General features: G+C 43.6%; 1 protein-coding gene and 2 pseudogenes across 1 annotated transcript; 2 read left to right on the top strand and 1 right to left on the bottom strand.

Annotated features, from left to right (window-relative positions):
* The first annotated feature begins 128,859 nt into the window (after positions 1-128,859).
* LOC144762544 (amine sulfotransferase-like) lies at positions 128,860-826,897 on the top strand. Its single transcript, XM_078647775.1, has 7 exons — positions 128,860-128,917; positions 162,653-162,817; positions 215,357-215,565; positions 472,755-472,881; positions 693,222-693,316; positions 789,272-789,452; positions 826,527-826,897. The coding sequence occupies exons 1-7, from the start codon at positions 128,860-128,862 to the stop codon at positions 826,652-826,654; spliced, it is 963 nt and encodes a 320-aa protein (XP_078503901.1). The 3' UTR covers positions 826,655-826,897.
* A 5,762-nt stretch (positions 826,898-832,659) lies between these two features.
* LOC144761582 (dnaJ homolog subfamily B member 1 pseudogene) lies at positions 832,660-833,634 on the top strand (annotated as a pseudogene).
* Positions 833,635-848,799: 15,165 nt separating this feature from the next.
* LOC144761583 (dnaJ homolog subfamily B member 1 pseudogene) lies at positions 848,800-849,775 on the bottom strand (annotated as a pseudogene).
* Positions 849,776-954,764: the final 104,989 nt, after the last annotated feature.

Raw genomic sequence — 954,764 nt, forward strand, 5'->3', positions numbered from 1 at the left:
TAAACATATTTGCAAGAAGGACAACGTTAAAAGGGAGAGTGAGTTAGGAGGAGAGGTCTAAAGGCAAAGATAGATGCAGTAGACAATATGTAGAGAAATGTGGAAAGCCGAGATTGGGATTGCAAGATTGGAGTGGAAGGTGATGAGAAGGAAAAGTGAAAAGAGGAGAAAGGCAAGGGAAGAAAAGCGAACAGTGGGGAGCGTGTGAGAGTAGAGTGGAAGGGAAAGATGGAAAGGTGAACAATGAAAAGCATTTAATGAGGGGAGGTGGCGATTAAGAGAAAATGCAGATGTAGGGCAGAAAGTGAAGTAAGATTGGAGAGAAGTGAAGGAGTGAAGTTTGAAGGGGAGGAAAAAAAGCAGATACAGATACTGCTTTATTAAATACTAGCAGCCCGTCCCGACGTTGTCCGGGTATGAATTGCTGCCGGCCAGTAGTATATTGTTTTGTAGGATTTTGTTTTGATAGCATTTCTTATCTGTGACAGGCCTGTGAAACGCTCTGATTCACAGTGCACTGCTGATGCCCTTAAGAGTGCGCGTTCAGTAGTGTGTGAACTCGAGTTTCTCTACTTTATTTTTCCTTGCAATATTATATAGCGCGAACTCGACAACATGGCATGAGCACAATTTACATTACAGAAGAACACATTTATTTGTGGTAGGCACGGGGAGACAAAGCGATTTGCCTGGAATCACAGGATGTTGAGCTGATGCCGAGATTCAAACATAGCTCCCCAGCTCTAAAGTTCGCAATTCTAGAACTTGTGGCGGGAGGTGTGTCTAAAAGTGTATGTGTGTGCTTGCCATCAATGAGAGAGACCTGTGCATTTTTCAAATTGGCGGTGAAAAAATATGAGTATGTTGCTGGAGATGTGGGCCACCGTGCCACCAATGTACTTACCGGGGGAGGGTCAACACCCATTATTCCGCAACTTTCTTTCCACATACCATCACTCCGCATACTTTCATTACGAAAGTACCATGACTCCGCAATGCCATTATAACGCATGCATTACATTTTATATGCTTTACCACGCTTACATTTACAACGAAATTCGTTGTAAATGCATGAATGGTAAAAGCACGTTTTTTTTAAATGTTTGGATAAGGTAAGTATGGGTATAGGGGTATATGTTTTGGGGTACTGAGGTATATGTTTTGGGGTGTTTGGGTATTTTAAGGGTTCAGATATAGTTTTGGGTTATGGGGTACAAGGGTAGTTTTATGGTTTAAGGATAGGTATGGGTTTTGGGGTACAGGGGTATTTTTAGGGTTCAGGGCTAGGTTTGGGTTTTGGAGTATAGGGGTATTTTTAAGGTTCAGGGGTAGGTTTGGGTTTTGGGGTACAGAGTTATTTTTATGGTTCAGGGCTAGGTTTGGGTTTTGGGGTTCAGGGGTATTTTTTGGGTTCAGGGGTAGGTTTGGGTTTTGGGGTACAGGGGTATTTTAAGGGTGCAGGGCTAGGTTTGGGTTTTGGGGTAGAGGGGTATTTTAGGGTTCAGGGGTAGGTTTGGGTTTTGGGGTACAGGGGTATTTTTAGGGTTCAGGGCTCGGTTTGGGTTTTGGGGTACAGGGGTATTTTTAGGATTTAGGGATAGGTTTGGGTTTTGGGGTACAGGGTATATTTATAGGGTTAAGATGGGTTAGTGTTTAAGGGTGTTGGGGTATTTTAAGGAGTAAGGGTGGGTTATGATTATGGGGTGCAGGGGTATTTAAAGGGAGCAGGGTGTCCACCCGGAGCTGGAAAGTACAGAAGCTGGGAAGAAAAAGCAATGAAATATTGGGCACAACGCTCGCTTTATTTTTTCCGTAATCCCGCGCCCCGCACACGCCCACGCCCCCAGCACACACCCACAGCACATGATATGAGACATGGCATGAAGGGCGGAACATACCACACGCCCCCAGCGTTTATCACGCCCCCAGCACATGCCCACAGCACAACGCAGACACGCCCACAAGGGACTACTTTGCTGGCATGGTTCTTTTACCTTTTAAATGTATATGGTGGGCGTCTGCATAGCCTATGTCCTTCTGCTGCAACTGCCCTTTCCAATGCTGTATTGGGTGTTGTGATTGGTGCTGTGGTTCCTGAGATTACCCGCGTCAAAGGTTTGGGCTCTCTCTTTATTATATTAGTATAGATACAGTCATTAATTAAGTAAAGTTGAGAAGTGTCAGGAGTGTATCATTCTTGGCCTGTCTCATCAATGCACAGCAGTGTTGTCCAAGACACACAATAGCGATTCTTTAACTGTGTTAAGGTTTATGCCATAAAAAGATGTTTTGTTATGTCACAATAGGTAGTCCTGATAAAACATAATAAAGAGTCAGTTATAACAATGGGATTTTGCCTTGATGGAGAACCACACTCTCATGCGTCAAACAAATAGTTCTATTACACGATCAGACTATAAGTCGCAAAATCCCACTGCCACCTGTTTTCAAATGAAGTCAGACATTCAACTCCATTCAGACAGGCTTCCACATATACTTTTTACCTAATAAAGCACAAAATTCAACTGAGTCTGCCACCTGTGCTATATTGGGATTGTAATTTTTGATCAGTGTGTAACAAAAGGACGTCTGTGACAAAAAACAGAAACACACTGAGCTATCCACATAATATAGTTCTGTCATCTGCATGGTACATGTTCTACATTACCGCTCTGTGCTACAGTCAAAACTTCAACTAGACAAAACTCTTATCTCTCTCCAACAGGGACATAAGGCTGTAAGTATGCAGCAGGGGTTTACGGGACATGGGTCTTTGGAGGTGAATAGAAGGTGTGGGGCAATAGATCTCATCAGGCTTGTGGGGGTGGGGGAGGTACAGGGCACCCAACACAGCCTAGCCCCTTCTGATAGCACGTTTTGCTGCGCATGACACTACATACCTGCCCTTCCCCCACGCTGAAGACCAGGCACTGGTGCGCACAAAAGCAAGCACACTAGCAGCATGCACCAAATCTAAACATACAGCTGCACAAGCCTTGCTCAAGGCTGGAGCTTTTTAATGGCCTGTGCACAGTGCTGGGTGTGTATGGGAGAAAAATTCAATAGACCCGGCCCTGAGAAATAGGTGCCGGTGCTCAGCACCTGAAAGCACCTGCACAAATTAAGCAAATGGTTAAGTTATGCGGATCGCCCCACACAGATCTCATCGAACTAGAAAGACCTGCTTCCTAGCATTCCTTTATCTTTTACCCTAGATGTTCCCACTCTTTGAAATCTGTAATGTATTGTTTTTTGGAAATTAATTTGTCAAAAAAGAAATGTAGGAATAAAGCACATACATTTGACTAAGGATCAAAACAAAATTACTACATGTGTTGTTCACTGAGGACTTTGGTTCACTGGACATTGCACCCTTTTCCAATTGATTACATCACATGAATGACCCACAATCCAACCCTTAGCCCTGAATGCCGTTCTGTTTGTTGCTCAGCTGCTGTTGGGGGTGGGGGACAGACGTTTCAAAATAGGCAGCAGATCTAGGACCTGTTTACTTACAGTTGTTGCCATAAGAGTAAATACAGTGTCTGGGCTGAAAAAGGACTCGATTGGAATAGCAGCTGCTAACCGTGACTAGCTCCTTTTATTATTATTTTTAAAACTTTTTTTTAATATTTTTGTCCTCATTCATAAATAAGTAACTTTATTGAGAGGTGTAGGCTCTGAATGAGTCCCGGATAGCTGAGGGAGGAGACACTGTTAATTCAAGAAGGGGGGACTCCCATCTGACTCTAACTCCCGCGTGGAAACCAAACCTCTTAAATGAAAAGGAGTTTTAATGTTCTCGGGGTACCACCTACTTGTTGCCGGGATTTTACTTATTTTTTTATCATTGGACCATAGATGATAGATTCTATGATCTTAATTAGATTTTATTTACCCACACTTCCCAGTGCTCTCCATGAATAAGGGCCATATGTACGAAGGGAAATTGCAAGCGCAAACGGGTTTGTAACCCGTTTTCGCATGCAAACATCCTGTGGGCCATGTACTAACACTATTTTGTGAGTCGCAAATAATTTGCGAGTCGCAAAATAGTGTTTTGCGACTCCTTATTAGGAATGGGCGTTCCCTTCCTAATTGCGACCCCACACGCCATGTAAGAATTTTTGCAACCGCAATTGCGGTCTCAAAACACTTGCAGTTTTTCACCCTCTTCAAGAGGGTGGTAAAGCACTCGCAGGCTGGAAGGAGTCCGCAGGGGACCCCTTCCCCTTTGGGACTGAATGTGCAAACATTTTTTAAGAGCAGGCAGTGGTCCATGGGACCACTGTCTGCCCTTAAAAATTAAGCAAAAATGTTTCATTTTTCTTTTTTTTAAATGCATCCCGTTTTCCTTTAAGGAAAACAGGCTGCATTTAAAAAAAAATGCTTTATTTGAATCCAGTCCCATAGGCTGCTGAGACCAGCAGGCCACCATCCATGGGAGGGCCAGCCATTCCCAATGGGGTCGTATACTGCGAGTGCCTCATTAATATTCATGGGGCATGCCATTTGCGAACCCATTGGGAATCGCAAACAGTGTCTCTGACACTGTTGTACGTGACATTTAGCGGCTCATAAATTGCGACTCGCAATTAAGCGAAATTTGCAAGTCGCTAAATACCCTGGTCGTACATCTGGCCCTAGTCCTTTTTACATCCACATAACCCTTAAGGCATGTCATGTCATGTCATGGTATGGTGTGGTATGATATGCCGAACAAGGAGGCTTCTATGAATAAGCCAGCTGTACGCAAGGTTTATGTTTGGTAAATGACTGGGTTAATCCTGTCAAACATGTGGCACTTCAAACTGCTTAGATATTATTCAAATAGTTATGCCAATTTTGGGGTGAATTGCATTTCATTGTCTCCTTATTCAGTCAATACTTGTTTTTCTTACTGCAGTAGCTAGGGAACCCACTCCTCTAGCAGCTAAAGTGGAGAGGGTTGGGTCCCACTTGGCATGAGAAGGTGGTAAACCTGGTCCCACTAAAAGGTTGACTAGCTATTTATGCGTCTCTTATGTCTGCAGGTCTGCTTACAACATGCTCTTAAAAAACACTGCTAGGAAATACCATAAAAGTGGGTTCCTGGCTTTGAGCTGGCTTTCACAGGGAGGGTAACACATAAAGTCAAGAAATGGGGGACAATGCAGAGAAAGAAACATATGGGAAAACAATGAGCATGAGAGAGAAAGATATGCAAGGAAAGGTGGGGACGAGAGAAACCTTATGGGTAAACAAAAAGGGAAATAAATAATAGGAGGAGGAAGGAAAGGTGACAGGAGGGAAGGAAGGTAGAAGAAAAGTGAAAGGAAGGGTAAAAGAATGACTGGAGAGAAGTGTGAATGGACGGTTAGATGGAAGATTGAAAGGTTTGATGGAAAATTGAAATATTGACAGGTGAAAGAGTGAACTGATGGTTGAATCAAAGACAGATGGATGGGTACATGAATATATGAATGAAAGGAAAAACCTTCTAAGCAGGTTCAGGTTTGCTTACTTTGCACACTCAGTATGATTAAAGGTATCTTTCAAGTGAGGGGTATTTTAGTTTTCTGGCAACTGCCTTAATTTACAGTGTGGTCAAATTTGCACCATCCAAAGTGTGTGGAGTGCCACAAAGGCTGAGGATGGACTAAAGCTGAGAGAGAGCTTGGCAAACACCAAGAATGCAAAGGGATATGGTGTAGCTGTAGCTTCACCAGTGTGGGAAATCGTAAGAGGTGGCACCCGGACCACAGTCATAGAGAACACTCTTAAAAAAGAGAGAAAAAAAAGTGCAGGTGACAAAACATCTGGACATCATGGTTGAGACAAACTGCTCAAAACTCATGAAAGAAACGAGAAGGCTCCTAAAACTTTGGTCCCACCTTCCCCTATCTCTCATAGGCAGAACTAATCTCATCAAAATGATGCTCCTCCCAAAATTCATTTTTTTTGTTTAATGCGCTACCTCTTCACTTTGAGACTAATTGGTTCAGGAAAGTACAGGGGGAAATTAACAACTTTATATGGACCAACAAGGGCATTAGAATAGCCTGGAAGAAATTACATTTAAAAGAAACGGATGGTGCAGTTGCCTTTCCAGACTTCCAATTGTATTGTTGGACCTTTTAATTGAAACATTTTAGAACACTGTTAACGAACAACCATCAACAGGGACGGCCTTGTTTTGAAGCTTTCACCAATGACTTGGCAGAACATGGAAGCTACTTTCTCTTCAAATTCGGTCACTCCAAATATTTCAAAAAGGTTCGACTCAGGGTCTTGATAGAGGCATGCAAGCTTTGGACACAAGCTAGGAGAATCCTCGGAATCCCCTATTATAGTCAAATGGCTCCTATCTGGAAGTCCCCCGGAACTCCGCTATGTTTATTGGATTCACTGGCTACTCCATTAAAAGATGCCAGGATAGAGGAATGGGAACAGCTGATGGGTGAAGCTAATGTAATCTCATGGGACCTCCTTGTTAAAGAAATGAACAATACACTTTCAAAGTTTAAATACCTGCAACTAGTAAGTTGGGCTCAAGAACAACCGGATGTAGGTCTCTCCATTGAGTGGGTGGAAAAAATCTGTGGTACCAACTTGCAAAGGAAAGAAGTGTCCATGTGGTATTGGATCTTGATCCACGCTGAAAATTACCAGAAGAGAGAGTGAATGGAGTTCTACCTGCAGCTGATTTACTATCTTTGTGGCAAGTATCAATGGCTATTCTTTGGTCTTTTGTCAGATATGCACCGTTAAGCAAGAACCATCAGTTTACTTCTTACAGGGTGTACTGGTCCCCCATGAAACTTTCTAAAATAGGAGAAAAATCGAAGTGCTGTCCGAAGTGCGATGGGTAGAAAGCAGATGACGTACACATGTTTTGCCAATGCCCCGCAATACAAGTCTACTGGCAAGACGTGGGTAAAGTTGTAACAACCCTATTGAAAAGGAGAATAGAGGTAACCCTACCATTGATTATATTTGGGGTGTTAGAAGAGGATGGTTTCAAGGGAAGAGATAGGAAGCTGCAAGAACAACTCTTGTTCACTTTGATAATTATAGCTCATAGGGAAATTTATTTTAACTGGATTTCATGCACACCACCATCCTGTTCCTGCGCAGAATGGCTAAAATCAGCTAGATGCATAGGTAGACTAGACTGCATAAGTGGGTCAAAAAAAAGAGTCAACACCTGGAAGCCACTAGCTGCATACACCCCTTAATGTACCACACAATTGTATATCAAGGTCCAAGGATTAAGACACATGCTTCCACGGAGAGCCTGGGTGGGTGATCCCACAATCTTCATACTGGAGACAGAAAGGTACATCCGGGGAGAAATCGCCTGGCAGGCTGCTGGCTTGGGTCTCCAGAAATGGATCACACCTGATTATATACCTATGCAGGTTTGTCAGATATGAGGGTACAAAAAAAAAAAAAATTTATTTCAGATCGTTTTTCAATGTAGAATTTCCAGCAAAACACATTTACTTTGCTTTCGCCAAGTCCAGGACTTAAAATAATGTGTCCTTTACACAAGTAGATTTTCAACTGGGACACCTTCAATGTTTACAAAACAAAAGCTCACCTGCTTGTTTATTTAACAAGAGTGAACAAGTTTTCACAAAATATCTACCCAATTTGTGTACTTTCTACTAGTTAGTTAGCAAGTGGCATCTCGTTGGGTGAATGTACAGTGCTTGCTGCACATTATCTTGGCATTAGGTGGAAAGATTATTGCATGTGAGTTTTTTTGCCATGAAGATCAGCCAACAAATGCAAAAAATGAAAGCATTGTCTGGGAATTCTTCAGCATCCCTGCAGGAGAAAAAAAGTGAATGCCTGAAAGGTAACTTGCATGCTGTGCAGCAAAGTGATGTCTCGTGGGTCCGAATGGAAATATTCTTGCGGAACCACGAGTATAATGAAACATTTGTGGACCATTCATTCTACTAGACTGTCAAGAGAAATGATGGAGGGAAGCAAGGCAATCCATCATCTTATTGGAGGGCACTGAACCAGGCACCTCATCTGGTTTGACTTTAGCCACTCCTCCTCCAGCACGGGTCTCTGAATTTGCAGCTGTGGGACAATGCTGTATGAAATGCTAAACCATACCAAGTATGGCAGAACATCCCATCCCTACACTTGTTTCGTCTAAAAACACTCACAAGTGTTAGTTGTTTTCTTCTAAAAACAGTCACAAGTGTTAGTTGTTTTTTGGATACAAATTTTTACTACAGGTGCTATGCTTTATGTTGCAAAGCACTGTTTTCTTTTTCTTCTGAATCTAAAAAACACCCCAATAAACTAAATTGTTTCTAAAAAATACAATTTTCTTTAAAAAATTTACAAGAAAACGATTTTTGTTAGAACCACCAATGGTGGTTTATGAAAGAATAATTGCATGGTATATGTATGTTTGTAAAAGTGTAACTATCTCTTCTTCTCTGTGTGAGTTAGGGTATAGATGATTGTCTGGGTATGTGAGCAACCGTATGGGTGATTGAAAGTGTCTGAGTGATTGGCTATATGTGTGCCTGCGTGTCTATGTGAGTGTCAGGGGGAGACTGAAAGCACGCCCCCTCAAGAACCCCACATACCTGGTATCAAAACAAAGTCTCCAAATGGGAGAAGTTTAAAGACTGCAACTGCTCACCCCGGCATCACAACCTCTTTCCCATAGGACGAAGGAGGTGTTCCGAACCTGAGGGCCAATCGGCTGATCGAACGGGAGAAGAAAAGGCGTGCCGAAAGAGGAAGGTTGTCAGGAGGAAGAGGAGGAGCCCAGAAGGCAGAACTCACAGGAGTTGCTGAATGCCGGAAAGGAAAAAGGCAAGGAAACGCTCAGGGCAGGAGATGAGGAGACCATCAAGGACCGGAGCGATGGTGAAGATGTCGAAGAGTGGTCCGAGGAGTGGTGAAGTCCTCCTGGTAGGAGCAGAGACACCGCTGCAAATCTGGAGAGTTGCGGCCCGGACAGTGAGTAAACCATACACGAGCCTTGGCAGGCAGTCTTTGAAGAATGGTTGGAAGTACAAGGGAGTGGGTTGAGACCACAGTATAGGGACCTTCAAGAACTCAAAAGTGGTTATTCTGTGTCCTAAGTCCAGGACAAATGGGGGGCAAGTGTTTGCGATAATCACACAGTTTCGTCTGTTTATTGTGGATTTTTGTATGGTTTACCAAGGCCTTGGTGCTTTCTTAGTGCTATGGGGAGACAGTAGCCTGAAAATGGGGTGTGTAATTAGGGAGGAGGAAGAAGCAGTCCTAGTAGGGGATAATCGGGTCTATTGACGAGGCATGAATTCAGTTGCACTTCTCCCACCGGGTAAATAATTGAGCATTTCCCCTCACTAGCATTGTGGTGATGGCAATTAAACCTTAAAGGGATACCCTTCAGAATACTCACCGTCTTGTTCTTTTTCTTTGAGCCTCCTGGGGAAGACCAACCACAGAACCTATTAACCCCAAGTGAGAAGAATCTGGGAACGTCGTTCCATGACCGTAGGCCCTCACCTGGAAATCATCAAATGTTTCCTCTGTTTCATGAAGAACCTAAATAAATCTTAACCATTGATAAACATACTAAGCCTCCTAGCTCCCATTTCCGCTCATCCCTCCCACAGTGAGTGACTGTATGGGTGTTTGAAAGGGTGTATAAATGGCTGTATGGGCGAGTGACTGCATGACTGACTATATGTGTGATTGAGAGGGTGCATGCATGCCTGTATGGGTGAGGAGTGGTTGTTGAGTGGTTGTATGGTGAGTGAGTGGGTTTGTGAGTGGTTGTATGAGTGAGTGACAGGGTACATGAGTACGTGCTTGGATGAGTGAGTAGGTGAATGAGTGGCTATATAGGTGATTGAGGGGCAGCATGACTAGCTGCATGGGTGAGTTAGTGAGTAACTCGATGGGAGAGTAAATGGCTGTGCTAATGGCTATATGAGTGAGATGGTGGGTGTATGTGTGTTTATATGGGTGAGTGAGAGGGTGTGTGAGTGGTGCTTGGGTAAGTGAATAGGTATATGGATAACTGAATGAGTTAGTGAAAGGGTGTATCAATTACTGTATGGGTGAGTGAGAAGGTGCATGAATGGCTGTATTGGTGTGTAACTGGATGCATGAGTGGTTGTATGGGTGAGTTAGTGGGTGTTTGAGTGGCCGTATTGGTGAATGAATGGCTGTATAGGGGATTGAGTGGGTGTCCGAGTGGCTGTATGAGTGAGTAAAAGGGTTCATGAATGACTACATGGGTGAGTAAGTGGGTGTGTGACTGAGTACATCGATGACTGTATCAGTGGGAGAGTGGTTGAGTGGATGAAGGAGTTGTTCTGTCAGTGACAGTATAGGCAAATGAGGGCATGTCTTAATATCTGTATGAGTAAGTTAGTGGCTGTCTGAGTATCTGTATGGGTAACTGAGTGGGTGTATGGGTGGATGTATGCATGTCTGAGAGGGTATATGAGGGACTGTATGGGTGAGAGAGTGGCTATGTGACCGGCTATATGAGTGAGTGAGAGGGTGCATGAGTGCCTGTATGGGTGAGTGAGTGGGTGTTCAAAGGCTATATGGGCGAGTAAGTGGGTGTGTGAGTCATTGTATGAGTGAATGGCAGGGTGAATGAGTGGGTGTATGGGAGAGTGAGTGGGTACATGGGTGAGTGACAGGATGCATGAGTGTCTGCATGAGTGAGAGCTTGAGTACCTCAATGGGTGAGTGAGTGGCTGTGCTAATGGCTGCATCAGTGATAGAGTGGGTGCATGTGTGTTTATATGAGCAAGTGGGGTGATGCATGGGTAAATGAGTAAGTGTGTGAGTGAAAGGGCGCATCAATTACTATATTGATAAGGGAGAATGTACATGAGTGGCTGTATGGGTGAGTAACTGGATGCACTAGTGGCTGTATGGGTGAGTAAGTGAGTATGTGAGTGGCTGCATGGGTAAATGAGTGACTGTCTAAGTGGATGTGTAGGGGAGTGAGTGGGTGTCTGAGTAGCTATATGAATGAGTGATAGGGGTCATCAATGACTGCATTTATGAGTAACAGAGTGTGTGACTGGTTGTATGGGTGAGTGCATGAGTAGTTGAGTAGAGTAATGAGTGGTTCTGTCAGTGACTGTATAAGTGAGTGGGTGCTTGTCTTGTCTGTATAAGTAAGGTAGTGGCTGTCAGAGTATCTGCATGGGCATGTGAGTAGCTGTATGCACATTTGAGAAGGCATATGAGTGGCTGTATGGGTGAGAGAGTGGTTGCATGATTGAATATATGGGTAATTGAGAGGGTGCATGAATGCCTGTATGGGTGAGTGAGTGGGGGTTAAGTGGATGTAAGTGTTTGCCATCTTTGTGTTTGACACTCCTACATATTGGAGCAATTTTCCAGAGAGGGAAAGGTGTGGGGCTACTGCAGATCTCAGAGCAGAACAGGTAACATTAGTATCAATCAAGAATGTAATGGGATGACCATCTACGTCTGCTTCAACATATGGTCCACTCTGGTCTACCTCTAAGACTGCACCAAGTGTAGTCTTCCACCCCTCTCACATACTGTCATGAAGAAGCGTCCAGATCAAATCTGTCCAGAGCTTTCATTAAGGGCATCTGATGGTAAGTTCTATTTCCCTGTGAAATTCTCGGAGGTCAGGATACTTGCAATAACTGGTTCTGATTCCCTCCAGGATTGAGCTATATTGGCCTAGTCACTGTAAGTAGCTGGTTTCCTCCATCTGCCACCTGCACGAGTTCTCCTTCCTCCTCTTGATTCACAGGATTGAGACAAGACTCACGCTTCCAATGCCCGATCTTGTGACAAAAATGACAGGCGGTTGTCTTCTTCAGAGTTGCGATATCTATTCCTGGCTTGGGATCTATGCGGACACCCCTTCCTCTTCCCTGTCCTGTCAACCCTGAGGCTGATGTTACTTGGACACCTCCTGCAGCATTCCCTTGACTTTGAGCTTCGGTACCCACTGTTGCCTATATCTGCTCTCATTTCTGTGCATTTTGCATATGAACCAGCATCAATTTCTCCTTTATCTTCCTATTTTTAGAGTCCACCTCATCAGTGCAGTATCTGGCATACCATAGAATTTCATCCACAGACTTGTTTTGCCAACAGATTAAGTGCTGTAGGATCATGTGGCTGATTTCCAGCCTTAGTCCTGTCACAAATTTGGATACAAATGGTCCCATATCCTTGGGGCCGAGTTTGTCTAACCCACTGTACTGCTTAGAGGTTTGTAACAGCCTCTCATAGTAAGCGTGTACCGACTCTTTAGGTTCCTGAGTCGTTTGATCTATATTAATCCAATCAATGTCTTGTGGGGCTAATTTGGACTGCAAACATGTGATCACCTGATCGCACTTTTTCATAACCTCTGGCGAAGGACCATGAGTTAACGGATTCCTCTTTGGCTCAGCAGCAGGCCATCCAATAGCTACTTTACAAGCAGACAATAGATCGCTCTGAATCACAATTTTTAATAAGGTATTTAAGCCAATCCACAACACCTTTGAGATCTTAACAACGCAATCAACTTGCTTATACCATTCAGCAGGTTTCTCCCTACTCTAGGGAACATACACATACCCCCGCTAAGCACCTATCCTAACAGATCTGCCCCAAATCCCTGAATTAACCCTCCTGGATGTGATGCCTCTCCTGTTGCCTTACTCACACTCTTCTTCTTTGTTCATCTCTCTTCCCACTTATCCAACATACTCCAAGTACTTTATTCCAAAGCCAACTCTCAGATATGCGTCTTCAGCCTGTCACTCTGTTCTCCTCCAGATTCTGGTCACTGTAAGTAAGTCTATGACTTCACTGTAATGTTTTTTTTCGAGACACATCCACTCCATTCCTCTGAGCTAATGTGCGTGTCTCGCCCTTCGGGTGACATCCTTCGCTTCAAACAACAGGTCATCGAGCTCATAGGTTTCTATTCTGTCCAAAGGTAAATTCCCACTTATAATCTCGTCAGCCTCACCACATCCAATAGTTTAACCTTCTTCACAGCCTTAATGGTACCCTGACTTGGATACTGCTCTGACTCCTCTTGCTGTTAGTATGGTCTCTCAACCAGGACTTCAACTCTGTATTGTCTAGGACATGTTGATTTCTAGAGGATAACAAAACAAAAAAGAGAGAAGGGGGTCCTAGGGAACTTTTTAAGACCTGGTGTGAATATATTTCCCAAATCAATTATATACCACAACTAAAGTATCCACGGGTCTAGTCAAACTTAGAGCTACACTAGGCTTGAAGGTATGTGACCCTGTTCAGAATGACCAGTACATAGACCTGGCCAATTCTTTCAGGGGGATGGATTCCCATCACTCACCAAGGTGACATGCTTCATCCTCTGGGCCTCCTCCTAGTGACACACTTGTGGCGCCAAGGGCTACAAACCTTACGATATGAAGGGGAGCTCATGGATGTTTTAACAAATACATATTGTGCGATAGCGCGCTCTCTCAGATCCACTAGATGTGAAGTGGTGATTTGTTAAGGAGTGATGGACGCAGTGCACAGAAGTGGAAAAAGTGAGTTACAAATGAACAGAAGGAGAGAAAAACTTTAATGGATATCTCCTAATGCCCAAACTAAAAACAGTGCAATGCCAGTTTTAACATAATAACTCTCCAAAGTAAAGGTAAAGGAAGGTCTACATGTTTCAGCCACTTGGATTAAATTAATCTTTAGCTTTCTTCAGGACCATACAAAAAGTATATTGCTACTGCGTAAAATGTGCGATAAGTGAAAAACAAAAATAATAAAAGCAGGGTTGGAACAAATACAACCATGTAACCTGTATCAGTAGGTTTTCATGTCCTCATCAGTAAAAGGAATGCTGTTAGCATCTGAAAAAAGGAGACATAATCTGTTGCAAATCTGAAAAGCCACGTGTACTCTGGATATATTTAATCTGTTAGTGACATCCTAATTATCATCTAGTTACTTGGAGTATCAAGTATGTCTTACCCGTATAATGTGAGGAAGACACCTCCCCTCACCTGGCAACAGCTCAGGAAAATGAGGCCCCGCTCTGTAGAAAAATAAAACAGAGAGCAAAGAATGCTCGAAGTCTCATCATGTTTATATCCCTCCCTGGATTCAACTCAACCAGTCTCACAGTTGTGAAATTAATTAAAAGCCATCTCAAAACTAAACAATGCACCAGGCAAGCAAAACACAACAACAGCATCAAACTGAGCCCAATTACAACAAAAAGACAGAGTAGCAAAAGGCAACTCACGCACTGGAGTTACGAAAAGGCTTCACTCGACATGATTGATGCATCATATATACATATTTGGACGACAACCATCATTCAAGGAATAATCTATGTCAGATGTAATGATAGGCATGGATATATGACTCAAGGGTTAAAGTATGGTGAGCTCTACCTGTATATTTAAATGCACAGAACTCTTTGACAAACTGAAAAGCTGAAAATGGCATATATGGGAAGCGTTCAAGAGTGCCTAGATGTCGAAAGCACTCTCAAGCTATCACAAGTTCTTTTAATGAGCGCGCCCCATCTGTAACTCCAAGCATGCTATTCTCAAGTGTACACGCATTCGGTACTCAGACAATCAAAAATAACATGAGGATTACCTTAGCGCGTCATTTACCTAACTGTCTGTACCTCTAGCTTGTACAGAGCCGTCGGGGAGGTACCAACGCTGGCCTCGTGTCATGTTTGAAGCCCAAAGCCCTCACATAATCACATGCCCAACACTCAGAATCGTCCCTAGTATGTGCCGATTCCAGACATAAATATGTTCAGACCTACACGGCTTTCGATAGAGATAACTAGTATCAAAAATTATAATTATAAAAATCAGGCTGCGAAGATAGGACCGCAACTTCATGTATTTAAAAAAAGCAAGTACCTTGTGCATCATTCGTGCATCTTGGGAAATGTAGTGCCAGGATGTCAGATTATGTGCACAAATAACCACTGCAGATCATTCCGTCTGTGACGTATCGGGGAGATATGTCCTAGTATTAATTAATACTTCCGACCACCACTTAATCCTCTTCCATCTCACTCAGCCAGCCACTATACAACCCCCCACCGAAGAACAGCCCAAATGGACCAGAAATCTCACTCAGATCAACATGACTGACCTGGAGGAAAAAGTCAACTCTCTCCTGACTACCTTCTCGGATGATCTTTCCATGACAGAACTCACTGACCTCTACAACACATCCCTGACATCCATTCTAGACCAGATAGCCCCTCTGAAACAAAAATAAAACAGAAATATCCCATCCAGATCCTGGTTCAATACGGACATCAACACCGAAAGGAGACAACTGAGAGCCATAGAAAGACTCTGGAGAAACAGCCCCTTCACTAGCCTTCTCGAACAACTCAAAGCAGCTCGGAGAAAATACAAAAAAACACATCCGTAATGAAAAAAACAACTTCTTCAGCTCCGCCCTGGACAATGCAAAAAACAAGCCCAATGAACTATTTAAAATCATCATGCAACAAACCACCAAGCCCCCCGTACCCTCCACCCAGGCCTCCAAGGAACTGTGCGAAAACGTCACCATCTTTTTCGAAGAAAAATCTCCAAGATTGAACACTCACTAAACACCACCACCGATCATGCCTGCGAAAGCCTGCCCCCAGCTCAAATAGAAAGCACACGCCTACACCACACAATTACATGGAAGTCCTTCAATCCCATCACGGAAGCCGAGATTATCAAGCTAATCTCCACCTCCAAACGCACTTCTCATGTCCTGGACCCTATACCCACTCCATTGACCAAAAAACTCAAACTCTCCATAGCCCCATTCTGGTGCAGAATCATCAACAGCTCCCTGAGATCCAGCATCAAACCACTCCTTTAAAAAACAGGCCTTGACTGCATGGACCTCAACAATTCCAGACCAGTCTCCAATCTCCCCCTCCTATCCAAAATCCTCGAGATATGCGTCCTTTCACAACTGACTCAACACATGGACAACATCAACCTTCTTGACCCCCACCAATCATGATTCAGAAAAGGTAACAGCACTGAGACGGAGATCCTCAATATTACAGACGAAATCCGTAAGTCACTGGACTCTCACACCAGCAGAGGACTTGCTTTCACCCCTCCCATATTCATGATACTCAGCAAGCAATCATACATTCAAGGATAGGATTGGGGGTTAAAAAAACACTGTGGATCCCTGCGGCGGCTGAGGAGACGGTACCGCTTAGTGCTTGGAAGTAATTTGGCACCTGGCTCTACGCACTGAGGGGGTTTGCAACTGGGAACAGAAGCTGCCCCAAGAGGCTCACAGAAAATGCTGAGAGAAGGGCACGGCACGGAGATGCCTAACGGGAGCTGCGGGGGCTTGAGCAGCTGGCGGCAAGCCGCTGCTTTCTGAATCACCGGAGAAAACGGAGCCGTACAGCGCTCGAGAGGACCCTAACACCTGGCTCCCGGAGGCTGACAGAACTGATCTGGGCACTACCTGCAGTGTCTTAGGCTCCTTGGCCTGGCTGGCCGCGAGGAGCCGGCCTGGCAGTTGAAAATCCAGCAAACAGGCTACATCAGTACCTTGGCTGTACGGTAAGCGCTGCACCTACCCCCACTGGACCAGAGTGCACCTGCAGACGCGCCGGCTTTGTGGGCTGGCTAGACACAGAGAGGGGCAGGAACGGATAGCACTCAGCCCGCACAGACTCAGCCGGCACAGACTCAGTTCTGTCCAGGACAGTCCCGCGATGAGCCCCTGGTCCTGAATTAATGCACAGCCTGACTGGGGATCCCATGAGCTTCTCGCACCTCTCAGGAGTCTCTACATTGCTGGGGTGGATCTGAGGGCGCCAACCACCAGCAACATTCCCCTCATAATGGATAAGGGTTCGCCTGTGTAGAGAGAGGCAACTGATGTACTCGAACAAATTGCACCAGCGCAAAGAGAGCGATCCCATGAGAAGAAGGGGGCAAATACCCAGACTACTGCCCTCTGCAGAGTGACTATCACAGTCTGACAATCGGTGACGTGCAGCTGGGGTGAGTCAATGGACATGAACACATAGTATATAACACTCACTGAGACATTGCATGTGAGCTCTGTCCGAATCTCCGCTGCACACTGCACTTTATTTATGGGACGCTTACCCGCAAGCAGGCACGCCACACTTTATCCTGGGGAATGCCGCACCTTGCACTTTGTTTCTGGGGCCCGGATCCGCAACCAGGCACGCCGCACTTTGGCATAAGGTTTTGCGCCAGGAGGCGCCAGCAGGAAGTAGGAAGAGGGCACATAAAAACAGTCCAGGGCTCCCGCAGTGCATGACGCGCACGGGCATGCTTGGGCCAAGGGCGGGCTCATCGGAGGCAGAAAGAGGCTGGGCTGGGCCATCCCCTTGACTTCACATGCCCTACGTTGGACTTCAGCAACTAAATAAGGTACCAAACTGAGTTTGTGTGGGGGCTTTTTTGACGGGAGCAGAGTCGCTCTTGACCCACCAGCTCCAGCTCACAGAAAAAAGACTCTCGCTTGACACCCTTTCTTCCCAAAAATGGTTGTCAATGGGAGCCATAGCTATGGCTAAATCCCCTAGAGGTGCGCTGCAGTCAGTGGACAATCCATGTTCTGTCATCTCGGCTCTGGGCACTAACGGGGATGCAGCTTTACCATCAGTGGTATCGGAAGTGACTACGACTGTACAGATCCACATTGTCAATCAGGCCCAGAAGCCCGTAGGAGATGGGAACCTTGATCGTTCACCCATATTGATTGAAGAAACCTCGAGTCCGCCTACGGTGCACACTGAAATTAAATCTGGTGGTGATGAGGTTATCACCCGATCAAAAAGGGCAACTAGGGATGGTGTGACAAGCCTATCGAAGTCTCTGATAGCAAGTACTGACGAGCCGCCTGCAAAGTGCACGAGGGGAGGAGCAGCACAAAGACAAAATCCCAAGCCCAGATCCAAATATCAAACAATTAGGTTTCCCGATAAGCGGGATTTAGAACCTAATAATGGACTGGACGTAAATTGTATTCTGGATGGTGATAATCGCACAGTAGTGGAGGCTAGGAATGACCTTGAGCTATGGACACGATTGGAGACTATGATGACTACTCTTATGGGCACTGTTCCCACCAAGCTGCGCACGTGGGCGCGCACGCACGATGCTCTCCTAGAGCGCGCAATGTCCTGAATTCAGCACGCACTCTATGAGGCCCTACGAGACCATTCGCGCTGCCGCTTTTAAAACGCGAGCGGCGCGAAATCCAGGCTGGAGGCAGAGGAAGAACATGCTGTTGCTGTTGCAGGCGCGCAAAGCCCTTCCTGGTCAAAGGGCTTCAGCTTCAACCATTCCCCCCACCGCACCCCCGTCGTGTGTGGACCCCCGGGCTGAGACAGCTTCCCAGCCGCACCCGAGCACTTCACGGGTCTTTGAAAGACCATTTGCACGTTAATGAGGCTTTGATGGGTTTCACTCCTTCTTAGGGCCCCTGCAGCTCGATACCTCCTACTGCTGGAAAAATTAGCCCCCTCCCACCCCCTCTCATTGCTTGCTTGGTCGGCCTTTCTAGAAACATGCTCTGTTGGCAGCATTAGGAAAATAGCTGAGAGGGGGTGTGGAGGTAAAGGTTCCTGCACTCCGCACGTAACTCCAGCGGGTCATTTCTTTGGGGCACAAACATTCTTTTCCCTGCGTTGCCCTCTCCCCTCCCATCCCTCTCAATTCCCTACAGGTTCCCTTCCTCCGGCCATGCTTGGAGCTTTTCCCTATCTCAATGCGTGTTTGTTCAGCCTTTCTGGAAACACGCTTTGCTGGCAGCAGTGGAAAAAAGGTGAGCGGCGGGGGTGGGGAGACTAAGTTTGCTGATGATCCTGCACTTAACTTCTCTTTTTTACAGGAATACGTGCCTCTGTGCTCCATGAATCAGTCTCAATGAAGGCTGTAGAGCATACTTCTTCTCTTCGAGTCTTCTAGAGGAGGGACTGTGTTGCGCCTGAAAGGAAGCTACTGAGTACACTCTCATTCAATCCCTGACCCCTGCGCTGCGACTTCTAGAAAGTGTTTTACTGTTGATAATGCGCTTAGAGAAGTGGTCAACCGTCCATGTATTTCTTTTTGTGCACATACACGATTTTCCCATTGGAATGCTTGTTTTCACTTTTATTTGTTAATATTTCCATAAAGATACAAAAGGTTTAGAAAAATGTGTTTTTTGTCCAGGCCCGTTCCTTCTCTTTACACCCTACTCCATAAAAAAAGAATAGTCATGCTTTCCTGTGAAATTGGCATCTGTGAGCTACAGGGAAGTAAGCAACCAAGAGTCTGAAGAGCAGGTGGAAAAGAGGAGTACAGAAAAGATCGTTGTTATCCATGTAAAAGATGTGAAAGGTGATGGTGTACAAACTCTAAAATGAATTTAATGAGGTCCCAATGAGCAGTGTATACATCACTGTAGATATGCAGAGGTCACATGTTTCCGCTGTGGGTGTTAAATAAACGTTGCCTGCGCTTTCCTGCCAGTTCTAAACATTGTTTTAATGGCAGGCAGGAAACAGGGCGTTAATGCAGTGAATGGAAAGGGTGGAGGACAGTCAAGACAGTGCAAGGCCCCTTTTCAGGACAGCTTTTGTTTATGTGATATTTATATCCTTGAACAAAGATGACTAGTTACTTAAATGCTGCATTTTTTGCCGACTAGACACACCTCAGAGCAATTTCACCAGCATTTTAAAATCAGCATTTCATCTATGGGGGCGACTCACAAAAGCATTTGAGTAAAAGTGCAGGGGTACTCTTGCAAGCTTCTGTGAACTGGCCCAATCTAAAATACGAGATTATTTGGACCGTGTTCATATACATTTAGGAACAATAGAAAAGGCGGTCCCTGTTTTCTACTTTGGAGGGAAGGGATTTAGACGTTTCAGGGCAGAGCCACAAACGCATGTAACAGTTCCTCAAAAAGTATTTCCGTAGTAGCACTTCCCATACTCACTAGTGAATCGGCACCAATATGCCTAAAATCTTAATACAATCTTGCAGGTGTGTACTTTTAATACATTATTATTATCCCAAAGGGCCAAAGTAAAGTAGTTTAAAAAGTCCATTCATCTAAGTGCGTGAGGTGGCATAAAATTTACAGGTCCCTCTCGTGTCCTGCATGACTCTGGGGGTACACGCGGGGGGGCTGGGGGTAATTAAATACAATAAAAACAAATAAACTAAAACTAAACTTACCAGGATGAGGCATCTCCTCCGCCGGTCCCGCGTCACATTACGTCTCCGAGTCCAAGTCACAAATCGTAGGACTGGATGCGACTGGGGGCGGTATCCTGCATTTGACAGGGCAGGGGGCGACTGTATGTCACGCACCGAGCAGGAGCCTATCTGCAGACTCCTGCACTACACTAGGCATGCGCAGCATGCCTAATGTAATGTCAATGGAGTGGCCATGCTAAATATGCGCAGTAGGAGTCCACTTCTCTGGACTCCTGCTGCTCTCGCCTGCGTGCATGCACTATGCGTTATTGTTGAATGACGCATGCGCACATGAGGCTGTGAAGAAGCTGCCAGCACAGGCCAGAAATGTAAACAGACGAATGAAATGCGTCTGCCGTCTGCTTACATTTCTTGCTGCCTGTCAACGTTACAGTTTGTCTTGTTGATTGTGACAATGGACCAGCCGCCACTGGGACTGGCCCATGGCTTCTTACGTTCCTGGATCAGGAATTTTGGACGAAGTCGTCATCCAGGTGGGAGCTCCAGCAGTCTCGACCCCAGCTCCACAAATACTCACAAGAGCTTTTTGACATGAAAGTATATACTGTGCTGTACAGGGCTAGAAAAAAAATGTTATTCTGTGAAAAAACGGATTTGGTTCTAGGTGTACAGCTGCTCCACATCCCAAAGTTACCATCAGCTGGACGAGTCCCCAATCACCACCCAATCACCCTCCCACTGTGTGATCTGCTCAGTTAGAAGGCACTTCACTCTGCCTGCATCAGTGCTCTGTTGAAGGGAGCGGCTGCTGCACCTTTATTCTGAGCTAAGAGCAAAACAAGTATTAGAATGATGAAAATGGGCCAAAGCACTACAAAGCAATATGTTCTAAGAATACTACATTCTATACACAGCTAGCCTTATTTAACCCATTGGCTGCTGACGTTGGCCAACGGTCGTCGCGAGCACTACCTTGGTAGTGCTGCGCATGTCCGTTTGTCGACGCTGCCCCACCCGTTTTTCGAACGTTCAGCACTGGAGATGAACGTTCAAAGCAGCCAAGGGGTTAAAAAAAACAAAAAAAGTGGGACATCTACATGAAACCACATTTGGTGGCACGGACATTTCCCAAATCTAGTCCTAAAAAATGAACGTCTGATCCAACTAATGGTTAGGCAAACAGGGATACCAAACACTTGTTTCACCCAATTACATCAGCTTTATTTACAAATAAACAGTCAAAAAAAAGTCACTCACTCATTTCAACATCGGTTGTGCCTCATCTAGTAAAGGAGTTTTGTGGCAGCGTGGAAAGGCCCAGGAATGTCTTCCACAAAAACCCTCCTTTACAGGACAAACACCCCTCAAGCTGCCAGCATAAAACAATAATTCATTTGTAGAGAACAGTTGTTCATGCTATTGCTAACAACTTATGGAAAGTGATATTCATTTTGCGAACAGTTCAGATCGGAGGACAGTCAACACCGAGCCATTAGGTTTTCAATTAACTAAACTCCTCTAACAAGCCAAAGGCTATTATTTTGTGGAGAACAGCTTCCCTACTGCAGCTTAGTAAGGGAGGAGGTGCGGTTGCTAGGTTCCCTTTATTTTTTTTAAACACATTACCTGCATTTTGTCCACATTCCTTTAACACATCGGAAAAGTTATAGTTGTGATAACGCGTGGCTTAGTGAATGCGGGGACCTTTCTGGCACTCCCTTTGCAGATTTAGGTATGCAAGCATAGATACACTGAACCTTTGAATAAAACAGGGCGCCAGATTGTTCAGTTTGTATAGAATATTCTGCCAGCAGATTTCAACACAACATCGCTTTACATGAATAGAGCACAAATTCACAACGCTGTCCCTGCCATCACCGTTTCTAAACGTGGGCAAAAGATTCGGCTTCACAGAGCCTGGTGGACACCACAGATAGATACAGCAACTTAAAGGTGGATGAAGTCATGGAATTGTGAAACATAAGGGCAGGATATTGGTTGGAAGGCTTAGATTGGTGATACATGGCATGTTAAGAAAGGTCAACTTGTCTCCCATCTTGGACACTTGACAGCCAGAACTAAGTTCTAAATGGTCTTTGCAGACAAAAGTGGCTAATATTGTGAAAATCTGAAATAAAAATTCAAACAAATAAAACAAAGAATTGTGCGGTAATTGGGGAAGCATCAGGCCTATAATATGTTCAGCTGCAGCAGTGACTCGCATCATGGCCAGTTTGCGATTGCGGTTTTATTGCAACAACTGGGCAACAAAGGCGGGGATGGATGTTATTACAGAAAGTGAGTGATGCCCCCATCTATATGCCACACTTACTAAAGTCAAAAAGGATCCATAAATAAGTGAACAAGAAGCACACACTCCATCCATGCAAGGTAAATGCCTAACCCCAAAACGTACAAAGAAGGGAAGGGACAGACTGCTTGGCTACAGCGCCGGCTCTGTGAAGCAGAATTTTCAGCACACACATCTCATCACTGTACCGCCCCCCAGCAGTTATTAAATATAATAGATTTATCAATCCAAATAACTGATTAACATAGAACCACTCAAATTACGTTCCTATTTCACTATACTAATTCAAAATTAATCCTTATGGGTTCCAGAGTAGCACGCTACTCGACAACAAAAGCGCTTCAAAACCCCATCAGGGGTAGCAAGTGCTATATAAATACAAACCTCTTTCCATCTTCTATCCCGCCACCTACCCTTCTCTATCCAAATGACTGAATAACATTTCCACCACGCGAATTACTTCATATTTCACTATACTAATTTTCAACACTAATACTTTATGGGTTCCGGAGTAGCGTGCTACTTGCCAGAAAAGCGCTTCAACATCCATTAGGGGTAACAGGTGCTATATGAATGCAAACCTTTCTTCCCCTTCTATCCCTCCGCTATCTTTCTCACTCCAAATAACTGACTAATATGTGTGGAAATGCACAGTCTTTTCAGTTTTTAAGCAAACGTTTGAAGGGATATTTGGTGCTGCACACACACGCGGTCTGGTTCCTGGTGTGCATAGCCATGGCTGCAGCGCACAGAGACCGTACACTGCCGCACACAGAGGAAAAAAATTAGAGGGAACGTTGCTTATGTGACCCCTTTTATGTAAAGTAGAGGCAATAGAAGAAACACTGTTGCTTCTTCAGAACTTTAATAGCGCATTAACTAATACAGGGGCATGTAGATGTTCATGTGTTGCTGGTGGGGGGTCAGAAGTTACTAATGCGCAATCCCCATTACCTGTCAAGGAGATGGAGAGGAGGGTAAATGGGGATAATGAAAAGGTATCAGTGGAACGTGTTGGGGCTAATAGTAGCCAACGTGCATGTCCGGAAGCATCAAGACAAAACCCAAGTATTGTTAATGGGGTGGTCAATGGAATCTAGGACAGGGACCCCAGGTAACCCCCAATACAGCCAGTGGATACCGCAAAGTTAGGAAGGGGAGCTAATGTGCTTCAGCAAGCATAAGAGACGGTCTCACAATTTGCGCAGAGTACCCCTTGCCTACCAGTTCTAGACCTTCCCCCAGCTTCATACCTGTATACAGTTGTTTTAACAGGTGTCCCAGCACATACCAACCTTAGAAAGGAACCCACAACACAACTGATCAACAAGGTGGTGCATTGGATGTGTAGAAATGTGGGGTTTAATATTAGAGACCATAGACACATTTTGATGGCAAGAAGGGTATCCTGGGTCAGCGGATCAAGGAAAGTATTCTTAGGGGACTGTGTGATTGTGACACTTAGGTTCCCCGAACTTGTGTGTAAGACCCTTTCCCAGAGTAGAGGGCCTTATTTAGCCAATGTGGATTCAAGCATCAAACTTCTCCCACTGGGCTTTTTCTACAGACACTCGGTGGACCCCAACATTCCTCACGGATATGTGGGTCGACAGGAAGGCGATTCTTGGCAGGCCAACATAGTGTCGATATGTAACACCTTTGCCCCACTTAGAGACCTGGATGACATCGATTGACTAACTAGGGTGGAGGAAGTAGATACTGCACATAACAGCTGGGCCATTAACACAGACCTAGGAGGGAGGGGAGGAGAGCTCATCCTGGGGACAGCTGAAGACCAAGACACCTGTGAACCCCAGGCGGCAAAGTCCCATAAGGTTTGTGACATAAATCAGTTAACCCACAGATCTCATAACCCCCAGGCAACTGTTAGTGGAGATAGGCTAACTGGGAAAGATATAAAAATGGTCTCCTGGAATATAGCAGGCCTGGCTTCTAAATTTAAAGGATCAGCAAACGCTACTCTACATACAGGAATTTCAGATAAATTGTTTACAAGAAACCTGGGGACCAGGAAATAACAACTTTTTCTTAGAAGGATACAAAACCTTCTTGTGCCCAGCGTGTATAGCATTGTCAGGTAGGGCAGGGGAAGGGTTGGTTACCACATTTCACCAGGACTAACTGAACTAAAATGTCTCCCAGTTGAACAGCGAGCTAATTTCAGAACGACTTGCCTCTCGCACAAAGCCCTCCACACTGGAAAACCGGACTATCTGGCCGCCAAACTCAAGAGGGCCGGGCAGACAACAAACCTCAGGAGCTCAAACTCCGTGCTTCTCATCCCCTTGAGAACATGCAAACATAAAACAGCCACAAGGTCATTTGCTGGAAACGCGTCACAAATCTGGAACTCCATCCCAGCAGATGTCAGAACTATCCCGCCCTTCACAAAAAAAAACAAAACACTTAACAGCCCTCCTCCTCAACTGCTCCCTCCCGAATGGATAGCCGCTGCCCTCACGCTATCCCTGACACCAGTGCTCTCTGAGTCTACACTGCTCAGATCCACCTTAGCCCACTTCAAAACAAATGTGCAATAAAACTAAGCTGCCTCAATATTTTCGGACTACCTCAATAAAGCATTCAACAAGGCTACCTGAGGACTCAACCACTACCTCAAAAAGCCTCAGCACTCTTGGACTGCCGAACTTTATGTTTAAGACTGCTCTACTATGTAACTATCATGAAACACTGTTGTAAAGTTCTCCGATCAGGTCAGCACTATATAAAACTCCCCCAAAAAATGTTTTTATAAAATTAATTGATCTATACCTATGTATATCTACCATGAAGGCATATGTGTACAGATTGTTCGTGAAATCTCATGAACAGAGTAAACGAGTTAGCATCACATGTTCACAGAACTGTGCGATATACATGTAGAATAAATCCTAATAGTGTATTGTGGTGGTGAATTATACTATTTACTTGGGAGTTTCCGGTCCCGCCCACACATCCACAGGATCAGCGCGCCCGGAGGCGCTCAAATTGAGGAAGCTCCCACGGAGGAGCGGGGGTCGTTTTCACTATCTTTGGGCTGAGGAGGGGAGCAGGCACACGCACTTTGTCTCACCTGCTGCTGGGGCCCTGACGCTGCTCGTTCCCCCTGCCGCCGTAGTTTCCAGCTCCACGGCCGCAGCTGGGGGGAACTACAGCTCCCAGCAAGCCTTGGGTGGAGTTTCCGGTCCCGCCCACACATCCACAGGATCAGCGCGCCCGGAGGCGCTCAAATTGAGGAAGCTCCCACGAGGAGCGGGGGTCGTTTTCACTATCTTTGGGCTGAGGAGGGGAGCAGGCACACGCACTTTGTCTCACCTGCTGCTGGGGCCCTGACGCTGCTCGTTCCCCCTGCCGCCGTAGTTTCCAGCTCCACGGCCGCAGCTGGGGGGAACTACAGCTCCCAGCAAGCCTTGGGTGGAGTTTCCGGTCCCGCCCACACATCCACAGGATCAGCGCGCCCGGAGGCGCTCAAATTGAGGAAGCTCCCTCTGCGAAGCCCGGGCAAAGGGCGGGCCCTCTGTGGCCCTCAGAGGCACGAGGAGGCCGGGACGGGCCACCCCACTTAGCTCCATCATAAGAGGAGGTACAGATACATTTTACCTTATTCATTATTGTGTTCGAACTACCCTGTGTCGCTATCGGGCCTTTGGAGTCCTGTCATCATGTCTATTTGGGATGAGCTTAACGCCGTGTGTGGTACAAACTATGCCCCTGACATATCAACTCCCCCCACAGTGTGGAGCGCGACTGACCCCAAAAACTGTACTATTCAGGATGTACTTTTATCCCCCGAAACAACTCTGTTTCAAACTAATACACTGCCCCGGGAGTCACCCAGTAATAGGAACAACGAGGTGATTCCATTAAATATCGATCAAATGTGCTGTAGCTCCCCTTCTTTCCCCGCAAATCGAACTTTATCAATGCCATATAATGCGGGTACTACATTAAATGACTCTGTTCTCCCCCTCCAATCGACCCTACTGGCCCAAATTGAGTGATTGTTGAATACAGCTCTATCACCCCTGTTCACTAAAATTAAGGATCTGGGAGACAGGTTGACCAGCGTGGAAACAATAGTAAAGAGGATCTATCCATCATCTGAAAATGCTGCTGTTTCCCCACGTTCTACGCTCTCTACAAACTCTGACAGGCCTAAACCCATTGAACATAGGAAAGCACGAACAATTGACTCTTCTCTGAGCACACCTATCCCAAGGGGCCGTAACGTCACTTCTAAGCCCACTCGTGCCCCTTTTAAAGCTCCTAGGTTTCCTCAAGAAAGAAGGCGACAAATTAATTTACCCCCCGAAGCTGCCCCCTACGTGACTGTTCTTTCCGGGGTCCCTGAACTTCGACAGGGCAGACTAGAAACAAGCGAGGAGCTGCTAAATAAAACAATGTTTTGGCTTAACAACAATAGACCGCTCCCACCAGCCCTAGATGGCGGAATCCTGAGCGTCAGGAGGGTGGGGTGGCTAGGCATGTCGCTCAAATACATTCCGGGAGACCTGATATTAATCAGATTTAAACACAGAAACATTGTCCCCTTTTTAAGATTTTCTCAGCCAAAACCTGGAGATGGCTCTATTTCTACCTGGGATTTATTTGATTTTTACCCTGGCCCCAGAGTATTCAACAATAACACTTGCTGAAAGGGGGCTCTGTCTACCATGTGTTATTACTTTTCATCAGATTGATTTTAGCTTGCTTTAAATAACTGTTGAGTCTTATACTCGCATATCAAAAAAGGAAAAAGCTTAATTTGTTCCTAATAATTGTATTTATGTATTTTGTCGTACATGGTATGCTATTTCTGTGTATTTTACCAAATTTAGGAAATCTTTGCAAGGCTCATTGTAAATATACTGTTTGGTTCCCCGGATCTTTATTTTTTAAATTGTATCATTTGTACTGTCGTATGTTTTTTTATTTTGCTATGCATGCTTGTATGATATTCTTTGAAATATCGAATAAAGCTTATTTGATACTTTGATACTATTTACTTGTGAATTGAACTGGAACAGAATCACGAATCATGTAGGTACATTCTTGTCGTAAGGAGGAGGGGGGAGATACCCAGCACCCAATGCTTAGTCATATCGATAGGCTTACAGAATAGTGGTTCAGCTACATCACAGAGAGACCCAAGGTATCTCATCATTGAGTCCTCGTTTCTGTTCTCTATGAAATAAATATTTTGAGACATCAGTGATGTGTTGTGGAAAGAATGGCTGTTCCAAGACTGTCCACGTAAACTCATCTGCCTGATGATTAGCGTTCAAAAGTGTCTTGTTAGTCTCATCGCCTTTTTTCTTCACCTAATAGTGCTCTTGTGTTCTACAACCCTGGTTTGACCTTACGGGTGGTCATGCCCACATATTGGTATTTGCAGGGACATGTAATAAGGTAAATTAGTTTGTCACTGTTGCAGTTAGTAAATCTATTCTACATCCAGGGCCTGTTGGCCTCAATATCAATTGATTAGGACTGTTGTGTCTAAGGACAGGCAGCACAGGACCCGCAGGTAAAGTGTCCGTGGACTACTGGTAGATTCCACAGAGACCCTACACTCTGTGTAGTTTTTGCCTTTGGTTTAGTTAGGGCATTAAGAGATACCCATTAAAGTTGTTCTCTCCTTCTGTTAATTTTTAACTCACTTTTTTCACTTCTGTGCACTGCATCCATCACTCCTTAACAAAACACCTCTTCACATCTAGTGGATCCGACAGAGCGCGCTATTGTGCAATAAGTATTTGTGAAAACATCTGTGAGCTCCCCTTCATATCGTAAGGGATGTAGCCCTTGGTGCCACTAGTGTGTTGCTAGGAGGACACTCAGATGATGAAGCATGTCACCTTGGTGAGTGATGGGAATCTGTCCTCCTGAAAGGATTGTCCAGGTCTGTGTACAAGTCATTCAGAACAGGGTCACGTACCTTCAAGACTAGTGTAGCTCTAAGTTTGACTAGACCTGTGACTTCCAGAGGATCCCTGACTTTTGCTTGCTTCTCAGATCGTACCACTTGGACCTCTCACCAGTGTTTCCCGCATACGCAGATCTGAACTAGTATTCACCATGGGTGTGGACGATTTAGCACTGGAGCCAATGCGTAGTCCAGAAGGATCAGCAGTAGCGACAAAAAAGGTACTAGATTCCACAGGCACAAGAGAAGAACAATTTCCATCCGCGCTCCCTGTTCTTCCCAAACCAGTTCCTTCAACAAGTATTGGCTGACTCTGACAACAGAACCAATTATAACCGGTACTGTAACCATAAACTGCATGTACTCCACTCTGTTCCATACCGCCCAAGGCAGACACTCCTTTCCCCCCTACTTCTGCTGATATCTTTCCCACAACTCCTGGACCAGGAACTACTTGAGCTGATACGTTTCCCACCTTCTCTGCACTTCCAGTGTCTCACCCCCTTTTACCCGATTATGGACTGTAAGGTGGAGGACGCTCAGTTAACAACTCATCCAGCAAACTGTCTTCGTTGTCGCTGCTGTCACTTCCATTTGTCCTTTTACTCCAGTCCAGTGGCTCCCCATCTCTTACCAATACTGGGTACAACCTCGCTCCATCAATGGTATCCACACTCCATCTCTTAAGTTGTGCATCCCACTGTGCTTCCTGATATGCCCTTACAGTTTTCTTCATTCTCCCTTGGTATTTCTCCCTTTGCTTAGCATGAGCTGTACTCATCCATGCATCTGACGTGTCAAACTGTGACAGTCCAGGCAAAGGTTGCAGTGCAAACAGCGCTCATCTGAGCTGATTCAAGACATCGAACCGAAATGAACCAAAGCATGGAAATGACAATTCACCCTCCTTTTGCATGATGGTATGCCAATTTTGAAGCCAAATTATAGTATGGAGCCCAACTTTGTCACCATATAATGTGCTGGGGTGTCCTCGGGTGGCACCTCTTCACCCACTTGAGTAACAATCCCTTCATCACCCCTGAAAAGGTCTTGCAACACCCTAAAACATAACATGATTTCAAATTGCAATGTGTTGTGCAATAGGTCACGACAGAACAACCCTTTTTCAATCACAACTTCCTGATGACCAACAACCAATCACAACAAGGTGTTACACCAACTGACCTATCACATTGTGACACTCCTCGATGTTACCTTCAATCCTCGCAGCGGCTCAACCTTCTTCACAATTTCTCCAATGCATTCTCACTCACATAATCATCTTAAATGCATAATTGTCTGCCATCCAAAAGATTGATAGAAGTCGATCACTCAAGAACATTCACACGTGATGACCATCAACCAGCATTGAGCACCCGAATCAGTATAGTTAACTCCTGTACACAATGTCCACTAGACGATTCTCATACGTCCATTCATTACAAAGTTCCTTGTCTTAGATAGCACTGCCGATGACATCTCACAACAACTCCTCAATTGTTCAGCCGGACAATCACAATCTCGGTGTCTTCTGCACCTTTTAATATATCCGGGATCTTAGGTCACTTTGGGACCTGCAACTCAAATCTCAATCTTTGGACCACGTTTGGCCAGAAATCACATTCACTTGACTCCCACTCCAACTCTGCAAGACAACACACAATCAAATAATTCCTGCAATCTAACTCACAGCATACACCCTCTTTAAACTTACTCCTCGGTCCATCACTGAACTTGACAAAACATCAAAGTCTGCCAGTCTCTGCCGGATTTTGTCGCCTTCAATTTCTCGATCATTAGGGTCTATTTCGGGGCGTTTGGGGTTATATGTTCCACCTATTCTAGAGTATTCTAGATTCTCCCCCTACTTAATATGCAAACCATTCTCAACTACCAACTGAAATGGATCGGCCTATACGTTTAAGACCTGTTCTAGAGTCACAATCCGATGGTTCTTTTTCGAAGCACGAAAGTGTAAAGGGGAGAAAAGTCATTAGAAGGCCAATCAATTTAGTCAATAATTCTTTTGGACGCACAGTAACCACGGACAACCACTTAAGGTTAGTTGATTCATTACAAAGACAAAAATAACTGAACATAAAGACAACTCAATACGATAGTGTAAAAATACATCGAAATTAGCATGAAGCCAATCTGCGTATCCAATTTACACGTAGTAGCACAGGCAATACAGTTCGTTCAAGAAGTAAAATGCAAAAGATCAGGAAGCATGAGTCCAAGTTTCCCCTGCATCGAGGGTTGATGAGTGAAAAGCTTTAAATCTATCCCTACTCTAACACTAAGGTGGCATCCGTACTTAAGCATTTTCAGATAGATGAATAAAAGGTGTCAGCATGTGGAGTCTTCCTAAGAAGTCTCTCCATGAACAATGGGTCAAGTAACATAAAGCTACAGGTCTCGTATTAGGATGCTCCTGCTCCGAAGGCAAAAGGAGAAGTGGGTACTTTCCCTACTACCAACAACACCTTATTTGAATGTAATATTCCCAGGATTCAGTGCGAGTCACACCCTCTGCTCTCGGTACAATCCTGAAGGTTAATTTCCCCAGGACAACAGTGTTCTTTCCTTTATACAATTTTTCCTTTGTTCCCAGGCCTTCTCCTGTGTGAATCACAACAACCTTACTTTATCAACTCAAGCCACACAATTGTAACGTCTTTTCTCCTTTTCTGACTAGTAAAACAAAGACATTATCTATGTAACGAGAGCGCTTCTTCACCTGCAACACAAAAATGTGAGAAAGAATAAATTCCACAGCATACATAAAATTCTAAAGCGATAGTTTTCCAGTGACCTGTATTTGAGGCCTACAAGATTCAGCTAACATAAGAAAGCATCATGTAAGCTTTATAAATTCTCATAACGTTAAGGCACTTTCAACGAATGCATTTATCGATGTATGAAATGACAAAATTAATAAACACATCGGGAAACATCCTTTACAACGCAACTTTTACCACTGAGTGCTGTTACAACGCAGGTTTTACAACAAAAACCATTAAAACGCATTGCACTGGGGGGCGCTCTAGGATAGGGAATTTAGTTTAATTTACTATCCAACACCTTCCCTAGTGTCCACGGGGACTGGAGTTGGAATAGTAAATTAAACTATTCACTATCCAGCACCCCCAAGTGTAATGCGTTGTAATGGTATGCGTAGTAAAAACTGCATTGTAACAGCATGCGTGGTAAAAGCATGCGTTGTAACGTCGTACATCCAACACATCTACTGCATGTATATTTGTCATTTGAACAACACAGGTTCTTCACGTTAATGTTTTCTGCCAGTTACATTCATCGTCTACGTTGCTTCTTCATGTTATGGCATAAAATACATCACTTCAAATGTTAATACATTTCACAATTCACGGTAATAAAACAAATGACTATAAGCGGGTGCGCTCTACGTATGATTTTGAATCACCCCTACAAATGAGATAAGATTTCTGGGCTATTTCTACTCTTAACACGCAAAAGAACAACAAAAGCATCTTTATTGTATGTAATGAACTATTCTTAGGCTGGCTTAGAATGGGTGAAGTTACCTCCTTGTTTAATTACATGTGTTATTATTATATTTTGCTGGTATTTCTCTGGCAGTTGTCCAATCCTCTCACATGTTCTCGAAAATGATTTGCCCAGAATCACAAGACTCAAAGTGGTGGTTCCTGAGTTCCAAATGGCCGTCAAGCCACATTCATGTCCTAGTGTTGCCTGGAAAATTATTTTTTGTCTTCTGAAGCAGCAGAAATGCTGAAAGAATCTGATCTCTTAGTTTTACTTTACTACGCACGGCAGACATGTCCTTTATTTTCTCAAGGTGGCTTACACGTTATTGTCGCCATGTGGCACTATCTCTTTTTATATGAATCTTATTCTGTGCCATTTCCTGCTATCTTCCAAATGACATTAAAGCATGTACAAGCTAATGTACAGACAAATGCTTTAGGTTTTCAAGCTCACATGTAAAATATTAAAATATATGGCATCTCTACATTGCCTATTGGCTGCTTCTACCTCCTTCTTGCTAGGCATGTTCTAGTGACATGGATTGCTACTGCAGAATGAATGCTTTCAGTGTATATTAATGAATGTACTCTTACCTGCAGCCAGGTCAAGCTTGTGTCGGGTTGTACTGGAGCATTATTTTTTCAGATGAGTGCTATCGGCAATTGTAAGAAATACAATTTCATGAAAAGAAACAGTCAAAGAGAGAAAATTCAGGTCCAGGGACTGGTGCTGTATATTTCTTTTTGAACTGCTTCAAGTGATATTCTTAATGGAAGCAGGGGAATTGCTGGCAGCATTTTGTAGTTGCCGTATGCACAAAGAAGGCATTGTGTTTTTGAAAAGCTACAATGGCCGGAATACTTTAAGTTATTTGAAAAGCTTCCTGCTTCCCCCATGTGTTCTTCTCCTACTGGCACCATATAAGTCTCACTTTTAAGTAGTACTGCAGGTCCACAGATATTTTTTGGGATCGAGCCCAGGCATGCACTGTCTGAAAGACCTGCTGTAATCACTATATGGTGTATAATCCCTCCTGCTGCTTTCTATTTCTTCACTCCTGCATCGCTCTAATTTGCTGGATCCTTAATGGTTGGTGCTCCCGATAGATCACTTGTATTTTTCACTCGTGAGCACCGGCCAACTAGAGCTTCCTTACACTGAATGTGTTTATGTGTTCTTTCGGGCCTACTTATTTTCTGCTCGTGTTCCACTATAGGTGCCTGTTTGTAGTACCCTGCGCCATTTATTTCATGTATCTATTTATTTATTCATCACAGCGCCCACTTCAGGAGCCGCTGTGTGCACCGCTTTTATGTACGTGGGTGCCACACTTCATGTTTCAGCACAGCAACCGCTTTTATGTTTTTGTCCATTTTTTTATCTGCCGGACTCCAGGCTAGGGTTCTAGACTGGGTAACAAGTGTGTGATGCTGGGTGTTTTCCATGCTGCACAGGTAGCAGCACCAGGTTGAGAGGGGTCTCGGCTAGGGAAAGTGACAAGAGACAGCTACGGGGCCTCAGTAGAAGGCTCTCTTGGCCCACTCTTTGCACACACACCCTTGGGTAGCGGCTGCTAGTTGGAGCTGCATGGCTGCTGCTTCAGGGACCAGAGGAGGCAGCAGCAGTGACTATGAGTGGCCAGACCTAATACTATACTTGTGAAAGGACGGCCTCTGTTTGCACTAAACAAATTGTTTACGTGTACAATTATGTCTGTTGGCATGACTAAGCATTTATGAGCGCAGATGAAAGTGAGACAGAGTGTGGTGACGCTCTAGTTGTTCCGTCACCGGAACAGGAAAGGGAGTAACAGGAAGCGGAAGGCGGCCATCTTGTAGAGGCGCCGACCGCTAGTGTAATGGTCACGGATCCCGGCGCTCCGGTAATAAAGGAAGTTTAAAACAATTAAGCGTGTTGGTGTACATAAATTGCATTACCACAATGGCGACGAGGATTGGTCTATGAACCCTGCGCACGGCCAGTATACTGTCGAAGCACCACCAGCGAGGAGAAACGCCGGAGCGTGGCAGAGGTCCCGACTTGCACCAGAAAAATAAGCGCGAAACGGCGCCAGCGCTCCAGCAAGGCACCACGGGCCTGCAAGTAAGCTGTTTTACACCCTACCTGCGGGGGGAAAGACCTGGAGGAGGAAATAGCGCTATAGAGCACAGTGGGCACGGGTGAAAGCCACAGAGCCCTGTTCATTGGTACACAGCACCCCAGGCTGCAGGAAAGATTGTAAGAAGGCAAGCCTAGGCAGTGCAGCATAGAGGGCGCAAACAGGGGATGCCTAGCCCTACTCAGTGGAGTGCCCCAACCCAGGCTTAATCGAAGGTGTGCCCGGCAAGCTGGCGGAGCAGCTATCAGGCAAAGAAGTGCCTGGCTCTTTGGACCCAGCCAAGGGAAGCAACCTACAGGTTTTACCTGGTCCCTCTGAAGTGGAAGGTGCTGAAGATAGCAACGGCGATCGCAGCGAAGGGGACGCAGCTGAGCAACCCACGCCGGGGAGTCCACCCAGTCAGGCGATCCCAGCTGCTGCGAACCAGAGAGGCGTACCCAGAATGGCTGCCCAGTCCTCCTCCCTCACTCAGCTGGTGCCATTCCTAATGAAGAGTGGAGAACCGGAGATGCAGTGGGAAGACTGGAAGAGGTACTTCCTGAACTACCTTGATGCTTTGGAGGAGGAAGGTGATACCCCGTTTTCTAGCAAGAGGAAGAAGAAAATACTGTTACATAACTTGGGCCCTGAAGGGATAAGAGTATACAATACCATAGTCAAAGGCGTAAGGGACGCCACGGATACAGACGTCTTCAGCCACGCCATTGCTGACCTCGACGCACATTACAGGCCGGTGGTGTGCGTTGCCATAGACAGATACAACTTCTTTCAAAGGAAGCAGAAGAGCAGTGAGTCTGTGGACGAGTATGTTGTGGCCCTCCAAAAGTTAGCCCTCTCGTGTAAGTTTGGCGCGCTACACGACGACCTAATCAGGGACCAAATCATCATGCACACGTCCAGCACCCACGTCCAAGAAAAACTGTGGGTAAATGGGGACGCCCCCCTCAAAGAAATCTGGGCGATGGTGAAAAAGGCTGAATTATCCAAACGATGTGCACAAGCGGCCAAGAAGGAAACTGGGGGAACGCAAACAGTGTGCAAGATTATGACGCCGGGGAGGAGTGAACGGCCGAAGCAGAGAGACCAACCGAAGAATCAAGATGGACGACGCCCAGCCCCAATCAGCCAAACGGACCAGAGAACGAGCAAAGGTGGGCGACTGAGCTGCTACAGGTGTGGGAGTACATCGCATCTCGGTAACGACAAAGCGTGTCCGGCATTCAGGGTAAGATGCTCATACTGCAACGTGTTCGGGCACTACGAGAAAGTGTGCCGCCGGAAGCCAAAAGGAGCGATGGTCAGATATGTCGACAAAGAGCAACAAGAGAATGTGGACGATCAAGAGGAAGATGATGACTTAGAAGAAGTCCTCTACATCGACGTGCAGGTGTTAGAGATGGATGGTTCTGAGTCGGACAAGCCGAGGCTGGACATGCACATTGGAGGGATACCCATAGAGATGATTGCGGACAGCGGTGCTCCCATCTCCATCATACAGAGACGAGTGTGGGAGGAAAAATTTGTCTCCAACATTGAGGAGGAACTACGTCCGATGGACCTGAGACCGGTCACGTACACTGGACAGAAGATTCCCATGTTGGGATACTGGCCCCTCCTGTTCGAGTTCAGGGGCCGCCACGCAAATTGCAAGCTATACATCGCAGAGAAAGGCCCCTCAGTACTAAGCTGAAAGGACCAAGGAGCGTTGGGAATACAACTCAACCCGGGAGGCATTGAGAAAATTCTACTAATGGAAAGGGAAGAGAAAGATGAGGCGGAGTCATGGCACAGAGCATACCCCAAAGTCTTCAACGGACAAATCGGTGAACTAGCAAAGTACAAACACCTCATAAAACTGAAGGAAGGAGCAAAACCCGTAGTTCATAAGGTGAGGAACATCCCGTTCCGTTGCAGAGAAGCAGTGCAGAAGGAGCTGGACAGGCTAGAAAAAGAAGGAGTGATCAGAGCCATAGAGAGTGCAGAATGGCTTTCGCCACTGGTGGTGGCCCAGAAACCCAATGGCAAGGTGCGGCTGTGTGTCGATCTCAGGGAACTGAACAAGAACATCGTGATCGACAAATTCCCTCTGCCCCGCATAAATGAGATGCTGGCGAAGACTAAAAACATCAAGTGGTTTTCCACAGTAGATTTATCGTCAGCCTACCACCAAGTGAAACTGCATCCATCATGTTGCCACCTCACGTCGTTCATCACGCCCTTCGGCTGCTACGAGTTCGTGAGAATGCCGTTTGGCCTGGCCTCAGCGGCGGCAGTCTTTCAGAAAATGATGCACAGGATCCTGAGGAACGTTGAAGATGTACAGTTCTTCCAAGACGACATCTTAGTCATGGGAAGGACCAAGCAGGACCACAACGAGAAACTACACAAAGTGCTGCGCACATTACAGGACAACGGACTAACAGCGGAATGGACAAAATGCAAGTTCGGAGTGCAATCTGTCACCTACCTGGGTCACGAGGTGAGCGAAAAAGGGATAGAACCAAAGAAGGCCAACATGGACGCCATCCTGGATGCCCCCACTCCGAGCAAGAAAGAGGATGTTCGGTCATTCCTGGGAATGGCCGAGTATTACAGCAAGTTCATTCCTCACTTTGCAACAAAAACTCATCTCCTGCGCCAGCTACTGAAAGAAAAGAACAGGTTCATATGGAGCCATGAGGAACAGACAGAATTCGACACCCTCAAACGGGAAATGGGAGCCGCCATTCCCCTGAAAGGGTTTGACCCAATGGCAACATCTATCCTAATAACAGATGCCAGTGACCGTGGTTTGGGTGCGGTACTGATGCAGCAGTCTGAGAATGGAGACACGTCGACGATCAGCTTTGCCTCAAGGTCACTCGCGCCCAACGAAGAAAAGTTCAGCGTAATAGAAAAACAAATGCTGGCTGTAGTTTGGGCCATGGAAAGATTCAGGCAGTACTTGTGGGGAGCGAAATTCTTGGTGAGGACAGACCACATGCCCTTAGTCAAAGTGCTGACCTCCAGTGGCCACGCCCATGCAACCCCTAGAATCGCGAAAATGACACTCAGACTACTGGACTATGTGTATGAAGTGGAGCACATCCCGGGCCGCAAAACAAAGTGGCGGACTTCCTTAGCAGAGCGGCAGCCATGGAAGAGGTGGATAACAACGGGAGACATAGGTGGGAAGGATACGTGGTAGCCACCATACAAGAGACAGAGAACGTAATCAGTGCCCAGGAATGGGAAGAAGCCTATAAAGAGGACGACGACTTGGAGGCCATCAAGGGGTATGTGGTCCACGGGTGGCCGGAAAAAAGGCACCTCAAGGAAGAACTTAGGAGATATTGGGAAGTAAGAGAGGAACTGTCGTTGGCAGAGAATCCAATATTCCTATTGCGAGGTGACAAAGTGATCCCACCGCGCGGCATACTAAATCATTTGATGTCTTTACTGCATGAAGGGCACCAGGGCATCACAAAGACCAAGGCCCTTGCTAGACAAGCGTACTGGTGGCCGGCCATCGATGCTCAGATAGAACGATATGTACGGCAGTGCGAATCATGTGCCAGGGCAGACAAGTCGCAGAGCATGCTAAGACCACCGTTGGGAAAGTTCCCAGTCCCGGATGGCCCGTGGGAAATGTTAGCAGTGGACATTATGGGCCCCATCCTCGACAAAGCAAGAACACAGAAGTATGCCATAGTTCTCATCGATAGATTTTCCAAGTGGCCGGAGGTAGAGGTGACGGAGAACGTAGACACGGAAGCAGTGGTGAACTTCTTGCGCTCCACATTTGTCAGAGAGGGAATTCCTAAGGTTGTCACGTGCGATAATGGGCCGCAATTCACCTCCGCCAAATGGGTTGCCTTCACAGCAAGGAATGGGATAGAAGTCAAACACACGCCCATCTACCATCCTGCAGGAAACGGTCAGGTGGAGCATTTCAATCGAGTGATCATGGGCACCATCCAAGCGGCAATAAATGATGGATTGGACTGGGAGAAAGAACTGGAGAAGATGATCTGGGCCTATCGGATCACCCCAGGGAGCACGGGATACAGCCCATTTAAAGTCTTAAGAGGAAGAGAAGCCTTCACTAGAGACAACTTAGCATGGAGGAAACTTGTGGTGCAGAGCAAATGGTCACCTGCAGTGGTCAGAAGAAATCTGGAAAAAGCTCAAGAAACATACACGACACACTTTAACAAGACACGCAACGTGCAAGGTGCAGAACTGGAGAAGGGCGACTGGGTAAGGGTTAAGCTAGCTATCCTCAAGAAAAAGGGAGAGAGCAAATTCTCACCGCCTTTGCAAGTGCTGGAGCCCTACCCACGTTCTGCCTTACTCAGTGATTGGAAAGTGGGGTCACAGGACAGAATGGCAAAATGCAGCAAGATCATCAAGTGGGGAAATGAAACGGAAGAAGGCGCAGAGTATGTTGGAGACGAGGGTGAAGAAGAATGTAGTGGAAGGTGAAATGAGAAGGTCGGAGAAGGAATGCAGCAAGTGGAAGACAGTGAAGGAGAAGGAGGTACGAACGAGGGTTCGAGGAGCTGGTGCAAGGAAGAGAGCAGTGAAGAAGTGATAGAGAGAGAGAGAGAAGGCGCTGGAGGAAGGCTGGACAGAAAGGAACTGGAAGAAGGTGGTATTGAAGCAGTGAGAACCAGAGCGGGAAGGACTGTAAAGGTACCCGAGAAGTTCAAGGACTTTGACATGAACTGGAAGTAAGGACTCTATTGTTATATTGTTTGCATTGATTAAAAGGGGGGAGATATGTGGTGACGCTCTAGTTGTTCCGTCACCGGAACAGGAAAGGGAGTAACAGGAAGCGGAAGGCGGCCATCTTGTAGAGGCGCCGACCGCTAGTGTAATGGTCACGGATCCCGGCGCTCCGGTAATAAAGGAAGTTTAAAACAATTAAGCGTGTTGGTGTACATAAATTGCATTACCACACAGAGTTACAGAGTTAAAAGATTATTGAATTTTGACCAGAATGAAGGTGCCCATGGTACATACAGTATGAAAGTGAATTATTTTAAAGAGATCAGAAAGCCTTATTGCCGAGATCTCTATAGTGGGCCTCTTATCCTTTCGCTGTCGATAACGCAAGTACCAATTTCATCTGGTTAATAACGTGCCCATAATCATGTTCAGCTACAACAATATCGTTAAGTACTGTTAGCTCTGCAAGCTGAATATCTTATATTCCATTGGGAAGAATTTAAACAGGGTCGAGGGCGGGTTTGAGTTGCAACAGGAACCAGATACACAGGGTCCTTTACACCAGAGGACAACATGGTTGGAGAGTGAAGGCTGACTAGCACCGGCAAGTTAGAAACAGGCTACCTTTTCATTCCAATCATTTCTACGTGTCACACAACAGTAGGCATACACGGAACTCTTAACTGGGTGCAGTGGAGGCGGCTGGAGAAGCCTTCACAGTGAGCATGAGTAACATCACTCCCATCCATCATTCCCCCTTGAGCTGGACAAGTTTGGCACCAAGTTGTGACCCCGTTTTACTGTGGGAGCGGGTGTAAGAGTAGTCAGACAAGACATGCACACTGTCCCTAGGAAACTGCTGTGAATGTGCTTTAAAATCAAATCAGAGCTGGGAGGGGCATCAGCAGGCACTGCAGTTCCAGCTTCCCATCAGATTTCTACGAAGCCGTGGCAGTGGCAATCCGAGCTCCAGGACAGGCTAAGTGGTTTGACAGGTCTACCAGCCCCACACCCCATGTGTCCATATACCTCCATGCACCTCATCCTCCTTTAAAGTATCATTATGCATTTGAAGGTTTCCATTTGTTTTATCTGCATGCACCTTTTATAAATATATTTATGTGCAATGCATTTTGACAGGGCATTGGGGCATGCTTTCCTGTATTCATATTTAGCAGAGGTGGGTGGGCGACATGAATCTAGAATAACCTTAAGCTGCAAAACTAATCTTGCAGGTGAGTAACTCCAAACATAACAAAATATGGTTCTTGGACTGATAGGAGAGATACTGAACTAAAGCGTATTCATGACTTTTTCGGTTTTATTTAGTGCAAAATTGATCAAGAGGTATTTACATGAGCACTGGTTACATTATGCAAGTACACTTTGGTTTTATTGTTTTTTTTAATGCAGGGGAGATTAAATAATTTGACTGCAGCTGCTTCTCTGGTCCTGTCAGTAACTTCCCCATTTTAAGTCATATAAGCAGTGCTGCAACTGTGTCTCTGTTTCCAGTTGTAATTCCCTATTCTTAGTCCTCTGGACAGTGCTGCAGCTGTGTCTCTGTTCATACACTACACTCCAAACCAAAACACATAGTTGAAAGACATTGTCATTTACAATGTCAATAGCACTAACTCTCACAAATGCGAGGCCTATTGTATTGCAAATGCTTGTTTTCTTTATTGAGGAGCTGTAGAACTCCAGCCACTGGGTCAATAAATTGCAGTACTGAGAGCCCAGAAGCATGGGATTTTCATGTGTAATTGCAAGTTGCTATTAGCCTAGAGACTTGTCAGTCCTTTGTCGTTAAGACTGCTCCAGAACACACTTTGAAGTGCTTTCCTCCTATAACTGCTGTCATTTGTTAATGGCATTCAATTTTTCTGACTCCATTCCTGAGCACATGCAGTTGGATTTAGATGATGGCATTACTTAAAATCCTGCATTGTCTTCTGCGGTGCTATCACTGTATAGACACAAGATGTCATATCTTGAGGTTAATACATTATTTTGACCAGGAACTCACCAGCGACATCAATAAGAAAGACACTTTATCTCTTTCGTGCCTCATCTCTTTTTTTCCCCTCTTTAATTTCCACTCTAATAAATAGAACTTTTCCCTAAACAGTGTAATCCCAAAATGAGTTGGAACCCACGTTATTAATGAGCTCCTGCAGAACACAAGGCTCATGCTTGTCATTCATAAGGGTGTAGTATGTAACTGGTGGTCGTGCAGTTTGGGGCACACTGTCACAAATATAATATTAATGGATGGTGCAGTAGCGCACTGTCATTCACAAGTAGCACATTTCCACTTAAATGGGCATTACATTTTCACAATCATACAATTCTACTGATAATAATATAAAGCAATAATTTGCCCACTCTTTTTTCTAATAAAGAACTACCTGGACCGCCCTTATGATAGGCGGGCTAGGTCGCTTCTCTCTAGTGACTTAACACTCATCCACGACTTTTATGCCACAACACTTCCAAATGTCACCAGCCACCACTGGTCAGTTCAACCCTGGCCAAAACAGTGATACTGAAGGACATAGAAGGACAGAGATCCTGATTCACATTGACCATAGCAGCTGGTTTTCTTTCATGTAGATCTACCCTATAATCTGTTAGTTATATTCCAAGACCAGTGACAATTGAATTCTCAACACATTTGACATTACACCAGAGTTGTGAAAGGATGTCAATAACCAGATTGACATTAAATATTTGTTTCAGTTGCTCCTAGATATGTTTCCTGCAGGAAACTGATGGCAAGTCAGTACTTGCATGTGGTGGCTTTCCCAAGCTTTGGAAGAGATCAACTTTGGACCCGCTTTAAAAAGGGGAAACATTTGACATTGCTTCCAATTCCGCAAACGGGTTTGGTGCTAATCACTTGTACCCTATAGGTTCACAATTTCTATATGGAGGAAACAGCAATTGAAACGATATTGAGAGAGCGCCATAATATTTTGAAAATTGCAGGGGTGCATTGTAATCCTGAGTAGTCAGCACCGACATATTTGAGGACCTTTACTAATGTAGTTTAGAAATATAAAGGTAGGCCGGGGATCAGTGCAATATGAAGTGGTGTGTTTCTTAACCAGAGATTAATGTAGTGCCTTAATTAGAAAATGTGATGCTGCATAACGTAGAAATATAATCAAATGTGAAATGTCATGTTAATAATGTTGTGCTTTAATGAAATAATACGTGTGCCTATTAATGAGTAGATTAAAAAGTGCAAAGGCCTGGAACATGTTGAAGCCAGTAGGGGCCTAACTGTATTTTTCTTTGGTTAGCCTTAGTCGAAAAGAAATGATTTCTCTCGCCTGGAAAGGCTGTCCTCAGCAAATATTAAATTGTAATTTTGAATGTTGCAAAGGATGGTCTCACGTATTTCAGCTTGCAGGTGCAAGGCCACAAGGCTCGTTAGGTAGAAAAATCATTGTTTAGAAGTTAGGATAGTAGGTGCGATCGCAGAGATGCTACCAAAGAATTTGGGAGTGCAACATTCAGCGGAGAAGGTGCCTGGGACCCAAGGACACTCCAACGCACGCTGGATGGAGAGGTGCCATAGTGGAAAACTCTGTGGAGCTACACCTGCCAGAGGGGCATGTCTGAAGGCGTGTCGACTGTTTTGGGGTTTTGTATTAGGGACAGCACCCGAGGGTGTAGAGTCAGTCCGAAGCAGAGAGTAGACATCAGTCTAGTAGTTAGGAAGTGGGTTTGGGAAAGGCAAGATGTAGATAGTTGTGAATTTAAGGCAGAGTAAGGTGTAGCAAGGATCACCTTAGAACGAGCTCAGAAATTGAAGTCCCCTATTGGGAGTGAATGTACTTCTTAGGAAGTCTTCACGGCTGACACCTTTTCTCTCGCCTGGGAGGTACCCTAAGTAGGGATGTCACCTTAGAGGTAGTGTAGGGACAGTCTAACCAGATTCTTTCCTTTTTGTAAATGCAATCCCGACTTTCTACTTTGTCGGTAATGGTGGGTCTAATGCTTCTTGAGTTAACCTTGACTTTTGCGTAGAATTACCTTTGTATTAGTGCCAGTCTACTTTTTTAATATCTTGTTGAGGTGTTTGTATATTCAAATATTTTTGGCTTTGTAATAAATCTTCAAGACTTCAGTTCGTAGTCAGTGGTCCTTTGAGTCTAATTGAATTAGATTGAAAATTTGGTTGAGCTATGAATTAGAAAATCTTTCCTTTATGCTTCTATGACAGGGAAAAAAGATTTAGTCGACCTGACCTGGGATTCTGGAGATTGGTAAGAAAATCTGGATGCGAATCCCAGCTTCCCCAGTTCGTAGCAGAGTTGATGGTACCCTTCTAGAGCAAGGGAAGATCTAGATTACGAGTAGAGGTTCCCAAGGCCCATAGAAATTAGGTGATGATTGCCCAGTGGATTGTCGGCGGAAGACAGCTCTCCATGGGGATCGACGGAGAGTGACGGTGCGGTGAAAAGCAGCAGTTCGTAGGAGAGTGAGTATGAATAGGGTTACATGTTGCTAGATTGCGGTGTTTATATATGTTGTGCTTTGTGTTGTAATGTCTTGCAGAGTTGGAATGCCTGTTGTATGAAAGGGGATCAGGCTGTGAGCGTGCGGAGCCCGGGAAAATCTTAGGCTCAAGGAGTAGCTTAAGTGGTTCGGGTGTATCAAACACCCATAGTAATTGTCGACCATTTTAAGGGGATCGTGAGGTACCATCGATCGACCGCAGGACCGAGATAGGGGGAATGAATGTGTGAGTGTGTGAGTAACTGACGCTGGTCGTGAGTTGCTGTGTGCCTGTAACCTATCAGTGAGATGAATGTCCGGTCGTTTCGTGGACAGACAGTTGCCAGTTCGGTGACAACTACGCAACTGTGGACGTACAGTCAGACTGTGGACGTACAGTCAGCGAAGTGATTGCTTGGTCGGGCGTGATCATTTCAGTGTATGAATGGGACGTGTGCATGAGTGAGAGACGAACAGTAAAGGATGGGAACTGCTGCGAAAGCAGAGGCGTGTGACATCAGAAGGTGCCGCGCTGGGAAAGGGCGGTTGGTGTGAAGCCATGCTGGGATTGGTGAATTGTCATCAGGAAGTAGAAGAGCGCTGCGAGAGAAGAAACAAGGATTTTAATCAAGAAATTATTTGTTCCGAAAACAAAAAAGGTAGAACCCCGTTGGGGAGAAGAGGCCCCGCCCAAGGATACTCCAGCTCATTACTTGGCTACAAATGTTGGGTTGCATACCATATTGTGGCTCGAGAATTGGTGCAAGATGGCTGATGGAAATGAGGAGTTAACTTTTCCTAGATATGTAACTTTTAGATTGGAAGTGTTGTATCAGTTGAAATTGATTATGGCTTCTTTGCGACCTCTGCCTAGACAAACACAGTTCGAGGCATTAAACGCATGGATCAGGACGGTGCACGAAAGGAACAGAGACAGACGACATGAAAGAGTGAAGAGGTCAGTTAGGACAGTTCAAGATGCGAGGTGGGATGCATTGGCAAAGAGATGGAGGGTACAGACGATCGAGGGAGATAGGTTGTACCCGCTGTTGGCTAAAACAGGGGATGCGCAGAAAAAGAATACAGAGGAAGACAACAGTGATACGGATGACAGCTTGATAGAAAGGCTGTTATCTGAGAGACCACCTCCATACAACCCGTAGTCGGGGGAGGAGAAGTCAGCCCCGGTAGAGGAAGTTAGGGTACTGCAAGTCCCTCCTAGAACTGAAGTAGTGGGAACGCTCTCGGCAGGAGAGGGACAGAATGTAGAAGGTGTCAGGCCAAAGTCTTTCAGGGAATTGAGGCCAGACTTGAGAACATGGGAGACATCTGAAGGGGCTCAGAGTTACAGGCCAAGGGAGGATTGGGACCATGGAAGTATCGAAGGCAGGATGGTTCCTCACAACGCCCCTGAAGAGAGTAGGCGCAGGGGACCGGACAGTGATTGTAGGGAATCGGGTGGTGCATCTAGTCGAGGTACCTTGAGTGCAGCAATTAAGGCAAAGAGGATTGATGTGATGAGGTTGAAAGCAGAAGTGGATGAAATTATTGAAAGAAATTTGCCTTTAGAGAGAATTGAGCTTTATGAGCCAGATGAGTTGCTGTTTGTAGCGAAGGATGTGACTCGGAAAGCTAGGTCGACGCACGAGAAACTGACTGAATTGGCGAATAAATATGATGTGGATCTGTCTAGGACAAAAGTGCTTCAGGGTAATCACAGACTGGAGTATACTGATCAGGACTTGGACGAGAAAAGGTTGATTGGACTAAAGACTCATATTCGAGAATTGATTATAGGGATACGAGCTTGGAGTAGACTTGATAAATGGGAAGAAATGTGGTCAAAGAAAAAGAGTGTCTGGAGGAGTGTGGCAGAAACATCACCTTCAGGAGGAGGTGTTGCAGGAGTATATCCTTTACGGGAGGTGGCCAATGGAGGATATGTACATGTGCCCTGGAGTCACGGGGATTTGGCTGCCTTTACGAATGATTTCCCAAAGCTGAGAGAGAGCCCAGTTGAATGGTACAAACAGGTAGAGAGGTTTGTTAAGATCTCCAAGGTACTGTGGATTGACTTGAACACCTTGTTTGATATTGTGGTTCCAGGAGATTTGTGGGTAGCATGCAAGATTGCCGTTGAATGGCCCACTGTGGAGCCAGAAAGGGATGCTGCCACGAATGGCCCGTCACCTCTGGTGATGAGGAAATACGAACAAGTGATTACCTGGTTGAAATCGAAGGTATCACCACAGGATATTGACAGTTCAGGAACCTAAAGAAACAGTAGATGAGTACTATGAACAATTGTTGCAGGTCTTTAAGCAGTATAGTGGCCTAGATGTAATGGACCCTAAGGACATGGGACAGTTTGTGTCAAAGTTCGTTCTGGGGTTGAGACCTGATATTTGCCTTATGGTCCAGCAACACTTGATCTGTTGGCAGAACAAGCCGCTGGACGAGATTTTGAGGTATGCCAGGTACTGCAGTGATGAAATTGATTTGAAGCACAAGAAGCTTAAGGACAAGCTGATGCTGGTCCACATTCAGTCTGCAGACAAGGAAGGCCAGACCCAGTCGGAAGGTGGAACTTTAGGGAGGAGACAGAATGGTCCGAAGAAGGGAAACGGAGGTGACTCTAAGCCGAGGGTAGACTTGGCGACTTTGAAAAAGACTACTGAGTGCCACCAGTGTCATCATCAGATTGGACACTGGAAACGCGAGTGCTCCTATAATCCCTAAAATCAAGAGCAGTAGGAGGAAGTGGCTGAGGTGCAAGTGCCCCGGGTAATGACGACAGCAGTTCCAAAGACTAAGTCAATAAAAGGGGGGACTTCGGCTCCTCGAGTCCAGGTTCCTCAGCCGCCAAAGATATTGACAGGGACTCTGACTTATCAGCAGATGCCTCCCCCAAGTTGTAGGCGTTGCAAATAGGAAATTGACAAATCCCCTGACAGAACCAATTCCTGTGAAGATAGGTACATTCAGGGATAGACATCAATTTGTGGTGTGCGATTAAAGTCTGGTTTGTTTACTAGGGAGGGATCTCCTGTGCAAGCTCAATTGTACCATCTATTGCACCCCTAATGGAGTAGAACTGCAGACTAATGATGATGATGCTACCTTTAAGGTCGCGAATCAGCATGTGTGCATAGAGATGCACCCTGCTTTGACAGTGGAGGAGCTTCCACTTGACTTGAGAGATTCAGTCTCACAAGAGGTGTGGGATTTCACTGGAGAAGACATAGGCTTCATTAAAGGAGTTGAGCCAGTTAAGATTCAGGTTAAGCAGAATGCTGATTTCCCCAGGAAGCCGCAGTATAATTTGACCCCAGAGACCATTGCAGGAATAAAGCCTGTGATTGAGTCTATGATTAAGCAAGGAATACTGAAGGAAATCTTGGGCAGTCCATGTAATTCGCCAATAATGGGATTGCAGAAACCGAGCGGGAAATTTAGAATTGTGGAGGATTTGCGCCAGGTGAACAACATAGTTGTTCCCCTGTTGTCCAGTGGTACCGAATCCATCTGTAATCTTATTTCAGATTCCGTGTCAGGCTGGGCGGTTTACTGTCATTGACCTTTGTCAGGCTTTCTTTTCGATACCTTTACATGAGGAGAGCCAATTTTTGTTCGCTTTCAAGCTGGAAAGTCGTGTTTTTACGTGGTGGCGTATCCCTCAGGGGTACACAGAGAGTCCATCGATCTTTAATCAGATTTTGAAAAAGAATCTGGAGAGTCTAGTACTGCCGCAGAACTCTGTTCTCGTCCAGTACATAGACGACCTCCTTGTAGCGTCAGAGACAGAAGATGCATGCAGGATTGACACCATTGCCTTGTTGAATCATTTGGCAGAGAATGGACACAAGGTGTCGCCAAATAAGCTACAGTACTGCTTGAATGAGGTGCAGTATCTGGGTCACAGAATAGAGAAGGGCAAAAGGAAGGTGTCACCCGACAGGATTGAGGCAATCATGAACATGATGGTGCCTTCAACCCAGAGAGAGGTTAGGATGTTCCTAGGGATGGTTGCCTATTGTCGCCAGTGGATTGCCAACTTCTCGTTAAAAGCAAAGCCTTTACAGAGACTGACACACAAAGACGTGAGTGATCCGGTACCATGGGACAACGACTGTATGAAGGCGTTCCTTGAGTTGCGAGAGGACCTTTGTCGTGCTCCGGCACTGGGAATGACTGACTACAATAAATGTTTTTCACTGTTTTGTTGTGAACAAGAAGGTTTTGCATTAGCAGTCCTAGTTCAGGATCATGGAGGTGTCCGTAGACCAGCTGCCTATTTTTCAGCTACATTAGATCCGGTAGCTTCAGCGTTGCCCGATGTCTCAAATCCGTAGCTGCAACAGGTGTCACCATTGAAAGGTGTGAGAGCATTGTGATGGGTCATCCTTTGGTTGTACATGTACAGCACTCTGTTGAGCTATTGATGACCAGGACCAAGACACAGCACTTGACAAATAACAGGCTCACACGCTACGAGCAGGTTATACTTGCTGCGGAGAATGGGACCCTTAAGAGGTGCTCTGTTTTGAATCCTGCTACCCTGATGCCATTACCAAACACGCTTGATGAAGATTGTGAGGACCATGATTGTCTCGATGTAACAGAACTTTGCACCAAACCGATACCTGACATTGTTGATGAACCATTGACTGACCCTGATTACATTTTCTTTGTTGATGGTTCATGTATAAGAGACAGTGTTGGTCAGTTGAGAGCAGCGTTTGCTGTATATACCATCACAGGAGTTGTTGAACCTGCGAGCCTGGAAGGAGTATACTCCGCTCAGGTGGCTGAGATCATTGCCCTAACTCGTGCCTGCTTAGCAGTGGACCACATTCGAATAACCATTTACACTGACAGCCAGTATGGGTTTGGTGTGGTTCATGACTTCGGACAGTTATGGTCCCAGAGAGGTTACATGACCTCATCTGGATCCCCTATCAGGGACGGGGAATTTGTAAGGTTGCTTTTGGAAGCTTTGCAATGCCCCAAAGAGATTGCGGTGGTAAAATGCATGGCTCATTGGAAGGGGACAAATTTCGTGTCACTTGGAAATAGATATGCTGATGAGGTTGCACGTTTCTGTGCCGAGCAGAGCTATTCATTTACTGAACAAGACATAGAGGGATGTCAGGAGAGAACTGAGTTAAACATGATGATGGAGATGGCATATACCTGGTATGAACTCAAATGCATGCAGCAACAAGTGTCAGACCACGAGAAAAATGTGTGGATCAATTCAGGCTGTGTGAAAGGAGATGTGGATATTTGGGTCTCAACTGATGGGAGAGCTGTGCTGCCAGATGAGTTGTTGAGTCCAATGGCGAGGCAATTTCATGGTGCAGTTCATTTGGGAAGAGATGCGATGGTGCGAGTGTTCAGACAAACCTGGTACAATCCGAGATTTTGTGCGGTGGCAGAAGCTGTGTGTCAGAGGTGTGTTATGTGTCAGCAAATGAATGTTGGGAAGAGAACTGCAGTTACCATGAGTCACATTGGGAGGTCTTGAGGACCCTTCAATAGGATGCAATTAGACTTTATCGAGATGACAAAATGCAATCATTTGAGGTACATCTTGGTGGTGGTGTGCGTGTTCTCGCGGTGGGTGGAGGCATATCCGACATGCAGGTGCGACACACTTACAGTAGCTAAGCTATTGTTGAGGGAACTTGTGCCTAGGTTTGGGGTTCCAACCTCTTTGGAATCGGACAGAGGAATCACTTCCATAGTGAGGTCATGAAGATGCTTTGCACAGCACTGAACATTGATCAGAGACTCCATTGTAGTTTCCGACCAGAGGCTTCTGAGATAGTGGAGCAGATCAACGGAACTTTGAAAGCCCGGATGGCAAAAGTGTGTTCATCCACGTCCCAAAAATGGCGAGACGCTCTCCCTTTAGTGTTGATGAGAATGCGCAGTACCCCAGACAGGAGAACAGGTCTCTCGCCTCATGAAGTGCTGATGGGGAGGGCAATGAGGTTACCAGCGGTGCCATCGACAGCCTTACTGAGTATCACAGATGATCTGATTCTTGACTATTGCAAGGGACTTGCTGACATCATCTGTTCTGTGTCTCATCAGGTGCAGGCTGCTGTGGTCCTGGCTTCCAGTGATCTCTGCTGCGACCTGAGTCCAGGGGACTGGGTATTGGTTCAGAAGCACGTGAGAAAAAGCTGCTTGGATGTTTGTTGGAAGGGACCCTACCAAGTCATCCTTATCACGAACACTGCTGTGAAGTGTGGAGGGTTGCAGAATTGGGTGCATGCATCACACACTCGTCGAGTTTCAGCACCCTTGGAAAAAACAGCTCCTCTCCCAAATGAAAATCCAGCTGAGGTGGCAGGGCCACAGGAGGGGACAAGCCAAGCTGTGAGGGTGTCTGATGAAGATGGTTGGTCACTAGGTCAAGCTGGGGAAGGTCACAATGGAAGTGAAGTTGACACTGCCTCAGAAAGGGGAAGTGACTGTGAAAGTGAGCCAAAGCCGAACTCAGCTGAAGAAAACTGTGAGCAGAGTGAGCAAGAAGGCAGGAGAACCAGCAGAGCAGAGGAGCAGTGGCCAGAAAGACAAAGGTGACTGAACCGGAGGTTGGTTTCCGAAAGAGATCTTGCTCCTGTTTCTGAGGAATCTGAATCAGATGGAGACGAAGAGGGACGAGCTTGTGGAGGATTGAGGAGGTCCAGGAGAAGGAGGGTGCCATGTCAAAAGTACGCGACTCCAGAGTGGCCCTATACTGTGACTGATGCCAGGCGTGTTGAGATTAGGGAGGGTGAGGGCAGTGACAGTGATCAGTAACAGTCCTAACATCAAGTTGGATGTGCTGCTGTTGGTACCGGGACTGGAGATCGAAGGTGTACTGACCATCACTGTTCCAAATCCCCCAGTTTTGAGCGGAATTCGTCATCTGATTCTGAGTAGATTGATATTTCCTACATTTGGCCCTGAAATACCATCTCATGAATCTATTGTTCTTCATCTTGAACTTTTGGAATATGTGTTAGAGGCTGTTGGGACAGATCTGATTATGGACTAAAAAGACTTTTTGTTGTAAATATCTTGTTGTAAATAACCTAGGTCCGAGCAGAAGAAGAAGAAATTTAGGGACTTCCCATAGAGGACGAAGAAGGGTTAGGGTTGCTGTAAATAAGGAACTGAAATTAAATAGGGGACTTTCAGCCTCTGAGGTGTGGTTCAAGTGATTCATCTGAAAGAAGGAAGAAAGAGACTTTTTGAACACTGTTGCTGAATTACTATATTGCAGAGAAGAGTCCTGAGACCATGGAGGCTGGAAACCCGAATCATAGAAGTAGGTATATTGTAGGCCGCCCGCCTGATTTACCGCCAACCTAGAGATCAACATGTTCGCCCTCTCTTAAAAAGTCTCCATTGGCTTCCGGTCTCTGCTCGCTGTAAGTTCAAGCTAGGCTGCATCATCTCTAAAGCCCTAGCAGGTTACGGCCCCTCCTTCATTTCTTCTCTTCTCCACCCGTATGTTCCTCTTCGTAACCTCCGGTCATCCCAGATGGCCCTGCTATCAGTTCCGAGATTCAAGAAGAAGAAACATGGCGGCCTCAGGTTTTCTCTCTTGGCTCCCTCTTTTTGGAACACCCTTCCCCTTTCTCTGAGGTTGCCCTCCCCATACACCAAGTTCAGATCCCTCCTCAAGACTTTCCTCTTTATTGAGGCCTACAATTAGTTCTTCCCCTCACGTTTCTTTCACTGCTTCCTCAGCACAAGCGCCAAGAAACCTTAAGGTGTTAGCTGCGCTTTATAAATTTCTTTAACATAACATAACATAACATAGGAGGAGTAATACTCTTCATTATTCTAGTAGTTGTAGTTTCATATTTGGCACCACATGAGCAGGCAGTGGAGGTTGAGGGAAGACCTACACCTACTACTCCTAGCAAAGAAGAGGTCAAGGTAGGAAGTGACAGAGCTTTGCTGCTAGAGGAGAGTCGTAGATTACATGCAGATCTGTCTAGAGGTAATTTCAATCTTAACGTTTATGCGAAGTTGCTGTATGAGTACATTGATGCAATGGATGCAAAATATTGCTATGTGTGTATGCAATTGCCGGCTTCTGTAGACGAGGGTATTCAATACCATCACCTTCCATTGACTTATGGAATTTCATGTAGTTTGGTGCTTAGCATATTTTACGGTTGCAATCATTTTGAATATTTCTTTTCGAATTATGGTGCGGTGCTTCCTGAAGTGCCGGCATACAAGCATTTGAACAAGTATGATTATTATAAGTCTGAGGACAGGCTTGGAACGTATTTTATTCCAACCCAAGAGTTGGATACAGCTTATGCACATCGTCACAACCTGACTTGTTTGTTGTCAGATACAGAGAAGAAATTTATTGATCAGGTAGAAGACAGATATCGTAAACAGAAGCAGTTCCGAGATTTTGGATAGGGTAGAGTAGATTAGACAGATGAAGAGAAGCTACACAAGTCTAAAGGGAGTTTAGGCCCAATAGCTTTGGATGAAGTACAGAAGGGGAAATTGTGCATTCACCGACCACAGACCTATTGTGAGAATGTCAATGTGGGTCACACCACATGTGACCATACATTAACTTTAGAGAATTATGCGAAAGATGTCTTGCAAAGTGTGGTACAAGTGATTGCGACTGTGTATTTTGTCTGTGGGAGGAATGCTTATGTGCGATTGCCCGAGAAATTGTATGGTACATGCTATTTAGTGATCATTTTCCCTAAGATTTATCAAACAGAGGATTTTGAACTTCCGGAAGGAGGACAACATGTGAGAGTGAAGCGAGGTGAAAGTGCAGGAGGCATAGTTGGAGATGTTTTTGGAGCAATGATACCAAATCTGGGAGTGATATTGAATAATGTGAAGATCAGGAGATTGGTGACTGTTGTGGACGAGTTATCTATGAGTACAGCTAAGTCCTTGGTGTTGGTTGAGGGTGAGATGTTATCGTTAAGGACTATGGTTTTGTAAAACCATCTTGCTTTAGACGTCCTTCTAGCCAAAGAGGGAGGGTCTGTAAACTTTTAAAGGATCTGGAGAAATATATAAGCAACATTACTGCAATTCATTATGAGATTGAAGACTTGACAGAAGCAGTGTGGGAAAAGATTGGAAAGGGTTTTGGTAAGGTTGGCAGTTGGTTTGCGAACCTTGGAAAAGGGATTCTTGGTTATATCCTGAAGCCAATTATCATTGTGGTGTGTTGTGTGATTGGATTGTGGGGTTTGGTACGAGCCTACAAGTGGTACAAGTCAAGTAGACTGGAGAGGTCGATGAGAATGCAGGAGAGGCGAATGGAGAGACTGCAGGACCGTCAATATCGAAGTCTGAAAAACATGGAGTTGCTCAAGAGAGGGAAAGTGGCAACGAGCTCTGTTAAAGTTAGTTCTTCCCTCAGGATGGTGGAGTGTGTGATGACACAGGTAATCAAAGGGGGGGACTTAGAGAGCGCCACGTTATTTTGAAAATTGTAGTGGTGCATTATAATACTGAGTAGTCAGCACCCACATATTTAGAGGACCTTCACTAATGTAGTTTAGAAATGTAAAGGTAGGCCGGGGATCAGTGCAATATGAAGTGGTGTGTTTCTTGACCAGAGATTAATGTAGTGCCTTAATTAGAAAATGTGATGCTGCATAACGTATAAATATAATCAAATGTGAAATGTCATGTTAGTAATGATGTGCTTTAATGAAATAATACATGTGCCTAATAATGAGTAGATTAACATAGAGTTTTATATTAAAGATATAGTTGTAGAATTTACGTGCAAGTGATGAAATGTAATGTCATGTTATGTTAGAAATGCGTTTAAAAGTGCAAAGGCCTGGGACCTGTTGAAGTCAGTAGGGGCCTAACTGTATTTTTCTTTGGTTAGCCTTAGTCGAAAAGAAATGATTTCTCTTGCCTGGAAAAGGCTGTCCTCAGCAAATATTAATTTGTAATTTCAAATGTTGCAAAGGATGGTCCCATGTATTTCAGCTTGAAGGTGCAAGGCCACAAGGCTCATTAGGTAGAAAAGTCCATTGTTTAGAAGTTAGGATAGTAGGCGCGATCGCAGAGATGCTGCCAAAGAATTTGGCAGTGCAACATTCAGCGGTGAAGGTGCCTGGGACCCAAGCACACTCCAACGGATGCTGGATGGAGAGGTGCCATAGTGGGCGTGTCTGAACACGTGCCAACTGTTTTTGGGGTTTTGTATTAGGGACAGCACCCGAGGGTGGAGAGTCAGAGAGCAGAGCAGAGAGTAGACATCAGTCTAGTAGTTAGGAAGTGGGCTTGGGAAAGGCAAGATGTAGATAGTTGTGAATTTAAGGCAGAGTAAGGTGTAGCAAGGAGTATCTTAGAGCAAGCTCAGAAATTGAAGTCCCCTGTTGAGTGTGAATGTACTTCTTAGGAAGTCTTCACGGCTGACACCTTTTCTCTCGCCTGGGAGGTATACTAAGTAGGGATGTCACCTTAGAGATAGTGTAGGGACAGTCTAACCAGATTCTTTCCTTTTTGTAAATGCAATCCCGACTTTCTACTTTGTCGGTAATGGTGGGTCTCATGCTTCTTGAGTTAACTTTGATTTTTATTCTGAGTCGGTTAATACTTTTGCTTAGAATTACCTTTGTATTAGTGCCAGTCTACTTTTTGAATCTCTTGTTGAGGTGTTTGTATATTCAAATATTTTTGGCTTTGTAATAAATCTTCAAGACTTCAGTTTGTAGTCAGTGGTCCTTTGCATCTAATTGAATTGGATTGAAAATTTGGTTGAGCTATGAAGTAGAAAATCTTTCCTTTACGCTTCTATGACATGGAAAAAGATTTAGGGCCAGATGTAGGTAACCAAATACCGGTCGGTAATGGCCGAAAATACCGAATTTCGGCCGTTACTGACCGGTATTTGGTGAATGAGATGTAGGGGCCCCAAAATCGTCCGCATCGGTAAATTTACCGAATCGGTAAAGTTACCGAATCGGAAATGTTTCTGAATCGGTAATTTTACCGAATCTGTAATTTTACCGATTCGGTAATTTTACCGATTTGGAAAATTAGAAATGGTAAAAATTACTATTGAGATGTAGGTAACCTCTAAAATACCGAATTTGCCTGAAATTCGGTATTTAAGAGTCTGTATTTACCATGGATTACAATCAGGTGGTAACCAGGTGCAGGCTATAAAACATTTTGGCACCATTCTACGTGATTGCGAGGCGGCTACGGCTACAGGCAGCAGGAGAGAGGGTCCGGAGAAGGGAGGAGCAGGTCTACAGGCAGAGAATCACAATATAAGAGAAAAAAACTTGTAAAGTATTCCCCGGGTTTTTAATTTTTATGTGGAAAAGTATTGTATTACAGGAATAAGCTCTCACTCATGCATTCACTCTTGATTCCCCTGTGATCTAGCAATAGTATGTTATGTCCCTTCTAGTAGTAGAACCACAAAGGCAAAATTCACTTGGCATAGAACTATTTATTAAAATTAATCAATATAAAAATAAATCAGTATCAAAGAAGCAAATATATATTTTTGGACAATATGATCATAAACGTTCCATTTATTAATACAGTGCCTAGTGCTCGTTAATTTCACATTCTGTATGACGCATAATTAATTGATACAGTTAAAAACAACATATATATATACACACAAATTAATACAAAATATGAATTAAAAACCCTCTGATAGGGATGTCGACGCGTTTCGGTGGATATGGTTTTTTACCCCACCTTCTTCAGGACAATTAACAATACATGGATCTGAAAATACAAAAATCCAATGTAAGACAAACATCCTTATGAACAAATGCACATTGATTTTACGTTCATTAGTGTTCTTGCCTAGAATCTTAATACAGTAACTCATATTGTGCTAATTGCCTATTGTGGTTTTACTAGAACTCTTTGTACAAGAACTATTTGTACAAGAACTGTTTGTACAACCCTCCCTTTTATTTGTACAACCCTCCCTACCGGTGGGTGTCTACACAATTACAATTAACTTTAAGAGGCCTTGTGTGTGCATTCACTCCCATTCATCTTAAGACATCAACTATCATCCTCTTTACCTGAACCTGATCAGGTCTGTATCCCTTGTTATCTTTAGGATATGTAGTTCTTCAGGGGTCTCGTTTAGTTTGACTCCGAGCAGACCTATGGGTAAATATGTATTGCACCTAAGGTTACTAGGTGTATTACCCTTTTTTTATATAAAAAACTGATTTATTTAAATGTACCAAGTTCTCTTATTCTAGGTACAATCTCACGTGCATCATACCTGGGTTTGTTCATGCCGGTACCCTTTTTAATTGGGATACGAAGTACTTCAAACCGTTTCTTAAAATAATTTTCTGTAGGTCGATTTAATCAATTACGACCTGTGGAAATATATACAACCATTGCTCTACATTGGTCCATTGTTACCATTTAGGTCATCTACACGTGGACATCTTTAATATAAACCCACCTTTACTGTCTAGTTCTTCATTTTGGACCGGTGTTTGCCCCAGTAGTTCCTTCTCTCTTAAGGAGTAGTTGCTGCAAGAAAAAATATAAGGCCCATTGTCCCCATTATCCTTTTCTATTCTCTCTTCCTATTTAGGTATAATTATGGCATATAGACTCACCTCGTGTTTTTGTCAATTCACGGGTGTCGATTCCTTTTGTGTATTTCAATATCTTTTCTTCTAACAAGGTAGGCATAACGATTATTGTACTGCCTATCGCTAGAATAAACTCAAAGCCTACTGTTAGTCTTGTATTACCTCCTTACCATTATGTTATTATCTCATGGTTATCATTCTTCTCACCTGTGGGCAGATTACACAGACCTCTGGTTCACTATTCAGTTTGACTCCAGGGCGGGGTAATTTTTTTTCTTCTTTAACCCTCTCTTTGTTATCTATGGTGGAAAATACACAGTATCTCAGTCTCTTGGTTCGTGGTTGTATCAATCTCTCTCATATAGCTGTTCTACTTTTGCCTCAAGCACTAATCACCCGAACGGTGTATTACGCCCTTATGCTAACGGTATACAAAGCCTTTTCTACTTGCTTAGGAGAGCCCAACCGTCGGTGAAATTTAAGCCCCGTTTTAGTCTAAGTTAGGCGTGTGCGGTTCGAAATACATTTCCATGTAAATGGGACTGCGATATTCCTCCGGCTTACCTATTTGCGTTTTCTTGTTATGCTCCCACCGGTCTCAGCGTTGTTTGAAAAAATTTGGCCGCTCGCCATGCTGATTTTATACTTCCGGTTGGCGTCACTTTCGTTACACACACGAAACCTCTTCACAGACCATGTTACTATGACCGCCATCTGGGAGTGTGCTGATATTACTCCTCTGGAAAGCTATTCTCGTCATCTTCTGATTAACCTATAAATTGTTGGCGAATAATTTATTTAATTTGCTTTCAGTCCCTTGTAAGTTATTATCCTGGACTGATGCCTTCATTTGTCTATGTTATTGCCGTCAGCTGCTATTCAATGTCATATCGCTAACATAATTGAGTCCCCTTTGCGGGTATTGCCGTGTTTAGGTGTGACTCAAAAAAAGTTCATTATTTTAATTTATTAGTTACGAAACGCTACATGGTCTGTGGCTGTCATAGTAACATGGTCTGTGAAGAGCCACATTTTTTCTAACAACGCTGAGACCGGTGGGAGCATAACAAGAAAACGCAAATAGGTAAGCCGGAGGAATATCGCAGTCCCATTTAGATGGAAATGTATTTCGAACCGCACACGCCTAACTTAGACTAAAACGGGGCTTAATTTCACCGACGGTTGGGCTCTCCTAAGCAAGTAGAAAAGGCTTTGTATACCGTTAGCATAAGGGCGTAATACACCGTTCGGGTGATTAGTGCTTGAGGCAAAAGTAGAACAGATATATGAGAGAGACTGATACAACCACGAACCAAGAGACTGAGATACTGTGTATTTTCCACCATAGATAACAAAGAGAGGGTTAAAGAAGAAAAAAAATTACCCCTCCCTGGAGTCAAACTGAATACTGAACCAGAGGTCTGTGTAATCTGCCCACAGGTGAGAAGAATGATAACCATGAGCATAATAACATAATGGTAAGGAGGTAATACAAGACTAACAGTAGGTTTTGTGTTTATTCTAGCGATAGGCAGTACAATAATCTTTATGCCTACCTTGTTAGAAGAAAAGATATTGAAATACACAAAAGGAATCGACACCCGTGAATTGACAAAAACACGAGGTGAGTCTATATGCCATAATTATACCTAAATAGAAAGAGAGAATAGAAAAGGATAATGGGGACAATGGACCTTATATTTTTTCTTGCAGCAACTACTTCTTAAGAGAGAAGGAACTACTGGGGCAAACACCGGTCCAAAATGAAGAACTAGACAGTAAAGGTGGGTTTATATTAAAGATGTCCACGTGTAGATGACCTAAATGGTAACAATGGACCAATGTAGAGCAATGGTTGTACATATTTCCACAGGTCGTAATTGATTAAATCGACCTACAGAAAATTATTTTAAGAAACGGTTTGAAGTACTTCGTATCCCAATTAAAAAGGGTACCGGCATGAACAAACCCAGGTATGATGCACGTGAGATTGTACCTAGAATAAGAGAACTTGGTACATTTAAATAAATCTGTTTTTTATATAAAAAAAGGGTAATACACCTAGTAATCTTTGGTGCAATACATATTTACCCATAGGTCTGCTCGGAGTCAAATTAAAACGAGACCCCTGAAGAACTATATATCCTAAAGATAACAAGGGATACAGACCTGATCAGGTTCAGGTAAAGAGGATGATAGTTTTGTATTTTTAAAAAAATTTTTTATTGAACAAGCCGTATGAAAAAACATTGGTACAATAAATTCTTCATAGTTAGACAAAAAATGTTCAGACATTATACAAGAGACAACCCTAGATCGAAAAAGTAAAAAAAAAAAAAAATGCAATAACGTATGACTGAACGTACCGATATTAAAGTGCTAGCACAAGAGACACAGCTGATATTTATACAACAAAATTTCTACTACAATTCATACAAACCTACCAATATAATGCAACGAAAATAGCATCAAGATTACTTTTATACTGTTCATAAAGTGCTAGTGCTATAAAGTGCAAGAGCTGACGATTAAAAGCAACAAAAGTATTGTTGCAATTCTTAAAGTGCTAGTGCAGTAATGTGCAAAATTGGCATATATAAAGTGACTAGTGCAATAAAGTGCAGAATCCGTCGATGTATAGCAGCAAAAATATTATTACATTTCTTAAAGTGTTAATGCAATATCGTGCAAAATTGACTAATATATATGATAAAGTGCATAAACAGCTGACATAACACAGTAGATATGTATTTGCAGTTCTTAAAATGCAAAGGAGACCGTCGATGTATAGCAGCAAAGATATTATTACATTTCTTAAAGTGCAAATGCAATATCGTGCAAAATTGACTAATATATACGATAAAGTGCTTAAACAGCTGACATAACACAATAGATATGTATTTACAGTTCTTAAAGTGCAAATGTAATAACCTCTAAAAACTGATTCAAATAAAACAATCAACTTGCTTTTATCAATTCAAGATTCTCAAAATATTTCCAATTCCTTTCAAATCTGGCAATCGCGCCCACTCTACCTGCATAAGCTCTCTCAAAATTACATGTTCTTCTCATTTTATTAACCCATTTTAATTGACATGGGATCACCGTAGATTTCCAATTTTGTAGAATCAGGGACCGTGCTACTACAGTAGAAATAAAAATAAACACTTCTTCTGATTTATTGAACCTATTCCTTTCTTTGCAGATACCGAAAAGGGCCACCTCCGCCTCTGGTAATAGAATTTTCCCAGTTGCCATCTCCAAGTCTGCAAAAATCCCCTTCCAGAAGGATTCTAACTTTGGACAAGAGAAGAAGATATGATACCAACCACCCTGGCCCCTAGTTTTGCACCTAAAACATTTATTTTCACATTCAGGGAATATTCTCTGCAAGGCCTCCGGGGTGTAGTACGCCAGCCAGCGATAAAGAAAGGACATTCGCTTATAATTAGCTGCTCGGAGTGCTTTGTTTCCTAAATGGCATATTACCTCCCAGTCTTTATCTGAAAAAACGCACTGTAGCGTGAGGCTTATCTTTTCTAAATGACTAACAATTATAGGAGATGATCCAGAAGGGAATAACTTTTTATACCAGAATCCAATACCCTTGTGTTTCTCCCCATATAAAGCTGTTAACAAAACATTGGGTGTTGTATCTAAGCCTCCTATTTCTTTTCTTATAAAATAAATCAGTTGTAAGTATTCAAAAAACATGAGCCGTCTGGGATGTACTCTATCTATAACCGTTTGCCAGCTAATTACCGTATTTTGAATGAGTAGGTGCCTTATTTCACAAAATCCGGCAGATTCCAATTCTAACAGGTGATTCAAAGATATCTTAAGACCCATTTTAGAGCATTCCGACAATTTCAAATAAATAGATCCATCTGAACTGTATTTTTTAAATAAAAGCCGTAATCTTGATGAGTACCCTATCAAAGTCTTATATCTTGTTTTCTTAGGAAGTTTTGCAGTTTTTAAAAAGAAAAAAATTTGAGAGCCTGATTCCTCAAGCATTCTATCCAAAAAAAATTGTCTCTTGTCTGTCTAATCCTTAATAATCCTGCCACTATATCGAAAAAAGCTGCTTCATATTATGTCTTAAAATGGGGAAGAGCGAGCCCACCTTGGTTTACAGATAGTTGTACCACCGAGAGTTTGACTCTTGAGGCCTTTTTATTCCAAATAAACCTCCTCATCATAGATTCGAGTTCATTAAAAAAAGCCATATTGAATTTAATTGGGATATTGCTAAACAAGAATAAAAGCAAAGGCAGTACATTCATCTTTATCAATGCCACTCTGCCTATCAAAGACAAGGGCAAAAGGTCCCATTGTTCAAGTGGATGATAGTTGATGTCTTAAGATGAATGGGAGTGAATGCACACACAAGGCCTCTTAAAGTTAATTGTAATTGTGTAGACACCCACCAGTAGGGAGGGTTGTACAAATAGAAGGGAGGGTTGTACAAACAGTTCTTGTACAAATAGTTCTTGTACAAAGAGTTCTAGTAAAACCACAATAGGCAATTAGCACAATATGAGTTACTGTATTAAGATTCTAGGCAAGAACATTAATGAATGTAAAATCAATGTGCATTTGTTCATAAGGATGTTTGTCGTACATTGGATTTTTGTATTTGCAGATCCATGTATTGTTAATTGTCCTGAAGAAGGTGGGGTAAAAAACCATATCCACCGAAACACGTCAACATCTCTATCAGAGGGTTTTTAATTCATATTTTTTATTAATTGTAAATGTAAATGTGGGATACTTGTAAAGCGCACTGTTACTCTACCCGAGTGTCCTGGCGCTGTAGACCGCTGGGGAACCCGTCCTGGTTTTCCCTGTGAGATGGTCCCTTTTCTGGGTATCTCCAGGGTGAAACCAGGCATCCCCGGCGTCTGTGGGGGGCCGTTGTAGAGATGAGGCAAGTTTAATGCCCAGAGTTACCGAGTGTGTTCCCTGGTTAGAGTAGGCACTGAGGCGAGAATTATCGAGTCAGTTGACCCTGGTCCAAGACCCTGCCGCGTCAGGAATTGAACCCTGGTCCCGGGCCGTTCTCTGCTTACAGGTCTGCCGCCTCTAACCAGTGAGCCACACCTCTCCACGAATTGTGTGTATATATATGTTGTTTTTAACTGTATCAATTGAATATGCATCATACAGAATGTGAAATTAACGAGCACTAGGCACTGTATTAATAAATGGAACATTTATGATCATATTGTCCAAAAATATATATTTGCTTCTTTGATACTGATTTATTTTTATATTGATTAATTTTAATAAATAGTTCTATGCCAAGTGAATTTTGCCTTTGTGGTTCTACTACTAGAAGGGACATAACATACTATTGCTAGATCACAGGGGAATCAAGAGTGAATGTAGGAGTGAGAGCTTCTTTATTCCTGTAATACAATACTTTTCCACATAAAAATTAAAAACCCGGGGAATACTTTACAAGTTTTTTTCTCTTACTCTACCCAGTTCCCTTGGGCCAGAGGGTACTCTCTTTTCTTCACAAAGAGAATCACAATATTCCAACTGACTGAGCCAGAGATCCTACAAAGGTACAGACTACACCCCCAAACCATCCTGGAGCTGATCAGGGACCTCCACCCACTTTTGGAGCACCCAACCCGAAGGGCGCACGCCATCCCACCCCATGTGCAGGTGCGGTGTAGCCTGCACCTGCTTGCCTCTGGGAGTGCCCAGAGTGTGGTTGCTGCGGTAGGTGGGGTGTCCCAGAGCTGCCTGTCCCGTTTTTTTAGGAGATTTTTAGAGGCCATGATGCAGAGAATGCATTATTACATCAGCTGCCCTGCAACGCACGCAGAACTGCTGAGGACCAAGACAGAGTTTTATCAAATGGCATTTCTCCAACGTCATTGGCTGTATTGATGGCACCCACATACCAATATGACCACCTGCTGCCACAGAGTACATTTATAGGAACAGAAAGTCTACCCACACCATAAATGTGCAGGTAATCTGTGATGCAAAGTACATCATCACGGACATAGTTGCCAAGTTTCCTGGAAGTACCCACGACTCAAACATCTTTAAAAACAGTGGGATCTACACACGCCTGAGAGCGGGTGAATTTGGTGAAGGATACCTGCTAGGTAAAACAGTGTTTGACACTCCCTTGATACATATTGCAGATGTATGTGTATGTGTGCATGTGAGTAAAGTTTTTTCCTTTTACAAATAGGGGATAGTGCATATGGGGTCCGGTCTTTCATTCTTATCCCTACCTCAACCCTTCAACCCCCAGCCGGAGGAGATACAACAGGGCACACAAATCTACCAGGAACATTGTGGAGCGCACCTTTGGGCTGTGGAAAAGCAGGTTCCGCTGCCTGCACAAAAGTGGAGGGGCACGCCAATATACACAAGTCATCTGCTGCAAGATGATTGCAACCTGTGCAATGTTGCACAACCTTGCCATGAAGAAGGGCACCAAGGTGGAATTATCTGATTATGAGGACCATGATGACGAACAAGCACTGCCTGAACCCAACACTGTTGGAGTTGCAACACCAACAGATGGCAGACACAGACGGGAAGAGATCACACGCAACGACTTTTAAGTAAGTAAAGAGACACAGGCAGGTGGAGTATGCACCCAAAGTAGTTTAATGTTTGTCACTACGCAGGTGGTCAAAAGCACAAATGTGCAACACAAACATCATCCAGGCAATAGTGGTAGTCCTGGGTCACTTCCACATTAACTGAAAAAGTCATTTACGCCCACGCCTACCAGTGCCAGATGTAAGTGGCTGGCTCTCTTCACTGTGCGTTTGGGCTGATGGCTCACCATGGCGCCTACTGCTCCTCCCTGTCTCCACGACAAGGGGGCTTGTCATGCTGCTTCTACTGGTGCTTTCCTCACTTTCTTGTGCATCCAGAGCAGCAGTTTGTGCTGTCTGAGAATTAATCAGCACCTCTACATCACTTGTCAAACTAGCAATGCCCCAAGACACCTCATTGCTGTTGTGTGTGAGTCTATCTTGCATGTTAATGCATCTTCTGCATAGCAGTGAAGTGGCCGTGGCCAGGCGGTTAATAGCTTTATTTTGCTGCTGCGCACTCTGCCTCTCCTTGCGCCTAGCTGCCATGTCCTGGTCCAGTTTGGTGCACAGAAGCTGCACCGATTGTGTCATCTCTTTGTTCACATCTACAAGTTGTCTAATGCCTTTCCCTATTCCTTCCATATGTGTGTTTAGAGTCCTCATCTGCTGTTGCACAGACAGGATGGCCTTCCCCTGCATCCTCTGGATTTTAATCATGCTCCCCTCAAGGCCATGGAAGACACTGGGACCCTCAACATGTGCTGGTACAATGCTTTCTCTGTGCCTGCGGCGTCTGTGACCAGTACGGGTAACCTCTGCAGTGGACTGCTGTGGTGCAGGGCTACCTTCACCTGCCATGGTTTGTGTGTCATCCCCCTCCATGTCACCTGCTGATGACTCCATTTGAACTAGTGAGGCAACTACATGCCTCCTTCTCTTTTGTGTCAGAGGCAGTGATGCAAGCAGTTCAGGTGAGGACAGTAGCAGAGGGGATCCAGAACGTTCTGGGGACGCATGCATTTGTGGAGCCATGTCTGTGTCGTGGAATGGTGGCTGTGTAGTTGGTGCACATGTGGCCTCTGTGAGATTCCCTGCACTTGGTCCTGGATCATGGCTGTCTCCCTCTCTGGTGCAGTGCCTTCCGTCTCCCTGGTGTGCTTGCGAGATGACTCGCCTGTGGACATAATGAACATTAGCTCAGTGCTACTGCCTCACAACCACTACAATTACATTTTTCACACTTAAAAACTTTACATGTTGCCTGCGCTTCATTATGTCTTACATGATTTGCCTGACTTTTTGCTTGCTGTGCTGAATGACATGGTCTTTCATTTACTAACTACATGTCCCATAATGCATTGCTCCTGTTTTGTGTGATCTCTACTGGACTGGGGTTAACATGGGCAAAAGGGAAGGCTGATGGGGTGGGGGTGATTGCTGTGAATGCATCTTACCTTTTTTGCTTGCAGCTCTGGCTGAGTTGTCTGCATCTCCCAGTCCACAGACGCTCTCAGGTTCAATGTTGGACCCCATCAGCTCTTCCAGCTCAGTCAGGGGGGGTGCACGGTTCTTCCCTCCTCCAGTTTTGTTTGCCTGTTTGTGGATTTCAGAGAGTTTTTTCTTTGTCAGGCTCCTGAGGGCATACCACCTCTTCTTCAGGTCCTCTATGTCCCTTGGAGTCACTCCAACAGCAATAACCTTTGTTTGAATGTGCAGCCAAATCTTTCTCTTGGCAGATTCAGGCACAGTCAGGGACTGCTTGCCAAATAAATTCTGGTTTGACTGCATTTTTCAGCATTACATCTGGCGTCTGAAAAACTGAGGGGCTTGTTTACAAGCCCTTTGAGCCACCAGTGAGTCACTTTTAATTTGGGAAAAAATGACGTACGGGCAGCGCAAGGATTATAAATACGCCCCTGAATTCGCAAAGAGCACTTCTTAAAGGTAGTTACAGACACTACACAGCCATTGAAGACTGAGCACAGCTACGTACGGAGAAGATTTTAAAATAAATCTTTGGGACCGAGTTGGAAAATGGATGCCCAAGAGCTGAGTGAAGAGAGGGGATTACCAGGTAAGCATCTTTATATTGGCGGCATAGAGGAGTATATTATTTGATGGTAGTACTGGACCACTGATGTGTTTGGAGGTTGTCGCTCTAGTTCTCATCTCATCTGGGGACGGACGGGGTAGCTTTCGCGCCCCAGCACTCAGCAGCAAGCAGGGTCGGCACAATCACTCCAGTTGCTTCGCAAGGGACCGAAATGCAATCAAACAAAACTCAAACTATATATGACGAAGAACAAGTCCTGACTTTAATAAAGTGAAATGAACACGAGCAGAAAAAACGATAGGCACATGAAACCTTAAAATCTTACAGTGACTGGTGATAGTAGATGACAGTGAAGAATTGGGTAACTACAAGTAAATTGATCAATTTATCTCTTGGCAGGACACTTCATACATTTTTTTGATGAACTAGTGAAAAGTATATCATACGAGCTTGCTGTAGCTAAAAAGCTGAAAAACATTTCTAAAAAGATGACAATTTGTATTTGTGATTTTTACAGCAAGTGTGTAAGGTACTATAAATCAGCACTGCAACCATTCCAGAAATCATAATGTGGTTGATTGATGTATTTATTTAATTTTGTACTTTTATATAGCATGATCCAGACCACTTTGGCAGCAGAGCCCGGTACAGAGGAAAATGGTGTGGTATCAATGTAAATATACTAAATGTTAGGTTGCCTAAAGAGCAAAAAGTTACAGAATGAAACAGTGGGATGTGAGAAAAAATCTAATGAAGGAAATATGATGTTTACATAAATGACAATGCTTGGGTAAAATATGTACACATCGGCAACTAGTACTAGTTAACATAAAAGGTCACTGGAGGAAGTGACGTTGAAACATTAGACATTTGCAGTGCTAAATTTGTGCCGGTGCTTTCCGGTGCTAAGCACCGGCACTTCGTTTTCAGGGCCGGGTCTACTCGGGATAAGGCTGTTCACTAAATTCACCCAGGTCTCCCCGGTGAAGAGCTCATATTGCACGCAATTATATGTCAAATAGAACAAATTGCATGCCGCAGCAGCAGCCCGCTTTATGAGGCACACTCTCACACTCCGAAAATGCCGGGGGCCCTGCCTCATCATAAATTACATGTCAGTCTACAGCACGCACTGCTCCTGCAGGCTTGTTGTGATTGCAGCTGATACAATGTATCCTGTTGTGATGCCCGCGGCGCCGCTGAGGCGGGATGAAATGCAAAGTCTGCCCGAGGCGCGGGGTGGGGGCGGGGGACATCACCTCCGGTCCTGTTGCCAGCGCAGGAAGTTTGGAAAGAAGGCAGCGTTTGGGTACTACGGGGAGAGTAGGAGGAAAGATAGGAAGAACTGGGCCTGGGGCATATTCACAAAGAGCCTCCAGACACAGCCAAAAAATACAAATAATGTCGGGGCTGGAGGCGGCAACTGGCAGAGCAAAGGAACTCAAGCTGACTGACTCCATAAATCTGGGACAGGAGGCCTGGAGGTGACGTGACCCCCTCCACGAGTCTTACCAGGGCAGGGACTGGTTTCTTCCAAAGGAGGGGGCGAAGCAGACGAGGAAGAATAAGGTAAATCATCTTTGATTTTGGTTTTATGAAAGTTTTGTTTGTCATTTCACGCTTTTATTTCAAAGTCATGTTTTCTTTCTCGGGCTTTGTGTTTTTCTTTCACTTTCTTCTGGAAGGTTTTTTTTTATTCGGCTTGGCTGGGGAACACATGCCCTCGGGCGATGAGCTAGTGTAGTTAGAAAATTGCTATTCTGAAAATGAGTAAATGAACTACCCTGTATTCATCAAACATTTATAGTCACAGTAAGTGAACGACCGTCGTCGTCACAACCCCTGTTGAACAAACAGTGTCAAAAACATCAAGAACGCCCGTGTAAACGGAAACAAGCTGCAGTCAGAGAAAGTGCACTACTTGTATTCACCAAACAAATTCCACACTCATAGAAACAGCATACCCACGTAATCAAACACATTCAGTGAGTGTTTGTGACGGGGGATCCCTATGAAGTTAATAGTGGTGAATGTATTTTGGGGTGGGTGAGGGAAGTCTGTTAGGCGGGTACATGCTCCTGATCTATTCACCTAGAAAAACTTATAGTTCACTGATTTTTTACATGCGATTTGAGTTTATTCTGTCGATTTGCTCATAATTGATGTTTCTGATTTGTATATTTATATTGTTACTGATGCCTAGCGATTTAGCATCACGTTTGTAGGGCTTTTACAACAGGATGGCAACCTTTCCGTTATTTACATGGACTGTGATTTCGTACTATTGCCTCTTTCCTTAAATGTTCATATTACGGACAGTGCTTGTAATTTTAAAGCTACTGAGCTGAGGGCAGCTTGCGGAGAGCCAAACAATGATAGAAATGAGTGGGATCCAGCCGTCCCAAATGAGCTATGCTGAATACATTTAGCAGCACACCCACGTTCTCTTCCTTTTTTGGTTGGGAGCAGCAACCTGGAAAGTGTGAGGCCGGGTTTATTAATTTCATTTCCAACTAGTCCTAACACAAACGTCTGATTTAAACGGCGAGCGATCAACCATTCTGTTTTTTGGAGTTTTATCTTGGGTGGGAGCTATCTGCAATCTAACATAGATGCCTGGGCCCAGAAAAAAAAACGAAGATACTAATTTTGTTGTCAACTTCACCAGTGCTGAAGAGACAATGATCTGGAGGAAGGTTTTTGACTTTGGTCATCCTTTTTGCAGTGTTCTCCTCAGTAATTGAATCACAGGAAACACCGAAGCTGGGCATATGTCTTTATTGCCAACCTGCAGAAGTACAAGTAGACTCTCTGAGAAGAGTGTAGCATCTCACCGTAACATTCTATGCGGGCATATATATAAGGTGGAACATGGAATGGAGAAAGGGTTCCAACATACATAGTTCAATGGAAGCAAAGGAAGGATAAGAACAACCACACTTTCGCTCTAAATAAACACCACCGCTTCACCAAACAAATATCAAACTCACTCACCACACTCACAGAAACTTCAGACGTGCACCTCCTCTTTCACCCCTTTCAAGTCAAAACATCCTGTCAATCAGTTTATTAGTAAATGTTGATGTTTTGATCACTGAGTAGAGTTCCAAGAGTCTCCATGTAAAGGTTGAAGATGAATGGAGACCTGACAGACCTCTGAGTGACTCTGCACTCAGGCAGTGGGTGCTTCTGGGTTATTGATGCGCACATGTGAACAACCTGGTGTTGGTTGGATAAAACGAGTGGAGGGCGCTGGCAGCCAATCCCCTTCATGCTTCAGGGTATGAGAGCGGGATGGTCAACACAGTTAAAGGTGACAGATAGTTCCTGAAGTTTTGGAGGCAGCAGTTATCCTTACCTGTGGTCAAGAGGGCATCTTCTGGGATTTGTGAAGAGACTGGCTTCAGTGGTGCAGCGCAATCTGAAACCTGATTTGTAGTTGAGCAGGAGAGGCCGAATGTTAAAAGAATCTAGAAGCTAGGCAAAGGCTGCTTTTTTGATGATACTGCAGATGGATGGTGGACAGCGGGGGGGGAGGTCAGTTTATTGTGGCTGGAAGTCAACAACACACCCCGGCTGGATGCCTATATGTGACATTTGCATGGTTTATGGCCTGGAGCATGGATGTTTGTGTGCCATTTCCACAGTTTTTGGACTAGTCCTGGCATGGGTGCTTATGTGTGACATTTCCATGCTTTCTGGCCTGAAGGCTTAAGTGTGTCATTTCCACGGTTTATGGCTTGGGTGCTTGCTTATGTGTGGCATTTCCATGGTTTTTGGCATGGGTGCTTGTGTGTAACATTTCCATGTGTTCTGGCCTGAGGACATGTATGCCATTTTTAAGGTTTATGGCTTGGGTGCCAGTTGAGGGTGTGGGTGGAGCCAATAGAGGAAGTGGGTGGAGCTAGTGAAGGAAGTGGGTGGAGCCGGGAAAATGGGTGTGGTCTTCGACAAACATTTGAGCACCTGGACTTCATATTTTACAAATTAAGCACTGGACATTTGATAACTCTTTAAACCAGGTATTTTGTTTATTAGTATGTTGATTAATGGATTGGAGTCACATTGCTATTTAGCTGTAATCATTCTGAAAACTTGCTATCCATTTACATCTGTGCTTTTATTAAATATTTGAAAGATTTTTAAATAATGGTCAAACTGCCCTTCATAGATGATTTACATCTCACAGGACCAGCTCAGGGAATAGTCTGGGCTTTTATAGAGAAAGGAAAGCGGAAGGCCTACTATCCGGAGCAGTCCAGTACTGTCCCGCCCAGCTCTTAGAGACTTATTGGAGAACATAATGTGTGATCTGACAAACAATACCACTATCTATTCAGGTTACAGTGCATCTTTACTGCCTCTTCTCATCTAAGAACACTGATAAATATCCCAGAAAACATTTCAGTTTTCCATTACCAATATTGTAATTTTGTATTGTTCTTGGTAGTCGTTCACCTTTTTAAATAAGCACTGGAAAAGCCAATACCTCTTGGGCAGTGAAAACTATTGACTCTGACAATGCATTTTGGTTGGAAAGACACAGTGGATGCATGTGCATCTGCAGTGGCCATCTTTCAATGGGTTAATTCAAATATAGATTCCTGTATTATGAGTAAAAGTGGACATGAATGATATATTTTGTTCTTAAATTCAGAACAGATGAATTTCAGTTCAAAGACTATGGGGAAGTTTTACTAAGATTTTGTGCCGTGTTTGAGTCACAAAAGTGACGCAAAATGGCCCCACATCTTTTTTTCCTAATTAACTCTCCAGCTGGAGATAACCTAAACGTAATGTGAAGCAGCGCAGTGCGCTGCTTCGCATTACTTTGCGCCTTGGGGGCATACCAAGGGTGGAGAATTGGGCATTCCCATGCAATCACCCAAGACTTCTTATGCTTAACCCAATTTACTAAAAACAGTAGATTGGGTTTAGCATGAGAAAAATGCGCCATTTTCAACTAGACGCAAGGAAGGAGAAATGCTTTCATTTATCCTTCCTTTTCGACTTTGCATTCGGGCTGCACAGAGCAGCATGCATGCAAAGTCGGAAAAGCTGTGCATCGTGCCTAGCATAGTATTTTGTACAGGAAGGGTACCCTTCCTCTACAAAACCTATGCTACACTCATGCACACACCCTAGCGCTACGGTGCTAAAGTCTGTGCATGGCGCACCGCAGCTGAAATCAGCGCCAGCGCAAGGTAAAGGGGAGAAGACAGCCATATCTTTAAAAATATGTCTCGCTCCTGCTCCCTCCCTGTCGTGCAGTGCAGCACAACCTCGCGGGGGCTGCGTGGCATTGCGTGGAGATTTTGTAAATCTCCCCCTATGAGACATAGGTGCAATGCAACAAAACACAACGCTGCAGGTGTGGACTATAGCTAATCACAAACATATGATGATCCTGACCTTTGTGCGGTACTCAGCATAAACCTATTTTGAAATAGGAGGGATAAAGAACTTCAGTGTTGATTTTCCAGTTCATGAACATTGTTAACCTGTGAAGACGAGCTATCACTATATGGCAAAAACACGCTCAGATCACCATCCTATGTAAATATCCTTCCTGTTAATGTGCAGATGCTCTTTGCTCTCTATGCTCTACTTTCAGAGCATAAGTCATTGCAATTCTATGAAGCATTTGTTTGATGATTGATTAATCGTATCTTCCTTCCCATGAGTGACCGAGACTGTACTGTACTTTGAGGTGGTTCACATGAAATCAATTTAGATAAAGACTTTTACTAAAGTAAGAAGATTATTTCATGTTATTTCTTCATCAACTAGTTTAACCAATGGTCCATTGACCAGAGGAAAGAACTTTTTGATCAGTGAAAGATTAGTTGAGAATAAGAGGTGACTAATCTTGAAATGGTAACAAATCGTAAACTTTGACTCCAGCGGTTATTGGCAGGTTTGTGTGTGTGTGTTTATGGGCCCAGGTGAGTATTTGGTATTGGAGTACCTGTTGTTGGTGAGTCAATGGATCACCATCAAAGACACCTATTGCATCAGAGAAAGTGTCTATGCATAGAAATCCTTCTTGGCATACCTTAAATCATAAGATATGCTTGGCAAGTGAATGTGTGCTTCCACATCTGTGAGCAAAGCCCTTAGAAATTGGTACTGCAGCTCTGCATTTTTGGGATTCCCTCCCTTGAGCACTGTGGAGCAGTAACTCCCTGAAAACGAGTAGGTGTAATAACACCAACAACTATACATGAATGCTCAGTAACTCACTGTAAACCCTATCATGGTTTATTTGGGACTCCACATCTCAACTGACCCTCGTGAATCAACACAACTTCATCCTTCTCCTTATTTGTCCGTGAACATTCTGTGCAATCAGTATGCACAAATGCCTCACTTCTGCATACAATGCTGCCATTTTGGTGAAGGATGTGTATCGTGATCCATCATTTATAACTGTAGTGAGCTAGTGCTTTGCCAGAAGTGTTTCTTCATGTTTTACACCTTTTTAAACATTTCAACTTTTCAGGTCGAGCCTGGGCAGTGCATGGGCTGAAGTACTGGGTTTTCTCGGAACCGATAACCCAGCGGTGCCAGGGACAACACCCTAAGACTTCGGGTACTTCCTGTTTCAGACTACAGAAACTCAGAGTCTTCTAGGTGAAGTCAAAGATCGAATTTATTGGCTGCAACCAAGTAACAGGTATCCTAGAAGTACAACACAGTGTATATTCTCAGGAGACTGCTCAATCTTACAAAGCTAGCCTTCTCTTTTTATACAAAATATTACGCTTTAGGCAAACATTCTTTGTTTTACTGTTGACCATTCACATATTTTCACTACAAAGAAAAAGCAGAGTCATGATGACAATCCCATATTTCAGTTTGTCCAGCCCACAATAAATTATCCGGCAAGGCCCAGTATTTCCATCAGATATCGACGGACCCCCAATAAAAACGGGCACCTCCTCCTTGTAAAGCAAGTCATAAAGTAGGAAACAGGGACAGGTGTGTGCAAGATTTGGCGTGGTTTGTGTGCGATGAAAGGTTTATGGCATATTGTGCCTTGATACTATCTCGTTCGGCCACTGGGAGAGGAACTGACCGAACAGGATTGGCCTTGGGCAGTGGAGTCAGCTTGCCCAGGTCACAGGGAAGTCAGCAAAGGTGTACGTGTCCTTCAGAAGCGTGTTTGTCCTTAGTCATTGGCCTATGTGAGGGCAACTCACAAAATGGCTGCCGTACACAAAATGGAAGCCGAGGGTTCAGGACGAAAACTACGGTTTCAGGTTGAAATCGTCACTCGAACATGACGAAAATGCTTGTACATAGACTACTAGCCATTCTCGGTCTGCTGATATCAAATTCGTCACGATACGACGATGTTTATAACACGGGTCCAGAATTTTAAGTACTACAGACCCTCCTTTTGCCCTTACATAGGCAATAACCTATACTCATGCTAATCTGAGTCCAGGTCTATATTCCTAAAGTCATTGAGATGTTGCTGTAGCATCATCCTATTACTTAGCTCGTCCCTTGATACAGGTTTCCTTATACATGATGTAGCACAGAGGCCACATATTGCAGGAGCACACTGTACGCACAGACAGAACAGGAAAAGAATGGCTAAGATCATCCCAACGACCATCAGAATTTTCCATCCCCAGGCGGATACCAGTTCCCAGAACCATCCCATCAACGACCAATCTCCTTTATCCACATGAATAGTTTCGGAAATCTTATGCAGTTTGGAAATGGCCTGGTACACTGTTGGAGCGTTATCTGGAATGAAAACACAGCAACTCGATTGGATCACTACATACCCCACCTCGGTCTGCAAGTATGACGTCTAACGCGACCCTGTTCTGAAGGGTCATAAGACGATCCGACTGGAGTTCAGCAGTCAAGTTACTAAGGGCACCGGCAGTTTCAACTACGGTGGATTCAACCACCCTTGTTAATTGCCTTATGTTCCTGCTGTTAACCATGGGACCCCAGAACGGCAGAAAACCCTTTACGAAGTCTCCAAATTCTTGTCCTGCAGTGTCTTCTTTACTGAAGACACCTCTAACTATCCTTGTCTTATGGTAATCTGCCGCAGCTGTGTAGGTGGGAGGCAACAGGAACGAAACAAAACATGTGCCCGAAAAGTCAGGGGGCAACCATGTATAGGCTCTATCATGGCACATGAAATAGGTACCCTTAGCTGCTAGGAACGAAGGGGAAGTCTGAGACGCAAAAACATACGTTTCAGTACAGATACTCTTCCCTAACTGAGCTCTGGGATTCTTGCCAATACCTTGCAGACATAAGTGACCCTGATGGGGTACAATCCAAATCGGGGAAGATCTCTTAGCTTGCTGTTTCTCACTCAGAGTAACTCCATATCCGGTTACGTTCCATCCTATATATACTAGTGTCTCATCTCTCGGGATAGTCTCATAGGAAATATCTTCCTTAATCATATCTACTATACCCTTGACTAGAGCAGTATTCTTAGGATTGTCTTTCACAGAACGTAGGGGGTAGGTTTCATGTGCGTAAATGAACATTGTTCTGTATGCCCACACAGAACCATTATGGCTGAAAGGCAGAGCCAGATAAGGGATACCTTTATCAGTAGTATGAGGCATAAGACCACACACCCAACAGTTAGTCGTGTTCATTACTAGTTGGTGTTGGTGCAAAAGCTGAACGAATGAGTTATTAATAAACTCTAATCTCCTAGCGGATTCGTGTTCAGGAAGAGGTTGAAAAGAATGTGAGGAAACAGTAGAAGGAGGAGGTATAGACGGTGTAGTGGGTGAAAATGTCACTCGAAAAGAGAATAAAACATATCCTATTAGAAACATCATTACACTGAACAACATGAAAATGCATAATATCAAAAATCGTTTCTTGGTCATCATTGTACATATTCTGGCTTTAAAGTTCGTAGTTTTAGCAGATCTCTCCATCTCGAAAAACTCCATCCTCTCTAAAATGCTGCTCCCGATGGTAGGGTGTTCTATGCTAAGGAATGCTTCTGTCAGTCCAGGGCAACTCCCTTAGACCAACCAGAACTGTCGACCTAACGTCTTCAGCTGCACCCCAAAGACTTGGGCAACCGCGACCCTACAGCGGAACCCGGATGGTGGTTCGAAAAACAAAAATAAAAAAGTTTCTCAGATGAGAGAGCTGCACTTTCAAAAATAGCAAAGAAAAGGACTATTTTTTATTAGTTCATAGTTCTCGGCCTCAGATTATATTGTTTCTTCCCAGGCACCGTCTGGTCTTGGAAAAGGAGTTCAGGCTCTGTAGTGTCCAATCAATTTGATGGTGGCACGACTTCTTGCAAGAGATTGTCACTTTCTTTTTCAGTAATCTTTCCTTTTACACGTGCATCACTGAAAGGCAGAAATCGAGGCACAGTTTCAGTCTCTGAGTCAGCGATGCCCTCCTGGACCCACCGGTCGTACGGTAGAGGTAAAGGCACCCTCTTGCAGTGTACACCGTGGATCCAGTGCTTCTTCCCTTTCACTCGAACGGCTGATCTCGTTGAGAGAAGAACTAGGTGAGGGCCGGTCCAACGGGGCTGATCGTTTTTCGTCCGCTGGAAATTTTTCACCAACACCCAGGATCCAGGATCGATCTGGTGTCCTGGAGCTTCAGAGACCTGAGGCAGAGTATCGTGAACCTGTTGGTGTAAAACACGCAATTTAGCCGTCAATTCATACAAATAGTCAAGCAGTACAGGGTGTTCGATCTCACTGAATTTTGTCGGCCTTGGCACTCCCCATATGTTGGCCGGACGGCCGAACACTATTTCGTAAGGACTAAGTCCCACTCGCGAATGCACAGTCATTCTTGTTGATAGGAGTGCTAAGGGCAGAGCGTCAGGCCATTTAAGACCAGAGCTCGCTTGTATCTTGGCTAATTTTAGCTTTAGTGTGCCGTTGTAACATTCTACTAGTCCAGCTGATTGGGGGTGATTTGCAGCGTGAAATTTCTGTTGGATGCCTAGCCCTTCGCATACTTTCTTCATCACTCGACCCACAAATTCACTCCCATTGTCACTCCAGACCATTCTCGGCATTCCAAATCTAGGGAAGAATTCTTTCACAAGGGCTTTAGCTGTGGATAAGGCTGTGTTGTCTTTTAGGGGATATGCTTCTACCCATCTTGAAAAGGCACAAACAACAACGAGTACGTATTTCAAATTGTTGCACCTTTCCATGTGGATGAAATCTAGCTGCAAAACCTCGAACGGATACGTTGGAGGCGCAAAATGACCAGCTGGAGTTGGGGTTCCCCTACCAGGATTATATTTCAGACACACCATGCAATTATTGACCACATTATCTGCACACTTAGGAATTCCAGCATTTTGCCATACTGGAGCCAACAACTTACAAATCCCTTTCATGTGATATGAGCCATTCCGTGAGCCATTGTAACCACTGCAAGTACATACGCATCGGGTAACAACCATCTCTGATGCTCGGACAATTCAACCCAACAACCATTGGCATCCAATTTACCCGTACTTTCTCTCCACACACTCAATTCTTTCTCTGTAGCTTCAGCTTGAATAGACTTCACACTCTCTATTGTATCTTCACACATTCCAACGGCACCAACCCATCTTGCAGGGCCTGCAACATACATTCGACTCATCACATTCTTTGCTGTTTCTTTTGCGATTTCGTCAGCAAATGAATTTCCACGACCAACATCATCAGTCACCTTCTTGTGTGCACTGCATTTCACAATCGCAACTTGCAACGGCAAGGTAAGCGACTCGAGAAGCTCATTCACCAACTGACCATGCTGTATTTTAGCTCCATGCGAAGTCAGAAACCCACGTTCTTTCCACAATCGTCCGAAACTGTGAGCCACACCAAATGCATACTGGCTGTCGGTATAGATGGTCACTTTCATTCCTTTTGACAACACACATTCTCTCGTAAGTGCAATCAACTCTGCTGCTTGAGCTGAATTATGTGGGATACGTGCAGCTTCAACAATCGTATGCAAAGTCGTGATAGCATATGCTGCAGTCGTATCACCATTCGGAAGCTTGAAGCATGAACCATCCACCCATAATGTACCATCACACTTTACAAGAGGAGTGTCTTGAAGATCTATTCTCCCTTTCGTCTCTTCTTCTGTTCTGAGAAAACAATCATGCTGTTCAGAGGCATCTAACTCTGCTACAATCGGCAACAACGTAGCTGGATTAAGCGTGTTGCATCTTTTTATGTGAACATGACTCGCTAACAGTGTCAACTCGTAACCTGACAACCGAGCACTAGTTAAGTGCTGTGTCTTGGTCCTGTTTAACAACGTGTCTACTGCATGTGGAACCATCACAATCAATGTATTATTCATCACTAAACCAGCAGACTGTCGAATAGAAACAGCTGCTGCCGCTGTGGCTCTTAAGCAACTCGGCAATGCTTTAGCTACCGGGTCTAAAGTCGACGAGAAATGTGCACATGGACGCTGTCTGTTTCCGAACAACTGTGTCAACACTGACAATGCACAACCTTCTTTCTCATGGACATACAATGTAAAGGGCTTACTGTAGTCGGGGGTACCCAACACAGGAGCCGAACATAATGCATTGCGCAATTCGGAAAAACTTTTCTGACACTCTTCAGACCATGGAATGGGATTCGGTGTATCTCTACAAGTCAATGCCACCAGTGGTTTGGCCAACAAAGAAAAATTCGGTATCCATTGTCTGCAATATGATGTAATGCCCAAGAAAGCACGCACTTCTCTCTGTGTCCTTGGCACACTCAATTTCGCTATTGCCTGAATTCTTTCTGGGGTCAGTTTCCTTCCCTCCTTCGATAAGAGATGACCTAGGTAGGTCACTTCTTGTCGACAATACTGCAATTTTGAAAGAGACACTTTGTGATGCAAATCAGACAAATGACGCAACAATGACAACGTGGCTTCTTTACAGATTTCCTCAGTATCTGCAGCAACAAGCAAATCATCAACGTACTGGATAAGGGTAGCGCCATCAGGTAAAACAATCGTATCAAGCTGTGTCTTTAAAGCTTGACTGTATATCGATGGGATTTCACAGTAGCCCTGGGGAGCGCGTTTAAAGCGGAAGCTTCGTCCTCCTAAACTGAAGCCAAAAATATCCCTACTCTCCTCGGCAATCGGGATGCTGAAGAAAGCATTCTTCAGGTCAATCACCGAGAACCAAGTTGCGGAAGCTGGAATCATAGTCAATAGGGCAGTGATATCAGGAACAACTGGAAATTGTGGCACAACTATCTTATTGACCTCTCTAAGATCAATCACGAATCTGTACACAGGTGGCTGAGTAGGGTCAGTACGCTTCAAAACAGGCAGAACAGGACTATTGCAAACGTTGCCTCTTGTCTCTTCAATTAAATCTTTTTCAATCAAATCGTAAATGATCGCTAGCAACGCTTTTTCACCTTCACTAGAAATCTTATACTGGGGAATGCGTGGCATTTTAACATTGGCTTTCAATGTCACAACATATGGCGGTATTTCCAAAAGAGCCACATCATTAGGACCAGTAGCCCAAAGAATATCAGGAAGAAATGACAATTCTGTCGGAAGTTTATCCTTCGACAAATACATTGGAGAGATCACTTTCCTACCCAGTGTAAGTTGTACTCCCGAGGGAGAACAATACAAAGTCGCACACAATCTTTTCAACAAATACAATCCTAACAAGTTTTCACCACAACCTGTCGTTAAAATAAGGGGTGCTTCGAATTCGCAAGGTCCAACAGAAAGGGACATAGGACTAGAAACTGGGCTCCTAACCGGGACGCCAGAAAAACCTACAGAAACATTTGTTTCGCCAGACAAAGGTGCGCCAGGGAGTTTTGAGTGCATAATAGAACTCTTTGTAGCACCAGTATCCAACAGAAAAGGCTCTGACACACCTGATGTAATCACCTCAACGTAAGGTCCACTCTGATCTACTGGAACTGAAACAACTCCCTCTCTTTGTCTATGGCTGTCCTAGCAATCATTACCTTCCATATTCTCATCTTCTGCATAGTAGTCATCAGCATAGTACTGAGCCGTCCTACCAGACGCATTATTCTGCTGATCAAACCTATTCATTGAATTTTGAGGCGGAAGGGAACGTGCGTTCTGGGGGAAATTTCCACGTCCGATACCTCTAGGCGCTTGCTGAACACCTCGACCTCGTGCACCAGAAACACCATTCATACGCTGTAACAAGATAGGGCAACTATACTTGAAATGACCCTCTTCTTTACAATATGAACACTGATTGGGACCTACAGGACACGTGGTTGAGAAAACTCGACCCTTTGCGAGTTTCTCTGATACTGTTGGGGTTGCTGATAGTTATTCTGACCACCACGTGGCGGATACGCTTGCTGTAAAAGAACCTTCGTCTTTAACTCTTTAGTTTTCTTCTTTGCCCTATCTTTCTCATCTTTATCTCGATTCTCATAATACTGTGCAGTAGCCAATATCTGTGCTGAAGAGGAAACGGCCCAAGAACTTTCTGAATCCTTTAATTTCTTACATAACTCAGGAAGCAAATTATGCACAAACTTGTCAACGAACAACCGTTGACCACCTTCTGTACTCATATCTTGACCACTGTGGTCGACAAACGTCTCTTCGAACCTGGAGAAGAAATCAGACACCGTTTCATCTTTCTTCTGCTTACACGCAGACAATTTATCCCAATTCACACGCATCGCAGGCATTAAAGTTTTCATGTAATTAATGTTCCTACCAGGGAGATCTGCTACTAAAGGCTCTGGTTTAGCACCACCAACTTGTCGGCCATCTGCAGCAGTAATATTAGCCCATGAGTCACCTAACTCCTGATCATGATCTGCATGGCGAATCTTTCCCCATAACGGCTGTGGAACAACATTTCCATGAACCTGCATGAACCTGCAGTCTATGACAACTCCTTGTAATACCCTGCAGGATTTTTACGGGGATCAGGCAATGTCTGTTTAAGGGCCAAAACTTCAGCTCGCTTCCATGGAACATGTACCCAAACACGCTGAAAATGTGCTGGTACAGCATCAACGTGGTTAGCTAGATCAGCCGCAACGGCGTCCTTCCATACTGGAGGAACTTCTCTCATGGGATATTGTAAATGTAAATGTAAATGTACAGGAATTTATATAGCGCAAATCACCAAGCGGTTTCTAAGCGCTTGCTTAGGGAACCCGTCCTGGTATTCCCCTGTGAGATAACCCCGGCAGGGTATCCGCAAGGTGAAAGCCAGGCATCCCGCCGCGAGGGGCCGTTGTGGAGATTAAGCAAGCTATTGCCCAGAGTCGCAGAGTGTGAACCCGTGAATCGAGTAGGCACTGGAGCGAGAATTGTCAAGTCCATGGACATTTTAGGACTCAAGACCCCGCCGAGCCGGGAATTGAACCCTGGTCCTGGGCTGACCTCTGCTTCCAGGTCTGCCTCCTCTAACCAGTGAGCCACACTTCTCAGAACAGTCTGAAGAATCAGACTCAAACAACGACCGAGAAACACCCTCACTCCTGAGTGACAACAATGTCGCAACTGCTTTCTCAACCTCTGAACCCACAATTGTGCCTTTCCCAAACTCGAACCGTACATGGCACAACTCAGGCGGATTAGGCTCCAAATCATTTTCCTCTAAATCCTCAGAAAAGAAAGTACACATTTTCTCAAAGACGTATCTCTGTTTAGGTGCTTCCCACTGATGGAAAACATCCATAACCGACTTTAGCTCATATTTTGTCGGGTCGGTCATCCATCTATGTGCCAAATAATTCAATGTTTCTTTCTCCCTAGAATCAGGTAGTTGGCTACGTAACTGTTTACTCTCTGAGACAGGCGTTACATTTGTTGCTCCAAAGAGAGGATATAGAAGACTAGCAACAGTGCTAGTCACTCTCTGTCGAACAGAGGGAGAAGTTGATAAAAAGACAGGTGGAAAAGCAGAGTGAGGCAAGGCAGACGCAGAGGCAGTGTCAGAAGGAATACCAGGAGTGGTAGTCGATATAGTTGTCAAAGTTGTAGGAAGTAAAGGCAGAGCAGATGTCAGAGTCGGTAGCCCTTGAGGAGGATGCACCGGAGGAATAGGAGCCAACTGGAGAACTGCTGGTGGCTGTGGAGGAGCAGGAGGCACTACTACCAAAGGTTGCGCAGCTAAAGGTTACGGAGGGGCCGTAGCACTTTGCGCATAAGGGGGTGGCAAACTCAACAAATGCGACATTAGGGGGTCTTTAGCAAGTTCCTTTGCTGCATCTTGCTGAAGAGGCGGCAAAACTGGATAACATTTATCGATTACCATTTTACCTTGCCTGTGCAACTGCTCGCTCATCTGTTCCTCTTCGTTATCTTTAAACTGCATGGCAGCTTGCATTATCGAGATACCCCTTTCTCTCTTATTTTTCTTCGCTAATTTAATTTCCTTCTGTTTGGCTTCCTTACGCCATAGGCGGAAAGAGTCAAACATCGCCGGCCGGGCTTTCTTCTTGAAAAGTTTAACTTCTAGATTGTCTAAAATTTCCGTGTCAAAGCTACCATATTGGGGCCATTTTAAAACACCATCCTTTCTGGTGTATTTGATCCATACTTCATTGTATGTGATGGGGCCTACTCCATGTTTCACATATAATTCATAGGTTGGAGTTCCAATCGGAGGAACCGGACACGAGTCCTCCAATCGGGAATCCCTATTACAACCAAGATAAAACAAATTTCCAAGTCTGCTAAGACCAGGCATCTTCGCTCTCTAGTCTAGCTTCAAACTTCAAAGGATTATCGAATACGATATTCTCGTGAATACACGAGTCCTTCGGCTTTGGTACTTGCAAGTTCCAAATCAAAGATCCCAAAGGATACCCAAACTAAGAACCAAACTAAGGACTGGGAGACGCTCCACTTATACTTAACTGAGGTATCGATGCGTCACCAGAAGACTCGTCTATAGTTTCGCTCTACCAAACATCAATGGTCCAAAACAGGGCGATAGTCAGGGCAGCAGTCCTTCGTAGCCGTCGGGAAGCGGGGAACCTCGCAGCAAAGACTTTCAGACCACGTCGACATGCAGGGGTCGATGAAGTGGCGGCCTTCCTCCAGAATTTTCACACGAAGCTCCTCACGAACCTCAGGCTTGGACCGGTACCGCTGATATCGCCCAACGTTGGGCGCCAGATGAAGTACTGGGTTTTCTCGGAACCGATAACCCAGCGGTGCCAGGGACAACACCCTAAGACTTCGGGTACTTCCTGTTTCAGACTACAGAAACTCAGAGTCTTCTAGGTGAAGTCAAAGATCGAATTTATTGGCTGCAACCAAGTAACAGGTATCCTAGAAGTACAACACGGTGTATATTCTCAGGAGACTGCCCAATCTTACAAAGCTAGCCTTCTCTTTTTATACAAAATATTACGCTTTAGGCAAACATTCTTTGTTTTACAGTTGACCATTCACATATTTTAACTACAAAGAAAAAGCAGAGTCATGATGACAAGCCCATATTTCAGTTTGTCCAGCCCACAATATATTATCCGGCAAGGCCCAGTATTTCCATCAGATATCGATGGACCCCCAATAAAAATGGGCACCTCCTCCTTGTAAAGCAAGTCATAAAGTAGGAAACAGGGACATGTGTGTGCAAGATTTGGCGTGGTTTGTGTGCGATGAAAGGTTTATGGCATGTTGTGCCTTGATACTATCTCGTTCGGCCACTGAGAGAGGAACTGACCGAACAGGATTGGCCTTGGGCAGTGGAGTCAGCTTGCCCAGGTCACAGAGAAGTCAGCAAAGGTGTACGTGTCCTTCAGAAGCGTGTTTGTCCTTAGTCATTGGCCTATGTGAGGGCAACTCACAAAATGGCTGCCGTACACAAAATGGAAGCCGAGGGTTCAGGACGAAAACTACGGTTTCAGGTTGAAATCGTCACTCGAACATGACGAAAATGCTTGTACATAGACTACTAGCCATTCTCGGTCTGCTGATATCAAATTCGTCACAATACGACGATGTTTATAAGACGGGTCCAGAATTTTAAGTACTACAGGGCTGCTCTGCAAGGCATGTTGTATTAGAGTATGGACTTGAAACCTCGCTCACTCTCCACCCATATTTTTCATTGACTCGTGTCATTGTCCTTTGTAAATGCTGGCTTCTGAGTCGTTAGTAGGCTTGTTAGTCCCTCCTTAGTGCCGGCTTGTCTTCATTTGTAACCTCCCGTGAGGACTGGCCCTTTTACATCGGTTGTTACACAGTACGTCTTATTTAGTCTGTCAGCACAATTTTCTTTAATAAGTTTCTCTTACTGCAGGAGGGCAGGAGGGTCTCTCATGAGCAGTTGTGACAGCCGGCTTGTTTAACTCATAGCAAACGGGGACTTTCCAGGGGCTATTGGACACAGAAGGGGCAACTTAGCAATGCCTTTAGGGAGGTCAAAGGTGCATGATGTAAATTACTCTAAATCTTGCATGTTTATTTTCTGAACGAACATCTATGTTAAACATGAATCTGCTTTAGGTTTGCTCCTCTGCTCACTTGCTAAAAACCATGACTTCAACAAACAGCACTTACCCTCTTTTCTCGATTTGTTCCTCTGAGAAATGGATCAAAAAAAGAAAGAAACTCTGTAAACGTCTCTTTGGACACACTCTCCTGCAAGCGCAAACCTGACTGGAAGGTATTGGAGCGCTATTCAGAGCAGTTCTCCAGTTCCAAAGTGTCAGCTCGCTGCATTTTGCTCCTCGGCTCAGATTACCTATAAAGGGTGTGCTTTCACGTTGCTCTCACTTATTTGCTTTTTTCCCCCTGCCCACCACATTGCTCTGTCTATTGTTTGCTTCCTGTTAGAAATGGGATCTCTGGTTGGCTAAGGCTTGCACCAAAGCCAGGCAGAGGCCACCACTCGAGTCAGGGCAAGGGAGTTACACGCCAAAGATAACCCCTGCTCACCCCCTTGGTAGCTTGGCACGAGCAGTCAGGCTTATCCTGGTTGCCATGTGTAAAGCATTTGCGCATGCACACACACAGTAGCAACACACTAGGCACACCACAAAAGGAACTCCACACAAGGGTATATGAAAAATAGCCTTTGTATTGTCATAAACACATTAGACACATAATCACACTTTTACACTGTGCCAACTCGCATGGGCAGTATTCACATGGGAGTATATACAGGACCAAGCCAACCGAGCCACGGTCAGAACCATCAGAACAAGTAAGTAAATGCAAATCTAAAACACAACCAGTAACTACTGGCACCATAATGAACTAAGCATTATCACATTAGCATTAGACATAAACCCACATTAGGCCCAAACCTCATCAGTATAAACAAATTACTCAATGGGCCTCACCAGCATAAACACTATGCACTCTCATTGGGCCTAAATATTATAGCATGACATTTACATTAGGCATCACATTAGCCTAACCACATTATGCATAAATCACATTAGGCCCAAACACATTGCGCCACCTCTGTAGGTATAAGCATATTATACCTAAACCCCATTAGTAGGGCACTTTAGGAACTACTGGCAGGGTGCACACTGTACAGTGGAATTACTAAACATAGCCAACCATATACCATGGTACCACATTTCAACCAGGGTAAAAAGCTGTAACCATCCTGTCTGATTACACCCCAGAAAGACACTGTAATCACCATATGGCACTGAGGTATAACATGGTATTTGCATTAGGCATAGAACACAGTTAGACGTCAACCAGGCGTGCGCCATAGTGCACTCACCAGGTATCCAACCCTGACCCCAGGCCCCCTGGCCTTACTCGGTCCTCCAATGCCTCTTGTTCCAACAATGTCAGGGTTCTCGGGGGGGCCTTTCACAGGGCCCCCTGGCTGCTTCAGCCATGACCACAAAGTGCACAAATACGCAGGGGCATGGGGTATACTCACCCCTCTTTTACTTAAAAAGAACAGGCCCCCACGTTGCAGCTGCCCACTGTCCGGCGGGGCAGCTGTGACCAACTGGCATACTGGCACCACAGTGCCCTAAGTCCCCCACTGGGACTCTATAGAACAAATGGGCCCAATGATGCAGCTGCCCGCAACTGCGGTGCAGGTGGGTACCAAGATCAGGCACCGTCACCACTTATTCGCGGATAGCCCCACAAGGCCCAAGGGAGCGGGTAGGCACCGACAATGTGCCTCGGACCACCCCCGCCCGCTCACACCTTAGCCCAACTCACCGGGGCTGGGATCAGGCTCCGTCTCCTCTCGTCGACTCAGGAGGCTTCAGCTGCTCTCTCTGCCGCTGACACCGCGGGGCTCCCCCTTGCACACAGGAGCCTCGCCGCACCGGTCCTCCTCCCCTGATCTCCTTTTCACCCGGTCCCTCTCCTGGGGCCGGGACGTCTTCTGGCACAGTCCAGCGCGGGGTGGGCTCCCGCCTGGAGTTTCTCTCCCCACGTTCCTCACCGGCCGGCAACTTTCTCCCACCAGCCCCACCCACAACCAGGCAGCGGTGCCTGTCTCCCGGGTCGCACTCAGCAGCGGCCCGGAAAGTTCTCTGGGCGGCTTCGCTTTTGTCGGCCGTGATGCAGGGTAGGCACCCGCTGTCCCACATAGCATGAGAGTGGGGTTGGCACCCGCTCTCCAACAGGAAAATCCTCCGGGGGGGTGGGCACCCGTCACCACTCTAATCATAACCGCGGGGTGGGCACCCGCAAAAGGAGCCGTAGTGTGGGGTGGGCACCCGCCGGTTGTCAGCACAGTTGCGGGGTGGGCACCCGCTGGATGAGGCAAAAATAGCGGCACCGGCAGGGCGGGGTGGGCTACTGCTCTGCCACTATAAGTACCCACAAGGTGGGCAGGTCCCCGCTGCACAAACCGGCATGGGTGAATCCTTACACCGGGGATACCCTCTGAAGTCCACAGTGTGCTATTCACACCAGCTCCTTTTCTGGCGATTTGCATGCAGAGTGCTCCTCTTATCCTGGGCACATTTAAAATAAAAGCGCACACGAGGCGCTAGGTGCAACCAAAAGAAAGTCTTTAGGAATCAGGGGGCAATGCTGGGCCCAGAGAGGAAGCCCTCCTGGCAGGTCCTGCTGGGTCCTAGCAGCAGCACGCCCCCTCAGCATCAGGAACAGCATTTTCATGGGGTCACAGCTCCTATATTTATATTACATTTCCCATTGTGTCACAGCACAGGGCTTGGGGATACCAGTCAGAACTGGTTTAGAGGGGATTTGGAGCACTTTGTTTTGCCCACCTCCTCTCCCCTTTGTCAGGTGGGGGCTCAGTGATCAGTCACACCACAGGGGGCGGAGCCAGCATTGTACTAGGGAAGCACCATTCTATTCAGAGTCCGGGGATCTCTCCTCCCACCACTCTCAGCTCAGGTGTCCCTCCTCCCACCACTCTCAGCTCAGGTGTTCCATTCAGCCTAGCACTGACTCACCCTGCCCCTCCTGGAGCCACTCACACCTCTCAGCCCCTGTAAATCACAAGCCAGACATGCCATTGACATCAGGCAGGCAGACATATAGCACACAGAAATGCCAACTTCTAAAATTGGCATTTCTCCACCAGTCACCATAAATCTGCGCACACCATTGTGCAACACTTATTATCACTAGTTCATACATACTAAACTTACCCCTGCCACTCCTCTCATACCAGGGAGGGCAGGCCCATCTCACCACACATACACAGAGAGCGCACATACTTTACACTGGACCACTGTGCTAAAGTGCTCAGAGGCCTGAAATCACCAAAATCAGGTTACAGAAAAAGGCTAGGAGAATGCAAAAAGTTTCGGGGTGTACCTGCCAAAAGGGCCAAGTCCAACACAACCCCATTCCATCCAAAAAACAGGGCAGACCAATCACTACCTTGATGGGCTTATCTGTTTGGGGCGATAGAACACAGACGCGGGCCCGCAACTGCAGGGACACCCTCCGGTTCTACGCCACTCTGAACCCATGTGGTTCCCTCTGAAAAATAAGTCTCCGGCCCAACTAGGCTACCCCACTGGTACTCCCTAATTGTCCACAGCCAGGACCAGGCCCTATGCGATCCAGATGTCACGGTTCCTTGCTAATCCACAGAGTGGGGGGCAGTAACCCCTGGCACACAATAACCATTCTCCACTCTCTCTCTAAGTGTAGTTCCAAACTACCACTGATCCTTCAACCTAGGGTCCGCACCCTCAGGCTGACCAGAGGTCACGTGCAAGAGTTGCCTCACCCTACCTCTACTTCCGGGGTTCCGCACCCTCCCAGGGGAAGCACCCACCAGTACACAACTCTCCTACCAGTTGAGGACCTCTCTCCATCAACTGGTCTACCACCTGGGATCTGCTGACTATTTCTCTTTGGAGGTACACAGCACACAGCACAGTCCCTCTTCAAGCAGGTGGGGGGACACAGCACACAGCAAAGTCCCCTTTCCTCTTCCTCGGTGGAAACAACAAACTGCAGGTGAGCCCTAGAACACACAGCAAGGGCATCCTCCTCAGTCTCTTCAGCTGATCTACTTTGGCAGAGATTCCTTCTTGACCTGGAAGTTTCATAATCTCCCAACCTAGGGTCTAAACCCTCAGCTTGCACCAGGGTCAGAGGTGAGGAAGCCCTCCCTCTGCACCCTCTTCCAGAGTTCTGCACCCTCCCACCTTGGAGCAGTACCCCTGAAAGCCAAACCGGTCAGGACACTGATTACAGATGCCCTTTCCTCCAGGTCAGGCTAAACCTGAACCTGGCCCCCCAGACCTCGGGGCTTAACTCTTTGGTCAGAGAGTTGCCCAGCGAACCAGGACTTCCGGGGGAGCACGCATGCCCCCCTTGAGGGTGACACATAACTAATGGGTCGTGTGACAGTCTGCCTGGCTCTAATCTTGCGACCTCCTGTTCGCCTGACAAGGCGCAGAGATCCCCCAGGACAGAAGTGGCGTCACCATGGTGACTCTTGGATGACTCAGCCCTTCTGGCCGGCCCTGACCCAATGGTTCTTCCACTGGGGACTCTTTCCCTCTCTCACCCATCAACCAGGACTTCTGCATCCTCTACAAAGGAGCGGTACTGCCCAACGCCAGGGCTGCTGGAGCTCTGGTTAGGGAACTAAACTCGCCCCTGCCATTTCTCTCATACTGGGAATTACCATGAACACACATATCCCCATGCATTCCTATGGGGGGGCAGGCCCATCTCACCACACATACACAGAGAGTGCACTCACTTTACACTGGACCACAGTGCTAAAGTGCTCAGAGGCCTAAAATCACCAACACCAGGTTACAGAAAAAGACTAGGAGAATGCAAAAAGTTTCGGGGTGAACCTGCCAAAAGGGCCAAGTCCTACATTTCCCGATGCCCTCTGTGCCCCTTCCCCCACCACACCATCAGGTCTTGCATTTGAGAGAATTTAAGCTATTGGCATTGTAAATTACAATGCCTTTGATTTATGTTTGAAAAATCAACACATAAATAAAAGGCATTTTCATTTACAATGCAAATAGCTTAAACTCTCGCTAATGGGAGACCTATTGCATTGAAAATGCTTGTTTGTACATGTAGTCTGTGAGTTGCTGTCTTTAACTGCTAAATTTACCTAGTGAATTTGCAGATGTTGAGAAGACAAATACATAATGTAGACATTCACTTCACAAAGAAAAATTTACATTTTCTTGCTACCAATGTTCATTGTCTTTTAACTTTGGGTTGGTTTTAATATTTGGATTGGAAAAAGGTATTCCTTTTCTAGTGACTTATACATATGGCCATTCATTTTTTGGCTGTAGAGCAGCAATCAGGAAATTCATTGTTAATAGCATGAGAACCTATTAAATGATAGCATTTGCCCTATAACAAGCGTTAGATTTCATTGTTTGGAGCACAGCATGCTAATATACCACTTGTAGTGGTATATTCGGACAAAGAAAACGCATTAATCCCCCAGTTTGCACTTTGGAGCATCTCTTGCAGATTTTTCAGGCAAAAAAAATGTATCAATGTAAATGGAACATCAAAGGCTGCCGGGCATACTTGAAGTTACAAGTACAAGCTAGTTATATCAAAGGGGAGATTGCAAGCATTTTTTTCCATTAACCGGGGCACTTGGCAGGAGGTTTGTAATGGAAAGTGTGTCTCCTTTAGACTCATGGTGACGGGTGTACGAAGCCATTTAGAGGTCGTACTGCCTACAATGTGCTAAACCACAGGGTTTGTGACTGCTAAATGCTTTAGAAATGCATTGTGAATCACAATTTGGAAGATGTGTGTTTAAGAAATCCCTTCCAAATAATTCACAGTGCTATGTACCAATGGTTTGCAACTGTCATTTTGGTCACAAACCATTAATAGGTTACCGATTCCTCAAAGTAGGTGGTAGCAAACTTGCAAGGGGAAAAGAGTCCCATGGGACCCCTTCTCCTTTGTGAAAGTAAATACAAAGTTTATTTAGGAGTACACCTAAACTAACTTTTTGTTAAAACATAATTTTTATTCTTCTTAAATGTCGACCCATTTCCTTTATGGAAAATGGACTGCATTTTTTTTTTAAAAAGTACTTTATTTGAATGCAATCGTGGTGGTTTGCTGACCACAGCACACCATCATTCCTCTAATTTTATATCAACAGTGGCCTCTAACTACAGGAATAGAGGAAAGGAACAATATAGACATAAAATGAGGTCTATATACATTTTCTGTCCATCCGGACAAAAACATCTTTTAATGTTTTTATATAAAGAAAATCACACACAGAGAACATACAAGTGGGGACACATTTTGTCGTGAAAACTAAAAGCAAAAGAAGAAAGCTCAGGCCTTTAAAAGGGCTTGGAATCAAATGTGCAGTTGTTTAAGCAAATACAAAGTGCAACACCATAGTACAATACAATGAACAATTAGAGAGTATCAAGGTGTACAGAGTCGACGACGTCTCGATCCCACTTAACTTGACACCAGGATCATCATCAGGACATAAAAGTATATGCCTGAGCACAAGGTCCCTTGTGAGTATCTTTTTCTTTTCTTTTTTCACTAAACCAGTGTGTCACACTCTTCACGTGGCTGAGCAACAGCAATTCAGATGTCCCTACACCCCTAGGTCCTGAAGATACCCTGTATTGTGTAGAAGGGTCGAAACATCGTTGACAACCTAGAAAAAACGAACCAATTCAATCAGCCCTGATCATTGTACACAGTGGCTGTGATCATTATATAATTTCTTATGGTCGTTTTCTTATGGAAACCAAGTCACATTTGTCACTAATTTAAAAGTTTTATGCTTTATGTTTGGTTCCAATTTCACTGGGGACACCTAGCACTATTATGTTTTTTTCTGTGATGTACAAATTGATACATTGTTTTGACATATAAAAACAATATTGTAAATACAGCCATCTGTGTCTTTGCTAGCCTTTCTATCTGACGTAATTGTAACCCTTTTTCATTGCGATTGTGCATAGTACTATCAAGATAGTTTTCATTGCCCCGCAGGAACCGCTGTTTCTGTTACAAACCTAACACCCTGGTTCCTGGCGAGTAGGGTTTCCCTTGTCCTTGTTTTCGACCCATAATTGAATTACAAGCATCAAGGAGGGGTTGGAGTCCATTTACTGTTCTAGCTCTCAGAACAGCATCGTCTACATATAGAAGAACTGGTATTTGGTGTGAATTGGCTCACAGAATATCCTTCCCTGTTTTACACAAATACTTACCCAAAACATTGTTGTAAAGTAGGAAGAGGAATGGTGTCAACACGTACCCCTGTCTGACCCCAGCAGTGGAAGGAAATTCTTTTGCTAGGTCACCATTTCTATTTTAATGGACTCTTACTGATGTTTGAATGTGGAGCCTAGTGAGGAGTCTGATAATAGCTCTTTCGATCCCCAACTTTGACATGAGTGCCCATAATTTTGAATGATCCCTGTGTCAAAGTCACATGTTAAGTCCATAAAGGCTAGATGGACACACCCTTTTTTCGCATTTGTATATTTTTGGATTATTAAAGAGAGGTTAAGGTTCTGTTCTGCTGTTCCTAGCCCTAGACGGAACACAAACTGGAGATCCGACCATGTTTGGGTCTCTGTTGCCCATAATTCCAATTTGACCAGAATGACCCTACCCAGAATTTGCACAGTACTGTCAAGGCGGGAGATGGGGTGATAGCAGTTTGGTCAAGGACTAGGTAGGAAAGTGAAGTATTATGTTGTAAGGATGGTTAGGCATCACACTGCAATAGTCTCACAATAACCCAAAATAGGTCCTTTGATTTCACACTAATAAATCCCTAGCTTAATCCTGGTAGTGTGCCACAGAGCAGTCAGACTTTACTAGAGGAACATGTGTTAAGCATTTCAGAGTACCAACATGGATGATAAACAATTGACACAACTCAAGAGAAATCTGACACCAATTTATAAAAATATAACATATTTTTACATGAATTTAGACACCCAAAAGAATTTTTAATTGGATGAGTATAACCAGAATTATGCATTTTAGAAGGAAAAATAAATCAGTGCAATTCACAACAACAAAACCTTAAAGTTGCGGTTGATGGAGAAAAGCACTAGTGGCAATCGATCACTTGCAGGTCCGGTCCAGTCTAATCCAATTAGAAGTAAGGTGATGTGGGTCCTAGGACCAGGCCATGCTAGTCAGTCAAATTTTACCCTTGTTTGCAGGGCCTGGGTAAAGAGTGGTGCTGGCTGGCTTTGGTGCTGAAGCGGGATCAATGGGGGAGCTGGTTTTGCCACTAAGGGGTTGATTACAATGCCATCCGAAAAGGCTCCAAATGGCATTCGATTAATTGAATCCGATTCAGAAGCCTTGTTTCAGACCGACTCAGACGAATTTCCGGACGACCAATCATGATGTCCCGAAAGCATCCGAACTGTTCAACTCAGTTCCGAATGGCATTCGGAGTAATAGTTTTCTTTGGAGATGACTTGTACAGGTCCACGGGCTGCGTTTCTGTACGAGCGATTAGGATATTGGATTCGGTCAGCCTTTCCGAGTCGGTTGTTCCAACACGGACTTGCTGCTGAAATCTGACTTTGGGGGCCCGTAGCAGGCCCCCCCACCTTTCACCCTGGGCCCTCCGAATCAGGCCGGTGGGGGTTACCCATGGGTCCCCCCTTTCCCTGCATGCACAGTGTGGCAGGCACCATGTGGTGCCTGCCACATGGTGAAAGGTTTTCCCCAACCACCCCTTTTCTCAATGGGAGCCTGTGTTCTCATTTGGAACAAAGGCTTTGATTGAAGTCAAAGGGAGTCCAACCGAACGGTGTTTGGACACACCGTAACAGGTCGGTTGGACTCCCCGAACCTGAGTCATTCGGAAAGCATTCCCAAACTTATTCGGTTGGACTGCTTTCCGGACGACATCGTACTTGGGCCCTTAGATGGAGCGGACGTTGAAACAGATGCGAAAACTTGACAACTGAGGTGACGAGTTGAAGATGCTGCAGAGTTCTCTATTTGTGCAAAGTCGAGCAAAAGTAGTGGTACCCGGAATGGCCACCAAGAAGCTTTGGCAGGGACAAGCTCATCTTGGTTATTTTTATGTCCTAAAGTCCGGGGTAAAGGAGGTAGCCCTCTAGAACTTGCTGAAGGTCAAGGCTATGTTGCCTGAAATACACTTTACCATTTACTTTTGGGCGCTTCTATGGCTGGCCGATGGCCAGTGACTCTGTGGTCATGGGAGAATTGGGGCCTGCAGGCAATAGGGCACTAGTGCCTCTAAATCAATGGAGTTCTGGAGTTGCCTTTGGCTCTCAGAGAAGTTCTGTGTTCTTGGGGAATCGATCTCTAGTCCAGGGTAAGTTGCAGTTGTGCAGTTGTAGATTGCCACAGATGTAGAGTATTGCCCCTTTGCTTTGTGCAGGTCCTGAAGTCGCAGTTTTGGGTCTCTTCTTTGTCCTTCATTGCAAGTCCAATTAGATCCTAGGTTCTGTTAACAGGGGTGTCTCTTATATCCTAGATTTAGGGGTGTTAGGATTGTGGCAGCAAATAGCCAATGGACTACTATCCCCAGCGGCTAATCTGCCCCTGAGTTGACTACTTCAGAGGGTGTCTTTCACCTTTTCTTCCCAGAACCCTTTAGTCTGACACTTTTAACAATGCTAGACACCTTCCTTGGCTGTACAGACCAGGTTGCCTACCCTAGGGCTGTGGCTAGCCTTCTGGAGGTGTGCACCTCCTGACTACCTAATATTCCCCCACTGCCCGACAGCAAATGGGCCTGGGGGTAGGGGGTGGCTGTGTCCTCCTCTGGGAGGCAGCCTGGATGCATACAGGGGTGGTGAAAGCTTTTAAGCTCAGGGCCTTTTTGTGTCACTTCACTAGCGACCGTAAGATGGGGGGGAAGTGTCAGCTCTAGGTAGTGTTCACATTTCCTGCAGGCAGCCATATTTCTGTCTTGGTGGCAGCAGCTACAGGCTGTCATCCAGGGCAAAGGAAAATGCTGGGAAAAGTAGGTGGGCAACCTCTAAGGTAGCCTGGTGGGTGCATGTCACATCAAATCAGAGCTTACAAAAAGGTTGAATTTGAATTTGAGACAAGATGTTTGATATCAGATTTGACATATTTCAGTGGGACCATAATTGATCTGGCAATCTTGGGGGTTCATGGGTGCCAGCCCATATTAGCCTATGGTCCCCTGTACATTTATAGTAGCCCTTAATGGAAATAGGTTACTATAAGGACATATAAGCTTGCACTTACATGTCCACACCTTTAATATGATGTACACTTCCTTCTGGGCGCAGGAGGCTTACCGTAGGGGAGACTGACATTTATCAAAAATAGTGCTGTGCCTTGCCACTCATGGTGAGGGCGAAGTCGAGTTGGGACAGTGTGCACTGCACCTGCGGTCTACAATGACGGGCCCGCTGTCATCTGTTTACTTGGGTCACTCAGGGTGGCTCAATCGGTGCTTCAGGCCCTGGTGACCCCAAATTCCATGGCCTGTGTACCAGTGGTACCACTTAGCAGGGAGTTATAAGGGAGTTAAAGTCTATGTCAGTTGGATTTGCCAATTCACATACATCAGTTTAAGGGAGAGTGAATTGGCATTGGGGCCTGGTTAGCAGGATCTAGTGCAATTTTAGAGTGATTAGCAATGGAGAAAAAAGTGTGGGGTGACCATACCAATAAGCAATGGCAATGCCAACAGGTCTCACATTTGAAAGAGTTAGAGCTCTTGGCATTCTAAATGACAATGTATTTTCCCCGAGTGTTTTGATTTGGAGTGGATGTATGTGGTTTGGAGTGGAATTATGTGTGTTACATTGGAATTGTTAGTTGTGGAATTGTGTGAGGTGGAATTGTGTGGTGTGGAATGGATTTGTGTGGAGGAATTATGTGGTATGGTGAATAGAAAGGGGTGAGAGCTGCACAGAATAGATAGACAGGAAGACAGGGAGGGATAGGTCGTTTTTGCACGAAGTGGTGAATGAACTCCAGACAGAGGAGCAGAAAGATTGTGAGAGAAAGAGTGAAATAAGGGGAGAGTAGGTGAAAGACGCATAAAGAGGGAGTGCCTGGGTGTGCAGAAGAAACCCCAAAAAGAGGATGAGATCATGGGATTGAGGGACAGAAACCTTGAAATGTTGAAAAGGCATAGAAAGAAACTCTGCTCGAAGAGCTAAAGTCAACCACATGAGAGAGGCGAGACGAGTGCATGAGAGAGGGACTGGTTGCTCTTTCCAAAGAAACCTTATTAACCCCAAAGTAAGGCAGGTGTTCAGAGAGGTAATGCAGATGGCGGGCACCAAGGATGGGCACTAGACTGAGTGGGGCGTGTTAACCGACAGAGTGAGCAAGGAAAGAGACATGCTGTGCACATCTTCAAGTTTCTGAGTATAAGTGAGAGCAGCATCAAGAGGAGTGTGAGGGGCACCCAGAGAAGGGGGATGGCGAGAGGTGGACGAGTGCACAGTGCAAGGAGGTATAAGAATGCAGAATGTGTGAGCAGGCAGTACAGAGAGGAGACAGCGAGTGTGAGAGAGGGATGAGAGGTGCAGTGGGAGTGTGCGATGAGAGGGGCAGTGTGAGTGCCAATGAGAGATGAGAGGTGGCAGTGGGAGTATGAGGGAAAGATGACAGGGTTGGTGGAAGTGTGAGGAAGAAATGAGCAGAGCTAACCAGAGACATTACACCACCTAGATTAAACACAGACACAAGCACTTTTTGGTGGAAAATTAAAAAATCCTTATTGAAAAGATGACGTGACATGATGTAGTTATCTTCTATTCAAGAATGTTTTGCAGCATTGTTAACAGTTTGTGTCTGGCTGCACTGAGCTCACAATACACTATTTACAGGGTGTGTGTTGTGCAAATAAATATCCACAAGCCTATAGTCTGCTAAATCTGATGGCAGCAGCAATATGACGCATCATCTAAGATACCAACACTTCGAATGGAAATACAGGTCATATAGACCACAATATGTGAATGGCAAAACTTAAGAGTCTGTTTTGCGAAGTCACAGTATGCCCAACATGTTGATCATGTCTGTTAATGCCCAAGGGGCGGGGGGAGAGAAGAAGGGGGAGGAAATATAGTGATGTAAAATTGCAAGTGAATCACCCAGGCCATTTGTTTGTGTTTGTGTGAATGACACAGATAAAACAGCACCTCTGTGCTTCTTCAAAGTGTATGTTTCTGATCTGTGCAGTGAAAATGTTGGAATGAGGTGTGGTTTACCAGAACCTCCTACAAATGAGTAAATAACAAGTCCCAACAATTCACACAAGCAGCAGTCGGGTTAGTTTCAGTGCTTTTATACAGCACCCAGTGTGTCAGTTTTCATAACATAGAGTGTAATCAGAAGGCATGTAACTGTGAGGTATACTGGGGACTGCAATGCAAGTGAAAATATAGATGAGAATTATGCATAGCTGCTCAAATCTGTCCCATATCATGTGCCCTAACATCAGTTATGACTTTTTAATCATTATGAAATGGTAATCCAGGTGCATTAGTTAAACACACACAAAGGTATACAACTAAAGGCTAGCAGCCTAGGTTGTATGCAATTGTGAGATGTATGAATGTTAATCACGTGCAAGTTAATGATGTCCACGTGTTGTAAGAGAAAAAAAACAAGTAAAAGATGCATAACATAGGTGGTATACACATGAGATATTTGCCAACCATAGGCATGCAAAGGAAATTAATGCATGTGAGGGATATACAGCTAAGCAGAACGTAAATTAAATATAAGAAAAGAACAAGTGTTATTGGAATGAGAAGGATTGTGCAAGTAATAGGTAAAGAAGAAGTGTATGCAGCAAAAGGCATGAACGTGAGAGATATCAAAAATAGATATATGATAGGCATGAAATTGAAACGCAGATAGGTTTGCTGTGTAACTGAAAGGTGGTGGAATTGAGAAATAATAATAATAAAAACTATGTTTACTCCAGCCAGTGTTTTTGCGCGTGGTCTATCCACTTTATCCATGCATTTATTCTGGGAGCCACTGTGTGCACAATCGTCTAGTATGTAGAGAACTTGCACGCTTCATGTGCGAGCCTGAAGTGGTCCTTTATGGCTCTTGACTTTCCTGTTTCAACCCCCAAACAGCTGTTGTCCCCACTGGGCTGCAGTAGAGGGACTCCCTCGATAGGAATGAAGTGCTGTGGATTGGCACTATATGAAGTACCCTTTATGTTGCTGGCGCAGCAGTCCCCATGCTATATGGCTGGGAAAAGGAACAAGGGAACCCTACTCACTTGGAGCCTGGGTGAAGACTTTAGGAAAAACAATGGCTCCTGTGGAAAAATAGGAATTATTTATGATAAAGGTAACGCACAATGGCAATAAGGGTGATTAGTTTGGAGGTCAAAGAAAGAGAGCTGCATATACACAATGCAAATGTTCTAGTCATTTATGAAAATCTATATATCAACAGTTTACATACAAATTATATAGCATTATAAACACATATGTAATCCAAGAAGTGATGTTGTGTCCCAAGTGAATTTTATCAAATTGTGTATATGCAGCATTCTTTCTTTGACATCCAAACTAATCACCCTTATTGCCATTGTGCGTTACCTTTATCTTAAATAATTCCTATTTTTCCACAGGAGCCATTGTTTTTCCTAAAAACCCATGCTATATGGAGCATATAAACTGTGGTGAGCCCAGGAGTATCACTAAACTTAACCGTTCGTTTTCAGTCATTCGCAACGCATTAACAGATGACGCCTCCGGAATGTACTGAGCCCCTATTTTGCTGAATATCACCACCAGCGTATATAGGTATTTATAGAGGGACCAGGCGCTCCTTAGCCCTCCCGCATCAGAAGCCGAACCATCTGCTTCCCTTTACGGGGAGTCGTGGCACCGCGCAAGATGTCTGTAGCAGTGGTAGTGGTCCCGTGTAGGTATATTCACTCTTGTCTATCGACCCCATCTCACTACCCAGCAAGCCATTCCCGTGATATCCTGAAGTGTGGAATTGTGTGCAATGGGGGGTCGGTCGCCAGCCGTACTTGTTAGGTGTTGTGCGTCTCCTTAACAACGATTCCTCCGGAGCGGTCCAGTTACCACGTGTGCGCCGGGGGGCTCAATTAGCTGCAGATGCCGAATTCCTTTCCAGCAGTTCACGCTGTGATCTCCGCATTGCCATAACCGCGAGCGGCATCGCGGTTGAGGGGGTCTTGATGATGCCAACAATGCATCAACAGGAGGCGAAGAGTATCACAGAAACTCGGCACATCGCTAGTGTCGATTCTTTTGCTCGTGGGCAGGATAGAAGTTCGGATTATGCTGCTGGGTAGCAAGAGCCTCACTTCAGTGTGGCCATCTTGGTCGTGCACCACCTAGCGCCCCCCTCTTGTTGCTAGAAACTTTATGTTTGTCCGACAGAGCATTGTAGACAGATTATTTCTCAAGCTGTGTGGGATCTCTAGGGGAAAAAAACTAGTCTGAGAATTGCTTGTGCTTGATTTTTGTAATCTGAAAGATAGAGGGCCCCAAGTCAACCCAGTGAAGGGATTCGTCCTTTACCCTGCAGTCACAAAAGAGACCAGCCTTTACAATGCATTCACTAACCCGACAGTGACGTAACCATGCGTTACCTTACCAAGCAAGTCTTGACAACGGCTTGCTGTAGGGGGTGTATTGTTTGTGCTGGTGATGGTTTTTTAAGTCCAACAACTTCTCTACTGTTGCGTTGACTGGTGTTGCAATAGTGACTTATACTATTCCAAAGTCCAGCACTCCTTAAAGCAACGACTTGAGTGGTAATGTAACGTGTAGTAACGTTGCAGTCGGGGTAGTTACTGCGTTGTAAATGCATGCAAGGTTCCGTCATACAACCCATCTCCTTTCCTGTGCATAAAGATTACTGTGGGTCTGGAAATCTGGGAACTTTGGCTGGCTAGAAGAAAACAAATAGACCAGTTGCAACTGGACATTTCTGTGCTTGTTCCTGTGGAGCTTCCCCCTTAAAGGTAGGGAGTATATTATGGACCAAGGCAAAGAAGCTCTTGCCTTACAGAGAAATCATGCAAAACTGATGTAACAATATGTTAGTGTGTACATTAAGTTGTGTTGTGGCCAGTGCTTTAAATGGGCCGGTACTCACCGGTACTGAGTACCGGCACTTCCTAAATTTATCACTTTGAGTACCGGCACTTCTCTACTGCCCGAGGAGAGTACCGGTACTCATGAAAAGGTCTGCTCGTGGCTGTGCTTGTGGGCCGGAGTGGGACATGTCACTGGCAGCCGAGTCGCCGCTTCTGCAGCCCCCTCCCGCCCATCAGAGCCCCAGCTGAGCTATTCAGCAGGGCTCTTTTAAATAATGTCCGATGCTCGCCGTCATGCTGTGCTTGACAGAGATGGGTGGAGATTCATTTTACCTGCTAGTGTGCGCGCGTGTGCTTTTCAAAGCGCAGCACTTCAGGTAGTGAAAGAAAGTCAGTGCAGGGTAAACGGCGGCGGGATTTCACACGTCCTTTCTCTTGATGTGAGTGTTAATGCCCTGTCTGGGCATTAACCCTACAGTTAGATTGACGCTCCAGGGGCCTCTTCGATCGCATTGTCTATGCGATCGAAGAGGCCCCTGGAGCGCTAATCTAACTGTTTTCTGCACTGAGGCGCCCACCTTCCTAACGCCAAATGCCTCAAGGTCTGTTTCTTATATGCCCAGGCTGTGGCAGGATGTTGCCTTTCCACGTCCTTCCTGCCAGCCAGCCGGCCCCAGTGCACCCATGAAATTCCCCTGATGCATGGAGTTGGAATTTAATGTGCAAAATAAAGGCTACGCCCTGGTTAAAACACCACAAGTGCTTTTCTTTCCTGAGAGCCCGCTGGTGCCTGTTGTGGTGGTGGATGGCGACTTGCACGTTGTGCTCCTCGCACTATATTTATACTGTGTGCGGAAGAGCTGGCAGCGAAAGACTGCCTCCTTCCTAAAGAAATGTAAATGTGGTGAATAAGTTAATTAGCAAAGCTAAAGGTCTCCTGGAGGACACTGTATGGCTTTGGTTTGGAATGGAAACGGTTACAAAAGGCTTACACTAGTTTCCAACCATGTTTGGTAATGTGTTTGTGTTCTGGATTTTACGCGACACAGAGCATTTACCATATCAGCAGAAGAGTACTCTAACACTAGGATACTTGCAACCTGCAGAGGGTCCGGGTTCAGCACCTGCACACCTCCTCCTGACCTCTACCCCAGACTCACCACGCCATTGTGAGTCTCATGGTGGGAGCAGAGGGCACAGGCAGAGACACTGCACCAGGGCTCGCTGTCTGACTCCCTGAAGAAGAGACAGGCTAGAGATCCACGCGGTGCCAGGCCAGCAGCTCCTCGGTCGATCGTTCTGACAGCTGTAAAGAGATAATTTAATATTCTCCTGCTGCTGACATTTAAAATGTTTGTTATGAAAATTATTATGGGGCTCCAGCACGGCAGGGGGCCTTGCAAATGGGCACACTAGAGTCTGGGCTTAATATGCACTACGTTTTGTCTAAACTAGCAGTTTTGGCAATCCCCTGGCAGTGGCAATTAAAAAAGCGATATTGAAGAGTATAACATGGCTTTTAACATACCGAAATCTTTTGTGTGTCTGCTTATGTTTGTCTGTTTGCCTGCATTTGTAAGCCTGTTTTTTTAAAGCAAAAAAAGTGAGAGAGAAAGAATCAAGAAACTCTCAGGAGTTATTTTAAAGAAAATGGGTGGCCCTTTGTGTGTACATGTCTGCTCGGCGACAAAGGTTCATAAATAACAGTAGGGAGGGTTGGTGAGTGAGTGAGTGGATGGGTGGATGAGTGAGCCAGGGTGGATGTGCAGATGAATGGATGGATGGATGAGTGAATGGATGGGTGAAAGAGGGTGGATGATTGGATATAAGGGCCGATGATGGGTGGGTAAGTTAAATATTGGATGGATGAATGAAAGGTAGAGAGGATGGATGAAAGGGGGGATAATGGATGAGTGAAAGGAGGGATTGGTTGAAAGGGTGGATGGAATGAAAGGGCGGATGGTATTAAGGAGTGAAAGGGTTGATGGATAGATGAGCGAAAGGATTGATGGATGAGTGAAAAGGTGGATAAAGAGATGGATGAGTGAAAAGATTAATGGATAGGTTTAGGGAAGGATGGATAGGTTTGGATATGAAAGGTGGACAGACGGAATGGTGAAAATCAACTGAATGATGGATGAAAAACTGAATAGACAACAGAATGTAAATGGTGAACATCAGCAGGTAAATGGTTGGATGAAAGGATGAATGGATAGATGGATGGAAGAGACAAGAGATATGTTCTGGGGAGGGTCATGATGATTTGCTTGGTGCCATAAGAGCTTTGGTTCGAAGTGGGGATATTTTCAGTTTCTTCCTTCTCACGTGCTCAAAAATATATAGTATTGTGCTAAACAACAGCAATTGACAGTATGGCATTAAGAAGGTGTAACTATTGCAAAAAAAAGGAAATGTTAACATATTATTGCATTTCTCTTTCATTTTGTGTAATGAGTTAACCTGCTTTGTTTATATAAACACATTTATCATGTGTTTTGCTGTGTGATGCAACTATTATAGAAGTCGTTAAGTATCATCATGTCCTGCCCTTAGCCCCGCCCCTAGCCCCGCCCACTCACTACACCTCTTGCGCATTTTAATGAGTACCTGCACTTATTTTTTCCCATTTAAAGCACTGGTTGTGGCGATTCCTCTTGCAACTTGAACCTGTGGCCGATGTTGAATGAAGCTTTATTGAAGGTCTGCAAACTATTGAACATCCAAGAAGAAAGAAACATGAATATTACACCAACTTAGACTTAAAGACAAAGTCATCTCAAAATGGCCTAGATAATATGACAACCTCTCCAAAAAATCAACACCTTTGGTGACTTCATCTTAGTGATTTGTCTTACTCTGAGCTTGATACCACGCATTTTGAGACTATAGTGGGAAAGGAAAAAATAAATTTCCAGCCATGTGGATCCCTTCCTAACCTTATGACAAGGGCAAATCACCAATATGTACAGAACTCTATTTCACCATGGGTAGATTGTGCAGGTTGCCACAGTGCCCATCTCCAATAATCTATCAAGTAACATAGGCTTTGGTTTGCCTTTGTTTCTTAAGGTATATTATTCTTTTAAAACCTTAAGGCACATTTATTGGAATAGTGGCGAAGGGCAGCGCAGCAAGTTTCTTCTTGCCCTGTGTCACAGGGAAAGGACAGAAATGCACTTTGTGTATTCAATATGGTGTATTTTTGTCCTTTCCCCTTATGCTGATGCCATTTCGACAGCCTAGCACCAATGAAGGCACACTTGCACCATCATCCAAGGGTGCCTGGGTTGTATGCAGTATTGGTATTGTGCAGTAAGGGGCGCTCTCATGCTCAAAAACAATCCATAGAGGCTTTTTTTCCTTTTCTATGTGTGCAGCAAAACACAGCATACATAGAAAGAGGGAAAAACAAGGAGAAATAAACATATTTCTCCTTGTTATGCCTCACCTCGGGAGGCATAACATTTCAATATATTTCCATGTTTACAAGTCCTTGTAAATCTGGGAATGTGTCAAAAACCATGGGAGTTGCATGGGGCCCCCCCCCCCGCAACGCCTCTGAAATGCCTCCCTTGATCAGCGTAAGGCAACACAGCGATTTCAGCTGCTTTGAAATACTACACGTTTGTGAAGCCATTCAAAGCCACACACAGTGGCTTTGTGGCGCTTCATAAATATGACTTGGAGCTTTGCGTCGTGCATGTACCACGTTGCGTAGTGCAAGTATGATGCAAGGCCCTCGTTAATATGACCGCTTGTATCGCATTTTCTGCATTTCAGTGTAGTTTTAGACAGTAAATGTTCTTCCTTTTGACTAATTCATTCCCTATATCTTAGGGCAGTGCTTAATTTGTAAAATATGAAGTCCAGGTGCTCAAATGTTTGTCGGAGACCACACCCATTTCCCCAGCTCCACCCACTTCCTTCACTGGCTCCACCCACTTCCTCTATTGGCTCCACCCACACCCTCAACTGGCACCCAAGCCATAAACCTTAAAAATGGCATACATGTCCTCAGGCCAGAACACATGGAAATGTTACACACAAGCACCCATGCCAAAAACCATGGAAATGCCACACATAAGCAAGCACCCAAGCCATAAACCGTGAAAATGACACACTTAAGGCTTCAGGCCAGAAAGCATAGAAATGTCACACATAAGAAAGCACCCAAGCCATAAACCGTGGAAATGTCACACTTAAGCCCTCAGGCCAGAAAGCATGGAAATGTCACACATAAGCACCCATGCCAGGACTAGTCCAAAAACTGTGGAAATGGCACACAAACATCCATGCTCCAGGCCATAAACCATGCAAATGTCACATATAGGCATCCAGCCGGGGTGTGTTGTTGACTTCCAGCCACAATAAACTGACCCCCCCGCTGTCCACCATCCATCTGCAGTATCATCAAAAAAGCAGCCTTTGCCTAGCTTCTAGATTCTTTTAACATTCGGCCTCTCCTGCTCAACTACAAATCAGGTTTCAGATTGCGCTGCACCACTGAAGCCAGTCTCTTCACAAATCCCAGAAGATGCCCTCTTGACCACAGGTAAGGATAACTGCTGCCTCCAAAACTTCAGGAACTATCTGTCACCTTTAACTGTGTTGACCATCCCGCTCTCATACCCTGAAGCATGAAGGGGATTGGCTGCCAGCGCCCTCCACTCGTTTTATCCAACCAACACCAGGTTGTTCACATGTGCGCATCAATAACCCAGAAGCACTCACTGCCTGAGTGCAGAGTCACTCAGAGGTCTGTCAGGTCTCCATTCATCTTCAACCTTTACATGGAGACTCTTGGAACTCTACTCAGTGATCAAAACATCAACATTTACTAATAAACTGATTGACAGGATGTTTTGACTTGAAAGGGGTGAAAGAGGAGGTGCACGTCCGAAGTTTCTGTGAGTGTGGTGAGTGAGTTTGATATTTGTTTGGTGAAGAGGTGGTGTTTATTTAGAGCGAAAGTGTGGTTGTTCTTATCCTTCCTTTGCTTCCATTGAACTGTGTATGTTGGAACCCTTTCTCCATTCCATGTTCCACCTTATATATATTCCCGCATAGAATGTTACAGTGAGATGCTACACTCTTCTCAGAGAGTCTACTTGTACTTCTGCAGGTTGGCAATAAAGACATATGCCCAGCTTCGGTGTTTCCTGTGATTCAATTACTGAGGAGAACACTGCAAAAAGGATGACCAAAGTCAAAAACCTGCCTCCAGATCATTGTCTCTTCAGCACTGGTGAAGTTGACAACAAAATGAGTATCTTCGTTTTTTTTCTGGGCCCAGGCATCTATGTTAGATTGCAGATAGCTCCCACCCAAGATAAAACTCCAAAAAACAGAATGGTTGATCGCTCGCCGTTTAAATCAGACGTTTGTGTTAGGACTAGTTGGAAATGAAATTAATAAACCCGGCCTCACACTTTCCAGGTTGCTGCTCCCAACCAAAAAAGGAAGAGAACGTGGGTGTGCTGCTAAATGTATTCAGCATAGCTCATTTGGGATGGCTGGATCCCACTCATTTCTATCATTGATTGGCTGTCCGCAAGCTGCCCTCAGCTCAGTAGCTTTAAAATTACAAGCACTGTCCGTAATATGAACATTTAAGGAAAGAGGCAATAGTACGAAATCACAGTCCATGTAAATAACGGAAAGGTTGTCATCCTGTTGTAAAAGCCCTACAAACGTGATGCTAAATCGCTAGGCATCAGTAACAATATAAATATACAAATCAGAAACATCAATTGTGAGCAAATCGACAGAATAAACTCAAATCGCATGTAAAAAATCAGTGAACTATAAGTTTTTCTAGGTGAATAGATCAGGAGCATGTACCCGCCTAACAGACTTCCCTCACCCACACCAAAATACATTCACCACCAGTAACTTCATAGGGATCCCCCGTCACAAACACTCACTGAATGTGTTTGATTATGTGGGTATGCTGTTTCTATGAGTGTGGAATTTGTTTGGTGAATACAAGTAGTGCACTTTCTCTGACTGCAGCTTGTTTCCGTTTACACGGGCGTTCTTGATGTTTTTGACACTGTTTGTTCAACAGGGGTTGTGACGACGACGGTCGTTCACTTACTGTGACTATAAATGTTTGATGAATACAGGGTAGTTCATTTACTCATTTTCAGAATAGCACTTTTCTAACTACACTAGCTCATTGCCCGAGGGCATGTGTTCCCCAGCCAAGCCGAACAAAAAAAAAACCTTCCAGAAGAAAGTGAAAGAAAAACACAAAACCCGAGAAAGAAAACATGACTTTGAAATAAAAGCGTGAAATGACAAACAAAACTTTCATAAAACCAAAATCAAAGATGATTTACCTTATTCTTCCTCATCTGCTTCGTCCCCTCCTTTGGAAGAAACCAGTCCCTGCCCTGGTAAGACTCGTGGAGGGGGTCACGTCACCTCCAGGCCTCCTGTCCCAGATTTATGGAGTCAGTCAGCTTGAGTTCCTTTGCTCTGCCAGTTGCCGCCTCCAGCCCCGACATTATTTGTTTTTTTTGGCTGTGTCTGGAGGCTCTTTGTGAATATGCCCAAGGCCCAGTTCTTCCTATCTTTCCTCCTACTCTCCCCGTAGTACCCAAACGCTGCCTTCTTTCCAAACTTCCTGCGCTGGCAACAGGACCGGAGGTGATGTCCCCCGCCCCCACCCCGCGCCTCGGGCAGACTTTGCATTTCATCCCGCCTCAGCGGCGCCGCGGGCATCACAACAGGATACATTGTATCAGCTGCAATCACCACAAGCCTGCAGGAGCAGTGCGTGCTGTAGACTGACATGTAATTTATGATGAGGCAGGGCCCCCGGCATTTTCGGAGTGTGAGACGCATCTACCCATGGATTTTGGTGCTTTCCTAGATTTACCAATACTGGTAAATCTAGGAATGTGTCAAAATGCAACACCTTCACAGGTGAGCCATAATGAGGAGAAATATCTTTATTTCTCCTAATTCTTTCATCTTTCTATGTGCACTGAATTTAGCAGCACACATAGAAAGAGGAAAGTGCCTCAAGGGATTGCTTTTTGTGAAGGAAGGTGTCACTTCCTGCACAAAAATAATCCTGCTTACGAAGCAGATACCCTTGCAGCACATTTTGCGCCAGAGCATGGTAAAGACAGGAATGGACTATATAATGTTAAATGCATATAATGTTAAATATGGCACATTCCTGGCCTCTACCTATCAGGCAGCCCAGCGCTGCTCAGCAAGGTGTCTTGCTACACTGCGTGGTTTCTTAATAAATATGCCTCCTAAGCTCTTTAAGGTAAGTTGGAATGAAAAATATTAAATCCCAGCCTTTCCACTCTGGCAAATGACTATTATGGTAAGAGTGCAGGGAAGGGGGGAAGGAAGAGAGACACCAAAGAGAGATGTCAGGTTGAGCTGGTTCAATCTCAAGGTCTTCTGACACAAGATCTCTGGAATCAGATGTAGCACCAGAATGGAGGAGGGAGTACAAGCTAAGAACTAGAGACAGGAAATAGAGGCAGATAAACGTACTGTCAATTTTTGTACTTAGCCAAACTCCAAAGTGACTGATGCTATGATGATCCCTCTCACCAAGTGGCAACTAGTGGAAACCCCAAGATGCTAAAGAGTGGTAAACCAGAAACCTGCTATGACAGCACCTGGCAGGGACAACACATAAAAATGAAATGGAGGTGTAAAATATCAAACAGATGAACCTGAAGGAACAAAGTGAGCTAAAATACCAAAATGAAAATTGGATAGCTGAATGACAAACTAGTCTGCAAGTAGAGAGATTATACATTCTGTGCCATGCACCTAGCTATATTGCTGAGTTTAAATCTTGTGCTCAACCCAGAAGTCCCAACCTCTAATTGAGAGACTTACCACCAGTTAGCAGTTCAGTCTTTCTATCCTGTACTTAACTGCCAAGTTCTTTAACGTCTCCAATTTACTGAAGGACGTCAATAATGTAAGTACAGTTCACTCCATTTCTTTTCTCAGACTGCCTGTTTCCAACTCTGAGTGCCCAAATTACCCCTCACCCAAAAATCCTGCTTTTTGACATTTGTGGTTGCTTCTTGGCTTATCACAATACTGAGTAGGGGTGTGCGAAATTTGCGTTTTCACTCTATATTTTAGCATGAAATGTGTCCTTGCATTAATTTTCAACATAAGGACACATTTTGCACTAAAAATAGCAGAGTGAACAACATCTGCGTGTGTTCTGTTGCTCACGTGAAAGTGGCGTAATGGCGGAATTTTGGGGAATTTCATGTTACAAGAGAAATGTCAAAAAATCACATGAATTACACCGGTGTAATTAACATTTTGCCTAAGCCTGGTACTGAGCATGAAAAGTACTAAATAATAGAGAGCATGTACAAAAGAAGCAGGCTCTCAAGAGCGGACTTGTCTATGATACCCCTTCCATGCATTTAAAAATTGCAATTTTCCATGATGGATTCCTTAGCCTAAGATGAACTGAACTTCATTTTCTGAAGCCCATCTACTAACGTGAGCAGGGCCGGACTGGCCATAGCGGGCACCGGGCATTTCCCCGGTAGGCCGCTAGGGTGGGGGCCGGTTATGGGCCCCTGGAGGGTCGTTTTTGTTACCGGGGTCGGCAATATCAACCCCCTGTAACAAATCGGCCGAAACCGGCCCTCGCAAACTGCTCAGCTACACTTCCCCTCACCCCTGGGTAGGGCAGCTGAGCAGCTTGCCAGGGCCGGTTTCTGTTCCCAGTCCGGCCCTGAACGTGGGTGAGGAGGGTGCATTGCCTTCTCCCAGAGGCCTTCACCGGGAGACCTGTCCTACAGTGTGGGTCTTTAACTTGTCTAGTTACTGTTGTTTAATTGCTGCAACCCCCACTAACTCTGTATCTTCAAAAGACCATAAAAATGTACGACAAACTTAGGATGGGACCCATGTATGCAAAGATGATGTGTAGAAAGTCAAACTCCAACCCTTCAATTGAATGAAAGGGCTGCTTGCTGATGGATATCTGCATTTTCTGTAATCTCTTTTCCCTTTTTCCGAATGTTAAGGACAATTTTCAAAGGCTTTCATTTTTTAGTGTAGATGGAAGACTGCGAATAATTTAGATGGTGCTACGGCAGATGGTAGCATAAAGGGAATGGAAGCACCCAAGGAACTCTGTAAGAAATCCTTGTATGCAAATTCTACCAAAGGAATCTATTTGCTCTATTGTGTATGATGTTTGGTGAGAACTTGTAAGATGTTTAGTGAGAAAAACCCCTAAGATATTGTTCTGAAGATTGACTTCACCTTTCAGCTTTACCATCCATCTGTAATGGTAACTGGTAAACTTGTGATGTGCCCTGTCAACCTTTTACATAAACTCCTTCCAAAACTTAATCACAAACTGAGAACCTCAATCCATGATGATGTTCAAGAAAGCCACCCGGACACAAATAGGTCGATTCCGATCCGGTAAAATGCGCTCCGAATCGTCGTACGGAGAGTTTTTTCCCCATACGAATCGTACCCGTAGACGTCCCGTACGTACGACGAAGTACGATCCGTACCAGGTGCCAAACTCCGTACGAGTCGTACAGGACTCCGTACGACTCAGATCTCCGTACGAGTTTCACTCGGAACCGGCTGTACGCGACATCACTACGGTTCGCGGCTGGTTTTTACGACCCAGCAAGTACGATTCGTGTCGGGTACGCGCCGTACGACCCTTTTCCTACGGGAGCGGAAAACAGTCGTAAACGCAGAGTTCGCGGCGAAACAGGTACGGAATGCCCCCCCGGGTACGGCACGTACCCCCCATGATCGCAGGGGTACGCGCCGTACCCCTGTGATCATGCGGGGTACGTGCCGTACACCCAGCGTACATGGGGTACGCACCGTACCCCATGTACGGTGGGTGTACGGCACGTACCCCATGTACGCTGGGTGAACGGCACGTACCCCGCATGATCACAGGGGTACGGCGCGTACCCCTGCGATCATGGGGGGTACGCGCCGTACGGTGTGTAGGTGATCGTGCGCTTTTCCGTACGAATTGACGTGTACCGTACGAATCGCGCCCGGGTCGGCCGATCGGGATCGGAATCGTCCGGTCGTACGGCGTCCGTACGAGTCGTACGGAAACGGCTCCGGATACGAATCGTATGGACGGGGATTTTACCGGATCGGAATCGACCCCAAAATGTTTTCCAGGAAGATGTATGCCAATTCCATACATAACCAATGGTCATTTCTTTAAGGCCCTCACTTGATTAAATAGTCTACTACAACTAGAAAAACAGTACATCCAAATGATATAGGCAATTTTACTATCATGTCCTTTGAGTTCATGGACTACAGTTGCCCTGGAGATGGAAGTTGTAAGAAACTGGGTTACTGGTTGAAGGGGTGAAAACTCTTCTCAAGCAACAACCACAATTCTGGTCAAGGTAACCCACTAAATCCACTAAATTAACATGTGATTAATCTTCGAGTAGCTTAGTACAAAAGCAGTCAAAGATTAACTTAGAGGCACTGGGTAAAGTAGTTTTGCCGAACACAAACAGTAATAAAGTGCAAACACAACACAGGAAAAACTAAATCCAATCAGTAGAACCAGAGTTATGATTTTTTTAAGTTGGTAGTATAAAATAGCACCTAAAAGATCAGAGCAGGAACTGCAGGTATCTGGTTGTGGGAGACTGTGGCAAACTAAAAAGTAAGAGTTGACTGGATTCGTCCTGGTCTAGGCTTATATTGGGACTTTTAGGAAATTGCAAAGAAGAGTTCCTGAGATGGTAAAGTTCAGCGGGGCAAGGCAGCAGGCAGTGTCCAAGGCGGAGGTGTCCTTGTCGAGGAGCCACTGGAGGGAGGAGTCATGAAGATTTTTACCTTTGTCACTTTATCCAAAGTCGAAAATCTAAAGTGGGACTAAGCTGCAGGCTGTAGTTGATAAGGGCTCCACAAGGCCAAACACGTTTGTGGAGTGGCCACGCTGAACAGGATTTGCTGCTGTGGAGACGAACAAAGCAGGACCTACCACGGTATCAGGCCAACTGGCGATGCACCTTGGGCAGATCAGCTGCCAGATAGGTCCTGTTCTTTTATTGGTTCTCAGCACATTTGTTTTCTAAATCCCAAGTTTTAGGGTTAGGCAAGAGCAGAACCATCAACACTACTACCAATGTTCCAGGACCTGAAAGGCACTAGTTGGGGTGTTGGGACTCCCTCCAGTAGAGGTCAGGTACAGGGTACATGGTCTCTGGAGCATGTTATGTCCCTGTAGCTCACACAGAATCCCAGACAGTTAGGTCTTGGAGTCACTTCTGGTGGTACTGGGTTCAAGGAAATGTGCCATTTCTCATTCAAGCAGCAAGGCAGGCTCTCACAGCAGGGTAGTCATCTGGAGTCAAGGCAATCCTTCTGAAGCCTTCCACAGGTCCAGGAGAGAACTGACGAGGTATTCTAAGAGTCCAAAATGTATACCTGGTGCCAGCCTTTGAAGTAGTGGGATCCCCTATACAACCCCCACATTTTATTCTGGAAAGTTCTTCTTTTCCCCTTCCAAGGCTACAAGATGTCTGTGATGACAAATGATTAGGTTCCTTTGAGTGTGCTGGAAGCTGGGCTGTTGATGTTTAACTGGGGCAGGGATCAGCTCTGCCCCCAGCCATCCTGGCAGGATGGGCCATCTTACCAACACCTAGTTCCCTTTTGTGTCACTATCCGTGAGGGATACACAAATCCCCACAGCAGAGTCATTCACAGTCATGTGTGCCAGTACCATGACAGGTCGGCACCAAAAGGTTAGAGCAAGGAATTAGCAAATTTCTGAAAGTGGCATTTTCAGAATTGTGACTTAAAATCCATCTTTTCTGTTAAAAAATATGTTAAATTATAATTAATTTGAGTCCAATCATGACATTCCTACCTGCCCCCAATCAAATGTTGGCACTTATTATACCCAATATAGTAACCCAATGTTATCCAATGAGAGGGATAGGGATTACAGTAGTGAAAAAATAATCTGGGAGTTTTTCACTACCAGGATATGTAAAAATTTAACCCACATGTCCTACGTTTTAAATAGAATGCACCCTGTCCTATGGGCCTTTTACGGCATGCCTTGGGGGGAATTTGTATGTATTAAAGAGGATGGTTGGGTGTAGCAAAAGTTTTGTTTTTCCAGGTCGAATTGGCAGTTTAAAACTGTAAATAGGCTGCAGTCGCAGGCCAGGCTCACTAAAGAAGCAAAATGAGTGCTACAGGCCCACTAGCAATATTTAATGTAAAGGTCTGGGTGCATGTTGTACTACATACCAGAACATATAAGTACATTAATTGTGCCAGACAGGTTTAGGCCAATTTTACCATGTTGCAGAGGAAGAGCACCAACTCTTTAGCAGTGGTTAGCAGTGTTTAAGGGCACAGAGACCTAATGCCAACAAATATGAATTCAGAAAACAGAAGGGGTGAAGACAAAACGCTTGTGGGGTGACCCTGCTGAGAAGGTCAAGTCCAAAGGGAGTAGGTGAAACAAGCCTGATGGTTTCCCATGGGAGCTCTTGGCTTGAGCACAAATAGCACACCAATCATTATAGTTGTTAATAGTCATGGTTACTCACAGCCACCAGAAGTAGCAGGTTACTAACTACCCAGTCTTCCACTGCCTAGTATGTCCTACCACCAGAGAGGTATGGTGCTGTCTTAAGACTTGCTCTTGAAGTTCTTCCTAAAGAATAAACAGGGCTTGTTTGCTGAGCCAATCCTTGCTTTTCTCCCCAATGTTGCCCCTTCTTGGTCGATTGTATAATAAGTGCAGGGATTAATGAAATATCCTGCCTAAAATTCATAGATAAGATTGCAAATCCTACAAATCTTTGGATCTCCTTAAAATGTGATGGGCAGGACCTTTCAAGAAAGGCTTTCACCTTCTGGGAATCCATTCCACTTCACTTGAAAGAAACATGAAATCCATGGAATGATATTTCCTTAACTTTGGACATGCACTTGTCATCTTTAGCATACCGGGAATATTGTACACATCTTTTTGGTGCTTTTCTTACTGAAGCTCAGTGTTCCTGTGCATTATCTGAAAACATAAGGATATCATCAGGTAGACCACCATGAATGTATCCATTAGACTGTGGAACATATCAGTTACAAAATACAGAAATGCATCCGGGGCGGTAAATGGTCAAAATATCGAATCCAAAATATAGAATGGACAAAATATCGAATGGACAGAATATAGACATCAAAAATATCGTTTTGAAGGTATGTAATGTAATATCGATTTTAAAAATATAGACAGTCAATATATCGAAGTACATAATATAGTTTATTAAATATATCGAATTTTTAATATATTTTAAGTAATTAATTTTATGTTATTTAATTATTGTGTAATTTATTTCTGTAGCGGGTTGTGGGTTTATAGGGGAATAGGGTGGGAAGTAATATAATTATAATTAATTAAATCTGTTAATTAATTAATTGGTATTTATTTAGAATAAATTGTTAATTAATTTTTAATTGGTAATTAATTAATTCTTAATTGATAATTATTTTTATTAATTGATTAATTGATAATTATGTGAATTAAATTAATTTATTTACTGTAGCGGGTTGTAGGTTTATAGGGGAATAGGGTGGGAAGTAATTTAATTATAATTAATTAAATATGTTAATTAATTGATTGGTATTTATTTTGAATAAATTGTTAATTAATTTTTAATTGGTAATTAATTAATTCTTAATTGATAATTATTTTTTATTAACTGATAATTATGTGAATTAAATTAATTTATTTACTGTAGCGGGTTGTGGGTTTATAGGGGAATAGGGTGGGAAGTAATTTAATTATAATTAATATGTTAATTCATTAATTGGTATTTATTTTGAATAAATTGTTAATCAATTTTTAATTGGTAATTAATTAATTCTTAATTGATAAATATTTTTATTAATTGATTAATTGATAATTATGTGAATTAAATTAATTTATTTTCTGTAGCGAGTTGTGGGATTATAGGGGAATAGGGTGGGAAGTAATTTAATTATAATTAATTAAATATGTTAATTAATTAATTGGTATTTATTTTGAATAAATTGTTAATTAATTTTTAATTGGTAATTAATTAATTCCTAATTGATAATTAATGTGTATTAATTGATTAATTGATGATTATGTGAATTATATTAATTTATTTTCACTAGAGTGGGAATAGTAAAATTTACCACTATGCTATCCAACGCTTTCCCTTCTGTTGCGCTCTCTGGAGTAGGAATAGTAATTTTTACCCCTACGCTATCCAACGCTTTCTCTACTGTTGCACTCTCTGGAGTGGGAATAGTAAATTTTACCCCTACGCTATCCAACGCTTTCCCTACTGTTGCACTCTCTGGAGTGGGAATAGTAATTTTTACCCCTACGCTATCCAACGCTCTCTCTACTGTTGCACTCTCTGGAGTAGGAATAGTAATTTTTACCCATATGCTATCCAAAGCTTTCCCTACTGTTGCACTTCCAGGAGTGGGAATAGTAATTTTTACACCTCCGCTATCCTACAGTAATAATATTGTGTATTTTTTATTAATATTATGTTAATATATATATATATATATGTTTTAACAGATATGATTGTATTTTTTTATATAAGTTAAATTATTTATTTAATAATTTTAAGGTAATTTAAGTATTTTTAAGTATATTTTAGCTATTTATTTTTAATTTTTAAAAATTTTTTACATGAATTTTAAGAAATTTGATATTTTTATAATGTATATATATATAAACGATATTTTGGGGTCGATATTTTGGTACTTACCTGTTTGGAGATAGGAATTCGATATTTTGTCTGTCGATATTTTGTAATCTATATTTTGGGTAGTCTATATTTTGTCCCTCGATATTTAGTCAGTGATCCATCTGGGGCACTGCATTGGCCATATATTCATAGGGTCAACACAATGTATTTAAATAAAAGTGTCTGCTCCTCTCAAATTCAATTTCAAAAAGATATTCATTGTTTTGATGTGGTTTAGTAAGATAAGTCTGAGAGGATGAGATATCTATTGCAGATTTGTGATTGTGTTCAATTTGAGATAATCTACACATACAGCTCGATTATGATGTCGGGCAGACTTGAGCCTGCCCGACACTGTCGCGTTCTTGGGACCGGCGGATCTCTCGTTAGTGGTCCCGACACCGCTATTACGATGCAACCACACATGGTGAGGTCGCATTCCCCCATTTCTCTATGGGAGCTTGTGTTTCGGCCGTAAACCGGCCGTAACACAAGCTCCCATAGAGAAATAGGAGATTGTGTTAATCCCTGCACCCCGTGGCAAGGGGCCTGCCACAGGGTGCAGGGATTACCAGGGCTGCCCCAACCAGAGGCCACAAGGAAAAGGGGGCCCTGCTAGGGGCCCCCAAACTCACTTTCTGACGGGCTTTCCATGTCGGAAAGCACGACATGGAAAGCCTGTTAAAAACCGAGCATCGTAATCTCAAACGCAGAAACGCCTTCCTATGGGATTACGGGCCTGTCTCAGACTGGCCGACGGGCTCTCGGAAGCCAGCCGGAATGACAGGCCGGTTTCAATTCTGACTGGCTGTATTGTAATCAGTCGGTCAGAATTGAAACCAACGATCTCAGTCATAAAGACTCTAACCTAAGGTCGGAGGCTTTACGAGTGAGATTGTAATAGGCTCCATAGTATTCACTCAAAATTATTCCCAGGAATAAACATTGGGGACCCTACCAAGGAGATGGTCCCTGATAAAATTTCTCCAGATTTCCTTTCACATCTTATTTTAGTTCTTTAATCTTGTTTTGGGTCAATACATAAATTGTGCCATGTGGAATAGTCACATCCTGAATCAAATCGATCTTTAATCTACTCCTCTTGAGGAGGTAATGCAGCTCCCTTCTTCTTACTGACTATATCAATGAAATCCCTATAAACAGTACAATTGCCATCATTTTCCTAAACTTCTTCTTGTTGCTGTTGAGACATTTTGGGCTGTATCATTATAAGCTTTGCTGGTGCAGCACAAAGCTGGGCAGCAAATTTATTTAGCCCATTATTTCTCTGAGTTAATGCTTCAATTTCAGACAACACAGAAACAGTAAGAGCCAATCTTCGATCACTTTTTCAAAGCTGTAGTAACTGAAAATAAAGCACTACATTGGAGAAATATCTGGTTAAATGAATTTACTTTATGCCCTTCAGGTGCAGAAAGAGTCAAACCTTGCTGACTGTTTCAAAGTTGTGCTATCTGAAATAAAGAACTAACTTGGAGAAACATTAGGTTAAATACTTTTACTTTGCACCCTGAAGGTCCATTCAATGGGTACTTGGCTCTGCACTGCACCAGAAAAGCCTATCAAGATACACCCCTGAGTTGGTGATGGAGGCTTTAAGGCTGAAGATATAGGAGGAGAGAAAGTGTCTTTCTTGAATCTTAATAGAGTATCTACACATACTCTATAAGTGACAGATGTTGAAATTATACCCCTGCTTGCCTTACATCTATTGCTCAGGAATGAGCCACCCTGGTCCCTGGCCTCTGAAAACGTTTGGCTTCCTTTACTTAAAATGCATTTCGTAAAAGTGGCTGCAATTTGCATAAAAACTTTTACCAAATGTTTTTAAACATTCCAATGGAGAAGGGGTCCCTTGGGGCCCCTTTCCCACTTGTGAATGGGTTATTAATAGGCCTGGGTAGAATTCGATTGCATCAGAATAATCAAAGTAATTTTGGCAATTTGCATTACTTTTTGATGTGGAATTACTGATAATTGCACAATTACTCCTGCTAGTTGATTAAGAGTAATTTGGGGGGGATAGATTATACCACAAGGGCACATTTAGCATGCATGAGTGGCTGCTATTGCTTGATATTCATGTTCGGTTGCATTTAGCGCTATTTCTTAGTGCAAAATGCATTCACACACCATTTTGGAAAAGGGGGCATTTTTGCGCTATGAAATAATGCTTAATGCAGAGTTACACCTCCCGCATAGTTCAAGTGTAATCTCCCAGAATTCTAAGTAATTCTGCATGATTACGCTACACTGAATTATAAGCGTTACACTCCCCTTCCCCGTAGTTGCCACCTCCCTTGAGGTGGTGGTAGAATATTAGTGTTTTGTTACCGGATTTCAGCCACAAAACATTAAGATATACTTTAAGAAATAGGTATTTTGGAAGACACTCCCTTAACACACCCCTTCCAAATACTGATAAATAATGATTTCATATTCCCATTTAACGATTCAGAACACCTTTGTAAATTGTTAATTGGGCTTAGTACATTTTAAAGAGGGTTTTAGCATTCGCAAACTCTCTGATTTACCAAATCAAAGGGTTTGTGAATGCTAAAACGTTTGTACATGAGGCCATTGTCCGAAAAAAAGATTCAATTGTCTTCAATACAAAAAGAGACCTTTGGTCTACTTCTCTCCTTTTCTCGGTTATCTGTTACCCTTAAATGCATCCTAGTTGCATTGCTTCATCCTAACAGGAGGGAAAAACTGGTATGATGAGTTACAGGGAAACCCAAGTTCTTTGCCATTGACAACTTCTCTCTGATTTTCTGCCTTTCTGGCGTGCATCACATTGTAATAATAAATCAAGCAGGGCAGAAATAGTCATGGACGGAAGATAGGCGAAAATTCTCTAGACCCTTGCCTCAGAGTGAATAGACCAGTGTGAGCTGTTTCTTAGACCTGTTTTTTTCCGAGAAAGTTACCTCAAACTGACTAAAGAATTAGTTGTAATTGAATAACCGGAAACTTTGATTGATAAATAGTAGCATTTAAATATGACGACAGAGAAAACCTTACATTAAGCTAGAAAAGGTTGGAACATTACTGATCTATATGTCTGTCCCCAGCTTAAAAAATGAGGTGGGACTAAAGAGAGGTATTAATAAGTGAGTGGAAAAATGTATTGTATGGCATACCTGCTGCCATAGATAAAGGCAAGGTTAATTGATTCAAATGTGATAATAAATATTGTGATAATATACACAATTGGATTATTGCTCGGCGCTACACCACGAGGACCCTAGTTACCCTCTAGTGCAAATAATTATTCAAACTAAACAAAATATTCAGTTTTGTGATATATTCACTATAATGTATATAGATTAACACCATTTATTGCATAAGTATTTCGTCTATTAACATTTTTAAACACCAAGAATAGTTTTCAAAATCATGTTAGCAATTCTGATCAAGGTAGTTCTTGCAAATATCAATTTATGTAATTGCTTTGAGTTTTACGAGAACTTAGTCACAGCACATCTTAAGAAAGTAGCCTCAATCTCCCATAGCGCAATGTGCATGATGGGCCAGATTCACAGAAGTAACTTAAAACAAAATCCTAAACTTACTACCATTTACTCATTTTGGTATTCACAGAAGGCACTTACTCATTTTGGTATTCACAGAAGGGACTTACTCATCAATGAGTAAGTGCCTTCTCTGAATACCAAAATGAGTAAATGGTAGTAAGTTTAGGATTTTGTCTTAAGTTAGTTCTGTGAATCGGGCCCGATGTTTTCAAGAGTGATTATGAAATAGAATGTGTGCTGTGACTTAAGTTTAAGTGTGTAAGTAATAGTCATTTATTTTGATAGATGTGATGTTATTTTTTCCTGTGGATAATTTTTTTTGTTAAATTCTCTTTATTGATTTTCAATAGAACTGTACATCCATAATAAAGGCAGTCAAGGTTAGGCACAATACATGTACAAAAAGTTACATTGCTGATGTTCAGTTGGTGTTCGACTGTATGGAATGTTATTTATTTATTTATTTATTGAGTTTGTAGAGCGCGACAGCTACCCGTGAGGGTTTCCCGGCGCTAATTGACCAAAAGCAACCTGACACCAAACAGAAAAAGAAAACTAATGATTAAAGATCCAGGTCTTTACTGCTCTTCGAAAGCAAGCATGGCTGTCCTCCATACGAATAGCCAGAGGGAGGGAGTTCCAAAGTTTGGGTCCTAGATAAGAAAAGGCACTACCACCACCCATTCTGGACAGTCTAAACTTGGGTACACAGAAGAGGTACTGAGAAGAAGAGCGAAGAGAGCGAAAAGGAACATAGGGCTTAACAAGAGACTGAAGATATAGCGGAGCAACACCCGCCTTAATCTTGTGCATGTAACTGAGGGCCTTGAACTTTACACGGCTTTCGATGCGGAGCCAATGGAGTTCCCTCAGACGCTCCGTGATATGGTCCGTTTTTCGACAGTCGCAGAGGAGCCGAGCAGTGGCGTTCTGAACTAATTGGAGGCGGCGAGTGACCGCCTTGGTGGATCCCAGATAGAGCACGTTACCATAATCCAATCTGGAGGTCACCAAGGCGTCAACCACAGATCTCGGGGTGTCTGAGGGAAGCATCCAGAAGATTTTTCTGAGCCACCGCAAGAGGGTAAAGCAGGTGGCTGCTACCTTGTTGGCTTGGTCCTTCATGGATAACCCCCTGTCGATGGTCACTCCGAGGTTACGCACACGTTCAGACGGGACCGGCAAGGCACCCATGGCAGAAGGCTAATGCCTCGGGCTCCAGAGATCTGGTTTGTTACCCAATACCAGGACCTCCGTTTTCCCGCCATTTAATTTAAGCAGGTTGCTGTTCATCCAGCAAGCTATGTCGCTGAGTCCGGTTTGCAAATGAGATGGCATAGTGGGATCAGCATGAGATAGGGAAAAAACAATTTGTGAATCATCGGCGTAAGTGAATAAATTCAGCCCAGATTTTTGAGCAATATGAGCCAAGGTGGTAACATAAAGATTGAACAAAAGAGGACTCAAAATAGAACCCTGGGGTACACCATGAGGGGAAGAATACATTTTAGAAGTGGATGAGTGGGAAAAAATTTGAAAAGTCCGATCCTTCAAAAAGGACGAGAGCCAATCCAAGGCTTTACCCCCAATGCCAATGTTCGCAAGGGCTCTGATGAGGATGTTATGGGATACGGTATCAAATGCTGCACTGAGATCAAGCAATATCAAGGAAGGAAGGAAGGAATTTCTTTATTTGTGTAGTTAATAAAAACCATTACAAAAGATAAAATGCCGTAATGTTAAAAACAAGGAATAAAAACTAAACTGGAGGTACATACAGAATTAAAAGTTAAAAAGAAAAAAGGATGGCGTTTGAAGTTCAGGAGACAGATCAAGCAATATCAGTGCAGCCGTTTCCCCTCGGTCCAGAAGCAGGTGTAGATTTTCAGTCACACCTAAGAGAGTAGTCTCGGTTGAAAATCCCGGGCAAAAGACGGACTGAGAAGGATGTAATAAGTTGTTGAGCGCAACCTATTGGGACAGGTGTACGTGAATATGTCTCTCCAGGATTTTAGAAAAAATAGGCAATAAAGAAATGGGACGATAATTGGAGGAAACATTGGGATCAGCAGTGGGTTCTTTCAAGAGTGGAGTGACCATAGCATGCTTCCAGCAGCTGGGAACAGTAGCGGAATTTAGAGAGTGATTAAGCAGCGTACAGATGGTAGAAAGCTGAGGGAGGTCCAAGGAGCATAGTATGGAGGGAGGCACCGGATCCAATGGTGAACTTGACTTAACCTTGCTCTTGGTATCCAAGAGGGTTGAAGAAAGAAAATCAGGCCAGACCAGAAGTGGAACCGATGGCTGTGTTAGAGAGGCAACGGCCTCACCAACGTCATGGAGCAGGTTGACCGAAATATTACTGATGTTACTAGCTCCTTGGGCGGCAATGTCCTGATGTATGTTCTCTATCTTGGAGATGAAATACTGTGCGAGCTCGTCGCAATTATTATTAGATAGGGAGGGAAGTGTGGCCGAAGTCCTGGAGCCAGCAAGTTCCTTGACCACGCTAAACAGAATTTTAGATTGATTGACCGCTTCGGAAATCATGTTATTCACATAGCGTGCCCTAGCCTGGGCACAGGTTTTGGGATAATGCTTCAGCTCAGTTTTATAAACGAGGCAAGTGGAGGCCGAGTAATCCCTTCTCCAAACCCGTTCTAATTTTTTGCAACAGGATTTATCGATTTGAAGAGACTCATTATACCAAGGGGCAGGAGTTCTATGAATGGTACTTTTCTTCAAAACTGAAGGAAGACAAGTATCAATGGCTTTAAAGAGCCAGGCGTTCATGGCACAAGCCTCAGTTTCAATATCTGTTAGGTCCGGCCGACTAAACGGCAATGGTCAGCCAGGGCTTTATTGAGAGCACCTATGTCCAATTTTTTCCAGTCTCTCTTCTTTATGCTCCCAGAAAATCTACTATCTGTTAATGCTTCGGTACTGACAACCGAGAACTTAATTAAATAATGGTCAGACCAAAGAATCGGTAGAGATGGGAGGCAAAGTAAATGAGGAATATTGGAAAAAATATGGGGTCAAGTAGATGACCGCCCTTATGGGTGGGACCTTTATTCTGAAGGGTGAGGTTCATGGCAGCCAGGTCGGCAATAAGATTACTGCTCAAGCTATTTGTGGGGTCTTCCAGATGTACATTAAGATTGCCCACGACCAAGAAGTTGCTGGACGATGAGAGAACCGAACTTATGTAATCGGTAAATGGGACCAGCCAGGTATTTGCCGGACCTGGAGGTCGATAGACTAACAGGCCAGTGAGAGTGGTCTTAGGGTGCAGAGCGAGTTTAAAATGTGCGGCCTCACAGTTGACTAAAGCAACAGGGTCTAACTGATATTTGTAGGTGTCTTTAAATATAATTGCCACGCCACCCCCGATTTTCTTGGGGCGGTTACACCTAACAATGGCGTACCCAGTGGGTAATGCTTCCGCAACATCAGAGCCAGAACAGTCGTGAAGCCAGGTTTCAGTGATAAAAAGCCCATCAGCGGATTCATCAGTGAGGAGATTGAAAATCTCACGTCTGTGTTTGGGCAAAGAGCGGCAATTCACGCTAAAGAAGGTATAGTCCAAGGAGGAAGAAGTAGAAGTCCTCCGAGTAAAACGGCTACAGAGCTGCGAAACATCTAATGTGAAGAAACAATGGGTACAGTTTAGCGGGAGCTGATCAAACTCTTCAAAGGCGGCGACTGGGTGTTCAAGTATGGATCTCAAGGCATGTAGTTGTTTCGACTCATAAACAAGTCTAGGCAGCCTGACATGGCCAGGGGTTATGGCCCCTGGACCCGTATGGGCGCAGACGGGCACGCCTTTGGCGCGTTTTCGGCACACCATCGTCGCACCCGCTGCGCGAACGGAAGGGAACACACATTTATACCGGAAGAGGGTGGGAGGGTCGGAATGTCTGAACCGCCAACCCTGCACCTCCCCGTGAGAAGTCGGCCCACCCCCGGATCAGCCCACAACAGCCCCCAATCGGCTGCGTGGGGTGACGTCAGTGAATGTTATACATTCATTTTGTCTTTCTCTTGCAGCTCTTTTTACTTCTAATGGCTCCCTATGCCATCTATTATGGCAATTTAGGCTCATTATCTGATACACATTTCACGCTACTAATCAGTCATTTAGTATATCACATCCTATCAGTTATATCTCGAATTGGGAGTGTCAGGAGGAAACAGCGACTTGTGAAGGGTGTATTGCAAAAGGGAATAGACCTCAGATGGTGCTTGATTCTCAGCTCTGATGTTCAGCCGCATTACTGTGGTGTAACAACTTCAAGAAGTGCTCGTCACTGGGTCATCATCTGGGATATCGCGTGGGTGTGCAATGAGGTAGCTTGTAAGGGGTCCTCAAATGTCCTTAGGCTGGGAAGTGCGCAGGAGTCGTTCTGCATAAATGGATAATTGTTCTTGGCAGAATACCAAGTCATTAAGCCAGTCCTTGAATTTTGGTGCCCTTCTCCTGACCCATCTGCATGTGACGCACCGCTTAGCCATCAGGAGTGCAATAGCAATATATCTTCGGTGTGGTGTGGGGATTAGTTTGGTATAACCCAACAGGGCTAACAGCGGGGTGCGCTCACTATTAGGTGTCATCATCAATGATATGGCATCAAAGACTTGATTCCAGTATTCATGTTCCTCTGGGCAGTCCCAAGCTAAAAGTAGAAAGTCAGCCCCTAGGGCTTTGCACCTATCGCATCCATCGGAATCCTTTAGTTTGTATTTATGCATCTTAACTGGAGTGTAATAAAGCCGGTGGAGAAATTTAAAATGTGTTATGCGTAGTCTGCTGCTGGCAGAGATTTGCTCAGTTTGTGTGCAGCAGTAATCCCAATGGTCATCCGACAATTCATTGCCCAATTCCGAATTCCAATGCACGCGTGAGGTGGTCGGGGGCTCTTCCCTTTGTGTGTGTACTGTGTGGTATATGGTGGAGACTAGATGCCCAGGAGATGTGGAGCATAGCATCAATTGTAAGGGTGTAAGAGCAGGGGGTTCCTTGGGGAACTCCGGGGTAACCGAACGGACGCCCTGCCGAAGTCGTATATATAAGAAGACATCTAAGGGAGATGGCAGAAGCCCATGAAACATCTGTTCGGATGTTCGAAATTGTCCATTATGATAGAGGTCCCCACACGTGATGCTTTTAGTCCGTTCATTAAATTTGTGGAACGCTGTTTCCTGGAGGAGAGGCATGCTGGGGTGATAAGTAAGTGGGAGCAGCGGTGAATAGAGCATGGGACATTGCAGCAGGTGGCATATGCAATTCCAAGCGTTTATTGTACATGTAACTGTGGTTGGATTCTTATCTCTGGGGCAGGTTGTGGCGTATAGCATGCCGTCTATAGGTATAGGGTCGGCTAGCCAATGCTCTGCCGCTACCTGCGGCATATATCGCAGAATATGTACCCAGTAGTAGGCATAATGAGCTTGTGCGCTCATGTAGTATAGCTCGAAATTGGGGATGTTGAATCCTCCCCTAGAATACGGCCGGGTAAGTATGCTCCATTGCAATCTCAGCTGTTTGCCCCCCCCCACACCAATCGGATCATTTCAGATAAGAGTGTTTTGAAGAAATACCCTCCCAGATGATATGGGATATTTTAAAAAAGATACAGCAGTTGAGGTAGTATTACCATCTTAATTAGAGAGGCTCTTCCCGCCAGTGAGAGCGGCAAGGAGATCCATTGGGTGACATAGCCATTGATGCGATCCAGAGTGGTGCCATAGTTAATGTTAATGAGCATCATCTCCTCCCTGTCTCTAGCAACGCGAATGCCTAAATAACACAGGTCAGAGTCACACCATTCCATCAGATAGTCCGGTGGAAGCGAGTCATTGCCGCCGTTAGGGGGAAGATGTGGGATTTCCCCCAGTTTATCTTGACTCCAGACAGTTTCGCAAATACAATAAACTCCCTCAGAACCGGGTTCAAGTTTTGCTGGGGTCTCTGATATATAAGGTAATGTCACCCGTGTAGAGAGATACTAGGATCTTGTCTTGATGGTGTTGTCTCAGCTTGGCAGCCAGTGGTTCAACCGCCAGGGCGAAAAGGAGGAGGGAAAACAGACACCCTTGTTTGGTGCCTCTGGTGATTGAAAAAGCATGGGATAAATGACCGTTTATGAGGACTTTAGCAGTCAGTAATTGATACAAGAGATGGATCTATAATAGAAATAATGGAGGCAAGCCTATTTGTCGCATTACCCCAAATATGTGGTCCCATTTGACAGAGTCAAATGCCTTAGTGGCATCCAGAAAGATCGCCTCCAGAGGCAACTCAGGTGCCACATTATTGAGTATTGTGAAAAGGGTTCTTAAATTATGTGAAGTAGCCCTCCCAGGCACAAAACCTGATTGGTCCGGGAGAATCAGCTTTACCATCAGGAGACTAAGACGATTAGCTAATAATTTGGCCAGTGTTTGGGTGTCGCAGTTGAGGGACAGTGGTCTATATGAATCGCAATGGTGAGGTGACTTCCCGGGATTGAGTAGGGAAATAATGAGCGTCTCCCTCATGGATGGCAGGAGTTTGCCGGATTCCAACGACTCCTCATACACCTACCTCAGGATAGGGGCCATTGGATCTATGTACGTTTTGTAGAATTCTAGGGGTATACCATCCATGCCAGCAGCTTTACCAGATTGCATGTGCATGATAGCCTCTCGTACCTCATCCAACTCGAAGGGAGCGCATAAGAACTCTCTTTGTGAATCCCCCAACCATCCCAATGCTATATCCCCCAGATATTCCTCAAGATCTAAATAGTCATTCCTGCTGGATGTGTATAGCTGGGAATAGTGGTTAGTGAAGGCATTTAGTATGTCTGCTGTATCACGATAGAGTATTTCCCCCTGTCAAGCCAAGTCTAAAACATAGTTGGAGAACCATGCTTTCCGAATGGTTTCTGCCAGTGCTTTCCCTGGCTGTTCACCCTCCCCGTAACGGCGAGCCACCTAGTATTTACCCCTGAATCGTGCCTCGCGATTATCAGTATCTGTGTAATCTGTAAGTTTCTGACAACATTTTTGTTGGGTGCTACTGTCAGGTCCCGACAAAAGCTGTGTCTCAAGTGTTTTGAGCTCTACTTCTAGTTTCCGAAGTGTGTTTGTTATATTTCTAAGCACTCCCGAGTTTTTCGATATGCAGAATTCTCGAGGTGTAACTTTAAAAGCTTCCCAAATGGTCTCTACGTTATCCACCAATCCCTTGTTCCTTTGGAAATAGTCCTGGATTTCCTCCCCCAGTTCAGTCTAAAAGACTGTCTCTAATAAAGCGGAGGGCTGCAACTTCCATGTAGTGTGGGGCGACCACATCCTGGTGAGATTAATGTGAGCCTTGCTGGAGCGTGATCAGAGTATGTTCTTGCCAAGTGTGTAACTTTGGTTATGGCAGGCCCCAATCCCCGCCAAAAGAGCCAGTAATCTAACCGCGCCCAGGATGCGGCTTGTGCAGTGAAGTGTGTGCCTTCTTTTTTATGAGGGTTCATATGTCGCCTGGCACCAATTAGTTGGTTAGCCTCTAGTATGACTTGGAGGACTACGCTTGATTTAGTGTGATGATGAGGGGCTGGGTTCAATCTATCTGCAGCAGGGTTATATGTTACGTTAAAGTCACCCCTTCAAATGATATGACTGGAGCCTATTTCCGCTATCTTACACCAGAGTGAGGTGTAGAATTCAAGGGTATGATCATTAGGACCATAGCAGCAGGCTAGTGTGACCAACTCTGATCCCAGCCTACCCCAAGCCAGGCAGTATCTCCCATGTGTATCCCAAGAAGCGCCTGCCAAGGCAAAAGGGGTGCATTTTTTTATGAGTATAGCTGTTCCTCTGCTATAGGAGTACTAGTAAGAGAATATTCTATGTCCAGCCCATCTGTGTGCAAAATTATTGTTGTGCCTGGGGTTAAGGTGCGTTTCCTGTAGCATAGCTATGTGGATCTGGTGCCTGTCTAAATATGCCAATATTTGGCGTCTTTTTCGTGGATCTCCCAACCCTCTGACTTCCAGGTAAGAAGCTGTAGGCTCTCAGGTGAGATTGAGTCAGCCAAAAGTCCACTTGATTCGTTGTAATTGGCCCTGTGTCCTCAAGACATTCGTAAGAACAAGAGTGCGACAACATTTCTGTCCAATACCTTGTGCCATATTTATGTCGAAATCCGTAATGAATAACCCCTCCCCTTCCTCCCCCACCCACTGAAGCGTCCCAAACATGTCAGCCTCACAATGCCCTTCCCCGAAAACAGTAAAAACATGCTTCTTGTGTTTCGCAGCGAATTTCTGTTGGGGGAATGCCTGTGAAGGGGGTACCCCAAGGTGTAAGCACGTTGGCCCCTCGCCCTTAATGCTCCGAGGTGGTGGTACTATCGATCTCGGGAAGAACTGAGGGTGCTCAGCGTATGTGTTTCTCCCTTGTGTTAGAAGAAGACAAAAAGAGGGAAGCAAACATAAGGAGAACCTAGTATGTCACTTATATGGTCTGCAGTTGTCATTGTCTAGTGCACTGTAGAGTTAATGCTGGGCCATGTCCCGAAGGTGTCGCGTTCTGCCGACAACCTATTCCTATTTGTGGTATTTGTTGTGTGTTCAGTGCAATTCTGCCCATGCTGGCGGGGACGGTGATGCGGATCGTTGGATGCATTGTTACGTTTAAGGTGTTTCAGAAATTCGTCTACTTGTTGAGGCTTAGTGAAGAATGTCTGCTTCCCCTGATGCATGATTCTTAGGCATGCTGGGTACAGTAGTGAATAATCTATTTGTGCCTGTCTCAGTTTCTGCTTGGCGGGCATGAATTTCAGTCTCTCCTCCTGCACCGTTGCCGTAAAGTCAGGATATATGGAGAATGTGACTCCATCGAAGCACAGTTGACGTTTTTCTCGGGCCCTTTTAAGTGCTACATCACGGCCTCTATAATTCAGTAGGCGTGCAATAATGGGAAGGGGCATGCCATCTGGTGGTGGACGGGGGCCCAGTGAGCGATGCGCTCTTTCAACTATGGATTGTGGTGAGAACGGTTCTGTGCCAATAGTAGCCAACAGCAATTTCTCAATGTATTCTTCCATTTTTCCGGTGTAGGTGCTTTCCAGGACCCCAAGAACACGTATATTACGCCTGCTGCGTGCTTCAAGGTCTTCATTTTTGGTTGCTATTATTTTCAAAAGTTTGTCCATCTGTGCCATGCTTGTCTGGTTCTGAGAGGTTGCATCTTCTCTGTCAGAAACGCGGCGTTCGACTTCTGTGATGCGTTCCTCGTGTCTGTCCAGCTTATGGACTATGGCGTCCATTTGCTTCGTCATGGCATCCATTTTGTCGGCTATTTTAGCAATGCCTTGTCTGACCTCCTGAAGGATGTTTTTCATATCCTCGCCTGACATGTTGGGGGATTCTTGCACTGAACTGTGTGTGGCCTCTGTTCCTGCCATATTCTGTACCTCCTGATGCTTTTTTTATTATCAAAAGTCAGCCGTGGCTGTCTTACGTCCGGTTTCCCCATAAGTTTTCTAGTTGTGGTATCTCGCCTTGTCACAGCTCGTAGAGTCAATGTGGGTCTCAGCTTGCATGGTAAAGGCAAAATCCACTACTTCCATTGCCGTTGCTGGTTAGCGCCTGGGGATTATTATGCATGCGTCCTTTGCCTGTTACACCCTAGCAGGCCACTCCTCTCGTCCAAGCAGTGTAGATGCTCAGTTATGTGAAGGGAACAACTAGCTTTCAAGCCCACTCTGTCCCGTTATGTCGCGTTGGAGCAATCTGATCCATCAGTTTAGTTGTCGTAGGATGTCACGCTATTAGAGGCGCATAGCATTCAGTTTTTTTCCCTGTGATTTGATGGCGAATTGTGCTAGGCTGGTGCTGGCTACTATATAGGGGCCTTCAGCGTGTATGGACAATTGGCCTCCAATCAGTGTTAAGTCTTGTCGGTGCCAGGGAGATGAGCTAGATGTACCTGCTGCTCCTCTCCTTCAATGCGGCCATTTCCCTTCATGCGTGTGATGCAGGGCCACAGTTCTGTTAAAGGATGCGTGATGTTACAAGCCCCGCCGTCTCTAGCATGTGCGGCAGGGCAGCACAGTTCATCAATTCCTCTGCTGCAGTATTTTGTACTAGGTGAGACTCACAAGCACACAATTCCGTCACTAGTCTGTGTCTAAGGACGCCAGGCCGATGTCGGTAATTACAATTATCGAGTGGCGCCAATTCTTGTCTCCCCAGGTGATACTCCCTAATGGGGGGTGAGCGAGAGGGGTTAATGGTATGTTTTCCCGTGATCTCACACTTCCGCAATGTCTATCCACTCCGCGGTCTCTCTGGCGTGTAAAGTTGGACCTCAGTAGCGCAGTGGTGGGCTTGCGTCCCTTCGGTGCTCAGTCCTCCAGCAGGCCCCCGCAGTGCAATGTAGTATCGGCTGCAGTACGCTGTGTTATCGAAGCGGGTATGGGCAATTTCCGCAAAGGACACTAACAATATGTGTTTGCTTTTGTTATCAGGGTGACGCAGCCACGGCCTCACCTCACGCCGCCAGGTATCTTTACCGTTGTTGCTTCTCAGAGAGGCCTGCGCACCATGAGGGTGCCGCGGCCTCGCGTATTCCCGAGCGGCGGCTCCAGGCAGTTTTAGCAAAGGCGGCAGCAGTTACTTGATGCAGTCACAGCGGCGGCTCAACTCACTCCACATGTCCCAGTTTTTCAGAGAGGATGCCAAATGCTTCTGTCTTCTTATGGCAATAATTTTTACGCAGCAATTTACATCTGAGCAGGATTAATGTGCGTATTAATGAGCCAAGCTGAAGGAGCCTCACATCAGTGCGGCCATCTTGCTCGTGCGCCACCTAGCGCCCCCCTTCCGGTGGATAATTTAGTCCCTGCATGTATGTGTAGTACATGAGTGTGCAAGTGACTAGTGTGAAAGTGGAGTGGGTTTGTGTATGAACAGATGTTGTAAGTGAAGTGTGTATGGTTTAGATGTTTGTGTACCTGCTGTGTATATGTGTTCTTGGGGGTGTACAAGAGCATCATGTCCAAGGGTGGAATTGCGATTCTTCTAATTATATGCCAAGGGAACCTGCATTTTATTACAGACTCAGAGGTTAACATTATGCATTATTCCTTTAATGCAAACTCCACACAGCCACTTTGAAGTATTACATCATCAAGAAAACAACAGAATACTGCTAGTCCTTAATAGTCAAGTCAAAGTCGTCAAGTCAAATTTGCTTTATTTCGATAGCAAATACCATAAAAGCATCAGACAAGTCATTTTTAAAATACACTATATACAAATAAAAGTTTCCATTAAAAAATTGCATAAAAATTATATTTGATCAATCAGAACATGGTAAAATAACATTTCATTATGGCAAGTTTCATTATAATACAGCAAAAGTAAAAATGAATGTCCATTATAAAAATGTGAAACCCAATATGCCCTGTATAATGGTAATGCATAGATGTTTTATTGGGAACTACTCAATCATTCGTCATGTACTCTGCTTTGATCTCCATGGGACTTACAGTATAAGATTAGGACGTCTTTCGTAAAACATTATGTCTGACTATCCACGCCCAACTCAAGAACTTGGCCCCTCCGCAAGCAAAAAGGGTTCTTGCATCAGATTTTAAAATGGGTAAAGCAATATGGAGATCAAGAGAGCCTAGTTGCTTGCAGATTGGTGTTCACCATCTAGACCTTGCTCTTTTGTATGCCGGACAGGCAAACATGAGGTGGGCAATGCTCTCCTTTGGTGCCCTACAACAAGGACAGTCTTCTGATGTTTGTTTTGGGGTGCCATTTTACAGTCAGTTCGCGAACCAAATCTAAAATGACTGTAAAGTGCCCTGTCTTTTGGTATCTGGATTGTATCCAAATATGGTTCCAGGCTTCTACAGGGTTTGTGCTGAAAGAATTCTTCCGTTAGCCTTCCCATATTTGGATTGCTAAAATCCCAGTTGTCAATCCAGTCCCAATAGTTAAGTTTCAGCTCAACCTTGCTCGGGGTAATTTGGTTGTCCCAAGAGTCCTTGAGTCCGATAGTTATCATTAGTTTCTTGACATTAGATATCCACTTAACCCTGTGGTTAACATCAAGGTTCATTATTTCAGTGAGTGCTTTGGCATAGTTCGTAAGTTCGGTGGTCCGCCTTATGCGTGCCCAAAGAGCAGCGGGCGTAGCTTTGCAATGTCACTGAATGAGCATCAACCCATGTCGAACATCAAGGGAGTTAGTGGGACGTTCCGGGGTAACATGACCAGCTCTCTCAAGAACTTGTGTTCTGACATGCAGATCTCATCAACATTGTCGAATCCCCATAGCTTCGCGCCATAAAGTGCAGAGCTGACTTCCTTTGCGTCATAAATCGCGAGGGCAGGGGTAACAGGTCTACTTTGCTAGGAGCGATGTTCTTTGCTTAGTGCCCCGACTGCATTTTTATGGCTCAAAAGCATTTTGTCTAGATGGGACCTCCATAACATTTTTTCTGAGAGGCGGATGACGAGATAGTCAAACATGCTGACCCTCTCCAGACATGTCCCTTCAAGAGTGAGATTATTTCTAAAAGATTTGTGGGGGTTAAATCTCATAAACTTGGTCTTAGAAGTGTTTATTACCAGCCCCCTGGAGTTACAAAAAGATTGGAATCTATTCAATAATTTCTGTAGCCCAGCTGGGGTCTTGGAGATCAGCAGTGTGTCATCAGCAAACAGGAGAGTAGGTACCTAATTGTCCGGCAGGGCCGGGGCATCAGCTGGATCTTCCTGTAGAAAGCTAACCACCCCGTTCACGTATAAAGAGAACAGGGTGGGTGCCATCACACAGCCCTGATGTACTCCCCTGTTTACAGGAGTCCTTGCTGTCAGTTGGCCTTGAGACCCCCATCTCACCTGTGCGTAATTGTCCTCATGGAGTCGAATCAATAAGTTGAGGATTAATGGAGGGATGCCCAGATCTCCCAATATTTGCCACATCCTTTTTCTGGGGACCAGATCAGAGGCAGTCTTCATGTCTATAAAGGTTAGATAAAAACTGCCTCTGCCGATCACAACAATTTTCCATTAGATCATGAGAAGCCTAAACCCCTGATCCACCGTTCCGGTGTTGGCCCTGAATACCGCCTGATATTGGGATAGGTTGTCTTCATCCTCGGCCCAGGATTGGATCCTCTGCAGCAGGACCCTGCCAACTACCTTCTGAATTGCGTCAATCAAGCTGCTTGTCTGTAGTTGGCAGAGTCCTGTCTAGCTCCTTTCTTGTAAATCGGACCTACCTCCGGCCCCTTCCATGATTCTGATACTGGGCAACCATTAGAGATAGAATTAATTAGAAGTAAGATATAGCGTGCCCAGATTTGCGGGTCTGCAAGGAACAGGTCTCCAGGGAAGCCGTCAGGTCCTGGGGCTTTAGCAGGGACTATATTGCTTATGGCAGTTTCTTCTTCTGCCAGCTAAAATGGTTCGCTGTTGCTACCATCAGAGGGAGTACGGTGACAAGCGCTTGGCCCTTCCAGGTAAACGTCATTGGGCCCCGAATAAAGTTTCCCAAAGTGATCATGCCAATCCTGGGATGAGATGTGATTGGGGATATGATCTAGATCCCTGTTACCTGCCCGTCTAACAAGATTCCAAAAGACATTATTAAGCCTTGCTATACTAGCATCCTTTAGCTCCTGCCAGCGATTGTCATCCCAATTCAGCTTTGCTTGAAGCAAAGCCGCTTTGTATTCTTTCCTTACGATTTTAATCGCAGGGCAGGTCTTGCTTCTAATTGCTACAACCAATGCCGGCCTCTTGAGTCTGAAATCCTTGGTGTACCATGCCTGCCTGTTTTTTTATTGCACACCAGGTTTGTTGTGTTTACTAAGTACCTGAAAGTATACGGCGATCTGTTCAATTGTGCCTAAATGGATCACAGGGACATTTGTAAGCCTGGATACTCTTACCGTTGCCTCCTGTAGCTCTAGAGTGTTCTTGCTCAAAACGTGCCTTATTCCTTCTATTTTTAAGTCTTGTGCAGCAACCTTGGGCTATTTGAGGGACTTTATGCAATTTGAGGGGTCCACCTCTTTAGTTGATAAATGTGTGGGGGTACTCGAGGGTAGATGAGAGGAGACCCATGGAGTGTTCATAGTCACACAAAGAGGATTATGGTCTCTGTCCGTTGTGTTACCCACTGTCATGTCTATACTGTTTCCCCATAGTCTTTTGTCTAATAAGACATAGTCAATGCGGGAAGGGCAGCTGGGCCTATTATAAGTATTAGCCACTTGGGCATCTGATGTAGTTCTGCTGTTTGCTGCCCTAAGGCCGAATTCAATGAAGAGTGCATTAGGTTGAATAGCTATCTGCGACCATCTTCTTACTGGAGGTAAACGTAATCTAGGGACAGACCATCTTCTATCATCTTCCTCAACCCCAAGCATGTCCTCTGTCCATTTTTCCTTCTGTTCCTCGCTCCTCCGTGCCCATCTCGCTCGCGGTTCCCGCCACTGTTACCTCTACAGCCCCGCCCCCCGTGCTCACTTGCTGACCCCTGCCACCCGCTTCCCCGCTGCTCCTCCCTCCCACCTCCCCTTCAAAATAAAAATCCCCCTCTACCACAGCTCGAGATTGTGGAAAGCAGCTAGATAGGCATTGATCTAATAGCGTAACAATAGGTGAAGTTTACCCCCTACAGTCCCCCTTATGCACACTTTAAAAATGTCAAGCATTTCACCCCGCCTTATGCCCTTGATAGTGAGCCACAGGATGTCAGTCCTCCCACTTTGTTGTACAGTGATACTACAACCCAAGGCGATGTTGACCCAGACAATTAACCCTCCAGAGGGGCACCCTTTTCCCGTAGTGATAGCTGGGGAGTGGTAACAGATATAGCTCGATTTATATATGAGGACCAGACTCCAAGGTTCTTGAAAAACATAAATGTCAAAGCCCTCTATAAGCTCTTTCCAGTGGGGCAAGGACAATTCTTATTAAGCCCGGCAACGTTCAAAGAGATGATCTTTAGCTGTTGTATCTAGTTAGTTAGTATGTAGTTAGATCTCTACTGTGAGTGTCTTGGTAAGGTAACTCAGGGTCTGGTAGCAGAGGGGAAAGATCAGGGGCTATTGAGGGTCCAGATGCTGATGATTTTGGGGAATATGTTCCAATCTAGTTGTATCTAGCTCTGGACCAATGCAAGGGATTAAGTTGTTTTGGGGTCTGCTTTTGGGTGTCAGAGGGGTATCGTGTAGTTCCTGATGTGGTTGAAGTACACTTTGCAGACAATCCACGGTTTCCATTGAGGTCCCTCCTCTAAGGATCCTCAATGGATACTTGATGTGTGACCTGACTGATGGTGTTATAGGAGGTCACCTGAACTGGATGGCTGACCTTGCCAGGTAGGTCACACCCGCTGCAGCTCCACCAGCCTTTGAGTGCCCCTGTGCCCGGTATGCGCTGTGCCCAGTTTTGCTTCTGTTTCCTGTGTGTCCATTCTTTTCCCTCTGTCTCATTCTGTGCCCATTTAGCTTGTTTCTTGTGTTCCCATTTTTCCTTCTGTTCCTCGCTCCTCTGTGCCCATCTCGCTCGCAGTTCCCGCCACTGTTGCCTCTGCAGCCCCGCCACCCGTGCCCACTTGCTGACCCCTGCCACACGCCTCCCCGCTGCTCCTCCCTCCCACCTCCCCTTAAAATGTCGGACACACCGATTGTGCGCCGAAGGCGCGCCTAAGGCAAGCCCGTCTGCGTCCGTCCACGCCTGGACCGTGCCCAGCACCAGAACCCTTGGCCCCCGCACCAGCCATGAAGACAGCCTCCGATAGGACACCAGCACCCTCATCACTCTCAACCCAGGACAAACCCCCACCTGCTGCAGGGCCACCCCAAAGCGCACCCACGGTCCCTTCACCTGCCAGAACTGCAGCTTCTCCTGCATCGAAGACGCAGAGACACCCACCACGACAAAACACAACCAGCTCCGATGCATCCTGATTAACACCCGTTCCGCACGCAAACACGCGTCAAGCTATGGGACCTACTCAACACCGCTTCTCCAGACATTGCCTCCCTGACCAAGACCTGGATGAACGAAGCCTCCTCCCCAGACATTGCAATAGCCATCCCCGACGGATACAAGATCGCCCACAGAGACCGCACCAACGGAGCCGGAGGAGGAATCACCATCGTCCACAAGAAGACCATCAGGGTCTCAACAAACACCGATGACACTCTCAGCACTGCCAAACACATGCCCTTCCAGATCTACACGGACCCCAAGACCACCCCAAGAGGCACCCTCATCTACAGATCACCCGGACCCCGACCACAATTCTGCAACACCATTGCCGACTTCATCAGCACGCACGCACTGACTTCCACCAACTACATCCACCTCGGAGACCTGAATTTACTTCTGGAGACCAACAACGATATCAACTCCTCCATCCTGATAGACAACCTTGCCAACCTCGGACTGGAACAGCTCGTCACGATGCCGACCCACATCGCCGGACACACGCTCAACACCATCTTCTCCTCAAGCCCACACGTCTCCTTCAGCCACGTCTCCGAACCCACCTGGACCGACCACCACTGCATCCACTTCACCTTCCAGAAACCAGTCGCACATCCACGCACCCTACAGATCCCCCGTCGCTGCTGGGGCAAAATCACCGAAGTAGAACTACAGACAAACCTTGCACTCAACCCACCGACCAACCCCGACGATGGCGCACGCACCCTCAGATGATGGATGGACAACTGCGGCAACACTTTAGCCCTGCTGAAAAAACAAACCCTCAAAGACACCAGCAAGAGAGCCAACTGGTTCACCCCATAACTCCTAGCGTCAAAGCGCACGTGCCGGAAGTTAGAGAACATATGGCAATGCGAGAAGTCACTTGGCAGCCGCACAGCCCACAAAGATGCCATCCGCAACCACCACCACCTCATCAGGACCGCCAAGGGGACCTCCTTCAAAGACTGCCTCAACAACAATGCACACAACAGCAAGGAGCTCTTCAACGTCATGAAGGAACTCTCCAACCCCAGCTCCAACGCACACAACATCCTGCCGTCGCAAGCCCTGTGCGACTCCCTCACCACCTTCTTCCACCGCAAGATCGCCGACACCCACGATAGCTTCAACCCCCGGATGACCCCTACAGGCCCCGACACGCAGGAACCACTACACCTCACCGACTACAACCCCCTGACAACCTGGGCCAACGTGCGCATCGAAGGCACAATCAAGACCATGGGCACAATCCACTCCAGCTCACCGTCTGACCCTTTTCCACACCACATCTTCAACAAAGCCGGCAGCTTCATCGCACCCCACCTACACAACATCATCAACCTCTCCTTCAAGACCGCGACCTTCCCTGAAAGCTGGAAACAGGCTGAGATCAACGCCCTACTGAAGAAACCCAAGGTGGACCCGAGCAAACTGAAAAACTTCCGCCCCCTCCCCCTGCTTCCGTTCCCAGCTAAGGTCATCGAGAATCCAGCTACCTCGAAGACAACAGCATCCTGGACCCCTCCCAGTCAGCTTTACACAGCAACCATAGCATCGAGACCGCCCTCATCGCCGCCACAGACGACATCAGGATCCTGTTGAATAACGTCGAGACGGCGGCCCTCATCCTTCTGGACCTCTCCGCCACCTTCAACACTGTTTGCCACCGCACACTACGCACACGACTCCACAACGCAGGGATCCGAGACAAGGCCCTGGACTGGACCTCCTCCTTCCTCTCCGGCAGAACCCAGAGAGTCCGCCTCCCCCCGTTCCGATCCGAAGCCTCCGAGATCATCTGCGGTGTCCCGCAGGGATCCTCCCTCAGCCCGACGCAGTTCAACGTCTACATGGTGCCTCTCGCACGTGTCGCCCGACAGCACGACCTCAACATAATCTCCTATGCTGACGACACGCAACTGATCCTCTCCCTCACCAAGGATCCCCTCACCACCAAATCCAACCTCCACCAGGGAATGAAGGCCGTCGCCGAATGGATGGAGCACAGCCGCCTCAAACTGAACACAGACAAGATGGAGATCCTCATCCTCGGGCCCAAGCCCTAAGCATGGGATAACTCCAGGTGGCCCGCATCACTGGGGACACCCCCCACACCCACCACCCACGCACGCAACCTGGGAGTCATCCTCAACTCGAAACTCATCATAACCAAACAAGTCAACGCTGTCTCCTCCACCTGCTTCAACACCCTCCGTATGCTCTGCAAGATCTACAGATGGATCCCGACAGACATAAGGAATACAGTCACTCAGGCCCTAGTCAGCAGCAGACTCGACTACGGGAAGGCTGTCTACGCCGGAGCCCCGACAAAGCTCATCAACAGACTGCAAAGAATCCAGAATGCCTCTGCACGCCTGATCCGCGACGTCCCGTGACCACATCACCCCCCACCTGAGGAACCTGCACTGGCTCCCTGTTGACAAAAGAATCTCCTTCAAGCTCCTGATCCACGCAGACAAAGCACTCCACAAGACCGGCCCAGCCTATCTCAACAGCCGACTCTCCTTCTACGTACCCAACAGGATACTCCACTCCGCAGACCTCTCCCTGGCTACCGTCCCACGCATCTGTAAATCCACAGCCAGAGGCAAATCCTTCTCCCACAGCGCCGCCAAGACCTGGAACTCCCTCCCCCTCATCCTACGACAAACCGAAGACCTTCTAACCTTCAGGAGACAACTCAAGACATGGCTGTTTGACCAGTAGCAACAGCACCCCCTTCCTCCCCTCCCTTCAGCGCCTTGAAACCCTTGGCGGTATGTAGTGCGCTTTACAAATTAATTGATTGATTTATTGATTGAGGAGCCAGAGGGGCAACTACGGTACTCCAGTACGAGAAGATTTTCAGCCAGATCGGCCTTGGTCAGGGTGAGCTCAATGCAGTTAAGAGGTTGGGTAGGTGACGTGCTTCTCCCAGCCTTAATGATATCCTGTCATATAACTGAGCAACAACCCCTAACGTGGCGGATCTAGCAAATTGTTTTATTAATTAAGGAGTCTTCACTTTCATAGCTGCCCATTGGGTCTAACTTGGGAACATTTACCATGAGAATTGTTTGCGCCTGCCAAGGGGGAGGAGTTGCTGGAGGAATCCTATGATCTTTTACAAGGTGGCGTGTAACTAATTGTGGAGTTGATGGTCTGATTCGATTATTAGGGGCCTGAGAGGGAACATAATTATGATGGTTGTCTTTGGAATTGTCGGCATGTTTGGTCTTTGAGGTTGTTAGAACCTGCTTAGAGGTCATTGGGGTAGTTAAAGAGGGACCATTCCCTATTAGACCTCCCTCATTATGGAAGGATGGGCAAGCTCCGTTAGCCTGTCTGCAACTCCAGCGCCTGAAACAACAAAATTACACCCTCGCAAGACCTCTGCGACTCACTCGCCTCGTTCTTTCACCGCAAGATCGCCGACATACATAACAGCTTTGGTGCACAGTCCACGGACCCAACCACCGAACCAGCGCCGCCCACCACCACCCTCTGCACCGGTCAGCACTGAAGACACCACCCGCATGATGAACACCACCCATTCTGGCTCCCCAACCGACCCCTGTCCACACCACATCTTCAACAAAGCAGACACCATCATCGCACCCCATCTCCGGGAAATCATTAACTGCTCCTTCACATCCGCCACCTTCCCGGAGAGCTGGAAACATGCTGAGCTCAGCGCCCTCCTGAAGAAACCCACCGCGGACCCCACGGACCTCAAGAACTTCCACCCCATCTCGGTCCTGCCTTTTCCAGCCAAAGTCATCGAGAAGACTGTCAACAAACACCTCTCCGCCTTCCTCGAGATAAACGGATCCCTCAACCCCTCACAGTCCGGCTTCCGAGCAAACCACAGCACCGAGACCTCCCTCATCGCAGCTACCGACGACATCAGGTCCCTGCTCGACAAAGGGGAAACAGCCGCCCTCATCCTCCTAGACCTCTCTGCTGCCTTCGACACCGTATGCCACTGCACCCTAGTACAGCGCCTCAGCAACACCGGAATCCAAGGAACGGCCTTGGAGTGGATCATCTCGTTCCTCACCGGAAGAACCCAGAGAGTCCGCCTCCCCCGTTCCGTTCCGCGGCCACCGAAGTCATCTGCGGAGTTCCGCAAGGATCCTCGCCCACCCTCTTCAACATCTACATGAGCCCCCTTGCAGCCATCGCACGCCAACACAACCTCAACATCATCTCCTACGCTGACGACACCCAGCTGATACTCTCCCTCACCAACGACCCCACCACCGCCAGAACCAGCCTCCAGGAAGGAATGAAAGACTTCGCGGAATGGATGAAGCTCAGCCGTCTGAAACTGAACTCAGACAAGACGGAAGTCCTCATTCTGGGACCTTCCCCCTCTGCCTGGGATGACTCCTGGTGGCCCCCGGCCCTGGGCTCGGCCCCCAAGCCAACATACCATGCACGCAACCTGGGCTTCATCCTGGACTCCTCGCTCACAATGACCAAACAAGTCAACGCCGTCTCGTCATCCTGTTTCAACACCCTGCGCATGCTCCATAAGATCTTCCGGTGGATCCCCACTGAAACCAGGAAGACGGTCACTCCACGACACGGGCCCCAAATACCTCAACATCTGCCTCACATTCTACACACCCACCCGCCAGCTTCGATCCGCCAGCCTCGCCCTCGCCTCCGTCCTACGAATCCGCAGAACCACCGCCGGAGGAAGATCCTTCTCCTACCTGGCGGCCAAGACATGGAACTCCCTCCCCACCCACCTTCGGCTGACCCAGGACCATCTCTCCTTTAGGAAGCAACTCAAGACCTGGCTGTTCGAGCAGTAGCGTCTCCCCCTCCTCCCAGCGCCTTGAGATCCTAGCGGGTGAGTAGCGCGCTTTACAAATTTTGCTGATTGATTGATTGATTGCTCATGTGGGGGTGCACAGTCAGCTTATGCTTCTGAGGTGTATACTTTGGGATAGGAGTCTGACCGTAATGATGAGCTCTTCAATAATATTTCTCATAGTTCCTATCTCTGACTTTAAGGAGCTAACAAGCTGAAAGCTATTGTAGGGTGTTGGAATCTCCCCTTTGCTAAACTCAGTTGAAGTTGTGTGGAGTGCTTGCGACATCTCTACCCTAGGGGTTTCAGGCATATCTGGCAAAGCCGCAAACCTGTTTGAGCAAATAGTTGGGGGGTCGCATGGGCTATCACCGATACACATTGGGATTTTGGCAGGTTGAGAGGAAGAATCATAGGAGGAGGGGTTATTGGCATGGGCTGCACCAAGTACAGGTGATGCATCTTTGCTATGTGTTGCTACTCCTTTGTCGGGGGGGGCTTCTGGAACATTGAAGGAATGGTGGATGGGTGGGGTGGGCTAACATTTTAGGGGGGATTGAATGTTGGTGCGGGGACTATTGATTCCACTTCTAGAATGCCTCTGCATTCGTGGATGAGAGCGTCAATTCTGTCCATCATGCAGTTGTTGGCGGCGTGCTTTTAACCTTTCTTTGCCTTTTTCTCCTTCCTGACCCCCCCGTTAGAGCCACTTCCCGCTACCCCTCCTTCCATCGCTTTCCTTTTGACCATCTTTTAACCCTCTTGGAGGATAATGTAATTACAGTACTTTCTGTCCCCCCAAGGGGTGTGTGCCCCCAATGCCCAAAGTCAATTGTTTTAATCGAAAATAAATATTTACTATGTCCATAAGCCCAACACAAAGTTTGTAATAATGGTGTCCAACAGATATTCTCAATGAATGAAAAGTCCCCAATACAAGCTTTGTTCCTAGAACAGTACCTTAACCAGTTGCGAATAGTTCTGACTCGTGGCTCAACGAGTGGATGTTAGAGAGGTGGCCCTGCCCTGCCTATTCCTGGCGATGATGGGCAAGGGCGGGCCCGCCCTTTGCCTGGGCACAGCCCGCACGTGTCCCGCACCGCATGGGTGAGGCAGCATTTTATAGCGCGATGGAGGCATCTCCACCTCACCTGTGGCAGCGGTGACGTGGTGGGAAACATCCACATTGCACCCTGAGACTTCGAGTCCCACCAGGGTGAATAACAGCCCATGAAGAGTGGAAGACCGGGCAGATGGCCGCAAATAGTTGGGAGTGTAGCACCCTGGGCTTAGGCTCCCACCAGGGTGTTGAGGACACGAGAGATGGCCAACCAAGTCCACAGGCAGACAGCGTCCATAATAGGCATGCACACTGTACAATCTTCTTCTTTGAAATGCGGCCCAAATTCCTCCATCATGCATCATGAAGAATCCAGAACGGTATGGACACAACAGGATAACATAAAAACTCCATAAATAATGATGAAGCTGCATTGCAGAACCATGGAGGGAAGAACACTCAGCTTGAACAAACTTTCAGGTGATGAAAATCGACATAGAATTGATCTACTGGGTATTATCTGATATTAAAGAGGAATGTTAGTACATCCTCCACAGCCAACTGTAAAGACCGAAAAGCTATTAATAACATATGAACATATTCAATGAACGTATAAATAAACTGTTAACTTCTTAATTCTTTTAATTTTAATTTTATTACACACACATCCATCTCTTGGGATAGGAGGGTGGGATGTTAGCCTCCGTGTCTTTAATGAAATTCAGATACTCATAGTATATAATGAGGAGAATCGCTATTTCATTACAAGACCGGAGGTTACCATTATGCATGTTGGTAGTTCTGTAAAAACACATCTGAGATGTGCTTGAACCATTTACAATATGTTTTGCAAAGGTAACAGAGTTTGACCAAATCAGCGGCCCTAAGGATGTAATTCAGTCTGCCACCCCTCCAGGAGGACTGACTAGCCATAGCGCCTCTTATAGAGTGGGCTTGAAACTTATTAAGGTCAACACCTGCTAAGCGCATAGTCCATTTAACCCATCTCGCTATTCGTGAACAGGTCCCAGCTCTACAGGGCTATAAAGTGTTCTACAAATTAAATAAATAGTTGAATAACACCATCCGGGCAATGGTCACACATTCTGGTGTCATACCCCTTCATACAATCAACCAAACACAGGGGCATATTACCAACCAATAGAGATAATTTTTGTCTCTAACTTGTTTAGAGACAAAAATTATCGCCGCACATCGGCAATTTTTATCGCAGATAAACCTTGCTATTAGCAAGGTTTATCGCAAATGCGATAAAAAACGGCCGCAATGCATGAATATCGCTGAAAAGTCAGCGATATTCATGCATTATCGAGCAAATGCTCTTAGCCATGTTATCCACCTCCCATTGGTTAACATGGCTAAGAACTGCTCAGGGCAGGTGTTAGCTTTTGGAGATATTCGCGCTTAGCGCGAATATCTCCAAAAGTTGGTAATAGGAGATAGCGATGTTAGCGACTGTTTCCAGTCGCTAACATCTTGGCACGCCCACTTTGCATGTCATTAGTGATAAATATCACTGACATGCAAAGCGGGGCCCAAGATGGTCGCTATCTCCTATTAGCTGTCGCTAACTGGTGTTAGCGACAGCTTGGTAATAGGGAGATAATTTTATCTCCGCTTTCTTGGCTTTTAAAGCCAAAAAAGCGGAGATAACCCTCCTTGATAATATGCCCCACAATCCTTTGCATGATTCAAAATTGGGATTGTAAATGGTATCAGACATTGTTTTAATCTTTCTAATGATCTCACAATTCACTCCAAAGGTGTCATAAACTATGTTGCTTACCTCTACATCTTTAACATTTGAAACACGTCGACAGGAAATCAGACAGAGTAAAGAAGCTAGCTTCATATAAAGCATTTTCTTACTCAACAGTGCATTACGTGGTCAAGAAGTGAATAGGTCCAGAACCAGATTCATGTCCCAAAGAGTCTCGTACTTGGGGGGTCTCCTTAATCTGATACTCTTAAGAATTCTATACACCATGAAATGTTTTCCCAAGACTCCTTCTATTTACCAAAGCATGGCCAGCTGAGACTGCACACCTATAGCAATTAAGAGTTCTGTAACTAGGTCCCTTATCATACTGCTCTCCTAAAGAATTAGCAAATTCAACTATCGGTGCCTCCACTGGATCCAAATCCCTCTCCAAGCACCAACACACCCATGTTTTCCATATTTACTTGTATCTACTGCGGCACCTGGAGTCCAGTACTCTTCAAGGAGCTCCTCAGCTCTTCCTGAAATTTCTGAAATTTCCTTGAATCTCCTGATACCTTTTAGGCAAGATCAGAGGGTGCTCCCTGTCACCCACAGCTCTTGAGAGACCTTTCTCTGCGGGCAGAAGAAAGTGAATGTTGTAGGCCAGTTCCAAAGACATTGGAAACCATGCTTGAGATAGCCAAAAGGGAGTTATCAAAACTAGAGACCATGGGCCAGATGCATCAAGCATCCATTTTGCGATTCCTTATTAGCGAAAAATAAGGAATCGCTAATAAGGAATAGCAAAACGGAATGCATCAAGAAATCACTACAAAAATAGCAATTTCTTAGAATTCCTTAATTGCGACTCGCAAATTGCGAGTCGCAATTAAGGAATACCTCCCCATTCATTCCTATGGGCCTAGAGGCCCATAGGAATGAATGGGAAGACAATCTCATTTGCGAATCGCAATTAGCGATTCGCAAATTGAGATTGCGATTTCAAGGGTGCAGGGGTGTCCAAAGGACACCCTGTTGCACCCCTGAATTTGATCTGTGCACATATGTTGTGCACACACATGCCCTTAGGGCATGTGTGTGTGCAACATGAAACTTTGAAAAATGCCCTTTAGGGCATTTCTCAAAGTTTTTGCAAATTACCATGAAGTTGTACTTCGTGGTAATTTGCGTGCCCTATTAGCGAATTCGCTATTTTTGAAACTTTCATGCATTGCATTTAAGGAATTTCAATTTGAGATTCCTTAAATGCAAACAATCGCAATTTAGCGAATTCTCTATTTGCGATTTTTGCATTTGGGATGATGCATCCCAAATGCAAAAATACCGGTCGCAAAGGGGCAGATTCTGAGAATCTGCCCCTTTGCGACCGGTTTTTAGCTTGATGCATCTGGCCCCATACCTCCTTGCTCACTTTCTGAATGACCCTCTGAATCAATGCAAAGGGAGGGAAGGCATAAGTGTGAGCTCCTTTCCAGGGTTGCAGGTAGGCGTTCACCGCCAGAGCACCCCGTCTGGCTTCCAGATGAAATATCTCTTCAGATGAAAGGTGAGCCAGCTCACAAACAAATCTAATCTCGGTGCACCACATAGGTGGCATAGATTTTTGAAGAGGGATTCTTTCAGCTTCCAACTGCTGTACTCCCTTAAAAATCTGGAATTCCAATTGCCCGATATATTGGTTTCTCCGGTAAGGTATTCCACCCTGAGGTTGATCTTGTGCTCCAGACAGAATATCCAATACCTCATGGCCACCTCTGATATGTCTAAAGATTTCATACCCCCAAACGATTTATTTAGGCCACAGCCGAAACACTGTCCATCTTCAGCAGGACAGTTCTGCCCTGCAAAGAATGCTTGAAACTCATCAAAGCGTAAAGCCCTGTGATTAACTCCAGAATGTTTATATGATAGTATCTCACCATGTGGGACCACAGTCCCCCTGTATTTTGGCTTCCCAGATGAGCACCCCAGCCAAGTACACTTGCATCTGATTCAAGAATGTAATCTGGAGAGGGCCCAAAGATTGCTCATCTGCTCCAGGCATCCAGGCTGTCCAGCCACCAACCCAACTCCAATCTGGCCTCCTGATCCAGGAAAACCCTGACCCCATTCCACAAATCTTCTCTCAGCACTCTCGCTTTTATTCTCTGTAAAACACAATAGTGTAAAAGGCCCTTTCTCAAGGTTAAGGAGCCTTGCCTTAGGGTGAATCGAATTTCCTTGCAAATTTTGGAAATCTTCTTCAGTGGTAAGAGCATCACAGCCTTTAATGTGTCTATAGTGAAGCCCAGGAACTCTAGAGATCTTGAGGTAATCAAAACAGATTTTTCCCTGTTTATAATGAAGGCCAAACTCTGCAGGAGATATAAAACCATATCAAAACTCTTTAGAATCTATGATTGAAATATTAAGAGGATATTGTCCAGATAGACAATGAGATGTACTCCCCTCTCTCTGTGAAAACACACAACCGCTCTCATTACTTTGGTAAAACACCAAGTGCCGAAGAGAGTCTAAAGGGAAGTGCCTGGAGTTGAAAACTGGAGGAAATATTAGCACTCGTTGGCCACGGGGATGGTGAAGTAGGCATTTTTGAAGCCCAATTTCACCATCCAGTCCCTTTCCAACAGTATATCCTTCAAAAGATGGATACCCTCCATCTTGAAATGACTGTATACAAAAAACCTGTTAAAATCTCTGAGGTTTATTACCAGTCTCCAACCTTTGTCTTTCTTTTCTACCAGAAAGCGAGTACTTACAAAAACCATGTGATGCAATCAAACCACTATTTTAACCCCCTTTTTTAACAAGGAGGTTACATCTTCTTCCACCACCTTCTGTTGGTCTAAAGATAGATCTAGTTCTCTCGGGGACTAAGCCTGATGTGGCAGCTCCAGGAAGTCTATTCTGAACCCATGAACGGTTTCCAAAACCCAAGGATCCAGAGTAATTGACTCCAAGGCATGGGAAAAGAACCTGGAGTGATGCCCCACATTGTTCTGGTAAAAGGAGGAATGTTTGTACTCACTCTGAAAGTTGCTTGCACACTATCCACAGGCCCAGAATCCTCTTGCATGAAAACCTCATCTACGCAGGGGATAGAAAGGTGGTGACATTCCCGGCTGATAACCCCTACCAGAGCCACTTTGTCTGTAATAGGGCCTATAAGAAGCTCGGCCAGCAAAATGACGCCTTCTTCTGACCTGTCCAAAAACACCTTGGTTGAAGACTTTTCTCATACTAGTTTGGGCTTTGTCTAGGGCCATAAAAGAAGCAACATATTTCCCTAAAGACGTAATCATGCCTCCCCCCAAAAGAACGGTACAAAAGGGGGTGGTGATGGACGGAGCATCTGAATCAATCAAACACTCACACCCAGTCAAAAGATCTGGGTTTAATCCATCACCGTTCTTTAGCCCACTCTGCCACCCCAGTTCAGACATGGCTATGTGCAAATCAGTCTGACCCTGTGCCTCATGGGAACAGTCTAGCCCGAACTGCCAAGCCATGTCTTCCCTGGACCGGAGACAAGCTTCCGAGGACCGGTTTCTGGCATTCCAGCCGTCTTCAGCCCGGCTTGCTTGAATCCAGTGGCAAAGTGAGCAAGAGACTCACGTCTGAGCATACCCTGCCACACTTATGGCGGCCAAAAAGCGGTACAAAAGGGGGTGGTGATGGACGGATCATCTGAATCAATCAAACACTCACACCCAGTCAAAAGATCTGGGTTTAATCCATCACCGTTCTTTAGCCCACTCTGCCACCCCAGTTCAGACATGGCTATATGCAAATCAGTCTGACCCTGTGCCTCATGGGAACAGTCCAGCCCGAACTGCCAAGCCATGTCTTCCCTGGACCGGAAACAAGCTTCCGAGGACCGGTTTCTGGCATTCCAGCCGTCTTCAGCCCGGGGGTGGCCGAGTGAGCTAAAGAATAGTGATGGATTAAACCCAGATCAGTTGACTGGGGGTGAGTGTTTGATTTGCTCAAACGCTTCGTCCATCATCCCCTTTTGTATCGCTTTGTTCGCCCTAAGTGTGGCAGGGTATGCTCAGACGTGAGTCCCTTGCTCACTTGGCCACTGGATTCAAGATAGCCTGGCTGATGAGGATTATGAATCCGAAACCGGTCCCAGGATGCTTGTTTCCGGTCCAGGGAAGAAATGGCTTTGCAATTCGGGCTGGACTGTTCCCATGAGGCACAGGGTCAGACTGATTTGCATATAGCCATGTCTGAACTGGGGTGGCCGAGTTAGCTAAAGAATGGCGATGGATTAAACCCAGATCAGTTGACTGGGCTGAGTGTTTGATTTGCTCAAACGCTCGGTCCATCATCCCCTTTTGTATCGCTTTGTTCGCCCTAAGTGTGTCAGGGTATGCTCAGACGTGAGTCCCTTGCTCACTTGGCCACTGGATTCAAGATAGCCTGGCTGATGAGGATTATGAATCCGAAACCGGTCCCAGGATGCTTGTTTTCTGGCAGGGAAGACATGGCTTGGCAGTTCGGGCTGGACTGTTCCCATGAGGCACAGGGTCAGACTGATTTGCATATAGCCATGTCTGAACTGGGGTGGCCGAGTGAGCTAAAGAATGGTGATGGATTAAACCCAGATCAGTTGACTGGGGGTGAGTGTTTGATTTGCTCAAACGCTCCGTCCATCATCCCTTTTTGTATCGCTTTGTTCGCCCTAAGTGTGGCAGGGTATGCTCAGACGTGAGTCCCTTGCTCACTTGGCCACTGGATTGAAGATAGCCTGGCTGATGAGGATTATGAATCCGAAACCGGTCCCAGGATGCTTGTTTCCGGTCCAGGGATGACATGGCCTGGCAGTTCGGGCTGGACTGTTCCCATGAGGCACAGGGTCAGACTGATTTGCATATAGCCATGTCTGAACTGGGGTGGCCGAGTGCGCTAAAGAATAGTGATGGATTAAACCCAGATCAGTTGACTGGGGGTGAGTGTTTGATTTGCTCAAACGCTCCGTCCATCATCCCCTTTTGTATCGCTTTGTTCACCCTAAGTGTGGCAGGGTATGCTCAGACGTGAGTCCCTTGCTCACTTGGCCACTGGATTCAAGATAGCCTGGCTGATGAGGATTATGAATCCGAAACCGGTCCCAGGATGCTTGTTTCCGGTCCAGGGAAGACATGGCTTGGCAGTTCGGGCTGGACTGTTCCCATGAGGCACAGGGTCAGACTGATTTGCATATAGCCATGTCTGAACTGGGGTGGCCGAGAGAGCTAAAGAATGGTGATGGATTAAACCCATATCAGTTGACTGGGGGTGAGTGTTTGATTTGCTCAAACGCTCCGTCCATCATCCCCTTTTGTATCGCTTTGTTCGCCCTAAGTGTGGCAGGGTATGCTCAGACGTGAGTCCCTTGCTCACTTGGCCACTGGATTCAAGATAGCCTGGCTGATGAGGATTATGAATCCGAAACCGGTCCCAGGATGCTTGTTTCCGGTCCAGGGAAGACATGGCTTGGCAGTTAGGGCTGGACTGTTCCCATGAGGAACAGGGTCAGACTGATTTGCATATAGCCATGTCTGAACTGGGGTGGCCGAGTGAGCTAAAGAATGGTGATGGATTAAACCCAGATCAGTTGACAGGGGGTGAGTGTTTGATTTGCTCAAACGCTCCGTCCATCATCCCCTTTTGTATCGCTTTGTTCCCCCTAAGTGTGGCAGGGTATGCTCAGACGTGAGTCCCTTGCTCACTTGGCCACTGGATTCAAGATAGCCTGGCTGATGAGGATTATGAATCCGAAACCGGTCCCAGGATACTTGTTTCCGGTCCAGGGAAGACATGGCTTGGCAGTTCGGGCTGGACTGTTCCCATGAGGCACAGGGTCAGACTGATTTGCATATAGCCATGTCTGAACTGGGGTGGCCGAGTGAGCTAAAGAATGGTGATGGATTAAACCCAGATCAGTTGACTGGGGGTGAGTGTTTGATTTGCTCAAACGCTCCGTTCATCATCCCCTTTTGTATCGCTCCCCCAAAAAGAAGGCCCTTGGGGATCTCAGAAGGTTCTTTAACCGCGAGGTCACCCATTTTAGGATTTAATTTTGTTAAAATAAGCCTTTGTCATTTGGCGTTATACTAGCGTTGGCGTTAGCTAAAAGGATTTAGGCCCTCTCACTTCAACACCTGAGAAAAATAACATCCACTGCGGTCTCGTTGACATGGGACTCCTCTGCCATTTCCAATATCGTTGTGAGGTGTTCTAAGACATTAAGAAGGCAATCCTGGCAGACCTGAAGGGATCCCTCCATCCATTTTCTAGGATATCTACCTAGTTTGCAGAAAAAGGTAATCAACTCTGGGTCTAGATTGGGAGTCAGACAGACCTTCTCTTGAATCACAGGTCTTGAGCACTCCTCTCGCAGGACATTGCATGCCTCTTTTTCAAGGTGATTCCTGATCTATTTATTAATGAAATTGCCCACATGATCTTGGGGCCACCATTCAGCACTCCTGGGATGCCTAATATTATTAGTGGAGAACATCTCTTGACCCAAAGGATCTGAAACTAGTCCCTCAAGCTTCGGAAGGGGCTTCCTCATCTGTAAAGAGGCCATCAACATCCAGGTCACCCTGATCTAGATTAAATCTGTATATTCATCAAGGGCTTACTCATTCTGTGACCCAACTTCTTCCATGACTGTCCTACGCCTTCTGTGGAGCACCAAAGACAGATGTGGCAAATTGGGCACCCTTCAAATGTTTTCCACATAGGGCACCCAATATCTTTGAGATGCTTTGCTCTCCTGAATTTTTTGAGGAGCTTAGACCTCCATTTTAGTTTGAGGTGCTTAGACCTCTAACCTGTTTCGAGGTGCTTGAACCTCCTGTAAAGCACATGGAAGAGTGACCCTCAATGTTTTCAATCTCTCTTGACATTTCCCCATCTTTCTTACCACCATCAGAGTCTCCACCTGCTTCAGAATCTAGCTCGATTTCATCATCGGAAACGAAGGGCCTCTTATTGGCCACAACCTGGTGTAAGATTTTGAGCACGGAAGTGTGCAGTTTTATCTTGAATAATCTTTTTAATTGTATCCTCATTAAAATTTGAAAGGGTCCTGGACAAACATGTTAACAGGAGAATATTATGAGAGGTGTCTTGAGGTAAAGGAATTCTTCTATCCAAATACACACTAATCTATATAAATATTAATAAAGCCCAGTAAAATATTCTGCAAAGGTTAAAGTCATACCAAAATGTGAAACATTTCAAATTAAATCAGGAATGATCCTAACATGAGTTAGAAGGCTAGCTGATCCCTAGAGAGTTTGCAACTGTCAATATTCCTTGATACGTTATGGTGCCTCAAGTAATCAGCTGTGCAAACAATCAGCAATGATGGAATCACGTAAATCTTTGGGCCACGATGGGCCATTGCCCATTAAATTCCTGTAACCGGATTCTCTCGAAGCGTCAAGCCCCTTTTCAGCATCGAGAGAAATGCGGCCTAAAGTGGAGACGAGCACCAGCAGATCTGAATCCCTGCGGTCCCGAGCCTCATAAGCAATGCAGACAGAAATGGAGGAATGCGTAGGGCCAGCACAGCCAGAGCCCCGAGTGCAGCCTGCACACCGAGCCGGCGCAGCCAATGCCCTGTGCTGCTGATAGTCTTCATGTAACAACGCGTTGGAAGACACTGGTCCACCGGCACCTTTGCAGAGATTCAAAGATGTTGAGCGCCCAGGGACACGTACAGCGTGGCAGAGAAAAGGGGGAAATAAATGACCGGAAAGTGGTCACTGTATGAAGGGGATTACAAGGTTTCCATAAATTGAAAACTATAAGGATAACAAACACAAGGTAAGGACGAATAATAAAATAGTTTACACCTATGATAAGCACACTGGAAAAGGTTTGTACTGTGTGTCTGCCTATTATGGATTAGCAGTATTCTGCTACTGGATAGTTTTCCTTATGATGTAATACTTTAAAGTGGCTGTGTGGAGTTTGAATTAAAGGAATAACGGATAATGGTAGACTCTGTTCTTGTACTTAACCCCTTCAGTGTTCATGACGGAATGGGTCCGTCATGAGCACAAGTTCTAGTGTGCTCATGATGGAACCATTCCATCATGAGCACATGCTCAGGAAATCCCTCTGGTGCAGACAGCAGAGGGTTTTCCCTTTTTTGCCTGGGGAGGTGGGGAAGAGCTTCCCCAACCTCCCCAGGCATTATTTGGTATTTCATTGCAATGACGATCTCACGCATGGCACGCTATCGTCATTGCAATGAATTCGAAACTGAAACAATTTCAGTTTCTCAGTTTCTGTGCTTGTGGGGCTATCTCAGCCCCCGAGCACGGACAAAGATGGGAGAGATTTCGTTGGAAAGGGGAGAATCTCCCCGTTCCAATGGTACCCTTCCCCAGTGGATCCCTGCTTGGGTTTCACCCCAGGAGGGCGGTCCCAAAGCAGGGATCCACTCACTAGCGCCAGGAAGGGGGATAGGCCTTTGCCCCCCTATATTCGCTTGGTGGCTACAGACTTTCTGCCCATGCCGGGGGGACGGAAAGCCCACTAGACACTAGGGATTATTTATTTTATTGACATTGGGGTGGACGCTGCGCAAAAAGGGCATGGCAATGCCCACACCCCCCCAGAGAAATGTAAGTCTTTCTGTCCCCCCGGGGGGCAGATGGGGGCCGTAGCGCCCAATTTCCCCCCGGGGGTCAGAAAGCCCACTAGGAACCAGGGATTTGTTTTATTGGCTTTGGGGTGGGGGGGTGCCCAAAAAGGGTATGGCAATGCCCCCATCCCCTCAAAGAAAATGTCAGTCTTTCTGCCCCCCTCAGGGGCAGATGGGGGTAGTAGCGCCTAATCTGTCCCCTGGGTGGCAGAAAGCTCACTAGGAACAATGGGCCCGATTCACCGAACTAACTTAAGACAAAATCCTAAACTTACTACCATTTTCGTATTCACAGAAGGCACTTACTCATTTTGGTATTCACAGAAGACACTTACTCATTTCGGTATTCACAGAAGTTAAGAGTCCTAACTTTAGGACTCCTAAATGCCTTCTGTGAATACCGAAAGTCCTAAAGTTAAGATTTTTCTCAGTTTAGGAGTAGTAAAGTTAGGACTCCTAACTTTAGGACTCCTAAAATGTCTTCTGTGAATACTGAAAGTCTTAAAATGAGGATTTGTCTCAATTTAGTAGTAGTAAAGTTAGGACTCCTAACTTTAGGACTCCTAAATGCCTTCTGTGACTACCGAAAGTCTTAAAATTAGGATTTTTCTCAATTTAGTTGTAGTAAAGTTAGGACTCCTAACTTTAGGACTCCTAAATGCCTTCTGTGAATACCGAAAGTCTTAAAATTAGGATTTTTCTCAGTTTAGTAGTAGTAAAGTTAAGAAAAATCCTAATTTTAAGACTTTTGGTATTCACAGAAGGCATTTAGGAGTCCGAAAGTTAGAAGTCCTAACTTTACTACTACTAAATTGAGAAAAATCCTAATTTTAAGACTTTCGTTATTCACGGCAGGCATTTAGGAGTTCTAAAGTAAAGAGTCCTAACTTTACTACTACTAAACTGAGAAAACCCCCAATTTTAAGTCTTTCGGTATTCACAGAAGGTATTTAGGAGTCCAAAAGTTAGGAGTCCTAACTTTACTACTACTAAATTAGGAAAAATCCTAATTTTAAGACTTTCGGTATTCACAGAAGCCATTTAGGAGTCCTAAAGTTATGAGTCTTAACTTTACTACTACTAAATTGAGAAAAATCCTAACTTTAAGACTTTCGGTATTCACAGAAGGCATTTAAGAGTCCTAAAGTTAGGACTCCTAACTTCTGTGAATACCGAAATGAGTAAGTGCCTTCTGTGAATACCAAAATGAGTAAGTGCCTTCTGTGAATACCAAAATGGTAGTAAGTTTAGGATTTTGTCTTAAGTTAGTTCTGTGAATCGGGCACCATGGATTTTCTTTTTATTGACGTTGGAGTGGGGGCTTCCCAAAAAGGGCATGGCAATGCCTCCACCCCCCAAAGAAATGTCAGTCTTTCGGCCCCCCCTGGGGGACAGATGGGGCAATAGCCCCCAATCTGTCCCCCGGGGGGACCCAAAGCCCACTAGAAACCAAGGATTATTTTTTTTATTGACGTTGGGGTGGGGGCTGCCCAAAAAGGGCATGGCAATGCCCGCCCCCCAGAGAAATGTAAGTCCTAGATGGCTGCTGAATCGGGACCAAAAACTCAGATGCCCCATATGTATCTGAAAATGACCTGGTTTTGGAAGGGGGGGTCCCATGAGTTTGTGGCCCAGGGCTCGGCAGTCATCTAGAGAAACCTACCAAACCCACACATTTCTGAAAACAAGAGACCCAGGGGAGTCCAGGGATGTATGTCTTGCATGGACACCCCAACGTTTTCCTACCCAGAATCCCTGAATACCTCAAATTTAGTTGAAAAAAACACTTTTTTCTCAAATTTCTGTGTGGGAAAGTTCTGGACTCTACGTGGATCCACAAATTTCCTACCACCCAGCGTTTCCCCGGGTCTCTGAATAATTATTATACCTCACTCGTGGGTGGGCCATGTAGCCGTGACAGGCAAGGGCCCAAAACGTATTGAGGAGACATCAAAATTACCTCCCACAAAACAACCTGGTTTTGCAAGGGGGTGACCTGGGTTTTTGGTCCCGGGCTCGGTGGCCATCTTGGAAAATTACCAAACCCACACATTTCTGAACACTAGACACCTGGGGGGGTCCCGCGAGGTGTAGCTTGCGTGGGTTCCTCAACATTTTCCTACCCAGAATCCCCTGCAAACCTCAAGTTTAGTTGAAAAAAATCTCTTTTTTCTCAAATTTCTGTGTGGGAAAGTTATGGAATCTACGTGGACCCACCCAGCATTCCCCCAGGTCTCCCGATAAAAATGGTAGCTCACTCGCGTGGCTGGGTCAAGTATCCGCAACAGGTAAGGGCCCAAAACGTATTGAGGAGACATCAAAATGACCTATCACAAAAGAACCTGGTTTTGCAAGTGGGGGTGACCTGGGTTTTTGGCCCCGGGCTCGTTGGCCATCTTGGAAAATAACCAAACCCACACATTTCCAAAAACTAGACACCCAGGGAATCCAGCGAGGTATGGCTTGCGTGGGTCCCCCAACGTTTTCTTACCCAGAATGCCCTGCAAACCTCACATTTCGCTGAAAATTTCACTTTTTCCTCAAATTTCTGTGTGGGAAAGTTCTGGTATCTATGCGGATCCACAAATTTCCTAACACCCAGCATTCCCCCAGGTCTCTCGATAAAAATTATACCTCACTCGCGTGGGTGGGTCAAGTACCCGCGGAAGGCACGGGCCCAAAACGTATTGAAGAGACATCAAAATTACCTATCACAAAACAACCTGGTTTTGCAAGGTGGGTGACCTGGGTTTTTGGCCCAGGCTCGGTGGCCATCTTGGAAAACTAACAAACCCACAACATTTCTGAAAACTAGACACCCAGGGGATTCGAGCAAGGTATGGCTTGAGTGGTTCCCCCAACATTTTCCTACCCAGAATGCCCTGTAAACCTCACATTTCGCTGAAAGATTCACTTTTTTCTCAAATTTCTGTGTGGGAAAGTTCTGGAATCTACGTGGATCCACAAATTTCCTACAACCCAGCATTCCCCCAGGTCTCCCGATAAAAATGGTACCTCACTCGCATGGGGGGGTTCAAGGACCCACAACAGGCCCGGGCCCAAAACCTAAATTGTAGTGTGTCCACGTTGCGTTTTGTGCCATTTCCTGTCACGGGCACTAGGCCTACCCACGCAAGTGAGGTACCATTTTTCTCAGAAGACTTTGGGAAACGCAGGGTAGGTAGAATTTAGTGGATCCACCCAGATTCCAGAATTTTCCACCACAGAAATGTGAGGAAAATGTGTTTTTTTGTCAATGTTTTAGGTTTGCAAGAGATTCTGGGTAACAGAACCTGGTGAAAGCCAGTCTAGTCACCCCATCCTGGATTTCCCTGGGTGTTTAGTTTTCAAAAATGTATAGGTTTGACAGGTTTCCCTAGGTGCCGGCAGAGCTAGGGTTAAAAAAACCACAGCTAGGCACTTTGCAAAAAAAGGGTTGTTTTTCACTGTGAAATTGTGGTGTGTACACGTTGCAGTTTGCGCCATTTCCTGTCACGGGCACGAGACCTACCCACACAAGTGAGGTACCATTTTTCTTGGAAGACGTTGGGAAAAGCAGGGTGGGTGGAATTTTGTGAATCCACGCAGATTCCAGAACTTGCCATCACAGAAATGTGATGAAAATGTGTTTTTTTTTTTTTATTTAGGTTTACAAGGGATTCTGGGTAACAGTACTTGGTGAGAGCCAGTCTAGTTACCCCATCCTGGATTCCCCCGTGTGTCTAGTTTTTAAAATGTATAGGTTTGCTAGGTTTCCCTAGTGCCGGCAGAGCAAGGGTTAAAAAACTACAGCTAGGCACTTTGCAAAAAAAGGGTCATTTTTCACTGTGAAAATGTGGTGTGTCAATGTTGCGTTTTGTGCCATTTCCTGTCACGGGCACTAGGCCTACCCACACAAGTGAGGTACCATTTTTCTCAGAAGACTTTGGGAAAGGCAGGGTAGGTGGAATTTTGTGGATCCACCCAGATTCCAGAACTTTCCACCACAGAAATGTGAGGAAAATTTGTTTTTTTGTCAATGTTTTAGGTTTGCAAAGGATTCTGGGTAACAGAACCTGGTGAAAACCAGTCTAGTTACCCCATCCTGGATTTCCCTGAAATGTATAGGTTTGCTAGGTTTCCCTAGGTGCCGGCAGAGCTAGGGTTAAAAAACCACAGCTAGGCACTTTGCAAGAAAGGGTTGTTTTTCACTGTGAAATTGTGGTGTGTCTACATTGCATTTTGTGCTGTTTCCTGTCGCGGGCTCTAGGCATACCCACACAAGTGAGGTACAATTTTTCTCAGAAGACTTTGGGAAGCGCGGGGTGGGTGGTAATTTGTGGATCCACGCAGATTCCAGAACTTTCCACCACAGATATGTGAGGAAAATGTGTTTTTTTGTTAATTTTTTAGGTTTGCAAGGGATTCTGGGTAACAGACCCTGGTGAGAACCAGTTAAGTCACCCAATCCTGGATTCCCCTGGGTGTCTTCTTTCCAAAAATGTATAGGTTTGCTAGGTTTCCCTAGGTACCGGCAGAGCTAGGGTTCAAAAACTACAGCTAGGCACTATGCAAAAAAGGGTCATTTTTCACTGTGAAAATGTGGTGTGTCCAAGTTGCAGTTTGCGCCATTTCCTGTCACGGGAACTAGACCTACCCACACAAGTGAGGTACCATTTTTCTCGATAAACTTTGGGGAACACGGGGTGGGTGGAATTTTGTGGATCGACGCAGATTTCAGAACTTTCCACCACAGAAATTTGAGGAAAATTAGTTTTTTTGTCAATGTTTTAGGTTTGCAGGGGATTCTGGGTAACAGAACTTGGTGAAAGCCAGTCTAGTCACCCCATCCTGGATTTCCCTACGTGTTTAATTTTCAAAAATGTATAGGTTTGCTAGGTTTCCTTAGGTGCCGGCAGAGCTAGGGTTAAAAAACCCCTGCTAGGCACTTTGCAAAAAAAGGGTTGTTTTTCACTGTGAAATTGTGGTGTGTCTACGTTGCGTTTTTTGCTGTTTCCTGTCGCGGGCACTAGGCCTACCCACACAAGTGAGATACCATTTTTCCCAGAAGACTTTGGGAAGCGCGGGGTGGGTGGTAATTTGTGGATCGATGCAGATTCCAGAACTTTCCACCACAGAAATGTGAGGAAAATTTGTTTTGGTTTTTTGACAATTGTTTAGGTTTGCAAGGGATTCTGGGTAACATAACCTGGTGAGAGCCAGTCTAGTCACACCATTCTCGATTCCCCTGGGTGTCTAGTTTTAAAATATGTATAGGTTTACTAGGTTTCCCTAGGTGCCGGCAGAGCTAGGGTGCAAAAAAAGGGTAATTTTTCATTGTGAAAATGTGGTGTGTTCACGTTGCGTTTTGAGCCGTTTCCTGTTGTTGCGACTAGGCCTACCCACACAAGTGAGGTACCATTTTTATCGGGAGACTTAGGGTAACACAAATTTGTAGAGCAACTGTTAGTATCTATTGACTTTCGATGCATTTCTGCCTTCCAAATGAAACACAATGTGTCAAAAATAAGTCATTTTGAAAAATGAGCAATAATTCTCATGCTAGTATGGGTATTCTCAATTTCGGAAATGTGCAAATATCTACTGTTTCTAAACTCTATATTTGGTTCCCATTTCAGAAATACATAGGTGTCTTTTATACCAATTTTTCCAACTATACTTTTTTCCCCAGAATAATTACTATATACCCGGTACATAATAAAAAAGCATTGAAAGTCGCTGCTCAGTTTTTGGCTCTGGGTTCGTATGGTTCTTTGTGAACCTACAAGTCCTATATATCCCCACAACCAGAAAGGTCCAGCGGATGTAACGGTATATTGCTTTCAAACATCAGTCATAATTAGATGAAGTTACAGGTGAAAACTAATTTTCAATTTTTCCTATATTTAACTGTTAGATTCTATAAAGAAAACTTGAAGGATCTACACAAATGACCCCTTTATTAATTCAGAATTGTGTCTACATTTCTAAAATGTATGGCTTTCCAAGGTCCATTATTGCTTTCATAGCCATTTCTACCATTAACTGGAAAGAGGTTGAAAGCACAAAAAATAACAAAAATAGGATATGTCTCAGAAAAATGCCAAAACAGTGTAAAAAATTTCAGTGTTCAGACAAAAGTCTGTCATTCCCTGAAAGCTGGGAAAATGGTGATTTAAGCGCCACAAACCCTTTTTTGATACCATTTGCAGAGAGAAAAACAAACGCTTTCATTTGCAGCATTTTTTTTAATTTTTCCCCCAAAAACAAAATGTAGCTGTATTTTGGCTCATTTCTGGGTCCCCTCCAGGGTAATCCACAAATTCTGGGTACCTTTAGAGTCCCCATGATGTTGGAAGAAAAGGACGCAAATTTGGCGTGGATACCTTATGTGGTCAAAAGTTACAGGGGCCTAAGCGCAAACTACCCCAAATAGCCAACAAAAGGCTTAGCACAGGGGGGGGGGGGGCTAGCAGGGAAGGGATTAAATGATTTTGATTGGGTAAGGTAAGTGTAAGATGAAGATAAATGAAGTAAACAAGTGAGGTCAGTTTTGTATGTGTGTGTTTGTGTGTGCATATTTGTATGTATATGTATGAACATCTGCAAATGTGTGTGCATGTTTGAAAACGTAATGAAAATAAATAAAGTTTGGTAGCAGTGAATATATGTTTTGTTTCTTACTACTTGTGATTGGCTAGATGGATGAATCTTTCCACAGAGTATCAGCTACATTTCTGACAGGAATTAAAAATATAAATCCAGGTGAGATTGGAATGATCTGGAGTGAAGTCTATTTGAATGGAAATATTGTTTATTTTAAAATAGGGGCTGGCCAGAAATAAGTGAAGCTTGATTTGGTGCAACTTGCATATAGCGAGAACAAACTTTTCATTTGATTGGAATTAGTTAATTTTTTAAACATAAGTCACATGTCTAAAAATTATCGGAAAGTTTCTATGATATGTGGCTGTTCATTCTGCTTTCATTCATTAATCAGTATTTAAAAAAAAAACACTGTGAGAAAAGTGACTAGTTTTGTTTAATAAAACATCAGGGCTAGGACTCCCATTGGTTTCTAGTGCAAGGGCATCTATTGGTTAGGGTTTAGGACTCCGGCTTCCACTAGTTCCTTGGGCTAAGGTTCCAGAAAACCTAGTCGGCATCCATAAAAAACATGAACAATAACACACATCAAAAACATCACCATGGACAACTGTGATTTATTTTTGGTAAAATGTCACCCCATGCAGACCTCATAAGCAACTTTATTTGGTTTTTCTAGACAATTAAAGTAGAAAAACAAATCCATATGAATGAATACAGACCACAATAAAGTCATACAGCCGGTAGATTACAGTTAAAAAACATTAAAAGACCTTTAAAAACAAATAATCATAAGATATAAGATGCCCACAGAGTCACAAACATATAAAAGAAAATACACCAAGTGCTGCATAATCAGCATTGCACTCTGCTTTATCATGCATTGAATAAAAGTGGCTGTTAAATAACACATTTTCACAGAAGGAAGAGTTTGCAAATAATTAAAAGCTGCCTTACAGTATCAAATGTTTACTTCTTTTTAAAAGGGCAGCAAATAGCGCTTTCTCAGTAATGAATAAGATTTACAAAAAAACATAAAGTGAACCATGCTTTGTGCTGAGTGATCGTCACAGGGACAAACAAGTAGGCAATGGAAAAAAGAGCCCAGGCAAAGAAAGGCAGCCACTAAAACTATCACTTATTCCTTTCTCTTAATATATGGAATCCTTGTGTATAGATATTTTATGTGTCCCTTTAGATTGGCCACAGTGGTAAACAACTCCCAAAAAAGCTGGGGTGACCAAACTATCATCAATGTCAGTATCAAAACACCCAACAACAACACTTCAAATACACCAAAATTCATACAGAAAATGGAAAAAAGATTGACCTCTATTAACTCAATTCTCGGCTTCAAAGAGCCACAATAAATATTTGACTTTAAGAGAAACATACCTTCTACAACTGGATGTCCACTGCATTGAACAAACTGTCACAAATAAAAACCACATCCAGGATCCTCAGGGTCCACAGAAAGAACACCATGTAAATTAAAGACAACATTAAAAAATGTAAACACAACTCCAAATACTACATTGCAAGGGGAAACAATTAAGTGATATAAAAGAAAAAAATCACACTATGCCTCTAGAACAGAATCTGAGTAAAGCCATCATGACCTACAAAGACAGCAGCACTATTCCAGTCACATAACAGAAACCGAGTGTCTTTCTATGGAATTCCACAAGAGTTTTGCTAAATTCTGCACACCAGAGCACCAGATCACATAAACACCACTGTCAGTAGATGTCTGTGACAATATTTCTATAGATTTGATCTAACATAATGTAAATAAAGAACATTATCTTAAGGAGAACACAAACAACACCACCAAAAGTGTAACTCAAGGACCATAGAAACAGACAAAAGCATTCTGAACTCATACTACATACATACTTTCAATACCCTCTCAGAAAAAGATATATTCAATGTTATCATTTCACGTTGACCATCAGCATCACCTTCAGACTGGCAACTCCAAAAATCTTGGGCAGGGCAGATAGCTAGAAGCTTGCTCAACAAGTCCCTGAAGTTCATTCCCACAGAGCTGAAAACCTCTACATTAGATCCCGACTCAAAAATAAGAACCTTGACCCATCAAATCCAGTGAAACCACAAACCTCTATCAAATAGCCTATTCTTAAGGAAAATATTCAAACACCCGATCCTCCAGGATACATGTCAGATCTGGAACTCCACACATAAACGTTTGAATCAAAAAGACTTTCTGTACTCTTCCGTGCCTATATGCAATATCAAAGCTTTTACATGCATTGGGAAGCCACTTTTCTGGGCATCAGGGATTGACAAAGAAATGTTGACTTTGGGTCACCTGTTGCAGAGAACCAGCTTCAGATCCTTTGATGACCTTCAACGAGAATGTAATCTGGTACTGACGCAATTCCTTTGGTAAAGGCAATTGAAGGCGCTGCTCCCTCAGAGGCTGGGGAATGACTTTAGATCGGTGGGGGATTCCATGCTTTATTGGTACCTGCATACATGGGGTGCGCATAAAAATCTAATTTCCGACTTGTATGGTACCCTCATTGATCATATAAATTCACAGCCTACAATTAGGTCGGCCTATCGTAGATGGCAGCCACAATTTGCTGACTCTGTGAACGAGACAGACTGGAAAGAGATCTTCTGTGGTCAAGATAAAAGTCTTTGGGAAGCCAGGCTGAAATTAAATTATATACAAAACTTCCATGACAAGTCTCCCTTTAAGCTCCACAGGGTGGGCCTGGCACCTTCTCCAAGTGTTGGCTCTGCACCAACCTCAAAAAAGATTTGATACACATTTTATGGGCCTGTCCCAAGGTCCAGTGTACTGTAAAGTACTGAACTCCACTGAACTAACTCTGCAACCCTCCCCGGATCTAGCTGTACTACATGCTACACACAAGTTGGGTGACAATACAAACTATCAGAAATATGGTGGCTAGACACTTCCTTGGCAATTGCCACAGTATGCATCTACAGACACTGAAAATTGAAGATGCCACCTACAGTGGAAGAATGGTTGTCGGAATTGGCTGATACGGCTGCCCATGAACGGGTGATATATACACTCAATGATCTGCTGAACTTTTTTGACACTGTATGGGGATCCTTTTTGTCTTAAACCACCCCTCTTTGATATATGACCCTTCATTGCTTATCCCATCCGTACCCCTTAATCCCTCATTCCTACCTCCCCCTTCCATCACCATCACCCTTTCCACCCCCCCTTGAGTCGGTTTGATACTGTTGGGCCTCTGATTGAGGCCGATTCCCCATCCTTTTCTCATCTGTCAGGGTGATGATGCTGGATGTATCTGAAATGGCAATTTGATCCTTTCTCCCTTTTTTATTTTTTTTAGCACATCTTTATGACCCTGGATATGGCCTTTTCTAGTAAGTTTTTGGTCAACACTTTTGTCCTCTGGGGATTGATTTCTTTGGGAACACTAGTGTCTATGCTCTGATCTATGGAACGGACCCTTGGTTTTCAGGAGTTTTGCGAGGGATGCTCTGCCACATAATGATCTGAAATTTGTGTTCCTTGATTGGGTACCTGCTTGAAATCTACTTTTGTTAGGTTTAGCAAAGCTTTTCATTAGTGTACCTGTGCATACTCATTACAGTGCAATAAGACAGTTGGTTCTATTTTATTGAACTACTAATACTTTAATAAAGCTTTTGAAACTTAAAATAAAGCAGTGTGTACTCAAACTTCCAACTTTGCATAAGAAAATGACTTTGATGTGAGCCCAATAGTCTAGGCTTTAAATCAGCAAAGGCACACATTGAGCCATCAGATCCATTTGGCGTTACCTTAAATTCACAGAGGGTAAGAACGGAGTAACTACCTTGTTGCTTCTGGACGAATCAGCTGCATTTGACACTGTCTGCCAATATACGCTACTACAAACACTCCTTGATTGCGGAATGCATGAAAATGCTTTAAAATATATTGGTCCAAGACAGACAAAGTGTGGTTTACCTGAGCACCTATCATGTCAGCTCTTCACAGCCAACATTTCAGCAGCCTGTAGGGTCTATCATATCTCCTCTATTATTCAATATCTACCTAATGCCCTTCCCAGACCGGATTAAAGTATTCAACCATATCTGTTACAACTATGCAGTTCACACACAAATTATTCTATAAATGGATGGCCCGAAGACCTCTACAACTCAAACATGACAACTGCTTTTGCTCCCTTTTTACCATAAATACATGATTGATGAGAACCACATGAAGCTCAACACTGCAAAGACAAAGATCATGACCTGCGAGCAATGGCAAAAAATCTAGCCTATCTCTATGCGGATGAAGGAACTTGAGGCCCTTTCAAGAGAGGTCTGAGGCCTACTGGTAACCATGGATTTAAACCTATTCTTGATAGCACTTTTTAACAATGTCACAAAGAGCCCCGTATACACAATGAAAATACATCCTGCATCACATCTCCCCTTTCCTTATATACCTACAAAAACTGCAAGCTATTCTCACACTCATGATCTACAAGCTTGACTATGCCAAAAGTACGTACCTTGACGCACCCATAATCAGTATAGGCAAGATATAACTATACTAAAATGACTCCTTCTCTGCCTTCACCTGGGTAAAATGCATGTCTCATTTCTTAAAATTGCTCCACTGGCTTCATATAGTTAGAAGAGCAAGGCACTCTACATTGTCCACTGAACCAAGAAAAGGACCACTATGCCTACAAGTTAAAATTAAACAATACAAACAAAAGGGGACATTGTGCTCCAAGCTTGCACCATCGATTTTCACATCCCCATAGGAAATCCATAGGAGGCCCTGCTTTCTAATTACAAGCTCTGGAACGAATTACCAGACAACATGTGAAACGTTAAGAAGACTGTTGAATACATGGCTTTTTCCAAGGTAACTTCATCATCCCACAACCCGGAACAGAATCCAGAACGATGATTGCACCTTCAAGTACAATTTGCAGTTTATCACTCACAGATATGGAACAGCCCAATGAGCACAGTACTTGTTATATCCCGGTTAACTATGAAGGACTGACCTATTGCTAGTCCGGTGTAGGAAGTCTGCCTTTTCTGTGTGGTCAACCTAGGGTTTCTTATCTTTTTCGGAACCCTATTATTGCTGGACTTAGAACTCTGTGCCCTATTACCCCTGAAACACTGGAGTAAATTCCTGGGCTCCCCCTTCAAACAAGGTTAAATCGGCTCACCCCTGATTGGCACATTTAACTTTCCTGTAAGGCCATAGTATTTTGTGCGGAAGTATACCCATGGCCTGGAAAGGTAAATACCACAAGTGGACGGACACACCTATTGTGCCATCCATTACAGTGGCAGTGAAGACATGGCCATGTTAAGCCTGATGGCAGCAACTTGAACCCTGCTCCACAGGCATGTCAAAATCACCCCTTTTCATGGGTAGGAAAAGATTTTTCTGAATATTCAGTAAGTTACCCCTAAATAGACTTTGCTGCCCACAAAGTAGGGTGCATAATATTTAACAGTGAAACGTGTGTCATTACAAATGACTTGTTCCCCCAGTAAGTAGGCCAAAGACGACATTGCCACTGATTACGCTGTAACTGGCACATAGAAAAAGCAAAGTCTAGATGACATACGTTAATTTATAACGTTTATGCTGTGCCAGCCACAGACACCATTTGAAGACTTATTTTCCTTATTAATAAAAATCCAATCTAATGCTAAAGTCAGCTTTTATTAAATATGTATATCTTTAAGGAAGTTACTCTTTACCTGCCTGAACTTTCAGAAGTCTAATTAGCATTAGCTTTTGGGAGATTCCAACCTGTAGTTGGCCTGAGAGAGGTGTGAAATTCTTAACAGGAGCTATACAATAAGTCAGCTTAATTGATAGGTTGACCTGAATGGGCAGGCAAGACTCACCTGAGTTCAGCAAAACATTCAGGGTGGGTGATGCGGGCATCCTGCTGGCACAACATTGTTAAATCCTGCCTGCCAAGTCTGTCTGAAGTCCATGTAGAAGTTTGGCACATGTGAAAGGGAGACAACAGGATGCCAGGACAGTCCTAATGTACCCCCTGTCCGGGTGCTGCAGGACCCAGCTTTTGTCCTACAGACATCTATCTCCTGGTTTGTTGCGAGTACAGGGCCTGCTTAAAACTGTATTGTACTGTGGGATGGCAATGCTGATTTACCTATGACAATCCAACACCCCCCAGTACTCAGATCCCAAGTTTACTGTAGTTGAAGACCATCTTGAAAATGCCCTAGCACATAGCATTTTGGGTATGTTGCAGTAAAGCAGGCATGAACTACTGAGAAAGTGGGTAGGGTTACCCTGCAGAAACAATAACCCCATTGGTTAGAGAGTACTGAAGAAATACCCCCCCCCCCCCACTATGTGGCGCCAACCATAATTGTGGCATCCCAAGGGACTGTCCTCAATACACTTTCTGGACCTGCAGAAGAACAGAATAGTACTGGACCTGCTATATGTGATCTAAGATGATTCCTGAAGGACTGGTCCTGTTACCCCTTGTGCCCAGGACAAAGAAGTGGACCCCAAGAGTCAGGTCGCTCACCGCCTATCTGGCTGCAGGGACACAACAAGCTGCATGAAGCCTTTTTCCTAAAGTGCCCACTTGGACTGGACTCTGCTGTTTGCCTATGATTGACACCCTGAGAGTCTCCAAGTCCCTTCCTCTGAAGGTCTGAGATACATTCCAGTGGTTGTTTGAACACTAGACAAAGGTTTGGAAACTTTTGAAAATGTTTGCTCCAGCGCTCCAGAGCATCATGGGGAACGTCTGCGAGTAGTATCCGACTGGCAGTTCCACGGCATTGTACTGAATTCCAGCTTTGTCCCACTTAAGGCTCCAAACAGTTCCAAAAAAACAGAGTAGTCCTATTCTGCTTTGGGATTTGGAAAATGTACAGCTAAAATTTCCAAACTAAAGCTCCATAGCTTCAGCTGGACCAACCTGCTTCAAGTATCTGGTCTTTCATTGTACACCAGCGGCTACAATTTCAGTGACAGATGGCTCAAGGAGGATTGTTCTTCTCAGAAAGTGCCAAATTCCATTTATGCTTTTGAACTTGTATACTTTTTTTGAACTTTTTGATTTCTAGACATTCACCCCAGGACCAATTCACCTTTTGTTTTTGACCAGGGCTCTATTGCGATCGGCCTCACTTTGCACCTAGGTTCTACTCTACTGCTACCATAGACTATCATTAGTGATTTGTGCTTTTTAGTGTAGTTTCCACTTAAAACTTTAAACATTTATATCCCGGATCCTCTTATTGGATTTTTGCCATTTTGGTGTCAATTTGTTTATTTCATTTTCTAAATTCTTCTAATTGGCTTGGGGTGTTTATTCCTTGGTGCTTTTACTTTATTATTGCTTTGGTACTGCATAAATACTCTACACAGTGCCCTAAGTTAAGCCGGTCTGCTCTGTGCCATAACCACCAGGTTGTTGAGGTTAGGTTGATTTAATGACTTCAGGGTTCACCCTCATAAGAGTTGTGATTATTCCTGAGGTGAGCCATTCGGTCAGAGTTTGGGAAGTGTGCATGTTTTACATTTTATTGTATTTTATTACAGTATTGCGAGTCTGATGAGTGGCCAGCAGCATGTGACAGATTTTAAAATATTAATTTCTTATTCAATTGGTGATGTCTGGTTTATGGTATGATACAGTAGTAGACAATAGACAAGACCCATAGCAGATATATCTTTTGTAAGTGTAAGAGGATTAAGCAACAGTTGGCTGCCGACTACTGAGTGTTATGGTATTAGTATTATGATGGATCACATAGTTATATAGAGATTGACATTAATATGTAATACCCAGGTGAAAGAAACTGGATTCATGCTATTTCTTCTCTTGGAAGTATCAAAATCTTTGAAATTATTGACCACAGGATCTGCAAACCTTTTGGTTCTAAGTAGCCTGTTACTTTTATTTTGTGAAGATTTACAGAATCACATAAAGCAATTTTAAAACTTGTATTCACATACTGGGGCAAAGTCTATGGTTACCACACTGGAATGGTGTTTTAAATCTGATAACAGTATAAAACAGGCATGTGTGGATAAATTGGTGAAAACCAGAAAATCAAACTATTAGAGCATTGAATATGTCTTCGTAATTCTCTTTGCTGTCATTGAAATTCTCTGCTTTTGCAAATGTAATCATTGCAATAGTGTTGCAATGGTGATTACTAAGCTCTTCTTTCTGTAAGCATTGGTCCAGTGAGACATTTTGTTTTTAGATGTTGTAATGGTTTCAATAAACAAAATAACATATAAAACATTGAACAGGTGTTTTATACTGTTGGAAAAGAGCAAGAGTTCTAATCATACTCTTTAAATTTGCTTTATATTTTAATGCAGGATCTCCAATCAAGGCAGAAACAACTGATTCTTCAAACTCATATCTAATTCAATACAGGGGATATAACTTGATGCGGTATCTTGCCACACCAGAATATATCGATCCAATGTACGAAGAAGAAATTAGGGACACTGATGTATTTCAAGTCACATATCCAAAATCTGGTAAGGATATTCAGCCTTATTATGCTCATTTCTCATTTGCATAAAAAAGCCTGATTTTAGTGCTGCTGTACCGAAAGTGGTAACATAGTTAATTGAGTCTAACTGGTTTCCTATCAAAAGTCCTCAAACTGGGCTTTTATTTGGAATTTTCATGTTCTCAGTCAAATGTAAAAATATTTAATATAATATGCCAAATCATACATACATAGCCACAAGATGAGTATTATAATGATATTCCTATTAAATGTATAAGCTACTGAATGATTAATTGAGTAAGTCAGTGAGTGAGCGTGTCAGTCCATGGCAACTAGTGGCAGCTTTAAAAACAGTAATTGGGCATGGATTCCAGAACCTCAGTTGCCATTGCGTCATATTGTGGCCTGCAGGTAGTGTACCACAGGAGTGTTAATTCAATATTTCAAGTATTCACAGTGCATCAGTCTAGTCAAGTCTCTGGTCAAAGAGGGGGACCTATACTGGGATTTGCACTTCTATTGTTGACCCCATCATAATGAGACACTCATTTTGTTTAGAAAAGTAAATTAGATTGTCCCTAATTGTCTGTATTTGGCTGTTGACTACAACACCTGACCAAAAACTTGAATCACCCTTTAACACCACCATCCCTTCACAATATTTGTTGAATGGAAAATTAACATGTAAAAATTCAATGTTGAGTGGCATAACACTCCAGACTTGGCAATCCACACTAACAGTAAATTGAAGTTTTGTAATAAACTAGCGTAAATCTAAATGTAAAGTGTCTGCCATTGTTACAAAAACTTAACACAAGTTCCTTAAGTCCACTAAGAATATATCTGTATCTTTTACCTTTACAAATGTTACCATGCATATGATGCTTGTGTGTATGCCTCTTGGGCCACAATTTTTTTCAGTGATTATTTCACACATTATAAAGCTTAAGTAGATATTAATGTTGTTCAAATGGTTATTCTTACAATTGTAACATGTGTGTTAAGCTGTATCTGTTTTTTTCTGGTTGTTTACTACTGTGAAATCTGCTGACTCATCCTAGTATGTGCTTAGTAAGAAAAGGTGCAAACTTACCATCTGCTTGACACCAACTCACTCTTATCCTGTGTGAGTGAGGAGAAGTGAAATATCTTTGTAGTTTAACATTTTTAGAATGCCATCACTCTATCACAAATCCAATAGGTTCACTTTCATGAGATTACATCATATCAGGTTTTCCTGTTGCTTTTGAGAGACTTTGAGATATGAATTTAACCAGCAACCACTTTCATACCCTCTAACATTTGTTCTGAATTAACCTGGACATTTATTGGAGTCCTTGCCTTTTGAGTTGTCTATAATAAAAAACCTTGACTCTTTCACAATCAGCTTACATATCTGTAAACGTGCAACTGTTCAATAAATCATATTCAAATGATGCTTCCACATTAGAGCCACACTAGAGCCTGTATGAGATATGACCTAAGTCAATAAGTAAGTATGGGCGAAATCAGCGAAATCGCGGTCCGTGAAATCGTGCGAATACGAATTCGCGATCCGGATAATTCGCGAATTCGTGCAAAATTGCGTTTTTTGTTTTTTTGCGTGTTCGTGGGGCTTTTTGCGTGTTCGCGAGCCGCTTGCATGGCGAAGTTACCCAGGCGGTCGTGTATGGGCACAGCACCCTCTGGTTCACCACTGCCACCCACTGGTTCATCACTGCCACCCTCTGGTTCATTACTGCCACCCTCTGTTTCACCACTGCCTCCCTCGGGATCATCACGGCCACCCTCTGGTTAATTACTGCCACCCTCTGGTTCATCACAGCACCCTCTGGTTCACCAGTGCCACCCTCTAGTTCATCACTGCCACCCTCTGGTTCACCACTGCCACCCTTCGGTTCATCACTGCTGCCCTCTGGTTCACCCCTGCCACCCTCTGGTTCAGCACTCACCACTGCCACCCTCTGGTTCATCACAGCACCCTCTGGTTCACCCCTGCTGCCACCCTCTGATTCAGCACTCACCACTGCCACCCTCTGGTTCATCACAGCGCCCTCTGGTTCACCCCTGCTGCCACCCTCTGGTTCAGCACTCACCACTGTTCAGCACTCACCACTGCCACCCTCTGGTTCATCACAGCACCCTCTGGTTCACCCCTGCTGCCACCCTCTGGTTCAGCACTCACCACTGCCACCCTCTTGTTCATCACAGGGCCCTCTGGTTCACCCCTGCTGCCACCCTCTGGGTTCAGCACTCACCACTGCCACCCTCTGGTTCATCACAGCGCCCTCTGGTTCACCCCTGCTGCCACCCTCTGGTTCAGCACTCACCACTGCCACCCTCTGGTTCATCACAGCACCCTCTGGTTCACCACTGACACCCTCTGGTTCACCCCTGCCACCCTCAGGTTCACCCCTCACCACTGCCACCCTCTGGTTCATCACAGCGCCCTCTGGTTCACCCCTGCTGCCACCCTCTGGTTCAGCACTCACCACTGCCACCCTCTGGTTCATCACAGTGCCCTCTGGTTCACCCCTGCTGCCACCCTCTGGTTCAGCACTCACCACTGCCACCCTTTGGTTCATCACAGTGCCCTCTGGTTCACTTCTGCTACCACCCTCTGGTTCAGCATTCACCACTACCACCCTCTGGTTCATCACAACACCCTCTGGTTCACCACTGACACCCTCTGGTTCACCCCTGCCACCCTCAGGTTCAGCACTCACCACTGCCACCCTCTGGTTCATCACAGCACCCTCTGGTTCACCCCTGCTTCCACCCTCTGATTCAGCACTCACCACTTCCACCCTCTGGTGCATCAGAGCACCCTCTGGTTCACCACTGTCGCCCTCTGGTTCATCACTGCCACCCTCTGGTTCATCACAGCACCCTCTGGTTCACCAGTGCCACCCTCTGGTTCATCACTGCCACCCTCTGGTTGATCACTACCACCCTCTGGCTCAAGACTGCCACCCTCTGGTTCGCCACTGCCCCCCTCTGGATCATCACTGCCACCTTCCGGTTCATTACTGCCACCCTCTGGTTCATCACAGCACCCTCTGGTTCGCCAGTGCCACCCTCTGGTTCTTCACTGCCACCCTCTGGTTCATCACAGCACTCTCTGTTTCACCAGTGCCACCCTCTGGTTCTTCACTGCCACCCTCTGGTTCATCACAGCACCCTCTGGTTCACCAGTGCCACCCTCTGGTTCTTCACTGCCACCCTCTGGTTCATCACAGCACCCTCCAGTTCACCAGTGCCACCCTCTGGTCCATCCCTGCCACCCTCTGGTTCATCCCTGCCACCCTCTGGTTCATCACTGCCACCCTCTGGTTCAGCACTGCCACCCTCTGGTTCATCACAGCACCCTCTGGTTCACCACTGTAGATTATGGGGGGAAAGCACACCTGCCCAACTGAGATGAATTAATTTGGGGCTGCTTAATGTGTCACTGAATTTGAGCTTCAAGTCTGGCACCTGCTTCCTTAGCTGTAAGTGCTTCCTGTTGCAGTTTAATTTTTTTTACAGGAGCATTGTTCCATACTTGTAACTATTCTCTGACCCTGCTTTGAGGGTCAGAGCAGGGTCAGAGAATAGTTGCAAGTAGGCAACTGAACTCTGGAGGGGCCCCTCAGGAAGCACTACAGGGAATGGTTACAAATTAGCTTGAACTTTTGCACCTGCTGAGTGCTTTCAGTTTTCCAAAATTCGTTTTTCTGCCATTTTGCGAGTTTCGCAGGGCGCTAATTCGTGCGAAATCGAACTTGCAATCTGCAAATTCGTGCGAATTTGCTGATTTCTTTTTTTTGCGTGTTCGTGCGGTTTTCTGCTTATTCGCGGACCGCTTGCAGCGCACCGACCCCGAGGTTGCCCATGCGGTCGTGTATGGGCGTGGCCATCTTGTTTGCGTGACGTGTTTCCGTTTCCGGGCGCTCGTTGCATGCTCGCGTCGTATGCGGCGCGCGATTACTTGTTCGTGGGCGTTTTTGCGTGCTCACGGGGAAAATATCGCACAAACTTACCCACGCGGTCCTCTATGGGCGCGGCCATCTTGTTTTTCATTCACTGCTATGGTTTTGAGCATGCTACCTTTCTATCCATCTCACATCTTCGCAATCCTATGTTTCACTGAACTTTTTTTTGTCTTTTTTTGCTTATTATCTCTCTATTCAATTTCCTACATCTATATTTTGTGTTTTTTTAAAACTTTTTGTTACTTTATTACCTACTTTATTTCTTTCGCTCTCTCTCTTATTTTTTTCACACCTATTCTTCTTTCCTTCTTCTTGTGCCCAGGACCATGGCTAAGGGAGGCGACAAGGGCAAGGGGAAGGGCCCAGCACCCCGTACCCGGCTCCCTTGCAAGCGTTTGAGGGGGGAGGAAGTCCAGGCCAGGGAGATCTGCTCCGCGGTGGAGGTGGCCGCCTTGATGGTTTTTGTCCAAGTCCACCTCCCTAAAACCATGGCAGCAGGTGGGCGGATTGCTTCCGGTTACGGCCTCCGGGAGCGTCGCCAGCTGTGGGAGAAGGTGTGCCGGCACATGTATAAGGAGTCTGGGGTCCGGCGCACCTACCAGCAAGTAACGCACCGGTGGAGTGACATCTTGGACCGGGAGCATGACATGCTCGACCTGCTCGGTGTGGAGATCCCTGGCCTTGGTAAGTAGCTATTTAATAACTACTTTTTTCCTTCTGCTCTGTTATATTGCTAATCTATTTTTTCCTGAAGAGTACGAATGCTGCTGATTCGATTACATTGCAGGTAAATTAATGTTTAAATACCTTCTGTCATTGCAGGTGCTCGCCTGGTTACTGGCGTTGCTACTATGCTTACTTATTTGCAACTTTTTAGTCATTTGACAGCATTACTGCGTAATGCTAGAGACAGTAGACTCAAGTCTAGTCCTTCTTTGTACTCCTGCTGCTGCCACTTTGAAGAGATAGTGGTGGATTGATATGTTGAGTATATTATTTATTACTTGTTATAGGACATTTGTTAGTGGTCTGCAAGCATGATGACGGACTGTGTCTGTCACGCGACGTCTCGTGCTGCTGAGTGATGGCAGTCGTAGTAGAACCTTTTTGTTGTTGATATAGTTAGTGAATTATATAACTTTCCTATTAGATGGTCTGCGAATCCTGCAATACTGTACTACTACCCTCCTAATAGACCAGATCAGATGCAATTGATGTTAATTTGTTTCCCCGACATAATTTTAGATTGAGTACAAAGAAATCAAATATTTCCCAAAAAACAATCATCCATGTTGTGTTTCTTTATTTTATGATCACCAGGACCTCCCAGGGGCAAGGCGCCGGCGGCGACAGAGACTCCGGTGGCAGAAGGTGGAGAGGCTCAGTCCCTTACAGGCTCTTCTGCTGGCCCCAGTAAGTTGTTCTATTGTTATATTAATACTTATACTTCCCTAACTTTTACAGCTTCTATTCATTACAAACTGGTTCCTAATAATTCTATGATTTACAAAATATTATTTGATCTTCTTCTAATGTAGACTACTTTCTACATTCTTATCCTGCCTCTACGATCACTCTCTGTACTACTACTATTTACAATTATGAGTCGGTCTGTGTCGGTAGCTATTCTTGCCCATTCGGCAAACGCTGTGAAATAAAACTCTGATACAGCAATAGCTCTAGGCACTGAGTGCAGTCCTCTGGGTTGCCCTTGCTGTCTATTCCAGTCTTCTTAATGTAAGTGCTTTGACAATTTCCAACAACGAAATGTCATTGTTTACACCAAGTAAAAGGTAGCAGTTGCCTTTTTAATTTGAGAGGAGCACACCCCATACGGCTAGTGTTTCAGGGACTATTCTGCACACAAAGAAGTATGGACAAGATAAATAGGACATTGTTGATGATAGGTGCAGTTCGACTTTCGACATACCTCAGTCCGAACAGAAGTTGAACCCCCAATCCCCTGACCGACTATCTAGAATGTCTGACCAATGATTTTACGACCCAGAAGAACAGAAAAAGACTACCTCCGAGTCCCGGCCTATCTGAGTCACTGAAACATGACTGCCAAGTGCAGTAGTTCAAACCTTTCCGCTCACTCACTCGTAAACAAAAACCACACAGTGTTTGTTAGTTTTAAAGTTTTATTTTCAATTAAGAAATGAAAACATTATTTCTTTATTTTTAATAGTGTAGTATTCTGATGGACGAAGATGACGTTAAAGTTTAAACAACATTCCCAAGAATGAAATTAGTATGACTCAATCTTAATAATAGTTAACAGACACATGAAAATATTAGAATAACTGTGCGGGAGCCCCCACCTTCTTTAAAGTACTTAAAGTACTGCTGGTGATGACTCAGTAGTAGTTGGTGAATCGTCTGGCAGAAGGGCAATGGAATCTTCTTTCTGTAATGAGAAAAATGGTGTACGTTAAGCAAGCATTCATCAGTTGTCATAAGAAGAAGTGTAGCATTTAATGGAATAAGCATATGAAAGGTTAACACCCTCCCCAAAACTGTTACTTTTTTTCAATCCCAGTAATAAGAAATGTGTTATGTAACATTTTCTTCCATTACGAGACAAAATAGGAGGTTGTGTATGGCATCTGAAAATATGACATGTTTTTCCTAGACGTCACAACATCTGATGCGGCACAGATGACCACCAGTGCCGGTGCCAGCAGTGCGGAGGGGTCCACTCTGGATGCGGCGGAGCCAACAGGAGGAGCTGGGGTGAAGACTCAGCGGCGGCGGACAGTGGTAAGTTAATATACTCCTTACTTATTGAAATTTTTTTGAGTAGGCTCGCAAAGGAGTGTATGTTGTACTGTACAGTAGTACACAGTACACTAGTATAAGTACACTGTACTGTCAAGAACATTTACTAATTTAGAACTACTTTTTGGGCTATCACGGAGAAGACAGTCAACCTTGACTTTTAATAGCATTAGCGGCGGTACTTCTCTGGTAACCAATGGCCCCCTCTATTTCACTTCAACTCAGCTGGCAAATTTTTATTGTAAAGCCAAGTCATATCAGATGTAGTTTAGGGATGTGAAGAACGAAAAGTTAAAGAAGGGTGAAACGAAGGACGAGCGAGTCTTAATATTTATTTATGACTGTAAAGAATGGTTTTGTTGAATGCAATTCAACATAAGAAAGAAGACGGCGGTTTCCAAAATATAATGAAAAGGGTGTTAGTTGGTTGTTGACAAAAATAGATTTTGGTACATTTGAGACATTAAGAAGAATCATAGACGTACTTTGGAAGCCTGGATGTTATCTTCTTTATCCTCCTCGTCGATAGCAGAGGTGTATGATGTAGTAGAGCAGACGCTGAGTGGATGAAGTATGGCCAGTGGCAGTGCCACCCCTATAGAAAAGTAAGACATTCCTATACCCACCAGCATGTACTGCTTAAAGTACTGCAAGTCTGCATCATCATGGCCTGTGTCTGTATTTCTTGGGTGAAAGCTGAGTGAGCTGCCATATGGCGGCTACCACAAGTTCACGTACCAGTAATTTATTTTGCAAAACAAGAGAAAAAAGTAAAAAAGGCCTTTTTTTAGTACTCTCTGACTATGTATGTAGTAGTGAGTCCACCTATAGTGCTGCTAGTGGAATTCCTGAAACTCACAGTGTCACAGACTTACAAAGACGGTGGAAAGATACATGCCAAAATGTTATACTGTGTTTGCTACTTGCTGGTGTTACTGAGTGTTAACCTTCCGTTGAATTATTTTGACTTTATGTTAAAGACTATTGGCTACAGTATTTTTCTTTCTTTCTTCATAGATGCTACTCCCAAAAAGCTCACCCGTAAGGAGATGGCTGTCCGGGCCAGTGCCCGTAAGCTGGAGGCTATTTGTGCCGAGTATCGGCGGTTTTGGGCTCGGGAGCATGAGGAGACATCAACATCTACATCCTCCTCCACTGCCCCCGGGTCCACCAGCCAGAAGCCTCCAGCCAAACAGAGCCATGGCCTGACAGCCTCCCACCGCCGCCGCACAGCAGCAACAATATCAGCGCCCCCCCAGATCCTGGATCGTTCGTGTGCGTGGACTACGCAAAAGAGTGGACTACCTGGAGCGGTTGGCCGAAAAACATCAGCGCCAGCTCCGGGACCTCCGCAAAGAGCAGCGGGACATGAAGAAACAGCTTGCCAAACTACGCCACCGGAGGAAGTGACTGTCCCTTGCCCCCTTTTTTAAAGACTGTTGGGGGGTGGGAATTGGGTGTTTGGGAAAGGGGACTTTTGGACTTTTGGACATTGGTTGGGGTTAGGTAGGGGGGTGAGTTGGGTTCATTTATTTCATTTTTTGTCTACCTCAATATATTTCCTAATAATTATTTTTCATACCAAAACATAGTATACGCGTTCATATTATTTTGTGTGGGGGTGGGCGGTGGTTACTGGACGTTTGGTTCTTCCAACTTACCAGCATGAATGAAACATCCAGTCCTGAAATGTACCAAAGTGCCAGTAACCGAGTTAGTGAATTCAGTAGCCCTTCTAGTACTTTACTAGTAGTACTGGCAATCTCTGCTCTCCTCCCAGTCCTAGCCCATTATTCTACCTCTCCAAAATGCTTATCTTACCTGTGATTCGTGTTTGAGAATCGGGGTAGCCCCAGGGATGGCTGCATTGCAAATGGTGATTAAGGTTGGTTGTTGACTTGAATCCTCGACGGATGCAATATCATTGTTGTGCTGGTAGCAGTAGTGGTACACACTTGCAGTATCACCATATGAAAAAAAGAGGAAATTAAACATTGAGTGGCCTGAGCATAGCATTAGATACAGTACAATAGATAGTACGGTACAGAAAAGTGCCCTAAATAGTAGCCTAAGCAGTGCCAACGTAAGGTAAGCATTAAGCATTAGATTGTTCACGTCGTGAAGGAGGAGGATGTTCTTATCAATCCACGATGGCGCACATGAACTTCTGGTTGCTTTGACCTTATCTTCCCCAGCAAGTGTGTGGAATTTCTTGTTGTTGTCAGTCACACCTCAATGAAATACCACACAGCCCGGGGGAAGAGGGTTAGGGTTTGAAAATTGGATGGGAATGGGGGTTTTTGGGAAAGTTTGGTAGAGAGGAAAAAAACACAGCATGGACAGTCAAACAACAAATGAAGAGAAACAAATCTTTGGATTTGAAGATATTGATAAATCTTTAAAGGGACATAAAGGAAGTGCACTACTGCATGCCAGAAGTTGTTCACTAAATAGATGGTTAGCTTACTAAAAAGTAGTACTACTACTTACTGCAACTTACTAGTTACTACGAAGGAACAAGTTGACAGTACAGGGCTGCAGTCATTACGCAATTTCACTTGCCTCTCTGCCCTCAGAGAATTAAACACTTAGAACATTAAATTAGTGTTAAACATAGCAAAGATGTATCAATTAGCTGGAGGGATGAATTTGAAGCAGAGATCAAACAAACGCACAGAGTCACACTCGTAGAAGTAAGTTCAAGTTCACAAGAATATCATTTAAAAGATAAGAAGAATTTTGGATACTGTTACTGTTTTTTGTAGTTGTCCCGTTGAATTTGTGAAGTTGATGCATCCAGCCAACAAGTAGAAGACCCCCAAACAGGCAAAAAGCAAAACCGGAAAAGCTCACACAGAAATATTGTGATGTATTTCCTATGGGAACTGTATCGATATTCCTGTTTCTGACCCTTGTCCGGTTAATAAATCAATAGTGGCCATACAACGGCACAGAAACCCGTTTTCTGATTAGGTCATAGCGCATGCTATCACATTAGGCAAGCACTATTCCTCCAGCCCCCATAGAAAGCATACCCAGTTCTCAAAACAAATCAAACCTCCAGCAACCTGGGAAATCCCCCGCAGCTATTGTTTTGATTTAGCCAAGAACTCCAGTAAAGAATGTAAGAACGACCAGTTCTTATGACATCCTTATTGACGTATTTATGTCCATCCTTACGTCAATCTCGGCACCTTTCAGGTATAAATATTACCGACATTGCCCTAAGCAACACACGGTGGTGGTGAGGAGATTGGAGCAGCGCGACTTGCCGAGGAGCCCAGCTGATGCAGAAAGCCCACGGACGCTGCCCCTCCCTTTTGACACGCTGAGAGAGAGAGACGCTGCCTTTTCTCTTGCCGAGAAATCCAGCTCCGGCGTTTCCAGCCGCCCTCGCAGGCAGCTGGGATATCAAGTCCTGAGATAGAGATACCAGCCCTCCAGCCTTCTAAATCCCAGGTACTGAACTGAATAACCCCTTACAGAGAATTCTTGAGTCAGACTCTTGGCAAAGCAAACTTAACTTAAACTGCTACTTATCTACTCCCGCCCACGTATTAGGCTTAGGTCAGGTACACCGGGGTAGGCGTAGTTAGAAGCACCAGTTGAGTACGATTAGTCAATGTATATATGTATGTATCTATTTTATCCATTTTAAAGTATCATATGGCTAAGAAACCATATCAATGCTTTTACAGTATTATTTTATAATTCTGCTTTTACTGTATGCACTTTACTTAACTATAAGTATTGCAATAACAGCGATTCATTTCTCTTGTACGAGAAAAGAGACTGATCTATAAATAACACCTTTTTATTGAACACGCCCGTCTCTTCCTTTTCTCTACAATCTGGTGAAACTAAGAATGCACGTACTGACTGAGTAAAATAAGTTGTCTTTTGTTTTCACACGACTCTAGAGATATACTCTTGATTAGGGGAGAGCAAAGTTGTCATGTTCTATGGTTGTCAGAAACTAAATCCCTTCTTGTCTATCCAGGGAGGATAAACTCCTCCTTGCCTATTCGAGAAAGTTTCTAGTGAACTCTGAGCTAGCAGGCACACATAACTTTAAGTCTAATATCGTCAGTAGAAGACCTAGTTAACCCCAGTCCTACGTCTATACTATTGAAGATATTATTCCAATGCGCAGAGCCTATTGGGATAATAGGAACTACACTACAATATTTAGGCCTCATTCCAAAATCACTCCTGTGCAGCTAGACCATAACTCCCGTTTTCCACCATGGATTTCCTGAAAAACAAATGCAATCAACATTAGACTGTGCCAGCAGTGCTCCCAGACCCCAAAACCCACCCCCAAACACCAGGACCCCCCCAAACAGCACCCCAAAGACAAGCAAGTGAGCAAAAACCCAAAAACTTTTTCACCTCCGATTTTCTCCAAAACAATTTTATCCGGTATTAGACATTCCCAGCAATGCCCCCAGACCGGTCAACCCAGGCGGAAACAAGTAGAAGACCCCCAAACAGCCAAAAAGCAAATATACAAAAATGGAGACAGACATTTTTAGGCAAATTTCCAAAATCACTCCGCACGCGCTCTGCAGCTAGGCCCTAACTCCCCTTTGCCACCATGGATTTGCTTCAAACGTCTTGCAATCAAAGGTATCCATACCCAGCGTTGCTCCAAGACCCCAACACCCACCCCCAAATACCAGGAACACCCCAAAACAGGCCCCCGAAAATGCTAAAGTGAGCAACATGCCTGAAAATGGAAAGAAAAATTCACCTCCGATTTTCTCCAAAACACTTTTATCTGCTATTAGACCTTCCCAGCAATGCCCCCAGACCCGTCAACCCAGGCGGAAACAAGTAGAAGACCCCCAAACAGCCAAAAAGCAAAACCGGAAAAGCTCACACAGAAATATTTAGGCCTCATTCCAAAATCACTCCAAGCGCGCTGTGCAGCTAGGCCATAACTCCCGTTTTCCACCATGGATTTCCTGAAAAACAAATGCAATCAACATTAGACTGTGCCAGCAGTGCTCCCAGTCCCCAAAACCCACCCCCAAACACCAGGAACCCCCCAAACAGCACCCCAAAGAAAAGCAAGTGAGCAAAAACCCCAAAAATGTTGTACCTCCGATTTTCTCCAAAACACTTTTATCCGGTATTAGACATTCCCAGCAATGCCCCCAGACCCGTCAACCCAGGCGGAAACAAGTAGAAGACCCCCAAACAGCCAAAAAGCAAAAATACAAAAATGGGGACTTAGAAATTTTCTGGCAAATTTCCAAAATCACTCCGCGCACTCTGCAGCTAGGCCCTAACTCCCCTTTGCCACCATGGATTTGCTTCAAACCTCTTGCAATCAAAAGTATCCATACCCAGCGTTACTCCAAGACCCCAAAACCCACCCACAAACACCAAGAACCCCCCCAATCAGGCCCCCGAAAACACAAAAGTGAGCGAAAACGCTAAAAAGTGAAAAACGTTTTCACCTCCGATTTTCTCCAAAACACTTTTATCCGGTATTAGACCTTCCCAGCAATGACCCAGACCTGTCAACCCAGGCGGAAACAAATGGAAGACCCCCAAACAGGCAAAAAGCAAAACCGGAAAAGCTCACACTTAGAAATATTTAGGCCTCATTCCAAAATCACTCAAAGCGCGCGGTGCAGCTAGGCCATAACTCCCGTTTTCCACCATGGATTTCCTGAAAAACAAATACAATCAACATTAGACTGTGCCAGCAGTGCTCCCAGACCCCAAAACCCACCCCCAAACACCAGGAACCCCCCAAACAGCACCCCAAAGAAAAGCAAGTGAGCAAAAACCCCCAAAATGTTGTACCTCCGATTTCCTCCAAAACACTTTTATCCGGTATTAGACATTCCCAGCAATGTCCGCAGTCCCATCAACCCAGGCGGAAACAAGTAGAAGACCCCCAAACAGCCAAAAGGCAAAAATACAAAAACGGGGACTTAGAACTTTTCAGGCAAATTTCCAGAATCACTCCGCACGCGCTCTGCAGCTAGGCCCTAACTCCCCTTTGCCACCATGGATTTGCTTCAAACGTCTTGCAATCGAAAGTATCCATACCCAGCATTGCTCCAAGACCCCAAAACCCACCCCCAAACACCAGGAACCACCCGAAACAGGCCCCCAAAAATGCTAAAGTGAGCAACATGCCTGAAAATGGAAAGAAAAATTCACCTCCGATTTTCTCCAAAACACTTTTATCCGCTATTAGACCTTCCCAGCAATGCCCCCAGACCGGTCAACCCAGGCGAAAACGAGTAGAAGACCCCCAAACAGCCAAAAAGCAAATATACAAAAATGGAGACAGACATTTTTAGGCAAATTTCCAAAATCACTCCGCACGCGCTCTGCAGCTAGGCCCTAACTCCCCTTTGCCACCATGGATTTGCTTCAAACGTCTTGCAATCAAAGGTATCCATACCCAGCGTTGCTCCAAGACCCCAACACCCACCCCCAAATACCAGGAACACCCCAAAACAGGCCCCCGAAAATGCTAAAGTGAGCAACATGCCTGAAAATGGAAAGAAAAATTCACCTCCGATTTTCTCCAAAACACTTTTATCTGCTATTAGACCTTCCCAGCAATGCCCCCAGACCCGTCAACCCAGGCGGAAACAAGTAGAAGACCCCCAAACAGCCAAAAAGCAAAACCGGAAAAGCTCACACAGAAATATTTAGGCCTCATTCCAAAATCACTCCAAGCGCGCTGTGCAGCTAGGCCATAACTCCCGTTTTCCACCATGGATTTCCTGAAAAACAAATGCAATCAACATTAGACTGTGCCAGCAGTGCTCCCAGTCCCCAAAACCCACCCCCAAACACCAGGAACCCCCCAAACAGCACCCCAAAGAAAAGCAAGTGAGCAAAAACCCCAAAAATGTTGTACCTCCGATTTTCTCCAAAACACTTTTATCCGGTATTAGACATTCCCAGCAATGCCCCCAGACCCGTCAACCCAGGCGGAAACAAGTAGAAGACCCCCAAACAGCCAAAAAGCAAAAATACAAAAATGGGGACTTAGAAATTTTCTGGCAAATTTCCAAAATCACTCCGCGCACTCTGCAGCTAGGCCCTAACTCCCCTTTGCCACCATGGATTTGCTTCAAACCTCTTGCAATCAAAAGTATCCTTACCCAGTTTTTCTCCAAGACCCCAAAACTCACCCACAAACACCAAGAACCCCCCCAAGCAGGCCCCTGAAAACACGAAAGTGAGCGAAAACGTTATAAAGTGAAAAACTTTTTCACCTCCGATTTTCTCCAAAACACTTTTATCCGGTATTAGACCTTCCCAGCAATGACCCAGACCTGTCAATCAAGGCGGAAACAAATAGAAGACCCCCAAACAGGCAAAAAGCAAAACCGGAAAGGCTCACACAGAAATATTTAGGCCTCATTCCAAAATCACTCCAAGCGCGCTGTGCAGCTAGGCCATAACTCCCGTTTTCCACCATGGATTTCCTGAAAAACAAATTAAATCAACATTAGACTGTGCCAGAAGTGCTCCCAGACCCCAAAACCCACCTCAAACACCAGGAACCCCCCCAAACAGCACCCCAAAAACAAGCAAGTGAGCAAAAACCCAAAAACATTTTCACCTCTGATTTTCTCCAAAACATTTTTATCTGGTATTAGACATTCCCAGCAATGCCCCCAGACCCGTCAACCCAGGCGGAAACAAGTAGAAGACCCCCAAACAGCCAAAAAGCAAAAATACAAAAATGGGGACTTAGAAATTTTCAGGCAAATTTCCAAAATCACTCCGCACACGCTCTGCAGCTAGGCCCTAACTCACCTTTGCCACCATGGATTTGCTTCAAACGTCTTGCAATCAAAAGTATCCATACCCAGCGTTGCTCCAAGACCCCAAAACCCACCCCCAAACACCAGGAACCCCCAAAACAGGCCCCCGAAAATGCTAAAGTGAGCAACATGCCTGAAAATGGAAAGAAAAATTCACCTCCGATTTTCTCCAAAACACTTTTATCCGCTATTAGACCTTCCCAGCAATGCCCCCAGACCCGTCAACCCAGGCGGAAACAAGTAGAAGACCCCCAAACAGCCAAAAAGCAAATATACAAAAATGGAGACACATTTTTAGGCAAATTTCCAAAATCACTCCATACGCGCTCTGCAGCTAGGCCCTAACTCCCCTTTGCCACCATGGATTTGCTTCAAACGTCTTGCAATCAAAAGTATCCATACCCAGCGTTGCTCCAAGACCCCAAAACCTACCCCCAAACACCAGGAACCCCCCGAAACAGGCCCCCGAAAATGCTAAAGTGAGCAACATGCCTGAAAATGGAAAGAAAAATTCACCTCCGATTTTCTCCAAAACACTTTTATCTGCTATTAGACCTTCCCAGCAATGCCCCCAGACCCGTCAACCCAGGCGGAAACAAGTAGAAGACCCGCAAACAGCCAAAAAGCAAATATACAAAAATGGAGCAGACATTTTTAGGCAAATTTCCAAAATCACTCCACGCGTGCTCTGCAGCTAGGCCCTAACTCCCCTTTGCCACCATGGATTTGCTTCAAACGTCTTGCAATCAAAAGTATCCATACCCAGCGTTGCTCCAAGACCCCAAAACCCACCCACAAACACCAGGAACCCCCCCAAACAGGCCCCCAAAAATGCTAAAGTGAGCAAAATGCGTGAAAATGGGAAAAAAAAATTCACCTCCAAATTTCTCCAAAACACTTTTATCCGCTATTAGACCTTCCCAGCAATGCCCCCAGACCCATCAACCCAGGCGGAAACAAGTAGAAGACCCCCAAACAGCCAAAAAGCAAAACCTTAAAAAGTGAGACTTAGCAAATTTTGGGCCAACCTGGAATTCAGTCCAAATGCGCTGTGCAGCTTGGCCCTAACTCCCCTTTTCCACCATGGATTTCCTGAAAAACAAATGCAATCAACATTAGACTGTGCCAGCAGTGCTCCCAGACCCCCCGACCCAGCACCGCAAATCTAGAACACCCCCAAATAAACCCCCAAAAACCTGCAATACTGGTATATTGAAAACATGGCAAATTGCGCTGTTCACAAAAAACAAACAGCAATTGCTTTCAACAGAGACAGATAGCCATTGCTGTCCACTGCATGCCATCTTCTCATTATTCATTACCTGTTCGATTTTTTGTCTGCATCTTCTTCGGAAAGTGAGGGCCCACAGGGCAGCCTCTCCTGTAAATTTCAGAAGTAGGTCTGTCAACAATCAGCAAGCATGTAGTCAGTCAGTTATTTCAGTCCCACTTGAGGGGACTCGTCTACGAAGACAAAGTTTGTTTTTTCCCCATAATCCATCTGCCTTGAGGGAAATGGATAGGGGGAGTCTGGAGGAGGAGGATAGAGGAGCATGATTGAGTTGTGAACTTGTGAACCTCAGGAATGCAGACTGAGGCACCTTCAAATCAATAAGGAATATAAGATGAAGACAGTGCTGCTGATGGACTTGTTGTGATTAGGTGATTAGAGTTTTGTTGTGGTAAAAGTTGCAAAACAAAGAAAGACACACAGGAATAAAGGTGAATGAGGATGAAAAAAATGAAGTAATTTTCAGGGCTCGGTGTCAGGGAAGTAGAGCTTGTCCTCAAACTCCATGAATTGAGACGGGAGTAGGTCAGGTAACAGAGAAGAACTTCTGTTACCTAAGTCGGTGTCCTCTTGTTCCTGCGTGCATTCACGTACTTTGTAATCTGGTGGAATCAAGTGCTGATTCATCTTGATCAGTGTTAACCTCTCCATATTTTTGGCCGAGAGGCGGGTCCTTTTTGAAGTTACAATGGCACCAGCAGCACTGAAAACACGTTCAGAAGACACGTTTGCGAGTGGGCAAGACAAATATTTTATAGCCAGGTTGGCGATCAGTGGCCATAGATCCATTTTCCTGTACCAATGCAGCAATGGGTTTGTATTAGCAAAGACCTGTGTTGGCTCATCCAGATAGGCCTACACCATCAACTCAAGGTTCTCCACGGTTGCTCCACTTTGCGTACCATCTGTGGCCTTCTCAGCACTGGAACAAAGAAACCCTTTACGAGTTAGCCAATCCGCTTCGGACAATATTATGGCTGGGCCTGGTGCAGGTGAGGATGATGATACAGTTGCTGCTGGTGTCGTTAACGGCTGTGAGGGAAAGTGACTCCCTTCGCCCACAGATTCAGAAGTGGAACTTGACGCTGGATGGCCTGCTGATTCAGTTGGACTTCTGACGGCTCCTTGAATTTTCTGCCGATCTTTTTCGAACCGACTGGCTGACACAGCTAGCCAATAATTGTACTTTGAAACATCTGCTTCATCAAAAGGAATGAATGCTTTGCTGGCCACTGCCTTTTTGTACCGTGGATCCAGAATAGTGGCACAAATGTAATGTTGTTCTGTATGTATGTTTTGAAGCCTTTCATTGGCAACTAGGCAGCTTAATAAGTTATCTGCCAACCGATATGCAACTTGCTTTCCAACATCATCTCTGAACGTTGAAGGCACGTCCTTCAGTTGGTGCTCTAGCACGACCAACAATGGGATAGCTTTGCTCAAAGAACAGTCCTCCCTGCTGACTTCACGCGTGAAGACCTCAAAAGGACGAAGCATGTCTGTCAGGCTTTTAACTAACTTCCATTCCTCCATCTCTAGCCTCTTGTCGTTATGATCAGAACCTAGTTTAAAGAAATAGTCATTGATTACCATGCACTGCTCAGACAGACGCTGAAGCATGTAAAAGGTTGAGTTCCAACGTGTTGCCAACTCCTGGATGAGTCCTTTGACTGGCACTTTACGTTCATGTTGAATGCTCCTCAGCTCCTTCCGGGCCTTAAAAGAATGGCTACAATGTGTGCAGATTTTTCGGCAGGTGGTCAGTAACTTACTGTGTTTTCAGTTTTCAAGAAATCTTGCACAACCAGGTTTATACAGTGCGCCAAACACAGCACTCTGAAATATTCACCTTGACACATGGCCTTAACTATATTACTGCCATTATCCGTGGAAACATAACCAACTATGTGATTTCTTGGTTGCAGCCATTCAGAGACCTTACTGTTAAACTCCTCCAAAATGTTTTTTGCAGTATGACGTTTCTCCATGGCAAACATGGCTAATGTTGCATGTTTCCGAGTAGCTTGAAAAACTGTGTCCAGGTCAACAACTGCACTTGACTTGTCTCTCACCCCTGCCAAACACCCTTCAAAAGAGACCCAGTGTGCAGTGATGCACATGTAATCAAGGGCTTGGCAACTGGTCCACATGTCTGTTGTCAAGTGGATAGTGTGAACAGCACTCTTCTGCAAAGCTGCCCCAATCACCTCCAGCACATCTTGATGTTGTGCTGGAACCGCAACTCTGGCAAAATAGGACCGGCTAGGAACCTTCCATTTAGGGCAGATTGTTACCACTAATTCTAGAAACCCCACCCCTTCCACGAAAGAAAAAGGGAGAAGATCCAGCGCTAGCATTTTAGCCAGCTTTGCGTTATACAGACGTACCGTTGGGTGGTTGCGTTCAAATGGCGCCTCCGACCAGAAAATGCCACGAATGGTGGGCTGGATCATTTTACGTGATGATGATGATGACGACGTCTTCAAACTAGTTAGGCCCAGTGATGTAGTTTTTCGAATTGGTGTCTCTCAAACACTCTTAGTGTGCCTCATAGATGTTGCAGGGGTAGAGGGTGTGGGCGATACCACAGACCCCCCAGGATATAGCGGCATGGATTCGCAAATTTAGCGGCACAAATATGGAAATTTAGCGGCACAAATATGGAAATTTAGCGGCATTTTAGCGGCACTTTATTTTACTCATAAGCATTCATTTTCAGCCTTAAATCAATGGAAACTGTTTTAGCAGAGTAATCCACTTTGATTAGGCAATCTGGAATATGGAATAGAGGAAGCAGCCCACAGGTTAAGGCTGTTATCCCTTGGAATTGCAATTCTTCATCTGCCAGTTGGGCTAAACAGAAGTGTGAGGTCTCAAATTTTGTGTCACATTTTGTGATGACAATTCCTGTGAGGTCATGGGTCTTGATGCCACTTCCTGTGATGCGACGTGCCATGTCGCGCTCAATGATGTCACTCAATGTGATGTCCCGCGCTATGCTGCCTAACTTGGTTAGACCCCCCCACTTCTGTTTTTTAGGACCTGTGCCCTCCTAAGAAGTGAAATAAAGACAAAACAAGACAACAGGCCTCACCCACACCTGACCCCCCCTGCATGTCTGGTTTCTGCCCCCAAAGCTCTCCTGCCTCTGAAGTCATGGCTCCTGCCTGGGATCCGATGATGAGGAAATGAGTCCTGTTCCTAGGGAAGGCCGTGCCAGGGCTTAGAAGCCCCGCTGCGAGTCTAGACTGCGGACGCCCCCCCCCCGTGCAACTCACGACACCCAGCACAATTATGCCCTGTTTAAGTGCTTGATTTGTTGCCAGTGCTTATAGTGCAGAGCCCACTACCTTTTTATGGATCATTTTGCTTTAGTCACCATCCATCCTGGCATTGAGCACATAATCTTACCACCAACTCCCTTATCAAATACTTCTAAAGTCTACCACAACTCTCCCTCCGGTCTACTTTGACAATGGAAGACTTCACTGTAATACTGACTCACTGTCAAATTGCACTCTAAGGAGCGAGGAGTAATGGACCTGGAACCCTGTGAGCTTGAACAGACCCTCCAGTTTATCACGAGTGGGGGGGCGGCGCACAGCCAATAAAAGGTATTGTTTGTTTTGCTGTCTCCCGGTAGAGACACTTCTTTGTAAATATCGCGGCCAATATGGTTATTATCGCGGCCATCGCGGTAATCTGCAGATTTCGCGATTTTTTCGTGAATCGTGGGCTCTGCAGTGCATAAGCACGGCCTTCCCTAGGAACAGGACTCATTTCCGCATCATTTGTACTCTGCGCCTGCCCCTCGGATCCCAGGCAGGAGCCATGACTTCAGAGGCAGGAGAGCTTTGGGGGCAGAAACCAGACATGCAGGGGGAGGTCAGGTGTGGGTGAGTGCCTGTCACTCAATCCCTGCATTGCATCCGCGTTGGGGTGGCCCTGATGGAGACAGGGATGTTCTCCCAGATTCTGGGTACACGGATGGAGGAGGCCTGTTGTCTTGTTTTATCTTTATTTCACTTCTTAGGAGGGCACAGGTCCTAAAAAACAGAAGTGGGGGGGGTCTAACCAAGTTAGGCAGCATAGCGCGTGATATCACATTGAGTGACATCATTGAGCGCGACATGGCATGTCGCATCACAGGAAGTGGCATCAAGACCCATGACCTCACAGGAATTGACATCACAAAATGTGACACAAAATTTGAGACCTCACACTTCTGTTTAGCCCAACTGGCAGATGAAGAATTGCAATTCCAAGGGATAACAGCCTTCACCTGTGGGCTGCTTCCTCTATTCCATATTCCAGATTGCCTAATCAAAGTGGAATACTCTGCTAAAACAGTTTCCATTGATTTAAGGCTGAAAATGAATGCTTATGAGTAAAATAAAGTGCCGCTAAAATGCAGCTAAATTTCCATATTTGTGCCGCTAAATTTCCATATTTGTGCCGCTAAATTTGCGAATCCATGCCGCTATATCCTGGGGGGTCTGTTTGAAGTCACAAGGCGCTCAACTATAATTCCCAGCGCCTCCAATTCCTTGGCTATCACTCTTCACATTTAGTGGCACGTATATTTTGTGAGATCAGCGCTGTGTTGGTAATGCTGCAGAGTTGAACTGTCAAAGCCCCCGGTCATTACCTTAATAGGTGCATATGTATTGGGCGTGTCTCAGATGTGCAGGGGAGGTTCAACTGATTTTTTTGTTTGATAAGAAATGGCCTGGAAACAAGGGACAACGTAATAGGCAGGGAGACTAAAAATCAACTGTAGAAAAAAGTGCGAGACAAATGTATTGGATCTGAGAGCAAACTAAAAACTATCGGACAAAATGCACTTATACATAGTGAGTCTCCATCCTATCGAAATCTGGGTTTAGGCAGCTAACTGCTGAAATAAAGGCAAATGCATCCAGTTCCTTTGACAGTCCACCATGCTGTTACTAAGGAGACTGTAATGAAATGAAATCCAGAAGAGATCGTAACCAGGGGGCCCGGCCTGGAAAGGATCAAAAGAATGCGCCCCCCCCCCTTCCAGCCATAAAAGAAAAATATGCCCCTAATGGGAGGACCCAGGGGGTTGGCTTCTCGTGCAATGACACACACCGACCCCAAAACCACCGCAAGCCCCTGACACCTGCCAGAGCCGATGATAACAGACGGGGGCGTGAAAAACAAAGCCTCATTAACAAGTGAAAGGTCTTTTAGCTGCCAGTCGCACCCGAGTACTTCACAGGTCATTAATTTAATGACCTGTGAAGTACTCGGGTGCGGCTGGCAGCTCAAAAACTGAATGTCTGTGTGTGTCCCGGGAAGCTGCTGACACACACGAGTGGGGGGGCGGCGCACAGCCAATAAAAGGTATTGTTTGTTTTGCTGTCTCCCGGTAGAGACACTTCTTTGTAAATATCAAGGCCAATATGGTTATTATCGCGGCCATCGCGGTAATCTGCCGATTTCGCGATTTGTTCGTGAATCGCGAAATCGCGATAAACTGGAGGGTCTGACTGCAGTGCTGCTGCCAGGGGTACTGGGTGTACCAGAAAAAATATCTGTCGCTTCTTCACTCCCCCCCTGCACGATCAGCCTCTCGTCATCATTATCAGATGCAATATCATTGGATACATTTGGATTTGTTTTTCTTTTGCCTTCCTCGATCTTGCTCATGTGTGCTTCCCAAATGATAGTGTGGCGTTGCTTGAGATGACCTCTCTGGCCTCCGGTACCATAGTTGGTACCAAGCTTACCCCGATTAACGCATGCTTTACAAATCGAACAAACAACCATGTTTTCCGTCTTTGCGCTAACAGTAAAGAAGTCCCAACTGGGGACTGGAAATGTCTGCTTGTGGTGGAGGTGCTACTTTGACTTTCAATGCCAGATGAAGTGGAGGATGGGCGTGGCTGAATTTGTTTCTGTTGTTCACTTACAGCAACACTACTTGAGGTAATGGAGGTCGAGCTGGATGGAGGTCCCTGCCGGCCCTTCTGATGAGAAAATATGGAAGCTGGAGGTCGTGTTGGTATTGTAGTTAACTGCGTTGGTGGTGGTACCAGTGCCACGCCGCCCACATCCCGCTCAGCAGCCATTCGGGCTAGGGTTAAAATGTTTGTCTGCTGCATGCCCGCTGTGGCTGGAGTGACGTCTGTGATGACTGGGTCAGCGTCAGACTCTTCATCAGCAGCAGAAGTCACCACTTCTTGTTCATCGTCACCAACCATAAGTCGAAGCCTTGCGGAAACCTTCCTTTTAGGCTTAGCTACCTTTGTCGGCTCATGGCGTGCCTCACTGTCAGACTGCATTGGTGGGTTCCAATCAAGATCAAGGTCATCAGAATGAAGGGGGCTTGAAGAAGAACTTGTAGTAGTAGCAGCCCTCCTTAACCTTTTTCTTGCTGGGGATCTGGAAGACAATGTATCATCCTCAGGAGGAGTGGCTTCCTCGGATGATTCATCCACTTGAATATCAATTTCCTGATGTGCCCCTACTTCTGGAGGAACAAGCGTTGTAGGCAGTTGTGCCGCTCCATCAACCTCTAGTGGCACCTCTCCATGCACCTCTACTTGCGCCTCTCCTTGTGCATGTACTTGAGCCTCTCCTTGCCCATGTACTTGCGCCTCTCCTTGCCCATGTACTTGCACCTCTCCTTGCCCATGTACTTGCGCCTCTCCTTGCCCATGTACTTGCGTCTCTCCTTGTCCATGTACTTGCACCTCTCCTTGCCCATGTACTTGCGCCTCTCCTTGCCCATGTACTTGCGCCTCTCCTTGCCCATGTACTTGCGCTTGTACTAGTTGCACTTGTGGTTGTCGCTGCGGCTGTGGTTGTTGAACACTCGTCAGCTGAGTTACACCCGGCGTTGATTGGATGGTACTTTCTTGTGATGAGCCTACATCACTGGTCGATGGTGATTGAACAACCAAAGTGGCTGCCACAGCAGCACTTATGGTCTTGGACCTAACTTGGCGTGGTGGCACTGAGCCCAATGAAGCGGAGGTGATGCTTCCAGCTTGGTCCCCAGCGGACACCGCTGCTGCTGCAGGCGTAGTTTTTTTTCTCCCAAAAAAGGTGTCCGTGGGCACACCAGTCTCCTTGGTAGGTGGTGCCACTTGCTTCTTCTGCTCCTTCTTACTGGCAGTGGCACTGGAAACTTTCTTCGCTGAGGCGCTACGGCCACCTTTCTTTGGGCCCATCTTCTTCAGATCTCAGAACAGCAGGCCGCAGTTGCACGAGTTGCAGAGTTGTCTTGTCTGTGGCCCCACGTGACGTCGCGTGACGTTGTGCTGCACACCCCGCTGCAGGACTTCTTCCTGGCACTGGTGGTTCTCTTATGCACCTAAAAGCAATGGAAGACAGAGGAACATCATTTATACACCCCAAAAAATCGAAAAACACAAAAAAATCACCACAATCCAATGCCATCCATGCCCTCAATGATGTTTACATTCAAGACATCCCACAGAAAGACTAGGCCCATGCACCACTGAGTAACCCTGGGCATAATGGATGAAAGCAAGGCACATTGGATGCAGGCCTATGGCACAAAGCACACTGCCTGGCTTCAAAATTGCCCCTTGTCCCCCACCACATGGCCAGGCCCTGCCTGTACCAGTCCTCAAAATGGCCCCCACCCACATGGCCATGCCCCATCAACACCCCAAAAAATCGAAAAACACACAAAAATCACCACAATCCAATGCCATCCATGCCCTCAATGATGTTTAAATTCAAGACAAACCACAGAAAGACTAGGCCCATGCACCACTGAGTACCCCTGGGCATAATGGATGAAAGCTAGGGAAAATGGGTGCAGGCCTGAGAACACTGCCTGCCTTCAAAATGGCCCCTTGCCCCCCAGCACATGGTCAGGCCCTGCCTGTACCAGCACTCAAAATGGCCCCCACCCACATGGCCAGTCCCCAACAACACCCCAAAAAATCATAAAACACAAAAATCACCACAATCCCATGCCATCCATGCCCTCAATGATGTTTAAATTCAAGACACCCCACAGAAAGACTAGGCCCATGCACCACTGAGTACCCCTGGGCATAATGGATGAAAGCTAGGCAAAATGGGTGCAGGCCTGAGAACACTGCCTGCCTTCAAAATGGCCCCTTGCCCCCCAGCACATGGCCAGGCCCTGCCTGTACCAGCACTCAAAATGGCCCCCACCCACATGGCCAGTCCCCAACAACACCCCAAAAAGTCGAAAAACACATAAAAATCACCACAATCCCATGCCATCCATGCCCTCAATGATGTTTAAATTCAAGACACCCCACAGAAAGACTAGGCCCATGCACCACTGAGTACCCCTGGGCATAATGGATGAAAGCTAGGCAAAATGGGTGCAGGTCTGAGAACACTGCCTGCCTTCAAAATGGCCCCTTGCCCCCCAGCACATGGCCAGGCCCTGCCTGTACTAGCACTCAAAATGGCCCCCACCCACATGGCCAGTCCCCAACAACACCCCAAAAAGTCGAACAACACATAAAAATCACCACAATCCCATGCCATCCATGCCCTCAATGTTGTTTAAATTCAAGACACCCCACAAAAAAGACTAGGCCCATGCACCACTGAGTACCCCTGGGCATAATGATGAAAGCTAGGCAAAATGGGTGCAGGCCTGAGAACACTGCCTGCCTTCAAAATGGCCCCTTGCCCCCCAGCACATGGCCAGGCCCTGCCTGTACCAGCACTCAAAATGGTCTCCACCCACATGGCCAGTCCTCAACAACACCCCAAAAAATCGAAAAACACATAAAAATCACCACAATCCCATGCCATCCATGCCCTCAATGATGTTTAAATTCAAGACACCCCACAGAAAGACTTGGTCCATGCACCACTCACTACCCCTGGGCCTACTGGCTAGTGAGGCTTTACAGGCACCCCAGAATAAAAAAACAACAACATATAACAGTGAGCTAAAATTCCCTCAAATAAATGAGAATTAAGTTTAAAAAATCAGAGAAACAGTTGTATCATGCACCCATGACTAACCCTGGGCCTACTGGATACTGTGGCTAGCTACCCACCACAATATATATTTTGTTAAAGTTGTGAAAAACGTTTTTGAACTGGAGTTGCCTCAACTGCAATGCCCCAAACAAACAACACCAACTTACTTGTAAAATCTCAAACCCAAAAGTGATCCAAACTCCAAAGTCCAAAAAGTCCTCAAATACAAAAATCCATCCGGAAAAAAGAAAAAGTAATCCTTCCAGCTCCACAGCCAAATGAAAGATGGCCAGTACATGGACAAAGCACTGGTAGGAGCCTGCTGGACAGGAACAGGAAGTTGGAGACTCTGGGGCACTTCCTTCCTCCCAACCCCCCCAAATAATGGACTCCTGCACCAAAAAGTGCAGCCAAATGTCAATCTAAGGAGTTATTCTGATCTAAATCATCATTTTCACAAGGTTTATGCTTCCTGCGGTGGATTTCTTGTGCAGAATTGCAATTTTTGCAATTTCGGGAACGCGAGCTATTCAAACCTCCCACCGGAAGTCAGCTGCGCCCCGTCGCGGGCATTTATGACGTACTCGCGTTGTCAAACTCTCGCCATGCAAGATGGCAAGCCGCGATGACGTAATTGCGTTCGAAAAACTCTCGCGCGATCACGCAGCAAGATCAAAAATGGCGCAGCACATGCAAAACCGAGAGAAAAACAACTCGGCAGGCTCAGAGTCAACGCCGCGCGCGCGATATTGTATTTTTCAACAATGGGTAAGAAGTGCATACATACTTGCACGGCTGGCAAGGGAAGGTTGAAAGGATATAAACCAATGTAACATTTGTTCCTTACTGATGCCTGGATAGGGTGGAACAATTGTGGTTGTAGTGCTGCCAAGTGTCACATTTGCAACAGACACACAGAGTAACGTTTCTACTTCAAAACTCAGCAAACGTGCGATGAAAAAGGAAAGCATTCTAGGACAACAAGCTATAAGACTGTCAAGTGGATCTGAATACTGGAAGGCTTGATTATGGAATTGTGGGCAGTAATATGAGTAACTAGGCCATTACTCCACGTCCACAAATCAATAATAATGCATGTGGAATTAAAGATGCAGCAAGTTTTGTTTACTGCCTGGTGTAGTATCAATTTATCACTGTGATGTCCCCTATGCTTTTCACGCTTGCACTAGAGCCTCTGGCAGCATGGGTCCGGCAAGAAAAACCCACTAGTGTCGGGCATAATGGGTGAAGGTGGCTGGGAAGAACGAATATCTGTATACGCCAATGACATACTGTTGTATGCTACTCGCCCCCACTTCACTGTTAATAGATTACTTCATAAAATTCAATTATTCAGTATCTATTCAGGGTGCCGCTCGTAGGAGTCTGCACGTTGCCTGTATTCTGACCTTGCCGGGAGTAATTTGGTTTCTACTGGACCCTGCTTCTTCCCCGATTTTGAAGGGAAGGACCCTGTACTCACCACACAGCGCGGCTTACCGGGACTGCGAGGACCAGCATACCTCAGGACATCGCCAGCTGGTGCCTCTTCCCGCGCAAGCCCCGCCCTTCCCCACCTGTACCAAGCAAAATAATTCGCAGCTTGCGAATATGCGAATTATTGGGTAAATTTGCGCGATTCGCGGAACGTGAAATCGCCAAAAATTCGCAAATTCGCCCACGAAACGGATTTTACGCCCACGCTTATCAATAATACAGTTCTTCTGCTTATTGTACATATAATCTTAAATTACAACAATGATCACTTTGAAGATGCATGCATTATCGAAACATCTGCAAGCGTCATGGGCTCCAGCATGCACCAACATTTATGTATCAGCTGGCGTGTATGCATGTCATTGATAATGTTCCTCTTCAATAATGCTTAATAGTTTCAACAGGTATATAATGATAGTAACAGCACATGGCAAGAAAATCGAAATAAATATTTTCCAAAATATTCTATATTTGGCTGTTTAATTGTGCTGTATTGACTACTTCACCCTCCAAAAAGTACCTCCGTAACCCCATCCCATCATCATATTGTCTAAGTACTTGTTGAGTGAAAAAAGAACAGAAAAATACTAAGTTGGGCAGCAACACAATCGAATCACACTTCCCCATGGCTAAAAACACATTTTAATCAAGGAACATTACCCCCATGCCATAGAACCTAATTGAAATCTTTATCATTCCACTAGATCCGAATTGTATACATTCGTTCTTGTACCCGTTCAGTGTTCATTTGCTTCCAAGCTTTATTTGTGCTATACTAGAAACATTATTCCAAAAATTCATTACATGTGTACATATCCATGTCTATAAGTATGGGTAATCATAAATTCAATGTAAATATCTACACTGATTCTGCTGACAGAAACCACTTATTTCTTTCAACAAGCTACCTTCCACCAACTGCTACAAACACTTTATTGTTAAAATCAGTTACTCCGCAGCAAAATGATTATCTCAAACCTTAAAATCTCCATCCTGAAAGAAAGAATGTTTCAATGATTAAGGGATTCCCACTACATCCAGAAAATGTTACTATAACAAAAAAAGAAATTGCAGGCATTAACAAGAGAATCTCTTTTGAAACCCAAAACATTTGAATATAAGTAATGTGTCACATGCATCTATAAATGCTCAACAATGACAGGTAGAATCAAAACGTTCATTCACAGGCATTGGAAACAAATTAAAAATGATAATTTTACTATAGAAAAAAATGCTCTCAGATCGACCAACTTTATTTAAAGACATGGAAACAACTCAGAAATGTACTTATTAAAGCTGAGGATGTTACTAGATCCACCCAAAAAGGGCACATTCTCTTCCCACAATTGTTAATCGTGTAGCAGTATAATGAAAGGAACATTTTTCACACATATAGATGAAGTATAACAATCAATCACAGCATAGGGCCAACCGAAAATTCCAAACCTGTGTCATTGATATAGCAAATGTGATGGTATATCAATTACAATCCCTTTGAAATATTTGGAATGAACAAGCACAGCCTGATTAGTTTTCTTTGAAAAAACTATAGGCCTTATTTAGAGTTTGGCAAAGAGATTACTCAATCAAAACGTAGTGAGTCAATATCTCTTCCGCTGCATTATGAATGCCATAGCCTGTAATGCACCCGTAATACAGTGGAAGAGGCCTCCACAATCTTTTTGATGGAGTATTTTGTCTGCTAAACTCTGAATATGATCCTGTCTGTCACTGATTAGAAGGACTTATTCATTCACATAAAGGCAAGGACAAATAAAGAGTGTATTAGATTTCATTACAGAATATAATTGTTCTTTGTGACTGAGAGGATTTTGATAATAATAATATGTGTCTAACTCTGAGCATAATTTCATCTGAATGGTGCATACTGTTATCTACTCAAGAGTACATGAACTGAAGCATCGAGTCAGTTTTCACAGAACTGTATGGAGAACTTCCAGTGACTGTGAATGTAAACATTTGAATGTACAATATCATTTATCACACTATTATGTGGCGCAAGAATCATGAGTCATATACTAAAGAGCAATAAACATCACTTAAGTTCAGGAAACCCATCAGTCCATAATTTTTAAAAACAAGTATTCCATATTATTATCTTTGCACCATCTTTTTATATACAGTTACTAATTGTAGGAAATCTGTCAACCTAATATTTGTTGCCCTTTTCTTGACTATAGTTTTGCTGGTGTTAGACCTATGTGCATCTTAACCCTGCTTACCAGGATTGAAGTACCTACGATACCCGTTTAAATATGGTTGAAATGGCATATTCGTAATTGGTACATTTAACTTACCTATTCGCCCCAAGATTATGGTGCAAAACATACCAAGGACCTGTAAGTTAAATGTCACTAGTGGACTGCAGCACCTATTATGCCATCCACTATAGTGACATGGTTTCAAGCCTACCATTGTAACCTGATTTCAGCAGTGTAAAAACTGACTGCAGCTTGACCAGTTAAAATAAACCCTTTTTACTGGTAGAAAAACTCAATTTTATATATTAATAGGTCACCCCTATTTAGACCTTGTGGCCCTTAAGGCAAGATGGATAGTTTTCTAAAAGTTGGACATGTAGAAATGTAATGGTAACTTGTCCTTACAGTGACCAGCTCCCAAATGCTATTTTCAGTTTTACCAGCTTAGCTGTTCTATATAGAAACCCAAACACAGTTAACACTGTATCCCTGGAATTGGACTAGCTATAAATAATGAAACTATTTCTAATAGTTATTAGAAATCCAGTTCAACAAAGAGGCTGTGGCCCAATGGCTAAGGCGGTCGACCTCGAAGCTGGGGAAACCTGATTCGAGTCTCGACAGGGACACTTCACATCTTGTGATTCCGGGTAAATCACTTAATCTCCCTGTGCCTAACAAAAATGAATGTGTCCATCTGTAACACAGCTGGTTCTTATGTAAAGCATTCCGATACCTTCGGGTCTAGTTCGCGCTATATAACACTCCCCCAAAAATATAATTTTGAAGTTGACTTTTAAATACATATTCAGGAAAAAACTTTTTAAACATTACTTTTTTCCTGCCTGAAGTTCCTGGAAGCTAAATTGCATTTGCTCTCCATCTTTCACCAGCCAGAGATTAACATATGAATAGGTGTGTAAAATTTGTGCAATGCCTCCCAGGAGGAAACAATAGGCTGACCTGAATAGGCAGATATGACTCATTTGAACCTCACAGAATATGCTGGGTGGAGACCGTGAACATTCTTTTTGACACTGATGTGTCTAATCTTGCTAGAGTGTCAAATCCTGCTTGACAGGTCAGCTAGGTTTAGATTGGGAGCTCACTTGCAAGGAAAGTAACAGGATGGCAAGACAATTCTTGTGTCTTCACTGTCTGGTTACTGATGCACTGTGTTTTGTCCTACCAGACATCTGTCTCTAGGTTTATTGGGGGTGCACTGGCTGTTACGAACTGGATTTTGCTGTTAAATATTTGGTAGGATTAACATAGTACACTTTCCATACACACCCCCATTACTCAGAGCCTAAGTTGAGTGTGGCCAAAGACTTTTGCCATCTTCTTAATGCCTAAAGTGGGCAGGGCTGGCCCGGGAATTTTTACCTCATTGCTTAGGGCATACCCAAGAGTCATTACCACCTACTAGCTCATGTGGCCATAAATGTGGCATAAATGTGGCAACCCCAGGAATCTACTTCGGAACATTCTTGGATGTGAAGAAGAAAAGAAGTGGACTGGACCTACTGTCTGTGACCTGCTCTCTCTTTTAACCAGGATAAAGAAGTGGACTCCAAGTGATATAAGGCTGACTGTCATGCACGCTTCTTCTTTGTCTCGGAGGTGTCCTGGAGTCACGCTGCGAAGCACCCTTTCTCCCCCCGTCACCCTCCAGGAGTCAGGAATAACCACTAACACCCAAAGAGTAACAAGGGGGAAAACAGGGGAACAAAACAAGGGTAGGAGGGGGAAGAACAAATAGTGCTCCACAATCTTCTTCCACTCAGAAAATGGTTTGTCTTCTGGGTATGAATCTGTTGTGAAAATACAAGAACAAGGAATGAAAACAATCCACTCCCGTAATGGTCCCAAAAAGATATTAATGTTATATGTATGTACCTTCTCGATAGTGGAGAGAGCTGATAAGGAAATGAAGTAAACAATATGGGTCCCCAAAATATCTTCCTGGATATGTATCATCCGATACAACATGCATCTAAACATGAAAGGACAAAATCAATAAAGCCTAATTGGTATGGTGATAAGATAACCTCTTCTGTGTATGACACTCACCAATGAGACTGTCGCCTACGCTGTAAATAAACTTCCCCAAGCTTCACCACAGAACGGTAGAGCAATAAACAAACCCCACTCAAAGATAAGTGGTCAGAATACGTGGCGAACAGCCCAAGCAAACAAAAATCAAATGACTAGTAAACTGCACTAGTAATACAAATAGGTCCAAAACAATACAGCGAGTAAATCAGAACAAATGTCAAGAAGCAAGCCACTTCTTAGACTTACGATACCACGAACAGGCGCAATATCTCGAGACAAACACTACCTCCTTCCTCCATGAAACGCTAGCTCCTCGGACGCCTAAACCATGACCCGGAACGAAACAGGATACAGCTGGCTAAACGGGAAGCGGTTCCCAATTGTTTGGGGCGGGTTTAAGTCTCGCATTACATGACGTCTGCGCATGTGCGAACACTGCGCATGCTCTAAATCTCCTGTAGACACTTTTGCCAACCATTGCCAACCACGTCTATCTCGTCTTCGGCAATTCTGCCGATTTGAGTTTTGCAGGCATGACAGAACACCCCATCTACAGTGCCCCCCACTGGTTTGGGCTTGTGCGGGTATCTCCTGTGAAAAGCTCGCAAAAAACGAGGCGCATGTACTTGACTGGCAGGTTCCCACGATCTTTCCTCAACCCCATAGTCTTTCCAGTGGATCAAATACTGGAGACGACGACGCACTCTTCTAGAGTCAATGATAGCTTCCACTTCATATTCATCACCATCATCTACAGCGATAGGAAGAGGATGTGTTTCAGGCACTACAGGTTTCAAAAGAGAAATGTGAAAGACAGAGTGTATTTTCATTGATGGTGGTAGTGTCAACTTCATGGCTACAGGGTTGACGATTCGGAAAATGGGAAAAGGACCAATGTACTTGGGCTTGAATTTACAAACTCCCTTTAAGGCCAGATGTTTAGTGGACAGAGAAACTTTGTCACCTTCTTGATAAGTGGGTCCTGTATGTCTTTGTGCATCCGCTGCCTTCTTGTAATCGGCTTTGGCTTTATCTAGGTTGTCATGGATGGTGGAATGCACTATCTGCAGATGTGTGACTAAATCTTGTACGGCTGGAATGGCGCAAGGCCTCAAAGGAGAAAAGGGCAGTAATTTAGGATGGAAACCGTAGGAAGCATAAAAAGGAGTGAACAGAGTGGAAAAATGGTGACTATTGTTGTATGACAGTTCTGCCAACCAAATCAATTCATCCCACTCCTTCTGTTCCTGCAGAAGTTGACATCATAAGAACTGCTCAAGGCTTTGGTTCACCCGCTCTGTTTGCCCATTCGTCTGGGGGTGATGGCTCGATGAGAGGCGGACTTCAATTTTCAGAGTTTCACACAACTGTCTCCAAAAATTGGAGACGAATTGTGCACCTCTGTCTGTGACCAAAATAGAGGGAAGACCATGTAATCTGATTATGTGTTGAAGGAAGATTTCTGCCAGAACAGAGGATGTAGGTAAACCTTTCAACGGGATGAAATTAGCTGCTTTCGTAAACATGTCCACTACGACTAAGAGAGTGTTATTCCCCTTTAGTGTTCTTGGCAGCTCAACAATAAAATCCATAGATACAGACTGCCAAGGAGCCAAACGTGTGGGAAGGGGAAGCAACAAACCTACTAGTCCTTCATGTGATACCTTCCCTTGAGCACATACATGACAAGTCGGACATACTGTTGAACATCTTTCGTTATATGAGGCCACCAACAGTATCGTTTGATTAACTCTACGGTTCTCTTATATCCTGGATGCCCTGCTATACCATGGGAATGACACCACTCCATCACCTGGTTTTGAAGGGGTATTGTGGGAATGAATAAGCCTCCCTGCACATAATGAAGGTCTGCCTTGACCAGAGACTGCTGTTGGTGTAACACTGCTTGTGAAGCTGGTTCTTGTTGGGCATTTTTTACTTGTAGTAGAAAATCATCTTCCTTAGTGAGGACTCCAATAATTTGTTGAGGAGCAATGATACAAGGTGGTGTATCATCACAAGGTAATGGCTCAAAACCCAACCGAAATAAAGCATCTGCTTTACCGTTTTGTCTGGCAGCCCTGAAATGTATACTGAAATCGTATTCATTGAAGAATTGCGTCCATCTCAATTGTCTCATGGACAAAGCTTTAACTGTCTTTAAATACTGTAAATTGCGAAGGTCTGTCAATACAGTAACCGTGTGATTTGTGCCCAAGAGATACTGCCTCCATTCCTCCAACACCTTCTTGATAGCCAGGAGTTCCCTCTCCCCTACAGTGTAGTTTACTTCAGCTGGGGTCAATTTGTGCGAATAGTAGGCCACAGGATGTAATTCACCCGTGTCAGTATCTGCTTGAGAAAGGACACCCCCTACCGCTACCTGTGAGGCATCCACCTCCACCACATAGGGACAAGATGGATCAGGGGGTTTCAGGATGGGGGCCTCCGTGAATGCACGCTTCAAAATGTGAAATGCCTTGTCAGCTTCCTCCGACCACTGAAAAGAGACCCCTTTCCGCAACAAGCGAGTGATCGGAGCTACACGATCTGAAAACTGGTGTATGAAGCGTCTATAGATGTTCGAGAAACCAATGAATTGTTGTACTTCCTTTACATTTTTGGGAGGAGGCCATTCCAAGACAGCACTGACCTTTTGAGGATCCATGCTCAGACCGTGTGCTGATACAATGAATCCCAAAAAGGCGACCTGGTGGCGATGGAAGAAGCATTTATCTAATTTACAAAAAAGGTAATTGCTTTGCAATCGGTGTAAAACCTCTTTTTTTACATGTCCAATATGTTCATCAAGGGTCTCGGAATAGATTAGTAGGTCATCAATATAGGCGATAACACTTTTCTCAAGATACTCCTTCAGCACTTCATTGATGAAATATTGGAATGCTGAAGGAGCATTACAAAGCCCGAAGGGCATCACCAAGTATTCATAGAGACCAAACTTGGTGCAGAAGGCCGTCTTCCACTCATCTCCTTCTTTAACACGGACGAGGTGGTAAGCCCCACGGAGGTCTAATTTCGTGAACCATTTCGCATCCTTTATTTGATCGAGTAAAGAGGAGATGAGTGGTAAGGGTAAAATCGATCAAATCTGGTTCCCCCCGCGACCCTATTCCTATCAGTATCATAAGTAATTTAAAGGATTCCGCCATGACTTCAATAGCAGAGATACTGAATGCCTCCATAGAGCAGGCCACAGTTCCTGCTCTATGGAAACATGCTATGGTCACTCCTTTACTTAAAAAGCCGGCCGCAGACCCTATGATATTGGCCAACTATCGTCCAATCTCATTATTGCCTGCCTTTTCTAAAATTCTAGAGAGGCACATTCATAAGGCACTTTCAGCCTATGTGGAAAAAAACGAGCTTCTCCATTCATCCCAATCTGGGTTTAGAACAGGTTATTCCAACGAGACGGCCCTGCTCGGGATCACAGAAAAGATCAGGGAGCTTATGGACGATGGCCAAACAGTTGCATTGGTCTTGTTGGATCTTAGTGCGGCCTTCAACACCATTTCTCACTCCATACTGCTCGGCAGGCTGGGGGAGAGTGGTGTCGAGGGCAAAGCACTGGAATGGATTAGATCATACTTATCCCTCCGCACTTTCCAGATCTCCTCTTCGGAGGCATGCTCTGAGGTATTCTTTTCTCCTCATGGTGTGCCACAGGGATCGATCCTGAGCCCTTTGTTTTTTAATTTGTACCTGCGACCGTTGGCAAATCTGGCAGAAAATTTTGGTCTTATTTTGATGACCTACGCAGATGATTCGCAAATTCTGTTTTCACTCACCAAATCTGCGTCATCTGCTCCATCTGCATTAAAATTAGGCCTTCAGGAAATATTTAGTTGGATGTCAGCCAATCAACTTAAATTAAATGGGGAGAAAACAGAGGTCCTTCTTTTAGGGAACAGCAAAGACCTCTGGAGTGATCCCCACTGGCCATCATCACTAGGTAAACTTCCACCTCCAGCCTCTCAGGTTAGAAACCTTGGGGTCATCATAGATGACCGTTTATCTATGACTCAGCAAGCCAATAAGGTGGCAGGCATATGTTTTGCCATTCTTAAATGGCTACGCAAAATTGTCTGGATGTTACCATCATCTACCCAGAAGACCGTAGTCAATGCCTTAGTGACATCTCGGCTTGATTACGGTAACATCTTGTACCTGGGCTCAAACAAAGCAGTAATAAAACGTCTGCAACTGGTGCAAAATGCTGCTGCCAGACTGCTTTGCAGAATCCCGAGATCCGCTAGGATCACTAAACACCTTAGGGACCTGCATTGGCTCAGGGTTGAAAACCGGATTCGTTTTAAAACCCTGAACTATCTATTTAAAATCAAAGCTGGCACTGCCCCCAAATACCTACAGGACCTTGCTAAGCCCTACCTCCCCAATCGCAGCCTTCGTTCAGGTACAGCTGCGAACTTTGCGGTTCCAAGGGTTAAACGGGCCAGAATGGGCGGGAGATCTTTCTCCTATCTGGGCCCAACCTTGTGGAACACACTGCCCATTCATATACGCAAGGAGGAAAGCTATTTGAAATTCAGAAAAAGCGTAAAAACCTGGTTGTTCGACAAATAAGTGCTTGACTGCTCTCTCTCCAGACGTGTTTTGTGTGTTGCTGGTTCGGCGCCGGGAAACCCTTTGTGGGTAGCTGTGCGCCTTATAAGTGCTATAAAATAAATAAATAAATAAGGGATACTTGTTCTTGATTGTAATGGTGTTCAGAGACCTATAGTCAATACACCAGCGTAAACCACCCTCCCGTTTAGGAATGAAAAACAACGCTGATGAGGCTGGAGATCTGGAGGGTCTAATATAACCAAGATCTAGCATGGTATCAAGGTATTCACTTAAATAGACATTTTCTTTTTCCGTAAGGGAGTACACCCGACTAGTTGGTATACATGCGCCAGGCTGCAAATCGATACGGCAATCGTATACACGATGGGGAGGCAGACAGGTTGCTTGTTTTTTATCAAAAACTGACATGTATTCCTCATACACAGGGGGTAGAACGGTGTCGGGCTGTTCTACTGAATAGGGCTCTTTGGTGTTATCTAAAGCAACTGCAATCTTCCTTGTTAGGGGCTTCACAATACTCTGGGCAGAGGAAACTGGAAGGTCCGTACTTTTAGTGCATATGTGTTGTTCACACCCTTCCCCAAAAATGAGGTTATTATTTTGCCAATCTATTTTGGGATTATGGAGACGTAACCAGGGAAGTCCCAACACCACTGGGAAGTGAGGCGATTCGATTAAATCAAAAGCAAGAGTCTCCCAGTGTGTGGAGCCAATATACATCCCCAACGGGATACTTGAATGCGTGATGGGCCCGGATTTCAAAGGACTCCCATCTATGGTATACACTTCCTCTGAGACTTGTTTACGCACACTAGGGATGTCATGGGTGATCGCCCATCGACAATCTATAAAGTTGCCGGAAGCTCCGGAATCGATCATGATGGGTTGTGTCATAGAAGTAGAGAGCCATGATAATTCGGATGAGATAAAGAAGTGTTCTGTATGTGTCATTAATGATGAGACCATGTGAACCAATGGACCCGGCGATAAGGCCTCTGTTATCTTCGGGTCTGTTAGTTTTCCGATTTGCGGAACTGTTTGGGTTTTATTGGACATTCCCTCAAAAAATGTCCTGCCTTGCCACAATAAAGGCACAACCTGTTCTCTCTACGTCGTTGTTTTTCAGCCTCACTCAACGGCCCCCTGATACTGCCTATTTGCATGGGTGCTGCTTCCTCGGATTTCACTTCAATATCCGCCTTTCGCTCTTTAGTGCTAAATTTGGGGTACTCAAAACGTACTCTATCTTTGCGTCGTTTACCTAATTTATGATCTAGTTTCACCACCAGGTCAATTAATTCAGGACATGTAGAGGGAGGATCTACCACATGAGCTAATGCATCCTTAAGTTCATCAAGCAGTCCTTTATAAAAAAGGGCACTGCGTTTATTAGCGGGCCAATCAGCTTCTACCACTAATCTATTAAATGTAGAAATATAGGTAATAAGATCTATTGAGCCCTGTTTCAAATTCAACAACTCCGTGTCTGCTGCATGAGTGAATGAATGTTTATTGAACATCTTACGCAATTCCCTGCGAAAAGCGTCATAATCCAACAATAAGGGATCATCTTTCTCTATTAAGGGAATAGTCCAATTTGCTGCTGAACCCCCTAAATATGATAGGACAAAGGCCACCTTAGCCTGATCATTTGGAAAACAGGGAGCTTTGCACAAGAAATGCAACTGACACTGTGTTAGAAATGCAGCGCATTTCGAGGGATCTCCATAAAATCGCTCAGGAGGCGCTAGAGGAATGGTGTGACTACTTGAACTACAGGATTTTGATTACTGGCACCTGCTCCTCTGTCTTCTCTATGCACGCTTAGTGCTTCCAGTCTGTCTGCAATGGTTTGGGTCTCTCGTTGGAGATTCCCCACCATATTTGCTACATCCTGTAATGTGAGATCCATGACACCCGGGAGACAATTCGATAATGGCTTCGCGTTTTGTCATGCACGCTTCTTCTTTGTCTCGGAGGTGTCCTGGAGTCACGCTGCTAAGCACCCTTTCTCCCCCCGTCACCCTCCAGGAGTCAGGAATAACCACTAACACCCAAAGAGTAACAAGGGGGAAAACAGGGGAACAAAACAAGGATAGGAGGGGGAAGAACAAATAGTGCTCCACAATCTTCTTCCACTCAGAAAATGGTTTGTCTTCTGGGTATGAATCTGTAGTGAAAATACAAAAACAAGGAATGAAAACAATCCCCTCCCGTAATGGTCCCAAAAAGATATTAATGTTATATGTATGTACCTTCTCGATAGTGGAGAGAGCTGATAAGGAAATGAAGTAAACAATATGGGTCCCCAAAATATCTTCCTGGATATGTATCATCCGATACAACATGCATCTAAATATGAAAGGACAAAATCAATAAAGCCTAATTGGTATGGTGATAAGATAACCTCTTCTGTGTATGACACTTACCAATGAGACTGTCGCCTACGCTGTAAATAAACTTCCCCAAGCTTCACCACAGAACGGTAGAGCAATAAACAAACCCCACTCAAAGATAAGTGGTCAGAATACGTGGCGAACAGCCCAAGCAAACAAAAATCAAATGACTAGTAAACTGCACTAGTAATCCAAATAGGTCCAAAACAATATAGCAAATAAATCAGAACAAATGTCAAGAAGCAAGCCGCTTCTTAGACTTACGATACCACGAACAGGCGCAATATCTCGAGACAAACACGACCTCCTTCCTCCATGAAACGCTAGCTCCTCGGACGCCTAAACCATGACCCGGAACGAAACAGGATACAGCTGGCTAAACGCAAAGCGGTTCCCAATTGTTTGGGGCGGGTTTAAGTCTTGCATTACATGACGTCTGCGCATGCGCGAACACTGCGCATGCTCTAAATCTCCTGTAGACACCTTTGCCAACCATTGCCAACCACGTCTATCTCGTCTTCGGCAATTCTGCCGATTTTAGTTTTGCAGGCATGACACTGACCTCCTGTTCAACCTACTTGGATACAACAAACTACAATAGGCCTTTCCTGCAACTATACAGCTGACCAGTTGCATGTTTACCTGAACTAGGCCCTGCTGTTGCTCTCTACCTGACACCCTGTGAGTCTCTAAATGCCTCTCTGGATGTCCTAGTGTGCTTTAGAAGTGTATGGATGGTGGATTGAGCCGTAAAGGAGTAAAGTCAGAAGGTGATATCTTTGACCAGGAGGAACCTGGTTGGCACAGCTGACCTGTGCTCCATTGGGGTGAGCATCAAATGTCATCTAGGTCCTGGTCAACTACGACCATTAACTATCATTGGCACTTCGTGATTCTATTCCTACTTAAAGCTTTAAAAATCATATTTCTGCTTCTCCTTCTTAGATTTCTGTCATTTGATGTAATTTTATTTATTACTTTAAACTGTATTCTAATTCAGTTTGGGATCTGTATTATTTAGCATTTTTACTATTACTGTTTTAGTACTGCAAATGTACTGAACACATTGCAGTCTGTGTGCTCTATACTGTAGCTACCAGGGGGTTGAGCTCAGGTTAATTTAGTGACTTTAAGGTTTCACACTGACAAGGGGTGTGATTTTTCCTTGAAGTGTGTACTCTCCCGCCCCAATTAATAGTTCACTTTCTTACACTATAATCTTTTTTAAACAATTTTTTAAATATGTTTATTAGTTTTTATCCAACAACAAGGATATACATCTGCACATAGTAGTGACATCGCATCATCAGCTTTACCAACAACAAAACAATGCAAAATAAACCCCCCACCCATTTCTCTCCCACCCAACCCAGGCTGGAACCCACACAGCGTCGAAATAGCACAAGCACACATGTAACTGTACATACACAATGTAGTTGAAACGGTCACGAGAGAGGCCTGGAGCGAGCTATATCACAGTCGGGTATCAAAGTCAATGTACAACAAAGAGTCCCGGTAATGTCCTCCCATGGAGCATGATTCGGAACCAAACGAAGCTGATCAGAAAGCTGACACAGGCCAATGTACAAAGAATTACTCAGGGTCTGTACAAGTGAGTAAGTAAGCTGTCAATGGAGCCCAAAAGTCCTTCAGGCGGGACGTCTCAGGGAGCTCTTCCTCATTTATGTGCAGTTGTGCCTTACAATACAATAGGTCACGGAGCCACCTTTTCTTGGTCGGAGCCGCGTTTTCGCCCCAGCATTGTGCCACAGCTCGCTTTGCAAACAGGGTGGATATAGCAATGAGTCGCCTATTGCAGAGCTTAAAGCATTGGACATACCCTAGTAGACATATTTCAGGGGTGCAACGTGCCGGCTCCTGCGTGATATCTGCTAGCATCCTCGTCATGTCCTCCCAAAATGCAAACACACGCCCACACCGCCAGGCCACATGCACAAAATCCGCATCTGCTCCTCCACACTGCACACAATTGCAGTTTCTCTCAGACCATATTTAAAGAGTTGCAGCGGGGTGTAATACAATTGGTGCAAAAACTTAAAATGTATAATTCGCAAATTGCAATTCGCTGTCAGGTGGCCAGTGAGCTTACAGCATATCATCCACATTTCCACGGAGTGAAAGTGTCTCCCATCATCCTCTGCCACTTCACAAACTAAGGACTCTCTTGCTGCTCACACTCACGTAGGGAGGCATTATAGAGTCTGGTGATTAGGCCCTGGTGTTCAGTACTTGTTAACATTGCCTGCAGGGCCCGCAATGTGGTAGGCTCTACTGGGAACTCCGGATATGCTGCCTGAATGGCCTGCCTCACTCTCACAAACATGAACCTCAACATGAAATCACCGTCCGTTCCCGTGCGCACCTCATGCAACGATTTGAAGCGACCATTGACGTTGAGATCTCCAAGTTTCACAATTCCCACCTTGGCCAACTCATTAGGAGCTCGCCGTTCGCGTGCAGCCGAGATATCCGGATGTGACCTTAGTGGCAATAACGGGGCATATAAATAGGATAATTGAGTTCTGTCTGCAAGTTGTCGTCAGGCCCAGGCTGCACAATGCATGGGACTAATCTCGGTCCGAGGACCACCAGTGCCACCAGAAAGTGTTGCCGCCTGGACCGCCATAGGTAATACCGTATCCGCCTCTATGGCCACGTGAGGCTGGAAGCGTTGCGGGTAGTGCCAATAATGGGCGAACTGCGCCTGAGCGCACAAATAATAGAGTCTGAAATCATGTGCCTCAAAACACCCCTGTTCAAATGGTCTCCTCAGAAGATCCCATCCACATCTCGACTTTTTCCCTCCCCAGACAAATGTCAAGAGCGCTGATTGTAAAGTTTAAAAAAATGCCATATTCAGTTTTATAGGGATGTTGATAAAGAAATACAATAATTTGGGGAGGAAAGTCATCTTAAGGACTGCTAACCGATCCGCCAACGAAAGGGGTAAGTGCTCCCATCGTTCAGATCTGTCTGTAATATTCACGATTGCCCGCCCATAATTATCCGAAATCACCACCGCTGGGTCCCTATGGATCCAGACTCCCAGATATTTGACTGGGTCTGATGTCCAAGTCAGCGGGAAGTCTAGCGTAATCTCTTTTGTGTGTTCCGTGAGTGGGAAGACCATTGATTTTAACCAATTGATTCCTAGGCCAGAAAAGCGCTCAAATTTAACATATTCCCGGAGCAGCGCGGACAGATGTACCTCTGGATCTCGCACATAAAGCAGCATATCGTCCACGTAAAAGTGACACCACCAGCGGACGCTGACGGAAACGCAACGCGGCCTCTCCATGTAATTGCCGAAGCTTACAGGCAAGCGGTTCAAGGGCAAGCGAAAAGAGAATGGGGACAGAGGGCAACCTTGACGGTTGCCACTCTTGATTGGAATCTGTGAGGAGACCCATCCATTCACATGCACCCTAGCAACAGGGTCGTCATACGGTACCCTGATCCATTGCAAAAGAAAAGGGGGGAAATCCATTTGCAGTAATACGGTAAACATATATGACCATTGTAAAGAATCGAAGACTTTCGCTGCATCTAAAAGTACGGCAACTGCTTGAAAGTCAGGCGAGAAATAATGCAATGTCAAAAAAATAGTACGAAGATTATCTGTCGTGGAGCGCGCCGTGACAAATCCAGACTGATCCAGGAGGACCAGCAAGGGGACCAAGGGTTGCAATCTAGTTGCAATCATTTTGGCCAATATTTTTGCGTCTATATTTATTATGGATAGCGGTCGGTATGATTCACATGTGTTTAGGGACTTATCGGGTTTCAGAAGCATCACTATTAGCGCCTCTCGAAGAGACGGAGGCAATTGACCAGTGTCATAAGCCTCTGCGAAGACTTCCAGTAATCTCGGGGATAGTTCAGATGCGTATGCTTTATAAAATTCACGGGGTAGTCCGTCCATGCCGGCCGCCTTGCAGGTGGGAAGTGCCATAATTGCCATTTTAACATCCTCCTCATCAAACGGCACCACAAGATATTCCCTCTGCACATTAGAGAGCCAGCCCAGTGCCACGTCGTCCAGATAGTTGCCTATCTCCTATGGGGAGATATCGTGTTTGGCAGCATACAAGCAGGTATAAAATTGCACAATCGACTCACTAACTTCAGGCGTGGAACAATGCGGCATGCCATCTTGATCCAGTATCTCCGCAATGTGTTCCTGGGTCTTAGGCGTTGCAAGTTTCTGTGCTACGGATCGACTCGGGCGCCCTCCCTCACCGTAATAGCGAGCTATTCTACAACGGGAACAATGGAGTAACTCTTGATCCACTGTTTCATCATATTCGGTGACGAGGGACCGTATGTCCGCCAATATCAGTGAGGAGGGAGTAGCCTCATACTCCAGCTCAAGTGCGGAAATATCGGATGCCAGCTTTTTAATGCGGCGCCGGATATCTCGCAGCACTCCTGCCTGCGCACCAATGCACACCCCACATATAGTAACTTTGAAGGCCTCCCAAAGCACTCCCGCACTGTCCACCGTGCCCTCCTTTTCACTAAAATAGTCGCCAATCGCCTTCGTAATGGGCTGTCGAAAAACCGGATCAGCCGGTTCCGTAGGCTGCAAACGCCACGAATAAGGGGGGTGCTCGCACGTGGGAACCTGTAGTGCCAAAGTAACCAGGGAGTGGTCCGACAGCGTGCGTGCCTCATGTTTCACCTCCGACACCCATGCACAAGCAGTCTCAGAAAGTAGCCAAAAATTGAGACGAGACCAGGACCCATGGACAGTGGATATGAACGTGCTTTCCTTACTATCAGGATGTCGACACCGCCACACATCATAAAGGTTCCCTGCATCACAGATCCCTTGCAGAGCCTCAGAGGCTTGCTTAAGACGTGCCTCGCTACTACCCGTTCTATCTAGTCGTGGGTCCAGACATACATTAAAATCGCCACCCCATATGATCGTCGCAGGAGGGAACCCAGAAATTCTACTCTATACATCAGAATAGAAGGAGGGGTCATCCACATTTGGGCCATAGACATTCACTGTCAGCACACTCATACCGCCCAAGCATCCATAAAGGAGCACCACTCTCCCCTGATCATCTGTCTCCTCCCTGTACACTGTGAAAGGGACGCCCTATTTCAATAACACCAGCACCCCCCTAGAGTAGGAAGATTAAGAGGAGGCCACCCTGATACCCGCCCAACGTACACCTATTCCCTTGGCTGAATCTACAGTGAGGTGGGTCTCCTGCAGCAGAGCCACTTGCACTCCCAACCGATCCAGATGGGCGAAAACTGATCTAATCGTTTTTGGGGAGTTCAGCCCACGGATGTTCCAGGTTAGGAAGCAAACTGTATAATTCATCCCCATAAAAGTTTCGTAAGGTTACCACATGTTCCACATTGACCCCATAACCTCCAGGCCAGCCAATACAGTACGTCACGTGCCTTTGCCCGCATAGGACCAATATATCAAACACAGCATCTTGTGTAAGCATGAGCGCAAAATCCGCTCCGATCGCGGATTTTGCGGATTTTCGGCAAATCCGCGATCCGCGAACTCTCGCGGATTTGCCGAAAATCCGCAATCCGCGATCGGAGCGGATTTTGCGGTCAAAAGTTCAAGCGCGCCTAATTAACGATGGCGCCGGCAAGCTGCCAGCGCCCATCCTGCAATAGTTACTTAATTAGCTTCAACAGGAAGCTCTAACAGATAAGATACAGCAGGGGCTCGAGCGCCTGCTTTATTTTAGCAGTTGGAGCTTCCTGTTGAAGCTAATTAAGTAACTTTTGCAGGATGGCGCTGGCAGCTTGCCGGCGCCATCGTAAATTATTTCAACAGTGGTGTCTTCTTGAATAAATATGAAGGGCAGGGTTCATTCGGGCACGACGGTCCTGGCACAAAAAAATAAACCTCAACAGGAAACACTTGCAAATATCAATAAAGCATGTGCCCTAGTTGAAGCTTAAATTCAGTGACTCATTCATCAGCCCAAAAATTAATCTGCTGCTCTGATCGGTCTCTGACCTTTTATACACACAAGAGGCATGCTCGCATGGACGCCCCGTCCGTTTGGCCCCGCCCACACACTCGAGGTGTGCACCGTCTTCCCGCCATTTACCCACTATGATGGACATTTCACTCAAGGGACCCCTGCGCACTTCGGCGCGATTGCATAGTGACACACACTTGGTCGCTGGAACTAGTTGAAGCGCAAATGCAGTGACTCATTCAGCATACGAGCGCAACCCCCGTGCTGTTCCTGTGACCAGGGGCTTCTGTCTCTTAATCTGCTGCTCTGATCGGTCTCTGACCTTTTAGACACACAAGAGGCATGTGCGCTCGCGTGGAAGCCCCGTCCGTTTGGCCCCGCCCACACGCTCGAGGAAGCCCCGCCCCCAAATCCGCAAATCCGCTGAATCCGCGGATTTTGCGGATCCACGATCCGTGAATCCGCTGAATCCGCGAATCGTGGATCCGCAAAATCCGCCCATGCTTAATCTTGTGCCATTTCAGAATACCCATTCCAGCCTTGAACCCCCGCAACCACCCAAGCCCAAAACCCCCTCCCACTTCAGCACCCCCAACTCGCCAAAGCCATCCCAACCCTGACCATACCCACCACAACCCAACATGAAAAGAAGCACAGACATCTGGGGTACTCTCATTGGGGAGCGTTGAGAGCTACTGTCCTCCCAACTACTAGGAGGTGGGTAAGCTACAGTATTCGCATCAAAGCAAAATACCAAACTACATAATAGTTCCTGCAGTTCCAGGACAATCATATACAACGTGATATAACTGCTGTATCTATGAAATAATTTCAAAAATGGGGGTGGTGATGGACAGAGTATCTGAGTTAATCAGAACACTCCTACCCAGTCAACAGAGCAGGGCTTGATCCATCACCGTTTTTTAGCTCACTGCACCATCCCAGTTCAGAACCTGGCTATATGCAAATTAGTCTGTCCCTGGCCCAGTGCATCATGGGAACAGGGCAGACCAAACTACCAAGCCAATTCTTCACTGGAAAGGAAACAAGCTTCCGGGGACCGGTTTCTGGCATTACAGCCGTCTTCGGCCCGGCTTGCTTGAATCCTGATGGTGCAGTGAGCAAGGGTCCCCGGAAGCTTGTTTCCTTTCCAGTAAAGAATTGGCTTGGTAGTTTGGTCTGCCCTGTTCCCATGATGCACTGGGCCAGGGTCAGACTAATTTGCATGTAGCCAGGTTCTGAGCTGGGATGGTGCAGTGAGCTAAAAAACGGTGATGGATCAAGCCCTGATCTTTTGACTGGGTAGGAGTGTTCTGCTTAATTCAGATACTCTGTCCATCACCACCCCCTTTATGAATCGTTTTGGCCACCACAAGTGTGGAAGGGTATGCTCAGATGTGAGTCCCTTGCTCACTGCACCATCAGGATTCAAGCAAGCCGGGCCGAAGACGGCTGTAATGCCAGATACCGGTCCCCGGAAGCTTGTTTCCTTTCCAGTAAAGAATTGGCTTGGTAGTTTGGTCTGCCCTGTTCCCATGATGCACTGGGCCAGGGTCAGACTAATTTGCATGTAGCCAGGTTCTGAGCTGGGATGGTGCAGTGAGCTAAAAAACGGTGATGGATCAAGCCCTGATCTTTTGACTGGGTAGGAGTGTTCTGCTTATTTCAGATACTCTGTCCATCACCACCCCCTTTATGAATCGTATCTATGAAATAAGGCACAGACACCAAGCTGAGGCATGAAAAAAGAAGAACATAGAGCAACATTCCAGAAGACCCACAGACTCCCATCCCATATATAGCAGCGCCCTCTATAGCTGGTAAATATCGGTGCAGTCCACTACACTCGTCCACATCAGAGGTCGCCTGCGATTCACGTCGCCGTTTCTTCAATTTCTTTGCATGTTCCATGGCCGCTTTTGGAGTGGTGAAAATTTTTGATGCAGCATCTCTTCCAATCCGCAAACGAGCCGGGTAGAGCATTGTGTAGGGGACCCCTTCAGCTTGCAAAAATTTCTTAACGGCTCCAAACTCTCGACGAGCCGCTTGCACTGCCACCGTGAAATCCGGGAAAAAAGTAAGTATATTTCCTTGGTGCTCAATTGTCCCTTTCTCCCTGGACATTCTCAAAATAGTATAGTTTATACTATAGTTTAACATCCTAGCGATCACCGGGCGCTGGGATGCACCAGGGACCGGCTTGGGGGCCAAAGAGCGGTGCGCATGTTCAATAACGAACATAGAGGACAGGTGGGTGGTACCAAAAATCTCTGTGATTAACCGTTCAATGAAGGACTCCATGTTCACCACATTTGTGGACTCCGGCAGCCCAATAATACGTATATTGTTCCTTCGGGAACGGGCCTCTAAATCCTCATTCTTCGCTTGTATGAGGGTGAGGTCCTTCTCCATATTCAAGGCCTTCCCCGCCATGTCATTAAGACCATCTTCGGCTGCAGACACCCGCTGCTCAACCTCTCCCATGCGGACATTTTGTTTTTCCAATTGGGAAGACATATGTTCCAATCGATGGTTCACCGTAGCCATCGCACCCTCTATGGACTGGAGGCTGCGTTGCATTGCGAGGAGCGTGGTTTCCAAGGTGGATTGCTCTGTCACAGGGGCCTCCGCCTCCGAGGCCGCCTTTTTGGAAGGTTTCGGTGTTTTACGCGCCTCAAACGTGAGACGTGTCTGGGACTTCTCGTTCCTGCCCATCGTGGCACCTTCCAGAGCAGCCACACACAATTAAGCCACCTCACACACAGGTCGCTGCGGCAGAGGCCGTCAATGATGAGCAGTAGTAGTAGAATTAATGTCTTAGCACGCGCACCTCGCCCTGCAGTCCAGGCGTCGCAACAAGCGCTCAAGTGTGTAGGTCTCAAAGAGTGGTCTGGCAGGCAGGGTCAGGCGGGGGTGAGGCAAGCATAACCTTTCGACCAGCAAGATGTAAGCAGTCCGTGGTTAAGGTCAAATGGCGTACAAAAAAAACGTTTGTGGTAATGTCTTCCAGCTGCCGGTAATATCCCAAAGTACACAGCCCTCAATCCCCAGAGGCTCACACCACAGGGTTTCTTGGGTAGAAATGGGGACTCCGACCTTGTCTTACAGCAACAGCCCTGCTCAGGGAGTCAGCCCGGATAGTTCTGCCAGTGGCGGTAAATATCCAAAAATGGGGAAAGTCATGCAGTAACAACAGACCCGGGGAGGGGTGCAGAACCCAGTAGAGCCACCATCAACAGGCCCAGGAAATCAGCCAGTCACCTCACTGTCTCGCAATCCCCTCAAAGGGCTAAGTTCGGCAAATCAGCACAGGCACCGCACCCAGGGTAGGCCTTGTGGAGCTCGGGGCCCTGTCCGCCCAGCGATCACAGCTTCCCGGAGCCTCTCCTCGCGGCAGCCTCAAGCCCCCAGTGCCCAGCAGCGAGACCCGGACCCAGCCTGCACTCAGGCCACCCCCGCCTCCACGAGCAGCGACTCGGCGTCAATCGTTCCACACTCACCGCTACCGGCGCCCAGGGCCCAGGCGCCGTAATTCCAGCAAGGAACGCCCGCTCTACCACTGATAACTGCGGATTGCAGGGTGCCGCTCCATCCCGGCAAGGGCCGAGGAGGTGTCCGTATCTTCCGCTGTCCTCCGCACAGTCCCCGGCCTCACTCTGCTCCGTAGCTGCTGCGACATGCGCCGCCGATCAGTCAGCCTTCACGATCATGGCCCGGCCAGCTCCGCCATTTTATGCCAGGCCATGTGGATACCGGTGCGTCTGTACTTCAAACACCGCCTAGGTCACTTTTGCTCTCTGGAAACTGCAGATGATCAGGATTGTAGGCGGATTATGCTCGGATCTTGGCTTAGCCGGGCAGAGCCTCACACAGGTGCGGCCATCTTGCTGTGCGCCCTTTAGCACCCCACACTATAATCTTTGATTGCATTTGTTATTGCACTTAAATGTTATCAGACTAAAATTTCATGGGCAATCTGTTTTATGAATTTGGAGCCATCAAATTCCTATCATTAATTGTGTTTATTTCATTGTAGTATTTTGAAAACTGCAATTAATAGCGTGTGCCATGAGTGGAAGAAATATTGATGTTAAGAAGTAACGAATAACTATGTGAAGCTCGGAAAAAGGGTGAGTTTTCACAGTCATTGAAATTACTTCATTGGCTGCCCAAAATCGCAAATGCAAATTTAAGGTTAAAGTTCCAGAACACCATAATCAAACGTATTCATTTTCGTGATTTTTTTGTTTAACATCAGTCAACCAAGATATTTTTTCTTTTGAAAATTAAATTGTCAGAATAATTGTCTTGTTCAGCAGATAGCTGTCATTAATCTGCAAGTTTCTTAAACATGGTCACTGTGAGCTTCAATTTCAGTTTTGCTTAAAACATTTCCTACATTTTTTATAAAGTATTTGTAGAGTTATAGGGGTGTCTTCACAAATGTACATGGAAAACAAAGCATCAATCAATCAATCAATCAATCAGTCATTTGTTAAGCGCACTACATAACTGTGAGGTTCTCAATTCGCTGGGGGGGGGGTAGGTGATGGCCACTACTGATCGAACAGCCAGGTCTTTAGTATCCTCCTGAAGGTCAGCTGGTCGTAGGCTCAGTGGGAGGGTGTTCTGTGTCTTGGCGGTGAGGTGGGAGAAGGATCTCCCGCCGGTGATTGTTCTTCGGATGCGCGGGACAGTGGCGAGTGAGAGGTCGGCAGAGCGTAGTTGGCGGTTGGGGGTGTAGAAAGAGAGCCATCTGTTGAGGTAGGCTGGGCTGGTCTTGTGGAGTGCCTTGTGTGTGTGGATGAGGAGCTTGAAGGCTATCCTCTTGTTGACGGGGAGCCAGTGTAGGTTTCTCAGGTGGGGGGTGATGTGGCCGTGTTATGGTACATCAAGGATCAGTCATGCCGAGGCGTTTTGGATACGTTGTAGTCAATTGATGAGCTTGGTCGGGGCTCCCGCATAGAGGGCGTTTCCATAGTCGAGTCTGCTGCGGACGAGGGCCTGGGTGACTGCCTTTCTTGTATCTGTCGGGATCCATCTGTAGATATTGCAGAGCATGCAGAGGGTGTTGAAGCAGGAGGAGGAGACGGCGTTGACTTGCTTGGTCATTGAGAGCGTTGAGTCGAGGATGATTCCCAGGTTGCGTGCATGGTCGGTGGGGGTCGGGCTGCCCCCAGTGACGGGTTGGAGCCGAGGATGAGGACCTCCGTCTTGTCCGAGTTCAGCTTCAGATGGCTGATCTTCATCCAACGGCCTTCATTCCTTCATGGAGGTTGGCTTTGGCGGTGATGGGGTCCTTGGTGAGTGAGAGGATCAGTTGAGTGTCATCGGCGTAGGAGATGAGGTTGTGCTGTCGGGCGACGTGTGTGAGCGGGGCCATGTAAATGTTGAAGAGTGTCGGGCTGAGGGAGGATCCTTCAGGTACGCCGCAGATGATCTCGGAGGCTTCGGAACGGAACGGGGAAGGCGGACTCTCTGGGTTTTGCCGGAGAGGAAGGAGGTGGTCCATTCCAGAGCCTTATCTCGGATCCCTGCGGAGTGCAGGCGTGTGCGTAGTGTGCGGTGGCAGACGGTGTAGAAGGCGTTGGAGAGGTCTAGGAGGATGAGTGCTGCAGTCTCCCCAATGTCTAGCAGGGTCCTGATGTCGTCGGTGGCAGCAATGAGGGCAGTCTCGGTGCCGTGGTTGCTGCGGTACCCTGACTGGGAAGGGTCCAGGATTCTGTTCTCTTCGAGGTATCGGGTTAGCTGTGTGTTAACAATTTTCTTGATGACATTGGCCGGGAGGGGAGCAGATAGATGGGTCGGAAGTTCTTGAGGTCTCTTTGGTATGTCTTGGTTGTTTTGAGTAGGGCGTTGATCTTGGCGTGTTTCCAGCTCTCTGGGAAGGTCGCGGTCTCAAGGGAGAGGTTGATGACGTTGCGTAGGTGGTGTGCGATGGACCTGCTTGCTTTGTTGAAGATGTGGTGCGGGAATGGGTCTGACGGAGAGCCGGAGTGGATTGTGCTCATGGTCTTGATTGTGTCATCGACGCTCACGCTGGTCCAGGCTAGCAAGGGGATGTGGTCGATGGTGTGCGGAGGGTCTGTTGTGTTGCTGTCTGTTGGGGCTGTCTGGGTGTTGAAGCTGTCATGGATGTATACTATCTTGCGGTGGAAGAAGGTGGTGAGGGAGTCGCATAGGGCTTGCGACGGCGGGATGTCGTTGGTGTTGGAACTGGGGTTGGAAAGTTCCTTCACGATGTTGATGAGCTCCTTGATGTTGTGTGCGTTGTTGTCGAGCCATGTTGTGTGTCCATGTAGAAGAGAACAAGTTGCATCATATTTTATTCTATTCTACTTTCAAACAATAATTTATGGGAACATTTACTTGCCATGTGAAAAAAAGTAGACTAGGATTTAAAATTATTGTGTCGAAGGCTTGCTTTAGCCATGTGATTACTGTTCTAATTTTTGTGCTTTCATTTATTATTATACAAATGTAGCATTCTGTTCTGTTTTCACTTGTTGTTGTCAGACTTGCACAGCAATCACCTTTAGGAAAATTAATGTGACTCAAAGAATTTGGCGTGTCATTTTTAAGTGTATTCTTCAAAGGAGATGGGAAGGTGAGGTCCTCTTTGTTATTTACTAGCTTAAATTTCCCTTAATTTGTTTTAACTTTGCCAATATTTACATATATGTTTGCTTTCTTTTTTCAGTTCAATGAATGTTTTACAAATAAGAGGAATAATGTAGTTAAATGCACCAATGTGTGTTCAACTCACCCAAATAAAGTGTCAAATGACATGTTTACCCAAAGAAGGGATTCACTCCCCCATATCAGGCCCCAGAAACTCATCAAAAGTATCTAGAAAAAGAGTTGTGATTACACTAAAACAGCTTTAGTTTCATTCCTCAAGGGGGTGGCTGCAGAGGTGCTAGTCTCTCATTTTTATCCATATTAGTTTCATCATTGTAGTTATTTAAGTTTGCTTTTTATTTTTTGGTCTAGCAGTGGCACAACCCCTGGGCAGACCTTCACAGACCTGATGTAACAGAACAAGTCAGTAGAGCAGGGTTAAGAGAAAAAAAAGGGAAGGTAAGCTATGACTATGAAAGTTTGCAAAGGCATCTATATAGTGTGAGCTTAGCAAAAAATCATTTTTATTAACCTTGGGTGGTGAAATGCGCTCCGCTCGCGGAGTTTGCGGAGTTTCCCGCACTCTGCGTTACGCGGAGCTCGCGGAGTTCCGAAAAACTCCGCTTCGCGTAGTGGGCGGAGTTTTTTTCCTCGCTCGCAATTGTCAATGTCAAGTTGGCGACTGGGAGCAAGGAAAATCAACCTCTCGGCGAGATTTTTCCCTGCTCGCGATTGTCGACGTCAAGTTGACGACAACAAGTGAGGAAAATAAACATCCTGGCGAGATTCCTCAATGCTGGGTGGTCAGGTTTCTTATTGCGAGTGGTCGCATATGCTCCCGACTGCTTGCAATGAGAAACTGCTTGTTCGCATTGAGAAAGCTGCCGCTCAAGTAAAAATCTTCTCGAGCGGCAGAAAGAAAGAAGGGACCGCTTGCAATCACAGTGAACAGCATTTTTCTATGGAACTCTGCCGCTGGTATTTGTCAAAAAGAGATCTGAGAAAGCTTGAGCACCAACATTTCCGTGATCAGCCTGAGGGTCACCTGGCCATCCTTTCCCTGATCGGTAGCAGGCACTAGGATTGGCGCTAAAATGTCAAATTACAATAATGTATTCAATTGAAGAATGACCCTGGGTGTAAATATTGTATGTGATACACAAAGCTCATGTTTGAGCATCTCCCAGTAGCTGGGGTGGTGGGGGCATGGGCTTATAAGCCAGAGAAAGAGTGAATGTGTGACACAACAATCTATGTCTGGCTCTGTCCGCCTGTTGCCATTTGAGAAGAATCTGCTCAAGACTTATCCCACTGAGAGGGGAGTAATGAGAATTGGTTAAGGCCTTGATTCTGCTTGCAGCAACTGATGCCTAGATAGTTGTTTTTGCAGTGACCTGGGCATCCCAGAAAACAAATAATGGGGAGACTGAATCAAAAAGGATTAGATCTGAAGCAGGGTGCGTTGCATTGAAAGTGAGGCAGAGGATCGCAAAAATAGGGAATTAAATCTAGTCAGGGAGGTATGGGACTCTAAGATGTTTTCTATCAAGGATCTTGCATGTTTATTTGTTTAAAATAGAGTTTATGTTTTAAATGTTTTGTGCTTATATAATATATAACTGTAGATTTTATTGTTTGCATTTTTTATTGAATGTAATGTCCTAATGCACATTGTTTCTAAATGTGTTTATGTGGTCATGAGGAGATAGTATCAACGATAGCTGGTATGTTTAAAAAGAGTAATCTGATTTTTTTGAGTGGAAGCATTCAATCGGGAAACTGCTTTTGCTACACCTCCATTGGCTATATGGGTATGCCCTCAACATTCATGAACAAGCTCTTACTTCGGCCCTTTTCAAAAGCAGATTTGCTCGCTTAACTATGCTTAGAAAGAACCTGCAACTGTATAGTGAATACTCACAAAATTGGAAGGTTGTCGCTGTTTATTTCAGTTTGCGGGGCTGGCCATACACTCTTACCCCCAGAACGACCGCACTCCCACTCTGATACATAACTTGCGAATACAGCAATTCTGCCATTGTTGGAGACCCCTCCACATTTCCAAGTGGCAGTTTGAAAAGCAAAATTCCACGATTCCAGTAAATCTAAATCAGGGTTGAAATGTTATGATTGTATAAGCCGATATTAATGGAACTAAGTTGAAGTTAATTAAGAAAATACTTTTGAAAAACAAGAATAACAGTTTGGAGTTCCCAGAAGCTAACATTGTTTTTAAAAAGCACCATGTATAAAAAATCAAAATTCAAGACTAATTTCACTTTCCTACATCTGTGCATGGGCAAAGTTACTGAACTTTCATTTGACCATCATCATATTGACTTCTATAGGTACAGTGTGGATGCAGCAGATCTTGACTCTAATTTATAATGAAGGTTACCGGAATGGAACTGAAAATGTTCAAACGATTGATCAAGTTCCAGCGATCGAATACAACCTTAAACATATGGATCATACCAAGCGACCGTCGCCACGACTCTTCTCCACCCACCTACCTTATGATCTTGTTCCAAAAGGGTTAAGACAAAAAAAAGGGAAGGTAAGATACGTCTATGAAAGTTTGCAAAGGCATCTATATAGTGTGAGTTTAGCAAAAAATCATTTATTAACCTTGGGCGGTGAAATGTGCTCCGCTCACAGAGTTTGCAGAGTTTTCTGCACTCCGGGTTACGTGGAGCTCGCGGAGTTCCGAAAAACTCCGCTTCGCGTAGTGGGGCGGAGTTTTTTTCCTCGCTCACAATTGTCAATGTCAAGTTGGCGACTGCGAGCGAGGAAAATCAACCTCCCGGTGAGATTTTTCCTCGCTCGCGATTGTCGACGTCAAGTTGGCGACCGCAAGCGAGGAAAATAAACATCCCGATGAGATTTTTCAAAGCGGGGTTGTCAGGTTTCTCATGGCGAGTGGTCGTGTATGCTCCTGACCGCTCGCAATGAGAAACTGCTTGTTTGCGTTGAGAAAGCTGCCGCTCAAGTAAAAATCTACTTGAGCGGCAGAAAATGGAAAGAAGAGACCGCTTGCAATCACAGTGAATGGCATTTTTCTATGGAACTCCGCTGCTTGCGGAGCTAATAGTAGCACGGCAGAGTTTTTTTGCCACTTCCGCCCAGGCTTAATTTTTATTTCAAACAGACTTTTGATGGGATTTGATTGTAATGCAAAGATTCTTCAGTATTTGATCATGGAAAATCCATTTAATGAACAACTATTTTTAGTTCTAGACATATCTATTTAAGAGTTAGACAATCAGAATGAATCTAGACCTTTGTAAATGCAAGCATGTCAAGCTGGCCCTGAAAGTTTCCCTCTGTCTTCCTGTGGAAGCAAGGATCAAATTCAGTCAATTTTACACATCTTGTCTAATTGAAGTCAACTGCACCTTTTTCTTCGACAGACTGCTCTCTTGTTAGCTCATCTAGCACTCTGTTGTAGTCATTTGGTAATGTGTAGCAGTTTATAAAATGTATCAATAAATTAAAAGAACTCAGCAAATACAACTATAGCACCAACTATGCAATTGCTCAGATGATGAAAGACAGAAAGATTTGTCTAAAATATAGAGTGCAACATTAAAAAAATATGTATGTACATATATATTCACAGAAAAAAACATAGGTTTCAGGGGTAATATAGTTAGCTGGCCATTTCACTCGTACAAAACCATAGAAATTCCTCAGTTATAGTTAGTTCTGCTAACTATAACTCACGCACCCGCAATGCACTGCTGATGATGTCACATATTGCATCATTCATGACATGGTCAGTGACATCACTGATGACATCACTGATGACATCTCAAATGGCATCACTGATGACATCATCCAGTGAATGTGGTTTAGTTTGAAATTTAAATATCTATTATAAATATATACCAATCTGTATTGAAGATGGAGTAGATATATAACTGTGTGGATGGAGGATTTAGTAGCTGTCTGACTGTCTGTTTAAGTGAGTAATTAAAAGTGTCTCACTTAAAACATGGATTAGTAACTAAACTATGTGAATGTGTGCATCACTGTCTCTGTTGTTGTATAACATGCTGCATCAGTTGGTCACTGACTACATGAGTGTGTATATTAGTTATTGATTAGTTGGGTGAGTATTTGTATGGGACACTGAGTTTGTGTGTGGTTGGATGGGGTGTGTGTAACTCTATGCATAGATGTGGGAATTGTTGATTGACTAGGTGTATAGGTTTAAGAGTGCATGTGGAAACAGTTGTTTGGGTGACTGAGTGTATTTATTTGTGTGTTGGTGAGCGAATATATGTTTTAGTTGTACATTTTCAACAAAGTAAAAAGATAAAAGGCATTGTATTTGAGAGTTGATGTATATAAATAAGTATATGTAAGAGTCAGTGATTGTGAGAGTAACTATATGAATGAGTGTATAATTGTAATGGTGATTTTTTAACATATTAACTATCAGTTACTATGTTTATTTATTTAAGAAGTTTTGTATAGCGCTAGCCGGACCGGAGGGTATCGGAGTGCTTCACAGCAATTGCATAGCAAAACATGCAAGAGCATAACATATTACAATAAGCGAGCAAAAGGGAGCAAATCAAAATAGCAAAACAGTGAGACAGTCCGGATGTGAGTCAAAGTAAAGAGGATGATGAGTGGTCCATTACAAGTACTTTTTATCCCACAGCCGGGAGGTACAGTGTCATTTTCAGCATTCCGGTGGATCCTATCTGATCGCTGGAGATCGGTCGAGGAAAAGGATTTTGAGCTGTCTTTTGAATTTGGTGAATGAGGGAATAGTTCTGATGTGGGGGGGATAGAGTTCCATATTTTGGGCGCGTTGCCGGCGAAGGATCTGGCCGCGGTTTTTTGTTTTCGAGGTTTTAGCAGGATAAGCAGTAAGGTATTGGAGCTTCTGAGGTTCCTGTTCTGACCTGCTTTTTTGAGTTTGGATGCCAGATAATGTGGTTTGCCTGTGTGGAGGGCTTTGTGGGTGAGGCAGGCCGTTCTGAAGTTCACCCACATTTCTATGGGTAGCCACTTGAGTTCTTTGAGGGCAGGAGACATGTGATCAAATTTCTTTAATCCCGTTACCATTCTAGCCACCAAATTGAGGGTTGTTTTTAGCGTATCAAGGTGTGTTTTCGCAATTCCAGAGAGGACTGCGTTTCCATAGTCCAGTCTTGACAGTACCAATGCTTGAGTGGCTTGTTTGAGGTCGTTAGGTCGAATGAAAGGTTTTATTTTGTTTAGTAGCTTTAGATTAAGGAAGGCGCTCTTGGCCGAAATCTTCATGTGTTTGGTCATGTCCAGTTTTGAGTATAGTGTGATGCCTAGTGATTTGACAGAATCGGTCAAGGAGAGGTTCCCGTTGAGCGCATCAATATCCTTTAGCCACTCAGCCACTTGAGGATTGTCTTCTTTGTTCGAGATGAGGAGTAGTTCGGTTTTGTTCGGGTTCAGTTTTAAATGATTGTTTGATAGCCAACGTTGCGCATCTCTTAGTGTTTCATTGAGTCTTTGTATGTCTTTGGCAGAGGAGATTTCCAGGTAGATTTGGGTGTCATTAACATATAGGTGAAAAGGGATGTTAGCTTTCCTGAGTAAGGCGGCGAGGGGTTCCATATAAATGTTAAAGAGTATGGGGGAGAGCACTGATCCTTGGGGGGACTCCTCTCAAGACTGGTTGTGGGTCCGATTCAAAGCATCTGATTTTGATTATCTGGGAGCGGTTGAAAAGGAATGAAGAGAACCATTTAAGGACCACCTTGTTTAAACCTGCTCTTTCTTCGAGAGCTTTGAGGAGAAGTTTGTGGTCAACTGTGTTGAATGCTGCCGATAGGTCTAGGAGAAGAAGGAGGCAGCATTGGTCTGAGTCCAGTGATTAGTGAATATCATCAATTATGTTGAGGATTGCGGTTTCAGTGCTAAATCCTTTCCTGAAACCTGACTGATGGGAGTCGAGGAGGTTGGTATTGTCAAGGTGTTGAGTTAATTGAGGGAGTACACATCTTTCCAGGATTTTAGAGAGATGAGGAAGGTTGGAGACAGGTCTGAAGTTGTTTCGGTCATTTATGTCAACGCCTGGTTTTTTCAGCAGTGGGGTGACTTGCCCACTTTCAGACAATCTGGAACGATTCCGGTTTTTAGGGAGCTGTTAATAGTCCTGCACCAGAGTGGAGCAAGGGAGAGTTTAAATCTTTTGGTGAGTTGAGCCGGGAGAGGGTCTAGGGTGTTAGATGAAGGTTTAGAGGTGGAAATAAGTTTGACTATCTCTTCCTCTGGAATGGGTTGGAAGAGTTACCAGGATTTGGTGTTAGAAATGGGAGCGCATCTGAGCACCCCGGCTGGGCTGCTAAGGTGAGGGGAGGAGCAGTGGACGTCTAGTGAGTGCTCGATCTTGGAAATCTTGTGATTAAAGAAGGTGGCGAATTTGTCGCGCTGTGTTTTGGAGGCTTGTCCCAGGGACGTATCAGGTTTGGAGGTTTGTTGTCTGATGATCTTGAAGAGCTCCTTGGGTCTGTTTTTTGCGCAATCGTGTGCAGAGTGGAAATATACAGATTGTTTGTTCTTGATATGCCTTTTATATTTCTTCCTGATAGATCTGAGTTGATCGTGGTGGAAGGAAGTGTGCATGCTCCTCCAATGTCTTTCTGAGGCCCTTAATCGTCCACTTTCGTCGTTAATGTCAGAGTCGAACCAGGATCGGGTCGCGGGATGGCTCGTTTTTAGGTCGAGCTGGAGAAAGCAATGCGAAGCATTGAGTCCAGCTCGACAACTAATGTTGCCAGTCTCCTGGGAATCTGAGACAGGGGATGTGCACGCGGCGATTTCACTTCGTGGGCGCGCACGCCCAGCCCGGTGCCGTGCACATCTCCTGTGTCAGATACACAGCCAGACAGCAAGCCTCTCGCCGCTCTCAATCACACGCACACATATCCACACTCATGCATGTGCACACACACACATACACCCACGCAGGCACAATGCATCAGGGCGCACGCACACAGACCCACATATACACACGCACAGCTAACAGACACACAGTCACACATATACATACACACGCACAGCTACACACGCGCACACACAGCTACACCCACACACGCACACTCCCCCCCCTTACCTCACCGGGCTCTTGTCGCTGCGCATCTCATCATCTGGCACACACAGAGCTTCTCTACCAGCAGGACGCGGGGCTCTCCCCTAGGCATGGGAGCCCCGCAGTGCTTTCCGATGTTCTTCACCCGGGCCCCCTCCTGGGACCCGGGACTTCAGCTGCCGGACCTGGGAGGGCAGAGACTGCCCGCGCATGCGCGGCATTTCTAACCAGGGCTCTTCAGAACGAAAGGTATAAATGCCACGCATGCGCAGGCAGCCCCCGCCCTCCCAGGTCTCCTCACAGCCCGGATGCTGCCTACTGTGGCTTGTTGACAATATGTCTAAGGTATGTATAAAATGTGATCAAGTTTGCACGTGGCCACGTATCTGCATGACCTCTTTTATGTACCCACAAAACACATGTAGATACACACAGGTCCTTAAGTGCGGGCCGATAGATACTGTAAACGTCAGCGGCTTGGAAGCCTGGAAGCATGTTGGCGCTAGGCGATTAGAAGGCGCGAGATTGACAGGTCATTATCGCCGCGATCTGCCTCTTAGCAGAGGTGTCACCGGCAAACAAAAGGTTACGAGAAGGCGGCAATTATGAGCGCTCATCTTTTGAAGGGCTATTTGAAGTCCTGCGTTCAGGAAGATGATCTGAATTTACAAGGTGCTCATGTGGGGGGCGAGCACTTGCGTGAGGGGGCAGCTTCGAGCGATAAGCCATCTGACCTGCTAAGAGGTGCCCAGGTGCGCGCCTTTCACCCCTTGCTTGGGGCAGCTTCACCTCCGGGCACCCCCCGCCCCCCCTTTGTTTGCTACAGCTGCGCTCATAAATCATCCCTCCTCCTGCCATCTGACAACAAACGTGAAAGGACGGCGGAAACAGAGCACGGGCGGGTGCTGACTGTATTCATCTCCATTTTAGGCTATTCGGCCATTGTGCTGCGCCTCTTCGGGGCTCCTCCAGTGAAGGTTCACCACTGCTCGTGCACGATCTGCCTGCGGCCACGCCTGCGCGTGAATCTGAGCCGCGCATCTCTGGCTTGGTTGAAATGAGGCGCTTTATCTTTTCTGTTGTGTCCTAGCAGACACAGTCTAGTTGCTTTACTGTAATGCTACACTTACACACACCCATCACTGATGTCACGAGATCACGTGACACAGCTAATAAATAGGGCCGAGCGCACGTGCTCGAGGCTCATTAACCATCCATCTAACTGGTGTCTGTGTCGCACTCATTCTACCATGTGGGCCTAGGGCCCCACGACACAACATTTGGCGACGAGAGTGGCTCCACACCCCACGCGACGCAGCCACTGCTGGAAGGGGGAGGAATGCTGCCCGTGTGAAGGGCACCCCCTGGTGAGGCGGCGCCGGCCGCCGAGAGGCCCGCGGGGCGTGTGCTGTGCCCCGGGCCTAGCGTCGATGGAAAGCGGACCGGCCAGAGCCCACCTGCACCGGCCGCGACTGTTCCCCGTGAGGAGTGCTGACCGGGCGGAGCCCACTCGCCACGGCCGCAAGAGAAGATAGGCCCGTAGGCCGGAGGTGAGCCCGGGGACTGCGAATGCCCCTGGGGGGTCGCGTATGCCAGGAGCGATCCCCCCTGTGATTGAACACTGGCGGAGCCCACCCGCATGGTCAAGCGTCCCCCGCCGGGCGCAGAGCAGCCGAAAAAGAACTGTAAATAAAGGCAGACCAGCGGAGCCCACCCGCGGCCTGCCTGCAGGGTCCCCGCCGCGCAGCGTGTGAAAAGTGCGGCGGCGGGGTGAAGAAAACCGCCCGCAGCGTGTGCAGTGCTGCTGGGTGCTGCAGGCCGCCAGCGGACCCTACCCGCATGGCCATGGTGCCCTACAACGTACATTAAATACAGCAGCGCCAGCGGAGCCCACCCGCGGCCTGCCTGAATCGTCCCCTGCCCTGCGCAGCGTGTGAGTAGAGAAGCGGGCGGGGAGAGGAAAAGTGCAGGCGTCGCGGGAACAAACTTCAAAGGCAAGCGCCCGCAGCGTGTGAAGAGCTGCGGGGCGCCGAGGACTAAAAGCGGAGCCTACCCGCTATTGAAAAAAACAGGCCCGTAATTGAGCACGACTCGCGGTGCCCACCCGCGGCCTGCTTCCAGCGTCCCCCGCCGCGCAGAGTGAATGAAGTACGGCGGCGGGGTGAGGAGAAGGCATGGGAGAGCTGCCGGTCCCTGAACATAGAGCGGCAAGGGACAGAAAGAGAAGCAACAGGCCCCAGGGACAGCGCAACCCTCCCCTACCCCGTGCAGCGCCGAAGTGATAAAGCTGCCACAGGGGGAAGGGAGAGCAAAGACAATGGCGGGAAATCGCCGCCGCCGGCGAAATGCACAATGCCCTCACCCCAGGGTCCACAGCAGAAGCATGTAATGCCGGCCAGCGCTGCAAAGGTGTGCCCCAGGTGTCCCCATGTTTGAAGAAAATAAGAAAGGACTTACCTGCAGTGACTCCAGCCCCCTCTTCTCAAGGACACTCCATGGTAAGCAGATTCTGCAAGCCCGGGACTCCAAGCAGGAAAGGAAAATACAAGAAAGAAAGTCCCAGGAAGATCCAAGAAACTGCTGAAGGGAATCCAGCCTACACTGCCATCTAGTGACGAAATGCAGTAATCACAGCCTTGAAGGGATTCAACCACCAAACAAGCACAAGTAAGCACAAGGGACAGCCTACAAGGAAAGCAAGCCTGCAGCGACGCGGAACAAGACGGAGACCCATCATCACTGCAGAAGTGACGCCTGTGGCCACAGGTGCTCACCGCAATCGCAGGAGACAACCTCACGCTGGACGTCGAGGGAAAGTCAGAAACGTCTACCGCAAGCAGCAAGATCCAAAGGCAACCAACTGGAAGAACGCAAGTGTACTCCGGACGCGGACAGTACAAGACAGCGCCTGAAAGTAAGGAAGCCACACCCAAAGCACCAGAAGACGTGCGAGGCAAGTACCCAAGTGTGAAGAAGAAAAGTGCGACACGCAAGTGGAAAAGCGACGACGCCCAAAGAATCAAATCAATCGCAAGGAACAAAGCTACACTGAAAATGTATCACGACGGTACCAAGTGTAGCAAGGACTTGCCACTACACTGCACACTGACGTGCACCGGAAGAGTAACGCAAAGTTACCCCGCAGCCAAAAGGAGGCAAAACAACCGAGCAAGGTGAACGCCCCAAGAAGCTAAAGAGCCTCACCGGAAGCGAGCACGAGAAGTGCACCCACCGGAGAAGGTCCATGGAGCAGGTGAAGTCAACCCTCCGAAAGAAAATTACGCAGAGCACATGAAGAGCGCAGGAGAAATTGCGCCAACGCAAGAGCACTGCAGCAGAAGCGCATGGCGATCCCAATGATCGCGGATAGCGAGAAGACTCACAAAGAGGAAGCTGTCCACCCCATCTGGTAGCCAAGAAGATCGCCCAAGAAGAAAAGGATGATCCGACAAGCCAGAGGGGCGCCCAAGAAATTCTGCCAAGTCAGGATGAATGTGTCCTGCCAGAAGACGTCCGTAAACCGAGAGATCAGAAGACCCGGAGAGACGGACGCAACACCAAGAGTAACTAGAAGTAATAGGAGGAAAGAGAGAAGATCGTAATGACCGGTCCAGTCACAGAAGAGTGGAGAGAAGACAGTGTCCTAAAGACAGGACAAGACCAGACGGAAACAGGCAGGAGTGCACGCTGCTTGCAGAAGCCTGGTCAGCAAGACAAAGGAAGAAAGGTGACCGCACCGTGTCGCGAAAAGGAGAAGGGAGAAGAGTGGCATAATGCCATGAAGAAGAGAACTGAAGTAAGAAGTCATGTGGCACGACGCAATCATCAACAACTTCTGTAAAAGGTGAAGAGAGGTGTAACAAGTCCACACACCTACAAGAAGAAGAAGAGGTGACACACCACAACATCGTGTACAGTGACCCGCACGTCCAGGAGAACACTGATAACACAAAGAACAGAACAGGCACCTATTCACAAGACCACCACGACCCGTGGACTGCAGGAAAGCACAGGCCGGAACATTGTTAACACCCACCTTTGGGATCGAGCGGAAGTCTGGAAACAGCCCGTGGAGATCCAAGGGGCAAAGGCCTCAGGGACATCGGTGGCAGAGAGTCCCGACACGAGAGATGAATCCATCGCCGTCTAACCTGCACGTCCCAGGAAGATGAGGAACTTGTGCGCAAAGGCAAGAGTCAACAACTACCCTTCAGGTGGAGCTACGGACTCTGTGAGGTAATACCCCCATCGACTCCTGCATTCACACGCAGACTGTGGAGTTGGAGTAACGCTGTGGAATAATACCCGGCCCAGTGGAAACCTGATGAAAAGGGCCTCCGGGATATCTCGTGGCAGGAGAACACCCGAGAGAGGGACGTCCTAGTGAGAAGAATGTCCTTCGAACACTCCATCCTTTGTAAAGTAAAGCCAAGCTGCCTACAGTGAAGAAACCGACGGACCAGCAAAAGACAACATCATACAAGTCTAACATCTGGTCATCCTGTTTGACGTCATCCTCAAAAGCAAGATCTCAGTGGACCGACCAACACACTTCCACGGCGCAAGCAAAGAAGAACACGCCCGCCGAGAACCAAGACGTCAAGCCAAGAAGAAATAACGTCTCAACAGCTATTTCCACAGTCATCACCAAGCAAGCAGCTGAAGAGACTCAATGTAAATTTTGTAATTATTGTATATTTGTGTATTTCTTCCCACAGAGTCGGACTTTCGTCTTTCCTTAATTTTTATCAAATTTTGGGAGGAATGTTGTGTCCTAGCAGACACAGTCTAGTTGCTTTACTGTAATGCTACACTTACACACACCCATCACTGATGTCACGAGATCACGTGACACAGCTAATAAATAGGGCCGAGCGCACGTGCTCGAGGCTCATTAACCATCCATCTAACTGGTGTCTGTGTCGCACTCATTCTACCATGTGGGCCTAGGGCCCCACGACACAACATTTTCTACTCTCTGCCGTTTTATCAAGATTAAGCGGCACAGAGTTCGGCAAAATCTGATCTTCATCTGGAAAGAATTGTCAACAGAATACAAATCACATTTGAATATACGTCTCCCAGCACAAAGGGGGCATTAAGAATTCTGCATGAGCAATAAATACAACAGTGGGATTTTATGCAAACGTGCTGCAAAGCCTCGCCTATGCTAATATTATGCGTGCTGTTTTTTATTTATTTTTTCGTAACTGTAAATGAAAGTTTCCTGGTCCAGAAAAACGTCACCTGGCGAGCAGCTTTTCAAAGTCCTGGGATGATTTATGTCGGCTTTATGGCTGCCAAAAGCTGTAGTTTCTGATGCATGCATCAGGCCCTTCTCAGCTCAGAGCCTGGAGATGGAGAGATAGTTAGGGTGTTTCTTATAATTGCACCCAATTAGCTCTTTCACACCTCTCGCCCCTGATCACCCTGGAATTGGCCCAAAGCAGAAATGCAGGAACCCTCCCAGGGATGCCGGCTTCAAAGCATTGGCGTCTGGCAACTGTCACTTTCCCTCGGTTTCCTCCTTTTGCTGTAACTTACCTGTCTTCATAGGGAAATGCTGCTCTTTTGATTGCTGTTTGTTCTGTCCTTGGCTACCTGGGGGCTGTGGGTGGGTGGTGTTTGGGATAGCGGTTGGGGTTGCAAACAACCACTTCACCTTTTTCAGTCATAATTTAATCCTGAGTTTCCACTCTTGAGATCTGATTAGATCTCCTCATTTACATGAATTTTTGATGAAAGCCTCGGTTTGGGTTGTTTTGCCTGTTCTCATCACCTGCTGTGATTGGAGGCAAAGCAGGTTCATCTTGAGTGGGTAAAGCACTGGGCACAAGACAGCAAAACAGTGCCAAGGTCCACAAATGAAATTTTCAGTAAAAATCTAAAATTGAATCACCATGTTTGGATAAAATAGGGTCAAACGATAATGGGGTTTAGATCACAAATTTAAAAGACATTGGGCCTGATCGAACTAGGGGCCAGATGTAGGTAATTCATATTTACCGACTCTTAAATACCGAATTTTACCGATTCGGTATTTAAGAGTCGGTAAATATGAAGGGGGGAGATGTAGGTATTACAGATTCTGTAAATACCGAATCTTTAAGATTCGGTATTTACCGAACCTGTAAATACCGAATCAGTATTGCCCATTGATTCCTATGGGCCTTGAAGCCCATAGGAATCAATGGGCAATACCGATTCTGTAATTACAGAATCGGTAAATACCGAATTTTGCAAGGGTGCAGGGGGTGTCACTTTGACACCCTCTGGCACCCCAAAAATAGGCATGTGCGCCATGTGGCACACAGACATGCCCTAAGGGCATGTCTGTCTGTCACATGGCTAGGTGTGCATGCACACATGTGCAAGCACACCTGAATTCGGTATTTTAACACCCAATTGGATTGGGTGGTAAAATACCGAATCTGAAAGGCCTGCGGCACTCAAAGATGTGCTACCTACATGTGCTTTTACAGAATCGGTATTTTTACCGAGTCTGTATTTACCGATTTGGTAATTTTACAGAATCTGTAAATACAGATTCGGTAAAATACCGATTCTGTAAAGCATGCTCCTACATTAGAAAACCCTAATACCGGTCGGAAACGGCCGAAATCGGCCGTTTCCGACTGGTATTAGGGCTCCACATCGGGCCCTTGAACTGTTAAAATGTGCAAAACCAGTACATTTTAAGAAATTGCAAATAGATTGCCTCTGCGAGCTAGCCACTTAGACATAAGCTGCAAGTTAGTAAATTGCTAAAATTGGCAAATGGGCTTAACGAATCTCACTTTGCAATTCTCAGAAGTTGCCTGAAGTAAATTCGCAAACATTTCTTATGTCTTTGGCTAGCCTCTTCTGATACTGGGAGACGACCGCTGAGGGAGTTGCAGACACTCATCGATGTTTTATAACTTACAACTAGGACATAAACATGTGTGCAAGAACCTTACTCCAATCTGAACACTAGGACATAACATTTTCAAAGACCATCACTCAGCACCACCACAGCATTACTCAGCACCATCACCACAGCACCACTCAGCACCACCACATTATCACTCAGCACCACCACATTATCACTCACCACCACCACATTATCACTCAGCTCCACCACATTATCACTCAGCACCACCACACTACCACTCTGCACCACCACAGCATCATTCAGCACGACTCAGTACCTCCACAGCACCACTCAGCACCACCACATTATCACTCAGCACCACTCAGCACCACCACAGCATCACTCAGCACCACCACAGCACCACTCAGCACCACCACAGCATCACTCAGCACCACCCCAGCACCAACACAGCACCACTCAGCACCACCACAGCACCACTCAGCACCACCACAGCATCACTCAGCACGACCCCAGCACCACCACAGCACCACTCAGCACCACCACAGCACCACTCAGCACCACCACAGCATCACTCAGCGCAACCACAGCACCACTCAGCGCAACCACAGCACCACTCAGCGCAACCACAGCATCACTCAGCGCAACCACAACATCACTCAACGCAACCACAGCATCACTCAGCGCAACCACAGCATCACTCACCGCAACCACAGCATCACTCAGCACCACCACAGCATCACTGGTTCAAATATGTTCTCTCAATGTTTAAAGCTTTATTACAAATGTCACAAAAAGATATTAATATTTCACTTCTGTTCTTGGATTTTCGTCACAATAAAGTACACTGAACATAATCTTCACAAAAGTTATTTACAAAAGTTTAAGCTATTGCCATTATAAATTACAATCACTTTTATTTAAGTATTAATTATTTAAAAAAATGAAAAGCCATTGTTATTTGTAATATCAATACATCTAAGTCACGTAAATACAAAACATGTTGCATTACAAATGCTATAGGTGTCACATTTGCGAAAGTTATAACTATTGGCATTGTAAATGACAAAGCTATTAATTTAGCTATTTTCAAAAACAACACATAAATAAAAAATTGTCATTTACAAGACCAATAGGTCAAACTTTCCTAATGCGAGACCTATTGCATTGCAAATGCTTGTTTTTTAAGTTTCAGGGGTGCTAGTTGGTCCAGCAGGGATGCCATATTTGTGTTGTATAGCGAGGTGAGGTCATTTGTGGAGAGATCCTTGCCACTGGGTGGGATCAGCTTTAACCTTTCTTCCATGATGTCCAGGGGGATTTGGGTGAGGTTTCCAGACCATTTAGGGGGATCTTGGACAGGAGGCAGGGATTGAGCTTTTTTGTTGATGTGGAACAAGATCATGTGGTGATCCGACCAGTCCACTGGAAGAATATCGTCAATCGTGATTCCGCCCCTATGGGCAATAATGGCATCCAAGGTCGCTCCTTTGTTGTGAGTTTCTTCTGAGCAGTGTTGGGCCAGGTTATTGTCGCAGAGGAGATTAATGAGAGATTGGATTAGTGTCTTGTTAGCTTTATTCCAGTGAAGGTTGAAATCACCCAGTGATTAATTTTTTTTCATGGGTGAGTAGGATGACTGCATAACCGACTAAGATGACTGATGATGTGTCAATGTCTATGTATGTGTATAAGTGCATTTGATAGTGTTCTATTAATTAGTGACTGCATGAACAAATGATTCTGTTGTTGAATGGGTAGTTGTGTGTGTAGTCTTAGGAATCAGTGAGTGGGTATGTAGTAACTGGTATTGGTGTGTCAATGGTTTAAAATATGGTTCTCTGTATTTTACAGTGAGTGATGAAAGGTTATACTAGTGTATGGTGAGGTGTATCAGATTGTTACGTGGATGATGTCATCAGCGATGTCATCAGTGATGTCATTTGAGATGTCATCAGTGATAGTAACAAAAATATAGTACCTGGCTGTTCCTAATGAAGGGGGGTGTGTTAGGTCTGTACAGTTGTTTGGATGGCGTAGGAGACAAAGGGAAACCTACGGATGGGCATCCAAAATGCTGGATGTAGTGGCCTCACACACCCTTGCAGGTGTCATGCTTCATCATCGGCAATGCTCCTCGTTGGGTCGGTGGTACAATACTCAACGGGCAACACCTCTAAGAGGGGCTCTTTGGCGGAGATATTTTATCTAACTGGCGTATGGGTGAAGTGCGGGTATGTGGCCAAGGTGGTGTAGACGTTATGGTGATTTAAAATGGGGCTGAGGGTACCAGGATCAGGTTTATTCTGGGGGTCCCTTGCTCCAATTAAAAGAGATCTAGACTAGGCTCGAAGGGAAGTTATGTACCCCTGTGCGAGACTAGGCTAGTTTGTGTATGACTGGGTCGACATGTTTTCAATGGTGAGCTTCAACAACAGCACCCGGCGGGTAGTACATTGGGTTAAACCTCTTTGCTTTCAGGTTGTGTGTTCCCGTGTCTCCGGACCCGGCGGCGAGGGGTAGGTCCATCCACGGAGACAAGGGAACACACAACCTGAAAGCAAAGAGGTTTAACCCGATGTACTACCCGTCGGGTGCTGTTGTTGTAGCTCATAATTGAACAGATAGGCAAATACAGCGCAACACAGGTACACCATCCTTTCCCATTTAACATTTATATTCCGAGACGGAGGAAAAGATACTTTGTAGACAGTTCACCCGATTTAAACTTATTCTGATATTGGTCCTGAAGAATCGCTAGTCAGTGGACAAGTAGCGAGAAACATGTCGACCCAGTCATACACAAACTAGCCTAGTCTCGCACAGGGGTACATAAATACCCTTCGAGCCTAGTCTAGATCTCTTTTAATTGGAGCAAGGGACCCCTAGAATAAACCTGATCCTGGTACCCTCAGCCCCATTTTAAATCACCATAACGTCTACACCACCTTGGCCACATACCGGCACTTCACCCATACGGCAGTTGGATCAAAGATCTCCGGCAAAGAGCCCCTCTTAGAGGTGTTTCCTGTTGGGTATTGCACCGCCGACCCAATGAGGAGCATTGCCGATGATAAAGCATGACACCTGCAAGGGTGTGTGAGGCCACTACATCCAACATTTTGGATGCTCATCCATAGGTTTCCCTTTGTCTCCTACGCCATCCAAACAACTGTACGGACATAACATCCCCCCCCTTCATTAGGAACAGCCTGGTACTATATTTTTGTTACTGTCACTTTGGGCGAACACCTCGGCTGGACCTACCACTCCCCTTTGTAAGTGGTGATTTCACCCTTTTCCTGTACAACAGGACTTCTCCCCCCTTTTTTGTATACAATGTCATCAGTGATGTCATCAGTGATGTCACTGACCATGTCATGAATGATGCAATATGTGACATCATCAGCAGTGCATTGCGGGCGGGCGAGTTATAGTTAGCAAAACTAACTATAACGGAGGAATTTCTACGGCTTTGTATGAGTGAAATGGCCACCTAACTATAACACCCCTGAAACCTTTGTTTTTTTCTGTGAATTTCTAAGGTTTTTTCAATGCTAATTTCTAACTATGACGTCTCTGAAACCTATGTTTTTTTCTGTTAATTTCAAAGCTTTTTTAAATGCTAATTTCTAACTATAACGTCTCTGAAACCTATGGTTTTTTTCAGTGAATTTCAAAGGTTTTTTAAATGCTAATTTTTAAGTGTGATACTGGTTATACCTATTTTTTTGTACTGATTTTCTACAGTTTTTTAACTGTTTATTTATAAGTATGCTATTCATTAAATAACATTATATATTTTTCTGAAAATTGCAAAACAAAATACAGATTTAAATCTAACTGAAATATTGATTAATTTTTTTGTTTTCATTTTTTATTTTAATATATTTATATATGATTCATCCCTACCAATATTTAAAAATGGTATTTGCATATCTGTATCTTATTTTCTTGAAAAAAAAATCCTATTATTTTTTGGAGTCGCGCACCCAAAGCGTACACATCACGGTGGATGCGTCGATTATAGCCACCATTTTAGAAAAGTCGTGAAGGATCCGCGTACGGTGTGCGACGGCTGCATGCTTTTCAGTTACATCATATACATTTAATATTACGTGATGTGCGCAATTGGTATGCGACCAGTCCGCGACTCCAGCTCCCGCACATTCGCGACACATGTGCATTATGGTACGAGACGCATCCACGGTGGCGGGTCCAGCGTTACGTCATATACGTGCTGGGGCGCGCTGGGTGCGCGACTCCCGCAAAAAAAATGTATGTTCTAAAATTATATGTATGTGTCTTTAATATACATATTAGGGCAAGAGATTATCTAAGATATTCATAAAAATAATATATTTGTATTATTTTTAAATATATTTTTGTGAAGTTGGGTGCGTGCATCGTGAGCGCAGAGTGCGCGGGTCCCATGTGACCTAAAAAATAAATAAATCATTGGTTCATAACATTTCCCACTGTAACTATTGAAGGACCCCACCCATTTTAATTATTCTTGTTGGAGCATCTTTAGAGAGACATCTCTCTTCTTACAAGAACCCTTTTTGCTTGTTTTTTTTCGGTGTTTTCCCAAAAATATGAAACAAAATGACATCTGAACAGTAGCAGGAGGAAGTATCTTCAGAAGAAGAATTCTTGCAGGAGGCACCACGTCCACAGATGCCGGAATCTGTCATGTGGAAATTCTTCACTTTTTCACCTGGAGAGAAGGAAGTAAATGCGAGAAAGGTGACGTGCAAAATTTGTGATGAGTCCTGTCAAGAGGCAGTGAAAAAAAATACTCTTGTGGCACTGCTTCTATGTACAAGCATCTCTGGACCACACATCCTCTCAATCTTGCTCGGGAGGAAATGAAGTGAGCTGCTTTGAACCCCTCACCTGCTGTGGCAAGTATGTCTGGAGCATCCTCAGGAACACCTGCAATGGACATTAGGCCAGAATTCGCCTTTCTCGAGCAGCACTGCGTGAAGTGTAAGAAACATATGCTTCGGTGAGCAGTCGGTGGATGCAGTTTGTGCTGCGCAACGCAACCATCGTTGTTAATTTTTTTGTTTTTTTTGTTTTTGGAATGATAAGTAATTCTAAAAGTTTCCTGTTTTGTTCTTTTTTGTTAATTTTTTGAAAACAACACCCCCCAAAAATTCAAAATTGTTAAAAAAAATTACAAAAGAAAAAAGAAGAAAAAAAAAGTTCTTATCAGAACTACCTTATCTGGTTAAAGAAGGCATTTTCCTCTTTCAATGTATGCTGTGCAATGCAGCATGCATTGAAAGAGGAAAAAATGAGGAGAAATGAAAACAATTCTCCTCATTGCGCCTTGCTACACCAACTCTAGGATGGCACAGCATTCACACACATCTGCAGAAATACGATTTCTCATAAATCTGGAGATGTGTCTTGTTCTATGGGTGTTGCGTGGGAACACCCACAGCAACACCTATGAAACGCCCCTTCTACGAAAATTTCTGTGTATGAAGGAGTCGTATTTACAAGGAGAGGAAAAACCATGCAGGTTGGCTTTTCCTCTCCTTGTAAATATGAAAGAGTGCCTGGTGCCATCACTATGTTACAAAAAGTGACGTACTGGTGGCGCAGGGTGCTTGTAAATCTGCCCCATAGGTGCTTAGGCATTGGCAGACTGATAAAATAAGAACATAGTGCTGGATGGGTGATTGAAGAATTGCATGAGACTGACAGGAGGTATCCTACGCTGCATGGGTATTACTTCAGTATTTAATGGAGTGGACCAATAGTATGTATCTGCTTAGAGATTTGTAGGGATTATGCACAGAATATTTTATGTGTACTTGTGTTGGTGCCTAGGTCATTTTAAAGAATACCACAAGTAACTGGAATGATGACAGTGCTGCAAACAGAGTAAACACTTAATTTATAAGTGCTTATGTATTGGTGGAGTGATATGATAAGTAGATAGTGGTAGATAAGTGATTAAAGAAGTTCATGGGACAGACTGGACAATTCCTACACTGTATGAGTACTAACTGGGTATTTAGAAGAGTGTATCAATAGTATGTAGCTAGTTAGAGGTCTGCTTTGATAGTGCACAAAATATTATAGCTGTACTTGTGTTAGTAGCTAGGCCACTCCATACGTTCATGACTAGTAACTAGAATAATTACAGTATTACAAACAGAGTGTAAAGTGAATTTATAAGTGCTTCGGTATTGTTGGATTAATAGGGTAAGTAGATAGTGCCGGATGGGTGATTGGAGAAATGCATGGGACAGACAGGAGGATTCCTACACTGCATAGGTACTAACTGGGTAATTAAAAGAGTGTATCAATAGTCTGTAGCTGGTTAGAGGAGTGCATGCATAGTGTACAAAATATTGTACCTACACTTGTGTTAGTGACTACGCCATTCCTTAAGTATACGACTAATAACTGGAGTAATTTCAGTGTTGCAAAGAAAGTGCGTGCTGAATTTATAAGTGCTTAGGTATTGGTGGAGTGATAAGGATACGTAGATAGTGCTGGATGGGTGAATGGAGATGTGCATGGGACAGACAGAAGAATTCCGAGTTTGCATAGGTACTAACAGGGTATTTAGAAGAGAGTATCAATAGTTTGTAGCTGGTTGGAGGTCTGCATGCATAGTGTACAAAATATTGTACCTGCACTTGTGTTAGTGGCTAAGCCATTCCTTATGTATATGACTACTAACTGGAGTAATTTCAGTGCTGCAAAGAGAGAGCATGCTAAATGTATTAGTGCTTAGGTATTGGCAGAGTGATAGGATATGTAGATAGTGCTGGATGGTTGAATGGAGAAGTGCATGGGACAGACAGAAGGATTCCTAGACTGCATAGGTACTAACTGAGTATCTAAAAGACTATACCAATGCTTTGTAGCTGATTAGAGGTCTGCATGCATAGTGCACAGCATATTGTAGCTGTACTAGTTTTACTGGCTTGGTCATTCCTTAGGTACATGACTAGTAACTAAAATAATTTCAGTGCTGCAAAGAGAGTACATGTTGAATGTATAAGTGCTTAGGTATTGCGGAGTAATAGGATATGTAGATAGTGCTGGATGGATGATTGGAGACGTGTATGGGACAGGCAGGAGGATTCCTAGGTTGCATGGGTAGTACTTTACTAAGTAGCTGGTTAGAGGTTTATATATATAGTGCACACTGCACAGCTGAATGTAGTTGTGCATTGATAGTGTTTGGATTACTTAATCTTACCTTTGCAGTAGTACATATCAAAAAAAGCTAAACATTCGGATTGTCAGAGCCTTTAGAGCCAGAGAACTAGGTCAGCAGAGCTGCTTTAAAGCCAGAGAACCAGGTCACAAGAGCTGCTCTAAAGCCTAAGAACTAGGTCAGCAGAGCTGCTCTAGAGGGAGAGAGCCAGGGCAGCAGAGCTGCTTTAGAGGGAGAGAACCAGGGCAGCAGAGCTGCTCTAGAGTCTAATATCCCGGTCAGAAGAGCTGTTCGAGAGGCAGAGAACCAGGTCAGCAGAGCTGCATTTGAGGGAGAGAACCAGGGCAGCAGAACTGCTCTAGAACCAGCGAACCAGGTCAGCAGAGCTGCTTTAGAGCCTGAGAACCAGGTCAGCAGAGCTGCTCTAGAGGCAGAGAGCCAGATCAGCAGAGCTGATTTAGAGCCAGCGAACCAGGTCAGCAGAGCTGCTCTAGAGTCTAATATCCCGGTCAGAAGAGCTGTTCGAGAGGCAGAGAACCAGGTCAGCAGAGCTGCTTTTGAGGGAGAGAACCAGGGCAGCAGAACTGCTCTAGAACCAGAGAACCAGGTCAGCAGAGCTGCTCTGGAGCCTAAGAACCAGGTCAGCAGAGCTGCTCTAGAGGCAGAGAGCCAGATCAGCAGAGCTGATTTAGAGCCAGCGAACCAGGTCAGCAGAGCTGCTCTAGAAGCAGAGAGCCACGTCAGCAGAGCTGATTTAGAGCCAGAGAGCCAGGTCAGCAGAGCTGATTTACAGCCAGAAAACCAGGTCCGCAGAGCTGGTCTAGAGCCTAGGATGTAGGTCAGCAGAGCTGCTCTAGAACCAGAGACCCAGGTCAGCAGAGTTGCTCCAGAGTGAGAGACCCAGGTAAGCAGAGCTGCTCTAGAGGCCAAGAACCAGGTTTGCAGAGCTGCTGTAGAGCCAGAGAAACCAGGTCAGCAGAGCTGCTTCAGAGGGAGAGACCAGGTCAGCAGAACTGCTTTAGAGCCAGAGAACCAGGTCAGGAGAGCTCTTTAGAGGGAGAGAACCAGGTCAGCAGAGCTCTTTAGAGGAAGAGAACCAGGTCAGCAGAGCGGCTTTAGAGCCAGAGAACCAGGTCAGCAGCGCTGCTCTAGAGCCAGAGAACCAGGTAAGCAGAGCTGCTTTAGAGCCATAGAACCAGGTCAGCAGAGCTGCTTTAGAGCCAGAGAACCAGGTCAGCAGAGCTGCTCTAAAGGCAGAGAACCAGGTAAGCAGAGCTGCTTTAGAGGGAGAGAACCAGGTCAGCAGAGCTGCTCTAGTGCCAGAGAAACCAGGTCAGCAGAGTTGCTTTAGAGGGAGAGAACCAGGTCAGCAGAGCTGCTTTAGAGCCATAGAACCAGGTCAGCAGAGCTGCCCTATAGGCAGAGAACCAGGTCAGCAGTGCTGATTTAGAGGTAGAGAACCAGGTCAGCTGAGCTGCTTTAGAGCCAGAGAACCATGTCAGCAGAGCTGCTCTAGAGTTAGAGAACCAGGTCAGCAGAGGTGCTTTAGAGCCTTAGAACCAGGTCAGCAGAGCTGCTCTAGAGACTAAGAACCAGGTCCACAGAGCTTCTCTAGAGCCAGAGAACCAGGTCAGCATAGCTGCTGTAGAGCCAGAGAAACCAGGTCAGTAGAGCTGCTTTAGAGGGAGAGAACCAGATCAGCAGAGCTGTTTTAGAGGGAGAGAACCAGGTTGGCAGAGCTGCTTCAGAGCCAAGGGACTAGGTCAGCAGAGCTGCTCTAGAACCAGAGAACCAGGTCAGCAGAACTGCTTTAAAGCCATAGAACCGGGTCAGCAGACCTGCTTTAGTGCCTAAGAACTAGGTCAGCAGAACTGCTGTAGAGCCAGAAAAACCAGGTCAGCAGAGCTGCTTTGGGAGGAGAGAACCAGGTCAGCAGAGCTGCTTTAGAGCCAGAGAACCAGGCCAGCAGGTCTGCTTTAGAGCCAGAGAAACAGGTCAGCAGAGCTGCATTGGAGCCAGAGAACCAGGTCAGCAGAGCTGCTCTAGAGCCAGAGAACCAAGGGCCAGATGTAGGTAGGCCAATACCGGTCGGAAACGGACGAATTGACCGATTTTCGGCCGTTACCGACCGGTATTGGTCATTTGGGATGTAGGGGACTCAAAAACATCCGAATCGGTACATTTACCGATTCGGTAAAGTTACCGATTCGGAAACCTTACCGAATCGGAAAAAATACCGAATCGGAAAATTTACTGATTCGGTAAATTTACCGAATCGGTAACGTTTCGGAATCGGTAAATATACAGAATCGGTAAATTTACAGAGTCGGAAACTTTACCGATTCGGTAAATTTACCGATTCGGTAAATAAGAAATGGTAAAAATGAGTATTTGAGATGTAGGTAACCTCAGAAATACCGATTTTGCATGAAAATCGGTATTTAAGGGTCGGTATTTACCATGGATTCAAATCAGGTGGTAAACAGGTGCAGGGTATTAAAAAGGCCCCAAAATGCAACATTTTCTCAACAATGGCGGCATTCTATGTCATTGCGAGGCGGCTACGGCTACAGGCAGAAGGAGAGAGGGTCTGGAGGCGGGAGGAGCAGGTGTACAGGCAGAGGATCACTCTTTTCCAGCTAACTGAGCCAGAGATCCTACAAAGGTACAGATTGGCTCCCCAAACTATCCTGGACCTTATCAGGGACCTCCACCCACTGTTGGACCATCCAACCCCAAGGGCACATGCCATCCCACCCCATGTGCAGGTTCTGTGCAGCCTACACCTGCTTGCATCTGGGAGTTACCAGCGTGTGGTTGCTGCGGTAGGTGGGGTGTCCCAGAGCTGTCTGTCACATTTTTTCCAAAAATTCCTTGATGCCATGCTGCAGAGAATGCACCACTACATCAGTTTCCCTGCAACGCATGCAGAACTGCTAAGGACAAAGACAGACTTTTATCAGATGGCGCATTTCCCACACATAATTGGCTGTATTGATGGTACCCACATACCAATATGCCCACCTGCTGCCACAGAGTACATTTATCGGAACAGGAAGTCCACCCACACCATAAATGTACAGGTGATCTGTGATTCCAAGTACATGATCACTTACCTAGTAGCCAAATACCCCGGGAGTACCCACGACTCCTACATCTTCCAAAACAGTGGGATCTACGCACGCCTGACAGCAGGGGAATTTGGCGAAGGATACTTGCTAGGTAACACACTCTGTGAAACTCCCTTGATACGTATTGCAGGTGGATGTGTGTGTGTGCATGTGAGTAATGATTTCTCTTCTTACTATTAGGGGACAGTGCATATGCCCTCGGGTCCTTCATCCTCACTCCCTACCTCAACCCTACTACACCAAGGCAGAGGAGATACTACAGGGCACACAGAACAACACAAAACATTGTGGAGCGCACCTTTGGCATGTGGAAGAGCAGGTTTTGCTGCCTCCATAAGAGTGGAGGGGCCCGCCAGTACACACCTGTCACCTTCTGCAAGATCATTGCAGCCTGTGCAATGCTGCACAACCTTGCTGTCAAGAAGGGCACAGCAGTGGAACTCTCAGATTATGAGGACCATGATGATGAGGAAGCAGTGCCTGAACCACACGCATCTGGAGTTGCAACACCAACTGATGGCAGATACAGACGTGATGAGATCACACGCGACTACTTTTAAGTAAGTTAAGAGACACAGACAGGAGGAGTTAGCACCAAATGTAGTTTAATTTTTTAATGAGGTAGGTTATCATAGCACAAATGTGCAAGAGAAAGTATTTAACTGCAATGATGTCAGTCCTGGTTCATCTCACCATGAACTGTAAAAGTTATTTCCTTCCACGCTTCCCAGTAGCACTTGTAGGTTGCTCACCCTGCTCACTCTCTTGCTGGCCTGTGGCCTCAGCATGGCACCTGCTCCTCCTTGTTTCAGGGACAAGGGTGCTTCCTATGCTGCTCCTGCTTGTGCTCTCCTCACTTACAGGCACATCCAGAGCAGCTGTATGTGCAGTTTGGGCATTGAACAGTGCCTCAAGAGCACTGGTCATCCTGCCCATGCCCTAGTGACCTCATTGGTGATTTGGGTCAGAGCCTCCTGCATGTTACTGCTTCTCCTGAATAACAGGGATGAGGCAGTGGCCAGGCGGTTGATGGCTTTACTTTGGCCATGAGCACGCTGCCTTTCCTTGCGCCTTGCCTCGAAGTCAGTGTCTAGTTTGGTGCATAGCAGCTGCACCGAGTTGTGAATACCCCGCATCCCTGCTGCCATCTCTTTGTTGACTAGTACCAGCTCACTAATGCCCTTTCCTATTTCTCCTATGTTACTATTCAGGGACCTTATTTGTCGTTGGCATGCCTGGATGGATCTTCCCTGCATCCTCTGTATCCTCACCATGCTCCCCTCCAGACCACGGAACACACTTGGACCCTCAACTGGTGCATCTGCTGGCCTTTCTTGGACTCTGCGGCGTCTTGCACCATTATGGGACACCCCTGCACTGGAGTGCGTTTTACCAGAGCTGACATCTGCAGGCAAGTTGTGTGTTTCGTCCCCCTCAATGTCAGCTGCTGGGTTGTGATGCAGGTGTGGGATCATGCTGTGAGGCTGGCATTTCTGGGGATGACAGCAACAGAGGGGATTGAGATCTGCCAGGGGACGCCAGGAACTCTTGAGGCATTTCTGAGTCTTGTGCAGGAGGATGGCTACTTGATGCACCTGTGTCCTGTGGCACGTTGAGGGTAGTGGGACCTGCCTCCTGACTGTCCTCCCTCTCAGGTGGTGTGCCTTCAGTCTACTGCCAACGCCTGCGAGAGGTTTCACCTGTGGACATATGAGCGTACATTAGCTCAGCGCTACTGTGTGAAATTCACTACAATTAAATATATGTCACATTTGCTATGTTCTCTTTTTTTTATATATATTTTTATTTGAGCAAGTTCAAAAAAATATATAACGTACAATTTGTCGATAGAAGACGTATAAATACTTAAAAGTTATACATTGCAACTGTCATTGCATTCAAAAATCAAATTTCGAATTTAAATTCATAGTTTAAGTCTTGGTTAATCAAATAGAAAGAAGATGGAGAAAAAGAAAAAAAAAAGGAGAAGTAGCATAAATAAGAATAATTATCAAATTCATATATCAAGTTATTTTAGCAGCTTATAGATTCCTTTTATACTCATACCAGGCTGAGACAGGAGCCCATATCTGAGCCCCAACAGTTCTAGATTTTTTCCCTCTGGTTTTGTAGATGGAAGTCTCCTGATGATATGTACCCAAAAATCTACTTAGCCACATTTGAAAAGTAGGAGCATCTGGCTCTTTCCAACAGGTTGTTAAAATAATTTGAAGTACTGCTGTACCGAGAAATACTGATGTTGCTTCTTGCTTACTGTATCCAAGGGTGTCATCATAGCCCAGAACATATAGTGTTAACGATGTTCTTAACTCATGCCCAAAAATGTCTTCCCAAAAGTCAGAGATCTTTCTTTTAATTGCTTCTAACTTAGAGCAGTCAGCCAACATATGGATAAGATTAGCTGGGCCAAGAGCACATCTTGGACCTTGATCATTTGGCCTTTTAGCCCAGGTAAACAATTTTGCAGGGGTATAATAAAGGTCATAAATTGTTTTATAAGTTTGGGCCTTTAAGTTAGGTGATAAAAACAATTTAGAGGATAACTTCAAAGACATGTCAACATCGGTATTTGGGTTATCTAATTTTATAGCCCAACTACTTTCAACATGTTCTAAGTCGTCAGGGTCGTTATTCATCAATAATTCGTAGATGTTTCTTATCCTGGTAGAACGCTTAGCTATTAATTCTAAAAAAGGAATGTCTTTTATTTCTATTCTAGGTATAAGTTGTCTAATGATCATACAGACTTGAATATATTTCAAATAATCAGTACAGGGGATTGTGACTTTTCCCCGTAATTCTTCGAAGGATGGTATAGATTCTTGCCCAAGGAGAAAATCCCCCACTTTCACGATCCCCAAGCTCTCCCATTTCCTAGAAATGTTATCATTTAGTTGAATTGGTAATATTGAGCTGTACCAGAGAGGAGTGTATTTAGTGTATTTTGGTATTTTCAGATGTTTGGTTGTGTATTTCCAGATTTTCCATGCATCGATAAGGATCTTAAATTTAGTCTTTTTGAAATCTGAGGGTTCCGTTTGCCTTAGCAGCAGTCCTATGGCTTTGTCCCCTAATAGTAGTTCATATATGGAAGGTATAGTATTATCTGGTATGGTGCATGGAGTTGAATTAGTTTCAAAAAGGGGGGCCATTTGTTTGAGGAGAGTTGCCCATAAGTAAAATGTCAAATTTGGTAAAGCCAGCCCTCCTATATGCTGCGGTAGTTAGCTTTGGCATGGCTCTCCTTACTTTACCATAGCTCCACATGAATTTTGACATGCAAGAATCAAGAATACTAATAATACCATCCTCAGCCAAGAATGGAATTGCTCGGAAAAAGTATAATATTTTCAGGAAGATGCTCATTTTAAGATAGTTGCCCCTGCCGATAATTGACAGGTGAAGATTGTTAACTCTGTTAAGGTCTTTTTTGATTTTTTAAATAAGTGGATTGTAATTGAGTTGGTTGATTTCGTCTACTTTAGGAGAGATGGATACACCTAAGTATACCGCACTATTAATTCTATATGTACTTTCAAAGATTGTGTTTTCGGTACATATGACCATTGTCTTGTCTCTATTTAGGGAATAGCCTTAGTAGGAGACAAAGGAACGGGTAATTAATTCAATCTCCTGGATTGCCTCTGTGGGGTAGGTGTTAATACCGCCACGTCATCGGCATATGCCAAAAATTTGGTATAGAAACTACCAACCTTCACCAGCTCAATTAAAGGGGAATTGAGTAGCTTTAAAATAAGTGGGTTGATATAAAGAGCGAACAGGATAGGGTAGCACGGGCATCCCTGCCTCGTGCCCCTTTGAATGTTAATAACCTCTGTTTCGCTACCCCCTACAGTAAGCTTAGCCTTCGGATCAACATATAATGCTTTGATAGATTTTACAAAAGCCGGTCCAAAGCTGTTTATTTGTAGTACTTCCCATAGGAACAACCACGAGACCCGGTCAAAGGCCTTCTCGGCGTCCAGCAGGATCATCGATCATGATCATCGACATGCATTTGCTATATTCTCTATGCAGTCATTTACTTAACTAGTTGGTTGGTGTGCTGTATGACATGTTCTTACATTCACTGACTACATATCGCATCATGCATTGGCCCTGTATAGTGCTTGCAGTACTGGACTGGGGTCACTAGCCCACTAAGGGTACATGTAAGGATGATGGTATGGGGGGAATGCTGTGCATTTGTCTTACCTTTTTTGCTTGCAGCTCTGGCTGAGCTGTCCACTTCTCCCAGTCCGCAGACGCTTTCTGGTTCATGGTTGAGGCCACCATCTCCTCCAGGTCAGTGAGGGGGGTGCTGGGTTCTTGCCTCCGCCAGTTTTTGATGCCTGCTTGTGATGTTCTGCCAATTTCTTTTTTGTTTGGCTCCTGAGGTCATAAAATCATTTTTTCTGGTCCTCTGTGTCTCTGGTGGTCACCCCCAACTGCATTTACTTTCTCCAAAATGTCCAGCCAGATTTTTCTTTTGGCAGATTCTGCCACAGTGAGGGACTGCCTGCCAAACAGTTTGTGGTGCACCTTCACCACCTCCTCCACAAGGACCTGCAACTCCATGCTGCTGAATTTGAGTTTCCTCCTCCCCTCAGGCTGCTCTTTTTCCTTGCTGCTTGCCATTTTACACTTTTAAAAGTGCACCAAACCCTTTCTGCTGCTCAGTGACTCAGCTCAGCTCCAACTGCCTTTCCAGAAGCTTCTAATTAGTTGCAGCTGCCTGTGTGGCCACTTCCTGGGAGGGAGAGGGAGGGTGGTCGCACCTGATTGGCTGCCTACTTAAGTTTCACTTTTGTTTGCTTTCCGATTCTGTATTTACTGATTTGGTATTTACCGATTCGGTATTCCCCATGCATTCCTATGGGCCTTTTGGCCCATAGGAATGCATGGGGAAGAGCGATTCGGTAAATACAGAATCGGTAAATACAGAATCGGTAAATACAGATTCGGTAAATACCGATTCGGTATTTTCCGATTGTCCTATACCGAATTTTACCGAATCTGTATTTTTTACCACTTTTTTATCTACATACCATTTACCGATTCTAAAATACCGATTCGGTAAAATTCGGTATTTTAGAATCGGTAAAATCGGATTACCTACATCTGGCCCCAAGTCAGCAGAGCTGCTTTAGAGCCATAGAACCAGGTCAGTAGAGCTGCTCCAGAGGGAGAGAACCAGGTCAGCTGAGCTGCTCTAGAGCCAGAGAACCAGGTCAGCAGAGCTGCTGTAGAGCCAGAGAAACCAGGTCAGTAGAGCTGCTTTAGAGGGAGAGAACCAGGTCAGCAGAGCTGCTCTAGAGGGAGAGAACCAGGTCAGCAGAGCTGCTCTAGAGCCAGAGAACCATGTCAGAAGAACTGCTTTAGAGCCATAGACCTGGGTCAGCAGAGCTGCTTTAGAGCCAGAGAACCAGGTCAGCGGAGCTGTTGTAGAGCTAGCCTAAGAACTAGCTCAGCGGAGCTGCTCTAGAGCCAGGGAACCAGGTCAGCAGACCTCCTGTAGAGCCAGAGAAACCAGGTCAGCAGACCTGCTTTAGAGGGAGAAGACCAGGTCAGCAGAGCTGCTCTAGCTGACACTGACTGACTGACAGACACTGATTAATTGCCACTGACTGACATTGATTGACTGACACTGACACTGACTGACACTGACTGACACTGATTGACTGACAATGACTGACTGACACTGACTGACATGGATTGACTGACACTGACTGACTGACACTAACTGACTGACTGAAACTGACAGACACTGATTGACTGACACTGACTGACTGACACTGACTGACACGGATTGACTGACACTGACTGACTGACTGACACTGACTGACAGTGATTGACTGACACTGACTGACTGAGACTGACTGACACTGATTAACTGAGACTGACTGACTGACACTGACTGACTGATACTGACTGACACTGACTGACTGACACTGACTGACACTGACTGACACTGACTGACTGACACTGACTGACACTGACTGACTACTACTCACTACTCACTCTCTACTACTCTCTACTACTCACTCTCTACTACTCTACTACTCACTCTCTACTACTCACTCTCTACTACTCTCTACTACTCACTCTCTACTAATCACTCTCTACTACTCACTCTCTACTACTCACTCTCTACTATGCACTCTCTACTACTCTCTACTATGCTCTCTCTACTACTCACTCTCTACTACTCTCCACTACTCACTCTCTACTACCCTCTACTACTCTCTCTCTACTACTCACTCTCTACTACTCACCCGCTACTACTCTCTACTACTCACTCTCTACTACTTTCTACTACTACTCTCTACTACTCACTCTCTACTACTCACTATGCTACTCTCTACCACTCACTCTCTATTACTCTACTACTCACTCTCTACTACTCTCTCTCTACTACTCTCTCTCTACTACTCACTCTCTACTGCTCTCTACTAATCACTCTCCACTACTCACTCTCTACTACTTGATCTCTACTATTCACTCTACTACTCTCTACTACTGACTCTCTACTACTCTCTACTACTCAGTCTCTACTACTCAGTCTCTACTACTCGCTCTCTACTACTCTCTACTACTCACTCTCTACTACTTGCTCTCTACTACTCTCTACTACTCTCTACTACGCACTCTCTACTACTCACTCTCTACTACTCACTCTCTACTACTCTACTACTCTCTACTACTCTCTCTACTACTCACTCTCTACTACTCACTCTCTACTACTCACTCTCTACTACTCACTCTACTACTTTACTACTCTCGACTACTCACTCTCTACTACTCTCTACTCACTCTACTACTCTCTACTCACTGTACTACTCTCTACTACTCTCTACCACTCACTCTCTACTACTCTACTACTCACTCTCTACTACTCTCTAATACTACTAACTCTACTACTCACTCTCTACTACTCACTATCTACTACTTGGTCTATACTACTCTCTACTACTCACTCTGAACTACTCACTGCCTACTACTCACTCTCTACTACTCTCTATGACTCACTCTCCACTACTTACTCTCTACTACTCTACTACTCTCTCTACTTCTCACTCTCTACTACTCTCTCTACTACTCACTCTTTACTGCTCTCTACAACTCATTCTCTACTACACACTCTCTATTACTTGCTCTCTACTAACTCTCTACTACTCTACTACTCTCTACTACTCGCTCTCTACTACTCTCTACTACTCACTCTCTACTACTCCACTACTCTCTACTACTCACTATCTACTACTCTCTACTACTCACTCTCTACTACTCACTCTCTACTACTCTCTCTCTACTACTCTCTCTCTACTACTCACTCTACTACTCACTCTCTACTACTCTCTACTACTCTCTTTCTACTACTCTCTACTACTTACTCTCTACCACTCACTCACATTCTGTCATTGGGCTATACTTGGGCTACATCTGGGTGATAGTTGTGCTACATTTCAGGTCTTTTGTCTCTGTTGGCCCTCTTGGGAGACTTATTTGTTATGAAGTTTCCTAATTTCCTCATTTACTACAGTCTCCTCAGTAGGACATACTTTCAGTTTTTACTTCTTATTCCATCAAGAAGGCATTCAGACACATTTGCCTTAAATTCAGAATGTTAGCACTCTAGTTGCTTATTATATCACTGTAGTAAAGTTACTGCTCACCAGGGAGGTCTGCTGCTGGTATTCAAAGTGCATGTTTCAGTCTGCATGTCAGAATAATTTAATGAAATAGAAGAGGTTTTGAGAAGTCACTAAAAATGTCCCTTCATTTTTCTTTCTGCAGCACTAATCATACTTTCTATGGCAAAATGAACCCCCTCATTTTTTTCCTTTTTAAATTAAATGTTTTAAGAGTTACCACTTTATTCCAATCAAGATGGTTTCAGGTTTGCCATACGTTTGTCATAAGTAGGACTGTTAGCGCTCTAGTTGTTCTTTAGAACACTCTGGGAAGCTGCAGTAGAACACAAAGGAATCAACGGACAGTCTCTTCCCTTGTTGGATGTACATGTTTTACTGAGAATGTCAGACTTCATTCTCACATGACTGAGAAAGATAATGTGAATTTACTGAAAATATGCTCTCAGTTTAGCTTATAGATCACCTTCCAAACCTCTGTGGGAAAAGCATGTGAAAATAGTTTTCTCTCAAACATGATTCATGATATCCCAGCAGAAGGCTTTTTCGCATGGTAAAATCACCTTAGAACACACCACAATTCCTAAAATAAGTATGGTACCATTAACAAATGAGTTATAATGTAAATAAAGTCTTAAAACCTTCTATTAACTGCAATGCTATTTAATGAGGTGCTATCATGTATATTGGTCCCAAGATGGCTGCCAACACTTCTTGGATGAAGTGCTGACAGCCAATCAGATCTCACGATGAGATGTGTGGTTAGGCTCCACCCAGATACATATATATTTTTTTCCTTTAATATCTAAAAAATTACTGAACAGATTTAAACCATTTATCAAAAAGGCACAACTCTGAACCAAGGGCTACCTTTTTGCCAAATTTGGTGTAATTCCGTTTCAGCAGTACGGGCTGTAGATGCGACTAAAGGTTCCTATGGAAAATTGCATGGGGAAAACATGTTTTGTGACACCCCTTTTTCCTCAGCCCCCACTTCACGAATCAGCGCCCCACCTGTTTTGAAAATTTTGCAAAGATTCGTCAACCGGCGTCAAAGTTATTGCAAATAGAATATTGCTGATTTCCTATGGAAAATAGGTCCTAACTATAACTACCTACTGGCGACCGCCTGTAGGTAATATATATATATATATATATATGTATATATATATATATATATATATATATATATATATATTACAACAGTTTCCCCGATGCCGGGGAAGGTGGGGTCGCTGAACAAAACGGAGTAAACAATCGCTGATTTTCAGATTCTTGTACTTTTTTTCATAATCCATGTTGGGGTTCAAAGAAACAAAACAACCGACGCGTTTCGGCAGCGTCCGCTGCCTTGGTCACGGTCAGTTTTGTGTATACAACTCACACTTTTTGTTACATTTCAGAATCGTCCAAAACACGCCCCTTTGGGGTTTGACCAATTCAATGTAGGAATTCTGGGACTTGTAGTTTCCCATAACAAATCCCTACATCTATGTTTAAAACATTTAAACCTAGTGAATGCCTATATCTGTACATTTCATGATTTAGTCATTTTAGTGAATTGTTATTCAACCTGGTCAATTTAAAACAATTAAGGTTATTATCCCTTGGAGTCAAATTAAACGTTCCAAACAATTTCTAGTGCATTTTCGAGCATCTTAAATGGGATGAAACAATTAATGCCCTCTAGTGGGCCTTGTGTGAGGCGAGTCTTGATTAAGGCTTAAACAAGTAATACTGCCCTCCAGTGGGCTAAGGCTGATATATTACAATTCTAATGATTGTGTGAGTTATTGTTACAAGGTGAGAAAAAGGTGTGTGGGTTGAAAATTATATAGTGTGGGGAAACAATTGGTTAAAATAAGGTATGGACAGCAGGATGTTAAGGTAGGTTCAATCAATATTTACAAATGCGTGTACAGTTCCTCTGATTGGTTAAGGCCAAAGGGTGTCATAGTTCTGAAATTCAAGATGTGCCTTGACTCCTTCTGTCTTAGTGTTCTTTCATTGTGACCACCCCTCGCTGATAAGTTCAAAGTTTCAATGCCCCAGAAGCGCAGTTTTTTCCAGTCCCCATCATGGTCTGACTCCATATGTTTCGCAACTGCGTTACTTCTGTCCTTATGTACCGTTGCTCGGACATGCTCCAATATGCGTTTTTTCAATTCGCAAATAGTGCTTCCTATATATTTTTGCCTGCATGGACATTCAATCATGTATATAGTGTATTTGCTGTTGCATGTTATACATTCCTTTATTCGCCAGATCTTATTGTTATGCATAGTTATTTCCGTTGTGGGTTTGGCGATTTCACAGACCTTACAGTTGTAACATTTTATGAATCCTTTAGTTTTTAGCCAGTTTGTTTTCTTTGTTGTTGGTTGGAAATGGCTATGGACAAGTTGGTCTTGTAGGTTTTTTGCCCTCCGGTATGTGACTGTAGGATGTTTTCCCATTTTTTTGCCTATCACTGGATCCAACTGGAGAATTTTCCAATTTCTTTTCAGGATTTGATTTAGTTGTTTTGTTTCTTTACTGTAGTTTGTGATTAATCTGATTGGTTCCTCCTCTTTTGTGGTTTGGGTTTCCTTCAATTTTAAACAGTCTGACCTTGGTGTTTGGTTTGCTCTGTTCCAGCATTTTTTGATGCATGGTTTATTGTATTGCCTGTTATGAAAACGTTTTATGGCATTTTTGCTCTGTTTCTGCCATTCCTCCTCTTCACTGCAAATTCTGCGAAGTCGCAAGAATTCTCCGTACGGGATGCTTGTTATCAATGATTGTTGATGGAAGCTCGTGGCCTCCAATGTTGAGTTTGTTGCCGTACTTTTGCGGTGAAGAGTTGTTTCAATTTGATTATTCTTTATGTATATTTCTGTATCCAGAAAGACCTCTCTGTCCCGGGTAATGCTGTGGGTGAATTTTATACTGGGAGTGCTGTTGTTCAGTATTTGAAAATATTCCAAAAATTTGTCTTCTCCACCATCCCACACTATGAACAGATCGTCTATAAATCTTCTCCAGATTACAATGTGTTGTGTGAACCTCAAGTGATTGTCATTCCATGCCATTGTTTCCTCCCACCATCCCATGGCGGTACAGGCGTAGTTAGGGCTGAAGGAAAAACCCATGGCGGCTCCATTTTTTTGTTTGTAAACCATATCGCCAAACATGAAGATGTTATTGCAAAGCAAAAGATTGATCATTTCCACCAGCATGTTGTTATGATGTTGGTAGTGAATGTTCCGTTCTTGGAGTGCATATTTACATGCTTTGAGACCCATCTCGTTATCAATGTTTGTGTATAATGATATCACATCTAGTGTGATCATGATATACTCGGGTTTCCATTGAATTGTTTTCAAAATGCACAAGAAGTCGGTTGTGTCTTTTATATACGATTTCAGGAGTTTTACATGGGGACTTAGAAAGTGATCTATAAAATTTGATACTGGTTCCAGTAGCGAGCCATTGGCTGACACAATTGGTCTCCCCGGTGGTTTCGTGGCGTTTTTGTGGACTTTGGGCAGGAAGTACATTGTGGCTGTTTTGGGAAAATCCACTGTCAGATATTTCTTTTCATCAAAGTCCAAAAGTTCTTCCTTTTCCCATTGGCTGATCTTTTTATCCAATTCTCTTTTTATTGTGTCAGTCGGATTTGTTTCAAGTTTCTCATAATAGTGTTGATTGTTCAATTGATCCATTGCTTCTGCAACATATAATTTTCGATCCCATAACACTATGTTTCCGCCTTTGTCGGCCATCTTTATTTCAAAATTTTCATTATTTTGTAGGGATATCAAGGCTTGTCTTTCAGTTTTTGTTAAATTATCTTTCATTTTGTCCTTGATATTGATTTTATAAAGATCTTGAATGACCGCCTCCTGGAACAGATCTATTTTGTTGCCTGGTGTTAATTGCGGGTAAAATTTGGATTTTGCCTTGAGGCCACTTGTGCCAGCTCCCAATTGCGGTACAGCAGCGTGTAGATTAATTTCCTGTCCTTGTTCAGCATTCAGATTTAATACAGTCAAAAATGCTTCGGAGTCCCTGGCAGAAAGAGTGGATGTTGGTTTGACTTGACATTTTGTTATCGTTGGTTTATTTTTTCTCTCGGCAAAAAACTTTGCGAGTTTAATTTTTCGAATGTACAGATATAGATCTATACGTGTCTGTGCCATATCCATATGTGCCGTCGGGCAAAAATTAATTCCCTTCTTTAATAACCTGGTCTCAGCTTCCGAAATTTCTTTTCCAGAGAGATTAATTATTTGGAGTTCCTCATTCAGTTCCCCTTCTTCTGTCTCATCAGTCGGGTTTGTGTTCCGACTTTTTCGTTTGTAGCCGTTCCTCCTTCGGCTCCTTCTTGTGTGGGCTTGGTGTATCTTGGTTGCCAAGATCTTCCCCTTCCCCTCGCTCGACCTCGTGTATTTCTTTGCGCCCCTCGGTTCTGTTCCCATTGTTGCTGTGATAGGACTAGGCGCATATCCCCTAAAAAAATCCTCTGTTGTGGGTCCAGATTGGCGTCGTCTTCAGTTAAATCAACTGATGTCATGGATGACATGCTAGATGAAGAACTAGCTGTGGCGGTTCTGGGTGGTCTGAATTGGTCATATTTGCGGGCGAACGTGAATATTCTTCCTTGTGAATAATCATTGGCATCCCTCTCAAATTTAGCCTGTTTTCTCAATCTCACTTCTTCTTCGTGTTTATCAATTTGTTTGTTCAAGTCTTCCTTAAATGTTGTCATTTCCGTGTTTAATTTTAGGCTTTCTAGCTCCTTCTCCAAAACTCTTAGTTGTTCCTTTATCTTTTCAAGAGCTATTTCAATGTGTTTGACAAGTATTTTTAATAAGTCCAAGGAGGAGTTTATTGTATATTCACCCCATTCCTGGAGTAATTAATTTGTGACGTCTTGATGGCTTGGCATTAACAATATTCGTAAGCCGCGAGGCACTCTTTCCACTTCCAGGTATTGTTGTAGGGAAATTAATTCCCAGGATTTATTTATTTCCTTTTTGTTTAATTTTTCCCATAAACGTAGTTTTTCTTTTGTATCATTTTTTCCTGTTTCCTTATTAGCTTCTGTGGATTTGGGCATATCCGTGTTTATGGGAAAAATTTAACAAAAAGGAAATAAATAAATCCTGGGAATTAATTCTCTACGTTCTCATATTTACCTCTCTCCTACATATGGAGCTCCTTGTTATGGGGTTCCTTAATTTTGAGGTTGTCAGGCGTTTGCTCACTTGTCGTGTATCTGTAGTATTAAAGTACATTACATCTTTTTACTATACTATTACTTAAATACACCTTTGCTCTAATCCAAACGTTTTATAATGATAGTATCTTACCTCATATATTTTTAAAACGTTCTTAGAACGGGCATACAAAGTCGTTGGTCTACTCCAGAACTGGATGTGTTCTGTTGAATAAAGACAAGTATCATATCGTCATGTGTTTTTTATGCTTTGGATACTGCAAGATATTCTGCTCTTAGCTTTGTTGGTAACCCTGTGATTTGACTGGCACCTTTCTGTTATTCATATCCTAGTACTTGCTTTTATTAATTTCCATCTCACCTACTTGGTACCCATAGTGCTCTTATTCCTATTTGGTACCCGTAGTACCCAAATTCCTATATGTAGCCCCTAATTTCTGCTATTTGGATGGACCATATCTTTGTGAAAGTAATTAGCTCTTCCTGTCCCACTAGGGTTTGAGTCTATAACTCTAAGTGTTCAATAAGAAGAGGATTCCAAGCGATGTTCCCATTCCATGCCATTAAAATGTGTGGGGCTAAAGATATCCCCTGTTCAAGCTACCTACAGGGCATTATATCCTGTCTTTTAAGTTGTATTCTAAGTGGATCCCCCTACTCAAAAGGACATAGGGGCTTGCTCTGCACTTACCGGATTAGCGCTGTTGTCGTGCTTCTGCCTCGTTCCTTCACTCGCTCTAGTGTGTGGTGTTTGGTGAGTGTATTTATATCTACCCTTAATTGATCAAGTGCTCGCACCTGTCCAGAAAGAGCGCTGTTGACGCGCTACCGGGACCACTGTCAGCATGGGCGCCATTTTTAAACGGTGTAGGATACCTACTCGTGTCTCATAAGATCTGCCCGTCTGTTATCAGTATAAGTGCACACTTGGCGCCTAAATAAATAATACCTCTATTTTTGACTGGATATACAATAACAGATAGCTCAATAAATAAGAGTCAAGATTCGAGGTAACTGGAGTTTGCAGGTTTAATACAGCATAAAGGACAGGAACAGGACAACCTGCACGGGAATAGGATGGCAGCGCTGCACGGGGCAGGGACAAAGGAATGGCAACTTTTAATAACAGTGCACAAGTATATATACTTAAACAAAATACATGGTATTCAATACAATAGGCGTAGCAGTGGGCAGGGCCTGTAGCAGTCGCGAAAGATAAGGCAGAAAGTAGGTGTAACAAGAGGCGTATACATAGACATGTGATGTAAACGTAACGGAATATGTCATAAATGGGGCGGAAACATGGAGGGGGCTACCTAAGGAGCCGGGACCTCTAACCTAGTGGTGCGCGCAAGCTGGCAATGACGTGTTACTAGGGAGAAGCTGGGGGCTATGACTTCTGAGCTAGAAGGAGAGACGAAAGTCTGGAGAGTCAGAGCGACATGTACCTAAACACTATCTAGTATCTGATGTTTAGAGAACATGTTGATAGAATCCAAAAGTTATCAGGGCAAAGGCTAACAGACACTAAGACTGGTGCATGCATTATTCTTCATGTAGTACGTGTTGAGGAATATTAAATGACCATTAATACAGTATTTCTCTTACATGGAGACGTAAAGGCTAGACGATGACTGAAACTATTGATGCGATTCAGTAGCTTAGGAATGCAGAGAAGGAGAGCTGGACTGATAACTAGAATCATAACATACTCTTGGCAGACTGGCAGGCAGAGCCAGGCTGAGCCGGGCACTGTGAGGCAGGAAGTAAGTGAAGGGTCAGGGATACAGGTGGGGGCTGTATCGCTCCTCGGAGAGGGTTCAGAAGACAGGAGCTGAATCTGAGTCCGGGCCCTTTTGAGGCCTAGAAACTGGGACTTTACAATGAAATAACGTGCACACTGAGAAACGTGGCAACATAACTTTACATAGGCCTGATGCTCGTTGTATTCACGAAAACTAGGAACTGGCATACTAGAGATGGACACAGCTGTAATTGCGTCTTTAATCGATCATAGGGAATACATATGCATATTAATCATGCACATATAACATAAGATGGGGAACACGTAGGGACACAGAACATGGCAAAAATTTACTTTTCCACATTCCCTCCTTGTCACTACGTTTCCATCAGGAAACATCAATATTCATGATACCATCTATCATTTCATACAGTATCATTTGCTCGTCTCGAATTGTCTTGGAACGGGACTTAGGACTAGGACTTGGAATACAGGATGTAGCACAAATGCCGCAAATCGCAGGGCCACATTGTAAACAGAGGCAGCAACTGAATATGATCGCTACTGCAATACCTAGAAATGACAATACTTTCCATCCCCAGGCAGAAATTATACTCCAGAGCCAACCGGACCATGTCCAGGTGCCTGGATTCTGGTGTAACTGATGGGCGATTTTATGAAGTCTGGTTATAGCTGAATAAACAGACGGTGCGTTATTAGGAATGAAAATGCAGCAACTAGATCCGATGACTCTACATGCTCCTCCTCTATCGGCCAGTATGACGTCAAGAACGAGACGATTTTGGAGCACGACAAATCTCATAGCAGATTGCTCTTCGGTTAAGTTACCTAGGGCAGAGGCAGTCTCATTCACTACTGCTTCAAGGGTTCTGGTTAGTCTACGTATTAACTTACTATTCTGGATAGGTCCTATAAAGAAGAAGAATCCTTTATTGAAATCTGTATACTGTTCTAGAGCAGTTTCAGTTTGATCGACAATCGGGGACTCGATCTCCCTTCTATGTCTAATGTGTACTAGATGTGTGTTTCTGTGATAATCAGATGGGGCTAGAAAAACTGGTGGCAGTAGGAAGGCAATATAACAGGTTCCATCCCAATCGAGGGGCAGACGAACATATGCGGTCTGACCACAAACAAAATAAGAATGACGTGAAGCTTTGAAAATAGATTTCCCACTGTCACTATACTTAATAATGGTAATACAATCACTATGTCCTACATGTGCGGAACCATTTTTTCGGACACATAATTCGCCTTTGACTGGTAATACTGAAATAGCAGGTAAATCTGGAGTAGGATCAGACTGAACATTCAGGACCATAAAATTCGAAGAATAATTACCTAAATTATAAACTTCATTTTCTAGGTCTAACCCTGTTCTGTGGGGAAGACCTTGCTTGTCTGGAAAACATGTACTATTCAGAAGGGACATATCAGTTGAGGATGACGTTAACGTGGACCAGGCTCCACATGAACCATTATGTGAAAATGGATAAGGAAACAGTGGCAGCACTCCCTTCGGTGTCTGGAAAGGGGGGAGTCGACCACACACCCAACAATTAGTGGCATTGCTGGTCTGGTGTGAATAGTGTAACATACGGATAAACGTATTGTTGCGCATAGCAAGACGATAGGATAGTTCGTGAGGAGGCAGATCACTAAACGTATGCTCTACTGTAGCATTAGAAAACTTATTTACATGAGAAATTGGAAAACATAAATGAAATGCATAACTCGTGCAGGTAATCATCAAGCTCAAAAACAATATAAAACTTAGAAAAACGATACATCGGATAGAGTTTTGACTAACTCTCTCACTATGGGGGTCTATCTCATACATGTCAGATACCTGTCTAACCGTTTCACCCAGGGGGACTTAGACAATTAAACTGGCTGACTTATTTTACTAGACCGGAGCTTACTTTTATACTCCTGCTGTGGAGTTTTCTCTAACAGGGAATCCTTTGAATCAGAGTCAATAGCGGGACAGTCCTTGATAATAGTATCTTGGCAGTCTTTAAAATCTTGACAATCCTTGGAAATGTTCTTGGAAACAGTTTTTAGTCGGAGTCCGTGAAATTTCTTGACATGCGACAGGTGCACCCACCCCTTCCTGCCTTCCAACTTGACGGCAGTGCGGGTGGTCAAAAGGACTAACTTCGGCTCCTTCCAGCGAGGCTCCAGCGGACTTGAACGATCGAAATTCCGGACAAGCACTAGACTTCCTGGAACGATTTCATGCGGTTTCACCTCGGTATTGTCTGGAAATGCGGCGGCAACCTGTGAACGACAAGAGTGTAGGGCAGACATCAAGGAAGCTAGGTAATCTGTCAGCATATTACTGGAAACATCGGTAATACTTCGGGGTCTAGGTGTACCCCACATGTTCGGGGGGCGGCCGAATACGACCTCATAAGGGGACAGACCTGATCTGGAATGTGCGACCATGCGCATATAAAATAGGGCGACTGGCAGAGCTACTAGCCAGTCTACACCTTTCTCTTTACAAACTTTGGCGATGCGGATTTTTAGGGTCTGGTTATGTCTCTCTACGAGACCGGCTGCTTCTGGATGGCGTACACATTGGAACTTCCACTGGTACCCTAACAAAAGGGAAACATGCTTCATGAGTTCAGATGAGAATGGCTGGCCGTTATCAGAATACACGACCCTAGGGAGTCCATAGCGGGGGAAGAATTCACGAACCAACTGCTTGGCAGTGGTCGCGGCTGTATAATCTGGGACTGGGTATGCTACTGTCCACCTGGACAAAGCGCATACAACTACAAGGACATACTTGAAACCTCGACATCGCTCCATCTGAATATAATCCATCTGGAGGACTTCAAAAGGGTGGTCAGGAGGCTGGAACCCACCTTGTTCCACCGGGACACTTTTACCTGGATTGAACTGGCAACATATCATACAGGTACGGACTTTCTGCTTGGCTGCAGCTCGTAAATGCTTGTTAAACCAAATGTTCTGGATACTGTCTATCATGGCTTTTTCTCCTAAGTGTGCTGGACTATGTGCGGTATTAATAATGACTTGAACCATAGAGTCGGGGAGAAACCATGAGGCTTTTCCCTTCGTCAACCATCCCTGATCTGTCTGGACCCCTCCTTGTTCGGACCATTTCTTAATTTCTTCGGGAGTAGCATGTAACTGGATATCTATGACATCTTGGGTAGGGTCCTTAACTGTCATACAAGTAGTCTGTTCTAGAGTGGATGTCGGTGTCTTGCTAACTGGAGTGTCTGGAGTCTGAGCTGTGAGTTTGGCTGTTTGATCCGCTAGATCGTTTCCTTGAGAAATAATGTCAGTGACTTTCGTATGTGCTTTGCACTTCATGATAGCGATAGATGTCGGTAAATGTATTGCATCTAACAGAGCTTGAATAAGGAACCCATGCTGAATCTTGGTTCCATGAGAAGTCATGAAACCTCTCTCCTGCCAGAGCACTCCAAAGTCGTGTACGACTCCGAATGCGTAGCGTGAATCTGTGTAAATATTAACTTTCAGGTTCTTGGCACGTATGCAGGCTTGGGTCAGAGCAACTAGCTCTGCTGCCTGAGCAGACAGGGTGTCAATACGGTGTGTTTCAATAACTTCAGTGTCAGTAGTCACTGCATACGCGGCTACTAGTTCTCCTGTACTTGTTCTCATACATGAACCATCCACATAAAGTGTCAGGTCGGGATCTGGTAATGGAATATCTGTCAGATCTTGTCTTGGCTTTGTCATAGTGTTAACTACTTCCACACAGTCATGTGTGGCAGGATTTGAAGTAACTGACGGTAACAGTGTAGCAGGATTTAGAACGTTGCAGAGTCTGATTTCTATGTGTGGCTGGAACAGTGTCAATTCATAACCTGTTAAACGTGCAATTGTCAAGTGCTGAGTCTGTGTTCGGTTTAAAAGAACTTCCACGGAGTGTGGAACTTGTACTGTCAGGGAGTGTCCTAACACTATGGAATCACTTTGTCTGATAGCTAGAGCTGTGGCTGCAACTGACTTGAGGCACGCAGGCAGAGCCTGGGCTACTGGATCTAGTGTGCTCGAAAAATAAGCACAGGGCTTGTATTGTCCTGCTTGATCTTGGGTGAGAACAGATAATGCTGTACCTTCACGTTCTGTGACAAAAAGTGTAAAAGGCTTACTGTAGTTCGGTGTTGCTAGAACAGGAGCTTGGCATAAGGCTTTCTTTAATTCATTAAAAGCAAGTGTATGTTCAGATGTCCAAGGGAGAACAGTCGATACGGCTGCCTCCTGTGTCGTTAACTGTATCAGTGGCTTGACTAGAAATGCATACTGAGGAATCCATTGTCTGCAATAAGAAGTGAGGCAGATAAAAGCACGTACCTCCTTCTGTGTCTTGGGCTGAGGAAGACTCGCTATTAACTGGATACGGTCAGGTGTCAACTGCCTACCCCTCTTGGACAGTAAGTGGCCTAAGTAGATCACTTGCTGGACACAGAATTGAAGCTTTGAAGGGGACACCTTGTGCCCCATCTCGGCTAGGAAGTACAGAACTGTAAGTGACGCTCGCTCGCAGTCACGTTCAGAACGGGCTGTGATCAGTAGATCATCGACATATTGGAGCAGGGCAGTGTCAGTTGGCATGTGAATATTGTCTAGTTGTCTCTTAAGTGCTTGACTGTAAATACTAGGACTTTCTGTGAAACCTTGAGGAGCTTGTGTAAATTTATAGCTCCTTCCATTTAAACAGAATCCGAAAAGAAACTGACTGTCTGGATGAATGGGGACACTGAAAAATGCGTTTTTGAGGTCTATGACTGTGAAAAATGTAGCCTCAGAATCAATGGCTGTCAATAGGGAAGAAATATCTGGAACAACTGGGTACTGGGGAATGATACATTTATTAAGTTCTCGAAGGTCAATCACTAATCGATATACTGGAGGTGCATTTGGATCAGTACGTTTCATGACTGGAATGATAGGAGAATTACATACATTGGAGTCAGTTTCTACAACCACTCCTTGAGCAATGAGCTCGTCAATAATTTTGGATAAGGCTGCTGCAGCCTCAGGTGGCAATCTGTACTGTCTAATTCGTGGTAACACTACACCTTGTTTGAGAGTCACACGATGGGGTGTGATTTGCATAAAACCAACATCAGTTGGACCTTGTGCCCATAGATGCTGCGGAACATTAGACAATCTCGGATCAAAATCTCGTAAAACATAGTGACCCTTGAAGTCACGTAAAAACAAACGTATTCCCTCTGGGGAACAACAAATAACTGCACCTAATTCTTTCAATGTCTTAATGCCTAACAAATTTTCTGGACATGACTTCGTAAGTAATAGATCAGTAGTTCGGGACAATGGACCTACTTCTAGAGTAACTGGCTTTGATATCTCGTTTACAATAGGCTTTCCTGAAAATCCAAGGGAAACATTTCTAGAGCCTGAGAGCGGAGCCCCTGGAACCTCGTCATGACTAATAGTCGTCCTACTTGCCCCTGTATCAATCAAAAACTTTCTGTCTTTCCCTAATACTTGACTGTGAACATAGGGACCCTCTTGATCTACAGGAATCTCGATGAGAGGCAAGCCTACCTCCCTCTCTAGGCTGTTTCATGAATACGGCTGGTACTCTGGATACTCGGATTGTGCATACTGGTACATCTGCTGTGTGACATGCTGTGTTGCAGCGATAGGCTGCGGTGCTGTAACTGTCTGTTGTGCATTCTGTGGCTGAGAAGTCTGCGAAACTTGTTCTTGTCTAGGCGGACGTGGTCTTTCTTTAGTCTTACCAGTGGCTATGTTGTGTTTCAGAACTGCACACTCGTTTATAAAATGACCTGGCTGTTTACAATAATTGCATGTCCCTTTAACGGGAACTGCAGTATGACTGGCTTGATTCGGACCCCTCTTCTGACTGTCTTGGGGAACAGATTGTGCAACTAATACTTTCATTTTCGTGTCTTTCATACGTTTCCTTTCGTGTTCTTGCTCTTCCCTGATTCTATTCTGGTGATACTGGAGCATCTGTAACATCTGGGACGGAGTATTAGCTTGCCAGGTACTTTCAACTTTCAAAACTCGATTTTTAACTTGTGGACTTGAATTCTCGACTAATTTAGTAACAAAAAGATGAGGGTATGACTCGCTACTCGTCTTCAAACCACTCTTTATTATAAAACATTTCTCAAATCTAGAATAAAAATCACTAGTATCTTCGTCTGGTTTCTGTTTACAGGCTGAGATTGCATCCCAGTCTTCCTTTTTAGTGGCTAATAATCTAGGCAAAACTTGTATTAACAATTCTGGTAATTCTTTACATTTGTCTCCAAGACCGGTACCTGGTACTCGTATCTTATCTTCAGCTTCTAGAGCTGTCCAATCGATCTTTTTCTCTCCCACCTCCCAATCCTTTTCCTTGAGTTTTTCGTATATGCCCGCAGGCAACAGGACTTTTAACATTTTAATAATATCTGGATACGTGTATTCTCCCATACGGAGCATGTCCTTTAATTCACGGTGGAACCCTGCTGGATCTTTGTCGTGACAGGGAATTAATTTCTTCATTTCTAAGAGTTCCATCTTGGTAACTGGGGTGTAAACAAATACTCGTTGCATTTCACCACCCGCTGTCCTAACTGGGTGTACTTCTCGTAACGGATGCTGTCTATCTATATAAAACGGTTTACTTTCTGGAGGTGAGACATGAACAAAATGTGGGTTCAAAAACGTTCTATATTTATGGCGCTGTTCTAGAATGACACTAATTAAATCGGTACCTAAACCTTTCCATCTATACTGGAGTAACTCGTTCAGGACATCATGTAACGGGCCTGGATCAGAATGTTGATCCTCATACAGTGTAATGAGATGCTGGATCATATACATACCCACCAGTCGCTGCTCGGCTGGGGGCAGTTTCAGAAACATTTGTGCCACTATTTCGTCTGGAAAAGTGGTAGAATCAGTAATCCATCGGACTGCTGATCGGGCTAGTTCTTGTTCATGCATGGTACTTAATTCACTATAACCGATTCGTGATTTCAGAATGTGATCGGTAGCTTGAAATACTTGTTCTAGAGAACCTTGTTCTGGTGCTGGAAGATGAAAAACTTTCTTGTGTTCTAGGCGTAAATGTCGGTCTGGAAATCTAGATTTACCTACATACGCTATTCTGGCGGTATTCTCGTCGTTTACCTCTTCACTAGAAGAGTCATTTTCTTTCTCGCTTCCTAGAGCTTCTTTGCGTTGTTCGTGTAACCTTATTATTTCTTTACGAATTTTCTTGTACATACTTTCTATACTATTGAGTGTTTTGTGCTTACCCTCGGCTATATTATCACTCCACCTTGTCAGAACTTTCATTTCGGTCGGATCTTTAGTCGGGGAATCTTGTTCCCTAATTAAACAATTGATCAGAAATTTTAATAACATGAACTGGATCTCAGCTTTCCTGAGAGACATGACTTCACCAATACTTTCTGGATCTTGTCCTGTACGGATGAAACGATACATTCTGTCTAGATCCTCTTTCATATTCGGTAGGGTGACCAAATACTCGGACACCTGTCTTATACGTACGGAATATATAACCATACTATCCTCGCCTGGGACTGGATCATAACAGCATTCAGTAAGAAGTCGCCTGATTTCTGCAATGGACTGATATTTAGGCGTACGCTGTAACGCACGTTCATGTAACTCGACTGCTCCTAGACGTCTATTTGGCGGCGGTGTACCAGGAGGACCTCCTCCCGCGGCCCCTAAACTGGAATCGTCGATTGATACTCTTCGTGCTGGCAGAGTGGCTGATGTAGCCGGGATTTGTACTACGGGCTGGACCGGGGGTACCGTAACAGGTACTGTAACAGGTGCCCCGGTGGCTGGAGGACCATGAATTACATTATTTACAGGAGCTGGTGGAACAGGATTTGCATATTCTGGGACTGTGTCGTCCAAATAGGACGAGAGAAAAATATCAGCTGCGGTCGGTTTGTGACGTAGCTTGGTCGGAACTAAGGGTGGCGGAAATTACTGGATGCCTCCGGGGTTGCTTTTGGCAAGCCCTCGGCAAGAAGAGGATACATACCCTTAATAAGGGCATTCCTCTGTCTGTCTGACTGTTCGGTTTTAACTCGTTCACCTATTTCGATTAGTTCCCTTTCTTGGGCTCTTTCTGAGGATTCTCTACTTAATTCTGACTTTCTGATTTCTTTTTCTGTTCTTTTATGAGATTCTTTGCGCCATAACTCGATGGCATCTTTCTGTGACTGTCTGGCTTTCTTTTTCCATAATGCTTCTTCTACTCGCATGATGCACTCGGCATCCCATGTACCCGATACGGGCCATCTATATTTTTCTTCTAACTGTTTGGTGTACTCCACCCACAAATCTAGATACAATATGGCACTTATGCCATGCTTTTGATACATAAAATGACCTGGACTGTCCCTAGGCGGGACAGGAACTGCTTCTTCTAACAGACCTTTTCTAGTTCTTAACTGACGTAATTTTGAGAACAGAGGCATGACTGAACTGTAGTCAAGACACAATACAATGCACAATGAACACGATAATTACTGAAGATACACCACTTTCATACCACGACATTGAAATACATGAATGACATTTAAAATAACAGTTCTGACAAAATACTACCTGGAATACTGAAAACAGAATACATGAATTTCTCGAGAACAGAACGGACTAGAACAGAAACTAGATGCACTGCTAAAACAGTACCAAACTTACCGGTCTCATAAAGAGACGCGTCAGGACCCGCATCCACCTAAGTGGACACTTCGTGTTGGATCTGTGTACCCAAACCCACGGACCAGAGACAATGCAATTGACCCTGTCTAGATACTACCCCAGCAACGGTACTCACCGGGCAGCAAGAACGGAAGGCCTCGGACTGGACTGGACTGCTACGACGACGGACGGACGAACTTCGGACTTCTGTTACGGGTGGGCCTCCGGATACCTCGGACCTTGGACTCTCGGCTTGGGCTCTGGTCGGGACTTGCCGCGTTCCTCCACCGCCTCGTCTGGATGCTGGACCGCAACCTCCGTCTCCTCCGTGGGCCTGAGGGATACTTGAAGCAGAAATATCTGCACGTGCACGGTATGGTTCCGTCACGGCTGCAGAGGATCAGGGGGCTTGCGTGGCTTCTCCGGCGCGTGGGGAAAGGGCAAGTCCCTGTTCGGGCGCCATTATGTGGTAAATAAATAAATAATACCTCTATTTTTGACTGGATATACAATAACAGATAGCTCAATAAATAAGAGTCAAGATTCGAGGTAACTGGAGTTTGCAGGTTTAATACAGCATAAAGGACAGGAACAGGACAACCTGCACGGGAATAGGATGGCAGCGCTGCACGGGGCAGGGACAAAGGAATGGCAACTTTTAATAACAGTGCACAAGTATATATACTTAAACAAAATACATGGTATTCAATACAATAGGCGTAGCAGTGGGCAGGGCCTGTAGCAGTCGCGAAAGATAAGGCAGAAAGTAGGTGTAACAAGAGGCGTATACATAGACATGTGATGTAAACGTAACGGAATATGTCATAAATGGGGCGGAAACATGGAGGGGGCTACCTAAGGAGCCGGGACCTCTAACCTAGTGGTGCGCGCAAGCTGGCAATGACGTGTTACTAGGGAGAAGCTGGGGGCTATGACTTCTGAGCTAGAAGGAGAGACGAAAGTCTGGAGAGTCAGAGCGACATGTACCTAAACACTATCTAGTATCTGATGTTTAGAGAACATGTTGATAGAATCCAAAAGTTATCAGGGCAAAGGCTAACAGACACTAAGACTGGTGCATGCATTATTCTTCATGTAGTACGTGTTGAGGAATATTAAATGACCATTAATACAGTATTTCTCTTACATGGAGACGTAAAGGCTAGACGATGACTGAAACTATTGATGCGATTCAGTAGCTTAGGAATGCAGAGAAGGAGAGCTGGACTGATAACTAGAATCATAACATACTCTTGGCAGACTGGCAGGCAGAGCCAGGCCGAGCCGGGCACTGTGAGGCAGGAAGTAAGTGAAGGGTCAGGGATACAGGTGGGGGCTGTATCGCTCCTCGGAGAGGGTTCAGAAGACAGGAGCTGAATCTGAGTCCGGGCCCTTTTGAGGCCTAGAAACGGGGACTTTACAATGAAATAACGTGCACACTGAGAAACATGGCAACATAACTTTACATAGGCCTGATGCTCGTTGTATTCACGAAAACTAGGAACTGGCATACTAGAGATGGACACAGCTGTAATTGCGTCTTTAATCGATCATAGGGAATACATATGCATATTAATCATGCACATATAACATAAGATGGGGAACACGTAGGGACACAGAACATGGCAAAAATTTACTTTTCCACATTATCACAGCAACAATGGGAACAGAACCGAGGGGCGCAAAGAAATACACGAGGTCGAGCGAGGGGAAGGGGAAGATCTTGGCAACCAAGATACACCAAGCCCACACAAGAAGGAGCCGAAGGAGGAACGGCTACAAACGAAAAAGTCGGAACACAAACCCGACTGATGAGACAGAAGAAGGGGAACTGAATGAGGAACTCCAAATAATTAATCTCTCTGGAAAAGAAATTTCGGAAGCTGAGACCAGGTTATTAAAGAAGGGAATTAATTTTTGCCCGACGGCACATATGGATATGGCACAGACACGTATAGATCTATATCTGTACATTCGAAAAATTAAACTCGCAAAGTTTTTTGCCGAGAGAAAAAATAAACCAACGATAACAAAATGTCAAGTCAAACCAACATCCACTCTTTCTGCCAGGGACTACGAAGCATTTTTGACTGTATTAAATCTGAATGCTGAACAAGGACAGGAAATTAATCTACACACTGCTGTACCGCAATTGGGAGCTGGCACAAGTGGCCTCAAGGCAAAATCCAAATTTTACCCGCAAATAACACCAGGCAACAAAATAGATCTGTTCCAGGTGGCGGTCATTCAAGATCTTTATAAAATCAATATCAAGGACAAAATGAAAGATAATTTAACAAAAACTGAAAGACAAGCCTTGATATCCCTACAAAATAATGAAAATTTTGAAATAAAGATGGCTGACAAAGGCGGAAACATAGTGTTATGGGATCGAAAATTATATGTTGCAGAAGCAATGGATCAATTGAACAATCAACACTATTATGAGAAACTTGAAACAAATCCGACTGACACAATAAAAAGAGAATTGGATAAAAAGATCAGCCAATGGGAAAAGGAAGAACTTTTGGACTTTGATGAAAAGAAATATCTGACAGTGGATTTTCCCAAAACAGCCACAATGTACTTCCTGCCCAAAGTCCACAAAAACGCCACGAAACCACCAGGGAGACCAATTGTGTCAGCCAATGGCTCGCTACTGGAACCAGTATCAAATTTTATAGATCACTTTCTAAGTCCCCATGTAAAACTCCTGAAATCGTATATAAAAGACACAACCGACTTCTTGTGCATTTTGAAAACAATTCAATGGAAACCCGAGTATATCATGATCACACTAGATGTGATATCATTATACACAAACATTGATAACGAGATGGGTCTCAAAGCATGTAAATATGCACTCCAAGAACGGAACATTCACTACCAACATCATAACAACATGCTGGTGGAAATGATCAATCTTTTGCTTTGCAATAACATCTTCATGTTTGGCGATATGGTTTACAAACAAAAAAATGGAGCCGCCATGGGTTTTTCCTTCAGCCCTAACTACGCCTGTACCGCCATGGGATGGTGGGAGGAAACAATGGCATGGAATGACAATCACTTGAGGTTCACACAACACATTGTAATCTGGAGAAGATTTATAGACGATCTGTTCATAGTGTGGGATGGTGGAGAAGACACATTTTTGGAATATTTTCAAATACTGAACAACAGCACTCCCAGTATAAAATTCACCCACAGCATTACCCGGGACAGAGCGGTCTTTCTGGATACAGAAATATACATAAAGAATAATCAAATTGAAACAACTCTTCACCGCAAAAGTACGGCAACAAACTCAACATTGGAGGCCACGAGCTTCCATCAACAATCATTGATAACAAGCATCCCGTACGGAGAATTCTTGCGACTTCGCAGAATTTGCAGTGAAGAGGAGGAATGGCAGAAACAGAGCAAAAATGCCATAAAACGTTTTCATAACAGGCAATACAATAAACCATGCATCAAAAAATGCTGGAACAGAGCAAACCAAACACCAAGGTCAGACTGTTTAAAATTGAAGGAAACCCAAACCACAAAAGAGGAGGAACCAATCAGATTAATCACAAACTACAGTAAAGAAACAAAACAACTAAATCAAATCCTGAAAAGAAATTGGAAAATTCTCCAGTTGGATCCAGTGATAGGCAAAAAAATGGGAAAACATCCTACAGTCACATACCGGAGGGCAAAAAACCTACAGGACCAACTTGTCCATAGCCATTTCCAACCAACAACAAAGAAAACAAACTGGCTAAAAACTAAAGGATTCATAAAATGTTACAACTGTAAGGTCTGTGAAATCGCCAAACCCACAACGGAAATAACTATGCATAACAATAAGATCTGGCGAATAAAGGAATGTATAACATGCAACAGCAAATACACTATATACATGATTGAATGTCCATGCAGGCAAAGATATATAGGAAGCACTATTTGCGAATTGAAAAAACGCATATTGGAGCATGTCCGAGCAACGGTACATAAGGACAGAAGTAACGCAGTTGCGAAACATATGGAGTCAGACCATGATGGGGACTGGAAAAAACTGCGCTTCTGGGGCATTGAAACTTTGAACTTATCAGCGAGGGGTGGTCACAATGAAAGAACACTAAGACAGAAGGAGTCAAGGCACATCTTGAATTTCAGAACTATGACACCCTTTGGCCTTAACCAATCAGAGGAACTGTACACGCATTTGTAAATATTGATTGAACCTACCTTAACATCCTGCTGTCCATACCTTATTTTAACCAATTGTTTCCCCACACTATATAATTTTCAACCCACACACCTTTTTCTCACCTTGTAACAATAACTCACACAATCATTAGAATTGTAATATATCAGCCGTAGCCCACTGGAGGGCAGTATTACTTGTTTAAGCCTTAATCAAGACTCGCCTCACACAAGGCCCACTAGAGGGCATTAATTGTTTCATCCCATTTAAGATGCTCGAAAATGCACTAGAAATTGTTTGGAACGTTTAATTTGACTCCAAGGGATAATAACCTTAATTGTTTTAAATTGACCAGGTTGAATAACAATTCACTAAAATGACTAAATCATGAAATGTACAGATATAGGCATTCACTAGGTTTAAATGTTTTAAACATAGATGTAGGGATTTGTTATGGGAAACTACAAGTCCCAGAATTCCTACATTGAATTGGTCAAACCCCAAAGGGGCGTGTTTTGGACGATTCTGAAATGTAACAAAAAGTGTGAGTTGTATACACAAAACTGACCGTGACCAAGGCAGCGGACGCTGCCGAAACGCGTCGGTTGTTTTGTTTCTTTGAACCCCAACATGGATTATGAATAAAAGAACAAGAATCTGAAAATCAGCGATTGTTTACTCCGTTTTGTTCAGCGACCCCACCTTCCCCGGCATCGGGGAAACTGTTGTAATTTACGAGCGGCTGGCTCATCCGCAGGGGTAACGCGACCAAGCCAAGCAGCGCCTACCGAGGGGAAAGGGAGCCAAGTGTTTGAGATATATATATATATATATATATATATATATATATATATATATATATAAACTAAATAAATGCTGTTTACACGCCCCGCTGTGTTCCCTCATCTCTTTTATGGAAGCAGATAATTTTTGGATTTTAGCGTGGAGCCACGGCCACGCATTGGGGACCCTTCCTTTGTGTTCCAAGGTACAGTGGCACATACCTGGACCGCCACTGAATCCCCAGAAGCGGCGTCTCTGTTGTCGACTGACAATCCATTACATATGGACAGACGTGGTCACGAATACCGGCGTCTCCAGACGCGCTGTACATGGGGACCAAGCGGCTGGAAGTGAGGGCTTTGGACGGTGTTTGTGGTCCAGCACAGTACAGGAGTTCATCCCCAATCACATTGCCAATCAGCCGCTTACTAGAAGCAATTGAAAACAAGAGCTGACGGAGACACTCATCGCATAAACGAACAAACTGCATGCTGGATGTTGCAGTCTTCTGAAAGGTGAACACTGAGCAGCGCGAGTGTCCTCGAGTATGATGCGGGTGGGGCGTGGCCTACACTACTTCAGGGGGTTGGGCCATCCCTCAAAAGAGAAACTTATGGACTTCCTGTACCTGAGGCATCTGAAGAGGCAAATCGCCGAAACGCTTCATGCCAAACTAAATAAATGCTGTTTACAAGCCCCGCTGTGTTCCCTCATCTCTTTTACGGAAGCAGATAATTTTTGGATTTTAGCGTGGAGCCACGGCCACGCATTGGGGACCCTTCCTTTGTGTTCCAAGGTACAGTGGCACATACCTGGACCGCCACTGAATCCCCAGAAGCGGTGTCTCTGTTGTCGACTGACAATCCATTACATATGGACAGACGTGGTCACGAATACCGGCATCTCCAGACGCGCTGTATATGGGGACCAAGCGGCTGGAAGTGAGGGCTTTGGATGGTGCTTGTGGTCCAGCACAGTACAGGAGTTCATCCCCAATCGCATTGCCAATCAGCCGCTTACTAGAAGCAATTGAAAACAAGAGCTGACGGAGACACTCATCGCATAAACGAACAAACTGCATGCTGGATGTTGCAGTCTTCTCAAAAGTGAACACTGAGCAGCGAGAGTGTCCTCGAGTGTGATGCGGGTGGGGCGTGGCCTACACTACTTCAGGGGGTTGGGCCATCCTTCAAAAGAGAAACTTACGGACTTCCTGTACCTGAGGCATCTGAAGAGGCAAATCGCCGAAACGCGTGATGCCAAACTAAATAAATGCTGTTTACAAGCCCCGCTGTGTTCTCTCATCTCTTTTACGGAAGCAGATAATTTTTGGATATATATATATATATATATATATATTCACTGAAAAAACCATAGGTTATAGACCATATATAGTTAGGAATTAGCATTTAAAAAACCTTATTTTACTCACACAAAACCATTGAACTTCCATATATAGTTAGTTGCACTAACTATATATCGCGCACCCGCAATCCACTGCTGATGATGTCACATATTACATCATTCATGACATGGTCAGTGACATCACTGATGACATCACTGATGACATCTCAAATGACATCACTGATGACATCACTGATGACATCATCCAGTGACTGTGTGTTTCTGTAAAGTTTAAATATGTTTGATATATTGAAGAATGAGTGGATGTATAAGTGTCTGGATGAAGGATTTAGTAGGTGCGTGACTGACTGTATGAGTGAGTGAATAAATGTGTCGTACTAAATGCATGGGTTAGTGACTAAACTGTCTGAATGTGTGCTTCAGTATGTCTGTTGTGATGTAAACTGCTGCATGTGTGGATCATTAGCTATACAAGAGGCTATATATGTTATTGATTGGTTGCCCAAGTATTTGTATGGGAGATTGAGTTTGTGTGGGGGTGGCTGGGAGGTGTGTGACTTTGTGCATAGATGTGTGAGCAGTTGATTCACTAGGTGTATGAGTTCAAGAGTGCATGTGGAAACAGCTACATGGGCGGTTGACTGTGTGCATGAGTGTATTGATGAGTGAATGGATATCTCAATGCTACATGTGATAGTAAGTACATATGTAAAACACAGTACATGTGAGAGTTGGCATATATAAATAACTGTGCATGAGAGCCACTGAATGTGTGAGTGGCTGTATGGATCATTGTGAACTTGTATCAGGGATTGTATAAGAGAGTAAATATGTGTTAGTATATGTTTGAATAAGTAAGGTGTGTATAACTGTATAGTTGAGGAAATGGAGGTGTGATTGATTCTTTGCATGACTGACTAGGTGTGTGAGTAACTCCATGGATGAGTGACAGTGTGTGAGTGTTTGTATACACTGAGTGTATCTAAGGTTATATTACAGTCTGAAGAGGTTTATCGTATTAGCACAAGAATGATGTCAAATGAGATGTCATCAGTGATGTCATCAGTGATGTCATTTGAGATGTCATCAGTGATGTCATCAGTGATGTCACTGACCATGTCATGAATGATGTAATATGTGACATCATCAGCAGTGGATTGTGGGTGCGCAATATATAGTTAGTGCAACTAACTATATATGGAATTTCAATGGTTTTGTGTGAGTAAAATAAGGTTTTTTAAATGCTAATTCCTAACTATATATGGTCTATAACCTATGGTTTTTTCAGTGAATTTTCAAGGTTTTGTAAATGCTAATTCCTAACTATATATGGTCTATAACCTATGGTTTTATCAGCGAATTTCAATGGTTTTTTAATAGCAAATATCATAAGCTGTCGAATGTCAAGTACGTGGTAAGTGAAAACATTTTCGTGTTTATGCACACTGATCTGCTTTGAATGGTGCCCCCCCCCCTCATTTCTATTAGGAGTACTCTCTCTTTGCACATAGTGAAGGGTAGTTAACGCAGGCCTTTGCCCCCGTTGTAATACGTCGTGCCTGCTTCTCTCTCCATTTGATTGATTGTTATCCAAGTATTTACTGTTTTAGAATTGGTTCTCTTTGGTTCATTCTCTATTTACAAACAAACACAGAGTCGCAATACTCTGTTTAGTCTTTGCAGATAACGAAAAATCGTGTAAAAAAAAAAGAAAAGGAATCGAGCAAATCAGTAGGCCACTAATGGGATCTCTTTTTGACCCCGCTAAAATAGAAACATTAGGAACAACCCCTCATGACAAATACAAAACTAGTGAAATGAACTGAACTCCACACAATGATGGCTGCAAAACAGCTCGGCTCCGCCACCCACCCCGCCCAAAATAACGATAAAGAGCGGCTGCCATGATTGGTTGCGGAATGGCCACGACGGAGCTACGAAATGGTACTGCTCTCATGCTAACCCCAGCTTCAGTCTGAAACATCCAGAAACACTGTAGACTACCAATTCGATCAGTGCCGGTAGCGCCCCAATGTAACCGGTAGAGAAGAACTAGCCCTCCCCTCTTTGACTGATGGTTCTTGTTGCCTGTCCCTTCTGTTGTCATTTAACAGAACTATTTAGCCTGCTGAAAGGGGTTGTGTTCCGACCGCTGGTTGGTGGAGACATTTTGACTATATTCTGGACCTGCGTTGTCGCGTAATGCGTCATATGACGCGCCGCGTTAGCGCATCCGGAAGTCATCCGGGGCGCGCAGCGCGTAACGTAAGCATAACAAGTCATGTGACTTGTTAATAAAACTTTTCATTGGTTCATTTTACTTTTCTTATTCTAATGATGAAAGGCTTGGTCATATGACCTAAAAATTACGCTTTTTATTACTTCCGAACATTATTTTTTCTTAAATATATGTTATAATGTTCCAGGCTAATGTACTTTCCCGGAAAATTTACAACTGTCCTGCAAGTAAAATATATTCTTTTTTCGAGAAAAAGAGCGTTTCTTCGTCCCATGACGGAGCCGTTGAGCAAAAGAGGGTCGACCTGCTGTCTTAGTCGCCGATACGCCTGAATATGAGATTCTTATCGATCACTTTATGTTGCAGGAATAGAAAACACAACAGCCCTTGACCATTTATCTTTACTGCGTTCCTTCGTATTATACCTTTTACCCTTCATGTAATTGGTCTGCTTTATTTCACTTGCCTTTTAATGATTCTAAAACAGTGACTATTATTAAAAACTTTACCAATGTATATACTACTACCATGTTTTCTTTTAAAAACCTTTATTGTGAAAATTTCATTATACAAATACGAGCCTATAACCACGTGGGCCGGCCACGGAGCAAACTGTAATCGTATATGATGAGTAGACATTTACACTGTAGAGGAACGTAACGGGCGGGCCATTAGGTTGCAAGAACTAAGGTGTCTAACAGTTACGGAATCGGTGGACGTACATTTTATAATTAAAATACGACAGGGCCAGTTACAATAAAATTATCTAGATATACATTTGCGGGCAAGTACCATGGGTGACGTTAATTCGAACTTTCAATAGTACAGTAATCAATAACACATCAGAACTTAATATCAATAGGGATGTCGAAATATTCAATCAATTCTCGTCCCCGCCCGCCATGTGCTTCAAAACTGCATATGTATCTCGTGATTTCAAGGTTCTGCAACCAGTACACAACAAGGAGTTACGAGTCCCATTTATTCCGGCGCCATTTTGGGCGAGGACGGGCAGGTCCAGGATATAGTCAAAATGTCTCTACCAACCATCGACTATGATGATGTTCATATGCTGTATTTATTAGAGTAACACTCATCTGTCCACATGAAATTAATTTGCCACAATCTAAACATGTCATTTTAATCTTTACAAAGTTCTTCTAAATATTTGGGACCGTTTCCCTTGCCTCTGATGCTGTCAGTGCCACTTCTTTGATGAATGTACTAGCAGGTCAGGGGTTCTCCTCCAAATCTCTCTTTTATGCAGCACTATAATTAATTGGTGCCACCTCTCCATATGACGATGCATGGTATAGTTACCATAACTATATTTTTTTTCGGTTCCTCTGGAGAGTTCATCGTGGCAGATGAAGCGTGTAACGTACCGGGCATTTACCTTTTTTTGCATGTACAGGAAAGGAAAAAAAAATCGAGCGTCCGAGTTCTAAGGTGTCCCAGGGCCATTTTAGTGGACCAGGCCCAAATCCAAAGAACAGGCCGCCATTTTGAGAGTCCTGTTGCAGCCGCCTGTCGCTGTAGCATCAAGAGCAGCCGAAACTCAGCTGAATGGCAACTGAAACGGTAAAGGGGCGCCCCACTACAGCAGACGAGCCTCCACCTAGGAAGGCCCGTTCACGCCGCCTCCCCCCCCCTTCGGGCACCCCACGCCGTTATTCGGAGCAGTATTGTAGGATGGCCACACCAGTGCGGCAACTTGCTAGACATCACCTCGGTGGTAACCGAATCTCAACGCCTTGTGGTGTCTTCTATTCAGAAAACATTGTTATGCTGCCTTCGACCTATTCGCCGCAAGTGCGCACGCAACTCAGCTGCATAGCTTGCTAGACACCACCTCGGTGCTAACCGAATCTCAGCGCCTTGTGGTCTCTTCTATTCCAAAAAAATTGTTGCGCTGCCTTTGGCCCCATTCGCACATCGGTCCGCTACTGACGCCATCTCACAGGCTAATGGGGCGCCCCACGCCGAGTTTCAGCATTGTAGGATGACCACACCAGTACAGCAACTTGCTAGACATCACCTCGGTGCCATCCGGATCTCGGCGCCCCACTGCAGATGAAGGGCCTCTCAACTATGAAACCACCACGGTGACATCCGGATCTTGGCGCGTTGTGCTGCCTTCGGCCTATTCGCACATCGGTCCGCTACTGACGCCATCTCACAGGCTAATGGGGCGCCCCACGCCGAGTTTCAGCATTGTAGGATGACCACACCAGTACAGCAACTTGCTAGACATCACCTCGGTGCCATCCGGATCTCGGCGCCTCACTGCAGATGAAGTGCCTCTCAACTATGAAACCACCACGGTGACATCCGGATCTTGGTGCGTTGTGCTGCCTTCGGCCTATTCGCACATCGGTCCGCTACTGACGCCATCTCACAGACTAATGGGGCGCCCCACGCCGAGTTTCAGCATTGTAGGATGACCACACAAGTGCACCTTACTAGACACCACCTCGGTGCCATCCGGATCTTGGCATCTCAGCGCCTTGTGGTGTCTTCTATTCAGAAAATATTCTTGCGCTACCTTTGCCCCATTCACACATCGGTCCGCTACTGACGCCATCTCACAGGCTAATAGGGCGCCCCACGCCGAGTTTCAGCATTGTAGGATGACCACACCAGTACAGCAACTTGCTAGACATCACCTCGGTGCCATCCGGATCTCGGCGCCCCACTGCAGATGAAGTGCCTCTCAACTATGAAACCACCACGGTGACATCCGGATCTTGGCGCCTTGTGCTGGTTCCGACCTATTCACACATCGGTCCGCTACTGACGCCATCTCACAGGCTAATGGGGCGCCCCACGCCGAGTTTCAGCATTGTAGGATGACCACACCAGAACAGCAACTTGCTAGACATCATCTCGGTGCCATCCGGATCTTGGCATCTCAACGCCTAGTGGTATCTTCCATACAGAAAATTTTGTTGCGCTGCCTTTGGCCCCATTCGCACATCGGTCCGCAACTGACACCATCTCACAGGCCAACAGGGCGCCCCACGCCGACTTTTACCATTGTAGGATGGCCACACCAGTACAGCAACTTGCTAGACATCACCTCGGTGCCATCCGGATCTTGGCATCTCAGCGCCTTGTGGTGTCAGTCAGAAAATATTGTTGCGCTGCCTTTGGCCCCATTCGCACATCAGTCCGCTACTGACACCATCTCACAGGCCAACAGGGCGCCCCACGCCGACTTTTACCATTGTAGGATGGCCACACCAGTGCCACAACTTGCTAGACACCACCTCGGTGCCATCCGGATCTTGGCATCTCAGCGCCTTGTGGTGTCTTCTATTCCGAAAATATTGTTGCGCTGCCTTTGGCCCCATTCGCACATCGGTCCGCTACTGCCGCCATCTCACAGGCCAACGGGGCGCCCCACGCCGACTTTCAACATTGTAGGATGGCCACACCAGTGCGGCAACTTACTAGACACCACCTCGGTGCCATCCGGATCTTGGCGCGTTGTGCTGCCTTCGGCCTATTCGCACATCGGTCCGCTACTGACGCAAACTCACAGGCCAACGGGGCGCCCCACGCCGACTTTCAGCATTGTAGGATGGCCACACCAGTGCTGCAACTTGCTGGACACCACCTCGGTGCCATCCGGATCTTGGCACGTTGTATTGCCTTCGGCCTATTCGCACATCGGTCCGCTACTGACGCCGCCTCACGTGCCAACGTATTTTCTCCGCATTTTATACCCTATGCCGCATAACAGGTCATGTGACTTGTTTATAAAACTTTTCATTGGTTCATTTTACTTTTGGTTTCCTAATGATGGAAGGCTTGATCATATGACCTAAAAACAACACTTTTCATTGGATGAAAACTTTTTTTTTTTCCCAAACGATGAAAGCCCCACCTTGTTTCTGGATGTTTCAGACTGAAGCTGGCGTTTTTGGCCACTACAGGTGTGGCAGGGTATACTCAGACATGAGTCCCTTGCTCACTGCTCCATCAGGATTCAAGCAAGCCGGGCCGACGAGGCTGAAATGCCAGAAACCGGTCCCCGGTAGCTTGTCTCCTTTCTGGTGAAGAATTGGCTTGGTAGTTTGGTCTGCCCTGTTCCCATGATGCACTGGGCCAGGGACAGACTAATTTGCACATAGCCAGGTTCTGAGCTGGGATGGGGCAGTGAGCTAAATAACGGTGATGGATCAAGCCCTGATCTTTTGACTGGGTAAGAGTGGTCTGCTTAATTCAGACACTCTGTTCATCACCACCCCCTTTTCTGAATCGTTTTTGGCCACTACAGGTGTGGCAGGGTATACTCAGACATGAGTCCCTTGCTCACTGCTCCATCAGGATTCAAGCAAGCCGGGCCGACGAGGCTGAAATGCCAGAAACCGGTCCCCGGTAGCTTGTCTCCTTTCTGGTGAAGAATTGGCTTGGTAGTTTGGTCTGCCCTGTTCCCATGATGCACTGGGCCAGGGACAGACTAATTTGCACATAGCCAGGTTCTGAGCTGGGATGGGGCAGTGAGCTAAATAACGGTGATGGATCAAGCCCTGATCTTTTGACTGGGTAAGAGTGGTCTGCTTAATTCAGACACTCTGTTCATCACCACCCCCTTTTCTGAATCGTTTTTGGCCACTACAGGTGTGGCAGGGTATACTCAGACATGAGTCCCTTGCTCACTGCTCCATCAGGATTCAAGCAAGCCGGGCCGACGAGGCTGAAATGCCAGAAACCGGTCCCCGGTAGCTTGTCTCCTTTCTGGTGAAGAATTGGCTTGGTAGTTTGGTCTGCCCTGTTCCCATGATGCACTGGGCCAGGGACAGACTAATTTGCACATAGCCAGGTTCTGAGCTGGGATGGGGCAGTGAGCTAAATAACGGTGATGGATCAAGCCCTGATCTTTTGACTGGGTAAGAGTGGTCTGCTTAATTCAGACACTCTGTTCATCACCACCCCCTTTTCTGAATCGTTTTTGGCCACTACAGGTGTGGCAGGGTATACTCAGACATGAGTCCCTTGCTCACTGCTCCATCAGGATTCAAGCAAGCCGGGCCGACGAGGCTGAAATGCCAGAAACCGGTCCCCGGTAGCTTGTCTCCTTTCTGGTGAAGAATTGGCTTGGTAGTTTGGTCTGCCCTGTTCCCATGATGCACTGGGCCAGGGACAGACTAATTTGCACATAGCCAGGTTCTGAGCTGGGATGGGGCAGTGAGCTAAATAACGGTGATGGATCAAGCCCTGATCTTTTGACTGGGTAAGAGTGGTCTGCTTAATTCAGACACTCTGTTCATCACCACCCCCTTTTCTGAATCGTTTTTGGTCACTACAGGTGTGGCAGGGTATACTCAGACATGAGTCCCTTGCTCACTGCTCCATCAGGATTCAAGCAAGCCGGGCCGACGAGGCTGAAATGCCAGAAACCGGTCCCCGGTAGCTTGTCTCCTTTCTGGTGAAGAATTGGCTTGGTAGTTTGGTCTGCCCTGTTCCCATGATGCACTGGGCCAGGGACAGACTAATTTGCACATAGCCAGGTTCTGAGCTGGGATGGGGCAGTGAGCTAAATAACGGTGATGGATCAAGCCCTGATCTTTTGACTGGGTAAGAGTGGTCTGCTTAATTCAGACACTCTGTTCATCACCACCCCCTTTTCTGAATCGTTTTTGGCCACTACAGGTGTGGCAGGGTATACTCAGACATGAGTCCCTTGCTCACTGCTCCATCAGGATTCAAGCAAGCCGGGCCGACGAGGCTGAAATGCCAGAAACCGGTCCCCGGTAGCTTGTCTCCTTTCTGGTGAAGAATTGGCTTGGTAGTTTGGTCTGCCCTGTTCCCATGATGCACTGGGCCAGGGACAGACTAATTTGCACATAGCCAGGTTCTGAGCTGGGATGGGGCAGTGAGCAAAATAACGGTGATGGATCAAGCCCTGATCTTTTGACTGGGTAAGAGTGGTCTGCTTAATTCAGACACTCTGTTCATCACCACCCCCTTTTCTGAATCGTTTTTGGCCACTACAGGTGTGGCAGGGTATACTCAGACATGAGTCCCTTGCTCACTGCTCCATCAGGATTCAAGCAAGCCGGGCCGACGAGGCTGAAATGCCAGAAACCGGTCCCCGGTAGCTTGTCTCCTTTCTGGTGAAGAATTGGCTTGGTAGTTTGGTCTGCCCTGTTCCCATGATGCACTGGGCCAGGGACAGACTAATTTGCACATAGCCAGGTTCTGAGCTGGGATGGGGCAGTGAGCTAAATAACGGTGATGGATCAAGCCCTGATCTTTTGACTGGGTAAGAGTGGTCTGCTTAATTCAGACACTCTGTTCATCACCACCCCCTTTTCTGAATCGTTTTTGGCCACTACAGGTGTGGCAGGGTATACTCAGACATGAGTCCCTTGCTCACTGCTCCATCAGGATTCAAGCAAGCCGGGCCGACGAGGCTGAAATGCCAGAAACCGGTCCCCGGTAGCTTGTCTCCTTTCTGGTGAAGAATTGGCTTGGTAGTTTGGTCTGCCCTGTTCCCATGATGCACTGGGCCAGGGACAGACTACTTTGCACATAGCCAGGTTCTGAGCTGGGATGGGGCAGTGAGCTAAATAACGGTGATGGATCAAGCCCTGATCTTTTGACTGGGTAAGAGTGGTCTGCTTAATTCAGACACTCTGTTCATCACCACCCCCTTTTCTGAATCGTTTTTGGCCACTACAGGTGTGGCAGGGTATACTCAGACATGAGTCCCTTGCTCACTGCTCCATCAGGATTCAAGCAAGCCGGGCCGACGAGGCTGAAATGCCAGAAACCGGTCCCCGGTAGCTTGTCTCCTTTCTGGCGAAGAATTGGCTTGGTAGTTTGGTCTGCCCTGTTCCCATGATGCACTGGGCCAGGGACAGACTAATTTGCACATAGCCAGGTTCTGAGCTGGGATGGGGCAGTGAGCTAAATAACGGTGATGGATCAAGCCCTGATCTTTTGGCTGGGTAAGAGTGGTCTGCTTAATTCAGACACTCTGTTCATCACCACCCCCTTTTCTGAATCGGCATCAGCATGAGAGCACCACCATCTCGTAGCTCCGTCGTGGTCATTCCTCGAGCAATCATGGCAACCGCTCCCCACCAGAAGCCTACAGGAGTCGGGGGCCCCCAAAACTTTTGATGAATCCTCAAGGCGGAGGGGACGCTTTCGAGAATGGGGTCCAAGACCTAGCAGACAAGCGTCCGATTTCCAAGGTGTCCCAGGGCCATTTCAGTGGACCAGGCCCAAAAAGGAAACAGCCTGCCGCCATTTTGAGAGTCCTGTGACAGCCGCCTATCGCTGCACCGCAAGAGTGGGCGCAACTCAGCTGAATTGCGGCTTTTGACACAGTGGACCAAAAACGGACGGAATGGCAACTGAAACGGTAAAGGGGCGCCCCACTACAACAGATGACACTCCACCTGGACAGGCCCGTTCACACCGCCTCCCCCGGGGCGCCCCACGCCGTTATTCGGAGCAGCATTGTAGGATACCAAAACCAGTGCGGCAACTTACTGGACATCACCTTGGTGCCATTGTTCTGCTGCCTTGGAACTATTCGCACAACAGTTTGCTACTGATGACCCACCCCCCGCGACGCCCCACGCCGGAAATCTGGACGTTGTGCTGCGTTGGGACTATTCGCACAGCCGACCGCTACTTCGTTGTTTTTCCCTAAAAATGTTTATATGTTATTACTGTTTTTGTTTTCTTGTATATATTTATAAGTTATTAAAGTTTTATAATCTTACTACTTTGTTGGAGTGCTATATATTTTTAATGTGACACATAATTGTAAAAACTTTGATGTACAAAGAGTCATCCCTGGAATCTTCCGCTTCAGGCTCGGTCCCCTCCCCAATCACAATACAGGATGTTTTTCAGATAATAGGAACGCGTCTGCTGTGACGGATCTCATCGAGTGTGGGCCTTGATCTACTATAACTCCTTTGAAGAGGGGTGATTCTTTACAGCTGGGGCCATAAACTACATCTGCAGGGCTAGCTGATACCCTAGGACCGGCCTGGACAATCGGACACAGAGGAAAAGGAGTGTCAGAGGGTGCGGTAGTGAATAGGGCGAAAGGGAGGTGTCGGGCGGGCACAGGGTGTGATTCTCAGGGAAGAGCAGCGCAGATGGGGGGAGGTTTATTACCCATGCATAAGACAGAGAGCGGGGGTGACCACTGCCTGGGGGAGATGCTTGCGAGGGTGGGGAGCCATGCTAAGGATCGACAGCGTGCACAGAGTGGGTCTGGTCAAGGCATCTAAAATGGCTGCCGTGCACGACAAAAGTGTGGCATTTGAAAAAAGACAAGATGGCGCAGACAATGTTTTTCAACACTTCCTGATTTCCTTCGAATCGAACGTTAACAGACGTTGGGGCATATTACCAAAGTTAAGCGATATTTATCCCTAACGATGCTTAGCAACGATTTTTTTACCGCTAAGCATCGTCAGAAATTATCGCAGATAAACCTTGCTATTATCAAGGTTTATCGCAAATACGATAAAAAACGACCGCAATGCATTAATATCGCTGAAAACTCAGCGATATTCATGCATTACCGAGCTAATGCTCTTAGCCATGTTATCCACCTCCCATTGGATAACATGGCTAAGAACTGCTCAGGGCAGGTGCTAGCTTTTGGAGATATTCGCGCTTATCGCGAATATTTCCAAAAGTTGATAATAGGAGATAGCGATGTTAGCGACTGTTTCCAGTCGCTAACATCTTGGCATGCCCACTTTGCATGTCATTAGTGATAAATATCACTCACATGCAAAGTGGGGCCCAAGATGGTCGCTATCTCCTACTAGCCGTCGCTAACTGGTGTTAGCAACAGCTAGGTAATACAGATATAATTTTATCTCCGCGAAGCGGAGCGCTGTTACAGATATATATCTTGTTTTTGAACGTTAATTTCTCAAAATCCACTAAAGCACATATATTGAGACCTAGCAAAGGCACATCGAGCTACCAGTCCCTACAATTTTGCCAAGTTTCGTGCAAATCCATTCAGCCGTTCGATTATTATTATTTTTTTTTTTTTTGCCCCGCGGGGCCCTTTTAAAACCTCCACATCAAACCTAAGAGGTCAAGGAGGATCTACTATGCCCCCTTATGGTCATTTGCCCCTTCGCTTTGGCCTCCTCTTGTCTCTCGATCCTACCGAGAGACAAGATGGCGGCCGCTACGGACTGTTTGCAATGTTTACAGACGCCGGAGAACCAATCAGCTTCGCAAACCTCCGTTACGCGAAGCGGAGCGCTGTTACAGATATATATCTTTTTTTGAACGTTAATTTCTCAAAATCCACTGGAGCACATATATTGAGACCTAGCAAAGGCACATCGGGCTACCAGTCCCTAATATTTTACCAAGTTTCGTGCAAATCCATTCAGCCGTTCGATTATTATTATTATTTTTTTTTTTGCCCCGCGGGACCCCTTTAAAACCTCCACATCAAACCTAGGTATGCCCCCTTATGGTCATTTGCCCCTTCGCTTTGGCCTCCTCTTGTCTCTCGATCCTACCGAGAGACAAGATGGCGGCCGCTACGGACTGTTTGGAATGTTCACAGACGCCGGAGAACCAATCAGCTTCGCTTCACAAAGCTCCGTACCGCGAAAAGTCCGCGAACCGGAGCGCTGCCCGGTCCGCTGTTACAGATATATATCTTTTTTTGAACGTTAATTTCTCAAAATCCACTGGAGCACATATATTGAGACCTAGCAAAGGCACATCGGGCTACCAGTCCCTACAATTTTGCCAAGTTTCGTGCAAATCCATTCAGCCGTTCGGGCTAAAAGTGAGGCCAACCGCCCTATGGAAAACTCAATGTTAAAAACACGTTTTGGGACCCCCCTTTTTTCTTGGCCCCCCCTTGACGAACCCCCCCCAAATTTTCAAGGGCTGCTCAGAAACAAAATGTGCCATTTTCCTGAAAATTTCAGCCAATTCCGTCCACAAACGCCAAAGTTATTAGACATAGAATTTTCAAAAATCCCATAGAGAAAAAATCCTAACTATATATACCTACTGGCGACCGCCAGTAGGTAATATATATATATATATATATATATATATATATATATATATATATATATTCTGAGAAGAACAAAGGCTACAGTGACATTATAGTTAGAACTTAGCAGTTAAAAAACCTTAGAAATTCACTGAAAAAACAAAGGTTACAGTGATTTTATAGTTAGGCTGAAAATTCACTTGTAACCTTTGTTTTTTTCAATGAATTTCTAAGGTTGTTTAAATGCTAATTCCTAAGTATAACATTCCTGTAATCTTTGTTTTTTCAATGAATTTCAATGGTTTTTAAAGTAGTAGTCGCTTTTGCAGAGATGCAGAACAAAGGGAAGGGCTTCCGACCGGCTCTCAGGAATACTGCTATATAGGACTTACAGGAGGTACCAAGAGGGCTTCTTGGCCCCAAGGTCCCTCAGGAGTATAGTGGACTTCATCCCCCAACCAGTAATGTGCCAGGAGCCGCGTTTGCAGAGTGGTGGAGAAAGGGGGCGTAGCCTCCGAAGACCTCTTAGCGATCCCGCTGTATGGGACATACTAAAGGTAACAGGAGGGGTAGTTGGCCCCAAAGGACTTCCTTGGGGGTCACCTACCCCTCCTATTACCTCCATTAAGCCCCACACAGCAGGATTGCTGAGAAGTTGTCAGAGGCCATGTCCCCTATCTCCACCACTCTGTAAACTCTCCTCCTGGCACACTACTAGTTGGGGGATGAAGTCCCTTCCGCTTAAGGGGGCCCTTGGGGGCCAAGTAGTCCTCTTGTTACCTCCAGTAAGTCCAACACAGTGGGTTTGCTGAGAGGTTTTCAGTGTCTACGCCCACTTTCTCGACCATTTTGCGAATGGACCTCTTGGCGCACTATTACTTGGAGTTGTCAACTTTTAATTTTTAATTTTTGTTCTCTGGAACATTTTGGGCTCTGGAGACCCCATCGCCCTGGACCTGACCATTTTTTATATTTTGAAAACAAGAGGGGACTGCGTGGCCCTCTTCCTAGGTCAATTTCAGGCCCAGGGACCCCAGGGCCTGGCCTTTATTTATTTACTTTTTTTTTAAATTCAAAAGGAGGAAGGCTGAGTGCCCCCTACCCCGAGTAATTTTCAGCCCCGGGGACCTCATCCCACAGCGCGCCCCCATGTTTTTTTTTTAAAGGGAGGGGGCTGCGAGGCCCCCTTCCCAAGGCCGATATCGGCACTTGGGACCCCATCCCCCGGGGTCAAGCCTTTATAAATATGTTTTTAATATAAAGGGGAGGGGGGCTGACTTCGTCCCTGGGGACCCCATTCCCAGTGCAAGGCCTTTACTTTTTATTTTTTAAATAATCCTGAAAGGTAGGTGGGCAGATCCCCTGGGGCATAGCCACCTCGTTGGAGAACGCGGGGGCCTTGAGGCTCCCCCACGGTCTCCGACGAGGTGGCCATGCCCTGGGAGCCAGCATTGCTTTCTACACCCAGGGAGCTGCTGACATGCTGCTCCCTGTGTGTAAAAAGCAAAGTATGCTCCTCTTTGTGCAGGTGATAACAAAATGCTCTCGCTTCCTCAAAGTGCAGCATACTGTTTGCTATGGCATGCCAGAAACAGTGCTCCCGCCATGCCATAGCAAACTGCAATGCATCAGGGGTGGGCACCCTGGGACATTGCTGGAGCTGGCCCTGTGGGGTGGCAGTCTCTATGGCCGCGTAGGGAATATGGAAGGGGGCAGCGCAGCTCCTCTCCTTTAGTCAAATTTTACCCGGGGAGGTGGTGGTCGCCGGGGCTGCACTGGGGGCAGGACCCTCCCACTGTTTGGTTTTTAATATAGCCCGGGGGTGGTGGTCCCCGAGGCAGGGGGATCCACGAGACACCCCATATTATTGAAATTGACCCCGGGAGTTTGTGGTCCACGGGGCAGGGGGGTCCACGAGGACCCCCAGATTGTTCTCATTTTTAAATTAGCCCCAGGGAGGTGGCAGTCCCTGGGGCTGGGGGCCAACGAGCCCCCCCAACATAATTAGAAATATCCCAGGGGAGGTGGTGGTCCCCGGGGCTCTGATAAGCCCTGGGAGGGGGGCCCGTGTGCCACCCTCCTATGTTTATTACATGCCCTCGGGAACTGGCCCACCCGGAGGTTAATTATTTTCACTTTTTTGTTTTGGAACTTGGTGAAGCCAAGTCCCAAGATGGCTGCCATACTTTCTAGTCGAAGTGTCAGCAGCCAATTAGAGCAGTGCATTTCCCTGCACAAGCTCATCTTTGTTCGCGAAGGCTTCGTGGCCAGAGATATATCTATAAATTTCAACTTATATTTCTCAACAACTACTAAACAGATTTACACCAAATAAGCAAAAGGCACTTCTTTGCACCAACATCAACATCCCTGCCAAATTTGGTGTAAGTTCCTTCAGCGGTTCGGGCTGTAGCTGTGGCTAAAGGTTCCTATGGGAATTAACATTACAAATCCCCTCTTCTTTTGTGCCAAATTTCCTCAGTCCCCACTGGACAGATAACCCCCAACATTTCTATGACACATAGAACCTACCTTGACGCTTTTATGGGAACATTTCTTGACGATTGGTCAAAGGACGCCAAAGTTATAGCCAAGTAATGGAAACTAGGTTACAACTATAATTACCTACTGGCGACCGTCAGTAAGTATTTTATACATATATATATATATATATATATATATACATATATATATATATATATATATATATATATAGCATATCAGGTCATGGCACTCCAGTACATCTCACACTGTTTAAACCCATATCCACCTTCAACCCCATTGCTCCGCGTGACTCGATTGATGTGTTTCATGAGACAGTTGTTACACAAATCAAAAAATTTAACACAGCTGTTCTTATAACAAAGAGAAAATTTTATAAACACGATCAACAATACCACAATTTGATGAAAAAACTACAAAAAGACAGCAATATTGTCATAAGTAATAGTGACAAAGGTGGGAACATTGTCATTTGGTTGCAAGAAGATTGTACAAGTGAAGCATTTAGCCAACTGAACGACAGATCTTGTTACAGTCGGAGCAATATGGCCAATCTTATATCTACATATCATGAATTTTATAACAAACTGGCATCTTTGAAGACTAAAAAACTAATAACTGAGGAAGAATAAAAGTTACTTAAAAAAGGTAATCCCACTACTCCATCGATTTACTTTATCCCAAAGATACACAAGGATATTACTAAACCTCCGGGACGACCTATCATCACAGCCAGAGAAGGACTGCTGGAGAATCCTTCCAAGTATGTCGACTACTTTATAGAAGAATTTGTCAAAGCCTTGCCCACTTATGTTCGCGATACCAGCGATTTCCTAAGAGAAATCAAAGACTTTGTGTGGAAAGATGATTATTTACTGGTGGCTCTAGACGTTACCTCCCTGTACACTAGCATTCGACAGGAGGACGGACTGAAAACTATTCAATATTTTCTGGCACAACGGGGTCCACAATACAAAGAACACTGTAATATGCTTGTTGAAATGGTGAAGGTCTGTCTGAACAACAATATTTTCATGTTCAACAATTTGCTTTATCAACAGACAAGAGGGGTTGCCATGGGGGGCAGCTTTTCTCCCAGCTATGCATGTTTTCAAATAGGCTGGTGGGAGGAGCTGGTCCTCAAGGTTGAATATGGGCACCTTGTTGATAGCAATATAAAAATGTGACTCCGCTACATTGATGATCTCCTTGTTGTATGGCATGGTACAAAATAACAAGCAGAAGAGTTTGTTACCAGGATTAATTCCAATAACATGAGCTTACACTTCACAGCAACCATTAGCGAGATCTCAGTTAATTCTTACACACAAGTTTATATACACTACAATACATTTGAGACCCGTCTATACAGAAAGGAGACATCGTCATCTCTACTTTACATGCGGGTAGCTCACACCTTAAACACTTGCTCAACAGCATACCGTATGGAGAGATGCTGAGGTTAAGACGGATATGCAGCAATGAAGCTGATTTGAGAGTAGCTCAGGAGAACAGTAAATTTCGTTTTTTGGAAAGGGGATATTCCCTCAAGATTATCAACAATGCCATATCCAAATCCATGCTTTTGACTAGAGATGTACTCCTGAGAGATAAACAATGTGATAATGTCACTCAAGACAAAACAATATCAGAGACAGCCCATGATACAAAAGTATTCAGAATCATCATGGGATACAACAGGCAACAAAAAGTCATCCACAAAATAGTACAATCAAGTTGGCCATTTCTTCTAAACGACCCAGTGATTGGACCCATGCTTCTGCAGAGGGTGTCCATCACTTACAGTAAAGCCCCATCTTTGAGGGACTGGCTCGTAAAAACTAACCCAGAGGTCAGATGGTACTAAGTGGTTTCAAACACAAAAGGGATTTTTTAGATGTAAAACATGCAAAGCATGTATACATGGCATTAATAAAGACACCTACCCCAATCAGCAATAGGAAATACAAAATTCAAAAGTTATTAAAATGTAAAACAGAATTTGCCATTTATGTGCTGCAGGGCGCATGTGGCCTTCAATATATAGGCAGCACAAAACTGCAAATTCACAAACGGGTGTTACAACATCTACTCGCAATCATCAATCGGGTTAATACATATCCAGTGGCTCGACACTTTAGGGAGTTCCACAGATCTAACAATAAAGAACTAAGCTACTATGTGATTGACGCTATTCCCCCCAGCAGACGAGGTGGAGACAGGGAACACCAGCTAAGAAAACTTGAAACCAGGTACATTTTATAACTTGATACTAAACACCCGGGAGGTCTTAATGTAACTGATGATTTATATATATGTCTTTAATGTATTTTAACGGGTTGTGTAATTTGTTTTTTATTCCATCAACAGCTGCTATTATCCTTATGTTTACAGTTTTTTTACGATTATGAGACTGTTTAACTATGCAATACTATTTAGATGCTGCTTTATATATTTTATCTATATTTATATATTTATTGTATATTTATATATATTCATCTATTTAATCATACGTATTTTATGTGGATTATAGTATACGCGTCTTTGCACATTAGTGGCTGATTTGCTCAAAAACCCATTACAAATATTACTAGCCATAGCATACAGCGTTACCTTATGAGACAATTTTCCCTCTTTATCCATACCATATAGCCCATTGGTACAATGAGATTGGAATTGACCTTTCATTGTGGGTAGCATATAGATTACCCAGATAATACAGGACAACTACCACCACTAGCAGTACTAAAATCAAGAAACCAAGTAACAGTTCCAGTACGTTAGAGATAAGCCTTTATACATAGATACTGTTTTACGGAGTCAGATTAATGCTTTATCACTATTTTAAGAAAAACAGTTTTTCACTTTCTTGCAAACAACTCTTTTTTATTAATTATTATTACTTTTTCAGTTTATTCACGTCACGATAGCACTTTAAGCACTATATGTTTAAATAGATCCAATGATCAATTTACACAGATCAATATGTCTTGCACATAATTTTGTAGGGGATTCATCCTCATTATTTCATATTAATTGGACTTTTCAGAGTCTATACAGGACATATTGATAATAGACAGTCAGGAAAGCTTGGGTGAAATATGAGATTTGCTTAAATCTATACTAAATACACTGGGGACATTCATATACAGGTGTTTGACATGAACTGACAATCAGGCATAAAATATGATATTGCATAAGATACATGTTACATCCTAACAGCAACAACCTATGTATTTGTTTGGTTCTTTTTAAATATCCGTGTATTTAACATGATATGCCATAGGACAACAGTATGTAACACACATTTCTTCTATGTCTATGAATTTTACTGTCACATGATTTGCACTGTCACTTTAAAAATGCCCATAAGTCAATACTACCATGTCATGTGCACAAGGCTCACATGAGCCGAAATGCGATATGGCGACTATGGAGTTAAAAAAACTTTGTTTGCCCTTACCTTGGATCCATGTCCGTTCTTGGAGCTATCCGCTTGTAGACGGAAAGAAAGTGATATCTGTGTATATACCGAGCTATGACCTTGTAGACGGAAAGAAAGTGATATAGACTTTCACAAAGTTAGTAACCAACTTATGTAGTAGTTTACACACAAGAGATAGAGTGATGCAGATATGCACACAGTTTAATCACTATCCCATATATTTAGTGAGACACTTCAAATTAGTCACTTAGACAGTCAATCACACTGCTACTAAGTCCTCCATCCAGACACATATATCGACTCAGTCGTCAATGTAGATTGCTATATATATAATACTTATTTAAATATTGAACCAAACCACATTCAGTGGATGATGTCATCAGTGATGTCATCAGTGATGTCATTTGAGATGGCATCAGTGATGTCATCAGTGATATCACTGACCATGTCATGAATGATGTCATATGTGACATCATCACCAGTGGATTGCGGGTGCGAGACTTACAGTTAGTACAACTAACTATAACAGAAGAATTTCAATGGTTTTGTATGAGTGAAATTTCTAGCTAACAATAACACCCTTAAAACCTATGTTTTTTTTGGTGAATTTCTAAGGCTTTTTGAATGCTAATTCCTAGCTATAACATGTGTGAAACCTATGTTTTTTTCAGTGAATTTCAAAGGTTTTTTAAATGCTAATTCCTAACTATAACATATCTCAAAACTATGTTTTTTTAGTGAATTTCAAAGTTTTTTTAAATGATAATTTTTAAATATATTTATTGTTTTTTAAAAATATTTTTTACCTACATTTTTTATGTTTTTATTTTTAGATATTTTATTTTTTTAATTAAATTTCACATATTGTTTTATTAATTTTTTAACATAAATATATATATATTCATTATTTTATGTTCTTTATAATATACTTAAATTATTTTTATTATTTTTTTCAATTTTTTTTTAAGTTGCGCACCCTAAGAGCACCCTGCTCATTTACTGCGCGAAACGGGTCTGCCATTTTAGGGTTGCTGTCTAGGATCCGCATAGGGTGTGCGACGGGTAAGATTTTTCCAACGCGGTTGCTATGCGACTCATGCGTGACTTCTGCCGCATACGCGAGATGTACGTATTACGCGACATGACGGACGCACGGAAGTGCATGACGTCATATGCATATCGGTCGCGGTGGATACGCGACTTCCGCAATTTTTTTAATGTTGAAAAACTTATTTATATATATTTAATATAAATATTAGGACAAGATATTATCTGAGGTTATTATAAAAATAATATTCTTTAACTTTCTTAAAAAGTACATAACTTTTTAATGCGCGAAGTCACGCTGGGTGTGAGCACGGTGCAGGCAGGGTGCGTGCTGATCATGCGTATCCTACGCGCACCCCATGTGACCACAAAGAAAGAGATTTGATTGGTTCATTACACTTCCTATTGAAACTATTGAAGGACCCCACCCATTTCACTCACTCTTCTTAGAACTTTTCCAAGGGAAAGTGCTCCAGAGAAGATCTTCTATTCTTTTGTTGTTGGAGAAGAGATTTACTGAAAGATACTATGGCTGCTAATCCACCATCATCCTCTGATTCTGAGAACTCATCAGAGCAGGAATTTGTATCTGAACCACCACCAAAGGAGAAATATATCAGCATTGTCTGGAAATGTTTTACCTTTCCACCTGGCTTAAAAAAGGTGAATGCAACAAAAGTGTCTTGCCGCATATGCAACGCTGTGCTTTCAAGAGGAGACCCCAACAAAAAGTTCTCCTGCGGAACTACAAGTATGCGGAAGCACTTGCAGACCAAGCATCTGGTCAACTTTGCAAGGGAGGAGTTAAGGAGATTAAGAAAGGCTCCTCCTGCTTCATCAGAAGGACCGAGTACCAGTGGAGAAACACCGTCAACCTCTACTACTCAGCCTGATATTGGTTCCCAACTTGGGAAACTTAGAATGACTTGTATAAAATGCGGACTGCTGATAGCATATGGAGAACAGTCGGTGGCTCTGGTGTGTCGAGCTGTTGACCACCACCATTGTTAGATTTCTTTTCTCCTTTCCTCCCAGTTTTTAGTTCTCTTTTCCCAGTTCTCATTTTTTCCCCTGTTTTAAAAAACAAAAATAAAAAATTGTTCAAAAAAACAAAAACAAAAATACAAAACAACAAAAAGAAAAAGAAAAGTCCTTTTCAGAACTAACTAACCTGGTTCAAGAAAGATCTAAACTAGTATGCTACTGTGCGAAATTTTAGATGAATGTATGTGTAGTTCATAATTGACTGTAAAAATACATTTGTGATGTATGTTGAATGCATAAGTGCAGAATTATAAGGAAATACTGCAGCATGACACTGTAAACTGTTTAACTATAGCATGCTGTGGTACGTCCGAAGCACAGGGATGTAACATATGTACATAAATATGTTGCACCTCTGTGCTTCCCTCTGCACAACTGCACAAACTGCAGCCATGTGGTAACACAGGCACCCTTGCACCATGGTGCAAGGATGTTTGTGTCGTGCGGAGATTGTTTTTGTGCAGAAAGGGACACCTTCCCGCACAAAAACAATCAGTAAAGGTATTTTTCTCCTTCAATATATGCTGTGCATTACAGCATATATTGAAAGTGAAGAAATGAGGAGAATTATCAAGACCTGCAAAACAACCATATCAGTCTATTATGTACTGCACCATGTCTCTTGGAGACAGGTGTTCTGAAGCTGTCCCCTATTTTATACCTGTCTGCATTGCAATTTTCTGGAACAAATTTAGTCCATCCATGTTCCTTTTCTTCAACTGTGTGGAAACACAGTCCATTATGCATTTTAAGACTTACTAAAACTTACCTCAACAGTAATACACGTAAAAAATGGTACACATTTTATTCACTTTTTTTTATAATCTAAATGGTGCTAAATTTGATATCTTAAAATTAAGAACTATAAAAAAAAGAAAAAATAGTTATAACATATAATATTACATTTTTAACAGCACAGCGTAATTTTAACATTTTACAAAGTAATTTCTTTGCCATTTTTGCTGTTCTCAGAATATATTGAATTTCACTAGAAGCAGTGATTTCAATCGTACTCATCAAATAACAGCGGGCAAAAAAAACCAATCAATTAGATTGTTTAAAAAACCCAATAATTCATCTATAGTAAAATACTAGATAATACAAATCACACGTATATAAAATGATTACTGCTAAGAAAATATTACAACTTACATTTATAAACACTATATATAATGGCAGTTAAAATTATACACCGAAACAATCTGCAACAAAAAGTCTATAATTCAAAGAAATACATTTCCTTGAGGCCAAATTGTATTTTTGCAGTCATTTTTATGTAAATTGTCCAATGGTAATCCTATGAAATGCTAACATTAAATTCCTCAGAGGCTGAATTATCTTCCTAAAACTTTGGCTATAAAAATATTAGGTAGGGATTTGGTAATTCAAAAGGCAACCATTGTTTGAAAACTAACTCAGCATCATTACAAAGTCTCCAGCCTTTCTCACTTTTGAGATAGGCAGTGTAATGTCCAGATGTTATTGAAGGACCATCATGGAAAATTATTGCTACTGCAACAAAAGTCCTTCCTGATATTGATAGTTATGTAGCTACAAAATGTTTTATTAAAGTGTCCAATTTTCTTCCGTCAGCTGTACAACGTTGCATCATTAAAATGATATATTTTATATATCTTTGTTTAAATAATGTTGATAACATTTCTGATTTGCATTGCCTACACTCCATGTTTTGGTTTGCAGCTTTAACTAATTTACTGAAAGACATTGATTTACAGTCCGGTAATGTCAAATATAAAAATCTTTCACTGTCTGCATTAGTGCTACATGTATACATACACTTTTCACATTGATGTTCCCATTTATAACAAAGGTCAAAAATATTCTCTATGTCTACACCTACATTTTCCAATGCTGTAAGCATATACATTAGAAACTCCTGAGTATCTTGTTGGATATTTTGTGTAAATTGTGTAGAACTAGAACATACATCCAAAAGATTACGAACATCAGAAACGCTTTGTATTTTACTTTTATCAGTTCTCAATATTTCATGAACAGAATGTAGCAAGGAACAAAATCTTTTTTCCCGATTCTCCCTAATTCGCTGTTGCAAACCTTCAAGAAAAAACCCAGCATTGACCACTGCATTAGCATAGCAGTTGACACCAGAACTATTTTCAAACTGTAAACCAACAATCTCTTCAACAGTGTCTTTTTTCTTTTTGCTTGCAATCACAACATTATCTTGCTTTTTCCCTTCTCTACACCTTCAGTACAGATATTGTCATACCTTCTTTTTCGACCAACCACACGCTTTCAAATACAGGATATTGACCTAAATTAGGAGCATTGTTCTTCTTAACCTTTGTATCATCAAAATCAATCAAAAACAAACCAGATAATGTTCTGACTCACGATAAAGCAACATAAGCCATACCCTCTTTAAACACAGTATTTCCAATGTTCATCAAAGCACTATCAACACTTAAACCTTGAGAGTTATGAATAGTCACGGCATAAGCCAGAGAAAATGGAAACTGTTTTCTACGGACATATACATCTTTACCAAGCAAAAAACGAACAGAACAACAACCAATTTGTTTCACTTCTTCAATCTGATGTAATTTAATCTTTAAGAATTCAATACCATCTTGTTTTTGATAATTAACTAAATCCACAATTTTGCCCATTGCTCCCTTAGCTAAACCTTTTTCTACATCCAAATTATGCCTTAAAATTATCCGACAGTTTCACCATGCATATAGAGTATTTTCTAAACCTGCAGTTTTAGATATTGATTTTTCTAAAGAATCCAATTTTGTCTTCAATTTTTCAGTCAAAATAATAGTGATTCCTTCATGTTCTATTTATCGATGGCTTCCGTTTTTATTATTTCTTCATTTTCCAGTTTCAAAAGTTGTTCATTGAATATAGAACACTCACGCAGTGTTGGCATTAAGCAGATAACAGATTTCTTATCTGCAATTTCCATGTATATTTTCTGAGGAACTATATCTTCATTTGGAAACAAATTGGAAAGTAAGAGAGTCTGTAAAGCTTGTTTGCCATGTTCTGTCAGTAGTCCAATTCTTATATCTTGGAGAATAGTTCCATAATCAACATCATTTGCCTGTCGCATATTTGTAATGAGTTCTTTGTATTCAAAATATGACCAAATGTTCATGTTTCCAACACAACCCAAAGACTTTCTGGTGTCTTCATGCGCAAGTGTTTTAAATACTGGTTGTCCTTTTACAGGAGTCAGTTGCAGTAGATCTCCAAAAACTATGACGTGTTTTCCTCCAAATAACACGTCGTACTCGGTTTTAAAAATTTGCTGCATTCTTAAATGCACAAAGGCAAGCATTAAGTTTGATACCATGCTTACCTCATCAATAATGAGAAGTTTAATTTTCTTCAAGACTCTTGAAACTTCACAACAAGTTTCTCCAGATAGCTTGTGGTATTCCAATTTGTTTTCATGCTCTACTGGTAGCATTAGTAAACAATGTAAAGTAATTCCTTTAATATTATGTGCTGCCAACCCAGTTGGAGCAGTGACAACACAAGACAAATGCGACTCAGTTGTTTTCTGTAAAAAACTTGTAATTACTTTAATTAAAAAACTTTTTCCTGTTCCAGCTTGTCCACTCACGTACATTCGGATAGGTTGAAATGATGTGCATGAGCACTCTTTCCTTTCATGTAGTAATCCATGGTCAATCTGTTCTTTCACTTGCTCATATATTTGTTTTTGCTCAACATTTAGTTGTTCTTCCAAGTTTCCTAAGTTTGTTAAATCTTCTTGAGCTTGATACATTGCTGTTTCCACCTCATTCATGGCAATTGCTGCTTCATTTTCAACAGTTGGTTGTCCTAGTGGATCTTGACTCAGCGCAGCAGAACTTTGACTATCTTGAGAACTGTCTCTAGCAATCTCAGCTGCAATTGCAGCTTCTTGATCAATTTCATTGTTCAACATTTTCACATAATTTGAAAAAGCACTGCATTGTATGCTATCTTTACAAGCATTAAAGGAATCTTCATAGCTCTGGAAATCTCCAAATAATTCCAGTTCTGAACGCCATGGTTTGAATAGTTGTAAAAGAGCTAAATAGTAAAATTCCCTTTTATCAGCAGTGTCGCAACTAAGCTTCCTGTGATTAATCAAATTTCCTTTCGTTTGCTTCAACAAACATCCTTCAGAACCAATGCCTCCATATTTTCCATCATTGATGTTCTCTGTAGTAGTCCGTTTAAAAGTGTAGTTTTGCAGAACTTCATAGAGACACATGTTCTTAAGATGATGACTTCTGTTTGGGGTAATATGTGTCCAACATATTTGTTTTCAAAATATCTGTACTTTCTCGATCTTTTGCTGCTAAATATTCAATTTCTTGTACAGATATCAGTACTCGATTTCGCATTGCTGCAAGACCTAGAGTCACATAAATGATTCTTGTAGATTTGGAGTATAGACGATGATAACCGATCTGAGCATTCATATGCTCCCATTTATCGATGCGATGACATCTTCAAAATGAAACTGTATAATTTCTTACTTAGACTCTTCTCGTGAGAAATCTCTTCCCACATTTCTTTCAATTCTGTCTTTTCTGATTTTGTAATATAAGATGTTACATATCGAGCAACAGCAATGGAATTGTCCGCAACATTCTGTATATCCATGTTAGCATTCCACATGGACTAAATAACTGGGTTGTAGTCATTTATGTATTTTGACACTTCATTTCTTTTTAAATTGTAGGTATTTTTTGGAGACTTTCTTGTGATAGTATGTCGCAAAGATGACATAAAACTGTTCACTCTTCCTTTCGACATTACAGGACGTGGAAATCCAAAACGACATTTGGTGTAGAACTTGTCCTTAGATTTGTACTTTCGTCGACAGTATTTTCCACATCGGTGGCTTTGGAATAGTAACACTTGTGCTCTTAAGTTGTTTTCTTCTGTGCTTTTGGGTACAGCACAAGTTGCATATTGTTCAATAAAACTCAAAACAGTATCATCCGCATCTGTTCCAAATTTGGGAGCGTCCTTAATCCATAACAGCATACGTATATGAGGAGCACCTCTTGCTTGATACTCCTTTCTCCAAAAGAAATCCACAACTTCTCCAAGAGGAGTATTTTTTTATTGCACATAAAAGACATCATAGCCTCAAATCTATGATTGAAATACCTGCATACATTAACAGGATCCAAAGAGCACAATTCTCCAGGTGTCTTGTATTCAATATTTTTTATATTAGAATTTGCCTCTCAAAGAAATTCTAGTAAATCATCCCAAGTGTACTCAGCAGGGTAAGGAACCATGTTGGAGTTCCTAAGTTCCATAGCATACATTTCTGGTCTCCATGACGACGGTACCAATATTCATTAGTCCCACGCTGACATGCCATCAAATTAATGAGCTGAGATTCTAGATGATCATCTCTCTGGTGCATTTTATCAATAAAATCTTTTGCAGATACATTTTGCAGATGTATTTCACTTTTTAGAATATGATTGACTGCATACGAAAGTCCAGACAAGTCACTTGTAAACAAAAGATGAAATATATAAGAGATACATTGTCGAAATCTTGGATCTCCTGCATATAATCTTGTTGTCCGATATTCAGATGCAGGAATCTGCACAGGACGTTCATCATATCGTCCTCTATTTCCAGTTGGGAACAACTGTGGAAACAATGAGCTTCCAAGCTCTCTTCCCATACACTCATGGGACTTCCTTTTGCTTTTTTCATTTGAAACAGCTCAATAGTGTTTCCCATCACTTCTTTAGAATGAAGTGGATGCACACTGTAATGTTCATAGATTTCTTCACATCTTAACATATCCACTTTTTCAATTTGTCCACTTGACGTTTCAGTATCTTCTGCCAAAACTATTTCTCCTTCTCCTATATAAACATTCTTATAGTATCTATTGTTTTTTATCAAATACAATGTTGCCTTTTTCACTTTCCTAACATCCACTAACTCCTGCCAGATTTTCTTATTCTTAGTAGGCACACCATTAACCAGAATAACTAGTGGTTCACTTTCTACACTCTCTACACCAATAGTTTCAATATTTTCTTTAAATCTAACGGTAAATACATAATTCCTCCTTTTAATCCTCTTTATAAATCTGAAGGTGGCAATTTACCTGTTTTAGGCTCCATACGAACAATAGCCTGAAACGGATGCACACATTGAATAAGAATAGACTCATAGGTGTTTAAATCTCTCAGTTCTGGAGGAATACCAACCAACTCTAGATTAATATGCACAGCTCTAGTGGGCATTTTATTCTCATCTACTTTATTATAACAATATTTACAAATACGCTGATCAGAAACCAAATCAAAACAATTCTCTACCAACAAATAAGTTGCAAATTCTTTCTATTTATCATTATTTTCTTTTTCACTTTTTAAATACAGATCAACACTCCTAGTCTGATTTTTGTAGTGAGTTCGGTGACAACAAATACAAGAAAAATGTGGCCTTTCACCTGAAATCACCTTAAACATTGTAATTTCATTTTCAAATTTTTTTGTACAACTATGTTCAACATTCTCTACAATATTTTCTTCTATTAATGTCTGAGTTTCTTCACTCTCTTCTTCAGAACCAAAGTAACAAAACTCAATATCATCACAAACCTTTTTCACATCTGATACTGACCCTCACAAAAGAGCACTGTTCAACTCATTTAACTTTAGTGCTGGACTTTTTCCATAATACAATCTTCTCACTAACTTCCGCATTTGAGTATGATGTACTGCCAACATCCTGAAATTGTGAAAAACACTTTGACATACTCTCCTAGAAAGACAAGCCAGAGAATGTCCATGCATACCAGTGTGTTTTCTCACTCTGCAAGGGTCTAGTCCTTGCAACACCTTCATCTTTTGTTTAACACTTTTTTTACAATATGCTTGTAAGAAATTGCGTAATTTATCAATAGATTCTTGTCGTACACTACAAATACTACTACAATCTCAAGTGTACACTGGGGCTTTAGGACGTCTGCCTAGAACTTCATCAGCTATCACTACTTATGCATTTCTAGGAACCATTTGCTCTATTTCAATTGGACAACCATTTTTTAACCTCATAAGCTCGCCCACTGGTGTCAACTGCATGCAACAAATTATTGCTCTGTAAATAACTCTCTTCCTTAAAAAAAGGCTCACAACTTGAACTATGTCTCTATTGCCCTAAGAAAATATATAAAAAAATTACCTCTGTTATTACTCTTTTCCTCTTACTTTTGGCCTTCATTAAATGGATTGGTTTATCTAGTGATCAAATTCTCTTCAATACCAAAATGAAGAGTTTCCTCTTTACTTCAAAAGCCTTTTCAACAATGGATTCGATATGCTTCTTCTTTTTATAAAATTGTGTTCTCTTTCTATATTTCTTTGTGTCTTTTAGTAAATTATGGACTACTCTGTTGTACAATATTTTTGTACGCATTTCTTTATATTGATTTTTTCTTCTTTTACTATAAGTTGTATCCTTTGTATGTGCATTGATTGCCTTTTTTCCCTTTTCTATTATTTGCACTTTTTTTGTGCTTGGAACATTCACTACTTTGCACATTTGCATTTTTTTTGCTCAATCTAGTAATATTTCTTATGAAGCCTTTTGTGGTCTTATCAGAATTTGTATTCTGTATAGCCACATTATGTTGGTCTTCTAATACTTGTGGTTGAGTTTTTTCAAGTAAGTATTTTTTTTTCTGACCTTGTTTTCTTCTTTCTTTCACCGGCATGATAATTTAATTTGAACGATAATAAACAGTATCTGTAAAAAATAAACATAAATAAGTATTTATTAATAACTTAAAAAAATTATACATTTTTATTACTGTAGAAACACATTTCATATAAATTCTGACTAAAACATTATAGGCCTGAAGCACAACTGTGAAGGTGATAAGAGCACTACATACATAATGCATAGCAGTTTGAAGCACTCCATAACACTAGAACCTGAAGCACTGTACGAGTACATGGATATTTACTAAATGATCACAATACTATAAGAAAGACACTGAGTGAATTCATAATTGGTTCACTTTTACTTTAGTAAATAGATTACTACATTGTACATAAACAGTCACTATGGTTTAGCAACAGTACAGATTTAGAATTAACAATAGTGCAGTGTTGTTTGTCTAGTGTAGGGAGTCGTGCTGGGGTACTGTTCTAGGGTAGTGCAGTGGTATTTCATTAGTGTAGGAGGTTGTGCTGGCATAGATTTAAGGTTTAGGGTAGTGTAATATTGTTTTTTAGTAGTGTAGGGAGTTGTGCTAGGGTAGTGTTTTAGAGTTTAGGGTACTACACTGGTGATTGGGTAGTGTAGGTGGTTGTACCAGGGGTATATTTAGGGTTTAGGGTCGTGCAGTGGTCTTTGTGTAGTGTAGGGGGTCCTGCTGGGACAATGTTCTAGAATAGTGCAGTTGTGTTTATGTAGTGTATGGGGGCATGGTACGGATAGTGTTTCTGGGTTTAAGGTAGTGCAGTGATGTTTGTGTAGTGTAGGGGGTCATGCTCTTGTAGTGCAATAGTGTTTGAGTAGTGTGCGAGGTCGTGCTGGGGTAGTGTTATAGGATAGTGCAGTGGTGCCTATGTAGTGAATGGGGTCATAATATGGATAGTGTTTTAGGGTTTATGGTAGTGCAGTGGTGTTTGTGTAGTGTATGGAGTCGTGCTGGGGTAGTGTTTTGGAGTAGTGCAGTAGTGTTTGGGTACTGTAGAGGGTCATGCTGGGATAGTGTTCTAGGATAGTGCAGTCGTGTTTGGGTAGTATAGGCGGTCATGCTAAGGTAGATTTAAGGTTTAGGGCAGTACAATGGTGTTTGAGTAGTGTAGGGGGTCGTGCTGGGTAGTGTTTTAGTGTTTAGGGTAGTGCAGTGGTGTTTGGGTAGTGTAGGAGGTTGTGCTGGGAGAGTGTCTAAGGAAGTACAGTGGTATTTGCATAGTGTAAGAGATCATGCTGTGGTAGATAAAAGTTTTAGGGTAGTGTAATGGTGTTTGGGTAGTGTAGGAGATCGTGCTGATGTAGTGTTCTAGGGTAGTGCACTAGTGTTTATGTAGTGTATGGGGTCATGCTAGGGATAGTGTTTTAGGGTTTAACATAGTGCAGTGGTGTTTGTGTAGTATAGGGGGTTGTGCTGGGATAGTGTTCTAGGAAAGTACAGTGGTGTTTGGGTAGTGCACGAGGTCGTGTTGGGGTAGATTTAAGGTTTAAGGTAGTGCCATGGTGTTTGATTAGTGTACGGGATCATGCTGGGGTAGTGTTTTAGGGTTTAGGATAGTGCACTGGTGAATGGGTAGTGTAGGTGGTCGTGCTAGAGATAGATTAAGGGTTTAAGGTAGTACATTGGTGGATAGGTAGTGTAGTAAGTCGTGCTGAGGTAGTGTTCTAGGGTAGTGCGGTGGTTTATGTAGTGTACAGAGTTATGGTAGAGTTAGTGTTTTAGATTTTAACATAGTGCAGTAGTGTTTGTGTAGTGTAGGGGGTTCTGCTGGAGTAGTGTTATAGAAAAGTACAGTGGTGTTTGGGTAGTGTACAACATCGTGTTAGGGTAGATTTAAGGTTTAGGACACTGTGAGTCAGTGTCCATTTGGGGAAATTGAGAGAGAATGATTTGGTTGCTTTATGTGTTTGCAGACATATAAGTACATGTACTCTTGCAGTGACACTATTCCTAGCATGATTTCCTTTACTAAACAAAGACCAGTGCACTACCCTAAACCCTTAATCTACCTCCAGCACAAACACGTACACTATCTATTCACCACTTTAGTAACCTAAACCTTAAATCTACCTTATCATGATGTCGTTCACTACCCAAACACCACTGTACTTTCCTATAACACTACCCCAGAACAACCCCTTACACTACACAAACACTACTGCACTACGTTAAAACCTAAAAGACTATCCCTACCATGACTCATGCACAGACTCACTGTGTGATTCTAGACAAACAATATTTCTTATAAATACAGTACTAGGATAGTATAGTGGTGTTTGGGTAGTGTAAGGGGTCCTGTTGTGATAGATTTAAGCTTAACAGTAGTAAAATGGTGTTTAGGTGGTATAAGGAGTCATATTGGGGTAGTGTTCTAGCATAGTGCAGTAGTTTTTATGTACCATAGGGGATCATGCTAGGTATAGCGTTTTAGGGTTTAAGGTAGTGCAGTGGTGTTTGAGTAGTGTAGAGGGTTGTGGTAGGGTAGTGTTCTAGGAAATAAAGTACTCTTTGGGTAGTGTAGCAGGTTGTGCTGGAGTAGATTTAAGGTTTAGGGTAGTAAAGTAGTGAATACATAGTGTAGGTGGTCATGCTGGAGGTACATTAAGGGTTAGCAGTAGTGCAATGGTGTTTGGGTAGTGTAGGAAATCATACTGGGGGTAATGTCACTACAAGACTACATGTATTTATTTATCTGCAAAAACATCTAGCATGCATTCCATATATTTCAGAACTGCATTTTACTATTAATACTAAACTCATTTTGGAAACACATAACCAATGACTATTTTCTAATTTTACCAAAATATGAGAACACAATATGTTTTTAACCAATTACATGTTGGAAAACACATGAACTACCAAAATGTTTCTCTCAGAGTGATCCCTAAATGCACAGACTCACTGTGTGATTCTAGACAAATAACAATATTTCTTATAAATACAGTACTAGGATAGTATAGTGGTGTTTGGGTAGTGTAAGGGGTCCTGCTGTGATAGATTGGTGTTTAGGTAGTATAGGGAGTCATACTGGGGTAGTGTTCTAGCATAGTGCCGTGCTGTTTATGTACCATAGGTGCTAGGGATAGCGTTTTAGGGTTTAAGGTAGTGCAGTGGTGTTTGAGTAGTGTAGGGGGTTATGGTAGGGTAGTGTTCTAGGAAATAAAGTACTCTTTAGGTAGTGTAGGAGGTTGTGCTGGGGTAGATTTAAGGTTTAGGGTAGTAAAGTAGTGAATACGTAGTGTAGGTGGTCATGCTGGAGGTACATTAAGGGTTAACAGTAGTGCAGTGGTGTTTGGGTAGTGTAGGAAATCATACTGGGAGTAATGTTGTCGTAATTTGGCAGCACCTGAGTTAGCGCTTAGCTCAGCTACACGACCTTTTTATTAACTTGACTTAAGTACGGGGGCCATTTTGTATTTTGTGGCTTCCATTTCGTACGAACATGCGGCCTCGTGGTAGAGTGTCCTTTTGTCCTTCCTTCATGCCAATGAACCTTCCCTTTGCCCAGCAACAGGCTATTCTTAGCGATGGTCAGTTTCACGCATACGCACACACGATCTCCGGACTGAGAGAGCGGTCACTCTTTAGGAATGTTCCCCTAACTGACCAGTGGTATTAAGCTCCTCCCACATGCTGGCTGTACGCCAAAAATGTCCTTATATGTACCTAAAACTGTTCAAATGTGTACCGCCTATCTTTTTATTACCTTTAAACTGTATAAAAGAGGTCGCGCACCGATGTTCGGTGTGATACTTCTTGCATTACCGAAGGGTGCTGTAGGAGTGTACCGCCACCCCAAGGGGTCCTAATAAACTTGTCTCTTTGCATTTTCAGTTTCCGTGCCAATTTCTGTCTATGGTGTTTGAGTGTTTTTGCAGAGTATGTAGGCCTGACAGAACCCGATACCTCAATTGGCGACCACGAAGGGACTCATCGGCGACTCGGATGCCCGAAGGAGAGGTCACGACGAAGGATTGGAAACTCGCTATGGACGCGTACGCTGCCACTGAGTGACCCGAGTCTTGGCACCCACGGTGTTTTTCCCTTCCTTCTGATCTGACCTTCCAGGTGGCGCCGGTCTTCGACTGAGATCCTGATCGGTTGGTTTGTCGTGTAGTGCCCGTTTTGGCTGATTCGGCTACGGAACTTGGCAGTTGGAAATCTGGACACTTTTAAAGATATTCCGTAAGCTTATGTTTGGTAAGGTAGTCTACTGACACTTATTGTGGCTTTTTGAATTTGAATTTGAATTTGTATGAGTTAGCTAACATTTGGACCAATGATTTGAATTATATGTGGAGTGCACCTCACATAGGCAGGCATGTAGGGATATTTCTCTGATTTTGAATTTGTTTTGAACGGCACATCGTGAGTAAGTACTTTTTAAGTGCCATTTGTTGTAATATCGCGTCTCTGTGATATTTTTGAACATGCCTGTTCTCAGCACACTCCGAGGAATGTGCTGTTTTGGAAATGGTACCAGTTATCGATTAAATGAATCACAGCCGGCTCCCCCAGAGGGGACTCCTAACCGTGAAATGTACATTAAATTTGGCCTTCCTCCCATAATGTATAGCACGTTATGGCATAAATATACAAAATCTGATCGTGAATTGCAATGGCCACTACATGGGTCATTCGACTTGCGAAAAGTTCAGTTTGTGGAACAGTGTTTGTTCCAGCGCAGGTCTAGACAGGACATGTTTGATTGTGTGCGTATGTGGGAGAAAGCGGTGCGTGAACGAATGAAGCGTGAAGAAACCTTGGCGGACAAAGAGCAGCGCAAGGCTGCTCGGGATAAAGCTTTGCAGCTACAGGAGAAGGAATTGCAGGAACAAAAAGAAAAAGAGAGTCGAGAGCGTAATTTACAAGTTAATGGTCAGTTTCCTCTTCGGCGTCCTCTCTATCCTGTCCTTACTAATGAATTAGATGATTTTTCATTGTTAGATCGTTGCCCGCCTCCGTATGTTCAGCCTACGGCTCCAGATGTGGAATCGGACGAGGATAATCAGGATAAACAGTGTACCAGGTTACATGCCGAGCGTATGACGGAATTGCGTTCGGTTTCCCGTAAACTTAATGTAATTCTATAACTGTTTCAGAGGTTGATGCTTTTATGAGTAAGTGGTCCGACAAGGAACGATTGTATTTTTTTGATCATTTTGCAGGTGAAGTTGTTGAGCGGTTTAGAAAACAATCTCCTGAGTTTGAACCTAAGGATATATCAGTTGGTCGTGAGAATTTTCGTAAAGGTGTTTTTGCTCTTTCAGATGCAGAGGAATTTTTCCGACGGTTGATTTGGTTACGGGATGAGGCGACACGATTGCGAGCGGTGAAAAAGGCATCGAATCCACCAGCGTCTGAATCGACGGGAACTTCTCGAGTGTGCCCTATCTATGGATCAGATAAGAGTGTTGCGATTAATGTTTTGCCTATGCGGGAAGCCGCACCTTTGTATGTCCCTCCAAAAGGGGACAGTACGGATGATGATAAGACGTCTAAAGATTCAAGGGGCTATTTTGTGTACAATTGGGTTTATACGCCATGGAATGGAGCAGATGTTATGGCACTTAAGAACGCTCTGCCTGACCCCCGTAAAAATCCAGCAGCTTTCTATGAAGGTGTGGAGGGCGCTATTTCTTCATGTATTATGACATTAGTCGATTTTGATCTTTTTTTTGGGTTGATATTGCCTCCTGATATGTGGAGAGCGATTCGTAAGTTTGACGATCGTACGATATTAGGAGCAGATTGGAAGGAGATAGTGAGGGCTGACCTAGATAGGGAACCTGCCTGTAAACCGTGCCAAATAATTTTAGAATTACCGACGGCTATCTTGACTAAATTAAAAACGCTTGTACCCCATAAAAAGATAGATTGGACAGTATTGGCATCTTGTAAACAGAAGCTAGATGAATCAGTTTCTGACTTCTTTTCACGTTTCGAGGAAGCATTCCATGATTACAGTGGGCAATCATTAACAGAGGACACGGGCAGGCATTTGTTTGTGGACAAGTATGTGGCTAATCTCCTACCGGAGATTGCAAAACGATTAAAGGCTAGTGAAAGTTCATGGACTACTGCAACGCCCGCTTCTTTATTAACAATGGCTCAGTATTATGAACGACAGGAATTAGAGGCAAAAGAAAGTAATGATAAGAAAGTGAAAGACTTAAAGACGAAGGTAATGTTGGCACAAGTTCATGTTACGCAATCGAGAGGGAATGATAGGGGAAGACGAGGATCGTACGTTACGTCTCCCCCTCGTTCCGACATTTCTGAGGATCAGTGTGCATACTGTAAACAGTTTGGACATTGGATTGCAGATTGTCCGGTACTTCGTGAACAGCGTAGTCAGAGGGGTTGAGGAAGTGGAAGGTCACGGAATAGTTATTCAGGACCGAGAGGTGGAGCGAATGATCGTGGTAGGTTTGAAGAGAGGGGTCGTGGTCAGGTTGAGCATAATACTTTTGATCGACGGAATCAATATCAGGTAGCTGAAGGAGAACATATTGAGTCACAGGATAATAGACATGCATAGGATTGTGTAGGATGGGGTGTGGAATCGGTTGAGGTACCAGTCGATCAGAGGGGTCCATATATATCAGCACATGTTTTGGGTTCTACTGATCAGTTTCTGGTTGACACAGGAGCTACTCGTAGCGCTCTGTCCAAACACTTGGTTCCAAGGGCTCCCCTGTCTGGCGAAATAATTACAGCAATAGGGTTCGATGGAACACCTTCTCTAAGCCCACTGTCTCAACCTCTTACCTTTCATGTTGACAAATTCACTGCCCCATGTCCTTTTCTATTATCCCCAAATACACCAGATAATATTATGGGACTTGATATGCTAAAGCATTTTCGTGCAACAATACGCTGTGCCCCTGAAGGGGTGCGGGTTATTTTGAATGAAAACTACCCAGAAATTGAGAGATTGTGCCTCATGCAAGAGTCCGATGCATTAGCTTCCCTTCCAAGCACGCTATGGGCCATTTCTGATACTGATGTGGGTAAAATGATTATTCCACCTATGCACATTACTGTGAAGGAGGGAGCGGTATTACCTCGTGTTCCTCAGTACAAGATCGCTAGAGAAGGCGAACTGGCTTTGACCCATATTGTGAATGATTTGATAACGGCAGGGGTGGTGGAGGAAGTTCCCTACAATGTTTGCAACAGTCCAATTTTCCGATTCTAAAGAAAGATACAGACTCCAAGGTTTATCGTTTCATTATTGATTTGAGAGAAATTAATAAGATAGTTGTACCCCAGTACCCAGTAGTGTCAGATATCACCACGTTACTCACTCTGGTTCCACCCACAGCTACTACATTTATGGTGATCGATTTGAAAAACGCTTTCTTTTCGATTCCTATTCATCCTGATAGCCGATATTTGTTCTGTTTCAAATTAAATAATAAATCTTATAGATTTTGTCGAGTTCCTCAAGGTTACACAGAAAGTCCCAGCATTTACAGCCAGGCTTTGAAAAGACAGCTTGATTCTTTTGATTTGCAGTCTGGGGTGGCGCTTATACAATATGTTGATGATATCTTGCTTGCAGCAGATACACAGGAGCAATGCGAGGAGAGTACGCTCTCCCTGCTTTCTTTTCTTGCTGAACATAATCACAAGGTTTCACGGAAAAAGCTGCAATACTGTAGACCAAAGGTGACATATATTGGTCATCTTTTGTCTAAGGAGGGACGTGCATTAACATCAGACCGAATTCAAGCAATCTTAGATACACCAGTCCCTTGCACACAGAAGGATGTTCGTGCTTTCATAGGTTTGACGTCCTTTTGCAGGCAATGGATACTAGGATTTTCATACATTGTAAAACCTTTGTTAGCATTGCTGTCCAAAACTGCACCAACCTCCCTTGAATGGACGGATGAATGCCAGAATGCTTTTGAACAATTGAGACAAGCTCTTTGCTCTGCACCAGTGTTAGGTACACCAGATTATACAAAGCTCTTTACACTGTATGTGCATGAGAAGGATGGATGCGCATTGTCAGTCTTAGTACAGTTACACGGAGACAAACAGAGACCCTGTGCATATTTTTCAGCGGTACTCGACCCTGTGGCTCGAGGACTGCCTGGATGCCTTCGAGCAGTTGCAGCAACAGCAGTAGCTATACGGCAGAGTGAGGGAATAGTTTTATCGCACAAATTGTTGGTGTTAGTTCCCCATGCAGTAGATGCGTTATTGAACCAAACAAAAACGCAGCATCTAACCAGTGCCGTTTAACAGGATACGAGTTAACGGTGCTGGCGCCACACATTACATTGAAGAGGTGCGCCACTCTGAACCCCGCCACTTTATTGCCATATCCTGTTACTGAGACCCAGGAAGAAGAACAACATGATTGTGTTTTTCTGACTGATGAACAAACAAAGGGTCGTGTCGATTTACAGGATACGCCACTTCCAGATGTAGATGGGGAACTGTGGGTTGATGGATCATGTGTGAGATTGCCAGATGGTACAGCTTCCGCGGCCTATGCGATCACGACACTTAAGACGGTGGTAGAAACAGCATGGATACCGCAGAAATCGGCTCAAGCAGCTGAATTAATAGCCTTAACGAAAGCATGTGAGCTAAGTGCTGGATTATGTGTGAATATCTATACCGATAGTCGTTATGCCTTTGGAGTAGCGCACGATTTTGGCCTACTCTGGAGGGAACGAGGGTTTATGACTTCACATGGAACACACATTATGTACGGAGAGTTGGTATGTGATCTCCTGAATGCACTATTATGCCCGAGGAAGGTGGCGATAATAAAATGTAGTGCACATAAAAAGGTGACAGACAAAATAGGGCTTCCCTCTGCACAACTGCACAAACTGCAGCCATGTGGTAACACAGGCACCCTTGCACCATGGTGCAAGGATGTTTGTGTCGTGCGGAGATTGTTTTTGTGCAGAAAGGGACACCTTCCCGCACAAAAACAATCAGTAAAGGTATTTTTCTCCTTCAATATATGCTGTGCATTACAGCATATATTGAAAGTGAAGAAATGAGGAGAATTATCAAGACCTGCAAAACAACCATATCAGTCTATTATGTACTACACCATGTCTCTTGGAGACAGGTGTTCTGAAGCTGTCCCCTATTTTATACCTGTCTGCATTGCAATTTTCTGGAACAAATTTAGTCCATCCATGTTCCTTTTCTTCAACTGTGTGGAAACACAGTCCATTATGCATTTTAAGACTTACTAAAACTTACCTCAACAGTAATACACGTAAAAAATGGTACACATTTTATTCACTTTTTTTTATAATCTAAATGGTGCTAAATTTGATATCTTAAAATTAAGAACTATAAAAAAAAGAAAAAATAGTTATAACATATAATATTACATTTTTAACAGCACAGCGTAATTTTAACATTTTACAAAGTAATTTCTTTGCCATTTTTGCTGTTCTCAGAATATATTGAATTTCACTAGAAGCAGTGATTTCAATCGTACTCATCAAATAACAGCGGGCAAAAAAAACCAATCAATTAGATTGTTTAAAAAACCCAATAATTCATCTATAGTAAAATACTAGATAATACAAATCACACGTATATAAAATGATTACTGCTAAGAAAATATTACAACTTACATTTATAAACACTATATATAATGGCAGTTAAAATTATACACCTAAACAATCTGCAACAAAAAGTCTATAATTCAAAGAAATACATTTCCTTGAGGCCAAATTGTATTTTTGCAGTCATTTTTATGTAAATTGTCCAATGGTAATCCTATGAAATGCTAACATTAAATTCCTCAGAGGCTGAATTATCTTCCTAAAACTTTGGCTATAAAAATATTAGGTAGGGATTTGGTAATTCAAAAGGCAACCATTGTTTGAAAACTAACTCAGCATCATTACAAAGTCTCCAGCCTTTCTCACTTTTGAGATAGGCAGTGTAATGTCCAGATGTTATTGAAGGACCATCATGGAAAATTATTGCTACTGCAACAAAAGTCCTTCCTGATATTGATAGTTATGTAGCTACAAAATGTTTTATTAAAGTGTCCAATTTTCTTCCGTCAGCTGTACAACGTTGCATCATTAAAATGATATATTTTATATATCTTTGTTTAAATAATGTTGATAACATTTCTGATTTGCATTGCCTACACTCCATGTTTTGGTTTGCAGCTTTAACTAATTTACTGAAAGACATTGATTTACAGTCCGGTAATGTCAAATATAAAAATCTTTCACTGTCTGCATTAGTGCTACATGTATACATACACTTTTCACATTGATGTTCCCATTTATAACAAAGGTCAAAAATATTCTCTATGTCTACACCTACATTTTCCAATGCTGTAAGCATATACATTAGAAACTCCTGAGTATCTTGTTGGATATTTTGTGTAAATTGTGTAGAACTAGAACATACATCCAAAAGATTACGAACATCAGAAACGCTTTGTATTTTACTTTTATCAGTTCTCAATATTTCATGAACAGAATGTAGCAAGGAACAAAATCTTTTTTCCCGATTCTCCCTAATTCGCTGTTGCAAACCTTCAAGAAAAAACCCAGCATTGACCACTACATTAGCATAGCAGTTGACACCAGAACTATTTTCAAACTGTAAACCAACAATCTCTTCAACAGTGTCTTTTTTCTTTTTGCTTGCAATCACAACATTATCTTGCTTTTTCCCTTCTCTACACCTTCAGTACAGATATTGTCATACCTTCTTTTTCGACCAACCACACGCTTTCAAATACAGGATATTGACCTAAATTAGGAGCATTGTTCTTCTTAACCTTTGTATCATCAAAATCAATCAAAAACAAACCAGATAATGTTCTGACTCACGATAAAGCAACATAAGCCATACCCTCTTTAAACACAGTATTTCCAATGTTCATCAAAGCACTATCAACACTTAAACCTTGAGAGTTATGAATAGTCACGGCATAAGCCAGAGAAAATGGAAACTGTTTTCTACGGACATATACATCTTTACCAAGCAAAAAACGAACAGAACAACAACCAATTTGTTTCACTTCTTCAATCTGATGTAATTTAATCTTTAAGAATTCAATACCATCTTGTTTTTGATAATTAACTAAATCCACAATTTTGCCCATTGCTCCCTTAGCTAAACCTTTTTCTACATCCAAATTATGCCTTAAAATTATCCGACAGTTTCACCATGCATATAGAGTATTTTCTAAACCTGCAGTTTTAGATATTGATTTTTCTAAAGAATCCAATTTTGTCTTCAATTTTTCAGTCAAAATAATAGTGATTCCTTCATGTTCTATTTATCGATGGCTTCCGTTTTTATTATTTCTTCATTTTCCAGTTTCAAAAGTTGTTCATTGAATATAGAACACTCACGCAGTGTTGGCATTAAGCAGATAACAGATTTCTTATCTGCAATTTCCATGTATATTTTCTGAGGAACTATATCTTCATTTGGAAACAAATTGGAAAGTAAGAGAGTCTGTAAAGCTTGTTTGCCATGTTCTGTCAGTAGTCCAATTCTTATATCTTGGAGAATAGTTCCATAATCAACATCATTTGCCTGTCGCATATTTGTAATGAGTTCTTTGTATTCAAAATATGACCAAATGTTCATGTTTCCAACACAACCCAAAGACTTTCTGGTGTCTTCATGCGCAAGTGTTTTAAATACTGGTTGTCCTTTTACAGGAGTCAGTTGCAGTAGATCTCCAAAAACTATGACGTGTTTTCCTCCAAATAACACGTCGTACTCGGTTTTAAAAATTTGCTGCATTCTTAAATGCACAAAGGCAAGCATTAAGTTTGATACCATGCTTACCTCATCAATAATGAGAAGTTTAATTTTCTTCAAGACTCTTGAAACTTCACAACAAGTTTCTCCAGATAGCTTGTGGTATTCCAATTTGTTTTCATGCTCTACTGGTAGCATTAGTAAACAATGTAAAGTAATTCCTTTAATATTATGTGCTGCCAACCCAGTTGGAGCAGTGACAACACAAGACAAATGCGACTCAGTTGTTTTCTGTAAAAAACTTGTAATTACTTTAATTAAAAAACTTTTTCCTGTTCCAGCTTGTCCACTCACGTACATTCGGATAGGTTGAAATGATGTGCATGAGCACTCTTTCCTTTCATGTAGTAATCCATGGTCAATCTGTTCTTTCACTTGCTCATATATTTGTTTTTGCTCAACATTTAGTTGTTCTTCCAAGTTTCCTAAGTTTGTTAAATCTTCTTGAGCTTGATACATTGCTGTTTCCACCTCATTCATGGCAATTGCTGCTTCATTTTCAACAGTTGGTTGTCCTAGTGGATCTTGACTCAGCGCAGCAGAACTTTGACTATCTTGAGAACTGTCTCTAGCAATCTCAGCTGCAATTGCAGCTTCTTGATCAATTTCATTGTTCAACATTTTCACATAATTTGAAAAAGCACTGCATTGTATGCTATCTTTACAAGCATTAAAGGAATCTTCATAGCTCTGGAAATCTCCAAATAATTCCAGTTCTGAACGCCATGGTTTGAATAGTTGTAAAAGAGCTAAATAGTAAAATTCCCTTTTATCAGCAGTGTCGCAACTAAGCTTCCTGTGATTAATCAAATTTCCTTTCGTTTGCTTCAACAAACATCCTTCAGAACCAATGCCTCCATATTTTCCATCATTGATGTTCTCTGTAGTAGTCCGTTTAAAAGTGTAGTTTTGCAGAACTTCATAGAGACACATGTTCTTAAGATGATGACTTCTGTTTGGGGTAATATGTGTCCAACATATTTGTTTTCAAAATATCTGTACTTTCTCGATCTTTTGCTGCTAAATATTCAATTTCTTGTACAGATATCAGTACTCGATTTCGCATTGCTGCAAGACCTAGAGTCACATAAATGATTCTTGTAGATTTGGAGTATAGACGATGATAACCGATCTGAGCATTCATATGCTCCCATTTATCGATGCGATGACATCTTCAAAATGAAACTGTATAATTTCTTACTTAGACTCTTCTCGTGAGAAATCTCTTCCCACATTTCTTTCAATTCTGTCTTTTCTGATTTTGTAATATAAGATGTTACATATCGAGCAACAGCAATGGAATTGTCCGCAACATTCTGTATATCCATGTTAGCATTCCACATGGACTAAATAACTGGGTTGTAGTCATTTATGTATTTTGACACTTCATTTCTTTTTAAATTGTAGGTATTTTTTGGAGACTTTCTTGTGATAGTATGTCGCAAAGATGACATAAAACTGTTCACTCTTCCTTTCGACATTACAGGACGTGGAAATCCAAAACGACATTTGGTGTAGAACTTGTCCTTAGATTTGTACTTTCGTCGACAGTATTTTCCACATCGGTGGCTTTGGAATAGTAACACTTGTGCTCTTAAGTTGTTTTCTTCTGTGCTTTTGGGTACAGCACAAGTTGCATATTGTTCAATAAAACTCAAAACAGTATCATCCGCATCTGTTCCAAATTTGGGAGCGTCCTTAATCCATAACAGCATACGTATATGAGGAGCACCTCTTGCTTGATACTCCTTTCTCCAAAAGAAATCCACAACTTCTCCAAGAGGAGTATTTTTTTATTGCACATAAAAGACATCATAGCCTCAAATCTATGATTGAAATACCTGCATACATTAACAGGATCCAAAGAGCACAATTCTCCAGGTGTCTTGTATTCAATATTTTTTATATTAGAATTTGCCTCTCAAAGAAATTCTAGTAAATCATCCCAAGTGTACTCAGCAGGGTAAGGAACCATGTTGGAGTTCCTAAGTTCCATAGCATACATTTCTGGTCTCCATGACGACGGTACCAATATTCATTAGTCCCACGCTGACATGCCATCAAATTAATGAGCTGAGATTCTAGATGATCATCTCTCTGGTGCATTTTATCAATAAAATCTTTTGCAGATACATTTTGCAGATGTATTTCACTTTTTAGAATATGATTGACTGCATACGAAAGTCCAGACAAGTCACTTGTAAACAAAAGATGAAATATATAAGAGATACATTGTCGAAATCTTGGATCTCCTGCATATAATCTTGTTGTCCGATATTCAGATGCAGGAATCTGCACAGGACGTTCATCATATCGTCCTCTATTTCCAGTTGGGAACAACTGTGGAAACAATGAGCTTCCAAGCTCTCTTCCCATACACTCATGGGACTTCCTTTTGCTTTTTTCATTTGAAACAGCTCAATAGTGTTTCCCATCACTTCTTTAGAATGAAGTGGATGCACACTGTAATGTTCATAGATTTCTTCACATCTTAACATATCCACTTTTTCAATTTGTCCACTTGACGTTTCAGTATCTTCTGCCAAAACTATTTCTCCTTCTCCTATATAAACATTCTTATAGTATCTATTGTTTTTTATCAAATACAATGTTGCCTTTTTCACTTTCCTAACATCCACTAACTCCTGCCAGATTTTCTTATTCTTAGTAGGCACACCATTAACCAGAATAACTAGTGGTTCACTTTCTACACTCTCTACACCAATAGTTTCAATATTTTCTTTAAATCTAACGGTAAATACATAATTCCTCCTTTTAATCCTCTTTATAAATCTGAAGGTGGCAATTTACCTGTTTTAGGCTCCATACGAACAATAGCCTGAAACGGATGCACACATTGAATAAGAATAGACTCATAGGTGTTTAAATCTCTCAGTTCTGGAGGAATACCAACCAACTCTAGATTAATATGCACAGCTCTAGTGGGCATTTTATTCTCATCTACTTTATTATAACAATATTTACAAATACGCTGATCAGAAACCAAATCAAAACAATTCTCTACCAACAAATAAGTTGCAAATTCTTTCTATTTATCATTATTTTCTTTTTCACTTTTTAAATACAGATCAACACTCCTAGTCTGATTTTTGTAGTGAGTTCGGTGACAACAAATACAAGAAAAATGTGGCCTTTCACCTGAAATCACCTTAAACATTGTAATTTCATTTTCAAATTTTTTTGTACAACTATGTTCAACATTCTCTACAACATTTTCTTCTATTAATGTCTGAGTTTCTTCACTCTCTTCTTCAGAACCAAAGTAACAAAACTCAATATCATCACAAACCTTTTTCACATCTGATACTGACCCTCACAAAAGAGCACTGTTCAACTCATTTAACTTTAGTGCTGGACTTTTTCCATAATACAATCTTCTCACTAACTTCCGCATTTGAGTATGATGTACTGCCAACATCCTGAAATTGTGAAAAACACTTTGACATACTCTCCTAGAAAGACAAGCCAGAGAATGTCCATGCATACCAGTGTGTTTTCTCACTCTGCAAGGGTCTAGTCCTTGCAACACCTTCATCTTTTGTTTAACACTTTTTTTACAATATGCTTGTAAGAAATTGCGTAATTTATCAATAGATTCTTGTCGTACACTACAAATACTACTACAATCTCAAGTGTACACTGGGGCTTTAGGACGTCTGCCTAGAACTTCATCAGCTATCACTACTTATGCATTTCTAGGAACCATTTGCTCTATTTCAATTGGACAACCATTTTTTAACCTCATAAGCTCGCCCACTGGTGTCAACTGCATGCAACAAATTATTGCTCTGTAAATAACTCTCTTCCTTAAAAAAAGGCTCACAACTTGAACTATGTCTCTATTGCCCTAAGAAAATATATAAAAAAATTACCTCTGTTATTACTCTTTTCCTCTTACTTTTGGCCTTCATTAAATGGATTGGTTTATCTAGTGATCAAATTCTCTTCAATACCAAAATGAAGAGTTTCCTCTTTACTTCAAAAGCCTTTTCAACAATGGATTCGATATGCTTCTTCTTTTTATAAAATTGTGTTCTCTTTCTATATTTCTTTGTGTCTTTTAGTAAATTATGGACTACTCTGTTGTACAATATTTTTGTACGCATTTCTTTATATTGATTTTTTCTTCTTTTACTATAAGTTGTATCCTTTGTATGTGCATTGATTGCCTTTTTTCCCTTTTCTATTATTTGCACTTTTTTTGTGCTTGGAACATTCACTACTTTGCACATTTGCATTTTTTTTGCTCAATCTAGTAATATTTCTTATGAAGCCTTTTGTGGTCTTATCAGAATTTGTATTCTGTATAGCCACATTATGTTGGTCTTCTAATACTTGTGGTTGAGTTTTTTCAAGTAAGTATTTTTTTTTCTGACCTTGTTTTCTTCTTTCTTTCACCGGCATGATAATTTAATTTGAACGATAATAAACAGTATCTGTAAAAAATAAACATAAATAAGTATTTATTAATAACTTAAAAAAATTATACATTTTTATTACTGTAGAAACACATTTCATATAAATTCTGACTAAAACATTATAGGCCTGAAGCACAACTGTGAAGGTGATAAGAGCACTACATACATAATGCATAGCAGTTTGAAGCACTCCATAACACTAGAACCTGAAGCACTGTACGAGTACATGGATATTTACTAAATGATCACAATACTATAAGAAAGACACTGAGTGAATTCATAATTGGTTCACTTTTACTTTAGTAAATAGATTACTACATTGTACATAAACAGTCACTATGGTTTAGCAACAGTACAGATTTAGAATTAACAATAGTGCAGTGTTGTTTGTCTAGTGTAGGGAGTCGTGCTGGGGTACTGTTCTAGGGTAGTGCAGTGGTATTTCATTAGTGTAGGAGGTTGTGCTGGCATAGATTTAAGATTTAGGGTAGTGTAATATTGTTTTTTAGTAGTGTAGGGAGTTGTGCTAGGGTAGTGTTTTAGAGTTTAGGGTACTACACTGGTGATTGGGTAGTGTAGGTGGTTGTACCAGGGGTATATTTAGGGTTTAGGGTCGTGCAGTGGTCTTTGTGTAGTGTAGGGGGTCCTGCTGGGACAATGTTCTAGAATAGTGCAGTTGTGTTTATGTAGTGTATGGGGGCATGGTACGGATAGTGTTTCTGGGTTTAAGGTAGTGCAGTGATGTTTGTGTAGTGTAGGGGGTCATGCTCTTGTAGTGCAATAGTGTTTGAGTAGTGTGCGAGGTCGTGCTGGGGTAGTGTTATAGGATAGTGCAGTGGTGCCTATGTAGTGAATGGGGTCATAATATGGATAGTGTTTTAGGGTTTATGGTAGTGCAGTGGTGTTTGTGTAGTGTATGGAGTCGTGCTGGGGTAGTGTTTTGGAGTAGTGCAGTAGTGTTTGGGTACTGTAGAGGGTCATGCTGGGATAGTGTTCTAGGATAGTGCAGTCGTGTTTGGGTAGTATAGGCGGTCATGCTAAGGTAGATTTAAGGTTTAGGGCAGTACAATGGTGTTTGAGTAGTGTAGGGGGTCGTGCTGGGTAGTGTTTTAGTGTTTAGGGTAGTGCAGTGGTGTTTGGGTAGTGTAGGAGGTTGTGCTGGGAGAGTGTTCTAAGGAAGTACAGTGGTATTTGCATAGTGTAAGAGATCATGCTGTGGTAGATAAAAGTTTTAGGGTAGTGTAATGGTGTTTGGGTAGTGTAGGAGATCGTGCTGATGTAGTGTTCTAGGGTAGTGCACTAGTGTTTATGTAGTGTATGGGGTCATGCTAGGGATAGTGTTTTAGGGTTTAACATAGTGCAGTGGTGTTTGTGTAGTATAGGGGGTTGTGCTGGGATAGTGTTCTAGGAAAGTACAGTGGTGTTTGGGTAGTGCACGAGGTCGTGTTGGGGTAGATTTAAGGTTTAAGGTAGTGCCATGGTGTTTGATTAGTGTACGGGATCATGCTGGGGTAGTGTTTTAGGGTTTAGGATAGTGCACTGGTGAATGGGTAGTGTAGGTGGTCGTGCTAGAGATAGATTAAGGGTTTAAGGTAGTACATTGGTGGATAGGTAGTGTAGTAAGTCGTGCTGAGGTAGTGTTCTAGGGTAGTGCGGTGGTTTATGTAGTGTACAGAGTTATGGTAGAGTTAGTGTTTTAGATTTTAACATAGTGCAGTAGTGTTTGTGTAGTGTAGGGGGTTCTGCTGGAGTAGTGTTATAGAAAAGTACAGTGGTGTTTGGGTAGTGTACAACATCGTGTTAGGGTAGATTTAAGGTTTAGGACACTGTGAGTCAGTGTCCATTTGGGGAAATTGAGAGAGAATGATTTGGTTGCTTTATGTGTTTGCAGACATATAAGTACATGTACTCTTGCAGTGACACTATTCCTAGCATGATTTCCTTTACTAAACAAAGACCAGTGCACTACCCTAAACCCTTAATCTACCTCCAGCACAAACACGTACACTATCTATTCACCACTTTAGTAACCTAAACCTTAAATCTACCTTATCATGATGTCGTTCACTACCCAAACACCACTGTACTTTCCTATAACACTACCCCAGAACAACCCCTTACACTACACAAACACTACTGCACTACGTTAAAACCTAAAAGACTATCCCTACCATGACTCATGCACAGACTCACTGTGTGATTCTAGACAAACAATATTTCTTATAAATACAGTACTAGGATAGTATAGTGGTGTTTGGGTAGTGTAAGGGGTCCTGTTGTGATAGATTTAAGCTTAACAGTAGTAAAATGGTGTTTAGGTGGTATAAGGAGTCATATTGGGGTAGTGTTCTAGCATAGTGCAGTAGTTTTTATGTACCATAGGGGATCATGCTAGGTATAGCGTTTTAGGGTTTAAGGTAGTGCAGTGGTGTTTGAGTAGTGTAGAGGGTTGTGGTAGGGTAGTGTTCTAGGAAATAAAGTACTCTTTGGGTAGTGTAGCAGGTTGTGCTGGAGTAGATTTAAGGTTTAGGGTAGTAAAGTAGTGAATACATAGTGTAGGTGGTCATGCTGGAGGTACATTAAGGGTTAGCAGTAGTGCAATGGTGTTTGGGTAGTGTAGGAAATCATACTGGGGGTAATGTCACTACAAGACTACATGTATTTATTTATCTGCAAAAACATCTAGCATGCATTCCATATATTTCAGAACTGCATTTTACTATTAATACTAAACTCATTTTGGAAACACATAACCAATGACTATTTTCTAATTTTACCAAAATATGAGAACACAATATGTTTTTAACCAATTACATGTTGGAAAACACATGAACTACCAAAATGTTTCTCTCAGAGTGATCCCTAAATGCACAGACTCACTGTGTGATTCTAGACAAATAACAATATTTCTTATAAATACAGTACTAGGATAGTATAGTGGTGTTTGGGTAGTGTAAGGGGTCCTGCTGTGATAGATTGGTGTTTAGGTAGTATAGGGAGTCATACTGGGGTAGTGTTCTAGCATAGTGCCGTGCTGTTTATGTACCATAGGTGCTAGGGATAGCGTTTTAGGGTTTAAGGTAGTGCAGTGGTGTTTGAGTAGTGTAGGGGGTTATGGTAGGGTAGTGTTCTAGGAAATAAAGTACTCTTTAGGTAGTGTAGGAGGTTGTGCTGGGGTAGATTTAAGGTTTAGGGTAGTAAAGTAGTGAATACGTAGTGTAGGTGGTCATGCTGGAGGTACATTAAGGGTTAACAGTAGTGCAGTGGTGTTTGGGTAGTGTAGGAAATCATACTGGGAGTAATGTTGTCGTAATTTGGCAGCACCTGAGTTAGCGCTTAGCTCAGCTACACGACCTTTTTATTAACTTGACTTAAGTACGGGGGCCATTTTGTATTTTGTGGCTTCCATTTCGTACGAACATGCGGCCTCGTGGTAGAGTGTCCTTTTGTCCTTCCTTCATGCCAATGAACCTTCCCTTTGCCCAGCAACAGGCTATTCTTAGCGATGGTCAGTTTCACGCATACGCACACACGATCTCCGGACTGAGAGAGCGGTCACTCTTTAGGAATGTTCCCCTAACTGACCAGTGGTATTAAGCTCCTCCCACATGCTGGCTGTACGCCAAAAATGTCCTTATATGTACCTAAAACTGTTCAAATGTGTACCGCCTATCTTTTTATTACCTTTAAACTGTATAAAAGAGGTCGCGCACCGATGTTCGGTGTGATACTTCTTGCATTACCGAAGGGTGCTGTAGGAGTGTACCGCCACCCCAAGGGGTCCTAATAAACTTGTCTCTTTGCATTTTCAGTTTCCGTGCCAATTTCTGTCTATGGTGTTTGAGTGTTTTTGCAGAGTATGTAGGCCTGACAGAACCCGATACCTCAATTGGCGACCACGAAGGGACTCATCGGCGACTCGGATGCCCGAAGGAGAGGTCACGACGAAGGATTGGAAACTCGCTATGGACGCGTACGCTGCCACTGAGTGACCCGAGTCTTGGCACCCACGGTGTTTTTCCCTTCCTTCTGATCTGACCTTCCAGGTGGCGCCGGTCTTCGACTGAGATCCTGATCGGTTGGTTTGTCGTGTAGTGCCCGTTTTGGCTGATTCGGCTACGGAACTTGGCAGTTGGAAATCTGGACACTTTTAAAGATATTCCGTAAGCTTATGTTTGGTAAGGTAGTCTACTGACACTTATTGTGGCTTTTTGAATTTGAATTTGAATTTGTATGAGTTAGCTAACGTTTGGACCAATGATTTGAATTATATGTGGAGTGCACCTCACATAGGCAGGCATGTAGGGATATTTCTCTGATTTTGAATTTGTTTTGAACGGCACATCGTGAGTAAGTACTTTTTAAGTGCCATTTGTTGTAATATCGCGTCTCTGTGATATTTTTGAACATGCCTGTTCTCAGCACACTCCGAGGAATGTGCTGTTTTGGAAATGGTACCAGTTATCGATTAAATGAATCACAGCCGGCTCCCCCAGAGGGGACTCCTAACCGTGAAATGTACATTAAATTTGGCCTTCCTCCCATAATGTATAGCACGTTATGGCATAAATATACAAAATCTGATCGTGAATTGCAATGGCCACTACATGGGTCATTCGACTTGCGAAAAGTTCAGTTTGTGGAACAGTGTTTGTTCCAGCGCAGGTCTAGACAGGACATGTTTGATTGTGTGCGTATGTGGGAGAAAGCGGTGCGTGAACGAATGAAGCGTGAAGAAACCTTGGCGGACAAAGAGCAGCGCAAGGCTGCTCGGGATAAAGCTTTGCAGCTACAGGAGAAGGAATTGCAGGAACAAAAAGAAAAAGAGAGTCGAGAGCGTAATTTACAAGTTAATGGTCAGTTTCCTCTTCGGCGTCCTCTCTATCCTGTCCTTACTAATGAATTAGATGATTTTTCATTGTTAGATCGTTGCCCGCCTCCGTATGTTCAGCCTACGGCTCCAGATGTGGAATCGGACGAGGATAATCAGGATAAACAGTGTACCAGGTTACATGCCGAGCGTATGACGGAATTGCGTTCGGTTTCCCGTAAACTTAATGTAATTCTATAACTGTTTCAGAGGTTGATGCTTTTATGAGTAAGTGGTCCGACAAGGAACGATTGTATTTTTTTGATCATTTTGCAGGTGAAGTTGTTGAGCGGTTTAGAAAACAATCTCCTGAGTTTGAACCTAAGGATATATCAGTTGGTCGTGAGAATTTTCGTAAAGGTGTTTTTGCTCTTTCAGATGCAGAGGAATTTTTCCGACGGTTGATTTGGTTACGGGATGAGGCGACACGATTGCGAGCGGTGAAAAAGGCATCGAATCCACCAGCGTCTGAATCGACGGGAACTTCTCGAGTGTGCCCTATCTATGGATCAGATAAGAGTGTTGCGATTAATGTTTTGCCTATGCGGGAAGCCGTACCTTTGTATGTCCCTCCAAAAGGGGACAGTACGGATGATGATAAGACGTCTAAAGATTCAAGGGGCTATTTTGTGTACAATTGGGTTTATACGCCATGGAATGGAGCAGATGTTATGGCACTTAAGAACGCTCTGCCTGACCCCCGTAAAAATCCAGCAGCTTTCTATGAAGGTGTGGAGGGCGCTATTTCTTCATGTATTATGACATTAGTCGATTTTGATCTTTTTTTTGGGTTGATATTGCCTCCTGATATGTGGAGAGCGATTCGTAAGTTTGACGATCGTACGATATTAGGAGCAGATTGGAAGGAGATAGTGAGGGCTGACCTAGATAGGGAACCTGCCTGTAAACCGTGCCAAATAATTTTAGAATTACCGACGGCTATCTTGACTAAATTAAAAACGCTTGTACCCCATAAAAAGATAGATTGGACAGTATTGGCATCTTGTAAACAGAAGCTAGATGAATCAGTTTCTGACTTCTTTTCACGTTTCGAGGAAGCATTCCATGATTACAGTGGGCAATCATTAACAGAGGACACGGGCAGGCATTTGTTTGTGGACAAGTATGTGGCTAATCTCCTACCGGAGATTGCAAAACGATTAAAGGCTAGTGAAAGTTCATGGACTACTGCAACGCCCGCTTCTTTATTAACAATGGCTCAGTATTATGAACGACAGGAATTAGAGGCAAAAGAAAGTAATGATAAGAAAGTGAAAGACTTAAAGACGAAGGTAATGTTGGCACAAGTTCATGTTACGCAATCGAGAGGGAATGATAGGGGAAGACGAGGATCGTACGTTACGTCTCCCCCTCGTTCCGACATTTCTGAGGATCAGTGTGCATACTGTAAACAGTTTGGACATTGGATTGCAGATTGTCCGGTACTTCGTGAACAGCGTAGTCAGAGGGGTTGAGGAAGTGGAAGGTCACGGAATAGTTATTCAGGACCGAGAGGTGGAGCGAATGATCGTGGTAGGTTTGAAGAGAGGGGTCGTGGTCAGGTTGAGCATAATACTTTTGATCGACGGAATCAATATCAGGTAGCTGAAGGAGAACATATTGAGTCACAGGATAATAGACATGCATAGGATTGTGTAGGATGGGGTGTGGAATCGGTTGAGGTACCAGTCGATCAGAGGGGTCCATATATATCAGCACATGTTTTGGGTTCTACTGATCAGTTTCTGGTTGACACAGGAGCTACTCGTAGCGCTCTGTCCAAACACTTGGTTCCAAGGGCTCCCCTGTCTGGCGAAATAATTACAGCAATAGGGTTCGATGGAACACCTTCTCTAAGCCCACTGTCTCAACCTCTTACCTTTCATGTTGACAAATTCACTGCCCCATGTCCTTTTCTATTATCCCCAAATACACCAGATAATATTATGGGACTTGATATGCTAAAGCATTTTCGTGCAACAATACGCTGTGCCCCTGAAGGGGTGCGGGTTATTTTGAATGAAAACTACCCAGAAATTGAGAGATTGTGCCTCATGCAAGAGTCCGATGCATTAGCTTCCCTTCCAAGCACGCTATGGGCCATTTCTGATACTGATGTGGGTAAAATGATTATTCCACCTATGCACATTACTGTGAAGGAGGGAGCGGTATTACCTCGTGTTCCTCAGTACAAGATCGCTAGAGAAGGCGAACTGGCTTTGACCCATATTGTGAATGATTTGATAACGGCAGGGGTGGTGGAGGAAGTTCCCTACAATGTTTGCAACAGTCCAATTTTCCGATTCTAAAGAAAGATACAGACTCCAAGGTTTATCGTTTCATTATTGATTTGAGAGAAATTAATAAGATAGTTGTACCCCAGTACCCAGTAGTGTCAGATATCACCACGTTACTCACTCTGGTTCCACCCACAGCTACTACATTTATGGTGATCGATTTGAAAAACGCTTTCTTTTCGATTCCTATTCATCCTGATAGCCGATATTTGTTCGGTTTCAAATTAAATAATAAATCTTATAGATTTTGTCGAGTTCCTCAAGGTTACACAGAAAGTCCCAGCATTTACAGCCAGGCTTTGAAAAGACAGCTTGATTCTTTTGATTTGCAGTCTGGGGTGGCGCTTATACAATATGTTGATGATATCTTGCTTGCAGCAGATACACAGGAGCAATGCGAGGAGAGTACGCTCTCCCTGCTTTCTTTTCTTGCTGAACATAATCACAAGGTTTCACGGAAAAAGCTGCAATACTGTAGACCAAAGGTGACATATATTGGTCATCTTTTGTCTAAGGAGGGACGTGCATTAACATCAGACCGAATTCAAGCAATCTTAGATACACCAGTCCCTTGCACACAGAAGGATGTTCGTGCTTTCATAGGTTTGACGTCCTTTTGCAGGCAATGGATACTAGGATTTTCATACATTGTAAAACCTTTGTTAGCATTGCTGTCCAAAACTGCACCAACCTCCCTTGAATGGACGGATGAATGCCAGAATGCTTTTGAACAATTGAGACAAGCTCTTTGCTCTGCACCAGTGTTAGGTACACCAGATTATACAAAGCTCTTTACACTGTATGTGCATGAGAAGGATGGATGCGCATTGTCAGTCTTAGTACAGTTACACGGAGACAAACAGAGACCCTGTGCATATTTTTCAGCGGTACTCGACCCTGTGGCTCGAGGACTGCCTGGATGCCTTCGAGCAGTTGCAGCAACAGCAGTAGCTATACGGCAGAGTGAGGGAATAGTTTTATCGCACAAATTGTTGGTGTTAGTTCCCCATGCAGTAGATGCGTTATTGAACCAAACAAAAACGCAGCATCTAACCAGTGCCGTTTAACAGGATACGAGTTAACGGTGCTGGCGCCACACATTACATTGAAGAGGTGCGCCACTCTGAACCCCGCCACTTTATTGCCATATCCTGTTACTGAGACCCAGGAAGAAGAACAACATGATTGTGTTTTTCTGACTGATGAACAAACAAAGGGTCGTGTCGATTTACAGGATACGCCACTTCCAGATGTAGATGGGGAACTGTGGGTTGATGGATCATGTGTGAGATTGCCAGATGGTACAGCTTCCGCGGCCTATGCGATCACGACAATTAAGACGGTGGTAGAAACAGCATGGATACCGCAGAAATCGGCTCAAGCAGCTGAATTAATAGCCTTAACGAAAGCATGTGAGCTAAGTGCTGGATTATGTGTGAATATCTATACCGATAGTCGTTATGCCTTTGGAGTAGCGCACGATTTTGGCCTACTCTGGAGGGAACGAGGGTTTATGACTTCACATGGAACACACATTATGTACGGAGAGTTGGTATGTGATCTCCTGAATGCACTATTATGCCCGAGGAAGGTGGCGATAATAAAATGTAGTGCACATAAAAAGGTGACAGACAAAATAGGGCAAGGAAACGCTTTTGCAGACCGCATAGCGAGAGAGACTGCCCTGTTGCACAATGACTCCCCCATGTATGTGGTGAGATCGCAAGCCGAGCGATGGCATGATGCTAGAGAGGAAGTTTTAGACATACAGAAATCAGCGTCTGAAGCGGAGCTTGCAGCATGGGCAATAGAGGGAGTGTTGGATGATGAGGGTTGCTGGAGAAGCAAAGACATGAAGAGATGGAAATTACCTGCTGCTTACTTGCAAGCAATGGTTCAGATGGCACATGGGCTGGCACATATTGGAGCTCTTGCAATTACTAAATTGCTTACACGAGTTTGGGAGCATCCTGAGATTACCAGCACGGCTAGGAGAATAGTACAGACCTGTCTGATATGCCTACAGTACAATCCTGCTAAAGGGACCTCTACTCCTAAAGGAGGGTTCGTTCCACCTACTGCACCATTCGAAGTACTGCAAATGGATTACATCCAGCTGGAGCGCTGTAATAACCTCAAGTATGTCCTGGTGGTGGTGTGTGCTTTCAGTAAATGGGTTGAAGCCTACCCCACGAAGGATAATACAGCATTAACAACAGCTAAGGTGTTACTGAAAGAGTACTTCCCACGTTATGGTGTTTGTAAATTTTTGTGGAATGATAATGGTCCTCATTTCATTGGGAAAAAAGTGGAGCATGTCCTGAAAGGATTGGGAATACGACACTGTATTTCACCCGCAGTCAGCAGGTCTAGTAGAAACGTATAATGCGACTCTGAAGCTGAAGCTAGCAAAGATCGTGGCATCCACGTCTTTGAAATGGCCGGACGCTTTGCCATTGGCATTATTGTCTATTAGATCAGTGCCACACTCTCGAACTGGCCTCACACCCTATGAGGTGGTGTTTGGAAGGCCGATGAATATTTGGGGAGTTCCAAAGCCTCGTTTGATACATGATGTGCCTTGTATAATGATGAACGATTATTTGGCACGATTAACAAATGATTTATCTTCTATTCATCAACAGGTTCGAGAAGCGCTCCCCGACAATTCCATTGGAGAGGCTCACAATCTTCATCCTGGCGACTTCGTCATGATCAAGGTGTTCGAGAGATCCAGCAGCTTGGAGCCGAGGTGGCGTGGCCCTGAGCAAGTGCTGCTGGCAACGCGGACGGCTGTGCGTGTCACGAATAAGAAGCGGTGGATACATTCAACACACTGCCGACGTGTCTCTCCGGATCTGGTGAACCCTACTGTGCTGTCCGACTACAGAGACATCTTGGACGCGGAGAAGAGCCCAGCTGTTACGCCTCACGAGTCGGAGGGAGCCTTCCCGGACCACACTGTTTCTGGTGCAGTGAAGTACAATCTGCGGCCAAGGAAATAATTTTTTTTGTATTTTTCATGACTGGTTGGTAACCGTTCCGAGGTTTGTGAAACGGAAGCCGGGAATATCAAGGGGGGGGATCAGTTCTGTCCAGTGTAGCGACACCCGTCTTGAATCTCGGAGAAAAACTCAACGGCAGCCTCGGTTCTCAGCCCCATATTTTTATTTTTTAGTTTGCTTTCTTGAGACTTCTGTTTATTGTACCATGGCACCTATGACACTGAGAAACAGAAGACTTTTGGGTGCGGTTCTTTTTGTTGCGACAATAGTGGTGATAGCAGTAATAGCTTGGACTACAGAAAGACTATTTCCTGCACGGGACTATTTACTGCCTACCACTCCAATTCCATCTGAACATTTTCATTTTACTTTGCCCTATCACGAAGAAAGACATAGACAGACTTATTTGAATAATAGTTTCATTCAGATATTGCATCACACGCACAATATGACCAACACGTCCAACTGTTGGGTATGTGGGATGTTACCCGGGCATCAGAAGAAGGCAGGAACCCCACTTATTCCTCTTCCTTTCTCTCATAACGGGTCATGCAATGCTTGGTATACTCTTCTCTTTACTTTGAGATGGCCAACAAAAGGTGGACTACTTTTCCGTCTGCTATAATGATCGAGATGGCTATCCACAAGCAGAAGGAACTAAGTTCGAGTGGGAAGAATATCGACCGGACAATGTATCTGCACCTCGCATCTTCACTAATCAGAGACTTACAAATATGTCCAGTTTACATGTAATTACTGTCATCGATACGAAAGCAGACCTCTGTATTAGGAATAAGGGAACTGTTCCGGTGGGGAGAAGTGAATGCAATATTACTCTTGCTTTTGATACTCCCAAGGGTATTTCATTTGTGGCCTCACGAAACACTTATTTTATCTGTGGTAATACAGGTTATCATCGTCTTCCTCTTGGATGATTAGGCACATGTTACATATCCTTTGTATTACCCCCTGTGTTTATTGCCCCACCTATGTATCATAATGATTTTGTATTATATCATGATTTTATTTTGAATAGAGTTAAGAGGACATTGGACATTGATGGGGTTGATCAAACCGACACCTCCCTACAACAATATGTGGAATTTAATTTAGGGTTATTTTCTTTTGTGGGCGCTGCTCTAAATAGTAGGAAAATTAGGCGGCTAACACGTGTTGTGGAGGCAGTTGCTAATGAAACTGTTTCTGCTTTAGGGAATATAACTGAAGAGCTCCAGATTACTAGAATTGCTACGCTTCAGAACCGAATGGTTCTGGATGTAGTATTAGCTGATCATGGGGGTGCATGTCGTATCATCGGAAGTAGTTGTTGCGTCTATGTCCCTGACAATTCGCCTTCTGTGTATGATGCCATTCCTAAAATGCACAAAATTGCCTCTGAAATTCACACTGATAATGGTACCTGGACTTTTTCAGGTTGGTTTTGGACTATGCTCAGTACATGGGGCTGGAAACTGTTAACGATTCTATGTGCAATTATTGGAATATTCTTCTTTTGCTGTCTATGTATTCAATGTGGTCCTGCTCTATGTTCTGTATGTATTACGGCCTGTATCCCATCCAAACGAGCTATTGCTAAAAATGTACAAATGAGTAATATCGAAGTGAGGCGGATTATGATGATCGATGTCGAGGATGAACATCCGGATTATTTCCATTATGAGGTAGCTTCAGCTAAACGCTAAAAGGGCCGTCTGTTGTAATTTGGCAGCACCTGAGTTAGCGTTTAGCTCAGCTACACAACCTTTTTATTAACTTGACTTAAGTACGGGGCCATTTTGTATTTTGTGGCTTCCATTTCGTACGAACATGCGGCCTCGTGGTAGAGTGTCCTTTTGTCCTTCCTTCATGCCAATGAACCTTCCCTTTGCCCAGCAACATGCTATTCTTAGCGATGGTCAGTTTCACGCATGCGCACACACGATCTCCGGACTGAGAGAGCGGTCACTCTTTAGGAATGTTCCCCTAACTGACCAGTGGTATTAAGCTCCTCCCACATGCTGGCTGTACGCCAAAAATTTCCTTATATGTACCTAAAACTGTTCAAATGTGTACCGCCTATCTTTTTATTACCTTTAAACTGTATAAAAGAGGTCGCGCACCGATGTTCGGTGTGATACTTCTTGCATTACCGAAGGGTGCTGTAGGAGTGTACCACCACCCCATGGGGTCCTAATAAACTTGTCTCTTTGCATTTTCAGTTTCCGTGCCAATTTCCGTCTATGGTGTTTGAGTGTTTTTGCAGAGTATGTAGGCCTGACAGAACCCGATACCTCAATGTCACTACAAGACTACATGTATTTTATTTATCTGCAAAAACATCTAGCATACATTCCATATATTTCAGAACTGCATTTTACTATTAATACTAAACTCATTTTGGAAACACATAACCAATGACTATTTTCTGATTCTACCAAAATGCAAGAACACAATATGATTTTAACCAATTACATGTCGGAAAACACATGAACTACCAAAATGCTTCTCTCGGAGTGATCCCTAAATACACAGACTCACTGTGTGATTCTGGGCAAATAACAATATTTCTTATAAATACAGTACTAGGATAGTGTAGTGGTGTTTGGGTAGTGTATGGAGTCCTACTGTGATAGATTTAAGCTTTAAAGAGGAAAATGATGTTTAGGTAGTATAGAGAGTCATACTGGGGTAGTGTTCTAGCATAGTGCAGTGGTGTTTATGTACAGTAGGGGATCATGCTAGGGATAGAGTTTTAGGGTTTAAGGTAGTGCAGTGGTGTTTGAGTGGTGTAGGGGGATTGTGGTAGGGTAGTGTTCTAGTAAATAAAGTGCTCTTTGGGTAGTGTAGGAGGTTGTGCTAGGGTAGATTTAAGGTTTAGGGTAGTAAAGTAGTGAATAGGCAGGGCAGGTAGTCATGCTGGAGGTAGATTAAGGGTTTACAGTAGTGTAGTGGTGTTTGGGTAGTGTAGGAAATCATACTGGGGGTAGTATCACTGCAAGACTGCATGTACTTATTTGTCTGCAAAAACATCAAGCATACATTCCATATATTTCAGAACTGCATTTTACTATTAATACTAAACTCATTTTAGAAACACATAACCATTGACTATTTTCTAATTCTACCAAAATATGACAACACAATATGTTTTTAACCAATTACATGTCGGAAAATACATGAACTACCAAAAAGCTTCTTTCAGAGTAATTCCTAAATGCACAGACTCACAGTGTAATTCGACAAAAGCAACTCTATTCCTTGCATTTTAGCAAAACACATTTACTAGTCAACACATTGGACATTTTCTACTACACATTACTATAGAGTGCTTATATCAGAATGATTCCTAAATGCACACAAGACTCACGGAGTGATTGTAGACAAACAACACAATCCCTTCTATTTTACCAAAACACGTCATAGTGTAGAATAAGTACTGCATTTTAATGTAGAAACTTCACTCATTTTGCAAATACATCAAAAATAACTGATTTCTAATTCTACCAAAACATTAGAACAGCATAGTTATATGTGTGCAAACACCTAAAATAAACAAATGCTTATCTCAGAATGCTTTCTAAATGCACACACACTCACAATAACATTCTAGAGAAAAAAAAGTATTCCTTGCACTTTAGCAGGACAAACACATTACTCTGATTAAAATCAAAATGCACCACATACATTCCCTCACAAATTACTAACTCACCTTTCCAATTGTTTTGTAGAATAAGAAGTATGTCAGTCACACAGCTGATTTTTTATTCAGAATCTCTGTTTTCAACACCTCACAAGAGAATCAAAGAATGGCAGAGTTTCCCTCTCACTTTGAACACATATACACCTTCACATCAAATCACATTGCTTCCCACATTAATTGAAAACCAAACACACATTTCTATTGGTTACAGATTTCAACCCTTTCTAAATTACATACATTTCAACCCTACCCCCATTCTGACCTCTGCCTGTTACCATAGAAACACTTCATGGAACACTTAAATGAGCACACAGGTCAAAAGTTCATCAAACAATGTTGCTAATCAAAACAGCAAGTGTGCTTGACTTTTCAATATACCAGCTTATCTTATGTAACGTTCTTTTCTATCAGTTTTTGTTAACCAATAAGAATCAGGCTATTCAAAAACAGAAACATGTACCCTACTTTTCTGTGTGGAATGTTGTCAAACAACCAATCATTTCTTTTTTCAACACTGCATCTTTTCCACCATTTTAGAAAAATCATAGTTTTCAAACTGCCATCTCATTTATAGAGACCATCTGAGTATATCCAGAGCTCCTTTCAAGATGTTTTGAGTGTGGATTGTGGAACACAGCTATATTCTTTGGAGCCAAAAGTATGCAGAACACAAAGGAAATCACAAAGACCTAGGTTTACCAAATGTAGACATTAAATAATTGGACAGAGAGGGTTAAAGTGGCACCAATTGATGCCATTGGTGAAATCTTTTTTGCATCTCCAACACCCTGACCTCATAATTGTGCACTGTGCTGTCAATGACCTAGGCACTTTGACTGGGGTAGGTCTGGAAATGCTTATGAAGGACACCTTTGGAGAATTTATGTCACTTTCCCCCTAAACTGCCTTTGTCTATTCTAACATATGCCAAAGGCAGAAATAAAACTGGTCCAATCAATTTTGTCCACAGATTGAGAAAGCTAGTAAACATGTGAATAAATCTGTTTCTGCTTTTGTTTGAGACTATAGAATAGGGTTCATATACCACAACAATCTGCGTTTCAATATGCAAGGCATCTATAGGAGAGATGGTGTACATTTTACAGATGAAGGGAACATAGTCTTCCTCTTGAACTTTAGACTCTGCATCGGTACTTACTGGTAGGTACTAAAATCTCACAATAAACACAAGGGCTCTTTTTAGAGCCTCCTAACAACTAACCACATAAGCTTCGTGTATATCTAAAAAATATTATTTATTTTTGGCTTGGAGTCAAGCACCCAATGCCGTAGGGGCTGTGTAGCCAACACAAACCAATCATGCATCCAACGCGTTCACACCAGGGGCCGCACTGAGCGCTGCGCTGGGTGCGCAACTCCTAATTTTACCGGAAAAAACAATTTGCCCCTATCAGTAATTTTTATTATCCCCGGGGACCCCATCCCCCGGGGTTTATATAATACGTTGGAGACCGTGGGGGGAGCCCCAATACCCCCACGGTCCCAGCCGGCTCCCTGCGTCCTTTGGGAGCCGGCATTGCTTTTCCTCAGGGAGAGCAGCTAACATGCTGCTCCCACTGAGGAAAAGCAATATGCTTTCCTATTTGGAAGAGAGAGCAGGTCTCCCGCCCTGTCCTTGCAAATGGCAGTGTCCTGGGGGGAGCACCCCTGGACACTGGGGGGTGGCGGTCTCCAGGGCCATCTTGTGCTCCAGGAGGGTGGCCCCCCACCCACAGATTAAAGAAGCCCCGGGGGTGGTGGTCCCTGGGCCTGGGGGATCCTAAGACCCCCCACCCTATTTAACAAGCCCTGGGGGGTGGCGGTCCCTGGGGCTGCGGGGGTCCAGTAAGCCCCCCCATATATTAACTTATATATTAACTTAGAGCCCCAGGGGGTGGCGGACCCCGGGGCAGTGTGTGGGGGATTAGAACCCCCCCACAATTTTTTTTAAATACCCCCGCTATTTGGCCGCCCCGGGGACTAATCACCTTTAAACCGCGGGAGCCCGCACTTCGTTTTTTTTGTTCCGGCCGCTATTTAAAAAAAATATATATATTCTTTTTTTGCTCTAGGGGTCCCTGTGTGACCCCCCTGAGCGGGCCCAGGGGGTCAGGGTATGTCTACCCTGCCCCCTTTTCATGGTTTGCACACATATTTCACAGACTTCTTTACCCCCGCTTCTACAGAGGCACAAAATGGCTGCCAACAGTTCCTAGTTTTGAATGTTTACAACCGCTTGACAGCCAATTAGCATTGAGCACGTGATCGGGATGGTGCTCTTATGCTACGATGCCAATCCTCACACAATCGTTGGATTCACCACGCCCATAGATATATCAATGACTTTAACCGTAATTTTTTCAGGAACTACTGAACAGATTAACACCAGATAAGCCAAAGGCACAAGTCGGAACTGAGGTGTAATTCCGTTCAGCCGTTCTGGCTGTAGCCCTGGCTAAAGGTCCTATGGTAAATTGCATGGGAAAAACACATTTTGGGACCCCCTTTTTTCTCGGCCCCCGCTTGACCAATCACCCCCAAACTTTCAGGGAAGGAGCGTAACTGAGCTGGCCAAAAGTTTGGAATCAAGAAGATTCATCAACCGACGCCAAAATTATTGGCAATAGAATGTTGCAGTTTTCCTATGGATAATAGGTCCTAAATATAACTACCTACTGGCGACTGCCAGTAGGTAATATATATATATATATATATATATATATATATATATATATTACCTACTGGCGATAGCCAGTAGGTATATATAGTTAGGATTTTTTTCCTATGGGATTTTTGAAAATTCTATGTCGAATAACTTTGGCGTTTGAGGACAGAATTGGCTGCAATTTTCAGGAAAATGGAACATTTTGTTTCTGAGCAGCCCCTGAAAATTTGGGGGGGTTTCATCAAAGGGGGGGGCGAGAAAAAAGGGGGGTCCCAAAACGTGTTTTTCCCATGCAATTTTCCATAGGGCGGTTGGCCTCACTTTTAGCCTGAACGGCTGAATGGATTAACACCAAACTTGGCAAAATTGTAGGGACTGGTAGCCCGATGTGCCTTTGCTATGTCTCAAGATATAGGCTCCAGTGGTTTTTACGAAAATTAACTTTGAAAAATATATATTGGGCTACATTGGGCTATATATATGTTGGAGCCCAAATGTAGCCCAATGTAGCCCAATGTAGCCCAATGTAGCCCAAAGATGGCCACCAGAGACAAAAAAAACAAATGTAGCCCAAATATCAGCCAGATGTAGCCCAACTATAGCCCAATGACAGAATGTCCCAGAGTGTTCTAAAGAACAACTAGAGTGCTAACAGTCCTACTTATTACAAAGGTATGGCACACCTGAAGCCATCTTGATTGGAATAAAGTGGTAACTCTTAAAACATTTAATTTAAAAAGGAACAAAATGAGGGGGTTTATTTTGCCATAGAAAGTATGATTAGCGAATATATGACGAAATCCCGCATACCATCAGTCCGCAAAAAAAATCCCGCATGTACTATTAAGCTGCAAATTAAAATAACGAAAACTTTTAGAACAAATATGCCTTTAGCATACACTAAACAACTAAACTACCCTAAACCCTAAAACACTACCCCCAGCATGACCCTACACTACGCAAACACTACAACACTACCCTAAACCCTAAAACACTAGCCCCAGCATGACCCTACACTACGTAAACACTACAACACTACCCTAAACCCTAAAATACTACACCACAGCATGACCCTACACTACGCAAACACTACAACACTACCCAAAACCCTAAAACACTACGCCCAGCATGACCCTACACTACGCAAACACTACAACACTACCCTAAACCCTAAAACACTAGCCCCAGCATGACCCTACACTACGCAAACACTACAACACAACCCTAAACCCTAAAACACTACCCCCAGCATGACCCTACACTACGCAAACACTACAACACTACCCTAAACCCTAAAACACTACCCCAGCATGACCCTACACTACGCAAACACTACAACACAACCCTAAACCCTAAAACACTACCCCCAGCATGACCCTACACTAAACAACCACCACAACTCTACACTACACTAACACAACACTACACTACACAACACTACACTACACTACACAATCACTAACCCACGAAAAAATTAACACAAACCCACTTACCTCTCTCGTCATCGTGGTTTTCACAACGCAAATGCATTTACCATACATGCCTTTAAAACGTAATTCTTTGTAAAGGCATGCGCGATAAATGCACATGCGTTTTGAAAAAATGCGGGATAATGGTATGCGAGGTCAATGACCTTGCGGGATAATGGTATGCGGACTGAAAGTCTGCGGGATAAAAAATGCGGGAAAATGGCTGCAAACCATGATTAGCAGCAGACTTCCCTGGTGAGCACTAGCTTTACTACAGTGATCTAATGAGCAACTAGAGTGCTAACATTCAGAATTTATGGCAAATGTGTGACACATCTGAATGCCTTCTTGATAGAACCAAAGTAAACAAGCATTGAAAATGCAATAGATCTCGCCCTCGTTTAAGTTAAAGCCATTCTGTTTGTAAAGAGGTGGCTTTTTAGCTTTGCTTTTATTAGTGTTTTTAAAACTTTCATGTAAATAACATGCATATGTATGCATATATGTATATGTATGCATGCATTTATATTTATATAGATATGCAGATTATATATGTTTATATATGTATATTACCTACTGGCGATAGCCAGTGGGTATATATAGTTAGGATTTTTTCTCTATGGGATTTCTGAAAATTCTATGTCTAATAACTTTGGCGTTTGTGGACGGAATTGGCTGAAATTTTCAGGAAAATGGCACATTTTGTTTCTGAGCAGCCCCTAAAAAATTGGGGGGGTTTCGTCAAGGGGGGGCCGAGAAAAAAGGGGGGTCCCAAAACGCGTTTTTCCCATTCATTTTTCCATAGGGCGGTTGGACTCACTTTTAGCTCGAACGGCTGAATAGATTTACATGAAACTTGGCAAAATTGTACATATGGTTTGCCCGACATGCCTTTGCTATGTCTCAATATATGTGCTCCAGTGGATTTTGAGAAATTAACGTTTAAAAAAATATATATATCTGTGACAGCGCTCCGGTTAGCGCCCCGGTTCGCGTACCTGACGCGTAACGGAACTTCGCGAAGCGAAGCTGATTGGCTCTCCGGTGTCTGTCAACATTCTAAACAGTCCGGAGCGGCCGCCATCTTGTCTCTCGGTACGATCGAGAGACAAGATGTGGTGAAAAACGAAAGGGGAAATGAAGGAAAGGCGGCAAGGTAGACCACTCCTGACCCCCTAGGATTGATGAGGGGGATATTAAAGTGCCCCGCGGGGCAAAAAATAAATTTTATTTTTTTTTGGCGATTTTACGCCGTAGAGGCGCGTCCCGGTACGCGAACCGGGCAGCTCACCGGGCAGCTAACCGGGCAGCTAACCGGCAGCGTAGCTGTCAACATTGTAAACAGTCCGGAGCGGCCGCCATCTTGTCTCTTGGTAGGTTCGAGAGACAAGATGTGGTGAAAAAAGAAGGGGAAATGAAGGAAAGGGGGCAAGGTAAACCCCTCCTGACCCCCTAGGATTGATGAGGGGGATATTAAAGTCCCCCGCGATTTTTCGCGGTAGAGGCGCTTTCCGGTACGCGAACCGGGCAGCTAACCGGCAGCGTAACGGGAGTCCGCCATCTTGTGTTTTTGGAGCGTCCGGTTCGCGTACCGGGTAGCGTCCCGGTAAGCGTAACAAGGGGAAAACCAAGAGAAACAGTAAAAAACAAAATTAAGGGAATAGATTTCCAGCAAACTTGGCAAAATTGTAGGGACTGTTTGTTTGATGTGCCTTTGCAAGGCCTCAAGATATGTGCACGTGTGGATTTTGTCTAATTAAGGTTAAAAAAAATATATATATCTGTAAGCGTTCTCCGGCACGCTTACGTTACGGGTTTTGTTTGCGCTGCAGAGCCGATACGTCACGGTTATGCGACGCGTCATGAGGCGTCTCACGTGGCTATGTGATACGTCACGTAATAAAGAATATATTTTACAGCTATAGATATTAGCTTTTAAAAAACCAATGAAATTCACTGAAAAAACCATAGGTTATAGACCATATATAGTTAGGAATTTGCATTTACAAAACCTTGAAAATTCACTGAAAAAACCATAGGTTAGAGACCATATATAGTTAGCTAGACATTTTATTGACATAAAACCAATGAAATTCCATATATAGTTAGTTGCACTAACTATATATCGCGCACCCGCAATCCACTGCTGATGATGTCACATATTACATCATTCATGACATGGTCAGTGACATCACTGATGACATCACTGATGACATCTCAAATGACATCTCAAATGACATCACTGATGACATCATGACACACCAATACCAGTTACTACATACGCACTCACTGATTCCTACGTCTACACACACATTCACTCATTCACCCATACAATCACTCATACATACAGTCACTCATTATTACAACACTATCATATGCACTCATACACCTATGCAGACACTCACACACTGCCATTCATCCATGGAGTTACTCACACACCTAATCAGTCCTGTAAAGAATCAATCACACTTCCATTTCCTCATCTATACAGTTAAACACAGAACACCATACTTCAGTGACATCACTGATGACATCACTGATGACATCTCAAATGACATCACTGATGACATCTCAAATGACATCACTGATGACATCATGACACACCAATACCAGTTACTACATACAAACTCACTGATTCCTACGTCTACACACACATTCACTCATTCACCCATACAGTCACTCATACATACAGTCACTCATTATTACAACACTATCATATGCACTCATACACCTAGTCAGTCCTGTGAAGAATCAATCACACTTCGATTTCCTCATCTATACAGTTAAACACAGAACACCATACTTTTCACACATATACTAACACATACTTACTCTCTTATACAATCACTGATACAAGTACACATTGATATGCACAGAGTCACACACCTCCCAGCCAGCCACACACACACTCAGTCTTCCATACATCCACTCATTCTTCAATATGTAAAACATATTTAAACTTTACAAAAACACACAGACACTAGATGATGTCATCAGTGATGGCATTTGAGATGTCATCAGTGATGTCATTTGAGATGTCATCAGTGATGTCATCAGTGATGTCACTGACCATGTCATGAATGATGTAATATGTGACATCATCAGCAGTGGATTGCGGGTGCGCGATATATAGTTAGTGCAACTAACTATATATGGAATTTCATTGGTTTTATGTCAATAAAATGTCTAGCTAACTATATATGGTCTCTAACCTATGGTTTTTTCAGTGAATTTTCAAGGTTTTGTAAATGCAAATTCCTAACTATATATGGTCTATAACCTATGGTTTTTTCAGTGAATATATATATATATATATATATATATATATATATATATATATTACCTACTGGTGGTCGCCAGTAGGTATATATAGTTAGGATTTTTTCCCTATGGGATTTTTGAAAATTCTATGTCTAATAACTTTGGCGTTTGAGGACGGAATTGGCTGAAATTTTCTGGAAAATGGAACATTTTGTTTCTGAGCAGCCCCTGAAAATTTGGGGGGGGTTCGTCCAGGGGGGGTCGAGAAAAAAGGGGGGTCCCAAAACATGTTTTTAACATTGAGTTTTCCATAGGGCGGTTGGCCTCACTTTTAGCCCGAACGGCTGAATGGATTTGCACGAAACTTGGCAAAATTGTAGGGACTGGTAGCCCGATGTGCCTTTTCTAGGTCTCAATATATGTGCTCCAGTGGATTTTGAGAAATTAACGTTTAAAAAAAGATATATATCTGTAAGCGCGCTCCGGGCAGCGCTCCGGTCCGCGGACCTGACGCGTAACGGAACTTTGCGTAGCGAAGCTGATTGGCTCTCCGGTGTCTGTCAACATTCTAAACAGTCCGGAGCGGCCGCCATCTTGTCTCTCGGTAGGATTGAGAGACAAGAGGAGGCCAAAACAAAGGCGAAAATTACAATAAGGGGGCATACTAGATCCTCCCTGACCCCCTAGGTTTAATGTGGAGGTTTTAAAAGGGCCCCGCGGGGGAAAAAAAACAAAAAAAAATTATTTTTTTTTGCGTGGGGAGCGCCCGGTCCGCGAACCGGGAAGCGTTCTGGGCAGCGTACTGCAATGAAAAATGAATGATAGACTTTTCAAATGCTGTATGTTAATTGATTGTTGTTTTTGTTGATTATTTTTTATTTTCTTTATTTTTTAAGCATTTTTTTTAATGTGATTGTGTTTCATAATTTATTAAACTTTCTAACATTTCATTGTCAGAAATTTCATAATTATCATGGAATATACATTGTAGTCTTTGAGGGTGTAAAATGTCCTCATTTGCAAGGAGGTTATCTACTGCTTGTACACATTGAAGTAGTTCATTGTCCCAAGTTTCATCGAAAAATTCAATGTCAATTTGATCAATTGTATCAATCAATTCTTGGCTGCTGTCTTGCAGGTCCATTTCAAAAGAAACTTGGTTTTCGCCTTCCATTTTGCCTGAAATTTGAATTAAAAAAATATATATTAGTAGAGATAGGGCAATGTTGGGAATAATTTTAGATAGGCATTTTTTATCAGTGAATTTATCTTTGGGCAGTGTATAGTATCAGAGTGGAAGTAGGAATATAAAAATGTGTATGTGATTTAACGTAAGTAAATTCATAATTATACAAGAGAAGCCTAACTCCATCCTTAACTATAACAGAGAAGTCTCTCTAAATCTATAACTACTACAGAGGGATAGTATATATCTATCAGAAAAAGTTTACCATATTAACTTATAGTGCACAATATACTTCAGTTTTAAAAATAAAAACTTACCTTTAGAAAGAAGTTGAAGGAATTAGTGAAAATACTATTGAAATGTACAGCAAGAAGTAGTAGTCAAAATGGCTGTGTTTTCTTCTCTTCCTTTATATATATTCAGGTATATAACCAATGAAATGTCAGGTAAAAAAAATAGAAAATGAAAGTAACATTTTCATTGGTTGTCAATTCCAACACTTCAGATGTATTTTGTGAAGTAATTTACCTCAGGGTATTTAGAGAGGTCTACAGGCTAAATGACTAAATGGAATTCCAATCAAATTTGTGAAAATGGTAGGGATTGGTATGTAGTATGAGCTAATCTATATTTGGTGAAATTGTCTCCAGTGGCTTTTCTGTGAACTACTTTCCCACCTTTTTTGATGGTGCGCTTCCCAGGGAGCGACCCGGTACGCGAACCGTTGAGCGCCCCGGTTCGCGAACCTTAAGCGTTCCGGGAGTCCACCATTTTGTGTTTCGGTCGAATTTAGATACAAGATGGAGGGCAAATAATGTTCAGAATGGGTAGAAGGGGGCACGGTATACTTATCTTGACCCCCTAGGTTTTGTGAGGGTGGCTGAGGAGGCCCATTTGTGCGAAAAAAAACATTTTTTTTAAAAATTTCGCGAGGTTAGCTCCCGGTTCGCGTACCGGGTAGCGCCCCGGGGAGCGTACTTTGTTGAAAATTAGTGAAAATGTTAGAGTAAAATAATAATTGTGAGTGATTAGATGTAGGGTAGCTCTGAGAAGAGCTTTTGGGTTTATGGTACATTTAGGTACTTATAAGTAGGTACCAATGCACATTCTTAAATTCAGAGTGAAAACTCTGTTGCCCTCATCTGAGAAGTGAACTCCATCTCCTCTGTAGATATCTTGCATGTAGTATCGCAAGTTATTGTTGTACAGGGAGCCCATTCCATGGTCTCTCATGTAAGCTGAAACAGATTTGTTTACATGCTTCCTCGACTTCTCAATTTGTGGACAAAATTGGTTTGACCACCTCCATTTCTGTCTTTGGCATATATTTGAATATACCAAGGCAGTCTGAGGAAAAAGTGCCATTAATTGCTCAAAGGTGTCCTTTAAAAGCATTTCCAGACCTACACCAGTCAAAGTGCCCAAGTCATTACCTCCACAGTGCACAATTAACAGGTCAGGTTTGGGCAAATGCATAAAGGTTTTCACCAATGGTATCAATTGGTGACATTTTAATCCTCTGTGGCCAAACCACTTAATTTCCACATCTTGTAAATTGAGGTTAGGTAATTTCCTGTTTTCAACGTACCTTTGAGCCCAGTGAATATAACTATGTCCAACAATCCAGACAGAAAACATGGTGAGAGAAGGTTCTCCTGCAGTCAGATGAAGTGTGGCAATGAAATGGCAGTTGAAAAAATGAGAGTTTAAAATGAAAAAAACTGTGGAGTTTCTGTGTTCATGAAGCAGTAACAGTGATTGGTGGATTTTGATTGCTGAAAACAGAAAGTTAGGGTGCACGGATGTGTTCTTTGAAAGATGTATTTTGAATGGTCAATAAAAAATCATTAAATGAAAGAATGCACTGGATATGCAGGTGCACTGAGAGTTCAGAGTTCAATTGCAACAAAGTTGTGTGAACTTGCAAACACCAGAAGTCTTCCAATGAGGTGGTTGCCATGCAGAAAAGACAGAAAGGGCAGAGGGGGGAAGGGTTTTCATTTGAAAAAAAGTGAGGGAAGAGTTTTGATTGGTTGACATGAGAAATATGTGTGAAGAATTACAGCATTTCTGTGCTTTTGATAGCTGCAGACTCTGGAGTGCATACCTTTTGCTCTGCTGAAGACAAATTGGTGTGTTTCTGAGACTGTTTTCAAACTCAAAGTATTTGCTAAGGTGAGAAAATATTTCTTTAACTTAGATAGAGAATAGTGTGCTTTAAGGAGAAAATTATGAATTATGTGGCGCAAATTGCTTGTAAATATGCTCCCACCTGTGCATGGAAAATTTAGATTTTGAATGTTTGTGTTACATAGCCATGTTAAAAGTGACCCAACCATGCAGGAAAGGCAATCAAAAAACGCTTTTATGTGTCTTAAGGACATTTTAAGTAATTTTCCCATGTGCAGTGTTTTGAAATTATGAATTGAAAATCGTTTTTGAGGTAAAGGAATTGTTTTTAAATTTATGACAAGAACATAATGGTGTATGCTTCTTTATAAGGCAATTGACTGTCCCTGATGTTATTTTTCCCATTTTAATGTAAGACCTTTCTCTGTGGCGCAAATTGCTTGTAAATATGCTCCCACCTGTGCATGGTAATTTTAAATTTTAAATGTTTGTGTTACATAGCCATGTTAAAAGTGACCCAACCATGCTGGAAAGGCAATCAAAAAACGCTTTCATGTGTCTTAATGACATTTTAAGTCATTTTCCCATGTGCAGTGTTTTGAAATTATGATTTGAAAATCGTTTTTGGGGTAAAGGAATTGTTTTTAAATTCATGACAAGGACATAATGGTGTATGCTTCTTTATAAGGCAATTGACTGTCCCTGATGTTATTTTTCTCATTTTAGTGTAAGACCTTTCTCTGTGGCGCAAATTGCTTGTAAATATGCTCCCACATGTGCATGGAAAATTTAGATTTTGAATGTTTGTGTTACATAGCCATGTTAAAAGTGACCCAACCATGCAGGAAAGGCAATCAAAAAACGCTTTTATGTGTCTTAAGGACATTTTAAGTAATTTTCCCATGTGTAGTGTTTTGAAATTATGATTTGAAAATCGTTTTTGAGGTAAAGGAATGTTGTTAAAATTTATGTGCGCCATATGCCCCCAAATTTCTTTTTCAGGGGTGCAGCAGGGTGTTATTGAGACACCCCTGCAGCTTTGGAAAAATTCCTAATTTGTGATGAGCACATTGTTAATCGCAAATTGCACCTTCATTTATATGAGCCTCCTAGCCCATGGAAATGAATGGGTAATTTGCAATTAGCAATTTTCTCATTGCAAATTTGGAATGGTAAAGAATCGCTATTTATTCCTTAAAATTCGCTTTTTTGGAAATGCAATATAGTTATATGATACATATGGCGGTTGATGTCTAACAAGATAAGAAGCTTAGGCATACATTTATGATGACTGGCGCAATGAAGTAGAAATCACTTACTTCATTGGTAGAGCTTTACATGTATTATCTCCTCTGTATTCTTCATCAAGCGTAACTTTAATCTGCAATCCTGAGTAGGCCTCACTTTAAACAAACCTCTGGATAGGCCACATCTTATTGTTATCTTGATTTAATCATTTAAAATGCTAGGGACAGATTTATGATAGGTGTATGCCTCTTTTGCGCCACTTAGAAAACATTGTCCATGGGGAAATGACTTAAAATGTCCTTAAGACACATGAATGTGTTTTTTTAAAACGTTTGCAATTTTTTTGGGTCACTTTTAACATGGCTATGTGACTCAAACAGTCAAAATCTAAATTCGCCATGCACAGGTGGGAGCATATTTACAAGGAATGTGCTCCATGGGGAAAGGTCTTATAATGTAATATGGGAAAAATGACATCAGAGACACTGAAATGCCTTATAGAGAAGCATACACCATTATGTCCTTGTCATAAATTTGCAAACCATTACTTTTCCCCAAAAACGATTTTCAAATCATAATTTGAAAACACTGCACATGTGGAAATGACTTAAAATGTCCTTAATTCAAAATGTGCGATTCCTTAAATGCAATGTATCAAACAAAAAATATGTAAAAAATGATATTAAGGATTTGGAAACTACCACCAACTTCTAGTTTGTGGTAATTTGCGAATTCTTTTCAAAAAGCATTTTTTTCCAAAAAACAAAAGGTCCCATATGACGCCCATACATGCCCTTAGGGCATGTAGGTGTGCCATATGCCCCCAAATTTATTTTTCAGGGGTGCAGCAGGGTGTTCTTGAGACACCCCTGCACGCTTGAAAAAATTCCTATTTTGTGATGAGCTAATTGCTAATCGCAAATTGCAACCTTCATTCCTATGAGCCTCCTAGCCCATGGAAATGAATGGGTAATTTGCAATTAGCAATTTGCTCATTGCAAATTAGGAATAGTAAAGAATTCCTATTTATTCCTTAAAATTTGCTATTTAGGAAATGCAAAATAGTTTGATGGTAGATATGGTGGTTGATCTGTAACAAGATAAGAAGCTTAGGGATACATTTATGATGACTGGCGCAATAAAGTGCACATTACTTACTTCATTGGTAGGCCTTTACATGTATTATCTCCTCTGTATTCTTCATCAAGCGTAACTTTAATCTGCAATCCTGAGTAGGCCTCACCTTAAACAAACCTCTGGATAGGCCACACTTTATCGTCATCCTGGATTAATCATTTAAAATGCTAGGGACAGATTTATGATAGGTGTATGCCTCTTTTGTGCCACTGTGCGTCACTTTTATGATGCAGCGGTGGTGCAAAAGATTTGCTATGAGGCGACAACATTACAAATTGATGCATTTAGGCAGATATGTCATGGTGTAAAAAAAACGTACCACATGAAACCGATGCAGCAGTGATGCAAAAGATGCACCATGTCGTAAGACAGGCCTCACTTGGGGCCATATGTATCAAGCTAATTAGCATTCGCAAAGATCAAAATTCTACGAATTTTGGCCTTTGCGAATGTTAATTAGACAAATGGTATGTATCAAACAAGTTTGATGCAAAATAAGGAGTAGCAAAATTTGCTATTCCTTATTTTGCAATTGCACTGAAGGATTTGCAGATTTTGTGACTACTTAAATGCAATGTATCAAACAAAAAATATGTAAAAAATGACATTAAGGATTTGGAAACTATTGTGGTAAATTGGTGGTAATTTGTGAATTCTTTTCAAAAAGCTTTTTTTAAAAAAAACAAAAGGTCCCATATGACGCCAACACATGCCCTTAGGGCATGTATGTGTGCCATATGCCCCCAAATTTCTTTTTCAGGGGTGCAGCAGGGTGTTCTTGAGACACCCCTGCACCCTTGGAAAAATTCCTAATTTGTGATGAGCAAATTGCTAATCGCAAATTAAACCTTCATTCCTATGAGCCTCCTAGCCCATGGAAATGAATGGGTAACTTGCAATTAGCAATTTGCTCATCGCAAATTAGGAATGGTAAAGAATCGCTATTTATTCCTTAAAATTCGCTATTTAGGAAATGCAAAATATTTTGATGATACATATGGCAGTTCATCTCTAACAAGATAAGAAGCTTAGGGATAGATTTATGATGACTGGTGCATCACCAGGGATGTGCCAGTCATCTTGCGCCGCTGTTCCGCCACCCATGGTGTGCTGCATTTACAATGCGGCGCAGCATGGGGCAAAAACGGCACAGATGCTTGACGCATCTGTGCCGTTAAGGTGGCGCATTGCTGGAGTTGTATCGCAAGTGCGATGCAGCTCCAGCAAGGCTCAGGGGTGCACCATCTCCACAATGTTGCGTCAAGACCTATGCCTGCTTCAAGCAGGCGCAGGGTTTTGACACAGGTTTCTCCTATCTGATTGTAAATGCGGCACACCATGGGTGGCAGAGCAGTGGTGCATGTTAACTGGTGCATGCCTGGGGATGTGCCATTTAACATAAATCTGCCCCTTTACATTTAAGTATGTGCAGGGGACACAGAGTCGGTGAGGCTTATCCAAGGTTAAGAACAGATGAGTCCTGTTCAGTGAAAAATTAGACATAGGCTTCACCTGCTCAGCATCGCTGGACATGGCTAAATAATAGCTGCAAAATGTTACTCTTGTTAAACAATTTTACTATTATAATCTGTGAGATTTGTCTCTTACTCTGCAACATCTCATTGTTGTTATCTTTCTTTAAAGATAAAGACAACCTCAACATGAGCGACAATCTGCAATCAGTTGATTTTGACCTCATCATTGAACTTGTAATTGAAACATCAGTGGATGTTGATCCATTGGATGATTTAAATCCTGAGGATGAAGAAGAGCGTGATGAGGATGCAGATTTGTCCGAATTATATGATATAGGATGGGAAGCTGACCTGCTTGAGCCTTTGGAACTATAAACATTTATTTTTAAAATTTATAATTAATAAAAAGTAAAAAGGTAAACTGTTTAATTTAAAAATAAAGACACATTCAAAAGCAGGTTATGTGTAGTGTCTTCAATAAAATATTAAAATATGCTCATAAAATTAGATCAGATTCACATATAAAATAGCATAGGTAACATAAATATAAATGTCATTTCTTTTCTGGTATTTCTGTATTGTAAATTTGCCAACGACTAAAAAATCTTCTAATTAAAATGTCAAGTAGTGTGTTAAGTTTTTTTATCACTGTTACTGATTTACTGTTTGGTAATAATGGTTAATAACATTATTTATTATATTTTTCCACAGATTCAACTGCAGATCATTTCAAGATTTCACCATGCCTACAATAGAAAGACAGAGAAAGGCTGCAAAACGTCAAAGACAGCAGGTGAAAAATAATACGCAGCAGTCCTCTAACAAAAAGATTTGTCAAGTCACGAAGAAAGCACCGGGTAAGAGCACAAAACACTTTATAAGAAATATGTGTAATAAAAAAAATATTACTACAGAAAATGTTTCAGTCCATAAAACGAGAAGGAAATCAAATGGAAAAGAAAGGCCAATGAAAAATGTTACTGCTAGAGCAAGAGATAACTCTGTGCATGATAGTAGAAGGAAACAACAGTTTAGGGAGATTCGTAAACGAATGTTCCGGAACAGGATAATTGGCAATTTGTTAAAAAATATTAAGAAAGGTCAACATAAACTAGTTTTTTATAAAAAAAAAAAAAAAAGTTGAGAAAGTTATTGATCAGGCATTTGAAATTAAACGTAAGTTATTTATTTTGATAATCAATAGAATTAGGAAGCTAAACAAGGCAATTTTTGATTTCAAAAGAAATAGTAGATGGAAGAGAATAGTTAATCGTAGTAATTTTTGTGAAGTTTTTTTGGGGGAATGGATGCATAGTTCAAGCTGTGAGGCATTTTTTAATGAGGAGAGTTATTTCCAGGATAATGATTTGGTGCATGCAGTTGACACCAGTGGTCGTGCTTATGAAGTGAAAGATGGTTGTCCAGTTGAAAAAGAAAAACTTGTGACAACAGAGGCAGAAGAGGTGTTAGGTAATGAGGTTTTAGGAAGACGTGCTAAGGGTCCTGTGTACACCTGGAAGTGTAGTAGTATTTGCAGTGTGCGACAGGATTCCATCAATTTGCTTTGTGATTTTGTACGGTCATTTAATAAGAAAAGTTTGAAGCAGAAAATGATGTTGTTGCAAGAATTAGATCCTTGCAGAGTAAGAGAAGTGACAAGTTTGCATGGACATTCACTGGCTTGTCTTTCCAGGAGAGTATGCCAGAGTGTTTTTCATCATTTCAGGATGCTAGCAGTGCATCATAACAAAGTGAGGAAATTAGTTAGAATGTTGTATTATGCTAAGAGTCCAGCAATTATGCTTAAACAATTATGCGCTGCTCTTTTGCATGGTTCTGAAATAGATGTGAAGAATATATGTGAAGAAATTGAGTTTTGTTACTTTGGAAGTAAAGAGGAGAATGTTGAAATTGAGCAAGAAGAAGAGGGTCTTGTGGAAGATAGTGTACAGGTTTCCAGTACAGATAATTTCCAGAGGGAAATTGCGACGTTTGAGGTGAAATCAAGTGAGAGGCCGAATTTCACTTGTGTGTGTTGTCGACGCACTTATTATAAGAATCAGACTAAGTTAGTGGATTTATATGCAAAAAGTGAAAGGGAAAATAATAGTGAATGGAAGGATTTTGCAACATACTTGATGGTAGAAAATTGTTTTGATTTGGGATTGGATCAACGTGTGTGTACTTATTGTTCTTGCAAATTAAATCAAAACCAGATGCCTGCTAGAGCAGTTCATAATAATCTGGAATTGGTTGAGATTCCTTCTGAATTGAAGGATTTAAATACTTATGAATCTATTTTGATTCAAAGTATCCATCCCTTTCAGGCTATTGTAAGAATGGAGCCAAAGACAGGGAAATTGCCTCCATCAGATTTACAGAGAGGATTAAAGGGAAGAGTTGTTTATTTGCCTCTAGATTTGAAGAAAAACATTAACACAATTGGAGTAGAAAAAGTGGAAGAGGAACCTCTGGTTATCTTAGTTAATGGGGTTCCGACAAAGAATAAGAAAATATGGCAAGATTTAGTAGATGTTAGGAAAGTTAAAAAGGCAACATTGTATTTGAAAAAAAATAATAAATACTATAAGAATGTATATGTTGCAGAAGAGGAAGTAAGTGAGGAAGAGGATAGCGATTTGTGTGCTGGTCAAATTGAGAAAGTAGAACCCTCTACTAGTGAAGAAATATATGAACATTATAGTGTTCATCCTTTGCATTCCAAGGAAGTCATGGGGAATGCTATTGAGTTGTTTCAAATGAAACAAGCCAAAGGGAGTCCCATTAGTGTTTGGGAGGAAAGTTTGGAAGCTCGGTGTTTCCCACAGCTTTTTCCAACAGGTCAGGGAGGAAGATATGATGAGCGACCTCATCAAATTCCTGCTTCTGAATACCGGACTTTGCGATTGTATGCAGGAGATGCTAGGTTTCGACAATGCATTCCTTATTTGTTTCATCTCCTGTTTGAAAGCGATCTGTCTGGACTGTCATATGCAGTGAACCACATCTTGAAAAGTGGTATACACATGCAAAACATCTCGGCAAGTGACTTTATGGATAAAGTCAATGTCCAAGATAGTATTTTGGATTCTCACCTGATTAATCTCATGGCGTGTCAGCGTGGTACTAATGAGTACTGGTACCGTCGTCATGGTGATTTAAAATGTATGCTGAGGAACTTAGGTACTCCCACATGGTTCCTCACTCTGAGCTGTGCCGAGTATGGCTGGGAAGACTTACTTGAATTTCTACGAGAGGCAAATGCTAACGTAGATAACATCGAATTCAAGACACCCGGAGAACTGTGCTCTTTGGATCCAGTCAATGTATGTAGGTACTTCAATCATAGATTTGAAGCTATGATGTCTTTCATCATGAATAAGAAGAATCCACCTCTTGGAGAGGTGTTGGATTTCTTCTGGAGAAAAGAGTACCAAGCAAGAGGTGCTCCTCATATACATATGTTGCTGTGGATCAAGGATGCACCTAAATTTGGAACGGATCCAGAAGACTCAGTGATGAGTTTCATCCAACAGTATTCTACGTGTGCTGTTCCAAACGCAAAGGAGAAGAAAAGCCTAAGAGAAAAAGTTCTGCGTTTCCAAAGCCATCGATGTGGAAAGTACTGCCGTCGTAAATTCCGAAACAAGGACAAGTTCTACACTAAATGTCGTTTCGGCTTTCCACGACCGGTGATTTATAAAGGAAGAGTAAACAGTTTGATGTCTTCGCTGCGACACAATGTCATGAAGAAATCACCTAAAAACACTTACAATTTGAAGAGGAACGAAGAGTCCAAGTACATCAACGACTACAACCCGGTGATTTTGTCCATGTGGAATGCTAACATGGATATACAGTTTGTGGCTGATAACTGTATGGCTGTGGCTCGGTATGTGACGTCTTACATCACCAAAAAAGAGAAGACAGAATTGAAGGATATGTGGGAGGACATTTCCCATGAAAAGAGCCTCAGCAAGAAGTTGTACAGTTTCAGTCTGAAGATGTTGTCGCATCGAGAAATCGGAGCGTACGAATGTTCTGACCGGTTGTCTTCAGCAAGTCTCTATGCCAAGTCCAGGAGTATCGTTTGGGCGAGTCTTGGTCTTGCTGCAACGCGTAATCGAGTTCTCAAACCTGTGCGGGAAATTGAGTATTTGGCGGAAAAGGAGCCAAACAGTACCGACATTTTGAAGACAAACATGTTGGATACATATTATCCAAATCGAAGCAGTCACCTCGAGAATGTTTGTCTGTATGAGGTTCTGCAAAATTACATATTCAAGAGGAACATCAAAGAAGATACTGAGAAAGGAGTGTATGCTGTAATAGGAAGTGAGGGATGTCTGGTCAAGCAAAGAAAATGCCACTTGGTAAACCATCGAAAATTGAGTGGCGAATCTCCTGAAAAAAAGGAGTTTTTCTATTTAGCACTTTTGCAACTTTTCAAGCCTTGGCGTGCAGAAGAGGAACTGCTTGGAGATTTCCTCTGTTACGAAGACTCTTTCAATGCCGCCAAGGAGACCATAGAATGTCCTGCTTTTCCCAAATATGTAGAAATGTTGAATGCGGAAATTGAGCAGGAAGCAACGATTGCAGCCGAGATTGCCAGAGACAGTTCTCAGGACAGTCAGAGTTCTGCTTCATTGAGTCAGGATCCACTAGGAGGACCTGTTATCGAAAATGAAGCTGCCACTGCCATGAATGAAGTGGAAAGAGCCATGGCACATGCTCAGGAGGATGCGGTTAACTTAGAAGAGTTGGAAAGACAACTCAACGTTGAGCAGAGGAAAATATATGACGAAGTTACCCTGCAAATTGATCATGGATTAAGTCATGACAAGAAAGAGTGCTCATGTACGTCGTTGAAGCCTGTCCGACTGTACGTGAGTGGAGAAGCGGGAACTGGAAAAAGTTTCCTCATTAAAGCAATTTCATGCTATTTGCAGGAAAGGACAGAGTCATCGCTGTCTTGTGTTGTCACTGCTCCAACTGGACTGGCAGCACATAATATTAAAGGGATTACTTTACATCGTTTACTGATGCTGCCAGTGGAGCATGACAACAAATTACAATATCACAAGCTATCTGGAGATGCTTGTTTTGAAGTTTCAAGAATCTTGAGGAAAATGAAACTTCTTATCATTGACGAAGTAAGCATGGTTTCCAATGTCATGCTTGCCTTTGTGCATTTGAGGATGCAAGAAGTTCTCAAAACAGAGTATGATGTGTTATTTGGTGGCAAACACATCATTGTTTTCGGAGATCTTTTGCAGCTGACACCAGTGAAAGGGCAACCTGTGTTCAAAATGCTCACGCATGAAGATACCAGGAAGTGCCTAGGCAGCATTGGCAACGTCAATATATGGTTAAACTTCAATTATGCTGAACTGCATGAAAATATGCGTCAGGCGAAGGATGAAGTTTACAAGACTATTCTACAAGATGTTAGAATTGGAAAAGTGACCGAGCATGGGAAAGAAGCTTTACATGCACGATTACTGTCAAATTTATATCCAGAACAAGATGTTGTGCCTGAGAATATTTTTCAGAAAATTACTGAGAAGAAATCTGGAATATGTTTGATGCCAACTCTTGCAGAATGTGCCAAATTTAACAACAAAATGTTGCATTTAGAAAAGCAAGAGATTGTGAAACTGGAAGCTATTGATAGAGTAGAGCATATGGGATCAACAATTATTTTGTCTGAGAATCTGAAAACAAAATTGGATTCATTAGAGAAGAGTATATCTAAAACTGCAGGTTTTGAAAAGACTCTGAATGTGTGCTTGAACTGCCGTATAATTTTAAGAAGGAATTTACATGTTGAAAGAGGTCTGGTAAATGGATCAATGGGTAATGTTGTTGATTTTGTGAAATACAGAAATAGAGATGGAATTGAATTTTTAAAAATTAAATTTGATGGCATTGAGGAAGTACAGCTAATTGGTCGTTGTTCTGCTAGATTTTTGCTTGTAAAAGACTTATATGTTCGCTGTAAGCAGTTTCCTGTTTGCTTGGCATATGCGGTGACAATTCATAAATCGCAAGGTTTAAGCGTAGACAGTGCATTGGTGAATATTGGCAGTTCTGTGTTCAAGGAGGGTATGGCATATGTGGCATTGTCACGAGTTAGAACTTTATCGGGATTGTACTTGATTGAGTGTGATGTCACAAACATTTGTGCAGATCTAGATTGTGTTAAGGAATACAATAGGTTAAGAAGAGAGTATGCGCCACATTTGCCTCAGTATCCTTTGTTTGAGAAACGTGTGGTAGGCCGGAAACGAAGAAATGAGAACAATACTGGGGAGGTTGTAGCAAAAAGACAAAAAGTCAATGAACCTAAAATTACAAGCAGAAACAAAAAGGATTCTGTTGAAGATGTTGTTGGTTTTCAGTTTGAAAACAGTTCTGGTGTCAACTGCTATGCTAATGTAGTAGTTAATGTTTTATTTTCTCTAAAAAATGTAAAAGAAGAGATTGTGGTCAATTCTGATCAAAGATTTTGCAGTTTGTTAAATTCTGTGTTAGAGAAATGTACCACTGATAGAAGAAACATAGAAAGTGTGTCTGAAATTCGAAATCTGTTAGACAGATGTTCAGGCCAAACACAATTCTCTCAAAATATTCAGCAAGATTGTCAGGAGTTTTTAATGTATATGCTTGATGTATTACATGCTGAAGGTGTAGATGTAGATCAGCTGTTTGGGCTTTCTTATCAATGGCAGCATGACTGCGAGAACTGTATGGTATCAAGTACTACTAGTGTAGACTCAGAAAGATTTATATATTTAACTTTGCCAGACAGTAAATCAGTCTCCTTTAATAAGCTAGTAAAAGCAGCTGATCACAACATGGAGTGTAGCCAATGTAAATCTGAAATGATGTCCACATTATTTATACGAACATATGGCCAGTATGTCATTTTAATGTTCCAACGATGTAGGCCTGATGGAACAAAATTGACAACTTTAATAAAAAATGTTGTAGCTTCGCAGTTGTCAATATCAGGAAGGACTTTTGTAACTGCAGCAATTATATATCATGACGGCCCTTCAATAACATCAGGACATTACACAGCTTATTTAAAGTCTAGAAATGGCTGGTCATTCTGCAATGATTCTGTTTTAATTTTCAAAAAAAAATTGCCGTATGACCTTAAAAACTCTTACCTGGTGTTTTTAAAACCAAAATTTTAGGGAAAGAATCTCGGGATGTGCTCTGTGGAATTTCAAGAAGTTCTAATGGCTCCTACACAATTTGGCCTTGAGGATAAGTGTAGTTCAGAGACATAACTTCTAACCATAGGACTGGACATTATGGAGAAATACGTGCACTTTGAATGAGTTCAGAAAAACTGTATCTTTTTATAAACTAATTGAAGCAGCCAATCAAAACATGGAGTAGAGGGAATGTAAGTCTGCAATGCTGTCTACTGTTTTACATTGCTTTGTGATTAAAAGTGATGTAGAGAATTAAATAATTGTAGTAGTCATAGAGGTAGTGTAAGTCTGCTTGTATCAGTGTCATAGGAAAAGTAGAACATGACTGAGCAAGAAGGGGAAGATATTACTATTCCAGGATTGTGAAAATGATCTTCAACATTTTAATTCTGAAAGTTGCGGAAATGCCAAATGACGGGATTGGCTTACAAGAAATCCAAGAGTTATAAATGGCTCTGACAAGATTTGGCCTTGTGGAAAATTGTGGTAGAGAGCAAGAAGTCATTTATTGCATGTAACGTGTTTTTAAAAACGATGGAGATTTTCTTTCAGAAAGTGGCGGGCTGAAAGTAATAACAGCACAAAAGAGTGTAAGCTGTTCATAGGACATCCTTGGACGTCATGGAAAGTAAGTTAACTTTAAGGAGTTCTGAATTTTGATTTCTGATGTTGTATGGGTTTTTTAAACACAATCATTTTGATTGTGTTTTTTTTTCCCCGCTGTTACATGATGAATACCTTCAAGTCACTGTTTTTAGTGAATTTTGATACATTCTGAGAACAGCAAAAATAAACCATTTAACATGTATAATTAATTCTGTACTGTTTGCATTTATGATGTATATGTAGAACTGTGTAGGAGGCATGGAGAAGGTGAGGCTTCTGTAAGTGTCAAAGTTGTTGCATGCAGTGCTGCACTTCTGCGTATTCTTTCATATGCTAGACTACATCTGCACAATGAGATACCTAAGCAAAGGAAACGCAAGTGATGTGATTGAGAAATGAGCAAAATAAATTGCATGTATTTCAATTAGATCACCTGTGTTTCCTATCATTACGAATCACATTGTGCAGATCAAGTTTAGGTCTGTCCAGGGAAACATAGGAGGTTTGGACTTTGTTGAAGAGTACAGTGGACATGACTCACTTCATTGGTAGACCTTCACATGTATTATGTCCTCTATTCTCTTCAACAACTCGAAATTTCATCTGCAACCCTGAGTAGGCCTCACCTGAAACAAAACTCTGGATAGTAGACATCTTATTGGCATCCTGAAGCAATTATTTAAAATTTTAGTGTCTTGCGACACTTTTCTGAAACAACAGCAATGCAAAATATGCACCATGTTTTAAGATAGGCCTCACTTCATCTGCATCAAGATACTGTTAGTTTAAAATGTATATCTTTAGGACTGTGTAGGGGGCCTGGAGAAGCAGAAGCTTCTGTAAGTGTCAAAGTTGTTGAAAAACTGTTTGTCCTTCAATCTTTGCCCTTGTCTTTTGTAATTTTTAAATACATGTTTTAATATTTTTCAAATGTTTGTTCTCTCTTTCACAGATTGAAAGTATAAAAACAAAAAGTGAGTAATTTAACAACAATTATAAGGTAAATATTTTGTACTCTTTTCGTTACATTTCTATCACATTGAACTTCTATTAGTTCCACTGCTTCATTTCTTTAACCCTCAGTTTCCTGCCTTTGCTACTTCCCTCATTCCTTTCTCTATTATCTACTTACTCAACTCCTTCCACTCTTTTTCTCAGTCCCTCTCTTCTCATAGTTCCTCACTCTTGTTCACTCACTCCGTCTCTATTACTCTTAGTGTCTTTGACTGATCACTCTATCACTACTTGTTCATAATGCTTTCTCTGTGTAGTTGAAGCACACTAAGGGGAATATTATGAACACAGCCAATAAAATTATTGCTCTTTTTATTGGCAGAAAACTGGTTAAAAAGTGGTTTTAGCGGCAGTTTTCTGCCGCAAAAGCGGCTTTAGCGACACATTTCTGCCAATAAAAGCTGCAAAACTTTTATTGCCTATGTTGATGATATGGCTCTATGTTACTTACATTTCTTTGCTGTTTCAATTAATCTTTTTCTGTTATTTTTTGTTTTCTGTTTTCTATTTTTTCTCTCTGTTATTCCCCATATTTTAATCTTATTTTGAACATTCACTCACATTCTCCAAGAAACTCTTCTTTGTTAATGTTATACTCTCTTTTTTTTTCTTTCACTTCGTTATCTATTTTGTTTTTCACAATTATACCCTCTTCTGTCTTTTCTTCGGTAAATAGATCTATTAAACAGTATCTCTTCTTTACTCCCTATAGCTGTCTTTCTTTTAACATCACTCTCTGTTTACTTTCCTTATACTTACACTTTTTAAAAAAAAAAAATTTTTTTGGTTAGCTCCCGGTCCGCGTACCGGGAAGCTAACCCGGGAGCGAACCAAAAGAAATAGAGCTTGCCAGAGTGCTAAACATTGTAGCAATTTTTTTTGAAAGGGAAGGTAGTTCTGAAAAGAACTTTTTTTTTTATATTTTTGTTGTTTTATATATTTTTTTTTTTTTTTGAACATTTTTTGTTTTTTTTGTATTTTTTGAACGATTTTATATTTTTTTTGGTTTTTTTGGGGGGGGGAAACAACAAAAAACAGGCGTTGAAAAGGGCTCAACAGAAGCAAAAAAAATTTACTGGGGGCGGTTAGGGCAATCATGGTGTTCATATGAAAGGTTGAGTGCATTGATGCTCATGTTGCCACAACCTAATAATGCACGACAGTGCATACATAAATGTATCATATGCCCAAAATTTTCTTGGATATTTGGCACAGTTTCCCGTGCCTCCTCTGGTGTTAAAGAAACCGGTATTGTTGGTCTGGCCACAGGAGTTGGTCTAGGATTGTCCAGCATATCCCTTAATTCCGCCCGGCTGTAATTTAGGGGATGTTTCCTCGTCATGTGCCTATGCATGGTGTGATTACCATAACTGTATTTTTTATCCGTCCCTCTGGACAATTGTTCCTTGCATATGAGGCAGGTGACATACCTCGCGTTGACTTTTTTTTGTCCACGAGGCATCGAAAAAAACTGCCAGATGAAACTGGCTTTCTTTCTGGAAACCCGGGGCAACTCTTCCAGGAATTGTGGTTCTTCTCCCTCCTCATCCATTTCTTCATCTTCCTCCTCAGTGTTGGTAATCACCTGGGGAGGTGGTCCTCTCTTCCCATGAGGAGGTGGAGGTGGTGGTGGGGGTCCACCAGCTGAAGCAACCAATGAAGCCATTTTCACACAAGCAAAATAGGTCTTCCAACAAGCAAAATAGGTCTTCCTCTCACAATGATGAAAGTCAGAGTGAGGAAAGAAGGAGGGGTTTTCATCATTTGGAAAAAACAATACTTCTCAACCAATGAAAAGTGTTATTTTTAGGTCACCTGACCTAGCCTTCCATAATTATGAAACTAAAAGTGAAATGAACCAATGAAAAGTTTTATTAACAAGTCACATGACCTCTCACGCTCATGTTACGCGCTGCGGAACGCGCCCCGGTTAGCTTCCGGGTCGCTAAGCTTCGCGCCCCGGTCCGCGCCCCGGGACACTTCCGGGTGCGCTAACGCGATACGTCACAAGACGCATTTCGCGGCAACGCGATACGTCGCGCTTTCGCGCCGCGGATCGCTTCCGGGGAGCTGCGTTTCGCGCCTCGGTCCGCGCCCCGGGGCACTTCCGGGTGCGCTAACGCAGTACGTCATAACACGCATTACGCGGCAACGCGATACCGTCACTATGTTGATTTCTTACCGGTTCGCGGACCGGATCGCGGAATCAAATTGAGCTAACGGGAAGCTTCCCGGTTCGCGGACCGGGAGCGAAACAAAAAAAATATTAAAAAAAAATTATTAATAAACATATAAAATATATTTTTGGATTTAAAGAAGAATAAATTTTACAGCTATAGATATTAGCTTTTAAAAAACCAATGAAATTCATTGAAAAAACCATAGGTTATAGACCATATATAGTTAGGAATTAGCATTTACAAAACCTTGAAAATTCACTGAAAAAACCATAGGTTATAGACCATATATAGTTAGGAATTAGCATTTAAAAAACCTTATTTTACTCACACAAAACCAATGAAATTCCATATATAGTTAGTTGTACTAACTATATATCGCGCACCCGCAATCCACTGCTGATCATGTCACATATTACATCATTCATGACATGGTCAGTGACATCACTGATGACATCACTGATGACATCTCAAATGACATCACTGATGACATCACTGATGACATCTCAAATGACATCACTGATGACATTACTGATGACATCTCAAATAACATCACTGATGACATCACTGATGACATCTCATTTGACATTACTGATCACATCACTGATGACATCATTCATGTGATAATACGATGAACCTCTACAGACTCTAATATAACCTTAGATACACTCAGTGTAAACACAGACTCGCAGATTGTCACTCATCCATGAAGTTACACACACACCCAGTCAGTCATGCAAAGAAACAATCTCACCTCCATTTCTTCAACTATACAGTTAAACACACCTTACTTATTCAAACATATACTAACACATATTTACTCTCTTATACAATCCCTGATACAAGTTCACAATGATCCATACAGCCACTCACACATTCACTGGCTCTTATGCACAGTTATTTATATATGTCAACTCTCACATGTACTGTGTTTTACATATGTACTTACTTTGACATGTAGCACTGAGATATCCATTCACTCACCAATACAGTCATGCACACAGTCAACCACCCATACAGCTGTTTCCACATGCACTTTTGAACCCATACATTATGCACAGAGTCATACACCTTCCCAGCCACCCACACACACTCCCAGTTTCCCATACAAATGCTTGGGCAACCAATCAATAACCCATATAGTTACTCATATAGCTACTGATCAACACATGCAGCAGTTTACAGAACAACAGACATAATGATGCACAAATTAAGACAGTTTAGTCACTAACCCATGCACTCAATGAGACACATTTAACCACTCACTCATACAGTCAGTCAGTCATGCACCTACTAAATCCTTCATCCAGACACTTATACATCCACTCATTCTTCAATATGTAAGACATATTTTAACTTTACAGAAAAATACAGTCACTGGATGTTGTCATCAGTGATGTCATCAGTGATGTCATTTGAGATGTCATCAGTGATGTCATCAGTGATGTCATTTGAGATGTCATCAGTGATGTCATCAGTGATGTCACTGACCATGTCATGAATGATGTAATATGTGACATGATCAGCAGTGGATTGCGGGTGCGCGATATATAGTTAGTACAACTAACTATATATGGAATTTCATTGGTTTTGTGTGAGTAAAATAAGGTTTTTTAAATGCTAATTCCTAACTATATATGGTCTATAACCTATGGTTTTTTCAGTGAATATATATATATATATATATTTATATTTATATATATATATATATATATATATATATATATATATATATATATATATATTCACTGAAAAAACCATAGGTTATAGACCATATATAGTTAGGAATTAGCATTTACAAAACCTTATTTTACTCACACAAAACCATTGAAATTCCATATATAGTTAGTTGCACTAACTATATATCGCGCACCCGCAATCCACTGCTGATGATGTCACATATTACATCATTCATGACATGGTCAGTGACATCACTGATGACATCACTGATGACATCTCAAATGACATCACTGATGACATCACTGATGACATCACTGATGACAACATCCAGTGACTGTATGTTTCTGTAAAGTTAAAATGTGTCTTACATATTGAAGAATGAGTGGAAGTATAAGTGTCTGGACAAAGGATTTAGTAGGTGCATGACTGAATGTATGAGTGAGTGATTAAATGTGTCTCACTGAGTGCATGGGTTAGTGACTAAACTGTCTTAATTTGTGCATCATTATGTCTGTTGTTCTGTAAACTGCTGCATGTGTTGATCAGTAGCTATATGATTAACTATATGGGTTACTGATTGATTGTCCAAGTATTTGTATGGGAGACTGAGTGTGTGTATGGCTGGCTGGGAGGTGTGTGACTCTGTGCAGATCAATGTGTACTTGTATCAATGATTGTATAAGAAGGTAAGTATGTGTTAGTATATGTTTAAAAATGTAAGGTGCTCTATGTTTAACTGTATAGACAAGAAAATGGAAGTGTCATTGATTCTTTACAGGACTGACTAGGTGTGTGAGTAACTCCATGGATGAGTGGCAGACTGTGAGTGTCTGTATAGGTGTATGAGTGCATATGATAGTGTTGTAAAGATGAGTGATTGTATGTATGAATGATTGTATGGGTGAATGAGTGAATGTGTGTGTAGACATAGGAATCAGTGAGTGCGTATGTAGTAACTAGTATTGGTGTGTCAATGGTTTCAAAAATTATACTCTGTATTTAACACTGGGTGAAACAGAGGTTATATTAAAATGTGAGGAGATACATTGTATTGTCACATGAATGATATCATCAGTGATGTGGTCATTGATGTCAAATGAGATGTCATCAGTGATGTCATCAGTGATGTCATTTGAGATGTCATCAGTGATGTCATCAGTGATGTCACTGACCATGTCATGAATGATGTAATATGTGACATCATCAGCAGTGGATTGCGGGTGCGCGATATATAGTTAGTGCAACTAACTATATATGGAATTTCAATGGTTTTGTGTGAGTAAAATAAGGTTTTGTAAATGCTAATTCCTAACTATATATGGTCTATAACCTATGGTTTTTTCAGTGAATTTTCAAGGTTTTGTAAATGCTAATTCCTAACTATATATGGTCTATAACCTATGGTTTTTTCAGTGAATTTCATTGGTTTTTTAACAGCTAATATCTGTAGCTGTAAAATGTATTCTTCTTTAAATCCAAAAATATATTTTATATGTTTATGAATAATTTTTTTTTTAAATATTTTTTTTTCTTCGTTCCCGCTTCGTGAATCGGGAAGCTTCCCGTTAGCTGACCTTGATGCCGCGAAATAGACCGCGAGCCGGTAAACGTTTCTTTACCGCAACTGCCGCGTTAGAAAACAACATCGTGACGCCTCCCGTCCGCATGACGTTTCACGTTGTCGCGTGATACGTCATATGACGTGCTACGTTAGCGAACTGGTACGCGAAGCGAGTCGCAAAGCGCAGGTTTCTGGAAGCAAACCGGGAGGCCCTGCAAAGCGCTTAACGTAAACACAGCAGGTCATGTGACTTGGTAATAACACTTTTCATTGGTTCATTTCACTTTTGGTTTCCTAATGATGTAAGACTAGGTCATATAATCTAAAATGAACACTTTTCATTGGTTGAGAACTCTTGTTTTTCCCAAATGATGAAAATCCCTCCTTCTTTCCTCACTCTGACTTTCATCATTGTGAGAGAAAGACCCTTTGTTACCAGTGAGCAATGGCTTCTTTAGTAGCTTCAGCTGGTGCTTCCCCACCACCTCCACCACATCCAAGGAAGAGTGGACCACCTGCTCAAGTTATAATTCAACAAGAAGAGGAAGAAGAGGAACAGGACGACGAGCACGAAGAGAGGCAGTTTTTGCCTGAGGAGCCCAGGACGTCTCACCGGAAAGAAAACTTCATTTGGCAATTTTTTAAAATTCCCAAAGGTCAGAAAAAAGTAAATGCAAGATACGTAACTTGCCTTATATGTCAAGATAGACTGTCCAGAGGGACCGAGAAAAAATACAGTTTCGGAAACTACACAATGCATCGCCATATGACTAGGTGGCATCCTAACAACTACAGTGCTGCACAGTTTCGGAACGACCTAGATAATCTCCCTATTATGGCCAGAAGATCTGTTGTACCGGAAGTAACGGGACCAGAGGGCAGGGAGATGGTGCCAAATATACAAATGAGATTTGGTGAAGTAAAACACGTCTGCGTACATTGCAATGGATTCATTTGCTACGGAGAAAGAAGCATCACTCTGATCAACAGAGCTATTGACTATCATATGCAAGTTTGTACGAAACGCCCAAAATAATAAATACTTTTTTTTTGTTTTGTTGCTCCTGTTGAGCCCTTTACAATGAATCGTTTTCATTGCCCCTCCAAGAAAAACCCCAAAAAATATAAAACTGTTCAGAAAAATTCAAAAAAAGTAAAAAAATGTTCAGAAAAATAATAAAAAAAATATAAAACAACAAAAACAATAAAAAAAAAGTTCTTTTCAGAACTACCTCCCCGTTATAAAAAAATTGGTACAATATTTGGAACTGTGCCAACCTCTATTTCTCGTAGTTCGCTTCCCAGTTCGCTCGCCGGTACGCGAACCGGAAGTGAACCAAAAATTTTTTTTAAAAAAAAGAACAGTAAGTATAAGGGAAGGAAACATACACTTATGTTAAAAGAAAGACAGCTATAAGGGAGTAAACTAGAGATACTATTACCCGTAATCCTCTGCTGATGATGTCACATATTACATCATTCATGACATGCTCAGTGACATCATCAGCAGAGGATTGCGGGTTTTTTGGCAACGTGCCTTATCCACGGTTTAATAACGCTGCCTTTTGCTTTATATAAGTTTTCAAATTGTATGAAATATATACCAATAGGTCGTTATGAACCTTTAGGTAGTGCTTTTCTTCATGAGGTCTGGTCGCTTCCATACACATACAGATGTTTCAAAGATGATCAAGAAGTTTATCTGAATGGAGAGGAATGCACTGAGACGCCACATCATTCACTAATGTGTAGGCACATACAGTTACACGGTTCATGCAACAAACACCGACCAAATATGGCTTGCGTGTTGCAAGGCACGCCAGTTCCTGCTATCATCCCCACGTTCAAGTTGTTGGAAAATGGTAGTTATTTGATGCTCAATAATGAAGATTGTTCTGGGTTAATTAAAAGTATTCCTTTTATCGTAACAGTAAGTGAACGGGTTATTTGCTGCAGAAATGTTCTATTTCCTCCCACACATGAACATAGGGAGTTTTCAATCTCGCCACAAATACCAACCTTGGGAGCAGATTTCAACGGCATGGCAAGAATAAGAGCTCTTTTGTCTCAGAGAGAGGTGGCCTTGAGTTCGGCCCGTGAAACTTTCGTGCTTCACATAGCGAACACCCGTACAGAGGTGCAGACCCTTTTCAATACAGATTTGCCTTTCCATTTCAGCAAGATGGTTCGGACTATCTTTAACGCGTCCTCCACAAAGGCCCTGGCGCACTTTTTTAAAGTTGTTACCAGTGGTCTCGTGACTTCATTTGAGAAAATCTTTGGAGTCATCCCTGCTTTCTTTCATTCTATTTTTTCCACTCTGCTTCGTGGATTCCCATTTTTACTTGCATTACCAGCGGACGCTCTTGTGCTTTTTTACATTTTTAAATATGGATGTCCCTCCTGTGCAAGCTCCCGCCCTGCAGCTGCTGACACTGTTCCGCAATCGCATGCTAGAATATTATGGCACAATGCCGTTGGCGATATTAAGCACGGCATATGGATTATCTTTTCGATTCTCCTACTTCACCTGTGTCCAGCCTGTATTTCACTGCCTGACCTGTGATTTCGATTGGGCCATTGATTTGTGTCTCTGCGGACCGGTTTCTCCTGACGTCGACTTTAATCAGCTGATGACTCCTATCATTACTCACGAGTTGGTTTGTCCTGGCGAAAGGATTATGGCTGTGGCATTGATGCATGGACTAATTGGTCCCTGGAATTTACTGGCGGCAACACAGTCTTTCTTGGAACAGAGCTTTCTTGAAAACCCACTGAGCTGTCCTCTGATGGTGATAGAGGATCCGGTGCTGGGAGAGCACGTATGTTCTTTTCCGCTTTTAAATTGGATGGCTGAACTCTTTTCGGATGAAGACGGTGACTTCCTATTGGAGGCTGTTGCAGCTTATTTTGCATACACAGTTATGTCATAGACCTTTTTCATGTTTGATATGCTGAGTACTAGCATTTCATTGACAATTCATTGACTTATTTGTCAAGTTTTTATTATTTAGCTTGCCTATTGGCTTAAGACTCGATAAAGTACTTGGCTGTTTTATTTTTCTTTAGCATTAAATTTTCCTAGTTTTTAATGCTTTACCTTGCGGACCGTCCACATATAAACTTGCAATCTGCTCTCATGAGATGGCACTTCTATTATCTTATTCAGTTCGTTTCCGGATCATGGGGAGGTGTCATCTAGGTCCTGGATATCTTTACACCGTGTTAAGTTAGCATGGGCTCATTACCGGTTTAAACGCCATTTTTCCTTTTTTGCAACTTCTGCACACGACACTTAGTTGTTGCTTTAGCTTTCAACCTAGTAGTTCATCGTGGTTTACATGAGAATAATATGTTATTGCTCTACTATCTGCTTTGCTTGTTAAACTATATCTGTACAGCGAGTGCTGAAGTTTCAAGAACAACACGATACAGAATTGTTATGAGGTCTGATCTCCACGACTTCATACTCATAACATAAGTGCAACTTCTGCCAATTCTGGGCATGAGGCGGGTTTTATATTGCTTTGCCGAACACACATACACAACAGTTGATGCGGTTCACATGAAGAGAGAGCTGGTGTATGCTGATGTGATTCCTTCAAATCTAAGACACTAAAGTATGGGCACGCCCTAAACCAACACAAAGAGACCTTCTTAGCAAATAATATAATATGTGTATTAGGGAGGGTGAGATATAAGCAGCCGCGGGCCGTGGAGGGAGTTACGGTGGGGCAGGGAGGCGGGGAGGGGGAGGGGCAGGGTGGAGCCCTCTCCACCCTGCCCCTCCCCCTCCCCGCCTCCCTGCCCCACCGTAACTCCCTCCACGGCCCGCGGCTGCTTATAAGTGTTGCTAACTCTTATTCATTTACAGCATGTTAACATACTGTCACCATTCGCTTTTTATGTTCTAGTAACTATGCTGGTAATTTTGCTACTGATAATATGTGTACTTGTATTATCTAAGATACTACGCCTGAGAAGACGGCATTAGTAAATAAACATTTCAAATACACATGTGTTCTTCTTAACTCCATGTTCTGGTTTCTAAGAAATATATAACGACCGACTGTTCATGAGTTCCACGTATCCTGAGGTACTATAAGTTCATATTCTGGATTGTCTAAACATTGAGAGTTTGTTATATCCAATGTGACACTGTACCTAGCTTGCTAAGGGGTTTTTGATTACTAAGGTGAGTTTTGGGACACCCTAATTCGCCGAGGTTCCAATCCTCTGTCCACAGTTCTGTGTGAGAACAGAAACCCTGCGACAGGGGCACCCCCGACCCTTGCTGGAGCTTCATCACACTTGCGATACAACTCCAGCAATGCGCCACCTTTACGGCACAGATACATCACGCATCTGTGCTGTTTTTGCCCCATGATGCGCCGCATTGTAAATGCAGCACACCATAGGTGACGGAACAGGGGCACAGAATGACTAACACATCCCTGGTGATGCGCCAGTCATCATAAATCTATCCCTATGCTTCTTATCTTGTTAGAGATGAACCGCCATATGTATCATCAAAGTTTTTTGCATTTCCTAAATAGCGAACTTTAAGGAATAAATAGCGATTCTTTACCATTCCTAGTTTGCGATGAGCTATTTGCTAATTACAAATTACCCATTCATTTCCTTCATTTCCATAGGGCGGTTGGACTCACTTTTAGCTCGAACGGCTGAATGGATTTCCACGAAACTTGGCAAAATTGTAGGGACTGGTAGCCCGATGTGCCTTTGCTATGTCTCAAGATATATGCTCCAGTGGTTTTTACGAAAAATAACTTTGAAAAATATATATTGGGCTACATTGGACTATATATATATTGGAGCCCAAATGTAGCCCAATGTAGCCCAATGAAGCCCAATGAAGCCCAATGTAGCCCAATGTAGCCCAAAGATGGCCGCCAGAGACAAAAAAAAACAAATGTAGCCCAAATATCAGCCAGATGTAGCCCAACTATAGCCCAGTGACAGAATGACCAATCAGCTTCGCAAACCTCCGTTACGCGAAGCGGAGCGCTGTTACAGATATATATCTTTTTTTTAACGTTAATTTCTCAAAATCCACTGGAGCACATATATTGAGACCTAGCAAAGGCACATCGGGCTACCAGTCCCTAATATTTTACCAAGTTTCGTGCAAATCCATTCAGCCGTTCGATTATTATTATTATTTTTTTTTTTGCCCCGCGGGGCCCTTTTAAAACCTCCACATCAAACCTAGGGGGTCAGCGAGGATCTACTATGCCCCCTTATGGTCATTTGCCCCTTCGCTTTGGCCTCCTCTTCTCTCTCGATCCTACCGAGAGACAAGATGGCGGCCGCTACGGACTGTTTGGAATGTTTACAGATGCCGGAGAACCAATCAGCTTCGCTTCACAAAGCTCCGTTGCGCGAAAAGTACGCGTACTGGAGCGCTGCCCGGTCCGCTGTTACAGATATATATCTTTTTTTAAACGTTAATTTCTCAAAATCCACTGTAGCACATATATTGAGACCTACAAAAGGCACATCGGGCTACCAGTCCCTACAATTTTGCCAAGTTTCGTGCAAATCCATTCAGCCGTTCGGGCTAAAAGTGAGGCCAACCGCCCTATGGAAAACTCAATGTTAAAAACACGTTTTGGGACCCCCCTTCTTTCTCGGCCCCCCCTTGACGAACCCCCCCCAAATTTTCAAGGGCTACTCAGAAACAAAATGTGCCATTTTCCTGAAAATTTCAGCCAATTCCGTCCACAAACGCCAAAGTTATTAGACATAGAATTTTCAAAAATCCCATAGAGAAAAAATCCTAACTATATATACCTACTGGCGACCGCCAGTAGGTAATAAATACACACGCACATATACTACTGGTGGTCGCCAGTAGGTTGTCGTAGACAAGATATAGTTTCTTTAGGAAGAGCATTTTGTCATTTGGCAATAACTTTAATATCGCTTGATGAATCCATGTGAAATTCTCAAAACTAGCATGACACTCTCTCCAGTTGCTGTCTTTGCAATTTCGTCATCATCCATCAAGCGGGTGCTGAGAAAAAGGGGATCCCAAAACACACTTTCTCCATAATCATTCCAAATGTAACTTTAGACATGGCTGCAGCCGAAATGCTGAATGGAATTACACCAAATTTGCCAGGAAGGTAGATGTTGGTCCAGGGAAGTGTCTTTTTGTGATATGGTGTAAATCCGTTCAGTAGTTGGGAAATTATTAGCCAACATTTAAAATTGTATATGGGGCATGGATCCTCCGAGGATGAAAACTATTTTGGCGGGAGTTGCGCTGGAGCCACAGGTCCCAGCAGAATAATAAAAAAAGTGCAGGGTCCCGCACTTCCGTATTGTTTAGCCCTTGGGTGGTCCAGGCCCCGGGGGATACAGGCGTCAATATTTAAAACCAATGGGGGTGTTTCACAGACCACCTCATACCGCAGTGCCCACCATCTACCTGGGGCTTATTCAGAACTATTGGGGGCATTGCAGACCCCTTGCCCCTGGGATCGCCAACTCTCCGGGGCTCATTCAGAACTATTGGGAGAGTCTTGTGGACCGCCCGGGCACCAGGGACCGCCATCTACCCAGGGCAGTTTATCAAATTACTATGGGAGAGGCCTGTTTTGCCTCTCCTGCTTATAAGGGGACTGCCACCTCAATGGGGGTCCTGTGAATGATAGCATCAGAATTTAGAACCTTAGAAATTCACTGAGAGAAACAAAGATTACAGATGTTATAGTTTGGGTCACATTTAACTCGTCCAAAACCAAGGAAACTATACTTACCTAAGCTAACTATAACTTATGTCCCCAAAATGCACCCCACATATTACATCACTCATGACATGGTCAGTGACATCCCTCATGACATCACTGATGACATCTCAAATGACATCACTGATGACATCATCCATTAAGTGTGAGTGATGGTGTTTCTTCAAAGATCATGAGTGTTAAATATATATAGTAAGCTACCACATAACTTAAGTTAGTATAATAAGTGTACTACTAATGAGTGATACTAATTCTAACATATATTATGTGAGTGGATGTGTGACTATGTATCCGTGTGTGAGCGGGTGTCTAAGTGGCTGAATGGGGGTGTGAATGGGTGTGTGAGTGATTGGGTGTATAAGTTGGTGTGCGAGTGGATGTATGGGTGAATGAATGGCTGTATTGATGAATGAGTGGGTTTGTCAGTGACTATATGGATGAGTGAATAGCTGTATGCGTGGCTTTATGGGTGAGTCGCTGGATGGGTAGGTGAGTGGGTATATGGGTGACTGTATGGGTGAGTTAGTGTGTGTCTGAATGTGTGTGGGTGTGTGTGTGTGTATATATATATCAGCATCCAGAAGTATCCTGCGTTGTTTTCTTCCGAAGAGGGGAAACTTTGTAAGCAAATCCTTTGGGTGACCGACACCCGCGCAGGATCGCAGCTGAGGTAGACGCCGGGAGCAACCGGAGAACTGTGTACGTAAAAAAAATATATATAAATATATATATATATATATATATGTATATATTACCTGCTGGCGGTCACCAGTAGGTAGTTATAGTTAGGACGTAGCTACCATAGGAATTCCGCAACATTCTATTGGGAATAACTTTGGCGCAAGTTGAGGAATTTGCGTGTAATTTTCCAAAATTTAGGTCAGCTCCGCTCTGCTCCTTTCCTGAAAGTTTCGGGGGGTTCGTGAAGTGGGGGCCGAGAAAAAAGGGGGGTCCCAAAACGTGTTTTCCCCATGATAATTTCAATAGGACGAATAGACAAGGCTACAGCCTGAACCGCTGAACGGAATTACACCAAACTTTGCAAAATTGTAGGGACTGGTACGCAGAAGTGCCTTTTCTATATTTGGTGAAAATTGCTCCAGTGTTTTTTTCGAAAATTAAATTAAAAAACACATATATATCTATAGACGCGCTCCAAGCGCTCACAGGTAGGCGTACCGGGGACGCACCCGGCGCGCTACGGGAGTGTGCGAGCGGAAAGCTGATTGGCACTCGGATGTCTGTCAACATTCTAAACAGTCCGGAAAGTCCGCCATCTTGTGTCTTAGTAGAATCGAGACACAAGAGGTGAAAATAAAAAGGGGGAAATGATTAAAAGGGGGCAGGGTAGACACCCCCTGACCCCCTAGGTTTTCTGAGGGGGGCCTAGAAGGACCCTAAAGGGCAAAAAAACAATTTTTTTTAAAAATTTCGCAGGGTAAGCACTGGGTGCCTTCCCATGTACGCGTACAGGTACGCGTACCATGAGCGCAGCACGGGGAAAAACAGTGTAAAAAAAATTAGATTAAAAACCAATTTAGAGTGCTTAGAGGTAGGGTATCTCTGAAAAGAGCTGTTGTGCTATGTGGGTGTTTTTTGTACCTACAAGTAGGTACCAATGCAGAGTCAAGAGAAAGACTCTATTCCCCTCATCCGTAAAATGTACACCATCTCTCCTACAGATGCCTTGCATGTTGTAACGCAAGTTGTTGTGGTATATGGAACCCATACCATAGTCTCTGAGGAAAGCAGAAACAGATTTATTCACATGTTTCCTTGCTTTCTCAATCTGTGGACAAAATTGGTTGGACCAGTTCCATTTTTGCCTTTGGCATATATTAGAAAATACCAAGGCAGTTTTTGGAAAAAGTGACATCAATTGCCCAAAGATGTCCTTTAAAAGCATTTCCAGACCTACCCCAGTCAAAGTGCCCAGGTCATTGCCACCACAGTGCACAATTATGAGGTCAGGGTGTGGTAGATGCATAAAGGATTTTACCAATGGTATCAATTGGTGACTTCTCAATCCTCTCTGTCCAATCCACACAATGTCCACATTTGGTAAATCAAGGTTGGAAATACCTCTGTTACTTGCATATTTTTCACTCCAGTAAACAAAGCTATGACGCACAAACCAGACTTTTGGCATCTTGAAGGTAGATGTGCTTGTATTCAGATGAGTTGTGGAAATGAAATGGCAGTTTGAAAGTAGGAGTTATGAAAAAAAAAGTGCTTGAGATTCAGTGCACTTGAAAAAACAAGAAATGATTGGTGGTTTCTTAAAATTCACCACTGAAAATTAGGGTGCATGCTTTTTTTGGAAATAAGTCATTTTAATGGTTGAGAAAAAGTCATTGAAAGAAACATTGCACATGATTAGCTACTACATTGAGGGGTCAAACACCCTTGCTGGATTCTTTTGCAACATAGTATGATGAACTTTTCAACTGTGTGCTGAGTTAGGTGGGAGTTACCATGGTAACAGGGTGAATGAGCACTGGGGGGATGGGTAAATATTATGTGAGTTTCAAAGTGTTGAAATGTAGAACCAATTAAAATGTTAGTTTGGTTTTGAAATAGTGTGGGAAGAATTTTAATTGGTTAAGTCCAGGGATATGTGTGAAGAATTACAGGGAATCAGGGCCATTTGTGGTTGCAGTGTTTCAGGTGCATTTCAGAGATTCTGCTTAAGAAAATCTGGTGTGTGTGACTGACACTGTTCTAAATCTTCCAAAGCATTTTTAAAGGTGAGTAATGATTCTTTAAATAAAGATAGACTGCTGTATGCACTATGGGGAAGATTAAGAAGCATATTGGGCTTCTTTATTCTTGCATTGTGTGTCATGTTTCTTTGTAATGCTGTTTAAAAATTGAATGGTGCATATTGGAAATGTATTTTGGAAATGAGTTAAGTTTCTGCCTTGTTTTGTAGTGGTCATTTAAATGGGCTGTGCTCTGTGTCAAAAACGATTTACTATGGAAAAAAAATTCTGGTAGAATGTCTGGTTTTTAAAATGTGGTCAAGGAGCACACTGAGTGTCTGTGTGAAATAAGGAATTACATTTTCATATTTTTCAATAATGTCACCTGTGTCTGCTGACATTTTGCCTCTTTTAGCTTAAAGGGTACTCTGTGCCTGTGTCTCATGTCACTTTGCACATGCATAATCTTTTTTTTTCTGTGTGTCATTTCTCTCTGTGGGTGTGTGTCATGACATGTGTCTCATGTGCCTAAGATCACACTGTGAGTCAAGCTTGATTTTAAATGGATCTGAGTGAATCATTTGCTTAGTTGAGGTGTTTAAAAATATGGGAATACATGTATTCTTGAAGTTAGTTCATCTTTAAGATATGTACTAGTAGGGAATCCTAGGCAGCATGTCTGTTAGGCTTCTTACTTTACAAATAGGGTCTAAGCTGTGCAATCAAGATCCAGGGTGTGCCGTTGAAATGAAAAAGGAATGTTATGTCTTGCTTATATATATGTGGTCTGTTTTTTGCCAGTATAGACAGTGAAATAGTATGAGCAGAGACACACATATTGCATGCAGAGACACACATGGTAGATTACATGCAACATCCTGATCATGTGCCTAAGATCACACTGTGAGTTAAGCTTGATTTTAAATGGATCTGGGTAAATAATTTGCTTAGTTGATGTGTTTAAAAATATGGGAATACATGTATTCTTGAAGTCAGTTAGGCTTTAGGATATGTACTAGTAGGAAATCCTAGGCAGCATGTCTGTTAGGCCTCTTACTTCACAAATAGGCTCTAAGCTGTGCAATAAAGATCCTGGGTGTGCCGTTAAAATGAAAAAGGAATGTTATGTCTTGCTTATATATATGTGGTCTGTGTTTTGCCAGTATAGACAGTGAAATAGTATGAGCAGAGACACACATATTGCATGCAGAGACAGACATGGTAGATTACATGTAACATCCTGGTCATGTGCCCAAGATCACACTGTGAGTCAAGCTTGATTTTAAATTTTGGAAATGAGTTTTCTGCCTTGTTTTGTAGTGGTCATTTAAATGGGCTGTGCTCTGTGTCAAAAACGATTTACTATGGAAAATGTTTTCTGGTAGAATGTCTGGTTTTTAAAATTTGGTCAAGGAGCACACTGAGTGTCTGTGTGAAATAAGGAATTACATTTTCATATTTTTCAATAATGTCACCTGTGTCTGCTGACAGTTTGCCTCTCTTAGCTTAAAGGGTACTCTGTGCCTGTGTCTCATGTCACTTTGCACATGCATAATCTCTCTTTTTCTGTGTGTCATTTCTCTCTTTGGGTGTGTGTCATGACATGTGTCTCATGTGCCTAAGATCACACTGTGAGTCAAGCTTGATTTTAAATGGATCTGAGTGAATCATTTGCTTAGTTGAGGTGTTTAAAAATATGGGAATACATGTATTCTTGAAGTTAGTTCATCTTTAAGATATGTACTAGTAGGGAATCCTAGGCAGCATGTCTGTTAGGCTTCTTACTTTACAAATAGGGTCTAAGCTGTGCAATCAAGATCCAGGGTGTGCCGTTGAAATGAAAAAGGAATGTTATGTCTTGCTTATATATATGTGGTCTGTTTTTTGCCAGTATAGACAGTGAAATAGTATGAGCAGAGACACACATATTGCATGCAGAGACACACATGGTAGATTACATGCAACATCCTGATCATGTGCCTAAGATCACACTGTGAGTCAAGCTTGATTTTAAATGGATCTGGGTAAATAATTTGCTTAGTTGATGTGTTTAAAAATATGGGAATACATGTATTCTTGAAGTCAGTTAGGCTTTAGGATATGTACTAGTAGGAAATCCTAGGCAGCATGTCTGTTAGGCCTCTTACTTCACAAATAGGCTCTAAGCTGTGCAATAAAGATCCTGGGTGTGCCGTTAAAATGAAAAAGGAATGTTATGTCTTGCTTATATATATGTGGTCTGTGTTTTGCCAGTATAGACAGTGAAATAGTATGAGCAGAGACACACATATTGCATGCAGAGACAGACATGGTAGATTACATGTAACATCCTGGTCATGTGCCCAAGATCACACTGTGAGTCAAGCTTGATTTTAAATTTTGGAAATGAGTTAAGTTTCTGCCTTGTTTTGTAGTGGTCATTTAAATGGGCTGTGCTCTGTGTCAAAAACGATTTACTATGGAAAATGTTTTCTGGTAGAATGTCTGGTTTTTAAAATTTGGTCAAGGAGCACACTGAGTGTCTGTGTGAAATAAGGAATTACATTTTCATATTTTTCAATAATGTCACCTGTGTCTGCTGACAGTTTGCCTCTCTTAGCTTAAAGGGTACTCTGTGCCTGTGTCTCATGTCACTTTGCACATGCATAATCTCTCTTTTTCTGTGTGTCATTTCTCTCTTTGGGTGTGTGTCATGACATGTGTCTCATGTGCCTAAGATCACACTGTGAGTCAAGCTTGATTTTAAATGGATCTGAGTGAATAATTTGCTTAGTTGATGTGTTTAAAAATATGGGAATACATGTATTCTTGAAGTTAGTTCATCTTTAGGATATGTACTAGTAGGGAATCTTGGCAGCAAGTCTGTTAGGCTTCTTACTTTACAAATAGGGTCTAAGCTGTGCAATCAAGATCCAGGGTGTGCCGTTGAAATGAAAAAGGAATGCTATGTCTTGCTTATATATATGTGGTCTGTTTTTTGCCAGTATAGACAGTGAAATAGTATGAGCAGAGACACACATATTGCATGCAGAGACAGACATGGTAGATTACATGCAACATCCTGATCATGTGCCTAAGATCACACTGTGAGTCAAGCTTGATTTTCAATGGATCTGGGTAAATAATTTGCTTAGTTGATGTGTTTAAAAATATGGGAATACATGTATTCTTGAAGTCAGTTAGGCTTTAGGATATGTACTAGTAGGGAATCCTAGGCAGCATGTCTGTTAGGCCTCTTACTTCACAAATAGGCTCTAAGCTGTGCAATAAAGATCCTGGGTGTGCCGTTAAAATGAAAAAGGAATGTTATGTCTTGCTTATATATATGTGGTCTGTTTTTTGCCAGTATAGACAGTGAAATAGTATGAGCAGAGACACACATAATGCATGCAGAGACAGACATGGTAGATTACATGTAACATCCTGGTCATGTGCCTAAGATCACACTGTGAGTCAAGCTTGATTTTAAATGGATCTAGGGGAATAATTTGCTTAGTTGATGTGTTTAGAAAAATGGGAATACATGTATTCTTGAAGTCAGTTAGGCTTTAGGATATGTACTAGTAGGGAATCTTAGGCAGCATGTCTGTTAGGCCTCTTACTTCACAAATAGGCTCTAAGCTGTGCAATAAAGATGCAGGGTGTGCCATTGAAATGAAAAAGGAATGTTATGTCTTGCTTATATATATGGGGTCTGTTTTTTGCCAGTAGAGACAGTGAAATAGTATGAGCAGAGACACACATATTGCATGCAGAGACAGACATGGTAGATTACATGTAACATCCTGGCCATGTGCCCAAGATCACACTGTGAGTCAAGCTTGATTTTAAATGGATCTGGGTGAATACTTTGCTTAGTTGATGTGTTTAAAAATTTGGGAATACATGTATTCTTGAAGTCATTTAGGCTTTAGGATATGTACTAGTAGGGAATCTTAAGCAGCATGTCTGTTAGGCCTCTTACTTCACAAATAGGGTCTAAGCTGTGCAATCAAGATCCAGGGTGTGCCGTTGAAATGAAAAAGGAATGTTATGTCTTGCTTATATATATGTGGTCTGTTTTTTGCCAGTAGAGACAGTGAAATAGTATGAGCAGAGACACACATATTTCATGCAGAGACAGACATGGTAGATTGCATGTAACATCCTGGTCATGTGCCTAAGATATAAAGCAAAAGTTTATAACAACATGTACACGGTGGTGGGTTACTATGGTCCAAACATTGATGACCCTGAACCACTTCAAAATCTGTATTCTCACTTATTGATGGTTGACTCACCCATAATATTGGGAGGTGACTTTAATGTTTTACTAAACCCAAAAGAAGATCGATATCCGATAGGAAAATCACTTTCAACACCAAAAATGAGAGAGTGGCTTGGAATCTGTATTAAGGACTTAGGGATAGTTGATATCTGGAAATAAAAAGGGAACAAACAACATAAATTTACCTTTAAAAATAAGAGATTAGGCCACGATTCCAGGATTGACTTCTTCTTGGTCAGCAGATGTCTAACTGAACATATAAAAAAAGTAGAACATACACCAGAACATCTCTCAGACCACTCCGCGGTAAAGCTCAACTTGACGCTAATAAACTCTCCCATCCCCCAAAGATGGACAGTAGATAAGAAAATATTTTTGGACCAAGCCTGCATAGTTAAACTAACAGAAGAAACTCAACAGTTTTTTTATTTAAACAAAGAAGGAACAACAAAGCAAATAGCTTGGGATGCTTATAAAGCATGTATTAGGGGGAAAATCATGAACATAATGGCCTACAAAAATAGAGAGAAAAGATCTTTTGTAAAACGCATTGAGAAAGATTTAATGGAACTCAATACACAACTAATTAGGGCCAGTACCAGTAAAGAGAGAGAGGAACTAGAAGTCAAAGTAAAAAGTAAGAAAATGGAAATGAATGACTACTTGGAAACAACAGTCAGAGAAAGATGGGAAGCAAGCAAACCTTCGCATTATGAGTACGGTGAAGGGTGTGGAAATATCCTAGCATGGAAAGCAAGAACTGAGCGAACCAGGAATAGGATTAACAAAATACAAAAAGTGAGCCAGCAAGGTATACTCTCAGAAAACCATGAAATAAGGAAAGAATTTACAGAATTCTTCACAAATCTATACACAGAAGAATCTTCTTGCTCCAGTGACGAAATACAGAGCCTACTAGAAGGTATTGAAATCCCAAAGGCATCCCTAGTCCACAAGTTAGATCTCAATGAAGAAATTACTGAGAAAGAGGTCTCTGAGGCAATAAAGGCTCTAAAAAGGGGGAACGCCCCAGGCCCAGATTCTCTACCAAATGAAGTTTTTTGGCTCTTCAAACAGCTGTTTTGACCCCTCTCACTGAACTTTTTAATGACATCTTTCTTAACAATAAAGATCTCCCCAGATCCTGGAATGAAGCAATAGTTAGTATCTTGCTGAAGCCAGGAAAGAATCCAACTAAATGTAATTCCTATAGGCCCATCTCACTCTTAAACTGTGACTATAAGATCTATACACACATTTTGGCAAAAAGATTGGGGGCTGTGGCAGGGTCCCTAATCCATCAAAACCAAAAGGGCTTCATCAAGGGCAGGCAAATTACGGAACTATCACATGAATTAATTGCCACTATAGACATCGCGACTCATCATCAAACACCTTTGGCAATTATAACATTCAATGCTGCCAAAGCCTTCAATAGGGTCAGTTGGCCCTTCCTGAATGCCATACTGGCTAAGTTCGACCTAGGGGATAAGTTTGAGAATGCGATAAAAAACATCTATAAAAGACTAACAGCAAGAATTTTGGTAAATGAGGGTCTCACCGACAAGGTTCAGATAGAAAGAGGAACTAGACAGGGATGTCCCCTGTCCCCCCTATTGTTCAATTTCTATATAGAGCCTCCTGCATACCTACTAAGGGGAGAAAAAGAAGGGATAGTACCTTTCACACATAAAGGATGGGAGAAGAAAGTTTCATTATTTGCAGATGATTTAATGATATCCACCGGCAACTTAACAAGCTCACTGCCAAAAATAGAAAACATTATAAGTAAGTTCGGGGCAGTTTCAGGATACCAAGTAAATCAAACAAAATCTGAAATAATGGAATGGAACAACCTGTCGGGGAACTCCCTCGTGAAGAACAAAATAAAGTATCTAGGGATAGAATACATCAAAGATATTGAAGGGATAGCCGCCTTAAACTTTAAGAGAATATGCAAGGACATAAGAACTCTCCTTAAGGCATGGGCTGGCCTACATCTTGCCTTCCTAGGGAAGTCAAACCTAATTAAAATGACGATAGTTCCAAAATGCACATACCTGTTCAACTCTCCCCCTCTTGACTTTAACAAAATGGAGATAAAAAAACTGCAAGGAGAGTTATCCAGCTTCATTTGGGCCTCAAAACGAATAAGGATCAGCTGGAAAAAGCTGAGAAGAAGCAAGATACAAGGAGGCATTGCCAGTCCAGACGTTTTGGAATTTTGTAAAGCTTTCCAGTTCAAAAATATAAGGACCCTGTTGGGCATTTGTGAAAAATGGCCCATGCTCTGGAAGGCCTTTATCGGTCCTGGTGAAGACAATTATCTATATAAATTCGGACACCCAAAATTTAAAAAAAGAATTAAACTGAAGATGATAAGATCAGCAGCAAGAACCTGGTACGATGTTAGAACCACCCTGACAATACCCTATTATAGTAAATTCTCTCCAATCTGGGACTCCCCTGGCACTCCAGATTGCTTAAAAGACATCCTAATAAACCCCTTAAAGGAAGCTAACATAAACTACTGGGGTAACTTGATAAGCGATAGCAAGATCATAGAATGGGAGATACTAGACAGAGAAACCAAGGGAACCTTATCAAGGTTTAAGTATTACCAACTAAATAGCTGGATCAAAGGAGTAAAAGAAAATATGCAAGGGGATGAAATCATCGAACAAAAACTTCTGGACACAGAACCTTTTAGAAAAGAAATAGCTTACTGGTACTGGGCAGTGATAAGATCTGGTGAGGAAGAATACAAAGGCCCTCACGATATCTGGTGCAAATCTATGCCAGAGCTCGATATTACAAAACTCTGGGAATCCTCAAACAACATCGCAGGACAAGTGGCAAAATCTGCTCCTCTGAAAAAGAATCACTTATTCACAATTCACAGAGCATATTAGACACCAAAAAAACTGTCAAATTTAAAAAACAATACAGTAAAGAAATGCCCCAAATGTGGAATAGAAAGAGCAGACGACCTTCACATGTTTCAAGATTGTGCGATGCTAGAGGAATTCTGGAGCCAGATCGGTAAGACACTTTCAGAAGTACTAGAACAACCAGTGGAGGTAAGCATTAATTTGATTATTTTTGGGGTCATAAACAACTTGCATGCCACTAACGCGTCGAAGGACAAAGAAAGGATCCTCTTTTTATTGATTCTCCTAGCTAGGAGGGAAATTTGTATTAATTGGATAAAACAATCTTCACCAAGATACCCTGATTGGCTAAACTCAGTACTTAGGGTATATAATCTGAATAAAAAGGGAAGGCAAAGTAAGGAAAATAGGTTCTGGAATATTTGGGGAAAATATAATTTGGCAACTTCTAAGGGGTCCAATGATTAAGGCAAAAGTAACAACGATTTCAAGCGGAGTCTTGAATAGAGTAGTCATAATGACTAGTTCTCCCCACTTCCAAAAATCGTGTACCTAGATATGGAAGAAAGGGAACCCCAGAGGACAAGGCAAACAGCTCCCCAGAGAGATAGAAGGCGGTCGTTTCGGAACGGATCCAAACGAGATAAAGGGGCCTCCGACCTCTCCATACTCTAAGAAATCTTTTTGCTTGATGAGGACTTAAAAAAAACCATCCTGGTCATGTGCCTAAGATCACACTGTGAGTCAAGCTTGATTTTAAATGGATCTGTGTGAATAATTTGCATAGTTGATGTGTTTAAAAATATGGGAATACATGTATTCCTAAAGTCAGTTAGGCTTTAGGATATGTACTAGTAGGGAATCTTAGGCAGCATGTCTGTTAGGCATCTTACCTCACAAATAGGCTCTAAGCTGTGCAATAAAGATCCAGGGTGTGCCGTTAAAATGAAAAGGGAATGTTATGTCTTGCTTATATATATGTGGTCTGTTTTTTGCCAGTATAGACAGTGAAATAGTATGAGCAGAGACACACATATTGCATGCAGAGACAGACATGGTAGATTACATGTAACATCCTGGTCATGTGCCTAAGATCACACTGTGAGTCAAGCTGGATTTTAAATGGATCTGGGTGAATAATTTGCTTAGTTGATGTGTTTAAAAATATGGGAATACATGTATTCCTAAAGTCGGTTAGGTTTTGGAAATGTACTAGTAGGGAATCGTAGGCAGCATGTCTGTTAGGCCTCTTACTTCACAAATAGGCTCTAAGCTGTGCAATAAAGATCCAGGGTGTGCCGTTGAAATGAAAAAGGAATGTTATGTCTTGCTTATATATATGTGGCCTGTTTTTTGCCAGTAGAGACAGTGAAATAGTATGAGCAGAGACACACATATTGCATGCAGAGACAGACATGGTAGACTACATGTAACATCCTGGTCATGTGCCTAAGATCACACTGTGAGTGAAGCTTAATTTTAAATGGATCTGGGTGAATAATTTGATGAGAGTTAGAGAGATGGAAACTGTGACCAGACACAGGTGACATTATTGAAAAATGTGAAAATATAATTCCTTATTTCATACAGACACTCACTGTGATCCTTGTCAAAAATGTTAAAGCCATACTTTTTACCATGAAACATTTACCAGAGTGAGATGAGACACACGCAAACAGACAAATTACACATACAAAGAGAGAGAGATGGGGCAGGCACAGAGTGAGATGACACACAGGAACAGAGTGAGGTGAGACACAGGCACAGAGTACCCTTTTAGCTTAGAGATGCAAACTGTGAGCAGACACAGGTGACATTATTGAAAAATTTGAAAATATAATTCCTTATTTCATACAGACACTCAGTGTGATCCTTGTCAAAAATGTTAAAGCCATACTTTTTACCATGAAACATTTACCAGAGTGAGATGAGACACACGCAAACAGACAAATGACACACAGAAAGAGAGAGAGATGGGGCAGGCACAGAGTGAGATGACACACAGGCACACAGGCACACAGTGAGGTCAGACACAGGCACAAAGTACCCCTTAACCTTAGAAATGCAAACTGTGAGCAGACACAGGTGACATTATTGACAAATGTGAAAATATAATTCCTTATTTCATACAGACACTCAGTGTGATCCTTGTCAAAAATGTTAAAGCTATGCTTTTTACCAGAACACATTTACCAGAATGAGATGAGACAGACGCAAATTGACAAATGACACACACAAAGAGAGAGAGATGGGGCAGGCACAGAGTGAGATGATACACAGGCACAGAGTTAGGTGAGACACAGGCTCAGAGTGAGATGAGACACAGGCACAGAGTGAGATGAGGCACAGGCATAGAGTGAGATGAGACACGCAAAGAGAGAAATGACACACACAAAGAGAGAGATGGGGCAGGCACAGACTGAGATGAAACACAGGCACAGAGTGAGATGAGACACAGGCACAGAGTCAGATGAGACACAGGCACAGAGTGACATAAGACACAGGCACAGAGTGAGATGGTGCAGGCAGAGAGTAAGATTAATAATGAAACTGTTCTGCACTGTTGCTGTGACACGGTTGCTGTGGTATAAACTAACTTATGTTGTAAACTAGTTTTTATATCGTTTACTTATTGTAATTTCTATGTAGTATGTTTGTAGTGGTGTATAATATGTTATTTTTTCTTTACCACAGATTGTAATCATCTATAGAAAGATAAAAGAATATGCCGTCGAAGGAAAGACGTCAAAAGAAATATAAACATGATTTATGGTCCAAGAAAACAGAAATACAAGACTCATCCAAAACACAATCTTCAGTGAAAAAAAATAATTCTCCTGGTAAGCAAACTAAGGCCTTTTTAAGGAAGTTAATGAAATGTAAAATAAAAAAGATGTTGTTTTCAAAGAAGAATAACCCAGCTGTAAATAGAATAGTCTTATGTTTACGTTTTTATATTATAATTGTTTATTGTTGTATGTTGTATATTGTAGTCATGGTCTTTTTCTGGTAATTTAATGCTGTTTTATCTTGGTTATAATGTGAATATATTTATTGTTTTAACTTTACATGAAATGTATTTTTATGTTTGCTGTATCTTGTCTTTTATGATACACATCGAAATAAAGACCTATTTGACTTGCAAAAAATATATATATATTGTTATAATACATTAAATGAAAACAGAATGCCTGCTAGAGCTGTTCATAATAATCTGGAGTTGGTTAGACATTCCTTCTGAATTGATGGATTTAAATACCTATGAGTCTATTCTGATTCAATGTGTGCATCCTTTTCAGGCTATTTTTCACATGGAGCCTAAGAACAGGGAAATTGCCTCCTTCAGATTTACAGAGAGGATTAAAGGGAAGAGTTGTTTATTTGCCTCTAGATTTTAAGAAAAATATTGATATAATTGGTGTAGAAAAAGTAGAAGAGGAACCTCTGGTTATTCTAGTTAATGGTCTTCCGACAAAGAGTAAGAAAATCTGGCAAGAATTATTGGATGTTAGGAAAGTCAAAAAGGCAACGTTGTATTTGGTAAAAAATAATCATTACTACAAAAATGTATATGTAGGAGAAGAGGAAACAACTGTAGAAGAGAACAGTGATTTCTCAGCTGGGCAAATTGAAAAAGTTGATGTCTCTAGAAGTGAAGAAATTTATGAACATTATAGTGTTCATCCATTGCATTCCAAAGAAGTAATGGGGAATGCTATTGACTTGTTTCAAATGAAAGAAGCAAAAGGAAGTCCCAATAGTGTATGGGAAGAAAGTTTGGAAGCTCGTTGTTTTCCACAGTTATTTCCAACAGGTCAAGGTGGACGATATGACGACCGACCTGTTCAAATTCCTGCATCTGAATACCGGACTTTAAGATTATATGCAGAAGATCCAAGGTTTCGTCAATGCATTCCATATTTGTTCCATCTACTGTTTGAGAGTGACTTGTCTGGACTTTCTTATGCAGTAAACCATATACTGAAAAGTGGAGTACATCTACAAAATGTTTCGGCAAGGGACTTTATGGATAAAGTGAAACTGCAAGACAGTGTTTTGGAATCTCAGCTAATTAATCTCATGGCATGTCAGCGTGGTACGAGAATTGGTACAGTCGTCATGGGGAATTGAAATGTATGCTAAGAAACTTAGAAACTCCTACATGGTTCCTCACTCTTAGCTGTGCTGAGTATGCTTGGGAAGACTTACTTCAATTTCTACGAGAGGCTAATAAAAACATTGAAAATATTGAACACAAGACACCTGGAGAACTGTGCTCTTTGGATCCAGTTAATGTATGCAGGTATTTCAATCATAGGTTTGAAACTATGATGTCTTTAATTACAAACAAAAAGATTCCTCCGCTTGGAGAGTGTAGCGGGTTGCGCAGGAAAGGGCAGGGGGCGTGTTTTAGTGATAGCCGGTTTTATTTGGGAAAACAGAAAGTCAGTACAAGTCTTTCTCCAAGGAGGCCTCCGGGATGATCTGCTTCTGACTGTTCTCCTTTTCGGGCGGGTGCTCTCTTCCCTTTGGCTGCGTCGAGGGCTTCTACGGGAACGCAAGTCTTCCGACTCCGTGATGGTGGTAGGTGAGGCGTATGGAAGGAAAGGAAGAAAGGACAGGTATCAGTCCTACATCCACTCTCGTGATTACTACAAGGGAAGGGGAGTGAGGGAACACCACTCGTGTTACTGTAGAAACAGGTGAGAAGACGGGGAAGTGACAGGAGGGGATACCAGGTTATTCCACAGGGTCTCAGGTCCCGGGACTGACCTCCCCCTTCTCTCCACCCAGCCCACTATACGGCTCTGTACCTCTGTGAGCCACACACCTCCTGGCGTGCGGCTGGGCGGCTTGTGTTGTCGATGGTCTCCTGGCTCCCGCGCCGCCAATGGGTCTCTTCTCCTCCCTCCGCTGATGGTAAATCGGTTCTTCCTCCCTCGTCTTCTTCTTTTGCTGCTCTCTCCGACTCCGCACTCGACTCCGCTCCACACTCGCCTCCAACTCCTCCGGTGAACAAGCACCCCGGTGTGCCGTCAGCTTCCGGATTTGACTTTGCTGTAAACTCCTCCCCCTCCTCCAGGGAGAGCCAGTTAAAGGGGCCGCTGTCTACATCTTCCTCGTCCCAGGAGCAGCCTGGTGCTATCGAACACCTTCAGTCGTTATGCTGCGGAAACAAGAGGGGGGGTCACATGGTGAATCCCCACTTGGGGGTAAGGAGTGCCTGCGCTGTGGGTTTGACGGCCTCTCCACGTTACACACCATCCCCCCTGGACGCTTCCGATCGGGAAGGGGATTCCATGACAGGAGGTCTGCCCCAATGTTTTCAACACCCTTTCCGATGACATACCCTGAAGGCAAAGGGCTGCAATGTCAGGAACCACCTCATCACTCTAGCATTGTTTGATTTGTTCCGGGACATCCACAGCAGGGGGGCGTGATCAGTGAACAGGGTAAACAGGTGGCCCTCTAGGTAATATGCCAATTTTTCTACCGCCCATTCGATCGCTAAACACTCTTTTTCGATGGTGGGGTATCTGAGCTCTCGGGGAAAAAGCTTCCTGCTGACATACAGGATTGGGTGGTCCATCCCGTTCTCCCCCACCTGGGACAGCACCGCCCCTATCCCATAATCGGATGCATCTGTATGCAGGGAGAACGGACGTGAAAAATCCGGGGTTGATAAGACAGGGGTCGTCGCGATTACGCTTTTTAAGGTGTTAAAAGCTTCCTGCATCTCCTTAGTGGGGTTTGCCAACACTGCCTGTTTGACCTGTTGTCATAGGGTATCTGTGAGAGGTGCCGCCATCTGAGCGAATTGCGGTATTAACCTGCGGTAATATCCGATGAGGCCCAGGAATGCTCTCATCTCTCTCTTTGTACCAGGAAATGGGGTATCGGCTATGGCGCGGACCTTCTCTATCTGACGTTCAATTAGCCCGTGCCCCAGGACGTATCCGAGGTATTTTTTCCTTCTGGTAAGCCATTCGGGACTTTTTGGCGTTCACTTTTAGGCCTGCTTCTTCCAGCGTCAAGAATACCTGGTGTAGGTGATGTAGATGGGATTCCCAATCCGGGCTGAAGATGACGATATCGTCTAAATAGGCGGAGGTATAATCTGTCATGTCTTGCAACAAGGTGTTCATTAGCCTCTGAAAAGTGGCCGGGGCCCTGTGGAGTCCGAAGGGCAGTACTGTAAATTCGTAGTGGCCCTCCGCGGTCGAGAATGCGGTTTTCTGGCGGTCTTCCTCTCTCAGGGGTACCTGCCAGTACCCCTTGGTCAGGTCCAGCATGGTAATATACTTGGCCTCCCCCAGTTTCTCTATGAGCTCGTCGATTCACGGTATGGGGTAGGCATCGAAGGTAGAGATCTCGTTCAGGGCGCGGAAGTCCTTACAAAATCTTCGTTTTCCGTCCGGTTTGGGAATCATGACGATTGGGCTGGACCAGTTACTCTTCGAAGGACGTATTACCCCTAAGCGTAGCATGTCCTGTACCTCCTTCCGTATGTCTCGTCGTCGGGGCTCTGGAATCCGGTAAGTCTTTATCTTTATTATCTTCCCCGGAGGGGTTTCGATGTGGTGTTCCGCTAAATCAGTTTTCCCGGGTTGGTCAGAAAACACTGCAGAATGGCTCCTGAGGGTGGCTAATAGTCCTCTTCTCTCCTCTTCTCCTAGCTCATCATTGATGACCAACTGTTCTATGGTGGATGTTGATTCACTCGGCGTAGGTGTGGCGAGGTGTACCACTTTCGGAGGGGGACTAGGCCATTTTTTCAACATATTTATATGGTAGATCTGTGTTTTGTGTGGACTCAGTCTCAATTTGTAGCTTGTATTGCCAACCGTAGAGACTACTTGGTAGGGTCTCATCGACTCTGCCTTGAACTTCTGGGTGGAGGAGGGAAGCAGGACCAGGGCCCAATCATTCAGCTCTAGTCGCCTCCATTTTTTTCCTTTGTCATATACTTGTTTCTGTTTGGTCTGATTTTTTTCCAGGTTCGTGTAGGCTAGGTCACGTAGTTTGCCGAGCTTGTACCTTAGGTTCTTCGCGTACTCCAGGGTCTTCAGGGTTTCTTCTGGCAACTCTTGTTCCCAGGCTTCTTTAGTCATTGCCAGTAGAGAACGCGGTTGTCTCCCGTACAGAAGCTCGAAGGAGGAAAAGCCTAGGCTGCTTTGTTTCTGTCCTCGAATCACGTAGAGGGCCAGAGGGAGTATTTGATCCCATTCCGCACCGCTGACTTCCAACATCTTTCGGAGGGTAGTCTTCACCGTCCGGTTGTATCGCTCCACGAGCCCGTCCGTTTGCGGATGGTACACCGACGTTCTTATTTGCTGTATGTTTAACACCTGGCATACCTCCTTCATCAATCGTGACACGAAGGGGGTCCCTTGGTCCGTCAAGACTTCCTTGGGGAACCACACTCGCGAAAACAGCTCCTGCATCTTGTCGGCTACTTGTTTGGTGGTTGTAGCAGTCAGGGGGAAGGCCTCCGGGAACCTCGACGCATAATCGACTATCATCAATACATGTTGGTGTCCTCTCCTGGTATTGGGTAACGGTCCTATGATGTCCATACCAACCCTCTCAAAAGGGGTGCCTATGATGGGAAGGGGCTGCAGTGGGACGGCAGGCGGTTTTGTCATATTCTTTCACTGGCATATATCACACTCTTGGCAATAGGTCTGGGTGTCTTTATATATACCGGGCCAGTAAAAGTGACGCAGTTTGTTTTGTGTAGTTTTCTCTGCTCCTGTGTGTCCCGCAACCAGGTGCGCATGGGAGAAAAATAGTATCTATTCCCTGAAAGATACGGGCACCAAGAGTTGTTCTGGTTCGTTTTCTTGTCCTTGTCTATATATAAGGCCGTTTTTAATAAGGAATCTAGGGAACCTAGGGGGGTCCTGTCCTAGGGTTCTATGGGCACTCTCCCACTCTTTGAATAGGGTGGCATCATTACTTTGGGCGAATCTAAAACTTCTATCAAGTACCCAGGGCTCCGGGGTCACGAAGGCAGGGAGGGGAGAGGAAGTCCCATCGTTCTTGGTTACCCTCCCTTGTTCCTGATTGAGGCATTGGTTAAACATGCGTAGGAAGGAGGGGTTGTCGGTCCCTATTATGAGGTCCTCGGGGAGGGTAGACAGAACCCCTACTCTTATCTTGTGTGGGTCTCCCTGTTGGGGAACTATCGGAATGTAGGCCACCGGATAGGGTTTCACATCCCCGTGAACGCACCGGATGTTAACCCTTTCTTAGGGTACGTATTGGGAGGGCTCCACATGCTGTGACTGCACAACTGACTGCCGGCAACAAGAGTCTAATAAGGCTTGGATTGGGGATCCGTTTACCCCCACACTCACTCGATAGCTGTTCCCCATCTCGGCCGAGTATAGAACTGTCCTCGGGAGGTATCCCACCTCCATAAGTTCATCAGTGTTTTTCCGGCGTGGGCAGAGCCGTGCTATGTGTCCCCAGTTGCCACACTCGAAAGACTGGGGTCCTCCAGTAGCAGGGGGCTCGGGTCTCCATGGTCTAGGCCGTGGGGGCTCAGGGATCTTTGTCGGCTTCTTTTCTATTCTGGGGCCAGGCCGTGAGTTCTTCTCCAGCTCCCAAGAGGGGTTTTTTGGTTGAGCCCTTGAGAAGGTGGCGGCCATCTCTACTGCCTGTGCCGTAGTCAGATTATGGTGTTGTCTTAACCATTTTTGGGTCGCAAATGGCAGGGCCTCTAAGAACTGTTCTAAATATACTCGGTCCATGTTCTCTTCCTTTGAGCTCACATTAGGAGTGAACCACTTATCAGCCGCCATTTTCAGTCTTACAAACAAAGTCTTAGGGCTTTCCCCCGGCGTCCCCCTTTCTCTCCTGAACAGCAACCAGTAGGCTTCAGAATCCAAGCCCAAATGGTCCAGGATCTCTCTCTTCACATCGCATAGGCTGTATCCCCCGTAGGGTTGGCCACCTGGTAACCGGCTTGGGCTTCGCTGACCAGCAGTGGGGCTAGAAAGAAAGGCCATTTGGCCACCGGCCACCCACATGCCCTGGCAGCCCGTTCAAAGTTCAGCATAAAAGAATCAGGGTCATCCCCAGGTTGATATTTTTGTAGTGATACCCCGCTCATTCCATGTGGGATTCCCCGTTCTTCACCCCCTCCTGTTCTCGGCCAGCTGGTCGGGGGTTCACTTGTTTTGGAGGCCATGGCTGCCTTCATGATTTCCCGGTCGGCGTCGGCGGACCGTATTTGCTGTTCCACGAACCATTCTAAGCGTTCCTGGCCCTTCACTAGCTGCTGTACAACGGATTCCATCTCGTCTAGACAGATGGATGTGGTGCCTGCATTCTCCACCAGTGTAGCGGGTTGCGCAGGAAAGGGCAGGAGGCGTGTTTTAGTGATAGCGGGTTTTATTTGGGAAAACAGAAAGTCAGTACAAGTCTTTCTCCAAGGAGGCCTCCGGGGTGATCTGCTTCTGACTGTTCTCCTTTTCGGGCGGGTGCTCTCTTCCCTTTGGCTGCGTCGAGGGCTTCTACGGGAACGCAAGACTTCCGACTCCGTGATGGTGGAAGGCGAGCCGTATGGAAGGAAAGGAAGAAAGGACAGGTATCAGTCCTACGTCCACTCTCGTGATTACTACAAGGGAAGGGGAGTGAGGGAACACCACTCGTGTTACTGCACAAACAGGTGAGAAGACGGGGAAGTGACGGGAGGGGATACCGGTTATTCCACAGGGTCTCAGGTCACGGGACTGACCTCCCCCTTCTCTCCACCCAGCCCGCTATACGGCTTCGTACCTCTGTGAGCCACACACCTCCTGGCGTGCGGCTGGGCGGCTCGTGTTGCCGATGGCCTCCAGGCTCCCGCGCCGCCAATGGGTCTCTTCTCCTCCCTCCGCTGATGGTAAATCGGTTCTTCCTCCCTTGTCTTCTTCTTTTGCTGCTCTCTCCGACTCCGCACTCGACTCCGCTCCACACTCGCCTCCAACTCCTCCGGTGAACAAGCACCCCGGTGTGCCGTCAGCTTCCGGATTTAACTCTGTTGTAAACTCCTCCCCCTCCTCCAGCGAGAGCCAGTTAAAGGGGCCGCTGTCTACATCTTCCTCGTCCCGGGAGCAGCCTGGTGCTATCGAACACCTCCAGTCGTTATGCTGCGGAAACAAGAGAGGGGTGTCACATGGTGAATCCCCACTTGGGGGTAAGGAGTGCCTGCGCTGTGGATTTGACGGCCTTTCCGCGTTAAAGAGAGGTTTTGGATTTCTTTTGGAGAAAGGAGTATCAAGCAAGAGGTGCTCCTCACATACATATGCTGCTATGGATTAAAGATGCACCAAAATGTGGAACAGATTCAGATGAGAAAGTGACGAGTTTCATTGAACAGTATTCTACATGTGCTGTTCCGAAAAGTACAGAAGAAAACAATTTAAGACATCAAGTTTTACGCTTTCAAACCCATTGTTGTGGAAAATACTGTCGTTGAAAATACAAATCCAAGGACAAATTCTACACTAAATGTCGTTTTGCATTTCCACGTCCAGTATCATCTAAAGGAAGAGTGAACAATTTTATGTCTTCTCTGCGACATACTGTGACAAGAAAATCACCTAAAAATACATACAACCTAAGAAGAAATGAGGAGTCCAAATACATAAATGACTACAACCCAGCCATTTTGTCCATGTGGAATGCTAACATGGATATTCAATATGTTGCTGACAACTCTATTTCTGTGGCCCGATATGTGACGTCTTACATTACAAAATCAGAAAAGACGGAACTGAAGGAAATGTGGGAGGAAATTTCACATGAAAAGAGTCTAAGTAAGAAATTATACAGTTACAGTCTGAAGATGTTGTCGCATCGAGAAATTGGAGCATATGAATGTTCTGATCGGTTATCATCAGCAAGTCTATATGCCAAATCTAGAACAATCATTTGGGTGAGTCTAGGTCTTGCTGCAACACGAAACCGAGTTTTGAAATCTGTACAAGAAATAGAGTATTTGGCGGAGAAAGAACCAAACAGTACAGATATTTTGAAGACAAATATGTTGGATACATACTATCCAAATAGAAGTAGTCATCTTGAGAACATTTGTCTCTATGAAGTTCTGCAAACCTATACTTTTAAGAGGAACGTCACAGAAGATATCGATAAAGGTGTATATGCTGTAATTGGATGTGAAGGCTGTCTGGTGAAACAAAGAAAAGGCCATTTGATTAATCATCGAAAATTGAGTTGTGAATCTCCAGACAAAAGGGAATTTTATTACTTAGCTCTTTTGCAACTCTTTAAGCCATGGCGTACAGGAGAGGAACTACTTGGAGATTTTCTTACTTATGAAGATTCGTTCAATGCAACCAAGGATACCATAGAATGTCCTGTTTTTTCAAATTATCTGCAAATGTTGAACGAGGAAATACAGCAAGAAGCTACAATAGCAGCCGAGATTGCTGGAGACAGTTCTCAAGACAGTCAGAGTTCTGCTTCATTGAGTCAGGGTCCACTAGGAGGACCATTTATACAAAATGAAGCTGCCACTGCCATGGATGAAGTGGAAAGAGCCATGGAACAAGCTCAGGAGGATGTAGTTAACTTAGAAGATTTGGAAAAAGAACTAAACGTTGAGCAGAGACAAAGATATGACGAAGTCACAGAACAGATTGAGCATGGTTTATGTCATGAGAAAAAAGAGTGCTCATGTACATCATTTATACCTGTCCGACTGTACGTGAGTAGAGAAGCAGTAACTCGAAAAAGTTTTCTGATTAAAGCAATTGCAACTTATCTGCAGAAAAGAACGGAGTCATCGCTGTCTTGTGTTGTTACCGCTCCAACTGGGTAGGCAGCACATAACATTAAAGGGATTACTTTACATCGTTTATTGATGCTGCCAGTAGAGCATGATAATAAATTACAATACCACAAGCTATCTGGAGAAGCTTGTTGTGAAGGTTCAAGAGTCCTAAAGAAAATGAAACTTCTTATCATTCATGAGGTAAGCATGGTATCAAATGTAATGCTTGCTTTTGCGCATTTAAGAATGCAAGAAATTCTTAAAACAGAGTATGATGTGTTATTTGGAGGCAAACACATCATTGTTTTTGGAGATCTACTGCAGCTAACTCCAGTGAAAGGACAACCAGTGTTTAAAATGCTTACACATGAAGATACAAGGAAGTGCCTAGGAAGCATTGGAAATGTTAACATATGGTTACATTTCAAATATGCAGAACTGCTACAAAATATGCGACAGGCAAAGGATGAAGATTATAAAAATATTCTACAAGATGTAAGAATATAGGATTCATAATAGTAATCTTGAAGTTTTATATCAGTTTTCTTTTTATATTAGCCAAATTTGCACGATACTGCATTAGCACTTTAAGAATTGCAATAATATTTCGCTGCTTTAAATCAGCTGTTTTTGCACTTTTTTGCACTTTATTGTACTAGCACTTTATGAATCGTATAGTAATCTTGATGCATTATATCAGCTGTTCTCATATTAGCCAACTTTGTACGTTATTGCACTAGCAATTTAAGAATGGCAATGATATCCTCGCCGCGTTATATCGGCTGTTTTTGTATGAATCGTAATAGTAATTTTGATGTCTTATATCAGCTGTTTTCTTTGCACTATCTTGCACTAGCACTTTAATATCGGTACGCACAGTCGTATGCTATTGTAGTTTTTGCAGTTTCGCTGTGGTATTCTATATTCTAGGTTTGTCTCTTGTATATTGTTTAGAAATGTTGTCTAATGATGAAGAATTTAATGTTTTTTTTATTTTTTTAGTACTAATTCTGTACCAATGTCTTCCTACTGCCTTGTTCAATAAAAAAATTATTAAAAAAAAGAAGATGTAAGAATTGGAAAAGTAAGTGAGCAAGGGAAAGCAGCTTTACATGCACGATTAATTTCAAATTTGTTTCCAAACGAAAAAATTCTCCCAGAGAACATTTTTAAGAAAATTCCTGAAAACAAATCTGTCATATGCCTGATGCCAACTCTGCAAGAATGTTCAATCTTCAACAACAAAATGTTAAAGTTAGAAAATCAAGAGATTGTGAAACTGGAAGCTATTGATAAAATAGAGCATGAAGGAGCAACTATTATTTTGTCAGAAAAGTTGAAATCAAAATTGGATTCTTTAGAGAAGACAGTATCTAAAACTGCTGGTTTGGAAAAGACTCTGTATGCATCTTTAAATTGTTGTATCATTTTACGACGTAATTTACATGTGGAAAGAGGTTTTGTAAATGGAGCAATGGGTCATGTTGTTGATTTTGTGAATTACCGAAATAGAGATGGAATTGAATTTATAAAAATTCAATTTGATGGTATTGAAGAAGTACAACAAATCAGTCGTTCTGCCCGATTTTCGCTTGTGAAAGATTTATATGTCTGCCGAAAACAGTTTCCTGTTTCTTTGGCATATGCAGTGACTATTCATAAATCTCAAGGTTTAAGTGTAGATAGTGCTTTGGTGAATATTGGAAGTTCTGTGTTCAAGGAGGGTATGGCATATGTTGCTTTATCTCGAGTCAGAACTTTATCTGGATTGTACTTGATTGATTTTGATGAGACAAAGATTAGTGCAGATGTAAATTGTGTAAAAGAATATAATAGGTTAAGAAGAGAGTATGCTCCAAATTTACCTCAATATCCTCTATTAGAAAAGCGTGTTGTAGGCCGAAAAAGAAGAAATGAGAAAAATTGTAGTGAAGTTGTAGCAAAAAGAAAAAAAGTAGATGAACCAGTAATTGTAAGCAGAAAGGAAAAGGATTCAGTTAAAGATGTTGTTGGATTTCAGTTTGAAAACAGTTCTGGTGTCAAATGCTATGCTAATGTAGTGGTTAATGTTGTTTTTTTTGCTCCAAACTGTACAAGAACAGATTGTTGAAAATCGGGATCAAAGATTTTGTTCTTTGTTGAATTCTGTGTTTGAGAAATGTAGCAGTGATAGAACAAAAATACAAAGTGTTTCTGAAATTCGAAATGTTTTAGACATATGTTCTGGTCTAAATCAATTTTCACAGAATATTCATCAAGATTGTCAGGAATTTATAATGTATATGCTTGTTGTATTGCAAGATGAAGGTATAGATGTAGAAAATCTTTTTGGCCTTGCTGATAAATGGCAGCATAACTGCGGCAATTGTTCCTTTTCAAGTAGTACTACAATAGACACTGAAAGATTTATATATTTGACTTTACCAGACTGCAAATCAGTGTCCTTTAATAATCTAGTTAGAGAAGCAAATCAAAACATGGTCTGTACTCAATGTAAATCTGCAATGCTATCAACATTATTTATACAAAGGTATGGACAGTATGTAATTTTAATGTTCCAACGATGTAGACCTGATGGAACTAAATTGACAACTTTAATAAAAAATGTTGTGGCTTCTCAATTATCAATTTCAGGAAGAACCTTTGCAACTGCAGCAATTATTTACCATGATGGTCCTTCAACAACATCAGGACATTACACAGCTTATTTAAAATGTCAAAAAGGCTGGAGTAATTGTAATGATACTCAATTGACTTTCAAACAACGTTTGCCTTCTGACTTACAAAATTCTTACCTAGTGTTCTTATAACCGAAATTTTAGGGAAGGTAATTGGCCTATGAAGATTGGAGCAGTTAATAAAACTTAGTTTGCTGTTCAAAATTACTTTGCGAGTGAGAGTGATCAAGATAATAAAAAACTTGTAGTTGTCATAGAGGTAGTGTAAGTGTATCACGTAGTGTGTGATATGAGTATTATAGGAAATATTATTCATAAGTAAGCCAGAGGTGGAAATATAACTATTGTTTCATAATGTAAAAGATGTTGAAGCTTTTCTTTCGGAAACTCGGGTAAATGGAAGATTAAGAATACTATTGAGTAATTTCCAAAGAAAAGGACTTTCCATATACTATTTGGCCTCGTGGAAAAGTATGTGGATCAAAAGTGAGTTAAGATATGTTTTTTCAAAATTTTACATTATTTATTGAAACGTTGTATGGGTTTTTTACACACAATCATTTTGATTGTGTTTTTTTTTCCCGCTGTCATATGATGAGTAGTAGTATTGAAGTCACAGCAAAAATAAACAATATGACATGTTGTACAAATTATTTTGTATTTTGTATTATCAAATATATATTATTCTCTCCTTGTCTTACGATCACTCACCTTTTTCCACCCTCTATCACTCCTCTTAACTCACCCTCACTGGCCTTCTCTCACTCTCCCTCACCTCGCTTTCCTTATTCCACTTCCCTCACTTATCCTTATTCCCAATTCCTTCATTGCCCTTTCCCTCTCTCTCAACCACTTTCCAGCTGTCAGTCACTCTACTTCACTCCCCTTCCCCTTCTTTCCTTTCTTTGCTCCCTCACTAATTCCCCTTCCCTTAGTCACCTTACTCCACTTCACTCACTCCTGCTTTCACTCCTTCTGTCCTCTCACATCCTTACTCCTCTTCCCTCACTCTCTCACTCTTAGCCTCACTCTTTCGGTCCTCTCACTCTCTCACTCCTCTTCTATCACGCTCACTCCCTATAACTCATCCACACTCTCTCACTTACCTTTCTTTGCTCCCTTACTCAGTCCTTTTTTCTCACTCTTTCCTTCACTACCTCTATGTCCTCACTCCCTCTGTCCCCTTGTCTTACAATCGCTCGCCTTTATCCACCCTCTAGTGTGATGTATTCCTATAGGTTCTGTATCGATCCCCCTATTCCTGACCCTATTCTGGTTAACAAACTAACAAGTTAACTAGCAGCCATCCCATGAGGCAGAAAACCTCCATGATGCAGGAACCGTTATCTGATAAAGCCACACTACGGCACAGGAGCATGTTATCTGATTAGGTCATAACGCTTGCCATCTAATTAGACAAGCGATATTCCTCCAGCCCCTGATAAGGCATACGGAGTTCTCAAAAGAAATCAAACCTATGACACCTTGGGAAAAACCCTGCGGCCATTGTTTTGATTTCACCGAGAACTTCAGCAAAAGAATGTGCTAACGACCTGGTCGTATGACATCCTTATTGACGTATCTATGTCCATCCTTACGTCAATCTCGGCACCTTAAAGGTATAAATATTACCGATATTGCCCTATGCAAACACACGCGGTGGTGACGAGGACGGAGCAGTCAGACTTGCCGAAGCCCAGAGCAGAGCAGACCCCGCTGGCGCAGCCCCGCCTTCCTGACGCGCTGAGAACGAGAAGCCGTTTTTCTCCTGCCGAGAAATCCAGCTCCGGCGCTTCCGAGCAGCCCTCGCAGGCAGCTTGGAATATCGAGACCAGAGACGAGAGATACCATCCCTCATCCATCCTAGATTCCAGGTACAGAACTGAATAACCCCTCGCAGAGAATTCTATAGTCAGTCACTTGGCAAAACAAACTTAACTTAAACTGTAACTTTCTATTCCCGCCCACGCATTAGACTTAGGTCAGGTACACGGGGTAGGCGTAGTTAAAAACACCAGTTGAGTACGATTAGTCAAATGTATATGTGTATGTAATATATCTTATTCATTTTAAACCTTCATATGGCCTAGAAACCATATCAATGTTTTTACAGTATTATTTTATACTTCTGCTTTTAATGTATGCACTTTACTTAACCATAAGTATTGCAATAATATCGATCCATTTCTCTTGTACGAGAAAAGAGACTGATCAATAAATAACATCTTTTATTGAACACGCCCGTCTCTTCCTTTTCTCTACAATCTGATGAGACTAAGAATGCACGTACTGACTGAGTAAAATAAATTGCCTTTTGTTTTCACACGACTCTCGAGATACACTCTTGATTAGGGGAGAGCAAAGTTGTCATGTTCTATGGTTGTCAGAAACTAAATCCCTTCTTGTCTATCCAGGGAGGTTCAACTCCTCCTTGCCTATTCGAGAAAGTTTCTAGTGAACTCTGAGCTAGCTGGCAAACCCAAAACTTTAAGTCTAATATCGACAGTAGTAGACCTAGTTAACGTCTGGTCTAGGCCTATACTATTGAAGGTATTATTCCAATGCGCAGAGCCTATTGGGATAATAGGAACTACACTACATGGCGCCCAACGCGTTTGGAAGGGCGATAAAATTAACGTAAGACATTTAGAGTAACTCAGTCGTGCTTTCTCACTCAGACCCTTTTTCCCATAATACTCCAAAGACGTCTGGAGTGGGCGAAAGGTAATATCCGCCAAACCTCGCAGGAGGAAACTCCTATGTATGGTACTTGGTCTAGTCAACGTTGAAGGATAAACCGTTCCAAAATATTGTGCATCTAATCTTTGTTTCCACAAGAAACCTGATCTGCAAACAAACAAAATAACCTTCTGGACAGTACAATGTCAGACAGTGAAGGAGAAAGAGAGGCAGTTAGATTAGCAACTGAACTCGCAGCAGCTGATGCTGCACTGCTAGACGCAGACCAGGATATAATACTCATCCCGGTCATTAAGAGGAAATCTATAACTTTAAAACTTATAGAAAATGGACTGACACCTAGAGGTGGTACAGTTATATTCGTAATTGAGGCACACGAATATCGGCAGACAGAGGTATACTATTCATGGATACATTTTCCAGCAGCAAATGCTGTAACAAAGTACTTCCACTATTACAAAGTAGAGGAACCTCCTGGAGAGTACACTCCTTTCAAGGAGGTGGAAGTACCACTTAAATTTCAAGAGCATTTGCTCTTATTTAATGGCGCCCTAAAACACAATAATCACATCACCAGGCTCGGTCCTTTAGGTAGACCAGGAGCAACGTGGCCGGTCCTAGCCGGATACACACCACATCCAGACATCAATGGGATGTCTGCAGCAGAGCTGTTAACACAGTTGAAACAATTAATCAAATTACATAGACAATTAGTCCAATATGTGATGCGGACTTCAACAATTCAACCAGCAATTAAAATTCCACAGCTGACCCCTCACCAGGGGAACACAAATAAAATTACACCACAGAACATACAATCCTGCCTAGGTAAAGTACCAGCTAAACGGGAACAAATACCATTCTGGTTAGCACAAAAAATCACCCAAATAGAGGCGGTGTTTCCAGACACCACCCCGTTAGAAAAACACAGGATTCTGACTATCTGTCTTCCAATGGGAATCGCACCACACATTGAGGACTGTGACACTTGGGGTACAGTCTTTGCTTCCATCTACACAAAAACGCACGGTGTTCCATCCATTTCGGTAATACCAGATGTGCTAAAACAAATTCAAGACGAATATGGTCCAGAGCCCGCTTTAACTCTTGGTATGAAATTACTAAAAGACTTCAAGCAGGTCTCGGCTATATTATTAGCCAACATAAAGGGAGAAGCAGCAAACGTGGCGATCCGCCAGAGGTTAAAGGAGACAGATATAGCAGACCAACCAGCTGAAATAGCCAGAATCATAGAAAAATCCTATGAGGAACTAGGTAGAGATAGTTTAGGTGGAATACCAGTAAAACCACAACTGATTGAAAGTCCTGAAAAAATATTTTTTAATAATAATTCAACATCACAAAAAAGAGCTGGGATGGAAACAAACAATCCAATCCTAAAGAAAAGAAATTCCAGTCCAGAGGAAGGTCTCCTCGGCGGAGAGAAAAATCTCCGAACCAAAGACACAGGTCACCCCAAAGTGACCCCTCTGGGAAAAGATATAATCTTAGAAATAGGGATAATATAAAGAAGCCTGATAGATATCAAGACATTGATACACGTCCCTCTCAATCTTTTCAGACTTCCTCGCAGAAATCGGAAAGAAGAGGACGATCAGAACAAAGAGAAGAGCACGCCAAGTCCAAAGACAAGGAACCTGCTCAGCTAAAAAAGAAATTACAATTTCCAAAAAAGAAGGTAGCTAGTATCAAGGTAGTCAACAATGCCGAGAATACTGAGGATACAACTGAAAAACGGAGAATGGGCTCAGACAATGCTAGACAGCGCAGCAGAAGTGAGCATAGCTCGCAAAGTCCTTATGAATCATCTGGAGACAGTGGACACGAATGAATATCTTCAAGTGGAAACTGCAGACACCAGAGTTAGCAAACCTCACAAAATATATGAAATAACTTTACGTATAGAAGGGGATAAGACTAGAAAAATAAGGGGACTATTTTGGGATAATCTCTCCAAGGGCTATGACATCCTTCTAGCTGAAAAAGACTGGCCACCAGAGTTTGTCAGGGAGTGCCCTCATGGCGAAGAAATAATTATGCCTGCCTTCTCAAATCACATCCCAATTCATAAAAAATACACACTTGCTAGAAAGTGGGCAGTAGCCCTAGCTCCTGCTTTATATAAAAATCACGTAGGATGGGATGAGGACTCTCCTCCTCACAAAATCCAGTTAAAATCACAACCTACTGCACAGAGGCAGTACCCAATTAAGCAAGAAGCTAAAAAACAGGTAAAAGAAATCCTAGATCAGCTAGAATACCAGGGGGTGATTGAAACTTGCACCTCACAAATGAACAACCCTTTGTTTCCGGTCTCCAAACCAGACAATTCATATCGTCTAGTTTTAGATTACCGACACCTTAACTCATGTTGCAAAACTTTTGCAGTACAAAACTCGCATAGTGCAGCACTAATGAATAACATAGTGCGCAAAAAATACAAAACAACATTAGACATCTCTAATGGATTCTTTTGTCAAAACATAGCACCAGAGAGCAGATATTTGTTTGCATTCTCAATAAATGGCACTCAAAAACAATTCTGTCGGTTAGCCCAGGGGTACAAGAACAGCCCGGGAATATTCTCAGCGAGAGTAACAGAATTACTACAAACATATGACGACGAAGCATTATCATATGTCGACGACATATACTTAACAGATGATGACTTGGAGACTCACTTGAAGAGAGTGAACACCATAATACTTGGGTTCGCAGCAGAGGGTTACAAATTCAACTTTAAAAAATCCAGAATTGCCCATCTGACAGTCCTGTTCTTAGGATATGAATTATCAAGTGAAGGCAAAAGCCTGGCTGACAATTTCCTAGAGAAATGTGTCGTACTCCAAGCACCTAGAACATTAAAAAACCTACAGTCAATTCTATGCTTCCTAAATTTCGGAAGAACATACATTGCAAATTACGCAGAAAGGGTCAAACCCCTTTATGATCTAATAAAACCAGATTTTAAAAGAACCAATTGGACTCAAATACACACAGAAATTCTGAGATCCTTACAAACAGACATGTTAATTAAAACAAAATTAGAAACACGTGATAACACACGCAATCTTGTGATTCGAGTCATCCCAGGAAGATGCGGATTCACATACCTGACCTCTAATGAGGGAGAAAAGGTACCAATTGCATTCAAATCACACTTGTACACAGAAGCTGAACAGAAATTCAGCATTAAGGAAAACATTGTTCATGCAGTTCAAACCGCAATAGCTAGAGAAAAAGATCAAGCGGACGGTAGACATATCACAGTCAGAACAGCAGAATCGGCCTTTGAGGCATTAACAACCCCGGGTAATTTACCAACAACAACATTGAATCCGGAATGGATACAATGGGTGAATTCAATTACAACGGACAAAGTATACTACTACTTTGATCCAGAACTAAAGGAATTGAAAAATCTAGATTATGAAAGAACATTCCCTCTGCCTATCGACATTCTGCCCTTACGACAATACGCTTGTGTAATCTATACAGACGGACATGCTCAACCCTCCGTTTGGGGAGAACAAGCATACAACCCCACATGTGAGATTACAAAAGAAGTGTGGCGCGGAGGTAAACTAAGACCTCTATTAACAAAAACACACTCAGTAGAAACTAATTCAGAACAACAGACTGAAATAATAGCATTGAAAATGGCGCTAGATAATGCGGATCGCGAATTCCCGACACTTATAGTGTCCGATTCATATTACTGCGTCAAATCATATAACAAGGATTTGCAGACATGGATTCAAAACGGTTACAAAGATGACACAGATGCAACAATAAAGCAGAAACTGCTCTGGGAACAAATAGCTCTTTTACAAAAAGAACTACCAAAGACTCACGTGACACACTCACTGAGTCATCAGCGTGATGGCGTTCACGTTGCAGGGAATTCATTGGCTGAAACAGCCACAGCGGTAGCATCTAAATCGGCTTCCGTAGCTCGAAAAAAGCGTACAGTGAAGTATATTGACGGTGAAACAGTGCTGGCGGTGAAAACGTCATCAAAAGGCGACTGCTCAGTGCTACCGATCAACTATCCACTCAATTATACATACATAATCGATGCAAACTCCGTCCCTTTTGCTCGAATCCCTGGAGTGGGGGATAGAGTGATTCCAAACATGGACAGGAGAAACTTGTTAATCGCAGACGCACATATGGGCGAGGGTCTCAGACACCTCAAACTAAAAGATTCTCTGGAAGAATTACAATCAAGGTACTGGTGGCCAGGCATGAGCCTGCATCACACCATGTTCGTAAAAAAGTGCCCAAACTGCAACAGGAATCGCAGTGGTGAGAGAAACGGTGTAATACCGTGTCGTTTCACTCCAGAAAAAATCAACAGTAAAAAGCAAGGCTTGCGATTAACATAGACAGGCTAGTGTCCACTTATAATGTAGATCACCAGCACTCGGCTGACGTCTGGACTGTTATACAAAGATTTGCGAGTCTAAATGGCATATACGCTAAGAGCATGCTACGTTTGACCATTGTTTTCACTCAAGCCCTCCAGCCTGAGGGGAAACATGGCCAAATGAGCATAGCACAGCGGGAATCTTCTCACTTCCTTCCTGAGGGATACGGGATGGTGTAAAGAAAAAACCAAGGCATAAAGCAATCTATAACGGAAAGGATATTAGGTTCGGGAGCTGGGTGGGTCAAACATCTAATAAGTGTCCAACGTAGTCTAAATAACCTGCCAAGAAATTCTCTGAAGGGATTCAGTCCGTACGAATTATTATTTGGAACTAGGATGTTAATCTCTGACCTTGACAGTCAGACTTCAGTGGTAAAGGAAAAAAGCTTTGATATCAAAGATCGTTTGGCTATTTTACAGGACTTAAACGAAACAAGAAAAGACCTGAGCAACATAAAGTTGAAACAACAGCCAACAACCACTGAAGAACCACCACCTGTCCCAGCAAGACCTGTCTGGATTCCAAAAGTCGGGGATCTAGTCAGAGAAAAGATCGCGGTAAAGAAGGAATTTGGGCCTTCTTACAGAAAAGCAGTTCCTGTCTTGTCTATCAACGGGACAAGATCAGTTGTACTACCGCCGCTTGCTGGTAAAAAGGAGAACCGAGTTGTATCCATCGACCTGGTAAAACCACAATCATGTGGCCGATAACAAACAGTAGGCCAAGTGGACTCCCCATGAGTAGCAGAACACCAAGGTTTGCTACCAGTACAGAGGTCCTAACAAAGAGGCTAATCACATTCGAAACGCCTACAGAAGAACAACAAGGACTATGCAACAATGCAATGGAACTTAGACCTCTGAACACCCAAATAAAAACATTTAGCAGAGACACACCAACCTATAATGAAGTAACAAACGACTATGCAAGAAACAGTAATCCTGAAACAATTGGAACAATAGACAGAACTGCATCCGGCTACTTCATAAACTTCGATGATTCCTCTGAAGGCTTCACTGAATCAAATACACAGCCATCAACAAAAACCTTTAATGATAAAGTTAAAGTACTTTTGAAACAACTAAAAGAAACATATCTAATTTCTCCATGGATTGAATTTTGGGTGGGTTTTGGTGCATTTACTTTGGCTCATCATGATACTAACATTGGGACGCTTCATTGAGGGAAAATATGCTAAAATGGACACAGCAAGTCAGAAAATCAACTTGATCCTCAAACCACACACATCTTCACACGTCGAGAAAAGAGAACTTTCTTCAGTCAACTTCACAGCCAATCCTATACCGGGTGGGGTAGCATGGGACAACACTGACTACGAAATCTATGGTCCGGTTGAAATCCTGAAATATCCACACCAAATTAAAATCTCATTGAGTGACTTCGTAAAACCAAGCACATTTGCTGATGATTGGGACTTTGAAAGTATAAACAATATGATGTCTGACTTAGTGATGTCTGCTAAATTTACCAAACATGATTATTTGCAGGGTTCGACAAATTATGATAGTATGTACTGTTATAACCACTATGGTAACCATTTTCTACATAGATCTGCACAACCTAGAAATGTTTTAAATTATAATCAATGGGAACATTGTGCAACCCCTCCAAAAGGAAGCTCAAGAACCACTTACGACAAATATTCATACTTTTCAGGTTTTAACATAAGTAATGCTGAAACATTTTATTTCAAATTGTCAAATAAGATAGGGACAAAGACCATGATAACCAACACAAAATTGATATATTCAGACTCATTCTTTGAACAAATGAATACTTTTGGTTTTGATTATTGGGACAAAAATGTTGAATTGAAAAGTGTTTGGGGCACAAAAGAATGGCAAGTACAGGGTATAGAATCTTTGTTTAGAGCCTGCATGATCCCAGAACAAATTATATTTTTAAATGACACTGTTCAACAAACTACCTGTCTTGGCTTAGCCAAAATCAAAGATTTAAACAAACCGTCTATTCCAAAACCAACATTGAACAGCAATAGCTCCACAGACGAAGAGATAGACGTAAATTATGTATTAAACCAAAACAGAACACATCCTGATTGGAAACAGTGGTTGATCTGGCCCACAGATACTAATAACTGTCAAGACAGATTCCTGAACAAAACACAGGGGTTCAAAATGACCAGGCCAGACCCTAGATATTCCCAAAGACAACACCCAGGAATAATTACCACCTACAGTGTGGGCAAATTATGCCTTCAATGGCTACAGACTTCCACACTGGCAGAAATTAAGCAACACCTAACTTTACTTACTGATGGTGCTGACTTGCGTGATTTCATTATGGGACCACGCAAACAGCGTCAGAAACTTTTCATAGCAGCCTCTGTATATGCAGCATACAACGAGGCCTGGAAGGTTACTCAAATTAAGACAGCAGAAAGAATACGGGAAATTGACCGTATTAATTTGGAAAAATCACTTTCTGTAGTGGACAATGGGTTAATGACTCTGTCCTCCAGAATTTTTTCTCTGAACAGCATTGTGTCTTCAGCAATCAACATAATATCGCAAGACTTACTGTTGTTACAACACGGTCAGTCTCAATTGCGTTCTATTGTACAGCTTGGCTGGACGTTACAAAATCTGCGTTCAGGCTATGTGCCTTGGCGTTTAATCAACACAACGTCACTTTTCAATATCTTTAACCTTACTGATAAACAAATCAGTATGGCCCAGAAGGGTGCTGATTATACAATCCTGAGCATTGAGAAACTCGAAAGATTACCAGTGACAATGTCAGAACGACCTGTCAGTGAATGGATAATACATGGGATAATTAATATTCCAATCTCAACCTTCAGGTTTCAATACTGCCAGAAATATATACAGGCTGGCATGTACGAAAAATTGGGAAAAGGGTACATTAAAACAACATGGAACCTGCCCTATTCACATGCATGTGTCAGTAATAAAGGACAGAAAGTGTTTCTTAGTGGCGATAATTGTGCGATGTCACTAAGCGGTACACTTCTGTGTAACGGAATTAGTTTGCATGGAGCCTGTGAAGGGAACTCAAATAACCTTTCATGTCACCAGCTAGGCACACCTGCTACAGAAATAGAACCATTCTTTCAAAGACTCTATAATGGGAGTTACATTCTAATTGTAGACCGCAGATGCTGTAGTCTTATGCCCGGGACTCCTTATCTCGTAACTACGACTGCGAAGGTCAAGTGCTGTGGACGCTTATTGTTCCCCAGCTCCTTTCCAGACAGGGAGGCAAGGGCATGGCCCAACTTGAAAATTACTTCTATTCGAATAGATACTTTAAGCAGAATGAAAACAGTGCTTCTTCAGACGCCGACAAGGCTCACGTCATCAAAAGAAACGTATGATCTCCTAGTCGCAAGGACGACTGCAGAGATACATTCACTGTTATCGACTAATTCCCCCATACATTTTGCAGAAATCCTGAATGAGATCTTAAATATTTCTGATACCAGTGGAGTCTCGAAAGTATTTAAGACAGTATTTTCGATGGCATTAACACCATTCAAAGCCATACTGGGTATTTTTCCAGATTTCGTCCATCCGATTTTTGGCGGACTTCCCCTCATTTTAGGACTAATTGCAGGAATCCTATTCTTAGTCCTTTTATTTTGTTATGGCAAACCATGTCACAGACAAAACACCTGCGACAAGGGAAGAAACAATCCTAGCCATTGGATACCGGGACCGGATATCAAAAATCCTGGGACTATCCCGGCTTAGAGACCTGAACATGACTTGGTTTCTATCATTTCGACCAATGTGGCAACGATGTGTTTTACCTGTATTAAGGTGCCTGCTATGCGGAGAAGAATGCGTGTTAGACACCTGTCTGACGCTACAATCGGATGCGCCAATGGATGCAGAAACATTGTTGAGTCCAACAAAGGCTCATGCTTTGTGCTGCCCTCAAGGGCTACCAATCCTGATGACGGCATTCGTGGAAGCTTCACCACTACGATTAAGGGGTAGTGAGGTTCAAAATGAAAGCAGCATCGATCAGGTACGACCTTCTGTCAGCAATCCAAATCGGAATGTCAATGAAGACAATCATGCGCACGAATGCATGGTTACACCTATTTCCGAGTTAGTAGAACTCTCCCAGGAAGCTGTTGACAACTTTTTCGAGAGTCTAAATGATATGATGTTCTCACCAGAGCAGTAATAGAGACTTTTGAGCAAGCACGTACACGGCGTTCCCTGAATTTGACCTTCAACTAGAAAAGCAAAATACCATGAACAATTTTTCCTACAGTTCACGGACAGCAATTTTTTTCAGCAGCCCCAAAATATTTTTGCATAGTTTTCGGGACACTATCTTCTGCTTAAAGTAAGAACTATTCTTAGAGAACTAAGATTTCTACTTTTAGATAGCTTATAGACATTAGCTGCCCGCTGGTATGTTCATAAATATTTTATTCTGTGATGGAATGGTCTCGAAACTTTTTTCTGTATTAAGAGCCATTTCATGTGTAAATTCTCATATACCATTTAGCAATAATGTATACAAATGCGTGATTACTTTAGCATTATTTCACAGCTTGAGTGCATACAATACATGTAAATGCTTTTTTTTTTCCCGTATATTTGATAATTTCAAAATGCATTTATGTATTTTGGGGTGGTAAGGTATACACGATACTCTACAGTATGTTGTACTATGCATAGATTAGTAAATATGTCCATAGTTAGCGTGGAGTGGGTGTGATGTATTCCTATAGGTTCTGTATCATTCCCCTATTCCTGACCCTATTCTGGTTAACAAACTAACAAGTTAACTAGCAGCCATCCCATGAGGCAGAAAACCCCCATGATGCAGGAACTGTTATCTGATAAAGCCACACTACGGCACAGGAGCATGTTATCTGATTAGGTCATAACGCTTGCCATCTAATTAGACAAGCGATATTCCTCCAGCCCCTGATAAGGCATACGGAGTTCTCAAAACAAATCAAACCTATGACACCTTGGGAAAAACCCTGCGGCCATTGTTTTGATTTCACCGAGAACTTCAGCAAAAGAATGTGCTAATGACCTGGTCGTATGACATCCTTATTGACATATCTATGTCCATCTTTACGTCAATCTCGGCACCTTAAAGGTATAAATATTACCGATATTGCCCTATGCAAACACACGCGGTGGTGACGAGGACGGAGCAGCCAGACTTGCCGAAGCCCAGAGCAGAGCAGACCCCGCTGGCGCAGCCCCGCCTTCCTGACGCGCTGAGAACGAGAAGCCGTTTTTCTCCTGCCGAGAAATCCAGCTCCGGCGCTTCCGAGCAGCCCTCGCAGGCAGCTTGGAATATCGAGACCAGAGACGAGAGATACCATCCCTCATCCATCCTAGATTCCAGGTACAGAACTGAATAACCCCTCGCAGAGAATTCTTTAGTCAGTCACTTGGCAAAACAAACTTAACTTAAACTGTAACTTTCTATTCCCGCCCACGCATTAGACTTAGGTCAGGTACACGGGGTAGGCGTAGTTAGAAACACCAGTTGAGTACGATTAGTCAAATGTATATGTGTATGTAATATATCTTATTCATTTTAAACCTTCATATGGCCTAGAAACCATATCAATGTTTTTACAGTATTATTTTATACTTCTGCTTTTAATGTATGCACTTTACTTAACCATAAGTATTGCAATAATATCGATCCATTTCTCTTGTACGAGAAAAGAGACTGATCAATAAATAACATCTTTTATTGAACACGCCCGTCTCTTCCTTTTCTCTACAATCTGATGAGACTAAGAATGCATGTACTGACTGAGTAAAATAAATTGCCTTTTGTTTTCACACGACTCTCGAGATACACTCTTGATTAGGGGAGAGCAAAGTTGTCATGTTCTATGGTTGTCAGAAACTAAATCCCTTCTTGTCTATCCAGGGAGGTTCAACTCCTCCTTGCCTATTCGAGAAAGTTTCTAGTGAACTCTGAGCTAGCTGGCAAACCCAAAACTTTAAGTCTAATATCGACAGTAGTAGAACTAGTTAACGTCTGGTCTAGGCCTATACTATTGAAGGTATTATTCCAATGCGCAGAGCCTATTGGGATAATAGGAACTACACTACACTAGCACTCCTCTTTCCTCAACCTCACTGCCCTTCTCTCAGTCTACTTCACCCCGTTCCATTACTCCACTTCCCTCAGTTATTTTCATTCCCCATGTTTACTACCCTTTCCCTAACTCCCCTCCCACACTCAACTTCTTTCAGTCTCCCTTCTTCACTTCCCTTCCCCTCTCTTTCCTTCCTTCGCTCCCTCACTCATTCTTCTTCCTTTACTCATCTTACTCAAATTCTATCACTCCTTAAGTCACTCCCTCTGTCCTCTCACTTCCTCACTCCCCTTCCCTCAGTCCCTCTCTCTTAGCCTTACTTTCTCCGTCCCTTCAGTCTCTCACTCCTTTTCTGTCTGGCTCACTCCCTATAACTCACCCACACTCCCTCACTTACCTTTCTTTGCTCTCTCACTCAGTCCCTTTCTGTCACTCTTTCCTTCACCACCTCTATGTCCTCACTCCCTCACTCCCCTTGTCTCATGCTCACTTGCCTTTATCCTACCTCTATCTTCCCTCTTTCCTCAACCTCACTGCCCTTCACTCACCCTCCCTCACCCTTGTTCCCTTACTCCGGTTCAATCAGTTATCCTCATTCATCATCCTTAACTCTCCTTCCTCTTTCTCTCCTCACACACTCACCTTTTCCCAGTCCCTTTGCTTCACTCCTCTTCCCCTTCTTTCCTTCCTTTGCTCCCTCAGTCATTCCCCTTCCATCACTCACCTTACTCCCCTATACTCACTCTTTCTCTCACTCCCTCTGTTCTCTCATATTCTCACTTCTCTTCCCTCACTCCCTCTCTGTTACCCTCACTCCCATTGTCCCCTCACTGTCTTACGTCCCTACATTCACCCTCACTCACCTTCCATCCCTCATTGTCATGAATCCACCTTCACTCACTCCTGGTTCCCTGTCACTCGCTCCCCTTTCTTTACTCCCCTTTCTTCCTTTAGTTTTCCTAATGCACATTCCTTTAGTATCTTACTCACCTTCACTTCATTTCTCTCTCCTCTTCTTCTCTGTCACTGAATGTATCCATCTCATTATCCTCTTAGTAATTTGCTCTCCCTCTATTTCTTTTTCACTCTCTCTGACCTTCACCATTCCTTTGTTTTCCTTTCTGTGTCCTTCAATCCTACTTTATCTCTTACTACCCTTTTATGACTTTTAATCTCCTGCTTTGTCTCTTGTATTGTGAAATATATATTATAAATATTATAACTTACTTTTTTTTCTCTTTCACAGATATTAAATTTACTGCAAATATGTCATTAAGTTTACATTACTTATGGGGGCGCTAGAGGGCGCCGAGCAAGATGGCCGCACATCGGTGAGGCTCCGCCGAGACCATCTAATATTTGCTAAATAATCCTACATATCCCGCCTTACTTGTGCCCCAACTGGAAGCAGAACAGCGTCTGCAGTGCCCGGGACCCCAATGCGGTGCTTCTTCCTCATCGAAAGTTAGTGGAATAGCCCCCGGAGACGGCCTGCTCGGCGCCGGGATCGTGCCTGGCGAGATCCGTGCTTCGTTCCTGCGCCTGCCCCGAGCCTGGACGGACCGGGGATCTCCTTCACTGCCTGCGGAGGGAGTCGGGGACAGCGACGCATGGTGCCTGGTGCGACGGCGCTTGACGGGACTGAGAAGTGCGGCGCATGAGAAGCGGACAGCCTAGCCCGGCCCTGCTGGTAGCGGTGAGTGGGGCGGGGAACTAAGCGAGCCCGGGGCTGCGGAGGCGGCGCTGGGCCGCTCTGGGCCGTGCCGTGCGAGCTGCGGCCGGCGGGGACGCGGAGGGGGGCCTAGCATGCGGTGGTGTTGCGGCGCTGAGGTCCATGGTAGGAGGAGAGGCTGCTGAGCATACTGTATGAACTTCCTCTGGGCAGAAGGGTATATTTACATTTTGGCGCGAAAACGCCGACGGGCGCCATAGCTGCTCCTATCTCAGGCTGGCAATAACTGCGGGGCCACCGGACTGTTCTGTAGGACAAGGCCGCTACTACACCCTTTGAAGCTTAAGGGGACACTTTCTGCAGAGCTCTTCCTGAATAGCAGAGGCGATTGGGCAGGGGCATTGCCCAGTTAGACACCATGGGCAGGACGGAAAGAAATTAACCGAAGATCACGTTTGAGACTAAAAAAACGGCGCCATCATCTTCGCAGGTGCCACCAGACGCTGAGCAAGGGGGGGCAGTTGGGGGCACCCCGAACCTAGAAGCTACATTGGTGGCCATGCAGAAAACGCTACAGTCTATAGAAGGCACCATGGAGTCAGTTAACCATCGGCTAGATCACATGGCGACTCAATTTGACCGCCAGAATGAGCGGATGGGGGAAATGGAACAGAGAGTGTCTGCTACGGAAGATGGGCTCACTACGGTCACGACTAAAGTGTTTAATATGGAGAGGGTGCTAGCGGTCATACAGGCGAAGAATGAGGAGTTGGAAGGGAGGTCCAGAAGGAACAATATACGCGTTACGGGCCTGCCAGAATCTACAAATGTTGGCCGGATGGAGGACTTCATGGAGCGCATGCTGGTGGAAATTTTTGGGGCGGACCAGTTGTCACGAGTCTTCATTGTGGAGCGCCCTCACCGGTCTCTGGCGAAGCGTCCAGTGCCTGGGGCGCAGCCGCGTCCTATTATAGCACGTATCCTGAACTATAGAGACCGGGATGTCATATTGCGCCTGGCGAGGGAAAAGGGCACTATTGAATACCAGGGTAACAAACTGGAGTTTTATCCTGATTTCACCATGGCGGTGCAAGCGGCGAGGAAAGAATTTACCACAGTGAAGCAGCTCTTGCGCGTCGAGGGCGTCCAGTACGCCATGTTGTACCCTGCACGACTTCGGATAGGGCCCCCATCAGATAACAACATTTTTACTTCTCCTAAGGCGGCCATGGACTACGCAAAAAAGCAGAAAAAGCGAAAAAGAGACTCGAATGAGCGCCGAGATGGGGAAGACGATGGGCAGGATGAAGTGGCTTAGCACGTTGTACACAGTTGATTGAGTGCGCTACACGAACATGATATCCTGCTTTGATACGCACTGTTTAACCATTTTGTTTGTAAATGCTGCCCGTATCTTGTGAGACCTGTCAGCAGGATTGTGCATAGGCGAGCCCGTGAATGGTGGCATGTGTGAGATTTGATGGCCCATGCTATAGGCGCCTGCCACGCATCATGTGCTCTAATCTGGGACATCTATACTGCTGGATTTATTGGGGTGTTGCATGGACGCTGTGGCCGAAGGGGGACGTATACGTATATTATATTATCTGCTTGTGCCATTGTCCTCATTTAATAGTACTTATGTGGTAACTCGAATGTGTAAGATAAGAGCCCTATGGCGGTATTTTAATATGTAGCTGCTGGCTGTTGTTCATATGGCTAAACAGGTGGGGTGAAAGGGCTGGGGTTGTCAATGGTGAGTATGGTCTGCACTCTCGTTAGTTCGCTGACGGGAGTTGTGTGCCTCTGCGCCCCCGACTATGGGAGTTCCCCACACACATTTGAATGCAATGTTGGGTTTTGTTCGGGGGGAGGGAAGGGGAAGGCTTTGGCAGGTTGGGGATGCTGAAGTGGGTGGTGGTGTGGGGATGGATTGGTTGACGTTTGGGGCGGGGTTGATGTGTTTTCTGGTCAAAAATGGGAGGAATGTGAGGTCTAAAAGGTGTTTGGAGCAACGTAGGTATGTGTACTTTTGGGCTTGTGAGGAGATTCGTGGCATTACTGGATTGCTGGACGGTGGGTACTGGACATTAGGGAGGAGGTTGGGTGATGTTTACTGGCTGTTAAGTACATTGAAGATCTGGAAATATGGATAAAGGGGGTAAGCTCTCTTGTGTTACCTGGAATGTGCGAGGATTGAATAGACCTCAGAAGACTAGACAGATGCTGGTGTTCCTGAATAGGCATGGGGTGCAGGTAGTTTTTCTTCAAGAAACTCACCTACGGGGAAAAGCGGCTGAAATTGTGGGTAAGCAGTGGGCGGGGGTGCGGCTGGTGACGGCCTATTCCTCTTATGCACGAGGGGTGATGATCCTAATTAAGAAGAATGTTCCGTTTGAAGTGCTCCATGAAGATATTGACCAGGATGGTCGATATATCATTGTACATGGTAAATTGTGCGGGACATTGGTCACTTTACTTAATGTGTACGGGCCAAATGTGGATGATCATAACTTCTATGTTACACTTTGGAACAAAATATATCATCTCCCCCCGTCAGCTGTGCTATGTGGAGGGGATCTGAATGTCACATTGGATGTCGAGTTGGACAAAAAACAGGACAGGCCTTGTGTGTGGAAGAAGGCTGCTGATGCGGTTTGTGAGGGTATGCGTGGACTGGGGTTGTTGAATGCTTGGTGCTTGAGGCACCCGGGTAGACGGGAGGGAACATGCTACACGTCGGCACATGATACGTGGTCCAGATTGGATTATTGGCTGGTGACTCGGGATGTGAGTGGATGGATTCTGGATGTAGAACATCTGCCACGCACGATCTCTGATCATGCACCGGTTCGCTTGGTGTTGCAATTGCCGACACATGCGCCGGCTCCTTTTACTTGGCGCCTATCGCCTGGAGTTTTGTCTGATCAGGTACTGAGAGAACGACTGCGTCAGATCATTGAGGAGTTTTTTAGCATCAATGTGGGATCGGTTGCCGATATGAGTACAGTGTGGGAGGCCTTTAAGGTGACCGTAAGAGGGGCGTGTATTGGACTCAGATCGGGAGTGCTTACATCACTAAGAGATTCCATGGCCAGGTTGGAAAGAAAATTGTTGGTCCTTGAAAGGCAGCAGGAGGAGAGTTCGGGGGATACGCTATTGGCCGAAATTAGAGTGAAAGTCACTGAGTATAACGAGCTGGCGGATCAGGAGGTGAAATTTCTGTCCAAACGCACTAGGGCGAGATATTACGGTGAAGGGGGTAGGCCAGGGAAGGGGCTGGCGGACAGAGTGAGGGACCCCTGGGCTCGCTACTGCACTGTGCAAGAAATAGAAGATGGAGACGAAGTGGTGACTAGCATAGCTGGTGTTCTGGCTTGCTTTACAAAATACTACGCACAGATGTATGAGCACAGGGACACAGCAGATGAGGAAGACATAAACCGGTATTTTGAGGACGTCGCTCTGGTGTGGCTATCGAGGGGGCAGCAGGAGTTCCTTATGCATAATATCACGAAGGAGGAATTTAGAGACGCAATAGCTACACTCCCGAATGGCAAGGCAGCTGGCACAGATGGATTGCCCTCTGAATTTTACAAAGAGTATGCGGATCTGCTGATCCCACACTTGGCGACGGTCCTGGAGGAGGCGGTGGACTGCGGTCAGTTACCAACCACGATGAGAGAAGCGCTACTGGTAGCGCTGCCTAAGCCGGGTAAGCCTCCAAATAAATGCGACTCATATCGCCCTCTCTCCCTCATGAACACTGATATAAAAATAATAGCTAAGGTTTTGGCCACAAGGCTGCGGTTATTGCTCCCTGTCATGGTGCTGCCGGATCAATCGGGGTTCGTTCCTCTCCGGTCCACTACCCACAATCTGCGGGCTCTGTTCGCGGTATTACATTTGCTCAAACCGGAACTGGCTGCGGTGGCTGTCATGCTTGACGCCGCTAAGGCCTTTGACTCGGTGGCCTGGCGGTATATGATAACCATACTGCACCGAATGGGAGTGCCCTTTTTCTTCACATCACTGATAACGCTCCTATATACTAATCCCATAGCGAGGGTGAGGGTTAATGGTCATGTCTCTAGCCCATTTCCGGTTCAGAGGGGGACGAGACAGGGCTGCCCTCTCTCGCCGTTGCTATTCGCTATTGTGATGGAGCTGCTGGCCTGTATCTTAAGGCAGAAATATGCAGAGGCAGCATTGAAGTTCCCGCTCAGGTCTTTGGCAGTGTCCATGTATGCTGATGACATGGTTCTTTATGTGAGAGATCCTGCTCTGTATCTAGAACCTATACTACGAGAGTTTATCAAGTTTGGTCGTTACTCTGGACTGACTATCAACTGGGACAAATCTGTTGTGCTGCCCCTCACGGATGCTACCCGCCAGATTCCCTTAGAATTTCCGTTGGAATGGGCGACAGAGTCAGTTCGGTATCTGGGCGTCTGGATACATCGGGACAGCCAAGAAATAATAAGGGCTAATTATGGAGTGGCTATCTCTAAATTGGAAGATCAGGTGGCGCGTTGGACACGACTCCCTCTGACCCTGGTGGATAGGGTGTCTTTAATCAAAATGGTGGTATTGCCGAAATTCCTCTATCTCTTTGTCAACATACCTGTCCCGTTGAAATCTCATTTTTTTTCCAGGTTAAGATCCCTGCTGATTACATTGACTTGGGCTGGTAAGAAACCGCGGGTAACGTGGGAAGTGCTGACCAAACCGTATGAGCTGGGGGGCTTTGCAGTGCCGGATATGAAACTATATTATTTGTGTGCACGAGCACATTTCGCAAGCTACTGGCTGTCTGCACCTCCATATACTCCGCATGTGGCGCTTGAAGCCAGTGCTGTCATGCCGAACCCGCTACGAGCCATGATAGTCAACGATCATTCCATTTTTGATAAGGGAGAGGTAGACACTGTAAAATCCACGGCGACCGCCTGGCGGGAGTTGGGCAGACGAGCTGACAAGTTGCCCCTATATGCGCCAGCTATGCCACTTCTCTATCACTCAGACATCTCGGTCTCGGGTGAAATTGGAGGTTTACAGTCCCTGCAGGGGGCTGGGCTGCACACCATGGGGGACCTTTTCCCTGGGGCCTCATTCCTCTCCTTGAAGACTATGACGGACCACTCTGCTAATGCAGTTATGTCCACTTTTACATACGTCAGACTTCGGGCTGCCATTCATGCGCTATACCCAACATATCCGGGAGAACCACCGGCACTCGGTGCCTTACAACTGCTTTACACTACTATGGACAGGGCTACGCTGCTTTCTAAGCTGTACCGAGCTGCACAGGAGGATGAAGGGGGAGGCGCGGTGCTAGCCAAGACTAGATGGGATAGGAGCCTTCCAGAACCACTGAGTGATGATGAGTGGACTGAATGCTGCACTATGACTGGGGGATATGTGGCCAATGGCAATTTCCGTCTTCTTCATTATAAGTTTGTGCATCAGTGGTATTACACACCGGTCCAACTGGTACGGTATGGCCTACGGGTGAATGCTCAGTGTGTTCGGTGTGGGGAGGATGACGCTGATTTTGTGCATCTGGCCTGGGGATGTTCACGTGTGTATGCATTCTGGAGGGCAGTCTCTGAGAAACTAACTGCCATGACTTCGATTGAGATTGAGTTGGATGTGCGCCTGTGCCTCTTGGGAATAGCCTCTGGTATACCTGCGCAATCGAGACGTTTCATTGTATTGGCGCTACAATTGGCTAAACGGAGGGTTGCCATGGTATGGGGGGGAAGGAGAGCGCCTGATATTCAACTGTGGCTGACTGACATAGCTTACTGCAGAGATCAATTAAATTGTTACTATGAGGGGTTACCGGAATCGGCGAGGCCACGAGATATATGGGCCCCGTATACGTTATATATGCTTTCCTTAGCTGATGAAGATAGTGTGGTGAGTGGGAGTGGAGGGTCTTTGGAAGGAGAGGGTGGGCCTGCATGAGCGCTTACCATGGAAGGGACTGCTGCGTGACATGGTTGGTTCGAGTGACTCATGAGTCTGGATTTGGGGTTCACATGGCCTTGAGCGAGTTTCCGCTGCTGCGATTTTAAGTGTGGAATTGATGAATATTGTAGGGTGACGGGAATAGTTATTAAGGATTGTATGCCCTGGCTGCTCGCTTTCTTGCCACTTAGAGGATCGAACGTACCATTGCCATACTGCTTCAGAAGCTCCGAATACTTACTATGACCAGGAACCAGAACTGACCAGGTGGGAGTTGGAGTTTACTGTTGATTGAGTTTGTTTTGAAAAAACCGAAAAATGAGACCGAGATTGCGTAGGGGCTACACACTTGAAGTATTTCAAATGACTCAGAATGCTGACTCTTATTGCTTTTACAAACTTCGACTTGCTGAATACTTTTGCTACTGAAGGTTGTTTGAAAATTCAGCTACATTGACTGTTACATTGATTGCGGCCGGCCCTGACAGTGGGATGTAGGCACACCGCTGTGTATATATATTATGTGCAATAAAGGTCTTCAAAAACAAAAAAAACAAAAAAAAAAGTTTACATTACTTATAAGGTAAGTTTGACATACAAAATTTACTGTCTCAACACTCTTTTCCTTAACCTCACTACTCTTCTCTCACCCACCCACACCCCCGTTCCCTTACTGCGCTTCCCTCACTTATTCTCAATCCCCATGTTTACTCCCCTTTTCCTCACTCCCCTCCCACACTCACCTTCTTTCAGACCTTCTGCTTTACTTTCCTTCCTCTATCTTCCCTTCCTTCGCTCCTTCACTCTTTTCCCTTCCCTTACTCTCCTTACTCCACTTCACTAACTCCTTCTCTTACTCCCTCTGTCCTCTTACTTCTACACTCCCCTTCCCTCATTCTTTCTCTGTTAGCCTCATTCTCTCCGTCCTCTTAGTCTCTCATTCCTCTTCTGTCACGCTCACTCCCTATGACTCAGCCACACTCCCACACTCACTTTCTTTCAGATCTCCTGTTTTACTTCCCTTCCTCTCTCTTCCCTTCCTTCGCTCCTTCACTCTTTTCCCTTCCCTTACTCTCCTTACTCCACTTCACTAACTCCTTCTCTCACTCCCTCTGTCCTCTTACTTCCTCACTCCCCTTCCCTCACTCTCTCTCTCTTATCCCCATTCTCTCCGTCCTCTTAGTCTCTCACTCCTCTTCTGTCACGCTCACTCCCTATAACTCAGCCACACTCCCTCACTTATCTTTCTTTGCTCCCTCACTCAGTCCCTTTCTGTCACTCTTTCCTTCAGTACCTCTATCCCCTCACTTCCTCACTCCCTTTGTCTTACCCTTACTCACTTTTATCCAGCCTCTTTCATCCCTCTTTACTCATGCTCTCTGCCGTTCTTTCACTCCCGTTCTCTTAGTCTGGTTCCGTCACTACCCCTCATTCCCTATCTTTCTCTCCCTTTCCCTTTACTTTCATCCCCCACTCACCTTCTCTCAGTAACTATGCTTCAATCCTCTTCCCCTCTATTCCCTTCCTTCGCTCACTCACTCATTCCACTCTCCTCACTCACCTTACTCCACTTCACTCACTCTTTCTCTCACTACCTCTGTCCTGTCACATCTTCATTCTCCTTCCTTCCCTCACTCCCTCTCTCTTAGCTTCACTACCTCCGTCCCCTCACTCTCTCACTCCTCTTCCGTCACGCTTACTCCCTATAACTCACCTACACTCCCTCACTTATCTTTTTATGCTCCCTCACTCAGTCCCCTTCTCTCACTCTTTCCTTCACTCCCTCTGTCTCCTCACTCCCTCACTCCCCTTGTCTCACACTCACTTGCCTTTATCCACCCTCTATCACCACTCTTTCCTCAACCTCACTGCTCTTCTCTTACCCTTCCTCACCCCTGTTCCCTTACTCCGCTTTCCTCACTTATCCTCATTCCCCATGTTCACTTCCCCTTCCCCTCACTCACCTCCCACACTCACCTTCTTTCAGTCCCCCTACTTCACTTCCCTTCCCCTCTCGTCCTTTCCTTTGCTCCCTCACTCATTTTCCTTTCCTCTCTCACTGTACTCCACTTCACTCATTCCTTTAGAATATGTAAAGAATATAGCTCTTTTTGGATAATTGAAGGTAGTTCTAAAAAGATCTGTTTTTTTTCTTCTTTTTTAGTTTTTAATTTTTTTGTCACTTTTTCCGAACGTTTTTAATTTTTTTGGGTATTTTTTTCAGAACAAAAACAAAACTAGGGAATGCCAAACTCCTCAACAGGAGCAAAAAAAAGGGGAAAAATTAGGGCTGAGGGACGCAGCGGTGTTCTTCCCTTTTTCGAACAATTAGTAGAATACTCTGCTCCCCAAAACAAAGCAGTTCGTCACACTGCTTACAACGAATTGTTACGTCAGAAAAAACAGGCTGAATATTAGGTATCATGTCTACTGGTCTTCCTCTCACCGATGTTGATGCTCCGGTGGAAGTGGAGGGGCCATCTCTTGGGGGATTGTGTGCCAGGTCCCTGGTGCTCTCCCGTGCGAAATTATTTGGGTGCCTCCTCTGTACATGCCGGATCAAGTTGGCATTCCCAAAACTATATTTGCGGGTGGGATCCCCATGTGACGAAGTTGTGTCACATATCTTGCAGGTCACTTTTGCTGCATTAACTTTTTTTGCCCCTCTGGGACACTTAAAAACTTCCAAATAAAGTGCTCTTTCACTTTTCTCTGGGGGGTGTCCTCAGGTAGGAATTCTAGATCAGAGTCTGAAGAGGGCTCTCTGGAACCAGACATCTTTCCAAAAAAACAAGTTTTTCCAAGAAGAATGGAGAAGAGGTGTTCTCTGAGCAATTGCAAAGAGGTAGTGAGGGAAATGGGTGGAGACTTTCCATAGTTCTGTAAAAAACTGTTATTAACCAATCAAAAGTGTTGTTTTAAGGTCACATGGCTTGACGCACGCTTACGCTACGCGCTCCGGGGCGATTACGGGGGCGCTTACGCGGCACGTACGTAGGCGCTTACGGAGGCGCTTCCGGGGGCGCTTACGTGGCGCGAATGAATGGCGTGTTGCTCGATTTTCGGAAATGTGTTTGAAGGTCAAAAAACGGTGATTAAAAATCAGAAATACAACTTTTGTGAGTATGCCACTGAATGTCTTGCATTATTATTTACTTTAAATACATACATATATTTTTGCGGGAATAGCGCTCACGCTACGTGTATGGCTGCGCTTACCGGTACGCACTCCGTGAGCGCTCCAGGGTTTAAATATAAAAATAAAACAGGAAAAATGCATTCTAAAAATAATATTATAAAAATATAGAATCTTGGAATAATTAGAAAAAATATAATAATTATTAGATATAAAAAATAGCCATTACAAAACTTAAAAATTCACTTAAAAAACCATAGGTTTAACACTCGTTTTACTTAGAAATTAGCATTTAAAAAACCTTTGAAATTCACTGAAAAAACCATAGGTTTGACACTCGTTATAGTTAGGAATTAGCATTTAAAAAACCTTTGAAATTCACTGAAAACACCATAGGTTTAACACTCATTATAGTTAGGAATTAGCATTTAAAAAACCTTTGAAATTCACTAAAAAAACATAGGTTTCACACCAGTTATAGTTAGCTGAACATTTTACTCATACAAAACCATTGAAATTCCCACGTTATAGTTAGATGTCATTGGAGATGTCTTCAGTGATGTCATCAGTGATGTAATTTGAGATGTCATCAGTGATCTCATCAGTGATGTCACTGACCATGTCATGAATGATGTAATATGTGACATCATCAGCAGTGGATTGCGGGCGCGTGAGTTATAGTGAGTACAACTAACTATAACGTGGGAATTTCAATGGTTTTGAATGAGTAAAATGTTCAGCTAACTATAACTGGTGTGAAACCTATGGTTTTTTCAGTGAATTTCAAAGGTTTTTTAAATGCTAATTCCTAACTATAACGTGTGTGAAACCTATGGTTTTTTCAGTGAATATATATATATATATATATATATATATCAGTTTGTACAAAGATATCACCTTACGCTGCACCTCTCGTCCCGGGTGCAACCAACAGCGGTAGTGAGCTGCGCAACAACATTGCTAGACATGAAACGTTGCTCGTGACGTATTCCGCCAATGTTTAAATGGTGACTATATAATGTGTAAAACTGACATTGAGAAAGACGCCATGCCAAAACGGGTCTGTCAGTGCTTTGTGATCGAGCCCAATAAACTAATTTATAGAAAATTCCCTGAGCAGTGCACCCAATACTGACAGCATGATTGTGGCAGTTGGACTTGATATATATAATGCTAACACTGATACATACGGTACTTTATAAGTGCACATACACAACAAATGTATCTAAAAACATTTACAATACATCTAAACATCCCTCTCAAAGTATTAAGATCATGAATGCTGATAAATATATCAAAGTTAAAGTGCAAGTGCTAAAAAATTTGCAAAAATGTGCGACCTATCACCATTGCCTCAATGTTGTTGTTATAAAGTGTATTTAAAAATAGCGTGAAGCCATGCCCATACTCCAAGATTAATACAATGCAAGTGCACTATGAACATATCGTTAAGCTCAGAATGCCCCAATGTAGACAAGAAATCATAGTGTCTACATGGATGTCAATTCCATATTGCACAAACAGAACATAAATTTCACATAAAGTACTAGTGCATTATAAATCTTAGGCTAGTGCAAAAACATCATCAATTTGATATCTTTCAAACAAGTACAGTACATACGATTCAAAAAGCTTAACCAGTCTAAGACTCTCCTAAAACCAGATATAACCAGGTACAACCTAGTAAAAACCGGTTAAAAAACAGAGTAAAAAAACTTGAAATATTATATATACTACATACAAATTCATGGGGCTAAAACCAAATTAAAACTCTCCCAAGACCAGGTAAAACCAGGCACAGCCCTGTTAAAACCCAGTTAAACAGAGCAGAAAATTGGATAAAAAAGCCTTTCTACTGCCAAACAGAATAAATGGAACACATGACACCAAGAAGACAGTCTTATAAGAAATTGTACAGATCTTCCCCTGTTTTAAAACCATTAGGTACCTTAGTGTCTAGCAACATGATGAATTCAGATTCTAGCTGGCGTAATCTCCTTTCTTGCTTACCACCTGTGATGGATTTAGGTACTGAGCCTACTGCATAATAATTCAAATCCTTTAGATTGTTATTATGAACTAGTTGGAAATGGTGAGCTTCTGGGTAATTCAGATCAGAATTAACTACTGCTCGTAAATGTTGGAGTATTCTATTAAAAACCTGAAGTTTTGTACTTCCAACATATTTTAGATGAAATGAGCATATATATATATATGTGTGTGTGTGTGTGTGTGTGTATGTATATATAGAAATATATATATCTATATCTATATATATATATGTATATATATTTATATATATTTTTTACTGATAAAAACACAGGTTTCAGGGACATTATAGTTAGTTGGACATTTCACTTGTACAAAACCAGAGAAATTCAGCCGTTATCAGTGACATTACTGATGACATCACTGATGACATCTCAAATAACATAACTGATGACATCACTGATGACATCATCCAGTGCCTGTGTGCTTCTATAAAGTTTGAATATGTTTTATATATATACCAAGGTGTATTGAAGAATGAGTGGGTGTATATGTGTCTGAATGGATAATTTAGTAGGTGCGTGACTGACTGTATAAGTGAGTGATTAAATGTGACTGATATAGACATTCACACAGTTTAGTTTGCCAGTGGGTGTGTAAGCGGTTGCATGGGTTGGTGAGTAGCTAAATGAGGATCTATAACAAGTGTCCAGGCTGCTCTATTTCTTTGCCTGTGTAACCTTTCTTTTTCTATTTTTCTTTACCACTCTGTTCCTAATTTCAAGTACGGTACAGGATTGTGCCCTACCTTCAATGATTGCTGCTTTGTATTCACATCTTATTGTGTTATTCTATTATAATAAATCCCTGGTCCGGCTGGACAGGAGAACTATATAGCTACTATTAACACTGGTATCTCCCTGAGCTCCACATGAATAAACAATAATGCAGTATATGCAAAAAAGTATAAAGGACAGTTCCACTCAAGTGCAGAAGTAATGTCTTTCTTGAAAGAAAATATATCTGTTGAAGTAAAGTGATCCACAAATCCAATGTTATGGTAATCCAATGTATTTTAATAGTCGTTCTTCAAATAAATCCTTTGACAGCCACACAGCCAATGTATTTTAATAGTCGTTCTTCAAATAAATCCTTTGACAGCCACACAGCCAACACGTGTTTCATCAGATGCTTATTATTGCATAAACTGACTTCATCAGGGCTTAAACATTATCTAGTCCTTCCCTGGACTATTAGTCATAATACTCAAAATTTGAGACAAGTCTGAGAATACCTCGTTTTATCCGCTTGTTAGACTCCACGCAATATCTAATCATCAAATACAACGGCGAGATACACGAGTACATGTACCTATCCACTATCGCCAATGCTCCCACGTACAAATCCTGGCTTTCGCCCCCAGTTGTGCGCCTAACCTATGACCTAGTTGCCAATTCTAAAAGTGTATATAGCTACTATCGTGTTCAATATATTGCATTTGTTTATAATTGTTGAAATTGCTCAGGACCTTCTGTTCTTTGAAATAACGTATACACGTGGTCCTCTGCTATCCTCTGGGTCCCCCTTGTTTTTTCTAAAAAAAAAGTCATCAGTGATGTCATTTGAGTTGTCATCAGTGATGTTACTGACCATGTCATGACTGATGTAATATGTGACGTCATCAGCAGTGAATTGCGGGGGCGCGAGTTATAGTTAGCTGAACTAACTATAACGGAAGAAATTCTCTGGTTTTGTATGAGTGAAATGTCCAACTAACTATAACGTCCCTGAAACCTGTTTGTTATGTTTTTACAAACATATATATAGAGTAAAAGAGTAAAACAAAAAAAGAGTGCAAAAAGTGGGGGAAGTGGAGGGAAAAAGGGGGAAGAGAGAGAAAAGGTGGGAGAAGGATAGAGAGAAGAGGGCAAGGGGCAACACATGGACCAAAGGACTATATTGTCATTTCTATATATATGAATTTATGTTTATGAAGAATGTTCTTCATGATGGTAGCCTCACCTTTGCCCCAGCATAATTATAGCATATAAGAAAGTGCAAGTGCCAATCTATTTTTTTCTCTTTGCCATGTTCATCATTTGAAACCAAGAGTTGATGTTGATAACTGTACACTCCTTGTATAATGTGCAAAATTTGCAATAAACTTATAGCATCTGAGAAAGTGCAAGTGGCAGTAGTTTTTTCTCTCTTTCCCTTGCTCATCGTGTAAAACTAAAATGTTGATAACTATACAGTACTTTTATAATTTGCAGAATTTGCAAAGTGCAAGTCTGGGTTGATCTCATGCTCATTTAGTACCCCCCTCTTTTTTACCCCCTGGTAAACTTTTAGCATTGGGGAAAGTGCAAGTGCCAATAATTCTATCTCTGTACATTGTTCATCATTTAAATCTAAAACTTATTGACGGTAACAATAACTGCTAAAATCTGCAATTCCGCAAAGTAAAGAACTCAAGATTAAAATGCAAGATAGACTAGAAGTCTGCACAATATATAGTACTTGGATATTATATGTGCAAAGTGCATACATCTCTACTTATATGTCTATATCCGGCAATCATTTAAGAACATTAATCTCTATTTCCCAAATTCCACTATTTATTTATAAAATTTATAGAGCGCGAACGTATCCCCGAAGGCGTCTTGGCGCTGAAAAATCGATTTATGATTCCCTACTGATGTTGTCGGTCAAGTCATTGGTTAAACAGCCAAGTCTTTAAGTTCTTCCTGAATGACAGCAACGTATGACTCATCCGAATTGAAAGAGGAAGAGAATTCCAAAGTCTGGATGCTGCAACTGTGAACCGTCTATAACCCCACAAGACTGTTCTCGTACGGGGAACATTTAGATGAAGCAAGGTAGCTGATCTTAATTGTCTTGGTGGATGGTATGGAATTATCTGATTCCTAAGAAACTGTGAACCTGAGTTCTGAAGGGTCTTAAAAACCAGGCACATTGCTTTAAATTTTACTCGATTTTTGATAGTCAACCAGTGAAGATTGCGAATAGTTTGAGCAATGGGTTTGAATTTAGGAGTGTTGGTCAACAGTCTCGCTGCTGCATTCGGCACAGATTGCATTTTATTGATGACTCTGGTCTGTGCACTAGTAAACAATCCATTACAATAATCGAGTGATGATAATACCAATGCACTCACCAGGGTTTTCCCTGCAGCATCAGGTAAAAACGGAGTAATTTTTTTAATAAGTTTCAGCTTATGAAAGGCTGTGGCTGCAACTTGATTTGCGTGAGCCGAGAAGTTAAGCTTTTCATCGAATACCACTCCCACATTCCTAACCTTTGGGACAGGACATGGCGGGGTACCGAAGGATGAAGGCCACCACACAGGAGACCAACAAGGGGAAAGGTTTCCAAAAATTACAACCTCGGTCTTTTGGAAGTTTAATTTAAGGGAACTGGCGGACATCCAGTCCCCAATAGCCAGCATACCCTCCTGAAAACGTTTTGCTACATTTTCTCCATCATTATTAATGGCGATGACCAATTGGGTGTCGTCTGTGTAAGAGGTAAGGCCCATCCTGTATTGCTTGATGACAGTAGCTAGGTCCGACACATAGATATTAAAAAGTGTCGGACTCAGGGATGAGCCTTGAGGCACCCCACAAGGTAGAGAAAGCTCACTTGATTTGAAAGGGCCCAAGGTAACTGCCTGGGTCCTGTCCGACAAGAAAGAAGTCAGAAGATTCTTCGCTCGCTGCTGGATTCCCATCTTTCCGACACGGTCGATCAAGATGGAATGATCGACCGTGTCGAAAGCGGCAGATAAATCCAATAGTACAAGTACTGCCGTGCCTCCCTGATCTTTGATGGTTCTAATATCATCAGCGGCTTTAATTAAAGCTGTTTCGGTGCCGTGATGTTTGCGGAACCCGAACTGGGTGTTATCCAGCAAGGCGTGTTCTTCAATATACTCCGATAGTTGGTAATTCATAGCCTTCTCTACCACCTTAGCCAGAAATGGGAGACTGGCTATAGGTCGATAGTTTTTTAAGTCATCTTTTGCCAGATGAGGTTTTTTCAGGAGGGGTTTTAAGAGTGTATTTTTCAAGGTGGTGGGAAATATTGCTGATTTAAAAATGACGTTGCAGATTTGTGTAACCACAGGGATTAACAGATCCAAGACTGGTGGAAGGATTTTTGGGGGACATGGATCAAAGGCAGATCTGGATTTTATGGTATTAATAATATCCAGGATTTGTTGCTCTGTTACCTCTCTGAAATGAATTAGAGTACATTCGCTGGGTATCGTACTAGTTGAATAGAAAGTTTGGTTAGAGGAGGAGAGGAGAGGAGAGGAGAGGAGAAGGCCATATAAATGTCATTAACCTTCGTATAGAAAAAATTGGCTAGTTCATCACAAAAGGATTGCGAAGGAGGTGGTGCCAGATCTGAAGTTTTCCCCACTAGTCCCTTCACTACTTCATAAAGCTGTTTACTAGAGTTTTTGGCCTTTTCTATTTGATTACTAAAAAACTGTTTTTTTGCTGTGGTAATAATTTTTTTATAGGTGCCAAGCGTTTCCTTGTAGCGAAGTTTATTTTCTTGATCATAATTTTTACGCCAAATTCTTTCAGCATTCCTACAGATCTGTTTTGGTCTCCTAAGATCTTCCGAAAACCAAGGCGCGGATGGAACTATTCTATTACTAGATATGGTTTTCAGGGGTACTAGAGCATTAACAGCCTCACCCAACCACTCAGCGTATTGGTTCGTAGCTGTGTTGGGATCAGATGAAATCGTCGGGCGGGTGTTGTTAAGCAGTGCTCTAAAGTCTTCAGTTTTAAGTTCCTTCCAGGCTTTAAAAGATGTACGACAAGTATCTAATGGTCTGCCTACTAGTGCCTCGTTAATAGGGACGGAACATAAAATGGCATGATGATCGGACCACGAGAGTGGAAGAACATCCTGTACAAATATCCCATTATATTTGGAAAAAAGGCCATCTAAAATATGACCAGCCTCATGCATGGGAGAACCAACTAACTGGGAAAGTCCTAATACTTTCATATCTGAGATTAGGTCCGAGGTATCTCTATCATCTTGCTTATCCAGGTGATATTTAAAATCACCTAAGATTGTGTAGGAATCCTCAATCGCTACCGACTCCAGCATGGTATTCAAGTCTGCCAGAAAGCCGGTGCGTGACCCAGGTGGTCTGTAGAAGAGCACTCCTTTAAAATTATGTGAAGGTGTGAGTAAGATTGTGAACAAAATTGATTCACAAGTAGATGACAGTATGGGTGTTGTTGTTACCATAAATTTATTACGAACAATTGTGGCCAAACCCTCACCTTTCTTTCTCTGTCTGTCCTGTCTAAAGACCTTGTATCCCATTGGAACAGCAACCACTAAATCAGGATCTGAGGAACTATCCATCCAGGTCTCTGTAACAAACAAAATATCTAGGTTCCTATCATTAATAAGGTCTGCTACTTCCTGTTGATGTTTTACTAAGGATCGTGCGTTGATAAGTCCTATCAGAATGTTCGTTTTTCTTTTAACCCTCGTTTTATTGAGCTGGACATACTTTGTAATAAATGGGAGAGTAGATTTACAATCGGGGCAAATACTGTTAGACAGCAGGAAGATGGTGTCCGGGTCGTGTCGTAAACAACAGCGATGTGTGGAAGGTCTTAATTTTATTAAATCTGTCCTAGAAAAGGAATTGCCGACCTGTGATCGTCCAGGGGTCGTGGCCCTAGGCCGGGTCCCGGCGCAGACGGGCGCAAACGGGCGCAGACGGGCGCAGACGGGTGCAGACGGGCGCAGACGGGCTTGCCTTTGGCGCGCCGCCGGCGCGCCGCCGGCGCGCCCGCTGCGCGGATGGAATGACATGGTTCTGAAATACAACCCTGAGGAGGGCGGGAGGCGTCCAACTACTGGACCGCCACCCTTTCCTCCACTAAGATGGCGGCTGTAACCCTGTCTCCGTGAGCGTCCACACCTAATCGTGTGCGCCGAGGATCGGGTTTGAGCGAGGGCAGGTCACAAAGTGCAGTATTAAATTAGAAGGTAAATTCACAGCGCAAAGTAAAACAAACAGTTTTAAAATTCTGTAAAGCAGGCTAATCCCCCGACTATCATCTATGCAAACACAATAAAGTGCAAAGTGATTTTCTATGTCAAATATTAGAACACCAATATCATCTTCTGCATGCCCCCCTATTGAAACACTCCATATCTAAAGGCTAGAACACTCCTTGTGGTTAAAATACAGAAGTTCAAAGCTAAAACCAAAATAAGATGGGGAGAGAATGTAGCCTAATGGGCTAGGACGCTCGATTTCAAATCTGGGGAACCGGGTTTGAGTCTCGGCAATGACGCTCAACATCCTCTGATTCTGTGCGAATCTTGTAATGTGCCTAACAAAAATTAATGTCTCCTTGGGAACGTAACTGGGGCTCATGTGAAGCGCTCTGATACCTGATACCTTTCGGTCAAGCTCAAACTATGTAAAACTCAGAAAATAAAAAAAGATAGAGCAACAACCGCACATTTCCCGCAAGTTAGGAGCATATTCATAGCATTCATTTCTGTGTTTACTTATGTCCATATGCTTTAGTCATCATGCCTCATTGACAGCCTTATAGATATGTATATAATTCAGCGTCTGTGTTTAGACCCCACAGAATCTCCGTTCCAACAGTTATAATCCATTGTGATTCAGCCTTTCTTAATGTCAGCTCAAAATCTCCTCCTCTAATCTTTTTCGGGATATGTTCAATGCCGGAAAATTTGAAGTTCCTCAAATCTCTATCATGTTCTTTCCAGATGTGTTTGGACAATACATATGTAAAGTCTTAGTTTGAAATTTCTCTCATATGCTGGAGAATGCGTAATTTGAGTTTATTCACTATGCTGCCAATATATTGTTTCCGCAACCTACACTCCAAAATGTATACTACATGTGTTGTTTCACATAGTATTCGCTCCTTGATCTTTTTTCTTTGCGCCATTGAGAGCTCAGATATCTACTTGGTGTTGTCCATATTGACAGGCCTTACATTTGTGGCATTTCACAAAGCTGTTGGTTCTAAGCCAATTCTGCCTTCCTACTCCCATTTCTGGTCTAGTGATATAGTGGTTAATATTAAGTTGCTCTCATGTTTGGCTCTTAAGATATTCATCTTTTCTCAACAGTTTCCAATGATTTCCTTGATGGATTGATTAGACGTATTGAAATCAATGATGAATCTTACCACTTCATTGTTCTCAGTGTTTTTCCTGGATGTTTTGGAACAAGCAGATTTTCTCTTTTTTGCTTCTTTTCTCTAGCCTTGGCATCATTGAGAACAGTCACTGGATACCCACGCCTCCTGAAACGTTTGTACATTTCAGTGGCTTGTGCCTCATATTCTGTATCTTCCGAACAGTTTCTTCAGGCCCTCAGAAACTCTCCATATGATACGCTCCCTTTTAGAGCTTTTGGATGGGCACTATTGGCTGCCAGAATACTATTGGAAGTAGCTGACTTGCGAAACAGAGTTGTACAAATCTTCCTATTCTCTATATATTCAAATGTCCAAGTAGTCAATTTTATCCTTACTGGTGTAGGTGAATTTTAATTTCATGGAGTTCTGATTTAAAGATTGTAAAAAGCATTCAAGGTCCTCTGTTCCTCCTTCCCATATTAAAAACTAGTTTTCAATGTAACAGAGGATGACTTTCTTCATCCTTGCATTAGTCTCCTCCGACCAAATACTCTCTGCACCCCAGTACCCCATTGTTAGGATTGCATATGTGGGCTTGCAAACTTTTCCATCATAAGTAAACACATGCAAAAGTACATCATATCAATAAGCATATGTGTTTGGTCAAGCAGGCTCAAAGAACATGTCCTTAAGAACTATTCACAGGCTCTCAGGCCGTCTTCATGGATGATAGATGAGCATAGAGAAACCACATCAATTGAGGTCATAACTTTTTCTGATTTCCATGGTATTCCGCTAATGCGGTTCAGGAAGTCCATTGAGTCCCGGATATAGGATGGCAAGTTAGCCACATACGAGAATAAAAAAATGTCCACAAATCTTGATGTCATTAACATCAAAATTCTTTATTCGGCTCTAGCGAGCCATAAAAGTAATATCATAATATACACAATACAAAAAATAAACGATAAAAACTTCAGATAAAATCCATGAAATAATGTGATAGCAGCCCAATACCGAAAAGTTTCAATATTTAGATCGTAGTCTCAGGGAACTTAAGATGTCATTTAAAACAGCAATAGTAACAGTTTTATTTCCCAGGCACTGCAAGTAAGAAATGCTATGTGAGATCTTGAGTCCAAATATGGAGGTCAGGAACTGCCTTCTTTGATGTAGGTGAAATGTGCAAAATAATGTAAAGTGCAATGACGGAGGGCTAAGGATAAAAACCCAGTACCTTTGGAGGGATAGGCCACCATAAAGTGTATGGCTTGTAGTCGAAACCTTGTGAGTAGGAACTTCTGTCTTTCACCTACAATAAACTTTAAGTAAAGTGCTGGGCGTATTAGTGGAGCTTGAAAGTTAACTCTGCACTCTTCCCGGCTATCGCCCTACTGTGCTTTTTGCGCACATTGCTAAAAAATATTTTTTATATTTGCTGAGGAAACTTTTGATACAAGAGCGGGCTATGATAAAAAGCTGGGATGCCCAGACTTTCAAAGCCCTTTTTAAAAGATTTAAGCCAAGGGATGTCTAAGCAGTTGTCCAGATTCATACAATATGATAGCACTGATCTACATAATTGGGCTTTTGGGTTTTTCCAAATACGCTGCCACAGTAAGAGGGGTTGAAATTTGGTTAGTTTAGTTTTAAGTCCTAGGTAATCCCTAAAAGTATTAAAAGCATCGAACAAGCAATGTAGACCATTTGCTGTTTGAGCAATTAGGACAGCATCATCTGCATAGAGCAGGGCAGGAAATTCTTTATTTTGTGGATATCTTTTCCGGCCATTACTAGGTGGTCACCAAGGGTATTTATATAAATTAAAAAGAGTAATGGGGCCAGGACACAGCCCTGCCTAACACCTGTTACTGACGGAAAGTCTTCTGGGAGATCCCCGTTCATAGTGTAATGCTCTCTAGCGGTGGTGTGTACTTGGAGCCTATGCAGCAAAGAGATTATTGCACGGCCTATACCTAAATTCGTCATTATTGACCATAATATGGGGTAATCCACTGTGTCAAAAGCACTTACTAGGTCCATAAAGGCAAGGTGGACACATCCTTTTTTCGCCTTTGTATATTTTTGGACTATAAGGGACAGGTTTAAAGTCTGCTCCACTGTTCCCAGGTCTGGCCAACATCCAAACTGTAGTTCTTATAGCCCCTGAGTCTCTGCAGCCCAGTTTTCTAATTTGGTTGATATGAAATAGGTCAATCGCAGTGTGACTGGCTTTTATATCCATTTTTAAAAATGGGAATAATAGTGGTCTCTACCCAGGTTTTAACTTTTAACCAGGGGCCCGATAATTGCAGATCTTAGGACAATAGTTATTAGAGGAGCCCAAAACTGTAGTAGGGATTTAAACATTTCTGTGGGAATTCTGCCTGATCCTAGGGGTTTCTCCGAACGGCAATTTTCCCAGTCCAATCTAACAATATAAGGCCTAATTATGAGTCTGGAGGTCCGAGGACCGTCATTATCAGAGGGGGGGCTGTGCCATATCACAACTTTGGTAGTCAGACAGCCATTGCACAGCTGCAGCTGCGAGGAAACCACAGTTCCCTGGCGGTGGCACGGTGGTCAGGGACTCAGTAATAGGCTGGTGGTGCAACTGTGGCACCACCAGGCAAACTACAAGTTTCAGGACCACCAGCGGTGTCATGGAGGTCTTTACTCCATGAAAAGGTTGGCGGTCCTGAAATGTAGTGGACCCTACAGGGCCCCCTGTTACCCATTTGCATGGGTATACATGCTGGGGGACACAACATGTGCCCCCTGGTGCCTGTGCCCCAGTTCTTGCCTGGCAATGACTGTAAGTCCATGCCGTGCATAAACTGCTTTTGGTGTCCCCATTGAGGTGCCCATTTTCAAAGGCACCGCAATGGGACTGTCAAAAAATAGCCCACCAGACACAAGGAAACTCAGAATCTGTCAAGTGGTGGACACATGGATTTGGTGGTACTGATGGCGTGGTCGTCCGTTCCTGCACCACCAAACTGGTAATCAGGCCCATAGTTGGAAGGTGTTGGACACTAAAGGGGTGACATTTTACTATTTCCGCTCCAACATAAATGATTTTGAAGACAGTGTTGGACACTAAAGAGGTAATATTTACTATTCTCACTTCAATCTAAACAAATCTGGGGAAGGTATTTAACGCTAAAGGGGTGTCATTTACTATTGCCATTCCAATCTAAACCATTTTGCAGAAGGTGTTGGGCACTAAAGGAGTGACGTTTATGATACAAACTCCAATCTAAACCAATTTGCAGAAGATGTTGGACGCTAAAGGGGTGACATATACTATTCCCAGTCCAATTGAAATCAATTTACGGAAGGTGTTGGGCACTAAAGGGGTAGCAAGCACTATTCTAACTCCAATCTAATCAATTTGGGGCAGGTGTTGGACACCAAAGTGGTGCGGCTTACTATTCCCAACCAAATGTATACCAATTTGGGGAAGGTGTTGGACACTAAAGGGGTAACATTTACTACTCCCGCTTCAATTAATACTATTTTTGGGAAGGCATTTGATAATAAAAGCTGTTACATTTACTATTCCCTCTCCAACCATATCCATTTTGTGTAAGGTGTTGTACAGGAGAGGATATATTACCACACAGAGAGGGCTCGCAGTTGGCATAAAAGCGAGTGGATATTTATACTCCAGAAGGGCACACATTTATTAGTATTACACGTTAGAAAGTGGACCAACTGACAGAGAATCCTTCGTTATAGACGGTTCTCAAGTCATGAGTGATGTAATATGTGATGTCATCAGCAGTGCAATGCGGGTGCGCGAGTTATAGTTAGCTGAACTAACAATAACGGGGGAGTTTCAATGGTTTTGTATGAGTGAAATGTCCAGCTAACTATAACATGTGTGAAACCTATGTTTTTTTCAGTGAATTTCAAAGGTTTTTTTAATGATAAGTTTTTAAATGTATTAATTAATATTTTTCTTTCTTTTTACACCAATTTCTTAAATTTTTATTATAAATATTTATATTTATTTTATTTTATAAATTATATTTCATATTCTTAATGTAAAATAGTAACAAAACGTAATCCTTTTTTAAAAAAATAAATAAAAAAATTCAATATCTTAAAATTACATTCTAAATAATTTCTTTTTTTGGGGGTAATCGCACCATACGTTGTACTGTAAATCGTCCTCTGCGCGTATCAGCGCATGTGTTACGCCTACGCTTTCACGTTGCGCGTCGCATCCACGCTTCCGCGTGACGTCATGTACGGCGCTCCGTACGGGTACCCCGCAAAAGTTTTTAATTGTTCAAAAACATATATTTATGTATTTAATGTACATATTGAGGTAAGACCTTATGTAGGATAATAATGAAACGAGTTTTTTTACTTTTCATAAGCGTATATTACTTTTAAAAGCAATTACGCAAATCGCGGCGGTACGTCGTACGTACTCGCACCGTAGGAGCACCGTAAGCGCACCGTAAGCGTACGCAAAGCCATGTAACTTCAAAACAAGAGATTTGATTGGTTCATAATACTTCCTATTCCAACTGATGAAAGACCCCTCCCATTTTAATCAATCTTCTTTGACTTTCAAAGGAGAAGGATATCTTCTGTGGAGCTACAGTCAGAAAGAACCTGCATGCACCATGTCTCAATTCTTAGAATCATCTTCAGAGCACTCCTCAGAGGAAGGATTTATTCCTGAGGAGCCTCAACCTAAAAGAAAAGAGGCTGTTATTTGGAAATTTTTCAGCTTCCCTGAAGGTCAAAAAAAAGTGAACGCCCCTATGGTCACATGTAAAATATGTGACAGTACTTTGTCCCGGGGTTACCCTAGTAAGAAATATTCTTTTGGGACTGCGAGCATGGTCAGCCATGTAAAGAACTTACATCCCAACAATTGTGCTAGAGCAGTAACCCGAAGATTGGAGGAGGAGCAGGGCTCTGCTGTTCCAAGCACATCAAGGGCACCTCCACCACCACTACCAAGCACTATGATTCCCAGCATCCAACCTGAATTTGGAGACCTTGCAATTCATTGTAAGATTTGCAATCAACTCATAGCCTATGGAGAGCAATCCAGCGAACTGATTATTCGGAAGAAGAGGAGCCACAACTGCTCTCGCTAATTTTTTGTTCCTGGTCCACAGTTTTTTGGTTTAAAAAGTTCAATTTTTCTGGTTTAAAAAAAAAACTTGTTAAAAAAATACAAAAAAAATATAAAACAACAAAGACAAAAAAAAACAGTTCTTTTCAGAACTACCTCCACTGGTCAAAAAAATAACTATATTTCTATGTTGGTGTGTAAAAGTTTGTCAGAATGAATGTGTAGTTCATAAATGAATAAATGAATAAATTAGTAGTGCATAGTGAATGTGAAAGTGCAGAACTATAAGGATGTGCTACAGCATAAATCTATAACGTGTTTACCTATAGTATACTGTAGTACCTCCGAAGCACTTGAATGTAACATATGCATATAAATATGTTACAAGTCTATGCTTCAATTTGCACTGCAGGTGAAACTGCCTGAGTGAATTTGTATGTGTAAGGGGCGGATTTACAACCCCCTTGTGCCTCTTTTACACAGCCATAGCGTCACTTTTGTGACGCAGCAGTGGTGCAAAAGATGTGCCATGGTGTGTAGTATTTACAATGAGATGCATATGGAAGGTGCATCACATCGTAAAGCCCTGCACCAGAAGGAGGCTTTCCTGCACAGGGTGAGGGTGCTCTGACACAGGAACGCCTCCTGAAAGAGACTAAGTGAAATCTGTAAGATTTCATTCAGTCACTTTTGGGCTTATGCTGCATCAAAACCCTGCACCTGCTTAAAGCAGGTGTACGGATTGACACAGCATTATGAGCATAGGGGAAAGAGCATTGCTGGAGCTACATTGTGCTTCCTACGCAAATCAAGCAATGTGCCATCTTCCCAGCACAGATACATCACATATCTGTGCCGTTTTTGCCCCATGGTATACCACATTGTAAATACAGTGCATCCATGGTGGTGATGTCACAGTGCACAATAACTAGCGTATCTTTGGGGATGTACCACTTATTGTACATCTACTGATTATTCTTTTAATGTAGTGAATGCCTTACTATACAATGCTTAATGTGTCGCTATAAAAGTATACCAAGATTGACAGAGTGTTTGGTGGAAGTGTAAGGATAGAGACTGCGGAATTCAACATATAAAAGGCAAATTTGCAGGTGTATGGAACAGTGTGTGTATAGTCTATAGGGGTTTGAAGTACTCCTTGCCCTAACGCCCACTTTGCACTATGAATACTTGGCTACTGACATAGCACCTCATTTATGAGATTTTGCCGTAGGGAAGCACAGCAGGCCTTCCTGCTGCACTTCCCTACGTCAAATGAAAAAGACAGGAATGCACCATGTCTATAAGATACAGCACATTCCTCTCCTTTTCCCCTGCACCGGCACACAATGGTGTGCCTGTGCCAACGCAGGCACCTTTGCACAATAGTGCAAGGGTGCCTGTGTTGCGGGGATGATTATATTTGTTCAGCAAGGGAAACCTTTCTGTACAAAATTAATCACAAGAGACTTTTCCTTTTTCTATGTGTGCTGCAGAATGCAGCACACATAGACTAAGGAGAAAAGAATAGAAATAAAACTATTTTTCCTTGTTGTGCCTTGCTAACGCCTCCCCTGGGAGGCGTAAGCTTTTGCCACTGCCTCAGATTTACAATTTCTTGTAAATCTGGGGCAGTGTCAAAAAGCTATAGGTGTTGCTGGGAACGCTCCGAGCAACACCCATTGCATGCCCCTTTAACGCAGAACACTATGTTAAAGGGGCTGACATTTATCATGCAGCAGTATGCCAAAAAAATTGGCTTATTTGTGCCTGATAAATATCACATAGACAGCTGTGCCACGGAACATCACAAAAAGTGACGTTCCGATGGCACAAGTGGCTCATGAAACAGTAGAATGAGACTGATTGCTGAAAGTCTAATGATACAGACTGTGGAATTCAATGTATAATGGACTAGTTTGTAGGTACATAGAAGATTGCATGCATAGTCTATACAGGTTTAAAGCAGTCCATGGCCTAAGGCAGAGCTTTCCAAACTGTGTGTCCCGACACAGTACTGTGTCGCCTACAAATGGTGGGTGTGTCGCAGGCACTTATCACATAACGGCTGCTAATTAAGAGGCATTCCTTGACACTCTCCTCTATGGTCTTTTAAACACCTGTGAACTGCAGCGGTGCTGACAGCTCTCATCTCCAGGCTTGAGGAAGGGAAATGCCGCCTGCCTATCAGCTACAAAAAAAGAACACTAAAGGCTTTCAGTGTTAATCAGGGCTCTAGAATTCCTTTTGTGGAAATTCCGTCGGTGTCTCGAACTTGCAGAACAAATCCTTAACCTTGGCCTCGTCTGCCTGCGCACAGCGAAGCCAGGGAAGCATCTTGCAGAGAAGCTGGATGTACAGTATGCATTCCAAGTTAAACATGTGTGTGCATGCGTTCATAGTTTATCTTTACTTTTGGTGCACGCCAGGGCTATGCGGCATAGAACCATTAGAGAGACGTTCCATGGCTGCTCTCTGAAAATTCAAGGCACGTTCTCTCTGCTTGCTCTCTCATTTATTGATGGTAGAATGTTCATGATGTGTTGTAAGCTAAAACTGTGGACAATTTAGCAAAAATAAACCCTATTGAAGAAGTAGTCTGTGTATGGATCAAGGCTTGGCTTTTCTTGTCTCTTGCAAAGGGCTCTAGTAAACCCCTTTCAGGGTAGAAACCAGTATGGAACTCAACTTTAGTTGGATGTAAGGGAGGGTTTTTTGCTCGGGGAAAATTGCAAAACATACTGGCTTCCCCCTCTGCGGCCTTGTAGCGAAAGAGAGAGAGGGAGACAGAGAGAGTGAGTGAGACAGACGGAGAGAGAGGAAGAGAGAGGTAGAGAGCAAGTGAGAGGAAGGTAAACAGAGAGAGGAAGGGAGACAGAAAGAGACAGAGAGACAGGGAGGGAGAGAGAGAGAGACAGAGAGAGGGAGGGAGACAGAGATAGAGACAAAGACAGAGACAGACAGATAGAGGCAGAGACAGGGACAGGGGCAGAGAGATAGAGGCAGAGACAGACAGAGACAGCGAGACAGAAAGGGAGACAGAGGGAGGAAGACAGGGATTGACAGAGACGGAGATAGAGGGTGGCACACAGAGGGAGGAAGACAGACAAAGAGGGAAACCGTGGGGGACAAACAGAAAGGGAGAGTGACGGAGACAGAGGGAGGAAGACAGAGGGAGCGAGTCTGCGATAGACTAAGGGAGGGAGGAGGGCGACAGTGGGATGAACACAGACAGAGGGAGACCATTTTCCCACTTGTATTTCAAAATGTTCTTCCAGAGGGAGAAAACACCCCTCCCCCCCCCTCCAAACCCCCCTCGGCAGTTCGGGCTCGCTCGCTACACTATCTTACTATGTCACAAAATTATGCCTCTCCAAAAAGTGTGTCACCAACATGAGCAGTTTAGAAAGCTGTGGTCTAAGGCCTACTTTCCTCTATGAATATTTGGATACTGACTGGATAATTACAGCTCTCCAAGGAGAGTGCCTGACTGAATTTAAAATAGGTTCATTTTTAGCACAGTGCATAGATAAGAACATTCTGCTGAATAGCTCAGTATAATACGGAATCAGCAATCACAGAGACTTTGCTGGAAGTCAAATGATATAGACCTGGAAATAAAAGCTATAAAACACAACTTTGCTGGTGCATAGAAGAGTGCATACAAAATCTATAGAGGTTTGAAGCAGTCAGTGTCCTAAGTAAGGGTGGGCGTCCGAATCGGCTACGCCCACGGAGTAGGCGTAGTGTTGCCTTCTACGCATTTTGCGTAGACAGCGTAGCCGGCAACACTACGCCCACTCCGTGAGCGTAGCCGAGTCGGCCGCCACCCGCCTCCCTCCCGCCCTCCACTAGATATTTTATTTAAGCAATTACGGGCGGGCGGCCGCGCATGCGCATTGGTATCCAGGAAAAGGACGCTATTCAAAGAGGGAGACCCGGACGAGCCCCGGACAAGGTAAGTGCTTTAAAGTTGTTTTAATCCGTGTAATTGCTTAAATAAAGTATGTAGGGGAGAGCGGGAGGGAGGTGCGTAGTGGGGCTACGCGGAGTGCGGGAGTGGGCGTAGCTTCTCGCCCTCTCCGCGTAGCTCCGCGGAGCCCCACTATGCCCCACTACGCCCAGGGTTAGTCCTAAGGCCCACTTTGCACCATGAGTACTTGGATACTACCTGAATGATTACAATTCTGCAAGAAGAGTCTCTCAAACCATTTTTAAGTTTAAATCATACATTTATTCCTGTAACATTTCATAATTTAATAGAGCTCCCAACATGATTTCATCTGAAATTTCATTTTCTTTATTATAAATTTCAAAAGTCATTTCATGTAACTCGATGTCCTGTAATGCTTCAATAAAATCCTCATCCATTGTTTCATCGAAAATAGCAGCTTATATCTGCAGCAATATTTCCATCTTCATCTTCACAATCAATAAAAGGTACATTTAACTCTTCTATGAAAGTGTTAGAAATTTCAACACTTTCTTCTACATAGTTCTGCTCTTCTTCCATAGTGATTTTTTTAAAGGTTTTTGTTCCTTGTAGAAAAACATAAACACTTTATTTTATCGTTTTTCCTATTACTTAATACAAAACTAGCTTTATCAACTATTTTTCCCTTTAAAAAATATTTTACAAATACCTTTCTCAACTACTTTATGAGACCATAATAATAAAATTGCTTATATGATTTTTTTGTTATAAAAATTTCTTACAATATCAAACCAGTCACTCCTTATCACTATAGGAAAAAACTAAGGCTATTATAATAAAATGCAGTGCTAGAACAAATACATTATATCTATCCACTTTACCAGTTCCAAAGTAGTAGATGCGTTGTAATAAAATGCAAAGAATGCAGGTACACTCATTATATATTTTTCTTATTTTCTTCAAATATGTTTAAAAGATACACACCATCTTTACATACTTATGTAGTTCATCCACGTTCTCTTACTCCAGCTCTGTAGAAGTACATCTAATTTTTAACAGTTACTTAAACTTACCTTCAAAATAATAAATAAAAAAAATATATTATAAAATTAGCATCTGTAGAAGACTAAATAAAATACAGTTACAATTCATCTTTTACAACACAAAATAATTTGTAAAGCATTTAATTTGCCTTTTTTGCAGTTCTCAGAATATATTGAATTTCACTAGAAACAGTGAGTTCAATAGTACTCATCACATAACAGTGGGCAAAAAAAAGACAATCAAAAGATTATCTTTAAAAAAAAAACAATCTCAATAACAATCTAAACAATAGAAATAAAACATATGTTAAATATTTTTTTCTCTGACCAATTTCTTACGTAACTATGAGGTATGTCAAACAATCTTAAAATAACAAAACACTATCATTAATTTTCTTCCATTATAAATAATATTACTTACAAATTTATGCTGACTAAATTTACAACAAAAAGTCCTTAATGGTTTCACATACTTTTCCCCATGGCCAAATAGTATGTGTGAAATTCTTAGTTTGAAAGTTGTTCAATAGTAACTCTGAGCATCTGTCTCCCAGCTTTCTGATCCAAAACCACTGACATCATTTGCACCGTCCCCCAGTGCTCATCCCTCAGCCCGACGCTATTCAACATTTCCATGGCCACCCTCACACAAGTGACCCGCCATCACAACCTCAACATCATCTCCTACACCGATGATACCGAGGTCATCCTCTTCCTCACCAAGGAGCCACATACCACAAAAAACAACGTCCACAACGTAATTAAGGATGCCACCAACTGGATAAGGAGCATTTCTCTAAACCTGAACTCGCACAACATGAAGGTACTTATGCTGAAACCCACCCCCTCAGCTTCAAATGACTCCTGCTGGCCAACTACACTGTAAACAGTACCAACACCTAATGACATGTACACAACCTACGATTCATCCTCAACTCCTCCCTCTACATGTGTAAACAAGTCTACAGCATTTCCTCATACTGCTATAACACCCTCCACATGCTCCGCAACATTTACAAGTACATCCTAAAGAACAGAAGAAGAAACAGACTACACTGTGGCAACACACTCTACACAAAAATTCCAGCCAAACACCTATAACAACTACAACCAATCCAAAGCACCTCCACCTGACTGATCTTCAATGTCCCCTGCTACAGCCACATCACCCACGACATGATACACCGACACTGCCTCAACATCAATAAGAGGATTACCTTCAAGCTCCTTACCCACGTTTACAAAATACTCTACTACACCAGACTAATCTACCTTAACAGCAGTAATCCTGAAAGGCCACATTTTGATCTTAAAGTTTTGGCTTTAAAATATTAGGTAAGAATTTGGTAACTCTTTAGGCAAATGTTGCTTAAAAACTAATTGAGTATCATTACAATGTATCCAACCTTACAGACATTTTAAATAAACAGTGTAATGTCCAGATGTTGTAGAAGGTCCATCATGAAAAATAATTGCAACAGCTACAAAAGTTCTTCCTGATATTGATAGTTGAGTAACTACAACATTTTTAATTAAAGTTTCCAATTTTCTTCCATCAGCTCTACAGAGTTGCAGCATTAAAATTACATACTGTCCATATCTTTGTATGAATAATGTTGATGACATTTCTGATTTACATTGGCTACACTCCATGTTTTACTTGCTCCTCTAACTAGATTGTTGAAAGACACTGATTCACAGTCTGGTAAAGTGAAATATATGAATATTTCAGTGTCTATGTTAGTGCTACATGTAAACAAACAATTTTGACAGTCATGTTGCCATTTATAAGAAAGGGCAAAATATTTTCAATATCTATACTTTCATCTTCCAGTATACCAAGCATAAACATTAAAAATTTCTGACAATCTGGCTGGATATTCTGCAATAATTGAGTAGAACCAGACATATGTCCAAAACATTTCGAATATCAGAAGCACTTTGTATTTTACTTCTATCACTACTACATTTCTCATAAACAGAATACAACAATGACCAGAATCTTTCATCCCGATTTTCAACAATTTGCTGTTGCAAACTTTCAAGAAATAAAACAACATTAACAACTACATTAGCATGGCAGTTGACACCACAACTATTTTCAAACCGATAACCAACATTCTCTTCAACACTGTCCTTTTTCTTTTTGCTTGCAGGCGCAGCTTCATCTAGTTTTTTTTCTTTCTCTACAGTTTCACTACAGATATTCTCAAATCTTCTTGTTCTACCTACCACACACTTTTCAAATACTGGATATTGACCTAAATAGGGTGCATATTCTCTTCTTACCCTATTATACTCTTTCACACAATTTGCATCTGCACTAACCTTTGTCTCATCAAAATCAATCAAGTACAATCCACATAAAGGTCTGACTTGGGACAAAACAACATATGCCATACCCTCTGTAAACACGATGCTTCCAATATTCACTAAAGCACTATCTATACTTAAACCTTGAGATTTATGAATGGTCACCGCATATGCCAAACAAATGGGAAACTATTTTCTGCGTACATACAAATATTTTACAAGCAAAAACCGAGATGAACAACGACTAAATCGTTGTATTTCAGCAATTTCATCTAATTTGATTTTCAAAAATTCAATCCCATCTCTATTTACATAATTAACAAAATCAACAATTTTACGCATTGCTCCATTTATTAAACCTTTTTCTACATTCAAATTACGTCGTAAAATTACCCTACAGTTTACACATGCATACACATTCTTTTCTAAACCAGCAGTTTTACATATCGACTTCTCTAAAGAATCCAATTTCCTCTTCAACTTTTCAGTCAAAATAATAGTGATTCCTTCATGTTCTATTTTATCAATAGCTTCCAATTTTATAATTTCTTCATTTTCCAACTTTAACATTTCTTCATTGAATACAGAACATTCACGCAGTGTTGGCATTAAGCAGATTACAGACTTTTTTTCTGCAATTTTCATAGATTTTTTGTCAGGAACAATATTTTCATTTGGAAACAAATTGGGAAGTAATCGTCTCTGTAAAGCTTGTTTGCCATGTTCTGTCACTTTTCCAATTCTTAAATCTTGAAGATTTTTTTCATAATCTGCATCATTTGCCTGACGCATATTTGTAATAAGTTCCTTATATTGAAAAAATGACCAAATGTTTACATTTCCAATACTCCCCAAAGACTTTCTGGTATCTTCATGTGCCAGTGTTTTAAACACTGGTTGTCCTTTTACAGGAGTAAGTTGTACTAGATCTCCAAAAACTATGTCGTGTTTTCCTCCAAATAATACGTCATACTCTGTTTTAAGAATTTGCTGCATTCTTAAATGCACAAAGGCAAGCATTAAGTTTGATACCATGCTTACCTCATCAATAATGAGAAATTTCATTTTCTTCAAGACTCTTGAAACTTCAAAACAAGCTTCTCCAGATAGCTTGTGGTATTCTAATTTGTTTTCAAGCTCTACTGGTAGCAATAATAAAAAGAAAAAGAATATGAAGAGAGACAGGAGAAGACGAACACAAAGAGAAGGAGTATAGAACAAAAGGGAATATAAGAAAAAGAAAATAGTATGAGGACACGGAGAAAAGTAAGACAAAAGAGAGGAGAATATGAAAACAGGAGAGACTATAAGGACATTGGGAGAATGTAGAGAACAATATGACAATAACAAAAGAGAAGAATATTAGGACAGAGTTGGAAATATAAAAAAGAGAGAAGTGTGAGCAGAGAGAGAAGAGTATGAGAAGAGAAAGAAAAAAAGAGGAACGAATGGGAGGTATGTGCAAAGAAGAGCAATAATAATAAGAAAGGGAGAATATAAGGAGAGAACAGTATGTATGATAAAAGAAGAAGGAGGTATGATGAGAGAGAAAACATTAAGAGGACAGAGGACAGACCATAACAAGAAGGGGGACTATTAGGAGACAGAGGAGACAATGAGGTGAGAGACTAAGAGTACAGAAGGGACTATGAGAACAAGCAGCACTATAAGGAAAGACAAGTGAAAATAAGGAAAGAGGAGAAATATCAAAAGAGAAGGAACAGTATAAACAGAGAGAGGTAGACTGTGAGGAGAGACTGCGGAGATTATGGAAAAAGGTGGAAGTTTAATTCCTTAATTTACACAGACGCTCAATGTGATTCTTGACAAAAAATTGAAAACCATACATTTTACCAAAACACATTTACCACACTAAAACGTTTAAGTGACTGAACATATTCCATGTATAGGGCCACTACATTTCAGTGGACAATCCTGACTCATTTTGCAAATACATTTCCAATTTGCTTCATTATTATTTTGCCAACATTACATCCAAAAATGAGACACAATAGAACAAGAAAGAGGCCCAAGGGGCTTGTAAATCTGCCCAACAGTGTATGCAGCAGTCTATGTATACTGACTGGGGAATTCTTAAGAGGGAAGTATGATGAGAGAGGGAGAATTAAGAGGTCAGAGGTGGCAGTATAAAAAGAAGGGGGACTATTAGGAGACAAAGGAGACAATAAAGACAATGAGGACAGAAGGGACTATGAGAAGAAATATCAAAAGAGAAGGGACAGTATAAACAGAGAGAGGTAGACTGTGAGGAGAGACTGTGTGGAGATTATGGAAAAAGGTGCAAGTATAATTCCTTAATTTACACAGATACTCAGTGTGATTCTTGACAAAAAATTTAAAACCATACATTTTATCAAAACACATTTACCACACTAAAACGTTTAAGTGACTGAACACATTCCATGTATATGACCACTACATTTCAGTGGACAATCTGGACTCTTTTCGCAAATACATTTCCAATTTGCTGCATAATTCTTTTGCCAACATTACATCCAAAAATGAGACACAATATAACAAGAAAGAGGCCCAAGGGGCTTGTAAATCTGCCCAAGAGTGTATGCAGCAGTCTATGTATACTGACTGGGGACTTCTTAAAAGGGAAATATGATGAGAGAGGGAGGATTAAGAGGTCAGAGGTGGGAATATAAAAAGAAGGGGGACTATTAGGAGACAGAGGAGACAATAAAGACAATGATGACAGAAGGGACTATGAGAACAAGCAGCACTATGAGGAAACACAAGTGAAAATAAGGAAGAGGAGAAATATCAAAAGAGAAGGGACAGTATAAACAGAGAGAGGTAGACTGTGAGGAGAGACTGCGGAGATTATAGAAAAAGGTGCAAGTATAATTCCTTAATTTACACAGATGCTCAGTGTGATTCTTGATAAAATAATTAAAACCATACATTTTACCAAAACACATTTACCACACTAAAACGTTTAAGTGACTGAACACATTAAACGTATATGACCACTACATTTCAGTGGACAATCCTGACTCATTTTGCTAATACATTTCCAATTTGCTGCATTATTTTTTTGCCAACATTACATCCAAAAATGAGACACAATAGAACAAGAAAGAGGCCCAAGAGGCTTGTAAATCTGCCCAACAGTGTATGCAGCAGTCTATGTATACTGACTGGGGAATTCTTAACAGGGAGGTATGATGAGAGAGGGAGGATTAAAAGGTCAGACAAAAGAATATACAAAGAAGGGAGACTATTAGGAGACAGAGGAGACAATGAGGACAGAGAGAGATTAAGAGTACAGAAGGGACTATGAGAACAAGCAGCACTATAAGGAAAGACAAGTGAAAATATCGAAAGAGGGAAAATATCAGAAAACAGGAGACAGTATTAGCAGAGAGAGGTAGACTGTAAGGAGAGACTGCGGAGAATATGGAAAATGGTGCAAGCATAATTCCTTAATTTACACAGATGCTCAGTGTGATTCTAGACAAATTATTTAAAACCATACATTTTACCAAAACACATTTACCACACTAAAACATTTAAGTGACTGAACACATTCCATGTATATGACGCCTACATTTCAGTGGACAATCCTGACTCATTTTGCAAATACATTTCTAATTTGCTGCATTATTTTTTTGCCAACATTACATCCAAAAATGAGACACAATAGAACAAGAAAGAGGCCCAAGGGGCTTGTAAATCTGCCCAAGAGTGTATGCATCACTGTATGTACACTGACTACAAAATTGTAGATTTAGAACACAGGCCTAATTGTAAACAAGCAACACTATTAACTACTCTACAACCAAAAAAGTGACTGCACACATTCTACATTTTTTAGTACTGCACTTTATTGCACAAAGGTGACTCACTAAACACATTAACTTACCAAATGATTATATCACAATAGTTATCCAAATGCAGTCAAACTCAAAATACAATTCTACAAACTTTACAACAATAAACACATTAATTTTAGTAAAAATAAAATGCACTACATACATTCCCTTACAAGTTATGAACTCACCTCTCAAACTGATTGGTAGATTAAGAAGAATGCCACTCACACAGCAGATAGCCTTATACAGAATCTCCCTGCTGCAGTGCTTGCAGCAAAACCAAGAAATGGCACATTTTCCCTCTCAATTTACACATATATACACATTACTAACAAATCAAATTCCTTCACACAATAATTCAAAAGCAAAGACACATTTCTATTGGTTCAACATTTCAAACCTTTCCAAAGGACATAACTTTCCACCCTACTCCCAACAGATCATGCAAAAGTCAACTGTCAACAGCGGCAAAAGTTCAGCACTCTATAAAACACTGCTCCTCAACAAGTTTAGACTATGCATAAGTACTTACTTATAAGTACCAATAAAGAGAAAAGGTCTAATTAGAACTAACCAACACATAAACACATAAACTTGATAGATATCTCTAAAATATATTTTTAACAATGATTTTTTTCATGATAGGGTACGCTTACGGGACGAATTACAGACTTTTCACCGTACCTCGTGCGTACGAGCACGGTACGCGTACGGTAAATCTACCGTAAAAAAAAATAGCCTCTATTACAATTTTTTTATAATCCCCGGGGACCCCATCCCCCGGGGCTTTAAGTATATGTTGTACAGTGAGAAGTCTGTAAGTCGTCCCGTGAGCGTACAAAACCAATAAAAAAAATTGACATTTTGGATCATTGTAAAACCCCCTAAGCAACCCAGGGGAGTCAGGAAGTCCTATAGCAAACAGCAAACATTTCCTGTCAATCTACACACTCAATCCACACACATATACAAATAAATAACAAATCACATGTATTCCCACATTAAATCAAAATGAAACACACTTTTCTATTGCTTAAACTTTTGAACCCTTTCCAACTGACAACACTTTCAACCCTTACCCCAACCACATTCTGCCAGTTACCATAGAAACTCTTCAGGGAACACCTAACTGACAACACAGGTGAAAAGTTCATCATATATTGTTGCAATCAAAACAGCAAGTGTACTTGACTTGTCAAAATACCAGCTTATCTTAAGTAATGTTCTTTTCTATCACTTTTTCTTAACCAATAAATAACAGGCTTTTAAAAAACAGAAAATTGAAGCTAATAACGTTTCAAACAACCAATCACTTCTTTGCTTTTTTTCAAAACTCCGCTTATCCACCATTTAAAAAAAAAAATCTTCAAACAGCCCTTTCATTTACAGAGACCATCTGAGTGCATCAAGACCTCTCTTCAAGATGCTTACAGTGTGGATTGTGGGACACAGCTATATTTTCTGGAGTGAAAGGTACGCACAACAGAAAGAAATTCACAAAGACCTAGGTTTACCAAATGTAGACATTAAATGGATTGGACAGAGAGGGTTAAAGTGGCACCAATTGACGCCATTGGTGAAATCCTTTATGCATCTCCAAACCCTCACCTCATAATTGTGCACTGTGGTGGCAATGACCTAGGCACTTTGACTGGGGTAGGTCTGGAAATGTTTATGAAGAACACCTTTACAGAACTGATGTCACTTTTCCCCCAAACTACCTTTGTCTATTCTAATATATTAAACACAACAGGGAAGAGGGGTCAGAGGGAAAATATTTAAAGACCTACCCAGGGTGAAGTCCCCCTTCTATTCAATGTAAGAAACAAAAAACACACTCTGGGGGTCTGTAGCTGGGCCTAATGTGCTCCAAACGAGAAAACGAACACTGCTAACCAAGTCAGTGGGCATTACTAAAGCTATAAAACATATAGCTTGCTCAAAAAGCGCCAAACAAAGCAAACCATATGTTGGGATTCACTTCAGATAAAGAATAGACCCATACAGAGAGAAGTTGGATGTCCATCAACGTCAGATGTAGATCATATATTCTCATTTGGTCATCCAAATAGGAATGGTGTGTCCCATGATCATTGAGACTAGTCCATAACCTAGATTTGTCTGGGTCTTATCTCCAAATGCAGTGAAGACCATGTGAGCAAAAAAGGATCGTGATGGAGTCCAGTGCAGTGCAAAATAATAACATGTGGTGAGTTAAAAAAGGATAGTAGATCAATACAAAACTTTAATATAACTTGATCACTCCCTTAATAAAAACAAGAATAGTGCAAAGGTGCAGTTTTAAGCATATAACTGCATGAATTCGGCCAACATGTTTCAGCCTGAGGGGAACCAAATCCCACGGCTTTCATCAGGGCCACAGTTCTTAACGTTTGCTACTGCATATTTACAAAAGTGAAAAATGACTAAATCAATCAAAGGATACAACTGTGTTATAATGAAGTTACTTTCAATCCTCTGTATCAATCAGTGTTGGTTTTATCTGTATTGTACAGGGAGCAAACCTCACCTCTCCTGGAACCTTGCTCAGGATAATATGAGGCCCCGCTCTGTCCGTCGTTGCCTCGTAGCTTCCAACTGAGCTCAGAGGGAGGCTAATTCTAATATATGTCAAAGGCAAAAATGGAACTGGTCCAATCAATTTTGTCCACAGATTGAGAAAGCTAGGAAACATGTGAATAAATCTGTTTCTGCGTTTCTCCGAGACTATAGAATGGGGTCCATTTACTATAACAATCTGCGCTTCAATATGCATGGCATCTATAGGAGAGATGGTGTACATTTTACAGATGAGGGGAACAAAGTCTTCCTCTTGAACTTTAGATTCTGCATCGGTACTTACTTGTAGGTGCTAAAATCTCCCAATAAACACAATGGCTCTTTTTAGAGCCACCCAACATGTAAACACATACACTTAATAAGTATCTAAAAAATTTTAAATTTTTCTTGCTTTGGTACGCTCACGGGACGACTTACAGACTTTGCACCATAACAAACAGCAGTGTCCCGGGGGTATGCACCCCGGGACACTGCAGGAGCTGGCCCTGGGGAGGTGGCGGTCCCCAGGGCCAACACAAGGCTCCAGGAGGTGGGCCACGTGGCCCACCTCCCAACATTGAAAAGCCCTGGGGGGTGGTGGTCCCTGGGGCTTGGGGTCCGTCATGGACCCCCTATTTTCAATTTTAGAGTCCCGGGGAGGTGACGGTTCCCGGGGCATGTGGCTTCAGCCCCCCAAACAGGATGTATTATTTATTTTTTTAAATAAAATTGAAGCCCCGGGGTGTGGCGGTCCCTGGGGCTGCGGGGGGGCCATGAGCCCCCCCCGCATACTTAGTAATAAAGCCCCGGGGGTGGCGGTCCCCAGGAAAGTGTGGGGGTGATTGGGCCCCCCCACACTTTTTGCCATAATGCCCCCGGGATTTGGTCTCCCCCGGGGGCTTATTACAAAAGAAGCAGACTGGAATTTTATTTTTTTTGTTCATGATGTACGCGTACCTACGCGTACACCGCGATTTAAAAAAAAAATGTTTGGGCCTTGGGGGTCCATGTGGGACCCCCTGGGCAGGCCTTGGGGGTCAGGATGTTTCTACCCTGCCACCTTTGCGTGTTTTCCACCTTTGTTTCACTGCTTTCTTGTGCCTCGGTTCTACCGAGGCACAAGATGGCTGCCAACACTTCCTGGTTTGGAATGTTGACAGACAGTTGACAGCCAATGAGCATGCAGCTCGTGCTCGTAATGGTACTCTTCACCGTACGCTTACCGTACGCCTATGGTATGTCGTCTATAGATATATCTATGATTTGACTTATGATTTTCTCAGGAACTACTGAACGGATTTACACCATTTAACAAAAAAAGCGTGATCTGCGAACCAAACTCTAGCTTTTTGCCAAATTTGGTGTAATTCCGTTTAGCCGTACGGGCCCTGGCTAAAGGTCCTATGGAAAATTGCATGGGGAAAACATGTTTTGGGACCCCCCTTTTTTCTCAGCCCCCGCTTCACGAATTACCCCGAAACTTTCAGGGAAGGAGCGGAGCAGGCCATGTTCTTGGAGAATTTCGCGAAGATTTGTCCACCCGCGCCAAAGTTATTCCAAATAGAATGTTGCGGATTTCCTATGGAAACTAGGTCCTAACTATAACTACCTACTGGCGACCGCCAGTAGGTAATATATATATATATATATATATATAAATATATATCCATACTAATATAATAAAGAGAGAGCCCAAACCACACATGTACATTTCAGGGGTGCAGCAGGGTGTCTTTGAGACACCCCTGCACCCTTGAAATAATTCTCAAATTGCAATTAGCAAATTGCGAATTCGCAATTTGAGAATTATTTCGCAATCATTCCTATGGGCCTCCTGTCCCATAGGGATGCATTGGAAATTATTCCTTAATTGCGAATTCGCAAAATGTGAATTCGCAAATAAGAAGATTAAGGAATCGCTAAGAAATAGCAATTTTTTTCATACATACCATTTTGCCATTCCTAAATAGCGATTCCTTAAAAATCGCTATTTAGGAAATGCAAAATAGTTTGTTGATACATATAGCCCCTACTCCTTAAAATACCCCAGCACCCTTAAACACTAACCCATCTTAACCCTATAAATATACTCTGTACCCCAAAACCCAAACCTATCCCTAAACCCTAAAAATACCCCTGTACCCCAAAACCCAAACCTTGCCCTGAACCCTATAAATACCCCTGTACCTCAAAACCCAAACCTACCCCTGAACCCTAAAAATACCCCTGTACCCCAAAACCCAAACCTAGCCCTGAACCCTAAAAATACCACTGTACCCCAAAACCCAAACCTACCCCTGAACCCTAAAATACCCCTGTACCCCAAAACCCAAACCTAGCCCTGAACCCTTAAAATACCCCGGTACCCCAAAACTCAAACCTACCCCTGAACCCTAAAAATACCCCTGTACCCCAAAACCCAAACGTACCCCTGAACCCTAAAATACCCCTGTACCCCAAAACCCAAACCAATCCCTGAACCCTAAAAATACCCCTATACCCCAAAATCCAAACCTAGCCCTGAACCCTAAAAATACCCCTGTACCCCAAAACCCATACCTATCCCTAAAACTACCAATGTCCCCCATATCCCAAAACTATATCTGAACCCTTAAAATACCCAAACACCCCAAAACATATACCTCAGCACCCCAAAACATATACCCCTATACCCATACTTACCTTATCCAATTTTTTTTTTAAAAAACATGCTTTTATCATTCATGCATTTACAATGAATTTAGTTGTAAATGTATGCGTGGTAAAAGCCTATAAAATGTAATGCCATGCGTTATAATGGTGTTGCGGAGTCATGGTACTTTCGTAATGAAAGTATGCGGAGTGATGGTATGCGGAAAGAAAGTTGCAGAATAATGGGTGTTTACCCTTCCCCGGTAAGTACATTGGTGGCACGGCGGCCCACATCTCCAGCAACATACTCATATTTTTTCACCACCCATTTGAAAAATGCACAGGTCTCTCTCATTGATGGCCAGCACCGACATACACTTTTAGACACACCTCCCGCCTTAAGTTCTAGAATTGCGAACTTTAGAGCTGGGGATCTACGTTCGAATCTCGGCATCAGCTCAACATCCTGTGATTCCAGGCAAATCACTTTGTCTCCCCGTGCCTACCACAAATGAATGTGTTCTTCTGTAATGTAAATTGTGCTCATGCCATGTTGTCAAGTTCGCGCTATATAATATTGCAAGGAAAAATAAAGTAGGGAAACTCGAGTTCACACACTACTGAACGCGCACTCTTAAGTGCATCAGCAGTGCACTGTGAATTGGAGCATTTCACAGGCCTGTCACAGATAAGAAAAGCTATCAAAATGAAATCCTAGAAAACAATATACTACTGGCCGACAGCAATTCATACTCGGACAACGTCGGGACGGGCTGCTAGTATATATATAATTATTTATATATAGATAGAAATAGATATATATATACATTCAAACATTCAGATCCAGTATTTGTCTCAGAGTTTGATTTGATTTGTCTGTAATAAACGTTCAGTTCAATTTTAAATAACCACTGTCATCTTCACAAAACTCTTGAAATTGTAGCTATAATTGGCGGATTTTCAAAATAGAAAAGAAATCCCTCTTCACAACTGGCAGTCTTGCTGCAACAATGAAAATCAAAGCCCTGCTCCTGGAATTTTTACCACTATATTTAAAAAATATATTCGTTTTCTCCTTAATTATCTTCCTCAGTCTCCTCTCCTCTTTCTATGTGTACAAACCTCTCACAGTGACCTCTGACTGTGTTGAGTAAGGGAAATTGGAGGGCATATAACGTAATAGAAGGACAGAGAGGTAAAGAGAATGGTATGGTGAAATTTGAAGTAGAGTGAGTAGTGGGCTAGAGATAGAAATGAGGTGTAAAAATAAGGGAGTAAAGAAAAAAGCAAAATAGCTATTTAGTAAAACGGAAGAAAGAGAAATAAATGTAAATAGATACAGTAGTAGAATGAGGAAGAGAGAACTAGAGGTTCAGCAAAGGAAATGTAGGAAGAGTGAGAATGGTGAGATAGTGAGTGCTACGGTAAAAAGAAAAGAGAGTTAGAAAGAGGCGGGGGCAGGGAGAGGTGTGGGAGAGAGGTAGTGAGATGAGTTAGTGAGAGCAATATAGAAAAATGCAAGGCACCAGTGAAGTGTGAGATAGGGGTTAAAGAAGAAAAATAGTAAAACAAGTGAGATAAAGAGAGCAGTGATACTTAGTATAAGGTAAAGAGAAAGGGTTGGCAAATAGAAAGAGAGATGAGGTGGCATAGGGAGGAAATGGCGAGGTGTAGACAGAGGGCAGAATTTGATACAGAGGTAGGTAAGGAGAGAGTTGTAGATGAGAGAGGGAGAGGTGGCATAGGGAGGAAATGCGAGAAAGAAATGGTAATGCTAGTGAAAAAGAGGTAGAGGTATAAAAGAGAGGGGCAATAAAGGACTAAGGGCCTGATTACGACATTGGCTGTGCCATGCCAGTACCCCGCTCCCACACCACCAAAGTGGACCACTGCCTGCCCACGGATTATGAGTAATTTCCTGGTCTTGCAGGCGGTGCGGAGGTCCTGCAGCGGTGCAGTTTAATGTCTCATATGTGAGCCTTTGAACTGCAGTGCCAAAGCAAGTTTCTGCATGGCATGGACTTTGCATTCCATGCTGTGCAGGAACTGAGGTGCATTCACACAGGGTGGTACATTATGCACCCCCCTGCATCTATAGCCAGGCCCTGATGCAACAGGTTCGTTTCCTCACTGCCTGCATTTTCATGGCGTGAGCAACGCCATGAGACTGTTGGCGGCGAGGAAACTTGTAACATGCTTGGTGGTGCTGCAGAGGTACCATCAAGCATATTGCAGCCTCAGACTACCCCGTCACTGCCAGGGATCACGGATCCCTGGTTGTTGCAGCAGTTCTATAGCGGCATGACCACGGTAGTTGTAATACGGAGGTCGGACCACTGGTGCGGCAGTCCTCGACCACCACAGGACATCCACCGTTGGTTTGGCGGCCCCATGGACCTCCAAACTCGCAATTAGGCACTATGGATTTCAGAAAGGCGAGGTAGAGTAAACAGAAATTGAAAGCAAGGGTGAAGTGGAGAAGTGATGTAGCGGTGAATGGTGAGGTAAATTGTGAGGTGAGGTAGTGATAAAGAAAGATAAACTTGGGCAGAGAGAGATGACGTGGTGAGGGAGATGTGAGTTGCAGAGAGAATTGTGTTAGAGAGAGAGGTAAAGTAGAGAACAGTGATGTGAAAAGTGAGCTTAGAGAGATCTCAATGAGTTTAAAAGAAAAGTCAAGTAGAGGAAGAGAGCTACAGAGAGGGTACATTGAAACAGAAGAGTGAGGTGCAGAGAAGAACTAGAGCTAGAGGGAGAGTTGAGGTAGAGATTCAGAGGTAGGCACAGAGATTAGGGTGTACGGAAGCCCTCAATTTACTAGATTCAGCGGGGGTCAGAATAACTTATTTTTTATTGCATATTATTTTCTTTTATCTATGATATTCAGGTCACAAGATAAAAGACAAAGCTAATAAATATTAAAGGAGAGAAGATGCATAGCAAAGCTGTGGGGGTCAGTCAAAGGAATGCCAAATTGTAACTGAAAGAAAAAGAAATGATGGCACTGACAAAAATATCTAGGAGGCAAATGGAGTGATAGAACAAGAAAGAGAAAGAAAGGTTAGACTGCAAAGATGGAAGAATAGTCAGAAAGAAAGTAAACATAGCTGATAGAAGGCACAGAGAAAGAGAGAAGAAAGGGTGAAAGGTTGAAAGGCTGATATAAATAGAGGGAAAGAAAGTAAGAGAAAGAAAGAAGGGTTGCAGGATGGAAAGAGAGTAACAACATCATAAAAGAAAAGAAAAGGATGGAATGGAAAGAAAGAAATAAAGCAGAAAAACAAGATGCAATATTCAAGAGGAAATCTGAAAAAGAAGAATGAGAGACAGAGGAAAAAAGGGCAAGAAAATGAAGGAAAGAAGAGGGAATGACAGAATCAAAGAAGTAAAGCATAATAAAATGAAGGGGGGGTAAAGGCAGGAAGATAAGTAAGGAATAACAAGAATGAATGAGGAATGAGGCACAAGAAGCAATGAGAGGGAGAAGCAAAGGAAATGATATAAAGAAGGGCAAAAAGGTAGCAAGAAGGCAAGATGAAAGGGAAGAATAATAGATGGAAAGCAGGACTTAAAAGTGAGTGGAAAGAAGGAACGAAAGAATACTATATAGTAGAAAAGAAAGAATGATATAAGGAAAGAAAGAAAGCTAATTAGATAGAAGGAATGAGTTAAAGAGAGAGAAATAGAGAGTGAAAATATAACGAGGAAAGGAAAGAAGGATAGTAGAACAAAGGATAGTGCTATTGTAAGGTGACAGAGAAGAAAGAAGAAAAGACTGGTAAACATGCAGTTGTTTGGCAAATTCTTATAAGATTGTGCTGTAAAAGCATAATCTTCCACTATGTTATGCACAGGAGGGGGTTGAGCAATTCTCAAAGGCAAGCATAGATATGGGCGGAGTCTCTATTTATTTTATTTTATTTGTGGATTTGTAGAGCGCAAACGAATCATCCCCGGAAGGATCTCTCGGCGCTTTGCAGCAGATAGGTCAGGAGGGGGTGAGTTTAAAAGAGCCATGTCTTCAGCAGTTTTTTTAAATTGGTTAGGTCCCTGCAGGCCCTGAGGTTTTGTGGGAGCGTGTTCCAGTAGTTAGCTGCCAGGTAGGAGAAAGCTCTGCCTCCCATACGTGCCTTCCGTATTTTCTGGATACACAGACAGTTGGAGTTGCTGGATCTCAATTGTCTGGCTGGCCGATACCATCTGATCTTGTTCCTGAGGTAGGCCGGTCCCTTTCACAGAAGAGAGCTGAAGGTTATGCAGAGCATCTTAAAGATAGCTCTCTTCCTCGCCGGGAGCCAGTGTAGTTGGTGCAGCAGAGGAGCTGATGGAGTTCTTGCCGGTTTGTTGAGAGCAAGCTGGGCCGCGGTGTTCTGCACTACCTGGAGTTGAGATAGCAGGTCCTCCCTTTCTTCTACCAGCAGCGAGTTTCCATAATCCAACCGGCTCACCAGGAGTGACTGAATGAGGGTCTTCCTTGCAGACAAAGGAATCCATGGAAAGACCTTTCTAAGCATTCTTATGGTGCCGAAGCAGGCCCCTGAAACCGACTTGACCTGTTCTTCCATGGACAGTCTATTGTCTATCTTGATGCCCAAGTTCTTCGCACAACTCCTGGGTGCGAGGGCGTTCCCAAGTTCAGTGGGCCACCATTCCGAGGACCAAATGTACGCCGCCTTCCCAAACAGCAGTATTTCAGTTTTAGATGACTTTAGCTGTAAAAAACATGTTCTCATCCAGGTGGCAATGCTAGACATTCAGCTTCTGAACCTTGATTGGGTGGAGATGACATCCTCCCCAATCGGGACAATTAGCTGCGTGTCGTCCGCATATGATATGGTATGAAAACCATGGCCCCTGATGATGTCGGCCGGCGGGGCTAAGTATACATTAAACAGGGTTGGACTGAGCACCGATCTCTGTGGTACACCCTTATCTACCTTGACAGTTTGTGATATGAACATATCTAGCTGGATACTCTAGGTACGCCCTGAAAGGAAATTGTGGATCCATTTGAGTGCCCTACCCTGCACTCCTATCCCCCTCAATCTGCCTAGCATATGTTAGCATTTTTACTGTCATGTGGTTCAAAGTGGGGGGCATTTTATTTTCATGTAACACCCTTGCACAGAGAGAGAGAGAGAGAGAGAGAGAGAGAGAGAGAGAGAGAGAGAGAGTGGATTGGTAATGTAAAAGTGGTATGGTAGAAGAGTTAAGGTGATTTAAGAAGAGTGACAACATCAGCATTTTATAATGTAATTGCTATCACATGTGAAGGTTAAGATTGGACTGGCCAAGTATTGCCAGCTTTCAAATAAAGGGACTATTTTTATACAAATGGTTTTAGTACAAAGCTGCCACCTTGAAGGTGGGGACTATTGGCAATTGTCCACTTTGCCCATGTCTTAAAGGACTCCGCTAGAAACATTAGAACTCGACTGTACTACAGAAATCATTTCATACAGAGATTGCAGGTTCTCATGTATTACATGCTGATTCAAGGCATAGGAAAGGAATTCAAGAAAACATTCCTGAGGTCTGTGCATTGTTGGAGGAGTTTGGCATGGATGATGTCAGTGGCTGGGGACCAGCTATGAACCCTCTGGAGAAGTGAACTTTTGTAGAAACTGCAGCAGCCAGCCTTAAGCAAAATATATATTTATCATATTTAGTAAGAGCTCTTCCTAATTTGTCTTGAACTGAGAAAAAAGTACAGAATATATTAAATTAGAAACTTACCCACTAATAGGTGTTTTGAATATTTGTGTTCTTATAGCCAGAGCAGTAAAATAGATCAAAAGTAGTATAGAGAAAACTGTATAGAAAACCAAATAATGTACCATTCTACTAGTAAATGTTCAATGATTGATTCACTTCTAAATTTAAGAGTGATTTTCTTGATTGTCTAGTGTTTATTGGTGGCCAGTGCATCTCTGTTACCTCAATTTCTCGGTGGCTACAGAAAACATGCAAAAGCTCACAGCTAAATACATATTTTATGAACACAATTGCAAAATGTCTATTGATGCATTTTTGGTCCTAGTAAATCATTCCAGCGTCTCTGTAAAGCAGCACTGTACAATGGGTCTGATTATGAGTTGGCAGTCCTGATATTGCGGTACCCGCTGTGTCCGTTTGACCACTGTGACCTCAGCAGTCCGACCACCATATTACGAGATTATTGGAATGCTGTTGGAAAGACCGCTGGCGAACAGCCAACACTACCAGCCAGCCGCAGACTGCTGCGGTGGGAGGAAAGCAGTGGTCATAGGGAGCTACAGAGGGGTACACCGCTTTACGAGTTGGCTTTTTGAAGAGCCTGCCATGGCAGTGCGACTGCCTGCTTCAAGTCGGCAGAATCAAATGATTTAGGGTACATATTCACCCATTTCCTGTTCTTCCCATCAGACCTTGATGTAGATCCCTTTCTCCAGGCCTTTCTCCAGGCCCCTCCTTCACCACAGCATCTTCACCCCACAGAAAATGATCCTGTTTGCCCCGAAAAAAGGTAAGTCCGTTTCGTACCATAAACCCATTGACTGGACATCCCACATATTGGCCAGACTCCAGAAATGGGTAGGTAGTATTTTTTCACATGTATCATGCATATGTGTGTACTGAAGACATATGCAGTTGTTATATACACACATGCATCGATCAATATGGAAATACATTGACTGCCGCCAGGAAGGCCACCACTGACCCATCAGAAACTTCGTAATATGGCGGCCGGGAGACCACTGGTGCTGCGATCTTCTGGAGCTCAAGACGGTCTGGCAGTCCAACCGCCAAGCTTGTAATTAGAACCATAATCTAATTTTGGTTCCAATTCCATCGATTGCATTGACACAATAGGCCTCAAAACCTTTCAGGATGTTATGTGAATACGGCCCTCATTTACAATTTGTCAGTCGCCCCAATATCTCTATCACCCTGGCAGACTAGAACTGGCCAAACTTAGAGATTTTTGCCAAACTGGCAGAGATCTCTGTGCCTTCAAAGGAGCCTCCGTCATTGCAGTTCCTCTGAAGGCACTAAGGGGTAGATGTATCAAGATTCGTGTTAGCGACTTCTTAATAGCGAGTCGTTGCGAATCGCTATTAAGAAATCGTTAAATGCGATGTATGTATGTTTCTGCGACTTTTTTGCGATTCCTTAAAAGTCGCAATTTTTTTTGAGAATTTTATGCGACTTCTTAATTTGCGAATTTGGCAAATTAAGAAGTCGCAAAAATGCGTGAATGTGCTGCAGCCAACTACAAAATAGCTGAGTCATACTCAGGAAATGCTCTTGATTAGTTTCACCTGCATGCCTGAGCCACACCCAGTGGCAGTTGGAAACCTGTTTGGCTGGAGAGAGGAGCTGCTTGACTTCAGGATGGAGGCTGCAAATTCAGAAGGAGGCCCCTCAGCAGAGAAAAGGAAGAGGAAGCAGATGTTTTCTGAGAGGGAGGTGGAGACACTGGTGGAGGAAATGGCCTGCAATCATGAACTTTTGTTTGGAAAGCAAGCCAAATATGTTCCTGAAGTCAGGAAGAGGAAGTTATGGCTGGAAATCCAGGAAAAAGTCAATGCAGTCGGTGTCATCCCAAGATCAATTGATGAAATTAAAAAGCGTTGGGACGACATGAGGCTGAGGGCAAAGGAGAAACTTGCTGAGAGACTAAAGGAAGCAAATAAAACTGGTGGAGGATCTGCAAATATAGACCAACCAACCCCACATGAGGAGCTCATTGAATCTACAATTCAGCATGAAAGTGTTTCTGGAGTCTCAGCCATTGACAGTTCTGATCACACAGTTGCTGAACATGGTAAGCAGGATGCTTGACTATTTCATTGCAGCATGAGTGTATGAGTATGAGTGTGTGAGCATTATACCATTTTTTGGAAAAATGACAGCACTTAAATGTGAAAATTGATCCCCTTGTATCTTACATGACTTCAAAATTATTATCTACAGTACAATTTAGCTGCACTTACATACATACCTCTGAATAAGTACACAACAGTACCTCTGTAGTTAGCATAATTTAATAGTTATGAAGCAGACAGACAGACAAGCATCTCATGTGACTCTTTCTTTATTCCAAGATCATGTTGTAGATTCACATGATGGTGATGGGGGGCAATCCTCACAAGAACATATTACAGCCCCAGAAGAAGTAAATATCAATGATGAGCATGAATCATTCTCTTTTGTGAGAAGAAAAAGAAAAGCAGTTGCTCAACTGCAACCTTTTGAAGAATCTGATGATGAACCTGAGGGATCAACAAATAGCATACATGTGTCAGAACAGGAAGTTATACATCTTGACACAGTTACTGATTCTGCTGCAAGAAGAACATATTCTATTAATAGTACCAGAAGAAGCAGGGGAGAAGTCACAGAGACAGCAAATGTTTTTGCTGGTTTGGAAAACAACATGCTTTCAGTGCAAGAAAAACAACATAAAGCATTAAGGTCAATTAATGCCCAACTGAATAAATTAAATAAGAGTAACAGTAAGGTGGGTGATGGTATGAGGCGCATGGCTGACTCCATGGACAGACTTTGTGTAGCATTTGAAAGATCAGAGTCAAACAGAGTGAGAGATTCTCGCAGTCATAACATCAGACTACAGAAGTACTATTCAGCAATAAATAGACTGTGCACTGTGACAGCACAGAGTAATAGGCGTAGCATTGCCATGCAACGCATGGTTGGTGAATGCACTAGAAATGTTGCCAAAGGGCTGGATAAAGTATCCAATTCTTTTGAATTATTAAAAACTTGTCAGAAAGGGGCAAGTGCGTTCTTTGAGGCCATTGAGTCTGAGGACACTGGCAGTAGAACCAGCAGTAACCCTACGCCCACTTTGGACACCCCTGAAATGAGGAGTGGGAGCCTTGGGAGCCCACACACATCTGTGAGGAGAAGTGGGCCAGGCCAACACAGGAGTAGCAGAAGGGGAAAAAATTAAAAAGATATTTCCACATATATTTCAAGAAAAGTGAATGTCACTGTGAGCAAACATTCTCAGATGTATGTCCTGTGGATTAACAGGTTTCAGATTTCTGTTACCCTTGTAAGTTTAAATAATTAAAGGTTTACATAATCAAAATACAGTTGTTGAGTTTTTATTTCTTACCTAGAAATAATTGTTTGTAATTTCTGCACGCCTTTGTCGACCAGCTCCTAAACCTGTAGCACATCTTCTTGGTGGTGGGACATCATCATTGTCTGAAGATTCAGGGTCACTAACTTCACATTCTGTTCCTTTTCTAATAGCCATGTTATGTAGCATAGCACAACTTGTAGTTATTTTGCAACACAATGATGGTTTATATTGCAAGGATCCTCCACTTTTATGGATTCTTCTGAACCTGCTTTTCAAAATTCCAAAAGTTCTTTCAATAACTCCACGTGTAGAACAGTGTGCCTTATTGTACCTCCTTTCATGAATGTTGCTTGGATTTAGATAGGGGGTCAAAATGAAATCACGAACTGCATAGGCACTGTCTCCTAAATGATAATTTAAGAAATGTGACAGTTTTAAAAATAGATGACAATAGAACTTATTAATTGGATTATGTGTTGTGAACTAGCACTTACCAAGCAGAAATCCATCTCCAAATTCACCAGCACTCAAATGTCCATGTAATCCACTGTGTCTAAACATGTATGAATCATGAGTGCTTCCTGGAAATTTTGCAACAATGTCAGTAATAATATACTTAGCATTACACACCATTTGAATGTTTAAAGAGTGGTAACTTTTCCTATTCCTATAAACATGTTCAGTTGCAGCTGGAGGAGTAATGGCAATGTGTGTCCCATCTATACATCCAATAACATGTGGAAAATGAGCAATTTGATAAAAATCAAACTTTGCAATTTGGATATCTTGAGGTGTGCTGGAGAAGTAAATATGATGTTGCAACCTGTTCATCATTGCATCCAAAAACACCCTAAAAAATCTTGAAAAAGCACTCTGAGATACTCCTCCCACCTCTGCAATCACTCTTTGAAAAGATCCTGAGGCAAGAAGGTGCAGGGAACATAAGACCTGCACATGAGTTGGTATAGAATGTGTCCTGTGTGTCTCATGCTCCAAAAAAGGCTTCAACTCCTCAATTAGGTCCAAAATGGTATGTGGATGCAGTCTATATTTTTCAAAAATGTCTTCTTCAGTCTGTTGAAATAGTAATCCTCAGTTTGAAAATCCTTTCCTGCCTCTGTCTCATCTGTGCAAGAGCTTGGATGCGCAGTCTCCTAGCTATCAGGTAAAGTCCAGCCATGGTTCTGTTGAAAAAATCAGTTGGGGCTGACTTTTAAAGATTAAAAAAAAATTACACCTGATGTGAGTTAGTGTTAAATGCGAATTCTTAATTTGCGATTTGCCGTTTTTCGCTAATTGCGATTCCTTCATACATCTTACAGCGACTTCTTAACATGCGATCATGCTAAATAGCGAATCGCAAAAAAATATTCGTAGAAAAATGAAAAACGCAAATACGGAAACGCAAAAAATTGCGAATTCTTATTTTGCGCTGCGAGAAAACACATACATCCCGAAATATGCAAAATGTTCATTAGCGATTCGTTAAGGTCAAAATTCTGCGAATTTCGGCCATAACGATTCGCAAAAAGCTTGATACATCTAGGCCTAAATGTTTGCTGAGCATATACCATACGGAATGTCAGCAAACATTTGTATTTTACAAAAGCTAAATTCCAAAGGTGGAGCTTGTTTTGGTAGAACAAAATCCTAATGACACTAACACCCTGAGTCTTCTCACCGATGGTGTGTTGGTCATTTTTCTTTTATTTAGGTTCGGGAGCACCAGGCTCCAGCCTTTCCCTGGCACTTCTGAAAACAAAAAAGAGTACATCATACCACCACCCGCTTTAAATAGGACGGAATGTGTGATGTACTTAAAGCAACAGTAAGTAAGTAAGTAAATATATGTATTGTTTCAATCTAAAAAATTGTTACAAAAGGCCGTGCATGGTGTTTCCTTCCAAGGACCTTCTTCAATTGTTAATAAAAACAGCATCGTATCTTTTCATTTAGTATATTTCGAATGGTTTCAAAGAACATAAAATAGATGTCAAGAAATACTTAATATATGCTCACGAATGTGGGCCTGAGGTCTTACTTTAGACCGAGACTCAATCTTTGCTAATGAGTTCCTTAAGTTGTCATGCAAATTTCACTAATCTAGATAGTTTCATGGGGATCTCTAAGTTAAAGAGAAGCTTCATTGCATCTAGGCAGGTATGGATGCCATATTTTAAAAACAAGGGATTTAAGAAAGTGCAACGTGCATGTCTCAGTTCAGGGCAGATACAAACTAGGTGGACCTCGAACTGATGGAAGAGTCTGCAGGAGGCGACCCCCTCTAGGGATTTCCAGCGAGTGTTTATGTCTTTTATTGGCATAACCATGAGTCTGACTGATGGAATTTGTTTTAATATTGATATGTTCAAAGCTGAATCAAGGTATGGCTGCCTCAGTGTGTCCTTGTACGAACTGGCTAAATCCCAACATTGCTGCTAGAGGACTCTATAGCCCCCACTTCATCCTGCTTTGATAACATTCTTACTTGTTTCCTCAAAATTGTTGATGAATAAAAGTAACCCCAGTTGGACAAATCAAGGTGCAGCTCAGTGAGGGCAGTTTATGGAGCGTCTGCCCAAGGATTTTTGCCTTTCCTGAAAATTTCTATCAGGGTTGCTTTCATTGTGTGAGGAACGGCAACGCATATACCTCGATAATAGTGTATGACCAATGCCCAGTGTTCATAAGATTGTTTACTTAATCCGAATTCCAGCTGTACTTGAGCATTCCTGTCGTGAGCTCGTATCCGGAAGATCTGTTTGAATGCTCGGCAGTTGGCAGACTCCATGATGTTGATTAGGGCCCCAGGAAAGACTAATTGCCCATAGGAGATTGAATGAATTAGCTTGGCTTTTATAACCTTTTGAATAGGCTTGGTTGTTGGACTAAACAATTTTGAATTGAGTTTGTAGAGGGCGTACATCACCGCCTTGTCTTTAGATTCTATGGATGCAATGTGTGCTGTCGGCTTGCCGTTGCTTGTGATCCATACTCCCAGGTAGTTATACTTAGTTGTTGTAGATATTTTCAGGTAGCCCATTTTCCACAGATGTTTAAGTTTGTTAGCATATTTTCCAAAGACAACTACCTTAGTTTTACTAGAATTTGCTGTCAATTCATTATCTTCAGTGTAAACACTTAGTGCATCCAGCGCTTTTTGCAGGCCCATCTTCGTGTGGTCCATTAAGACCATGTTGTCAGTGTTTTGCATTACGAACAGTCTGCTCGTCCTAATTTTGGGTGCTAACAGGATGGCTTTTGATATTGTTTTGCCAAGATCTGCAATATATAAATTGAAGAGTTACCGTGCCAATTTGCAGCCTTGTTTCAACCCTCGGTCCGTATATATCGTCTTTGTGACTCTATTCCGGGTGAGTTTGGCGTGTACCCAGGTTCTGGTGTAGAGGGAAATTATGACATTCAGCAGCCTGGTTGGGATCCCCCAGTTTTGTAATTTTCGCCAGAGTAAGTTGCTGTTGACTCAATCGAACGCTGCAGAGTAGTCTATAAAGCATGCAAAGAGGGGGGCGCTGTATTTCATGGGTGGACTGTTCTACCAGGTAGGCTAGGGCTAGAATGTTATCCAGTGTTAATGCTCCTGCCCTATAGCCGGATTGATAGACTGGTAGTATTCCATCCTCATTAGCCCAGTTTTGTAGATCTTGTAGAAGCAGACTTGCATATGCCTTTGCCTCGATATCCAGGAGGGCTATCATCCTGTAGTTGGTTGGATCTCTGGTGTTGCATTTTTTGTGGATTGGTATTAGCAGGGATCTTTTCCAGGCTGCAGGGACTGTTGAGTTAGTCACACAAAACTTGTATAACGGGTTGAGTATTGTTGCCCAGAATGTGCAGTCCTCTTTGAAAAGTTGTCCAGGGAGGCCGTTGAACCCCGGGGCTCCGTTGCTTCTGATGTTCTTTAATATTATTAGCACGCTGCTGTACACATCAAGAGGTTTGCTTGCTTCTTCCGTGGTTGTTTAATTTACCAGGTTTTTGTTACCAGTGACATTGTGCGGGCTAGTGCTCGTGAATGGTCATTGATAATCCGGAGTGGTGTTGTGGGAAGACTTACAGTAGAGGGTTTTCACATGGTTGATCCATGTGTGACTTGGAACTCCGTTTTGCCGGTAGTGACCGTGCCCAAAAAACCTATTGCTATATAGCCAAAATTCTGCTTGTCGGCTTGCTTTTAAAAGACTAAGGATGTGCAGCCATTGAGAGTCTTTTGCTGCCTTTTGAAGTTCCATAAGTTTCTCCTATGCGTGTCCGTGGCTCTCATCCATTTTTGGCATCCTATTTCATCTCTTGCACGCTTGTAGTTGCGGTTGGCTTGTCTTAGTGCCTTCTTGCTCAAATGGATTATTTTACACTGTAGCTTGGGTTGGCAGCACACCCTTTCTTTGGATTATGGCTGATAATTTGGCTTTGTGCCTAGCAGTAGGCGTTACAGCTCTGGGACAAGTTTTGACCATTTTGCATGTGTATTCCTTTCAACGTAGTTGCTGTTGAGAACCCCATTGTTTTTCCAGGCTATCAGGCCAGATGTGTTGATTTTATTCCATTTTAGTCAGCTTAGGAACGTGTGTATTTCCTCCCCGTTAGATGCACCCAGGGGAGTAGTGTGCTTAAGGGTAACCATTTGCAGTGAAATAGCTGTGAACAATGGGAGGCGGTTGCTGATCCGCTGTACTGGTTTTAGAAATTCCACCACTTGTTCTTGGAGGCAGTGGGTCTTAAAAATGTGATCTATAGTTGATTTGAGTTTTCCCTGGCAGTCTCTAGACGTGGCATGATTTGTGACTTGTACCTCTTGTGCGGACCTTAGACTATAGGTGTTTAGAAATGTTTAGAAATGTTAAGCAAGTTATCAGTGCGGTCCCTAGGTCGAGAGGCATCTATTTCTGCTCCCAAGTTGTGAGTGTTAAAGTCGCCGACCATTATTATCCCACAGTTTGGGTAATTGCAGAACAGTTCTTCCAGTGTGTCGACCAGTTCCCTCATCTTGCCATATCTTGGGCTGTTTTTGCAATTAAAATAAACAGTAAATATTCAATAGTAAGATCATTATGGGGGACCCGTTCAGTTTCAGGCCTTACAAGTGTATTGCTTGGACCATGTCCGTGCCTAATGGGGATTTAACTGATTTTATGGAGCTACCCAAGCTTACATATATAGATAGGCCCCCTGACGGCCTTTCAAATGCATTATGCTTTTTTTGGGTGTTGAAATTCCTCGAATCCTGCTATGACCAGGGGGGCAAGTAGCCAGGTTTCCTGGAGACCCAGCAAGTCCCCATTCTGTAAAAAGTCAAAGGTGTCTCTATTCTGTAGCGTGGTTTTCAGCCCAAACACGTTCCATGAGATTATTTTTATGATCTTCTTTGTTCTACTTGCAGGCCCGTTGAGTCTCTTGGATCTAGGAGCAATGTGATCGCTGACCTGGCAGGGTTATTGCTGTTCCATCGTGATCGTAGGTGTATGACTCAGCAACTTGGGTAGTGCCTCTTAGAATGGACTTTCGCTGTGGTTGTGTTTCCTTAAACCAACAGCCTCAGTCCGCCCGGCCTTTGGTGTAAGATTTTCACTAATTTTTACTGCCAGCAGAAACATGATGGTCCACCCAACACTAAATAGAGAAGTGCACCATCAGTTTGCAAGGCAGGGTTCTCCGCCTTGTTTGTGTTAGAGTGCCCTGTCCTCCAAATAAATGTTTTCATTAACTTCTGATAAATGACATTCACTGTTGGCAATATTGTGTACTATTTTTATTTTTTTTATTTTATTTATGTCATTTCTAAAGCGCATGAATTACCCCAGCCCGGGTATCTCCTTGCTAAGACGGCTGTAGACAGCTGAAACACAATATTTTAGAACAGCAAGGTTTTCAGTTGTTTTCTAAAAGATAAGTAGCAGGGGGAGACTCTTAGCAATAGCACAATGTGTCTGCAAGTTTAGCTTGCCATACCTGCATGTAAACCATCAAAATGTTTTACATGTGGAGAAATAAAGTGGAAAAAAATTACAAGTGCTAATGCACTTTGAATCCATACACACTGGATCATCTGCATTATATGTAGGAATAAGAGAGTATCCCTGGAAATAGACAAGTTGAGTAGCTTGAGTAGATAGCCTTTGGGCTCCTTTGGAACTCCCCAAAGGAAGAAATGTACGAAAATCAAAGATAAACTACAAAACATAGAGTTGATTCTTTTTTTAATAGGACCAATTCAATGTCTTTATATTGTTCTTAACTAGTATACTAGAAACATACACTTCAGGAAACAGTCAGCCACCTGGTCTTGCAATACCCTTTCAACAGTAAGAAAGCACATCAGGCAGCACTGACACTATTAAAAAATAGTTGTCAAGGGGAAAAAGAAATGTATCCATGTTACAAGTTACTACTATTTGTGGGAGCTGATAAATCAAACAGCTGGGCCTAAAAATAAATTAACAATAAACAAGGGGTTTACCCAAATCACCCTCCAATACCTGGGTATAGAATACTATCACATGCAAAAAAGATAGGTACGGAGGAATTAATATCTCATTTTTATTTTATCATAGGGAACACTCAATTACCCTATCATCAGTCTACAATCCTACACAAATATATTGTCCAAATTACTTCAAAGTACACATATGCCACGGGACTGATCTTTGAACATAATCATTATAACATTAATAATCACAAGGACATACCAAAATACATATATAAACAACACAACAAACAATTATGAACTCAACTCTACATTGCCAATACCGAAAGATATTTGTATAACAAGTGTTCACACATTTATTCTGGGTGATACACTCCGAGATAGTCTTTTGAGCACATAGGGAAAGACACCTCTTTTCCCTTTACTTTATTGTGCCACAAATAGTTTAAATCACACTTTTTGTTTTTATAAGGACTCCTCAAGAAATTGTCGACGTGGACGTGTTTCAGCCTTTAAATTCTTCTTGGCCTCCTCAGGACAAGGGCAATGGAACCATGCCAAATAAATCCATATATGTATATTAGCATACACATCTATCCTTTTAATTATACAGATCATGCTGGATCACCAAACTATTCCAAACATTGTGGTGCAGCAAAGAGCCAACCAAAAAAGTGAGAAAAAATACAAATATAAAAATATATGCCCATACCATGTGCGAACGACCAGTGGGAGGCTAGTGACCAAAGAAACAGCTACCATTTAGTATCAACGTGAGTCAGGAATGCAAGGCGCAATGCGTGCACACATTAAAACCGTTTTAAGTGAATTCAATTAAGTGAATGTTAAAAAGGCGTTGACTGGGATGGCGGCGTAGCTCCGAGGCTCGGGCGGCGAACTCCGCTCTCTGCACAAATACGGAGGTTTTCTGTTGTTTTCGGACGCCCTTTGGAACAGATTTGCACGCCGGAATGTGAGGCGAACCTGATGCCCTCACTGTTTTCCTCTCCGGCAGCCATCCAGCAAGATTAACTTTGCCATGACGAGACTCTCCTGCCTGCGGCCGCCATTTTGTGCACTCATTGCGCAGACCCGCCTCAACATGCCACTGATACTTGTAATTGTCCGTGTGCATTCAATGACTTCAACTCCTATGTTTTTATTCTGCTTGCTGAGCCAGCGCTCCTATTTGGGACTTATTTACATCGCCTCCTGCCTGTTCCTGGATGTTAACTCGCTCTAGACTTTCCTCAGCCGCCATTTTTATGTTTAAAGCATTTTATTAGAAAGGTACAGTTCACATAGAATGCAGATTACATACATGCACTGGGTACTGCAAGAGGCAGCTCAAGACCAGAAATGCTAATGTCCCAGCCCCAGGGCTGTTTCAATGTCCTGCTCTCCGCACAAAGGCATATACAAGAAAAGATAAAAAAAAAAGGGGGAAGAGAAAAACAAGAAAAAAGCGTCGCCCTACGGGCCTGTACCTCTATGAACAGAACAACATGCCCCAACAAACATTCCCCTCCCCTCCCTCCCCGCCCAGTGCTGTGTAGCATGAAAGCAATCAATCATCCTTCGTCTCACCCACCCCGCACATATCCGTGAGTCCCTGGAGGCCTCCACCCAAAGGAAACCATGCCTCACAAAGGGGGTGTAAGCCGCAATAACCTGAGGTATCTCGGGCATGTGATTTCGGTGAATTCTGAAGCCAGTAATGAATGAAAGGGTTGCCACAGTTCCTCAAAACCAGTCACGTCTCCTGCCAGCGTGAGAGACATTTTTTCCATTCCCAGAACATGCCACAACCTGTGCAGCCAGCCCGTGCGAGAGGGAGTGGTGGTCGTGCGCCAGTGAATCAGAATGTTTTGTACCGCCGAGCCCAGCATAACGGCTATCTGCCTCCCCCTCTTAGATTTTAGCGGGTACATTAAGTCGTTTGGTAGACCCAGTAGGGTATACGCTGGGAAACGGGGCAGTTCGATCTCGAAGCTTTTATCAACTTCGTCTATCACCATCGACCAGTAGGCTTGTAGTGCTGGGCAGTCCCAGAGGATGTGTGTCAGTGTGCCCACCTGCCCGCACTCCCGCCAGCATCTATCGCTAAGAAGCCTGTTCATTTCGTGTAGTCTTTCTGGGGTGTGATACCAGTAGGTGGATATCTTCGTGAAGGTTTCTGTGAGGCCTACATGGTAGGCCGAGTGACGTGCTCTGTATGAAATACGTTCCCATTCTTTAAGACTAAGCGTTCTCCCCAGTTCTCTATTCCATCGCTCTCTGCCGGGAATATAGAAGTGTGAAGACGGGAGCTGAAGCAATTTGTATAGGTCAGTGATAAGTTTAGAGTCTGAGGTGCGGGTGATTAGCCATCGCTCATATGGGAGGAGCCTCCTGTCTGCAGAGTCCCTCACACTCGGCTGCAAGGCCCAGTGTCGGACCTGCCAGTATCTCATGCGGTCAGATTCGGTTAACTGATAAGTATCTTTAAGGCTGTGAAAGGGAATAATTCCATCCGTCGCGTACATATGGACGAGTGCCCTACAGCCCTTATCTCTCCAATGTGAAAAGGCCCCGTGTTCCATCCCCGGTGTGAAGTCGGGATTGTCTACAATAGGTGTGAGAGGTGAGGGGAACGTGGTGAGGTCAAACGTGCGATTCGTGGCGTCCCATACTTGCATCGGGACCCGCGTTACGTAAGAAGCATAGAGGTTCGGGGGGCGGTGTGGGCGGCGGAGGAAGGGTATTTCCTGCAAGGGGCGTCCGGCCACTGCCTGATCCTGGAAGAGCCAGTGTTTATCGGACTCCCACCTGCTCCATTCCACCAGGTATCTTAACTGGGCCGCCTGGAAATATTTGCGGAGGTCGGGGACTCCCAGTCCTCCAGATTCCGGTGTCAACGTCGTGAGAGTGCGGCGCATTCGGGGTTTACGGCCCTGCCACACAAATCGGGACACGTCAGTTTGCATTTGTGGAATCCAGCCCTTAGGTGGTTGCAAGGGCAGTGCCCGGAACAGATACAGAATTTGGGGCAAGACCGTCATTTTGATCGCTGCCACTCTACCCGGCCAGGAAAGCGTGCCTTTGTTCCATCGTCTTAATTCATCTCTCACCTTTCTGCCAACCGCCTCATAATTAAGGGAGACCATGGCCTGCAACGTGGGAGCTAACGTAATCCCTAGATATTGCACCTGATCTTTCGACCACCGCAGTGGGAAGAGCCTTTGTAGGTCGTTCCTCGTGGACAGAGTCAAGGAGATGTCTAGAGCTGTGGATTTCTCCACATTCATCCGAAAGCCTGCTACCTTCTTAAAAGCTTGGAGCTCCGCCATACAGGCGGGTAGGGCCTGCCTCGGGTTTTCCAACGCGAAGATAACGTCGTCTGCGTAAAGGCTGATTTCATGGGTGAAACCCCCCATTCGTACTCCGGTAACGGCCACGTTTTGCCGCACTCGGTGGGCAAAGGGCTCCATGTAGAGCGCGAAGAGGAGGGGGGAGAGGGGACAACCCTGTCTCGTGCCGCGTTCGATGTCAAACCGCCGTGAGCCGCAACCATTCACGCGGACTGCGGCCGAGGGGTATTTGTAGCAATTAAAGACCATGGTTCGGAACTTTTCCCCCATCCCCAGCTTCGCCATGACCCGTTCGAGGTAAGGCCAGTGCACCCGGTCGAATGCCTTTTCCGCATCGACTGAGAGGAGCATTCGCTCCCCTGGGATACGGGAGGCTTTTTCCAAGACGTGAACTATACGTTTAGTGTTGTCCACCGTCTGCCGTCCAGGTACGAAACCGGCTTGATCCGGTTCAATGAGGCCAGGGAGGTGCTGCGCCAACCTCGCCGCTAGAATTCCAGTATAGAGTTTCAGGTCTAAATTTAGCAAGGAGATTGGCCTATACGAGCAGCACTGCTTCCTGTCCTTCCCTGGCTTGGGAATGACAGACACTGTCGCCCGTAGCAGATCCGGAGAGATAGTGCCAGGGTCAGAGAAGGAGTTAAATAGTGTGGTCAAGATAGGGCTTAACGTCCCGCAGAACGTCCTATAAAAGAGGGCTGTATAGCCATCCGGGCCAGGGGCTTTCCCTAATTTGAGTCTAGAAATCGCCGTAATCACCTCCTCGATCGTAATCTCTCTCTCCAGATAGGCTGCCTGCTCTTGGGTCAGTGACGGGAGGGCCACCAAATCAAGGACTCCTCTGCGTCCTCCATATTGGTGTTGTCCGCTCTGTACAGATCAGCATAGAAGCGGCGAAAGGTCTCGGCAATTTCGGCGTCACCCGTGACCCCCTGACCTGCAAATCCCGTCAGTTCCTTCACCTGGCGACTCTGATGGGCCACTCTCAGCTTGGTTGCCAGCAGGCGGCCACACCGGTCACCCCCAGTATAGTATGCGTGTTTGAGGCGCAATGCTGCATATTCCGCCCTATCAAGGTCCAATGAGGACAGGAGTTTCCTCGCAGCTTTCAGCTGTTTCCAGACCCTCGGAGCCCCAGTGCGGCGGTGTACGGTCTCCAATTCCCTGACTTTCCGGGTAAGTTCGTCCCGTTTCCGTTTCCTCTCACGGTTATCCGCCGCCGAGATCGCAATAAATTCTCCCCGCAGCACCGCCTTGAGAGCCCCCCACTGAGTCGACATGGAAGTATCAGCGTTGGAGTTATGCAGCTGATAGTCCTTGATCGAATCATTAATGCTCTGCACCACTTCCTTCCTGTGCAGGAGGGTGTCCCGAAGCCTCCAAACCCCCCTCCGGGCTGAGCTCGGCTGGAGTTGTAGGGTCCCCGAGACCGGTGCATGATCCGACAGAGATAAAACACCCATTTCCGAGGCCGTGGCAAGGCTACGAACAGGGCCAGAGACCAGTAGATAATCAAGTCTGGCATAAGTTTTATGTGCATGCGAATAGTAGGAGAAATCTATGTCAGTAGGGTGAAGTTCGCGCCAGAGATCGTGCAGATCGGATTCAACTAACTGAGCCTTGATCGCCTGCGAGAGTTCCCCAGCCTGCGGAGATCGCTGCGCCGATCTATCTTTCGCTGAGTCAAAGACCAAATTAATGTCCCCCCCTAGCATGATGTGCGTGTCCGGTGAAGCCGTAACCTCCTCTAGAGCCCCGCGTAGAAATCTATCTTGCTGTTCATTCGGGGCGTAAACGGTGCCGACAGTGAACGTGAGAGTACCCACTTTAAGTCTGTAGGCAAGAAGTCTACCTTTTTGTTCGACCAATTTGTGCAACACCTCACCTGTAAACGATTTGGATAGGAGGATAGCCACCCCTGCAGTTTTAGTGGTATTAGAGGAAAAGAACTGTGTAGGGAAATGATGGGACCTCATTCTGTGGCAATCAGCAGTTAACAAGTGGGTCTCTTGGAGCAGACATATGTCCGCCCGAGAGTTTTCTAATAAGGATAGGATGGCTCTCCTTTTCGTAGGGTTGTTTAACCCCTTAACATTCAGGGTCAGTATCTTCAATTCTGCCATGGATGGATCGGACTGTTCAGCCTGTGTGCGCTAACCAGAGTGTGTGAGAACAGGACGACTGCCAGGCAAATACGAGCGCCTGCGCTAGCATTCTCAAATACGGTAGAAGCACTGGGCCAGGTAACTTCCAACTCTCCCCCCCCAACAACCCCCATCACCAACTCTGAACAAACCCCCCGACCCCCATCACTCAAAACCCACCACAACGCCTCCCAACCCTCGGTCATCGCCCTCAGCATCAACCCCCGGGTCATGCTTCCCCCCCACACCCGCGTATCCAAAACTTTTGAAATAGTCCCGGACAAGCCCAAGCGGACCAGTCCGTGGAATGTTACCTTAATGGACGTCCAGCCACACGTGGTCACACCTTCACCCCCCCCCATCGAGCACCCAAGCCAGCCATGGAAATATTGCTACTGTGAGTTCCCCCCGGAGCATAGTCAAGCGGTCAGTGCCACCTCCTCCGGACCCTCAAGCACCGTAGATGCAGTCCGGACGGCGGCTTCTTGTTCCGCCCTAATCGTTGGAGACCCTGGTCTCCGCGCCGTGTCCACCGTCCTCCTCCTCCTGCTCGCAGCGCGATGCCAGCCGACGTCAGTTGCGCGCCTCCGTCTAGGCGTATGGGCGTCCTCCTCCTCTGCGGTGATGCTCAGGATTTCGCAGGCGTCCTGGAGATTCCGGACATGGTGCGTCTCTCCCTGCCACTTGAAGATAATACGAAAGGGGTGCCCCCACGAGTAGGGCGTCTCATGCTGTCTGAGGAAGTCTGTCACAATCTTGAACGACTTGCGCCTCTGAAGCGTGATTGTAGACAGGTCTTGGTATAAGGCCACGGGGTGATCCCGGAAAGTGAGAGAATGCACCTTGCGGGCCCCCGCCATGATTTTTTCTTTCAGCGGGAAGTCCGGGAGGAACGCCAGGATGTCCGGAGGGGGACCATTAGATCTTCTAGTGGGACCTACCCTGTGCGCTCTGTCGATTCTAATGGGGAAGTCGTCCCCTTCCCCCAGGACCATGCGGAAGAGTTCCTGCAGGTACTGAACAATGTCCGGGTTCTCTTCCGAGGATGGCACACCCCGGACCCTAATGTTATTCCTTCGTGACCTGTTTTCTAAGTCCTCGTTGTGTAATTGGAGGTCCAGGTGTTGTTCTCGAAGGGTCAGAACTTCCTGCTGGAGAAGGGTGATCTCTTCAGCTTGCCTGTGCGCAGAGGTCTCCACAGTGTCCACTCTCTCTCCTAGGCCCTCCACCTCCCTGCGGACCTCACGCACCTCCCCCGCAACTTCCCGTTTGAGGGTTTGGAAGTCCTCCCTCAGCGTGCCAAAGAGAGATTCCAAAAAGGATCTGGTTACCGGGGGTTCCGCTGCTGCGCCAGATTGTGAGCCTCCTGCAGCTCCAGGTGAAGAAGAGGCTCTGTCCCCCTTGGCCTGCTGTCTGTTAAGCATCTCCGGGAGCGTGCGGTCGGTGCGATCGTTGCGTTTCCCTCCCCTTTGGCCCGCCATAGTCCAGGTCTCCCCACCAGTCTGTTTCTTCCAGTACGTGGAAACCGGGCCTCAAGGAACCCGTACCCAGCGCAGGGCGGATGAGAAGTCGCCACCGTCCAGAGGAGCCCCACTGGTCCGAGTCAGAAGGCCCCCTTCAGCCAGAGGGGGGGGGTTTTGCCGTTGATGCCCGCACGGAGAGCCTGCCGCCGCTTCTCTGGCTCGGGTGAGACCGTTGTGACCTCCGTCGCGATGTCCAGCTGATGCCGCGGGCACCGGGCGCCCGGTCAGATCCCCCCTCCGGCCAAACCAGGCGTCCGCGCGGCTCGCGGCCCCCCTGGGGGAGTCCCACCTCAACCAGCGCGTCTCAGGGGGTGCAGTTGGAGCATTCAGGGCTGCACGGGCGCTCCGTTGCGTGCATGAAGTGGTGCCAAGGCAGCGGGGGTGCCACCCCACTGGTGGGTCACTGTGTTTTGCCGGCGGTAGGCCGCTTCAGTTAGGGGATCACTCAGTCAGGCGCTATGGTAGGACCTCCACGTGGCCCCGCCGGGCCGCCGCTCTGGCGTTCGCGTCGCTCTACTCTTTATCCAGCCAATAGGTCGGTGTGCTGCGGGCCCCGGGGCCCAGCCGGCGAGTCTATCGCTCCAGGCGCCCCACGCGGCCCACAGCCCTTCCAGGCAGCTCCACCGTCCACAGCGTTCTTTAGGGTACGCACTCCTGGTACCACGGGCCACGCGGGTACCACAGCCCGTGCGCAGAGCGCCTCCGGCGGTCCTGGGGTGCCCCTCGCCCGGGGGTGATAGTGTTCCTGCAGTAGCAGTTCGTGTCCACCAGGGGGCCGCGCTACCAAGCGCTGTGTGTCGTCTCCCTCGCTGCCCGGGTAGGCCTCTGAGCCGGGCGCTCGCGTAGGTCCCTCCCCGTCCAGCCTGCACCTCGGACGTGGAGACCGTCCGGATCCCGCCGGTGAAGCGTCAGCCCCAGATGCAGCGCTTACCGCACAGATGGTGGCGTCCTCCGGGTAGCTGGGGTAATCCGCCTTGGACAGCGGGCCCTCCGTACAGTTTGTGGACCTCCAGCCAGTCCGAGCGGGGGACCCACCACTCAATCTGCCGCCATCTTGGCTTGTCGGAAGGCAGGGACTCGCTCCAGGCACCTCACCGCTCCAGTTCGCTGCGCATAGCCGCGCCGCCCGCCGGGGTCAGAGAGCTCCACCTACAGCGGCGGCGTGTCCACACCGTGCCTTCCAGCCTCCCGGCGACTCGCTGTCTTGTCTGGGCCGGGGCACTGCTTCCGCCGTGGGTTGCGCCGGCTCCAAGCACGGCACCGGGATCTCGGCGAATTCGGCACGCAGTCGCGCGCTGAAAGCGACTGTCAGGCCGTCGCTAGCTCCTTGATCCGCGGAGCCGGTCTGCGTGGCTCCGGGGGGAAAATGCAGGTACATTCAGGGCTCGGGGCTTCCGATGGGGTCGGGAGCTCTAGCAGACACGTCCTGCTACCCCGCCATCTTGGCCACGCCCCCTCAGCCGCCATTTTTTAGCACTTTTGCGACGTACAGCATTTCACCTGCACCATTTTTATTATCTGTTTCTGCGCTGTACCTCCTATCCACGCTGTTTTTCTGCAGTAATTACGATGGGCTTTGCTGCCAGCACTTACTCCACGTCCAATAAGCTTTGAAGGGTTTTTATCATCTCTGTGGCACATCTCAACCCTCCTGCTATTACGCCTAGTTCTACAGCGTTTTGTGGCATGATCAGTCTACTGCAGTTTTTCTTTTTGACTGCTTCATTGCCCTGACTTTGTACATTGTGGTGTTACACATTAATTTGCTTCTTTCACTCGACTTCCTTTCCACACAGTGTGGTGGTGCTTTCCCCCTTCATTGCTTTTTCACAGGTCCGATTACTTCTGAATTTGAGTGCCACCTTTCAGGATTTTTCAATCTTGGCACTCCCCACCAGTTCTGTCGAGACTCTTATATGGGGAAACTCCGCAACTTAAAGCTTTCCACTACTTCAAAAGTCCCTCTCTGTTCTGACTCTGACTCGCCCACCCAAGATATGGAAGAGAGTGCTACTCCAAAGCTTGCTACTATGCCAGGGGCCATTCCTAAATCTCATATCGGTGGTAAAACTCCTTCAACGCTGGTCTCCTTAAAGCGTCTCAAAAAGGATCCTCCTTCTCCAGAGGCTACTTCATCCTCCTCTTCCTCTTCCATCGATCTTATTCTAGAGGAACTACGTGCCCTTAAGCCGTTTATGGATACCACTACCAAGACTCTTCAAGCAATGCAGGATAAATGGTCCTCTCTTGACTCCCGGGTCCTCATCCTAGAACAATCTACGGACTCTCTCCATTCCTCTTGTTCTCAACTTTCATCTATGGCAGCGGAAATTTCATTGCTAAAGAAGCAGACCGAGCATTTGGAAAACAGAAATCGCAGGAACAACCTTCGCTTGTACGGACTTCCGGAACTTACAGAGGGATCTAATCCTACCCTTTTCTTTCAGTCTTTTCTTGCTAAGATTCTGGATGCACCTGCTTTGACATCAGTCAACATACAAAGTGTGCATCACCTCGGCCCCAAAATTTCTAACAAACTTAGAGGAGTCATTATGTTGTTCCTTCAATACACTGACCTTCTGCAGGTTCTTTCAGACGCCAAACTCAAAAAGCTAATTATTTGGGAAGGCCATCGTCTCTTTCTCTAACAGGATGTGTCCAAAGCCACGGCGGATCGACAAAAGAAATTCCTGGACTTACGTCCTCAATAAGAGCTCTAAATGCTAGGTATGGCCTCCTTCATCCTTGCCTGTTCAAGGTTACATATAAAGACAGAACCACGACATATGATGATCCAGCAGTCCTGCAATCCTTTCTTCGACAACATGGAGCTGACGCTATGGAACTATCTGGACATGGCTGATTTGACTTGAACTGCAGTAACCATAGTTTTGTTGTTGATGTTGTTCTATCTTTTTCTTTTCTTGTTACTCATCTGTTTCTTTATTCCCTCAGTTTAGGTTTGATATCTCCCTCTTGTTGATTGCCTCCTGATAACCCTCCTTTTTCTCTCTCCTTCATACAGATCCATCCTCCCTCCCTGACACCTTGCTTATCCTCTTGTTTCCATCTCATGCCCTGTGGAGTTATTTGAGCTGGAGGTCGCTGCCCGCTCTTGCTGTTTACGTCGCCGTCTTGCGGTGTTACCACCCCCGTTTCGTTTGTTTCTTCGTTAGTACGACTATCAGTCGTCTGTTTTAGACATGTACTGTCTCCTTGTTCTTTATCTGTTTCCTCCCCTTCTTCTCACCTTTACTCCTCCTTTCCTCTCTTTCTCTCTCTCCTTTTTTCACCCCTCTCTGTCTTCTTCTTTTTTCACTCCCCTCTCTTACTTCAGCTACTTTATCTTCTTCTTTCTTAATGAGCATAATATTGCTAATTTTTCTTCTTTGTTTTTTCATTCCGTGTTACAACCTGGAATGTTAAGGGATCAAATAATCCCATCAAGAGGCAACGGGTGTTATTACACCTTGCCAGACTCAAAACTGATGTTGCTCTTCTCCAAGAGTCACATCTTCAAGAACATGAGGCCTTAAAACGTAAACGCTTTTGGGTTGGACATGTTTTTTGCTCCCCTACTGTTACTAAGAAAAATGGTGTAGTAATGTTATTTCATAAAAAGTTAAATGTTGCATCAATTTCTCATGAATGTGATGTTGATGGTCGTTGGGTAATTGTCTGATTGCTTATAGATAACATCCCCCTTGTTTTCTTTAATATTTATGCCCCTACTGGTGTTGATAAATCCTTCTGGCCCTCCATTTCCCTCAAGCTGGCTTCTCTTTCTGATGAGTATATTGTGTTCGGTGGAGACTGCAACCAAATTATGGACCCCTTCCTTGACCGACATTCCAGGGCTAAATTTGTGGCCTCTAAGATGTATTCCCAATTTACCAAATCAATACAAAAGAATGCCTTGGTTGACATCTGGAGACTATGTAACCCTGACCTTAGAGAATATAGTTTTTTCTTTTCATGTCATCATTCCCAATCCCGCATTGACCACATCTTCCTTGGTAAACACTTATCCCAACACGCCATCCGCTCCAAATAGGCTCTATTTTAATTTCTGATCACGCCCCCGTCCTGGTTGACATTGACCTTCTCCCATTCTCCCCTTCCTCAGGCAGATGGAGATTTAACAACGCCCTCCTTCTTGATCCCATCTTTTCCTCTGAATTCATCACTTTTGCTACGGAATTCTTTTTGTTAAACCAAACCCCTGACTCCCCCTTTGTTATGGTTTGGGACTCTTTTAAAGCAGCTTCTAGAGGTTTTATTATGAATTTTGTTGCGCGAGGGAAGAAACTTAAAGAGGCCAAATCAGCTCAAATCCTTGCAGATATTAAACGTCTGGAACTTGCATATCACTCTTACAACTCAGACTCTTCCCTTAAGGAACTAATTGAGGCTAAAATTTCCTTTAATAAATTCACTACGGAGGCAGCATCTAATGTCCTTTTAAAATGTAACTCTCGTTACTATGGTGGTAGAAACAAGATGGGAAAGCTACTTGCTAATTATTTGAAGATTAGGAAGGAATGTACTAAGATTACATCGATAAAGACCTCGTCGGGAGATTCTAGATTTCAAGAATAAGGATATTCTCAATGAATTTGTTTCCTTTTATAAAAATCTCTATACTCCGGAAGTGATTCCCTCTCCATCTGATCTCCACGCCTATTTTCAGTCACTCCCCTCTCCCTCTTCCTCTCTTGTAAGTCCCTCTGCTCTTGATTTGGACTTGTTCCATCTCTGAAATCTCCCTCGCCATCTCCAAACTACGTCGCAGGAAGGCCCCTGGGCCTGACGGCTTCACTATAGAATTTTACAGCCACTTTGCTTCTCTCCTCTTACCGAAGCTCTTACTATTATTTCTCTCCTTTATCGATGCTGGCTCTTCTAGTGGTTCATTTCAGCAAGCTCTTATTTGCTTAATTCCCAAAGACGATAAGGACCATTCCCTTTGTAAGAATTATCGGCCTATTTCTCTCGTTAACACTGATTATAAAATACTTGCCAAGATTTTAGCTCTGCGATTGGATCCCCTCCTACCGACACTAATTGGCCCTGAGCAATCGGGTTTTGTTAAAGGCTGTCTCTCTTCAGACAATTCTAGAGTCTTTTTTAATATTCGTAGTAAAGCTCCCTCCCTAGACCATCCCTTCGCTGCTATCTCTCTGGACGCAGAGAAAGCTTTTGATAGGGTTAACTAGGATTTTATGTTTCGGGCTCTTCAATGGGCAGGTCTCCCTCCTAAATTCATCTCACTCACCTCCCTACTTTATTCGAATCCTCAAGCTTCCATTTTTGCAAATGGTTTGTCTTCTGACTACTTCTCTCTACAAAGAGGGGTGCACCAGGGTTGCCCTCTTTCTCCCTTATTGTTTATATTAGCTCTGGAACCCTTTCTCACTAAAATCCGCCAAGATGACAGCATATCTGGTTTTCAGTACGGTCCTTATCAGGTTAAACTATCGGTCTACGCTGATGATGTCCTTTTTTACTGTTCTAACCCTGAATCTTCCTTCTTTTCTTCACCAAGTTTCCACATTTTCTGCAGTCTCTGGGTACCGCCTTAACGCGTATAAATGTGAAATCCTCCCCCTGAATTCTCCATGCCATAAGCATCTTTTCTCTCACTCTGGTTTCTCTTGGCAACCTTCTAAAATAAAATACCTAGGAGTATGGTTCGCCCCCCTCTTAACTGATACCCTTAAATTGAATTTCGATTACATTACCAAGAAGTTGAATGACTCCATCACCCGCTGGAACCTGCTCTTTCTCTCCTGGTGGGGCCGCCTTAATGCTATTAAAATGATGCTTTCTCCACTTCTCTTATATACCATCTCTATGATTCCAATACGGATTCCGGATTTTTATTTTAAGAAAATCGACTCATTATTATCAAAATTTTTGTGGAACGGTAAACGTTCTCATATAGCTCTTGCATCCCTACGAAAGGACAAATCTCAGGCGGGTGTCCGTTTCCCTGATTTCAGAGTCTATCACCGTGCATTCTCTCTGGGACAATCCACCCGTTGGTTGTCTTCCGATCTCCCTCCATACCCTCCCATTTGGCTTGCCATAGAATCCTTCTTTATCTCCACTAGGTAAAAATCTGTCTTTTTGTCCGAAAGACTGGTGGCCCTCAGGATCGGAGGCCCCTCCCAGTGCAGTATTATCAGCTCGGAACCTAGGCGTGCAATTCGACTCATCCCTTTCTTTCGATGACCACATTAGGATTACTGCCGGTCGCTGTTTTGGACTCATTAAATCCCTGAAGAAATTCTTCGAGTTCCTCCCCATTGCAGCCAGAAAATCAGTCGCGGTAGCCTTAATTCTCTCCCGACTTGATTACTGCAATGGATTAATGGCTGGAGTGAAAAAACCCACCCTCAGAAAGCTGCAGAGCATACAACATGCAGCTGCCAGATTGGTTTTACAACTCCCCAGAAGGTCATCAGCTTCAGCAGCATTAAAATCTCTGCACTGGTTACCTTTGCACAAGAGAATCCTCTTCAAACTGCTCCTCACAGTTTTTAAATCTATGCAAAACACAGGGCCCCACTACTTTGCAAATCGCTTTACGCGTTACAATCCCCCGCGTTGTTTGAGATCCTCTGGGACAAATCTTGTCACGATCCCTAGATTCAAATACAAGACAAAAGGTGGGAAATCTTTTACTGTTCTGGCAGCCAAGGCCTGGAACAACCTTCCAGCTAATCTCAGACTTATTGAAAATGAGAACAGTTTCAGAAAACTCCTAAAGACATGGGTCTACCAACAACCAGACACCTTTGTATTGGCTGCCATCTAGCATTCAGCTTCAATTTTACACCACTTCCCACTTTTCAGTTATCCTCTGCAACTTGCTTAGCGCCATGATGCTCCCTTGGGAGCGAACGCTTGCGCTTTATAAATACACATAAATATCAAAAATATCAAAAAATATCTCTCCTTTCACTTTTCGTGAATTTCTGTCATTTACACGTAGTTCACGTCGTTTCCGTAATCCTATCATTTCTCATTCTTATAAACTCCTTTTTCCCTTCCTATCTTCTTCCAATCCCTCACGTCTTTCGCTCAGCAACCAATCTATCTGGTTCAATCCTCTACTCAAAATTTGCAATCGTACCATCTACTGGAAGGTTTGGCACTCTTGTGGCTTAACCCTTTCCACGCTAATGACTGTTTAATGAAATTATAACTGTATGTCATGTTTTTTAATTCTAGAAATTGCATTTTGTAATGTATTGCTTTTAAGATATTTACGTATCGAAATAAAGCCTTTTTCACAGTCACAGTCGCTAATGACAAAGCCAGCTCGTCATGGGCGTTACCTGCGCTGCGCGCATGACGAGCTGGCTTTGTCATGTAAAGTGTGATTTATGAGCCTCCAGCGCACAGCGGGAAAACCCGCTAGCGCTGTAGTGGTTAAGCTGGATATCTCAACTACTTTTTCAGGATGCTATTCTCTCTTTTTCAGACCTTCAACATCAATTCTCGTTGCCTTCCAACACTCGTTCACAATATGATTTGCTGCTCCCACTTCTTACTCTTTATCTTCATTCCCTATCACCTTCAGAGACTATTCCCCCACCTCCTAGACCTACTTCCTTAATCTTGGAATCTTCTCCTTCTGCTTCTGCCCTTTACACTTCTCTTCGTTTTTCCGATGATAGGCCAAAGACTAAGATGGAACTGAACTGGGAGTCCGACCTTTCTCAGACTTGGTCGACTGATCTTTGGGATACACTCTGGACCAAACTCCATAAGGCCTCTAGAGCTACTCAAACCACCCAAACTCTCTATTTTATTTACAATAGAATCTTATTAACCCCGCTTGCCCTATCCAAATTCTCATCCACCACTCCCCCTACTTGTTGGTCATGCTCCTGCCCCTCTGCAGATCTCAAACACATGCTTTTTGACTGCCCCCCTGTTTCCCAGTTTTGGTCTTCTGTCTGGACTCAAATCCAAAGGATCTTCCATCTTCGGATTCCCTTCTCCCCAGTTCACATTTTCCTAGGTTCTCTCTCTCCTGAGCTCCCTCAATCACATCTTCATTACCTTCTCATTGACCTCCTGTTAGCAATCGCATTTCACTCCATCACCTCTAATTGGAAACAATCCACAAATATCTCATACCGCTCCTGGTGGAATGCAGTTTGTTTTCATCACCGACTAGACACCAATTTTGTCTCCCCCATTTCCCTAGCAATCAAACGTGACTTGCTTTGGCTCCCCTTGGTAAATTACCTTTCTTCATCCACTCCCTCTAAAACTTCTCCAGATCCAGATTCAGTTGAAGTCCGTAAGCCGCCTTGATCCCCCCGCTGCCCCCCCCTTTTTACCCCCAATATTATTGCTGTAATAATATTACACTGTGTATTATGCTATATACCTAGTTTTTACCTGCTATAATTTATTATGCTTGTTACTTTTATGTATTTTACCATGCAATGCTTCTGATTAAATATTTTATGCATGTTTGTACTTATTTTCGCCTACCCCCCTTTTTTCTTTTTTTGAAGTATTTTATTGAAATATTCATTGTCCTGCTTTCTTCTTCTTTGCCTCTTTCGATCCTTTATTCTTTTCAATAAATCAAACTTTAAAAAAAAGGCGTCATAAGCCACTCACATTTTGAATATCCTCTCTCGTCATGCAAAATCAACCGCTGAATCCTAGAGCCACGGGTTCCACCTCAACCCGAGGTACAGACACCTAAAAAATGATAAACAATGTGGGCTAATTTTCTCCTCCGTTATATTCTAAAGCCTGAAAGTCTATGCCAGAAAAACACTTTATCAACACCTACCTCTCCCACTGATGGGAACTAATCTTTATGGGCCCTCGTGTTCCAAGTCCGGACGCCGCTTTTCCTATGAATTTAAAAGAAGCATCCTGTCACTCGACTTGTTACTAAACGGGAAATGTTGCTTGCGCAACAAAGTAACTCCCTTCTCACCTTCGTCCGCTATGTTGTATCACAACGGTAAATCCCTGGTCCTCCACAGCGACGTTCAGCGTGTGCTACACTGGAACGTCAGGATTTCAATGCTTTGTGGGAGGTCGGTCGGTGTCTCAACAACGTGAGCATGTAAAACCAAAAATAAACACAGAAAACAGACTCAATGTACTCTCTACCACTACTGATATGGAAACATCCAGGTATTGCCCAGAAACTCATTATCTCCAAAACTAAAATGAAAAAACCTAAAACTGATAAAAATAATTCTTAAAATACGGTAAAAATATGGCTAGCCATAAATGACCAGAGGGGATATTGATCTCCCACCGATGCGGACCAAAAACCATATAAATCTACAAAAATGCATACAGACTATGCTGAAAAGTGTACCTCAAAACCAAAATATACATGAGTGTACATAAGTGATAAAAAAAATGATATTCTAATTAAAAAAAAATCAAAAATATGCGATGTGGTGCAAGAATGCTATGTATAATATAGGATTAAATTCTAACGTGCATACAAAACAATTAATACAAAAACAAAATATGTACAAAAAAAGTGCTAATATATACATAGTGGTCATACATTATGTACAGAGCAGGTACAAAAAATGTCAATAGAGTCCTAAACATATATACAATCGCAGCAATATACAAATATATATATACAATCGTAGCAATAATACAAAAACTCTACAGCTCAGCCTATTTGTAGTAGTGTTATACATTAGATCATCGCCCAGATTTCATCGCGATCATTAAGTCCTTCTGTCGCTGTATGGTACTTTTCGATCATAAGGCCCTCAAGACGGTTCAAACTCATTTGGAGGTCAACTTTATTTTGTGGTCTCACTGCTAACAGTACTGACCAACTTATATCATTCTCAATGTGGCCTCCTTGTGGCCACATTGCACATAATGCTGGACTAATGGTGCTCCCTGTGTTTTGCATCGTATGCGCGATTTATGTTGTAATATTCGCATTTTAACTGCCTGAGTTGTCTGCCCTATATATGCATTCCCACAATCGCATATCACAGAATACAGAACATTTTTTGTGTTACCATTTGACAAACTTTGTTGAATGTGTATTTTGTTGTTAATCTAGATGAATTTAGAGTCATTAGTCTGTGGGCATGCAGCGCAGTTATTCCATCTGAAATGCCTTATCAGCGCTAGAAGGCCCAATAAGCCTCTCAAATTCTTTTTCGCTGGTTGTGAGCGTGCAGCTCTCATTAGATGCGTTCTTAAATTTCTGCCTCTGCGAAACACAAAAAGTGGTTTCGGGATATTAAGATGTTCAACCAACCGCCAGTTCCATAGAAGAATTTGTTTAACCTTATTAGACTTCGGATTGAAGGTGAGAACACAAGTCAATTGCTCAATAATAATAAAAATAAACATTTCTGATTTTCACTGTTGACACATTTAAGAAATAAGCGTACACAGTATATGTGTTTACTAATAAGGTGTATTTATTTTAACAGGTCATTTATATTCTCAGAAATCCGAAGGATATTTTGACTTCACTTCATCATTTTAGCAAAGCACTGGTTGCAATGGAGGCATATGAAACATTTGAAGAAATTATGGATCACTTTCTATCAGGAAACGGTAATTTGCCCTGTTTTGAAATGGTAAAATGCATTTTCTGTTTGTTACAACACTGTGGGGAGCTTTGTGTCGCCCTTGCACCACGCAAGGGCCACAGGGTGATGCATGGCCCTGCGTAGCTTGATAAATCTGGAGTAACTCACAGCCATGCAAGTTGCTTCCTTGTGCTACTATGCTCCAGGAAGGCGTTCCATGGGTGGAGAGTTGGTGTTCTCATACCTCCACCCATGGATTCTGAAGCATTCCCAGATTTACCAATACTAGTAGACTTGGGAATGCGTCAGAATGCTACGTCTTCCCAGGAAAGGTGTAACGAGTAGAAATATCTGTATTTCTCCTTGTTTTTTCTCTTTCTTAGTGTGCTGCATTCTTCATCACACGTACAAAGAGGAAAAAACCTTAGAGGATTGCTTTTGTGCAGGAAGGTGTGTCTTTCTGCGCAGAAACAATCCTCCCTGTCACTTAGGCACCCTTGAATCATAGTGCAAGGATGCCTGCGTTACCACTAGGCAGCAGTTTATGTGCCAGCACAGGCAGAGAGCAGGAATGGACCAAATCATTAAAGATATGGCACATTCCTGCCCTCTGACTTTCATGCAGCACAGGTGTCTTTCTACATTGCGTTGAGTGACATAATAATAAATATGGCCCTTTGTCTTGAGTTGTGTTTGAAGATATTGTATGCGTTAACTTACCTTCAAATCCTTTTGAAATTTCATTTTGCAGGCTAGTCACACATGCTAGGTCTGCTAATGACTTGGCTCTTATTTTTCATGTTCAGTTTTTAAGGTGGAAGTTTGACGTGGTCAGCCCAAACTTTAGCCAAGGGTTCTCCAACCTTTTCTGTAGTTAGAGCTTCTTCTAATCAGTGAAAATCATTGTGAGCTGCTGAAGGCTAAGCAACTCGCAGATTGTTCCCACACACCTCCACACCCTGCTTAATTGACCTTGAGCCAGATACTATGGTTTGAACAAAATACGTTGATTAGGGGCACTATGACAGGGCTGCCATGGGTGTGTCAGTGAGAGTGTGGTCTTTAGTAATGTAAGAACATGTGTGCGTATGAATGGGATATACGTGTACGGGTGACTGAGAGACTGTGTCGATGTACCTCTGGCACCAGACATATCGTTTTGCAATGTGACACTGTCACATGTATAACAGAAACATACATCCATTTTTTTAATAGAAAAAAAGTCAAGTACAAAAAAATGTTGTGCAAAAAATACAGAATTTTTTTGCACTCTAAATTCCTCTCACTTAAAATATTGGCTGTATTTTTCACTTATAAATTTGGCACCGTGTCGAGAAAATTAAACTAAAGAGTTAACTTTGTTTATATGGATTCCATAAAACTCATCATTTAAATTTTCTCCCAATTCCAAGTGGCACCTTTACAAACACCAGGCATCTTGCTCCCAGTGGCCTGTATACATGGTACAATATGTATACAAGAAAAATACATGTGTTTAAATGGGAGGAATTGTAAGTAAAGAAATATGCTTCACAAAGCAATTAGACATAATTGGCTTAAGTGATGAAAGACATTAAGACTTAGGACCTAATTACGATGTCAGTATAAAAGCAATGCGACGACTGCTTGTCAGAATCGTTTGCAACCAACTCAGGTTCAGTGAGTCAAATCGACCGATTACGATGTTTCCGAACACCATTCGGTTGGACTCCCATTGACTTCAATGGGAGCCTGTGTTCCGACCAACAACATAGGCTCCCACTGAAAAAAGGGGTGGTTGCAGAAAACCTTGCACCCTGTGGCAGACACCCCATGGTGACTGCCACACTATGCATGGTTGTAAAGAGGGTTTCCATGGGTACCCCCACGGGCCGCAATCGGAGGCCTCATGATGAAGGGGGGCCTGCTATGGGCCCCCAAAGTCAGTTTCCAGCAGCCGCTCCATGAAAGACCGACCGATTCGGAAAAGCTGTCCAAATCCGACATTGTAATACGTCAGTGTTAGAAATGGGATTTTTGGCCAAAGCCAGGCCAAAACCACCACTCTAGTCAGGTTGAGGGAGTCACACTTCTAAAATAACCCCTGCTCACCCCCTTGTAGCTTGGCACGAGCAGCCAGGCTTTTCTTAGAGGCAGTGTGTAAAGCATTTGTACATAACCAACAGTAACACAGTGGACGAACTACAAAAGGACACCACACCAGTTTAGAAAAATATCCAATATTTTTATATAATTAAGACGACCAAAAACAATAAAAATCCACACTACTATACTTAAAAGTACACAGTTCCAAAAATGCGTTGCTTAAAAAAAGTTCCTTCTCTGGATTGCCCCGTCCGGCACAAATCCAAAAACAGTTCTGGCTGACTGCTGTGTCCCAGGCCAATTACGGTGTCGAGAAGACCCACAAACAGTACCTTTCAGAGATGCAGGGCGATGGGGCCCATGAAGTCATTAGCTTTGCCGGTCGAGCTCCTTGCGGATGGGATTCGGAGCGCTGGTGCCAACAGGCGTCGGGTGCTGCGGTATGAAGGGCAGCGGTGCGGCGTGTGGTGCCCCCAGATCGTGGTGCGAGCACCGGCTTGGTGGTGATGTCAGATGGGATCGTCGGTGAGACCAGGGTCGCTGTGCGAGATGGAGGCAGTACTCGTCAAGGTGCTAGCAGGTCACGGTGCAAGCAGCGGCGTTGTCGTTGCTGAAGCGCTGTCATTGGCGGACAAACTATAGTCGAGGACACCGGTGTCCGTGGGCAAGGCTGCAGTGTGGGATGAGGGCGGTGCATCGTGTAACTTACCAGTGGTGCCCCCGAATCATGGTGCAAGCAGCGGCATCGATTTTGGTGGGAAGTGGCGGCGTAAGGCAGGCGACGCCATCGTCTTGTAGCGAGGTAGTGCAGAGTGCGGACCCACAGGTCGCGGTGTAAGCAACGGCTTAGTGATGGCATCAGCAGGCATCGTCGGTGAGACCAGGGTCACAGTGCAGCATGGCGGCAGTGCCCTCTGCGGTGGCAAAGCTTCGGCGTGAAGCAAGGCAGTGTGGTGTGCCATGCCTACCGGTCGCGGTGCGAGCAGTGGCTTTGTGATGCCATCAGCAGGCGTCATCGGTGAGACCAGGGTCAACATGCAGCATTGCAGCGGTGCCCTCGGCGGTACCTTCAGGACACGGGTTCGGCAGAGTCATCGTAGATGTCGTCGAGTGGCATCCTTCAGGTTGCAGCACAAAACACAGTCCCCAGTGCTGCGGGTCGAAGAACCTTAAGTCTTTGCTGTTCCTGAGAATTCGTGAACAGGGGGCAAGCTCTACCTCAAGCCCTTGGAGAGTCTCACCAATTCTTTTTCAGAAAGTCCAGTCCAGGCCTTTCACTGCCCAAGACAGAAGCAGCCACTGCAGGTCAGCCCAGCAAAGCACGCATCAAAGCGGTAGTTCTTTTTAGCAGCTTCTCCGGCTCTTCTTCTGTGCAGTCTTCTTGATCCAGATGAGTTCTAAAGTTCAGGGGTCTGGGACCCAGTATTTGTACACACAAATCCTTTGATCTTCCAGGCAGAGGGTGTCGGTGTCCGGCCAGAACCAGTTGGGCCTTCTCTGGCTTGAATTCCTGGCAGGAGATGGAGACAGCTTTGTAAGAGGCAGACCAGGCCCTTTGAGGTGCAAGGAAATCTCCTCCCTCTTCCTCCTGTCGCAACCCAGGTTTAGCCCTTTCCTGACCTACCTAGACTATTGGGAGCCACCCTGCTTCCTAGCCATGGAGTAGCGATTGACTCACAAGCCCTGGCACCTGCAGTGCCCTTTACTGGGGACTGACAAGTAAGTCACACATCCAATCATAACACAATTTACCACAGGAGCACCACTGCTTTACCACTGATTAGCAGTGCGAAAAGCGCACAGAAACGTTATACCAGCAAAAACAGAGTCGAAACCGGGAGGGCAGAAAGCCAAAACTCGGGAGAAACATGCCAAAAGATGCCAAGTCTAACAGTCGGTCAGAAACACAGTTCGTATAACTGTATGAATCAGCTCCGACTGACTCGGGTATCCAAATGCCGGTCGCAACCGAGTCGGAAAGTTCGAACAGTAACTTCTATTGTAATCGGTCGGTCGGAAATGTTTCCGAGTCAGTTGAAAACATGGGTTCCAACACAGGTTAGTTCAGTCAGTCAGTCAAATACTTTATTCGATAAATTAATATCATAAAAAGACATAGTACAATACAAACAATTAATTACACACAAAAACATCATAGGTAAATAAGTTCATTATGTCAGTGTAAATTTTATACAATATAAATATATCTTAAAAATGTAATAAAAAGTTGCAGGAACTTTTGTCCTATAATAAAATCATGGAGTAAAAAGACCGACAATCTAATTCAGAAAATATCGGCAGGGATAGGTGTGACCTTGACAATCTTGTTCCTTATCTGAGTAGCAGCAACTAGAAAACTAGCAACATGGAATATTATTCGTGGGTGTTTAATTGTTGTAGGTGCAGAAGGACTGGCCTAACCTGTATGAAACCCACCTCCCTTAAAATTGGGAACAAAAATGTCTTTCTAATTTCTCGATAGTGTTCATAGAACATAATAAAGTGTAAGGTGTCCTGGGTCGAGAAATCGTCACATTGACAAGGATCTGCCCGTTCTGGGGGGCACCAATTTTTAAAACAACCTAAGGAAAAATGAATCAAATTAAAACGAAATCTTGTTAGAAGGTGCCGATGAAAGGGGCGATTCACTATGGTGAGGTAAGGTTCAGGGCCTAGGGAGCTAATTAGAGCATAATTAGTTCTGACTGTTGGTTTCATCAACTCTACCTCCTCCCGCTCTAGAGAGAGTAAGTTCATCATAGCATTTTTGGTCAGTCCAATGTCCTTCCTCACTATGGAGTCTGGAGACGAAAAAAGTTCAGGACGTCCCAACTTGTGAAAACCCGATTTTATATAAGCCAACCAAGGAATTTTATTAGACTTATCCAGCTTCAAACAGTCTAGCAGTATGATGTGGTTCAGAGTAATTTCTTGGTTTAACCAGGTTTTTAACCAATTTATTAACGGGGCTATTTTAATTTGGTCAGTTACGTATCCTAGCCCCAGCTCGGTGTGAATAGAGAAGGTTGGGGTAGACTGAGGAACAGTCAGTACTGATCTTAGGAATTTATTCTCAATAACCTGGATTTTGACTTGGGGCGAATAGCCCCATATCTGAGAACTATATGTGGCTACCGCTAGACATTTAGCTTTATAAACCTTAATAAGGGCTTCTATCGGCCTAGCCCCCAGCTTTTTTGAGAAACCCATAAGTGCAGACACGGTTCTAGCAAAAGCCATACTGCGGCTGTTTTTTTCAGGGCCCCAGTTACCGCTTTCGTCAAAAAGAACTCCCAGATATGGGAATGAGGGTACCCTACGAACTACTTCCCCACAGCAGTAGAAGGTTTTAACCTTTGTATCCCTACGTGCCTTCCCTGTGATCATAACTTGGGAGTTTTTTGTGTTAATTTTCAAATCTAATTCCTCCATAAAACTACCAAAAGCGTCTAACAGTTTTTGCAGACCCACCCCTGTGCGGGTCAGGAGGACGGCATCATCCGCGTAGAGGAGAGCCGGAAAAACCAGTTCGCCAATACGCGGTACATCATGTGAAACGTCCTCCAAAGCAGGCTCCAGGGCGTTAATGTATAATGTAAACAGGAAGTGGGCCAAAATACACCCCTGTGTGACCCCCCTCTCTGACCTAAAATGACTTGTGCATCGCCCCTCAGTATTTACTCTAATTGCGACCAAAAGACCAGAGTGCAGGTCCGCTAGAAAGTGCACTAATGGTGGGTCAATACCCATGTTTAATAATATGAGCCACAGCTTTGACCTATTTACTAGGTCAAATGTTGAAGAGAGGTCCATAAACCCCATATAAAGTGACCCCTCCTTAGCTATAGTGTACTTGCTAATTAGAAGTTGGAGGTTAAGACATTGGTCAAGGGTACTCCTTTTGGCTCTAAAACCGTATTGTGCGTTAGACAGGACCCCTCTTTCAAACAGCCAATCTGTTAATTTACGTAGGACCACACGGCCCAATATTTTTACAGACGAATCAATCAAAGAAATTGGCCTGTAGCAGGACGGGTCCTATCTGTTCCCCTTTTTAGGTCTCGCGCCTGCGATTGCAGAGGCGAAAGCCCCTGCTGTCGCAAAGCGAGTCTTTTGTAATCATTTCAGTCCTTTTCGCTTTCAAGGACTAGGCAGAGGAGACAACAGACTGTCACGCGCACGCAGCCGGCCGGAATCGGATCAGGTCGCGCGCGTGAACACGCGCTCGGATCCCGGCCGGTTGTTCACAACACATGCACACGCAGGCAGGCACACACGCAGGCACAGGCAGGCACACACGCAGGCACACACAACACACACACAGACAGACGCACACACACGCGCACACATCCCCCCCACACTCACCGGACTCTTTTAGCGTGTTCCGTGTCTCTGCCAGTGGGTCAGTCTCGATCCTCGATCTCCCCCCGCAGCGCTGGTCTTCACCAGGGCCCCCTCCTGGGACCCGGGACTTCAGATGCCGCACTCCGCTTTGGCGCCTGGGCTCAGAGCGTGCATGCGTGGGCAGCCCCCGCCCTCACTCTCAGCTCGGCTGCTTTCGATTTCGTAAGTGAGTGATGTCATCGCTTTATTATTCTTTCTTGTCGAGTCTGCCCTGCCTTATCAAATGTATAGGATAAACAGGAGGGAACCCATAAACCAAGTTGGGATGGGTGTAGACTGTAAGTGTAAACAATTCCCAACAGGTATCAATAGGAAGACAGTTCAAAGGATGTATGCAATATGCATTACAATTGAAAAGAAAAGGAGTCACTGTAAACTTGAGAACAAACGGGTATTATTCACCATTTAGAAAGCTAGGCAGGTCTTTTTGCAAAATCATACAGTTAAACAGCACTGTATACAATAAATGGGGTGACAACCCGGTGGCACTTGGTGCAAGTGGTATATACATGAATATGTACAGTGAGTAGTGACGGTAGTGCAAGTGCAGGGGTGAAAACAGCGTGGTCGGCGCAAAGTGACAGTGAAAAATACACAGAGTAATGGCTCCAGGGATTTAAGTAAAAATCACTTAAAACAAGATTCAATTCCAGGAGTACAAAACAGGTAAAGCGCCATAAAATTAGGCTGTATTGTCGACGGCGTTTCGATCCTCATCACTCGGGATCATCATCAGGACGGGGTTGTCGGGGGAAGACAGTGCTGTGGGGTAAGAGAGGACAAGTCAGGGAAGAAACTAAGGACTGACGGGCGCGCGAGTGGCTAGCAGTATGTAAGCTGCTGACTGGGACAAGGCTCGGGTAGCAGAGGGGCAACAAGGGCCACTGTTGGAGATACCAGGCTTCTAAGTGGGTAAGGAGCAGTGCGGCACGCGGCCGGGGACAGGACCTAGGAAAGGCGCTAGTGGAGACGCTACAATTAAAGGGATAATGGGAGACGCTGCAGGTGCAGGGATTGTGAGCAAACTGTCAGGGGTCTCTGGTGGGTAGCAGACGGCTAGCGTTAAATAGCGGGTTGGCGCTGCGAAGGGAGATTGGAAACTGAGCGCGGGCGCTGAACCCGCAAAACTGTCTGGGTTGGCGCTGCGAAGGGAGAGAAGAAAATAAGCGCGGGCGCTGGAAAAGGCAAAACTGTCTGGGGTCTCTGATAAGAGGCAGAGGGCTGGCAGTAAACCCGGGCCTGGCGCTTCAGCGGAGGTCTGGAGGGTAGCAGCGGGAGCTATGCGGGGGGCAAGGAAGCAGTAGCTTAAAGCATGGCTCAAGCGTAGATGAACGGTAAACTTACAAATCCGCTGCTGTCAAAAGTCGTGCAGTCGGAGGGGCTGGAAATTAAGGTCCGGAGCTGCACAGAAAGGAGTTTAATATTAAAGAGGGCGGTAAATAGAGGAAAGGTAAGTCGAGCCGAGGTGGCTTTGGATTTACCTGAAAGCAGAGGTGTCTTGAGTAGACGGTGAAAATCAGCGTCTGGGAGGGGGAAAAAAGAAGAAGAAGGGGGTCATTAGCCTTCAAGGAACTCTGGGAATGAAGTAGCCAAGGGGGTGGCTGGTGGGTGTACAAGGTGTCTTACCTGAATCAATCAGAGGTATGCCGGGTGGGTAATTCCAGGGTGTAGCTTCAGGCAATGAATGCGGGAGCGGAGCGCGGACAAAGCAGCGCTGTTGAAGGAAGCGGTGGGCGGGGTGCGGGGCGGGAGGCGGGTCACTGCGCGCGCACTGAGGGGTAGGGGGAGTGGCTGCTGGTTACCGCGGCAACTCTGGTCACTAGGAAAGGAAAGGAAAAGACGCGCGCGTTTTCCTAACAGAGGCTGGTTGATATGGCAACCAAGGAAGCCGAGTCAGGGCAGATTGCCAGTGTCTAAGATGGAGCAGGGCGGTGGTAAATAAGATGCAAGGAGATGCATCATGGTGACTCGGTCCTGTGAGGCGGACCATATGCCATTAGCAATTCACAATTAACAGGAAATATATACATTTACATATAAGCAGCCGGCGAACAGACCTCCGCTGAAGCGCCAGGCCCGGGTTTACTGCCAGCCCTCTGCCTCTTATCAGAGACCCCAGACAGTTTTGCCTTTTCCAGCGCCCGCGCTTATTTTCTTCTCTCCCTTCGCAGCGCCAACCCAGACAGTTTTGCGGGTTCAGCGCCCGCGCTCAGTTTCCAATCTCCCTTCGCAGCGCCAACCCGCTATTTAACGCTAGCCGTCTGCTACCCACCAGAGACCCCTGACAGTTTGCTCACAATCCCTGCACCTGCAGCGTCTCCCATTATCCCTTTAATTGTAGCGTCTCCACTAGCGCCTTTCCTAGGTCCTGTCCCCGGCCGCGTGCCGCACTGCTCCTTACCCACTTAGAAGCCTGGTATCTCCAACAGTGGCCCTTGTTGCCCCTCTGCTACCCGAGCCTTGTCCCAGTCAGCAGCTTACATACTGCTAGCCACTCGCGCGCCCGTCAGTCCTTAGTTTCTTCCCTGACTTGTCCTCTCTTACCCCACAGCACTGTCTTCCCCCGACAACCCCGTCCTGATGATGATCCCGAGTGATGAGGATCGAAACGCCGTCGACAATACAGCCTAATTTTATGGCGCTTTACCTGTTTTGTACTCCTGGAATTGAATCTTGTTTTAAGTGATTTTTACTTAAATCCCTGGAGCCATTACTCTGTGTATTTTTCACTGTCACTTTGCGCCGACCACGCTGTTTTCACCCCTGCACTTGCACTACCGTCACTACTCACTGTACATATTCATGTATATACCACTTGCACCAAGTGCCACCGGGTTGTCACCCCATTTATTGTATACAGTGCTGTTTAACTGTATGATTTTGCAAAAAGACCTGCCTAGCTTTCTAAATGGTGAATAATACCCGTTTGTTCTCAAGTTTACAGTGACTCCTTTTCTTTTCAATTGTAATGCATATTGCATACATCCTTTGAACTGTCTTCCTACTGCCTTATCAAAGGCATTAATCCTGCCATAATAACGGCTGTATCGGCCCTTGTGAGATGGGGCATCCATTCCATGTGATTTATTCTGCCGTGATTGTTCCGTTTTCTCTTCTTATGCCGTGTTGTTGCTAAAGCTGTTTTATTTAGGTTTCATGGGGTGCGGCAGTTAACTTTTCATGCAGCAATGATGTCTTGAAGGTGGACACAGGAAGTTAAATGACTGGCACTGCTCCCAAGCCCTCCTCCCTTCCAGTCGCGTCTCTAGAGGGGGCCCGACGGGGCCCATGACCCTGCTCTATTTGTCTCAGCCCCCCATGGGCCCCGCCACCACAGCTGATGTATGTGTAAGTGGAGAAGTGTGGCTTACTGGTTAGAGGAGGCAGACCTGGAAGCAGAGGTCAGCCCGGGACCAGGGTTCAATTCCCGGCTCAGCGGGGTCTTGAGTCCTAAAATGTCCATAGACTCGACAATTCTCACTCCGGTGCCTACTCGATTCACGGGTTCACACTCTGCGACTCTGGGCAATAGCTTGCTTAATCTCCACAACGGCCCCTCGCGGCGGGATGCCTGGCTTTCACCTTGCGGATACCCTGCCGGGGTTATCTCACAGGGGAATACCAGGACGGGTTCCCTAAGCAAGCGCTTAGAAACCGCTCGGTGATTTTGCGCTATATAAATTCCTGTACATTTACATTTACAAGAGGCAGCACAGGAATATAAGGCGCTGCACCTTCTCATTACATATTCATTTATCCACCTACCTTACCACAGCTGTTAAAAGTGTCAGGAGGCGGCACTGCAATAAGATACTACACCTTGTCTTACATATTAATTAATGTATCTATTTATCTTTCACTGCAAAGCAGTGTTATTTGCTTAAAATGTTTAAAACTGAAATACGGCCTCCATGATATTGATTCATGTCAGCGATGTGGGAGGCAGAGACCACACTAGGGGACTACAGGGAAAATGTTATACAAGACCTGAGATCTATGACGTCAGAGATACACCGGCCCAAATTAAGCTGTGGGGTTTGTATTGTTATCTATGTGTTCTCATGATGAGAAAGCTTGGTCTCAGGGTGGTCGAGTTTTGTTGCAGGATATAGAGACAGTGTGTGGCGCTGCTGAAATTGTATTAAACAGTTAAAAAAAAGCATTAAGTTTTATGTTAAAAAGGACAAATGTCTCCACCATCTGGGTTAATCAGAGTCGTGGAACATTTATTAGATTTCGCTGGTAAAAGTGATTTACGCTGCACTTGATAAATGAAGGCCGTTAATCGCGGGCAGCCTGTGGTCAAGGTGTTCTTCCAGTGACGGTCCGTCACTGCACAAAGAAGGGCAACTCCTGGCTCGCGCCCACGCCGCGTGCCCCCGCCTCGTGCCCAACCGCCTGCCCGGCCGTCGTACCCGGCCTGTCAGCGCAGGTTAATTATAAGGAAGGCCCTACCAGGTGGTGACTGATCCATCTCCCGAACCGGCGGGCGACGCGCCAGGCCCGGCAGGCGGGAGAGACAGGCCCGCGCAGCGTTCAAACAGGCCCGACCATAAAGATAAACCCTTATTATCACCATACACTCTGAATTTTAATGCAGTCGTTTCCTGCTTTATTCTTGACTACTTTCTTAGCCCTCTTGCAATATTCCTCTTCCCTTTGGTCAAATCACGTTTAGAGTGATATATGTAACTAACAAGCATTGTAAAACCCAATAGGCTTTGTCACCATGGTTGTATGGTTAAGTTAGATTTAAAATTGTACTGCAAGCATATGGCACACAATTAAAAGTAACATTTTTGCCGGCTAATCCTGATAGCCGTATGTTTGCAAACATTTTTTTAAACAAGTATAGAAATCTTTTTTACTTTTTATGCTCATCTTACTGAAGGAGAGAAGTTATATTATTGGCTTTGAATTACTGTAACTGGAATACATCGTTTAAAAGCACAAGGATGAAAGAAAGAAAAAGCATTGACAAAGTAAAGTATTCACCCTCAAGTGCACTTCTCTTTAAGAGGAATACGTTGCTACTTAGAATGCAAGAGAGTCTGTGTCTGAAATGGGACTACTGAGTGCCCCGAGCTGTATGTGATCCAGCGGGCTACAGGAGATATGTCACAAGCTACGCTACCCAACTCCACTATATACACCATCAATCAATAAACACTCCTAAGGCCCATAAATCTAACATGACATATTATAACCAACTGAATCATGTGACCTAATTAACCTATTCACAAAATGATATACATTTATATACAACCATGGTAAATGAATTCATCACACTTTACAACCCTACAAGCTAATTAAGCCACTGTGGCGATAAGATCTAGCTATAAGTAACCAAAACCCATGAAATAACAAGACCAGCTTGTTTTCCAAAGTAAGATTTTTATTAGCTACTCATTTGGAAAATGTATTAGAAATTTTATTAAAGCATTTTTATTTGAATCATTGCAAATGATTATGACAGTTTTATTATGAAACAAAAATATTATTGCAAATGAAAATTATCAGTTTGGCATTTTTCAAAACCTAAGTCCCTAACTAATGCTACCTATAATTAAGAATTAAGGAATAAAAGTTTTGAGGGTTCTTTTTATACCTTTCTACGCTAAGCTAATCTAAAGAAATTTATTTTTCTCTGCTGAAATCGGAGTCCCATTGGTCCAAAAGTGACAGGCGACGTGTCACCACATTTTAGAATCACAGTTCCGTCACGTTCTTAGAGACCATTGTCTCTAGTTTTCGAACAACGCAGCTTCCTCCAGTTCGCAACAATTGCTACAAGGAAAGTTTTTGGCTTCCTCGGATACGTGGTTGTTACAAGCCTTTTTGCCGGTTCCTAACCTTGGCCTTACTCGACCAAGAGACTGTCAGCTCAGCACGACAAATTTACTTCAGGACAGGAGGAAAACGCTGCCAACATAGACTCATTCTGGCTCCAAGCAGATTTTTGCAAGCACGGAAATTCACTAGGCCCAAAGCCTTTTTCATTAACTATCATATAAAGAAACACAAAAGAATAATTAATGCGAGTAATATAATTTGTTCTGTTGCCACCCTCCATTGCTAATGATTAACCCATTAGTCTAAGTTACCTAGCTATAATGCACAAATAAAGCAGCATTTTATATCTACCATTCTTCATTTTATCCAGCAGAGTTCTTTATGCACCTATAGAGAATAGAATGACACCACATAGACAGGGAAGCAAAATAAGCACATGCCATTTATTCTAAACAGCTGCAGTAAATTTTTGACATGACAATAGACACGATTAATTTTTTATTTTCACAAACAAGGAAATGCAACATAATGCACGATTATGAGCACACATGTTAGTTTCCCGCGTGTTCTTGTGTAGATGCAACTTAAAATTAGGTTGAATTAATACACATACAGTACAATTGTTAGCCTTATTATTTTTTATTTATGGAAGTGTGACTTCACGAGTTGAAATGAAAAACATTTCTGAATCTCGCTCCATCAACTCCCTCATCTGGTGATTAACCAATCACCACACCACACCCAAAAATTTGGTAAATTTTATCTCAAACGAAAATGGTTCAATTTCACTCTGTTAGTATTTTCTAAAGACTTGTTTCAGCAAAATCCTTGCAACTGTCATATTGAGCTCTACGTAACTCCTCAAGCTCGATTTCTCTCTCTTGTTCCTTTTTGATTTTGTAAATTCTTTTCTTTTCCCTCATGTGCTTCTTTCTCTTGTGTAACATGCAACTGATCTTTGTCAAAACTATCACAAAAATTATCACAAACAAAGGTGTTAGAATCTTGCCAAGAACTGAACCACCAATTTCTTGAAACCAGGTTTTAATAGCTTGGAATCTTTTTGAAAGACGTTCTGAAAAATCATCCTCTTCTAAGGGGACTATTTCTGAATGCATCTCTGTGATGTTTCTAATGTACATTTCGATATTCTTACTCTCATCTGGAATGTAGGTACAGCAATGCTGTACATGTAAAATGCCACAGACTCCTCCTTCTTTTGCTAGGAGTATGTCTAAAGCAAGTCGATTTTGCATCACCATCGATCTGACCGCAATGACCTCCACATCCACTAACTGGAAACCACCCGCTGTATCAGTGGACAATCTGTCTACAATTGTGGATAATTTTCTGATTCTTCCTGCATTCAGGGTTATACCTACTAAGGGTATCACTGCCTCAAAGATGTCTCCCAAAATTTCTGAGAAACTTTCTCTCCTATACCTGTTTGCATGGCTACTGATTTCAAAAGAACCTTCTGCATTTCTGTCAACATGAAAAATCTTCGGAAAAACAAGACCAACAAAACATGTCCCGTACCAATGGTCCGGGAGATTATAATAAGCTTTATCTCCACAGACAAAATAGATCCCATGAAAAATTGCATCTTTGCCACCTTTGAATCCCCAACCCCCCATGATTTGGTAAGTATCCTCACAATTGCTAGCTCCTACAAAATAATTATCAAAACGAGTATTGTCTCTTCTAATGCAAAGCTTGCCACTAATTGGTTTGTCTATGTGAATTGCAACATTGTCAAAAGATTTGCCATTAAGCTTAGCATCCTCCTTCTGCCAAAACTTCGATTTGGTCTGTTTGACCTTCTCATTTCTTTTATAAATCGCCCTTCTCTCCTCAACAAGATTAAGGAAAGTCTTTTCCTCAGCTCACAATTTGCAAGTTAGGTTATTTCTATAAGCGTACTCATAAGTGAGTTCATTAGTGACTAAAAAGAATTCCCTCATCTGTTTAGCTTTTTTATGTTTATTTAAAGCATTCTCTATTTTCAGGTTAGCAAAAATCTCGTCATAGTTGGAATAATAATACTCCAAACGACCAGTTTGGTAAAATAAGCTAGCTATCACACTGCAGGTTATGCCATAAGTAAGAGGAAGCATATTGTATGTCACTCCCTCAGAAACAGAAGCAGGCAACTTCACGCAGATATAGCAATCTTTGACACCCATGACCTTAACGTACTCTCCTAAAAGCCTTGAAAATGTATTGCTAGAAAAATCACCAACAGACCTGTCCTGATGAACATCTGGTCTGTGATCAATAACCTTGTTAGCTTTGTGTGTTGCACTATGTTTGTCTTGACTAACTGAAGCTTTGCTTGTCATATTGACCTTGTACCTCTCCTTATCGATCCCGAAAGGAAAGATGACAGCTAAAACTAACCAGAGCAGAATTAATATGAGCATACATATCAGTCATCTTACAGCATTTCTTGAAAATGGAACATTTTGAAGTACCACGTGTCAAAACGAAAGGCATTTTTTTATCCTTATTTACAAAAAGAGAAAACAAAAATTTTCAAAATTTTCTAAAACCTCACACCCCCCTTTTAATTAATTTTTTTTTTAAAACACTCGACCTTGCGTCAAAAGTTATTCTCCAACTAAATACAATTTCTTCGACCTTTTGTCACCTAACACAATTTCTTCAGCCTTACGCCAAAAACAGAAACCTAAACTTAATCCTAAATTCTAACAGGTTAGTACTTCAATCGTTGTCACTATTGTCCTCAATTTCTTCCTGACTGCTACTGTTTATCTCAATTACAGGTGGGATTATTATATAAGCCCACTCAGGAGACTTGTATTTTTGATTCGGTCTCAAAACTCTTTTTGTCTTTCTAGAAATCACTTCTATTTTCTTTCCTTTTTCTACTTTCCTTTCAGGATCCTCCTGACTCGTTATCTCATTCACCTGCTCCTTCGATCTTTTCACTAACCTGACCCTCAACCCTCCGTTTTCAGTTGGCCAGGTCTCTCCTTTTCTCAAGATTTTTCTTTTTGGCTCAGTCACATTAGATTCTGTTTTCCACGATCTTTTCTTCACTCTTTCCTTCTGACGCTCTTCATCACTCTCTCCAGAGTCAATGTCAGAAATTTCGATTCTTGACTCAGGGTTTTCTCTAATCGGCAGTCTTACTCCGTTAGGAACAGCACTCTTTCTCCCATCAGTGGTACTCGGCAATTCGTCCTCCTCCTCTTCTTCAATCACCTTTAACTTCCCAGTTCCGGACTTCTTGTTCCTGCTTTCAGAGCTTGTTTTCTGCTTTTCGATACTCTGGTCTTGCTTCTGAACTTGATCAGACTCTTCTGTTGTTTCTTTTTCTTTTCTTGTATCTTGATCAGGTTCTTTTACTTCACCTGTTTCCTTGTCTGCTTCTTCTGCTGATTCTTTGTCTAGCAGATTATCTTCATCTTCAGAATCTATTTCAATAATCTTCAAGTCTTTTCCAATCAAATCTCCATTCACAGATGGTTTTTCCAGATGTCGACCTCTCTGTCGATCTTCAGTATCTGGACTTCTTTCTACTTCCTCTTCAGAATCTGAATCATCTGTCGTATCACATTCTTCATCAGAGTTTTCAGGTGTAGGTATTGGAATAGTGTGACTTGGATGTATCCACCTTTTCAATCCTCTACACTTCACTGCATTTGTTGTTACAAGGATCACCTGCCTCGGTTTCTGCCACCTCGGGACCAAGCAGTTCCTTCTTCGGTGAACTTTTGTTTTCACCCAATCTCCAGGTCTCAGATCATGTGTCTGTACTTTGTCTTTTGATTGTACTTCAGTTCCCACCTGATTAGACACAGAAGTCACTACGTCAGACATCCGTTTACAATATTCCAAAATCGCACTGTCATTAATGCTTAACAGTTTTCCTACTGGTACAAAAGCTTGTCTCATGACTCTGCCCATAAGGATTTCGTGGGGACTCAAACCTGTCTTTTTATCTGGTGTACTTCTTAAAGTCATCTGAACAAGTGGAAGAGCATCTGTCCACTTTACGCCTGTATCAAGACACATTTTTCCAATTCTATTTTTGATAGTTCCATTAATCTGCTCAACTACTCCAGATGCCTCTGGTCTGTATGCACAATGTATTTTCTGCTCAATGTGTAATGCTTCACAGATTAATTTCATCAGTTTGTTATCAAAATGTCCCCCTCCATCACTCTCAATAGTGACTGGGAAACCGTACCTTGGTATTATTTCTCGCAGAAGCAACTTTGCCACTGTAATTGAATCACAATGACGTGTGGGAAAAGCCTCTACCCATCTTGAAAACAAACATACAATCACCAAAACATATTTTAAACAGTTGTATTTATTTTATTTTATTTTTGGAGTTTTCTATAGCGCTGGCCAGACCCAGGGGTATCGGAGCGCTTTACAGTCGGTCTAGGTGAAATAAGTGCGGAGCAGTACAGCACACAATAAACAAGATACATCCAAGTTCGGTTCTTAACAAAGTTGTTTGCCGCCTAAGGGGCGGTTTTGAGGTCGTGTTTTTGAGGTAGTCATAGTTCCATGGTGGGCTATTGAGGTAGAGTTCGGAAATGCACGGTTGAGGTAGAGGGTTTTTAGACAACTCTTGAATTCGGGAAAGGAAGGGGTAGTTCTGATGTCCACTGGGATGCAGTTCCAAATTTTTGGTGCGTTGCCGGCGAAAGAGCGGCTGGCGGTTTTTTGTTTCCGGGTTTTCAGGGGGATGAGTAATAGGGAGTTTGAGCTTCTGAGATTTCTGGATTGGCCCGCCTTCTTGAGTTTGGAGGCTAGATATTACGGTTTCCCTGTGTGCAGGGCTTTGTGTGTGAGACAGGCTGTTTTGAAGTTTGCTCGCATTTCCACTGGGAGCCATTTTAGATCTTCGAGTGCGGGGGATATGTGGTCGAATTTCCTTGCGCCTGAGATCATTCTGGCTGCTGCATTGAGGGTTGTTTTTAGTGGTGCCAGGTGTGAGAGAGCTGTGCCGGTTAGGGTTGCGATTCCATAGTCCAGTCTGGACAGGACCAGTGCTTGGGGGGCTTGTTGGAGATCCCTCTGCGGGATGTATGGCTTGATTTTGTTGAGGAGCTTCAGATTGAGGAAGGCGCTTTTTGCTGAGTTCTTGATGTGGTTTGTCATAGTAAGTTTGCGATCAAGTGTGATTCCAAGTGATTTTACTGAGTTGGTCAGGGTGAGATTTCCTTTGAGAGCGTCAATGGTTTTCACCCATTCAGTGATTTGCGGGTTGTCGTCTTTGTTGGAGATGAGGAGGATCTCTGTTTTTCCTTGGTTTAGTTTGAGGTGATTCACCCCTAGCCATTTTTGGATTTCTTTTAGGGTGTTATTGAGTCTTAGAATGACGTTGGGGGAGGTGGTTTCTATGTAGATCTGTGTGTCGTCCGCGTATAGGTGGAAGGGGATGTTGGCTTTCTTCAGTATGATGGTGAGGGGTATCATGTATATGTTGAAAAGTTGAGGGGAAAGAACGGATCCTTGGGGGACCCCTCTGGTCACAGGTAGAGGGTCGGATGCAAAGGATTTTATTTTGACTCTTTGGAAGCGGTTCTGGAAGAAGTTATGTATGGGCATCTCAATGAAATCCATCTGTAATCTGGTAAAAGGACCACCCTCCCGACCTATGACTCCTGTTCCCACAACTGATTTCCTGTTTGGGTTCATTTGTTGGCAAGTCAAACACCTTTGGCAAAGAGACTCTGCAATCATTCTAAACTTGGTATTGAACCAGGTCTCTTTGAAAAGCCTAATCATAGAATCTCTTCCAATATGACCAGGACCATGATACATTATGGCCATGTCAGCAATCATGCAATTTGGTAAAACTACTCTGCCATCTTTGTAAGTCCAAACTCCATCCTCATCTCATGGCCTACATTCTGCTTTCAACCATGTGTCTTTTTCTTCATCATCAGCTTCATTTTGCAAGTCCCTAATTTCCTCCCATGTCTCAACAACAGATGTTAGCATCAATGAACTTGAACCATATTCTTTGTTTTTCCCCCGATTAAGTGCATAATCATTTCTTGCGCAAAACTTAGCAATTTCATCTGCGTAAGCATTGCCTTTGGTGATAAAATCCTCACCTTTTTGATGTGCTGCACATTTTACAACAGCAATTTCTTTTGGCAACTGTATGCCATCAATTAATCTCCTGATAAATTCTGCATTTTTGATTGGTGAACCTGCTGACGTCATATAGCCTCTCTGAGACCAGAGTTGTCCATAATCATGCACAACTCCGTACCCATACTGGCTATCTGTAATTATGGTAACTCTCAAATCTTTTGCTATTTCACAAGCACGAATTAAAGCAATTAATTCAGCTACTTGTGCTGAACGAATTCCTTCAAGACATGAAGCTTCTTCAACATCTGCTACTGTGCAGACCGAGTATGCTGCTCTCAAAACACCTCCCTCTGATCTTAAACAAGAACCATCCACAAAGAAGACGTGATCTGATTCAGGCAATGGTACATCTTTAATGTCCTGCCTTGGCTTGGTACAGTATTCCACGACATCCAAGCACTCATGCTCCACGTCATTTTCATCAATATTCTCAGTATCAGGCAACAGTGGGGAAGGATTTAAATTCACACACCTTGCGATTGACACATTATCTGATCCCAGAATAATTTTTTCATATTTTGTCAATCTGCTGTTTGTCAGGTGCTGCGTTTTACTCCGTGTAAGGAGAATTTCAACTAAGTGAGGAACATAGACTTTTACTGGAAATCCCATTATTATTCCCTCACTCTGTTCCAGGCTAACACTTGTTGCTGCAACTGCTTTTAAGCAACCTGGTAAGGCCTTCGCAACTGGGTCAAGAACTGCTGAGAAGTAAGCAATAGGCTTTCTCATGTTACCATGTCTCTGAATTAACACAGACAAAGCACATCCTTCCCTTTTACTGCAATACAGCTCAAAACCATTTTCGTAATCTGGCATGCCCAGAGCTGGAGCTTCACATAAGCTTCTTTTTAGTTTCTCAAAAGCTTCCAACTCAATGTCAGTAAGAACAATTGGATCTTTCACGTCTGACTTTGTCAGTCTCTGCAGTGGCTTCGCAATTACCGAAAATCCACTAATCCATTGACGACAATAGCCAACCGTTCCCAGGAACATCCTCACCTGTCTTTGTGTTTTTGGAGGTTGCATTCCCTGAATCATTTTTATTCTCTCGATTGTCACCTGTCTCATTCCTTTTGCAATTCTATGATCAAGGTATTTTACTTTTTGTTTATAAAACTGCAGCTTTGCAGGAGACACTTTATGTCCCTCGTCTGCCAAATGATTCAAAAGTGTAATCGTGTCTGTCACACAATTATCCCAATGTTTTTGCTCTAATTAACAGATCGTCAATGTACTGCACTAATGTCGATCTGCCAGGTAGATTCAAATCCTCCAAAGATCTTTTCAACAACTCATTAAAGATAGAAGGACTCTCTGTATACCCTTGAGGGATTCTGCACCATGCGAGGGTCCTACTCTGGAACCGGAAAGCAAAGATTTCCTGACTCACTGGATGCAATGGAACAGTAAAGAACGCATTGCAAAGATCAATGACAGTATACCATTCTGCATCATGCGGAATCTGGTAAAGAATGACAGCAGGGTTTGGAACAACTGGGCAACAAGGAACAACAATTTGGTTAATATTTCTCAAATCCTGAACAATCCTATATGTTCCATTTGGCTTTTTGATCCCCATGATCGGTGAGTTACAAGGACTGCTCACAATTTCTTTTAAGACACCTTGCTTGATGAATTTTTCAATCACAGGAATAACACCGTCAATCGTTTCTGCCTTCATTTTGTATTGAGGAATGTTTGGAAAATCTATTCCCTGCTTCACTGTGATTTTGACTGGATCGACATGTTTCATCAGACCCATCTCGTTTCCAGTCAAATCCCAAATCTCAGATTTAACTGTCTTTTTCAATTCCTCTGGTAAATTTTCCTTATCAAAGGTGGGAAACAATTTTTCTTCTTCTGCCTCAATCATTAGCATAGTCAATCTGCACAACCCATCTTCCTCCATGGTTTGTAATTCAATTCCATCAGGTGAGCAATATATTCTGCAATTCATTTTACACAATATATCTCTCCCAAGTAAATTCACTGGAATGCTATTACAAACTACAAATCTGTGTTTGTCTTTGAAATTGCCTATTTCTACATTCACAGGCTCAGTAAGGTCAGTCCTCATTTTTTGATTGCTAACTCTGACTACTTGGATGGTATGCCCAGAGAAAGGTAGGTTTTCAATTTCCACTGATCTAACAGTAGAACGGGTAGCACCAGTGTCCACAAGAAAAATGATTTCTACATCGTTCACCTTTCCATTTACAAATGGACCAGACTGGTCAACCTCAAGAGTGGCTCCAATCACACACTCTTCCCCCTCTCTCGGGCACCGTCAGAAGCAGTCATCAGAATCGCTTCCTTGGTTTCCTGTTAACAAAAATTGTCCTGATGCACTTTGCAAATTTTGTCTTTGATTTCTTATTACCTGATCACATCCGCTGAATCCAATATCTGGATTGTATTTTTGACCTCCCCCACAGCTAGGGAAAGGAGGCAGTGGAATCTGATTCTGCTGCTGGGTCAACTGCTGTTGTAGCTGTGGCTGAAGACTCAGATCATTTAACTGATGTTGTAGCTGTAGCTGTTGCTGCAGATCAACATCATTATGCATCTGTGGGTTTAATGATGCATTTTTTAAATTCCTGGGTGGATTTTTACACTCATTCCTCCAATTACCAATTTCGCCGCAATTAAAACAAGGCATCTTTTGTTTTAATTCTTCAATTTTCGGATTACATTTTTGTTTGTTAGAATTATTGAAACTATTTTTAAACTTTCCCTGACCTTGATTTTGGTTTTGTACAAAATTTCCATTTTTATTGTCAAGGCTTGCAATCTGTTGCTCAGCCACTTTCACCTGTGCCCACATCGCTTTTTCCTTTAACTTTTTCTGTTTAGCCTCCAACTCATCACTGCAGTATTTTGCCTTCCTCAAAATATCATCAACTGAATTTGATTGCCATCCGACAATGTTATTCCTGATCATTTCTCCAATTTCTGGTCTAAGACCATAAACGAATCTGTAAATAAAGTGGCTCATGTCTTTTTCATCTAATTTTTCATAGCCACTGTATTGTTTGAAAACCAACAACAATCTTTCATAGAATGAATGAACTGATTCTTTCGGTTCCTGATTTGTCCTGTCTATTTTAACCCAGTCAACCTCCTTTGGGGCAATTTTTTGTTTTAACCAGTAAATCACTTTTTCATAATATTCCATGACCTCAGGTGCTGGAGCACCTGTCTCTTTAACTCGATCTGGTTCAGCTTTTGGCCAACTCACAGCAATTTTGCATTCTGTCCAGAGATCTGATGGGACGACAATGTCGAAAAAGCCATCCAGATCAATCCACAGAACTTTTGAAACTTTAATAAACCTGTCTACCTGTCGGTACCATTCCACGGGCTTTTCTCTCAGCCGAGGAAAATCATTAGTAAAGAGCAGAATGTCCTGTCTTGTCCAGGGAACATGTACATACCCTCCACCTGCAATTTCTCTCATAGGAAACTGTTTAGACAGATTATCCATACTATCCAACCTCTCATCTTCCTTCTTTTTGGTCCATTTCGCTCTCCATTTACTCAAGTCTCCCAATTTTTTGATGTAAACAATCAATTCTTTTATGTGTGTAGTTCTCCCTCCTGTATTGAAGTTCCCAATGTCCTTCTCTGTAAAGTCTAATCTGTAGTGCTTTCCCAGGTTTTTCTGTTTGCTCAAATCAATTTCCAATTCTGCTGCCAGTTCTTCCAACTGATCGTATTTATTCTTTGTTTTCCATTGAATGCTTTTACTGATGAACAGGAGATCATCATCTCGATAAAATTTTAAACTGTCAGGACCAATTGTGCCAATTATTAATTCTTCCAAGTCTGCTTTTAATTTCGCAACATCAAGTTTTGGATTCGATTCTCTTTTCTCAGGAGTCTCAGCATCTGACTCTGCACCCATTGGTGTCTGGTTAAAAGAACCTTGATTAAAAGTCAAGTCAGGCATTCTTGATTTCTCACAATTAATTTCAGATAATTCTGAATAAAATTTTTCAGCTACCTTTTGAATTTCTGTATTTAATGGAATCATTAAACCTGGCTGTTTAATTTCCTTTTGATCAAAAACAGGCTGAACAGGACCAATCGTTACTGGAACTGTCACTGCTTCCATACTTTTGGTTATCTGTCTAATTAATTCTTCTTTTGATCGTAAGTATTCTGAAGTATTTGCAACTTCTTCATTTCTGTCAGTTCTCATTAAGTTTCTAGGGGCTTCCCTTTCCATTGGAAAACTTCTATTTTCAATAAAAGCACTAGAATTCGTTCTTGTCTCAAACTGTTCTGGAGTTCCAAAAGATTCAGAATTATTTGGGTACAATTTTGGAGAATCATTTATTGGGGGTGCAGTAGGAGTGGTTCCGGCAGAAACCGTTGGAGTGGACCATGAACGAGGCTGTCTCAAAGGGGCATTTTTATTATTTGTCGTATAAATTTCTTCTAAGACTTGATCCAATGATTCATTTTCTACAACAACATTATTTTTCTTTTCAGTTCTCTTTTCACCTGGAGACCCTAAAACCATTTCCCTAATTAAATAGAGACCATCGCACATATCTCCCTGTCTCCACATACGCATTCTATCTTCATGCGTTTCTCGTCTGTAACTCGGTGTTTTTGGAGGTCTTTTTATCCCATTTGCTTCTTTCTGAAGTTGAAACATCTCATCCTCCCATTCAACTAAAGCTTCAAATTGTGTTGGGCTAGGCCGTGGTACTAGAGCTGACATTTTTTCTCTCAAATTTCTCAAAACCTTTACAATAAATGAACCATCATCCGGCCAAGCCAATACACCGTCGTCCTTTGTGTAATGTTTCCAAACATCAAACCACAGAACAGTATGGTAACCATATTCACCTTCCATGTACGCTGCAGGTGTCTTGTATTTATGAAGTAATTTACCACCTCGCGTTTGAATTTTCTTGTCGGGTGAAATAAAAATGTAAAATTTTTGAAGTATCGAAGTCTTTTTCTCAACATGTTTATAATAATAAGTCATTTTTAAATCAAATCCGCTTAATCAGAAATGATCGTAAATGTTTCCTGGTTGTTCCGCAACACCAGCCAATCCGTGCGCGAAACACACCAACAAGCCAATCAGGTTTGAGCTACGTCACCACCTTGCTCGACCAGTAAAAACAGAGCTTCCCACTAAAGCCAATCAGCGTTCAGCTCGACAAAATCACGTGAGCCAATCAGAGTACAGCTTGTGACGTATAGTACCCAATCCCTGCGCGGACCGTGTGACGTACACAGCCGCTGCGGTTTCTTGCGAATCACTCTCAGTGCTCACCCCTCCTTCACAAAAACTTTTCACAGCGCCATTTTAAAGACGCTTTTCTCAATGAAATTCGATTAATCAACAACAAAAAGAACAAACCATTTGTCTGTTTCTCTAATTAAGGCGATAGTTTTTACAGACACATGAGAAATTCTTTGCGTGGAATAGACAACGCTATTCTCACAGAATATACATTTGCCGATAAAGTAAACTTTTACTCTACCCTTCACACACGTAATAACGAACGTGCTTCCCTCTGAATGCACATAAAGTAGCAATTCAAAGTTTGATTCGAACGGAATTACAGAACCATTTACGCACTTTCAAACGGAAAGTATCCCTAACCATACACACACATGAAATCCTGGCGGGACTCTAACCGACCACTGATAACATGAATCGTCAGTAAAATAAGCGACGTTACCTTACCCTTCACTCAAGCTCGAATTAATTCTGTTACTTTCCCACAGAGAGTTTTAGAACGGGCGCATTGTCCCTATACTCAAAGCTTCGATTTCATAAACAATCCTCACTATGCATACATTCTATCTGACACACCTATATCCCGAACACGTGCTGCACGACGACAACACTTGTGATACACGACGATACCACTATTCTGAAACAGATCAAATGCACTGTGTGGCTTGTGACTTCACCCTGGCCACACTACTCTGTACCGGTACAACTAGGATTTTTCACACTGCAGGAAAAAACCTTTCGACTACACATAACGCAAATGAACAAACTCAACATATGTTAATCATTGATCCTATGCAACTACCATGTAACATGTCGGTTACCATAGCAAACATGCTCTGCTACCAGGAAATTGATCCAGCGGGCTATAGGAAATATGTCATAAGCTACGCTACCCAACTCCACTATATACACCATCAATCAATAAACACTCCTAAGGCCCATAAATCTAACATGACATATTATAACCAACTGAATCATGTGACCTAATTAACCTATTCACAAAATTATATACATTTATATACAACCATGGTAAATGAATTCATCACACTTTACAACACTACAAGCTAATTAAGCCACTGTGGCGATAAGATCTAGCTATAAGTAACCAAAACCCATGAAATAACAAGACCAGCTTGTTTTCCAAAGTAAGATTTTTATTAGCTACTCATTTGGAAAATGTATTAGAAATTGTATTAAAGCATTTTTATTTGAATCATTGCAAATGGTTATGACAGTTTTATTATGAAACAAAAATATTATTGCAAATGAAAATTATCAGTTTGGCATTTTTCAAAACCTAAGTCCCTAACTAATGCTACCTATAATTAAGAATTAAGGAATAAAAGTTTTGAGGGTTCTTACGTATTCCAAGAAAAGTTCGTCCGCACGACACCCTCATCAAAGGTCCGCAAAGAGAAGCGAAACTCTTCCACGGGGCAAGAGTTTTTATACCTTTCTACGCTAAGCTAATCTAAAGAAATGTATTTTTCTCTGCTGAAATCGGAGTCCCATTGGTCCAAAAGTGACAGGCGACGTGTCACCACATTTTAGAATCACAGTTCCGTCACGTTCTTAGAGACCATTGTCTCTAGTTTTCGAACAACGCAGCTTCCTCCAGTTCGCAACAATTGCTACAAGGAAAGTTTTTGGCTTCCTCGGATACGTGGTTGTTACAAGCCTTTTTGCCGGTTCCTGACCTTGGCCTTACTCGACCAAGAGACTGTCAGCTCAGCACGACAAATTTACTTCAGGACAGGAGGAAAACACTGCCAACATGGACTCATTCTGGCTCCAAGCAGATTTTTGCAAGCACGAAAATTCACTAGGCCCAAAGCCTTTTTCATTAACTATCATATAAACAAACACAAAAGAATAATTAATGCGAGTAATATAATTTGTTCTGTTGCCACCCTCCATTGCTAATGATTAACCCATTAGTCTAAGTTACCTAGCTATAATTCACAAATAAAGCAGCATTTTATATCTACCATTCTTCATTTTCTCCAGGAGAGTTCTTTATGCACCTATAGAGAATAGAGTGACACCACTTAGACAGGGAAGCAAAATAAGCACATGCCATTTATTCTAAACAGCTGCAGTTAATTTTTGACATGACAATAGACACGATTAATTTATTATTTTCACAAACAAGGAAATGCAACATAATGCACGATTATGAGCACACATGTTAGTTTCCAGCGTGTTCTTGTGTAGATGGAACTTAAAATTAGGTTGAATTAATACACATACAGTACAATTGTTAGCCTTATTATTTTTTATTTATGGAAGTGTGACTTCACGAGTTGAAATGAAAAACATTTCTGAATCTCGCTCCATCATATGCTACAGTGGATGTGAATGCAGTTGGAGAGGGCTGACTCAGAGTCTTCCTGTCTGTGAACATAAGTATATTTATCATTTATGAATGTATTAGATACATGGGACTGGCAAAAGACCAAAAACTCTCTCTTGACCAGACCTAACAAAAAGGTGTGCACTATTATTAATAACAATGGCCTTAGAATATCCCCCATTTCTAAATCGAAGGATGGTGTTTGGATAACTGGAGTTTTTTGTCTAAACTCGCAATGGCTCGTATTTTACTGGCATTGAAAGATAAAAGGCTGAACTGGCCCTGCCAGAATTTTGGCCTCCCTGATGTGGGTGCGTATTGCAGTGATGCTGCAGAGACGCAGGATGCAGCTCTACAAATGGTGAGCGCAGGTGGGCTGGCCGTGGCATATCTCTAGCTGGAACCATTCGCACACAGGTTCTAGGGACAGGCCGGCAGGAGGGCTGAAGTAAAGGCTAGTCGTCAGACCCCTGCACTGCAGCGTGTCCCGTGCCCTCTGACCTGTGTTCAGCTCATGTATGACTAGCCCGGCACAAGCTCCGGTCTGCTGGAAGGTTTACACTTTGGTCAGACGCAGAGAAGGTTCTAGAGAGAAGGCGCATGCCAGATAGCCCCAAGACTTGCAGGCTGTAGGCGCTGGTATCAGTGCGCCGCATTGGCCCGCCTACTCCATGTCCGGGTTGCAGCCTTCCCAGGATTATAGATGCAACCTTTGGCACACACGTGCACGAGGACCAGGCCCCCTCAAGCCTAGGTTGCACTTTCAGCAACGGCACACGTATGTTTAACCCTCCTCCCATTTTACAAAGCGCATCAGGTTAGCAGTGTAAAGGTAACACGTCGTAGGTCATACTGCTTACAGGAGCCCTGCTCGTTTCTGGCCGTTTCCGACGTAACGTCATCTTGCAACGAATAGTCAAAGAGGAGCAAACATAGAGCAGCACAACAAGATGCAAACCCTACACCAAAACAGGCACGATTTTAAAACAACATCCAGCGTTTCAGAACTTGCGCTATGATTCACTCATCCCGGTTAACCTCTGCAATGGGGATGAATACTTATATCCTAAGAAAATAGGGGAAAATACATTCTTCGAATTTGAGGTTCTTTCGCCGATCAGCTCATGATGGGAGACGAACACTTTCCATACAAACTCCAGCTGCTTCTTGCAATAAGCCTTCAAACTGGTAGGAGTTGTTATTCCCCCCTCATTCTCCAGGACAATCAAGTGCCACTTGCCTACCATAAATAATACTGTCTGGAGTCGTGAGTCCTCTCCTCACAACGTTTCCTTGGAAAGGAAATATAAATTCAACACACCCATCGAACTACATACTGGCTGTTACACCAGGACACATACATAAGACACTAAGAGGGTTATAGACCGGGCCACTGGAATTATATGATTGTGCGGCAGCAGCGAGTTTAGCATAATTGTAGATTTTCCACATTTTCTATAGAATCCAACATCTGCTGCCTAATCTGAAGATTTTAACAAGAAAAAATGTTGTTTCTAGCTCTGACCGGTCAAAACTTACAAAAAAATGCAGCAAAAGGTTTGCCAGAAAGTGAAAGCCCCTTTGCAAAGCTAGATTAGGGGTTTAAACTGGTACTAATGAGGTGCATCCAATGCCCTGAAAGTGTTACCAAGTTTAACAAGCATTTTTCCCTTTTAACACTCCCCGATCAGCCCGCGCTCCTCAGACAGATTTGGTGCGCGCAATTACACATTACCAAGGCCCGCTTTCAAAGGCTCTGCAGGCCTCTGATGCAATTGGAATCACCCTTTGAAAACACAGTCCGTTAATATTAACCACAGCAGTGTGTGCGGTTGTGGTTGTGTGTGTGTGTGGTTGTGTGTGTGTGTGATTGTGTGTGAGTTTGTGTGGATATGTGTGTTATGTTTGTGGTTGTGTGTGCTTGTGGTTGTGTGTGTAGTTGTGTGTGTGGTTGTGTGTGTGGTTGTGTGTGGTTGTGTGTGTGTGTGGTTGTGTGGTTGTGTATGTGTGGTTGTGTGTGTGTAAGGCAATATCTCTATGATGTCAGAGGAAAACAAGTGCACCCAATTACGTTCTCAGTGAAAAGAGAGTACTCACGGGGAAATCTCCTTGTGACATAAGAGGAAAGCAACACACACGTCCGCACGTTCCTAGTGAATAGAAAGTAGCCTGTGAATATATGATCGTGACTTCAGAGTGAAGCAAACACTGAAAAAAATGTATTTACTTCTCAGTGAGAAGAAGTTAGGTATGAGACTGTCACGGTGCTTTACCTGAGCAACCGGGTAGCAATAGAAATATCTCGTCATGACATCAGAGAATAGCAAATGAGTAAAGGTTGTCATCGTGATATTGTAGCAAGCAACAAAGGCCTCACTGTGTCGGTGCTGAAATAAGAACGCACACAGTAGCTCTTTTTGTAAAGTCACAGCAAAGTGAGGTATGAGAACTTGACATTCCGATATCAGTCCCAGTGTGATGTCACCTGTACAAACAGCCACTGAAAAATCTCCAACCTGGAAGTGAAGGCCTTATTCTATTGGATTTTGGACACAGACTGCTTGTCACAAAATTACACAACATGGATTTGCACTGTCAGCGTGGAAGTGATCTTGTGTTCGTTTACACATGTTTCACACCCCGTGCCCCACCCTCCACCACCCCCAGCCCCTCGGAAGAAATGGTGTAGTTTTACATCCACCAAGGGATCATATCAGACTGCGGGCGCGTGCCTGCTCTGGGCAAGGGATTTTCCGACCATCAAACTTTTTCAAACGCAGACAGGATTCATTCTTTTTACTCCTTTCCCCCTTTTTCCCTTTCAACACTCCGCGACGAGCCCACGCTCCACAGACAGATTTGGTGAGCGCAATTAAGACACATTACCAAGGCCCGCTTTCAAAGGCTCCGGGGGCCTCTGATGCAATTGGACTCGCCCTTTGAAAATCCCTTAATATTAACCACAGCAGTGTGTGTGTGGTTGTGTGTGTGTGTGTGGTTGTGTGTGTGGTTGTGTGTGTGTGTGTGTGTGTGTGGTTGTGTGTGTGTGTGGTTGTGTGTGTGGTTGTGGTTGTGTGTGTTGTGTTTGTGGTTGTGTGTGGTTGTGTGTGTGGTGTGTATGGTTGTGTGTGCTTGTGTTTGTGTGTGTGGTTGTGTGTGTTTGTGGTTGTGCTTGTGGTTGTGTGTGTGGTTGTGTGTGGTTGTGTGTGGTTATGTGTGTGGTTGTGTGTGTGTGGTTGTGTGTGTGGTTGTGTGTGTGGTTGTGGGTATGGTTGTGTGTGTGGTTGTGTGTGTGTGTGTGATATTGTGTGCGTGTGGTTGTATGTGTGGTTGTGCTCGCGCAGGCGAGAGTCCTTTTGTCCGGGGTTCAGAAATGGACCCTGGAATTGCACACGTGTCAACCACACCTACAACCTACCTACCTCGAGCCCGTGGCGCTCGACCACTACGCACAGTAGCTATGGTGAATACCACCTTTTTGTGTAATATCTTTCAACACCATACATTCACTTTAATCAATGTCATTATCTCTCATTTGACTTATTTCAATTTGACACTAATCAAAAAATACATTTTTGAAACTACATGTATGCTGTACAAAAACATGTATTTTTCAAATTATATTTTTTTTCAATAAACCAAATACATTTTAAACAATCAGTTCAATCATAATCTTTGGGTGTCCTTTGCCGGCTCAATGCATTTCGGGACGAGGGATGGCCCTTCATCAGGAGCCTTATGAATCTACAAAGCAATACATAAACAGTCTTCAACAACTTCTATAACTGAAGTTTAGAAACATCAGCTACAACATTGTACTACATGATATTGACAAGAAGTAAATGTACTGTCACCATATTTTAACCTCCTTTCAGAACAAACAGGCAAGTAAGAACCATCACCTCACCAGTGTGTGTGTAACTACTCCAAATAAAACAGCAAACATCGCTACTTACTGCACCCAGCCTCAATCAAGACGACCTTACGCACTTGAATCTAAAATACAACGAACCATTTAGTCATCTGCACATGAGATGTGTGCAAACGCGCTACTTCTGTGTAATCCACCTTTACTTCTTACCTCATTCTACAATGGCGTGTACAAAACAGGTAGTAGCTCTGTGTTCAGCAGCGCGTTCACCGGAGTGAACTCCAAGAAATCTACAAACGAAAGCATGCGTCAGTCTTACTAGAACACACCGCATGTGCACTACTCTTTCCCCGTAATTTCGACCAAGTCATCATGCCTACCTCCTGGACGCGGTCCAGACTCCTACTCCGTGTCGATCCACAACTGCTCCTTCATTAACTTGAGAAACCGGCATCTGCCCTGAATACGTCTCTGTTCATCTCGTCTTCAAGCAATTCCTGGACCCTACTACAAAATAAACGACGGACTACCGCGTACCTAATGACAGCGCCATCTTGGAGAAGGATGAACGCCTCTGGGGGCATAAGCTTATAGTAAAGTACGAATGAGTCCTTTGGGCTCTAGTCCAATACATGAAACTGACTAAGCTACTTATAATGAACACCTCTACCCAGATCTGGAAGATCACAAAAAACACCTCCAAGTTCAAACAAAGAGTGCAAGTAGTTTGTCCTATGTTTTCTTCAAAACGTTATCGGTCAACAACCCTATTCCAACAAGGGTCAAATATAAAAACCAAAGTAGTAAAAGCAAAAATACGAAAATAAAGTGCTCAAAAATCATAAATAAATGAAAGGTTTGGTAGCTGATACGAGTGGTGACATCCACTTTCCATAAGTACAATTTTTAAGCATTTCACGCATTAACAGATACAGAGAAATGTGTTCATACATATTATAGGAAACATGCAAAATCTATTCGTTCATTCAATCCCTTGGAATCCTGAGTTTCTAGCCTCTTGATCCAATATGTCTCCCTTTGGAGGAGGGATCTAGTGAGATCAGTACCTTCAAAGAGTTTCACTTGTTCTAACTAACACTGAGAACTGCAGTTGTGCTATACTGTATCTCCACTCGTCTGTATCTCCACTCTGGTAGGTCAATGCCTTTTTTCTGCAAAGCGCCTTGAGACCTCTTTTGGTGATAAGTGCGCTATATAAAAGTATTTGACATTTGACATTTGACATACTGTGCCTTTCTTCCATCCAATGTGTGGCTAAACTGCTCTTAATGTTTTGAGTCCTGATTGTGCTTTTATGTTCTGAAATCCTTAATTTCAGTTTCCTTTCCGTCTTCCCTACATACAACTTGCCGCAGGGGCATTTTATATAGTAGATTAGATTCATTGAGTTGCAGTCTGAGTTATTAAATATCTTGATGTTTGTACCACACCTACAACCACAGACACAACCACACACACACAACCACACACACAACCACACCGTCAGTGAACACTTTCACCAGGCACAGACACCATCAGTCATCACTGCACGCTTTCACCAGGCACAAACACCAACAGCTGTCAGTGCACGCTTTCACCGGGCACAAACACCATCAGCCGTCAGTGCATGCTTTCACCAGGCACACACACACCACCAGACGTGAGTGCACACTTTCACCAGGCACACACACCACCAGCCATCAGTGCACGCTTTCACCAGGCACACACACCACCAGCCGTCAGTGCACGCTTTCACCAGGCACACACCACCAGCCATCAGTGCATGCTTTCGCCAGGCTCACACACCACCAGCCGTCAGTGCATGCTTCCACTAGGCACACTCACCACTAGCCGGCAGTGCACACTTCCAACAGGCACACACACCACCAGCCATCAGTGCACAATTACTACAGGCACACACACCACGAGCCATCAGTGCACACATCAATTGTTAACACATCCACAATTAACTATTGTAGCATTCGCAGTATGGCGCACTTTACTTTTAAACATATTCATCTACAGCGCAGCATGCCACCATTGCTACAAAAATAAATACACATTTTTTTGGCCTACAATTTATAGACTTTTGTTGCAATTGGTGTTGCAAAATTTAGCAATGCCAATAGCTCAAACTTAATTAATGCGAGACCTATTGCATTGCAAATGCTTGTTAAAAACTGGAATTATGATTGAGGTGGCCCATGTAGCTGGCGAACTATTTGGTCCCTGAGAATTAAACACATTTGTCAGGATTTTGGACCAAAAGTGTGGAGCAGCTTTAAATAAGTCGGCAGGGACCCCATCAGGGCCCGGGGCCTTATTCTGTGACATTTCTTCAATGGCCCTTTCCACTTCGGTGACATCAAAGACCACCGTGGGGGTAACGTTGTCCGGGAGACTATTATCTGTCCTATAGTCGTCCCCTGGAAGCCTATAGATTTTCTCAAAGTGAGCAATCCAGTCACTATCGGCAATATTACAGCTCAGGGGGAATTCTCATCAACTGAGAACAGGGGTTGATGTACAGTGGCCCAGAATTTCCCGCTGTCTCGCAAAACTTCGGGAGATAGAAGTTTAATCCAGGCCTCCTCCTTCAGTTCCCGTTTTCTAGCTAGTAGTGCCTGTTTATATGCTGATCTAATGCTAGCTATGATCCCTCTGTCCTTTGGGGAAGCTTTTAGTGCTTTAAGAAGGGCAGCATGGGCTCTGGTGCAGCTGCTGTTAAACCACCCATTGCAAGTATGAATTGTCTGCCTCCCCTCTATTGGAGGCTTAGATTAATTTGTTGACAGATGGTGCCAAAGGCGTCTATCGTGTGTGTGCCCTGTGACTCAGTATCCAGACATATATTAACCTCCCTTTCCACCTTGGGTAAAACCTCACCTAAAGAGGTTTCGGGGACCACTTTGGGCCACCTCAGTCTTCTACCTTGGTGTTTCAAGGTCACATCTTTCCCCCCCTTTTGCAACGCAGCCTTAAAACAAAGGAGGTCCCCCGGCTCCATCTCTAATATCACGGGGTTGTGATCACTATAGACGTAGACCTCCGTAAGATAACTTAAAACCCTACACAGCATAAAAGATGTTAAGAAAATATAGTCTATGATTGTCCCTATGTATCTCCCCTTAAACGTTGAGGTCCTAGTACTAGCCTTCCCACAGCTGGACTCATAAAGGTTCCAGCTGGCTAGAAATAATTCCAGTTCCTCACCCTGCTTTGAATGTTTAAAATGGGACAGGGCTGAAAGCGGGGGACCCTCATAACCTTCAATTCCACACAATTTATCACAGGGATGAGTATTGAAGTCTCCCATGAATATAATCTCGAATGTATTTGACTTTAGACAATACGATGAAAGAAACTTTTCTAATAGTGCTAAGTGATTGTCTTCGCTATCCATAGAGTTATAAAGGTTTATAAATAATATTTTATTACTCCCCGAGACTGACAGTTCCACTATTAGACTATTTTCGGAACCCATATCGAGTTGAGTAAACGAGCCCATTAGTTCTAAGGAGAACAGGCTAATCAGGCCACCCTTAGCTCTTCCCGCCCTACTACGTTGAGCTGGGATGAAGAAGTGCTGGTAGCCATCTAAGGAGAAGCAGTTTGTTGGGTCCCAGGTCTCCTGAAGTGATATTATGTCAAACTTTTTTAAGAACCCCACCCATTTTTCATCCCCCATCTTTGCCCTTACACCTGCTACGTTCCAACTTACAATTCTGCAGGGCGGGACTTGCTTTAGCGTATGGGTTGCGATCTCTATGTTACCGTTTAGTCAGTCGTTTTCGTCCATTCCTGATAAGGGAGAAAAACGATTGGCTAATGGTATTCCCAGATTTGTGGGAGTCTCTAAGGCCCGCAGTGAGTTCCCTGCTGGGATGTGCTGAGGGTAACTTGGGGCGTTTAGGGGGAGTGTAGGGGGTCTAATTGACTGAGCATCCGAATTCCACCCCCTTCGTATGGGTGGTGGGTAGAAAAATCCCAGGGGAAGCGGCCTAATGCCTGAGTTTGTCAGTTCTGACCCGTCCCAAAAGAGTCGGTTTGCCATGGCCTGAGCCTTAAAATTAATAACAACACAATCCCCTTTTACTGATTTTTCTCTGGGACCCACCCACCCCACTCGCCTAACCATACTGATACAGTCAGCTATATCAGCTTTCCCACTAGAATACTGAGTACACCAGTTCCTAGTTATTCTCATAAGTTCCTGTGTACTTTCTACCGCATTCAGCTTAAGAGGAGGTACCCCTGTTAGCACCGCCACTAAGGGTGCGGCCTGAGGTGGAAAGTGCAACTTGGATTGGCAGGGAACAATGGTTGACTCTTTAGCAGGCTGATGCAGGACTACTGGGCTATGCCTATTGGCCTTTTCTGGCAAAAGTGCCCTAGGGAGGGGGGGGCTTGCCAATTGCAGTAGTTGCCATATCTACAACTGGAATATTAACATTTGAAGGGAGATTACCCAAAACACTAGTCAGAGCGTTATTTATCCGACTAGGATTATTAGTAATGGGGTTCTGCATGGTAGGTGCTAGACTCAGGGACCTGCGATATTCTTGGATAAACATGTCTAGTGCCTCGCATCTCTTCAATAGACCCGCTACACATGTGTTTAACGTGTCCACTATGTCTTTAGCTATATTTGTCAAGACGGGCTCCAGGTGTGAGTCAATTAGACCTTCAGTTTTCAAACTCAGTCTATTTATTATCTCATCGTCCATTTCTGGAAAACAGTTGTTGGTGTGCTTAGTCTTACTTTGGAATTTCTTCGCGCCCTGCCCCCTTTTCCTTGTTGCCCAGATATACTCTGGGTGTCCTCCTTATGGGGCGACGATGCCTGGGAGCCTGCACTCGTTTCTGCGACAAGAATTAGCGAGGAACCATGGTCAACCACGGGGCCCGGCTGCAGGGGCACAATGTCTTGTGTGACTCCCTCCTCACCAGGGTCAGTCACGCCCCCCGCTGATGGTGACATACCTAGCTCCTTTTCAGCGTTAGCGATTTCCTTACTGATCACTCCCACAGCTGAGGTCAGATAAGAAATTATTGTCTCTGCTTTCCTGGGCACTTTAGCTTTTTGGCCCTTAGACCCCTCATTACAGACTTGTTTCCGCTTACCCATTTGTGCTCCTTAAGGGGGTAGCCCCACCCGGTCTCTTCTGGCCCCTGATGGCCACAGATGGCCCCGCCCTTGTCCTGGGCTTCTCTCGGGCGCACCCGCGCGCATCCCGCGGGGGCGGGAGGCTCTCCTCGCTTTTCTAGGGCCTCCCGGTGCAGTGGTGAGGTCAGAGTCGTGCCGTGTTCGCCGGGGCACCTGGGGATTGTAGTCCCTGCCCTCGCGGCGTTCCAGCTGGCGGTGTTGCTGCCTTGGTGGTTCTGGCAGAGATGAGCAATGTGCAAGGGCCGTTCCCCTCACGGCCTACAGGACCAGGAAACTGCCAGGTGTGGTGTTTTTCATGCCCCACAGAGTGCTCGGCCCTCCTCGCATTTCTAGGGTCTCCGGGCGCAGTGGTGAGGTCAGAGTCGCGCCGTGTTTGCCGGGGCACCTGGGGATTGTAGTCCCTGCCCTTGCGGCATTCCAGCTGGCGGTGTTGCTGCCTTGGTGGTTCTGGCAGAGATGAGCAATGTGCAAGGGCCGTTCCCCTCACGGCCTACGGGACCAGGAAACTGCCAGGTGTGGTGTTTTTCATGCCCCGCAGGTTAGTTTAATCCGAATGCCGTTTGGAGCCTTTCCGACCGACATCGTAATGAGGCCCTTAATGTTTCATAGAAAAAGTTTTCTCTTTAAATTTCTCCCATTAAAAAAAATAGCCATTTGTCAGTTACAAATATGTGTTTACTGGCCACTAGGAGCAAAAGGCATGTTGCTTGTAAGTGCTTCACTTTGAAATGGGAGCATATTAAAATGAAGAGTTAGTCAATAAGGTACATTTTCATTTTAATGTTCTCCCATTTAAAAGCATTCAGAAACATCCTTTTGTTCTCATGTACCAATATTGAAAGGACAAGGTCTTTTACTTAAGAATGTAATACTTCAGTGCTTCAGTTCTTCACCTCTGTTCCCCAGCCTTGCTCATAAATCTGACTGAGCACTGCTCATTATCAGGTTCTGCTATCTGCAGCCTGATGATGTTAATGTAAACTAAACACACCCTTTAATGAATGAATGAATGAAGTAGCGCTTATTGAGCGCATAGCTACCCGGAGGCATCCCAGCGCTAAGGCGAGAAACTGAGACAGCGGGCAGTCAAATTAGGGGAAGAGCCCCGTTTTTAGGAACTTGCGGAAGGCCTGATGGTTGGACTCCTCTCATAAGTGTAGAGGGAGGGATTTCCACAATCTGGCGCCATTGTAGGAAAAAAGTTGGACGCCACTTCTGGCCTTCTTAATCCTGGGAACAATGGCCAGGTGCAGCCCATCTGAGCGCAGACGCCTGTTTACCCGATAGGGCTGCACTATGGGATGGTTAATCACTGGTCCATTCCCTCCTAGCATCTTATGAATGATGCATAGAGCCTTGAAGTTAATTCTCTCCCGAATAGGGAGCCAGTGGAGAGACCTCAAGGCGGGTTTTGCAGACTGCCGGTTCAGGATCCCCACTAGCATCCTTGCTGTGCAGTTCTGCACTGTTTGAAATTTTGCGAGTGACGAACTCGGCGCACCTAGATATAGAGCATTACCATAATCCAGTTGTTATAGAATAAGTGCCTTGACCATAAGCTTGGAAGGGGAGGAAGGGAAGAACTTTACGAAGCATCCTCAGAATGCCGTAACAGGAGGCCACAACTTTCCTGACCTGAACCTTGAAGCTGAGGTCCTGATCGAGCCAAATACCAAAACCTTTTTATCTTGGCCTTAGGGGCAGGAGCAGAGCCCATACAAGCTGGCCACATTGTGTCTGCTTGAAAGAGAGAGGGATTGCGAAGAATCATGAGCTCGGTCGCCATTCAGCTTTAAGTGTGAGTAATTCGTCCACTGGGTGACTTCTTCAAGACAGGCATGAAGGCCGGTGGCCTGGGCGGAGTGATTCAACGCTACGACCAATTGAGTGTTGTGAGCGTAGGTCACTATCTGAACCCCGAAAGGAAGCACAATGTCCGCAAGTGGAGCAATATAAGCATTAAAAAGAGTGGGGCTCAGGGTTGAACCCTGAGGGGCTCCGCAATGAAGGGGCAAAGATTTTGAGGTGACCTCTCCCTCGAACACCTGGAATGCTCTAATATCAAATAAGGATTACAGCCATATTAAGGCTGTTCCCGTTACCCCAAACCTCTAAGTTGCTGGACAAAGATTTGGTGGTTGACCGTGTCGAAGGCTGCACTAAGGTCCTGGAGAATTACAGAGGAGGAACCTCCTGCATCCAGAATCTTTCTGCATTCTTCGACAACCGCTAACAAAGCAGTTTCTGTTCCTTGGCACGGGCGGAAGCCAGTTTGGGAGGGATGAAGAAGATTATAGGATTCCAGGAACGAGGAGAATGCCGAATTGACATATTTCTCCGCTATCTTGCTGATCCCAGGGAGGTGTGAAATTGGACAATAGTTGTAGGCTTGCTTTTTTCAGGAGAGCTTTTACCATTGCTTTTTTCCACAGAGGAGGATCTAAACCCGTAGAGAACTAGGCATTGATAAGATCTACGATGACTGGAGCGACCGAGCCGGCCACCTGCTTCAAGATATTAGGTGGAGCTGAGAACAGGCCAATCAGAGCGAAGCACAGCCGGTACTAGGAAGTGCTTTATATAACAAAACGAGGGAGTGAAGAGGTAGTGTCATTGAATGGACACTAGGGCAGATACATCCTCCTCTGGTATTCAGTAATTAAATCAAAAGGATCCACCACAGAGGTCTGCCTGTCTTCAGGGAAGTGTGTTACTCATCCTGGTGTGAATGCACCCAGTGTTTGCTTAAATACCCCTCACACACCAAAAGGGCCCTTGGTGTCATGCTTCATCATAGGGGTCTTCCCACCCCGCTATCAGACCTCTGTGGTGGATCGTTTTGATTTAATTACTGGGTACTAGGAAGTGCCCAACACGTTATTCCACACAATTGCAAAGCAGAAATGTGCAAAATAGCTTCGGTTTTTAATAATGACCCTGCACTGATTTAAAATTGAATTCATGGCTGCAAGCTACTAAGAAGGTGTCTGGGAGCCACTGGTAGCTCACGATCAACTGGTTGGTGACACCTGCTTCAGCCAGATATTCAGCCTAAAGCAGAAACGATGCCTGTTAAAAGTTGGGATGGGTGATACATTCTGCTTTGCCTGCAGATTTCATGGAGTTTTGCCTACTCCATTTGTATAAAGAAAGCTGGCACTCAGGTAGAAAATCTACTTTAGTGGCAGCAAAACCAAATCAAGATGCAGCGTCCTCTCACCACCAAAGTGTGAGCAGCCTGATGTGCCGATTTTTGTCCATCGAGAAACTCAGCGGGATCTTCACTCCTATTTAAAAGCCCTCTGGTTCATGGAGCCTTCTACAATCTAGGCTCAAATACTATGCTCTTCAACTGTCCACCCACTTGCACCTTTAAGCTTGAAATGCAGTTGAACTTCGGGTGGCTAGAACAAAACAATGGTGGGGCTACCATATTGCACTCAGGGGGCAGAGACAGTATTATAATAAACGTTTGGAAGGCCAATAGGTCCGGGTTTAATGCACTAATGCATGGAAAAGGAAAATGTGCCTGCCTAGTATCTCACACATTTGAATTTAAATTATGGATACATTGTGATACATTTTCAGTAAGTGCTGAGCTGGTTTCAAATAAAGGTACTCAGATCAATAGCTTAGTCAGTAGACCACATCTCCTTCCATCGTTCATGTACTAGAACTTTCAAAAAAGCTTCAAACATTCAATTTCACCACTCCTTCTGAACACAAATGTTCTGCTGATGTTTTAACATAGCTATTAGGCTGCATACCTTATGCTGTCTAGTGAGTGGACCAAATGCAAATTATGTTGGTATTTATGTTTTATACATTGGCAGCACCTAAATGAGTTGAGTCTGGTTTAAGGTTGAGGTCTAGCTATTTGCATCAACCAATGGTTTAAAGTTAATACAGAGCATGCATAATGCAGTGACGATCATCTGGTCCAGCATTAACATCGAGGGGTTCTGGTGATATCTTTGCCCTTTTAGTTTGTAAATGTCACCAGGAGCCAGAGATGGCAATGACATTTTCCTCACGTCGCAGATCTGGCTTGAATGCATCTTCGTTCTTTAGCTCACTTCGCCACCCCAGTTCGACCCAGCAATATGCAAATCCATCTTGACCTTGTGCCTCATTGGAACAGTCCAGCCCGAACTGCCAAGCAAGGTCTTCCTTGGACCGAAACAAGCATCCTGGGACCCGTTTTGGGGTAACACCCCCTCATCAGCAAGGCTAGCTTGAATCCAGTGTCAAAGTGAGCAAGGGACCCACATCTGGCCATGCCCTGGCATCTTAGGGCAAACAAAGCAAACATAAGGAGATGATGGCCGGAGCACTGAAACTTTTCAGGCAATGACAAGGTACCATTATGTATTTTTTTTAAATTATAATCTGTTTTTTTATTTAAAGTGCAGCTAACAATGGGCATTGACTGGAATTAAAATGTTAAGGTATCCACCGGTCGTTTGAAGTGATTTTGTTTTAGAGCCGGATTAGTATATGTGCGTGTGACAATCCTCTCTTTTACCATTCCACTGTGTACATCCAGCAGTGTACAGACCCAAACACTTCATGTTTTACCATGAAATCCATCAGCGATTTCAGCTTCTGTCTGAAAACACGTGCTGTGATGTCATGCCTATCCACCGGCGACTGCCCAGGAAGTAAGAGCTGTTGTATATCGTCCCAAGCTGGATTGCAATGTGCATGTCATGAATAGGTCTGGACGCCCGTAGTGACGATCATACGCAATTCCATCTTGAGCATACTCATGCAAATAACATGGACTGTCTGTATATGAAAAGGGCAATATCTTCCCAGCGCCTTTTACCTGTCACAGGTGTGACATCTGTATATAAAAACACTTGCCTATTCGATTGCAACGTTGTGTCAAAATTTCAAAGCAATCGGTGAAGAACTTTCTGAGATTTGAGATTTTGAACAAACGAACATTTACATTTGTATTTATGTAGATTTACTGAACTTGCCACATAATTTTCAAAATATGCAGATTTCACCAACTTTTTGTTTCTAACTCAAATGGATGAAAATAATACCCTCCAGACAAAGTGACACATGATTTACATTTTATGTTGCATATTTGCGATAACTTTGGTCCTCCAAGCTGCATAATCCTAGTAGTCTGGACAATTTAAAACTTTTGCACAGTGGCGACAAATTCTGTATTTCACATGTAACCGTGAATTATTTTCCTTATTTCATGGTTCCTTTAAAATATGTTTGTTTACTACCACTTCTCTTTGTGCAATAAAATCATCAAAACTTTTAATACATGCATTTTTACTTGAAGATGTAATGACTTCTCAATAATCTTGATTGTACCCATCAGTATCTTATTAATGTTGTATTTTCTGTTACCTAAGGTAGTGTTCCAACTATTAATTATTCTTTTTTTAGTTTTTGGCACTGCAATACTTCTTTAAAATGGCTAAACACGGCTGTGAGAGCAATGAGGCTGTATTGTAAATGACAACTATACAGCCAATTCCCATTTTGTAAGCTCTAAATGAATTTTCTTATGAAAATACACACTTACACCTAAGCCAAACTTGCACTCAATCACAGTTTCTTTCCCTCCAAATGAAAGAAGGTTAGACAAAGATGGTAGATATAATGTGTGCATGCTGCAACAGACATTCATCATGGGAAGTAGTGTTGGCAGGCATGTTAGTGATGTAGCTGAAGCCATGCAAAAATTACTTTTATTTTTTTTATAGTGAGCATAAGACCCTTTTTCAGGATTTGATTGACATAACTGGAAGGAGACCTGTGAGTAGATCCATGTGTGTGGGAAAGTGTGTGCATGCCCAAAACCCTGCTGCACCGCTCTCAAAGTGCTCTTGTACCTTCTGGTGCTGTTGCAGGCCACCTGCACCCTCAACCAGTGCGAAGCTCATGTTTCTTCACCCAAACAGATGCTTGGTGCTCTCTCATAGGAAGATGGAAGGTACAGCTAGAAGTACATGATTAGAGTCCTTCCCTTTGTTTGTGGTGCCACCAAGCCATACATAAATAATTTGCGCACATGCACTAACAGAGGCTCTTGCAAGAAATCACTCCTATTGCAGCCTTGAAGTTGAGCTTCCCTCGCAAGCTTTATGCTTTATTCGTCCATCCACTCATTAAACTTTGCCTGCTTCAACCACATCAGGGAAGTGAATGTATAAAACGCCAAACTCCTTCAGTATGCGAAGGGTTTACCTTAGCTGTTCCATCTGAAACAAGTTTAAAACTGACTAGACCATCTTTTACAATTCTAAAACATAGCTGCCAATGAATCTGCCACATGTGCAACACCTTCACTCCAACCCAGTGCTTATTGGCTAAAAACATATGTGTGCTGGTGACCACAATGTGTCTTTTAGTTTATCGGCACCATCCACAAACAGCACTGCCCAGTGACATAGTGAAAGGCGACTTCTTATGAAGGTTGCAAAAGGAATGGGTGAAATATGCTGCAAAGTTTGCTTTAGTCAGCATAATCACCACCTCCTGCTCCCACACCCTCAAAATGCTCAATGTAATCGTCGAATTGCTCCCAATCAGCACATGCAGAACGGTCATCCAGGCTCTCATCACCAACAAGCTGGACTATGGCATCACACCTTGTAGGAATCACTGTCTAGCTGCTAGAAGACTTCACACCACACAAAACCCGGTGGCAAGGCTCATACTTAGGTTTTCCGTGTTCACATCACCCTGCCCTACAAAGCCCTCCACTTGCCCTCCCATTTGCTAACCCACATGCAACACTCTCACCAAGCACTGTTGCTCAGTCAGAATCCTGCTTGCACACATCCAACACATACAGAGTACCAGAATTGGCTGCTGTGCTTTCCCCTACCTCCTGCTTAAAGCCTGGACCAACCTGCCCCTATGCATTTGAGCTCCCTCTTCAGTATTTGAGCTCCGCAAGAAACTAAAAACATGGCTCTTCACCTGGAAAAGTCACAGCCAACATAACCCCTGCTTTCTCAGCACCAAAATACTCCCCAGGATGAACTGTACACTTCACAAATACCCTTAGCATAACATAACATAAAGTTTGCCTTAGCATTCTTGAGGTGGTGTCATTCATTCTTCTCTCACTCTGATGTCCCATATTTCAGACTTTGTCTCTGCTATTTTCCATCTCCGTCATGCTCTCCTCATTTCTTTCTCACCTCTCTGTCCTTATTTGCACACATGCCCAATTCTCTTTCACTACGATATACCTTGTCTTTCTCCCACTCTCTCTTCCATTCCCTTGCTCAATTAGTTCTCGGTCACCATCATCCTCCTTCCCACCTTCTCCTTCTCACTCCCTATCAGGAAGATTAACCTGTGTAAGAGATGCGTAATCCTCCCACAGAATATAAGCTGGTCTTGTTTCTCAGTTTCAATAGGACCTCAGGTTTTACATTAGAGAAATGAATGCTGAAAGAGCTGAACTTCGGCTGTGAACTAGCTCACCTCGATCTATGCCTGCCTATGGGCTCAGCCCTGTCTGCAATAGAGCTCAGCTGCATACTTGGAAGAGGTCAATTCTGTCTGTACAGGGGAATGTATGACATCACACTGCAAACATTTACAACGCATTCCTTTACAACGCAGTTTTTACATCACAACATCCAATACAATGCGTGATTTTATATCGCATGCCAACACAACGCATTTTTAGAAAGTACATTTACAACACATTCCATTGCAATGCATACCATTGCAACGCATATTACTTTTAGGGCAACAGTAGGGTAAGTGTTGGATAGTGTAGGGGTTAAAATTACTATTCCCACTCCAGTGAGTGCAACAGTAGGGTAAGTGTTGGATAGTGTAGGGGTGAACATTACTATTCCCACTCCAGTGAGTGCAACAGTAGGGTAAGTGTTGGATGGTGTAGGGTAAAAATTACTATTACCCATTACTTACCTTATAATGCGTTGTAATGGCAAGCGTTCTAGTGACATGCGTTGTACTGATATGCGTTATATTGACATGCGATGTAATGGCTGCGTTGTAATGGCATGCAATGTAAAGGATGTTGCGTTGTAATGACTGCACTTTCATTTCTGGTGAATAGCAGTAGCAGCAGCAGTGGGGGCCACGAGCGATGAGAACCACGCTCCTCATCCTTGGATTGCGCTATTACTTCTTGCTGTGGGGGCCCGATCGGGTGGAGGACTACGCCACCCATAATCCAGTGGGGCAGAGAGACGCCCTCCCACAACACGCCCTGCCCAGGTGTTCTGGTTTTAAAACTACCTGCATTCCTTGTACCGCGGAGCTCTTTCATTTCTGGTGAATAGCAGTAGCAGCAGCAGTGGGGGCCACGAGCCAGGAGAACCACGCTCCTCATCCTTGGATTGCGCTATTACTCCTCGCGTTTCCCGCTATGCGGGAAACACTCGCAGCAGAAGCCCGTCTCCAGCAGCTGTGGGGGCCCGGCCGGGTGGAGGACTACGCCACCCATAATCCAGTGGGGCAGAGAGACGCCCTCCCGCAACACGCCCTGCCCAGGGGTACTTAATCGGTCTGCAAGTCCCGCCTTGCGGGACGCGCGCGGGACAAGCCGGCCGAAGCCCAGGACAAGGGCGCGACTGTCCGAGGCCGTCACAGGCCGGAGGAGGCCGGGCTGGGCCACCCCCCCCAAGGCTTGGAACACTGTTAGGAGGGGCCGGTGATGTATATTGTATGTTGTGGACTATAGTTCATAGTTTCCAGCGCCAAGAGTAACATATTGTTCTGTCTACATCCCTTGTCCGTTGTGACTGGTATAACTGTGTTATAACTGCCAAGATGTTGTCTGCAGGGAAAGTGAAAAAAAGTGCGATGAGCTGCACAGGTGGGTCTATAACTAGGACCATGGACGAATTTATAATCAGGGCTGCAAATGTGTTGGAACGCGAGATAGCTTATACTGAGAAGAGATTGTCGACCGATATTCTTTTTTTAAACGTTCCTCTCTGGGCACCATCAGGGATGTAGTTACACCCGAACAGCCATGTTCCAATACCCTTTTGGTAGAAAATAGGATGGATTCCAGTAGATCAGTGGAGGCCATAGACCAATCTGATGATTGTTCCACAGTGGCTACTCCAATCATGAGTCCCGTACATGAGGCTAGTACCAGAAAAATCTACACCGCCCCCAGCAAGCGGGGAAAAAGGAAGCGGGGAGTACAAAGGGGCAGGTGCCCGAAAGTAATTAAAACCTCCAACTCTAGCAGGGCGGCTGTTACATCCGTCCAGCCCACTACAGTTGGCATGCTTCACGCTAGTGAGGTTCGAAAGACCCAGCCCCCGACCTGGCCCAGCATCTGCCGCCAACGGCACAGCTCCCTGAATACTTACTTGGCCAGATTGAGCACTTGATGAAGTCATTAATGCTCCCCCTGTTTGAAAGAATCAAACTAGTCCTCGAAAACTTGGGGAAATTAGAAAATATTGTGGAGGCTAACTCCGTTGCTATACAAAAAAGTTTGGACTGTGGGATAGCCCCCAATCACTCAGCTCAGGGAGGGCCAGTGATACTTCCAGGTGAAACCCCTGCATTTAGTTCCAATCCTAAGCCCCCCATTCCCGCCTGCCCACCCCACAATTTGTTAGCCGGGGTAATGCTGAGCCCGTCAAGTTAAACCTCCCAACTGCCAACAGGGGTGAAGTACTGGGGGGAAAATACAAGAAGGTAGCGGAAAGATCCAAAGTGGTGGAAGAGGACCCCGCTAAAGAGAGGGAGGTTATAGATGTAGAGGATAGGGGGCCAAAGAAACACCCAAGTATTGATCTCCCCCCTGAATCAGCTTATTATACTGTGGTTCTGTCAGGGGTACCCGAGATTCCACATGAGAAGATGGAAAGCCACAGAGAGCTGAAGAATAAAGTTATTTTCTGGCTTAGTAACTTTAGACCTCTTCCTCCCCAAGTTAATGGTGAAATACTATTTGTAAGGAGGGTGAGCTGGCTGGGTAGTAGACGTAAGGATCAGGCAGGGGACTGCATAATTGTTAATTTTAGAGACCCTAGAGCTGTGCGGTTTATCTGTGATGGAAGGGAACATTGTAGGGAGGGTATGATTAAAACGCTCCACCTGAGTTACTTCTATCCTCGATCTACCACAGGGATACCTCTGTTCCCACGGAATTGGCCTGAATTTCCTTTCTCCAAACAGAACAAATATTCTAGACAAAGGGGAGCAGGTGGCCCTCAGCACGATTGTCTAAGACCTGATCTTACGTTCCAGCTTGGTAATCGTTATGAGGCCCTTTCCTCGCTTGAAGCTAATGACTGACTGGGTTCACACCCGCAGGAATATTTGGTCGGGGGGGTTGGCTTGGGAGGTGAGGCTTCTACATTGTTATTCGTTAGTTCCATTTCATCACTGGCGAACGTACCTTCTAGCCCCTCAAGTCATGTAGTCTCGGCCCTTGAGGAACATCTAGCGGCTGAAGTAACAACCAATGGCCACATTGACCCCCATAACCAGGGGTCAGCCTTGGTTCTTGCCTCCTGGAATATAGCGGGCTTAGAATCAAGGCTGGCCTCTGACGAATGGGGTTCGTTTGTCACGGGAGTGGACATCTGGGCCTTCCAGGAAACGTGGTCTACTAATCCTGTGTTCCATGATGGTTACCTACATTTCTCAAAACCAGCCTTAAGAGGGCACAGAGGGAGGCCACTGGGGGGTCTTACGTGCGTGGTCAGGCAGCACGAGGGGATTACAGTAGAGGAGCTAGTACTGGACAGCCCGGACATACAAGCCATCAGAGTCAAATTGGTCAAAGGTCTTGACTTGCTCTTGTTTAACGTATACGCTAGAGGCCTCCCAGGAGGGAGATCTTCACAGGTTGTTTCCACTCTAGAGACATTCTTGGTCAAAGGGCCCCTAAATGCCAATATTGTTATTGCGGGAGATTTTAACACGTGCTTTGAGCCCCTGGATAGTGAAGATAGCAGTCTTAGTGCTGAGGTTGATGAAACCTGGGGTATTCCCCAACTGATTCTTCCCCCCATTAAAAAATGGTCAGAAGCAGCCCTTCAATTAAAAGGATTATGCTTGGAATAGGGTTTAAGGGCAACAAACGGTAGAACAGGGACTGACGCTGGGGGAGAGGCGACCTTTGACAATGGCCGATCAAAAGGTAGAATTGACTATATCCTAGTGAAAGTCGAGTTTTGGCACTTAATCAAAGATATGGTCGTCCAAAGCCGCCCTGAGGGTGACCATAACCCCTTGGTCCTCACATTGAAGGATATGAGTTTTTGTACCCCATGTCAACCTGCAGCTGAGTCTGGCCCTAATCAAGTAATTGTGGCCAATGACATGAGGAGGGTACGTTGGGCCAAGGTCGCTCTTGACGAAAAGAAAGCATATGAGATCAGGGCCCTTGTTTCGGGGTCGCTAAAGAAACTTAATAGATTTAAAAACCAAGAGGACTGTAAGGCTCACATAACAATGGTCCATAATGATCTTTTTTTAACCTTAAAAAATTATTTTATAAATATCAAGCCAATTAAAAAGATTTCCAGCCTGAAACCCAACTCATGGTACAATGCGACGTGTAGAGCCGCCCATAAAGAGTTGGTGGTAGCAATTAAGGCAAGGAACCATAGCATTATCAAACTATCCCGCCTAGTTTATAAATCTTCCTTGAAAAAGGCTAAAAGGGATTGGGATGAGAGGCGCTGGCAGGATCTTCTGACAGCATGTAAAGGTAGAAACATGACCCAGTTCTGGGAACTGGTTAAATGGGGTAACGGGCAACTCTCAACAACTCCAATTAATAATGTAGAGCCCCATCGCCGGGTTGCTTTCTTTGAAGCCCAATTTAAGAACAGTAATAACATTAAGGCTCCCGACCATGCACCCATACTCCCAGACTCGCCTCTGCTCTTTAATACTAAAGAGGTTGAGGTAGTTCTGAAGGCCATTCCTAGTGGCAAGGCCCTGGGGCCCGATTGTATACCGGCGGATCTATTCAAGCAGGACTCTGATTTATGGACCCCCTATATTACGAACCTTATTAATGGGCGAGCTAGCGGAGCGCCGATCCCACCTTCCTGGTGCGGGCTGAAATTATCCCTATTTATAAGAAGGGTGATCGTTCTGCTCCGGCCAAATACAGGCCCATAAGCCTTATTGATGCCCTCCAGAAAGTTGTAGCAAGAGTAATCTTGGGTAGGATTCAGCTTTGGATGGACGAGGAGTGTATCCTCTCCCAGTTACAAGCTGGGTTCCGTCCCCATATGGGGACATTGGACCAAGCCTTTAGATTCGTTATGCTCTACTGGAAGGAGGTACTGTTAGGTAAGGGCATGATCTTCACTGCATTCGTAGATTTAAAATCTGCGTTTGATTTAGTCCCACGATCCAAACTTTGGGATGTTTTGTTGAAACTGGGAATGCCCAAAGAACTGGTTGCTCTGGTGGTCAGGCTCCATAGGTCCAACTATGCACAAGTCCGCTGGGGAAAGCCAGGGGAGGTCACCGACAAATTTATAGTGGGTAAGGGTGTCAGGCAAGGCTGAGTCCTGGCCCCTACACTGTTTTCCCTTTTTATTAACGGGGTGGGGCGGTACTTCGACAACCAACCAACGGATGCACCCATGCTAGCAGGCCAAAGAGTCCCCCTTCTCATGTTCGCGGACGACACGCTGATTTTATCCAAGACGAGACATGGACTCCAACTAGCACTGTCTCGTTTTGAGGAGTTCTGCCGTGACCATGAATTGGTAGTAAACATTGAGAAGACAAAGTTTATGGTCCTTCATGGGGCTAGGTCAGTATCTTCGAGAGTTTTCATGAGCTGAAAACTTCTGGAGCAAACCAATGTCTTCACCTACCTGGGAGTCACTTTTGGTGAGAGATTGTGCTGGTCTCCCCAGCTGAAAATATTGGTGCTGAAGGACTCCCAACTAGCTGGGGTCCTGCTAAAGGAACACAGTTTATCAATTACCAAGCCCATTGTTCCTGTTGTCAAAATGTACACCACTAAAATCATTCCCGCCATTTTGTACGGGGCAGAGATATGGGTCGCGTGTAATTTGTTCCAGTTAGCACAGGCCCAGAATAAATTGTCGATTTCATTTGACTATAGGTACGTGACAAGACCCAGACCACCCCTATATACGCAGACAGAACTCCTGGCCCCACAAGCCACATGTAAGTTTTAACCGACTGTGTGAATGTGAACAACACCAAGGGAGTGTTTGTAACGATTTGGTTTGCTGATTTTCAAGTGCTAATGCACAGGTTGTGATTTCCTTTGCAGTGTCTTGCGACAGATACATTTGGGTTACTTACAAGTGTAGACAGGTAAGAGATGCCCCTACCTTAAAGAGAGCTTTGGCAGGCTAACAAGAGCAATGAGACTAATTGAGGTTATCATTTCCTTTTCCCACAGCTTGTCCTTTCTTGGTCCTGATAAGAACTCTATAAACCAACTAGAGTTCAAAACGCGTAGACCAGTTTCTTTTCCAGCCATAAGATTGTTGAACATTAGCCTCAAAAATTTAAATGATATGATTTAGTTGATCTAATTTTCTATGGCATTGTAAAAAGAATTGTAAAAAGTCTGATAACTGTAAATATATTGTTTGTTGTATGTGGTGAATGTGTCGAGGGGTTGGGATTGAAAGTGAGAAAATCCAGACTTAGTGTATGTTTTTTGAATTTGTACATTATATGTGTTTTTAATGTTGCAATTTTGTGAAAAATGAAAAAATACAAAATTGAGTGAAAAATGTGATATTTTGAATAAATAATAAGTTCAATTTGATTAACTCAGACAGAAAAAGGAGTCTACCACACTTTTTGTTTTGCGTCAATTAGTGGATGGCAACCTAAAAAATAAAGTATCTACAATACTGGCATTTATTTTGTTATTTAATTCTCTGATGCTTTGCCTTACTGTTGGGAGCCCAAACCCAGTGGTGTTGCTGATGGAGTCGTAGCGGAGGCGGGTGTCGTGGTGTGTGCGGGGTCCAGGTTTCCTGGAGCTGGGCGCAGGTCCTGGTGCTGGGCGCGGTCTAGGCGCGGACGGGCGCAGACGAGCTTGCCTTAGGCATGCCATCAGCGTGCCAGCGGAGCGCCCGCTGCGCGGCAGCGCAGGGTCCGGCATATATGAGGTGGTGGGAGGGAGGAGCTGCTGGGAGGCGGGAGAAGCGAATGGGCTGTGGTCAATCAGAGGGGTTTGGCCGCAGGGGACACAGCGACGGGGAAGACGAGTGGCACAGAAGGTAAAAATGGGGTACAGGAGGGGGAAAACAGTGGCACAGAAGGCAAAAAAACGGTTCACAAGGAGGAGGAAAACAGTGGCACGGAAGACAATAAAAACAGGGCACCAAAATGGAAGAACACACTTACCAGCAAGACTTCAGCAGTGGCAGGGGCACACAGGCGGAGCTGTGTGGGGGGGAAGTGACCTATCAGCAAGGTCAAGGGTCGCTCTCCTCACCGCGCAGCGGCCGGCTTATATACTTTCATAATGCTTCTAATCATTTACATCTGTTACTGTTTGACGGTTGTTGGAGCTCATCTATTTTACACCAGAATAACAACTGTTCAATAAATGCTCATTGAAAATGCCCAGACTGTTTATTCTGTGTATCTCTGGGAGACATACTAAGTAAGCAGTGGTGGCTGAGCGAAAGGTAGTATATTGTTTCCACGGTCCAGAGGGATCAGGGTTGTCATGTTGGATGGTTTCCAAGAACTATTCTCTCCTTGGAAGAGGAGATTAAAGTGGCACTGTGAGCTAGCTGATACAGAAGGCGAAAATGTCCAGTGGGAGTGTTTAGAATCAGTCTGATCCCAATCCTACAGTGTTTGTTGTCTGAACGTGCAGATCCTGTATACGTTTTTATAGGAACTACACGACAATAGTGCAAAGGTGTCTGCGTGAGTCTAGCATAGGTTTTGTACTGGAAGAGTGCCATTCCAGTACAAAATACTATGCTTTGACTAAATTTAAAACTTTTTCTACCTCAGATTTGTACTGTACAGTCCAGTAAACATGCAAACTTGGAAAAATTAGAAGAAATAAAAAGCAATTCTCCTTTTTAATGCCTGCTTTCCAGTGGCATTTGTTATTAATAAAAACATTTTGTGAAGCTTTGTGTCACTTTTGTCATGCAAACCCGAGTGTAAAACGGTTCATAACCTGGGTCTAAATGTGAGCGGGAAAGATTATGAGTGAGGCAAAAATTTGAACAAAATGTGGTAAACTCATAAGTGGTATTACAGCCCAGCACTTTCAAAGATCACAAGCTGCCACAGACGCCAGCACTGACTGACAAGATGGGGGCGAACAGCCTGAGCTGCCAACTTTGGAACTGGTTAACGAAGTTTGAATCCCAGTGTCAGCTCAATAACCTGTGATCCTTGGGCAAATCACTTACTCCTCGTACTTAAAAAAGAAAAAAGTCAGATGTTGTGCAATTTAATCTGGTGCTCATGTAAAGCACCCTGATGCCTTTGATTCTGTTTTGTTCTATATGAAACTCCACAAATAAAAAATAACAGGCAGCCAGTAACATTTTACCCAGAGGACTGGGACAGCTACTCCACTCCTATTAACATTATTTTGCATGTTTTTATGTTTTAGTCAGTACTTGGAACTTTTAGAACTAAAACCACAAATACCGCTTTGGGGACACTTTCCCATTTGTGTATTATTTAGCACCTCCTTTGAGGTGGTGTTTAAATATTAATATTTTGCGGCCAGATTTTGATTGCAGGGCATAAATACATACTATTAGGAATTGGTATTTGGAAGGGATTTCTTTAACACACCTCAAATACTTAATTGTAATGGCTTAATAAACCCATTTAATGACTCAGAAACCCTTTTCCAAATTGTTAAGTGGGCACTGTAAATGTTTTAAAGTTTTTTAGCATTCACAAACCATCTAATTTACTGAATGAGGGAGTTTGTGAATGCTAAAAACCGTTAGTACACAAGGCACCATGGCTCTATATTTGCACATCTTCTGTTGCGATTTGCAGCAGTGAGTATCAATATTTCTTATCAAAGTTATGAGCGTCATCCTATCACAGGTATGCCTCAGTTTGCTTTTTTTTTATGAAGAGCTGTATTGGGTTTTACCAATGAACCATTTAACGTTAACAGAGTGGATATGTCAGGGAACAATCTTGCACAGAGCCAGGAAAGAAAAAAACCACATCAAGGAAAAAACATGAGCCCGGCAATGTTCCTCAAAAACAACAACAAGCGAACATGCCCCAGCCCACTAAGAACACCCAAAGATATAAGCGAGGAAAGGAAAGAGAGTAGTGAGGAGAGTGGAGCAGCCGTGATGTAAAATAGCGAAATGGGAGCTGGTAGGAAGGGAGGGAAGAAGGAGGAAACACAGAGGAGGGAGTGGTGGAATGGTAGGAAAGAAGGGACGGGGGGATACACGACAGAAAATAGGAACAGGAGAGGAGGACAGGAGGGCCCAGAGAACAAGAGAACAAAAAACAGTATGGGCAATAAGGAAGATAACAGAAACCAGAATAGGAATACCAAAAGGCTGATCGCCTATTGCGTGTCCCAAGAAACTTATGTAAAAAGAACCAAGAACAGAGAACAGTAATGGCTGGTCTGATATCGTAGCAAGCTCCCAGCCCGGTGGCATAATTTCAGAAGCTGGAGTCCAAGAGCCCATAAACGGAATGACGTCCATGCAGAGAAAGGCAGGACTCTCTGTGGGGTCCCCACAAAAGCTAGGCGTGATAGTGTCAAAGCGCCCTGAGAAACTCTCCGAAATGTACAGGAACCTCTTCAGGTGGTCATGCAGCCTAGCTGCCACGTGCTCATAGGATGCCAGCTTGTACATGTCCTGAAGCCAAGAATCATATGCTTGGTACACAGCAGAACTCCAGTGCCAAATGATACACAAATTGGCAATGGCCAAGGCTACATACGGCAACTCAGTCTGCTGGTATGTTAGGACATTGCCCTGTGTTGTGGAGAAGAATCAACTGAGGCGAGGCAGGACCTCAGGGAGGGATGATTTACCTAATCTTAACCGCCACTGAAGTTCAATACAAAGAAACAGAGAGGGTCATTCCCAGAGTAGTTGCACAATGCCTCCTTCCTCTGAGCCATATTGCCATCAGGAGGCAGAGGTGAGCAGGAGACAGTGATGCAAATGGAGAGGCATCTAGTGCCAATGGTGGAGGATTTTGAAATTACTGAACTTCAACCTAGCTTCCCTGAGAGAGCCGTCATGAGTGGTCAACAACTCTGCCCAGTCCTCATCTGTATCCTGCAAGTCCAGCCTGTCAGACCACAACAACCGCAGTGAGTCAAAACCAGGCAGCAAATACTGATGGTTCATCAAAATGCGGTATAGGCCTGACACCACACCCTGGTATGTACCCTATTTCCACAGATTTTTCGCAATGGAAGAGGGCTCCAATTGCATTGGGGTAGGGCTTATCCGCGGCTGGACGCTGATGGTGAAGACGGTGGCAGTCCAAAAAAATACCTCAAAAGGGCAAGTTGTATTGGGCTCTTGCCTTGGCAAAGGATCTGTACAATTTGTCCAGAAGGAGATTAGAGATAGAATAAACACCCTTAGACCAAAAGGCCATCCACATGAGTTTAGTACCATCTATTAGCAGTGAGGCGATGCCTCAAAAAGGTTCCTGGGAGTGAAGGGTGGGATGAACATTTAGCAGAGCATGGGACCTCCGCCATGCATAGATTGTGGTGGCCAGTCATGGGTGAGAGGAAAGTAGGTGGCCGGGATCACTAATGCATAGCATTCCAAATCCACCAAGTTAGCCTACCAAACCCTCCTCCATGGGGATCAACTTTGGAGTATCCAATTAAGAATGAAGGACGTACAACAGAAGCTAAAGTTGGGAAGCTAGTCAGTAATCCTGGAGGCTGGCGAGGCCCAGCCCGCCAACTACCACTGAGACTCGTAACTTGGCAAGTTTCAGCCGGAGCTTACGCCCCTCCAAAGGAATGTTTTGACGGTATGGACAGTGGCCTGCATCAGACTAACAGGGATCTGAAGGGGTATCATCAGGAAGTGGTAATTAGGCAAGGCATTCTTTTTGATGAGTAGGGCCTTCCTCCAGAGGGAGGGATTAAGTTGGGACCGCCACAGAAGTTTAGCCTTGAGGCGGGCATGCAATGGGCCAAGGTTATTTTCAACCATGTTGGTGAGCCCCAAGGAGACCATAAAGGCAAGGTATTTCAAAGAATCTGGGACCCATGAGACGAGATGGGCCCCAAGGACTGCTCTGGGTTTGTGTGCAGTAAAGGGGATGGCTTCGTATTTATCCCAGTTCACCTTGCAGCCAGGAGAAGCTTGAGGAGCCAGAGATCAGTAAGGTCAAGTCCTCAAGGAAGGAATTCAGATGGGAAAAGGTGACCAAAATGTCATCCACGTTCAGGGATACTACATGGGACTCCCCTGGGGCCATGACCCCACGGCTAGTCAGTGAGTTATGGATCACCACCGCCAGGGGCTTCAGGGCGAAGATGAACAACAGAGGAGATGAAGGACACCCCTGCCACGTACTCTGTCAGACAAGAAAGGGAGAAGACACATGTCCTTTGCACGCCACCCTCGCTGAAGGCTGAGTGTATAGCCTCTTCGCACATGGAGTAAAAGCTGGGCCAACATCAACATGGTGTACCACTTGGAACATGTAGTCCCATTCCATCCTTAGAACTCCTTCTTGGCACAGTTAGTGTCCGAGGTGCATAGAGAAGTATAGTATGAGTAGAAGGTCTCCAGCACATCTAGGGGATATGTTCAGGGGTGCTGCCATCCTGAAGGGTAGCCAGGAAAGGGCAGGATGCCTTTTGTTGATGAGCCTTCTCCCCCTCTCATAGTGGCATTGTTTAAGGCGAATGAATGCTTTCTCCAGAGCAGACGTATAGATGGAATTAAGTTCTTGTTTAGCCCACAGAAGGGCCTGTAATGCAGACGAGGTGGGCACGGAGGAGTAACAGGCATGCCAATGCCCCACTCCGGGTAATCCTGAGCTTTGAAAACCAGCTGCTTAGAGGAGGCTGTGTCCTGCATTATGTCACCCCGAATTGTCACCTTCCCCACTACCCAGAGAGGCCACCCACTCCTGATTGTTGTCTTAGTAGGTTTGAAACCGGAGCCATTGTCTGGCATGCTACAATATGTAATGGGAAAGTTGCATCCGTCAATGTACCAGAGGGGGTCGAGTTAGGCTCAGGAGCAGCCACACCTGCACCACATCATGATTGGACACTCCAGAGGGAGAGATGGATGCATCAGTCAGGTAAGCTAGCTTGGGCGGGGATAAGAGGAAACAGTCGATCCAAGTACAAGTCTCATGGGCACAGGAAGTAAACATATTTTTTCAAGCCTGGGTGTGCAATACCATCCACGGTTCCACAAAGGCAAAGTCAGAGAGCAAGTCCTGGAGGAGACTCCTGTCCGAATAGAGGCGGGAGGTTAGGTTGGTCAGATTTATCCAAGAATGGGTAGAGTACCAGATTACATTCACCCCCAAGGATGGGCTTAGTGCAAGAGTGTTGGTGTGAGACACAGGCTATGGCAGGGAGGGTGTCCTGTTCGGCATGAACCAACCAAAGTCTCCCCTGAAAGAGATGCCCTAACAAAAATTTAGTGGCCAGGAGGGTCCTGCCATATCTTGCTCAAATGAAGCGCCCCCTTTCAATAAAGGTGCGTAGACGGGTGCTTCATCTCCCCCACCCGGGGAAGTAATTCTAGCTTAATATTCCCTACTTACCCATTTCCCGCAAAGCTTGTCATTTTTCGCATTAGTGAGATGTCTCTCCTGCAAGATAACCCGGTCAGGGTGAAGGGATTTCATGTAGTCCAGCACCTTTTTTCGCTTAACATAAGTGCACAGGTCATTAATATTTAAGTTTACAACCGTGTGGAGGGGGCACCTTGTGGTGGTCACGGAGCGGCCAACCCCAGTTGGTGGTTGATGCACTGTGTGGGAAGGCCATGTACTTCTACATAAGGACATGTGGAAGGGACCTGGAACAGGTCAAGAGGGAGCTCTTTGGTCGGGCAGAAGAGTGACCAAAGGAATGCAGCGTGTCTGCGTGGGCTCCAGAATTGAAGTATCAATGGCATGAGTCGCGCCTTGAAAGGGCAGGCATCCAGAGGGGAGAGAGAGGAAGGCACTGGGATAAAGAGGGAAGTCAGTAAATCAGTAGAAACATCAGGGCAGAGCAATGATCCAGGGACACATTTAGGAAGACAAAGAAGCTTCAGGGAGACCTGGACTGTCTCGGGCCGGAAGACTGCTGCAGGCAGAGTGGGGCTTCGGCCCAGTAGACCAAAGATTAGTGAATTCCACCAATGTACAATGCTTGTCCTTGGGAGTACTGGGTGGGGCTGCATTGGCATGATCAGCCTGAGGGTGGGGTTCAGCCTGATCACCCCAACCTCCATCTCTGAGGGAAGCCAGAGAGTCCAAGAAGATCTCCAGCTGACCAGGGTTGGTATATTCCGAAGTCTTATTGCCATGTGTGATGAGCATCGTGACCAGGTCAAGGAGGCCATATTTGATGTTCATATTCTGGAGGATTCTTTTCTGGGAGGACATAGTCTCTTGGGAAAACTCTGGAGTGATATAGATGTTGTGCCAATCATGAAGAAGCAGGCCCAACGACAGGGCATGGAGAGCACTGCCTGGGCCTGCTTGTGTCTCAGGAAGCAGGCAATGATTTGACAGGGCCAGGACTGGTCCTGCAGGTGCCAGGACTGAACACAATGTGTGCTCTGGAATTCAAATGGGAGCTCAAAGGATAAATGTTACAGGGCCAGCTAAAAGTCACAAATAAATCCCAACATGCCAGAGCTCTCCATATTTACCAGGATCCCCAAGAACCAAAGGTTGTGGTGGCAGTACCATTCCTCTTGTCTTATGATATTCTTCTGAAGGTACCCGTGGTCCTTCTCCCAGCATGCTGAGGACAGCTGCTGGTCAATGCCGTGCAGACTTGACTCTGACCCTATGAGGAGGATGCTGACAGAGGCCAGATCTTGGTAGGTGGACTGCACATCCGTCGAGGTCCTGGTGGTATTGTCAGCCACCTTTCATAGTGGTTTGGAGGGCAGACAGGTCCTGTAAAATGGTGTCCAGAGACGTATCGTGCCGAGGTTCCATGTCGTTGCCCTCCCTCTATTTTCTACCCACAGCTTCAGTGAAAAGTAGTTGTTTGGAAGGCTTCAACACTGTTAGGGGAAGACAAAGTGAAGAGCATATCAGTAAGTCAGTGAGTAAATCCCCAGCCCCATGGATCCAAAAGCGAGGGGCCAGAAGCATGAGTACTTGTGGGCAGAATCAAAGGAGCTCTCGCCTATGCTTTTCTAGTAGTAGATCTTTTAATTTCGACCTTGAGGTGGTGTTACATGTGGTAAGATCATCAAATAATTTGGCTTGACCGATGCTGTTGAAGCTATTCCTAACAAATTGAAGCCACTTCACTTTAGATAGCCCATCTAGCCCATCTTTTAAAGAGTCTCGCAAGATATCTTGTGTGAGCTTCAATTGGTCCCTTCTCCACACTGAGTGCCACAATAGGGGAAAGGCAGAACGAATCTGCTCTGATATGAAAGTAACCTCTAGTTCAAGATGGCAGTTATAGGAGGAACACGTCTTTGGGGCACCTAACAGGTACTTCCAGAAACGATTCTCTACTTGTTGTAGAACAGGAATGCTGGTGGTTCCCCACACAGCAGCCCCGTAGGTGGCAACAGACAATGTTTTTGCCTCATAGATCTAATTACTCCAATAGGTTTAGACCCAAGATTTTTTACAAATTTAAGTAGTGCACCTTTACTTCTTTCAATTGATGTCCCGTTGTTGACCACCATATATTTCCATGTATTTTTGGAGTCAAATAATACCCTTAGGTAGCAGAAAGAATCCACCACCTCCACCTCCAGCTTCTTTCCATCTATATTCCAGTTAGGTGTTATTTTTGGCCCCCCTCCTGCCACAAGTATGAAGTACTTATCTTAATTAACTCTAAGTTCAAGATTTTTCATAAATCTGGCACATGTCATTATCAAGATCTGGAGTGCATTGCCAATCCGAGCCAACAGCACAGCATCATCCGCGTAGAGGAGGAAGGGTACTGGGGTAGAATTTATGACAGAAACATCAGTAGCAGACCCGACCAGGGCCGCTTCCACATCATTAGAGTACAGAGAAAACAAGAAGGGGGCGAGTACACACCCGGGTGATTGTAAAGGGTGTAGTGCTTTCACCCTCTCTGCCGTAGCACACAAAGGCCGTAGCCCCGGAATACATCTCCCGAATAAAAATAATGATAGTTTTCTATATTCCAATACCTTCCATTACGGACTATAGTTTCGCGTGGGCCACGCAATCGAAGGCGTCTGTCAGGTCCATAAAGCCATGTAAAGATGGTCTCCATTGACCATTGTGAATTTAGAGGTGATCAAGTCTAGATTAAGGCACTGATCGATTGTCCCTTTACCCTTTCTGAAGCCGTACTGTGCAGATGTTAAAATGTTCCTGTTTTGTACCCAAGCCTCTAATCTGTTCAGGAGCAATTGACCCAATAATTTTGCTGTATTGTCGAGTAGCGATATGGGTTGGTAATTTTTTGGTAAGGCTTATCCCCTTTTTAAAAATTTGAATAATAATTGACCTTTTCCAAGATGATGAAATGCCACCTCGGACAATAACATAAAAAATAATAATAGGAAAAGGAGCCCATAATTCTTGATTTATTAAAAGATGTCTGTTTCTGTTTTCCGTGTCTCCTTTGGGTACACTCAGCAGCTATGGTGGATGCACACAGGGGTGCACGATAAATGGAGCGTACACAGGCCCCATCAGGCCTCACTGTAGAGATGCCAGTGTTTCAGAAATTCCAGACCTATAGGTGCGACCAGAATTTGTACTTCGATAGACAATATATATTCTACAAGAGCACAGAAAAACCACAAACTTGAGACATTGACAAAGGGTTTAAAACAGAGAACATGCAGAAGGTTGTTAATAGATGTTCGCATACCAAGCAAACCAAAATCTACACACAGACTTGACATATTATGTAGGATATTGAATAGTAAAGTGTTCTTTCCCACTATCCCATCTCCTTTAGCCATTAAAAGTGGGTCCACCTCTATAGTAGCTATACAAACATATTTTCTCCAAAATTGCACAGTTAAAAGAGAGGATGTAATAGAAGGCTATGGCATTCAAAAGAAACAAGCCTTAGCAAAAACAGCAAATCAAATATAAGTTTAAATAACCTAATTTGATCAGTTCAAAAACACAGTCAATTACTGGTGTATACCAGAGTAGTAAAATACTGAAAAAGAAAGCATAAACTTGTAAAACAGAATTAGAAAATTAATTGTTTCATAATAGCTGTATTGGCTTCTACTGGCACATAACAGTCCTCAAACATACGATGCAGCAGTATGCATATCTTTATGACCATGTGACCCTAGTCAACAGCAAAATGGTCAAGCATCACTAACCTAGGTTAATCCTCCAGCACATAAAAGAGCAAAAAATAAATTAGGAAGGATATTTAAACCAATAAAGGCTATAAAAGATTACCCGTGTTGCAGTGAAAGCAGTCTGTCTTTTCTGGGCCCAAAGGGTCTTTTTGACTTAATCACTTCAATCAAATTTTATACTTTGCCACAGAGGCATTGGTCCTCTGATGGATCGTGTCTCATCATAATGAGGAGTGAGGAATCGGGGTGTCAACTGGCCGCTACCCAATGAGGACCATTAATTTGTAGACAAATCACAAATTAATGGTCAAACAAATACCCTAACCTCAGTAGCTCTGCTACAGCTACACAGACCAAAATCAAAAGGACCTGGTGCTCTGTAGATACTCTATGTTTCTCCCCATCATACATTAGAAACCATATTTAGTAAGCACAGTTTCTAGATTTCTATGGAAAGAACATTAAGACACAAATAATAAGACTCAAAGATTTTCGATTATTTAGCTATTGTATTAAAGATCCAAAATCAATGCATACAAGTAACATTTTAGGCAGTTCAGTAATGAGTCTCACAGCTCATAGAATAAAACTACAGTTTTGTCAAATGAATCAATATTAACATAAAGAATCTGAAATAAGACAGGTGGGCTAGACGTTCCTACCACCAACGAAGGCAGGAGGATGGTTTGAGAAAGAGAGATCTTAACATTGGTAAAGGGACAGGTTAAAGTCCATTAAAGGAACAGTCCATGAACATAGCAAAGGGAATGGAGCTATAATTAGGAAAGTTCAGGCCTGGAGAGCTCGCCAGGCAGCTCCAAACATCCAGTAATCAGGTCCATCAGCAAATATGCCATTGGAGGAAGCAAAAAAAGGGAAAAGGGCTCTGCAACACGATGTCAGGTCCCGAGATTCTCAAGTAGCCATGATAATTTACCCGAGGAATCCGATTCCAATTCAACGACAAACTGAAGGTTCATGGACCAACAAAGTGAGAAAGTGGAACTCCAAGGTGGCCGCCAGGCTGGCCATCAGAATGGAGTCCACGTCAGCGGTCTAGTATTCAAGGTTTCTCACTAACCGAGCCTGTGTGGAGCGCGCGCTGACCAAAATCTGCGCACTTCACTAGAGATTCAGCCCGGTTAGGAAGTAGCGTTCTGTGCTGGTAAACTAAAGTAAAGCCTCAGTTTTATAAAAGAAATTTAACTTCCCTACGTTTAGAAGTCGTGACAGGAGGATTTGCCTCTTCATAGTTCCATTTAGGAAACGACCGCACTAACCCAGCGGAGCGTTTCTTCCGTAGTTTCTGAGGAAACTTCAAGCGTTATCATGAGGGAAACATTTGACAAAGTGAGCCGTGAAAATATCTTGATGCTCAAGAATTCCTTGACGATTACGGACCGCCGGCATCTTGTCAGGAAGGAAGCGCGTCGCTGAGGGTGTCGACAGACACTGCAGAAGGAGAGACGATAAGTGGAAAGCCTATCTATTGCTATTGTTACTCCAAGTGAAAAAACGATTAATGTTCAAGTGAAAAGCCTATCTATTGCTGTTGTCACACCAAGTGAAAAAACGATTAATGTTCAAGTGAAAAGCATAAACTATAGCTGTAGTAAAACAAGTGAAAAATGACTAAAATTACAGTAGAATTACCTTACGAGTTGCTAAGACTAGAGTAACTTCTCAAGCCCCGGTATACTCTGAAAATAAAAAGTAAAGAAGAACAGGATTAAAAAGAGACCACGATATTTACAGGAAAAACAGGTTAGAAGAATAGTGAACCAAATAAATTCATAACTAGATAGAGAGGACAATATTAAATTCTCTGGTTTAATTATAAATTCTTACAGGAACAGAAAGACAGAAAAGGCTAGAAAGGCATCTAGGAGAAAGGAACTAAAGACTGATAAAACAGTGAGTATAGAGGGAGTCAGAGATAAGGGTAGAGCAGAAGTAGAGGAACCCATTAACAAGGAGAGGACATTTTCTGTATTACAGGAGACTTCTTAAAAGAAAATCTATCAATACATCCCAGAAAAGAAAAGGGTACAGAAGAGAAGCTAAATTCTTGGAAGCTAATGGTAGGTGTAGGTCAGGAGGAGAGGGCGGAACGGGACGGAAGGATAGGTAGAGAGTAATGTTTATTTTTTCCCTTTAAGGTTCAAGACGAGTGGTGGTCTGCGGGTCGGACTGACAAGGAACCAACCAAGAAAGTCTCTTCTCTTGTCGTTTATTATTTTATCCAATTTCCCCCTTCCCTCTCGGGTAATAATTCAGAGACTTGTGTACAAGCTCTGGGTGGTTGCCTGGGGAGGATTTGGGAACCAGCATCTCTGTTCCTGTGCAGTTACGCAAGGAGTATCCTTTTAAAGTCTCACAGAGTGAAGTGACCAAGTCGCACCTTGCACCCGAACAGAGATGGCAGAAGGAATAGACCTGCAAGGGTTAGGAGTAATTTTAGATACAATCCAGAAGGAGTTAAGTGCAGTTAGGGAGGAAAATCAAAACTTAAAAATGGAGATAGTGAATTCCCGAAAAGAAACAGCAGACTTAGTACAAAGATTTAGGCAACCCTTTGGTTCAGGACAGGATGCTCAAAATCCTTTAACAGAGAGTGCAAATAGAATGACTACCCAGGTGATCCATTCCTTGTCCCCAGTTATTCCCTTAGTGGCTCCAGAGCGATTTAGTGGGGATCCCCAGAAAGCTCAAATATTCATCACTCAATTTTCTTTACATTATATGTGCCGCCCTTCAATTTTTCCTGATGCGCAATCCAAGGTCGCCTTTGCCTTGTCCTATCTGAGCGGTGACGCAGCAGCTTGGTCCTTGCCGCTCATCACTAGGAATGACCCGATTCTGAGAAACTATGAGAATTTTAAGCAAGAATTTTTACGGATTTTCGACAGGAGGAGAATATCTCAAGTGGTCGACAATGAATTGCTGGATTTGAGACAAGGAAATCGAGACCTGGTCTCATACTTGGCACAATTCAATAAACTAGTGGTGGAAACTGATTGGCCAGAGAGTAAGCGGGCAGCAGTCTTCTACAGAGGATTGAAGGACGAGCTCAAAGATGCCTTGGCTGGAATTCCAAACCGACCTACCGAAATCTCAGCGTTGGTGGATCTTGTGTTAGAAATAGACTTTCGGCAGGGAGAAAGAAAAGGCGAAACAAGAAGAGAGTTCAGACCATCCGTTCCAAGATTCGATCGCGTTAAATCGGAAAACAGTCGAGGTAATGAAGGATCTTTGGGAGTAGAACCCATGCAAATCGGAACAATTCGTGGACCCCTCTCTAAAGAAGAGAAGGAGAAGAGGCGGAGTAGTAACTTGTGCATGTATTGTGGAGCAGGGGGTCATTTTGTCAGAAACTGCCCAAAGAAACCAAAAACTAGCTACAAGCCGAAGGAAAACTAGTAGCACCACCTGTTGGAGGAGTTGAACAGGTGGGTGCGATCTTAGAAAAGACTCCTGATAGTACTCCTGACGAACACAGAGTGGCCAACACCCTACAGTCGGCGGCTGCTCATTTAAGTTTATCAATGGAAATAAGGTTCGGACACTCAACCTTGGCTGGAGTTTCGGTCATGATTGATTCTGGAGCCACGGGAAACTTCTGCGATTTAAAATTTGCACAAAAAGTGGGAATACAAGCTATCATGAAGAACAAGAGTGAACCCGTGAGAGCAGTGGATGGAACCAACCTATCCTCAGGTCCAATTGTGAGTCACACTGAAGTTATTCATCTTGTCTCAAACAATGGGCATGAAGAAAGCATCCAGTTTAATGTAATTGACGCCCCCCAGTTCGAGTTAATCCTTGGACTGCCCTGGCTCACCGAGCATAATCCGACAATCAATTGGAGTAACAGAACCATAAAGATGGATTCCAACTATTGCATGGAAAACTGTTTTGGAAACAAAGAAAAAATGCAAGAAGTCAACCAAGCACATTTGTTGTGCCACCACGGAGGGTCAATTTGTGTGATAGATGCACCAGAAATCCCAGCCGAATATGCTGAGTTCCAGGATGTGTTCAATGAGGTGGAAGCGGAGCGGCTACCCCCACACAGGGCTTATGATTGTAAAATCGAGATAGAGCCTGGTTCCAATCTGCCCTGCAGTCGGGTGTATGCGCTAACCGAAAAAGAACACAGCCACTTAAAAGAATACCTGGACCGATACCTTGCAAACGGATTCATCCGGCCCTCGCAATCTCCAGTCTTGTCACCTTTGTTTTTTGTGCCAAAGAAGGAGGGGGATTTGCGGCCCTGTATCGACTATAGAGCAATCAATCGGATAACCAAGAAGAACAGGTACCCCTTACCACTTATATTTGTGTTATTAGACCAAGTAAAAGGGGCTCAGATCTATACGAAACTTGACTTGAGAGGAGCGTACCACCTGGTTAGAATGCGAGAGGGCGACGAGTGGAAGACGGCCTTCAGAACACGATTTGGATTGTTCGAATACCAGGTTATGCTTTACGGCCTCTGCAACGCCCCTGCAGCTTTTCAACACTTTATCAACGACGTACTAAAAGAATACATTGATCAGTGTGCAATCGTCTACATTGATGATATTCTTATTTATTCAGCAGACAAGGAGAGACATCAGGTTCAAGTTCGTGGAGTTCTACAGAGTTCTACGAGACAACCGGTTGTTTGTCAAGTTGGAAAAGTGTGCATTCAACGTCACCCAAGTGGAATTCTTGGGTTTCGTCATCTCTCCAACTGGCATACTGATGGACCAGCGAAAGATTGAAGCAGTGGTTAATTGGAAATCTCCAGTGAGTGTCAAGGAAGTTCAGAGTTTCATCGGTTTAGCAAACTTTTACCGAAGATTTATCAATGACTTCTCCCACAAAATTATGCCGCTCACCAAACTGCTTAAGAAAGGAATTCAGTTTGAATGGACCGAAGAAGCTGAGAAGGCATTCGATGGTTTGAAGAAAGATTTCACGTCGGCCCCAATACTTCAACATGCTGATCCAACAGAACCCTTTTATGTTGAAACAGATGCCTCGGACCAAGCAGTTGGTGGAGTCTTGTCCCAACGAAATAAGATCACTGGGCAATTGCATCCAGTAGCGTACCGATCTAGAAAGCTGTCTCCAGCGGAATGTAACTATACCATCACAGAGAAGGAGTTGTTGGCGATAAAGGACGCCTTTAAGGAATGGCGACACCATCTCATGGGAGCCCAGCATCAGGTGACAGTATTTACGGACCATCGAAATCTAAAATTCCTAAAGACAGCCAGAACGCTGACCCCAAGACAACTACGATGGTCATTGTATTTCGCTGATTACGATTTTGTCATTACCTATCGACCAGGAACACAGAATGGAAAAGCAGACGCCTTGTCAAGAATAGACACTGAGAATCAAAAGATGCCTTTAGAAAATCAGTCTATCATTCCAGAGGAAAAGATAATAGGAGTCACAACTTCGATTTGTCTGGAGAAGGAGATTTCAGAAGCAATGAGTCCAGAGGCCATGCAGGAGTGGATCAAGGAAAAGGAAGGTCGGGAAATCATTCATCAACTCCCTTACGATCAAGATTATCTATACATCCCTACTAAGGAGTTGCAGATAAAGGTTATGCAAGATTGTCATGATGCAAAATTGGCGGGGCATAAAGGAGAGGCCAAAACTAAAGAGCTGATAAGGCGTCACTACTGGTGGCCTGGAATGATTAAGGACATTGAGGAATACGTTAAGACTTGTGAGATTTGCGCTCAGGGAAAATCTGAACGGCAGGCCCCCAAGGGATTGTTACAGCCTTTATCCACACCGCCTTATCCCTGGCATACAATTGCCTTAGACCTTATCGTAGATTTGTCACTTAGTCAGGGGTTTGATACAATCTTAGTAGTAGTGGATTCGTTCTCAAAAATGGCACATTTCACAGCACTGCAAGGGGTTCCTACAGCTAAGCAGCTAGCCACACACTTTAGTACTGAAATAGTTAAAATTCATGGAATTCCTAAAGTCGTGATTTCTGACAGAGGTCCACAGTTCATTTCTCATTTTTGGAAATCCTTCATGGAAAGCTTAGGAACGGAAGTGAGATTTTCTACCAGTTACCACCCAGAGACTGATGGTCAAACTGAAAGAGTTAACCAGGAGTTGGAACAATATTTACGGTTGTTCCTTTTAAAGCAGGATGGAAACTGGTCAGAATATTTATGGGCAGCAGAGTTTTCGTACAATAACGCCATGAACGTGTCCACAGGTTTCTCTCCCTTCTACATGAATTATGGGAGACATACAAATTCCAGTCCCAGACAAACTAACATCACCGTCCCAGCAGTTAGAGATGTAGTGTCTCACCTAGAGCAGATACACCTACAGGCAACTGAAAGTCTGAAAGTAGCAAAGGAAAGGTACAAGGCCTATGCAGACAAGAAGAGGCGATAAGGTCCTATCTTGGTAGAAGGGGACGAGGTCTGGTTGAACACCAAGAACCTAAGATTGAAAGGGAATCGAAAATTCCAACCGAGGTTCATAGGTCCTTATCCAGTAGAGAGAAAGATTAACCAGGTGACTTATCGACTCATCTTGCCATCAAGACTTAAAATTCATCCAGTTTTTCACATTTCATTGTTGAAGAAGGTTTCAAAAAATCTGCAAAAATTTTTACCTTCAAAACCTCTGAATCTAGAAACAGGAACTGAGTACGAGGTTAAGGGAATTTTGGACTCAAAATGCTCTAAGGAAGGACAACTGTTCTATTTAGTGGACTGGAAGGGTTATGGGGCAGAAGAACGATCTTGGGAGCGAGAGGAGGACGTTCATGCTCCAAGATTGATCAAATCTTTTCATCAACGGTACCCTTCAAAACCAAGGCGGAGAGGTTCTGCCTTGTTGGGGGGTACTGTCAGGTCCCGAGATTCTCAAGTAGCCATGATAATTCACCCGAGGAATCCGATTCCAATTCGATGACAAACTGAAGGTTCATGGACCAACAAAGTGAGAACGTGGAACTCCAAGATGGCCGCCAGGCTGGCCACCAGAATGGAGTCCACGTCAGCGGTCTAGTATTCAAGGTTTCTCACTAACTGAGCCTGTGTGGAGCGAGCGCTGACCAAAATCTGCGCACTTCACTAGAGATTCAGCCCGGTTAGGAAGTAGCGTTCTGTGCTGGTAAACTAAAGTAAAGCCTCAGTTTTATAAAATAAATTTTACTTCCCTACGTTTAGAAGTCGTGACAGGAGGATTTGCCTCTTCATAGTTCCATTTAGGAAACGACCGCACTAACCCAGCGGAGCGTTTCTTCCGTAGTTTCTGAGGAAACTTCAAGCGTTATCGTGAGGGAAACATTTGACAAAGTGAGCCGTGAAAATATCTTGATGCTCAAGAATTCCTTGACAATTACGGAGTGGCGGCATCTCGTCAGGAAGGAAGCGCGTCGCTGAGGGTGTCGACAGACACTGCAGAAGGAGAGATGATAAGTGGAAAGCCTATCTATTGCTATTGTTACTCCAAGTGAAAAAACGATTAATGTTCAAGTGAAAAGCCTATCTATTGCTGTTGTCACACCAAGTGAAAAAACGATTAATGTTCAAGTGAAAAGCATAAACTATAGCTGTAGTTAAACAAGTGAAAAACGACTAAAATTACAGTAGAATTACCTTGCGAGTTGTTAAGACTAGAGTAACTTCTCAAGCCCCGGTATACTCTGAAAATAAAAAGTAAAGAAGAACAGGATTAAAAAGAGACCACGATATTTACAGGAAAAACAGGTTAGAAGAATAGTGAACCAAATAAATTCATAACTAGATAGAGAGGACAATATTAAATTCTCTGGTTTAATTATAAATTCTTACAGGAACAGAAAGACAGAAAAGGCTAGAAAGGCATCTAGGAGAAAGGAACTAAAGACTGATAAAACAGTGAGTATAGAGGGAGTCAGAGATAAGGGTAGAGCAGAAGTAGTGGAACCCATTAACAAGGAGAGGACATTTTCTGTATTACAGGAGACTTCTTAAAAGAAAATCTATCAATACATCCCAGAAAAGAAAAGGGTACAGAAGAGAAGCTAAATTCTTGGAAGCTAATGGTAGGTGTAGGTCAGGAGGAGTGGGCGGAACGGGACGGAAGGATAGGTAGAGAGTAATGTTTATTTTTTCCCTTTAAGGTTCAAGACGAGTGGTGGTCTGCGGGTCGGACTGACAAGGAACCAACCAAGAAAGTCTCTTCTCTTGTCGTTTATTATTTTATCCAATTTCCCCCTTCCCTCTCGGGTAATAATTCAGAGACTTGTGTACAAGCTCTGGGTGGTTGCCTGGGGAGGATTTGGGAACCAGCATCTCTGTTCCTGTGCAGTTACGCAAGGAGTATCCTTTTAAAGTCTCACAGAGTGAAGTGACCAAGTCGCACCTTGCACCCGAACAGAGTTGGCAGAAGGAATAGACCTGCAAGGGTTAGGAGTAATTTTAGATACAATCCAGAAGGAGTTAAGTGCAGTTAGGGAGGAAAATCAAAACTTAAAAATGGAGATAGTGAATTCCCGAAAAGAAACAGCAGACTTAGTACAAAGATTTAGGCAACCCTTTGGTTCAGGACAGGATGCTCAAAATCCTTTAACAGAGAGTGCAAATAGAATGACTACCCAGGTGATCCATTCCTTGTCCCCAGTTATTCCCTTAGTGGCTCCAGAGCGATTTAGTGGGGATCCCCAGAAAGCTCAAATATTCATCACTCAATTTTCTTTACATTATATGTGCCGCCCTTCAATTTTTCCTGATGCGCAATCCAAGGTCGCCTTTGCCTTGTCCTATCTGAGCGGTGACGCAGCAGCTTGGTCCTTGCCGCTCATCACTAGGAATGACCCGATTCTGAGAAACTATGAGAATTTTAAGCAAGAATTTTTACGGATTTTCGACAGGAGGAGAATATCTCAAGTGGTCGACAATGAATTGCTGGATTTGAGACAAGGAAATCGAGACCTGGTCTCATACTTGGCACAATTCAATAAACTAGTGGTGGAAACTGATTGGCCAGAGAGTAAGCGGGCAGCAGTCTTCTACAGAGGATTGAAGGACGAGCTCAAAGATGCCTTGGCTGGAATTCCAAACCGACCTACCGAAATCTCAGCGTTGGTGGATCTTGTGTTAGAAATAGACTTTCGGCAGGGAGAAAGAAAAGGCGAAACAAGAAGAGAGTTCAGACCATCCGTTCCAAGATTCGATCGCGTTAAATCGGAAAACAGTCGAGGTAATGAAGGATCTTTGGGAGTAGAACCCATGCAAATCGGAACAATTCGTGGACCCCTCTCTAAAGAAGAGAAGGAGAAGAGGCGGAGTAGTAACTTGTGCATGTATTGTGGAGCAGGGGGTCATTTTGTCAGAAACTGCCCAAAGAAACCAAAAACTAGCTACAAGCCGAAGGAAAACTAGTAGCACCACCTGTTGGAGGAGTTGAACAGGTGGGTGCGATCTTAGAAAAGACTCCTGATAGTACTCCTGACGAACACAGAGTGGCCAACACCCTACAGTCGGCGGCTGCTCATTTAAGTTTATCAATGGAAATAAGGTTCGGACACTCAACCTTGGCTGGAGTTTCGGTCATGATTGATTCTGGAGCCACGGGAAACTTCTGCGATTTAAAATTTGCACAAAAAGTGGGAATACAAGCTATCATGAAGAACAAGAGTGAACCCGTGAGAGCAGTGGATGGAACCAACCTATCCTCAGGTCCAATTGTGAGTCACACTGAAGTTATTCATCTTGTCTCAAACAATGGGCATGAAGAAAGCATCCAGTTTAATGTAATTGACGCCCCCCAGTTCGAGTTAATCCTTGGACTGCCCTGGCTCACCGAGCATAATCCGACAATCAATTGGAGTAACAGAACCATAAAGATGGATTCCAACTATTGCATGGAAAACTGTTTTGGAAACAAAGAAAAAATGCAAGAAGTCAACCAAGCACATTTGTTGTGCCACCACGGAGGGTCAATTTGTGTGATAGATGCACCAGAAATCCCAGCCGAATATGCTGAGTTCCAGGATGTGTTCAATGAGGTGGAAGCGGAGCGGCTACCCCCACACAGGGCTTATGATTGTAAAATCGAGATAGAGCCTGGTTCCAATCTGCCCTGCAGTCGGGTGTATGCGCTAACCGAAAAAGAACACAGCCACTTAAAAGAATACCTGGACCGATACCTTGCAAACGGATTCATCCGGCCCTCGCAATCTCCAGTCTTGTCACCTTTGTTTTTTGTGCCAAAGAAGGAGGGGGATTTGCGGCCCTGTATCGACTATAGAGCAATCAATCGGATAACCAAGAAGAACAGGTACCCCTTACCACTTATATTTGTGTTATTAGACCAAGTAAAAGGGGCGCAGATCTATACGAAACTTGACTTGAGAGGAGTGTACCACCTGGTTAGAATGCGAGAGGGCGACGAGTGGAAGACGGCCTTCAGAACACGATTTGGATTGTTCGAATACCAGGTTATGCTTTACGGCCTCTGCAACGCCCCTGCAGCTTTTCAACACTTTATCAACGACGTACTAAAAGAATACATTGATCAGTGTGCAATCGTCTACATTGATGATATTCTTATTTATTCAGCAGACAAGGAGAGACATCAGGTTCAAGTTCGTGGAGTTCTACAGAGTTCTACGAGACAACCGGTTGTTTGTCAAGTTGGAAAAGTGTGCATTCAACGTCACCCAAGTGGAATTCTTGGGTTTCGTCATCTCTCCAACTGGCATACTGATGGACCAGCGAAAGATTGAAGCAGTGGTTAATTGGAAATCTCCAGTGAGTGTCAAGGAAGTTCAGAGTTTCATCGGTTTAGCAAACTTTTACCGAAGATTTATCAATGACTTCTCCCACAAAAATATGCCGCTCACCAAACTGCTTAAGAAAGGAATTCAGTTTGAATGGACCGAAGAAGCTGAGAAGGCATTCGATGGTTTGAAGAAAGATTTCACGTCGGCCCCAATACTTCAACATGCTGATCCAACAGAACCCTTTTATGTTGAAACAGATGCCTCGGACCAAGCAGTTGGTGGAGTCTTGTCCCAACGAAATAAGATTACTGGGCAATTGCATCCAGTAGCGTACCGATCTAGAAAGCTGTCTCCAGCGGAATGTAACTATACCATCACAGAGAAGGAGTTGTTGGCGATAAAGGACGCCTTTAAGGAATGGCGACACCATCTCATGGGAGCCCAGCATCAGGTGACAGTATTTACGGACCATCGAAATCTAAAATTCCTAAAGACAGCCAGAACGCTGACCCCAAGACAACTACGATGGTCATTGTATTTCGCTGATTACGATTTTGTCATTACCTATCGACCAGGAACACAGAATGGAAAAGCAGACGCCTTGTCAAGAATAGACACTGAGAATCAAAAGATGCCTTTAGAAAATCAGTCTATCATTCCAGAGGAAAAGATAATAGGAGTCACAACTTCGATTTGTCTGGAGAAGGAGATTTCAGAAGCAATGAGTCCAGAGGCCATGCAGGAGTGGATCAAGGAAAAGGAAGGTCGGGAAATCATTCATCAACTCCCTTACGATCAAGATTATCTATACATCCCTACTAAGGAGTTGCAGATAAAGGTTATGCAAGATTGTCATGATGCAAAATTGGCGGGGCATAAAGGAGAGGCCAAAACTAAAGAGCTGATAAGGCGTCACTACTGGTGGCCTGGAATGATTAAGGACATTGAGGAATACGTTAAGACTTGTGAGATTTGCGCTCAGGGAAAATCTGAACGGCAGGCCCCCAAGGGATTGTTACAGCCTTTATCCACACCGCCTTATCCCTGGCATACAATTGCCTTAGACCTTATCGTAGATTTGTCACTTAGTCAGGGGTTTGATACAATCTTAGTAGTAGTGGATTCGTTCTCAAAAATGGCACATTTCACAGCACTGCAAGGGGTTCCTACAGCTAAGCAGCTAGCCACACACTTTAGTACTGAAATAGTTAAAATTCATGGAATTCCTAAAGTCGTGATTTCTGACAGAGGTCCACAGTTCATTTCTCATTTTTGGAAATCCTTCATGGAAAGCTTAGGAACCGAAGTGAGATTTTCTACCAGTTACCACCCAGAGACTGATGGTCAAACTGAAAGAGTTAACCAGGAGTTGGAACAATATTTACGGTTGTTCCTTTTAAAGCAGGATGGAAACTGGTCAGAATATTTATGGGCAGCAGAGTTTTCGTACAATAACGCCATGAACGTGTCCACAGGTTTCTCTCCCTTCTACATGAATTATGGGAGACATACAAATTCCAGTCCCAGACAAACTAACATCACCGTCCCAGCAGTTAGAGATGTAGTGTCTCACCTAGAGCAGATACACCTACAGGCAACTGAAAGTCTGAAAGTAGCAAAGGAAAGGTACAAGGCCTATGCAGACAAGAAGAGGCGAGAAGGTCCTATCTTGGTAGAAGGGGACGAGGTCTGGTTGAACACCAAGAACCTAAGATTGAAAGGGAATCGAAAATTCCAACCGAGGTTCATAGGTCCTTATCCAGTAGAGAGAAAGATTAACCAGGTGACTTATCGACTCATCTTGCCATCAAGACTTAAAATTCATCCAGTTTTTCACATTTCATTGTTGAAGAAGGTTTCAAAAAATCTGCAAAAAATTTTACCTTCAAAACCTCTGAATCTAGAAACAGGAACTGAGTACGAGGTTAAGGGAATTTTGGACTCAAAATGCTCTAAGGAAGGACAACTGTTCTATTTAGTGGACTGGAAGGGTTATGGGGCAGAAGAACGATCTTGGGAGCGAGAGGAGGACGTTCATGCTCCAAGATTGATCAAATCTTTTCATCAACGGTACCCTTCAAAACCAAGGCGGAGAGGTTCTGCCTTGTTGGGGGGTACTGTCAGGTCCCGAGATTCTCAAGTAGCCATGATAATTCACCCGAGGAATCCGATTCCAATTCGATGACAAACTGAAGGTTCATGGACCAACAAAGTGAGAACGTGGAACTCCAAGATGGCCGCCAGGCTGGCCACCAGAATGGAGTCCACGTCAGCGGTCTAGTATTCAAGGTTTCTCACTAACTGAGCCTGTGTGGAGCGAGCGCTGACCAAAATCTGCGCACTTCACTAGAGATTCAGCCCGGTTAGGAAGTAGCGTTCTGTGCTGGTAAACTAAAGTAAAGCCTCAGTTTTATAAAAGAAATTTAACTTCCCTACGTTTAGAAGTCGTGACAGGAGGATTTGCCTCTTCATAGTTCCATTTAGGAAACGACCGCACTAACCCAGCGGAGCGTTTCTTCCGTAGTTTCTGAGGAAACTTCAAGCGTTATCGTGAGGGAAACATTTGACAAAGTGAGCCGTGAAAATATCTTGATGCTCAAGAATTCCTTGACAATTACGGAGTGGCGGCATCTCGTCAGGAAGGAAGCGCGTCGCTGAGGGTGTCGACAGACACTGCAGAAGGAGAGATGATAAGTGGAAAGCCTATCTATTGCTATTGTTACTCCAAGTGAAAAAACGATTAATGTTCAAGTGAAAAGCCTATCTATTGCTGTTGTCACACCAAGTGAAAAAACGATTAATGTTCAAGTGAAAAGCATAAACTATAGCTGTAGTTAAACAAGTGAAAAACGACTAAAATTACAGTAGAATTACTTTGCGAGTTGTTAAGACTAGAGTAACTTCTCAAGCCCCGGTATACTCTGAAAATAAAAAGTAAAGAAGAACAGGATTAAAAAGAGACCACGATATTTACAGGAAAAACAGGTTAGAAGAATAGTGAACCAAATAAATTCATAACTAGATAGAGAGGACAATATTAAATTCTCTGGTTTAATTATAAATTCTTACAGGAACAGAAAGACAGAAAAGGCTAGAAAGGCATCTAGGAGAAAGGAACTAAAGACTGATAAAACAATGAGTATAGAGGGAGTCAGAGATAAGGGTAGAGCAGAAGTAGAGGAACCCATTAACAAGGAGAGGACATTTTCTGTATTACAGGAGACTTCTTAAAAGAAAATCCATCAATACATCCCAGAAAAGAAAAGGGTACAGAAGAGAAGCTAAATTCTTGGAAGCTAATGGTAGGTGTAGGTCAGGAGGAGTGGGCGGAACGGGACGGAAGGATAGGTAGAGAGTAATGTTTATTTTTTCCCTTTAAGGTTCAAGACGAGTGGTGGTCTGCGGGTCGGACTGACAAGGAACCAACCAAGAAAGTCTCTTCTCTTGTCGTTTATTATTTTATCCAATTTCCCCCTTCCCTCTCGGGTAATAATTCAGAGACTTGTGTACAAGCTCTGGGTGGTTGCCTGGGGAGGATTTGGGAACCAGCATCTCTGTTCCTGTGCAGTTACGCAAGGAGTATCCTTTTAAAGTCTGACACACGACTCCTTCTCTAGGGAAAACAAAAAAGATTCACCTACCCAGGAAACAGAAATTAAGAGCGGGGAAGACCAACAGATGAACCCAAAAGCGAATCGATGATTATGAATGAAATGATGAACGAAAATGATGAACCCCCTCCCTCCTTCAACTTAAGTCACTTTTTATACTCCACAATGTCCAATTGTGACATCTTCAGTCACTCCATATGATGTGATCGACATGTGACCATTCCTCCTATCACTAGGTGTAAATTTGTATGCTTCAAATGGTTTCCCACTTTTGTCATGAGAAATGAGTGTCCAATCCATCCACACAGTATAGTTGATACAGAATTTATTTAATTTGATGTTCTTCATGGGTTGAAGTCAGAGGTTAAGTTCCTATGATTTCACTCACAAGAAAGTACCAAGAGAGAAAAGTATCCACTTCTTCGAGACTGCTATACAAATGATACAAATAAAGATACATTACTGTGAGAAACATAGAAAGATCACTTCTCACTAAGGTATGAGAAAGTAGAGGCCTAAGACAAAATGCAATTATATGCTTTCAATGTCAAACTTTCTTAATTAGTAAATTAACTTAGAATTATATTCAGTATATTCAAAATTCAAAAAACATCTTTATTCGATTCATAGAATCATAAAAGAACAAACAAAACTATACTGTAATTACATCATTTCAAGCTATTACAGTAATCCTCAAGAAAGTGACTTGCAAAATTCATTGGTCATTACAATTGTGCAAATATGTAATTCTTGGCTAAAAGTGCAAAAGTGCACAGAACGTGACCATCAAGTTCTGGATACAGTACACAATTGAGGTAATAAAGTGCACATGTGCCATATTAGCATTTCACAGAAATACTTGTACCCCTTTTATATTAATCACAAAGTCAGTTAAAAAAGATAAAAAACTGCTTTCGAACAGAATTGAAGTAAAAAATGCTAAGTGCTATATACAATAAAATATTCAGCAGATTAATCCTGCAGTACACAGTTATAGGCTCATGTACTCTATTAAGAATCCTGGTAAAATTACAAACCCTTTTTCAATCTTATAAAATTGATAGCCAATAAAAATCTGCTGACTCCAAATATAATGAGCTGGGAATTGTCTGTTTTTAGGATACGTAGCATATCATTATACTTCCTAACACCTAACTTCCTGCCCAGTGGTTTAATCCATTTTCTTCTAGCTGTAAGGTAGGTGGGGCAGAAAAATAGGACGTGTGCTATGTCCTCCTGTTTGCCCAGCTGGCACATTTTACATTCACTATCTTCCCCGCGTTATGTGGCTTTTCCCATTTGATTGTAAAGGTTTTGACTCGGAGAATACCGTACCTGAATTTTAGGTAGAGTATTTTCACAAGTTGGGGTTCAATTTGGTCTAAAAAAGCCTCAAAACGGGGTGTTGGCTCAACCATCAAGAATTTGGTTGTGAGTGAGCCAGCTCCACAGTTTTGGGTAACTTTGTGCACAATAAAATTCCAATAGACTTTTTAATTTCCCTTTTTGATTCTGCAGTCAGCCTATCTGGATGGTACCAAAATTTGCTGAGACCCAAATCCAGGAGCCATCTTCGGATATTAGCTAACCATGGAAATGTGACGTGGGTGTCTAGTGCAATTAATTCGCCCAGTGCCTTCCTATAAGTAGAAAGTTCGTCAGTGACCCATATCCTAATCCAATATGACAAAGTCATCCAAACTGCCCTATGCTCAATGCGTTTTAACCCCAGATCGTACATGTAAGAAATCACCGGTGTATTTTGGGGGAAGGGGAACACTGCTCTTAAGGCCCTATTTTCTCCCACGATTAGGGCAGAGATTTGCTCCCCACCACACAACTCGGAGCCGTAGAGAGCGGCAGTTTGGGCCCTGGATTTGTACACCTCCAGTGCAGGTGTAATAGACTTAATTCCAGTAGCATGGAGTTTTTTCAGGATGGGCACTGAGTTTTGCATTAAAATAGTTCCAGATTTTCTTATGTGCGGGCACCATGAAAGCTTAGAGTCTAAGGTCACCCCCAAATAAAGTGTGGACCCTCTCTAGCACTGCACCATTCAACATTATGTTCTTCTTAAAACTTTTGTGGGGCCTAATGGACATGCATTTTGTTTTTGTGGGATTTATTTCCAAACCTTTTTGTTTGCAATACACATGAAGCTTGTTCAAGAGGTTTTGCAATCCCTTTGGGGTCTGTGAGAGGTATCATCTGCAAATGTCAAGGCACATACATGGGTACCTAGCATTGGGGAATCATAGTTTGTATTCAGTAGGGAATCAACCATGTCGTTGACATAGAGAAGAAACAGGGTAGGCGCCAGGACCCAGCCCTGGTGCACCCCCTCCTCACTGGTATTTCCTCTGTCAATTCCCTACTTATTCCCCAACACACTTTTGCGAAGTTGTCTTCGTGTAATCTAATGAGTTGTACCAGTATGTTTTTTGGGACCCCTTGTTTTAATAGATTTACCCACAAAAGATCTCTTGGGATTGAGTCGAAAGCGGCCTTTAAGTCGATGAAGGCCACATACAGATTACCAGATCTTAATTTGGTATATTTCCAGGCAACAGTTAGCAGCCTGAACACCTGGTCTATGGTGCTCGTTCTTTTTCTGAACCCTGCCTAGCCAATCATTTAACTTATCCAATATCTGCTTTGAATAGACCTTTTGGGCAATATCTATCAAACTGATAGGTCTAATATTGGCGGGGTCGTCCCCTGTTGTATAACTCCTATATATCCCTATATCGTGTTAAGTTAGCATAGGTACGTTTGAGATTTAAACGCCATTTTTCCTTTCTTGCAACTTCTGCACACGACCCTCATTTGTTGACTTAGCTTTCAACCTAGTAGTTTGGCGTGGTGAACGTGAGAATAATATGTTATTGCTCTGATATCTGCTTTGTTTAATAAAACATGTCTGCACGGAGAGTGCTGAAGTTTCAGGAGCAACACGATATGGAATTGTTATGAGGTCTGATCTCCACGCCTTCATAGTCATAACACAAGTGCAGCCTTTGCCAACTTGGGCTTGAGGCGGGATTGATATTGCTTTGCACGAGAATTGTTAACACACTTGATGCGGTGCACATGCAGAGAGAGCTGGTGTATGCTGATGTGATTCCTTCATGCTAGGACACTAAGGTATGGGCCCGCCCTAAAACAACCCAAAGAGACCTTCTTAGATAATAATATAATATATGTGTTAGGGAGGGTGAGATATAAGTGTTGTTAACTCTTATTCATTACAGCATGTTAACATGCTGTCACCATTCGCTTTTTATGTCTTAGTAACTATGCTGATAATCTTGCTACTGATAATAAGTATACTTGTATTATCAAAGATACTGCGCCTGAGAAGACGGCATTAGTAAATAAACATTTCAAATGCACATGTGTCTTCTTTACTCCATGTTCTGGTTTGTAATGATAATATAACGAAAGAGTGTTCATGAGTCCCACGTACCCTGAGGTACTGTAAGTTCATGTTCTGGTTTGTCTAAACATTGGGTGTTTGATATGTCCAATGAGACACTGTAGCTAGCTCGGTAAGGGGTGAGTTGGTTGCTAAGGTAAGTTTTGGGACACCCTAATTTGCCGAGGTTCCACTCCTCTGTGCACAGTTCTGTGTGAGTACAGAAACCCTGCAACATGGCGCCCAACGGTTTCGGTGGTCTTATATCATGACACTCGAGTAGTTTATCATTCATGCCTTAACCCCTTCACATCCGTTTCCGGAAAACGGGGTGTTGGTGAAACCTACCTATTTTTTGAAATAGGTCTTTATTCAAGCTTGATTCTTACTCAAACAGGTTTCTTTGAATTACTACCCAGTTGTGCTACAAAGTATTCTTTGTGTTTTCTTGTTTCCAATTCTGTAATGGCGGCAGCGGTGGCTATTGCGCAGCATAGTCGCGTAGCGGTACGCAACCATCTTCAGACATACCAGGTCCCAGTAGATGGGATGGCTGTGATTTTCGTGGTAAGTGCAGATCCGGCGTTTCCTTACGAGTTGTTTTACTCTTGGGTTACGTTTCCGGCTGTGGACGCTAATTCTGGTTTGTTCCACTCCTACACCGCCTCGGATGTCCCGGCTGAATATACGCCATACAGGGCTTTGGAAATACCTATTGATCATTGGCAGCATCGAGTTTGGTTTGATGGCGCCCTCCCCCACTCTTTGTCCCCTGCGAGGTTAGGTCCACTCTCAATTCCAGGTACTAATTGGCCTGCGTTGGGTGGCTTTACCCCGCACCCGAATCACGGGGCTTGTACCCTGGCAGAAATTCGCAGGCTACATGTAGTTTCCATTTCCGTGATTCGTGCTTTAGTGCAATACATCGGTCGACATCTTCCTGGTGGTCCCCAGGGGGGTGCGGCCGCTCCCATGGAACGAGGCGGAATGCGTCTCAATCCAGTGATGGTAAATTCGGTTTTTGGTGCGCGTCCTGTTGACAACGATGACTTCCCATTCTGGCTAGCAGAGAAGTTTGATCAACTGGAGGCGGTTTTTCCGAATTCTACTCCTGCTGATAAACATAGAATGTTGACGATTACTCTACCGAAGGATATTACTCCTGAACTTGCTGACTGTGACAGCTGGGGAAAAACATTTGCGGCAGTTTATACAAGGTGCTTCGGCACCCCGTCTATGACTGCCCTGCCTGAAATCGTTAGACGTGTTCAGAATGATCACGGTCCAGAGGCAGCGGTTGAATTGGGTATGCGCCTGTGTGGCTCTTTTGAGATTGTAAGTGATCTCATTCTCTCCAATGTTAAAGGAGATGCAGTTAACTTTCAGGTGTCGAATGCTTTGGCTGCTCTGCCCGATGCCGACAAACCTCGCCAGTTAGCAAAGATTGTGGTGGCCGCTTATAAAACGATTGGCCGCACAAGTAGAGGTCTGAAATATTTTCCAGTGAAGGAGAAAAAACAACCACAGGGACAATCTGCAGTGACAGATGCCCAGCCCAAGTCCAAGAAACAAAATTGGCCTAAAAAACAGACACAGGGGAAGCAGACAACGCAGACTCAGGGTACTTTTCCTGCAATACAAGCTCCTGCGCCACCCGAAAAAGTTTATGATTTGCGCGACCGCGCGATGATTAAATCACCTGATCGTTTTCAGGGTTCTGATCAACGCTCTCCTCGTTCCTTTCAGGACACATCGGCCCCGAAAACCGGTGGAGGAGGAGGGGGTGGACGTGGACGTGGTGGCCAACAAGGACGTGGTCAGTCCCGCCAGACGGACGGCGCAGTGAAGCAGGAGGATTCTACGCCTAGGCGTCCGCAGTTTGCGAAAAAGAAAGTCGCAGCCTTAACAGCGCATCGATATGCCACAGATAGTGAGAACGCGGCTTCGGAATCTGACGTGGGCTCTGACCTTGCTGGACAGCGCGGCGGAGATAACCATAGTCAGAGAGGCGCTGCGTCCACTACTGAGGGTGACAGCGACTGAAGTCTACGTTGTGATAGAAACAGCGGATACGAGACTTGCTCCCCCTGAAAGACTATATGAAATTGTCCTGTTAATTGAAGGTGACATACAGCGTACCGTTAAAGGTGTATTTTGGGAGAATCTGTCTTCTACATATGATATTTTACTTTCGGAGGCTGACTGGCCCCCACCTTTTGTGCTCGCGGCGCCGCGAGGGGAGGAGGTAATCCTACCCAGTTTCGCGAACACTGTCTCGAAAGAGCATGCGCAGCATTTTGCAGAAGAGTGGGCTCGGGCTCTCGCGCCGGCTCTGTACCGTAACCAATGTGGTTGGGATAAATTGTCGCCTTGCCACGAAATTCCGTTGCGGTCTCAGCCGCAGCCTCAACCTCAATATCCCATTCGGCGTGAAGCAAAATCTTCCGTCGCGGAAATCCTTGAACAATTGGAATATCAGGGAGTTATTGAAACGTGTGTGTCACCGATGAATAATCCCCTTTTTACTGTGAATAAACCTGACGGATCATATCGTTTGGTTTTGGATTACCGGCATTTGAACTCGCATTGCCGTAACTGTGCAGTACAGAATACCCACGGCTCTGCCCTAGTGGATAGTCTCGTGCGTAAGCGTTTCAAGACAACGCTTGACATATCCAATGGTTTTTATGCCCACATATTGGACAGCTTTAGCTCCCAATGGACCAGTTTTACAAGCGCTGGAGTCCAAAAGCAATTCCGGCGTCTTCCAATGGGCTACAAGAATAGTCCTGGTGTATTTACCGCTCGAATTGTCTCTATTCTGGAGGCACTCGACCCTGATGCTTTTTCGTATGTGGATGACATATATCTCACAGACGACGATATTTGGGAGCATCTGTGTCGTGTGAATTCTCTTGTTTGCAACTTCGCAGACATGGGTTACAAATTCAACTTTGCAAAATCGCACATTGCTGAACACACAGTGTTGTTTTTGGGCTATGAGCTCAACAATGAAGGTAGAGGTTTGGCTCCTCACTTCTTGGAGAAGTGCGCACAATTGCGCGCACCAACAACTCTGAAAAAATTACAATCCTTACTGGGCTTTTTGAATTTCGGCAGAACTTACATTCCGGAATATGCCCAGCGTATCAAGCCTTTGTATGCTTTGATCCAACCAACTTTCTCAAAATCATGCTGGCTGCCTGAGCATTCAGCCATTTTGCAATCATTGCAGGCTGATCTGCTCGCTTCTAAATATTTACTGACTCGTGATAACCACACCAACCTGGTAATAAGAATAATTCCTGGGACGGTGGGTTTCACGTACCTCACTTTTAATGAAGGTGACACAGTACCTATCGCTTACAAGTCTCACTTGTACACTTCGGCTGAGATGCGGTTTCCCACCATAGAAAAGGTTTTAACTGCTGTACAGATGGCTATTCTAAAGGAACGAGCTCTGTCACAGGGGAAACGCATGCTTGTTGTGACACCCTGTCCTCATTTGGAGGCAGTCACGAAAGCGAGTGTACCAAATTCAAAAGCTTTGCACCCTCGGTGGATTCAGTGGGCTGCGTCATTGTCATCCTCGGATGTCATGTTTATTTTTGACGCTTCCTTACGGTCGCAGGAGTACTTGCAGTATGAATTCGTTCATCCTGCTCCTCTGGCGATGCGACCTTTGGAGGACTTCCATTGCATCATTTACACTGATGGGTCGGCGCAGGTTGCGCATGGCTCTAAACATGCCTACGTTTCCGCATGCGCCATTGTGGTCGGTGCTATGTTGAATGATGAGTTCATATCCAGGGAGGTACACACGTTGCCCCTGGGCGATTGCACCGCACAATTGGCAGAGCTTCGTGCTCTATTACTAGCTTTGGAGTACGCGGATCCAAGTGTTACTACTCTAATTGTAAGTGATTCTTACTACTGTGTCCAGTCTTACAATGAAAACTTGTTCTTTTGGATTCAAAATGACTTTCATGATTCCAAGGGTAGCACAATAAAACATAAAATGATCTGGGTTCGAGTGGCAGAGCTTAAGGCTATGTTGCCACTCGTTTATGTGATTCACACTCTCGGTCATCAGCGCGTGGGAGTTCACGCTGTTGGCAACTCGCTTGCTGATGAAGCAGCGAAATCAGCAGTATCTAGGTACTTAGTTGCAGCAGTTACTAGGTCTAAAACCAAGATTGATAGCGACATCTTGGCAGCGATTGCTGCCTCTGAGAAGGGAAGTAAACATCCTCCGGGATTCCCTTCGAAGTATAAATACCACTTAAGTCCCGAAAAGGTTCCTTTTGTGACAATTCCTGATGTTGGGGAACGGCTGATTCCCAACTCGGATCGCAGAGCAGACTTGATTACAGCGGCTCATGAAGGTGTGGCGTCTGCGCATGCGGGCGTCTCGGCCACTGTAACTCAATTACAATTACGTTTCTGGTGGCGAGGACTGTACAAACAGACGCGTGATTATGTCCTTCTGTGTGACATATGCCAGCAGATTAAACCTTCAACTGCTACGCGTCCGCCTCAGACTCAGTTGTACATTTCTAATAAACCACTAGGCTGTGTTTATTTAGATCACTGCGGTCCATTTTCATCTGATACTGCGTATAAATACATCTTAGTAGCAGTTGACTCATGCACACGCTTTGTTTGGGTATGGCCACATCGCAGCGCTGATTCCCGGACTGTCATCAGAGATTTGCGTATCTTTATAGGGATTTTTGCCTGTGGTACCTTCCATTCGGATCAGGGTCCGGCTTTCGCCTCTAAGGCGTATAAGGATGCCATGACTTCGATGGGGGTCCAAGTCAAGTTTTCGTCACCCTACAGACCCGAGGGTAATAGTGTAGTTGAACGAATGAACCGTGATTTAAAGCAATCTTTGACAGCCCGAGTTATAGGCACTGGCAGAAACTGGCTGGCTCACCTCTATGGCGTGCAGCGTGCTCTTAATAATCTCCCTAGAAGGTCTCTGGGTGGGCGGACCCCATACGAAATGCTCTTTGGCATCAAGATGTTCGTCCCTGACCTTGACGGTCTAGACTCGGTGGTTCGCGCCACTTCCTTTGACGCAGATGAACATTGCAATGTTTTACAGAATCTACAAAAGACGAGAGACACTCTTGCAAAGGAACATTTGCCCTCCACATCGGATGATGCGTTGCAGATCCCGGTAGTTGGCTGGCTACCCCAAGTTGGAGAACTGGTTCGAGAGAAGATCGACAACAAGAAAGAGTTTGGTCCCTCCTATCGAGCTCCGGTCCCAGTGCTTGGAGTGAAGGGCACAAGAACAGTCATTTTACCACCACTTCCAGGTCGTAAGGAAAACAGGTTTATTTCTATTGACAATGTCAAGATACACAGAGTGGCCGATTCTTCTTAGCATGACACCGGCTGTTTCCTGTCCTTCCATTGTGAGAAATTCAATTATGCCCACTGCTTCTAATAATGAACCTGAGGTGGCCATCGAATTACCTGCTGTTTCCAGTCCATTATTGAATAATTTACCAGGAACTAACCTTGATGAGACAGACTATACATACCCCACTGATTTGTCCATGCCTGACATGCAAGCTCGTTTAGCCACGGAATCCAGATTTTCATTTGACTCTGCTTCCCTTGCCTCGAAAAAACCCTCTAAAATTGCAGTATATGCTAGCCTGTTTAAAAAACATTTTTTGATACCTCCTTGGATATACATTTGGCTGGTCCTTTTTTCAGTTTACCTTTTTATGTCAATTGGTTTTGTGTTTTATTTTTTTCGCATTATGAATGGACACTATGTCGAAGAGAGAACTTGAATTACTCATTTGAATGGAACTTTGGCCCCACTTTCCTCTTCACATTCTACACACAGATTAAAAAGAGACTTGACTTTGGTTAACATCACAGCGTGGCCTGTTCTGGATGGAATCGCGTGGATGCAGTTCGTTTTCAGATACATGGTCCAACGGAAGTCGTTAATGTCCCTAATGTACTAAGAGTTAATATGGGGGATGTGGTGAAACAAAACATTCGTTCTGATGATTGGGATGTTAATGCTGTGGAAAGTTTGTTTTCTGATTTGAAATATTATGCTGCTTTTGATGCTGAGGATTTGTATTTAGAATCTGCTAATTATGGTGAATTGTTCTGTTACCAACATTATGGCAATCACTTCTTACACAAGACATCTTCCCGAAGGGATGCGGTTAATTTTACTCAGTGGGAACATTGCCCAGCACCAACACAAGGGAGTTCAGAAACGTTTCTTAAAAAGTATACTTATTTCACTGACTTTAATCAGTCCAATCCCGAGTCCTTTTATTTTAAATTTCAAAAACAGCCACTGTCCAAGGTTCGACTTACAAATACAAAATTGTTATATTCAAAGGCCTTCCTGGATCAATTAGTTACTGGAGGGTATGAGTTATGGAAGGATACCATAGACCTTAAATCAGTTTGGGGCTCAAGGGCCTGGCAGGTACAAGGCACTGAGGCTTTGCACCGTGCATGTCTCATCCCAAATCATATGTGGTTTTTAAATGAAACCATTTCCCAGACCACGTGCTTTGGATTGGCTACATCTAAAAGGTTAAACACTCCGTCTTTCCCGGAGTTGGAGGAATATGAGAATTGGAGTAATTTTACTAAATTGTCCATTAGAGATATACAGGCTCTGCTTCTGAATTCCTCCTTTAACATTTCCAGTATGAATCCCAAGGGTTGGCTGCTTTGGCACCGTGGTGCTGATTCTTGCCAAAAGAGATTTTTAAATATAACTGACGGTTTTAAGACTGTTAGATCTGATCCCCGTTTTGATTTGAGTCATACTGTCACCTCTTACTCAGTTGGCAAGTTGTGTCAAGCTTGGCTGAAACATTCAACTTTACCTGCGGTTAAGTATCACCTTTCCAAACTGAATGCAGACGTGGATTTGAATGATTTCATTAAGGGCCCAGCTAGTGGCAGGTCTAAAAGGTGGTTATATGGTGTTTACAATGAAATTTGGAAACTCTCACAGATTGAGGCTGCTTCACGCCTTAGGGCTATTGATCAGGCAAATCTTGAGAAAGTGCTTGCAGTGGTTGACAATAGCATTAACGTGCTTTCCTCTAGAATTTACACATTAGATAATATTGTGTCGTCTGTTGTTGATATTGTGCATGATGAAGTGTCTGTATTATACCATGGTCAAAATCAATTACGTTCAATCATGCAGTTTGCATGGACACTACAGACTCTAAAAATGGGTAAAGTTCCCTGGGGATACATGAACGTTTCCTCTTTATTTGCACCGTTTAATTTGACAGACAAACAACGCTTGCTTTCAATGCGTGATGCTTCCTTTTCTATGCTCCATATTGAAAGATTGGAATCTTTACCTTTTTCTGTGGCAGAGACCACTGCTGCTACGTGGCTTATCCACGGTTTAATATCGCTGCCGTTTGCTTTATATAAGTTTTCAAATTGTATGAAATATGTGCCAATAGGTCGTTTTGAACCCTTAGGTAGCGGTTTTCTTCATGAGGTCTGGTCACTCCCATACACATACAGATGTTTCAAGGATGAACAAGAGGTTTATCTAACAGGGGATGAGTGTACTGAGACGCCAGATCATTCTTTAATGTGTAGACACATACAGTTACACGGTTCATGTAACAGGGACAGACCGAATATGGCTTGCGTTTTACAGGGCACGCCAGTTCCTGCTATCATCCCCACGTTTAAATTGTTAGAGAATGGTAGTTATTTAATGCTCAATAATGAAAACTGCTGTGGTTTGATTAAAGGTATAGCTTTCATAGTAACGGTTAGTGAGCGAGTTATTTGCTGCAGAAATGTTCTTTATCCTCCCACACGTGAACATAGGGAGTCTTCCATTTGGCCACAGATACCGACCTTGGGAGCAGAATTCAGCGGCATGGCTAGAATAAGAGCTCTATTGTCCCAGAAAGAGGTGGCCTTGAGCTCGGCCCGTGAAACTTTCGTGCTTCACATTGCTAACACCCGCACGGAGGTTCAGGCTCTTTTAAACACTGATTTGCCCTTGCATTTCGGAGCCATGGTCCGTTCTATCTTTAACGCATCCTCCACAACGGGCCTAGCACATTTTTTTAAAGTTGTTAGCGGTGGTCTCGTGACTTCCTTTGAGAAGATATTTGGAGTCATCCCTGCATTCTTCCATTCTATTTGTTCATCCTTATTTGGAGGGTTCCCGTTTTTGCTTGCATTAGCGGCTGGCGCATTGGTGGTTTTCTGCCTTTTTAAATATGGATGCCCTTCCTGTGCAAGACCACGCACGGCTACTACTGACGCGGTTTCGCAACCGCATGCTTGATTACTATGGCACACTGCCGTTAGCGACTCTAAGCACGGCGTTTGGATTATCTTTTCGGTTCTCCTATTTCACCTGTGTCCAGCCTGTATTTCGCTGTCTGACCTGTGATTTCCTTTGGGCCATTGATTTGTGTCTCTGCGGACCAGCATCTTCTGACGTCGATTTTGATCAACTGATGAGTCCTATCATTGCTCACGAGTTGGTTTGTTCAGACGAAAGGGTTATGGCCTTGGCGGTGGCACATGGACTAATGGGTCCCTGGGATGTGTTGTCGGCAGCGCAGAATTTCTTGGAACTAAGTTTTCTTGAGAACCCACCGAGCTGTCCTCTGATGGTTATAGAGGATCCGGTGCTGGAAGATCACGTATGTTCCTTTCATCTTTTAAATTGGATGGCTGAACTGTTTTCTGATGAGGACAGTGACTTCCTCCTGGAGGCTGTTGCAGCTTACTTTTCATATACGGTCTTATCATAGACACTGCCTCAAATTGACATGCTGATTGATAGCATTTCCTTGATTTTATTGACTTTTGGTCAAGACATTTTATTTTTTGCTTGCCTATTGGCTTGAGCCACAGTATATTTGTGGGCTATTTTTTTAGCATTAATTTTTATATTTGAATCTTTATTCATGCTCGTTTATATATGGATTCTGCTCTCATGTGATGGCACTTCTGTTACCTTATTTAGTCCGTTCTCGGATCATGGGGGGGTGTTGTATAACTCCTATATATCCCTATATCGTGTTAAGTTAGCATAGGTACGTTTGAGATTTAAACGCCATTTTTCCTTTCTTGCAACTTCTGCACACGACCCTCATTTGTTGACTTAGCTTTCAACCTAGTAGTTTGGCGTGGTGAACGTGAGAATAATATGTTATTGCTCTGATATCTGCTTTGTTTAATAAAACATGTCTGCACGGAGAGTGCTGAAGTTTCAGGAGCAACACGATATGGAATTGTTATGAGGTCTGATCTCCACGCCTTCATAGTCATGACACAAGTGCAGCCTTTGCCAACTTGGGCTTGAGGCGGGATTGATATTGCTTTGCACGAGAATTGTTAACACACTTGATGCGGTGCACATGCAGAGAGAGCTGGTGTATGCTGATGTGATTCCTTCATGCTAGGACACTAAGGTATGGGCCCGCCCTAAAACAACCCAAAGAGACCTTCTTAGATAATAATATAATATATGTGTTAGGGAGGGTGAGATATAAGTGTTGTTAACTCTTATTCATTACAGCATGTTAACATGCTGTCACCATTCGCTTTTTATGTCTTAGTAACTATGCTGATAATCTTGCTACTGATAATAAGTATACTTGTATTATCAAAGATACTGCGCCTGAGAAGACGGCATTAGTAAATAAACATTTCAAATGCACATGTGTCTTCTTTACTCCATGTTCTGGTTTGTAATGATAATATAACGAAAGAGTGTTCATGAGTCCCACGTACCCTGAGGTACTGTAAGTTCATGTTCTGGTTTGTCTAAACATTGGGTGTTTGATATGTCCAATGAGACACTGTAGCTAGCTCGGTAAGGGGTGAGTTGGTTGCTAAGGTAAGTTTTGGGACACCCTAATTTGCCGAGGTTCCACTCCTCTGTGCACAGTTCTGTGTGAGTACAGAAACCCTGCAACACCCCACTACCTTTTTTATATATAGGGACGATCTCCACACCCTTCCATGATTTAGGGATGGGCTGCCCTCCGCTAATTGCGTTACATAATAAATTGATATACGGTGCTCATACCTCGGGGTCTTGTCTAAAGAGGTCTCCAGGGATGTTATCTGGGTCAGGCGCTTTGGACAACTTAATGGCGGCTATGGCCTGCTTGGTATCTAAAATGCTAAAGTGTAGTGGTTCAATCTCACTCAACGTTGTCAGCTCTTTAATAGTGCGTAGGTTCTCACTTGATGACAAACTCCGGCATGTGTATAAATGTGCAAAGTGACCAAATCATGTGTTGAGGTCTAAGTGATAATCCTGAGCTGGCTTGCTTGTCTTATTGCCATTTGCAATAATCCGCCAAAATAGCGATTGATCTCCTGTCCTTGCTGCAGTTAACAGGTCTTCTCAACTGGAGTCCTCCCAATTTCAGCGTGCTACTGTTAGTGCCTGGTTATAGTGTTTCCTTTCTTGCCTAATTGTAACTGGATCTTTCAGCCTTCGAACCTTGATTAGGATCCTCTTTGCTTCTCTACAATCTTCATTAAACCAGGGATTAGCCAGTGGCAATTTAGAAATGGCAGAAGCTTTGCCTCTCCCCGCTTTAGTGAGGTGAGGTTTAATATTTTCCACTAATGTTGCATGGATTTGGGTAATTGGAATAGGATTCAAGGTCTCATTTAAAAAGAAGAAAGATAAAAGATCACAAAAAATATTATAAATGAAAGTAGGGAGTTCAAGTTTTCCTAATATAGATGGCCATGTAACTGCCCTTCTATTATTACTCAATGTGGGCTGTGGGTCCTGCAAACCTAGTCTAGGCTGGTGCTGGAAATATTTTCCTTCAAGTTCTAAACATAGGGGGAAGTGGTCACTTTCCCTCCTAGCCTCTACTCTAAAATCAGTCACCTAGGCCAAATGTGCAGCACTTATCATCATGTAGTCTATAGAAGAGGACGATTGGCCCCTTGAAAATGTGTTTGCACGCCCAAGGTCAGAGGGGCATCTACCATTACAGGACCGTAGTCCTTTTTCTATGGTAAAGTTAAAAATCTGTAGGGCTGAGACAGTACACCTCGTTGGTCTTTCTGTGCTGAGTAGTGGGATGCCCAATGCTAAATCTTCTTCTTCCAGTACAGTTTCCATGCCTCTATTGGTTCATAGCAGCAATTGAAATCACCACCAATTACAAGGGGGCCATTGGATGTTATAGAATCAATGATTCCTCCCAGGTGATTAATTAAGGGTGTTTCTTTAGAATGATCTCTTGGTCTTATATATATATATTAAAAAGAGAGATCATGATTTTATTGGGAAACTTTAAGCATAATCCCTGGATGTCATCTAAACTGGTAGATACAATTTCCATTACGGCATTTACATGATTTTAACCCACATTAAGAGTCCACCTTAGGGTCTGCCTTTTTTTTGGTTGATTTGCCTCTATACTAAACGTTCTGTATCCCACCTTATATAGGGGTTCCAGGGCCCAGGTCTCTTGGAAAAGGCACAGGTCGTGGTTATCTATGTAATCCTGCCAGTCAGGTTCTAAGAGTTTTTATGTAAGACTGGCTATATTCCAGGACAATAATTTAACAGCGTTAATTTTGGGGACACTTTTCTCTAATGTGATAGACCCACCATCCGGTGATTTGTTTAATCCTTGGTTAGTATTAGTGGTGGATTCTACTACAGATGTCTCATTGCTATTTTGCCTAACCAAAGTGGCTAGATCCTGGTCCTCATGAAAATGAAGCTGTGTCCCTGATCTTATCAGTGTCTGATCGGTGGACAAATTCAGTCAATCCACAGCTTCAAGACTATTTTGGGCCACCAAAGAATTCCAAGGAGCACCAGAATTGTTTTTAGTCATCGTAGGATTCGGGGGAGCAACGCAGCTCAATCTACTGGTTTTGTTTTGCCTAATGCAAATATTTGAATCAAATAATGAGTGGGTTCTTAGATTCAAGGTAATTAGGTTATCAGCTATTGTTTTTGAATGGAACATTAACCTGATATCATCTAGGCCCCCTCCCTCTTGTTGCAGCCATTCTGCACTCTTTATATTGGTTCTGATTACAGAAAGGCATTGGCGTTTGGTTCTTATCCAGTGTATGACCTTATTAACTAAGGAGTCCTCATCCTCCCTGGTTCCTGGTTTTAGTCTTGGGACATTAGTGAGGAAAACATTGTAGGAGGCAATACCCCTGTGAACACATTGCGACAGTTCCCTACCTGGTACTTGTTGCCATACTTCGTCTCTCTGTCTAGTCCCACATTCCCAGTCCACCTTTTGCAATCTAGCTGGGGGTAAACTGTCTGAGTTATTTTTTTATGTGAGGCGGGATTTGCTGTGATCTATGTGCTCTAGGCTGATCCTGTAAGTTAGCCACCGGGTGCCCTAGATTTCGGCGCAGGCTATGGGTATGATCTATGTTGTGACGCTGGTGAGGTTTTTAGGTTTGGGAGCAATTTCCTGTTCCTTCCGGTTGCTTCTTGAGCATATCATTTCTAGTAATAGTGTTTCTCGGCCTGGCCTCTGCGGGTTTATTCACCCCAAATGGGGTGGCTAAACCCCTCTTGCTTGCATGTAAACTGCTGGTGAGGGTTTCTATCATTTTTTTAATCACTCTAACCTCTTCCTCAACAATACTCAGTTTACTAGACAAATCTAACACCAACCTGTGTGTGTCGATAATATGTGTTTGTACCTGGGCATTTGATGGGGGTAGTTTAGACAGACTTCTATTAGGCAATTGATCCCTCCCAAAGTGTGGCCCTAGTATTATTTCTGAATTTTCTGCTAATACGAGTATTTGTTAGAGCACTCAATAGTTATAATTTCTTCCTGGGGGTCGATGTCAAGATCTTTACCTGAATTATCTATTATTTCATTCCTGGCTCTGATTATTTTACTTGTATTAGTTCCTGTTTTTGGGGTATAGGCAGGTATTACAGGTGAAAAGGCCTTTTCGTGGCTCTGATGGACAGTAATTATATGGCCATTAGGCTTTTCACTCATGGTTTTATCCTTTTTGCCATAATACGATGACATTTTGTTACTCCCCTTAGAGTTAGACTCCTTGCCGTTAGACAGCATGTTCTCTACCTCTTCAATGAGGTTGTCAATGGCAGCAAGTGTGCAGTTCTCAGCTGCTGATTTGGGCAGTTTCTGGGTCCTTTGGATGTTTTTGCTGCCTGTAATCACTTCTGCTGCTTTCCTTTTGCCCATTATTACACGCCAGACGCTATAAGCGGGCACGCGTAGTAAATGAGGAAATACTAAGTGGTTCTCAGACGCAAGTGATTACTATCATGTACAAAGGAGAATTTGTATACACCGAGTCTGGATCTAACACTATTTGCCATTAACAAAACCAAATAGAACATGCATAAAAAAAGGCTTATAAAACGTCTTCCCTCAGAAAATACGTGAGCAAGTCAAGGCTTATCTGTAAAGTACCAAGAAGTCCACAAATTATATCTCAGAAGAAGATGTTGTTGGGTTAAGTGTTTCATTAAGAATGTTCCATTAGTCATTAATCTGTGGTAGCCACACTCTCTTACCAGAAATGAAGAGCTAGCAGGTTGATCAACTGGATGGATTGTCAGGGGGGTGGCCCAGTCCAGGCTTATCCGGGCGCGGACGGGCCCGCCCTTGGCCCGGGCACGCCCCTCGTGTGTCAGCCCTCAGGCGTCTTTAAAGCGCCTCCTGGTGCTTCTCCGTGGCGTCAGTAGCGTGCGCCGCGAGGGGATGCTGGGATTTGAAGTCGCCAATGTTCGCGTTGCTCCTGGGTGGTTTTGGTGATTTGCAGCGAAACCTGAGGCAGTCTCCTTGGGCTAAGTCGGGCACACAGTGCAGGTAGGTGAGCAAGCAGCAGCAGAACACAGGAACAGTACACAGTATAACAAATTTCAATAAGCATATCATACAATATAAGAATTATAACTTGTGGCAATTATTATTGCATAGAAATGTTCAACTCTAAATATGGATTATGACCCATATTTCTAAAGGTACATATGTGCAAACTATTCTTAAAAAAATTGTAGTTTTAGAAAATCTAAGACTCCAATAGTATTAAGCATTTATGCTGAAAGTTTGATTTCTTTATCATAACTCATAAGCATTTTGCATCAAAGTTTTGTTTGCTGTGGTGCATTACAATGAGGAAGCCAAATATGCCATTTACAGCATTCCTAATTGCCCACTTCAATTCAATTCAATTTAAAAATCTTTATTCAGCTACATATGCAACCATAAAAGTACATACAAGAAACAATAAATAAATAAAAAACAGCAGATTCTTTCTTATTAGTCAATGTCTTCCTCTATAAAAGAGATTTGAAAGTCTCTAAAACAGTGTAGTGTTAAAATTCCAGAGTGGACATTGATTGCCATGCAACCACAGCAATTTTCAAGAACAAACCAACACAATTAAAAACATCCTTATTATTCAGCTGTAGCAATACATCATAGGCTTCTCTAAAATCAGTGATGTGTAGACTCTTAATTAATGGTAATACAATTATTTTGGTATACAATAGATAAAAATCACAGAACAATAGAAAATGTAATGTTGTTTGGCCAGAGCTCCCATTGCATGGGTAGGGGCAAGTATCCAACTTTGCTTGAAAGCCTAATGGGAAGCTATGTAGGTACTTGATTGTGCCTTCCCTAAGGCGGAACAGCAAACTACGCTACTAATGACCCATAGGACTAGTCGAGTAACTTCCGGGTTTCTACCCAGATAGGCTGTCCCTCTGGGTTTGACTGACTTCCTCTTCCTCCTCTCTGCATGTGCAAATTTAAACCAGAAAATCAGCAGCTGTTTTTAGTTAATAGTGTGAGGGCCTATTGGATTCTCAAACAATTATTTACAGCCCATCTTGTGCATATGAGATTCAATATACTTCAGCCACTGACTTTTTCTACATTTGTCACAGGAGAGGCATACTTTTATAACAACTTTTGTGAGGGCTCCCTTGTATTGTTCCAGATTTCCAGCCAAAGGAGCAATGGGCTGGCACTAATGTAATTCTCAACATAAGGGATTGCCAACTCGCTGTGAAACACGAAGCTGGAACTGGAAACCGATGCCCCCAGAATCTTCCTGCAAAATCTGTGCGCCTCAAGATGGATTTGATGGCAATTATCAATTCTCCAAACTTTGGCCCAATAGGCAGCAATGGGAAGGCATTGAGACCTGTAGATCTGGAGTAGAGAGAGTAGAGCTGTCCCTTTCCTAGGACAAGGTAGGCTAAGTAGCGAGCCTATAGCTCTAGAGAGTTTGCTCCTGCTTTTTACTATATGTGCTTTCCAGAAGCCATTATTTCTAAAGTTTGAGCCAAGATATGAAAAAGTGTTTGTACAGTGTAAACTGGAGTAACCTACTTTTAGAGATGACATACTATATTTCTTTGGGCCACACAACATAATAAAAGATTTGTTTAAATTTGTTCACAAATCTAAAGATGCCATAAACTTAACAAAGCGGCTCACTAAAAAAGAGAGCGCCTTTGGGGTGCGGGCCATCAATAAGGCATCATCGGCATATACTAATGCTGGTAGAAAAGAACCTTGGATCTTGGGAACATCAGGAGTGGTAGTAAGTAAGAAGGGGTGGAGGTTATTAATATATAATATAAATAGTGAGCTAAAACACAGCCTTGTCACACGCCTCTCTTATGTCAGCAGCTTCTGACACTTCCCCTTCGTTGCTTTCATGCTTGTGTGCAAATGTTCCAAAAAGTGCACTCACGATTCATCCAGGCCAAGGGAAATTAGTATAGAGCACAGCTTTGAACGATTTATACTATCAAATGCTGTGGTCAAATCCATAAAAGTCAGGTATACAGGGGATTTTTTAGCTATAGTATATTTCCCAATGATTAGCTTGAGGTTAAGGCACTGCTCTATCATGCCTACCTTAGGTGAAAAAACATAGTTGCCCATTTATAATCTTCTGATTACTATTTTGTTCAAGCTCACTTTTAAGGTGCTGGTACATTAGTTTTACTCAGTTTATATATGAATTTTCTTAGATATATCCAAAGTGCACAATAAAATGTTATTTGTCAAAATCGCATTTAGGGGCATGTTTGTGACTGTAGTGGTGCATGGTAACGCAGCAAGTCATCCTGCTGCGCTACCCTGTGTGATGGAGACAGGGCAAGAATATGCCCCATTTATCCAATACGTAGCATTCTTGTCCTTTTCCTTTGTGTTAGCATGATTTTGGCAGCCTAGTGTCAACGGAAGTACCCTTGCACCATGGTGCAAGGGTGGCTGTGTTGTAGGCAGCAATGTTTCTGTGCTGTAAAGGGAAACTTCCTGTACAAAAACAACCCTGAGAGGCTTTTTCCTCTTTCTGTGTTTGCTGCAGAATGCTAGGAGAAATGAAGATATTTCTCCTTGCTACACCTCACATGGATAGGTGTATCTTTTTGGCACATTCCCAGGTTTACAAGGACTGGGAATGCATCACAAATCATGGGAGATGCACCCATGAAACGCCTACCTAGGGCAGAGTAACCAAACGCAGCGAACAGTACACAGTACCCCAAAACCCAAACATATCCCAAAACCCTAAAAATACCTCTGTACCCCAAAACTCAAACCTAGCCCTGAACCCTATAAATACCCCTGTACCTCAAAACCCATACCTACCCCTAAACCCTAAAAATACCCCTGTACCCCAAAACCCAAACCTAGCCCTGAACCCTAAAAATATCAATGTACCCCAAAACCCAAACCTACCCCTGAACCCTAAAATACCCCTGTACCCCAAAACCCAAACCTAGCCCTGAACCCTTAAAATACCCCTGTACCCCAAAACCCAAACCTAGCCCTGAACCTTTAAAATACCCCTGTACCCCAAAACTGAAACCTACTCCTGAACCCTAAAAATACCCCTGTACCCCAAAACCCAAACCTACCCTTGAACCCTAAAAATACCTATACCCCAAAACCCAAACCTAGCCCTGAACCCTAAAAATACCCATGTACCCCAAAACCCATACCTATCCCTAAACCCTAAAACGACCCCTGTACCCCATAACCCAAAACTATATCTGAACCCTTAAAATACCCAAACACCATAAAACATACACCTCAGTACCCCAAAACATATACCCCTATACCCATACTTACCTTATCCAAACATTTAAAAAAAAAATGCTTTTACCATTCATGCATTTACAACGAATTTCGTTGTAAATGTATGTGTGGTAAAAGCATATAAAATGTAATGCCATGCCTTATAATGGCATTGTGGAGTCATGGTACTTTCGTAATGAAAGTATGCGGAGTGATGGTATGCGGAAAGAAAGTTGCGGAATAATGGGTGTTAACCCTCCCCCGGTAAGTACATTGGTGGCACGGCGGCCCACATCTCCAGCAACATACTCATATTTTTTCACCACCCATTTGAAAAATGCACAGGTCTCTCTCATTGATGGCCAGCACCGACATACGCTTTTAGACACCCCTCCCACCACAGGTTCTAGAATTGCGAACTTTAGAGCTGGGGAGCTACGTTCGAATCTCGGCATCAGCTCAACATCCTGTGATTCCAGGCAAATCACTTTGTCTCCCCGTGCCTACCACAAATGAATGTGTTCTTCTGTAATGTAAATTGTGCTCATGCCATGTTGTCGAGTTCGCGCTATATAATATTGCAAGAAAAATAAAGTAGAGAAACTCGAGTTCACACACTACTGAACGCGCACTCTTAAGTGCATCTGCAGTGCACTGTGAATCGGAGCATTTCACAGGCCTGTCACAGATAAGAAATGCTATCAAAACGAAATCCTACAAAACAATATACTACTGGCCGGCAGCAATTCATACCCGGACAACGTCGGGACGGGCTGCTAGTTTAATATAAAATTACAGTGCATCATCCCATTAAGGGATATGCACAAGTATAAACGTGCATTCATGTATGACTAAACTCTTTTACAGGGTCATAAATCAAATTCATACCGAATCCCATAAATACTTCTAGGAACTTGAGATTTTTTTCATCTTTCAGATGCATTCATTGACTCCTTTATAAATTACAAAAAGGAATAAACCCAAAACAGGATTACATTTCTAACTTTTTTTCTGAATTTGGTCCTTATGAATTGTAAATCTTACACTCATCCTCCCCAGCCTCAAAGCAACCACAAGTAAAGATGTCGTTCTGCTCTCCCCTCACATATGCAGAGATCTACCCATGAAAAAACACTTAAACCTCTCCTAAACATAATAAATATCTCGCTCAGGCATAGCACGTTTCCATATTCCCCACGATATGTCAAGTTTTCCATTGCAATAAAAGGTCAGCCTGGACTCCACCAACCTAGCCAACACTTGAACCTACTCCCATGTGCCCTGCTTCACCAACAATATAGAAAATAGAGTAGCAACCCAGCCACAAAACTATCTGTATGCCAAAAACCTACAACGTAACTATAAAAACAAACTCAGAACTTGCTGCCTCAACAGACTGCCACTGTCCAAGGTGTAGCCAATGTCTCATAACAGACAAAGTAAACAACTCACTTTTCAGCTGTTTCATGGCTCACATTTGAAGACCGGCCCATGACTAACATTCCATCAACAAGCCTGGAATTCATGGTGGCCTGAGTTGTACATTCACTCGGGCTACACTTCTTTAATTTATTTACTTTTTCACTAATTCTTCCATTTTGTATCGCTATTCTTAATCCTGATCAGGTCCTCCCTCTTTTTTGCAGTCTTTTCTCCTTGGTCCATAATTTCTAAGCAAACAATAAACTCAGTAACACTCCTGGAGTATCTTCCTTCCTTTATCATAAATCTAACTTCATTTATTGGCTTGAAGACTCCCACTTTTTGCTTCAATATGTATCCATTAGTTCCGATGATGACTCTCTAGCCACCCAGGTCAAAACATTGTTACACCTTAGGCTGTGTGAACATTGTACATCTATCAGTTGTACTGGAATCTGATCATTTGAGTCCCTCAGACAACACAACAGGCATGGCCCGTGCAGGGCGTTATACTGGGGCGGTGACAAAAGGCAGGGGAGGGTCAGGGTGGGGGGTTGTAAAATGTGGGATATGGACCATTAGAGGTAAGTACCGAAAAAAAAGAATAAAACGAATTTCGTTGCCCACGCTGCATCACATTTGGCGATGCAGCGAGGGCAACAAAATTCGTTTTATTCATTCATTAACCATTAAAGGTCTTCTTGAGCATCTTGAGTATATGAAAACAGGAGACGGAGACTGTTTTCACTTAGCCAGTCATGAATAGTTGGTTGTTGATTACCATTCTGAGGTTCTTTGCATGTGTTGACAGGTGTGTGGGTCTGAGTTGAGTAGGCCACACAGTGGAGTCCCAGAAAAAAGATGTCTTTGCTGAAGATAACTACATTCATCTTGTCTGTCCAACGAGATTTTTGGGTAGTAGTGTTCCCGAAGGAAACGTCCGCACAATTCTTTAAAGTACAATATTAATGTATATGCACATAGGTACACGATATATATAGGAAAAGTCAAAACAGTTAGTATCTCTTGGGTGCTAAAGAAGTTTAAGGCACCTACTACCCCAAGGTGCTATAGGCAAACACGGGATGTGCATGCCACATCGACTATTGAAAGAAATTCTAATTACAGCACTCCAAATAATTATATATCTATCAATTTAGGCTCTCGTGTAAAGCCCTCAGCACATGAGAAATTAAGGCTAGTCTGTACAATAGACTGACAAATAGAACGCAAGTCCCAATAGGTAGAAGGGGGTCCAAATATTCCAAGATGAATTCAAACAGAGTCCAAGTTAGTTTTCTTCAATATTTTCTTTATTCAAATTTCATAAAATAGATTCTCCCAGCACGTAAATCGCCAACACGTGTTTCGTCTCACACAGAGACTTCATCAAGGCTGGAAATATTAAATAATACAAATATATAATTACAAAAATAGAATATTTACATATCAAGAAAAGAAACGATACACATTATCACAACACATAATGTAATAGTACATCAGTATCAATATTTTAGAGGAGTTTAAACAAATCCAGAGAGATAGTTGATTCCCATTTCATATAGAAACATAGTTTGATAAAGTGTGTGATCCTAATGGAAAAAAATCTTATACAAAAGCATAATAAGACAAAACAGATATATACTCTAAATTCAAAGAAGATTAATTAAAATATGGCACAGAATGTTGTTACAATAACAAAATTTCTGTAACCATATACAATGTTTGCTAAACACACCAAAAAGATAGAAAAACAAAAATAAGCACCCACCATAAATAAGGTGAAGAGATGTCTTATTAGTACGCCAAAGTTGAAAAACAAACTGCAGTCTATAAGTGGTGAGACACCTAAAGAGATTAGGTAAATTATTGACATTTGCAATCTTGTAAGGGAATTAGTGGTTGGTACAACAAGAGAATAACACTGGACCAGTAGAAGCGATGCTTTGTCAAACTCAGATTAAAATCACAGAGATAATAGGAACCTTATCGATATAGGGTACCAATTCAAGTACGAACACTGGGATTTTAGCAGGACTATTCAGTAAGTGCTGTAATGAAACAGCATGTTAAGTCACCGAAAGCATGGATTTACATTCAACAGCTGATTAATAAAGTAAATATCACAGTTCTTAACTCACCATTAAATTGGAAAGATGAGCTTAGACCTGCAGTATGTAGCAAAAAGTATGCTGTTTAAATATGTTAAAGGACCGCACCATCAATCCATATTCGACGATGTGACTATAATGACCAAATAAAAAAAACAAAAAAATGCATAGATCAGGAACTTGCTACAAAATCAGTCTGAAAACAACATAAAGAAATGTATTTTATTTGAGAGCCTCCCAGAGAAGATATGAAATCTAAAGAGCCAACAAGTGGAATATGTATCCATAAAACATGTATATTGGGCACAGTAAAGTGTAGTCATCAAATATGAAAGATGACCTATAAAATAATCGAACAAATCACATAGTGTACATAGATGTATCCAAACAATAAAGCCTATAAAGGTCACTAAGTTGGTAACAGGACAGTATAGCCCCAGAACGACAGAGTTAAATCAAAATACCTTGGTATAGGGAATGTAAATCAATCTATTAAAGGTATTGTTTGAGAGGCTATCTAATGTTCCAGAATTTGGTATATAATAATAAGAGAAAAATGTAATAGAAAATACCGAAGGCTGTTTACATTTGTACATATATAAGACAGCGATACTTGTATCCAAAGGAGTTTTATAAGCAGTCCTTCTATAGTATCGACCTAAAAATATCCTGATCAATGAAGAGTCACGATCGAAATAAAATAACATTTCACATGTATACAATAAATACCAGTATAATGATGCATCTAGTTTACACGGTTATGAAGTCGCCAAGGTTGCTAATTGGCGATAGTATCACATATAATATAAGGTCAAGTATGTATAGACCCTACTAATAAGCATAAAAAATATGTCACGAAAAATAAGACCAACATTTAGATATGGCGCCCTAAAACACCATAATATTGAGCAGCACTCACCTTAATAGGTGAAGAGCGGGCTCAAAGGAATACGTCCCATGTTGCAAACAAGTCCGGCTTGTCAGTAATCAGCAAACCGGTATTTATACAATAGTTCTTTTCGCAACCATCATAAGTTGCAGTCTATAAGGGGGAAATATTAAGAATTATGGATCACCCAAATACTAACTGGCTGTCAATACTACACTTAGGAGACAAGCATTATCACTTGTAAAAAGAAACATCCCTCTATACGCTTACCCGCAAGAAAACGGTAACGCGTCCAAAGCGATAGGTCGCCCGCACCAACAAACAGTGCTGCTGTGCGGACGGCATTATATATACTGCACAACAAATGTTGCCGTAAGTCATGTGATACGGAAACCAAACTCATGACATAGAAATAAAAAGTGGACTAGATGACGAACGCCTCCTCATCCCAAATACGCTGGTGGCCATCTTAGAACATCTATCGTCTGTCAGCGTGTGAAGGGCAGAGTACAAAATCAGTAATAGGAAGTGCAAAAATAAGGTCAATAAGGTAAAAATTAAACACAAAATAATAATTAGGCACAAAATCGATATCTAGTTGAAAAAAATCCATATCAAATACAGATGGAGTTTAAGCAGTCATCTCAAGGTGGCTTTCTTCAAAGTAAATTAAACCCAACAGTTTAACACCACTACCGATAAAGACGTGATTATTATAGTGATAGAGCAAGATTTCGCATCGCGACTTGCTTGAGTCATGAACCTCGAATCTGTTATAACCTGGTAATAAAATTTGTATGTTGTACTAATTTCCCTTTATTTCGAATATGTGTGTATCTTAGTGATGCTTGCCTATGTGTTTTACTAAAACAATTAACTCTCGTCCCTAAAAAAATGGCCGCTGTTTGGAATTTGCTTCTGCGCATGCGTTAGTCACACTCATGTGACGTGACGTAGTTGTAGTTTTGGTGGGAGAATATGCGCATGCGTAATAGCCTTAAGATGGCTGCTTATGTATTAACGTGGTGAAGCTCGTGCAGATGCTCTCGTGTTATTGTATGTTGCTCTAACCTATAATCGCATAGTATATTTTTATAATGAGAAACCATAAGTACACAATCATGGTATGTAGTATATTCATTTATTTCTATGTTTTAATTTGTTTTCGCTTACTTTTCATGTACCGCGGTATTGAGGGTCTGATGCAAGGCTTGAGACTCCATGTTAAGAGGATAGTCTACGCATGTCCGAACTCTGGCTGTGGCATTGACAGGATGCCAACTGAAGGTCCCTGCCAAGACGCGCCTGGGAAGATGCACCTTCACCCAGCCTGAGAAACAGAATTTTGTACTGCATTTGCAACAATTGTATATTCTGCTATTGTATTCTGTAGAATAGGTCATGGGAACCCCAAACTTGCTAGGAGATTCCCAAATATGTAAAGTAGAAATTTGTTCTGATTGGTGTGTTGACCTAGCCTACCTTGGGACCAATCGAAATTGGAGATTCTGACACTTTGCAACATTGGGGGGTGGTACACTGACCCAAAAACAGTATAACTAGCCTAGGTTTAGCTAGAGAAATTGTCCGACTTGTCTGAATAGCTGACCTGTCACTGACCCAACGCACTCAATAGGTGACTGATACAGAGGTGCTGCGGAGCACTCTGTCCGAATATACCATAGACTCTGAGAGGTTTTACTGAACCTTAAGCGGAGCACTTTGCTGGAGAATTCGCTAACCCAATCGGGGTTCTGACTGATAGCTGCAGAGAGGGTGGAGCGCAGGCGTTGCTTCCAAACTGCGGGTGCTGGTCGTGCCTTGGTGGTCCTGTCCTGATCCTAATCTGGTTTTCCTGTCCTGTCCTGGGTTGTCCATTCTGCACCTGCTGTCCCATTGATGACTGCTATTCCTTGGGGTATTTCCTGTCCTTGACTGATCCGTGGCCAGGGTTGGTCTTCACACCATTCTAGGTAAATATATAGATAGGGCTAAGAACTCTATACTGCACCTTCCTATTCCTCTGTCTTTGCTTCAATAAAGACATACCTTTGCACATGTTATATTTCCATGCTTTTCGCAACCTTCTGAATGAAAGCCATACATTATTCTTCGTAACATGTTCCTATGTTACCCTCCCTTTATGCATCTTCCTCCATACCGTTTATGACATATAGATGTTGTCTATAAATTCTCTCCTTTAAAACTGATCGGAAGTTATATTGTAATAGCGTGTTCCCTTTTCACCCTTCCTATAGAGGTATAGGAGCTCTAACTTATCCACTGTAGTATTTTTTCTAAGTATATGCCCACCTTCTGCCCATTCATAGTTGTGATTTCAGATTTATCCTCCTGAAATCTGCTTAGCATATTTCCCTGAATTTCATTCCATTTAGACTCATAAATGGTTGCCTTGATTCACTTTTTGTATGGTTATGTGATTTTCGTTATCTTAATCATTGATTGCTTATTAACTGTGAATTTGATGCTGTCTGACTTAGAAAACTAGATAAAGCTTTTAAAACTTCCCAGTAGTCTGTGGTCATTTGATGAATACCAAGAAATAAAGTCAGTATTGTATTTTGCCTGCCTTTCTTCACAGCTAGCTCCCTGATCTGTTGTTGTCATAGGTACCCGTAACGGTGGATTGGTAAGTCGGGTACACTAGAAATAAATAGGAAGGAAACAGGGATATTGGTAGTAGAAAGCAAGGTCACCTGATTAATGTATGTGGAAAATTGGAAATATATGGGCCCGATACATATATGGTAAAATTATTGGTCGGGTGACCTGCGATCTCTATCAGTATTTTACTGGTAGCACAGAGGATGGTTAGGGAATAGTTAAAAGTTAGGTAGGACTAGTTAAACTAGCTAGGTTGGATGCTGCTAAATAAGGTTTTGATGCTGCTACAAGGGCAAGTAGTTCATGTGATTTAATCACTCACGTGAAATGCTTTGCTTTGCTTTGAAAATTATGAAATGTTTTAAATTGTTTTTCTTATTGATATACTGATATTGATTGATTGATTGATGCTTTATTTCGATATGCACATATCATAAAAGCAGTACAAAAGATAAAAACAGCATGTCGAAAAAAGTAAGACTGTACATTTAGTATAAGAATAAAACACATTAGGTCGGCATAAATTAGATAAAAAAAGAATTAAATTGATATGGACAGTCTTCTAATTCTAATCAACCAAGCCCATTTTAAAAACTTAGCAACAGCACAAACAATGGGAGGGGCTGTGTTGGTTAAAAGAATCCGGAGTGCAACGGAGTGCTGACGAGTACCCAGTTCTCTGCAGATGGGACCAAGCCACCGTGATCTGGGGCGACCATAGTCCGGGCATTCAAAAAGAAAATGTGGCACCGTCTCAGGCTTGTCACGACAAAGAGCACAGAAGCATGATATAGGCTGGGATTTATTCCACCTCGAGCAAAAATCGGCCAAGGGTAGGGTTCCTAGCCGAAATTTAATGTACAAGGACCTATCCATAGCAACTGATATTATGTCCATGTACGGCTCATACATGACAGCGTCTTTTAACAGCAGAAAAGCTGCGGTGGTTTTACAGTGCTGCTGGCTTCTCAAGCGCTTCACACAAACCCACTCCCAAAAAAGTTTTTTTAAAATCTCCTTCGGAGGAGCGGAGTGGCTATGCCAGCAAGAGTCCAGGCCTAGGTCCCCTAAAAGGTGTTTTATGTCCTTCAGCCATTTGATTCTACGCCAACCGTCAGAGTGCATCACCTCTGCCAGACCATTGGCATAGGATTTTAGCTCCGGGACCCTCCACAAACGTGCCCAAAGCAAAAGGGGTCGAAGCCGAGCCTGGTCCCTTATGGCTTTGCAGCCAGTGTCCATGAGCACTGGGATGGTCGGGCTACTCGATGGAATGGCAAGGAGATCCTTGATGAATTTATTTTCAGCCTTGCTCAGTGAGTCAACTTTGCCCAAGCCCCACAGTTCCACTCCATAAAGTGACGCAGGGACCGCACATGCTTTGTATATCTCAAGTAGAGGGGCAACACAATGTTTTGAAGAGTTGTTGAACTCCTTAAGAAGAGCGCCCCCCACCCTTTTGTGGGCCAATGTCATTTTGTCAATGTGGGCAGTCCAGCTCATCGCGTCGTTCAGTCGAATACCCAGGTAATCAAATTCTGCCACTCTTTCTAGAGGTATGGAGTTCAGAATGGGAGGGCGGCCAAGTTTGCGAGGTGGATGCATAACCAGGTACTTAGTCTTATCTACGTTGATGACAAGGCCTTTAGTGGTACAGAAGTCCTGAAAGCGGTTTAGCAGTGTCTGGAGACCTTGGGGGGTTTTAGAGATGAGGAGGGTGTCGTCGGCAAACAACAAAGTTGGAATTTTTACTCCTCCCAGGGTGGGAGCGTCAGCTGGTTCGCCCAGTAGGTGATCTACCACCCCGTTAATGTAGAGGGAGAATAGGGTAGGGGCAAGAACGCAGCCCTGCCTTACTCCCCTCTCGACCCTGATCTTATCGGTCTTTTCCCCGTTCAACCCCCATCTAACCTGGGCATAGGTGTTGGTGTGCAGGTTGATAAGGAGGTTTAGTATATACGGGGGCATCCCTAAACCGTAAAGCACCCTCCAGAGTTCCTCCCTAGGTACCAGGTCAAAGGCAGTCTTAAGGTCAATAAAGGCCAAATAAAGACTGCCTTTGCCCAGCACCACCACCTTCCAGTATAATAACAAGAGCCTGAAGACCTGTTCGATAGTTCCTGTACCTGAACGGAACCCAGCTTGCATATCGGACAGGATGTGATTATCGTCCACCCATTGGGAGATCCTCCCCAAGATGGCTTTCCCCGCCAATTTCTGGCTTGAATCTATTAGGCTTATAGGCCTATAATTCCCGGGTAGGTCCCGACTGCCCTTTTTGTAGATGGGGACCACCTCCGCACCTCTCCAGGAGTCAGGCACAGGGCCTCCCCCAATAATTGCGTTGAGGAGTGCAGAGATTAGTACCCCCCATTCTTCCGGATAAGCGCGGAGGATATCGCCTGGTAGGCCATCAGGACCAGCTGCTTTCAATGGAACCAGGGTTTTAATCTGCTTTGTTACATCCAAAACAGAAAAGAGTTCCAGGTCACAAACTAGGGTAAAGGGTGGGAGGTTAAAAGAATCGTTAAGTGGGCCTTCAACAGCAGAATAAAGTTTCTGGAAGTGGGAGAACCAAGTCTGGGCATTGATGGTACAGGTCCTCCGGGTATCGTCAGGACGGTTCCTTTTGCCCACCATGTCCCAAAAACCTTTGGCATCTTTCCCACGGCTGGCAGCCAGGAGGTCCTGCCAGAAATTATCCTCCCACTCCATCCTAGCATTTTTTTGGCAGAGTGCATAGTATCTTCTTGCCTCCCTAGCCATGGACGGTAATTTGGACTTGACTGCCTCAATGAGAAGTGACTTCGCCTCCCTACACTTCTGATTGTACCAGCCCTGTCCCGAACGTGAGCCTGGTTTCCTTCTACTCGAATTAGCTGGAACTACAAAGAGGTCACTAATAGCCTGAGTTATGACACAGTACCTGGGTGCCACCTCCATCAGCCCCTCCTCTTGGGGGTCGAGATTAACTAGGGCCGAGGCAAGGAGCTGCCTAATAGCAGAAGTTTTCTCCTCTGAAAGTGCCAGCTTCGCCCACTTTAGCCGTCGTCCACAGTTTGTAACCACTGACAGGTCCGGGGCGGGGTTACTAGAAAATCTACTCGCGGTGCTGTTAAGACACCTGTAGGACAAGGTGAGGGACAGGAGATTGTGATCACTCTCAACCGATGGTACAATCACCATGTCCTCCACCAAGCTCCACAGGTGTATGTCAAGGAGAAAATAGTCAATCCGTGACATGTGCCCTGGCCTGTTGTAGGTGTGGGCCCCTGCTTTGTCGGACCTTGTCCTGCCATTGGCAGCCCTAAGACCAAACTCCATAGCTAGTGAGTTGATCTGAAGGGCCACTTCTGTCCACTTTTTAATAGGACTAAGCTCGAGGGGCGGAATCCCCCACCCACTATCATATTCCTCTTGCTCTGTTAGGATTTCAAGGTCCAGGGGCTCAAAAGTACAGTTCAGGTCACCCGCCAACAAGGTACAAGACCTATGTGGAGATGAGCGGAGCTGGGCTTCCAGACAGGCTATTACTGGGGATTCTCTGCCCCCCTTTGTGCCTCGGGCGTAGATGTTAAAAATGTTTAAGATGACTCGGCCCTGGGAATTTCTCAGCAATATATTAAGGAGATCCGGGCAATTGGTGTCCCGCTCCACCACCCTGCAGTTAAGTTCTGAGGCCACCCAGATTAGTAGGCCACCCGAAGGGCGGCCCCTACCAGTTGCACTATGTACTGCCGGCAAAAAGTGGGTGGAATATCCCGCCTTGTGTAGGGGCACCCGACTCCAGGTTTCTTGGAACAGGCATATGGAGTATTGCTCCACAAGCTCGTTCCAGTCCGGCAGCGCTAGCTTCCTCTCGAGGCCCGCCACATTCCAGCTGAAAACCCTAATCGGGGGGTCCGTCACAGCCGCAATGCTACAATCCTCGACAGGGAGCGGTAAGTCCACAACACCCACACCAGGGAGGCTAGCCAGAAGGTTAAAAGATGCCCCGGTCTCCCCTTGCTCTTCTACGAGCTCGGCTGTAGCCTGAATTTGCGATGAGGACGAGGAGCTATTGGTTTTAAGGTAAGGTGTTGGCTCAACAGCATGACTCGAAGCCACAGGGACCTCCCCGGGAATATCACAGAGTCAGCAACCCCAAGATCCCCAGTTCGATATCACTGGAGCTAGGAGAAGCCGCTGTGGAAAAACTCCCGGGGCAGAGTGGCTGTGGACGATATTCTCCACAGGAAATTGGCCCCCAGGACTGCTAATGTAGGTGGGTTGTCCAAGATGAGCGGAGGAAGTGGTCGTAATGGACCGGGGGTAAAAGAATGATAAGTCGACTACGTCGATACCCGTTCCAACCGTGGGTTGTCCTTGGGAGCATATCAGATGGGCAACCCTGGCATCTTGGAAATTTACCACCACACAATCCCCTTCAAGAGATTTTTTCCTGTTTCCAATCCATCCCACCCTGCGTACACCAAGAATTATACCATCCACTCCCGGAGGCAAGGGCCTGTTGGCTTTCAGCCAGTGGATGACCTTATTCTTAAGTGCCTGATGGTTTTCCTGCTGGGTACTCCTGATAGGGGGGACTTTGGTGAGTATAGCAACATACGGGTGACACTCAGGGGGGAGGTTAACTGGGGGACACTTTCGTCTGATATTCTGAGGAAAACCTGAAGGAGGAGGGTTTATAGGTGGGACAGGAATGGGTATGGCCTTAGGAATTGATGCTATGCCGCCAGTTGTAACAGGTGAAGCGGCCCCAGGTTGCGAAGTTGGGCCCGTCCCTCCCTTCTGATGTTGCCTTAGGCCTTGAATAGGCGCCGAGGTTGTTACTACTGGGGAAGGGGTAGCATGCACTTGGGCAGCATGGGTGGAGACATTCGGCCTTGTCTGCCTAGGGCCATCCTGAGGGGCAACCGAGGTAGAATTCCCAGAGACTGGTCGCTTGGGCGGCTGCGGCAACTGTTCTCCTGAAGGGGGTCTCACTGGAACCTCTATCCTAGTGTTCTTATCTATCCTGTCTGTCTTATCCTCACTGAGCTTTGGCTGAAGTTTGAACAGGGTTTTCAGGGGAAAAAAATTATCCCTGGTTGCCTGTTCAAAGCAGTCAAGCCTATCCCCCAACCTCTTGACTTGGTCAGTAAGTGGTACCAAAAGAGACCTGACCAGCTTCTCGATCGACTCCAGAGAGGGACCCACATTGGCTAGGTCAGGCGCTGATGGGACCAGCAGGGAAGCTAATACTGTGTCAGCTATAATTGGAGCGGTAATGGGAATCCCTGAAGATACAGGTCCTACGTCGCCCGGGGGGGAAAGACCCCTCTGGGGCGGGTGCCTGGCGTGCTTAGTAAGTGAGGATGGACAGCCCTTTCGAATGTTAATTGCCCTTTTCCCCTTCCTTTTGTTAAGCCCCTGGGTAGCTCGAATCTTATGCGGAGGTTGTGGGTCAAGAGCAGGAGCATCAGAGCAATGTTGGAACTGGATGCCAGGTGGACATGCTATGGAAGACTCGGTGCAGGGCTCTGTAAGCACGGCACAAGGGCTGGTGGAGTGATTACAAGTCTGCGAGCTTTCCGCCCCATCTGTACCACCCTCTAATGGCACAATGTAAGAATCCCCAGGTAGGTCCCCAGGCAAGAGTGCAGGGGAAATGGAGTTTTGTGCGGACATCACTATTGCTGGAGATGGGCTTTTGGAAGGAGGAAAGTCAAAAGAGAGGCGCCGTTCTGATATGGCGAGTTCATTGTCGATGACAGCCGCCACCCTAGTGAGGAATTTGTCCATAGAGCCGAACATAGTGCCCCCAGGGGCACTTTCACCGCCACCCCTCAAGGACTTACCGGAACGTGTTGACATACTGGGTTCCGGCCCCACAGTGAAGCACCACAACCTAAGGCCTGTACGGTGGGTGTAAGGGGAGTGGCCCTGCCCTGCCTCCTCCTGCCCCGGACGGCCACAGACGGCCCGCCCTTTGCCCGGGCTTCGCTCGGCGTCCCGCTCGCGTCCCGCTGAGCGTCGAGCTGTTCTTAAAATAAGGGGCGTTGCAGGCGGGGGCGTGTCTGGTTGTGGGCGCGTCCGCCTGTGCAGCTGGGGAAGCAGGGACTCCTGGTCTTCCGAGTCCCTGCTTAGCGCCGACAAGATGGTCAGTCCAGGCGCCTCCCAGTGACAGCGCTTGGTTTTCGCCTCTCCCTCCTACAAGCCGCGAAGCGGCACCCGCGGAGCGGGTGCGGCGAGAGGCAGCGGCAACAGGGCAACAGGGGGCAGCCCAGCAGAGTTGGACCCGAGAGCACAGGGTCGGATGACAGCCTCCACAACTTCCAGGTGAGTCCCGCTGGGAGCAGAGCAGCACGCGCCTTTTCTCTGGTCAGGCGGGGGCGTGTCTGGTTGTGGGCGCGTCCGCCTGTGCAGCTGGGGAAGCAGGGACTCCTGGTCTTCCGAGTCCCTGCTTAGCGCCGACAAGATGGTCAGTCCAGGCGCCTCCCAGTGACAGCGCTTGGTTTTCGCCTCTCCCTCCTACAAGCCGCGAAGCGGCACCCGCGGAGCGGGTGCGGCGAGAGGCAGCGGCAACAGGGCAACAGGGGGCAGCCCAGCAGAGTTGGACCCGAGAGCACAGGGTCGGATGACAGCCTCCACAACTTCCAGGTGAGTCCCGCTGGGAGCAGAGCAGCACGCGCCTTTTCTCTGGTCAGGCGGGGGCGTGTCTGGTTGTGGGCGCGTCCGCCTGTGCAGCTGGGGAAGCAGGGACTCCTGGTCTTCCGAGTCCCTGCTTAGCGCCGACAAGATGGTCAGTCCAGGCGCCTCCCAGTGACAGCGCTTGGTTTTCGCCTCTCCCTCCTACAAGCCGCGAAGCGGCACCCGCGGAGCGGGTGCGGCGAGAGGCAGCGGCAACAGGGCAACAGGGGGCAGCCCAGCAGAGTTGGACCCGAGAGCACAGGGTCAGATGACAGCCTCCACAACTTCCAGGTGATATGTGTATTAACCCACTCGTTAGTAAATGTTAAATGTTAGTCTGGAATCCCCGGGGAATTGAATAGTGAGTGGTGAATAGAATCCACTTGCTTCGAGGTCACTTACTCCAGGAAAGTTAGTGCAGGTTAGGCAGAACTGAAAGCACTAACTAGGGTTTTTTCTGAATGTTTGTTTGAATAAATGATAGCAACGAGGTCCCTAGCAAAACTTCTATTGTGATATAAACCTAGTGAGGGTCACACCGGAAGGAGTTGCAGGTTAATCGGAGCTTGGGTGATAGCACAGGGGTTCGCTGGTGAAACTTTAGGCTGGGTATATATCCCGAAAAGAAGTGGATGAGTCAAAGAAGTAGCAGGTTCCCTAAGGCTTGCGTGAAGGGTAGGCGGAAGAGATCTATCCGTAGTGTATGAAAAGTAAATGGAAGTAGTTTACTTGCAGTGAAACAAATCTTTACTGTCTAGACACTTGAGTACAGTGGCGAATGTATATTCGTTGTTAAATAACCAAGCAGTAGCACTTTACAAAGAAATAAAGTTTCCGTTACCTTGTGAAGGAGGGAGTCAGTTGCGAAGCTGCTCTGACGTCACTCCGTGCCGCGCTGGGATTTGTAGACGCAGCGGGTGTGTAGCGGAGCTGGAATTGTGAAGGAGGGGTGAGTGCCGAAGCGTGAGAACTGTCTCGCGAAAAGGCAGCGCACCCATTGGTCGAGATTATTTGAAACCGTGCACTTTATTGGCTGCACGAAAATAAAAGACGCACTTGGATTGGAAGTAATTTTGTAAACAAAAGTCACTCGTAGGAATCGTATGTGGCATTCATATAGACCGCATACTAGACCCGATCCTCGGTATATGGGATTTGAGAACGACCAGTGGAAAGGTGTTAAAAACAACATTATGTATGGAAACAAGAGAAAATTATCCCTTGTAAACAAGGTAAAGAATTTTTTCAAGAAAGACAAACCTATTAGAACCAGAGAAGGTGTTGTCATTCCGCCGCCCAATACTCCCGCATCTTTCATGATGTTTGACAAAGGGTACCATACCTGTGTGTGGTTGGAAAATTGGGTGGAATACACCAAGGATGACGGAATTTTGGCTTTTCCGTTAGAGGGTACATTTAATGGCAGGATTTTGTTTAACTTGAGAACCCGAATGAATGATTTACATCCCAGACCTAGACTAACGCAGTATGAAGCATTCGAATTTTGGGATATTGAGGATTTTGAGAGAGACAAGCCCCGTATGGACAAAGGTTTAACAAAATTTTATCCAAAATTGAAACAAGAGACCCGAGACAAAAGGATGAAACAGTGGAGACAGAATATGATGGTAGAGGGACTGTTCCCAATGATGCCAGTGGGTGGTCCTCCGGAGGGAGGAAAGAAAGCAGAGAAATGCAAACATTGGGTACCCCTTGGGGAGTCGGATGACGAATTGATAGATGACCTGTTTATGAGAAGTCCGCCTCCTTATAATGAAAAAAATAGACCCTCTAATGAAGGGAATACTTCCCAACAACCTCCATGTTCGGAAGGGAATAGAGTCGTAAACCAAAGAGATAGTAGCCAAATGCCTGCTTATACTGAAGGCCTAGGACCCATAGGTACTAGAGATACCTGTTCAAGACTACCATGTAGTGGGGAGTCAAGATTCTCCGGTGAAAGAAATTTCAGTCCCAGACCATCCTATGAAGGTGAGACAAGACCCCCAAATATAGGGAATCCATTTTCAAGACCTCCATATACGGAAGATACAAGATCCATAAGCACAGGAAGCTTGTTCCCGAGACCTAATTATGGTGAAGGACCTAGTATAACGCACCCAACTGCCCCTACATTGACTCCGCAAATAGTGCCTGAAATAAGCCTGGATAAGCTACTGCAGGAAAGAGAGCGAGAGGCTCTAGCGCAACAGAGAACTGAGATAATTCAGAAAATTTTCCAGTTAAATACAAGTCCTGAAGCATTGACAATTCCGGTAACTATTGGACCCGTGGTTCCGTTGTATGGGGACCGGCAAGGAAGTCCAAAAATTCCAGTTATTACGTTCGCTTTTTCCCGGTCGCGTGTGCCACCATGTTTGTAAACCCTCCCGCACAATCCCGTGCGACTCTGTGAACGCGATAACGTCATTTGGATGCGCGATAGCGTCATAGGGACGCGCGAGGATGCTTGTTGGTAAGATCGAGTTGCCGAACACGCAGAAACTGCAATCTTGCACAGAATAACTCGCGAGCATGTTAAAACCATAATAAATTACCATTTTGGTTAGCAATAAAAGTGAAAAACCCCTTAAAGTTGTACCTTTGGCTGTATTTTTGGGGGGGAAGGAGTCCTCTTTTTGTTTCTACTATTTTTTGAAGAGTAAGGAGGAATGGCCCTTGAGTTTACATTACAACTTCCTGTTCCTGTCCACCAGGCTCCTCCCAGTGCTTTGTCCATGTGGTGCCCACTTTCATTTGGATTTTGAGCTGGAAGGATCACTTTCTGTGTGTGTTGGCTGCATTACTGCTTTTTCTTGGATTTATTGAGGACTTTTGGATTTGGAATTCTCTTTTTCAAGTAAGTTTGAGTAATGTATGAGTGAGTATGATGTAGACTTGTGTTTGTTTGATTTGAGATTTTTTTAACTACAGTATTCAATCCTGGATTTACATTATTGATGGAGGCCTGTACTTTTATGAGGTCCACTCCCAACTTGTTTTTTTTTTTTATTTCATCCAGGCTACATAGAGAGGGACCCATGGGTCCAATCATGTTTCTGTGGTCTGTGTTTACATTTTTATTCCAGTTTGTAAACAAACATCATGGATGGCATTGGATTATGGTCATTATGCAATAGCAATGTCTGTTGTGGAATTTCTGTTTGTGTAATTTAAATGTTTTTATTTTTTTTAAGCCAATAGCTGACCCTAGTACTCCATGTAGTTAGTGTGTAGGCATGCTTGAGTTCATTGTATTAACTTTCTGTGGTTGGCCTGGCCATGTGTTGGCGGCCATTTTATGTTTCCAGCCACTTTGCTCTTGCCATAGGCTTCCAACCTTGTGGCCTACTCTGCCAGTAGGCCAGAGGTACTACTCATAGGGTCATGAAAGTTAATCAACTGTTTTTGTGGTGTACCCTTAATTTGAAAATCATGGATGGCTTGGATTGATTTAGAAAATCTTATTTTTATGTGTGGGGTATTTCAGGTTTTGGGTGTGTTTAACTAATCTGTCAATTTCTGCATTTAGGTAACCCTAGGAATACAGCTTGGGTAGTTTTGGTAACTTCGCACAGTGTGAGAACGTGACCTTACATTTTTTGTCTTGTTCGCGCGCTCAATGTACTTGCTCGGGAACGCGATAACGACGTTTTATTCAATTCGCGCTGCCGAACACGCTGATTTTGCAATCTCGCGAACAATATGTCCCGAGTTGCATGAAAGTTTCTCGAAAATGTTTAATGTATTTCTTGTGCTACAAAAAGTCCTCATTTATGTTGTCATTTGGTTGTAGTTTTCTCTTTTTGGAGCATGGACCACTTCCAGTTTCTGTCCTCTATGTAATGATTTCTTGTTTATGGGTGGGGTGGGGTGACCAATTTGGCCGGTGGTGTGTCCATTTTGTGAAGCAAAGCATTGTCCCTTTGCCATAGGCATTTATTGTCTGTCTTCTCTTTCTTTTCATGTTGTTGTGGGTGGCCAGGCCATGTGGTGTGGGCCATTTTGTGTGTACTTCCTTTGTGATGATTTTGCCATGTTGTTGTTGGTGGCCAGGCCATGTGGTGGCGGCCATTTTGTGTATGCTTCCTTTGTGATTTTGCCATGTTGTTGTTGGTGGCCAGGCCATGTGGTGGAGGCCATTTTGTGTATACATCCTTTGTGATTTTTCCATGTTGTTGTTGGTGGCCAGGCCCTATGGTGGCGGCCATTTTGTGTGTCCTTCCTTTGTGCTTTTGCCATAGGCATCCAAGTTTTTTGACTACTCTGGCATTAGGGCAGAGGTACTACTACTCATAGCCATAGGTGCATTAAAGTTAATCAACTCTTTTTGTGGTGTATCTTTAATTTGTACATCGTGTATGGCTTTGGATTGCTTCAAATTTTTTTTTTTATGTGGGTACTTTTCAGCTTTTGTGTGTGTGTGTAACTAATATGGCACTCCCTGCCAGTAGGTAACCTTAGGAATACAGCGCGCGTACTTTTGGTAACTTCGCACAGTGTGGACACGCGACATTACATTTTTTGTCTTGTTCGCGCGCTCAATGTACTTGCTCGGGAACGCGATAACGACGTTTTATTCCATTCGCGCTGCCGAACATGCCGATTTTGTAATCTCGCGAACAATATGTCCAGAGTTGCATAAAAGTTTCTCGAAAATGTTGAATGTGTTTCTTGTGCACCCCAAAAAACTGAAGTTGTCATTTGGTTGTAGTTTTTGGAGCATGGAACAATTCCTGTGTCTGTCTTCTGGTTTCTGGGTGGGCTGACCACGTGGGCAGCGGTGCAGCTACTTTGTGAAGCATGTGGTGGCGGCCATTTTGTAAGTACTTCCTTTGTGCATTTATGATTGGCCTCCCAGATTTTGGTGTGATGTGACAGTAGGCCAGAGTCCCAGAGGTAGTAGTTAGCGGGGGTGCTTTATGTAGCTGTTTCCATTCGGTCTATTCAATTAACATCATTAGGGCATGTGTGTATGGCATTGCATTCCCAAATGTGTTGTCTGGGCAGGGGTGTAGGTAACTTTTTGTGTGTTTAATAATTTTATGACTTTGTATATGTTTTTGCGGTGTAGGTTTACTTTACAACCTCTTAGCCATGGGGTATTTTTTTTTATTCCTTGCATTAACCTGTCATGTGTAGCAGGCATCCTCCTTTTTCTGTCCATATTGGTAGCCTGCTTGACTTTATTGGTTCTTTCTGGACTTCATGTGGCTGGGAGCTGTGGTGCTGGTAGTATTAGTCTTCTGTTTTGTCTTTTATACATTGGCCTGTGTGTCTTTCAATTGTTCATGTTGGCTTACTGCTTGTTTGACTGATGTTGTTCTGCCTTCTTTGCTTGTAGGTGCACAAAAAAAGACTGAGGAGGTGCTGGTTGTTTCCATCCATCGCCCGTTCTACTGCCAGACGGACGTCCTTCAGTTGTACGCCACGTGTGGTGTGTGACTCATCTGACCAGACATCTCTGCAATTTGTGCTACTGAGTGCTGCTGTGTGCTGACATCAGAAGAAGATGGGCCCTAAGAAAGCAGGTACCAGGTCCTCCACCACCAAGAAAGTTGCTGAGAAGAAGGAACAGAAGAAGGAAGTGTCACTTAAGTCTGGTATGGACCCCAAAACCTTTTTTGGGCCCCCAAAAGGTACGCCTGCAGCAGCGGTGTCCGGGGTGTAAGCTGGGGCCAGCACATCGGCATTAGTGGGGGCAAGCCACCAACCCAGGGCCAAGCACATGATGAGGGTCGAAGAGGTAGCCAGCCTAATGTTTGGAAGCAGTGATACTGAGCCTGAACTAAACTTATCGCTGTCTCAAAGTAGTGCACAATCCACACAAGATGGAAGTGCTCAACAACCACCGCCAGCAGTAGATGTTCAACAACCACAACCACCGCCCGCAATAGGAGTTGTTCAACCACAACCACTTCCCGCAACAGTTGTTGAGCAACCACAACCACCGCCCGCAATTGGAGTTGTTCAACAACAACAACCAAATCCCACAATAGTAGTTGTTGAAGAACCACAGCCCGCAATAGTAGTAGTTGTTCCTCCCGAAGTCGGGGCAGTTCAGGAAGTAGAGCCTCATTCCGAGCAAGAAGAAGAGGAAGCCACTTCGGGAGGTGATCTATTGTCTTTCAATTCACCAAGGGAAAGGAGGGTTAGTGCATCGAATTCTTCTCCAAGCATCCCTTCCGATGACCTTGATAAGGATTGGCAGCCACAACTATCTGAGCATTCAAAGGAGAGACATCCCAAGACCAGGCTAGGAAAAAGGAAGTATACAGCAAGGCTTGAACTTATGGAGGTCGATGTAGGTGAGCAGGATACTGCTGGTGATAAAGACGGGTCTGACACTGTCATCATCACAAGCGTTATTCCTGGTGCAGAGGATGTAGAGACCAACATTTTCACCCTATCCAGAAAGGCTGCGATTAGTGATGAGCAGGTAGCACGCATAACTCCTACTCACTCAACACCCAAAGTAACACCAGCACCCATTTTTTCATCAGCAAAGGCCCGGCAGCGTCCGACATCCAGCAGAAGCGCCACCTCAACAGAAAGAGGTAGTGGCAGTACTAGTACTGAGCTGTCACATAGGGAAATTCAACAAAAATCCTCCAGTCCATCCAGCATTGGAAGTGGGTCCTCCTCTTCCTATGGCAGGAGACAAAAGTTTACCTCCCCAGTGTGGGACTTCTTTACGGTTCACCCAGGTCAGGAGAACATTGCTATATGCACCATTTGTCATGTCAATGTTAGTCGTGGTAAGATTGGTACAAACTATGGTACTGGAGGCCAAACGACCCATTTGAACAAAACACACTTAATCAGGTGGGAGAACCACCTTGCAAGCTTAAAAAATGTAAGCACTGGTGTTGGTGGGGAGGATACAGTACTACAAGGTCCACTCATGGTTGACCAGGAGGTAGAAGAAGAGGGAGACGATGACCTTCTATCTGAGAGTGGTACACAAATGACCCCTGTCGCCAGCACTGGAGTGGTAAAGTCCACATCCTCCGCATCAGCAACTTCTCAGTGGCACCAGAGTCAGCCGGAGGCACCAAGGAGTTCAAAGTCTGCGATGCAAGGTGGTCCGTCTAGCATAACTGAAAGAAGTACCAAGCAGCGTACCATTACTAGCATGTTTAGGCAGGAGGGAAAGTACGAGCGGAACCACCCAATAGCTCGTTTGTACAATGCGAAACTTGCAAAAATATTGGCACTGGACCTTCTCCCATTTTCATTTGTTGAGGCTGTGGGATTTCGGGAATTAGTGGCAACTCTCTGCCCAAAATGGAACGTTCCCAGTCGCTACTATTTTGCCCGAGTTGCTGTTCCAGCACTACACCACGACGTGCTGGAATTGATTGGGAAAGCCTTACAACAGAGTGTTGTCCATTGTATCCACCTGACAACAGACATGTGGAGCAGTTGCGATACTGCAGCTTACATGTGCATCACCGCACACTGGATCTCTTTTGCAGGTGTTAAAGACAAGTTAACTTCAGGCCTTGACGTTGCTGGGATTTTTAATGATACTCGCAGACATGCAACTGTAGCCATGTTTGGTATGGAGAAAAGTCATACTGCTGAAAACATTTTGTCTGAGTTTAACAGCAAGGTCTTTGAATGGCTGCAACCAAGAGGCCTTAAGATTGGTTTTGTTGCCACCGACAATGGCAGTAATGTAGTGAAGGCAATGAGAGAAGGACATTATTTCAGGGTACCCTGTTTGGCACACTGCATTAACTTAGTCGTGCAAGACTTTCTGAAAACTGAAGCCAAAGTCAGCAACATACTGACCATCTGCAGAAGAATATGCACGCATTTTAACCATTCTTTTAAAGCACGGAAGCTGCTACGGGTCATTCAGCGTGAGCATAAATTGCCAGTCAAAGCACTGATCCAGGAGGTCCCAACACGTTGGAACTCTACTTATTTCATGCTTGAGCGTCTCTTTGAGCAGTACATACCACTGAATGCTTATGTCATGTCAAGAAGATTAGGGGATCCTACTGTTAATCTTAAAGCCATGACCATTGAGATGTGGCAGTGGGACCTCATTAAATGCTTGACAGAGATGCTACTACCTTTTGAGGTCTTCACACGTGCAGTTAGCAGGGAGGACTGTACTATGGGCCAAGCCATCCCATTGTTGTACATGCTTGAGCAACCGCTGAAGGAGGTCTGTGAAACATACGAAGGTGACGAAGAAAAAGTTGATGCATATACCTTGGCCAAGGCCTTAGCCAACCGCTTATCTCTAAATGCAAGGCTTCAAATGATTGTGTCAGGTCAACATTACATAACTGCAACAATGTTGGATCCACGGTACAAATTATTTGTCAGCAGTAGCGCAGTAATTCCTTTTTCAGATGGGGATGTTGACAAGTACAAAACTTCCATAGCTGCGGAAGCTAATGATTTAGAAACTGAACGGCTGTTACTTAAAGGCCTGCCAGTGCCAGCCCAGGCCAGTCAAAGTACTCCAGGCCATCCTCCTGAGGCAAGTTCTTCAGAGCATGAGAGCAGTGCGTCTGCTTCCCAGCAGGCACCAACAGTACCAAAAGCAGCACCTACACGATCTGATTCAGCAGACACAACCAAAAGCATAACTGCTTTTTTTCTACAGAAAGGGATGGGTAAGTCCGTTGCTGTTGCAAAGGGGAAAGAGGACCAGCAAAGCCGAGCACCAATGAACACTGAGCGGATGGTTCAGGCCTATCTGGATGACACAACAGAGGTGTTCATGGAACAAAGCCCATTGGTCTATTGGTATGAAAGAAGGAGACAGTGGCCAGTGCTGAGCAGGCTGGCGATAAAGTATCTGGCTTGTCCTGTAGCCAGTGTCTCTTCTGAGCGGGTTTTCAGTGCTGCTGGTGCCATTGTGACAGCGAAAAGGACCAGTCTCTCCCCCAAAAGCGTGGAGAGGCTGACAATGATAAAAATGAATCAACACTTCATACCACCAGACTATAAAGTACGTGAATCAGAGCAAGAAGAAGAAAGCGAGTCCGAAGACATCATCACTACTGGGTTACATGGCCTACTTCTGTCCGAACCCCCAGAGTTTGAGGACGAGCTCCTCTTCCCTGACAACTAGGCTTTTAAATTGTTACTTTCTCCCTTCCTTTATTTGTGTTATTTTCTTATTAACAATGGCTTTCTGGTGCAAAACTGGAAATAAAAACCACAACCAAATCCATCCCCACCACTGATTCTTTTTATGTACCTACTGGAGTTGCACGCCTGTGCATTTATTTTCACTGTATCTCTGTATTTACCTACTGGAATTGCACGCCTGTGCATTTGTTGACTGCACTCCTCAGAGTCTTGCTCCATCTTCTTGACTCCCACTCAAGTCAATACAATTCCATCTTGCCAGCCATACATTGGATGTTGTAGATGGAGTATAGTACAATAATGTAGCCTCTAACAGTCCCTCCATAACAAGTGAACCGTACAGTCATGACTACAGCCATCCTCTATTTCATTTGAAATCTGCAACTCATCACTGTCTTACTCTTAAGGCTACCACCTCTGTCTGCAGGCATTCATAGACGACTCTTCAGTGTCAAAACTTGAGCAGGCATCCACAACTGAAGTCAACTTGTTGTGACTCGTCATTACTTTTAAAAGGCTCGTCAGCATCTGTGATCAATCATCTGACAGTGAAAGAGAAGAGCAAGACAGGTATATTAAATGAATGATGCTATGCATTGCATTGGATGTTTTGCTGACTGAGCAAATGTGCATGGAATTGAAGTATACTAGTAACTTCAGACTCACGTGATAGCCAATTTTTCCATGTTATTTAATAATATAAATTATTTACGCACTTGTGTTCCTACTACTACAGGTGCAGTCAGGACTCAATTTATCGTAGTCACTCAGTCACTACAGACTGAGTTGCTGTTGCTGTTGGACTAGACGTGCCACACCTGATAATGATGGTGACCACCATATCTTTGCACGCTGTCAGGCAGTTGGATCTGAGCTGATTGATGTACGATGTTTCTTGGAGTGGAATACAAGGTACAAATAAGAGGCACAGCACAGTAGACCCAGGCTACTACATGTGTGTGCACTGTGCAGTGGTAGAGTACAATAGTGGTATGATTGATGACTGAGAATGACGCATTGATTTTGTTGATTAATTTTGAAAATGCTAGGTTGCTTTTTTATGCCCCTTTCTCTGGCTCAGTAAAGTTTTTAGGGAAATGCAGTTTGTGTTACGGGCGACCCTGTGTCGTGGCGTGGGTCTGTTCTGTGCTGGCTCCTGTCTTTTCTTGTACTTCTAGATTAATAATGATGTGCAACTAGTAGACTTATACATATTGTATCGAAGTCGCCTCAGTCTGAAAGTCCTCTCTTACGACTACTCCTCTTGTATTATTTTTTTGATCTTCACTGTATTACAAATACAATTTGTTTAGGTCATTCACATTCTTTTGTATTTGCCTTTTCTTTTTCAATCCACACAGGCTGGACGTTTTTCACCCACTGCTATTATACTATGAGCATCAACTCACCCTTACCACTAATCCTCATCATCAAGCAATTGGATGGCGGGAAACCAAGAATTATATTCAGCGTGTCCTTTTCCTACGTTTATTCCTTACATTCATTGGCTAGTGGATCAACATCATGAATCATCGTCTTCATTGTTTTGCTTTTGTTGTCTCCATGCGTACTGTTTTTCTTTCTCAAACCTTTCCCAAAACCCTCGTACCCATCCATTCAACAAACCCTAACCCTCTTCCCCCGGGCTGCGTGGTTTCATTGAGGTGTGATGTTTGTTACATTAAATATACACCAACAATTTGATCACGCGCTTGCTGGGGCAGATGTGGTGAAAGCAACAATAGTGAAATTTCAACAAGGCATGGCCAGGATCTTCTTCTGCTTCCCAACTCAAGGTCTGTGTATAATGCCAAATAATTTACCATTACCATCAAACAACGAATACATCTAATGAATTGGCGTCATTTTTGGGTTTAAGTTTACAGCATTATGATTTAGAAAAGTTTGACGTTGACGTGAGTATTACAACTACAGTTGAACTTCTTATCTTCTCTTGCACTTAGTTTCCAGTCCCCAAAACCATTGTTTTGTTTCAGTTTAGCAGTTGCAATATTGTTTTGGGTCAGTCGTGTAATGTACTGTACTTAATACTTATACTACCCCCACATTGTCTATCACGCAAATGACTGCCTCTTTCTTTTTGTCTCAAAATGCTACTGGCAGGGTCTGTCTACTACTACTATCACAGAAGTTCAGAACCACAGATTCTTCTCCATTGTCTTGGGAAACAAATGCAGACCTTGCAGTGCCACACTTCATCATCAATCATCATCAGCAATCACAGGTAAGATAAGTTTGCTGTGAGGTATAACGCAAGACAGACTGGTAGTTCTTCTAATACTACAAATATAACTCGGTGAGGGTTTACCGCATCTATCTGTCTGCATGTTAAAGATGTGGCCAATATATTTTTTTATTCGAAAGCACTGTCCGCTGACCTGCATGGCCAAATAAACCTTGCGATGTTGCAGAACGTACATTATTTGGTGAAACAGTCCCCCCTCCACCCCCCCAACAAACACAAATGAACTTCAAATGTTTTCTTTTGAAAATAACTTTGTCTCATTTATTTTAACATAATATAAAGTAAGATGATACAAAAATAAAATATATATGAAATCTTACCCCACAGCTGTCCCTACCCTCCCCTAACCCTAACCAAATTTCCAAGTTCAATGTAAACCCCAACACCCAATTCCCACCCACCAACAAAAGGATTGAAAAAGGGGCAAACAAACAGGGTCCATCTCAAAGCCGGCGGGCTTTCAAGTGTTTGTCCACAATGAGCTTCACCCGCTCCTCTATTTCATCCTCGAGCCTCGCTACCCGGAGGAGAATCTTTGTTTTAAATTGACGGCACCTACATTGGCATGCATGTTGTGGGGGGGCGGCCGATGATGAAAAAATCTGGCGGCGGGCGGCTGCCTGACCACGGCGACGTACTCCTGCAGGCTTGGGGGCCAGGGCATTGGAAGAGGCAGCAGCTGCTGCCGCCGCCTCCTCCTCCTCCTCCTCGGCCTGAGCCACCAGCCGGCGGTTGGCCTCAACGATGGCCTGCAGTTTCCGCTGCCGGGCCCGGACTGCCAACTTCTTTCTTGTTGGTTTTGAAGGAGTAACTATAACTATAAAGAAAGAGATAGAATTGTTGTAATCCAAAATCCCAGCAAATCAAGAACACAAAATGTATTCAACACATAGTGGCACAGTAGCACTAGCAAGCAAGCTGAGTACAAAAAATTGTGTTGCCTCTATCTTGAACATTCGCCGGCCTATATATTATAATTAATTTGTTGGACTTTTTGGCACGGCATTATGCCTGCCCTAGTAGCATGGGTGTACTTCAACGGTCACACACATACGAACACCTGTCTTTTTCATATCTCGTTTTATATCATATACTCTGCTTCCGGGAACAGTCTCAAACTAACATCAATTAACAGGGGCCAGCTAGTAGTAAATGTCTAGTAGAGACTATCATTCTTTATATCGTGCAACAAACCTTAGGCGGTTTGTGTTTCACCAGCAACGACCCATGCATCCAGTCGTCCCCTCCTTCCCTTGCCTTTGGGTTTGACCAAAACACCGCTGCTGAGACTATCCACTACCCACCGATATTGGATGTGTCTCCCAACCACGCAGGCAGCTGTGTTTTCCCCTTTCCATGCTTCCACAACAACCCATGCATCCGACTGCTATCAGCCACCTGATTGCTGATTCCAAAGTATCCTTCTATATTAGATGATTGGTGCTTTTTCCTTGCTCCTTTCATCATACTGAAAATCGATCTCCTTAGTGTTAATCCATCGCGGTCATGTTGTGGATAAGACTTTTAGTCTGCCACCAACCTTTCACAGCTGAGTTGTAGTCAGATAGAAGAGGCCTGTTATTTTATCAATTCTCGCCGGTGGTAATGCTAAGCATGGTAATGAAAAATAAAGGTGGCGTCATATATTGTCCAGTAGAACTTCAAGTTCATTATAAATCTCAGAGTACAGTGAGGAAGTTTTCCCCTCCCACCAAGTAATGCGGATCACTATTGAATGTAACTTACCATCGCCCACCGCTGTTGGCTCCTCCCCCACTGCTGCTGGTGCTGGTGTAGGTGCCTCTGGTCCTGTCCCCTCCGGGATCGCCTCTGCTGACGCTGCGCCGCTGTCCCCGTCGGCACTGGTGGATGGTACCGGTTCTGCACCTATAAAAATAAGTACACCTTAGATGGATGCACAGCCCCCATTGTACTTGTTCAGCAAGAATGGAGTTCTGCAAAACAGTTAAGTACAACGTAATCAGTAGTAGTCCACATTGCATAGTACAGCAGAGTCACTACACTTATTAGCATTCATTTGTTATGGTATGGTACCCAAGCTCATCTCATCTCTACTGCTACTCTAGTCCTTGGAAATTTGAACTGAACCATGATGTAACCTTTGTACATCAATGTATACAGTTTTGCGCATGCTACCTCACAGCTTGTTGCGCAGTACGAGAAGACGCCTTTGAGGCCACATGATTGTTCAATGCATACACCTGAAGAGGTTGGAAAATAAAAAGGCCCGTATTTACTTTTTGTATGTGGATTGTGGAATCGAGTTTGCTTACAGGTTACACCTTTTTTTTAGCATGACTGCAAAAAACTTGCATAAATGTATTTCATACTGTCTAACGTGCACCACTTTTGTCATTATTTTTCGGCAGATGAGAAGATTTCCTTCTACGAAGCAGAGATTTCCAGAGCTTACCAAAAAGAGGCATATGTAACCAGTATACGTTCAATGGTGAGGGGTCTCCGACATTTCCCACATTTCCCTATCGTCCACTAGTAGCTGTACAAATGTAGATTACTTTATTCAGCCTTTTTTAACTCTGGATTTTTTCTGGTGGGCCCCTTGACGTAATTCACGGAACAGCTTAAAAACATTGATGTTACTTACTTCTAACAAAATAAAGCTTTTGAAGTACCACATTGACTCTGAAGTTTATTTTCAGTGTCTGTTGGCTTGTAGAGACTTACACGAGTGAGTGAGCAAAAGGGGGTTATATGGTTATGGATTGTGTAATAAAAGCATTGGGCATCTTGGTATTGGGGTTCAGGAGTGGGATAATTGAATAATTGACCAATGACTGAGCCCATATAGGTTGTCGTTCAGTGAATTGTGGGTTCCTCAGAGTTCTGTGACTGCGGTGTAAGTAAGGTCCAACCTGCCTATCACCAACATCCAATTTTCTGGTGCATACATAGTTATGTATGTGACTGCATAGAAGAATACCCACAAGAGTAGTAGTGGTATACTAACGTTTACAAAATACTAGACCAACATCTGGATGCATACTTGGTTGGTGTCAATTGGCAAAGCAGAGACATTACAGAGGAAAAAGCATAAGACAGGAGTGGACCCTGTGCCTACAGCTATTCTATCACAGATTTTTTAAAAAGATTAATGATACCTTAACTAAAGAGTGGGCAACTGGGCAAGCTTACCTACAGGCAGTCTAATACTAGTAGTAGCACAGAGAGTCATAGCAGAGGCTCTTTGAAGGAACAGAAAGGCAGGGACAGATACCCAAAATTTTGAAAACATAATGAAAATCAAAAAAGCATTTGTCAAAATTTAGTTAGGAAGGAAATGTCATTAATCGGTTGGAAAAAAAAGCTCAGTTAGAAAGTTAGGGAAATATCATTGTTCCAAAAGAAGGCACTGTTGGACTTACTGGGGACAGCAGCAGGATCCTCAGTAGAGGAGCTCTGTGCCAGTGGTTCACCCGCCGACTCGGTCCCAGCCGTCTGCTTGCCCCTGGGTTCTGTGGTTCATGTAAGAAATAATAAAGAAAGAGAAAAACATTGAGTGCTGTGAAACATAGACATCATTTCAAAAACCACTACTAGAACATTAAAAGAAACAAACATTGATCTACCAAATGACTACTGCCTTGCAGGATTCACTGACTGTATACTTGGAGAAAACAAATCAAATGTTCCATAAACATTCTGATTGCAGATTACTAAGTAACACGGAGGCAGTAACACCTGAACAACACCACCGATTCAAGAATGGGGTAATCAATTATCTGTAAGTAGGCATTTCTTTTTTATTTTTGCCAGCAAAATGCATAGATCACAAGGAGGAGACATGCTTAACTTTGTTCATACACGAAATTGTACGTTCGTTGCATCATATTTTGTTCTGCTACTGACTGAATGCTACTGCTGCTAAGCCTACCCACTCACTAAACAAACTACATCAGTTCTATGGAAGGCTGAGGCAGGGGCAGCTCTAGCCTCATGGTGGTCCTGGGTAGGGAGCGTAGGTAGGGGGCCCCGGAAGAGGAGGTCGGGGCGGAGCACGGAGGCCAGTGAAGAGGGGGGAGTCAGGGTGTTTGGAAGTGGAGCAGAGCCGGAGGCACCAAATCCCTGCCAGGGGCCGCCACGCAAATATGTATCCATCCTCAGAGGATTATTAAATTAAGGATATATATTGGTGTGGTGGCCCCTGGCGTTTGGTGGCCCTGTGCAGTTGCACAGCTTGCACATGCCTAAAGCCGGCCCTGGCTGAGGTAAGAAGAACAAAGTAACTTTAGCATTCATTGCCAGAGGAGGATTCATGCAGAAGAGAAGAGAAGGCCGTGAAAAAAATGATACAATATGCAAACTACGTACAATTATCCATCCACCGCTATTTCACTGACGGACAAAGGAAGGACAAGACTCTATTAATAACATTAACTAACTTCAGTTCTCTACAATAAAGAAAATCTCACATCAATAAACAGCAAAAGCTAGCGCCAAGTTGAAACAACACGCAAGAGTCAGTGAAGAAGAACAGCACAGACCAGTGTCATACAATTACAGTAGATATAACGGAATACATCGGAAATGTAACTAGGAGCACCAGTCATCGCGTTACTTATTCAGCCAAGATTTAGAAAGATACAATAACAATACTTATACTACTATAGAGATATATATATATATATATATATATATATATATATATATATATATATATATATATATATATATATATTCACTGAAAAAAACATAGGTTATAGACCATATATAGTTAGGAATTAGCATTTAAAAAACCTTTTTTTACTCACACAAAACCATTGAAATTCCATATATAGTTAGTTGTACTAACTATATATCGCGCACCCGCAATCCACTGCTGATCATGTCACATATTACATCATTCATGACATGGTCAGTGACATCACTGATGACATCACTGATGACATCTCAAATGACATCACTGATGACATCACTGATGACAACATCCAGTGACTGTATGTTTCTGTAAAGTTAAAATATGTCTTACATATTGAAGAATGAGTGGATGTATAAGTGTCTTGATGAAGGATTTAGTAGGTGCATGACTGACTGTATGATTTAGTGATTAAATGTGTGTCACTGAGTGCATGGGTTAGTGACTAAACTGTCTTAATTTGTGCATCATTATGTCTGTTGTTCTGTAAACTGCTGCATGTGTTGATCAGTAGCTATATGAGTAACTATATGGGTTATTGATTGGTTGCCCAAGTATTTGTATGGGAGACTGAGTGTGTGTGTGGGTGGCTGGGAGGTGTATGACTCTGTGCATAGATGTGTGAGCAGTTGATTCACTAGATGTATGGGTTCAAAAGTACATGTGGAAACAGCTGTATGGGCGGTTGACTGTGTGCATGAGTGTATTGGTGAGTGAATGGATATCTCAGTGCTACATGTCAAAGTAAGTACATATGTAAAACACAGTACATGTGAGAGTTGACATATATAAATAACTGTGCATAAGAGCCAGTGAATGTGTGAGTGGCTGTATGGATCATTGTGAACTTGTATCCAGGATTGTATAAGAGAGTAAATATGTTTTAGTATATGTTTGAATAAGTAAGGTGTGTATAACTGTATAGTTGTGAAAATGGAGGTGTGATTGATTTTTTGCATAACTGAGTAGGTGTGTGTGTAACTTCATGGATGAGTGACAGTCTGTGAGTGTCTGTTTACACTGAGTGTATCTAAGGTTATATTAGAGTCTGAAGAGGTTCATCGTATTATCACATGAATGATGTCATCAGTGATGTGATCAGTAATGTCAAATGAGATGTCATCAGTGATGTCATCAGTGATGTCATTTGAGATGTCATCAGTGATGTCATCAGTGATGTCATTTGAGATGTCATCAGTGATGTCATCAGTGATGTCACTGACCATGTCATGAATGATGTAATATGTGACATGATCAGCAGTGGATTACGGGTGCGCGATATATAGTTAGTACAACTAACTATATATGGAATTTCAATGGTTTTGTGTGAGTAAAAAAAGGTTTTGTAAATGCTAATTCCTAACTATATATGGTCTATAACCTATGGTTTTTTCAGTGAATTTCATTGGTTTTTTAAAAGCTAATATCTATAGCTGTAAAATGTATTCTTCTTTAAATCAAAAAATATATTTTATATGTTTATTAATAATTATTTTTTTTATTATTATGTTTTGGTTCGCTCCCGGTTCGCGAACCGGGTAGCTTCCCGTTAGCTCAATTTGGTGCCGCGACTCGGTACGCGAACCGGTAAATGTTCCGTTTGCGCAACTGCCGCGTTAGAAATCAACATCGTGACGGGTCGCGGAAGCGCGACGTATCGCGTTGTCGCGTAATGCGTCTTATGACGCGCCGCGTTAGCACACCCGGAAGTGCTCCGGTACGCGAACCGAGGCGCGAAGCGCAGCTCCCCGGAAGCGATCCGGGGCGCGTCGCGTAAGCGCGAAGTATCGCGTTGCCGCGTAATGCGTCTTATGACGCGCCGCGTTAGCGCACCCGGAAGTGCTCCGGAGCGCGAACCGAGGCGCGAAGCGCAGCTCCCCGGAAGCGATCCGGGGCGCGGCCCGCAGCGCGTAACATAATCGTAACAGGTCATGTGACTTGTTAATAAAACTTTTCATTGGTTCATTTCACTTTTGGTTTCCTAATGATGTAAGGCTAGGTCATGTGACCTAAAAATAACACTTTTCATTGGTTTAGAACTATTTTTTTTCCAAAATGATGAAAGCCCCCACCTTTTTTCTCACTCTGACTTTCAACTTTGTGAAAGGAAGACCTATTTTGCTGAGTAGAAAATGGCTTCAGTAGTAGCTGCAGCTGGTGCACCCCCACCACCACCACCACCACCAAGGAAGAGAGGACCACCTCCACAGTTCCTTCCCAACACAGAGGAGGAAGAGGACGAAGAAGAGGACGAGGAAGTACAGCCAAGACAGTTTTTACGTGAGGAGCCCCGGATATCTCACCGCAAAAATAGTTTTATTTGGCAGTTTTTTTCTTTTCCTCAAGGACAAAAAAAAGTGAATGCTCGCTATGTGACATGCCTCATATGCAAAGAAGATTTATCTAGAGGCACAGATAAAAAGTATAGTTTCGGCAACTATACTATGCACCGTCATATGCAGAGGTGGCATCCACTGAATTACAGCATGGCAGAGGTGCGTGACCTCCAAGACAACCCACCAACTCCTGTGGCCAGGACATCGGCACAGGTAACTCTGTCGGGGCCAGAGGCACGGGAAACAGTGCCAAACATTCAAGAAAATTGTGTGCACATGAAGATAGTGTGTCTTTATTGTGGTAACCTACTCTCATGTGCCAATATGAGTATTCATTTGATAAACAGAGCATATGAAAACCAGAAATGCTCAAAACGCCCCAAAAAATAAAAACATTTTTTGCTCCTGTTGAGCCCTTTCTGATGCCTGTTTTTCGTTGTTTCCCCCCAAAAAAACAAAAAAAACCATAAAATTGTTCAAAAAATACAAAAAAAACAAAAAATGTTCAGAAAAGTAAAAAAATATATAAAACAACAAAAACATTAAAAAAAAGTTCTTTTCAGAACTACCTCCCCTTTATAAAAAAATTGCTAGAATGTTTAGCACTCTGGCAACCTCTATTTCTTTTGGTTCGCTTCCCGGTTCGCTCCCCGGTACGCGAACCGGGAGCGAACCAACATTTTTTTTTAAAAAAAAAGAAGAGTAAGTATAAGGGAAGTAAACAGAGAGTAATGTTAAAAGAAAAACAGCTATAGGGAGTAAACCAGAGATACTGTTTAATAGATCTATTTACCGAAGAAAAGATGGAAGAGGGTATAATTGTGAAAAACAAAATAGATAAGGAAGTGAAAGAAAAAAAGAAGAGTAGAAGAATAACAAAGAAGAGTTTCTTAGAGAATATGAGTGAATGTTCAAAATAAGATTAAAACATGTGGAATAACAGAGAGAAAAAACAGAAAGCAGAAAAGAAGAAGTAACAGAATAGGAATAATTGAAACAGCAAAGAAATGTAAATAACATAGGGGCATATTATCAACATAGGCAATAAAAGTTTTGCAGCTTTTATCGGCAGAAATGTGTCGCTAAAGCCGCTTTTGCGGCAGAAAACTGCCGCTAAAACCGCTTTTGCAGCAGTTTTCTGCCGATAAAAACAGCAATAATTTTATTGGCTGTGTTCATAATATGCCCCTTAGTGTGCTTCAACTACACAGAGAAAGCATAATGAACAAGTAGTGAAAGAGTGATCAGTCAGAGACACTAAGAGTAAAAGAGACGGAGTGAGTGAACAAGAGTGAGGAACTATGAGAAGAGAGGGACTGAGAAAAGGAGTGGAAGGAGTAGAGTAAGTAAGTAATAGAGAAAGGAATGAGGGAAGTAGCAAAGGCAGGAAAGTGAGGGTTAAAGAAATGAAGCAGTGGAACTAATAGTAGTTAAATGTGATAGAAATGTAATGAAAAGAGTACAAAACATTTACCTTATAATTGTCGTTAACTTAGTCACTTGTTATTTTTATACTTTCAATCTGTGAAAGAGAGAACAAACATTTGAAAAATATTAAAACATGTATTTAAAAATTAGAATAGACAAGGGAAAAGATTGAAGGACAAACAGTTTTTCAACAACTTTGACACTTACAGAAGCCTCTGCTTCTCCAGGCCCCCTACACAGTCCTAAAGATATACATTTTAAACTAACAGTATCTTGATGCAGATGAAGTGAGGCCTATCTTGGAACATGGTGCATCTTTTGCACTGCTGTTGTCTCACAAAAGTGACGCAATGGCAGCGCAAAAGAGGTGCACAATCATCATAAAACTGTTCCTAACATTTTAAATGATTGTTTCAGGATGGCAATAAGGTGTGTCCTATCCAGACGTTGGTTTCAGGTGAGGCCTACTCAGGGTTGCAGATGAAATTTAGGCTTGTTGAAGAGTACAGAGGAGATAATACATGTGCAGGCCTACCAATAAAGTTCAAACCTCCTCTGTTTCCCTGGACAGGCCTAAACTTCATCTGCACAATGTGATTCGTAATGTTAGGAAACACAGGTAATGTATTTGAAAAACGTGCAATTTCTTTTGCTAATTTCACAATCACATCACTTGTGTTTCCTTTGGTTAGGTATCTCATTGTGCAGATGTAGTCCAGCATATGAAAGAGTAAGCACTGCATGCAACAACTTTGACACTTACTGAAGCCTCAGCTTCTCCATGCCCCCTACACAGTCCTAATTATATACATTTTAAACTGACGGTATCTTGCTGGAAATGAACTGAGGCCTATCTTGCAACATGGTGCATCTTTTACACAAAAGTGACGGAACAGCGGCGCAAAAGAGGCACACAGCCTTCATAAAACTGCCCTTAACATTTTAAATGATTGTTTCTAGATGCTGATAAGGTGTAACCTATCCACAGATTTGTTTCAGGTAAGTCCTACTCAGGGTTGCAGATGAAATTTAGGCTTGTTGAAGAGTATAGAGGAGATAATACATGTGCAGGCCTACCAACGAAGTGAGTCATGTCCACTGCACTCTTGAACAAATGTCAGACCTCCTCTGTCTCCTGGAACAGGCCTAAACCTCATCTACACAATGTGATGTGTAATGTTAGGAAACACAGGTAATATAATTGAAAAACTTGCAATTTTTTTTGCTCATTCCACAATCACATCACCTGTGTTTCCTTTGCTTAGGTATCTCATTGTGGAAATGTAGTCTATCATATGAAAGACTACGTAGAATGTGAGCACTGTATGCAACAACTTTGACACTTACAGAAGCCTCAACTTCTCCATACCTCCTACACAGTTCTAAATGTACATCATAAATACAAAAAGTACAGAATTAATTATACATGTTGAATGGTTTATTTTTGCTGTTCTCAGAATGTATCAAATTTCACTAAAAACAGTGACTTGAAGGTATTCATCATATAACAGCGGGGGAAAAAAAACACAATCAAAATCATTGTGTTTAAAAAACCCATATAACATAACCAATCAGAAATCAGAACTCCTCAAAAGTAACTTACTTTCCATGACGTCGAAGGATGTCCTATGAACAGCTTACACTCTGTTGTGCTGTTTTTATTTTCAGCCCGCCACTTTCTGAAAGAAAACCTCCATCGTTTTGAAAAATATGTTACATACAATAAATGACTTCTCGCTCTCTACCACACGTTTCCACAAGGCCAAATCATGTAAGAGCCATTTATAACTCTTGGAATTCTTGTAAGCAAATCCCGTCATTTTGTATTTCCGCAACTTTCAGAAAGAAAACGTTCAAGATCACTTTCACAATCCTGGACTAGTAATATCTTACCCTTCTTGCTCACTCATGTTCTACATTTCCTATGACACTGATACTGCTTACTATGAAGTAGACTTACACTACCTCTATGACTACTACAATTATTTAATTCTCTACATCACTTTTAATCACAAAGCAATATAAAACAGTAGATAAAATTATATCAACCCCTACAATCATTATACGCCAGTTACCTACCCTAAATTCTCTTTTCTGAAAACAGAAAGTAAGAATATTTTTAAGTAAAAAGGCAACATTGTATCGTAGTCAAATGGGAATAATTTCCGGAACAGCACATTTTTTTACATTTTCAATAAGCTGTGTAATAAGCGGATCTTGTCAAATGACCATCATGCCATATAATAGCTGCAGTTACAAATGTTCTTCCTAAAATCAACGACTGTGTAGCCACAACATTTGTAATTAAAGTTGAAGACTTACTTTCATCGGGTTTATATAGTTGGATTTTTAAAATGACATTATAATCAAAAGTTTGGACAAATAATCTAGACAGCATTGCAGACTTACATTACCTCTACTCCATGTTTTGATTGGCTGCTTGAATTAGCTTATAAAAAGAAACAGTTTTTCTGAACTCATTCAAAGTGCAGTTATTTTTCCATGACGTCAAGTGTTATGGTAAGAACACCGTTTGCTTTGGGAAATACTCTGTTGTCCTTCAACTAATCTGTGCCCACCACTTTCTGTAAGAAAATCTTCTTTTTTCCCAGGAACTATTTAAAACTCAAAAATAACTTTTGACTCTGTACTACACTTATCCTCAAGGCCAAATCGTGTAGGAGCCATTAGGACCTCTTGAAATTCCTCAGAGCAAATCCCGAGATTCCTTCTCTAAAATTTTGGTTTTAAAAACACCAGGTAAGAATTTTTAAGGTCAAAAGGCAATTTTTTTTTTAAAGTTAAAACAGAATCGTTGCAGAATGACCAGCCATTTCTAGACTTTAAATAAGCTGTGTAATGTCCTGATGTTATTGAAGGACCGTCATGATATATAATTGCTGCAGTTACAAAAGTCCTTCCTGATATTGACAACTGCGAAGCCACAAATTTTTTTATTAAAGTTGTCAATTTTGTTCCATCAGGCCTACATCGTTGGAACATTAAAATGACATACTGGCCATATGTTCGTATAAATAATGTTGACATCATTTCAGATTTACATTGGCTACACTCCATGTTGTGATCAGCTGCTTTTACTAGCTTATTAAAGGACACTGATTTACTGTCTGGCAAAGTTAAATATATAAATCTTTCTGAGTCTACACTAGTAGTACTTGATACCCTACAGTTCTCGCAGTCATGCTGCCATTGATAAGAAAGCCCAAACAGGTGATCTACATCTACACCTTCAGCATGCAATACATCAAGCATATACATTAAAAACTCCTGACAATCTTGCTGAATATTTTGAGAGAATTGTGTTTGACCTGAACATCTGTCTAACAGATTTCGAATTTCAGACACACTTTCTATTTTTGTTCTATCAGTGCTACATTTCTCTAACACAGAATTTAACAAACTGCAAAATCTTTGATCCGAATTGACCACAATCTCTTCTTTTACATTTTCTAGAGAAAACAAAACATTAACCACTACATTAGCATAGCAGTTGACACCAGAACTGTTTTCAAATTGAAAACCAACAACATCTTCAACAGAATCCTTTTTCTTTCTGCTTATAATTTCAGGTTCATCGACTTTTCGTCTTTTTGCTACAACCTCCCTAGTATTGGTCACATTTCTTCGTTTCCGGCCTACCACACGTTTCTCAAACAAAGGATATTGAGGCAAATGTGGCGCATACTCTCTTCTTAACCTATTGTATTCCTTAACACAATCTAGATCCGCGCAAATGTTTGTGACATCACACTCAATCAAGTACAATCCCGATAAAGTTCTAACTCGTGACAATGCCACATATGCCATACCCTCTTTGAACACAGAACTGCCAATATTCACCAATGCACTGTCTACACTTAAACCTTGCGATTTATTGATTGTCACCGCATATGCCAAGCAAACAGGAAACTGCTTACGGCGAACATATAAGTCTTTCACAAGCAAAAACCTAGCAGAGCAACGACCAATTAGCTGTACTTCCTCAATGCCATCAAATTTAATTTTTAAAAATTCAATTTCATCCCTATTTCTGTATTTCACAAAATCAACAACATTACCCATTGATCCATTTACCAGACCTCTTTCAACATGTAAATTCCTTCTTAAAATTATACGGCAATTTAAGCACAGATTCAGAGTCTTTTCAAAACCCGCAATTTTAGATATACTCTTTTCTAATGAATCCAATTTTGATTTCAAATTCTCAGACAAAATAATTGTTGATCCCATATGCTCTACTCTGTCAATAGCTTCCAGTTTCACAATCTCTTGGTTTTCTAAATGCAACATTTTGTTGTTGAAGATGGCACATTCTGCAAGAGTTGGCATCAAACATATTCCAGATTTCTTCTCCGTAATTTTCTGAAAAATATTCTCAGGCACAACGTCTTGTTCTGGATATAAATTTGACAGTAATCGTGCATGTAAAGCTTCTTTCCCATGCTCGGTCACTTTTCCAATTCTAACATCTTGTAGAGTATTCTTGTAATCTTCATCCTTCGCCTGACGCATATTTTCATGCAGTTCAGCATAATTGAAGTTTGACCATATATTGACGTTGCCAATGCTCCCTAGGCACTTCCTGGTATCTTCTTGCGTGAGCATTTTGAACACAGGTTGTCCTTTCACTGGTGTCAGCTGCAGAAGATCTCCGAAAACAATGATGTGTTTGCCACCAAATAACACATCATACTCTGTTTTAAGAACTTCTTGCATTCTCAAATGCACAAAGGCAAGCATGACATTGGAAACCATGCTTACTTCGTCAATGATAAAAAGTTTCATTTTCTTCAAGACTCTTGAAACTTCACAACAAGCATCTCCAGATAACTTGTGGTATTGTAATTTGTTATCATGCTCCACTGGCAGCATCAGTAGACGATGCAAAGTAATACCTTTAATGTTATGTGCTGCCAGTCCAGTTGGAGCGGTGACAACACAAGACAGCGATGACTCAGTCCTTTCCTGCAAATAACATGAAATTGCTTTAATGAGGAAACTTTTTCCAGTTCCCGCTTCTCCACTCACGTACAGTCGGACAGGCTTCAACGACGTACATGAGCACTCTTTCTTCTCATGACTTAATCCATGATCAATTTGGTTGGTAACTTCGTCATATATTTTCCTCTGCTCAACGTTGAGTTGTCTTTCCAAGTCTTCTAAGTTAACCGCATCCTCCTGAGCATGTGCCATGGCTCTTTCCACTTCATTCATGGCAGTGGCAGCTTCATTTTCGATAACAGGTCCTCCTAGTGGATCCTGACTCAATGAAACAGAACTCTGACTGTCCTGAGAACTGTCTCTGGCAATCTCGGCTGCAATCGTTGCTTCCTGCTCGATTTCCGCATTCAACATTTCTAGATATTTGGGAAAAACAGGACATTCTATGGTCTCCTTGGCGGCAGTGAAATAGTCTTGGTAACAGAGGAAATCTCCAAGCAGTTCCTCTTCTGCACGCCAAGGCTTAAAAAGTTGCAAAAGTGCTAAATAGAAAAACTCCTTTTTTTCAGGAGATTCGCCACTCAATTTTCGATGGTTTACCAAGTGGCATTTTCTTTGCTTGACCAGACATCCCTCACTTCCAATTACAGCATACACTCCTTTATCAATATCTTCTTTGATGTTCCTCTTGAATATGTAATTTTGTAGAACCTCATACAGACAAACATTCTCGAGGTGACTGCTTCGATTTGGATAATATGTATCCAACATGTTGGTCTTTAAAATATCGGTACTGTTCGGCTCCTTTTCCGCCAAATACTCAATTTCCCGCACAGGTTTCAGAACTCGATTACGAGTTGCAGCAAGACCAAGACTCGCCCAAACGATACTCCTGGATTTGGCATAGAGACTTGCTGAAGACAACCGGTCAGAACATTCGTAAGCTCCGATTTCTCGATGTGACAACATCTTCAGACTGAAACTGTACAACTTCTTGCTGAGGCTCTTTTCTTGGGAAATGTCCTCCCACATATCCTTCAATTCTGTCTTTTCTTTTTTGGTGATGTAAGATGTCACATACCGAGCCACAGCCATACAGTTATCAGCCACAAACTGTATATCCATGTTAGCATTCCACATGGACAAAATCACTGGGTTGTAGTCGTTGATGTACTTGGACTCTTCATTCCTTTTCAAATTGTATATGTTTTTAGGTGATTTCTTCATCACATTATGTCGCAGCGAAGACATCAAACTGTTCACTCTTCCTTTAGAAATCACCGGTCGTGGAAAGGCGAAACGACATTTGGTGTAGAACTTGTCCTTGTTTCTGAATTTACGACGACAGTACTTTCCGCAACGATGGCTTTGGAAGCGTAGAACTTGTTCTCTTAGGCTTTTGTCCTCCTTTGCATTTGGAACAGCACATGTAGAATACTGTTCTATGAAACTCATCACTAAGTCTTCTGGATCTGTTCCAAATTTAGGTGCATCCTTGATCCACAGCAGCATATGTATATGAGGAGCACCTCTTGCTTGGTACTCCTTTCTCCAGAAGAAATCCAACACCTCTCCAAGAGGTGGATTTCTCTTGTTCATGATGAAAGACATCATAGCTTCAAATCTATGATTGAAGTACCTGCATACATTCACTGGATCCAAAGAGCACAGTTCTCCGGGTGTCTTGAATTCGATATTTTCAATGTTTCCATTTGCCTCTCGTAGAAATTCAAGTAAGTCTTCCCAGCCATACTCGGCACAGCTGAGAGTGAGGAACCATGTGGGAGTTCCTAAGTTCCTCAGCATACATTTTAAATCACCATGACGACGGTACCAGTACTCATTAGTACCACGCTGACACGCCATGAGATTAATCAGGTGAGAATCCAAAATACTGTCTTGCACATTGACTTTATCCATAAAGTCACTTGCCGAGATGTTTTGCATCTGTATACCACTTTTCAAGATGTGGTTCACTGCATATGACAGTCCAGACAGATCGCTTTCAAACAGGAGATGAAACAAATAGGGAATGCATTGTCGAAACCTAGGATCTTCTGCATACAATCGTAAAGTCCGGTATTCAGAAGCAGGAATTTGATGAGGTCGCTCATCATATCTTCCTCCTTGACCTGTTGGAAATAGCTGTGGGAAACACCGAGCTTCCAAACTTTCCTCCCAAACACTAATGGGACTCCCTTTGGCTTGTTTCATTTGAAACAACTCAATAGCATTCCCCATGACTTCCTTGGAATGCAAAGGATGAACACTATAATGTTCATATATTTCTTCACTTTTAGAGGGTTCTACTTTCTCAATTTGACCAGCACACAAATTGCTATCCTCTTCTTCACTTACTTCCTCTTCTGCAACATATACATTCTTATAGTACTTATTGTTTTTTTCAAATACAATGTTGCCTTTTTGACTTTCCTAACATCCACTAAATCTTGCCATATTTTCTTACTCTTTGTCGGAACCCCATTAACTAAGATAACCAGAGGTTCCTCTTCCACTTTTTCTACTCCAATTGTATTAATGTTTTTCTTCAAATCTAGAGGCAAATAAACAACTCTTCCCTTTAATCCTCTCTGTAAATCTGATGGAGGCAATTTCCCTGTCTTTGGCTCCATTCTTACAATAGCCTGAAAGGGATGGATACTTTGAATCAAAATAGATTCATAAGTATTTAAATCCTTCAATTCAGAAGGAATCTCAACCAATTCCAGATTATTATGAACCGCTCTAGCAGGCATCCGGTTTTGATTTAATTTGTTACAACAATAAGTACACACACGTTGATCCAATCCCAAATCAAAACAATTTTCTACCATCAAGTATGTTGCGAAATCCTTCCATTCACTATTATTTTCCCTTTCACTTTTTGCATATAAATCCACTAACTTAGTCTGATTCTTATAATAAGTGCGTCGACAACACACACAAGTGAAATTAGGCCTCTCACTTGATTTCACCTGAAATGTGGCAATTTCCTTCTGAAAATTATCTGTACTGGAAACCTGTACACTATCTTCCACATTACCCTCTTCTTCTGGGTCAATTTCAACATTCTCCTCTTTACTTCCAAAGTAACAAAACTCAATTTCTTCACAAATATTCTTCACATCTATTTCAGAACCATGCAAAAGAGCAATGCATAATTGTTTAAGCATAACTGCTGGACTCTTAGCATAATACAACATTCTAACTAATTTCCTCACTTTATTATGATGCACTGCTAGCATCCTGAAATGATGAAAAACACTCTGGCATACTCTCCTGGAAAGACAAGCCAGTGAATGACCATGCAAACCTGTCACTTCTCTCACTCTGCAAGGATCTAATTCTTGCAACAACTTCATTTTCTTCTTCAAACTTTTCTTATTAAATGTCCGTACAAAATCACAAAGCAAATTGATGGAATCCTGTCGCACACTGCAAATACTACTACACTTCCAGGTGTACACAGGTCCCTTAGGACGTCTTCCTAAAACCTCATTACCTAACACCTCTTCTGCCTCTGTTGTCACAAGTTTTTCTTTCTCAACTGGACAACCATCTTTCACCTCATAAGCTCGACCACTGGTGTCAACTGCATGCACCAAATCATTATCCTGGAAATAACTCTCCTCATTAAAAAATGCCTCACAACTTGAACTATGCATCCATTCTCCTGAAAAAACTTTACAAAAATTACTACGATTAACTGTTCTCTTCCATCTACTATTTGTTTTGAAATCATAAATTGCCTTGTTTAGCTTCCTAATTCTATTGATTATCAAAATAAATAACTTTCGCTTAATTTCAAGTGCCTGATCAATAACTTTCTCAATTTTCTTTTTCTCTTATAAAAAACCACTTTCTGCTGACCTTTCTTAATATTTTTTAACAAATTGCCAATTATCCTGTTGCGGAACATTCGTCTACGAATGTCCCTAAACTGATTTTTCCTTCTACTACCATGCACAGAGTTATCTCCTGCTCTAGCAGTAACATTTTTGATTGGCCTTCCCTTTCCGTTTAAATTGCTTCTCTTTTTCTGGACTAAAACATTTTCTGTAGTACTACTTTTTTTTCTACAAATGTTTCTTATGAATGATTTCTTTATCTTACCCGGACCTTTCTTGGTGACTTGACAAGTTTTTTTTTGTAGAGGTCTGCTGCAATAATTTTTTAAGCTGCTGTCTTTGATGTTTGGTAGCCTTTCGCCTTCTGTCCTTCGAAGGCATTCTTTAATTTTGAAATGATCTGCAGTTGAATCTGTGGTAAAATATAATAAAAAAATTTATTAACCACTATTAGCAAACAGTAAATCAATAACAGTCATCAAAAATTTAACACACTACTTTTTTTTTTTACATAGAATAATTTTTAGTGCATTGGCAAATTTAGAAATCACAAATAGTAGCAAAGAAATGGAATGCTTCTACATTTTACCTGTGCTGTTTTATATGTGAATCTGATCTAATTTTATGAGCATATTTTACTATTTCATTAAAGACACTACACATAACCTGTTTTTGAAGTTGTGTTTAATTTTAAATGAAACGGTTTACATTTTTACTTTTCATTTCAAGTAAATTTTAAAAATAAATGTTTATAGTTCCATAGGCTCAAGCAGGTCAGCTTCCCACCCTATGTCATACAATTCTGACAAATCGGCATCCTCATCATGTTCTTCATCATCCTCAGGATTTAAATCATCCAAGGGATCTACTTCCACTGACGTTTCAATTACAAGTTCAATGATAAGGTCGAGATCAACTGATTGCTCATTATCACTCATGGTTGATGTTGTCGTTATCTTTAAAGAAAGAGAACAACAATGAGATGTTGCAGAGTAAGAGACAAATCTCAGAGATTATAATAGTAAAATTGTTTAACAAGAGTAACATTTTGCAGCTATTATTTAGCCATGTCCAGCGATGCTGAGGAAGTGAGGCCTATGTCCAAGTTTTCAGTGAACAGGACTCATCTCTTCTTAACCTTGGATAAGCCTCACCAACTCTGTGTCCCCTGCTCATACTTAAATATAAAGGGGCAGATTTATGTTAACTGGCACATCCCCACGGATGCACCAGTTAATGTGCACCACTGCTCTGCCACCCATGGTGTGCCGCATTTACAATGTGGAGCACCATTGAGCAAAAACAGCACAGATGCGTCACGCATCTGTGCTGCAAAAGCAGCACATTGCAGGAATCACGTCGTAAGCGCGACATGTCTACTGCAATGCACAGGAGGAAGCCTCACATTGCATGGTGCATCACTCCTTATGCCTGTTGCAAACAGGCGTAAGGATTTGATTCAGCAATGCTATAAAGCTGACTCAGTGAAATCTTCTAAATTTCACTGTGTTAGTTTTACAGGGCTTTCATGCAAATAAATGCATACCCTGCAACAAAACACCTATATGAAAACTGACGCAGGTTTCATGTGGCACAGGACTTTACAGCATGACACATCTGCCTAGATGCATCTAGTTGTAAATATGTCGCCACATAGCAAATCTTTTGCACCGCCGCTGCGTCACAAAAGTGACGCACAGCGGCGCAAAAGAGGCATACACCTATCATAAATCTGTCCCTAACATTTTAAATGATTGATTCAGGATGACGATAAGGTGTGGCCTATCCAGAGGTTTGTTTGAGGTGAGGCCTACTCAGGGTTGCAGATGAAATTTAGGCTTGTTGAAGAATACAGAGGAGATAATACATGTCCAGGCCTACCAATTAAGTGATTCATGTCCACTTCACTCTTGAACAAAGGCCAGACCTCTTCTGTGTCCGTGGACAGGCCTAAACCTCATCTGCACAATGTCATTCGTAAACTTAGGTAACACAGGTGATGTAATTGAAAAATGTGGAGTTTCTTTTCCTCATTTCACAATCACATCACCTGTGTTTCCTTTGCTTAGGTATCTCATAGTGCAGATGGAGTCTAGCATATCAAAGAGTACACAGAAGTTCAGCAGTGTATACAACAATTTTGAAATTTACAGAAGATTCAGCTTCTTATCTTGTTGGAGATGAAGTGAGGCCTGTCTTGCAACATGGCGCATCTTTTGCATCACTGCTGCATCGGTTTCATGTGGCACGGGACTTTACAGCATGACACATCTGCCTAGATGCATCAAGTTGTAAATATGTCGCCACATAGCAAATCTTTTGCACTGCCGCTGCGTCACAAAAGTGACGCACAGTGACGCAAAAGAGGCATACACCTATCATAAATCTGTCCCTAACATTTTAAATGATTGATTCAGGATGACGATAAGGTGTGGCCTATCCAGAGGTTTGTTTAAGGTGAGGCCTACTCAGGGTTTTAGATGAAATTTACGCTTGTTGAAGAGTACAGAGGAGATAATACATGTGAAGGCCTACCAATGAAATAAGTCATGTCCAATTCACTCTTGAACAAAGGCCAGACCTCTTCTGTGTCCGTGGACAGGCCTAAACCTCATCTGCACAATGTCATTCGTAAACTTAGGAAACACAGGTGATGTAATGGAAAAATGTGGAGTTTCTTTTCCTCATTTCACAATCACATCACCTGTGTTTCCTTTGCTTAGGTATCTCATAGTGCAGATGGAGTCTAGCATATCAAAGAGTTCACAGAAGTTCAGCAGTGTATGCAACAATTTTGACATTTACAGAAGATTCAGCTTCTTATCTTGTTGGAGATGAAGTGAGGCCTGTCTTGCAACATGGTGCATCTTTTGCATCACTGCTGCATCGGTTTCATGTGGCACGGGACTTTACAGCATGACACATCTGCCTAGATGCATCAAGTTGTAAATATGTCGCCACATAGCAAATCTTTTGCACCGCCGCTGCGTCACAAAAGTGACGCACAGTGACGCAAAAGAGGCATACACCTATCATAAATCTGTCCCTAACATTTTAAATGATTGATTCAGGATGACGATAAGGTGTGGCCTATCCAGAGGTTTGTTTAAGGTGAGGCCTACTCAGGGTTGCAGATGAAATTTACGCTTGTTGAAGAGTACAGAGGAGATAATACATCTGAAGGCCTACCAATGAAATAAGTCATGTCCACTTCACTCTTGAACAAAGGCCAGACCTCTTCTGTGTCCGTGGACAGGCCTAAACCTCATCTGCACAATGTCATTCGTAAACTTAGGAAGCAGAGGTGATGTAATTGAAAAATGTGGAGTTTCTTTTCCTCATTTCACAATCACATCAACTGTGTTTCCTTTGCTTAGGTATCTCATAGTGCAGATGGAGTCTAGCATATCAAAGAGTACACAGAAGTTCAGCAGTGTATACAACAATTTTGACATTAACAGAAGATTCAGCTTCTTATCTTGTTGGAGATGAAGTGAGGCCTGTCTTGCAACATGGTGCATCTTTTGCATCACTGCTGCATCGGTTTCATGTGGCACGGGACTTTACAGCATGACACATCTGCCTAGATGCATCAAGTTGTAAATATGTCGCCACATAGCAAATCTTTTGCACCACCGCTGCGTCACAAAAGTGACGCACAGTGACGCAAAAGAGGCATACACCTATCATAAATCTGTCCCTAACATTTTAAATGATTGATTCAGGATGACGATAAGGTGTGGCCTATCCAGAGGTTTGTTTAAGGTGAGGCCTACTCAGGGTTGCAGATGAAATTTACGCTTGTTGAAGAGTACAGAGGAGATAATACATGTGAAGGCCTACCAATGAAATAAGTCATGTCCACTTCACTCTTGAACAAAGGCCAGACCTCTTCTGTGTCCGTGGACAGGCCTAAACCTCATCTGCACAATGTCATTCGTAAACTTAGGAAACACAGGTGATGTAATTGAAAAATGTGGAGTTTCTTTTCCTCATTTCACAATCACATCACCTGTGTTTCCTTTGCTTAGGTATCTCATAGTGCAGATGGAGTCTAGCATATCAAAGAGTACACAGAAGTTGAGCAGTGTATACTACAATTTTGACATTTACAGAAGATTCAGCTTCTTATCTTGTTGGAGATGAAGTGAGGCCTGTCTTGCAACATGGTGCATCTTTTGCATCACTGCTGCATCGGTTTCATGTGGCACAGGACTTTACAGCATGACACATCTGCCTAGATGCATCAAGTTGTAAATATGTCGCCACATAGCAAATCTTTTGCACCGCCGCTGCGTCACAAAAGTGACGCACAGTGACGCAAAAGAGGCATACACCTATCATAAATCTGTCCCTAACATTTTAAATGATTGATTCAGGATGACGCTAAGGTGTGGCCTATCCAGAGGTTTGTTTAAGGTGAGGCCTACTCAGGGTTGCATATGAAATTTACGCTTGTTGAAGAGTACAGAGGAGATAATACATGTGAAGGCCTACCAATGAAATAAGTCATGTCCACTTCACTCTTGAACAAAGGCCAGACCTCTTCTGTGTCCGTGGACAGGCCTAAACCTCATCTGCACAATGTCATTCGTAAACTTAGGAAACACAGGTGATGTAATTGAAAAATGTGGAGTTTCTTTTCCTCATTTCACAATCACATCACCTGTGTTTCCTTTGCTTAGGTATCTCATAGTGCAAATGGAGTCTAGCATATCAAAGAGTACACAGAAGTTCAGCAGTGTATACAACAATTTTGACATTTACAGAAGATTCAGCTTCTTATCTTGTTGGAGATGAAGTGAGGCCTGTCTTGCAACATGATGCATCTTTTGCATCACTGCTGCATCGGTTTCATGTGGCACGGGACTTTACAGCATGACACATCTGCCTAGATGCATCAAGTTGTAAATATGTCGCCACATAGCAAATCTTTCGCACCGCCGCTGCGTCACAAAAGTGACGCACAGTGACGCAAAAGAGGGATACACCTATCATAAATCTGTCCCTAACATTTTAAATGATTGATTCAGGATAACGATAAGGTGTGGCCTATCCAGAGGTTTGTTTAAGGTGAGGCCTACTCAGGGTTGCAGATGAAATTTACGCTTGTTGAAGAGTACAGAGGAGATAATACATGTGAAGGCCTACCAATGAAATAAGTCATGTCCAATTCACTCTTGAACAAAGGCCAGACCTCTTCTGTGTCCGTGGACAGGCCTAAACCTCATCTGCACAATGTCATTCGTAAACTTAGGAAACACAGGTGATGTAATTGAAAAATGTGGAGTTTCTTTTCCTCATTTCACAATCACATCACCTGTGTTTCCTTTGCTTAGGTATCTCATAGTGCAGATGGAGTCTAGCATATCAAAGAGTACACAGAAGTTCAGCAGTGTATACAACAATTTTGACATTTACAGAAGATTCAGCTTCTTATCTTGTTGGAGATGAAGTGAGGCCTGTCTTGCAACTTGGTGCATCTTTTGCATCACTGATGCATCGGTTTTATGTGGCACGGGACTTTACAGCATGACACATCTGCCTAGATGCATCAAGTTGTAAATATGTCGCCACATAGCAAATCTTTTGCACCGCCGCTGCGTCACAAAAGTGACGCACAGTGACGCAAAAGAGGCATACACCTATCATAAATCTGTCCCTAACATTTTAAATGATTGATTCAGGATGACGCTAAGGTGTGGCCTATCCAGAGGTTTGTTTAAGGTGAGGCCTACTCAGGGTTGCATATGAAATTTACGCTTGTTGAAGAGTACAGAGGAGATAATACATGTGAAGGCCTACCAATGAAATAAGTCATGTCCACTTCACTCTTGAACAAAGGCCAGACCTCTTCTGTGTCCGTGGACAGGCCTAAACCTCATCTGCACAATGTCATTCGTAAACTTAGGAAACACAGGTGATGTAATTGAAAAATGTGGAGTTTCTTTTCCTCATTTCACAATCACATCACCTGTGTTTCCTTTGCTTAGGTATCTCATAGTGCAAATGGAGTCTAGCATATCAAAGAGTACACAGAAGTTCAGCAGTGTATACAACAATTTTGACATTTACACAAGATTCAGCTTCTTATCTTGTTGGAGATGAAGTGAGGCCTGTCTTGCAACATGATGCATCTTTTGCATCACTGCTGCATCGGTTTCATGTGGCACGGGACTTTACAGCATGACACATCTGCCTAGATGCATCAAGTTGTAAATATGTCGCCACATAGCAAATCTTTTGCACCGCCGCTGCGTCACAAAAGTGACGCACAGTGACGCAAAAGAGGCATACACCTATCATAAATCTGTCCCTAACATTTTAAATGATTGATTCAGGATAACGATAAGGTGTGGCCTATCCAGAGGTTTGTTTAAGGTGAGGCCTACTCAGGGTTTTAGATGAAATTTACGCTTGTTGAAGAGTACAGAGGAGATAATACATGTGAAGGCCTACCAATGAAATAAGTCATGTCCAATTCACTCTTGAACAAAGGCCACACCTCTTCTGTGTCCGTGGACAGGCCTAAACCTCATCTGCACAATGTCATTCGTAAACTTAGGAAACACAGGTGATGTAATTGAAAAATGTGGAGTTTCTTTTCCTCATTTCACAATCACATCACCTGTGTTTCCTTTGCTTAGGTATCTCATAGTGCAGATGGAGTCTAGCATATCAAAGAGTACACAGAAGTTCAGCAGTGTATACAACAATTTTGACATTTACAGAAGATTCAGCTTCTTATCTTGTTGGAGATGAAGTGAGGCCTGTCTTGCAACTTGGTGCATCTTTTGCATCACTGATGCATCGGTTTTATGTGGCACGGGACTTTACAGCATGACACATCTGCCTAGATGCATCAAGTTGTAAATATGTCGCCACATAGCAAATCTTTTGCACCGCCGCTGCGTCACAAAAGTGACGCACAGTGACGCAAAAGAGGCATACACCTATCATAAATCTGTCCCTAACATTTTAAATGATTGATTCAGGATGACGATAAGGTGTGGCCTATCCAGAGGTTTGTTTAAGGTGAGGCCTACTCAGGGTTGCAGATGAAATTTACGCTTGTTGAAGAGTACAGAGGAGATAATATATGTGAAGGCCTACCAATGAAATAAGTCATGTCCACTTCACTCTTGAACAAAGGCCAGACCTCTTCTGTGTCCGAGGACAGGCCTAAACCTCATCTGCACAATGTCATTCGTAAACTTAGGAAACACAGGTGATGTAATTGAAAAATGTGGAGTTTCTTTTCCTCATTTCACAATCACATCACCTGTGTTTCCTTTGCTTAGGTATCTCATAGTGCAGATGGAGTCTAGCATATCAAAGAGTACACAGAAGTTCAGCAGTGTATACAACAATTTTGACATTTACAGAAGATTCAGCTTCTTATCTTGTTGGAGATGAAGTGAGGCCTGTCTTGCAACATGGTGCATCTTTTGCATCACTGCTGCATCGGTTTCATGTGGCACGGGACTTTACAGCATGACACATCTGCCTAGATGCATCAAGTTATAAATATGTCGCCACATAGCAAATCTTTTGCACCGCCGCTGCGTCACAAAAGTGACGCACAGTGACGCAAAAGAGGCATACACCTATCATAAATCTGTCCCTAACATTTTAAATGATTGATTCAGGATGACGATAAGGTGTGGCCTATCCAGAGGTTTGTTTAAGGTGAGGCCTACTCAGGGTTGCAGATGAAATTTACGCTTGTTGAAGAGTACAGAGGAGATAATACATGTGAAGGCCTACCAATGAAGTAAGTCATGTCCACTTCACTCTTGAACAAAGGCCAGACCTCTTCTGTGTCCGTGGACAGGCCTAAACCTCATCTGCACAATGTCATTCGTAAACTTAGGAAACACAGGTGATGTAATTGAAAAATGTGGAGTTTCTTTTCCTCATTTCACAATCACATCACCTGTGTTTCCTTTGCTTAGGTATCTCATAGTGCAGATGGAGTCTAGCATACCAAAGAGTACACAGAAGTTCAGCAGTGTATACAACAATTTTGACATTTACAGAAGATTCAGCTTCTTATCTTGTTGGAGATGAAGTGAGGCCTGTCTTGCAACATGGTGCATCTTTTGCATCACTGCTGCATCGGTTTCATGTGGCACGGGACTTTACAGCATGACACATCTGCCTAGATGCATCAAGTTGTAAATATGTCGCCACATAGCAAATCTTTTGCACCGCCGCTGCATCACAAAAGTGACGCACAGTGACGCAAAAGAGGCATACACCTATCATAAATCTGTCCCTAACATTTTAAATGATTGATTCAGGATGACGATAAGGTGTGGCCTATCCAGAGGTTTGTTTAAGGTGAGGCCTACTCAGGGTTTTAGATGAAATTTACGCTTGTTGAAGAGTACAGAGGAGATAATACATGTGAAGGCCTACCAATGAAATAAGTCATGTCCACTTCACTCTTGAACAAAGGCCAGACCTCTTCTGTGTCCGTGGACAGGCCTAAACCTCATCTGCACAATGTCATTCGTAAACTTAGGAAACACAGGTGATGTAATTGAAAAATGTGGAGTTTCTTTTCCTCATTTCACAATCACATCACCTGTGTTTCCTTTGCTTAGGTATCTCATAGTGCAGATGGAGTCTAGCATATCAAAGACTACGCAGAAGGTGAGAACTGTATGGAACATGGCTATGTAAGTCAAATAATCAAAATCTAAATTTGCCAAGCACACATGGGGGTGTATTTACAAGGACCTTCCACCACGGGGAAATGTCTTTAATTAAAATAGGAAAAATAACATCAAAGGGACTCAAATGCCTTTTAAATATACCCCAAGCAACCTATGAAACTCTAGCACTACATATCAAGAAACCTAATTGATTTCAAAAATCGTTTTTAAACACATCATCTAAATCAATTATATACCTACATTCAAGGGGAAATGACTTAAAATGGCCTAAGACACATGAAAGCGTTTTTGTAAGGCCCTGGCACCATTTTTGGGTTGCTTTTAACATGGCTATGTTAGTCAAAGAATTAAAATCTAAATTTGCCAAGCACAGATGGGGGCATATTTACAAGGAACTTGCACCACGGGGAAAGGTCTTTAATTAAAATGGGAAAAATAACATCAGAGAGACTCAAATGCCTTATAAATATGCCCCAAGCAACCTATGAAACTCTAGCACTACATATCAAGAAACCTAATTGTTTTCAAAAATCGTTTTTAAACACATCATCTAAATCAAATATATACCTACATTCAAGGGGAAATGACTTAAAATGGCCTAAGACACATGAAAGCGTTTTTTTAAGGCCCTTGCAACATTTTTGAGTCACTTTTAACATGGCTATGTTAGTCAAAGAATTAAAATCTAAATTTGCCAAGCACAGATGGGGGCATATTTACAAGGACCTTGCACCACGGGGAAAGGTCTTAAATGAAAATGGGAAAAATTACATCAAAGGTAACTCAAAAGCCTTGAAAATATGCCCCAAGCAACCTATGAAACTCTAGCAGTACATATCAAGAAACCTAATTGATTTAAAAAAACGTTTTTAAACACATCTTGTAAACAAATTATAATCACACATTCATGGGGAAGTGAGTTAAAATACCCTAAGACATATGAAAGCATTTTTGTAAGACCCTTGCACTATTTTTGCGTCACTTTTAACATGGCTATGTAACACAAAGAAACAAAATCTATTTGTAAAACACTTGACACAAAGCAACATTTTAAATACACAACTTTCTTCATAATTGTCTCCCTAAACCATTCTATTCTCTATCCAAATTAAATGAATCTTTTCTCACCTTAGCAAATACTTTATGAGTTTCAAAACAGTCTCAGAAACACACCAATTTGTCTTTAGCAGAGCAAAAGGTATGCACTCCAGAGGCTGCAGCCATAAAAAGCACAGAAATGCTGTAATTCATCACACATATCTCTCATGTCACCCAATCAAAACTCTTCCCTCACTTTTTTCAAATCAACACCCTTCCCCCCTCTGCCCTTTCTGCCTTTTTTGCATAGCAACCACCTCCTGAAAGACCTCTGATGTTTGTAAGTTCACACAACAATGTTTCAATTGAACTCTGAACTCTCAGTACACCTGCATATCCAGTGCAATCTTTCATAAAATGATTTTTTCTTGACCATTCAAATTACATCTTTCAAAGAACTCATCCATGCACCCTAACTTTCTGTTTTCAGCAATCCACCAATCACTGCTACTACTTCATTAACACAGAAACTCCACAGTTTTTTTTCATTTTAAACTCTTATTTTTTCAACTGCCATTTCATTGCCACACTTCATCTGACTGCAGCAGAACCTCCTCTCACCATGTTTTCTGTCTGGATTGTTGGACATAGTTACATCTACTGGGCTCAAAGGTATGCTGATAGAAATTTACCTAACCTCAATTTACAAAATGTGGAAATCAAGTGGATTGCCCACAGAGGATTAAAATGTCACCAATTGATACCATTGGTGAAAACCTTTTTGCATTTGCCAAAACCTGACCTGTTAATTGTGCACTGTGGAGGTAATGATTTGGGCACTTTGACTGGGGTAGGTCTGGAAATGCTTTTAAAGGACACCTTTGAGCAATTGATGGCACTTTTTCCTCAAACTGCCTTGGTATATTCAAATATATGCCAAAGACAGAAATGGAGGTGGTCGAACCAATTTTGTCCACAAATTGAGAAATCGAGGAAGCATGTAAATAAGTCTGTTTCAGCTTACATGAGAGACCATGGAATGGGCTCCATGTACAACAATAACTTGCGTTACTACATGCAAGATATCTACAGAGCAGATGGAGTTCACTTCTCAGATGAGGGGAACAGAATTTTCATCCTCAATTTAAGACTGTGCATTGGTACCTACTTGTAGGACCCAAAAGCTCTTTTCAGAGCTACCCTACATCTGATCACTCACAATAATTATTTTACTCTAACTTTTTTCACTAATTTTCACCAAAGTACGCTCCCGGAGCGCTACCCGGTACGCGCACTGGACGCTAACCGCGCGCAAATTTGAAAAAAAATGGGGTTTTTTCGCACATATGGGCCTCCTCAGCCACCCTCAGAAAACCTAGGGGGTCAGGATACGTCTACCGTGCCCCCTTCTACCCATTCTGAACATTATTTGCCCTCCATCTTGTATCCTAATTCGACCGAAACACAAAATGGTGGACTCCCGTAACGCTGCCAGTTCGCGTACCGGGGCGCTCACCGGGAAGCACTCCATTAAAAAAGGTGGGAAAGTAATTTACAGAAAAAACCCTGGAGAAAATGTCACCAAATATAGATTAACTCATACTACATACCAATCCCTACCATTTTCACAAATTTGGTTGGAATACCATTTAGCCATTTAGCCTGTAGACCTCTCTAAATACCCTGAGGTAAATTACTTCACAAAACACATCTGAAGTGTTGGAATTGACAACCAATTAAAATGTTACTTTCATTTTCTACTTTTTTTACCTGACATTTGATTGGTTATATACCTGAATATATATATAAAAAAGAGAGAAAAACACAGCCATTTTGACTACTACTTCCTGAACTACATTGCAAGATCATTTTCACTCACAACTTAAACTTGTTTTTAAAAGGTAAGATATTATTTTATAAATTTGAAAACATTTTCAGATAGTTATATACTATCCCTCTGTAAGAGTTAGACATTGAGAAAGGCTTGTTTATTATAATTATGGATTGATTTAGGTTTCTGTGGTATAATTATGAATTTACATAGGCTTTTTGACTGGCACTTTTTAATAGTACTACTTCATGCCTCAAAAGTACCTGTCTGAACTTAAACCCAACAGTGCCCTATCTCTACTGATATATTTATTTTTTATTCAAATTTCAGCACAAAAATGCAAGGAGAACAGAACGTTTCCTTTGAAATTGTCCTAGACATGAACAATGAGGAAATAATTGAACCCATTGACTTGGAATTCATGGATGAATCACGAGACCATGAACTTCTACAATGTGTAGAATCTGTGGATTATTTACTTCATTATGATGACGGTCAAATGTGGGAAGTTATGTTCACTCAACAAGAGGACATATCGGACAGTCAAATGTTAGACGTTCTATTACATTTTGAAAAACAATCCGAAAAATAAAATTATATTTAATATTAAAAAATTTTTGAGTCTTTAATCATTTTTATATGTAATTCATAAACTAGTACCAAATTGATTATAATGTAAATTCATACTTATAGTATACTGTGCACAATTCCAAAATACATTTATATTTAATAATCATTAATACTGCTACTTAAATAAACAAAATAAAAAAAAATAAAAAGAACAATCAATAAACATACAATATTTCAAAATATCATAGTCTATCATTCTTTTTTCCTTATAGTACGCTCCCCGGACCGCTTCCCGGTGCGCGTACCGGGCGCTCCCCACGCAAAAAAAACAACATTTTTTTTTTTTTTTGCCCCGCGGGGCCCTTTTAAAGCCTCCACATCAAACCTAGGGGGTCAGGGAGGATATACTATGCCCCTTATGGTCATTTCCCCCTTTGTTTTGGCCTCCTCTTGTCTCTCGATCCTACCGAGAGACAAGATGGCGGCCGCTCCGGACTGTTTAGAATGTTGACAGACACCGGAGAGCCAATCAGCTTCGCTTCGCGAAGTTCCGTTACGCGTCAGGTACGCGAACCGGGGCGCTGCCCGGAGCGCGCTTACAGATATATATATTTTTTTGAACGTTAATTTCTCAAAATCCACTGGAGCACATATATTGAGACCTAGCAAAGGCACGTCGGGCTACCAGTCCCTACAATTTTGCCAAGTTTCGTGCAAATCCATTCAGCCGTTCGGGCTAAAAGTGAGGCCAACCGCCCTATGGAAATTAACATGGGAAAAACGCGTTTTGGGACCCCCTTTTTTCTCGGCCCCCCCTTGACGAACCCCCCCAAATTTTTAGTGGCTGCTCAGAAACAAAATGTTCCATTTTCCTGAAAATTTCAGCCAATTCCGTCCACAAACGCCAAAGTTATTAGACATAGAATTTTCAAAAATCCCATAGAGAAAAAATCCTAACTATATATACCTACTGGCGACCGCCAGTAGGTAATATATATATATATATATATATATATATATATATATATATATATATATATATATATATATTCCACGGCTTGGCTCAGAGTTTTTGTAATCCAATGGCGCTCCATTCACCGGTGCCGAACTGCTAAGCAGAGCCCTGCTTTTAGTTATATTTTCCAACTCCCTTGCACAAAGGGAAAAAGTTCGCACTCACAAAAGGATATATTTCCCAGCTTTCTGTTTTATTCGTCAAATTGCAGCATTCCAAATACAAAACCAACGCGTTTCGCAACCCACCGGTCGCTTGTTCACGGTAAGATTCAAAAAACAAAGTAACGACTCCCTCTATATTTTCGAAGGAAGCGCCACACCCATGATGCTGATAATCTCACTTCCTGTGGGACACAGGAAGTGTGATGGGAAATGTAGTTTTTTACCCTTATTTACATTTTTACATTTTTTATATACGATACGATCTGTGACATCGATTCATCAGAGTTCATTGACGACTATAAATTCTTATTTAGCAATGTTGTCTCTCTGCCTTTAAACGTTATACATTTTAGAAAAACTTATGTCTCCAAAGTTAAAGCCTGTTAAACAATCACGCCCTCCGGTGGGCTAAATTTAGATCAAAAAGGTAGTCCCCAATTGTTCATATGTACAAGGGTGTGTTGTATATCCTAAAACATCAGGTTATCATAGAACCACCCATAGTCAATACGCATTCACAAAGCATTTGCTCCCTCCAGTGGGCAACAAAAGAGTTATCAACAAAATTGGTGAACATCGCCCAATGCCTTTTGGCTCAATTTCATATGAAGTTATTGGCCATCCAAGTTATAAACAACGTTAGGCATTTGGTTACACATTAAAGTTATACCATGTCAACCTTTCAAAAAAGGGTTTAGTCATCCCTGGTCACCTTGAATTCATGTTGGTTCACACAGATCGTAGCTATTTTATCTTTTTTACAGTATTTTTGTTCCATTTAAAGATATTTACCATAAGACTCTCATTTTTCGTTCAAAAAGACAAAAGTAACATCACAAACCCGCCCCCACCTCAAAGAAAAACCTTGCAGTCTGCTCAACCCATAGCATGATATTTACAAATGAACATAGAGTTCTTCGCTCTGATTCAAACCCCATGGGGTCATTGTTCGGAAATTCAGGATATGTCTCGATTCCCTACGTCTCAGTTCTTTTTCCTGATCTCCCCCTCTCTCATGTGGTAGAATGCATTCCAGTGCATATATATCTTTAAGAGTTTCCAGTCGCTATTGTGTGTCAATTCCATATGTTTAGCGACTGCGTTACTTCGATCCTTATTTGTAGTCGCTCTAATGTGTTCTAGAATGCGTTTCTTAAATTCATTTTTAGTGCTTCCAATGTATTTTAAAGGGCACGGGCATTCTAATACATATACGACATGTGTACTGACGCAGTCAATCAATTGTCTTATCTGCCACATTTTTTTGTTCGGTAACATTACTTCTTTTTTGTTTACTGCAATTTGGCAAACTTTGCAATGTTGGCATTTAATAAATCCTTTGGTCTTGAGCCATTGAATTCCTTTTTTCTTTTTCGTGTGATCTTGAAAATGGCTCTGTATCAGTCTGTCTTTCAAGTTTCTTGCTCTTCGGAACGTGATAAGGGGATGATTTCCCATTATTTTTCCAGTAGTTGGATCTAACTGTAGTAGTTTCCAATTTTTTCTCAAAATATTTGCAATCTGTTTGGATTCCCTCGTGTAGTCCAATATTAGTCTCACTTTTCTGTCCTCCACTTTTACATCTCCCTTGTTGTTTTTTTGTTTTTCACGCTTTGTGGTCAAGGCATCTCTGCGTTTCTTCAAATTGGCTCTTTGCCATCCTTTCTTTATGATGTGTTTGTTATATCCTCTGTTTTTAAATCTTTGGGACATAGCCTCACTTTTTGTCATCCATTCTTTCTCCTCAGAACATATTCTTCTTAGTCTGAGGAATTCCCCGTACGGAATATTTTCCTTCACTGATAATTTATGAAAACTGTCAAAGTGTAAGATTGAGTTTGTTGCAGTTTCTTTCCTGTGAAGAGTTGTTTCTACTCTGTTGTTTTGAATATAAATTTCTGTGTCAAGGAAAAGTGCTTTATCTTTGCTGATCTTATATGTGAATCTCAAATTGGAAGTCGAGGAATTGAGGATTCGAAAGTAGTTCTCAAACTCTTGAGTTGTTCCTTCCCATATTATCAGAAGATCATCTATGTATCTTGTCCATTTAGCAATTTTTTCCACAAAAAAATAATTGTCTGTATGCCATGCTACTTGTTGTTCCCACCACCCCATGGTGAGGCAGGCATATGCGGGGCTGAAGGAGAAACCCATGGCACATCCATGGATTTGTTGATAAATTTCATCACCAAACAGAAAAACATTCTGTGTTAGACACATTTCAATCATGTCTATCAACATTTGATTGTGTTTCTTGAATTGGATATCACGTTCTTTCAAAAAGAATGCACATGCATTTAGACCGATATCATTATCGATGTTTGTATATAAAGATACAACGTCCATCGTGACCAATAGAAAATTAGGTTGCCAAGGTAGGTCTTCCAGGTGTTTGAGGAGGTCCGTTGTATCTCTAAGATATGAACTCAGATTGGTGACAAACGGATTCAAAAAGAAATCTAAATAGTTAGCCACCGGTTCCATTAGGGATTCTTTTGATGACACAATCGGTCTTCCTGGTGGTCTTAGTGGGTTCTTGTGCACTTTGGGCAAAAAATAGATCGTAGCTGTCTTTGGATGTTCAGTGCTCAAGAATTTCATTTCATCAAGATCAATTAAGTTTTGGTTATTCCAGATTTTAAGTTTTTGATCTAATTTTTCTTTGAAGATTTTGGTTGGATTAGTTTCCAATTTTCTGTAATATTTAGTGTTGTTCAGTTGTGATTGTGCCTCTGATACATAGTCCTTTGTATTTAAAATGACAATATTTCCGCCTTTGTCGGCTGTTTTTATTGTTATTGATTTGTCATCTGAAAGATTTTTTAGAGCAATTCTTTCCTCTTTTGACAGATTGTCTTTGTACTTCAATCCTTTAATTTTATAGATGTCTTTGATGACCGCTTCCTGAAATAGATCGATTTTGTTTCCTTGGAGTAACTGTGGGTAGAATTTCGACGGAACTTTCATGCCAGTTAATCCTGCTCCTTTTTGTGGTGCTACTCCTGAATCCGAGATTGTATCTTCTTCATTGTTTGTATCTAAATTGGTTATAGCTACCAATGTAGGTAAATCGACTGTAGTTAGTCCTTGTCCTTCATCCATTGCTTCAACACGCGACCTTTCTTTAGTTTTTGCATATATTGCCATTTTTTCATTTTCTTCGAAAGTTTTAGCTAACTTGATTTTTCTAATATACTTATATATATCTATTCTCGTTTGTGCCATATTCATTGATTCGGTGGGGCAGAAAGTGATTCCTTTCTTCAAGAGGGATATTTCATTTTCATTCATGGTTCGGTTAGACAAATTCATAATTACTAATTCTCCTTCCATTGTGTTTTCTACTTCTGGTTCTTTTGACGCATGGCTCTTGTCTCTGTTCCCACCTTTTCTGAGCCATTTTTCCTTTGTCCCATTCTTGTTGTTTTTTTGATGACGATGTTCCTGATCTGGGCACCCATTTGCGCCCTCGACCTCTTCCTCTTGTTCCTTGGTTCTGACTGAATTCCCAAGATCTTTGTTGTAGTACCAGTCTCATATCTCCTAAAAAATCTTTGTTAGATTGATTAATGGTGTCTGCCCCATCATCACTTGTTCCAGTTGACGTAAGGGATGTGGCACTTGAAGCACTTTGGTTAGCTTGTCCTATTCCTCCTTGTTTTTTGAAAATATCATATTTTCTGGCGTATGTAAAAACACACCCATTCGTGTAATCCTCCTCGTCACGTTGGAATTTGGACTGTTTTCGATTTCTCACCACTTCCTCATGTTTATTTACATATTTATCCAAATCTTCCTTTAACTTGATTTGTTCCAATGTTAGTTCCAATGTTGCTAGTTCTTTTTCTAAGTCAGCCAATTCTTCCTTTACTTTAGACAGTGTAATCTCCAGATGTTTAATAAGGATTTTCATTAATCCTAACGAAGATTCCAACACAAATTCTCCCCATTCCTGTAGTAAGTCATCCGACACATCTTGTTGACTTGGCATCAAAGAGATTCTCAATCCTCTAGGTACTCTTTGGACTTCCACATATTTCTTCAAGGTGATTATTTGCCACCATTTATTAATTTCTTTTTTACTCAGCTTTTCCCACAATCTGAGCTTGCTTTTGGTGTCTGTTTTTTGATTTCCATTCTTATTTTTACTTTTGTTAGTAGTCGTTGCCTTTTGTTCGAAAAAGCGAGAGTCCAATAATTCTGTTCTTTCAGCATCTCGTTTATCCATATTTAAATCTAATTCTTCAGAGAGAAACAATTTGTACTTGTATGTTGAAACACAAATTATTTCTTGTATTGACAAAAAATTATATGCGAAACCGGATGATCTATAATGCGGATTCGTCTTCCTGGAAATCCTTTTGTGCGAGGAAACCACATATACCAAAGTTACTCGTAAAAGTTTTAGTCTCCGCTGTCGTGTCTCGTACACAAAATTGCGGTATATTACTTCTAGTACTTCAATGTGGTGTGTCGATTCGCAATGCAATCCAGCCTTGTTTGTATCACCCAGCTATTTGAGACACAGACTAAGCAATGCGCAACACTCCCCGTGCTTACCTCCACCTTCCGATGTCGATCCGCCAGGTCGTGTGCGTTTGCCTTGCCCGAAGTCTGTTGTTTCAGCGGTTTATACTCAGGCTCGACGTTCACCAGTATTACCCTAACATTTTAAATGATTGATTCAGGATAACGATAAGGTGTGGCCTATCCAGAGGTTTGTTTAAGGTGAGGCCTACTCAGGGTTTTAGATGAAATTTACGCTTGTTGAAGAGTACAGAGGAGATAATACATGTGAAGGCCTACCAATGAAATAAGTCATGTCCAATTCACTCTTGAACAAAGGCCAGACCTCTTCTGTGTCCGTGGACAGGCCTAAACCTCATCTGCACAATGTCATTCGTAAACTTAGGAAACACAGGTGATGTAATTGAAAAATGTGGAGTTTCTTTTCCTCATTTCACAATCACATCACCTGTGTTTCCTTTGCTTAGGTATCTCATAGTGCAGATGGAGTCTAGCATATCAAAGAGTACACAGAAGTTCAGCAGTGTATACAACAATTTTGACATTTACAGAAGATTCAGCTTCTTATCTTGTTGGAGATGAAGTGAGGCCTGTCTTGCAACTTGGTGCATCTTTTGCATCACTGATGCATCGGTTTTATGTGGCACGGGACTTTACAGCATGACACATCTGCCTAGATGCATCAAGTTGTAAATATGTCGCCACATAGCAAATCTTTTGCACCGCCGCTGCGTCACAAAAGTGACGCACAGTGACGCAAAAGAGGCATACACCTATCATAAATCTGTCCCTAACATTTTAAATGATTGATTCAGGATGACGCTAAGGTGTGGCCTATCCAGAGGTTTGTTTAAGGTGAGGCCTACTCAGGGTTGCATATGAAATTTACGCTTGTTGAAGAGTACAGAGGAGATAATACATGTGAAGGCCTACCAATGAAATAAGTCATGTCCACTTCACTCTTGAACAAAGGCCAGACCTCTTCTGTGTCCGTGGACAGGCCTAAACCTCATCTGCACAATGTCATTTGTAAACTTAGGAAACACAGGTGATGTAATTGAAAAATGTGGAGTTTCTTTTCCTCATTTCACAATCACATCACCTGTGTTTCCTTTGCTTAGGTATCTCATAGTGCAGATGGAGTCTAGCATATCAAATAGTACACAGAAGTTCAGCAGTGTATACAACAATTTTGACATTTACAGAAGATTCAGCTTCTTATCTTGTTGGAGATGAAGTGAGGCCTGTCTTGCAACTTGGTGCATCTTTTGCATCACTGCTGCATCGGTTTTATGTGGCACGGGACTTTACAGCATGACACATCTGCCTAGATGCATCAGGTTGTAAATATGTCGCCACATAGCAAATCTTTTGCACCGCCGCTGCGTCACAAAAGTGACGCACAGTGACGCAAAAGAGGCATACACCTATCATAAATCTGTCCCTAACATTTTAAATGATTGATTCAGGATGACGATAAGGTGTGGCCTATCCAGAGGTTTGTTTAAGGTGAGGCCTACTCAGGGTTGCAGATGAAATTTACGCTTGTTGAAGAGTACAGAGGAGATAATACATGTGAAGGCCTACCAATGAAATAAGTCATGTCCACTTCACTCTTGAACAAAGGCCAGACCTCTTCTGTGTCCGAGGACAGGCCTAAACCTCATCTGCACAATGTCATTCGTAAACTTAGGAAACACAGGTGATGTAATTGAAAAATGTGGAGTTTCTTTTCCTCATTTCACAATCACATCACCTGTGTTTCCTTTGCTTAGGTATCTCATAGTGCAGATGGAGTCTAGCATATCAAAGACTACGCAGAAGGTGAGAACTGTATGGAACATGGCTATGTAAGTCAAATAATCAAAATCTAAATTTGCCAAGCACACATGGGGGTGTATTTACAAGGACCTTCCACCACGGGGAAATGTCTTTAATTAAAATAGGAAAAATAACATCAAAGGGACTCAAATGCCTTTTAAATATACCCCAAGCAACCTATGAAACTCTAGCACTACATATCAAGAAACCTAATTGATTTCAAAAATCGTTTTTAAAAACATCATCTAAATCAATTATATACCTACATTCAAGGGGAAATGACTTAAAACGGCCTAAGACACATGAAAGCGTTTTTGTAAGGCCCTTGCACCATTTTTGGGTCGCTTTTAACATGGCTATGTTAGTCAAAGAATTAAAATCTAAATTTGCCAAGCACAGATGGGGGCATATTTACAAGGAACTTGCACCACGGGGAAAGGTCTTAAATTAAAATGGGAAAAATAACATCAGAGAGACTCAAATGCCTTATAAATATTGTAAACAAATTATAATCATACATTCATGGGGAAGTGAGTTAAAATACCCTAAGACATATGAAAGCATTTTTGTAAGACCCTTGCACTATTTTTGCGTCACTTTTAACATGGCTATGTAACACAAAGAAACAAAATCTATTTGTAAAACACTTGACACAAAGCAACATTTTAAATACACAACTTTCTTCATAATTGTCTCCCTAAACCATACTATTCTCTATCCAAATTAAATGAATCTTTTCTCACCTTAGCAAATACTTTATGAGTTTCAAAACAGTCTCAGAAACACACCAATTTGTCTTTAGCAGAGCAAAAGGTATGCACTCCAGAGGCTGCAGCCATAAAAAGCACAGAAATGCTGTAATTCATCACACATATCTCTCATGTCACCCAATCAAAACTCTTCTCTCACTTTTTTCAAATCAACACCCTTCCCCCCTCTGCCCTTTCTGCCTTTTTTGCATAGCAACCACCTCCTGAAAGACCTCTGATGTTTGTAAGTTCACACAACAATGTTTCAATTGAACTCTGAACTCTCAGTACACCTGCATATCCAGTGCAATCTTTCATAAAATGATTTTTTCTTGACCATTCAAATTACATCTTTCAAAGAACTCATCCATGCACCCTAACTTTCTGTTTTCAGCAATCAAAATCCACCAATCACTGCTACTACTTCATTAACACAGAAACTCCACAGTTTTTTTCATTTTAAACTCTTATTTTTTCAACTGCCATTTCATTGCCACACTTCATCTGACTGCAGCAGAACCTCCTCTCACCATGTTTTCTGTCTGGATTGTTGGACATAGTTACATCTACTGGGCTCAAAGGTATGCTGATAGAAATTTACCTAACCTCAATTTACAAAATGTGGAAATCAAGTGGATTGCCCACAGAGGATTAAAATGTCACCAATTGATACCATTGGTGAAAACCTTTTTGCATTTGCCAAAACCTGACCTGTTAATTGTGCACTGTGGAGGTAATGATTTGGGCACTTTGACTGGGGTAGGTCTGGAAATGCTTTTAAAGGACACCTTTGAGCAATTGATGGCACTTTTTCCTCAAACTGCCTTGGTATATTCAAATATATGCCAAAGACAGAAATGGAGGTGGTCGAACCAATTTTGTCCACAAATTGAGAAATCGAGGAAGCATGTAAATAAGTCTGTTTCAGCTTACATGAGAGACCATGGAATGGGCTCCATGTACAACAATAACTTGCGTTACTACATGCAAGATATCTACAGAGCAGATGGAGTTCACTTCTCAGATGAGGGGAACAGAATTTTCATCCTCAATTTAAGACTGTGCATTGGTACCTACTTGTAGGACCCAAAAGCTCTTTTCAGAGCTACCCTACATCTGATCACTCACAATTATTATTTTACTCTAACTTTTTTCACTAATTTTCACCAAAGTACGCTCCCCGGAGCGCTACCCGGTACGCGCACCGGACACTAACCGCGCGCAAATTTGAAAAAAAATGGGGTTTTTTTCGCACATATGGGCCTCCTCAGCCACCCTCAGAAAACCTAGGGGGTCAGGATACGTCTACCGTGCCCCCTTCTACCCATTCTGAACATTATTTGCCCTCCATCTTGTATCCTAATTCGACCGAAACACAAAATGGTGGACTCCCGTAACGCTGCCAGTTCGCGTACCGGGGCGCTCACCGGGAAGCACTCCATTAAAAAAGGTGGGAAAGTAATTTACAGAAAAAACCCTGGAGAAAATGTCACCAAATATAGATTAACTCATACTACATACCAATCCCTACCATTTTCACAAATTTGGTTGGAATACCATTTAGCCATTTAGCCTGTAGACCTCTCTAAATACCCTGAGGTAAATTACTTCACAAAACACATCTGAAGTGTTGGAATTGACAACCAATTAAAATGTTACTTTCATTTTCTACTTTTTTTACCTGACATTTGATTGGTTATATACCTGAATATATATATAAAAAAGAGAGAAAAACACAGCCATTTTGACTACTACTTCCTGAACTACATTGCAAGATCATTTTCACTCACAACTTAAACTTGTTTTTAAAAGGTAAGATATTATTTTATAAATTTGAAAACATTTTCAGATAGTTATATACTATCCCTCTGTAAGAGTTAGACATTGAGAAAGGCTTGTTTATTATAATTATGGATTGATTTAGGTTTCTGTGGTATAATTATGAATTTACATAGGCTTTTTCACTGGCACTTTTTAATAGTACTACTTCATGCCTCAAAAGTACCTGTCTGAACTTAAACCCAACAGTGCCCTATCTCTACTGATATATTTATTTTTTATTCAAATTTCAGCACAAAAATGCAAGGAGAACAGAACGTTTCCTTTGAAATTGTCCTAGACATGAACAATGAGGAAATAATTGAACCCATTGACTTCATGGATGAATCACGAGACCATGAACTTCTACAATGTGTAGAATCTGTGGATTATTTACTTCATTATGATGACGGTCAAATGTGGGAAGTTATGTTCACTCAACAAGAGGACATATCGGACAGTCAAATGTTAGACGTTCTATTAAATTTTGAAAAACAATCCGAAAAATAAAATTATATTTAATATTAAAAAATTGTTTGAGTCTTTAATCATTTTTATATGTAATTCATAAACTAGTACCAAATTGATTATAATGTAAATTCATACTTATAGTATACTGTGCACAATTCCAAAATACATTTATATTTAATAATCATTAATACTGCTACTTAAATAAACAAAATAAAAACAAAACAAAAAGAACAATCAATAAACATACAATATTTCAAAATATCATAGTCTATCATTCTTTTTTCCTTATAGTACGCTCCCCGGACCGCTTCCCGGTGCGCGTACCGGGCGCTCCCCACGCAAAAAAAACAACATTTTTTTTTTTTTTTTGCCCCGCGGGGCCCTTTTAAAGCCTCCACATCAAACCTAGGGGGTCAGGGAGGATCTACTATGCCCCCTTATGGTCATTTCCCCCTTTGTTTTGGCCTCCTCTTGTCTCTCGATCCTACCGAGAGACAAGATGGCGGCCGCTCCGGACTGTTTAGAATGTTGACAGACACCGGAGAGCCAATCAGCTTCGCTTCGCGAAGTTCCGTTACGCGTCAGGTACGCGAACCGGGGCGCTGCCCGGAGCGCGCTTACAGATATATATATTTTTTTTGAACGTTAATTTCTCAAAATCCACTGGAGCACATATATTGAGACCTAGCAAAGGCACGTCGGGCTACCAGTCCCTACAATTTTGCCAAGTTTCGTGCAAATCCATTCAGCCGTTCGGGCTAAAAGTGAGGCCAACCGCCCTATGGAAATTAACATGGGAAAAACGCGTTTTGGGACCCCCTTTTTTCTCGGCCCCCCCTTGACCAACCCCCCCAAATTTTTAGTGGCTGCTCAGAAACAAAATGTTCCATTTTCCTGAAAAATTCAGCCAATTCCGTCCACAAACGCCAAAGTTATTAGACATAGAATTTTCAAAAATCCCATAGAGAAAAAATCCTAACTATATATACCTACTGGCGACCGCCAGTAGGTAATATATATACATATTACCTACTGGCGGTCGCCAGTAGGTATATATAGTTAGGATTTTTTCTCTATGGGTTTTTTGAAAATTCTATGTCTAATAACTTTGGCGTTTGTGGACGGAATTGGCTGAAATTTTCAGGAAAATGGCACATTTTGTTTCTGAGCAGCCCCTGAAAATTGGGGGGGGTTTCGTCCAGGGGGGGTCGAGAAAAAAGGGGGGTCCCAAAACGTGTTTTTAACATTGAGTTTTCCATAGGGCGGTTGGCCTCACTTTTAGCCCGAACGGCTGAATGGATTTGCACGAAACTTGGCAAAATTGTAGGGACTGGTAGCCCGATGTGCCTTTTGTAGGTCTCAATATATGTGCTCCAGTGGATTTTGAGAAATTAACGTTTAAAAAAAGATATATATCTGTAACAGCGGACCGGGCAGCGTCCTAGGACGCGTACTTTTCGCGCAACGGAGCTTTGTGAAGCGAAGTTGATTGGTTCTCCGGCGTCTGTCAACATTCCAAACAGTCCGTAGCGGCCGCCATCTTGTCTCTCGGTAGGATCGAGAGACAAGAGGAGGCGAAAGCGAAGGGGCAAATGACCATAAGGGGGAATAGTAGATCCTCGCTGACCCCCTAGGTTTGATGTGGAGGTTTTAAAAGGGCCCCGCGGGGCAAAAAAAAATAATAATAATAATAATCGAACGGCTGAATGGATTTGCACGAAACTTGGTAAAATATTAGGGACTGGTAGCCCGATGTGCCTTTGCTAGGTCTCAATATATGTGCTCCAGTGGATTTTGAGAAATTAACGTTCAAAAAAAGATATATATCTGTAACAGCGCTCCGCTTCGCGTACTTTTCGCGTTACGGAGCTTTGCGAAGCTGATTGGTTCTCCGGCGTCTGTCAACATTCCAAACAGTCCGTAGCGGCCGCCATCTTGTCTCTCGGTAGGATTGAGAGACAAGAGGAGGCCAAAGCGAAGGGGGAAATGACCATAAGGGGGCATAGTAGATCCTTCCTGACCTCTTAGGTTTGATGTACCATTTTGCCAAGTTTGGTGTAATTCCGTTCAGCCATTCAGGCTGTAGACGTATGTAAATGTCCTATGGAAAATTGCATGGGGAAAACACATTTGAAAGTGTTGAAATTTAGAACCAATTAAAATGTTACTTTGGTTTTGTATTTGTGTGTGATGAAAGTTAATTGGTTATGTATATATGTCAAATGAGAGGAAACCACAGCCATTTTGTGATACTACTGTCTGAGGTACATTTGTGAGGAATTTTTGGTGGTGAATTTCTGGTGTTTGATTTACACAGTACTAACACTTCTGCTACTTTTAAAAAGGTGAGTTGTTAATTTGTAAGGGGAACTATGTTGTACACTTGAAGATAATTTGAAAAATGTTTTCTGTTATTTATTTGCAGTCCTTCTGTTATACTAAATACTTGATGAAGTTAGTTTTATATTATGTATTACTAAAAACGATAAATGAAAGTGATTATTTTTTTCTGCAATTTACAGCAAGCAATTTCAAAATAAAATGGCTCACAATGAAGAGACCGTGGCAATTTCTTTTGAATTGTCCACTACATTGATTGAAATTGAGAGCACCAATAATGAAATATTGTCACAAGGAGGACATGACTTGTATGATTCCATTAGATTGATTGAAATGGACAGCACCAAGAATGAAATATTGTCACAAGGAGATGACTTGAATGATTCCACTACATTGATTGAAATTGAGAGCACCAATAATGAAATATTGTCACAAGGAGGAGATGGCTTGTATGATTCCATTAGATTGATTGAAATGGACAGCACCAATAATGAAATATTGTCACAAGGAGGAGATGACTTGAATGATTCCACTACATTGATTGAAATTGAGAGCACCAATAATGAAATATTGTCACGAGGAGATGACTTGAATGATTCCACTACATTGATTGAAATGGACAGCACCAATAATGAAATATTGTCAGAAGGAGGAGATGACTTGAATGATTTTTTTGATCAATCTCTTGATGGCGAATTTATCGAGTGTTTGGAGACCATAGAGTTACAAGAATCATCATTGCAGACTTTTAATGAGGAGATTCCAGATGAGATGATTGAAGAGGAAATTACTGATGAGGACATGTTACTAGTTGTTTCAAATTTAGAAAATTCTGAAGAATAAATTTATATTTAGAAATCAAAAATTGTTTGAGACATTATTTATTTTTATTTTTAATTTATGAGGTTGTAGCGAAGTGATTGTAGTATAAAATGAGACTTATAGTATAGAGTGCAACATTTTTATGTTACATGGTAAGTTTACTCATATTTACTTCCCTTCTGCCACTATATTATCTCCAATGTGTATTTGACATGTCTTCTTCATCTCCGGCCTCCTTTCTCTCACTGTGTGTCTCCGATGCATCTTATCGCTGGTATTTTGTGTAATTACAGAAGAGAGTAAAATAAAATAGTTCGGAACGTGAAAAGGGGGCAAAGTAGAGTACTCCTCACCCCCTAGGCCTTTTTAGGCGGTCCCAAAAGGATCAGTTTCTGCTTTCCTGAGAGATTATGGTATGAGTTCCATATACCACAATAACTTGCATTACAACATGCAAGATATCTATCTCCTATTACCAACTTTTGGAGATATTCGCGCTAAGCGCGAATATCTCCAAAAAGTAACACCTGCCCTGAGCAGTTCTTAGCCATGTTATCCAATGGGAGGTGGATAACATGGCTAAGAGTATTAGCTCGGTAATGCATGAATATCGCTGAGTTTTTAGCGATATTCATGCATTGCGGCCGTTTATTATCGCATTTGCGATAAACCTTGATAATAGTAAGGTTTATCTTCGATAATTTCTGACGATGCTTAGTGGTAAAAAATTGGTTGGTAAGCATCGTTAGCGATAAATATCGCTTAACTTTGGTAATATGCCCCAACGTCTGTTAACGTTCGATTCGAAGGAAATGAGGAAGTGTTGAAAAACATTGTCTGCGCCATCTTGCCTTTTTTGAAATGCCACACTTTTGTCGTGCACGGCAGCCATTTTAGATGTCTTGACCAGACCCACTCTCTGCACGCTGTCGATTCGTAGCATGGCTCCTCACCCTCGCAAGCATCTTCCCCAGGCACTGGTCACCCCCGCTCTCTGTCTTATGCATGGGCAATAAACCTCCCCCCATCTGCGCTGCTCTTCCCTGAGAATCACACTGTGCCCGCCCGACACCTCCCTTTCGCCCTATTCACTACCGCACCCTCTGACACTCCTCTTCCTCTGTGTCCGATTGTCCAGGCTATCAGCTAGCCCTGCAGATGTAGTTTATGGCCCCAGCTGTAAAGAATCACCCCTCTTCAAAGGAGTTATAGTAGATCAAGGCCCACACCCGATGAGATCCGTCACACCACACGTGTTCCTACTATCTGAAAACTATCCTGTATTGTGATTGGGGAGGGGACCGAGCCTGAAGCGGAAGATTCCAGGAATGACTCTTTGTACATCAAAGTTTTTACAATTATGTGTCACATAAAAAATATATAGCACTCCAACAAAGTAGTAGGAATATAAAACTTTAATAACATATAAATATATACAACAAAACAAAAACAGTAAAAACATTTAAACAACGAAGAGACCGTGGCAATTTCTTTTGAATTATCCAATAGATTTATTGAAATTGACAGCACCAATAATGAAATATTCTTGTCAGTAGCGGTCTGTTGTGCGAATAGTTCCAAGGCAGCAGAACGCGCTGAAATCTAGATGGCACGAAAGTGATGTCTAGCAAGTTGCCGCCCAGCAAATAACGGCGTGGGGCGCCGCGGGGGTGAGTGAGTCCAGTAGGCACCACAGCTATTCTTACCGGCATTGCAGAATTACTGCTGGGGACAATGCCTGTGCTGGAGCAGGGCCACAGCAGAAACAAAAAGGATTCTGTTGAAGATGTTGTTGGTTTTCAATTTGAAAACAGTTCTGGTGTCAACTGCTATGCTAATGTAGTGGTTAATGTTTTGTTTTCTCTAGAAAATGTAAAAGAGGGGGAGGCAGTCCAAAGTTCCGTTAAAAGGGCAAAGGAAAGGATCGGTGGTTTGAACTATCAGTCAAAAAGGGGAGGGGGTGCAACAATTTTTCCTACCGGGTCACACTGTGCTTTCACCGGAAGTGAGGTCTGCAGGATTCTAGTAATTCAAAGTGAGGCTGGCGCCGACGTCCCGCGGATACAGTTTCGTCACTCCACGGGTGATCATGGCAGTCATTCCCCATCGGGGGTCGGAGACTCCCGCGGCTCCTCTAGAATCTTCAAGGTCGTGGAGGACTACGGTGGTGGAGTCAACCAGTGACCGGGCCATTTCTTTATGCTGGGCCCGCTCTTGCCAGGTCGACCGCCATTTTGAGAGTTCGGTAGCTACTGGCGATCGCGGGGTCAAATGAGCGGACGGGCTCCACCCTGCCGGGCGAGACGTTGCAGCATGGCCACAGTGGAAGAACTCTTTTCCGGGCGCCTGGAGCGCTGAGGGTGCAGCTGGGAAGCCTCCACTGGGGAGGCGGGAGAGGCCTGTTCGCACCGTCTCTCCCTCCCAGTGCACCCCACGGCGTCTCGCTTGAGATTTGTTATGGCCGGACCAGGCGATGAGGACGAGGGGGGGGGGGTCGGAGGCATGTGCAAGACATCCCCCCCCAGGGTTGTTGCAGCAATTATACAAGAAAGAAGAAGTGTCCCGTCCGTCTTCGGGCCGGGCTTCCGGTAGATGTCGGCCGGACGTCCCTGGCTCTGGCCCCATGAACGGGTTTCTTGGTTTATCGGCTGCAGCCGGATTCTGTCGGCCTCGGCCCCCCGACCGTTGGTGGCCGGACCGGAAGAGCATGTGGCGGGACTACCTGCAACTCTCAAGGGCCACCGCGGCCGGACTGGGAGAGAGAGGGGAGGGTCGAGGAGACATTCCCCCCCCCTGCAACTGTTCAGCGTTGTAAAGGCAATCCCCTGGCCGGGTCCCGTTGGTCTCGGCCTCTCCTCCGGCTACACCCTACGTTAGGATCTCCTGGCCGAGGCGTGGCAGCAGGACCTGCCTTATATGGGCTGCTCCCGGCTGGGCGTAGCCGGAACCCTGCCCCACCTTGGAAGTTTCCAGAGTGGGGGCGGATGTTCTACTGACTTGCATTTTCCCTAGTCTATCGATTTTTTTGGCGTGGCAGGCGGTGGGACAGCGAGGGGTGATTTGGTTTCTCTTACTGTTTTTCTGGTCTCTCACCACTGGCATATTTTAACGTTTTCTTGTTTCTAGGACATTAATAGGTTTTATCATTACGTTATGTTATCGTTTCTTTGTTCGTTGTTTAATAAAAGTTCATGTTCATCAGTGGCCTACTGATTTTCGTTTTCCTATTCTTTTCTTTCCAGGTTGTTTCATGCTAAAGTTTCTGTTAACAGGATACAGTGATCACTTCGTTATTATTGCATATGTCCTTTTCACTAGGGGTGCTCTCTGGTCGGGCCAGATGACGTATGTCTAGTAAATGGTCCGGGTGAAACAGGTGCATCAATCAGTGGGGAGTAGATAGGCATGACAGATTACAACGGGGGAGAAAGGTCCGCATTACGTACCCTTTCACTACTTGCAAAGATTTTCCTACGTTTATTTGCAAACAGGGAATACCTCCAAAAAGAACTAATTCCCAAACAGTCAATGTTCGGACAATCAATCAATCAATGAGGAATGAAATAGGTACGACGTGTTAAAGGCTTGCGTTACCTACCCTTCACTATCTGCAAAGGGAGAGAGAATATTCCTATTCTTTCTCGTTTGCAGGCAGAGAAGATCCTTAAGAGAACCAACTTCGAACAATTCAATGCTCGATTCAAACAATCAACAAGGGGTACTGTGAACACAAATGAACGCCGCTTATGTACATACGCATTGCTATTTTCAACAGGTTGTTCCTAATGTTTCTATTTTAGCGAGGTCAAAAAGAGATCCCATTAGTGGCCTACTGATTTTGCTCGATTCCTTTTGTTTTTTTACACGGTTTTTCGCTATCTGCAAAGACTAAACAGAGTATTTTGACTCTGTGCTTGTTTGTAAATAGAGAATGAACCAAAGAGAACAATCAATCAAATGGAGAGAGAAGCAGGCACGACGGATTACAAAGGGGGCAAAGGGCTGCGTTAACTACCCTTCACTATCTGCAAAGAGAGAGTACTCCTAATAGAAATGAGGGGTGGGGGGCAGCATTCAAAGCAGATCAGTGTGCATAAACACGAAAATGTTTTTACTTACCACGTACTTGACATTCGACAGCTTATGATATTTGCTATTAAAAAACCATTGAAATTCACTGAAAAAACCATAGGTTATAGACCATATATAGTTAGGAATTAGCATTTACAAAACCTTGAAAATTCACTGAAAAAACCATAGGTTATAGACCATATATAGTTAGGAATTAGCATTTAAAAAACCTTATTTTACTCACACAAAACCATTGAAATTCCATATATAGTTAGTTGCACTAACTATATATCGCGCACCCGCAATCCACTGCTGATGATGTCACATATTACATCATTCATGACATGGTCAGTGACATCACTGATGACATCACTGATGACATCATCCAGTGACTGTGTGTTTCTGTAAAGTTTAAATATGTTTTACATATTGAAGAATGAGTAGATGTAGAAGTGTCTGGATGAAGGATTTAGTAGGTGCGTGACTGACTGTATGAGTGAGTGATTAAATGTGTCTCACTGAGTGCATGGGTTAGTGACTAAACTGTCTTAATTTGTGCATCATTATGTCTGTTGTTCTGTAAACTGCTGCATGTGTTGATCAGTAGCTATATGAGTAACTATATGGGTTATTGATTGATTGCCCAAGTATTTGTATGGGAGACTGAGTGTGTGTGTGGCTGGCTGGGAGGTGTGTGACTCTGTGCAGATCAATGTGTACTTGTATCAATGATTGTATAAGAGAGTAATTATGTGTTAGTATATGTTTCAAAATGTAAGGTGCTCTATGTTTAACTGTATAGATTAGAAAATGGAAGTGTGATTGATTCTTTACAGGACTGACTAGGTGTGTGAGTAACTCCATGGATGAGTGACAGAGTGTGAGAGTCTGTATAGGTGTATGAGTGCATATGATAGTGTTGTAAAGATGAGTGATTGTATGTATGAATGATTGTATGGGTAAATGAGTGAATGTGTGTGTAAACATAGGAATCACTGAGTGCGTATGTAGTAACTAGTATTGGTGTGTCAATGGTTTCAAAAATTATACTCTGTATTTAACACTGGGTGTAACAGAGGTTATATTAAAGTGTGAGGAGATGCATTGTATTGTCACATGAATGATATCATCAGTGATGTGGTCATTGATGTCAAATGAGATGTCATCAGTGATGTCATCAGTGATGTCATTTGAGATGTCATCAGTGATGTCATCAGTGATGTCACTGACCATGTCATGAATGATGTAATATGTGACATCATCAGCAGTGGATTGCGGGTGCGCGATATATAGTTAGTGCAACTAACTATATATGGAATTTCAATGGTTTTGTGTGAGTAAAATAAGGTTTTTTAAATGCTAATTCCTAACTATATATGGTCTATAACCTATGGTTTTTTCAGTGAATATATATATATATATATATATATATATATATATATATATATATATATATATATATAGATATATATATATATATATATTCCACGGCTTGGCTCAGAGTTTTTGTAATCCAATGGCGCTCCATTCACCGGTGCCGAACTGCTAAGCAGAGCCCTGCTTTTAGTTATATTTTCCAACTCCCTTGCACAAAGGGAAAAAGTTTGCACTCACAAAAGGATATATTTCCCAGCTTTCTGTTTTATTCGTCAAATTGCAGCATTCCAAATACAAAACCAACGCGTTTCGCAACCCACCGGTCGCTTGTTCACGGTAAGATTCAAAAAACAAAGTAACGACTCCCTCTATATTTTCGAAGGAAGCGCCACACCCATGATGCTGATAATCTCACTTCCTGTGGGACACAGGAAGTGTGATGGGAAATGTAGTTTTTTACCCTTATTTACATTTTTACATTTTTTATATACGATACGATCTGTGACATCGATTCATCAGAGTTCATTGATGACTATAAATTCTTATTTAGCAATGTTGTCTCTCTGCCTTTAAACGTTATACATTTTAGAAAAACTTATGTCTCCAAAGTTAAAGCCTGTTAAACAATCACGCCCTCTGGTGGGCTAAATTTAGATCAAAAAGGTAGTCCCCAATTGTTCATATGTACAAGGGTGTGTTGTATATCCTAAAACATCAGGTTATCATAGAACCACCCATAGTCAATACGCATTCACAAAGCATTTGCTCCCTCCAGTGGGCAACAAAAGAGTTATCAACAAAATTGGTGAACATCGCCCAATGCCTTTTGGCTCAATTTCATATGAAGTTATTGGCCATCCAAGTTATAAACAACGTTAGGCATTTGGTTACACATTAAAGTTATACCATGTCAACCTTTCAAAAAAGGGTTTAGTCATCCCTGGTCACCTTGAATTCATGTTGGTTCACACAGATCGTAGCTATTTTATCTTTTTTACAGTATTTTTGTTCCATTTAAAGATATTTACCATAAGACTCTCATTTTTCGTTCAAAAAGACAAAAGTAACATCACAAACCCGCCCCCACCTCAAAGAAAAACCTTGCAGTCTGCTCAACCCATAGCATGATATTTACAAATGAACATAGAGTTCTTCGCTCTGATTCAAACCCCATGGGGTCATTGTTCGGAAATTCAGGATATGTCTCGATTCCCTACGTCTCAGTTCTTTTTCCTGATCTCCCCCTCTCTCATGTGGTAGAATGCATTCCAGTGCATATATATCTTTAAGAGTTTCCAGTCGCTATTGTGTGTCAATTCCATATGTTTAGCGACTGCGTTACTTCGATCCTTATTTGTAGTCGCTCTAATGTGTTCTAGAATGCGTTTCTTAAATTCATTTTTAGTGCTTCCAATGTATTTTAAAGGGCACGGGCATTCTAATACATATACGACATGTGTACTGACGCAGTCAATCAATTGTCTTATCTGCCACATTTTTTTGTTCGGTAACATTACTTCTTTTTTGTTTACTGCAATTTGGCAAACTTTGCAATGTTGGCATTTAATAAATCCTTTGGTCTTGAGCCATTGAATTCCTTTTTTCTTTTTTGTGTGATCTTGAAAATGGCTCTGTATCAGTCTGTCTTTCAAGTTTCTTGCTCTTCGGAACGTGATAAGGGGATGATTTCCCATTATTTTTCCAGCAGTTGGATCTAACTGTAGTAGTTTCCAATTTTTTCTCAAAATATTTGCAATCTGTTTGGATTCCCTCGTGTAGTCCAATATTAGTCTCACTTTTCTGTCCTCCACTTTTACATCTCCCTTGTTGTTTTTTTGTTTTTCACGCTTTGTGGTCAAGGCATCTCTGCGTTTCTTCAAATTGGCTCTTTGCCATCCTTTCTTTATGATGTGTTTGTTATATCCTCTGTTTTTAAATCTTTGGGACATAGCCTCACTTTTTGTCATCCATTCTTTCTCCTCAGAACATATTCTTCTTAGTCTGAGGAATTCCCCGTACGGAATATTTTCCTTCACTGATAATTTATGAAAACTGTCAAAGTGTAAGATTGAGTTTGTTGCAGTTTCTTTCCTGTGAAGAGTTGTTTCTACTCTGTTGTTTTGAATATAAATTTCTGTGTCAAGGAAAAGTGCTTTATCTTTGCTGATCTTATATGTGAATCTCAAATTGGAAGTCGAGGAATTGAGGATTTGAAAGTAGTTCTCAAACTCTTGAGTTGTTCCTTCCCATATTATCAGAAGATCATCTATGTATCTTGTCCATTTAGCAATTTTTTCCACAAAAAAATAATTGTCTGTATGCCATGCTACTTGTTGTTCCCACCACCCCATGGTGAGGCAGGCATATGCGGGGCTGAAGGAGAAACCCATGGCACATCCATGGATTTGTTGATAAATTTCATCACCAAACAGAAAAACATTCTGTGTTAGACACATTTCAATCATGTCTATCAACATTTGATTGTGTTTCTTGAATTGGATATCACGTTCTTTCAAAAAGAATGCACATGCATTTAGACCGATATCATTATCGATGTTTGTATATAAAGATACAACGTCCATCGTGACCAATAGAAAATTAGGTTGCCAAGGTAGGTCTTCCAGGTGTTTGAGGAGGTCCGTTGTATCTCTAAGATATGAACTCAGATTGGTGACAAACGGATTCAAAAAGAAATCTAAATAGTTAGCCACCGGTTCCATTAGGGATTCTTTTGATGACACAATCGGTCTTCCTGGTGGTCTTAGTGGGTTCTTGTGCACTTTGGGCAAAAAATAGATCATAGCTGTCTTTGGATGTTCAGTGCTCAAGAATTTCATTTCATCAAGATCAATTAAGTTTTGGTTATTCCAGATTTTAAGTTTTTGATCTAATTTTTCTTTGAAGATTTTGGTTGGATTAGTTTCCAATTTTCTGTAATATTTAGTGTTGTTCAGTTGTGATTGTACCTCTGATACATAGTCCTTTGTATTTAAAATGACAATATTTCCGCCTTTGTCGGCTGTTTTTATTGTTATTGATTTGTCATCTGAAAGATTTTTTAGAGCAATTCTTTCCTCTTTTGACAGATTGTCTTTGTACTTAAATCCTTTAATTTTATAGATGTCTTTGATGACCGCTTCCTGAAATAGATCGATTTTGTTTCCTTGGAGTAACTGTGGGTAGAATTTCGACGGAACTTTCATGCCAGTTAATCCTGCTCCTTTTTGTGGTGCTACTCCTGAATCCGAGATTGTATCTTCTTCATTGTTTGTATCTAAATTGGTTATAGCTACCAATGTAGGTAAATCGACTGTAGTTAGTCCTTGTCCTTCATCCATTGCTTCAACACGCGACCTTTCTTTAGTTTTTGCATATATTGCCATTTTTTCATTTTCTTCGAAAGTTTTAGCTAACTTGATTTTTCTAATATACTTATATATATCTATTCTCGTTTGTGCCATATTCATTGATTCGGTGGGGCAGAAAGTGATTCCTTTCTTCAAGAGGGATATTTCATTTTCATTCATGGTTCGGTTAGACAAATTCATAATTACTAATTCTCCTTCCATTGTGTTTTCTACTTCTGGTTCTTTTGACGCATGGCTCTTGTCTCTGTTCCCACCTTTTCTGAGCCATTTTTCCTTTGTCCCATTCTTGTTGTTTTTTTGATGACGATGTTCCTGATCTGGGCACCCATTTGCGCCCTCGACCTCTTCCTCTTGTTCCTTGGTTCTGACTGAATTCCCAAGATCTTTGTTGTAGTACCAGTCTCATATCTCCTAAAAAATCTTTGTTAGATTGATTAATGGTGTCTGCCCCATCATCACTTGTTCCAGTTGACGTAAGGGATGTGGCACTTGAAGCACTTTGGTTAGCTTGTCCTATTCCTCCTTGTTTTTTAAAAATATCATATTTTCTGGCGTATGTAAAAACACACCCATTCGTGTAATCCTCCTCGTCACGTTGGAATTTGGACTGTTTTCGATTTCTCACCACTTCCTCATGTTTATTTACATATTTATCCAAATCTTCCTTTAATTTGATTTGTTCCAATGTTAGTTCCAATGTTGCTAGTTCTTTTTCTAAGTCAGCCAATTCTTCCTTTACTTTAGACAGTGTAATCTCCAGATGTTTAATAAGGATTTTCATTAATCCTAACGAAGATTCCAACACAAATTCTCCCCATTCCTGTAGTAAGTCATCCGACACATCTTGTTGACTTGGCATCAAAGAGATTCTCAATCCTCTAGGTACTCTTTGGACTTCCACATATTTCTTCAAGGTGATTATTTGCCACCATTTATTAATTTCTTTTTTACTCAGCTTTTCCCACAATCTGAGCTTGCTTTTGGTGTCTGTTTTTTGATTTCCATTCTTATTTTTACTTTTGTTAGTAGTTCTTGCCTTTTGTTCGAAAAAGCGAGAGTCCAATAATTCTGTTCTTTCAGCATCTCGTTTATCCATATTTAAATCTAATTCTTCAGAGAGAAACAATTTGTACTTGTATGTTGAAACACAAATTATTTCTTGTATTGACAAAAAATTATATGCGAAACCGGATGATCTATAATGCGGATTCGTCTTCCTGGAAATCCTTTTGTGCGAGGAAACCACATATACCAAAGTTACTCGTAAAAGTTTTAGTCTCCGCTGTCGTGTCTCGTACACAAAATTGCGGTATATTACTTCTAGTACTTCAGTGTGGTGTGTCGATTCGCAATGCAATCCAGCCTTGTTTGTATCACCCAGCTATTTGAGACACAGACTAAGCAATGCGCAACACTCCCCGTGCTTACCTCCACCTTCCGATGTCGATCCGCCAGGTCGTGTGCGTTTGCCTTGCCCGAAGTCTGTTGTTTCAGCGGTTTATACTCAGGCTCGACGTTCACCAGGATTACCATGTAAATTCCACGGCTTGGCTCAGAGTTTTTGTAATCCAATGGTGCTCCATTCACCGGTGCCGAACTGCTAAGCAGAGCCCTGCTTTTAGTTATATTATATTTTCCAACTCCCTTGCACAAAGGGAAAAAGTTCGCACTCACAAAAGGATATATTTCCCAGCTTTCTGTTTTATTCGTCAAATTGCAGCATTCCAAATACAAAACCAACGGCGTTTCACAAGCCGTGGAATTTACATGGTAATCCTGGTGAACGTCGAGCCTGAGTATAAACCGCTGAAACAACAGACTTCGGGCAAGGCAAACGCACACGACCTGGCGGATCGACATCGGAAGGTGGAGGTAAGCACGGGGAGTGTTGCGCATTGCTTAGTCTGTGTCTCAAATAGCTGGGTGATACAAACAAGGCTGGATTGCATTGCGAATCGACACACCACGTTGAAGTACTAGAAGTAATATACCGCAATTTTGTGTACGAGACACGACAGCGGAGACTAAAACTTTTACGAGTAACTTTGGTATATGTGGTTTCCTCGCACAAAAGGATTCCCAGGAAGACGAATCCGCATTATAGATCATCCGGTTTCGCATATAATTTTTTGTCAATACAAGAAATAATTTGTGTTAAAACATACAAGTGCAAATTGTTCTCTCTGAAGAATTAGATTTAAATATGGATAAACGAGGTGCTGAAAGAACAGAAATATTGGACTCTCACTTTTTCAAACCAAAGGCAACGACTACTAACAAAAGTAAAAATAAGAATGGAAATCAAAAAACAGACACCAAAAGCAAGCTCAGATTGTGGGAAAAGCTGAGTAAAAAAGAAATTAATAAATGGTGGGAACTAATCACCTTGAAGAAATATGTGGAAGTTCAAAGAGTACCTAGAGGATTGAGAATCTCTTTGATGCCAAGTCAACAAGATGTGTCGGATGACTTACTACAGGAATGGTGAGAATTTGTGTTGGAATCTTCGTTAGGATTAATGAAAATCCTTATTAAACATCTGGAGATTACACTGTCTAAAGTAAAGGAAGAATTGGCTGACTTAGAAAAAGAACTAGCAACATTGGAACTAACATTGGAACAAATCAAGTTAAAGGAAGATTTGGATAAATATGTAAATAAACATAAGGAAGTGGTGAGAAATCAAAAACAGTCCAAATTCCAACGTGACGAGGAGGATTACACGAATGGGTGTGTTTTTACATACGCCAGAAAATATGATATTTTCAAAAAACAAGGAGGAATAGGACAAGCTAACCAAAGTGCTTCAAGTGCCACATCCCTTACGTCAACTGGAACAAGTGATGATGGGGCAGACAACATTAATCAATCTAACAAAGATTTTTTAGGAGATATGAGACTGGTACTACAACAAAGATCTTGGGAATTCAGTCAGAACCAAGGAACAAGAGGAAGAGGTCGAGGGCGCAAATGGGTGCCCAGATCAGGAACATCGTCATCAAAAAAACAACAAGAAGGGGACAAAGGAAAAAATGGCTCAGAAAAGGTGGGAACAGAGACAAGAGCCATGCTTCAAAAGAAACAGAAGTAGAAAAACCAATGGAAGGAGAATTAGTAATTATGAATTTGTCTAACCGAACCATGAATGAAAATGAAATATCCCTCTTGTAGAAAGGAATCACTTTCTGCCCCACCGAATCAATGAATATGGCACAAACGAGAATAGATATATATAAGTATATTAGAAAAATCAAGTTAGCTAAAACTTTCGAAGAAAATGAAAAAATGGCAATATATGCAAAAACTAAAGAAAGGTCGCGTGTTGAAGCAATGGATGAAGGACAAGGACTAACTACAGTCGATTTACCTACATTGGTAGCTATAACCAATTTAGATACAAACAATGAAGAAGATACAATCTCGGATTCAGGAGTAGCACCACAAAAAGGAGCAGGATTAACTGGCATGAAAGTTCAGTCGAAATTCTACCCACAGTTACCCCAAGGAAACAAAATCGATCTATTTCAGGAAGCGGTCATCAAAGACATCTATAAAATTAAAGGATTGAAGTACAAAGACAATCTGTCAAAAGAGGAAAGAATTGCTCTAAAAAATCTTTCAGATGACAAATCAATAACAATAAAAACAGCCGACAAAGGCGGAAATATTGTCATTTTAAATACAAAGGACTATGTATCAGAGGCACAATCTCAACTGAACAACACTAAATATTACAGAAAATTGGAAACTAATCCAACCAAAATCTTCAAAGAAAAATTAGATCAAAAACTTAAAATCTGGAATAACCAAAATTTAATTGATCTTGATGAAATGAAATTCTTGAGCACTGAACATCCAAAGACAGCTACGATCTATTTTTTGCCCAAAGTGCACAAGAACCCACTAAGACCACCAGGAAGACCGATTGTGTCATCAAAAGAATCCCTAATGGAACCGGTGGCTAACTATTTAGATTTCTTTTTGAATCCGTTTGTCACCAATCTGAGTTCATATCTTAGAGATACAACGGACCTCCTCAAACACCTGGAAGACCTACCTTGGCAACCTAATTTTCTATTGGTCACGATCGACGTTGTATCTTTATATACAAACATCGATAATGATATCGGTCTAAATGCATGTGCATTCTTTTTGAAAGAACGTGATATCCAATTCAAGACACACAATCAAATGTTGATAGACATGATTGAAATGTGTCTAACACAGAATGTTTTTCTGTTTGGGGATGAAATTTATCAACAAATCCATGGATGTGCCATGGGTTTCTCCTTCAGCCACGCATATGCCTGCCTCACCATGGGGTGGTGGGAACAACAAGTAGCATGGCATACAGACAATTATTTTTTTGTGGAAAAAATTGCTAAATGGACAAGATACATAGATGATCTTCTGATAATATGGGAAGGAACAACTCAAGAGTTTGAGAACTACTTTCAAATCCTCAATTCCTCGACCTCCAATTTGAGATTCACATATAAGATCAGCAAAGATAAAGCACTTTTCCTTGACACAGAAATTTATATTCAAAACAACAGAGTAGAAACAACTCTTCACAGGAAAGAAACTGCAACAAACTCAATCTTACACTTTGACAGTTTTCATAAATTATCAGTGAAGGAAAATATTCCGTACGGGGAATTCCTCAGACTAAGAAGAATATGTTCTGAGGAGAAAGAATGGATGACAAAAAGTGAGGCTATGTCCCAAAGATTTAAAAACAGAGGATATAACAAACACATCATAAAGAAAGGATGGCAAAGAGCCAATTTGAAGAAACGCAGAGATGCATTGACCACAAAGCGTGAAAAACAAAAAAACAACAAGGGAGATGTAAAAGTGGAGGACAGAAAAGTGAGACTAATATTGGACTACACGAGGGAATCCAAACAGATTGCAAATATTTTGAGAAAAAATTGGAAACTACTACAGTTAGATCCAACTACTGGAAAAATAATGGGAAATCATCCCCTTATCACGTTCCGAAGAGCAAGAAACTTGAAAGACAGACTGATACAGAGCCATGTTCAAGATCACACGAAAAAGAAAAAAGGAATTCAATGGCTCAAGACCAAAGGATTTATTAAATGCCAACATTGCAAAGTTTGCCAAATTGCAGTAAACAAAAAAGAAGTAATGTTACCGAACAAAAAAATGTGGCAGATAAGACAATTGATTGACTGCGTCAGTACACATGTCGTATATGTATTAGAATGCCCGTGCCCTTTAAAATACATTGGAAGCACTAAAAATGAATTTAAGAAACGCATTCTAGAACACATTAGAGCGACTACAAATAAGGATCGAAGTAACACAGTCGCTAAACATATGGAATTGACACACAATAGCGACTGGAAACTCTTAAAGATATATATGCACTGGAATGCATTCTACCACATGAGAGAGGGGGAGATCAGGAAAAAGAACTGAGACGTAGGGAATCGAGACATATCCTGAATTTCCGAACAATGACCCCATGGGGTTTGAATCAGAGCGAAGAACTCTATGTTCATTTTTAAATATCATGCTATGGGTTGAGCAGACTGCAAGGTTTTTCTTTGAGGTGGGGGCGGGTTTGTGATGTTACTTTTGTCTTTTTGAACGAAAAATGAGAGTCTTATGGTAAATATCTTTAAATGGAACAAAAATACTGTAAAAAAGATAAAATAGCTACGATCTGTGTGAACCAACATGAATTCAAGGTGACCAGGGATGACTAAACCCTTTTTTGAAAGGTTGACATGGTATAACTTTAATGTGTAACCAAATGCCTAACGTTGTTTATAACTTGGATGACCAATAACTTCATATGAAATTGAGCCAAAAGGCATTGGGCGATGTTCACCAATTTTGTTGATAACTCTTTTGTTGCCCACTGGGGGGAGCAAATGCTTTGTGAATGCGTATTGACTATGGGTGGTTATATGATAACCTGATGTTTTAGGATATACAACACACCCTTGTACATATGAACAATTGGGGACTACCTTTTTGATCTAAATTTAGCCCACCGGAGGGCGTGATTGTTTAACAGGCTTTAACTTTGGAGACATAGGTTTTTCTAAAATGTATAACGTTTAAAGGCAGAGAGACAACATTGCTAAATAAGAATTTATAGTCATCAATGAACTCTGATGAATCGATGTCACAGATCGTATCGTATATAAAAAATGTAAAAATGTAAATAAGGGTAAAAAACTACATTTCCCATCACACTTCCTGTGTCCCACAGGAAGTGAGATTATCAGCATCATGGGTGTGGCGCTTCCTTCGAAAATATAGATGGAGTCGTTACTTTGTTTTTTGAATCTTACCGTGAACAAGCGACCGGTGGGTTGCGAAACACGTTGGTTTTGTATTTGGAATGCTGCAATTTGACGAATAAAACAGAAAGCTGGGAAATATATCCTTTTGTGAGTGCGAACTTTTTCCCTTTGTGCAAGGGAGTTGGAAAATATATATATATATATACATATATATATATTATGCAAATCCTTCAAACCTCCACATGCAGCGGTAACAGCAGCGGCGAGAGAAGAGACAGACCCCACGTAGTCCAGGCAAGATGTTATTTATTCCAAGTGCCTTCCAAAATGTAACGTTTCGAGTACTGACGTACTCTTGTTCACACACTACATTTTAAACATTGGAAAGTTCTTTTATCTGCATAGTGCAGGCCCACCCTATTGGGCCACACCTTCCACACGTGAATCACATGGTTATGCTTGATGTCAGATAACAGAGATTTAAAGGCATAGTGCATCTATTCACTGTGACTATATACATTTGTTGCATCAAAGGAAAACAAACACTGATTTATATTGCATGCTTGAATGAATATTACTTGCAATCCAGATTGGTTACTGTTTGCAAATAAATGACAAACATTTAGTAGGTGGCAAAATAACTGCTTGAATGCACTGTTATCATTACACATAACAAGTAAGAAATATTTATAATATGCATAAATGCATAGCATACCTCGTGTTGCCAAAACACCAAATCTAGATCATTTACCAAAAGCAAAGCATAAAAAGTATTGTAAAGATGCAAATCATAGTCGTATAATACTCAATTGCTACATGGCCAGGCACAACTTTTATGTGAAGAAACTTTTTTTATATATATATATATGTGTATAGATATCACCAAAAGAGTAGCACCTTAGTGTAAAAAAACACATTCTCAAGTTTTAGTCCTCTGCCATTGTATTAAAAAATGTATACAATTATAAATTTTATATATTCAAAATATTATTTCAGAACTATTTACAAGACAATTATGTTTGTGAGAAAAAGTGCTGTAACAAATTTACAGTGACAAAGAAAACCACCAAAAGAAACCATTTTCCAAATATAGTTAAAAGACTACACTGCTCAGAAACCTGGACAGCTAACTCTAGGTTAAGAGACGGGACTACAGATTTACCTAAAACAGGTACTTGCTATCAAGAAAAATGTGTATGTACATATTACAGATATTGCAGTGTGCCATATTGGAAAATCTTGTGTTGGAACTTAAGTTTTCTGAAAAACATAGTCTATGCAGAATATATACAATGAATTTAATGCTCTTACAGAAAATTGTGCATGTCCTCTGTCGCATTCAACCCATTGGGTTGTTTGCTGTCGAATTTAATGATGTACTGCGTTTCTAAACGGCGTAATAGTTTTTGCACGGTCACCGCCACGTCTTAATGGAGCAACAGCATCGATGACAAAATATTTGAGGCATGACAGATCCCTGTTATGCCTGCTGTTGAAGTGGCGTGCTACCGGATATGCCCCATCGTGATTAACTATAGCACGAAGGTGCTGCAGTATTCTAACATGCACCTGTGCGCCGGTGCTGCTTACATAACGTAGACCGCAGGTGCAAGTTAGGACGTACACCGCAAACTCCGTACGGCAGTTGTAATTGCCGTGAATCAAAGATTCAGATTCAGAAAAAGGAGTGCGGTAATGAGTGGTATTCTGACCGAACTTGCACGCTCGACATGAGGAGCATTTGTGAAAGCCTTTACCTCCAAACCATTTAGTAATCGTCGGCAATTCAGGGCTAGATTGTACTAGCTTGCTGCGCATGCTGTATGCACGCCTGAATGTGACCACTGGTTTGTCTGGGGTCCTATCACGTAAGACTCCATCCATTTTTACAACTGCCCAGTGTTTGTTAATTATGGATTTTATCTTACGATGCTGTCTACTATACGTGGTTATTAGTCTAGTAGCATTGGGTGTGATGTTGTTGTCAGGGGGTTTGGGTACAAATAAAGAGTCCCTAGATCTTTCTTTGCTCTTTTGCAATGCAGTGGCTAGACAGGTTTTACTGTAGCCCCTTGCCTCTAATCTCTCAAGCATTGCCGTTTCCCCCTCCTCAAACTTTTCCTGAGTATTACATATTCGCTTAAGGCGCAGTAATTCGCCCAGCGGAATGCTCATGATGACATGCTTGGGATGACCACTGCTGGCATGTAAAATACTATTGCCAGCAGTGGACTTTCTGTGTAGGGAAGTAATGATCTTGTTGCCCATGATATTGATAGAGACATCACGAAAATCAGCCGAAGTTTCGCTGATGTTGGAGGTGAAGAACAAATTGAATTGATTCACATTGAGTGCATTCACAACATTTTTAGCACTTGCGATGTCCCTTTCCAATACACAAAAAATATCATCGATAAAACGCATCCAATGCTTGACACGTTCAAATCCAAGAATGCCCGGTAATTCCTGCTCCTCCCACAGCCCAACGTGCAAGCACGCGTAGCCGGGGGAGAAGCAGGACCCCATGGCCACACCACGTATCTGTTTCCAAATTTCCTTTCCAAACAAGAAATAATTGTTGTCCAAACACCAGTGTACCAAGTTACAGATCATTTTGTTGTGGCTATAATACATGCAAGATTTGCGCCCCAAAAAATGTCTTATACCTTCAATGCCTTTCTTGTGTTCGATGCAGGTGTATAAGGACTCAATGTCCAGAGTGATGATGCACCAGTTCTTTTGCCATGCTATGGCCTCTACTTTAGATAAAAAATCACCTGTATCCTTGATATAGCTAGGTAAGGATTGGACATGCTCTTGTAAATAAAAATCAATGTATCGTGAAATGTTTTCGCCCATACTCTTAATGGCGGAAATAATGGGCCTCCCGGGTGTTGGGTTCTGCATCTTGTGCACCTTAGGGATTAGATACATATGTGGTATCACTGGATGTTCAATTAACAAAAATGCACATTCCGTAGTGGAGATCAGATTTTCTCTTTTGTAGGACAAAAGCAATTTTTTGATGCTGTCCTTTGCATGTTTATATTGGATACCATTACTCCGTATATAGCAGTCAGCATTGTCCAATTGGCGTTTTGCTTCTGTAATGTATTGTTCTTTTTGCCACAAAACAATATTTCCTCCTTTGTCAGAAGGACTCACAATGATTTCTTGATTTTTGGACAATTTGGTCATTAAATTGTTGTATTCCTTAGTTTGGAAACTGGACATGTCTTTGTTGGAATGAATTTGTTTATTGAGTTTTTTTAGATCCTCAATAATGCATTCGTGATAAATGTCCACTGCATCTTTGGGCATGACGGGGACAAATTTGCTCTTAGGTTTGAAGGGACTTTCGCCAGCTCCCTTTTGCGGAACATCAATCTCACGTAATTCTGTTTGGGTGTCAGCAACGTCCATCTCCGTGTTGGGTGCCGCACTTGCACTGTTGAGGTTGCATAACGTGATGAGGGTTCTTGCATCATTGGCTGGAACTAAAGAAGGGCTAGTGGTTTCATCGGCCCTCTTGTGTAGGTCATTCGAATTGTCGCTGGACTTGGATTTGATTGCATGAAATTTGCGTAGTTTCAACTTTCTGATATAAAGATAGACATCAGCCCTGGTGCTAGTGTAATCAAAAGAGCTCTCAGGACAGAAATTCAGACCCAATTTCAGGATTTGTTCTTCAGCTGTGGTTAGTGTCACATCCGATAAGTTAACAATTGTACTAGCATCAATCACTAGTTGTTGTTTTTCTTTCTGTACCATTTCTTTTTTGGTGGCTGCGACTCTTTTGGCATGCTTTCTTCTTGCCCTCCGCCTTGCGTTTTTCCTTTTGCTGCATTGTGGGACCGCGTCCGCGGGCCTTGAGCTTGCAGCTGGGCCTCGACCAAAAAATCCATCTCCTCTCCTAGATCGAGTATGACGTGTGAAGAGTTGTCCTCTGCCAAACTTGACAGGGACCCGCAAGCGCTGGATGAGCTGGCCAATGAAGCGGTATCTGTGGATGTTGTTTCTTGACTATCCAATGTTGCAGCTGAAACTTGTTGGGTCTGCAATGTTTGTGGTTGTGAAACTGATTTTTGTATTTGCCGCTGCTTCTTGGCTTGATCATACTTGCGTGCAAATGTGTATATTTGTCCAGTCTCATAATCATTGAGATCTCTTGCAAACTTATTTATTTTGCGCACCTTGATTTTGTCCTCATGTTTGTTCAATCGCTCACTAATATCTTTGCGTCCTTTAGCAATCATTGCCTGTATTGCAGCATCCATAAAAGCGTCTAAATCCTTGTTAATCTGTGCTATTTCATCCAGGAGCACAGCACGGTCAATAATTGCGTATTTTATTAGGAGCTTGACTATATTCATTGATGCTACCAAATTGAGTTCCCCCATTCTCTTAACATGTTGGGGTTGGGGTCCAAAAAACTTGGTGCCAGCATAATGCGTAAGCCTCTCGGAACTCGCCCCACTTCTTCGTATTTGGACAGAGATTTGTGCTCCCACCACTTTGTAATCTCTGCACGATACTTTTTTTCCAATAGTTTTAACATTTTTGTAACATCTTGATTACCTGTAGTGGCGGTGCTGGCTGATGCTGGCTTGCTGCTGCCTAATCCTCGTGGCATTTTCGCAAACAAAGCGGCGGCCGCCGCCTCCCGCTCCGTTTCCGAGCTAGCCGCCATGGCTGTGAGCAGAGCAATCAGGTGGTGTAATAATGGAAGTTTTATGCGCACTGCAGACAAAATTCGTGGAATAAGGGCCACTGATTCGTACCCTTTGCGTTTACACGCCGCCTTTGGACACAACGCTACCTCCTCACCTGACGTTGATGAATGGAACGGTGCACGCCCAGTTCGCCAGCGCGATGACCAGTCAACAAACTAGCCTCTCTTGGTGTAAAACACTCGTGCACTCCGTCAATATCTTTGTCAGGGAATTCTCCGCCGCTTTACTCCTCAAGGAATTCGCGTCCACGTTTGGTTGTTTGAGCAGAGAACCACTTGTCGAGGAGGGGGTGCCGCCAGCGGAGACAGCCAGCTTCCGCGTAATATTATGCAAATCCTTCAAACCTCCACATGCAGCGGTAACAGCAGCGGCGAGAGAAGAGACAGACCCCACGTAGTCCAGGCAAGATGTTATTTATTCCAAGTGCCTTCCAAAATGTAACGTTTCGAGTACTGACGTACTCTTGTTCACACACCACATTTTAAACATTGGAAAGTTCTTTTATCTGCATAGTGCAGGCCCACCCTATTGGGCCACACCTTCCACACGTGAATCACATGGTTATGCTTGATGTCAGATAGCAGAGATTTAAAGGCATAGTGCATCTATTCACTGTGACTATATACATTTGTTGCATCAAAGGAAAACAAACACTGATTTATATTGCATGCTTGAATGAATATTACTGGCAATCCAGATTGGTTACTGTTTGCAAATAAATGACAAACATTTAGTAGGTGGCAAAATAACTGCTTGAATGCACTGTTATCATTACACATAACAAGTAAGAAATATTTATAATATGCATAAATGCATAGCATACCTCGTGTTGCCAAAACACCAAATCTAGATCATTTACCAAAAGCAAAGCATAAAAAGTATTGTAAAGATGCAAATCATAGTCGTATAATACTCAATTGCTACATGGCCAGGCACAACTTTTATGTGAAGAAACTTTTTTTATATATATATATATGTGTATAGATATCACCAAAAGAGTAGCACCTTAGTGTAAAAAAACACATTCTCAAGTTTTAGTCCTCTGTCATTGTATTAAAAAATGTATACAATTATAAATTTTATATATTCAAAATATTATTTCAGAACTATTTACAAGACAATTATGTTTGTGAGAAAAAGTGCTGTAACAAATTTACAGTGACAAAGAAAACCACCAAAAGAAACCATTTTCCAAATATAGTTAAAAGACTACACTGCTCAGAAACCTGGACAGCTAGCTCTAGGTTAAGAGACGGGACTACAGATTTACCTAAAACAGGTACTTGCTATCAAGAAAAATGTGTATGTACATATTACAGATATTGCAGTGTGCCATATTGGAAAATCTTTTGTTGCAACTTAAGTTTTCTGAAAAACATAGTCTATGCAGAATATATACAATGAATTTAATGCTCTTACAGAAAATTGTGCATGTCCTCTGTCGCATTCAACCCATTGGGTTGTTTGCTGTCGAGTTTAATGATGTACTGCATTTCTAAACGGCGTAATAGTTTTTCACGGTCACCGCCACGTCTTAATGGAGCAACAGCATCGATGACAAAATATTTGAGGCATGACAGATCCCTGTTATGCCTGCTGTTGAAGTGGCGTGCTACCGGATATGCCCCATCGTGATTAACTATAGCACGAAGGTGCTGCAGTATTCTAACATGCACCTGTGCGCCGGTGCTGCCTACATAACGTAGACCGCAGGTGCAAGTTAGGACGTACACCGCAAACTCCGTACGGCAGTTGTAATTGCCGTGAATCAAAGATTCAGATTCAGAAAAAGGAGTGCGGTAATGAGTGGTATTCTGACCGAACTTGCACGCTCGACATGAGGAGCATTTGTGAAAGCCTTTACCTCCAAACCATTTAGTAATCGTCGGCAATTCAGGGCTAGATTGTACTAGCTTGCTGCGCATGCTGTATGCACGCCTGAATGTGACCACTGGTTTGTCTGGGGTCCTATCACGTAAGACTCCATCCGTTTTTACAACTGCCCAGTGTTTGTTAATTATGGATTTTATCTTACGATGCTGTCTACTATACGTGGTTATTAGTCTAGTAGCATTTTTTTTTTTGGGTAGCCACTCACCAAGACCCACGACCTCGACACCAAGCAGGTCCAACAGGTCCTGCTCCCGGTCCAAAATGTCTGCCCAGCGGTGGGACAGCTGATGGTGGGTACGCCGGATACCGGAGCAGCGGAAGACTGCCCGGCGCACCATCGCCCACCGCCGGAGACGCTCTTCAATCTGGTAGCCGGAGCCGGGCCTGCCACCTGCTGCCAAAGTCAAGGGGAGGTGGTGCTGGAGAAAAAAGACCAGGGCAGCCACCTCCTCCTCCCCAAAAAGTTGGCGGGGCGTCACCCCTGAGGGGCGCATTCTGCCGCAAGGCAGCCGGGTTTATTTGGGCACAGGCGCCTTGCCCTTTGAGCCGCCGATGCTGCTGGTGCCCTTCACCATGGTTCTGGGTGGAGGGGAGAAGAAAAGTTCAAGAAAAAAAGGTAGGGGAAAGAAGAAGCAAGGTAAAAGAAGGAAGTAAAATAAAACAATAGAAAAGTTGAAAAAAAGTTGTAAAAGTAGAAATAAAATGAAAAATATAAACCTAGGCACAGAGAGAGATAGGTAATACCTAAAGAAAGTTTGAAAAAGTGGGTAAAAAGACCAGGATTGAAGAGATATGAGCTAGATGCTAAAGTAGGCCCAAAACCATAGCCAGAGTGTGAAATCCAGGATGGCTGCGCCCGTCGCGACCGAGTGGGTAGGTTCGCGCGATATTTAGCGCGATCACGCACTTTTGTAGTGCGAACGAGAAGATGAGTTCCCGAACATGTCTTGCACAACCCGAACACGTGACTTGTGACCCGGAACAGGAAATAAGGGAACTCAAGCGGGCGGGACAAACCTCTTGGGTAACTTAGCGCGCTAGCCATCCCGAGCATGCAGGCAGCGCCCCGAACACGCGCACCGCGCTCCCGAAGACGAAAAACGGCGCGCGAACGGTTTTAGCAAGCAACTACGCATGTCCGCGGAGCTACGCGTAGGTCGCGGAGTGCAAGTGCGTCTTCGCGTAGCTCCGCGGAGTGCGGCTCCGCAAACTACGCCCAGGGTTATTCAAATGGAATCAACTTCGGGTACTAAGAGCGTTACGTTAGTGACTCCTGAGGAAATTGAAAGGTGGAGTCGAGAATTAGAAAAACAAACTCCTCAGAGGAAACCTTTAGATATCTACAAACTGAGTGTAGAAATAGAAGAACTGATGGCAGGAAACGTAGGCTTGGATAGATTAAATACCTATTCTGAAGAAGAGCTGCTGTTTATAGGTAAAAGTCTTACCCGAAATGCCCGAGTACTTCATGAGAAACTAACAGACACGACGGCTAGTATGGGAATAGATATTTCAAAATCAAAGCCATTGCAAAAACCCTATAGGGCCGAGTTTTCGGACAAAGATTTGGTAAAATCTGAATGTGTCAGGAAAAAAGGCACCGGTCAAAGAAATGTTGACTGTGTTGCAGAAATGGGGAGACGTAGAAAGATGGAAAGCCAGATGGACCAAGAAAAAGGATGAGGCTAGATCCAAACAGGCGACTCCTGAATTCGTTCTAGAAGAAACTGACAAACCAGAGCAGTTATACCCTATGCGCGAAGTGCCAGGTGGAAAATATGTGCACGTTCCCTGGTCCAGACAGGATATTGTGTCCTTTACCAATGATTTCCCAAAATTGCGAGAAAAACCAGTAGATTGGTACAGGCAAGTGGAAAGATTTGTAAAGGTGCAAAAATGCCTATGGAAAGACCTGGATGGGTTTTTCGACATAGTTGTTCCTGTGGATTTATGGACCGAATGCAAGGTTGCCATCGGTTGGCCTAGTGAGGACTACCCGAGGGACTCTATAACAGGAGCTCCTTCCAATGAGGTAATGAAAAAATACGAACAGGTAATGTTACACCTGAAGGGAAAGGAAACTGTAATGTTAAACAGGTAATGTTACACCTGAAGGAAAAGGAAACTGATTGGACCAAGATAGATAGAACCACACAGGAAAGGGACGAAACTGTACACTCCTTTTATGAGAGACTGTTACAAGTGTTTAAAACGTACAGTGGTATAGATAACATCGAGATGAAGGATATGACCAACTTCATTTACAGGTTTGTTAACGGTTTAAGACCCGAAATTTGTCAGTGGATCAAAGATAATAAAATATGTTGGCAGTCTAAGAAAATGGATGAGGTCCTACGGTACGCAAAGTACTGTGAGGACGAGATGGCAGATAAGAAAAAGGCACTCAAGGAGAAGGTCATGTGGGCACAAGTGAAGCTAGCAGAACAACAAGAAAAGCAATTGAATAAGATAAATAAAAATACCCAAAATCAAGGCTCTGGGGGTGGAGGGAAGCCCAAGGTGAAAATGAGTAGAAAAGAAGCGAAAAAGAAATTTCCCTGCCACCAGTGGGGAGAAATCGGGCACTGGAGAGACGAGTGTCCATATTTACAGAATGATAATGCCCAAACCCCTGATTTAACTCCACAGACGCAGAATGAGAAATCAAGAAAGACCCAGCATCAGGTAAAAGCAAGTCAATTGCCCCGTGCGCCAAAACCGAATTACAAAGGAAATTCACCGCAGGGTGATGACATTGAGATCTGGGGTGGAAATGAGAATAGAAATGCAGCAACTTCACAGTATCTGTTGAATGACACTTTTTTCTGTGACGATCAATACTGACGGGGCCTGAGAGGGGAGGACGAGGAGTGCGTGCTTGGCGCCTCCTTGCCGGTAGACCAGTCAGGGCCATACATTGAAGGAAAGGTTGATGGAAATGATGTCACCTTTCTATTGGACACTGGTGCTACCCGTTCTACTGTGAGAACAGCAGACGTTCCAAACCTGCCCCTCTCGGGAGAAGCAATCCAAGTAGTGGGTGTGTCTAATCAATTGATTAGTACCCCAGTTACTGAGCCCATGGAGATCACAATAGGGAACTTCAAAGAAATGCATAGATTTGTAGTTTGTGATACCAGTCCAGTAAACTTACTGGGACGTGATTTGTTGTGCAACATGAACTGTACCATCTTTTGCACACCAAAGGGCGTCGAAATTCAAACCCCTGACGAAGATGGCATATACAAATTAATGTTAATCAGACCAGACTCAGAAATTAAATGAATGACTGTACAAGACTTACCTGAAGAACTCCAAAAGACAGTGAAACCAGAAGTATGGGACTTTACTGGAAAGGATTTAGGCTTAATGGCAAATGTAGACCCAATCAAAATAGCTATGAGAGAAAACGCAGTTTACCCCAATACCAAGCCTTACAAAATGAGTGCAGAAGTGAGAGCAGGAGTTGCCATTGAGATACAGAAATTGCTAGACGCCAACATCATACAAGAGGTGATGAGTAGTCCGTGTAACTCTCCTATAATTGGAATCAAGAAACCTAGTGGCAAATATCGAGTAGTGCAGGACATGAGAAAGGTAAACAAGATCGTTGTTCCTTGCTGTCCTATTGTCCCGAACCCAGCAGTAATCATGTATCAGATCCCCTGGGATGCTGAGTGGTTCACCGTGATTGACTTGTGTCACGCATTCTTTTCGATCCCATTGCATCCAGACAGCAAATTTCTTTTCTCATTTGCTTTCAACAGTCACGTGTATGTTTGGAATCGGGTCCCTCAAGGGTACACCGAAAGTCCCTCTATCTTTAATCAGATTCTAAAAAAGTGTCTTGAATCGTTAGTCTTACCTGGAAATTCTGTCCTAGTGCAATATATCGACGACCTCTTGGTGGCGTCTAAAAGTCATAGAGATTGTGTGATTGACACCATTGCCCTACTGAATCACTTAGGTGAAAAAGGACATAAAGTATCCCCTGACAAATTGCAGTTCTGTACGAAGTCAGTGAAATATCTGGGGCACCAGATAGAAAAAGGCATTAGAAAGGTCACCTCAGAGAGAGTCAGGATAATTCAAAAAATGCAGTCGCCCCGTACCCAGAAGGAAGTCAGAATGTTCCTCGGAGTAGTAGGATATTGCAGGCAATGGATTGTGGGATTTGCAGTCCTAGCAAAACCTTTGATAAAAATGACAAAGAAAGGAGCAAAGGACCCAGTGGAATGGGATGATGAAAGCTTGACAGCTTTTACTAAGTTACGAGACTTCTGTGTACAGCCCCTACTTTAGGGATGCCTGACTATTCCAAGGAATTTGCACTGTTCTGTGACACACGAGACAATTGTGCACTGTCGGTCCTAACTCAGGAGCATGGGCTGACTAGACGTCCAGTGGCATATTTTTCTGCCACTCTGGATCCAGTGGCTGCTGGATTACCAGGATGTCTAAAAGCAGTAGCTGCAACTTGCACGAGTTTAGAACAAAGTGAATCCATTGTTATGGGACATCCTGTAACTGTGTATGTTCCACATGCAGTTGTAATTTTGCTGACCCGAACAAAAACGCAGTACCTCAGCCCTAGTCGGCTGACTAAGTACGAGAGGATTCTCGTGGGTGCTGCAAATGTAGCCATTACTCGATGTAACATCTTGAACCCAGCCACCCTGCTCCCTGACACCATGATTATGGAAGCCGAGGGAGAGGACGAGCATGACTGCATTGACCTGACAGAATTCAGTACCAAAGCCCGCCCAGACATTAAAGAGTCACCTTTGCCAGTGGAAGACTTGGAGTTGTTTGTGGATGGCTCATGTATGAGACACGACCTTGTAGGCCTAAGTGCTGCTTATGCTGTAGTCACTTTAGACAGCATTAAAGAAGCATCCTGTTTATTTGGAGTGAAGTCTGCACAAGTAGCTGGATTATTTGCCTTAATAAGAGCCTGTAAAATCGGGAAAAACCAAAGAATAACAGTGTATACTGACAGTCAGTACTGTTATGGGGTTGTGCATGACGTCGGCCAATTATGGCTACAAAGGGAATTTCTGACTTCATCAGGTACTCCCATTCGTAATGGAAAGGTTGTACAAAGATTTACTGGAGGCAATCCAATTACCAAAAGAATTGGCAGTGGTCAAATGTGCTGCCCATAAAAAGGGCCTTGACGCTGTATCTTTGGGGAATAATTTTGCTGATGAAGTGGCAAGACAGTGCGCTAGGGAACACATGTCCGTAAATATTAAACTGGGAGGAACCGGAAACAGCTGCCAACTTATGATGTTTGAAGAAGTGCCTACCTGGGATGAGGTGAGAGATTGGCAGCATGCTGTGCCTTCGAAAGAGAAAGAAAGGTGGAGGAAACTTGGTTGTCAACCAAGGAGTGAGGATGGTGTCATTGTGGGCCCAAATGGTATGCCTGTATTGCCTAGACATCTGCTTGCTCCAATGGCCAGATTGATACATGGATATTCACACATGGGTAGGGATGCCATGGTCCTGGTTTTCCAACAAACCTGGTTTAATCCAAAGTTCAGGAAAGTAGCAGAGTCACTCTGCCAGAGGTGCTTATCCTGTCAACAATTCAACGCTGGGAAAAGAACAGTAGTTGAATTGGGCAAGATTGGGAAATCAGGGGGTCCCTTTGTGAGAATACAAATTGACTTCATCACCATGCCTCGTTGTGAGGGACAAAGATATGTCCTTGTCATTGTCTGCCTATTTTCCAAATGGGTGGAAGCCTACCCTGCCAAACAAAGTGACGCCCTAACAGTAGCCAAATTGTTACTTCGAGAATTGATACCTAGGTTGGGGTTCCAGTCACTATTGAATCAGATAGAGGCAAACATTTTCAGAATGAGGTAATCGATCAGCTCTGTAAAGCATTCAAGATCACACAAAAGCTGCACTGTGCATATCGTCCAGAGGCTTCTGGAGTAGTAGAGCAAATAAATGGCACTATAAAATCGAGGTTAGCAAAGATGTGTGACTCTACTGGCTTGAACTGGATAAATGCCTTGCCTCTTGTTCTGATGGGACTCAGAAGTATTGCAGACCAAAAAATAGGCCTGAGCCCCCACAAAATCCTAATGGGAAGAGTGATGAGACAAGCGTGGGTACCAGGATACAAACTGTTAAACATTACTGATGATTTGGTACTTGAGTACTGCAAGCAACTAGGTGACCAAGTGCGTTCTATCTCTCGCCAGATTGGGGAAGACGCCGTCGCCAACCCAACAACCCCAGTCCACAAACTGGTTCCTGGTGACTGGGTTAGAATCAAGAAACATACTCGCTCAAGTTGCCTTGCACCGAGGTGGGGAGAAAAGCGCCAAATAATACTGGTGACCACAACAGCGGTGAAGTGTGCAGGAGTTCCCAAGTTGATCCATGCCAGCCACACAAAAAAGGTAATTCCAGACAAAGAACCTGGAGCTGAAGGTTGTCCAGCTGAGGGGTCTGCAGACGTTGGTCCTGAAGTAGCTGATGACGAACAGCCGAGCACCAGCCAAGAAGATTGGATACCCATAATCGACTCAACTGAAGACCCAATCAGAACAAGAGAGCGAACCTACGAAGATAGAGAGTGGGATAGAGAGGAAGAGATAGGCACAGGCGAAGACCCTCAGATAATTGAGATTCACGTCAAATCTGAGGAAGAAGAGGAAGGTCAGACAGGGACAGAGCAAGTGATCGACACACCTCCACCAACTCCTGAAGTCGAAAAGGGACAGTCTAGATCTAGTGGAAAAGTTCGAGCAGAAGAAAATCAAGAGATCAAAGTGCTTGAACAGGATCTGATAGAATTAGAAGAACGTGTTCAGGACATAGAAACAGAGACATTCAAAAGCCAGAACCAAAATTCACCTGAACCAGGCCAGCTTAGTAACCAGGCAGAAGAAATAGATACAAGACCTGGGACTAGTCAGACAGGAAGGGAAGAAACAGAAGCAGAAGTGCCACAAACAAACGAGAATAAAAGAGCATTAGAAGAAAGCCAAATCACAGTGCCAGCTAAAAGACTCAAGAAAAAGAAAAATATCGAACCAAGATATATTAAAAGACTGAGACTAAGAATAAAAACAGTAGAAGAGAAACTTGCAGAAAGAAGGAAAAGTCCTCGTATCACCGAGCAAACAGGAGAAAGCTCCAAAAGAAGGAGTGATCGAATAAAAAGACTGAACGAAAACTACCAAGATCCTGAATGGACCTATTTAATTTTGGAGGATTTTGAGGATCTTGATATAACTGACGAAAGTGACGGAGAACCGATTGCTGCTCCTTCTGCAGAGGAAGAAGACGAACTCACCTGAAGTTGCGCAGAGTAAGCTACCTGTGCAAAGTTACAAAGAGGGGTTGAAAAACTTCTTCTGAGCAAATGTCTGATTCAAACGTGAATGGAAGGCCTAGACGCAGTTGTTGTAAAACATGCTGCCAAGTATGTTTATATAGTGTAGCTATAGTACTGATCCTTTGGATAGGACTAACTGTAACCCTTCCTTCCCTGATGAGTAAAAACCCAAGTTTGTACCCGAATAATAACTTACCTGACGACACTGTAGAAACACATACTAAGAATGCACCACGAAGAGTAGACACATTGGACAAACCTCTGAGCCTGAAACGAAGACAGTTGACCTAGAAGCACCAGATGAGGATGAATTACACTTCAATAAGATTAAGAACAAGACTCATTTAAACGTTTTCGCGAACCTATTATTGCATTATGTAGAGACCATGGAAATAGACGACTGTTATGTCTGCATGAAGCTACCTACTTCTGTAGCTGAAGGCGTGACCTATCACCACTTGCCCTTAACCTATGGAATTTCCTGTAGTATACTGACTAGCTTATTTTACAAAAAAGGACCTTAACAGTATTCCTATTCCAACTATGATATGACATTTTCAAGACTTCCTGTTAGAAGAGACCTAAATCCTGTAAAAACAACTAGAAACGTAGTTAAATCTATGGGTGATTATTTTCTAACTGTAGGAAAAATTAATATAGATGATGCACATAAAAATAACCTGACCTGTTCTTTACATGAAAAGGAAAAAGAATTCCTGGACATGGTAGAGAAAAGAAGGGAGAGTTTTCAAAAGAAAGCCAAAGACAAGAACCATAAAGTTCCTAAATGGGCTGAAAATATAGTAAGTACCTCAGATGGTGGAGCGACTGCTGCTATGCTCCTGGACTTTGAAAAGAAGGGAAAACTCTGTCTTAAAAGGGAAATGACTAGTTATTATAACAATGTTTTCATCGGTTCCAGTAAATGTGAACATACTTATAAGGTAATTGGGGGTTGGGGTTTCAAAGATGGGACAGAGCCTGTGTTTCCTGGAATTTATTTTATTTGTGGGAACAAGGCTTACTTCAAATTGCCCGACCATTGGTACGGGAGCTGCTACTTTGGTATTGTCTTCCCAAAGATATACCATGTGGGAGAAATCACTGGAAGCAATGAAGAAACTAACCCATTAGTGCGCAATAGAAGAGAAACTGCTGGAGAGATTGTAGGAGATATTTTTAGCTCAATAATACCTGCAGTGGGAGTGGTTCTGAACTCGAACAAACTTTGCAAATTGTCTACAGTAGTAGATCGGTTATCTACCGACACTGCTGGGGGTTTCCTGATGGTCAATACCGAAATGGTTGCGATCAGATCAATGGTTTTACAGAACAGACTTGCGCTTGACACCTTATTAGCAAAAGAGGCGGAGTCTGCAGAATGTTGAAAACGCAACATTGTTGCACTTACATACCTGACAAAAGTGTAGGCATTCAAAGGTATGTGAGGAACATTACCAATTTGGAAAAAGAACTTAAACCGCTGGAGGTTGACAGTGCCTGGAAAAGACTCACTGATGGTCTCTCTGCTGTAGGTCACTGGTTTGCCCAATTAGGTAGAGGGTTGCTGTTTAAGGTACTGATGCCAATTGCCATAATAGGTTTCATCCTATTCCTCATGTTTGTCTGTTGTAAATGTCGTAAGCACACCAAAAGATACACTGTAAATAAGAAAGGTGTGAAAGGAAGCGTGGATGAACTTGAATTAGAGGATCTGAATAATCAGATTTACAAAAGAGTGAAAAATTCTCACCCTAACAAAGATGTGAAAGAGAAATTGAATAGAATGCTGGAAGAAATAGAAATGAATAAAGTGTGAAAGAAAGTTGGCATCTGGTTCCATTTTTTGTTTGTGATGATAGTAAATATCATCAAAGAGGGGATTGATAGAGCAAGATTTCGCATCGCGACTTGCTCGAGTCATGAACCTCCAATCTGTTATAACCTGGTAATAAAATTCGTATGTTGTACTAATTTCCCTTTATTTCGAATATGTGTGTATCTTAGTGATGCTTGCTTATGTGTTTTACTAAAACAATTAACTCTCGTCCCTAAAAAAATGGCCGCTGTTTGGAATTTGCTTCTGTGCATGCGTTAGTCACACTCACGTGACGTGACGTAGTTGTAGTTTTGGTGGGAGAATATGCGCATGCGTAATAGCCTTAAGATGGCTGCTTATGTATTAACGTGGTGAAGCTCGTGCAGATGCTCTCGTGTTATTGTATGTTGCTCTAACCTATAATCGCATAGTATATTTTTATAATGAGAAACCATAAGTACACATTCATGGTATGTAGTATATTCATTTATTTCTATGTTTTAATTTGTTTTCGCTTACTTTTCATGTACCGCGGTATTGAGGGTCTGATGCAAGGCTTTAGACTCCATGTTAAGAGGATAGTCTACGCATGCCCGAACTCTGGCTGTGACATTGACAGGATGCCAACTGAAGGTCCCTGCCAAGACGCGCCTGGGAAGATGCACCTTCACCCAGCATGAGAAACAGAATTTTGTACTGCATTTGCAACAATTGTATATTCTGCTATTGTATTCTGAAGAATAGGTCATGGGAACCCCAAACTTGCTAGGAGGTTCCCAAATATGTAAAGTAGGACTTGTAGAAATTTGTTCTGATTGGTGTGTTGACCTAGCCTACCTTGGGACCAATCGAAGTTGGGGATTCTGACACTTTGCAACATTGGGGGGTGGTACACTGACCCATAAACAGTATAACTAGCCTAGGTTTAGCTAGAGAAATTGTCCGACTTGTCTGAATAGCTGACCTGTCACTGACCCAACGCACTCAATAGGTGACTGATACAGAGGTGCTGCGGAGCACTCTGTCCAAATATACCATAGACTCTGAGAGGTTTTACTGAACCTTAAGTGCTGGCGGAGCACTTTGCTGGAGAATTCGCTAACCCAATCGGGGTTCTGACTGATAGCTGCAGAGAGGGTGGAGCGCAGGCGTTGCTTCCAAACTGCGGGTGCTGGTCGTGCCTTGGTGGTCCTGTCCTGATCCTAATCTGGTTTTCCTGTCCTGTCCTGGGTTGTCCATTCTGCACCTGCTGTCCCATTGATGACTGCTATTCCTTTGGGTATTTCCTGTCCTTGACTGATCCGTGGCCAGGGTTGGTCTTCACACCATTCTAGGTAAATATATAGATAGGGCTAAGAACTCTATACTGCACCTTCCTATTCCTCTGTCTTTGCTTCAATAAAGACATACCTTTGCACATGTTATATTTCCATGCTTTTCGCAACCTTCTGAATGAAAGCCATACATTATTCTTCATAGCATGTTCCTATGTTACCCTCCCTTTATGCATCTTCCTCCATACCGTTTATGACATATAGATGTTGTCTATAAATTCTCTCCTTTAAAACTGATCGGAAGTTATATTGTAATAGCGTGTTCCCTTTTCACCCTTCCTATAGAGGTAAAGGAGCCCTAACTTATCCACTGTAGTATTTTTTCTAAGTATATGCCCACCTTCTGCCCATTCATAGTTGTGATTTCATATTTATCCTCCTGAAACCTGCTTAGCATATTTCCCTGAATTTCATTCCATTTAGACTCATAAATGGTTGCCTTGATTCACTTTTTGTATGGTTATGTGATTTTCGTTATCTTAATCATTGATTGCTTATTAACTGTGAATTTGATGCTGTCTGACTTAGAAAACTAGATAAAGCTTTTAAAACTTCCCAGTAGTCTGTGGTCATTTGATGAATACCAAGAAATAAAGTCAGTATTGTATTTTGCCTGCCTTTCTTCACAGCTAGCTCCCTGATCTGTTGTGGTCATAGGTACCCGTAACGGTGGATTGGTAAGTCGGATACACTAGAAATAAATAGGAAGGAAACAGGGATATTGGTAGTAGAAAGCAAGGTCGCCTGATTAATGTATGTGGAAAATTGGAATTATATGGGCCCGATACATATATGGTAACATTATTGATCGGGTGACCTGCGATCTCTATCAATAGAATAGTTAGAGCCATAGTTCAAAATACGGGCAACATGTGTAGATGTGTACACAATGCAGTAGTGCCCAAATTGAACAGCAAAGAGACACTAAGCATAGGCAGAATACCAGTATATCAACCTGAAGTCACAGTTAACAACAATATTGAGCAGCAGAAAGGTACTGTACATAAGCAAAGTAACAATGTGTGAACAAAAGTTTACAGTTAGCAACAATATATAGGTACAAACATGTATGGGAGTTATTAATCTTTGAGAAATACATGTAGTTCACGATCAGTGTTTAAACCTCTATCTACTGCTCTTAATTTGATTAACCATTGTGATTCCAATTTTCTTAAATCAGTCACTCTATCACCTCTTCTCGGGTTAGCTTTAGCTACAGCAATACCATGGAACTTTATAGCAAGTATTTCGGAACATGTATGAACCGCGTTGTAATGCACCGCTAAGGGATAGTTTGTAACAAACTTGAAAGAACGCTTCTCTATAAGAGGATACGATAAGTCTATATTAGATAAAGCACATAATCGTTACTTTGCTTATGTACAGTACCTTTCTGCTGCTCAATATTGTTGTTAACTGTGACTTCAGGTTGATATACTGGTATTGTGCCTATGCTTAGTGTCTCTTTGCTGTTCAATTTGGGCACTACTGCATTGTGTACACATCTATACATGTTGCCCGTATTTTGAACTATGGCTAACTATTCTATAATAATCACTTCTTTATCGGTAGTGGTGTTAAACTGTTGGGTTTAATTTACTTTGAAGAAAGCCACCTTGAGATGACTGCTTCAACTCCATCTGGATTTGATATGGATTTTTTTCAACTAGATATCGATTTTGTGCCTAATTATTATTTTGTGTTTAATTTTTACCTTATTGACCTTATTTTTGCACATCCTATTTCTGATTTTGTACTCTGCCCTTCACACGCTGACAGAGGATAGATGTTCTAAGATGGCCGCCAGCGTATTTGGGATGAGGAGGCGTTCGTCATCTAGTCCACTTTTTATTTCTATGTCATGAGTTTGATTTCCATATCACATGACTTACGGCCACATTTGTTGTGCAGTATATATAATGCCGTCCGCACAGCTGCACTGTTTGTTGGTGTGGGCGACCTATCGCTTTGGACGCGTTACCGTTTTCTTGCGGGTAAGCGTAAAGAGGGATGTTTCTTTGTACAAGTGATAATGCTTGTTTCCTAAGTGTAGTATTGACAGCCGGTTAGTATTTGGGTGATCCATAATTCTTAATATTTCCCTCTTATAGACTGCAACTAATCACGGTTGCGAAAAGAACTATTGTATAAATACCGGTTTGCTGATTACTGACAAGCCGGACTTGTTTGCAACATGGGACGTATTCCTTTGAGCCCGCTCTTCACCTATTAAGGTGAGTGCTGCTCAATATTATGGTGTTTTAGGGCGCCATATCTAAATGTTGGTCTTATTTTTCATGACATATATTTTATGCTTATTAGTAGGGTCTATACATACTTGACCTTATATCATATGTGATACTATCGCCAATTAGCAACCTTGGCGACTTCATAACCGTGTAAACTAGATGCATCATTATACTGGTATTTATTGTATACATGTGAGATGTTATTTTATTTCGATCGTGACTCTTCATTGATCAGGATATTTTTAGGTTGATACTATAGAAGGACTGCTTATAAAACTCCTTTGGATACAAGTATCGCTGTCTTATATATGTACAAATGTAAACAGCCTTCGTTTTTTCTATTAAATTTTTCTCTTATTATTATATACCAAATTCTGGAACATTAGATAGCCTCTCAAACAATACCTTTAATAGATTGATTTACATTCCCTACACCAAGTTATTTTGATTTAACTCTGTCGTTCTGGGGCTATACTGTCCTGTTACCAACTTAGTGACCTTTCTAGGCTTTATTGTTTGGATACATCTATGTACACTATGTAATTTGTTCGATTATTTTATAGGTCATCTTTCATATTTGATGACTACACTTTACTGTGCCCAATATACATGTTTTATGGATACATATTCCACTTGTAGGCTCTTTAGATTTCATATCTTCTCTGGGAGGCTCTCAAATAAAATACATTTATTTATGTTGTATTCAGACTGATTTTGTAGCAAGTTCCTGATCTATGCATTTTTTTTTTTTTTTTTTTAATTTGGTCATTATAGTCACATCGTCAAATATGGATTGATGGTGCGGTCCTTTAACACATCTAAACAGCATACTTTTTGCTACATACTGCAGGTCTAAGCTCATCTTTCAAGTTTAATGGTGAGTTAAGAACTGTGATATTTACTTTATTAATCGGCTGTTGAATGTAAATCCATGCTTTCGGTGACTTAACATGCTGTTTCATTACAGCACTTACTGAATAGTCCTCCTAAAATCCGCACGTTCGTACTTGAATTGGTACCCTATATTGATACGGTTCCTATTATCTCTGTGATTTTAATCTGAGTTTGACAAAGCATCGCTTCTACTGGTCCAGTGTTATTCTCTTGTTGTACCAACTACTAATTCCCTTACAAGATTCCAAATGTCAATAATTTACTTCATCTCTTTAGGTGTCTCACCACTTATAGACTGCAGTTTGTTTTTCAACTTTGGCGTACTAATAAGACATCTCTTCACCTTATTTATGATGGGTGCTTATTTTAGTTTTTCTATCTTTTTGGTGTGTTTAGCAAACATTGTATATGGTTACAGAAATTTTGTTATTGTAACAACATTCTGTGCCATATTTTAATTAATCTTCTTTGAATTTAGAGTATATATCTGTTTTGTCTTAATATGCTTTTGTATAAGATTTTTTTCCATTAGGATCACACACTTTATCAAACTATGTTTCTATATGAAATGGGAATCAACTATCTCTCTGGATTTGTTTAAACTGCTCTAAAATATTGATACTGATGTACTATTACATTATGTGTTGTGATAATGTGTATCGTTTCTTTTCTTGATATGTAAATATTCTATTTTTGTAATTATATGTTTGTAATATTTAATATTTCCAGCCTTGATGAAGTCTCTGTGTGAGACGAAACACGTGTTGGCGATTTACGTGCTGGGAGAATCTATTTTATGAAATTTGAATAAAGAAAATATTGAAGAAAACTAACTTGGACTCTATTTGAATTCATCTTGGAATATTTGGTCCCCCTTCTACCTATTGGGACTTGTGTTCTATTTGTCAGTCTATTGTACAGAATAGCCTTAATTTCTCATGTGCTGAGGGCTTTACACGAGAGCCTAAATTGATAGATATATATTTATTTGGAGTGCTGTAATTAGAATTTCTTTCAATAATTCATCTTGTCTGTGTTGAGCTTGAGACAGTTGGATTTCCTCTATCTGATGACAGTCATGCAGGAGGAGAAATTGGTCCTGGTTTCGGGCATCTTGTCAGAGAGGGAGAATATGAGCTGGGTGTGGTCTGCAAATGATCTGTTGTTGATTCTGTAGTAGCCAAACCACACTATTTACCAGCACCCCCATATTTTGATCACCCCAAAAATCTAGCTCTGCTGGCTCAGTTAGAGCATCCTTGATCCAGCATTAATAGTCACCACCCTCCTCTATATCAAGATGTAGTGTAGTTCCTATAGTCCCAATAGGCTCTGCACATTGGAATAATATATTCAGCAGTGTAGACGTAGGACTGAGGTTAACTAGGTCTCTACTGACTATATTAGACTTAAGTTTTTGCCATCTAGCTCAGAGGTCACTAGAAACTTTCTCGAATAAGCGAGGAGGAGTTTAACCTCCCTGGATAGACAAGAAGGGATTAGCTTCTGACAACCATAAAACATGACAACTTTGCTCTCCCTGATTAGGAGTATATCTCTAGAGTCGTGTGAAAACAAAAGACAGCTATTTCACCTAGTCAAAGGTGCGTACTTAGTTTCACCAGATTGCAGAGAAAAGAGAGACAGGCGTTTTCAATAAAAGGTATTATTTATTGAGCAGTCTTCTTCCTCATGCAAGATAAATGAATTGCTACAATTGCAATACTTATAGTAAAGTAAAGTGCGTACAGTAAAAGCAGGATTGTAAAATAATACTGTAAAAGCATTGATATGGTTTCTTAGCCATATACTTTAAAACAGATAAAATAGATACATACATATATACATTGACTAATCGTACTCAACTGGTGCTTCTAACTACGCCTACCCCGGTGTACCTGACCTAAGCCTAATACGTTGGAAGGAGTATGTAAGTAGCAGTTTAAGTTAAGTTTGTTTTGCCAAGAATCTGACTCAAGAATTCTCTGTAAGGGTTTAGTCAGTTCAGTACCTGGGTAATAGAAAGCAGGAGGTCTGGTATCTCTCTCTCAGGACTCGATATCCCAGCAACCCGGAAGGGTAGGCTGGAAACGCAGGGGCTGGATTTTCTCGGCAGGAGAAAAGACAGCGTCTTTCTCAGCGCGTCAAAAGGGAGGGGCAGCGTCCGTGGGCTCTCGCATCAGCTGGGCTCTTCAGAAGTAGATAGCTGCTCTGCTCCAGGATTACCACCGTGTTTTTGCTTAAGGCAGCGTTGGTATATTTATACCTGAAAGGTGCCTGGGTTTGACGTAAATTGGACAAAAGACGTCAATAAAGATGTCACTAAGAACTGCCCGTTCTTACAGTGCTTTACAGGAGTTCTCGGATGAAATCAAAACAAAGACAATGGGGATTTCCCAGGTCGCTGGAGGTTTGGTTTGTTTAGAGAACTCGGTGTGCTTTCTAGGGGGCTGGAGGAGTAGGCTTGCTTAATGTGACAGCATGTGCTACGACTGAACTATGAATAGGGTTTTTAGGCCGTTGTATGGATATTATTGGTTTATAACCGGACAAGGGCATAAAATAGGAATATCGATTCAGGTTCCTAGATAAACACACTACACCCACTCCACGAATTAATGTCCATCATTACTAAAAACTAAGCAATAGTAAACATAAAGGGTGCACGTGTATACCAACCCACCCCAAAATACATTTTGCATTTGAAATGGTGTATGCGAAATACATGAAGATGATCATAGGTACTGTACGTGTTTCAAGCAGTGTAATCATTCAAAAAAAGGATGCATATATATATCGGCATGAATGATTTGCGAAATTTAAACATGAAAGGACTCTTAATACAGAAAAAAGGTGCGAGACCATTCCATCACATATAAATACAGTCATTTGTAAATATGCTAGAGGCTGGGGTAATATATTGTCTCTAGAGTTCCTAAAATAGAAGCTCTGTTCTCTAAGAATAGTTCTACTTCAAGCAGAGTATTTATGCCAAAAAAGGTAAATATTTTGGAATCGGGGAAAAAATAATAATTTCGCTTTCAGGGGAGAGAGAAAAAATATAGTTCCAAATATGTTCAGTAGCTTTTGTTTATTAAAGCCGAAGGCCGAATTCAGAGTTCATGGAACACTGTGTGCTTGTTTGCGTTGAAGTTATTCTTTTTGTTCAGGGGAGAACATCATTTCAGACAGACTTTCAAAAAAGCAATTTACCGCTTCAGGTGAAAGTTCGACCAAGTTGGAAAATGCCGCAACTGTGTAGTCGTGAGAATGATTGCTATCATCGTTGTATTGATCAGCATTGCTCACAGAAGGTCGTACCTGGTTGATGCTGCTCTCATCTTGCACTTCACTACCCTTTAATCGCAGTGGTGAAGTCTCAACGAATGCTGTCATCAGGATGGGTAACCCCTGGGAACAACACGATGCATGAGCCATTACAGGACTTAGCAAAGTATCTGTATCCAATGGTACTTCTGATTGTAGTGTAAGACAGACGTCCAACACGCATTCTTCTCCGCACAGCATACATCTTAACACAGGTAAGATACAATTCTGCCAGATGGGTCTGAATGAAAGAAACCAGGTCATATTCAGATCTCTTAGCCGGGCTAATCCAAGGACTTTAGTTATGCGGTCCCAATAGCGTATAGCTAGGATCGTTTCTTCCATTGTTGCTGGAGTCTTGTCTGCGTTTTGGTTTGCCATAACGAAGCAGGAGAATCAAAAATAAAATGCCTGCTACGAGTCCCAACAGGAGTGGAAGGCCACCAAAAACCGAATGGACAAAATTAGGAAAGATGCCCAGGACTGCTTTGAAGGGTGTTAACAGTCCCGAAAAAATTGTCTTAAATACATGTGGGATACCTCCCGTATCGGACATGTTTAAGATTTGGCTTAACATTTCTGCGAAATGTAGGGGGCAATTTGCTGATAAAAGGCTATGTATTTCTGCAGTTGTCCTTGCGACTTGCAGATCATACGTTTCTTTTGATGACGTCAAGGGCACAGTTGTCTGCAAAAGGACAGACTTCATTCTGCTTAAAGTATCAATTCGAATAGAAGAGATATTCAAACTGGGCCACATTTTTTCCTCCCTGTCTGGAGTGTTGTTCGGAAACAATACTTGCATACAACAAGTGACCATGGAAGAAACGCTCACTAGATAAGCTTTTCCTGGCACCAAGCCACAAAATCTGTGGTCCACTATTAGAATGTAGCTCCCGTTAAAAAGCCGTCTAAAGAATGGCTCTATTCTAGTTGCAGGTGTGCCATGCTGGTGACATGAAAGGTTATTTGAAGTCCCCTCACAGGCCCCATGCAGATTAATACCTTGACACAGAAGTATACCACTTAGTGACCGTTTACAATTATCACCACTAAGAAATACATTCTGTCCTTTTTCACTATAACATGTGTGTGTGTAAAGTAATTCCCATGATGACTTAATGTACCCTTTACCCAACCTTTCATACTGGCCTGCTGGTATATATTCTTGACAGAAGTTAAATTTGAAAGTTGTTATCGGAATAGTTATTATTCCGTGTATTATCCATTCAATGACAGGTCGTTCTGACATTGTCAATGGTAATCTCTCAAGTTTTTCAATGCTCAGAATTGAATATTCCGCTCCTTTTTGTGCCAAGCTGATTTGTGTATCAGTAAGGTTAAAGATAGAGAATAATGACATTGTGTTGGTTAAACGCCAAGGCACGTAGCCTGAACGCAGATTTTGTAACGTCCAGCCAAGCTGTACAATAGAACGCAATTGGGACTGTCCATGTTGTAACATTAATAAGTCCTGTTCTATCATATCTATTGCAGATGATACAATACTGTCCAGTGAATATATTCTGGAAGACAGGGTCATTAACCCATTGTCCACAACAGAAAGTGATTTTTCCAAATTAATACGGTCAATTTCCCGTATTTTCTCTGCTGTTTCAATTTGCATTATTTTCCAAGCTTCGTTGTAAGCTGCATATATACCGGCCGCTATGAAACGTTTTTGACGCTGTTTGCGTGGTCCCATTATGAAATCACGTAAGTCAGCACCATCTTTAAGTAAAGTCAAGTGTTGCTTAATTTCTGCCAGTGTGGATGTCTGTAGCCATTCAAGGCAGAGTTTTCCTACACTGTATGTTGTAACTATCCCTGGATGTTGTCTCTGGGAGTATCTAGGGTCTGGCCTGGTCAAATTGAACCCCTGTATTTTGTTCAGGAATCTATCTTGACAGTTATTTGTGTCTGTGGGCCAGATCAACCATTTCTTCCAATCAGGATGTGTTCTGTTTTGGTTAAAAATATAGGATACGTCTATCTCGACATCTGTAGTGCTATTACTGTCAGGTGTTGGCTTTGGAATGGACGGTTTATTTAAGTCTTTAATTTTGGCTAGGCCAAGACAGGTTGTCTGTTGAATGGTATCATTCAAGAATATAATTTGTTCTGGAATCATGCAGGCTCTAAATAATGATTCTATACCTTGGACCTGCCAATCTTTGGTACCCCAGATGGTTTTTGTTTCAATGTTATTTTTCCAAAAATCAAAACCAAATGTGTTCATTTTTTCAAAAAATGTTTCTGAATAGATTAATTTAGTGTTTGTCAGCATGGTTTTTATTCCTGTCTTATTTAACAGTTTGAAATAAAACGTTTCTGCTTCACTTGTGTTAAACCCTGAGAAGTATGGGAATTTCTCATAAAATGTTTTTGAACTACCTTTTGGTGGAGTTGCACAATGTTCCCATTGATTATAATTTAAAACATTTCTAGGTTGAGCAGATTTATGCAAATAATGGTTAGCATAGTGATTGTAGAAATACATCTGTTCATAATTTGATGAACCCTGTAAATAATCATGTTCTGTAAATTTTGCAGACGTAACCAAATCTGACATCATATCATTAATACTTTCAAAGTCCCAATCATCAGAGAATGTGCTCGGTTTAACAAAGTCACTTAATGAAACCTTGAATTGATGCGGATACTTCAAGAGCTCGACCGGCCCATACATTTTGTAATCTGTTTTGTCCCAAGCTACCCCACCGGGTATTGGATTTGCTGTGAAATTTACTGATGATAGTTCTCTTTTCTCGATGTGGGATGACTTGTGTGGCTTTAGGACCAAGTTGATGTTCTGACTTGCTGTGTCCATTGTACTATATTTTCCCTCAATGAAATGTCCCAAGCACAGTACCATGATGAGCCAAAGCAGGAGGAAAAGTACACCTAGCACAAACCAAAATTCAATCCATGGAGAAATCAGATAGGTTTCTTTGAGTTGATGAAAGAGGTATTTTGCTTTGTCTTTAAAAGTCTTAGTTTCTGTTGGCTGTTCCTCAGGTTCACTTGGATCCTCAGAAAAGTCATCGAAATTGATGAAGTAGCCTGATGCAGTTCTGTCAATTGTTCGCCACTGCGATCTCTGTTGCAGTTCTGACAGTAAAATGCAAATTTGTAGTTTTGCAGGCTCATTCCCGGCCACCAGTATTCTGATTGTAATTCTCTCAGAGATTTCAAGATCCCTCAATGCCCTAGACCTTCCCCCATGTGTGCGTCTGCTATTAATACGTTTCTCCTGTTCGTGTTTGGAATCACTCTATCCCCCACTCCAGGGATTCGAGCAAAAGGAACAGAGTTTGCATCGATTATGTATGTATAATTGAGTGGATAGTTCACGGGTAGTGCTGCACAGTCGCCTTTTGAAGACGTTTTTACCGCCAGCAAGGTATCCCCGTCTATGGATTTATCTGAACGCTTTTTTGTAGCTACGGAAGCCGGTTTAGTTGCTTCTGCTGTGGCTGTCTCAGCCAATGAATTCCCTGTAAAGTGAACGCCATCACGTTCATGACTCAGTGAATGTATTACGTGAGTCTTTTGTAGTTCTTTCTGTAAAAGAACTACTTGTTCCCAAAGCGATTTTTGCTTGATTGTGGCACCTGTGTCATCTTTGTAATCGTTTTGAACCCATTTCTGCAAGTCATTATTGTATGATTTGACGCAGTAATGCGAATCGCACACTATTAGTGTCTGGAATTCGCGATCTGCAATATCTAGCGCCATTTTCAAAGCTATTAGTTCAGTTTGTTGACCTGAATTATCTTTTACAGATTGTGATATTGTTACCAGAGGTCTCAATTTGCCTCCGCGCCACTGGTTTTTAACAACCTCGCACGTAGCGTTATAGGCTTGCTTTCCCCAAACTGAGGGTTCTGCATAACTGTTTGTGTATATTACGCAGGCGTAAAGTTGTATTGGCAGAATGTCGTTAGGCAGAGGATATTCTTTTTCATATGTTAGATATTTCAATTTTTTCATTTCCGGGTCAAAATAGTATTTCACTTGTGTCTGTAGCAAGAGAATTTTCCCATTGTATCCATTTCGGATCTAATGCCACGGTAGTTAAATTACATGGGCTAGTTAATGCCTCGAAGGCTGATTCTGCTGTTAAAACAGTAATCCGTCTGCCTTGGGCTTGGGCACTTTCTTTTGCTACAGCTGTTTGAACCGCATTTACAACATTTTTCGCAAGACTGAATGATTTTTCAGCTTGTGAGTATAAGTGTGATTTGTATGCTAGTGGTACCTTTTCTCCCTCATTAGAGGTTAGGTACGTGAATCCGCTTCTTCCTGGGATGACTCGGATTACAAGGTTGCGTGTATTGTTGCGAGTTTGCAATTTTGTTTTTGTTAACATGTCTGTTTGCAATGATCTTAAAATTTCTGTGTGTTTTTGAGTCCAATTGATTTGTTTAAAATCTGGTTGTATTAGTTTGTAGAGAGGTTTAACCCTCTCTGCATAATTTAGAATGTAAGTTCTTCCGAAATTCAGTCAACCTAGAATTGATTGTAAGTTTTTCAGCGTTTTTGGTGCTTGGATTATAGCGCATTTTTCTAAGAAATTGTCTGCCAGGCTTTTGCCTTCACTTGATAATTCCTATCCTAAAAACAGGACAGTTAGATGGGCAATTCGTGATTTTTTAAAGTTGAATTTGTAACCCTCTGCTGCGAACCCAAGTATTATGGTGTTCACTCTTTTCAAGTGAGTATCCAAGTCATCATCTGTTAGATAGATGTCATCAACATAAGATAATGCCTCATCATCATACATCTGTAGTAACTTTGTTACTCTTGCTGAGAATAATCCTGGGCTGTTCTTGAACCCCTGTGGGAGTCGACAGAATTTCGCTGCGAGCCCATTATTGAGAAAGCGGTCAAATACCTGCTTTCAGGTGCAATGTTTTGACAAAAGAATCCATTAGAGATGTCTAATGTTGTTTTGTATTTTTTGCGCACGATGTTGTTCATTAGTGCTGCACTGTGTGAGTTTTGTACTGCAAAAGTTTTGCAACATGAGTTAAGGTGTCTGTAGTCCAAAACTAGTCGATATGAATTGTCTGGTTTGGAGACAGGAAACAAAGGATTGTTCATTTGTGAGGTGCATGTTTCAATCACCCCCTGGTATTCAAGTTGATCTAAGATCTCCCTGACCTGTTTTTTAGCTTCTTGCTTAATTGGGTACTGCCTTTGTGCAGTTGGTTGACTTTTAGCTAGATTTTGTGAGGAGGAGAGTCCTCATCCCATCCAACATGGTTTTTATATGATGCAGGAGCTTGGGCTACTGCCCACTTTCTTGCAAGTGTTTATTTTTTATGAATTGGAATGTGATTTGAGAAGGCAGGCATAATCATTTGTTCGCCATGAGGGCACTCCCTGACAAACTCTGGTGGCCAGTCTTTTTCAGCTAAAAGGATGTCATAGCCTTTGGAAAGGTTATCCCAAAATAGACCCCTTATTTTCCTAGTCTTACCTCCCTCTATACGTAATGTTATTTCGTATATTTTATGAGGTTTGCTAGCTCTGGTATCTGCAGTTTCCACCTGAATGTATTCATTCGTGTCCACTGTCTCCAGATGATTCATCAGGATCTTGCGAGCTATGCTCACTTCTGCTGCGCTGTCTAGCATTGTCTGAGCCCACTCTCCGTTTTTCAGCTGTGTCCTCTGGATCCTCGGCATGTTTGATTACTTTAATGCTGGCTACCTTCTTTTTTGGAAATTGTAATTGTTTACTTTGATGAGCAGGTTCCTTGTCTTTGGACTTGACGTGCTCTTCCCTGTGTTCTGACCGTCCTCTTCTTTCCAATTTCTGCGAGGAAGTCTGAAAAGATCGAGAGGGACGTGTATCAATATCTTGATATCTATCAGGTTTCTTCAAATTATCCCTATTTCTAAGGTTGTATCTTTTCTCAAAGGGCTCCCTCTGGGGAGACTTGTGTCCTTGGTCCGGAGATCTTTCTCTCCGCCGAGGAGACCTTCCTATGGACTGGAGTCTTTTTTCTTTGGGAGTGAATTGTTTATTTCAATCCTAGCTCTTTTTTGGAGTGTTTAGATTATTTTTAATAAATATTTTTTCAGGATTTTCAGTTAGTTGGGGTTTTACTGGTTTCCCACCCAAACTATCTCTTCCTAGTTCTTCATAGGATTTTTCTATGATTCTGGCAAGTTCAAATGGTTGTTCTGCTATATCTGTTTCTTTCAATTTCTGGCGGATCACCACAGATGCTGCTTCCCCTTTTATGTTGGCTAATGATAAAGCTGAGACCTGCTTGAAGTCTTTCAGTAATTTCATACCCAGAATTAAAGCAGGTTCTGGACCGTATTCGTTTTGAATCTGTCTTAACACATCTAGGGCCAGATGTAGGTAATTCTATTTTACCGACTCATAAATACCGAATTTTACCGATTCGGTATTTATGAATCGGTAAAATAGAAGTACCGAGATGTAGGTAAATCCAGATGTGGATTTACCGAATCTTTAAAAGTCGGTATTTACCGATTCGGTAAATACCGACCGGTAATGCCCCATTCATTCCTATGGGCTTTGAAGCCCATAGGAATGAATGGGGCATTACCGGTCGGTATTTACCGAATCGGTAAATACCGAATTTGACAAGGGTGCAGGGGGTGTCACTTTGACACCCTCTAGCACCCCCAAAAAAGGTTTGGGGGCCATGTGGCAGGCATACCTGCCCTAAGGGCAGGTCTGCCTGTCATATGGCACAGGTGTGCATGCACACATGTGCATGCACACCTGAATCGGTATTTTACCATCAAATTGAATTTGATGGTAAAATACCGACTTTGTAGGGCTTGTGGGACTCAGAAGAGTCCCACCTACATCTCAATTTTACCGATTCTGTAAAAATACTGGTCGGTAAATTTACCGACCGGTATATTTACCGAATCGGTAAAATTACCGAAATGGCCTGTTTCCTGCCCCCTACATGTCAAAAGCCAAATACCGGTCGGTAACGGCCGAAATCGGCCGTTACCGACCGGTATTTGGCTACCTACATCTGGCCCCTGGTATTACCGCCATGGACGGAACACCATGTGTTGTTGTGTAAATGGAAGCAAAGACTGTGCCCCAAGTGTCACAGTCCTCCACATGTGGTGCGATCCCCATTGGAAGGCAGATAGTCAGAATTCTGTGTTTCTCAGTAGGGGTAGTATCCGGAAATACTGCCTCAATTTGAGTGATTTTTTGTGCTAACCAGAATGGAATTTGTTCCCGTTTTATGGGTACCTTACCCAGACATGACTGTATGTTCTGTGGTGTAATTTTGTTTGTGTTCCCCTGTTGAGGGGTCAGCTGTGGAATGTTAACAGTTGGTTGGACCGTTGAAGTCCGCATTACATATTGTACTAATTGTCTATGTATTTTAATTAGTACTTTTAGGTGGACTAAAAGTTCTGGTATTGACATTTTTTCGATGTCTGGATGTGGTGTGTAGCTGGCTAGAACCGGCCACGTTGCTCCTAGTCTACCTAGTGGACCGAGCCTGGTGATGTGATTATTATGTTTTAGGGCGCCTTTAAACCAGAGCAGGTGCTCTTGGTATTTTAATGGGATTTCCACCTCCTCAAAAGGGGTGTAGTCATCCGGAGGTTCCTCTATTTTGTAATAGTGGAATTCATGTGTGACAGCGTTTGCTAGTGGAAAGTTTATCCATGAATAGAATACCTCTGTCTGCCGATATTCATGTGCCTCAATTACGAATATGACTGTACCACCTTCGATGTTAGTCCATTTTCTATGTTTAAGAGTTATAGTTTTTCTTATGTTGACCGGAATGAGTATTGCATCCGGGTCGGTCTGCAGGAGACTTGTGTCATCCGCTTGGAGTTGAGCTGCTATTCTAGCTGTCTCCCTCTCTTCTTCACTTTCCCCCATTTTACTGGCAGAAAGGTTTTTCTTTGCAGATCAAGTTTCAAGGAAACAAAGATTAGGTGCACAATATTTTGGAACACTGTATCCTTCAACGTTGACTAAACCAAAAACTATACATAGAAATCTCTTCCTACTAAGTTACGGCAGATTTGAACCTTTTACCCACTCCAGACGTCTTTGGAGTATTTACGGGAGTAAGGGTCTGTGTGAAAAAGCACGACTGAGTTACTCTAATGTCTTGCGTTAGATTTATCGCCTTACCAAACGTTGGGCGCCATGTAGTGTAGTTCCTATAGTCCCAATAGGCTCTGCGCATTGGAATAATATATTCAGCAGTGTAGACGTAGGACTGAGGTTAACTAGGTCTCTACTGACTATATTAGACTTAAGTTTTTGCCAGCTAGCTCAGAGGTCACAAGAAACTTTCTCGAATAAGCGAGGAGGAGTTTAACCTCCCTGGATAGACAAGAAGGGATTAGCTTCTGACAACCATAAAACATGACAACTTTGCTCTCCCTGATTAAGAGTATATCTCTAGAGTCGTGTGAAAACAAAAGACAGCTATTTCACTCAGTCAAAGGTGCGTACTTAGTTTCACCAGATTGCAGAGAAAAGAGAGACGGGCGTTTTCAATAAAAGGTATTATTTATTGAGCAGTCTTCTTCCTCATGCAAGAGAAATGAATTGCTACAATTGCAATACTTAGAGTAAAGTAAAGTGCGTACAGTAAAAGCAGGATTGTAAAATAATACTGTAAAAGCATTGATATGGTTTCTTAGCCATATGATACTTTAAAATAGATAAAATAGATACATACATAAATACATTGACTAATCGTACTCAAGTGGTGCTTCTAACTACGCCTACCCCGGTGTACCTGACCTAAGCCTAATACGTGGGAAGGAGTAAGTAAGTAGCAGTTTAAGTTACGTTTGTTTTGCCAAGAATCTGACTCAAGAATTCTCTGTAAGGGTTTAGTCAGTTCAGTACCTGGGTAATAGAAAGCAGGAGGTCTGGTATCTCTCCCTCAGGACTCGATATCCCAGCAACCCGCAAGGGTAGGCTGGAAACGCCGGAGCTGGATTTTCTCGGCAGGAGAAAAGACAGCGTCTTTCTCAGCGTGTCAAAAGGGAGGGGCAGCGTCCGTGGGCTCTCGCATCAGCTGGGCTCTTCGGAAGTAGATAGCTGCTCTGCTCCAGGATTACCACCGTGTGTTTGCTTAAGGCAGCGTTGGTATATTTATACCTGAAAGGTGCCTGGGTTTGACGTAAGGTTGGACATAAGACGTCAATAAAGATGTCACTAAGAACTGCCCGTTCTTACAGTGCTTTACAGGAGTTCTCGGGCGAAATCAAAACAAAGGCAATGGGGATTTCCCAGGTTGCTGGAGGTTTGGTTTGTTTAGAGAACTCGGTGTGCTTTCTAGGGGGCTGGAGGAGTAGGCTTGCTTAATGTGACAGCATGTGCTACGACTGAATTATGAAAAGGGTTTTTAGGCCGTTGTATGGATATTATTGATTTATAACCGGACAAGGGCATAAAATAGGAATGTCGATTCAGGTTCCTAGATAAACACACTACAAAGACTAATAAAAAAGCAAAGTGTATCGAATAGTGACTCTGACCACCCAATAATGGAGTTCTGGATCAATAAAAAGTTAAAGAGTTTTATTTAAAAAATCTCAAAATATGTTATGTTATGTTAATTTATTTTATAAAGTTCAATGTTGTCAGTGTCAACAGAACTTTTGAAATGCAGTTGAACAGCCAGGTTTTTAAGGCTTTCCTAAAAGCCAAAAGATTTTTCATTGTTTTTAAATGTGTGGTAAGGTTTGTCCAGGAATTTGACGCATTAAGGATGAAACTTCTTCGTCCCCACGAAGTGCGCTTATGTTTAGGAATCAGGCCATTGCGTACCGTGGCAGACCTCCGAGTTCTTGATGGCATTTACCACTTGAATTTACTCATAAAAAAGTCAAGGCCCATTCCATGCAGTGCTTTAAACACTATGCAGGTCAACTTAAAAATGACTCTCTGTCTGATTGGTAACCATTGAAGCTATTTAAGAGCACCTGCTGGAGATTGAAATTTTGGGAATGCCCAATAGTAGTCGAGCGGCTGCGTTTTGCTTGGTCTGGAGTTTGTCCATAAGTAGGTTGAAATAGAGGCCATTACAGTTGTGAAGTTTCAAAAGCACCATCATAGTGACTAATTTTTTTTGCAAAGGGGGGGGGGGGCAGAAAAGCCAGGACTTTTTTGATGGGTTTAATGGTATAGAATACTGAGGAGGAGAGCACATTTACCTGTTCGATAATCATTCTCAGGTTGCAGGTTGATTTGACCAGAATAGGGGAGATAGCTAACTCTGAGGGCCACCAAAAGTGGGACTAAAAGGATTTTTCTAAAATGATAAAGCAATTAGTTGCCTAACATATATTGACTGTTAGATTACATTCTGTGAATCTCAAGTCCATGGCTATATCACTCTGTTAGCAAGATGACAATCTGTGTGTCATCTGCATAGGAGGTTAGCGAGAACCCAAACTGTCTGATCAAGATCTCTAGTTTGGAAACGTAGACATTAAACAGGGTTGGACTCAATGATGATCATTGGGGTACACCACAGGGTATTAAAAAGAAATCTGATGTAAACCTTTTAAGAGAAACGTGTTATTTACACCTTGTTAGGAAGGATTTTAAGAGAGGAAGGACTTCTCCTCTGATACCTATGTCCGCTAAACGACCTGTCAGCAGCTCATGATTCACTGGGTCAAATGCTGCCAACTGGTTGAGTAGTATATGAGCTGCCCTACCTCCTTGATCTAGTGTTTCTTTAATCTTTTCTGTTGCCTTAATTAAGGTGGTTTCTGTGCTGTGCTCGCTTCTAAAGCCATGCTGAGTTGATTCCAGAATATTATTTACTTGTATGAATATTGCTAATTGCTGATTCATGATCTTTTCGGGAATGTTTGCAGGGAATGGTAATCTAGAGATGCGTCTATAGCTATTTGTGTCTGTGGGGTCCAGCAATGCTTTTTTTTATAAGAGGCAATATAGAAGCAGTTTTCCATTTATTAGGAAAAGTGTCCATCTTAAACATGAGCTGGTAAATTGCCATAAGGTTTAGGGAAATTTGTTCAGGTGCCATCTTAACTACGGTAGGAGGACAAGGGTCAAGTGAGGATCCAGATTTCATAGAATTTATGAGTGTGATCAACTGCTCTTGAGAAGGCTCAATAAATTTAGAAAAAAGGTTACAGTTCTCGTTGAGGGAGTCAAAAGAGGCTGTATCAAATGTAGACTTGCTAAAAGAGAATATATCATATACCTCTTTGACTTGGTTTTGAAAGAAGGTAGCTAGGCTTTTACAAAAATATTGACAATAGTGGCTGGTTGTGTCCGAATCTAATGATGTAAGTTTCCTCACTGTTTGAAAAAGTTATTTTGTGGAATTCTTTGCCATTTCTTTTTTGTCAGTACTTTGTAGATGAACAGTTCTAGTTTATACTTTTTTATTCTCAATGTCGCAATAGTTCTTTCTCCAGATGCGCTCTTGCCTTCTACATTTTTGTTTTTGAGCTCTAGGAGAGTCAGTAAACCAAGGGGCCCTAGGGTTTGATCTCTTGCTATAGAATGGCGTAGGTGGAGCAAGTAGGTTGATGGCCAGGAGTGTAATTATCAACCATGCTATCAATCTCATTTGCAATTGGGAGTGATGAATCTTGCATTGTCGGCTGTAATTTGTCCTATGGTTGAGAAGTGAGATTTTTTGGGACTATCCTATCTTGTTGTGTGTGATCTGATAAGTTAATATAAAACGCTATTACTAGATGGTCTGACCAGGTCACAGGTAACATGTCTACGTTCGTTAAAGAGGGATTGTTGGAAAAAATACCACCAAGACCGTGCCCTACAGAATGGGTGGTCCTACCACTGCCTTCCAAAATCCTTAGTTAGTTGTCATCTCAAGTAAGATTTCAGTATCTTTATCCATAAGATTTTGGAGATGAAAATAAAAGTTTCCCAGGAGAGCAAAGTCGGTGGAGCTTGCACAAGATTCCAGTATAATACTTACATATTGGAAAAAGTTTGTCGGGGGAGGCGATATAGCAGTAACCCTTAAAACATCTAGACTTTAGTTAATTCTATAGTAAAAAAGGGCTTTACTATGCGATATCATAACAAGTTTAATTGTGAAAAGAATAAAAAATGGCCAGGCCACCTCCTCCTCTTTTTATTTCTCTGTCCAATCTGTATTCTGTATATCCTGGTGGTGTTGCTGCTACAAATTCTGGTTTTGATGCCTGGTCACTCCAAGGTTCGGTAACAAATAATATATCCAGCTCGGAGAGTCTATCAGGTCAGCAACATCTAGTTTATATTTCACTAGAGATAATGAATTAATGAGCGCTCAGTGACTCCTTTTAATATCAGCAACCTGTGGGTGCTGCGATGTTTTAGGCTCTGTAGTTTCTGTTTCTAAGCAGTCCTCTGTCTGTACTTGAAACGCATATGTATTGCAGCCACGTTTCAGACATACAGCCTCTGCAAATGAGTCAAACAAAGGGTAGCACTGAGATTTACTATTTTCATGCATGGTAGTGAGCTCTTCCCTTGTATAAACCTTTCTGAACAGCGAGTTTGGAGCAAAATGGCAGGGGTTCAGGCTCTGGGCGCTGTCAGGGTACAGACAAGCACAGATGGGCTTGCCTTTGGTGCACCTTCGGCGCTAGTGGCGTGCCCGCTGCACGTGTCCACTGTGCGGATGCACTGCCAGTTCGTTTAAATTTCCCTCCATGAAGGGGGGAGTGTAAGGGGGCAGGGCTAATGTCAGCCTGCCAGTAAAAACAGGTGGAATTAAAACAAATGATTAACTGGGATCCGGCAACCCCCCAATCATCCAGGCAGGCTCTCCACCTGCATGATCTGCTGGTAAAGCAAATGTTGATTAAAATAAATGTGCCAACAGTAACCATAAAATGAATATAAAGGGTATTTAACCCTTCCAAGATAGTGCCCGTACTTAGGAGCCAACGCCTTTCAAATGCTGCTACATTAATTTAACAGACTATGAACCAACAATTCAATTGATATTGGCTTGAGGCATTTATTTTCTGCTCATTTCTATGTTCTTTACTCCACATTTGAATCATGGGTCAGAGAAGTTAGATACGATTCAGTTTAGAACAAATTTCACTTATTTATGCCACAGATCAAATAAAAATATACAAGGTTAGTGGTGAAATAGTGTGATGTAAAAAACAAAACATGAACAAGTGATACAAAACAACAAATTAAACAAACATTATTTCACCAGTCTTAATTCACAAACAAAGCAGTTACTTGGATATCCTTTAACATCCACATTGTATAACTGAGTTAACTGAAACGTATCTAACTTCTCTGACCCATGATTCAAATGTGAAATAAAGTAATAAACAAAACTGCAAATTCAGCATGATATGACTAGCAATAACACACATTTTACAAATCAGTATCAAAATCGTCATTAAAATTATTACAGCACTTACCTATTTCTAAGGAAGTGAAAATCTTCCACTGGCTTCCACAGCAGCAACGTAGTCCAGAGACGTACAACACAATGTAAAATACTTTCTAACAAACACTCATACAGTAGTATGCTAGCAAGCCTACATCAGACTTTCCATAGGAAATGTTCTTCAAAATGATACTTTAGGAACATTGTGGAAAAGTTTAATTCAAAATACATACTCTTGAAGGGAAAAAAAACAATGTTATCATAGTGTCCTCTGCTCAGCAAATATGTGAGGAAAGAAGACATGCAGAGGGACATTGATTGAGAGGGGTTGTGAGCAGGAGCAAGATGAACACATTACCAAAAACAACTTCCATTTTAATAAAATGGTGTCTTTACAAAAATATGGAATGACTAAACTTTGTTAATAAACACACTTCTAAGCCTCTAGGTAAGATTGTTTTAAGTGCAGCATCATTAATCCATAGGATTCAACTACATTTATTATAAAAAAATTAGTATTAACAAATTACTTGTCACCTGAAATTTCACATTTAGAAAAAGCGATAACAATTCCATGGGTGCGGATGATGCCAGGGAGTGGGGTCGTGTATTCATTGAACAAGGGGCTGAGTGAGGGTCCATGTGGAACTTCACAGATGAGATTGATGGTGTCCGAGGCTGATCAACAGGGTGCAGCTTGTCAGGAAGGAGCAAATGCACCAAAATACGGGACTTTGGAAGTCGGCTTTGTGCAGTCATTGGATGAGTTTCCAGTGGAACTCATCCTACTGGAAAAGTTCCAGTAGGATGAGGATTTTGATGTAGTCATAGGATAATGGTAGATTGAAGGCTGTGGAATAACTCAGTAGGATGAGGTCTGCAGTGTCACCTATGTCTATGATCATCTGAATGTCGTCCGTGGCGGCAATGAGAGTGGTCTCTCTACTGCAGTTGGGCCTAAATCTGGATTAAGAGGTATAGAGGAGATGATTATTACTGAAGAGGATGGTTAGGCATTTGTTTATCATCTTTTCCATGACTTTTGCCGGGGAGTGTAGCATGGAGGTAGGCCAGTAAATGGCTAGTTTCTTCAAGTCTGCCAAGGGTTTCTTGAGGAGGGAGACTACTGTGGGGAATTGCCAGGCATCCAGGTAATGGGCTGTGATGATTGGGTCATTCAGGCTCAAGATGAGGGCCACGCTGATGTGGTCCAGTCCTTTGATGAAGATGTGGTGAGCGCAGGGGTCCTGGAGTAGTGATGGTGGGCTAGGTGGTTTAATGCAATCTCAAAATACAGCGGCAGCCGGCATAACTCGCAGTTGGCAGGTCACACGGGGAGTTGGGCTCATTTAAAAAATAAACAAATAAACTTAACGTTGCCCTGGGTCCCGTGTCTCAACTCCTGCTCTTCTCCATCTCGGACGGAAGCATAGCCAGACCCCACCGACCAATCAAACCCTGCAATGCAGTGTTGTGATTGGCAGGCACCCAGGCTCCCATGACCTATCACAACACTGCAATGCAACGTTCTGATTGGTTTTGAGCATCCTGATTGGACGCTCAACCAGGGAATGGGAGCATAGGCTTGTTCTCCATGCAGGCTGGAATGCAGCCTACATGGAGAACGGGGAAGGTGTGCATGGCTGGTTAGTCATTGCGCACTTAAGAGTGGGCAAACCACTCCTCCCCTGCCCTTCTCTGATTGCAGAGCAGGATTTTTAAGCAGGAGGAAGCATAAAATGATAATAACTTATAGTTTTATCATTTTATGCTTCTTCTTCGCACTGCTTAAAAGCAGTGGGGAGACACTCCTCCGTCATAGCGGAGGAGCTGCCACTGTCAAAATAATGAAAGATGCATTATAAACATTCAAATAATACACACGGAAATATTGTTTCGACTGGGCAGTTTCAGCCCACAGGAAACCATACATATAGCGTTTGTAGAAAGGTAAGCCCTTTTTACTTTTGGTAGTGTCAATCTTATGTATGTTTGTATGTTCAAGTTCAAGTTCGGGCATTTATATAGCGCACTACTCACCCAGAGGGTCTCAAGGCGCTAGAGGGAGGGGTTCACTATTTGTCGAATAGCCAGGTTTTCAGTTCTTTCCTGAAGGAAATGTGGTTCTGAGTAAGGCGAAGGTGGGTGGGGAGTGAGTTCCAGGTCTTGGCAGCCAGGAAGGAGAATGATCTGCCACCCATGGTGGTTTTACGGATGCGCGGGACTGCGGCGAGGGCTTGATTGGATGATCTTAGTTGGCGGGTGGGAATGTAGAAGGACAGTCGGGTGTTGAGGCATTCGGGTCCCTGATTATAAAGGGCCTTGTGTGCGTGGGTAAGAAGGCGGAAAGTAATTCTCTTGTTGACGGGAAGCCAGTGGAGGTTTTTTAGGTGTCCGGTGATGTGCTCTTGGCGCGGGATGTCTAATATGAGTCTCGCTGACGCGTTTTGGATACGCTGGAGCTTTTTCTGCAATTTTGTTGTAATTCCGGCGTAAAGTGTGTTGCCATAGTCTAGTCGACTCGTGACCAGTGCATGGGTGACCGTCTTTCTTGTCTCGAGGGGGATCCAGCGGAAGATCTTTTTGAGAATGCGAAGGACGTTGAAGCAAGAGGACGATAGGCGTTGACTTGTCTGGACATTGAGAGAGAGGAGTCTAGAATGAAGCCAAGGTTACGTGCATGGTCTGTGGGTGTGGGTGCTGATCCCAAAGCGGAAGGCCACCAAGAGTCGTCCCAAGCTGAGGGGGAGGATCCTAGGATGAGCACCTCCGTTTTGTCTGAGTTGAGTTTTAGGCGGCTCTGTTTCATCCATTCGGCTACTTATTTCATACCTTCGTGAAGATTGGTTTTGGCGGTGTTGGGGTCTTTGGTGAGGGAAAGGATTAGCTGGGTGTCGTCGGCGTAGGAGATGATGTTGAGGTTGTGTTGACGTGCGATGGAGGCGAGAGGACTCATGTAGACGTTGAAGAGGGTGGGACTGAGTGAGGAACCTTGAGGTACGCCGCAGATGACTTCGGTGGGCTCTGAGTAGAATGGGGGGAGTCGGACTCTCTGGGTTCTCCCGGCTAGGAAAGAGATGATCCAGTCCAAGGCTTTTCCTTGTATGCCGATGTTGTTGAGGCGTTGTATGAGGGTGCTGTGACAGACAGTGTCGAAGGCGGCGGAGAGGTCGAGTAGGATGAGGGCAACTGTTTCTCCGTTGTCTAGGAGTGCTCGGATGTCGTCGGTCGCCGCAATGAGGGCGGTTTCGGTGCTGTGTTTGGCTCGAAAGCCGTTCTGTGAGGGATCCAGGGAGTTGTTGGATTCAAGGAAGGCGGCGAGTTGGCTGTTGACGGCTTTCTCGATGACTTTGGCCGGGAAAGGGAGGAGGGATATGGGTCGGTAGTTTTTCAGTTCTGAGGGGTCTGCTGTGGGTTTTTTCAGAAGGGCGCTGAGTTCGGCGTGTTTCCAGATTTCTGGAAAGGTGGCAGAGTTGAAAGAGCAGTTGATGACATCGCGGAGTTGGGGAGCAATGATGGAGTCAGCTTTGTTGAAGATGTAGTGGGGACAGGGGTCAGAGGGCGAGCCGGAGTGGATTGAGTTCATGAGGCGAATGGTGTCTTCAATGGTGATTGGGTTCCAGGAGCTGAGGTTGTTAGTTGGAAGGGTGGGATCTGAAGGGGGTGGGGCGGGTTGGTCACTGGGAGTATTCTTGAAGCTGTTGTGGATGTCGGCATTTTTGTTGTAGAAGAAGGAGGATAGCGCATCGCAGAGGTCTTGGGAGTTAGTGATGTCGTTGGATGCTGCGGAAGGGTTGGTGAATTCTTTGACGATATTGAAGAGTTCCTTGCTGTTATGAGAATTGTTGTCGAGACGGTCCTTGAATGCTGATTTCTTGGCGGATCGAATCAGTTGGTGGTGTTTGCGGGTGGCTGTCTTGAGGGAGGCCATATTGTCAGGGGTTGGTTCTTTTCTCCAATTCTTCTCCAGGGTGCGGCATGTCTTCTTGGATTTTTTAAGGTCATCATTGAACCAGGGAGCCTTTTTGCTGGATGATTTCAACTGGTGTTTTTTCAGGGGTGCTAGTTCGTCCGCACTGTGGGTAATCCATTGCCTGAGGTTGGAGGCCGCTTGGTCTGGGTCCATTGCTAGTGTGGGAGGGTTTTGGTTGAGTGATGTGAGGAGTTGGTCGGTGGTAATTTTATTCCATTTTCTCCGGGGAATGGGTTGTGGACGGTTGTGGGAAAGGGTGGTTTTGTAGTTGAAGTGAACACAGCTGTGGTCCGTCCAGTGGAGAGCTGTAGTGCGATCGAAGGAGATGTGCATGCTGGAGGTGAAGATAGGGTTGAGCGTGTGTCCGGCTGTGTGAGTGGGGGAGTCAACAAGTTGTTTGAGTCCGAGATTGGACAGGTTGTCCAGAAGGGTGGTGGTGTTGTCGAGTGTGTTTTCAAGGTGGTAGTTGAGGTCTCCTAGAAGAATGTAGTTCTCGGAGGGGAGGGCGTGCGGGCTGATGAAGTCTGTGATGTCGTCGCTGAATTGTGATCGGGTGCCTGGAGGCCTGTAAATGAGGGTGCCTCTAAGGGTGGTCCTGGGGTCGGTGTGGATCTGAAAGTGGAGGTGTTCGGCGGTTGCAAGATTGTCGTCGGAGCTGGTTGTGATTTTGATGGTGTTTCTGTGGACGATGGCGATGCCTCCTCCAGTTGTTTTATTGGTGCGGTCTTTTCGAATGATCTTGTAAGTGTCCGGTATGGCAATGGCGATGTCGGGGGCAGAAGATGCGTTCATCCATGTTTCAGTAAGGAAGGCGATGTCAGGTGACGCAGTGTCGATTAGGTCCCAGAGTTCTGTTGCATGTCTGTGGACCGAGCGGGTGTTCAGTAGGATGCATTTCAGGCTGTTGAGTTCGGAGCTGTGTGTGGAGGATGTGGGTTTGGTGAGGGTCCTGAAGCAGTTGAACTTGCAGGAGAGGCAGGCGAATGGGCCGTGTGTACGTCCTGGGGAAGCTTCGCAGCATAGTGGGGTGCGTCCGGGGTTGAGGGCGAGGAGAGTAGCGGCATCATATGTGATTCTAGAGGGTTGGGAGCGGCAGGGACCAGGGGGTCTGGCGCTGGGCGCGGTCCAGGCGCGGACGGGTGCAGACGGGCTTACCTTTGGCGCACCTTCGGCGCGACTGGGGCGCGTCCGCTGCGCGTGAACGCCCAAGCGGAAAGGCATCTGTCATAAATGGAGAGTAGAGGGGGAGGGGCGAGGGAGGAGCAGCTGGGGGGCGGGAGCGGGGCGGAGTTCAGGGCAGGGAGGCACAAAACAACAACAGGATACAAAATGGCAGTCAGCCAAACAGCGCTATCGGGTTGGGGCACAAAATCAACAACAAAACGCAGACTGTATTCACAATCAGGCACCGAAAATTCCACCCAGGCAGCACACTAAATTATATTGTTGCAGCGCGCTTTCTCAGACTAGCGACGCGGTAGTATGCTAATGAGCGCTTGTTAACTCGGCTGGGCAGCGCAACAATGCGGTGATAGATTCGAGCGTTCTGACTCGAACTGGCGCAATGCGGTAAACAAATATAATTAATGCAGGCTCAAGTCTTGTCAGGATGTGGGCGCTACGATACCAGATACTCTCTCAGGGCAGGGAGCAGCGTGGAGGAGCGACCGCCTCCGATGAAATCAGGACTGCTGGAAGCTGTCAAGCAAAATTGTGTACTTGTTGGTTTGTCTTTGATAATAGAAGCATAGATATGTTGTGAAGCATTGCGTTGGTATCTACCAATGTGTTTTGCAATTTCGTTTTGCTGTATACATGGTGTTTCTTTTCCTTACAGCATTCCTCAGTAGCATAGAGTATTTTACTGTTTTTGTCTTTGGGCAGCAGCTCCACGCTTGGTAATTTTTGCATCATACGTTATGTGTAGTAGTTGATTTTCAATGGGTTCGCAACGGGCGAGTAATCATTCTACAAAACTTTTTTAATGTGACCTAATAAATGCGCTGGTACAGTGCACGCCTACACTGATTTTCACTAAGGTCACTCTCCAGTGCTATTGATTTCTTCATTACTATGTGCCAATGGGCTTACTTCAAGTTCTACTAGACGTAATGCTTCTATAGCAGCTATTCTGTGGCCTGAAGAACTTGTTCTCAATTTTCGTGTAATGATTTTAACTGATAAGACTTTCCAGGCCTGTCACGCATTAATTATACTGATATTAACCTACATACTTGCTTTCTTATTAAACATGTACTTAGAGAGCACAGAGTGATTTTATATCAGGTCACTCATCCACCAGTTAGCATGCCTGCTTCAAATTAATTTGTTGGCTAAAACGTCACCAATGACTTTTCAATTTCAAGAACGTCACTAACGTCTCATTCTCACCCAACCAATGGACAAGTATGGATGTGTCAACTCAGAGAACCACATCACCAGCCAAGCAAGTCTAATTAAAATTTCTGGGGGCCCTAGCAAAAATCATTTACATAAACATTTTTCTTCAGAGGGAATTGTGTTTATTGCATGGAAATAGTCAGTATAACCATTCTGCACCACTTGTAATAATAATCGCACATACATTTAAAATTCAAAACTGAGTTTTGATTTTGATATGTAACTTTTTCCTACAGTGTTGGCAAGCTCCTGGTTTGATCATGTGAAAGGATGGTATGAGCACAGCAATGAGTTCAATATTATGTTTCTCTTGTATGAAGAAATGGTTAAGGTAAGATTGTAATGTTATCTCACAATTTAAGTGGACTCAGATCCGTGAAATAACTTGATGGGAATTTGAGCACCACGCTTTTGTCTTGACTGTTCAGTGCAATACAGCTAGCAGAATTGCAGTGCAAGATAATTTGCGTGACCTTAGCCTCCTAATTTGACCTAAATTGGCACTTTAAAAAAATCAGATTTTTGAAATAGTTGTTGAGATGGTAACTTCATTATTGAGCACTGGCAACAGACTGGCGATTGTCTTTTGTGCACCTTAACTCACTATCTCATTCCTTCATTGTCGTTGTTTCAGATTCTTGACACTCTGAATTTGCTGCTCTGGGTGAAAGAAAGCTTGCATTTTTACTTTATATTTATGAGCTAACTACATTTGACATGTTTTTGCATTGTTCCATGTTGCCATATCTAAAGTTGCTAAATCTATCCTAAAATTGTTTCTCCACATTACAGCCCGCATAGTTAGGCGAGTGTGAAACAATTTGATGATGTTTGTTGACAAATCATTTCTTAATGATATTATTTTGCGCCTATACCCTCTGTGATCTGCACCAAGACCTTATTTACTACAGGTACGAACGAGCACTCGCATGACAACAATTTACTTACCATTTTAAGGGGCAAAAAATACTTCCTTGGGGCAAGCTCTAGCGTGGATAAATGGTTTTGTTTTTCCTAACTTATCACACACTACATGTGTTCTACACTGTACAGCACACATACAATATGGAAAATGTTTTAAGATATGTCTAAGCATTAAATTTTGTCCTGGAAGAATACCCTACTAAACGTCACACATACACCTCTGCTTTGTGGTACAAAGGAGTGTGTGGAGTTAGGTAGCCTTAAAGAGTGCCAGCACTGGAAGACGATAGCAGCAGTGCCATATTGTAGTAGGTAGGGTTGCCATGTTCTCTGCTTTTAGCATAGCACAGGATATAAAGTTGGTTGCACTACTGCTTTGTGCTATAAGTTAGTAAATCTACCACTCATTTAATTGCTAGTGCCCATGCAACCTTTAGTAAATAATTGTCCAAGCCTCATCATGGAGGACAGCCTCCTGGAGTTTTCTAGTGAGAACATCAACATCTGAGCAGGTGGATTTCCCAAACTATACTTATCATTTTTGTTTAACACTAAGACAAGTAGGTTCCTTTAAGTGATTGGGTAATGGCTGGTAGAAGATCCACAGTGCACCTTAGCTTGAAAACAATTATTTCTAATGGGTTGAACTTGCATTATGTATATTCATCCACTTTTTTCCTTTTCTGTGAAAGAATCTTCCAGTCCATTAAACCTCCTTTCGTACAGTACAGATTATATATCATCTCAAACAAATGTATTTTTTTTCCTGCTAAGTAAATATTCTTTCCAGTTATTCTTATTCTGTATGCATTAGTAGAGGCTGGTGTTAGAGCAGAGTGGCAGGGCAAGGGTGGTAGCAGAATGTACGTGCCGCATGCAGCCCGCCTCATTGCCGGTCTTCTGCTCCTCTCGTGGCTCTGCTGCAGGCAGAGGCTCCCAGCCTCCCCTGCAGCCAATCCTGAAGCTGCTCTCATACATGAGAGCAGCTTCAGGATTGGCCTGAGCGCCCTCGGTTTGCACTCCTTGGGAGACTGGGCGCCTCTGCCTGCTGTCGCCAACATAGCAAAGCCGCTCAGGCTGGATACAGTTCAGTGCGCATGTGGGTTTGGCCGGCCTGAGACAGCTGACCAAACCCACATGCACACTGATAACAGTCTCTACCACTTCCCTTCTGCCTCTGCGATGGCCCCAACCCCAGTACGCAGCACTTAGAATTTGAAAAATAAAAAGATATTAAACCTGTTTCTTTTTATCATTTTATTTTTCAAATTTTGAAGCTTCTGGCAGGGGGGTGCTCCTCCACCACAGGGGAGGAGCCACCACTGATATGCATCACATCTTGAACCATGTTTTGTTATTATTGCCAGAAAGACTTTTCAAAAGGGGATGGCCATTGTTGAGGTGTATGGTATCTATCTACCAAACATGTTGTGTCCAGCTCTAGCAGAAGAGCTGAAACCTCAAAAAAGCACTGATTGCCTAAAGCACTTTCTGTTGGCATGATTCAGCTCCTGCCATCACCCTAGAAGCAGAGTGACTGTGATCTCTATTGGATGGTGTGAGAAATTGGGTTGTTGGTTGAATGAGGGGGTCACTCCTATTCAAGCAACAGCCCCCCGCCAGGGAGAACCACAAAAGTCATTAAAGTAGCTTGAGCTTCACACTCTGGTAGCTAGGCCCAAAAGAAGGAAAGTTTAATTTAGAGGCAATGTGTAAAGTATTTATGCAGCACACAAACAGTAATAAAATGAAAACACAACACAAGAATAATCCCACACAAATGTAATAAATTATTTGACACCAAACTGCAAAATGCCAATCAGTAGAACCTAAGTTATGCATTTTTAAAGTTTAAAATGAAATCTAGTGCCTACAAGATTAAAGCACCAACTGCATACATCTTGTCACACAAGACTAGGTGAAAGTCGAAAAATATGTCCAAACCTGATGGAGTGCGGGTCGGATAGAAGAAGTGGATTGGGCCGGTTGGTGCTTCCCTTTGAACTTAAAAGAAATGTCGAAGAAAATGTTCTGAGAAGGTAAAGCTCGTCAGGGCAAGATTGCAGGCAAGGGCGTAACACAGGCCCTCACAGTCACCACGGTGTGGGGGGGCCCCATTCGGTCTGAGAGCCTCTGATTGCAGTGGCGGCTATTTTATAGGGAAGATTTTTTTGCACAAGGGTTGAGGCAAAGAGACCTGCACCTGTTAATATCTGTGGCTGAATTTATGGCGATGGTGCTCATGAAACCAAGGAATACAACCCTGTCTGTTCCTTCATGGGCAAAGCCCAAAATACAAAACAAGAAATATGGAATCAGCACCCATCAGAAAAATATCTTAAACAGTCTCTAATGTCTTTCAGTAAATCAAGAGATGAATCCCATAATAAACAGGTCCGGACTTGAATGATGCTTCTTTTTCAATTCTTTATTATGATGATCCAAAACAGATTAAAAAAATCCAATTTTACAAGTGAATTTTTCCTTTTAGCCTACGCGTTTCGTTCTCAGGAATGAGACTTCTTCAGGGCTCATAGAGTTGTCTTTATCAAGCTACTGTAAGATAGGATGGTTCCTTTATCAAAGCAGATTATTAAGCAGTCTAAAGAGACACATAGGGTATATTCCATTAATGGATGTTTGTTATTACATATTATGCAATAATATTATTACATATTATGCAATAATATTCCATTCTGGTGCTGCTCCACGCTCGATGCTTGTTATTTTCCTGGCTACCATGCCTTTCTCGTTATCTCGAGATACAGAATGAGATTGACAGAACTTGCACATATGACAGTATTGCATAATATGTAATAATAAACAGCCATTAATGGAATATATCCTATGTGTCTCTTCAGACTGCTTAATAATCTGGAGGGCAAAGGTAAAATGTTTGGGGAAGGACCACCCTACGACTGACAAGTCCAACCAATGACCCTTATTATTAGACTGGACTGTGCTCATGGAAATATGGATCTAGCCGTGATTCGTTCTCGCTAGAATTTTAAGGGATGTACAATATCTGTGTGAGCAAAACTAAAATTGCCCCCACATCCCAGGAGAGCTCTCTGTGGCAACACAATGGAAATAATACAGCTAGGAACTAGGAGGCTGCCTGGTCCCCTTTAGGAGCAAGAACCAAACCATAGTGTTGAGGAACAAAAGGATGCTGTTGTTTCCAGTTGTGGAAAAGAGGAAAATCTGGTCTATGAGCTGAGAGCTTGCCCACATTCATCTAAGGAACTGCATGGCTGTTGCAATGAACGGCAGTGACACCTGCTGTCCAAAGAGAAAGCCTGTCAGAGAATGGAATTCTGTAATCACTGCATAGTCTGATTCCAAAGACCTCAGTGCAAAGAAGACCACTTTTCTCTGTTCTCTTCTCATCTCTCCTACGATGGAAATCCCCATTGAGTGGCAGCATCTACACATTGAGAGGGAAGAGTTTAAGAATCCTTTGGGGCACCTAGCTATATTTGGACAGGACTGCAAGGGTGCTACTCTTTTTGTCTGTGAGTTCAGCCTCCTTATTGTTGTCTCAGCACCCTATGGTGAAATGCAATTCTTCTTGTGCTAGTTACCAACAACTATTACCACAGCCATTTTCAAGTTAGCTGCAATGTTTGAACTTACACACATAAGCGCTGTGGCCACCCAGACATTCCTACCCTGCTTATAGTAGAGGTGTGATTTTTACCAGGGTCTGGTGAATATTCCCACCCTATTGCCCCATGCAGCGCATGGATGCCCAGCTCCAATGTGCATGCCCCATCCCTGTCACATAACTGTTCCCTACTGTGAGAAATTGGTTTACTGGTTGTCTGTGGTGTGAACCCTTTTCAAGAAGCCTTCACAATTCTTGTCAGGGTAAGGCACAAGCAAGCCCCAAAATAACCTATGCTCAACCCCCTGGTCTCTTTGTACAGAGCACTCATGCTTAATTTCGAGGCAATGTGTAAAATATTTGTGCAACACTTCAAGTAGTATTACTGGACAACACCACAACAAAATATATCCCACACCAAGTTAGAAAACTTGAGTGAAGTGTACTAAATAAAACAAGACCAAAATGACAAAAATCCAATCAGTAGAACTGGAGTTATGAATTTTCAAAGATCCTAGTGAAATTAGCTCAAAAAAGCATAAAGAGCCAACACAGGATATCGAGTCATGCTATACCGGGTCAAAGTCACATTTTTCGGACTGACCATGAAGGAGCACAGGTTTGATATGGTCACCAAGTTAGGCCAGCTGAAGTTTACCTTCCCAAGTCCTGTTTGCATTTAAGAGGGCCATAGGTAGCAAACAGAGCATCCCTGGAGTCTGGTAGCATAGGGCTTAGAGCCAGCCGGAGTCATGGGCAGGTGTTGCTGTAGCTTTGCGCTGGTGGGCCCAATGAGCATTCGATGCTGGGAAGCAAAGATTAGGGCTGACGGAACTTCATGCTGTATTGCAGAGTGAGCTCTGAGGTATTTGTGCAGACAGGCCAGTTCGCAGTTGCAAACAGTTGAAAATCTTGATTTTAGCTCACTGAGCCACACCAAGGGTCCAAGGCCTAGGGGGCGCCACTTGAGGGTTTGGAACTCTTTGCATCTGGATCCAAAGGCTGGTGCAGGATTCTGGGGAGCTTTTTATGTCCTTGGGGCTGAGATCAGGAAGCCTGCAGAATAGCCTTTAGAGTCACTGTGGGAGTTATGGGACCAAGATGAAGTTACAGTTCCAGTATCTCCTCCCCAGCCAATTGGGCAGCAGGTCAGAACAGCAGGGCAAACAATCCTTCAGAGCAGCAGTCCAGCAGAGTGTCAGTCTTTTCAGCAGCACAGCAATCTCTCTTCCTTGCAAAATATGCACGTGTCCAGATGTGTACTGAAGAGCTGGTGTCTGAGGTCCAGTATTTGCACAAAGTTGTGCCTTTGACATTGGTAGAAGCTTCTAACAGTATGCCTTTGAAGTGCACATATTTCCTGCCTTCTTGACCCTGGCTCCAGGATAACTACAGGGGGTATGCAGGACGTTGTGTGGAGACAGGGCACCTCTAATTTAAATGTAAGTTGGGCTGGGTCCAGCTCCTCCCTCCCATCCTGACAGTATTGTTTGATCCAGTCTCACCTACGGTCCCCATTGTGTGTGGCTATCTATCAGGAAATCAAAATGCCCAACTGTCACCCACACCCAGTCATGTGACCCAGAGAAAGCCTGCAGTTAACAAATGGCTAAGGCAAGAAGACAACATCTTTCTAGAAGTGACATTTTCAGAATTGTAACTTAAAATGCGACTTCACCGTAAGTTAAGATTTTGAATTAGGATTCACCACACAAGAAATGATCATTTATTCCTAGTTAGAAATTACACATATAAAAGGTAATACGATACCTCCAATATTATCCTATGGGAGAGGTATGCCTTGTAGTAGTGCATACCAGGACATGTACTACTTAAAAGTACATATCCCACTTCTTAAATACATGGTACCTGCCATCTGGGCAATCCAGGGCCTACCCTGGTGTGACTTATAAAGTGCTACTTAAGTGTGTGGCACAATTAGTGCTGCAGGCCCACTAGTTAAAGAACAACACAAATGCCAATACTGAGATTCGATTACCACTAAACCATTTTCAATAGACTTTATGAATGAAACATAACAGTCAGCATTTTCAAATTGCACCAATAAATGGTTTATTCCACTTTTTTTGCATTCATTATTGTTGCTAAACACATACATTTTTGTGCACGGAAATTCATACAAAACACTTATAACAAAATATATACAATAAATACCTTTCATTCAAACTTCCCACTGAATACATACCAACACATCACGCCTCATTACAAATTTGGCCAAAACAGACAAACCTCATTCATGCTCACACATCATTAATCCAAAAACAACCCAGAATTAGAAAGAGAATTCGAACAGAATTTTTCAATAAAATAATTTCCCTAATTGTATATTTTACATAACCATCATGATCTCAATGAAATAAGACTCATCAAAATTTTTGGGAACAAATTATATATATCATGGGGCCAGGTCGACGCGTTTCGAACCCCGTGGTTAATGGGGTTCTCCTCAGGACCACAAGACTCTTGAATCTTCAGGGAATCAAACCCTCTTTCATATATCTGGTGTGTCGGTAATCCCTATCTGCATGTAACAGTCATGGAATTGGCAGCAGTATGTTCGTAATTGATACTGCTGCCACTGTAGCCCGCAGTTGACGCTGCGAGTCACTGTTTTCGGCACTCAATTCCTTATCGCGCAGTCGTTTCACAAAACTATATTGATTTTTTCCGCAAGCATGCTTGTCAACATAGTTTTGGGAAACGACTGCAGGCAGTGAGTATTGTTTTTATATGGCATATTACCAGTGATAACTCTCAGTCCAATGGTAAGAACATTCCTATGCCCTAACCAGCACACTCTTTGCAGAAGCTCAGGCTGTTTGCCAAAAAGAAGTGTTCTGTGAGGGAGAATCTTGCAAAATGGGAAATCCACAAGGGCAGTGAGTGGAGCTCAGAATTTCCACACAAGGTCTGCCCTATTTACAAAAGGGTACTTCTTCTGAAAATCACCCCAGTCTGATTCTGGGGCGATGTTTCTTCCTACTAAGAGGATAGGCAGGTTGTCTGGGAGTAAGTAGAGTGATTTCAAAGGCTACCCTGATACCACAGCACTATTTATCATAAACATTCTATTATGGGTGTTTTCAGTCAGTTGTAAACAAGGGGCATCGGTTGTGTCTGTCCTCCCCTCATTCACATACCAAGAAAACCCCCATATTTTGAGCAGGCCCAGACCAGCATTCTTTTTCTACAGGAAGAGTTTTCACACCTCATTAAAGAGCTAATTACTGCTACTGGAGAAAAGAGAGCCTAGGAGAGCTCAGTTCATTACTGTCCTCCATGCTCTCAAGCAGAGGCAGACATTTTTATAAATCACCTTTGCAGTGCACAGATGATCTCTGTAGGGGTTTTCCTGGACTGAAGTGTGGGTGATAGATTGTTTTTTAAAAGCAAGCAATTTTTGCAGGAAAAAGGCTACCACAGCCTAAGCCATGAAAATGGACCATACATTTGAAAACCTGTTTATCTGGTCATGTCTTTTGCAGCTTTGCGTGCAGCATTTCGCAGCAGCAACTGTAGTCCTCAAGAAATAGTTTTGAAGTCACTCACATATGTGGTGTACATCCACATTGAAACCCAAAGTGGCAGCTAACATTGATCTCACTGGTGCTGTTTCTGTATTGCACTGTGGCCTTACCTAAAAGTTAGACAAGCTAATTGGAGAAGTGTGGCTCAATGGTTAGAGCGGCAGACCCTGATGCAGAGGTCTGGCCCTGGACCAGGGTTCAATTCCCGCCTCGGCGGGTCTTGGGCTAAAAATTCCACGGACCTGATAATTCTCGCCTCGGTGCAGAGTCTAATCATGGGTCCCACTCTGCGACTCTGGGCAATAGCTTGCTTAATCTCCACAACGGCCCCCACAACGCTAAGGATGCCTGGCTTCACCTTGGGGGTGCCCAGGAGTGGACACCTCACAGGGAAAGCCAGGATGGGTTCCACAGCGGTATTCGTACAAGCGCCTTGAGACCCTTGCGGGTGAGCAGTGCGCTATACAAGTATCAATTTACAATTTACAATTGGAGCTAGCCAATAAGTAAACATTTTAGGGGTCACAGGACATACACTGGAGGCTGCTTAGTAGCTGTTTTACGCCCAGAGTGGAAACACACCAGTTATTCAGTGTTCTAAAGAAAAGAAATGTGGAGGTCGCACAGAATGGATGAATTCCCCATATTACTCCTCCCATTTTTTGCACAAGATATGTGTAATTGATCCCTTGATGGGGTTCTGTCAGTGCTTAATTTGAGCCAGTTGTTTTCCTGTGTCAGCAGGGCACTTAATCATCAACCAGCTAAGGACACATTAATTTATGGTAGGCACAGGGAAATTAAGTGATTCTCTCAGAATCGTAGGTTGTTGAGCCAGGACTCGAAACTGGTTCCCCAGCTACGAAGTCAGCAGCACAGCCTATTACGCCACATCTTCTCCCCACGTGTAAGGTTTGTTGGTTCTGTGTTAGGCAGTATTAACAGGAGAAATGGCCTGGTCGAAGCGGCCTCCTTATGAGAGCCCCAGCACTTATTATTTTACAAATCAACCACTGCATTCCCTGCGGCGGAAATAGAACATAGCCAATTCAATTATTTCTCTGTAGCCCTTCGCTGGTCTATACTGTCAAGGAGCTACCAACACCCCTTTTTCAGGTTCTGCTCCCACCACTAACTCTGTCGACTACATCAGGAGGTAAGGCCGAGTCTACTCATGGTTACATCACAGAAAGTGATCAGTGCCACAAGAGCCAACAGGATAGGTGGCTGATTGTGCCTCCTCTGTCAGGGTCAATGGTTCATAAAAAGGGTAGTCTTATAAAAGGGCAAACATCATGCAAAACAACAAGTAATCAGTGTCACCAGGCCCAGCAGGATAGGTAGCCGGCTCTACCTTCTATTCCAGTGGCAATAGTCTGAAAAATGGGCAGACAACAAGAAAAATACAGGTTTAACTGCACCTGGTGTCATGTGTTCCCTACAGGGCCTATTGTAGTTTTTCCCTATGTTAGCCTGACTGTGCATGACACAGGCCATGTTAGCTCAGCATATGTTACTACATAATCATGTTTGCTTTCTGCCACGTTGTGTTTTCACACAGAACCTGCAGTTGTTTTCTCGTTATGTTCTTTCCTGGGATTTAGTCTGAACAGCAGACAAGGTTAAACAACAATGATCCTTGTTATTATGTTCTGGTCAGGCACTCACACCTAGACACAACACAGACATGCAGCTGTTGTTGATGAACATGTGAACCTTGGAACCTTGTCATATAGGTACGCACAGTAATGCAACACAGAGAGAGAGAGAGATTTTTCCTGAGAGAAGATCACAGCTGCATCTGAGATGTAATACATTCATCTGTGTATGCTAAGGTATGGGGTCCACTGCTAAACCTAGAGATCTTTGTTGTATAATCAGTTTTGCTTCTGTAGAAGAGGAGGGGGTTAAGCTATTCTGTCTTATAATATGACAGGGCTTTTTATAATCTATGGTTTATTGACAATACTGATGGTATTTTTATTAGGCAGTTGGTTTCTTATTGTGGCACGTATACTGCATTACAGAGCACAATACTTTAAATAAACATTTTGAACTTCCGGCTTGTCTCTTTCACATCTCATTGTGGATGAGGACGAGTGAGTGACCGAAAGGGAGTGTCCTGTCACCGCGATCTTTGAGAGGGCAGGGAATGTTGTGTCCTCGGGTGCCAATTCACTTGTTACTCTGGTTATTAGAAGGAGGCAAGTGAGGCACTATAGCTAGTCAGACTCGGGCTCATGGTACTGAGGTGGTATGGTGACCCATTCACTATCTACTAATGTTCTATGGTCCAAAGCATACTTCTGCTCCTAAGCAAACTCCCTGCAACACTACACTGTAAAAATTGACAGCTTCCTGTTTATTGAACCAGGCTGCTGCCTGCTCATCTATGACTACATCAACAAATGGAGTGCTTGTGGGATTATCATGAGTTGCTTATTGGTTCCTAGAGGCTATCTAGGCACATTGGAGGCCCTTTCAGTTCATTCAACTCCTGGAGAATGTCCTAGTTGGGCATTGGGCTTAAGACTACTTTCTTGACTGCCTTTATAGGCCCACACAAACTGTCCCAAAAAGTCTCCACCCAGTTCATGTAAAGCAATTTTTTTATGTTCCTGGCCTATGGAAATTGCTGTTGTCCCCAAAATAGTGACCCCTGTTAGAAATGGGGTTTCCGGTTGTCAGAGGCATGCACCTTGTCTAAGCATGAACTACCACTCTAGTCAGGGTAAGCTAGAATCATACTAAACAATAACCGATGCCCACCCTCTGGAAGCTTGGTGCAAAGCAGTCAGGCTTATCTAAAGAGCCAATGTGTAAAGCATTTGTGCAACACAGTAACACAATGAATACACCACAAAAAGACTCCAAGCAGGTTTAGAAAAATAGAGTATGATATTCTGAAAGCAACTATACCAAAAAAAAAATCAAATAAGTAAAATTTGAGAGATTAATTTTTACAGAGTAAAAAGAGTTCTAGCGCTTAGAAGCAAATAGCGCTTTAGCGGTTAACTGAGGTTGCTTTGGGTCTGGGCAAAGTCAAACGTTCAGTGTAGGAAAGTACCTCTTTTGGACATGGCAAGCTCCCACTTTTTACCTGATGTAGTTTCAAACTGTAAGTGCACTGGGTCCCTGCTAACTAACTTCTCAGGGCCAGAACTCTTTCCTTAAACTGTACCATGATTGGCACCTCTCCCGTCACCTCTGTGAGTCCCTAGTAAATGGTATCCCTAGTACCTAGGGCCTTGGTATTGAAGAGGGTCCTCTAGGGCTGCAGTATGAATTGTGCCACCCCACCCCATCCCACCCCACAAAGAGCATCGAAACTGCCATTGCAGGCTGCGTGTCTTGGTGCAGAGAAAACCGGAGAGCCGACATGGCACACAGCCCAGTGTGTCAAGCCCACAGACACTGGTAAGGTAAGTCACCTTGACTACAGGCCTTTTAGCCCTAAGGTAGGGTGCACTATTGCATGTGTGGACATACCTGCATGAGCAGATATGACCCTACAATATCAAGTCCATCCCTGGATATTGTAAGTGCACTGGGAAGCCATAGAGAGTGCATGGGAAGGAAACGTGTCATTACGAGTACCCTAGCTCCATGATGTCTTCACAGTACCCTAAGATATTTGGTACCAAACACCTTGGCTTCATAAATGATGGATTTATTAGTGACTACACACAGGGTACACTTTGAACCTTCCAAGCACTGTTGTGGTCTCTGACAAGCCTTAGCCAGCCTGACCCTCCAGGCATGTTTCTGACCTTATAGGGTGTGAGCCTGCACACTTAGAGGCCAGGAACAAAGCCTGCTCTGGGCAGAGGTGTTTCACACCTCATCCAGGCCGAAATGGACTTCCAGAGTGAGAAGCTTCAAAAGTGGTGCTGCCTTTGAAATACAACCCAGCCAGGTCCAGATAGTGGAGGATGCTAACCCCCCTTTTCTGCTCCACTTTTGGCAGTAGGAAGGGCAGGAAAATTGGCTGGATGAGGTGGTGTGCCCACATTCAGCCAGCACCACCCCTAAGGTGGGGCGGGCCGCGATGTAGACACAACTTTTCCTAATTCTCCATCTTGAAATGGTCGAAAATAACTTATCAGGGTTTGGGTAGTGGCCCTTCCCATAGGAAGTGGTCATTTAGAGTGTGTAGGTACCCTAAAGGTAGGTAGATGCCTACTACCTGTCACTCCCTTTAAAGCAACTAAATTTAGTATTTAGGTGGCATCCCCAGACCTAGAAACTCAGATCTGATGGACAAAAGAAAGATACGTACCAAGTAGTGCTACTGCCCAAGAAATTAAGCCCTGCTGCAGAGAAATTGGTGCCAAACCCTGCCTGCTGTCTTAAGAACTCAACAATCATGGTGTGCTGTCTCATCCTGCCAGGGTCAGCCCTTAAAGAACCCTGGAGCCCCTCCAGTCTTTGACAAATTCTAAAAGAACACCCTAGGAGTAGAGACTCTCCTCCCTTGCACCAGCAGGCACCGAACCACAGAATCCGGTTAACTGTTTGGCTGCCTCCCAGTGACTTCAATGCAGCACCCAGACCAAACGTGGTACACCAGCTCGAAAGGATCAGATCTGTCCCACCACAAAGTTGGAGGACACCAGGACCTACCGGAACCATGCCACACCAATACCTGTGGTACCAGACCGCCTGCAGTATACACCTAGACAAAGAGTACCCTCCAGACTCCAACTGTCCAGGAAGCAAGAACCTATCGAGCGACACCAAGACCCCTGAGATCTACTTTGTGAGTGGCCCAGCTGTCCTGGAATTACCTCTACAACTTGCCTGCTCCAACCATGAGGACTCCTTGACGCACACTGGCGGGCTTACCTTTCTACTCTGCACCCCGCTGCCCCGGCCTGGGTACCCCTGATCTAGCTGTGCTTCCATGGTCCTGAGGCCCTTGCGACCTGTTCACTTGAATGGGACCCCCTGGACTTACCTTTAAGTCCCCCCTCAGTGTATTTTCCAAGGGTCCCCTTCTACATAGCGCACTAGCTACCAATGACCACAGCACACTTCTCTTGGCCGAATCTGGGAGGCTCCAGAGAATCCGCTGGTGGATCATTAGATCTGGCCTTGCTAACTATCGCGATCAAAGAGGTGAACCTTGAAAGTCGACTGTAAGATTTTATATGCATTTTTGTCTTTTTCTCCATTAACTTCAATGGTGTGAAATTGTGCACAATAGGCGATTTCGTTTTCAACTCTAAAAATGTATATTTTTTAAAGTACCTACTGTAGTTTCAAGTTCTTGGTCTCAAACATTATCTAAAAATCAATGTTATTTTTGCAAATTGTTCTTGGATTTATTCTCGAGTGGGTGTTGCATTTATTGCTTCTGTGAGTACAGCAAAAGCTACCCTCTGATAATCCTAACTGCCGCCCACACTACCACAAATAGAGTGTTAGTATTATCTACATTTGCCTCTGTAAACCAATAAGGGATTCCCTGGACTCTCTGGACTGTGTACTTTATTTTAATACACTATATAGAGAGCCAGCAGCCTACATTCAGGCCAACTGCGATGGAGTGCAGGCTGGCGACTGGAACTACTCAGGCCCCGGTGAACAAAGTACCTTATCCTGGTTGCAACAACGAGATGCAGGGCGCAGTCTAGCAAGTTGTCGATGTCAATCCAACAGTGAGAGCGATGCGTTGGTTCCACGGATGAGATGCCAATCTGCGATACGTTGGTTCCAAAATGCTATGTACCGGGGTTCTCCACACAGCCAAATGGATGCATAGATCTCTCCAAGCTACGGCGATGCAAGGTTCCAATACTTTAGGGTTCCCAATGCGATGAGTTGGTTTCGAAAGCGATGCATTGATTCTACTCCTGAAACTGGATTTATGCTCTGATTCTGCTACATGCATACTGGAGATGCATCGAGTTCTGTAATGCAAGTATATGGGTACACTTGCAGTGAACCAGGCAGAGGAGCAGGGGTAGAGACTTTGATATCCCTGAGTCTCAAGCAACATGAGGCAATCCAGCAAGCCCTTGGAGCTCCCTTGGAGGAAAGGCAGAGTCCAAGTCTCCTTGCTTTCCTTCAGCAAAGTCAGAGAGCAGCAGGCAGCAGGGCAACACAAAAAAGCAGACCTTCCAGGTCAGCAGTCCAAATGTTAGTCCTTTAACCAGCACAGGAGTCCTTCTAACAAAGTTTTGCTGCAGTTCCAGAACTATCTGGATTTTAGGGGGTCAGAGATCCAGTTCTCATACCAAAATATGCCTTTGAAGTAGAGGTGACTTCAAAGAAGGGTCTTTGCAGTACCCAAGTATCTTTTCAACTCAGCCCTGGGCCCAGACTAGCTGTGGGGGTAATTAGCCCTTTGCATGAGTTCAGACTACTACCCATTGAAGCGCGAGTGTCAGCCCCTTCCTCTCTTCCTACCCAGGAAGAGTCATCAGAATGTAGATGTATGTAGGTGGATACTCAGACACACCTATCCTTTCTGTGTTTGTGGCTGTCTAGAGGGAATTCACAAAGTGTAGCTGTCACCCACTCCAAGACGTGTATTGGAGACAGGCTGCATGGCACACAGAGCTATAAGTGCGGAGAAATGTCCACTTTCTAAAAGTGCAAATTGTAAAATAGTATTGTTAAATCCACTTTCACCAGTAAGACAGATTTGTCAATACCATTCCAAAGATACAAAATATAAAACAGCTACTCCTTTCTAATCAGGAATTACAACTTAAAAGTGTTTTGAATAATTCCCAATGACCGCCTATGAGAGAAATAGGCCTCATATTAGTGAAAAGAACATGCCCTACCTTTTACTTACACAGCACCCTGTCCATAGGGCAACCTAGGGTCAACCTTAGGGGTGACCTATGTGTAATGAAAGGGCAATTTAAGGATTGGCAAGTAGTTTTAAGTGCCAAGGCAAGGTGGCAGTGAACTGCACACACAAGCACTGCAGTGGCAGACCTGAAACATGTTTGAAGGGCTACTTAGGTGGTTGGCACAATCAGTGATGCGGGCCCACTAGTAGCATCTAGGTTCAGGCCCTGGTTATAAGGTTATGCCACTTTACAAGAGACTTACATGTAAACTAAATAGGCCCATTGTGTATGCACCAATGTCGCCATGTTTAAGGGGGAAGCACATGCACTTAGCACTGTCTATAATAGACTTTATTTTCGGTCAACAGACCTCACAAAGTGCAATGTGCATATACAATTTTTTCGCCATTTACATATTGATAAATCAATAGTTTCATAAGAGCAGCACATTAAAACATAATCACATTAAACATATATATTAAAATAGATAACAAGAAAAAACAATATCAATTAAGAATCAATTGTGTTAAAAGATAAAGGTTTTATAAAACATTAAGTAAATGTGCCTCAGGCCTTCTTCTTTTATAAGCTAACACATTTATTTACATTAAAACAGTAAAACATGCTGTTCACTGGCCAATATTAAGGAGTCACAATAGATCACATCGTCAGGATAGATGGTTTCAGGTGTGCCTTCCTTCTGATTCCCTACATATGACTTAAGAACTTAGCAATCACACAAGCAAACAAAGGTCTTGCGTCAGATTTTAAAATACTAAGTGCCTCACTATGATCCCTAGTGCCCAGTTGTTTGCAAATGGGAGCAAGCCACCTGCTCCTGGGTACTGAATATGCTGGGCAACCAAAGAAGGCATGACCTATTGTTTCTCTTGGGGCAGAACAGCATGGGCTGTTATATGGTTCTTAGGGTGTTATATGGCCCTTGTCGACATTGCTAAGTTAGCATGAGCTTTGCTGCCATGATGCAGATTTTGTGCACGTCACTACATGACTTTGTTTTTGCAAGACTCTGTTTGTGCCTTTGACATGAGATGTGCAAGGTCGACCAACAATGCCCCTTGTTATTCTGTTCTGGTCAGTCTCTAGTACCTAGACATAACATGCTACACACAGCTGCAGTACTGAAGACTCATGCTTTGATATTACGTTGTTGCATGTTGTTTTAACACACTTGGAGAAAGCCATTCCATGGAGAAGAGCTCTGCTGTTCCTATTATGTAAACCTTACATCCGGGCTTTAAGGTATGGGGTCTGCTGTCAAAGCCCAGAGATCATCCTTTTTTATAAAATAAACTTCTGCTAGTCAAGGGGTGGGTGGTCAGGCCTAAAGGCCCCTATTTTCACAGTCCTTATATAAAATGACTACTCCATTTGTATTTTATGGAATTGCAACAATGCTAACTGTGCTGGTTTATGCATAATGCTGCTAGTAATGGCACATATACTGTATTGTAGAGCACAATAGTTAACATAAACATTTTGAACTATTTCAGTGACTGCCTATTCTCATTGTGGACAAGTATGAGCGAGTGAGCGAAACAGTATGTCTTCCTCCCGCAATTCCTGAGAGAGTCGTGAGTGTTGTGTTTTGGGTTGTCTAATCATTTGTGCTCCGTGATATTTGGAGGAGAACGAATGAGACACTACAGCTAGTCGGTTTGGGATTTTGAGTACTAATGTGGTAGGTTGGTACACCCCTATTCACTGAGGTCCTGTTTTCCTGCGCATAGTTCTGTGTGCATGCAGAATCCCTGCAACATGGCGCCACCAACGTTTGGTCTGGTTCTTATCTGCGATGATGCTTGAGTCGTGCTTGTGCTTGTCCACAATACCCTCACTTCTGTTTCCGGAGACAGCTGTGACTGTGTAACCTCCTATATTTATATTTTTATAGGTTCTTTCAAGTTTGAAATTTTAAAAGGTTTTATCTCTTTCTTCTTGAATCGTTATTGCGCTGCCACGCTCTAGTTTGTTACTCTTTGTTTTTGGTGATGGCGGTTGATGTTCTGCCTCATAGCCAAGCCGTGCTCAAGGCTTATTTAGCTCAATATGGAGTGCCTAATGCCAGTGCGGAGCTTATATTTGTTGTGGAATCGAACCCAGCTTACCACTTCAAGGTGTTTTATTCTTGTGTCACCTTCCCGGTGGTGGATGGAACAGATGATCTGTTCCATGAATACACTGCAATGGCCCTTTGTCACGCTTATCAGTGTTATAGGGCTCTTGAAGTTCAGCTTACAGCTTGGCAACACCAAATTTGGTTTAATGGCGCACTTCCTCACCCTGTACGGCTGATCCGTTTAGACCCTTTATCTATAGATGGGGCCACTTGGACCATTTTGGTTGGGTACACCCCACACCCACATTATTTAACTCTTGCAATAGGAGACCTTCACGTCTTACATACATCTTTAATACACGTACATAGGGCTGTTATACAGTACGTCACGTGCACCGTTCAAGTGGGACCGCCTGGCATTGCTGTGCAACCCGTCAGATCTGGAGGTGTAACCATAAGTCCTATAATTGTTAATTCAGTGATGGGCAAGTGTCAAATGAATATGGATGAATTACCTTATTGGCCTGCTAGAAAATGTGGAGAACTTGAGACTGTTTTTCCAAATACCTCTCCTATGGAGAAACACAGGATATTGACTATTATTTTGCCTAAATACTTACTTCCCGAGTTAGCGGATTGTAACACCTGGGGTAAGGTGTTCGCAGCGGTATATTCGAAGTGTTTCAGCAGTCCCTCCATGACCATGCTTCCCTCCGTGATTAAATGTGTTCAAGATGAACACGGCACCGAGACGGCTGTAGAGCAGGGGATGAGACTGGTGGGAATGTTTGACGTGGTTGCTGATATGATCCTTGCCAATGTCAAGGGCGATGCAGTAAGCTTTCAAGTGGCAAACCGCTTGGAGACTGTCCCTGATGTGGACGAGCCACGCAAATTACCAAAGATTATTGCAAAAGCTTATAAGACCATAGGCTGCAATAGTCTGGGAGTTAAGCCTTTTACTCAAACGCAGACTCAGTCTCAAACTCAGCAAAAAGCCTAGACTGATAAAGATGGGCGTCCGTTCTTTCCTAAAAAGAACTAGAAAAATAAAAAACAGGGGCAGCAACAACAGAAGCAAGGTTCGTGTGCTGGTTCACCGACACCTGAGTCTTCTGAGCTTACTTAGGACTTGCGCGACCAAGCTAAAATTAAGTCTCCTGATAGATTTCAAGTCCTTGATCAGCATTCTCCTCGTTCTTCACAGGACACAGCTGGCTCTCAAGTCGGTGGTGGGGAATGCCAGGATCGTGGCAAGAGTCAACCTGTGCCACAGTGACGGGATCAGCCTCGACAGTTTGAAGTCAAAGGAAAACAAGACTATCTACCTCGTTTCAATCCCTGTTTCAAAAGAAAAAAGTTGCTGCTGTAACAGAGAGATATGCCTCAGATGGTGAGAACGCAACTCCTGAATTGGACAGAGTCAGTGACTCTGCTCAACAGCACAGCGGAGGTTACTATAGTGAGGGAGGCTCTGCATCCCTGTCTGGAGGCGACAGCAACTGATACATTCATTACATTAGAGACTGCAGATACCCGGGTTGCCCCCTCGATAGGCTCTATGAAAGAATTTCCCAAATTGAAGGTGATATACCTCGTCCAATCAAGGCGGTTTTCTGAGAGAATCTAAACCCCTCATAAGACATTTTGTTAGCGGAGGTAGATTGGCCTCCACCCTTTCTGTTAGCCGTTTCTAGAGGGGAAGACTAGATACTTCCGAGTTTTTTGCGATATGTCCCTGAAGAAGATACACAGACTTTCACAGCAGAGTGCGGTTTGGCCCTGGCCCCGCGGGTGTATCGTAATCAGGTGGGTTGGGATGCTGAGTCACTGGCTCATGAAATACCTTTACGCTCTATGCCACAGTCACAACCGCAATATCCAATCAGACATGAAGCCAAAGCCTCCGTTTGTGATATTTCAACACAGTTGGAGTATCAAGGAGTGATTGAATCATGCACATCACCGATGAATAATCCTCACTTCACGGTATCAAAACCTGATGGTTCATATCGGATTGTATTGGATTACGGAAATTTGAACAGTCATTGTCGCACCTTTGTGGTGCAGAACACTCACAGCTCTGCACTGGTGAACAATCTACACTACACTTGATATTTCTAATGGTTTCTACAGTCACAATCTCACACCTGAGAGCTGTGATTTGACAGCATTCACTGCCATCGTGAATCAGAAACAAATTACACGATTGCCTATGGGGTAAAAGAATAGCCCAAAGGCATTTGCGGCACTGATTGTGTCTTTGTTGAATGACATAGACCCTGATGCTTTCTCGTACGTAGATGACATTTATCTGATGGATGATGAGCTTATGCAGCATCTTGTCCGGGTTGACAGGATTATTTTTTCCATTGCCGACTATGGATACAAATTCAATTTTGCAAAATCGCACATCGCCCTTTTGGCAGTACTCTTTTTGGGCTATGAGCTCAATATGAACGAAAGGGATTGGCCCCACACTTCTTGGAGAAATGTGCAAAATTGCAATCCCCTTCTACACCGAGGAAGCTTCAGTCTTTGGTGGGATTTTTAAATTATGGGAGGACATGCATTTCCGATTATTCCCAACGTATCAAACCGCTTTATGCGTTGATACAACCCACTTTTTCTTCTGCAAGCTGGCTTCCGGAATATACTTCTATTCTAAACTCTTTGCAGACTGACTTCTTTGCAACTCACTACTTGTTGACGCGGTATAACACCACAAACCTGGTAATACGTATTCTTTCTGAGACAGTGACTTTCACGTACTTGACGTTCAATGAGGGTGACACAATTCCTCATTTATACACTGCTGCTGAAATGCGCTTTTCCACTGTTGGAAAAATCTCGACAGCAGTACAGATGGCAATTCTGAAAGCACGCTCACTGGTGCAAGGCAAACGTATTCCTATGGTCACACCCTTCACTGCTTTGGAAGCTATTACTAAGGCAAGTGTCTCTAACTCGAAAGCACTACATCACTGTTGGATAAAATGGGCTACTTCATTGACATCGGCTGATGTCACGTTTATCTTTAATCCTTCCTTACAGACACAGGAGTTTTTACAGTATGAACACGTTCATCCTCCTCCCTTGTGTCTGCTACCTTTACATGCGTACACCTGCATCATTTACACGTATGGCTTGGCTTAACCGGCCACTCAATCTAAACATGCTTAATCAGTGGCCTGTGCATTTGTTGCTGGCTCGATCATTAATGGAGAGTTTAAGTCTTCCATTGTGCATGCTTAGGCATTTGGAGACTGCACGGCACAATTGGCGGAGCTGCATGCTCTTGTACTTGCTCTCGAGTTTGCTGATCCAAATGTGAATACTCTTATTGTGTGTGATTCTTATTACTGTGTTCAGTCTTTTAATGACAACTTATTCTTTTGGTCTTGGAATGACTACTGTGACTCTAAAGGCAGCGCAATTAAGCATAAAATGCTTTGGGTTCGAGTGGCAGATCTTAAACAGCATCTGCCCCTCCCATGTTATACATACTCTTGGCCATCAACGTGTGGGAGCACATGCTCTTGGTAATTCTTGGGCTGATGAAGCGGCCAAGTCTGCAGTAGCCACGTGTTCTGTAGCAGCAGTTGCAAGATCCATGACTAAAATAGATAACAAGAATTTGGCAGCAGTATCTGCAACGAGGGAAGGAACTGCTTATCCTTAGGGTTTCCCTTTGAAATACTCTTATCACATAACTCCGGAATAGGTTCCTTACACTTTGATTCCTGCGGTCCCAACATGGACCGCAGACCTACTTTGATCAAGGCCGCACATGAAGGCATAGCGTCTGCACATGCCAGTGTGTTGGCAACAGTCTCTATTTTACAGCAACGTTACTGGTGGCGTGGTTTAAATAAATAGGCCCGTAATTATGTACTTTTCTGTGACATTTGTCAGCAAATCAAGCCATCTACGGTTGTCTGCCCACCACAAACACAGCTGTGTATGTCTAATCAACCTTTTGGCTGTATCTATCTTGATCACTGGGGTCCTCTTTCTTCTGAAACTGCATATAAATATATATTTGTTTCAGTTGATTGGTGCAATAGATTTCTTTGGGTTTGGCCACAACGCAGTGCTGATGCTCGAAATGTCATCAGGGATTTGAACCGTGATTTAAAGCAATCCTTGACAACTAGATTCTTAGGCACTGGCAGGAACTGGCTGGCCCACTTATATGGGGTTCACCATGCACCTAGTAACCTCCCTAGACGATCTCTGGGTGGGCAGACCCCATACGAAATGCTCTTTGGCATTAAAATAAAATGTTTGTCCCAGACCTTGATGGTCTAGACGCTGTGGCGGCTGCCACAACCTTGGATGTAGATAATCATTCTACTGTGTTACAGGATCTACAAAAGACAAGTGACAGCTATGTAACTGAACATTTACCCTCTTCCCCTGATCCAGCACTGCTGATTCCAGTTGCCAGTTGTCTTACAAAAGTCAGAGATCTGGTACGAGAAAAGTTAGAGAACAAAAAAGAATTTGGTCCCTCTTGTCTTGCACCGCTTCCAGTCCTTGGACTGAAGGGTACTCATACAGTTATTTTACGGGTACTCGTGCAGTTATTTTACCGCCTTTACCTGGTCGCAAAGACAACAGATACATTTGAGAGGACAATGTCAAGCTACATCATGTGGTTGACTCTGAATAGTGTCACACCTGTAGTTTCGTGCAACACTATTTTATTGGACCCACTGACTTCATCATCTTCCACTGTCCTCGTAGAGCTAAGAGAGTGATGAACACTATCATTGATCTTTCACCCGTCCGACCTCTATCTTCTACCATGGATGTTGAGTATATATATCATCCTGATGAGTCCACTATGAGTGAGGTGAAGAGGTGTGGCGCCGCGGCCAGGGCGACTGACGCTGGAATCTGGGGATCACGGTTCGATCCCCGGCTCCGGCAGCAGGTTAGCCCAGCACCATGTGACTCTGGGCAATAGCTTGCTTAATCTTCCCGACGGCCCCCAGCGCCTAGAGACCCTAACGGGTGATTGTGCGCTTTACAAATGTGGATTATTATTATTTATAACAGTCCTGGAGGACATCAAGCGGACCCGATGCTTCCACCTCTGATTAATCAACCTACGAGTGGCTACTATGGCGATTATGCCAGCCTCTATTCCGGCTCGTCTTCCACGGCATCCAGTTTGGCAGACACACCAACTAAATTAGGTATTTTCTTCTCTTGGTTCATAAAGACTTACCTGGTCCCTCCATGAACCTACATTTGGTTGGTACTTATCCTGACTTTCCTCTTCATGTCAATTGGATTCGTGACAGTGTTCTTTTTGCTCATAAATGGTCATTACTTACCTGCACACTCTGCTGTAAACTTGGTCGTTGAAATTCTGGCCCCTCACACATCGTCCCATATCATGAAACGAGATCAGTTTCATGTTAACATTTCAGCATTCCCGGTTGCAGATGGCATCATTTGGGACAAAGTAGCTTACAAAATCCACAGCTCGACCGAGGTTCTTAGGGTACCCGACGTGTTTTGCGTCTCTTTAGATGTGGTGACACGAGACATACATTTGGATGATTGGGATGTGCAAGCAGTACATGCACTGTTTTCAGATTTAAAATATTATGCTGCTTTTGATGCTGAAGATTGTATTTAAATTCTGCGAATTATGGTGATTTATTTTGTTTCCAGCATTATGGGCAATATTTCTTTCACAAAACAAACACGATGAGACCTATTTTTAATTATACACAATGGGAATATTGTCCTACGTCTGTAGAGGGGAGTTCTAAAACTCTTACGGATAAATTCATGTATTTTACATAATATGACATATCTAATCCGAATTCATATTACTTTAAACTTCGACCATCTTCATAATCCAAATTTATGTTGACACACACTAAATTAATTCACGCAAACTTGTTTAGAAATAAAATGGCTACACAGGGTTATGACCATTGGAAAGAACCTGTTGGTTTAAAATCATTTTGGGGCATGAAGCCTTGGCCGGTTCAGGGAACTGAAGCTTTACATTGTGCCTATCTGGTCCCAGCTCAATGACACTGCCGGAGATTGACTTCTGCCAGAACCAGGAGGCACTACACATTTTGCTGGTTGAAATTATGCGCAGAAAGGGCCTATGGAACTGAGGCCTGATGAATAGAGGACTTTCAAATTGAAACTCGTTTGGATTGTTTGACGAGGATTGTATAAAGAGAGTACGGAAAGGAACGAGACACCACGGTTGAAAACGATTGCGCTGTTGACATGCATAATAGACATTGAATTTACAGAGGAGGTGTATGAGGTTAAAAGTGTTCCCATAACATAGAGCGCCGCCCTGAAGAAGTCCCGTGTGAATGAGGGTGAAAAGGGTAGGCTGTTTTCATCTTGGACATGTCATCTTGTTTTTACTTGAGAAAATTATGAATAAAGATGATGAAAAGCAATCTGAGAGAAACCTGTTTATAACATGATTGATAAAAGTTGTTTTTGCTATCATATGTTTTCACACATTTCAGTTATAGTCTTTGTGAAGTGTAAGAGATCTCCTTAGACTCTCCTAAATAATTTATATTGTGCTCCTCAACTCATTTGGCTATAAGTATAGATTTGGGGTTTTTCGGTTGACGCAAAAGACTGTGCACATCTAAAACGTTCAGGACAAACGGTGTGCAGGCGAAATTATACCATAACAATTTTTCTGTTGTGATACTGTGATTCCATAGTAGCAAATCTGTTAAGTTGCACGGTGCTTGTAACGGTTTGGCACCTAATCTGGCTTGTTTTTTAAAAGGGACCCCAGTGCCATCAATAATTCCCGATTTTAAATTGCTTACAAATGGCAGTTATCTTATTTTGAAGAACAACCAAGATTGCTGTGTTTTACAGGCAGGAGTCCCGTATTTAGTAACAGTTTCACAGCGCGTAACTTGTAGCAATGTGCTTTTTCCACCCCCGCATGGGAGTGTAGATAGTTCAATTTGGCCTTCCATTCTTATGACTTTGAAAACAGATTTAAAAAAGTTGAGTACATTCAAAGCGCTACTATTCCAACAAGAGGTGTATCTCACTTCAGCCTGGAAGACCTTCAAGTTATAGGTAGCTAGGACTTTCAGTGAGATACAGTCCCTTTTGAACACAAACCACCCACAACATTTTGGGGAGCTTATACACCAAACTTTTAATGCATCTGACACGAAAGACCTTGCACATTTTTTAAAATGTGTGGGATCTGGCCTTGTGACTTCTTTTCAGATGGTATTTGGAATAATAACGGGTTTTATTTATTCTATCTTTTCCAGCGTCTTCGGAGCATTCCCCTTAATTTTGGCATTAGAAGCGGGAATCCTGCTTCTCCTGTTCCTGATGCGTAATGGCTGGTCATCTTATGTTAATGCCCAGGCCAAGCCAATTGCAGCTATGCTGTGATCGCATTCAACAGGATTTTGGATGCTTGCCATTAGCAACGCTTGGCTTCAGTTATGGATAAACTTTTCGCTTTTCCTACTTCACTTGCATACAACCAGTGTTCTACTGTCAGCAACGCCCCTTTTATTGGGCAATGGATTTATGCCTCTCCAACATGTCACATCCAGTCCCGGATTTTATCCAGTTGATGGGCCCCATAGAGGCGCATGACCAGGCTTGTTCTGGGGATGGCCGTTTGGCACGTGTGGCTGAACTTGGAGTATTAGCTGAATGGGATGTCTGTGCGCATGCGCAGATCGTTCTGCAACGGAGTTTCATGGAATATCACGCAAATTGCCCACTCTCGCTTTTGGAGGCATCTGCTTATGAGGAGCAGGTTTGTTTCTTCAAATTACTTAATTGGATGGCATCCCTTTTTTCTACCTACTATAGGGATGATCTTTTATAGGGAATTGTATTAGTCGGTTCACATACTTTGATGGACTTCCCACCTCCTTCAAAGTAACTCTTTCATAATAGCTTTCTTATTCCGGAGACAGCTCCATATCAATAAGCCATGTTAACAGTATTGAAAAAAAAATTGCGGGGAACCTTTACATTTTTTTCCAATCTGTTTTTTTCTAACGCTTTGAACTCTGCCTGACTTGTGAACTCTGTTTTGGTCCATTGTCTATGGCATATGGCCTTACCAAGTGGAGGGTGTTATATGGCCCTTAAGGACATTGTTGACATTGATAAGTTAGCATGAGCTTTGCTGCCATGATGCGGCTTTTGCGCACGTTACTACAAGACTTTGTTTTTGCAAGAATCTGTTTGTGCCTTTCACATGAGAACAGGCTGCTTTCGTGTTCTCTGCCTTTTCTGGAGGTTAGTCTGAACACAATGTGCAAGGTCGATCAACAATGCCCCTTGTTATTCTGTTCTGGTCAGTCCCTAGCACCTAGCAATAACATGTTCCCCACAGCTGCAGTACTGAAGACGTGTGCTTTGATATTATGTTGTTGCATGTTGTTTTAACACACTTGGAGAAAGCCATTCCATGTAGAAGAGCTCAGCGGTTCCTATTATGTAAACCTTATATCCAGGCTTTAAGGTATGGGGTCTGCTGTCAAAATCCAGAGATTGTCCTTTTTATAAAATACATTTCTTCTAGGGGAGGGTGGTCAGGTCTAAAAGCCCTTATTTCCACAGTCCTTATACAAAATCACTACTCACTTTGTATTCTATGGAATTGTAAAAATGTTAACTGTGCTGAGTTTATGCATTTTGCTGCTGGTAGTGGCACGTATACTGCAGTATAGAGCACAATAGTTATAATAAACATTTTGAACTATTTCAGTTACTCTGCCTATTCTCATTGTGGACAAGTACAAGTGAGTGAGCGAAAGAGTACGTCTTGCTCCCACGATTCCTGAGAGAGTCAGGAGTGCTGTGTTCTGAGTTGTCTAATCATTTGTAGCTCTGTGATGTTTGGTGGCACTATAGATAGTCGTTTTGGGATTTGGGGTACTAATGTGGTAGGTTGGTAGACCCCTATTCACTGAGGTCCTGTTTAACTGTGCATAGTTATGTGTATGTGTAGAATCCCTGCAACAGGGCAACCCTTATCAAAGGGATCCTCAGAAATTACATGTTTTTCTTAAACAATGTAAACATTTTTTTTTATGTAAACCAGCTGTGTTTCCAACACCCGAGTCTAGAGTAGCCTTCATTCTCTCATATCTATCTGGAGATGCAGCAGCCTGGTCCACAACCCTTGTGGCCAATGATGATCTTGTGGTATATTTTTTGAGCACTTTGAGAAGGATCTCAGGTGCATTTTTGACCAATGAACCTCCACACAGACAGTAGACAACGAACTACTGGATCTATGCCAAGGGAATAAAGATCTCCTTGCTGACCTCGCACAATTTAATAGACTGGTGGTAGAGGCCCACTGGTTTCTGTATGAGTACGGCTCTAAGTTTTGTATAGGTCATGTTTCTGCACTCCATACCACCACCTCTTTATCATCTCAAAAGCAAGTAATTGCCATAACCCTTACTGGTCTGCCAAATAAATATCAAGACTTTGCCGATGATTTTGATGAACAAAAAGCAGAAGCTCTTCCCCCTCATCAGGAATTTGACTATCAAATCGATCTAGAACCAGAGGTGCGGGTTCCTTGTAGCCGTATTTATGCCTTAACAGAAAAGGAGAACAACTTCTTAAAAATATACCTAGACAAATATCTGGCTAATGGATTTATCCACCGTTCTAAATCTCCAGCCTCCTCTCCCATTTTCTTCTTCTGGAAGGGGACCTCTGTGCTTGCATCAACTATCGAGCCTTAAACCAGGTGACCATTAAGAACCGGTACCCCATACCACTCATCGCCTACATGATGGATCAAGTACAATACGCCACCAGCTTCACCAAACTGGATTTACATGGTGCATATCATCTGGTACGGGTGAGAAAAGGTGACGAGTGTAAGACGGCCTTTCACACCAAATTCAGGATTTTTGAGTACCAGGTGATGCCATTTGGTGTATGCAACGCCCCGGCCGCCTTCCAACACTTGGTGAACAGCATTCTACAAGAGTTTTGGGATATTTGTGTACTAATGTACATTGATGACATTTTGATCTTTTCGCACTCCTTTTCTGATCATATTGAACATGTGCAAAAAGTATTACAGGCATTACGTGAAAACCAACTATTCACCAAGATGGAAAAATGTGCCTTTCATTTCGCTACATTGCACTTTTTGGGATTTGGGATTTCACCTGTAGGTTGGGCTATGGATTCCGCCAAGGTACAAGCCGTCCTCCAATGGCCAGCACCCAGTTGCGTGAAAGATATCCAATGCTTTCTTGGCTTCACCTATTTCTATCGGCACTTCATTACAGACTTCTCAAAAGTGGTTGCACCCATCACCACTCTCCTTTGTAATGGTCAACTATTCTGGTGGAGCCCGGAAGCAGAGCAGGCTTTTCAACGTCTCAAAGAGGCCTTTACGTCTGCACCTATTCTTTTGCACCCTGACTCAAACCAACCCTTCCATCAAGAAGCCAATGCCTTGAATATTGCTCTAGGTGCTATATTATCTCAAAGACACCCAGACACAGGGCAGCTCCAACCAGTGGCTTTTTTCTCCCCAAAAGTTGCAGAGACTGAAAAGAATTATACCATCTTCGATAAAGAACTGTTGGCTGTCAAGGCCGCTTTTCAGGGGTGGTGACATTATCTTATGGGCACAAAACATCCAGTCACTGTGTGCACGACCACAGGAACTTACAGTTCTTGAAATCAGACAAAGCGCTCATGCCCCGTCAATTATGCTGGTCATTGTTTTTCGCAGATTTCTCCTTTGTGATCACATTTTGACCCTGGCGAAAGATCGGAAAGGTTGACGCTCTTTCCAGACCCACTCTAAAGGTGGAACAACCGAATGAACGTCCTTTTTTATTGGATAAAACAAACTTTGTAAACAACATCAACATCACAGATGTTTCATGGTTGGAACAAATACAACAAGCTTCTACTCAGTTCGATCAAGCAAAATGGATAAAGGAACACCCAGACAGAGATGTGGTAGAGGGTATATTATACCATCAAAAACACTTTATTCTACCCACACCAGCTCTTCAACACAAAGCCTTAGGGTGGTGTCATGACTCTCCACTTTCTGGTCATCATGGAATCACGAAAACACTCAAATTACTGCAAAGGGATTATTAGTGGCCGAACATGAATTTTGATTGCCATTAGTACGTCAAAACATGCAACACTTGTGCTCAAACTAAATCAGAATGACGAAAACCTGTGGGGTTGCTCAATCCTCTTCCAACACCACCATCACCTTGGCATTCAGTATCTATAGATTTAATAGTTGATCTACCTCAAGACCAAGGATTTACATCGATCGTGGTGGTAGTCGACCTGTTAACTAAAATGTGTCATTGCTTTCCAACTAAAGGGATACCTGATGCCCCCACCTAGCTAATCTGTTTTTATAACACATAGTACAGCTCCATGGTTTACCATCACGTATCATTTCCGACTGTGAAATGAAATTTGTTTCATACTTCTGGGGAGCATTTTGCAAATTACTTAACATTTTGGTGAACCCCTCTTCCGCCTATCCCCCGCAGTCTGATGGGCAAATGGATAGAACCAACCAGGAGATCGAACAATTACTACGAAATTATGTTACCGAACAAGAGCAATGGGTTGATCACCTTTGGTTAGGAGAATTTGCCCATAACAATGTAGTAAATACATCTAGCGGATTCTCACCCTTCTACGCTCTGTATGGGTATCATCCCAGATCTTCCCCGTTACTAACTCAGTATGCACTCTCTCCTAAACCTTTAGTTCAAAAACATGCCTTACAACATCAGGTTTTTGGAGAATTATTAAAGAACGTGGCAGGTGCAAAAGTATTGTACAAACAGTACGCAGACATAAAGCGACGCATAGCTCCTCCTTACCAAGTGTGGTTATCCACCAAACACTCATGCTTAAAAGGGCCTCATAAATTTAAACCACGATACACCGGTCCATTCCCCATTCTAAAACTATATCAGAACTCAGACGTATGCCTGGCTTTACCGGCTCACTTAAAAATGTACCCTACCTTTCATGTGTCCCTTTTAAAACCCACTAATCCAAACACTCGTCACCTCGCTCCACCGCCTCCAGTAAGTGTGGAGGGTCACTTAGAACATGAAGTAAGTTTTATGTTAGATTCTCGCCGATCCAGGGGCGCTTTATATTACCTGGTAGCTTGGAAAGGGTAAGGCCCACAGGAACTCACCTGGGAGCCACTATCTCATGTCCATGCTCCCCAACTGTTGCGTATATTCCATCAGCGTAATCCCCACAATCCCGGCCCTGTCACCGGGCCTTGGAAGGGAGGTACTGTCAGGATCCATCGGACTACCCACTGCCTTCAGCACTCCAGCAGTAGAGGGGGAAGTATTCAGGGTGAACCCCAGGGCTCACTCACTTACATCCTACCTAGGAAGACTGCCTGTTGGATGGGGGCTCCTAGCCGGTGGTCAACACATGCCTCTCGCCCTCGGATTCTCCCCTCTTTTACTCTCCGTGTTCCCTGAGGAAGAAAAGCTGACTTATATTTCTTTAATTCTCTGCTCCGATATGTGGTGGTGTTTTCCTTATCTTTGTTTCCCTGGCATGTTGTTCAGCAGCCTCCGTGACTCAACAAGCCTCCATGACTCAGCAACCACCATGACTCAGCAGCCTCCATGACTCAGCAACCTCCATGACTCAGCAGCCTCTGTGACTCAACAACCTCCATGACTCAGCAGTCTCCGTGACTCAACAAGCCTCCATGACTCAGCAAACTCCATGACTCAACAGCCTACACGACTCATCAGCCTGGCAAAAGGTATTTAACTCTCACCCAGGCTCGTGTTCAGTGCTCCGCATTGAGTTTCCTGATGAAGATCCTGAGGCGTGACAGCTCTTCTCTGCAGGTGCGGGTCGGACGAGTCCTGTTCCATCCTTGCTGCTGCTACTCGCTGATAAATCTAAAATCCTTTTTGGGCTACCTCTAACACTTGTGCTCAGTGGAATTCCATTGTTTTGACTCCCGGCTCATTTCTGGTTATCGGGGAGATCTTGGGTAACAGCGCACAAAACTCTTCGCAGTCAGAGACTTCCTGACTTTGTTTCCGATTTCACAGTTCCCTCTTGTTCCCGCTCAGCTTACTTAATGCTACTTGCCTGGATTTTGGTAATTTCCTCCTCATAATATTAGTGTAATTTGTGCATAGTTCTTGCAGATAGCAGTGTATATTATCATTGCAGTGTTTATTGTTATCCTGTTACCTCTCTGTTTTCTCTTCCTAAAAGAATGTCTTGGTAACGCTCTCAAGCCTTGGACATACTTCAGCTGAAGGATACAGATTATGTCTTATCTCATTGAAATAAGAATGTTTGGTGTGCTTATGTGTAATCTTCGTTGGCACAATATTGTGCGAGTGTGTATTTATCTTTGGCGCAATATCGTGTGAGTGTGTATTTATCTTTGGCGTCATATGGTGTGAGTGCAGTTCTGATTTATTCTAATCATTCTAAAAGACCTCTTTATCGTGACCAAATGCAGATGTTTATGCATGATTTATGTCATTGATTATTTGTATTCTTATTGATGTCTTTTACTACTGCTGCAGTAGCTGGTCTCCACACTCATTCCTAGCTTTAGGACAGATGTCCCAGATTGGTCTGTGACCCTCAGTTTGCTTCCCCACTGGCACAAACGCGCGCCAGTTGTTTCTTTCTTTATTTTCGCTTTTTATTTTAGCCATTTATTTTAGTTTATTGTTTGTTCCCAAACCGCCTTCCCTTGAGATTATTGGATGAGCACTGGTGTCTCTGGTTCAGTGTTCGTCGGATGATTTCTGGGGATTGTTGGGGTCCAGCTGCCTCTGAGTGTCCAGCAGAGAGAAGAACGCATTACAATGTTCATCTTCCCAAACTGGTTCATGATACCCCTGCACCAAAAAATAAGAAGTGTTTACCAACATTCTTTTGCCCCATGGAAGCTGCAATGGCTCATACAGGGTCAGTTACCCTCCAAGGAGGTTTCCTGAACATGCTTCCAAACTTCTAGCATTGTTCTGGGAAAACTTCAGTTCCAGATCCAAAAGTGGAGACAAATTTATTTACCCCAGCTCCCACAATAAACAAGAATTCTAAATTCTTCAGATTCTGGACAATGTTTTACAGGTCACTCCTAAAGCTGCCATTCAGCAGGGGAAAGCCTTCTAGAGCTCCAGCCAATAGATTGAACAGACAGGCTCAGTCTGTTTCTGCACCTAGAACTTCCAGCACAGTTCCCAGTCCCACTGATCTGATGGTCCTTCTTCCAAGGTTCCCTTAATCAGCATTTTATGCCACTAGGGCATTTTATGTCACTGGGACAACAGAAGACCAGATTGTCATATTCCTGGGAGCATTTTCAAAGCAAGAATATAAGGAAATTCTGGACCCTTCTACCGTTCTCTAGGCAAGTAACAACCAGATGTCATCTACTGTTTTTTGGGTCTCTCCCAAGGTCAGTTGTATTTATATGAGCTGTGGTGAGTTTTATCTAGTGCAGACTAAGCAATGACTGGGTCAAATATTTAGAAAATACTCAAGCCCAAACTAGCCTTTTTTGTAGCCCTTACTGTTATTTCCTTGCAAACTATGCCAGAAACCCCTACGCTGGAGGTCTTTTGAAATTGCATAACTAGAGGTCTAGTGTGTCAAGTAAAAAATTCCCATCCAAGGCCGTCTTACCTAGATGAGGGAACTTCCCTTGATAACCAGATATGTCTAGTGGTGAGACTATGTTTCCTCGTACAGAGACAGGTGAACTGTGGGGGTAGCCTCCCAGTGGCCTTAATCGTATTGTTTGCCAGAAACCTAACTGATCATATATAAAATGACAACATTAATGACATCACTGATTAGCACATATATGTCATCACAAAAGACATAATTGGTAACATCGCTGTATGGGCTAGTATAATGTTGCAGATTGTCGTATGTGAAACAGGAGTGTTGCAAAAAGGGTGTTTTCATTTGGAAAATAATAGGACCTCAATAGAAGTAATTTGTACACTCACATACTAGCCTAATTCATCTGCATTCAAGTTCTCACCACTCTTATGAGAGAGAGATATACATATGAAACCACGATCAACAATCTGGAAGCAATGTTTATAAAAAATATATAAATCTATGTATTCATGTTAGCTTCATACATTACATAAATAATTTTTTACCTAGTCTTTAACTTCAAATATTCTTAACATCAAATCTAATATCATTCATGACATCATATATACATAAACAATTTGCTATTATAAAAATGAGAGTACGACAAAGAGACAAAGAAATATGTCATTAACATGCACACATCCGTGGTTTCACAATAATAAAGACCAGAATCCGAATCTGCAGTAGTTATAATTCTGTAATTCCAGTCTACACACGGATTGTGTTACTGAGAAGTGCGTCAATGCGTTTCAATGGTACCCCTTGTAACACCATCTTTAGCAAGACTGCACTTTTTGACTCTCAAGTTAAAAGATCTCGTCAGGAATATATGTCCACACCTGTATAATGAAACACAAATGTCAATGTGTATCTATATTACTGTAAACTTTCACTTGATCTATATATTAGTTCAAACTTCTTCCAAGACCATCACAGTTAAAAAATATAATCTGAATTGCATGCACAATGTAAGTTCTCTTTTTGCCAATCTGTCATAATACTACCTATAAGCAATAACAGTTGCATTTCCTACATGTTAAACATGTTCTAGATGTAAACCAAAGAACCTAGGTTGCTATTTGGTCTCCTAAGTTGCAATAACAAGCATAAACTATCCACGACCATCTTATACCCAAAACCATTCCCTTTGTTTAGGTTATATGTAGATTTCTCTCTGGTATCTGCATTCATCGTCATTACTCACTAAGTCGCTCACACACTCTGTGTTAGACCTGTCAGCCCTAGGGTGGTCTTACCCCGTTTTTTTGCCCTTTGCCTTGTTTTTTCCACCATCTTTTTCATTGGACCTAGGTCTCTGGGCGCCCTAAAACTGCCAATCAGTGCTGAGGTGCAGGTGCTCTCTCCTAACAACATGCCTGCCACAGGCCCCTGCTACTGCGGAGTGGCTTTTTTAGACACGCACTAGTAGTCAGGAGCAGACTGGGACATTAGGATACAGTAACACTGCCATCCCTTCCAGAATTGGGGAGGGATTACACTTTGCCGCCTTTTGAGAGTGGTCACCTGACCTAGGGGTAAAAGGGGAAAGGAGAGAAATCTGCCTGTCAGTTGGGGAATCACTGGACCTGGGGGAAGTTCTGCAGGAGTTTAGGTGGTTGGGCCTACGGGAGGAACCTACACCACTAGAACTGACTGGGCCCAGGCACTGCTTTCAAAGTTAGGTGAGGGACTCTGCCAACCCACTGATCTGGCCCAGCGTTGGGGAACCCAGGGAACCACCTTCAGTGAGCCAAGGGAAACCATCCTACCTCCAACTCAACCCCCCTTCTTCCCCCACCCAAGAAACTACACCAGAAGGGTGCTGAAACCATCAAGCACTGCAAAGAAAAACACCTACCTACTGTGAGGACTGCTGAGGGATCAACCAGATAACAGCACTGCACCATCCAAGCGCTTCCCTGACAGAACTGTGCCCCCCTGCGCTGCCCTGCTTAAGTGGTGCCCCGAACTGCCAGAACTGCTTGCTGCTGGGACTGTCTGCCCCTCTAAGCGCTATAAACTCTCTGCACTGTCCTGCCAAGAACTGTGCCTGCAAAAAACTGCTGTTGAATGCCCCCGAAGTGCTGAGGGTGCCTACGCGCTATCACTTCCAAGCGCTGTATGCTGAAAGCGCTGTGCCCCTTAAAGCGCTGTGCCCATTAGGGAAAATGTGTTGCCAGGAAGACGTTCGGGCCGGCAGTATGGTGTCAAGGAGGAGTGCATCATCAGAGGATTAGGAGGACAGAGTGAGGAGAGGCAACTGAGATTAGAGCTTGCTAAGATGGAGAAGGAGAGAGAGGAAAAGAGGTTAGCTATGGAGGAGAGGAAGCTTGTGCACGAGCTTAGCCTAAAAGAATTGGAGCTGCGAGCAATGCAGATAGGTGCGCAAGGCAATATGAATGGTGGCAGCGTACCAGAGGTTCCACGAGAGCCTAAGTTCTATCTACCGAAGGAGGTTATAGCCAGTTACAGTGTGGGGGATGACATTGACAATGTTTGGAGGCGTATGAGGTCTCCTTGGTAGCCCATGGGGTGCCCAAGAGTTACTGGGGGGGTGGCCTGTATCGGTACATACCTCCAGTGGTAAGGGACACACTCCTGACTTCAGAAAGAGCGGACCGTACAAACTACTCTGTCATGAAGGAGGCTCTGCTTAGGAAGTTTGGCCTCATCCTAGAGAAGTATCGCCAGAGATTCCGCAACAGCCATAAGCTGCATACCCAAAACTGGGTGGATTTCTTTGATTATGCATGGAAGGCTTTAGATGGTTGGGTGCGTGGCAGCAAAGTGAGCGAATATGAAGGGCTGTATAATTTGTTTTTAAGGGCGCACCTTCTAGATAAATGTTTTCCTGAGCTGTGCCAACACCTCGTGGACCGAAAGCTGACCGACCCTCGGGAACTTGCGGAGGAGGCGGATACCTGGGATAGCACTCGGGTGTCCCACAAGGGACCCGGGAGAGACGCCCCGAAAGGTGGACAGGGTTTTCCCCAGAAGACAGAGGGGGGAGATAAAAGGAAGTAGTTCTCTAGAGGTCCACAAAATAGACCGCCAGGGAAAGGGGTAAGTTCCCCACCCCAATCTGGATTCCAGAAACCCACTTACCCTGACAAGAGTCAGCAGCCCAGAACTGTCCGGTGCTACGAGTGTGGGAAGGTAGGACACTACAAGGGGGATCCCCAGTATCGTAACAGGTCCCCAGCCCCCACTGGAGGTAAGAGCACCGGGGTGGCTAGTGTAGCACTGGGGGAGGAGTTGTCCCTAGATAAGGGAGGGGAGTGGACAGGCTTGACTGGGCGCCTTAAAACTGCCAATCAGTGCTGAGGTGCAGGTGCTCTCTCCTAACAACATGCCTGCCACAGGCCCCTGCTATTTATTTATTTATTTATTTAAAGATTTGTAAAGCGCCTGGTGACCCGGAGGCATCCCCGCGCTGTGAGAGCTTGAAATTGGCCAAGAGGGGAGAAAAAACGTATTTAGGGAAAAGCAGAGTTTTGAGCTGCTTGCGAAAACGCAAGTAGCAGGGTTTCAACCGCACACTGCGGGGAAGCGAATTCCAGCGTGTGGCTGCCTTTACGGAGAAGCGATGGCCTCCAGTACGTACCCTCCTAAACTTGGGGACATTTGCCAGTCGCTCATTGTCCGAGCGCAGAGATCTCGAGGCTTTGTACGGGGTGACCATGTCTCCTAGGATCGAAGGGCCTTGTCCATTGAGGAGCTTGTGAGCGATGCACATTGCCTTAAACTCCATCCTCTCTCGCACTGGCAACCAGTGGAGAGCCTTAAGCGCTGGTCTGGCAGAGGTTCTGGAAGGAAGACCCATCAGCATCCGGGCAGCCGCATTTTGGGTTCGTTGTAGCTTGCCCAGAGTAGCTTCAGGGGCTCCTAAATAGACAGCATTGCTGTAGTCCAACCGTGCAAGGACCAGTCCTTGAACCAGGAGTTTCCTAGATTGAAGGGGAAGCAGAGGAAGGATCTTGCGGACTGACCGCATAAGTCCAAAGCAGGTTCCAGCTGTTTCAGTTGCCTGGGTTTTCATTGATAAGTCCGGTTCGAGCCAGACCCCAAGACTCTTAATTTCTTTCTTGGGGGCGGGCACCTCACCCATAGTATCGGGCCAAACAGATGATGGAATTGCTGACCACTTCTTGCCCATCAGCATAACTTCTGTTTTGGACCCGTTAAGTTTGAGTGAGGACTCGCACATCCAGAGATGGATTTTCTGGAGGCAGTGCAAAAGATTATCTGGGCATTGATCAAGATGTGAGAGAGAGACGACCAATTGCGTGTCGTCCGCATAACTCACAATCTTGATGCCGAAGGGGGCAACTACATCCTCCAGAGGGGCCATATAGGCGTTAAAAAGAGTGGGACTAAGTGAGGAACCCTGGGGAACCCCACTTGTCAAAGGAAGAGAGTCAGAACGGGAGTTGCCATCCCAGACCTGGAACGAACGGCCCGACAGGAATGACTCTATCCAGGTCAACGCAGTGCCCCCGAGTCCTGCCCTGGCCAGCCGGTGGAGCAGGACACGGTGATTCACCGTGTCAAAGGCTGCACTAAGGTCCAGGAGGATCACTGCCACTGACCCCCCTGAATCCAGAATGCACCTTGCCTCCTCGATGACGGCGAGGAGGGCAGTGTCCGTACCTTGGCCAGGGCGAAACCCCGTTTGGGAACGTCGCAGCAGTTTGTTAGATTCCAGAAACTGGGACAACTGGACATTAACCAGTTTTTCAGCAATTTTGCTGATGCCCGGGAGGAGCGGGATCGGCCTGTAGTTGGCCAGATCAGTGGGGTCCAATTGGGGTTTTTTGAGAAGGGCTTTAACTACCGCCCCCTTCCAACTAGGAGGGATGGAGCCTTGGGACAGTGAGGCATTGATCAACTCCAGAACTGGAGGAACAATCGCAGAGGCGACTGCTTTCAAAAACCTCATGGGGGCAGGGTCACGGGGAGAGCCACTTTTCATCTTGGCCAGCGTCTTTTCAACTTCGTCCGATGAGACCGCCCTAAAAGCATTAAGCTGCGGTCGAGGGTCGCCTACTGGACGAGTGTCAGGCGTCACGTTGTCCCAGCAGGGTAGCTGGCTAGGCTGCGGAAGTGAAGTTAAGATGTGGGAGATTTTAGAGTCAAAGTATTTTGAAAGTTCATTACTCCTGTCCGGTAGGGCCCTGGTCAATGAAGGGGGTTGTGGTACCTTTAGGAGTTCTTTGACGATGAGAAAGTATTCTCTCGCGGAGTTTGTGGCATTTTTTATCCTATCGTCATAGTAAGAGGCCTTAGAAAGTTTCAAGCAGATTTGTATGCTCTCACAGTCCTCCGGTAGGAATCTTTACTAGAATGGAGCCAGTCCTTCCTCCATAGTCGCTCCGTTTTTTTACATTCCTTGCGGAGGGCTCTGAGTTCCAAGCTAAACCAGGGGGCCGAGCCTGTCTTTCCGCTCTTGTCTTCACGGGTTTTTATAGGTATGATAGAGTCGAGTGAGTCGGAAATCCACTTCCTGAAATTGCTATCAGCTACGACAAGGTCCCCCGAGGGGGCGGGGGTCGTCGATTCCAGAGCTCTGGCCCAGTCCTCGGTAGAGAGTCTGGACCATGCCCTGTCCTGGGTGTACGTGACGGGCTTGTGGGGCTTCCTGAATTCTCCTGGCCAGAAAAGAGGAACCAAAAAATGGTCTGTCCAGGGGAGGGGGCAAGAAGGTTTAGCCTGGAGGGTACGGACATTTGTAAAAACTGGGTCTAGCAGGTGGCCCTTGATAAGGGTGGCTCCGGTATTGGCCAGTTGGAGGCCATAAGCAGCCAAGTCTAGTATCAAGTCAGCAGCCCCTGTGTCTAGGTGATCATCAAAGTGAATATTGAGGTCCCCTAGCACAGTAAAGTTAGGTGTAGAGTGGGCAAGTGCTGAAATAGATTCTAGTAGGGCGCTAGCAAAGGGACCAAAATGGCCGGGGGGGCGATACACCAGAAGACCTGCCAGAGAGGTTGTCGGGGCCAGATGGACGGTAAAATGGCAGCTCTCTGAGTCCGTGATATGAGCATCGCTAATTCTGCATGAGAAATGGTCTCTGTGCAAAATGTCCAGTCCGCCCCCTCTACCAGAGGGACGTACTTGGGACTGGATAAGAAAACCCGGGGCCAGAGCCAAGGCCACATCCGAGTCCGAGTGTGTGGTGAGCCAAGTTTCCGTGAGAAACAGGATATCTAGCTCATGGTCCACGAGCAGGTGGTTAATAAGCAGGGCGTGCTTGGGGAGCGACCTACAGTTCAATTCTGCTAATTTCAGGCCAGAGTGTGAAATTGGTGCCTGAGTCAGTTGTAAATTGACCGGGTGGCAGAGTGCGCAATTTATAAAATGTCCATCTGATTCGTGTACATAATTACACTGTGTGTTCTTTGTAGGTCTAAGACTTAGTAAGGCACGACGCAAATAACTCACCCTATCGGTGTCCACGCCCGGCATAGGTTTTGGCCCTAAGCCCGTTCGTGCGCGGACGGGCGCAGACGGGCTTGCCTTAGGCGCTCCCGCTGCGCTCGTCCGCTGCGCTTCGTGGGAATGCACATATTTGTGGAAAAAAAGAGGGCGTGGCCTCCAGCAGTGGGCGTGGCCAGGGGGTTTGGCGCGCGAAAGGCAGCACTGTTTCTTTCAACCCGTCAGCGCTAAAATCCGCTGAACGGTGTTGTCTCCTGCGGCGTGTAACAAGGGGAAGTGCTCAGGGGTAAGTGACAGTGGTTAAAAGCAAATGCTTAACAATTTTAGATACAAGTTAAAAATGCAAGCAAAATGCACCCGGCTTCCGCCTCAGGCGCTTAGGTCTCTTATGGCGCGACTAGCACTCAGTGCGCTTTAAGAAGCCTGTGTTGTGGTGGGCGTGGCCTCCAGCAGTGGGAGTGGCCAGGGGGTTTGGCGCGCGAAAGGCAGCACTGTTTCTTTCAACCCATCAGCGCTAAAATCCGCTGAACGGTGTTGTCTCCTGCGGCGTGTAACAAGGGGAAGTGCTCAGGGGTAAGTGACAGTGGTTAAAAGCAAATGCTAAACAATTTTAGATACAAGTTAAAAATGTGAGCAGAATGCACCCGGCTTCCGCCTCAGGCGCTTAGGTCTCTTATGGCGCGACTAGCACTCAGTGCGCTTTAAGAAGCCTGTGTTGTGGTGGGCGTGGCCTCCAGCAGTGGGCGTGGCCAGGGGGTTTGGCGCGCGAAAGACAGCACTGTTTCTTTCAACCCGTCAGCGCTAAAATCCGCTGAACGGTGTTGTCTCCTGCGGCCTGTAACAAGGGGAAGTGCTCAGGGGTAAGTGACAGTGGTTAAAAGCAAATGCTAAACAATTTTAAATACAAGTTAAAAATGCGAGCAAAATGCACCCGGCTTCCGCCTCAGGCGCTTAGGTCTCTTATGGCGCGACTAGCACTCAGTGCGCTTTAAGAAGCCTGTGTTGTGGTGGGCGTGGCCTCCAGCAGTGGGCGTGGCCAGGGGGTTTGGCGCGCGAAAGGCAGCACTGTTTCTTTCAACCCGTCAGCTCTAAAATCCGCTGTACGGTGTTGTCTCCTGCGGCGTGTAACAAGGGGAAGTGCTCAGGGGTAAGTGACAGTGGTTAAAAGCAAATGCTAAACAATTTTAGATACAAGTTAAAAATGCGAGCAGAATGCACCCGGCTTCCGCCTCAGGCGCTTAGGTCTCTTATGGCGCGACTAGCACTCAGTGCGCTTTAAGGAGCCTGTGTGCTGGTGGGCGTGGCCTCCAGCAGTGGGCGTGGCCAGGGGGTTTGGCGCGTGAAAGGCAGCACTGTTTCTTTCAACCCGTCAGCGCTAAAATCCGCTGAACGGTGTTGTTTCCTGCGGCGTGTAACAAGGGGAAGTGCTCAGGGGTAAGTGACAGTGGTTGAAAGCAAATGCTAAACAATTTTAGATACAAGTTAAAAATGCGAGCAAAATGCACCCGGCTTCCGCCTCAGGCGCTTAGGTCTCTACTGCGGAGTGGCTTTTTTAGACACGCACTAGTAGTCAGGAGCAGACTGGGACATTAGGATATAGTAACACTGCCATCCCGCCTTTTCTGCCCATGGCCTAGAATGCGGAAGCTCCTGGAACCTTCCCGAATTAGGGAGGGATTACACTTTGCCACCTTTTGAGAGTGGTCACCTGACCTAGGGGTATAACTCGGGGGTAGAGAGATGGTCCCAGTGACACCGTTACCCTCGAACACTGCCAAATACCGGCAGAGGGTACGGGTTAACGAGGAGGAGGTGGAGGCTCTGAGGGACACGGGTGCCAGCATGACGATGGTGCTGAGACGGCTGGTGAACCCGGAGCAAGTGATCCCTGACGTATTCCATCCGGCCGTATTGGCTGACGGCAGTGTGAGTCACTACCCTATGGTACAGATTCCCTTTGAGTGGGGAGGAGTCTCGGGCCAGTTGAGAGTTGCTGTAAGCCCTGCCTTGCCAGTTGAGTGTCTGCTCGGAAACGATCTGGAGTATACCGCCTGGAAGGAAGTGGAGTTCGAAGCCCACACAGAAATGCTGGGGTTACCAGGATGGACTTGCGTGGTCATGAGGTCTGGCAAGGGAAGGAACTCAACCCGGGTTGGAGCCTGGAACAATGGCCCAGCCCAATGCTGGTCAAGAAGAGGACGTTGTGGAGGACATGCCCCGTGAGATGGATGAGGAGCCCGCGGAGGTAACCCCAGAGTCCGCGGAGGTGGATGTTGTTCCCCTGGGGGCTTGCCGAACCCTCCCGAGTGGCAGGTGGAAGGAGGGTCTACCCGGGAGGAATTTTGTCGGGCGCAGAGAGAGTGCCCCACGCTTGAAGGCATGCAACGGCAGGCCGAGGCCCAAGCGACCAACCAAGAGACCGTCAATTACAACATTTACTGGGAGGATGGCCTCCTCTACAGTGAGCCTAAGGCTCCGGTGCATGGATCATCAAGGGCCTTAGTGGTCCCCCAATGATACCGAGCCTTCCTGCTAGAATTGGCACACGAGATACCACTAGCTGGACACCTGGGTCAGAACAAAACCTTTGCATGGTTGGTCCCACACGTCTACTGGCCCAAAATGCGAGTTGCCTCTGACACCTTTTGCAAGACCTGTCGGACTTGTCAAGCAAGTGGCAAGACTGGGAGTAAGTTGAAGGTCCCTTTGGAACCGCTCCCGGTTGTCGATACCCCTTTTGAGCAGGTCGGTATTGATATTGTCGGGCCAATTGAACCGTCGACCTCTTCGGGACACTGTTTCATCTTGGTGTTGGTGGACCACGCCACCCGGTACCCAGAGGCCATTCCTCTGAGGACCATCACTGCACCTGTGGTGGCATGGGCCGTGATGGGGATTTTTACCCGTGTGGGATTCCCCAAGGTCGTGGTGTTGGGGAGGGGCACAAACTTCATGTCAGCTTACATGAAGGCCATGTGGAAGGAGTGCAGAGTGACCTACTGCTTCTCCACTCCTTACCACCCCCTGACTAACGGGCTCGTAGAGCGCTTCAATAAGACCCTGAAGGGGATGATCCGGAGCCTGCCAGAGTACTTGAGGCAGAAGTGGGATGTCCTCCTTCCTTGCCTGCTGTTTTTGTACCAAGAGGTGCCGCAGAAGGGAGTCGGGTTCAGCCCCTTTGAGCTGCTCTATCGCCACCCCGTTAGGGGGCCCCTCAGCCTTGTAAAGGAGGGGTGGGAGAAGACTTCGAAGAAGCTTCCCCGTGATGTGGTCAGATACATGCTGGCATTCCGCAGCCAGATGGCCAAGCTGTGGAAGGAAGCCTCAGACAACCTGGTGGCTAGTAAAGCCGCCATGAAGGAGTCGTATGACAGCAACAGTCGGACGGTGGAGTTGGATGCTGGACAGAAGGTGTGGGTCATGGAGCCCGGAGAGCTTAGCGCCCTCCAGGACCGGTGGACTGGACCATACAAGATTGTGTAGAAACGCGGCCAGACCACTTAAGTTGTCGACCTAAAGACCCCCCCGACAGCCCCATAGGGGGTTCCACATCAACTGCCTGAAGCCGCACCATGAGAGATCTAAGCTTGCTCTCCTTATGGTGACGGATGGGAGCGAAGAGGAAGAGAGCGAGCCTCTTCCAGACCTTTTGGTGGCCCAAGAGAAGGATGGATTGGTGGAGGGAGTGGTCCTCTCCCCGTCCTTGACCCCTGAGCAACAGAGGGACTGCCGCCAGGTATTGGAGCAGTATGCCTCATTGTTCTCCCTCACTCCTGGAATCACGCACCTGTGTAACCATGACGTGGACACAGGGGACAGCCCACCCATGAAAACCAAGTCTTACCGGCTGTCCAACAAAGTCAAGACCAGCATCCAGAGTGAGGTGGCCATGATGTTGAAGCTGGGGGTGATTGAGCTTTCCAGCAGCCCGTGGGCTAGTCCGGTAGTGTTGGTGCCGAAGGCGGCCCCACCGGGCACCACACCAGAACTTCGGTTCTGTGTGGACTACTGTGGTCTGAACTCTGTGACCAAGACAGATGCTCACCCGATCCCTCGGGTAGATGAGCTAATTGACCGGCTGGGAGCAGTTCGGTATCTAAGTACCATCGACCTGATGTCAGGATACTGGCAGATTGTCATGACGGACGGAGCAAAGGAGAAGACTGCGTTCTCCACCCCCGAGGGCCACTTTCAATTTTGGGTGATGCCCTTCGGGCTCAAGAATGCTCTGGCCACTTTCCAGCGGTTGGTTAACCAGGTGCTTTCTGGCCTAGAGGCCTTCTCAGCTGCGTACCTGGACGACATAGCTGTCTTCAGCAGCAGCTGGGAGGACCATCTGCAGCATCTCCAGGAGGTGCTACAGACTCTACAGTGGGCTGGCCTAACCATCAAGGCTAACAAGTGCCAGATTGGACAGGGATCTGTCGTCTACCTGGGACACCTGGTGGGCGGGGGTAAGGTGCAACCCCTCCAGGCCAAAATTGAGACGATCCTGGCCTGGGAGCCCCCCAAAACCCAAACAGAGGTCGAAGTTTTCCTCGGCCTCACTGGATATTACCGCTGGTTTGTCAAGGGACATAGAACCATCGTAGCCCCCCTGACTGACTTGACGTCCAAAAAGCAGCCACGAAAAGTCATCTGGACGGCTGCCTGTCAAGAGGCATTTGACACCTTGAAGCACGCGATGTGCACCGCTCCGGTGCTTGCACCACCAGATTTCTCCAAGGAATTTATCGTGCAGACAGACGCCTCTGAGCATGGCATAGGAGCTGTGCTCTTTCAATTGAACAAAGAAGGTCAAGACCAGCTTGTGGCCTTTATTTCCCGAAGGCTACTCCCCAGGGAACAACGGTGGAGTACAATAGAGCGTGAAGCCTTCGCTGTGGTCTGGGCCCTGAAGAAGTTGAGGCCATACCTCTTTGGTTCTCACTTCTTCATTCAGACCGATCACCGGCCCCTTTATTGGCTCATGCAAATGAGAGGCGAAAACCCAAAATTGCTAAGGTGGTCCATTTCCCTCCAGGGTATGGACTTTCGGGTGGAACATCGGCCCGGTGAAGACCACGCCAACGCTGACGGTCTCTCCCGGTTTTTCTGCCTTAGTGATGAGAACTCCCTAGAGGTTGGGTAGCTCTCCCCACTTTCGGCTGGGGGGACGCATGTTAGACCTGTCAGACGTAGGGTGGTCTTACCCTGTTTTTTCGCCCTTTGCCTTGTTTTTTCCACCATCTTTTTTGTTGGACCTGGATCTCTGGGCGCCTTACCACTGCCAATCAGTGCTGAGGTGCAGGTGCTCTCTCCTAACAACATGGCTGCCACAGGCACCTACTACTGCGGAGTGGCCTTTTTAGACACGCACTAGTAGTCAGGAGCAGGCTGGGACATTAGGATACAGTAACACTGCCATCCCGCCTTTTCTGCCCATAGCCTAGAATGTGGAAGCTCCTGGAACCTTCCAGAATCGGGGAGGGGTTACACTTTGCCGCCTTTAGAGAGTGGACGCCTGACCTAGTGGTATAAGGGGAAAGGAGGGAAATCTGCCTGTCAGTTGGGGCATCACTGGACCTGGGGGAACCTCTGCAGGAGTTTAGGCGGTTGGGCCTAGGGGAGGAACCTACACCACTGGAACTGACTGGGCCTAGGCACTGCTTTCTAAGTTAGGTGAGGGTCTCTGTCAACCCACTGATCTGGCCCAGCGTTGGGGAACCCAGGGAACCACCTCCAGTGAGCCAAGGGAAACCATCCTACCTCTGAGCCCCCAACTCAACGGACCCCCTTCTTCCTCCACCCAGGAAACTACACCAGAAGGGCACTGAAACCATCAAGCGCCGCAAGAAAACACCTACCTACTGTGAGGACTGCTGGGGGATCAACCAGGTAACAGCGCTGCACCATCCAAGCGCTTCCCTGACAGAACTGTGCCCCCCTGCGCTGTCCTGCCTAAGTGGTGCCCCAAACTGCCAGAACTGCTTGCTGCCGGAACTGTCTGCCTCTCTAAGGCTATAAACTCTCTGCGCTGTCCTGCCAAGAACTGTGCCTGCAAGGAACTGCTGTTGAATGGCCCCAAAGCTCTGAGGGTGCCTAAGCGCTATCACTTTCAAGCGCTGTATGCTGAAAGCGCTGTGCCCCTTAAAGCGCTTTTGCCTTCACCGCTGCGGCCCGGGGTTACCTGCACTGCCCTGCGCTGTCTGGAAGTAGTCTGGGGCCGTAAATCACCGCCGCAGCCCGGGCGCCACATTAAGAAAGTCCGCTGTGCGGCACTGCTGCTTGGGAGGCACCTGGGGGCCTGTCACCATCACCGCGGCCTGAGCACCTCATTGGGAAAGACTCCTCTGCTGTCTCCGTCCTCGCGGCAGCCCCCGGAGCCATGAGAGGGCCGCCGCAGTACCGAGTAAGGCCGCGCTGAGCCTCTGAGGCGGTCTCCACCGTCACGTGACGGGGCGCCGGCCGCGACCTGGTCCACGCCCCCGCCAACACTGCACCGCCATTGGGGAGAGGTTGACGCGCCCCCGCAGGCTACGCTGCCATTGGCGGCTGCTGGCGCGCCTCCTCCCTGTTGCTCCTGATTGGTCCCCGGGCTCAGGAAGGCTGCGAGAGGCCCGGGACCAGATCTGCTATCGGCGAGGCATCCCGATCAGCCTCAAGCCGGGCCTGCGGACCACGCCGCAAGGGGCCATAGAAGGCCCGAAAACGAAGGTAAAACCCCCGGGGGAGGGTAAAAGACTTTGGAGGAAGCGGGGCCTCTAGTGAGCAGTGAGGCAGCCCCGTGACCGCCCCTCCCCTCCCCTCCGGGAACTGTAGTTGGGCCCAGTTGGCCCCAGTTAACCTGATAAAGGCCTGGAATAAGGAGGTACAATGACCACAGGCCCTTTGAACTGGGCATTAGCCTAATTGTTGACTGTTTTGGGCCTGAAGTGACCCCTGACTAGGGGAGAGTTCTTTACAACCTGCCCTGTAGTAGGGAATTGTGTTCCTGTTGTTGGATGTGCCATTTAAGTAGGGGTTTATGCATTTTAATGAACCTCATGCCTAAGAGATGTATTACATTGGAGTGTCCTATGAAATGTTGCTATACTGAACCTGCTTAGGACAGATGGTGTTGCATATGCCTATACAATGAAATGTTGCCTGATTTTTAAAGGAATGTTGTTGCCTAGCTTGCCCATACATAGAGTAAGGTACTGACAGAGTTACTTGCCTGATGAATTGATGCTTAGTTCATAACAATGAGTTACTTACCTGCAATGAGACAAGCCTAGATAAAAGAATCTTGTTTTAAACAACTAGCTGGTGTGTTGTCCTTTTATTGCGTGTGCCTCCCTGTCTCAGTGTGAGTGTGTGCTGCACTTCTGCTTTACACCTAGTCTTCGGGTGCCTCCCCAATCGCCCCAAGCTACCGCAGTGGAATTGGTGACCCCAGTTCTTACACTCTGCCTTCTCCCTTCGCTCAAATATAGGTATTAATCTAGAGTGCGGTTATAAAAAAATCGCCTTAGATTCTGGGAAAAGATACATTTACCCTTTGTTTAATTTGTTACTCTGTTGTGCCTAATTAAATCAAATCTGAGGCCTACGCATTATTATGTTGTACTCAGATTTCATTACAGCTTAGGGTTGGGCCTACTCCAAGCCTCACCTCTGCAAAGATTTCACAGAAACTTTCATAAATTTAAGTTATAAACTGCTAAGAGTTCTAAAACCGCCTTCTAATTGTTATTTCAAATATCACTGTGTCTCACTTTATTTTATTTAAAAAAAGTGTGGCTGACATTGATGGTACATTACCACAGGTGAGCTTCTGTCTGTGCTCCAGAACTAAAAAACAAAATCATGCGCTGCGTCTACAGTAAGTAAGTAAGTAATAAGTTTATTGTGCAGTTAATTAAAACCATTACAATGATTGACCCACTATTATAAACAATAAAACCTCAATTTTCTTTATAAAAAAGCTGATAGCCATAGTTAAACAAAAACATGCGTTAAGATTGGGAAGAAAATCCACACCCCCAGCCTCGGTAATCCATAATCTTGTTTCTTCACTTCGGCCGGCGAATATTAGTGGCAGTCCGTGAGATAAAAGTACCCCCCTTATTAAAGTCTTGGCTTCAGAATGATGACAGACCGAGATGCGCCGATTTAAAGTGCATAGTGCTGCTCGGCTTCCTTTGGTTTGTGCAAAGTATGTCGTATAGTTAGCCTTTCAATAGTTTCCTTTGAGGCTTGGGTGTGGAGAAAAAAAACTTGATATTGTATGCTTAAAACACTGTTACGGTTGTGTGCACTTTTTTTTAAAATGTAGGTCAGCTGCGATTAAAAACTTTACCAGACAGCAGCTTAATTGAGTATCTTGGCCAGAGAAGCTTGCAAGCACCGCTTGTCTGCACAACCGTATTTGGTTTTTGTTGAAAATTGGTCTGAGTAGTCGCTGGCGCTCCTGCATCAGCTCGCGGCAAATGGTTATAATGTGGACTATGTCCTCCTCTCCATCCCCACAAAGACGGCACACTGCTGGTTTTGGAGGGCGCAGCCAAGGGGGCAGGTGGTGTGCTGTCGGCAGCAGACCTAACCGAAATTTCAGAAACTTCTCTTTGATGGTTCTGGAGAAGTTAGAGAGGAGGTAAGCTTGAGGAGTCGCTTTACTATAAGATTGTATAGTGAGCCAGCCATGCAAACGTTCAGTCAAGGCCGCTTTGTCCTGTATGATGGAGTATTTTTTAACAGTGTTATTTACGATTTTCTTGAAGCTTGCCATGGTCCCAGGCGTTGCCCAGAGTTGCCGTAAGCCCAACTGGTCCAGTGCAGTGTCCAAGAACAGTCTGGCTGGGCAAGTTACTTTCGTTTCTAATTCTCTCCACAAATAGAAATTTAAAGTTTCTGGTTGCCCTTTTTTGATCTTAAACCAGGTTTTAACAAAGGCTCCTTTCCTGTCCAGCTCCTGTTTTTGTATACCAAATTCCAGCCTCATTTGCGCTGGAGATGTGTATCCAGGCAGCCCGTATATAATTCTTAGCGCTCTGGCGATGGTACCATGTAATGTTTCCGCATCCCTCCCTCTCATGGCTTCGCTTCCATAGGTGATAGATGGTATGAGTTTGGCCTGTATCACCTTGGTCAGAGGGAGGAAGCTCGGGCCCGCGGTTATGTTCTTCAGGTTTCTTAGTGCTACTGCTGTCATAAGCCCCCTCTTTTTTATTGCCTCAATTTGTACTTTGTAATTGCCTTTACTATCGATCATAACCCCCAGATATTTGTAGTCTTGTACGACTTCAAGCTTGCATTTTGCCAAGTGCCAGTTGTGTTTTGTTTTTGTTTTCCGGTAATTTATACACATGACTTTTGTTTTGTCTTGGTTGATGCTTAGTTTGTTATTATCTGAGTATTGAGATGTAATGTCCAGCAGACGTTGTAATCCTATGGGTGTCCGACTGATAAGTACTAAATCGTCTGCATATAGGAGATTAGATAGCTGGTGACCACCTAACTTTGGTGCATGCGCGTTGCTTCCATTGAGTTGAACTGAAAGCTCAGCCATAAATAGATTGAATAGTGTGGGGGCTAATACACACCCTTGTTTTAGTCCTGAGGTTGTGTTCATCTTTTTCGATAGATGGTCACGTGCCCCCAGCTTTAATTGTATCCAGGTGTTACTGTGCAGAAGGATTAGTTGTCTTAGGAGCAATGATGGAATACCTAATGTTTTTAATTTTTGCCACAGAATATTTCGGTTTATGTGGTCAAATGCTGAACTGTAGTCGATAAAGCAGATGTACAGAGGCTGTTTAATTGTAAGTGCTGCGTCTATCATTAGTGAGAGGGCAGAGATGTTAGTGGCAGTGCCCATGTCCCTACAGAAGCCGGTTTGATTGTAGTGTATTGCTTTGATTTCCGTGGCCCATGTTGTTAATTCTTGAAGAAGTACCCCGGCATAATATTTGGCCTCGTTATCCAAAAGAGCTACCAGCCGATAGCTCTTGGGATCGTTCCTGTTGCCTTTTTTGTATATTGGGGAGATTATTGAGCCTCTCCATGATGATGGTAATGTTGACGTCTGCAGGATTCTTTCAAATATTGGTTTTAGAACTGTAGCCCAATATGCAGGGTCTTGTTTGAATAATATGGGCGGAATCCCATTGGGGCCAGGAGCTCCTTCTCGTCTGCCTTTCAAGATTCTTTTGTGAACTTGGATGTTTGCGATTGTGATTGTGGAGTTCTGTCCAAGACATGCATTGAGATTTTCATGGAGCGGTCAAAGTTCCATGTTAGGCTCATGAATATTTACACCGATTTGGAGGGTCTGATCTTTGTTAAAATGGGGTTTGAGGTGGGTTATCCATGCTTCTTCTGTAACATTGGAGCTGATGCGCTGACCTAGCGGATTTGATAGGTCATTTATCTTCTTCCAAAATTGTGCACTATTATTGTTCTTGACATCATACAGGAGTCTGGCCCACAGGGATTCTTCAGTTTCCTTTTTGTTTTGCCAAATCAGTTTTTTGCGAGTGGCTTTTAGCAACCTCAACTCTTGAAAGGCGAGGGATCTTTCTTCAGCCTCCGCAATGTGAGATTTATCCGAGTTTTTAGCTTTTTTTAATTTGGCTCTGTTCCGTGGATTGGAGCCAGGCTGTGGATTTTGCTGGGACGTTGTTCTCCAGTTTCCAGAGCGGATCTTTGTATCTCCGTAACTTTTGCGTAGGGCGTTTGTAAATGCCTCCCAGCCTCCGATTATGTCGGGGGTAACTGCTTTCCCTTCTTCCCAGAGTTGTTTTGCTCGAGCTAGTAGTCCTTCAGGGTCGTTGGTGCTACATTTTACTTTTCTCTCGTTGTTGGTGTATTCTGAGCAGATTATATTTGCTGGGGGCAGTTTGTGTAATGATGGCTCGTCTACCGTGATTTCCTGGGGTAAGTGGTCGCTGCATATTTCGCTCCCAATGCAGTAGTTTTTTACTTTTGTGAACATGCAGCGAGAGCAGAAGGTGTAGTCAATTGTTGACCTCGTTGCTGCATTATTAAATGTAGCTGTTTGCGGGCGATCTCCAGGGAATCTGCCGTTTAATGCTTGTGCGCCCAGTTGCTCTAAGAATGACAGTAGACTTTTTGAGGTGTTTGTGAGTATTCCGTCTGTATTAATGTCTTGGGGCGTCTCCTCCCATGCAAATGGGTCCTCCTCTGTGTTGATGTCATCAGTTTGTCTCCTCAGCATGTTTAAGTTGAAATCTCCTGTGATTATCCAATTGTTTGTTTTCTCATCTGTTATTATTTTCATCAACTCCTCCTTTAGTTGTTGACTCCCTTTATTTTTATCGCGTGGGTGTAGATAGAGGTTTACCAGTATTATGTATTCCTTGCTTATCTTCCCCTGCAGGGTGATTCGGCATACTTGCATTTCGTTTGGTGGTGCTAAATTGTATGGTAAGAGTTCTGTTGCGTATATGCTGCTTATGGAGGTATATGTGACTAAACCTCCCTTGTTGTGGCCAAATTTGGTGCTTCTGATTGCAGGTAGGTAGAGCATGTTAAAGCCGTGCAGTGCCGTTGGTAGTACGCTCCATGTTTCCTGGAGTGAAATTATATCAAATTTCTGCAGATACGTTAGCAGGGTCTTATCTCCCAGCCCATTGATGTTCCAGGAACAGATTTTCAAAAAGGTCTTTTTTGGTGGTATGTTATGCTTAAAAGGTCACAGTCTTCCAGTTTTGATTTTTATTGTTCTGGTTACCCTGCTCCACTCCAGCATGGATCTACTTATCTCCACGTGTGCCCTAGGTGCGTTATATTCTCCATTACCCCTATACTCTATGCTGTTACTACGAGCCCCTCGCAGTACCAAGAGTAATCGCGGGCTCAGTTGTTCATGGCCACGTTTTTCTTCTTGGCGCTTTGACTCAACCAGTAGTGGGTCAGGATACCTTGGTTTTGCTATTGGCTGAAGTTTAATGCCCCATTCGTTGAACCTTTTCTGTTCTTTTAGGACTCTCTCGGCCAGGTCTGGTGTGGCCCATACTGTTTTCGTTAGCTCTAAGCCTGGGCAATCGGGTGAGTCTTTAAACTCGACTGACTCCAGGTAGGTGGTTTTGATATTTTTTAGCGTGTTAGTAGACCTCAGTAAACGCAAGATGTTACCCCTGTTTAGTGTATCAGCCCGTTCCTTTGATATATACTCGGGGTGAAACATGATTGCTGTTGTAACGCCTGAGTACCCTGATTGTTGGTCCAGGGTGTCCTCTGTCACTGTTGAGTTCTCTATTAATAATGATGGCGATGGTATAATCGAGCCGAGTGGCTGGCTGTTACTTACTGCAGCTTTCTCCATATTCCGCGCTAATGTTTTAGTTATCTCCCCGTCCATGCTGCTTCGTGAGATTATTTTTTCTCCTACTGGCTCCCTCGACCCATTGATTAATGGGGTGGCAGGGCATGATTTTGCCTTATTAAGTGCCCAGACATTTGTTATTATCGGTGGTTCCCCAAAAGGGCTCCCGCTGTTGTTCCCCGGTTTCTGCTCCAGTCTATCCATAGTCAATTCTTTGGCGATTGTTCGCACAATGATTTCTGGTCCTTTTTCCTGGGTCAGGCTCTTTTTCTCTCCCCGACCCGGGGCCATATCTTCTTCCTCCCTACATGAATAGACTAGTTGGTCATCCCTTGGATCATCCCTGGTTCTGTGGATTCCTTCCTTGTTGTATGGCGATGCCTGCAAGGTTGTTTGGTCTCGCCCCTTTCTCCTTTGTTTTCTCCGCTGTTTGGAGGATAATTGAGCCCCTTCAAGCGGAACCTGATTTTCCAGGAGATTACTAGGTTTAGTGAAATTGCTCTTTAGGGCTACTGTTGCTCCTTCAGTTAATACACTGATGTTTGGCCCTGATAGGGGTGAGCCCTCGTCGTCGCAAGACTGTTTGATCTCTGATGTCTGTGCCGCGCTTACAGGCGTTCTGCAAAGACACGTGCATGTTTTATTTAAATCGCATTTACGCCTCTCTATTGCCCCAGTATTGCTAAAACAATAACACATTACATACCCTCCTAACGGGAACGCTTTGGTCGCTAGCTAGTTTCTTCCTTTTGTGTTCTTCACTTCTCTCATAGAATTGATATTTTAATTAGAATCTGAGAGGGCAAGGGAGTAATAACTCTAAAATCCTGTGATTAAATATGTCTCGTATTGTAACCATTGTTTAACGACACTAAATCAGTACAGGACTACTAATAATGATAACCTTTGTGGGTTACAAAAACACTGATGAGAGTGAGAGGTATTCTAGTACTACCTACATTCTTAAACCCCACGGTACGATGTTCCTGGTGTTATCGTGTCTTTATAGAAAGTCCCTGCCATCCTTAATACGGAAGTGAGACACAAACAAAAAACAATTTAAGGCCACAATGCATAGGTCTATGAGCAGAAACATAACCTAATGGTTTGCCGCATTAGTGATTGGAGAAGGATTGTCATCTTAATCTATTTTTGGAGATTACGGAGCGTATATACTATGTAGAATACTCAAGAGGACAATGTGCACCCTGAGAAGCGTGTCGCAGGGCCTGACATCGTTCAGAAGATCATCAAGTCACCGCACGACCATTGGGCATGCACGCATCGCATCAACGTTGTTGCATCGCACCGGAGTATGACATCGAGGCGCCATCCTGTCGCATCATACCGGAGAGCAGTATGAAACAGACGCATCACCTCCCCACACAGTAAGGAAGCGAGCATCAACTCCCCTGTGCAGCAGTAAGGAACCAACGCATCAGCTCCCCTGAGTGTAAGGAACCGACGCATCACCTTCCCTGCAACTCTTTTGTTTGTTCTGCGTTACGCATCCAAGGTATATTGAGAGTAAAGTGTTGCATTTACAACTTGAGAGAACTGAGCTATTTCCTACCATTTTAAAGTCTATTTTTGAGTACCGTATTGTGGATTTTTGCCGTTTTGTCTTATGTTAATTCTATATAAAAATACTTATTTTTATAACACAACCTGTGTGGTGTCCATCTGTAGTGTTGTCACTGTATTACTGTATGTGTTTACAAATGTTTTACACACTGCCTCTGAGATAAGCCTGCCTGCTCGTGCCAAGCTACCAAGGGGGTGAGCAGGGGTTATCTTCGGTGTGTAACTCCCTTGCCCTGACTAGAGTGGTGGTTTCTGCCTGGCTTTGGTGCAAGCCTTAGCCAACCAGAAATCCCATTTCTAACAACTTTCAAAACAGAATTCAACACAACCACTCAATGAATGTATCTCCCTAAGTGGGAATAGTCTGCCAGACGTGGGTCCCGCACACACTATGCCACTGGAGTCAAGTTAGCCTGGTTGATGAGAAGTGATACCCTGAAACCTGTCCCAGGATGCTTATCTCAGGCCCAGAGAGTACATGGCCTGGCAGGTCAGGCAGGACTGTTCCGATGGGATGCAGTGTCGAGACTGGTTTGCATATGGCTGGGTCTAAACTAGCATGAAGTGGTGAGCAAAAGAAATATGGATTTAGGACTAGTGGGAAGGTATGCCCAGACGTGGGGCCCATGCTCAATATGCCACTGGAGTCAAGCTATCATCGCTTATGAGGGGTGATACCCTGAAACTTGTCCCAGGATGCATGTTTCTGGTCCAAGAAGGGCTTGGACAGTTTCCATTGGGAGTAGAGTCAAGACTGATTTGCATATGGTTGGGTCAAAAACTGGAATGGTATGGTGAGCAAAAAAACTATGAATTTTGGCCCACATCTCTTTACTGGGGGTGACTGTTTGACATTGTTCAACATTCTGCACATCAATTGTTCTTTTTGCATTTGTTGCCCTAAGTGGGTAGCGTACGCCCAGACGTGAGACCCATGCTCAATCGGCCACTGGAGTTAAGCTAGCCTGACCCAGGATGCCTGTTTCCTCTTTGTACTGGGGAAGAATTTTAGATATTGGTTAACATTCCATTCCTCAATTGTTCTCTTTCCAGATTTAGAATGTAGCATAAATCTGGTGCAGCGCCAAAAACATACAGGCGTATCAAGGCCAAATTTAAATCTCCTTGTTTTTTACACTGCAGCACACATAGAACAAGAAAAACGCCTCTTGTAATTGTTTTGTGCAGGAAGGTTCAACTTCCTGTACAAAAACAACCATGCCAACAACACAGACACCTTTGCACTACGGTTCAAGGTTGCCTGCGTTGGCGCATGGCTGCAATTTGTGCGCTGGCTGACTGGACAGGAAAGCACCGTATGTTGTAAATATGGTGCATTCCTGTCCTTTTAAATTGGCATATGGCAGCGCAGCTAAATGAACTGCCGTACTGCCCAACGCCAATTCTTATTAAGTAAGCCCCTTAGTTAGGGCGCATAATCACAGCGCACACTGACAACCAGCAGTGGGAATCGGAGTGCGAAAGTCAACCTGGGGCAGCAAAAACTTCAAGTCCCTGTACCCTTCACTTTCCTGACGTACCACACGGTATTGAAGTGCCGTCAGGAGAACGGATATTACATCCGAGGTGCTGCAGATTATTTTGTGGATTTTACTGAAGCCGAGGAGGTTTGTGAGGAGGTCCGGACCGGTAAGAGTGTCCTTTGCACCGTCTTGCATTCTTTCTGAAAGATTCATAAGGTTTGGAGACCTGGTCCACGCCCCCGCCAACACTGCACCGCCATTGGGGAGAGGTTGACGCGCCCCCGCAGGCTACGCTGCCATTGGCGGCTGCTGGCGCGCCTCCTCCCTGTTGCTCCTGATTGGTCCCCGGGCTCAGGAAGGCTGCGAGAGGCCCGGGACCAGATCTGCTATCGGCGAGGCATCCCGATCAGCCTCAAGCCGGGCCTGCGGACCACGCCGCAAGGGGCCATAGAAGGCCCGAAAACGAAGGTAAAACCCCCGGGGGAGGGTAAAAGACTTTGGAGGAAGCGGGGCCTCTAGTGAGCAGTGAGGCAGCCCCGTGACCGCCCCTCCCCTCCCCTCCGGGAACTGTAGTTGGGCCCAGTTGGCCCCAGTTAACCTGATAAAGGCCTGGAATAAGGAGGTACAATGACCACAGGCCCTTTGAACTGGGCATTAGCCTAATTGTTGACTGTTTTGGGCCTGAAGTGACCCCTGACTAGGGGAGAGTTCTTTACAACCTGCCCTGTAGTAGGGAATTGTGTTCCTGTTGTTGGATGTGCCATTTAAGTAGGGGTTTATGCATTTTAATGAACCTCATGCCTAAGAGATGTATTACATTGGAGTGTCCTATGAAATGTTGCTATACTGAACCTGCTTAGGACAGATGGTGTTGCATATGCCTATACAATGAAATGTTGCCTGATTTTTAAAGGAATGTTGTTGCCTAGCTTGCCCATACATAGAGTAAGGTACTGACAGAGTTACTTGCCTGATGAATTGATGCTTAGTTCATAACAATGAGTTACTTACCTGCAATGAGACAAGCCTAGATAAAAGAATCTTGTTTTAAACAACTAGCTGGTGTGTTGTCCTTTTATTGCGTGTGCCTCCCTGTCTCAGTGTGAGTGTGTGCTGCACTTCTGCTTTACACCTAGTCTTCGGGTGCCTCCCCAATCGCCCCAAGCTACCGCAGTGGAATTGGTGACCCCAGTTCTTACACTCTGCCTTCTCCCTTCGCTCAAATATAGGTATTAATCTAGAGTGCGGTTATAAAAAAATCGCCTTAGATTCTGGGAAAAGATACATTTACCCTTTGTTTAATTTGTTACTCTGTTGTGCCTAATTAAATCAAATCTGAGGCCTACGCATTATTATGTTGTACTCAGATTTCATTACAGCTTAGGGTTGGGCCTACTCCAAGCCTCACCTCTGCAAAGATTTCACAGAAACTTTCATAAATTTAAGTTATAAACTGCTAAGAGTTCTAAAACCGCCTTCTAATTGTTATTTCAAATATCACTGTGTCTCACTTTATTTTATTTAAAAAAAGTGTGGCTGACATTGATGGTACATTACCACAGGTGAGCTTCTGTCTGTGCTCCAGAACTAAAAAACAAAATCATGCGCTGCGTCTACAGTAAGTAAGTAAGTAATAAGTTTATTGTGCAGTTAATTAAAACCATTACAATGATTGACCCACTATTATAAACAATAAAACCTCAATTTTCTTTATAAAAAAGCTGATAGCCATAGTTAAACAAAAACATGCGTTAAGATTGGGAAGAAAATCCACACCCCCAGCCTCGGTAATCCATAATCTTGTTTCTTCACTTCGGCCGGCGAATATTAGTGGCAGTCCGTGAGATAAAAGTACCCCCCTTATTAAAGTCTTGGCTTCAGAATGATGACAGACCGAGATGCGCCGATTTAAAGTGCATAGTGCTGCTCGGCTTCCTTTGGTTTGTGCAAAGTATGTCGTATAGTTAGCCTTTCAATAGTTTCCTTTGAGGCTTGGGTGTGGAGAAAAAAAACTTGATATTGTATGCTTAAAACACTGTTACGGTTGTGTGCACTTTTTTTTAAAATGTAGGTCAGCTGCGATTAAAAACTTTACCAGACAGCAGCTTAATTGAGTATCTTGGCCAGAGAAGCTTGCAAGCACCGCTTGTCTGCACAACCGTATTTGGTTTTTGTTGAAAATTGGTCTGAGTAGTCGCTGGCGCTCCTGCATCAGCTCGCGGCAAATGGTTATAATGTGGACTATGTCCTCCTCTCCATCCCCACAAAGACGGCACACTGCTGGTTTTGGAGGGCGCAGCCAAGGGGGCAGGTGGTGTGCTGTCGGCAGCAGACCTAACCGAAATTTCAGAAACTTCTCTTTGATGGTTCTGGAGAAGTTAGAGAGGAGGTAAGCTTGAGGAGTCGCTTTACTATAAGATTGTATAGTGAGCCAGCCATGCAAACGTTCAGTCAAGGCCGCTTTGTCCTGTATGATGGAGTATTTTTTAACAGTGTTATTTACGATTTTCTTGAAGCTTGCCATGGTCCCAGGCGTTGCCCAGAGTTGCCGTAAGCCCAACTGGTCCAGTGCAGTGTCCAAGAACAGTCTGGCTGGGCAAGTTACTTTCGTTTCTAATTCTCTCCACAAATAGAAATTTAAAGTTTCTGGTTGCCCTTTTTTGATCTTAAACCAGGTTTTAACAAAGGCTCCTTTCCTGTCCAGCTCCTGTTTTTGTATACCAAATTCCAGCCTCATTTGCGCTGGAGATGTGTATCCAGGCAGCCCGTATATAATTCTTAGCGCTCTGGCGATGGTACCATGTAATGTTTCCGCATCCCTCCCTCTCATGGCTTCGCTTCCATAGGTGATAGATGGTATGAGTTTGGCCTGTATCACCTTGGTCAGAGGGAGGAAGCTCGGGCCCGCGGTTATGTTCTTCAGGTTTCTTAGTGCTACTGCTGTCATAAGCCCCCTCTTTTTTATTGCCTCAATTTGTACTTTGTAATTGCCTTTACTATCGATCATAACCCCCAGATATTTGTAGTCTTGTACGACTTCAAGCTTGCATTTTGCCAAGTGCCAGTTGTGTTTTGTTTTTGTTTTCCGGTAATTTATACACATGACTTTTGTTTTGTCTTGGTTGATGCTTAGTTTGTTATTATCTGAGTATTGAGATGTAATGTCCAGCAGACGTTGTAATCCTATGGGTGTCCGACTGATAAGTACTAAATCGTCTGCATATAGGAGATTAGATAGCTGGTGACCACCTAACTTTGGTGCATGCGCGTTGCTTCCATTGAGTTGAACTGAAAGCTCAGCCATAAATAGATTGAATAGTGTGGGGGCTAATACACACCCTTGTTTTAGTCCTGAGGTTGTGTTCATCTTTTTCGATAGATGGTCACGTGCCCCCAGCTTTAATTGTATCCAGGTGTTACTGTGCAGAAGGATTAGTTGTCTTAGGAGCAATGATGGAATACCTAATGTTTTTAATTTTTGCCACAGAATATTTCGGTTTATGTGGTCAAATGCTGAACTGTAGTCGATAAAGCAGATGTACAGAGGCTGTTTAATTGTAAGTGCTGCGTCTATCATTAGTGAGAGGGCAGAGATGTTAGTGGCAGTGCCCATGTCCCTACAGAAGCCGGTTTGATTGTAGTGTATTGCTTTGATTTCCGTGGCCCATGTTGTTAATTCTTGAAGAAGTACCCCGGCATAATATTTGGCCTCGTTATCCAAAAGAGCTACCAGCCGATAGCTCTTGGGATCGTTCCTGTTGCCTTTTTTGTATATTGGGGAGATTATTGAGCCTCTCCATGATGATGGTAATGTTGACGTCTGCAGGATTCTTTCAAATATTGGTTTTAGAACTGTAGCCCAATATGCAGGGTCTTGTTTGAATAATATGGGCGGAATCCCATTGGGGCCAGGAGCTCCTTCTCGTCTGCCTTTCAAGATTCTTTTGTGAACTTGGATGTTTGCGATTGTGATTGTGGAGTTCTGTCCAAGACATGCATTGAGATTTTCATGGAGCGGTCAAAGTTCCATGTTAGGCTCATGAATATTTACACCGATTTGGAGGGTCTGATCTTTGTTAAAATGGGGTTTGAGGTGGGTTATCCATGCTTCTTCTGTAACATTGGAGCTGATGCGCTGACCTAGCGGATTTGATAGGTCATTTATCTTCTTCCAAAATTGTGCACTATTATTGTTCTTGACATCATACAGGAGTCTGGCCCACAGGGATTCTTCAGTTTCCTTTTTGTTTTGCCAAATCAGTTTTTTGCGAGTGGCTTTTAGCAACCTCAACTCTTGAAAGGCGAGGGATCTTTCTTCAGCCTCCGCAATGTGAGATTTATCCGAGTTTTTAGCTTTTTTTAATTTGGCTCTGTTCCGTGGATTGGAGCCAGGCTGTGGATTTTGCTGGGACGTTGTTCTCCAGTTTCCAGAGCGGATCTTTGTATCTCCGTAACTTTTGCGTAGGGCGTTTGTAAATGCCTCCCAGCCTCCGATTATGTCGGGGGTAACTGCTTTCCCTTCTTCCCAGAGTTGTTTTGCTCGAGCTAGTAGTCCTTCAGGGTCGTTGGTGCTACATTTTACTTTTCTCTCGTTGTTGGTGTATTCTGAGCAGATTATATTTGCTGGGGGCAGTTTGTGTAATGATGGCTCGTCTACCGTGATTTCCTGGGGTAAGTGGTCGCTGCATATTTCGCTCCCAATGCAGTAGTTTTTTACTTTTGTGAACATGCAGCGAGAGCAGAAGGTGTAGTCAATTGTTGACCTCGTTGCTGCATTATTAAATGTAGCTGTTTGCGGGCGATCTCCAGGGAATCTGCCGTTTAATGCTTGTGCGCCCAGTTGCTCTAAGAATGACAGTAGACTTTTTGAGGTGTTTGTGAGTATTCCGTCTGTATTAATGTCTTGGGGCGTCTCCTCCCATGCAAATGGGTCCTCCTCTGTGTTGATGTCATCAGTTTGTCTCCTCAGCATGTTTAAGTTGAAATCTCCTGTGATTATCCAATTGTTTGTTTTCTCATCTGTTATTATTTTCATCAACTCCTCCTTTAGTTGTTGACTCCCTTTATTTTTATCGCGTGGGTGTAGATAGAGGTTTACCAGTATTATGTATTCCTTGCTTATCTTCCCCTGCAGGGTGATTCGGCATACTTGCATTTCGTTTGGTGGTGCTAAATTGTATGGTAAGAGTTCTGTTGCGTATATGCTGCTTATGGAGGTATATGTGACTAAACCTCCCTTGTTGTGGCCAAATTTGGTGCTTCTGATTGCAGGTAGGTAGAGCATGTTAAAGCCGTGCAGTGCCGTTGGTAGTACGCTCCATGTTTCCTGGAGTGAAATTATATCAAATTTCTGCAGATACGTTAGCAGGGTCTTATCTCCCAGCCCATTGATGTTCCAGGAACAGATTTTCAAAAAGGTCTTTTTTGGTGGTATGTTATGCTTAAAAGGTCACAGTCTTCCAGTTTTGATTTTTATTGTTCTGGTTACCCTGCTCCACTCCAGCATGGATCTACTTATCTCCACGTGTGCCCTAGGTGCGTTATATTCTCCATTACCCCTATACTCTATGCTGTTACTACGAGCCCCTCGCAGTACCAAGAGTAATCGCGGGCTCAGTTGTTCATGGCCACGTTTTTCTTCTTGGCGCTTTGACTCAACCAGTAGTGGGTCAGGATACCTTGGTTTTGCTATTGGCTGAAGTTTAATGCCCCATTCGTTGAACCTTTTCTGTTCTTTTAGGACTCTCTCGGCCAGGTCTGGTGTGGCCCATACTGTTTTCGTTAGCTCTAAGCCTGGGCAATCGGGTGAGTCTTTAAACTCGACTGACTCCAGGTAGGTGGTTTTGATATTTTTTAGCGTGTTAGTAGACCTCAGTAAACGCAAGATGTTACCCCTGTTTAGTGTATCAGCCCGTTCCTTTGATATATACTCGGGGTGAAACATGATTGCTGTTGTAACGCCTGAGTACCCTGATTGTTGGTCCAGGGTGTCCTCTGTCACTGTTGAGTTCTCTATTAATAATGATGGCGATGGTATAATCGAGCCGAGTGGCTGGCTGTTACTTACTGCAGCTTTCTCCATATTCCGCGCTAATGTTTTAGTTATCTCCCCGTCCATGCTGCTTCGTGAGATTATTTTTTCTCCTACTGGCTCCCTCGACCCATTGATTAATGGGGTGGCAGGGCATGATTTTGCCTTATTAAGTGCCCAGACATTTGTTATTATCGGTGGTTCCCCAAAAGGGCTCCCGCTGTTGTTCCCCGGTTTCTGCTCCAGTCTATCCATAGTCAATTCTTTGGCGATTGTTCGCACAATGATTTCTGGTCCTTTTTCCTGGGTCAGGCTCTTTTTCTCTCCCCGACCCGGGGCCATATCTTCTTCCTCCCTACATGAATAGACTAGTTGGTCATCCCTTGGATCATCCCTGGTTCTGTGGATTCCTTCCTTGTTGTATGGCGATGCCTGCAAGGTTGTTTGGTCTCGCCCCTTTCTCCTTTGTTTTCTCCGCTGTTTGGAGGATAATTGAGCCCCTTCAAGCGGAACCTGATTTTCCAGGAGATTACTAGGTTTAGTGAAATTGCTCTTTAGGGCTACTGTTGCTCCTTCAGTTAATACACTGATGTTTGGCCCTGATAGGGGTGAGCCCTCGTCGTCGCAAGACTGTTTGATCTCTGATGTCTGTGCCGCGCTTACAGGCGTTCTGCAAAGACACGTGCATGTTTTATTTAAATCGCATTTACGCCTCTCTATTGCCCCAGTATTGCTAAAACAATAACACATTACATACCCTCCTAACGGGAACGCTTTGGTCGCTAGCTAGTTTCTTCCTTTTGTGTTCTTCACTTCTCTCATAGAATTGATATTTTAATTAGAATCTGAGAGGGCAAGGGAGTAATAACTCTAAAATCCTGTGATTAAATATGTCTCGTATTGTAACCATTGTTTAACGACACTAAATCAGTACAGGACTACTAATAATGATAACCTTTGTGGGTTACAAAAACACTGATGAGAGTGAGAGGTATTCTAGTACTACCTACATTCTTAAACCCCACGGTACGATGTTCCTGGTGTTATCGTGTCTTTATAGAAAGTCCCTGCCATCCTTAATACGGAAGTGAGACACAAACAAAAAACAATTTAAGGCCACAATGCATAGGTCTATGAGCAGAAACATAACCTAATGGTTTGCCGCATTAGTGATTGGAGAAGGATTGTCATCTTAATCTATTTTTGGAGATTACGGAGCGTATATACTATGTAGAATACTCAAGAGGACAATGTGCACCCTGAGAAGCGTGTCGCAGGGCCTGACATCGTTCAGAAGATCATCAAGTCACCGCACGACCATTGGGCATGCACGCATCGCATCAACGTTGTTGCATCGCACCGGAGTATGACATCGAGGCGCCATCCTGTCGCATCATACCGGAGAGCAGTATGAAACAGACGCATCACCTCCCCACACAGTAAGGAAGCGAGCATCAACTCCCCTGTGCAGCAGTAAGGAACCAACGCATCAGCTCCCCTGAGTGTAAGGAACCGACGCATCACCTTCCCTGCAACTCTTTTGTTTGTTCTGCGTTACGCATCCAAGGTATATTGAGAGTAAAGTGTTGCATTTACAACTTGAGAGAACTGAGCTATTTCCTACCATTTTAAAGTCTATTTTTGAGTACCGTATTGTGGATTTTTGCCGTTTTGTCTTATGTTAATTCTATATAAAAATACTTATTTTTATAACACAACCTGTGTGGTGTCCATCTGTAGTGTTGTCACTGTATTACTGTATGTGTTTACAAATGTTTTACACACTGCCTCTGAGATAAGCCTGCCTGCTCGTGCCAAGCTACCAAGGGGGTGAGCAGGGGTTATCTTCGGTGTGTAACTCCCTTGCCCTGACTAGAGTGGTGGTTTCTGCCTGGCTTTGGTGCAAGCCTTAGCCAACCAGAAATCCCATTTCTAACAACTTTCAAAACAGAATTCAACACAACCACTCAATGAATGTATCTCCCTAAGTGGGAATAGTCTGCCAGACGTGGGTCCCGCACACACACTATGCCACTGGAGTCAAGTTAGCCTGGTTGATGAGAAGTGATACCCTGAAACCTGTCCCAGGATGCTTATCTCAGGCCCAGAGAGTACATGGCCTGGCAGGTCAGGCAGGACTGTTCCGATGGGATGCAGTGTCGAGACTGGTTTGCATATGGCTGGGTCTAAACTAGCATGAAGTGGTGAGCAAAAGAAATATGGATTTAGGACTAGTGGGAAGGTATGCCCAGACGTGGGGCCCATGCTCAATATGCCACTGGAGTCAAGCTATCATCGCTTATGAGGGGTGATACCCTGAAACTTGTCCCAGGATGCATGTTTCTGGTCCAAGAAGGGCTTGGACAGTTTCCATTGGGAGTAGAGTCAAGACTGATTTGCATATGGTTGGGTCAAAAACTGGAATGGTATGGTGAGCAAAAAAACTATGAATTTTGGCCCACATCTCTTTACTGGGGGTGACTGTTTGACATTGTTCAACATTCTGCACATCAATTGTTCTTTTTGCATTTGTTGCCCTAAGTGGGTAGCGTACGCCCAGACGTGAGACCCATGCTCAATCGGCCACTGGAGTTAAGCTAGCCTGACCCAGGATGCCTGTTTCCTCTTTGTACTGGGGAAGAATTTTAGATATTGGTTAACATTCCATTCCTCAATTGTTCTCTTTCCAGATTTAGAATGTAGCATAAATCTGGTGCAGCGCCAAAAACATACAGGCGTATCAAGGCCAAATTTAAATCTCCTTGTTTTTTACACTGCAGCACACATAGAACAAGAAAAACGCCTCTTGTAATTGTTTTGTGCAGGAAGGTTCAACTTCCTGTACAAAAACAACCATGCCAACAACACAGACACCTTTGCACTACGGTTCAAGGTTGCCTGCGTTGGCGCATGGCTGCAATTTGTGCGCTGGCTGACTGGACAGGAAAGCACCGTATGTTGTAAATATGGTGCATTCCTGTCCTTTTAAATTGGCATATGGCAGCGCAGCTAAATGAACTGCCGTACTGCCCAACGCCAATTCTTATTAAGTAAGCCCCTTAGTTAGGGCGCATAATCACAGCGCACACTGACAACCAGCAGTGGGAATCGGAGTGCGAAAGTCAACCTGGGGCAGCAAAAACTTCAAGTCCCTGTACCCTTCACTTTCCTGACGTACCACACGGTATTGAAGTGCCGTCAGGAGAACGGATATTACATCCGAGGTGCTGCAGATTATTTTGTGGATTTTACTGAAGCCGAGGAGGTTTGTGAGGAGGTCCGGACCGGTAAGAGTGTTCTTTGCACCGTCTTGCATTCTTTCTGAAAGATTCATAAGGTTTGGAGATATCGCCAGGCTTGTTCTTTTTATCCCATTAGTGAGATCGGCAGTTTGGTGTCTGTCTCATGCGGGGGAGCTCTCCTTTATTTTGTGTTGTTTCGTGTTTAAGTTGTACTTGGGAGGACCTGATCTCCCGCCTGGAATCTGCATTGACATATCAAAGTGTTGTGGTCTGGGAGGATTAATCACCCCAAGCTCGCTGCATACTCTCAAACTTACAATGGTAGAGTGAAGGAACTCCCAATCGTGATCTAAGTTTTACATTTCTTTGAGCACATGGAAAGTATTGCGCTCTATGAGAACTATTTCTGTGAATATTATCTTTGACTGCAATTGCTGATTAACAGGATTCATACCTCAGGAAAAAAGATGTAACCATGGCCTTTTTCTTTTATATGCTTCTATGTTCCTTACAGGGGAGATCAGTAGAGGGTGACCAGGAAAGTAGTCACCTTGTTCAATTTTGAGTTCAGCCAACTTCCAGAACTAGGGTAGGTGAGGGGTTCTAGGTATTGCATGGGACTTAGTAAAGGTGACTGCCTGAAAAAAGTCTTTAAGCATATTATTCATGTTGTTTTTTCTCCATGACAGTATTCATGTTGGTATTCTGAAAACACTGTCTCATCTCTCCTGGCATAGAGTTGCTTGTTTTTCTTTACAGGTAGTTCTTATATACGTGTCCCATACTCATAGACCTAGATTCCAAAAAGTGGTTAAATGAACTGTAGAGGAACAAGAGTATTTATTACTTTTCATTGTCACAGATCTCCTTCCCTGCAGTACCTAACCCTTCCTTCCCCGCTTGATCATCCCACTAGTCCGAGTCATTCTATATATTCTGGACTTGGAGCTATCTACAGGTGAACCCCTCTGAGCATCGACACTACCCTGAGGATATTGCGGTGAACCGTGACAGAATAATCAGCCCACAAAATACTTATTCTCCCTGTCAGGCTGATATCAGAATGGCCACCTTAGATGATGTTGTAGCAGCCCTTGCTTTGGTGCAAACGGAGCTGACTGCTTCACGTAATGAGACCGCAGTGTTGCAATCAAAAGTAGAGAGAATGCAGAGAAACCCTTTTGATGTGAGTGGGCCATCACTCCCTGCGTCTACTCCAGTAGTGGTAGAAGTTCCTTCACAGATCCCTTTAGACCATCCTGACAGATTTTATGGTTTTATGGGGACATTATTAAAGTTTAGATATTTCTGACCCAGGTTTTGTTACATTTTACATGCAAACCAAAGATGTTTTCTACTAATCAAGCCCGTGTAGCCTTCTTGATTTCTTGCTGGGGAGGCAGCACAATGGGCAGTCCCCCTTGTCAGAAGACACGACCCATTAATCTATGATTGGGATGCCTTCAGAGAAGAGTTTGAGAAAACCTTCGACCGTAGGGCTTAGACTTTCTCTGCGTATTGGGAGTTACTGGAGCTCAAATAGGGGCACAAGGAATTGATGGTCTACCTGAATACCTTTAGAAGGCTAGTTGCTGAGTCAGATTTGCTCGAGTAGAAACAAGCTGAACTCTTCTACCAGGGACTCAAGGACGAATTGAAAGATATTATCACACAAGTGGATCCTCAGCCTCAGACATGTAAGGCCCTCATCAACTTAACCATGCAGTTGGATCATCGCATAAAGAAACAGAAAGGAGATAACAAACATAAGGAAAGATTTACACCACATTATGAACGTCCCAAGACATTAGAACATTGAACAACCTCGCCGGAAGCCATGGAGATCGGAACCGTGTGAGCTTCTCTATCTCCTATTGAAAGAAAATACAGAAGTAAGCAAGTATTGCTTTATACTGTGAGAAGAAAGGGCATTATCTGAAGGATTGTTCCTTCAAACCGAGAACAAGTCATCCCAGATTTAGCCAAGTAGCCACACTTACAGCGAACAAAATGTCGAAAAACTAAAACGCTTGAGGGTGGAGGAAGGGGAACCCTCGAGCGTTCATGTGATCCCTTCAGTGGAGCAGGACCCTATTTTGGAACAAGAATACTTTTTTATCCTGATGGAAATCCAAGTAAATCATTACCGAAAGATGATCAAGGCAATGGTGGATTCAGGAGCCACTGGTTGCTTCATGGATGAGAAAGAAACCTGAAGACTGGGCATGATGTTAGTAGCCAAAAGCACCCCTGAGATTGTATTTGCGGAGGATGGTAAGCATTTGGATTCAGGACCCATTTGTTATGCAACCAAAGTTTACGAGATAGGGTATAATGAAGACCGTTATGAACAGCTATCATTTAACGTTATTCAGGCACCCCAATACAGCGTGATATTGGATCTACATTGGCTACAGAAACATGATCCTACCTTTAAATAGCACAAAAAGATTCTTAATATGGAATACGAGTACTGCAGAGAGCATTGCTTATGAACACCCATCATCCCTGCACATTTTTTAGCAGTAAGACATCACATAGGTACTGCAGCGGAAAAAGAAGTTGTCTTACCTTCCTGTTACCAGAAGTATACAGACGTCTTTTGAGACAGCATGGCAGAGGAGTTACCCCCACATAGGATATACGATAGCCGAATTGACCTTATCCCAGGAGCTGTTGTTACCTGTGGGAGGATTTACGCCCTTACCGAGCCAGAAAACCAACATCTGAGACAATACATTGAAAAATATCTCTCCTTGGAGTTTATTCGTCCCTCCATGTCTCCTTCTGGTTCTCCTTTATTCTTCATACCACAAGTAAATAGAGAATTAAGAATGTGTATTGACTTCAGAGCATTAAATGCTATCAGTCTGAAGAATCAATATCCGCTCTCTTTGATACCTGTTTTGCTGGACTAAGTGAAAGGGCAGTGATCTATACTAAACTTGATCTCAGAGGGGCATTCCATTTGGCACGTTTGTGAGAAGGAGACAAATGGAAGACTGCCTTCAAGACCCAATACGGATTGTATGAATATTTTGTTATGCCTTTTGGGCTCTGCAATGCACCCGCCGCCTTTCAGTTTTTCTTGAATGGCATTCTCAGAGAGTTATTGGATCATTATGTGGTTGTCTATATTAATGACATCCTTATTTATTACTTCAAAGAAAGACAACATACAGGATATGTGAGCCTCATTCTGCAAACACTGCAGAAACATCATCTATTCTGCAAAATCAGCAGATGTGAATTTCACATTACAACCGTAGAATTTTTGGGGGTTATATGTTATGTTATGTTATGTTACTGGGGGTTTTGGAAAGCGCTCAGCTGCTCCGAAGAGCGTACCGACGCTGTAGATCATTACACAAATACCAGCAACTAACAAGACAGCCAAAGCGGCACTAAAAATCCACAAGAACAACTTACAGGGCAAAAAGATGAGTTTTAAGTCCCTTTCTAAAGGTAGACAAATTGGAGCACGTTCGCAACGTCAGGGGCAGAGTGTTCCAAAGACGGGGGACCAGGTAACTAAAAGAGCGACCTCCACAACGAACACGTCTCACTGCCGGCACGATTGCATTGGCCTGGGCAGCCGACCTCAAGGGTCTAGATGGAAGATAGAAGTTGACCCTTCGCTGCAGATAGCCAACGCCGAAATTGTGTAGCGCCTTAAAAGCTGTGGTTAAGGTCTTAAAGGAGATGCGCTTACGAATCGGCAGCCAATGCAGAGTAACAAGGAGGTTGCTAGCCCTGGCTCTTCTGGTAAGACCAAAGATTGCCCTGGCTGCCGAATTTTGGACTACCTGCAGGCGGGTCAGCAGATATTCAGGAAGACCCAAATAAAGGATGTTGGCATAGTCTAGGCGTGAGCCTATCAAGGCCTGCACCGTTATCTTCTTGTGCTCCAAAGATAGGTACGGCAGAAACTTTCTCAACATCCTTAGGATGGCGAAGCACTTCCCCGTCAGGCAAGCTACCTGGGCCTTGAAGGAGAGGGTGTTATCAACCAGCATGCCCAGATTCTTAGCTGTAACAGAATCGCTGGCAGGGGGGAACATGGCCGAAGGCCACCAGTGCTTCCATCTCGGGTCGGCAGGATAACTAAAAAACAATATCTCGGATTTGTCTGAGTTGCATTTGAGGCCGCTTTTCCCGAACCAATCAAGCACAAACTCCAGACACTTCCGGATGGCCGCTCCATCGAAGTCACAGCCCCTGTCACAAGTGAACAGGAGCTGTGTATCATCCGCATAGGAGACGATCTGAGCCCCTAGCTCCTCTACTCGCGCCGCTAAAGGTCTCATGAAGATGTTAAAAAGAGAGGGGCTGAGTATGGAGCCCTGCGGGACCCCCACCTCAAGCTGCGGCATAGGGGCGGAGAAGGGGGGAGCCCAGATCTTTTGTCTGCGGTCAGCCAAGAAAGATTGAAACCATTCGAACACCGTTCCCCTCAGGCCAATCTCCCAGAGTCTTGTCAGGAGAAGGTCGTGGGGAACAGTGTCGAAGGCCTCCGACAGATCAAGCATGATGAGCAAGGCCTTTCCACCCCTGTCCAAAGTTTCCTTCACAGCCTCGGTCACCTCGAGTAGAGCGGTTTCTGTACTCAGGTTAGATCTAAACCCGGACTGTGACTGATGTAACAAGGAATTGACCTCTAGAAAGTTGGCTAGGGTGGTATGTACATGCTTTTCCGCTATTTTGGCCAAAGCGGGCAGCAACGAGATTGGCCTGTAGTTGGAATGCAATTTGGCATCTGCATTCGGCTTTTTAATAAGGGGAAGGACTAGGGCCTGCTTCCAAGATGAGGGGACTTTGCCCGAGCTCAGGGATGAGTTGATAATAGGGTTGATGATAGAGTTAAGAGCAGGAGCCAAGGTCGCAAGACACTTGGCGGGGCAAGGGTCAAGTGGAGAGCCAGATTTCAAGTTGGACAAGAGGTCAAGCGAGGCATGAAGCTCTAAAACAGGAAAGCAGTCAAGGGTAGGACCCGAGATATCCGTGTCCAATGCAGATGAGTGTAACCAGGGATTAAGAGAGCTGTCGGCCACAGAGCCGGAATCCGAGATGTTATGAGCTCCTTGCAAGGCCGACTGGATGGTACGAATTTTATTAGTAAAAAATGCTGCAAGCTCCTTAATCCATGGTTCCGAGAAGACAGACGTGGGAGTACAGCAGGAGGGAGAGATAAACTCTTTAACAATCTTAAAGATCTCTTTACAGGAGTTATCTGCTTCCACAATCCTTTTAGCTAAAAAGGATTTTTTCTCTGCTGTGATCTCCCGATGATATTCCCTCACTGCTTCTCTATAAGACTGCTTAGCAGATGTATCATACTGCCTCCGCCAAATTCTCTCCAGCCTCTTGCAGTGCCTTCTCTTACCAGCCAAGGCAGCAGCAAACCACGAGGCCGATGCTCTTGCCAGTTCTGATCTGGCCTGGCGGGGTGGTGCCAAGGCTTCCAAACGTGCGGTGAGCCAGTTCTGAAAACACACTACATCGTCCTCCAACCTGCCTGTGAGAACACAAGGATAGGTTTCTAAGGCCCGAGTAAGCGTGGCTGGGGTGACTTTGTGGAAGGCTCTAGGCATACGTGCTATTTGCCGCTGCACATTGCGAGCGGACACTAAATGATGTACTATCACAAAGTTCGCTAGGAAATGGTCCGACCAGAGGACTGGGGCAAGGGAGGAGAGGGACACCGGAACGGTCGAGAAGATTTGATCTAAAATGTGCCCTTTCTCGTGTGTAGGTGCCTGCAAGTACATATGAAATCCCACCGAAGATGTCATATCCAGGAATTTTTGCACTTCAGGATCCTCAACCTTATCCATGTGGATGTTAGAATCCCCTAGGATTAGGCAGTGTTTTGCCCTAAGACTGAGTGTGGAAATAATCGAGAACAAATCCTCGGTAAAAGAGCCGAGAGGGCCAGGAGGTCTATAAAGCAAGAGCCCAAAGCAGGATTGATGGGAGGAGAGGGCCAAGGAGAAGGCTAGGGTCTCAAAGCCTGGTAGGTCATCCACAGGCAGGATAGTACATGGAATGTGCCTCTTAATAATGAGCGCCACTCCGCCTCCCCTGCCCTTACTTCTGTCTCGACGGAAAACAGCATACGTAGGAGGGATGGCGATGGCCAGATCAGGTTCCGATCCCTCACCGAGCCATGTCTCCGTACGAAAGAGACAATCCGTTTCATCGTGTGTTAGAAGATTATGGATGTCAAGAGCAAGTTGGGGAAGGGACCTGGTGTTTAATAATGCACACTTGCTGCCTAAAGGGGGGAGCTTGCACGGAGGGGTTTCGGTGAAACCAGGAATCCACCCGCACATGAAACATTTAGTAATAGCCCCTGCAGAATAGGGGATGACTCGCTGACATGGAGCAGTATGTGTATTATAGGACAAAAGTTCCTCTTTAGTGTACATCCTACTAAGTGCTAAATGAGACCCACCTGGATCGCGCCCTGAGCGCCTCCAGGACGCTGACGGGCGCAGACTGGCTGACTCAGGCAAGACTCCGGCGCAGGGACGGCGCTCCCGCAAACGCGACCGCTAGCGCGGGAGACAACCGTTTCCTTTTATGTGGGACACTAGAGCGCTCACACCACTCTAGCCCACACTCAAGATGGCCGCCGTGGGAGGAAATCCCTGACCCCGGTCTGAAGCCCTAACGGCAGCTAGAGCCGTGAAAGAGTGGCGATAATGCGTGCAAGTGGCCTAAGAGTATGCTGTATGCAATACAGAGTGGAAATAAACAGTTTTTAAAAGTACGATAAAAATTAGCAGAATTACTCGCACAGCTCGTGAATAAAAGTAGCGTGCTCAGCGCTTCACAGGTAGCGTTTCTAGCTGATATCTGAAATAAGATCTCGCAAACGCTGTCCCTGGGCTCCTTTTATGTGGGACACTAGAGCGCTCACACCGCTCTAGCCCACACTCAAGATGGCCGCCGTGGGAGGAAATCCCTGACCCCGGTTTGAAGCCCTAACGGCAGCTAGAGCCGTGAAAAAGTGGCGATAATGCGTGCAAGTGGCCTAAGAGTATGCTGTATGCAATACAGAGTGGTAATAAACAGTTTTTAAAAGTACAATAAAAACGAGCAGAATTACTCGCACAGCTCGTGAATAAAAGTACCGTGCTCAGCGCTTCACAGGTAGGGTTTCTAGCTGATATCTGAAATAAGATCTCGCAAACGCTGTCCCTGGGCTCCTTTTATGTGGGACACTAGAGGGCTCACACCGCTCTAGCCCACACTCAAGATGGCCGCCGTGGGAGGAAATCCCTGACCCCGGTCTGAAGCCCTAACGTCAGCTAGAGCCGTGAAAAAGTAGCGATAATGCGTGCAAGTGGCCTAAGAGTATGCTGTATGCAATACAGAGTGGAAATAAACAGTTTTTAAAAGTACGATAAAAACGAGCAGAATTACTCGCACAGCTCGTGAATAAAAGTAGCGTGCTCAGCGCTTCACAGGTAGCGTTTCTAGCTGATATCTGAAATAAGATCTCGCGAACGCTGTCCCTGGGCTCCTTTTATGTGGGACACTAGAGCGCTCACACCGCTCTAGCCCACACTCAAGATGGCCGCCGTGGGAGGAAATCCCTGACCCCGGTCTGAAGCCCTAACGGCAGCTAGAGCCGTGAAAAAGTGGCGATAATGCGTGCAAGTAGCCTAAGAGTATGCTGTATGCAATACAGAGTGGAAATAAACAGTTTTTAAAAGTACGATAAAAACGAGCAGAATTACTCGCACAGCTCGTGAATAAAAGTAGCGTGCTCAGCGCTTCACAGGTAGCGTTTCTAGCTGATATCTGAAATAAGATCTCGCGAACGCTGTCCCTGGGCTCCTTTTATGTGGGACACTAGAGCGCTCACACCGCTCTAACCCACACTCAAGATGGCCGCCGTGGGAGGAAATCCCTGACCCCGGTCTGAAGCCCTAACGGCAGCTAGAGCCGTGAAAAAGTGGCGATAATGCGTGCAAGTGGCCTAAGAGTATGCTGTATGCAATACAGAGTGGAAATAAACAGTTTTTAAAAGTACGATAAAAACGAGCAGAATTACTCGCACAGCTCGTGAATAAAAGTAGCGTGCTCAGCGCTTCACAGGTAGCGTTTCTAGCTGATATCTGAAGGACATGTGATGGCAGAGAGGAAAATAATGGCAATTACAGAGAGGCCACATCCTCAAAACATCAAAGACATTCAATGTTTTTGGGGATTTGCCAATTTTTATAGGTGGTTCATCAACCAGTTCTCGAATACAGTGGCACCTTTCAGGAAATTGTTGCAAAAAAAGACACTGTTTCTGTGGTCAGAAGAAGTTCAAACAGCCTTTGACTCATTAAAGAAGGCCCTTTCCTCAGCTCCTGTGTTAGCACATGCTAATATGGAAATACCATTTATTGTAAAAGTAGATGCTTAACACCACGCGTGCGGCGCATTTTCCCGCTGTGCGCTGACTTTTGCGAAAACCCGCGGTTCATGACGAGCTCAGCTCGTTATGAGCGTACGAGAGGCGTAACTCATGACGAGCTGAGCTCGTCATGAGCGTCGAAGGGGTTAAGGAGAAGATTCAGGGGCAGTGTTGTCCCAAAGGCATGCAATAACAGGTCAATTACATCCAGTTGCCTTCATGTGCAGAAAATTGAATAGCGCTGAACCATAGCTAAAAAAGAGCTGTTAGCAATCAAAGAGGCTTTTTCAGAGAGGAGACACTGGTTGACATGAGCCAAACACAGAGTAACCGTTTACAAGGATCATCACAATTTCCAGTTCATGAAGTCAGCCAGGCAGTTAACTCCACGATAGCTCCGATGGATACTGTTCTTCACTGAATTCCATTTTGTCGTAACCTTCCAACCTGGCAGAGAAAACAGAAAAGTGAATGCATTAACCCTTCAAGAAACTCAAATAGAACAGATAGTGGTTCTAGAAAGAGCCATCATCGTACCGCACAGGGCCCTTTGTGTTATACAAACTGACAATTTTCTAAGGAAGGTAATTCGGGGTATATATACCTACATCTGGAAAGAGTGGCTTAAATGACATCCTGAGTGGCGTTTATAAAAGGTATTCCAATGGAAGGAAAACAAGTTGTAATCCCTACCATGGAATTGAAACAACAAGTGTTCCAATGGTGTCATACATTCTCCTGTGCAGGACATTTGGTGGTTGAGAAAACAATCAAAAACATTTTGAGACAGTTTTGGTGGCCATCATTACATTTTATCATGGGTGAGGAACTGTCCCATTTTGTGCTCAAATGAAGGCTGATAAAAGTAAATCACTAGGTCAATTACAACCATTACCAACCACTGAGAACCCTTGGGAAAGGGTTTCTGTGGACTTTATAGTGGAGTTGCCCAAAGATCAGGGGTTTACATTTATACTAGTGGTCGTTGATTACTTGACAAAGATGGGACTTTTCATTGCCTGTGTTGGAAATGGCCCTGTTTGCAGGGTTATCCCCAAACGTTTTGCTTCTTCCTCCCTTATTTTTCCTGACCTGTGGTTGTTGGCAATAGAACTCTGGGCACTTTACCACTGCTGATCAGTGCTAAAGTGCATATGCTCCCTCTGTAAATTGTTATTGTGATTGATTATCCATGATTGGCATATTTTTGTCACCAAGAAGTCCCTAGTAAAGTGCACTGAGTGTGCCAGTGCTGGTGATAACAAATGCTACTAGTGGGCCTGTGGCACTGATTGTGCCACCCACATGAGTAGCCCTAAAATGGTGTCTCAGGCCTGCCACCGCAGTGCCTGTGTGCAGTCTGTGAACGGCCATGTCCTCCTGGTCAGTGTCCCCACTGGCCAGGCCTAACCCTTCCCTTTGGGTACACATTGGTCACCCCTATAGAAGGCCCAAGGTACCCCCTTGGGCAGGGTGCAGTGTATGTGAAAGGTAGAGCATGTACTAGTGCAGGTAACATGCTCTGGTAGTGAATTACAGCCATTTTCGTTTTTCACTACTGTAAGGCTACCATGCCCCATAGGCTATCATGGGGAATGCTGGCTACAGTGGCTACCAGCATATCTTCCCATAGGAGCAAGATGGGACATAAAAGTCTGGAATCCCTGAACTCAGAATTTAATAACATATCTTTTAGGAAAGGCTGTTTTTAAATCCTGTGTTTGAGAACAGCACTTTTAGAAAGTTGTTGTTCTCTTGTCTGACCTTTCTGTGTGCCTTGGCCTGTTTGTGAACTGACTGTCTGGTTTGTGAGTGACAGGGGCTGGGTGGCTCCCAGCGTCTGAGGCGGCCATCCCTCGGCTGAATAGCTCCATCTGCATCTAGAGTGGTGGGATGGGGTAGCACCTGGGCCTGAATAGGGCTGTGCCTGCCTTCCACAATGCTGGCTCCACCTCCTGCTGGGCGACTGATGACCCTGCCCCTCTCTCTGAAAGGAGAGGCCAGGAAAACAAAGTGCTCAAGGAACACCCAGAACTGGTTCAGACCGGGCTCAGAGCCCTCCTGCACAAAGGGATCAAAGACATTTAGGGGTATAATTACAGGAACTCTGACTACAGAAAATTAGATCATCCTGGAATCAAGAAGGAACCTCTGCCAAGGAGAAAGCTGAAACTGAAGAAGGAAGACTGTCCTGCTGTTGCTTTGCTGGTTTGACCTGCTGTTGCTTTGCTACCAAGGAGAGGGGAAGGACTTTGCTTTTGGTGCTGTGTCGCCTTGCTTGAAGGAATCTCCAAGGGCCTGAGAAGAGGTGGCTACCTGTTAAGAAGTCTCAGGAACAAAAAGACTTCACCTCCAGCTTCCCTGAACTCTGCTGAAAGAGTTCTGTCTTTCCTAGAGTGCTTGGGCCAGTTGTGGTGCCTCTGGAAGTTGTACCTGTGTTGGGAAGCTGGAAACCAAGCTTTTAAGGACTTTCTGCAAGTTTTGTCGCATCGCTCGCTTGCGGAGCACATCCCCGACAGTGCGAGGAAATTCCCGCCGCTACGAAGGCCGAGATCGTCGCAGCGCCTGTTGCCGCTGCCAGAGTCATTGCATCCTTCATTTGTGGGACGCACCAGACCAGTGTGGGAAGATTACCATCGCTGCAAGTGTCGTCACCGAGCCTGTTGTCGCAGGGTGAGATCGTTGCACCGCTTGCTTGTGGACCGCATCACGTCGCTGCGAGTGTCATCACAGAGCCATTGCATCAAGGAGCTGCGAGAGGATGATCACCTTTGTTCCGCGCATCATCGCCTCAGAGATCGTCGCAACTCCAAAGATCATCGCATTGTGCCTTTGCAAGCTTCTTTCACTACGGAACTTCCGCACCGGAATCCATACAAGGTATCGCATCCCTCCCCATACAGACCGGAGTCACCGCATCACACCCGCTACATCCAGCGGGGATGTCGCATCGCCTCCCCAAGGTCTCAGGAGTGACGCATCGCTTGTTTTCCACTGCACCAGTTTCTATTTTGGAACTTTGTCGCATTTAAAGGTACTGTTGGCTAAACGTGACGCAACTGTGAACTGTTCACGCCACTGTGGATTATTTCATCGCAACTTTAAGAACACTTTTGAAACCATATTCTTGAACTGTGTATGTTGGATTTTTGTTGTTTTGGTCTTGTGTAGTTTAGATTAAATACCTTTATTTTTCTAAACTGTTGTGGAGTCAGTTTGTGGTGTTTTCACTGTGTTACTGTGAGTGTTGGTACAAATACTTTACACATTGCCTTTGATAAGCCTTGACTGCTTGTGCCAAGCTACCAAGGGGGTGAGCAGGGGTTATCTCAGAGGGATTCCTCCTTATCCTGACTAGAAGCAAGGGTTCCTATTTGGACAGTGGTACCTACCTGTGCCAACTAGAGACCCCCAGTTCTAACATTGTTGGTCAGCGGTGGGATTTGAACTTGTATTTGTACTAGACCCACAGTGACTGGTGTACATCACTAGTGAGTGCAGACCACTACGCCACCGCATACTATGGTTGAGTTTTTTTTTTGTTTTGATTCTATTTTTGATCGTAACCCTGAAAGAATCCAAGTATCACGTCTCTGCATGGTAAACCAGCAAGTGAGGTTGCAGAACTGGAGTTTGATATTGAAATGTTAAGTGATTATAAAGTAGGTCAACTCAAGCAGTTCTGCAGGAACTTTGGATGCCCCATGAAGCGTCGCTCCAAGAAGGAGGAGCTACAGAAGGCCTTAAGGGCCTGGTGGGAGACCAAAGAGGCTGGAGAGACAGATGGTGCAGAAGTGGAGGAGGATACAGAAAGGGATGGTTTCAGGTCATAGGATCTGCCTGTGTCCAGAGCAGCCTCCAGGGCTGGCAGCAACCATTCAGCTGAAAGTCTTTCCTCAGAGGAGTTGGAGGAAAACCAAAGGGCTAGAGATCATAAATTAGAAATGGTGAGGCTTGAATTGAAGCTGAAGCAAATGGAGAGAGAAAGGGCGTCGAGGAGAGCAAAAATGCCCGTGCCCTGGAGGAATTGAAATTGACCTTGGCACATGAATTGAGAATGAGTGATCTTAAGTTGGAGCTCGAGAGGCTTGAGGCCATGAGTGTTTTAGCTAAAGAAGAAACGTGGGTAGCTCAAGAGGTGAGCTTTGCTGAGTTGGAGGTGGAGTCCAGCTCAGATGGTGGCAGCAAGATTATAGTTTCCAGTGCTGAGAGAAAGGTACAAACACCCAGAGATGTGGTGCCTCACTTGAGGGAGGGGGTCGACATACACCAGGGGGTTCAGGTTTATGATATAGTTCCAGTGGAGTGCAGTGTCCCTGAAGTAGATTGGGGGACCGGCACAGGGGACCATATTCCTAGTGGTTGGAGGGACACTCTACTGACTCTAGAAGAGAGGTACAGGGAGAGGGGTTCCCCCATGGTAGAAACCTCGGTGTGAGAGTGTGAAGACCAGCCAGAAAAGTGTGGGTTGTGTGACAGAGACAGTAGTACCCTGTCTTGCCAATCTCAGGAGAGTGGTGTGGGGTACTTGTGTGAGGCATTGGAGGGTGAGGCAAAGGGTAGCTTGGTTAACAACTATGGGGGGCTGTTTGACTCATTTGTTGGAGAGCATATCTTAAGTCCCTGTTTTCCAGCGCTATTCCAACAATCGGTGGAGTGTGAGTTCTCTGATCCTAGAGAGCTTGCGTTGGAAGCAGACCTCCTGGTGGATTCCAGAGAGTCTGCAGAGTCATTGGGGAGTGATCCCAAAAGGAGTGGCACAGTTATCTTCCAGACCTGTGAGGTGGAAGAGGTTCAGTGTAGCCCAGTTAGGTCCCAGCGTAGTGGGAGGGGTTTAGGGGCTCATGTCCAGTCTCAGTGGAGAAGGAGTGAGCGTGGGACGGTGTGACTCACTGTGCCCGAAACCCAGTCTCAGGGCCTGGAGGGTTCCTTAAGGGAGCACCAGGTTGGGGACCTAGAAGGTGCTAGTAGGCCATTTGAGGAGGATCCCCTAGTGTCTGTTGAACAGGGAGTGCCTGTAACCAGGCCTCCATCAGTTCTGGTGTCTGGCAGTGCCACTCCAGTTGGGAGGGTGCAGAAGTCCAGACTGAGGGGTGAGAGGGGGAAGGACCCCCAGTGGGAGAACCAGTGGGACAGGAGCCAGCTAGAAGGGCTGAGTCTCCCAGAAGTGACCATGGTGACACCGCTTCTGTCCTGGGGGATTTTCACGCGCTGTCAGGTGGACAGGGGTCGGGAGATCTGCTCCAGGCAGATTGTCACAGGACACATGAGTCATGTGCCACCCTCAGGGGGGTACTGTGTGAGTCCAACCACAGGTATTGGTCCCTGGGGTGGTAGACCAGGTTCAAGATCTGCCTTACCTGGAGGGAAGGACATCTGTAACTAGTGTCCTGACCAGTTTGGCTTCTAGGGGTACCCCTCCAGTAGGGAGGGTGCAGCGCCCTGGAAGGGGGTACAAAGGGAGGGAGCCCTCGCTGCTGACCCCGGTGCACCCTGAGGGTTTAAACCCTAGGTTGGGAGACCAGTTGCTGGAGAGAGGTCCTGAACTGGTAGGGAAGTTGTGTTCTGAGGGTGCCTCTCCTGGGAGGAGAGTGCGGGAACCCAGAAGGCGGGGTAGGGAGAGGAGAGCTTCGCCTGTGACCCCTAGTCAGCCTGAGGGTACAGACCCTGGGCTGGTGGGCCAGTGTCAGGATGCCCTACCTGACTTGGCAAGAGGAAGAGTGGAGGAGAGGTGCCAGGCACCTGGTGCTACTGCCCCCTACTCTCTGATGCCACAGAGGTTAGAGAGGTCTGACAGGCATGTGGCCTGGCTCTCATCACTGACAGCTGTCAGTGGCCACTGTGGCTGGTTGTCCTGGTGTACAGTTCTGCCCATGGAAAGAGGGCTGGAGTCTCACCAGGGGGGTGAACTGGGCCACACCGTTGTGTTGGCCAGGTGGGTACTGTGTACCAGTGTGGGCACATCAGTGAGTGAAGTCCTTGTGTGCCGGGCAAGTGTTCAACCTCTGGGGTTGGGAAGCCAGGTTCAGGTGTTGTCTGACCTGGAGGCTTTGGCGCCTAGGTTTGAGTGCCAGGCCCGGGGTGTACCATCTGACCTGGAATACCAGTTGCAGGATAGAACCTCTGAGCTGGTGGGTGAATGGTGCCGGACACCTGCCACAGGTGCCCTGACTATTCTAGAAGGGGGTACCGCTCCCTGTGGGAGGGTACAGAGCACCAAGGAAGAGGAGGTCTGGGTATGGGGAAGCCCACCCCAGCCACCTGTCCAGCCGCCGGATACAGGTCCGGGACTGGTGGGTCAGTGCCAGGATGTCCGACCTGACCTGACAGGAGGGAGAGTGGACAAAGGGTGCCAACCACCAAGGGCTACTGTCCCCATCCTCTGACGCCACAGAGGTTTGAAAGCCCTGAGAGGCATAAGGCCTGGGTCTCATCCCTGACCACTGTCGGTGGCCACTGTGGCTTGCTGTCTGTCTGTTGGGACACACCTGTGAGCAAGTAAAGTTTAGGTGCTGCACAGATGGTGTCCACTGGTGAGGAGAAGGGCTCCACATGGATTGGCGTGGTGGACCTTGAGAGTATGGATAGAGTGATCCAACTGGGTTCAGGACGGCATAGAACAGGAATAGTGCCCTGCTGTTTGGGCCAGTTTCCTTGTTCTATCGCCTTAAGCAGGGAACCCCATTGAGGTATCGGTTGGTCTACCCTGGCTTTAGGCTGGAAGGGGGTTGTGTTGCAAATGGCCCTGTTTGCAGGGTTATCCCCAAACTTTTTGATTTTTCCTCCCTTATTTTTCCTGACCTGTGGTTGTTGGCAATAGGACTCTGGGCACTTTACCACTGCTGATCAGTACTACAGTGCATATGCTCTCTGTGTAAATTGTGATTGTGATTTATCCATGATTGGAATATTTGTGCCACCAAGAAGTCCCTATTAAAGTGGCCTGAGTGTGCCAGGGCTGGTGATAACAAATGCTACTAGTGGGCCTGCAGCACTGATTGTGCCACCCACATGAGTAGCCCTAAAATGGTGTCTCAGGCCTGCCACCGCAGTGCCTGTGTGCAGTCTGTGAACTGCCATATCCTCCTGGTCCGTGTCCCCACTGGCCAGGCCTAACCCTTCCCTTTGTGTACACATTGGTCACCCCAATGGAAGGCCCAATGTACCCCCTTGGGCAGGGTGCAGTGTATGTGAAAGGTAGAGTATGTACTAGTGCAGGTAACATGCTCTGGTAGTGAATTACAGCAATTTTCGTTTTTCACTACTGTAAGGCTATCTTGCCCCATAGGCTATCATGGGGAATGCTGGCTACACTAGCTACCAGCATATCTTCCCATAGGAGCAAGATAGGACATAAAAGTCTGGTATCCCTGAACTCAGAATTTAGTAACACATCTTTTAGTAAAGGTTGTTTTTCAATCCTGTGTTTGAGAACAGCACTTTTAGAAAGTTGCTGTTCTCTTGCCTGACCTTTCTGTCTGCCTTGCCTTGACTGTCTGGTTTGTGAGTGACAGGGGCTGAGTGGCTCCCAGAGTCTGAGTGGGCCATCCCAGGGCTGAATAGCTCCATCTGCATCTAGAGTGGTGGGAGGGGGTAGCACCTGGGCCTGAATAGGGCTGTGCCTGCCTTCCACAATGCTTGCTCCACCTCCTGCTGGGTGGCTGATGACCCTGCCCCTCTCGCTGAAAGGAAAGGAGAGGCCAGGAAAACAAAGTGCTCAAGGAACACCCAGAACTGGTTCAGACCGGGCTCAGAGCCCTCCTGCACAAAGGGATCAAAGAATTTTAGGGGTATAAGTATAGGACCCCTGACTACAGAAAATGAGATCATCCTGGAGTCAAGAAGGAACCTCTGCCAAGGAGAAAGCTGAAACTGAAGAAGGAAGACTGTCCTGCTGTTGCTCTGCTGGACTGACCTGCTGTTGCTTTGCTGCCAAGGAGAGGGGAAGGACTTTGCTTTTGGTGCTATGTTCCCTTGCTTGAAGGAATCTCCAAGGGCCTGAGAAGAGCTGGCTCCCTGTTAAGAAGTCTCAGGAACAAAAGGATTTCACCCTGCAGCTTCCCTGAACTCTGCTGAGAGAGTTCTGTCCTTCCTAGAGTGCTTGGGCCAGTTGTCGTGCCTCTGGAAGTTATACCTGTGTTGGGAAGCTGGAAACCAAGCTTTTAAGGACTTTCTGCAAGTTTTGTTGCATCGCTCACTTGCGGAGCACATCTCCGACAGTGCGGGGAAATTCCTGCAGCTACAAAGGCTGAGATCGTCCCAGCGCCTGTTGCCGCGGCCAGAGTTGTCGCATCCTTCATTTGCGGGACGCACCAGACCGGTGCGGGAAGATTACCATCACCGCGAGTGTCGTCGCAGAGCCTGTCGTCGTTGGGTGAGATCGTCGCACCGCTTGCCTGTGGACCGCATCACGTCGCTGCGAGTGTCGTCGCAGAGCCATCACATCGAGGAGCTGCGAGAGGAAGATCACCGCTGGTCAGCGCATCGTCACCCCGGAGATCGTCGCAACCCCAAAGATCATCGCATCGTGCCTGTGCAAGTTTCTTTCACTACGGAACCTCCGCACCGGAATCCATACAAGGTATCGCATCCCTCCCCATACAGACCGGAGTCACCGCATCACGCCCGCTACTTCCAGCGGGGCTGTCGCATCACCTCCCCAAGGTCTCAGGAGTGACGCATCACTTGTTTACCACCGCACCAGTTTCTGTTTTGGAACTTTGTCTAAAGGTACTGTTGGCTAAACGTGACGCAACTGTGAACTTTTCACACTGTGGATTATTTTATCGCAACTTTAAGAACACTTTTGAAACAATTTTCATGAACTGTGTATGTTGGATTTTTGTTGTTTTGGTCTTGTGTAGTTTAGATTAAATACTTACATTTTTCTAAACTGTTGTGGAGTCAGTTTGTGGTGTTTTCACTGTGTTACTATGAGTGTTGGTACACATACTTTACACATTGCCTTTGATACGCCTTGACTGCTCGTGCCAAGCTACCAAGGGGGTGAGCAGGGGTTATCTCAGAGGGATTCCTCCTTACCCTCACTGGAAGCAAGGGTCCCTATTTGGACAGTGGCACCTACCTCTGCCAACTAGAGACCCCCAGTTCTAACAGCCTGCAAACAGATCCCTTCTGCAGGTCAATTAGCGAACTTATTGCTCATAAATGTGGTCAAGTTACATGGACTCCCACGAATATTAGTTTCTGATCGTGGTTCACAATTCACAGCACAGTTTTGGAGAATGTGGTGCTCCAAATTACAGATCTCTTCCTTGCTGTCTACCAGTTTTCACCCGCAGATGGAACAACTAAACCAAACGCTTAAACAGTTTCCGAGATGTTTCATTGACAATAATACTGAGACATGGGTGGAATGGTTATGGCTAGCTGAAATTGCCTACAACAGTGTCCCACACAGCTGCACAAAACACACCCCATTCTATAGCTCTTATTGTTTTCACCCTTGTTACATTCTTTTCCTGACTCCCAGTTACAACACAAAACTCCCAGAGGTACATAAAAGATTGATCGATATCCAGATGACATTGAAAGATACACAAAGACACCTTCAGCATGCAGTGGAACTGTATAAGAGACAGGCAGACAGACACCAGAGACCCAACCCAATCTATAAGAAAGAAGATTTGGTATGGCTGTCCACAAGACATAAGATTTAAGAGATACAGTGTGTTGAATCCCAAATACATAGGCCCTTATAACGTGTTGAAACACGTAAACCCTGTGGCAGTGAAACTGAGCTCACCAAAACATTTCAGAATACATCCTGTATTCCATGTTTCCCTTTTCAAAGCTTCTCATTGTCCGGTCAAGAAATAACCCATCCCTTTATGGGTAAATGAGGAACAATAATACGAAGTGAAAGGTAGTGTGGATTCCAAGATCTCTATACGTAAACTGTGGTATCTTGTGTCTTGGAAAGGGTATTGTACTGAGGAGAACTCTTGGGAACCTGCCGCAGCAGTGCATGCTCCACGACTGGTGGCAGCGTTTCATAAGAGGTTCCCAGACAAACCTTGTGATTGTCAGTGTTCTCCGGGGAGAGGATGTACTGTCAGGGCGCATAATACCAGTGCACACTGACAAGCAGCAGTGGAAATCGGAGTGCAGAAGGCACTCTGGGTCAGCCAAAATGTCAAGTCCCCATGTCCTTCATGTTCCTGACATACCACACAGTATTGGCGTGCCGTCAAGAGATCTGGATATTGCAGAGGAACGCATCCGAGGTCCTGCCGATTATTTTGTGGATTTTACCAAAGAGGTTCTTGTGAGGAGGTCCGGTTCTGGTAAGGGTGCTCTTTGCACCGTCTTGCATTCTTTCTGGAAGAATCATAAGGTTTGGGGATATCGTCAGACTTCTTCTTTTTCTCCCGTTGGTGAGATCGGCAATTTCATGTCTGTCTCATATTGGGGTGCTCTCCTTTATTTTGTGTTATTTCATGTTTAAGTTGTACTTGGGAGGAACTGTTCTCCCGCCTGGAATCTGCATTGACATATCAAAGCGTTGTGGCCTAGGAAGATTACTCACCCCAAGCTTTCTGCATACTCTCAAACTTACAATGGTAGAGAGAAGGAAATCCTAATCGTGATCTAAGTTTTACATTTCTTTGAGCACATGGAAAGTACTTCGCTCTCTGAGAACTATTTCTGTGAATATTATCTTTGACTCTGCAATCGCTGATTAACAGGATTTATACCTCAGGAAAAGAGATTTAACTGTGGCCTTTTTCTTTAGCCTGCTTCTATGTTTCTTTCAGGGGAGATCAGTAGAGGGTGACCAGGAAAGTAGTCGCCTTGTGCAATTTTGAGTTTAGCCAACTTCCCGAACTAGGGTAGGTGAGAGGTTCTAGGTGTTGCATGGGACTTAGTAAAAGTGACTGGCTGATAAAAGTCTTTAAGCATATTATTCATGTTGTTTTTTTCTCCATGACAATATTCATGTTGGTAGCCTGAAAACACTGACTCATCTCTCCTGGTATAGAGTTGCTTATTTTTCTTCACAGGTAGTTCTTATATACTTGCCCCATACTCACAGACCTAGATTCCAAAAAGTGGTTAAATGAACTGTAGAGGAACAAGAATATTTATTACTTTTCATTGTCATTCACAGATCTCCTTCCCTGCAGTACCTACCCTTTTCTTTCCCTGCTTGATCATCCCACTAGTCCAAATTTCTTTATATATTCCAGACTTGGGGCTATCGAGAGGTGGACCCCTCTGTGCATCAGCACAACCCTGAGGATATTGCGGTGAACCGTGACATTTGTTTTGAAAGTACTGTGCAAAAAACATGACATTTTGCCAAATCTACAAGCAAATGAAAATACCTTTTGAATGGAAAGTAACTGCTACCCCTTACTAATAATATGAAACCATCTGAATTTCCCTAGTGATGGTAAGCTCTACAAACCATATATCTCTTGTTGGAACCCTAGGTCACGAATCAAAGCAGAGGCTTCTCTATACAGGCATTTGCTTTGTCCAATTGTGAGATGGTGAGGATCTTAGTTGCCCGGATCTTCTGCAGTAAGAAAAGAAGATGCTTCTTCATAATGTAATCGTGGAAAGAAATGTGTATTTTTTCAAATGATTAATCTGAGAGTTCATAGAGAGCACTCCCAGCTCATCTGGCCAGATGGATAGTGGATCATAGCTTTTCCAATCTACACACAAAAGAATGTCCATGTTTGACGCAAAGAGATAATTAAACCCTAAGGTACTCCAGCATGATATTGTCAGGTGTAGAGATTATCAATATGAAAGTGGGTGATTCCACAGCAAAGGGCACTGCTGTTTAAACAATGGGTCAGAATCTCAAATTTTGTATGCACTGTCACACAGCAACCACATTTGCTGATCTGCATTTTGCAAAAGGAGAAAACGCAGTGCAGAGCTACATCTCCTAGGATTGTCCTGCTGCAGCTTTCATTCCCTCCACAGGTGCCCAAGACGCACAGGGCCTTATTTACTAATGTGTCACCCAATCCAGAGCAGCAGCCAAAATGCTGTGCTAAATTGAGGGACAGGGAGGTAGCAGGAGAGCTCCATTTCATCAGAAACATGGCAATTTCCCCCTCTCTCCCTAGCGCCAGCACAGAATTCTGTTGCCATGCACACACCTTTGTGCCACAGTGCAAGGGTGTGTGCATGAGTCCAGCGTAGGATTTGTACTGGCTGGGTTCTCTTCCAGTTTTAGGTAAGGTAAGGTAATTTTTATTGCTTGATTAATTAAAATCTTAGCAACTCACACAACAATATAGAATTAAAAAAAAACCATATATAGCATAAATTCATAATTTCATTAAAAACGTGGTGGCTATGTTCGAAAATCGAACGGTTGGTTAGTTAAAATTCCATAAAATATAATTGGGGTAACAGTGTATAGTTCAAGTGAAGGCTGTGGGAGAGTCCCGGTCTGGAGGCAGCGCCTGTGTCCGTAGATCTAATGGTTGATTGTTTAATCATGATCTACTAGACTTTGTGTCGGTGCACGGTGGAGACGAGGAGTTACCAACCTGAGGGCCTTATGCATGGGCGATTATGCTCAGGGTGCAGCACAAAGTTTTGTTTGTGCAATTTTCATAAAGCGGACAAAACTGCAGGTTAGTCTAGTATTGACCCCGTTGAAGCATGCCTTCACTGCCTGTCTGCAAGACCGGATATGCATTTTGTTTATGTGCCGTTTTAACTGCTCTCTCCTTTCCCGGTCTAGAGACTTGCATATACACAGAAGATGCAGCATATCTTCTTTGGTTTCGCGGCCTAATCTGCATAATGTGGCTGCAAATGTACGTTTCCATGGGGGCATGTGGGGTTTGACAGGTAAAATCCCCATCCTCAATGTTAAGAAGTCTTCCTTTAGTGAGCCAGAGAAGCGGGTACCGAGGTATGGTTGTGGCGTGCATTTTAAGTAGCTTTGTATCACAAACCAGCTGTGGGCCCTCTTAGTTAAGCTTTCTTTGTCATTTTCGGTAGAGAGAAGCTTTGCCGACTTATTTACCAAGTCTTTAACATTTTTAAATGGAAGTCCTGACTCCCAGATGTTCTCCAGGGCTAACATCCTAATCCCTGACTGAAGGTAGGCCTTGGCGGGGGAGTCGTTTTTCCTTGATATTTCCTTCCATAGAAATGAGTTCAGCGATCCCGCCACTGCGCTCTTTATTTTATACCAGCTTTTTACGTATGCGGCCTTCCTACTTATTGTCTGGTTTGCTATTGCGAATTCGAGTCTTACTTGGGTAGGGGAGGTATATTTTGGAAGCTTGAAGATTATTCTAAGGGCTTGGGCGACCGTTTTATTCAGGGTTTCTTCATCCGTCCCTCGCATGGCGTCACTGCCATAGGTTATCGTTGGCAACAGCTTTGCTTGGAGCACTTCAAGCAGCGGGCGCAGGTTTGGGCCAGTAATTTTGTTTTTGAGATTTTTCAAAGTGATTGCTAGGACGATCCCTCGCCTTTGAATCGCCTCCTTTTGTTGGTCATACAACCCATTTTTGTCAAAGATGATTCCTAGATATTTATACTCTTTGACAACTTCAAGTTCTCTCTCCCCCAGCTGCCATTTCAGTCGTTTTTTTGTGCTGCGCTGGTTTAGCACTATTATTTTTTACTTTTCTAAGCTAATTATTTCTAACCCATTTTTGAAGGCGAAGTTGTTAGCGGTGTGAAGCAAATGCTGTAAGCCGACAGGTGTTTGGCTGATTAATATCAGGTTGTCGGCGTAGAGTAGATTTGAGAGAGGGAGCCCTCTCAGTTTTGGTGCATGGTGGTTGCAGTTGTCTAGGTCAGTTGAGAGATCGGCCACAAAAAGATTAAATAGAGTTGGAGCCAGAACGCATCCCTGCTTTAAACCTCTGGTAGTTGGGATTCGCCTGGACACAATCGTACCGCCCCCTAATTTTATTTGGACCCATGTCTTGGTATGTAATAGGATGAGTTGATTCAGGAGGGCGGGAGGTATTTCCCATTGTGCTAGCTTTGACCATAGTTTTCCATGATCTATGCTGTCAAAATCGGCTTTATAGTCGATGAACCAGACAAATAAAGGTTTTCTTGTCGCTTTTGAGGAGTCAGCTAAAAGCGAAAGAGCCAGGATGCTTGTGGTGGTTCCCAGGTTTTCCTGGAACCCTGTTTGATTTATTGGGATTAAGGATTTTTCCCTTGCCCATTCCCGGAGTTCGGCCAGGATGACACCGGCATAGTACTTGGCCTCAATGTCAATAAGGGCGATGAGCCTGTAGATTTTTGGGTCGCTCGTGCAGCCTTTTTTATAAATAGGGGAGATGATGGAACCTTTCCAGGATTCTGGGATTGTTCCTGTTGCAACGATGTTATCAAAAAGCTGTAGTAATGTACTGGACCAGTATTTTCGGTCATGTTATTATAGAGTTGGTGGCAAGCCGTTGGGCCCAGCGGCACCCTCTTAATTCTGCCCTCGACCGTTTGTAAAGAGAAGCTGAGTGGCGAGTTATACCTTTGGTGAGGGGGAGCGGGGGGAGTGCGAGATGATGCTCCGCTAGTTTTTCCAAAATGCTATGGGGGTCTGCGTTGAAGGAGTAGTTTCTGCCCTGTAACTCCAGTTCTGTAGTAGGGGTATCTCTGTTATAGTCATAATCTAGTGAATAGTCCCGCCCATGTGCGTGGACCCTGGCGCAATCAAAAATATTCTCTTACAGTGTCGAAAAATGCAGAACTGCACAGACACTTAAGAGAGAATTTAAAGACAGATAATGCAGCCTAAAAGGCTACACTGTCCAGTACTTCAACTAGAAATTCCACCACAAAAATCCACAAAACAGCAAAGCCTGTACAGATTTCCCTTGCTTTAACAGCAAAATCCCTCAGGAATGATAGAGAGAAGAACCTGGACAGACAAGCCCCATAGGCTGACATTATGTGGCTCAGAACAGGATACTGTGCCTTTAAGAGAACTTTCCAGAACTTCACAGTATCCCAGAATGCCCTACAGGTCCCAGTTACTTTCAGTTCTTTTTGAAGGCATAACACGCCAGACCTGTAGCATTCCGTACATGAATATCTCTCTCCACCGGGGAGGAGGGCGGGCGCTTATGACTATAACAGAGATACCCCTACTACAGAACTGGAGTTACAGGACAGAAACTACTCCTTCTGTAGTGGGGGATCTCTGTGTATAGTCATAATCTGGTGATTAGAATGGCAAGCCCATCCCCACACCAAAGCGGCGGTGGAGAAATGAGAAATAACACCACTATTGTGCGAACAGATTTCGCAGCGAAGCCTGCCCAACCTGAGCATCTGCCCTGGCATCAGAGTCCAGGCAGTAATGCTTAGCAAAGGTATGAACTGACTTCCAAGTGGCTGCCTTGCAGATTTCAGCAATAGGCACGTTACGAAGCAAAGCTGTCGTGGCAGCTTTACCCCTGGTGGAATGAGCCTTAGGTTTGACCCCTAAGGTCTTATTAGCTTTTTGGTAACACAATTGTATGCAGGACACAATCCACCTAGAGATGGACTGTTTAGAGGTAGCAAGACCCGTCCTGACTGATCCATAGTTGATGAACAATTGGTCTGACCTACGAATATCTTTGGTTTTATCCAGATAAAATTTCAGCACCCTCCTAACATCCAGGGAATGCAAGGACCTTTCCGCTGGAGATGAAGGATTCTGAAAGAACGTAGGTAAAGTTATAGTCTGGTTGATATGAAAATCAGAAACAACCTTGGGAAGAAACTTAGGGTGAGTACGCATAACAACCTTAGCAGCATGAAATACAGTATAAGGTTCTTGGCAACACAACGCCTGTATTTCACTCACCCTGCGGGCCGATGTAATGGCCACGAGGAACGCCGCCTTCCAGGACAGGTGCTGCAATGAAGCCTTATGAATAGGTTCAAAAGGCTCCTTCATCAACCTGGACAGCACCACATTCAAGTCCCATGAAGGCGAAGAAAGCCTGACAGGAGGGAATACTTTCTTCAAGCCTTCCAGAAAATCTTTGATCACAGGGATCTGGAAGAAGGAAGTCTGTGAAGGGCATTTCCTGTAGGCAGTCAAAGCAGTCTGATGAACCTTAATGGAATGGACATTAAGGCCAGACTGCGCCAGATGTAGCAGATATGGAAGGATGACATCCTCCTTGCATGCCGTAGGGTCATAGTTCTTAGACTTGCACCAGATGCAAAATCTCTTCCACTTGTAAGCATAAGAAGTCCTAGTGGAAGGTAGCTTAGCCTCTTTCAGTGTGTCCATACAATCCTCTGGGAGATTCAGATGGCCATATTGCACTATTTCAGGAGCCATGCCGCCAAACTCAAAGACGAGAGGTTGGGGTGCACCATTCACCCCCCGAACTTCGTGAGAAGGTCCGGCCTGCACGGCAGCTTCATGTGAGGAAGGAGAGACCGGTGAAGCAGGTCCGTGAACCACCACTGTCTGGGCCATTCCGGGGCAATCAGAATCATCCTCGCCCTGGATTGGGACAGCTTGATGAGAACCGTCGGGATCATGGGAATGGGTGGAAAAGCGTACAGAAAGCTGTTTGACCAGTCGATCCATAACGCGTTCCCCAGAGTCCCTGGCTGGTAGTACCTGGAGGCGAAGTCTCGGCATTTGCTGTTTTCAGCGGTGGCGAACAGATCTACGTCTGGAGTTCCCCACCTTGCGAAGACTTCTCCTAGTACTTCGCCGTTTATGACCCATTCGTGGTTTTCCTGAATCAGTCTGCTCAGCTCGTCTGCCTGAACATTCTGCACACCTGGCAGATGAGTGGCCGTTATCGACAGTCCTCGGGCCAGAAGCCAGTGCCAGATCGCCTGCGCCTCCTGCGACAGAGTGCGGGATCTCGAGCCCCCCTGCTTGTTGAGGTAATACATCGTAGTCGTATTGTCCGTCTGTACAAGCAGAGAGTTGGTCCGGAAGGACGGGTGAAAAGCCTTCAGCACTAAGTGAACAGCTCTGAGTTCCAGGAAATTGATGTGGTACGTGGAATCCGTCGGGGACCACGTCCCTTGAATCTGTAAGTCTCCGGAGTGCGCTCCCCATCCCTGGAGAGAAGTATCCGTCACAATAGTCTGTGTGGGAATGTCCTTGTGGAACGGAACCCCTCTGAGGAGATTCTCCGCTGAACACCACCACTTCAGAGACTGTAGAGCATGTAGAGACAGTCGTATCTTGTCGTCCCAAGATCCTCTCCTCTGGTCCCACTGATCTTCTAAGCACTCCTGCAGCGGTCTAATGTGCAGCCGCGCATGTGGCGTCAGGAAGATACAAGAGGCCATCGATCCCAGTAGAGAAGACACCGTCCTTACTGTCGTAGATGGAGTGGCCATGAGAGCCTGAGCCTTCCGAAGGAGTGATAATTGTCGCCCCTCCGAAGGAGACACGCTTGCTGACAGCGTATCAATGGAGGCTCCCAAGTACTGGATGCACTGGACCGGAGTCGGGACAGACTTGGACATGTTGATGTACAACCCCAGCTTGTTCAACAGAACGCACGTCTTCTGGAAGTGTGCTTGAGCTTCCGAGAAGGAGGAGGCCTTGATCAACCAATCGTCCAGGTACGGGTAGACAAACACCTTGTTCTTCCTCAGGTGTGCCGCTACCACTGCCATGCACTTTGAGAACGTCCTGGGTGCAGACTTCAGCCCGAACGGAAGTACCGTGTACTGATAGTGATTGGCGCCGACTTGAAATCGCAGGAACTTCCTGTGTTTGTGTGCAATGGGCACATGGAAATATGCATCCTGTAGGTCTATGGCGCAAAGCCAGTCCCCCTGTTGCAGCTGAGGATAAATCTGCTGCAACGACAGCATGCGAAACCTTTCTCTGCGAATCCACTTGTTTGCCTGTCGCAAGTCCAGAATGGGCCTGAACTCGTTCTTGTCCTTCTTGCGAACCAGAAAGAACCGGGAGTACAGACCTCTTCCTCTTTGAGACAGAGGTACGTCCTCTATCACCCTTTTCCTTAACAGGATGTCAGCCTCCGCATGGAGCTCGCGCAGCTGGAACTGCGAGCTGACCGGAGGAATCGATGGAGGAGGGCCGATGAACCGAAGACTGTATCCATTGCAAAAAATATTCAGCACCCACTTGTCCTGAGTAATTTTTCTCCACTCTGCCAGAAAAAATTGAACGCTTCCCCCCACCGGAGCGGGTAACGGACGAAGGGGAAGTAACCGCTCAGGGGCGAGACCCGGCTGGGCCTTTGGATGCGGTAGAGGACTGCTGTCCACCTCTACCCCTCTGACGTTTTTGGAAGGGTCTTCGGAACTGCTGCTGTTGTTGCTGCTGCTGTTGTCCAGAAGACTGTCCTCTTCCTTTCCCCTGCGAGCCGAACCGCCGTTGGAACTGGCGGTAAGGCTTCTTGTCCTTGGGTTTCTCCAGACCCACAGCCGCCAGGGTTTCAGCCTCGGCCTTCATCCGGGCCATTTCATCGTCGGCATGTTTCCCGAAGAGTGTTTCACCGGAAAACAGCAGATTGGCCACCCGCTGTTGCGCCTCAGGCTTGAGTGACGTAAGCCTGAGCCAAGCATGGCGGCGCTGGTTGACCCCGTGACAGTAGCCATGCGCGGCCAACAGCGCTATGTCCGCAGGGGCACTGATGGCCTGGTTGGAAACCAGCATCCCATCCGAGACAATTTCCAGGAAATTCTCCTTCCTGTCGCGTGGTAAAAGGTCCGCAAACTGTTCCACGGAGTCCCATAGCGTACGGTTGTACCGCCCCAGCAAAGCCGAATCGCTGGAGGCTTTCATAGTGGTGGAAGAAGTCCCACAGGCTTTCCTACCAGCCAAATCAATCCAGCGGCTCTCTTTATCCGGTGGCACTGTGGAGGACGGGGAGGTAGAATGCAACTTCCTGGCCGCCGTCACTATCACCGAGTCGGGCACCGGGTCCACACGTAGGAAGGCCAGGTCCGAGTCAGGAGCTCAGTACTTTTTCAGGAGTCTTGAGGGAGCAGCCTTCCGCCGGTTCGACCAGTCCTGGGACCAACGGCAGAAGAGGGCGAGACAGGTGCTTCTTGTGAAGCGTCTCAAATATCACGGACGTCGTAGGTGTAGGAGCCGTCACCGTGATACCCAACTTCGCAGCCCCCCTCAGGAGCACCTCCTGGAACGTGCCAATGTCGTCGACCGGGGGACACCCTAGTCTCCGGAGAATCCGATAGAGTAGGCGAATAGGAACGGGTCCTAGATGATGTTGTACGGGACCTGGACCTATGCCTCCTGTGGCGATGTCTAGATCTGGTGGAGGACCTGTGTCTGCTCCTTGATCTGTCTCTCCGTCTGGAGCGCGACCTGGACCGCCTAGGTCTGGGACATTCCGCCGGTTTCCCCGGGGCGGACGTCTTGGGTTTGGGCGGTTACTTAGACTTAGGAGTCTTCTTGGGAGGGTTCGGAAGCCTGGGCAACGAGACCGACCGCGGTGGAACCGGTGGCGGCTTGTCTGGCACAGGGGTCCTGGGTCCTGTTGGAAGTGGAGGCAGAGGAGGCAACGGAGGAGGGGTAGGTGCCTTCTTCGGGGTATACACCGCCGAGTACACCGATCCCGGTGACCCGCCATCCTGTCCGGACTGAGGGGAGCCCCCCACGGTTCTAGGCCTGTCAGCACGACCCTCGACGCTGAAGAACGGTGACCAGGCGTCGAACGTAGGTCCCTCGACGTCGAGCGCCCCTTCGGCGTTGACCGTCTTCTATGCTTCGGCGTCGTACGGCCTCCATGCCTCGACGTCGAGCCCGACCATCTCGACGACGATCCTTTATGTCTCGAAGGCGATCTCTTGTGCCTCGAAGGCGACCTCGACCGCCTCGACGGCGACCTCTTCGAACGCCTCGACGGCGACCTTGTCCGCCTCGACGGCGACTTCTTCCTCGCCGGAGATCTCTTCTGCCTCGACGGCGACCTCTTCCGTTTCGACGGCGGCCTCGACGACGAGGATCCCCTCGACGACGACGATGTCCTGTCCGTCGATGGCGATCCACGGTGTCGCCTCGAAGGCGAGCGCCGACGCCGGGCCCGTCGACGTCGAGTGATCGGCGTCGAGGCCGAAGACGACGACGATGAAATCGTCACTGGGTTCGACGGCGGCCTGTGTAAGTCCCTCGACGTCGACGGGCGACGTTTTCTCGACCCCGAGCCCTGGGGAGGCTGGGAGCTGGCCGTGGACCTCCCTCTCGACGCCGTGGTGAGCGCAACTGACCCAGATGGAGAATGTGGACGTTTGCTGGACTTCCTGCCCCTGGGGAGCCCCCCAGAGGCCTCAGCATGGGCAGACGAAGCCCCTCCAGACCCACCTTGCGCCTTCAGCCTCCTTTCCTCGAGGCCCTGAAGTCTGATCTTCATTCTGTCCTTCAGGGTCCTGCCAGAGAAGCCTTGACAGATCTCACACTCCTCTGGAATATGGGGAGAGGGCAGGCAGAGGATACACACCCCATGAGGGTCTGACTTTGCCTTCTTCCTGGAGCACTCCGGGCATTTTTCAAATAATGCAGGCATATTTGACATCAAAAGAGTGCAAACAACCAAGAAGAAAAGCCTAAAGGTACTTAGAAAGTACTCAAATCGATTTTTCAGTGAAAAAACCCAATAAACCCTTGAAAAGGGAGAGCTCAATACTCCAGGGTCCTGCTTGCAGGAGCCGGAAAAAAGAACTGAAAGTAACTGGGACCTGCAGGGCATTCTGGGATACTGTGAAGTTCTGGAAAGTTCTCTTAAAGGCACAGTATCCTGTTCTGAGCCACATAATGGCAGCCTATGGGGCTTGTCTGTCCAGGTTCTTCCCTCTATCATTCCTGAGGGATTTTGCTGTTAAAGCAAGGGAAATCTGTACAGGCTTTGCTGTTTTGTGGATTTTTGTGGTGGAATTTCTAGTTGAAGTACTGGACAGTGTAGCCTTTTAGGCTGCATTATCTGTCTTTAAATTCTCTCTTAAGTGTCTGTGCAGTTCTGCATTTTTCGACACTGTAAGAGATTATTTTTGATTGCTCCGGGGTCCACGCACATGGGCGGGACTATTCACTAGATTATGACTATACACAGAGATCCCCTACTACAGAAGTAAGTTTGCAGATGGTTTGTCCAAACATCCTCCGTTATATGTGAGTTGATCCTGGCACCCAATGGATTCTCTATGCTCTTGACCGTATGTCAGAATCTTGCACTGTTGTTCGTTTTGGCGTCGTGCAGTAATTTGAAGCAAAGTGATTACATGTGGTCCTTTTTTGCACGCCAAATAATTTTCTTTTTCCTTGCTCGAAGTTTTCTTAGTACATGTACGGTGCAGGCAGTTGCGCTGTTTTGGTGCAGGGAGCGGATTGCTCTGTTTATATCGCCCCTTAGTTGTCCTAATTCGGCATGCTGGCTTGAAGACAGATGAGGGCACTGGCTTGTTCCCGCCCGGATGTTTTGTTTTAGCTGAGGTTCTTGTTGTGCTGGTTGAGTAACGGCCGGCGGGGCTGTTTGGCCCAGAGCTTTGGAGAAACTATCCCAGGCGCGGACCGTGCTTCCTTCGATGAATGTAATTTCGTCCCACAGTGTTTTTGCAGCGACTGATAACTTTTCTCGGTCGCGTATTTTTGCATCGAATTCTCTTGTGTTCGTATGTCGTCCTTTGATGGGGGAGTGGGTTTGCGTATGTTAAGGCAGTTCCCTGAATACCAAGAGTGAGCTCTTGAGGTTGGTGGTCGCTGTGGTCGGACACCCCGATCCTGAAATCTTTTACTAGGCCAAGTAGTGGGAGGGCGAGGAAGGTGTAGTCGATTGCAGAGTTAACTGAGTTCCTATGAAAAGTTGGGGCTTGGGGTCTATCCCCTTGCATGCGACCATTTAGTGCTACCATCGATAGGCTTTCCAGTTTCTGTGCAAATCCTTTGAGGTTTTGGTTGGCTTGCCCCACTTGTAGTTGTCCTGGGAAATGATCCCCCATGCTCGATGTTTATCGTCCTCTGGGTTGCGGTCGTCTGTTCCCTCAGCTAGGAACATGTTAAAATCACCTGTTATAATGTAGTTCGGGCCTTCATCCTCCGTTATTAGCTGCGTAAGTTTGAGTATCAGCTGCTTTGCACCGATCGTCTTGCTCTGAGGGTGAATATAGATGTTAGCCAGGGTAATCTGATGTAGGTTGCTTTGACCCTGCATTTCAAATTGCATTTCAAATTGTATTGCCAATATTTCAAGAGATGTTGTATTTTTACTCATGCGTTCTTTTCCTGCAGTTATGGCTTCGATCGAGGCGTTAATCCACCTTTGCGGTGCCCGTAGTTTGATTGTCGGACTGCAGGGAGATGGTAGGTCTTGTAGCCTTGGAGGTGCAGGGGTTCCTCCAGCCAGGTTTCCTGTAGGAGGACTAGGTCAAACTTTTGGAAGTATGACAGTAGTGAGGGGTCGTTAGTTTTAGTCCCGAGGCCATTAATATTCCATGAGCAGAGTTTTAAGTTCCTTTTCTTGTTTCCCTGTTCAAGGATGGGTCATTTATAGTTTTTCTTCCAGTACTTAATACTATGCTTAGACAACATTTACAACTTTTCCCACTTTGAATGTGTGCTGTACAATGCAACACACATGCAAAGTCGTAAGGGAAAGGATAAATTACAGTATTTCTCTATTTAACGTTTCAAAATGAGCTATTATTATACACAAAACTCTGGGGCATATTTACAAGGGCATTGCACCACAGGATTGTCACTTCTAACGAGGTCCCTATGGCGCAATGCCCTGCTCCATGCTTATAAGATGGCTTAACGCCTCTTTGTAAATATGATTCCCTTTCATGCAGGTACCTGTGTTAACTCCTTCCGTGCTCATGACGAGCTCAGCTTGTCATGAGTCACAGTGGAGCTGTGCTCATGACGAGCTGAGCTTGTCATAACGGCTGCGGCCTGCCCACGAGCGGTTAATTCCACGCCTGTGCGGGGGAATTATTCAGTGGGCGGGGTTGTGACGAGCCCAGCTCGTCATGAGCACAGCTCCACTGTGAGTCATGACGAGCTGGGCTTGTCACAAGCACAGCGGTGCCGCGGACCCACCCCCCGCACCGTGGGGGAATTACCCCCGCAGCGAAGCGGTTAAAGGGGTGTGCAATGGGTGTTGCCGTCGAGGTTCCACCACAACTCCCATTGCTTTTTGATGCTGCCCAAGATTTACAAGGATCTGTAAATCTGAGGCAGCACCAAAAACTAATACCATTCAAAAGCAGGCATTAGAATGGTTAAACAAGGAGAAATACCTTCATTTTGCCTTGTTTCAGCTTTTTCTATGTGTGCGGCATTCGCAGCAGACATAGAAATAGCAAAACAAAATGAATGATTGTTTATGTGCAGGAAGGTGTCCTTTCTTTCACATAAACAATCAATAAATAATGACAATTCGCTACTTCTATATGTGCTGCCTTCTGCCGCACACAGAGAAGTGACAAATCACCAATATGTATTGTTTATGTACAGGAAGGGACACCTTCATGCACATCAGCAATCATTCCCTGCAACACAGGCACCCTTGCACTATGGTGAAAGTGTGCCTGCATTGGGGCTAGGCAGCCAATTTTAGGGCCAGCACTAGGGAAAGCACATAGGTACGCCGTATTTTGGTAAATACGTTTTGGAAATTGCAGAGCACGGCACTACAAAATTTGGTGCAGCTCCGCGCTCTGACATTCCCTTATACATATGCCCCGTCCCACATTTTGGTAGAAAGGGTTCTGCATTAAAAAGTGTTGGTGGGTGCTTGGGAATGCCCATGTGATGCCCCTTGACGCTAGGTAATGCAAAGCAGCATTTTCCGATGCTTTGTGTTACTTTTAGTTAAATTCCCACACATATCAAGTTTTGCGCTGGAAAGTAAATAATAACTAAAACATTTTGTTCTGGTTTGCATCACTTTTACAAGGCAAAGACAGTGCAGAAGTTTACTAAATCACATCCACAGTGTAATACAATGGTGTAGAGGTGAGTATGCTCTGTCTATTATTTGCTTTGAGTTCTTCGGGTGCAATATACTATGCCTTGACAAATTCAGAAGGGTCTCCTGCAGTGGATGTGGGTGGTGCCGCACACCCACAGTGTTTGTGTTGTTTTGAGAAATAAACACGTTTCACCTAGTTAACACCTGGTTCAAGGAGGAGTTAGGGCCTCATTACAATGTCTGTCCGCCATCGTCTAGGACTGGGGACCGGCCGTCCATGAGGTGGCCCACCCACACTCTGAATTAGAATGCGACCGCCACTGCGGCGGTCACATTCCCTATATTTTATATTGCAGAGGGGATGCGGTCAGCAGCCCCTGCTGCAATACAAAAAATAGGATGTTTACTTATCCCTGCACTGTGTGGCAGGCACCATGTGGCGGTGCCTGCCACATGGTACAGTGATACGTTGGGGTGTACCATAGCTGCCCCCCAGGGCCCATGTACCAGCCACATGGCGTAAGGGGGGGCCCGTAGCGGGCCCCCACATCCATTTCCGTCATCCATTTCACAGCAGGACGACTGCCGCAGATCGACCGGCGGAAAGGGATATTGTAATCCCCATGGCAGTGCCTAACAGGCACCGCCGCTATTCTGGGGATGAAGGGCAGTCCACCAGGCAGTCGGAAAGCTTCCAACCATCGGGACCATGACCGCCAACACACCGCAAACCATCGTAATGCGGCGGCCAATGATTCAGTCACCAATGGCGGGAGACCACCACCAACAGTCTGTCAGTGGCGGTCTCCCCACCATCATAATCAGGCCCTTAGTTTTTCAATCAAAACTCAGTCTAACTATAATATTTGATTGGACTTAGCACCCAAATCTATGGGTATTTGCTCTGATCTGCCCCAGTACTGCCCTCTTAACCCCTAGAGACTCACACAATCTTCTGCTTTGAGAAAAAGTCTCCTTGAAATTACTATGGTTAATACCCATGTAACACCTTTCACCAATTTGCATTGTTTTATGCTAGAACAAAGCTTTAACAAATCTGAGTCAATATGGGTAAAAAGTCAAAACTGTCATTTATATTATAATGTTGTTATAATTATTAAGACACTGTCTAGAACACTTGATCTGATATATTGAAAGTGTGGTCTTTTTGTGCTTTCTCCTAAAGAAGGCCAAAGTGTACATATATTTATGACTATTTCAGGATCTTAAAACTGCTGTGCTGAAGATATGTGACTTTCTCGGGCAACAGCTGGATGAAGAGGCTGTGAATACTGTTGTGGAACGTGCTACATTCAAGAAAATGACAGCTGATAAAGGGGCAAACTATAAATGGTTACCAGAAGATGTTTTCCTACACAGCCAAGGACGATTTCTTCGCAAAGGTATTAACCCAGTAAATTCGCTAATAGAAGAACACGTGTAGCATATGAATACTAATGTCTGTTTTAGAAATTCATCTTTGGAGGACCATTGTATTCTTGATAGGGATATTTGCGTATGTACCAACTTCAGTCAAGATAGATTGGACTTGTTAGTTATTATTTGTGAAGTGCTATCTCTGTAAATTGCTTTGCCTCTTGCCACTGATAGTTACTAGGAGTCTGTATTATTTTGCTAGTGTTAGAGGCACGAACCCCTTTTTCTCAGTCCGTGAGCATTTTGGCCCAAATCCCAAGGCAAGGATATGTAGTCACATCCCCTATGTCTCCCAGAGATGTTTGTGTTCTCTTGCTGTGTGCCCTGGCGTAAGTGTGTGTCTGTCGTCGATTTTGAGCTGTGGGGTTCATATCTGTCCTTTTGTCTTGGACATAGTCTTGAAGGGTCAATTTCCACATTGTTTCACTGTATGTGTAAACCAAAGAGTAGTTGTAGCTTTAGTTAATGTATGTCATATTTCCTGTGGGCAGCCGGAGAGCACAATATTTGTTCCCAAGTTTAAAGCCTTTTAATCTGATTTATAATACATGGGATTCTGTAATCCATGTATAAATGCCAGTCTCTCATTTATTTATATTTGAGGACTTGTGACACACCATGTCACCCATGCATCCATTCATATCCATACTAATATTATAAAGAGAGAGCCCAAACATTTGAGGCGGGTAATCTCAGTAACCACAGCACCAATCACAACACCCAACACAGCGTTGGAAAGGGCAGTTGCAGCAGAAGTACATAGGCTATGCAGACTGATAAAAAAATGTATAAAACAAATTGCAAAAAACTACATCATCCAGAAGGCTGAGGGCCAAAATAACATCAAACAGGAAATGATGTAATAATGTGACTCACTATATTGAGACTGAGAGCCTGGAGCCAAATTGTTCGTGAACAAAGGATATGCTATCCCGAAATGCGTAGATTTGTGCCTGCCTGCTTTAGAAACTCCATGCTGTTAAGATTAAATTAGGCACAACCCTATTTAGGTTGGACGGCGAGCACCTTTGGTCTTTGCACCGAGTGCATGATTACGATGCCTCGGCTGTAAGCATCCTCATGTAAAATTGTTTTCGCTGCATGACTACAATGCTTTTAAAATCCGACGCTTTTTAAACTACTTGTGACTCTAACTGTGCCTCTAAAATTCTTTATTACGCCTTCGTACTTACCTTACCTGCCTGACGCTTCTTCTGCCTAGAGCTCCGGTCCATCACGGGTGTTCCCGTTTGTGTGGAGGGCGCGACGGCAAACATTTGGTGTCCCCGCTCCGATTGGTCAGAGAGGGTCACGCGGGGCTCCACAATTAGGCACAACCCTATTTAGGTTGGACGGCGAGCACCTTGCCTGTTTGGTCTTTGGCACCGAGTGCATGATTACGATGCCTCGGCTATAAGCATCCTTATGTAAAATTGTTTTTGCTGCATGACTACAATGCTTTTAAAATCCGCCGCTTTTTAAACTACTTGTGACTCTAACTGTGCCTCTAAAATTCTTTATTATGCCTTCTTACTTGCCTTACCTGCCTGACGCTTCTTCAGCCTAGCGCCCCAGTCCATCACGGGTGTTCCCGTTTGTGTGGAGGGCGCGACGGCAAACATTTGGTGTCCCCGCTCCAATTGGTCAGACAGGGTCATGCGGGGCTCCACAATTAGGCAAAACTCTATTTAGGTTGGATGGTCTCCTCCGCGCTCAGCGGACGCGCTCAGCGGATGCGTGCCGAAGTCGCGCCAAAGTTAAGCCCGTATGCGCCCGTCCACGCCGGGGACATGCCAGGGGCCAGGCGGGCTACTCCCCGTTTCATCTTACCGGTAGGGAGTTCTCTTTACTCTGATAACACCCTACTCTCTCTAAAACCACGGTTCGAACTGTGTTAATACACTCTGTCTCCCGCTGAGATTCACCTTGTCTCTAGTTGCAGTTGTAATTTGGGTTACACTAAGAACAAACATCCTAAAAGGTGGCGGGTAGCTACTAAATCACCGAAGAGTACTCCCTCTGTAAAAGAGGTAGGCTTTCTTATTAACGCTAGGTCATTGTCCAAAAACAATATTGCATTTAATGATTTTGTTTCGCAGAGGAAACCCTCATGGGTCTTTATAAAGGAGACCTGGGCCTCAGATTCCTCAGGCCCGACTTAGTCGCTGCCATTCCCTTGGGCTATGCCTTGACTAGAATGGACAGAACAAGGCGTAGAGGGGGTGGTCTAGGTATACTCCACAGGTCCTCCTTCACCTGCCGGTCCTTTTTCCTTTCTGCCTCTTCCGACCCTTTTGAAGCATTATATTTTTCTATAAACTCCACCTCCACTGTTTCTTTCTCAGGAATCCTGTGTTATAGGCCTCCTGGTCCGAGAACCTCCTTTACCCAGGTCCTGATGAATCTTTTTGAACCCTTCCTTCCTTCAATTTTACCCTTTTAGGCGATTTTAATTTTCACTTAGAAGATGCTAGTTCTAGAGATACTACTTCCTTGTTGGACTCACTAGCCGCATGTTGCCTGATTCAGCTGGTGGGCGGGTCTACCCATTCAGCAGGCCATATGCTTGATGGCATCTTTTCAAACGACATCAGGCTTAAGACAGGAATCCCGATTCCTCTGGCCTGGTCAGACCATCTGGCAGTGCCCTTCGAGCTGAATAATTCTCATCCCTCCTCGTCCCCTTCTGACACTAAGATATTGGAGCTCAGGCGAAATTTTAAGCAGATTAGCAATGCAACTATGGCCCCTTTTATGAATGAGCTTAGACCTTCCTCTGATAATGACATAAACTATGCAGTTACGGATTTGACCAACTCCATTTCTAGAGCTGTAGACATTCTGGCCCCTGTTAAACAGCGCTACTGCGCCCGCAAGAGTCCCTCCATGCCTAGGTTCTCTGATCATCTTAGAGGACTGAGACAGGGTTGCAGAAAACAAGAAAGGAAATGGCATGCCCATCCTGATCCCGCTGGAAAGACACAACATAAACTGCTCCTCAAAGCATATAAGCTAGCAATTACGGAGAAGAAAAAGGCCTATTATGCTAATCTGACAGCATCATTAAAATCATCTAGAGATCTCTTTAAGATCCTCGACTCCCTTTCTGTCCCTAAGACCGTGGATCCTATAGTTGAATCACAGGAGCCCTGCGATAATATTTCAGTTTTTTTCCATACTAAAATCGATGACATCTATAAATCTCTCAAACTCCTTAATACAGAACTGGATGCTAGCGCCCCTCTGCCTTCCTCCTACGTGCCTGTCCCTCCGGTGGTGAAGTCGGCGTCTAGTCTTCTGGACTTCCCTCCGCTCACCTCTGTTGGGATAAACCATCTCCTGGATAACACCAAGTAAAGCTCTCCCCTGGACCCATGTCCTTTAAAAACACTGAAGTCATGTAGGGAGGTGTTTGTTCCCCCCCTTCTTGAGGTGATGAACCGGGCTATTGCAGAGGGAACTTTTCCCTCCTTATGGAAATTTGAGGTTGTAAAACCACTATTGAAAAAGGCTTCTCTGGACCCTGGGGTCCTGAAAAACGTCTGTGCAATTTCTTTACTGCCGGCCCCTGCTAAGATTCTGGAGGATCATTTAAATTGCCATCTTACCACCTTCATGGAAACTCCAACCTCCTGGATATCTCGCAACACGGCTTTCGAAGTGCTCACAGCACGGAATCTGCCCTTACTGTCGTTATTAATACATCCGGACTAAGGTCGACATGGGCCATACCACTCTTCTAGTCCTTCTCGACCTCACGGCGGCCTTCGTCACCCTGTCCCCCTCGGTCCTGATTTCCAGGTTGGAGGAGATAGGGGTTGGAGGCTCGGGACTTAGTCTCTTGACTGCCTTTCTCCATCAAAGGGAACAAAGAGTCAAGTTGGGCGAATTTCTGTCCCCTTCTAAGCCCGTGCAATGTGGGGTCCCACAGGGTTCAGCATTAAGTCCCCTATTGTTTAATATTTATGTGACCCCCCTTGCTTCGGTTGTGAGATCCTTTGGGTTTGAGGTGCTCTCATACGCTGACGACACCCAAATTCTGGTCTCTCTCACCCAGTCGGTGGCTGACTCTGCCTCGAAGTTTAGATCTTGTATGGAGGCAGTTTCCCAGTGGATGATCCAGAACTTTTTGAAACTTACTGGAGATAAAACGGAGGTCCTGATTTTTGGGGGTGGTCAGGACATTTGGTCTAGTGACTGGTGGCCGGCTTCTCTTGGGGACTGTCCTGTCCCCTCTCATTCGGCCACAAATCTGGGGGTCCTGATCGATTCCACCCTCTCCTTTGACCTTCAAGTCAGTAGGACGGTGTCTACCTGTTGTGGTATCATCAGGATCCTCAGAAAGATTGCTGCCTACCTCTCTCCAGCTGCCCGGAAGGAAGCTACAGTGGCTCTTGTCTCTTCGAGACTGGACTACTGTAATGCGTTATATGGGGGTAAAAACAAGTCCTCTGTCCATCGCCTTCAAATGGTACAGAATGCCGCGGCCAGGATGGTTCTGAATCTCCCTCTGCTTGCCTCAATTTCACAGGCTCGGAAAGGCCTCCACTGGCTCCCTGTCCAGGCTAGGATATCCTTTAAGCTTCTCTGTCTTGTCCACGGGGCCTTCTATGGCTCTGGCTCTGAAGGTATTAGTTCCCTTCTTCAGCCCTATAGTCCCAATAGAGTGCTCCGCTCCTCCACTAAAAATCTTTTTCTTGTTCCGAGATTTGTAAAAGCTAGATGGGGAGGCAGAGCGTTTTCTACTCTGACGCCCAAGCTCTGGAACTCCCTCCCTCCAGAACTGGCCTCCCAACCTTCGCCGGGGCTGTTTCGTTAACAATTGAAAACCTGGCTCTTTCTGAAGGCGTATTCGTAGTTTCTGGATTTGGTGCCGCAAGACTTCTGTGTTTTGTCTGTTTGTCCTTTTCATCATTGTTGGCGCCTTGATGCCCTTGGGCTAAGTTTCGCCTTATAAGACCCACCTCATTCATTCATTCATTCATTCATTAAATAAAAAAGCACATAAGTGAAGACAAATGCAAGTTCGTCCCGTTTTTCTCCCAGCTGGGGGAATTGGTTGTGGATTTAAATGCGGCGTGGTTCTGCCGCGGGGATTTATGAATCGGCGAGAGAGCGCTGCGAATTCTGGCGAAAGGGAACCGAGGGGTATCAATATATATATATATATATCCATACTAATATTATAGAGAGAGCTCAAACCTTTGAGGCTGGTAATCTCAGTAACCACAGCACCAATCACAACACCCAATACAGCGATGGAAAGGGCAGTTGCAGCAGAAGGACATAGGCTATGCAGACGGGCACCATATACATTTAAAAGGTAAAAGAACCATGCCAGCAAAGTAGTTTGGCGTTCTGCTGTGGGCGTGTGCTGGGGTCGTGACAAACGCTGGGGGCGTGTGGTACGTTCCGCCCTTCATGCCTTGTGAGTCGTAATTGCGCCGCATCAAGGGGCACACTGGGGGCGTGACACGCTGGGTCCGTGACAAACGCTGTGGTCGTGTGTCCGCGCTGTGGGCGTATGTCCGCCCTTCATGCCATGTGAAGCGCCAATTACGCAATTGCGCCACATCATGGGGCACGCTGGGGGCGTGACAAATGCTGGGGGCGTGTGCTACGTTCCGCACTTCATGCCATCTGGGTCGTACATTAATCAGATCGTCTGCTGTGGCCGTGTGCTGGGTCGTCACAAAGGCGTTCACCTCGAAGCGTGGTAAGTAACCATTCGCAATACTCCCTTGGGGGACTGCCCGTTGTCTCACACATACTGGGAGGGCCGAATGCAGTGTGTGCCTTGGCCTCGGTGCGTCTGAAAGGGCCAAACGCAGTGTGTGGCTTGGCCTGGGTGCTTCTAAAAAGCACTCGGGCCGAAGAGCGTCGGTGTGGGTCATAAAAAAATAAGAACAGTGGGAAACAATCATTCAAGACTCACACAATTCTAATTGTGAGACGGTCGCCGCTGGCCCTCAAGCGGGGGCACACGCGACTGAGTGTGTCTGCGGGGACAATTACTGCAGCCTCTCATGCGCGCTGTTACTGAACTATCACATTTAAACCAAATTACACGCGCCTGCTAACATCAGCCAGGGCTTTAGCCGGGCTCAGGCGGCGGATCACTACACTAATTACATGCGCCTGCTAACATGAACCAGGGCTGCAGCTGGGCCTCAAGCGGCGGGACACGCGCCTGCTAACATCAACTAGGGCTGCAGCTGGGCCTCAAGCGTGGGGAACACGCGAATGACCATATCTGAATACACACATTACACACATTCTACTTCATACCCGGACAACGTCGGGACGGGCTGCTAGTAATAAATAAAAGACATTAGAACTGGACTGTTACAAGTTATTAGAGCTGAGTTCTGACCTCACAATTCTTGCTGCCAGAGCCAGCAGCCAAGGAGAAAGGCAGGTCTGGTCACAAGGCATAACTGAAGCAGCTGATTAAAGCAACAAAAACAGAGCATTGCTTTTCTTTCTTCTGTTCTATTTTTTAGCTTTTTTAGCAAGCAGAGAAAACATGTTTATTCTTTGCACTCCTTAGATAGAGAAAAGCTAGACTATTTCTGCAAGTTTCTGTACATTCCAAGCTAGTGCATTTTTTCTAAACTGTGTGAAATTGGACATTTTATTCAGAATTTCATGCTTTTTTGCAAAAATTATGAAAAATTACATGTATGCCACAAAATGTAGTTTGCATGCCTCACATGTACTTTTGCAATTTTATATAGCTTGAAATCGGAGCGCTTTTCATGAACCAGAATAAGTTAAACATGTTAGATTATTATTTGTTTATTTAAACAGGTTTTCAGAAAATACTGAACAGAGACTGGTTTAAGCTGTAAATGTCTCTCAGCAAAACATTTCTGCTCAAACAAGTTTCTCACAGGTGAAAACAAGGCAAAAGTAGACAATGCAATATTTCAAGAAATGTTTTGACCTTCACATAATGTAAGATCTGTAAATTTTGTTCATTTTACCTGCATATTAAAATTTTTACCGGGGACTATTCAGCATCAGGAGCAAAGTATAATCAATTGCCTGTACTGAACTTACAACAAATGAAAACATATTGCATGAGAATAGAGGGAGACACTACAGTCCAATTTACAAAGAGATAGGTCCAAAATAGTGGTCCCAAATTGTGCCTTGCCTATTTGAGACCTGCTTCTATTTGCCAGGAGCTCAGACCCTGTGTACAAAAAGACTGCCTTTCACCATGCACAGCCAAGCACCATGGTGCACAGATCATTATGCGCTGTCCAGCATAGGATCTGTACTGAAAGCATACCCTTGCTGTACAAATTCCTAAGTATAGACAAAAGAAAAAATAACCGGGGACTATTCAGCATCAGGAGCAAAGTATAATCAATTGCCTGTACTGAACTTACAACAAATGAAAACATATTGCATGAGAATAGAGGGAGACACTACAGTCCAATTTACAAAGAGATAGGTCCAAAATAGTGGTCCCAAATTGTGCCTTGCCTATTTGAGACCTGCTTCTATTTGCCAAGAGCTCAGACCCTGTGTACAAAAAGACTGCCTTTCACCATGCACAGCCTCGCACCGTGGTGCACAGATCATTATGCGCTGTCCAGCATAGGATCTGTACTGAAAACATACCCTTGCTGTACAAATTCCTAGTATAGACAAAAGAAAAAATAACCAGATAAATTGCATGTATTAAGTGTCCATCTGCCATTACCATGACAGATAAGTTCTAAAAAAGTGATTAAGATACAGGAGTTGCATATAGGATTTTAGAGGAGTAACCTGAAGCTATAAAGCACAATGGTTTTATTTCTTCTTGCTGCCTGGATTCAATCCGGTTTCGTATTTAGATCCGCTGATGAAAGCTTTTGATTATTTACAACATGAGGTTTTTTTCTATTTTTTTGGATAGAATTAAACTAAAATCAAATTAATATATTTCAATGTAAATTGTTGAATTAGTTACTTTTCAGTTAAATATTTTAAAAGATAACATTATTTTTAAAACATATGTATGTATGTGTCCGTGTATGTCTATATGGAGGAGTTTGAACACGTGTGTGGGGAGAGTGAGTATAGCACATACCTAAAATTATGTAGTTTTAAGGGACTCCTGAAGTAAAACTTCTGGGGCAGATTTATGTTAACTGGCGCATCCCCAGGGATGTGCCAGTTAATGTGCGCCACAGTGCGCCACAGCTCCGCCACCCATGGTGCGCCGCATTTACAATGCGGCGCACCATGGGGCAAAAACGGCACAGATGCGTGACGCATCTGTGCCGTAAAGGTGGTGCATTGCTGGAGGGAGTTGCGTCGCAATCGCGACGCAGCTCCAGCAAGGCTCGGGGGTGCCCCATCTTCACAATGCTGCGTCAAGACTTACGCCTGCTTCAAGCAGGCGCAGGGTTTTGACGCAGCATTGGCCTGAAAGTGACTGAGTGAAATCTTATAGATTTCCCTCAGCCACTATCCAGGAGGCGTTCCTGCACAGGAACGCCCCTCCCTGCGCAGGAACGCCTCCTAATGGCGCAGGGGTTTACAACTTGACGCATCTCCTAGATGCGTCACGTTGTAAATAGGGCGCATTGTTTGCGCCGCCGTTGCGTCAAATAAAGTGACGCAATTGCGGCGCAAGGGCCTCATAAATCTGCCCCTAGGAATATAAAAGTACTTCTGATGTTCTTACCTTGAATCAATAAAACTGATGTAATGGAATGCAATGTAACCACCGATATTTGTCACATCTCTGGAACCTCATGACACAAGTCTAAAAGTCGAACAAATAATCTCTGAATCAGATGAAGGCAGAACCTTTCAAGATTCTATCCCAAGGAATGGTTGCGGTGGTAGTGGTGTCTGTTTGAGCTATAACTGATAAGCTCATCTTAACTTGCATCCTGTTAGACCACCCACTGATTGTTCTCTTTCTACACTCCTTTACTCCAAATGAATTTTTAACAGCAACCTGCTGTGACTATTTCAGGAAAATTGGCACTTTCTAAAAAGTGAGTGGATATATAAAAACATTTGAAGGAGGATAGAATGTGGTACTGTCGATTGTGACATCTGTGCCACGTCTGCCATGAGGGACAGCCATCTGAAATGCCATCAAACCAGTCACCTAGTTTAAGGCAGCCAGTCAAACACAATTTCTTCCAATGTCCTTTTTGAACCTGAAAACCATCCATCCTACATTGAAAACCATGCAAATATTCATGAAGCACAAAAATAAATCTCTCAGTGCATCAAGAGTACTTCAGATGTAGGACCTGGAAATAAACCCTTACTTTGAAGGTATATTTCCTGGACCACACGAGTATATGGTTCTTGGAGAATAACAGGCAGAGCCTTCTGTGTAGAGTTGCTGGTTATTCAGGGGTAATGGGGGCGATACCCATGGGGGAAGTTATGGTGGGATGGGTAAAGGGGGCATTTTGAGTGTGCGTTCTTTCAGGCAGAATTTCAGGATTCACATACTCTTGGACGCTTGTAGAGAAGTGAATGGAGTCACAGGAGCAGTGTCACAGGAGACAGAAGGACAAAGCCATGGGAAGGGAGTACACTAAATTAGGCACAGTGAAAGTCTGGATTAAGGGAACTCTACAGTCTTGATAAATTGTTGTGGAAGGTTACCAGCAAATGAGCTGTTAAACTGTAGATTTAGCTGACTGTTTCCCGTGGTGTGGTGTATGGGATAGCTCCTCTTCCCCTGTGGTTTGGGCACTGTGACTTCCACTGTTTTGCAGATCACTGCATTTCACATCTCATTCCTCACTGGAAGCCCATGTAGAAGGGGCACATCCGAGCATCAATAGGGACAACTGATTATTTCTTACTATTAACCAACCTTTCACTGATCAAAATGTTCTTTCCTCTGGTCGATGGACCATTAGTTGAACTAGTTGGTGAAAATTAACTTAATTCTAATCTTGTATCCCTTAAGTAAATAATCACAGACTCAAATAAGTTTTAAGTCTTAATTGCATGTGAACCACTTCAAGGTACAGTATAGTCACCATCACCCATAGGAGAGAAGATTCAATTAATCAAATCATCAACACATACTTCAGACTTGCAATGACCTATGCTCAGAAAGGAGAGGACAGAGAGAAAAGAACATCTGCAAATTCACGAAATTTATAATTACCTAGGATGGTGTGAAGACCAACCCCCCGGCAAAAAAGCTGATAGGGGTCCCCCCGGATTAGTTCAGGAGACAAAGACTTCAGGGCAGGTTTCAGGACAGGATAGATGACCTCTCTCTTCCTCCTTGAGATTCTTCCATGATCTTCTTTCTAAGTCCAATAATTTAGGATGTTAAGCTCTGCCTTCGATTTTTCATCAGCATCTCTTGCTACTCCGACAGCATCCCGAGCTCTGCAGCATTCAGCAAATCTCTTCTACTAACTAACTATAAATGACCTCAATTATACCTTTTCGTTCCTTTTGTACCTCCCATTAATGTTTCAATATCGTAAAATACTAACTCTGATTGGTCAGGCAAGGGGGGGAGATCATCACGCCATACTTACATATCACCCTTTTCAGTTAGCCCTTTGTTAACAAACCCATCCCCTTCATTTTTATTCATATTTTACTTTCCCACCACATTCAAACTACATCTGTAACACATGTTTAACTTTAATATGTGGTCTCATTCATTCAGGTCTTTTGCTGACGGTTCTCAGGCTTCAGGCAGACTGTGACCATGTACTCTTCTTGACCCATACGTCATTCATCCAGGCTGATTTGCATTTGACATGCGCGAAAAACCATGTTACTCAGCTCACTTCGGACAGTCACGAGAGGCCCAAATGCACAATAGTGATAAAGTTAAAAAAACAGATGTTACTTTCAAGAATAAATGGTTCCACTGTATACCACCCATCTCTACTCTAACCCCCTTTACTCATTAATGCTTTCCTCGCATTAGCATTAGTTAAATAGTTTGATTTCATTTCAGCCAAGCAGGTGCCATGCACGCAATTCTTCAAGTTTCCATATTAGTGCCTTTTGCTCATGTCCAAGAATTTCCCTCCAAGCTTTAATATGTCATATTACGTAGATGCAGTTGACGCATGCCCAGTAAAGATTTCCCTGTTAAAGCGGCTTTATTAGTTCGTTTGAGATTGTTAGAGTTAGTAAACACATACGCAAGCTTCTCTAACCCTTGTTTTTATGTGGTGTGCATTAGTTTTACATAATACGTATTTAATTACATGTTAGGAAGTTAAATGAAAGGATTGCTTCTGAGCAAGTCTCTTTTCTACAAGTCCTTGCTCCATCAACCACCTCTCTGATGGCATCTTGAGCCATCACACATTTACCCATCCCAATCAGATGCCAAATTTAGCATATCTCAGTTTCTTTTCCTCCCTTTCTGTTCTTAATCTCATGTTTGTTTTCTAAATCTTCTATAACTTTCATTTCCTCCAGCTGAATATCCTCATACTTCCCTTTCTTTCCCTTTTCATTCGCTTCATATCTTCCTTTTCCTTTGACTCTGCAACATTTGCACTATATCATTATTGTTAAAACTATTATTGTTGTACCAACTAACGGAAGAACTATTTTACCTAAAATACTTTTCCCTAAATTAGTAAACCAAGTCCCTTTTAGTATTAAATCTATTTATTGACAAATAAAGATACGCACATACATAGTACATTGCAATATGGGTCCATGACAGTAGTATGTCAGAAGTCAGCATAGGGAAGAATTGACAATAGCGTAAGTTGGACATAACATGACTATGAGGCCACTGCCGTGGCCGAAGGATCTGCCTGGGTTAGCAGGTGAGTATCCAAACATGAAAACAATAACCAAACCCCTATTCCCCGAATCCCGCCTCCCCCCCAACTACCCGCCCACCACCCCTGTTCCAGGTCTAATATCCCCCTGTATAAACATTACCATCCAACAAGATGATCCCTAACCATCTCCCGGCGATAGCCTCAGTAAACGCAGGTATCTGGGACAGGGCACTTCCCTAAATTCAGTTGCAAGTAATGATAAAAAGGGCTGCCACAGTTCCGGGTATTTGTCACCCTCCCCCTTCACAGTCAGGGACAACTTTTCCATACCCAAAACATTCCAGAGACGATGTAACCAACCCTGAAAGGTGGGGATGTGTGCGGTACGGCAATGGGATAGAATGTTCTTTAGCGCTGAACCCAAGGCTATGGCTATCAGTCGGCCCCAGCGCGAGCACTGCGGGTAAGTAATGGGTTTGGGCAGTCCTAGCAAAACATAGGCGGAGAATATTGGGATGGACGTATCAAAGTGTGTGTCCACCTCGACCAGGACCAGCTTCCAATATCCCAGCAGCTGGACACAATCCCATAGTAGGTGAACCAAAGTGCCCCTCTCTCCACACCCTCGCCAGCAGGACACCTCCCACGTGTGATCGGTCTCATAGAGCTTCTCCGGGGTGTAATACCAATACAAAGTGATCTTGGTGAGGGTGTCGGTCAAGCCCATATGGTAGGCGGAGTGTCGTGCCTGATAAAAAATGCCCTCCCAGTCTTTGTTGCTAAGCGTACGCCCCAGATCCTTTTCCCAGCGTGCTTTCCCTGAATTGTAAATATGTGTGTATCGGCCTGATATGAGCTTTTTGTCCGTCTTTCTCATGATCAACCAGTACTCGTACGGACTGAGTCGCCGATCTGCCCCTTCCCTGATCTGCCCATTCAGTGCCCAGTGTTGCGCTTGGAAGTATCTGAGCCGTTCCCTTTCAGGCAGGCCAAATTCTTGCCGATAGGCATCATAGGGAATGACCCCCTCTGCTGAGTATAAATGGAATAGGAACCTGCCCCCCGCCGGGCGCCACCGAGCAAAGGCCGCTGTATCTTGACCGGGCCCGCAATCGGGGTTATCCAACAGGGGCCTAAGCGGAGGCAGAAAAGTCGTGGGCTCATGCTTAATATTTACAAGATCTCATACCTCTAGCGGGACCCTTGTAATATATGAGGCATAAAGATTAGGGGGATGGTGCTGCTTTCGAAGGAAGGGAACCTCCTGGAGCAGGCGTCCCGCCACCGCCTGGTCTTGAAAGAGTCAGTGCTTCTCGGATTCCCACCTGCTCCATTCCACTAGTGTCCGCAGCAGCGCCGCCTGATAGTATAGCAGCAAGTCTGGGAGCCCCAGTCCACCCCTCTCAGGTGGCAATGTTGCCAACCTGAGTCTCATTCTCGGCCGTCTGCCATTCCATATAAACTGAGCAAGCTCAGATTGAGTCCGGCGGATCCAACCCTCCGGCGGTCGCAAAGGTATGGCGCGAAACAGGTAGAGAATTTGCGAGAGGATTGTCATTTTCATGGCCGCCACTTTGCCCAACCAGGATAGTGGAAGGCGTCTCCATCTACCCAGTTCCGATCGGACAGTCTGGCGAATTCGGGCATAGTTTAGACGGACCGTGTCCTGCAATGTGGCCGCCAGCTGAATTCCCAGATAGGGTATGGCATCTGATGCCCAGCGAAAGGGGAAGTGGTCCTGCAAGTGGGCCCGAGTATGGGCTCCAGCGATAGGTCCAGCGCCACCGATTTACTCATATTGACTTTAAAGCCCGCTACTTTCGCGAACGAGTCCAGAATATCGACACAGGCTGGCAGTGACTCTCTGGGAGAGGATAAGGATAAGAGGACATCATCAGCATACAAGCTGATTGAATGCACGTATGCCCCGAACTTAATCCCACGGACTGTTGGGGCGAGTCTCATTGCCTGAGCCAACGGCTCCATGTAGAGGGCGAAGAGCAGGAGTGACAGGGGGCACCCCTGTCTCGTTCCCCGTTCGATGGGAAAGCGGGGCGAGGAGCAACCATTAACTCGAACCGTCGCTGTGGGCCACTTATAACAATTCAGGATCCAAGTGCGGAATTTATCTCCCATCCCGGCCTTCACTAAGACCTTCTCTAAGTATGGCCAGTGGACGCTTTTTCCGCATTGATCGCGAGCATCATATATTCCCCGGTCATCCGTGTGGCCATCTCTATTAAGTGCACGCCCTCTTGGTATTGTCTGCGGTTTGATGATCCGGGATGAACCCCGCTTGGTCTGGATCAATCAGACCCGGCATAAGCGGAGCAAGCCGTGCCGCCAATTTACTCGTATAGAGTTTAAGATCCACATTAAGTAGCGATATGGGGCGATAAGCCTCGCACTTCGAGTGGTCCTTCCCAGGTTTGGGGATAACAGAGATGGTGGCATCCAGTAGGTCCCTCGGAATCGCGCCCGGATCCGAGAAAGAGTTCAAAAGTGCAGTTAACAGGGGAGCGACTTGGGAGCAGAACGTCTTGTAGAAGCTGTCGGGCCCTGGCGTCTTCCCTAGTTTAAGCCTTGAGATGTCCGCGATAACTTCCTCCGGCCCAATGCTATGTTCTAAGAGCTCAACCTGCTCCTGAGTAAGGACCGGGAGAGGAACAGAAGCCAGTAAGGAGTCACCCGCAGCTAGATCTAGTGAGGACCCGGTGTACAGGGATGTATAGAAGTCACTAAACGCCGCTGCTATCTCGGTATCCTCCATGGCCAGACCTCCGTCCTGCTTTCTAATCTCTTTCACCATGTGGCGCTGCCAAGTTTCTCGGAGTGCGCGACCCAATAGCCGGCCACATCTATCCCCCCGTATAATACAAGTGTCGAACCCTTAAGGCCGCATATTCTGCCCTGTCTTGATCTAGGACACTTAGCTGTTGCCTCACTAATTTCAGTTGCTTCCAGACCTTGGGTGCGCCCGTCATTTGATGCATGTGCTCTAACTCCTTCACCTTCTGTGTATGCTCACCCCTTTTTCTCGCCCTCTCTACATTCTAAGCCGCCGAGACCGCTATAAACTCGCCACGCAGTACTGCCTTAAGCGCTGCCCAATGTGCAGCCAGTGAGGTGTCAGAAGTGTTATTGTCAAGTAAGTAATCTGTTATAAGCCCTTTTATTTTCTCCACTATATCTTTGCGGTGTAGTAGTGTGTCACGCAGTTTCCAGAAGCGCGCGGGTCGCGTCACCGGAGGGAAAGAAAACACAACGGTTATTGGGGCATGATCTGACAGTGACGCGGTGCCTATGTCTACTGCAGAAGTCAAGGCCGTAGGGAGGTGGAAGCTAAAAAGTAATCCAATCGCGCATAAGTGTGGTGTGCATTCGAGTAGTATGAATATTCCCTAGTACCAGGATGAAAGCTGCGCCAGAGGTCCACCATTCCCAGCTAACCCAACCTAGCCAACCCCCACTGGAAAGGGTCCCCGCCTGTGTGGAGCGCTGAGCTGACCTATCCAGGAGATTATCAAGCACTAGATTAAGGTCCCCGCCCACGAAAATGAGCCGGTCTGTGAAGGCTGCCACTTCGCTAAGCGCCAGTTGAAAAAATCTTCAGACCCACCCAGGGAGAATCGATAAGACAGCAGCCTCCCTCGTATCTGCGCCCCCTTCTGCAACACCTTCCCCCTGAAGCACTGGGCCACCAATATCGCAACCCCTGCTGTTTTAGTAGAAGCAGATGAGAAAAATTGATGTGGGAAGCAGCGCGACTTCATTCTTGGGCAATCCTTTTGCAGTAGGTGGCATATATCTGCTTTTGAGTGTTCTAAGCAGGAGAGAACTGCCTTGCGTTTAACTGGGTTATTTAGTCCCCGGACCTTCAGGGAAAGAATTCGCAGTTCAGTAGCTGGCATGACTTATCACCACCCCTAACCGCTCAGTGCTCAAGAGATCTGCCACCTTCGCTGCAAGCCTCCTCCCAAGGCGCCAACCTTCCTGCCTATAGTGGGGCCCCTTGTGCCACCCGACTACAATCTGGAAACCCATCCCAAAACCCACCAAAGGAGACCCATGGACATGGAACCCCTCCCTCCCCTCCCCAAAAGACCTACCCCAGCCAAGCCTAAGACAAAAAAGAAACAACAACCCCCCAAAACATGTCAAACAGTACAATGTGTCCTTCATCCGTGGATGAATGGTAGAGTATAGCATCGGGAAATACTAATCAGCGCATAGGGATCCTCCCTCCCGCCGACAGCATAGGTAGGAACAAACCCCTGGGCAACACCATGCCGTGAATCTTTGCGGAGCTCATCCACGGTGAGACACTTTTGACCCAGATGAAACAGCCTCTACTGCGGCGCGCTGGCCCTCCTTAATCTCTGCCACTGGGGGCCTGCGGCCACGCCGTCGTCTGCCTTGTTGTCGCCATCGCGGCCTACCGTCCTCCGTCTCTCCCGAGGGACCGTCATCGCCATCGATCTTGGGTGCTTCTCCAGGCCCAGCAGATTGCAAGCTTCCTTCAGGCATCGGAGTTGGTACAGAACATTGTCTTTCTTAAAAATCAGGCGAAACGGGTTACCTCAACTATAAGAGATGTTTTGCTGCTGAAGGAAAGTCGTGACCGGGCGGAAACTCCTGCGTTTCTGTAGTGTTAGCGCGGAGAGGTCTTGATACAGGACTGGGGACTGCTCTCTAAAGGACAGAGGGTGCATCTGACGTGCCTTCTGTAGGATCTCCTCTTTCGTGCGGAAGTCCTGAACACATGCCAGGATATCTGGGGGGGGGTGGTGGATGGCCGCGGGGGTCCAACTCTGTGAACTCTGTCGATTCGGAGCTCCGAGTCTGCTGGCCTCCCAAGGATATGATTAAAAAGGCCTCTGGTGAAACTGAATAAGTCCTTGGTATCCTCAGACAACGCTACTCCCCTAATACGGACGTTATGTCGGCGGGAGCGATTTTCTAGGTCTTCCACATGTGACTGGAGATCCACCTGCTGCTCATGAATCCTCACTAGTTCCTGTGGCAATGCTTCCACTTCGGCGTCGCAACTGTCGCCCGTGGACTCCAGGGAAGCCACCCGCTCCCCATCCCATCGACATCTCCGCGCAGTTCTTTGATCTCCTCGGTAAACTCCTTTTTTAGGTAGTGGATATCCTCTCTGAGGGTGGTGAAGAGCGCTTCGAGAAACGCTTTAGTGATAGGTTCGGTGCACCCTACCTGTTCCGCCTCCGCTCCAGCTGCCCCTGCCGCCCTGTCCCTTGTCGGATTGGTTGCCTGGGCCCTGGCAAATAAGTCCTTGACTGCTTTTTCCTTGCGAACCCTCGCCGCGGACATAGTTGCCCGGAAGATCTGTGTTGGCCAGTCACCAGGCTCACCGGGGCAGTCCTCTCTCACCACGCTATCCAATGCTGCCGCTCACTTCCCCCATCCACCGGGTCCGCATACAGCTGTTCGAGGGACAGTGGGGGGGGCACACCACAGTCCAGAAGCGTCGCCCTATCCCCCAAGTCAAGTGGACTGCGTCCCTAAAGGCCTCAGTTCCAAGGCCTACGCACGGTACCACAAGATGGTGGCCCGTCTCCTCCTCCGCCGGGACCGCCTCTGCAAATCCCCCACACCTTGCGGCACACTCCGTGGGGGACCCCGCACAGCGTCGTCCCACGCTTCCGGTCACCAGTCGGGCAGAGGGATCAAGGCGCAGCCCCCCGTCCGCCCAATTCAGCCGAAGCACCCACAACACCAACGCAAAATGGCGGCCAGGCCTGATCTGCCGCCAACTCCAGTGCCTCACTCTTCCTGCACGGGGGCTACAGGGCTGCCGCACCATGACCTCACCGGTGTGCTCTGGTAGGTCTCTGCGACTTCCGCCCCGTTCCGCTCACTGCCCTGCCCGGCCTGGCTCCGACCCGCTCGCCTGGGTCTCCGGCGCTGTCCCCGCTCTGCTGCGCCGTCTCAGTTAGCCCCTGCCGCCGCACTGGTCTGCTGCTGCTGCCGGGCGTCCTGGGATTCTGGGTTGCAGCTTTCCCGGTCCAATCTGGTCCCTGGGCTGTCGGGCACTCAGCCCACCGGCGGCGTAAGCCGACTGCAGCTATTTCGTCTCGGTGGCCCCTGCTAAAGAGTGCTGCCGGCGGGAGCTCCGGAGCCAGACGTCTGTTCACGCCGCCATCTTGGCCACGCCCCCAACCAAGTCCCTTTTGAATAAATACTTTTTGTTAGTCTTTCCCATACACTGTCAACCTCCAGTGGTTTCAAATCTTCATGAAGTTTTGTAATATTCTTAATATACCCTCTGATTTCCCTTCTTTTATCAGGTATGTAAGTGCTATAATGTTGCACTTTCAGCATTTTACAGACTCTGCCTTCTTTTGTAAATAATATATCAAGCGCAAGTCGATTTTGTAAAACCATAGATCTAATTGCAACCATTTCTGTATTAATCATCCAGAAACCCCCAGCACTATTAGTCGAAAGACGATCAACTACTGTTGACAACTGACAACTTCTATGTGAATGTAGAATGACTCCCACTGAAGGTATCAATGCACCAAATATATCACCTCATATTTCTGAAAAACTAGCGCTCTTTCTTCGTATTAATTCATTAGTACTTTTATTGGTTCAAGGGATTCTTTTTACATGGTATATTTTTGGAAATAGTATCCCAAAGTAGCAACTTCCGTACCACCGTGCAGGCCGCTTATAGTAAGCAATATTCCCACACATGTAGTAAACCCCAGGAAATACTGGATCAGTTCCCCCTTGTAGTCCCCAACCTCCCAAAATGAGGAAGTTTTGTTCACATTCACTGAAACCAATAAATACGTTAATATAAACCCACAGCGGACCCCGAAGACCTCAAGAACTTCCGCCCCATCTCTCTTCTCCCCTTCCCGGCCAAAGTCATCGAGAAGATCGTCAATAAACAGCTGACTGCCTTCCTCGAGACAAACAACTCGCTCGACCCATCCCAGTCCAGATTTCGATCCAACCACAGCACCGAGACTGCCCTCATCGCGGCCACCGACGACATCAGGACCCTGATGGACAACGGAGAAACAACCGCCCTCATCCTCCTGGACCTCTCAGCAGCCTTCGATACCGTATGCCATCGCACCCTAATAACCCGCCTCTTCAACACCGGGATCCATGGAAATGCCCTGGACTGGATCACCTTGTTCCTCTCCGACAGAACCCAGAGAGTCCGTCTCCCTCCCTTCCACTCAGAAGCCACCGATATCATCTGCGGCATACCCCAAGGCTCCTCGCTCAGCCCAACCCTCTTCAATATTTACATGAGCCCCCTCCCCTCCATCGCACGCAAACACAACATCAACATCATATCCTACGCCGACGACACCCAACTGATACTCTCCCTCACCAAAGACCCAGCCACCGCCAAAACCAACCTACAGGAAGGAATGAAAGACGTTGCAGAATGGATGAAGCTCAGCCGCCTGAAGCTGAACTCAGAGAAGACGGAGGTCCTCATCCTCGGACAATCCCCATCCGTCTGGGACGACTCCTGGTGGCCCTCAGCACTGGGCTCCGCACCGACACCATCGGACCACGCACGCAACCTGGGATTCATCCTGGACTCCTCCCTCACAATGACCAAACAAGTCAATGCTGTCTCATCATCATGCTTCAACACCCTGCGCATGCTCCAAAAGATCTTCCGATGGATCCCCTCCGAAACCAGAAAGATGGTCACCCAGGCCCTCGTCACTCGTCGACTGGACTACTGAAACGCCCTATACGCAGGGACCATTGCCAAACTTCAGAAGCGACTACAACGCATACAAAACGCCTCGGCACGACTAATACTCGACATCCCTTGCCACAGCCACATATCCGCCCACCTGAGAAACCTGCACTGGCTCCCCGTCAACAAGAGGATCACATTCAGGTTCTTCACCCATGCACACAAAGCACTTCACGACATGGGCCCCCAATACCTCAACAATCGACTCTCTTTCTACACTCCCACCCGCCAGCTCCGATCCGCCAGCCTCGCCCTCGCCACCGTCCCACGGATTCGCAGAACCACCGCCGGAGGAAGATCGTTCTCCTACCTGGCAGCCAAAACATGGAACTCCCTCCCCGCACACCTACGAATGACCCAGGACCACCTCACCTTCATGAAATACCTCAAGACCTGGCTTTTCGAGAAGTAGCAGCACCCCCTCCAGCGCCTTGAGACGCTCACGGGTGAGTAGCGCGCTCTGTAAATGTTTTGATTGATTGAGTGATTGATCGCTAATCTGTCTTTAACCTATAGAGGCAGTTTTTTCCTTTCTTCTCAAACTCCAGGGACATTGCAGCATGAGCCTTGCCAGTTGCATAAATTCCTTCTTTCCCAGCCCATGGAGGTACATTTGTTTTCTGTTCAGCAGCTTTCTTTTGGAAATCCGGTCTCCTTTCCTCAACTAAATTCAAAAACACTTTCTCTTCTTCATCTAATATGCTTGTTAGATTAGTCTTGTGTGCCATAACACCTTCGTTGTGGCGGCTATTCCGCCGCAGCGCTAACGGTCGCGAGGGGCGCACGGCTCACCTGCGCTGGTGACAGAACCGTTCCGTCACAGCTCGTGGGTGAGTTGTACTTGTGACGGAACGGTTCCGTCACGGCCCCGCCCGCTTAATGAAACGCGCCGCGCAGGCGCGGCAGCCGGGCCGTGACGGAACCGTTCCGTCATGAGCACAGCCCACCCGAGGGGCATGACGGAACGGTTCCGTCAACAGCGTCGAACGTGTTGACTAAATTTATTGATTACACTGTTAGGAAAAATTCACCCATAAACTGTGCATCTTGACTACTAAGTACCGGATTCATATTCTTTCGTATAAAAAGTTCTGAAAATACTACATCTAAGTTTGAATAATAGTACTGAAGTCTCCCTGGTCTATAACACAAACGTGCCATTAGACTACATGAAATACGATATGTTAAAGGTAAGTGGTGATATGTAACTCCTTCTGATACTGAAGCTGGTAATTTCATACAAACATAACAATCACTAACCTCCATTGTATCTACATATTGAAATAACAACTTGGTGAAAACATTTAACGATGTGTCATTGTCTGATACTGTTTGATGTACATATATCTCATCTGCTGCTACTAATTTTACTCAATCTACTTTTATGGTAGCTGTTTTCTTATTAGTATGTATCATTCTTTCTATCTGTTATCATCGAATAAGGAAATGTAACTGTTAGAAATACCATACTATAATCACTAATAGAAAGGTACATATGCTTTTGTGCGCAACTTCATTTTGGTTGTTCAGTAACCCTGTTTTTTTCCATTTCAGTCTAAGAAGATCTTTTCTGTACTTGTAAATTCAAAATCTTTGGTTTTCAAGGAGGTCTCACTTTCCCTTCATCAATCTGTGCAGCATTTACTTTTTTTTCTGTCTCTTTACTCAAATCCAAATTTTCAAATTCTTCCAATATTACATAGGTCTACTCAGGACCCTTGAACTTATTGTTCAGAATTCTGAGTCTCTGACTTCTTTGAGTGTTTTTCACAATTAACTGTTTAGACTGAGTTTGACTTGTAACCTCATTTACTTGCTCAGGTCTTTTCTCAGTTTTTTTCTCAGGTAGTATCTTAATCTTTTGAATCCACCTGTCCAGTTATCACCTTTTCTCTCCCCCCTTTGAACTTGTACTGCAACTTTCACCCTCTTTGTCTCTCTCTAGAGATCTTTTATTTTCGTTATGTCTAGGCACAATCCGTTCTTCCTCTTCTGCAGAGTCACTCTCTACCTGTTCCTGTTCAGGTCTTAGATTTGTTGTTTTATTCACCCGAACTTGTTCCTCTATCTGGTCCTGTTCAGGTCTTATTTCAAATTGATCTTCTTCTGCCTGAAGCTGTTCTTCTTCTCCCAATTGATCCTTTTCAGGTCTTACTACAATTGGCTCTTCTGCTGCCTGAACGTGTTCTTCTATTCCTGTCTGTTCCCGCTCAGGGCCTTTGGTATGCCTGTTTGCCTGAGTATGTTCTTCTTTCACTGTCAGGTCTGCTCAGGGTCTCGAGTAACCTTGTTCACTTCTTCCTCAGTGTGTTCTTCTATACCTCTCTGGTCCCCACCATTTCCCTGTCTCTCTAATCTTGTTCTGCTTCTTGTTTGAATAATAACTTCTGGTATGTCAACCACTGGTATCCAGCCCTCCTGACTTGTGCTCGGTTGTTCCTCGTCTATTGGTTCAGAATCTATCACTCTAGATTCTTCGACTTCACAACCTTCAGCAATTTCAACTGGTTCATTCAGTTGTTGTCCCTTTTCAGTGGGGCCTGGAACCCTTTTGGTGTGACTGGCATGAATCCAATTTGGTAAACCTGCACACCTCACTGCAGTAGTAATGACCAGTATGACTTGACATGGTTCATCCCACCTGGGTGCTAAGCACAACTTTCTGGCGTGTTTCTGCACTACCACCCAGTCTCCAGGATTCAAATCACGCGCTTGTGCTGGCTGCCTGGCAACTGCATCTTCTCCAACCTGGTGAGAGACAGAACTCACTAGGTCAGCCAATTCTTTGCAATAATCCAACACCAGATAATCAGTTATATTCATTAATTTGTGACCAGGAATAAATGCTTGTCTCATTGCCCTTCCCATGAGTATTTCATGGGGACTCAATCCTGTTTTCCTGTCAGGAATACTTCGGAGTCCCATCAACACAAGAGGCAATGCATCTGGCCATTGCAGTCATGTGGATGCACACACTTTACTTAACCTTGATTTGATCGTGCCATTTAAATGCTCAACCACTCCAGAAGCCTCTGGGCGGTATGCACAGTGCAGTTTTTGCCCAATTTTGAATGCTTCACATATTAGACTAATTATTTCATTATTAAAATGAGGTCCTCAATCTGATTCCAAAATTACTGGAAAACCAAAACGAGGTATCAACTCCCTCAACAGTAGTTTGGCAACTGTAAGGCTGTCAATTCTTCTCGTGGGATATGCTTCCACCCATCGTCAAAACAAGCACACTATGACAAGAACATATTTATTCCGTTGTGTGGAGGAAACTCTGTGAAGTCAAGCTGTAATCACGTGAATGGTCCTTCTGCCATTCCAATTTTTCCCCAACTGACCACTGTTTTCCTGCCTGGATTTTGCTGATGACAAATAAAGCATCTTTGGCAAAGGCTCTCTGCAACTACCCTAAACTTTGGATTGTACCAATTCTGTCTGAATAGTCTGATCATGGCCTCTCTACCAACATGTGTGTCTCCATGATACATTCTTGCCATTTGAGAGAGTAAACAGTCTGGCATGACTGGCCTGCCATCAGTGTACACCCATACATCATCCTCTGTTCTTCTTTCACAACCTGATTTTATCCAAATTTCCTTTTCGCTTACCTCAACTTCATCCTGCAACTGTCTCACCTCATCCCCTGTTTCTAAGGCTGATAAAAACATAAGTGGCAGCTGATTTCACTTGTTTCAATGTTTCTTTTTAATGCCATGTCATTTCTATGACAATATTGAGCAAGCTGGTCAGCGTAGCTGTTACCTGCCGCCACACAGTAATTTCCTGACTGGTAAGCAGCACACATGACCACTGCTATTTCTTTTGGCAATTGTATTGCTTCCAACAATTCTTTCAATTTTTTTACCATTTCTGATAGGGGATCCCGATGAAGTCAGAAATAAATATGGGCGCAAAATCCGCTCCGCTCGCGAAATTTGCGTATTTTTGGCAATTTCATGATCCGCGAATCCCAGGAAATTACCGAAAAATTGGCGAATTCGCGAGCGGGCGGATTTTTTTTGGCGCCCACAGGAAGCACGGTTAAGGCAGGTGCTCGAGTTGAAGCAAAATTTGTAACCATTTTAGAATGGCGCCTGCAAGCTGCCAGAGTGCTTGCTGGCGCCATTCTAAAATGGTTACAAAGTTAGCTTCAACTCGGGCACCTGCCTTAACTCTGTAAGTGCTTCCTGTGGGCCAAAAATTAAACCTCAACAGGAAGCACTTACAGATATGAATAAAGTAGGTGCCCGAGTTGAAGCTCAAATTCAGTAACGTTTTAATCAGCCCGAAACATTAGTGAGCACGGTCGAGGCTGGGCAAGTGTGCTTAACCCCATATCTGACGTCGAAAAGTATCTGTAATACCCGAGGGAGGTCTTTGTATCCCTGAGTTTCTCGAGCGCAATCCCTGTTCCAGTGACCAGGAGGCTGCTTTCTCCTCACCTGCTGCCCTGCTCGCTCTCTGACCCTTTATACACAAGAGGCATGTTGACACGCATAGAAGCCCCGCACCACACACTAGCGGTTTCAAACGTCTTCCCGCCCTTTTCCAACTATGATGGATAGCCCACTCAAGTGACCTTGGCGCCTTTTGGCGCGGTGGCAAAGTTACAGGCACACATGGTCAGTGGAGACAAATCTTCTAGCCCTTTACGCAGCTGCAGTGTAGGAAAAGAACTATACATTTACCCAACGAGATAGCACTTGCTGATTAGCCAGTAGAAAGTACTCCAGTTGAGTAGATGGAAATCGCAAAAAAATCCCCGATTTCGGGGGAAAATCCGGGAATTCGAAAACTTTTCTGCGATTTCGCGCGAATTTGCGGACCGCAGATCCGCAAAATTCGCCCATACCTAGTCAGAAATCCCCCCCCTCATCCATAACTGGCTGAAGTCATGCACAAACCCGAAACCATATTGACCGTCCGTAAAAATGATTATTTTCCAATTTTTCCTAATTTTACAGGCCTTTGTTAAGGCCACCAATTTGGCTACTTTTGTAGACTTGACTCCGGGTAAACAGGATGCTTCAACAACCCCAGATACCGTACATACAGCATACGCTGCACTGAGTCCTCCTCCCTCCATTCTCAGGCATGAGCCATCTACAAATAGTTTGTGATCTGGCTCTTTCAGGGGCTCCTCTTTTATATCAGGACGGGGCTTAGTACACATCTTAGTCGCATCAGAGCAATCATGATCTATTTCATCTTTCACTTCTTCGCAGCATAGATCTGGTAATAGTGTTCCTGGATTTACCATTGTATACCTAATCACTGTAATATTTTCTACTCCAAGAATCACTCTTTCATTCTTGGTCATTTGACTAGGGGTAAGGTGCTGTGTTCGAGTTCTGGTTAGAGGAATCTCAACTGAATGTGGGACATAAACTTTAACTGGATGTCCCATCAGAATTGACTCACTCATACAAGTAGCAGCTATTGCTTTTAAGCAGCCAGGTAAAGCTGAAGCCACAGGATCCAGAGTAGGAGAGAAATATGCCACTGGACGTCGGCTTAATCCATGCCTTTGTGTTGAGACTGAAAGTGCACAAATCTCTCTCTCTCTCTCTCTCCCAAAACAGAACAATGCAAACTCTTTCGTATAGTCGGACATGCCTAAGGCAGGGCCTCACACAAACAATTTCGCAATTTCACAAATGCTTCCACGCATTCATCGTTCCAGACAAATGGATCCTTCCTTTGCTCTTTTTCGTCTCATCTGAATTAATAACTTTGCCAGCAGGGAAAACCCAACAATCCACTGCCGACAGTATCCAACCACTCCGAGAAACATTCTTATCTCCCTTTGCGTCTGTGGTAATTGCGTTTGCTTAATTATCTTAATTCTTTCTGGGGTAACCTTTCACAATCCTCTTTCAATCTTGTAGCCTAAATATTTAACTTCTTAAAGACAAAATCACAATTTTTCTGGTGACACTTTGTGTCCTCCATCAGTCAAATGATTCAGCAACGCAATGGAATCAGGAACCATCTTCTCGCGATTTTGATGCCACTAGTAGATCATCAATATATTGTACCAGGACTGAATTTCTGGGAATGACTAATTTTTCTAGACACTTTTTCCAGAATTTTATTAAAAATTGAGGGACTCTCTGTATACCCTTGAGGAACTCGGCACCATGCCAAGATAGGGTCTTCGAATTTAACACCTTCGCTGCGGCGGCTATTCCGCCGCAGCGCTAAGGGGGCGGGGGGCCGCGCGGCACTCACACGCTGGTGACGGAACCGCTCCGTCACCAGCCTCGGTTGAGTTGTGCTCATGACGGAGCGGTTCCGTCATGGCCCCGCCCGCTCAATAGAACGCGTCGCGCAGGCGTGAAATCAGCGTTGGGCAGGCGCGTCGGGTGTTCCATGACGGAAACGCTCCGTCATCAGCACAGTGCCACCGGGGCTGATGACGGAGCGGTTCCGTCATCAGCGTCGAAGAGGTTAAATGCGAAAAGATACTGGCTATCTGGGTGCAAAGGAATAGAGAAAAAGGCTTGTCATAAATCTATTACTGTAACCCAGCCTGCGTTCCAGGGAATCTGATAAAGAATCACTGTTGGATTTGGCACTACGGGACAACAAGGCACTACAATTTTATTGATCTTTTTCAGATCCTGCACTATCCTGTATTTTCCGCTAGGCTTTTTAAGCCCCATTATAGGCGAATTACAAGGACTGCTCATTATTTCCTTTAGAATGCCTTGTCTAATCATTCGGTCAATTTATGCAGTAACTCCTGCTTTCACCTCTGAACTAATTTTATATTGTCGGTGTTGGGATAAACTGCACCTTCTTTTACTGTCACCTTCACTGGATCTACGTTTGACATTAGCCCAATTTCTTTTCTTGTGAAATCACATACTTCTGAGTTCACTGTCGTTTTTAGTTCTCCTGGAATATCATTAACTGTCATCAGAGAATACATTTCATCTACTTCTGTGCCTTGTTTAGCTAACATGATTTTATCTATAAAGTCTTTATCAGGGGTTTGGAATGCAACACCGTCCGGTGTGCAGTAGATTGTGGAATTCATGTTGCACAACAGATCTCTTCCCAATAGGTTTACTGGACTAGAATCACAAACAACAAATCTATGCATGTCTTTCAAATTTCCAATATGTACTTCCATTGGTTCTGAGATTGGGGTTCTAATTTGTTGATTTGAAACGCCTACAACTTGGATAGAATCTCCCGAGAGGGGTAGGTTTGGGATGTCTGCTGTTCTCACAGTAGAACGGGTAGCACCAGTATCCAATAGAAAAGTGATATCATTACCTTCCACTTTCCCATCAATAAATGGACCTGACTGATCAGCCGGCAAGGATGTGCCAAGTGCGCACTCCTTCTCCTCTCCCCTCAGGCACCGTCATTGCAAGTAACTACTTTCATCATCATTATTCTGCAAAAGATATTGTGAAACCACAGATTTTTTCTTACCACTTCCTCCTTGAAATCTGGCATCTGCACTGTACTTTGACTGGTTCACAAAATTTGGCATAGGAGCTGACACTGTGGATTAACTACCTGCTGCGGCTGATTCATAAGCAATTCATTCTGCGTCTGTGGGTTTAAATTTTAATTTGGCCCATTATTATTCTGAATACTCTTACATTCGTTCTTCCAATGTCCAAGCTTTCCACATGCATGACAAGGAAACTTCTTCTTTGTATCCTCTCTGTTCATTTGTCATTTTAATTTACCACCATTTGCCGCCTGATCATTCTGAGTCTGCTCTTTCATCTGACTATCAGTTTGACTATTCGATTTAATTTCCTGCAGTTCTGCTAATTTTACTTGTGCCCCTATCATCTTCTCTTTTAGCTTTCTATGCCTTGCCTCAATATCATCTCCACAATATTTTGCGTATTTCAAAATATCATCTATCGGCTTTCCCTACCAGCACAACATGTGCTGCTGAATCATCTAACTAATCTCCGGTTTCAGACAATACACAAATCGATACACAAAATACCCAATATCCATATCTCCAATGTTCTCAAATCCACTATACTGCTTAAACACCTGTAGCAGTCGCTCATAAAACGCATGTACGGACTCATTTGGCTCTTGAGTTGTCCTATCTATTTTTACCCAATCTGTCTCTTTGGGAGGGATTTTCTCTTTCAGAAAAGTAATTACTTGATGATATTTCTTCATCTCCTCATCTGAGGGTGCTCCTGTTTTTGAGTACCTTGGATACTCCTCACTTGACCGATCAATGGTAATCTTACATTCCATCCACAAATCAGTAGGTACCACTATTTCAAATAAACCATTGAAATCCTTTAGCAAAACCTTCGACACTTTCACAAATCTTTCAACGTGTTTGTACCATTCAAATGGTTTCTCTCTTAATCTAGGAAAATCGTTTGTAAATGACAAAATATCCTGTCCGCTCCATGGAACATGAACATATCCACCACCAGGTACCTCTCTCATGGGACACAATCTTTCTGCCTTTTCTGATTCTTTTAACAAGAATGCAAATGATGCTTCCTTTGCCTGAGCTTCCTCCTCCTTTCTTATCCCACTAGTTCTCCACTTGTCAGTGTCTCCCCATTTTTACAGAATATTCATTAACCCCTTAAGCTGTAATTTCTTACCAGACACATTCATATTCTCCAAATCCTTATCAGTAAACTCCACTCGATATGGTTTTTGTAATATTTTTGATCTCCCTATATCTATTCCCATCTCTGAGGCAAGCACTGTCAGTTTGTTATGAAACCATTTTGCATTTCTAGTTATACTCCCATATACAAACAACAATTATTTTTCATTGTAATGATTCAAACTTTCTATTCCCACATTTCCAGCTATCATTTCTTCCAATTCTACTTTCAATTTGTAAATATCTAAAATCTTTGGGAGTGTGCTATGCTTTTTTGTTCCCTGTGCCCATCTCTCCAAATCTTCTGTAGTTACTGTTGCTGAGCTTCTAGTTCCTGAGGGTACCACAGACTTTCTTTCTTTCAAACCACTAGATGTAACTCTTTTTGGGGTTTTACTTACAGGATCTCTTATCAGAAGGTCCAATAATGAAATGACTGAATCTCACTCACTGGCTTGATCATCAGATATTACTACCTCCTTGCTAGGATTACTCAAAGGAGTTGTTACAGCTTGGGGTTTGGCGCAATTTATTTTATCTCCATATAATGGAATAACAGGACCTATAGTCATTGGTATAGTCAATGCTCCAGGGCTAAAAACCCAATTGGCCTATTTTCTGTATTAATTATTTTCTATTTTTAATCAACGCTTCTCTTTCTCTGTCTTGAAGCACCCTATTAACTGATGTATCATGTACATTTTGTGGAATTAATAGTGTTCCCAACACTGATGCACTCGGGGTGACTTTACTGAGTCCTTCTTGATATGGTGGAGGGTTTTTAGTTAAAATGTCCTCCAACAATTCATCATCTGACTCACCATATCCTGTCACATTGCGGTGTTTTGTTTCTCCTTACAATTGTTCCCTGACTGTTCGTCAGCCATTAACACTGGATATAGACCGACTGATACCATAGCTCTCCTCCATTGTTGCATCTGGCCTTCACGTGACTCACGTAAATATCGAGGAAAAGGTCCTAAATATCTCCCACTCATGTTTCTCTCTCTTTCAAATGATTCAGTCTCCCACTCTTCTAAAGCCTCATACTGAGTTAACCTAGGTCTTGGTTCCAACTCTTCATTTTTATTCTCAAATTCTGAGGAATTCTTCCATTAAACGTACCATTTTCTGGGAAAGGTAGAACTCCATCACCTTTGGTATATTCTATCCAATTCTCCAACTACACACAAGTATGATATCCTCTTTCCATCATCATAAAGGAAGCAGGCGTTTTCAGCAGGGGAATGGGAATTCTCTCTCTAGTCAACACAGGTTTATCTTTCTCAAAGAAATTCTTGAATCTCTTTATTAATGGCATCTCTCTCTTTCCTTCATACATTTTGGATACACAATGTTTAAAAGAATGCTCCAGAAACTATTAAAGTCTCCTGTCAGTATGACTTACACCCACAGTCAAATCAGAATCTGACATACACTTTTCTTTTTAACCAATGCTAACAAAACTTCTATCTTATGCCCAATTAAAATCAGACTCTCACTGTTTATTTAGCCAATACTAGTGCGGCTTCTGTCTAACAACCGACCTAAACTCAGGCGCACGCTCGTGGTCTGACCAATGCTAGCGCTGCCTTTTTGTGATGTCAGTTTCACTCCATACTACTGACCCATCCTTTACAATCTGCTTCTGCCTCACGTCTGCTGCTTCAACCAATCCCAGTGCTGCTCCCTGTGACATCAGTACTACTCCGGAGACTGACCCTCCCTTCACAAGGAAGTACAAAAACATATTTCTTTACTTGTTCTTAAAAAATAAAATCAGTTAGTAACAATATAAAAACATTCACTACTCTGCCTGTTTCACTAAAACAAAGAATATATCTTCGATTTATTCTGGAGTCTCAGAATTGCTCCTTCTCTTACTGCGAATAAAAACCTCTGTTTACCCTTCGTTCAAGCTCAAGAGAACCTGTTACTTCTTCAGTGTTACCCTTACTAGGTGATATAAGACCAAAGTTTCACCAGCGAACCTTCCGCTATCACTCACACTCAACTTTTATACGAAATAGTCCCTAATTTACACTGCCAGACCTGCATAGTTTCTCAGTGCTATTCCAACTGACGGGTAACCTCATCGCAGTGTGGCTTCTGTTACCACCCACTATTCCTTCCACAGGATTCTTCCGGACAACATAAAACAGGACGCTAACTCTTTGTTAAATGTGAATCAATAATCAAAAATCAATATTTATCACCAAACTAGTCAATAATAACAATAGCTCTGCTACCAGAAAACTGATCCAGCTTCGTACCAACAACAGATATTCCAATACCATACACTAACCTGGGCCCATAAACACACACAATTGAGTAAACCGCTGGAGTAAAAGTTTATTATTTTCCACACTTCAAGATAGATTATTTCTTACTATTAACCAACCTTTCACTAATCAAAAAGTTCTTTCCACTGGTCGATGGACCATTAGTTGAACTTGTTGATGGTGAAAATTAACTTAATTCTAATCTCTTATACCTTAAATAAATAATTACAGACTCGAATAAGTTTTAATTCTTTATTTAAATTAATTGCAGGTGAACCACTTCAAAGTACAGTATAGTCACCATCACCCATAGGAGAGAAGATTCAATTAAGCAAATCATCAACACATACTTCAGACTTACAATGGCTTATGCTCAGAAGGGAGAGGACAAAGAGAAAAGAACATCTGCAAATTCACGAAATTTATAATTACCTAGGATGGTGTGAAGACCAACCCCCTGGCCAAAGGGCTGATAGGGGTCCCCTGGTATAGTTCAGGAGACAAAGGCTTCAGGACAGGATCCAGGTCAGGATAGATGACCTCTCTAACACGTACGGTCAAGTCACACCCCTCGCTGACACTCTCTTCCTCCTCGAGATTCTTCCGCAATCTTCTTTCTAAGCCTAATAATTTCAGATATTAAGCTCTGCATTCAATTCTTCATCAGCATCTCTTGCTACTCTGACAGCATTCCGAGCTCTGCAGCATTCAGCAAATCTCCTTGTCTAACTAACTAAGAACGACCTCAATCATACCTTTTCGTTCCTCTTGTACCACTTATTAATGTTTAAATATCGTAAAATACTAATTCAGATTGGGCAGTCAAGGTGGGGGAGATCATCAACCATGCTTACATATCACTCTTTTTAGTTAGCCCTTTGTTAATAAACCCATCCCCTTAACTTTAATTCATCTTTTATTTTCCAACCCCCATTCACATTACATCTGTAACAAATGTTAAACTTTAATATGCGGTCTCATTCATTCAGCCTTGCGCTGCCGGTTCTCAGGCTTCAGGCAGACTGTGCTCTTGTTCTCTTCTTGACCCATACGTCATTCTTCCAAGCTGATTTGCATTAGTCAGGCGCGAAATACCAGGTGACTCAGCTCACTTCGGGCATTCACGTGAGGCCCAAATGCACATTAGTGAGAAAGTCAGAAAGACAGATGTTACTTTCAAGAATAAATGGTTTCACTGTATACCACCCATCTCTACTCTAGCCCCCTTTAATATTTTCCCTGCATTAGCATCAGTTAAATAGTTCGATTTCGGTTCAGCTAAGCTGGTACCATGCATGTGAGTCTTCCTGACTACATATTAGTGCCTTATGCTCATGTCCAAGAATTTCCCTCCAAGATTTAATTCGTCATATTATGCAGATGCAGTTGACACATGCACAGTAAAGATTTCCTTGTTAAAGCGGCTTTAATAGTTTGTTTGAGTTTTTCATAGCGTTAGTAAACATATCCGCAAGCTTCGCTAACCCCTGTTTTTATGTGGTGCGCATTAGTTTTACATAATATGTAATTAATTACATGTTAGGAAGTTAAATGAGAGGATTGCTTCCAAGCAATTCTCTTTTCTACGAGTCCTTGCTCCATCAATACCATACTCTCAGGCTTCCAGGAATAAACCATGGAATACTGGTCGGAAGGTATGAGAGCAGCTGTGCACTGGTATATGCATACCTGTGAAGTTCTTCTTACAGCAAAGCGCTACAACATGAAACACATGGTTCTTTTCCTACATGTTGTCCTTATCCATCATGCTAGACATGTATCCAATGTTACATGTGTTTTCCCTCTACTGCAGTTTAACATCAGTTCCATGGAGGAGTGCATGAGTCATGCAGAGCTTGATTCCCAGTTCATTTTAACAGTCTACAATAACACCAATTATACAATGGGAAAGTTTTCACTCATCACATTCAGACAAAATGGGTCTATGAACAGCTAAGACTTATCACAGGGATAAACAGGGAGGGGTTTTTGGAGTGTGAGCTATCTGGAAAGCAAGAATTGGCTACATCTAATACTTTCCATAAACCCTACCACGTCCAATGTGGGGTCTAGTGTCTGCTCACAGGCATGACACAGATGTAGGCAAGGCAGTGCAATGAACAGGATGCAGACCTTCTGAAACATATCATCCAAGTCCGGTATGATGGCCAGGGGATAGGGCTAGCTGAAGCTTTTCCAACGACTCTATACATTTCCAGAAGGTGAAGTGGAGCCAGGATTCAGCAAGACCTAATTTACCCTAGACATTACTTGAGGGGAACTCAAACAGTTATGACCACAACAACCAAGAGTAAAATCAACACCTTTATACAGTGGGGTCATGAAGCATTATTGGTGATTATTGATGCATCCTATTCCAGTGTTGTAATCCAATAACATAAGTGATTCCTGAAAGAAAACACATATGGAACAGAAGTGATGAAACTCAGCATTTCGTTTAATGTGCTCTTGCATTAGAGACCCTTTATAGAAAAACCGAATTAAGAAGACAAGGACATTATTATTTATGTAGATTTGTGAATGGTACTACTAAATAAGCCAAATGCAAGGTGAGCACGGAGGAATGGTTACAATACATGTATTATGAGTGTGTATTCTGACAGGCCATACATATACTACTAGAAAGAGCATATTTGTAACAAGATAGGCATGGTGTTTGCCAGTTCTAGGCCAGAACAATGTGTTAGGTGTTATAATTACAATATTGTATCTTGCACATGTTCTATTTTGTAGGACAATCTACTCGGTGAGGTCAACTACGATACCAGTGGAACCAATCTAGTGTTACTAGATTTTTATATGGAACACAGCATGTCTCTTTTTCGCACATATGTCACTTTGCCCTTTATTCTCCAGTTTCCTCCCTGTTCAGGTGGTTCAAATGGCTGGAGCCGAAAAGCAGAGTTGGAACAGATTATCGATCTGTGGAACCCTTGCTGTTAAAGAAATATAATGTGACATAAGCCTTTGTCCCCTTCTCAGACCAACCTCTGTTCAAGACTAGCTCACACATGCCTCAGAGGATGACAACTGTTAACAATGAATACATATATGTGAACCTCAGTTCTGCCATTCTATACGGCCATCCATTTTCCATTCAAAACATCAGTTAACTTGCCTCTATAGGCCCATATAGAGATATGCAGTTTAGAGTGTGCAATGAAGCGAGCTTGACCATTGTCCAGGTTATTGACAGCTGATGTTGCTTAAATATACCATGCATGTGCCAAACATTATTGTTATGCCAAGTGCGTCGCAAAACAAGAAAGTACTAAATATACTTGTAAATTGTATAGTAAACATTGCTAACACTGCAGATACAATGAGTGTCAGTTGACGAAGTTGTGCAAGAGCATAATAATCATACAGGATGGTCCGCCTCAGGACTGTATGCCAAAGATGGATATGTGGGAATTTGCTATGGTTAACTTCGCTTTTTGTATCTTCATATCATATATGGAACCGTGCAAACCGACATTATTAATAACAGTGCATCTTAAGACAAATCAGTTATTGACAACCCAAGACTTGTATATATGTGTTGACAGTTTCAATATGATCCTTTTAAGACAAAAATGTATAAAAAGGTAATGCTGTGGTGTGTTCTGAGAGTGTCCTGCGAAACAGCTTGTTGTCGCATCTCTCCCACTCGAGTGTATTTCTAATCAATGTTTGTTTACCTTGGATGCTGTGCTGGACTTACTGTATCTCTGATATGTTTGCTCCTACCCTCTGTTCTGAAGAGGGTCCGTCAAGTCTGCAAAGTCCCCTCTTGTCAAATGGAAATATTGTTATAGGTTTCTTGGACAAGCAGATGTGGCCTGCATAGGGACCAATCTGTCAGAAGCCCTTTTGTGTCATATTCCTTGAAATCAGTCACTTGGTCACAAAGCTCCAGGGACCATGATTTGTGAAAAATGCTAGTCATACTGTAGGCATTGCAGGATCTCGTATTGAGAACATTTTAAGCAACATGTTTGCAATGAATAAACATTTGTAGAACTTATGTGACAACTTTATGAAAATTAGTTTATCACTGCAGCTAAAAGAAATCTAATGATTTCACTGATTTGTATATGCCTATGTGTCTACACACTCCAAAAATGGGGTTGTGCATATTCCCCAACAGGAGTTATTGACATTTCGTTTTAGGCAAAATGTAACACCTAAAAACTCTCATTTACACAAACATTGTTTTTATACTGGGAAGCTGTGTGAGCTTTAAGCATGCAAGTGGGAGAACATTTTACTTTTCAGATTTCAACCCAATGAGCCTCATTCTGAGAGGGTAATATATAAATGTGGCTAAATTGCCTGGAGAGGTTCAGACACCGCACAGTGTAGGTCATCTCCTGTGTAGTTCTATTCACTATTCTGCACTTTCGTGCTTTGAATAAGTATGAAATTGCAATAGCTGAGTACTGAGCCGCATTAGTCTGGTTTTCTGTCTTTCTTATCAGTTTTCCTCATGAAAAATCTGAAAAGTGTTTACAGGCAATATCTACACTGGGAAAAGTCTCAGATGTCTAGAAATGATGCAACATTGGTCATACCAGATCAGATACAACCGCCGTTTGCACCCATGTGAGTAGTCCTGCATACGTTTGTAAAACATAAGTATAGCAGTTTTGGAAAAGGGCTAAATCTGGCTATTGTATTACAGAAATTACTTAAATCCCTCTTTTTGAGATACAGGCCTATCTTGGAGTGCTACATGTTGCAGGTTTTCTCCAGATGCAAGTGAGAGGAATGCCCCCCACAGCTTTGTCTGTAATGTGGCCTGTGTGCAGCCTGAGCAATCACTGGACACATTGGAATGGACTTACCAAAAGTTCAAATATGATAAATGAATTCCAAAATGTATTTTTATTTTTTGTGAATAGAGCAGGCACCAAAGAGTTATTGTTATGCCTCAACTCCCCAAAGATAGTATGAACAAAATCTTGGGGAACCATGCAAAATGTTACCTTTCCACCAACACACCTGCTATCAACCGAGAAACCTAGAAATGTGCCACTAAACAATATTGGATGTTAAATCACAGGTAAAAACCAACACAAAAACATCCAACACAGCACAATATACATACTGCCTTGGACACATTCAGTACTACATAAACAACTCTTATAATTGGCTTGCATAATGTTTCCATCATGACTCACAACACATTACTGTGCAATAGAATGAGTCAAAACTTTCTGTCTTGAAATAGATTTTGATTCCTTTAACATTCCAGGTAACTATCCTTAACTTAGACATAGAACTGAACACATATGACAATTAATATTCCTCTCCCACACATATTGAGGTAAAACAGCTCCAACAAAGAATAAGAAGAAAAGAAGAGAAATGAGAAAGGACAACAACTATTCATAATGAATAAAATAGACAGGCAAGGAAGAAATAATCCTGAAAGTCAAGTATTACAAAATGAACAAAAATCATAAAATGCAATCCCAATTGGGAAAAGTGAGCTGAAACACCAAGGAATAAGGGCAACAAGTGGGGGCAGAAAAAATGATGTTTATGAAGGAAACTACTTAATGAAGAACATGTAAAAAAATAAAAGGAAAAGGAAGGAATGAGAAATTAACAATTATCAGCTAGGGATGAAGAATAAAAAGGCAAACTTAACTGACATCAACTTCCCTATAAAAACGCATACATGGTACTGAAGTAGCAGAAAGTAAAATACCAAGATACAGAAACATATATAATTGAAGATAGCTGGGATTCCACAAGTGGAGTGAGATCTGAAAAAAAAACTGAGTTATATGTAAAGAAAATTATAAAAATATAATTACATGTGATGGTGGGCAATGATAGTTCAAGACACCCATGGATCTAATGAGAATATTAGTAAACTGAAGAAACAATGAGTTTGTTATTCACCTGCCTTAGAAAATAAGAATGGAGTGCTCGTTTAATTCAAAAGACTTAAAAAATGCACTGTCTTTTCCAGTCAATGTGATTCCAAAGGGAGATGGGTTTGGTTATATATAGATTCAATGATGTCACTTTTTTCAATGTTTACGGACCTACTTATATTGGCACTTCCTTTTGGGGAAACCCACAGACACATAGACTCATCTATACTGGAATACGAAAACTATACAAACTACGGTTCAATGAAAAAAACATGGATAACTAACTGAGTAATTGGCCAGAACACAATACTTGTAACAGATCATCACAAGTTGAATCAGTCTACATACTTCATTCATAAACTTAGATTCATGTGAAAAGCCCTTGTACTGCTGAAAGTGCTTTGAAGCCACCATAATGGCAGACTTCGTGCTACACAAATGGCAATAATATAACTTTCTCTACCTAATAACATTTCCCCTAGAAAGTCAGTTGCATTGACTATCATTCCCAAATAAGTCTATCCTTCATACTCCATATTTTGGGGCATTTTATAAAACATCCTATCATATTACTAGTTTAGTTCATTTGTTTTGAAAAACATCGGAAAATAATACAAGCTGCTAGTCTCCACGTGAACTCAAGCTCTTCCTTTCTGTTCTTTTGTGGTTACTCTCTCTTTGATGATGATTACTGTCTAACATGCTTTATCTTCATTTTCATAGGTAAAGTTGGAGACTGGAAAAATATAATGACTGTAGCTCAGAATGAAAAATTTGACACAGTGTTTCAGGAGAAAATGAAGGATCTGCAATATCTTCCAATCAAGCTCATCTGGGATGATAACAATTAAATTTGTAGCCACAAGGACAATCCGCTTAACCAGTTTGAAGAAGGTGCATCAGAATAAGACGGTGTCCATTTTGAATTAAGAATCACTAAATGGCTTTCGCTAGTTATGCTTTTTGATATGATTATACCTCTACCTACTATGCGATATCATTTTCTAGACCTGCATTTAAATGTCCTTGTTGGTCATCCATGCATCCTCTGATTATAAAGATTGCTACTTGGTGTTTACTCTATAGTCAATATAATTTTCTCCTGGTTTGATTTGCAGTGACACGCCATAAATGTTGCGTACATAGTTTAGCTACAATATACACTGGGATAGGATTATGTGCACGCCTGCGTAATGCATTTACAATTTACCAAAAGTTGTAGTACCAGTATTTTAACCAACAGAACATGCTTTTGAATTAGCATATTGAGCTGTATTAAATATTTCTTTAATGCCTAGCAGAGGATACCAATTGTTTGTGTTTTTTATTTCTACAGTACATTTTTACTTCTATTTGTCATAACAAACAAGAATTGCATTAGTTATTTGCTATTCATTTACATTACAGGGTGCAAGACATCATGTTTTGAAGGGTATTAAAAGGCATACCATATAACAATGCAACAATGAATGAGAAAAACTGTATGTAAACTTTTACATTAGTTCTTGCACACAGAGAAAGCAATGCCACATACCTTTTGGCATTGATCACACATCTCTGCACATACATTATGTATGTTATACTCCTGGATAAGCCCATGTAGCAGAGCAACTTTTTTCTTACATTGTCCCCATGAATGAAATGTTCAAGTTGTGACCTTTGGCATACACTTGAACGCAAAACAATGTTGAATTAGTTTAGCTGAGACTACACTTGTTACATCTAGCTTCGCACAACATTATCACAACGCCCTTAACATCATCTACAAGGTCTCGTTCCTTCCAACGTACAAATGTCAGCACTATCTTCATCCATAAGGCGACAGGGCTATGTACATATTCACAGCATCATTAATCTATGTGTACTTTGCAAGGCTGCTTTCTATTATAAAAAAATGAGCATCCTGATAGATTAGTAGAGGAGGTACTTCCGCCAACATCGAGGGTCCGTGCATGCTGAGAAATCACCTCGCAGCGGTCAGACATTTTGTATGGGGTGTCCAGTTTGTGACCAAGATGGGGTCCTTCACTCTTTCTCAGCAAGTAATGGGGTTGGATCGCCTCTTGGGGGGATTCTTAGCTATAAAACTACACACACTCTAAGTACACTCAGAATAGGGTTCGCATAGTAGGAGTATGCTTGATTACTGCCTTGTTTTATATGCCTGCATATATACATTGTTTAGCACCATTTAGAACTCTACCTACTATTTAAGCTTTAGTGCTTGTAATCACGTTCATCTTCTTCTGTTTCCTAATCATTACAGCACACGTATTCTATGGAAGAATAACGTTGGTTTAATAAGTATTATTGAAAACATCCCACTGTGTAATCTAAATATATTTCTCTGAGAATAAGTGAGCACAAGTGACTAAGCAAAAGGTTCTGTACTGTTTCCATGATCCCTGAAGGATCAGTGTTGTCATGGTCAGTGGTTGCCAGAAACCATTTGCTCCCTGTTAGGTTGGTGGGGGCACTGTGAGCTAGCTGGTGTACAGGCCAACCTATCCTGCGGGGGTCTCTGGAATCAGTCTTGACACCAAGCCCTTAGTTTATGTTGCCTAAACAATGCACAGCTCCTACGGATTGGTAGGAACTACACTACAAATGAAACACATCTGCAACAACCATGCACACACTTACAGACACCCATCCATACAGGTTACCAATGCACACAGATCATCAGACTTCCAGGTTCATGTATGTACAGACTACCAGACATACAGTCACCTGCACAAAGAAACAGCACACATTCAATCCCTGTCCTCTTCTTGCAGAGGTAGCTTCAACATAAATCAGTTTTCATGCCTATCCAGCTGTGAGCAAAAGAAATCACAGGGGCATGGTAGGGCTACTTCACATCTACTGTTTGTTACTCAGCCCAAGTTCCTCCTTGTGCATTAGAGACTATACCACTGGCAGGGAGTTCTAAGTAACAATAGGTAAATATCAACATGCCCTGAATATTATACAGAGATGGATGACACATCTAAATATGACCTTGGAATTAGTGAGTGATGACTAGCAAATATGCAAATATGATCATATCATAAGGAATGCAAAGTGATGGATTATCATGCCCTAATAATTACTAGGCTACTGCTAGTTGATTCAAGCAGTGAACACGTAAGCGTGTTGTAAAAGTATGAAACTTTTTATTTCACTAGTAGTTTACTCTGGTGTTTAGACAAAATGTTGAGTTGCAAATATCCATGTACAATAAAATCGGATTTAAAATATCGTGACATGGAAATATCGGTCAAGAATTTCGATGTCAAGAATATCGAGTTGAAGGTTTATAGGGAATTAGGGTGGGAAGTATTAATTATAATAAATTAATGATTATTTTTTATTTAATAATATTTCTTTAATTGATAATTAATTATGTTCAATGTGCTTTAAAACATTTTGGGTTACATTTTATGTATGGGTTGTCGGGTTTATAAGGGTAAAGGGTGGGAAGTGATATATTTTCAATTAATTCATAATTACTTGGTAATTAATATTAATTAATTATTAATTATGTTAATTGTGTAATTTTTGTAGGTGTGGGTTGGGGATTTTAGGGGTCATGGGTGGGAAGTAATTTATTTTAAAGAATAATTAGTTGATAATAAATATTAAATAATCAATTGATAATTAATCATATTAATTGTGTAATTTTTTTAGGTGTTTAGGTGTGGTTTGTGGGGTTATAGGGGTAAATGATAGGAAGTAATTTATTCTTAATTAATTAATAATTAATTGATAATTAATAATAAATAATTAATTGATAATTAATTATGTTAATTGTGTCATTTGTTTTAGGTACGGGTTGTGGGCTTTTAGGGGTAATGGGTGGGATGTAAGTTATTTTTAATTAATTAATAATTAGTTGATAATTAATAATAATTAATTAATTGGTAATTAATTCATTTTTTAAGTCCGGATTTTGGTTAGGGGTATAGGGTTGGGAGTAAATTCTTTTTTTGTTACTTTATAATTAGTTGTTAAATACTATTAGTTATTTTATTTTTTCACAACAAATTTTATTGTTGACAGCCATAGCTGGTCTAAAATTGCCAAGTTCCCAAATAGTAGAATATACATAGTAGCATTAATGATGTCAACTTTCTGATTCGAATACAACTGAAAAACTAATGTAATCAAACATATTTCCCCACTAATAAACAGTAGTGTTATACATTTGGGATAGATTCGTGTGCATGCTTTACATAATCTCAGAGAGAGGAGCAGAACAACATTTACAATCAGATTTATCCCACATAATTTAGCATTTTATCCACTGCTATTCTATTGATGCAGCTGGAACGGATTCCAGCTATAGACCCCGATACTCCGCCCATCCCTTCCAAATCTTGAATTTATTTTTAGGTCAACCTCGTTCTTATATACTATAGGGCAACCTTGGGCTTATATACTGGTAATTCCAACAGAAATCAAGGAGGTGTCTATGCTATATCTCATTTTGCCAGTGTTCGGCCAAGGAATAATTAGTACCATTTGTATACGTTACCACCAATACCATTAGTGATGTGGAGCAAGATCAATCGTGGTGAGTTTGGGATATCCCACCTCAAAACCTCTGACATGCATGTACGTACACCCTAACAGCACTTAGAAAGTGATGTGCACTGCCATACCGTATGTATAAGGGTACCATCCATAGTTTGGCACCGTAGGCAGAGAGGAGAGTCAATTAGCCCAGAGCACCAGAGCCTATATCTTGTATAGTTACCCTATGCAGGTATTTAAATTGTATAAGTCGCATTCGTGCCGCAATGGCCGTGCTCCATGAGGATTCCAGTGCCTCGGCCCAGTCCTCATCATCCAGGGGACCCAGATCTTCCTGCCAAACTTTGTGTGTTTTACTGAGTGTGCTGGGACTATTCGTGACTAGTGTTCGATATGTCTTAGTGATCGTATGCTCTCCAAGTTCTCCCATGAATACTTTAGCATCAATATGGTTGAACTCAGGTATAATTTCCTGGTGTGTAAGGTAAGGGGAAAAGGCATGACGGAATTGGACATATTTATAAAATAGTGATCCAGGCATTTCATAGTCCTGTCGGAATTCCTGAAAAGACTTTATGGTCTGACCATGGAGAACATCCCCAACCGTAGATATGCCAATAGCCTCCCAGACGGAGATGCCAGACAGCCCTGACAGCTGAGGGAGTAGACCATTGTGCCAGAGGGGTGCTTCCTTTGTAAGTCTGTCCCATCAACCCATTTGATGTAGTGATTGTTTTCAGATCCTAAATATTGTAGCAGTTGCCGGAGGCAGCACTTTTGTGCCGGGCCCACCAAAGGATTGTGTGTAGTGACATATTGCTCATCAACCAGCGTTCAACAGCATAAGCAGGCTCACTCCATCCATACCATCAATAATTCAAGATGATGAGGTGCAAGGCCTGGTAATATGACTCGATGTCCGGCGTTGCAAGGCTCCCACAATATGTATATTGGAAGCATGTTTTTAATGCTACTCGGGCGGAGTCCCCACCCCAGAGGAAGTGTCTAAGGGTAGCATTCATTTGCCTAAACCAGATAAGTGGTTTTGAAGTTGGTATAACAGGCGGGGCAGGGAGACCATCTTGAAGATGGCCGATCTGCAAAACAAAGAGAGTGGCAGATGTGACCAAGAGCAGATCTGTGCCTTAATCTGCACCCACAGTTGGGCCAAGTTCCTTTCCCAAGACGTGGCCTGGGAGGTTGACAGAAAAACCCTGAGATACTTAAACCGGTCCTGAACCATCGTTACCTCACTCACACATGTGCCCAAATGTCATCCACCTCACATGGACATGTAAAAAACACTTGGGCAGAGTGAAATACAATGGGTGCGGGCAAAGTAATTCTAGAACTGATACGTTAATGAAAACAATGATTAACGTGACTAATATCAAAATTACACTTGTTTATTTTTCATAAAGTGGTAAAAGATTTTTTTGTATTTTATCAGTTTTTGTCAATTATATTTTATATAAATAAGTCTTTATAATTAACACATATGATGAATGATTCATCTATAAAACATTATCCACTTCTGTCTTTGTTGTCATACTTCACATTGGATACATATGTAAAGTCAAACATAAACGTATTGTTAAAAATGTATTACAGAAGAAGTTACATGGTCCATAATTCAAAGTGACAATGGTAAAATGATGTGCAGAGACTGGTGGTATGTTGTCATATTACACAGGTTTCAGCATGGCCTTCGTCAGGACTCCGTCACAGAAATGTCTTTCAAATGAGCAATTCTTATGAGCTCAGCAGAAATGAAGGAAGCATGAGACAGGAGATTTTAAAACAAATATGGAAAGAACATACTCTTCCTTATGAATTTAAATATAATTGTGAGTTGTAGAGGACCAGTTCCGTGGTGATTATCTTGATAGAAACACTGTCTAACATGCCTTAGCAGGGGTGGGGGAATCATATCGCACGACGCCCGAACCATGTTGTTTTTATTGATGGGCTAGAAGATTTATTGTCTATTATGTCCGACAGACATGTAGACATTAAATCACGTTAATACAACAGGCTGTGGGCACTCTGGGGCTCACAGCCAATTCGAAGAGTGCAGATAGTCTATGGAGGCATCTGATTGGCTAGCAGTCCATCACTGGGCTCTAGCCAGTGATTGGCGGGGGGGGGGGGTGAAACGTCACTCAGCCTATGCAAGCAGAAGTCCGTGGCCATCGCGGGGCTCGCATTCAGGTAAATTAAGCAGCTTTCCCTGTTTCAGCATTGCTCGTATTTGAAAGTGTGAGGTTGGATGCTCGCATTAAACTAATCTGTACTTGATTGTGTGAAATTGTGACAGAGGTGCGATTTTTTTTTAGCAACTATGGGTAAAAAGATTAATTACTTCAAAGGCCTAGGCCTGGCCCACCATGGCGCCTCAGAAGAGGACGTCAAAAAAGCGTATTGCAAGCAGGCACGCTGCGCCACCACCCTGACAAAAATAAGGAGCCAGCCTCTGAGGACAGCTTAATGGTGATTGCAGAGGCTTCAGAAGTGGTTAGTGACCCCAAAAAACGAGAGTTCTTCGACAAGTACAGTGAAGATAATTATGAAGGGCGTGGGTGGCCGGCTCGGTGGACCCGTCATTCAGTTACACTGCGATCCTCATGTTTTCAGAGTTCTTCAGAGGCCGCACTTCTTTTGATGTGTTCTACAGTGCACGGAGCATAACAAACACATGGAAGTTGATGACCCATTTGCCAGCTTTGGGATGGGGGTCGGTGTATTCAGTAACGGGTTTTCTGCGGGCAAGGACGTAATCACGCCAGCAAAAATCAAGACCCTCCAGTAGTGCATGCGCTTAAAGGTATCCTGATTAAATCTACACCAGCTGCAGCAGTAAAATGAAGATTTTCTGATAAGCACTTGAATTCAGACGGCAGAACTGCCCACTCCGAAGGACGGGATCGTAACCTTAGAAATCAAGAAAGGGCACGAAGATTACCTTCCCTAATGAAGGAGATGAAACGCCCACAAGCATCCTCTCCGATCTAGTGTTTGTTCTGAAAAGATAAACCCCATCTAGTCTTCAGAGGGAAGGCTCGGACATTATCCACCCAGCAAAAATCACCCTGAGAGAGGCGTTCTGTGGGTGTACCGTTAATGCCCCGACCCTGGACAGCAGGACCAACCGACCGTCTTCAAGGACGACATAATTGAAACAATCCCAGGCGAAGGCCTCCTGCCACTCAAAGCCGCAGATCAGCAGGGTGACCTCATCCTCGAATATGAAGTGAAGTTCCCAGACTGAATTCCTTCTTCCTCAAAGGAAGTAATGGAGCAGATACTGCCCGCATAGCCACAACATGGACAAAACAATCAAACCGGAAAGTTGGTGTTTGAATGTATACAGCCTATATCTGGCAAGAGAGGGTGGTGTATGGCCTGAAAACTGTAAAAAAGTGAGTTTTATACAGGAATATTCAAATGTAACATCTTGTATTAAAACGGGTTTCATATTTTCAAGTTTTTATCTACTGGGCCTAACCAAAGTTAGTGTGTGTGAAACTTGGGGTTGCATTTTGCAAGCTGTTGTTTTTTCACCGATATATACAGCGGGATACCATGACTACACTGTGCACCGAGGGTTAGGTGCTGGCAAAATGTTTAAAACATGTAAATCCGTATTTGTATAGCGCACTTGAACATCTGCATAGTGGATTAATGTTTGTTAAAGTCAATAAGCCAGACAGCAGAGGCGCAAATAAACTGAGGCCCATTTGGGGTGGGGAGGGGGGGATCTAATTTTCCAACTTTAGGCAGAGAGTGGCGATGCAGGGGCTCTAAGAAGGGGTGAAAACACAATAAAAAGCTTCGTTAACAAGCGAATGGTCTTTGAAAGACCTGTGAAGTACTTGGTTGCAGCTGCGTGTGTGCTAAGCTGTCTCAGCCCAGGCAGACACACACGAGGCGGAGGGGGGGAGGGAGTGGAGTCTATAGCCCCTTGTTGCACCGCGCGCCTGCCATACAGGGATACCATTTCTCCTGACTGGCTCATGCAGCTGTGTGAGGGGTGTTCTCAATGAGGTGGGACACCACCTATTTGTGAAGTGTCAAAGTCGCTATCAGATGTTACTGGAAGGGGAGAGGTTTTAACTTTCCCATCCTTTGCATGGACTTTTGAGGGTGTTGGAATGCTTTCATTTTTTAAATCCTTTCATCTCTGGTAATGTCCATTTTCAGGTGTAAGGGCCTTTGCTTTTGTGGAACTTCTCAGAATTGTGTCCAGTCTTTGTAAATCTCACCTCTTGTAAGTAATGTTCTTAATACAGTTAATATATTTTTTTTTTTAAAGCATTGCTAGAGTGTTCAAAAAGGTTATTTTTTCGACCAGATCACTCTGAATAGAATAGAACTGCTGCGCCTGCTGTGACGGACTGTGTGTACTGAGAGACCCTTGTGGCTGCAGGAAGCGCGGGCTCCCATCAACCTCATCACTGCTATTGGAGTAGTGCCTACAGCGCACCTTTTCATTGGTGGGCAGAGCAGATTCAGACTCCCTTTCACACCAGACGTGTGACAGATGCCAGATTGGGCAATTTCCCTCACAAATAGGTGATATTTTTCCTATTTGAGCGAGAAAATACTCAATTGACCAGTGCCTTCTATTTTTCAAGCTTAATTTGGCCCAATGTGCACATTTCTTTAAGCTGTGGTGGCGCCTCAGCGTCAGCACTGCAATTTATCATTCCTGAGCTGCCACTCTTGCTAAAAAATTGTAAAAGGACACTGGCATTACTGGATAATGGGTAAGGAGGTACCCTAGAGAGAGGCGCAAAGGTGGCATTGCATTTGCGGGACTCACTATGATGATTTTCTTGAGGAGGGTCCTGTCAGTCTGGAACAGAGGCACGACGCGTAAATTGCACCATTCTCATTGTTTGTTCAGACCCAAAACGCCATGGCATGACTTCAGACCCAGATCTGAATGTGGGTGAAAAAGACATTTATTTAGAAAAATGAACGTTGTTTTCAATAGAACACAGTAGCCGCCTCAGTGTACTAATATTATAAAATTCTGCTATTTGTGTCATGTTGCAGAAATTCTTCATGACGGTCTGGAACTATTTAAGTTACTCTTTATGAAAGAGAACCTGGCTGGATAAAAAATGGCTTCCATGCTTAATTTGTGTGATCTTAGGCAAATTTATTTCATCAAGAATGGAAGCACTTTCAAATGCATGGGTTCAGAATACCAGCCGTACAAAAAACTGTTTTTTAATTAATGGACTACAATGTTCTATAATATTCTGTCCACATACAGTGTTCACATGACAACTGTCTTGCCTCTTGGTTCACTAATGGCACGCACTCAGTGTGGTACATCATAGAAGGTCAAGACTGAGGGTGCGGGCAAATCGAGCATGATGGTTCTGTTTTCTACTTATACATTTCTGACAGACATAATCAGTGAGATTCTAGCTCTGTGGCAGGGCATGAAACAGGTTTCTGTGTATGTAGGCAAGCTAAAGGGGGTCCATTTTTGATCAGTAAATAAATAATTTTAAAAACATGTGCCCCTTTATTCCATAGGCGCATGCATTGATGATGATGCCCGCACTTGCACGCATCCTCATAAATCTGTGAGCCTAGGAAATGGTCCAGTCATCATCATGGCTGTTTGTTTTTCCTCTTATATTCACAATGCTACACGGCATTAGCCAAAAGCTTTTTGCTAATAATGCACAGCATGGGCAAAAAGCACTGGCAAAACCAATAGGTCAGAAAAGCAAGATCCTTCTCTGATCAAGCAGTAAATAAAAATAAATGGTACTGAAATCGTTCTGCTCGTGCAGCTTTCTGATATATGTACATGACCATCAAGCATGCATATGTAAGTGGTGTGATGTGTGATTGCGTCATCACTTTTAGTTCTGGCTTGAGCCAAGACCTTTTGATTTTACTAAAATATGTATAATATTACTTTATGGTGCTTTCCGCCACCTCTATTCACCCATTGGTCTGTTGTTGTGTCATTCCCATTTTGCTTCAGCCCACTACAGCATACAGCATGGGGAAGTGGGTAAGCATCATTACTTAATCCTCTGGTTAAAGTCTTTTGAGTAGCTGCAGTGCATTTTTCTCTTTCACAAGGTGCACATCCACACTCAAGGAGTTTCCTTTAGTACCAGTGTTCCCAGATGTGATCGTAGGACACATTTGAAGTGAGACCATGGCATATTTCAGCTTTATCAGTTCTACCTTCTTCCAACGCTGTTGTAAATTCTTTTTGAAGTGGACTGCTGCTCTTTCATGGCATTCCAGGACTCTCTTTCACCAGTGGTTATTTGATCAACTTTGCCCAGGGAAAAAACACATTTTATGGTGTTTAATTTGCTGTAGTTTTATTGAAATAAAGGTGGGGTATGTAACTTGGTTTTTAGTATCCAATATTTCTTTATACTAAGTACCCTTTTTCCATTTTCTTTCTTGCCTTTTTGTCTTCCTTCTTTTTTCCTTCTTTCTTTTCTGCCTTTCCTGTTAATCTTCCCCTTTTCCTTTCCTTTCTTTATTACCTTCCTTCATTCTTTATTTTTCTTTACATTCTTTTTGCCTTATTTTCTTTCACCTTTCATTTTTTCCCTATCTTTTCATTATTTCCTTTATTTTATCCATCAATCATCTTTCTCGAAGCAGTCAGTTACACACAATTTCTAATGTTTTTCATTTTTTTTTTTTGGTAACATGGATGGTAGATTTGAAATACCTTTATGTAAGCTTGTACTTTTCCAAAGCTCAAATCCTTGTTCTTAGTGTTACATATTTTCTTGACTTCTAGGTCTAGAGTGCCAACCAGTGTAGCACCAGCTGTGCGTTCACAACTTGGCTTGAAACAGAATCACTACGAAGCGTAGAGGCAGCATTGAGGTTCATTGCAGCAGGCAGCCGAAACCCTTGGTTCTCGAAGAGTTTGGACAAGTGTAGGAGGAAACCTGTATCATTCAAGATTTAGTGTAATTTCCTGTCTGTGAAAAGTCTGTTGCTATAAATAGCTCAACATTTCTGGACAGTGAGTTTAAAACTGAGTTAAGTATAGTCTCATACTTGATTACTTTGTCCAGTTGACAGGCAAATATGTCCCAACAAAATGTATTCAGCTTTGGAGTAAAAAAACATAAAGACAGTGATAAAGATGGTCCAGGAGAAGGAAACCAAAAAAAAAAACAACTGAGGTTGGGCCTTGTACCACTGCACAGAATCCTAACATAACTAAGAACAAAAAGTATGACACTGTAAAAAGAAAACGAGTTTTTCAGTCACACTGGGTGGAATCCTGGCCATGGCTAGCCCTGAAGGAAAGTCCGGAGGGGGAAGGACCAAAAATGTATTGCACTATTTGCCAAAAATATCCTACTATAGCAGTCAGCTATTCGGGTTCCGGTAGGAATGCATTCTTAAGTGGATGTGACCAGTTGCGCATTGAACCAATCAGAGCTCATGAAACTAGTAAGGCACATATGACATGTGTTTCATGGCACCGCCAGGAAATGAAAGAAACCATTTTGAAATGTCAGACTCCTACAGCCAGTACCTCAAAATCCAGTGTCCCTACAGGATAGCCCCTCATCATCCAAGCATCTTGTTTAACAATGCTTACCTAATTGCAAAACAAGGAAAGCCACTCTCAGACATGGACACCCTATGTAGGGCTATGAAGAAAGCAGGTGTGGATATAGGAGAAAATGATGCAAACCGCGAAAAAGCCTCAGAGTTCATTAGATGTGAGGCGGATATACTTCGACAAGACATCAAAAAAATTGTTTCAAATTCTCGCTTCATCTGCATTATTGCTGACGGAAGCACAGATAGTGCCATCACTGAACAGGAAACTGTACTGGTAAGAGTAGTCAATGGTGGAAAACCCTACACTCTATTTGCAGATCTTGTTCCACTTGAACATGCACATGCTCCAGGAGTTCTGGACAGTATAGTTAAAGGAATCAAAAGGTTATCTCTGCATTTAGTAGATATGAGGTCTACAGAACATCCGGGTCCATCACTAATCGCTGTCAATTTCGATGGTGCTGCAGTTATGATGGGATCTAAGGGAGGGGTTGCAGCACTCCTGAAGAAAGACATTCCTTTTTTTTCTCCCATTCCACTGTGTAGCTCACAAGCTTCAGCTTGGTATTCTAGATGCTGTAAAATCCCATCCCTCTATTTGTCAGTTTGAGCAAACTTTGAAATGGATTTTCAAATTCTATTGGTATAGTCCTAAGAGGCGAAGAGATGCCAAAGAAATTTCAAGAATAATTGATGAAAACTTTGCTCATTTCACTGATATTAAACAGGTTAGATGGGTATGCAGCAAAACCAGGGCTTTGGGAGCCATGCAACAAAACCTGCAGACAGTGGTTCTACACTTGGGACAGGTCGCAGCTGGTAGTGATGATTCTGCTGCTAAGGCAAAAAAGTACCTCTGAGTTGTTACTAGTTTTACATTTATAAAAAACCTTTACAGTCTGAGAGATGTTCTGAAGCCAGTGTCTCAGCTTTCAGAATTCTTTCAGTCTAATGAACTGCTTTAATTGCATGTTCCACCTGCTGTAGAGAAGTGTGCGTTGACCCTAGTAGCCCTAAAGAGTGAGCTGGGTGAATATATGCAGCAGTTTAAAAAACTGTACCACCCGGAAGAAATTATGTTTGGACACATTTCCACTGATGGCTGGGAAATAAAGTTATCAGGACACTGCACACCAGCAGCAACAATCCAAAGTGACAGTGAGCTCACTGACAGCATGGTTAAGTACATTGATAAGAGGTTTGAAAATTTTAATTGCATGCCGGTTCAAGGGTTTTCAGGCATTCGATTATACACTGTGTTGAAGTATTGCTAATATTAGAGCATCCTGCCAAGCATAATCGTTTATTGTTGCATTTCTATTCAATTTGTATATGTTCGGATAAAAGGGATAATATTGCTTGTCAAGTTTTCCTTTAGCATTATTATTGCACAGCATTTAATGGTTTACTGATTTTAATAAAGCAAAAATATATTAATGTTTCTCGGTCAGCCGAAGCCCTTATGTTTGATGTGGGACGGGAGTAGGTGGGACAAGTGGATTTTACAGGACATGTAGATCTCAGTGGCATTTTGTCCCTTGGACAACTAGATTATTTGGAAAATTCCACACCCCTGTTGATGTGGTCTTCTTGGTTCTCCAATCTGCATGATTAGTCCCTCCATGGCATCAGTGGTTGTTCAAATGAGGCTCTGGGATAGTTTCCCTTATACACAGCTAATTAATTTTCACCCATGTTAAGACCTTATTTTTTCTGGTCTTGAGTTCCTGCAGCTAACGTGCCTTAGCAACAGTTTTTTTATTGCATCGCCAGTCAGGACCATCATTGTGAATAGGGTGATGTTTTGTTAGCGCGCCTTTTAGCAAGGGAACGCCTACATTGCATATCATTAGCGATAGATATCGCTAACATGTTATGCGATGTTGAAATTGGTTGCTAAACCGAGAAATATATAGCTATTGGCTATTTTCGGCAGCTTGTGAACACTGCGATAATAATACTGCTGCTTTTGCGGCAAAAAAGTGCCGGTAAAGTGGCGATATTGGCGTGTGAATATGCCCCTATGTATGTTCAAGCTTTATGGTAGGCAACTACACATCGTTTGCTGGAATGTCCGAGGCCTGTTGGACAAGGTTAAGAGGGGTACGGTATTACGCCAGGTTATGCGATACGCAGCTGACGTGTTACTTTTGCAGGAAACCCATTTAATGGGTAACAAGAAGCCATGCCTGGCATGCTTTGGATTCATCCAAACTTTTCATTCTGGGTTTGCTAGGGGCTTTCAGAGCGTAGCTGTTATGATCCATCGTAGAGTCCACTTTGTACATGACAAAACATGGTCTGATCCCCAGGGTAGATATATCATGGTCACGGGCACATTGTATGGCGAACCGCTCGTGCTGGGCAACGTTTACGCCCCTCCATCCCTGTCATGGAACCTAGTGGAACGCTTGCTGACAATATGGACAGAAATTCCTCAGGGCCAAACAATAGTTTGGGGTGACTGGAACAATATCATATGCCCCCAAACAGATAGATGGCGTTCCACAGCGAAACGACAAGACCAAGGGAATCGAGGCTATGGTCCCTGATACAGAGGATGGACTGGGTGGATACCTGGTGACTACTCCATCCAACAGACCAAGGGTATACTTACTTCTCTAGCACACATGGGTCCTTTTCCTGTATAGAACACCTTTATGTACGCCGCCCACATACATAGACTTGAGGTGACAGAGATTTTACCTAGAGGTCTCTCTGATCACTCCCCAGTACAGCTAGATCTGCGACTAGGCTCTAAACGGCCCCCTTTCCGATGGTGACAGTCACTGTGGCACCTACAAGATGAACAATACAGAGCGCATATGCACAATGCAATCACAGATTATTTCACTTTTAATGCCGGAACAGTTTAGTCTCCCGAGGCCCTATGGATGGCCCTGAAACCAACACTTGGGGGGGGGGGATATTGCTTACCTCTCAGAGCAGCGTAGACAACACCGTGAGAAACCAGTGCAGATGGAAGCCCAGCTAATTGAACTAGAAAACAGAAGCAAGGAGAGGGATGGCGGTGCGACACGTCAACAGTTGCTCCATACACAGCAAATATATGCCAGCGAACTTATGGATGAGGCTAGAAGGACATGGTTAGCTAAACGTGGCAGGATATACCAGTGTGGGGACAAATCCAGCATATTGCTACACCGTCTTTGTCAACGGGCACATTGCCCATTAACTATTCCGACTTTTTGTAGCCCTACCAGGGAAATACTCACTGATCCACTACAAATGGCAGATAGTTTTGCAGGATACTATGCAGATCTGTATGCCTCCAAAGAGAAAATTGCATCATCCCTTATTTATAAATGTATAGACTATATGCCTCCGCGGGCCCTTGCGGACTCAGAGAGATAGGAGCTGGATGTTCCGATAACGGAAGAAGAAGAACTTCAACAGGCACTTTCTGCAGTGCGCCCGGGCAAGGCACCAGGACCAAATGGCTTTCCGTGCGAATTCCACAAAAAATACCAGTCTCTATTATTGGCCCATAGCACTTTATGCCGGATTGTAGAATCAGCGCCTTCCAAGAGATTAGCGCCATGCAGATATAGTGGTTTTTCTAAAGCCGGGTCGACCCCCGAATGCCATGCATCATATTGCCCAATTTCACTTCTCAATGTGGAGGCCAAGCTCCTAGCTAAGGTTATTGCCAACTGCATAGTACCACACATTTCAGACTTGGTACACCCTGACCAAGCCGACTTCATGCCAGGTTGTGCTACACAACACAATATTCGCAGTGCACACAATGCCATTCCGGCGGTGGAGCATCTTGATGAGCCGGCAGCACTCTTGCTGGCCGACATCGATCAGGCATTCGACTCTCTTAGCTGGACCTACCTCTTCACTACTCCACAGTCGACAACATTTTGGCCCGCCTTCTTAAATATATTCAACTTCTCTACACTGACATTACCTCCTCTATCCGAGTCGTGGATTCAACTTCTCACACCTTCACCATTGGGCGGGATACCTGGGTTGTCCCCTATCTCCATATCTATTCACACTGGCTATGGAGCCTCTTGCGGCCTGGGTACAGATAGATGCGCAAATTCAGGGTTTTGAATGGTCCAGGGAAGTCTCCAACTGCATAGCACTGTATGCGGATGATGCTTTGTTCTTTGTTACACAACCTAACGGGTCGGGACAAGGACTGCTCCGGATAATGCAGATCTTTGGTGAGACATCTGGGCTGTATATGAATGCCTGCAAATCCTTTCTATGGCCCTTGTGAGGTGGGGTGTTGCCACGAGGAAAGCTAACAGATACCACAACGGGTATAGGGTGGCATTCATCTGCTTTAAGGGACGATATAAAGCACACATCCATGCCATTTGAATATTACTTGGACTGCAAAATTCTGTGAGACACTATATACACGTCTTTATAATTGGCAACAACCTGAAAAGAAGCTATGACATAAGGTATAGCTGTTTTTTTCATCCTACATACTCAGCGCTAATCAATCCCCCCTTTAAAGAATATTGTTTTTCCATGCCACACCCTAAGCAGGGGTGTGGAATTTTCCAAATAATCTAGTTGTCCAAGGGACAAAATGCCACGGAGATCTACATGTCCTGTAAAATCCACTTGTCCCACCTACTCCCGTCCCACATCAAACATAAGGGCTCCGGCTGACCGAGAAACATTAATATATTTTTGCTTTATTAAAATCAGTAAACCATTAAATGCTGTGCAATAATAATGCTAAAGGAAAACTTGACAAGCGATATTATCCCTTTTATCCAAACATATACAAATTGAATAGAAATACAACAATAAACGATTATGCTTGGCAGGATGCTCTAATATTAGCAATACTTCAACAGTTATGATAGATGTGGCCTTTTATGTCCGCACACATGCTTTGTGCCTCCTTTTGTAAGCCAGAGATCAATAGCTCTGCTGGGGTCATAATCCTCAAAGTTGGGTCCTTCTACCTTAAGAAGTATTAGGTCTTGGAGAACATCTTGATTTAACCGTGTTCTTAGTGGGTTCTTAATGATATTCATGGCAGAAAACACACGTTCAGCTTCTGCTGTAGATACACTGAATGTGAACATCATCTCCACAAGCTTTAATATATTAGTCAACGAGTAAGGTTTTGTTGCTAGCAGGGTGGAATATGCAGGCAATACAGGAATACCTTTGGTCTGAAAGCTTTTCATATGGGTTTTAAGTCCACAAAACTCCTCTACAATTGCCAACCTCTCGTCTGTGGTGAAAAGTACCTCAAAATGTTGTACAATTGCCTCAATATCAGAGAGCCCATATGTATAGAGCTCCTCTCTACTTTCTGGCCACAGTGTATAATCGAATGCCTGAAAACCCTTGAACCGGCATCCAATTAAAATGTTCAAACCTCTTATCAATGTACTTAACCATACTGTCAATGAGCTCACTGTCACTTTGGATTGTTGCTGCTGGTGGGCAGTGTCCTGATAACTTTATTTCCCAGTGGAAATGTGTCCAAACTTAATTTCTTCCGGGTGGTACAGTTTTTAAACTGCTGCATATATTCACCCAGCTCACTCTTTAGGCCTACTAGGGTCAACGCACACTTCTCTACAGCAGGTGGAACATGCAATAAAAGCAGATCATTAGACTGAAAGAATTCTGAAAGCTGAGACACTGGCTTCAGAACATCTCTCAGACTGTAAAGGTTTTTTATAAATGTAAAACTAGTAACAACTCAGAGGTACTTTTTTGCCTTAGCAGCAGAATCATCACTACCAGCTGCAACCTGTCCCAAGTGTAGAACCACTGTCGGCAGGTTTTGTTGCATGGCTGCCATAGCCCTGGTTTTGCTGGATACCCATCTAACCTGTTTAATATCAGTGAAATGAGCAAAGTTTTCATCAATTATTCTTGAAATTTCTTTGGCATCTCTTCGCCTCTTAGGACTATACCAATAGAATTTGAAAATCCATTTCAAAGTTTGCTCAAACTGACAAATAGAGGGATGGGATTTTACAGCATCTAGAATCCCAAGCTGAAGCTTGTGAGCTACACAGTGGAATGGGAGAAAAAAAAGGAATGTCTTTCTTCAGGAGTGCTGCAACCCCTCCCTTAGATCCCATCATAACTGCAGCACCATCGAAATTGACAGCGATTAGTGATGGACCCGGATGTTCTGTAGACCTCATATCTACTATATCCAAAGATAACCTTTTGATTCCTTTAACTATACCGTCCAGAACTCCTGGAGCATGTGCATGTTCAAGTGGAACAAGATCTGCAAATAGAGTGTAGGGTTTTCCACCATTGACTACTCTGACCAGTACAGTTTCCTGTTCAGTGATGGCACTATCTGTGCTTCCGTCAGCAATAATGCAGATGAAGCGAGAATTTGAAACAATTTTTTTGATGTCCTGTCGAAGTATATCCGCCTCACATCTAATGAACTCTGAGGCTTTTTTGCGGTTTGCATATTTTTCTCCTATATCCACACCTGCTTTCTTCATAGCCCTACATAGGGTGTCCATGTCTGAGAGTGGCTTTCCTTGTTTTGCAATTAGGTAAGCATTGTTAAACAAGATGGTCAGTTTCTTTCTTTCTGTTTCCTTCAGTTTTTGCAGTGCTTGCATGATATGGGGCTGCTCTGTAGGGACACTGGATTTTGAGGTACTGGCTGTAGGAGTCTGACATTGCAAAGTGGTTTCTTTCATTTCCTGGCGGTGCCATGAAACACATGTCATATGTGCCTTACTAGTTTCATGAGCTCTGAAGGTTCAATGCGCAACTGGTCACATCCACTTAAGAATGCATTCCTACCGGAACCCGAATAGCTGACTGCTATAGTAGGATATTTTTGGCAAATAGTGCAATACATTTTTGGTCCTTTCCCCTCCGGACTTTCCTTCAGGGCAAGCCATGGCCAGGATTCCACCCAGTGTGACTGAAAAACTCGTTTTCTTTTTTCAGCGTCATACTTTTTGTTCTTAGTTATGTTAGGATTCTGTGCAGTGGTACAAGGCCCAACCTCAGTTGTTTTTTTTTTGGTTTCCTTTTCCTGGACTATCTTTATCACTGTCTTTGTGTTTTTTTAATCCAAAGCTGAATAGACTTGGTTGGGACATATTTGCCTGTCAACTGGACAAAGTAATCAAGTATGAGACTATACTTAACTCAGTTTTAAACTCACTGTCCAGAAATGTTGAGCTATTTATAGCAACAGACTTTTCACAGACAGGAAATTACACTAAATCTTGAATGATACAGGTTTCCTCCTACACTTGTCCAAACTCTTCGAGAACCAAGGGTTGCGGCTGCCTGCTGCAATGAACCTCTATCCTGCCTCTACGCTTCGTAGTGATTCTGTTTCAAGCCAAGTTGTGAACGCACAGCTGGTGCTACACTGGTTGGCACTCTAGACCTAGAAGCCAAGAAAATATGTAACACTAAGAACAAGGATTTGAGCATTGGAAAAGTACAAGCTTACATAAAGGTATTTCAAATCTACCATCCATGTTACCAATAAAAAAATATATGAAAAACATTAGAAATCGTGTGTAACTGACTGCTCGAGAAAAATGATTGATGGATAAAATAAAGGAAATAATGAACAGAAAGGAAAAAAATGAAAGGTAAAAGAAAATAAGGCAAAAAGAATGGAAAGAAAAATAAAGAATGAAGGAAGGTAATAAAGAAATGAAAGGAAAAAGGGAAGATAAACAGGAAAGGCAGAAAAGAAAGAAGAAAAAAGAAGGAAGACAAAAAGGCAAGAAAGAAAATGGAAAAAGGGTACTTAGTATAAAGAAATATTGGATACTAAAAACCAAGTTACATACCGCACCTTTATTTCAATAAAACTACAGCAAATTAAACACCATAAAATGTGTTTTTCCCTGGGCAAAGTTGATAAAAATAACCACTGGTGAAAGAGAGTCCAGAAATGCCATGAAAGAGCAGCAGTCCACTTCAAAAAGAATTTACAACAGCGTTGGAAGGAGATAGAACTGATAAAGCTGAAATATGCCATGGGCTCCCTTCAAATGTGTACTACAATCACATCTGGGAACACTGGTACTAAAGGAAACTCCTTGAGTGTGGATGTGCACCTTGTGAAAGAGAAAAATGCACTGCAGCTACTCAAAGTGACTTTAACCAGAGGATTAAGTAATGATGCTTACCCACTTCCCCATGCTGTATGCTGTAGTGGGCTGAAGCAAAATGGGAATGACACAACAACAAACCAATGGGTGAATAGAGGTGGCGGAAAGCACCATTAAGTAATATTATACATATTTTAGTAAAATCAAAAGGTCTTGGCTAAAGCCAGAACTAAAAGTGATGACGCAATCACACATCACACCACTTACATATGCATGCTTGATGATCATGTACATTTATCAGAAAGCTGCACGAGCAGAACGACTTCAGTGCCATTTATTTTTATTTACTGCTTGATCAGAGAAGGATCTTGCTTTTCTGACCTAATGGTTTTGCCAGTGCTTTATGCCCATGCTGTGCATTATTAGCAAAAAGCTTTTGGCTAATGCCGTGTAGCATTGTGAATATAAGAGGAAAAACAAACAGCCATGATGATGGCTGGACCATTTCTAGGCTCACAGATTTATGAGGATGTGTGCAAGTGTGGGCATCATCATAAATGCATGCGCCTATGGAATAAAGGGGCACATGTTTTTAAAATTATTTATTTATTGATCAAAAATGGACCCCCTTTAGCCTGCCTACAGACACAAAAGCCTATTTCATGCCCTGCCACAGAGCTACAATCTCACTGATTATGTCTGTCAGAAATGTATAAGTAGAAAACAGAACCATCATACTCGATTTGCCCGCGCCCTCAGTCTTGACCTTCTATGATGTACCACACTGAGTGCGTGCCATTAGTGAACCAAGAGGCAAGACAGTTGTCATGTGAACACTGTATGTGGATAGAATATTATAGAACATTGTAGTCTATTAATTAAAAAACAGTTTTTTGTACGGCTGGTATTCTGAACCCATGCATTTGGAAGTGCTTCCATTCTTGATGAAATAAATTTGCCTAAGATCACACAAATTAAGCATGGAAGCCATATTTTATCCAGCCAGGTTCTCTTTCACAAAGAGTAACTTAAATAGTTCCAGACCGTCATGAAGAATTTCTGCAACATGACACAAATAGTAGAATTTTATATTATTAGTACACTGAGGCGGCTACTGTGTTCTATGGAAAACAATGTTCACTTTTCGAAATAAATGTCTTTTTCACCCACATTCAGATCTGGGTCTGAAGTCATGCCATGGCGTTTTGGGTCTGAACAAACAATGAAAATGGTGCAATTTACGCGTCGTGCCTCTGTTCCAGACTGACAGGACCCTCCTCAAGAAAATCGTCATAGTGAGTCCCGCAAATGCAATGCCACCTTTGCGCCTCCCTCGAGGGTACCTCCTTACCCATTATCCAGTAATGCCAGTGTCCTTTTACAATTTTTTAGCAAGCGTGGCAGCTCAGGAATGATAAATTGCAGTGCTGACGCTGAGGCGCCACCACAGCTTAAAAAAATGTGCACAATGGGCCAAATTAAGCTTGAAAAATAGAAGGCACTGGTCAATTGAGTATTTACGCGCACAAACAGGAAAAATATCACCTATTTGTGAGGGAAATTGCCCAATCTGGCATCTGTCACACGTCTGGTGTGAAAGGGAGTCTGAATCTGCTCTGCCCACCAATGGAAAGGTGCGGTGTAGGCACTACTCCAATAGCAGCGATGAGGTCGATGGGAGCCCGCGCTTCCTGCAGCCACAAGGGTCTCTCAGTACACACAGTCCGTCACAGCAGGCGCAGCAGTTCTATTCTATTCAGAGTGATCTGGTCGAAAAAAATAACCTTTTTGAACACTCTAGCAATGCTTTAAAAAAAAATGTAATCACTGTATTAAGAACATTACTTACAAGAGGTGAGATTTACAAAGACTGTACACAATTCTGAGAAGTTCCACAAAAGCAAAGGCCCTTACACCTGAAAATGGACATTACCAGAGATGAAAGGATTTAAAAAATGAAAGCATTCCAACACCCTCAAAAGTCCATGCAAAGGATGGGAAAGTTAAAACCTCTCCCCTTCCAGTAACATCTGATAGCGACTTTGACACTTCACAAATAGGTGGTGTCCCACCTCATTGAGAACACCCCTCACACAGCTGCATGAGCCAGTCAGGAGAAATGGTATCCCTGTATGGCAGGCACGCGGTGCAACGCTGATTGGGAACAAAGGGCTTTAGACTCCACTCCCTCCCCCCCTCCGCCTCGTGTGTGTCTGCCTGGGCTGAGACAGCTTAGCACACACGCAGCTGCAACCAAGTACTTCACATGTCTTTCAAAGACCATTCGCTTGTTACGAAGCTTTTTATTGTGTTTTCACCCCTTCTTAGAGCCCCTGCATCGCCACTCTCTGCCTAAAGTTGGAAAATTAGAACCCCCACCCCACCCCAAATGGGCCTCAGTCTAGTTGCGCCTCTGCTGTCTGGCTTATTGACTTTAACAAACATTAATCCACTATGCAGATGTTCAAGTGCGCTATACAAATACGGATTTACATGTTTTAAACATTTTACCAGTACCTAACCCTCGGTGCACAGTGTAGTCATGGTATCCCGCTGTATATATCGGTGAAAAAACAACAGCTTGCAAAATGCAACCCCACGTTTCACACACACTAACTTTGGTCAGGCCCAGTAGATAAAAACTTGAAAACATGAACGCCGTTTAAATACAAGAGTGCTTAAGCATGTTACTTTTGAATATTCCTGTATAACACTCACTTTTTTACAGTTTTTCTTCAGGCCATACACCACCCTCTCTTGCCAGATATCGGCTGTATACATTCAAACACCAACTTTCCGGTTTGATTGTTTTGTCCATGTTGTGGCTATGCGGGCAGTATCTGCTCCATTACTTCCTTTGAGGAAGAAGGAATTCAGTCTGGGAACTTCACTTCAGATTCGAGGATGAGGTCACCCCGCTGATCTGCGGCTTTGGGTGGCAGGAGGCCTTCGCCTGGGATTGTTTCAATTATGTCATCCTTGAAGACGGTCGGATGGTTCTGCTGTCCAGGGTCGGGGCATTAACGGTACACCCACAGAACGCCTCTCTCAGGGTGATTTTTGCTGGGTGGATAATGTGCGAGCCTTCCCTCTGAAGACTAGATGGGGTTTATATTTTGAGAACAAAGACTAGATCGGAGAGGATGCTTGTGGGCGTTTCATCTCCTTCATTAGGGAAGGTAATCTTCGTGCCCTTTCTTGATTTTTAAGGTTACGATCTCGTCCTTCGAAGTGGGCAGTTCTGCCGTCTGGATTAAAGTGCTTATCAGAAAATCTTCATTTTACTGCTGCAGCCGGCGTAGATTTAATCAGGATACCTTTAAGCGCATGCACTACTAGAGGGTCTTGATTTTGGCTGGCGTGATTTACGTCCTTGCCCGCAGAAAACCCGTTACTGAATACACCGACCCCCATCCCAAAGCTGGCAAATGGGTCATCAACTTCCATGTGTTTGTTATGCTCCGTGCACTGTAGAACGCATCAAAAGAATTGCGGCCTCTGAAGAACTCTTAAAACATGAGGATCGCAGTGTAACTGAATGACGGGTCCACCGAGCCAGCCACCCACGCCCTTCATAATTATCTTCACTGTACTTGTCGAAGAACTCTCGTTTTTTGGGGTCACTAACCACTTCTGAAGCCTCTGCAATCACCATTAAGCTGTCCTCAGAGGCTGGCTCCTTATTTTTGTCAGGGTGGTGGCGCAGCGTGCCTGCTTGCAACACGCTTTTTTGACGTCCTCTTCTGAGGCCCCACGGTGGGCCAGGCCTAGACTTTTGAAGTAATTAATCTTTTTACCCATAGTTGCTAAAAAAAATAAATCGCACCTCTGTCACAATTTCACACAATCAAGTACAGATTCGTTTAATGCGAGCATCCAACCTCACACTTTCAAATACGAGCATCGCTGAAGCAGGCAAAGCTGCTTAATTTACCTGAATGCGAGCCCCGCGACGGCCACGGACTTCTGCTTGCATAGGCTGAGTGACGTTTCACCCCCCCCAGCCAATCATTGGCTAGAGCCCAGTGATGGACTGCTAGCCAATCAGATGCCTCCATAGACTATCTGCACTCTTCGAATTGGCTGTGAGCCCCAAAGTGCCCACAGCCTGTTGTATTAACGTGATTTAATGTCTACATGTCCGTCTGACATAATAGACAATAAATCTTCTAGCCCATCAATAAAAACAACATGGTTCGGGCGTCGGGCGATATGATTCCCCTACCCCTGACATCAACCACCACCACTGCCATCACACCAGACCACTGCAGAGGCAGCGCAGAATAAGACAGCGTGTCAATCGCAGATGCATCAGCCTCACAGATCTAACGCCAGAGGATGTCATTGCCCACTACAGGCTCAAAAGGACAGCCATCCTCCGCATCCTGACACCGATAGCCCAAAGGCTGACGGCACCAACACAGCGGATGACGAACATCCCTCCGCAAACAAAGCTGCTGGCGGTGCTACACCTGTTGGCTTCTGGTAGATTCCAACTAACAACTGCCAGAGTCAGAGGAGTCTCACAGCCATCCCTATCAAAGTTCCTCCCAACTGTGTTGGATGGCATCAACAGCCTGATATCACAACACCTTCACTTCCCCAATACTCCGCAGGAACAGTTGGCGATCAAGCAAGGTTTCTACGCCATAGCTGGCTTCCCGCATGTGTTGGGGGCAATTGACTGCACACATGTCCTACTTGTGCCTCCTGCTGACACTGCACACATATACCGCAACAGAAAGCACAGACATTCCATCAATGTGCAGGCAATTGAGGATCACTGGTGCCTGTTCACCAATGTTGTAGCCAAGTTCCCAGGCAGTGTGCATGATTCCTACATATTCCGTCAGTCCATAATCAATCAGCGCTTTGAGGATGGCATATATGGAAATGCACTTCTCGTTGGTAAGTACTAACTGAACACACACCTCAACCACACAATCATAGTACACATAACTGTGAGAATGCACACATTCAAAATTCACATACAACATGCCAATTAACATGCCCACCTAACAGACACAACAGCACATGTAACTGTAGAAAATGGGTCCGGCCATGTCGACAAACCATCATCAACGGCATAGCCCCTCTGCCACACATCAGCAAATGTGGGGAGAGGTGGGAACCAAGTATGTGCAATGTAGGCAATCGACCAACAAAGAAATAATGCGCACAAGGCCGAATGTGGAAGTGGGTTGCTGGATAGTCTTGATTGTGCATGTCCAAGTGGGAATATATAGTATTTCCTTTGTCCAGCCTGATGGCAAAGACAGTATTGTTGACTGTCCTACCTGACGGGGTGTGAAGCATGTGAAGGCAGCATGGAAGATACAGAGCCTGTGAAGCATCATGGATGATGCAGAACCTGTTGAAGCATCAGCAGGCCACTGCGTAAACCTGTTTGTACATGAAGAGGGAGGAGTCAAGTATGACGCCTATGTATCTAGAGTTGTTGTGGGTTTTGCTGGCAAAGACGGTGGGCCACCAGGTGTTGCCACATGCCGATGGTGTGGACAGGAGAATGAGGACTAATGTCCCCTCTTTGTAGAGCACCCACCATCTGTTGAACGTCCATGAAGCAACTTGCAGCAATAATCCTTGGAACACCAGTCTGGTGTGTGGGGGTGCCTTTTTGAGGGAGAGTATGAGCTAGGTGTCCTTGTTGGTGGTGATGTCCAATGTTCACCTTCCTGTAGCTAAAGTTCTACTCCAGGCGTCTGCAGATGCATCTGTCAACTTTGATGTTGTACGTTAATGATGTGGCATTCATAGCACACTGTATGTTGGAGTTGCATATTGGGGCAAGTTTGTATGTGCATTAGTCTATACATGTTACAGAAGTATTGACTGTGCTGTTGGTGTTGCCTGCAGCGGTGTGTGGCTGTTGCTGTTGATGGTGGAGAGTAACAGATCCTTGTTGACTCAGCTCCTGTAAGTCTGTATGGCACCTGCTGTATGTTTGTGTGTCATGGTGTTACATGACGAGGAACTGTACACTGTGCTGGTCACAAAATGGGCATTGAGTGGTGTTGATGAAGTGAATGCAGTTTTCACATGTGAAGATGGTGTGAAAGGTGTGCCCTGTCTTGTGGATCAGTGTGGAGCAGAGTTGTCTCAGTTCGGTGTTAGCAAGCATCTGGCAGAGGTAAATGTATTTTGAGTACTTCTGGTATGTGAGGTGAAGTCTATGATCATGGATAAGTACGTAGGCCATGGAGTACATGACATGGTGTGTGATGATGTTGATGGTGAATGCCAAGTATTCACACCCTCTGTGTGCCCTACAGATGAGGGTGCGGCAGACTGTTGCCTTGTGGCATGTCTGTACCTGAATAAGCATGTTTTGCGTGTTGTGGAATGTATAGTGGCAGCGGCAGCAGCTTAACAGAACGTGAGCTGTGTCTGTTGTGGCACATTGCCATCTAAACGTTCGCCTGGTGTTGACTGTGAGTAGTGCGGATGTGTGGCAGCGCCAGATGGTATGAGAGCCAGGGATCCTGCTTCTGCATGTGTCAGGCTTGTAGACTTGTGTAGACAGGCCTAACATTGGTGCACTCTTGGAGTGGCAGTAATGCAACTGTGCAGAACACACAAGTGAATATGCTTGGGAGGAGGAAAGAGCATCTGGTAGGCAATGTAATTTGCATTGATGCTGTTCAATTGTCCAGAAGCCACACAGGGCAAAGATTAATCACAAGCTAGCAACAATCACACACCACAAAAATATTAACCGTGGCCACACAGCATGCATAACTACTAATGGGCACATCTCTCCATTACATGTAACAGGTGATCAAGGATATCCACTCACCACATGGATGATGATGACACCCCTCAGAACCACCAACATCCAGGCCCAGAGGCAGTATAATTAGGCCCATGTACGCACCAGGGGCATTGTGGAGCGCACATTTGGCATACTAAAGTCACGTTTCCATTTCCTTGACATCACAGGTGGATGACTGTTGTACAGCCCAGAAATTGTTTGCAAGATGATCATAGCATGTTGTGTATTGCACAATATATGTGTAAGCACCAATGCACCATGGATCCAAGTGCCAGATGCACTGTACAATGCTCCGGATGATGAGGAAGATGAGGCAGGTGGAGCACACCCCACAGCTACTGCGGCAGCAACAGCCCGAAGGAGACGAATCATAGACAATATCTTCACATGACCATGTCACATCGTGACTGTCCTTAATAATCATATATCACCTCAAATTGTACCAAAGCACAGTATATTTAAATAATTAAATACTACACACATACCCTGTGTGCATTTTTATCATCTGCATGAGTACATCTAACATCGCAAAAAGAAAATGATGGTGGACCTGTCACCTCTGAACTAGGGGTGGGCGGCAAATTCCGTTCCACTCACGGAACTTGCAAAATTTTGGCATTTCCGCATTCCGTGCGGAACGCGGAAATTCTCGAAACTTCTGCGATCTGCAGCGGAACGGAATTCGGGGGCATGAGGTTTAATTAAACCTCACCAGGAAGCACATACAGATATAATAAAAGCAGGTGTTTAGATCAGAAAGAAGGAAAAACGCACGCAATGGCATTGATAAACACATAGAGGGCAGTGGAAGCTGAAATGAATGGATAAGAACTGGAAGCAAAACAACACTCCATGGTTATTCGGATTTGTGAAAAACCACCAGAAAATGAGAGATTGCATGGGTATGGGGCTGCAATCCATTTACGCAATATTCACCGGAAAACATAATTTTCCCAAGTATGGCTTTCCTGCTACCCTTTTCACCGGAAAAAAATAACAGGAATGATACCTGCTGCGAGCATTTAGATGTAAAACTATTCTATATATAAAAGAGCGGTTTCTTCTTGCGCCCGCTCTGCCTGAAGACCTCTGAATCCCACCAGTAGGCATTTCTGTCCAAGCAAAACCAACCCTGATTGTCACCCGGGAGCTCTTGCACGAGACTGCCGGCACACAGGTAGTTATACATAGATTTCAAAAGAGCAATTGTGTGTTCCTATTACCAGCTTTAGGAATACGAACCACAACAATTTAGTCAGAAGTTAGAATAATAATTGTTAAGAAAAAAAAGACTATGGCAGCCTTATATCACCTTTGCCCTCTGATTGACAGGAGCTGTCGTTCTGTGACCGCATCTCCTATCTGCTCAATTTAGAAATTGATTAATTTGATTAACCAAAGACTGGTTTAATTGAATTATTGTATGATGCGCTAGGGCTAATTAATTGCAACTAGCGGTGCTGCTTTTGTATTCTCTGCAGGCTGCAGCGGTGTTAAAATATTTCATTAAACTGAAAATAGTTTTGCCCCATCATCGGCGAGTTTGCCTCGGGCTGTGGAGAAATAATGAATGTCCACTAAGTGAATCCTACAGCATTCTTACAATATTTCTTCCTGCTGGCTTAGATTTAGTCCGGGCTAGTCACGCAAGCCAGCGCAAACTGTTCCTGCATATGGCTACCCTGCTCTCTCACTTTGCCCGTAATTGCCACAAGCTGTAACTGTTCTTTTGTACACTCAACAATAAATAGTGTCTTGGGTCTCCGGGAAATGCTATAGTTAGTAATTGATTGCCTATGTATATAAATGACATGGAGGCCGGGCGCAACAAGAAAGCTCAGCGAGCACGCAAAATTACATCTAGGATCTGAATAGTGGTAAACTATGATTATCAAGGTGTCCTTTTGTGTCAATTATGAATTTTAGGGTGTCCTTAGTGGTATAAATATGCATATTAGGGTGTCATTTGGGGTAAAATATTAATATTAGGGTGTCATGTGGGGTAACCTATGAATTTTAGGGTGTCATTTGAGGTTCATTATGAATATTAGGGTGTCATTTGGGGTTCATTATGAATATTAGGGTATCATTTGGGCTAAAATATTAATATTAGGGTGTTATTTGGGTTCATTATAAATATTACGGTGTAATTCGGGGTAAATTATTAATATTAGGGTGTCATTGGGGTAAATTATTAATATTAGGTTGCCATATGGGCTCAAATAATAATTAACATTAGAATTTGTAATTATCAATGATATATCATTAAGTAAGATTCATATGTGTAAGAAGGTTCACTTAGCGTGCAAAACTGCACACTTTTGCGACAATCTGATGTATTTTTTCATGCAATCGATGGAAAATACATCGCAAAACACATTGGTCTATATGGAATGTCACCCAAAACCCTATTTGCATGATGAATTTGATCGCTAAGTCAAAATCGGGCCGCAAATACACAGGAAGTGATGTCTGCATGCTTCCTGTCTCAGTCCTGTCGAGTGTTGTGTCCCTGTATTTACGTGTTTTATTGTCTTCTGTTCTCAAACTTGTCGGGTGTTTGTCTTGGGGTAGCTAACTTTATTTATAGTTTTAGGGGGTATAAACTAGGTTTATTTACATTTTTCAACTGAGGTTAGGTGTGTGCAGGGAGATAGTGGGTGTGAGCAGGAAGGTCATGATGTCCGATGGGGCTTTGGGTGGGTTCCTCTGGATGATCAAGTTTTTCCTGCCCTTGATGGTGGAGAGGGGAGGACGTATCCTGGCAGGATACCCCATCAGTGTGCGCAAGTAGAGGTGGGAGCGTGTGTGTGCGCAAATGAAGTGCATGTATGGAGTAGACCGCACTGTGCGCCAGTGGAAGCACCGCTGGCAGGATAGCATGGCCTGGGAGGGTGACCTGTTGGACTACGTGGGAATCATGGGTGGCCTACAGTGTGGTAAGTTCAAAGAATACATTTATTCATGAATACTGTAAGAAATAAACTTATATGCAGTGTGAGACACACTGTTGTCATGTTTAAAAACGAGTGCAGGATTAATATTGTCTGTTGTTGGAAATGGGATTTCTGGTTGGCTAGGGCTCGCGCCTAAACCAGGCAGAAACCACCACTCTAGTCAGGGCAAGGGAGTTACACTCTGAAGATAACCCCTGCTCATCCCCTTGATACCTTGGCCCGAGAGGCCAGGCTTATCCCAGGGGCAATGTGTAAAGCGTTTGCGCAACACACACACAGCAGCAACATACTAGGCACACCACAAAAGGAACTCCACACAAGGTTATATATAAAAACAGGCTTTGTATTATTACAAACACATTAGAATAGTAATCACACAATATACACTGTGCCTACTGGTACTAAGCAATGTTTACAGGGGATTATATACACATGACAGGGCCAAGTGGGCTACTGTCCGAACCATCACAAGCACAAATACTAAATGTAGAACACAACCAGTAATTACTGGCAAAACACTGTACTCAGCATTATATCCCACAGCATAAATCATATTATGCAATCAGTATCACATCAGGCGTAAAATACATTATGCACCAACCTTATAAGCATGGACCACAGTATGCAAATAACCTCATAACATAAACCACAGTAGAGGTATAAATCATGGTGCATAAATCACATTTCCTGTGCACCACATAAATCACATTTAGGGCCTGGTGCTCTATCCACCTATCACAGTCCTCCCTGGCCAACTGGCCTTCTCAGAGGGCTCAAATGCCATATGTCCAAAATTTCAGGGTGGCTGCTCATGCAGAAGAATCCCAACAGTGCACAATTGCGCAGGTCTATACTTGGCAGCTGCTGGTAATTGCGGTGCAGCAGTGAGGCAAATATGTGGGCACTGGAAAAACGGCGCTGGGCTGTGGGGCCCGCTCTGGGGCTCTCCCAATAAATGTACCCCAATGGGCACCGACAATGTGCCCCGATCGGCACCACTGTGCCCTGGTGAAGCGCCACTCTAGGACTTTAAAAAACAAATGGCCCCCAATGTTTGAGTGGGCCGCAACGGCGGGCCTGCTCAGGCACTGTGCCTTGGCTGGTACTATCAGCCGAGTGCCGAGAAATGCCCACAAGATGCAGCTGCCCGCAACTGCAGCGCAGCTGTGAAGAACAGTGAAAGGTAGGTGTGCCATGGGAGCACTACGAGTGCCCCCAACTCAGCCCCCACTCACCGGGATTACTCTGGACCCTCTGGCGGCACCAACGATGCACGTCGGGCAGCCCCTCCTCACTGGGCTGCTTTGGACGCTCCTCCGGTCTTGGGTGCACCCACACCTGGCAGTCTATTTTCCTGGTGTGCACGGAGGTGGGGAAGGCTCCCGCTCTTCAGCACGGCTCTGCTTCGCTCTTCTCTGAGTCACAGGAGCGCAGGAAAGGCTATTGTTTGCTTCCTTCTGCCTGCAGAGCGCTCAGCCCACAAACAGGCAGCTCTGCCTGGCTTCCGGTCCGCAGCGCAATCGAGGCGGCCGTTTCTATTCTTCTTCTTCTCCTTCGGCGGTGGTAATACGGGGTAGGTACCCGTTTTAAATAAAGACACTTGCGGGGTGGGCACCCGCTCGAAGGCACCAAATGTGGGGTAGGCACCCGCTGTTGAAGTATGCAAAAATGCGGAAAACCTCGTGTGGGCACCCGACCCACTGGCAGGAGGGAATTGGAGCACTTTGTTTTCCAGGATCCTCTTCCCCTTTGTCAGTTAGAGGCCCGGTGATCAGACACATCACAGGGGGTGGAGCCAGCATTGTGCAGGCTAGGCAAGGACCTATTCAGGGACAGGGGATTACTCCTCCCACTACTCCCAATGCAGATGTCCTATTCAGCCTAGCCCTGACTCACCCTGCCCCACCTGAAGCCACACGCTCCTCCCAGCCCCTGTCACTCAAAAGCCAGACCTGCTATTCACATCAGTCAGGCAGACAAATAGCATACAGAAATGTCAACTTCTAAAAGTGACATTTCTAAAATAGTAATATTAAATCTGTGCACACCATTGCGTAACATGTATAATTACTATTCCAACCATACCAAACTTGACCACACTGCTCCTCTCATAACAGGAATTACCACGGACACACTTATCAGGGAACCCCCCAAAGCATTCCTATGGGAGGGCAGGCCAATCTCACCAAATGTAACACAGAGAGTGCACGCACTTTAAACTGGACAGTAGCGCTAAAGTGCCCAGAATCCTGAAACCACTAACACCATGTTAGAAAAAAGCTAGGAGAAAGGTAAAAAGTTTAGGGATGACCCTGCAAAAAGGGCCAAGTCCAATATCTGTGTACAGGAAGTGTGACTGTACATGAACAATCCAAAGGCATTGTGACCTGTGTGCTGGTCTAGAGGAAGTGTAAAAATTGATGAAATCATTAACTGTGGTGCGTTACCTATGGCGCCCTTGAACATAGTCTCTGTGTGACAATGTTTGAGATAGGAACAAATGCTCTAAGTAAATCAGACATCTCCAGAGTGGCATACACCACCCAACATCTGTGAAACTGCTGAGTGCGATCTGCAGCCATGCGTTTGTACACAGAGCATGTATTACATCATGTTGTGTGTAGAAATGGGGCTTTGTGAATGTGTCACACAACTAGTATGTGCAGGTTTGCTAAGATTATTGTCTTGTTTGGTCCGACTCAGCATTTATAGGTCTTGAGTGAATGGCATGCAAAGTAGACACAATCATATAGCCAACATGAAATACAACCCTACTGTAATGTAGCGTTTTATGTTATGGCGATGACTTGTATGATGAATATGACCTGTGTGATTTAACAACTAATACCAACACATTGTACTTTTGTTGTCTCACAGCTGGACGACGATCATCAAATGGGTTACATAGACAGATTCAAGGACCCACACGCCACTGGTGAGTTTGTACATCATATATTGTCACGGTGCTGTGTGATAACTGTCTAGGTCAAATGACCAACGTTATAGTTTTCAGTATGGGTGTGTATCACATGTACCATGACTACAGTGCTGTGTCTGATGGCTCAGTGGACAAAAGAATCCACTGCATGGGGCTGTGTTCGACCTTATGGTCACAGGTTAAATTAACGCCGGGTCCACTCAGCCTTTCATCCATCTGCAGTAGATAAAATGAGAAGCATTGAGTTGGGTAACAATAAACATCCGTTATTCATTGCCAAGATACCTCTTTGGTGTGAGCATGTGCTTTACAAATACACATGTAATGATGTATTGTGGAAGGCAGAAGTTTGTACTAATCTGTAAGTGAAGGTGGAGCTATGCATTTGTCTCCCAGTTGTAACTTTGCACAGCCCAGTCGGTGATACACATGGTGATTGGGTCTATGGATTCGGTCACAACAGCAAATTGCATGTGAATTACAGAGTGCACTGATAGTAGAGGAGACACATGAGTGAGTGTTGTTGCAGAGGAGTATCATCAGACATGAAATGCATGTACAGCCTTGAGTGAGATGACAGTGCACGATCATGTACAAGTAAGCAGTGGTTTGCAGTCTGTGCATGCTCAGACACAGGTCTGCACTGTGATTTAGTAGATATGCTGCATTACATCTTCACAGACGTGGCAGTGCAGATCTTTCCGCCAAGCATATCAATGGCATGTACCCCAAACACCTAGCTAAGACGGCCCTCTGAATCTCATGGCCATGTTTGGCCACTGCAATGGTGTTTTCAAGCTGTCTCCTAAGGGTCATTCCATGTCCTACTCTGGATTAGCTGTACAAGCTCATATGTCCCAATTTTTGACATTACTCCACATGCATTTATCAAGCATGCTTTAGCTCTGCAATTATTGCAGTGCCATAATATTTTCACAATTCATGCCTCGCGAACGCTATTTGTGAGAAAACATTACACATAACAACACTGTAACCATCATGACTCCAGGGTGCTGTCACTATGGTGATTGCATTGTAACCATTTGTATTGTAAGTGCCTGAGTATTTGAAATGAACATAGTGTGATATTAGCGTTTCAAAGACAGGCATGAGTGACAATTTAGAGTACAGGATGTTTAAAACTTTTAAACTTCATTGCATCACCTACTGTGAATTAGTGGTTGAGAGAGGTACATCGCCTCATGTACAAGTCAGTGTTCAGCCACCCAATGTGTTTCCATGTCTGCTGCATGAAGCAGAACATATGTAAGTCCCAAACTGGCATTTTCTGTTTGTACATGTGCAGGAAGGGGCACCTGCCCGTGTATAAACATACATCCCTGCTTGCAGACACCCTTGCACTCTGGTGCAAGGGGGCCTGCATTGTCGCCTAAGTTGTGAGACTTAGCGCTAATACAGGGTGAAACACAAGGCTGCAACATATCCTTTTGAATAAGGTGCAGCCTTGCGTTTACAAAGTGGCCGAGAGAGGCATTAAGCCAAGAAGCCTAACACCTCTCTACACCACTTCCTAGTGAATATCCCCCTTTCAGTCTAAATTGGTTGTGGCAGTATATGTCCCATGCCATGCACTGTTATGTCAGTCTCCCCAGCATGTAGTCAGTGATCCTGGATTCCACTTTCAGTTGTCATGCTCACTCTCTGACTTTACATAGTTACATTAAAGTGTAGGCGCCCCTGTTGAAAGGATCTTTTATTATGTATTTCAATGGAGAACATTGACTAGTATGAATGACTTACAATGTTCATATTTTACAGACAACATGATGCCAGCGGAGTTACATGCCTTTCAGGTGAGGAAGGAGCAGCACCAACTCATTAAGAGAGTCAGCAAAGGGTACCGCAACATAGCGCATAGGTACCAGGAGGAACGTGCGGCTGGTACATGGAAAGCGTTGTCCGGGGTCTTACCACGTGGCCAACCCAGTGGCACACAGTCCAACCCAGTCCCCTCTAGCGGCAGTGGTAGATCCCAGCCTGTACCATCTGTGTCCCATCCCCCTACTACTACCCCCACACAAGGGACAATCCCACCTGCACCAGTGGATCAGGTGATGCCATTTACTCTCCGTGGAAAAAAACTGATCACGGACAATAATGTGATGCTGGCAGGGTTGAGAAGGGAAATGGCAGAGCAGACAAGGAAACTCTCGGACATTAAGAAACACCTGGGAATACCATAGTGTCTGGCCATGTTGTTCCCCATTCCCCTCTTCTCCCTTCCCCGAAAGTTTTGTCTCATAGTTTATTTAGTGTTAGGTAAGTATTTTAAGTGTTAGGTAGTGTAGTTTATGTTAGTATAGTTAGTGTTAGATTTTAAGCTAGTTTTAAATTTAATTACAGTATAGTATTTGGGGATACGTTTCCTTTTCCTCTGGGTAGGGGTTGATGTTTATCTACAAAATATTAAAAAAAAGATAACTATACAAAAAAAGATATCTTTGTGTAGCTTAAATCTGTAGTTAGTTTATGTATATCTTAGATGTCTTTGTCTTGTTTCGGTATGTGCCTTAAGGGTGGGTTGATGTTTTTGATATGTCTTGCGTGTTTAGGATTAGTTAGGGTAGATAGTTTAGGTAAATTTTCCCTTCATTCTAGTTAGTTTAATTCCTCTTAGTAGTAGTTATGATTATAGATAGTTTAGTAGAGATGATTTGTTAATGTTATAATTATTGTTCACTATTTTGCAATTCTGCTTGCACTTATGTCAGTGGTGATATGGTTGAGTGTTAATTTTTAGACGGTATACATGTAATCTCATCACTGGACTCTCAGGTGAATGTGTAAATATGGTCATGACATGTTACTTAGCATGATGGGTTGTGACAGGATACCTTAGATGTGAGCACTGTAAACTTGCATGGATAACAGTGGGGCAAGTAGGATTTACGACCTAGTCTAGGGTCAGTCGTTTGTGAAGTTCTACATCTTAAGTGTGACTGACGGACTTGGCCAGCACTTTGTTGCCCTTTTACCATACAAGGTAAAGACATGGCATTGAAAGGAGATTGTAATAGCTACTGTTATCCATCAAGGAGATGGATGTATGCGCAGGGTACCACAGGTTGCATCATCGCCCAGAATCTCACATACTCCTTGCACAGAGTCCGTCTACATTGCACAGACCTAGGCACACTTGCTGCGTAGTGCAAGTGTGTCATATTCATTTTTTTTACAGGTTCCTGTGCATGGAGGCTGATCCTCAGGGACATGCTAGTATGAGTATTTATGTGGGTCAATTGAAAATTGCATATGGCAGTACAGTGGGCATGATTCACGTAAGTCATCTGAGAGTAAGTAATGAGTTAGCGTTTTCAAGTATTCACAACTGGTATCGAGGAGTACTGAAGTTAGATGTACTGACTTAACTTCTCATAAATACCTTTGAGGAATCTCAAGAATTATGAAGTCATGATTTAGTCAGTGTTAACATTTTTGTACATGCACACAGTTCTGCTGCACACAGGTGGGGACATTTTGCTTTGCTCCCTGTAGTGCCAGTGTTATGGCCACTTCTCCCAAGAGAACAATTTTCCCTGCTTCAGACTGTATGCTCAGTGCAGTACAACACGCATCCATTGTCACATTGCCCTATCCATTCACAGTGGTCACAGCAAGTCAGTGTTCAAAAGTCAGTGAGCATTGTACGTCCACATGAAGCCTTACATTTTGGTGCGAGTCCCTATAGCTAACTCTACTTCACTGAGACAGACAATGTAGTTCAATTAGTGGGTGGTAGACATTTGCCCTTAGATATCTTCATCAATGTGTATATGGTGTGCATCATCTTGGGATGTGAAATGCAATGTGCACCATAACAACAGGCTTCGTCCACCCTGTAGAATGTGAGTAGATATGCCAATATATATTCTATTTGCAAATCATTTACACACATTCCTATTGCCTTCATGGATGTTGGCCTAAGTTGGGAATTTGATAGATTGTTGTATTGGAGCAATGAGGGCACAGCTAGTTCACACATACCCGTTCATCTCACTGCCCATCAGGATCACAGTGAAAACTGTACTTTTGTGTCATTTCCCTGAATGTACTTTCAGTTGGATTCGCTGCTCCTACATTTTGACAGACTGCTATACTGGATTGGTCATTGAAAACTGACGACTGTGTGACTTTGAAATATTTATTTAAATGTACGTCAACATGGTTGTAGACTGGACCAGTACTTGGCCATGCAATCCCCACATTAAATTGATGCCCAGTGGAGGGCCAGACAGAGTCCTTTAGGGTTCAGAAGTCCAAAGGATGAGTAAGAGTTCAGTCAGCAGGCTGATTGCTGTGTCATTGGTAACCAGAAAATATTATGGCAGTCCATGTTGATGTCCAAGGTGAGTGTCACAGAGTATATCGGGGGACAGTGAAGGTGATATTAGGGGGCATGATGCTTATCCCAGAACCAAGCTGAAACTGGCCATTTGGCATGGATGAATGCTACCGCTTCCTTCTTTGCAAAAAGGCAGAATCATCCACATCTTCGTCCTCTGATGTGTCATGTGCCTCACATGTGGGTGGTGGTATATTGGCTGCAGCACTGAGAGGCACTGACACATCAGGGGGCAGATATGTGAATGTAGAAGCAGCAGCAGCATTCACCTGCATCAGATCTTGCTGCATCAATGCAGTGATGATGATCTGCAGGGCATGGAAAAAGCAAGCTACATCTCGCTGATGTGCAGCAGTAGCAGCCATTTGTTCCACCTGCATCCGGTCCATGTTCTTCATTATCCTCCGCATGCGGGCCAACTCCTGGCTGCCATCGCTGGAGCAACTCTGACTAGACAGGTCTTCCTGTCTCAGAGTCAGGACTCCAGCGATGTCAGCCATGGTATGTTGGAGAGCATTGAGCAGACTGTGGGTGTACGTGATGTTTTTGAGGTGGTCCCGGATGGAACTCAGACACCCACTTACGGAATCAAGTTTGGCCGCCAGGCTGTCAAATCCCACCCGCACCTAATGAGCCATCTCCTGCTGGTCCTCTAACACACGGCGTTGGAATGCCAGGTGTGGGTCCGGGAGGTCCTGGAGACAGCCATGGTGGTAGGTGCTTGCTGCTGTGTGGTTTGTGCAGGGGGTGGGGTTTGCACGATGCAGCTGGGTCGCCCTGCTCCTGGAGATGGAGTGCTGATGGAGACTAGCAGCTGTTGGAGGGTGTCCGTGTTGATGGTGGCGAATTCCTCCTCTTTATCAGTGAAGAGTGGGACAGGCTGCTGTATCTCCCTCTGCAATGTAATGGGGAGGTGCATTTTAACTGTGTGTTTCATATGTGATCATGCATTGGATGAGTTTACAAACAGACTGCATGACAATGTACATTGTGATTGGGAGGAAATGCCTATTTTGACTTTTTCTACAACGTCACAAATTAGAGCTTGTACTTTTACATTGTCATTTGACATTTTACAGCAATGACAAATGTGATTGCCAAGTTTACACACACAAGCAGCACCTATTGTGTCCCTTGTTCAGTTGAGGAAGTGATGCAATTTGTCCCACATTGTAGTCAATGTTGACGAGCTCCGATTTAGATATGTATGCGCTACATTGTGGGATACTCGCACATTCAGCTGTATTTTTAATACCCCGTATCCCTTTCAGGCAGTGAGCCTTCCCTTCTGTGCATTTACAATGCTGAGATGTAGCAACCTGGGGTATATATGTGTCTTTGACAGAGTTGGGACACATGCATTTATTGTCAGCAGATGTCTTGTTTACATCAGGGGTTGTATGTACACAAGGATGTGTCAGAGTATTACCTGCTCCTGTAAGGATGTGGTTCACACTCAGCCACCTCAGGTATGTGGCCTGCACCATGTTGAGACATTGGGGGGGTGGGCATGCTATTCATCATGCACTTTCACTTGCCTTGTGAGTGTGGGTCACAGACCTGCACCTTCGCTGGGTAGTGCACGGGTGCATGTGTTAGTAGCGAGATTAGTTATGGGTGAGGAGGGCCCCTTTTATGGCATTAGCTACTAAGGCCTATTTGCTGTTTAAATGTGTGCTGCACTATGCTGTACATATGTGCATCAAGGTCGCTTTGTCTATTGTGATTTGTCTTGCATGCATTGTTTACTGCACTCCTATTGGCTTACCCATTGTGAGTATGGTGCTGCATGAGTTTCTATTGTTGTTGCTGGATGGACAGGCAGTGGCAACACACATTACCATCAACGGTGACACCACATGCAGTGTGTCTGGATTTGTGGATGTGGATTTCCTATTGTGTATTTGTGGTGATCAGACATTGTAACCACCAACCTACCAACAGTTGCAAATGACAGGGGGATGTGTGTTCGTGTATGTGCCACGCAGCTGTTACATGCTGTCCTGGCTCAGTTTATTCAATGCATGGCTTTGAGTGTTGGTGATAACAACCATGACTGCATGACTGCGTATTTGTTCACTGACACCGTTGACTTACCAAAGGGATAGGTTTTCATGCACATAATGTTGTGACGTGCAACTCACCCGAGGACTGATGTTGAATGGTGTTTTCTGTATTGAGAGTGTAGGTGTGCAAATCGACTTAAGGGGTGAGTGTGCCATTTGGCTAGTTGTCATTATTAGTTGCAACTTTGCTATCCCTGATTGTTGTCATACTTTGGTCGTCATACTTCTTTACAGGGATATTGTAGTTCTGTGAGTCTGGCACACAGACAAGTAATGCAGTACATATTTTGTTGACACATTCCTGATATGCATTGTCCCTGCACTGTGGTGTTGTAGGCATTGCCGCCCTCCTCATTGTATTACATCCTATTTTGAGTGTAGTCTGCTGTTTGCGTTGTGGGATATGTAACTTTGAGCCAATGGACTGCATGATCGTTTTATCGTGACACTACATATGTTTCTGGTATGCAAACTCAATTGATGGTTTCTAATGTGGTGCACACCCAGTGATGGCTCACAGTGGGAGTGCTGCGAGGTGCGGTGCAGTGGTGCAGGTAGGGGGAGTGGCAGGATGGGGTGTAGTGGTTTTGGACAAACGAGGGCTGGAGTTAGGTTAGTGGATAAATGATTTTAACTAGTTACCTTGCACTTGCTGCATCGCCGAGTTGGCAATGCAGCAAGCACAAGGAAATTAGTTTGATTTATTTAGGGACTTACCTAACTCAAGCCTGTCGTGTGTCCAACTCCACTACCCCCTATCCGGCCCCTTCCCACCCTGCACCACCGTCTGCAGCACTCCCACTGTGAGCCGTCACTGTGTACACAGGACTGCATCTCATGGAAAAGAAGGCAGACACATTTAATGGAGATGTGGCAGGATATCCACATGGCCCCCTTCCCTTTTCAACACACATATCCATATCGTCTGCACAGGGCCACATCTCTCTGATATTAAACATGAGGATGCAGTGTGCATGAGTCGGCATGCCACCACCAATGACAGCAGACATGCAGCATTGTGCAAGTGAGTCTGGGTTGTGTGCATGATTGTGTATGTGCAGTTGTGTCACCCTTGATGAACATGCACAATCTTGCACACAACTCCAACATACGGGCACATGCATATTCATGGTGTTGAGGTGAGAGGGCCTTTTTGACAGCCTGGTACATTTCCAATCAATGTGTGCCTTTGCTCTTCCACAAAGGCCTTATTGTGTGGTGTGAAATGATACTTGGACTATATTTGTTTGACTTTTCAGAGCACATTTCCAGGTCTGTGAGCCCACCAATATGTGTCTTGCAATTTCTTGGTTGAGTAGGGTGTTATGTGTCTATGCCTTCTTGGCCTAGGGGATCAGTGACAAGTTCTGCATTCGTTGTGGGTGTGCACTGCAATATATTTAATTGTGCATGGGTGCCATTGGGCCCATATCCCCCGTCCCCCAGTCCCTGGTTGGTATTCACCCTGTTGCTGTTGTGACTGGTCCTGTTCAGCAGTATTCTGTCCAGGAACCCCAACCACTGTCTCCTCGCTGATGACAGTGGACACCTGTTCCTCCAACAGTTCCAGCTCCTCCTGTGGTGCTTGACTCCCACCTTCAGTCTGCATTGCTGCTTTCAGGTTGGCTGCAAGTTTCAGCTTGGTGTTGCGCTTGACATCATGGCAGCGCTTCTTGCAATTTTCCACTGTCCTCCTCACCTCTCCGACAGCATTCACCTTGGACACGATGGACTGCCATATTGCATTTTTGGTTGCCAATGACACAGTGAAGGTGACAAAAAGTTGTTGTTCGGTCACCTCGGCAATCAGGACCTGGGTTTCCTGCTGACTGAACCGGGTCTTCCTCTTCCTTTTTTCCTTGGTATTCCCCTGGGTCTCTGGCTGGTCCTCCTGGGTGTTTGTGGAGTTGTTGTTGGCCTCTGTGTTTCTCTCAAAACTTCCTGTTTTTTTTTCTTTTTTTTGGTTTTTGGGCTGCTTAGACAGCGTTTTTTAGTGATTTTTCCCACCTACCTTGGAAAATACAAGCCTGGTGCTGGTTAGCGATCCGTTTTGGAACGCTAATTGGTCCATTGCCACTTTTTTCACGTTAGCATGAGAATATTTATCGCTGTAACGCTAATCTTATCGATGGACTTTTGACCTGGTACAGGAAACTATCGCCTGCTAGCATGTGTTGTGAATACGCCGCTAACAAGGCGATTATGTCAGGTGTTACACAGCGATAATAAAAGTTATACTAACCGAGGTTAGCGATAATTATCACAGTTTGTTGTGAATATCCCCCCTAGTGTTGTAGTTAGCGGTGGTATATGTAGATGGGAGATATTGCATGAACATATTAACGTGAGCAGGTGTATGTAAAATGTGAAAGTAAAACAATAACTACCCCTTCCCCAAACCCCACCGCCAATACCTCATGAGCTTTGAACATCCCAACTCCACCGGGGGTCAGGTATCCCCGGCTGCCAGTGGATTGCTAAAGAAGTTCCCTTATGCATAGAAACGTCCTCTGTATCAAGGGAATACACTGATAAAAGTAGCCCAAATTACAAAGCCGTCAGCGTTATAGTTAGTGTTTTTGAGTCAACAATTATTTAGGATGTTGTCTTTCACAGATTGTCCTCTGTTGATCGAATGCAGGATTTGCTACGGGTTTAGGAGCGTCTCTTAGAACGTGACCTGCGGCGTTGTTTTCCATTAGCTTGGGAGATCTTGTGGCACGGACTCCCAGATGACGAGTCTGAATCCATTCTAGGTGGGGTGTGTTGCTTCAATCTCTTGTCTGACCAGTTGAACACCTCCTCTGGTGATTCAAAGAAGTGTGTCCACAATTTGTAGGATGCCCACAACCTGGCTGGGAAAAGTAGGGAGCATTGGATTTTGAGGATAAGCAGTCTAGGTTTGGCCTCTGTAAATGATGGCCGGTGCTGTTGAACCATCCTTGTGTAATCAGAAAATATCTTTATTGGATGTGAAGTATAGCTAAGAGCCCCCTTGAGCCTGGCTTGCTGCAAAATAACATCTGTCTTTGTAGTTTAAAAACCTGGCGATGATGGGCCAGGGGCAGGCACTGGGCGGCGGCTTCTGCAGCAGGGCCCACTGAGCATGCTCTATTATGAAACAGGAGGACAGCACAACACCAGGGAGCCAATCGGATAACCATTTAACAAGGAAGTCCTCCATGCTGTCACCCTCGCAGCCCTAGGGAAACCCCATGAATCGGAGAGTGTTTCTACGCGAGCACCCCTCTGCATCTTCCGCATGCGCAGCCAATCCCTTTGTGCGTGTCTCCAAGGTGGACATCTTCTTTTGAAGCATAGCCACCGTATCTTCCACCGACGATATGCTGGTTTTGGCTTCAGTTATTGGTTGTACTGCTTTGCAGCGATCCTGCCGGAGTAGCATGACATCCGTGCCAACAGCTCCAATTTTAGCCTCTAGTGCATCTCTGGACTGCGTTATGGTTGCCAGAATGGCAGCATTGTCAGGCATGGACACATTCAGGTTTCCCGGAACAGGAGCCTTGGCACCTGTATATTGTCTATGGTGCTTAGTTTTATCCTTAGTCATATTACAGACACCAGTTGGGGGAGCAATCTCTATGAATATCCGTAAAAGTTAATCAATGGATCCAAGCCCAGTCAAGACAAAGGCCCAGACTTATGAATTGTTCAGGGCACAGTCCCTGCTCTCTCTGATCTCCAGGTGGCAGCCAGAGTCAATTGAGCGGGGAGCTGTGATCATATATATATTGAGAGTTTAGGGGCGGTTCTTCAGTCGCTGGCTACCTCTGGCACAGACAATATGAGGAATCTGTAGGGCATGAAGACTGCACCCATGCTATAATGTGTAAAACTGGATATGATCTATTTATTTGGCGACCACCTTTGCTGTCCGAATCTCACATCCAAAGGAGTGTATCCCCGGGGACGCTGAAAATCGTGAAGGTGCAACTCATCCTTTGCCAAAGGTCACCCAGTGGGTTTGTGTCCCTCTGCTGGCAGGGGCCGGTGGGCCTCTCCTAAACATCAGCCACATCGCCGGATAGCTGCCCCACAAGGGGGTTGCTCATCTGTGACTCTAGCCCCCAACTCTCATCATGGCTCCCTGCCCCTATCTGCGATGTCTGTCCCAAGGGCTGGGTGTCTGTTCTGCTTGGGTTCTCAGATTAGATAGAACCGGCTCATCAGGGCCTTACTAACCCAGCCAGAACGTTACCCTCTGCCCCTCCCTAGGACCTATTCACAACAGGTATCTACCCCCTAAGGACAGGGAATTCCTAAGATACATACCATGTACCTCCTATAATCGGCGATCTCGCGGTCCCATACGAACCCAGACCTCTCTACCCAGACGGCAGTATCAGAATCGGCGGCCTCGCGGTCCCATTCGAACCCAGACCTCTCTACCCAGACGGCAGTATCAGAATTGGCGATCTCGCGGTCCCATACGAACCCAGACCTCTCTACCCAGACGGCAGTATCAGAATCGGCGATCTCGCGGTCCCATACGAACCCAGATCTCTCTACCCAGACGGCAGTATCAGAATCGGCGGCCTCGCGGTCCCATTCGAACCCAGACCTCTCTACCCAGACGGCAGTATCAGAATCGGCGATCTCGCGGTCCCATACGAACCCAGATCTCTCTACCCAGACGGCAGTATCAGAATCGGCGATCTCGCGGTCCCATACGAACCCAGATCTCTCTACCCAGACGGCAGTATCAGAATCGGCGGCCTCACGGTCCCATTCGAACCCAGACCTCTCTACCCAGACGGCAGTATCAGAATCTGCGATCTCACGGTCCCATACGAACCCAGATCTCTCTACCCAGACGGCAGTATCAGAATCGGCGATCTCGCGGTCCCATACGAACCCAGATCTCTCTACCCAGACGGCAGTATCAGAATCGGCGATCTCGCGGTCCCATACGAACCCAGATCTCTCTACCCAGACGGCAGTATCAGAATCGGCGATCTCGCGGTCCCATACGAACCCAGATCTCTCTACCCAGACGGCAGTATCAGAATCGGCGATCTCGCGGTCTCATACAGACCCAAACAACCTACCCAGACGGCAGCTTATCCTATGATTACCATTATACAAAGGGGTCGATCTCACTATTCATCAGGGGTATAGAACCATAGTATTCCCGATCACACAACGGTTGCCAATTTAGATAATGTGCAGTATGGTCGTTAATTCAAGGGGCTCCTCTCTCCCTTATTCAGTTACCACTTACCTGATCAGGGTTAGCATCTGTTCACATAGCAGCATCTGACTAGAAGAATAGGTTACCCTCTCATACAAGAACACACGGCACATATCGGTTCACTAAGAACTGGGGTACTTTATTTCCCATTTATGATAAACAAACATATAACATCATACTACAACACATAACCTGCAAAGAGAAGTAAAAGATTAGGTCGTACACTCTAATAAGAAAGGGTCGACATCACCTTATTAATATGAAGTCCACAGTCAGCAGTCATCTAGGTTCCCTTCTCGTCTGGGCCTTGGCTCGTCTTGAAGTCACACCTCCGCAATCACTGATACACGGCTGCACCGCTATGCGCTGTTCCCTTCACCCTTCTCCAAGCCCCTGGGACCTTCCTCTCATCAGCTACTCTCCTTCCCTGGCTGTTCTGCTAGGAGAGTATCTGTTTCTCGATTCTTCTCCGCCTTTGGAATGGCGTCTGTCTTCCCTGGAATAAGTAATAGGTTTGCGACTAACGGCTAGATGCCGCCTACGACCTGACCGCTCAACTATCTCGGGCTTTCACTAATATAGAAGCGTGTTTCTTCATGGAAAATTCCAGCCAGTAACCTGCCGCCCACCAAATTCTTGTACCTCCCCGTACCAAGGACACGTTCCCAGCCGGCCGGCCTGATGTTGTGTCTTCGGTATGAAGAAAAATACAATCCTTCGACAAGGGCCGGCCTGAACCGGTTCTCTCCAAGCGAACAACACCTCGTAACTAAAACATTACACTTGACCTAGAAGCATCCCAAGCTGCCGGGGCAGAAAGAAAGATGGAGTCTCTCCCGTTTGAGGCCTACCAGGCCCGAATTCAGCATAACTCCATGGAAAGTATAATAATACCCTGACTAAAGGACGGATTACCACTGATACTAGCGAATCTATCCCCTAGCCTATATGTATAAGCTCTAATCTAGGGAGGAGAATGCGGAATTATATCAAAGTGCCTCGTAAATAGGCTCTATCCACTACTCTACCCCTTGCACTGGAATGATAAGAGACTGAAGTCACCATCAATCACCTTTCCTCAAAAGAGGGCCGGGAAAATCGAGCAGAACATTTCACCCTTGACTTCAGTCTATTATACATTCATCAAACAGAACTAACATCTGTGGAGGAATAATAGGAAACAAAACTAACTGATCTATGTCTAGTACCAGGTTTGCAGTATTGAATTAGAGAAGGAATACACTGAATAAAGCAACAGATAGCAATCAAAATGCTAATGGTAATCAAAATTCCCCCTAATATTTGACGCAACATATGTAGATCAGGTAGCCAATTAAAGAGCCAGTCAAACCAGCCCTGGTCAATGTGTTTTCTAACCTCTTCCGTCAAGTCATGAAGTTTGTCAATATGAGCCTGAATGGATTTTGTATGGTCAGACAGGTTAAAACAACAAAGACCCTCAAAATCAGAACAATCATGTCCATGTTTAAGCAAAAGATAATCAATAGCCGCCCGGTTCTGCAAGATAGCTCTACGTTCACCCTGGGCGTCTAATAGTATGTCAGACAAAATCGTAGAAGTATGATTAATGGATTTTACCATCCAGCAGGCCATGTTCCCAATAGACTTGGCATTATAGACCGCCAAGGCAGGAACACCAACAATTGAGAAAGCTAAGCTAAGGTATTCAGATTTGGAATATAAATGCATAGACGAATCACAGTCCTCCTGTAACATTACAGCATCTCGGATCACACGGGAATTAGCATGGGGATGTGAGGAGAACATCAACAAACTCAGTCTGGTAATGGCACAAGGGCCTCCGGAAATGTTCGCGGGAATATATGGCCAGGATGTATTACCACAAGAGAAGAGCCAACCAGAGGGTAGCAGCATTGTACGGTAATGACTGGGGGTCACCACTAAACTCTTACAAGTCATATTATTTTGAACAGAGGTACATAATTTCGGTGATCTTCGGAAGCATAAAGTCCTTTCATGAGCTGTGAATGATGTAGCACCTTTCAATTTTAAACGCACACACTCAGAAATAGCATTGGGATCAGAAGTAAGAAAGAAGCATAAATCACCCTGCGTGATATTATAAGTTATTATCTGGGACTGGATCAAGGGTGTTGAATCGGAGAACAACTCAGTACATAAAGGGCAGTATTCATGTGTAGCAACGTCTCCCAAAAGGACATTAGGACGGGCATTCGATACATTGAAAATATGGGCCAAAGTCTCCAATGAAGCAGGGACAGCAACTAAACAAGTCGCTAGAATGTCAGTCACCGACCGCATCGGCGTTAAACAAAAGTGAGGGGCATTAGTCACGCGCTTGGCCAAAGTAGTCCAAAAGTTCGATGATGAATCCCACGCAGCAAAGGAACGCGGCATCCGGGTTCTCAAATCAGCCCGGGTCGATGGGTTCCCTCCTCTCCCGTCGTAGCAGTCCAAAAGGAGTCCAACGCCGACACATCCTGCAGCAACAGTCCAGAGAATGATCTGAAAGAAAATCAAAGACAGGCATTATTCATTCTCGTAGGTAACATTTGTCAGCTGGGACAGCTTCCCAGCTATCTTTCCCTGGTCTCATGACTAGAACAGTATTATCATGACCGGTTGCAATAATATCAGCTTGCTCAGGGGGATTCTTAGGCGATTGCACCCAAACTCTAGCTCCAGGATTATCCGTGGAGCCGAATCCTTTTTGTCCTCGTACAGTTAGCAACGTTGGGGCAGTGCCTTTTGTGATCTCACCACTGAAAACAGGCATTATCAACAATTGAGCAATTCGGTCAGTTCTATGAATCGGTAAATCAACCTCACTGCTATTCAGCAGGAGCACCTAAATCTCTCCCTGATAGTCACTGTCAATGACTCCTCCGAGCACTTGAATACCTTTCACAGCCAGCCCCGATCTAGGGGCGATTAATCCAAAATTTCCAGTGGGTATACAGACACCAACACCGGTTTCAATGATGACTCGATCTTTACTCTTCATAATAGTATCATTCATGGCATGCAGGTCTAGACCTGCCGACCCCGGGGTCGCTCTGCATGGAGCCAGTGCTCCGGGGGTAATTTCCCAGTATATCACAGGGTCCCCAATTTGATTGGGCTTTGCATCGACATTTGGAGGAAACAAACGCATCAATGGAGATTCAGCATTTAGAAAGGGACGATTATTCAAGATTAACAAGGCCTGAAATAAACAGTCCCTCCAATTCCTATAGCGGTCGCCGGTTAGCTTACACAGTTGATGTTTCAGCAAACCGTTCATCCGCTCAATTAAACCCGAGGCCTGAGGATAATATGGTATATGAAACACCCATTCAATATTATTCTCCACACAAAATTCCTGTACCAATCTTCCACGAAAATGGGATGCATTATCAGATTGAATTTGGAAGGGGACACCATAATAAAGCATAATCAATTCCAATGTCTTAATTGTATTCACTTGGGTAGCTTGTTTACAGGGGAGGGCCACTAACAGGCCACTGTATGTATCCACAATGGTGCAAATGTATTGACAGTTTTTACTCATAGGAAGTGGACCAATATAATCAATTTGCCAAATTTGAGCGGGCAGTTTCCCGCGATGTAAATGACCTTTAACAATTTGAGGCACTTTCCGCTGCCTAGCATGCTGACAAATGGGACAATGCAAAATAATGTCTTTGATTAAATCTAAAGGAATATAAATTCCTCGATCAGCAGCCCACCTGCTAGTGGCTTTCTCTCCATAATGTCCTGCTTTCTGGTGGGCCCATTTCGCCAATCCTTCCATATCAGAATCCTGCATGTCCACCATTGCCTCAGCAATTTTAGATTGTTCATCTGCAATATTATGAAAAAATGTGTCAAGGGAGTCTATTGGGGTATGAGCATCCACGTGAAAGATTGTAACAGTACTCTGCGGGAGCATGTCCCAAATCTCTTGCCATAATTCTTTCCCCCACAGTTCTTTCTAATGCAATTCCCAATTATGGGAATGCCAAGTCGGTAACCAAACTGCCAATCCATTGGCAGTAGACCAGGAATCAGTAAAAATATGACGTGCCAGGTAACTCTTGCTTCAGAACTTGATAAACAGCATAAAGCTCAGCAAATTGGCTGCTCTTTCCCTCACCAGTTGTACTCAGCAACTTTTGTGTGATCGGGTTATAGGACACTGCCTTCCAATGTCGTTTTGTCCCTATGAACCTTGCCGAACCATCAGTAAACCAAACGTGGTTTCTGTCCTCCAGGGACAAATCATCAAATGGCTTACCCCACTTGACAGGGGATTCCTGTACTAAAGGTACGGAGCATTCACTCTCTGTCTCAACCGATGGTGCCCGCGCCACCTGCTCATGCAAGGATGCAACTCCCTTTGGTCCCACACGTGCCCTGTCCTGTATGTACCATTTCCATTTAATCACACTCGCCTCCTGAGCATGTCCAATTCTGTGAGTTTTCGGCGAACTCAAAACCCACTGCATGATAGGAATTTCAGGTCGCAGGACCACATCATGTCCCAAAGTTAATTGCTCGGTATCCACCAGAGCCCAATAACATGCAAGCAACTGTTTCTCAAAAGGTTTATAACGCTCACCAGCATCAGGTAACTTTTTAGTCCAAAAACCTAATGGTACTTTACTCCTGCCTTGTTTTTGCCACAAACTCCAATTTGCATAAAGGCCTTGCACAGACACATTCAAATCCACATCACCATCGCACACAGGCCATAAATCCAAGGCATACTGAATCGCTTCTTTTGCCAAACTAAACGCATCTTGCTGTGGTTTACTCCATTCAAACGCATTCTTTTTACGAGTGACTCGATACAAGGGGGCCAATATCTGACTCAAGTGAGGAATATGCTGGCGCCAAAAACCAAATAAGCCAATGAAGCTTTGGGCTTCTTTCCTATTCCTCGGAACTGCAAAATCAAGAATCTTTTGTTTTACTTGTGGGATCACTTCTCTGTGACCTTCATGCCAATTAATACCCAAAAATTTTACAGTCTGGGATGGACCTTGTAATTTATCCGGGTTGATTTCCCAACCTTTCTCACGTAAACATTCAAGGATTTTATCTAATTGGGTCTGAACTTCATCTTGTGTTTCACCTTGAATCAGAACATCATTAATATAATGACATATCTGAATTTTCGAATGTACAGGTACCTCAGCCAAATGCTCTGCCACCAGCCGGTGACATATCGTAGGACTATGCACATAGCCCTGGGGAAGACTTCTAAACGTCATTTGACGTCCGTTCCATGTAAAACTGAATTGTTCCTGGCATTCAGGGGCAATCGGGATTGAAAAGAAAGCATTAGCAATATCAATGGACGCATACCATGTACCTGGATGCTTTTGAATTCTTTCAATTAAAGTAATAATATCCGGTACTGCGACAGTCAAAGGGGGCGTATACTTATTCAATTCTCGATAATCAACAGTCATGCGCCAGGAGTTATCACTCTTACGCACCGGCCAAACAGGATTATTCCAGGCAGAGGTAACCGGAGTTATAACCCCTGCATCCACCAAATCCTGAATAGTGGTACTAATTTCTTCATGGCCACCTGGGATACAATACTGCTTCTGGCAAACCACTTTTGTCGCCTGGGGAATCTTTATGGGGGGCATTCTTAAACGACCAACCCGTACGGGTCTGGACAATATATAATGTTTAGTTCCAAATTGATAACATTCATCATCCAAATGTAAAGTCATTCCTTTCAAAATGTCAATTCCAATGATGTACTCTACAAGGGGCACGACTAATACAGAATATTCTTTTCTAGGAATTCTACCTATTCTCATTTCAATTGTAGTTTGTACTGCGGGAGTTTCCTTTCCACCTAAACCAGTAATTGTAAACAATTGGCCTTTAAATTTCTTTGATTTTCCATGAATAAGAGTGGCCTCCGCTCCTGTAACTACCAATGCTCGGGCCCTTTGAATATTACGATGTCTCCAAAAAATTTCAATATCTACATAGGGTCTATTATCTCGGTGAGCCCATCTGTTTACGGGAGCTTGACCTACTTCCTAGTCATTTTTACTGCGTTCTATCATCCAGGACAAATCAGGATAAAGGTTCTCACGTTTCTCAGGTATCAATATATCATGTTCATATCCATCTCCCTTACGAAATGGATTTTTGTCCTCCGTATTGTACTGTGAATTTCGATCGGAAAATCTGTGTCGATCCTCCCTCCTCCTCAACTCAGGGGACTGATCCCTTTCATCTCTACGTCGGTTGTTACCATAATCATCTCTCCCCCTTTCTCTCTCCCCCTCTCTCTCTCTCTCTCTTCCATGACGAGGGAACACATCACGTACATACCGTCGATCATCACGACGATCAGAACGCACACGATGGGCGTCATCACTGCTGTCATCAGAATACTCACGATCACACTCATTCGTCCGCACACGCCGGGCACCCTCCTTCCGGTCTAAACCGCGCTTGCGAAACAAGTCCCACAAACGAGAAGTAGTTTCACCATCAATATCCTCCTTCCGCACACCATCAGCCAAAAGTGCCATAAACATGTCACGTCTAGTAAGCTTATTGTCACCAGGAGTACGAGTGTCAGGCCGAGACTGTCGCTCAGGTTTAAACCAATCACCCAGCTCACCGAGCTGGCGCACAGATTCCAGTACCATAGATAACGCATTACCAGTCTGATTGATCAATAAGGTCATCATGACCTGCTTATAAGCAACCGGGGAAGAACGAATAATACGATTCCGCACAGAAGACGTCAACAAACCATCAAGCAATCTGTCAGCAGTTCTCAGAAAAATCGCAGTTTTCATCACCTCCTCTTTGAGACGTTGTGCAGCATCGCGCAATGTATACCACGGCTTGTCATTCACAGGCCAGTCAGATTCAGTAGGGTACTTAGGATTACACCCCTCAGTCGCCAACTGAAGCAAACTGATTTGACCACCACCATTATAATTACGAAAATGATCTTGTACAGTAGAATCCGAACTCAAAGAACAGAATTTCAAAGAATCGCCAGCATCCAACATAATGCCAGCAGCGCCCAGTTCATAAAGGCGCACCATCCACGTAAGCAAGGTCTCACCAGCGCGCTGTCGAAAGCGCTGCAAAATATCACTAATTTCCTGTTGAGTAAAATCCTCCAAAGAATCTAAAGGAATACCGTTCGGATTACCGGGAGCCTGCTGCAGCTTCCGACGAAAAACAGGATGTGCAGAGACCGCAGGAAGGGCACCAGAAGGAGCCTGATCAGTAAACCTAGGAGAACAATCCGTATGAGAAGTATCAACAGAATGCAGAGAGCGATCGTAGTCGCGGGACTCAACATCCGTAGCACAAGAAGCAGATTTAAAAGCCCGTCTAGAGCGAGAAGACTCGCGATTATTAGACTCCTCATCCGAGGAACGAGAATCACTCGAATTCCAGATATTACCATCCCATTCATCAGGATTCCAATCCAGTCCGGCTTTCGCCACGACCAGTCGCACTTTCCGTTTAGAAATGTGACCCCGACGATTCTTGTATTTATAACGTGCAATCCGCACAGCCGCCCTTTCGGCGATAGTCTGATACGTCTCAAGCTTGTCAGCAAGCAATTTATTTTGACACCGCAACAAAGTATGATCATTCTGAACTTCAACAAACTTCCGTTCCGTTTCCACATGCTCCCTCTGCAATTTCACCAACCTCTCATGTACAAGCCTGTATGCAGACAAGACAATCCAACCCCTGCGACCCAAAATAGGAAGCTCATCACCCTTCGCTACTGGCGCCTTCTGCAAACAGGAAATCACATCAGCCGGCTCCGCCAGCTCCAGACAAGAATTCCAATTTTCACTCAAACCAGTAGAATCAGCCCACTCGCGGGCCAAGGCCTCATAAGGCGTTGAATCCCAGCCGGGAATATCAACAGGCAACTTAAAAACAGATTTCGACTTTCTCAAAAACATGTTGACAAAACAAAACTACACACACAAAATAGAAAAAGAATACACAAACGAAAGCACGTATACGCCGAGGACAAATAGAAAGACAACAACGACGCACACAGGTTTCGTAAACGGTTCGTGACGCCAAATGTTCTGCTTGGGTTCTCAGATTAGATAGAACCGGCTCATCAGGGCCTTACTAACCCAGCCAGAACGTTACCCTCTGCCCCTCCCTAGGACCTATTCACAACAGGTATCTACCCCCTAAGGACAGGGAATTCCTAAGATACATACCATGTACCTCCTATAATCGGCGATCTCGCGGTCCCATACGAACCCAGACCTCTCTACCCAGACGGCAGTATCAGAATCGGCGGCCTCGCGGTCCCATTCGAACCCAGACCTCTCTGCCCAGACGGCAGTATCAGAATCGGCGATCTCGCGGTCCCATACGAACCCAGACCTCTCTACCCAGACGGCAGTATCAGAATCGGCGATCTCGCGGTCCCATACGAACCCAGACCTCTCTACCCAGATGGCAGTATCAGAATCGGCGGCCTCGCGGTCCCATTCGAACCCAGACCTCTCTACCCAGACGGCAGTATCAGAATCGGCGATCTCGCGGTCCCATACAAACCCAGATCTCTCTACCCAGACGGCAGTATCAGAATCGGCGGCCTCGCGGTCCCATTCGAACCCAGACCTCTCTACCCAGACGGCAGTATCAGAATCGGCGATCTCGTGGTCCCATACGAACCCAGATCTCTCTACCCAGACGGCAGTATCAGAATCGGCGATCTCGCGGTCCCATACGAACCCAGATCTCTCTACCCAGACGGCAGTATCAGAATCGGCGATCTCGCGGTCCCATACGAACCCAGATCTCTCTACCCAGACGGCAGTATCAGAATCGGCGATCTCGCGGTCCCATACGAACCCAGATCTCTCTACCCAGACGGCAGTATCAGAATCGGCGATCTCGCGGTCTCATACAGACCCAGACAACCTACCCAGACGGCAGCTTATCCTATGATTACCATTATACAAAGGGGTCGATCTCACTATTCATCAGGGGTATAGAACCATAGTATTCCCGATCACACAACGGTTGCCAATTTAGATAATGTGCAGTATGGTCGTTAATTCAAGGGGCTCCTCTCTCCCTTATTCAGTTACCACTTACCTGATCAGGGTTAGCATCTGTTCACATAGCAGCATCTGACTAGAAGAATAGGTTACCCTCTCATACAAGAACACACGGCACATATCGGTTCACTAAGAACTGGGGTACTTTATTTCCCATTTATGATAAACAAACATATAACATCATACTACAACACATAACCTGCAAAGAGAAGTAAAAGATTAGGTCGTACACTCTAATAAGAAAGGGTCGACATCACCTTATTAATATGAAGTCCACAGTCAGCAGTCATCTAGGTTCCCTTCTCGTCTGGGCCTTGGCTCGTCTTGAAGTCACACCTCCCTTCACCCTTCTCCAAGCCCCTGGGACCTTCCTCTCATCAGCTACTCTCCTTCCCTGGCTGTTCTGCTAGGAGAGTATCTGTTTCTCGATTCTTCTCCGCCTTTGGAATGGCGTCTGTCTTCCCTGGAATAAGTAATAGGTTTGCTACTAACGGCTAGATGCCGCCTACGAACTGACTGCACAACTATCTCGGGCTTTCACTAATATAGAAGCGTGTTTCTTCATGGAAAATTCCAGCCAGTAACCTGCCGCCCACCAAATTGTTGTACCTCCCCGTACCAAGGACACGTTCCCAGCCGGCCGGCCTGATGTTGTGTCTTCGGTATGAAGAAAAATACAATCCTTCGACAAGGGCCGGCCTGAACCGGTTCTCTCCAAGCGAACAACACCTCGTAACTAAAACATTACACTTGACCTAGAAGCATCCCAAGCTGCCGGGGCAGAAAGAAAGATGGAGTCTCTCCTGTTTGAGGCCTACCAGGCCCGAATTCAGCATAACTCCATGGAAAGTATAATAATACCCTGACTAAAGGACGGATTACCCCTGATACTAGCGAATCTATCCCCTAGCCTATATGTATAAGCTCTAATCTAGGGAGGAGAATGCGGAATTATATCAAAGTGCCTCGTAAATAGGCTCTATCCACTACTCTACCCCTTGCACTGGAATGATAAGAGACTGAAGTCACCATCAATCACCTTTCCTCAAAAGAGGGCCGGGAAAATCGAGCAGAACAGTGTCCCAGCACCCGCAGCCACCCCGAAGGGCACTTTAATCTGGATCCTGCTCCGGCCACCCTCAGCGATGTGCATTACGCCTCACAGCCTGACAAGACCGCTGATATAGAGGTGAGGGGGATTGCGTCTTGTGGCGGCAGCTGCATCACCGCACCAGCTGGGCCCCTCCCGATGATTTCCGTAAGCCGCAGCCCGTATGCTGTGTTGGCCAACACTTGGTCCGATAAGGCCGCTGATGCAGAAGCAAGGGGGCGATATTTCCTGTAGCGGCTGCGCGACACCAGCGGCCCGCCACACAATTAACCTTCGCAAGCACAATCTGGGGCCCCGGTTGTACACTCGAATGCAGGCCTCACCTCCCTCCACATCCAGCCGTCCAGGCCCAGGGCGCTCGCTCCGCAGCTCAACACAGCCGCCGATTGCTGGATGTCTATTTCTTCCAGCGTAGCCGAGGTCTCCCTAGTGTCTCGACCATCGATCTCCACACCCTGAGAGTGCATCACATCAGCACCGCGGCACCACGGCATGCCGGGTCTTCGTCGCATCCGTGATTGCATGCCCAAATCCAGGCGCCGCCTCCTAGATGAGGCCGGGCAGCTCAAGGCCCCAGCGGTATTGCTGCGCTGCGTCACTTCGCTCGCACTAGGGGCGATTTCAGAACAATTCTCTGGATCAGTGGAGCAAAGGCAATAGCCGCATGAGACAGAGGTGCAATTTAATGGGTAGATGCGGCAGGATAATTAGCGGATTTCTGATGGGCAACGGGAGCTCCTTTACAGCGCGTCGACCATGTCAGACTGCCTGGCCACGCCCCCTTACTATTTGTTATTTAATTGACATTTCTAATAGTGTAATTTATTTTTTTTAAGTTTAATTTTAGGTGCAGGTTTTGGGGATTATAGGGGTAAAAGGTGAGAAGTTAATTAAGTTTAATGTTTACAATTAGTGTTCTAATTAATCATGTTAATTTTGCAAATGCATATTTTATTAGATTTAGATGTAGGTTGTAGGTTTTGTAGGGATATGAGTGGGAAGTAAATTAATTGTAAGCAATTAAGTTACTTTTTATTAATATTAATTATTAATTTAATAATTAATTATGTTAATTGTGTTAATGATTTTTTTGTTAAATGTTATGAGTTTTTTGTGAGCTTAGTGGGGATTTATTGTGGGATGCATATTCATTATAAATAATTAATAATGAATATATAATTAATGGAAATTAGTTTGTTGATGAATATGTATATTAATAGTGTAAATGATTTTTTAGGTGCAAGTTGTGAATTTTGTGGTGTTATAGGGTGGGAAGGGGCATCTTCCTGCACAAAAGCAACAATAGAGGCATGTTCCTTGGTCCATGTGTGCTGCACAATGTAGCACAGGTGGAAAGAGCACAAAACAAGTCCTTGTTAGCCCGGCTCTAGGTAGCCTGCCCTGGTTTATGAGATATTGTAAATCTGAGCAGCATCAAAGTCCATGTGTGTTATGTGGGAACACCCACAGCAACACCCATGGAATGCCTCTATGATGCAGAGTAAGGCAAGGCAGAGAGTTGCATTGATTTGCCTTACTCCATATCTACAAAGCAATGAAAAGCCACGCAATGTGGCTTACGTGGTCTTTTAGCTATGGCTAAGTAAGCCACCAGAACTTCACAAAAATGGACATTCCAGTGAAGCACAGGGCTTGTAAATATGCCCCCATATGTTTAGGTGTAGAATTTGAATTCAACACTCAGGGGTGATTATGATCTCGTCCGGAAAGCATTCTGACCGAATCGGTTGCGGAATGCTTTACAGACGACTCAGATTGGGGGAGTCCGACCGAGCGATTTGGATGCATCTGAATGCTTCTGGATACAATTTGGTCGGACTCCCATTGACTTCAATAGGAGCCTGTGTTCTGAAAGAGAACACAGGCTCCCAGTGAAGAAAGGAGTGGCTGGGGAAAATTGTGCACCCTATGGCAAGCACCCCATGGTGCCTGCCACACTGTGCATGGTTGGAAAGGCGGGTCTCTTCGGTACCCCAACAGGCCTCATTCAGAAGTCCCAGGGTGAAGGGGGGCCTGCTACAGTCCCCCAGAGTCAGATTTCAACAGCTGTTTCGTTCTGGGCAAACCAAATCCGAACGGCTGTCTGAAACGTTCATCGCAATCGCTCATTTGGAAACGGTGTCCATAGAGCTGTACGATTCAGCTCTGAATGTCTTTAGCTGCCCAAATGCCTTTCGGAACTGATTCGGACAGCCCTATGGTTTCTGGGCATTGTAATTGGTCGTTCCGAACTGGGTGCGATTCGGTCAGAAACAAAAGTTCCGAATCGCATTTGGCAAACCCAAATCGGATTTGTGGCCCTTCTGAATGGGATCGTAATCAACCCCTCAATAAATCAATAGATGTTATTCGATTATTGATAAATTATCATGAAAGCTCACATGAAATGCATAAAAACTGTATAAAAGCTTACAAGCATGTTTTATAGATATTTACATACAATACAAAAATCATAGATTTATGATGATGTATTGCAGACTTTAAGAAACACCCCAGAGAATAACACTCTGTGTTACACTTATACCATCCGTTTGTTTTATGTTTTAAGAAGAGATAATAAACATTGCCCTATAAAAGGTTTGTAAAATGTACAGAAGAAAACAAAGTGCATTAGTGTCTGAACATCATAGGGGCAAACCCTTATTGATAAGAAATCATAATGGTTTAAAGGGAAACAGAGATGGCTTCTTATCGAGCCCAAGCAAATTCTAGTGAAGAGCAATATCCTCCCAGGATAATTGACCAGAATCAGGTAAAACTCTGCTCCAATAGTTGTTTGTAGAATAAAATAATCATGCAGGGTGTTTTCCCCATTTATTTGCCCTCCCTTGCAGCATTGGTAAATGGTATATGGATCGTTTTCACCCTTACAGAGTTCACCCTAGTTATCAAGTCAGGTGATGTAAACATTTTAGGTCCACCAAGGTTTTCAATAGTTCTTTGAAGTATTGGAGCCAGGGGATCATCTGGGACATATCACATGCCAAACAATTGGCTATGGTTTCTAGATTAAGGGTGGCATGCTTGTTTCCCAAAATTGATACCCACAGAAGCAATGGTTCTAACTTTATATATTCTTCTACATATGTAAGGCTTAATTTCTCATGATGAATATAATGAGAGGGTAGGCCTAATAAATGGCTGCAAAATGTATTTTTCTCGAGCATTAGTTTGCTAGTATCAGTGTTGCCCCAAATAACTGCCCCATAAGACAATATTGCTCTGCTTTTGCACTTATATATTTCTGATAGAGGTAAAATCGATTTTATCTCAATAGTTATTGCAAAATCATACTGAGCCCCGACCTAGGCACAGATTTATCAAGCCCTTGCATTGCTCTTGCATCACACAAGGTGATGCAAGGCAACACAAGGGCTTAAGTCATATTTACCATGTAACGCAGTAGCCTTCCTGCATCATATTTAGGAACTTGTGTGGTACAAGTGCTACATTTTGTTGGCCTGCTTGACACAGGAATTAATGTATACAGGTAGGCATTCATAAGCGAGTCAAACACAACTTTAACACTGTGGGATTTACTAACATATCACTGCATGACACATCTTCACTCAGTTTAATACAACAATGGAAATGCACCAGAAAGCTATGCATGGCCAACATATGTGGATGCAACAATGCAAGGCCATCAGTATAACAAGATCCCCAACCCAAAGCTCTCTGACAAGCTCATCTATGCCATGGAGGTAGTTATTTTCAATTGGGACTTGGTGCAAGACAACAATAGCGACAGAGAAAGAGGACGGAGCGCATACTCAGACAAAAGATCACCATTATTGATCTCAGTGAGGAGGAGGTGGTCCACGTTTACAGACTGAAGAAGGAGAGCATCCTGGAGTTTTTGGAAAAGATGACATCAAGTCTTCAACTAGCAACATGAAGGACCAATGCTTTCCCACCAGATGTGAAATTTATGGCAGTGCTACACATGTTGGGTTCTGGATCTTTACAGAAGACCTCTGCTGTGTTCGCTGGCTTATCACAGAGTGCCTTTTCCATATTTTTGCTATCTGCTTTAGAAATTCCATCATCACGCTCACTCCACACCACCTGCTGTTTCCCCAAACAAGCCGAAAACAACTAGACACCAAGCAAGGATTTCATGACATCGCTGGATTTCCTCATGTTCGTGGTGCAATTGATTTCACCCATGTGCAATTGGTGCCACCTGCAGCTACTGCACATATTTTCCGCAATCAGAAACATGACTATTCAAATAATTTGCAGTCAATTGTGGACCATAATGGAGCTGAGAATGCATAGAACAAGGGCTCCTTCTTCCTGACCCCCCTGCAATGGAAAGTTCTAAGTGCCTGAGGAATAAAAGGAGTTAGGATCAACTACAGTTTACTAGTTACAGTATAACCCATTGGGTCACACAGCAAAGCTCAGAGTAAATTAATGGGATTAAGTATGGATTTATTATGAATTCAAAGGCAAGCTGATATAAATCAGTTGCAGAACCATAGTCTAAAAATCTAGAATCTCTAAAGGATATCCAAAATTAGGGATAATATTGATCCTCAATAACAGAAGGCAGATGAGGAATTCAGTAGCCACTATGCAATGAATGAGAAATACAGTCTGATGTGTAGATTGAAAAATATTGATCCTCTTCCCTATATATGAGGTTGTCTAAGAAGACCTATTAGACCCTATTCTAATTTAGAATCAGGGAAGCAGATAAAGGTGTCAGCATAGCACTGCTTCTGTAGATGTTCTCAATGGTAAAGTATATTATATAGAATAAAGCCACACAATGGAAGGGTCGTTAAGCGTTCTATACCTCTTAGAGTCTAAAGGGAATCTGAACAAAGCTAAAGTGTAATCCTCAATTATACTTACATCAGAACCTTCAAGAATCCTACCTGACATGTCTCATTAATTTCCATGTTCGAATATCAAAACGTGGCATCTGCGCTTGAGACTTCTTTCCTTTGCTCCACATAGTAGAACGTCCTTGGATTCCTCCTGTCTCTCTATTCTGCTCAGACAGTAGTCCTCCCTTCGCTCGTAAGATCTTCTTATGCTTGCCAAAAGCTACTGCTTTCGAGCCTCACTATCGCTTTCACACAATGTACTTCTCTTTAAATATGAGCTCGTGCAACTGCACCTGCAGAGGAGAGGAGAGCAAAACATTGCATGCAAAGCAGCATTCACATTGAAGGTTAAACATTACGAAATCCCAATGCCTCTGGTCAACATAGTACTGCAAGCGTCTTAATACACATCTAAATGTTTGATTACAGTGATGCATATGGTTATGACATAGATGTAGAGCAATATTCGAATGGATACACTATCAATTATAAAATAAATAGAGAGAATTATTTAAAGAAAGGAGTGAACATATAAGAATTACAATGTTATTCAAACCACACAAATGTAAATATATATGTCAGAACTGCAACTTGTTGTAACTGTAAGGAAAAACATTGTTATGCACAGTCATATATATGTTGATATTACACAGTAAATGCACTTTCTAGAACTTTTTGAGTGTGCTACATTCCATTTATAAGATTACATAATAAAAGTACATAGGGCAATACGCACACATATATGAGGCCTAAATAACATTAAGGGATGGAGCCAAAATTACACTGCCACAGAGCCTTCACTAATGTCCTGGCCAAGTACCCTGGAAGTGCCCAAGATGGCTATATATGCAGACACTGCACAATAAATGAGGTAAGTTAAATTGCACATCTAATTATTCAAATGTGGTTCAGAAATGCATTTGAGGACATACAAATATACCATCAACGTCCATTTACACATAGTGGGTGCAAAATAAACTAAACAGATAGCCAGTTGGGTACCATTGGGGGTCTTATATACTAATCTCTCATGCATTGCAGACCTGCAAACAACGTTGCTGTGCTATGTCAAAGAGAGAGAGGAACATCCACCTTATCTGCAAGGATATACAACATTCTTAGTCTATCCATGTGCTGGTGCATCATGCCCATCTACCATTAACACAGGCACAGTTGCATCATGGTGCAAGTGTATCTGTGTAATGGGCTGCAAACTGTTTATTGCCATGAAGGGATTAAATCATAATGAAAAATAAGCCCTGAATCCTTTGTCCTCTTTCTATGCGTGCTGCACATGCTAATAACTAGAAGTACAAAACACCTGCCACGATATTATGCCTGGGTCTGGGATCCACAATATCGAGAATCATTAACACTGTTAATAGCTGCATTCAATCTGCCAATGTGTGGAAAACATTGAGTACATGCATGTGAATGGCAATGATCCACCCACAGAATGCTTAACATCCTGAAATGTTATTTAAGTCCACACGTTGATGCTGCTTTATATGAAAGTTATGTATATACCCACTAAAGGTCATACAAAAGTGGCTTTGTCTGGTGTGCTAAATAACACAGAACTCTTGGACTTCTCTTGCTGTCACCTTGAAAGACACAAGGGCAAAGTAAGGGCTTCGTTTGCACATAGTATGCCCTCACAGTTGTGGCATTTTAATAACTCACACATCCTTGTAACAATTTACCATTTCCTTAGTGTCATGCCAAATCATATTCCTACTCAATTAAGAAGCGTTTACACACAGACACATAAAAATAGTTATGGGCCTGTCTGTATATGACTACAACTTCATCAATCATCAACTTTTCTAAGAACCTATAACCTACATTGGTTTACTCATGTTCTCCATATTGTATGTGTAACTTTGAAAATATAGTCGATAATATCGTTCCTAGGCAACAAGCAATATATCCTAATGTGACAACTAACTGGAAGTTAAGAAAAGAGCTCAGTGTAAAGACCCAACATTTTTTTTGTGTTCATATAAATGTTTTAATCTCAATTAATTCAATATAAAAATAATCTAAAAACAAAAACTATTTTTAAAAAAACATCATATTAACAGCATTACATTTTACATTCATTATGCTGACCATGTTTTAATTTTTCCATTCATGAATGCAATAAAAATGCAATTAAAACCAAGGTGGCAGAAAATAAACCTTCGACCCGCGTTTCGGCGCAATTAGCACCTTTGTCGGGAATTGCCACAGATTAACCTAAAAACAATAATTAAGAATACACTGAGAACTCATTTTCTTTATACAGATACATTTCCTTGATAACAACATACATATGTGCCTTCACGTTAACACCAAGACTAACATAGATAAAATCCAAAGTGCAACAATTAGCATAATATAGAGTAAAGTTTAGAAAAAAAGAGCAGAAAAGATGAGTTTAACCAATTGTATATATTGAATAACTTTAGTTTTGCTTACTTTCATTGGTATTTGACTACTTTCTGCTGAGTATGGGTACAATCAATTGTTTTATTGTGTTCGGTGAATTTCACTCTGTAATAGTCCATATAGTTACTCAGGACATGAAAGTTATAACTGTTATCAATTATTTATATCAACAAAATGTCATCATTACCCTAATTTTCTATGTCGCAGATGCGTACGTGAGTGTTTATTTCAGGGCCGTAGTTGCTTCATGGGATAATTATATGGCTTTTTACTATAAAAAAAATCTAGAATTAATTTTATATGCATCAATTTTGTTTAGAGAATAATTTCTGTTGATATCTTTATTGTATCTCTGAATATATATATTCTGTGTTTGATTGATATTCCATTATAGTCGTCATTATGCCATCCTATGTCTGTCATTATTCTCTTCTGCTATTTAATGCCCCTGGGATCTCTTTGTTTTACACAAAACATTACTACACCACAAAATAGACCCTACTTACGCTGTCATGAACAATAATTCCGAGAATTTACCAGATATAAAAGAGTAAAATACAATAGGAGTTGAAGATTGCATGGATGGCAAACCTTTGTTTTGTGCTAAATGTTAAATATAAAGAAAGGACGCTAGACCTCGCAATATATTGTCTCATTTTATTTTAAACATTGTATGGCATTAATCTCAATCTAACTGATACCTCGAAGTGTGACTTACCTTTTGAAACATGGACCAACTGTAGCAAACGGCCATCTGGCATAGTCCTGAGCGTTAATATCGCTTCTATTATTCAACCTCAATGTTTCTGTGTGGTTTAAATAATGGCGTCTCTATTTTTATTCCGGTCATGTGGTACTAGCGTGCCGTCATGACAACATGACGAGCCCAGAACTATTGGTTGGTTATATTCTGTTACAGGCAAACCGATGGAGATAAACTAGACTGCGCACCAGTATTCTCTTCGTAAACATTACTTTACTTTGTTAGAACTGTCGGTTCAATGATTCAATTGATTCTAGTCACGTGAACAAATGTATTCTAATCAGATTATGTGGGTGGTAGACCAAACTAATTTAATTTTATATTTCCCCCTACATGCTAAATTATCACTATTTCTTATAATTGTGGGTTATTAGTCAAACTGTATTTGTGTCGTTAATTTTTACTAAAATGACAGAAGAATAATCTTGTATAGAAAGTTTATACTTTTATTATTTAAGACAAAGAACTTGATTCCTTTGTCTATAATGGAAGAATTATGATTGATCTACCATTAGGTAATCAGGGAACTAGTGAAAACCTGAGTTTAACAAACAAGGTCAGATGGATCTTACATTAGTTTTAGATGGATTTATATGACCCAGGGTGTTGTATGTATGGCAGCATGTACCTTTTATCTATGACTGATGTTTAATGGGTCTATCCTGAATCATGACAAAATGCGAGAAAGCTATATATTTTTTCATATAATGCCATTTTCCCATGGTAGATCATTATTTAATCCACATTTGAAAGTATTTAACCCCTTGCATGCTCATGACGGCCGGGAGCCGTCACGTGTCATGGTGGGCATGTGCGGAGGACGACCCACGGACGTCCGAATCCCACCCACTAATGAAAACTCCTGCACAGCACGGAAATTTTGCGCACACGGAAGGGGTAAAGGAGAAAATCCAAAAGACCTCTCTCTTTTTGCGGATTGCAAATCCACCTTTCTCATTTGGTAATTTAATCTTATCCAAAATTCGCCATCGAATATCTTCTTGTTTATGATTAAAATCAATATAGTGTTTGACTAAAGGTGCCATAAGTTTCACTGTTCTAATTGCAGAACGATGCTCTGTCAATCTAGTTTGGATTGCTCTAGTTGTCTCTCTGACATAGCCCAACTGACTAGGACAGAGGATTAAATAAATTACATTTTGGGTTCTGCAATTCCATAGTTGTTGGGCTTGTATGGTGAAGCCATTGAAATTCAAGGTTTGACCTTCCCTCACAGTCTCTAAAGATTTACATGATGAACATCTCACTGTTCCTTTAACAGGTGCTCCGCTGTTAATAGTTTGTTGTATTAAAGGTTGTCTGGAATTGTGGGAATCAAATCGTGAATGGGCAATCATGTCTTTAATGTTTTTGTTGCGGCTGTGCACAAACAGTGGTTTGGCAATCTTTTTCTGTTGTTCAGGGTCACTATTCAAAATATGCCAATTAGAGTTGATAATTTGTTTGACTTTGGTATTTAAGGTGGAATGTTTGGTGACACATACCAGTTGGGGAATATTAGTATCTTTAGCTGTCTTTAAGGGATGGTCCCTAGCGTAAAACCTCACTCGTTTGTATGATTCCCTCACCAGCCGGTGTGGGTAACCACTTGCTAAAAACTTGGCTTTCATCACAGTAGTCTGTGCATCAAAGTCTGATATATGTGTACAATTGCGTCGCTCTCTCAGAAATTGCAAAAAGGGAATACTTTGTTTCTGTGAGCGTGGATGATAGCTCTCAAATTGAAGGAGAATGTTTCTTTCCTTAGGTTTAACGAACAAATCAACCTCTAGAATGCATGGATTGTGTCCAGTTAAAATGTCAAAAAATTCAACCTCCTGTGTACTTGTATGAGCAGTAAATTTCAGATTTGTGTCTGCTAAATTCAGTCACTGTAAGAATTCCTGTAAATTCTCTTCCCCATTGGTCCAGACAAAGAAAATGTAATCTATGTATCTGGACCAATGGGAAACAGACTACACAAAAGGGGGCAACTTCATTAAAGACGTATTTAACCTCAAACAAGGCCATATAGATGTTTGCTATTGATGGTGCGACTGAAGTCTCCATGCTTACGCCCTTAACTTGGCGGAATAAATGTTGACCAAACTCAAAAACATTTTCTGTTAATACTTTGTGTAGACATTCAATTAAAAAGGATTTAGAGCAAGGGATTTCAAATTAATCTATAAACCATTCAGTTGCCTCCAACGCTTCTTTTTGTGGGATGTTGCTATATAGTGACTCTATGTCTAGAGTCACTAAAATATCCATTCATAGCCATTGTGCTGCAGTATGAACAAAGTCAATATAAGGAATTTGCAGCATTGATAATAATCGTATATGGTTCAAACATGGCAATAGAGTGTTTTCGTATATATAGAATGAACCACTTAGAGACAGATTTGAATTACAATGAAGGCATGTTTGTGAAAATTATGCCCACATGGGTCAGGCAAATATTTGCCTTTAGTGGCGCCACAAAGCAAATATTTTGCATAGAAAAAGCACTGGCATTTTATCTGAAGTCGTGATTGATGTGCAAAAGCAATTAAATGGTGATTCCAAGACCAAGAGTGATAAGGGATTGATATTCAAGTCAGCTGTTTAGCACTTGGGCACTTACACTTTATTGTATGTATACAGATAATATTGCAAAAAATTGATTTTATATTGTGGCTTTTTAAAGAGATTACAAATGCAGGCCGTTTTGCACCCATTCTTAAATGCCAGTTGCTTTAATGCTTTTATTTTTTACTGTTTGTGGTCCTGTGGATATTCACCACACAAATATACATAGTAACTAATGTTTCTCTTTATTCAAAAGTACATACTTAGTTTACAAATCTGTGTATGAACACAAATCGCTGTGGTTTCACCTGCATATAGGAGAGTCTGTCATCTCTGTTCATTGTGAGCCCTTCAAAGTTTTTTTCAAAATGATTGGTCATTCACTATATATATATTTCATTGGCCCGTGGCGTATCATGTGTTCAAGGTAGGTTTTCCGATCGAAACGGGTCATGGCAGACACTTGTCTGTTATTTTGATTTGAGGTGATGTATTTGGAATAAACCACCTTTTTCGAACAGCAAACTTTGGATTTTGTGGCAATCTGTGTGATCTGTACCTGGGGCATCCTATCGAGTGGAGAAGGTGGACCAGGATATTTTGAACTTAAATATATATATATAAGAGTTATCCATGGAAGATTGACAAGCCGGATGTGCGAGTGGAGGCCCATTGGTGGGCTTGAAACATCTCAGACAGTGGCACATAACTGAAGCACACACTACAAGACCCGCAAACCAACGCGGAGTAATTCGAGTTGCCCATTGGAGGGCTCATATTTTTAAGTGGGAGGTGTGGCCTCTATGCCAAAATGACTGTCGTGCTGCTGAAGGGTGCAATTAGCACAAAACGCGTCCGGCGTGAATCGACAGGCATGCTGTAAACTGGATCCGCCCGCCGATCCGGCTTTTACCTCATGGAGGTTGCTGTAGTGGATGCCAGAGTGCTTCTCCAACAGGTGGCAACCTTGGAGCTTTGATTTATACGCGGCCTCCCAGCCGCGGGAGATGCACCACCCGGAAATTTGGGGCTACAGGGCTCCGAATCACGGAGTCTCAATGTGGAGGCTTCCATGGAGGACTGACAAGCCAGATGTGCGAGTGGTGGCCCATTGGTGGGCTTGAAACATCTCAGACTGTGGCACATAACTGAAGCACACACTACAAGACTCACAAACCAACGCGGACTCATTCGAGTTGCCCATTGGAGGGCTCATATTTTTAAGTGGGAGGTGTGGCCTGTATGCCAAAATGACTGTCGCGCCGCTGAAGAGTGCAATTAGCACGAAACGCATCCGGCGTGAATCATCAGGCATGCTGTAAACTGGATGCGCCCGCCGATCCGGCTTTTACCTCATGAAGGTTGCTGTAGTGGATGCCAGAGTGCGTCTCCAACAGGTGGGACCCTTGGAGCTTTGATTTATACGCGGCCTCCCAGCCGCTGGAGATGCACCACCTGGAAATTTGGGGCCACGGAGCTCCAAGTCACGGAGTCTCAATGTGGAGGCATCCATGGAGGACTGACAAGCCGGATGTGCGAGTGGAGGCCCATTGGTGGGCTTGAAACATCTCAGACAGCGGCACATAACCAAAGCACACACTACAAGACCCACAAACCAACGCGGACTCATTCGAGTTGCCCATTGGAGGGCTCATATTTTTAAGTGGGAGGTGTGGCCTCTATGCCAAAATGACTGTTGTGCCGCTGAAGAGTGCAATTAGCACAAAACGCGTCCGGCGTGAATCGACAGGCATGCTGTAAACTGGATCCACCTGCCGATCCGGCTTTTACCTCATGAAGGTTGCTGTAGTGGATGTCAGAGTGCGTCTCCAATAGGTGGGAAGCTTGGAGCTTTTTTATATATATATATATATATATATATATATATACAGCTCAGACTTCCGATCCAAAGGAAAAGAAGGCACCCCACTCGCGGGTGTAAATTTACATCTGTTTTAATCACAAATGATGTACATATATGTACATGACCCACAATAACTTAAACATCTGTGAATGTATGCCTTGGGTATGTATTTAACTTTATATAAAGTAGGTTTCACTAAGATTGTCACTCTCTCTATCTCTCTCTCTCTCCCTGTTGCCAAAGACATGTTACACTATATGTCATGTGTGTCAGATACATAAGACACAACACCATATCAAATTTGTGTCAATCCCTGTTCTAATATGTCATCTATTTATTGAGCTGGTCAACATATTCCAGTCCCATTCTAACATATAACTATAGATGATCACAAAATGTTGAGTGTATGCTGTAAAACTGCCTTCTGTACAGGCATATGTGTCAAACCTACCTTAGTCCTAACTATGTTCATACTAAATTAACAAAGATAAGTAAGATAAAACACAATAGTTGGTGTTCACCATTTCCATAGCTATAATTTATCCAGTATTTTTATTTATTTATTTGTTTTAGTGTTTTATAGAGCTCGAACTTGACCTGTAAGGGTATCAGAGCGCTTTACACGGTATACAGAGGTGAACTAACAAAAAGTCTAAAGTGCAGAAATATAAAAAAATATACAAAAAGGTTGGTGAGGGGCAGGTGTGCTGGGAACATAGGGGAAAAAGGGCATACAAGTGTATGGTTACAATCATAGTTAGAATCAGTAAAAACAAAAGCCCCACATATTCTCGTGTGGGGAGAATTGGTGATCTGGGGAAGAAGCGATAGTCTTAGATACGTCAGGCACATTGTGGTGGTTGAGGGCAGGCCTTAGATGAGGAATTTAGCCATGAGGAAGGTTTTGGCCTCCTTCTTGAAACGTGCTAGTGAAGGGATTCTTCTGATGGTGGGTTGGAAAGAGTTCCAAATTCTTGGTGCTGCCCCGGTGAACGCCCTGTTGTAGGTTCTTTTTTTCTGAAAAAAGGCAGGTTGGAGTAAGAGGTTTCTAGCGGACGGGGAGTTCCTGCTTCCTCCAAATACCTCTAGTCTCTGTGCCAGATAAGCAGGGGAGTTTGCGTATAGAGCCTTGTGTGTAATGCGTGCCAGTTTCAACTGAATTCTGGCTTCTAGAGGGAGCCAGTTCAGCGCTTTCATATGTGGAGAGATGTGGTCTAATTTCCTGGTGCCGGTGAGTAGTTTGGTGGCTGCGTTGAGGCAGGCTTTTAGAGGTGCCAAGGAAATCCTGGGTAATCCTGTAAGGGTGGAACATCCATATTCCAGTCTAGAGATGACTAATGCTTGAACTGCCATTTTTAAGTCAGGAGCATCAATGAAAGATTTCAGCTTCCATAGGTAGATCTTGTGGAATCTGGCTGCTTTTATCCATCGAGTTAATGTGGTCCCGCATGTTCAGGTTACAGTCGAGGATTAGTAAAGGTATGAGAGAAGACCCCACTAGTTCCAGGGAACAGGGTGCTTAAAACACTATAAAGTCAAAGGACTATCTCTGGAAAGGTTAGTATCACAGAGTACTGATTTCCAACTAACAATGTTTCTATCTCACTCACGTATTCACGCATGTATTCAATCTATTACTCATATCACTGGTCACGAACTAGATTATAACGTTTACAGTCTTTTGATTAGAAATATATTGTTAAAATTTCAGTATGGAATCAATCAAATTCTACTGAAAACATAAGGTATAAAACATTTAATAATAAAAGCAAGATTATTTTAAAAAAACATGATAAAATTACATTTGTACAGCATATAGGAGAAAAAAAAAGAGAAAAGTACATTCTTCTAAATCATCAGAAATAGTCATACAATCAATTACAAGTGTATAAACAAACGAAACCCCCTACTGTAAATAGAGCACCTATTATTGCTACAGATTGTCAGATTCAAAAGCCTATATACAGTTTAGTACAGACTTCTAGTATTTCATAATACAATACATCTAGAGTCTTTGTGGCTTTATTTGAATTCTATTACGAAAAAAGTGCGTCGACGCGTTTCGGTGTTTAAACCCGCAGATGTGGTCACACCTTCATCAGGACAAGATAGATTTACTTGGGGTCATCTGGTTCGTTAGACCGGTGTTCTATCTGTGTATTAGAGAAATATCAATCAATGCATTTCAGTGTATGTATATTGACATCATACTATTATGTTACTGTCAACAATTCAGCATAATATTATATCGATTACTGACAATGATGTATATATTGGGATATGTGGGGAAATTCTAATTACAGCACTCCAAATTAGTAAAAATCAACAACGAGCTCTAGTATATAGCCCTCAGCACTCAAGCTTTTATACACAGGAGTGTTCAAACAAGCACACACAGATGCAATTCAAAAGAACAGTTTCTTTATATATAGTACGGGATCAACAGTTGTCACGCCAATATAATTTGAGATCCAAGTCTGTACTCTTCAAGTTTTCTTTATTCAAAATTTTCATAAAGATTATTCCAGCATATTGTTCGCCAACACGTGTTTCGTCTCTTGCTGAGACTTTATCAAGGCTGGAAGTATTAAATACAAACATTTAAATGACTTACATATAAACATATTTGCACAATATTACAAGAACATGGACAGTGTTATAATAACACATATATAAAAACACTAGAACATTACACATATATGTGGGAACTTCAACAAATCACGAGAGACACTACCTGTGAGCAGACAAAAAATGTGACAAGATTTAACCAACAATAAAACACAACATGACCTACTGGACAAAGTGCATGTGCTAAAGAGAAGCATTACTAGAAAACGTTAAAAAAAGGGGACCCCAAAAAGAATGGAACATAAGTCATTGAGGACCAAGAAGGGAAAGATCCCTACCATAGATCATGTTAGAAACTCGGGATGTCAGGGATGGACGTTGCGGGGTGCACTGCTAAAATCCAAGGATAGAACACCTGGAGGTAAGAATATTCATAATTATCATGGGCACTAAAAGTACTGACTAGATACGGAGACATTATGAAAAGTCAAACATTTATACATAAAACAGAATCTCGACATTGTATCCCCATACAAAGACAATAACGGGGCCATCAAAATTGAGCATCCCTATTAAAAAGATCAGTAAGTGATCTAAAAGATTAGACTAAACTAATATACACAAAGAACAATCAGGCCTGCGACAAAGCACAGAATATATGACCGCCTGTCAGATATCAACTAAACCCCCACATAGCAATAATGTTATGAAGCTGCTTGGCAGGTATAAACTAAACCATGCCAACAAATTAACAGTGTTATTAGAAGTCTCACCGAAGTGTATGGAACAGTGTAGATCCTAATGTGTCCAAGAGTGGTGATAGGTGCACAGGATTGATGGACAGCAGCATATAAAAGTATATAGCGAGGTGGCCAAAATAACCCCAATTCTGGATAAAAAAGAGAGGGTGAGAGAAAAATTGACACATTCACATTGCATATCCAAAGAAACAGGTCCTGTGCATACAAAAACACGATCAGAATTTGAAAAACGATGAATACCAGGGATGGCTAGTAGCGCCAGTATATAACTAAGTGCCTGTTTCTAAGTTAGAAATTAGAAAAGTCCACGTTAGGGCGAAGCAGAGCACAAATACATACTATGATTCCATAAAATCTGAAACACGATCATAATTTACATAACCTTAAACCATAAATAGATGGCTGGTGGTACCATAAATGGCTAATCGCGCAAGTATAGAGTCATCCGCCTGTTTCTGAGTTTAAAGATTAGAAAAAGTCCAGGTTAGGGCGAGATGGAACATAAGTATATGATATGATAACATAAACTCTGAAGCATTCTAATATAGGAGGAGACAAATCTATTAGTGACCGGAGTCAATCACCTCCATATATACCTATAGCAGATTAAGTATAAACAACTAAGGGCACAATTTTAAAATACATGTAGCTATAACAACAAAGGTATGCACCCACGGAACGAGAAGTGCCTAAATATTAAGCGTAACTACTAAAATATGTGTGTGGTAACCATATTAGTTATTCACGCTCCGGGGGCGGAACACATGAAAGGACAATATCATATAGATACTCACATTTCATAAGACTTTACCACGAGGAATGTTGAGTAAATCCTTGTAGTTACAACGCGTTATGGGTAGCGCAGAGTGTAGGCGCAGCTTTAGTACAAAACTTTCTATACAACCATGATAAGTTGTGATCTAAGAAACAGGAGGGTAGGAAAAAAAAAACGCGTGTGGTTGAAGTAGTAGGCAGCATCAAGGAGTTGCCTCCCATAAACAAAAATAACCAAGCTTTTTTTGTCTGCACTTACTTGAAGCAACAAAGTGCTCGTATCCCGACGTAACGGCCCGCCTCAAGGAGCCAAGCTGGAGAACGGGAGCCATTATATATACAGCGTGCACCAACGGGTGCACCGCAAACAGCATAACGCGGAAGTTCGGTTACTGGGAAGTAAACATCGAAGAAGGACTCAAAACAGGATTCAACGATAGCCGCAACGGGAGTGGGGGCCATATTGGAGTGTAGTATGCGGATGCACAGTGGCATAGCAAACTGCAGATGTGCGCAGATGCATATAAGCACCAAAGCGTAATAAGATTGAAATGAACGCGAATAAATCAAGTCTGGTATACGTGATCACAGTCGTCAACCTTGCAAGAAATTTTTTTTTTGTTTTTTTCCCTTCCCACCTAAGTAGATCAAGGGAATGTTAATTAAGTAATTCAAACACAGTATAAAGAAACATTGAGAAAAAGGTATATGGGGAGAGAATAGAAAGTCACTAGGAGAGCACAAGCATATTAATTTGTGATGACTGTTGTACCCCAGCCGGAGTACATACAGTGTTTCCTCAAGTGTTTCATAAGAGGACATGTTTCTATTACCCATTTCCTATATATTTAATGAACAAAAAACAGATCATTGATATAAACTGTCAGTAAGATGTTTAGACAAGTTGCAGCAATGTATGACATAGATACAATCAGATATATATATCTGTACATCATTACTCTTTGAGAAATACATGCAGTTCTCGATCTACATTCAACCCCCTGTCAACAGCCCTCAATTTGATTAGCCATTGTGATTCTAACCTTCCTAGGTTGCTGACTCTATCCCCTCCTCTAGGATTAGCCCTGGCTATATCAATACCATGAAATTTGACGGCAATTATTTCTGACCCTATATGTGCCGTATTATAGTGGACTGCTAGGGGATAGCTAGCATTGTTGTTACGGATGGCGCGTATATGTTCTTGGATTCTCTCTTTCAGAGGTCGAATTGAGCTCCCCACATATATCTCTCCGCAATGACAAACAATACAATAAACAGTAAACTTTGTATTGCAGTTGATGAATTGATTAATATGATACATTTGTTTGGTGTTGTATTTGAAAGTTTTCTTTTTGTCATCAGCGAATTGACAAATGCAACATTGGGTGCATTTATAAAAACCCTTGGGTTTGATAGGCATCCATATATTGGAGGAGACAGGGGGAGCAATGGCGCTTACAACAGAAGGACTTATAAGGTTCCTCAGACTTTTGCCTCTTTTATAGGTAATTTTGGGTTTGGTGGTCACATGTGTCATGAGATCTGGATCCAACTTAAGGATTTTCCAATGTTTGTTGAGGGTCTTGAATATCTGATTACTGCATGCATTAAACTGGGTGATGAATGCTACTTTGTCCACCTTGTCAGATGGATGTTTATTCTTACGTTTGAGAGTTTCTGATCTTGATATCTTATTTATTCGATTATGGGCTCTCTCTAGTATAGGCTTTTCATATCCTCTTACCAGAAAACGATCCTTAAGATTGGATATCTCATTTTGGAATTCATTTTCAACACTGCAATTACGGCGTCATTTCGCCAAACGGAATAGCTGTAATTTGTGAGATGGGATGGGCACTACTGGCGTGCAAAATTGAGTTGCATGCAGTTGTTTTTCTGTATAGTTTGCTTTCTAATTTTTCATTGCCAACATATAGTGTGGTATCCAAGAAATCAACATTAGTTCTACTGTAATTGGAGGTGAAGCTAAGATTGTATGTATTGGTGTTGATGTATGTCACAAACTCATTGAGTGAGGCTTCATCTCCCGCCCATATTAAAAAAACATCATCTATAAACCGACACCACATTATGATGCGGTTAGATAGTTCTATTGGGCCATGTCTCCATATGTGGAGCTCTTCAAAAAATCCCATATAGATGTTAGCAAATGAGGGCGAAAATTTCGCCCCCATTGCTACACCAGAATGTTGTTGGTACCATGTATCATTGTGCACAAAGAAATTATTATTTAGTGCAAAAAGAGTAAGTTCTAATATCATCTGAGTATGCTGGTATAAGGTAACATCCCTTTTTGATAAATAGAAGGTTAAAGCTTCCATCCCCTTGTTCACTGGAATGCTTGTATATAAAGCACAAACATCAAGTGTCACTAACAAAACATCATCTACCCATGCTAGATTTTCCAATTTGTTTAGTAGATCTTTAGTATCCTCTATAAAAGAGGGAAGGTTACGCACAATGGGCTGTAGGGTAATATCTATGTATTCTGAGATATGTTCTGTTGAACTGCCAATACCTGATATGATTGGCCTTCCGGGAGGCTTGGTGAGGCTTTTGTGAACCTTAGGCAATATGTATATATAGGCAGCCATTGGATTAGGATTGTACAGGTATTTAAGTTCCTGATCCGAGATGACACCTACACTGTGCCAGTATCTTAAAATTCTATCCAAGCATGTGTTAACTTGTTGAGTTGGATTATGATCAATTTTTGTGTATGAGTTGGCATCCATCAAGAGTCTGTCAAATTCTTCTAAGTAATCAATTTTGTTTAGTAGGACAATGTTCCCCCCTTTATCGGCTTCTTTCAAAACCATATCGTTCTTGTTTGATATTTGTTTAAGGGCGGATCTTTCAGAGGCACTTAAGTTATCATTTTTGGCAATATGGGTCCATTTGAATTTGTCTTCCATTCTGTATAGATCTTCTGTTACAGCTTTGAAAAAACAGTCTATGAGATTATCAGGAGGGAGTTGAGGGACAAAGTTGGATTTATTTCTAAGACCACTAGCTGTTTGTAGATTGTTCTCAATGCCCAACTCTTCCATCAAATCTTCCATACCTGGTGGATTTTCTATACTATCATCCAGTCCTAAAAGTGTTTGTACATTCTGTATGTCAGTGATGGAATGACCACTCTTAGGAACAGTGTATATAGGTACAGTAGACAGTTTTTTGTTTGTTTCAAAGAATTTCTTTAATTTAAGTTTGCGTGTGAACTTAAACAAATCGACATGCAGGGAAACAAAATCAGGTTTAATAAGTGGACAAAAACCAAGTCCTTTTTTCAGTAGGGATACCTCAGCATTATTTAATACATTGGAAGACAGATTGATGATACCAACATCATTGATGGTGACAGAACAATTCACATTCTGATCATTTTCAACATTAACATTATTGTGTGAGGAATCTAGTTCTTCTGTACACGGGATGCTGATCTCGTTACTCTCTTGCTTTCGTCTGTTCCTATTTTTTCTCCCACCCCTCCTTTTTCTCTTCCTCCTGTATTCTGCCGGTTGTATGCTGTTTTGGTTCCCTTGCAGAATCTTTCCAGTTCTAATAAAAAAGCAGAACCAGTGCCAGTATTATCTGAGGACAAGGCAGTCAGTGAAGATTCACTTCTGTTTTCACTGATCCCACTAGCACAGCTTGATAAATCGGAGTCACTGGCTGATGTAGCCGTATCTGATTTTTTATTCAGAAGAGTGGCTATGCCCGCTCTGGGCTTGACTTCATCGAATTTTTTAGCAAATGTAAAAATTCTTCCATTTCGGTAATCGTTTTCGTCCCTTTTGAGCTTCCTAATTTTCTTATCTCTGATATAATTTTGATGTCCAGTAAGTACATCTTTTAGGATTTTGTAATTTTTATCTGAGATCTCAGGTAGATTTAGTAGCTTGATTTCCTCCTCTATTGACTCAATTTCAGTCAATAGTTTGGCTCTTTTTCGTTCTGCATGGCGGATGAGGATGTCTATCATCCCGAATGAGGAACCGGATATTAATTGTTCCCATTCATTGAGTAAGTCGGGATCAAGGTCTTCAAAAGTTGGAAATATTATGACACGTAGTCCTCTAGGGATTTGTTTCAATTCTAGGTACTTTTTTAAGGTGGTCAAGTCCCACCAACGGGAAAGTTCCGCTTTGCGCAGTCTTTCCAATTTTACAAATAGTTGTTTAAGACCAACTGGTTTGGTCTCTGTTGGTTTTGTAGGTTTGGACTGGATCCCCTTATCTGTAAAGATATCATTAAAAAGCTTATCCCTATCATCAGAAAAATTTGCCATATTGAACTTCAGAACAAGGTTCGCTGATTACAGGAGAACCATATGTATCTTCTGGAAAGTAATTTAGACCAGAGCGCGTGTACAAAAGAAATAGAAGTGCAGGACTCACCTAATGACTTGTAAAAAATGAGAGGATAGTAGTGTTCCCGAGGGAAATGTCCGCACTATTCTATAGACCACAGATATGTATCTTGAAATGGTACACGAAAAGTTTAAGAGAAAGCAATAGAAGCAGTAATGGTATCTTGGGTGCTAAAGAAAATCTATGCACCTACTATCCAAAGGTGCTGAAGGCAAACACCGAAATGTAAGCCCGAGTCAGTATATGTGGGGAAATTCTAATTACAGCACTCCAAATTAGTAAAAATCAACAACGAGCTCTAGTATATAGCCCTCAGCACTCAAGCTTTTATACACAGGAGTGTTCAAACAAGCACACACAGATGCAATTCAAAAGAACAGTTTCTTTATATATAGTACGGGATCAACAGTTGTCACGCCAATATAATTTGAGATCCAAGTCTGTACTCTTCAAGTTTTCTTTATTCAAAATTTTCATAAAGATTATTCCAGCATATTGTTCGCCAACACGTGTTTCGTCTCTTGCTGAGACTTTATCAAGGCTGGAAGTATTAAATACAAACATTTAGATGACTTACATATAAACATATTTGCACAATATTACAAGAACATGGACAGTGTTATAATAACACATATATAAAAACACTAGAACATTACACATATATGTGGGAACTTCAACAAATCACGAGAGACACTACCTGTGAGCAGACAAAAAATGTGACAAGATTTAACCAACAATAAAACACAACATGACCTACTGGACAAAGTGCATGTGCTAAAGAGAAGCATTACTAGAAAACGTTAAAAAAAGGGGACCCCAAAAAGAATGGAACATAAGTCATTGAGGACCAAGAAGGGAAAGATCCCTACCATAGATCATGTGAGAAACTCGTGATGTCAGGGATGGACGTTGCGGGGTGCACTGCTAAAATCCAAGGATAGAACACCTGGAGGTAAGAATATTCATAATTATTATGGGCACTAAAAGTACTGACTAGATACGGAGACATTATGAAAAGTCAAACATTTATACATAAAACAGAATCTCGACATTGTATCCACATACAAAGACAATAACGGGGCCATCAAAATTGAGCATCCCTATTAAAAAGATCAGTAAGTGATCTAAAAGATTAGACTAAACTAATATACACAAAGAACAATCAGGCCTGCGACAAAGCACAGAATATATGACCGCCTGTCAGATATCAACTAAACCACCACATAGCAATAATGTTATGAAGCTGCTTGGCAGGTATAAACTAAACCATGCCAACAAATTAACAGTGTTATTAGAAGTCTCACCGAAGTGTATGGAACAGTGTAGATCCTAATGTGTCCAAGAGTGGTGATAGGTGCACAGGATTGATGGACAGCAGCATATAAAAGTATATAGCGAGGTGGCCAAAATAACCCCAATTCTGGATAAAAAAGAGAGGGTGAGAGAAAAATTGACACATTCACATTGCATATCCAAAGAAACAGGTCCTGTGCATACAAAAACACGATCAGAATTTGAAAAACGATGAATACCAGGGATGGCTGGTAGCGCCAGTATATAACTAAGTGCCTGTTTCTAAGTTAGAAATTAGAAAAGTCCACGTTAGGGCGAAGCAGAGCAAAAATACATACTATGATTCCATCAAATCTGAAACACGATCATAAGTTACATAACCTTAAACCATAAATAGATGGCTGGTGGTACCATAAATGGCTAATCGCGCAAGTATAGAGTCATATATGTATATATTGGGACATGTATTTCCCCGCTCGTATTCATGTATCGTTACAGCATGGCACTCATACCATCTACTCTATATGTCTCACATTTCCCATTCCTTATGGTCTCTCAATGTTAATCTAACATTCTGGGGGGCTGATCCCTCCGTTATATTTTAGTCTGTGACCAATTTCCATTGTATCATTCATACCACTCCCATTTATATACTGACCACTTTTATAAAGATTCTAATTCTTCCAGTTTTTTATTGGTTAATTCTTCACTTTTAGCATGCAGAAGCCACTAAAAAAAAGTTTATGTTAACTACTCCTAATATGTGTTCCTATCTCTTTCATTAGGTAATCCAGGCTATGGCCTACAGCCATGATGACGACCCCGTTTGCAACAACTCAGACTATGCGACAGAAGAAATTCAATGCATCATTACACAAAACCTGCAATGTAGTGGAGCAGACTTTCAGTGTTGTCAAACAATCATAGTCATCATAAAATAAGCTATATTCAGTTTGTCAAAAAACCATCAAAGCATACAGTAAAAGAATAAAACAATTGCCATCATTAAAAAGAGAAGAAAATTAAATGCAATTCATACAACGTATAGTACAAAGTTCTTAAACTTTTCACACACATATATGAGAAATGAGGGTAAAAATCGCAATTAATAAAACAAATACTATGTCTCTCATCTTTTTAAGCTGCACTAGTGTATAACAGTACATATTAGAGTCGTTACAATAGCGAGGGTACTAAAATCATGTGAAAAGGAGACATAAAAGCATAGCCAACAGTAGCGGTCAGCAGTAGGTTTTTCTGTAGGGCGGTGATGTGGGCAGAGGGAGGGGCAGGGTGGGGGGTAGTAATGTATGGATTACGGAGTTTTACAGGTAAGTAAACATTTAAATAAATAAAACTAATTTCATTGCGCGCACTGCATCGCATTTTGTGATGCAGTGAGCGCAACAAAATTTGTTTTATGTATTTAAATGTTTACTTACCTGTAAAACTCCGTAATCCATACATTACTACCCCCCACCCTGCCCCTCCCCCTGCCCACGTCACCGCCCTACAGAAACACCTACTGCCGACCGCTACTGATAGCCAATGTAGATGAATCTACTTTTGATCCAAGCATTTTCCCAATTCTCAAACAGTAACTTGAGGGTAGGACAGTATGTTCCTCTTCTCAACTAGCAGATGATCTGTTATGTTATGTTATGTTAAATCTTTTTATATAGTGCACAGCTGCCTCAGCAAAGAGGCGTCCCGGCGCTGGTAGCAGAGTTAATGAGGAAGCACGGGACTAAGCCACGGGAAAAATGAAGGTTTTGGGAGCCTTATGAAAGGACAACAGGCTATCCAGACAGCGAATCTGCGTGGGCAGAGAGTTCCACATTTTGGCCGCTAAATAGCGAAAAGAACGTCCTCCAGCTCGGAGACGCTTCACTTGAGGGACCGTGGCCAGATATTGCCCAGCTGGTGCGTGGGTGCGTAGGGTACCAGTAAATTAGACAGGATCTCGGGGGAAGAACATTTTAGAATTTTAAAGCCCTGGCACAGAGTCTTAAATTCGATCCTTTTGATCATAGGCAGCCAATGTAGACGGCGAACAGCCCATGTCGCAGAGCAGGTTCTGGGAAGCCTCAATTGGACTCGGGCTGCTGCGTTCTGGACACGCTGCAGACGAGTCGTTTCTGCCTTATTTGCCCCTAGCAGGAGCGAATTGGCATAGTCCAATCTGGACAAAATGGCTGCCTGTACTATCACCTGACGGGTAGATGGATCAAAGAACACCAACAAGGGCCTTAATCCCCGGAATAAGCCAAAGCAAGTACTTGCTATTTTCTTGGTGTGCTCCTAAAAGCTGAGAGCTTCATCTAGCCAAACCCCAAGATTTTTTACTGCCAACTTGGGGTTGGGAGCGTAACTCAGGGTCTTGGGCCACCAATGCTCACTCCATAGTCCCTTATCTCTCCCCACCAACAACACCTCAGACTTATTGCCGTTGAGCTGAAGGCAGTTGCTGGTCATCCACCTCGTGACCGCCTCTAGGCCACTCCAAAATTTGGCGGCGCCCTGCGTAGGGTCGTCAGAGAGGGCCACCACCAGCTGCATATCATCCGTGTACGAGACCATGGTAAGACCATGGTCCCTGGCCACCGTGGCTAGGGGTTGGACGTAAAGATTGAAAAGTATAGGGCTGAGGGCAGAGCCCTGAGGGACACCCTACCCGATCAGCTGGGTGCTTGAGAGGAAGCTGGTGGGGCAGATACTTGGAATGATCTGTCTGACAGGAACGATCAGAACCAATCCAAGGCTAATCCTATGACACCCGCCTCTTCCAGGCGATCTAAGGGGATCCGATGGGAGACTGTGTCAAATGCGGCGCTGAGATCAAGCAGTATCAGCGCTGCGGTGTGCACCTCATCCAGAACGGTCCGTAGATGTTTGGTCACAGCTAGGAGAGCAGTCTCCATGCTGTGACCAGGGTGGAAACCATTCTGGGACAGATCCAGGAGGCCGATGTTGTTCAAAAAGCACGTGAGGTTGTTGTTGACGTGTGCCTCAGCAATCTTAGCTACCAATGGTAGTAATGATATAGGGCGGAAATTTTCCAATTTTGCTGGATCCAGTGAGGGTTTCTTAAGAAGATGAACTACCCTTGCTTGCTTCCACATCCTACGGACAACTGCTGGGGTAAGCGAGATATTAATCATCTGACACAAAGGTCCAAGAAGCAGAGGTAAAGAACCCCTAAACTGAGCTGGTTTCATTGGATTAGTAGGAGAACCAGATTTGACTTTGTTACTTAGCAGAAGAAACTCATCCTCTGAGATAGAGGGGAGGGCTGCCAGGGTGTGTGTGGGAGGGGACCATGCGTAACAGCAAAAGTCGTGGTGGCCTCAGGAAAGGATTTATAAATCACCTCCACCTTCCTCACAAAAACAGCAGCCAGGTCCTCGCACTGCTGGTAAGACGTAATTAAAGAGGTAACAGAGTCCTTCCTACTTTTAAGATCATTAAGGATTTGCAAAATACACTTGGCAGGGTTCTTGCTGGTCTTAATTTCCTTAGCAAAGTAGGCCGCCCGTGCAGAGTGTATTGCCCTATGATAGTTCTTGATAGCAGCCTGATAGCCATTTTTGGCCCCCGGGTCATAGTCCCTTCGCCAGGCCCTTTCTAGTTTTTTTACAAGATTTGCACATGGCGGCCAGTGAATCATTGAACCACGGATTAGATTTAGTGCAGCGGCCCTTGGACCATTTGGCTGGAATAAGTGAATCCAAAGAAAGTAAGATCCCTTCACAAAGAGTTTTTTATATGCCAGATCAGGGTCACTGGCTAAAATAGGAGGATTAAGTGACAGGATGGCATGGGACTGCTCCAAATTCAATGTATGCCAACGTATGCCAGCTAAATAGAATCTTTGATCACTTGAACCAAACATAAGCTAAAAATGTACTTAAGGAAAAAACTATTACTTCAGAAGTGTCAGTTTTTTAAATTCTGTGTGCAGTTTAATAGCTGGTAATCTTCAGGTTCAAACAGACTGGGTGTTTCCACTTCCTGCCGGAGCCGCGGTAACCCGGGCAGAAGAACATAACATGTTTGTCTGTCTCGAGTGCTACCCCGCATGTGGGACACTTGTCTGAATTACTCTCTTTTGCCTATTTGCTGGTAAATGTTTTTAGTAGAAGGCTTCTTAGCCAGAATCGCACTTACAGACTTTTGGCTACAGGAGGTGTGATTGTGTCAAGAAATAATTAATACTTTGGAGTTGGCTTAAACCCAAAGAACTGGTTAGTCAAACTATCTGAAGATGTATTTAAATATTTAGTCATTTGGAAAAAGCCCAATAGCTCGTTTTGAGTATGTTGGCCTTAATCTTTCCAATATATTCAGGACTGTCCTATAGTCTACTACTCAGCCCCAGTTTCCTATACCATGTTGAAATGTACTAGAGCCAAGGAATTTTTGTAGCACCATTGATCTTCACCAAATCCCTCAGAGCACCTCTATATTCCACAAACTCTGGAGAGGACCCAGAATTTCAAAGGTTTTAACTGTGCCCTATCTGCAATACGTTTGCTGGCCGAGTGAAAAAACAGAAGAACAAGAATGGTGCTGGTAGGCACACAGATAAAAGAGCTAACAAATGTATTCTCTTCGGCTTCAATTTCTGAGTGATAGTATATTCCAAGACTCCAGCGCCAAAGAGGGCATCACTTAACACTTTGGCGTTGTATACCTCCAGAGCCAGGAAAATGGATCGAGACTGGGTCTACTTATGTAACCGCAATATAGCTTTAAATCTTTGTGTCGAAAGCAGGAGACGTTTTCTGATCTGAGGTAACTAGCTAAACTCATCAGTAAATTTTATGCCTAGATAAACAAAACAATAAACTATTTCTAATTGTTCGTCTGAATCTCTCACAGTACTATTTTTCATGATGCCTTTCCCAAAGATCATATATTTGTTTTTTGTCACGTTTATTCCTAACCCCATAGAGACACATAATTTAGAGCACTTGTTTCTTAAATTTTGAAGGCCAATCGAAGTCTTTGAGATGGACAACGAGTCATCAACAAAAAATAATTTTGGAGACTTCCTATCAATGCAAACGGTTGACTCGTTATTGCAGTCTATGAGTTCCTTGACAACATCATTATAATATTGGGTAAATAAGGTTGGGACAAGAACGCACCCTTGACACACGCACATAGAATAGAAATTTGCTCTATCAGTTCCCCCTGATGGCCCAACCCACCTGAGCATAATTGTTTCTGCACAGCCGTGCATTTAGATTGATCAAATTAGCAGTGGCACCCATTTCAATTAGCACCTTACACAGGCACCTTCGAGGAGCTATGGCGAACTCTTGATTGCCAATCAGAATTTGAATTTTAATTTGAATTTGAATTTCAATTTAAAAGCATTTATTTAGCGCGCTTATACCCAGCGGTTTCATGGCGCTATAGGAGCTACTACTAGCAACAGCAGCAAGAGGGGCAGGTTAGGCAGCAAAAGCTCTGGAAAAAAGGAAGGTTTTCAGATTCTTCCGGAACTCCAAATAGGAGGTTGCGGATCTGAGTGTCATGGGGAGGGAGTTCCAGAAGACAGGTGCAAGGACCGCAAATTTCGCCCCACCTGCTTTCTTTTTCTTAAAGCGAGGTGTGACCAGGAGTGCCATGTGGGTAGAGCGGAGTTCTCTGCCCTGCAGGTAGGGTTTGATGGCTGAGCATATAAACTCGGGGGCAGTGCCCATCCTAGCCTGGAAGGTGAGGCAACCTAGTTTAAATAAGGCCCGCTCCCTCACAGGTAGCCAGTGCAATGATTTCAGCAGTGGGGTTGCTCGATGGAATTTGGGCAGACCATGGATCAGGCGAGCAGCCTGATTTTGCACTAGCTGCAATCGGTGTATGGCATAGGCCGGTGCGCCGTTATAGATTATGTTCCCATAATCAAGGCGCGAGAGCACCATTGCCATCACAATTATTTTCAGTGCCGGGAGGGAGAAGAAGCGAGATATCTTCCTAATTATCCGGAGGGAAAAAAAGCAAGAGGAAACCACCAAACTGACCTGGGGGTTTACAGATAGTTGGGAATTGAGAAAGATCCCAAGGGTTTTAACTTTAGGAACCGGGAGGGGGGGGACACCAAGTGAAGGGGGCCAAAACGAGGGGGACCAGGGGCTGCAACCACCTCCTGTCAAGACCAGCTCTGTCTTGTCAGGGTTGAGTTTAAGGTGGTTGCAGTTCATCCAATCTTGGATGAATAACATAACGGTTTGAAGATTCTGAACAGAGGAGGGGGAGTGAGAGAGATGAAAGATAAGCTGGAGGTCATCGGCGTAATTAAACACTGTGACCTCGAGCTGCTGCAATGAAAAAATAAGGGGATGGATGTATAAATTAAACAAAAGAGGGGATAAGGAAGAGCCCTGAGGGACGCCACACTCCACCTTTTGTGAGGAGGCAGTAAAACCAGCAAGATGAACAGCCTGTGCCCTGTCACACAGGAAGGAATTGAGCCAGGAGAGGGCAGAGCCCTCTATGCCCGCCGCCCTGACACGAGTGAGAAGAATGGAATGATCCACCGTGTCAAAAGCGGCGGACAGGTCCAAGAGAACAAGGGCTTGCAGGAGGTTGATGTCAATACCCTCGCGGAGTCCGTCCATCACTGAGATCACTACCTTCCTTGTGGAGTGTAGAGGTCGGAAGCCCGCCTGGCAAGGGGAGAGGCAATGATTTGCCTCCACATAAGTGCTCAGGGTACTCGTGACGTGGGTTTCTAAGACCTTTCCCAAATAGGGCAAGAGGGAGATGGGGCGGTAATTAGCTAGGGACAAGGGATCAGCGCCAGTTTTTTTTAAGATCGGGATGATGACTGCTGATTTGTGAAAGGAGGGAACCACACCATTGCTTAGTGAGTCGTTAAGAAACGTGAGGGGAGGGGTAGGACAGGCCGAGAAGATCTCTCTTAAAACATGGGCGGGACCAAAATCCAGGGGGGAGCCCGACTTCACCCGTCGAAGCAGAGGGAGGAGTGAGTCCTTGGTCAGCAGAGGAATGCTAGCCAGTTTGGAAGTAGAGGGGGGAGGGGGCGGGTTAACAAAGGTTAGCGAAGGAGGTGGTATATTAATTTTTATCTGTGCGACCTTCTTGATGAAAAATTCATTTAGCGAATCGCAGAGATGTTGAGAAGGAGGGACTGTTGTTGTGACTCTATCGGATGCTGCCAATTCATGGACGGTAGCAAAGATCTCTTTGGATTGGGACTCTGCCGCTAAAATCCTTCCTGAGTAGTATTCTGTCTTAGCCTCAAGAATGCCTTTTTTGTAAGTCTGTAAGGCAGAATGGTATGCGGATTTCAGTAAAGGGCTATAGGCTCTCCTCCAAGCTCTCTCAGCTCTCCGTGCAGCTAGTTTTTTCACCTTAAGGTCAGAGTGGAACCACCTATTAGCTGCATGGGCTCGCTTAACCGTAATCCGCCTCAGGGGAGCGAATTTGTCGCCCGATTGAATCAGCCAATTATTGATGGATTCCAATTGGTCTGAGGCTGCAAGGCCTGAGAGGTCAGGGCTGGACTCGGACAAGGACGAGCAGAGGGACGGCATATCGGCTTTGCCCCATTTCCCGATCCAGGTGTTCTTGGGGAGCGGGGGCTTAACCTCAGGGGATAGTGCAAGGGAAAAGGAAATGAGAGAATGGTCCGACCAAGGGCAGGGAGAGATGGTGGGGGGAGTTGTAGGGACATTTAGGGCCCAGATTTGGTCCAGTGCATGACCATGAATATGAGTGGGGCTATGAATGTGAGGTACAAAGTTGAGGCTAATCATGAGGTCATTGAAATCCTTGGAGTAAGAGGTTTCGGCGGGGTCGTTAGGCCAATAATTAAAGTCCCCTAGGACTAAGACTGACGAATTATTTATCGCCAGAGTAGCCAGGAGATCTTGAAAACTAGGAATGAAAGATGAAGTGAGTTCAGGGGGGCGGTAGACAAGGACGCAGGTCAGAGGGGTTTGGTATGAGGTCGAGCGCGCTACCAAGTAGTCAACTTCAGGGATTATAGGAGAGGGAAGGATCTGAAAGTGCAAGTCAGCACGAGCTATCAAGGCTAATCCTCCGCCCGTCTTGCCCTCAGGCCGATCCGCTCGGATGGCAGAATGTGAAGGGGGCAATGCAGCTAGAACATTGGGCAGGGAGTCCGCTCTGAACCAGGTCTCGGTTAAAAACAAGAGATCAGGTTCATGCGTGTCAATATAATCAAATAGCTCGTACTGGTGTTGAACAGCTGACCGGGTGTTAAGTAGGGCAGCCGAGATGTTAAATACCGGTATTTGAGGATTGAAGGAAGGGGGTGGGGTGGGGGGGTAGGGTAGAAGGCAAAAGTGTCAACTGGGTAACAATCTCCGGAGGACAACAAAGAAACGAAGTAAACAAACCAAGGGAGGTCACACGATTGAATACAGTGAGAGGAATGGTACCAGGGGTCCAGTAGGAGCAAAGCTGTGATGGAGTGTATCTAATCAGCTGAGCAGAGTGGGGTGCCCCTAGCCCCGGTCAGCGCATACTTCCAATACAATAGTGTAAATGTAAAACCTTAATCTGAGGTGCTGTTTTTAGCGCGGAAATCCACTTGAAGGGGGATAAGATCTGGATAGTGTCCATCCACTCCTGCAATTTTTCAAGCATTTGTCTGGCAAATATTTTTTGCAGAATATCGTTAAGGCTAATTGGCCTATAGGTGGATGGGCTACAAGCATCTCCTTTCTAAAAGACAGGTATAATCTCCACCCCCCTCCAGCTCTCTGGAATTGTGCCTCCAGTAGCTATTGAATTTGTTAAAAGATTTACAAGATAGGCTCAAACTAAAGGTTCAGACTTGACCAAGTCAGGGCCAGGAGCCTCCACTGCTTTTAAATGGCTAATAGCAGAGGAGGTGTCAGCCAAGCTAAATACTTGATCAATGTCGTTTTTGAGGTATAGGCAGTGGAGCAGGCAATCTGACTATGGGAATGCCGTTGGGAAGATTTCATCATCATCATCATAATCTTTTATTCGATTGCCACATATTATTGCAACCATAAAAAGTACAGAGAAAAAAGCATTACAATTATACATGTTTAAAAACCGTATAAAGAGTTAACCAATCATGTTAAAAAGAGAATAAAAACATAAGCTAAAATGTAGGTTACTCATAGTGACGTCGATATTTGATGCAGGATTTAAAAAAATTAGCTACATACTTTGCTGTGGTAGGAGAGTTCAGACATTGCAGGTTTGAAAAAGCAAGACGACAGGTTTTTAGGCCGCTTGATCTTAGTAAGGGCATAATCCAGACCTTCTTTGAAAAAACATAAAATTTGCAAAAAAATAAAATATGTATTGTTGATTGGGAAGAAACATCATCACAAGGACAAGGAATAATAACAGGGGACCAGTTTTGGACATTTGGAAAGGTTACAAGCCGGAAAAAGGAATTAAAACGGAATCTTGTAAGGAGGTACTTTTCATAATTGTTCAGAGGGAAGGTCAGATATGGTTGTATGCCCAAATGAGTCTGTACGGCGATAACTTGTGAGTTTGTGGGTTTTGCCAATTCTGTTGCACTTCGAAGGGCTCTAAAATGGAACAAACACAGCTTTTTTAGATCTTTTCTTGAGATATCACTCATGCTCGTTGGGTCGTTGAAGAAATTGGTGCGATCCATATCCCGACAAAGGTTCCTGATATATTCTAGCCAAGGTATTTTTTCCCAGTTGACAAGGGCTGTACAGTCTGAGATTATAGTACGCGTTAGGTGGCACTCCTCTTTTGTCCAGATACGGTGCCACAGAAGCATAGGTTGGCAGCGGATTGTGTCTGTAATAAAATCCATGCCTAATTCGGTTAACGAGGCATAGGTTGGGGCACTTTGGGGTAGGGCCAACAGATATTTAACAAACTCATTCTCGATCGTTTGGAGTGAATTTATCGGACCATAGCCCCATACCCCTGCACCGTACGTTGCCACACTGTGGCATTTAGCATCATATATTGCAAGTAGTTCAGGTGGTGCAGGTTTCCCTAGTTTCCTTGAAAAGGAAACTAGGGCTGCCTTCGCTCTCGTGAAAAGCAGTTTTTTGCTAGTCACGGCCTGCCGCCAACTCAGAGAATCGTCCACCGGGATGCCCAGATAGGGATAGACACGAGTTTTTTCAAGTTTGGTTTTATCAACAAAGATGGATTTAGGGTTTCTTATTTTCGGGCCAAGGTGCATGACGAATGTCTTTTTTATATTGACCGTGAGGCCAAGGGAATCCATATAAAGACAATATTTGTTGAGCTGTGCTTGTAATTGAATCAGCGTCCTGGCAAAAATGACTGAGTCGTCGGCATATAGCAACGTGGGTATAGAGCGATGTTTGATTTGTGGTAGATCCTGGCTCCCTTCTAACATGGCTGCCTCCAAGCCGTTTGTGTACAGATTGAACAAGAAGGGAGCCAGTACACAGCCCTGTCTGACTCCTTTCGTAATTTTGAACGAGGAGGTGAGTTCTCCGCTGGTTCCGTATCTGACTTTTGCAGTTGCGTCAGAGTAAAGTTCACGCAAAAAGGCTATCAGGGGAGGATCAACGCCCATTTCTTCCAGAATGGCCCAGAGTTTCGAATGCTGTACGCAGTCAAATGCCGCACTGAGGTCGACATATACTAAAAATAGATGGCCTTTTTTGCTTTCACGTACTTCCCTATCAAGAGAGCAAGGTTCAGGGCTTGTTCTACAGTCCCAAGACCCTCCTGAAACCCGTATTGGAGGTCGGTCAAGGTGTTGTTCGTATGTGCCCACTCTTGAAGACGCTCCAGCAGCAAACGTCCCGCTACCTTACCCAGAGAGTCCAGGAGGGAAATGGGTCTGTAGCAGACCGGGTCATTCCTGTCACCTTTTTTAAAGATGGGAAGGAGGATGGATGTAGACCAGGAGTCAATAAGGCCCAAGGTTGTTGTCGCGGTCAGAACCTGGGTGAGTAACGGGGACCATAACTCGATGTTGTGGGTAAAAATGTCCACTGGCACCCCGTCTGGACCGGAGGCCTTGCCTGGTTTCGACGTTTTTAGGGCCCTAATCACCTCTTCATGTTCAAAGTGGATGTTTAATGGAAAGGTATTTAAGTTCGTTGTAGAAACGGTGATAGGGCTTTCCTCGGTTGGATTAGTTGTGGGTTCTCCGAAAATTCTTGAGAAGTGAGATACCCATTCTTCTGCTGTTATTGCAAAGTCGAGATGTTGGGTAGACGACGAATTTGACAAAAAGGGAGATTTTACCACACGCCAGAAGGATCCACTGTCCCTTGATCGACAGCTAAGGTGAAGTTGCGACCACAGATTGGCTTTGATGTCTTTTGTTCGCTTGACTCTTTCTGCCTTATAGAGTTTTCTTAGTCTTGCTATCTCTAGGCGATCCCTCGGGATGGTCTGGAGAGCTGTCTTAAGGTTTGAAAGAGCTTTCCGACACCCGGAGTTAAACCAGCCCTCAGTCGTTGGTTTCCGGGCGATGGTACGCGTTAGTTCCTCTTTTATCGTTCCCAGAATCCTGCCGAAGCTGGCCAACACCATTTGAGGGGATGAGCAGGGATCTAGGCAATCGTTGACAGAGCCGATAGCTTTTTTAAGAACTTTCTGAGTTACTGAATCGGGATCTATTTTTGCCCATTTCACAGTAAACCTGTTCAGTTTGTCCATACTTAGTGATTCCTGAGTTAAAAGGCTTCTGGCATTTGTGTGAAGTGACACTGTTTGTAATTGCAGTGTAATTCTGTTTGGGTAGTGATCACTGGAGCTATCTGTGCCTGTAGAACATTTTATCAGTTGGCCCTTTAGGTTCTGTGAACAAAGGATGAAGTCGATTGTGCTAGACAGACCCCTACCGTGAAATGTTGTGGAAAAGTCGACTTGGGGGTGAACCAGCTGGTTCGCGTATTCTAATTCCAACGTGGCAAGACTCTCATTCAGAGAGTTGCTATTGGAGCTATGAACAAAATGGGCCAAGGGGAGATCGAACTCGTCGTTCAGTCCACAGATTCCATTTCTATGGTTAGGGCAGAGTGGAATATTGAAATCGCCTCCCCATATGATGTAAAGAGGTAGAGACGATGGTTTGTTCAGCTGTAGTTTTAGACAGATGGTAATTTCATTCATTGTCTGCTCACAGTCTGTGGGTGCAAGATTATTGTATAAGTTTACCAAAAGGAAAATAAATCTGTGGTCAATTTGGATGCTTAGAAGTTGGTAACACGTTTCTTCTTTTAGAATAGTGATTTGTGTAGAAGGTAAGCTGTTAGTTATATAAACAATTAAACCCCCCTTAGGTCTTCCGAGCAGACCCTGGGTTGCTGCAACGAAGAAAGTTTTGAAACCAACTAGGTGGACGGGGACCGTTGCCCAGGTCTCCTGGAGACAAAAGATATGATTCTGGTTAGTCATATCCGCCCAAGATTGTAAGCTGGTCTTGGAACGAAGGCCAGCAATATTCCAATATAGGACGGATAGGCACAGAACGTTGGATAGAAGGGGGTCACCCACTTGATTTTGTAGGGGGACTATGGTTACATTATCGGTCGAGGTTGATGGACTAGAGTGTGTCCGGGTCACTGTAGGTGAGGGAGACCTGGAGCCCTCATTCGAGAAAGGAATCTGGCCAAGAGGGATGTCAAAGTCAGCCGCAGCAGGATCTGTACGGGCAGGGGGCTAAGTACAGGTAGTGGGAGTTGGGGACTGTTAGTATTTGGCAGTGGCAGGGTTATATATGGTGGTAACTTTGCCGACACTTTCATTGTGGGCGATGGAGAGATAGGTGACCTCCAAAGCTGAGTCTTGTACTTTGGGGTGATTGACGGTCAATCGACCATTTCTAAACAGTCATACCTATTTCTTGTAGGGAGACCTTGCCAACCCGCCAGAGGAACCTGTTCTCTGTTGGAAAGCCATGGCCGGGATTGCCATTCTCTGCTAATATTTCTCTGGGTAAGCCAGGGACCCTCATGGTCCCAGGGCCTCTCCAGTGAATGCTCCCAATTTGAAGCCATTTATGTTATTATATTGATTGATATGTTTCGGAGGGTAAAAAAAGGAAAGACGACAGGCGTCGATCCCCCCGCTCTTTGCTAGAGCTGGCCATGAGCAAATATGGTCAACAGTAATTGGGTCTTCGCAATTAACTATTATGCAATCTCCCTGTAAGCTCTTAGGTTCTGTGCCTATCCACGATACTCTACGCACTGTGGATATTCTGCTAGTGTAGGCAGATTGTGTGGGTCTGTTGATATTAAGCCACTGTAGAACCTTGTTTTGGAGGGACCAAGATGGTTCCTTCGTAGTTTCCGGGAGTTCCGGGACCCCTGTGAGAATGACGGTAAAGGGGGACGCTTCTCGTGGGAGGTGGAACGGGCATCTGGACTTATACCCCCTTTTCTCGTCACCTAGTGCATTCAACAAGGCGGGCCGGGGAAATAAAGATGGAATTGGTCTCTGAGGTTGTGGCTGGACAGGACCATTATCAGGAATTTGCTGGGTTGTTACAGGTTGGGGGGGAATTAGTTGTGGTAGGGAGTTAATCGGGGTTATATCTGTTAGCGCACTGCCAGGGTTAGGATTGGGGGGACGGAAGTGTTAGGCTTCTTGGCGTTTATTTGTGTAGTTTTAGGTGTTAGGGCGTTTACGGTTTTAGATTCGCAGACATTTTTTAAACCGCCTTGAGCGTTGGAGCTTGAGGAGATTGCCTTGGTAGCCCCTATATTAGGTTGGTTCATGGTAAGCTGGCTAGATGGTTTTTGAGTCAACTTTGCCAGTTGTTTTTCAATATCCATAATGCTACGTTCTAGGGGTTGGAGATGGTGTTTTAGGATTTCCCTAAAGCTAGCCAGGAGTTGTGTGTTTGTACTGCAGAGACGACAGGGTTCCCCACCGTTATCTCCAGTCATATGGGGTAAATTTATGTGTTGATCTGGAGCGTTTGATAAACCCTGCATATTTGAGTTGATGGGAGGAATCTTGGTGTTTTTTTGTTTGTCTTTTTTCTGCCTAGGAACGGCACCCTCCTTAACCCCCGTGTGCTGAGGACCTGTACTTGGTTCCTGGGACTGTAATAGCTGAAGGTCAGGTGTAATTTCTAGATTTCCTAGGGTGTCTGTGTCTAGTGAGAGATTAGAGACAGAAAGATCTATTGATCTTGGGATTGAAAGAATCTCTGCTGAGACAGTTGGCTGTGATTGCAGTGATTGTGTTAATACTGGTGATTGTGTTAACACGGGTAAATCTGATGGCTGAATGGGGGGAGATCAGGCTAGAGCTATGGGTCCCAATGACGACCTTCTAGCAATAGCGAGGTCGTATGAGACTCTTCGCTCTAGAAGAGATATACTTTGGTTAATAACTTTGTTAGTCCGTGTGATGAAACGATCAATAGGGCCAGTAGGTAGAGCATTGGCCTTGGCTGTCTTGCTTCTAGTCTCTCGGGTCATGATGGTTGAAACTAGGGCTCTGCCTAGAGGAGTACACAGGTTCTACCGTCAACAGTAGCAGTTGAATTAGATTAAAGTACCTGATCCGTCGAGGTGAATATTGCTAGAAAAGGGAACCATGGGGGATGGCCCAGCCCAGCCTAGATAGGTCTAGAATGGGCTAAAACGGGCCCGCCCTTGGCCCGGGCTTCGCCCGGCGCACTCCCGCGCGCTCCCGCGACGCGGGTGATGACGGCAATTTGAAGCGCCTCCTGGCGCGTGCCTGCCGTGTCCGCCGCTATGCCCTCTGGGAAAGGTAGTCCCCCGCTCGGCGGCCGCTTGGTTGGAATCGCGGCAGCGGGGGGACTACAGGGCAGGACCAGCGTCAGGAGAGCAAAGTTGTGGCCAGAGTCTTTGGAGAAGGCAGCGAGTGATTTTACAGCGGAGCGCCTGCTCCAACGCTGTGAAGAGTGAAAGGCGGAACACCCGCTCCACTGATGATGACGGCAATTTGAAGCGCCTCCTGGCGCGTGCCTGCTGTGTCCGCCGCTATGCCCTCTGGGAAAGGTAGTCCCCCGCTCGGCGGCCGCTTGGTTGGAATCGCGGCAGCGGGGGGACTACAGGGTCAGGAGAGCAAAGTTGTGGCCAGAGTCTTTGGAGAAGGCAGCAAGTGATTTTACAGCGGAGCGCCTGCTCCAACGCTGTGAAGAGTGAAAGGCGGAAGATTTGGGAAGATTTTGTTTCTTCTGCATAATGTGCTGTGAAATGGTCAACCTATTTCTGTGGCTCAAAATGATAGAGATGCCCTGTGCATGTGAGAGTATATGCCAGAATGACTTGCTGTTGTTAGTTCTAACAGCCAACAGCAGGTCCTCCCATTTCCTATCATTCCACTTCCTTTTGTTCTTGTCTAATGCTGATTTATAACGGTGACTAGTTTCACTAATTTTTGTACTATCACAGTCAGTTACTGCTAATTTCAACTCTTTTTTTAGGAGTCTGCACTCTCTATTGTACCATTTCTGATCCTTTCTACGTATGGGCCTATTTTGTTTTGATTCTTTTTTTTTTTTTTTTTTTTAAGTTTGAAAAGCTTTATTGAGTAAATAAAGACAATGTAAAACATCAGTACAACTGCAAAAAGGTAAAATACAGTAGAAGGAGAAACAAAAGTAAACCTTGCGTGTATAAATAAAAACCTCAAAGAGGTAAAGAATATACCAAGGGAAAATGCTTTTATAACTTTTAGAATTTTGGGGAGGGAAAAGAAAGAAGAAGAAGGAAAAGAGAGAGAGGGAAAGGAGGAGAGGGGGGAAAGAAACATCAATAATAGAGCAATAATAAAGCTAATACATAATATAATTATAATATTAATATGTTAAAAAAAAAAAAAAAACATCATATAGCAGACAAATGAATATGAAACTAAATGGCACATCTGGATAGGTAGTCTGTTAAAGGGGACCATAATAAATCACGTTTAATCAGAAGGGAGGTAGAAGAGGCACATGCACGATCTAATCTATGGTGATGACAAATTAAATTCCACCATGCAGCATATTCGACATTCTTGGTATCTTTCCAATTGGTAGTAATGATTTGAAAAGCAATAGCAATACATAGGTCAATGAATTTGCGAGTAAAAGGTGGAACATCCCAGACTGGAGCTAAACCACCCAAAAAAACACAAAGAAATATCAAAGGGTATATTATTAGATAAAATTTTGTTCAGGGAAGACCAAATTCAGGACCATAACAGTTGTACCTTAGGGCATAAAAAGAACATATGTTTAAAATCACTTGTAATACAGGAACAGGACCAACAGTTTTTGGAATTGATTAGTTTAAATTTAAAAAGATCACAAGGAGTGTAAAACAATCTATTGTAAAAATAGTATAGGGTCTGCGTGGTACTAGCGGAGCGGGAAGTTGAATGGAGTTTAGACCAAATTGAATCCCAGGTGGACACGAGGAAGGTTTGGCCAAGGTCTGATTCCCAAGAAAGTTCAAGTTTCGTTTTGGGTCTCACTAAAGGTGAAGGAGAAAGTAATTTATAAATGGCTGAGGCTTTGAAGGGAATGTGAAAATTAGGAGGGGAGGATAAGAGAGGAGGAGTGCAGGAAGTGGGTGCATCCTGTATGATAGTGGAGTGTAGAGACGGAATAAGTGTAAGAAACTGTGAAGAGAATTTATTGGAGATACCAAAAGAATCACAAAGTACCTGAAAAGTCGCTAGAGAATTATTAAGAAGAAGATGACTATAAGTAAGGATTCCTTTATCAATCCATTCCTTCCAAAAAAGGGCACGGTTACGAAATTTAAGAGATTTATTGTACCACAATGGGGTATTCAAGTGAAGAGTAGAGGACGAGGAAAAGGAGCGGAAAAGAGCAAGTACAAGGGCTTTTGAATGTTTGAAAATAGGCGAAGAAAATCTTGAAGGTGGCTGAGTAAGGTTAGAAGCGGTGAGAAGAGAGAAAGGGGAGATTTGTGCTGATTCTAAAGAGCTCCAGGACGTAATAAGCGGCGGAGGAGAGTCAAGTAAAAAAGACCAGATTTGCTTAAGGGAAAAAGCAGAATGAAAGCGTGAAATGTTTGGAAAGTTGACACCACCGAGATGTTTAGGCTGTTGAAGACGGGATAAAGCAACTCTGGCTTTACGATTATTCCATAAAAATTTAGAGAAGAGACTGTTGATGGACTTAAAGAAGAAATGAGGAAGGGGAATAGGAAGCATAGAGAGATAGAAATTCACAATGGGGAGGAGCATCATTTTAATAGTAGAGAGACGACCCCACCAAGAGAGAAAAAGAGGAGACCAGCGTTCAATAAGTGAAGAGAGTTTTTTAAGAATATCAGAATGATTGATTCTAACAGTCTCTCTAGTGGAGTTAGCATAAAGAACACCAAGACACTTGATATGGCTAGAGGTCCATTGGAAACCAGAACCATGAAACATATGTGGGAGACAAAATTTATTGAGAGGGAGAACTTCTGTTTTGTCAATGTTCAATTTATATCCAGAAACAGAGGAATAGTCGTGTAGCAAAGAAAAAAAAGCGGGAAGGGAGACCGAAGGGTTAGAAATGTAAAGCAAAATGTCATCCGCATAGGCGGTGAACTTAATTTCCACATCCTTAAAAATGAAACCAGAATAAGAAGAGGATTGACGAATCTTCACGAGGAAGGGTTCCAAAGCCAAAATGAAAAGAAGAGGGGAAAGAGGACAACCCTGTCTGGTACCTCTATAAAGGGAAAAGTATTTGGACTGCATACCATTGATCCAGATAGAGGTAGATGGAGCGGAATAGAGGAGTTGGACATATTTAAGGAAAGTGGGGCTAAAGCCATGCCAACGCAAAGCACCAAACATGAAGTCCCAATTAACCCGATCGAAAGCCTTCTCAGCATCAAGAGTAATTGCAGCAAGTGGAGTATTCAGTTTAGCGGAGAGGTGAATAATGTTGAGAAAAGTTCTAGAATTATCGGTGATGGATCTACCTTTAACGAAACCGGATTGATGGATATTAACCAGTTCAGGAATAATGGAATTGATGCGAAGAGCCAAGAGTTTCGCAAAGATCTTGCAATCAGTATTGATTAATGAAATAGGCCGGTAATTCTTGCACAGGGAGGGATCTTTATCTTTTTGGGGTAAAAGGACAAGCATAGCCTGTGTGAAAGAACCTTTGGGCTCACCGGTGATGAAAAAGTGATTGAGCAACTGGAGTAAATAGGGAAGTAAAACAGATTTGAAATGAAAAAAAAAGCGAACTGTAAAACCATCGGGGAAAAGGAGTTTTATCTTTGGGTAAGAGGGAGAGGGCAGCAAGGATTTCCTTTTCTGAAAGTGGAGCATCAAGAGAAGAAAAGTCAATCAGCGGAGTGGAGGGTTTGGGAATTGACTGAAAAAAAGCATCTAATTGATCAGTAGAGGGAGTGGATTCAGGGGTGTAAAGAGAGGAATAGAACTGTACAAAACAATCAAGGATTTTAGCATCAGAAGAGTGAATAGAACCTTGTGGGTCTTTGATGGAGACTATTTTAGATTTTTGTTTTTTGATTTTAAGATAATTCGCAAGAGCTCTACCGGCTTTATTACGACCACCATAAATGTTTGCATTAAATTGGAGAAGTTGATTAGAAGCAGAGTCCCAGGTGTGTTTATTAAACTGCATTTTAGCGGAGATGAGAGAAGATAAAGAATCGGGGGAATTGGAGGTATAATAGAGATGTTCAAGCTCTTTAATGCGTGTAAGAAAGGAAGAAGCTTGGGAAAGTGCTTTCTTCTTTTTGCGTGACACATAATCGATAATACAGCCACGAGCATAGCTTTAAAAGCATCCCAAAGGAAGTGAAAATCAGAGGAAGTGTGAGAATTATTGGTAAAGAACTCATCCATAAATTGAGTGAAGTGTCTTGTAAAGGCAGGATCCAGTAAAAGGAAATTATTAAAACGCCATCGGGAAGACTGAGGTGTAGGGGAAGGGTAGTCCATATCCAGAATAACGGGGGCATGGTCAGAAATGAGGATGGAGCCTATCTCGGAATTAGTCATGAATTGAAAAGCGTGATGTGTTAGAAAGATATAATCAATACGGGAAAGGGAAGTATGCACAGGAGAAAAAAAAGAAAATTCCAAGGAATCAGGATGAGAGATTCTCTAAGAATCTATGAGACCTCTGGAGGAGATGGATGTATGGAAGGATTTCTGCATTTTATTAGGAACATAACGCGTTTGTGATTTGCGATCCAAAAATGGGTCCATCAATTGATTGCAGTCCCCCCCAACAATCATGTCCTCACTAGCATTGGAGGAGAGGAGGGAGGAAAAATCGTGCCAAAAGGAGGGATCAATACCATTCGGACCATAAACATTACAGAGGGAGAGATGAACATTATTTACAGTACAGTCTAGGAACAACCATCTACCAACAGCATCAACAATTTCTTTATGTATTTGAACAGATAAAGTCTTATGAAAGAGTATAACCACACCATTTTTATGATTAACAGCAGGAGAACAGAAAACTTCGCCAACCCATTGTCGACGTAACATTGACAAATCTAGTGTAGAGAGATGTGTCTCCTGAAGAAAGGTAATTTGACATTGCAACCGGGCAAGGTGGGATAAAACATGCTGTTCCTTAATAGGGTTCCGAAGACCCTTAACATTCCAAGAAATGAGTCGGAAACCTTTCATGAGGAGAGAGTAAAAGAGAAATAGGGAAAGGAAACAAGACAAGTAAGAGAAGAAAATAGACAAAGGAAGAATTGGAAGAAGTGAGTAGCATACAAAGTAGGAAGGAAGACTAAATAGGTAAGAGAGCAAGCAAAATGGAAATAGGAAAAGCAATGAAAACAAAGCAGGAGTATCAGACAAACGTGCAAAACGAGGAAATATATACGAAAGAGAAAAAGAGTGGAGAATTTAATGCCATAGTGCCAGAGTGAGAAGAGGGAAGAAGACAAGAAAAAACCTAAAAGAGAAGGAATAGTCCAGAATGAAGAGCAGTGGAAAAAAGAAAATAAGAGAACAAGGGAAAGAAAGATAGAGAGAGGAGGGAAAGAAGAGAGGGAAAAAGAATGGAGGAAAAGGGAGGAGAAACCTCCCGAGAAAAAAGATAGGAAAGAGAGGATGGCCAAAAGTCGGAGAACTTTAGCCATAGATTGTGCACAACGAGAACAGAACGAACAATAGAGTGAGAGCGGGAGCAGCAAAGAGAGACAGCCGCATAAAATAAGTGTAATGCGGGAATCTGGACTCAAAGAAAAGCTAGAAGTAAGAGAATAACAGAAAATAGGGAGAGAGACCAGACCCGACAATTTAATACAAATGAAGGAGACTTACCAAACAACCATGAAGGAGGACGGCATACTGGGGTAGAACAGAGACAGTCAAATAGCGACACAACAAAACGGAGGAAGGGAGAGGCCAACAAACCAGGACCGGAACACCCAATCTAAAAAACAAGAAGGGAGCAAAACATCACGTTATAAGAAGAAAAGGAGACGGGCCACAACAAAATAGAATCAACAAAACAAAAACAAGAGAAACATTAAGAGCCACTGTGTTCCATGTTGTCCACCCTATGTGTGGCGATGAACTTGCGAAGGTCTGCAGGATCGTCGAAGCTGTAGGACCTTTCCTTGTATGTAACCTTGAAGAAGCAAGGGTGAATGAGTCCATATCTGGCATTCATAGCACGAAGTGTGGGTCTAAAGTCCAAAAATTCCTTGCGACGGTCGGCTGTCGGCTTTGATACATCCTGGGTGAAGAAAAGTTTATAACCAGACCACACTAGCTGCTTATGTTGTTTAGCAGAGTGAAGGACTTCCATGAGGTCAGAGTAAAGAAGAAAGTACGCAATTATGCCCCTGGGCTTCAAGGAAGCAGAAGAGTGTTTAGGACCAAGGCGGTGTGCTCTCTGTATGTTTACATCCAGATGTTTAGGGATACCTGTGATTGGCAAAACGTGAGATTTCAGAAAGGCGATGATGTCAGACCCCTCTGAATTTTCTGGAACACCATAAACACGCAGGTTGTTGCGCCTATTTCTATTTTCCAAATCCTCTGTGGCTTTTTTAAGTAGCACAACTTCCTTAGTAAGACTTTCGACCTTAGCAGCAACACCTTGAACATCACTAATCTGTTGTTCAACATCAGTCACTCTTTTGTCTAAGGAAGACCATTTTTCGTCGATTCTCTGTAATGTTGTAGTAGTGTCCGCCATGAAAGGCCTAATAAGGCGAAGTTCCTCCATAATATCCTCAAGCGTTATGGGGGGAGGAGACTTGGAAGGCGAAGGAGGATTATTCTTAACACGTTTACTGGTGTTAGCAGACTCTTTGCGAGACACAGGAGTCACAGATAAGGCCTTAGAACTCTGCGCGTGCTCCATTGTGAAAAAGGCAGATGTTTTTTTTTCTTTATTTTTTAAAAACCACACCGAAATGAGCTTTTGCTGAAAGCGACAGGAGAGCCACTGTAAAAAGAGTAAATTGAAAGCAGACAGAAATAGGCGTGTAGGCAAAGAAGGCAGGCAACAACTAAATGAGGTCCAGTGACGGGGATTGCTCTAATCCATAAGCTCAATAAACAAGAGCAGCAAAGTAAGCAAACGCAATACCCAAAACAGACGAAGGAGCAGATAAATATTGCATGCAGAGACCGTGGAACAATACTAAGTGGAGGAAATGAGAGCGTGGCCACATAAGTGAGAGAAGAACCACTGCGATGACATGCAGCTTCAGACAAAAAGAAAGTTAATATACAAAATGGCGGCCATTATCCTGACTGGCAGATCCTCACAGGGAAAGCGGAGGTTAATATCCAAAAACTGAAGAGGCAAACATGTCCAGGGGAAGTATGGTGCTCCACATGACAAGTCCACCAGTTAAAGAGAAGAAAAACGTGCCAGAATAAGCTAATTAGCTTAAAACGAAATTCGGGGCCAGAAAAAACGATATGAAGAAAATCAAAATAGCGGCCGGAATTTGATTAGGCACATAAAAGCATTTTTTCCAGTAAAAAACGAAGCGTGGAAGTCAGCAAGCATACCCTCATAATCAGGGAGACTTCCGACGCTGGAATCGGCGTCCAAATTGCAGATTTGCCGCTTCTGCGAGATCCTTCATGCGCGAAGCGCCGCAGCTGTTGCGGAGCTCACGGAGGGGCGGCCATCTTGGCTGCCGCGTCGCGCGCTCTCTCTTGATTCTTTTTATAAGACATGCTGTAGTTCTTTGTAAAAATTCTATGAATATCTAAGATTGGGACGGGAGTTGAAGACATTCCTTAAAAGGGAGAATAAAATACACATACCAGTTATAGGTCTCAGAGTGCAACTTGGCATTAATCAGTATCAGAGGTCAAGCAACTCTTCAAGAGTTGTTGACTGCAGTGGGTTCTGGGGCTCCACTTGATTCAGAAGTAGTGGATTATCGTCGCTGTCAAAGGAGGGTACAATCACCATATCACTTCGCAATGGCCAAATTCTTACATTAATTAAGACATAATCTAATACACTAGTATAGAGACCTCTTTCAAATGTAGGTAAACTATCGGGATCTGCAAGTCCTTCCATTGCAAGCTCTGAGACTGTACCCAACCACCATTGATGCTTCTTGTGATGCAGCATTAGAAAAAAGTGCTGAGGCCTAACGGCCAGGTCTAGAATGTTCCATGTTTTATCTTCGTCCTCAAACAATACATTAAGTATGGGAGAGGGCTTGAAACAAACATTAAAATCCCCTGCAATTATTATTTTTGATCACTGTTGCCAAATATTAATCCTATCATCTAGCAAGGCCAGAACAAGGGGAATCATCTCTATTGGGAACAGATCGGCATTAAACAGTACCAAAACAAGCCCAGATGGACACTTCTTCTGAATTCCAATTAAATATATAGAATCAACATTTAACTGAGTATGAACACAAGCAATTGTATGTTTCACCAACATTAGTAATCCTGCTATCGCCCTTCCAGTTTATTAGGAGGTAATGCTTTAACACTGTAAGTGGTGTAACCATTTACAAATATTTTACCAACAGCCCATGATTCCTGAGATATGCAGACATCATTTTTTCCCTCAAAGAGAGCCAATCATTATCAGTAAGTTTAGGGCTAATCCCTGCCAAGTTCCAGGATATTAGGGACAACCCTTTTTGTGCCTCAGTAATCGTTTGGATGCTAGGACTGTTTGGCCCAGGCATACTTAGGAGCTGGCACCAACTAAGCCAAATTGTGTTAGGCAAACAAGCATCTCGATCATGGCCCTCAGAGGATACATAGTAAGCTTGGAAATTGCTGTGGGAGAGGTAATATGTGGTACCCCCATGGCCAAAATGTGAGCAGTGGTGGATGGCAGGGAAGGGGGCCAGGGGAAGGGTGGGGGTTAAAAAAACATAAAAATCACACTTACCTTTTAAACGGCCGCTGTCTCTCTGTTGCGTTGCTGCTTTTCTTGGTGAGGTCTGAACCAGGGAGCACCCAGGCTCCCCATAGCCAATCACAATGCTGAAATGTAGCGTTGTGATTGGTCTGAGAGCCGTGGTTCCGCACTCAGATGGGGACTGAGAGCCTGTGCATATTCCTCTCCAGGTTGTGCATTACAGCCTCATAGGGAAGAAGCAAAGTGCATGTGACTGTTTGACTGGGCCCAAGACGGCCGGCAAAGCACTCATGCACACTTGGAGTGTGGAGACGACTCCTCCTCCTGTGACCACATCCCCTCCCGTTCTAACCCAGCCCTGTAGCAAAGAAAAATAAAATGATAATAATGAGGTTATTATAAAAATAAATTCTGGTCTGCAAGCAGTGGGGTGATGCTTCTCCACCTTAGCAGGGAGTTGCCCTGCTAAGTGGTAAAGTCGTGTAAAATCGGCTTCTGTTGCAGCTCACAGGTCTGAGTGTCAGTTTGCATGGATGGAGGAAAGAGTCTTTTCCGGAATACAGAATCAATTCTGTCCCATAAGAGGCAGGTTTGAGTTAGGTGCACTGCAATGTAGTCATTATTATATCTTTTGGGGGAACTCGATATCGGAGCACACTATTGAAAGACATTCCTGTTTTGTTCCAAGCCACTGGGTTACATTATTAATTAGGGGCTCTGTGTCCTCATAAGCATTGTTGGCCAACTTGGGGGTTGGGTGTTGATAAATTAGTCCTCCTTGATTTTCCCCTATGGGGTTATATGGATATCTGCAATCTGGGGTATGAGCCTCAAAGCGAGGGAGTCTATTGTCTCAAGCTGGCCCCTGTTGCTTTATTGACCCTGTTCTGCTGCTATTTAGTGGTCCAGCATCTGCACCAGCTGGCACAAACCTTGGTCGCCCATTGTGGGGTCGCCAAACAGGCCGTGGATTCAGCAGAAATAAATCATTGTTATCTCAGGGTTTGCTGCAACTTTCTTTGTTACTTGTTGATAGTGCAATAGAGGAGAGTTTGATGTGAATTGGAATCCCATCCCTCTCACCTCCGGGTAACATTTGAATCATAAACCCTGTTTTGTGTGAATGTAAGCATGGCAGTGTAGGCGTAAGGTGGTGTGGCAGCAGCAGCAACATGAGTGGAAGAGGTGTGGCGCAGTGGCCAGGGTGCCTGACTCGTGACCACAGGGTTCATGGCTCGATCCCCGGCTCTGGCGGCAGGTTAGCCCAGCACCATGTGACTCTGGGCAATAGCTTGCTTAATCTTCCCGACGGCCCGAGCACCGGGACACCTCTCCGGAGCTAGCTGTGCGCTTCACAAATGCTGGTATTTTATTTCATGAGCTAGCAATCTTGCTTTTACAGTCACTCTCCTTTTGATTGACTAAGATGTTAACTGAAGATTGCAACTTATCCAACTTAAGGTGCAAGGAGGAAGACCTTCTGTAACTATCAGAGCTTCCTAGGAGGCAATATCATTAGATTTAGTAGCTTGAACAATTGCATCAAGAGTGTGGATAGGCTCATCCACTTCTGCCAAAATAGAAAACTTTGGTGCCGGGTACATCTAGAAGCAATTAAAATAGTGGGGTAAGTGTCTGCTTGTTGAAATGGAGAAGGAGGCTAGTGATAGTCGGGCCTTGAGTTTCTGCGGGCTCTAAGGTTTCAGTGCTGTCTTTAGTTTTTACCACTTTTTTCTTAAACATCTCCACTATTTTCTCTGCAGGTTTTTTATTTTTTGCTATTTTAGCATTCAATATTGTTTCTATTTTTCCAATGAGATGGTCTATATCATCTATTATACTTGCACTCATCTTACCAGTTCCAGGCATTTTTGATTCCTTCACATTTGGGCTCGGAGTCTCCGAGGCCTCGCATATACCCATTGAGAAGCTGTACATTTAATGTGTCACAAAGATGGGGAGATGGGAAAGGCCACAATTGCCTTGGTCCAGTAATACTTGGTGACAGTCAACAATATATATTTTTTAATGTGCACTTGCGAAGCTACGATGATCAGAGTCTGGAAGATTACATTAAAGAAACTAGGCTCAGCCCAGTCTCTCCAGGGTGATGACTGGCAAAGAAGGGCCCTCCCTTGGCGGCACAGGTGCGTCCCACGCCGTCGGACTGTGGCGCAGTTTTATGCGCAAGGGAACACAAGGAATGGTGGAGATTAAAGTTCTCCTCCAGCTGTGCTGTCACAGCTTCTACTGGCTCGGTCTCTTTTCTGTCTCTCGGCTTCCTACAGACTACGGTACTGCCACATGCGTTTATGCACAAGGGGCCACTGGGAACGGTGAAGTCTTCCCCCAGCAGCGTTGTCACAGCTTCTCCAGCTTGTCCAGGCTCTCCCTCAGCTTCCTTTTGTCAACAGGTGCATCAATGGCTATGCTCATGTGACCCTTAAATGGTCCCATAATAGAATACTTGGGTGTCATAGCTGACTGTGAACCCTTTGAAGCAAACATGTTTTTACTCATGTATTTCCCATGGTACTGCGTGTAATACCCTCGTGACATGTAGAAAGAGGCAGAAGGCTGCGTAGTGTTTTAGGATTTAGGGTAGTGCAGTAGGGTGTGTGTAGTGTAGGGGTTGTGCTGAGGGGTAGATTTAGGGTTTAGGGTAGTGCAGTGGTGTTTGGGTAGTGTAGCGAGTCATGCTGTTGGTAGTGTTTTAGGGTTTAGGGTAGTGCAGTTATGTTTGGATGTTTGGGTAGGGTAGAGTTTCATGCTGGGGGTAGTGTTTTAGGGTTGAGGGTAGTGCAGTGGTGTTTGGGTAGTGGAGGGTGTAGTGTTTTAGGGTTTGGGTAAGTTGGTGTCAGGGGTTCACTCCACCGACCTAGGATGGTAAATTTGGGTAGGCTCGAGCATTTTCAAGCGGACCCCGTCCTCAACCGGGGACTGAAAGGAGTGGGACTCTGGACACCAGGGACACCCTGAGTCCTTATCCTCATCGGAGGAGAAATAGTCCTCCAATACACCCTCTCCCTCTAAGGGAAACCCGCCGTCGGGGTCTACAATAGTGGTGACAGCATTGCACTTTTCCCCGGACTCCTCCTCCTCCTGGCAGGGTGCATGTTTTAGCGTTCACGCACTCTTGAGGAAGGTCTCCGTAAGTTTATCAAATCCTTCCAAGTGCCCCGCGTTATGCTTAACGGCCCTTTTATTCCCCATCTGGGAGCTACTGGGACCTGCCACCACCAGATCTGGGAAAAACCAAAGGAAATGATGGACGGAGCGTTGACAATACAAGCACTCACCCCCAGTCAACTGATCTGGGTTTAATCCATCACCGTTCTTAAGCCCACTCTGCCACCCCAGTTCAGACATGGCCATATGCAAATCAGTCTGACCCTGTGCCTCATGGGAACAGTCCAGCCCGAACTGCCAAGCCATGCCTTCCCTGGACCGGAAACAAGCTACCGAGGACCGGTTTCTGGCATTTCAGCCGTCTTCAGCCTTGCTTGAATCCAATGGCAAAGTGAGCAAGGGACTCACGTCTGAGCATACCCTGCCAACTTATGGCGAACAAAGAAAATCCAAAGGAAATGAGGGACGGAGAGTTGACAATACAAGCACTCACACCCAGTCAACTGATCTGGGTTTAATCCATCACCGTTCTTTAGCCCACTCTGCCACCCCAGTTCAGACATAGCCATATGCAAATCAGTCTGACCCTGTGCCTCATGGGAACAGTCCAGCCCGAACTGCCAAGCCATGCCTTCCCTGGACCGGAAACAAGCTACCGAGGACCGGTTTCTGGCATTTCAGCCGTCTTCAGCCCGGCTTGCTTGAATCCAGTGGCAAAGTGAGCAAGGAACTCACGTCTGAGCATATCCTGCCAACTTATGGCGAACAAAGAAAAACCAAAGGAAATGATGGACGGAGCGTTGACAATACAAGCACTCACCCCCAGTCAACTGATCTGGGTTTAATCCATCACCGTTCTTTAGCCCACTCTGCCACCCCAGTTCAGACATGGCCATATGCAAATCAGTCTGACCCTGTGCCTCATGGGAACAGTCCAGCCCGAACTGCCAAGCCATGCCTTCCCAGGACCGGAAACAAGCTACCGAGGACCGGTTTCAGGCATTTCAGTTGTCTTCAGCCCGTCTTCAGCCCAGATATGGGTCACTGAACACTCCAGGGATGCTTTTCGCCAGCTTATCAACCTGATCCCTAAGAAGAGCCAGTGCCCTAGAAATAGCCAGAGAGAGGGCTTGGTCCACTGCTGGAGGGAGAAGCTGGGGGGGCATTCATTCTCCACATCCTGGTAGGAGGAGTAAAAATGGTCTTCTGGAGAAGACATGTTAGCAGAGTATGTGAGCACAGAACAAATGCCCTCAAAATCCTTAAGGCAGCCCCCTTGCCGGTGCTCCAACAGCTGGGCTTTCCCCAAAGCTGTTATAAGAATAGCATGAGGCTCAATACCAATTACCACCACCAGGTGGCACTGGTCACTAACTTGGCCGTGTGGGGAAATCACCGTGTAGCGGTGTCAAAATTAGGCGAGGGTTTGTCGGGAATCAACCGGACACTAAAGGAGTGACCGGATTCTCGAACGTGTGTAAAGACCAGCGGAAGCGCTCGACGGAGCAGCCTCGCTCGGACCAGACGCGCCTGACAGGATATCACCGCTCACAGAGCACACAGCGGGAGAAACTGCTAGGGGGAGAATGCTCTCAGGCAAGAGCCTGCTGCGCAGGGAATATGACACAATACCAAGGCAATAATCCTAATAACGTGCACAAGAAACTGCTATACAAACAGCAACAACGTCAGATTAAGCCAAGCATTTAAGGAATGCACTTAACTGACGAGCAGTGAAGAAAGAGGAAGCGGCAGGGACGTCACGATATTATATACGATGGACTGTGATATGATTGGACTATAGTTGCCTTAGGGACTACCCCCCTAATGGTTCATGAGTTCTGTAGTCTTTTGTTTAATGATTGTTGTGTTACGTTTTCTTTGAACTGCTATGCAAATAAAGTGAGGAAAGATATGCATAATCCTCGCCTCTGTCCTGCCATAGAATTCATTAAACTTTATTCAATCTGATTTAGAAACATAGATCATAAAAGTGTACATAACAACAGTAAATCCTCTTTCCTAATACAATACAGTGAGAATTAATTAAAACCAGTAGGTAAAAACGGGTGTTACAAAGCCCGGTTCAGAGCAACTTCAGGTTGACAGAATCTTAAAGTTCAATGTTTCGCAAGATCAATCCCATGTACTTCGTGCAGAATATGCAATAAGAGGTCCAAGTAAGATGTAACGCTCCAATACCTGACCAGTCTGCAGTATATAAAACTGCAGAAAAACTAAAACTATAAAGTTAAAGATAGTTCCTCGCCGAGCAACACAAAGTATATAGTCCAATCATTCAAATATATCAAGCAAATTGTTCCAAGATCCCATGCGGGGAAAAACCACTTCAAGGATAACACCATGACGATCATTGGATATTGAACTTCGAGATTATGTGAATTCAGGTTTTTGTCGGCATTAGAGAGAAACATAGTAGGTGAGTTATACGTCAAGTGTGGTTACTTATGTGCCTTCCCTTGTTAAAATTAAGGGACATGCATTGTAAAACTTACAATTAATATATTGCAGGATACAACCAACGTAAGGTGTTTGTTTGGGACGTGGATACTAGATGGATAAAAATATATGAAGACTTTCTATAAACTTTTCTTTTAAGTGAGTATACAACTAAAGATGTGGAATTTATGACTCTATGGCTGATGCCAGACTAAGGATGGGTTTGTCTTGTTTCAGAGCGCAGCTTTTGGTTATATGTACGGAAATTATACAAACAAAGAAAAAATCTCTTTGTACTGGTAAATGTATTTAATTTATCTATTTCTGGCAGATCTGGGACTTTGAGTTTCCTCTTGCCTCTTTTTTTCGAACACCAGGGTATGCACTATATTCTTTTCCTTTCTTTACGCACACTGAGAAAAACTTTTTTGAATTGTGGTATTGGGACTATCTTTTGTACATAGGTGGTGACTATTTTTTGTAATTATAAATTATAAAACTGAATGTACAGCGTTATGAGTAATGACCAGTTTTTAAATGTGATCTTCTTGGCTTGCAGCCCTGAAGAAGTCGAATGGCATGATATTAATGCCAGACGAAACACGTGTTGGCTGTGCCCCTTCTACTTTTGAGTGATGGAAGAAAATCAATAAATTGGATTGATACTACAAAAACAAGAGACTTACAGTGGTGTGATATTTGGAAAAACTTTTTCTACATGGAAGATTAGGATTGACGTAGTAGGAGTACAACGTACCTTGGTGTTATACTTGAAGTGGTTTTTGCCCGCATGGGATCTTGGAACAATTTGCTTGATATATTTGAATGATTGGACTATATACTTTGTGTTGCTCGGCGAGGAACTATCTTTAACTGTTCTCCTGGAATTGCTGTTCTGGGTTTGTGTGGAAGAGGGGTGACCTTCCATTCCTTGCTTTGAGAAACATAACATTACTGTGATTGTCAAATCTATAGCCACTCTTCTGTTGTGCGCCTATATATGCCTGGTCATTACATTGGTTTCATAAAACTATAAAGTGTTTTGCACACTTCTGTCATTGGGCTATATGTGGGCTACATCGGGGTGATAATTGCGCTACATTTGGGCTCTTTTTTCTCTGGTCGCCATCTTGGTGAGGCTTATTTGTTATGAAGTTTCCTAATTTCCTTATTCACTGGAGTCTCCTCCGTAGGAAATGCTTAAAGTTTTTTACTTTGATTACATCAAGAAGGCATTCCGATGTGTCACACATTTGCCATAAATACAGAATGTTAGCACTCTAGTTGTTCATTAGATCACTGTAGTAAAGCTACTGCTCACCAGGGAGTTAACTGGAAGTCTACTGCTGCTATTGAAAGTGATTGTTTCAGTCTGCATGTCAGAATTTTCTAATGAAATAGAAAAGGATTTGAGATCTCACTTAAAACCTGCCCTAAATTATCTTTCTGCAGCACTAACCATAATTGCTATGGCAAAATGAACCCCCTCATTTTGTTCCTTTTTAAATTAAAGGTTTTAGGTTTTACCAGTCTATTCCAATCAAGATGGCTTCAGGTGTGCCATAATTGTGTCATAAGTAAGACTGTTAGCTCTCTAGTTGTTCTTTAGAACACTCTGGGAAGCTGCAGTAGAACACAAAGGCATCAACTGACAGGCTGCTCCTGTAGAAATAGACCAGAAAGATGTTTGAGATCGCACTTAAAACATGTCCTAATTTTTCTTTCTACAGCACTAACCATAATTTCTATGGCAAAATTAACCCCGTCATTTTGTTCCCTTTTAAATTAAATGTTTTAAGTGTTACCGGTTTATTCCAATCAAGATGGCTTCAGGTGTGCCATAATTGTGTCATACTTAAGACTGTTATCTCTGTAGTTGTTCTTTAGAACACTCTGGGAAGCTGCAGTGGAACACAAAGGCATCCACTGATAGGCTGCTCCTGTTGAAATATAACAGGAAGACATTTGAGATCATACTTGAAACATGTCCTAATATTTCTTTCTACAGCACTAACCCTAATTTTAATGACAAAATGAACCCCATCATTTTGTTCCTTTTTAAATTAAATGTGTTAAGTATTACCAGTTTATTCCAATCAAGATGACTTCAGATGTGCCATACTTTTGTCCTAAGTAAGGCTATTAGCGCTCTAGTTGTTCTTTAGAACACTCTGGGAAGCTGCAGTAGAACACAAAGGAATCAACTTACAGTCTCTGCCCTTGTTGGATGTACATGATTTACTGAGAATGACAGACTTCATTCTCACATGATTGAGAAAGATAATGAGAATTTACAGAAAATATGCTCTCATTTTAGCTTCAGTTTTCTCTTAAACATGATTCATGATATCCCAGCAGAAGGTTTTTCACAGGGTAAAATCACCTTAGAACACACCACAATTCCTGAAATTAGTTTGGTACGATCAACAAATGAATTCTAATGTAACTAAAGTCTGTTATCACCCTTTATAGTTCTCCTTTTGGTCACCCTCAAAATCTTTAATTCACCACAATGCATTTCAATGGGGCACTTTCATGTGTATTGGCCCAAGATGGCTGCCAGCAATTCCAGGATGAAGTGCTGACAGCCAATCAGGTCTCACGATGAGATGTGTCTTTAGGCTCCGCCCAGATATTGAAACGTTTTCTTTTGCTAATTTGTCATGAACTACTGAACGGATTTACACCATTTGACAAAAAGGGATATTTCTGAACCACGGGCAACCTTTTTGCCAAATTTGGTGTAATTCCGTTCAGTAGTTCCGGCTGTAGACGCGTCTAACGTTTCCTATTGGAATTAACATGGAGAAAACACATTTTGGGACCCCCGCTTGCCGAATCATCCCGTGACTTTTAAGATAGGAGCTGACCGGAGCGCCCACAAGTTTTGAAAAATTCGCAAAGATTCGTCAACCGACGCCAAAGTTATTGGGAAAAGAATGTTACGATTTTCCTATGGATAATAGGTCCTAACTATAACTACCTACTGGCGACTGCGACTTAAAAAAACCCACACGTAAATAACATTTATACGTTAAGTATCTTTCTCAATATTTATATTTGTCAAGTATAATTTGATACTACTGCCAGTAGGTAATATATATATATTTATTAGACCTTTTGAAAAAATTAGAAACTGTCACATGGTCACCAAACTACAAATTGATCACAATGGACGCTGTGTCATTGTACACAAACATAGAACATCAAGTGGGCATGCAAGCTTGTAAATACTACCTGGCAAAACGGAACATGATATACAGAGATCACAATGAGATGCTAAATGAGATGATCTCTCTATGCTTGAATCAAAACATCTTTTTGTTTGACAAAAAAATCTACAAACAGACAAGAGGCCGCGCCATGGGCTTTTCTTTCTCGCCGAACTATGCGAACTTGACCATGGGCTGGTTTGAACATCATCTGGCGTGGCATACTACTAACTACCAATGGCGGGAGAAAGTTGTTCTATGGCTGCGGTTCATAGATGATCTGCTTTTAATCTGGGATTGTACCACTGACAAATTTTCCAGGTACTTTCAGAAACTCAATAACACCACCACGAACTTGAAATTCACATGGGAAATAAGTTCTGAGAGGGTGAACTTTTTGGACACGGAAATCTACATTTCAAATGGAACGTTGCAAACTACATTACATCGTAAGAAAACGGCTACCAACTCGAACTTACATGGTGCTAGCTTCCATAATAAAAAATTGGAATGAAGCATCCCATATGGGGAATTTCTCTGGCTAAGGTGGAACTGTTCTGCTGCGGAAGAATTCCAGCTGCACAGCAACAATGCAAGCAAAAGGTTCCTGACAAGAGGATATCCCAATAAAGTAGTGGAACAAAGTCAGAACAGAGTACTACTACAGGATCATAAAGAAATTCTCCACAAAGCAAAACAAGAGAAAGTGGAAACAGAAGTAATAAGACTGATCACAACCCACAGTGCTGAAAACAACAAGCTATCAAAAATCATACAAAAGCACTGGCCCATCCTTAAATCAGATCCAACGTTGGCACAAATCGTAGGTGACCACCCAAATATCACGTACAGAAGAACAAGGAACTTGGGAGATCAATTGGTCAATAGTCACTACAAGGAAACACCAAGGAACAACTGGCTCCAGCGAGAAGGCTTCTTTCCCTGTAGACACTGCAAGGTGTGCAAAATTGCAATGACAACCAAAGAGATTCAAATCCGAAAAGGCACACAATGGAAAATACACCAGCACTTGACTTGCAAGAGTAAATATGTAGTGTATTTAATAGAATGCCCGTGCCAGAAGAAATATATTGGCAGTACAACCTTCGAAGCTAAAAAACGAATCTTAGAGCACACAAGAGCAATGACCAATAAAGATCGCTCCAACACCGTGGCAAAACACATGGAACAATTCCATAACAGCAACTGGGAACTACTTAGATACTGCACCATTGAACAGATACCCACTACAGAGAGGGGAGGTGATCGTCTCAAAAAACTGAGGAAAAAAGAGTCGAAACATATTATAAACTTCAGAACCCTCGAGCCAAGAGGGTTGAACCTCACGGAAGAACTGTATGTACATCTTTAAAAAAACATACAAATGATGCCAAGAACTGAATGTACCAAGACCCTGAAACTCTGTAATCACTGGCCCACTAGAGGGGAATGAATAAAGTACAGAGACTGAACGAATAAAAGCCGGATGAACGCAATGAGACTAATCAAATTTAAATCTCACCAAAGAGATTTAAAGATTACATACTGTCACCAAAGATGAAATCAAAAGATACATCTGCAAGTCACAAAGTGCACTCTCTTTTATAAATGATTCAGAGGACACATACTTCGAACATCCTGGTGATGAAAGTGTAGTGGATACTACACTAACCAGAATGCAATCTGAAGGCAACACAGGAAGTGACCTGTGCTACAGTGTTAAAAGAAGGACTTATAAATTAGCTCAACATCCCGTGAGCAAGCTTCGTGAGAAGCGAAACGCGTTGGCTTAAGGTGGGAAATAAACCCCTGTAATTAATAATCAAGACGAGTGTGTGCGATTTCATTTTCCCTCGTGGAATCGAAAATATATTTAACGACTGACCCAGCCGTAGAAAACACGCACCACGCTACTAACAGAGCGCCGGCACCGAAAGTGGGTCACAACTGCTGCTAATATATATATATATATATACACACACACACATGCACACGGTGCATGAGCTCCCCCTGCTGGTCAGTAATCCAGCTGTTCCTTGCACTGCATCAACTTATTGGTATTACATTCCAGTGAGTTTTATGGTATTTTTCAAGTGCCTCGTTCATTTAGTTACTTGTGTTCTGAGGGTCCAGGAGGGGGGCCGTGCGACCCCCCTACTGGAGCCCTTGATGGCCCTGGGACCGCCACCCCCAGGGCCAGCTCCTGCAATGTCCCAGGGTGCCCACCCCCGGGACACTGTAGTTTGCTATGGCATAGCAAACTTGGTTTGCATTTTGAAAGAGAGAGTTGGGAAACCTGCTCTCTCTTTCAAAATGCAAACCAAATTGATTTTCCACACGGGGAGATGCATCTTGGCAGCTCCCCATGTGGAAAAGCAATGCCGGCTTCTGCAGGATGCGGGGAGCCAGCAGGACTGTGGGGGGATTGGGGCCCCCCCACAGTCCCCAACGGAGAGGGCCAGCCCCGGGGGATGGGGTCCCCAGGGCTATTAGTGGCCCCGGAGGGGGCCTCGCGGCCCCCCTCCTTAAATATTACATTACAAAACAAAGGCAGGCCCTGGGGGATGGGGTCCCCAGGGCCATAAATCGCCTAAGGAGGGGGAAAAGGCAGCCCCCCTCCAAAAAGAAAAAACATTTATAAAATGGCCATGCCGTGGGGGATAGGGTCCGTGGGCGAGATTAGGGCCTCTGGAGTGGGGCCACCTTGCCCCTTCCCAATTTTTGTATTTATTCAAACATTTTGAGGGCAGGCTCTGGGGGCTGGGGCCCCCAGGGACAAGAATATTAGGAGAAGAAGGGGGCCACACAGCTCCCCTTCTTAAAAAATAAAAAGACCGGCATCGCGCTGGAGGCCACGCCCCCTTGCGCATTTACAGATGGGGAACGAATTCTCCTTGAATATTGGGGTCCCTGGGGCCAACTAGCCCACCAGGAACCTACAGTATGCGCCAGGGGGCTGCGTTGCATAGAGGTGTTCTGAGGCCACTCCCCTTTTTACACCTCTCTGCAACGCAGCTCTGTGGCACCTAATGGAGGTAGCTGGTGGGCTAGTTGCGCCCCATGGACCCTCAGGATTCAAGGGGACTTATTCCCCCAACTTAAAACGCGCTACGAGCGTGTTTGCACAGTGGTGATGGGAGGGGGCGGGCCTGAGGTGACATGTGTGCAAACACGCCCTGTGGCGCATTTCAAGTTGGGAAATTAATTCCTCTTCAATCCTGAAGTCCCCTGGGGGCCAACTACCCCACCAGGTGCTTCCAGGAAGCACCACTGCACTGCGTTGCAGAGAGGTGGTCCAGGCCGTGCCACTTTTTACACCTCTCTGCAACACAACTCTGTGGCGCTTACTGGAGGTACCTAGTGGGCTAGTTGGACCCTAGGGACCCTCTGGATTCAAATGAACTTAATCAGCCAACTTAAAACGGCCACAGGATGTGTTTACACAGTGGTGAAGGGAGGAGAAGGGGCCTGATGTGACGTGTGCAAACACGCCCTGAGACGCGTTTTAAGTTGGGGGAAATTAATCCCCTTCAATCCTGAGGGACCATGGGGGCCAACTAGTCCACCAGGTTTTTCCAGTAAGTGCCACTGCATTGCAGAGAGGTGGTCCAGGCCGTGCCCATTTTTACACCTCTCTGCAACGCAGCTCTGTGATGCTAACTAGAGATACCTGGTGGGCTAGTTGTACCCAAGGGACACTCAGGATTCAAGGGGACTTAATCCACCAAATTAAAAGGGCCACAGGGCGTGTTTGCACAAGTCAGCTCAGCCCCCCCTTAACCAGTGTGCAAACACGCTGCGTGGCGCATTTTAAGAGGTAGTTTTAATCCCCCTGCCCTACTATATACTAGGGGCTTACAGAGGAGGTCATGCTAATAACAGGAGTAACCCAACGCATAGTGTTCCGTAGTGTATGTAATTGTTTTAACTGTATTCTAAGTGTCTTTTAGCATAGCACTGGCTCTAGGACGGGTTAGTCAGAGTCAGTTACCACCAGTACCCATCTGAAAAAGTTGAGGGTACAGGATGATTTTGCAACAAGGCCTCTTTCTGCTCCTCTGTTTGTTCTTTCTGCATGTCTTCCTTCTTCCTGCACATTTCTTCGTCTTTGAGGACTTCTGTTGCTTCTTTGTGCATTTCTTGTTCTTCTTTCTGTGTGTGTGTTTTTCTTCTTTCTTCACATTTCCTACCTCTGTAGGCATAGTTAGAAACTAGCATTTAAAAAACCTTTGAAATTTACTTAAAAAACCATAGGCTTCAGTTATGTTAAAGTTAGAAATTAGCATTTAAAGAACCTTTGAAATTCACTGAAAAAATCATAGGTTTCAGGCACGTTATAGTTAGGAATTAGCATTTACAAAACCTTAGAAATTCACTGAAATAACCATAGGTTTCTGGGGCGTTATAGTTAGCTGGACATTTCACTCATACAAAACCATTGAAATTCCACTGTTATAGTTAGTTCAGCTAACTATAACTTGCGCGCCCGCATTGCTCTGCCGATGAAGTCACATATTACATCACTCATGACATGGTCAGTGACATCACTCATGACATCATCCTTGTGATAGAGTGGCAGACCTCCGCTCAGCCCAATTTAACCTTTGATACACACACTCAAAAATAGAAACTAACATTTGACAAACACTGGACATACCAATACCACTTACAACACACCTATTTAGTAATTCCAAGCTCTACACACACATCCACTCATTCACCAACAGTCCTATAAAGACACTCATACATGTACTTACTCATCATATGTACTCATACATCCTGTTACACAATGAGACTCATCCATAGAGTTACTCACACACATAGTCACACATGTAAACAAAGTATCAAACATCCGTTAAATTGCATATACAGTTACACACACACCACCACACTTACTGGTACAGAAACTTACACGTACCTACTCTCTTAAGCACTCACTTATAGAAGCACAGACTAATTTATACAGGAACTCTTCTAATCTCTCACTCTCACATATACTCACTTATATACACCTAAACTCACATATACTCGTTTAAAACATATGTAGTTACTCATAAATACACTATTGAGACAGTCATTCACTCACTAACACACCCATACACACACTTATCCACCTATACAGTCCTGCACACATACTGTCTCAACACATACAAACAGTGACGCACTCATTCATGCGTCTATGCAATAAGTAATACCCCCCACTGAACCATACAGACACTCAGACACTCATACTGATACTCAAAAAACCAACTAATAACCTCTATAGACACTCATGTAGCTACTCACCAACCCATGCAGCCACTTATACACAAAGTGAGAGACTGATATAGATATTAACATATTTAAACATTACTCACTAACCCATGTATTCACTATGATACACTTAATCAGTCCGGTATACATTCAATTTTACAAAGAAAATCATCCATTTAGACACTTATATACCCAGTTATTCTTCCATCGACCTTGAGATATACATATATAAAACATTTACTTTTCAGAAAACACACATTCACTGAATGATGTCATCAGTGATGTCATCAGGGATGTCATTTTAGATGTCATCAGTGATGTCATGAGTGATGTCACTGTCCAAGTCATGAGTGATGTAATATGTGACGTCATCAGCAGTGCATTGCGGGCTCGCGAGTTATAGTTAGCTGAACTAACTATAACGGTGGAATTTCAACGGTTTTGTACGAATGAAATGTCCAGCTAACTATAACGCCCCTGAAACCAATGTTTTTTTCAGTGAATTTCTACGGTTTTTTAAATGCTAATCCCTAACTATAACGTGCCTGAAACCTATGTTTTTTTCAGTGAATATATATATATATATATATATATATATATATATATATATATATATATATATATATATATATATATATATATATATATACATATGCAGATAGCTTTTTTTATACAGACAAAATAAATAATGCAACCTTAGTATTAAGATGTACCTAAATATTATTCATCAATTCCAAATAAAAATGTACTTAAATATCATTCATTAATTCCAAAGAAACCAATAAATATCCAAAGAAGTTTATTGTCTCTGATAAGTTGCTAGACAGCATAAATTCCGCTCCAGAAAACCAGAATACAGTCAGGTAGATTCTTTCCTGAAAACAATGGCTCCAGAAGACAATCATATAAGTAATTCCTTTAAAATAACTGAAAGTGCCTCATGCATGTTACTTTTGAATATCTTTATTCGGCAATTTATCACCATAAAAGAATACATATACATATACATTCCCAAATTACCAGTAAAAAGATTATAAAATACAATAAAAAGCATGGGCACCTCATTTCAATAAATTACTACACAGTAAATTCAGCATCAGCCTGTAGGACCCCCCGGGAGCAATTTTAGTAAGCGGGAGCGTATCAACCACGCACTTCCCAAAAATTTAGCCACCCCACAAATCATAAGGGCAGATGAAGAATCTGTAGAGAGGACGCGTAGTGCCTGGCTATGGCACCTCAACCCTAATTCCCTACAGACGAGCTTCAACCAGAATTTCCGTGCCCCTTTGTAGGCTGGACAGGCGAAAAACAAGTGAGCCACCGATTCCTTTGGAGCCGCACAGCCAGGGCATGCACGCAAGAGGGCATCAGAATTCGACCATCTCGCCGTAAAGTCATGCACCGGGAGCGTCCCATATCGCAATTTTAGGTACAGCGCTCGATCCAACGGTTTAGTTATCAGGTCGAGAAAGGGTTCCAATTTTCTCACACACTTAAATGACAAAAATTGATCAGTAAGTGAGCCCACATTCGTAACCCTCGTGGCGTTACTCTGTACCCAATCCCAGTATAGTTTTTTAATAACATCTTTGGGTGGCGGTGATTGCGACTCCCATGCCTCTCTTAGACCCAAATTGAAGGCCAATTCTTTCAGTTTATTTAGCCATCCTATTTTTTTACCTGTGTCCAGCAAGAGTAGATCGTCCAACCCTTCTGCATACTTTGCGAGCTCCTCAGTTCTTCTTAGTCGGGACCAGAAGAGCAACGGGCGTAACCTCACCAAGTCCTTTAATGTTCTTCTGCCCAGATCTAATCTTAGTGGGATCATTGGGGTGGAAGCGGGAAGAGCTACCACTTTCCTAAAGAAATTATTTTCCGCTACCATCAGATCTGTAACCCCTTCGAACCCCCACAGTTCGGAGCCATAAAGTGCTGCAGGAAGAATCTGTCCCTCATAGATGGCCATAGCTGGAGAGACCGGTTTACTACTTGATTCCCGGAGCTCCTTCAACGTCACCCCGGATACTCTACGGTGACTAAGTAGCATTTTGGAAAGATGGTCCTTCCAGGTCATGCGGCTGTTTATCCGGACTCCTAGATAGTCAAAGGATTCGACCAGCTCGAGGGGGGCACTATTGAGCACAAAGTGATTTTTAAATCTTTTTGAGGGGGCAAAAGCCATCAATTTAGTTTTCGATGTATTGATGGTTAAGCCTCGGGTGGTGCAGAAGGAGCTAAACCGATTCAAGAGTTTTTGTAAGCCCACCGGGGATTTGGAAATTAATAGGGTGTCATCCGCGAAGAGAAGTGTGGGGATTCTCTCCCCCGCCAGGGATGGGGCATCCGTCTCTTCCCTCTTCAAATGGTCCACCACTCCATTTACGAATAGGGAGAAGAGGGTCGGAGCCATGACACAGCCCTGACGTACTCCTCTCCGCACTGGGATCCTATCTGTTAGTTGTCCCTGGGATCCCCATCTAACCCTCGCATAATTCCCCTCGTGTAGCTTCACGATTAGGTTCAGAAGACTGCTGGGAAAACCCATCTCTCCAAGTATTTGCCAAAGTTTTGCACGAGGGACCAGGTCGAATGCAGTTTTGAGATCTATGAAGGCCATATACAAACTGCCTTTCTTGATGGTAACCGCCTTCCAATAGATGGCAAAAAAACGAAAGACCTGGTCCATCGTGCCGACCTTCCTTCTGAACCCCGCTTGTAAGTGGGAGAGGATACTAGCCTCCTCTATCCAGTCGCCTACTCTTGAGATGATGACCCTGCCGACCACTTTCTGGATTATGTCTATCAGACTGATAGGTCTGTAGTTCGCAGGGTCATCTCTTGCCCCCTTCTTATACACAGTGACTACCTCGGCCCCTTTCCACGAGTCTGGTACCTGATGTCCCCTCGTGATCAGATTCATTATTATAGCAATTAGTTTGGCCCAGACCTCTGGCTCCGCCATCAACAGATCTCCAGGGATCCCATCCTGCCCGGCGGCTTTCTTAGGGGTTAGATGTCTAATCGCCATCATTACTTCTGAGGACGAAAATAAAAGGGCATTTTCCTCTAGGTGGACCCCTTCACCCAGACCGTTCACCCCAGGACTAGTTGTTTCCTCTAAGTCTCCGTATAGGGATGAAAAGTGAGTAAACCATTGCTGACTAGTTATATGAGCAGCCAATGGTTGCGATTTTCTCTGCCTTGTTCTATTAATCAAATCCCAAAAAAGGTTTGGGTTCCTACTACTCACAGCCGTGGAGAGATCCTGCCAATGCTGTTCCTCCCACTCCCGTTTGGCCAGTGATAATGCTTTCAGATAATCCTTCCTGGCCGCTCTAACCAGTAAGGGGTTCCCTGAAAGCAGAGCTTTTGTCAGATTTTTCCTTATGCTCTTACAGTGATCAGTGTACCATGGTTTACAAAGAGTAGAGGGTATAGCGGGAGCCCTATTACTTTTCCCTTTCGAGATGAAAAATTGGCCAACTTGATCTATTGTGGCTTTATAGGCAGAGTCAAGTGAGGGGTGTTGGGGGCTGATGGTCCGATTATCACCATCCCAGATCTCTAAATTAGAAGTCAAACCCTCAACCAGGGATTTAATGATACCTATATCATCCTCCTTGAGGTTAGCCTTATCCCATTTCAATCTACGGTTATTGTTGTATGGGATAACCTCTTTAGTTATTTTTAAGGTGTCGTTCGCCCGCCTGACGTTAGAAACACCCCAATTGAACTTGCAGCACAGGGGATTGTGGTCACTATCCTGACTTGGAAAGACCTCCATATCAATAAGGTCCGCCCAGAATCCAACGTCCATTAGGATGTAATCTATTCGGGACGGCCCTGAGAGTCTATTAAAGGTCAGTGCCCCTGTCTGGTCGGATATGGTCCTGCCATTAAGGGCTCTTAATTTGTGGTCCCTAGTCAGTGCATTAATTTGAATGGCCCTGGATGACCACTTCTTAATAGGGGGGAGGGAGAGAGTTGGGATGGACCATTTTGAATCCTCCTCTTCAATTCCTAAGGGATCATCTCCGAGGAGAGGTTCGAATGTACAATTAAAATCACCCCCCACAAGGATTTTAGCTGAACAAGAGCAATTGGCTAAGGCCGAGTCCAGAGCTGTTAGGGTCGAAGAGGTAGAGTCGCCCGGTGTCCCTCTCGCATAGACATTAAAAAGGTCAAGCCTGACGACATCCTCCCGTCCTCTTGCCGAAAGGTGGAGTATATCATTACACTCCACATTGTGGCATGTGACCACCCAGTTCAGATCTATTTTTAACCAAACTATGAGCCCACCCGCTGGTCTACCCTTTCCCTTGCTTACAGCGGGCACAGAGTGGGTGGTGTACCCCCATTTATATAGCGGAACTAAGCTCCATGTTTCCTGAAACAGGCATACATCAAACTGCTCAATGAATGTATGCCACTCCGGAATTTCGAGCTTCCTCTTTAGCCCGGCAATGTTCCAAGAAAGGAGGTTTATTACCCGCCGTCCTCTGGGCATAGAAGTATTACCCACCACAATCGCACTCTCGTTAACCACCCTACTCGTAAGGCTCCCCCCCTCCTGGACCAATGGAATGGAGGTTGCAGAGCAACCAACCATACTAGTCAAAGGCCCAGCTAGCCTAGAATCCTCAATGATGTCATTGGTGGTGGCCATATGGGCTGTAAGTAAACTAACTTCTTCTATATCTATATTTCCACAGAGTAGTCCAGGATCCTCTTCTCCATGGAGTTCATTTTCCCCCCCCCCAGGCCCCAAACTTCAATCACAGTCTTCCAGCCCTGACAGCTGGGAAAACCGATTGTAAGTATCCAACGGGGTAAAGGGTATCAGGTGATTCATCCTTGAGCCCGGGTTCAACGTATGTCTATAAGGAACCATGGACCAAGCGGAGTGTAGGTCAGGCATCCTGGTGAACTGATGCCCATACTGGGGATGATTGTTAATATAGGGTAGTGTAAAAGACGGCCTAGAAGACTGAGGTCTGTTTGCATATTTAGAGGTAGTGACTTCTAACCTGGGGTAGAAGTATGTTAAAGCCCGTGGGGTGATACAGGTTTCCCCGTTCCCAGGTGGCCAGTTTAAGATATAATCAACTGCCCGAGGGTCTCTAAAGTTGACCACCACTAGGTCCCCCTCTATATTTTTAGTTCTACTCCCCAGCCAGTTAATCCGTCTAACATGAACTATGTCCCCATCTATATTTGGCGCTATCGGCCTGTGCAACCTCAACCAGTGGATAATTTTATTCTTGAGGTCGTCATATCCCTCCTTCTTATTTTCTGTTAACTGAGGGACCCCCGTTAGAATCACAACATAGGGCACAGCTTCTGGAGGAATCTCTACTTGTGGGACCCTTTTATGAGATGTTCTGCTATTTTCACCATCCCCATGTGCGTTCTGATTGTTACTAGTCGAGGCCTTTACGGTTGGTTTGATGGAGACAGCACCCAATTCAGTGGCTGGTGCCTTTAATTGTTTAGGCGGCGGTGTATTGTGTGGTGGGGGGGCAGCTCTACCCTGAGGCTGGCTAGTTTGCTTAATCCGAGCAGGGACAGGTGAAGTTTTCGATTTCTTTTGAGGTGTGATGGGAGGGGGCCCTGTCAGGGGTGTGGGATGCACCACCCCACTTCCTTTATTTTTGGTAAGAGTAGACATACTGGTTATGGCAGCTTCCAATATAGTTAATCTAATTTCAACCTTTTTAATGGACTCATTGATAGGAAGAAGGAGAGATCTCAACAAAAATTCCAAGTTCCCTGTCACTGAGGGGGGAAGTTGGGGTGTAGTAGCGGTTGGGGTGGCTCTATCGTTGTTATCTGGAGCCACATCTTGTGTGGCTACTACAGATGGGCAATGAACCGGTAGAACCACAACCTGTGGTGTATGATCCTGCTCTACTACTGGTGGGATCTCGGTCATAATGGGGGTTTTTGTCCCTTTACCAAAGTCGGTGTGCGAAGTTTTGGCTTTACCTGGTACCACCCTTTGTTTCTTCCTTCTTTTACTAGGGGGAGGGCGGTGGGTCTGGGCTACAGGTAAGAACGTAACTTTCTGCTGCCTAGATTTAGATGTCTCAGTGACACGACTACAACTAGGGGTAGGTGAAACAATTACAATATTATCCGAGGGCAAACAGGGAGTGGCTACAAAGTCACGAAACAGTAAGGGGACTCCGTCTTGACTTACGTTATCCTCACTCAAATCAGTCGTATCTCCCTCCCGGTTCAATACGAGTAGACTATCAGTGGGGGGTCTATGTTTCATATTCTCAACTGAGCGACGCCGCTCTGCCCTACGCTCTGCTAGAAGAGAGTCCTTTTCTCCCTCACTCTTCTTCGGAAAGTAATTCTCCAGTGAGCCATTGCGTAATTTGGAATTTTTACCCGGGGTAACATCTTCTGTTGCCATATCCATCTTGTAGGGAGACACTACAAGAAGAAAGAAAGGGGTCAGGCCCTGCCCGGCCTCTTCCGGCCCCGGACGGCCACAGACGGTCCCGCCCTTGTCCCGGGCTTCTCCCGGCGCCCTCCCGCGCGCTCCCGCGCTGCGGGGAGAGTCTGCTCCTTAAAAGAAGAACTAAGAGACTTAGGGGGCGTGGCCGGCAGGGAGAGGAGCCCAGCTGACAACGGGGGCGCGGGGACTCCTGGAACTTAGAGTCCACCCGCTCTACCCTCGCAGCCCTGCCGGTGTCCCAACGAAGCCCCAGGCAAATTCCCCACAGCTGCTAAGTCCGCGAAGCGGGACCCGCGCAGCGGGTCCGGCGAGCAGCAGCGGCTTAGCAGGCAGGTTTCCAAAGAACGGAGGTCCGTGGCGTGGTATAATTTCCAAGTGAGTGTCCCGCTGCTGTGAGGGCTGGAGATGATTAAATTCTGCTGTGTTGGGGGCGTGGCCGGCAGGGAGAGGAGCCCAGCTGACAACGGGCGCGCGGGGACTCCTGGAACTTAGAGTCCACCCGCTCTACCCTCGCAGCCCTGCCGGTGTCCCAACGAAGCCCCAGGCAAATTCCCCACAGCTGCTAAGTCCGCGAAGCGGGGACCCGCGCAGCGGGTCCGGCGAGCAGCAGCGGCTTAGCAGGCAGGTTTCCAAAGAACGGAGGTCCGTGGCGTGGTATAATTTCCAAGTGAGTGTCCCGCTGCTGTGAGGGCTGGAGATGATTAAATTCTGCTGTGTTGGGGGCGTGGCCGGCAGGGAGAGGAGCCCAGCTGACAACGGGCGCGCGGGGACTCCTGGAACTTAGAGTCCACCCGCTCTACCCTCGCAGCCCTGCCGGTGTCCCAACGAAGCCCCAGGCAAATTCCCCACAGCTGCTAAGTCCGCGAAGCGGGACCCACGCAGCGGGTCCGGCGAGCAGCAGCGGCTTAGCAGGCAGGTTTCCAAAGAACGGAGGTCCGTGGCGTGGTATAGTTTCCAAGTGAGTGTCATGCATGTTACCCAAATGGAGTTTATTCATTGTTTTCCGTTTTTTCCCTTCTAATTCTTGTAGGCAGCTCTGCAGCACCACAAAGTGTTAACAAGATGGAAACTGAATCCAAGGAGTCAGGCGCACCACGTCTCCTCACCCGATACTAGAAGGGCAGGGACTGGAAGCCACAACTGCGCCCAATAAATCAAAGGTGCCCTAGAAAGACTCAGACAGAAGCATCACCAGGTAGGTTTAAAGAAGGCCGGCTGGAAGGAAGGATGCAGACGGAACACCACCAGGCAGGAAATAACATTGACAATGAGCAACATCCTGCAGGGGAGCACACAGACTAAAAGGTTACATGCTCCTCCCCTTAAAGAAGCCACAATATTCTGGACCTGCATTCGGGCAGATCCAACAGAAGGCCCCCTCAATAGCATTCCTGGCTAGTTTGGGATTATCACGGTGCCAGCGATGAAACAAATTAAGCAAGCGAGGAGCGTGAACATGACCCACTAGTTCCCATGTGTTATCCTCCAGACCATATCCTTTCCAGTGTATTAAGTAGTAAAGTCTGCGTCATATGTGCTTTGAGTCCAAGATTGCCTCAACTTCGAATTCAGGCTGTCCATTAACTTACACTAATTACTGGAGGGTTTGGCAGTGCCACTGTCCCTGCAGCAACTTGCTTTGATAACGACGCGTGGAATACTGGATGCATATTCATATTTGTGGGCAATTCAAATTTCATTGCAGGTCATGGTTGAAATCTTTGAGGTTCTTTCAAGTTCAGATATCAAGTACACTATCACACCTGCTCCCCTATGTGGTACTCATGACTAGGTCTGCAATGTTGATCAGCATTTTCTTTTGTAAACAGACTTTGCCTGTTCTAAATTGTTTTATGCTGTCTGTTGTCATTTTTTTTGTTCTTTCAACATAGTCTTGTACTGCTGGTACTTTGTTAATGGTCAATGGCAAAAGAATATTGCACCTAGGATGAAACCCATAATTACGTTGAAAATGTGCACTGCATTACTATATGTAAACTTTGCTGCCCAGAGAAGCGCATTCCACTCTTTAAAGCCTGTTAGTACTGGACATCTAATGTATTACTCTAAAAATTAATTCACCCTCTCCGTCTGACCATCTGTCTGGGGATGGTAGCCAGAGGAAAGATGTATGTCTATCTGCAATGTCTCACACTACATTTACCAATATTTTGATACACATTGCAGACCTCGATTGGAAACTATGATAGATGGAAGGCTATGCATCCATACAATACTTTGTAGAAATGCATCTGCAAGTTCCTTGGAAGCTGTAAACCATGCAACGGAGTAAAATGAGCTATTTTAGCTAACAAATCCACAATAACCAAAATTACCATATTTCACTGATGTGTCCTAATAAGGTCTAATATAAAAGCCACAGAAAGTGCATGCCGAGGTGCAGGAGGAGTAGACAGTGGAAGCAGCAAGCTCATGGGAGCTTGATGTGTATCTTTGCTTTGGGCACAAATTTTACATGTCTGCACAAAACTGTTTAGTGTCATGAGTGAGAGTGGGCCACAAAAATTGTCTTTTAAGCAACCCTGTGTTTTTTATTTCCCCAGGATGACCTGCAAACATCTGTGAATGACACCACTCCACAGTCTGTTACTGTAACGCCTTAGTAGGCATGAATAACTGGCATTGCATGTAATGCAACTCATTTACCCACTGACTTTTATTACTGTGAATGAAGTCATGCGCATCTTTAGTTTTTGGTGCCTTAGGGGTAGATGTATCAAGCATTTTGCGATTCGCAAAGGCCGAAAATTGGCGAATTTCAGCCTTTGCGAGTTGCAAAAGGCTTTTTTGCATTTTTTGAAACGTATCACAAAATCGCAAAATAAGGAATCGGCAAAATTTGCGATTCCTTATTTTGCTTAAGCATTTAAGGAATCGCAAATTTTGCGATTCCTTAAATGCGATGTATGTGGGTTTTAGAAATTGCGAATTTGTGTTAAGAAATTGTTGGTGGTAATTTGCAATTTCATTTAAAAATGCCCTATTTTGCATTTGTGAAGGTGGCATGTGACGCACATACATGCCCATAGGGCATGTATGTGCGCCATATGCACACACATCGTAATTTTCAGGGGTGCAGCAGAGTGTCTTTCAAACACCCCTGCAACCTTGAAATTATTCTCAATTTGCGAATTCGGAAATTGCGATTCGCAAATTAAGAAATATTTCACAATCATTCCTATGGGCCTCCTGGCCCATAGGAATGCATGGGAAGTTATTCCTTAATTGCGAATTCGCAATTTGCGAATTCGCAAATAAGGAAGACTAAGAAATCGCTAAAAAATAGCGATTTTCTACATACATTCCATTTTGAGATTTCTAAAAAGCGATTCCTTAAAAATCGCTATTTAGAAGTCGCAAAATGAAATCGTAATCAGAAAGGCCCTAGCAGGCTTAAGGAATTTTGAATTCCGATGATCAGTAATCACTGTAACTGCGTGCATTGTGCCTAACAGGTAATGTCTCCATTCTTCAAAAGTCACAGAGTAATAAGCTTCTGCTGGACTTAACTTGTGTGAATAATAGTCTACTGGATGGAGGCATCCTGTTTCAGAACTCTGGGACAGCACCCCACCTATTGTCACTTGCAAGCCATCTGCTTCAACTGTGAAAAGTTGAGTAGGGGCAGGGTATCGTAAGATGGGTGTACTCATAAAAACCTCTTTCCATTTCTGAAAAGCCTGCTCTGCTGCCTCATTCCAAAGGAAAACCACTCCTTTATTCAATAGCTTCATGATATGGTCTGTCAAGGTAGAAACATGATCTATTAATCATCCATAAAAATTGGCGAACCCCGAAAGACTTTGCACTTTTTCACTGATTTGGGGGTCTTCCATTGTAGAATGGTTGAGAACATCTGAGGATCCATAATAACCCTTCTGCAGACAAAATATATCCCAGAAAAGGAAGCTTTGGAACAATAAATTCACCTTTCTACAAGTTTGCGAGCAAGTTGCTTTCTCATAATTGTTGTAGGATGGCCCTTGCTTGATTTTGATTTTGAGTATACCAAGATATGTTGGCTGATGGTTGTTGTAATAATAAAGAAGGAAAACATTATACATCCTGTATTTACAACGATTCATTTTGTTGGAATACAATTCCTCAAGATCTATGACATATTTCTTCATGGACTTTTTTCTTTGACACATTTTGGTGCTGTTCCAATTCAGTTGTTTGTAATAAGATACAAACACAGATTTTGTATGATGGTGTTATGTCAGTACTCCTCATCCCAAAGTCGCAAATGCTGGGAACCTGGCCAGAATGAAATTTAATGTTAACAAAATCGTATGTTACAAATCTTCACTTGATTCAAGGTTCGACAAATACTTGAACCTTTCTGAGGCACACATTTAGCCATCCCTCAACCCCCACCGCTTGTCATTGCAGTTTGCCTAGTCACTTAGGTCCCCGAAAAATATGCAGCTTCAAGGTTGCATCTTACAGGAGACTGCCAAAAGTGCAGTAAAGACTCCACAGCATCAAGGGGCTGTTAGCCATGGATATTTAAACTGCACTAGCAGGCTCCCCCTGCCTTTGAGGAGTGAGTAGAAGTTCAATGGTTTCATCTTTGTGAACAGCAACCATAAGTCCCCTTAGAGTTGTCCAATTGTTCCTATTTGCATTGCTCCCCTATCATAGTGCTATGCTTCTGTGAGGGGGGATACACTCAAACCATGCCCCCACCAAGAGTTAACAGTGGCTTTGGTGATGTGGAACAGGCTATGGGGAGATAGGCAGTTGTTAGCAGTATTAGACAATTGTAGGGATCGACAGACTTGTGTTCAAATGCTAGTGCAATGAGACAACTTGCTCTTCAATAAAGGTGTGGCCCGAGTCCAATAGCTGGATATGCGAACTTTCCCCACAGTGCTATTTGGCGGCTGAGTTTACTTGCTTTTCTGAATGAAAAGCAAGGGTGTCTTATCCAGGGATCGCAAATATGAATAAAAATATTGGGCTTACTAGCCTGCTCTCTCCCCTACTACGTGCTCCTTGCACAGTTTTTTTGATCTACCCAACTTTGGAAAACACTGTAATCACCTGTGTTGTTTTTCTCGTGTTGGAATTTCATTGGATATCTACTTAGAAAGCCTTTTGCTCTCTAAAAACCGATGAATTATCTTCTGTTGCGGTTCCGAGGCTACAGACATCCCAGAGAGCAGAAATAAAAGCATAGCACAACTGCAGATTAGATGGTCAGTCTCCTTCCAAGTGCCCAGGTTGTGCCTCATTTCTTCAGTGTACCTTTCCCTGCAGGAGGTAGGTCTTTGTCCTTCCTGAGTCAGGACAGAGCAAATAAATGGTCCTTGTGCCTGCCACAATTTCCCTCAGAGTGAAGGGCCAGGTCTGATAACTGTAAACAAGACCCCAGCTGCTGAAATGAAGAGGGATTTTGGAGGTGGCATACTATGCTTTGGAGATTATTTATCTGACTCAATAGAAACCAGGAGCCCAAATTCTGCTAGTTTGCTTTAATGAGGATCTTTGCGAATTTGGAGAAGAACATATGCAGGCAAGACCGAAAGAGCTGCTGTAAACTGCCTAGTACTATCCAGGATGCCAATTTGATTCCGGACAAAGAGTCCATTTAGAAATAGCAAACAAGCCCCCATAGCCCGTTGCCTTTCCCAGGTGAGACATGAGGTGAAGTAAATCCTTAACTTTTTCCTGGCAGAGAGATTGTTTTCCAAAATAACGACCCTTGAACATTTTAAAGCCCAATATCTGGGGTCAGATTTATCAATTTTTGGCACAGTGCAACACAAAACAACTTGCAACACTGCATCAAATGGAGAGAGCAGGAATGTGTCATATTTAGTAGCATATGGCGCATTCCTGCTTTCTATCTGTTCTGGTGTATTGTGCTCTGTCTAGCCTCAATGCAGGAAACCTTGCAAAATAGTGCATGGGAGCCTGTGTTGGAGGCAGGATTGTTTTTATGTAGGAAGGGACACCTTCAGACACAAAAAAAAATCCTTACAGGCCTTTATTTCTAAGTGTGCTGTGCCTCTATCAGGAAGGCATACAATTTGATACATTCCCAGGTTCACTTGTCTTGGTAACTCTGAGCCTGCACTAAAAAGCATGGGTGGATGTGCAGGAACACCCACATTTTACCGAAGTAATGCCTTCCCTGCGCATTGTAATGCAAGCCAGTGACTTGTGCTGCCTTGAGTTACTCTGGATTTACCAAGCAATGCCAGGCGACACAAGGTGGCTTTGAGTGGCTTGGTAAATCTGACTTAAGGATTGCCTTACCCTTGGGTCACCTTACGAGATTCAATGGCAACGCAATCCTTTGGAAAATCAGGGTCCTGTTGTCTCTGATTCTGGTAGTGCTACTCGCCAGAGCTAAATTTCACAAATGCCTGACAACATTCAGCCCCAAAAGATTAAGCTAATAGCTTAAGTGGGTGGAACAAGAGACTTTTTTGGGGTCATAGCTTGGCCTCTGATGTGGTAGGTACTTTGTTCTCCATTTCAGCTGCTCTATTCATCCTTCTCGTAAATATAGATCTACTGTTTTCTAAATACATAACTTTGACTGAGCATTTGCACATTGTTCATGTGTTAACTCCCAATTCCGGTGGATAGGGCAAAGAACCTCGGAGTGATTGTGGACTCGAAACTGGCTTATTGCGATCAAATCAGTAGGGTCGTCTCCTCCTGTTTTTTTGTCCTGCGCATTTTGCGCAAGATCAAATACTTCCTCTCGGAAGACAGTATGAAAATAGCAGTCACGGCACTCATTCTCTCATGTCTGGATTATTGCAACGCTCTCTTCATCAACATCCAGAAGGGACAATTGGCACAACTCCAGATGGCGCAGAATGCGGCAGCCAAACTACTCGCAGGGATTCCTAAGTTTGCCTTGGTTAGGGTACAACTCGTCATGAGCCACGTTTCTCATGTGCTCATGACGAGCTCAGCTCGTCATGACCACACCCGTCCATTAGAACGCCCAGCACACGAGGGGAATTAGCCCCACACCTGAGCGTTCTAACGGTCATGATGAGCTCAGCTCGTCATGAGCACACGAGAACTGTGGCTCATGACGAGATGAGCTCGTCATGAGCATGGGAGGGGTTAAGGAGCTCGACAGATCAGCTCCTGTTTCGAAAAGGATTAAAAACCTGGGGGCAGATTTATGTTAACTGGCGCATCCCCAGGGATGCGCCAGTTAATGTGCGCCACAGTGCGCCACAGCTCCGCCACCCATGGTGCGCCGCATTTACAAGGCGGCGCACCATGGGGCAAACACGGCACAGAAGGTGGCGCATTGCTGGAGTTGCGTCGCAAGCGCGACGCAGCTCCAGCAAGGCTCGGGGGTGCCCCATCTTCACAATGCTGCGTCAAGACCTACGCCTGCTTCAAGCAGGCGCAGGGTTTTGACGCAGCATTGGCCTGAAAGTGACTGAGTGAAATCTTATAGATTTCACTCAGCCACTTTCAGGAGGCGTTCCTGCGCAGGAACGCCCCCCCCCCCCGCGCAGGAACGCCTCCTTATGGCGCAGGGCTTTACAACGTGACGCATCTCCTAGATGCGTCACGTTGTAAATAGGGCGCATTGTTTGCGCCGCCGTTGCGTCAAATAAAGTGACACAATTGCGGCGCAAAGAGGCGCAAGGGCCTCATAAATCTGCCCCCTGGCTTTTTGGATAAATTGCTCCTGCCCAGCGTTCTAGTCATAATTTCTCTTAGATGGTAGTGTACAGCGCCAGGACACCCTTGGGTAGCAGAGCGCTTTAAAAATCCTATTAACATTAACATTAACATTAACTGTCTACCTTCATAAGCTTTTAGGAGCTCCAAGAGTGACTAGAGAGTAAACCTTTAGACCAACAATACCGAAATAACCACATTGGAAATGTGTTTACCTCTGTCGTGGAAAAGTTGCATGAATAAATAACATGTAGGAAAATGTGCTAGCTTAAACGTGTAGAATAAAACAAGACGCTTTAATTGCAGAAAGCTCCCATTTCTAATGTTCTTCTATAACAGATTTATTTTGATTCATCGGCTGTAGAATGTGTTCATTTATAACATGTATTCTTTGCTTCATCACACCATATGAGCTCATTTTACTTAGACAACGTAGTTTGCTGTTGCCTTTA

Source organism: Lissotriton helveticus, chromosome 6 (genome assembly GCF_964261635.1).
Source record: "Lissotriton helveticus chromosome 6, aLisHel1.1, whole genome shotgun sequence".
Taxonomy (NCBI): Eukaryota; Metazoa; Chordata; class Amphibia; order Caudata; family Salamandridae; genus Lissotriton; species Lissotriton helveticus.

Excerpts from the sequence above, each read along its gene's own strand:
- LOC144762544 (XM_078647775.1), top strand. The coding sequence starts at position 128,860 with ATGGTTCGCTGTTGCTACCATCAGAGGGAGTACGGTGACAAGCGCTTG. Across the intron at positions 472,882-693,221 it reads TCACTTTCTATCAGGAAACG|TGTTGGCAAGCTCCTGGTTT; the intron begins GTAATTTGCCCT and ends TTTTTCCTACAG. Across the intron at positions 789,453-826,526 it reads AGGACGATTTCTTCGCAAAG|GTAAAGTTGGAGACTGGAAA; the intron begins GTATTAACCCAG and ends TCATTTTCATAG.